At 40.1% G+C, this 1,045,208-nt stretch overlaps 16 protein-coding genes, 2 long non-coding RNA genes and 1 pseudogene across 68 annotated transcripts; 9 read left to right on the forward strand and 10 right to left on the reverse strand.

Annotated features, from left to right (window-relative positions):
* Positions 1-565: 565 nt before the first annotated feature.
* CCDC85A (coiled-coil domain containing 85A) lies at positions 566-182,973 on the reverse strand. Of its 7 annotated transcripts, XM_035565443.2 has the most exons (9): positions 182,894-182,973; positions 180,349-180,391; positions 176,509-176,695; positions 172,024-172,125; positions 141,393-141,480; positions 80,117-80,279; positions 75,757-76,672; positions 17,836-17,912; positions 566-2,596 (listed from the first exon to the last, which is right to left on the reverse strand). In XM_035565443.2, the coding sequence occupies exons 5-9, from the start codon at positions 141,470-141,472 to the stop codon at positions 2,507-2,509; spliced, it is 1,326 nt and encodes a 441-aa protein (XP_035421336.1). In that variant the 5' UTR covers positions 141,473-141,480; positions 172,024-172,125; positions 176,509-176,695; positions 180,349-180,391; positions 182,894-182,973; the 3' UTR covers positions 566-2,506. The 7 variants fall into 7 exon arrangements, 6 of the variants coding, with proteins under 6 accessions (XP_035421336.1, XP_050565398.1, XP_050565397.1 ...); XM_050709441.1 differs by lacking the exons at positions 172,024-172,125; positions 176,509-176,695; positions 180,349-180,391; positions 182,894-182,973 and adding exons at positions 125,643-125,779; positions 164,651-164,676; XM_050709440.1 differs by lacking the exons at positions 141,393-141,480; positions 172,024-172,125; positions 176,509-176,695; positions 180,349-180,391; positions 182,894-182,973 and adding exons at positions 125,643-125,779; positions 133,985-134,347.
* On the forward strand, positions 182,479-230,946 carry EFEMP1 (EGF containing fibulin extracellular matrix protein 1). Of its 3 annotated transcripts, none has more exons than XM_035565441.2 (11): positions 182,480-182,628; positions 183,077-183,164; positions 186,006-186,054; positions 186,228-186,488; positions 218,534-218,656; positions 221,940-222,059; positions 224,774-224,893; positions 226,302-226,421; positions 227,938-228,061; positions 228,172-228,367; positions 230,283-230,946. In XM_035565441.2, the coding sequence occupies exons 2-11, from the start codon at positions 183,081-183,083 to the stop codon at positions 230,439-230,441; spliced, it is 1,356 nt and encodes a 451-aa protein (XP_035421334.1). In that variant the 5' UTR covers positions 182,480-182,628; positions 183,077-183,080; the 3' UTR covers positions 230,442-230,946. The 3 variants fall into 3 exon arrangements, with proteins under 3 accessions (XP_050565400.1, XP_035421334.1, XP_035421335.1); XM_035565442.2 differs by lacking the exon at positions 182,480-182,628 and adding an exon at positions 182,802-182,995; XM_050709443.1 differs by lacking the exon at positions 224,774-224,893 and having other exon boundaries at positions 182,479-182,628.
* LOC118257443 (uncharacterized) lies at positions 190,566-212,383 on the reverse strand. Of its 2 annotated transcripts, none has more exons than XR_004781583.1 (6): positions 211,975-212,383; positions 211,718-211,808; positions 206,681-206,779; positions 202,472-202,576; positions 198,120-198,207; positions 190,566-193,923 (listed from the first exon to the last, which is right to left on the reverse strand). It is a non-coding gene; the product is annotated as an uncharacterized LOC118257443 (long non-coding RNA). The 2 variants fall into 2 exon arrangements; XR_004781582.1 differs by having other exon boundaries at positions 190,955-193,923; positions 202,430-202,576; positions 211,975-212,149.
* Positions 230,947-249,326: 18,380 nt separating the features above from the next.
* PNPT1 (polyribonucleotide nucleotidyltransferase 1) lies at positions 249,327-269,040 on the forward strand. The gene is made up of 29 exons (XM_035565497.2): positions 249,327-249,578; positions 249,994-250,054; positions 250,371-250,445; positions 253,233-253,338; positions 254,335-254,384; positions 254,852-254,915; positions 254,996-255,043; positions 255,637-255,750; positions 256,010-256,196; positions 256,676-256,727; positions 257,021-257,078; positions 257,231-257,327; positions 257,421-257,523; positions 257,977-258,047; positions 258,538-258,574; positions 259,335-259,401; positions 259,489-259,578; positions 260,374-260,427; positions 260,533-260,639; positions 261,319-261,390; positions 261,502-261,565; positions 262,861-262,944; positions 263,377-263,460; positions 265,344-265,450; positions 265,536-265,591; positions 266,115-266,193; positions 266,635-266,682; positions 267,073-267,231; positions 267,997-269,040. Exons 1-28 carry the CDS (start codon positions 249,355-249,357, stop codon positions 267,226-267,228), a joined length of 2,415 nt encoding a protein of 804 aa, XP_035421390.1. The 5' UTR covers positions 249,327-249,354; the 3' UTR covers positions 267,229-267,231; positions 267,997-269,040.
* A 5,000-nt stretch (positions 269,041-274,040) lies between these two features.
* Positions 274,041-298,391, forward strand: PPP4R3B (protein phosphatase 4 regulatory subunit 3B). Of its 4 annotated transcripts, none has more exons than XM_035565450.2 (16): positions 274,041-274,420; positions 275,332-275,387; positions 280,982-281,080; positions 282,568-283,188; positions 286,150-286,227; positions 287,037-287,153; positions 288,172-288,288; positions 288,684-288,815; positions 289,565-289,667; positions 290,656-290,697; positions 291,320-291,478; positions 292,153-292,322; positions 293,465-293,604; positions 294,057-294,241; positions 294,685-294,887; positions 295,624-298,391. In XM_035565450.2, exons 1-16 carry the CDS (start codon positions 274,279-274,281, stop codon positions 295,717-295,719), a joined length of 2,460 nt encoding a protein of 819 aa, XP_035421343.1. In that variant the 5' UTR covers positions 274,041-274,278; the 3' UTR covers positions 295,720-298,391. The 4 variants fall into 4 exon arrangements, with proteins under 4 accessions (XP_035421343.1, XP_035421344.1, XP_035421342.1 ...); XM_035565451.2 differs by having other exon boundaries at positions 274,199-274,420; positions 288,684-288,833; positions 294,078-294,241; XM_035565449.2 differs by having other exon boundaries at positions 274,200-274,420; positions 288,684-288,833.
* CFAP36 (cilia and flagella associated protein 36) lies at positions 298,355-316,570 on the reverse strand. Of its 2 annotated transcripts, none has more exons than XM_035565453.2 (10): positions 316,332-316,570; positions 312,343-312,407; positions 311,292-311,393; positions 310,231-310,345; positions 309,145-309,232; positions 308,113-308,164; positions 305,515-305,635; positions 301,526-301,689; positions 300,996-301,145; positions 298,355-299,306 (listed from the first exon to the last, which is right to left on the reverse strand). In XM_035565453.2, exons 1-10 carry the CDS (start codon positions 316,501-316,503, stop codon positions 299,220-299,222), a joined length of 1,116 nt encoding a protein of 371 aa, XP_035421346.1. In that variant the 5' UTR covers positions 316,504-316,570; the 3' UTR covers positions 298,355-299,219. The 2 variants fall into 2 exon arrangements, with proteins under 2 accessions (XP_035421346.1, XP_035421347.1); XM_035565454.2 differs by having other exon boundaries at positions 316,386-316,569.
* Positions 316,571-342,076: 25,506 nt separating this feature from the next.
* On the forward strand, positions 342,077-425,314 carry CCDC88A (coiled-coil domain containing 88A). Of its 14 annotated transcripts, none has more exons than XM_035565535.1 (34): positions 342,077-342,142; positions 342,539-342,917; positions 343,016-343,116; positions 362,295-362,403; positions 368,832-368,901; positions 373,300-373,358; positions 374,957-375,040; positions 375,540-375,680; positions 376,878-377,047; positions 380,435-380,516; positions 382,893-383,051; positions 388,085-388,231; positions 389,310-389,454; positions 390,231-390,415; positions 393,335-393,472; positions 395,885-396,955; positions 397,466-397,593; positions 401,246-401,387; positions 402,115-402,291; positions 402,871-403,032; positions 405,325-405,602; positions 405,821-405,964; positions 406,967-407,153; positions 407,523-407,668; positions 408,287-408,379; positions 408,575-408,789; positions 412,741-412,824; positions 413,842-414,045; positions 414,366-414,437; positions 415,421-415,501; positions 416,973-417,238; positions 418,917-419,406; positions 423,626-423,725; positions 424,278-425,314. In XM_035565535.1, exons 2-33 carry the CDS (start codon positions 342,855-342,857, stop codon positions 423,688-423,690), a joined length of 5,658 nt encoding a protein of 1,885 aa, XP_035421428.1. In that variant the 5' UTR covers positions 342,077-342,142; positions 342,539-342,854; the 3' UTR covers positions 423,691-423,725; positions 424,278-425,314. The 14 variants fall into 14 exon arrangements, with proteins under 14 accessions (XP_035421428.1, XP_035421431.1, XP_050565837.1 ...); XM_035565538.2 differs by having other exon boundaries at positions 416,976-417,238; XM_050709880.1 differs by having other exon boundaries at positions 401,249-401,387.
* A 5,273-nt stretch (positions 425,315-430,587) lies between these two features.
* LOC118257477 (pulmonary surfactant-associated protein D-like) lies at positions 430,588-436,202 on the reverse strand. The gene is made up of 3 exons (XM_035565532.2): positions 436,124-436,202; positions 431,457-431,932; positions 430,588-431,290 (listed from the first exon to the last, which is right to left on the reverse strand). Exons 1-3 carry the CDS (start codon positions 436,200-436,202, stop codon positions 430,853-430,855), a joined length of 993 nt encoding a protein of 330 aa, XP_035421425.2. The 3' UTR covers positions 430,588-430,852.
* Positions 431,538-442,913, forward strand: MTIF2 (mitochondrial translational initiation factor 2). Of its 7 annotated transcripts, none has more exons than XM_050709884.1 (15): positions 431,691-431,761; positions 431,994-432,271; positions 432,823-433,054; positions 433,500-433,605; positions 434,547-434,718; positions 435,161-435,321; positions 436,042-436,218; positions 436,724-436,863; positions 437,793-437,917; positions 438,688-438,892; positions 439,770-440,022; positions 440,693-440,833; positions 441,733-441,897; positions 442,126-442,266; positions 442,668-442,913. In XM_050709884.1, exons 3-15 carry the CDS (start codon positions 432,830-432,832, stop codon positions 442,835-442,837), a joined length of 2,181 nt encoding a protein of 726 aa, XP_050565841.1. In that variant the 5' UTR covers positions 431,691-431,761; positions 431,994-432,271; positions 432,823-432,829; the 3' UTR covers positions 442,838-442,913. The 7 variants fall into 7 exon arrangements, with proteins under 7 accessions (XP_035421414.2, XP_035421418.2, XP_035421417.2 ...); XM_035565526.2 differs by having other exon boundaries at positions 432,913-433,054; XM_035565522.2 differs by having other exon boundaries at positions 431,994-432,207.
* Positions 442,914-443,685: 772 nt separating this feature from the next.
* On the reverse strand, positions 443,686-445,890 carry RPS27A (ribosomal protein S27a). Its single transcript, XM_035565529.2, has 5 exons — positions 445,559-445,890; positions 445,177-445,231; positions 445,000-445,085; positions 444,173-444,304; positions 443,686-443,868 (listed from the first exon to the last, which is right to left on the reverse strand). Exons 1-5 carry the CDS (start codon positions 445,604-445,606, stop codon positions 443,719-443,721), a joined length of 471 nt encoding a protein of 156 aa, XP_035421422.1. The 5' UTR covers positions 445,607-445,890; the 3' UTR covers positions 443,686-443,718.
* A 551-nt stretch (positions 445,891-446,441) lies between these two features.
* Positions 446,442-464,116, forward strand: CLHC1 (clathrin heavy chain linker domain containing 1; the record flags this gene model as incomplete). The annotated part of the gene is made up of 16 exons (XM_050709836.1): positions 446,442-446,570; positions 447,370-447,557; positions 448,208-448,277; positions 448,321-448,336; positions 449,655-449,856; positions 450,050-450,150; positions 450,559-450,610; positions 451,564-451,664; positions 452,371-452,402; positions 452,547-452,644; positions 457,070-457,132; positions 458,282-458,424; positions 460,794-460,968; positions 461,715-461,917; positions 462,684-462,857; positions 463,890-464,116. Coding segments are annotated over 16 exons (1,938 nt in total), but the record flags the coding sequence as incomplete, so codon positions are not given.
* Positions 464,117-486,219: 22,103 nt separating this feature from the next.
* RTN4 (reticulon 4) lies at positions 486,220-556,063 on the forward strand. Of its 6 annotated transcripts, XM_035565511.2 has the most exons (15): positions 486,220-486,321; positions 491,837-491,907; positions 493,008-493,090; positions 495,280-495,345; positions 495,903-495,941; positions 501,891-501,943; positions 506,320-506,379; positions 526,151-526,207; positions 527,034-529,481; positions 543,846-544,053; positions 546,676-546,814; positions 552,657-552,726; positions 553,361-553,407; positions 554,533-554,591; positions 554,999-556,063. In XM_035565511.2, the coding sequence occupies exons 5-15, from the start codon at positions 495,928-495,930 to the stop codon at positions 555,039-555,041; spliced, it is 3,198 nt and encodes a 1,065-aa protein (XP_035421404.1). In that variant the 5' UTR covers positions 486,220-486,321; positions 491,837-491,907; positions 493,008-493,090; positions 495,280-495,345; positions 495,903-495,927; the 3' UTR covers positions 555,042-556,063. The 6 variants fall into 6 exon arrangements, with proteins under 6 accessions (XP_035421404.1, XP_035421408.2, XP_035421407.1 ...); XM_035565515.2 differs by lacking the exons at positions 486,220-486,321; positions 491,837-491,907; positions 493,008-493,090; ... (2 more) ...; positions 526,151-526,207; positions 527,034-529,481 and adding an exon at positions 500,549-500,619; XM_035565510.2 differs by lacking the exons at positions 486,220-486,321; positions 491,837-491,907; positions 493,008-493,090; ... (2 more) ...; positions 501,891-501,943; positions 506,320-506,379 and having other exon boundaries at positions 526,156-526,207; positions 555,298-556,063.
* EML6 (EMAP like 6) lies at positions 555,287-690,956 on the reverse strand. Its single transcript, XM_035565508.2, has 41 exons — positions 690,760-690,956; positions 644,082-644,241; positions 638,682-638,780; positions 636,321-636,389; positions 633,495-633,680; positions 632,446-632,581; positions 627,468-627,669; positions 621,701-621,838; positions 619,586-619,842; positions 617,158-617,370; positions 616,157-616,324; positions 615,194-615,300; positions 611,480-611,598; positions 610,618-610,804; positions 608,514-608,619; positions 604,158-604,251; positions 599,191-599,291; positions 597,202-597,404; positions 595,958-596,069; positions 595,131-595,258; positions 593,317-593,458; positions 591,979-592,131; positions 591,577-591,708; positions 586,495-586,583; positions 585,659-585,835; positions 585,347-585,548; positions 585,005-585,131; positions 573,174-573,252; positions 571,942-572,071; positions 570,639-570,737; positions 568,854-569,027; positions 567,530-567,738; positions 566,515-566,672; positions 565,703-565,817; positions 564,944-565,132; positions 563,707-563,879; positions 562,966-563,128; positions 561,830-561,933; positions 560,488-560,641; positions 560,002-560,102; positions 555,287-558,961 (listed from the first exon to the last, which is right to left on the reverse strand). Exons 1-41 carry the CDS (start codon positions 690,954-690,956, stop codon positions 558,937-558,939), a joined length of 5,877 nt encoding a protein of 1,958 aa, XP_035421401.1. The 3' UTR covers positions 555,287-558,936.
* A 2,776-nt stretch (positions 690,957-693,732) lies between these two features.
* LOC118257458 (uncharacterized) lies at positions 693,733-700,371 on the reverse strand. The gene is made up of 3 exons (XR_004781604.2): positions 700,230-700,371; positions 699,195-699,276; positions 693,733-694,617 (listed from the first exon to the last, which is right to left on the reverse strand). It is a non-coding gene; the product is annotated as an uncharacterized LOC118257458 (long non-coding RNA).
* An 8,756-nt stretch (positions 700,372-709,127) lies between these two features.
* Positions 709,128-844,029, reverse strand: SPTBN1 (spectrin beta, non-erythrocytic 1). 6 transcript variants are annotated; one of them, XM_050710061.1, is made up of 37 exons: positions 843,907-843,972; positions 822,043-822,142; positions 803,984-804,180; positions 765,144-765,295; positions 760,321-760,494; positions 758,901-758,992; positions 756,878-756,958; positions 755,987-756,102; positions 754,863-754,975; positions 754,051-754,238; positions 752,892-753,009; positions 751,178-751,336; positions 750,198-750,500; positions 749,211-749,364; positions 747,652-748,522; positions 747,387-747,524; positions 745,951-746,707; positions 745,507-745,709; positions 738,724-738,814; positions 734,106-734,252; positions 732,284-732,547; positions 731,353-731,577; positions 731,057-731,146; positions 730,484-730,762; positions 729,155-729,285; positions 727,552-727,756; positions 727,027-727,401; positions 724,665-724,909; positions 724,102-724,240; positions 722,917-723,001; positions 721,564-721,760; positions 720,327-720,439; positions 719,575-719,638; positions 714,173-714,411; positions 712,692-712,865; positions 710,881-710,923; positions 709,128-710,542 (listed from the first exon to the last, which is right to left on the reverse strand). In XM_050710061.1, exons 3-37 carry the CDS (start codon positions 804,129-804,131, stop codon positions 710,327-710,329), a joined length of 7,089 nt encoding a protein of 2,362 aa, XP_050566018.1. In that variant the 5' UTR covers positions 804,132-804,180; positions 822,043-822,142; positions 843,907-843,972; the 3' UTR covers positions 709,128-710,326. The 6 variants fall into 6 exon arrangements, with proteins under 6 accessions (XP_050566018.1, XP_035421394.1, XP_035421393.1 ...); XM_035565501.2 differs by lacking the exon at positions 822,043-822,142 and having other exon boundaries at positions 843,907-844,029; XM_035565500.2 differs by lacking the exons at positions 822,043-822,142; positions 843,907-843,972 and adding an exon at positions 843,604-843,789.
* A 63,577-nt stretch (positions 844,030-907,606) lies between these two features.
* On the reverse strand, positions 907,607-945,554 carry ACYP2 (acylphosphatase 2). 7 transcript variants are annotated; one of them, XR_007707943.1, is made up of 9 exons: positions 945,356-945,554; positions 944,848-944,864; positions 942,899-943,008; positions 939,538-939,645; positions 939,212-939,290; positions 914,120-914,261; positions 911,566-911,711; positions 910,984-911,119; positions 908,052-908,190 (listed from the first exon to the last, which is right to left on the reverse strand). XR_007707943.1 is itself a non-coding variant. In XM_050709422.1 (6 exons), the coding sequence occupies exons 3-6, from the start codon at positions 943,941-943,943 to the stop codon at positions 908,076-908,078; spliced, it is 339 nt and encodes a 112-aa protein (XP_050565379.1). In that variant the 5' UTR covers positions 943,944-944,042; positions 944,848-944,864; positions 945,356-945,456; the 3' UTR covers positions 907,607-908,075. The 7 variants fall into 7 exon arrangements, 5 of the variants coding, with proteins under 5 accessions (XP_050565379.1, XP_050565380.1, XP_035421326.1 ...); XR_007707942.1 differs by lacking the exons at positions 939,212-939,290; positions 939,538-939,645 and having other exon boundaries at positions 911,566-911,687; XM_050709422.1 differs by lacking the exons at positions 910,984-911,119; positions 911,566-911,711; positions 914,120-914,261; positions 939,212-939,290; positions 939,538-939,645 and adding exons at positions 943,719-943,796; positions 943,908-944,042 and having other exon boundaries at positions 907,607-908,190; positions 945,356-945,456.
* Positions 945,555-960,965: 15,411 nt separating this feature from the next.
* On the forward strand, positions 960,966-1,022,902 carry PSME4 (proteasome activator subunit 4). Of its 3 annotated transcripts, none has more exons than XM_035565431.1 (47): positions 960,966-961,302; positions 968,560-968,700; positions 969,257-969,373; positions 973,674-973,718; positions 974,424-974,573; positions 976,031-976,094; positions 978,423-978,497; positions 979,364-979,486; positions 979,955-980,047; positions 980,945-981,210; positions 982,818-983,004; positions 983,514-983,603; positions 985,108-985,172; positions 985,269-985,419; positions 986,355-986,453; positions 986,771-986,840; positions 987,309-987,376; positions 987,930-988,145; positions 989,072-989,229; positions 990,604-990,699; positions 999,329-999,384; positions 1,000,505-1,000,561; positions 1,000,832-1,000,887; positions 1,000,972-1,001,070; positions 1,001,599-1,001,661; positions 1,001,821-1,001,916; positions 1,002,763-1,002,894; positions 1,003,889-1,004,098; positions 1,004,797-1,004,933; positions 1,005,265-1,005,318; positions 1,005,908-1,006,037; positions 1,006,655-1,006,736; positions 1,007,308-1,007,461; positions 1,007,971-1,008,040; positions 1,008,735-1,008,860; positions 1,009,195-1,009,347; positions 1,010,085-1,010,189; positions 1,011,025-1,011,116; positions 1,011,506-1,011,637; positions 1,012,235-1,012,443; positions 1,012,748-1,012,833; positions 1,013,788-1,013,916; positions 1,014,216-1,014,371; positions 1,018,179-1,018,341; positions 1,019,406-1,019,539; positions 1,020,508-1,020,646; positions 1,021,294-1,022,902. In XM_035565431.1, exons 1-46 carry the CDS (start codon positions 961,133-961,135, stop codon positions 1,020,640-1,020,642), a joined length of 5,460 nt encoding a protein of 1,819 aa, XP_035421324.1. In that variant the 5' UTR covers positions 960,966-961,132; the 3' UTR covers positions 1,020,643-1,020,646; positions 1,021,294-1,022,902. The 3 variants fall into 3 exon arrangements, with proteins under 3 accessions (XP_035421324.1, XP_050565383.1, XP_050565382.1); XM_050709425.1 differs by having other exon boundaries at positions 960,987-961,302; positions 1,021,646-1,022,902; XM_050709426.1 differs by lacking the exon at positions 1,011,506-1,011,637 and having other exon boundaries at positions 960,984-961,302.
* Positions 1,022,903-1,029,620: 6,718 nt separating this feature from the next.
* GPR75 (G protein-coupled receptor 75) lies at positions 1,029,621-1,032,962 on the forward strand. The gene has a single exon (XM_035565484.2). The coding sequence runs from the start codon at positions 1,029,621-1,029,623 to the stop codon at positions 1,031,244-1,031,246; it is 1,626 nt and encodes a 541-aa protein (XP_035421377.1). The 3' UTR covers positions 1,031,247-1,032,962.
* Positions 1,032,963-1,035,425: 2,463 nt separating this feature from the next.
* LOC118257438 (toll-like receptor 2) lies at positions 1,035,426-1,038,006 on the reverse strand (annotated as a pseudogene).
* Between the last annotated feature and the right edge of the window lie 7,202 nt (positions 1,038,007-1,045,208).

The raw sequence follows: 1,045,208 nt of genomic DNA on the forward strand, positions 1-1,045,208 counted from the left end.
AAGTTCTCTGCTCTCTGCGCATGCAGTAACAGGAAGGCCGCCTGCTGCACTCTCCCCGACACCCGCAGCCCACGGGGGACAAGGGGACCTGGTCCCCAGGACAGAGTTGCAGCAGGCACACAGTGGAACACAACCAGCCTCCCACAGCACCACCAACACGCTTACACCACTTACCTGAGGAAAATGGCTCCAGAAGCTCCACGTTGCCCTGTCCTTGCCCAAAGCAGCACTGCACAAGAAGGGGGTCGGAATGGCCCCACACAGGTGCCCTAGGGCTGCCCTTGCAGCACAGCTGGGGACTCAACAAGTCCCACCTGGGAGCTGCCCTGGCGGCCCCGCTGTCTGTACATCAACGCATTCAGCAGCTACTTCATTTAGCATAAAAGATACAAGCGTGTCCACTTATCTCAGATTTTTGAAGAGACCTGGAGAGAAGGTAAACAAAAATCCACCACATGCAGCTAGTTTCTCAACCTAGCAAGAAATATTTCAAACAGCTCCTTCAAACCTACATGTGAGACAAGCACCTCCCGGCTTCAATCATTAAAGGAGAGCAAACGATGGTGAGATTCTATAATTTATTACCATTGCTAAGATGAACACAGATACTTGATACCCAGTCGTATGCGGAACTGTAAAAAAATAGTTTTAATACAGTATCAAAATTTACACAAGAGTAGTGTCAAAAGACCAGTGTCCCTCAAATTAGCCCCTGCACATACGTACTGCAGGCACAAGTACATGTTTTATATTTTTTCATACATATATATATATAGATATATAGGAATACAACAATTTAAGTTTAACTATGCAAACAATATGTATGGGAGAAAACAATGTATAAAGGTAACAGACAACTGCTTGGGCTGGGTTATACATATAAGAAATTATGCAAGAGTGCAATGTCTCAAAAACGGAAGGCTGGATTCTGCATTTCCAACTCAAGGAGACGGAGCAACCAGGAGTTTTGCCTGAGAAAGCAATGCTGGATCAGAGGCCTCACATCAAATGGTACCAAGTAAAAATAACAACAGAAACCAATATAACTACTGCTGCAAATTAACACACTTCTTCTGAAGACAGCAGATTTTACATCATACTCCTATACAACAAAAGATTGTACAGCAACCAAGCTACATTCCACTGCAAATAGCTCACGAACACAGCATGTTGCAAGCTCAGAGAAAAAGGATTCTGACTTGGGCTCAAATCTCAGTAACCAAGAACAAACAAGAAAACCAGGAATTGTTGCATTCCTATTTTTCTTTTAAACTTTTATTAATTATTTTGATGCTCAGCTATGGTAAAAAGTTAAGCAACAGCAGTCACAAGCCTGTTGCACATTCATACATCAAACTATCGTTGCTTTTAGATATACACAAAATACCTATCATTGCAGTTCAATACACACAACTAGTATCATACACAGAGGTAAAAAATAAACTAAGCACACCTAGGGTGCCTTCTGGTCAAATCTCAGGCAATCCAAACAAGAGCTTTCTGCCTCATAATAATGAAAGACATGCTCTGAGTATAATAAAACCTTTTGCTTTCAAAGAATGCTACAGTAGCAAGAAAAGCTTTATTATAATGCAGTGCAATCTTTTAGATTTTTATAGAGTCTTGTTAAATAAACCAGCGTGTTTGTAAATTAAACAGTAGAAATTAGCATCCTAGCAATTGGAGAACACTTTCTGAAAAAAACTCCAATGGAAATTCTGATCTGAGACCCATAATAGTGATACCTAAGTATTCTGTTTGTTAAAGGGCTGTGAACATCAGACATCACGTTTTGTATCAAAGTAAATTGAAAAGAAAGCTATCTTCACTTTCATTTAGAAAGAAACTGTGTTTCACTACAAGTACTGTAGTTATGCTACACTACTGGCTGGTTAGGAGACAGTATGGTCTTTTAGCACCTCCAAAGGCAGGTAGTCTACCAAAAAAAAAAAAAAAAGGAAAAAGAACCAGCTGTAAATCGTCTAAGCCTAAGCACCATTAGCTGATACTTTAGATACTTTACAGACTGAAGTGTGAGTTGCTAAGAAGTGACTTTGTCAGAACTGCGGGGACCAAAGGCACAGTTTATCAATGTCTCTCCAGTCTGGTGGAAAACTTCTGTTAAATCTAGTGGAAAATTTGTTCAGACTTACCAGAGTTTCACTGTAACTAACCAAAATAATAACTTATTTAACTCCTGCAGAATCCCAATTATCGTTTAGTTAGGAATGGAAATACCTCAGTGCTTCTAAATGTGGCGCGTTGCAATGACGAGGCAGCAGTTCACTAGCCAGTACACTGAAACAGCAGTACCGGGGGACACTGCAAACCTAGCTCCTCCAAAGACCTCTGTGCAGCATCTCCACTAGCTCCCAGCGAAGTCTCGTGCAGTGCATGGAGCCACCCCGTCACCAGCTGGGACAGCGCTGGGGACACAGTCAGGTCTTTGTCTCTTGCCAGCAGATCAAACTCTTTCTCTTCAGAGAGAGGATGTGCTTGGGGCCTGTTACATAGGTCCTTTATACTGATTTCCTGACAAATGTTGTCTAATTCCAGGGCACGACCCTGCAGCATCTCCAAGTTTCCTCCACACAACCTAAAGGAAGGGACAGAAAGAGAGCCCATTACCACCAGGTAAGGCACACGGCGTTGATCCAGACATGCATGCGGAGGTGCCCCACGCTCGTTGCGCAGACCATGCAGCACAGGTAGGGACAGAGGGGAGGGACACGGACCAGGAAAAGTGTTTCTCAAGAGATTCAACGTTCTTTCTGAACACGGAAAGCACATGCCTCTAAAAATGGTTAGAAATGGAGACAAATGAAGTAGCACGTGCATCACCAATGTATTTTATGCTTCAGACACAAGACTGAGGGCATTTACAGGCCTCAACTGAAACTTGGTTCCACATTTCCCAAGCCACATCTCTTGCAGAACACAATTCAGAAGCACAAAACTCAGTCCAGAGGAGTCTAAACATTTCTAGTTCAATAAGCACAGAGAAGTTCTGCTCATGACAAAGGATTTACTTGTTCTCTTAAAATCAAGCAAGGCTTTAAAAGTGTCTGTTTTCATTTGTTCTTCCTCGAGCTCAGAGGAATTGTGCATGTGGTCACTGTCCCCTACGTGCTTGTGTGGTTTGTTGAATGAGAATGAGATCTCCCACTTGGTAAAAGTTATCCACCTTTTTCTTAGCGAGGACTATGTTAGAAAGATTTCCTTTCTCTTACATCTGCTCCCATTCATGACTGCGTAACACCCACTTTACAATTATGGAATTAAAAATGCAGAGAAATCGTACCAAAAAGCAATTCTGGAACGTGTTTTATAACGACTTAAAAAGAGATGTACCAGTTAGAAGCAGGAGGATGAGCAGGCACCTCCTCCAGGGCCACGAGGAGCAGAGAGGTGACCACCACCACACTGCGCAGTGCAATTTAACGTTCTCTCTGTTTAATAATCATCATCAACTAGCAACCAGCTACAGTAGAACTACTACTAAACCACTCAGTCTCTGGAGCAACGCTACTACATCTTGAGAAAAGCAAAAACTGATTTCCATTGTCATTATTAATTATGTGTATTTTAACAGTGCCTAAAGCCAAGGAGTGAAACACAGATTGCGTTCCCTGGCACTGAACAAACGCAAAGCAGCTGGATGCTGGGAAGCTGACACCCTGAAAAGACACAAGCCCCAGTTCCTAGAGCTGACAAGCAAAGGCAGAACCACCCCAAGGTCCTACTGTTATTCTGTGCAAGAGATGGGAAAATAACCTCTTTGTGGCTTTGTGGATTTGATGAGACAGGAGTTTCTTTCTGACATTTGGTCACCGACGTTCCTAGCCTCTAACTAAAAGGTAAGGCCACTTGAATGCCTTTGTGAGAAGGCACGTTGTGCAGATATGCCTTTCAACAATTTTCCTGGTCAGTAAACATTAGCCAATATTTACCAAGCAACTCATGCTGACACAAAAATAAACTAAAAGGTGACACTTCTCAAAGTTCTTTATTTCCACCTGAACAAGTGACCCCTGATTGCTAGGAAGGGACAAAGGCATACAAGACAGCCCTGAAAAACTGGTATCTTCAGCAGAACTGACAAGGTGGGGTCAAAGGAAACATTCGTGCCATTTTTATGAGTAGGAAACAGAAATCGTTATCAACAACCACTTTTGCTCTGTGCAAGAGACCTTGGTCTCGAAGGCATCACAGTAATTTTATTTGCCTCTTTTTCAGAAACACAGGGTGATATAAGCTAAATTTCTGCAGATTTATCATCAAACTCTCCTTCTGTGCTAGCAAATGTACAGTTCTTTGCATAGGCATGATAGCTGGACATATTGCTGCCACCTGCACACATGTTTGTTTGGCCTCTGCATTGCATATGCATTTTGGATTTGCACATAAGCTTGCTTTCTTCTCAGCTCGCTAGTTCAACACTGACTTGTCACATGCAGCACTAATGAAATTACTTTGCGCTTGCAAGCACTCAAGAGAAAATGTAATGCCTGAGCATTCCTGCATGTGTTTTAAATACTTATGACAGAATATAAAGTTCAGTACCAAAGACTTCACTCAATATTTTAGCAGAAGCCTTTCCTGAATAAAGGATAGCTATGACGTTCTCCATAGCGTCATGGTGATTCATTTCTGGCTTCCTTCCAACACACCAAAGTGAAAGTATGGAGAAATCTCCCTGGAAGCCAGGTGGAAACCTGCACCCTAACTGCAGACAGGAGCAGCTACGTTACCTGAAGGCAGTGGCAGCAACTGAGGGCTGCAGTACTTCATGTGCTGCATTAAATACTTGTGCAGATCTCTTGGCTCCCTGACTCCTCTGCCCAGCTACTGCACCAGCCCCACACAGCATATCCCATCTTCCCTTCGGCTCCCAGTCCCAGTGAGCCTTCTGCAGCCCTGTGAACAAAACTTACCAGTCGCCTGAGGAAAATCACGAAGAACCCCTCTCCATACTTAATCCAGACATTCCTGTGCTGTGAAAGTACCTCCACACTCACTAACACATGATAAACTACCTCTAAGCCTGCTGCTATATATTGGTACGTTCTCCTAAGACACTACAAGTGTATAAATACAAAGCAAAAACATTCTCAAATAAGCCGTGATGAGGTGGTGTAAGTACCATATGCACACCCTGAGGAGAAAATTCCCACAGCCATTATCTTGATGAAACATTCATAAAGAACCATACAACATGAGTTATGCATCCAAATTGCATTTGGTACCCGTCAAGACTATGCACCAAAATTATGGAGCCCCAAATCAAACTTGTCATCATTCCACTGTTTTCACAGGCAAAGCGATGCTGTGGCAAATGTTTCATGCAAACAAAAACCCGCAGCACATGAAGCTGGAGCAAAACAGTGAGCTACAAACTGGAAGAAACTGTAATGAGAATGCAAAAGAGAAAAGAAACATTATAATTAGTTCATCACAAATCCACTGTTCTTTTAACAGAGACTAGATGAATATAATAAAAAGTAAAACCAGGGAGGAAATAACCAACTATTTTAGAAGTCTAATAATATACCCATAGTCAAATCAGACATAGATCATAAAGTTGGAAGAAAAGGCAGTGTTTCAATGCCAGCGGCAGAGCCTTGGATGACTGGGGAACAAAGGGACAAGGCAGAAGGACAAGTATATATTTGGGATTTACAAAAATGAATTGATAATGTCAAGTTTAGCATACTAGCATTTTAGAAGTGGCTTTACTTATATCCTGAGAACTTTTATAGACTATTAAATATGTATTAGTTAGAAAATGCTTTTTACCCATAAATTGCAAAGAAATAGCATAGGCAACAGATATGTGCCTTTAAACGCATGGGGAAACTGAGGCTGCCAGACTTCATATTTGCCAAATTTCATTCTTCTGAAGGATAAATTCAGGTCAGCTGACTCATACTGTAATTTATCCCTAATACATTACCACACATAGAATTTTCTAATCAATACAGACCAACGTGTTAAAAATTATTGTGTTCCTATTAAAACAGTAATTGTGTCACTAGAACAGTAATTGACTTGATTTCCATATGAAAACTTCAAGGGCTTGCTGTCAGCATTTGAATAAAAATACTTTGTATCTTCAGGTATTTCCGGGCTCAATATGGAATACAAAATTAAACACCTTAAACTTACAACACACACTTCTCCAGCCACGTTTTTCTGTCTCATGGAGGTAGTGAGAAGTGTCTTTACCAGCCTGCTGACTTATGTTTTCCTGAGCTTCTGAGACAAGGGTATGTTTTAAAAAAGAAAGAAGACATTGTACCAATTTGTTTCTCAGCCACAAATAAGAGCAGTAGTATATTTAAGCTTTCACAGGTCCTTCCTGAGTATGGACATGCACATTTAACTGTCCAATTGCATTTAAAGATAATTAGACTGATTACAGTACTCTGCATTTCAGGGCAGGAGAGATCATTAGATCTTCTTGCCTGACCTCCTGGGCATCACAGAACACTCATTTTTCTGCAGCAACTCCTACACTTAGCCTCAGACCTTGCCTCTGATTAAACCACACCTCCCTTTAATTTGTAGATGGCACAGTGGAGCTTGCAGTAGGCTACACTGAACGCGAGGTTTGCAGCTAAGCCGTTGCCCTTGGTTATTCCGGCAGTCAGATAAGACGTCTGGCATCACTCCATAAACACAGACCCTGGTCCGCGAAGAACACAGAATACAACACGCACATCCCCACACACAAGCGTGCACTTTGGTCGTGCACAACTCGTAAAGAGAGAGAAACATGCCCTGCTGTACAAAACAGCTGCTTATCCATCCCTGGTGGTATCACTGGCACACAGGGAACAATCTCACAGCCACAGGCAGGGTGGGAAGCTTGCCAAGTCGCAGACCTGGTGCGAGACTCAGGGCAATTTCTTCTTTCAAGCACTCTGTGACGGATCGGGTCACAGAAGAGCCTCTACCAGACTGGCTGTTCAGCTCTTTGCGCTCTTTCACCCTTGCTTCCAGCAATGAGAGATTTACATGCAAATTTTTTTTCTTTTAAGATTTTACCTTTCTTGCTGTGCGTAAGTAGACTGCACTAACACTGAAGTTTTGTAACAAAGACCATCTTCCTCCTCCCCCCCCCCCTTTTTTTTTCCCAAGAATCTAATCAGCCACATTTGTAAAGAAAACTCAGCTCCTGATTTGGGCTTGTTCTTCCCCATGCATTTCATTCAGTTACTTGAAGCAAGTGGCAGCTCTGCATTCCCCAGAAAGGCAGGATCCAGCCGCCATGCCTCACTGGGAAACAGCGGGATCTCCTCGCTGGCTGAGGACAGGCAGGTCGGGCAGTCTGTTTAGCTGACAGCTCACTTTCCATTTCAAATATAACAGTATCATTTATATCTATTTCTGCCTGCTGCAATAGCTCCTAGCAAACTAAAAGCTGAGATTTCACATCATATTGAACTAAATTCCATGTACTTCTTATCAATCCATTTCAACAAGCAAGGTATCAGCCACTGTTCAAATATTTCACTTCCACTAACCAGCTATTACAGGCTGTCAAGAGCATGTTGTTAAATGTTCCCTTCAGCAAAGTGCCTTTGCCAATGGGCATTTTAAGAGAAATGCAAAAGGCTTCTTCCAACAGATACATGTGCTCTCTTGGCAAAATTACTTGGCATGGCTTTTTTTTTCTAGGCAACAGCAGGTGAAATACATGGGAGGTGCAGGCAGGACGCTGAGCACTGCTCAGCAGCAGGGAGCTGGGTTGCCACCTCTCCTGGCTAGGGCAAGGCCAGCGCTGCTCCCCCCGCTCAGATGCCGGATTATCAGAGGTGAGGAGGCTGCAGTGAAGCCCTGCACCCTGGTTTTATGTTACAGGAAAGGATCTGATTGCTGTAATTTGTGCACAGGGCACCTACATAAACCTATTTCCACAGGCTTCATGGAAAAGGCAATGTCACCCAGCTACCTAAAGATAATCACCATCCACACAAGTGGATGTCCGGGTGAGTCAGCAGTACTACTGAGCTCTTCTGTGCATCTCCAAGAAGCTCCAAAAAAAGAGCGAATTTCTACAGATGCCCCTTCCAGTTCTTCCCTGATGGAGCGCAAACCTTTGTTCTCCCAGTAAGCAGCATGTCCCTACGATGTCTGTGCAAGTGGGGAATAACACCTACTTAACCAAATGAATATTAAAGTTTAGCAAATAATGATAACACAGGTGAGAAGACTTGCGAGAAGCACCAGAAAACAATCATGTCAGAGCCCTGCTCAGGCTGCCAGGGGTTTGGATCCCTGCCCAGAGGAGCCTGGGCACAGCTGAGGCACACGCACTGGGCTGTGAACTCAGCCTGGTGGGGATTGCCATCACCTGCTAAACCACTGCATCTCAGAACAGCTTTTTTAGTGTCATTAATTGCAGCAGTTTCACGTTTCACATAGTTAAGAACTTGTGAATTTGCCCCTCTGAGTGTCTGCATTAATTGCTGTTTAGCAAAACAACATAGGTCTGGGCAATCCGGCCCTGACTTCAGAGTAATCCCAGCTGCTCTCACGGAAATTTCAACAGAGGCCTCAGGATCACAATGCATGGTCTTCAGCCCAAAGCTCTGCTATCGTTATGAATATACCATGCATGCTGGCTTCATCTCTGCATTAAAGGTTTTCTCTGTATGGGTTACAGCAATCCATAGTACTTCACTGGAGAACAAATACGCATCCTAGGCAAAGTAAAAGACTTGCTTACTCAGAAAAACACCGCTTTCATCTTCAAACAAGGTCAGTGCACGTAATTCGGAGAGAAGCTACTGCTGGCATTGCCCCCGTGGTGACGGCCTGCCCCCTGCCCCGAGGAACACACAGCCCACAGATGCAATGAGTGACAAACAGAAAAAACAATCCCGCTTATGACAGCAACATCCCAGTGGTGTCCACAGGAATGTTGCCAGGACAATACGACACGAGTTGAGTAACAGACACGACGTTTTGCATGGACTGTACCGGAGAGGCGTTACCTTCAGAGCATTTACCACTGATTCAGACTGCTGAGAGGCTGAGCCATGTCCACTGATGCTAGCTGGCTCGTTTGCTGAGCAGTAACTCCCCTCCGCCCCTCCTGGCATCTTAATGGGATCCTTCGCAAAAGATTAAAGACTATTTAATAAAGAAAAGGGTTGGTAACTAATTAAAACATGTCATTTTTTTTTTTATAATGCTGAGAAGCACTGAAGGCATGTTTTACTCCAAAGTCACCCTATTTCTGTGCCACAGTAACCAACATCCAGGAGAGGCAGCTCAAGCACTACTGTTGAGCATCTCTCAAACACTCTGGCCCTCAAGGGCATCTATCTGGAAAATCAGGGCATAGCAATAAAATTTTGGTATGCTTCCTCACAGAAGTACTGTGAGGTTCAGAAAGATGATTTTGACTCCAGAGAAAGGTTTTTGAGAATGTTTAACTTCATCCCAATAATTTTGGAGGTCGTTATTTCAACAAAAGTCACAGAACTTTTTTAAACAGTGCTGCAGAGTTTGCAATACGAGCACAGCTGCAGCTGAGCAGGGAAGGAGCCGGGAGCAGGCAACACTCCTTCCCCAGCTCTGGCTGCCCTGGGCAGTGTTCCCCCCTCACCTGGGCTGGGGTTTTGTACCAAGCTCCAACAACCCGAAAGGTTTTTTCTTCCCAGTGACCACTTGTGAGGGTTCTGCAGGACACTGCCACATAAACACAAGGTGCTTAAACCCTTGCAGCTCAGTCACCTCATGCTTCACAGGATGTAAGGCATTTCCTGGAGTGACTGCAGTGCCAGGGTAACCTGAGCAAGCTGCCTGCTCTGGTGGATGCTAAAAACAGCCTGACTGAGCTCCGACAGCACTGCGAGACCTGCACCCACACAGATGCTTCCGAGGTGCTTGCAACCTGACCTGCTCTTCTGAGGGCATCCTTCACTGTCACTCTCCAAGCAGAATTGTGTTTAGAAAATGAGAAAGGTAAAGGATAAGAAAACAAACACTTCAAAGCGAGAGAGGAAACTTTCCTTTCTTACGGAATCAAACACTGCAGGAAACATTAAAAAATAATGTAGCAGTAATTCCTGCAGGAACACGTGAGAAATGCATTTCTGAAAGAAACTAATGACAGTGGAAAGAGCCTCTGATCAGAATCAGTGCCCCCATGCGCACTCACTTGCCTTGCTGAGCAGCACACAGCACGTCACACTCTTTTTGGGGGTGTCTAGAATCTAAACAATAAGAAGGATGAAGGCGGATGGGGAAGAAAAAGGGAACAGAGATGGCATGAGGCTGAATTTCACAGATCCCGTCTCCCCTGTCCAAAACAACTATGTGAGCCGTGCAGGACTTCGTCAGGACCCATACTTTGTAAGCAGCGCTGTGCTGCTGGCAGCAGCACCAAGGGAGAGGCACGACACCGGGCACATCACAGCTGCTGAGTGCGGTAGGCTCGACCCCAGCATTGGTCTGCACCCAGACTGCAGGGCTGAACCTCACCTGTTCAAAAACCCTAAAAGCAATCCAAAACATAGAATGCTACATATGCTAAGCCCAAGGAAAAGATATCTTGAGTATGAGTATGAAACCCCCCTTGGTACACAAACTTGTCTTGCGGTGCCTCCCTCCCGGCAAGCAGTGGCTGCGGCATGACCCGGCAGTCTCAGCCCGGGCTGAGCAGCCCGGCACACTGGGCAGCACGCAGTGCATCGTCCCACAGTTCTCCACGTCAGCGGCTGTTACCAATTTGCTGTGATCTCCGGAGGGAGAATTAGGACTCTTCTTTGGGAAGGATTTATAGATCTGTCGGTGACTTGGCAGGCTTAATGCTATACTTTGGGAAAGGAAATGAAAGAGGAAAGAAAAGGGGTAATAAAGCAGATTGGAGCAATTCTGGTTTAGGAGAATTTCCCTCAGTCAGCTTTGGGGTTTTCTTAATGAGTCAAAGCATTCTGATTTTTTTTTTTTTACTGACTCCAGGGCCAGCAAAGATTTCGTGCAATTTTGAATTGTAAAATATAAATATTGCTATCAAGACGCTGGGAAAATTAGTGCAGATTGTGTATCTAAAGCAACCTGAACTTGAGAAAATCTAAAAATCCTGTGACTTGTGCTGCTGTCAAGAGCTCAGGACCTCCTCCAGGCACGTCTCCTCCACAGCCACTTCTGTGCCACAGGCAGCACACTTGTCTCCCTTCGTGAGGATGGGGAACTTGTTGTGCACACACTGCTTTAAGCAGACAGCGTTCTCAACATGTTGGTAGGAGACTGAAAGTTAGCACTTGCCCTCTGGATTACCTGCTTCTGTCCTTGATAAGAGACGTAAGCTTTTCTTAAGAAGTAAGGCCAGTTTTGCAGCCCTGAAGCCCCATCCTGCAGCTCAGGGACTTCTCATCCCAGGTGAGGCCACCCCACAAGCGCAGCAGAGCTTCTGCCTTCTTTGGAGGAAGCTTGTTCCATCAGGATGTGGCACCAGTGTGAGCATGTGTCTGCTGTTCCTCCCAAGGTCCCTTGAGTCCACACACATTTCAGCACTGCTGGCTGCATTATGAGTTTCTGAGGCAGTGAAGCAAAACAAAGAGGAAGAGGCACTTTGCCAATGTGGTGATGTCTGAAAACAAGATGCTTTAGGAGACTAAAGAGTGTGCTTTTCAGACCTATCCATCACAGGTGCTGCTTGCCAGCGGGGAGTATGGCAGCGCTTATCCTTCCAGCAAAACTTGACCTGAGTTTCCCTTCTCTACCACTGCCTGACCCAGATCACATCTGGACCCTGAGCAGGACCTTGTGGACAGGAGCAGAAACCTGTTCCCTTCCTCCTCTTCTCTGACCCCACACAGCACTTGCACTCAGCCACTCAAAGTAGGCATCCCATGTGCCCACACGTTTTGGACAGATCTCTTCATTCATTATCAAGAAGTGAAGCTGTGGAAGTGGGACCAAATCAGCCAGAAAGGATCAAGTCATGGCTCCATTGACTTTAAACAACTTGAATCATTCTGAATAAACAAGGCTACACAAGGCCAATATCAAAGAATTGACTTTTTTGCCCACCCTACACTGCCAGCTTTCCCTACTGCCCCTGCCTGGTCCTTCTGCCCAGGCTACAGCAGGGTTTGTACACTCCTTCCTCTGAGTCTAATGTGTCCTGTGTGCAGATTATAGGGCTGCAGAAAGCATTGCCCAAAGCAGGTAAAAACCACATAATATCCTCCATACATTTTGCCACAGAGAAGTGCAATCACTAAACATGCACATCCATTTTCTGTTGTAAATAGATCTACGAAACATCTAATGCCAATATGCAACTCTTTAGTGAATAGAAAGCTCAAATCTGACTCAACCCCATAACACCACATTACAAAAAAATCAGATGAATGGAAATTTAGCATCTCCTCGCACTGACTGCTAAATGTTAAGGATGCTCAGGCCATGCTCCCATAGCACCAGAGGCAAACCCTGCACTGTGCCCTGGTCATGGGCAGAATAAAGACCCCCGTGTAGAACAGGATACTCTTTGATGGAGGGAACTAACCGTGAGCCTTTCTTCTCGAGCCAGTTGAGAACACCATATTTTCAGTTCATGCTGTTGATACAGACAGTCATGAACCAACACTGCTGTAGCACGAAGAGTGGCTCGAGGGAGGGGCAGCTCATCTGCCAGCCCTGACAGAGGGGGAGAAGGAAGCACACCGCTTGCTGCCTGACTTGCCACCTCCCCACGGCACGCAGGGATAGACAAAGAGAGAAAAAACAGTCCACATCTGCCCCAAGGACACATGCAGTCACCTCATGAAGCCTGGAGAAGACACAGCTCCCCTATCCACTGAGCACTGCTCTATTCCTGTACCAAAGGAGACCTCGGCAAACACACGCCACCTCGTCCTCCACCAGCCTTTTATCCCAGAGGCAATTGGTTTCCTGGGGAAGTATATCCTTCCTGCTGCGTAACTGCCAGGCCGCTTCATTCACTACCTGATTTTCAGAGCTTTTTTCCAATTTCCCCAGCCCTCAATTTCCCTGTTAGCTTGCAAAAAAAGAAAAAAGAAAAATGAAAGAAAAAAAAAACCCACAAGCGGCATTTGTTAGCTTGTTTCAAACAGGCAGGAGAAAGGGAAAACAAAAGTGATAAACTGCAGCATGGTGCTCTGCTGAAGGACTAACACACCAAACAAATCAGCAACGGTTTTTCTAGGGAACAATCCTGTCAATTACAATACCCAGTTTTAAAATGCTGTCCCTATTCATGGTAAGTCCTGTTCTCAGACCACTGCAGGAACCTCTACTTGTGCATATTGCCACCAAAATCCACGTGTCCTCATGGCATACTCCAAGCATGCTCCGACTGCCAAGGGGCCAAAAGCAGGCTGAAAGGGACCTATTAATTTAAACTGAGGATGACATCATATGAAAGCACAGGGTGGAGGGATGCCGCTGATTTACTTTCAGCAAATATTTGATGACATGACTAGTAAAGTGGGTTTTAATTACGCTTTGTTTAGAGGATTCTCGACACGCTATGAAAGGGAGGAGATAACCAGCATCGGACTCTGCATGACACAGATCTTACACATGCACGAAAATACTAACCAAGTGGTTCCCAACTTCTAATTAGATTTGTAGCTAAAACCAGGCCATGCAGAGGGAAAATCAAAAATACAGATCTCAGCAAAAAGGTTTTTGAAAGATTTGGAAATGTAGGTTGAAATAAAACGTAATACTCTAACAGAAGGGGGAAGAAAAAGGGAAATGGAAAGCATTGGAAGTGCTTAAAAATAAACTAGTGTGTGCCTAAGGGTCATGCCTGCTGTTTCACACTTAAATACACAAGGACTGGAAAAGGCTAGCAAGGACGGAGGAAGGAAAACAAGAAAAAAAGAAAAAGTGCCTGAAGCAACACTGGAAAAGGAGATGCAACAGAAGGAGATGGAAAAGAACCAAGACTCATATCAGGAAGAAAGAGGAAGCAGAGGCAGAAATGTGCCCGTGAAAGGGAGCAGAGCAGCTCAGCTCCAGCCTGCACCACACCTGCCCCGTGGCTGCAGACGTTCCCCTGTGTGCTCAGCATCCTGTGGGCAGCCTCCAGCCCCAATGACCCACGTGGTTTCTTTGCTCAAGAGGCCATGTCCTGGCAGTACTTCCCCTCCCCTTCATTAAAAGGTACTGCTTGATTTCAAGGACGAGGAATTTGCAGAGGGAAAACATCTCAACTTTCCATCTCTACCTCTTGCTCCCTCCTCCCATAAAACAAATAAAAACTGAAGCAATTTAAGCTGGGTGGCTTGCCAAGAATACCTTCTGCAAATGCATTCACTGTCATTATATGACAGATGTCCACATTTCCGTAACGTTTCAGCTGAGCTTATCAGCCCTGAAATACTACCCTCAGAAAACTCAGGACTATCTTCAGTTAATTGACATGTGGATGCCAGATCCTGATCTCACTTCCACGAGCGTAAGGCACGGATAGCAGCTACGCACCACGTGCGGTCTGGAAGGACTCTCCTGTTTTCAGTTATCTGGAATTATTTGCCCACGTAACTGAGCTCTAGCACAGCCCAGGGAGCTGTAACTGGGATCTGAATCCATTGTTTGGTCCTTACATATTTTCTTAATTATCGCTGGGTATCTTCTCATTACAATGTGCACCGCATTCTGTTCTGGCTGCAGCACTGGCCATACTATCGTGCAGCTTTTTGGATGTCAGCAGCAAAACAGCAATGCTGTGGCTTCGTGTCCATTTCAAGGCAGCCGCAGAGCCCTGGGCTGCAAGGAGCCGTTCCTGCCCTACTGCCAGGGGGCACTGCTCTGGCCTGAAATTTGTCTAGCAGAACAGAAACGTCGCTCAAATCCTTCTGCCTCTACGCACTGCTACCCACACCAGTGCTTGAGAAGCACCAGCGCGAGCTGCGTACCATGCCCCTTGTCTCCCGGCTTGGCATTCTCACCAGAAGACCCAGCTGCATACCATAAATCTTGGAAAGGATCTGTTTTCCTGCACAAAAACCCTATTTGTGGCCAGAAACTGAAAGGGTCTGGATCACATCTTGTTATATGCTATCTGGGAGGGAGGAAAAGAAAGGAAGAGAAGAAAAGAACAGCTAATGGCTGCCCTCACCAACAGAGCATATCTACATCCATCTGTGGCTTCTCACAACTGCTAACCCATGTTTCTATGCTATAAACCATCACCAAAACAACTCTGTAGCACGGGAAGACAAATTGACAGGCTTAAGTGGGTATGTGCATTTTATACCCTTCCTATTACCTGACCAAACTAAAATATTGGCTGAATGGTGGTGCTGCACTTCCCCTGACAAGGAAGTCCTTCAGTAGGCCAGAGCCAGCTGAGTTCCCATTCAAACAGTGATGGCACCACTTAAAACCATTTCCTCTGGAAACGTTCTTGCCACTAAATATTAATAAAACCTTTACACTAGAGCTCTGTGGGGTTTTGAAAAGAGAAGTAATATGTATGGGTCGAGAGAAGCAAAGCAAAATAAAGTAAAAAAGAACCACAGTGAAGTGCAGATGAAAGGAGAGGTTTACCTCAAGTAAGTGTGCCGGTGCATTTTCATGGGTGACATGAGCAGAAAGGGGGGAAAAGAAAGGACACAAAGGAGAGAGGAGAGAAGAAAAGCGTAGCACAGGCTAGGAGCTGCCACCCGGCAGCCCTGCACCTCCTGCGGCCCCTCAACGCCACCACTGGTGCTGCGCCAACAGCCGACGGCACTCTTACCCAGTGACATTTAGAGGCACCATGCTGTAACTGAGTAAGAGCTGTGCCAAAAACCTTCACCAGTTGTGCAACTCGCCACCTATTTTCAGCTGATTTGTCAAAGCACTTGGTTTGGCTTGAAGCCTAATGAGCTCCCATTCCTCCCATTCAGGGGAGCAGAACCAGCGCCAGGAGCTTTTGCGTTTCCACCCCGTGTCCCTGCCTCCGTGGCAGGGCCCGACAAGCTGATAGCTGCTCAGGGTGGTGGTCACAGGGATGACAAAGCCCCAGAAGGAACTCATGCAAAGGTAATGCGGGCGTAATGGAGTGCCAAGTCAGAATAAGCCTGATGTCTGCGTTCCTTCCTCTCCCTAAAGCAATGACTTTCTTCAGGAGGAACAGGGAGTAAGGTGTGCTAGGCAATGTGAGCCAATGTCACTTGTTATTCCTCAAAACAAGGGTCTGGAGACGTCAGGAAACTTCAGCACTCTACCTCAGATCCTGGTGCCAACAAAACCAAACAAGACAAACTCCAACCTGTGTATCTAAACCAAAAAGAAGTCTGCAAGCCTTGGCCACCCAGTTCTTCCCCTGCAAAGCCCCACGACAATCATTTTGTGTTTCAGTTTTCACAGGCTATTTCACTATTTTCACAAGCACTGTTCTCTGGTTTTGGCACCCCATCTAAGGTTTCCAATGAACTCAACATCCACAGCGTGGGTGTCCCAGTCTCTGGCAAGATCCGGTAACACATTTCATGGGGCTCCACCTGAGCACCTCAAGCCCTAGGCAAATAAAACATGAGGTCACTTGTAAAAAATTTTGCCCACAGAGAAATGTTCTGCACAATTTATCTCCCGTTGCTGTCCCAGACCTAAACGGAGGCTCAATGGTATTTTTCATGCAAATTTGTTGACCTTTGCCCTGAACACCTTTCTTGACAAGAAAATAATATTCTTTATCACTGAGGATTAGCCTTTGTCTTTCAACTGAAGACCATATAGGTGTTAATAGTAGACACTTAGCTATTCTTTCTGTCCTTCTTTTCCAGATCAACAAATGAAGGCACAGAGAAGTTACATAAATGGCTTGTGGTTGCATAGCAAGTCAAGAGCAAAACAGGAGTTACAGAGGCCCTTCCAATTGTCATACTACAGGCAAGAAGAAAACTTGACTTAAAATCTGTCCAAGGGGAGGAACTGGTTAACCCGGCTGAAATCTACCTAATGGATTGGCATTTGGGCTGATACACATCGGTAAATTTGAATCAGTGGATTTTACTTCTTGCTGCATTTCACTTTGTCTTGAGTTTTACATTCAAATGACAGTACTTTAAGTTCAATAAAAAGCACTTGTGTTCTTCAGACCAGTATCTTCATTTAAATTAGTGTTTGATTTAAACAACATGCAACTTTTTTCTTCCAGTGGGCAACTTCATTTGGAGACTTTATGGATTTTCCTAGGGATTACTTAATGAAATATGATAGAAATACGCACTGTTATATATGCATAAAGATATATATAAAATTCTAAGTGTCTTTGATTCACTCTTACAGAACTTCTACATTTTTATTTTTAAAAACATACCGGGAAAACCTTTAACTTCAGATTTGCTTATTTATCTGATTTAATCTCAGTCTTGTGTTTATGTATCTAATATATTCTTCAAAATACTGCTAATATAACTCAATTATTATTAAAACATTTGTTTTTTACAGCAAAATATTTTGGTTAACTATAAAAAACACTGGATATTTTAAATAACAAGAAGATCTTGCAATAAAACCAGAATGTAAGGGCCCCGATCACTGTACTTTTCAACGCTTAAATTAATTTTCAACTATAAGTAGTGGCTTCTAGTGAATTTTTCTTAGCAAGGTATCAACATCTGCAAAGGAGAAAAATTAATGAAAGTATTGCCACAGTCTTCAATAAATACACCCCTCAGTCACAAGCAAGATGAACAAAATATGTGAGTGCCTTTGATTCCCCACACACTCAGCCTGAGTGTTCAAATGCAGTAACGTTAAATGACCCGTAATACTGATTTCCTCTCAAGCACGCAGACTCAGGCATTGCTGTCTAGCTGCCAGCTACTGTTCCCACCAGCAGAAGTCACCCACCTGGGGCAGCATGCGATTTTCCTCCTCCAGCTGTCTTACTCTTGCCTCCAGCTGCCTAACATAGGACAAGGTTGATTCTAAAATCAAAAAGAAAAAAAACTCGTATTATCCACATAGATCTGCTTGTGTATCCTGGTGTCAGAGCCTGCACCGCATTGCCTCGTACATACAGCAGATTCCCTCTCAGATACCTGTTAATTTTCACCTCTGCTCCTCTTGAGAGCAGTGTAAATAATCCTGCCCTCTGTTCACTGTAAACCTCACTGACCTGCATCAGGAAATTTGGTCATCACAGAGAGTGACTTCCCTTGGATACAAGTATTGAAAGATCATCTCAGTGTTTCCTTCAGTGGCCTTATTTCCCTCTTGAAAGTGAGTCACACTTAGTCTGCTTCTTCCCAAGAGTAGGTCCATGATCCATCCCTAGAAGCAGCTGAGAGCTTTCTTATCATGCATTTCTTGCATTACACAAAGTTTCTACTATTAAAATCCTGTACCTAAAAGAAATACATGCCTGAGAAAGTAACACGTGCTGCCTGTAAGAGAGAAGATCTCTCCTCAGTCCAGAAGCACTGCTGTGACTCTCCTACCTCCTTGCACATGGCTGGCAGCCCACCATGCACTCACGCCTGATCCGAGGAGCCCCTCAGCCTCTCCGAGATGTCTGTTCTGTTGATGTATTTGTGCTCATACCACTGTGTAAACAGTAAAATTGTACAGTTGATGACCAATGCTGTGGAATCCACAGCTATCGGGGCACTACTGTCCCTTGCTACGAAGCTGCACAGGGCAAAATTGTCATCTGGTTCAAACTGGCAGAGGAATTTGGGCACCACTTTCCTCTGATGCCTAAATCACCATGCCAGCCCGCCCATAAAGTTAAAGCAGCAGGAAATGAGGTGTCGTTTAGTGCTCTTATGAGACTGCAGTAAGCTAAAATATGCACGTCCAGATAGTGCATGGGAATTTACGCAACAGGAAAACAACACAGGAATTTGTCGAAAATGATTAATACACGGCAAGGCACTGGATTTAAAAAAAAAGCACTGTATAACAAAAGGCAGGGGTAATCTGAGGCTCTGTGTGCTCTGCTGCAGAAGGATTTCCATAGCTGGTGATGGGTGCATCTCCGGAGAGCCACTAAGCCCGGTTTGGATGAGCACTTAGAAGATGAACAGCTTATTCAATTAACTCCATACGACAGGGTCCCTCCCACCAAATCCGCCTCCTTCCCAGCAGCAGCACTTCTGGGAGGAGCTGCAGAAGCTCCCTCGCTATTAGGGCCATTAGCAAAGGCAACAGCTCCCAGCACATCTCATCTCTTCTCGCTGCTCTTTTCCACGGAAGATGGCTCCCGTGGAGCCACCTTTTTGGAGGGGCTGAAGTAGACGCTCTCTGTGGCACAAGCCATCTCTAAACCCACCAGTTACATGGCTGCTGCCAAGGTAGCTCGGGCCTGGGCTTCATGCTCAAGTCCAGCTTCCCAGCTGTGCCCACCAGCCCTCTTCACACAAGTCCCCATCTGCACCTCTTAGTTTTTTTTGTCATTTTCTGTTACCACTTATTAGCCCTCATACAGCACATAGCTCTCGGCAAAGTCTGCCTCAGTTTTGTTTCTTCACTTGTGTGGTGACAGTCTAGAGCTGAGGTCTCTCTCTGCTCCTCAAGTGACACTGCTGTCAGGTCACAATGTCCCAGTGCCAGTTCATACCGGCTGGGGATGGGGTACAAAATCTCCTCGCTTGTTAACCCTTCTAAAACATGAAATATTTATTGAAATCTTTTGTAATCTGATTAAAACTGAAAATTAGGTCAGCTACAAGAGGCTTCATCTAGCAAATCCTTATTTATGTGAGTATTCTTGACACAAACTAAATGCATATATATTTCAGTATCTGTTAATATATTTATGCTGTGATGCTATGAGCTTAGAGGAAGAACTGAACAGAAAAGGCAGCCAAGGACATAAGAGATGGAGGAATTGAAAATACAGTGAAACACTGTCACCAGTGAAGGCGAGAACAAAGTTTCAAAAAAAATGTTGCATTTTAGCAGTATTTATAAGAAGGACTATATGATCCAAATTCTTAATCAGCCTGGACACCAATAAGGAGCAATAAATAAAGAGCAAATCTTAAAATTGCCATTCAGGAAACAGTTACCTGGTGCCACTCCCATTGTCATTCCAGGCAAATTTCCATGGGACAATTAAGCCAATCAAAACTGAAGCAGAATAAACTGATGATAGCAACACTTCAGCTCCAGCAGGAATACGTATCTGAGCTGAAAACAAAGGTCTCCCAAGGGGAAAAGAGTACAGAAACTTAGCATCACATCCATAACAGTAATGTTATTTTTCAATAAAGCATTTAATAAAGTGCTACAAAGTGCCAGGCATTCACTGCTCTGAAACATAACCTGCACAAACAAGATGATTTTTACCTGATGTCATTAGTCATAAAGCTTTTGTTGTATCATTCCCCAAACAGATTTATCCAACATCGCTCGTTTTCACAGAATTGCAAGTACACAAAAGCCCTGCCTTATTTGCAGATCACACACCGAGCCGTAGGTATGCTTGCAGATACTTACAGATACACCTCCACACACAAGTGTGCTGAGCTTCTTCTGCCCACAACACAAGCAGCAAGGAACGACATATGTATTAACAGCACCAAAGCTCAACTGTTATGTTTTTGAGTGATGGCACAGAAGCTGTCAACTACGTGGAGATCGAACACATCTTCATCAAAACAGACAAACAACTAACTTGGGCCAACATCTAGACCAGACCTGACCACAGAAACATGATGCTGCAGTAGCCAAATGACCAGTTTCACCACCTGTGGGCTTCCTGGCTATTATTTCTGCTCTTTCCCATCTCCCTTTGCTAGGCACTTCTGCTGAAGCAGCAATTTTGAACAATTCCCACACTTATGAATGGATCCCTACCAAGCAAACTTCCCTACTTTAGCTTCCCATGCTCTGAGTGTAACTGAAAATGTGATCGTTGGCCAGTGCTTCATTGCAGGGCTGAAACTAAAATTCCTTCCAAAGTATTGCACAGACAGTAATATCTTGCTTTTAGGAAAATTCAGCAACAATCTGCCCTTTCTCCATATCCGTCATTCTAACAGCTTATTAGAGAACATCAATATTTACGTAGCTGATCTCTTTTTCTGTTGACAGCCACACTCTGGAAACCACTAGATATTTTTAGGTTATGTCAAAACTTATCAAACCCTTATGACGCTGCCAAGGGCATGTTTGTGCCTTGGCTTTGCCCATTTTTGTGCGACTGCGCCTGCTCTCAATCTATCAAGTAATTCGTAACACTCTTTAAGCTAGATTATCCTCTGCTATTTTAGAATGGTCGAGGATGTCACACGAAACTCTAGGTTTCTAAGGACGCTTTTTTCCCCCCTGGGTTTGGGTATTTTGTTGGCTTTTGTTTTTCCCCCTATTAAGGCAGTGTTAAGAAAGCGCTGATCCCTTGAGCAGTGCTCATGCATTCAGATGGTGGAGTATGCCGAGTTACAGAAGCAGAACGCTATCAGCTAAAACAGACTGCCTTACCAGGGCGTCTACTACTAACCACCAGTGCTGCCAAATAAGCTGTCAGTTCTGGGACACCAGGCTTACACAATGTTATAAAAAATGAGCTTCCTTTAGGATGGCACAAGTATTACTTGAAGAAGCAAGGTCCTGTTTTCCTCTAGATACGTGGTGCTCCCTAACGAGCCCAGAGTTTTCACTGGGAAAGTAGAAACCACCACTGTCATCACTGGGGCAGGCACCATCATAGAATCTGTGCAGAGGAGAAGAAGGATGCTGTGAGCACATTTTTATCACGTAGTCCTGATAGCCCAGTTGGGGAAAGTGATGCTGGGCTGCGAGGCAGCATGCTCGGTAGCTGACAGGATAACCGAGCCATTCATTTTCTGCTGTTTATGTGGAACTGCATACAACATAACAAAAGAGCATAATGGTTATTATGCCACCTTCTGCTTCTGTCTATTACAAACCAAACAGTACATGACAAAACCAGATTATTAGCAACACTAAAACATACTGATGTAACTGGAAAGCCAGCAGGCTTCGTCTCTCCCATATTCCCCGTGCCCATGACTGACCCAGAAGAGCAGCAGCACGTTCCCTGCACAGCTGGGACCGCAGCACGGCCCAAGCCCCCAGCTTCTGCTGGCTCCGTCCTTGTCACCCCGTGGCTCCTGCGCCGGGTACCTGCATGCCCTGGGGCCAAGCTGTGAGCTCTGCGCTCGGGGCAGGTCTAAGGGAGAGGGCAAGGAGCTGCTGGGCCCACAATCAATCAATCTCGCTTTTCCAGCTTAGGGCATCTTCATGTTACCACAGGTTTTTTTTTTTTTTTTTTTCCAAAAACGTTGCTGCCTCTAGTCTCTGTTTTCAGATCCACAACAACTGACCATGGGGTATCCGCAGACCTTTTGATCAACTCTAAAGGATAAACCTGTCAGTTTGCACGAAGCGACTTGCTCCATGGATGTTAAAAATGGGTAGAACCTTTTAACTTTGGAGACAGGTGGTAATACAGTGGATAAGCAAACCACACAACCCATAGAAAACAGAGAAAATCCTCCAAATACCTGGAGGCTGGAGGTACTGGGAGAGAAGAGCACTGCTGTTTGCCTATGGCCAGTGCAGATGGAAGATGCTCGGCTGGACAGACGGCAGCTCTGGAGAAGCAGCAGCCGGTCCTTACATCCTCATGGCCAGAAAATGGAAAAATATGATTTCACGAGAACACAAACACCATCTCACTTCTGTTAATGTCAACATCTTCTGCTTCAACTGTTCAGCTAATTTGGTATTCATGTTCCTAAAGGAGGTCACCAGAATCTGGAGAGCTGTCACATCCCGATACGCGTATTTTAAACACACATGGTATAAACGAGTGAAACTGCGAACAACTTGCCTCAGCAAAGAATTTAGCATGTTATGTATAGGAATACTTTGATGTATGGCAATGAAGGTTCGGTTCAGGTAGACTCAGCTTTGACACAGAAAGTCATTTGCTGTTGCTGCCCCTGCACTGTGTTGGCAGTTGCATATCAAATCAGGTTTTGGTCGTTCAGATCCACACCCAGCATCCTGCGATGAAAACAAAATAATCTTTCAACAAATGGAAGATGAAAAAACAAGGCTGTGCAAGGGCTGTTCTAAACCCTCCTGTGATTAACTGACAGCTCCGTACATTTATGAAAGGGTTTCCATGCTAACTGGGGAGCAGATTCAATGACACGTGAAGTATCTCCCTGTCCTATAATTCCTAGTCATCTGATTTAATTACTTCAATATTAATATTCATGACTGAAACTTGTTATTACTGCAATCCATCCCCTTTCAGCTACTTTGAATGTGAGAAAAACCCCACTAATGGCTTTACCCTAGCTCACCTTTCCTCCACCTGCGTTTCTCAATGGGTGATGCTGCTCCACGTCCACACCAGCAGCGTCCAGCCTCCGGCACTGGCACATGGCAACTTCTGAAGGTCATTTTTAGCCCTGTCTGCTCTGATTTTCTGTTGTGGTTGCACACTCAATAGGGATGTTACGTAAGATAAGTGCTGGAGAACTTCTTATTAAAGAGCAGCAGAATTCCCCCGCAGCCCAGCAGTATTAGGACTAGTGCTGTCACACGGACAGAAAGAAGGCAGCCTGGGCAAACTTTTCTGAAGCTCCAGGAAAGTTTCATGCCAGTGAACACAGCAGTGTGAGCACTAGGACAAGGTTTGCATTTCTCACAACTGCTGCTGTCTGAAATTCTCCCACGCCAAGCTGAGACTTCCTGCGATTATGGATCCAGCCCTTCCCCACTTCTCCCTGTAATTCAAACTACAGCTCACTAAGCTTAGCTCATTCACTGAGTATTTCAGAACGGAATCCTTGCAAACAGAAAAACGCATACATGCTAATTCAACATCCAGAGTGCAGTACTACCCCACCACCTCATTTTGTTTTCTCAGACAATGTGTGCCATGTTTCCCCGTTTCAGGGCACACTACACATAGGTGTGCTAATTATGATATCTCTGTACCAGCTATTTTTACCCAGATTTCACATGGAAGTAGTGTTTCCTGATTTGCAGCAGCTTTTAATCACAGATGACCTATTTACTGCAAAAAACAAATACTCCCTGTTGCCTTGAGGCAGCTCTAGCCATGCCTTTAACGATTCCTCGACGCTGCCTGACTCAGACCATCGGGGTGTTCGCGTTCGGCTTGATTTAGGTGCTGCTTTGGCACAGCAGAGCCTGTGGCTGTAGCCAGCAGGTCGGGGCCGAGCAGGCTGTGGTGCAGGCATATCTCACATCAGGCACAGGCATTGCTCTGCTGCAGCAGCACCGGGGGCTTTGCTCCTGCCAAAGTCACCTGAGGAACACCCCTAAGGTCACCCAAATGCTGTCTGTGACAGAGCTACTGAAAATAAGGGGTTGGCTTCCACTTAAGAACTTTGTTGATTTATTTTTGTATTTGTTGGAGGTTTTGTTGCATGTTTAGCTTTGGGGTGCAACAAAGTTTGCAGCTGAATCCGTTTCCAAGAAAGCTCCAGTTTGAAAAACTCTCCCAGAGGATTCAGCTGCAGGGAACAACTAAAAATGACATCAAACATCAGACATCAAACGTCTCTAAAGCTATCCATAGCACTCTAGCTAACAGCTGGATAATGTCGTCATGCTAATGGTCTGCTGTAACACTAGCCTTGGTTTGTTGGTTTTTTTTGGAAACTAGAGGTGACAACAACAAAGCTTTTCTCCCTAGCCAGCCTGATATCCTGTTAGCCCCACTTCAGCCTGTGCTAAATGCATTTGCCATGTTATTGATGAAAACTGAGAAAAATCAAATCCATTATGTTATTACTGAAACTTTTCCCACTGACTGGTAGCTTGCACTCGCATCGATCTCGTGTGTTTGTGGCCGGTAAAACCCTCATGGGCTCCTCTAAACTGCTCGGGTTCGTCCTTATGCCCCCGCACTCCCCATGGCTCTGCAGGCGCAGCACCAGGAGAGCAGCAGGGTTTGGTGGGCGCACAGACAATGAGGGAAAATCCAAAGCTTCCCAGCAACAGCCATGTCTGGGCAAAAGACAGAGGACCAGGCGCTGAATACGTGTGCTGAAGGACCTTCAGCATCCCTGCAGCTCTCCACAGACGTTCACGGGCACCCTTCTGAGGGCAGAGAATTCGATTTTTCAGGCCCCAAGTCACCAGATGTCAAAGAAATATAGAATGTAGAAAAGTTAGCTTGGCGAAGAATTTTAGCATTGACACAGTAAGCTCTAGTTAATAAATTATACTGGCTTCCGCTTGCAGATCTGTGATGTAGGCAAAAACTGAAAACTATGTCGGCAGAAATTCCGAATCAGGTCAAACCTAGGAATCCTTTTCATGCTCATCTACTTAAGTCAGGAGGCAGTTATCCAACCTCTACACTCCCTCTTCACAGGTTACTATCTGCGTGACTCAAAACCAAATTCAAATGATGTCCATGAGAGAGTAAAACCAGGAACAATCACCGAACTTAAGCCATTGCACAAACAGCGCACACACTTTTCTCTTACTGTGCGCTAAGGCATCTCTGCGTGCAAGTGAAACCAATGGTATGGGTTTACGTGGGGCAAGTTGGGATGGGGAGGCAAAGCTGGCAAGGGTAAGGCTGCCTTGTGTAAGCCCAGCACAGCAACGGCATCTCCCCCGTGCAGGGCGCTGCCAGCAGGCCTGGCCTTCAGGGGAGAGGTACCACGGACTGGAGATCCAAGCAGGCAGGACCCAATACAGCCCTTACCTGGGAGGCTGCTGACTCAGGTACAGGAGAAGCTGCCGAAAGGGTCAGGAGCCTTTTATGTTCACTCACAAACTCAGACCTGCAAATTGATACCTGATCAGTAAACACGCAAGCACTTACAATATTGTTTGGGAAGCTCCTTCTTAACAGCACTATACAGCCCTAATATAACCATTTATCAAACTTTTTGTGGCTTCTCCTACTTTTAAGCATTCTAAACCACTCCTGTGCTACTATAATCCGGATGGCACAAAGGCTTTGATAATGCAGCATACTGGACAGAGTAGCATTTACATTTAGCAAGCGCAGGAGGGATAATAACTGTCCCAACCAAATGAAGAAATCAATTCTGTAACCAATGTCAGAGAGGAGAAGGAAGAGGAAGGAAGCAGCATGCACAATGCCAAGACACTAAATTTAGACCAGCTCTTACTGCTGCTCTGCCGCTACCAGAGGACAAAGAGCCTTCACATCCCACATCGCAGCTCACCCAACCTAAAGTGCAGAATCAAAGTACACGACCCACATGACAAGTAAACTTACACGAGCAAAGTTCTGCACAAACACCCCAAAAATATGTCAAGCTGCATGAATTAACCAGGTAAACTAAGGGACTAATATCCCCAATATTCCTACTATTTACTTTGTCTCCAAACTACATGAAAAAGTAAAAATATAAAAATCTAAATGCTTCTGCCATTTGATCTCAATCAGTTCTGAAGCAGCAGAACAGAAGCTCTCTCTCCCATATGCAGCTGTCTCACCCACAGCTTGCAGATACCCACAACAAGCATTACGGTCCTTCATTGAGAAAACCAAGGCCGTATGTGGTCTGTATGCCATAAAGGAGAGAAGGAATTCAACATGCTTACAGAAAGCCTTCACTTTATTTGTACTAAGAGACCTCAGATTTTTGTCACCATATTGTGGTTGTGAAATAAACATATCCCAGTACTTCACAAATGAGGAGGGACATCATCATTATAATGATAAGGTGCACCACTATTCAAATACACATACAAGATAAACATATTTGGTAAATAGTGATTAACTGCAGAGATGTTCCTCTGCGATGCTGGAAGCCCTGACTTCGATTCTCAATTGCAGAATGGAAAAGGAAAAAAGAAAACATACTATTTGTGCTTATTGCCAGAGCTGTAAACATTTCCAAGAATGCCTTACTAGCTGTGTTAAAAGCTCTGCCAATATACAATTTCAGATCGGAATAGTGAGTCAGACTTCCTAATGAGCGCTACAGCCAGCCCTGAATCTCAGAGCCATGCAGCAGCCTCCCTGCAGCCTCAGCCTCTGCCTCCCGCCCACGGCCAGGTAGCGCCCAAGGGATGGCACCACAGAGCCTGAGGGTACACACAGCACCCATGGCTGGCAGGGTCAGACCTCTTGCAAAAAGGGCACTTGGGAACAACCAAAGTGACCAGAGGCTCCGGCTGTGCAAAAGCCAAGCCTGCAAGGGTGCACAGGCATGCTTTGCTGGAGCGACAGGTGTTCTAAAAAAAAAAAAAAAAGAGGGTGAGAGGGGTGGGAAGAGAGCAGAGTGCTCCATCTGACTGAAAGATAGACCAGGAAAGAAAGAGAAGGCTCTGCAGAACAGCCAGCAGGCAGGGAGGAAGCCCAAGAAGGTACCCTGAAGCCAGAGCACAAGGACCGGCCGGGGTCTTGTTGACAGAGCTCCTGCAGCCCAACATCCACCCGTGCGAGCGCAGTCACCTTGAACCACAGCGGGACCAGGATCTGATCCTCAGCAATCCGGTGTTGTTCATCAGCCAATTCCGGCAGCGCTACCACTTTATTAAGCAAACTGAAATGTCAGCGTGAGCTTTCCTTCAGCAACCCTAATTCTGTAAACCTTGAACGTGGGACACCAGAACACCACGTTTTCTCTGGAGTACTACAGCTTAACCAGGAATATCATGAAGAGGCTAATGGAGTGTTTTCACTTTACTACATTTCCAAAACATTTAGAGGACTCAAAGACACCTCCAAGCAGCCCCAGAGAGAAGTAAGCCGTGCACAGAACAGCCTCTGCCCTTGCTGCCAGCGCCCGGCGAGGCCGTTAGGAAGCGCACTGCTCCCTCCGAGCCGCGTCTGTGAAACATATGAGGAGATGCTACGCTACGCCTCGCCTGCTCCTTTTGTTAGCTTTCAAGTGCCATTTAATTCGGTTTGGATGAAATCAGCCAAATAGAGGAGGTACTCTAGAACCTGAAAATGGTAAATAAATAATTGCGGTAATTCTGAAGGCTCTCAAATCACCTGCACCTCTCATCGGGGACAGAGCACTCTGTTCAGTCGTACAGCGGCTCCGACATCCACGCGGAGCTTTGAATGACTCACGGAGCAGTCAAACCTGAGAGCTCTCACAGCTGCTTATCTACATCATCTGAGCAAAACACAAATATTTCAGACTAGGTCTCCTCTGGTTTACTTCCCGATTATTTCACTAACGGGAAAGCAGTTTATGTACTTCCTCTCCTCAAACATATAAATAATTGAGCATGGCTTTTGGTTACGCAGGCTGTTGGAAACTGCCAGGTGAGAAGGAAACCCGACTGAGATGTAGGCAGAGCAGCCCATTACCAGCCCTGGGACCCCAAACACGCTGCTGTGCCCCGCTCAGCACCGCGTCCCCCTTCTGCTGCCCGCTATAGCAGAATGATGAGACAGACCCCAAAGGTCAGGGCCATGTGTTTGCGTGCGCACCTGTGCGTGATGGCATGTCTTTATGTTTCCTTTCTGCCTGAGAGTTATCGGGATTTCATCCAGGCCACATTCCAAAGGTTGGGATGTTAGGGTTTTTGTCTTTTTTGTTGCTGTGTGGTCGTTTTTTTAATAGGATTACAGAGGCTAAAAGTGTGCTCCTTCAACAGGCCAAAGAAAGACAGAGAAGAAAATACTGACATCCTCCTCTCCCAGCAGCTGCAAAATAAGATTGAATCTCCTGAGACTTTCTAGAATTAAGACAAAGAGATACAATTATTTTCAGAGTCCTGTGCAGTACAAGACCTATGTGTCTGTAAGTATAGACTGAAAGAAAGCTACAGGTAAAACAGCTGGGGGGATTACAAATCAGATTATATTACATATCTGTGGCCACTGCAATTCTTATTAAAAAGACAATTAAACCAGACTACCTACTATTACATTACCCTGGGTGAGCTCAGATACTGTGGTGCTGAGGGCAAGGAAGGTAGAGTAAGTCCATAAATGAGCTGTCAGGGTAGCTGCTGTAACAAGATGCAGACAGCATCCTGAAATTTCTGAAGAGAACTGAGAAATACAGACAGACTTCTAAGGTTAGAAAAATGCCATTGAAACAATGCAGTCTGGCTTCCTGCCTTGCGGAGGCAGAGGAATTTCGATAATAATCCCAGGAACGCCCAGTTTCCTTTTCTCGGCTGGAAGTGGATATGGTCAAAAGAAGGTTTTGAGCCTTTTCTCCTACCTAAAACTTTGGCAAAAATGGAAAAACAATCTGACCAGAATTAAGAACAACATTCTTCATGGACTGGGATGTAAATGTAAGACCAGAGTTGATAAATTATTGCAGAAGCTTTATATTCTCCATTTCTGTGGCATTATGAAGCATGACAAGCAGTTGCAACCCATCTGCATTACTTCCTGCCATTCATTGGGACAGCCCTGCTTTCACGTTCACGGAAACAGCAGAAGACAACGTATTTTGCCCAACCTCCATCGCTTCGTTTACATCACGCCGTGCGCAAGAACTCAACAGTAACTTCCAGTCTTAACGAAGACTTAAAAAAAAATCCCAAAGCATGGGGCAGGAGAGCAAAAGGAATCTCCTTCCCTCCTATTCTCTTAATAGCAGCGACAACGACATACTGGCTCCAGGAACAGCTGACACACAAAACAATTTCTTCCTGGAAATGTGCCAGAAGCTCAGGAAAATTATAAATGTGCCTTTCCTGCAGCATAAACACATTTCAACGAGGCTCCACAGTAAGGGCAGCGGCAGCAGAGTCATCAGGCAGAGCAGACATTAAAGGTTCCCTGCCCCTCTGCTGCACGCTGCCTGTACAGCCCAGCCGGCCCGTGCTCCCCAAGGCAGCAAAGTGCCTTTCCTTGGGTAGCTGCAAGCCCCTTTCCTTGCACCCTCAGGGCCCAGCACCGGCAGAAAGTCCCAGTGCTCCTCATCAGACACAGACAGAGTTTGGTATCCTACAGCACTCGGGCAGCAAGTGGAGCAAGAAGAGTAGGAAGGGAAATTGCATCTGCTTTCTTCACTATCTTTCTAGGTGTTTTTTTTTGTTGTTGTTCTGGTTTTTTTTTGGTTGGTTGGTTGGTTAAGTCCCATTGTTACTAACAGGCAGAAGTCCAAAGGCAGTTGACACGTCCCTAAGCCACCATGGGCTGGAAAGTCACAGTAAGTCAACATTTTTCCCACCTTGATATCCCCTGTTTGCACACCTGCTTGCTACAGACACATCTGGGGACAGAGTCCTTCCAGCTCAATGACTCGCAACACTCCCAGCCTTCTCCTCCACTCCTTGTCAAGGGAATGCTTGAAGCGGCAGCGACGCGGCTGGCTGAGTTTTGCTGAGCGCATTCGCTGCATGGTGACCAGCAGCCCGGCTCCACGGGCAGCACGGGAAAGATTTACGTTGTTTGGGACAGCAAGAAAAGTGCTAGGGTGGCAGACCACGCGTGGCGACCCAAGGGAGGTCATTAAAAGGCCACAGACTCTGGACTTCTCCCTAATACTCATTCCAAAGGCAGCTTCCCACGGTCAGAGGAAGAGGAAACGCCCATACTCCTACACCAGCGTTACACCAGATTTAGCCAGGTGTAGGACTTTGGCAGCCATGGTAGAGTCTGTACATAACCAGAATTAGGGCTTCTGGGCAACACTTTAATGAAACATTTATCCCCATCACCTAAACATCAAAGCTCTGTCCAGACACCATCTAACCATGATGGAGTCATGATTGAGGACACTACTTTCAGCTGAATGGAGAAGAAACACAACATACAGTAACAGCTCATGCGTCCCTGAGCTTCACACAAAAACTTCACACGTGGACACCAAACAGGTCAATGGTCCTGTTCCCAGGGCACTGCTGCAGGGCAAGAAAGGATCAAAGACCAACTGTTTATTCAAGACTGGTCACTGAACAGACACCGGCTTCTTTACAAACAAGGCCAGTAACGAACAGAGCCTTTTGTCAGCTTCCAGATCTGCCTGTTGATGGTATTCCATTTGTTGCCACAGATACAGGTATTTTGATCAAAATGCTTATACTTGTGTTAAGCATGAACATGAAGTCATTGCTCTGTCTTAGAAGAATATGAGATTAAAGGGTCAGGTCTCAAAGAGATTGAATCCTTTGGTTAAAAAAAGATTAAGGGAAAAAGCTCACGCTTGGTTTTGAAGGTTTAAGAAGGGAAAAGAGAAAAGGAAGGAGGCAGAGAGACGGGAAGGAAACGTGACCTTGATTTGAACTAACGAGTGAGACAGATCTCTTATTGTGGAAGTCAGAGAAATGCAGACCTGCTGGGAAAAAAGTATAATCAGAGGAAATAAGTAATAATCAGTAAACTTATTTTCAGAAAATCCCCTTATCTTTATGCCTTATTCTTAACACGAACACAATGTTTCTTATGATACAGTAAAGAATTCCCAGTAAATGTAAAGAGAAGTGATTTTTTTTTCTAGATGGTATTCTTCAAGTCATCCATAACCTTCAAAGAAAGTCTACAATCCCTTCAGCATCCAAGCATCTGCTACTAAACATGTTAAATGTTGGCAATAGCCAACTTTGTTTCAGAAATGCTGACTATGCAATGCCACATCCTGCTTTTCGTTACCTCACATCAAAGCCCAAATAAGACCCACTGCTGGTGCCACATAACCAGCTTCTTTCTTCAGCTGCCAACTAGGTACATTTCAGAACTGTAAAATAAATACATTAAAAAAATTGAAAGTGTTTTTCATTGAAAGCTCTTATGACCTCACATTCATTAAGTACCATAATTACTGCAACAATAGTCACAGTACTGCCAAAAGTGACATTTCACGATGTTTTCTTAAAAATACTACTATTAGCACATAGGGTATTTAACAGATCTAGTCAACAGTGTCAGAGACGGAAGTTGGTGACTCCTCTATCACAACTGAGTTCTCACAGTAACACACAGAAAGACGAAAAAGAAAACTATATATATATATACACACACAGTCAGCAACTGCACAATGTGTTGATGACAAGCATTAGCCAGACCTAACCTCTGGTATTTTGATGAGTACAGCCGAAAGATTCACATCACGTTTCCAAAATCTTTAGTCAAAGACACATCACTGTTTGATAGAGTTTAACACACTGACCTATGACTAATGCAGGACAGTTTCAATTTGTCTTTCAATATTAAAAATATTCAAGAAGGAGCAAGATGTTTTTCCAAAGAGTAAAGACTGAAGTTCACTTCCTGCTGATTTTACATTTATTTATTTCTATTACCTATTTACAAAATCTTTCATCTTCATGTCGTAAGAACATTTGCTGATTCAGATCAATGTCTTTACAGGAAAAAGGGTATCTGTTTTTTTGATTCACGTTTGATAAATATAAAGGAAAAATCACATTTTCACAAATTATACAGGAAGTATTGATATAATGGGGAAATGTCTTTGCAACTCCTTATGGAGATCTTGGGGATCACGTATGAAGAGATTTCACGTCATAGAAAAGCTTCCCTATACTGTGGAAAAAAGAAATCCGTACTGCATATTTCAACTCTTCTCAAATTAAGTTCTTTTCCCTGTTGAAATAATGCATTACACCCACAGAACCTACAGTTCAGCCAAAGTCACTCTGTTCCTAAATCAAAAAGACTTGAATCAGCAGTGTCACACACTAGATTGAATTTGCCGCTAATCCAATCAGATACACCACTTACTTTGCCCTACATGTTAAGTATGCACACACCCAAGCAATTACAGACCACATATTTCATTAAATAATGCTGGTTCATAATTCACAGTTAATGTCTCAGCACAAATTAAAAGGGAGTTTAAATTCTACTTCCCCTCGCTGATGCGTATCTCTGACCGGCTGCTTTGCCACCCTGGCAGGGTGTATTGCCACTAATCGCTTCCGTTTTTACAGTGCACTAAAATGGGTCGTATAACTTTCGAGATGACTGATATCAGAGCAGACCCGAGCTCCAACACAGCGTAACAAGGCACAAAACACAAGTCTCACCCAGCCCGCTGCTGCTCAGCTGGGCGCAGAGGAAGGGAAGGAGCTACCTGGTGCCGTAACACACAGCCAGGGAACGCAGCCCAGCCAGCAAAGGGGAGGTGATCTGCGCTCCTGGCAGAGATACATGTGTAAACAGTGTATTTGTGGACTACCTATGTTTTTATTAAGGGTGTATGTTCATATATATATATTTCAGGAAGGCTGTTGCAAACACCCTCTGCAACTTGGCACGAGTTCAAATGCAACCCATAGCTCGATAGGGCGTGTAAGCCCCAGCGGAGGCAGGACTCCTCTCTTGCAGAATTTACTTATTAACCTATTTACATACCTAAAGTGAAGCCCAACACGAAGGACAAAGTTATTTAGACTCCCTGTCACCTCCTTCCCAGCTGTAAAAAAAACAACTTAGCAGTTGTGAGCTGCAGCCTCAGGGCAGAGCTGGGGGCAGCTCTCCCAGGACAATCTCCTTCCCTCTGCCAGCAAGCTACAATCTATACTATTGGATCGGTAGGTATTTTCATCGTGCTCAGTCATTTCACAAATGCTAGCCTTTACCTGCTAATTGTAACTTTACATTTTTACCAGAAATTGGTTTCACCTACTGCTCTCGATGCTATAGACTTTAAGAGACTTTAAACACTTTTTACCTCGAGCATAGTTTAACAGAGCATGGTGAACTGTTTCATACTATAATCAAGTCTTCTTGGCCCTGTGAACTACAATAGAAAAGTCAATCAAGCGTAAAAGAAATTAGGAATGTTGCTACTCAAAACAACCAAATTTTACAAGTCATATTTCTTAACTGCAAGATTATTTCACAATTGTCATTCATTTGTGCTAGCTTCTCTGTGGAAAGATTGCAGAAAAATTATGTTTATTTGAAATGTCACCTTTAGCAATCTTCATACCAAGTTCAATAAGCTCATACCACATTAAGTTGAAAATCTGTTGAATGAAAGATGAGTTTGACTGAACTGAGGTTTTCATAATGTAATAGCACATAATCAAAGGCAAGATTGCTATCCCCAGCAGAAGAGTATCTAGTAAAAAAAATCTGTTTCATGCTAACAAGATAGGTTAATTATTGTTTCCCCCCATAACTAAATAATAATAAAATATGTAAGATTTATATAGTTTTTACTCATTACACTGAAACAAATGATGTATGCATTTTCAAAATGATTTCTCTCTTCATAAAGGCAATGATAAATAGCAAATCTTTCTTTCTCAGTTTTTTCTGTTTACTTGAAGAAACTCTCACTAAGGACCACAATGAAGTCTTCTGACTTTACCCTGTTTTCTCTAATGCAGGTGTCTCACAGTATCTAGACTGAGAAATTAATATTTTCCTTACACTGTGATTTCCTTACATCTTCAGATCATCCATCAACACAAATGTTTGCTTGAACACTTAGAGATATGCCAACAAAAACAACTGAAAGCCCAGGAAAAGCAGTAAAAGTGGACACACGCCTCCATGTCCTCAAAATTTTACTTCCTACCATCTTGTCAAACATTTCTCTTGTTTGACATGTTTATCAGCTGGATAAATATGCATGTTGTCAAATTTCACACGCAGAAGCATCATTTTGACCCTGCAGCAGACATTCACATTGTGTATTTTTGCAGCTGTGGAACCCATAAAAGATAAATATGTTTTGAAAAGAGGCAGGAAGATTGAGGCTGCATGAATGATGAGTTTGGTCTGAAGATTTATTTAAGCAAAGTACGCTTTTAAAAAATAATAATAAACCAAACATTACATTCAAATGAAGTTAGATCCTGTCGCAAAGAAGAGTCAAAGGAGAAGTTTCACAAGAGTTTAAAAAAAAAAAGTCCCGTTTCCATACGTGCCATTCATGGCCCTTTTCAAAACTCTAACATACACACACAGAAACTTCTGAATGTTCATATAGCTATATTTAACCTCGTAAAAATATGTACCATTCAATATTAGTATGCTGCAGATCTTGTATTTGCTGTGAGAATAGCTCTACTGCCAATTCCCATGAATGAATTCAGCATTTTACAGAAGTATTGGATAATCAAATATTTGACACTGAATACAAACGGATTTTTCATAAGAGTATTTTGAAGATCTGCACAAGATGTTCTTTTAATTATGCCAGCCTCAGTCACACGATATGCCACTTACCAAGAGGAGTGGCGTGTAAGAGAGCGCTTATGGATAATGCTGCTCTCTCTGCACGCCAGCATTTCCATCCCAGCATTTCCACGGTGCTTTCATTTCCATCCAACAGTTCTCTCTCGCATGTAAAACCTGCCACATGGCTGTAAATTTAGGACATTCAAGGGTGGATCAATGATTTTAGCAAAGCTAACACAATCGGAGCCAAGATTATTTTCCAGATATAGTTAGAATGCTTTTTCACTCTGAAGGCTTAATTTTGCTGCTATTTTTCAGGTTAATACTAGTGTAAGAAGGGGCTGTACTGCGCCATAACATGGTCTGTTAATTCTTTTATCTGGCCTCTCATTGCCACTTCTGCTGTTTTGACCATTTCTCTGTGTTCCTTGCAGCCAGCCATTGACCGAAGAGCCATTTCTCAGGGAGCAAAATTCTGCCCAACGTGGAAGTTTTAGCTTGAAAATTGTGCCACTGAGCACTGAACACACACACAGATCGAACACCAGCAGTTGATGAGCTGTGAAGGGGTATGTTGGGCGAATACCCTCTTACCTATCTGCTCCAACCACGTCTGTCTGCTCTGCTAAGGAGCAAGAAGTAACACTTCCAGACAGGAGTTACAAGAAGCCGTCATGCTTCTTGGCGTTACACTGTGCAGAAGGAATAAAAGGAGAAGGAAGCCATGAAGGACCTCCTTCACTGCAGCTCAGGGAAAAACAATGACTGCCCAGCCCCGCCGCATGTCCCTCCATCCCACGCATGGCAGGCAGGCTGAGCCGAGAGCACTGTGACTGAGAATGGATCCCCACCATTCAATGCTTCTTTTCAACTCAGAATTGCCCACATCCCTCCCTGGGGCCTCTCCCCACCTCCAGAGAGAGCACTTCTAACTCCTCAGCTCATTTCACTCACTGATTTACCACCCTAGGAAGAAAGCATTTATGGCATTTTCCTTTAAAGGCTTCTACTTCTTACAAAACACAGAAAAAAAAAATAGCAGTTCCTTCAAATGACAGCAGAAGTGAAGTCAGAGACTTAAATGATGGGAGGCTGTCCACTCAGCTGCCCCAGAGGACGTGCTGTCAGGTCAGGATCTGGCTGCAGCTGCACCAAAGCTGCCTTGCCCACAGCCACTGCACCTTGGACAACAGGAACCCAGCAGAGCCGCGGCTCTTCCCGAGGGAGGAACCTGACATGCTCAGCCTTGAAGCACCAAGTGATGCTTTTTAAGAGAGACATAGACGTACGTGTGCCTGCCACAGTGTGCCTCTCCTGCCTACATGTGCCTATGGTTTCAAGTTAGATTCAGAACAGATTTAGACATCTAGAGTGGGATTGAGGTGGAACTCAGAGGACTACATCCCAGGCTGTAACCTTTCCTTTAACTGCACTGACTTGGGCTCCCAGAGCAGATAGAAGAACATTAAGAAGCGAATTCCACCAACACAGAACAAAACTATTTTACCCAGCAGTACGATTCGCGTGGTCCTGCCACATCACGTACACTGCACTTCTTCAGGCGTCTTTCCACCACCGGACCACCTGCACTTGGCACAGTGAGAGCTCAGCAACTTGGTTTTCACTTCCAGTTATGCAAATATCATATACAATATACACAGAGTTGCATTTTCCTATACCGCTACTATATTAGTGATTGCTGCAGGCACTGTAAGAGGAAATCCAGCCTGTAACGAGAAGCACAGCCCCACCAAAGTGACAGGGCCAAGGACAGGGACCACAAACTGCCGCCAGCATCAGGAAGCGTGGATGCTAAGCCCCAGCTGATACATCTTTCTGTGCAAGTTGCAGGACCTCTTCGTTTCCCTGTCAGAGGCAACCGCTGCCCCGTGCTCCCTGTTGTGCAGTGCCTGGTCCAGCTGAGCTGCAACGCTGGCTGGGGCAACATGCAGGCAGCGAGCAGCCACGACCAGCTCCCTAAGGAAGGGCCCGCTGCAGCCAGCCAAAATTCAACAGCCGTGCCTCAGCCAGAAGCCAAAGCCCATCTGAGGCTAACAGTAACTTCCACTTCTGCAACGATTCATCTAATGGGCACTTTTAGATCATAAATGCTGTACGTACCCACTGTAAATGCTGCCATCCATTGCAAATCCAGTGCAAATACTGACAAGAATTTGTTGTTTAATAAGTTATGGGTCAGATTTTCAAAGGCAGCCAAGTGACAGCTCTGTTCCCACTGAGACCAGCAGGGAAGACCTCTCCTGAACTGAGTGGAGTCAGATGAAAACTTGGAATTTTTTAAATCTTTAGTTATATGGAGATGTAAAGGCTCACTGAAACAAAATGAGCATATAAAAATGTGAAGTGCTTAAACAATTCTGTAAATTTAAACCTGCGCAAACTTTGCAGTTTCCAGGTATTTCACAAAGTCATGAAAGATGTGAAAGTCAAGAAGATGAACAGAGAGAACTGAAATTCGTGACTGTTTCTTAAATCCAAATATAATGCATAATGACTGAGTCTTAACCTTGCCCTGAAGTATAATACATGACAGTACAAGGTTTCTTATGGAAAAGGTAGCTATATCTTGTGGCAGTAACATGTAAAATTTAAATTACATGAATAATTAAGAGGAGATTAATAGACACTGTAAATAAATAATAAGTTGCATGAAAATAGCATCACATACTTTTTTAAAAACCCTTAACAGTGCAGTAAACACTAAAGCTCTTGCAGGAGACAACTTTCACCTTCACAACACAGTCTTCCAGTTTCTAGTAGTGCCTTTAATGCAGTAGCTACCACACACTGGAACTGCAACACTGGGTTTTCTTAAAGATGACTTAAAGTAGCAGTTCTGCTAAACATAAGCAAGGATCAGATCTACTACCTTTACCTCTGCTGAGCTCATTTTACGCAGGACCTGATCCTGCACATGCACTCACAGGTGCGATTCAGAGCACGAAGGTTTAGCTGTTTATCACAGCTCCCTGAACAAAGCCCTTTTCCTCAAGAAATCCCAATTTCTTTCAAAAGCATCTTCTAGCCATGGGAGGATGCAATCAGAATGCAATCCTGAGTACCCAGACATTCAAGTACATCCAAGATGCCACTCCTCACAAGGTTTGGGTCAAGGAGTAAGGGATTTCCAGAAGAGTCAGGGAAGCTCAGCCTCTGCCAGGCTCCTGAACCCTTTCAGCCCTTTGATGGAAGAAAGCCAAATCGGCATCTACCACTCTCACAGAACTAACTGGACTCCCATGTGGCAAAGGTAACAGTTATGAGAATCATATAATAATTATTAAGTAATAATTATTAACTTCTTGCATGAGGATTTACACTGCTGTTAGGTAAATGAGGGGCACTTAGAAAGCAGTGAGACCTGCAGACTCATAGCTGTTTGCATGCAGTAGCTCTCAGCAAACACTGTCTGCTGTACATTGTGACCGCAGAATACATTACAAAGCATCTCGTGGAACAGACAACATCTGGAACCAGCCATAGCTCCAAAGAGCCCTAGGTGGACAGAAATCTCTCTATTTCAGTGGCTACCTTGTGAAAGTCTTTTCGACTTTCGACCTTGTCAAAGTCGTTTCCGTGTTTGAGTTAGAAACCTCCAGAAATAGGACTTCAAGATTATAATTGTCTCATTCCCTTGGCTAAGGTGTTAGTCTAAAAAGTAACTGCAAAAGAGAGCTCTATTGCCTGAGATGAGATTAAAAATAAGGATTCAGGGCAAGTAAGGTAAATGCAAGAATGTGTATGTATAATTATTTAAGAGACCCATTTATTCCATACAGTTGTATTTTTCCCATAACATTCCATTTCTCATCATGCATTATTTTTAGAATTTTTAGAATTAATAGGATTTGATTATATTTACAGTGAGATAATCCAAACTGTAGAGCTGTGTCCGTATCTTTAAGATACTCACTAACCCAATATTCCCAAAGATTTCTCAGGTATCTGAACGGTATATGGATTTACATACAGGCCACAGGCCAGTATGTGAATACGTACAGGCCTACAGGCCAGTCACTCTCACCTCTGTCCCTGGAAAGGTCTTGGAACAGCTTCTTCTGGCTGCCATCTACAAGCAATTGGAAGAGAAGAAGGTTATGAGGAGTAGTCAGCATGGATTCACCAAGGGGAAATCGTGCTCGACCAACCTCGTAGCCTTCTATGATGGCATCACCAGCTGGGTAGATGGGGGCAGATCAGTGGATGTCATCTACCTTGACTTTAGCAAGGCTTTTGATACTGTCTCCCATGACATACTGCTAGAAAAACTAAGAAAGTGTGAGATGGACGACTGGACAGTAACGAGGGTTGAGAACTGGCTGACAGGCCAAGCTCACAGGGTGGTGATGTTTCCACAGTCTTCTATAAGTTGGAATACCCCTAAAAATTGAAAATAGGAAGATGAAGCCTTTCTAGGTCTGGTTTGCATCGATAATAACCCCTGGTTTTGAAGACGACATCGAACGGCGAGTTGCATAGTGGGGCCTTGGTCCTTCCAAAGTCCACAGACTTAAAAGTTTGCAGAGCGGAAGCTTTGCAGAACTGTACGAACACTGAAGATCCAGTTCTGCAAGAAGCTGATGCGAAAGCTACGTGTCACTGGGGAGTTTTGGTGAGGAAGAAAGAGATTTGCATTCTCACGGTGGATGGTTTTAACCGAGTTTAGTCCTGTGGGCTGTGTCAACAGAACTGGCTTTGGTTTGTACCCTTTCAGGACACTGAGGACCCAATCTCATGTCTGTGGGCAGCACGGCAAAGCGGGCAGTGTACTCAGTGTCACCAGGGACAGAGGAGGGATTTATTGATGGGCAATGTCAGTGTGCCCTGCACAATGCCGCTGCCACCTTGCTGGAGCAGTTTGCGTGCTCCTCTGGTCAAAATGTGCCTCTCGGAGGGCTGGGGGGCAAGGCGAGGCAGAGCTGCAGGTGGTGTCAGGGAGGCCTCATCGCTCCTGCGAGGCACTGCGCCAGGCCTCAGCCCTGGGAGGCCGGCACGGCCCTGCGGCCTCCTGGCGCCCATTGGGTGTCACAGCTCCATGCAGCCTAGCAACAAGCGCCAGCGGCCTCGCTATTGGCTGTGCCCAGAGGCGCCAAGGCAGGCGGCCAATGGGGCGGCGCCTGGCTGTGAGGGAGCAGAGGTGTCACAGCCCAGGGTGGGTGATATGCTGCTGGGTGTGCTGGGGCTGCGGCACTCCAACGATGGCGGCGCGCAGGCGAGGTGCGGCTGGTGGGCTGCCTATGGCCCCTAAGGAGTGCTTCTGTGTGCAGCTTCTGGTGTTTTCTTCATTGCGGCCCATGAGGAGTTCTTCATCATGCAGCTTTTTGGGATCTCTTCACCACATTTCCCCTGAGGAGAGCTTCATCGTCCAGCTTTTGGTGTTTCTCCACTGCAGCCTCTGAGCAGTGCCTTCTCGAGCAGCTTTTGGTGTTTACTTCACTGCGACATGAGGAGTGCTTCTGCGTCCAGCTTTTTGTGTTTCCTTCACTGCGTTTCCCCTGAGAATGTCTTCATCGTGCAGTTTTTGGGGTTCTCCACACCACGTTTCCCCTGAGGAGTGCTTCATCATTCAGCTTTTTGTGTTTTCTTCACTGTGGCACTTGAGGAGTAATTCTCCGTGGAGCTTTTTGTGTTTTCTTCACCTTGTGGTCCCTGAGGAGTTCTTCATCGTGCAGCTTTTGGGGTTCTCTTCGCTTTGGGACTCCGGAGGAATGCGTCATCATGCAGCTTTTGGTGTTTTCTTCACTACGGCCCTGAGGAGTTCTTCATGCAGCTTTTGATGTTTTCTTCTCTACGGCCCTGAGGAGTTTTGCACCGTCTAGCTTTTGGGGTTCTTCTCACCATGATTTCCCTGAGGAGAGCTTCATCATGGAGCTTTTGGTGTTGTTTTCACCTTGTTGCCCCTGAGAAGTGCTTCATTGTCCAACTTTTGGTTATATTTTTTTCTCATTCCAGGCCCGAAGGAGTTCTTCATCATGCAGCTTTTGGTGTTTTCTTCACTGTAGTTCCTGAAAAGTGCTTTATTGAGCAGCATTTAGTGTTTTTTTTTTCAGTTTGTGACCCTTGAGGATTCTGTATTGTCCAGCTTTTGTGGTTCACCATACCATGTTTCCCCTGAGGAGTTCTTCCTAGTCCAGCTTCTGGGGTTCTCTTCACCACGTTTCCCATGAGGAGAGCAACGTCGTCTAGCTTTTCATGTTTTCATCACCTTTGGCCTGTAAGGAGTTCTTCATCATCCAGCTTTCGATGCTTCTTCACTGCAGCCTCTGAGGAGTGCTTCACTGAGAAGCTTTTGGTGTGTTCTTCACAGCGACTTGAGGAGTGCTTCTACGTCCACCTTTTCAGGTTCTCCATACCACATTTCCCCTGAGGATGTCTTCATTGTGCAGCTTTTGGGGTTCTCCACACCATGTTTCCCCTCAGGAGTCCTTCATCATAAAGCTTTTTGCGTTTTCTTCCCTGTGGCACTTGAGGAGTAATTCTCCGTGGAGCTTTTCATCTTTTCATCACCTTGTAGCCGCTGAGGAGTGCTTCTGCATGTAGCTTTTGGTATTTTCTTCAGTTTGGGACCCCGGAGGATTGCATCATCATGCAGCTTTTGGTGTTTACTTCACTGCAGCCCTGAGGAGTTCTGCACCGTCCAGCTTTTGGGGTTCTCCTCACCATGTTTTTCCTGAGGAGAGCTTCATCATGGAGCTTTTGGTTGTTGTTTTCACCTTGTTGCCCCTGAGAAGTGCTTCATCTTCCAACATTTTGTGTTTTTTTTTTTTGTTTGGTTTGGTTTTTTTTCTCATTCCAGGCCCTGAGGAGTGCTTCTGCGTGCAGCTTTGGGTGTCTTCTTCATTGCGGCCCATGAGGAGTTCTTCATCATGCAGCTTTTCGGGATCTCTTCACCACATTTCCCCTGAGGAGAGCTTCATCATCCAGCTTTGTGGTGTTTACTTCACTGCAGCCTCTGAGGAGTTCCTTCGTGAGCAGCTTTTGGTGTCTTCTTCACTGCGACTTGAGGAATGCTTCATCGTCCAGCTTCTGGTGTTTCTTCACTGCAGCCTCTGAGGAGTGCCTTCTTGAGCAGCTTTTGGTGTTTTCTTCACTATGTCCCTGAGGAGCTCTTCATCGTGCAGCTTTTGGGGGTTTTCCCCACACCACGTTTCCCCTGAGGAGGGCTTCATCATTCAGCTCTGCATGTTTTCTTCCCTGTGGCACTTGAGGAGTAATTCTTCGTGGAGCTTTTCGTCTTTTCTTCTCCCTGTGGCCCCTGAAGAGTGCTTCTGCATGCAGCTTTTGGTGTTTTATTCACCACGGCCCATGAGGAGTTCTTCATCATGCAGCTTTTCTGGTTCTCATCACTTCAGCCCCTGAAGATTAGTTTGTCGAGCAGCTTTTGGTATTTTCTTCACTGCAGCCCTGAGGAGTTCTGCACCGTCCAGCTATTGGGGTTCTCCTCACCATGTTTTCCCTGAGGAGAGCTTCATCATGGAGCTTTTGGTTGTTGTTTTCACCTTGTTGCCCCTGAGAAGTGCTTCATCTTCTAACATTTGGTGTTTTTCTCTCATTCCAGGCCCGGAGGAGTTCTTCATCATGCAGCTGTTTGTGTTTTCTTCACTGCAGCCCTTGAGGACTTCTTCAACGTGCATCTTTGGGTGCTTTCCTCACTACAGCCCTTGAGGACCTCTTCATCGTGCAGCTTTGGGTGCTTGCTTCACTACGGCCCTTGAGGTCTTCTTCATCGTGCAGCTTTTGGTGTTTTCTTCACTGCGGCGCTTTTTGGCATCTACCATGTCTGCAGCCAGACCGACAGCTCAGCTGCGTGGAGTGTGAAGAAGCACATTCTTCTGTTTGTTTTCAATCTGCCAACCGATCATTTCATGGAGAGCTCTGTCTTTTTTGTACTAGGAGGTGCCATGTGTAATTCCTTCTTCTCCTCCTTTTCAGTCATGCTGCTATAAATCTCTTTCAAACCGTTTATGAGTTCTCTTGTCTTATGTAGTGGGTTTACGTGGCAAGGTTTTGGTAGCTGGGGGGCCATCAGGGTGGGTTCTGTGAGAAGAATCTGGAAACTGCGCCATGTTAGAGAAGGGTCTGCTGCTGGCCAGAGCCAGGCCAATAAGCAATGCTGTTGGCGCCTCTGTGAGAGCGCAAAACGGAGCACAGGAAGTTCCGCACCAACATGCGAAAGAACTCCTTCACGGTGAGGGTGACGGAGCACTGGAACAGGCTGCCCAGGGAGGTTGTGGAATCTCTGGAGATATTCAGGACCCGTCTGGATGTCTACCTGTGCAATGTGCTCTAGGGAACCTGCTTTGGTAAGGGAGTTGGACCCAATAATCTCTGGAGGTCCATTCATACCCCTGCAATTCTGTGATTCTGTGATATTTTATTTTTCTCCATTTTGCAATTTGTCGGATATGCTGATTTGAAAACAAATGCTTAAGCAAAATTAAGCTTTTAGAAAAAAACTGCTAATAACAACTGTTTGCTTAATGGTAGCTGTACTGACCCTGCAAGAAGAGATTGCTTACATCTGCAAACAGAAACCATTTATAAAAATTAGTCTTAAAAACCACCACACATAAATCTATGGGAAATCAATGCCCATAGTTTCTATTGTAAAGTAGCAATGAGTTGTTATTTATCTGAGAGATAAAACAAGCTTTTTTCTTCCCATAACATTTTGAAAGCCAGAGACAAACCCCTGAGTAGCCAGTGAAGGCTCCTCACTAACTTCTGTTGGCGTTGGATGACACCTTGAGCATGTCCTTAATCTTGTCAACAATTCTGTCATGTCCTTCAGAGAACATCCCATAGTTGCTGTAAGTATGCCTAATCCATAAGGACAAAACTTTAATGGGTTTCTAAATTTATAACCTAAGAAGTAAAATATAATAAGGAATAAAACTGTGACCCAGAATCTAATGCAAAGCGCTGCTCATCTTTCCTCTGGCTCTAGGTGAAGGTGAAGCCTCCAGCTCAGACTTCTCCCCCACATGTGAGCTAACAGGCAGAAAACAGAAGTTACCCCTTTTGCCACGCAAAAATAGGGTTTAGCACCGTGTCCCTCAGACAACAAGGAATCGGCCATGTTCTGCATGCCCCTCAGCACCTTAGAAGAGGCCACCACCACACCTGGCTGCAGAAGTGCACTGGTGAAATGCTGCATGCTTTAACCGTGATTAGGAGATTTGACACCCAACTTGCTAAGGGTGTGGGTATAAACGTGCTAACAGACACACAAAATCTAAGTGTACTTAAAGAAGAGGGAATGTAAAAATGGTATGTAAAAAGTCTCCGCCACAATCACTTTCCAGCACAGGGGAAAGGAAGATTTCGCCTTTCAACGAACAAGCACAGACACACAGACATAGACACACAGACACAGACACAGATTTCTAGGTTGGAAGAGACCTCAAGATCATCGAGTCCAACCTCCGACCTAACACTAAGTACTCCACTAAACCATATCGCTAAGAAAGAAACCATATCGCTAAGCACCTTCTGAACCATTTCGGCAAGCTCAGGAAGAGCTCACCATTCCCTGCAGCTTTATAAGGAGAGCAGCAAAGCCCTGGTACGGATCGCCCAGGCAAACTGTGCAACCCTCAACTGCCAGAGGCCTGCAGGAAGAGTCCGAGAAGCGTGTGCCTGGGGGGCTGAGCAGGAGCCGACTCTGCCTTGTGCAGGCAGACAAGCTACCGACTCCTTACAGGGCTGTCTGAATGGAGTTTGTGCACACGTGTCGGACAGCACATCACATCCAGAGGAGAGAGTTTAGTTTTCATAAAAATGAGAAGTTAAATAAGTGAGGGACAGAGTAGGCCTTGGGGAACAGTAACAGGCTTCTCCTTGCATCTCACTGTCCCTCCCTTAGGTGGTTTAATAAAGGGCAGGATATTGCACATCGTAAAGTGGAAGAGATAAAATTCATAAGAACTTCTTGTATTCCACTGAGTTTGTTTATAATTTGGCAGTTCTGTAATGTAAAAGAATTGAACAGTACTTTCCATGCAGCTGTTATCAACCCAAGAACAATAATACCCTAGTCCCTTACCTCGGGTTTATTACATTTCTAGCAAAATGACAAATGAAGCAAACACTAGCCTTTCACCTCTTTCTAGTCAAGAATTTAAATTCCTTCAAATGACCTAATTCCACACCCCACAGGAAACTGCAAGCCAAAAATCATTTCATTAGTCCTTTTTTGATTTTTAATTTTTTTTCACTTTAAGAAAATGAAATACACCAAAGCTGGTAAGCAGCTAGGGGACTAGGAGATGAATGGGGGAATTCATGGGAAAAGGAATTTTAGCTAGACACGTAGAATGCAAAATATATATTTATATATAAATAAACAATAAACAATGTATTTATCACCACACTGATCATTACAGCTGCCTGGTGTAGCTCTCGCTGCACGCCTCTTATTGTTCTTATAGTGCATACATATTCTTTGTGGAAAGGACAATATTCATTTGTGTTTTCACAGTGCTGGAGACGCTGGGGATGCTGCTGCAGTCCTGCAACTGTGGGCCTACAAGGCTGATGCGAGTCAGATACAGCAGGGAAGGCCGAGAGAGAAAGCAGCAGAAGGGCAGCAGCCAACATCTGCTGCAGCAGATGAAGAACAAATCCAACCTAGTCAGTCTTCTCTGCTCACCAACAGATTTGGATATTCCAGGTCAAGCCATAAGGGGCAATAAATTATGATTACATCAGAAAAAGAGGGCCAGGATAGCAGAGGGCACAGGTCAGGAAGATGCAATTTGAAGTTACAACACCTTTGGGCTCGTAGTTGTGATAAAACAGTCACTGGTGTCTTGACCTTCTCCCACCTGGTGTCAGGCAGAGTCCTAAAAGAAACATTGCCTTTTGTGAAAAACATAGGGGGTTGCAGAGAGCTATAGGGGGGAGCTGCCATGCACACAGCACTGCAGAGCACTCCCCGTCATACTGCTGGGGAACTAGGGGAAGGGGCAGGGGGGGCAGAGCCCCAAATGAAGCACTCTGGGATTTGGTCCTGAGCTCCTGCTCTGTTTGAATCTGCTGAATACGTAAGTAATGCCTTTTCTCTGACTTCCTGATACTGCTGGAGGGCTTCTTCCTCATCCTTGTTTCATGTTTATGTCTGTTCAATCTCTTTCCTAACTGTTCAGTCACATTTTCATATCAAAATGTGTGTATGTCTTCAGGATTCAATCCATATGGTGTTATTTCTCTACAGATAGCCTAAACAAAGTTTTCTACTTGCAAATTCCCTTAATTGTAACCATCCACTTGCACTAAAAGAGGCTACAGTATTTAATGCTCACAGACTTCAAAAATCAAAGCATCCTCAGGATGAGCTCACTGCACACAAGCCAAATGATGCAGACTAGCTGCACCTACACTGCACATACAGGCAGACTCTCGACTCAAGGTTCCCCACCAAATGAGCAAGTCTCTGAAAACTGAAGTGATCAACAAAAAAAAAAAATAGCTAATGCAAGCATTTGATGGATGTATGAAATGAAGCTTCAGTGTAAAAGGGTAAATACAGCCATTAAGTGGACAAATCAACTTGCTGTTTCAGCAACCCAGGAATTACTGCACTGAGGCAGACTGGTCTCCACCATGCAATAGTTCAAGATGCTGCAGACCAGCCAGAAAACCCCTGGTTAAGATGTCCCCTGTAGTAGGGAGCACACCTGGTTGTTTAGTAGACAGGAGTAAAGAGATCCTGAAATAGATTTATTGTGGAACAACGTGTTCCAGTTGATTACGTTGACCCCAAACATTCCCAACACTCATATTTGATTTTTTTATTATAACCACATTTTTAAGAATCAACCACCTCTATTGGTGGTAAATTTTACTTATGTATTTAAACAACATTTACATTTCTTCCATGGACTTTGAATTACTTGCTTTTATATTTTACAGAGTATCTCCTACACTCCCTAGGAGAGAAGTAAAGCTTCAATCTGTCTTCTGCCATTACTCATCCTTTATATATCTCCATTTTTTCCCTCCTCTCTTCAAAAATTAAGTCTTTTTATTGTCCTTCACCAACTTACTCCTTTTTGTCCCTGAGACAGAGATGACCAGAACTTCACTTATTACTATAAAGCTTATACAAAATATACACCTCTTTCCATGCTCCCTAGCATTCACAATCCCACACAACCTAGCAGCACCCAGTGCCACATGCATCCCTACTAAAGTCATCCTAGCTGAACAGTGCAGCGTTCGCATGGGGGTGACCTGTGTGCTCTTTAGCTTCACGAATTTAAGCAACAGCAAATGATTCACATCACCAAGGAAAGTTTTATGAAAGTGGGAGAGGACTGCTAGCAGTAGCACAATAGAATATCTTTTTTAATATTTCTGTTGATACAATATAATGACTTTACATCGAGTTCTACCGGAACTGGACAAATTTACTATATTTAAGTAAGCTGAATAAGTTCGTTTTGCTACAGAATTTTTCCGAGCACAACTCACATGTTAAGCAAACACTATCCATAATGTGTTTTTACTCCTAAAGACATTTGAATCTTTTTAAGAAAAAGCGTCAGAAGGACAAGTATTTGAGACTTGCTCTGGGGAAAATCTTTATTCAATTACTACTTTATTGGGGTTTTCTACCTGTACTCACTCACATCTCAGCTGTGAATTCTGCAGACGTTCTCTTTGTTCTCTTTCAAATGTCACTGTCTTTTCATGTCCCCACCATGTATTTAAAGACAGATTTTTTTTCTTTGGTGAAAGGGCATTTGAAGGCATAGCAGTAGCCTAACATTTTCAGTTCAATCCTATACTGTGCCAATTTTATCTCATTGCTTGCCTGAAAGTCTTTTATTCTTGTTTAGAAACCTCCAGACATATGGCAGTAGTTTTCTAGAGGCAGAAAGGAGTGACGTGGCATAAGCTTAGAGCAAGCTAAGAAAAAATTAACAAAAAAAAAGCCACAGTTTTTCTGTAGAGGTAACAGCGTTAAATATAGTAACTGAAGTGTCCCAGATAGAACAGTGGCACTTTCAGCATTGGTGTATATGCTACAAATACCTGATTGTCAGGTGGCAGACTTTGGTGGAGTCCAGGCAAGGAACACTATTTCTTCTCACCTGAAACCCACTGGTGTAGTGAGAGCTGTGTGCCAGCAGGGAGACCCGCACTGCAGGTCACAGGCCAGCCTTATTTTGCATCAATAGCAAAATACAGAAAATACAGCGTAATATGGGTGCTGTTTCAAGTAAGAGATGGGTCCTACTGTTCAACCCCACTGTGATGGCATCCGCGTTGTGCCCTCACCTGCTCTGAAGTGAACAGAAATTCTCATCCAGACCCCTGGGAAGCCCAAACTGCAGCTGAGAGATAGAGACTAATGCAAGCAACCCATCAGCTGTAACAAGTTGGATATTCCATTTTAGCCCAACAACAATGCTTCTTCTCTGAAGGTTTCCTTTACCATTCCTAAGAAATAATCACAGAATCACAGAATCGTCTAGGTTGGAAGAGACCTCCAAGATCATCTAGTCCAACCTCTGACCTAACACTAACAAAACCTCTACTAAACCATATCACTAAGGACTACATCTGAACGTCTTTTAAAGACCTCCAGGGATGGCGACTCAACCACTTCCCTGGGCAGTCCATTCCAATGCCTAACAACCCTTTCGGTAAAGAAGTTCTTCCTAATAGCCAACCTAAACCTCCCCTGGAGCAACTTTAGCCCATTCCCCCTCGTCCTGTCACCAGGCACATGGGAGAATAGACCAACCCCCACCTCGCTACAGCCTCCTTTAAGGTACCTATAGAGAGTGATGAGGTCTCCCCTGAGCCTTCTCTTCTCCAGGCTGAACAACCCCAGCTCCCTCAGCCACTCCTCGTAAGACTTGTTCTCCAGACCCCACACCAGCCTTGTCGCCCTTCTCTGGACTCTCTCAAGCACCTCCACGTCCTTCTTGTAGCGAGGGGCCCAAAACTGAACACAGTACTCGAGGTGCGGCCTCACCAGAGCCGAGTACAGGGGGACAATCACCTCCCTAGCCCTGCTGGCCACGCTGCTTCTTGTACAAGCCAGGATGCTGTTGGCCTTCTTGGCCACCTGAGCACACTGCTGGCTCATATTCAGCCGACTATCAACCAGTATTCCCAGGTCCTTCTCGGCCAGGCAGCTTTCCAACCACTCATCTCCCAGCCTGTAGCGCTGCTCGGGGTTGTTGCGCCCCAGGTGCAGGACCTGGCACTTGGCCTTGTTGAACTTCATACAGTTGACCTCAGCCCATCGCTCCAGCCTATCCAGATCCTCCTGCAGAGCCTTCCTGCCCTCGAGCAGATCGACACACGCACTTAGCTTGGTGTCATCTGCAAACTTAGTGAGGGAGCACTCGATCCCCTTGTCCAGGTCATCGATAAAGATATTAAAGAGGACCGGCCCCAGCACTGAGCCCTGGGGGACTCCACTAGTAACCGGCCTCCAACTGGATTTGACTCCATTCACCACGACTCTTTGGGCCCGGCCATCCAGCCAGTTTTTAACCCAACGAAGCGTATGCCAGTCCAAGCCATGAGCAGCCAGTTTCTTGAGGAGAAAATGGGAATTCTACTTTTAGGAAGCTTTGAAATTTAAACCTTTAAGGTTTAAAAAAAAACTACAAAAGTGAAATACAGCTTATTCTTCTTGCAGCTTTACATGCAGCTTGCATTTTTCCCTAAAGCCTCAGAAAAGGCCAGGAGACAGATTATTCATCAGAAAACCACCGTGCTGTAATTTCAAGTCAGGCTAAAAAGGTCCCAACTCAGCTGCTCACTCACAAATAAAATAACCCATGAAGTAGGCTATGAAGCTTGATTTCCCCAGCTTTGAACCCCAAAGCAGAATATTCAAAGCCAGACAACTCTATCCACAGTATAATTCATCTTATTTTTCAAGTTCTGCTGCTGCATCAATCACCTTTGGATTTGCCACTAGCTTTCTTTGTGCATCAAACTATAAAATACACGTGGCCCCGCTTAGGCTGTCAGCTCATTAAGAAAAGATCATTCAAAGCTACAGCGCTATTGAGACAGCCCCAAAACTGTACCTTTTGCATAGACTTCTAGAGATGAGGTAGACAGGCAAGAGTTTGGAGCCAACTGTGCATACCAGGTGCCATGATAATGAAATGATTGCTTAAAAAAATGCTGAAATTTAGCGAGATCTATGTTATGCACATGGGGTTCCTCAAAAAAAAAAAAAGGGCAAAAAGAAAAGAGGAAAAAAAAAACGCACAACATTCAGCACTGTTCTGTGATCAGGTGAAGGTTAAGGCAGTTACGCTGACTGCAGTGACAGTGCTGCCTCTGGCCCCAGGTGCCTGCTGCCTCACCTTGCAGCCAGATCTACTGCGCAGTACACAGCTTTGCTCAAGTCTGTGCCATGAATTACATAACATACACTGACTGTGCTTACTGGCTAAACTTTGCTCTTATTTTAATTAACGAGTCAGGGTACAGAAAAAATATACAAAAGAAAAACTTAAGCATCACTGGGATAGTATCTTTGCTATCTTTCAGAATCTCTGCAGCTTTTACAAGAGCTGTCATTATTTGATGTAACGAATGAAATGGCTTGAAGACTTGAAAATCTAAGCCAAAAATCTTAATCAGAAGTCTGTTGCAAAATGCCACCTTACGTTAGCTAAGAATTTGGTGTCCAGCCCTTAAAATTTTAAAAAACTTTTATTCAGTTATTTGGACCACCAACACAAAGCAGTACCCAGTCTCTGTGGCTGCAGGGGCTGGTTGGCCCTGCATTCACAAGGTTGGCTCTGCATTCACATTCACAAGGTCCTTCTCTCACCACTGCTGAAGAAAATGAAATATTTAATTTTCACAGCTCTTTAGTCAGGAATCATTTTCTTCCCTCCTCACTACAGACTATAGTGTCGTTGCATTTCTTAAAACTCTTTTAGGAAGAAAAGAAAAAGTGAAAGCAGCAAGAAAAATAAGTTAAAAAACACTATTTTCCAGCTGTTACTGAATTAAACTAGGTCCTATAATCAGACCCACCTCTTACTGGAGAAAGGAGAAGTTTAGAAATGTCTGTGAGATGAGAACTGGTCTCAAGAAAAACATCATCATGATTCCCTTTTCACTGCAAAACCCTATACACAATCAGCCTTTCTTGATGAAATCAAGATACTGCCTAGGCAAGTGTAAAGATTCCAAAAATAGCATCAGCACCGAGACTACTGCAACATATTCCTGGACACTTTCCTTCTGATCTCTCTTCTGACACAACATCCAAACCATCACTAGAGCTTAGAACCAGACAGTGGCATTCAGCATTTGATACCGCAGCAATTACTGACTTACTACAATTGCCTGTCTCTCCCCGAGTAATCCCCTCACACTTTTACTCAGCACGAGAATTTGACTTTTGAAGAGAACACTGATCTTCTGCACTCTGACACGGAATGCGTTTCCAGATCCCGCACGTTTGACATAACTCTAAACAGCCCTGGTATAAATTTCATGAGCAGATTAAAGTTCTGGCATTCTGCAACCTCTATTTACCTTCAAAATACCTGCTAATTGTGTCTTATATCTAGACAAAAGTCACCATCAGCATGCACCAGTGCTTCCCAGCTTTCTACCTTTTTCTTGGCTCCAGTACAGCATCTTCAACCCTTGACAGCACATCTGTTCATTGTTTTAACTACTCATTGCATTGTGTGTAAGGAATACTGCCTATAAACTATGCCTGGCACTTCTCCGCTGTCCTCCTGCCCTTCACAGGCTTTACGATTCCTGCTGACACTGCCTACCTGGGAAATCTCCAATCTGGGAAAGGATTTTCTTTTGGTTTCCCTAACGAAATGTAAAGAATATAGAAGTAAAAAGAAGAAAAAACACACACATGCCACAAAATCAATTGCTTTACTTAATTCTCAGTAGTCAAGTGTTTTGGGGTGCTTCATGCATAAAAGCTTTTTTGGCTTCCAGATTGAGAACCAAAGCTCCCACTCAACCACGTCTGCCACTTCAGGTGCAGAGACAGTGATTTCATGCACAACAGAGTTGTTCCAGACTTCTTTGGGATCTCCAAGACAGACATTCATCACTTCTTTACAACATTTTTGCCATCCCTTTGTCATTCAGTTGGCAAAACTCTATATGTTTCGCTTTAGCTTAAGTGCAAACTTTGTTTTCTTATATAAAAATTAAGCCCAGTCTGCCACACCGAACACTTCTGCAAGAGAGCTAGTTTGATCATCCTCCATCCAAACTTTCCTAGAGCGGTCATAGGATCCTGTCTAAAGCACAGTAACAACTCTTAGTGTCTCCTCTAGTAGCAACCATAAGCTACTGTACTGTACTTCTGTTTTAAATCTATGATGAGATTCAGCATTATTCAAAAAAATCCCTACTATTCACAGTAATAAAAAAGTAAACTTTGTTATTTATGTTGTCAAGAAAGTGAAAACTGAAGAGAAACTATGGCTGCATTTGCAAAAGCAGACAGCAAAACATGTTGCACCATTGACAGCAAAGCCAATGCTGGGTGGTTCTGAAAGAATTATGCTTTGAGCTCCTGAGCAGTAGGGCAGAACATCGGCAGGAAGCATGGGCAGCCTGTGCTGGGGAGAACGGCGAACAGGTCTCCCATTTGGCCCAGGTGGTTCCACTAGGTCCATGCAGTGCTGTGCAGTACCAGTAGAGCCAAAGGAGGAACATTTCTGAGAGCCAGTGAGGAATCCGCGTAGGTCTAGCTGCTGAGGAAGATGAAGAAAGCTGTTTTGACCTGAGACATATTTGTCTAGTATGAAACGATCTTCCGTAACAGAAGTTTGATGACTTGACACTCCCGAAGTCAGTATTTGAGAACAGTGCTTTATGACTACACTGAGCATAAAGCTTAGTCCTTGAAAACAAACCCATGTTTACTGCAACATCAACATTCATTCACATTTTACGCTGTTTTTTCCAAGGATGAAGGCTGAGATGCCAACAGCCCTTTAAGGAAACTGTCTGTTCCATGACCACAGTTGTTCATCAGCCAGTCCAGCCAGATATAAGTATGCAAGTCCAAACGCTGATCATCCTGATAAATCCAAGATGACAGATATCAAAACAGGAAGACTTACAAAGAATAACCACAATGGATTTTTATCAAGCAGAACATTTGCTTGTTTGCTGCTGGTTTGGGCTAGTTATCTAAAATTTATAGCAATCAGCGGTGAGCAGCTCTGAGGGCACTGCCACTGTTCTCAGGTAATCAGAGTACGGGGAGTTGCAGTCACCTGATAGTTACTCACTTTCCCAGCCACGAGAGGCAGAGAGCTGCTATAAGATGTGTTTTGAAATTGCTTAGCTCTGAATTTTCTGAAGATGTGTTGTGACATCTTCAACATGGAAGACAGCATTTCCAAGAGAAAAAGCAGCTCAGAGAAGGGACTTTTTCCCAGAAAGGAAATCATCTCAGATCACTTCCATCCTCAGCAGGCAGGTTTGCTTGTAACTAAGCCTATTTTCTCCTCCAAAAATGTAACACTGAAGGGTGGCAGGGTACTTGGAACAAACAGGGGCAAGAAGATGAAATAAGAGATATTTGTGATCAAGAGAATAAATAGGTGTTGTGATGAGAGAAGAGCAGAGTTTCTCTTCACTTTGCGAAGAACCTCGGAAAAACTGATTTTCTTGGTCTTCAGGACTTCAAAAACAAGTAGAAAGAATCCCAGCTTAATATTTCAGCCTTGTCCCTGACAGTATTTATGACTGACTCAAAAGATGTTTTTTCCAATCACTTCCTTTATTAAAAAAAAAAAAAAAAAAAAAAAAAAAAAAAAAACACTGCTCTTTCCAAAGGCTAAAAATCCAGGTAATAACCCAGACTGACCCTGCTCATCCCACAAACAATGAGAAGAGCCTTGCTTGCAAAGTCTAGCTTTTTATTTAAAAATAAAGAAAGAAATACACTGAGCCTCTGCTTTTGTTAGCTAAGACAGCGTTGAGCCCTTCTGCCACTGTGGAGCTGCATGAGAGCCTTTGTGAAGCAGGATTATGTAACAACCTCTGGCCACAGCAAAGCCATTGGCTCACCAGATGTATGTAGCGTAAGGACCAAAGCCACTAAGCACCTGAAAATTGACACTTAAGTCCAACACATAGGTGCTAGCGAGACTGTCAAAGCCTTTACTCTGCGCTGCCTAACTCCATGGATTTCCAAACCCTGTTGACACCAATGCTTCCGTCAGTAGACAACTACAAGTGCAATGCCTGATGCTGCTGAGCTGTTCAACTGCTGAGCTGTTTCTTCCCCTGCCAAGGTCAATGTGCATTGGTCACCTACAGGATCCAATGCACATCGTCAGCTCATTTTGTATATTCAGGATTACCAGAATGAGATTTCCAGTACAGACTGGCTGTACACATTTACATAGATTAAGGAACCCACTAAGGAAACAGCACAGTTATTTTCAAATCCCCACAGTGCCAGAGTCAACCCCACGTCTCTTGTACAGCAGCAGAAACCCCTAAGACCCACGCCACTGGGCATTTGCCCTCCAGAGAGCCAACATCCACCGCATGGCTGTCTGTCTGTGAGAGAGGATGGCTCTGACATACTCCTCCCCTCTGCATCCTGCACTGGATTCTCCCCAGAGCTTTCCAGTCTTTGCTAATGCCAGCCCTAGTTATTCCCCTAGCAGCTGAAAGGTAAGTGCAGGTACATAACTCAGGGCTGCAAACCCCAGAGCTGAGCGAGCCCAGGTATGGGCACAGCACGATGAGTGGGCTCCCTGGCAAGGCTGAGGCTGGAAAATGCAGAGGGTAGGAGAGGACTACGCGGGGGGTGACCTAGGCACAGCTCAAGTCATCCCCTGAGAGCTTGAAAGGGTAAGACCAGTGACTTGGCTGAACCAACGTGAAGGCAGCTATAAACATCTTTTGCAGTGTAGTATGCCACTAGACATGGGGAAAACATCTCTGGGGGAAAAAGAGGAGCATTCTGGTTGTGAAAGGCACAACTTTAAAAATCTCTATTTTTGAGGGATTTTTTAAAAAAATGTTTATCAATTGTATAAGAGATTCCAAGGGGTACAAACAGGTGATAACGTGAATAATCCGTCAAAAACGAATTCTGCGTGTTTTTTTCTGCAGTTTTAAAGGTAATAAATCATCAAATCAACAGCACAAGACCACAGCATCTATTCCATGCATGAAGCAGCATTTCATCATGGTAAATTTAGCTGTGCCTTTTATTGAACTGACTGCAGTCTCTGGCCAGCTAGTAGAACCTGAATAGGTTTTCACGTTATACTCCTCAGAGCTCAAAATAAATCAGAAAGTCACAGCTTCATGGATCTACTGGATTTTTAGAAAATGACCAAACCTTTCCAACTACCGAACTTCTCAGCAAAGCTGAGGTAGGTCTGAGGACTAAAGTTCAAGGCAAATCTCCCCTGATCCCCCATGGCTTTGGCAGAGTAGTCATATTAAGGAAGGAAGAGTTACTTTCATCTCCATGCAGTCCAGAAGATTTTGTTTGCTTATTTCGTAGAATCATAGAATCATTAGAGTTGGAAAGGACCTTCATGATCATCTGGTTCATCCATCACCCTACTACCAGCATCACCCACTAAACCATGTCCCTAAGCACCATGTCCAAATTTGCTGTGGGGTCTTTTTGGTTGTTTGGTTTCTGTGGTGGTCTTAAAAAAAAAAAAAAAAAAAAGTCAGAGTCTATACCAATGGAAAAGAACTGAATCATAGGCATACAGTGCAGCTACATCCTCTTCCTCTAGAAATCAATGGCAGTATTTCTACAAGAGGATCAAACTGTGTACAATCAATTTCACATTCAAATCCCTTTCTCCTTCCTACCAAAAATGAAATAAAAGCAATTTCAGCATTTTCCAAATCCCCTTGTCCCTCCTCCCCATGGTTTCCTGGCCATTCTTTTCTTGAGGAATCCCCTGTTTGTGTTCTAAAGGATGCATTATGTGTGCCTAACTGTGCTCAGCTTTTATTCCAACCCCAGCTGTTTCCTTCATTACACACACATGGATTTGTCCTACTTCAATTACTGTGGGAAGCAAAGTTTTAGGCAAAAAGTTGAATATTCAAGTATGACAAGTGGCTGTGGAAAACAGACAAATCACATGGCTTTTTCAGTCTGATATATTAAGAAAATATATATTAAATATATATTAAACAGAAAAGCCTCTGATAAATTTAGAAATGCTTGATTTCATCTATATGGATTTACAAGGCTTTTCATCTACTGCAAGTTTTTGATCACTTTTCCTCTTACCCTGTGCTGCCTCGTAGAAGTTCATTTGGCTTTCTTCATGTCTATTCACAGGCCAGCTGTACAGGAACAGGAGTCAATGGGAGTTTGCACTGACTTTAACCTCATCTGAAGGGACAAAAATAGCTGCAGCACAGCAGAACCCCATCTGAAGGCTGCACAATCCTGTACATCCCACTCTCCACACCTTCAACAGCAACCATCACCACCACATTTCTCTACCTAGTTCTAGTTTCCTGAAAAGCAGTGAAACAATTCATACAATTCCTTGGTGTAAGAGGAAAAAGCTCCAAACCACATGGCCAAAATCCCATCCACAGTAATTGTGACTTTTAATATTTTAATATACCACTGAGTAAAACCTGCATTTCCTCAAGAAGTCATCTTATCCGTGTGCCATCATCTCCCAAGAAAGCAAACACTGCTGGCCTTTTGCTGTAACCAAAGCAATGGCAAAAGGAAATAGGCAAAACATCATTCCAGTCTCCAGAAACATAATCAGTTCACAACATAACAGTTCGAGTGCTACACACATACAGTTATTCTTTTGAAGCACTAGACATAGCCTGGCGTACAGCAAGAATGTCTCACAGAGGTTCATAATACTAATTTTTTTGCACAGAGCAGGCCTAATTTCCTGCCCTCAGTATAGTAATAGACTGGCAACATTCTTGTATTAATCCTACTTTCTCTTCTACTTGTTGACCCTCAGCCTGTATATTTGAACAGCTACAATATAATCTATGTGTTAACAGGGTTGTGCTTGACCTGTCCCTTTGAAACATAGACTTAAAATTTCCTAAAGAAGTAGCTGACATCCTACCTGGAGGTTTGTACGAGAGCATATACACTGGATGGAAGGAAGAGGGTGCGGGGTGAATATTGCCCACACCTGTTTATTTTCCTGTGAAAGCAGGTCCATGTGGTGTCTTGGAGATTTGATCAGCAGCAAGCACATCAAGATCCTACTGTAGAAGTTTAAAATAGTGTGCCTATGGCATTTTTACATGTTAGTTAAATGGGGCCTTGCATCTATGTAACATCTAATTCAACAACTGTCGAGCAATGCACAACAATCTCTAACTGAAATTAATCCATTGCTTTTACTTTAATTAATCTGATACAACTATCCATCTGTATATCTATTATCGTATTTACACAGTTGAGTGAACATTTTCAACTTCATTTAAATTGAAGCAAGTGGTCCCCTAAGTTAATAAATATTGCCATGTAAGGGTACACACAAAATGAATCGTCAGTTTCTTCCCTCAGTCAGTTAACAGGGTTTTTTGTTTGTTTCCAAGTGCTAAGGCACAGGCACACACAGGGAGTTCATGCTGCCACAAGTGAAGACCGTACATTAATCAGACAGCACTCTGTCATTTAAGTGGCTGCTAGACAAGGACTAACAAGAGGAACCAGGAGGAATTCCTATATCCCCATCCTGCTACAAAAAATACCCCACCCACTATCAAAGGTGGATCAAGGGTAAGCAAGCATTTTAGAGTCTCATTCCTTTAGCCACTTGCGGATTTACAGCAATACACTTCCGTATTGGTGTGGGTGAAAGGCAGCCTTCAGGAGAACAGGCGCAGTGCTACCTGAACAACAAAGTCACACTGTGTCTGGATAGGATCCCAAGTTTCTCTGACAAACTGTGTTGGAGAGACAGAAGACACACACACTAATCCTTTTCCAGCATGCAAAAGAAGTTCATCCTATTTCTTCCTAGGCTTCACCCAACATACTACAGGCACCAAAATAACATGGCACAGAAAGCATGAAGCGGTGCCTCCAAGGGCACTGCCACCCTCCCTCGCTGCGTTGTGCTGCAGGAAGAAAACACGAGACCAGACCTTTCCCCTTTTTGAGGATTCTGGTCAACGTTATCTATGGTTTGACCTACATAAGCTTTTGAAATGCCCAAAGCATAGTTTCTAAGCCCAGATTTAATTAAAGTTTACTTATCAACATGGTCTGAACTTTAGGTGTGCTTCAGCTCCCTGAAGCACATGATTTCTTGCAGTGCCAGGTTTAATGAAGAATACTTCGCCCTTTAAAAGACCAAGTCCTCAAGTCAGCAAAAGCTGCTTTTGTACTGGCAAGGAGGAAGACACAGGAAAGCTTTCGCAGGTCAATAGCACCACTTCAGCACATCAGGTTACAGCCGGTCAGAAAGGACCACAATGCAGGGCCAAAGATAGAAGGCTCTGCACATGGAAGCAGCAGATGCAGTATGTTAAAAAGGCTGCAGCCAAACACATCTACTAAGCTACATTTTACTTCAGACTAATATGCATTGTTCCTGGCCTGATGGATCATTCTGATTACGCTGACACGCACATCACTAAGCTTTTAAGCAGCTCTACCATGGTGAAAGAACAACACAGTGAAAGCCATCTGGATCTTCCACTGGAAATCTTTATTAGACCCTTACATACTGCTGGACTCAATCTCTCTGCCATATTGCTGAATCTGTCCAATTTCGTGGCTGAATCTTCAGTAAAATGCAGCCAGATTAAAGCAGGCAGAGAGAATTTTGCACTTCAAAGGGAAAGAGCTGACAAACTTTTAAGAGTACAAATTGTTGTAGCAACAAATTATAAAGAGAGGAACTTAAACAGCAAACCTGAGAATCCAAATAATTGGATTACCTCCATTCTTACCTGCAGATAGTCTAAATTGTGTTTGTAGAAGGAGGCAAGAGACCATCTGCCCCGTATAACAGATAAAATACTTTACAGTGCTAGTTTCTCTATCAATGTTAGTCAATTACTTGCTCTACTGTAATTGCTTTTTCGGCAGCAATAATCAAAGGACTCCTAGTAGTGGCTTTCAGAAATTAAGATTAATTTAGTTAAAAGTGGGTAGAAAACATATTTTGCTGTCTCCTTTTTTAAATAAGAAAGCTCAAATCCAGTAGCAGAGTCCTTCAGCTAACACAGACTTTTCACAGATGTCATGACAGCCATTGTTTACAAAATTAATAACGACTTCTGCCTTCCAATATGCAGGGGAATTACAGAGAGCTTTGCTAGAGGAATAGATGGTGTATAAAAAGAAACTCACATTTCTACAGTACCAGCTGCTAGGACTGCTAAAATAGGTGCAGTCACACTTCTTCAGTCCCAGTCATTACAGCAGACCTGTGGTAGGCACCATCAAGTTCTCAAGACACCAAAAGCCCCAGACATCTCTGAGATGCCATGGAAGTAAAAGTCCTGAGCGCCCACTGAGAGCCAGACAGGGTCAGTGCTACCACAATGGCAGCTACATCACGGCTGTTAGATGCTATAATACATCTATTTTTCATCTGACAGCAGAAGAAGGGAGGCGGGATATCACTTTGATATCTGCAACTGACATAAAAAACCTGCATAGTCTGTAAGAAAACCCTTTGTTTCATGTATCACCCACAAACAGTGACAGGTAAGTAGCCATTACCTACAACACTTCTTACAATTTCAAGTTTGGAAATACTGGAGCGCTGGTTGCCCCTATAATCTAATCCTGCTTCCCCGAATCTCCATTTTCTGAAAGCAGGGACGCTGCTAAAAACAGCACAAATTCATCAATATCCACAGCAGCATGAGCCAACTTTGGGTAACTGGATTATGACATTTTCCTTCCTTAAATCCTTCACTTTGCAATCTCTGCGCTCTTTAGCGGAACCCTGAATCTGCCTAGTTTCTTTTTCACAACACGAAATAAAACAGAACTACAAATCCTCTTCTGAGCGACTACAAGACTACCTTAACACGAGTGGCATTTCCCTAGAGACGGCAATCAGCTTCTGAACCCAGTGCCTGCTTTCAAGAGAGAGGGGAAGGAGATCCCACTCGGTTCGTCCTTCTCTTTCCTTTCCGCTTCCAGCAATTGTGCACTTGCTGCTCCATGTGTAACCCCTCTGGGGAACAGAGCTCTTTGCCCCCATGCTCCCCAGGCACAGCCAAGAGAGCTGCTTGCTCTCTCCTTTCCTGGAGACTGAAGATGCTTCACCCTCCATTGTGTTTTCTGAGGTTTACAGATCAGAGTTTGGTTCAGCGTTTACAGTGCAGCACAGAGGGAACCTGACGTGCTTCCCTGGCTCCTAAAACAAGCAAGGAGTCATTTATTCCAGGTGCCAACCGGAGCTTCAGATGTTGTCTTCATACAGCCTGCCCATACTGCTAGGAGGCATGCTAGGAGATTTTGTAGCAGTTTGTCTTCCAAAGTCTGCTCAGCCCCATCTCTGTGCGCTCAAGCTGTCAGCTCCTGGATAACCTCGCTGCTGGAAAGCAGCGGGGCAGCACAAGGCCCCCCATGGTCAGCCTGGCACCAGTCCAACCCTGGAGCATTCCCAGGAGTCGCAGGTAACATGGGTGATGCTCATCATGTAGCCACATCCTGAACTTACTTTCCTTCACGGGGACCACACAAATCAGCATCCCTCCTCTCCCACCACTATGTAAGAAGTAGCTTTAGAACTGTGTAATTCCATGCAAGAAATATCTCTGCCCAATTTTTAGGAAGAAGTTTAACAGGCTCTAGCCTCCTGCTCCTTTTCTCTCATGCTAGATAGCAGCCTAGCAAAATTCCATGTACAAAATTCCCTGGTTCTTCTGTTCCTCTAACTTTTTCAACTATGTCATGGTCTTCAACCTTAGAGACATTTTCAGTTTTCTTCTTGGTATATAGACAAAGGTGTTGCTAGTTTGTATTTTTTAATGCACGCTCACGACTCAAGCTTCATCTGGCTCAGGCACAATAAACGCCACCACTTGGAAAGCATATTCACCGAACTGAAGGCAAAACACAAGATGCACCAGTTACCACATGAATAGTCTGGACACAGTGTTAGAGGATTCTGTGTTTACTGACTGTCAGTGATATCTCACGAGTTCAGCCTAAAAGTAAAATGATAGGGATTACACCTTGATGTGCTGACCCTTTCAAAATATCTGGGAGTTGTTTTGAGAAACTATTTTATTTTTCATACAATTATCACTGTTTGTTTTTTTAGTACACTCCTTACATTTTTAAATAGTTGTTTTTTTTTTTTTTTATTCAGGGGTTCACAGTTTAATTTCCGGACCATCATCCAGTAAAATTTAAAATGACAAAAATGTGATAATCCCATGCCTTTTTTTTTAATAATTGGTTGTTTTTTTGTTTGTTTTTTATAAATACATTAGGAATGGTTTTACAGGAGAAAATTATACGGCTCTGCAAAAAAAAATTTTTTAAAGCAAAGATATTTAGACAAGTGCTACATCAGAAAAAGCACCATATGTTCCCATATTTCAGCATTAAAGACAAAACACCTGTTAAATGAAAAGCAATAAAGTTTTTCCCCACAAGCTACTGCCCCAAGAACTTAAGAACATGCACTTATTTCAAGTACCATATAATCAGACCAATCTAATTAAGAAGGAGATAATTAAAAGACTAGAAGGTTGCTAAATCACGCCTAGGACACACAACCTGATGTTTGCTCTAGTTTACAAGTATACAAGTAAGATTAAAATAGTAACAGTGCCAGTGTTCCTTTAATCTCTGGACAAGTTTCAACCATCAAATTGCACTCAGTCCACAGCTCAGCATAAGAAATGCCATTAAAAACTCAATACTGGGATGGCAGGAAGCTGCTGTAACTGCAGGAACTTCCCACTCTCATGGCAAGAGCCATTACCGTAGCGCTGTGGTCGCTTATCGCAGGATGGAAACGTTCAGGCTGTCAGTTTGCAATGTCAGAGCCTGGTTCCCCACCGAGTGGGCATTACGACAAAGCTTCAAAATCCTGGACTGAATTCCAATCGGTGCCATTCACAGTTTCTAGAAGTGACCACGCTACAGTTACTTTGTGCTGGAAGCCTCCATCTTTTGGCAGACAGCGAGAACATCACCCAGCTTGCCTCAAACCCAGCCACTCCTGCATGTGACTTCGGGTAAACATTTCAAGCTGCAGGACTTGAAGGATAGCAGCAGCAACCATCTACCTGCTAGAAGTGAGTCCACTGGAAGAAAAGGGCATTCAGCCGGAAGTCTCAAAAATGCACTAGTTCACCAAGATCCTATCTCCCACTTCTGCCAAGTCACGCAGATGTTCATACTCCGAGGCCTGTCAGGGAGATCTGTATCTCACTAGCACTTCCCCTGTTCCCTGGCACGTTCCCTGACACACTATGGATTGACACTAAGGGTAAAAAGGAACATCTTGCCACAATATTCCCTCCTCTCGCCCCCCCCCCCTTTTTTTTTTTTTTTTTAAAGTGAAAGAGCTTTCTTTTTCAATTTTATTTTGACGAAAGATGAATATTCCTTTTGATTGTACCTGACTAGTTGACTAAAATCCCCAGCTGGTAACACCTCAGATTCATATCAGCATCTTTATTTCCTAAATGAAGACGACTACAGCTACACACCCATCTTGCAACATTAAAAACGTGCCAAAAAAGGCAGAAAAATTTCCTTAGTACAGCTATCACAGCACTCCATTTTTCCCTCAGTTTGGATTTATTGCAAGTCACTATGTTGAAGGAGAGATTTCAGACGCCCTGTAAATGCAAGAGATACATTAACATCATAGCGGTTGCCTACTGCACACACACAAAAAATTAAAAATAGCTTTGATCCCCACTGGCCTGGTTAGCATAATTCATGAAATTCAGGAAGGAAGGAAACAGGTTGCCTTAAGACTTGATTTTGAAAGGAAACACATTGAAAGTGTTTGTATCAAGCTAATTGTTCGCTAAGGTGTTTTCTAGGCACATGAGTAACCTCAGCCCCAGTTCTTATGCCGCACTCAAACAGACTGAGAAAGAAGCTGTTAGAAAACTGGTATGATGCAATGGAAATAACCAGTAGCTAAAATGCAGGAAATCTGGATTTAAGGTTTAGCTGGTGGCTGATTGATCCTGTCTTGTCATTTGTTCAGCCCATTGTTCGTTCATGCACAAGGTGAAGACCACAGTATTTGCTTCCTCGGTAAATTGTTTTGAGAACTACTGGTAAGTTGTAAATAACATCCAGGCACTTCCAACAGGTGTAAGAGCTTACTCAGGTTAACAGCACGTCCACAGCTGTTTGCAGGTATCGAGGTCTCAGCTCCACGAGACCATCATGCCTGTATCAGTTCTCTTTGTGAGGACCAGAAACCGAGTCTGACTGCCACCGCTGCAGGAGGGTTGTCATCAGGCAGGGCCCCTCCAGCCAGCCAAACCCACGCGACTACTTCCTCAAACACCACCTCCAGCCCTTCCTCTCATTTCAAGCACAATTTCACTTCAACATCATGATTCCTCCAGTGAGAGACGTCAGCTGTCTTCTGCCACTTCCCAACATGTTGTTTCCATCACCTTACTCTAGCCCCAAATTAAACTCTTCCCTACCAAGAAGTATTTGCTTTTAAAACTCTGATCATGCCCAGCCTCTAAACTGCAGAACTGAGGTAGTAAAAAAAAAAAAAAAAAAAAAGGAAAACCCAAAAGAATGAGCTGCTTAAATGAAGAACCACAAATAGTATGCATTCTTCTAACTTCACACATGCAAAAAAGCCAACATTTAAAAAAATAATCACTTTTGCACATGATCACATGATCTAATAATTATTCTCACGTGAAGAATAAAGATAATCAATATTATTTTAAGAGAACCATTAGAAAGTTTAAATATGAGAATTCCACAATTTCACACCAAGGCCTGCTGCTCCTTGACCGTCAGTAGCTGACTTTGATGTGTCCTGTGCCTTACAAGCAATCTTCTGGGTCCCCCCTTCCACTGATTTCCAGGAGGAGCTGGCATGTGGCTCTCACAAAGCCTGCACTTTATTCATTTGATCCAATTGCTCTCCACCAGGCTGTCCCAGACTGACATCTGTCTGTCCAGCAGTTGTACATCAGAAAAACTCCTTGTGCAGAATGGAAGCCCAGTCAGCAGAGAGTCACTTGGGAGCAGGGGGAAGCACAGGACGACACAGACCAGAATCCGTTCAGCTTTGGGCACAACCCAGAAGCAGCTGCCAGGAGTTTATCAGGGAGCAGAGGACAGGTACACAGAAGGACAAATGCTCGTCTGCTCCTGCGGGACCAGGGCAACAAGCACCTACTCTCTGCAAGCCCATTACCCCACGCACTCCCCGCCTGGCAGCGTGATGCCGCACAGACCACTGGGCAGCACAGCCCCATGCCAGCTGAATCCTGGGGTCCCTCAGCAGACCTGCACCTGGACTGAGCTACAAACACATCTGGGTTGCTAAAAGGGACAGTGCCTACATCAGGAGAGAATGGTCATGCAACCTGTAAGTCAAAGAACTACTTCTAATTTACACCATTAAAATAGAGAAACTTACGTTTGCTTATATGCAACAAGCATCTATGGGTGTGGAAAAAATTGAGTGTTCTCAGATTTGTACTCCCCAAATTCCCAGTCAGATTCCTGGAGCAGTAAAGAAAGTGTCTCTCCAGAACCCCTCCCAGTGCATTTCACCAAACAGAACAGGACACAGATTTAGTACTTAGAAACCCCTGTATCAACAGCCATGCTAGCAAGACGAGTCAAGCAGCTAGCTGGTTTACACTTCATCTGGCTCACACAACCACTCACCCCCCAAGGCACCTGGATACTGCACTGCTGGTAAGGACACAGGCACTATAAGACTCAAGTGTTTGGAATGAAGATGCTCCTGGTTCCCTGGGAAACAGCATTTCCTAACAGACTGAACACGAACATTATCCGAATTCTTCTCGCTCCAGACAGCGACAATCTACTAATCACTTTCATCTCCCATTCCAGGCTTTTTCCTCTGAGTTTCAATAGCCTACTGCTTCCTCTGCATCATGATGCAATTCTGGGCTGCACTACAAGAACAAATTAATTAAATTTTAACAAAACTTTGGGGCTATTAAAAGCACTCGATTAAAAATGATAAAATTGAGAGCAAGTGTCACCTGACTGCACCTGGTCAACACCTTGTTTCTCTAGTAACAAAGACAAAAAATACCCCAAACCTCACATTAGATTATTACATGTAGGATTGACACCTAACATCAGTTTACTGAAAGAAAATACATCTGCTAAGTGCACCTCAGTCAAATGCAGAACAGACAGAACCAAGATTTGCTACACTACGAGTACAGAACTTTTCACATTGATAAATTTAACAGATATTTTGCCCTCAAAGAAAAAAAAGCTGTTTCTCTTTCAAACATCCTTCATTAATCCTTCAAATATTGATTTTTCAAACGGATATCAGAACCATCTCTTGATTTTGTTAGAGGTAAAAAAAAAAAAAAAAAGTATTAAAATAAAAAGCACCACCAGGCAACAGAGCTTGAATAGAATATGTTGCCCAGGAAACTGACTCCTAGCTTCAGTGTCTACAGTACACATTCCCAGGTGGCAGTTGATAAGCATTGACTTGTCTTTTAAGTACAATGAACTGTTTAATTTGGGTGGCTGTAGAGTAATAAGGAAAGAGGGTAAGGCAAGTCCTTTTGAGCTACATCTCTGTTTAGACTTCCCTAAGTATCTTTTCGGTACTCCATGAGTCTACAACTGCATATAACTGCAGTAGTGTGATCAATACAAAGAGTTAGAAATATCCAACTCATTCTTATCAAAACCAGGATGATGGAGTTGCTTGAGAAGATAAAACTCAGAGCCATGCTTCCGAAATAGCCTGATCAGTCAGTTCCATGCTGGCAGGCAATCCAGCAATTCATTTTTATCAGCTTGAGTTCAACTTTTCAGTACACTCTATGAGACAAGCAATCTTTCAATTTTATTATTTCTATAAAGGAGGTAAAATATGCAAATAGCAATGCCTGACTGCTGAAATTAGGATTAATTTTAAATACGCTCAGGATGCTTTTTGTCCTCCCGACATTCCAAAATATTCATGTGCTATGGTAGCAAGCAGTCAACATGTAGGATTTAGCATTATTGACTGGAACATAGATCATGTGCCAAGTTCCAACAACAAGGAATAAATCAAAACGTTCTTAGCACCTGTACCTGGAGGAGACATTGATTCTGGTATCTTCTGCTGTTTAGTTAAGACTGCAGAGCCTTTGGTCTTGGTGGCTGGAGATCTGGTTAGGAAAAAAAACCGTTGTTGGAATGCTTTGCTTTTATTCGCATTAAATCCGTTTTCTTTATGGATTTAATGATACTGCAAAAGCCTGAAATTCAAAGTTAAGTTAAAGTTACAAAAACCTTTAAAACAGCCTCAAGGAAGCAAGATGAACTACAATAAGAGGCAAGGGACTTCATTCAGGGCACTGCAGGGACACGGGTATTTAGGCATCTTGCTTTGTTCTGGGGATCTAATCTCAGTACAAGTCATGTGCCCAACAAGGAGTGAAGTGCAAAATACTCGGATCTGAGCCAATTTTCAGGTTCTGCTTCACATCTTTCATATGCTCACGCTTGATGCATTCAGCTGCCTTCAGTGAAGCTTTTTTTTCTTCCTCACAATCAAACAGTACTTTTAGAGACCCACCTTAATGCCATCAGTAATGTTTTCTAACCACAAAAATCGTAAGATGGATTTTTAACATCATTAGGATTCATCCACTGTAAAACAAAATTGGACTCAGCAGCCAAGAGGGGATGTGGGTCACCAATCAATGCTTTTCTCCAGGCTTATCTGAACTTCATATAGAAGTACGCTACACAGTGATGAATCAGACCTGTACCCTTTGTCAAAAGCATGTGGTTTTTTTTTTCCCTTCAAATCCCAGTTACAAATACATGTTCCAAAAGCCTACAGGAAGCGTTGATCAATGCAAATTTTTACCACTCACACGAAGATAAAAGAGATGCAGTGAAATAAATACAGTGACCTTTGAGGCCAAACATTTGAAAGAAATGTCTCACTACTAATCAAATAAGGTATTTTTGGATATCTGTTTGATGTAACAGGCGTAAAGCCCTGGAATAATTTGGCTAACCTTGAGAAGGTACCAAAAAAAAGGTTCAGTACTGTTGCTTACCACATGGCTCACTGTGATCTCCTGGATGTAACACATCTGTTATTCATGACAGGGCTTGAACACTGTTGTATTTGATTAGTCTAAATAACCATTTAAATAATGATACGGACTTCTTCAAAACAATACTATAAATCTTGTAACCATTTTTCCCTTATGTAACCTGACCTATCTGTACTAATTCACAGCAAAGTAAAAAATAAAAGGTCAAAGAAACATTTAACTTGCTAAAGTATACAAGTGCAAAACTGCTAGCCCCCTCCTCTCACCAAGGATGCAGAGATAATGCAAATAAGCCCAAAGTTTTACAGCAGAACTGACAAGCTGAACTAAGACTACTTGGTTTTCACAGGCTTTATGTAACTGTTCATCTCTTAGGACAACCTACCTCAAGATATCAGCTTTCCCATTCACAATCAATAAATCTGCAAACATTTTCATGCTGTGTATCACCAAATGCTTGAGGACAGATCTCAAATCATGATCCTGACTCTTCTCTGTGTAATTTGCAGAATTTGAAGCACTAAAAGAGACTTCCAAAAATATTAAATGTGCATAGACTGCTATCATTATGGTATGGGCGGGGAGGGTTGTTTGTTTGCTTGATTGCTTTTAGTATATATCCTCCCCCCACATTAAACTTGTATAATTACTTTCCTCAGAACCAACTTGCTGTTACTACTAGTGTATCTGTATCTTTTAGTCCAAGGCCTCCTCCAGGCTATCCATTCCCTTTCCTCATTTTCTTTGGTATCTTTCTGTTGTGATACTGTTGGAAAATCCCAGAACAAGCGATCTGATTTCGAGAGAACTTGAAAAAAACTCAAAAGCAGGGAAATAGAGAAGGGCGGATTTTTCTTTTTTGTTTATTTAAATATGCTTTTAGATTTCTTGATTGTGAATTCCCCACATTAATGAAAATCCTTAATTCACATGCATAAAGGAATCAAAGAATGTTACTAAAACCCTTCACATTACTTGAGTTTTGCAACAAAGGTGAAGACCAAACTGTTAAGTCCTTGACGAATATCACAAGTCACAGCTAGAGAATAAGAGTATGGGGAAAAAAATGCATCCTCATATGAAAGAGCAACAACCAGAAGAACCATCTTACAAAAATTAGAAATTGCTACACTGGATCAGACCACTGATGCACTCAACATTTTAGCCTCCTTTTTTCCCCAGCAGGAATCAGGACCAGCTGTTTTAGATCAAGGCAAACCAAAAAGCTTGCCATTAACAGCAATGGAACAAAATGCCAGAGTAAAGCTCATTCTCAGTTCCTGTTACTTAGAAGCTGACGTTTGCCTTAAATCAGATGAATTAGATCTCTTCTCCCAAATGCCAGCAATTTCTGTGTTTTCACATTATCTTTCATTTTGTGTTACCCAAAGGAATGCCTGATACTGCTCAGGACCCTGACTGCCGTTGTGCTCTGTATCATTTCATAGCAGCGATAGCCTGGCTAGTCTGCCAGTGTGGCTTAAGAGTTTAGTTACAATTGAGTATCCTCCTAAAGCACTCTTCCAAATTCCACAGCACAGTGCTCTATCAGTTTTTCTTTACTAAGGCTTAATAGCGCAGTTATCTTCAGACAGACAAGAACATCAACACTTACACAGCGGTCTCTTCTACAGCTTCAAGTGTGAGGTTGTGGGAAAGCCAATCACACCACAAGCATCACATAATTCAGTTGTAGACCTTTCACCAGTGTGGCTGTTAAGCGTAAGGCATACTTCTTTCTGCGTTAAGAAGCAAAGCTCAGTGTTTCAGTCCTAGCTCATTCTCTGAATAGAGTCCACTCATTAACTATTCGAAAAGAACATACCGACAAGATTTATATCAAGATCATTACTTGAAGATAATTCTCAATGTTCTCTCAGTAACTATATAGCAGTGTGTATGACAATAAGACCTAAGACAAGCTATGCTTCAGTTTATTAATTAAAACATGACTTACTAGCTCAGAAACTAATGAATTTTTCGTTGCTAGCGACATTTCTTATGTACACAAAGCTTTATTATACCTCATTAAATACCCTATAATTGGGAATGCCTCACTGTCCTGCAACACCTGTCACTGTCTATGCACTTTGTGTGTGAATGATGGTATAAAATTTTAACCCCATGCTACACTGACTGCTGTGCTCTTCCCTAGTTATTAAACCAACCAGCTCCAGTCCCTACACAACCTGCAGCAATTCTCTATTATTAACTTCCTAATAATTTTTTAAAAAAAAATCTCAAAAACCATTCCATTAATAGATAAAATAGAAAAAAAATAACAGGACATCTTTTAGTAAAAGCACATAGTATATCCTACAAGGCTCAAGTACTTAAATAAGCAACACTTACCAAGAATTATTATTATAATATTCTAACTCTGCATTAGAATTGTCAAATTCTCTGTCTCTGGCAATTTAATCACTGTAATATTTTAATATATACTTTACTACAATAAAATCAAATCACAGTAACTCAGGAAGCTGTGCACAAGACAAGGTCACGTAAGGTCCTGTCCTCAAATTAAAGGTACTCTCTCCTAGCAAGGACTCAGACAAGGCTTTGATGTGAGGACTCTCCATTCCAGCACAAAAAAATAAAAAAATTCTGCCCACCTATTGCAAGAAGACAACACTAACTGCCCTCCAAGCTCTTGATGATTCTCCTGCTGATGTAAAGGCAAACATCTTGCATCTTGACCAAACAGGAAAAATAAGCTTTTCTATTTTTTTTTAAGTACATGCTGAAACAAGCTCCTACTCACCACTCAGGAAATAAGTTAATTTTAAAAACATACGTTGAATAAACTGAAAAAACAATACATCCCAGGTGTAACACTAATGGAGTCAGGGGATGAGCCCAAGGGCTGGCCTGCAGAGTGCTTGTCAAGACACTGTCAGTAGTGGCCATGATCTACTGTTAGCCTTTCACCTCTGGAGGTCCTTGTTCAGGCGTCAGAGAGGTTCCAGCAGACTCAGAGCCAGCCAGCAGAGCCACTGACCTCCCCTTTTCACTGCCTAATGCCTGCAGCAAGGGCACAGCTCGAAGGTCTGAAGGGAGAGCTGCTGGCAGGGCTGCCCCCAGGCCTCTGTCACTACAGCATGACACAACAAGCAGGGAACAAGTACCTGGCTCCCTGGCAGCAGCTGTACACTTGTCAGTTCACGCCTACCTTATCACACACGCAGGCTAGCTCAGACCCTGTTCTAAAAGGCACGTGGTGTGCTGGTGGTGGTTTAAGGACAGCATACCCCATGTAGGAACCTCCTGCCTGCTCTGGTACTCGTAGTGAAAGGGCTACTGCCTCCAAAGACAGGCTGAATTAGCATGAAGTCGTTACTACAAAACCAGCATCGTGTAGCACGACATGCCATCTAGGAGAAAAAGGATGGAAGTATAAAACCTCTAAGTGGTGACTTCGCAGACAGTGCTACGTATCACACGTGGCTGTGGTTTACTTGTAGCCCCATAATGGGTGGTGTTCAGCTGTTCTGCTGAATCCTTGCTACGCTTCCACCATAACGTGTGATACCATTGCATCACGGCATCAAACAGACAGCAGCAGAAGCAAACCTCTGCAGTCAGCCTGGTCTGAATGCCCCAAATCTTTCAGCAATTGGAGTGCTGGAACATCCATACAACTGTTAGAAACAAGACAAGTTTCTTTACAAAGGGGCTTCAGTCTTTTTATTAACATATCAATACTTTTGCTGGAAAGATGATTCACCACACACTAAAATATTTACACCCAAACTGTTTTTGTCAGTGAAGTTAAGGATACGTAAGTGTAAACTGCTCCCACAAGCCCTACGTGAGTTTCTAGGAGGTTCATCATTTTGGTATTATAAGCCACATTTTCAACCTGACCAATTACTCCACAAAAAAGTGAGTTTGGTAATAAACACAGCATGTTCTAATCACATACACATTCACATATCATGCCCCAGTTCTCTTACAGCATGTGATAACTAAAACTGACTGACAAGTCTGATGCAAAACCTATGGAATTCAATTGAAAGACTCCCATTGACATAAAAGTTTCAGAGCTCTACAATTAAAATAATAAATGTCTGAAATAAACAGTAGATAAATTCATACTGACAAGCAAAAAATTCAATCCATCCTGTAGCCTTGGCTTACACAACCGATTGCTCTCAGGAATAAGCAATGCTGTATCAGGTCTCACGTGGCAGATGTACAGTAGTGGGTGCCATCGGGAAAGCTCAAGTTACACGCAGTGTTGTGCACTGTATTCATGACAGGCAAATTACTTCCATTTCAACTGTAAGAAAAATAATGCGAGTAAAGCTACGCAGAATGACATCATTTCACTGTTTGGCCAGCAGGATGTGAGCTATTTCCACTGAGAGGGTATCAGTTAATTCAGTAACATTAGTACAAGTTTTCTCTCACTGCAGCCATACTGCAGTTCCCTCTTTGTACTCAGCGCAGCAAAATAAAAGTGTTTTCTTATTTTATTTTCCTCGTAAGAAGCACATTTATAGCAGGAATTGTTCAAGATTGAAGCCAAGTTTAACTTACAAATACTCTTGCTCAAGAGGTGCTGCTGCATCTGTTCTCCCAGCCCTCACACCTCCTGTGGTACGTACAGTGTTAGTCAGCAGTTTTACTGCTCTTCATTAATAACCTCAGCAGGAAGCAAAAAGCATGTATGAAAGCCTTCTGATATTTTCCCTTCACATAAAAGTCAAAGCCCAGGGTAAAACAAAGGACTGCTTAAAATAGAAAGTTTACAATAAATTGCTTGGAATAAAAACACCACTTAGATTGCAAATGCTGAAAGCACATTAATTTATACAGAGGCACTTACACCCCACGTATTTGTGTCAAAGTTAAAGACTGTCATCTATTATTCTAGAGCATAAATGCTCTCTATAAAACATTGTTACCACTGGTATTTTCTCTTCTAATTTCAGCAGTCTTTCTATCCCAAATACCTCTGTGCTCATTAGCCAGAACACTCGAGTGATCACAGCAAAAGACAGTTATCATGTTTTATGTGGGTGGGGCCTTTAAGAAAAGGAAATACATATGTTTTCTATTAGCAACCATCAAGCCAAACTTAGCTTTCAGACACCATTTTCTGTCACTCCAAAAGTTGAGGATACACGTTTCAGAAGAATGTGTCAAATACTGCACTAAGTTACCTTTTTTTTTTTTTTCCTTTTTTAAAGCTTTATAAATCTTATCAATGAAAAGTGAACTGTCATACAAGGAAAAATGACAAGAGCAAACCTTTGAGAATAGAAAATGAAGAAAATTATGAAAGAAAATGTTATCACCTCATCCTTTATTCCTTCAGCTGTTCCTAAGGACAAAAGAGAGCTTCCAACCTGCTGTAACTTCTTGTTGTACCTCATAACAGCCTGAAATACTCATGAGGCCAAAATGACTAATGCATATACCATATTCTGTAAAGCAGACTTTAGCTACGCATCCTATTTCTGATGCCACTGTAATATTACATTGAAATGAATCTAGCTTGAGAGTTTGACCACAACCTGCAATGATTCTAACTCCATTCCGTGTGTGTTTACACATGAGGTTCTGGTACAGAAAACCATACGTTACTGAATACATTGGTTCCCCATGGTCACACAGGTGCTAACAAGACAAGAATTTAGGGCAAACAGGAGGTGTTAGCAATGTATGGGAGCCCTCATTCCAACAGAAGTAGCTAGGCTGTTAGCATACATGCTTTCTAATTAGGAATAGCAATTTCAGGTAGACAGCATAGTACTTTGAAGAATGAGGTTTGATGTGCAGAGGAATACCTTCCCCTCTCAAATGTGATTTGGAGTCGAGTTAAGACCAACGGAGACCAGCCAGCCCTCTACCGAGTTTGTTAAGTTCTGATTACATCATTTTATATATTTATAAGTCAGAAGATTTTAGTCTTTGCTAGTCATCATTAGGATCACAAACACTTCACCCTTGTGGCTCAGACAAGTGTCAGAGCACAAGTACAATTTGCCCTGCAAGACAACCACATAGGCGTGCAAATGCCTCCTAGGTAGCTACACTCCAAACTTTACAATAAACTAGGTTTCACCAACATGACATAATTTACTTACTACACAATTTTGGGATAAGAATCAAGAACAGCATCCTTTTACATTTCTCATCAGAATTTCCAAGCTGTATTTTCCTAAGTTCCTCACAGCAGATGCCAAAAAAAAACAAACACCTCAATGCACAGCTCCCCACCTATAATCAAGTGGCAGGTTCATGCAAACAGGTACACAAGAAGTGTGTAAATCAAGATATACACATTCCTTTCCCAACAATAACAAGTGATGACAGCCAGTACTTTTACCATGTTCACGTTAACTGTTCTTCCCTGTGTTTACAGTGTCTGACAGCAACAAAACCCCCAAACCCCTGTGAGGACCAAGTATTTTCCTGAAGTTTAAGGCTGGTTCCTCACAGCAAAGCTGTCAGTTTCCACCACCAACCAAAGGGAGTCCAAGGTCAGACCAATGCCAGAAGTAAACCTCACAGCTAACATCTGTCCCATGCCTGCATCAAGTTATACAAATATGAAAGAAGAAACATTTGACAACTCACTGGTGAGCCAAGTCCTCTGCAAAAATGATTATATTAAGAGCAGGACAGGCAAAACTCTGATTAAAGTCAATAAACAGACTCCCAAATCAGCAGCTGCCATCTCCAGCTCCTTGTGGATCGAGTCCAAGTTGTACATCAATGAAATACTCTGCACAAAGGACGCCAGTCATCTCACGTTTAAAGTAACAACTGCTTTCACTGGTAATAATGTGGCTGTGTTCTCAGCAAGACTATTCGGATCAAGAAAACCAACCCATCAGAAAACCCATCATGCTGGGAACAGAGAAAAAACATATCTTTGTCTGCAACTGAATTTTAAAAATAAATACCTAAAACCTTACATCACCTTTCTACATTATCAGCAAGTGTGATTAAGAAGCCACCTTTCTGGTTCCATACTTCACTCTACTTACAGTCAGGTCAATTTACTCATTTTAAACAGAAAGAACTGAATGAAGTACAGTATTTAAAGCAAGTTTTACAAGACCAACTTTTAAAAGGTATGTGTTACACATCTTCGCAAAGTTGTCAAGCACTCTTATTAATCGTTTTAAAATGTTTTAGAAGCGCATGAGAAGTCTCTAACACCACTTTGGGGTGTGTCAGCCCTGTCAAATATATCCATTTCACTACTAGGAATCTGGATTTGTCCCTACAGAGCAGGTTAACTGAAGGCATTCTGTAAGCTAAGATAATCATCATAGATAAAACGGACAGATGTGAGAGAGCAACATGATAAATGGTGAGGACAGCACCAGGCACAGGGCTCACTCCATCTCCCATGCAGATCCAACAAGTGCTCGGTTCCACCGATGTCAACACAACTTCTTGCAGCTGCTTATAAAACGTAAACACGTGAACTCCATCCAAGACAATTTACTAAGGCAAAATACTCACTTCAGAGGATGCCTTCAAATCTTCTGTAAAGGTCTGAGAAATAGGTTTTCACGTATACAAGATGGTAATTTCTTTTATGAAAACATCTCAAAGCACAAAGAAAAAACTGGAGCAGACTATAGAACTTCTACTAAATCTACAAAAAGTTATTCCAGCAGCACAGTAGGATGTTTGAACTTTGTAGTCATTTCATTTGCTGTATTTCATTCCTTTCAATAGTGTCATAACTGTCAGGCTTTCAAAACACTGAAATATTTGAATTGTGACTATCTTAAAAAAGTAGTTAATTGCAATCACTGAGGATACACAGCTCTTAGAAGCCGGCCTGTTTGTTGGGCATTTTTCTGAAGTGCAGCAGTAACACCATCACACATATAAAGCACCCTAAGATCCTCCTTCATTTTTTGATTTATTATAATTAAACACTGCAAAGCCCCAACTTTGCATAAGCTGCAGAAGGTATTAGATTCATTTATACTGAGCCTCACTCATCATCTGGGTTCTTTCCAAAGTTTATGAGAAAAAGATATAGGAAGCCTTCCACCAATAAATGGGAATTTTTACAATCGTGAAAGCCTCAGACGAACTAGGTTGGGGTGGAAGTGAAACAGGAGATATTCACCTCCACTCCGCTGACTCAAACATAGGCAAGACAACATAAGCATCTCCCCTCTAACCAACGTAAACATAAATCTACCTAGGGACAGGCAGTTTACACCTACCAGCCACAGAGCAGGCTCAAGGCCACGAGCTGTTTCTCTATACCTTAGAGACAAACACTCGAGATCCACTTCTCCATTTTTAAAATCCACCCAACAGCTACTGGACAGGCAAACAGGTACACTCTGATTAATTCACTTGCTACAGGAATAATGCTAACACTAGACTTGTTGCCTTTCATTTCATATTAAAAAAAACATATATTCCTTTTCCATTAACATCTGAAATACCGCGGAAACTGCCTTAATAGTTTTCAGAGCACATTTTCCCTAAGTTTATCGACCCACCATTCATTCCGTTGTATATACTTCTGTGGTGAGGGGAGAGGTCATCTGTTACTTGTCTCCTGAGGGTACCTTCTCTGCTGCCTCCGCTGAGATGTTTGAGATGCTCCGGGCTCCCTCCATAGTGTTGTTTGAGATGCTCAGGGCTCGTACCCCTCACTTTGTGGAGATGTTCTGTACTTCCGCTCTGTGTGTGCTTTTGAAGATGATCTGGGCTGCTACTGCTGTGCTTTTGATGCTCAGGACTGCTACCAGGCCTCTGCTTTTGAAAGTGTTCAGGGCTACTACTCAAAACATGCTTTGGGAGAGTTTCTGGACTGCTACTGCTGTGCTTTTGTTGTTCAGGTGCTTTGACAATGGTTTTGTGATGCTCTGGACTTGGTCCTTTCAGGTGATGATCAGGACTGCCAGAACCCCTCGGCTTCTGGAGGTGCTCGGGGCTGATACTCCTGTGCTTCTGATGCTCAGGGCTTCCTTCACCCCGAGTTTTTTGGAGATGTTCTGGACTAGTACTTGGATGATGTTTATGATGATCCGGACTGTCTGTACTTCCCGTGCTAGAAGTGCTACTGCCGTCGCCGACATCTCTTATGTAAGCACTCGTTGCAGTTAATTGGCATAGGCTGATTTGGCTGTCAATAGAGCTCCGGCTGCCCGCTCCACCACTCTTCTCCTCATCCAGCAACACACACAGCTCTTTCAGCTCCAGGTTCTCCTTAACCACTTCTTCTTGTCTCACCTCCAATTCCTTCAGCTTCTGTAAGTATAAGGCAACCTCTTTGTGCATAACGCTCGCGCTGTATCTGCCCAATCTCTGCCACTCACGGGACACCTTCTTGCCTTTCTGCCTGTCATCATCCAGAAAGCAGCAAAGGTCTCTCAGTTCTTGGTTATCTTCCTGCAGCTTCTGATTGATATCCTTTAAAAGGAAAGAGAATCATGACAGGGAAGTGTTTAAAAGAATCAACGTTATACCATCACACTATACAAGCCAGTGCCATAAAACCAACATCTAAGCACACGAGCAAGGCATAAATAATTGTGTAGATCTGGCATACAATATCATGCTTTAAACAAAGCTGCTGCCCAGTAAAAAAATGAATATAGCATAGAGCTAATCCTGAAGGATTCAAAGACTAACTTCTGATACAGCATAAAAATGTTGTGTGTTTAATTCATGTTCATCCTAAATATCAGAATAATTTAGGTCCCAAATTGGGCAAAGATCACAAGCTCTCTCATGAGGATCTCATTCCCTTGAGAAATATTCACATGCAAGTTACTGCTGAATAAAACCATAAGGTACATCAGAAATTGTAATCTCAATTATTAACATTTATAGTCCCTATTCCCTAAAGCATATTCACATTAAAAAGTGAGCGTTTCAGAGATTTAAGATATTTGGGTTTTGTTTGATTTCACTTCAGATTTCCATAAGAGAACCTTATCAATCACCACTTTACCAGCCTTGCTTCAACCACTCTGAAATAACTAATCTGCTTTAACAGATTTTTCACTCCTAATAAAACAAAGAACGTGATTCCACACCCTTCTCTAAGCAAGGAACCATCTGAAGCAAAAATGTTCAAGCTATTACTATAATCAGAATAACATGCCAAAGAAAATATTTTCACTATTTCATGTTCCTAGTTCTACTAAACTGGCTTGTGACCATATTTATCTTTCTCTTATTTAACCGTTCATCCATCCTTATGCACATTATTACAAGTAGAGATTAGCTGCAATTGTCAAAAATTTAGCCTTACGAAAAGCCCATTTTAGCACAGTTTCTTCAAAAAATGAAGCTTCTGCAACGCCACCAGATGTGTGTGCATGCACACGTGCATTTGATCCTCTCAGAACAACTTGGAACTTGAGTGATTTCAACCCAGATTCAGCAAAGGAGAAATCTCAATGAGGCTACACAGTAGCCTCAAAAAATCTATGCTGGAGAGAAGTATTTAAAATGATCCCATAGTAGAACAGAAGAGTTTGTGTGGAAGCCCTCAATTCATCAGGCAGAAGCAGGAGGCACTGCGACCAGGCATCGCTGGTCACTGTTCCTCACAGCCCCATTCTTTCACCTGGGACAAAGGAGGGCCTAAAGCCTTGTTTTCCCAAATTCCTTTCAGAAGTTCCAGCTGAGGCAGCTAACAAATGGAGGAAGTTAAACATCACTTAGGGAGTTCAGCACGGAGAGAAGAATTTGTCACTCCTTCCTACACATCTTGGTGTGTCCTGTTACTTATCCAGCAGATAAATAAATCCATACAATGGCACAACACCTTCCTACAGAGCTCGGAGAAAGACACTGTTGTTGAAATTTAACTCGTTTTTAAAACATGAGATCTGTTTTTACCGACGTGCTGTCACTGACAGGTCTCACTCGCAGACACCATGTATTCTCAGTAGGCAGAGGGGACTCATACAGACACCCTCGCACTTTCCGGAACGGGAAAACCTGGGAGACAGGCACAGTCTTCCCCCACATGCTATTTATCTTACGTCATGCTACTATCAAGGACGCTTTCTCACTAATTTACTTGTCTACAGCCACCCTGCAGATCAAGATTGCTGTTCTAACATACTCTCACATAAAAATGCTAAAGCCCCCACTGCCTCTGGGTCTTCTCCCCTTCCCTCCGACTTCACCTCACCAAAGGAATTTCAGAAAATGATCTCACTTCTCAAAGCAGCGAGACAGAAGGTTTTTGCAGTCATGCCTGCCTTGAGCTAACTCTCTGGGTCTGTAATGCACCTGTACATGCTACAGCAGGGTAATTACCTGTAAGCAGTCACACTCTCTCCCCAACCATGGGAAGCACAGAAGGAAACATTAGGGACTATGATTCTCATTCAAGCAGAGAGTTAAATCAAGAAGGGGTAAATCGTTACAGACTTGGTCTGCCTCTCAGCATAGGCCACAGAAGATGCCGCTGATGGTGGCATGATCAGAGATGCATTACCATCAGATGTCCTCCTCACCCAGCAAACTGTGGACTGCTTCTGGTCACCTCCAGCCAAGCCCCAGGGTTTCCCACCACCTGCATACCCCGCATCCTGGACATGACCGGCTCTCTGAGCAGCCTGCCGGGCTACCCGACAGTTCAGTAAGCCATCCTAAAACAGCGACTGCAAGCTGCATAACACAAGCAAAGGGTTTTGGATGCCTGCGGCTCCGCACACTGGGATCTTTCGCACGCACCCGATGGCGCCGCTTAACCCGGCTGCGACCCAGCAGGGCCAGCTCCGCTAAGGGCGACACGGCACGGCACGGCACGGCCCGGGCGCTACCTTGAGGCCGCGGATCTCGCCCAGGTGGAGCTGGAGGCGGCGGTTCACCTCGCGGATGAGGTTGCTGTGGTCCAGCATCGCGCTCATCTTCTCGGCCTCGGCGCGGCGCAGGCTGCGGATCAGCTCCTCCTTGCTCCACTTGAGCAGCTCCTCGTCCGACACCTTGGACAGGTCCTCGGCCGCCGCCGCCCCGCAACTTTCCGCCGCCACTTTGGCCATGGCGGCGGCCGGGGGGCACCCCGCCGCGGGGGGCGGCCGGGGCTCGCGGGGGGGGCCCGTCGGGGCGCGGGCAGCGGCCGAAAGGAGAAGGAGAAAGCGGGGGAGAAGCCGGGCAGCAAACTTCCCCGGTCGGGAAAGGAAAAGGTGAAAAAAGAGGAAAAAGAAAAAAAGAAGAAAAAAAAAAAAGCAGGAACCCCGCAAGCTCGGCTCTCTCCCGAAGCGCACGCTGTTGGCACGGCTCGGTTCCGGCCGGCACAGCTCGGTATGGCACGACACGGATCAGCACGGCAGGGCTCAGGCGGGCGCACCACGCCGCCGGCTTTTCAGCGGGGCGCGCCGCCACGTGCGGGCCCGCGCGGGCGGAGCGGGGGCGTGGCCTCGGCCGTGGGAGGGGCCGCGGGCGGGCCGCGGGCGGGGCCTGTCCCGGCGCTGTCCCGGCGGCCCGCGGGCGCCCCCTGCCGGCCCCGGGCCGCACGTACAGGAGGTTGGGGCTGCGGGGACCTGACCGCTCCGGGGTTCTCCTGCGCCCACCCGTCTCTTAAACCCTCTGAGATTCTTCCCAGTGTGAGGAACAAAGCTTTGGATGAAAGCGTCTGAGCAGCCACAGCAACGATACAGTGAAAGGCCGCGAAGAGGGGCTGCCATCCCTTATGGCCACGCACCCCCCGCTGCTGTGCTACCAAGTACGGGCTGCCTGGGGGCGAGGCAGCAGCAAGCACCGGCCTTCCTTACCCCTCGCAGCCAGCAGTGTGCCAGCTGTACGGTCACACGATGCCACGTTTCTTACCAACAGGTAGCTGAAGAATGGTCGAGCAATGTTAGTCCGAAAGCTCCAAGGAAGAACACCCACCTGCCTCGGCCCGGCGGCGCTCCTGGGGCACAGCACCTCACAGCCCTTGTCGCGGGGTGCCACGGGAAGCCTGGACCTGAGCCCAGCAGCCTCGGGACCGCTGCCTTCCAGCGACATGGAATGTCTCCACAAGTGCCTCGTGTCCGCGGGAGGTACGGCTTTCCTGCAGACACAAACATGAAAGGAGAATTCACAGAGCCATTAGGGAGAGTTTAATAAAGCCCAACTTAAAAAGTGTGGGGCAAATGTAACCCTAACGGTCGAACTAAGCACGTATGGAGTGAAACTAACCTGGAATATTTCGATGCAAAGAGGATCTAATTTCTCATGCACTCACGCCTGTGTAACAAGATCAAAACGAAAGCGCAAGGGGGACATAATTATTCCCATCTCTTGGCAGGTTTAAAACTTGACTTTTATAGTCCGCCTTGCTGCTCAAGTGCCAAGTACTTCCCTGTGCCTGCGCTACTCATCATCAGTGGTGATGCCCTGAAACAAACTCACTTTTTGCATTAAAGCTGATTTTTTGTCTTACTCCCCTGAATATTCCCATTCACAGGCTGAAGGGCAGAGACTAAGCAGATGGGCAAGGGGACTGCGACGCTGGGATGGCAGCAGCCTCTGTCCAGTGGCAAGGGGACCTGCAGTCTCCTTCCCTTTCAGCTCTTGTGATGCGTGCCAAACGCTAGCAGCAAGGGGACCCGCATCCAGGTCCACCTCCAGAGCTGACCGTGGTTTGCCAACCACTGACATTTTCCCTGCTGTGCCCTGCTCGGCCCTGGACGCAGCTATTGTGCTGCTAATCCTCGCCGGCAGGTCCTCGAGGGCTGGCACCAGCTTTTCACTGCTGCCTGTAGGTTATCTACCACTTCACGTCTCCAATTGCTGGGTGGAGCCTGAGCACTGCCCTAACCAATAATAAATACATGGTGATTTTACAAACACTTCTCACTGGGTATCTCCAGTGAGGCCCTAAAGCTGTTCAATAGTTGTCTGCCAAAAATGTGTCACACAAAGGAATGCTTTCGTAGCCGTCATTTTACACAAAGATGGCTAAATTGTTTTTGTTCAGACTTTCCAAAAATATTTTTGAGCAGAGTTCAGACTTGAAAAATGTCATCTCCAAATTGGAAGGAAGTGGCAAGAGCTTTAAAAATGAAAAGTTCAAGTAATTTTAATTACAGTTGCTTCTAGACGTTCCACTCATCATTCAAGCGTCTGCAGAAGCCACCCAACGCAGCTTCGCCCACACTGGGCTGCTGCCTGGCCCCAGCTGGAGTTCACCACGGGCTCATCACCCATCCGTCCCGTCCCTTGGCAGAGCTCCAGCCCTCCCTGCTGCTGCCAGCGTGTGATGGCCCCTCCTCGCCTCCTCACCCTGTCCTTCCTAACAATCCTGCACCCAGCCACAGCAACACCCGGTCCCCTGAGCTATCCCACCATGCCTCCATCACCTCCAGGAGATCGCAGCCCCACAAGCACACGCAGATCTACGGGCACTTCAGAGAGGCAGCCAGCTGTGCCCGTTCCCCAGATAAAGCAGGAGGGCTCCCCCCTGCAGTGCTGTCCTCTTGGCACCTCCTCGCTTGCATGTGCATGCCCTAGGTGGGCACCCTTCAGCCCTGTCATTTCTGATGTCTCTCGTGCCCATCACCCCGCATCCTGATTCCTAATCTGGCCTACCACTTCCTCTCTTGCCTGCTGGTCGCCAGCTCTCTCCTGTCCCTCCGCAGGCTGAAGTTCTCCTCACCAAGTCGGCCAGCCTGTTGGCAAAGATGCTTTCGCCTGATTTGGGCAGGTGGGTCCATCCCTTCCCAGCAGTCCTCAACACCCAAATGGTCCCACAGCCAGAAGAGCCAAATCCCTGCTGTCAGCACCAGCTACACACCCACTCACTGACCACCAGCTCCATCCACTCCTCCTCACACCCCTTTCCCTCACCGCCAGGATGGAGGGGGACTCATCGGGGTCCCCATGCCTTGGCCCTTGCCCTAAGAGCCACGTAGTCTCCCTTAGCACACTGCAGGACCCCCCGGCAGCGTCACTGGTACCCATGGGGAAAAGCAGCAGGGGACAACAGTCCAAGGGCTGCAGTAGCTGCACAGGTAGCTCTTTCCTGCAGGCACAGGAAGAGCTGCCATCCAGGTGCCAAATGCCACAAGCAGCAGCCTCTGCTGTCACGGGAGTCTCTGCTTTCTGACAAGCATGGACTCCAGCTGCCCCTCCTTGATTTCACTGTACATGTATCATTAGGTGAACGCGTTCACATGAGAATATTTTACAATACAGAGTAGAACAACTTTTCCTACCCAAGTCTCATACAGTGCTCAGTGTTAGTACATACAAAAATTCATAGACTGACACTAAGCAGTCCATATAACATTTTCTGCTTCATTGCCTGCCCACTTCCATCACACAAGTACGGATAATGCCATAGCTAGAGCTGACTTTCTCTGGTGTTCATAACTGCTACAGGCAGAATCCTTGTCCTTTGACTTCACAAGAGGTAAGAGCAAACGGCCAACCTTCATCTAACCCAAACTTCTGTGTGGTCACCATCCAGTGTCTGAGCTACACTCACCTTCTCTGGCTTAAACCCACTGCTTAGGCATGGTTTATTTATACTGCAGCTTTTAATAAATCCATAGCAGTACAGGTGGCCAGTGTCCTTTCCAGCTTTAAATGAGATTAAAGACAGCGTGCTACATGAAAGGGGAAGCGACTCAAATATTCATTGGATTTCCAAAGCTCTTGTGCCCACGTGCCCGTGGCTTTTCAGAAGCCTCCCACCATTCTCGGCTCTGCCAGGCTTTCCTCTGCGAACGCGCTCCCAAACAACACTGGCCAACAACCACAGCAGCACAGCACAGCCGACGCTCCGGTAAGCACAGAAAGTAAAAATGAGTGGAAACAGCAGAGACTACAAACCTCTCAGACAAAGCTGGCTACGTGAGAGCATACTGCGTGATTCTTAAATGTTCTTGCCAGTGTTTCAGCTTTATTGCAACGCTTAGGTGCCAAACAACTCCACAAATATAGTTTTCAGTGCCACTATCAGCATTTTTGTAAAGTAGGCAACATGCAGCTTTCTTATCCCAAGAATATTTTTGAGAGAGAAAAACATTCATGGATTACAACTAAGAAAATGTAGAAGAAATCTAGAAAAAAATTCCAAACTAGCAATCTGGAGAGGGAAAAGAAAGTCTCTGCTTTAAACCCTTTAATTAGATATCTATCTAAATAGCTTCTATTTATTCTCTAAGAAAAAAAAAATTGTTTCATAAGAAATTATCTTTTTTCAAAATTTAGAAACTTTTCAAAATTTCAAGAAGAAAAAAGTTTGCTCTGAACTTCCTCCTACTACCACCTCCACACTTCTCATGATCTAGTGATCACACAACCATGTGGTGAGCCTCATCAGCTTCATGAGTCAAATTAAAAACAAAACCAACTGCTAAAATATAATGACTGGTTTCCCAGTGGATGGCTGCGCTGATGTGGCTCGCAGTGCCTTTATCAGATGCAAGGGAGGTGAAGGGAATGCAGAACCCTAGGAGTGGAGGTGGAACAAGACCAGCCGCATAGATAGCAGCCAGCATTCAGGGCGGATTAAACACACCGTGACAGTGAGCCTGCAGCACAGCCACTAAAATACCCTGGGATGAGAGGAGTAGAGAGTAATTAGCACTTCCTGCCTGACTTCATGTGGTGACTGCAGTTCAGCCAGACCTGCAGAGTTCACTTGGAATCTATAACAGAATGAAAAATCCTGAAATATCTCACAGGGGCACTGTGCTTTTTATTTCAATTGGAAAACTGATGGGAGTCTTTTGCAGCCCTCTTCCAGGACAAATCTGAGGTCCCCAGATCAGGGATTACTCACAGGGGTGCCAGTAAAAGATTCTGCTGCTCAAATTGACTTGGAAATTGCTTTTGAAAGTATTGGCCAATACTCCTAAACATGTTTGTTCGCTACAGTGAGGAGCATGTAAATGGACATGCATCGCAATTTGCTCAAGGTTAAACAAATGGTTGGATGACTGATCCTTAGAAACAAAACGAAATATAGAAACAGGCACCTTTCCAACCCAGCAGAATACGTACCTGACACAATAAGACATCCAAAGATATTAGAATGAAATAATTATAACCGTTTATGGGGTTGATTTTATCATGAAGAGCTTGGCAACTTTTCCACACAGCTAACAGTTTGTTCTGGCTGGGATCCAAAATAGATACATAACCAGAGCATCTGTGGGTTTGTTTTAATTGTACTTCTGTTCATCATTTGGGTAACACTGGACTTCGTTTTGTGTTCATATTTGATTAGTGAGTTAATCAGGGGCCAGATGCTTCTTTCCACTAATGCTGATGTAAGTAAACTAAACAACTGTGTGGTGGGAAGCAAGAAAAGGCACATGGCCTACAGAATAATCCTCTGCTTCAGAGCCCTGTAGAAGTGGCAAATGCTGGCACAGTCCCTACAAGAATGAAGATGGTTATCTTCTGGCCTCCTCATTTAAGAGGCCAACATAACAGGACTTATGCTTAACGCCAAGCATTTACAACATACATTTTTTTTTATCACTTTTTAAATTAAAACAACAACAAAACTACCAACCTTCAATGTTCGGATTCCTATGAAGTGAAGCATTCAGAGCTTATCTAACAGAAAGTGATACTTCCTACTGAATACATTCCCTCTGCTACTACATCAGTTTATAAATTACTATAACTTTTTTTTTTTAAATATGTATCATGCATCTGATCAAGCCCTCAGTCTCTAGTTCACTGGCAATTCTTCACAGTGATCTGGTCCAACATCATAATATGGATGAAGGAGCCAGCATGCAGAGCTCTTTGAGCATATTCAAAAAATGAAATATATTGGTTCTCATTCCATCCAGTGGAAGCAATAGAGGAAAGCCAACATCATTTTTCCAAAAATGTTTTTTGGAAAAAAAAAAGATTTCACAGATGATTTTTGATGAGAAAAACAAGGAAAATTATTGGAGAAGGAAGAAGTTAATGATATCTCAGGGAAGCTATCACAATGCCAGGTGAAGTTGCAAGCCTAAACCAGAACTAAAGCTGCTAACCATGCCTTCACTCCACGGTCTGTTCTGATTCTGTAAGTGGGCTCAGAGGCTGTATTGGCTTCCAACTCTATTGTCAGTTCCACATACAGTAAGTATAGAGTTTGGTATTTACCATCATCTCATGCAATAATACTTGGAAATTCTTTACTGAAGAGAAGTAGCTGCTGAAGCACACACACACAAATATATATATATATATATCTTTTTATATATTTTTATATGTCTAAAAATGCACATGGTGCCACACTTGGAAGAAAGTTATTCAGGAATTGGAAATGCTGCTCATGAGGTTATTGAACGGTGATCCTCACAGACCACCTTCCTCTGCAGCTTTCCTCTCCATGAACAAACTCTTTAGTTATTCTGCTGATTCCTCTCAGTGAGATAAATCCATTAAATATTTATTTAAGCTGCGCTCAATATATTAGCTAAGTGAACTACTCTATCTAGTGCTAGCTTAACATTACATGCCCCATCATAACGTTTTACACAACACAGTGTTGCAATGATATAAGCATTATTGGAGATGTTGTTCTTTTAGCTTGTTAACGGTAAAAGCAAAAAGAAAGGACCCAAATCAGGATTTCTAATCTACTTTTAGTTATTATTTAATCAACTCAGGATAGGCAGGAATTCCGCAAACTACTGGTGAGATAACTGGAGTGTACTGCAATGAGGTTTGCTTGTTTATTTGTTGTGGTGTGTTTTTTGGTTTTTGTTGGTTTTTTTTGTTTGTTTTGTCCTTAGTGGAGAAGAAACTCATTGGTAGAGAAAATCGTTGTGTATGGTTTGAACAGCCACAGGCACAACAACCCAGGTAGGAGTGTTAAACTGAATGGAGCAGAGGTAAAACAGAGAGGGGGACAATTTGGAGGAGATTCTGAGAAACATTTAGCTTAAGTAGAGTGCAAGCCTTTGCTTCAGAACTGCCAGCAAAATATTGCCAACCTCAGCCAATTGCCAGCAATTAGGGATGACATACACTGCAACGCTTGGAACATACAGGGAGCAGAATGGAAGGAGAATCCAACTGCTGTACATTTTGTCACAACTGATGTATGACAATCGCCAAGGGCAAGTGCTTCTGAAGATAAAATGATAGGCTGCAGTACAAACCATTGTTTCTGACAAGGAAATATTACAGGCCAAAGAAAAAAAAGGTTCTTGAGGGGACAAGTATTTTCTCTGTTTGTAACATTAAATAAATAATGCGCACAAACCAAGATCACTGCATAGGGAATTCTTGCAACTGCAGCACCATGTGAAATAAAAGAGAAGCTAATCCAGAAACTCCATTTCCTAGGCTGACATAGCAAACATTCATCAAAGATTAAAAAAAAAAAATAACCTCCTAATATCTGAATATTGGGACAACTGGCTTTGATCCTACAAAGTTTGAAGAACTGGGATAAGATGCCATTAGAGAAGACCCCAGAACTGAGTAACAGAAAGTTGTGATTAAAATAGAAAACAGACCTCAGGTTTTTGGTATGTTTGGTTTTTCTTTGTTTGTTTTTGATTTTTTTTCTTTAATTATTATTTTAAATTGGGAACTCAGTGCTATGGAAACAGACAGATGTTAGATGTCTCAGTTTGTCCTAAAACTTATTGGCTTCAGTAGGTGACTTTTCCATCACTGGCAAGGAGTACTGGATCAGCACTCAGTACTCTACTCAATTACTGAACTATCCCTCAACAACCCTCACATCACCTACTTTTTTCTTGTGTCACCGTGTCACCTGGAATCCCCTTCCAGTTTCAGTAGTCCAAGTGGTAAGAACTTCCTTCCAATACCAAAAATGTAAAGATGTTAGAGAGTTTTGCAAGTCAGCCATGCATCAGAAAACCCCAGCTGATTTAGCTTCAATAAATGCATTTTTTAAGAGCAAACTTATTCCTTTTTTCACTGTCACTGTAATGTTTTTTTTTTTTTTTTTTTTTTGGAGGGGGAGTAAGCAGGGGGTCTTATAAGCACTGAAGCCAAAATATTCTGAAAAAATGCAGAACACAGAGCCTAGCTGCAAACAGATGGGAAGATTTGCCAGCTGCTCAATTACTGTTTAGGAAGCAAAACAAATTCTAGAACCAGACCATCTACAAATTTACACAAACCCAGAAAGTCTCCGATCTTGGTTGGGGAGCAGTGCTTGGACCAAATTGAAAGGAAAACATCCCTGAGGTTTTCTCCCAGTAGGATCTTGATACTTCCCTCAAAAGTAGTTATTTCTAAATAAATAAATACAGCAGAATAGAATCAGTTATTTTCCCTAGATCCTTCTGAACCACAGGCAAGACCGAAGGACAAGATTGGCTGGTTTTGTCATTGTTACAAACATGGAAAGAAAAAAGATAAACTACAACCCGATACTGTTAAAGATGCTACTGGTTTAAAGCCAAGTCCCCTTCTTCAAAGGGTGACAGAAATGTTCTGGTCCCCTCCAGGAAACTGAGAATCTCCTCATCTCTGTGCTACATTCTTCTTGTTTCTAGTCCTCCAGGACCATAAATCACTCCTGAGCAGTGACACATCCTTCTGCAAACACACCACCACTGGGCCAGGCTGGCTGTATCCCATTCTGGTCTTCAACAAGGATAATCTTAACGCAGAGCAAAGCCATCAGATGCATCCATCCACACAGGACAAACACCAACATTTACCAATCCAGCCAGGCTGACAAGCTACTCTTCTTATTTGTGTGTATGGGCACTGTGGCTGTTCATTTCACTGCGATTCTGAGGATGGCATTTGGTCCCAAATCATATTCTCTACTTTACATCTCAATAATCCAATTAAAATGTACAAGAACTAATTAAACCTAGTAGATAATGATAGTAACAATAGTGCATAGCAATTTAAAGCATTTTCTATCTTAAAAGCACTCTACAGGCATTAACTAATTAGTGGATAACATGAATTTAAAAATCAATGCATGAGAATAGCATATGTTTTGAATTAACATTTCAATTATTCTCCTCTGACCACTGCATTTACAAAATGCTTCTTATTTATTCTTACTGATGTGTAACAATTACAAAGGATTCCATACAACTTATCACCAAGTAATTATGGCATTTCTGAACTATCCTATACACTCAGTGGGAAATCATGTCTGCTCTCTTATTCTCCTCCAAATTCTGCCGATTTCCACAGCCCCCTCCTGAATTAATCTGTTTTTCTTAAACTTGGCACAGTATAGGGGATTCTGCACTGCACCTTCAATCCTACAGCAACTACACCACAGCAGAACCAAGGTGAAGCTCCTCGGGAAAAGCCAGGGCAGCTGCTGCTACTTTGGGACTGAGGCGCTCACAAGCCAACACAACAGCCAGATTTGGGAAGTCCCAGAAACCAAACCCCCATCACTTCTTCCTGTGGGGCAACTATTCTCACCTGACTGAGTGACTGCAGCCTTCACTGACCTACCTCAAAAGCCCCACTTCTGGTACCATTTGTGCTCAAAGCAGTGCAGAGCCTGCCACGGGCTGACTGCTCCGGAGGTGCTTCTTGGCCCTTTTTCAGCTGGAGCCTTCTGATTGCGCCACAGCAGCTCCGATGTAACACAAGCATATCTGTACAGGGGCCAAACATGGAAGTCTTCCATTAGGAGGAACCAAGGCTTTCAGAAACAGCAAAACAAAGACACATTTTGGCAACTCATCTTCCCCTGCTGCCAATTTTAATCTTACAGTTAAAATTACTTCCTTTCAACATCTGTTGTTTTTGTGGCTAATGGACTGACCTTTTTGAGAAGGGAAAAGGTCCTTCTGTTGTTTTTGTTGTTGTTGTTGCTTTTGTTGTTGTTGGATTTTCCAGTATTTATCAAGGGTTTTCAGGTGCTAAAAACAAAAACAAATCCCTGAGGCCATAAACATTCATGTAGACTAGCTGTCACACACAGCCTACAATAAAATGCACCCCCCTCTCCCCCCCCAGCTGACAGGTAAACGTATTTGCTTTTTCTTTATAAAGAGAATTTTCAGCACAGGGTTGCCTTGCTGATGCTTTCCCATCACTGCCCTCTCCATCTGCAGAGAGCTTAGGCTTGTCCTCCTGCTGTTTCACACACCTTTTTAATGAAAATTAATTCAGATTGCAGCATTTTCCCCTCTAGATGTGCAGGCGGGGACTCTTTATGCTCTGCTGTTCTCCATCTTTCTTTATGGACCCATGCAAATTGCCCAGCCAGAGCTTCCTCTAAGACGCTCTTTTTTCTCATGCCCCTGTGTAATTGTCAAGCATTACACTTGAACTTGTAAGTGTAGAGGGACAAAATCATTTATCCAGCTGATACAGTTACCTCTTTCAAATGACTTCTCATGTCTTAACTCTTTATCTGGCTGTAAAAGCCTCTGAGCAGCTGGTCTGGTATCTATTCTAACTTGTCGCATTTTTTTTTTTTTTTGTGCTGGTTACGTGTTTCCAGTCAATGAAATCAATAGAACACTTCTCATGTTATCCCTATTACATAAATAAATATAGATCTAATGCCTCCAGCATATAGGTTGAGGTGACAAGGAAAGGAGAGCCCACTAGTGAGAACCTACAGGAATCACTCAAACCCTGCTGAATACTGCTCTGTCTAACAGTTTAATTATCAGATTTTTTTTCCACTTAAGTTACAGAAATACCCACAAAATTCTAACTGGAAGGGCCACCGAGGATTTTAATTGTGCTTATTAAACCATGTGGTTCTGAACAGTAGGGATGCAAACATTCTTTCTTGAGCCAATTATTTTTTTATCATTATTCTTTAAAATAGCTTAGTTCTTTAAATTAGAAAGAAACTAGCTGGTGAGATCCACATAGCAATGTTTCAATGCTCATTGAATTTTATTTTCAGACATGAAAAGAAATGTGTATATACAAATACAAGTTTCAATCAAAATGCAATTGAACACCTCAGGAAAGTGTTTCTGTACACACTGTGGAAAGCAGAACTGTGTTGATTCAGTGTTAATAAAGTTTTCTGGACCCTGATTGGAAATTCTCCCTGGTAAGTCTCAGTAGTGGGATGGTATTAAACTTTTACCAGTATCTGTAAGATGGTTCATAATAGCAGTAGTGAAGTAAAGGCATTGAATTAATAAGAAAAAAAAAGAAAAAAAAATCATTACTTATAATTCATAATGGAAGGACTAGTAATATTTTTTAAAGAAATTACTGAAAAGTGTTAAACACTCAGACAGAACACTGAGAGTTGAAATATTTGGTTGCTACAATGTAGGAATTGGATATGGAGGGATTTTCCAAGCAAACCTAAGATGGAAGGATTGCTGGTACTCTGACCTGGAGCTCACCCCAGGAGCTCAGGTGAGTCCATCCAGGTATGCAGTGACCACTGCTGCTATTATTGCTCTGTGCCCTGCAAAGAAGGTAAAGAGGGAAAACCATCCAATTTCTAAAGCATGGGAACACACACCAGAAGAACAAGCAAGTTTGTTCCATCTCAGTAGGCTTGGGAGAGATGCTGGAGAATAAATGAGCACTGGAGAGGAATAGTGTTCCGAGCCTAAGATGCAGGCACTGGCCCAGAGCACGAGGAAATTTCCATTGCTGTTAGTACTATACATCATCTGGATAAACGAAGGCTTTCCTAAACCATCATCTTCCCATTGCCTTTCAGTAGTGCTACGCTTAAATAAATAAATAAATGATTAAGTAAAAACCTGAGGACTGCAGGAAATGTAAAGCATTTCTCTTTTCTAAAAATGTTCTGAAGGAAAGAAGTATCATACAGAGAAATATTTCATAAAAAATTGCAGCTTCATAGCTATCCCATTTTGCTTTTCCATCTATAATTTCTACCCACCTGCTCTCCTACCCACATACCCCTGCCATTATTAATGCTTATGAAAGAGCATAAAGTTTTCATAATAAAGAATATTTTTGTCCATTATCTAGAGAATAATATAGCTCATTCAATGTTCCCTTGGAGGAAAAAAACATTTTGGTCTGCTGCAACTAAATGCTCTTTCTCAGGACAATGCCTTGCACTGAACTACCTGATTTTCTTTTGGATTTATAAGGGTCCAAAACAGCTCTGACTGGAGATAGTGATTTTCCTTGTGGTAATGCTCTCAGACAAATGGCGTCAGATGTGCTGTTCTTCATGACATTACATACCATCGTCTCATACCAAGTGTTATGTGTAGAACACGGAGATATATTTTTGATCCTAAAAGCTGTTTCTGTTCTTTTCATCTCCTCACTGAACAAAGACACAGACATGCTCAGGCTCAGGCTTTTGTACCCAAAACTCACTTCAGGGATATGCTTTGTTACTATTTATTTTTTGCTTCTGGGAAATTATTAGCTAGAAATCTGATGATGGCATTACATTGTAAAGCAGCCTAAATAAGAATTTGCTTATGAAGATTAAGGCCAGACTTCAAACTTGCGAGTCAGTTGTGTGGCAAGGGATTTCAGCTGTTGGTGTTCTACCCTCACAGCTACAAGCTTAATGTTATGGTAAAAACAGCAAGAGCATCTCCAGCAGGCAAAAACTTTTTGGCAGAAGAGGGGGAAAGAGATGGTCCTTGAGGCAGCTGGCGTCCAGGCCATTCAGTGCCTTAGAAACAGAAACCAACGTTTGGACATGCCCATGGCAGCAAAGTGGCAGCCAGTGCTGAACGCAGAAGCGCTGGTACAGAGTGCTGGTGTCAGGCTGCAGAAGTGGTGGCCACCTGCAGCACGACCTAGAGGTACCCCGACTAAAGGTAGGGTAAACAGTCCCATGTTATTGCACTTTACAGTAAGCCAGTCTGGAAGGAGACGAGCAAGGGAAACTACACAAGGGCTGCAACAGAAAGAAAGGCTTGCAAAACACTGCCCTGTTGAGGCTGAAAGGACATACACTGAGGTTAATGCTGCCATCCAGGAATTCAGGGCCAATAACATAACACAAGATGCTCGAATAATGAAACTACTTCAACAGGAGTAGACACGATTCCCTGTAGTATGCTGAGTGCTTTTCACTCATGTAATCAAGCTTTCTTAGCAATGCCCTCTCCCAGTAGCCTCTAAAAACAGAGGGAAGTGAAGGCACTTTGGGTTGCATGCTGCAAGGACACGGTACTGCTCTTCCCCAGACCCTCACACACACCTCATACACAGGGAAGGCAGCCTAAAGAATCACTGGAACAGAGACAGAGCTTGTGAGAGTCCTCAGGAAATATTTAGCAAGGAGGTCACAGTCCCCTTATTATCACTTCCCCAAAATAAAAGAAACAATTGCAGAGCAGCCTCATCTGTCCTTGAGAGGTACTGCATGAGGAGTGACTTCAGTCAGTTTAGTAAATTTCGAGTTGTTATTTAGTGAACATTTGTTAAAGAATAAAACTTACTTATTCCTTTAATTTTTTAGAAGTAACTCAGAGTTTGCACTGGCACGGCAGTAATCAGGAATAAAAAAGCAAATAAAATGTGATGATACTGACAACCCAAGAGCGATACTCTTGTCTTGTTTTTATCTACCTATGTCAAACACAGTCTAAATAAATGTTCTCAGCGCCTGGTTTTGATTCGAAATGCTGGCCCAGATTTATCTGCCTGTTTTTGCACCAACCTGAGCATGCGAGTACGGAGCCCATCACGCTGAGTGCTCCACAAGGAGAGAGCGGCTCTGAGAAGATTGCACGGCTCCGGGAGAGCCCACCGGTGTGCCCAGCACCCAGAGAGCCTCGGGGACGGGGCTGAGGGGGCACCTAGCCCAGGCCAGCCCAACCAACAGCTCAGGGTTGCCCACGGTCTGCATCCCCTCTCCCTGCTCGGAAAAAAAGCCAGCAGCTCGCCTCTCCCTGTAGGAACCTTGAAACCTGGGCAGGGACCATGCAGCCACATCTCCCAAGCTCCCCCACACCGTGGCCCAGCCGGCGCCCCCGCCTGAGCAGCGCTGTTTGCTCCTCTCCTGGGGGATTCCCCTCACGACCCTGCCCCACGGCCGGAGCCCAGGGCCCCGTCCCGCCCGCCGCCGGCGCTGCCCTCAGGTGGGGCGGCTCGGCCGGCAGGTGGCGCCCGCGGCCCGGCGGAGCGCGGCCCTCACCGCCCGGCCCGAGCCCGGGGCTTCCCTCAGGCCCTGCGGCTTCGCCGGCCCGCGGGGCCCGGCTGGGCAAATGGCGCTGCCGCCTCCCTGCCACAGCGCCCCTCGGCCCACGCCGAGCCCTTGGCCCGCAGCCCTGCCGGAACTGGTGACCCTGGCACGGAAAACGGGCTGCTGCTGGCAGCGGGCACGCAAAAATAATTGGCATTGCACAGGGCCTTCTTCCCCTGTTGCCCTCTATCTGCGTGCAGGTATTGCTAGCAGCATTTTATACATCAACAGCCTGCAATTTGAGGATCACTGATGTGGTTCTTAAACGTATGAGGCTTTCAGCAGTGTTTGATAGAGGGAGACACCTCAGGCATCACTTACAGGTGGAAAACTGAGGCAAACATTTGTAAATCTGAACAGAACAGAAGCCCTGCTCAAATTCCTTATCGTTCCCTCCCAGCATCGCTATGAGCCATTGCTACTAGGCTTATTTTTCAGATGGGAATCCCTGTAAAGATGGGCTCAGGAAGGATAACTGAAATGCCTCAAGCTGCAGTGAGTCACGACTGAGGCAAGGAAAAGACAGAAATACCGAATCTGCAATGGCTGCTCTAACCATCAGGGCTAGCACCCAGGAAACTTCCAGTGGGCTTTCCTCTCTCTCTCTCTCTCACACACACACAGCACACAAGCACACACAAATGCAATCAAAATGAAATAAAATTAAACTGGGCCTCACAATTACTGCTCTCACTCTGTGCTGAACAAAGAACTTGGGCATGTTTTCTGAAAAGTCCACAGTCACTCTGGTTACAGTCCATAAGCCTGAAAGCAGCTGATAAAGTAAGCACCAAGAGAGCCAGAACTGGTGTATTATGACCATTGCATCTTCTCCAAACGCATTTGTGCCTGGAAACGTGACTGGGAGCCATACTTGTACCCCAATCATCACCTTCCTTAAAGGAAGATATGAAGAAAAAATGCTCCTCTAATTATTGTACTTTACTAAGTACAATAGCTCGATTTCTCTAGAACTGGACAATTTATTCTATAAATCCAGGGATCCCTGCCAACGACCGCTGGGAAAAGTACCATAGGCTTGTTCAGGCTTGTGGGGCTGAGTAAGTCCATTAGGCTTGCAAGGAAGAACAAGCTCAAATAAAACTGCACACATTGATGTGCCCTGCCTTAATTAAACTGTACAATTGTCACACAGCTGACACCCACAACACTGCTGACACAAAGGAACCACATATGTCCCTCAGTTAATAGTGCTCTATTTTCTGTCCAAACTTTTCAGGCAGGGTTTTGTGGGGGGAGTCTCTGTTCAATGGGCATAAGAAGCTGAACCATGTGGTACCAGGTCTCATGAGCTTCTGGATGAGTTTCACAAAGCACTTGAAAAGTCAGTATTTTCAAGATAATAACTGGAAAAGATGTATACCTTTTTGTGAATCTGTAATTTTTTATATCAAGATTTTGTGAAATAGCTAACAAGTATTGACTATTTTTCCCCAAGCTGATTGCTGCACTCATACAAAAGTACAAGATTTTGTGGAGTTTGGGGAAAAACAGAAAAGCACAGATGATGCCACTCGAGTTTTCCATTTGGATTTTCCCCTGCTTATAGAGCCTCTCCATCTATGTCAGGATACCTAAGGAACAACCATTCCCACAGGGCAGAAAACCATGCCTTAAAATCATCCCCAGCGTCAGAGTTCCCTGCCCTCTGCCCAGAGGCTGTAGCTGGCAGCGATCTCCTTACCCACCTCCTCCAGGCTGTTTCGAGACCCAGGGGACTCCAGTCAGTCTCCAAATGATGGCCATAAATCAAGGCAGTGCTGGTTTGTGGTTGAGAGCGGATGCATGTATATATACACATATACGTATCAATGTGACCCAGACAGAAGAGCGAAGGCAGAACATACTGGACAGACCCCAGCAAGACCACAGCCACTGCCATGCTCATCTTCTACCCATTCCCTGAAAGGTCTTCTCGCAGTACTCAGCACAGGCATCCTCCTGCAAAGTCCCCTCTCCAAGGGGTTCTGCATTGAAGCAAGGAAATTTAGAGCGCGGGCAGGCCACAAGATTAGCCCTCTGGGACAAGCACTCTGCGTTGTCAGACACACCCGTGGCACTCAACACTTCAGGGAGCAGGAACTGAAAAGCTAGTCCAATGTTTGCCAGGCATAAGGATTCCAGGACATGTTTTTCAATTGCTGTATTACATTTGCACTTCAGAATAAAATATAAGCATCTGACTGATTACATAGGTTTCTCTCCAGAAGGGGAAAAATCTATCAGCCCTGTGCTATGCTTTTAATATTGCCAGACCTCAAGTAATGAATGTTTGCCACAGGTGTTTCAACACTGCTCTGTCCACTGTTTGTGAATGTATGATCTGCACTTTCCTCTGACAGCTAATTAATTGATTCTTGGAGAGAATCTGCTTTCTAAAGGTGAGCAAAAATGATTTATGCAAAGATGCATTTTTGTCACAGCAAACGTGGCTTTAAAGGAAATAAAAATTTTCCTTGGAATATGATAGAAAAAGCATTTCAGCAAACAAAATTGTGTTGGCTCAAGTTGTTTCTGAGAAGAAAAAAATATTTGTATTTTTTCCTTTAAATCTAAACTCACAAGTAATAGAACAAAGTTATTTTCTTTATGCCTGCTTTTATCAACATGGTATCTTTCCAACAATCTTGCTCATTCTGGCTGCAGAAACTGTGGCACATAATGTTACGGCATTTGCAACCCATTACAGCCTGTTGTTCCAATGATTTGCAATAGAGTGCAATATAAAGCTGTTTATAAGGCAGTTACTTGTGTATATAGCTTAGCGTAACTGAAAGATATTGAAAAGAAAGGCTTCCAGAGCCATCATCTGTTTTACTTGCTTATAAAACTATTTTGGAACTTCAATATTCAAGTGTAAATTTAAGCCAAATTAAAGTGCTGAAATGTTTACTGAGTCATATTTTAGGAACAACTAACTTCAAAAGTATTAAGAAAACAAAAAATAGGATCTGAAGACATACCTCTGCACAGAACAGGAAAATTCAAACAGCACAGTTTAGCTAGAAAACAGTGCATTCAGTGAAAGTGAGAAAGCAATAAATAACCCTCTTATAAGGGCACCACACACTGACAAACCCCACCAAACACAAGAGGCTGAGAGCCATGCTGAAGCCCCTTTGAACATCAGGTGAAAAATGTAAATCCAGTGCATACTGACTTTTCCTTATAAGAAACAGGTTTTTGGCAGTTAAAAGGACTGGAACTTTGCTAATTTCAGTACAGGAGTTGAAAGGCTTTTGCAAACGATCTGGATTTAGCAGCTCTCCTAGGAAGCAAATGTGTTGTTATGCCCATTTTATAGAAACCGCGCATTAAGCAGGTATTTACAACAGGTTTTGCCCTCATATTTTAAAACACCAGCAATGAGGTAGAAGCAATTTTGAAGCACAACTGTCCTTCATGGGGTTTCAGGAATGCTTCTGGAAGGCTAAACTGTTGGTTTGATTTGGTACCGTAATTTCTGTGTTCCCAAAACTGATGCAAGAGAAGCTAAAGGCCACCACCAAGAGTAAGGAGGCTTGCAAAGCCAGGGAGCAAGTTCTCCTACATCACACTAGTAGCAAACAGTGTCTGCTGACCAATAACCCCCATCCAAGTCTGGGGCAGCAGCAGGGACCGGACTTTCTGGGAGGGGAGGCAATTCCCTCCTAGGTGCTCTGTGACGGCGCTTGGCAATTTTTGTTGCTTCCACTGTTTTGCACTACGGAAAAAAAGCAGTGTAAAGTGGAAAAACCACACGTTTTCAGGGAGCACAGGGCCAGTTCCTGTCAGTCTGTACAGTGTGCCATGCACAATGGCCCAACTATTTTTCTTCTCTGCAAAAAACATTCCCCTGAGCAAGCCCCGATCTGCAGTTCCAAGCCGACTGGCAACCAGCAGCAGACGAGCGCTCCAGATCATGCTGCATCACAATACAGTTACAACTATTTAAAACCCAATTAATTCTCTTTCATACTTTCCCATCAAGCTGTAAAGTTCCAGTTGGCAAGGCTTTTTACTTTGATTTCGAATTCCTGCTTGGAAGATTAACTGAAAATGGATTTGGCTTGAACAGCTGCACCGAACATATTTTGTTTTATTTTGTTGCCATCTCAAATAACAATACTTAGCACTCTTCATCTTCAAAGCATTATACAAACACTGAGTCACATCCCCTCACAACACTCTCGTGACATCACCTCCTGTAAATAAAATCACGCTCCTCGCAAAGAGGTGGAGGCTGAGCAAGAGCTTGGAATTTGTGCAGGGTCAAAGGAAGAGCCCTTGGCAGAGGCAGATGTAAAGGCTGGAGGCTCACAGGCCCCTTCGGTCCTCACTTTAATCATCTCCACTCTCTCCATGTCTTCCCTCAGGTACCACCCATGGTAGCTAGTGAATGCATGTACTTGCAGGCACTTTCTGCTGCTGCATGCCCTGCCACCTGAAGTCAAGCAAGCTCGGCTGGCTTGGCGGCAGGGAGCTCCTTCTTAGTCACTGAGGAAAGAGGGATCTCAGGCATGGTTGTATACAATGCCCCTGCCCTGAAGTCACTGAGGCACCTCCATCTGGCTACATCCAGCCCAGAAGGATCACCCTTTCCATCAGACACACTTGACTCGGACAAAGCAGCGGTCTCCTGAGGAGCTCACTGCCTGTGAGCAGAAAACAGTCCCTGAGTGGAAGGCCAAGTGGCCTTGGCCGCTCCCAGGCTTCTCGTGGGCTGAGGAACCCAACCAGCAGGGCTCGGCACCTGGGCTGGCAGAGACAGCCAGCCTGCCACAGGCACCGGGCAGCCCGGCCTCCGAGCGGCAGCAGGGCCTCCCCGTGCCCATCCGCTGCCTTCCCACCATCAAGGGGGTGAGGAGACGAGGTGTGCCTCGGCCACGCTGTCCCCCAGGAACAGGGCACGTCTAGCTGGGACACACCATGGACTAACAGCCCCATCTAAAACAGCTACTCTGCTTTGTCCCAGTTCTCCCAGCAACTTACTCTGAGCGAGGAGGTTCCACTCCCGCAATGCTGTATGGGTTTCCTGACTTCGAGGCTGGGCATGAGACTTCCGTGCCTAAATTAGGAGCCTCAGGTCACTCTGAACTCAATGAAGAAAGGTATGTCCTTTCAGGGCTATTTCTGAGACATTAGTGTAGGCTACAGTGACTACAGAGAGAGCCTGTGCTCCTAAATTAGATATCTAAATCAGTAGTCTGTGTGAAGCAGATTTTGTGTTAATATGTCCCTATAAATACATATTCTCTGCTGTGCCAATTCCCATAAAGTGAACCAATGTCAAACATGTGGAGCATGTAGTTCTCATGGTTTCTTTTCCTGAAGAAAACTGACAAAGCAAATATACATTTTGCATTCCTTTCAACCTCTTGTTTTTCCCCTTATTTGGCTTCTTCCTAAATATATGAAGAGATCTTTCAGACCAAAACAAATAGATCACTCACTATAAAGCTATAATGCTACCCTGAAAAACCCTTCCCGAAGCATTCCAAGGCACAAGCAAGAGACCTGCTTCTCCTATAGAGCATGACAGGTATGTGGAAACCAAATTTAGCAGGTTTTGTTGCACTTATGCTTCTTTCTGTGGTCTAGACCCCTCTGTTTCTAGACCAGAAGGCACAATGAAGAAGCGGCATCACAAAGAGGCTGAATCAGTCAGCAATTAAGACACTGGCCTAGGGTAATTCCCAGGCCCATTACTCCTGGTGCACAGCTTTAAACAAGTTATTGCACCTCCATTCCTGTTACGAGGTAGCCTTGATCTCAGGAGATGGTCTCAGGTGCTTCCTATAACCAGCCCTAGTGCCAGCTCTTGAGTTCATGTGAAAATTGTCAGTCCCAACAGTGATGCCCACACGGCAGAGTGGAGGCACGCTGCTGGGGCAGCATGATCAGGCTTGCAATGGTACCTCTGTGCTCTTCCTTCTTCAGAAAAAAAAATTCAAGCCATAAGCATAAGCAGCAACAGCTCTGTCAGTCTGACAGACACTTCTGGCCCATTTCAAAATGGAAAAAATTGCAAGAACTCTAGTTTACAGAAAATGGTTTGGGGGCATTAAAAAAATAATTAATCTTTTAATCTGTATTTTATGTTCAGGTTTTTTAAACTGTACAATTGGGACCTGTCCAATTTAGTCCTCCACCTCTGCAGAGACAGCTCTTCTATCAGGACTGCAATAATCTGAGGCATGCAGATCCTCACTGTTCACAAAAATTGTCGTCCCTCTGACATAATCTGAATTCTTGCCTTGTCTATGGGAAATTGCAGCCAGGAAGAAGGATCCTGAAGCTGTGAAAGCTGTAGCCAGTGACCCTGACCACCGAAGGACTACTCAAACTGTCCAAAACCACGCCTAGAGGTCAGATTACCCTTGCTGTTCTTCTCAACACAGATAATGTATTTCTGATCTCTAATTAAAAGGAAAAAAAGAATGAAAATGCCACTGCAGCTTTTCAAGTAGCAGGTCCTACTCCCAAAGGCTGACACTGATCCAGCCCATGTCTTCAGCAGCACTTTCTTGCATCCCAAGTCTCCCACAAAGAGCCATTTATGTCCTTTCTATCATTGGGGTAGTAAGAACACACAAAGATACCAACAGCATATGAAAAACAGCAAGACTAGGGAGAAGATGTAGTTGAAAGAGCTTTTGAGAACCTCTTTCTCTTAGTATGCTCTCCCAGTTGCTGGCTTTTGCTTTATTCTGGATCTCCCCAATTCCTTCTGAGTTTATTCTATCAATTTTCACATCCAGAGACTGAAATAAACCCATCATCTGGACTGGACTGTATCAAGTGTGTGAAAGAATTCATAGCTGCACATTTCTGAGTTGCAGAACGGTGAAATACTGCAGGATAAACTGTGTGATAGAAGAAGCAGGAACAAAATTTTGGACTGTTCCTCTTGGACACTTCTGGGCAGTGAATTAAAGATGTGCAGAAGGATGAGTTTAAAATTGATACTGCTCATCATGTAATGACTCTACCAAAGTTAACAGAGTACAAACACTGAAAGCTGAATCAGACTCAGATTCCCGTTGGTAATTCAATGTCTGACATTTTAGCTCTTCCATTAACCATTACTGAAGTTTCAGGTATTATCTCTAACCGGTACAGAATGATATCCCTGTGTTTTATATATAACCTTCACTTCACAGGAGCATCACTGTTTTTCAGGTATAATGAAGTGATGAGCCGTGGAATAGAAAGGAAGAAAATGGTCAAGGTAACTATCTAGACACCAAAGGGCTATATGTATTCATTACTTCAAAGTGAAAACAGCGCAGACAGGAAGGGGAAAAGGTTCAGTAAAAGCACTTTCAGCAGAGCAATTTAAAATTATTCACATATTCCTTGGAAAGAATCCATAGCACTTTCATCTGGTAATAGTAGTACTGTGTTAGGAAACAGCACTTAGAAATGTTGGATTAAATAGCTATCTTGTAAAAATCAGGTGGAGGCCATTAGTGCTATTCATCTGTAACCAGGCTTAAAACCCTCCTAAGAAAGCAGCGATATGCAGCAAAGGGCACGTTAGGAGGAATGAAAAGCATTACTGATACAAAACAAAAGCATGGCTGTCATTATTTGTCTTCTCCAAGGGTAAACTTGGATTGCCTGATGGTAACACCTGGTATCACACAAAAGAACAGCTTCATCATGCTGACTGCTTCACATGCAGCGGGCGTTCACAGACAGCGGCTGATACAAGGAAATGGGCAAGACTGGAAGAGCCCTTTCTTAGATCCACACTTACCCTTTGTAAGTTCCCCAGTTTCGCCATGCTCCTTCACACTTTCAGAATCTCTCAAAGCAAAGTAAGGATAATAATTAATTTACACACGGAGGTGCTGCATGCATTTTATACACAGGCAGCCTGCAGCACAAAGGTCAAGATCCTCACTTGAGGTAAAGAGTAAAGCTGGGAGATTGAGGAACAAAACCAAGTCAGGGGCAGATCCTCAGTTTGCCCACACTTCAGTGAAATTAGTAGAATTGTACAGTCTAAGACAGCTGCCTTCCTCCAGTGCTAAGTGATACTGTTAGGAAAAAAAAAAAAAAAAGGCAGCATAAGCATGACTGTATCTGGGTGCAGTTTTCAACAGGAACATTTCATTTCAGAAGGCACTGTTAGATGCCAGCTCCAACACAAGCTTTTAATGGGTAAAATAATAATAAAATAACACAGAAAATCTAGCGAACACTTGATTGTGAATCAGCTGATCTGTCCCAGAGAGCACAAATTGCAAACAAAGCAGCATGGGAAGAACAGCAGAGAAAACAGACCCCAGTGAGTCCTGGGCTGAGAGGAAGCGCTGTGCACTGGAACAGCATGGATTCCCCCGTCAGTAATGGCTGTCCAAATAGCTCCTGAAAAGCACTTTCATGAAAATTCCACTGCTAAAAAAATAAACAAGCAAGTAAAATGACCGCCATAAATACACAAATAAAGAGTAAAAATATATGTGTGTGTGTATATATGCATGTGTGTGTATGTATAAAAATATACACAGAGAAGGAAATGTTCTCAGTTAAACCTGAGACACCACACACAGAGAATTCGGTATTCCTGCCAAGCCTACAGACAGAAAAACCCATCAAAGATATATGGAAGATTTCTTTAAAAAGCAAGAGGAGAAAACCCAGGAGTCACCCAAGCCCATTTCATTAGACAGGCCAACTTAATTAATTTGTTCAATTTGCTACTCTTCTATGCATGGGTGTAAATGCAGACTCAAAAGCAGGAGGCTAGAGGTGATGGGAATGAAGCTCATTAGGAAGCAATAAAGAAGGAAGAGACGCCAGAAAATGAATGCTAGTTCATTGGGAGAATTTTAAAAAATGCCATTTGTCTTCATGACACAGAGGGAGAAGAGCTCAGCGAGCTCGTGCATATGGTTAGCTTGCAGAGACCTTTGGCTTCTGCTGGCCTTTGACCTCGGTGTTTCAATCAAGGCAACACTAAGCTGTGAGCAGTGCCACCTCTTAGCACCTAGTAACTACACTTCTTAAAGACTGCAACCCGAACCCAGAATAAAAAATAAAATAAAAAAAAGACACTGAATACAGGATTTCAGCAGAATGTATATAATGTATATAATACATAATACCAATGTGGAAAATCTGAAAACCCAAGATCATTTGCACCCTAGTCTTTGACACACCTAACCTCCTACACGCTGACATTTCACACATCTTGGTCCCCTTTGACCCCAAAGTCTTTTTTTCTGCACGTTGGATCTCAGTCCACTGCACATTTCCAAAGGAACAGGCACAAAGTGACCTGGGCACAGAATAATAGTCGTGACCGTCCTTTCCCTGCAGACCATGGCCAGAGGTGGTGCTGACATACACAGAGCCTGCTGGTTAAGGATTTGCAGAACGTATCAGACCTTGCTACAAGCATTTATCTTTCCTGCCATCTTTCAGACTGACACCCGCCAGGAACCGGAGCTACGCCACTGGCTAGGCAAATGAACTCAAATGCAGGAGCAAAATCCTAATACCAGGGAGCTCCAGCATTCATAGCTGCACATTTCTGAGTTGCAGAACGGTGAAATACTGCAGGACTGAAGGGTTTGGTCCTTCCTTCTCAGGACCATTTAAGCATTCCCTGCGACCAGCAGGAACCTCACCTACCCAAGAGAAAAGCTCTGCTCTCTCCCTAGCCCAATGGCAGAGCTCTTGCAGCAGGGGCAGACTGTGTGTTTGAAGAATCAAGTCTTACTTCCTTGATTGCTGAACTGCTGCCTGAAAAAACAAAACCCAACAACAACAAAACACACACACACAAAACCACCAAAAAAATAGAAATAAGAGTGGGCATAGAAGGAAGTTCATTTGTCAAAAACCTTTAAAAGGAGAGCAAGGCAATTGACTGGGCTAGTGGGATTGCTGCAGTCACTGCAAAGTTATTGAACTCCCAATGCAAGCTGCAGATCATAACACAAACAGAACCGAGAGGTTTGGGAAATTTTAGCAGACCAAATATTTGAGTTCTTTGGAGTGGATTTTTCTTTTGCTGTTGCCAAGAAAATTCACTTGGGTAAGGTCCCCGCTGCTCCTGGAGCCCCATAGCAGCCCTACCATTGAGTGAAGGAGGAAAGAAGTATCTGAAAACCATTGGAGAGCTCTAAAAATTCAGCATAGCACCATTGTTGTCAGTGGGAACGCCCCTGAGAAGCGCTGCTTCCTCTCTCACACAGGCTTTTACCTGGATTTGGGGGGGGGGGAGGGGGGAGGGGGAACGTCACAAACTGACGGGAACTTCAGGGGCACTGTGCATTTTGCCAAAGTGTGTCATCAGCATCAACTGCAGGAAAAAGAAAAACACCCCAAAGCCACCTTCCTGCCCTGCACAAGGGTTGGAGGAGAGAGGGAGAACGAAGAAGCTGCACATCCTGTGTACCACCACACGCACACAGACCTCCTTCCTACGGCATGGCCACACAATATATATAGGAATATTACTCTCTCCCACGCTTCAATTTAAATGCTCTTGAACTGGGACCCTTTCTCCAGCCAAAGTTTTACTTTCTTTTGCATCCAAATTCATTTAGCCTGTTCAGGGATAAAAGGCTGGCTTCCCCTTATCAAGGGCAGGCTGGGGAGCAGAGCTGGGTGCGTAGCCGTACCCTGGACTCGGGCTGAAAGATGCACCCAGAACGCACAACCTGACCTCTTTTGTACCCAGCCTCCGCAGACAGTCTGGTCCAGAGAGGCCAGGAGCCACGAGTCATACCATGATCTCCAAGCTGCAACCACTGCACTCAAACATAACTGCACTTACCAAATTATGCAATAAATGCAAGCTGCTCTCCTAGGCGGTTTGGCATTGCCTTTTCCTTGACTGCTCACAACCTTCCTGAAGAAGAAGGTCTTTGCCCTTTTAGGCTCTCCGAGAAGAGCAGCAGAGGTCAGTTCTGCCACAGGAGAAGGAAGGTGCACACCTCACCTGTCCGGGATGATGGGCATCACTCGCCTCTTCTTCCTCCCCTGGGCACTGAGCCAGCAGTCTTCCAGGGAATCTCTACAAGCCGAGACAGCCATATCCCATAAATAAGTCAGACTCAATTATTTTATATCAAAACAGTATCTTAGCTTTTAATGAGTGCAACTGCCAATACAAAGAGTCACGCATTATGAATCACTATTTTCTCCTTCCCAGCACTTTCTAATTTCCTGCTAAGGAGACAAGCTGAATGGGGTCATTAATCTGAATTAGAAATACCGTGACCTGCTCTGCACTTTATCCGCTAACATTTTCTGGCATAGCAATATAGGACAGGATTTTGTATTTCAGACAACAGTAGGATGTGAGAAACGTAGGCTCTCATTTTAAATAACCCCAGGAAGAAAGGCGTTGTTACTAACAAACTCTTACATTTAAATGCAGCGCAGGATTCTTTCGTCTTGAAGTGCCACAGAAAACACGTTGGCCAGACAGCAGATAACATGCTCTTTAAACAAGCTAGCATGGGGACTTGTCTCCTTTACCTTCCAATTAAATATTGAAGTGTTTTTGAAAATACATAGATGAGTGAGATCACAAAATAACTATAAATAGAAATGTAAGGCTTAAAGATACAAAAAGCATATAAATTATAGCGACACTCAGAAAAGGAATGACAAACATTGTCCCTAATTTCACTTTCCATTTACAATGCGACTTTCCTCGCTTGGGAGTCCCAAGGCCCTGACAAAAGATAGGTCATGCTGGGTCTGCACTGTTCTGGCAGAATTGCGCTCTGATCTCTGCAGACAGCTGCTGAAAGACACGAACCTGACAGAGCTCAAGGGGTCCGATATCTGAAAACACTTAGGCGCTCAAGTTGTGCTTTCTTTTTTCAATATTACCTTCATTAGACTAAAATGGAAAGTGCAAGCTCTAGTTATGGAGCACAGTCCCCTTGCGCGAGGCACAGAACGAATCCAGCCCAACAAAAATAATACGCCAGGACCGAGCCGAAGTGTTGCCCAGACTTATTGCCAGCCATTTTACAAAGGAATGCACTTCCCTCCGAATAACTTTCCACAAATGGATAATCCCAGCAAAGTCAGTGGGAGTTTTCCAACGGACTTAAACTGCTCATGGAAACAAGAATTTCCAGCGTGCAGCCCAAGGCCCCGACAGGCCCACGTGGGAGGTTGCCCGAGTTTCCAGAGCTCCTCCAGCAGGGCTGGGCCCATCTCAGAGCAGGGCATCTGCAGCCGGCCGCCCCGAGCAGCATCCTGAGCAGCAGCAGCACGAAGGGAGCTCTGGCTGTGGGTGCCGACCCAAAGGCAGCACATACATCTAGCGCAACAGAGCGCAGCCAACTCTCACTACAAATTACTCAGTAATTATTCTCCGCTCCCTATATACATTTGAGAAGCCAATACGGTTAGAAGCCAGTAGTAAAACTCTTTTTTTTCCCCCTTATTTCTTCAGTAAAGACCTACTTTTCCCCTGCCTGCAGCGGTTTTACTATGCCAAAGTCCCTTCAGCATTTAGTTTTACTCAGTTCTAAGTCACCTTTCCTCCGACCCAGACCTCTGCCTCCCAGGGTGTTACATTTATTATCGGGTTTTGATATCATGTTAGAAAGCTATTTTATAGTGCAAACGCTTTTTCAGCTTTGCAAATCTTGTTGCTAAACGTGTATTAAGGCAGACTACAAATTAGAGCCATGTAAATTAATTAAGGCCGAAGAGGCAGTTTTTGGGTTGTTCAGATTTCTCTGTTTCTGCTACTGGCTGCCCGTGCCCCGTCCTTCTCCAGGAGGTGACAAGCAGCATGTCAGCATCTTCTCAGTCTGCTGCCATGGCAGAGGAGGAGGAATGTTAATGGGCTCCTGAAGTTTACGGATATTAAGAATTAGATTTAGAATTGCAGGCTGAGATCAATCCCATCTTAGTAGAACAGATTTTTCTACAAATGAGCAGTACTGTGGTGTCGTCCTTCCTCACCTTTGCATACCACGTGGCAGGGGAACATGAAATAAATGTTAGTTTAGAAACTCAATGAGCATTGACAGGTGACATTTCCTCCTTATTTGACATGAAAATGTTTACATGATGTCAGAGTTTTCTCTTCAATGCATGCAGATGGCAAACAATGCAATGTACAGGCTGCAGAACCACTTCCCCTCCCCCCCCCCCCCCCCCCCATTTCTATTAATGCATGCCAGTGACAGCAGGCAGGATGGAACTGGAGAAAATGAAAAATGTCTATGTGATTTCCCACCTTACTTTCTTCCTAAATTTACCATCCCTGTACATTCCTTTCTTGTTACCGGGACATTCCCATGTATGACACAACTACTACCTTTAATTCAAAAAGACATTTTGTGCTGAAAAACACATTAAAAAGAGATGTTAGCTCCCATCGTGATTATTTATTTTTTAAATTATAATTAAACATACATACACTGACCTACCTGCTAAAAAGAGCAAGGTAACCTTTAAAAGTCTGGGTCTACATAGAGGTAACCAATCTGGTGTGCAATCAGTTCTGACTTCCTTTTATTCAAAAGAAAGAATTGCAAACTGCAATGCTTACAGCAGTTTGACAACTGTTTTAATACCAGGAAACGACTTGCTCTGCACTGGGCCAGCACTGTTTTCTTGTATTTTTTCCTTTTTCAGCCACTGGCTATAAAAAAAATATTAAATTTTGGCAAACAGTAAAGAGCACAGGAATTGCTGGTCAGCAGTCTTGCTATTTCAGCATCGTGGCTGTGCCAGCTGCTTTCAGGAAAGCCACCTTTTCTGGTCAAGCTTTGCAGGTTGCTGCTGTCACCAGGGCTCATACAAACACTCACTTGTGGCTGTGCCCCCTTGGCCAAGCACTTCAAATAGTCCTCCCTCAGCTTTGAAGGCGATCCAACAGTCATCTCATCAACCTTCTTTACTGCACACTACTAACCTTCAAGAAATGTCATTGTTTTACAAAGAAAACCTTATGATTTTCCACTGACACGTTTCCACTGCTGAGCAGTACCCCTGTCCTCGCAGTGGGTCACAACACGTTCAGAATAACGAGCTCTATCCCCGAGCAAATTCCTTGTCCAGTTTTAATTGTGACACCAATAGGTACATCCTAAACTCTCTATTATCTTTCCAAATCCCAGTAAAGCTGTAACACATTCTAACACTTTTTTTTTCTTACGCTGTCATCCAGTTTTTCCAAAGGAAACACAGCAGTTCTTTTCATGAGCTTTTTGAGAATTTTGGAGGCTGACACTCTGCCATGCAGTAATTCCTAGAAAAAGTACAGCAGAACAACTGAACATTTGAACTCCCACAAATAACTTCCACAATGATTTTCCACATGACCCAGAAGAATTATTTTTAGAAGCAGAAAAGTAGTTTTATTCTCTATTTCCACTTAATCCCTGTGATGTTGGATAGGACATTCAAGAAGGATGAGTGTTATTATTTCTCCGTGATGCGTATTTGTTTGGAAAAACTATAATTCTTAGAAGTACCAGCCATGATGAAGACACGCTGTTCTAAGTACTGAGTAACTCATGGTAAGAGACAGCTTCTGCCTCCTGAGAATTTACAACCAAAACAGATGAATTAGAGAAAATAAGATGACGAGAAGCTCATTTTGCAGGCAGGGGTTCTTCAGTTTCCAGTTTCGCCACGCCGTTTTGTGGGAGCGAGGACAAGTCACCAGTCGTTCTGGGCTTTAGACTCTCCGCCCTGCTCAGACACACGGAGCCTTGACCATCTTGTTGTGAACTGAGAGGTTTTGGCACAGGCTCTCACACGCAGCCTCACCTGTGATCCGAGCAGGCAAACTCCCCTACCTTGCTTTTCCTGCTCCTTTTTTCACTTTCCAGCACTGGGGGCTCTGGGCGCCATTGAGAGGTCAGGGAAGATGTTTAGCAGTGCCGACCACACCACGGCTTTTCCAGTTTTGACATCCCGCTGGCTTTGGAGCCAAACAACATTCATGGCACTTCCACAGCATCTCTATTCTATTCACTCCTCAGCTGCTCAAAACCACAGCAAGTAACAAACCCCCGACAAATAACAAAAGCTCTGAGAGCCTTATGGGAGCCCAGCGTTTCTGACAGCAGCTCCTCAAGCCTACCAAACCTTCGATTATCACAATACTAAGGGGAAATGCATACTGTGGTATCTTGCACAAGACAGTATCACTTCCAACACAATTTTAATTATTCGCTAATCTCTTGCTTATTTTTACAGCCTGAGGACAATCAACAGCTAATGACAAATGCTGCATGAACAGCTTTTTCTGTACAATACTAGACAGAACTTTGATTTGCATGCTGCAGCAAATGAAGCCATAAATTCTATTTACTGTAAAAGCCTGTTACTATATATCATATTCCAGAATAACACAAAATTCTGGTGCAAGCAACATTGCAGCACGTGGTTGTGGAGGAGCCAAGGAAACGTGGACAGTGTGATCTATCAAGTCCCAAGAAAACACTGCTGCTCTCCACGGATGGGTGATTTTCTCACCAATTGGTTTTTTGGTGAGACAGAATAGGGTATGTGCATTGAAAAATTCTGAGATCAAAATATAAACGTATAATATATATAATGCTGAGATCAAATATTAAAGCTCTGGCAAATAAAAACCCCAGAAAATACCTCAGCACCTATTTTAATAAATATTTTAGGAGCTAATAGTAAACATAATCCAAACCTACTTATAAGACTCTCATCTGTTTCTGAAATATTTTCTAGAATTGACACACAAGCACTTTGTGCTCACATCCAAAATAGTGCAGAATGCTTCAGAAAACCATGAAATTTCATGTCATTTGTCCCTCGCATTTTGACATGTGAGGCACCACACTGCTAGTTTTAAGCAAAGAGCACTAATGCACACGTTACAAAAGGTTAACTTACTTTTATCCTCGTTTTACAGGTAGAAACAGTTAAATGATAGACTGTAGGAGTGTCAGGATCACAGGGGACCTACACCTCCTCGATAATGTGCTGGGCACAGCTCAAGATCCAGGCCTATACAGAAATTCATTTACTGTGAAAACATGCAGGAATATTCCCAGAACATATTTGACAGACGAAACAAAAACATCTTATCAGTCCTTCTTCATTTGCCCCTTTCCACGAGCCCTTCTCTGCCCTGTTCAGGAGAAAATTAGATTATTTTTAATACAATGTGTCGCGACGTTGCTGTTGTGTTATCTCAGCAGGGCGCAGGCTGCTGCTGAAAGCCAGCGCTCGGCAGGGACCAAGCAGAGCTGCAGCTGCACTCATGCATTATCCCCCCAGGTGCTGCCCATCGCAGAGAGAAAACTCACTTGTTTTTTCCTCCGACCCCTTCTGCTGCTCACCATTAGGAAGAAAACATGAAGCTTGGAGAGCAGCACAGAGCCCAGGGGCAGTGGGATGGCAGAAGCAATGTCCCGGCTGAATTTGTGCACCTGGCCTGGAGCAGAGGACAAGCGTGTCCTGGCAGGGCAAGACTGGGCTCCAGGGTTCAGCCCGGCCCCAGAGAGCAGCAGCAAATTGCCGGGGATCAGTGCCTGCTTCTCCTGATCCCTGCGGACTCCCCCCACTGCACCTGCAGAAGTTAGCTCCCTGCGCAGGGAGCACCTTGCTGAGGGGACAGTCTGTGCATCTGTTCTTTCCAATGAGATCCCACATAAGCACAAATTTGTAACTTGCTGCTCATTTAGTTTGCAAATCTATCAAAACACCTCAATTTGCCTCTTTTATATATATATATAAGGTTATCATCATCAAAAAGTCAAAAAAAAAAGGTTTCTTGATTTATTTATTTAAGGTTTTTGTTTGCTTGTTTGTCTGTTTTTTCCTTTTTATACCTCACTGAATGAAAACTGATTCTAAAGAGCCCAGGAGAAATTCAGCCCCACTTCCGGCAGTCACAGCCACAGCTCCATGCGTGTGCAGGGCCAGCACAGCGGAACCCATTTGCTTCCATGGCTCATCTTTATCTGATTTCTTCCTCTCCGGGTTCAATGGCTGTACTGAGAAGCACGTTCTCATTTATACAAATAACATTCTAGTTCTTTAATTAAAATGCAGCTTAATCAGAAACAATTGAACAGGCATCACCGAGGCACAATACAGAACAGCTTGTAACACAAGCCGCAGTATTAGGGCTGTCGACGATTTTCATTTGTTTCCTTATTAAGGAACATAAATGAGGCCTTAAATTATTTGGAGATGCTGAAAGAATATAGGTATGAGCACTTGGTGAGTTAATCACATCCAGACAGAAGACTATTGGTAATTTCTTTAATTACAGTACAACTAATCAAACACAGAAAACTCAAAAGAATTGGCTGGTTCCTAGGGATTAGGCTGCAGGGGTCCCATCTAATTTCAGTGACTTAACCCACAATTTCAAGTAATGTATTTCAACTCGAACTCCAGAACAAAAACCAAAGCTGTATAGCAGATGGTGAGGTTACCATACCATTTTCTGTATTTTTATTTAATACAGCTACAGCTGAGGTTTGGTGGAAAGAGAATATTAACAAAGTTATCAAATGAAGTCTTTCTATGGCGTTAATACAACCAGTTTAACGTGGCTGCACAAAATAAATTCATAAATTCTTAAAAGCCAACTAGTTTCAACCTTTGTCCAAAAGAGCAAGTGTAGCTGTCAAAGAAAATGCAGATGTATAAACTGCTTCTTTTGTCTGTTTTACAGCACTATTGTTTAAGACTGGAATTTATTTTCTTTATATTACTACTTAGTTACGTTTATTTAGGTTTCTTCATGTATAAAATAAATTACTGTAATTAGCCTACTATTTTTGTGAATTGTAATCTAACTCAATTTAAAATCATTTTTAATATGAATTTTTCATATTTCTAAAAAGTCTTTTTTATAAAATATTTATACTTGGCTAATTCTGACATCTAGAAAAGAACGAGAGCAGTTAATCGAGAATGGAAATCAGCTCCTACTAGAGAAGACCTAAAGAATCTTAAATGTATTCACAGTGACACATGGAATAATAATTACTTTTACATGGCGCTATAATGGAAGAGGTAATAGAGTGTATTACAATGCATGAAAATAATACCCTGTCTTTAATCCAACATATGGTTTTCATGAAAGATGAACTTAAATTACAGAGCAACCATGAAAAAAATAAAAGCCAGCAAGTGAACAGAGGGACAGACAATTTACTACCTTAATATGAATACAGAAGGAAAAATATCTATCTGGCAAAGCCTATTCACACAAGGATGAAAAGTTAACTTTCAGGGAAGTTCCCTTGATTAAACAAAGCAGTTGGAAAGAATGTGAGTGCAGCCCTTTGCTCTCTCATCTTAAAACAGAGGAATTGCCCAGACTTTTCAGAAGCCTCCAGGTTTTCACGGGTACTTTGTCATATGCGTTTCTATCCCTTGGTTCTCCAGCAAACTTGGTATCCTCCTGCTAAATCTCATTTATTGTCCAGCCAGTTCTCACCTTGAATTTCCTAGGAGCTTGCTGACCTCAGGTGCACACATTTAATTCTTCTTAGCTAATTTATCTTATCCTTCTTTTCACCTAATTCAATTACTTCGTGATTAGCGATAGTAGACAAAGAAGAAAATAAAACTAGCATAACATTAATGAGCAGAGTCAGGAAATTCACCTAAAGGTTTTCCTGGGAGATGTCTTCAGCAGACCCCAATGACCCGAGAAACAAATGGGGATGTTGGTGCCGTCCTCCTGAGCAGTCCTGGCACAGCAGGACCAGTTGTGCTCCACTGACATCCACTTGAGCTCTGGCTCAGCTTGCAGCCAGCACATAGGACATTGCCATGGCACAATGGCCATTGGTCCTCTGCCCTTTTGCTAGTTGTTGGTGCCACCGTGTCGCTCCCTCTCCCTGTTGCTGTGGAGCGCTGCCGCTGCCCAGATACCAACTAAGGTACATTGGTGTACAAACAGTACTGCCATCTGCATCTGCTGATATCTTCCGCCGCTACGTATCCATTAAGTATGGATTAGAGAAGCAATCAGAGCATTTAAGAAATAATTACTGCACACTGGTTTCTGCAAAGGAATTTAGTTAGTTAGGAGGTCATTATGTGTTAGTAAGGCGTTAGTTAGGAGGTCATTATGGGAGATCGCTTTTCATGACTTCTGTAGAAGGAACAATCACAGTAGTAATAATTAATGTGTAATGAGAGGTCCCAGTCCAGCCTTCTTAGTTATCTGACTCTGGCTAAGATTTTCAAGAACACAAAAAGAACTTCTTCAAATAAATACCAATTCAGAATCAAATAGTTTAGCCTCTAAGTACAAGAAATTTTATTTTCTCTTATAAAAAGAGTTTTAAAACCTTCTTGGAGCAAACTAAATGAGGAAGAAGCCTCGCCTGTGACTGACAACACAGACCTCTTCTGACATGGATGTGAACACCTCTTCTTTTTGGGGAAATTGTGTAATTTCCCTGAATACAAATTGACCAATTAAAAATATAGGAAGAATGACACTTCATCTCACACAGAAAACACATGAAAACAAAGATACTAGTGCTCAGTGAAGGCTAGAAACCGTGTATGCCACAGAGAGCTGACGACAGAACTGACAGTTAACTCAGGAATTTGCTTGCTCCAGACGTGTTGGTTTTGGATTAACCAATTTAAGATGTAGTAGTGCATACGAATCCGGTGAGGGAGGCTGTTCTCTGAGATCGTAAAGCCCAGGAGCAAGGAGTGACTTGCTGCACATGCATTCAGGAGGAGCTTTGCTGACAAGTGAAAGGTTTAATCAAATACACAGACGGTACCCAAAATGTTTGGGCAGAGCATTCCTTCTATCTGTGCGCTTAGCTACGTATGCTCCTTGTACTCTTAGAAGAGTCCACTTTGTTTTAGTTCCAGCCAAAGAGGATTTTCTCTCTTCAGCAAAGAACGCAGAGGCAAATTCTGCTGATCCCGGAGCGTTAGGGAGGCATCCGACAAGTTTGTTTAATTGCACTGCTAAAAGACCTGCACTCCTGCAACTTCAGAGCTGTCTGTATGCGGGAAAGTAGTGCTCTCCTGCAACCTCCTCCAGTTCAAAGAGGATTGCACTTCTAGGAAACACCACCAAACGGTAAGCTGTGCACTTCTGCAGTACCGCAAGATGAGACACAACATTTAATCCTGAAATGAAAACTCCAAAAAAAACCATGTGCTCATGAAGATTTAAAAGTTGATATGCAGCTGTAGTGAGCTAAATGCAATTTTGCAGCACAAAGTAGAGACTGTAAAAAATATTAAAAGGCACCATTTTGGACCATTTAAAGTTGCTAAGGACACATGCACAACACAGATTACCTGGGGTGGTTCACATTTCTCTAGCTGTCCTTTAATATCACATAATATTGTTATCTCCACTTCAACTAAATGATTCCACAAAATGTGATTTCAGATAAAGTGTAATGGGGAAAGCTGATGAACCCTGCAAAAATAAGCATTCTGTAAAGATGAAAATGTTTCCACTATCGCAGACAGAATACAGTAAATCCTACTTACAGCTGGAACAGTGTATCATGAGATGTTATTACAGAGTTTGCCACATGGTACTGCAGCAGCCTTAAGTATTTCAGCAATCAGCGAAGGTGCTGCCTGGTGCCATGCTCAGATTCATGCAGGCACTCATTTAGGGATTAGCTGAAGAACCAAGTACCTGCAACAGCTTGAGAAGACTCGAGCTCCAGAGCACGTTCCGAATGAAAAGTTTTCTACCCTGCCTCAAGAAACTGGATTTTCCTCAAGCAGCAAATCAGGATATCCCACCTTCTCCAGCACAGTTGCAGCCCCGCTCTCTTTATGTTCTCTATTGCTACCATAAGCTTGGCTTAAGCCTTGACTGAAGTGGTCTCTGTTTTTATTTAACAGCTGGGCTTTTGGAATTAAGTGATCACCAAAAGGCTCAGCAGTGAATAGGAATGACTTTGGCTTAACAGGGAAGTACAAATTGTGATTAATGAAGACACATCCACCTTGTGCCAACAGGATAAATGGTACTTGCACAGGCATTGAATACATACACAATTCTCAAATCCAATCTTTTAATTAAAAAATCATAAAAAAACAATACTCAGGTAGAGATGACTGCTTCATGCAATGTCACAGATCATTTTATTGCTTAAGTTGTTGAAACATAATTTTAAGCGGCGTCTTCTTGTTTGGGCACCACACTAGAGGGGATCCTATAGCATTCACATGGTGTTGGGCAGTGACTACTGGGTGAAGCACCAAGTGTAACCAGTACTGAGCTGTCACTGCCCCTCTGTTGTGCATGGCAGTACAGGGCTCTGTGCTGCTCTTCTGAGGCTAAAGCACAACCAAGCTGCTCCATGTAAGGCAAGGAAAAAGGACTTGCCTCCCTTCATCCACAGGTGCAGGAAGCTCTTCCAGGGACTATTTGCTCCCTGTGCCTGCTTGCTGCCGGCTGGCGCGAGGGGTCAGAGAGGAAGCACAGGTGTTCTCCTGGCACTGAGCAGGACCTGGGACAGCCCTGTGTCCATGCTCCTGCGGCACCACATCTGCTGGGCAGCACGTCCCACCAGCAGTAAGCGAGGTCCGGTTAGGCCGTACGGCACAAGGCAGCTATTTCGGGTGCACTGCAGTCACTCTGCATGGCGCTGCCTATCTTGTAGGCATCAGCTTCATGACTGCTGTTAGGAAATTTGTTGAAGGAACAGCATTTCCTAGCAAACTCTCCCAGAAACAAGGGTTCCAGTATAACTGTGGTGAAAACCTGGTCCAAAGGAAGGTATGCTTATTTATATTCTGAAGACAGCTTTGAGCCCTTAGTATCTTGTTTTCCATATTAGCTCTAACAAAGCATGCCTTTTCCGAGGCTTGCTAATGAACCTAGCACACTTAGGAAAAAATTTAAAATATACAAACTCACTGTCAGATGGGTTTTTCCAAGGCCTGGACTGAAACTCACAGAAATAAGAAATAAATGTTATATCCCTCCAAATCTATTACAAACTCTGATGAAGAAAAAAAAAGAAAAAAAAACTTGATTCTTGGGCCAAATCTCCCAGCTGCTTTTGCAATTCATAACGGGTCTGGCTGAAGAGTTAGTTCATTTTTATAAATCCAGTTCCTTTTTGCAAAAAAATGTTACTTTAATAACATTCAAATCCTGATTATTCCAAGCTTAAAAACAAACTTTGTTGAAAGACGGTGCCTTTTCCTGCAATGCACTTTCACTTGACACACACGGAAACAACTCCCTGGTGTTTCTTTAGGAAATTGCGTGCCCCTTCCAGAAGTGGCATGGTTGCTCAGAGATTAGGATGAGCATATATGAGAAGAAAATTAATCAATCACGATAGAAAGATAAGGAGACTAAAATTATGGTGATCAGTAAAGCTGTCAAAGAATGCAAAATAGTAAAGATCCAGAAACTACACACATCAAAATCCAACTAATGGGTGAGCAATCAATGCAAGGTCCAAACCGACAACATTGCTCCAAATGCCAAAACATACGAGTGTCAATTTTTGAAAGATATATTTCACTGTATTTCCTGTATTTCATCAACGCTAATCAGTGCTGGATTCTCAAGGAATCTTCTGCCTTCTGGCAGGTATAACGTTTTCAATGATTCAGTAGCTAACAAACATTTCTGTTCTCCTTATAAACTCATAAATAGCACAGATTTTATACCTAAGCTGTTGTAAGCAGAAATCAGAAAACATTTCTGCACTCAGTTACTCATGCAATTGCGTAACTTTTGGGTGCAAATACACGTGCGAGCTGTAATCTGACTCACCTGAACATGTTCTCCTCGATGTTCGAATTTTCCTGTCAAATTACACAAAAATAACCATATAGGAACCGAATGTGTTTCTCAGAAATGCATATGCTAGGTTTGCCACAAAGCCTTTTTCCACTTCCAAGCTCCATTACTCAAAATAGCTATAGCTCTGAAGTATTGCCAAGAGGCTGGCAAGACACAAAGCAGCTTTCACATGCGAGCTGCAGCCACTTGTTTCTCACCTCCTAAGCGACAGTGAAGGGGTCTGGAGAGGTCTTGACCAGATTAAACCTTTTCTCCACCGTATGCACCAGAAGTCTGTAGGCAGCTACTTCTCATAATACGCTCTTTTCAGCGCAGATGGTGTACTTACAGAAGTAAATGTTATAGCTTCTGACATTTTATAAATTTCATCCCAAGGACAGCACAACAGATCTCGGCCGGGGTATCTCTAATGCCATGACATACAGTGAAAAAACACCTTTCAGTTCTCAAACAAGTATGCACAGTTTTAACTGATGAAAAGTCAGGAAACAAGCTAAAATACATCACATTAAATCACACCAGCATTTGCTTGTTCTTGAAAGTCTCCTTCAAATTATGTCACCTGAAATGGGAATTATCACCAGAGAGATTTAGATGGAGGTTTAGCTTCATCAGAGCAAGTGCTCCAGCTAGTCCTTGTTGGGAGGAAAGTTTCCCATGCTCCCTGAGCACATTTTTGCTTTCTAATGTATAGCACAAGCCACAACCCCCTTCCTGTTCTCTCATGCTAACATTAGATGAGAGGCCACCTCAGTAAACCAAATCTTTGTGAACTTAAGGGAGGACAAAGCCAGCACAGACTCCATCATACAGTAAACCCTCCTCGGTCTCATGAAGTCCTGTACCATGCTATGATGGGAACCAAGTGCCATCGAGCACACACAGGAACACGTCATCCTGAGAGTGAAACAGCAGCAACCTGGAGCTCAGAAGCTCACGTCTCCTCTCCTCAGGAGCCAGATCTGTGGTATTTCGTGGAACAGGGCTCCAGGCCAAGCACCAGCAGACCTATGGGACGACAAGGACTTTGAGAATTCCAGAGTTTGCTGCTCCAAAAATACACTGTTTGACCAGCCTGCTGTCAGAGCGATTCCTACTAAAACAAACATTTAACATGTGCAAATACTAAAAGATGAATTTCCTGTTTGAACAGTCAGCACAACAGAATAGTGCCAAAAGAATCATTGCAACATCTGTCAATGTAACCAACCAGCTACCAGCCAGAAAACAGGACAACCATGCTCTGTCATCAAGAGACAGAAAGAACGTCCCAGCAATGCCTTCCTGTATCCCAATTCTCCCACAGAGACAAATGAGTAGCAGGACAGGGTGCGAGTAAGACTGTCACTGCCATCTCCTGCCCTTCCCTTCATACCCAAATAAGGCAGTAAGCAGCTTAGGAGCGAAAGCACCTTTGGTTCTGAGCTCAAGGACCACACAAATGCAGCAGAAGAACCATTCTCTGGGCAGTGACAAGTTTGGGATTCATTCCCCCACCGTTGCTCTGCCCTCCTCAAGGGTGCACCGGGGCGCACACACTCACAGTGCTATTTCCCTTACACATCTGAGTTAACAGAGTTTACGAGCCCGGCCAAATGTCCACAGCAGATATGCAAAGGCCTGGGGATAAATATGAGGACTGCAGTCGCTAACTACAAGCCATCCTTAGTGTCACATGGCCTCTTACCACACGGTCACAATGCATGCATGGGAAAAAGATTTCCCCAGGCTTATCCCATCTTCTGCGTATTTGATGTAGCGGACCTAACACTCTTTGAGTGTCTTTTTTAAATGTAAACAGGGAAAAGTAACATTGCACAATGAACTCAAAAACTGGCCTCAGAGATAACCAACCCAATCTCACAAGCTGTCAGCTCTTCCCATTACACAACGTTAACATGAAGGCAATGCAATAACCTGGGCTACTTAATGATACTCCAACACCAAAGAGAACAACAATTTTGGCAATGTGGTCCTTACACAATCTGTAAGACAAGGTGATTAGGACATGCAGCAGGACACCCTCATGCCCCCAAGATGTTACTGCACTAGAAGAAATGGTGCTGATGTGGCTATGGGGTTGGTGGTGCACTTTTGTTGGGTTGTTTTTTTAAACCTATTTGAGGAACCAAAAATTCCTCATCAGCCTGAGTACCTGAAAATAAGTACAGCTGTGTGCAGTGAGAAAGTAAAGGTTATCAGCTTTGCAGCCATGCTTTAAAAATGATGTATAAAAACAAACAAATGTAGATCTAAACAAATTAAATCTAGTCCACTTTGACCAGCCACTTGAAGAACCCCCTCCAGGTTCTAGAAGGACAAGGCTTCTACCATAAGTGGCCAGGGGAAAGTTCCCTTTTTGAACTTGGTGCTTGTGGAAATCAGGTGAAAGATCTCCTGAGCTGGCTCTTGCTGTTGCAGCACATGGAACATGCCAGAGTACACCATAATATCTCAGCTAGAATATGCTGGAGCAAGGCCAGCAGCAGCAAGGTGACTGATTTCCAAATGCTCTGCCCCTCGATACCTGTACCGAGCCTGCAGAAAGAGAAAGAGCGAGCTCCCTGCTCTTCCAGCTTGTGTGCCTGGGATCTGTACACGTGAATGGGGCCTTAGCTTCCCAACCCGTTTTTTCCTGTTTCTATTTTAAACTAAAAGGAACCCCTGAGAACTTGTAGCACAAGGCACGTCCATAAATCTCTCCCTACTCAGGGCATCTAAAGTGCCAGCACAAAATGGTGTGTTTGCAATTTGTTGCAGGTTTGCTGACTGCTACTTGTAACGTTGTAAAATCACAGAAAGTAAAAATGGAAGGAAAAAAAAAACATTTCCACACAGACTGACACCTGCATTAGTCTATCCAACATTTCCAGTGTTTTACACTGTCCTCAGCTTACTTGTACACACTGGAGATTGCAGTTCCCCTTGTTTCCTTTGGGAAACCACCCCCAAACATAATCCACCTCATTTACAAGAAGCTCTTCTCAATATTCAAGCTCGGTATTCTTTTTCTTTTAATTCTGCCTTACCAGTCTTAATTACGCTTTTTCCCTCCTAAATTGATCCTTTATTACTTTGATACATAATGTTCTCCCTTTCACTGATAATTAGTGGAACAGTTACATTCCGTAAACCCCAACGTCAACACAATAAATTAATGGAAAAAATCTGTAAACCGTTAGCTACGTAAATAAAATAATAAGAAAAAAAAATACCACCAACAAAAAACCCTTCATAATTACATTCCTACACAACAGCAAAACCTGTCTTGATAGTGTGGATTCAATTATCGGAGATAAAGTTCGGAGGAATAAACCCCCAGCACATCTTTAAACACAGGGCATGGCTGCAGAGCAGTTTCCTGAAGCCACGCCACACGGTTCGAAGCAGTTAAATCCAGCTGGCTGAATGAACCATACAGCTGTGGCTTCCCTCAGCTCTTAAATAAAATATTAGGGTGTGTTTCTATTGTTTGTTAGCTGTCATCAGCCCATCTCTCAGCTGACGGAGGTTAAAGGCTATGTAGATTCCTGGGACAGCTGTTTGGTAATTGTCACAGCCAGTTACTTGGTAACCCATGAACAGGGATCTCAGGAGGTAGGTTCTTGGTTGCTAAGCGATAAATTCAGGTAAAATAACCTTTTTCTGGATTTTATTGCAACTACAGCCTCCAACTGTATAGTCCCAAGCTATTTTATTTTTTCTTCCCAGGGATGGGATTTAAAATTATTGCTGAATAACTTTTCTGGGATCTCATGCGGCACTGAGGATGGGTTAAATGAAGTGGCACTATACCCCACTCCTATTTAAATGGATAAATCCACACCAGACTTCCTACAGCATGTTGCAGTGTGTGTAGTTAATTTGCTGGATATAACAGAGTGATTTACACAATAACAGGCTGAGGAAAGCAGAAAGAGAGGCAGGCCCTCCTGCAGAAAGGACTTTGTGTTGTTATTTCCTTCTCTTTCATCTTTTATTTATTTATTTATTGAGAAAATGCAACCTACAGGTTTGAGCTGAGCCAGATGCTTTTGTGACTAATGCTTGCTAAGCAACCCACCGAAGACCTCTCTGTCCTTGGCAGCATTATAGGGGTCAAACTTCCCCACGTACATGGTCCTCTAGCAATTTTCCCACGTGTCGCAAGCAGGAGCTCTCAAACATCATCCCAGCTTCGGTGCCAGATCTTCGTGTAATTTCTTCACCTACAAAACAGAGATACTATCAAGCATTATTTTTCTGCATCACAACCTTATTTATGAAGGCCTTTGAGGATGAAAGTCTGCTCTTGCCCAACAGACGCATAATTTGCTGATGTGTCATTAGCAGAGATACAGCTGTGCGCAGTATGGCAAGGCACTGGCCACGGGTGAAAGGAGACAGGGGTCGCTTGGCCCAGGCTGTCAGCAGCTTGTTCTAACTCCGGATGCGGCATCCACGTGTGACCCCGAAGGGAGCACTGTGGGCTGACGGCTTCCCAAGGTCGTGGGGAAAAGGGCAGCTGCTCTGCCGCTCTGCTCAGGGAAGGGTTAATGGCCCTGACTGCTTCAGCTCCAACTTACACAACCGCAGTTTGCAGTTCGCATGGCTGTCTGTTCTTCTCATTTGTATTTTCTACAAAGATATCATTATTAGTTGCTACAGGACAAATCCTTTGACCTCTTGTCATTGTTATGTATTAATTCTCATGTCCACCTGCAAGGACCAATGCTTGTCTTCCTTCAAGAGAGAGATGCAAAAAGAAGCTAGCTGAATTGGCTTCACTAAATTCACCTTGCCATTATGAAGCAGGCCAGAAAACGGCTATGGTTCGGGGTTGGTGCCCAACAAAGCTTCAGCATGGGCCTCGGGGTAGGTTCTGACCACCATCTACGTGCATCTATCTGTAAGCATAAGTGACTGCCAGGAGCACCAGCCTGGGGAGCAGGTGGCTCCCCTTTCCAGCAGGGTCTCAGGAGTGTGGTGAAAATCCCGTCACACTTCTTGGAACTGGCCGCATCCCCAGAGAGCGGTGGGCACAGCCTCTCCCATAGCATCTGCAGGAGGACAGCGTGTTGGTCCATGCTCTGGAATGACACTGTTTTCCGCTTTCTTTCTGGAAACAACTGGCAATGTCAAGATGATTTTCCACACACACTGGAAGGATGGCTGCTGGACTATCGTGTGACTTATGTTCCTTTCAAGGGGAAGAAATCTACGGTATTCCCTTGTTCATAACCCGTAAGTGTATATAAAGCATTTCTGTGGTGTGTGCATACAGCATCTGCAGGCTTTTAACCAAAATGCCCCAGAGCTGTGACACAAACACACCTTGGTTAAGGAGTATCATAGGCTATAGGAAAAATATTTTAACAAAGATAGGCCAATTACTTTATGAATGCCCCAACCTCCAGGCTGGGAGGCTCCATGGAAACATATATAAGGGGATAATGCCCTACTGAAGGTGAGTCCTAAAAGCTTGTGAAACAGGGGCAATTTCTGAAAGCATTTTCTGTCCTCATACTCTCTAAGAAACTGATGAAACGCACTTGGTAATATTCAGATTTAGACAAGTATTTCTTTAGTGTCTTTTCTCTGTGTTATAACCACTGAACTACGGGTGTTCTGCTACCCTGGCTAGCCAAATAACCCTTCTTTTTTATTAATAAAGGTTAAAGGAGTGAACTTAAACCTTGGCTTGAATGTCTAATGTAAAGACACGTACCAAACCCTTTTGTCGGAGCCACTGTCACAAAGATAACACAACAGTTCTCATTTGAATTACTACAAAAACTACCACTGAATACAGAGGTCTTGCCCATATGTATACAGAACACAGCAGAAAAGGTTACGGTTTTCAGAGGGACAAAAGGCCCATTTTGCACTGGTACTACACTTCTGGTGAAGCAAGAAGCTCATTTGCCGAAGGCAAATTTTCCTAAGCAAAAAGAATATGAATCCAAAATTCATGTTTCCAACAGTCTTGCTATTTTTCTTTTATTTCAAGTTACATCTTCTTATATATCAATTTGATTAAAACCGTTGCAACATACATTTGTACCAAAACATGTTTCAGTAAGAAGGCAATTGCCCCAACCTAGCCTGCCTAGGGGAGATGGCTCACTCCAGCACGACCCACGGCTCAGGTCAGGCAGGCAGGAGCGCAGCCAGCTCGGGGAAAGGCTGGTCAAACAGCCCAGCCCCTGTTTCCAATTAGAGGACCAGCAACACACCACGTTTTCAGCTCCTGCATGTCCCATACAGCAAGAGAAGGTATCAGTCTGGGGATTCCCTACTGATAACTTCAGCTTTATCCTCAATTCCTCCAGCCCCAGAAACACAAAAGCTCTAAAGGTGTATTTTGTTTAAGGCACTTGATTTGCATGCAAACAATAGACAGAAAATATCAGCTGCTTTCAATGTGCAATTGGCAGAAATTGGGTACAGTGACTTAAATGGAGATCACACAACATTTGTTGGAACACCAGAGTCTAAAGGCAGTGTAGATGAAAACAAGAACTGATTTCAGTGGCTTTCAAATGCAAAAAAAAAAACCAACAATGTAAAAGCAAGATAGAGTAATTGGGGATGGTAGGGGATAGGCACGGGTCGCATTTTTCATTACAGACATTAAATAAAATTCACAGTCGTTTGCATACATCACGTTTAAAAGTGTTAAAAGATGCAATCAGATGAAATACAATAATAACGTACTCCCATCTCTAAACCACTCATCCCAATCCATTTTGCTTCTTCAAAACGAGGGAAAGTGGTGGTTTCTGAAAAAAAGAAAATACTGTCTTCTGTGCAAGCTGAAGCTGAGCCAGCACCTATAGAGTCATTGAAAGCATTCCTGTTGACTCCAATATGTTTTGGATCAGGCTCTCAGTAAGACAGACTCTTAGACCAGGGAATTGTCAGTTACTGAAGTAGAACATCTCATAATCTGCCTCATAACCCAGGCTTCCTGTTCCTCAAAAACACTTTTTTGAGGAAACGAGGTGCCATCTTTGTGAGACATTCGCAGGCAGCTTTGAATGCTGAGGAAAACTAACTCATTGCAGCAGTCATACTGATAAGGGGTTAGCAAATCGGTTTCAAAATGCTACAAAGACCTATCACAAGAATTAAGCATGCTGCTATATTTTTGTTATGCAGAAAGAAATTGAATGCCCCTTTTTCTACAGCATGTTATCATCCTATGCCTAGGACTCATTTCTTCCCTTGAAATGCCATCATTTTCATATTGTTCTTTATCTTTTTGTTCATGTTTCAGAAGACAATTAAACTTCTAATAATTAAGCAATGTCTTCCTCCGACTGGCCAGGCCCTGCTTCTGTTTACTTATTCTCCTGCTGCTTAGCCACTAAGCCTACCTAAAGCAGTAGTGATTAAACAAGCCACGACTTTTCGGGACACAGGCAAACATAGAGTAGAACAGGGAAGGCGAAGATTTTTAAGTCACAGAAACCTTAAAATAGCACCCTCCTTGCTTGTCATTTTTGTACCTTGACAAGATCTCCGGCAAAAAATTTTGCATTTTCAGTCTCACAAAAACCATGGGTTCTCCAGCAATGAGGCAACGGAAAAAATCAATACTTGCCATGTACCATGTAACCAATAGAATAAGGGCAATGATTTATGTATGGATGGATGCAGACTGAATCAGCTGGGGCCTCAAACAGAGGGAGAGAGAAGGAGAGAGAGAGAGAAAGAGAGGTGTGGGGGTGAGCCGGACTGCAGTGATTATTCCTGCACTATGGCCAGATTTTTTTTTTCTGCAGCAACAATCCCCCTCTCTAGCACTGCAGGACATAGAGGAAAGACTAGCAATGTGTGGAATATATGATGGACCAGCTTTTCGCTTTTGCCTCAGAATAATGATGCTATGTTGAATATTAAGGTACAGTAAAAAAGGAAGAATGATATATGGTCTGCAGTCCTTCAATCTTCCAGCTACCTCCACCCTAATAAAGACCAATCCAGTGGGTCAACAAGCAATAGTTTAAAGAGAGTCAAATTATCAACAGGATAAAATGTACCATCACTGCTTCATGACAAGAAAAAGCAGGAAGGGCTTACTGAAGAGAACTACTGTATACCCCAGGAGTTTCTGCTGAGAATATAGTTTTGTAAATTGGATTACCAGGGATACAGCACTATAAGGTATTTAATGACTATGGTAACTTTTAGGATATCTAATACTGCTGTTGATTTAAAAACAAAACTATCAAGATAAAGATTTACTTATCTGTTTGTGTGATGCAGGATACCAATAAACACTTATCGAAACTATATTCTATGTTTTATTGCTGTATTATTAATAAATAGCTAGGAGATGACTTTAAAGTGACAGAAATTTGCTACAGAAATGTCATACTATTTTATAAAAAATATCTCCTCTGTAGTGTTTGCAAATTGCTAAAATAAACTGTAAACATTTCTGCAATGCCTTGGATATTCAGCCTGTATTTACGTTTCTGAGAATCAGATGTTCATTCAGTACTTTCAATATTATAGTTTGCCACAAAGTAATCTTGTTATAACTAATATTTCTGCCAGAATTACCATTAATGACTGAATCAATTCTCTTTTCTCTCTATAACATATATGTAATATTTAAACCTCGGTATTGGCAGTCTTTCTCTTAAGAAGCATAATATTCTCATATAAAGCTATAGAACAATAGGAGGCCACTAGTTAAATGCACTGGTTATGCAATGTTAGATTAATTAAAGCTTTAAGAATTGTAGCATATTTGAAAGCCCTGCATTTTATGTATGTCTGTGAATTTATCAGGTCAGAATAACGTAGAAATTATTTCACTTCTGACTTTCCACAACATATATATGATTCTATGCTAGCGAGATTAATCATTAGCTACCAAACTACATTTTCATGTTTTATGGTTGAAATAGCAATGAACAGATTTAATTTAAGTAAAAATAGGTTTTAGGTTTTAAAGAATGTGACTGCATGTGACCAGACTTTGGACTTGAATGAAAAATATTTCTGACTATTTTGCTTTGCTATTACCTACCTACCTTTTTTATATAAGTTATACTATGCTTAGCATAACATAACTTACACCTGTATGGTCATATCAAAATAACAGTGATGCAATAAAATAATATCCTTCAAATAGACTTTGTATTTAATTTCCCATTAATTTGACAATGGCAGACAATATATTTCAGAGAATGAAAGTATGAAACACATTACAAAGCAGAGTATATACAGTTCATTAGTAAGTCAGGCAGAAAATCCTTTTTGTGGCAAACAGGAACAACTAATGGTTCTAAGATCCTCGAGTCCTCTATCTTTATTAATCCCCAAATTGGAATGCAAACATTTCATGAATGCAAATATTTCTCAGGCCTTGGAATTATGTTAGGCTAAAATGGAAAAAAGCTTCAGCCTATGTACCAAAATTAAAGCAGGACAGAAGACAATCCACAAGTGAAGGTGAAGACACCTTAACAACAGCTTCTAGTACACACATAATATGATGTGCATAATTTAAAGGGATTTCTCAAACTTCTCAAAGTATTGAAAACAGAGCAGGTTATCAATATGCTTACCTTTGAGTAACACATGGTAATTCTTCTTCTGCTTTCTTTCTCTTACAATAAACACAGCAGCAGAAACTCCACGTACAATGCTGGACTTCCATGAATTTTGTTCTGAGCTTCAGCCAGAATACCATGGACCTGGAGCACTTGGAAATGAAGATGGATTAACATGAGAACCTGGGCACTACCCCAAGGGAGAAAGCGCAACAGTCAACGAAACAGGTAATAGCTCCCCACAGCACCACGACCAGGTGAGTTATCTGAGCAAACAATGCTTTGGAGCCAGTGACGTGGAAATTATTCTTGAAAATTAATGAAAGCACATTGCCTTGATCCTGGACCTGCACTGGTTTCATAAGTTGAAATACAAGCTTGCACAAAGAAATCTGACCAAAGTCATTTTAAGTGTTCACCCGGTTATAAATGAATATAGCAACACAGAGTTCATTTTAAAGCAACAGACAAGTTTCCATGTTATAAATAAAAGGCAGAGTGCACTGTCTCTACTGTACTTCTGCATCTAGACACACTGCACTCTGTGCTCAAAAATTTGCAATGGCAACAAACTTAAAAATGAGCAATATTGTTATAACTAGGAAAAGGTTGAGATAATTATTGTATTTGCAATACAGAAAATTATTTCGATGTTGCATGTGAAAGTCTTTTTCATGCAGAAGTAAGTTTGGTTCTTTCCAGCATACTGTGTTCTCTTCGCAAATTAACATTTGAAAACCTTCTTAAGTTGAAGAACTCTCGTGGTAAAAATCCACAGCTGTATTACTGGAAGCTGACACAAAAATACTGGAGAAAAAAAAATCTTATTCACCATTTTAAAAGAAGGAAAAGATTTTAATATGATGCTTACCACAACTCATTTCCTTATCATGCTTTCAGCTTTCATTACAAGAAATATGCAGTCAGGGCACAGTCCTGTGCCCATTTAAACTAACAGCAAGATTATCCGTAACACTAATTAAAGTATTTTAGTTGACATCTTCTTAGCATTTAAAATATTTGTACTTGGGGAACAAGACCAAAAAAGAAAGTTGGTGTATAACTTTGTACAACATTCTCAAAACATGTTTTGTAAGTAATGTGTTATATTGAATTAATTTTCAATACCAGAAAGCATATGCATACAATTGTGTATTAACGTCTTAAAACAAACCTGCTAAAATTCTCTTAATTTCTCTTAAAAGCCATACAATAATTTAATTTTTTTTTAGGTACACACAGATAGAAACACACATTTAAAACTTTTTTATTAAAAAATAAATTAAATTGAGTATTGTAAATTGTCACATAAATAAGGAAACATCACGGAATTTACTTAATTGAAGTGCTATATCATGCACTAAAACTGGAATATCGTAGATCATCAACATGTGGATTATGTCTTCAAAAATTTTTGTCTTTGTGTGCTCAAAGAACCATCAAAATTTGCTAGAAACTGCTAAGCTACTTCTGAAAAAGTGCAGCACTGCCAGCTCCAGCTCCAGCTGAAACTAGCCACAGCTGGGGTAACGAACAGCACAAGGTTCAGCCTAAAACACAACAAAGCAGACCAGTTAATTTATCAGAGATTGAATATTAGGTATTGTAAGGCATCAAATTTAATAAATAGCAAAAGGAGCGAAAAAAAAATATCAAAATAAAAGCATGATAGGAGATGATTTGAAAATATCAGAGACACAAAAGCAGGATACCCTCTGCAAATAACCTGATGTTCTCTCGGCAAGGGCTCAGCGTTGTGAACAAAAATACAAAAAGCTAAATGACTCTTGCTATTCGCCATATAACAAAACCAAAGTATTTGTGTATCAATACTCTCCCTGACCATTGGATAGCTAGTGGTTATCATTTGCAATTACAGTAATTGCATCTATTCTTTGCTATTACTTCCCATACTTAGAGTGTGCAACACAAACCTCATTCTTTTATCTCATACAAACCATCCCAGCTCTGCCAACAGCTCTTGAATTTTTAAAGAGGTACACTCTCCCTCCTGCTTCTGTTCCTCCTGAAATTTCCTGACCCCAGATCTCACGATAGAGCAACTTCCGTGGATTAAACAGTTCTATAGGAGTCACCTAATAAAACACTATTAATTGTAATAGATTTTTGTTTCTTCTTCCAATGATATTTCCATGGCAACATTTTCACATCCTATTGTTGAGGGTGTTCTTCATTCCCCACGCGGGTTAACCACAGGGCAGGAAGGGCAGGCTGTTGGTCAGCCTTTATTTTCTCTGGTCCTTCAGCAAAGGTTAGTTGAGGTCACCAGAAGCCAAAGGGTAATTACTTTTCCTCAACAGGGTTAAAGTCACACAGATTGCTATTGAGACAACTGTATGGACGACCTTCAGCTTTTTATGTTCAATCTTCTTTTCTTTTAGCAAAGCCAACGTTAATAAGGATAGGGGATAGGGAAAAGCCCCGCGAGCTGCACGTTGCGTGCATCTCCCGCAACACGCTTTGTGGGTGTGCTCCTGCCTGCTACTGCAATTGTCATCATGAAATCAATTAGGCGAGTCCCAATCACACAAGGTTGCGCGGTGATTAAACACGAAAGCTATCAACAGCCAAAAAAGGACCTATTCTGTGATTTTTCTACTCAAATAACTTCTACAATTATTCCAACTCAAGAACTTTTTAGCAGGGCCAGCACCCCCTGTTTGTCTGCTTTACCAGACTCAAATTCATCACCACCCTCACTCGCTTCACTCGCAATGAATCAGGATTGCAGTTTTAAATGGGGAAGATTTCAGAGCTCTGGGTGTCAACCTGGCTCCTCCACAGAGCTTCCCATGGAAGGACCACCACCTCGGGAGCGTGGAGGGACAGAAGAGGGAAAGGCTGCCCTGAACTGCAGGGGAAGCCAGGAAAACAATTAGGGTAACTGAGGATTCTGTGTGGATTCAGGGGAGGGAAAGCAGGCATGCTTTCCAGCTGTACCCTACACAGAGTTTAAATGTGCTCAAATTGTAAAGCAGCTTACCACAAAGATCTAGCCCATAAAAAAATCACAATGCCTAAAGCCCACTGTAGGGAAAATGCAACTAGCTTGTGATGAAGACCCCAGGAGCCGAGTAAGTGAAACCTCAGCCATGCCCAGCTGTTACCAACCAGTGCAGGTAGGAGGCAAATGAAAAGATAGCAGGTGTATCCTCCTTGGGCTCTGGCCTGGGTGACACTGGCTGCCTGGTCACCTATTCTTGTCCTTCTTGTGATACACTTATTTTTAAAATAACTATTAAAAGTCAAAAACACAAAACAAGAAAAAAAAAGAAAAAAAAAAGAAAAAAAAAAGAAAAAAAAAAGAAAAAAAAAAGGGGGGGGAGGTCTTCTTTCTGAGCCTTAGCTTTGGCCCTGTATCTTCTGGCTATCCTTTCCAAGCTCAGTGTTGATGAAATAAAATAAATAAACAACATAAGGATCAGGTTTTGATCATTACAATATCCATTACAAATCAGGGAAGAGCAACTCAGCTTCTTGACTGATGCATTACTTTGTAAACTCAGCAAAAGTTATAAATAATCGCAATGCTGATAAATGATAAATGTAAGATTTGGTAATCAATCAATTCAAATGGGGCTAAATGGAAAAATAATGCATCATTTATATTTGGCTATATTGTACAGTATGTAAATTATTGAGTACTTGCTATACCATTTTCACATCGAAGAGGTGGTAGACAAATAGAGAATCATAAAACAGAATTATCAGACTATAGCCTTGTAGCACTGTTTAACCATCTGTGCTACACACAGCACGTTGGTGGCACGCCAAAGGTCCTCAGAAACTTTCTTCTCTCCAGTTTTAACAAGGGCAGATATTTCTTTGTTTTGAAGTTACACTTTCCCAGACACAGCAACCGCTAGCTTCGAAGGACAAATAGTAATTCCTAAACAGAAATCATGTTAAACAGGGTTACAGACAATACTCTTAAATTAAGCATAAATGCATTATAGGGACTATCCACCAAGAAAAAGCTTCAAACGCAGGAATTTAAGAGCTAAAATTTCAAAACTTAGACATATATGTTACATCGAACATTCATACATATAAGAAATCCAAATACCCTATGTAACGAAAAACTGTTTGGTAAAGGCACTCAAGCTTCCTTCCATTATGGAATGACTCAGTATAGCAGCCACATGGTGACGATTTGTTCTTAACTCTATTTGGATTCTTGCATTTCTCTACATTAATGAAGACGCTAAATTTTTGGAAAGGGAATTTCATTTCCCTTCTTCTGGTCATGATGCTGGGAAGCATGTCAGCCCAGGACAGCAAACAAGCACAGGCTGAGGTGGCCAGGTTTCACTGGAGCAGACCACCACTAGGAAAGGGCTTCCCCTTGCTCCAACACTTCCCAGCAGAGTCTGGGGAAGAGCAGTGGGTCTGTGCTCTGTGAGGAAATTAGGAATTTCCAGCTACTAATGATCCATACCTTCTGAATTTCCCACATTTTCACTCTCATTCAAGTAAAGACAACTGTTAAGAGCTGGTACAGAACAAGGCAGACACAAGAGTTATGGGCACTTCTCCACAAACTCCTGTAGTATTGGAAGTCCCTTCTGTCCCATCTGTTCTGAAAAATTTGGGGTTTCAGGAGAATACATAAACATCCAGGGATAGATTAAAACACCCAGGGCAGTCTCAAGCAATTTCAGACAGCTACCCTGGCTTAACCTGCTTCCTTGGGGCTCAGAATCAACGACAAGGGCTGCAAAGTGCTGAGGCTGGCAGGCCAGAGAGCCCAGCAACATTTATTCACTCTTTTTTCATCATTAATTTAGGATATATTGTATCCAACTTTATTCAGACAACATTCACATGGCCAAATGCAGGCTTTCATAATAGGTATTGAATCATTAAAAACCACAGCAATACGATATACCAAGCCTTTTATAGATTTAAAAGTCAGGAATGGCGAAAAACACTACTAAAATATAAATTTCATCTGCCTTTTCCTCTGGTAAACCTGTGGTAGGGTACCACAATCATAAATGATTTGTAAATGGTTCTTTGGATACATTTTGCATCCACAAGCAATGGTCAATAGCAGCATGAGCTTGGAGAAGACTGACTGCATAGGCATTTTTTTGCTTGGGAATCTTCTCTTGGGTTTCTATTTTGTCTTAATGAGCAGAGACTGAAAACAGCATTTCTGAAAACCACCCAGGCTTCCAAAACATGCACTCCTCTCCAAAGTACAGCCTTTGTTTATTGCTACACTTGTGCTCACTTAGCTCTGAAATTACATAGGTTTTAGGTGAAACAAAGGGTTGGAAAAAATAAATGTTGAAGCTGTTTCCTGACATTTTACCCACTGCAACTGCTTTTCCTACAATACCTGTTCTCAGCCTCAGAGTGCAAATACTTCCCAGGATGGGACACCTTCAGCCTAAAGCTCTTCAAATCTTCAGAGGGCAGAGACCTCTCAAGCTAAAAGGGCTTTGCAAAAGTGTGACAAATATTTTCCACAACACTGACACAATTTCTTTTTTTTTTCTGTAACATAGGGAGGAAAGAAAGATGTCCCAGTGGGACACTAAGGTGCGTGTTTGTGTGTGTGAGCTAGCTCCCACAGAGAACCCCCTTCCTACGCTGCAAGCGCAGATTGCTGAAGCCAACCCATGCTGGCCACTAGCTACACCTACAACAGAGTGGGGATGACTGTAAATCTCCCTGTAATACTGTGAGCCACGAGTGTCACTGCCCATTAGCTTTCTGATCTTCAGGTGCTTCCCTGGCCGCTGTAATTTCCATGACTACCGTAAGCCCTCTCTTTCCCGTCAGTTCTCTCAGTAGTGTTTTCTATTCTCTGAAGGATCCTTCAGTTTGAATCCCTTTTGGCAACTAACTATACAAGGTACTTCTTTTGGTCGCATCTGTACTGAAAGGTAAAGAGCAAGCTCAGTAGCAAGACTTGGTATTTCAAGCTAGGCCAGGTTGCTGGTTGGATTTGAGTCTTGAAGGTCTTTTCCAACCTAAATGATTCCCTGACTGTAAGCCACATTCCTGGCCGCTCTCCCTCCACACCACAAGGTGTTCGTCCAGCATCAGCCCACTCCAGGCCATGCCTAGCATGATCAGGAAGAGCCAGCCACAGGACGCCCTCAGGCAGGCCGAGCTGCCTCTCCCCACTAATCCGACCTTGGGCAGACGCTCAGCAAGCAGGAGGAGACATGCCGATGGAGACTCCAGCTCTCCAGCACAGAGCGCAGGACTGGAGAGCCTCCAGATGCAGGGCTGAGACTTCACACTGTGGAGACGGGGTGATGCTGGTCCTAGAGTTTGCAGTGTACAGACAGAGCAGTGGTGTGGGAAGAGCTCTCTTCAGTGACTCAGAACTGTCTCTCAAGTTGACTAAGGATTTTAATTTCCCATCTTTCTCACAACCATTCTGTCTTAAAAAACGATACACCCCCTTTCTACAAGCAGCATCTCGGAGCTACCACGTGGCATGAATCTCTCCCAGTGAAAGTAAACCCAATTCAATTCCAGCACTTCTCTGTCAGCAAATTCTACATCAACTAATGCCATTAGGAACAGTGCCTTCATTGAATAGTGTACCCCACTTCGTTTGTTCAAGCTCCATCCCACAAGCAACAGGAGACCTATGTATCACAGACCGGGTAACTCTGTCTTACAGTAGGTAACAGAGAAAGACACCAATGTCAGTCTCATAAGCTACCTGTTCTGCTTAACCCTGTATGCCATAAAGACAGACCTCCAGTGGACTGTGCTACTTGTGTGTTGATTTGGACATCACTAGGAAAAGCAGATAAGGAAAACCACAGACCCTGACCTGGCATTTACCTGCTCACCCATGACAAGTGCTTTCTTCCACACTGTGCCCCTCAGCATCTTGATTTTCTGCCAGCTTTTAAATCCCAGCTAATTAGAAGATTCACTACTCCTTATGATTTCTGACTTTCACAGTTTCTAATTAGTCTCTGCAGTGGTCTATTACCTAAATGAATTGTGATATTCCACTTGGTATGTTAAATGAAAATACTCAACGTCACCATTTCTCCCTCAGATTATTTACCTCCTAGTGAAGTAATTTTGTTCTGAGGATAACACGTCTTAACTTTGCCATTAAACTGGAAGTCACTGAATGAAGAAAGGTGAAAGGAGACAAAACTGGGTTGAATATTAACCCCAGTTTTCCTCAGATTAGCAGTCTTAGTTGGGAAGATCTGTTCCTAATGTTATACTTAGTGATATCGCTGAAGGTCTCTGCACCAGATAGGCATGTACCAGCTGGCCTCGGCTCTCACTGCCGCGGCAGCGTCTATGGGGACAATGCTCCTCTCCCCTCCGCTGCAGCCCATTGCTCCCTATTCTGCACTGCAGCAGCTACGGAGTGACTCAGGCAGAACACACCAAGAGGTAAGAGATGGACAAAGACTGTCTCTAAATTCAGAGGAAGCTACATCCAGAGGCAAATTAAACTAGGTAGTGTAAGCCACTAAGTGTGAGGGTGGGTTTCCAGTGCAGGAAGAGACAAATGAACATGTTATTTCTTCGGCGTAGCATAACTTTCAGAAAGTCATGGACCCAGCAGGTCTGCAGTGGTTCAGCATCGCTATAGGTGTTCAGCATAAACCCCGGTATCTAGCAGTTATCTCTGGAGCTGGTCAGTGAGCAGTGTTGCAAAACTGACATCTTGTTATGATTAAGATCAGACGGCTTGTATGGGAGCTTGCATGGGAATGGCAACTGCTTCAAAACTTGAGCATGGTTTCACCTACCTATTTGAGTTCAGCCTGAAGACCCACGGTTGATGCACCACTGTTCCTTCTGGAAAAAGGAGCACTAATAGTTTGTACAGGCTGATTTTCTTTAGCAACAATAACTTGAGCAACTAGTCATAAATATTATTTACCTCCACTTTCATCCAGTGCAGCAGAAATGCTGTGCTTAATTTTATGTTTCCTGTTTTAAGATCCGCAAACAAAATTTTGATCTCTTTGTACATTTTGTTATACTGTAAAATACATTTGTAAAACTTCTGGAAATTGTGAACTCGAGACACTCAAACATGAAGCTATTTGTTAGGGAGAGGAGTTAGTCTCTGGACTTTTTGTCCTGTTTTCTTTCTGGACATTCTCTAACATACTGCTGCTTTCCCACTGCATGATTTCAGATGCCTTACGACTGCAGAGCCTCTAAGCTAAGAACTGCACCCCTTGTATTTTTTCCAATATTGCCAATTGCAACAATACTACAGGTTGTCTACAAGCAAAATATTTGGGTTTTGCTGACAGTATTGTATTTGAGCTCTGAAACTGTGGGAACTTAAATTCAGTTTTGCAAGTGCGAGAATAGAGACTTACCAAGAAAAGAGACTTTCCCACATTTCTTTCTTCTAGGCTTTGGAAATTTGTTCCATCTGTTGTGTTGTGTTTTGGCTGAAGACCTTGTGTCTTCTGATTCAGGGTCTTCTTTTCAACACTTCTATTTTTGGTGTTCAAACCATCATTCAACCTCATGCAAGTTGCATCATCAGATGCAACCCAGGCACAGTCCAAATACTATTATGAGTAGTCATCAGCGCTCTTGCAGCTCCTGCACCTAATTTCAGGTCACAACAGCAGGAAGTCTTCACTGGCCACTGCCCAGAGCCTGCAGCACACCAGCAGAGCCACACCAGTGTGACTCAGCGCAGCAGCCTGCCCCTGACAGTGGGACGCAGCAGCCGTCTACAGGAATGGATGATGACATGGCAAATGCATAGTGAGGTCTTCGGTATTTTGTGGTTCAAGGTCTTTCTGCACCAGAATCTCTTTCTATAAGGCTATATAAATATATATATAAACTGTAGTCCTTATATATATATACATAAATCAGATCAAACAGTCTTTATGATCCCTTTTTGAACCCAGCACTTGGGGACCTTTCCCGTGAACACTTCCCTTTTATAGCAGTCATGAGATTAAGGATCCTGTTGCTGACTCTGCATTGTCTCACACCAGTGAACTGAGTAACAGCAATGAAGTCAAAGCCTGTCCTAATGCACCAGAGAAAAAAGAATGGCAGACATTTGGATGAGCAACAGTAGCACTAGACTCTTGGGCTAATTTTGTTTGTCTACCCAACATCACAGCAGCAGACTCTTAGGTATCCACTGCACAAAGCCTGTGATTAACCTGGACAGCTCAGCAAAGTGAAAATGGGTATTTATGCAGCATTTGAGTATCTGTGCTGCATACTGAGCCACTGCTGTGTCTGTCAATGCTCTCTTTTCCCAAGCCATTTTGTCTCTGTGTTAATTATGCCTTTCAGCACTTCCTAAAGATTTGTTGTATTTTTCTTGTCTTCTTGCTCCATCTTCTCCTGCCCCCTTTATCTCCCCTCCTACCACCAGTGCGTCACTACTCGCTGCTCTTCTCTCAGCCATTTCTGTAACACCTCACACCACCACACAGCTAAGCTGGGCCAGGCAGCTTGGCTCTGAGGACATACCTGTGTGGAAAACATGTCTTTCAAAATGTAAAACTTTTCGTAACTAGAAAGTCGTCAGTCCATACTGACGATCCAAAAGGCAGTAAAGTAAGTAGTATGTTACATATTCTTCTTGCTGCTAGTGTCATAAGAATATTTTGCTAAAATCAGTGAGTTTAGACAAGACCTAATGACTAGCTAAATTCCTAACAGAGCATCTGAAGCATCCCCCTGAATTTGAGCATTTTAAGGCTGTTCACACTCCCAACATTCACAGTACTAAATCAATCTCATCTCTGTGTGCGATATTTTATGCCTGTAGGCACCTGTATTTCTGAACACAAATACATTTCTGCATGCAAATGAAGCAGGTTTATCTGAACAGCTTGCTATTCCATGCCTATCCAAAAAGTTCTTTTTAGGTGCAATTATGCATTCAGAAGCTTGCTTAAGCAGCACAAAAATTTTAACAGCCTTTTGTGAAAATCTATTGTAGTATGCATTTGTAATGGAGCACATTTGTCCCCACATCCACTACCCATCATTTGTCAAATACTTGTTTTAGGAAAGCCAACTAGCAAGATGCAAAATCACTACTTTTTCACAACCAAAATGAATTTCTCAAAAGGATAAAGACTTCTAAACTTTTTGTCTTTCACTATTTACTCACTAGTAACTATGCATTACCTTCCTGTGGTTGCTGTCCTTGCCCACAAAAATGGGGGATTCAAAGAATTAGTTAGAATCTTCATCCTGTAGATCGTAAACTGTTCATATCCCCCCAGAACAAGTAATGTGTAGAAACACTACTTACTTAGCTGAAAGCAATCCTCCCTCTTTCAGCGTCCTCTTTAGTTGGACTTCTAACAGCATTCAGCATTTTACAGGATTTTCAAAACAGTGTTTTCTAAGTAAAGGACTAAATGATTATGTGTAATGATTAACAACTACTGCAACAAAAACTTCTGTTCCATTCGTTTGGCTGTCAGCTAGTACTCTGGCAGAAGGCAAGGGGTTAATGTCAAAATACATCTTCTGATACCCAGATTGCCTTTCCTTGTCCATTGTTTCCAACTTCTTTAGAATGGTCAGAACTTTTCTGCCTGAATAAACTCTCAACAGAAAACAGCTGGATGAAATGGAAAAATGAATAAAATAAAAATAAACTGTGCTGGCAATATAGAAAGGAGACCTGGTTAGAAAATTACAAATTTCTAGAGCTAGCATTTATTGTGGAAGTAATGTAATTAAAAAATGAAAAATTTTCCCTCTCTCAGCAAAAATTATTTAAAGATACCAGCAATGCCACACAATGCCACAAATATGGCAAATTTAGCTTTGGATGACTCGATGCTCAGAATGGAAAAGAAATTAGCTCAACTCTTTGGAAATCTTTTATAAAAAAGCTTTTTAAAATATAAAATCACTATGTTTTCCTAACACTATTCATGTCTCAGCTTTCCCACTAGACCGAAATTTGATTCTAGAAGTAGTATTTCTCACTAACACATAAGAGCTTCTAATTTTGACCTTCCATTTTGATCACCCTTAGTATTCTCATATTACTATTGGTAGCAAAAATATATTCTCATAAAAAACAAGAGTAGTGCATTTCAGTTATGGTTTTCTATTGATTCAGTTACACTTGAATTGATCTCAAATTGTTTCAAGCAACTGTTCTGCACCCAAAACACCACATGAACCACAGAAACCAGATCAATAGATTTCAAGTGAAATAATTGTTTTCCTTTGTAAGACCCCATTACTTCTTGAATGAAGAACTGTTTGATTGACCTCCAGGAAAGCAGCAGATGTGAAAAAGCCAAGCACCTCAGGCCTTATCATTTAAAGGGAGGCCTTGAAAATTACAGGAAAGTACACGAACATGTGCTCGGTTAGCTGTGGGAAATACACAGCTGGAGAAGCCACAAAACTGCTTTTTACTCTGATAACATGAGAGCAGTAGTACATGCATGGCAGACATAGACTTTTAGAGTTAGTCACTCACAAACACACAAAAATATTTTACTAGGTAAAAAAATAGTTCAAGGATTCTTGAGTGACTGGTTTTATTTTCACAGTCTGGGTAGTAGTGAGTTTATTGTCTGGTGTTGAGAAATTTCACATAGCTTGCCGCTGGACTCACTTTCTTCACAGTGTGTGACTACACAATTTTAATGCTTTCTGAGCGCAGCCATTTCCAGACTGCCATATTCAGACACACATGGTAGGAGGCATAAACCAGTGCAGCAGCCGAGGACATCAGGGTGACCCCATTAATTCTACTGGCAGGATGCAGATTTATACCATTTTTTATTTTATTTTAGCTATTTATTGGGGTGCCCAAAGTGAGATAATAAGCAGTGCTGCCAAAGAGAGTAAGACGGGCCCTTCTAGGGGCTGGGTACAGCCCGATGCAGGGGCTGTGCTGACCTGCACGCAGCACAGATAGCCCTAGGGGATGACATGCTAACAATAACCGCAGGCTGAAAATCTGCAGCACTGCATGGGGAGCCCTCCAGCTGCAGCCCTGCCACTGCTCCTTCTACCACAATGCGTTTGCGCCCTGGGACAAAGCCTCACCTACCTGCAACAGGCCCCTGTGCACAGAAGAGAGGCCAGGGAGCATCATCTCTGTCCACAGCCATGGGCAGGAGCATGGTGACTGCAGGAACCTGAGCAGCAGTGTTACTGAAAGGGTTGGAGGATGGAGCAGCGGGACAGGGGGTAGGACACCCTGTGCGGATGTTTGCAGGAAGGTGATGCCAGAAGAAGGAACAAACCTGACAGGGTGGACCTGTCCATCTCAGCCCCAAATACTGAGCTCTCGCCATTATACAAAGGCTAAAATGGCACATGGCAACAGCAAAATTACTGCTTAGGCAATGCAAACATGGGTGTTCCCCCAGTAGGCATCAATACCAAACTAAGGCAAACATGTGCACCTACTTATAAATTGCAGTTTTCCTCAAAAATTCTATTTTTAGATAATTTCTTCCCTCAGATGATGCTTCCCCCCACAAAAAAAGTAGGAAAGTAGAATACAGTAGTGATATTTTGTGGCGTTTCTCTCCCAAGTCCAGGTCCTCTAGGTATTGGAAATCTTTATTTCTTCTAATTATATTGCAAATAAATGAAATGCTCACATTATACCTTAGAATGTTTTTCCAAGGAAGTCTTGGTTAGCTCCTAGCACACATTAGACTTGATCTGGGCTTTAGTCTTTTATGAGCGCAATTAACTGCAAACACCTTGTCATAAACATTTTAAAAGGTCAAAGAGATTGCAACAATTTTGCTAAAGAGATAAATGGTCAAATAAAACATTGAATTGTTAATTCCCAGGTGACAAAAAGCTGCATGAGTCAGATCAATAAGAAGACACACAGAACGAATTCTGGGATAAAGGGCGGGTCAACCTTGAAGTGTTAATAACTTGCTCCCATTATTTTGCTCTGGCACATCATGTGTTCTAGCAGGTAACAGAGCTGCTAATAGCAAATTAGTATCCAGAGAATCACAGAAGTATAACTGGGCATCAGAGATTCTTGAAACAATAACAACGAAAAAATATTTGAAAGGATTTAGCTCTATTAATACCAAGAAAAACAGTGAGTTTATAGAAGACAGGTAAGAGCACCTTCCTACTATTTCTAATCTAATGTGTTAGTCAACTGCTGAATAGGGCATACGCTTTGTCTTTCTCTCTCTCTCCACATTTTCTCCTATCAACCTTGTTCTTAATGACTGGGCTTTTATTAAACAGTGCCTGCTGAAAGCATACTGCTTTATTTAAGTTAAGAGAATTGTAAGAAATCAGTACATTACACAAAAACTGGGTATGCTGATGCGGATGTTCAGGTGATCTGTACTGTCACAGCTGTTGTTACAGAACTAGGACAATTTATATTAGCCAGTCTGCCCCATAGAATGCATTAGTGTTTGTGGAAGGTCAGCTACAGAAATCAGCATCCTTGCCAGATATGTGCTCATCTGAGAGGAGACAGATTCTCTTTGATCTTTCTGAAGTACATGTGCTGTCATACCCTTATGCTTGGCGTTTCTGTCTGCTGAAAACAGCAGTTTATAACAATAGCTACTTTATAAGCTAGTCCTTATGTTACTGGGAAAATCATCCCTTTCTGTCAAATACTGACCATTCAACTCAAAATGCAAATTTGGAATTGAAAACATACAATTGGCATTTGGACTGACATTTGGACAAATTGAAATTTGGAAACTTAGGTAACAATATCAGGTCAAAATACTGGGTATGAAAGGGGGCTTTACAGAATCAGTTAGAAGATATGGTCTGTTTTCTCTAATTCACCCCATTCAACATGACATTAGTTGGACTACAGGGAAAGTCATACAAAACAGATTTATGAAACCTCCACTCATCTCATTTTGTGACTACCTTTAGATGACATGACTGATATTTTTTTCAAATTGTTGAATTTTTCTTTCCATCCTATTCATAAAATTCCGGGAGTGGATAAATGCCAAATATGTCACTTGGAACTGTTTGTTGAATGACTGTGGTCCAGAAACTGGCTCTTATTTACCAGTGAGGTAGAATGGGCTCCTATTTTCAGTTTATTCTTGGAAAAATATTGAGGAGAGTTGGAGGCTGTTGGAAGGAGACCACCTGAAGAACTCTCTTCTCAAAAACAATTCTATTTTTTAGACCCTTCCAGAGAGATTACAAAATTAAAAGTCACATGCAAAGAAAATTATCTCACCGTTATTTAACTACGGATATCTTGGCGTAAAAGACAGACTTTTTCCAAAGAGGACTATGCAACTCATGGAACAAAAAATGAAGAAACGTAAAAGTGTATGAGGAATCAGTAGCTCCTGATGCACTGTGAAAAATATATGCCAGCATCTGTGGGAAGGCAGAGGTCTGAGGAATTCAAACTAAACCAAAGCATTATTTAGTGCTATAAAATATAGACAGCGATGTCTATATTGATCCCACTGGACACTTGGGGCCAAATGAACATTTGAAAGGTCAGTAATTATACTTGTGCCAAATTGGAATGCTAGTCATTTGCATAAGACTGCAAGCCAAATATCAGAGTAAATTCATATGTAAATTTAATTACGCCATACCTCTAACAGCAATCTTATGTCATCTGGCATGAATAATGTAGAGAAAGCACATAATCCCATTAAGCATGCTGAACTATATACATGCTGTGATACATATAACACAGAAAGACTACATGGCAAATACCTATTTTGTGAGCTTTATGAATGCCATGAAAACAGATTTTCCTCTGACAGCAAATTTTAAGGTTCTGTTGGCTACTCACTAAATGATTTCACAAATGAAGATAAACTCTTCTTTTCTAGTGCACTTCAGAAATATTTGTTACGATTTACATAGACTGCAATCTAAAAGGGTTTATTTTTAATTTGTTTTAATATTAAAAAAAAAAAAAGACTCAATCTGTTTCCAAGTAAACTTTGAGCTGTGGTTTTAGCTCTAACAAGAGAAAGACATGATAGTGTACTTTCCCCAAAAATATATATTTTCACTTTGTGTCTTCTAAAAGCATGACTTGATATATATAGCACGAGGCCTCAAGGCTCAATCAATCGTAGTTATGCCACTAAAAATAATGGCTATGGGACATGACTTAGGTGAGTTTTTCTTTTCCTAGAGTATTTAAAATTTAAAGAGAAGCCTAAGAGACTTCCACAACACAAAACTAATAGTACTAAATAATAATTACTAAATGGGTCTGTCTAACATGTGGAAGGAGACAGCAGAATAATTCAAACTGATGTTAAAGCAGTATCACATGAAGTCAGCTGACATCCTCAGAAGACACATGAAGAACACAAAGGGACATGAACTGACATCCTACCCTTTAGCAGCTCCTCAGGGATTATAAGCATTTCTGCAAAAATCCTGGTGCATTCCAGCCCCGTTCTACTACAACTCATGTACCTGGAAGCTGCCCTGATCCACTTTTTTTCCACAGACGTCACCTACACCACCCTTCTTTCTGAAGGTGGAAAAAAAGATTGATGCAAAACTATACACTGGCACCTTTGGGAGTCTGTGCGACAAACTGCACTGTCCTTCAAGGACACAATGCAGACAGTGACTACTGTGTGGACCTTCCTTAGCCCATGACCCCTGAGAAATGATGGGATTCTGCACTGACAGCCTAGGGGCTAACAGGGCATGAGAGCTCCCCACTAACGCTCCCCTCCACAGCAAGATTACAGGCATGCTTCGCTGCCTTCTGCACCCCAGGGTAGAGGAGAATGTAAAAAACAAAATTACCTTTGCTCTTTTGTTGCTGTGATTGTGAAAACACCCATGTGGTGATCCATGGGTTTCTGGCTAGCATGAAGATCATACATTGTCAGGCCTAGAAAGAAAGAAAGAAAGATTTTTTTTTAGGTTACCTCAAATGGCAAGGCAATTTAAGAACCATCCACTGTCGAAGAAAGAGTCCATTAGTGTGAGGGTCTATAAGGCTATTCCCGTACCCTAGATACAATTCAGCTCTGGTTAGCTATTATTAATGGCTCAATTTCATATAACTCACTTCTAATTGTGATCATTTGATTACATTTTATGACATCAACAGCATATAGATGGGGTGCTTCAACATAATCATCCTAATATCTCTAAGTAGTACCACTTTAATGCTGCTGTTTGCTTTATTTTGCTACAATCACATAATCTTCAAATAGTCTAGATTTTCATTAGAAAGCATGTGCTCAAGCCTTATGTTTGTAGGCTGACTCACTCTATTAAACCAAAACCAAATTCAAGCCAGTAAGTTTGTGAGATGTCAGAGCAGTAGCAGTATAGAAAGTTTTCTCACATAACAAAAGATAGAACAAGCTCTTCTTAAAATCACATCTTCTCATCAATTTTTAATTAGTTCAGACATAATGTCAGATGCAATATGATTTGTATCAGCTGAGATACAACACAAAATAAAGATATTCTCTGTTTTGCATGACATCCTTTTTACCAACACAAGCCACAGTTTTACATAACAATTTTAAACCAAAGTTTCCTTGGGCTACCAAGATAGGAAAACAAACAGCACTTCATACATGCCTTCTAGTAATCCTGATGGAACTTGAACGTTAGTTTATTAAAGCAAATGCCACCTACTACAAATATCCACAAAATATTAGATAGCCCTGACTGACTGCTGTACTGCTTTAAATGCCTCAGAATACTAACACAAATGTTTACAAGTTGAATAATGTGATACTCACATAGCATAGTAGCTTAACTAGAAAAGCTCCTTTCTCACAAATGCAGCCTGGTACGCTGAAGTGCAACTAATTCTCATGTGGTTTTATTAATTACATCAAACGAATGTGATTTGACCCCATAACTGTGGTCATTTTGAGATGAGAGCGCGAACTGCTGTGAAAGCGCACGTCTTATGCACTCCCAGCCTTTCTTGTTCCATTACCAAGCTCCCGGATCTCCCCTGGGACCCCACTGGCAGCAGCTACAAACAGCATAAACCAGCAGGAGCATGCAAGGAACAGGTGCTCCAGCTTATTGCAGCTGCGGTGCGTGCGGCGGGGGGAAAAGCAATCGCTTTTGCTCCCCATCTCTGAAATAGCTACCTACCTGGAGATGTTTCTTTCCCCTCACACAACACATCCCTAAGGGTGGATCTTGTAAGGTGTTATACTCTTACACAGTTAAACAACCTGTAAGGCTCTTTCTGGAAGAGATATGGCCTAAAGCACTCCTGTGATCAGGCATTAAATCCAGCCAATAGTACATTTAATGGAAGATGTTCAGGGCAAAACGAAATATATAAATGTAAATGTTGCTCGGCAAGCGACTGAGGAGAAAAAGTAGCCATATAATCATGCTATAATCCCAGTATTGCTGTGCTAACACAGCAGCGTAACACAATGGGAAAACACATGCTTTACACTGTATCACTTGTGAAAAATCCCCATTACAGTCATATAACAACAGCACATATAGCTGAACACATCAGCTTTGGCCGGACATTTTGGTAACATGTTGTTCTCTGTCTGTACCCTGTTCTCTCTCATTCCTTTCCTCTCCCACTTTCTGTGTGCCCTGTGAGCTTAGAGTGAAGCCGCACAGGAGAGGGCTCTCTTCTGTTCAGTGCCACCCAGCGCCAAGGACAGAGGCATTCAGCCCTGGTTTGCCCTCGGTACCACCACAACCAATACATGCAAGGTAGATCATAACTGTGGGAGGGAACCTGTAAAACATGTACCTGGCATATAACCGAGACAGCCTCCTAGGCAAGTCATGACATCCCCACGTGCTGGTCAAACCACAGGGAATGGCTGGCACCCAAAGACGACAGCACCCACGCACGTGCCCTTACAGTCGCTCCTTTAGGCAAGCTCCTGACCCGTGCCGCAGCATTGTTTTGTAGGCTACCCACTGCGGCCCGAACGCTGTCTTTTCAGGGCTTTTATCACAAGACGAGACAAACTGAACTCCTGAGTGCTGAACCTTTCTGATCCACCAGCCAGCACGCTTGCCAATGTAATAAGCAAAATTGCATGAATAGAAAACTGCAATGAGGCCAGAATCAAACGCACATTAAAATCACACTGCTGACCTTTTAAAACAACAATACAGAATTGTTGTGACTAAAGAAACAGTAAGGGGACAATAAAATTCTATTAGAGCTTTTTCAGTCTGTGCTAAGGTGAGCTGCATATCTCTTCTGCTAAATAAACACAGACTGAAACACCGCGATGCTAGTCAGTAGAGGTAGAACAACATAATGTTGTAAGAGGAAATCTAGGCACATTGTCTAAGACATTTAAGAGTTTCTGTCCCATATAGAGTGGCCTTAGTCCCACGGCTGCTCTAAAAGACACGGGCCAGCAGGCAGCCAGCCCAAACACTGATGGCATGAAACAGCCTTGCACTCCTTTCTCCCAGGTATAAGCAGCCACTGTGGTTCTTGGGAATTGACTCTAAAATAGCGATTTGTGCAGCTACGAGGTGTAAATACCTGGCCACACCATGCAGACGTGGCAATCACGCTTGCAGAAGCAGCTTCTTACCTGGCCCTCAGCGCTGCCAAGCCAGGACATTTCTTTTGCTACATTCCTATTTCCACGTGTGCATATGTGACTGTAATACCCTGCAAAACCCCTGTTTCGATGAATCATTAGCAACATGTTAAAGAAACGTTCATTTGTGTCTTCAAACTTTGACCAAATTCAGAACAGGTGGCAATTTAGGGCTGAATATAAACTAATGAGACATAAAAATGTCCCTTAGGTAATTCTTTTACAATGCAGCAGGGGGCCATTTCTTCTCAGCCAGCTCCTCTTATTAAATGTCCATCAGCGGGAAATTTGGAATATCCTTTAAGAGTGTTTCTTCAGGGAAACAGCTGAAACCCCTGAACTGTGCATCACTTCAGGACTTGTGCTAACACCACCATTCATGTAACTTCATTTTTCAGCATCATCTTTTCAGCTTTGGGTTTCAGATTCTTTCCCACTTCTTGAGACATGTTATATACCTGTTTTTAAAATCTTAGAGAGCACAGAATAATTTGTTCTCCTGCCCAGCATCTACAGAGTTATTTGGGAACAGCAGGATTTCTTTAATGCTCCTTATTCAATTTCTCTACTTTCTAATTTAAGTGTAGAAAAGCAACTTCTATTCCACACTGCTCTCAGCAGATTGTAGTAAAAGAGGAGAGCAGAAAAAAAAAACACCAAAGCTCTGACAGATGGTACCCAGCGTTTGACTCATGCTGGGCTCAGCAGGACCTATAGTTTAGAAGGTTAGGACTGTCAAAAAGACTCTGCTTATCAAGTGAATAACAAAGTGTGGACTGCCAGGCTGTTTCCTATAGAAAACTTGTGTTTTGCATGTAATTCTCTGCTATCTTTCTGATGCTTCCGAAACTCTTGAGGAGCAGATGCATGCTTTTCTATTTAAGAAGCAACTGGGAAGCTGCCATCCTAGGAGCAGCCGGCAGCACGGCAGGCCTGACTCGTGCTAGGGTCAGCGCTGCGCTTTGGGGACCTCAGAGGGGACCAGAGAGCAAAGGGAAAAGTCTTCTTCTTCTCCTTCTTCTTCTCCTTCCTTTTCATTGTCCTCCTTTTGCAGTCAGTGAAAAGTTCTTCTCTTAGATTACTGCCCCGGTCTGAGGATCGCTCTAGCGAAGTCACTGTGGTATAACATGAGCAAAGGCAGAAAGCTCTGAGCACAAAGCAGCATTTACCAGGCTTCTTTTTAAGTCATTTCCAAGCTCATGTCAGTCAGTATTTATCCCGGCACAGAAGTATCTGAAGTGACTACAAATGTTAGCGAGCAGACCTGAAAGCAATCCCGAAGTCTGGAGAAATACAAACACAAGGTTAACAGCTCGTACCCATGTTTGCTGGTAAGTCTGGACTTTTAATGTTGGGGCCAGGGGGGGCTTGCTGGTAAATGTAGTGTTACAGTGAATACATGACAGGCACTGCTATTAATCACCGCTACAGCACTGTAATTATTCTTTATCCTTCCCAAAATAATGCCAATTAATTTGTTAAACAAGAACATTGTTTTAGTCATAAACTGGTACCAACAGTTAGCAGCTGCTTTTCGACAGTTAGAATTAATGACAAAGTAACTGTACAGCAAAAGGCAACCTTTGCTTTGCCAACACTCGCGCCTCTGTCATTGCCTCATTCGTTTCTTGTTCAAGACTGTGAAAAATGAAATGAGTGCATTGAGTTTTCAGGTTTAGAGAATATAGTTAATTCAATGTGGATTCATTGCTATGTCTGGATTCTAAACTGTTTTATGAAAGACTAGTTTGGTACCACACGGGCAAGGAGGAGGAACTGATCCTGGTTTACAGTGAAACAGTGGCGGGCACGCCGAGAAGTGCGACTACACAGACATCAGTAATTTTGGTTACTATGCTGACAGCAAACCTGCAGCATGAAAAAACAACTGTGTGGTCAAAAATTCTCTCACTGTAATTACTTACTAATTAATATCACATTGATCTTAAGGTTAAGCTAAAACCAGTGTTATGTTCCTGAAGCATATAGCTCCAGGCATGTTGTGGGAGGCAGTCTGTGTGTCAGAGTGTTTTTACCCGGTATTGACATTAAAAACTTGCTTTGAGTAAGGCAATGAGCAGAGAGGATACCTCTTTCATTCTCCACTCCCAGGGAAAAATTCTGGCCTGAAATGTAGTTAATTTATTCAAGTGCTAATTTATTTAAGCAACCCCCTCCTAAAAAAGGGAGAGGGGAATAGGCTGAGCCTACAACCTGTTGCTTGTTGCCCTACCTGATCTCACTTGGATCAGATTCCCTTCCCCAATTCAAACATCTAACAGATCATGTAGAAATCACAAGAGGAAGTGTTACATATCCAAAAATTCATTTTGCCAGTTTTCATGTAATTCAGCCATGAGCCCAGATGAAATAAGTCCTTACACAATATATTTGTGAAATGGACAAGAAAAAGAGCTGTTTTCTCACTCATCACTACAGGGCATATACGCTGTATCCTAGCAGAAGCTGTGATTCCCATTCCCTTATTCAGCGCAAACCCAAGGACCTACACAGCTGGCTCAGCGAACAGGCAATTTTCCTTCTGGCCCCGGGCTCAGCACCGCTGGGCACAGAGCCCCCAGCAGCAGCCCTCCAGGAGCTGGTGGGGGATCTCCCTCGGGCTGCGCCCAGCTGCTCTCTGATCTCGTGGCATAAGGAGCCCTGGCCCAGGAGCCCTTTTCCCTGTCCCAAGGCAGGTCCCAAGGGGGACTTTGCCATAGCGCTAGGGGGCAGGGCAGGGAGACGCCTGCCAAAAGAGGGGAATTCCCCTCCTCTGTCTGCCAGGAGCTTTTTTTTTTTTTTTTCCATTTTGCAGGAGAATGTGGAACAAATTATGACACTGTCCGAGATTCTGTGGTTACTCACCACATTCACCTCTGAGTTTAGTCCCATGGACATATACACAAACTAGTGACAAGTGATTCTCACTGTCACGAGGTGTCCACCAAAAGACTGAGCAACCTAAATGCAAGCTCCTATCTGTAGCCAAGAGGTGATATGGAACAGGGAGAGAACAAGGAAAGACTTTTCATGGACAGACACAGGAGGGAAGCTGGATTAAGTCCACAAATAAACCAAAAGCTAGCAGCTGAGTACCACTGACTACTTTATACATGAATGCCCAAATTTTTCAGAACACATCTGTCACAAAATGAAAAATCAGCATTTTAATCAAGAGCCACAGACACCACCAGTATTGGAAAACAGAGTCCCATCCACACTTGCACTTCAGTAAAGGATGTGCTGTTTTCAGCTAGATAGCAACAATTTATTCACTTTCTTCTGATTACGTGACCAAGTAGCCTCTAATTCTTCACTGCTAAGTATCAGTTGCAAAAAGAAAAAGAAGTGCTCAGCTGCGAGCAGCAGAAACTCTGTCCTCCCTACCTCCACATCTGTCTGGGGCACAGCTACGTATCCAGGCTACCAGGGAGGTATGTGCTTCCCAACAAAGGCAGCAGATGGGCCAGCCCAGGAACACCTTCCACTTCGGCACCTTTGACAAAACTTTATCTGCAAACTGTGATATTAAATAAATTCCATGAATGAAGGCCTGAATGCTTTCCTTGTTCTCCAGATACCAAAAAATAAAGTAAAAAAATAATTATTAACCATGATCCTGAGGGCAGGAGCCTGCCCACTGGGTTGAGAGCTAATTTCATTAAAATCGGGGCCGTCTCTGTAGGAGCTTGGGAAGCACAGTTCCGTGCCTCCGTAGAGCACCCTGTACACAACAGGCCTGCTGCTGTCACACGGTGCCTTCTTCAGAGCAGCCTTCAAGCTGCCAACACCACCGAAAAAGTCCAGGGTGCCTCAGAAAGGACAGAGCGGGGTTTAACCACTGCTCACTCAGATGACTCAGAGGTGATGACACGCCTTTTATTAGGAGCATCACAGAATGTCATTTAAATGTTATTTTTATTTACACCTTAATCAAAGTAAACATGCAAATAACTTCTATAAATTTTATGAAACAGACAGGAGAGGGAGCTCTCTCTTCATCCCACTAGATTATGAATGGATTTTGCTGAATAGATTAGAATCTAACCACATTTTTATTCTATGTCACATGTTACTTCTTGTCATTCTTTTGTCCTGTGACTGTCTCCTCTTAACAAACAACTTTGTAACACAAAACATTTCTGTGTACCACAGAACATTTTTGGGGGTGAATGCAGTAAGTACATCATAAAGGCACTTTTAATTTTGGTATAGGAAAAAATGAGGATGTAATTCCTATTTGCAAAATTCTGCTTTCCTACTGACTGGTACATATACAAATGCATACCGCATGTACGTGTGCATCTTAAGTGCACTTTTTCACTTTCCAAATTAAAGTACCAGGCAAGTGATTTTTTTCATCATTGTCATCATTAGCATGCTCTCAGATAATTTGTATTCATCCTGAGATCTATCAAACCAACCTGAGATTTCTGGTCCATTCAAAGTGCATTTTTAGGATAAATCACTGAAATATCAAATTCAAAAGAAATACCTACAAGCCTATAAACTAGCAAAAATAAACCCAAAATGAAAGAAGTCATGGTAATCTTACTGCCTGCATGTTCTCACTGCGTTTATTTGAAATCTTCTTATCATAATATGATCTTAACTCACATTTTGGGAAAAAAAAATGACAGCAGAAATGCTTGTATCAGCATCTGGATATAATGCTAAAAATCAAACTGTGAGTTACATCTGTCTCGTAAAGCCTATATAATAAGATTTACTTAATCCATTTGAAAGAAAAAAAATGTTTTTGTCCCCCAATTTGTTGCTACATCTGAAAGTTCATGAGGTTATGACCCCTCTTTAAGAAAGCATCTTCTACCACCTGCAAATACCCTAGGAAAGCAGCCTGAAACAATAAAACACGTGCTAGTTAACCGTTACCAGGGCAACGGTTATGCTTCAGCAATGGGAGGTTTCAGCCCCACAGTGGCTTTGTCTGAGGAAGACACGGCCCAGCTGTTACCGAATAACCATTGTTGTAGATCATCGGGAAATAACAGTCAGTGCGCGAGCTAAGCCCTGTGGAAGTTTCTGTCCTCCTCACCACCAGAGGTACGTCTGAGAAAAAGGACAGAAAAGCAGGCTTTTTACAACATAAACCAAAACCAGATAAGAGTAACGACACTGAAACCACACCATCGATAGCAACTCGTCATTTGGTGCATACAGCCTTGTCACTTTGAGGAGGACGATTTTTCTGATGCAATGAGCTCAATTCAGTCGATGGCAAATACTGCAATTATTAATTACATAGAACACCAGAAAGTTTCAGAGAAGTTATCTCTGCGTACAAGTGGCTCAGCATGCAGAGCCCGTGTTCTGTCTTGCATCAAAGCACTTGCTAAGGCAGCCACAGCTTGGTCTCCCTGTTCATTGTCATTTTCTCGGAGATGCGCAATAGTTAATGTCACTGTCTTGAAACACAGTATCACAGTTTTCAGTCAAAATTTTCATTTCCCTTTGAAATGGAATTCGGCTGACTATACTGGTTAATTTTTAAGAAGAGACCAAGCAGTTTAAGAGGGATGTTTTCCAGGTTTTGTCAGCTGGGTTTTGCCTTTTTGTTTGCTTTAACAGGGTGTCAAACCCTAGCGCAGAGCCACACGACCAAGACTTCCTTCTGGTATTTACAAGAGTTTTTCTCTCATTGATTAATTCACTCACTCACTGTACAGAACTGATTACTGCTGAGTTGCAGGGGGGCGATGCGGTGCAGAAGGGGACCCGAGCGCAGGCATGCAGCAGCCAGGAAAGGCAGCGCGTGTCCTACCAGTGAAGCACCAACATGCAAAAGCTGCAGCAAAACCAGGATCTTCTCTACTTTAGTCCTTGTAAACAAAACACACACTGCTTTCTCCGATACTGAAGGGTGTGGCAAGGGGAAAATGTGGCTGTGTGTGTTCATTTCCACCATCCTAGGGCTCCGCTGGTATTACAACAAATTACGAGAATGAGCTGTTCCCTAGAAAGAACCTCTTCAACCTCTCCTGATAATCTGCTTAGCAAGGACACAAGCTGGTTTTCATTTGTTTGTACTGTAAAGGCAGTACAAAAGGAAGGCTTTTATTCATGGATTTTTCAAGAATTTGGGACAAAACATCCTTTCACTTCCAAAAGACAAAAGGAAATAAATAGTGGTCTTTGGTCTCCATATAAAGCACATTAAGGATTTTTCACAGCAAAAGACACCAAAGATCTTCCCTCATCCTTTCAAGTCTTTGGATCACTTAGCACTGGCAGAAACAAATCTCGTAAAATGAACGCTTTGCACCAGAACTGAGAAAATTATTCAAAGCACAATAACCTGAGGCTTTCATAGCCTCCTTTGCTGCTCACAAAAAGAGTCTTAAAACAGCTTACATTTTTTCATCTTTCGAATTTTTCAGCATATTTTTTCTCCCTATAATCCAGAGGTATCGTAATGCATAGATGTAAATTGTCTGTTCTTAAGTACTCCACTGTATCTAAGTCCAATCTTAAGGACTGAATTTGTAGCTTGAGCTGCCTCAAATCATTTAAATTGCACACAGAGGATGCAGATTGCTTCCTCCCCTCTGCAACTGCCCAGGTTTAACTCTCAGAACCGACTACCCAAGGAGGTGCAAATTCCGTAAAGTCACTGTAATCTCTGAAATTTCTGCCATATGTGACTGACGTGCACTTCACCTCTTCCCCAGAGGCTGGGCAGCGATCTCCAAGTGCCAGCTGTGCTCACAAAACGCTGTACACACACAAGGAAAAGGCAGGACCCCCGCTTTCAGGCTGTGAGGAGCCACAGGGGAGCCTGGCTGGAAGGCTCCTGGCAAGTCAGGGTGTCTCTGAATGCTCTGACATTCCCTATTACAGGCTTATCTTGTAGAAGGTGACTGCTCACCCAATATTACACCAAAATACATCTAAAATATACCCAAATATTTTTTGTCCTGCATAACTTACGTGCCTAAATATGTCGCTGCCACTCAGCTAAACTTGCTTTGCCTTCAAATCCAAATTCTTGTCTGTTTTTTTAATATTATTCTGTTTTTTCTGTGTGTGTGTGCTTAGTGTTTGGAATTAGCACAAATGTGAGAAGCTATAAAGTCCACAATTAATCTCCTCTCACTGATTTGTATTTTTGCATTTTTTGTTTTTTTAAGCACCCGCACAATACAAGTCTATTCATAGTCTGTGCCTCAGAGAATGCCCAATTAACATTTAAAAACACACAACAAGACATAACAAGTGGGAGAATCATAAAACAGACAAGAATTACACTGACTGAAGGGGAAAGAAGGTTAGTACCAAAGAACCTCCAGGTGACTGCAGCAGTCAAGGGGGTGGTGTGGTGATGACTGGAGACTAAAACGTTTTCTGTCCTTTCTTTCCCAACACCAACAACTAGGCAAAAAAAAAAAAAAAAAAAAAAAAAGGAAAGAAGATAAACATTTGTAGAAAAGAAACCACTGCCATTTGGTTACAACCAGAGTGTATGTCAAGGAGGAGGGGGGAAAGTTAAAGTTTGCTGTAGAAGAGACCCAAAAAGCAGCAAAGCGAGGGGCAAGGAGAAGTATTTGTTCCCAGGAATGCAGAGGAAAGGCAGTGTTCTCAGCTGCAGCCACGTTAAGTCCAAGGAGATTGTGAGGCATCTACAAGGCAGCCTGAGGAAGATAGGGATCCACACAAACTGTGAGTGTAAAGTATGTCGGAACCAAACAATACTTTAATCATTACCAATATAGTCATCTAGTCCTCCTGAAAACTTCTTTTTCAACAACTTATTCAAAATTCATTTTAAACTCTGACATCGACCAGTAGAAAGAAAATATTTCTCTCTCTTCTTCACCCTGGATATAAGTCGCAGACTGGGAAATCTCTGCAGGCAAATGTGATGTCTTTATAGCAATCTCACAATTACCTGTAGAGATTCTACAATCTGGCATCTTCAGACACAGTAATTATAAAGTGTTCAGTTCTTCATCTTCCACACCTCTGCTGAGTTGAGCTGAATTCAGTCCAAATCGCCTAAACAACACGTAGCTGACTGTGAGCTTTTATCTTAATAATTTTCACGAGCCAAGGGTTGAAAACAGAAGCATAGAAACTACATATATGAACCCACTAGACGTTAGAAAAGCACTGTTAACAGTTAACTGAAGCTGAAACACAATGGGGTTTTCATGGGGGGATTGGTTCACACAGCACTGGAGGAGCTCAGCCTTTTTTAAATGATGATGTTTTGAAGAGCAGTTTGTTTGATGAGTGGTCTACAGATCAAGCTTCGGACACAGTGGCAGCAAGAAGTCACTTTGAAGCATTTCTTTTTCAGACACAAGAATATCTATGAATGCAGGTCTTGATGAATGGCAAAAGGAACTTTTTTTTCCCTCTTAAAAAGTTCCTAGAATTATCTGATTCGTGAAGTTTTCATCTTATGCCATACCTACACACACTTTCATCCCATTCTCAGAAAGGTGCTGGTGGTGAACTCCACAGACAGCAACTGCGAGGGTGTGCAATTTTAGCCATCCTTGACTTCCTCTGACCTTGGTGCTCCGCTACTAGCTCCAGGGGAAGGCAGCAGGGGAGAACACGCTGGCATTTTCAGGTGCCAGGGCGCAGTTCCAGAAGGAAAGCAGAGAGAGCAAATACTGCTTAGGCAGAAGAGCAGGCAAAGGCATGACATCAAGGCAGGGAAAAGCAGAGGTTCCAGCTCTAATCACAAAACTCCACAAAACCCAGCAGCTGTGCTCCACCTCTTGCTGAAAAAGATCAGCTGGATGGCATTTTTGTTCAAAAATGATTCTCACACATTTTTTTCTTCTTCTTGCTTTTACATCTCTTCTGTTCTCCCTGCTCACAACAGGTAACTGCTGAGTCTGCACAACAGCCTTGCTGTGTGACTTTCCAGCTCCCTGCACTTCTCAGCCAGCCACTATTCCTCCACCAGAGTTACCACCTTTAGTCTAGATTGGAGTTTACCTCAAAACCGAAATAAAGGTGCGCGTTTAATCTTTTCTTCTCAACCAAGTGTTAACTGACAAATGATGAGGGCATGCATGTGCAGTTACCATAATTACAGCTGATAATTGCGCATGCAGGTACAAATGGTATGTCAGCATTTGCAAATAAAACTTGTGGTGATATCCTAGAATAACTCAAATAATGGCAAAGCCCGATTCATTTCAATACCATGATTGTTTCAACACAAGCCTTAAATACTAGTTCTGGGACTGGAGGCAGAATTGCAATTGGAACCAACACATTTTCGCCATCAGACCCCTATAAATTATTCTTACTTTTATTAAATCCAACTAGTTCTTGTCTACTGTGTCCTGACAGAGACTGTTTTAATAAGCTATAAAATGTGCTTTGCAACAAAAACATCAGTTACCTTGTAAGATTTTTTTAAATTTATCTGGCTATTCCACTCTTAATATTTTAAATCCATCTTCAATTATTCAGCCAGCACAAGCCCTGCAGAGATATCAATATGGTGCCATACATTGCTCAAAATGCTGTTAATGAATAATACGCAGCCTGCCTATCCATTTAGATTCATAAAGAAATGCATCAAAGAGAAGCTATGCTGGCAAATCCAACCCTGAGAAAGAAATCAAAATTTCATTCCAAGAACCTGCTCGAATCGATGCTAGAATCACTCTAGGCTGATCTAGAATTTTACTCCCTTGATTATTTTTATATGAAATTTTGTTACTCTTCTGATTAAGAGGCTCTTTTGGTTCATCTTGTATATTTGGAGTTGCTGCCATCATTCTAAATATTTCTTATCTCGTTATACTGCCAGAATTACCTATGCTTTCACACCTCTATTTTTAGAATGATGCCATTGCATTAACTAAACTATTGCACATGAAAGAGAAAAGCAATTTCTTCTGCAAGTTTCAAGATCTTATCATAAAACTGGAGTTGTCATGCCAACGCCAATAGACTATGTATTTTCTGGATAAAACCTGTGCCCTAGTGAAATCAACACAAGTTCTTGCATTATCCTCTGTGGGATCAGGATTCCTCCAGAAGCTTTTCATCCTTATTCTAATCACCTATTTGCATCTACCCATCTGTTAGCAAATATTTTTAAACATGACATAAATATTTGTCATTCAGCACTATGGATATAGAACTAGTATGAACCCATCATCACACTGGACTAGTGGAAAATTAGATTCCACACACTAAAAAAAAAGTCCCTTTGTAAAAAAATACATAAAAAAATTCTTGAACACATGCCACAGTGTGAACTGGTAACACAACTCCTCCCCTGCAGCTGCCAACGTTATGATGACTGCCAGCCACTACTACAGGTCACTTTTCCTGTAGAGCTGCCCAGGTTTCATACAGTGACATGTGACTATCAATTATTATTTATTGGCTTTTTTTTTCAGAAGTGTCTGATTCCTTCCTTTTAGCACCATGCAGAATTGGAGCACCACCCTATTTATCCAACCCTAAATGTAGAGAAACCTTCGTTATGCCTGAACTTTTTATTAGGCATTTTCACTGCAAATCACAATATCAAAAATATTGAGGCTTGATTGTTTGATCTTTCACCTGGAAGTTCTAAACTCTTGTAATCGGTCTTACGCGTGTTTCATAATCTTATGACATCCACGTTAACAATAATAAAAAAAATCTATGTCAGAAGAACATGAAGGTTGAAGAGTCGAGCAATGAAAAAATCAGGAAGTGCCAGAAGTAAGGTTGCCTGCGTGGGATTAATGTGCTCCCTTTTTTGCATTTGCAGCAGTGAGGTATTCTTTAAATTACAGGATTACATGCTTTAGAGCAAGATTATCATTCTTTTACCATAAGCTTTTCATGCACCATTATTAAGTAAAAGGTAGCCCCAATCTCTCAGGAATTCAGAACACCTTCCCGCTCATCCACCAGCTGGAAAGGAAAAAAGGGAACATGCATGTTTACCCTTGGAAAGACATCTAACCTGCTCAGGGACCTGCTATATGTAATGTTCATCTGTATCCATTTATACCACATAGTAACACTCGCCTGAATTCCTATCTAGAAATGGTCTCTTCCTGTTCCTACGGGGCCTTTCTTTCCACGGAAGTTCTACAAACATACATTTAGATGCCCGAACAGTTCAAACCAAAGCAATCATTATCTAGCATCCATCCCCGCTGCGCCACCTCCAGACCATGATTTTAGTGCCTCCTCCAGGTTGCAATTCCATGTACGCTGAGTGGCAGCAAGAAAAATGTGCATGCCAAAAATGACTGAGCAAGAAGAGGGGTAACAAGAATTTAGTCCCCATGGTTTTAACTCTTATGTCACCAATGGAAAACAGTTTATGCAATGCAGAAGAAACACAAAGAAACCGAATTCTCAGTTGTGTTGTGTTTAGTAGCCACCCATACAAAAATCAACAGAAGAGATATGCCCTCTGGCTCTTGTGCCTACTCCTTCAGCCACAAGTTTTCCTCCACTTCCACAGATATGCAACAGATGAGAAAGTTTGGTCATGTCTGCATTTGTCTGGAGCTTTGTTTGGGACTTTCTGTATCACCTGATGCCTTCTTTTGTCCAGCAAATACTATTGAACTGGCAGAGCAAATATAATCAGACCACCTGCCAAGCCTGCCTCTAGTTTGTTCCAGTAGCAGGCAGTTTTTTCAGAGGATTTTCTGAACTGCTCCCCTGCCAGTATGCTGCAAGGCTGCACTATGCATGGGATTTCTCCCAGAGCAAAACCAACATCTCTGCACCAGCAATGGTACAGGCTGTATTCTGCGGGCCTCACGGTTTTAGTGTGCAAGGTAAGGAAAGCAACACAACCCCACAAGAACATCTGCTCCAAAGACACATCCTCGGAGGGCTCGTGCAAGACAAGGACTTCACTGGAACTACCAGCAGCCCCCCGCAGCCTGAGGCCCCTGCCTCTCCGTCGTGCTGCAGAAGAGCGCTGCCGGAGAGCCCCAGGGAGAGGACACAAAGCACAAGCGGCTGCTGTACCCGCTCTGCAGCCGCCTAATGCAGAGTGCAACGCGGGCCGGGAAGATGTGTCCGGGGCAGGGCGATGGTGGCCTTCACTAAGACACTGAGAGCAGGGCATTGCCATACAACCTGCAGGGAAAAGAAGTAGTTGGCTCTCCTTGCTTCAGTATTTTGCTGTTGCAGCAAATTGTGATGAAACAAAGGGAATGATCTTGCTTATCATCTTCTGTAGGTAATCAGCTCTAGGAAACATGCTTATATTTTACTTCACCCTTCAGAAAACTTTCTTACAGATTTTCTCTCAACATTACTTTTCTTCTTATAACTTCACCAGATGTCTCCAGTACACCCAACTTGTTCTTCTACTCTTGTCTGTTCTTGTGTGCAGTTCCTGCATTTTATTTGTAAACATTTGTGATTCCAGTTACTAACGGTGTCCTTCAGATTCGCTGGCAGAGCTCCATACTGACCAAACACAAGAGCAGGATTTGGTTGTAGTTCTCTGCACAATGGTGCTACCCTGGCTTGAAAGCACTGATCAGTAGAGTTACAGGAGCATGAGAGGAGGTAAGTGCAAGGAGCTGAAGAAACACGCACATCATTTTTAGAAGTTTGACATAAATGGTTTTTTGCTCAGCAGTTAGAGAGTTTCCTTGAATTTGCATTTTATTGTATTCCCCGTTACAGAAAAGAAGCCAAATAAGCAGTGGCTGAACCAGAACGAACAAGCTTGAATTATGCTTTATCAGTTTACATGCAAATTGGGGCATGCCAAGTATCACCAAATAAACCAGGTCTTAACTCAACAAGTGCAGTTGCTTAATAGGACTTCTCTCAAAGGAGATGCAAAGAGACCCTAACTGTTTTAATGACAGATCTTCACAGCACCAGTTGCTGTCTGTGGAACTTTGCCATTTTTTCTTCTGTAAGGCATTTAGGGAAGAAACTTAGCTGACATGAATCCACTTGCAGGCCTAACCTGGATGGCTGTGAATTGGCTTAATCTCAGCTGGCAACTGTGAGCAGTTAATAATTCTCTCACAGTGGTATCTGGGATTATGCTAAACACAGCAATTTCTTTGCTCTAATGGATTAATAAACCAGCACGGCACCTAAATTACAGAGCCAGGATGTACTGCTGCAGTGCACAACACCCCAACAAACCATGTGCACAGGATTAACCCTGCGGCTCACGCAAATCGAGCACGCTGAGCTCCAGACCTTGCCACGATACCTCCTGCCCTCCCGGCTCTGCAGCAGCAACACAATCGTGGTGCCAATGGGGTTAGCATGTTCTGCCGGCATCACATCACATTTCAACTCCGCTGAAAAGCTGACTTGCAAAAATACCTTGTGAAAACACTGCTCTAGCACCAAACTGCAGGGCAGATGATAGCTTTTCTGCATTTAATCCTTCACATCTTAGGTTTTTAAGATAAACAAGGTTCTGTGCCCAGACTTTTCACTTCCTCCCTGTCTCGTCACAAGTTCAGTGATTAGTGTTACATGACAGCCACCATCTACCTTTAATTTTCCATTACCCAAAACAATTGCAAACATTTTTTCCTGGGTTTATGACCTTGGTAATGTGCCAGCTCAAACCAGTCAGGATTCTTGTAACTTTTTTAAAGTTTAAGTTAACGTGCTGAAGAGGAACAAAAGAGTTCCCAGGAGTTGGACTCGATGATCGTTGTGGGTCCCTTCCAACTCAGATATTGCATGATTCTCTGATTCTATGATAACCTGCCACTTCAAGAAACACAGCTATCATATCTGTGTCCATATTCATGGTAACATGGATTAACGCAATGTTTGGAAAATGAGATGTACAATTACTTCTGTGTAACTCTTCTTTAGCTCTTTACCTTAAAACCAGAAGTTTAACTAGAGATACCATTAGAAATAAGCAAATTAAAACAGTATCTTCTGTCCCTCGTTCAACCACATCAATTTATGAAGTCACCACAGTTTCATGATAAGGTGATCACTGACTCTGGGTGGATACCAAGATCATTAGTTAGCTAGCTATCAAGTAATCAAGTGTAAATCTGGTTATGCTGAAGCACGTATTTAGCATTGTGGAAAGCAAAGACCCTCCTTGCTACCAAATGCCACTCATATATTTTTCTTAAACTGTCAAACAAATATGTGACCTCCTTAGCCATAATTATAATATTGTTATCCATGTTTGCAGTGCTTGCAACTTGAGCACTTACAGCCTTATTCAAAGATGAAGAAATCAATGCAAGACTCCCATTAATGCTAGATGGCTTTAGATCAGCCTATGGATACCCAGCAGGAAGGAATTTTATACAGAGCCAGTGCACATAAAATAGTTATATTCATTTCACTACATCTTAATGGCTGAAAGCTCCAGATGGCTGATCTTTAGGGACTTTTTTCCTATGTTTTATTTACGTGTGATTCTAAGGAGCACCTGTAGTCTGCCAAAATCTGTTCGTGTTACGCTAAGGATCAAAGGATCCTGATAAGGATGTTTCACTCTGATGTACAGAAGCTGGTGCTGAGCAAAACAGGTATGAGACAACTTCTTTTTTGCCTTGCAAAACTTTAGAAGAAAATCATTCTGAGATAAAAGTGGGCTGTCTAAAACAGCCCTGGTGAAGTGATGATTTTTCTATCTCAGTAATTGCTAACAGAAGTACCTCTGATGTAGAAGTGTAGAGTTTGTTCATTGTGTTTATGCAGAGTTAGTTATCACTCTCATTAGTCAACAGATGTCACTGACATGGTTTGTTTTTCCCTGGAAAATGTTCTTTAAATTCCCCTATTCACTGTAAGCAATTTCCAACCACCTTTCACTGTAGAATGAAAATTAATTTTCTTCCACACCCCAAGTCCAATTTAACAAAAACATCCAGATCACTGTGGGACACAGATTGCAGAATATTTTCACAGACAGATCTAATAGATTACATGACATTTGTGCCACAGAAGCAATAATTAGATTATTCCCAGATTACTAATAATTAGATTACTTTGATACGGTTTAGGCCTGTACAGAAATACAAAACACAACTGCCTCCAGAATCTTTGACTGCACTCTTTCAAACACAGTGGATGGAAGCAGAAATCTTGATGTCTGAGGGCTGTGATGACCATATTCTGCTTATGTTGTGTGTTATTTCCTCTCAGTACAGTAACGTCAACAGCAGACGGACAGACATATCTGGCTCATACACATCCAATGCAAATATACAGGCCAGCTATCAAGACTCAGGGCTGAAACCAAATTCTTCCTTTCAAATGTGGTGTTGGTTCAAGATCCAGAAAATGTATGAGAAGTAGGACAGTAGCACCAGTCTCTAGTTCTCGTTGCCGAAATACTGCATGCAAAAAGCCCATACACACTGGCACAAGGTTAGAGTTTCTCATGAATTTCACAACTTACTGAATTTGCGGACTCACCTTGCTGAGAGCCTACATCATTTCCTGGGTTTTGGAGAGGCAGAACACTTGCTGACTTGCTTTCTCAAGCTATTCAAGCAACACACAATGGTTCTGAATAAAGAAAAACTTGTAGATGTATATGGCTTGCTATCAGTGTTATTTAAAGTCTTTCTTGGCAATATTTGTTTTTAGTAATTCTTAGATAAACCATTATTGTGCTCATGGAAAGTTAGTTGTATCTCCCCTAGAAAACTGAGTAGTGCAATTAAGCAGTTTTTTTTTTCTTCCTAGTACACTAGCCTTGTTGAGCCTCAGCATTTGAAGATTAAAATTAACAAAAAAGGCATTAAGTGGAGACACTGCAATTGAAAAATTTCGGATGTAACCAAAGCCACTGCAGAGTTTTTGATGTCGCAGATACTGCATCAGGAACTGATTGGATAATAATCAGTCACCATCAGTTCCTAATGCATTGCCTTCAGCATCTAAACAAGCATCTGTGAGTTTCTAACATGAATAGCTGTAATATTGTAATGATTAGATATTTTGCAAAATGTCCACCCACCAAAAACTTGACAGCTCTGTCACAAAATCATAGTGTTATATAAGAGGGAAAGCTAAACTGTTCAATGGGACACCTCGCTCCCTTTCAGGTCATGCCAGTGCATTAGAACTGGATTGGGAGGAAAAAAAAAAAAAAGAAGGAAAAGAAGATTGCTCTTGCCTGAGGTGGTTAACTCAACAACGGATTTCTCTCCATAAAGGATTTGCAAGACATACCTAAAATATAGGCATTGTTAATGACAATAGCCACTTACACTGAAAGCAATAGCCACTTATTTCAACATACTGCAAAATTGTTTACAATCTGTTACGTGTTTTTATAATATATACACATAAAATATGCATACTAATTTATACACAAGAATGGAAAAGTATATAGAGAGGAATCTTTTCTTCACTGATGAAGCAGAGGCCACACTGAACTGGAACACAGCGAAGGACAGCATACAATGGCAATGCCCAGCAATTCAGTCAGGAACTGAATGAGGCATATCCAATTTCAGTAGCACATGATAACTGGGTAAGTAGAAGACAACTTACAGAATATATGGATTTGACAGATCTTCCAAGTTATTTGAGTTTTTACATCTCCAAAAATGATTTGAGACTTAATTTAGATCTCACCTGAAGAACACAGCCATCATCAACACAATTTCAATCTGGAGCACAATTTCGTAGCTAGGTACTGGCTCAGAGGAAAGCATCTGGACCCTCCAAGTACATCTGTGGATATGCTGAACGCCTCATATCTCTATCCTGAGCATATCTTATCCCACGTGAATTTGTGATCACCAATCTACAGCAGAAGTCTGGATAAACTGAATCAGGAAGATGTACAGTGGGATATCACAACTACCAGTGAATTTATTTGCAATGATTTCTCAGAAAAATAACCAGCAAATCATATCTGCACTCTGACAGAAAACATCACCTCCACAGTTCTCTGAGTGGAAAATGGATGCCTAAGAACTTAATTACGATACAACCAGAGTCATCTGGCATTGTTTATTCATTATTGTTATTCAGACCGGAAGTTCAAAAATGGTAACTACAATCTCCTGGCTGTTTCCTCATCAGTTTTACCCATTTCTTCCACACAGAGCTTAGCCTGGCCACAAACGTTGGAAGAGAACGGGGATCTGGAACTGATCTCCATCCCACAAATTGTAGGCTTTCTTAACCAAAGGTTTCTTTTATTGTATTACATTGGTAGGAAGCAAAATCCATATTCAAATCCTCAATCCAGAATCCATGTCTTCGGAGATCGGAAGTGCTGGCACAGGTCCACAGGTTAAATCCTCGGAGTGAACCATCCCAGTGAGAAAGCAATTTGCATAGCATAAAAGCCATCTAAAGGCACCGCTGTGCATGCAGAGGCACGGAGCGCTCTCTGAAAGGCAGGAAACATGGCTTGTGGCAAGAGTAATTTTAGGAGTAAGACACAAAGCCTGAGTAAGCAGATGTTGTCTGTAAGGTCAGAAAGGTAAGTGCCAGCTTCACAACACTGCTGTTTATGCAGTGACACTGAATTTATTCCAGCCCCTCTGGGGAATCAACAGCACCTGTGTTGGTTTGCATCTGTGATGAGATTAAACTGTGGCCTATAATTCCCTCCCTCCAAGCAAATCCCAGGTTCCTGCATGTGCAGATCCATGCTGTCTCCAGCTGGCACTGAGATTCTGATGGAACAGTTTGAAAGAAACCGAAGAGTTTCTTAGCCTTTTCTTTCCCTTCCTGGGAAAATATTTCATGCCTGTCAAGACTTAGAAACACTGGCCTTCCACTTTTTTTTTCTCTACTTTTGCCTGGCTATCTTTTTAAAAACACTTTCATTCAGGGGGAAATTTGTTATTTTATTTATTCTGACCTTTTCTAGTGCCAAAAATGTATCACATCATGCATGACTGAGTGGCATAGTCCCACAGGCCAGATATACACAAAATGTGAGGAATAACTGTGGCAGAAAGGAGCTAGCAATAAAAGGATTAAATAATTAATAGTAATAGCAAATAGTTATTTATGTACTAAAGTATTTTATGAGAGAAGAGAAGAGAAGAGAAGAGAAGAGAAGAGAAGAGAAGAGAAGAGAAGAGAAGAGAAGAGAAGAGAAGAGAAGAGAAGAGAAGAGAAGAGAAGAGAAGAGTCCCACTAATCATGTTCTTTGATTCCACATTCTTATTTCTGCAGGGGCCTGGATGCAAGAGATGTTACGACCTGGCCAGCTGGCAATGTGTGGACAGATTTACTCCGTAAGTTAAATAGGGTTGAGTGCTCTGCAGTTAGCACTGGCTGGTGCCACTTGCCCTCTGGTCTCACAGCATACAGTTGTAGTCCTCCCCTCTCAAAGCACAAGACTCCCATTTAGACAGAGGCCAGGTCAATCCTAGCCAACAAAAGTACATCCTTCTCAGAAATGATTATAGCCATAAAGCACAGAGCTAGTTTCCTTCATTCTACAGGAGCCGTTTTACTTTTACTTTTCTTTGGTCTGTCTTTAACAAAAAAAAAAAAAAAAAAAAAAGAATGAGCACTGACCTTCAGTTACACTAAAGGTGAATGTATTCTGTGAACCTAACAGCTTTGTGGCTATCTAGGCACAAAGGAGGGAAGGGGGGCAAGAGAGACAGAGATCTCTTACAACAAAAGCTGCAAGCCTTATTATTACTTTTAGGTTTGATTTTAATTTACTAGATTTCAAGATGATTCTGTCCCTTGACAATAGTTGAAGTTCTCTGCTGTCCAGTGCTTTTGGGCCTGTTAGATCCAGTTGCCTGTGCAGTGCAACATGCACTTAATTAAACTATGGGCTCCACAGTACAGGGAGTGGGGCTGGCAGCTCTGGGCCTTTGCTTTGGACCCAATTAACCACCGAGGAATTAGCACAACATTATAGGTATCATCAGATCCTGCTCAGCCTAAATAGAAATGCTGTGAGAGCAAATGGGTGGGAAGACTGAAGGGAGCTGATGTCATTGAGTTCACAGTGTAATCTAATTCTAGATTGTTTCAGGCCTCCCATCTCATCCTCTTCTTTTCTTCCTGTTTCTAGGAAAGAAAATAGCCTCCACCCTGCTAATGATCCCTCAGGGGAGGCAGCGTCAAGAGGCAACACTTGTTGCAGCAGAGAAAAGCCACGGCTGCTGCTGTCGCGGCACGCAACATCAGCCTAGGGAGTATCTGCAGCCTACAGACATCAACTCATCTCAGTGGGTGATGAAAGAAGCCTCCCCCCAACGGGAGCTCAGCTGATCCAGGGAGGGAGGGGAGCAGCTTTTCAGTGAAAGCAAACCACTGAGCTTCCCAGAACCCCAATAATGTCCATGCATTCTCCAGGGGGGATTTGCAGAAAGACAGGAACAAACATACCCAGACGGAAAGACACATCCTTTGAATGTGGCATCTCACAAAGAAAACACAGGGCAGAGGGTTTAAGAAGCCCTCGTTCAGCCTCCCTACCAGCAGGCAGTGATGGATTCCTCTCTGCTTTTTCTTTGCCTCCCTGCTGAATGCTTAGGGCCAGCCTCTGAGCTCCCTCACTGAAGCCACTGGGAACAGGTAAGAAGGCAAAAGGGGGACACTTATTCCTATTCCATGATTGGTTTATTCTCCCCTTTCACACTTCTGACGCAGTTCAGCTACTGCGAAATCAGTCTGCAAGGACAGCCACAAAAAATGGCACTAACTGTACTTCTCCCCATGTCCTTTTTTCCCACTGCCAAGAGGGCAGCCAGCCAGTCAGCACTTCCATTGCTCTCACCTACTCCTCGGTTCAGCCTCTGCAGTGAGCAAAGGCAATGCTCCACCAGGTCTGTTACCCACAGAGCACCGCGTTCATTTGTGACACAAAATATGGGAGAAAAACGACGAGATAAGATGGAGGAAGTTTTTGATAAGTTATTAATTAAATACTAACATGCTGAGTCTCCCACTCTGCTCTCACTGCTTCTGAGAGGCAATAAATTCCATGATGGTATTTCCAAGGAATCTCTACACACACAGAAAATCTCATCCGGGCCAGGCCTCCCCTCCAATATAAATGGCCATAATGGCATCAGACCAAAGATCCATCCAATTCCCATGGCAATAACTAAAAGCAGGTGCCAGAACAAGGTAAGCACAGGGATACTTTCCCAAAAGCTCTTCCAGGCTCCAACAGTTTGTGGCTCATGAACTCCCTGAAACATATGTTCCCATGCATTTAGCATCCCTAACAAATTTATTTGTCACGAACCTGTCCTGCACCCCCTTGAGCTCCAGCATCCATAATAACTGAGGCAAGGATCTCCAGCTTAACTACACACTGTCTGAAGAATGACTTCTTTTTGTACCTCCACTCAGTAGAGCTTCTTCCTTCAAGCTTTCCTTTGTATGAAAAGCTGGCAGCTGAGTATGCATGAAAAACACTGGTTGTTCCAAAAAAAATTGCTTAAATTTTACTATACTATTCCACAATTCTTCCTAGATGTGGGAGAAAGAACAAAGAAGAAGAAAAAAAAACATAGGGAAAAAAAAAAAAAACTGAGCAACAAGGAAAGAAAAGAAGGTGAATACCCGTGGTGAAACAGGTCATTGCATCCAAAAGAGAATCTGTAATTCCTGCTTTAAGGACACAAAGAAGTCTTCCAGACAAGTTTAGACATCTTTTGAGTTTCTGCCCAAGTATATTAGCAAGTAGAGAGATGTTTTAAATGACCGGTCCCCCTCTCTCCTGACTGCATACTTGGAGATGTTTAGATGCCATATTTATTCCATCAGGCTCATGCAATGAGTTACACCCAAGAAATGTGCTCCAGAGATGCCCATTTCGGACAGCGGGGTATGACTAACTAGCACGGAGGTCTATGGTCTCCCCAGTTTTGGTCAATCCACCTCCCTCTTGGACCATATCTCAGCACAGACAGGGAAGACGCACAAAGCTGTCCACCCTCCTGGACGACTCTACAGTCCTGATGGAGCAACAGCTCGGGGCATACGCTGCGGCTAGCCACCCACACACATAGGTTAATGCACTTTTTGATGATTCATAAACCCAGATCCAACAGCAGAATCAAGCCTTTTGTTCATTATTTTGGAATGAAACATCAGCTAACATTTTTTACAGATGACTGTCAAGGCAAAATTCTGGACCAAAGAGTCCTGCTTATCTAAAGTGAATTTCAGCTACACCCTTTAAGGCAAAGCCATGTCTATTAAAAGAAATAAAGAAAATCCCCAAATCATAATCCTGGAACATTCAGCCAGATTCTGTACTCTGCGCAGTCCATTGTCTAGATTTTGCAGGGATCCTCTTTACAGCAAATGCTATTACTGTGCTACATAATCCCTACTCACTGTGGACTAGTCAAGGATGGATTTGTATAGTCTTAACTGCAAATTCTTCTGCTTTGGGGTGTTCTTGTTGAGCCTTTAATAATACAGCTTTGAAGTTTAATTACTGTCTTAACAGTTACAGCTATTATACTTGAGATATATGTAAGATGAGTAATAAGCTTGTACAGGAAGAGTTAACTTTAATCAAAAAAGGAAAAACATCAGTAAAGTTTTATTCATCAATAGCTTTGACAAAATTGATATTAGTGTCATACACATCAAGTCCAATTTTCAAACCACTGGAGATCTGCTCTCTCACTCCTTCCAGCAAACCCTATTCAACCACTAACTATGAAGGAGAGGAAGATTTGCCAATCAAAACTGGGGAAGCAAGGGGGGGGGGGCACGAAGATTCACAACTGACAGTTGGCTTTACTAATAATATAATGGGAAAAACACACACAGAGCAGCCACCCAGAAGATGACTGCCCACAACATTTTGAAGAAGGAGTCACATCAGAAGAGAAGATGGCCACAGAAGATTACGTTGGCACACACCCGAACTAGTCTAATGCACAGAGCTAGAATGAGAGAGACTATGGACACACAAAAAAACCTGCTCTGACACAAAGATACATTACCATGCTCCCTTATTTACAGAAGAGGAAAGATTAACAACCTATGTTTCAGCTAAGAGAGAACAGAACTTTATGAAGAAGGCATTCCTCTAAGACCAATCATTTTCTTTGACCTCCCCACAATACTGCAACACCCCCACAGCCATGCTGCTCTTACTTGCAAAAGGAACAGCAAGAAGACACTGAAAACACAGATCCAATGAGCAATCTTCTTTTCTATCTTTACTGCTGTTTGCCTGATGACATAGGCAAAGTTTTAGGTAATAACGTGCATATGATAACGTATGGATGTGGATGTACATAGCTGCAACAGCCCCTTTGCACAGTTGGCAATGTGAAGCATAAACATACTGTGGCACACACCTTATGTAGTCAACAATAAATACAAAACAGTATGTTTAGACTCCAGTTCTGCAGCTGTGTTTTCTCAGGCACCCACCTATATTCAGAAAGCATCATTTGCCCAGTAAGCACATAGTATCAAACAGGACTACAGAATTCATTTTTTCTACTACATTTACTAAAATAGAAGAAAGCAATTTTGATAACATAGGACATTACTTTTTTCTTGGGCACAGCAGGTGCTGCAAGATGGAGAGACACATCACAGCATTTTGTGTTTTAAGTAATAGGAATGTTACTCCAGTGAAAAAAAGGGATGGTTACTGGGTAAAAAGCCTTGGACTCTGGAAGGCGTTTTTCAGATATAAATAATATCCCATTTTGAAAAACTTTTCCTACTCCTTCAATAATCTTCTCTTTTTTTCCCAACCAATTCTGACAGCCATATAATTTCTATATATAATATTTTCTACTGGTTCATATCAATTTATGCTACTTATGAACACTTACGTTTATCACTACACAAATAAAAAATAACATTGAAAGAATTTTTAAGTTCTGAAGTCCAGCCTCCAAACATCATGAAGGTGTAGGATTCAACTTGCAAATTATTACACACTTTACAGGAAAAAAACAAACAAACAAACAAACAAAAAACAGTTGTTTCTACCTCTTCATGGTTTCTACAGAATATGAAGGGAAAAGATGTCAAGAATATACGTGATCCCTTGATCCAAACGGTCACTGTAATACAATGCATGCTGGTCATAAGAAAAATTTGGAATATTTTTATTTCTTTTGCTAGATGTTCTTCAAATGTCAGATATAATAAATTTAGAGCGTTACTTTTTTCTAAATGCAGTACTAAAACCTGTATGGAACTTCTAATTTCTGTGAGACAAAACTCTAGTGTTAGACTGTAAAAAAAAAATCACTGTAAAATTCAGTTTTTACCCAACTTACCCTAATTTTCTAAATCTAAACATCCCCCTCCTTACCATCTGAATACAGATTGTCTGGTCTTGCACCAAAGGAAAACTTTCTGACAAAAAGTAGAAACCTCTTCTCAGCTAAAACTTCCCATAGAAGGGTCAAAGAATTTGTATTCTCATTCAGTGAAAACTGGACTTTCCTAATTCCAATCTTCCTTCAAATCAAGACATAGAGAGGCTTCCAAACTTGCCAGCTGAGAGGCAGAATATGTTATCTCCACGAATCACTAATTTTAGGCTTCACACAAAGTACAAGGTCATTTAATGATGTGACTGATTATATCCCATCCCCGAATTTTGAGGGCCATGAGAGTAGCATCTCCTTTGCTAAACCAACTGGAGGACAGCCTCAGAAACATTCTGTCCAGAGACCACTAGGTTTAGAAGCTCTGCTGAGAAACCATCAGCTCTGCAACTTCTCCAAGTCCCATGGATGCACTGTGCTGGCTGAAATTGCTACCACCAAGAACTCCGGCTTTTTGTTGTCAAAGTCTTTTACGTAGATGCACAATTGCAACTTGTGAACTACATGTAAAAACAGCTAAGGATCACGAAACACAAAAACATTTCTAGCTTGACCACTGTGGCCAGCAGGGTTGTAATTTCTTTGAATCCAGTGTCTAGGGTTCTTGGAATTTACCAGCTCTGCTGGCAAAGCAGTCACATCTTGTAACTGCCATGAGGACAGGAGTAAGTTTCAAGGAACTTACAAGCTCCCCAGGGCAGCTGGAGGAACTTGCAAATTTAGTTAGACAGATACCTAGTGTTCATGGAAATTTGCCAACCCCTTTCAGAAAACAAATCGCAGTTCGTGATGGTTACAGTTTTTTCACTGTTGGAACTACAGGGAGGACCACTGCAGAGGTTATACTCCCTGCTGAATGCCAGAACAAGAATGTGTCTTTGCTGGGAATCTAAGTTATATTCTTGGCCGTGTACCTACTGAAGAATATAAACTTCCCTAGAGATCTCAATGGCTGCAGCTTCTACCATATGCCTGAAGGATATTGTAAATGTTCTCATGCAAACTGACCTCCACAGGTAGTCTGGTGAAAATATAATCTGTATCAAGTATCTCACACAAAAGAAAACAGGCACCAGAGGAGCAAGGAAGCACTTTGGGGTCCACCCTCAGCATAGTTCTGGAAGGCTTGATGAAAGGTGAGGACGTTCCCGAGCACAAAGCAGTTGTTTGCTCCTCTGGTACCTGTTTTCTTTTTGTTTGAGATACCGCAGACTAAATCCTTACCTATCATCCAATGAGGGGCACTGAACCACGGTAGCATGGGGGAACACTGATCCCTGGGGAGAGAAGTGTGCATAAGTGATGAGACAGATGGGAAAAGCAAGGAAAACAGGACCTACCTCTGGATATGTTGCACTGCAAATGGGAAACAAAATATCCCAAACAAAGGGCCAGAGGTAACAGAACACTATCAAATCATCATCACACTGTTTACATTGGTGTTGTTTCTAAGGAAGCATACATACTAGCATCAGCTGTCAGGTGGTTGGGCCTATCTCCTAAGCACAGGGGTCTGATAAATTTTGAAGACTCATGATGTTATTTTAAGAATATGACATGTATATGAATATTACTGCCAATGACTTAACAGATATTCTACTCTCTGACCACACCACAGAGTCTAACTGGACTTAGTTATCCCTGGGAGTTTCTATCCCATGCCTACCTTAAAGTCTCTATGAAATCACTAAGCCACTTCAGTGGAGCATCTGCATGTCTCCACATCAAAAATCAGTGTTAGATACAGCCAGCCTCTTCGTTCAGATTCAGGACAGATCAAAGAACACTCTGACCTCTGGAGCTAATTCTGAGCCAAGATGTCCACTCTTACATTAAAAACAAGAGAACATTCTTTTGGGGGGAACAATCACAGAGATTTGCCCACATCAGTCCCCCCAGGAAGAGAAGACTGCCTCATTTACAGCAATTTAGACAAGACCAGGATTGTCTGGAGAGAGATCTTTATGGTCCTCCAGCACCAACCACTGACTCCCCAGTTATGCAGGTACACCACACTCACGTTACAAGGGACTCCGTCTAGCTGCTAATCCCACAGACAACCTGAAGCACCATCACCTTTACTAATTCTGGATCATATCATGTCAGAAGGAGTGGCCCCACCGAGCTACCTGTTCCTTCAGTTTCTCCAAACCTGCTTTACATAGCGTGGCACAGAGAAGCCTCTACAGAACCCGTGCAGAGAAATATAGCAGATGCTACCGGAAAGGCCCTAAACAGCAGCATGTGTTCTATGTGTATATGCATGTGTGCACGTTTTTCAGCATGTACGTGTGTTCAGAGGTCTGTCCATAATTCCAGGACTTCTGCATCCAGAGAAATTGATTTTTGCCTTCTAAGAAGCATTGGATTCATTAAGAGGAAAACAAAAGAGGTTGTAAGAAACATGAATAGGAGGGAGATGTACCCGATAAGCGTGGATAAAGGAAAACCTGATTCATCAACACTCTTTAGACTCTGCTTATTACATTGGCTTCCCTGGGCATAAGTCTCCCCTCTCGTTTTAATCTTTCGAAGACTCTGCACAGGCAGTAAACATTGATTGAAACTGTTTGCAATCAATATTCTCTTTACTTCTTCTTTTATCCACACTGATATTAATACATACAAAGAAACTTCTGCACAAGAGCCTTTCCTGACCTTCTCCTCCGTATCTTACACATACACACACACACACAGTCATCTCAGAAAATACACTGGAGCAATGGAGCCACTGCCAAATCTTCTTGCGCTGTAGTCTCTGTGAACCTGAAACAGTCTGTTATTCAGGACCTGAACCTTAAGACAAATAATTGGATTTAGGATTCCTGATCTTGACAGGTTGAGATGTTTTTCCTGAATTCATCCTGCTCAATTTTCTGTTTAACCGAATTGCAATAGAAATCACATTTAGCAGAGAAGACGATCACACAGCAGCAGCTTCAGAAAATACAACACCAGGACAGAAAAGTTTAATCTTTGTTAACCAGTCTAGTTGTTTCTAACATCACATGGAAAGCTACCTTTGCAGTGATTACAGAAATTCAAACACTTTCCCAAATAACTGTATCCACAGAGGGCAAGTTAATTTCTTTGACAAAGCACCAAATGAAGCCTCACAAAGGACATAACATTTGTACATAACAGCTTGCTACAACACTTACATAACTTTCTCTGATTCTTTTCTCTTTCATGTAATTTTAAATAAGTAAATTGACTTAAATGGGGGAGTGTTAGTTATTAGCCCATTTTAAACAAGAGGAAAATGAGTTTAATTGCATATATTATGTTAGAATATGCTGGCACTCCCCAAAAAGGCATTGCCTTTGTTTTTAAGGTAAGTCTGTTCAGAGGATTCAAAATTTTGGCTCGTTTTTCTTCACTTCATGAACCAGAGCAGAATTCTGTGCAAACTAGAGGTGAAGAGGATCAATGCAGCATTCAGGAAAGAGTTGTTTCATCTAGCAGAGAATAACTAGGACAAAGCCATCAATTTCAACAATTCCAAACAAGGGAAAGTTCAAGTATGAAGCTATATCCCAGTTTCAGAGAAGATCTCTCTTCCTAAAATGAGCTGAAGCAAATATACAAATCCAAACTTCTTTAACACATTGGGAATTTTTGGAACAAGCTCTGGATATAAAGTTTGTGGAGCTCTTCTGTACATCCTATAGAGTGAGAATTGTGGAAGACCTCCTCCCCAGAGAACACAATGCCTGTGCTCTATTGTCTAATGTTCCATCTTCTCCACTGCTGGTCTGACATTTGAACTGTGACTACAGAATTCCTTTAAAAATATTTGCACATTTTTGTTCACCTTCCAGTAAACATTCGGCTTCTCCACCACTGTGAAGAGACAAACACACCTCATGCTGCTATTTTACCACTAGAGGGCAGCTGTACATTTCTTGATCTTTTTCATTAGCTCAAAGAATTAATTTTGTTGCATTCCTAAGCAATGGATGCACAACATATAACTTTGGCTCAAGAATCTTATAAAAATCTTCTTTGTTTTAAAGCAAAACACAGTGGTTGCCATTTGAATCGCCAGTTTATCACGCAGTGCAATTTAGGAAGTACGTAGTACCCTTATACACAGATTTCTGAAGGAACTATGCTGAGTTGACTTCTTAATGGAGAGCACCATTCAGGAAAGATCTCTTTATTTTGCCAGGGTTCAGTTTGTTTCCATGGTGCATTCCCTATCTCATAGGCTTATGGTATTTTCTGCTGCTTGTAAGTCCATATGCTTTAAAAGCAACAATAACAATTTATTGAAAACCATGTTTTTAAAGGTCAGCATTCTTTTAATGTGCACATTTACTTAAAACCACAAATCTATGTTAAGCAATTTTCACCAGCAAAGAACTGGCTGGTTCAAGTTTCCTCTTTTTTTTTTCTTTTTCTTTTTACTGCTATCAAGTGCCCTGTCATCTGTATAAATCTCCACCAGTGTCAGACCATGCCCTCAAACCAACATTTAAGACATTTAAGATTTGCCTGTATATTTGCCTGCTTGTACGTTCTCCTCTTTAAGGCTCATCTAGCCTGAGCCAACAAGTGACTGCTGTCAGTCAGACCACAGGAGCTCTCCCACAAGAGGAGCGCAGTCCCACTTACCTCATCCTCAGCTGCACTCCTTATACAGGCTTCAGGGGATGGCAGCAGCTCCACACGCAGCTTGAGGTGACGTCTGATTTCCACGGGGCTCTAACCACAGATCTGCATGGACATAAACCAAAAGCGTCCTTTCAATAAGCCCCACAGAGGTTTTGCCATCCCATCCTTTTCAAATGACTCAACAAACAACATATCATGTTACCGCATCTCTTGTTCCTGTTAACTGAGAAGTTCCCCTAATTTTGGTCCTTTATTCCTCAGAAAACTCAGCCATGAGCTGCAAGGATTACTGGGGCTTCAAAGCCAGCTGTTAAGAGTTATGCCACCACACTCAAGGGAAGCATGGATTGAATTTCCAGCCTCATTCAGGGACTGAATCCCTCCTCTGATCCCTTCCACAACACACCTCACACTGCTGCACAGCACTTGGTGCGACAGAAAAGGGGAATTTCTCTGGAAGTACCATATTAAAATATGATGAGAACGCCCTGCTAACAATAATACGTTGTACAAGTTCCTTTTCCTATTACAAGCCCTACAAGTCAAGCCCTACAACTGAGTACTTGAACTGGCTATCTTCCAACCATGAATGGAAAAACACACTGACATGAAAGTTCATTTTAAAAGACACCAGAGGGGTCACTTGCAGATTAGGCCACATTGAATTTTCCTCACTTTTCGTGAAACTCTTCAGGAGATTTGTTGTGGCATTCCACAGCTCTCCAGGCAAAAAAGCAAAACATACTGTATAGAGCTTGCAGATGCAAGAGTTGAACACTTCTTTTAGAAAATACCAACCTACAATAACAAATCTTTTTGCTATTCACAAGAGAATCATTGAGTATTGCAAAACTTGATAATTACTGATTCATGACAGATTTAGGAAAAACATCAGCTTAAGTAATCAGGTCAGGGCACTGCTGTTGACCACAGTGTTGGCAAAAGAAACAGTTTCTTTCCTCATATCTTTCATCAAAGTTTAACATTTCACAGTATTTAGCTTTTAGCACTTCATTGGTCCAAACCAGTAAACAACTGATAGTTTAAGAGCTACAAGTTAACTTGTGAGCAAACATCTCTATTTAGTATTGTCTTATAATTCATTTACACTGTTCAGATACTTCTAAATTCAAGTTAGTGAAATTACTGAGAATCCCTAAGAGTTGTAAAATAATTCATTACTGCTGTTAATAAACTCACAACATTATTAATCCCTTACACATTCCATTACAAAAGGTATGCTGTGTAACATATTGCCAGCTGGGAATAAAGATTTCATTCAGGTCCCAAGATAGCAAAAATCAACCAACCAAACAAACAAAAGCAAGCAAGCAAACAAACAAGCAACTTTTTTTATGAAGGAAGTATGTGTTTGATTTTCTTTTTCTCCTGGAAAATGAAGGAGCTTTTCCCTAATAGACGTTACTGCAAATAAATCTATCCTACTTTCTTCCACGTCTGCCTGATATTCCTTGCCTGACACTAGGGAATCAGTCTGAAAAGGCAGCAGTGCAGCGAAGGAAGGTCTTCTGACTCCAAAGAACTATTTTAATAGCTCCTTTATAAAACGCACACTACAAAGTATCTCCTAAAAATGAGAAACTGTTAATCTGCCCCAAGTAATTATTTGTTCTGGTTCTGGAAATAAAAAAATTATCCTTACCACTTTGCCTACCTATGCTCAGTGTGCCTGACACAACAAATGAAGTGTGTTTTAGCAATTAAAACCCTTCTGACAGGGGCCAACTTTTAAACATCAGAAGCCAGCTGGACTTCAGGCCTACATCACAGCTACATTTCCTGCATAATAGAAGGCTTTTAATAAATAATAACAGCCGTGTTGGAGATGCAAACTGAAGTTAATTGGATGAAGCTTGTCAAGAATCTGGAGTAATCCCACCCAAAGTAATACACATTTTTTATACACACTTGTTCTAAAATGAATGTTATGTCACTGTTAACTTTCAATCATTACTAGCTTTAAGGGAATGTTGCAAAACCATCTACCTTCAGAGAAATATATATATATATATACATATATATATATATATCTCCTCTTCTAAATTTTCCTGCTAATTAAAGCAGAAGAAAGAAAAATCTTTGGTGGAAGGCAAGAAAGAAAGGACAAACTGCAGTTATAGGAAGAAGAGCTGTTAAGTAACAGCTATATTCAACTTCAGAGTTACATGACCTGTACATACACGTTCCATTTTTTACAGTCTTCTCCTTACAGGTACCATTAGAAAGTTTTCTCTCATTCACAGGATTTTTTTTCTTGTTGTTACAAAACTTTTCAGTTTCATATAGTTCTACTCACGAAATTTAGATGTCCTCACAAAGCCAGTATTGAAAAAGTCAGAACTGCTATCTCCGCAGACCTTCTAAATGAGCAGATGATATTAAAGACAAAGAACTGCCTTCTTTATAATAAGATATGTCCCTGTAGAAGAGATTAGGACACAGTGGCAGAGTAGTCTCAAGTACTTGGACAGTGACTGTTGGTACACTGCCAGTTACTCTGAAACCCCTCAGTTTTCATTGATTTTGTGCTATAAATGCACACGCACCAGTTACATTCTAATGCCACAAAGGGTGAGATCTGATTCTGAATTAGTGCTAAGTTCAATAACTACTACAGTTTCCTGAAAACAGTCTTACATTTTAGTGAAGAATAGGCAGATGTCCTCCTTAATAAACTGCAGTGCCACAATCTGAAGGCTAAAGTCCCCTCCACTGGTTTTGCACCCTCCGCTTTAAAGCAGCAAGGAATTTACCAGGTAGCAGCAACTATTCAACCTGTGCCCAAAAGCCATTCTGCACAGTTACTGACAGAACTGTAACAGGCTCCATAAACCCACTGCAGTCAGACCACACAAGTTTCAATAAGTCTCAAGCACAAGGAAAGAATCTGACCCTTGTTCCTCAGGCAACAAGTGCCAAAGAAGCTATTTTACAATCAAGCAATCTACTCTAACAGGCTTAATTCCCTCATCATTAGGATGACATGTTTCTTAGCATCCACAGCTTACTTAAAGACACCAGTCAGGAGTTCCAGCAACATTCAAAGACTTGTATATTAAATGCCTTCCTGAAAGATTTATAAATTCCAGATACTTAATAACTGAGACAGATAATTAATAACTTAGCCACAATTTGCTGACAAAATGATGAACCAAAAGCTCTCCTTAGATTTGAGAAAAGCACAGGCAGGCTCAATCAATTATGCTTTTCTTGCTCCAGTGTTTTGTTTGTTTGTTTGTTTGTTTGCAGAGGATGAATTTACGTGGTAAAAGCCTGTTCTCTCTTAAAGATACACATTTGAAAAATGATTGATGAACATGAGCATAAAGGACCAAGGCCTAAAATTCTGACACATTCTAATCACTGATTCTAGAAGTGAAAATTTCTGCAACCACAGTTCACTGTTTAAAGTGCTGTCAAACATTACAGTGAGAGGCACATTTTTTTCCAAGCGTAAGAGAGCTGGAAAGCAAAACCTCTCTACGTAAAATGGGACAAAAGGTAATAAATAAGGAGTCTGGAAGTACTAGCAAGGCATTGAGTAGGACCCACGTTAAGTATATTCCTTCCCCCTCTCCTTTCCGCTGATGCAAGTAATTTTTTCCAAATGCCCCTTTTTCTTTGTTACTATTTTACAAATGCACGTATAGACAGGAGGACAGGTTGGGGCTCCAGCTGTAACTTGTTCTGCACAAAGCAACTAGTGCTTCCCTTAAAGCATGTACCTATACTTCATCTTAGGCACGCTGATTTCACATTCAGTGAACCACTTTAACCACCTTTAAGGAGCCTTCTGCAGGAAATGGAACTTGGGCGTACAAAACACTCGCTGGCTAACACAGGAAATGGCAGGAATGTCATTTCTGAGAAGAGCAAATCCACATGTGGGAACCTCTTTGAGTGTGCTCCATGCGGTCACCTGACAGCCCTGCAGCGGCTGGGCTGCCTCGGAGGCAGGGGGCAATACCCCAGGCACTGTTCTGCAACCTCCAAAGAGGGGCACTTTAATATTTTAATCTGCAGAACTGTATTTATGACCTGCAGCTGTGGTGCCAAGGAGGCCCACAGCCCCGTACACACTGAGCCTATTGTTGGCAAAACAGAGTGCTGAGGTTTCTTGAGTGACATAAGCACATTAACTGAACAACCCTAGGCTGCTCTGGATGGGGGCGGAGAAGGGTATTTGTTTTTCTTTGTATCGAGCGGTTTATTTGGGGCCTTTATCACTTTTGGTGTTAGCAGTCTTCCAAATTTTAATAGCCCCTAAAGCACAGTAAATCGTGAATGAGCAGGAACTAATTTCTCGGGGCTTTGGGCTTGCAGGGAAAGAGAACTTGAACCGATTAATAAAAAGAATCCCCAAGTTACATATAATTTAAAATGAGTATATATTGCAAGTTATGTGTTGGTTTATTACCCAGAGGAAATGCTCTGTATTGTTCTGCAGCCACTTAAAAGGGATACCTCAAGGACTCAGAGCAGCGGTGCTCCCTCCATCTCCCTCCCAGAGCTGAGCTCTTCCCTGATGTGGTGAAACTCCCACCGAGAACAGTTTGGGAGCATGCAGGGATACAGACTCTTCTGTGTCAGCTTTCGGTTGTATCATCTTCCAGCCTCTTCCAGAATTTTGATGCCTTCCAACCGCATGTATCTGCAAAAAAGGGTGAGAGGATAACCCTTTATAATCTCACAGAAAGGAAAATCCCTACTGTTATTTTTCTTCTGCTTTCCATGTGGCAGCACACAGACTAGCACTATGTAAATTTAACATTCAAAGGAAATAAAATGCTCTGACATATATTCCTTAGCATTATCGTGCAGATATTCACCAGAAAAGTTGAGTCTCTGCAGAATGATTAACAGGTCAACTGGGCAGGTTGCCTGCCAAGTTCACCTCCCACAGAATTAATAAGAAATGTTGCTCCTGTTCTAGTATTAATAACTTTTTCTCAAAAGAGAAAAAGAAAAGCAAACTCAGAGTTCAGAAGATACTTATGAAACCAAATTACTTTTTTAAATGTCTGCTGATCCTGATGCTTATGGATTCTAAAAAGCAGAACAGTCACTAGCAAGAGGTCTGTCCACAAATCTGTTCCTCTGAGGTCCCCCTCCACTGCAGCATTTCTGAGACGCCTCATTTTTGTTGGGCTGAAAACCCACGACACTGTCACACTCCATTCTTAAACCAAGAGGTTTTGCAGGAAACACTAGGTTAAGGTTTTCAAAAAGGGCTCCCTATACGGATGTCTGCCTTGAAGGTGTAAGCGCATTCTGAAATCAGGAGTACACTCTGTCCTCTTAACTGAGGGCATAAGCCTCAGAAGCACTCAAAATACCTTCTGAAAACCTGCTGCTAAATGCTATAAAGAAATACTGACTGCAAAATTAAAACTAGGGCATAGTAACAGCTTACACATCCAGTCTGCTGAAGCTGACATGCCTGTTAGAAAGCTGTGCTAGTCACACATGTATATTTGATTCCAGGCAATTCACACTTACCTTTCACAAATGTAGACAACAGCACAGGACAAAAAGAGCCACCTACCCTCAGGGGAAGGCAAACTGCACTTCGTACACAGAGGGAACTGAGATGCAAGAGAGTTTTTACTCATCCACACTCATCTTTCTCTCTGAAACATGCGCATTTCGAGGCAGTGGCAAGGTGCCACAGTAGGCCTTGTCACAGCTGCCTGAGATCAGCCTCACAGGACAAGCATCCAGATTCCACTGACTTTGAAAGGGATCTGGGTATCTAAATTGGTTAAATGTCTTTGGAAATCCTCGATACGTAAGTGAATGTATTCCCCCCATTTCCCTGCACAAGCATCACATATTTTCTCCATTTTACAGACCAAGAGTATACCAAGAAATAGATTAAATGACTTGCACAAAGCTTCACGAGAAGCCAAAGCTAGATATGAAACCGACTCCAACATATTCTGGGTAATACTGGATCTGAATTCTGGCATTTCTGTTTTGCCTCTTAGCCAGAACAAGGAACTGCACTGGCATAGTTTAATCAGAAGAATAGTATATATTCCAGCTAATATTTTGAATATCAAGAAGGCTGTTTGTTCCTCAGATGGATTATAGTTCTGTGAAAAGCTTCTAGGCAGCCCTCACTTTATCCAAACTAGCTGAAATCTAGTCCAGCATCAGACTTGAACTCCTGCATGCAGCAAAGCCTGTTCTCCAGAAAAAGGAAAGGAGTGATGGCTCCAGTGTTACAAAAGCCACATACCTACATCAATACTTGTTTCCCAGTGCTGCTGCTCTTATCTGATATGAAAAAAAGAAGAGAAGAAAAGAGAAGAGAAATCGCTGTTCGGTACAGCAATGGAAAAGAGTTGCTACACAGAGGAATGCGACTGAATGAGTTAGAAATACCCATACATGCAAAAGGTGGGAAGACTGTTCAAATTCCAGATAAAACTGCTTAGCAAAATAAAATCTTCTCAGCATTAATGGTGCAAGTTAAGGCCTGGATTTGTGACACCTGAAATTCTTACCACATTATGTAAATCAGTCCGTAAAAATAGACATTGTACAATTCCGAGTTAACTTTTGTTAAGGTGAGCTGCAAAGTTGTGCCCTGAAAATGCTGAGAAAGCACCTGTAAGCCACAGTACCTCGGTTTGCAAAGAGAAGCCTGAAATTAGCTCCACACGTAAGAAGCAACAGGATTGGTTGACAGGCATGAAAAACACTAATTTTGTAAGACACAGGAGGTGGTGAACCAGACACAGAAAGTAAAATGCACTCGTCCTTCTCCCACACTATCACACCTCATTTCATGTGTTACTTTCAGCTGTATCGCACTTCTCAAGCCCTTAATTTTCTAGTTTGGTGTGGCTGCACAGCTGGACCAATGAAAAAGATGAACAGGTTCCTGCAGGGACTCCGTTCTCACTCACCCGCTCTCCCACACTCACGTCTTCTTTTACTATCAAATGACTTTGATGAGAACACAACATCACCCTCTCCCATTCACACTTCTGCTGGAGTTTGCAGAAGCATACGAAATATACGATCACATCCCTTTAAAGTGCAGAAGAAAAGTGAATTGCATGCCTTATAAACCGCGTACAAACTGCACACTTGATTTTCAGTAAAAGTTAAAAAAAATATATGGCAACAATATTAAATTTTAATATCCTCAGAGAATTTGTAGACATCTATAAATGAAATCACACATTAGTCTAAACTAGCCAAAGGCCTTGACACAACAAAGACCATGCAATATCTGCCACAGATGAGATAACCTCAGCAAAATAAAGGCCTAAATTCCAGGCTACTAGATTTTCTAATCCAGCTTCAGTGGTTTTTTTCCTCTCCAAACTGCAAGATTTATGAGGAAGGAGTTTTCTCTAATTATATGTTTTGACCATCTTTCACCTAAGTGATACTGTAATACGAATCAGTGAAGAAATAATAGCAAAAACATATTTAATTTTAATGAGAGGCTGAGGAAGAGATTCTGTCCTCTGTCCTCTGCTACCGACATTTTGCTCCTTATTTTTGTAATTTCAACATCTATGATCAGAAAGTAATATGAGATATGTTTTTGTTAGAGAAAGGTTCTGTTAGCTTTCTTTTAAAGAGTAATTTGCTAACACAGTTCTTTCAAATTAAGTTTATATTAAAGTAACACCTTATGCCATACGCAATGTGTTCACGATAGTTCCCTTGAAGATAAATCAACTCATAAAATCTTACCTCAAATAAAAGTTCAACATTTGTCATATTTAATCAGCAATGAAGTCAGACATATAATTGTTCACAATTTATCCTTCACCAACACTATGTCATTTCCAAGTCGAAACGTGGAAAAAATTTTGACATTTGCAGGAAGTGTGGCAGAAAGGCAGCCTGCCATGTTATCAAAATAATTTATATTCTAAAATTCCTACGAGTCCGTCCAACATGAAAATAACATCTCCACCATTCCAGCTCTTAGTTTAGACAACTCCAGTATCACTTGATATGACATACTCAGGAAAAGAAATCATCTTAAATTGACACTGATAGTCCCCTGAGTTGACAAATACAAATTGCTTAAATTCGCTGTGCTTGATTTTCTTTCTAGTGAGCTATGCTTGAAACAGGAAAAGGGGGTCAGATCTGGGAGTAGAAGAGATTAAACTGCAATTTTGTTTTCCTTATTTTCAGGCTAGCCTCTAGTATCAATCTAAGCCTGCTCTAAATTATGTCCAGCTGTCTATTGCCCCCAGGGACAGTTCCAGCAGCCAGAATTAGCTGGACTGCAGTGACATTTTGACCACACACAGTCTTCCTTCAGCCTACCTGTCTTTGGGTTTCTGAGGACAAGAGGGGGTGGCAACAAGTCCTGCCAGGAAGAAAAAAAAATGTGAGCATTTAGTCATAAACACAACAAGAATGTACGAAAAGTGCAGTTTTTAAAGGAAGCAAAAACTGAGATGTGACAAAGAGTTCGCTAAAGCTATACGGAATAGAGTGCACCATTTACAGAAGGAGCCAAGAGGCAGCAATTAGGGGCCAGCCTCACAGGGCTGCTCCAATCAGAAGCACCACCAGTGACTGCTGCAAGGGGCTGGCCTCAGCAATGCCATGCCGCATGGTCTGCAAGACACAACGGGTGGGTTGACCACTTCTTAAAAGACATCTTCGGACATGCAGATATGTAAGGAAGCTATTCTCACCCAGATACCTCACACATTCCTCAACATTTCCAAGGGTCTAAATCATGTTACCCTTCATCAGGCAAATTTCCACTTGCCTCAGTAGGAAATATCTGAACTACAAAATCACAAGCTGAGTCTACCACCTCCATTTAAAGGACAATGAACAATCCTTGGCAGAGTATGATATTTCAGCAAATGTGTAACACTGTCTGAAGCCAAGTGCAGGATCTATGCTCAGCCAGTGCTCATACATGCTCCAAAATGATGTTTCTGTTGTTCTCTGCTTCGTTTGTCCTAGAGTGCAACACAGGCAATGTCTCCCTAGGTGACAGATTAAGACAAAACATTTTTAAAGGCTGACTTAATCCAGAAGCCAACAAGTTAAATTCAGGTCTCTCGGCATGGCAGATATTTTGACAGTACATTCAAAAATAACCATTGTTGCCAGCAGAGACAAGCAATTGATATCACTATTTTGAGTATTAGGAATATCTGTACTGCTTTCTATTAACATGAAACAGCAAATTTTCACAATATAATTGGAGGCATGTCATAAATATGAGTGTAGTTTACACTAATAGGAGTCATTAACTTGGAGCCAATCTAACACTTTGAACCTGTATTGCTAAAAAATGTTACACAGACTTCAGGCGGAATAAAGGGAGCATTTCTTTGAGCAGGAGAGTAGGTGTCAAAACATAGCTTGTTAAATACACCAGCATACAAAAGTACATGCAAAATGTCCTAAAAATGTAGTCAACCTAAAGCCAACCAATGTCATTAATGTTTGAGGGTTATTCATCTGCACAACGTGACTACCATCAGCCCCATGGGTGTTAGCTCATCCTCTCCCCAGACGAGAAGATTCATAGAAACATTTTGATTTTATATGCAGTTGTAACAATACAGATGTATTCTACACATACAAGTGATCATACTCAGAAATAACTGAAGAACCAGTATGCTCTTAGGCAGACCTTCTCAGGCTTTGACAGATTTTTGCATTTACCTTCTACCCTTTGACTCCTTTGGGTTATAAGCCCACACTGAAAACTCTTCCAAAGCTTCCTCTGTGTAAACTGGTTTCCAGAGCAACCTTCCCACCTCCATTAAAATCTCCAACTGCTTTCACTGGAGCTGCCACTCTGGCAGTCCTTCAGTAAGGGGACTCCTTGTGTATTTTATTTACCAAATTCAGAGTGAGTGCTGGCAGCTTCTGTTGCTGGAGCAGCTCTTATCAGCACCCAGCGGGGCCCGCTCCGGCCCGAGCTCCTCACAACCACCCAGGAAAGCTCCTTCCGTGCGTGGCCTCTGCTCCATGCTGGGCTTAACTCTAAGAAAACGCACATCTTGCTCCCCATTTGCTCGGGAATTGTGAGGTAGATCCTTCACCTGCACCCTGCTTCTCCTCAGCATGGGGCCGGCCATTTGTCGCCTCACGCCCTCAGCAAGCACCAGGCGTCGAAGCCCGAGGCACGCACATAGCAGCGACCTCCCACGCGAGGGCTGCTACGGCGTTGTAGAAAGTCGGTGGCCGGGCTGCTTGAGAGAACGGGCTGGGACCGTGCCCGGCGTGAAGTGCCTCGGTTCCCCAGAGCAGCGCCCCGCCCCTCTGCCGTCTATCCCGCACCCAAGATGGCAGCGGGGCTCCGCACCTGCCCCGCCTCGGGGCACCCCCGCCGGCGGTCGACGGGAAGCGGCGGAGGGCCGTGCGCCTAGTCCGCCCCGCCCCGCAGCAGGGCTCCGGCCGCCGCGGGGCCGGTAGGGGGCGCCCGGGGCTCCGGCAGGAGCCGGGCCCGTTTCTATTTATCCGAAGGCCCGCGGGGGGGAGCGGGCGCCGGCAGCGCAGCGGAGCCAGCGGACGGACGGGGCCGAGCCGCCGCGGTAACGCCGCCGGGAGCAGCCGCCGGCCCCGCCGCAGGTAGGAGCGGGCTCCCGGGCCGGCTCCGCGCCCGGCCCGGGGGTTGCTGCCGGTGCTGTTCCCCGGCGGTGAGGCGGTTCGGCTCGGCAGGGCAGGGCAGGGCAGGGCAGGGCAGCCCCGAGCCCGGCAGGTGCCCGGCGCGGAGCCCGGCGCCGCCGCTGCCTCCTCGGGGCCCCGCGGGCGTTCTCCCGGAACCTCACCGCGGCACCCCGGCGCGGGATGGCGAGGGCGTTGCGGGGCTTTAAAGCCGGCTGCTTTGCCATACCCGGCTCCTTTTCAGCCGGGCGAAGCGCAGCGGGCTGCCCGCGCCGCCGAGCTGCCCCCTGCCCCCTGGCACGACCGGGTTGCTGCCTGCCGCGGCGGCCAGGTAGCGAGGGACCTGTCCCGGGTCTGCTGGCAGCGCGGCGCTGAAAGGACTCGTGGCTGACTTGTTTTTCTTTCTTTCAAGGTTCATGATGTTGACAGCTATGTTCTTGGCTGCGCTCATCCTTATTACGGTGCATTCGCAGGAAACTGAGGAAACCATAACATACACGGTAAGGTTTAATGGAGTTGGGGATAATTATTGCTTTGCAGGAGTTCTTTTCTAAATGACCCTTTAAAAAAAAAATCTTGCCAATGTATAGCATGCAATACAAAGTTCTTTGAGTCTGAATGTTAACTGTAAAATAAGCTGCTCCTACACTGAAACAGTGAAAGTTGAAGTTTACAAGATTGAGCAGAATGGGCTGCGTCTCTCTGTTCTGAAAAGCTAGCTATGGACTGAGTTTGATGAACTGAATAAAATTATGAAGCTTAATTTTTTTTTTTTTTAATCCCGTTTCCTAAAGAAAAGGTCCCTAGGACCTTCATTTGAAATACATGGAACTTGACAGATAATTAGGTCAAACATTCTTCAGTGTTTTCCTTTGGATATTTCAAGCTGTTTTTAACAACATGCAAGTACATCAAAATTCAGTGCTCTTAATGAAGCATCTAAGTCCTGGAGTGCTCACACAAATGTTAGTTTGAGCTGGTTTTGAGCAGTGGTTTTGCACAGCTTAATGAAATTCTACAAGAAAACTGGAAATAGGTTCTGCTTGCAACCAGGTGATAGGATAAGAGATTTATAGGCCTTCTTGTAAGTTTTTGGTTTTAATCTGCTTGTTCTCGCTTCTTGGCTTACATAATGCGTGTCATAGAAGGAGTGGCAATTACATCGGCTTGGGCTGGTGAAAAACCCACGTTTTCACATCTGATTACAGCTGTAATCCCTGCAACTTGCTTCATATGGGTGGACCTCTGAATATGTGTACAGACATCAGCGCAATGCCACACAAGCAGAAAATTCTGCACACATGCAAAAAGTTAGAGAACCACAGCCAAAGGCTGAGATTGTGTCTTATACAAGTAATCCCACTGAAGTCAGTGGGATGGCTCAGGCAAGTAAATATTGCGGAGTTGGACCTTATCATAGAAGACTGGGCTCAAAGAAGCCTCAAGTGAACATCAGGAAGTCAGTCATAAAATACTTCTAATACTAGGCTTTGGAGGCAATAGACTTCTGAAGGTTGGGAGTACTTCTATTTAGAGGCTTCTGAAATATTTTTAAGTCCCTATACAGAAGCAGAAACTGAAGAACTAAGTACATTTTGAAAATCTAGACTAAATAGGGATTCCAACCCCCTCCTTTTCAGGGCTTATTACAATTTTTTTTTAATAGGGCTTTTCTGATGTCTGCACACTTCTTTTTATAACAACAGAAGATTTCTAGCATGCCTGTGTGATTTGGGTTCCTATAATATGTTTTCAAAGAGCATTCAGGTGCTTCAGTGATCAGTCTTCTAATCATGTAAACTTAACAATGAAACTTAGCTTTTGGACATGTTACCCGTAGGATGCTACCGTTTCTCATACGTACATTGTATTCATTTAGGGCCAAATCCTTTTCTATTGTAAAACTTCCTTCAGCTACAGTAATAGTTGGACTTGGCTCCTTACTATTAAATAGACAGAACTTCTGTTGTGCATTAATAAGAATTGGGTGATTCAGTAGATGCATGAATTAGCTGTTTCCCTTTGGGTTTGCGTTTTCATAGCTACAGTAACTTTGGTGTTGTCAACTCAGCATGTAGTCATTCCTTTAGAGATTGAGAATTGTAATACAATTTGCTGTCCACTTACCCCTTTGTAACATTGGAGGCTTTTTCTTCCAACTCGCTGCTACATCTGGCAGATCACTGGTGTCACCTGCGAATGAAGAACATATTTTCAATCCTATTGCTGAGTTAGTGTCTGTTTGTAACAAGTTTCTCAAAATAACTTGAGCATTGTAAATGGAACAAGTGGATCTCAGCACCAGAAGGTCAAACTTGTTACTTAAACAGTTCTCCACAGCAGAGGAGTTGCAACAAGATTTAGCTTGCTTAACTGTGGCTAATTACATTAATTGACTCAATTCTTTTCTTTCTGTGGGGCCATTAAAATAATATCCTAAGCAGTGCAGGATGCATATGCACCCACATAGTACAGCTCAGTTGATTCACTGATATTTTAAATGTCTGCTGTAGTTGGCAGCATTGTGGTACTTAACTAATCAGTTTCTCTAATTATAACCTGTGATTAAAACTGTAGACATTTTAATGCTTTTGGGCAGAGGGATAATGAAGATATTTGCCTCAATTGCCGGGCAGAATATTTAAAATTCTTCCTGAAGTTACCAGTCTACGATGATATGAATAGTTGCTGAGCATAGTCTTGTTTGAATTCTGTCAAGTTTTATTTATATAAGTAGTCCTGCTGTTATAAACTCTAACCATTTATTGTATGTCTTGCAATATAAATTGTTCTTCCTAGACTGCAGTTCCTGGAGTCACATGGTTAGAAAGCATGTGAATGAATTTCCAGCTGTCATGGGATCTTTTCCCATTGCTACTGTGCTGATGGGAGAGAGGAAGAAGTACGGTGGGACAGAGGTCCACTAGTCCCTCTGGCAAACCCCTGGAATGAAAGAATGAAAGATGTTCACCTCTTGGAAAGCAGTGAACAAGAACAAAGTTTAAAAAAAAAAAAAAAATACATTATAGTCAGCCAGTAACCAATGGCAGATGCTTTTTTTGCTTTGTTCCCCATCCCCACTAAAGTCTACCTACTCGGCAAACAATACCTTAGGAACTTGCTGAGAATAGAAGCTCTATCTGTACGTGCTTTTCATTCTTCCTACACAGCAATGCTGTACTAATAGCCATTTTTCTAGCTTTCCAAAGTATAGAAACATTGCATTTATCCTAACGTAAAACTTTGAGATCACTGAAATATGCTTATTTTTCCAAAATAAAGAATCCTGACTAGCATAGTATTTTACTGTTGTTTTTTTTTTCTCCTGTTTTTATCTATAGCAATGCACAGATGGCTATGAATGGGATCCTGTTAGGCAACGGTGCAAAGGTACAGTAAATCATTATCAAACAAAAACTTGCTGTTGGAATTATTTCAGTATTCTCACATCCCTGGTTTAGACAAGGGAGTGTGCTTGCATGTCTCATTGTGTTACTTGTATTAATGGCTGTTGCAGAGGATTCAACTGTTAAAAGCATGACTTGTGTTGTTGCTAACCACAGATATTGATGAATGTGAAATAGTCCCAGATGCATGTAAAGGTGGGATGAAATGTGTTAACCACTATGGAGGATACCTCTGTCTACCCAGAACAGCCCAAATTATTGTAAATGAGCGAGAAGAAGCAGCAGCTGAATCCACTAGTGGTCGAAACAATGTCATTCGACGGACTCCAGCTGATCCTCACCGTGCCCCTCCAAATCCGACTCATCAAATTCAGTGTGCAGCTGGGTATGAGCAAAGTGAGCACAATGTGTGCCAAGGTAAGCAAACTGCCCTATGTTTTCCTTTCAGTATAACCAGAGTGTATGTGATAACAAACCTAATGCCTAGAAAATAACAGCCTATAACTTGAACTTACTAGAAATGTATTGGTGCGCCATAAAATTGGACACACACACACCTCCTAAAAGTCTCTAAATAAAATACATGCATCATGTTATTGTTCAAGGTAACAGAACCTGAAGTTTGTTGCAACCTATTCCATCCATTTCAGGCTAATGAGTACAATTAATTCTGTTGTCCGTAGATGGTTTAAAAAAAAAAAAAAAAAAAAACCTTAACGCAAGTAAGCAACTTTGGTCAAACATTTTATATTGTATCAAACGTGTCCAGGAGAGGCAGTGCTTTGAAAAAAGTAGGCAACATAGTCGGACATAGTGTAGATAACCTGTAAAGATTGGCAAAACTATGTATTTTCCACTAAGTTAATACTGAATGGAACAGGAAAAAATAATCATCGTGTGAGCTGTTGTTTACATCAGACTATAATGCAGAACAATACACTGTTTTATGTCAATTAGAGTTGTATGAGGGATACTTCTCAAGCAGTAGGAACCAAACATCTGAACATCTTGTGCTCTTCTGATCTCTGTGGCAGCAGTCCTACACAGACCCTGCTAGCTTACTTTCAGTCATAGTCTAGCCAGGCTCTGAAACTATAGCAATGAAGACTTTTCATCTGAGTGTACATACACTGCACGCTGTGCCAAAATTCTCAGGGTATTAGCAATGTTAATTGTATGCATTCAGGAACCAGACCCACAAGCACTACTGTAAACTAAGACTGTTTCATTTATTATTTTATATAAATAGTTTACTCTTATACTTGCTGAAGTAACAAATGTTTTGTCCACTGTTTTGTTTTCTTCCATAAAAATATATTCTATTCCTTGTTCATAATTTGGCTTTCAAGCATGGCAGTGGGATACCCATGCAAACAGAGGGCAAAATGTGACCCCATGGTTCATCTTTTTCATTTTTGTGGCCCTTAACAGTATAATCATAAAAAATAGTACTTCAGTGACTATAATCAGGGCAAGCTGTATTATACAGTGGTAGTTCCTTTCTCCCTGGTATTCATGTATATATTCATGTATACAGAACATTATTTATCACTAGTAAGTAAATGCCCTGTGCTTCTGAAGCATAGTAATCATCATGGAGACTGGATATGTTATTTTCATAGGCAAAGCCTCAGAGTTGCATTTCTGGCTCATCTGATAACATTCAGTATTTCTGTTGCTCTAATTCAAGAATGTTAAGTAAAGAGCCTGCCAAAGGAAGTCAGTCCAATGATATCCCCTTAATTCCAAGTGTTCATCTGAAGTTATCTTTGGCACTAATTTTTTCCTTGATGACAAATTATTTTTTCTCAGTTTACCTTAACAAACTAGCAGCAGAACCAAAAACAGAGTACGAGACTCCTGTGTTTGATCCAGCATTCCCCCCTTCAGGTGATACTGCAGTACTGTGATGCTTATCTTCCCTGGTGAATTGTAATAAACTGCTTCCGCTAGAGCACATAATATTGCTGTTTTACAAAATTTGAAAATAATGCTAGAAAAGTTCCAAGCATGAACATAATTTTTGCTGTGGTGGCTTCAGGTGCACAAGTAAGTGATAGCATAGGAAAGTTTAATGGCAAATAGTACCAATGCCTTACTTATTCTGAATTGGGAAACAGGGTTAACTTAGAGACTGACAAGTGGTTAGGGTTTTTGTTTTGTTGAGAAGATTGTTTATGATACATTATTATTATCTTTTTTTCCATGCTTTAGCTTCTCAAAACTTGCAACTAAATATTTATATTCAATTTACAAATCTTTGGTTAATTTATAATAACAACTAACTGTTGTTGTTATAGTACCAGAACTTTTAACTAACAGACACACAAACTATGGTGAAATCTCAGGCTTTACTGAGTCAGAGTTTTGCTACTAATCTTCTTGTGCCAAAATTTCATTCTAAATGCAGAAAGTATGGAAATATTGGTGTTTAAAAGCTGAAATATATTGTACTGAATGAATTCCAGCTGGAAAAAGTGTAGTGGATAGTGTGCTTGAAAGAAAGGATGAAGGACTTTCACAGCACTTAAAGCATGCATTCAACTTCGTGATCTTCACTGCTGAAAATATCTTATAAAAGATAATTTTGATCAGCAATGGTCCCACTGTGGGTTTATTTAATTATGGTTAAAAGACTTTGCTATGATAACTGCTTGAGGCTCCTAGGGAGTGTAACTTACACATATAGTCACACTTAAGCTTGTTTTATTGTTTAGTAAATCAAATATGAAGTCCAGCTCCTTCTAATTATTTGCAGATGTATGACATTTTCCTTCCAGTCCAGCAGCACTAAGTATTTTACAACCAATGTGAAAGTGTAGAGACCTCTGTTTAAAACAATAACGTGCTCTGAGGAGCTATATTACTGACATCATACTAGTGTATTAGGGGCCTTCTGTTATAATATATTGTCCACTCCCTTTTTAAACATTGAATAGTGAGAGTACGATAGGCCAAATGCACAAGTTGGTTTCTGTGCTTGAAATAAACAGTCAAACATGACTAATGCCACTTATGCATAAGTAGTTTCAGTGATGTGCTGAGCTTCATCATAAGGTGAGGCAAGATACTGTACGGACAGATTGTATTTCTATTGATAGGAATGAGAAACGTTCAGGGAGGTGTGTGTTCTCTGTGTGTCTTAATCTAACAAAACATGGCTGTGCCTGAGAGATTTAATACCTTCTTAACCTCTGACCAGAAGAAAACAAGTGAAAGTTAAAATATTTGTCAATGCTTAGAGCTTCTTGTCTCCGATGCATACCTGTATTTACTAGAGACCATGTAACAGACTAATAGCATCCATGGCAAACTGGTAACAAAGCACACTGTCTTGCAGAAGATACCTCACAGAAATGATTGTAGCTTCCTCTGATATATGTAAAAGTCATTTTTATAACTACTATTGATAAGAAACATGTTCTTGTTTAACTGTAGTTGTCAGAAGTGCGGGTAGCAAAGCTTCTCTGGGAAATTCTCAGCATACTGTATCTGAATAGTAGGTAGTAGGAACCTCCAAAAATGATGAGAAAGCCAGGGGGATGTTATTTTGGAGGAAGATTTTTTACATAGAAAATGTACCAACTAACTCTGATTCAACCAAAAACATTTAAATGAAGAATTTAAGGTAATTTTGACCTTAATCAATCTCCCTTCCCACTCCAGCTCTTTATAGTTAGTTTCTTCCCCACGGTCACTTCTATATTTGCTTTTACCTTGAAGTGCTGCTGAATTGGTCACCAGGTAGATTTCCTTGTGGCACCTGCCAGCATTTTCAGAAAACAACTCATTCTCACCTGTCAAAGTCAGAGTATCACTCAATTTGGGAAAAGCCAAAAACAGTAAGAAATATATTATAAATTACTGAGTTAGCTAATACCTTCAGACACTTTTTTGCCTCATAATAAACAAATACCTGAACTCTGTTGCCTGCATACAGGACTGGATCATTATTTGGCCCTGTGATTTGAGTCTGCTCGTATTGAAATCAAAAGAAAGTCACCCAATTAATTCAATTTTGTCAAATCTAGTCTGGAAGAAACTGCAAGCTTTTCCTAGAATGTCGTGACACTTAAATGGAGGTGGGGAAAAAAGTAACTTGTAAACTTGAGAAGGGAAAGATTATTCCACCCTCCCCCCCCCCCCTTCCTATCATGCTGGCAATAAACTAATCAAGCTTTTTGGTTCCTCGGGTCAGCCTCAGCTGGTTTAGCTTTCTATATACAGTCTGCAGCCTTATACAGTCTCCCTGTAAATCTTTGTGCTGCTGCAACTATAGAGTACAAGGGAGAGAGCCTGTAATAAAATGATCGATGCTTTTTATATGAAAAAATTGACACATTCCAGATAATTCTGCCTAGACTTGGTGAATGTTTGCTTTGTAGGGGAAAAGAGTTAACTTTTTTTCCGGTGCTGTGGTTATTTTTTTCCTGCAAATTTGTTTTAGGGACCACCTCATCAGTAGGATTCAGGGGATTTATTATTCAGTTTTCTGGTAATTTTCAAAGTAACTTAGCATACTCAATCTATGCTTTTACCTCAAGAAGTTATGTAAGTCTAAATTTTGCAACTCTAGATCCCTTCCTTTTAGGGAGCGGAGGGACAAGGGGAAACAGCTCACGATGTTTTGTTTTCCATACAGAAATTACTTTACATAAGACTTACATGCATCAGGGATGTGTAACTAGTGCATAAACTACAAATGGGTTGAATGCAGGTTCACTGAGTCCAGCTCTTTGCAGAACCAGGCCAGGCTGGAGAGGCTGGGTGTGCCTGCAACAGGGCACTCTGCCTTGACGTTTTGGCTCATGGGCAGAGCGCGCTTCTGAAACACACCTTCTAATGAGCTCCCCTTACTGTGCTTTGAGTCGCCCTGCAGAGCTGTCTTGGAATACACACACCCAATCCTGTTCAGATGAAACTAAACCTGAAATGCACTGCAGGAGTGCTGATAATACTTCACAGCCACTAACGAGCATGCAGACTCTAGAAGCAAACAAGAGAGAGCCTGGATGCCCTCAAAAAGGAAGACTGGGACATTGAAACCTCTGCATCAACTTCTCGCTTGTTCCCGTTTGCCAGGACTATTTGCTAATCTAGACATAACTAAAATACATAACAAGAATACAGCTATAACTGTGTTTTAAGCTAGTCCCAGAAATGTTTTGGGGAGTGTTTTGTAAAATGATGCCCACAGTTGGAATCCTGAGTGCAGCATCCCAAGTTTCCTCACTTCTTGTATTTAAGGAATATTTTTATAATTACTTTCAGGATGACTATAGAGCTTGAGTTGAGTTTAGTTCCAGAGTTGTTACCCTAAACAGTTTCTTTAGTTGGAGGGTGGGGTGAGGAGAAAGGTTGTGGTAGAAAAAAATAAGGTGCAGTCATCTATTTTAGGAAGACAATCCAAAGTAAGAGTACTCTTATAACTGCCATTAGTTCATCAAAGTACTTATTCAGGGAGAGTTCATCTGTACATGTTTGCTGTAGTACTTCAGCAAGTGGAGAATACTCTTTGCTAGCAGTAGCCACCCTAAGAGACTGACCTGGTTACGCATGCCATTTGAATATTAATTCCTTGGAAAAGCCATAGGAATTTTGCAGATCTAAGAGAATCCACAGAAGGATACAAGCTGACATTTTCACAGCTCTTTGTACTGAGTGTTCATAGAAGCCAATTAATTTCTTGTACGTTTGGGTACATCACGCAGAGATCATCTTTCATCAACCCATCCTGAACCACTTGTTCAAGCTGTTAATCTGTGAAATGGCTGCAAAGAGTCCTTTCTGGAGCACCTCTTTAATAGTCTTGAGGGGCCAGAGGGGAGGTCACAAAAAAACATCTTGTTTTGAAGGCCCGAGGGCCTGTTTTTGGGCATTTTCAAGATTTGGCCACTCTAAATCATCTTCCCATCTGTGCTATTTGCACAGCTGTGAGTGTCATGTCAAGACCTTGGATAGATATCCTCTGTTCTGTCTGACCGTTTTACTGTGAACATCCATCACAAGCATAAATACTAGCAGCTGCTTCACTTCCTTTAGTTACTTACTGCTTTTCCATTATTCTGACCCCTGCAGGAAAATGCTCAGTACGTTGCCACTAAAGATTCACACCATATGCTAATCACACCAAATGTCCTAGATTCAGGCAAGCTTCCGAAAGTTGTATTTACCTTAGCTTCTTGAATTGTGATTATGTAAGCAATTACTAGACTTCAGGATCAAGTTAAGTAAACTCACTAGCACTTCTTATGACTTTTTAGTATCCATCTGTCCTTCCTCAAAATTTCAGGATCCAAGCTGGAGGTCTTTTTCATAATGATCTGGAATAACATCAGATAGCAAAGGGGAGGAACATGCTTATGTCTGATCCTAACTGGGCATCACGGTATATTTGGCACCCTGTTAAAAAGTACACAGTATTTATACCTCTCTGCAAGGAATTCACTGCATCTGTTGCAAATACTCAGTTAAAAGCATCGTAAAAGTCAGTAAACCTTACAAGGAACGATACCTGTCATCTGTTACATCTGACAGCATTGGGGAGCATAAAAATGATCAGTGAGAACATAGGCTAGCTTTGAGCTTGTCACTTCTTAGATAGATTCTTTCTCCCATACTTTCATGGAAGAATTATAGCGTTGTTTTCTATTTGTTTGCTTTGAGCAGCCCTGCAGTTATTTCATCCCAAACTACTACATTATAGGTCTTTAGCCTGCTGAGAAAGGTTCTGTGTTCGTTCCTTATTGTTAGCTCAACGTAATTTTTTCTCAACCAACATTTTCTCCTACTTTCAAACCTGATTCCTGCTTTAGATTACTTAGAGCATTTTCATAGTGTTATGTTGTATTTTCATTTTTGAATTTTGGGTTATACCCAGTCACCTTTTCTAACCCTAGAACATTTTTGAAAGATCATAGCATTACTGATGGATACTTTTTAAAGGGCCAAGACATTTCCTGCACATCTCCAATGATGGGATGCTAATGTTGCAAGCTGGAGAACTAGCTTCAAGAGCTGAAGTTCAGAACTGCTATTTTCCTTATTTTATTCTCCTTCCAAGTGATTTTCTTCATTTTTTTTTCATGCTGGCAAAGGAGGATAACGGCTACTATTTGTATTTGCCTTTCTATATGTGCTAAAATATTCCTAAAGGAAGAACAAAGCTACCCACAGATACAGAAGTGGTCTGATTCTTCACTATATGATCTAGTGATGCCTATGTTGCTCTGCATATCCTTTACTAAAGAAAATATCTGCTGTAGTATAGCCAAGTGAACCAGTCTCGATCGCTACTTGAACTAATTCACTGTGTTGTTTAGGCTTGCTATTTTGCCTCTTCCTCCCACCACCCCATCATCCAGGACAATGAGAACATGGTGTTGTAGGACTGTACCAGTTAGCTATTTTTGGTCTTCTAGAAACCACAATGAAAGAGTAATTTGGAGTTCACCTTACTAGGTTGCTTCCTAAACATTCAGCATATTTTGTGGTATAGTTGACTATTTTTGTACAGCACTTTGTCATGGCAACTCCTCTGTCCTGCATGTGCTAACTGAGCAGGAACTTTTACATTTTATTCATGGATTTTATATAAGTTGAGTTTGGCCATCTCCTTTCATTACTCTTAAAGAATATTTATCCTTTTCACTCTGTGAGGCTTTCTGAGGTATTTTTTTTCTGGATTATTATCATTTACACATCTTCTAGAATACTTTAGACAAACTTTAAGCATCTTTTTGACGGAAAGGTTCTTATATCAAAGGGAAGTTTGCCACATCCCTGTCAAAGTTCAGTTGCATCTATTCACAGGACCCAAAGATCTGAACTTGACCAGCAAGATGTCTTCTCCCTGTATGTGACAAGAATATATGGAATAGGTGATCAGTTGTGTAAGGTTCATGAATAACAAGCTTGAAATTTCAGAGGTATCTGTTTTCATCTTTAATTTGCTAAGCTTTTTCTTAGTAGCCAGAAAGCTATCAGAAAGCTATAGTTTTAGAGAATAAGCTATGTGCCATAATTCAATATAAAACAAAATTTAACCAGAAAAAAAAAGCTAAATGCACAAGAATCTTGTTTATACCTTCTTTCATTTACATTTTACCATTACTAAAAATACAGGAGGGATTTGCAAATTACAGAGTTATGAAACAGTTTAGTATGCATGTAGTTATTATAAAATACCTTTTATACTCATTCACATTTTTGTATTTTATTTGTTGTTCTGAAAATCATGTTAAAACATGTTAAAAGTTGGTTCTGTTGTAAGTATAGTGGAGAAATGTCTAACTTCTGTTTTGTATAACTATATAGTAAAATCTGTAGCTTTGAAGCTGAAAAAGATACTAAGAAAGTAACATTTGTTTGACACGTTTTTTTAAGTTACATGACAAAGAAAAGGTTCTTGAGGCCCAGAAATGAATTAGACCTTTTCTGGCATAATACATCCTAATCTCTTAATTAAGCATTCTTAGAATTAGGTATTCAGTAGATCCTTACTTGTTCCTGAGTATCTTAATAAGTAACTTAATGTAACTGAAAAATGCCCCATGACTATTCTGCTTAATAATTCATTCTGCAATTCAAAACATTTTTTGTGTTGTGTATGTTGTTTTTTGTTTGTTTGTTATTCCAAGGCAGCTTTATCTTCATTTCTTATTGTCAAAACAATAGGTTTCTGAAGATGGGAAAGATGCTACTTGCTTGGTCAAGGACAGTGGTGATGACTGTAGAGGGCTAAGCACAGAAATAATTAAAGTTCTCAAATAAGATGATAGAGGATTCAGTGTATGAAGGTGCATCACTCAGGAACGGATGTTTACTTTGGAAAGCTCTGAATCTGTCTTTATTAACCCCTGATAAAAAAAAAAAAAAATTCAGCCCTTTGAGGGTAAATATCTAGGCATTGTATAAACCCATCTGAAAAAGTTTTGAAAAGGAGAAGACATGGCTTTCTGTTACAAGCTGGATTTAATCTGGGGTAAATTTCTACTCTAATGCGTAACCCGGTACAATATGATATAAGCTAATGTGACATTGCACTTGAGGGTGTTTAGTCCGTGTCTGAACAGATGTTCTATGTAGTTTCTTAAGTACAAGCAGAACTTGTTCCAGAATTTTCACATGCATGCATGGGGTTTCTGTTAACAGGTAACTGGTCATAATGTGTGCAGTGAAACCTCAGTAGATAGCGAAAACAGTGGAGAGCACAGCGATTTCAGAGTTTTGAGCCTGAATGGCTTAAGGAATGTTTGCTGTCCAACACAATAGTAAATTCTTCAGCCTGAGTTTTAGAAGTGGTTGGTGACCGTCCCCCCCAAATCCTAATTCAGAAAGATGTTTTTTAAAAGGGAGAACTGGACTTTTGCTGGCCTCCTCTGAGTAAGTAATAATCTCATCTACTTTGATAGTATGGACACCTAACTTCTACTACCACCGGTCACCTGCACCAATAGAAAAGAAAAACTTTGGTAAGTTGGTAGCAACATTGCTGTATAAAACAGGTGTCTATAACAAGGACGTTTTAGAAGTTTGCTTTTCAAATTCACAAGACTTAAAAGACATTAGCAGAAAAAGACATTTAAAAAAAAGAACATACTAGAAAAAAAATAGTATGGAGAGTCAATTAGTGAGTATTTTTTAGTATTAACAATTTAAAAAGAAGTTTTTATCAATGCTGTAACAGTTGCCTGTTCTAACAGAGGTAGTTAGAACTGGAAAATGCAAGGACAGGTGACAATTTTCTGTAAGGTTTTAAAGAGATTGCCTGTAAGCTAACATTTAATAGACTTGTACAGAGGAAAATGAATGAAACATAGCAAAATGAGCAGAAGGGTAAGTGTGATTTTAGCTAACTTGACCTAGGTTATAAAACTATCTCAATCTAAACAACGGGAAAAGCAATCTTCTTCTCATCTAAACTTAGTGGAGAAGTTTGTGTATCTGGGATGCATTAGGAAAGAGTTGGAATTAAATACATATTTAAAAGCAACAAATACAGTTCAGTATTTGAAAAAAGTTCATCTACGTTGATAAAGACAGCACCATTTTAACAAATAGATAATCTCTGTCAAGTACCTTAAAGCAGTTCTACATCAGTTTTGTTACAGTTTTGTTTTGCCACCTATATTACCAGATCTCCCTTATCCTTTTGTTATCGTCTTGTACTCAAAGCGCTTTCTCAGTAGATGAATGTGTTCTCAAAGGACTTTCTTATCAGGAACAAGTTTTCTACATAGTTTTCAGATGATAGAGGTGAACCAGATAAAACAATGTCACACTTGGGACTAGTTAAACACAATATTTCAATAGACAGCATTGCAGTCAATGCATAGTCACATCTGAAATAAGCAAAGCTTCAGAGTACCCACTGATCTGCCTTATAGGCTGTGAAAGATACTTTATTTCTTTATTCCTTCCAGAAGTTGTTGGAAAATAAATCAGGAAGGTGTGCAGAATCCAAAAGTCATTCCCAAGGGTAAAGAAGAAGAAAAATTCCCTTCCAAAGTTATCCTGCTTACATTTACTCTGTGTCTAGATCTACCACAATCTTGGCTTAATTTGTAGGACCAGGACAGATTTTCTTTCTGGTTCACTCCTTGTACATTCTTTGAGTAGAGAAGAAGTTAAGGATAGTAGCAAGACGTTAAGTAAAGATATTGTCAATGCTTGTAGGCCCAGTGCAGAGAGCATTGTACAAGCAGATAAAAATGTCAGGTCCCAGTCAGCAATCCAGTAGTGGTGGATGCTGCACTGACTGCTGGGGCTTGCAGAGCATTACAGCTCTAAGGATCCTGAGCTGGAAGAGCAGGCTGGTGTGCCACAAGTTGGATAGAGGAGAAAACCACCTCTTTTTCCACCATAAACACTGTTGACCATTATTTAAACAATCTAAAAATACATATGAAAATTTTAATGTTACCCAGTGCATGGATGATTTTGAGGAGAGGGCTGCTTTCTATTTTTTAATTCCATGATAAATTATTCCTGTCAGAAATGGTGGCTCCATATGCCTATAAAAGAGAAAGTTCTCCATTTCTAGACTGTATCATTATGAGGAGGTTGCTTCGTTGTTTTTAAATCAAAATGTTCTCTCCATTATGATTAGACTCAAATTTCTGTATTTACCGTTAAGAGAATCTCTTCCTTACTATGTATGCAGATTTATAAGGCTCCAGGCACCTTTGAAATAAATTGAAAGCACAGCCATGTAATAAAGCCAAAATCAGAAACTAGCCAAGGAGATCCACCCAGCAACACCCTCGAACACCCTCAGACTCTTCCCCTAAGCACAGCTTTAGAGCACTGGTCTTGATCTTGTCTCCACTTTCTCCACCCTTGTGAAAACTTCCTGGGGGATTCCCCAGCCAGCAGAGAAGCCGGAGCTATGCAAGTGGCTGCTCGTGATGCAGAAACAGTTCACTTGCTTGATTTTCCTACCTAGCAAATGGCTCGTGAGGAACGTGGCTGTTTGCAGTACTGCTCATCCCATTTCAAGGAGAATACTGAGAAACAGGAGCAGTTCACAGCAAGAGAGTAGTAGTTAGGGAACAAGGAGTGGTTTTAATGACCATGAAAAGAGATGAGAAGCATGGCAAAAAAGAAATAAAGGGGTTAGAGAAAGCAACCTTGCAACTGCTCTGTTCCCTACTTTGCAACACAACAATTCAGAACTTCGTTTATGAAACTGAAAGGTTGTACAGAAGGACGACCCCAGAAAAGGAAACACTTCCTGAGCACACTGCTGTAGGATACAAGTGAGGCCAAGAATTCAAGAACTTGATTAAACAAAGCTCTGGACATTTTGTACAGGGAGACGAGTCAGGAGTCAAAAAAAAAAAAAAAAAAAACCTCTTGAAACAGATAGGAAACCTAATTTATATGTTCAAGGGAATCTTTAAATATTAAAGTGTGTCAGGATAAGGTTAGTTGTTGGCAGCTAGAGTGGCAATATCTGTACCCTTCTTTGAGATATCTCCTGCTTCCCAATTTGAGAACTGCAATATGTTCCAATAGCAAATTTTCCATCTTTGCAGTGAATCCTACCTGTGTGTTAAGCATAAAGCTCATTCCTCAAAGCTTTAATCTTTCTGGTGGACAGCAGATCTTGAGTATCCATTCCCTGCCCTATGGCCTGCAGAAAGGAGAGATTTTGTGTTTTATTTTTAAAGAGAGCAAGCCTGTATAATTCTGTTGAAAATTAAAACCATTGGAAAATCCACATACATTTCTCTAATTCTGACTGATGTACAAATAATCTGATCTGATTATTAGCTATCAAATGGAACTGAAAACATTTCTATATCAAAAAGATATCAGGAGTTGATATCAGAACACTTTCATCATAGGAATCAGTTTGTTATTGCAAGAAAAGCATACAATACTGAAATTCAGTGACATTTTGTACTGCTGTGGCTTTCAGAGGCCCTACATAGGCTTCATTTTTCTGGACAACATAAACATGTACGAACATGTCCTGCTGTAAACAGCTTAGTAGTGCATGCAGTTGCATACATTAACGAGTGCATACTTTACACAACACTATTGCTGTGTTTAATGTTATATTTGGGACAAAAGCAGCAGCTTCTTATGTCATTCTTTGCATTTGATTCTTTGTGTTAGTGTCTGTCTTGTCCAACCTAGCCAAAAACTGGCCTCAGCTACTTCTGGCTCCTATGATGCTGTGGGAGCCCCGGGGGCTCCATCCACATGCCTCATCTGTGACCAAACAGGGGCTGAGGAGCCATTTCACAGCGCCCTGTCCTCAGGGTGGAGTCTCACTCCTACGACAGTTATGATCAGTAGGCTGAAAGCACAATATTAAAGAGACCAATGGGACCAATTGGGATTTTCACAGACTGAACGGCCACTCAGGAGGTTCAGCCAGAAAGAATGATCCCAAACATCTAAAAATATGAAAAATGGCATAAAGACGACACAAATGTTGGCCGTATTGTATTTGTATTTGGCCGTAACGTCCCAAGCGAGACAGCCGCAGGATTTGCCTGGATCAGCCCAAGACTGTCCTTGCAGAACACCGCAGAAGCTCTTGCACGCACCAAGTAAAACACACTCCAGCTTTATGGCATAAAGTTACAGAATGGTCTCTGTCACACAGTCAGATTCAAGACAGCATTACTGTCCCGTTGGGATGCAAATGGGATGGGTTGGATAGACAACAGCCCTTAAAAAAATGGAATGATAATATGCAGGTTTTTCCATGCCTATCATTTGTCCTTAATTTGAAGAATTAAATTCTTATGTCCCATTGTTAACTATTCTTAGCACAAATTTCACAATTTAGCCCAGTGATGACCAAATGGTTTCCTTACAGCTTCTTTGCTCTCAGTTCACAGCTGTCCTGAATTTCAGTTTGGTGCTTAGTTTGCATTAAAAAAAAATCTGACTCAGCCTCCTTTTTTTTTTTTTCCTAATCAGAAACCTCACTAGACTCAACTACCGCCTGAACAACACTATCTGTAAGAAATCAGGGGAACGTCAGAGAAAGAAGTAGTACGGTTCTTTGTTCTGGTTAATAACTTAGAGTATTTATAGAATTGTAGACTCAGGTGGGAAGGGACTTAAACTAGGGTCAGTTCTGCAGTCAGATCAGGTTCATCAGACCCTCAGACAGGGAGGTTATCAAGTCAGATCTTGAAAACCTCTGTGGATGGAGGGTGCACAACAGTTCTGTGCAACCCATTCCACTCCTTGACTGCCCTAATGATGAGGAGGGTTTTTCCTAACCAGTCAGAACCCCTCTTGTTTCAACTGACCTTAGGCTGGTAGATACCAACAGCAGAAATATGCTAAAGATGCAAAGACTTCCTCCTCTTTTCCATTTTTCATTATACTTCCAGCCCATTTGCACTGGTATCTCAGCATTAGTTACCCATCTATTTAGAATTACTTCATTTGGCTGTAGCACACCGAGGGTGCCGGTCACCAGTGAAAGTTTTCTCCTGGAAGTCACTGTATGTATAGATGCAGCAACAAACTGCAGCAGCAGGTTACCCAAGAAAACCTTCAGCTTTCATATTGTTTAATGTTTGGCTTGCTTTCCTCCTTTACTCTGTATTTTCTTCCATAAAATTCAATTATACACCTTTCTTGGTTTTTACCTACCACGATTTCTGACTGTGCTTTTCAGAACTGAAATTTTTATAAAACTGCACTGCATTTATGGGAAAGACTGTTTCCCTGCAAAGGTGAAGGCGAGGATATGCTTTCTATAAGGGAAGGTAACAATTCTGAGGCTGTCTTGAGTAGCAAAAACATTTTCATGGAAAGCAGACTGGCTAGCCAGAAGCTGAATGTCATTCCCAGCCTCCCATGGCCTGACTCTTGCTACAAATTAACTTCTGCAGGTTTTTCAGTTTGTCTGTTAAAAAAAAAAAAAATCTATCCACAAGCCAAGAAAAAATGTAGAATTTCACTAGTCAGCATCTACGCTACTCAATGTGCAAAAACTGAATAAATGCAGATTTATTCATAGCTAGTAACCACTCCAAGCATTTTATAAAGTACTGAAAGTATATTCAAGACTGATTTTAATAAACAGAATCACTGCTTGTACTTTGAGGTGTCATATTAAGACATTTAGTTGTGGTGCCAGCATTTAAAGCACATGCTTGGATCCCAGTAATTTCACTGGCATCTTTGCACATGCCTAAATTTACACAATTACTTAATGCTATCCTGGATAGGAATGCTGTCCTGAATTAGTCCTTCACCTTGTTGCTAGGAACTTTTATTTTAAAGAACCCTTACTAAAAAACTTGCCAGAGCAAGTCTGCAATACCAAGTGCAGACTGATCCTATTCACAGGTGGGTAGGAAATGCTTGCAAGTATCAGAGGGAGTAGCCTTAATCTGAAGAAACAGTGCTGTTTATTCAGCTTGCAATTACATTTCTGGGAGAGAGTTTTCAGATAATTCAGAATATCCCAGCTTGTCACAAATCTAGCAGTACAATCCCTTTTAGATGCTCTTCATGTAATTTTTCTCTCTTCTGAATTCTTTATTCTCTTCCTCTTTTGTTTACTTAAGGTGGCAACAAGTGCCAAAAACTGACTGAAAACAGCAATTCATGCTGTGATCCTGGATAAATTACTATACAATTAACAACATTGCAACGTGAGTTTCAAGATGTTAATGAAATAAAGCTGCTCCTTTAGGAAACTAGTTACTTTACAACGTACGATTTATGGTGACTAAATAGGATTGTGAACATAGTTTACAGTGCCAGATGTAAAAATATTGTCAGTTGCTAACTAGATACTTCATGCCACTTCTGTAGGAAGAGTGACGCCTAGCTTGACTACAATAATCATCTCCTCAGTATCCTCTCTGTAAAATATTCTCTCTTCTAGAATTTGAGTTGCAAAATTTTTATGATCTGAAAATCAGATACTTTTTCATCATGACGAGGAGTAGAATGATGCAGTAGACATTATCCCTGTATCAGTGGTGGTTTGTGACAGAATATATAGCTGTATCTCACAGAATTTTTTCCATGAACTTCTCACTTACATTTTTTGGCTCAAGAGGGTTTATTCTCCACAACAGGGCATGAGCAAGCACACGTATATACAACAGGTATGAAGCCTTATGGGTAGGTAACAAGAACAATTGCACAAATAAAAATAGTAAGAAGTCAAGCCCAAGAGTTTTAGCTAGATATTCAGAATTAACCTATTTACTGAACATTTTGTAGTTAAGAGATTGTTGTTCTTTGCTTTGAAATAATTTATGTTCTTAATACGTATTCAGCCATTACTTATCTGTTATGCTTTGCTTCCTTTTTATTTTCCTTTCATTGAAAATGAGACTTAACTCCTTAAAAATCATTTGGACTTGATCCTAAAACATTGAATAGTTTCCAGTGCTTTTGAAAACAATAGAATACAAGAGCTTTCATGATTCAGTTTTCATTTCTCTGAGGCGTTTTTGAAACTTTGAAATCAGTTCAGAATATCCTATCTTATTATCTGGGACATGGTGTTTCTTTCTTTAATATTAATGGTTTTGTGTGTCTAAAATTCTCAAATACAGTAATAGTTTGCTAAAGCCTAAGTTTAAATACAGATCTAGCTACAGAGGAATTTAGAAATCTTGTCATTGGTCTTCCATCAGTGTTTTGCATATTTATTGGTACAGCAGCATCTGATTAATTAAAAGCAGCCCCTAAATCAATGGAATTAGTTGGGTGCTACACTCAAAAGTTTTCAAACTAGTTAAGCCTACCTTATTTACAGTCCTTTAAAACACTTCACATCTTCTTCAGTAGTCACTTTCTGGAAACATTGTCTTTTGCAAAAGCTTTTTAAATACTTTACAGGCTAAAAATATTGTTACCTCCAAGACTGGTTTTGCTATCCTGTGGAATCCTCCACTCACCCCTCTGTTAGACTCTGAGCTGATTGAATGTGGTACTTTTGTGGTTCAGAGTTTGTCCAACAGCAGTACAGTGGAATCCTGATCTGTGACTAGAGCTTCTGTAAGCTAACAGCACAAAGAAATAAAATACGTTAGACCTCTTAAGCTTATACAATATGTTTGGCTTTGATTAGCCTTGGAAAGGGAAGCAAGTGTTGTGGACAGTGATTTGGATTGTTCAGGTTAAAAAAAGTCATAGTACAGGATTAGTGAAAAAAATCACTTTTAAATGCTTTTGCTTTAGCATTGTAAGCAATTCTCCCCACTGTCCTACTTGTAAGAAATTAACATGTTTGTAAATGTGTGCTTTTCTTTTCCTTCACTATAAATTAACCGCCTCACTAATACATAGGTACCTATCTCCTTGCTTTACCTTTCAAATTCTATTCTTTGCTCTTGGCATTACTTGGATATAAGAAGTATCCTCTAGATTCATCTTCCGTTAGTTCATCTCTAGCCTCATCGGTTATTGGAAAATAGCACTTTCATGACAAAAGAGCCAGAAGTCATTTTTTGCCATCCAGCATGTGAATGAGCATGGTGTGGACTTTTCCCCTGAAGTGCACAGCTGCAAAGCCAAGTGGACAATCAGTCACTGGAATTAAATCCATCTGGAAGGTATTTGAAGCAGCAAGACATCTATGAAAAACTTAAGCGTGATGGACAGCTTTTTCCAATAGCTTTGATGGAAGTTTGAATTGAGAAATCTCTTCTCTCACCCTGCAAGAAGTTATAAGCAAAATATATTTTGACCAACCAATATTGGCCTGTATTCAACAGCATATGAGGCCCTTATGTTCCCCTGTAGGCTTGTGCTCATTAGTTAACCTCTCCAACAGTCATGGAAAGGCTAGATTAGATGTTAACCAAACGTTTATAACTGTCTATATAGTGCTAGAGACAACTGGGCGCTGAAACAGTTATGCAGAGTGATGTGCTGATAATGTTCTGGGCATCCCTCAGAACGCTGAGATGCAGACAGGCTACATATCCCTGCCAGTTAGCTCATACACTCAATTTGCAAGAAAATCAGAATCTTTGACCACATGCCTTTCAGAGAGGGGAAGGAATGAACTGAAAACCAAGCCAAATACCTTCTGAAAAAAATGGGGGGAGGGCCTCACAGCTACCTTGTCAAGGAGGGTGTCTAAAGTTTCCTGCACATCTTTCTTTCTGGGGCCACAAGTAAGAGAAATATCTTACAACACAAAGTTGTGGGTTTTGTTTGTTTGTTTGTTTGTTTTGTTTTTAAAGCATATTGAATCTGTCAGGGCCTGTTTCTTCCCTTCCCCATATTTGCTACAAAAACAATTCCTATTTATTCCTGCAGGTCTCTGGAGGCAAAAAGCCTGGTTTGAATGGGCATCTGTATGAGCAGCTGTCTCACAGGAGACCTCCTCCTACATGCATCCTAGGCTCGGTGCTGCTGGTGCTTTCAGTGCCCACCAGTGACCCAGAGCCAGAAAGACTTGCCTCATATTGAGCATCTGCTAATACTAGTGTGCTTCTTGAGGACCGAAATGGTTAATTCCTCGCTATCCTGAGCTATACTGCCTATTTAATGTCAACATCTTCTGGGGAGCGCCTACACTTTGTCACAACCACAAATAGTTTCAAAAACAACAATTTTCTGTAACTGTGTTGTGAACTACTCTTTCTGGAATTTCACCAGTGTGCAGAGTAGAATGGATGTTCAGAGGAGCTTCTTGTCCTTTCACAACCATCTTGCAAAAGTTGGTGTTCTCACCAAACTCTTCTGACAGCATGTTTCTCAATGCTCACTTACCTGCATTCTGTACTTTTTAAGATCATCCTGAGACTTGCACAGTGCTGTATCTATTTTAGATTGTTTTTATTGGCAACTAATGTGTACTACCATGCACCCACGTGAACAAAATTACAGAGCCCAGACAACTTTTGTACAGAGTTCCTTTGGCTGCAGCTTCTCTGTGGGTTTAATTTGGCAGAAGTGATATCAAGCAGAAGTCTTTCCTTCAGCTTCTGATGTAAACTAAAATACACCTTATAAATAGAAAATACAGGCACTGAGAGCAGTGCCTTTGGGCAAACAGCCACCTTTGGGCTATGGGAAAAATTCAGTTAGATATGATTCATAAATATAATGAATAGGGTGCCATAAACTTGCTTTGCTCTTCACAAACAAAGATGCATTCTCTGCCTTGAAAAATTAGAAGGGCAGAACCCAGAGGAATAGAGAAAGAAAAACAGGAGGAAAGTAAAAGTGGGAGATTTAAGGCAGAGAAGAAATGAGGGCTTGGGTCATCAGAGTGGGAAGTACAGCTTTGAAGACCGTCAAAGAATACAACAAGTAAAACAAGGGGCTTTGTTAGGCAACAAATCCCTGTGCACCTCCCTTCTGATGAGCTCCAGGTTTAATTTTGCAAAACTCAGAGTGTAATACATTTCAAAAAGTAGTTAGTTTGTTCTTTAAGCTCTAGTTAAGTTGAAGGCTCCTATTGATTACAGCTGGAGCTGGATCAAGCTTGTGCTGTGTTCTCCTGGCAGACTCTCATTTGTAAATACCTTTCATCTCATCCAGCAGTGATAATGATGTGCTTAGATGATGTGGCAGCAATTATTTATTAGCTGCAGAAGGTTTTCTGCTTTACACTAGCCAAGTACCCTAGAATCAGTCCATAGAAAGGGCTATTTGCATTTTCATTAAATCTTATCATTTCATTGGAAGAAATTGTAACAGCTCTACTGTTGTTTAAGAAATCATTTCATTTCTTTCTTCACTCCTACTGATAAATTTGGAAGCAAAGGGCCCTATTCTGTCTTATTTAGCAAGTTTAAACATGTCACAAAATAGCTTTGTTTTCTGATAGCACACCTCAAGGCAAAACCCCTCAAAACTTCCATTTTCCCCAGTTTTTGAGAATCCTGTCTACCAACCAGCAGAAAAAAAGGAGGTGGGGGGGCTGTGTAGGCCCTGGTTACTCTCTGAATGGATTTACACACTTGCTTAATACCATGTAAATACTGGAAAATAAAGCATGGATCTTGTCAAACTGAAGAAGTTAGCAAATATAGAGCATTAGAAACAGCACTAATAGCAAATAGAGCTGAAGTATCTACTGCCAAGTCAGTGAGAGCTCCCACGTCCTGCCTGGCAATCACTCTAAATACATCCTTTCTCCCACTTCATCTGACCTTTCCAGGCCAGCAATGTTGTGTGTTAGTTTAATATTTTAAAACTGGAACTTTACTGGTATTTGGCCTACTTTTTTCTATTTATTTTCTAAACAAATGGTAGCCACTCCCTCTTCCAACTAACCTTTTAAGCTTCGCCAGAAATCTGTGAAGATCACAAGGTATAAAAAAGAAATCACATGCTCAGGCAAACAAAAGAAGGTTGCTGCATTTCACCATCCCGACAGCCCTGTGAACAGACTTCAGGAATACTCTGCTTATGCTAGGAAACACTGCCGAAATCTCATTGTCAGTGAAAGTGCCAGGATTATGGTAGCACAGCATCTATTCCGAGGCAACTTCCCAGCCAAAGACCAGAAAAAAAAGAAAAGGGAAAAGCTGTCCCAGTTGCTACTTCTATTTGATTGTGCAAAGGCAGCTGGGCAGTCAGATCCCTAGCCTGAGAGCAGAGTTGATCGCAATTTTAATGCAAAGTAATTTGGAAGAAAAAATAGCTCTCTAAAAAACAGAAGTTTCCTTGGGAAATGTTAGTTTTTATTTATTACTGGCTCATTGAAAGAACAAAGTATTTTTCAGCGTCTTTTTTCTTTTTTGTTCCCAAACACAGAAAAAATGTGGCTAAACCCCAGAAAAATCTTAGCTCAGATCCAAAAATAATAATAATTCTCAGTTTCAAAAACCTGACAAAAAATCCTAAAAGAACAACAAATACTTCCCAAGCACCACTCCAACTTCCAGCCTTCAGTAGACTACATGCCCTCCAGCATCATTTCAGGCACCCTTCTTGTCTGGCCCCGCTCTGCCCACAGCAGTTGCCCTTGAGCTCCCATCCTGCTCTCACTACATTCCAGCCACGTACAAGCCCAGCAGAACACATTCTGCTGCACTACACGTACCATCTCAGCGCTTCCTATCTCGTCATTCTTCTGACAGCTCAAGTTATACTTTGAATTGGAAAAATGGCAGCAAAACAGACAGACATTGACAGGTACTTACCAGCTCTCCAGTCAGAAAGTGAGCATGGAAGCACCTTGGTCATCAAACCAGATCACACTGCTGGTCTTGAATTATAATAGTGTTTAATAAACACTACTTCTGTAAGTGAAAAACAGCTGCATTAGTGGGGCTCTTATCTATGTGCCTTGCTCCTTCCCCATTCTTTTCTTTAGCTTCCACTTAGTCCCCCGTATCATGATGCATCTTTAACTTTTATGTTCATTTTTCTTCATATATATTCATTCTGCCTTTTATTTTCTTTTACCTTCAAAGAGGAAGTTTCTCTTTCCCTGCTGCCTTTCCCTCTTTTGATCCTGCTTGACTTCATCTCATGTATGTTCTCTTTCAAACTGAGGATTTTTAAACTTCATTTTAAGCCTTCTTCGTGTTAAGAATTACATGAAAATTTGGATTTTCCACTTAAATTTAAATGGAGAGCCACCTAATGCAAATGTGAGGTTCTTAAGGCAAGGCAGACAGAAATGTACAAGAGACGGTTCCTGGTGTTTTTGTTAGATCAATACCATATAATACTGCTTGTTTGTAGCATAGTCAAATTCACATTGTCACAACAATCTTAACTTCTGCACATCCATTTCACTTCACTTGAACTGTGCAACCTGAACATTGTGTTTTTCTATCCAAGCTCTTCCAATCCCCTCCCTTCCCTAGAGTATATTTTGGACCAAATCAAGTGATGTGTCTTTTTTAAGTACTATTTCCATAATTTGCTTTTATTATTCTATCACTCAAAAGTTAGAGAAGGCATGGAAGTGAATTTCTTTTAACCATTTCATTTTGATTTCATGAGAAGGTAAAATACAGGCCAGTGGCCTTTGCTTATACTTTAAAAATAGCTAAGTTTTGGATACGTTTCTCCAAAACAGAGCATCTGTGAGTGCATACAGCAACACTAAAAGAAACACATGTAGGAAAAATTCATAACTAAATAGTGCTTTCAAAGGCATTTCTGAAGTTGGAACAGCATCAGGAATCTGCTTATTTACGTAGGGAGCTGTGGAGATTGCAGAGTGTTGGTACTGCCAACAGATAGGATGATTAGTGCTAAAAACAATATCATTTAGATAAGCCTTCTCCTTCTGATAGTTGCTATTGAACTCGACTTGAACTTAAATGTTCTCAACTTGAGGACTACAGTTCCTAAAACAGCTCATTCAGCCTGCAAAGGCATAAGGAGAATAAGATTTTATTGATAAAATTCATCCCTTATATCAAATATCTTCAGTTCCTTATCTTTTATCTTAAGTCCCTTATATTTTAAGGCCACTTTTTCTTACATGAGCAAAGGGCAGGTGTGGGTTCATGAGCTATGTCCATACAACCAAAAAAATCAGGCTATTGTATTTCAGAATAGGGTTGGATATTACAACTCCTGCTCAGTGCATCAGTTTGCTTGCTGCATTAATTAGATGTTGTTCTGTTGATAACTAGCTGCTTTACTGTTGGAAGGCCATGCATACCATGGAAGCATCACACAGACAGACAAGGCTTTCACCAAACTGCATCCCCTGTTGCGGTGCCTTTGCCAGCAACTCCCACAAGGAGATGCCTCCCTCACAGTAAGGAGACGCTTGATTCCTCACAAGAGCAAGTCTGGTTAGGACTAAAACAATTTAAGACATGCCAGCATGAAAAGAAAGGAGGATTTTTGCAGGAACTGATATTCTGAGGCCACACAGAAAAAAGCTGGGGTTCGAAGTGTGCTCTGAAGCACACTTTTTGGGTAGGATCTTAGTGTTTTCCTTTGCAGGGACCCAGCAGCTACCACTGTAAGTGCTGTGAAAGGGCTTGCACAGATTTAATAAGCAATTCTTCAACTTCCTAATTAAAAACCACAATAAGCTTTCAGGCCTTTATTTCCCTAATATTACAGGTTGTAGCAGTAATATTTTGTTCAGTCAAGCCTAGCTAAAGGAAAATGCTTATGAGGTTTCCAAGGAGAGAAATAAACAAAATGGAAATGAATAGGGAACTTGGAACTTTTAAGTGTATGTAATTAAGAAAAAAAATACATCCTTCAGATAATTCTGGAAACTATTAGGAGATATTCATAATTCATAACCAGTTGTTTGGTTTTCTTTCAAGCAAGGGGGCAGCTTTACATCAAACACTGACTAGCTTTTCCATTAACTTGAATAAACAAAACAGTATGCTTCAAGTTAAGTGAACATCTTTTTCTTTTTTTTTTTTTTCTTTTTTAATAACTGGATGAATTAAAGAATAAGAACAAGACATTTACTTTTCAAATAGGAAATTAGTTTGCATGCTATTTCTTCATGTTAAAAATACTTTGGAACACTCACAAAAAAAATGTTAAGCTGAATTTATGGAAATGTTCCATATCAGTTTTGAAGATGATATGCCAGATGTCGGGGAGAACTCTTTCATCTGCAATAATGGAATAGTTTAATCCACCCTTGTTGTTTTTGAGTATAGTCCAAATGTATTGGTCATCATGGGTGGGTGATCCTCACTTAGGCAGGCATGAACCAAAAAGCACAAGTTGTTAGACCTCTAGCACAAAATCACAAGAAAGCAACAGCAGGAAATACTCTACTGAAAGTAAAAATAAGCTATTGCAATGTAAATCAAAAAAGGTTTACCATTATGACAACTCACATTTTGAAGCACTCTGAGACTTGCAGATGCATTGCACTGAATTATTGGATTGTAACTTGAAAGCAAGCATGCCCCCATTTATGGCCCCATTAGAAATAAGCAAAAAATACAAGTTGTAAATACATATAGATCAAAAACGTTGAATATTTGCCTTTTTAATGAGCAGGGAGAGTAATAATTAATATTTCGTTCTATTGAAGAAAAAAGTGCTCTTCCCTTTGAGAAGTTTTAAACACAGATGTATGTTACACCTGTGGTTCTTATTTTTATGAATATAGGTTGAAGTACCATGGATAGAAAAACCTATTGTCTCTTGGCAATAGTTTTTTTTTATGGCCTTGTATTAGACTAATGTTGTTGTCACATTAACCATACTACTTTTAATTATAACAATCACTTTAATTACTGTTACTTGAATGATGTTTTACATGTAGCATTCATTTAATTTAGTATGTTTGTGGTTGGATAACAAAGTGTATCTTTTTAGCAGAACACATTCCTACAGGTTTTATTGAGACACGGCTTGTACGGCAGGGGCCTGGAGAAGTATCCAGCCCAGGGCAGGAGTTGTTTAAGTCACAGTACAGTCCTAGGCTTTTTAACTTCCCATACCATTTCCAGCATGGACAGCTACCGTGCAGAAGACATATGAGCAGAATATGTTTGGGCACTGATTCAGGTTGAACACCCTTATCTTGTTACCACTGAAGTGCTGTCCTGAACTTGATAATTTAAATACTTTCTTAAGGATAGAAAAAAACGTGTTCGGTTGCATATGGCATCTCAGTCTTGATCATAGTCAAAAGTAATCTCAGAATCAAAAGCAGTTTACCTTTTGCACTGCAATTTACAGACTGCCTGGCATACTCTTCTAGAGAAGGAAGCTAGCACCACAGATGGAGGCAAAGTGGAGAAGAAAGGAAGTAATGCATCAATTCAAAGCTTCATTCATTTTTGTTTTTTTTTTCAGCTGCCTACCACTCCCAAACAAACATGTGGGAGATGTTCTAGCGCTGAAAGCTATGGCTCACTCCTTTATTTAGCTATTCTATGTGATAAGTCAATTCAGTTTGGACATACCAAAGACAATACATAATTGTGACAAAGTACTGCAGTCCAGACTTGATTATTACAGCTTGATCCTTTGTTAACTCTGTTGAGTAAATAGAGGAAGGATGCTTTTCCTGTACCTTCATATTCATGAAGTCACTGTGGTTGGGTAACTTTCCCAAATTCATAGTAGTTGCTAGCACTTTTTCAGCCCAAATATAGAAATCATGCAAGGAACTATGAAGTTGCACTGCATTAGATTTCCTCCACACACACACACACACCACATTTTCTACATTAATACTTTGCATTAGCTCTAGTCTGTTATGCCATGGTGTCCAGGAGTACTAAAAGACAAATCTACAAGGAGCTCACTTTGCTATATGCACAAATTTATGAGAGGGAATGTTTCGGCTTACCAAAAGAAGTTACACCATTTTTCATGAAAATCATTTTAATTTAAACATTCTACCTCACATATTTGCTTAAATGTAGGTCTTGGCTCCTGCATATGTTTTTCTTGTGCAAACAAGCATTTGTGCAGGTTACCTTTGCTCAACTGTGAAAGCTCGTTACCAGGGCAATCGGTCCAATATACTTAACATGAAAGGGCCAAAGGAAAATTTAAAAGGGAAAGAGAAAAAACAGCAATAAGAAGGGAGTTTATGGGCTGCTACGGTGTTATACAGAATTATAGACGCTACCTCATGACACCAGTGGATAGTGAGTGCACTGTTACAGCGCAGGTCTCTGCTATTAACAGGTTCTGCCACTCCAGAAGTGAGAAATTCCTCCAAATATTTGGTCTCTTGGTACCTACTCACCTAATGTTATGTAACAAATTTTCTGCTGGTATTTACCACCACAAAACGCAGCCTCCCAACACCAATGAGTTAAAAGTTGTCTGGGCATCCAGCCCAGATGAATAACATCCCAAATGTTGAAGGAAGTAGCAAGGGAAATAGAAAAGCCTTTGACAGAAATTGTTGATAGCTTGCTAAGGCTGGGGAGGGAACCAGGGAATTTGGAGGTTGCTAATGTTGTTCCTATGTGTAAGAAAGGATCAGGGAGGATCCAGGAAACGACATAGCAGTGAGCTTGGCTTCAGTTGCAAGAACAATATAAGAAACATAAATAAGGGACCGAATACTTAATTTGGTAAAATAAAGTAAGCCTATGCTAATGGAAGAACTGTAGTGCTCTAATTTCTTCAAATATTTTACTCTCACCTGGTTATTTCTGAGAAATACTCATAAAACATCTAACAGGCAGAGAAAGAAAGCTAATGAAAGGGACAAAGTGAAAGGAATTACAGAAGCCTGAAGCTAAGTAAGTTGTCCAAGATACCTGCAATGCTGTGGAGATCGTTGTATGTCTGATATCAGACTCACTGGTGCCATTGCTTCCGTGGGAGGCGATGTTTTCAGTTCAGATGTAGCTATTAGAAAAATAGACTGAGTCATTTTCTGCTCTCACTCACACTGAGAGCTCAGAAAATTTAAACTGATTAACCAAAATATTTTGCATTTACATTCAAAACATTGACAATGACAAGTGCAACACTGACATTGGTGGAGTTATTCTGGGTTTTGATTTGCACAAACCATTCAGGAGCTGGTTCGCTGGCACTGCTCAGCAAGGACAGAAGAATTTGGATCCCATCAGGTCATTAGAGAGGTGTCTTTTTGATCTGGTGGAATATTCTGCTTACAGGATTGCTACAGACCAGAACAGAAAAAATGACCCACAAACATTATCTGACTGGTTTGAGGAGATGACTATACAAACAAGGAGAGCATGAAGACGATGTAGTCAGTTGCGGTACATTGAGAGCCAGTGAGCAGCAAGAAGCCAAGCACCCCAGTCCCAAGAGTAAAACATATTTGAGCTAGTTAAGAATACAGGTCTGCAGCTCTGAGCACAACATGCAGGTATGAGATAGAAGAGAAAAGATTTAAGTAGCTTAAATCAAAGGATAGATGTGGACCGGATTTTTTCTAAAAAAGCTTGAAGCACTGATGAAATGCATCCCATGTATTTATGTACTTCTCATAATGATATGAAAAAAATTATGGAGATTAAGCTGTTGCATAAGTGAGCAAGCAGCATGAGTCAGGGGGTTTGGGAAAAATGAGTCACAGCACGAAGGGAATCAAGCCAGGTTTGTAGCTCAGAAAGAGACTAGGAAAGAATTTTATGGATGTAGATAAGAGCCTGACAGAATGGATTGCAGGGAAGAAGTAGAAAAACTAACTAACTCTAAAGCAGGGAACCATACACTAGATTTAGAGAAAGCTATAGCTAAAAGCAGGTCAAGCAAAATTTTTGTACACAACTAGTGGTTGAAATATAGAGCAGGCTGCCAAAGTCAGCAATGGAAGGACATAATTGTGTAAATCACTTCAAGAGGGAGTGTGGGTACATTTTTGGAAAATGAGGGAATCACTGGGCATAGCTATTAGTGAGGCTTGTGGAATTAAAACTATGAAATGCAAGTTGATTTATATTTTGAAGGAATATAAGAGCAAGATCTGTACCCCTCCGTGGTTCTCACATTTTTTTCTGTGGAAACTTCAAACAGTAACTTCTGGAAATCAGTGTCATCTTAATGAGCAGATGGTTATCAATATGAAAGTCTTCTAAAATGCACCTTCTCAAAGAGTCTGGAGATTATTGCAAAAGGCACTATTTATATTAGGATGAGTCATGGGGGTCTGATGGCCATATTTACCAAAGTACAGTCGATGACTTCCATAAACATTTCTGAAAGAGCAGTGTGCCTTACTGAGAGACCAGTCTCCTTAATTGTAATGTTCCTTTCCCCTTTCTCTACTGACTCCAACTCTTTAGATTAACTTAAGGTTTTTATGCAGCATTAATCATTGCAATTCCTGCACTCTCGCAGTGTTCCTCAAGGATAGAGTACTGTACCAACTAACCCATTTGGGGAACAGTAAGGTTTGACTGAGAACAAGCCTGCAAGATGCATACAAAGACTGTCATAATGCTTATATATAAGGGATCTAAATTACAACTGTTCAGAGAATCCAAATTCTGAACTTTCTAATCCCACAAATGATTGATTTTGAAACTGTAACCTTCTGTCAGGGTAGTATTCTGGATGTAACACCCATAAGCAACATAGGGAGATTAAAGCACTCAATCCCAATACCAATGTAATAAATATTGTTAAAATTTATAACTATTTAAAGTAAGAAGACATCCCCATAACACCAGTTCACTCTCAGGTGGCCTACAGAAAGGCTATGTAATTATCTGAGTTCAATTATTACAATGATCAAGATGCTGAAGATAACCCAGCTCAATTTTCAAATACGTAAGATCTGCAAAAGGATTGATAGAGACACCCAAGTTATTTCAAAGGAAATTGTTCAACTACAGAGGCTGTGACTGTCCAGAGAACAACTGTCCAAGAATAAAATGGCTTTAGCCACAACTGAATGCATCTTGACTCCACTGAGGTCAGGCCAGGTAGCCTGGCTAACCAGAGATGTAAAGATTTGCTTTACAGTGTTTTGACATGCAAGAGAATGAATTAAACCTCTATCACAAAATACACATTTACATTAAAGCTCGTATTAGAACTCATAGGCTCAAAGCAACATCTGTCTCATGATAGCTTCCCTTAAAGGCCCCTGGATTTTCATACTGGAGAAGCAACCAGTGAAGTCGAGAGGAGAAGCCCTAGCTGTGGTGTTTGTTCAGGCATGGTTGGTCAGAGAGAACGGAGAGCTCAGCTGCCCAGCAGCGCTCTTTGCTGTCATGAGCTCAGCTACTCAACCTTTTACATCTCTTTTTTATTTGTCTTTTATGTAAGCAAATGTCAACTGGTCACAGCATCAATAGCAGGGTAGTTATCAATTATTTGAGCAACATCTTAGATACGCTGAGTTTAAGAGTTCATTTATATTTCATATGTTGCCTGCATCAATGATCAAATGCCAACCAAGTTCTTCAACAATTTAATACAAACCTACAGCTCTTGTTTATCCATAGTGAACAGCACAAACTTTTAAAAGATTAGTTGAGATTAGAAAATACAAAGAAATAAAGAAAGAAGGATGCTAAGAGAAGATCATTTTCATTACAGGTTACCAATGTAATTTAAATTGCCTACCTGGGTGAGCAGATGTGTAATATGTAGAAATGATATTTATATAGAGGTGTCAAGGAAAGAGTTGAAAGTGTTTTCAAGGTAGAGATTACAAGGTACTTGCTTGAGATAGAAGCTTCAGCTATAGCATCAGTTGCCGGAACACAGAAACAAACTTTGTCATGATGACACTAAATTTGGAAAAGAGGATGCAAATGAAAGATGCTCAAGAATGAGCTTGTAAAAGCCCGTTATTTTCTTTCTAGATCTGTTTCTTATACTGCACTCATCACTGTGGTATCTTGAGTGCTTTCCAGTAGTGCATTAAGCAACATGACAAACATCTGTCACATTTGTTCTCTCACCCTCTCCCCAGAGAGACAAGTGTGTGCAGTGGAGTGTCTTGTTTTAATTTTTTTAATTATTATAAACACACATGCACGTACACACATTATTAAACATTCATGCTAGAGAGGAAAGGTCAAACAAATTTATCTTGCTCTCAGGATTAAAGCTGGTGAGCTCTGTGATGTTCCTATAGGAGTTTCTATCACAGCCTTGCCCCAGCTTGCTATGCCTTCACACACGTCAAATCAATCTGGTCGTGGGTGTTTGCAATAGGTGGAAACCAGAAGGATGGCTTCCCAATATCCTCATTTACTTTTCACATTTAAATCCAGGGATTTTGTCAAGGAAGATCAAATGGAATGAGATGGTAAGATTTAAGGAAAAACACATGCTTTGTGTAATCACTGTTTCATCCCAGTATTTATTGCATTTGATACAGATTAAAGTAGGAATTGACGCAGCTTCCAGATCCCTGTCAGGATCAGAGGGCACTGTGCAACTTGTGATAAATAAGCTAGGAATCTAACAGATTGGAAAACTGATATAAACTGGAAAAACAAGCTCTTACAATTATGAAAAGGTGACCTTGGAGTTAGCAATTTTCATACAGTGGGGACATAAGTGAGAAAACAATCTGAAAGCTTCAGATTAGAGTTCAGTGAGGCTCTAAACAACTGCATGTAGGCAGTCTACCTACTCAAGAACCGTGAACAAACACATAAGTGCAAGTCCCAGGTCAATATTGGCAATGCCAGTGCAACATTATGCTACTTTATATGGGGGGAAAAAGCATGTGTTTGTGTCTATTGGTAAATAACACCCCTGAGAAAAATGGTGCTGATCTACCTCATCCCAAGCATTGATGTTGCCTCCTTCGATGACTTCCACTACTCCATTGCTTGAATAACTTTCAGGACAATTAGAAAAAAAATGTTTCTCTAGTGGAGGATGATTAAGGTCACAATGATGTGTGCCAAGAAGCTTAATATTTCTTTGGGCCTCACTAAGAGCATAGATGCAGAGATCTGTGCAGCAACATCACATTGCAAAATCCACCAATGCTTCTTTCCTTACACAAGGGCTGGGCTGCTTCTGGTATCACACCAATACAATTCACATTTGGCACCACTTTCAGCACTGAAATCTTCCACTCGCTTCCTCACCCTTGTATCAATCACAATAGTAGACATGGCTGTAATTATTGCAATACTAGAGATTTCAGAACTGAATGTTCCAGCACTGAAGCCCTCCTAGCATAGCTGCCTGTTGTTCTCCTCCCACAGTATTTTCCTTGACACACAATCCTCAGGCCATCAGCCTTCCCTTCATATTAGCAAGTCCTTAGCACAGACGTGAGCAGAAGTGCTCCAAGCAGGCCAGGCTGCTGCCCTTCCCCAGCGAAGGCCAGAAGCTCCTCTCCTGTCCGCCTTTACTTCCCACCTTAGGCAGTTCAGGGAAGATGCAGGTAAGGCCACAAAACAAGAGGACTGGCATTCTCAAAGGGCTCCCATCAATACTTCTTCCCCCACATACCTCCTTCCCTAACAAGCCTAGGAACTATCTCAAAAAAAGCCATCCAAGAAAAACAGCCAAAATAGCAAAAAGTACCATGACAGCGCACAGTAAAAGCATGGATAAAATCCACCAAACATATTCCACATACTGATCTGCATTTTCATGACATGTAGAAGGCAGACAGGACATGCACAGACAGCCACAGCTGAGTTGCAGTCCAGTTCAGGACCCTAACTGGAGTTAGAAGCTTGGGAGAGCCCTAAAGGGCTCCTTGACACAAGCCGCATGAAAAGGCTGTTCCTATAAACACGGACCTTCGTGGCCACAGCATCAAGTCCTCTGAGAGTTTCTGAGTGAGGAGGCGGCTAGCAGGCAAACAGGACTTTAGAACAATTGTTTTTCTTTCAAACTGAACTTACCATTGGGAAAAAAATCAAAGATCCTGAGTGCATAAGTCAATCTAGCTTGTTTTGTTTTAGCTGAGTAGCTTATTATTCCATAGAAAAATAAACTAAATGGAAATCAAGCCGTGGATGCAAGTGACTACACAACAACTTAATGTATTGTAACTAACCCACCTTAAAAGCTAGCTTATGTTAAGTTCACTCATATATGAAGTTGCTATGGATCCAATTTTCTGTTCTGTACAATCCGCAACAGTGTGCGTACTTAAAAAAGAATTTCAACTGTTTGAGCGTTATAGCCCTTTTATTTTCAGCTTCTGCAGAAAGTAGGAGTACATGCAAAGCCCAGTGAAGTCCCTGCAAAGACTTGCATTGACTCCACTGTGCTTTGGCTCAAGCTTTTAATGATGTGTCAGGCTGGTATGAGGCAGCCAGATCTAGTCCCTGAAAATCTCTACACCTGAGAATGTGCTTTTCAGCTGTCACTGCAGAACAATGCGGTCAGCAAGTCCTGCAGCAGCACAACGGCTTTAGGACTGTTACTATGCAGAAATGCAAAGAGCAGGCTAACATAAAAGGACTTTATTTTTCCTGTCAGATAAAGAAAATGTATGTAAAATATTTGGGCATTTGAGGAAGGACAAACATTGAGAATCAATTCAAACTGTTGATGGTTTATTTTTTATTGAATCTTGTGGTCAAAATTGTTTTCATTTGCTATGTGAAAGAATCCATCATTTTTTCCAAAGCACCACCCAGAATCTGCCACTGGTGATGTTCTAACGTCCCAAGTGCCTATACAAATAGAGAGGTCAGCTGAGATTTGTAAACTAGAGATCATAAGTTTTAAGGAATTTGTTTATTCAGCCTAGAGTCTCCAAATTGTGTAGAATGCCAAAATTAAAAAGTCCTTTCACTGTACTGTGTCAGGTTACAATAAAAAGCTCTCTAACATTTTGGATGTTCGGATGAGAAAACAAATTGCAATTCCATTTTAAGCAAGTTATTTGTCAGCACATGCACTTTAATTATATTTAAGTACCTCCAGCATTTTCTAATGAATAGGCAAAATCAAGATGTTTTTATACTTGTATAAGCCTGCATTTAGTGTGAATGAAAAGCTACCTGAATTACACAGAAAAGTATCAGTCCAGTACTGCTAAAATACAAGCAGATGTACACTATTTCCAAATACTTTAACAGATTGAATTAGGAGAATTTTCATGGGAATGACAAGAGGCAGATCTCTTCCTGATGAGAAGGCCACCACACACCAAGTTCCAAGTCCCTCTCCAAAGTATGGGGTACGGGAACCATGCAAAAGGATCAGTCTTAGAAATATTTTGTTGTGCTAATACTAAAAAGTCATCTCATTCTTGAGAAACAGATGAACTACTTTTGCTGAAGTTTTCCAGAGTAATTCAGCATGCAACAAACAATCAGCACAGGAAAAAAAACGTTAAATGATTTAAGTAGCATAAAGCTGCAAGACATCTATGAAAAGTTTTATAATGATAACTACAAATAATAATGGTATTTGACAAATTAAATGTGATTATTTAGAATAACCGTATCTGATACGTTTTCAAATGCAGTTAAAAGCTAATAGAAATCTGGTAACATTTTATATCCTGCAAATGGAATAAGCTTTGAGATCACTTCTTGAGTGTATTTCAAATTTGCTGCCTTCATTTGTAAGTAGCCTGAAAATAGGGAAAACGTTTCAACAGGTAACTCTAAGTAAGTTCTATGACTAATAGTGTATTTGCTCTTTTTATAAAGATATAGATGAATGTGCAACGGGAACCCATAATTGTAGAGCTGACCAAGTATGTGTCAATCTAAGAGGGTCCTTCAGCTGCCAGTGTCCTCCAGGGTATCAGAAACGAGGGGAGCAATGCGTTGGTAAGTCTTGCTTTAGACTAAATTATTTTCTTTCGTTACCTGAAGTTGCAAACTTTTATAACAAAATGCATGGGTATGTATACTGTACAATAGCTGTTTATTTTTAAAATGGAATGGAATAATTGCTTTATCACAATAATTAATCACTAAAGCATGTAACTAGAAACTATTTTAAGTATAATCAACACAGAGTTGAACTTCACAAGATTAATTTTCTTACTAGTTACCACTGTGTTTATTATTTGTATTGGGGTATTGCCTAATGTCCCAGATACAGTCAGAAGTCTTCTAGAGCAGCGAAGTAAAATGTGTCTTTCCACTGACCTCAGTGAGATTTGAATCCAGATCTGCAGGACAAAGCCCTACCTTCACACAGACCTAATCCCTGCTCTGCAGAGCCCCCTTGCACAGTCTGTTTCAGTGTCGGTTTTATGAGTAGAAATGAAAGAGATGGAAACTCTGAATGCAGGTATATGATATTTGCAACTTATAAACCACTATGCTTTATTTCTTAGGCCAAAATCAACTGTTGGCACCTTTGGGACCTATACAAGTATAGCATTAAATTAAATCCAAGTGCAGCATAAACACTGCATCTTTCCTATTCCGTCCTCATTTGGGGACATAATGTGAAAGTGCCATTACTCTGTTCCTGCAGTCTTTCTTCAGCCTTTAGCACCTCTTTAATCACAATTTCAATGGATAAAATGGTTTTATAGGCACTCCAGTCTTAAGCGTTAGGTTTGTCAGGGATATTGAAAACAATTATGAAGTAGGAGAATCAAATGTATACATCATCAGGTGACATTCAAGACCACCTCTTCTAAGCACAAGACTGATTTTATGCAGCCTAGTAGAAAAGCTTTTCCGTTGTTGTTCTCAGAAAAACATGTTCTCTGTGCAAGTAGGATGAGTCATTTGGGAATGTAGGCACAGGAATAGCTTTGACAGGTCACTGATATATTTATTTTTAAACATGTTTTATCTAATTTTGTAGAACACTGTATTACTGCTGTGCAGTAGCACTTTTAATGTCAAGACCCAGGCTACTACCTGAAAACCCTACTAGACATCTTACAGCTCTCAAAAGAAGCAGTATGATACACCCTTCTATCTACATGTGAATACAGTTATGCATCTAAATCCACACATGAAGAGGTCAGGAAAGCAAGATTTCCCTTCTCTTATTTAGGTCAAAACCAAGAATAACACCTGTGTTACATATTACACACTGACCTAAATTACCAGTACATCGCTACTCTTCATACTGTCAGCATTTCAGAATAAACACTGTCTTTGGGGATTTATTTATTTATTTATTTTTAACAACTTTGCCAGAAAATGTTCTTGGGACCAGACCTTGACAGAGGTTCTCCATATGGGAGGAAATGTTTCTCTCAAATTTGAACAAAATTTTTCCAGACCTTTTTGGCTTCAAGTTGGAGGAAGAAAAGGACTCATTTTTAACAATTCATTGTTTTTTTTATCAAAATGCACTAACCATTTCTTTGATTTAAAAAAAAAAAAATTGTAAAGAAATTGCTTGTTCAACTATCACAAAATTAGTCTTTTCTGAAACATAGGATTGAAGATAGAATGAGTTGTCTTCCAGCATTAGTTCAAACAGAAGATTTGGCAGAATTGATTAGATTACACTCAGCCCTTGGATCTGCTTGGAGCTGATGTGCACAAGAGCCTAATACTGCAAGGAGAACTCCCACTGAATTAGAGTCTGATCCTGTAAGCATTTACATGCATAAATACAAAGCTTAAAAAGTAAAGCATTGCTTATATGCCTATATTGTATAACCAGGTTTTTAAACAGCAACTTTTAAGAGCTTGGTCCTGTAAAGTCAAGGATGCAAGAGGTCTGCTGTGCCTCCTAATACATTCAATTTCTGCTTCAGAATTTCCCTGCAACGGAAGCGTTACAGCAATAATCACTACTGTACGGATAGCCAGGAGTTTTTCCAGCGTAAGCCTTTTCATTCAAACCCATCCAAAACACTTCACTAAGTTTAGCTCCAAAAAGTGACTGCGAAATTGACAGAAAAAGAGTTAACTTCTAACGATTATTTTTTCACTTGATATTAAAACAAACTTTCCTCGTCATAAAAAATAAAAAATCTTGGCCTCTTTTTAAACACATCTATGGTGGAAACAGCTGGAGGTAGGAAACTCAAGATCTGGCATGGATATGGGAAGTGCCTTTCTTTGTTCCAGTGAAAACTGGTATTATTTGTCTGAGCGTTGAGCCTTTGAAATCTCACATTGTGTACATGTACAGAACACGGCACGGATTTCTCTACCAAGATCAAGCAGGCCACAACTAAAGACAACTGCTGCACATACATGCACAATCAGCGTTGCAGCATAGCTTAAAAAAATTGCAAACAGGCAGTATCTCCTCCAGAATGTAAGGATGCCTTTTAAAATGCAGAGGTAAAAAAAAAAAGGGGGGGGGGGCGGAAGCTGTTGCACATTTTGTGTGGATTGCAGGTGAAAACCCTGCTCCAGTGCACATTAGGAATGCTGAAACTTGGAAAGGCAGTCTGCTCCACCTCACAACCAGGGCTAATCTGCAGGGAGAGTCTGGGGAAAGTTAATACCGCCTGAGATAGCACAGCTCCAGCCAGGCTGCTTGCCTTCCTCAGCACCAGAGCGCAGCCAGAAGGTGCTGGTGCTGCTGTATCCAAAGGCACGCAGGAGGGACAGCAGCCCCCAGGGAACCCAGCCAGTTTCTGGGGGATCCCTGTGGAAGCACAGCCATCTGTTTCCTTTTCAGGGCCACTAATCTTCTGTCCTCACAGGGAAAATTTGGACTTGTCCTAACAGAGCTGAAAAGATTTAGTATAAGCTAAGCGTGCTGCATCTGAAGTTTTGGTTAGATGAGGTGCAAGTTACAGTCACTCTGTTGGTCAGCCTTAAGTCTGACCATGAGACAGATCATCTTCTGGCTGAAAAGCAGAACCAAACAACCTGGGTTTTGCCTATGCAAAGTAAAACTAAGGACTACAGTGGAACTGACTAAAAAGTAAAATTAGCATATGTATTGATCTTAGTGGCCGGAAAACAATCTGCATAAAAGATTTTTTACACAAGTTAAAGAAAAGTTAAAGCATTCCTAACAATATCCATGGAAGCAACATCTACCCCACATAAGCTTTTTTCTGCTTTTAGTTAAGTTCAATTAACTTTACAGTTAATTCAGCAGCACAGGTAATTTTAGCAGCACTGAACTTCCAAGATGCCATTTGAGCTAATTTCTCTTTTCATTACTCAGATATAGATGAATGCACCCTGCCTCCATACTGCCACCACCGATGTGTGAACACTCCCGGCTCCTATTATTGCCAGTGCAACGCTGGTTTCCAGCTAGCGTCCAACAACCACACCTGCGTGGGTAAGAACTTCTCTGCGTGCACTTACACGAGCTCACTTGGTGTAGAGAAATACTGACACATAACTTGCCACGGTTATGATTTAAGTGTCTTCATCCCAACTTACTAAAGGAAATAAATTCCAACCAATATGTTATACTAGTTGCTGTACAGAGAAGCTGTCTTGCAAGTGATCTGAGAAGTACTGGTGAATTAGAAAATCAGAGCCTCGTGGAAAACCCATTCTTTTCTACGTTTCTGAGGAGCACCTAGTTTGGCAACTGACCTCTGGAGGTTTACATTCATTATTTAATCTTTGATTTAATTATTCTTTCAGTTCTGGTGGATTGCTTTTTCAGTATTACTTGCTTTCATGGTATAATTCCCAGTTTTACAACACAGAGGCTGGAAACGGAAACCAGGGGGAGCAAAACAGTTAAGTGCAATTATCCTCAGCACACGATAAATGTAGTGATGAAAAAGCATTTACATGTCAAACTCGAATCTCTGGAAAATACTACTACAAATGAAAACGAGGGGTCACTACAAAAGCCACGTTCATCCCCTTAAAAGTAAAGCACTAAGGGAAGCCTTAAGTCTGCCGCAAAGTTTGAAATGAGATCTGATCTAGAGCAATTAGAGATAGTAATAATAAAAAGGAAACTATGTCTACTGAAGTGCAAGGTACTGAAAAAGTTCATATTAAATGTACATACTTGGGAGAAGGATGCTATTTCTTAAAGCTGATAATTCTCCAGAACACAAACTTCTCAGTGATACTACTAAAAAGGCAAGAGCATTGTTAAGAATATCTATAAAGAACAAAACTTGTGTTGCCATTTCATTTTTTTTCCATGTTTTTGGAATAAAACTAGGTAGGAAGTCAGAAGATTGCTTTCCTGATTTTGGCTAAGGCACAAGAATAGCCATATTGAACACCAGCAAAGTTTTGCTTAGCCCTGTGTTTTTTCCAAGCTTCCAAGCAGAGGGCTTTAGGAAGAGTAGGAGATATGTAGCCTAGCAACTTGCACATCAAGGTAGGTTAAATCCTTTCATGTTCTGAGTACTGAATCAGAGGAACATAAAGTTTCATTTTCTAAGCAATTTCCCTTCTCGTGCAACACTCTCTTGGATCTGAAATTCCAGCTCCTGGGAAATCAATAATTTGGCTGTTGACTTTAACAGAATTGGGATCTCAGCTAGGAATGGGAGAATGGCCACGTTAAATCAAGAGACTGGTGATGGAGATGGCTGCGAGTTCTCTATGGCTATATATACACAGGCAGGCACGCTACATAGCACTGTGGTGACAGGCATTTGTTTTCTCACCAAATAGGTGAAATATTGCATGTGGACTCAATGTAACCACATGATGAGTTATGTCATTTGCCCCTTCCCATGGCTCAAATGTAAGGTGCTTTCTTTCAATTACACTTCCATATGATGCTCCAAGTTCGCTAGGTGCTTCACCAAGAAATCCCTTCTGACTCCTGCTGGCCTGCCAGCCCAGCAAGTCATACTCCCACCATAAAAGGTAAAGTAAATCCTTACACAAAAATCTGTAAAAGAGTGACTGCTGCATCAAGACAGACTTTCACATCTGCAACAGTCATCTGGCAGAAGTCATACTTCACAGCTGTACCGATTACATTTGTTACAACTTTTGCACATATTGAAAGTGGGTCAATATTTCTTGGAAGGGTAACAAATGGAATTGTGGCTTTGGCTCGCTTATTATTCCTTCTGGTAGCGTTGTCATAATGTACATTCTTCACACCATTGCCAGAAATCAACTAAAAGAACGAAAAATGCTTGGTAATCATTTCTCCCCTATTACCATTCATCATAAAGAGAAGGATCATAGAGATAATTAATATCCTCCTCATTGGTTTAGTTCTTGTGAATGCCAGATCTTAGTCATCTTTGTCAGTTTTAAAAGTTGTATCTGTCGATGAAAGTGTTGCTGACATTTATATGTACTTACAAAAGCTATGAATTCAAAAATCATTTAAAATGCAGCTCTCTACTAATGAGTATAGCTGATGAACACAAATGAATGGAAAATATGCAGGGAAGGCACACAAGGGAAAATTCACTGTAGATTTTAGCATATGACAAAGGAGCAATAATTAGCAGCCTATAAAAATAAGCACTGTAAATTGCAGAGGTGATTACACTTACACAAACCTTGCATTAAAATTTCTTCTCTTATATTGCCGTGTTCTCACATATGTTCTTCGGATTGCACACGATGAGAAATCTAGCATAGAAACCCCCCCCCCATATGGTCTAGGCCTTGGAGCATTGCAAAACTATACTGGCTTAAAAGGCTCGTTTTATAATTGTAATGGAACTTAAAAGAACAAATTTTAGGAGTAATAAATAGCTCAGATCTTAACCACTGCATGCTGAGAGGTCTTATCTGTATGTGTTCCTTATATCAATTATTTATAGACTTGGCATTTCATACCTGAAAAAAGACACTGGAATGTGAGGTTTAATAGCCACACTAAACATTATTGGAAGAATTCATTACACATTAGAATAACTCTCATTCCTGGAAAAATACTTTTTCTACATGGAATGTAAAGCATAGATCTGACATTGTTCCAGTGACTGCAGACCTGTATTGATATAGTCAACCGAGGTCCTGCTAAGCACTAGGCCCAGACTTAATCCACTTAATCAGCCTAATTACTGGGTGCAAAAGATAAAGATCTGTAATTTTTCTTTTCAGACATAAATGAATGTGATGCCAATAACCCGTGCGCACAACAGTGTTACAATATACTGGGTTCTTTCATTTGTCAGTGTAACCCAGGGTTTGAGTTAAGCAGTGACAGAATCAACTGTGAAGGTAAGCAATTATTTTTCTTAGAGGAGCAACCATTTTTGATTTATTTTCTCAGAAGCCTCTGTGAACTAAGGGATACAATTCAAGTGGAAACACAATGTGGGAGCGAGTTGTAGCCAAAAAAAATTAAGACAATTTTTTTTTTTTTATTTTAATGTTGCAAATACCATTGCTGATACACACCTTAGTAGCTGCAGCTGCATTCAGGTGTCTCATTAACAGTAAGTACAAAACAGGACAGACATTACTAGAGAACGGAGAGAGAATGAGAGAGAATAAGGCTTCTGAATATTTACTTCACAAACACTTGAATTGTGTGTGGTCTAATGCTGATGACCATTAAATGAATTGGAAAGGAATGCAAACCAAAAAACAAGTGAAATTCTGTGTGCTGTTACGTTCATCTGAAAATAAAGACCTTAAATTTGACTGTAAGGAAACAACAATTGTGCTTTTGAGGTGCTTTCAAGCCTGTGTATACAAACAGCATGTCTCCTGATGTTTATACAATCAACACTTTATTTCCTCTGCCAGTGCCTCCACAGGATTCCTCTAATCTCCCTTTGGACACGATGATCTCACCCGTAAAGCCCATATCCCTTCTACCAGTCTTTGAGCCAAAGAGGTCTTTTTGGTTTACCACTGCCCTCCTGAACAAGCCAGCAGAGCTATTACAGATGCTCCCTCTCCAAGCTTCTTAAGCTAATCCTACTTGCAAGCAAACAGAACAGGGAGCAGCAACTATGCAGCCTTCAGTATAATCCCTGACAAAAATCAAGAGCTGGGCTCAAGGCTCAGAGGTACTAGGAGGGCGGTACACTGTTTTCCAAGCCATTCTCTAGTTTGCATTGGTTTAATTTCACTTCTGCGTAATAGCAGTGTTAAAATCAGGTTTGTGCTACAATTCTCTGGCAAGGGGCTGATGGTTACACAAGGATTAAGAAAAAGAAAAGCATATATCAAATAATATTTGAAGACTAAAAAGAGACTTTAGCCTCTTTCCCAAAGAGCTGCTCCATTAGCGCACAAAGACAATAGTTTTGCTACACTAGCTAATCTCACATCTACTTTTCTGTGGAAGTAATCACTTCTAGAATGCAAAAACTATGGATTTTCTCTACAGAGGTTTTCCCAAACTTGTTCAGAAGTCTTAATTTACCTTCTACTTCCTCAAATAAATGCATTTCTCATTTTTTTAAATTTAAAATTTCTCATTAAAAAAAAAATAAAAAGTACAACCAGACCTTCAGTTTGCAACCTTGAGGTGTTAAGCAGTAAGTTAAGAGTTTTGAGAGCTTCCTCTTTTTAAAGAATTTTTCTTCTGTTAGAACCAGCATCTAGGTGTTATATTTAGTTTTGTAGAAAGGTAGATGTTAAAGAAAAAATTAAGCTTAAGTTCTTCTCTCTGCAGATACTGATGAATGCAGAACTTCCAGTTACATATGTCAATATCAGTGTGTCAACGAACCAGGAAAATTCTCATGTGTCTGCCCTGAAGGTTACCAGGTAGTAGGAGGCAGAACATGTCAAGGTAAGTGCCCCATCTTGACAGTCCCAATATTGCATTACTGGTAACACCATTTCACACAAGCCTAAGAATGCTTATCTAAGTGTTTATATTTCATGACAGTATTGTTAGGCTAGCAAAAGATGTTGATGCATTTGATGATTGACGGTATATTTTATATTAATTCCTTTTATTTGAATCTTTCAGCTCAAACTCTAAGTTTTTCAGATGCTTAGGATAAAATTTTCAACTTTCGTAATCCTTAAGTAAAGCTGGTCTTGGATGTCTAGGTGGTGAGGAGTCTAAGTTCCAGAGATAAATGTCTCAGAAAAAATCAGGTCATTTATTACAGACATTGGGCATTGCTTTATATCTGTTTCTTTTTATAGAGGTTTCTAAGCGCAGCCAGAGCAGAAAGGAAAGATATGTTCTTTCTGATAACAGGAGGAAAGAAAGCAAGAATTTTGAGCAGATTATTTATATTGTGTTTGGAAAATAAACATTCTGGTCAGTTGTTCAGTTACAGCTAGGTGCCACCAAATACCAGGATCACAGTTGCAAAGTTCATTTTCCTCACTGGTGCTAAATGTCTCTTTACAGTTACAGAAAAAGTGCAAGAATCATTGTTTTAGTAATCCAGAACCTGATTTCACAATCTTTATTTTTAGAAATAGGTGTGCTAGTTATTGTCAGAAAGGGATGAGGAAATAAATTGTTTATGGTAGTGTTGTGTAATGGTGGCTCTTTTTGAGAAATCAATTTAGATTCTTATCATTCTTAAGAATAGCAACTGATACTGAGTATCTTGGGGTGGGTTGTTTGACCACCTAAAAAAATAAATAAATCTGTTTGGGCCTTCCCAGAGCTTACATTTGAATAAGCCCTTTCTGGGGCTGGGTTAGTTTCAGGCAAGCATATGGATAGACAGGGGTTGGGTCTGACACTGCCAGGATAACAGAGCATCACAAAGCTGACAGTCCCCATTTGCATTCAAGGTCATTTTCCCAGGGTTAAAAAAAAAAAAAAAAAAGAAGCTCTACTTCACATAAAAATAAACACACCATGATTTCTTCCAAAGCTACTTTAGTTTAACTACAGCTATAAATATTAACTAAGCATTTAGTTAGACCATGAAACCTAAGCAATTAAGTGAGATCCTGCAAAAAGCATGAAATGACATTCTTTCTCAAAGCCTCTTTCCTCTGCCTGTAAGATACCTTGTGCTAGAAAATGATTCATTGCCAACTAGGAACTCAGGGTTTCTACAGTTGCATTACATGTACTATGACTAATGTGTTTCTTTAGTCAACTAAAGATCTTCAGACTTGATTAAGATGTGGTAAACAAATTTGTTCCATTTCTACTGTTCCAAATCCTTTATAGCAAGGCCTTGGAAAAGCAGGTGAAAAATAACATAGAAATCTGTTGAGTTTCAATAGACAAGCAGGTGGCTTGTTGGTGGTGGGTTTTTTTTTTGTTTCTTTTCATAGCAAACTCGATTTAAATCTGCTTTAACACAGTTCCTTCTTCTTCCTCCTAGACATAAATGAGTGTGAGACTACTAATGAATGCAGAGAGGATGAAATTTGCTGGAATTACCATGGAGGATTTCGTTGTTACCCAAGAAATCCTTGTCAAGAGCCTTATGTCCTAACATCTGAGAAGTAAGAGAAAGCCAGAGAGTTTTTTTAGGGTTATTCTCAACAGGCAACACAATCAAATACAACAGAAATCATGTTTTCAAGTATCAAGTTTATCCATTTTTGTTTTTCAGCCGCTGTGTCTGCCCTGTATCAAACGCCATTTGCCGAGAGCTGCCTTACTCTGTTGTGTACAAATACATGAGCATCCGTTCAGACAGAACAGTGCCCTCTGATATCTTCCAGATTCAGGCAACCACTATTTATCCTAATACTATTAATACATTCCGGATCAAGTCTGGAAATGAAAATGGAGAATTTTACCTGAGAGTGAGTATTGGTTGAAGTCAGACCCTGAGCAGGATATAAAACCACTGGTGCTACCGAGGTGTCTTGCCATTTTGACAACTCCATCAAGTGTTCCTATAAGAGAAATACAGCATAGAAAGTTTATCAGCTTTTTAATATTCCCTTATTGAATGTACTTGGTTTACAGACTTCAAAATGCTTTTACCTGCTCTGCCCAATAACTCCACAGACTGAGAATCAACCCATTGTAGTCACTTGAAAGGAACACCAGTAACATTCATGAATATTTAGCAATCACATCAGATTCACAAAACAGCTCTGCTTTTCACCCTGCACCAATGTCCCATGTGTATGTATTTAGAAGAGGGTCATAGAAAGATTCTTTGTACATTCTTAATTCCCCACACACAAGAAAGAAATTAAGTCAGGAATAGCTTGGGATGGAGTGCTGATTTCAAATGATAAATTCAGACAAACTTGCAACCAAGATTGTGTTGAGCGAGAACTTTTTCTTCAGTGCTGCAGCAGTTTCAGAAAACCAGAAGTTCAAGTGACTTATGGCAGCAGTATTTCCTGCTGGTACAACGAATGCGAGTAGATACACATGAATGAAACCGTCTGTAACATCTAGCTTAAGATTTTTGAAATCAGACTTTTTTTGTAAGCTTAATATGGACAAATTCCTGGAAAATCCTTTGTTTTATGTGGCTTTACACTCAGTAAAACAGAAACAGCCCAGAAAATTTAAAACAGAGTTATTAGTTAGAAAGTTTTCATTTATCTATTTTTCTACAAATCCAAAGATTTCAGTGTTTTAATAGTACAATAGAAAAGTAAACCAAGATATAGCATTGCCTATTTACACCAAGTCTCCCCAGGATGGGAACAAGGAACTCCTCACTTGTCTGACTTGTTCTGGTACTGCCTGTAAGCCAGTGCTCTTCCCTGGATTTCTCTTTCCTGGATCTATTGCACATCGAAACCCCATGCCTACTCCCAAAATACCAACTGTTATTTAAGGTCGACAACTCTTAAGAACAAGTTCACTCCAGCGCTAGGTAGGATAGGACTCCAACCCAGCCTCCAGACTGACTTTTAGACTGACAATTCCGATCTTCTGTTGCCACCCAACAAGAAATCACAGGTCTTAAATAAGGAAGCATGTGTTTATTCCTGCCAAAGCACCGCAGTAAACAAAGGCTTGCCTAGAAATTATTCCCATTGTTTGAGTCAAGTCTGAGTGAGGTCTCTGGACATGGATTCCTTTGTTTAACCTACTCAGTCCACATAGGGAAAAAATTATCATAGGTAAAGGGAGAGATCTGTACCCTTTTTATCATCTGTACATTTTGAAGCCTTTTTACAAGCCAGTGGCATGCCATCTTTCAGTCACGTCACAGGGCCAGCAGCACAATGCCTGGAAAGAGCCCCAGGGGGCTATAAGAGGGGCAGCAACAGGCATAGAAGTTGCAAGAATTCCCAGTTTTTCAGGGAAAACAGCTTCTGGAGTATGAGCCATGGCATGGACCTAGAGTTTCCTCCACTGAACAAGCTACATCACTGTTAAATACATTTGGTTTCTCTTCGTGTACTTATTCTTCATGTATTTTAAAAGCTGATAGATGGGGATAAAACAAAAAAACATCCTGGGATGGATTACCACTTTTCAGATCCTTTAGGAGAGTCAGTATAACCAGGAACAGATTTTGCAGCGCAGTTTATTCCTCTGAGCCCTAGTCAGGTAAAGCTTCCCCTCCAGCAAAGCCAGGTGTGAGATTAGTCATGACCATTTAAAAATGTTAAAATAATACTTACATTGTGCATCTCTGTGCTGAGACAGAGCATTTTTGTGGCGCAGTAACACACAAGCAGTCCCTTGATACAGCTAGGGAATCTTTTTAAATTTGAATTAAACTTTTTCCCTCCTTTCTTTCAGCAAACAAGTGCCGTAAGTGCAATGCTGGTGCTGGTGAAATCCCTATCGGGACCAAGAGAACACATCGTGGATCTGGAGATGCTAACAGTCAACAGCTTGAATTACCGTACAAGCTCAGTGTTGAGGCTAACGATAATAGTGGGACCTTACGCATTTTAGGGGTTTCCAGTAACCCTCCGCTGGCACTTAAAGCGGCCAAAGAATATTATCTTAAAGAAAGCACTTACTATTTTATTTATAGATTTTGCTCTTTTTTTATTTGTTTAGTAAAGTGATATCTTTAATCCACACATTACACGTGTAATTCAAAATTAGTAGATGTGTTCCATAGTATAACATGGGCATTGTCACTTTCTGTATAAAGATTTCAATCTTTTTTATTACCTTACTTGGCCTAGATACATACTACACTTTCGTATGAGAACTGTATGTTCATGCTCTCCTGTAAAACTTCACACCCTTCCTAGCCAAATAGGTCATGCAATTAAAGGTGATCTTTTGTTGTTTTTATTTTTAAATTCTAATGCAGCTACTGACAATCTCAAAAGGAAAAAAATATAGTATGAATGATACACAAAGTAACGGTTATCTGATAAGCTAAAATATATTTCTTTTTAACTAACTTTGTAACAAAAATAAGTCAATAAAAATCTATTTCTGTAGACATTTATGTGCTATCAGTTGGTTTTTCTAATCTGGGTTGGGGGTAAAGTTATGTTGTAAGAAGTGTTTTGCATTGGGTTTTTATATGCAGATTGTGTTAACTGTGCCATTCTGCTGTCTCCAAGACAAACAGACCATAGTAAGAAAGTTTCTCCAACAATGAAGAACTCCAAATGGAAAAACACCACACTGGGCACTTGCGTCAGTGCTTGCTCCCAAGAACACTGTTGGTGGTTACTAGTTAGAGGGATACAGCATTTTCAGACAGAAGTTAACATGCCGTTTTTCCAGAAATATGTTGCATTTTACAAATTAAGTGCATTTGCTTAAGTTATATCATATATTTTCAGGCACTGTCCTATTCCTGCTCTTATAATTTGGATGCATCATGTACAGTGTTCATAAAATTTATTTCTAATTCAAGAACTAATAGCATCTTTTGTAATATGTAAAATCTTATTTCTTGTTTAAAATGTAGCAGTTAATCCTTCGATGTACAAAATTTTTAATAAAGATCTCTTACCATAATGTATTTACTCCTTTTTGTTTGTCTGACCAAATCTTAACCACATTAGAGGGGTGAATATTCACCTACTGTGGAAGTCAGCAAAGGCCCCCCGAGTTCTTCAATGCCTTTGTGGAAGGACGAACTTTACCTACTGAGTTTTAATGCCATTAAAAAGAAAAACATACCAACACATACATGTCACTAGTTAGCTGGTGGTCTAAAGGAAGGAACCTCTATTCTACTTGAGGTTCATTTTCTGTAGAAGATACTTGAATAATGGATACATTACACACACAAAACCCGCTTGTGGTAGAGACCCACGGATTCAGATTTACTGAGTGACTGAGTCACCCGCAGTGAGGGCTTCCAGGGGCTGTGCCCAAAGAGAAGCACCACGTGTGGCTGAAGGATCTAGCATCCAGAGGTCCCAGGACACACAAAGCAAACCACGCTCCAGGATACAACTTGGAATCGGCCACAACCGCTCCGGTTTGGGGCAACACATCCCCCACGCTCAGACAAATTGCAGAACAGGACCCTATTACCCAGCAATCGCTCCTTCAGGCACTCATTTGTGGCTTTAAGCAAATACTCTGGCTGCCAACAGGGTCAGAGCACATGGTTGTGGCACAGGCCAGAAAAATAAATAGCGCTGGCACAGGGTCACGCTGTCGTTGCCTGGGGCCCCGGGGCTGTGGGGTAAGACCACAGGTAGCCTTCAACCTCCTCCACAGATAGGAGCTCACCGACACCGAGCCAGATGGAGGAATTTAATCAGTTTTCCACAGCAAACACACTCACCATGCCCTCTGACATGTAAAGTTTGGCTCACGGGAAGCTCCTTCCTCTCCCCATTCATCTCTACAAACCTGCTGGGTCTGACAGGTAGCTCCCTACCCCACCCTAGTGGGAAGGTAGACACCTCAGGTATTTAAATTCCTAAATAGCATAATACAGCATCACCCACTCTAATAAAGACTTAATTTTGTTGTTTCTAGGTTTAAAAAAGGGCTATTTTCCCACATCCAGCAGAGCCGAGATGGCTTCACCTCCTTAAGCCCCAGCACCCACAGAGCACGGGGCCAGCCCCTGCTGCGAGCTCAAGAGCCACAAACCATCCCTGGCGTGCCCCTCACTGCCAGGCCCTGCCCCAAGGACTCACTCTGCCTTCAAGCTCCGCCAACACAAACAGGCTGCTTATTTACACCAATTTTATCACCAGCACACACTTGCAATCATTGGGAAAGCAGAGAAGCATTTGTGGCAGCCCCACAACCACCCCGTCCCGTAGCAGCAAGAGGCCTGGCCAGGACCACGGCTGCTGTATCCACTCCAGTTTGCAGCCCCACCAGCCCCGAGCACGCTCCTTTCACTCGGCTGCAAATCCACAGTGCCTTCAGAATGCCATCAGCACACCAGGCACTTGAGTAATTTCCCTTTTGAATCTCTGCTTATCTGACAATGACCCCAAATTGATCATTTATGTATGTGTACATAAATACAACATACTTTGGTGGATAATACCCAAATCCAGGCAATTTACCTGGATTTCCTGGTAAACCCAGGAAGCTTGTACATACTGCAGGAACCACATACGATCTTAGCTTCGCATCACATGCATCCAGTGGCATAAAAACAAAGGCAGTTGCAAGTCCAGCCTGCCCATTCCTCCGCATCTCATCATGCTCATGGCCTTGAAATAAACCATTTATTTCTGCGCAAGCTGCCCTGCCAACTACCCCGCTCCCCATTTGTTTGCAATATTCAGGTCAATACAAGACAGCTTGCAACCCAAACCAGCCAAGCCAGGAGCTACCACGCAGCTCAGGAGCATGGATCCAGCTGCTTACCATCACATCGATGTGGGCCTGCTGAGCCCAGGACACTGCCGCTGGGTGTGCGCCCCGCTGACCCATGCAACAGGAACCACGGCGCTCCCGCAGGACAAGGAACAGCAGCAGCCCCTCCAAAACAAAACTGGGGCAGGACTGAGGAGCTGGAAGAGGGCAACTGGTGTTGTTTCAGATAGGCATGTGGTATGTGATGGAGCCTATGCGTATCCAAAAAGCCCATAAGCAAAAGCAGAAGGTGCCTTAGCAAGGAGAGCATTTGTACGCAGCGCTGTGCCAGAAAACCTGCACGTTGTTAACAGGTTCATCCTATTCTAAGGATGGGGAGTCCCAGCAAAACTGCTACAAGAGCTTAAATAACTGCTTGGGTTGAAAGGAACAGAGAAATCCCAAGGAAGGACCTGAAGGGAAAGCACTCACTCAGCTTTTGCTACAGCAATACCGTTATCAGTAACACGCTTCAGGAAAGTTTCTCATATAAATCTGCTGTCACTTGGAGAAGAACTTAAATCGGGATCACATGCAAAGTTTAATATCTCCTCAGAAATAGAAAAGAGGGAGGAAAAAGTTTTAAAGAAATAGGACTGAGTAAACAGAACTTCAGGGAAACAGAAAACAGTTCATTCACTTCCCTGAGACCACCTGAACACAGAGCAGTGGGATTATTTTGCTTGGAAGGCTCACAAATGCGAGTTTATTGTTGAATCTTGTTTCCATGACTGCGAAGAGTTGCTTATGTTTTGAATGATCATCCATGTTTCTAACTTTATAACTCTCCTATTAAAATATAGAACAGCTGCTGCCCCCGTCAGCTGTTCGGCATATGGAGCCCACCAGGGACAAAGCCCACTGTTAACACGGAGAATTATTTTTAACGCCCTCACATTTCTAAACCTCACCATCATCTCAGCAAAATGGCACGCTTCCACCCTCCCCAGCTGGGGGAACACCTGCGTAATACAGCACTGAGCTCCACCACATCTGGTACAAAACCCAATTTTATTTCATCTGGCCAGCAGAAAGTTATCAGCCCCGGTGAACAGAAACAGGGCAAAAAGTTAACTGCATCTTGTATCTGGGGAGAGGCAGCTGTCTAGTTAAGTTGTTTATACAGCAAACATTTCTGTATATATTAGGAGGAAAGAGAGCTGTTTAATAAAATGGAGATGGCTTAGAGTTGCCAAAGCAAATTTGAAGGACAGAGTGCAACAGCTCTTGTTATTTTTGCATGGGGAAAAAATACGGTCCTATTTTGTATTGATATAGGCTACATACATTGAACAAGTGATCTTTTTTAAAAGAAATAAGCTCTCCGTTAACTCTTACTAAATCATCTGATTCATTGCATATATTCGCTCAGTAGAAAAAGCTGCAAGAATTACAGCCACCACTGTACAGCACCAGTATGACAAAGAGGCAGGAAAGTTGTCCCCTGCTATCTCAGAAAACACCTAGGTAGCAGGATTAGGGGCCGTGTAGATGGGACACGGCACTGCATCCTCTAGACCTAAACACTGGATTTAGATACACTTCAGGGTTTGTTTGTAACACACAGTTACTGCTCTCGCTTAAGCTGGAAATTATTCTTCCTGACCCCAAACCCCAACAGTCCCAGAAAAGACACCAGCGCCCTGCATCTCCTCCGGCATGCTTCAGCCCAGAGCCCAGAAATGACAGGAGCAGCTCTCAACAAGCCTCAGGTTCCGTCCCATCCTTGCAGGCACAGCTGCAGCACTGGAGCAGCACCAGCCAAACAGGGCACCTCAAGCACGCTCCGTTGCATTTTGTCACCCAGCTTAATGAACCACTCATTATACCCCCCTACCTCCTCCCAGCCAAGAGGTACCACCTAAAGCCTCCGCAATTCTGGTCCAGAAAAAAACTGTACCAAGGATCCACCATCCCCATCCATACACCTGAACAAGCACACAAAGACACAAAGGCTTTCAAATTTAACAGGCTGCCAGCTGGGTAGACAACAGTAACATATTTATGCTTTTCAACTCTGAAACCACAACCATGGAAGTTGCACAGATACCTCAAGGTCTAAATCCTACTAGTGCAACTCAAGAAACATCTGAATTTGCAACCACCTCCTCTTGAGGGTCACATTTTTTTGCATTTTGAATGTTTCTGTTGTATCCACGTGCAACATATAGGAATGTTTCCTATACAGAACATATATAACAAACACCCAAGTGGGAAGTCAAGAGAGCAAAATCCTCGCAGGCGGCATGGAAACTAGGAAAACAAACAGATTTTGGAAGCTCAGAGCAAAGGCTGCAGAGGGGAAGCCAACATACCAAAGCAGCAGGGTAAAAAGCATTATTAAAATCAGTAAGTCATCCTCTGCGAAGCTAAGGCTGTGTATGAATGAGAAAAAACAGGAGGCCAAAGGAACAACTCACCAGTGCCTGGACAGGCAAACCCAGCCTCGTCCAGGCACAGCAGAGGTAAGGAGCCTCCCGGGAGGCCAAGAGGTGGCTGATCAGAAAAAAGACAACACCAGAGCAGAAAAACAAATTGAAGCTGCATCATGTTCCTGAAGGAGGAACTGGGCAATGCCGCTGTGCCAGAGCTGTTCCCACAGGCAGCACACCAGTGGACCTGCTGCCAACCTAAAAGCTGATACAAGAAGGGGAGCAGCAAGTCCCGCCAATGACATCCAGCTGGTTGGGTCAGGATGAGGGCCTTCAGTGCCAGGGAAAGCTCCCACATATCAAGAAATAAGCCCCAAGCAAAGCCAAAGGGGATAAATGTAAAGTGATGCACATGAGGAAAGCCACCCCAGCTTTAAGTGGGCAGCAGAGGAGCCTGAGCTGGCCACAGCATCTTGGGAGGACAGCACCAAGGTCCAACAGCTCGGTGGAAACCACAGCTTCAAAAAGCAGCACCAGGAATAACAGGGGGTGCCACATCCATCATCCACATCAGCACCAAGTTTGGGGACCAGCGATCGCTCCCAGCTCAGCCAAAGCCACAAAAGCATTAAGCCAACTCAGATCATACTCTGCAGGGGCTGTCGCTTCCCCCCAGAACCACCATTTTAAAGAAGGGACATAAAAGTGCTCCTCCGAGTCAGGAAAGCAGAAAGGTATTTTGCACAGAAGGAACAGTGAATTGACTCCTACACAACAGCAGCTTCAAGAGGAAAATTCAACTTCAGCCCAGCTGAGAGGCAGTGCCTGCGGGAAGGCAGCAGGAGCCAGAGCCCTGCAAATTATGGTGTTTCTAGGAAAGCCACCTCTGGACACACTCATTAGACACAAATTGACCCTCAAAGTGATTCAGAGCCTGACACTGAAAGCTTACGTTCGCTGCTCTCTCTCCCTGCAATGAACCAGGCTCCAGACAACATGAAACTGAGAAAATTTTAGTCTGCTCCAAATTTAAATGAGAAAATACAGTGTACTGAGATCTTGATTCAACACAATTGGACTTAAAGGCAGTAATTAAAAAACAGGCTTAGCTCCTGTAGAGGTACCAATGGGGGGATAAAGAACATTTCCCACAATTACTAAAGATTTTCACATTAATATCTGCTTATTTTTCAGACATTTCAAGTTAATGGAAAAGAGCCAACTGCAATATTCTACAGCTCCTGGGGAACAAATATGCACATTCACCCCAGCACCCATCTCCTCCTCACTGCATTACTGCCTTTCCCCACAGAAAAAAGCCTGCCCCCAGTGTTTCCTGGGGCTGCTGTGTTTCACGAGAGCTTTAGAAGCTGGCAGAGGTGGGTGGGCGGGGGGAGCATGAAGCACTGTGTCTAGCGCTTGCTGCGAGGTCAGCACGTTTGTATTGCAAACCAAACCCCAAGGATCAACATGGTAATGTGAGACCTCAGTGGGGTCAGAAGATTTCTGCCTCTGCTCTGGTATGCTGGGGAAGGAAGACCCAAATTATACAGTGAACATCTCCAGTAGAGCACTAAGATTTCATTAGAAACAACTACCATTGGATAGTCCTTCTATTGCACAAAGGCCGCAGTTTCTTCTGTTCTCTGCAAACATGGAGTAGATCAAATTGACAGATGCCTACGTCCTATTGCAAACCAGACTCATGCATCATTTTCCCCACTAGCACTGGGAAACAGACAAACCACATTGCTCCTGCAGAAGTTTCAGTGTTTTGTGAGCCTGCTCCATCTGCAGTTCAGCTCCCACTGGCATTAGGAAGCTGTCCCCTCCAACAGCCCTTTCTTCCCCTCTATGAAGCACTGGCATCGCTGGCTGCTACAATTTACTTCATAGAAGCTTGAAACTTGCTAAATTCCATCTCAAACATTTTTCAGGAATGTTTCATTGCTCAGTTTAGGATTCCCCCTCCATTTCTGGAGTTAGCAGAAATTAAAATGAAGCTACAGTGACGACATGGCACTAACACAACTTCAAATTGTGGTTTGCACAAAGCCTGTTTGCATGCAAACAAGGCAAAGTTACAAAAAGAGGTACCACGTTCACATCATGGCAGAAGTGATAAAGCCTCCCTGAAAGATGTTATATACATGTTACATACATGACATCCATGCAGCACTGACAAGTGAAGAGAATTTTGTTGGTACCAACATCCCAATCAAATTCATCCCCTGCAAGGTATCAAGGTAACTAAAACATGTTTCTAAGCTCCCTGGCCTGACCTTCTCCTATCAAGAATTAGCAGTGAAGTTGCTACTTATATCTTCAAATAATTTGGGGCACACTTTTGGGGGGGACAGAGCACCCCAGCCCAGCATCACCTATCTCTGACCTGCCTCCCCCACGGGCTGCAGACATCCCACCACATCCTCTGCTGCAGCCTTCTCTTACCTGAACTCAGTCCCTCCACTGCTGTCACACGGCTACAGGGATAATCTCCATCTTGGGACAGCCGGGATGTTTCTATGGAGCAGAACAAAAGAAATGTTAGCCTTTAGCATTACCCAAATTTGCACACACTTGGGGTCAAGGGTTTTGTTTTTTGCTCTCAACCACCATCACCCAAGACAAAAACAGTGCTTCAGGGTGAAAATGTACTGTCTAGATGTTTAGAAAGATCAGCCTTGCTCTGAAAATTAGATGATGCTTTCAGGCAATGTGGGATAGTTGGTGACGGGGTCTTTCTCATGCCACAGGCCCCAAAAGCACCCTGGATCAGCCACACAAACTGGGGCATTTTGACAGCCGCTTCCTGAGGTTGCCTGGAGTCCCAGAAAGGATGTAAAATATTTGTAGTAATTCCCTGAACAAACCTAAGAGGCTTCTTTGAAGCAGAGCCCTCCGCTCTGTTGACTCGCACTTTTAAAAGGTAATATAAATTCCACTTAGACTGGTTTGTTTTGATGTTGAAAATTGGTCTCCATAGACATGGTTGAAACCATGCCCTGGAGCGCTGAGGCCAGAGCCAACAACCACACGGTCCTTCGTCAGTGCACAACCCGCGAGGTTTGGGAGGTGTAAATGCCACCACGGGGGGACCAGGGAAAGGCCGGGGGACCGAGGGGGGGACAGGGCACTGGGGCCCCCCCTCATGTCCTTTGTCACTCCCCCACCACAGCCCCATCCCACTGCTCACATATTTCCTTCACCAGGCACAGGCAAGCGGGCAAAAAGCCCCAGAGAGCTCACAGGAAGCCTAAAAACATTTTCTTAAGAAAAGCTCACTCTGCATTGCCCTACAGCAGCTGCCTCAAAGGCTGACACAGTGAGGATCATGGCTGCCAAGCAGAAACAGCAATAAAAAAATGTAAGAGTGAGACAAACATGGGGAACGCATAGAGAAAAGACAAGTAGAGGTTTTTATATGGAAATTTATATTGAGGGTAACATTCCTGCCTAACACAAGTTTTTTAATACTTCCGGATGCGAGCCTGGAGCCAAAAATCCAGTGAGGTCTGATGCTACAGCAGTGTTTAATGCAGGGATGAGGAACATTTTGCAAGAGCTCCAGGTTTCCTCAGTACCAAAACCCATCCAGAACAACAACAATTCCAACTCTGCCCCCAAAACCCCACCACAGCACCCCAGCAGGAAAACATCACAAGCCTCAAGAGGCCAAAACATTCAGGTCCACTTGAGCATCAGGATGCACAGGTTGGTTTCCCAAGGCCAGCTCAGCACTGAGCACAGCTCAGGATGGCCATGAGGGTGACACCAGGAGGAGATGGCACTGAGACATGTCCCCCAGGTCAGCAGTGAAACAGGCTGAAGCTCCCTGAGCACTGCACAGAACAGCCTGTCTGTCCCACGGGCACTGCAGCTGCCAAGGCCAGCTGCTGCTTGGTTTCTGAGTTACACCAGTTCCTCCCATATACGATTAAGCCACCTTGAGGCTACTTCAGCTTACACATGGGAGGTTTTGAGCATTTCTGACATTTTGCAGCTCATGTGCTGCCTGTTTTCCTGCTCACCTTATTTTACCCCCTTCAAGTGCACCTGTTCACATTTACAAGCTCACACGCTTCTCTCCAGGGCTCCAAAATATCAAAAGGACCACTCAGCAAAATAGCACCTCACCCACATGGAAAATGGAGCCCTCAGTGCCATGCAGCTCAGCTCAAACCACATGAGCTCAGCTCAAAGTACATAGGACCTTGTTTGCTCAGATGCATTCATCACTCCACAACATGCTTCTTACCTTTTGAGACACTTCTGGGTTCATTAAATCCCACTTGCTTATTAAAAGTGACAATAACATATCCTAGAAATAAATAAGTGAGCTGTTAATCTTAAAAGCTTAAATTTGAAGTCCATCTTGGTCAGCTCCACATGAAAGACAGATACCAAATGAAAGAGCCCAATAATTCTGAAAGTCTCAAAATTCCCGATTTGTTTACTTATTTGACTGCACATAATTTCAGTCTAGCACAGGCCTGCTCAGGTGCCAGACCTCATTCCCAAGTCTGCTCTGTCAACAGCAAGTATACAGTTGAACTTGAATGCTACACAGGTATCAGCCAGCTTTTTAAGTTTTGCCAAAAATTAGATCAAATATAAAGATCAATGCCCCTCCTGGTTGTCACCAGTTACCAGTGTGGGGAAATCAGTTACCAATGTGACTGGTCATGTTCAAACTGCAAACAATTAAATCCCCATATTTGCCTAACCAGAGAAGTAAATATATTTTAAGGAGATCTCTTTTCCTCTGTACATTTCCTAATGCACCAAGAAGATGAACAGGCATAAATGGACAGTACTGGTGTGCACAGTAACTGCCTTCATTGTAAAGGCAGCTCACAACGTACCACAAAATGGCGTAGCTAGAGCTCCAAAGCCATGAACTGAAACACCAGCTGAAGCAACACCATACAAGAAGCTCCAAGCAGGGCTTTGAAACTCAAACACTGTTTGCTGGGATCCAGACAAAGATTGGAGACAAAAAAATAGGAAGACAGCAGCAATTATATATAGATCTTGCCCACACAACCAGTTCATACCAAGCTGGGCCTTGGATCCGCTAGAGGCTGTTGTCTACCTGTAATACAGAAAAAACCTCCCTCTAAATGCACAAGCATTTATAACTGAATCTGCATTTGATGGGTGTTAAGAATGTATTTTAAAAATTACAAGAAAGCTTTAGAACTGCAATCAATTCCTCCACAAAAAAAGAGCTGACTGGCTGGTTCTGTGAGACCAGAGGCACTGGCTCTACAGCAGCTGCTCCAGAAGGCTTTGTAAAATATCTGCATGTCAACCTGTACAATAATTATACACATCACTGGTTCACACACACCTCTAGCACCTTGATCATCAAATACAATGAAATTCCACTCCTGGACTTCTGAAGATCTCAGAAACCAACAAACACCTGCTGAAGGAGGTTTTTAAGCAGCTTCATGAAGACAGGAGCATTAAAACTCCATATTGTGTGGCTGATTTCATCACCACAAAACACAACTCAAACTCCCACAGAACTGTTGTAGGCACCTCACCCACCTCTAACTGGGACAAAATATGAACAAAAAGCACATTTTCATGTCATCTAGGGGATTTGGGGGGAGCAGGACAGCTGATGAGGTGAGCATGTTGGTAACTAGCCTGGCCAGGGGACACACAGCCCTCAGCCACCTCAGGACTTCACCAGGGCCCAGCCCAGCTACTGAGGCCTGGCCAAGGGCTGCCACCAGCAGCCACAGGGGAGAAATCCCCTCCAGGAGGCACCAGCCCACACCCTTAGAAGAGGCAGATGCTGAACAGACACCCCAAATGTACCTGCAGCAGTTTTTTTGCTTGTTTGTTTTCTGTTTTTTAAACTGCAATCCAAAAGCATATCCCACATAGCAGCAAGGCACTGAGACACAGGCCTAGCTGTGGAGGCCAACAATATCCAGACCTGGCAGCATTAGCCAAGAAATTGTTTTATCCTTCTCTGCCTCACCCAGGCTTTAAATCCTTCCAAAGGTCAAAAAAAATCACACCTGATGATTTTCCTAAAGGAAAAAACAATGTGGGAAGCTGAATTAAATGAGAGCACATTACCAACAACATCCTGAATATGGCTGCTGTGAGCTTGCATGCATGTGGTTATACATGCCTGTACATGGCCATTTAAGTATCCTGAAATAGCAATAACAATTTAAAATCACTTCATGATAGGCATTTCTTCAAAGCTGGGCTGTAGACTCTGAAACCAAGGGCAGAGGGATAGAGTATAACCTATCCTGGGAATATCACCTCAGAGCTGTTTTAGAAATCAGTCCAGCACCACAGATCTAAGAATCATCACACCATGAACAGACTTCTGCTTTTCCTTCATATGCTCCTTATACCCACTATACGAAGAGTTGCAAACAACATACAAGGGTTACATGTGGGCTTTCAGGGTGCTCTTAGAACAGGGCATTCTTTTTTTTTTTTTCCTCCATCCAAAGTCCTTCCTGTATTTTGACTGCTGCAGTTGCTACTGCTGTGTTTAAAAACTTCATATATTCTTCTACACATTCAGATCCCAAAACGTAGTTGATTATTCTTAGCTTTAAAGAGCAGAAAACCTTACGACTATCAACAGTTATCACTCTACTACTTTTACTAACAATTCTGGCATTTTGAGCTAGTTGCAGCTTGTGTAAGTAACCACAAGAACTGAACACCACATACCTAACTCCTTTACAAACCTTGCTTTCAACAATGCAGTAACATGCAAGTATAACTATAATAAGTGATGATGGGATTTATAACTGAGCCCTGACAATTTTTTTCCCAAAAAAATTAACCTTAAACTGCCTTTTTTCATTCTTTTTATAGAAGTACATGTTATCTCCTAATCAGGAGACCTAGATGAAATTGTAGCATTTTTTTTTATACCCCAAAAGCTAACACTGAGATTTTTCACCTAAGAAAAATACATTAAAAGTGAACATAAACATGGAGGGACTCCCAGGAGTCATTTTGAAGAAATAAGGTTATTCCAATTCTATCATATTTGTTTGTAGTAAAATGAGAAAGCTCCTTACAGTGGCTTGACCCAGTCCTGCCAAAATCAATGACATGTCACAGTGAGAGGATAGAGCCAACATGCTGGAAATGGATCAAGGATACAGCACAGGATGACAAACTGCTGGATCATTAGCTCTTAATTTAAGCTTAGACCTTCTTTTTAAGGCAAGTGGATGAGAACAGTAAACAAAACCCATATCAATCACCACATCCACACAGTTTCCAACTCCTATTTATAGTTTTACTTCGAAATTAAGGAGAAAAATGCAAACCATCATGCCAAACTGGAAAGAGAGGGAATGGATAAGGCTGCTGCTTTATTTCAAGCGTGCCTTCCATCATGCCCATAGAGTTGATGCAAGCTCCAAGTTTGTCACTGTCCAAAGTTTCGATCTAGCCAGTTAAAAAAAATAGACTTGCCTTGCATTTCACAGACAGCAGATATAAAAATGATTTAACTGTTAAAGTGTGTTTAAAAAAATAAGACACCAAGTTCAAGCACTCCTCTTATACGAGAGCTTAAATGATCATTAAATAGCTTTTTCAAAATGCCTTATCCACAGCTACATAGTCATAACTAGCTTTTCAATAGATTAGAAAAGCTCCAAGTTTATCTTTTCAATTGTTTTCTTATCAAGATCTGATGTACAGATGAATCACATTTCACCTTCACCCCACACTCCACTGCCCACTTGAGCCACACCATCAGTCCTCATTGCTGCCCTCCTCCATCCCCCTCAGCTTGTTTAATTACCACATCTTTCACTCATCCATTTGGAGTGAAGACAGAAGTCTTCCATGGTATCAGAAGCATTGTTAATTCAGTTTTGGGAAGAGAACTAAAATCATCCCATACAGCCAGAGGGCTTTTATATTTCTCTGTTAAACTGCTTTTTCCCTGGTTTTCTTTTATTTTTCTTTTTGTGTGTGTGTTTGTTTTTTTTTTTTTTAAGAAAGCATTGAATGCTCAGAGTTCATTTAAATGCCTGAAAAGGCTTAAAATTACACCTCAGGGTCCTCCTTTTTAAGCTATGGGTTTAACAGCTCCTTAGTATTCCCATTGTGCACACACAAATGTCAACTAATAATCTCTTGTAAAGAAATTGTAAGTTTTCCTCATTTGTGTAAATGTTCCCTTTCTCTCCAAGTAAATAAAACTTTTATTTTTCTCCTGTGCCACTCATTCATTCCCACAAGTTAAAAATTACCCATGAGTATTTTGCTTGATGACACCAAATAGGCACGCTGTGGATTCATTTCTAGGATTAGAGCCCTATGAAGTAGTATGTAATGAAAAGCAAACTGTTGGTTTCTATTATTCCACAAATATTCGGTGCACACACACATCAAATTTCCAAGCAAGCTGCAGTGGGGGCGTGTGGGCAGAAGCCACGCTGTGCAGGACTGCCTTGGCCTGGCCTGCACCACCATCTCCCCTGGTCAGCTAACCAGTGCCATCGCATGGCAGAAGATTAAATAGGCAAAGGTGCACGAAATAACTCATTCTAGGATGTTCCTCCATCCAGGGAGCTTTCTGCAAGTTTCCACAGGGTATTCTCAAATTCTTCACCATGGATAAAAGACATCTTAAGGAAAGAGAAACATTCTCACTACAAAAAGTGGTTTTCAAAGCCTTTCTCTGAGCTCTGAGGAGCATCCCCTCAGCCAGAATTTGGGATAGCAACGGAAGGGGACTTGCAAAACACACAATGGCATAAACTGAGACCTATGAGGCCACAGCCACTGTGAGTTGATAGATGATCCTCACCCCTGCTTGCAAGAATTTCTTCAAGAAAGCCCTCTTTCCTCTCAGTATTTTATTTCCAACTCCATCAGCTGCTGCCTCTCAGCTCAAGGCAACTGTGCTCCCACATTCACATCTAATGTTAGTTGCCCAGATTTCACAATTTACAACATTTACACATTTATCCCCATACCTCCTTTTTCCAACCAAAATGCCCTCATTTATGACAACACAACAAATGAAGAACAAGTATTCTAGGTCCACCTACTCAGTGCTGTGCTCTGCCCAATCCCATGAACATCCCTCACTCTCCAGCTCAGGACCCACCTCCAAAGCACATTTAGCAAATTCAAGAATCTACAAATATTTAACAGAAATCTTTACAGAAGCTCAAATGCTAAATGAAGGATTTACTGGGCCTACACACTTTAAGTAAATATACATGTAGCAATCGCATTTTATCCACCACCTCAAAATGAAACACAACTACTTCTTAACACTACATCTTTTAAAGCATCAGAAAGCCCTCTGCTGAAGAGACACCTTGCCTCTTACATCACCAGGATGCACTGTTTGAAAACAGGCTGCTGAAAAAGTACAGTAAACTGCACACATTTATTACAGTGGGTGTATGATAGACTACATATAAACACGTATGTATGTATAGATACATGCATAGCTCAATTACTAAAAGTTACCCCAAGAGCTTTTTGGAAGAAAGAAAAGAGATTTCCTCTGGCAACCATTCCATCCTCTGTGTTACTCATGCTTCATAGGGTCCTCAGGGCTCAAACAAACAGGAACAAAAGAAACACGTATACCTCACTTCAGAAATCACAGCATTAATTCAGGAAAGAGAGATCCACATTTGCAACTGTTTCTTCTGCGCTCAAGCATTTACCTAAGAGAATTACTTAGTGATAGAGATGCCCAAGTTATTCAGGAGACCATCACAGCTTGCAAGGACTGCAGAGCTGAAGCAGTTAGCCACATCTCCTGTTTGCAACCATCTGCTGCTCCTGGAATGAAGACACCCAAGTAGCAAGGTAACACACTGCTTTCCCAAGAAGAGCAGCATACATCTGCTATGGAAGTCCATCCAAGTGAGTTTTCTGAAAAAAGTAGGGAGATTTACTCAAGCAATTATTGCAGTTAATGCAAACTAAGGAAAACTAGCAGCACATGAAAGCTATCAGAAAAGACACAGTAGGGTATTAAAGAAGAGGTAACCATGACAAAAAAAAGGGGGGGGGGGGAGACCAAGTAAAAGAGAAAATAAGTTGTAAAATCTTATTTCAATGTATTCTTCTAAGGCTGTTTTAGAAAGCTAGGATGAGAGCTACAAATCCTACTAAAATAAGTTTACCAGTTCAAAAAAGATGCTTTTCAGGTGTGGCATATGAACAGGCTCCTAGGTATGTTTAATGCTGGTCCCGATCACATCCCATAGGTGCCTTTTACACTGCAATGAAATCAGCAGCTTGAGATGTCTCATCTGGGTACAAGCTGGGGATGTTGGTATAGCTAGGCCACTGTTGGGAAGCTTTATCAAGACAGTAGCAGGCATGATTATTTATTTATTTATTTATTTGAATATAGATTTGCCTTTATCCACAACAGCGGTAAAAAGAGGAGGAAAACAATCGCTGCAATGGTAGATTTTTAATTCAAAGTAAGTGCTGCTTTTTTTTTCTTCTCATTCCCCATAAGCTGGTTTTACATAGCTAAGCTTGTGCAATGGATTTTGCTTTCAAAAAGATGAAAAAAAGTAGTAGGTACATGGAACTTCATACTAGAGCTATTTCAGGAGTTTGATTTCATTTTATACCGTAAGGTAGCGTATAAACTTAAGCCTGGGTGAAAGCAGCACTGTAAGAAGTCATTTAATGAAAGTATACGTACAAAAGAATAAGTGCAGTAGCCAGCATGAGGGCTTATGTTTTATCTTGTATGGCGGTAAAGCCCTACTCGTGCAAAAGCTCGTAAATGTTAAGGACCATTTAGGATGTAATGTCAGATTATTCATGAGGAATTTCTGAAGGAGCAATATAATCTTTAAGAGACTTGTGTTTGTATATATTATGGAGGCAAAATTTTCAAAGCAATCTTTGCTCTGAAATACTGTAAAACAAATAAATAAATAAATAAAAGTTGTACCAAGAATGGACCCTGAAAGTTCTGTTCTGTGGGGACGTGCCATGTATCACTGGACGATTAGAACACCACCCCAAGAAAGATTTTCCCTGAGTCCTTCCTCTCAAACCTCCCTCTCTGTCGGTCTTCTTGTAAGAGCAGCCTGGCCAACCCAATCTAAAGGCTACCAAGAGATAAAAGCCTGCTTGAAGCTTTTTTTTTTTTTGGGGGGGGGTAGGGAGGGTGGTGGTGTTGAGTATGTTATACACATACTCCTTGGAGTATGTGTATAAATTTCAATTAGCATTTTGAGCATGCCCTTAGGATTCTGGATGGATATATTTCAATAAAACAGTGAAGAGAAACCTATCTCCACATTGCATCTGCTATTCATAAGCATAACTTTGGAACAAAAACACATCTCTTATCCTGGTCCCAAACTAGATGGGGAAATGTGCATGAAGAAGCTAGAACTGAACTAGTTCTTGGGTAGTATATATTGTTATTAATTAATTAATCTGATTAAGCATCTCGGTTGAGAAAAATACCAGAGGAAAATATTTAAATAAAATGTAGGCAAAGTGTTGAGTAAGTGAATTGTGTTCTTGCTTTTTCATGTGATCAAGCATGAATTTTCTTTGCTTTCTAGTATCTTGAAGTAAATCTGAATTCTTGTCCTTTTTCTGTTTCAGTGGTATGGCCTTAACATGTTAGCCCATGACAGTTATGAAGTTAAGCCCGTAAACCTAAGGCTTCTCATTTTGGTGAGTGTGGAAAAAGCTATCTAATAATTTTGGTTTAAGTCAAAAGATCTGTTTTCAATGCTTACTGTTGTTTGTGAACTGTTTAAGTCTTCTAATGCATTTTCAAATGGAAAAAATGACAAGGTTGATCATTACTTCTCAAAAGCATCATCTGAAAAATAGTTTTTCTAATGTTTATTCTGGATTCTTTTTACAACCATACATAATCTCAGCTATACAATTCATTCTTTGGTACAAGTAATGTGGATGAATTACCTTTTTTTTTCTTCCTGAAGCATACATTTTGCATGACCGCTTCTTAGTTTGAAAGTGACGGCATTTCTGTAAGAAAGATTTCAGAACAATGTCAGAACACAAGTTTTGACTATGTAACATGATTGATCACCGAAGTTAGGAGAATAGGATGTCACGGTTTCTTTTACATATAAATTATTGAGATGAAGCGTCGGGCATCTGGAGCTAATGGAAATGTTTGTTGTATGCTGGTTACTCTTGACAAGTAAAATGTTCATGAGAAATACTTCACGCTAATTTTGTGTGGGTTTGTCCCTTGTGTGGGATGGATGGTGCCTTCTAGAAGAGCTTCATTTCTAGATTGCTTTTAAATCATCCTTACACATTTCTCCTCCAGGCCTTCATGATGCTTCTTCCTAAATTCTCCAACATTGTTCTGTTCAACCTCAACAGACTCTTGCTTTATGTTCACCTTCCATTAAATGCTACCCTGCTGTCTTTTCTTTGCCTGTCACTTGTAACATGCATTTCTCTGCTTTAAGTGTGTTGGCTTCCCACTAATTTAAGCTTTAAAAGCCCTAACTAACTGTCTCCTATGCTTAACAACTGAAGATAAGATTGTTACTTGTGACCTTTGCATTATATGAGTGTTTCCAACTACTCCTTTTTCCCCTCTCACAAAATCAAATGCATTATTATAACACAGAGCTTCCTAGCTCACAGCAAGTAGGCATTCAGAATTTTAATTGAGTAATAGTGACACACAAATCTTTCCAGGATGTCAGCAGCAGAGCAAACAGGAATGCTAAAAACCTGGTGAACATTCTTGATCTGCCACCTAATGTATTTCTGTACCAAAATAAAACTGCAGCAGTGAATTCTGGGTCTGACTGAAGCTCTTAGCCCTACCCAGGCCAAACCCCAAGTTTCTAGATCATTTTATTTCTGCTCTGTCTTGCCAAAAAGGTAAGAAACTTGTTGGCACAGAAGAAAAACTATTACTTGGGCTGTTCACAAAGCCCATGAATGTGGTTTTTACAAATGCTGACAAAATGGCAGGAAAATCCTGTGAAGGAACCGATGAGCGAGCAATATTGAAACAGCGCTGGAACCAATCTGGTAATAAGCTGCCTTAAATTTTTAATGAAATCTCACCCAGGTTTCAGCCGTGGTCTCCTGATGGCCCAAATTTTGGAGGGAACGTGGCACTTTGCATTGTGGCAGGCCTGGTGGATGCCACGCTGAGGAGCAGGGCAGTGGCAGGGCCTTGCTGGCCACCAGCATGGCTCTTCCTGCTCACAGGCCCTGCAGCCCTAGATTTGTGAGGTGTTATTGTGGTTTTTGAGCTTCGTGCCTAACAACTTCACATGCGACATGGTTTTCAGGGGAAAACAATTCAAAATGTGGTGGGTTTTGTGTGTGTGTGTGTGTGTACGTGTGTGTTTTTATTTTCCTTTTAGGCCTTTAAGGTGACAGTGACGCCTTAGGTGCCGGGGCTGTGACGTCTGGCCCCGTGACGGCACCAGCGCTCCCCTCACGGCCCCCCCGGCCATGGCGGCTGGGTGCCGTTGGCCCACCCGGCGCCGCCTGTCCCTGCGCGGGCTCCGTAGCCCGCGGAGCTCCGCCAGGGGGCGCCGGGCCGCGCTGACGCGACGGAACGGGGACGGCGGGCGGGGCAGCAGCCAACCCGCACCCAGCTTGTTCGGCGGCGGCCCGCTCCCCACCGCCCCCGCCAGCCAACGGGGGCGCGGCTGCCGCCGATGTGGTTGCCCCGACCCGGCGCGATGGCCGCCGTCACGAGCTGCCGCCGGGCCGCGCTGGGCGCCCTGCCCCTGGGGGCCGTTGGGGCCGTTAGCGGCCGGGCCGCGGCGCGATGGCGGCGCCTGGCGCTGCCGGGAGGCTGCGGGCTGCGGCTGGCTCCTGCCCGCGGCGTGGCGGCGCAGCCCGGGCCCGGCCGGGCCGTGGCGGTGGAGGTGGGGGGCAGGTGAGCGGCCACAGCGGCACCGAGGGACCGGGAGGCAGGGAGCGGGAATCGGCACCGCGGCGTTGTGCCGAGCGCCTGCACGGCGCCCAAACGTGGTTGGAGCAGGCGGTACCCCGCGTGTAGGACTGACAGACACCCTGTGTGACAGACACCCCGCGTGTGGGACTGACAGACAGACAGGCACCTTGTGCGGCTGGAGGCTTCTCCCCGAGCTGAAGGAATTGGGAGCTCTGGGGCAAAACCCCATCGGAGTTGCTTGTGGTTGGAGTTCCCCCTTCCACATATAATGAGGGTTTTCATATCCACCCTGAGGTGCAGCTGCTGTCCTTTAGGATAGGTGCTGGAGGTGAATGTAGGAGGCAATGGAGAGTTGCTTTACATTCACTGTCAGTAACAGATTGTTTCTTTCCCACAGGAAGATGGAACTGTCTTCTGGAAAGCTCGCTAGGTTTGCTGATGGGTCTGCTGTTGTTCAGGTAAAAAAAAAAAAAAAAGAGCCTAGAGTGTGTGGAACTTCAAAACTTTTGGGTGTGAGCAGCCATTACTGGTGCATTCCAGCCTGTAAAAAAGTTGTGCCAAGTCTCAAGTAGCAATTTAATCCCTAATGAAAGTGTAGCTATGTGTTGGGGGCAACGGCGGGCTTTTTTTCCAACAACTTGCAAAAAGCATGGAATTATGCGGTTGTTTTTCTGCAGAGAGTATTGGGAACTGGAATATTAATATACGAATAAGTGTAGGACTTCGATTAATACTTTGGTTGCAGATAATCTTTTTTTTTTCCTCTTGATCCAGCTAGGTGACACAGCAGTAATGGTCACAGCAGTCAGTAAAACCAAGCCTTCTGCATCTCAGTTCATGCCACTAGTGGTAAGTACTAATGACAGAACTTGTTCTGTGATAATTAGTGACAGCCTTTGCTGTGCTAATCATTAAATAGCAGAGCTCAAGATGCTGAGGGGAGAGAGGAAGGCGAGCAGCAGAGTACAGAGCTTGGACCTCAGAACAGCAGTCTGTGATAACATCACTGTATCTGTGGATGAAGTATGGTCAGTGGGTGTTCTCTCTACTGAGAGCTTTGTGAGCTTGGATGTCTGCTACAGCATCCAAGTTTCAGACATCATATTTTAGTTGTGTGGAAAAAATGGCCAGAGTGTTATGCTCAAAGGGTTTACAAGTGTTAAGGATTAATGATTCCTATTCTACCTGAAGACTGAATAATAGTGGATTTCTCAGAGGGTCTATCCTGGGACATTGCCCATTCAATATTTATGTCAATATTTGGTCAATATTTGCAAATATTATATAATATTTGCCAATATTATTATTATTTGCCAATATTGGCCAATATTTGGTTGGCCGAGTCCCTTGGGAGGCGGTTCTGAAGGGCAGAGGAGTCCAGGAAGGCTGGGCGCTCCTCAAGAAGGAAATCTTAACGGCACAGGAGCGGTCCGTCCCCACGTGCCCAAAGACGAGCCGGCGTGGAAGAAGACCGGCCTGGCTGAACAGAGAGTTGCGGCTTGTGCTTAGCAGAAAAAAGAGGGTTTATAATCTTTGGAAAAAAGGGCGGGCCGCTGAGGAGGACTACAAGGATGTAGCGAGGCTGTGCAGGGAGAAAATTAGAAAGGCCAAAGCTCATCTGGAGCTCAACCTGGCTACTGCCGTTAAAGACAACAAAAAATCCTTTTACAAATATATCAATGCGAAACGGAGGACTAAGGAGAATCTCCATCCTTTACTGGATGCGAGGGGAAACCTAGTTACTAAGGATGAAGAAAAGGCTGAGGTGCTTAATGCCGCCTTTGCCTCAGTCTTTAGCGGCAATACCGGTTGTTCTCTGGATACCCAGTGCCCTGAGCTGGTGGAAGGGGATGGGGAGCAGGATGTGGCCTTTGCTATTCATGAGGAAATGGTTGGTGACCTGCTAAGAAGCTTGGATGTGCGCAAGTCGATGGGGCCGGATGGGATGCACCCGAGGGTACTGAAAGAACTGGCGGAGGAGCTGGCCGAGCCGCTTTCCATCATTTATCGGCAGTCCTGGCTATCGGGGGAGGTCCCAGTTGACTGGCGGCTAGCCAATGTGACGCCCATCTATAAGAAGGGCCGGAGGGCAGACCCGGGGAACTATAGGCCTGTCAGTTTGACCTCAGTGCCAGGAAAGCTCATGGAGCAGATTATCTTGAGGGTCATCACGCGGCACTTGCAGGGCGAGCAGGCGATCAGGCCCAGTCAGCATGGGTTTATGAAAGGCAGGTCCTGCTTGACGAACCTGATCTCCTTCTATGACAAAGTGACGCGCTTGGTGGATGAGGGAAGGGCTGTGGATGTGGTTTACCTTGACCTCAGTAAGGCTTTTGACACCGTTCCCCACAACATTCTCCTCAAGAAACTGGCTGCTCGGGGCTTGGACTGGCGTACGCTTCACTGGGTTAGAAACTGGCTGGATAGCCGGGCCCAGAGAGTTGTGGTGAATGGAGTCAAATCTGGTTGGAGGCTGGTCACAAGTGGTGTCCCCCAGGGCTCAGTACTGGGGCCGGTCCTCTTTAATATCTTTATCGATGACCTGGATGAGGGCGTCCAGTGCACCCTCAGTAAGTTTGCAGATGACACCAAGCTAAGTGCGTGTGTCGATCTGCTCGAGGGCAGGAAGGCTCTGCAGGAGGATCTGGATAGGCTGGGCTGAGGTCAACTGTATGAAGTTCAACAAGGCCAAGTGCCGGGTCCTGCACCTGGGGCGCAACAACCCCAAGCAGAGCTACAGGCTGGGAGATGAGTGGTTGGAAAGCTGCCTGGCCGAGAAGGACCTGGGAGTATTGGTTGATAGTCGGCTGAATATGAGCCAGCAGTGTGCTCAGGTGGCCAAGAAGGCCAACAGCATCCTGGCCTGTATAAGAAGCAGTGTGGCCAGCAGGTCTAGGGAGGTGATTGTCCCCCTGTACTCGGCTCTGGTGAGGCCGCACCTCGAGTACTGTGTTCAGTTTTGGGCCCCTCGCTACAAGAAGGACATGGACGTGCTCGAGCGAGTCCAGAGAAGGGCGACCAAGCTGGTGAGGGGTCTGGAGAACAAGTCTTACGAGGAGCGGCTGAGGGAGCTGGGCTTGTTCAGCCTGGAGAAGAGGAGGCTCAGGGGCGACCTTATCGCTCTCTACAGTTACCTTAAAGGAAGCTGTAGTGAGGTGGGGGTTGGTCTGTTCTCCCACGTGCCTGGTGACAGGACGAGGGGGAATGGGCGAAAGTTGCGCCAGGGGAGTTTTAGGTTGGATGTTAGGAAGAACTTCTTTACCGAAAGGGTTATTAAGCATTGGAACGGGCTGCCCAGGGAGGTGGTGGAGTCGCCATCCCTGGAGGTCTTTAAAAGACGTTTAGATGTAGAGCTTAGTGATATGGTTTAGTGGAGTACTTAGTGTTAGGTCGGAGGTTGGACTCGATGATCTTGAGGTCTCTTCCAACCTAGAAATCTGTGTCTGTGTCTGTCTGTGTCAGTGACCTGAAATTTTTGCACATCACACAGGGTGCAGTTGATTCAGCATAGACCTTGCTCTGAGCCAGAGATTAGAGTATAGACCTTCTGAGGTGTCCTCTCCAACTTGAACAATTATGTGGCTTTGTAATTAGTGATCTGTTGTCCTTAGGAATCCTGGTTTTGTTTTTTAAAAGGTTGACTATCGTCAGAAAGCTGCAGCAGCAGGAAGAATTCCTACGAACTATTTAAGAAGAGAACTTGGTACTACTGACAAAGAAATTCTTACAAGCAGAGTAATAGGTAGGCTGAATCATTTTATTTATGATATTTTAAAAATATTACATAATATCCTCATGAGCCTCTGAGAAGAGGTAGTAACTTGCAACTGTTGCTTGCAAGGTTGATTGTTTCTGCAGTAATGTCAGGGAAAACCTACCTTGCGCTTCCTTTTTGAAGTTTATTGGGGCTAATTGTAAAAACTTAAGTCATCTGGGGCTGTGTACATATTCCTTTATATATGTGTCTGGATCTCAAGAACTTTCATGTCACCTTAGTGTATCTAAGATCTCACCTTCATGAGATGTCACCTCTGCAGTTCCATATCTATCTGGAGAGGTGGAAGAAAGAACCAAGTTAAACTCAAAAATACATGACAGATGGACTGAATGATATACATTCATTCCCTGTCTCTTGATTCCTCTTGAAGTCCTCTCTATCATGGCTTAAGACTTTCACGATTAAGATTAACAGCTTTTGAGGTTCAATGAGTACATGAAGCTGATGTCAAATAAGTCAGCATTTTAAGACTGCATGAAACGAGTTGAGAGAGAACATCCTTTAAGGCCTGGGTTGTCAGTTCTACACACTTCAGACAAATAAAGTTAGGAGTAAATCTAGACATCTTGGAAGTAGCGTACAGTCCTCAAAGAAAATCAGTAAAAGCATTCCTGTCTTTTATGTCTCTTCATTGGAGGCATTTCTGGTAAAATACTATTTAATAGACCATTTGTATCTTAAACCATAGAAGACTTTTTAATGTTTGTTACTCTGTGTTACGAGATGATTGATATACTCGCCCATATATACCTCTTATTTTTCTCTGAGCGCTGGTGAAATTTTAGAGTTGATTACATCTCATACTAAAATTTCTTGTGGTTTCTCTACCCTTTCTCTTCTCCTTTGTTTGGGTTGTTCATTTAAACTATCTTGTCAGTTTCTTGTGGGGGTTATTAGAAGCTAAACTGGATAATGACTACTGAAAGTTGAGTGCTTACACTCTGAATGTTTCTTTTGCAGATAGGTCAATCAGACCACTCTTTCCAGTAGGCTACTTTTATGATACACAGGTATGTCGTGCTGACTGTCCTTAACTGTAGCTACCTTTAGAATGGAAGACTTGGCATGTCCAGTGAAAATTACAAGTGATAGAAAAGCAATTTTTATTAGCATCCAGGATGGCTTTACAGTTTGAAAAAGTCTAATTCTGTAATTCTACTATTTAGTTTCTCATTTGCATGTCTTAAAATGTTTTTATTATATGCTAGTTCTCAAATTGTGTTGCAGAGATACAGAGAGAAAATCCAAAAGTGCTCTGTTACAACAGGGGAGAGAAAAAGTTAATAAGTGTTACATGTTATATTTTTCACATGTTTTTTCATAAGCCTCCTGGCTAAAGCACCTGAACTACCTTTCCTTTTTAGTTTAAGTGTGTATAAAGATGTGGAATGTTTTGTTTTATTGTCCTTAGCTTTCTATTGACAGTTAATAAAAATCTATAGGTCAAAAATATTCACTGTCTTTTATCTTATGCCAGATCCTTTGTAATCTTTTAGCAGTAGATGGTGTCAATGATCCTGACATTCTGGCAATTAATGGAGGTAAGAAAACTCAAAGTTATTGCTTGCGTGATTTTAATATAATTCATTTTTGCTAATAGATTTATATCTCTTTATTCTAGCTTCTGCAGCTCTTGCCTTATCTGATATTCCATGGAATGGTCCTATAGGTAAGTACATATTTTGAAATCCTGAGTATCTTGAATATAATGGGCAAATTAGACAACAGTTTGCTGCTTCTAACAAGAATTGGAGTCTAAAGGCCGCTATCTTTTGCTTAATGTGCTGAAATTCACTTTATGATGCATAGAATTGTTGTGCTTCAGAGCAGCATTTTTTCTGGACTAAAAACGCTTATATAAGGATTTATAATCCAGAAATATTGTAATACAGTGGTCAGCAGCTTCCTTGAATTTTGTCTTTAAAGAAACTTAAAGCATTGTGGAGAAAGTAGGTGTATAAGAATACTTTTTCTCCAGGAACTCAAGAAGAGCTTTGCCATTGCAAATGTGTTATGGGAACTGTGTCACTGCAAATGTTTTATAAAGAACATAAGCGCTGCGCAGTGATACTGCCAAAGAGAAATTGAAGAATAGATAATCTTGCCTTATAGATTTGTTTTTAATGTACAGCTGACATGCTAATATTTTAAAACAAATCCTTAGCTTAATTATTGCTTTTAGATGTAGAATTGTCAGAGTCAAGTGATGCCTTAGAAGAACTTTTCTTATTATAATAATAATTTTCTGGAGTTTGTTTCTAGGTGCAGTAAGGGTCGGACTAATCGATGGAGAAACTGTTATCAATCCAACCCGAAAACAAATGTCTTCTAGCATTTTAAATTTAGTTGTTGCTGGAGCCCCACAAAATCAAGTTGGTAAGTGGGTTAACTGTCAATATCTGTTGGGTACTCGGTTTGAAAATCGTAGGCGACTCTTTACAGATATTTTTCAAATCTTTGAAACTTCTGTTTCTAGGCAATAGTAGGAACGAATAATATTGCTAGATAACTTTGGGGTAGAGTAAATTCCATTATTATGCAGTTTAAAGGTAACCTATATTGTCTTGGTTGAGTTGTAGATTGCTATTGAAAAATAAAATAGTAATTAATCCAGTTTTTGACTTTCCATTGGTAGTTATGTTGGAAGCAACTGCTGAGAATATATTGCAACAAGATTTCTGTCATGCCATTAAAGTAGGGGTGAAGCATACACAGCACATAATTCAAGGAATTCAACAGCTAGTGAAAGAACAAGGTGTTGTCAAGAGAACTGTTCAGAAGTTATTTGTTGCTCCTGAGGAGATTGTGGAATGTGCAAAGAAGTAAGTTCAGAACAAACAATTTTGACCTAATTTCTGTTAAGTGACTCAGAAATACTTACTAATGATTATTTAATCATTTGTGATTAAAATGTTTGGGATCTTGTTCAAGAAAATGTTTTCAATGTTTAGAATTTCTTGCTACATTTTCCGTAGAAACTTAGGGATGCTGCCTTTAGCTCTTCTTTTATGCTTAGTGAGAAGGATATGGCAAAATAAGTGGTGTAAAAACAGTAAAAGCATTGCAAGCTCATGTGCCATTCTTGTGGAATGGTGACATGAGGAGCCAGGGTTATGTTGGCTTTCATGGACTTTGTCATGGAGGTGATGGGGAGTAGGAGAGCAGGCAGGATGGACAGCTGAGACTAGTAGCGTTTGTAAATGGCAGTCTGGTGCTTTCATGCAAAAACCAAACATTTAGTCTTCAAAAGATACTATTTGTGTAATTGCATTTCCAAAATTTCTTTCTTTTCTTCCAAAAGACTTGCTTTTAACAAGATCTATGCAGTGTTCACGGATTCTAGCCATGATAAAGTAAGTAATCAATTCAAATGTGATTTGATTTAATATAATGAAATTGTAGTAAGACTTAATTTCTTCATGCTAACATCTTCTCATCTGAATGTATGTGTAATAGTAATGAATTGTCTTGTAAATTCTTATCTGCCAGAACTAATTTCTTGTGATACATAATTGATCTGTTTGAAATTGTGTGGAGGTCCTATTTTTCTTTGGGTCTTACAGAACTTTACAACAAACCCAACAACCCAAACTTCTTCTGTTATTCCACTCTGTAGAGTTAACTGGTTGCAAATCCTGTGTTCTAGATTTCTAGAGATGAAGCAATTAACAAAATAAGGCTTGAAACAGAAGAGCAGCTGAAAGGTATTTTATGCTTTCTTAGTATTTAGAAAATGCTTATATCAAACTAGCGGTACTTAAAATTAGAGTGTGCTGTTTGTTGGCCATGCTATTTTAGAAGTTCTCTGAGATTCATTTCCTAATTTCAGTTAAGGTTTCTTTTTTTTTATACCCAGAAAAATTTCCAGAGGCTGAGCCTTATGAAATCATGGAATCTTTCAATGTGGTCTCTAAGGATATTTTTAGAAATCTTATTCTGAACGAATATAGAAGGTATGTGAAATCCTTGCTGTATAATTATTTCTGTCAATTTTTTCTCTGAGACTATAGTTTCACTGATTTCATAATTTCTGCTCCTAACTTTAGATGTGATGGAAGAGATTTGACTTCCCTCAGAGATATTAAATGCGAAGTGAATATGTTTAAAATGCTTCATGGATCAGCCTTATTTCAGAGAGGTCAAACACAGGTAGTATTGTTAAATGATTTAAGTTCTAAATATAATGTATCAGAAGCCAAAAGGCTTGTACTTTTCGTTTAAACGTGAAATTTCCTTATTCTATCCTGCTAAGAATAATGTGTGCTGGAAGTCTGTGTGATAAGCAGGCTAGCTATTTCACACAGTATTGTCTGCACAGTTAAGATCCCTGTTTTTTAAATGAGCTTATTCCGTTTTAGTGAACAAACTGCTACAGGCTCCTGACAGGGCAGGAGGCATTAAATCAATATTTTTAAATGTGATCACTTATAAGATTGTATAATCTTTATAAATCATGAGTGTTTGAGAGAAGGAAGTTTTCAGAAGTGGTAGATGGTGGTACCATATTTGTTGCTGAAATCACTTTTTCATTCTTCATTATCAGTATGAAAAGTTGTAAAACATAGACGTGTCTAAGAGCTGTTTATTTATCCCTTATTCTAGGTTCTCTGTACAGTTACATTTGACTCCATAGAATCAAGTGTAAAATCAGATCTTATTTCAACAGCTGTGAGGTATGTGTGTCTTTATGGTTTTCTGTCAGTGGTACTAACAGAGGGTGAGCACTTAAACACATTTTATAAAAGTTGCTGTTAATAAGAAGACATTAATTCCATTGACATGTGTGAAGTTGGAGTGTACTGCAGTGTGTGCAGTAAGATGCTGATATTCTTGAGGTTTGTCTGCTGTCTGATGCATCAAAATCTGCATAAAGCATTGATAAGGGCCGGTTCTATTCCAGACAGCTAGGAAAGCTGTTTAAATGTCTACAGAGATACAACCCTCATATGTTAACTCTCATATGAGTTAACCCTTGTATGTTAACTGTAGACCATGTTTTTTAATTCATTTACTTAAAAAAAGGGGGGGGGGCTGTTAATGAATCAACAGATCTGCAGGATTTACTTGGTCAATTTCTAGGTAGAGTTGAATATAATCTTACTACATATAATATTTAGGACACATTTGGTTGTTCTTTTTGACATGGTCTTGTTTTTTTAACAGTGGAGTTAAAGATAAAAACTTCATGCTGCATTATGAGGTGAGTTTCATTGTCACAGCTTTCTGCATGGTTTATATAAGGGCTTCAGGTCTTGCTCTCAGAGTTGAAATTGTTTAATTCCAAGAATATGAATTATCTCTAGATTTGCTAGGTTCTGCTAGTTACAATTTATATATGAATTTGTCCTGTAGTTTATCAACAGAAATGCTGGTTTCCTAAAAAGCACTACGTAATTTATAAGCTGCTATTTTATGCAGCCTTTCTAATAGTTTAACATCAGGTTAGTTTCTTAAAGACAGGTTACTACTGCAGGCAGGATTAACCTGCTCAATTACTTTTAGTAAATTAATGTGTGCAGCTGACATGCTACACTAGTAGTCAATAAGTGCTTTTACATCTCCAGTCTTAGTCAGCCTTTGGAACTTGCCCAAAGTATTTTGTACAGGCAAGAGACATATTTGTGTCATCTGTATGACAGAAACAAGATTTCTGATATGTTGTTTGACAAGTTTAATTAGAGTAAGCCTGTTGTCCTATTCCTTGGCTACCTTGCAGCTGCTTTATTCTCTTCTGTTATGGGGAATTAAAGCATGAACTAAGTAAACGCTGTCAACTAATCCTGACTCGCAAACTGACTGATAGAAGTTGTGTGATTGTTTAATATTTAGTTGTTGGTTTTTTTGCTTTTACCTTGAGATGCACCAAAACTTCAAAGAGACTTTTTCAAAGTGTTTGTTTTGAAGTGAAGAAGAAACAAGTTAATCTCCTGTATGTGCGCTTCTATTTTTTTGCTCTATAGTTTCCTCCTTATGCAACAAACGAGATTGGCAAAGTTACTGGTGTAAACAGAAGAGAACTTGGACATGGTAGGTTAAAACTACAGAAGTTTTATGCTGTAAGCTCTAATATTTTGATCGTCTTTTATTTATGGCTTTTATTTGTATTTTTAACAGGTGCACTGGCAGAGCGAGCACTGAAACCAATTATTCCTCAGGATTTCCCTTTCACAATACGAGTTACTTCTGAAGTCTTAGAGTCAAATGGTATTATGGCTTTCTTGTTCTTCAAGAAACAAGAGAGAGTCTTCTTCTTAAACAAAAAACCTCAAGTTTGACAAACTATATATAGATGTTTTTGTAGACAATAGATTTCAGTTTTAAGCTTTTTAATCTTGGTGGCTCTACTATCTGAAGTATTTTAAAATATGGACCTTTCCTTTCCATTTGTATAATAGCACAGTATCAATACAAGGCGTAAGTATAAATTCAGACTTTATTAAAAGTGGCCTTTTTGGGGCATGTTTATGCTCCAGAGTGAGGAATATGTTAGCATGTACTGAAACCCATTCTTCAGTATTGAACCACAGCTGGTAACCTTCCTGATGTACAGATAATTCCTGTTTTCTTTATCTCCCCATTTTGGGAGGAAGCTATTGATTTCACCTTTCTGCAGATTCTGCTCTGTGGCCAGGAGTTCCATGAGAGCCACCTGCAATTTCCTAGCAGTGTAGTGAGATTTGGTGTCTGGGAGAAGGAGTTACTGAGGAAAGGGAATGAGTCCCATTTGCAGCTGACAAACTCCCCAGCTTGATGATCAGTTTTTGCTCAGTATCAAAAAAGATTCAAACTGTTAACAGTTTCTTGCTAAAGTGCTTTTGCTACAGAAACTGTCTGATAAACTAATTATTTATTGTAGTACGTGTATTGCTGCATGGTATCTTCTGGCTACCAGAACATTAATTTTCCAACTGTCATTGAACAATATCACCAGTAAGTCTTGTTTTGAATGCTTGTTACCAGGGTTTAACACTATTTTTCTCTTATATTCTAACTCTGTAGGGTCATCCTCAATGGCTTCTGCATGTGGTGGAAGTTTGGCATTAATGGATGCAGGTACAAAACATGGCACTTAAGGATAAACTGCATACGATAATGTGTTAAAGGATTTGGAAATGACCAAAGCTTAAAAAAAAATGTACATGTAATTACCGCTGTTAGGAGTTCCAGTATCGAGTGCAGTGGCAGGTGTAGCAGTGGGTCTCGTTACCAAATACAGTCCAGAAAAAGGAGATCTTGAGGACTATCGTTTGCTGACAGACATCCTGGTGAGTTTTGGTAGCACAGTGGTTACTACTGATGTTTAATTCTGTAAAATACCTCTACATCCTTTTTGTAACATTATTTTTACCCACTTAATTCTAGAACATATGCTACTGGACATATTAGTAGTTCTGTCTTCTGTTTTGTCTTGCAGCTGCCTCCATTATGTAAAAAAAAAATCTATAAAATGTCTAGTCATGTTAATTTTGTGTAACTACTCAGTTGTTACTTTTAAGCTCTGATAAGTGTACTATTTCAAATAAATTTTGTCTCTTGTGGAAGAAAGGGTCATAATTATTGGAATCAGTAGTTTACTGAAAAACACAGTATATTGGAAGGAGAGCAATTGGCAGGGTTGCTGGGGAGAAAAAATGCACATGATCATGCTGCTGTTTCCTGTGGCAGCTGTTGATCGTACCAAGTAAACTGGGGATTTATTCAAAAACCAGGCCACAAACAAAAAGCTCTCAGCTTATAAGAACAGAAAGGAAATGTGTTAATCAGGAATGGTGAAGTAAGGGTGGGAAAAAAAAAAAAGATACAAATCTGAAAGGTGACACCAAGTGTGCAAGTGGCTCCTAGTCTACTTTGTGGTTTACTGAAGCCTAGAATGCACTTTTGGTGTAATAAGAATTGGTACTGGGACATAGTTACTCGAATTTTTCTTTCTGCCTGTACTGACAGGGAATTGAAGATTACTATGGTGATATGGATTTCAAGATGGCGGGTACTAATAAAGGGATAACTGCCTTGCAGGTATTGTAACATGAAAGATTCATTTTATCAATCTTCAGGAATGTCTGTCTAAAAAAGCTTTCCCTGTATATTGATGCTACTTAACTCACTACTTAACTCTTTTCACATTAGGTTGATCTAAAACTACCAGGAATACCAATAAAAATTGTCATGGAAGCTATTCAGCAAGGCACTGGTATGTCCATATTAAGATTTGCACCCATTATATTAAGTTATAAAATGTATTAAATTATTTATTTAAATATTTTATTTTGGGGGGGGTGGGGGGCTAAGGCAGGCATGGGGATTAAAAAAAAGGTTCAGTGTTGTATGCTGTGCTTGAATGTTAGTACTTGATACAGAGCAAACTTTTTGTTTGTTTGTTTGAGAGCATTTAGTCTTCAAAAAAGCTTGCCCTTCCCAGCATGGTTATGTTCCATATCGTTTTACATAGTGTATGTGAAAGTGTGTGCTGCTCCTAGAGGTTTACTTTCTTGTTAAGAGAACAAAAAAATACTTAATGCAAATGGTATGATTCTAACGATGACCAGTTTAAATCAATGTATAGCTTCTGGAAAAAAATGCGGTAAAACTTGTGGTTGAGCAAACTGGAGGGGGGGAAAAAAAGGTAGGGTAAAAGTCCTTGACATCTCAGGGAGTTCATCATTAACATGTAGTAGCTCAATACTCCTTAAATAATACAGGTAATGAAGGCTGAATTGCAGCTTTGGGCACTGAAATTGGATTGCTTTTGATAGGTGAAAGTTGGGAGAGGCAAAAGTCACCTAGTTGCTATTTAAATACTTAAGTGTTTGTTATTCCGAATACAGTTAACAAACATCCTATTCCATGTTTGTTTTAAATCCAACAGAATAATACTATCAAAAACAGCAGCAAACTTTTTCTTGCTTATCATAAATTCAAATATATCTACTATTGAAACTTACTGTTGTTTGTATTCTGGCGTGTACAGCTAAAATATTATTGAGCCATATGAAAACTGAAGGTACAAGCATTAATAAGGATTTCTCTAGTTGTAAGAAATTTCCCCTCAACTGTGGCAACACTTTAACAAGAAAACATTTATTAAAACAGAAGAACTAGTAATTCCTGTTCAAAGGTGTATCACTTCAAGAAGATCAGTTAAAGTTTCAGGCCAGTATATCATAACTTAGCTAATCAAAGCTACACCCTGTTGCTCTCATAATCTCTAATTTATTTAAATAATAGCATACAGTTCTGTGCTTCATTGTTAATGTTTTGGTCTGCATAAAGTGCTGAAGGTGTAGGACTAGTACACAGAGCAGAAGGTCGTACTCCAACAAAAGTACACTACCTAAAATGTGTCGTATTACCATGATATATTGTTAAGTTAGGCAAGAGGTAGATTTCATGAATGGATGTTATCTACTTTATAACAAAAGCAACATAAATTTATATTAGTCTTACGCAAAACTTTTCCCTCTTCTTCTTTTTGCCAAACCTCTACAGCTGCAAAGAGGGAGATTTTGCAAATTATGAACCAAACACTGGCAAAACCCAGACCTAACAGAAAAGAAAATGGACCAGTTGTAGGTAATTGTTAGTTGTATGTTGATATGAATTGATGTCTTTTTATGGTTTTTAACAATAAATTACTGTTTAAAACAGCTTTTTTTTAATGAATGTATCATATTTTTCTGTCTTTCGTGATTTCTGAGGGGAGTTGTTTTTTATTGCCCTGAGGGGCAGTACTGTACTACTTCATTGCACATTAGAAAGCAGAATAAGCTGAAGTTGTGTGGAACTCACAAAATGAGAATAGATATAGATGCCAGCATTGGAATGGCTTAAGGTAATTTACACTCAAATTACTTACATTCTAAGTCTTCATTAATTCTAATACTTAAACATAATTTCATCAGTGTTCAGCATATAATATGACTAGCCGTAAAAAAAAGGACTTTTGTGATGGTATTCAGGATCATCATACTTAGCATTTCAAAGTATATTTATGTGTTCTTTCAGAAACAATCTGTGTGCCATTATCAAAAAGGGTAAGGTTCATTGGTCCTGGGGCCTATAATTTGAAAAAACTTCAAGCACAGACGGGTAAGACATCTTTGTTTTCCTGTGATCACTTATCCTCATGTGTTAATAGCTTCTTTTCACTGTACAAAAATCTCTTGTATGGGGTTTTAATTAGTGGAACTTGGTAGCACATAAATTACTAGCACAGCTGCTGTTAAGTGTTAATGCTACCTTTCATGTCCTTTCAGAACCTAGACAAAGGTAAGCTTAAACTTTACAAATTGTTCTGTAGAACACCTCTGTTTAATACCTGAGGGCATTTGTGCTTCAGTAGAAACGTCCTAGCATGTTATATAGGAAGAAATATTAAGTGAAGAAGGTGCTTTATACTGCAGCCTGTCTAACAGTGTTTGTTTAGACTAGTATGTTTAGCCATTCCAATACTCAGTACAGATCAACGTACAGTAAAGGCTCAATAAATAAGAGATTCCAATGTTTCAAATAGATAAAGCTCATTTTGGCTATTCTGTTGTGTAGATTCTCTGTAGAAGTGCATGTAGGTTTTCTTGCAGCAGGAATTTCCAGAAGTATGGCGCACACATGAATGAGTGGTGAAGCCAAGCGAGTCTGATACGTTATGAACATGTTGCAGTATAGATCAAATGTATGTAGTCTTTCTGTCTGTAGACTAAAGCTTTTTGATTAGGAAGAGGTACTGAGCTCTTTTCTATGGTGCTCTTGCCCTGTTTTCTTAGGACTCTGTGAGGAGTTTGTATATGCTGTTAACATGCTGGGAAATGTTAGAAATAGAGCTCACTATCATGTTGCAGGAGTGACGTGTACTGGGGCTTAAACTAGTAACAAGTAGTGTGGGAGAAGTTTACTGATCTCATTGCATTTCTTGGAAGAAACTTGTTCTGCTTGACGTTAAGTGCCAAATTCAAAGTTAACATCTTCTGTACTACCATTTCCCAAATAGGGCAGCTGATGCATTGGTAGAGGTTGGACTAATGGAGGTCGAAATTAGACCAATAGCTACAGTTGGCCTCAGAAGTTAGTGGGCAGAATTTTTAAAGTGTTAAGAACTTTAGGTATTTGAGAGGCTGTACTTTCTTCGTTACTTTCAAACCAGTGAAACTAGACTTAATCCACACTTTACACCTTGCCAACATGATGAAGCTAATAATCAGCCAACGTTCAGCCATGATAGAGGTGTTTCTGCTGTAATACCATTAAATATATTAGATTCTTCTGAACACTTATCTGTAAGTACAGGTTCTTTCTTTCATTGGTTAATATAGTAAAATTTCACACATTGCCTACTTTTAGAGAACTACATTTTAAAAACGTTTGATGTTCATAGCATATCAAATAGATGTTCTGCTTCAGCTGCTTTGGACTTGGAACTCTTTTAATAATCTCGCTGGCTTGGGTAGTGCTTGTCGGGGGGCTGGGTTGGAGAAGAGATTATGCTACTTTGACTGCAAGCATATGTGGCCTGTTGGATGAAAAACTAGTTGAGAGGTGTGAAGAATTTTACTGTGCAACCTTACTATGTTCTAGCTCTGAAAAACTTTAATTTCCATCAGCTATTAATGAAAGCTACAGTTTAATAATGAAATTCATAAGCATTAATGAAAAAGCTAAGATTAAATTAAGCTCTCAAGATTTTTTCCACTTACAGCAGGGTTATAGTAAGCAACAATTGTGCAAATGCGGATGGTTCCATGTGGAACACAAGCTCGTGCAGGTATACCTGTGACATGGTTTCTATACAGTTGTATGTAGAGCTGTCCAGTGCCTAGTCTGAAGAATATTTGAAATGATGAGGACTTGAGATCTTTGTCAGACTATGCAAAACCATTTTGCTCTGTGCAAGTCTTTACTAAATGTGAATTTTCTGCTTGCTGAAAAAATAGGAATGTTCACCAAGGATTCTTTGATTAATAAATTCTATTTCTAAGGTGTAACTTTAAGTCAGCTGGATGAAGAGACGTATTCTGTGTTTGCTCCCACACCTAGTGCTATGCATGAAGCAAGAGAGTTTATCCGTGAAATCTGCAAAGATGATGTAAGGACAGACTTTTTGTTGTTAGCGTTTTCAGTTTGCAGTTTGTGAGTACATGTCTTACTGTTTTTTTCTCTTTTCCCTACAGCAGGAAGTTAATTTAGAATTTGGTGCAGTTTATACAGCCACAATTACTGAAATTAGGTATGAAAAGTGCTCTGAAATTGAATTTAATTTATTTACATAGATATATTCCTGAGACATAGACAGGATTATAAAATTGGTTTTTAAAGCATGCCAAACTTCTGCTGGTGATGTTGGCACCTGCGTTATTCCTAGTATTTTGCTCTATTGAAAACATTCTCTTAATAAGGCTGTTTCTTTTTTGCTATTTAGATATTAAATGTCTCCTTAAATTACAGACTTGAAGGTCTTTTTTCATCTTTGTATCTGAGAGAGATGATTGGAATTTGCTTTCACTTTTTTGAAAGGACAAATCTTGGATTGAAATGGCAAGCACTTTTTGGATGTACTTTGTATTTAAAATAGTTAGGACAGTGTAGTTTCCATCCAGTTTAGATTAAGGAGAAATGCATAGCCATGGTTGAGAGTAATATCTTGTCTATGAAAAGTTTTCTAATGTTTGTTTTTGGAGTAAATTTGCAAAATAAGTTATATATATGACTTCTATCAGTGTGTTTTTGAAATGACTTGCTCTGTTTTCCAGAGATTCTGGAGTGATGATAAAATTGTATCCAAACATGACACCAGTGTTACTTCATAATTCACAGCTCGATCAAAGAAAGGTAATGCATCCTTAAACAAGTGTAAACTAGAGATTCTAAAACTTTTTTTTTTGTTTTAAATGAATTCTTACCTAACCTAGTCTCCATCAGCTATAACACACATACTGGAGTCTAGAGTCTATTTTTGTAACACAAAAAGCTGTCTTAGACTAGCAGCATTTTCTAGTTTAACCTTTGCTTGCCCTGTGTTTAGAGCTGCAAGGAATCTCGCTGTATGCTTGCTATCATCCTGTTGTTGACACTTTTATGGACATCACATCTTTAGGTCTAATACCCTTTCTATGTAACGTAGAAGTCTGTAGTTCATTAGTTGACTAGTTCATTGAGCCACTTTGGTCCATGCGTGGTTGCTTGACATGTAGCATGAAGACAACTGTATATTTTTTTGTTTGTTTTTTCCCTCCTGAAAACTGAGTTTTTCTGAAAAATCCTGTGTTCTAGATTAAACATCCTAGTGCCCTGGGATTAGAAGTTGGACAAGAAATTCAGGTAAATTTTTTTTGAACTTTATAATGATAACAAACTGTTCGTATTTTAGTATTTGAATTTTTTTGTGTGTTTCTGAAGGAAATGTTTTGCTATATCAGATTGCTTTTCTGTGCTGCTTAAATGCCTGATCACCTCCAATCAGAGTTTTTAGTGTCATACCCTTGCTGTCTTAGGTACCATGTTGACCTGACTAAGCAGTATAGACCAAACAGTGTCTGTTGTATGTGGTTTTGCATGTTCAGGTTTTTTTAAGCATTCCTCTCTTTTTTTTCCTCTTTTTTTAAAGCTAATTCTATCTTTAAGTTGATCAGTCTCATATGGTGATTTAAGATAATTTTATCAGATCTGAAAGCGGTGTGGTGGTCTTAAAGTGGTAAGTTTTCTTAACAGGTTAAATACTTTGGACGTGATCCAACTGATGGTAGAATGAGGCTTTCACGTAAAATTCTGCAGTCACCAGCCACAACTGTGCTTAAAACCCTCACAGACAAAAACAGCATTATGATGGGAGGTACTGTTCCACAGTCATCTACTTCATCTCAATGACTGGTAAGGCCACAGGAAACATTTGACAGCTCAGTACTGTGCCTTCTTTACAACTGTTGTATAGGACTATCAGTCTGTTTCTTGTACTGTATAGCTGATGTTCAGTATTGTGTGAATACTGCTTGCCAATTGTTACAATTTATCATAAGGTAGCACCTTGCCTTCCATATCATTTTGTTCTAAAGAGCTTGATGCTGTAAAAAGAGTACAAATTCCTTGATGGTTTCGGTCATCCTAGACAGTGTATTTTCTCCAAAACCAACATACTTATTAATCTAGAATACCTGGAAGTATTCTATCTTCTCTACCCTGCCACCATTTTTCATATTGGGGTAGGGGGAAGGGCAGGGTAGGGGAAGGTGAGGTTTTTGTTTTGTTTTGTTTTTCAGTTTTCTTGAAACTGAAACTCACTTACTGGAGTGCCAAAAGCTCTTCTCTAGAACTAGTTTCCAAGCATGCATTTGATGATTGATAGATTTGTCTCAACTTTTCCCAAATCTATTGTGTGTATTCTGTTTTCCTTAGGAAGCTGCTAGAGCTGGAAGGTATCTGATCATAAGATTAAGAGTAATTGTGCAACAAGGTTGGCAAATAGAGTTGCAAATGCACCCATGATAACTTAAGGCAATCTGTGGCAATCTTCTAAAATGATTCACAATGCTAGAAGAAATTAAAATTCAGTGAAGAAAATTACAGTCTTTCAAAAAGTGTTTCTGAATTTGATGTCTTGATATTAGTTGGTTACAGAGTATTTTCTTTCTCTTTCAGGAAAAAAAGGCCTGGTAGTTCATGGAAACATGAGACACCTTTGCTTGAATCTGCAGATGTCTCTGCATGTGGATGGTAGTGAATCATATTTTTAAAATAGATGGTATTCATGCTTAAAGGTGATGTAAAACGTAAAAGTATTCAAACTGATTAAAACATTGTTCAAAAGAAACAGGAACAACCAATATTCTTACATTGTGTAGCCTGGGTAAGAATCTAAGAATGTGGAATTGCATAGACTGAAGAGCAGACTACTTTAAGTCATTTCAGTGCTTAAGATTCTTCCTGCTACCATCTCAGGATAAAAATGCAAAGATGGAAGGCAAGTACTTAAAAGTACTTCCTGGGAGAAGGAATTCTCCTGTGTATTTGGTTGATGAGGTATGACAATGGTTGAGAGGCATACTTGGCTAGTCCAGGTTTTACTGGCTTTTCAGTGTCTAAGATTTAAATGCTGAGCAAAATGTGGAAACTTTACAAATTATCACCTGTATCATGATGGGCACTCTTTCAGATAAATACATAATAACTGCCATAGGGTTCAGACTTGCTAAGGTATCTGAGCAGAAGGGGGACAAAAATGAAGAACCTACCTGAAACAACATCACTTATCTGGGTTCATTAATACTGAGTTTTAAGATACATAATAAAAATACTAAAATAATTGTTTTACAATAAACAAATGACGTGATGTTTCTTTCCCCCAAAACCTCCTCATTAAGAGTCTCAGAATTCCTCTATATGATTATGTTCTATTATCAGACTCACTGATCTCTTTTAAATTTCAAAACATACAACTCCTTGTTTTTTTCTACTGTGATGTGCAGACCTTAAAAATCAATGAGGTATCCCTTCTGGTGTACCCAAATCTGTAGATATTCCTAACAGGAAAATCAAGTTTCTAATGGCAAGTCAGCTCTGGACCTCCTGAAAGAAAAAAAGGAAAAAAAAAGTGGAGAGAAGAGAAATGTGAATGTATAGTAAAAACTATTTTGCCTTTTTTATTCTGACCTAAAATATTAAAAAAAAAAAAATAGCCCCCTTCTTTGTTGTTGTCTGTCTTTTATTATGTAAAATGGAAAAAATTTTCCTTAACAATCTTTGTTCTTCTGTGAGAACTGTATCCTTGTATTTCTTAGCAAGAATTCTAATATCCTTGCTTCCTGTGAGTTAACTTAAATGGCTGGTATCCTGGCTGCTATCATCCTGGATAGTGTTAATGAAATAGTGACAAATGTTAAAATTCCCGAACGGAAGCTCAGAAACATTTTCATTTCTCATAACTGTTTTTAGAAATTGACTTTTGCAATCTTAATTGGTTTTCCAAGGTTTAGCTTATTTTTATTATAGACAATTTTCTGTAAAGCTTCTTTTTGTAGTAAACAGAACGGTGTTCTAGTTACTATAATACTAATGCTAGGAGCTTTTTAGCTAGCACATTACCAATAAGATGCTTGCATTTGGATCTGAAAATTAAGAGACCAAAGAATCTAAATGTTTGATACAAGTTGTAATTGTAATTTCTCACTCATAGTAACAGCAATATTGATGATTTGTTAGTCTGTGTGATAGGTGGTGATCTTGGTAACTAAGCTGTTAGGGGTGCTGGAGGATTTTTGCTTAGTGGGGGACAATACTTGTGTGTTCCTGTGATGGAACCTGACTGTCTGCACTTGTAACAAGTTTTAGGCCCTATGGGAAGGGGTGGAAGAAAATAAGTTTGGGAACTGTATGGGAAGAGCACAAACTAGCTGCTCACCTCTGAGGAGAGAAGTTCAGTTGGAACCAAGAACTGAGTAAGTGCGAGCAAGTGAGAACCTTTCTGGAGGGACAGCAGGCTGGGGTCAGGCACCCAGGGTCCATCTGGGAGCCGTCACTAACAGCAGGTTGGGCCATGGTGTGAGAGATGCTTGACTCTTCCCTCAGCTTATCAGCATTAATTGGAGAACAGGTAGGTTCCTAGTGCTTGAGAGAGAACTCAGCCCTGTTGCTGTAGCAATTTCTTCATGTTTGAAATAGTGATTTTTGTCTCTACTGCCATAGATGATAAGCTTCTGTAATGACCCATCATTTTAAATGGAGCCATTGAGAATTGCTATGGAGAGTGAAGTTGGGCAGTTGCAGCATTACACCGCCTGCTGTGAACTTACTTCGGTGAAGCAGCATTGCATAACAAGGATTCCAGGCAGCAGCCTGGTATTTTACAGCTTCATTTCTTGGTGCAATTTAACGAAGTTTATCCAGTTAGAGTTTGAACTTCCTGACTGAAGTTTGAGAGGAAGACTTGTATTTGAGATATCTCTTTGTGCTAAATGAAAGCTACCACTGTAGTCTCTTTTTAAGGCTGGCACTAGGCTGGTGCAGACTTCTTGCTTTGGTTTTTTGTTTTGTTTGTTTTTAACTTGAGCTTTTTGCATGGATTATGATGGTAAATCAGAATCTCAATGTTTTACTCAAAGGCTGACGTTGTCATCCTTAAGGTTCAAAATAATTGTTACCCATTATTACCTGTTAGCAATAAAATAAACTACATTCTTCCAAACAAATGGTAGGCTTCAGAAGCCTATCTTGGTAACAGAATATAAGTGAAACTTTATTAATAAATGTTAGTGAATTTCTCTAGTTCTATAATTTAATAGTATCGTAAAGGAAGTTATATATATACTTCTAAGCACTTCTAATATGAAAAGATAGAGTTCAAGTTGTGGATGTTTATTTTTCTGGCATTAAATCTCAGAATCCAAAATACTTAGGAAAAAAAAAGTGAGGAAATACTTGCATCTAGCAAGTGGTCAGTCCAACCTCTGTGTGAGAACTCTGAAAAATTGGTTCCACATCCGTTGTTCCACCTGAAGGTAAGAATATCCTTACCTAGCCTATTTTTATATTGCCAGCTAGTGTCCAAATCAATAATGTTTTAGCAAGCAGAAATGTGTTACTGCTAAGAGGAAAAAAAAAAAAGCTTAAATCGATGTGAATACTTATTTTTTTATAGCACGGAGAGAACGACTTAAAATGCAACTTCAGTGAAAGTATGCTGTTTAAATTGGTTTGTCTGCAGAGTCTAGGCTGCTTTTCCTCAGAGCTGTATTGTGCAACTGGTGAAAACTTTCGGGGAAGTGAGATGTCTTAGCATTGCTGTGTTAAGATATTGAAATCTAGAGAATTGTTGCACTACCATCAGACAAGCAAAACTGGTCTGCTCCGAAGAACTTGCAGTTAGAACAGTGTTTGAACATTGTAGAGAACTGGAGGTGATGTTTACAGAAACTAAGGTAATAGTGTCTCTTTAAAATCACCTTTTTGTTATTGTTGCATGTAAACAAAATTTCTTGTTTTCCATCCTGTTTAGAGAATAATAATTTTTGGAAACTTGTTATCACACCAAAGCTGGTGCTGTATCTTTGTAACAGTTGAGGGCTAGAACTGTGTTTGGCAAAGCTGAAACTTTCACGTAGGCACAGAGCTTTAGGAGCTGAGGTGTTTTTAAATGCTTTCAATAAATACTACACGTACAATAAAAGTGTAAGCACTGGCCTAATCATACTTCTGGGCTTATGTGCCAGAGGGAACGATGCAGTCTAACTTCAAGAACTTTTATGTGATGTAGGAATGTAGGAATGAGTAAATGAAGTTAGAGCCATTCCACGTTGTCAAAACTGATGACTTGCTCTGTATGCAGCCTATCCTAGCAAAATTTATTGTTTTGATAAGGAATGGAGAACTTCAACAGCTACAGCGTATTGCTCTGTGATAACGAGTAGGTGAGCTACTGACAGGTGCAACAACTCAATTAAAAAGTGCTGTATTGCTGTTTCTGAGCCCCATGATGTAGAACTTTCCATGTATTACTTTCCTGGTTTTGTATTTACTCTGGTTTTAAATCAGATTCATAAGAGCAGCTAGAACAATGCTTGCATAATTTTTAAAAGCAAAGCTTCCCAGAATTGACTTGACTTTTAGTGGAATAGATAAGGTCATGTTGCAGTTTGTACACCCCAGCCAAACCATGCCCAGGCAGCAGAGTCCTGTTCTCTGCAAAAAGGAGCCAGGTGACCAAGGAAATATAATGTCTGCATCTGTTCAGGAGGTTTTCCACAGAGGTTGTTTTCATGCCTGAGGTGGTCACAGACTTATTTTGCAGCTTAAGCAGAGAAATATTTTTTGTGTGTGCTGATTCTGGCTCGCATATTTCCTATTCCTTTTGTAGTTGTTCACCGTGATAATGAGAATTTGCTCCAGAATCTTCTAGTGTGGTTTCTCGCTATTGTGTGTATCTGGATAAGTGTCATATTTAAACTTTAAGAGGAGAGGTCACACGTTTACACACTTGTTTGAAGAACTGAAGAGTATGCATAGAGGTCTTGCAGAAGAAGGCTGGAGTTTAAGAGCGGCAGATGTCCTGAAGCAGCAGTATGCAGTGGCCGTTGTGTTTTTTCTTTTCACATGCTTCTTTTCTTTTTATTGGACTTTCACTGGTGCAGAAATAGTCATTGTGTAATACCTTGAGAGGATCAAGCCATATAATATAGAAAAGACCACTAAAAATATAGCTGGGACCCTATCTGCTTGTTGTGATCCTCAAACCATGGCTGGTGAAACTACAAAGGTAACATGGCCTTTTTTTCGTACAGTTACTGACTTAGTTATTCATAATTATATGATGCACACGGAAAGTATGTTTGAGATAAGCGTATGTGATTGTTCTCAGAGGTGTATTTTGTTATCTTTTGCAAAAGATAATCATTGTGTCTTCAGTGGCCCCTGTTAAAGACAAAAATACAGGTTTGACTGGGGTTGAACCCTAGTTCCCCAGAACCTTGGTAAGGGTTCTTCTCACAGAGTAAATAAGCAGGCGAGCCAGTGGTCAGATGCATTACTCCTCCTGCGAGGGAGTGCTGAACTTTTTGGCTGTTCTGCTGACTGAAAGCTGCACTGAGAAAGGATTGGTGGCTGTCAAATATTGGGTGCTGAATGGTGGTAAATCTTAGAGGCCTGTTACAAACAACATCAGAGCAAAACCCAAGACTTAATCATTGCATAGATGTAAATATTCTCAATATTGTCTTGTCTGCCCAGTGAAGGTTCTTCTAACATATGGAACCATAGTACATGGCTATGTATGCTGGCTTATTCTTCAGTAAACTGCTTTTTCTCTTTATTTGGAACAAGGCTGAACTTAAACCAGAGAAATGCCAGTCTTTTCAGTAAGAGCTATACTGGTGTGACTGCTTTTGCAATTAGGCAAGAGCAAAAAGAGCCTTGCTTTGTCTGGGAATGAGACACACCCTGGCCTGGGGAGCACTCGCTCTGCCCTCTCCTTTCCCTTCAGAGCATGGAAGATGTTGTGGGACGCTTCTGAACTTCTCCCTGAGGTCCCCGTCGCTTCATACAGCTGGCTTTGCTGCGTGCCCCATTTTCCGCGTGTAAGTGCTGGAGCTCCCCAGGTCTCACATACAGCCTTCTGTCCCCTAGCAGAGCAGCAGGTGCTCTGTGCTCTTCCTTTCTATCCGTAATAGCCAGAAGTAAGCTTTAAATTTCGTCATTACCTTTTTATTTTAAATTTTTTTTTTGGACAAAGGGGGTAGCTGGCTTTAATACGAAAATGAAGCTTTACAGGTTTTACAAGGGTGAGTGGTTTGTCTTAACTGGTACGCTGTGGTACACTGGTATAGGACTGTGCCCCACGAGGGCTGAGGGCAGGCACCAAGAAGCCCTAATTTTTAACCTGTAGGTGCGGAGCTCTGCTGGGCTGGGGGCGGCAGCCCTAGCTAGATATGTACGTTGTGTGTGAAGAGGGGTGCTTAGCGCTGGTACCAGCTTCTAGGGCAGGCTCTAAGAAAGAAATACCCTTAGTACGCATAACTAGAGGCTGCAATATGTGCCCCTTGGATGGGGGGAAGCCCCGCGGAGCCGAGCCGAGCCCTCAGAGCGGCCGCGGCGCCGGCCCCGCCCCCTGCCGCCGTCCCGCGGCGGCCCCGCGGCTCCTGCCGGCCGCCGTAGCCCCTGCGAGGGGAGCCCGTGGCCGGGCGGGGAGGAAGAGAAAGGCGGCGGGAGGCGCCCGACAAGATGGCGGCGGCGCAGCGGTAGCTGCCGGAGCGGCGCCAGCGGGGCCCGAGCCGGGGCGCGGCGTCGCCCTCTCGCCGGCGGGCGGCCATGGGCAGCGGCGCGGGGGAGGCCCCGCGGAGCCCCTGAGCGGCCGCGCCCCGAGCCCCGCTCCCCGCCGCCCTCGCCCCGTCGCCCCCCGCGGGCCGAGCCCGGGCCCGGGGCCGGGCCCGCACCATGTCGGACACCCGGCGGCGGGTGAAGGTGTACACCCTCAACGAGGATCGGCAATGGGACGACAGGGGCACCGGGCACGTCTCCTCCACCTACGTGGAGCGCCTCAAGGGGATGTCGCTGCTGGTGCGCGCCGAGGCGGACGGTGAGAGCTCCGGGCCGGCCCTGCTCCCTCAGCCCTGCCCCCGATCCCGGCTCCCGGGCCCCGCAGCCTGCGCCCCTCGGGGTGCCCTGGCCGGAGGTGAAGTTACGTGGGGCGACATCTTGCTCGACCTCGGAATATTTACACCTCCCCCTCCCCCCTCCATGTTCTGAAGTGCCCTTTTCCTCGTTACTACTACAGAAATATTATGGTCGTGGTGGTTTGTTTTTTTTTGTTTTTTTTTTTTTTTCCTCCCTAGAAATTTACCGATCATATTCCAAGGCAATCAAATTATGTGCCATTATATTCTATTGCTCTTTGAAGTCACCTCAAGGCTCTCTTTTGCGTGGTACACGCTTGCCGCTCGGTCAGCCGACAGGTGCTAATGTGCTAAATAAACCACCTCAGACTGGTATAAATGACTTGGGAGCTGTTGCCAGGATACATACACTGTTCACATACACAAAGTCAAGTCTTTGGGTTCATGCTATCTGGGTGATTCACTTCTGAAGGACAGTTGAAGGAAATAAAAGCAAATGACCCACGTGGCTTGTGTGGGCAAATACATCTTTATGCTGTGCAGCATGCTACCTGGTGCAAATTTGTATGGATTTGTTAAATGGCCTTTAAAGCAGTTAATTGTCACACCAGGTTTCAGGAGGAGAAAATAGTGCTGCAGAGAATTTTGGTCTCAAGTAGAAGAGAAAAGCGCTTTTATGTGGGTGTTTCTGTTGGATTTTGTTTTACCTGGCTTGTTTGTTAGGAGTTAAGTTTAAAGAAGATCGTTCTCCAGGACTTTCTGGAAGATACGGATTAGGTTGAACATATGTTGTCTGGCATGCGGGCGGCTGCTGTAAGACCCATGGAAATGTTTGTTTGGTTAAACTCAGTAAATATCTTCATAACTTTTCCAGGTTCGCTACTGCTAGAATCGAAGATAAATCCAAATACCGCGTATCAAAAGCAGCAGGCAAGTATTATTACTAGGCCTTATTTTTTTCTGATTACTGATGCTGAGGAGTTGTTTTATGTTCAAAGTGACTGTTGGTATCCATAGGTTTCTCCAGCTTAAGACTGCACAGTTTTCCAGAAAAAGGGCTAAGCGGTGAGACATGCAGTTGTTAATGTTGTTTTTTTCATAGAGGTGAAAAACTTGCTTAGAAGCCTGTGGTGCTGCACTACTTTGTATTCCAGAAGCTTACATGTTCGTCTTATTAATATATACATATATATATGAAAATTAGTTAGAAACATATATGGCCTTGAGTAGGAGACAAAAGCTGCTCATATGAAATAATCAACACATCAGGAGGGCAAAATTTCAGCCAGCTCTGTTATTTCTGTCGTGTTTACTTCCTGAGTTTTTTTTTTTCCTCTGGAAGTAATACGAAGGAATTTGTTTTTGTGGGACTTCCCTTATTGTTGTTTAGTTTTTGTTTTAAGCCCTGGAACCTTCTGCTCTCCTAAGCAAAGTGACTAGCCATGGTGGGGCTTAATTGCACAGTTGCCTTTCCTGGGGGTAAGGCTTCTTCAGAACAAAGAAGTAAAACAGTTGGGAGCTACACTAATAGGTCATCTTTGTTTAATCCACTACAAAACTTAGTTTACTAAATCTCTTGCTTTTATTGCTTTTTCCTTCTGTATTCATTTCTGGTGTCTCTGCCTTCATTGTTCTTGTGGTTTATTACGTGTTTTTTTTCCTGCCTCTTTGTTCTGCAGTAGATTCTCTATTTCTTTTGTTCAGTATTTAATACTGCTCTTCATCATTATGGTATCCAGAAGTGTTTCAGCACTAGACAACTATTTTTTTTTCTTCCTAAATGATGAAGAGACAAATCATTAAGGGTTTTGTTTTGGATTTTTTTTTTTTTGAAAGAAAGGTGACAAGCTATGTCATGAGAATTGGGGGAAAGAGACCTGTGTAGCTCTTGAGCACAGGTTGGCTGGAGTGAGTCAGTTGTGGGCCTAGCTTTTCAGAAGGCTGTGTTCTGTGGTTTCCATTTTTCACTCAGTAGATACTGGTGTATTTAGTCAGATGATGGTTGTAGGCTTTTCTTGGGTGGGCCGCTGAGGAAAGAGAGGACGGTCTTTGTGGGAGCTCTACAGGGTTCTGAAAGGCAAGAGCCTTGAACTGCTTCCTGTTTAGTAGAGGAAGCTACTGCATAACGAAATACAAGCACGGATTGTGTTGATGCAAAGTTAGAATTGCTTCCTTTTGCAACTTATACTCTGAAACTTCATACAACTGCTTACTTGAAAACCTTCTTTGCTTAACTGAGCAGTTTCAAGTGACTTAAGTTGGTGGTGGTGGTTGTTGTTGTTGTGGAAAAGACTTTCTAGGTTGTAGTTCCAAAAACCTGATCTTAGGCTGAAGTTTGTTCGGGTTGGCTTTTATTACCAATCCTAATGCTTTGTGTCCTTGTGGCTGAATCTTTGCTTCACTTCTCACTCTTCTGGAGATGTTTTCCGTTGTTTTTAAGAGGAATAATGATGGATGATTTCCAAAGGCAGGTTCTAGATCTGTCTAGTTTCTGAGCTCATACTGCTTTTAGTTGACAGTGCTTTGTCTTTGAATTTGATGTGCTGCAGAGTGGCAAAGATCAAAACTTTGTGTAGCAGTCCTGTGCTGCAGTTTGTGAAACTTCAGCCTCAGCTCAGATTGTAGTACTCACACCTGGGTGTCTCAGAACCGATGTTATTTAAAATGGTGTAAAGAATTAGGCAAAATATGCTGGTTAACCAGTGAAGAACAGAGGTGGTCTTGGTGTCCCTAGTCGAGTGTTGAAGTCTGCTGTGCTGTAGGTAGCCTGCAGACTTGGAGGCTGTGCTCATCTGTCCAGGACAGGTGCTTTTGTAGCTGACTGACTTGTCAGAGTGTAGGTGCAGATTTTTATTAAGGTGCTGATCTTCTTGGGTTTGGGGAAAGCCACAACATGGTGCAGCTTGACAAAAAGGAAACACGCCCTGCCTACACATCTGTCTCTTTAAAAATAACTTGAATTGACTCACGGAATAGCTGCCACTTAAGTTTGGATTTGCATACCATAGTTCTGTGGAAAAATACCCAATATTTAGTTGCTGTGCATCAGTTTATGATTCCCAATATATACTATTTGCACTAAGTAGTACTATAATGATTGATTAACTATAAATACTGCCTTCTTGAATCGTGTTTGTGGTCTCTCTAGCTTTTGTACAGAATTCAGTTTTGTCACAGTGTTAGGCATGCAATAGGAAGAGGACTTGGACGTGGGTGCCCTGCTGCTGAGCCTAAAAGAATTCCTGATGCTGTGTACGCAGAGTGTGAGACACCTAAAGAGCTTTAGCAGCTCGCTGGATTTTGGGCATAGGCTTTGAGAAATGCATGCCTCTGCTGAGCACGCAGTGGCTGCCAAGGTATCTTCTGGAGGCTCCAGCAGGAGTGCTTTCAGGGTGTTACCACACCCACGTCTTGTTCCGCCCTCTCCTTGAGGTTGCTGTTCCCTGGCATGTGGGCAGAGAAGCATGTACGGGTGCCTCAGTGAAAGTCAGATGGATCCGTTTGTGTGCTTTGTTCCTCCAGCTTTGTTACAAGGGTGGTAATTTTCAGTTGCATGGGTTTAAGACTGGTAAAAAGCTACAGAAATTCTCATCGTGAACACCGCCTTCTGATGTTAACTCTCCTTTAGGTACACTCTATCTGTTTTCAAATCTGAGATGAAGAATGTGTACGAATGCTCCTGAAACACGGTTGCCATCTTTCAAGTGACAACAGAGCAATTTGCTTCAGGCAAAATCAGTGGAGTTACTTGAGGCTGGGATTTTACAGGCTTTCAGGGGTGCTGCTGTTGCCAGCCAGAGCAGTTACCAGGGGGCTTCTTCACTCCTTCGTGCCAGCATGAGTCTTCAGGTAGCCATACAGCAGGTTAGATGTAGGAACTGATCCCACTGGAACACGTCTTCTTGCTGGCTTAATTTCTGTTTGTCTCTTGTCCTCTCTCTGGTTCCCTGCACAGCGTACCTGTGCTGACATAGGAGGGGGATGAGGGGCTGGTGCTCGAACCAGGAGAGGGAGTAGCAGGCATTGTACAAACTAGTACTGACAATGAAGGAGGGGGTTAGAACTGCCCTCATAAAGCTCAAATTGTTCTGAATTAATTTTTGTTTTGTTTTGTCTTGTGTTGTGTGAGGGAATGAAGGCATGTTGCTGTCGCTGATCTAAGCGGGCCGAAGCGGTAGTCTTGTGAAGGAGCTAGGTCTGGAGGATATCTGTCTGATCTTGAGTCGTCTTGGGACATGCAGGAAGCGCATGGCTGAGTAAATATTATATTGGTGTCAGATAATTATTTTCTAATGAAACTACCTTTTAATAAAGATGATTAAATAGGCAGCATCTTGCTGGGTAAGAGCGAGCGGAAGTGCTTGAAAGGGAGCAGGAAGGATCCTGGTTGTTCCATACAGTTCCTCTGTGTGCCTGTTCACTGGAAACATTTCAGCCACTTTATATTTCAGAAGTCCTTCCGAAATATTTTTGGAGAAACTTACATAACTTCTACTCGTGTGGGCAGTGCAGATTGTAACAAGTACTACTCAGTAACCCGAGAATTGTCACAAAAAATTTTAAGTACAGTCTCTATGGATGCACACAGTCATTTGAGTTACTGCAGTAGGCCTGTTAGTGGAATGATTCTGGGCTATGAACAGGACTTCTTCATGTATGTCTCTCTTTGTTTGTTGAGGTGCCTCTGGTTTTTAGCTTACCTGGAAGTGTATCCGTTTTCTGAGTGTTAGGGCATTCATAATTTCACAGAATGTTTTCAGATACAAAAATAAAAATTTGAAATGAGTAACTGCCATAAAATTGTACTTAAGAATTCTGATTTTTGGATTAACCTGTAAATGAGCATTTTTTGGAGAGGGTACTTTGTGAAAGGCAAGTTGATCCTGCTAATTTGTAGCATATTAAATCATTTAGGCACTCTGTTTTAAGCTGTTGACTGAGTTCCTGTTATGTTGTAGAGTGTCTTCCAGTGGTAACAAACTGGCATTGTTCAGCATACCTGGACTTGAATGGAAATGATACAAAGCTTTGTTCAAAAACCCTACATCAAAATACTTTATAACATTATATAAAATACAGTAGCAAAAACTTGTGTGTTTTGTTTTTCAGTCTTTGCAAAATAAAAAGTGCCTTTGGCAATACAGAGTGAGCACTTGAGGGCCCGCTCTCCTCGTATCTGCTTTCTGCGCCAGTTCATTCTGAACAAGGCCAGGGAGCCCATCAGGCTTTTCACTCCCTGCAGTTTACAGTTGTTTTTTCATTGAAGGCCAGCTCAACTGCTCACTCCAACGTCACACGCTGTAACCATAGGTTCAGCTGTCCGTGAGCCAGAGATGAGGCTGGACAGCTGTAAGCAAAACCGTGTCAGCTGTATGAAGCTGTGCCACTTGCACGCGTGAATCAGAGCCCAAGAGCAGGCAGACTACCTATTAATGTTTGTGGCAGGAGCACAAAAGTGTAAGTGTGGTGTAGGACACTTGGAAAAAGAAACAAATCTCTGAGCAGCGTTAAGGTCACAGGGCAATGAGCTCAGTGCTTTCCATTAAGGGCAGACTCTGTTTCTTCTAAATGAAGGGGTAAAAATGAAAGAACAAATTGATGTACTGCAGTTCACTGCCAGCCAGTTAAGTTACATTCACACAGTTCTTCTGTGCAAGTGCCATTATTCAGTGTGTGTGTTTGAATCCCCCTGTCTAGGACCTATTCTAACCTGAATGAGGTAGTTATATTTATTTCAGAATAAGAGATTCTGTAGTAGTAGTGTCATAGTGAAATAAGTCATAAAATATTTTGTTAGATATATACTGAAAGGAAATGTGTAACTTGGAGCAGCAAGTGACCTAATAATGCTTCATTAAAAAAAAAAGTCTGTTCAGAAATTCCAACAAATTCCTAGATGTATTGTGCAAGTGTACAAATTGAATTAATAGAGGCAATAAGAATGGAGGGAAAGAAAATTTGCTCAAGTGAAAATACCTGTTGGCAGGATGTTTGGAGCTTTAGTAGTATCTTACAAGTTTTATATAATCCATGGTGTATGTCTTTGAATTCAGGAAAAAGACACCTGTTTGTAATAGGTGAGGCTTTGTTTCTCACATTGCTACAGCTGTATTAAACCCTTTCTGAGGAGGAAACACTGTAATCTTTAACTTTGGTTTGCAGCTTCTTAAATATGAGGAGACTTAACTTTTTGTATTGCAAGTTTTCTTAATTTCCTGTGATGTGTGCATTCACATGCACAACCAAGAGCCTCAGCTTGGAATTAGGTTGCAGAAAAATGCCATTATAAATGTTTTTGGTATGGAAAAAATACATCCGTGGATAATATGTAAGAGGATGTTCATAAAGCAAAAAAAGAAATGTCCCTTACAGCAGAACAGGTAACTTAATATTTCAGTGGCTTATAGTCTTTTTTTGACAAGTGTAATTATTATTTATTCTTTAGGTATGACTTAATGGAATACAGATGAATGTGTGGTGTAGGTCTGAGCTGTCTCAAACAATTTTTTTTTTGTCTTGTACAGGACACCTTGATTGTTTGGTCAGAAGCAGAAAATTATGATTTAGCACTGAGTTTTCAAGAAAAAGCTGGCTGTGATGAAATTTGGGAGAAAATCTGCCAGGTACAGTTATATTTTAATATTCTGTTTCTTCCAAATGATTTAGTGTCTTCTGTGGCTTCACGTATTTGGTTTGTAATTTTTAAATCTATTTGGAAAATAAGCATATGCTCACCACTATTTTCTGTGGCTTTTCTTTTTCTTTCTTTTTCTTGTTTTCTTTTTTTTTTGGGGGGGTGCCAGATTTTAATTGTCCTTCTCCCAATCTGCAAGGAGCTAACTAGTTGGAGTGTGGAACTAACAATCTGTTGTAACACACAAGGAGCCAGATCCTGCTTTGAGAGGCAGAGGTGGCATTGCTGTCAGAGCTCAAGATCTCGGTCATTTTTTCATCATGACCTAAGTCTTATTATCCATGTCTTATGGATATTTCAATCTTCATTATTATGAAACAGAGTATAGATCTTACACTTTCATCTCTGGAATTAACAAGTCAGTGGAATTGCACCCATGTGTACTTAAAAGAAGAAACCCAGGCTTTCATGTCAGAACTTATTGTAACTGTATCAGATTTTAAAAGTGTAAAGCTGTAACTAAAGATACTTGGAACTGGGGATTTCTAGCAGTTTGCTTTGAACAAAGTAGGCAATTTAGATGCATTCTTAAACTTAGCATTCATTAGGCTACAAGTCTTCTCAGCCAGTACTCAAATACCATTGTTGAAAGGAACCAATGCTAGTAATTGCAAGTATGTGTGTCTAATAAATAGTCCAGGTTTCACACTGGTCCCGTTTGGGGTTGAGCTGATCACCTGTCTGAGAGGGAGGTCTCTGTGTGATCAGACAGCACAAAACATTAGCCTTAGTCTCTTGCACTGAATTTCAAAACTCCTAGTGCTTCAAGACTGCTGTCTGAGAGGTGATCCTTTGTGAGGGAGGTCCACCAGGAATTTATGAATCTTAGGGTTGGATCAGTGAAGGGAATAAAAAGTATAGGGTGCATGAGAAGGCTGAGGAGATGAGAGGGGCATATAGAGCAGAAGGAAAGCACTGCAGAGCAGATGAGATGATTGCATCCCTTTTCCCCTGTTCAGTTGGGGCATGACCCTTTCATGTCTTTTGTTCTTGGTCCTTTTGTTACGGTTCGTGTAACATTAACACACCTGTGGGCTCTTACCGTGACTTGAAGTCTTCATACACTTCTGTTTGAGACACTGGAAGAAGGTTTTGTTATGCCCATCTTTTCTTTTCCTAGTATGTTTTGTGTTTATCTTCAAGGTGCTTCAGACTACTTTATTTCACAGATGTCATTAGGTTTTGGTGGTTTGTGGGTTTTTTTTTTTTTTTTTTTTTTTCACTTTTTGAGAAATACCTGTTAAGATAATGGTAGTGACTTCTGTAGGATTCACTAGCAGCAAACTTCTCCTCTTCATGGTTAGGTATTTTCCAGGCAACTGAAGGTATGAAAGGATTTATGTATGTATTATCAACTTGATTTACTCTTGAATATGTATTGGGATGAGACAGTAATTGTGCACGCTCTGTTCATAGGTTCAGGGTAAGGATCCTTCAGTGGAAGTCACACAGGACCTTATCGAGTCCGAAGAGGAACACATAGAAGAAATGCCTGAAACTAGTCCTTTGATTGACCTTCCTTCTTGTGAACTCAACAAACTTGAAGAGATTGCTGACCTAGTTACCTCCGTTCTCTCCTCACCCATCCGTAGAGAAAAGCTAGCGCTGGCCTTGGAGAATGAAGGCTACATTAAAAAACTATTGCAGCTTTTCCAAGTCTGCGAGAATTTAGAGAACACAGAAGGCTTGCATCATTTGTATGAAATTATTAGAGGAATTTTGTTCCTCAATAAAGCAACTCTGTTTGAGGTGATGTTTTCTGATGAGTGTATTATGGATGTTGTTGGATGCCTTGAGTATGATCCTTCTTTGGCTCAGCCAAAACGTCACAGGGAGTTCTTGACCAAAACAGCAAAATTTAAGGAGGTTATTCCTATAACAGACTCTGAACTCAGGCAAAAAATCCACCAGACTTACAGGGTACAGTATATTCAGGACATCATCTTGCCGACACCATCTGTTTTTGAAGAGAATTTTCTTTCTACCCTTACTTCCTTTATTTTCTTCAACAAAGTTGAGATTGTCAGTATGTTGCAGGTAAGTGATTTTTAATATGGTATAGGTGGATTATGTATAGATGCATCTAGGTGTAGTTTTTAAATTGATTATGGGTCTATAACACTGTCTAAAGTAATCACGCACACTGTGATTTGCATTTTTTTTCCCTTTATTTCTGAAACTTTGATTTTTAAAGATAGTAGATTTCAGGTGAGTTTATTTACAGATTTTTTAATGGATTGTAAGCAATTATCTTATTGTACTAATTTCAAATGTTCATGTTGTAGTATAAAGTAGTTAATGAATTAATTTGAATTCGTTTTCTCTTCATACTGATATCCCAAAGTAATACTAGGTAACCAAAATGTTACTGTATCAGAGCTTTGAAAAACTCACTGAAGGGTTCCTAGTCAGAAGCAGGTTTAAAAGTAGCCGATTGTCACAAAGAAGCTAAGCTGCCAGAAGAGCCTTGGTGCGAAGCACTGTGCTGCATTTGCTGACCGTTGGAGTGTTGTCAGTTCATATTTTGTTGTGCAAACTAATGGCTACCAAAATGTTTTCATTCTATTTCTGGTCCATGTACTTGGGGAAATGGCACGTTTGTGTGGAATAGAACTTCACAAATGCGTCTGTTTTCTTGTGAAGAAAAAAGTATTAAAATTGTGGAAAGATATACACAGTGGAGAAATAATATTGCCATAAGACTGCAGTAGAGGACTGGAGGGGGGAAAAAAAGACAGAAAACTACATGGGTAAACTTTTGGGCTTCTTTTTACTTCGGTTGAATAGCAGGAAGAAACTAGAAGGTAAATCCTGGTAGCAAAATGAATGACTTCCATTTAGATATTTTCTTGAAAACTCTGTAAAGTTCTTTATTTTCCACCAAAGTTTTACTGTACTGCATGCCTACTTGCACCTTAGTTGAAAGCAGTGGATCTGTGACTCTCACCTGTAGTACTCGCTGGAGGAAGCTCTGAAGTTCTGTCAGTTCTTCGCTGCTCGGTCACTGCTGGCCTTGCCATAGTCGAGACAAGTGTATGGCACATGGGTGTATCTGCTTTGAGACTGTGACTGAGACGAGCGTGCTGATTTACAAGTAGTATTGACACCTAAATCAGTTGACCTGCCTTGGATTTGTAAGTGACAAAGAAAGCACACATGGAAGAGAAGTTGCTGGTTATTGTGCTTGGGGAAAATTACATTGTAGTGTGGGCATCAGGTTCAGGACTGCTTTCCCAGTCTGCTGGTGTAAATCAGCTTTTTGTTGCGGCACAAGAATCTTAAAGTCCCTTTGGGTTTGGTGAACGAATTAGAAGTCTTATTACCCTAAATACTCTGGTAAAGCTCCCTAGGAAGTGCAGTTTGTAGGAGTACCAGGCTGTTTGCTACTGCAGTGAAGCCCTTTCGATGTGACATGGAGCAGCAGACCCAGCACTGCTGAGGAGGAAGGGCAGGCATGTGGAAAATGCAGCAAGCCCAGAAAACAAACCTTAGATCCACCCTGTGCTTTAGGACATCAGGACTGCGCCGGGTCGCAGCTCTAGACAAGCCAGAGATCTGTCTGTTGCCGAGTAGTCTGTGGTGGGGATTTTCTGGTCTCTTGTTGTGATATGATTGTTTTTTTTAACAGACTTAATTTAGCTGTTAAAGTCAGTAAGACTTAAAATAAACTATTAAGTCTGTGTAAGTTGCATTGTTGGATGCTGATTCAGGTACCTTGTGCTTGTAAAGCACTTTTTTTTTCCTGAGAATTTTAAGATGTGAGGAAAAATGTGACCTTTTGGCCAACATTCAAGTGATTGTAAAAAATTCTGTACTTCAGCTTAATAAAATGCATTGAATTTAGTAATAGCAGACAGCAAAGTATGAAGTAACTGCTGTCTAAAACACGCAACGTAACATGGGTGGTTATCACAGTACTGCTGCATCCCTTCGTGCTTGTTCAGTGAATCAGTGCGGTGCTGCCCAGCTCTGTGGTGCGGTAGCACAATGCTGCTGTTGGTTCTGAGATTTGCACTGTATTCAAAAGGTGATGGGCATTTTGATGTGAAGGAATGCCAGCACTCCTCCATGTGTGTGCAGGGAAATCGGTGTGCAGAGCAGGATGTGCCTGAGCTGTTTGGAGGCAATGCTGTTCACCCTGGTTTTTGTGCACCTCTCGAGTGTTAAGCCATGGTGTAACTGAAACGCTTGGCAAGAAGAGAAACGGTGTCCTATATACACCTAAAAATAAGTACCTATTGGCAGGAGATCTCAAAGTGATGATCTCAACAAATGATCAGAGAAGTTTCCTGGATGGGGAAAGCTGAGCTTTGTGCTCAAGTGGGGGAGCTTGTTTATTGAGAGCAAGGTTGACAGGGGGTGCATGGCTGTGGCAAACTATTGAAACACTGCAGATGGGAAGTAGGAATTGATGTGTGACCCAGTGCTCGGTGTGGCGCCAGCAGCAAAGGCGCTCCATGGTTAGAGCCCCCTTGGCAGCACCCAAGGGGGAATCCTGCAGGTGCCCTTCCTGAAAGGCTGCGTGCATGGCCTGGGGAGGGAGCCTAGATCAGACGGACGGGTTGTGGTGTTGTGATGCCTGGATGTGAGTGGAAAAACCACGCAGCGAGCCTGCAGGTTGTAGGGCAGAGCCGTAGGCATCCAAGCCGAACAAGTACCAGAGGTTCTTTGGGACTGGACCCAGTAATGCTGCCTGCCGCAGCTTAGCGGGCAGCCCTGCCGTATGGAGTGGGTGCTGAGACTGTGTGTTGGAAACGGAGCTCTCGGACAGGTGCTGCAACTTCCTTTTCAGTGACAAAATGTAGGTGACTGTGTTTATTTAAAAAAAAAAAAAAAAAAAGCTTTTCTACCTAATCTACTAGTGAACATTTTTTGTTTCTACGAAGTGAACAGATAGTCAACTTCAGTCTGACTTTATACAGTGTCAGAGCCTATAAAGATAAGAGTTTTAATGTGTAAGGTGTGCTGTCTAAGTCACTTTACTTTTATGTTACACAGGAAGATGAAAAATTTCTGTCTGAAGTTTTTGCACAACTAACAGATGAAGCTACAGATGATGACAAACGATGTGAATTGGTGAGTTGGTGTACTCAGTAGGTGGCTGAGCGCTTTAAACTTCAGATGTGAAGTAGAAATGTTGAAGGTGTTCTGTTGGTTCTGCGGTCACTGAGGTATTTCCCTAACCCTAGAGTCATTTCTAATGCAGTGTAGTCTTTGTGCTCCCTAGGACAATGTTTCTTGTTAGGTAAAACTCTGATTTATTTGTTCTAAGTAACTTATTTTACTATTGAGAAAGTGCTAGTGCTAAGCTTGAGTCCTAGGCTTGAAAACGTACTTTCTTCTAAGTACTCTTTAATGTACTGTATCCAATTGCTGTTTTTTTCTCCACTGTATCTTGCTCGCTCAATAAGGCCTTTCAGTCCTGTGACTGAGAGTTATCAATAGTCCCTTGGCGTATATTTTACAAACATTACTTATCTCTGAATATGTTTATCAGCTTAAGTTGCCTTTATAAAAATCTAGAGTGTATGTTATCAGAAAACATCTGTGTTCTTTCAAACAAAAGGCAAGCCAGACAGAAGTATAAATCTTTCCTATGCTAGGTGGGATAAAATAGGTACAAAATGACTGTATTTCTCTGAGGTCCATCGTAGCCTCTTAATGGACTTTTTCATCTGTTTTTAACTGCCTTTGTTCTCCTTTTATTTCTACCCTTAATGTTGCCTAACAGCTGTTGAACGTTGCGGGGAGAGGACTAGATGAGTCTTTTTTACAGGAAGGCATATACCCACCAATGCACAGGCTCTGATACAAATCATAAGTATTTCTGACTTTCAGTGTGTTCTGAATCAAATACCTGTGTTGTTTTTTTCCCTTTGTTATAGGTTAACTTCTTCAAGGAGTTCTGCGCATTTTCTCAGACATTACAGCCTCAGAACAGAGATGCATTTTTTAAAACTTTGGCAAAGTTGGGAATTCTTCCAGCTCTTGAAATTGTAATGGTAAGTGAAAATGACATTTTAATAAGAGGCAAAAAGAGGAAAAACAACCACAGCCATTTAGTCAGATTTTCAGATGTGCTAAACATCTTTCTGTAAGTTTAATTGGACAACTTTGTTTCTCTGAAAGCTTCGGCTTATAGTGATGTCCTGAATCCAGAAGATCTACGATTTTCTGAAGTGGCCCAACTTTATCACTATTACTGTTTTTACTTTGCATTTACTTCGAAGCCCTCTTGATAACAGGGGTAAAATTTGGAAGGATTCTTCTTCATGTTGGAGTTTGATTTTTGTTGTTGTTATTGGAGCAGTGCTGAAATAGTATTTTTAGATTTAGATAATCTTGGACTGTTACTTGTTCCTGTTCAATCCTAATCTCGTTTTCAGTGGTATAAAGCAGTTTAATCTATCGTAATCAGCAGCGTGAAAACCTGGCTTTTTCTCTCCTTTTGTTGAAGCAGCTATTGCTGCTTGACCATTGCAAATTGTCATTGCTGTTGCTGTTCAGAAACTGTATATTCTGTTGTTGTGTTTTTTTAATATTCTAGAGTAACAATATGTGAGGTTACCAAAGGACATTGACTGTTATGTAAATATAAAAGTAATATAAATGTTAAGTGATTAGACAAACTCCAGTCTCATGGTTCTTTTCCAGGCCTAGACAAGTCCCAGTGTTTCCTGTTACATTAGTTTTCTAGGCTTAGAAATTGTGCACTTAACCAGAAGGAAAAAATTACATACCCTAAGGAAAATTAATAATTCTTACTGTACGAAAATTTCTCTCACTCAGACAAATTAACTGGTGTAGTTGGGTCATCAAATTGACAGAAATCCTTGCAGTCTTTTTCCCCATTATTTTTCTCCTTTAAAGCATTTTACTGTTTTGTCTTTCTCCTGTCACTGTTCACTGCATCTCTTGTAGAAATTTTTGTAATAACATGTTCTCAAAACTTGAAACTCCCTGACTCTTTGCAGCTCTATTTGAAATGGTTCTGCAATAAATTGATCTCATTTTTACTAGGGGATGGATGACTTGCAAGTTAGATCTGCTGCTACAGATATATTTTCTTATCTGGTAGAATTTAGTCCATCTATGGTCCGAGAATTTGTAATGCAAGAGGCACAACAGAGTGACGACGTAAGTAAAAGTGTGTTAGAGTTTGTTGAATGCACTGAATATATTAGTTTTAAGACAAAACAATGACCAAAAAAAAACCTCTTCAGCATTTTGTATGCAGTTAATCCAAAAATGTAGATGGTAGAAACATAAGGAGAATTAGACTTGAGATAAAAAAATTTCTAAGCATGTTGCTGTCCCATGTGTGTACAGTAATAAAATCGTAGCTCTGCCTAGCAGAGACATTTAAGTGTGGTGGGTTGTACCTGACAGAACTCCAGTGTTTAAATGCAGCTCTTCCAGTTTTCCTGTTTCACTTTTTTTTTTTTGCTTTTAAATAATAAACAAAACATCCTAATATAGAAACTAGGGAAGTCATTCTACTATTGAAACTCTGTGTATAATTTTTTTTCCAGGATATCCTCCTCATCAACGTGGTCATTGAGCAGATGATCTGCGATACTGATCCTGAGCTTGGGGGAGCTGTGCAGTTAATGGGGCTCTTGCGTACTTTGATAGATCCAGAGAATATGTTGGCCACAGCTAATGTAAGAAAATACAAAGGGGTAAAGACACTTTACTGTCTCAGCAAAATTGAAAGCGTGATTTTTGTACTGTTGTTTTGGTCAGAGGATTAAAAAAAAAAAGTCTTTTAACACTGTCATGTGTGGTCTGATACTAAAATTTAACAAGCTAAAAATAAACTTCCATTAACTTTTGATAATAAAAAGTATGTGTATGTGGCATTGTGCAAGTATTTATTAACACAAGCAGTCCAGTTCTTTGGTGAAATAATACTAGTTCTGTCATAACTCCTGGTAGCTGAATGATAAATACTGGGAGAAGAGAGTCGGGGGGGGGGGGGGGGGTCAGTGTTGAGCCAAATCACAAGAAAGCACATTGTAATCCTACTTGTATATTGATAGGTTTGTATTATATGGAATGCAAGGAAAAGGACAGGATGATAGGTGTTTTGGTGTAAAGTGTTGAAGGTGACTATGGTAAAATTACTGCCTTTAAGAACATGTAGCACTTTGAGTCGCTTCTGTCTTTTCAGGATGTTTTTGCATCCATGGTGGGCTTTTGTTGCTATTTAAGTTGGTTTGGTGTCTCAGATCTCTTCCCAAAATGAAGAAATATATTTTGAGTGAATATAATGTTGCAGTCCAATCAAAAAGATGCAGGCAGCCCAGAGGGAGTCAGAATTATCTGTAGGATGTATTCTGTGTTACTACCCTTTCTTATTTAAGAGGCTGTATACAAATGCCAGTATTTAATAAAGTTATGTTTGTTTTAGAAAACAGAAAAAAGTGAATTTCTCAATTTCTTCTACAACCATTGTATGCATGTTCTTACCGCACCACTTCTGGCAAATACATCAGAAGATAAATGTGAAAAAGGTAATGTTTTTTTGTTTGTTTGTTTAAAAATCTTGTAATATTTTGAACTTACAGCACTGGTAACAGCCGTGAGCTTGTGATGCAAGCTGGGAATACGTGTCCTGAAATCCATTGTTCCTTCTGTTGTAGGGGTTCTGTGAGCAGTCTTACCCTGTATTGCGGTTTTGAATGAGAATGCCTCTGCGCTGTGCTTTCTAAAACATTGTCTGAAAATGATTTATATATATATCGTTGAGCGTAAAACACTTTTACCAGTAAGGTTTAAGAAAATAGTTCTTGGAAAGCAAAGAGTGTCTGTAGTTCCCAGGTGCTTTTTAGAAAAGAAGTTTGCAAAAATGCTGTGACATTACTCTGTAGTCATTAGCAGCTCAGGTGATCCATCCCAAAGACTAGTTTTCACTTGGCAATAGTGTAGAAATACAATGTGGAACTCCTTTACCTTTTTTCTTTTCTTTAGCTTGGCAATTGTAAAGGAAGCGGCACATAAGTTAACACTCACTAGTTTAATGCTTTACAAACAAATGTAATATAATGACAGCCTCTGAGTCAGGCTGCTTTTTTTTTTTCTTAAGTACTCTTTCAAGGGATGAAAGGAACGGTTTTGCAAATGTGTACTGAAGTGTTTGAGCTGATCTTACCCATGTTCTCACAGTGCTACGTAGAAAAAAATGTATTAAATGAAAATAAAACTTGTAGAATATCTGTAGTACTGGGTAGCATTCATTGAAGAAATTAGGATAGGCGTTTTCTTTTAGCTACGTAGGAATAATTCTGAAGTACTAGGTTATATATTTTCACATAGTTGCATTTAAAAGCTTGTAACATAAGTTGAATGAAACGTCAACTGGCTATAATTTTTGCTGTATTTATATTTCCCTATAACTTACAGAAGGTTTTGAGTTGATTAAAAGTTTGAAAAGTTTGGTAAAATCATTTATCTATCCCTATCTGTTAAATATTTACAGTGCTTTTATTTTCTGTTTATCAGATGCAGTAGTTGGGTCCACTAAGAGTAATACAATTTGTCCTGGTAAGTTTTAATTGAACTTGAGTTTTGGGATTATTTTTTTTAAATAAAAAGCATCATAGAAAACAAGGCATGTCCATATTGTTTTTTTAAAAGTTTTTATTGCAATAGATGGTTTTTGGTTTCATTTGAGACAGCAGGAAGCTGAAAGAACATTTTCATCTCCTTCCAATTAACTTTTTTGTTATTATTGTGTTTGGTTTGTGGTTGTTTGTTGTTGTTTTTTCCCAGTCTACCTTGCTTCTGAAAAATCACTCTTAGTAGAGTATATGCTAAGGAGTCATAGCTGAACTTTTATGGTTTGGATTTTTGTCTGTTCAGGGTTCTTTAAGAGCATTATGAAAAGACTAGTGCTACCGCGTTGTTACTCTGGGCACCTGTAACTAGGAACTGGCTGATGGAAGAAGCCCCACTGCCATTTCAGGGTGATTTTTGTGGCTGAAAAAAACGAAGCTGAATTAGTATTTGTTTTGTTCTGACGCAATGTCCTGCTTGCTAAAGCACTTCAGTGTGATGCTGAAATGTCAGGAACCATAACAGCAACTGAAGGTGGTGGTGATTTGTCCTGTGACAGCACTTTCTCCCCCTTCTTTAGTGTATCTTAATGCCTGACTTTTTCTCATAGATAATTATCAAACGGCACAACTACTTGCCTTAATTTTGGAGCTGCTCACTTTCTGTGTGGAACACCATACATATCACATCAAGAATTACATTATGAACAAAGATTTGCTAAGAAGAGTACTGGTCTTGATGAATTCAAAACATACATTTCTGGCCTTGTGTGAGTATGGAATTGTCATTACCTCCTTCCTCAAGGTGTTTTATGTACTGCATGGAATGTGTAACAAATACAAGTGTATACCTAAGTTCATAATTAGTGTTAATTTCTTATTGCAGACTGCCTGCTTAGTAAGTTTGGGGAGAAAAAAAAAAAGGGTGGCAGGTGTCTGTTAATGTGGACCAATGCAGCTTCTGGTGGAAGGAGAGTGGTTGCATCTCTTGATATGGTTGTGGGGGGATCATTTGTGATCATCTCTAAAAGCTTCATAAATCTAGTGCTTCTTGTAGAAGGTGAATGGACTTTGTGATCCACGGTACTTAAGGAAGAGTGGCTGGTTCTGGAAAGCAGATACAGAAGCACAGGAATGTACTAATAATTTAACTTCATGTGTGCTAAAGCTTATTGCTGCTGTACTTCCAAAACTTAATGGACCCTGATCAGATTCACATGCACAGAAACGAAGAATTCAGGAAAAAACAAGTTAACTATCTGCAAATGTTTATTTAGAACTTTACAAAAAGCACTTTGCAGTGCTCTTTGTTTTGTGGGCCGTTCTTTCTCTTAGTAGCATCAGTTCTGTGTGTTTTTTTCAGCTCTTTCCAAGAGCCGCAGACTGGAGTCCTGATATATAATTATTAAATTATTTGATTTTTTTCTTTTCTTTCTTCATGTAGGTGCTCTTCGCTTTATGAGGAGGATAATAGGCCTAAAAGATGAATTTTATAACCGTTATATCACCAAGGGAAATCTGTTCGAACCAGTTATAAATGCTCTGTTGGATAATGGAACTAGGTACAATCTGCTCAATTCTGCTGTGATCGAACTGTTTGAATTCATCAGAGTGGTACGTTAGCAGTTGCTTCTGCTTTTACGTATATGTGTGTGTATATGTATGTCATCACAGGTACAAAAACGAAACAAGTCTTTCATGTGAAATAGTGTGTTAATACTTAAAATCACAAACTAAAAATCCCAGGGATAGATATTCAAGTAGAAGAGAGCCAGTAAGCTGCTTCTTGTTTGTTTTACTTGATCATCCCCTCCAAGAGTATGTAGAGGCCCTCTTTGTATGTATGTCTGTGTAAAAGATAGTATCCTGTGGGTGAAATTCTTTGAAGTGGCTGACTGAGTTGTCTCGGACCAAACTTTGAAGTGAAGAATTAAGTGAAGCATGTTATATGTCAGTAAATCTAGTCTCAGATCTGGTAATACACAATTTGACTATAAATTAGTGATCGTTGTCCTTGAAAATCTTACATGTGCTTTCTTAGTGTCAGCTCTGAATCAGTAGCTCTTCGCTGTCAGCATTGTTGGGAACGGTGTATTGCGTGGACAGGACGAACAGGGGCACCCAGTTTGTGTATCGCTGGGGTAGAAAATGGGGACTTGCAACAGCTCCTAAGCTACTTGGGGCAAATGCATTGGTGTGTGGGAGTCTTCTCAGGGAATTTTTGTGGTCTCTGAATATGAAGAGCACTTTTTAGTCGTAGGGTATTGTAGCTGCTATCATTTCCAGCAAAAAGGAAAATGCATTGTGTTTTCAGATGACTTTTGCCCTTGTGATATGAACTAATGTTTATCAGATTTGCCTGATACGGTGAGACTTTTAGGGGACCAAAAGGTGCCTTGTTTCCATGTGTGCTGATGCAACTACTGATGACTAGAAAGAGAACTAAAACTTGTGGGGAGAGCAGGGCATAGTTAAACTATTTTTTTCTCAAGGCCTAGGCCGCAAAGATAACAAACATCATGGTTTAATGAAACAAGTGTGATTGGTACAGTACTGAAAATATTGGTTGTTTATGAGAAATTCTAACCATATATTTCTAGACTTCAGCTTTATTTATGAAAAATCTGATTTCACATTTGTTCTTTAAAATAATGTCTTCATTCTGGATAATTAGTTACTCTTTGATCAACTCTAAAGCTTTCTGAACTTCTGCATGCATATATGTGAGACTTAAATACTATTTTGTTCTTACACAGGAAGATATTAAGTCACTTATTGCACATATAGTTGAAAACTTTTATAATGCACTTGAATCTATTGAATACGTTCAGACATTCAAGGGATTGAAGACAAAATATGAGCAAGAAAAAGACCGGCAAAACCAGAAACTAAACAGGTACTAACCATTTTATGTATTCTGAGCCTTCTCCAACGTTATGTAGTATCACCTTACTGCTTTTTTTAGTCTTTCATAGAAGGCAGAAAAAGCAGAAGGCCGTGGGGGTTTTTGTATTTTTTTATTAACAACGAAAATGTCAGAATAAACCTGCATCTGGCTTTCATCATTGGCTTACTCTAGCTAGCACAGTTCAGTTTGTGAATACATTAAATGTTAGTTGGAAAACTTTCAGCTTATGAAGAGCAGAATCTTTTTCAGTCAGAGTTAGGATTCAGTCCCCCTTGTTGTCAGTTGGGGTTTTGGTGAAGCTCACGTTGACAGAACAAGGGGCAGCTAGACTGCCTTCCCCGACTGTTGAATTTACTTTAAAGCACCGAAGCCATTTCTGATCCTGTCCAATTCTGAAACAGCATACAAAACTTGCATCACTTGTCGTGTGTCTCTTACAGTGTTCCATCTATATTGCGTAGCAATAGATTTCGCAGAGATGCAAGAGCCTTAGAGGAGGATGAAGAAATGTGGTTCAATGAAGATGAAGAGGAAGAAGGTGAAGCTGTCGTACCTCCAGTTGAAAAGTCAAAACCAGAGGATGATTTTCCAGATAGCTATGAAAAATTTATGGAAACTAAAAAAGGTATTTACCTAATTTCAGCTTGTCATCTCTGGGTGTGCTGTGTGCCAGATAGGTGAAGTGTCATGTAAACAACCCAGTTGCTTGTGTTCTGAACTATAAGCAGGAGTAAGGGTGTTCAAGTAGTAAGTAGCAAATTCCCAACCTGTCTTTGCAAGCCAGGCTTAGGATTAAAATGAGTTAACTAGGTGCATGTCTAGGGCAATTTTAAATGGTATTCAAAACCAAATCTCTACGAAATTGTGTGTACTGGATGGTGCTGTCCCCATGTCCAAAGCAGCTGTGCCATTCTCATTTGGAATGCTGTTGTGCTCTGAATGAGGTCAGTGAGTGAGCTTTCATTTAAACTGAAATTTAAGAGGTTGCTTTTGCGCCGTGTGATGCTCTGTGGATTGTGCTTTGTGGCATACAGCTGATACTTAAGCATGAAAATGTTTGTCCCTCAGCTAAAGAGAGTGAAGACAAAGAGAATCTTCCCAAAAGGACTTCAGCTGGGGGTTTCAAGTTCACTTTTTCCCACTCAGCCAGCGCAGCCAATGGTGCAAACAGTGCAAACAGCAAATCTGTGGCAGCTCAGACATCACCAGCAAGCTCCAATGGCTCCTCTTCAAAGAACGCAACCCTGACCACAGCAGTGACAGCCACAAAGGTGGGAGAACTTATACAAAGCAGATGTCCCCGCTTCAGGGAGCAGAGCAGTAATAATGAAATCTGACGGGCCATAATGCAGTACGGTTAGCATTAGTCTCTAGGTGGGGTCTCATTTATGTGTGTTCAGTCAAAGCCCTGTGTAGTTAAACCCTTACTAGTGTGGGGGAAGGCTTAAAGGACTATTAGGAATGGAAACCTGCTGGTAACCTGATGGGCACCATTCGATCTTGCATCTTCTGCATAATTCAACTGCTCTCCTTCCTCAACTTACTTTTAACTGTCCAGTTGCTTGTGTGAGATATGCCTGGGCTTTTTTCCTGAACTGTGTTAGTGGAGCACCTTGTCAAGGACTTGGTAAGAAAGACTGACCAGGAAAATGCATGTGTATGCTTTAGACTTTGTGGCAGTCCAGCTGCGAGCTTAAATTGATTTGAAATAATTCTGAGGCCAGGATGCAGAGGAACAAGGAAGCCCCATACTTTTTTTTTAACCCTTGGGATTAAAATACGCAGTCCCTGACTTACGAATAACACTTGCAGTAGAGAGGGAAATTACTTGTTGTTTATGAAAGGTTCTGAAAACAAGTAACTGTAGATTTGAGTGCTATCCTAAGAGAGACTTGACCTTCTGCAGGCTTGTGTGTCCTGGACAAGCTCATTGGGGGTTATATACTAAAAATTATACCTTCCTGGGTATTTTTTTCAATATAAGATTTTCTTTTTTTAAATTGGCAGGGAAGTCTAGTTGGTCTAGTGGATTATCCTGATGATGAAGATGATGATGAAGAGGAAGAGACATCTCCAAGGAAAAGACCTCGTCTGGGTTCATAAAAGAAACCAAAACTTTGGAATAAGAACTTTTATTACGGGGTTTCAAATGCTGCAACTGTTTTAAGAGCTAAAAAGAATCTGATTCAGAAAGCTTTCTCCCATGAGTATGTAAGATAATACAAGGAGTAGCAAAAGAAACTCGGTATATGAGCTAGAAAGGGTTAGTTCTGTAAACACAAGGCTTCTGAGGAACTTAATATCTTTCTAGTAAATAAGGAGGCTGCCATTCAGGCTGTCAATTTAAAAAAAAAATTTAAAAAAAAAAAGTGGGTTAGCATTCACAGAACCTGGATGATGGCTTCTCAGCGAGGAAAGTCTCAGGTGTTGGGAGGGCATGGGGAGGGAAAGGTAAGGTAAACTTCTTTTTAAATATTGCAGGGTTTCCCCAGTGTTAAGCAGAACTAGGAAAAAGAATTCAAGCTTAAATTTTGAACCCAGTAATCTTAATTTTGTAATGGTGCTGTCAGTTGTGTTCTTTTAGCAATGCCTCTTTTAAAAAAAAAATAAAAAAATAAAAAAAATATTAAGGTAAAACTAACTGTATTTGCATAAGAACAATCCAGATTTTGGGACCATTTATTACAAATTGAATTTCTCATGGTTGGAAGGAGGGACACTGCAGTTATAGTGCATGTTGAGTTGTTTAAAAGTTAAAAAAATAAGTAAGTTTTAATTTGTATTTTTAAAGAAGAGAAAACGGAAGCTGGATTCAAAATGGATGGTTTTGCTCGTTTTTTCAATTAGATATCCAGTAATATCTATGCCAAGGAATGACTGCTTCCAAAGTATCTCCAGGAACTGCTTGTGTCACACTGGTGCTTTACACGGCACACTCGAATAGCTGTCGGCTTCTTGTTGTGCCGAATTTGAATCACTTTCCGCTTTGTTAAAATGAGCTCTTTCTTCTCAAAGCAGCAAGGGATTTTCCTGTTTGCAAGTTTAAATCGCATAATTGAGGTGGTAATCAGAAACACTAACAGGTTTTTAATAGTGATGAATTTAGTGGTGTTTAACATCAAACTCATTTTGGACCAAGATGAAATTATTACTAGCAGGACACCAGTCGTTGAGGCAGAATCAACAAGCAGCACCTAAATCTGGGTGCAAGATGAAAGCTGCTTTTTTAAAAATAAAAGCACATTCCATGTAGGTAAACAAACTGCAAGAAAAATAGGTAAGTTGATAGAGGCAAACAGTCCAGGTTTTATTTTCAAGAGCAGGAAGTGAACTGTAAATATTTTAATGTTAGTTTGCCCATATGTGATCTAAGATCATGAAGAAATAAGAGGAAATTTCCCAACAATTGATGTCAAATGTTTTTTAAAAAAATATGAAAACAGCTGCAATCCACCACATAGATCACTCTTGTAATGTGTTATGGGTCCATTTCTCCTGGAATAGTTTAAACTGAAGCAGTTTCTCTGTTTTGGAGATTTTGTAGTTAATTTTAATTTTAGCTATTGTTTGGAAAAAGATGGGCTGTCTGTGTAGATATGAAGTATAGTTTTTCCATAAAACAGAAGTTTATTTTGTATTAAAAATACCACTGTACTTGTTTTACACCATTTGTATACATGTGGTGATATTAATGCTGAACTGTAAAATTCAGGAATTAAAATGTGACCCTGTAATTCCATAATTATTGCTTTTGTTTGGTTTGTTGTACATGGTAAGTTAACTCAGAATTTTAAATGTGGCCATTTTAGAATATTCTTTAAAATTAGTTATTGTGCAGTTTGAAAAGTAACTCTACACCACCAGATGAAATCCCAAAGGGAGTGTGTGTTTCTACTGACCCGTAAGCTAGACCCAAGCATTCTGACGGATGGCGGTTTGTGCGTGTGGACCTGGGGACAGTGGTGTTGCCTCTTGTGGGCTCCAGGCAACCAAGCATGGGACTCCTCACTGCTCACCCATGATGAAGCACCCAGTCAGCTCCAACTGCAGAAGATCTGAGGAATTAATTGCTGAAGTATAGCTGCAGTGTCACCGGCATGTGCTTGCTCTCCTGCTAATGATCATCATTTTTTTCTTCTTGATGATTTTTTCTTTCCATCAGTAAAGATGATTAACTTCCTTCAGTACTATATGTGCTACTCAGGCAGCGAAGTTGCACAGTATGTGCCTTGACTAACCCCAGGCTGAAAAATTGTGTCATCTTGTCTGTGGACCCAACTTGTCCTGATTTTTTTTCATTTAACAGCTACCCAAGGCAACTTCTCTGAGGGTCTGATGGAAGCATGTTAGTTCTCACTCAATGTTCCCCACCACTCCAGCTCTTTTCTAGAGTACTGTCAGGTGCTTAAAAAAAATAAATTCAGACCAACAGGAGTCTCTTTCCTCAAAAATGAAAAAAACGAGTATGGTGAATTTTTATTGTTACTAGAAAAACTGTATGAAGCTGCATCAGCTGTGCTGTTCAATTTCTTTTAAATCCCTATAGAACACAACAGGCAGCACACTAACTGGCTCTTACCTGTGGCTGTAGCCCCCCAGTCCCACCCCCACAGTTGCTTCCCCATCTGACCTGGTCCATGCTGTGTGGTCCTGCTGGTAGGCAGCTGTGTTCCTCTGCCTGGGGCCCTCCTGCTATTAGGCTTTTTGAAAAAGCAAAGAACATCTGCCGACATGTATCAGTTATAAATGCTATTTTAATAAAAAGCTACATGGAACTTGAAGTAGTTGGGTGGTTCTTCTTATGCAAATTACTGTTAAAGTCAATGATGTAATGAAATGAAGCACAGCAGAGGCTGTAATGTGCGCAACTTTAAGTCAAAGACAAATGTAAATTATATTTTTGTTTAAAGACTTCTGATATTAGAACTAAATTGGTCTCATATTGGTTCTAGTTCTTATTTTGCAACTAAAGCTTTTCTCAACTTAGTTGCATTCACAGCAAACTTGAATCTGAGATACTGGTAAACTGCTCCAAAAGTATGTAAAATAATATAATCTGGATGTCTTGGCTCCTGACTTCAAGCTGCATTATCTGTTCCTCAAAAAATAAGGTGATCATAGCAACACTTCTTTGTGAACTTAAATTTTATTATACTTTGCAGCCAAAAAATAGTAATTTAATTTATTTTTAATATTCTACTGAAAAGAACCAAGTTCCCTAATCCTTAAAAAAAAAAAATTATAACTCATTCAAAACTGTTTACATTCTTAAGTATTATTTTAACAGATATAAATATTTGCTTTTGCTCTATTAAGTGACTGAGGCCAGTAGTTCACACAATCTGCGTGCTGAGCTGATGTTAAACTGCCTCACTGTTGAGTACATTCCAGTGAAAATCAATGAGTTTCCAGCATTCTGGAAAAATCTGTTTTCACTGTTTTGAGTGTAATTTCAAATATTTTATATACAGTACAGAGTTGCTTGGCTGAAAGGTCTATAAAACTAAATGTAACATATTTGAAAACAAATCCATTCAATTATTGGTTATAATTTTTTTTAAAGTTGCTTATTGTTACTGAGATCTGCAATGAGCTTCTTAACATTACCGCTTATTAATAACTTCTTCTTTTAGTTTTTCTGCAAGCACTTTCCTCTTCTGCAGTAACTTTTGCTTCTCTTCTGAAATTTCCTACAAACAAAATGGAAAAAAAAAAAAAGGGCAATAAATGGCCTGACTTCCTGGTATATATCGTGATGTTTGATGCTAACTGCTAACCAGGTCCCTAAGCCACAGCAGGTAGCTGGTGCACAGCTTTTTCTAACAACAAGCAGCCAAGTAACTTCACTTCCAAACCTGATGCTGCAGACCAGTCCTTCAAATTGCTTGCAACCCAGAATGATTTACAAAGTTACTCCATTTCTTGTGGAGTGGATCCCAGGATGTGGAGGACTGGCTCTTTACATAAATCTGCCTTTTTCCCCTGCACTGTTGTCCCAATCTTTTTGAAAGAGGACTAACTTCATCTTCAACTGGTGCTGCTTAGTTGTTTTAGAAATTCCCCAATCGATAGTACTTTGGGCATATTCTGAATGTAATAAAATGGATGGCAATTCTGAGACATTCCTGAGGTAACAGAAAACCTCTGATTTTTTTTTTAGCAGATGGATGCAATGACTTTTATGTGTTTTTTTTTTAAAGGTCTTCTACCAGCTTCCTTATTTATGTTGCGAGTTTTTAAGCATTTCTTTCCACCTATCATTTGTGGCAAACGCACTGTCATATTAACCCCTAACAATGATTAACAAAAGGTAGAAGTTTCTTTTTTTTATGATGTCTTCTAATTGGCTTTAGCCTGTTGCATGAGTCTGGTTTTATGGTTTATTTTTTCTTGGTATAATTGACTTCTTGTTCCCATACTAGACTTTTCTATCACCCCCCATCATGCAAGGATTTTTGTGATTTTAGCACTTCTCATAAGCTAAGGAATGTATCAGCTAAGGAAATATTTGTCAGTGAATTGAGTTTAAGCTTCCTGCGTGATCCAGAATACCTATGTATTTTTAAATGTGGCCATACTTTATTTTGCATTTGCCTGACAGACTAAAAAGTAGAACAGGCCTTTATGATGTCAGAGAAGTAAAACCCAGAAACACTCCCTGGTTCTGACATTCTCCCCTAATTAGATAGAGCACTTACCAGGTTGCTCTGCTGACTTGCGTAAAACTCTTAATTTTTTTCTTTTCACATATGCCCTATGGAAACTCAGTATAAACAGAATTTGATACACAAGAGCATCTGCTATTTTCACAGGTGTTTCTCCTTGCACTGCGAATTTGCCGTTATTATCATAGGTTTTACCTCCTTGCACTGTACTTATAAATACAAAGGCAATGACAAGCAGTCTTACGATCAGCTAATTTGTCCAGAAAAGTTTTAAGATTAGTCACTGTGAGAAACACTTGTCATTTTTCAGAAATTCAATGCTGCAGAATGGAAGAAAGATGGTTTGGCAGTGAGAGGACAATCCACTGAAACACTTAACAAGTGCGTTGTGACTGAAACAAGTCAAATGCTGCTGCCTTTCAGTTCTTCAGTTCAAACACTTGGTCACAGGTTAGAAGAAAGCCAGCAATGTAGTGGCTCATAAATTTAAATTAATCAAGAGGATTTGGCAATACAGAAGGAAAAAATGCTAACAATCATTAAACTTTTAGCCTGTATGCTTCTGCAAAAGCAGTAATTAGAAAATACTTTGTCTCTACCCCCACCACTTGTTCCTTTTATGTTGCTACAGTATTCAGCAGCATTTACATCTTCACTGAAATTGTCTATTTGTTATGAAGTGGTTGGGATAATTAAAATACTTGAATCCTTCACCTCTTTAGGAGATGATTCTTCTTCTTTCTGGTCAGTGTTTGTTGGCGGTATCACATTATTTCTTGACTCCTTCTTCGTAGCCATCAGCATATCTCTCTTTTTCTTGAGGTAGTCCTCCCGTTGCCTCAGCTGCTGCTCTTCTGATAAATTCTGGATTTTTTGAAATACGTTTTGAAATTAATTTTTGGTATATATATTATGTATTTGTGAAATAAAAGCATTTACACCATCTTGCCTCTAAAATTACTAGTTTCTTTTCAAAAGCCAAGCTGAAATTTCAAGCCACAGCGGTGTTCTAAGAAATCATCACAAGAGTAAAGGCTGAATGCTAAATTCTAGAATTCTAGTCTAACACAGGAACGGTGATCTGAACTTTATGAAAACTAAATTGCTGAATACCATACAACAGTGCTTGCATGCTGGTTAAAAGTAAATTACAATAATAGAGAATATAAATGTAATACTGTGTTCTCTCATTCTAGTTTACAATTGTGGGGGTTGGGAGGTGGTGTTGCTTGTCTTAAACTTACAAGTCCTTCTATCCTGGCTTTTTGTGCTGCATTTTCTGAACGCTTTTCAGATGTTCTCTTCTTAATATCTTCTTTGCCTTTGGTTGGCTGAGGTAAGCTTTCTGTTCCTTTCTGTAATGGGCGTACTGGTTTTAGGTCTTCCCTTGCAGATTTCCAGGATTCCTCTAAACAGCAATTTTACATGGGAAAAAAAATGCATAAAATAAAAAAGTGTTTCTTCCAATATCTAGATATCTGATGAAATGGAAAATTTAAGAAGGTGAGAAACACGATTTTTAATCATAAACTTACCTTCAAAAAGTATATTAAGTATTGAATTGTACCATAAAAAAAAATAATGCTTTACATTAAAGTGAGTACCTCTAGTACTTCTATTGCAAATGATTATGAATTAGTGTTAAGTACTTGGAATGTAATTTCATATTCAATGGACAGTTCATATCAAGACTGTACTTCCACTTTGTGTTAGTACTGTGCAGAGCCAGTAATCAGCAGCCTATGAGGTGCACGTTAGTCAACTCCAAATACAAGCGTATTCTTCTAGCTTTCAGCTTCAGCGGAAGGAATCGCAAAATACCGTATTTAAGTGAACTCGTAAGGGAGAGGGGAGCAAGTGAACCTCAAGAGGAGCAAAGCATTACACTGGCACCAGAACTGGAAGATTACCTATTCAGAGTATACAGCTCAATATCTCATCTTCAAATCCAATCTTGCCTCTGCATGAGAATATAATGGGAACATGCTTGATTTCTGACCCTGGCAGCACCCAGACCCCAGATGGGCTGGTCGGTGGGTGCCAGGGGAGAAGACGAATGCTATTAAATCCTGCACTGATTCCAGCTGTGCTTTTCATATCTACAGGTACCAAGGACAGTTTTGCCTTGCAATTCCACAGAACTCCACTGTGTGTCTAAGATGGACGGCATGATGATTTCTAAGGTCAGAGTCAAAGTCCTTCCAGTCACTGGACTGTAAAGCAGGGTGTTTTCAGTACTTTACAAAGACTTCTCTTGACTTGACCTACAACTATTCCTGAGTAAGGTAAGCTGCTGCTTCTACTGTATTTTTATTAAAAGTGAGGAGGCTTTGGAATGTTTGAAGTAGCCTGAAAGTATAGATGCAAAAATACGAATAGTGCAATATGATTTCTAGTGTGTTTAGTCAGTTTGAGTCTCTCCATGATGTCTGAATAGAGATGTGTAACTGAATGTAGATAATTATAACTCTAAGCGCTGCACTATGGATTTTTTCAGTAATATTGAGAAATAACTTGTATTACGAGTACGAGCAGTTTCCTTGGCCTCTACCAGACCACAGTAACAGACAGCAAAGGCTAGCTCCACTGAAAGTACTGCAGAGTGAACACTGAATTGTTGTTGGTTTGTTGTTTTTTGTTGTTTTTGTGTGTGTTTTTTTTTAACGTTAGCAGACATAATGTATGTTTAGCTCTTCAATGTTGCTACTTTCTTTAGTATAGAAAATTACAAGTTATGTTTAACTGTGAAAAGGTAGGGGGTAAAGAAGAGGAAATGTTCTTTCAAGTATGGAAAACAGACTAGGACAGAAATGTAAAATAAAGGTCAGGTTGAAGAATTTCCATTTCACTGAAATATGACTGCTAGAAGTCTAGATGCTCCAAATAATGTCTTGTTGTGATGAATAAAAGTCCTCAGAGGTACTATGAGAGTTAAAATTGCTAAGAAAAAATCCTCATGCCAGGACTGTTCTCCTTAAAAAGCAGGGGAAAAAAATCCAAAGAACACACACTGTATGCCGAACACCTACCCCACAACCAACATTATGAGTAAGGAAAGCTACTTACCAGAAAGTAGTTCTTTGAAATGTGTTGTGTGTATGTACATTTACACTGTTGCAGTCCATATTGCAAACACTCAAGCTGGAGATGTTTATGTCCTAGCAGTGCCTGTAGGATGTGATCACAAGACCCTCAGTTTCACTTAACCCACAAAGCTGGAAAGATACTGAGAAGACAAGGGAAGGAGGATGGATAGCAAACGTACAAATAGACAACACATTTCAAAGAATTACAGTTACTGGTACGTAACCTCTTTTCTCCTTTGAGAACTTGTCTGTATGTATGTTCGTACTGTGGGTGACTAAGCAGCATTTGTTTGATGTGGGCAATTACTTCAGAGTCTTCTGAAAATACAAGCACAGAAGACCACTGTAGCAGATGCTGCATTCTTCCGTGTCTGCATGACACATGCTGCTTGGTGCAAACACAACTGCAGGCATCCAGAAAGGGAAGTGCTCTTCAAGAATGTTGGAAAGGCCACTGCACTCTGAGGTGTTGCGTGTGACGTTTACTATGAAACTCACCTTTCTTAGCATCTAGTAGTGCAAGGTGTTGGATGGTCAGTATATGGGAGGAATGGTTTTGCAATACCTAAACTACTCATAAGGGGCTCACCAAAGTGAAATTAGGAAAATTAAGGCAGCTGCCATTAGCTTCAAATTTATTATGCAGTGGAAAACTGTAAGGGGTTCACAAACTGAAATCATGGGTCTCAAGGTAATAGGGAAATAGCAAAAGATAATGAAAAAGCTGCGTAGCTGAAGTAAAAGAAATATATGCCTGACAGAAAGGGGTTGGGGGAGTCCTTCCTGACTATGAAGACTGGTTCATGCAAGAGGCCATATTACCAAGGCAGCCAGTACTCCCTAGGTATGGAATTCTTCCTCATACTCAGGTCAAGAATGGCAAGCTGCTCTGTTCTGCAGTAACAAGACCCTGCAAGTGAGAACACAGAGCCAGGAGCTGAGAAGATCTGGAGGGCAGTGAGGGTCAGGGACTAACCACAGTGAGAAGGGCGGAGAGGCACAAACTGTTAAAGTTGCTGCTGTGTCCTCTCCTGGAGTTGTATCTGGTACCAAGGGGGAGAGATTCAAGCAGAGGATATGATCCCGTTATCCAAGATGGTGCTTTATTGGAAACCCATGTTTTGGAGGTAGGTATTAACAGACTGGTGTGGTGGCCAGTCCTCAGTTCTGGTTGTGAAAAGGGTCTGTGAGAAGATTCACAGTGAATGTTCTTGATTTTTGCCTTCACTACCTAAAACCACTTTTTCACAGTTGCAGTGGAGGATAAATTGTGGCAAACTTTCTTACTAGCTTATTTGGACAGGCGTGTTGTCCCACAGTTCCAGTTCTACGAGGCTGAAGAAGATTTTCAAAGAGCTGTTTGTAGACTTCCCTCTTCTTTGGCTTTTAAGGAGCATGGGAATGCTCAGCATCAGCTGAGCAGGCACGTGGACAGCAATGAAGAGCTGCACTTACTGCAGAGAAGTCTTGACTCCCAGGCTGTAAGATATCCTGTCTCTCAAACACAGGATTAAGTCCTGCAGACAGACATAATTTAATGGTGCCATTGCAAGGTGGCACAGCTATGCAAAAGTAAGAGGATTAAAAGCAAGCTGTGAGAAGAATGCAAGTATACCTGCAGGCCTTCTGCATATTTCCAAGGGTGGAAAGCAGAGGAGAAGAGTTTGAATAAATGTAATGAAACCTCACAAGAAGCACAGAAAAGATAAAAAGGGAAAAAGGATATTTTGAAGGTAACACTTTTTTCTTTTAAATTTCCTAATGTGAAAGACACTAATTCAGTTTTAAAGAATCGAGGGTCCTACAACCACTTCATGTGTTAACAGCCATAACATGGAAAGAGAGCAAGTATGGCCCACAGGTACTACCAAGGCTAAAAGTATCCAGCTCAAGCGTCTGCGATATGAAAACTTAGCGTGAATGCATACAAAGACAAGTACTAGATGCAGGAAGAAAAAAAAATGTGCAAAATATTTCCCAAAGTTGGAACTATATTCTTTGAAGTGACCTTAGACTATAAAGCTACACATTTTTCACTAACCCTTAAGAGAGTAGATTCCACTGGGAGTACACCACCTGTTTTTGAAGATTGCCCGTGTATACGTAAATATTACATACTCAGTATTGAGCTTTCCCAAAAAAATTACCTAATGAAATTTTTGGAGTTTCTTCAGAAACATCAGCTCCCTCAGTAGACTCCTTAACTCTTACAGTTTCTCTTGAATCTCCTGGAAAACTGGTCACATCTGGTGATTTAAAGGTATGTGCCTTAAAAAAAAACAAACAAAACTAAGTGTTACACTTCCTAGCACTTCATTTCAGGCATTAAACTATCAACTCAAAGAAAACGTCCTCAAACAACTTCTAGTTAAAATTGTGTTGTTTATACTGTGTATTGCATTGTCAAAGTGAACAAAGCATACTTATTTTGCTTTATTGATAGTAGGATTCATACTGGCTTATAGTCATAAATCAGTATTTTTAATTTCAGTTCACAACATTCTCTTATCAACAATCAAAATTAAGAATATTAGATTTTCTTGACTTTTATTTTTAGAAAAATAGTTTATTTCCCATCTACAAAGAGATAATGTAGGGTGTTTTTTTTTTCCACACTTTCATGTGACTTTCAAACAAACCTCCACCAACCATAAAAATACAGCAGCTAGAAAGAGAAGTAGGAGCATACACTGAGGTTACCACAGAAACGGAAACAATCAGCTGAATGGAAACAACGGGCTTGGATAATTTCTGACACTACTGTTTTACTTCCACACTTGTGTGAGAAATCTTGACAACACAATCCACCTCTGAAAGCAGTAAGGCCAGCTGGGATTTACTCAGAAAATGTCCATGCTGTTCATCAACCCTCTAATTCCTGCTGGAACCCTCCATCTCTCCTGTCCAGGTGAACTGATGTACCGAGTAAATTCATATTACTTCTGCAGCCAGATTTCCTGCCAACGCCTACCAAGTTTTGCATTATTAAACTCTTAAGGTCTGGTCCTGTAACTGAACAGGAGTGGCAGAAGGCATCCTGAAGGGATCAATCGCACTAAGGTAAATTTAAATAGCATTCTCCACATGCTCTTTGCTAGTTTTCTTTGTACAAAAAGAAAGATTAAAAATTCCACCTCTGAGCAAATAATGCTGAAGTAGTTTTATCTTTATGAAATACGCAGTTGCATCTTCTAATAATTATCTATTATTCTGCCTGCCAAACTAATTGGGAGTATGTCTTAAAAAAGAAATACTAAATGGAACTAGATGCTGTTAACTCTTAGAATGCAGTTTATGAGGTATTACAGCTTCATGGACACATTTCTATGCCAAGAAGAAACAGTTCAGTGACTAGGCTGAAAAAATGAATTGGGCACTACGATGCTACCGTAATCTGGCTTGTTTATCAAGAATATTGATATTCTTGGCTGGTCTATGAAGATGTGGGTAAGTCTGTATCTAGACAGAACATAAATTCTTAAAACGAGCCAAGGCTTGAGTTTCCAGGTTGTTTAGTAAGAAATGGGTGACTCATTTTCTGGAATGTATCATGGAAACATGCACATGGCAAACAGAGTTTTGTCACCACTTTTCTAAAGTGCCAGACAATGGGAGAGATTAATTTGGTGGAATTACAGTGGCATAACTATCATCTGCACCTATTATGGGTTTGAATTCAGGAGTGGATTTGAAATAAAATGCAGACCTCTGTAGTATCACAGAATCATCTAGGTTGGAAGAGACCTCCAAGATCACCTAGTCCAACCTCTGACCTAACACTAACAAGCCCTCCACTAAACCATATCACTAAGCTCAAAATCTAAACGTCTTTTAAAGACCTCCAGGGATGGTGACTCAACCACTGTAGTTACATGTGGCGACTCAACCAGTGTAGTTACATTTGATCTCCAGCTAGCTTCCTGTATAAGTTCAGGCTGAAGAAACAGACAGTTCTTTCCCTTTTCAAACTTACTAGGCTCAATTTCCTAATGACAGAAACAGAAAAGCAGTTCTGCTTCCATTTGAAACAGACTACAATCCTATTTTTGTTTGTTTTCCTGGTGAAGGGAAGCTTTATTGCCACATTTCCACTGTAAAAACTATAGCCACTGTAGTTGCTGCTTCCTCACAGCAACCTTGCTCAGATTTCAATTTGCTTCTCAGTTGCTTAACAACGGGCACTTTAACCAGTCCCCACTTACATGCAGTACCTTTCTACATGGTTTACTCTGGTAGAGACTGGGTGATGGCCTAACTTGGAGATTTCTAGTTCCTGGCAATTAGGTTCTGGCAGCACTGTACTGACTTAATGAATAACTATACTGTCTATGAGGTGATCCTTAAAAATCCTGAAGGATTATGAATGCTGTAGTCACTAAGAAGCTTATACTTTGAAATGTCTTTGATCTTGACAATATTGGTAATTATTGGTATTTAGATGTTCTCTAAATCTGAAAGGCTGATATCCGTTGCCAGAATCTTGGAGTTCAGATGCTGAGGAGCAAATATGCTTATGAGCTGCACCAAACGACTGATGGTTAGTTATATATAGCACTAACATCAATGATACCATCAAGAAAAATGTAAACAACAGAACAGACCTTTCATAAAGACCTTCCTGATAGCTTTTATTTGCTGAGGGTGGTACATACTGCCTTGAAGTTACACAGTTAATGCCTGGGACAAGAATATAAAAGTATTTCTTAATCATCAGCATAAACCACCTAGAAAGATAGGATACTCACTTCCTCAGTCCTTTTCCTTTCTTGCTCCATGTCATATTCTTCCTTAGATTTTCTGTAACATAAAATGCAAGTAAATACACAAGAATTCTTAAGTATTAATGACTTCTATGTAAATTTAGCACTGCTTAAATACTTGAGGAATATCAGAACAATTGCAGGACAATGTGAATTTATTAAAGCATCCAAAATACTTTCATGACTTAAATGAAAATGTGCTCTTGAAAGAATTATGATAAACACACAGATCTCAGTCCTCAGTCTGTCCTTCCCTGTGCAAAAATAATTGTGTATAAATTTCCAGGGCTTATCTATCCATCCCTTGTTTCATTTGCTAAAGGAAGGGAAGTATTTCCAGAACACGGAGGAAAAATATCATCATTTAATATACGGGGAATGGGTTAATCTGCTATTATTTGTTTATAATTGTGTGTGTGTGAGAACTGGGAGTAGAAGAGAATCTGTAGAAGTTGTATTGGTCCTCATCTTAGATCACAGCAAGAGACATTGAAGACAACTAAGGAGGAAGCTTTAGAAAGGAGTAAGAACTACTGCAAAGGCAGAATTTGCCCTTCCAAGGCTTTAATGGATATGGAACAGAGCATGTAATTCTTGCAGTGCTAAGGAGTAATAAAGCCGCTTTAAGCAGACCTTCAGTGTTGATCCTGTCTCTCTAGACCTGTGTTTAGGATGTTCCCAGAACTGTTTATAGTTAGTGTTGCTCCCATTATCCGGAGTCATTGGATACAGTTCTAACTCAGGATTTGCAGACTTTTAGAGTTGCATATCATTCCATGCATCACCAAGACAGTTCATTATGGCAGGGTGGTAATCCTTATGTTTTTAAATATCCCGGATCACACTCACTGTCAAGTACCATTTGTTTTTCCTCTCAGATAGGATTTTGACAAAAACACTCATGTAATCTGGAAGCTGAAGGTAGGTTCCTGGAAAAGGTTGGAAGAATTAGGTCCCATATACTTTTATTCTAAAATATGGTGGAAAGTAGGATTGATTCTTTTGGTTGTTTTTTACCTTAGAACCTCCCTGAGTATTTTCATTTCTTCTTGTTCAATTTCACTGAATACATCAGAACCCTCAGTCAAACAGTCAGGCAATACACCTACCAAAATAAAATAACAAGATGTATGCATTACTCCAAGGAAAGATGTTTTGTGCTCTATTTGGCATCAGTCTTAACCAAAGACGTGAAAGAAACCTTTTTTTTTTGGCAGAGGAAAGAAAAGATACATCTAATTCTTCCTTGCTATAAGCTGTTTACAAAAAGATTCTAGATCCTCAGCATCAAGTTGCTAGTAGCAAAAAGGCAAAGCTTTCTGAAACACAAAAAAGTTTTGATATCTAAGCATAAGTAAAGCATAAACCATACTCTGCATTGGCTGTTACATGGTATTTCCTATAGATTGTAAATCAACCATTGCTTACTAAACCATTTTCAAATGTAGGTGTTGTATCAAACTTGACATTTAAAAAAATATTCTCTGGAAAAACAAAACATATGCAGTAGGAAGACAAAACTAAATAGTAAAATTAAAGACAGAAGAAAAGAGTGAGTAGATGAAAATCCTTTCAGAAACATCAACAGCGCAGTAGAGTGAGGGATAAGTGCCTTTAAAGAAGAGAAAATAATTTAACTGTGAGAATGATGAAGGCCCTAACTTCTGCTTTGTATATAGATTTTTCAAGTAAAAATGTACAGTGTGAACTGCAAGGTAGGCATGGCAGACAGTATGCCACTGCTGCTCTGCAAATAGCTTAATTCAATTATAAGTATTATCATTGTTAATGAAAAGATACAATTAACGCTCAATTATCAACAAGAATCTCTAACAGAAAAAATCAAATTTCACAGGAAACTCTATAGAGCTGACACTGTTATTTTAGAAAGGAAAATAGATAGCTGTGTCTGAGATTACAAGTCAAGAAGTAAATTTTGAAATCCTTGTCCCAGCAAAATCAACAGAGTGTTCTCCCTTAACTTGGGCTGGACCAGTATTCTATACTCATTTATGAATGGGAGTACATAGTCTTTAAAAAAAGAAAACAAACGCAAACTACAAAGATGAAGAGAAGTGAAACCCCACATTTACCACTTCTTACCATTTCTTTCTTTCATGATTCTAATGGCTTGCAATTGCATTTCAATATTTTTTTGTACCATCATTTTTTTAAATAGTCTGAAATCTTCTGCTGCCAGCACTGTTTGCAAAATCGCCTGTGGGAGGGAAGATTTGCACAAACTAATTAAACTACACAAATCATAACCATCCCAGTTTGCTTGAATTGATGTTAAGATTTAAATTCTGTGGAGCACGTTTTTAATAACTATATTTCCTTCTCCTATCTGACTACTTTTACCAGCTATACAAGTTGAGCTAATAGGCAAGAAAAGAATTTGAGGGTTTATGTCCTTAGATCATCATGGCTACAAGAATATTATCACAAGACCTGGAGGGTTTCCCAGCGTAAGTTTACAACTACAATTTGTTTGACTTCCTGAACAAATCTGTAAGCTTGTGTGAGGAATGTGTGCTCTGAAGAATCCTGTTGCACATTGAGGAGGAGATATGTCAACAAAGCACAATTTACACAGGCAGCAGAAGCTCCTACTTCTCTGCCTCATATACCTGAGACAATTCTGAAAGATATCTTTGAGCAAGTAATGCAGAATCATGCCTTTTCTCCTCAAGGCCAATTTTTGCCTTTACAAAATCAGAGGAAAACATCTTTACCTTTACTGAACATATCTTTTTTTAATCTTCAAATTTGTGTACTACTGCAAATGAACTGAAGACTAATGTGAAGCTGATAAACATGCAAATAAAGGTGTCAGACATACCTTTAAGTTTTTGTGTTTGATTTAAAAAATACAAAGCATGGAAGAAATCTCAAAAGGTTTCCAACCCCACACAAGTATCTGTTTTTATTTTAAAGATGCACATTTTGCAGATCAAAGTTCGTAATATAAATAGATATGTTGATGGTTGGACCAGATGATCTTGGAGGTCTTTTCCAACCTTAATGACTCTATGATTAGATTTTAGAAAATTCAAGCTTTAACACACAAAGAAAAACTTTTTAAACAACTTTGCCCCGCTACATTAGTTAAAACACAAAACTAAAAATTACATCTATACGTTCTGTAACAAAGGAAAATATACCTGTGAAGTATGTGTCTTTGCAAGAGGAGATGAAAAAGCTTCTTGAAATTTCTCTTCAGTAATGCCAACTTCTTTAAGATAACCTTCTAATAATTTTTCAACCTATAAGAAAATACAAGTCTTACTTTCTAAGAGGCTTTTCCCTAAAAACTTTTTTTTTTTTGTAATTGTACTTTCTTTTCTGCTGCCATTGTACTTTTTAAATTCACAGGAAAATCGATGCAATACTTAGGGATTGATTTGCTTTGATAACCTGTTTTAAATTAACCGGTATTTTTGTTGCTGAATTCAGTTACTACTTATTTTAGCCTCTGCAATTTCCGGGAATCTCACCTCTCTATGTTTTTTCCCCAGACTCTTGGCTAGTATTCCTCATCACTTTTTCCTTTGTAAATAATTTTTTTTGTTGTTTCCAGTCTGCATGCACAATAGTTTTCAGGGTCACAGCAAAACTGAATGTTGGCCTGTATTCATTCAAGTGCTACTTTCAACACCAAATATGACCAAGCTTTGTTACAAGGAAATATTTTAGAAAACTGTGTGCATTGATCTATAGGTTTTCCAAGCACGCTTCAAAAATATTCTGCAGTTTTTTGGAAACAATATTTGAAACAAAAGATTTACCAGACTCATTAGCGAACAAAATACAAGTTACACATTTTCTGACATTGTGCTCTTTCTCATTTTAACTTGCCAGAAAATATAAAGACTATCAAGCTTATGAATACAGTATTTTATCTAGATATGATATACTGATATATTTTATCTGATAATACTGATATATTTCATCTAGATATGATATGATATACTGATGTTAATGAAAAATAAGTAACTGTGTAAGAGGGATGAATTTTCTGCGTATCTGGTGTTTAAGCATAAAAACGCGTATGACAGCTATGGCTCAAGAATATCTAAACATTTATGGCAAGCAACAGTAGAAAATTCTAACAAAGATAATAAAGTAGTATTTAGATAAATTTCCAACTGTAACATTGTAAATTATTGTAAATTATTTCTTAGAAATCTACCACAAATAGTGAATAATGCTCACCAAAGCTTGGTACTCCTGATAAATTTCTGTATAAGACAACTTGCTTTCTTCTTCATCATCAAAAACTTAAAAACAAACATTTCTGAGTTAGTGTTTTAAGTACTAGCACATTAATTTGTGGCATATATTTCATTTTTCACTTTCTTTCTCTAAGAGACCTTTACATGTTAATACATTCAATCATGGGACAATCTGGGACATGATCAATAATATTTTTTTCCACACATTCAGGCTAACCATGTACTTTCGTTAACTTATTGTAATTAACTTTTGCAATTTAATATCAGAAAAACACATCTTCATAATAGAAGCAAATTTCTAAGCAAGCTGAGGATTCAGCAGACAGGTACATTAAAAGGTAAGATTTAATATAAGAACTACCCTGTCAACTTGGATAATGTTGTTCTAATATGGCAAATGACACATGAATCAGGATGTTTTTCTCGACATACATTTAAATGAAGGCTGCGTGGAAACCTAGGGTTTTTTGGAAACATTTACATTTTTATCATGTCAGGAATGAGCAGAGGTAATGTAAAACCTAGCAATTAAAGCAGAGGCTTAGAAGTAAGACATCCTCAATACCCGTCAAGATTAGCCACCGTATGTTGGACAAGTCCCTTCTCATTTGCATGCTTTGAAGTCATTTGAAGAATGGGAGTTCTGCCTAACAAATTGGTCAGTGGGTGTGATTTTTTTCATATATGACATCTCCGATGGAGATGGTGTTCATGTGCATGGAATTAGTCCAATGGTCACATGGCTTCAGAGTGGCCTTTTAGAAAGCATTTTCCAGCTGTGACAATGCTGAGGCAACGTCTCTGAACCTTGATGTGATGCAAGATGGCTGTTCCTACAACAGAAAACACCTGCATCAATTTGTAACAACCAACAGCAATGCAAGTATAGAAATCCCATCAAACAATTCAGGCCCTCTAAGTAACCAAGGGAAACTTTCTCTTTAAGTGACATAATTTGGAAAAGCAACATTTGCTTTTCTGTCTTTTCTGCATAAGGGAAAGCTTTTTCTAATTAAAGGATTTTTTTAAAGACTTTAAAAGTATATAGTAATACATTCAAATGGTAGAAAACGCTTGTTCCACAAAAAAGTACTATAAATCTTAAATGAAAAAAAAAATAATCAGCTTCTGTGGTGGCCACAATATTACTAAATCCAAGAGGGTGAAGCTACTTAACTGCCTCTATTGTTTTCTACATCTCCTTCCCTCTGGGGGACCTCTGTTATAGCTCTTGCAGGCCCCAACCTTTGTCTTGGTGACTGTTCCCTTCTACTTCCTCCTGCTCTGACCCTCCCGGAGCCCCCAAAAAGGGCTGACAAAGGGATCTCACTGTTCCTGTCCATGTCAATGGGATTGCCTCCAAGTCCTTCCTCCTCCTCCTCGCACAGCTTCAGGATGACACGGAAAGCAGAGTGGAAAGCTTGCACAAACTGCTCTCTGTTCTCAGGGTCTGAACAAAAAGAGTGAAGCTAAATGCCAAACAAAGCAAGCTGCAGTCAGCATCGCCTCTGATTTAAGTGGCATTAAGGAGTTCTGTATTTGAATGGGGATCCTGGATTTTCTCACATTAGGACTCCTAAATCACATAGTGATAGTTTTTCCTTCAGGTTTTGGCTCAGTCTTTGGTCACCCAACAGAACAAAGGCCTGAAGAACCCACTGCTTCACAATAAGCCAGGGGACCCCGATATCCTTAGAGTCGAACTCATCATTTTCCTGTTAAAGTTGAAAACCGTCGCTAGGACCCCTCAAACAGGATGAAAATTAAGTCAAGTTTGAGCCAGTGACTACTCTGAACCTGCAAACAAGAGACAGTAAGCAACCCCAGGAGGGCTGTTCTGCTTCCACCCCCAGAACCACCACCAAGCGACCGGTGAGGAGGCTGTCCCATGGGGTACGGCAGTCACAGGCAACGATACCTGCTCGTTCCTTTGTACTCTGTCTTTACCCTTCAGTGGTCAAAACTGTTGTCAAGCTCATCTGCCTACAAAGCGGTATTTCAATATATATCTTAGAATACTTGAATAAAACCAGAGACCCCTCCCTTTAAGGCATACCCACAGTTTTAACTTCATTTTGCAGCCACGTACAAGGAATATATGAAGCTACAATAAATTAATCAAGTCCACAGAAAGAGGGAGAGACACAAAGAGAGAAAATATCAACAGATACAAAATCAGTAGGATCATTTATAAGCTGAAGTATGAGGACTCTTGTAAGTGCAAGTGCTTGACTCCTGCCTACAGCTCCAAAATCAGTGCCTTACATACCTATTACTGAAACTCAAACTCTAGTTTTAAGGAATCAGAAATTACTGTCAGTTAATCAAAATTATCTTAATTTGCTTGTTCTGTCCAAAGGCTTTACATGTTTTGAGAATTAATTCTGTCATGACAAAACACCTCAGGAACAGCAATGGAAATAGTACAGCACATTTATTGAAAAGAAAAGCAAACAGCACAGATAACTGCAACAAAAATTTCAAATTTCTTTAACTGTGCTTCTTAGCAACCCTAACATTGCAGCAACACTTCTTTAGCCTTTTCTTTTTTCTCAATAGCTGCCGAGAGTTGTCCAACAGAACTCTGTAGCACAAATGATACCTTGGAAGACCACATGCAATAAGTGAAGTCTCTACTTTGCTGCTCTAATTTCTCACACAGAAACAAACTGGCAGGAGGCCATTATATAAGCCTGCCTCACACTACGTGGAAATTTACAGAGGTTCCATAAATCTTCTTACTGCCAGTAAATTCCACTCAACCTTCTAAGGAGAGATCATTGCTTCAGAGAGGGATAATGAGCTCCCCTGATTCCTAAAACGAGAGAGAGGCAGCCCTATGCAGCCCATTTCCATGGCGATCAAAGTGCTCAAAGGACAAAAAGTTTAGGCAGACTTCCTCTGACAGAACTTCTAGCCTAGGTTTCCCTCTCACTTCCTAGCTGCAGAGTAGTAACTTTACCTGTCTTATCTGTCTTGTTTAACAGTATAACAGGAAAGGTGTGAGTAGTCACAGCAATCTTGCCTCAAACAAAGATTGGAAAGGGTGGGAACAATTCAGGGTCAGTGAGAAAAACCTTGCTTGGAAGCTGTGATCTGAATGAGAGGCGCGTTTGTTTCACTCTGAACATGAAGTACAAATTCATAACAGACCTCAGCAGCAAGAGCACAGCAATGGACCTGGGCTGCCCCGCAGAGGCCGACCATTGCAGATGGACGGGAGAAAAGAGAAATGCGAGCAGGTAGAGCACATGAATGGTAAGAACTGTCTGTACTGTGAGCTTTGTGTTAGGAACTCCCTTGAAAGAAAATGTATTTGAAAGCCTCTGTGTCATACTTCAGTATTTTAAAGTTAAAACTACTGACAAGGTCAGAAATCAATGTCCTCAAATAAAATTTCACTTTTATTTCACTTTAAATAATTCAGGAGAGATGACTGGTGTGTTTTTTTGTTCTACAACATATCTTCATCATCACTAAGGATTTTACCTAATTTCACCGAAATTTCTTATTCAACTGAAATTTCCATTGGAAAAAAAAAAAAAGTGATTTCAGGACGTGTCCAGCCCTCTTAATTTCACTCAAAATGTTTAGGTTTTGGACACAGCATTACAGTATAACTTGGCGGGGAAAAATCACATACTAGTGATTAATCAACATGTACTGTTAACCGAGCTGTCTTCATCGAAGCTATTAACAACTTGCTCAATTTCTGGTCACTTAAAGCAACTAGAAAATTTTTTTTTCTTCCTATCGCCTTTTGCTTACAAATGCCACCCTCTTAAGGTAAAATATGCCTTGTTTAAAAACGGTTAGGCCAGTAAGACAGCAGTTTAAGAACGGGCCTTCCCGGGGCTCAGCCTTACATGCCGTACATTTAAGGGATGCCCTCCCTCTCTCCCCTCCCTCTTCTCTCCTCGGAGCCAGGCCCTGTGGTCCTCCCCGTGTTCCCGGGCAGCTGCCGCCTACCTCGGCCCCTTGCCGGGGCCGGCATCCCCGCCGAGCCGCCGCCCCGCCGCTCACCCTCGCATTTCTGCTCCATGAACTCCAGGACGGGCACGGCCCAGGCAGGCCCCCGCAGGAAGCCGGCGATGGTGTCCACCACCCAGTCCACCTCGCCCTCCTCCTCCTCCGCCGCCATGGCCGGCCCAGCCCGGCCCCGAGCGCCCTCCCGCCGCTGCGGCCGCCGAGGGAGGAGCCGAGGCTGCGGGCGGCGGCCTGGGGGGGCTGCGGGGCCCTGCGAGGGCCGGGGCCGGGGCCGGGGCCTGGGGCCTGAGGCAGCCCTGCCCCGGCTGCGCCGTGCCCGTAGCGGGGCTGCTGCCCAGCCGGGGCCCCGGGACAGGCCGGGGGCTGCCAGCGGGAACGGGCAGGCCTCGGCGCACCTCCGAGCCACGGTAAACGCCCCACGGCGCAGGATTAGGAAATCGTTTACGAAGCGCTGTGTAAGAAGGTTTACATTAAAACTCAGCGGCTTGGGTATTCTTTCTTAGCGCTGGTGTTCGAGGGCACGTTCCTTTTCTACGCTAAAATTAATATAAGTTCTGTCATTGTCCTCACCAGTGCCATGGCTGAAAGGCTGACAAGTTTTCTTAATGCTGAAATTTATTCCCCTCCTAATGTTGGGTAGCTGCTTCCTTTACCTCTTGTGTGTCACTGGTAAGTGTATTGAAAAATAAATAAATAAATCTTAAATGCATTTATGTTATTTTTTGTTTGATAGCTGTTTTTTTATCAAAGTGAGGAACAAGTACTGTCATTATTCCAGTTACCTTGGGCTCTATTTTTGCTTAACAATACCTCTTGTAGGTATTAATGAGATTTTACCTACGTAAAGCATGTACCTACATGCTACATGTACACTACCTTATTTTCATCTCAAAGATAGATACCAATTCCATGCTGTCATCACTATGGAGACGTACCTGATAAGGCGTGCTTTATTTCATTATTTTAATAGGACACAGCACTGGAAAGCTTTAATTTTTCCTTTTGCATATCACTTTAATTCCCCTTACCCCACCAGTGCTTCCATTTCTTTCTACAGCTTTTGTGGCCTGAGACCACCTGTAGTATAAAGATGTTACTTGCCTACTGTGGAACAGCTACTTCAGATTTGATTGTTGACATAATTTAATTACTAATGCAGGCTTACATGACTGTCAAGTTTATTCATCTCTTGCATATGCATTCCACTACGAATGACTGTAGAGGATGTTACCTCAGATTATCTGAGCTCTACTTACACAGGCAGAAAACAATGTTTCTATCTTGGTTATTTTTATACAATCTCTTCTGTTTTCTCTAAAGCCCTTTCCAGGTCTTGCAATGCTGAACAATTAACGGCTTTAGAAATTAAGTTGCTTTGTTAGCAGCATTTTGCACCTGAAGTCTCCCCACCACCATAATCCCTTCCTTTAGCTTTCCCCTCAAGGCAATGACTAAGGCATCCCTTCCAGCTGGCTGCACAGATGTCAGAAGTGTCAGGTAACCGGGAGGACATGTCACGGCATCCCCTCACTGCTCGTGGCACCCCTGCAGTCTTCATCCGCCCTTCTCACCACCCACCTGGGCACTAGCAAATCCCTACTGATGGCAACTTTGCAAGACAGAGGCAATGAAGACCCGAGATGAAATGACTGGAAAACTTTAGAAGGCAATAGGGTAGGGCTCAGACCATAGTAGTTTTATGTATTTCTTGTCCTTTGAATGATGTAGGTAAAAAAAATGTAACAGAAACACATGCTTGGAAACTAAACAGCATCCAACATTCAGATGTAGCTTCACAAACAACACAGTATGCATTTCAAGACATGGGGTGATTTGTCCATCGTACCAGAGAGCTCACAAAGTGTATCTCATTTAGCACAATTAACTCGAAATCTTACAAGTCTCATAATTTCTCCAAAACCTATCACTACTGAGATGAATTGTAATAAATGTCATCATGCAAAACAAACACTGTGTGCATCACACAACACTGCACATATCCGTGCACAGAGCTGTATTATATGACATGCCAAAAATGTCTTCTCTTGCTTCTGCTAACAGGACGCTTGTCTCTGTTGAGGTCTCTCATATTTCTAATGCACAGCACTGATACTGAGAAAAATCTATTCATTCTTTCAACATGGGTAACCTTATTTTTCACTTTTCTGTTGCATAAAATTTAAAGTATTTCTGAATATTGTTAGAGTAATGAATACGGGGGAATTCTGTCCACTATAATCAAAATCATTTTCTCACTTCATATGAAACTGCCAAATATTATTATATTCTGCTCTCAGACATCAGGGGAACACTTTAGTTAGCACTTTGTCTTCTTTGTTGTTAATAATAAAAGGTAGAGCAGGAAATGCTCTCCCGTCTGCCTCACAAAAGAGCAATTATTGCTTAATTTTCTGTCCTCTCTGTACGTGTTCCTTTGTAAGACGTTTTGACATAGTCTCGGGTCATTGCTTTATATATATACTGACAAGCAAATTTGTCTCTGCATACCACTGAATTCTTTATGTCAGTACCCAATTCTTTTCACCTCCAGTAGGCTCCACTCATATGCATAATGCAGCAAATCACAAAAAGCCTAACATATCTTTTTTTCAGTTTCTTTTACGAAAGAATTTTTGCACTAATAGCTACATTTGCCCCCCCACAATTATTGGGAAAAATATGCTACAATATCATTTATATTACTTTATTAATAGCTTCTTAAAGTTATTTCTTATCCTAATGTGTTAAATATACTATTAAGCTTGTCAACAATTGTTTTGTGTGCCCTTAGAACAGAAATATTAAGCAGTTACAGTCAAAATATAGTCCTACATATAAATATAGTCTGTCAATCCACAATCATTTTACTGGATTGCATCTGATGAGCATAACCGAATCCTGCATTAAGTGGTAGGCTAAACTTTCTCTTACTTCAAAAAAAAAAAAAAAAGAAGACAGTAGCAGCACTACTTGTAACAGAGATATTTTTCACTGGAAAAAAATGGTCTTAAAAAAAGCACATAAGATCAAGAGGAAATCAGTTCAGTTAACAGTTCTGACTTAATCTTGATGTACCTCTTGCTGTCTATCTCTTTGTCTGCATTTAAACATAAAGCACAATAACAAGGAAGTTCAAAATTCCAAAATCATGAGAATATCTGGCTTCTTACTGGTGAATGCCATTGCTCATCAGTTACTGCACTTATAAATTGGTTTATCTTTCTTTGGGGAAAAAAAAAAAGAAGAAATCAATCCCCCTTCTTTTATCAGTCATAATTTCACAGTATTTGTTCTGTGCTATTGGATATACTGGGATCCTAAGGATATTTACAGGATAGGCAGCCCAGATATTATCTGTGCTAGTTTTGGTAATTAAGAAAGTTATACATATACCCATACACATAACACATTAAGTTTATTGCTGATGGTCAAAATTAATGAATTTGAAAAATAAAAGAGACAAAAAGTGAGGCAGATGAGCTATTGACTATTACAAAACAAAGATATTTTTTATTCACTGTGCCTAACTTTGTTAATGTCTGAGCAATTTTGAAGATGTTGACAAAGATGCAATACCCAGATTTAGTTATAGTAAACAGTCTTACTGTAACTCTTTTGCTCTGTCTTTATTTCTTCTGCTCACCTAATTTGAATTATCTAAAAAATAATCTTACAAGTGCAACAGCTATAAATATTTCCATCTTAACAAATCTGATGCGAGTTTTCCAATTTGTTTTTATAAATTTCTGTTTTGGAGGTTTTTTTTTTTAGAAAATAATTGCATCTCTGAAAGGAAATTTCAGTGTTGTTTTATAAATCTGACCACAAAGAGAACTCCAACCTGAAGCTATCTTCTGGAAAGGTATGTTGCAAATCCCTTTTTCTTCATGGAAACTATGGGCGTGTAGTGCTGCAGCAGACCATGAGAAGCTGTAGTGCACTCCTCTTTTTCTGTTTAGTTAAGGTAGACTTAGACTGTCCTTGACATGTTTTTATCTAACTTATTCTTCAAAACTTCTAATAAAGATATTCAATCTTTTCCACATTTTCTTACTAGATGCACAAATACAGGATTACTAGATTTGATGGAAAGGCTATAATAAGGTGGGGGGAAAGCTACATCGCTTATACACTTCATACTTTTTATTACTTTATATACATTTAAAATATATAAAATACTGTGACATTCTCCTGTATTACTTTTTTAATTTCTATACAGAACCTCAAGTTCAAATTGTGACTTCTTCGGTCCTCTGTATTTGTGCAGTTCAAAAATGTTTAAGCTGTCATTTTTACTGCAGTGAAACATGAGCAGGTCTGCAAGTTGCAGGCCTGCACCTTTATTCACAGGGCTACGCCATGGGAAGATGGGCAGAGCTTATGGCGGCAGTGAGGTAGCTCTCCTCAGCATTAGCTTGTAAGGCTTGCGCCGTGTGGCTGCAAGCTTGCTTGCTCAGATTCCATGCTTGTGTGTGTGTACTTTTTCTTCGTCTTCTATCTGACCTCTCCAGAGAAAAGCAGCCTGCAGTCAGTAGCCAGAGGATTAAAGACTAGCACGTATCTTTTGTCTGGGACCTCAGTCAGGGTCCGTTTCTTCACTACCCAGCTGCAGAATATTTACTATGTGAAGAAAGCAAGCATGGGAGTCTGCTTTATGGCAACGAGACTGCTCTTCCCAAAGAATCCATGTTTATATAAAGCAGTGAAAAAACATCTATCAAGCACTATATTCTCACATGTATTTTGATTCACTGGGCAAAAATTATGGTCAGAGCTAAAGCTCTGCGTCCTGTTTATCATCTATAGGTCTCACATGAATGTCAACATATATGCTCCCTGGCCATTCCTTGCACATATTTTTAATACTCAGGTTGTTGCATTGTTGTTTTGTGTACACAAGAACACATGCAAAGAAGATACTAAAAATGTAAGTTTATATTTTTATTCTTCTAAATTTTTCACAAGGAAGAAATGCAGTATGTTCTAGCAGATGTGAGGGCGTTTATGTACACCATGTAACATGCATTTAGGAAAAGTGCTTCGTACTCAGCAGTCCTTACATAAAATGTTTAATTAAGCTGTTTACCAATATCAGTAAGTTTGTACAACAGAGTCTGCCTCTGGCACCTAATGTAATGTGAACATTCTCATTTTTTCCCTAGTAATATTCTTCAGTCTAACAGGCAGACTTAAATGTGACTTTTGAATAAAAGGCAAAAACTTTAAATTCTAATCATTTTTTTTTAATTTATTGATGTTTTTTTTTCAAATATTGTACAGCTTAGTGACTTCACTGTACTTTAGTAAAAGATGAAATAGAAATGAAATTGGTTCTAAGGAAAGCAAATGCACTGAAGAAGTACATGAAGTCAAACAAGGAATCATTTGAGTTATCTTCATTTCTTCCCCCCTTAGGGATATTGAACCCCTACAGGAACTTACAAAGATCTTCCTATTTAGGCTATTTCCTTTTGTTTTATAAAGCTTGTCTTTTCTCTTGTGACTTGAATGCTATGTGCAAATGTAAGGCTGACTCACTAGAGTTCATCTTGTATAAGACGCCATTCCTCTTCCAAAAGCCGGGCAGGAACAGATTTGGGAATGTCACCATCCAACCACTCTTTCCTTTTTGCCCCAAGGCAAAGCAAGCCATTATGAGAGTCCTGCTGCATGTACATTTCTCCTGTAATGCTGGCTTACCCACAGCTTCCCTTTGTTGGGATGCTGAAGGGGAAACCCAAACTGTTTTCCACCATTAGCATGGGGTCTGGATGGCAACTTAGCTCCTTCTCTTGAATTTGTGTATGAGTCCAAAAGAAGGGTTTAATAGAGACACATAAACGTTTCTAACATTGCCCATGTTCTCTTTTATCCTGTCTTATTTTTCAACTGTCTTCTCCAATAAAAATGTCAGAAATGACGAATATTTTTACTAAAAATGAATGGACTAATTCATTAAATAAGAAACTACCTGGCTCTGCTGACTCAACCTCTATTTGTCAGAGCCATTAGAATTCATATTTTAAGCTTTTTATGTAATGATAATGCTTCTTAACATATCTAATGTTAAAAGCAGGAAGTCTAACACCTAGTGCTTTTACCTTATAATCTGTGGAAATAAAAGATTCTAGAATGTACAAGACTACACATTTATTTCCTTTTAATATTTTTCATTTATATACTTGCCACAAAGTGTAGACTGTGCACACTTTATCCATATATTTATCCAAAAATCTATCCATACACTTGATTTCATATATTTTCCTTAAGCAAATTTTATTTTTCATTTAGCAAAAATAGGATTTACTCACACATATACACATATACTTTTCACAAGAATTTTCTCCACACATTAAATATTTTAATAGTATTTTCATAATTGGTCTAGTGTTTTTGCCATTAATTTTTCTGTGATAGCTGTACATCTTGAATTATAAAAGTCCTCTTAATGGTTTAGATTTTTCTGCCCAGTCTCAGGTGACTCATAGAGGGAAGACAAACTAGGGCAAGGCAAATTCTATGGTTTGATGTGAAGCCTGTGAGGTTTGACACTCCAGTCGCTTCTGGCACTGAGCTTTGCAGCCATGAGCAAGCTAATAAATTAAAAAAAAAAAAAAAAAAAAGAAAAAGAGAAGGCCTTGTCTGCTTCATTTTGAAGTAGATGCTTTCACTGAGCCATGAAAGGTAGCAAGGGAAGCCCTACCTATGGAGCATGAAACAGGCAGTAGGGTGTGAGGTGCTTAGGAACCCGGAGCAAAATGCTGAAACTAATTGACCACCCCAGAACATACACATGTTCTTTATTCTTCCTCTTGTCCCCTGTGTGTGACAGAAATGGAAATCCTCGGAAATTAACAAATTCAGTTATGATGGTTACTGCAATTGTTACTATCTGAGTACATAAAATGATTTGATAGGAGACTATACAACTAAAGATCAACTCTGAGAATGACAGATCACAATAAGCCTTTTCTCTCACAACCTCTTCCTTCTCCATTTTCCCGTCCTCTCTATAGACGACCGATATTGTTAAGACAATAGGGCAAAACTGATGGCTTGGGAAATTGTGCCAGGGACAAAACCTGACATACACATACATGTACAAACCTCTGACATGCACCAGAGCTGGAAAATGAAGATTTAAGAATGATAACAATTAAAAAGATTGCTATAGACTAACATTTTAAAACAATTTATGCCATATGTTCAGAAGAATTCAAGGACCTGTAAAGCAGCAATCATTATACCAGGGTTCCGGCCTCACTTCAGCTGTTACTTGTTTCTGCAATGTACGATAGGTCCAGCAGGAAACACCCGGCCAAATACAGTCAATAGCTTTGCAGTTGGGTTACACAAAAGATCTGAGCCACGGCTGTTCAAACTCCCTGCACTAGATCAGGAAAGGCTTTTTTTCTACAGCTCTGGAATGCGTTTTTACCAAAAAGATAGGATCTCTCACCTGTCTTGATAAGAAACTCCATCCTAAACCAGAGAGCACTTTGCTGAAGCTTTATCTCAATTGAAGATACGAGGTTTAGACAAAGTGGTATCTTCTAGTTGTTTCAATGGAAAATTAAGAAATGGTTCTTTAAATTGTCCAAGAATTCTTCTGACTGAAGCTGGCAGTCATGAGAGTGGAAGGAGAAAGGTGTGGAAGCTGGCACGCATGCAATTACAACCAGAGGCCAAGGATTGGAACAAACGAGTAAGTAGTTCACCCTGTGGTTGTGACGCTAGGCTGTTTTATAAATCAGACGCATTTCCAACATCAGTGCTTTCACTGCTTTATGCTGTTGCCATATTCCAGTCCATAAGTTTAAAGATGTGTATAATCATGGACAAGTTTAAATCTAAATTCCAGAAACACATTGAGCTAACTCCTGTTATAATAGTTCTGAGTGTTTTGAAGTGTTTTATTTTCCTCATGAGGAATTCTTTTTTGCAAAGGTTACTCTTGGTCTAATTTTTCAGCCAGTAACTGATCTCAGTCAAGCATTCACAAAGCTGGGAAATGTTCCCTCGTGACTCGTCACTTTTAATTACAAATTAAGACATGACCTGTAATTGGACTACACGTGGAAGAGCTTCCCTGGCATTTTGGAGGTCAGAAGTGTCTTCTACCTTCCAGCCATAGCACGTTGCTGCTGACTACACAAAGGGTTGTAGCTCTTGTCAACAAAAAAAGCCACGTGGCCTGGTCCAAGCATTTGTATCACACAAGGAGAAGAAGCATCTTCTGCATGCACTCTGCTAAAACTGGTAAAAGTCTGCAGCATGCTGCAAGGTATCTAGTGGGCTTCAAGGCATTCCTGGCATTTACTAGTAGTATTTCTCTCCATATGGCTGCTGTAAAATAGCAGTGTAAATAGTGCAGAACTTCTCTACAAGGTAACACTGTATTTCAGTCTCACCAGCAACTTCACATAATCAGTATAATTAGATTAGGATTGATTACTGTGTAATGAGTTACACAGTCAAGGGCTCTGAATATCGCACTGACTGGAGTTTTGTCATTTTCCTTGCAAGCTGAAAATAAATCTTAAGCACACATAGTATCTGTGATTTTTCCTTAACACTTTAAATTTAAAACAGGGTGTTTTTTCTCATACAGTGCTGCTTCTTTCAGAAAGAACTTGACTTACTAAGACAGAGAATCTACTTTTCTCTGCCACAGAAAAAAGTAGTCAGAGAATTCCAGGAGAAAGAGACATGTGATACAAGTTGCAGCTGCTGGGAATTCAGGATCTGAAAAGTCACAGGTCCATCCCAAATCTAGTGGAAGCAGGATAATGCTGTTATAGGGAATTCAAACTGTTTTGCTGTTTTTAATAAAAAATAAAACAAGAATCCTGAGGTTATGTAGAAACTGTGTATTTTCTTGATAAAAGTTGTTCGTGGCATCATTGTTGCACTGGAGTTGACTATTCGAGTCAATTTTGGGAGGAGATCTTAACTGAAAATCAGCACAGAGATCAACAATCTCTGGATATAGCACAGTATGACGGTCTAACTCAGCAGTTTACCAAATTCTGATGATTAACTAATTTTAACATTAGCAAACTATCTAGTTTAGCATATTGCAAACATACATATAATTTAACATCTATCTATATATGTCCTGTAACTGAAATAGTCTGAACACAATATTAGATCACTTCAATATTTTTCAGACCAAAGTCTTTGTTTGAAGTCCCAAACCAAATTATTAATTTGACTAATGCAGTATTATGATTACCATATCTAAGATTTTCCTGGATGATTTTATTTTCTGAGGCTGTGTAAATATCCTTTATTTGCCCAGGATCAGGGAAACATAGCACACATTCTAATTTTGTATTCAGCAGCTGTTAAATATCCTCTAGAGTTAAATATATTTCACTGTGGATAAAATTGATTTCAGCTGATTTGTCCTGATTGCCAGGGCCCTTAACCACCCTTTCCAGCCTCACTTGGTCCCTGCTGACTGGTCTGGGTCCCCCATTTTAGTTAGCTCAGGGAGGGGCCTTTGCTCTTTGCTTGAGCTGTGTTGTAGCACATATGTATGCTGGCTGTGATTTGCTCTGAAGTGCTCTGTAGACTTTTTGGTTCTGCTCATCCTTATACCTGAGGGTTTTTTTGGAGACAACACCTGGAACCATCACCAGCTTTGCCCTGCTTGACTGCTGTAGGACTGTGGGTTGGTTGGTAAGATCCCTGCCTGCTGTTTGTTTGCAATTGGTTGCTGGCTCCTCTGGAGCAGCCCTGCTTCTGAGGTTCTCTAACACCTGTATCTTCAGTTATTGTGTTGGGGTGCCCAATTTCAAGGAAATAGTTTTATATCTTGCTGACCTGAGATCAATTTCAGGCTGTATCTCACTGATTTTATTTTAGGTATAGGATCTAAATAAGTCTATAGCAAGCATTATTAATAGATATCAGGAAATCAAAATACAATCTCTTTTGTAGTAGTAGTCACAAATACGGTATCTCACTAGCATGTTATTCCTTATAAAATATTCAGAATGGCTTTACAAGCTAACCATACTGTACGAGGATAATTTTATTTGGTGTTTGAAAAATGGTTATCATTCATGTATTTCATGAGGTGAGCTGCTCCTTGCTGCTCTGTAGCTAGAAGCAGCTTAGAGCAGAAAGTGAGTATGCAGGAGGGGCTCCAGGCTCAGTGACAGAATTCTTTTGAGGATGTAGATGTTTCTTTGTTTTTTTTTTTTTTTTTTTTTCCTCTGATAGGAAGAACACAAACAACAGAGTAGAACTACAGACAAATGAGTGTGATGCATTTGAATGTGTCTTTTATATAGCCTAATCCTTCTGCATAGGGGTTTGGTTTGGTGTATTATTGTAGATTTGACGTGAATCTCCAGACTGTTCACCTACTGCATGTCACTTTGGTTTGGATAGCCAGCAGGTCTGTCACAGTTGAGCACCAAATACCCTCTGCTTCTTAAAAAATTCCAAACAATGGCTGGTCCTTGGGGTGACTTTGAACCATGTGTGAGTTGGTTTAGGGGACCAGCCTAAAACTACTCTCAGCTACAACTCCTGAACTGTATATAAGGTATTCTCAGCACTGCATACTGATTGTATTCTATTGTAGTGAATTAGTAACTAATGTAGCCTTAGTTTGGTCATAGCCTGAACTGTTTGCCTTACTGGCAACACAGTAATATTCCAACTCCTTCAAAGCAGACAGAGGCATGACCCTATTTTTGATTTTTTTTTTTTTTTCCTAACTAGAAATCTTGTGCTTTTAATTGTCTCAAGAGAAGATAAATTTATCCAAGTTGATCTAACTCTCACTCTATCCCAAATTCAATTATAAAGAATGCATGAGTACATTGCCAGCTGCTAGGGCGTTCTTCTTATCGTAGAATAATAGCAGGGAAAGTTCAGGGAACATGATTGCCACAAGTCCTTAACAATAATAATTAAAAAAACAAAACAATCTGTAGCCTTAGAAGCCATATATGAATCCTTGCAAAAGATCTTGTTTAGTTTTGAGATTGTGAAACATTCTATACAAGTCCCAGCTCTCTAACATCTTTAACCAAGTGTCATGTAAGCTAAGCAGAATGACTTCTATTACATATGAGTTTCACTTTCTCTTCCTTTCCTAACATTTCAGGAAAGATGCACTTGAACTTCTTTTCAGAACTTCCCTAAAGAAAAGGCCACCCAATATTAGGATTCTTATAGCGTTGCCTGACGGTATATGGAGAGTAAAACTTCAGAATAAATGTGAAGACTGCCCACCCTTGGAGTTTCATAGTCTGCATAGGGCAAAAAAGAGTATCAGAGGCAACGATTAGGGACATCAGTTTGCTTTGAGTCATTTCAGCCTCTGAGTCATTTCATCTTCTCAAGAAGGCATTTAGTACTGCACAGACAAAAGTGCTGGTTCTGGGGGGGCTGCTTGGAACAATTGAAGCAGCTTGCATTTCTGATCTTTATTATTCATATGTTTCAGTTGCCCCCAAGAACTTTGGCTAATCATGTTGTATTGTTGATCATAAAAGGCAGGAAAAACAACAACAGCAAAAAAAGACAATATGTTAGAGACCTTTAAAGAAACTGTCTGTGCTTCATACTTCTGAAACAGAAAAACAGACTGGATATATACGAAAGAAATACTTCAGTGGAGATACAGATGGAATTGTTTTGAACAGAACATAGTCTGTCCTTTTTCATAGTTTTCAGATATATAGAATTTGTAACAAGTCAGACATTGGAAGAATTACGCAAAGTAGATTAGTAAGATACATATGCCAGAAAGCATAACTTTATCACATTTGCTAGTGCCTGTTACCTATCTTCCAGGTGTAGAGGAGATTTCATACTGATGATTAATGCTTTAGCTGTGGCAGCCCACAGTTGTGATTAGCCACATGGAAGTTCAGGGTGACTCTTCTGGAGATCTGATAAAAGCTCATAAATTACAAACTCATTGCATTGCCACATTGGCTCTCATCACAGTTCAGATGCAATTGGCCTCCTGAAAGCTTGCAGGTTGATGAGCACTGGCCAGTAAGGTATTTTATGGGGCTCTTCAGTTGCTTAAGACAATAGATGAAATCACTGTTCCTAATTCTACTTCTCCCACTATTCATGTTAGGCCTTTGGGTCTATAAGCAGGAAATTGACACTGCTACACTGCTAATTGACTCTGGCGAGGTTTACTTGTGAACCAATGTCACCTAATACAAATACTGACAGGTGAGGAAAAACTACTTGATTCTAGCATCTTTGGAAAGATTTACCACCACAGATAGCACTGTGAAGAATAATGGTGTTGTTGTGATGTTGCTACCTTGCTCTTGCCCAATTTCCTTTTTATTTTCTGCTAAGGTATCACCTAACAAGGCGTTAGTTAGGTATACTTAACTCTGGTATAAACCAGAGAAATAGAGGGAGATATCCCTGAATACACCAACACAACTGCCTTGCCAATATGTGTGGGAGCAGGAAGACATAACAAAGCAAAACTAGGAGATGAAGTTGAGCCTTTCACCACTGTATAAGCAGACAAAATGGTAGTAGCATAAGCAGGGCTGCTTGTGTTCTTTTCTGGAGGACAGATTGAATGTTGAATTTCAGTGCATGCATGGTTTTCATTAAACTTTGTGTAACTTTTCATAGTTGATTTTTGTGAAAGCCCCATGAGTTATTTATTAAGTAGTTTAAAGTTGTGGACTATGTATTCAGGATATAGGAGTTTTTACTTGTGCTTTAATGGTATGACTTGAAAAAAAAACAGTTTGGAAACTACAGTTTTATGGAATGTTCACTGTCAAGTGATCCTGTGTGTAACTGGGTTATTTTGTGACTGTATCATGGATTGCTTCATGGTAAAACTCAAAGCTGGGAGCATGCTACGATTATGTAGGACTTATTTTACCCAATGTAGGTCTTACTCATGCTTATTTAGCTTATAAAACTTCTGAAGTATGACAAGTATATAAAACTTCTACTGTACATTAAACTAAACACTATTTTCACAAAGGTGTGAACAAGCAGGATATTTAGATTTTGTGGAAAACAAAGACAGATTAAGTGGAATGTGTGGTACAAAAATTAGTGATTTCTTGCAAGTGTAACAGTGCAAAGCAGGCAGTGTGAAGTTCCTGGTATGTCAGACTTTCTGCTCTGTCCTTTTCTTTCTTTCTAGTCATAGTTACCCTTTCTCAAGGGTACAAGACAAAGCCACCCTGTTTTTGAGCTGAAGAGATCAGAGGTCAGCTACTAACTTGTTTTCAATAGCATGTAGGGAGAAAGGTTGATTGGACGGTCTTCAAGACAAACTGCTATTCCCAACATGAAGTGGCTTTGAGGACCTCGTTAGGAGACCAGGTTTGCAACTCCTTCCCTCTTGGCAGGGGGGCTCATGATGTTTTCTTAGCTGTGCCCCAATACTGGGGTACTCTTGCACGCAAGGTTACTCAGAGCTCAATATTCATTCTTAAGATGTTAGCACTGATTTGGCTGTGGTAGATGGCTCTCTGCAAGGTTTTATGGTCTGCTGCTGTTTTGCATATTACTGTTGTGGGTTGGCAAGCAGGGCTTTGAGGCTCATGGGGTGAAGCTAATCCCTGCTTTTGCACTCTTGCAGAAATCCTGGCAAGACTTTAGGCCATGAAGGGAGTTGGATATAAGAGAAGCATTGGGGGGAGATTAGAAACTGCATTTGAGACTCTACTGGGAGTCTTAATACTGGCAATTTGTGTTCAGTGCGATAAAGTGGAAAAAATGCTTGTTTAGGAAAGCTGACGAGACCAGGAAGATAAACTGTGTTGCTACAGATCAAGAACTCCTTCATGATACTTTACTTGACTGGATGGGCTTAGCTCACTATTTTAGAGCAAACAAAGCAACATTGCATTGTAATGCCAGAGAAAGTAATAGAGCACTTCCTGTACTTAAAATTCAATTCTACATTCCCTGCAGAAATACACATGGTTTTCAGTGAAATAAATACAGTTTAACATGTTTGGTATTAATATTATTGGCTCCTTGCTGTTTGTATGCTTTTTCGTGCCAGAATAATTTTATATGAGAAAAATATGTCTTGAAAGCTTTTGTACAGATGAAATGCAATACTTCTCACTGGGAAAATGCCTCCAGAAGGCCTCATGGGGTGTTCTGTGCTGTATACTAATTTATAATGTGACGGAGTGATTCAAACTGACCTTCACAAAATATTTAGCTCCTTGCCATATACCCAGTGAATGCCTTCTGTGGTAGGATTTCCATTTGTAAATCCAGCAAACCTAGGATGTCAAAGAATATCATGGGTGGGAAAGAGAAGTATTTCAAGTAGCAGGCTATGAAGATGAATCCATATGAAAGGATGGAATGGTGGCTGAGTCACTGAGCAAAAGGTGCTAATTAATCCTGAGGACTGTAGTGATTTTTGCGTTTGTGCGTGCCAGGCCTCCCATGTATTCACCACTGAATACAACATGAGTGAATAGGTTTAGCACTAAGAAGTCAGGACAGGGAGCTCAAAAAAATAAGGTGATAGATTGTGACAAATTGAATGATGGTTTGGTTGGTTAGGAGCAGATTACTTGAGATATACAGAGTAAGACTGTTTCTTTGCAGTTACCACTTTTGTGCCCCTGATTAGAGGGGGCAAAAAAACTTGTTAGCTCACATGTAACCAAAACACTAGTATCTGATATGATTCTTTAAGACATATATTAAGTCTGTATCATGAAATCTAACACTAATGCCATACAGCAATGGCAGGTGTAATGAGTTAAAAGGTAAATGCCAAAAAGCCAAGGTCTCAATTGCAGGGCAGGATGTTTGGGTGTGCATAGGAATTGGAAACTGGTTGATAAAAGGGCTGAAAGATTAGTTATCAGGGTCTACTTTATTGCATTGCTTCTCCTGCAGGTTTCAGCCAGTCTCTTGCATAGCAGGCTCTTTGATATCTGAATCTAATGAGTCCCATAAGCACAAAAGACAGTGGGGCTCTAATCATAGCACTAGGCCCCAAAAGCAAACTGGATGGTTTTGTGAGGAGGCAAGTTGTGTGGGAAGGCACCTGGAGGACTGCAGAATAACATACTATCTCTGAGGCATCAACATGAAAGTTAGTACCAACTTGCTATGGATCAAATAACTACTTTCTAACAGAAGCATATGTGCAATATGTTGCCAGTTACTGCAAACTAAGATTTGCCTCATATGGATGCCTACCATTTCTGTAAGTAAAAACTGAGCTTAGTACAATTAATTTGTTCCATTCCCCCATGTAGCCAGGCCCTGTAACTGCAACTCCTCTCGATTCTAAAGCTATCAGTCTTTTACTAAATTTTATACATATGACATTTTCAGAATTTCTCATGTGCTTTTACCAAAAGCATATTCCCTTTGTATCTTTTCCAGTATCAGGAAACTTTGGTTGTAGCATGCTGTTTCCTTCTCTTATAATAATCTGGTATGTCATAATACTTCTTGCCTGTTTATTTCTGACCTCCTTCTTACCTGCCCAAATCTGATTTACATGCTCATCTTTTGAAGCAAATAATTTTTAATATTGGTCTTTACTGCAAACCAGCACCATTATTTTTGTTCAAGATCCATTGGACTTCTTTCTAATTGTTTTAAAGAGAACATTGCTTTTGCAGAAGCTGGCATTTTAGAGTGCTTTTCAGTTCTGAAAATGTTTTAAAACTATTTTTTCTGTCATCTTAGGTCTTATATTTTACAACATGGCAAACACTGCAAGTGGGGGAAAAAGACTGCTCTAAATAATTGTTTCCTGAATTCTTCTACTGGTATCTACACATAGTTATTTGGTGACATAATTATAGCTTGTGTATGTGTACTGAGATAAATTTAAATGAGTCTGCTCAGATACTAGCAGAAACTTAGCTACAGTAGTGTAGGCTGTGCAAACACATTAGGGGATTAGATGAATCCAGAGTCACTGTAGCTAAGATGCTAATGTTTTAACTGGTCTATTGGTTTCCAGTTCGGACAGAACTTCTTGAGCTGCAGCCACTCTTGGAGTCTGCAGTCAGATGTATCCCTGGACTGCCAGGAGTCTCTCAGCGCTAGCAGGCCAAAGTACAAGGCATATAGGATCTGTAAAGGCATTTTCTCAAAATTTTGAGATCGCAGAGGGTTGAGTCTGAGAGTCTCACCTACATTAATGGTCCTACATGTATCATCCTCAATATAAAATGGCAGAGTCTGTCCTATAGTTATATTCAACAATTCTGCTACACATATTTAGACACAGGCAAAATTAGACAGGTTTGGGAGCCACAAGTCTTGCTTGCACAGTAGCTTAACAAAGTCTTAAGAAATATTGTGAACATGTGCAACTTACAGGGGCCTTATTTTTAGAGAAAAGTAATACATTTAGTTTACCTTGCAGTTGAACAGTCATAGGCTACTTGTTAACTCCCACACAGAAAAGAATCTCCTCAAGGGGGCACTATTGGTTTAAGCACAATATAGAGAAGGTGCAGTTTCATCTTGTTTTTCCTTTGTAGTACACTGACAAAAAAGGCTTAGGAGCCTCCTAGAATGATTTTCAAACCCAAGTAAAATGTTACAGAAGGCAAAGGATCTCAGAAGAATTTATTTGGTAATGTAGAGAGTGTTTCCTGCTTGGTGTCTTCTTCAGCTTCCCAAACCCATGATAATTAAATGAACTGCAATTTATTTCTAGAACTGTATGCTACTAACTTTCTCTTACTACCTCTTGAGGAACAGCTGGATTTTTCCCTTACTGCATTGGTATTAAGCACTGGGTTCGCTATTAGTACATCAAAGAGCAGATGTATAAATAAATTACGTATTATAGCACTGGCATCAGAAAGCAAGACAAGAAAATGGCATCAAAGAAAGAAGGTTACATTAAACCCCAATTTTCACTTTTGTTATTACTAAATCCTCTTGCAGCAAGACTAGATAAAACTGAACTACATCCAGGGCCCTGGAGTGAGAAATTCCTCTGAAGAAACAAGCCTTGTATTCATCACAAAAAGGATTAGCAGTTCCTAAATGCCTCACTAATTTCTTAAACACTGTTCATGCCGCTATAAAGGAAACTATAGCACTGGTAATACCTCCCTGTTCCTTGCTTCTGCTTGGCTTTATTAAGAAAGACAGAACCAGTGAAAGAAATAACGAGACAGAGCAAAAGATCAGAGCCTAGAGCAGAGCAGTTATGAAGTTGAGTCAATCTGAATCATTTGCAAGAGCATATATCCACTCAGTGGAAGGATCCACTCTGAAATGTGTACTTAAAAAAAAAAAAAGCCTCACAAGCTGGAGGCATGTCAATCACTATTTTTAATGGAAGCTATGGATGAATTGAATAAAGTATCAAGGGTTCAGATGCTGATAATTTCTGAGTCAGAGGTTACTTTTGTGCTATTTCTACTATGAGTACTCATGCCTTCTGCAACAGCTTCTGCTATACTGCCAGCTGCTATCTATTCTGTGCTCCACATGCACCACCCTAGGATGAAAGCTTCAGCTCCAGCAGAGATCTCATCAGAGTCAGAAGACCTCTTGATACTTTGAGATAATTATTATTATTAGTGCCACCACCCCTTTTGGGGGACTGTCAGCCTAAACTATAGTACAAAATTGGCTATCCCCATTTGTTAATTAATTTTGTTTGTAAAATACTCCTCTGAGGGAGAGGGAATAAATGTTACCATTAAGGACTTAAATAGGCTTTCAGATGAAATACCATAACCAGCTGCAGGTCAGCAACAAACCATTCTTTGTTAAGGTGTTTTCCTTTTACAGAGATACAGACTCAACAAGCTGAATAATCTCATCTTTTTAAGGCAGACTGTTAAGGTGGACTACTATGATCAAAAATACTCTATAGTTCATAGGAGCAGAAAGGAACAACAAGGAACAGTTCTTTCCAGCTATGCATTATTTGTCATACAAAATGTTCTGAAACGACCTGTGAAAAGGGTCACAATATCCTCCTGATTATGGTTAACATTTTACACGTTTTTCTCCTGTTACTAATATTTAAAAGTAATAATCTTAAGCAAAAATAAACCCTTTCTGGCCCCCACAAAAACTATCAAACTGGAATCAAGGCCAATATACATAGAAATTGGAAGTGTAATCTTACCCAGGTTATTAAAAAAATTAAAAAATCAATTTTATTCCTTATATTATAAGCACTGAAAAATCAGTAGTTTGGTATATTCAAAGGCAATTTCACAAAAACAAACAAACCCACAAACCTGACATCTCAACATAAGCCTGAAATTACAGGGAGAAATTACTCTCTTGCCAAACCATCCTTTGACCTTTAAGCCACCAGCACACTATGCTATACCCTTAACTCAGAAAACATCACCCATTTTGTTAGAGCAGGATGTAAATATCATTAAGAACTTTAGTATTGTATAATCAATTTAGTTTGAAAAAAAAGGCAATTTATGGGTATATCAAGCATACAAGAAGAATCTACACAAGGAAGATGAAAAATATTTATATACTGGAAAGGAATATACAGGAAACAGCTGTTGATAATGACAGTGGTTCAGAAAAGCCTAAATAAAATGAGTAAAAGGATCGCTAGATTTTAGCTCATGAAAATTGTCATTTAAATTATGAGTACAAATTTAAAAAATAGGATAAATTTGGATTTAAAAAATGGTAAAAAAAAAAAAAAATAAATCAGAGGATATGAGAGGGAAATCGCTATAAAGTTGAGTTTTTTTTAAACGTGTGATATGGTCACATTATTTTTAATCACTTCTGCGTAACATCATTAATATTTAGCATAACAGTAGCTACCACACTGATTGAATAAATAATATGAACCTTGTATTACCTTCTCAAGACTAGTAATAGTTTATAGAAAATAACTTAGGTATTGTTACTATAAGCCATTGGGTCACTCAGTAGACTTAATATAAGAGAAGATAATATGAATGTGCCAATAATTGTGTGCTACTAAAACCAGCCCTAGCATGTACTGTGATTCACTAAACCTACTCTGAATCAATGGTCTAGAATTATGAGGAGCCTTTACAAACCTTTGTGGCATAATGTTTTCCAGACGTGAACAGGAATAGGTAAGAATTCCAATTTTGTGCTCACCTTCAATTAAACTAAACTCACAATTAAACTGGTATCATGGTGAATTAAACCATCTGGATGTTCAGTGTTCAAACAAAGGGCTCTTGCAGTTAACAGTGGCTTCTGAAAGAGGTGTGAATGAGTAGGCTGTTCCCAGTTGTATGTGGCTTGTGATCCATCCTTGCAAGAAGCTTGATGAGGAATGCTATCTAGTAATTGCAATTACCCATATTTATATTTATTCACCAGTAGTTATCTTTTCTTGACCTTTTATTTTTTCTATTAATTAGCCCAAATGTTTGTAGTGACATAAAAGAATAATTTGTGTATTCTTCTTCCACAAGCACGTTGAAAGAATTTCCCAAAGGCAAAATACGACTTTCTTAAAAGCCTTCTCTGTATGAAATTCTAGTGAAACAATTAAAAAGCTGTTTTCAGAGGTAAATAATTTGACACATACCCAGGGGTAAAATCAGACATGAAAATGAATAGATATTTGTAAGAAAGAGCTCAGAAGAACAGATTTGATCAGAGTATTATTCTAGTACAGTTATATTCTTTGTGTTGTGTATTTTTCATTCTTATGGGCATAACAAAGTCTGAAAGAAACTGAAATCTCAAGTACAAAGTACTCCATCCAATTCATTATTTACTGACCTTGGGAAGATCCTAAACAGCAGCTTCAGATGGTGAGGATTGCCTCTCTAATGAGACAGGCTAACATTAAAGGTGACGCAAAGCTCTGTGTGAAATGGAAGCTAATAACCTCTGCTGAGCTGATAAATACAGGTTTCATGGCAGCAATGCCCAAGCTAGTGGGGTCAAGTGACATTGAGGCTGTGAAAATGTTGAAAGTAAGGAGGTACCAGTGAGAGTCCAAGGCAAAGGATAGGGAGGCAATTAACCAGTAACATGGTGCTGGGTGAAGAGAAATAAACAATGCCATAATAAAATGGAATTGGATTTTGACAAGGTAAATAAGTTTTCCACAGGCAGGTACAAAACCTCTTCTGCTTTGTGAAGTTGAATGGTGAGTGTGCTCTAAACTGAAGGAAAACACTAGAGATGAAAATCAGCTCAACATTTCTGTGCATTAGGGATGTAAGATGGCATAGTGCTGTAGATATAATTATATTGTCTTCCTTTCCCAGGCACCTATCTGCATATACACAGCTAGCTGTAATTGCTAATGATTATCAGACTGGGCTGCACTTTGCTGCTTCTCAGAGGAGATGCAGAGCATGCCCTATAATTCATCTTTCTGACCCAGTTCATAAGAAACACTACTCATACTTGGAACTTGTATGGCAGGAACTTGTTTGACAGAAGGCATGTCAGCAAGAGCTTTTGCTCTGTCTCACTCCACTGGCCACACCAGAAGTCAGTACGAAAGCTATTGTCCTAGATAACTGCTGTTCTTGCTGTAATGTTTAAGGCTTGCTTTAAAAAAAAAAAAAATCATATTTTCTGTGTAGCAAAAGGAAGTTGAGAGATGATATTAGCAGACAGTAGCTAAGTAGATTAAAGTCTAAATGTTCACATATGAATGTTTTATTGGCTAAGCAGGAAAAAGACCTGAATGAATATAATACTAAGGTCAAATGCATTTTTAAGATAATATTTGTTGGGCATTCTTAGGTGTCTAAGCCTACGGAAATATCTAAGAATAATAATTAAATTTTAAAACCGGGAGGTATTTTGCTGTCTATTTTTGATCATATCAGATAACTTGCCACAATAACATCCTTCCTGTCAGTCTGACCAATTGAAAATGAACAAAATGTCCTAAGTATCTCTTTTCAGATGAACAGCAATACTAAATATAGTAGTTTCACCAAATGCTTTGCAGTTTAAGTGTCAACATAGTTTTTAGATTAAATTAATACTTAAGAGATAAAATAAGTTGTCTAGGGTACAATTCAGTGAGTTAAAACAGGAGTCAGAATCTGGCTCTCAAATGACATTGCAGTTCTACCCCTGTCAACATATAGCATTGAACTCTCTTCATTTTCAAAAAATTTAATATGTTTAAAAAACAGAGTTAAGTACTTAAATATGGAATTTATTATAATCATAGTAATTGTTTTTAATAAACAATTATTGGCAGTCACTGCTAGTTTTGTGTGAATCTGCTGGATGGTACTTTTAACTGTAATTCATCTGAAATATCCAAATGGCTCAGTAATCAGATGTGGATGGTTACCTAGAGACGCCTGGAGATGGTAAACATCAGCTTTTGCAATTAGTGTTCTGCCTGCTAAGATGTTCTGATGAATTTGCATTGAGGCTGATGCAGAGAACTGTTTGGTATCGCGGATATCCATACAAAATATTCCCTTTCTGCCATTTCTATACCTATTGCTTGTTATTTGGTATAATTGGACACAAGCTGTAAAATGTCTGTTTAAAAAAAATAAATGGGAAAACCCCACTCTTCCCAAGTCCCTACTGTTTTTTGTTTGTTTGTTTCACTCAAAATACTCTTATTAAAATACTCTGAGGTTACTTACAATTCTTAGTCGGAAAGTTCCCTCAAAGTTGATGGAAATTTCAGTTACATTGAAGCTGACGCACTCATGGGGAAGAAATCTTCAAGAATTGTTTTGGAATTTCCACTTCATTCTTCATGCCACAGAAGGATTTCCCCTTCTTTCCAGTTCTGTGAAACAAAAAGTAACTTTTAGTCTAGTGTTCTTTCTGGGATCTTTGGAAATTCCTAGCCATACTTAGACTTGGACTCTCGGTGCCCTTGCTCTTTCTGGTATTGTCCCATCTATTCCTGTAGCCATGGTTTGATGGGGAAACAGATTTCTCTGGGAGCAAACATAAGAACAGGTGAGGTGACTGTCCTTCTCATTAGCTTGCAATTTCCAATGACCACAGTCCTGTTAAATCAGCCCAGATATAGAAAATTCTAACTTTGCACATTTATAACCCTGCAGTGGGTCCCAATCATCCACATTTGATTCCTGTTTTGTATTCATCAAGAGGCCCTGCAAAGGTGTAGCAAACTGGCAGTGCAGATCAGTAGGTGAAAAAAGCAGCAAGCACTTTCTCCACCACCTCTTTCCTTTGCTTCTCTACAAGAGGAAGAGAAAACCACTGTCTCATGCAGCAGCTGAAGATGGGTAATTACGTTTACATTCTTGTCACAAATCAGTCTCTTCCCTTAGCTCAGTGTGGGCAGGGCTAACCAGAAATCATTTGACAAACTCTGACAAGGTAAATGGGGCTGTAAACACAGTTATGCTTTCATGCTGTCTGCAGACTTGAGGCTTTACTTTGTGTTCCCGTTCCTTTCATTTTGCAAAAACTGGCATAGAAAATTATGCTTTTTAAAAAAAAAAAAGTGAAATCATGAAACAATTCTGTAACTTGCAGAGCTGGGGTCTAGGCACAGAGACATTGTTTGTAGTAATTTCAGTGTCCTCGGTGTAGAACCTTTGATGTGGTACCAGAGGAGATGCGATGGAAATGAGACAGAAATACTTTACCTGTACAAGAACAAACACAACACTTCAAGTATAAAGGTAAATCTCTAAATCTGTTCTTTCAAAAGTAGTAGGCCACATGCTATTACATAAAGACAGGTCTGGTTTAGATCATGAAGATGTGAAAAAACAAGGTTGTTCTCCCTGTGCATTTAGACATTACAAAAAGTGCAAACTTTTACAGTTCCAAAAAATTACTGAATACATGTTCCTGGAATACTTGAAACAATTACAGCTATTTAATGTTTCTACATTTTATTATTTCAAAGTCAAAGAATCATACCAACTATCTTGCCAGTTCTATTATAACCAAAATATAGTATTTTACTTTTAAAGGAGAAAATAGAGATGAAATTTCAAAGTGAATCACACTGTATGGAGAACTAAACGTGTCCCAGTTACACTTGAGAGCTTGGGGTGTGATCTTTATGAGGGGTACAGTGTTGGGAGTATGAGAGGATAGGCAAAGATGGGCTCTTATAACTTGAGGTGGCCTGCTGGCTTGCTAATTGAGGAAGCAGTACCAGTCTGAGCATATACCTTGCCAGACTCCTGAGTGAGATCCATCCTGGGGACAGGGGGAGTGGTGGGAGGAAGATTCCAGTCAGATTTCAGCTCCTATTTTGAGACATAAGCAACCACTTGCTCCCAGTCTTCTCTATTTCTGGGTCAGTTAACCCAAGCTGCCAACTTACTCAGCTGGTACTGAACTGTAGTAACAAGGTTCCTAGATTTACTACTTTAAGTGTAGTCATTAAACTTGCTTTTAGGAGTCTCACCAGGTAAACAGTGCTAAAACAAGGCAGCCAAAAATATAACGAGCTGCACACTATAGTGATGTTGCCTAGCCTCCTGAAGTGGAACCATGATTTCTAAATATTGTCTACATTAATACTGATCAAGACTCCTAACAGTTAGGGTAAAGATGGAAGCTGTTCACATTCAACTTGGGCTCAGAAAACTCAAAAGGAAAAAAAAAATCTCAATTCAAGTGTGGTCTGGAAAAAAAAAAAAAGGCAAACAAACACAGGTTCAGCACCAGCTTCCTGTCCTGTGACAAATAGTCTCACCTCTCTTAGACGGTTGCATTTTAAATAACCAGCTTGCATCATGGCAGATGAGCTCCAGCAAATAAGTGAGCTGGTCCAGGAGAGCTGCAACTGGTCAGGCCCGGCTAGGCCAGTATGCATGATCCATGTCCCTGCTGGTACTCACAGCTAGGTGCATAGGTGATGAACAGTAACTAAAGGCAACCAAAGAACTCCTAGCTTGTCCGGTTTCTTGTAGTTATTACCATATAGTAATAGTATAATACAGTAAAATATAGATACTCGTTTTGGCAATTCACTCTGATTGCAGTATACACCTGAAAATGAGGTAAATAATCTTACATTTAGTAAATCTTTACATTTGACAAAACATAAGCTGCAGAAACTATGAAGCTCCTCCACACGCTTTTAGTGCTGTTAGTCTAAAAGGAGGAAAAAATGATAAGGATCAGGACTGTTTCTGGGAACCTTTTATTAATTTTTTTCTTGTGTTAATTTCAGGTTCTTATGAGGAAGTGGCAATCACCTGAGACAAACCAGCTTACAAAATATTTCATAAAAACATTACACAATATTTATCCAAATAGAATAGTCTGAAGGAACAGTGACCAACAGAAATGCTGAGAATGCACACAAACTGGATTGTGTGGATGCAAGTAAAAAAAAAAAACTAAAACTGTTTAATCAAATCTTTATCTCAATATGATGCTAACTCAGTATAAAATATTTTTCAGGAATTCATTAACGAGCTGGTGTTATTTGCATGTGACTATTATATTGGCTATCAACTTATTCTAGCCAGTCTTTAATTCCTAGCAACTACTTAACACCAAAATCATTATTGCCTATTTAGAGCCCACAAGAAACGAACTGATGGGCCAGGGAAGTTCCATAGTATTGCACGCACAGTTGCATATTAGGGACTGTTGCCAGATACAGGGAACCTAGCAGTTCGTTATTCAAGCTTTTATAAAAATGCTTTTGTAGTTGTCTTTAAGGGCTAGTAGTTTATTGACAGTTATTTCACCCATGGATCACCAGGTTATTATTCTGGTCCAAGACCACAGATTTTTCCTTGCACTCTTACTTTTGTTTTACAGGAGGACTATAACGTTCACTCCAAAGATCTTGTTTTGGGGGGGGGAGGGGGAAAAGACCTGATTATTGTTTAGAATATGTAAATCATTCAACTCCATTATTTTAAAAAATCACCCCTGGAACAGAAATTACATACTAATATTTCAAGGTCCATATTTTTTCTAATTTTACTTAAACTTCCTCCTCAGTTTCATCTATGGGGAAAAGGTCACGAAGGGGATTTTCTCTAATCTTGGACAATTAGGACAAATACTACCTCCAGTATTTGGGTCAGAAAACCTAATCTGCTGCTATTGCTGTGATGTTTTTAAAAGACTTAATTTCAGCACCTGACTGCATTGCTTTGTGCACTTTAGTGTGTGTGTGTAAAACTAAAGGTATTTGGAAAAATATTACATGGAAGAGAAACTGGATTTAGTTTAAGAATTTGAGATGCTTTGTCAATAATCTGCATAATCTATCATGCAGATACGGCCCCGTGCGTTAATGCAACGTTTGAGGTTTGAAACGCACAAGTGGCAGGAGCTCGCTTGAGGACAATAGCCTAGCCAAACAAATTGCCTGTCATCCTTCGCTTTCCTGTTACCAGGTCGCCCCACTCCCTGCGCTAAGGCCCTTCAGAAAGCGGGATTTTGTGCTAGCGTGGGTGTGTCTGGGTTTCACCTCTGAGAGAGAAAGCCTCGCCGCCCCTCACCGTGTGGCGGGGCTGCGGAGGGAGCGCCTCAGCCCCCGTTTTCCCCCTCAAAGCCCTCAACGACTCCCCTTTTACTTCCCCTCCTATGCCCCTTCCCCATTCTCCGCCCGACCCATTATTTCCTCACGGACACCTTTTTCCCAGAGGAGCCCTGGGGCTGCTCCCGCAGCTCTCCTCCTGCTCCCTGTGGCTCCCCCGTCAGCCGCCCCCCGCCCTGAGCCGAGGCGGCGCAGCTGTTGGGCCCGCTCGCGCCCCTCCGCAACGGCCGTGAGCGCGCGCCGGGCACGAGCCCCGCTGCGGCGGCTCCCCCGCGGCCCCGCCCCGCGCCGAGTAGGGGGGGGAAGAGGAAGAGAGCGCGCTGGCGGAGGGATCGGCGGCCGCCTGGTGCGGAGGGATCCGTGGGCTGCAGCCGATCGGCGGGCATTGGGGAGGGGGCGGTGCTGCGGCTCTGGGCCGGCTGAGGCGAGGTGGACGTTAGCGGGGGGCGCGGACGGGGGGACGGGGGAAGGGCGAGGTGGCGGGTGCCCGTCCCGCCGCCGGCCCCGCGGCGCAATTTGGTGGAAGAGGGAAGGGGTCAGAGAAGGGAAGGGGTCGGAAAAGGGATGGGGTTAGAGAGGGGAGGGGGTCGGGGAAGGGAAGGGGGGCAGGGGGCGGCTCGGCGGGGCGGGGGGCTCAGGGGTTTGGGGGGCGCGCACAGCCCCGCTGCAGCCTCGCTCTGAGGAGCTGTTGCCGCTCAAGCTGATTTTTTCCTTCCTTCCCCTTTTTTTTTGTCTGATGCAGAATCCCGGTAGCCAGGCAGCCTCCCTCCTTTCTTCCCTGCCTGCCTCCCGCCTCCCCGACACGCAGAGGGGAGAGGCACCGATAGCAGGGCTGAGATCCGCGTAGATGGGCGGCCAAACCCGTTGTTTTTTCGAAAGAGGAAGATAAACCCCAGCTGCCAGAGCATCGACTTTTTTGTTGGTGTTGCGTTGCTTTGTGAAAATGGGGCTCGCTTACTCCAGCTAAATCCTCCCAGCGCCTTAGAGTTGCTACAGCGAAGGACTTCTCGTTTTTTGCGGCAGAGGAGCTACGTTGATGTTAGCCTCTCTTCTGTAAAATGGAGAACGAAATATTCACACCCCTTTTGGAGCAGTTCATGTCTAGCCCTCTTGTCACCTGGGTGAGCATTAATCTTTCTCTCGCACGTTATTCATTTATTTGCTAATCGTTTGAGAATAAGGTGGAGTTGGTGTCATGGTGATGGTGGTTATATTTTAGGTTAAGACGTTTGGACCGTTAGCTGGAAGAAATGGGACCAACCTGGAGGAATATGTGGCGCTAGTGGATGGCGTGTTCCTGAGTGAAGTCATGCTGCAAATGTAAGTGTGTGCAGCTTGGGCGTTGGGCTTAGTTTTTGCTGTTGTCTTGTTTCTCGTGTGTGTTTTGCTTTCTTATGAAAGCTGCTTCTTCCTTCAATAATGATGTTAGAAAATAACTTCTTTCTTTTATACTTTACATAGTCATGTGGTCAGTTACAAGGAGACTTCAGAGCACAATAAACACTCATCTGCTCACAGTACAGTCTAATGTCAAAGTGATGTATTTCCAGGATGTAAAGTGCAATACAGGCTGAATCGTGATATCTAGAACTTACTGGAAAATTGGATCCTTTTAAATAGTTTCTCAGATTTCCTCTGAGAAGCGTAAAGGTTCATTCTACTGGAAGTCATGATCATAAGATTTTAATAAATCTGCTTGGCTAATAAAATTCTAATGTATATCTTAGTTTGTGACATACAACTTTCATGCAATAAATAATGTTGTTTACTAAGCAAATGGATTGTCCTTTAACTCTTTCTGCTTTACTCATCACAGTTCAAAATTTGAGTAGGTAGCAGTTGCGCAGTAAAGCTGAAACTTTGATTGAGAGTGTAGAATGTGTTCTTACTGTGAACCACAGAAGAAACATCTTACATAGTTTTTTAAATTGTCTATTGAACACTGCTAAAGAAAATCCATATAAGTATGATGGGGTAAAATAATCCAGATCAGGAAGTGCATAGTTTGCTGTTCAGAAGGCACAGAGATCAAAAAGTTCCAGTCAGAGAAACACTGGAATACACAACCATGTGTTGTGATTATAGGTTTTTTTTTTTTTTTTTTTTTGTTAATCATAGTAGTGGGCGATATTCCAGTCAAAAGTATAATGCTAGACTGTAACGCTTTTGTGAAGTGTATGGTGATATCATCATAAAAATGCTAATAGTGGATTTTTTTTTTTTTTTATGTTTTAAGTCTTTAAAGAGAAATACATCTTTTGCTTGCATAGGTATGAAAAAATGCAGGCTTATGGGTGACTAGATAGATACAACCGTGCATGAGCAGCTTGTGGTGACAGCTGTTCATCAAAACACTGCTCATTGATGGGCATCCTTTTACTCCAGTTACAGTTTTTACTCATATTAAGTACTTTAAAAGCTTTTGCTGGTGATATTCAGATTGTATAATTAATCTGTGTAAAAAAATTCAACTCAACTACATATAATTTTGAGTTCTCATTCTTTTGAAAGCAGTGTTTTCTTTGTCACCTACTTCTGTGCAGCTAAAATTCCAAGTACTGACTTCTATGATAACTGAAAACATGGTGGTGGAATCAAACTTTCAGAAAAAAAAATCTTGGAACTGGATTGTATTTCCAGTACATTATAATTAAGAATTGTAAGTGATGCATTCACTGAAGCATTCTGTTTTTATGCTACAAGTTATTTTTTTCTTGGATTATATATAAATTAAGTAGCTTGTAAATTATGACCGTGCGTTGAGCTTGCAGAGCTTCTGGTCAGTAAAGACATATGAGAGCTGAAAGCTGAAGGCAAATTTAGTACTGGGACAAGGTGATTTTGAAGAACATAATCTTGAAATTAAGCTTTCTCAGCAATTTTTTACCATGTTAAGAATGTATAATCTGGTTCATATATATGTGGTATTATATGTATGTAAAATGGAAAGCTGTAGAGAGGAAACATTCCCACACTTGAGGCACTCTGCATTGAATTTGGTTTTGTGCATCTTTGACAACACACTCTGATGACTGTAGTTTACTTGGGAGGAGTTGTGTGTCTGTGTGTTTTTGGTTGTTGTTGTTTACACAGGAGAAATGTAAATCTAAAATAGTTCTGTAATTAGAACCGTTACAAACTGCCTTAAATTAGGGATGCATGTAAAAGGACTGTTGAACAAACAAAATTCATTTTATAAACATGTAACTACACTGGAAGGTGCATTTTAAAATGTATTGTTGGAGGGTGTTGAAATGTGTTGTAGTTGATTTCTACGTAGAACTGAAGCTTCTAGAACTGTGTTTGTATTTTAGGGGGGTTGTTTGTTTTGGTTTGGTTTGCCAGGATTGAAAGAGGAAAAAGTGTGTCATGTTTTGCAGACACATTCTGTCTCTGGTGAAGTCACAGTGGAAACCTGTGTTAACTTCCAGTCCCATTCACTTTGAAGATACACATATTAAAAATGTATCTTCGTTTGCAAAAACACTTGAAAGATGCAGCTTCAACTAATCATTAATATTGCAAATTTTCAGTATTTTCTGTTTTATTAGTATTTCCCTTTTTTCTTTCAGTCTTAACCAACATATGTTGAAGAAATGTGGCAGAAAATGTATCATGTGACTTCAAAAGCAAAATATTTTTCTTCAGTTTTTTTTTTTTTAAGGTTTCAATGACTTACTTCACATTAGAACAAGAGATCCGTAGTTAGGAGCTATGGCACACATTGACATTCTGAAGGAATGAAGTGTTGTTCTTGCAGAAGTCACCAGGAGTGCCACGTGTAGAAATAAATATGTGGAAGTTGCTTTTTACGAGCGTTGTGTTGTATGGTACTTATTATTTCTGTTAGTTTTGAGATACATGAGGATGCTAATGTTTTGATATGAGGATAACAGCTAGTGAGCATCTGTCAGGAAGAACTTATGTTGTGTTGCTGTTGTAGGTTGGTTCCTATGCTTGGAAAGCCATTGCAGCATTAGATGCTTTAAAGGGAGTTAAAAGCATGAACAAGTGGAGGCCATTAGGAGTGTTGTGGTCCCGCTGTCCTTATACTTGAATACGTATTTTATTTCTGCCAAATATTGGAAAAAGCAAAAGTTGTGTCATGGAACTTTGAGTGTTAATGTTGTATTAGGTATGTTTTTTAAAATCAAAACAGTGATTTCATTACTTAGAGAGGATTTTTTATTCTGTTTAAAAAGAGTTAATCATGCCTTCCATCAGCTACAAGTGACAGTTTGTTAGTATGGCATTTATTTTCCTTGTGCTTGTCTAGACCAAATTTATTTTCAACAATTGTAATGGTTCAGACCAAGGAAATAGATGCCAGTGCTGGAGTGGTTGCAGGGTAGTGGTACTGAGATAGTTGATTCTTTAAATCAGGATTAACTTTATTAGTACATAATACATTGGAAAGGGGAAAACTAACTTTGTACGTTCCCTGTATGTTTTTTGTTGTTGACTTTTTGGATGTTTTAGCATACATGAAAATTGCAGATTCCTTTTGGTGTCTGATTAGGTCTGAAGAGCTCTTCCTTTACTGGTGGTGCTACAAGGCATGTGCTTTTCTTTGTTTGTTTTCTGTTTTTTGTTCTTTTTTTTTTTTTAATTAAGGGTAGTTCCAATCTTTGAATATTAGCTCCTAACTTGAGAGAATGTCTCTCATTTCCTGTTCAAATTTAAGTCGAGTCCTTCAGAAGTGTTCAGTTACCTACCTTCTGCTAGGATCAGTCAGTATCCGATACATGAATAGAAATCCATCTGTCTTTCTAAATCCGAGCCTTCGTTCTTGTATTCTTTGATACAGAAAGGAGTTACGCTTTTTGGGAAGAAATCAGGAGCCAGATCACTGTAATGGGGTCTGACATAGCAGAGAAATGAAGGAGCACACCAAGAGTGCTTTATGCCTTTACTATACTTCTATATCAAAATGCTTCTAATATTACAAAATACCCAGGTACTTGAATAATGTTTGTTGTGTATGCTACTAAAACCAGTATAGTTCCACAAATTAGTCACCTGTTGCATGTCTGGGTGCAATCGCAGTAAAATAATACTTAGTTGTCCTGGAGATGCTTTCCCAGAACCTGACTAACAAGGTCTTATTTTTTTGGTCTTAATACTATTCTCTTTACATATATGCTCCTCTGATCCAAGAAGATGAAGCTGTTCTTAAAAAAAATCTCATTTTCTGAGTATTCTTTGTTTTCATTTCTGATAGGTCTTGTTCTCTGATAGTTGTTAACTGAGTTCCAATAGGATTGTGTGAGAAATGCATGAGTTTTATGAAAGTCTTGTACAAACTGTGGTTCCCAAACTGACAAGGGTCTTACTAGTTCCTTTGAATAAAAGTACACAGCTGCAAGTAATTAGAGGATTGGGACTTTTATTACATTTAGCACCACAATTAATATTTGGTTATGTAGTGAAGACTTGGAAGTGTGCTTTAGTTTCAATGGCTTTATTTTACTGTACTTTGTATTGGTGGAAATGGATGTTTCAAAGCAACTATTGGACAACTACCATATGCAGAATGGGTAATGTGTAGAACCAAACTCTGGATCTGAGTTGATTTGATTCACTGCCTGGAGAACCTGTCTGCTTTCTTCTCCATGTTCAATTCATAGCTGTCTCGATTGGATATATATATTCATTGATACTACCTATATTAGTCATTGCATCAAAAAATGCTGAAAACTACATCAAAGGATGAAGTGTTTTATTTTTCTCCTGTTTTCCTCCATTTTACTGTTCAGCCCCTGTTTTTCAGTGACTGGATCCCCATGCAGGCTTTCCACACCCATCGAATTTTCCAGGTGGACTGACAGTTTTCTTCCACTGCTCTGGTGGTGTGTGCCTTGAATGTGTAGACTGCTTCATTGACTCCTTTTCTGAGCTCTCAGTCTTTAGTTGTGTATTTTTTTTTTCCTAACAGTTGAGCTTGCCAGCCCATAGCTCTGGCTTGCCTATATCTTTTGCTGAGAACTGGCCTCCATCTCTAGTGCTTCAGCCAGCTGCCTGGCTCTGTGAAAGAGTGCAGGAACGTGCACTTCAAGCCAATTAACTCTTTCTTGTGAAGACCAAAGAGGAAGAGGCAGCTTCAGCAGGCTCTGACTGGGCAGGGAGGTGGAAAAACGTTTTAGGGAAAATTAAATTGGTGAGTTTGGCAGCAAAAATACAAGCATACGATATTTTAGAGTTAAATACTAGGAAGTCTGTACCGTTCTTGCTTTCTTGAAGTGAATGGGTTTGATTCACGTTTTGAGACTTGCTCTGTCAGGCTTCCACAGATGCAGATAGATGTCACTGGCAATTGAGAGAGCTTTTGCTCTTGAAAGTGGCTCTTGGTAGGCTTAGAAGTAGGGCTCAAAATATTTCGTAAGGAAATCAGGATTTATAACACTCAGGGCTTTTGTAAAGAAGCAAATTTACTAAATGCTCTGACAGAATGTACACCGTGGTTAAGATTGTTGGAATTGAAGCCTTTAGATTACTGAAAAATGGAAGGTTTTTGTAGTGTAATGATGGTTAATTTTAGACTTGAATACCTGCCAGCAGTGAGCTTTGAATTGTGCGAATGAAGTGAACGTGGGCTGATACCTGGGCTTCTGTGGTGCCTGGGCTTTTGATAGGTAAAGGGGAGAAAAAGTATGGATCGGATTTGGAATGCTTTAAGTGTTTGACCTTTGATAGTGTCTCTGTTTTACAGGTTCTTAATTTGTTTGTATCCTTTTCCACAGTTCATGTCCACTTTCCTTCATCCTGTCTCCTCCAATTTATTTTTGTGCAGTGGTTTGCTCTTGTTACTTGCAGTATTTTGAAGATTAGGAAGCAATTGGTCTAATCTTCGTCTGCACGTGTGTTTCTGCTTCTCTGCTCCCTTCCTCATGGGTTGTCTTCAGTGCTGTTCTTTGATTATGGTTCCTTACTTCTTTTTGTGTTGGACTTCTTACCCCATCCTTAGCCTCGCCAGTAGCTGAGGCCGGGGGATAAAAGCTGAGTCTGTCCATGTGTTTTGTAAATAGCATTCTCACTTGAAACATCTAGGATCAGAATAACTTGTTTCAGCATTGAAAATGTTCTGGCAGTGAAACACTATGGCTTTCCAGTTGTACTTTCAGAGTACTTTTCATTTCACTCACGTTCTTCATGCTGTTTCAAAGCACTGTACAAAAATAATGTTACTAAGTTAGTAAGAGCTTTCTGGGTGTATATTTTATCTCATTTATTGCCTGGAAAGGTAAGTAAGAGTATACTGACACACTGTCTCCTTATGTAACGTAGTTCAGTTAAAGCTGTTTTGTGAAGGCTTCGGGGCAGAGATGCCGAGCGAGCTAACGGAGGAGGTGCAGGCACGGAGCGCAGTGTGGCACTGCTGGATAGAACTGTCCTTGCACGAGGCAAAGTTGGCTTTAGCTCAAAGTCACAGGATCATGCAGAGAATTGCGTTTGTGCCAGAGGAAGGCATCTTCATGTTCTCACTGGCAGCAGTGCTGCATGTATTTCAGTGGTTCTGGGTTGTTGGCCAGGTGGCTTATGAAGGCATTGTTCACCTGTAGCAGCAGCCAACACCGGGCTGTGTGAACTTCCAGCTGTAGCTGCCTGAAGTATTTCTGGTTGCTGGGCTGACTTTGCTTTTTACCTCTTCTTTGCTGCCACTGTTGTTGCTCCCTGTGTTGTAAGGAAAGGCAATACACAGCTTGTTTTGCTCTAGTTTTTTGTACCAGAAAGTTCAGTTTGCCCAGGTTGCCACGACACATTGAGCTGCCCTACGGTGTTGCTGCATGTGATGGTAGTATAGCAGCAATAAATCCCAAAGTTTTAGGTTAGCTAGAAGTGTCTTACCTGGGCTGATCAGCTGCTGTCTTTCCCTGGCAAGGCTACGTTGCTTCTGGTTCCATGGCTTGTTTGGGATCTGTGCACCGCAAGCCCTTGAGGAGTATCTCTGTGCTCTGATCTTTCTTCTGAAAACTAATCTAGCTAACTGACAAATTGGTTGCTAAATCAAGCACATCCTAATCCTATGCTAAATTTGAGAAGCTTACTTCTAGACTTTCCTCATTTGTTTCTTCTCTTAGGAAGAGTTTTTTTTAGCTTTGTGTTCTTTCATATGTTCCTCTTACATTTTGTTTCCTGCTCTTTTTTTCCTAAACTAAGTACAAGTTTTTTGCCTGCTCTGTCTTTCATACTGTACCACTTTTCCCTATGTAGTAATTATTTAGGGATCAAGACATTTTTTAAAATGCTGCTTTGTTAGAGCACATGACTTCAGTGGTCAGAGATTATTCAGTAATAGCTATGTGGAAGCCTCTGTTTGTTTGTTTTAAAGAGTCCTATATTTATACCTTAAGATGCTGCAAAGAGGCATGGCCTGAATTTGCATGCCGCTTAGGCAGTTGTTACTAAGCAGTGTTTACAAAATGCTCCCCCTTTGTTTCATTGGCGTAATTGGTGTTAAGGCATTGAATGGAAAGCAAGGCTACTGCTTGACCTAAACTCTGTTAGTCTGCTTTCCCATTGGCTCTGAAGAAAAAGCAGAAATTTTCTGATGTATTTCTGGATTGGGAAATAGCAAGGGATGAACCCATAAGCAGCTTGTATTGTTTCTTGCTCTTCACTGAATCTCTGAATCTGTGTTGTGCATTTGGATGTGCTCAAAAATGTGCTTCCTTTTCTATAGTACTGGGGGACAGAGTCCACTTAGGTTTCTTACAGAATCTTATTGTATTTTAAGCTGCAGGGAGAAATTTGCTCTAGTTTTTGTTTGTGCGGTATCTTTGTTTTTCTTAAGTGAACCCTTAAGCAAAAAATGTCTGGTGTAATTTCCTGGTAGCTTGGGAAGATACTTGCTGTATATTTAGAGTATTGTGTGTGCCAGATAAAAATAAAATACACATGCTAGCTGATGTGTGATAAAAATGTAGACAAATGTTATACTTAGTGCTGATTTGCTTCTTAGCAAGGATATTAATATTCATATGTTAAGATGAAAAGAATGCACCTCTTTTACAGGCCCTTATATGTATGCTGAACTTGTAGATTTGGGTGGTTAACATGGGTAAGGTCCTTGGTGTACCGCTCTATTTGTATCTAAATTGGTAGGGGGGTTGTACATTTATTGATGTGCACAGAAAATTTGCAGCACGTTTCAGTTAGCTGAAGCAATGAGATTGCTGACATGGACAAAATCTTTATAGCAAATGTAACTTATTTCTTTGGAAATCCCCTTATATCCAAGAGCCTTGTGTACAAATTCATCTCGGAATGTTCTGTACAAAGGGCTCAGGTGTATCAGTTGTCAGCCTGAAAGTCTGTGGGAAGAGGTGAAGATCTTGTATTGCTTGGAAATAGTCATTCCATATTTTTTTGAGAGGAGAATAGGAGAAAACAAATTTCCTATGTTCCAATTTCTTTGGCAGAATGTGGAATCGCACTTTGTTCTTTTTTACTTAAATCTGGATAATCTAGATGCATACATTGGTTGATTTTAGTAGGGTAAACATTTAATCCAAAGTTTTGCAGAAGATTTGGGCCAAGATTCTTCTTCAGGATAGGTATGTTTGGATGTTAATCCAAAATAGAGTTGTTTATGCCAGGTAAAGGTCTACATTCTTCACAGATATATATTTAATTGTTAATACTTTACTTATGAAAGGTTTATTATACTTTGTAATAATAAAGGGAATTCTAGAACCAAGTCATGTTGTTATAAGTGAAAGTATTAAACTGAATTTTGTGTGGCACTATTTTTACAATTTACAAGCTTTTTAGTCACTGAGACTGCAGTATTCAGGTAGCTTTGATGTCAGCTCACTAGACTGATCTCCCATAAGCATTTCTTGCGTTTGTTAAATACTCAGGGTGCTGAGATGTTTGCCTATGGTCAGACTAATTTGAATTTGAAGTACTGAATAATTGTTTTTGAGAATTTATAGCTTCAGCAAAATTCAAAGTAAAATGAGCATTTTTCTAAGTCTTCCAAAGGAGAAATTACTGTTGATAATGATGTTGTTATCAAATAAAGCAAGGTATATACTACTGTGGTGTTGGAAGTTGGTTAGGGTAGAAGAGAAAAGCTACTATATACAAATTTAATACACATAAATCTCCTAAGAGTTTTTTTAGCTCAGATAAAGAAGAAAAGGATAAGTGTGTATTGCTTATGAATCCTACCTAAGTTATTTTCTCTTACAGTAATATTTTAAATTGTAGAAAGTCTGTTAGGTCCACAAAGATCCTTTGCTACAAGCACGAAGTGTTTTTTGCTTTCCTTTCCAAGGTAGGTTGTAAAAATATTTTCTCACTTTAATGTCCTCTGACGATTGGTATCAAGTCATGCTGCATCTTGTGATCCAGATCTGTGAGCGCATGCTTATGCACAGCTAATCTTGATGCTCTCATTGGGTTATTGTGGGTGTGAACATTGGCAGTGTTTTAATGGTCAGTTACGTTGAGATTTTAATCACAAAGTCAAATAGTTTGGTTATTCTGTTCATTTGTATCAGATTGAACAGATCTTAAAGTTTGAACTCATTTGAGAGGAAGTAAAAATTGTTGACCTGTAGAGGGCAAAAAATACACACTGCTCAAAAGCAGAAGGCAAGACTTGACTCTTCATTATTCTCAGATATTTGTTTCACAGGTGTGTCCATCTTCATCCTTGCTGCTTCTTAGAGGTCTGTCAGCTCTTGCTGCCTGTGCTGCCTTTTTGGTTTAGTTTAGTTTGGAAAGTAGTTCGGTGCAAGTACTAGAGCAGTCTAGTAAAACCATAGTCACATTGTTTTTTGTAAGATGAAGCTAGGGAAAAGTTGTATGGTTTACTACTTTTTCAAACAATATTTGCTTATGTTCCTGTTCTGAATCCCAGGCGTTTGATAAAGCATTTAGCTCAGTATTTGTCAGTGGCTCGTAAGCAGTAGTTTTCAGCTGCGGCTTGCATGTGTGTGAAGGACAGTGAACTAACTTCTAAAGATCATGGAAAAGAAAAACTGTTGTCATTATGATATAAGCTGCTCTAGAGGATTTGACAGCTCTTGTATTTCAGAAAAAGTGTCTGCAAATGTAGGTGGAAACGTGAGTGTTACTCTGTTTGCATAGGAACATATTTTTAGCTTTAGGTAGCTTTTTGCCATTTTTTTTTTTAACGTTTCTCCCAGATTTGTTTGTTTCTTGTAGACTGGTGGGCAGTCAGCAATGGGAAGGTAAATGGTGAGTTGTTGGCAAACTGCTTTGGCAGGAATTTGGAGGTAGAGACAGACCTGTGGATTTTCTGTTCCTTTCTTAAGGTAACCTCTGACCGTGAGGCCTGTGGTTGTTGGCTGTCTTGTTCTCACCTGATTGCTCAAAGAATGTTTTGTCTGTCAAGTTTTTTCTATTTAATACCTAGGAGTGCTTCTTTTATGTGACAATATTAAGTCTTCTGGGATGCTCTGAACTGTGGAGATTTTCCTTTCCATCAGTGCAATGTTTTAACGTGGAGGAAGCCAGCTTACCTTTTGCTGGCTGAGGAGCACAGGCAGGCGGGTAGGTCCCAATCTGCTCTGTGGTGCCATTGATTACTGTGGGGTGCTCACCATGCTAATTGGGTGCAGTGAGTAGTGATGCACTGTTCTGTATTGTTGGCTGAAAGCTGCTTTTTTTCTGTTTTTTAAACATAGTACCTTTCAGTGTGGTAAGAAAAGGGTATATCTTAATGGTCAAGTTGAAACAACAGTACTAAAGTTGTTTTGTACTCTGTGATGATAAAGACAGCTGTTGCTCTGTAAGCTAAGAAATGATTTGGGGGAGATGTTAATTCAGCTATGCGAGTGTGTGCTTAGTAAGTGAAAGGTGAACTGTTTTATTTCCTCTCTTTTTCACCTCCACCTTGATCACCCACATGCCTTTCTTATTAATGAAAAGGGCAAGGATACAAAAAACAATGTTTTACATAAGACTTGCATAAATCCACTTGCTTTCTTTTTTTTTTCCATGAGTGGCTTTTTCAAGCACTCCAAATAGGAGAACAGACATTGATTGAGTGGGAGTCTACTAAATATTTTTTTCCGCAAAAGCTTGACTTTTGTCACTGAGTTGAAGAATGTTAACTAATGTAAATATCTTTTATACTCATCCCCAGGTACACAGTGATACTGCTTTGGCTTAAGGTTTGTTTTTCTTACCTGTTCCTTCAGTAAACGACCAAAATATTACAGAGGGCTAGCCATCCTTTCTTCCTCTGAGTTTAACTTGCTGTGTAACTGAGTAGATGCCCTCTTTCCCCATCTTATCTTAGTGTCTTTAGCTGTTCTTCTGGTCTTAACTGTTTCTCGATGAAGACTGAAGACAGTTCAGAATGATATCACATTGTCTTGATGTGACATTGTCTTAATGAAGACAGTATGGAGTGACTGTTGCCACAGAAGTGTGGTGCATCTTCTATTGACTTGTAAACCTGGCAATATCCAGATGCGAGGGGATGCCTCTTCATGCAAATAAAACCGCTACTCACGGCTCCTCTGCTGTGAGCACCAGCCAGAGCATAGGCACCGTGCAGCTACCTGCGAGTATTCAGAGCCTGGTTGGGTGCTGCAGAGCGAAGGCTGCAGGCAGGGAAGCTGGCCACCTAGGCTCAATACTTCCTGTGTATGTTCTTGGCAGAATTGTTCCCCGTGATCCCCCCCACCAGCCAACTGATTTGTTGTAGACCGCTTGGTTGTGTTTTTTGAAGTAAGCAAGCATAGGGGCTTCAGCCTCCTAATAGTTTATGGTGTTGGACATGTGCCTAGGAAATGGGGTTTGTGCAAGGGCCAAAAGGCTTTTGATGTTAGACCTACGTCATAAAACTCAAGTTAGCATGAGGCAAAAAAGCTTTGACACAGCTGTTGAATTTTTTGGCGTGTATGGTCAGACTTTGCTAAGTGCAGAGTTAGCAAAGCATCCTTAAACTGAGATACGCGCCTTATTTTGTGGTAAAGGGTATCTCAGCATTTGTAATGATCTTTAGATGTTGGAGCAGGTGTTCTGGGAGCTGTATGAAAATGTGACTGTGCACTGATTGCTTCTTGAGAAGTGTTGTCTGAAGGTAGAAATGCAGGTGCTTTACAAGAGGTGGGTTGTCATAAATGCCCGCTAGAAAGGCAAAGGAGAGTGGTTAGTATAAATCACAACATGTGCTCACCTATTGCAAATTAGGACATAAGTGCACAAAGATCCAGTGCCTAAACAGGATTCAAAAGTGGACACCTGAGCAACTCCAGAGTGTATGTACCCTGGCTCTTCAGCCAGTTGCACTGTGGCTTTCCGGTTGTCGTAGTCACATCTGCACTGTCACTAGTATCAATACATTGCAGCCTCAGCACATGCATGACTTCCATAATGCTCTCCAACAGGTAGGAAGATATTATTTATTTTTATCTATTTTTCAAGTAAGAGGGTGTCTGAGTTATAGCACAGGCTGAGGCATGAATTACTATTCGGTGAAATACTCTGTATCAACCATGTTTGTTTGTTATTTCCATGAATATAGAAATCCTGCTGAACATGTGTCAGAGCTATAGAAAAGGAATTAGTTTTTTTTTTTTCTTAATCTTTTAGTTAGGCTTAGCCTGGAAATTCTCTTTAGCAGCAAAAATTGATCATACTGGTGGATGCAGGAGAAGTTTGAAGTATGCCATCTTGTACCAATGTTTCTAGAAGGTGCCTGGTCAAACATTTCAGATACCGACTGAATAATGTGCTTCTGAATCTGCCCCATTCTTTGGTACTGTGGCTGTTGTGGACCGACTGTTTGACTATAACCATTTTAAAGACTGGTCAGACTGTACATTGAAGGCCAGCGCTCCTTTTGTTCTATGCAGAGGTGTTTCTGATAACTTCATCACCTTGTACTGATTTGTCTGGTGCTGCTTATAACAAATTTGAGATTATCAATTATTCTCCAGTGAAGGCCTAGGTTTTACTTTAACTTTCACCATAAAAGGTCACTGCTGGACGAAATTCCTTTGTAAAACGCTGTACATGTTTATTATTTTCTTGCTGATAGCAGTCCTGCTTTATTATTTGAAAGCTATCCAAAACAATATATCAATAATTACGGAAATATTTGGCACAGAGCAAAAGCAAGCCTCATTATCCTAACTAAAGGGACTTTGCCAACAATATAACTTTATTAGGCAAGCAACATTTATGTGTAAAAGTGAATACTGGGCTACTTTCTGTACCCTGGAACTTGGATAGAGTAGCAGTCAATATTTACTACCCTTCGATCTGTACACTTGTGTAGAATATTTTCCAAAGTGCTTGTTTCAGCGTTTCGCTGTATGTAACAAATATATTCAATGATATATTTAAAGTTAGGGTCCATTATAATACTAGACATAATGATTAAGTACTGTCAAGGAACAGATGGCAAGAGAGGACACAACTGGTTTGCAGTCTGCATAGATTTAAGCACGAAGCCATTAAGCTATCACGTTCCCATTTCTGATAGATTTTGGTCAATGAAAAATTAAAGACACATAATCCCTGATTATACGAGGTCTCAATCTGTAATTCATGGCACTGGTAATGCTTCAAAATCACCGAAGTTTTCTCTGTATTCAGTGGTTTCCAACTGATGTGATACTGGGATAGATGCTCTTGTCTGTTTTTACTGCTATTGAAATTAATGTATCTTGTCATAAGTAGGTTGCTCTTAAATGTAAAATTGCTTAAGGGTATCTTTTACTGCTCTGCTTCCTATTGACTTCTAGACAGATTTGCCCTATTTTGCTAGGCTATTTGCCACTGAAGCAGTTCAGTATCTCCACCTAATAAAAGGAGCAATTCAGAGTTCCAGGCATGTCTTGCCTTAAAAATATGTACAGTGTAACTAGCACAGTAGCCACAAGAATCTTACGTTCTTAAAAACAAACAAACAAACAAAAAAACAAGTTTTTTAAAACTATCTTTTACAAAGGTCAATTTTAGAACTGATTTATTTTCAAAATTACGTCCTTGCATATTGTTGTATTCCCAGCAGCATGTCTTATCATATTTCAGTGGTATTGGACCAAATGTATTCTAATAAGCACAATTATTCAGTATTAATAAAGATTTAGTTGTTATAGTTTTTTCTTTAGTAATAGCAATTATTTAACACTGATATAATTAACTTACTGAAATTGTAATAAATTAGTTGCAACAAGCTGTAAACAGATTTGAAAATGGATGCTTTTGAAAGCAATGCAAATTCAGAGATTTATGTTTAGAATTTTATCTCTCTGAAAAAATATTTGTACGTTCTATTACTATTTCTCATTAGTTATTTCAAAATGCTAGTAGGAACATTACGTATCTATTTCTGGCTTGTAGCAATCTGACAAAGAACCATTATACCAGCAATATATAATGGAAAACATAACAGCTAATATCATGCTATGTTACTTCTGCTTTGAGAGGAAAAAGTTAAGGAGTTAGTACTTTAAGTGCCTTTCTGAGAAGATGGACTGTATTGACTAAATTAAGATTATCTAAAATGCTGTTGTGTGGATCAGGGAGACTACTGAGTTTTAAAGTTGGAGGCTTTGAGAGAATGAGTCCTGGTTATCAGTGTTGGGAAGGGAGTTGGGTTTGATTTTTAAATAATGGAGTTCATGCTGAAGGACCTCATCACAGTTCTTTTAGTAATGGTGTTCAGTGCAAAAAGTGAACTGTCAAGCCTATTCTTGGCTCTTTAATATATTTTGAAGTCCAAAATTGACAGTTCAAGCAGAATCTGAAAGATGAAAGTCAGTGATTGAAAGTGAGGGAACATGGGTAAATTTAAATGCTGAAGGATTCTCTTCTTACTAAGCAGCCTCTGACTTAAATGTCTAAGTTTCAACGTGTAGGTCATTTTAGTAGCGTATTAATAGTAGCCTATTAATATTTCTGTGTTAATGAAGTATAATAATTTAATTACTTGTCTTTCTAACTATACTATGTAACTGCAATACAGAGGCGAAGTCCCATTTTGACTGTAAGGTGATGAGGACAGGATTTTATTCCAAGTAGAGTTCGAAACAACCTTTTCCAAGTAGCAGTCATACATATTAGTCATTGCTAGCATTTATTGAGTGAGAGTGTCAAAGAACACTTACCTCTGTTGTTTGAAGAATAATGGCCTAATGTGACAATCTTTACAAAACAGTAAAGCAACCAAAGAAATACACTTTGAAACTTCTGCTAGCTAAGTGAGTTGTTGAGGCTATGCGTTTAATTTGAAATGATTGGCAGAGATTAATAGTGGTAGTATTTCAGTGTATTTAAGTAACATAATTTTACCCATCCTCAAAAGCAAGGGATTGATCTTTAGAGCTACTGAAAATGTTCTTTTTACCATAACGTGTTTGAGAGTTTTGCTTAAAAATGTTAAAGAAACCTTGGGTTTGGGGGATTCTGTTGGGACTGGGGCCACAATATTTTGAGAAAACGGAAGATTATTTAAGTAAACTTGTTCGTTGCACCAGGTTGTCCTGAGGTTGACATTTGGACTTTAATTGTTGGTTGTATCCACCAGCAGAGGATCACATACTTGAGCTGTGAATTTTCTCCAGCAGTAAAGATACAAGTCCAGAGCACGTGTGGCCCAAGTTTCCCCAGAAAAAATAAAAACAACCTCTCAGTAAACTGTTTCTTGCGATTCATGTCCTACCCCAGAAAGACCACTCCACACACACCCTGAGTTATGTGCTCTCCATTTTAAGAAACAGGAATGAAACATTTTGACCCCAAATGGTACACCTTTTATCAAAAAAGCCAGTAATTTCTGTAAAATGTAAGGCATGTGTCAGCCATTGAGTTGGTCTTGACAGCTGAAGATGTGAATCACATCAGAGAGAGGGAGAGAGGTATATGGGGTAATTTGGTGGAAATAAAGGAATGTCACATTGCTTTCAGCAGTAGTGTGTGTGAGTTAACTCAAAAAACGTTTGACATATACCAGCGTTAATGCTGACACAAGACTAATGCCACAGAATTTCTGATTATCTTTGTTCATGTTTAATTTGTCAGAGTTGATCCATACGCTGTTGGATTTTCAAGGATCAAGATGGAAACGATGAAAGATAGGAATGATTTCTTGTAGTACTGCTGTCGAGGTGTCAGCTACGGTATTCTAATAATGCTCCAGTTCCATTAGTGTCTGATAGGGCATCACGTGAGAGATGTGAGTTCCTTGTTTCTGTACTGTGAGGAGAAATGCTGGTATTCAGGAGCAAGGTACAGGTATAACAACGCTCTGTAATTCCTGATCTTGCCTATGTTATGACTTCTGGTTTCAAAAATGTATTTTCTTATCATCCAATAAAGCACAAAGCACGTGTGCCATATCTTTGGTGTATTCAAATCCCGGTAGTGAAATATTTTACAATAAAACATGAAGATAGCAGTGTTGACACAGGCGTGGAACTAAGAGCTTGTATCCTAAGAAATCTTGGGCTCTAATTGCTCATGTTTTTCCTACTCCACACAGATATCTTTGCTGATTGTTTTAAGACAAATGACTTATTTGTCTTAAAAGTGTGTAAAGATTAATGTTTGAATAACATCATACTGGCAGTACTATGCAAATACTAAATTTTTAGCTCTTACAAGATCTGCCTAGAGTTTCTAGTACACCTTTTGAAATGACAAAATCTATAGCCTGAGGTTTTATGTCATGTATGATTTGAATTCGTGCAGTTGCACGCTATTTTTATGTTGGTACTAAAATAACAACTATTAAGATATTCAGGAAACTTTAGTGCCCTTTGTTTTGGATGCTGTAAATAGGAGATTCAGATAAAGATGTACAGCTGTAGAAATGCAGATGAAGATGATGGGAAAGCCTGTAGATAATCCGATAGTCATTAAGATTAAAGCCCCAAATCGGCCTTTTGGAGGTATCAATGCAGAAGTAGGAGACTTCAGTTGATTTCTGTATGCCATCAGGTCAGCAGGATTTATCCTGGATTTTCTTTTCTGATTTTAACAAATCTGAATGAATTCAGTTTAGAAAGGATTTCAGCTCTGCACATCCACAAAGCATAATCATTTTTAGATCGTTTAGTTTTTTTACAGCTACAGGTTGACTCAATTAATAAATCCAATGTGACATCTTAGCATAGTTGTGGATAATATATTCTGTAGCATACTTTAATTGTTTATAGCCTTTTATGGAATGTGATGATGAGCATTTACGAATGAAGCAATTACCCCTGTAAAAATCTGTGTCCTAATTTTTGTAGATTCCTATTTGTATATACAAGAAAGTAAATGCTATGCAGACTGCTGTTGTTTTTAAGAATGATTGTGTTGGAGGTGCATTTTTAAATGTGATCCAGCTCCTCTTTGCAGCAGTGTTTTAATGTTATTTCCATTCATGCTCACAAATCAGGAAGTTTTGGTAGCAATAAACCGAAGAAACAGCAAATATATATACTTTAAATATTATAAACGGCTAAAAAAAAAAAAAAAAAAAAAAAACCCAAAACATTAAAAGGCAAATAAGGTAACTTAAATTTATATGAAAAATATGTAAATTTTGCCTGTAGACGTATTAGTACAAAGAACACATGAAACTACCAATTGAAGTGGTCAGCTGCATTAAAATAAATCATGATACTATCATCTTCAGGGCAGTAGGGGGAATAGCCCTTTTTGAGGGGTTGTTTATACTTACATACTACAGTTGAATTGAGTATCTGTATGGATCCCGTGTGTATCGATGATCTTACAGGCTTAGTCTTTTAGACATGTAGTTCCTTTAAATAAACTACACATCTGTTCTGTATGATGCATAGTCTCTCTTTCTGGTGTACTCTGCACGGCCTTCGGTTTGCATCAGCAGAACCTGGCTTTTAGGCTACAGGTCCTAGGTGTCCTGCCAGGATGATTCACGCAGACCTGTAACCTGCTGTGTTCCATCTCCAAAAGAGCTCTTCAGGACTGCTCTGTGTGAAGGATACACACGTCAGTAGGCACTTCCTGTTTCCCAAATACAGACATACCTGTCTCTGGCAATACAGGACACCCAAGGAATGGAGGGCAGGCCTGTGATGAGCACCCTTTGCTGCTCAGAACCCGGGTGATCACCTGTGAAAACATACAGAGACCTTCCCTGAAGTGTAACTGTAGAAATTGAAGCATGAGCTCTACTATGCATAGGATAACTACCTCACTTGTATTTAAAAAATCTTTAAATTTTTCATTAGTATTCGGTTTTGTTCACTACATTATTCAGATAATTTGTTTTATTGCAAGTTACTCCTCTTTCTGCATTTGATTCCTGAATATAACCCTTCGCCTGTATACATTATTGAATTTTGTTAAATTGCTGTCAGACCACTTTTGCATTTCATCGGGATCATGCTCAATTGTCGTAGTGTTCTTTGAAGGTTTTTGGTTTTTTGTTTCTCCCTGTTTTTGCCGATAGCAGTTCTGGTATTCCATTGTCTAAGTCATTAATGACAACGCTGAATAAAACCAGACCCAGCAGACACACGCCCTTGCGGGTGCCTCCGGTTTGACAATGAGAAGTTAGTAGTTTCTTGTTCGAGTGCAGTGTTCTAGCTAACTGCACGTTCATCTTGCAATAATGTCATTAAACAATGCAATGATATCATTAAATATCGTAAGTTGCGTTGTGCAACTGTATTGAGTGAGTATCTTTGTGAAAGTTAAGAAACTTCACGTTGGCCATTTCCTAGCAATTCTCTAAGCCTTTTACAGGGTGTTGTGGGGGAGTTGCACTGGTTCTGCATTGTTTTCCTTGACAAATCACAATGACTGTTTGTTACACTCTCTTGTATGTGCTTAACAACATGGTAGGTTGTGAGGTGTTGAAAAAGGGTGACTCGTTTGCATTTCCGAAGATCCTCACAACTTTTTGAAAGAAAAAGGGATCAATTTCCTATCTGAAACAGAGAGAAACCAGTGTATTTCATATATTTTATATTCCTCATTTTTGAAAAAGTTAAAACTTAATTCTGATTTTGTGCCTTGTGATAGTAAAATAGCATCATAAAGTTTGTTAGTGTGTAGACATTCATTAATGTAGCCAGTCTAAATTCTGCTATTCATAATTTTCTGCATCATCAATAATGATTACTGATGTCTGTAATGTGTGCTGGAATATTTACATTACAGCTGTGTTCTGCTTTCTGTATTCGTCAGGGATGGGACTGCTTGTAGAGAAGTGCAAAGCTGTGTCTGTCTGGACAAAAAAAAAAATCTTATACATTCTCTTGTAACTGTGATGGGTGCTCCCAATTACACATTACATTATTAGCCTGAACACGTTAGGGTACTAACCTGACTCGTTTCAGAACATACATTTCAGAACAAACGTTGACTCTGCAGTCACTTCCACTATTCCTTCCTAACTTGTATGGACAAAATGGCACGATAACTAAAACAAGAAGTTATGCTCGCACATTAACTATCTCATTTGTTAAATAGAGAGGTTTAAAGATTAATTTTCAGTGTGTTTAATTTTTTATTATTATTTTTTTTTGCAGTAATCCAAAATCTGCTAATCAGAGGATAAATAAAAAAGTCAACAACGATACATCACTAAGGATTCAGAATTTGTCTATTTTGGTGAAGCAAATAAAAACTTACTATCAGGTCAGTAATTGTTTCTTCTAATACCTTTTGCTTATAGTTGTTTCTAAGTATACTTTTTGCAGTTACACCTTTTAAGGTAATAAAAGTAATGTTTTGAAACACCCCCAATGATTTGTTGGTTTGATCTCCTTTGATCTGCTTCTAACAGTGCATCATGGCAGAGCCTGTACTTCCTCATGTGTGCACACATACTGTGTGTTCTTAAAAACTCCACTGTACAGTGAGAATTCCCAGCTGACGTTTCCTGCAGTGGCCAGCCACTGGGCATTTTCTACTTCACATCATTCTTTTCTTGGCAGCTACTGCATGTGTGTATAAATGCTGCTGGCTTGTACTCATAGGCTTGTCCATTTCCTAATGGTGGTCATTTTCAAACACATCTTAGTGTTTCGCCTAACAGGTGCAACAGAAAATACAATGGTGACAAGAATGATCTTTATTTGAAAACAAAGCATTCCTTGTGCTTCTTTGGCCTTACATTATCAGTCAGTCCTAGTGCAGCAGTATAATGCACAACTGCTTCCGTTTTGGTAATTTATCTTTGCATGATTCAGGATTTTTAATGTTGCTTCAAACCTTTGTGTTAAAAATAATTTACGTTATTTTTTTTTATGAAAAGGCATTCTTATTCAATAATGTCAAATTCAGTCATGATGCCTTTAATGGTTCAAGTTCTCCTGTGTAAGTGTAAGCTATATAGAACTGCATGCACTTTTTCCCCCTTTCCCTCCCTATTTTCTCAGGTTCCTAGTCCTGGGAGGTGCCCCTTCACACAGTGCAAATGAGGGAACTTACAAATATCACAGGTCTGGCATTTTAGAAGGAGTAAAGGCATTTAGTAGTCAAACTGGAACATTTCTTCAAATTTATATTTGCTTTTCAGGTGAATTGATGCTCACTCATATATGCCTGTGTGACGCAGGTAGCTTTATGCATTGTTGTTGGTTGGTTTGGAGAGAAAAAAGGTGGCCTGTAGTTATATAGCCATTGATCATTTGTATTCATCTGTTTCTTGGTATGATGCTGTAGCATTAAGAGATTGTAGAGGCCTGTTAGCCACTTCTTGCGGCAGGATCCTGGGGCACTAGTCAGTCTGTTCTGTGATCAAACATCACACATGGGAACATGGCTGCTTGGAGCAGTCTGCCTGTCCTGCTGCCTTCTTTCTGGCCATTCTTCATTTTGAGATCTTTGCTGGGTTCCATGGAAGCATGGCATTCGTGTTTCTCAGTCCCTACAAGTCTGGTTCTCAGGAAGGATACTTACTGCCCAAGTCTTTGCCTCTTACCGTAGGACAGGATTGTCCTGCGATTAGGATTGTACTAGCAGATTAGTTTTGAGAAGTCTTTGTTTGCCAGTTGATTAAAGAAGGGGAAACTGGGCAAGGTGGGGCAACAAGAAAGATAGCAAGAAGTATGCCACTCCAGCTGCAACACTAAAAAAAAAAAAAAAAAACCAACAAAACAAACAAACCTTGCTAGTCCAGCTGTGAGCAGTCTAGTCAGGATTTCATTCCTGCAGAGGTTGCCTGTCATGATCTCATACAGCAGCTTCCTTGATTAGAGTCCTGAGTAGGCAAGGGAGAGGGAGTTACCCATGCAGAGATCAATAGCTCGCAAGACAAATCATGTCTGATCTTCTCATAGGTTTTCTCAGAATTGGTACACTGGGCTGGGTGTTGTTGCAGGAGCTAAAAACATGGGGAAGGTGTTCCCGTATAACTTCCTGCATTTCAAGTAGCTGAATTTGGTGTTAGATGTGTTCTCACCATCATTGTTCTGTTATTTAGTCGGGAAAACAGACAAGGATCTCTTTATAGTCGGTGACTGCTCTGTTTTGGGATCTGCTAGATTCTTCCCTGCCTGGACTGCTGTGCTGTGTGCCCCTCAGTGGCTCCAGCCCTCGTAATGAGCAAATGGCTTCTGCATGGAGGGAGTGGCGAAGTCTGCAAAAATATCTGGCAGTGACACTCTGTTGAGAACCTGCATGGGCATTGGCTTGGGCATTAAGCTTATGGGTAAATGCTGCTTCCCCTGCCCTTTAAGGACTGGCATATGCTCATACACAGCTCCTGGGAAGGTGGTGAGGAAGCTTGGTAGCCCTGTAACTTCAGTGTGGGCGACAGCTGTGCAGGGCTCCTAGTCTGAGAGTAGCAGGCAGCTTTGCAGGTGTCAGGGGAAGTGCGGAAAGGATCTGTGGAGGAAACTGAGCTGAAAGGACTGCTGGGCATTGTCAAGCGCAGGATTATCTGTGCCCTGTGAGTGTTGGTCCAGCAGTCCTCAGATGTGGTACAGTGTGGATGTAAACAAACAACTGAAATTGGTTATTACACAAATTGAAACATACATTGAAATTTACAACACAGTTACAGTTGTAATAGAGAGTATTACAATCTACAGGTGTATGTTTTAAATGTACATCTCTGCTTTAAAAAAGTAAATCAAACAAAAAAACATCAACATCAAAACTGCAGGAAAAGAAAAAATTATTACAGTAGTGTTATGTACTTCTGTATATTTAGACTATTTTTTTGTCAGCTGTAGTTTGATTTCACTAATTTTGCAAAAGCAAAATTGACTTAAAGTTTCTGTGCTCTTGATAAAATATATGCATGCACACACACGTGCATGTGAGAAGGAATATATTATATATTATATGAGAAGGAATATGTATTTCAGTACCCTGTATATTTCTACACTATCCCTTCCAGATGAAGCTGTTGCAGAGTTCTTTGTTTCTGTCCCAAATTCATGTTGTTATTACTATATTTTTAATTCAATTATATAGTCTGGTGACAACATTCACTGAGTAGAGTGTTTCTTGAATACACTCTGTAAATCCATTTGGCACAAAAGGTTGTTGTTATGGTTGATGTTTTCTTCCGAGATAGAAACTTTTTTTCTCAGATGCTATTTTTATCTCATTCTCTTCCCTTTCTGATTTATTTTTGAATATATTTTATTTAAGTGCTTGAAGTTACTGTTCATTGTAGCTAGCATTTGGACTTAAAGTACTGCTACTTTTAATATTAAACTCTCAAATTTCAGTTGATTCTGTAACTAATGCATGCAAGGTAAGTTACCATTGAAATCTGGGCACAGAAGGGAGGCAGTGGTGACCAGGAGAACCTGTCAAATTATCCCCTTTTCTTTGTTAGCCTCATCTTCTATTATTACTCAAAACAAGAGGCAGTTCCCATTAAGTGTGTGTAAATCAAATCATTCGTTCACATTCAATTTATGTGAAACTGAAGCAAAGATTAAATTAAAAAGAACATGTGATAAAGCAGTACCTCTCATCCTGTACTGAGGATAGTTGTCATATCCAATTTCTCCTGTGGTTCATCATTTCCAAATAAGGCTGTAATCAATATGTGTACACAATACTGAAATGATAAAGGAGATTTTACTCTAAGTTGTGTTTTTAGGGATCGCATCTGTCAACCTAGAATATTGTTCTTCAGCTAAAGTTCCTTGGTTTTGAGGGTCAATTCTTCATTAGTTTTAAATGTAAAACGTATAATTAATAATGATGATGATAAATTACACGGTCCCTTAAGATATCTAGTTTATGGCTTTCCAGACTATCTGTCCAGGTATTGTTGGGGTGGCAGTAGGCATTGGTGTGGGCTTCAGCAGGAGTCCCAGTACCTCAAACTCCCATCTGCATATATCCACATAGATCAGTTGTAAAGCTTCCTGGCTCCAAGGTCATGGGGATAATTCCAGAAAGAAGGTTGTTTAGTGCTGGGATTTGTTTGGGATTTGAAGGGTGTGTTGTTTTCGTTTCCTCACAAATTCAGTGCAGCCTGGCAGCTGGTGTTTTCCTGCAGCCTACGCATGGGTTAGCAAGGCAGAGTAGCAGACAGCTTCAGAAAGGGGTCACTATAGGTCCTGTCACCTGCGAAATTATCCAAGGCAGAGAAGCTTGTGCTTAATGGATGCCTTGGAATCAAGTCTGAGAGGCTTCTTGGTGCCTGGAGTACGCCTTGGCAGAGGTGTGAGCCCTCCCTCGTACCTGAGCGCTTCAGGCAGCTGTCTGAACAGGCATCTTGTTTGGTGGATGTTCTGAACGGGATGCCTGAGATCTGACAGTAATGGGAAATAATCACTGTATTGGCATATAAGGTTAGTTAATGTCTGGAATATTAGAGTAAGACATCAATGAATATAAGAATTTTAACTTCTAGCATTAAAGCTTTTAAAACTCTTAAAAACCTTTACTGTGAAATTATCTGTGCTGGTTTATTCCATTTGTTTTTATAACATCTGTGGAAAATATCTTGACATAGCAAATACTTCATTGACTTACTGTTAATGTACTTGTCCAAAAACCTACATTGTTAGAACATAACATTCAAAATTAAAATTTCACATAAGGTTATAAAAGATTTTTAGTTCCTGTGTTGTTTTTGTTCTACTCTGTAATTACAATTGCATCTGCTCTTTACAGCTGCTCTGCCTTTTAAAGCATCACAGAGGTAGGTAGGTAATAGCTTTGAATTACTGGAAGTCTGTGGGCTTGTTCTCAGCAACTGATTCAGGAGAACTAAATACCCTATAAGTTTTGGTGGGGTTGAGGGGTTTAATGCAGTGTACTTCCATGACTGCCATGGGCTCTCTATAAGCCTCATTTGACAGATGATGTACCAGTCTTTAATAAAATAAATTTTTAATTTAATAAAATAAATTTTATGAATTCTAAAAGTTTGTAGAAGTAAGCCAGAATTTGTAAACAGTTTATTTAGTTTATTTTAGTTTTATTTTTGCAGATTAACAAACAGTTAAAAGAGAGAGATGGATTTTGAGATGCACAAGATCCAACTTTTTTCAGGTTTTTAATAGAAGCAGTTATTTCAAAAATAAACACAAACTGAGAGCAACTGCACTGATGAAGTTAACACCGTGTGACAGAAAAGGTGGTAGATGTCTTTGAAACAAGGTAGAGGTATCATTAGTAAGAAGAAAAGTGATAATCTCATTAGTCCACAGAGGACGCATTTTTTGGTTACCCCTTCTTGTACTCTGTTTCATAGTAAAAATAGCTTTATAATAGCATCATGGAATTATTTGAGCTACTAGAAAAAAACAAGAAACAGAAAAGCCACAAAACCTGCACTTTTAAAAGTATGAAATTTTCTTTTGTAGTAGCTATAAATATCACAGAATTCCTTATTTTATATGCCTTTTATTGATTTAAACTCCCTGTGGTACACTTCATTTTTTTAATATTTAAAAATGATCTTTATCGAGGTGTCAAAAATACAAGAGTCATGGTTGGTTGCAATTTGTGATATTTGAGTAAGTCAAAGCTATTACCTAACTCTTTATAATTTGCCCTAGGCATGTGTAATGAGAGTACATATCTTCAGTCTAGTATTAACCAATTTAGATGACAGTTGTATGTCCTATGTTAACTGCTCAGAACTTTGAAGTACAGCTATAGCTAATACTTTCCACAGATCTGACGTAAAACAAACAGATTTTTCTAATGTTGATTGTTACACTGTTACACTTAAAATTCATTGTAGAACACATGTTGTGTGTCTTTGGGATGTAAAGCAGTGTTGGTTCCAGAATATTCATAGTATCATAGAGTATCCTGGGTTGGAAGGGACCCACAAGCATCATCAAGTCCAACTTCAGTATTGCTTTTGGAGATGAGCATTTTAGATATTAATAAGTCTGTCACTGTGAAAAAAACAGAAAGCATGACTCCAGAGCTGCTGATACGATGGTATCTGCTGTGAGTAAACATCTGGGAACAGGAGGAAGGCTATTCTGCTTCGGAAGAATTAGGTTCTGTCTGGACTGGGGATTTGACCTGATTACAGCCATTACTGGCTGACAGTAACTATCCATTGATACAATCTCTAGAATAGATAGGCGAAGCTGCTGCTTGAGTGTGGGACTTAAACTAAAACTCGGCCTGATCAGGCAAATAGGATTTTGTACCTTCAGGATTGTCACAGCATAAATGTATCAAAAAAGCTGTAATTTTCACATCCAGGTATTGAGACAATGGGCATGAAATAGAGGAAGTTAATCATTCATTGTATAAATGAAACTTAAAGGAAACAAAATAAACATCTGTCAATAAGCTACTTGGAGAAACATAAAGAAACATAAACACTGGTAATTTAAAGGAATTTTGCTGCATTCTAAGACACAGAATCTAGTTGGCATAAGATCTGTAAGCCACCTCCTTACCACAAGAGGATTTCACTATGTTGAGATGATCTTGCAAACCAAATAATTCATGCTTGCAAGCTTTTTATTTGGAGTCCGAATAAGTAAGTATTGAATATGTGTGTATTAAGAACTGTGTAATTTAAAACCACTTGTGTAATACTAATTTCAGTTTAGTGTTTGATGTTTATTTTTGTTCTATACATACGACTTAAATAATATTTTAATTAACTTTTATAGGAGACTTTGCAGCAGTTGATCATGATGTCTTTGCCAAACGTGTTAATAATTGGCAGAAATCCTTTTTCTGGTAAGTTTATTTTTAAATAAGGTGAAAATTGATATCAGTATAATAATGTGTATTATTTCACTGGAAATATATTTCATACAGGGTTGAATCTTTCAACAGATCATATATGTGCTTTTAGCAAATGGTTTGATAATGAGTAACATTTTCTTTATTCACACCAAAGGTCCTTTCTTGACAAAAATCTGTTGTTTCCAAACCTCAGCACTGGCTGTCGTTAGGATTCATACTGAAATGAAGTGCATTTCCTGGCAACCAGTTGGTCACTGATAGGGCAAAGTGTATGTTTCATGTATTCCCAGCTAGTATATTTTCAACTATCTTTACGTAAGCTATCCTTGAAAAAATTGACAGTTCAGTGCATCCCACTTGGTCCAAAAGCTAATCTTTGTTTCCTTTCCCAAAACTCTCTTGCATCATTACCTGAAAAATACTACAATTACCTTCTTACTTTCTCCCCTGAACTGATGCTGTCTTCTCCATGCCCCCACCTTCTTTGCTTCCAGCTCTGAGAGTTGAAATTTTCAGACCGAGAAAATTAGCCTGTATGGACCCAGCTGACTATCCACAGCCACTTGGGAATCTCTGCACCATGCTCTCAATTCCAGAAGCACGGAGCAGACACACCTGGCCTGCATGGAGCCACTATGGATTGGGCAGAATTTATTTACTTGGGTCTAATGTGTCCCAGGTGTTCTACTTCTGATGTTCTAACACCTCAGCAGAGAGGTTAGGAACTACTCTAACAGGCTATGTAGCTTCCCCTGGCTTTTATTTTTTATTTTTTTTATTTTTAAATATGTCTTATATGCCATGCATCAGTGTACGTGAGACAGTATTTTCCTCATTGACAAGAAGAACCATCTGTGCTACTTCAGTTTTCAGTTCCAGGGTTCATAGCATTGATACTTTCCATATCCCATCTGCATATATCCCATTTATGTAGGTATCTTGATTTAATTAATTTACTTGACGTTTACTTTCTGCTTTTGATTATTGCTGCTTTTGCTTCCAAAGTCACAGCCTTTTCAGTTTGTGTGTGTGTAGATAATGTAATTTATCATATATACCAAGGAGTGTGAGTGTGGTCTCATCTGTTCCAACAGCTTTTATATTTTGATTCCAGAACTCCTAAGGTTTTCAAAATAATCCATGGATTTGCTTAGAAATCAGATGTAGTGGAAAAGCAGACTTAAAAAAATAAAAAAAAAAAGAAAAAAAAAAAAAGAAAAAAACAGGCTATAATGCTGGTTTTTTTAATGAAATTTCTTATTTTCTTTAAGATGCTGAGACAAAATACATCTTAACATTGTGTATCATAGTAGGAAATTTTAGTAAAAAAGCGCTAGAAAAACACAAAGAATTTAGTATTCGGATGTACACATAAAAATCTGTGCTTTAGTTCTTAATAAGAAAGCTTCCTGTTTTAGGACCTCAGATAAATCTATTGTAGCTTTTGGGGTTTGGTAGCTAGAATCTCTGTTGGTGCATGTATCATTTCCTTTGGCAAAGTTACTGTATTTGAGTGAAAATACGGACTTTACTGTAGTATAGCCCACATACTGTAAGAAATTCTGGTATAGGGACAAGGTTCTAGAAGATGTTTCAGATTCCTGCTAGAGTTCATCATGGAGTTTTAACTGAAACTGAAGGTAGAACCATTCTTCTGGGTTTCATCCAAAATGTTTTCCCTTTTTAAGTTGACTGCCCTTCAGGTTGACTTGAAGAAGACCTCATCCCTATAGGGATTTTTTTTTTTTTTTTTTTTGGCAGAACAGTGTAGCAAAATCAAACATCAGTGACCTTTGGAGAGACTTGTTTTCTAAATCTGCATCAAGGCAAGTTGCCACAGTATAAAAGTAGATTCTCTGGCAGTGATTAAGATTTTGTCTACTAAAGCTTAGGCTATAGCTGTGGTTTCTCTTAGAAACATCTCAGTTTTCCCACTTGCAGTACTTTGCACGTAAGGAATGATTAGTAGAGAAATTCTAGAAGATGTCAAATTGTCAAAGGTGAGAGCAGATAAGGCATCAGGAAGAGAAACACTTCTGACTGTATCAGAGGCAGTTGGCTAATCAAGGAAAATGCAGATAGAATGCTGGATTTGAGTTTTGGTTAAAAAGAGGTCGTCAGAGATTTCATCAAGAAACATTATAGCCGAGACGAATGGCAAGGTGCCAGCTTGAGAAGAAAACTGGGTGAGATGAGCTACAGGCTGTGACTGTAAATGCTAAGTTAAATTAAAGAGGAAGAGGATAAATGAGATAATGAAGAGGTGAATGTTCTTTAAAGTGGGAAGAGGAAAGATTAAAACCAGTTCATATTTCTGAGGTAGCAAACTAGGGGATGATGGAAGGCTGCAGAGGATATGAAAAGTCACAAATAAGACTGAGCAGGAATAAGTCACAAATAAGATTGAGGGAAGATCTAAGGATAGGATAGGGACAAAGTTCAAGCAGCAAGTTGGAGGGTTTAGAATAGAGGTATCAATGATCTACATCTGTATTGGTGATGGAGAAAAAGGAAGGAAAACACACAGGATGGTTGGTAGCAGTGGGAAGCTGAGGTTGTTCAGTATTTTGCTGTGTTCCTTCAGGGAACGTAGGGGAGAGACATGGGAACAGTCTTCAGGTAGGCTTTTAAAAGCCAGTCAGAGATGCTGAGCCAGTGTGTAAATGAGCATCTAAGAGGAGCTCAGGGATTGCTTTGAAAGAAGTGTGATAAGTTTATTAGGATAAACGAATTTAGTGTGTGAGACACTGAGGTGAATTCCTTCTATCACGATATTCTGTTAAACCTTTATTGATTAAAATAGGCAGCCGGGTGGAATTCCTCTTCTTTAGCTGAACTAGTGTGTTTCTCATGACACATGTTCATTGGCGTTTTCTGTTTCTGTGTAAAAGACTTTCACAGCTCCAGTTTTTGGGATACAAGAAGTCTATAAAATGATTAATGATCTCCCGCTTGACTTTGTGCTCTTTGCCATATATCTACTTGACAAACCTCTGATTTTGAAAAATGTAAGCATTACCTCTTCATTGGGATTAAACATATCTTCCTCTAAAAGAAACAGATTGAATCAGTGTTGGAGAAAGCTCTTAATATTACAGTGCACAGAGAACTGCTGAAGGTGGAGAAGCTTAGCATCTGTCTCTCAAGGGTTTTGCATCTTTTTAGCTTTTTATTGATTTCTTTTTGATTTTCTCTTTTGATGAAGATTACCTCATATCTGTAACTTTTAAAAAAGGATTTAAAATTTGTACCACTTACAAAATGCTCTAGTGGATCAAATCAAAGGACAACATTTCAAAAAGAAGATTCTGATCAAGTTTGTTTCAAGTTTTTTTCAAGTTTTTTTTTTTTAAAGATTATCACCACCTTATGATCATATGAGATCATCTGTGATCACTGAGCCCTTTAAAAATGGGATTTCAGTAACTTAGATCAGGTTCAAGGATGTGTATGCATACCTTACTACATCCTAGACATTGACTGTAGTGTTTATTTGGAGCCAATCTGTTGTTGTCTGTGGTAGTTAAACCAGCTGTGTTGCAGAACTTTCGTGTGGAATAAGGGTTAGATTTCTAGCCCAACCCAGCGTTATGATGTGTGGCAGCGTAGCTTTTGTCTTGTTAGCTAACAACAAAATAAAGAAATTCAGAGTATATCATAGAAAGGATGTGAGGTACTTTTTATTCATAGATAATTCAGTGGACAGTGTTTAATGTTTCAGTAATGCAAAATGAGGTATGACCCTGTAGAGTTTAATCCAACTAGTCTGAGCTATTTTGTCATCCTAAAGTGTTTGCTTTATGGCATGCTGTAATATATTTTGAGTGTAAAATTTATCTTTACTAACCTGTAAATAGAGTTCTTTGGTTTAAGCTTTTTTAAGAGATTAAGATGCTTTAAGGCCGGATTCGGCAATACATTTTCATTTTTAGATGTGCAGATGAGTATCCAATGTAGTATCTCAAAAAGTTTTATGAAATAATTTAAATCAACCTGTCACTTAACTATTACAGCTTGAGTGTGGCAAATAATTTAAGCGCTTTTGCACATATCTTGAAATACCTGAGATTACAGTTGAAAACTTGATTGCAGGTATTCATAACACTTCTGAAAATATCACTCGAGTTTTGCTGTGTGATGGGCTGAAATGTTGCTTTTTCTGTTCTGGATGTTAAGCTATTTGTAAGCACTGAAAGTTGGCAATTAAATGGCAAAAAGGACTAAGTCAAAAGCTGGAAGGATGGGGTTTATTTGTCTTTATTTTCTAAATTGGGTTAACATAAATTATGTGAAAATGATGAAAAAAATGATGTTTTCTGAGCGGTAGAGGAAGAAACTCTCAAATTGCTGTATTACACCTACTGTTTTTTATTCTTGTTCTTTACTTAGAGCCAGGTACTGAAGAAATAAAAAAACTGCTGCTGCTGCTACTTGGGTGTGCGGTTCAGGTAAGTTTAAATAATTACGTTTACATTTGTTTGGAATAGTTTAAGTGTTAATGACTTCTAATCTTACTATTTTAATATCAGAGGTTGTATGTAACTGTGACCTTCCTTTCTCTAGTGGTAATATTGATTCCTTGAAAATCTGGATGTTCTGTCAGTTAAAATGGCTACAACCATCTACCCCTTATGTCTTACAGTATGAATATGGCAAACTTCGTAGGATTTCTAATTGTTTATTAATTGTAATGTTGTTAATTCACCTCAGATACTGTAAAGAAAGGAAGAAAATAGTAAAATAACGAAGAATTGTCTTACTGTTATCTTACTGAAACAGTTTGAATTCATTCTGCCTGCTCTGTTTCTTTAAAGTTTGTGGATGACTTCAATTTATAAAGTAAACGTGATGAATGAGTGAGAGAATGGTCGTGTATTTTAAGAGGTCTAGAGCTAGAGTATTGTGGTGAGGTTACTGTTGCTTTGTATTTGTTTTGAAATTGGTGATCAAGGACCTAAGCTAGGAGTGGTCCCACTTAAGTCTTTGTAAACAAATTCCAAGTCCATAATGCTAACCTGCACAATAATTGTTTGCTTGCTTAGGATTTCAAAAATAAGAGGCGTGAATTGTGAACCAAAACCAACCTTCTTAAGTTCATTGCTCATATTGCTAGTTCCCATAGGTGTGGAGGAGGTGTGTGTGTGTGATCTTTACAGTATGAGGATGCATCTTAACTGTATGAATGTCTCTAGTCAGACTACTCAGCTGTGTCACGTCAAGCAAGGAAGTAAATCTTTCCAATATTGGCTCTCTGTGTTGTTTTGCTAAAGAAAACTACAGTTTAAAATTAGGTCATGACCATGCAACCTTTACCTTCTAGACGAGTCTAACCTAGGCTTTGAAGATTTGCTTATGTGTGAGGATCTGTGTTATACATTTTTTGTAGGCTTGGTGAGTGAGTAGGCTACAAGGCAGATAAGGTGGAAATTTGTAAGTGAGCTATCCCGTAGTAGCTGAGTAATACTCTTCATTCATGGAAGTAGGTTATATCTCTCAGTGAGAGAGAGAACATGCTTTGTGCATTGAACAGGTGACAGTAAGAGCAGTGCAGGATAGATGACAAGGTGGAAATTTGTCTGAGATACTCTGTTCCTGTGATCACGTATTTAATAAACTTTTCTGATGGACTGCTGTTCTTGTTAGGAAGGTTGGTACCATTCAGCTAATTAAAATGAAAAATAGATCAGTCATACATTCTTAATAACTTAGATAATTGATGTGAGTATTAAAGGAGGTCACTGGAAAAAATATTTGCGGAACACTTTGTCATAAAGTTTGAACAAGTAGCTATTTTAAGAAACTTCTTCCTGGCCACCATTTCAGTAGCTGTTTTTTCTTTATCATGTTGAAAGTTATCATAACTACTACAACATGGCATGAACCAAGTTTTTATTGGTCAAGAAAATTATTGGATAATAATTCAGTAATGTCATTATTGAAATTTCAGTTTATTATATTTAGCTCTTAGAAATGCAAATGAAGAATGAAACCACTTGTCATTTTATATGTGTGTGTGTATGTGTAATAGATATATATTAATTTTTAGTGTCAGAAAAAAGAAGAATTCATTGAAAGTATCCAATGTCTGGATTTTGACACGAGAGCAGCTGTTGCAGCCCATATTCAAGAGGTATATTGTTATTTTTGTGCTTTTCTATTTTTTAGAGGTAGAATACTGTGTTGTAAGCAGGTTAATTGCATTTGTTCAAAAACGGGTAAATCAAACACGTGATTTATATATCTGTTGTTTTTAGTAAGCAAAAAATGCCCTTATTTTAACTTGATTCAGAAAAAGATTTCATGACCAATTTCTTTCACGTTACATTGTTAAAGCAGTAGTAAGGAGCAAGTATAGCACTCCAAGAAATTCTTAAAACTACAGCAAACTTAGGTTAGTGAAAATTTCATGTGCAAGTTATATATAAAATACAATTCTAATCTCATGTATGCAGTATGTTATAGTCACCTTTTGCTTTTTATTTTGCCAGAAGTACAATTACTGCTTTCATGTGGATAAACTGAATGTAATGGAATAGCTTCTTAATTTTTTTTTTCCATACCTTGTCTGGGAATTTAACCCGTAGAGTTTTAAAGAGGATGCTTTTTCTCTTCCACTTTGTTTCGTGCAGGTAACTCATAATCAAGAAAATGTGTTTGATCTGCAGTGGATGGAGGTCATTGTATTGACACAAGAATATGTTGAACCTCTCTTGAAAAACATGGCATTACATTTGAAAAGACTTATAGATGAAAGAGATAAGCACTCAGAGGTACAGATGTGCTTTATTGCTTAAGTGAAATACAAGAAATGACTTACAAAAATGATAAAGCTATTATTTTTAGAACTAATAAATCAATGTATACTCCATTATTGTATTTAAACGAGGACTCCTTACTGCCAAAAAGTTTTTTCAGGTGGTTACAGTGTGCATACTGACTGTTGAATGCTGTGACAGACTAGAAGAGATAGTAGCAGATGATCTTTGTCATATAAACGGAGTTTGAAACACCTTCAAATAACATTCAGGTGTGGTTATAAACAGAAAATCCAGAGTTGTAGCAGCTGAAAACTCCATGAATCAGTAACCTATCTGTTTGCATGCCAGTCACTGAGAGATGCCTGTTTTGTTACTGTATCATACAACTTGGAGTGAACTGGAGCAGAATCCATTCTAGGAGGGGAGGTTTTACAAGCTTATCATGAAGCGGTCATTGTACAGTTTGAGAATCAAGAAACGGAAGTGTATTTTTAAAAAAAGTACGAGTTATGAATCATCTTCAGGGTCCCAGATTTGCCTCACAGTAGGTAGCATGGGTATATGTTAGTGTTGCAATTATTCCAAATACTTTCATGTCAGTTACCAACTCTGTCCAGTTCACAGTAAAACAGAAACTTAAAAACGAGGGGAGAGGATGTGTGGTAATCATTTTTAGCAAAGCAAAGGAGAAACAGAATCATAGAATTACATAATGGTTTGGATTGGAACTGACCTTAAAGACCATCTAATTCCAACCTCCCTGCCATGGGCAGGGACACCTCCCAGTAAACCAGGTTGCTCAAAACCCCACCTGTAGCTTTACTGTAGAAGAGATCTTCGTTTTAGGATAACACCTTTATTTATATGATCAAATAGGAATACTCCTGTATGTCTGATGCTTTATTCAGCTGGCAAGGATGCTGCTGCTCACTGAATAGCACCAGCTTCTTTAGACATTTATGTTTATTCTTTATTTAGAGATTGGTATTTTTTCAAGGAATACATGCCATTTCATTGCCCAGTCCATTCTGGGCACTGATAATTTTTGTGGACTTAAATCCAAATTCGATTAGTTTAAGAATATCCCAACTGTACCATTAAATAGCTGTGAATGTATAAGACTTGCTTTAGGTACAGAGGTGTATGTAGGACTTCTAACTTCTTCTATTGCAGAACTCTTATTTTTCTTTTAATATTTTACTTTATTAGACTATCATAGAACTCTCAGAAGAACGGGACTCTCTCCGTTTTCTACCTCATGCATCAGCAGCACAGTCACCTTGTGGATCTCCTGGCATGAAACGCACCGAAAGCAGGCAGCACCTGTCAGTAGAGCTAGCAGATGCCAAAGCGAAGATAAGAAGGCTTAGACAAGAGCTGTGAGTACATGTAGGCTGCAGATGTGCGTTGAGAGTTGTAGAGTTTTAAAATGCTTCTGATGTCATGCAACAGTAATGATCTACAAACAAATACTTCATTTTTTCAAATGTTAAATTACAGTTTAGAATGCCTTTTTAAGTTCTTGCACCCCACAACGTGTATTTCTAGCATGTAAGCTTTTTTGTGGGCCACTGTGACAAATGCAGCTTTTCATCTGAGTGCATCTTAACAATGCACAACTAATCTAATGCAGTGTTGCCTTTTTCTTTTACACATTATATCCATACTGTTTGAGAGGCAAGTTCTGTGTGCCTCCTCTGTTCTTCTGGATCAGTAATGTGTGTCTGACTGTGGCTTTAATGTACCTGTACTCATATATGTTTTTTAAGAGAGTATTTTTACAAGGATATTTTAGGGGGCAGGCCGGTAAGAACTGAAAGTAAGAGCTGTGTCCTTGATCGCTCAAGGAATAGTAGCAAAAACATCATACTTAAAAGGAGATAGTGTTGTAGTGATTCCTTGTTTGTAGCATAAATAAGTTACCTGTTTGTTTTTGGAAACATAGTAAGAAATACTCACCTGATTCATTCATGTTTTATGAAACATTTTAATTTGTTGCAGATCGGAAAAAATCACTCATTAGAATAATTTTCAGTCCCTACTCTCTTCATTTCTTTGTGGAACTTTTTCTGTGGTTGTCTGCACAACCCTTTTTTTCATGCCTCTCAGTAACTGTTCCTTACTTGGGTCTGGCATGTCACTCTACGAAGAAAATGAAGCAAACCTAATTCCACTAAATCTCTTTACCCACTGCAAACCTGAACAGTGGAACAAGCTTTGAGTTCAATGTCAGGAGGTGGTTATTTATGGTAATGGAGGATGTAAATTGCCATGTGAGTAAATGTTATAGATGGGGTTAGATAGTTTCTTAGTTTCCAGCGTGCTAGGTTCATCCAGTTAGGGAGTGCTGCCTTCTCCCTCTGGTGGTGACCCTTTAGCTAAGGGGTTATGTTTCGCCTTCCTTCACCTAGTCCAAGTACTGAGAAAAATCAGTCCCACTGTAACAAAGATCTGTTTCCTTGTTTTCATATTCTAATTAAAACCTTCTTATTCCTTCTGTTTTATGAAGAAAACAGATTCAGGGTCCTTAGAATCTAGGAACAAACCTGAGCTATTGGGAAGAGTTAATTAAAGAGAAAAATAATAGTGGGAGAGTGGGAGAATTTGATTTTCCGTATAGCAATATGTAAATTTTTTTTTTTACTAGAATGAAAGGTGCAGTTTGAACTTAAAATTACAGAAGCTAAATTTGAAGAGACTTAATATGTATGTAAGTAACTTATATAGAATGGAAACAGCCTAATTAGAGATTTTTAATCCAGTATATCTAGTGGGGAGACAAGACAGGTAAAATTAAATTAAGAGTTGAAAGTAACATAAGTTAAAATTACCAGCTCATCAGTCTGCCCTTATCAGAGTTTGTTGATCAGATAATCTCTAGCTGGCTGGATGAAGTATCTGGCTGATTTAATCAGAGAATCCCCTTCCCCCACTACATCTTGGTTTTTATGAAGAATAGAGGACAAAAAGATATAGCTTTTTTTCTTTCCCCCTGATGTCTGTATTATTATGTGTCTACTGAAATGAGCCCGCCCAGGATATTCTATAAACAGCTGCACCAAGAAAATTAGTGAAAAAATTGCTGTTATTAGTTTGATTGACAGTTAATAGATAGCCTAAACAGTGAACACTGTTATGTTCTGTATAATTTAGTACAATCCTCTCTAGTCTGTAGCTGAAGCATGCAATTAGGGCAACAGTGATGGCTCGGAACATTTCACATTTTGCACTCTATTTGAATTCAATTCGTAAATAAATTTCCTTTATGCGTAGCAGTACATTTAAAATACTAGACTTTGGTAAATTAAATTCTGTCTGTAGCATTTGCTATTAAGTGTTGTTGATACATTTAAAAATAGGTTCATTCCAGAGTTGAAAAATAGTCAGCTTAAAATTTATTTGTAACATCGTTTTGGCAGTGAACCTTCCTATCTGGTTTAATATGCACTATAGCTAATACAATTTCATACAAAAGATATATAAAGATTATTTTTCTTTGTGATGCCATATACCAATGTTTGGATGCAAAGAGTGATTTGAGGCTTGTGATCTAGAAATTCCAGAATTAGAAGTTAACACAGCTAATTTTCTATATTAAGTCCTGTGGTTTTTGATATAAAACAATAATACTGGACCATGAATGTTAATAGTAAAGCTATAGTAACCTAAGGTAATACAGAATGCATTTATATTTCCGTATGGTTTCTGAACACCCGTGTAGAGGAAGAGCTTTGATAACTGCTGTGGACACTGATGTTGCAGTCAGTGAGCTATATATATAGATGAACCTCTGCATACCTATAGGCTGTCAAAGACCTTTTTGAAATAATGCGTCATTGCAAAAAGGTTATTCATTGTGAGATTGACTTATTTTTCTAAGCCAGATTGTTTCAGTTTTGTTTAAAATGAGTGTGGTTTTTTTTTTGTCAGGAATACTTCTAGATTGTATTATACATTTCAGCCTACTAAATTCTTACTTCCCCCTTTTCTACTTCTTTATTTTGTATTTCTGTATTTTCTATTTCTGTAATATTGAATATTACGTATTCTGTCTTTGAGATAATTAGATATTTCTCTTGCATTTACTCGTTGTTTAAATAACTCATTTTCTGAGCATTGAGAAATTAGCATTAGCTGGAAGTTAAGAATATGAGTCCAAACACTGCATTGTTTCCGTAAAACTAAAGTTCATTATATAAGAGGCTGCTTTTCATAAGATCAGGTTATTGAGCAATATCTCTTTTCAGTGAGTAAAGGCAACTGAAAAGCTAAGTTCTTTTCTTTACAAACAAACAAACAAACAAAACCCAGAAGTATAAAAGTGCTTTTTAAAACTGGATTGATTTACCTCATCTGTGGCATGGTGGTCATTGTGGTGCTGCTAGAAAATATTTGGACTGTTTGAATATGTATTTTGAAGTTATTCTGAGTTTACTTCTGGAATCTCCTGGTGCGCACTCGTGTATTGTCCTGCCTTTTCTTTTAAACAAAAATATTCCTTATCACAAAAATAATTGCATAAGTAAGAAATAGTGAACAATTTAAAGAACTACAGAAAATCTGTCCAAATTAAAAAGATTAGATATAGGCTATAACCTGGAGAACACCTGAAGCATAATGCATGCCTAAGCGTGTTACACTCTGATGTCCATGAGATACTAATATTCATTGAGACTTCCTTTATTTAATCCAGTATCTTGTTCTCAAACAAGGTGATAATTAGGAAGTTTTGCAGTCGTGTTTAACTGTGTTTTGTATTTTTTCAGTGAGGAAAAGACTGAGCAGTTGCTTGACTGTAAACAAGAACTTGAACAGATGGAAGCTGAACTAAAGAGACTTCAGCAGGAGGTATGGGCTTTGTAAATCTATCGTGTTTTTTTTTTTTTTAAAAAGACGGGCTAAAAAAATTGCCACTACCGGAACAATATTATTTGTTTGTTTCTTTTATCATGGTATTAGGAAGTAGTTTTCATGCTTTTTAAAAATATATTTTGTTTTTTATGCTCTGAACATGAACTTGTATAATTTACAAATTTATTTAGACTAGTATCTGGTAGAAAATTCTGAATTAGGTTACTGTTTCTTCTCTAACTTTTTTTTATTTCCATGTTCAAGATATTTACCACCACCATATCCTGTAAGTGTACATGTGCAGAATTTTTCTTAAAAACAATCCACTCAAATTTTGGCTGTTTTCCTTTATACTTTGAATCTGTGTAGATAATGAGGGAGAGCACGATTCACTTTTTCTTAGGCTATTGTGTTTATATAATTATTGGGGATCAGTTGATAGTTTAAACTGTCAAAGAAATGTTCTGAAATTTACAAAAGTATATATACCTCTCCTTGAAAAAGACCAGTGCAATATTCTTGGAAGTGCATTATCTTGGTGTAGCCTCTAAATTGTTTTGTTTTTTTTTTTAACATACCTTTCTCAGAATTAAGTTATGATACCCCTCTGCATTACTCCCTATTGAAATAATGAAGCAGCCACATTACCCTTCGGCATGTACTGTCCAGTATTCTTTTTTTTTCAGCTGATGACTTCACAGCAATTGTTTTTTCCTTCACGGGGCTCCCTCAAAATGAGTTGCAGTTGTTTCATAATGAAGACTTTCAGGACTGATGTTAATTAATTTGTTCAGTTAGGAAAAGAGTGCACTTTTCTAGAAGCTTGAAATGCTCTTTCCCGCATTAAAACGTAAAAATTTGCATTTTGCAGCTAGTGTTTATACTGTCAACATTTATGTTGTGTTAGATAGTGAGGAACAAGGTGCTTGAAAAACAATCAGATGACTAAAGCAGCTCATTTATTAGGAGGTCTGATGTCTTCAGCAGTGACCTCATACTGTGAGTCTGAAAAACTCTGAAAGACAATTCTCAAAGAAGAGGGACAAGAGAAATACGAAAGGACTTCATATTGATTGCAGACTCTTGTCTGAGCTTGTTCTTTATTTCCTAAAAATGCCTCTGAATTTGAAATGGAGGGGGGAAGATGCTTTGCAGAAGAGCATTTCAGTAAGACATGAAGCTTAGTTTTATCAATATTTTTGGTGGGTTATTTTTTTGTTTGTTTTGTTTTGCCATTTCCTCAGTGCTTCTAAATGGAAGCAAAGACCAGTCACAGCTGCTTATGCAGCTGTGATAAATGCGTGAAGTAGCAAAACTTAACATTTTATTCCTCTTTTTGTGGTGTGTGTTCTGAAGCAGACATCATAGTATTTGGAGAGCTTATGTAAAAAGTGAATGTTTTGCATCTGTTTTCACCATTGCCTGTATTGTGAATTGCCTGTATTAAGTACTAGCTAGAACTTTTTAAACAAGTTTGATAAACACACTGCAGTTGTAGTTAGCCAGTGATGTTTATTTTGACAAATTAATATTCATCCAGGTTGCTGGTCAATACTGGTCTTTAATTATTGAGCAACTAGAGATTAGAATTTCTCTGTGCAGGAACCTGAGGTTTGCACAGGAAGTCAGAAATGGTCATCTTCTTTTCAATGAGAAAAACATTTGTAGAAACATTCTGTGGCTGAATTCCTAAATTATGTGCAAATTAAAAATAGCAAATGACCTCACTGGGATGTCAGTGAACCTCAGCTTGGTAACATATCTTATTGTTTATGTGTGTAGACAGTGGTCACAGAAAATAACAGTTCTGGACTCAGGTATTTTTCTCTGTTTTCATAGAGAAATATTCCAGAGATTTAGACTTACAAAGATTAAATCTTAATAAAAGTTGATTGTTACAACATTATTTACCAAAGGTGATTTTTTTTACCTAATTTTTTTATGGACTTTTGAAATCCTGCTTTGCTTTAGTAGCCTGTAGTCAGTATTCAAGAGATAACGATACTTTTGTATTATGAAGTCGCTGTGGTAAAAGTCAATTGCTATGATGAAAGTCTTTTTCATGCAAGATACATTAAGAATATTAGTTCTTAATGTAATACATTTAAAGTAAAAACATACTCTATGCTTATATACTACTAGTACATGTGCAGATTGGTAGTTAGAAAATAATAGCAGTCAAGTCTGTGATCTTTATCAAAATCTTCAAAGGATTTTCAGGATTGTATACTTGTATATTTCTGTGACCACAGCAGTGCTATTTTAAACATTTTTAGGTATTGTGAAGAGGTAGAGGATCTAACTGTGTATCAGTGAGGATGGAGAAAATGTTCATGGGATTTAATACTCTTCTTTAATTTCTATGTTTTCTAGAACATGAATTTACTGTCAGAGGCCCGTTCTGCCAGAGTGTATAGAGATGAATTAGATGCTCTTCGTGAGAAGGCAATTCGAGTCGACAAGCTTGAAAGTGAAGTCAGCCGGTATAAAGAGAGGCTGCATGATATTGAATTCTACAAAGCTAGAGTGGAGGTATATTATGGAAAATACTGAATAGCCATAATTTTTGTTTACTGTGGCTTTTTTAAAGTTATTTTGATGACTTAAACATTGGGACGTGGAAACAGTATCATAGCTTCTTACTCTGGGGTATGTAAATAATCAGTCTTTATCATTAATTACAGTTTTTACATAAGACCCCTGTGTCTAATCCCAGGCAGTTTCATTTGAAGTCAGTAGTATTCACCGTAACTCTAAGCTGGCAAGACCAATCGGAGAACCTCAGTTTAGGATATATACTATGTGATGAGGAAGCCAGAGAGGGAGTTGATTAACAATATACTGTAAATGTAATAATTCTTTTCTCTTCTGTAAGTCTTCTCACAAAAGGCAGATTTCTAAATAAAGTGTTCAAGAAATAGTGGCTCAGCAAATGCTAAATGAGTATAGAATGACAACATTCTATGGATAAGCGCACTGACACCAGACAGGAGATTGTTAAATTTGTCATAAATTAGTTAAGAAATCATCAACATGCAGGGTTTTATTAGGCATTCATTCTGTCTGTAAATAGCAAATTTGTTGGGCAAATGTGAAGGTGGCAGAATTTGGGAATGAAACCATTACTTGTGATAGTCAAAGCTAATGAAAGTTTTAAGGAAATTTCAAGATGTGCATTAAAGAAGACAACCCCTAGAAAAGTGGGGAGAACTTGAAATGAATGTTTATTGGAAAAAAATAATTTGTATGAATAATAACTAGTTTGAAGATGTTTCTTTAGGGAAAAAATGATCCAAAAGCAGGCAAGATACTAGGCTAAACTATGATGCACAGTTGCAGAATATTATTTTATGTAGTTTTTACATTTAATGTGGATTCTTAGAGTCACAAGGTCGGATGGGTGTCTCGGGAATTCATTCAGTCCAGCTTTAAAAACACGGGATATTTTTTATATACCTCTACCACTCCAAACAACAGCTTGGCATTAATCTCTTTTTTAAGACCTGAGTGGTGAAGTATCCACAACCTTTCATAGCAGCTTTTTTTCTTCTCTGAAGACTGAGACATATCACGTCTTCTCTCCTAGTTCTTTATGCTCTACGGCCCTACAGCATTCTGCCTTATAAGGTGTGTTTTTCTGTTTTCTGGGTTCTGTCGTAATTCATACCTTGCTTAAAATCGGATTCCTAAAACTGGATCTTGTACTCCAATTATGGCCTTACCAGTTTGGAATACTGTGGAAAGATTACTTTTCTATACACTTTCTCATATAGTAACTCAAAAGCAACATGAAATCATTGTGATCTGTGGTAACCTCCAGATCTTCACCATACAGATCTGCTGTCTAGTCATGATATGATATGATATCCCCAATATTCTAGTTATCATATCTGAAAAATGTTGTAATACTAAATGAAAAGATGGTTACAGACTGATGATACAGCATCCTCTGGAAAGAGATTTCTTTCTCAACAGTGTTTAAGTTAAAACCTTTCTTAAAAGAAGATACTGCCATTTAACTTGAGCTCAGGGGCAGAGTTCCAATGACGTGTTTTACATTCTCAAAGTTTTCCTGTTATCTTTATATACTGTGAGAGGTTAGTATGCATTGGTCTTCTGGAAAGTCAGGTACTGAGAGTGGTAAGCATTATCATTAGCCTGCGTGCATATGGGAAGATCTCTATGAGCTATTTGAAACCATCTTACATGAATGACTTCATAAGCTGTGTATATTTACTACTGTTATAAGAAGGACCGAGAGCATATGGCTTTAAAAAAAAAAAAAGAGACCAGTGTGCAAGACTTGAAAACAATGTTTAAACTACTAAAAAACTAAAATTTGTTTATGTGTTTTGTAGCTTGTAAGCTATCTGTTTTTCAAACATGCATAAATAGAGACAGATACTAATTTGTTGGGTTTGCTCCATAATAATAAGTTAATATTTGTAGGGAAGAGTATAACAGGTCAATATTTGTTATATTCAGTGATCTTTTTGTTAGATTTTGCAGCCAATTGCACGCTGAAGTCTGAAAAAAAAACCTTTGTCATGAGTAAAAATGCCAAGTATATGTTTTACGTGTTATTTTCATCCAACACCGTTAGAAAAAGTGTGGAAAAAATAAAGCTGTTTAGGACTTCTGAATATGGTTGGTTGAATTCTGAGAATGCATGTGGTTGCATTTTCAGCATCATTTCCTGATTTTGGGCTTAAGTAAATTTGCTCAGTTGCCTCTAAACTTGATTATGGCCTACAGAAAATTTTTCTCCTAAGTCTTGTTCTCCATATTCTACAACCCAAAGATTGTGGAGTTCAATCGGATAATAAAATAAGTCAGGACTGAAAGGAGCACCTGCATCAGTCTCCAGTCTTTGATGGTGGCCAATAGATGAAAAGTAAAAACAAAACAAACAAAAAAAAACAACCAACCAACCAAAAAAAAAAAAACAAAAAAACAGGGCAAGCACTTGGTGATACTTTCCTATTATAATCTCCCCAGCCTCCAGTAGTCTCTGAACAGAAAATCTTACTCAGAGGTGGTAACTTTGAGGTTTTTGGCCTTCTCTTCCATGAATTAGAGTTTAGGGAAAAAAAAAAAAGGGTTTATGATCTTTGGAAAAGAGGGCAGGCCACTCAGATGGATTATAAGGATGTTGTAAGGATGTGTAGGGACAGAATTAGAAAGGCCAAAGCTCATCTGGAGCTCAATCTGGCTAATGCTGTTAAAGACAACAGAAAATGTTTTTATAAATTAACACAAAAAGGAGGACTAAGGAGAATCTCCTTCCTTTACTGGATGCGGGGGGGAACTTAGTGACAAGAGATGAGGAAAAGGCTGAGGTGCTTAATGCCTTCTTTGCCTCAGTCTTTAGCAGCAAGACCGGTTGTTCTCTAGATACCCAGTACCCTGAGCTGGTGGAAGGGGATGGGGAGCCGGATGTAGCCCTTCATAATCCACGAGGAAACGGTTGGCAACCTGCTACAGCACTTAGATGTATGCAAGTCAATGGGGCTGGATGGTCCGAGGGTGCTGAGAGAGCTGGCGGAAGGACTGGCCAAGCCGCTTTCCATCATTTATCAGCAGTCCTGGCTATCAGGGGAGGTCCCAGTCGACTGGCGGCTAGCAAATGTGACGCCCATCTACAAGAAGGGCTGGAGGGTAGACCTGGGAAACTATAGGCCTGTCAGTCTGACTTTGGTGCCGGGGACGCTCATGGAGCAGATTATCTTGAGTGTCATCACGCGGCACTTGCAGGGCAAGCAGGCGATCAGGCCCAGTCAGCATGGGTTTATGAAAGGCAGGTCCTGCGTGATGAACCTGATCTCCTTCTATGACAAAGTGATGCGCTTGGTGGATGAGGGAAAGGCTGTGGATGTGGTCTACCTTAACTTCAGTAAGGCTTTTGACACCATTTCCCACAGCATTCTCCTCGAGAAACTGGCTGCTCTTGGCTTGGACTGGCGTACACTTCGTTGGTTTAGAAACTGGCTGGATATCTGGGCCCAAAGAGTTGTGGTGAATGGAGTCAAATCCAGTCGGAGGCCGGTCACTAATGCAGTCCCCCAGGGCTCAGTACTAGGCCAGTTCTCTGTAATATCTTTATCGATGATCTGGATGAGGGGATCGAGTGCACCCTCAGTAAGTTTGCAGACGACACCACGTTAGGTGCGTGTGTCAATATGCTTGAGGGTAGGAAGGTTCTGCAGGAGGATCTGGATAGGCTGGGCTGAGGCCAACTGTATGAAGTTCAACAAGGCCAGTTGCCGGGTCCTGCACCTGGGGCACAACAACCCCAAGCAGAGCTACAGGCTGGGAGATGAGTGGTTAGAAAGCTGCCTGGCAGAGAAGGACCTGGGAGTATTGGTTGATAGGCAGCTGAATATGAGCCAGCAGCGTGCTCAGGTGGCCAAGAAGGCCAACAGCATCCTGGCTTGTATCAGAAACAGTGTGGCCAGCATGACTAGGTAAGTGATTGTCCCCCTGTACTCGGCTCTGGTGAGGCTGCACCTCGAGTACTATTCAGTTTTGGGCCCCTCACTACAAGAAGGACATGGAGGTGCTTGAGCGAGTCCAGAGAAGGGCAATGAAGCTGGCGAGGGGTCTGGAGAACATGCCTTACGAGGAGCGGCTGAGGGAGCTGGGGTTGTTCAGCCTGGAGAAGAGGAGGCTCAGGGGCGACCTTATCGCACTCTTACAGGTACCTTAAAGGAGGCTGTAGCGAGGTGGGGGTAGGTCTATTCTCCCATGTGCCTTGTGACAGGACGAGGGGGAATGGGCTAAAGTTGCTCCAGGGGAGGTTTAGGTTGTGTATTAGGAAGAACTTCTTTACCGAAAGGGTTGTTAGGCATTGGAATAGGCTGCCCAGGGAAGTGGTTGAGTCACCATCCCCGGAGGTCTTTAAAAGACATTTAGATTTTGAGCTTAGTGATATGGTTTAGTGGAGGACTTGTTAGTGTTAGGTCAGAGGTTGGACTAGATGATCTTGGAGGTCTCTTCCAACCTAGATGATTCTGTGGTTCTATGAATTAAAGAACTTCTCAACACATGTAAGCTTTTTCATCTTAGCAATCATAGGGCAATAAATTCCACAATTCAAATATGTGGTATGCAAAATACTTCCTTTTGCTTTTTTTTTTTTTTTTTTTGAACCTCAGGCCTTTAATTTTTATTTCAGGTCAGCTTTTTAGTTGTAGTCCATGCACTTGCAGCGCATCTTTCCAGGTTACATCTCAAATCACAGAGATATTTAGGGTTTCATAGAATAATAGAATGGCTTGGGTTAGAGGGACCTTAATGATCATCTAGTTGCAACCCCCCTGCCATATGCAGGGATGCCACCCAGTAGATTGTTCAATTCTGATTATCGACAGCTTATTTATTCTTAATGCTTCTCTCTCTCTTTTTTGTTTCTCTCAGGTTATGTAAATTTTTCTGTATGCTACACTTACATGAAATTGCTGTAAATCTGTTTTTAAAGCGTCTGTTACAGCTTTGAAAAGAATGTTTCAGCATTTCTAAAACTAGGTAGCATCAAATTGTATTAATTGTTTTTGTTGCTCTCATAGGAGCTAAAGGAAGACAATCAAGTGTTGCTAGAAACAAAGACAATGTTGGAAGATCAGCTGGAGGGGACACGAGCCCGTTCAGATAAATTACATGAGTTAGAAAAAGAGAATCTACAATTAAAAGCTAAATTACATGATATGGAGATGGTAAGTGTAAATGGAGGATGAAGAAGACTACTGATATTCTATGAAGTTTATTTGCACTTTTAATAAAATAAGGCATTCTGGTTGAAATGGCGTGGGAGAAGAGGAAGCTCTGTCCTAATTTAAACGTTTTTCACATAGGTTTTCCTACAGCAGTCTTGGTTCTGCCTAGGGAGGTAAAAATCGCAAAGGCAATACTCTTCCTAAAGGCAATACAGTGTTTAATCAGATAGCTAAAATAAGATGATAAGGCATATAGAGACTCAGTAGTAAGAAGGATAGGATCAAATCTTTTGGAGCTGAAGATAGTTTGTTGTCACTTAAATACTTGGATAAAAGAGATAATTCGTGTTCCAAATTCTAACAATATAGTGACATATTTTTCAGAATGTTTGTCCCAAAATAATTTCTGTTTTTAACACTTTCTTCCACCAGAAGTAAATATTGTAAAAGATAGGATTGTGATTTGCCAGTTTTGTGGGTGGGTGTTTGTTTTTGTATGTTGTTGTAGTTGTTTTTAATAAGCCTTCCTTAAGGGTCAAGAGATTGCCACCCCCTATTTGCTTTCATTTTCTGGAAATTTTGAGATTTTTATAGCTGCAATTAGTTCCTGTAAAAGTAGCATGTATTGGGAGAGGGACTGGGAAAGAGTTGGATGAGACTCTTTCATTGTGGACCCAGTCCTGTTATAGCTTTTTGTATTATAGTAGTATTATGGTAGTCTAGAGAAGATTAAATTTTGTTTCTCTATATGTGCTTGTTTTTTGTGTGTGCTACCAAGCTGTGCTTATCATGTGTACTTTCTTTCCTAATATTCTGAGAGAAGTGAACTTTGAAAAAGACCAAATGGAGTCATATCCATAGGTTATGTTGAGAAGTTCTTCTCCGCATATTTTTCTTTACTGTTTGTCATGCTCCTGTTCTAGGTCCTCCATAATTTTGTCTTTCTTCCCTGTCTCACTGTGCATTAACAAATCAGAAGATGCACTTTGCATTTGTCTGTGGCATACTTGATAGTATAAAAAATTCTGCATGTTGAGACATAGCTTTTTCTAAAGTTACACATGAAATAATTTTTAAGGAGCGTGATATGGACAGAAAGAAGATTGAGGAACTCATGGAGGAAAATATGACTCTAGAAATGGCTCAGAAACAAAGTATGGATGAATCGTTGCATCTCGGCTGGGAACTTGAACAGATAAATAGGACTACTGAACTTTCTGAAGGTAAGCATAGTAATATTTGCAAACTGCTAAAAAGTGAAAAACTTTAAAGTTGGAAGTGGGGCAGTATTAGGAATTCACAGCTCCTGATATCTGTAGTACAGGATCTTTTGTCCTCTGGAGAAAGGTGGCAGTTTTGGGGTTGTTTCATTTGGGTTGTTATCTTTTTTTTTGTTGTGGTTAGTTGGTTTTTGTTTGTTTACTCAGTCATGTATATCCATGGAGGTGGACCCTAAATTAAAAGTTTCTGTTCCTGTGTAACTCTTGTTCACTTAAACAGAGATGTAAAACCCATAAATACCGTGGAGTTAAAATGGGTTGCCATTCAAGCATCTATACTCTGTAGTACAGATTGGGAATCTTCTTGCTTTACTATTCTCAAAGTTATGAAAGATTTGTTAAGGTTTCTCAGAGTAATTGTTTGCAGAAACATCTGTGGAAAAAAATTTGATCCTTCCAGTATAGAATGCTTGGCCACAACTGGATTGCATACAAAGGATTTGAGGCAATTTGGGAAGATATCTTCAGCTGCAGGAAATCTCTGTCATGATTAGGAACTGTAGGGTGTGTAGGACGTTTATTTCTATGCATATGTAGTGTTATCTGTTGGGTAAGGAAAATGGGTCATTGATCCTAACTAGCCTTATCCAACAGAAAAGCATTGGAGAATCATCATAGGCTTCTAAATCCCCTAACTCTAAAAATGCAAAGTCTGTCTGTGAAGAACTCCAGGTAATAATAAATTTAAATTACTTCTTTTTTTAATGGTGTTTTAATAGTGCCACAGAAATCACTTGGTCATGAAGTAAATGAACTGACATCAAGCAGATTACTGAAGTTGGAAATGGAAAACCAAAGTTTGCTGAAGACAGTGGAAGAATTACAAAATGCAGTGGGTTCTGTAGAAGACAGTAGTTCAAAGATTCTGAAAATGGAAAAGGAAAACCAAAGACTTAACAAAAAGGTACTCACCAGTGTATGTTTGAATTATCGTGTATTAGTTGCCTAATGTTGCTTGCTGTTTTATTTCTAACAGGTAACTTTATAAATTGCCATTATTTTGAATAAAGCAAATATTGCTAGTGTCTAAATAGTGTTATGGTGCTTATAAACTTAGAGTAAAAAAGAATACAACTTCTGCAGGAATGTTTTTTTTTCTATTTTTAATTGTTTTTCATTAATACATGATCACTTTATTCAGAAAGCGCTTATATCAGTAAGGAAGAAAATCAATGTGTTAATGTAGGGACAGTGAATAATGAAAGTATTTTATGATGCTTGATAAAATTATTCTTAACTTTGTAATTATTAAGCAGGGGAAAGTATGTTTACATAGAGATATCAGCCAGTATTCACCTATGCAGAAAATTTGGTCGTGTCGTTGTTCGTTACTGAGAAGAGAAGATGGGCCAAGCAATTGATGAGCAAGTGAATGAAGAAAATTACTTAGATATATCTGTGCTGGTCTACAGTATTTTACTCTACAAATCATATATCAGGTCATATAATTCAGTCAATTATTATTATAGGGAATAAAAATTGGGAAAAAAAAAAAAAGACTACAGTAGAGTGAAATGTCTAAAGTTTCTGAAATACCGATGTGTAGTGGTTTTACCGGACTAGGCAGCTGAACACCACAACTGCTCTCTCACTCCCCCTCCTTAGATGAGGAGGGGAAGAAGTAAAGGAAAGAACAACTCACAGGTTGAGATAAGGATGATTTAATTAAAGGAAAAAAGAAATAATTATTAAGGAAAGATTATTATTAATTAAACAATTTAATTAAACAATTTAACTAAACAATTAACAATTTAAAGGGGAAAAAAAAGGGAAAGGGGAAAAGGAGGGGGGGGAAGGGAAAACTAAACAAAACACAAGTAAAGGCTGAGTGGAAGTGCAGAAGAAAGAAATTACTCTCTACTTCCCACAAATGAACGATGCTTGACCACGTCCTTGAAGCAGGGCCTCAACGTACGTAGCCGGTGTTCGGGAGGAGGACAGACGTTTTCACAATGAGAGCCCACCCCTCTCCTCTTCCTCCTTTTTCCACCTTTTATTGCTGAGTGTGACATCATATGGTATGGAATATCCCTTTGTTTGGTTTAGGTCAGCTGCCCTGGTGATGTTTCTTTTCTCACATCTTTGCCCACCCCTAGGGGGGTTAGAGAGAGTCCTGATGCTGTGCCAGCATTGCTCAGCAGCAGACACAACACTGGTGTGATACCATTGCTGTTTTAGCTGCAAGTGCGGAGCACAGCACTGTATGGGCTGCTGCAGGGAAAGTTAACATCCCAGCCCAACCCAGTACACAATGTCAGACATTAGATTATTGTTGAAGATAGAAGAAGAGGTAATAATTAAAAAAAAAAAAATCCCTTCTCTATTTTATACTTCCATGCTATTCCTAATTTCTTAAAAATACATTTTTTTGCAGCAGCAGCCTATGTGCTGCTTTGAGATTTTGTACAATACAAGGAAGACAGGAGAGTACAAAAGAAGGGAACAGGTTTAAGAAACAAGCAGTAGTAAGTCTTCATAATTGTCTGATACTGTTCTTACAACTTTGGATGTCTGGCAACATGTCCTTTTTCTCAGCTGACCCTACAAAACATTGTTCTGCATTGTGACTACTTCAGCAAAATGTGTGAAGTTGAACAAAATGTTTATTATGGATCTTCTGTGCATAGTCTGTTTCTATCTGGACGTGCTTTCTCTTCAAGCAAACTGTTAATATAGAGTCTACACTATACTAAAATGAGCTAGACACAGTGACCGCAGGAACTCTACTCTGTGTCCAGTTAGCAGACAGACCAGCTGAGACAATTGAGCGGGCTGTGGATAAATTTGGTTCCCACAGGGTGTCTGACTGCATCTCTGCCTAGGTGATTGAGCCAGTTCCTTCTCCTTTGCAAAAAATCAACGAAAGTGCCAATATCCCTGTAAAAGATGCATTGCTCTGTTAAGCAAGGGATCAGGACAATCTTAATTTTGGAGGGAGAGGGAAGTGGAAGACTGGTCAATCATCAGTGTTCTCATCCGAAGCGAAACTATTCAGGTTCTGACTTAACTGATGTCATGCTTTTTGCCTACTCGCAACCAATAAATTCTTCTGTGGAATAACACATTCTATTCTGTCATCTTTCTGTGATTTTTATTTCTCACTATTTTTTACCAGCAAGTTAAGGTGTAACTCAGATAATTTCTTTCTAGAAATATTGTGCCCTGCTTGTAGTCTGATTTACGTCTGGACTCCTCTAGCATTGGGAAATGTGGAGCGTGGGTTGACATAGAATATAAACTTTCCAGCAGATGATTGTTTAACGTGTTTGTTGCTTCTAAATTACTAATATTGACTAGGACGTGACAGAAAAATCACACTTGGTGACTGTCACCTGCAAACAATTTTGCTGTCCGGTGACATTATGGGAGTTGTTAACCATTTGACAAAACAAACCTGTGTATTGAAGTCATAAGTAATCATCATAAGTATCTCTTGAAGTGTTTAAGATGAAATAACATTCAGCTCAGCCCTTTTAAGTTGAAAGGGAGGTGGAGTAGCAGTATAAGCCTCACTGAAATACATATTTTTTTCTTTTTTAAAAGGGTGCTTGGGGAAATATCCAAAACCTAATAAAATCTGACCGTTTTTTTAAAATGAAAAAGTTGCTTATAGATATATTTTTTCTAAAGCAGGAGAGAAGATGCTGTTAGAAGTAATTTTTTCCTAAAAGAGACGAATTGTTTCAGAGAATAGAAGGTTTCATGTTATTCATTCCTTTAACTTGCTTTACTCATTTTTATAGGACTCCCTTCAACTCAGCTAAGAGTAACGCTATGATCATTTTCAAGTAGATTTTTAAAAAAATTATTTCTTTTCCTCTAGCTTGAAGGGCTAGAGAATGAAATTAGCCAAGAGAAACAAAGTCTGCAGAACAGTCAAAATTTGAGTAAAGATTTGATGAAGGAAAAAACACAGCTTGAAAAGACACTTGAGGCACTTCGAGAAAACTCAGAGCGACAAGTGAGTAACAAAAATAAGTGTTAATGCAGCATTGTATTGTTCTCCTTTTGTACTTCTCTGTAGGCATAAAGGGATTGCAAATGTAGCAGATTTGCCAAAAGGACATACCTGCACCAAAATAGTTTGTATAAGACCTGCAGCCAGGGAGAGTCATGACTCATTTTAAGCAGAGGCTTTACTGTTAGTTTTAGGACTTTTTAGTGTTTAGTAATGCTTCTGTGGTTTTCATGGGCTATGCATTTGCTGTAGTTGCTTAGAGGTTGTAGCACAGCCAAAACAGAAAATTGGGAACTTTGGAGTTAGGCCAAACACCTCTCAGTGGAGGAAAACAAGTTCCAGGCAGCTGGTCAGTGTTTGAAGTAATGCTGGAGTACTACTGAGAACTACAGCAGCCTGTCCCTTGAGGGGACCTGACAAAGACCGGTGTATCCAAGCTGGTTTGTTTGTTCCGCTGCTGTGCCACTTACCTTCAAAATTATCTGAGGCAGCTTCCTGACAGTCCTTTATGTTAGAATGTTTGCTAGGTGAGGCTTGCAAGTAGATGACAAAATTTGTTATTTTGATTGTCCAAAATAGGAATTTGTGTCTTTGTAAAAGATTTGGGCTGTGTTTGGGAGGTACTAAATGTCACTGATGTCTGCACTCACTATATAACAAATATACTTTTAGAGCTTTTTCAGATTAGAAGTATATTTATCTTTTTATGAATTCTACTGATACTTCTTGATCAGATCAACAGTTTTTGGCTTAACTGAAAATATAAAAGTACACTATTTTGGAATACAGAATATTGTAAAAATTCTGAAAATTTGTGCAGGACCAATTTAATCAGAAAATCAAATTCCAGCCCTAACAACGACAAAAATGCTTTATTGAAGCTTTACTTTCATTTAAAGACAAGTGGGGATAACTTGAAAGCAAAACTAGCTTCTCTTGTTTAGATGTTCATTATTACAGTAATTGATTTAGACATTGTATTTGAAGTGTATTCCAGGGAAAAAGGGACTAAAACTTTCTAGAATACTGTAATAGGTTGTAAATCCCAGTTCAACTATTAAAGATAAACGTGGTGTTTTCAATGTGTTGAAGTAGGACTGACACTTCAGTGGGGCTAATTCTATTTTAAAATTACGTACTTAGGAGCTGTGCTGGGTTAGCAGCATCTTTTGTGTCTTTTACAAATCCTATGCTGAAACTTCTTGGGAGGGACTCCCTAAAGTACATTTTGATTTTTGTCAAAAAACATGGAGGCATTGATCATGATTTTTTTGTTAAGTTTGGATTATGGAAGCTGAATTCATAGAAAGTAATTATATATATTCAGTAAGATAGCAATTTATGTAAAGAACCGTTAAAAAAAAAAGTGGGTTTAGACACCTTTTTAATAATTTTAGAACAGATAGCCATTTCCAGGATCCAAGTTGCAAATCCTGTTATTAATAGCTATATTCAGACTTAAATATGAAAGAACAGTCTATAATTTTCTCAGTCACTGTTTTTCATTGCAGCTAGCACTTTCACTTTTCTCCAAAGCAGTGTATTGTTGAAATGCCCCTTATGATACATGATTTGTGTTTTCCTAAATATTGATCGAAACAGTTTTCTGCAATGTGTAGTCTGCCATTCAGTACTCAAATCTAAGTAATTCAAATTGATATGAAGTAACTCAATAAAAATAAAATAAAAAATCAAGATAGAAAAGCTACATTTGACCTTAAAGTAGATCTGGAAATATTTTTCCTAAGAAAATAATTCAGTCCTATCAACGATTTACTTTCTTTGGAGGCTGTTTTGAAGCAGTATGTCCCTTTTTAACTGAAAAATGGGGTGAAGCTTTGTGTTTGTTCCCAAAATGTGATTTACTATGATCAGGATGCCTTCATATCCCACAGATCAGCGCTGTTTTTTCAAGTGAAATAAAAATAATACTTTTGGAGTTCTCTCACCTCCTTTCATCTCAAGTTTGGTTTAGAACTTGACTGCAGTTTTGTTTTTTGTTTATATGTTTCTAGGAGAGAGCTCTCTGGAAATTACATAGTTTAAGGAAGATAAACTAGATTGGAATAAACACAAATGAAAAGGAAATGAAGCTAAGAAATAGATACAGCTTTATTCTGCTTTGTATTATGTTAGTTTTATTTCTGTGTCATCTTCTGTCCAAGAAGAAGGTCTTTGAGGAGTCACATTGACTTAGGATTTCACTGTCAAACTCTCACCTGGGTTCATATGCAGTGTTTGTAAGACTGCAAATAAATATCAGTAGTGTAAGAAGAGAAAATCCTATTAAAAACCCTACAGTAAAAGGGAAATATGTTGTAATCTTAGTATCTTAGTAGCTTTCAGTTTATATGTGGAATTGGTTATTTGTTGGCATGTTGCTTACTAGAGTTTACATTTTTTTCCCAAAATTAGATTAAGCTATTAGAACAAGAAAATGAACATTTGAATCAAACTGTAGCTTCTCTAAGACAACGCTCACAAATCAGTGCTGAAGCGAGAATGAAGGAAATCGAAAAAGAAAATAAAATTCTTCATGAGTCTATTAAAGAAACCAGTAGTAAGTTAAATAAGATTGAGTTTGAGAAAAAACAAGTGAGAAAAGAACTGGAGCATTATAAAGAGAAAGGGGAGAGAGCAGAAGAACTCGAGAATGAGCTGCATCATCTGGAGAAGGAAAATGAATTATTACAGAAAAAAATTACTAACTTAAAAATTACTTGTGAGAAGATAGAGGCCTTAGAACAAGAAAACTCAGACCTGGAGACGGAAAACAGAAAGCTGAAAAAGACTTTGGATAGCCTAAAAAATCTCTCTTTTCAATTAGAATCCTTGGAAAAGGAAAATTCACAACTTGATGAAGAAAACTTAGAATTAAGAAGAACAATTGAATCTTTGAAGTGTACAAGCATTAAGGTGGCACAACTACAATTAGAAAATAAGGAACTGGAGAGTGAAAAGGAACAACTTAAAAAAAGCCTTGAACTCATGAAAGCCTCATTTAAGAAAAGTGAACGCTTAGAAGTCAGCTACCAAGGTCTAGACACAGAAAACCAAAGGTTACAGAAAGCCCTTGAAAACAGCAATAAGAAAATTCAGCAACTAGAAAGTGAATTACAAGATTTAGAGTCTGAAAATCAGACTCTGCAGAAAAACTTAGAAGAGTTGAAAATCTCTAGTAAGCGCCTAGAGCAATTGGAAAAGGAGAATAAGTTGTTAGAACAAGAGACTTCTCAACTGGAAAAAGATAAGAAACAGTTAGAAAAGGAAAATAAAAGACTTCGACAACAAGCAGAAATTAAAGATAGTACTTTAGAAGAAAACAATGTAAAAATTAGCAATCTGGAAAAGGAAAATAAATCTCTATTTAAAGAAATAGTTGTATATAAGGAGTCATGCATTCGCCTGAAAGAACTAGAAAAGGAAAATAAAGAACTTGTGAAAAGAGCTACTATTGATAAGAAAACCCTTGTCACTTTACGAGAGGTAAATAGAAAGTAGTTACCATTCTTAATGTAATCTGTATTTTGGGGGGGAAAAGGTATTATGCACTCATCTGTGTATGCTGTTATTGTCTTCAGTGGTTACAGTAGGGATGGAGTTACATAATAATAAATACGTAATAATAAATGCAGCCACATTACATTTAAATCTGTAAGGTTGCATACAGGCAGTCATGAAGCCTTTGTTAAATTATTGTTTTTCATATTCTTCATCTTAGTATTTGTTTTGGCTACAATGTTGCCCCTTAATCCTAATGATCGAGACCAAATTAGGGAAATTCTTCAGAAAGGAAAGGAGTAAAGAGCTACAGTGAAATCATACTTATGGTGACAATATAATGCCTGATGCTAGCTAAAACCTAACGCTTGGAAGGAAAGGAGAGTTAATGACAGTTAAATTTTAGATAGTAGTAGAAGACTTGTACATAGGCAAAGAGAATTAAGACTGCATTATTATATTTGTATAATAACACTGCTTTTTTTTCTGTGTAAGGACTTGGTGAGTGAAAAATTGAAGACCCAACAAATGAACAATGATCTAGAAAAGCTTGCCCATGAACTTGAAAAAATAGGCTTAAACAAGGAGCGTCTCTTGCATGATGAACAGAGTAGTGATGACAGGTGAGAATGTCAAGGCCTATCTACTCAACGAATAGTATAGAATTGAGGGTCTCTTATATTCATAAAGATGAAACAGTTTTACAGACTCTTATTGTGTATATGCTTTGGTTTTAATGCACTGTAATAAGCCAAAAATGGAACTTGAAATTCTTTTAAATTAATAAGGTAGCTGATGTGCTTTTGTGTTCTGTCTCTGGAAATGAATTACCACTTCTTACTACTAGGAATTTTCTTGAAGTGTGTCAGTAGATACAGTTAATACATAATTAAAACTTCTTATGTTCTAGTTAGCAATGGAACAGTAGCAGTAAAAGAAAACAGGTCCGTAGTGAGGCTTATTTCTTTTTGACTGATAGAAACGTTATTTACACTTTTGTCACATAGTGGTTAGCTTAAACTCTCACTCTTTCCTTGATGCTATTTTCTTCTATTTTTTTCTACCAAAAAAGAAACTGCTTGTATTCCCCCTTATACACGCTGGGATGTATCCAATTCTTGAGTGTCTCCAAAACTTCATACTGGCTCTATCACTCTGCCACACCTGCCGGTATAAAGCAGCTGCTATCCTGACATCTGTTTGCTTTGCTGTATGTTGTGTTCTGTCTAAATCTGCAGGGATTTAGGGAAAAATTGTGACTGGAGAAAAGCAGATTAGTATGGGCTTCTAGCCAATCTTTCTTTCATGATGCTATTCAGTTGAGCCCTTTTTAAATAGGAGAAGGGCAAAAAAAAACTGGCATCGTGATCTGTTATTACCACTGATTGTCATGAACATGTAGATTGATTTGGGGCCTACTATATCAAAAGAAAACCAGATTACATTTTTATTTTCCTTCAGTTTCCCTTTCTTGTTGCCAGAGCTGTGTTAGTGAGGTACTGCCAAAATCCCATATGGAGAATCTGTTGACACCTCTTGTTTTCTGCTGGGGTCTTCAATCTACCTTTCTCAGCTCACAGATGAGGAGTTCAAAAAAAGCCCTCAGAGCTTTGACTAGTATGACTTCTGGGGAAAAAATATTATTCTGTAGAGGTGCTTTTAGAAATTATACTCTGTGAAAAGATTTATGAATCTGCGTCTACATTTCAGGCAATGCTGTTAGTCTCTTACAAGTGCTTATACTTCTAAAGATTCAGATGTTGTGGGTTCACTTCTCATTGGTTAGTTGCTTTGGGATGTTATATTAATTACGACTTTGGGTCATGTAATGCTAGTGTTTCCATCACATTTTACAGAATGATATTATTGGATCTATAAATTGTAATTCAGAAGAAAATTTGGAGTTGACGTATCTCCATGGAATTGGGAGTTTTATTCAGGTTTAATTAAAATATAATCTGGAAATGAACTTCTAACATAGTTCTGGCACCTGTTGTGACCTCTTCCATTTCTGTGTGTGATTCCATGTTAGTCAAGAGTGGGAATTACACAAGTAAACAGTTTTCAATTGCCTCACTGCCTTTGGTGCTTTTTTCTCTCCAAGGAGTCAGTGCATTTTTTTTTTCCTGTGTATATATTGAATATTACCTGTTCTTGGCCTGTTTTCTGCTGGCCTTAGTTCACTTGTAACTTGGTACTGCTCAGCTGCACTGTTGTTAAGAACAGCTCGTGCTCAATTATTTGCAGATTGCCGTACAGTAGGAGATAATGCCTCTCTTGAAAAGAATTCATATCAGACTTGATTGTCCAGCACTGACCATGTGAAAGCACCACAGAAGCTGATGGAATATTTGATGATACAGGATATTTGGATGTCAGACTGAGTATGATGTGGTTGGTCAGGCTGATTGGTGGGAAGGTGTGCAGTAAGATTTATGTCTTGAACCTTACTTACCCAAAACATTACCTAAAGCCCGCTTCTGAGCTCAGGCTTGTGACAAATAGTTTTAGATGTGAAGGAATTTGAGCTAAGCTACTGTTTTGGGACTCTTCTACAATCAAAATGTAGACTGACCTTTAACAACTGCATGTAGAGCTGGAGGATCGTGAGTGGGAAATACTTGTTTGAAAAGTGGAAAGGTTGATTGGTTTGAAATTGTGCTCTGTGACTATCCTGCCTTTCCAGTATTCTCAACTTTTCATATATCCAAAAGGTGAGACATTAGCAATTATTTGATCAGGTCTGTAGAAAGCTAAGTTCGTTATGGCCAAAATCACTTCTTGGTGTATTTTTGGTCTGTCTCTCTCATTTTGGTGACAAATTTAAAAAGCACCATTTCTCTCTCTCTGAGAGAAATAAAATTGAGAAGAATCTCCTCTTTGCTGGGGATTAAGCCAACCACTTTTGGTGAATTACCTTCAAGGTGTTTTCCATTTTGTCTTATCTTTCAAATGGCTGTTGTCTTTAGACAAACAGATTTGTGGATTCTGACCCTGAATTTGAAATGCCCAAGTCTTAATGGAATTAGAAAGTTTAACCGTTTTTTGTAATCGGGTTTAAAAGGAAGATGGGGAATGGCTCTCTGCTATTAGTCTTTCCTTTTCTGCATAAGTGTATAACTTTGCAGTAACGAAACTTCTCATTTGCAGCTGAATATATGCTTCAGGTCAATAAGATAAAATGGTGTGTGTTCTACTGGTTGTAGAATGCCTGTATTTCTTAAATCCCTGAAAATTATTTTTCATACCCTAAAATCTAGAATTCTCATACTACTACGTAATGTTTTTGGACATCTTTCTACTTACCATTGGTCTTCTGCTCCAGTTCCTGCATAGATTTAATGCTATTGTCAGTTCAGGAGTCTCTTGCAATCTATTCTTTTCACTTAGCTGATAGATTCTTTGGCAATTGAGATTAGGAAGGGGAATATTTATGGCTTGTTTTATTTTATCCTACCACAGGCAAAAGTGGGATGTTTTTCAAATTTTGAACACATGTACAGTGATGAAACTGTTGAAAAGTGATTAATGAGTGTAGCATTCTGAAGTAATTTTTTTAAAAGGACTAATAATTCATTAGAATATTGTACACTGACAGTTTCAGGAGATACTGTTTCGAAATAATATATTCTAAATCCTTATCACTTCTCTCCCAAATATGTGGTTTCAGTTTTCTATGTACCCTACAATATTGTAAATATGGTAAAAACTGGAATCATACACATCAGGAGTGGTAACAGTCTTAAAATCCCAGCAGCTGGGCTGAGTGAGCAATTTGCACGCTTACGCATCAAATGAGTATGCACCTGCAAAGAACTGTGTTCTTCTCCTTCCCTAGTGTCTCCTCTTTTTAAGCAGGCAGGAAATGGAAATTGATGAAAATCTTGCTCTCTGAATACTTCATATTCGAATTTAGTTCAGGTCCCTGCAGGATTCACTGGAGTGGAGCCAGAAGGAAGAGTGCTGTCATCACACACACGCTAATGATCCAAATAAAGCCAGCAGACTAGTGCTGTAGTTGAATGTTGCTTTTTATATATCTAATGTTTTCAAGAATGAAGGATTAAAAAATGTTTTGGATTGCTGCCTTCTGTTTGCTTTAGAAAAAGAACTTGGTATTAATACCGAGGTGTCTTCATGCTTTTGAATAGTCAGCATTCATGTGTTTTTGAATGTAGCTACAGGGCTGCTGTTTCAGAACTCTTCAAAATTTAAATACCTGAAATAATTTTCCAAAATACAATTTTTCTTTCTTTCTGGGATGTCATTGATCAGTAGGTACAAGCTTCTGGAGTCAAAATTAGAATCCACACTTAAGAAGTCTCTTGAAATAAAAGAAGAAAAAATTGCTGCTTTGGAGGCTCGTTTAGAAGAATCAACAAATTTAAACCAGCAACTCCGTCAAGAGCTTAAAACAGTAAGGAGAATGACATATTTTTTTGTAAGATTAAATGATCCATATATCAGCTATTGTTGTTTCTATACTTTGCTTGACCTTTTAGTTTAAGAAAGGAAAGGGAAGAGAGGAAAAAAAACGGGGGGGGGTGTTTCTAGAGTAATGTAAAGCAGGACAAAAGTATGACTGCTTTTTGAAACTTCAGTAATATAGGCCTGGTGTTGAAATCACATGAAAAGGTGTGGCGGAGTTGATTCAGTGGTCATTGAATGTGTCAGGTAGATTAATAATCTGGAGTTTATTTGATTGGGGAATGCCAAAAATAGTCATTTTTTAGTAAGTTACGTTTTCTGGTCTGCCTTGAGCAGCCTAAGAGGAGTGGTTAAAAAAACAAAAAACAAACAAACAAAAAAAACTCCTTGATTTGTTGGACTTTATAAAAGTTGGGGAGTTACAGTTGAAAGCACTAAAGTAAAATACAGAGTAGAGGTCTCTTTGTTGGTCTCGTAGTCATACCTGTCTTAAGTGTTTATTATGGTTAAGCTACAAGTATCCATATGTTATTTGTACATCATCTCATCAAATATATACAGAAAACAAATTTACAAATACAGTATGTACATGTATTTACAAATACAGGTATGTACATATTGCACTTCCTGTTCTCTGAAAAGTGGTATGGTCATGTAATAGGATGTTGAAAATGGAAAATTTTAAACCTAATGTAAGTTGTTCTAAATAATTTTAGGTGAAAAAGAACTATGAAGCCCTCAAACAAAGACAAGAAGAGGAAAGGATGGTTCAGAATTCTCCTCCAAGAAGTGGAGAAGAAAATCAGTCTGTCAATAAGTGGGAGAAAGAAAATCAGGAAACTACTAGAGAATTACTGAAAGTTAAAGATAGATTAATAGAAGTGGAAAGGAATGTAAGATGTGCTTTTTCTATTATTCTGATTTTAAGTATTTGTTGTGAGCTGCTCCAGTAATACAAATGAGAATATTCTGAAGGAGGTGTGCAATTTATGACCTAGTTTATAGACTAAGCATAATCTGTATAAAATAGTGTATGATACAGCTGGATTCTGCACTGACAGATGCCATAAAGCACTTGACTGGTATTTAAAAGGAAAAAATATAAACCTGAATTTGACTTTTTGAATTCACAGATACCTCACAAATCTCTCTTATATAATATTTGTTTACACTAGTCATTGAGATTTCTTTACTCTTCCTACGTAGGTCTAATGTTATTTACGTATTTTTTAAATCTTAATCTATAGCAGTATCATTATATGTTACTTTGTTATATAAGGTGACACAGTTTGTTCTCCTCTGGAAATACCTGTGAATATTTTAAATCCTTTCTCTCTACTGAGGCTAAAGCATAAAGAATCATAGTAGTATAAGTCATGCTGCTTTATTTGTTCTGGAAAAACAGTTCTACTTGAAGTTCAGTAAACAGACATGAACTCAAATTTTTTCTTTCCTTTTTTTTTTGTTCAAAGAATGCTACACTGCAGGCAGAGAAACAAGCACTGAAAACACAATTAAAGCAGCTTGAAACACAGAATAGTAATCTGCAGGCTCAGATTCTTGCACTTCAGAGACAGACTGTTTCTCTACAAGAACAAAATACAACTTTACAAACTCAAAATGCCAAGCTTCAGGTAATATTAGAATATTTTATTTTTAAATACAAAATTAATTTAAAAGTTTTTCAAGTGAAAGTTTTAAAGCTAACAGAAATGCTATAAATCATGTTTCGATTCTCGTACAGACATGGAAGTGGAAGTAACATACAAATAATCTGCACTAGGAGCAGTCAAATAATATTTTGTGATGGCTGATAAAGAATAAAATTTCCAGAAGTTGCTTTTAATCATTTGCGTTTATCCTATTTAAACCCTTGACTTCATACTCAGGAGTAAAGAAGACTGTTACCCAGTTTTGTAAGATTTTTTTTTTAATTTCTTTTTTACTTCTAAATTAGGTCATGAAAGCAGTTAGCATCTCCAAAGAGACTAATAAATCTATTTCGTCTATTTTTATAGATATAATAATAAATATATAAGTAAAAGTCATACCTAAAAGGAAAATCAAGATGTTAGTAAATACAGAGCATTTGCAAAAAGGTTTGAAAATTGCATAAAAATAAATATGCAAAGATGTAATTCAGATAATGCAGAGGTAGGAAAAAAAGGTAATGAGCAGCCGTGGAAATTATAAAAATGTTTTCCTGCAGAGTCCTCCAGCCATCGTGGCCCAAATTCATATATCATCCTTCATGCTTCAACAGTGTTGTCAAATGCATATGTTTTTTTTTTTCTTCTGATAAATGAAATATTCTTGTTAATGAATCAAATCCTTTTTGGAGCTGTAAGAATACTTAAAGGGGAGATACGAAATCCACAGTTCAGCACAAATAGTAAACAAAATGCCAAAAATGATGAAAAACAGACAGAAATCCATGAGTGAGGGAATCTTTAAAAGGGTGAACAAATAATGCATTTCGTGAATGCTTGAAGTCATCTTTCTGTCTCTTGCTGGAAAGCAGAACCCAGTTGTACCACAGATGCACTTTCTATCTACCACATTGAAATCTAATTAGTGCACAGTACTCCCCTTTGTGTCTGGCAAGCCTGTGAACAAAACAGAACGTTTGTGCACATAGTGTGTCTCATCTAGTTGTTAAAAAAATTAGTGGACACAGGCATCCTTGACTGTTCTAGACAGATGAGGGTATATATCTGGGGTTCAGAACTCTTTGAGTATTTTGTAATTATATTTGTCAAAATAGCAGGAATATCTTAGGCAGTTTGTTTTTTGGCTCATGGATTGCATAACAGCACAGGCCTTTCCTGTCTGATAAAGCTGGAGAATAAAACAACCATAGATAAGTCAAAGTACTGGGACAATGAGTTAGAAGGGGAAGCATTTTCTGCCTTTTTTTTTTTTGTGGTGAATCTCACCAAGCAATGTAATTTTAATTGCTGGGGATGACAGGAGGATGTTGCACCCAGCAGTCCAAGAAAGGGAGTTCCACTTGCAAGACAACTCTCTATTAACTCTAAATCAAAATGAAAGGTGAAGTATGCTCATGAAAATGAGAGTGACTGTTAACTAAATCTGAAATGTGAACTAAGACTAAAGTCTATATAGACTATGTCAAGGCTGTTCTTAGGCAACTGTAATTCTAGTATTCTTCCTGATACCCATAAAGAACAAACAAGAGAGAGAATTTCTTAAAGGGTGACTGGGAATTCTGTACTAAAGCGAACTTGGAATTCAGTCTGAAGTTTTACAGTATACGCTTGCCATCAGACATTACTTCATTTCCAGTGAAACGTTCAGCTTTGTCATTGTAGCAGAGTGCTGCAGTTCCAACAGAAAGGGATTTGTTCCTTAGTAACAGCATGCATTGCAGTGATTGTTTTTTTTTTTTTTTTTCCCTTAGCAGATACCCTGAGGGTATTAGAAGCCTTAGTAGTTGATTTTTTTTTCTTTTCATCCTTTTTTTGAATAGGAAAGAGGAGGAAACTAGACTATTGCAGGTCAGATGACAAACATGTCAGGTATCCTTAATTCCTTAAGATATCCAAGGATTAGATGAGGTTAATCTTTTTTAGAAGCACACAAGTAAAGATTTTTATATGTCCTATTTTGAAAGCTTGAATGTGTTAATGGACATAAATACTGTTCTGACATAACTCTTAGAGAAATGGTACTCTTCCACAGGAATACTTTCCATCAGATCTAACAACATGTACAAATTGGAGTTGTCTGTTAGGATATAAGAAATAAAAGCCTTTCCATTCAAGGCTTTCAGGTAATGGAGTAACTAGAAGGTTGCTGAGATAATGAATTGAACATTCAAGAAATCCTTCAATAGAATGATACAGACAAGATGATCCAGTCTATGAAATTAATGTGCAACTCTTGTCAAATGTTTATGACTGCAGGTTGAAAATTCCACCCTTAATTCTCAAAGTACATCTCTTATGAATCAGAATGCTCAACTGTTGATCCAACAGTCTGCACTAGAAAATGAAAATGAATGTGTGCTCAAGGATCATGAGGATCTGAAATCCCTGTACGATTCACTTCTCAAAGATCATGAAAAACTGGAACACCTACATGAACGCCAAGCTTCTGAGTATGAATCGCTGATTGCTAAACATGGAAGTCTTAAATCTGCACACAAAAATCTGGAGGTGGAGCATAAGGACTTAGAAGATAGGTAAATACTAATATGCATGACTATAATTAGAAGACTGATCCTGACTAAACAGCAAGAAATGCTGTATACCCATGATGAATAAAATCCGTATTCCTGAAATATAACACTAAGATCTTAAAACTCTGAAAGATCACATTTTCAAAAAAAAAAAAAAAATCTCCATGTTTTATTGTTCCAAAAAAAAAAAAAAGAAACTTAAATACAATTCTTGTTTGCAGGTACAATCAGTTGCTGAAACAGAAAGTGCAGTTGGAAGAGTTGGAGAAAGTGCTCAAGATAGAACAGGAGAAAATGCTTCAGCAAAATGAAAAACATGAAACTGTAGCAGTAGAATATAAGAAACTTCGTGATGAAAATGATAGGTAAAGCAAAACACTGGTGCAGTCTAAACAAGCATTGCATCCTCTCATTTATCTTGATACCTGATGCTGTGCCCCAGAATATTAACGATACGTACCTTACAGAAACACACTCTGTTGTTCTATGGTATAATTACTTTAGGAAAACTGAAGAGGGAACAGTTAAAAAAACAAAACAAAAACCCATAAAGCGTAATTATTGCATGCTGACTATACTGAATTCCACATAGCATCTTAAGAATGCCAGGCCATGCACTGTGCTGTGTGGATGTGGGCTGTAGAGGGAGCAAACCATTCTCTGTGAGTTGCTTAAGAGGCAGAATGACAGGTTAATGCTGGTAGGAGTAGAAATTCAGTGTTGTGGGTGGTGAAGGCCAGTTTGATCCCTACTACTGAGGTACAGGTTGCCCTAAATAGTCTGGTTGAAATTAATATTGTTGTTTACATAGTACAATACTTACCCACCTCAAGAAGAGGCATTAAGAGTTGTTCATCTGGCAGAGAAGTTTGCAATGAAATGCCTTCTGCCTGTGGTGTTGTATGAGAAGAATTAGTGGGAACTGGAAATTGTTTTTAGAAAGGGACGTGGCAGAGCTGGGTAGGAGCAAAGGGAGCCTAAGAGTCCATACACAGCTTATGCAGTTACCAAGGTTTGGACCATTCCTATTTACTTACTCTTTTGTGTTGGCAAGAAATCTTAGCTATTTTGTGAGAATTTCATATTTTGAAAAGTGATGTCTTAAAATTAGTTTTTATGTCCACATTTAGAAATCCTAATTAGTTTTAAAAATCTGGAGAACCCAGACTGTGTAAAGACTTGATACATACCTAGGAATTTTAGATTTACAGATAACTTACCTACAGCATGTGATACCAAGAAATTCTTACGTGTATTTTGTGAAGTAGCATCAAAGCCTGGAAGTTTCATGTTTCAGGGGGAGTGTGGGTCATGAATGCATTTCCTTTTACATGCATGTATTCTTTTATGTTCTCTTTTAATTCCAGGCTTGCTCATACATACAGTCAACTCTTAAGAGAGAATGAAGTTCTGCAAACTGATCATAAGAATCTGAAAACATTATTGAACAATTCTAAACTAGAACAAACGCGATTAGAAGCTGAGTTTTCTAAACTTAGAGAACAGTACCAACAACTGGATATTACATCTACCAAATTAAATAATCAATGTGAGGTATGTGACAATTATCCTGTTTGTAGGACTGGTATTGTTGCGATGTTTGTATAAGCTTATTTACAGATTCATAAAATCTTATGAAGTGCTTGAGAATTTGACGTTTGGATTATAGATAACGTCATGAGTCTGAAGACAAATGAATTTGTCTGTTGTACGTGCTGTAGAAAAATTGCAGTTTGTGTTAGGTAAACTGTAAGTTATTTAAAGCATCAAAGAAGATTTTACCCATTGAGTCATGATTTTAAGTTTTCTGTTTGATTTGACTGTCTAAATACATTGTAGGCCTAAGTTTTTTTGATAATATCATCTGTGTATGAAATATGTTCACATATAGTTATGTACATACCATTTCATTTATTTTAACAGCTGCTTAGCCAGCTTAAAGGAAATCTGGAGGAGGAAAACAGACATCTACTAGATCAAATTCAGACATTAATGCTACAAAATAGAACATTACTTGAGCAGAATATGGAAAGCAAGGATCTCTTCCATGTAGAGCAAAGGCAGTACATGTGAGTTTTAAAAACAGTTAAATTACTGCGATTAGGGCAGTTACATAATATTAAAAAAAAACAACTTTCATTGTATATAGAAATTAATGTTTCAGGAGTAGCATGTGTTTCTCTTTTAAAAATAACAAATTATGTGTGAAAAGCAGATAATTAAAGCTAAGAGCATTTTATTTTTAGATCTGAAAGATGAGTGCAACTGCATTCATTATTGGTGAAATGTCTAATAAAAATGTTACTTATTCCCCATTCGGAGATGATAGATTTGTTTGAAAACTGTAACCCTTTTAGTGAATTTGAGAGAAAATATGCTATGTTTGTAAATGATTCTGGTATAGCCCATGTGCACGTTGTTACTAAAAAAAAAAAAAAAGGCAAACTTCTGTTGTATAATAAACAAAGCTAGTGGAAATATTCATAATGATATATTGTGGTGTTAAACAGAAGAATGCTTGTTTTCTTTATCTCACTTTCTTGATTTTTTCCAATAAGAAACAGCTGTTACATAAGAATTTCGCATGAAAACCTACAGCTTTCGGATAACATATCCAGAGGATCATGTTACTCACATGTTATATATACATTTTCTAAGCATACATTATCATTAATTTCTGTTTACAGTGACAAGCTAAATGAATTAAGGCGACAGAAGGAGAAATTGGAAGAGAAGATAATGGATCAGTATAAATTTTATGAGCCATCTCCACCAAGAAGGTAGTGATGAATATTGTATAAAAATAAACACAAATCTAAAACACAATTACCCGTTCTGTTCTGTCTGAAAGACAAGATTTTGTTCAACTTCAGAGGAGCAGAATCATGTCTGTTCTTGCATACAAATTAGGAAAAATATGAAGACCTAAGTAATCTAATATAAACGCAATAAATGTACTGTCTTATTGATAACAGAAGGGGTAACTGGATCGCTCTGAAGATGAAGAAGCTGATAAAATCGAAGAAGGATGCTAATCGAGAACGTTTGAAATCTGTGACCCTTACGCCTACCCGTTCAGAATCCAGTGAAGGATTTCTTCAGCTGCCCCACCAGGACAGTCAAGATAGTTCTTCAGTGGGCTCAAATTCTCTTGAAGATGGCCAGACCCTGGGAACCAAAAAGAGTAGTAGTGAGTACAGCAGAACATTTCTTCTCTTTTAATACTTCTCAGCTAAATGTTTTTTTTTGATATATTTAAAAATGGTGCTGAGAAAACCTATGAGTTCTCGAGGTTTTTTACAGATAATTCTGAAAGTCTTTAGGAAATGAGCCTGGATTTTCTCATTAGTGACAAATTTATACTGACTTCATGCAGACTTGAGTGTATGGGCAGATGCTTTTTTTTTTTTTTTTAGCATTTCTGCAGCTATAAATAAAGATGTCAAAATATGTTTACTTAGGTAAGATGAAGTAGGTAGTGTCACTGTGTCAGGTGAACAGAATTTTGTATAGATTGTCAGATACCACCACAAGCACCGTATTTTGTTTCTCCCTCTTGTCCCAGCATTAATCCTTCCCCTTGTCTTTGAAAGTGCTTTCCAAGCCGTGACTGTGCTAACATCCTTTAGATCCTAAACAGATCTTCTGTCTGAAGATGTTTCTCCAGCATCACAAAAAATCAGTGATGAAGTTTTTTGATACTGAGTATGCAATAGGAAGTTTTATGTCTTGGGTTTCACAAGGCATCAGATCAATATTTTTGAGCCAGCTATGAATTTACTGTATTAAAAATGATTAAAGCTATTATGGTGTATTTTTTCTTTTAAGGTTACTACATAAACTTTAAGGCATCTAAAAGCACTATTTCAGGGAAACTTTAAATCAGAGTTGTGATTTATTTTAAATAATAAAATTTAAGTTTGAGGGTAAACTATTGCTTTCATTGCTAACTTGTCAGTTTTGGGGAGCTTAGCATTTTTCAGCCTAAGGGTGGTATGTAAAGATTCAAAACAGGTACTTCTAAATAAAGAAACACAACTGGGGCTTTTGGAATGTAAATTGGAAGTCTTGCGGAGTTCAGGACTGACTGAAGCTATAGCGAATGTTTACAAGTGTGTTTCAATCAACAGTGTGCACGCTTTGGATCAGGTCAGGTGCATCAACGATTTTATGGTCTGGAAGGGCCCTTTTATGTGACAATATTCTTTGCATTGATACTTGGGACCTTGTAGAGTGCAGCTGAGCATGCTGCTGCTACACTCAAAGCACTTTTCCTCTTGATAGAGCCAAGGTTGAAGTTAACGGTGGCTAACCCTCAAAAGAAGTTTGAAGTTTTTCAGACCTCATTAATTTTGTACTGTATGGGCCTTGTTCATGTTCCTTTTAATCCCAGTGTATTTATGCACAAACTGGAAGGGCTGATCTAATTTGGAATCCCAACTTTCCTCCATTACATGTCACCATGGAAACCATATTTTTGGATAGAATTTGGATAAATTAGGTGCTAGTTCAGTGCTGACTATCTTACTGAGACAGTCTGTGTCTCACAGAGTTAGGACTAGAGTATGTCAGTGTGAAAAGAACCAGTAGTGGTACACATTTTGCAGTCTATTTCTTCTTCTTTTAGAATGATTGTAAATCCTAAATATCATGATACTGTGGCTACTTTCTATTCTCTAAGTAGTGGCCTCCACGAAAAAAAAAAAACTATAAGAAAGGAAATCAGGAAGTTGCCCCCTGTCTAAGCAACTACTCAGGTGTTGTAGCTTTTCACACTGACTGAAGGCAGTCTGCGCCAAGGGAAGGGACAGGTTCTGGTCCACACTGATCGCCTGTGTCTGCAAATGGAGGTGGTCCCAGCAGGAACTGTTGAGATGGAAAATCCTCCTCTATCCTTCAGGAAGCAAGAGAAGGTAATTTTCATTCCCCAGACTGCAGCCAGTGACACAAATCAGTGTTGCTCTCAAAAGCTATGTTATTCTTTGTCCTCTAATGATCTTTGTGACATAAAGATTTCCTATCCCTTAACCTCTGTCAGAGGAGGTGAGGAGATACGGATGTCCAAATGTATTCCTCTGCTACCACGACTGATAAATAATTAGCTATGTGAAATCTGTAGATTTTTTTCTTTTGAAGATAGTGGAGACAGTGTTTTCCTAATACAGGACACTCTCATGCAGATGTTTTCAAGAGACCTGTTCTCTTAGAAGGACAGGTGATCTTGGTGCAAAGATCAGGTTATGCTGTTGAAAAAGGAAGACAGCACCTGAGATTGTTTTCATCTGCTCACAGAGTGCTTGAAGCTCTTTGTTTCCAGAGGTACTCTCAAATGAGGGGCTGCCTGTATGGCTGGGAACATTTGCAGCACTGGTAAAATCCTGCAAGCAGTGTGAATGCTGGATGCTCCTGACTGCAGAGTTTCACCTTTGCTTTTCACAACTGTATTCTGTGATTGAATCAGGTGAGTGCTGTGGATCTGACATCTGGTTTCTGCAGAGCCTTTCCTCTTGGAGGGGATGGATAACCATTCTGAGCTTTTGCATAGAAAACTCAAGGCAAGCAAGTGGAATCTTTTTTTTTTTTTTTTTGTGGAGAAAAACGGATTACTTTTGTGAGCTTCCACTTCAGGTGTTTCAGATTGGCAACAGCATTCCAAGGAATTAAGGCTGTTACTAAGCCTGTCGTCTTTTAATAGTACCAGTAGTAGACACATCGCATCCTCGTGGAAGTAATAGAAATATATTGGGCTGCCCAGTGTGGTATTGCTCTGGTTTGACTTGGACTACTGCATGCTGCTTGAAGACCACATAGCATTGTAGACTACTTGTTCTAAGTGCTAACACAGAATAATGTGATGGAGAGGGGTATTTGTTTCAAGGTAGTTCACAGGCACTCGTAAACGTATATGTATATATGTACTCCTGTATAAAACAGAAATGGCTGTATAACAAGCCATTGGCTGAGTAGAAAACAAAAGCAAATGACAAAGCATGTGTCCTGAAAAGTCACTTCAGGGAGGTAAAATAAGCAGCTCCTGGGCTGATAGATTGTTCTACACTGCTTTCACATTTGCATAAATAAGAATTTCTCAATAATTCCATTTTTTTTGTTTCTTCCTGGATCTTTATATCCTAATTTTTTGCATGTGGCTCCTATATACTTCACAGTCAGCTGACACGTTTACCTGATGCTTCCAGATGCAGGTGTCTGCCAGTAATCAGTTACTAATGGAGAACAGCTGAACCTAAGGACAAGATTAATGTGTGATTTCCCCCTCCCATTCCCCATCTTTTATTACTACTTGAAATTTTAACTCCTGTAATTATATGTTGTTTTAACTTTCCTTTATCCTTCCTAAAATATAGCAGTAACACTCACATCTGGATTTTCTTTTGCTATTTTTTTTTAATCTTTGGTATTCTTTCAGTCAAAAATTTGGTGTATATCATTCCAGCCAATACGTTTTTATTTTATTTTTCTAATTACAGGTTTGATTTGATTTACAGATATTTCAGTAAAATACTAAAATCAGTGTGCAAGTAAACATTGTTATTTGAGCGTAAGGTCCATGTAATTTTTCAAGAAGACAGTAAGTGATCAAAATAAATAATGAGCAAAAAATACAACAAATGAAGATTGTTTCCTGCTGTAGACAATAAGCAAAAAATTACAAAAGTTATTCTCAAAAAATAGTGATATGTTCAGATTTTAAAGTATAGTTTATACTTGATTACTTTCATTTGGAACTTTTTCTGCTTCACATTTTTCTTTATGTTCAAGAAATACATTTTTCATAGTAAAAAAAATTACAGTCAATTTTTATAATCTGCAAAGCACTTGCGTTTAGTTTTTCATGATGGTAGTTAGGACTTTCAAACTGTGTTACACTCTTCACCATTATTTTCGGTGCATTTCTGAGTATATTAAAGTTCTCATAGTGTAGTTTTCATATTTTGGTGTAGTTTTCATATTTCATTGTCACACAGAAGCATGAGAGTGATAGTTTTTAGCATAGCATACATAGCTTAAACTCAGACATTCATTTCTGTCCTTAGTTTCAACATTTAACTTCCATCTGTTCTTCTCCCTTTTTTTCTTTCATTTCCCTGTTTCCGTTTTTCCTCATGCTATGACATAAAAGTGGTTGCACTGAAAAGACTGCCCTTTTTGAGGAACAGACCGAAGGAAAAAGACAAAATGAAGGCCTTCTACCGTCGCTCCATGTGTAAGACTTTATGACAGTTCAGCTTCTTTTAAATGGCTACACTGGCTTCCATTACTAATTTTTCACTAACCTCTCCCTGGACTGCGCTTTATTTTTCCTCCTATTTTGCAATGTGCAAGTCCTGCTACTATACAAGGAGCTGGAGCTTTTTCTTTTTTTAAACCTTGGCACTGAATACCTTATATATGTGCATATGTGCACACACATGTACCCACACATTTACATGCACAAGCACACACATACATATATATATTCAGTGCATTGTGATTACATGTATTTGTATACATATTTGTCTGTATACACATTTGTGTATATAAATTTACAGTGCACTGTGTTAACATCAGTAGTTCTAAATTACACATTTCATAAGCCTTCAGAAATTGCTGCAATTTTTTTGTTTAAAGAAAGTGTAGAAAAAGTAGTGCAAGGCTGTATGGTGGTCTGTCACTCTTCAAGTATTCATCAGTTGTTGTTGCCAAAACGTTGTATTGATTTGTTTTACTTTATTTTACTTTTTCAAGAGTAGTGGATAATTTTCTCTGTCTTTGCAAAGTAAAGGTGAATATCATCAGAAGTCATCTTTTTCAGATCTTTTTATTTGTTATGTAAAATACAATATCCCTGCAGTAACCTGCACTGTTCAAGGATCCCGTGTCACTGTTGACATAGTTGTGTTAGCACCTTGCCCGTTTTATCCTTATTCATTCCATCTTATTGCAAACAGTATATCAAGGCTTCTAACATATATATTGCATATCATTGCAGCACAAGCATGATGACTATGCCTAATAAAATCAGTTTAAAGAACCATACTGAATTCAGAGAAGTCTCTGACTTACAACACTTCTCATTCATTGAGCTGATTGCATGTTATAACACGGATGATCTTGTGCTTGTACCTTGCAGTACTCTATACGCTATAATGCTTAGAAAACTGTCAAACATTTTGCAATACAAGATAAGAACAAAAGCAAATACATTGACCATGCTGATCATTTGCTTTCATTTGCATCCCAGCCATGAATGACCTGGTGCAGTCCATGGTCTTAGCAGGAGGACAATGGACAGGTAGTTCTGAGCATCTCGAGGGTCCTGATGATATATCTGCGGGTAAAAGGAGAAAAGAATTGGGAGCTATGGCCTTCTCTACTACAGCTATCAACTTTGCAGCTGTCAACTCTTCTACAGGCTTCAGATCCAAGCAGTTGCTAAATAATAAAGGTATAGGTAGAAGCTTTTTGCACCATGATGTGTCTATGTGTAACAGCAATTTCCTATAAATCTTCATTTTACTTACTTATATTTTCATTTTGTAGAAAAAAATAATTAAAAAAACCCGGCAACCTGAATAATTGAATTACAGTGATAAGATACTGAACAGGTTTATTAACTGCAATTACAAAATGTTTCAGGATTATTCTTACAACATGTTACATAAATAAAACTCTTTGGAAATTATTTTAATATATTTTATAGACGATGAAATAAATACGCCTATAATCTATTTTATTTTACATCTGCTTTTATGTCTCTGTGTATAGATACTACATCCTTTGAAGATGTAAGTCCACAAGGTATTAGTGATGATTCTAGTACAGGATCAAGAGTTCATGGTAAGATGTGAATTTTAATTAAATGACTTAAGGATATATTATGTGAATGTGAATAAGGTCTAAAAAAACGTGAATGGTATAATTATGAGTGAGCATGTTTTCTGTGATTTGCATACCTCTTGAATGTATAACATCATTTCTTCAGATTATTGCTTGTACTATCTTTTCTTCTTAAATACTATCAGATATTCTATATCTCTAGTAGAAATTATCTGTGAAGTGCATCTGAACAGGATCAAATTTTTTTGCCTTTTAAAAATGTATTTGGATTTGATAGTAAAATAAAATCAGTTATTACAATTCCAATCTTTAAAAATAAATAAAAAATTGAAATCCGGCCAGCTTTTCCAATGTTTATTGTTCAGTGAAATGTAAATTTATCATGTACCTGTATCTTATAAAATCATGACATGTTCCTTCAAGCAAAGCTATGAAGTGAAAGCTGTAATAAGTGAAGTTTTAACTCTTCTAAAAATACTTGAAATTAGTATGAGCAATAAACATTTTTGAAGATAATAACAGTGCATTTCCCTTGTATTGGATAGGAGTACAGGACATTAACTGTGCAGATGCTCTTGCTCCTCCTGTTCGTGGCATTTCAACAATGTGCAAGGTTCCTTGTCAAATCTGTTGTAAGTGACCTAATCACAAGCAGCTTTCTGCATGCCAGTCCTTTCATCTGTAAAATCCTGGTTTCCCACTAACCAATCTGTTTCAGTTCTAAATGTGCGCTCTATTTCTCTCTTCCTCTCCCTTGTACCTTACTATTCCTGTAGTGCCCTTTTCTAAAGTGTCCTCTTGGACTGCCTGGAAATCCCTTCGCTTTCTGATCTGTAAGAAACCACTTTGTTGACAATGGGCATGCTCAGCCTGTGAAATAGTGCATGATTCCTGCCTCAGAGCATTCTGTGATCAGAATGTAAAGGTACCGTGTCATCTGCTAAAATTTTGTTCATCATGGTGTCTCCTAATTTTCCATTTAGCTTCCAGACCAGCCAGCCTTGATAGTGGCAGAACATCCACTAGCAATAGCAATAACAATGCTTCACTCCATGAAGTCAAAGGTATGCTGTAGGTGAATTTACATACGTGCTTCATTTCCATTACTCTTTGTAGGATTGTCAATATGGGTTAAAAACAAAACAACAAAAATGAAAAAAACAACATAGCATGTTTTTTTGTTTAGGCATTTTTATACCACAGCCTTTGTTCCCCAAATTAGGAAAGGATACAAGTATTAGAACTTAGATTTTTAATAGATTTTCAGATGATGATACTGACATGTGAGTTTCAAACTATTTCAAGCCAAAGCTTACCAAGTAACAATCTTGCAGAATAAGAACTCCCCCCAAATTATGTTAAAATCTTGTATTTCTAAACAGAGAAGTTACTCTGCTTTTTCTCCTAGCATCCAAACATCTGTGCACTGCTGCTGTAAAGTTGTGTGGTATACAACACAAAACACACAAATGGTCTATGTAATACTGTCCTGCAAACGGTTGTGTTTTGATTTTAAAAGATTAATAACATTCCTTGATTTAGCAATATTTTCTAAATTCCATATATTATTAGCCTTGACATACTTTTTTGTAATAGACATTCAACAAGTTTTTTAAAAATTATTAGTTGGAGACCATTGTATGTAAAACACTGCCAATTTGAGATCCATTTAATGTTTGTGACTTACATTTTTAAAACAGTATCTGCTTGGAAATTGAGAGCTGAATGTTAGCTTAAGATTTTTAGTCATTTTTTTTCCGTTTGATTAATCCCTTTTACAAAGAATTCTTTAATGTAGTCCATGCCCTAGTTCATATAAAGTATTAGAAATGTCTTCTGTAAACAATTTATCATTCTTCAAACTTTACTTCATTTCCTAGGAGTAACATGATGTAGGAAATACTTGATTTTTTCATCAGCATTTTCTAAGCAATTTGCAATTATTGAAAAATAAGCAGAAATGGTGTTGTAGAATTTATTGTGCATTTAATGCCGCATGCCTCCTTCAGGTAACAGCTGTAATAAACTAGAAGTAATGGCAGAAACTGTTGGAGAATGAACATTCTAAAATTGTTCTTATTGAAGAACTATGTTCTTCATTGTCAACAAGACAATACTTGTTTTGCATTCCATCTTTTGTATTTCATTTAATGTAAAACTCATTTACAGTACATTAAAATGTGTACTTCACAGTCATGCTGAACAAGAATGGAGGCATACGTTTGGCCTCACAGAATACAATGTATGTAGATAGTGGTTCACATTGTAAGTGAAAGGTAGTTTTTATTCAAAAGCTATTATGTCATGTTGAAAAAGCTATAAGAGGTAAATCAGGGGAGTGAAATTGTACTCATATTTGGTTTGAGCAATATAAGACAACTAGATTTCTTTTTTTTTTTTTTTTTTTTTTTTTTAGTATTCTAAATGGAATTACTTTTAACTGAATGTGAAAGTGTTCAAATTTGGGTAAGGTTATATACTAACAGCTTTCATATATTTTTGTTCCGGGATATTTAATACTGTTTACTCCAAAAGCAGGTGTGGTTAACAATCAAAGCAGGCCGCAAAGTCACAGCAGTGGAGAATTTAGTCTGCTACATGAACACGAGGCTTGGTCTAGCAGCAGCAGCAGTCCTATTCAGTATTTGAAAGGTCATACAAGGTCTAGTCCTGTGCTCCAGCAAAGAACACCCGAAACACTGGATAGTCGTGGAAAACAGATCAAAAACGGTTCTCCTGGAAGTGAAGTTGTTACCCTGCAGCAGTTTTTAGAAGAAAGCAACAAAAGTACCTCAAGCGAGGTTAGTTTAAAAACTACTTCCTACACCATGTATGGCTACAGAATTAATAGAGTACTTAAAGCGTGTAGAATTGCTTTAAAACTTTGTAGAGATTCTGGTTATGCGTACATTTAGTAGTAGTGTGGACTGTATCCTGATGAACTCTACATGTTGTATTACATAAATATCAGTTTGGAATTTTGCAGCTTCACTCTTTCTAGGGTGCTGAATTAGGTGAGAAAGTCAATCTCCACTGCATAAAATTATCCAGTGTACTGATGCATGGTACACTCACCAGAGTTTAGATGGAAGACCATAAACTCAAAGGAAATTTACTTTTCACCTTCCAGTTCAGCCACTGACTTCAGTAGTAGCTATTGTCAGATTTGTCTTATATTAACAGAAAGGAAGATACATACAGATACAGATATATGTACAGATATAGATAAAGTTTTTTTTTTTTTTTTTTTTTAACTCTGTTGAGCAAAGCACCTAAACACCTGACCATTGAGCTGATTGAAATCTGGAAGGAATAAGACAATGTTTCTCTAAATCACTGAAGGTTTGTTAGAACCTCAGAATCAATCACATCTCTGCCAGTATTCTAATTTCTTCATCACTAGTTCTCAAGCAGATCTGTCCTAAGCTTAGATGTCCACTAGGGTAAAGCAAATTAGTTACTGTGGCTAGGGCCTATCGAGAATAAGGATCAGACTCCATCTATTTTTAACTACACAATTATAATGGAAACATACATATTCATAGCTGAATTGATTAGCATAGTGTATGACTTGAATCTGGAACAGGTCACTGGATTTTTTGTTAGCTACTTAAAATTATGTATTGTTTGAGATTTCTCTGGCAAGAGAATTACTATTATTATTTTCATTATCCTTCAGCAGTAGACAGTTCTGGAAATAGAACTTAAAGAAACGACCTGAGTCATCAAGTCAGTCTACTGCTGTTCAGGAATCACAAAATCCCTTTCATAGCATCGCAGAATAATTCAGTCTGGAAGGCGGCTCTTCAAGAGATCTCTCTTCACCCTTCTGCTAGAGCCTTTCCTTAATAATCTTAGCTTAAAGATTTTTTCCAAATTGTCACCTTTACCATTTTGAAGGACTGAAGTCTTTCTCTGAGTCTGTGAATAGTATTCACTGAAAACTTATTTTTCTATTTCTGAAGTCTTTTCTCCAAAAAGAGAAGTTTGAAAACCAGCTGATCCAAATTCAGGCACCAAGGTTGTGTGCTTTGTATTACTTCCTAAGATTCTTGTCTTTAGTATTTGAATAAGTAGAGAATGTAAGCTTTTAGCTTCATATTATCAGTATAAGTTAAAATAATAGCACATATGAATTTGCTTAGCAAATTATCGATGGGTGATGGCAGAGGGAAAGTGAGTGAGAAGATGAACTTGAAGTTTTCAACTTCTGATTTACTGGATTATTCAGTATTACGGGAGCTAATTCCAGGTACTTGTGATATCTCTGACACCTAGTTTTCAAAGTACTTGCTTGTAGGTAACCTGTACAGAAAACTCATGAATGTGTACTCTAAACATTTACGTTATAATACCACTTACAGTTCTGAGAATTTTTTAAAATATTTTAGAATAATTTTTTTATGTCCATGAAGATTGCTTAAGGAAAAGTCAAAATTAGAAATTATAAATTTATAAGACATTTCATATTTTTGACAGATGAAATCTGCAAGTGAAGAGAATCTTTTAGATGAAGTAATGAAAAGTTTATCTGAGTCTGCTGAGCTGACAGGAAAGGAAAAGCTAAGAAAACAGGCATCTGCTGGTTGTGGTATTGTGAGGTCGTTAAGCGTAAAAAATACAGTTGATTTCTCAGATGGACGATCCATTAAACCAGAACAACTTGTAAGGCCCAGCTTCCGTAAAACTGAAGATGCCTACTTTACTAGCTCTCCAATAAAATTTACATCAGGCACTCAAGGGAAGACCAAATCAGTTAAAGAAAAGATGCAAGCAACTGTATCACAGCGACAATCAAGAGATTGCAATCCTTATGCTACCTTACCTCGTGCAAGCAGCGTAATTTCTACAGCAGAAGGAACTACTCGAAGGACAAGCATTCATGATTTTTTGTCTAAGGATATTAGGCAACCTGTTTCAGTTGATCCAGCGCCATCCACCGCTGACAGAAGCGTTCCAGCAACATCTAGTGAGTACTCAGCACACCAGTTATCCCCTAACGTTTTGCACTGTGTGGCTTACAGGGTAGGTTGTGTTCCACAAAGTGATGCAGCTAATACAGTTAAACCACGTAATTTAGGATGTAACTTTGATGTGCCTAAGACTTCAAGGATGGAAAGGTCAAATTTTCATGAGAAAACTTTAAGCACAAATGTGTTTAATGATAAAGTCAGTGTATCTGGCAATGATAGCACAAGATCATTTACTGTGGCTCATCCGTTTTTATCCCTTAACACTGAATTAGTTAGTAATATAAGTGGATTGCCTCCAAGGTCTGCATCAAAAACTGATCAGGCGAACCTGTCAACATTTAGATCTGTACTGAAAAGTCAAGAACAGCCTTCAGCTAATCAGAAATCTGATCATAGTGACCTACGGTCAGCTCTAACTAGTGAATTTGCTCCTACCACCTGTGTAAACACTAGTGAGGCTGAACCCCCGCTGCTCGTTTCTGAAGATAATAAAACTGTGTGGTATGAGTATGGTTGTGTCTGAAAAGAAAATTGTATTTTTAAATATATAATCATATATGACATAGGATTTTTTTTTCAATGTCCACTGGATTTATAAAAAATGTCACTACAATGAAAAAGTGATTTGCTTTTAGATCTATGGGTTGTTTTTTCTGAGACGAATGACACAGAGTTCAGCTGTGTACTCTAGCATGTATTCGAATGTAAAATTGTAATTTCACTAAAGTTTGCATGAAACGTTAATTGCACTGTGTATATTTTGCATGCCTTTAAAATTCTTTATAATACAAGCTATATTTAATTTGTCATCCATTACAAATATTTTGTTTTTTTTCTCCTGTACGTAACTGAATGCATGTTAAACCAGTTGCATGCTGCATTGCCAAAAGCGGCACAGCGAATTACGTAATTTTTGGTCCAAGACAGTACTTTTCAGTTGTGTTTGTGCTTTCAGATGCATCAGTAATATGTTGATTATGTATTTGGAGTAGAAATGCATTTTTTTTCCTTCTTTCAAAAATGCTTCTTTTCAGTAGCATTTTATTTAGAGAGATTTCAGTATCTCACTCTTAACATTTCTGCCACGTCCAGTGTGTCACTCTGCACGTGGAACAAGTTATAGCCCAATAATTCAATGACTTACCTTGCACAACAGATATGCGTCCTTGTTCAGATTAACATTCAAATATTTTAATAAGTAACTACAATTAACATTCATAATCCTAAACATAAATGATAATTCTTAAGAGGTAAACAGTGTGCAGCACTTGCAATGATAAAATGACCCTTTCCACCGTTTCCCTTTCATATGCATTGTTTTTTCCACGTCTGGTGTACAAATGTGGTGAGGTATGCTGTTCAGTAGGAGTCAAGTAACACAGTTATCTGAGACTCCGGGTGATGTATGGTAATAAAAACTTGTACTGATTATGGTGGAAATTCATTTTTTTCTTCTTATTATAAGTAACTCATGTAATAGAAAACAAGGTGCAATAATAACAAAAACTGTGTTAAATATTAGTGCTGCAGAAGCCAAATAATTTAAAATTTGCTTACCAAATTATAGGAATATAAGAATGCTTAAGTGAATAACTCATTACTGTTTAGCTGGTTATCTGGAATTTAATGTTGAAAAGTAATTACTTAATAAGCCACTATTTCAAGCAATTGCTTGAAACTTTGCAATGATAAATATAAACAACGGATTAAAATTGTGCTGTACTCAAGCTGTAATTCCATGAGGTTTTAGACGTCGGTGCTTTTTTTGAGAGGAAATAGTTACTGACAGTTGCAGCTCAAAATTGCGTGGGCTATGGAAAAAAAATATATATATATCTAAAGGAAAAATACTTAATTGGAAATAACAAACATCCTATTCTGATTTTTTCCAATTGAATTTATTTTGCCAGCAGTTTTGTGGCAGTCATGGTACTGCTGCATGAGTTGCACTTCAATCCCTTCACATTTAACTAAGGAGGGGTAGAAGTACTGCAGAAATACAGTTCCTTGAGGGAAAGCAGCAGACATTGTACGTGTTGTTAAGTCTCTAGGATCTCCATTTCATACAGCAGAATTGTTAACAAAGTGCAGAGGTAACCCTTTCCTGAGCTTCAACTAGTTTTCAAGATGGGGAAAAAAAAAATGGATGTTTTAAACACATTCTGTGGAGGGCAAACTCAGCGTTTCAAAATACAACAGCTACCCTTTACCATGTTTGCAGACATCCATTATTATTGGGCTGAGAAATTTTTCAGTTCATCATTGTCCACCATGTGCTGCTAATCATTGCTGTATCATTGCCTCTAAAATTATTTCACCTTTTCAAAAAAAAACAAAAAACAAAAAAACAAAAAAAAAACACAAGATCCAAAATCTGAAGCAGAATCTTAATTTCACATGCGTTTTACTCTGATTTGGGTCACATCATTCATCTTCATTTCTGTTAATCCACAGATGTATTTGAATTAGTTTTGAGATGAATAGTGCTGTTATCTGAAGTGACATATTCATACTGTATTTTGTAAGTTGAGAAATTAGAGAAAATATTTTTAGCTCTGACAGTACGCGCTATAAACTCATGCTTTCAGTATCTTTTTTTTTTTTTGGCTTAACTGATTGCAAGGTTGTGCCTTGCAGCAAAAATTCTCATGATGATCAGAACAAGGTTTGTAGCTAGAGACAGTATCTTCTATTTAAATCAGTTGCTGCTGTTTGAGAAATGGGATAAGATTTCAAGTATGCTGTTCTCTCTTGTGTGCAAGCCTTACCTTGCTTAGGCCCTTAGACTATCACAGCTACAAAAAATAGCAATATTGTCTCCAGATACATGTTTATTATTAACTTTCCAGCACAAGTCCCGGTCCCCGATTGTAATGGCCAATCTAAAGAGAAATTTAACTTCACAGGGAGAATGTTTAAAAGCTTGTTTTGAGGGCATCAAAAAAAAGTTGTTTTTTTTTCCTGGCACTGCTCACAGAGCACTTGTTTGCATTGTTTCATTTCTTTTCACAGCACTAAACTTCCACACACAAAACAAGTCTGATAGTGTATATTTATACCTGATAGTGAATGCCTTTAAAGCCGGTGTCTTGCATTATGCCAGGGAAGGAGGGAGCAGCATTAAAACAGCTGCTTCCGCTAATACAAAGGGCTCCAGTATAACTGAACGCTAGTGTCATCGAACACTAGTGCCTCATGTCCTCTTACAGGAGTTCTTGATAATCTTGTCCAACTCAAGCTACTGTTTGGAATTGTATTATAAAGTTGTAATGAATTACATTTCAGTTCTGAGGATAATAATTTTTGTGCTCCTATACTTGCACCACTGCAGCACCAAAAGCATGGGATTTTTTTAATGTCTCTGAAAAAAAAAGTCAGCTTTTGTTTATTATATATGAAATATTCTCATGTATGAAAAGGCTTATTTTTTGTCCATTTTTTTGTCTTTACACATTAACAATGCATACATACATCATGGATGTCTGTTGGTTTGTGCACAGGTAGTGGAAGGGTCTGTGAAATTCCTTTCAGATCTGGTCACTGCTGCTCCTTGGCCATTCAGGTGGCTAACTGTAAAACCCAAATGTACTTGCTCATTTCTTGGTCCCTGTTGCCCTTAAAAATGATGTTAGGACTTTGCATGGGAAACACTAAATAGTGGCTGCCAGCCAAAGAAGGTTTTGTTGTTCAGGTTCAATAATTTGCTTGCAGTTAAATGTTTGCTTGATGCTTTGCTTTAAGTGAACAGTAAACTGAGATACTGCATTTTGCATGTTCAGCTGTTGCATGCAAAGATAATTTACGGCTTTTCTGAATTGAATGTGAGCATTTCTGTAAACATTTAGCAGATAAAAAAGATGAAGAAGAGTTCAGTTCTCAGTAAGTTCAGTCAATCTTGATTAAATATGATGTTTCTCCTTTTCATACAGGCAGAAATATAGGGTTAGCGTATATCACAGTTAAGTATATCTGATTGTGGCTTTGAAAATAATACCTGATTATTCTAAATGCTAAGATGAATTTTAATGAGTATAATTGAGTAGGTGCTTCGAATTATTCTTCTGTCCCTCTTGTCTGTCCTTTCCTCTTACCAAAAAAAAAAAAGTGTTTGTATATCCTTTTGCTCTACTAATAAGTAGAATGTATTTTAATGCATGAGGGTTTTTTCATGTCCTGATAAACACAATGAATAATATGAAATGCTTTTCTCTGCAGATGTGGAAGCTATCCCAGAAAGCAGAAATTCAAAATGCAGGTCTAGGGAGCAACAAAGCTCCTAATTCTATTACCCACTACATGAGATGTGGGCCAAGTGGTGAGTTTCCTGCCCAATATGTAAATGAGATTAATTTCATTTACAACAAACTAACAGCATTACATATAAGAAAAAGTGCACATGGCATTAACCAGATGTAAATACTGCTTGCTTAACTGGCATCTATCTTGCTTATTAGTTAAGCCAGAACAGGTTGTTTTAGAGCAGTTATTTTGCCTATCTAGATAGGGAGCTTCAGTCTGTTTATCCTTTTGCTTGTAAAAATGCCATTTATTTTTATTTTTCAAATTTCTCTTGAAGAAAGTTCAACAAAATCAGATTAAGTAATACTGAAATCAGTTCTTAGATAAATCTAAAAGAATGGTTGAACAAAACGTTTTTGTTTCATAAAGCATTCAATAGTATGAGGAAACTGCCTTTTTATAAAGCTTGTCTTTGGCGTTCTGTCCTTCTCTTGACTTCATTAAAACATCTTTGATGCATGCTGTTAGTGCTGTTAGTTCTGTTAGTGACTTAACTCTGTATTTTATACTTCTACACTTTAAGCTTTTCTTATGTTCTTTTCTCTTTCTACCTTTTAACTGAACACAGAGAGAAAAGTGTCCTTCAGTATCTCAGTATGAAGCCTTTATTTCTGAAGTAAACAAGACAGCGACTGTAGGAATCATTAATAAAAATTAAGGGAATTTTTTACGTTCTTCGTGACTAGAGCAGGCAAGAAATAAAAACCTACCTACCTACCTTCCTTCCTTGAATCAAGGAGCTCTACTGGAGTCTACTGCCGAAAATTTGTAGATGGTCTTAGGAATTATTGCACATTGCACTGTTAAGATCTACTGAAAAAAGGACAGTTCTCATCTCCCTAAGGACCAAGAATTTTATGTTCTCAAGAATTACTCCAGGAAAAAAAAAAAACAAAAAACTTTTAATCTTCTGTTTATGAAATTAGCCACTGATTTGCTTAAGCTTCTGCTAATACTTAGCCAAAAAACATAACTTGCAGTTTATATTTACTTCTGTAAATTTAAAATAAATGCTGTAGTATTTTGTTGAAAGTGACTGTATATACAGATACAAAAACCTCACAGCTTACTGGCGCTTCACTGCCTTATTTGGTTAGCATAATCTGCATGAAATTGCTCTTTAAAAAGTTTATGCTGATTTTTTTTTGTTGCATACTGCAAGAGAAAAATTTGTTTACATACATGAAAACATTTGATAACTAACAAAAGTGGGAGTCATAGGATAATCGTATTATATTGAAATTGTCATTTGTGTTTTTCACATTCCCAAGTTATTCTGCGTATGTATGTTCAGATTTCTTGACAGGAAATTGTCAGGTATGACTTTTCTGTAACTTTTATTTTAATATAAGGCTGTTCTCAACAAATGGCATTTCCAGGATAAGACGGTCTTACAATGTTTATGTATTGATTAATTTTTTCTTTTATTGTTCATCTTTTGACATGAGCTGTTTGTGGCTTAGGAGGCTTCTTGATGGCAAAAAAAAAAAAAAAATATCATGCATTTTACAGTCACCTTCCCTTAAGGTTATCTTTTATTAGTAAGATACTTTTTGTTCATTATTGATTCATATTAAAGTCAGCAAATGTAATTGGTACATTCAATGGTTGTATACATTTGTTGTCTTGAAAGCATTTGCAAGGAGCTCAAAGGAAGCATACATGAACTTAGAAACAGATACAAAATCAATGTAATTCTATTATATTACAAATCAGTAGGTACATTCATATTTATGTTCTAAAGGGTTAAGTTAACTGTGTAACCTCCTAGAGCCAGGTCTTCCAAACAGGCGTGTAGAAAACGTTCACCTCCGACTTCCTCTGTTCACTTATGGTAAGCATGACTTGAATATTCATAGAACTTGAGTTGCAGACTGCTTGGAGATTGATCACACTGCTGCTTAGAAGGTGTGATACAGCCACTGCAACTTCTTTAACTTAATAACTTTTTTTCTTGAGGCTTACAGGTTTTATCATTTACCAAGCTTTCAGGGACAATTGAAAACGAATCATTTTCCACTGGAGAGAGAATGCAGTTCAACAGGTTTAAAAGCATATTGGAAAGTCATTTATTGATTTTACTGAAATTATGTCAAAACCGGGGGGGGAGGGGGAGGAGTTCAATAAGCTTTAGAATGGGAAATTGTCTTTTTTCCTTTAAATGACTTCCTTCTGAAATACTTTTTTTTATGACAGTGTTAAAAGATCTAGATCAAAACATTGGTTTTGCAGTATAAACACTTTGTTCAGCCTGAGATTGTTTCCACAGAGAATTCCCCCCCCCCCCCCCCAAGTGAAAATAGGACGAATTTAGCAGCTTTCCACCATATAGAATTTCCATTCTTCCTCTAAAGATGTTTTTGGTGTTTTATTAAATTAATTAGTTTACTTTGGTTACCAACTCATACTGGCATCTGTTTCTGGCCCCCTTATTCTCCATGTCCAGATGTTCACTGACATCAGTGGAAGCATCATGAATTGTAGAGTATGAACAGTGTTCAGCAGCTCCAGGAGTGATCTGAAGCTCAGAGTATTCCTGAAATCCAGTTCCACAATGTTTTTGTAGGCAGGCTGAGCTCAGTTGCATAAGGAATAATTTCCCATGCTGTAATTGGTAATATGACCTTTTGGGGAAGGTTTCAGAGCACTCCAAACTGTGCAATGACAGCTACCAGATGTCACCAGAGGGGCAGGTGGGATGTATGGCAGTGGCCAGAACAGGCACGGTGTGTCATGGCACGCCTGTACTGCAGGTAAATTGGGTGTTCCTGTATGCACTCATAGCTCAGGGCATGGCTGAGTTTCTCCCACAGTACCAAGTGAGCCAGGCAGAGCCCTGGTGTGCTCTAGGAGAAAATTATTTTAAGCAATAAGAACTTGGTCTCAAGCCTGATCTCTGCGCCATTCCTGTACGCAGTAGTGGCATAGCCATAGATTCTGAAGGGACGCTTGCCTTTACATCATTTCGTAGACATGAAATTGGTAATGTCAGTAGCCCTTACTAAGAACACAGCTCTTTCTGAAAGAGAATTGAAATATGGTAAATGTTAGGAAAGCATCTCCAATTCTGAATTTTGATACTTTTCAGGCTCACTTCAGGGTCTGACTGTTGGTGGATTCTTCCAGAAGCTCTCCTCAACAACAGAGGACCGATGCATTTCAAACTATTAAACCCTGACCGAAGTAGCGTCACTATTTTTAGAAGAACGTGTATCTTGAATTAACAGATTTAATCTCTAGTGCCAAATGTTGTTTGTATTCACGGAATCTGTGCAGTTGTATGTGTTTAGGTATACCATGTACTTGAAGACCCTGGGAATGTGTGAGAGAATGGTGTGTTGCCATGACTGATGCATGGCATGCTTCTCTGCAGGGAACATTGTTGGGCACACGTAACCTTGTGCTCTCACATGTGGCTGCGCCATTTCCTTCACAGGGGCATCTCCTGACTCTTCATTTATTAGCTCTTTTTTATATTCCTGAAGTTGTCCAAGATACCCCATCACAGCTTCCTATGCTTGCTTTTTGTATATTATCACATCTTAAAGAATGGCTGTGCAGTCACAACCAGGATGTTTAGTCACAAACATTACAATTACTATTCAACTGATGATATGTATTGGAAATGAAATCCCCTTATCCAAAAACCTCGGCAAATCTTCCTTGCCTGAGAGAATGAGCAGGAATTTGAGGGCGAGGCAACAGAATGCATCCCGCTAGGTCAGCCTAGCGTAGGTGTATCTGCATGCCAGAGGCCTGGCTAGTGTCCATCTGCGCCATCACGAGCAGGTTTCAAGGCGCTCAGGCTGCATCAGTGCAGAGGCCAGAGTGGGATTTTGGTTTGTGTTGACTGAATTATCCAAAAGCAGCACCGGGGTTACATTCCCAGCACCTTCTTCTGCGGAGAGGTTTCAGAGCAGAAGAGCTGACCGGAGGTTCTCTGTGCTCTGATGATGATGATGATTTTTTTCCTTTCTGAATTGGTACAAAACTTATATAACGCACTTAATCTTTCCAGTCTGTGCCCATAAAATTAAAAAACAAAAACAAACATTGATGTAATTAGGGAGCCACAACCCTTTTTTTTGAAGCACAGACTCCCAGAGGAGTAACACAGCAGCTGTTGGGCAGCCTACAGCAAGAGTACATAGCTGTTTTCAGCAAGAGTTAAGAGTTGCCAAATGTGTCACTGTTAGTTCAAGTTTACAAAAGATGTTTTAATACCATACACTATATAATTTTCATTTGCTTTGCTGGTAGTCTGCTGAGGATTTAGTAACATTCCCAACGTGTATTTTTTAAACTTTTTCCAAGACATGATGCAGCCTCAACAAAGGAGCTCATGTATGATTCTTAGAGGTAGATGATAATGTATATGTAAATAATGCTTTGATATTAATAAAACTGCCTTAAAGGAATGTACCTAGGTGTGAAACAAAACTTAAAAAGCTCTTATTTAAAACTGTAATTTCCTTTACATACTGATTTTTTTAATGTTTGCCATTGTATACATTTATTAATGATGTTATTAAAATGCCGAACCAAATAATTTTTATTCTTATTTTGTGTGTACATTTATACACACTTTTTCTGGAAACTGATGTTACTGGAAGAATATTGATGTTAAGTAATGGCATTGTTGGTAATGTGTTTAGTGACTATTTCTTTTGGAAGGAAACCTATAAAACGGTAACAGAAATTTTCTGGACGGTGTGTAGTTTGTTTTTGTGTTGCTTATTTGTAAAAATCTGTGTAGCTTTTAACTATACATTATTTTAATATTATTTAAAAAAAACCACTAATTTCATAGTAAATACAATAAGAACTCATTGCGTATTTGCCAAGTGCAGTATTTGATGTTTTAGTTTTGCTTGGTCATTATTTTTGCTGAAACAAGTCTCAGAATCTCTTCTCAAGATGAAGGTAGTTAAAGTTTAAGTTGTACAGATTTTAAGATTCATGAAGCATAGTAAACTGCTATTGTGCACGTCTTTTAAACTCATCTTTCACATTTAAATTCTCTGTTTTTTTTTTAACTTGACAAGTTGCATTTACTCTATTTTTTTTTGTTCATTTTGGAACTGATAAAGGATTTTGGGGGTAGCACAAAGAAGGAACCCTAAAAGGAAGGGAGAGCGAGTGGCAGGCAGAGGGTAAGATAAATTTCACTTTTAAAGATGCCTAAGACTGTATCTTAATATCTAGGTATTTCAGTAACACATCTGTCAACCCAAAGTTCCCTGGGCAGTCCATTAGTCAACCCTGTATTCCCAAACAACAGATGTTCCTTTCAGTCTTTCATTTAACAAAAAGTATACAGTCGTGTATCTGGACATCTTTTTGTGACTTTTATACAGGTTTCTATCTGTTCAGCATTTTTAGGTCGCTTCTTTCTCATTTCAGCCAACTGCCATTATAGATGGGATCAGTTTCTGTCTTTCCAAAGTAGACAAGGAGAACTTAAACTGCTATATCATGAAGTATGCTGTAGTTCTGTTCACGTCTGTGAGAATAGGTGCCAAATCTTGCTGAAATAAAGGAAAACATGTTAACAATGTTTGAAATACCTTGTCTTGTCCTAGAAGCAGCAGCTTTTTTTTTAATTAACTCAGTTAATGGAAGTTATTCATTTTCAAGATTTCAGTGGGGCGTGGGAGAACTGTTGATGTTCGCAGCTCCTAGAATTGCCTTGGCCATATATAATGAAACCGAGTCAAATTGGGTGATTTTTGCCTTTTGTTTATTTAAAATGTTTCCCTTGATCACTGTTAGTATTGCATCCTTTAGCATGATGCAGTAGTAAATAGTCCTTTTATATGGTTGGTTGTTTTTTTTTCCTTTTTCTCTGTGTTTACCCTATTGCTTGCCTTTTAGGAATTTTTCTTGCTCAACAGACACTTTCATTAGGCTGTGTTTAAAAGCCCTTTTTCCCTGTCATCTTCAAATTTCACACTTTCACAGCTCCCGTGTCTTTGGTTTTTAGTGGGTACTTGTTACCACAGTATTTCTGCTGGACTCCATGGAGTTTCTGCTTCTTCTGTCTTAATACAAAGAAAGTCTTTTGAAGGGGTTTTTATTTGTTCACGCAGGAGAGAGGAGAAAGATTAGAAATTCAATGTTGAGAATGTGCTGGTCTTGTTCTTGTGATAGTACTCTTCTATACTAAATATATCGTGTTTTTAAAGCAAAATCAGCCTCCCCACAACCTTTTAAACATGGGGATGTTTGTATGTTCAGTCCCCTTCTCCTGAAGGGAGAAACTCAAGTATGTCTGCTGTCATACTGTTCTTTCCACTTCTATAGGCACCTGGTTAAAAGGCTACAGTGGAGCAGAGAATATGCACATCTTCCACATGAACCACTAGAAATTGCACACAAAAGTGAACACAGTGCCAGGCTGTATTTACTTTCCTCCCAGGAATCACCAGGTAACACTGCAATTACAGGAACCTGCAATAACATTATTCCTTAGAGCTCTTTTCCTGGGAATTTGCACCCCTCTCTGCTTTCAGACATCTCCTTCTCGTTCTGCCATTTTGGAGAGGCATGCTGCCCTAATGCAGCCATTAGTAGTCACGTCATCTGGGAATTACCAGAAGACTTAGTAGTTAGTTCCTGAAGGGAGGATACTGTGAGAGTGAAAATGCAGCTAAAAATGTAGACAATCAAGTACATTTTCTGTAGTGCAACTAAGTTACTTTTTTCTAGATTAAAAATAAGGGAAAAAAAGAGGTAACATAGTAGGGGGGACAAATGCATATAGTTAAAAAAAAAAAAAAAAAAAGACACTTCTGTCCGATGTGCTGACAAATAGTTTAGACCTGTTAACTCATTATTTCTTAATTTAGATCTTCAAGCCCAGTACCACACACAAAAAGTTCCAGTTAATCCATTTTATTAATAAACACTACAACATATAATGCCATTTCTACTTCTTGTTTACTTACAGGTATATCGCAAACATCTTTTCTTTGTAAGAATATTCTGTTAAAACTTTTAATAGCTGAAATACAGTATTTTTTCTCACCAGATTATACAACATAAGAAGGAGGATGCCTATTTTTCCAAAGTGTATTTGTAATAAAAATTTCACCAGTTTTGCTCTATAAAATCTTTGCCGAGTAATAAAAATGTCAACTTCTCCTATTTAATGTCTTTATCAAAATGTATGATTATTGGATCGTGGCCTGTCGATTTCACAAACTTCATAAAGTCTTTAGGGCTTAGGCCCATGGTTGCAGAGTTTGTCATGGGATGGAAATACACCTTCTCGTGGCCCCCCTCCAGAAAGCCGGCATCCAAGACGAACTTTATGTCTCCTTGGTCGCAGAAGAGGGCCAGAGGTGTCGCACAGCCTTGGCCTACTTTTAATTTTTCCAGCATGGCGTTTTCATCAGCAAACCTTAGGTTTCCGCTTCCAACACCCAGTTTTTTGGCAAGCTCGTTCAAGTTGATCTGCCTGTCGTGCAGGACGGTCACCAGCCAGAAGCCTTTCTTCTTTTTGTCTCTAAGGAAAAGGTTTTTGCTGTGCCCTCCTTTCAGGTGTTGGACGTGGGACATCATTTCCTCAACCGTGAACACCTGCAGAGTACAACAAGCATAGCGTGAGGCTGTACCCGTCAGCCTTACCGACAGCTTTTGTTAAAAATTTAGAAAACGCTGAATGTCACGCTCAGCCTAAAAACTGTACCCTTCTATGAAGAAATTTAAAAGAACCCGAATAAAACGCGACACGCTGGTCCCGCACCCTTTCTCGTTCGTTTCTCACACGCATCCGCGCTCGCTCAAAAACGCAAGAAAAAAAACCGTGGGGTCCGAGTCCCGCACCTGGGGGTGCTCGGCGGTGAGGGCGGCGATGCCCAGCTCCCGCAGCCGCTGCTCCAGCTCCGCCCGCAGCCCCGCCGCCGCCATGGCTGCCACGGGTCCGCCCCGCTCCGGCAGCGGCACCGCGCAGGCGCCGGGCCCCCACACGTCGCGCCTGCGCACGGCGGCGAGGACTGCTGGGGCGGTTGGGTGCCGCTGGGGGTCCCCGGAGCGGGCCTGGACGCGAGGGTGAGGGTGAGGGGCCGCGGGGCGTGAGGGGAGCCCGGCGCCCTCCGGGCCGCGGGGGGGAGGTTCCTGAAATTACCGCCAGGGCGTTCGTCCTCTGTGAGCGTGTCCGGCATTGCCTCGAACGGCTCCTAGCTGCTCCTCGGGTCTGCTGTTTCTGCCCCTTAAAGTTCTCTTTAAGGGGGAAAAAATGAGCTGTTAGTTGGTTACTTTGTCCTCTGCTCGTTCCCTGTAGGTACTTTGGTACAGGAGAGGTTTTACAACGACAGTGGGCGTGCTGAGAGGGATTGAGGATAGCGCCTTGCTCTCAGAGCTGCTTGGAAGATGGTACAGCACTGCCTGTGAGAGCAAACAGAAGGTGTTGAGAATGGGCCAGGGAATGCAGATAGGAGCTACGAAATAGTGAACTGAACAAGAAGAGTAGCTTGAATAGGAGACTGTTTTACAGGGTAGGTAGAAAAATGACTCAAAACACAGCACGGTTAAAAGAAGATGCGGGAGGAACTGACAGAGGTATCTTGAAAAGCTTAATTGCTAAGCCAAGCCTTAGCCTAGAAAGATGTCTCCGTGTATGCAATAACGCTATTATCATAGAATCATATTGTTATAACAGTATCGTTAGAATGCTGCAGTCTTTTAGTGGAGTTATATGCTCGTGTAAGTGTCATTTTGCAAATTTGTTTTACTGGCAGGAGAGGTAGGTTGCACTGGGTATCTGTCAGTATGGTACAAATGTCACTTTTTTGAGTTAATATCAGAGAACCTCGAGTTAGGATTTTAGTAATTTACGTTAAAGGTCAGCAAAGACAGATGAAAGACTTGTAAGTTATGGTAACATTAGTAGATCTGTGTGTCTGAACTGGAATAGTGACAGTGGCAGAAGGTGAAGTGCTTCAGGAAAATGAAAAATGAGCAGATCTACTAAGTAGTTCAACATCATCAGTATCAAAAAGCCTGCTTTGAAGCATTGTAGCACTTATGCCTTGTTTTCCTGTGCATATTGTCATAGCAAAGAACAACTTCCAGCCTTGAGACTGATTTCAATGTGTCCTTTGTATTTTCAGTGAAGAAATGAATCGAGGGTTGATAGTGAAGTTTGAAAATCTGGTCCAGTTACGTGGTGCTTGCCGACAGCTGCTTACTGTTTCCTACAGGAAAGTCAACAGAGCACAATGGAAGCCTGTGCAGTCATCTGCGTATCCTGTACAGTCCGTTCATCTGTATCCACAGTTCTGGCAAAAAGACAAATCAATCAGTGTCGTCTTATCTCAATACAGACATCTAGCTACAACGGAGGTAATTAACAAAATCCAGTAATCTCTGATTCTGTGTGAAATTTCAAAGTACAAAAAATCAATTTGAGCACTTTATGACAAAAAAGGAGAACTTCACAGAAGCTATTCTAAGTTTATGAGCCAAAATGTACTTATTTAAGACTACATTGTTACTCCTCTCAAATATTGACTTGAAGTACTTATACCAGCAGCATCATGAATCTTGAAGGGGCAGGATAACATTTTTTTCCCTTGTTTTGAACAATTGAATATGGAAAAAAAATTAAGGGCAGAATGCTATACATTTTAAATATTCAGTGTGATGTTTTAAGTCATTAATTTATTGTAATTCATTCATATAGACAAAAAAGATGTGGCTTGAGACCATTGTCTCTTTAATATTGTTTTTATTATTTCTTAGTTTATACCAGCTATATGTTCCTATATACATGTCTAATTCCATATAGGAGAAGAAAAAGAGCAAAAAGAAATTGCCGCTGACCAAAGGTGAAGTGGAGATAAAGCAGCATATGACTGTTGAGGAACTTGCACAAGCAATGGGCAAAGACGTAGGTGAGAGCCTGCTTTGCTACTCAAGATGTATTTTAACTGTTGTGTTTTAGTCAGTTGCGACACTTCCATGTGTGGTCAAGGCAAAGATGTTCTGAGATGGTACTAGTTGTTCCTAATCCTTCCCTTGGCATCGTAGATTGTACCCATTACCAAAGTAACTCCTTTCATCAAAGATATTTAACCAGAGAAAAAGAACATGTGGATAGGCACGATGCCAGTCTAAGGAGAAAAAATGTTAGGCCGTCCAAATTACTGGGCAGGACACTATGACTGCTCGCAAAATGCTAAATTATATTGCGGAAGGAGAAACATTGCACCCTGGTTTGTTGAAGCTGAGTGAGAGCTGCTACATAAAGAATTCAGGGCTAAAGAAAAGGCACAAAAGAGCTTCGGCCTGAGATATTTGTCTGAGAGCAGGATGTTGGGTTCGGGAGCAATTTGTGTTCCATTAAAACAGTCTTATTGCTAATTTCTTCTTCTCAACCATGTACTTTTTCTGGCAAACTTCTTTCTCAGTAGCAAGGAGAGAAACAAGAGTCTGTCATGTCTCTGTATGTTTCAGAGGGAGATTGGTAATGGTGCTGAGGTCGGTGTGGAATCTCTGGCTATTGCAGTATGTCCTGTATTTCTTCTGCCAGAGAAAGTCGCAAATGAACAGATTTATCACGTTTTCTTCCTCCTTGAATCACTTCTTAGCTATTTAGTTTAGATGAGTTTCAAGTAGGAAAGTAAGCTGTGAAAATTTGAGTGAAAAATAGGATTGTAGCAACTTCTAGATAAATCTACCTAAAGCAAAAATGCTTTGTGAATGAAACTTACCATTACGATATAAACTACTAACCCAAAATCTTAAATTGTATTTAACAATTAACAAACAATGTGTTTCTGTCCTTTTTTTTTTTTTTTTGGTGGGTTGTTAAATATCTTAATCTCTTCCTTAGATCATGTGTATGAAGCCCTGCTGTACACAGATATTGATCTTGGTTCGCTAGAACCAGATTCCATTTTAAATGAGGACTATATCAAGCTAATTGTTAAAAAATCAGGAATGAAGTATAAGTCAGCAAAACTGAAAGAAGAGAAAGAAAGAGAAAATACAGATGCTGTAAAACGGTAAATTGTGAACTATTCGTTTTTGCTGTTTTTTATCCTATTTGTTTCTGCAAGAGTTATTGATATACTGTTTTCTTTCTTCTAATGGTGTGCTGATAATACCAGATAAGGTCATAAATTGTAATATTTAAAAGGTGGAGTTTACAGTTTTGATTTCTTTGTGCATTAAACTGATGTTCAGGTGTGATTTGTTTTAGGTGAGTTTTTTCTATGTGTTTTTCTGAAGAAAAGCCAACTTTGTTTTTTGATGCAGCAGGAAGTTTGAATACTAAGAGGGCAAACTGTGATGTAGCTAGGATTTGCAGTTACTGTGGGGAGAAGCTAGGCTTACCTCTTCATCGCTGAGTTCTGGTAAATGGCTTTTCGCTAGCCACGCTGGGCATGATGGTGGCTTGGTGAACTTTTTTGGTACTTATGAAAGGTGTTTTTGTTTTGATTGCAGACCCCCTGCAGACCCAGCATTATTAACCCCACGGCCCCCAGTTGTTACTATAATGGGCCATGTTGATCATGGGAAAACAACTTTACTTGACAGCCTACGAAAAACTCAAGTGGCATCAATGGAAGCAGGAGGCATTACACAACACATTGGTGCTTTTCTTGGTATGATCCAAGTGTACGCGCGTGTGTAAAGCAATTTTCTGTATCTTACATGATGGGATGACTTGCTGACAGTTTATTGGGGAAAATGTTGCAGCATACACAGTTTATATGTAAGCAGTGAAAAAGGAAAGCATAACTTGTGATAACTAGAATGGAAGAGTTCACTTGGAAGGGACCTACCAAGATCATCAGGTCCAACTGCCTGACTATTTCAGGGCTAACCAAAAGGTAGAGCATGTTATTAAGGAATATCAAGCACCTCACAAGGAAGGCTGTTGAGTGTTTGGACTGCTCTCCAGAATTTTTTCCTAACGTCCAGTCTGAACCTTCCCTAGTGCAGCTTTGTGCTGTTCCCACGTGTTGTGTTACCGGTTACCAGGGGGAGGAGACCAGTGCCTCCTCCTCTATTTCCCCTCCTCTGGAAGTTGTAGAGCAATGAGGTTCCCAATTAGCCTCCTTTTCTCCAAACTAGACAAAGTTTTACAACTGTGTGGATGGAACTTTTAAGTAGATAGTCTAAAATTATTTCAGTTGTACAATTTTAGATTATGAAAGATTCTAGTGTGCTTTTTTCTTCCCTGAGAAGAAGTACCTTTAACCTCCATGCCAGTTATGTCTGCCTTAAAAAATCTGTGTTTTATATATAAAAAAATCATTAAATGGCTGATTGCTCTATTTACAGTAAGTCAAATAAAGCTGTGTGAAATGTATTGTTCACAGTGCATCTGCCTTCTGGGGAAAAGATAACTTTTCTTGATACTCCTGGACATGCAGCTTTTTCAGCCATGCGAGCAAGAGGTACCTCTGTAACTGACATCGTCATACTGGTTGTAGCGGCGGAAGATGGAGTGATGCAACAAACTGTAGAATCCATTCAACATGCTAAAAATGCAGGAGGTACAGTGTTTGACTTCTTAACATTACATTTGGAAGAGAGTGGCAAGCCCAGTGCATAAAGTTAATCCATGAGATGTGTGTTACTGTGCAGCTCAGATACGGAACACCTTGCAATTGTTTATCCGCCTCTCAAAGGAAACTCCTTGAATTAAAATCCGTGGACTTTGTGAAGTTACTGTCCTGTCCTGCCTCCTTCTCCCCCGGGAAGATGTCTGAAAATATATACCAAATATTATATTAGTACATAAAAATATTAAGAAATTTTTTGCAGGATTTGTAGTTTTGCCAGAAAAGCATGAGTAGTGTGTAGGTAGCTTTGTTTTATTTTTTTTCTTCTATATTAAAATAACTCCTCCAAGTCTCTACTTAAAGTTGCCCAGGAAATAGGTGTCAAGAGAGCTGATTTGTTCTAAGTGGTCACAAGCTGTTCTAACATCTTATTGCAGCTATGCTAGCAGCAGCAAGTTTTTGTTAGGTCAGTAATGTGTTTGTTCTCTTCTTTTAGTTCCTCTTATCCTTGCCATTAACAAATGTGACAAACCTGAAGCTGATCCTGAAAGAGTGAAGAAGGAATTGATGGGTCACGATGTGATCTGTGAAGAGTTTGGAGGGGATGTTCAAGCTGTAAATATTTCAGCACTCAAGGTAAAGTTTTGAAACAAATGATTGTGTTCGTGGATGTCTAAGATGTGCATACACCCACATTTTTGTTTGGTGGTTGGAATATGAATGCTTATCTTTCTGGTATTTGACACCTTACCATGAGCTAAGTGCTGCTGCCTCTCACCAGGATCATTTGAAACATAATCCTGTCATGTTTTGAGACTCAGCCCTTCAGTGAGCACTAAAAACTATTTTTCTTCTTTGGGAAATCTAGTGGATGGTTTTCAGGTTAATCCTAGTTTTTGTTTCCTCATATATTCCCTGATTGTTTATTTTGTGCAAAATCAAGGCCAGTGATAATGGCATGTATGAAGAGAGAAATTCAAACAAAGGTAAATAAATATTTTTATAACGCATGCCTTATCACAGGAATGTAGTTTTGTAGTGAATTTGCAAGGATAAGATGGTAAATCATGTGAACAACTGATAGCTTAAAAAATAAACTATGTTTGCTTATAGTTTTATGGTGGCCAAACTAATGCAGCAGTATCTTAGGCTTATTACTGTCCTTCTAAATGCATTCCAAGTCATCTTCTAAAATTTCAGCCAAGTTCAAGACCTTTTGAAGTTGTTCCCTTACACTTTTTCAAAATAGTCATGCATAAAATGGTTTCTCCATTCACCTCTGTAGCAAAATACTGCAATTTGCATCCTTAACTCTGATGCTGTGAAGAGGAAGGTAAAGAAACTGTCCTTACTAGTGTATCTTGTGTTCTGGACCACCAGTCGTAGTATTTCATTAGTTTAGTAGCATCTTGCCTTAAAAGGTGAAGGAGTCCATGGTGTTGGATGGTATTGCATTGTTAGAAGTTCTGAATTAAATGGGAAACCTTGGCACTAAGATTTCAACTTCTGATCTTTTTTTAATTGGGCACTTCCTTTATTCTTTTTTTTGGTATGGTTTTATACAGGGTGAAAACCTGATGGTTTTGGCAGAAGCAACTGTTGCTTTAGCAGAGATGTTAGAACTGAAGGCAGACTACACAGGTCTGGTAGAGGGGACTGTAATTGAGTCTCGCAAAGACAAAGGGAAAGGGTAAGTTATTTGTTGTCTTTACAACTTCAAGGAAGCAATTTGTAATAATGCAGCAATACTGTTTAGGTGGTTTGTACTTTAGTACTTAGGTTTAATATTGTACTTTTTTGTTTGAAATTAGATAAAAACCAGCAGTTTCTTTGCAGTACTTGTAACTAAAGCGTTAAAACATCATTTTACAGCATGACGTACAGAAAGAGGTTATAAACTGATACAACATAAGTTATCATATCACTGAAATAAAATCCTGTAAGCTCAGGGAAATACTTTTAAATGACGTTTAAAAAAAACACATCTGTTCTAACATTTTAAAGTAAAGATGAGGAAGTTCATAGTCATAATATAATAAATAGATACATTACAATTTGTCAAAAACTGTATGACATTTTACACTTCAAAGTATTTTAGCCCTTTTGCATGTCGTCTGTGAAGAAGCTATGTTCTGCCCTCTTTAAAAATGAACTGAAGGCTGGAAATTTTGGGGGGAGGATGGAATGGGGGTTCACTTAACATGTGAAATCAGTCTGTTGCTGAGAGATTCAAGATGCCAAATTTCGTTTCTGCAGATTAATACAAAGAGTACGGTACAGGCTTGGGGCTTTTTGCCTTTTTGCACTTTAAAATTTTCTTTGAATGCTGATAAGAATGAGTCACAGGAATATTGTGCCTGAGATTGATTGCACGTACATTATGTTTTGTGTTTCCTTACTTACGCTAAGCCTGAAAATGGTCACTTTAACTTTGTTATTTTCCTCTCTGCTCTTTGCTAGTCCAGTTACCACAGCCATTGTCCAAAGAGGAACCCTGAGGAAAGGCTGTGTTCTGGTTGCAGGGAAGACCTGGGCAAAAGTGCGTTTCATGTTTGATGAGAATGGAAAAGCTGTAGATGCAGCCTCTCCCGGCATCCCTGTGGAAATCATGGGCTGGAAGGAAGTCCCTTCAGCGGGAGATGAAATTCTTGAAGTAGAATCTGAGGTACAGAAAGAACTGTTTACTGGAAAATTCATACTGCAGTAAGGTAGGAAGGAAGGAGCTAAGTTTAAAAATAATAAGTAAATCAGTAAAATAAAATTGCATTTCATTCTAAGTAACCAAGGTAAACTGATGAAAGATGAAGGCTGAGCATGGGTATTAAGATGCCAGAGCTAGGTGTTCTGTAAGAGGAATGAGAATTTGCATATTGCCTCTTTCTTTCTCTTCCACTGCCCCCACTTCTCTCCTGCTGGACCTTTACATCCTCTCCTCTCCTCTCCAGGCATCCAAATTAATCTACTTTACAATCACTTGAAGAAAGCAGGCTGCCACGGGAGATAAAGAGTCATCTTTGGTTCATGCCTTTTACTTCTCATGGTCATCATGCCTTCCTCTATGCTATGTTTGCAATGAACGTAGTCTGAAATGGCTGCTTCAGGGATAACCTGGGATACATTCTAATGTATTTCCTTTCTAAAGGCACAGAAAGCTGTTTTCACTTTTCACATAACCACACTGTGACCCTACCTGGAGAACAATCCAGTACTTACTAGTATCAGTATTGTAATTTTATGAGAGAATTAGTTTCTGACAGAAGGTTGTGCTTAAAATTTAGCTTGAAATAGGCATTGTGGGGGCTGGACAAATACCACATGAAGAAAAAAATTTTCTCTGATGCAGAGATGCCTTGAGTTGTGCTGTTGTAGCACGGGGAGGAAGCCATTGTGCTGATTCTTTGTCATTGTGGCAGCAAAATCTATTGATAAACGCTAAAGAAAATGAGTAGGACGGTAGAGAAGAAACAGAAGGATAAAAGAGAGTTAATGTGGACTTTTCCATTGCAGTGCTTTGAAAGATCGTTTCTTTTTTTCCTGACCAGCAAAGGGCACATGAAGTTGTGGCTTGGAGAACCTATGTTGAACAGCAAGAGAAGGTGAGAAGAGATGGGGAAGTTATTGAAGCAAAGCAAAAGGAACATAGGGTGGAATATGAGAAGAAGCAACAGAAGCTAGCCCATCTGACCTGGAGACAGAGAAAGGCGTTGCTCTACAAGACCAACAAGCATCTAATGTTCTCAAAGCCTAAAGAGAGAACAGAAGTGGACAAAAACGTGCTGTCAGTAATTGTTAAAGGTATTGTTCTGTTCTGTTTACTGCTGCAATGTTTCCATGCTTCTCAAATGCTCAGTCTGCAATGTAGTTCTAAATAATTGACAAAAATTTTGTTAGCAGAAGTTTGATCAATTTAAAACTGAACAAGTTATTGAATGCCTCTCAGGAAGGGGAGGGTCATCAGAAATCATCCCGTGGTCAGAAGAATGTGCTTCCAGAAGGGTCAGAGCAAGATGAAATCTTGGGGGCCCAAACCCTTACCCAGGAACTCCTGAATAAAAGCCATACAAGTGCATGTGTGTAAGTTATATGAGCAGCAGTACTGCATTAGCAGAATGGAGGAAAAGAACAACTGTGTATTACTTAAAGTGGGGCAGGAGGAACTCGGTTTGACCTTACGTTCAGTGGTATATGTGTAGTGGAAGTAGTAAGTGAAAAACTATGCAGACTTGACCTAGAAATGGCAGCAGATGTGGAGCTTCTGGTCCTGTTGTCTTTATTCACTTCACTTTTGTAATAGAAAGACTTTTCAGATGTATTTTAATATACTCCTGGAAATACAAAAAGAATGCTAAATATCCAACGCTTTTGATTATATTGCATAATGCGGAATTTTCATTCCCCTAATTCTTCTTCTTCAGTATCACTTTGATTCACACAAAGTCAACAGCACTACCATTTATATACCCAGGTGATATGGATGGATCTGTCGAAGCTATTCTGAACATTCTAGACAGCTATGATGCTGATGATGAATGTAGATTGGATATCATCCATTTTGGAATGGGAGATATCAGCGAAACTGACATAAGTCTTGCTGAAGCATTCAATGGTGAGTGTATGTTTAAGAATTAATTTACAGTTAGTAGAAACTTCTCTCCATTGAAATCAGTAGATCTCATACTATTATTTTTTTTTGTAATAATTAACAGCATCAATAATGTAAACTTATATGTATATTAATAATATCAAGTAACACCTTTAACATCAAATACTAATGCAGGTAGGGAAGGCTAGAAATCTCACAAAAATAGGACTGTGACAGGCCATTGCCAGTAACTGAATTATTAATGGCAGATAATGGTTAGATCTCAACTTCTCACGTAAGTTGCTTTATGATGTTGAGCAGGGCAATGCCAGAAAGGTAGCACACAACAGAATTTCCTTTTGCTCGGGGAGGTCACTGAACAGAAAGACCTGTATCAATAGTTGTTCCGCTTTTTGCTCCATGATTCTCACCTGCTCTAGAGTGTGTGGGGGGGTCACTGGACCTAACATAACACGCTCCACGGGTGGATGAGAATGTAGAAAGTTCAGTTCCAGCTTATACTGGGCAACCAAATTGTTTTCCCAGCCCAAAAATGGGGAAATCTTTTGTGTGTGTGTGTGTGTGTGTGTGGTGCCATCTGCTCTGGTGGGCTCTGTGTATGCAGTAATTTCTGCTTTGATAACTTCATCTCTGTCATGAGGGAACTTTCTGTGAGGAGTGTTTTGAGCCCATTTGTTTTGATATGAGGCTAGTAGTAGCGGGTGTGCTGACTGCAGCGATAGTGGGGGAGGTAAATGGTCCCCCATTAAAAGGGAAGTAGTGAAATAGTGTTTCTTGTATTGTTGACTGCTAATGCTAATTTTAACCTCTGCTGCAAGTTCAACATTTCAGAAGAGATGGCAAATGCTTTCACTTATTAAGAATTTCTCTTGTTATCATTTGCTGATTATTATATTTGCCAGGTGTTGTTTATGGATTCAGCGTGAAAGCCAATGAAACTATTAAAAAGCTGGCTGCTAAAAAGGGAATAAAAATTAAACTTCACAATGTCATCTACAAACTTATTGAAGACTTGCAAGATGAGCTAAATAGCAGACTGCCTCCATCTGTGGTGGAAAATACAATAGGTGAGTTTTCAGGGAGTATTAAATTACATTTTTGCTGTGCTGCATGGCTTTAAGTTTGCGCTCTAATGATGCGTTCTTGCTGTATCAAGTAATTAATGCTCCTCTGTAGCTGCCTTTCTGTTTTGTTTTAAAGCTTAGTAAGTGGAAGAGCATGGCTTGCTTTTTCTTATTATGTGTTTGTTATTCTCCTGTACTTCTTAAAACTGTAGTACTTTTTTTTTCTTTTAGGGACAGCTTCTGTTCTTGACGTCTTCTCTGTAACAGTAGGAAAAAACAAAATTCCAGTAGCTGGGTGCAGAGTACAGAAGGGGCAACTAGACAAAAAGATGAAATTTAAGTTAATCCGTAAAGGGGATGTTATTTGGCAAGGTAAGTAACTGGCTACAAAACTAGTGTTTGTACTCAGTGTTATGACATGACTAGTTAGTTCCATGTGAAATTAATGCAAAAGGTGTGTATCTAATCATAAGGCAATTACGTGTGCTGTTTAGGATGGAATTGTTCAAAGCAGAGAAAGCTGTAAAATGTCACCCTACTCTTTATCCAGACCTCTAACCACCACTTTTCTGGTAGAAAAGTAGTATCACAGGCGTTGCCTATGGAAAAGGACTGATGCCTGACTTTCATCAGCTGCAAGCGCTTGCAACCCCCAGCTTGTCTTGCTTTTGTTTTGTAGCTGTTTGGTGAAACCTGAATTGTGTGAGAAGGGGAAACCAAAACACATCTGTACTCTGATGTCAGGGGGCTTTCTTTCTTTTTCCTCTCTGTAGGATCTTTATCATCGCTGAAGCATCATAAAGATGATGTCCAGGTAATAAAAACAGGTATGGATTGTGGATTAAGTTTGGACAAGCATATAGAATTCAATATTGGAGATGAAATTATCTGTTATGAAGAAAAAGAAGTTCAACAGACAACCTCGTGGGATCCAGGATTTTAAAATACATCGAATCCCGAGCAAGGACATGCACTATTCCTGGCCTTGAACTCTTAGCATTAAATGAACTTATCAAGAAGCTTATGTGCATCTCTCTATCTGATGCTTCTGTATTCTATGTTTAAACCTCATCAAGCAACCAGCGTACCTCATTGGAGCACCAGATGAATGACCCTAACTGCAAGCACTTTGTGTGTGTAAAGCCATCAAGGTGTAAATACTTCTGACTTTATTGATTTCGAAATAGCTGAGCCCTCTTTTTCTTCCCCAACAAGGGTGCTGGTACTATTTTTTCAGTATATGATCTTCATGGTGGGGACCCCTCTTTGCTCTAGTACTGATTTTGCGTATGATTTCAGACTTCTTGATCTCCCAGGTTTCCTGATAAGAATTGCAGTGCTATCTACTCATGTTTAAATAGACCACTTACAGTTAAGAGTTAGCTATGGCAGAACAAAAAAAAACAAAAAAAAGAGAATGCAAATACACCCTGCTTCCTTCAAATACATTTCTAGGAGTATTTGTTCATGGCTGGCTAATGCTGTGAAAAGCAGGTCAAAATCAGACTTTCATGCCTGACCATAACTGGGGGAATGGAATGTTTTTGAAAAAAACTTAGGAATGGTGCTTGCACAGTGTGTATTTGAAGTACTAAATCACTAAATATTCATGTTAGATGAGCCTCAGAAGAGATCTGGAAAGGTTTCTCCTGCGGTCTTTGCATAGCTGTTTTTTCCCTTTTTCTTGGTAAAAGAACCTCATCCCCCAAAAAGAGGCACAGAACAAGACTGTACAAAACTTCATCCTACCAGTGAAGAGGAAATACAGTGCAGAAATAAATCTCTAAACAGTACAGAACTTCAGATTTTTATTGTCTAGTACATTTACTTGTCCTCTGGTTTATTGAAGCAGTATGTCAGACAGCACTTGCCACAATAGTGTCTGTCAAAGTGGCTAGCCATGAAGACTCCTGCTCCACACTCCTCAGAGGGGCACTCTCGGCGCAGACGACTGATCTTGCCGTTCTCATCCACCTGTCAAGGGCAAGAGGCAACATCTCATACATACCACCTTTTAGCACAAATTATTTTCAAGTACTTTTCTTTGACAAAGCAGCTTTTGGGATTGCTTTCAGGAATCTGACACAGAAACTAAGTTCTGAAGTGCCTGACTGCAACAAACTTCTGTTTTATTTAACAGATGGGGTATTTGCAAACAGAAGGACTTTAAATACGCTGGGTGACACGCAGACTAGTTACAGGCTTTGTATGCTATAACTAGTCCTTTTCTGGTGAGAGCAAAGCATTCATCGAGCTTCATCTAGTTAGTTCTACATACCTTGTAGTACTTAAGCACTGCAAGTTTAACCTTCTTCCTCTTATGCTTGTTCTTCTTGGGAGTAGTGTAAGACTTCTTCTTTCTTTTCTTAGCACCACCACGAAGTCTCAACACAAGGTGAAGGGTTGATTCCTATTTGTAAAATAAGAAAATTTGAATACCCTTTGAAAGAATCAAAATGCTTTCACAAGCGAAGACTAGTATTTAAGCAGGCCTTTTCTTTTATCTACAGCAAATACTTAAATAGCAGAATTTCAACCTCCAGCCAACTAGGAAAATTCTTAAAGGATTTTTCACTCATTAGTCTGCAAATGAGCAGGCACCAGAGAATTGTGTGCTGTCACATCCCAAAGCTTTAAAGGTTCAAATACTATTAAAAGTATTGTGGTTGTATTCCTCAGTTTTAACTAAACTTGCAGAATACAGTTTCATGATGTGACTAAGCCAATCTATCACTGATTTGTTACTGTAAAAATAATTTGTCTCCCATTTTCTAGTTGCATTGCTGCTCGTCTGACAGAAGTCAGCAGCAGTTTCCACATTAGCCCCCTAAAATCACTCACCAGAAAGTGCCAACTTACAGAGCTGACAAAAGAGCAGCAATGAAGTAGCTCTCAGAAATGTTTCCTTCTGACCTGAAGATAAGACCTCCACTGCAGCAACTGCCAGCTCTAGTCTTAGCATCAGTACTTCACAAGCTAAAGTGTCACCTCCCCTCATCAGTTTGTTTCAATCTATTTGAAGCACTTTTTAGGCTCACAACCTACAGCCAGTCTGCTCCTACAGCACCAGGTGGTACCACGCTCCTCTCAGCATTTCCTACTCACTTTTTGAATGTTGTAGTCAGACAGCGTGCGTCCATCCTCTAACTGCTTACCAGCAAAAATCAGTCGCTGTTGATCAGGAGGAATCCCTGATAGTGGCAGAAAGGAGGAACACGTGAGGAATACGAACCGTGACCCACCCTAACTGAGGAGAAAGCAAAACGTGCATCTCGACCTTACCTTCCTTATCCTGGATCTTGGCTTTTACATTTTCTATGGTATCGGAAGGCTCAACCTGTTACGAAACAAGGCAGCGGGGCTGTAAGACAAGTTTATATTCACGCTTTGCCATGTAATTAGCGCGGAGCTGCAGGGGAAGCAGCAGCCATTTCGGGCACGCCGCCGGCCCTGCCGCGGCCATTTAGCCCTCCGCAGCTCCAGCGCGGCGTCCGCCGTGCAGCCGCGCCTTTCGTTCCGCCCCTTCCGCGTCCAGCGCCGGGCTCCGCCGGGCACCGGCTCCCGAGGCACGGCCCGGCCCGGCGGCGAGCGGCAGCGCGGAGGCCGGGACGCGGCGAGCCGCGGTCGGCCCGGTGCCGGGGCGGGGCGGTGGGTGCAGCCTCACCTCGAGGGTGATGGTTTTCCCCGTGAGGGTCTTCACGAAGATCTGCATGGCGAGCCCGGCCGCGCGGCGCGGCTCCCCGACCTGCTCCCGGAATGGCGGCGCCGCGAAAGAGCGCCGCGCCGCCCCGCACGGGGTTTCCACCCGCGCCGCAGGAAGGGCGGGCAGTGCGGCGGGACTACGGCTCCCGGCGTGCCTCACCGCCGCCAGCCGCGCTGCGGTCTGCTGGGAGCTGTAGTCTCACCCCCACACCCGAAGTGCGCCATGGGAGTCGTAGGCGGAAGGCGGGACCGCGAGGGGAGGGGAACTGCAGCCCCCATGGTGCACCGCGGCTCCTCTCGCGCTGTGGGCGCCAACGGCCCGTGACGGCCGTTGGGAGGCTGAGGGGCGGTGCAAGGCCCGAGCTCTCCTCACGGAGTGGCCGTGCACATACACACTGCCGGCGCTTTAGGGACCGCCTTTTTTTTGTTGTTGTTGTTTTTTTGTTTTTTTGCTTTTTTGTTTGTTTGTTTTTCCTTTCCCCCCCCGGTAGCTGTGTAGCTGTGTTTCCACAAGTCGGCGCTGCAGCGCGAAATCTCAGAAATCTGGGCCCTCATCTCCTAGTTCCGTGAAGGCAATTTAAACGCCTACAAATCCTGCCTGCGTTTGTTGGGCAAATATCCTTAGAATTAGAAAAGTCTTAGGTAAGTTAGATACGGAACAGTACTGAGAGTCACATTAATTTGGAAATGCCTGGTGCAATTTTAACAATTTCAACTTTTCTTCCAGGTTTTGATCTGAAGCACGCGTTAAATAAAGCAGGAGAGAGGTTTAGATTCTCTGTCAGAAAGGTGCCAGGTTGCTATGCTAAGCCATGGAGGGGGAGCAGAGAAACCCTCCCTTCCTTTTGGAGAAGGACGGGAGGTTTCTGGAGAGCATACTGGGAAACATACTGACAGAAACTGAAAAACTGGGCTGTGCTGAGCAAGGGCCCTCTGAGGAGCGCTACATTATATACAGTAATGCATTTGACAAGGTAATACATTTCTCAGGTAAATGAGCAAGACTAATAGAGCTCACACTAAGAGTGTTTTGCTGCTTTGTTTTCTGAGGAAGAATACACAAACAGACCAATTGTGAAGTGTAGGTATTGTTACACGGATCAAAGGTTGGTGCATTTTTATCCGTTTCTTTTATGCCCACTATGTACACTACAGTCAAGTAGAAGCCATTATGATGAATTCATAGTACCAGAAGCTATATTACAGTAGGGTTCATGCTTGATAACCCCTTTTCTTAATTTTTTTTTTCCAAATTTGAAATGATAAAACATTATAAAGCTGCCTGGAAACAGGAGAAAAACCACATAACTATAAAGACTCATGACCTTTACCCCATATGCCCTGTATGAGCATCAACTGCTCTTCAGTTAGGCTGAAAAGTTGTTGCTGAAGCTTCTGAAGGATTCCTGCCTGCCTGATTCCATCTGCCTTTTTCAGATTCTGACTGAAATGGAAGATGCTGTGAATAAATAAATAAAACACTCTTGCACACCTAGCTTTCTGGATAAGTAGGAATGAAGGTTACTCTGTCTACTTTTACATCTTCACTTATTTTAACATACTAACGTGTGGCCCCTGTACCTTTGGTTTTCCAAGCCTGTTTTTGAAGCTCTTTTTTATTATGTTAGAGTGGTGGTGTAGAGCTTGATCTAAGAAGTATTGATTTGTCTAGCCATTTTCTTTTAAAGCTATCATGTGTATTAGAAAGTTCCAGAAAGATTTTTGTTGTTGATTCTCTTCCCACAAATATTGCATCCAAAAATACATTCACAGATAATAGAGTATGTTAGTGCGTACAAGAACATCCTGACTTCAATCAAACAGGAATATAAGGCATTTATTACCAGAATTAAGAATGGCCAAAGGAATGCATTTTTTCTTCGTGGGAGATTAAAAGCTCTGGAATCTGAGTCCACAGCTCTGTTATACTATAGGAAAAGAGCAATGGAGCTTGAAGACAAGTAAGCTCTCTCTCATGATGCTTAGAACAAAATATGTTGTTTTAATTAGGACGTAAATAAGTGTAGTTGACTTCTGACACTTTCTTATGTTTTAATTGTTGGTTGTTTTGTTTGTTTTGTATGGAAGTTCCCAGTGATTGTATAAAACCTTGCTAAAAGTTGCCGTTAGATTTCTGTTCTTCAGATCCTGGTGCTGATTCTTGTGCAGTTAAAGCTAAGGTGAAATCAGCAAAGGCTTTGCTTGCATGGTAATGTAGGATCAGGCTTGGGAGTTACACATCTGTCTCACAACTTATAAGAATGAAAGAACGTAATAGTGAACAGTCATTGCTAAAATGCATTGTCTGATGCTGAGAAATACAGAAAAGAAAGTGAATTGCTAACTTTTCCCCAGTTTACAGTCTTATATTAAGAAGGTACTATATAGCTGCATTTATCTAGTAGAATTCTGCAAAGAGCCAGTTATCTTTCTATGTGCAGTCTGAAATAGAATATGTCAAACTGGGGAGCAGAAAACAGCAAAACAGTGTGAGACCAAGCAAGTTCAGAAACTTTTGGTACTAATATTCTTGCAGCCTGATGTATTAAAAATGACCAGGTAACAGTTCCTGTTTTGTTTGTTTGGGGTTTTTGTTCATTTGTTTTCCCAGAATAAAAGCTATTGAGAAGAATTCTGCAAAAATTAAAAATGAAATATTAAAAATTCAAAATATAGGAAAGGTGCCCTCTGAAACCTTTGTCACATGAGAAAACAGTACATCCTGCTAAGCCCATCCCAGGTAAATCCAAGGTTCTGCTATTGTGAGCATTTCTTCTACGTTAAGTATGTTTTTAAGTAATAATGATTACCAAATAAAAAGGCAAGCCACCCAGAATACTGCAGTTTATCAGTGAGATGCAAATCAGCCTGTGTTCCTGTCATCAGACGGCTTTACTATTTTTTGCCCAGAAAAGAGGGAGTGAAAAAGCCTGTCATTACCACCAGCTCAGCCTCTCGCTTATTTGGGATGACAAGCAGGAGTTGAGGACTTACGAGGGCTAAATCTGCCCCAGGGCAGGCATAGAGAGAGTTGGTTGTGCTTGCTGGATCTGCAGCAGCTGATTGTTCTGGTCTTTCATGCAAGCCAGGGCATTCCTTAAAGCTGCAACTTAAACCCGTCTGCAGCGGATCCTGTTGGCATCTGCAAGAATGAGGACTCAACAAGGCACAAGGATGTAACTGGCCCCATCTCACACCAACTGAAATGTGCCCCTGGGTTGCTTTATGGTGTTTTATAGGCACCTTTTCGTAGGTGGTTATCGGAGCAGCAATTTGGCTACTGAATAGGTCCTCTGAGGACCAGAAGGTGGCAAATCTGATGCCTGTTGGAAGTAAGGATGTGAGAGATTCAGAGAATTACAGATCTGCAAGATTAAAGTCCAAACAGGAAAAATAATAAGAGATGCAGCGTAAGTGGATGTGCGCCTAAATACAGCTTGTTTGGGAAGAGTGAACATTACCTTTGCTTGGGGAAGTCCTTCCATTTTTTGCAGGGAGGTACAAGAATGTGGGTGGGGTGACATGACACAACCTTGATTTTTCAAAAGGCTTCAGGCAAATCTTTGAAGTAAGTCAGGCAGCGTAAGAAGCAAAGTCTTTCCTTGTATAAATATTTGTTTAAAAGATAGGAAATGGAGAGTAGAAACAAAAAGTATCATCTTTCCTGATGGTGCTGAGGTATTCAGGATGGCAAGGATGTGAGCCAAGTGTGAATTGCAACAGGAGAACCTTATGAGACTGAGTATCACATCTGAACTCCATGACAGACAAAAACAAAACAAAACAAACAAACAAAAAAAAGAGTGTAAGGAATTAACTTAGAGGAGAAGCAGAGAGCAAAACAGAGTATATAATCAAACCTCTGTATCTCTTGTGTCTTGTGACTTGAGACTTGAGAGAGTCCAGCAGAGTTGGACTTGATGATCCTTATGGGTCCTTTCCAACTCGGGATATTCTATGATTCAGAGTTATTGCTGGACTTCCTCAAAAGAAAGACCTGGAAGAGACTTGCAAGAGGGATGCTGAGAGCTCATGAAAGGCATTTTGTTCTCCCACAGGTCTGAGTGTAGAGGAATCTCTCAGCTTGGATTATCTTTCTAAACATCTCGCTCAGTTAAACAGATGGTTGCTGGAATTGAAAAAAGATGGGGACGGGAAGTACATCCCTCATCAGAAAAAGACGGAGTTAGAACAAGAACTCTTGCACTTACTGGCCATAAGAGATGCAGCTGAAGCAAAGAGGGAAAAGCTGAAGCTCAGGTTCACAAGCATCTGCAACACTTCCTTTTGATATGTTCTTTCTGTCACATTGACATTTTTTAAAGTCTTACAGATTAAGCCTCAGGACATGAATCAATTATTAATACAGATACTGCAGATCCTATGATGAATATTTCTGCATTCATGAAACTCTTCTGATAACATACCTGTTTCCCTCTTCAACTATCTGTAGAATTTCATTAGTTGCAAATGCTATTTCTGCCTGTGCAAAATCAGACAAGACTATCACCCTGCAAAATGTCCCCTCTCAGATCACAAAAAATGATGAAAGAGGTAAAATCATTAAAATAAAATGTCAAAACAGTCAAGAATGAGAGTGTGAGAGTAGACAGTCAGCTGTAGTGAACTAAGAGTTCGGTCTTTAAGATAGTATTTTCTCCGTCTCTTTTCCAGAGAGGTATTTCATTTTTGAGGGCACTGGCGGGAAAACTGTCTTTAGAGTTTAACTGATGTGGCAAAAGGTGTGTCTTAAACAATCATCCACTTAAGGAGATTGTTTCAATTCTTTAAAAATACATGAAAATATTTTCATCTTAAATTATATGCCTTCATATAAATGTATCAGTTGATAAAGTTTTTTTTGTTGTTGTTTTGTTTTTAAATGCTTTAGCACTTTTAATGCTGATTTGCTTGTTGAGGTAGTACTGTGATTACCCTACACTGCCATATCTTATATTTCAGCTCTTGATGTCCCTAGTAAAGTGGCTGAGGATTCACTTGAATATTTTGAAAGGTAAAAAGAATATTGTTATTGTGCTCTATATTAGCAGTTTACAACATTGGAGCTAATATATCATACTGAATGCCTGAATGCAGTCCTTCCTTTTTTTTTTTTTTGTGACCCTTTTGGAGCCTGTAAAAAGTGCTGGCATTTAGACATAGACATTATATCAAAGGTTTGTCCGCTTTCAGAGGCTCTTCTTTGGTCCTTTTTCTAAAGGGACTAACATTGAAGAGACCACCTGTTGAGGTGTATGATTAGCTTACTTCCTTGTGTTGTGAAAACTGACAAGCTAATTTTAAATATATATGGTTTAGTACCTACAGGTGAAAATGTAGGGTTTTTTTTCAAAATTGAGGGTTTGATGAAATTGAGGGTTTTTCAAAAGTGTCCAGATACCTGAAGGAAATTGGACATTACTGGTCTTTTCTAAAGCATCCAATGCAAAGGCTTACTTCTAGATGCCTAGATCTCATCACTAAATAATCACTTAATTTTAAAAATAGGAATTAGTTCATCAACTCATCTCATATAGCCTGCTGTGTAACTGTTAAACAGAAGTAACTCACTTCTGTTTCTGGCAATTGATTAATTTTCTTAGTCCCTCCCAAATCACAATCTTTTACAAGCCTTATATTAAAATACAGTTGATTTCTCTTTACAATTGCCCAGATAACTCCCTCTTAGATTTCTCAGTTTTCATTATGGACACTCTCAAAAGCGCTAGGTAGTGAGGCAGAAGAAACGTAACTGGATGTGTGGGGAACAAAAATTGCTGCTTCATACTGGAAAACGTGATAAAGATGTACTAGGTTAAAATATATATTTTTTAAGCTGTGTATTCTTAAAATTTAGGATTCTTGACTGGATTGCTATTCACTAGCCCGCCATTTTGTGTATGTGTATTTATTTAGTGTTTGCAAAGCATATACTCTGTATTTTTTCTTCCTCTTTACTGGTTTCAGTGAATTATTTTCAAGTGGTCAGTATGATGCTGCAGCAACATGTGCAATAAACTCTCCTGGAGGAATTCTCTGTAATGAAGAGGCTCTAAAGAATCTTAAATGTAAGAACTTGATAATTGGATCCATTCTTACTGGATCTTAGTTGATGTCAAGCTAGTTGTTATAGTGCTTAGGATCTTGGGATTTATCAAACGAGATTTTTTTTTTGGGGGGGGGTTTGAGGCTTACATTTAAAATTCCAAATTGAATACAAAAAAGTTGTAAGGCTTTTTCTTTCTCCTTTGTTCTATGTTAAGCACATGCCCTGAAAGGCAGGAAAGGAGATAGCTATCTTACAACAGTTGTTGTTTTGTTTTTGTTTTTACTGTTGGAGCAGCACTGGGGTAAGCAGTGGGTTAGGGAAAAGAATGGAACATAAACAGTTATGTAAGCTTTTCAAAAAATGTGTGGCTGGTGAAATTACAACTAGCTAATAGACTTCATTATGTTACAGGCAAGGCCTTTTCCATCACTCTGGAGCTCAGGGTCTGCAGAAGTATAATTCCTGTTACCATGGTCTTAAGGTCTAGTGTAAAGCTGTTCCTAAAGCTGTGCTGAAATTGTTTTTGTTTCTACTGAGGGGTGACACGTAGTAGACAAGAACAAAAGTCCACCTGCTAGTTTGACTGTTATATGTGTTAACTATGTAAGCCTAGCCTTTTGAGCTGTAAAGCAATATTCCAGTTAGCTGCATTAAAAATAGTTTCTGAAATCTTGATTCAAAGATCGATAGTCCAATTTCTTTAAGTGGTATATTCTTTATTGCAGCGCTGGATGCACGGGGGATATCTCCGCCTATCGTGCATACCTGAAGTGAAAAGCCATCCCAAATTTATACAGCAGAGTGGTGAATATTTTATTAATGCCTATACATATTCATTATCTAACCCCGCCTACTCTCGCTTCTCATGCTAATTAGTTTTTTGTGTCCTGCGTCTGCGCAGATCCTCTCATCAATTCTGGGCAGTGGTCGTCGGGCTGTGGGTGGTGGTCTCAGAGAGGAAGGCCATAAGTCTTCCTCACAGTGTACTTTTCACCCTTGGTCAGGATTCTGCTGAGTTTGCTTTCTTCCTAACCACAAGGACTGGTTTTTGCTAATTATTTCTTTATCTTGTGTTCCAATGTCCAGTTTGAGATATATTGTCCTCCAATGTCCTGTTTGAAATATATTGTCCATACATCTGTTTCCTGTCCTGTACATAATGGTCTGTTTTCATTTTATTCCTCCTTTATCTCAACTTCTCTAATCAATCCCCCCTTTTCTTGCCCCATGCAAATTCTTTTGCATTAAATGCCTTTATCATTAGCGGTAACGCAACAAAGCAAGCATCTAAATAGCATGCATACAAACACACCTATTGCCAATAGTACCATTAAAACAATAAAAACTTGTTTTAGCCACTGGAAGTTGGGCAACCAAGAAGTTAACTTATTCCATATTTCTCCAAAGCTCCACGAAAGGTTATCCTTACCAATCTCATGTAGAACCCTAGTTTGCTTCCATATTTCTTCCAAGTCGGTAGAGACCCTTCCACTTTGGTCTATGTACATACAACAACTTGTATTAACCACCGTACAAACCCCTCCTTGAGCTGCTAATAATAGATCAAGTGCCATCCTATTCTGTAACACGACCTGAGATAAACTGGATATCTCTTCTTGTTGTGCCGCCATAACATCCAAAGTTCTATTCTCCAGCCTTTCTATTATGGCGGAGATGTTGACTATTGTTTTCTCCAATTCACTTACCCCTAGCCATGGGATAAACCATCGAACAAAACTATGAAAGGCGGTGGGTCTCTCCACCAGTGGATTGCTAACCTCCCATCCAATTCTCCGAAAATGATTCCTTAGATAACCTTGGGATAATCCAACATGTATTGTCATATTGGGGACTACTGCCCCAAGGGTGCAAGTCCCTTTCCAATTTTCGGGCAACACCTTTCGAGCCGTATCATTGCATAGCCAATACCATCCTTTTCCCTCTGGCGCCGGCCAGCTGGTTGAGTTCGCCCAACCGCTAGGAGTGCTAATATCTATTGTTCGATTGCAGGACGTTTGATTCCCCACGTAAGTAGTATTTGTATTTATACAGTCCAGCTTTCCCATACCTTTAGGTGGATTGCATCTCTGCACGCATGTGTAATATGATTCCGATGGTGTGGGGCTACTTGCTTCTAATCCTAAAACCTCCTCATACTTTCGACTCCAAGAAGTATTCACCCATAAATTAGTCCAAGATATATTTGCAGGTAAGGGGATTCCAATTAATGATACACCCTTGTTCCCATGCTCCGGCATATGGGTACATACCCAACAATTCGTCCTATTAATAGCTTGAGATATTTTCTGTACTAGGGACAGATGTAAGTTCTCATCCCAGGCCGCCCAACCTGAACCCGAGAACCATATTTCCACAATCATTAGGATCTGGAGAACCGCAACTTGACTGGCCCAGTTGGAGTAGTGGTCCATATTTTCCCAGGTGCCTTCTTCACCCTTGAATAGTGGATCCAAGCTGCTTGCTCCTTGATCTTGATAGCAGTATGCGTTGTCAGCAGCACTTGGTATGGTCCCGTCCACTTTTCCTCCAAAGGGTGACCTGTAAATACTTTTACATACACATAATCCCCAGGTTTAAAGGGGTGGATTGGTTGGTCCAGCCCTCTAGCCCTGGTTCCTGAGACAACTTTAGATATTTGATTCAACTGTTTTTGGAGTCCTATTAAATAAATATACAAGTATCCTGACCCCAATTGCGTCAGATCCTCCCCACTGAACAAAAACTGATAAGGCCTTCCATATAATATTTCAAAAGGGCTTAGATTCTCCTTTGTCCGTTGTTTCACTCTAATTCTGAGCAAAGCTAAGGGAAGAGACTGAGGCCATGGCAAGTTAGTTTCTTGTCCAATTTTGGCCATTTGTTGTTTAATTAGGTGATTCATTTTCTCCACTTGTCCGCTTACCTGTGGTCTGTAAGGGGTATGGAGTTGCCAATCTACCCCTAGGACCTTACTTACTTGTTGGACTATTTGCGCACAAAAATGGGAGCCCCTATCTGAGGACATTGCCGCCGGAATTCCAAACCGCGGTATTATCTCATTTAATAAAACCTTGACCACCTCCCTTGCCTTGTTAGTTCGACAGGGAAAAGCCTCTGGCCACCCTGAGAAAGTATCTGTTAAAACTAACAAATATCGATACCCCCCTTTTCTAGGCAGTTCTGAAAAATCAATTTGCCATTGTTGTCCGGGATAGTTTCCTTTACCAATTATTCCGAACTTTACCCTATTTTCTGTGTTAGGGTTATGATGCAAACAAATACTGCATTGTTGGGTTACTTGTTTTACCATAGTATACAGATTTCTTCCCACTAAGACTCGACTCAGATTTTTATACAAGGTGTCTGCTCCCCAATGAGTCTTATTATGTTCCGCCATGACCGTAGGCCATATTAAATTAGAGGGTATCACAATTCTATTATCTTTCAAATATACCCATCCATCTAATCTTACTTTCCCTTTCAAGTCCTCAATTAGTTTTTGATCTTCCCGTGTATACCTAGGTTCCTGTCCTTCACCTGAAGTTTGTATTTTACTGTCTGGTATTAAAGTAAGCGCCTCCACCTCAGCCACCTCAGCCACCCTTTTCGCTTCCTGATCAGCCAATCGATTCCCTACCTCGAAGTCGGCGGTTCCTCTTTGGTGTCCCCGGCAGTGCATAACAGCCACTTTCTCTGGTTGCTTTACTGCTTCTAATAACTTCAAAATTTCTTCAGCATGCTTTATTTGTTTTCCTTGGGCAGTCAATAATCCCCGTTCCTTCCAAATAGCCCCATGTGCATGCACCACACCAAATGCATACTTAGAGTCTGTCCAGATATTTACTTTCTTTCCTGCTGCTAGTTCCAACGCTCGTGTGAGAGCGATTATTTCTGCTTTTTGAGCAGACGTCCCAAGGGGTAATGGTTTCGGCTCAATTACCTGTTGAGTGGTCGTCACCGCATACCCTGCTTTGCATTGTCCTTGTTTCACAAAGCTGCTTCCATCAGTACACCATGATTCGTCTGCATCTTCCAAGGGCTCCTCTTTGAGATCTGGTCGGCTAGAATACACAGTTTCCACAGTTTCGATACAATCGTGGACCACTGGCTCGTCAGGAGCGTTGCTAAGGAAAGAAGCTGGGTTCACAATGTTAGTAACCACAATTTCTACGTCATCTTGCTCCACCAGTATCGCTTGGTATTTTAAAAATCTTTGAGGGGATAACCAGTGTGCCCCTTTCAGTTCCAAGACTGCCGAGACAGTGTGTGATACCAGCACGGTTATCTTCTGTCCCATAGTGAACTTCCGAGCCTCCTGTATATTCATGATAACAGCGGCCACTGCTCGAAGACAACCCGGCCAACCTTTACTTACTTCATCCAATTGTTTAGAAAAGTAGGCCACAGCTCTCCTGTAGGGGCCCAACTTCTGTGCCAGCACCCCCAGAGCCATCCCTTGTCTCTCATAGGAGTACAACCAAAAGGGTTTAGACAAGTCCGGTAAACCCAAAGCTGGTGCTCGCATTAGCTCCAATTTAAGCTTCTTAAAGGCAGCCCGTGCTTCCCCTGTCCAGACCAATTTTGATTGGTTATTCTTGATGAGGTCATATAGGGGTTTTACAATTAGTCCATAATTATTAATCCATAGACGGCACCAACCTGTCATCCCTAGAAAAGTTCGTAATTCCTTGATGGTCTGTGGTTCTGGGGTACGGCAGATAGCTTCTTTCCGTTCTGTTCCTAACTCCCTTTGTCCCCCTGAAATCTCAAACCCCAAGTTACACGTGGCTGAATCAGCTGAGCCTTCTGTTGAGAGACTCGATATCCATTCAAACCCAGAAAATTAAGGAGACTTATCGTCCATTGCATGCAGCTGCTCCTATTCTCAGTGGCTATCAAAAGGTCATCAACGTATTGCAGCAGAACTCCTTCGGTGTCTGGGGCCTCCCAACCCTCAAGCTCTTTTGCTAGCTGATTCCCGAAAATTGTGGGGCTGTTTTTGAATCCCTGCGGCAATACGGTCCAGGTCAATTGAGCCCTTCGTCCCGAGTTTGGATTTTCCCACTCAAAAGCGAAAAGCTTCTGACTTTCTGGGGCTAAAGTCAGACAGAAGAAGGCATCCTTTAAATCCAGCACGGTAAACCAAACTAGATTATCCTTTAATTTAGTTAGCAGTGTATAGGGATTCGCTACCACGGGGTGTATATCTTCAGTGATCTTATTTATAGCTCTTAAATCCTGCACCAATCTATAGTTCCTCCCATCTGGCTTCTTAATTGGCAGTATAGGAGTATTATATTCAGATTCACACTCAACCAACAACCCATATTGTAAAAACTTATCTACTATCCCTTTAATTCCTTTCCTATCTTCTATTCTTAGGGGATATTGCTTAATCTTAACTGGCTTTTCTCCTGGCTTTAGTCTAACCACTATCGGGGCCGCATTTTTGGCCCGTCCAGGAACATCAGTGGCCCAGACTCCTGGGTAAACTTGGTCTAGAATTTCTGAAGTCACCCCACCGATAGGGTCTGCTTGTGTTAATGTTAAGCTTAACGCGGTTATCAGCTGTTCTTCTCCCACTTTTAACCCAATCTTTCCTTTTTCAAAAACAATTTCTGCCTCCAGCTGTTCCAGCAGATCCCGCCCTAATAAAGATTTTGGAGATCCTGGTAAATATAGAAACCTATGTATTCCCATCTGTTTTCCTAATTTATATTTTAAAGGCCTCAGGAAAAAGGCTCTTTCGTGCGGACCCGTAGCTCCTATTACAGTTACAGAATCCTTATCCTCCGGTATCAATTTCTGGTTTAACACAGAGTAGGTCGCTCCTGTGTCAATTAAAAACTCCACCTCCTGTCCTAACTTCCCTAGCTCAATTTTAACCAGTGGATCTGCTAGGGTAGAATCCCCCGGTCTACTTCATTGATCGGGAGATACAGTAGCTATCCTTAGTCTGTTCTCCTCCCGTTGCTTCGGACATTCCCTCTTCCAATGACCCACTTCCCTACAATATGCACACTGATTCGGTCTCAGGGGAGGCCTTGCTGACCTTCCCCCTCCTCCATTCCCTCTTCCTTTACTTCGAAAAGGCTCTTCTTGCTTCTGTAAAGCCGCAACAGTTGCCGCGGCAATAGTCTTACCCAGCCTTTGTCTCTCATTCCCTTCTCGATTCCTAAATACCCTCCATGCCTCTTCCACTAACCTCTCTAAATCCCTCACATCTGGTTCCTTCATCTTTTGAAGTTTCCGTCTTATATCCTCTGCCGATTGTCCCAGAAATAGCGATACCAGCTGAAGCCTACCTCCTTCCGAGGAAGGATCTAACGTTGTAAATTTTTGCATTGCCGTTCTCAAACGTTCAAGAAATTCTGACGGAGTCTCTGTTTGGCCCTGTTTTACAATATACAATCTGGACCAATTTACAGACTTAGGTATCGCATTTTCTAGAGCAATCCTTATCCATTCCTGATACCTTTTCAACAATCTATAGTCATTCTCGTCATTATAATCCCAGTTCGGGTCCACCCTAGGTACGTATGTTTCTACTGTCCCAGGCAGAACTCCTGACGTTACTTGTGTCTGCACCTGGGTCCGAGCAGTTTTTACTACCAGCTGTTTTTCTGTCTCCGACAGAGCTGCTAGCATTATTTCTATATCTTTCCAATCTGGGTCTAAATTTTTCACAATTAGTTCAAATCTTCGAGCCACGGCTTCCGGATCATCCCGGTATCCTTTTACAGCCTCTTTCCAAGAATCTAGTTCAGTGGTTGTAAAAGGTACTTTTATCCGGGCAGGGCCATTAGTTCCCATGGCCTGCCGTAATGGAGCCTGAATAACAGGTCCAACTTTACTTCGGGTTCGGGCCGTGATCGGAGTAAAATTCTCATTCCCCCAACTCTCATCATCCTCATCTATTTTGCCGTTTCCTGGACTTGCCTCCACACCTCGTTCTACTGTCTGGGGCGGGAGGACATAATCCTCTATTCTCTCCTCTGGTTCACTTAATTTCAAACATCTCTGCCCGATACTGCACGCCGAACAACATCTCTTCATCTTTCCTGCCCCTTCCTTTCTCATGTCCTTTTCTATTGCCAGGATCAAAGGATCCTGTGGGGCTAAGTTAATTCCACACTCCTTCTGCCATTCCGGGTGGTTTCTTAAGGTGAAAAACATATCTGCATGGGACACCTCATCCCATTTTCCCTCTCTCCTTAAAAACAACATTAACTGCAGTAACGTATTATAATTTATAGTTCCATTAGACGGCCACTTTTCCTCACATTCCAGCTTATAGAGTGGCCACCACTGATTACAATATTTTATTAATGTTTTCCTATTTTCAGTCCCTCCAGGGGATCCTCCTACATCCTTCCAATGATTTAATATACAACCTAACGGGCTTTTCTTGGGGATTTCACCACTTTGCTGCCCTCCCATTTTATGAAAGAATGTCACAGAATACACACAAGTATATCCTTACAACACCAGAAACCCACCAAAATTCCTAACAACACTGCCGTAGCACTTATCCCGATAATCAACGTCAAATTCCACATATAACAGATTCGTTAACCCGAAATAAACAGTTCCAATTCCAAATGGACCTCAAGAACGAGCTCTTTCCTTGAGGTCCTCCCAACATATACTTATGATATTAATCACAAAAGTATATACCAAATACTGTCTTGCAGAAGATCACCTTCCGACTTACAGACAGTTCCAAATGACCGGTCTACCAAACAAACAAACCAAAATAAAGAATATACTCACTTACAATGATGGGGTCCTTGTCTGCCTCCGCAGTGATCCGGTGAGTCAAGGAGTCCCTCCGGGAAATCCCGGGGGTACCCTAGGGAGTCCTGTTCCCAGCGGGTCCTGCGGTCCGACAGAGGAGAAGTCCCATCTGGGGTGCCAGATTGATTCAAAGATTGATAGTCCAATTTCTTTAAGTGGTATATTCTTTATTGCAGCGCTGGATGCACGGGGGATATCTCCGCCTATCGTGCATACCTGAAGTGAAAAGCCATCCCAAATTTATACAGCAGAGTGGTGAATATTTTATTAATGCCTATACATATTCATTATCTAACCCCGCCTACTCTCGCTTCTCATGCTAATTAGTTTTTTGTGTCCTGCGTCTGCGCAGATCCTCTCATCAATTCTGGGCAGTGGTCGTCGGGCTGTGGGTGGTGGTCTCAGAGAGGAAGGCCATAAGTCTTCCTCACAGTGTACTTTTCACCCTTGGTCAGGATTCTGCTGAGTTTGCTTTCTTCCTAACCACAAGGACTGGTTTTTGCTAATTATTTCTTTATCTTGTGTTCCAATGTCCAGTTTGAGATATATTGTCCTCCAATGTCCTGTTTGAAATATATTGTCCATACATCTGTTTCCTGTCCTGTACATAATGGTCTGTTTTCATTTTATTCCTCCTTTATCTCAACTTCTCTAATCAATCTAAGATATGTAAAAACTATTGCTGATTTTAAATATCCTAGGTAAATGAAAAATAGTCTATATAATTTTGTCTTTGTCTCAATGTTTTGGCTTGTATTTGGAAATGCAAAATTCAGTGGTAGTGGTGGTATCAGAGATCGGAGCAGCTGAATATTTTGTTCTTCATCTGGAAGGAATCATAGGGGCGTGGTTGAACTTTACAAGATCAACATTTTTTGTGTGTGTGTACATATCTTTATTGGCTTTCATTCAATTTTAAAGGTAATAACCAAGAGAAGAACTGTGATAAGCTAATATGTGGGATCTGAATTACAAATTTACTAAATCAGTCTTAACAGATCTTATATTCCAAAAGCAGTAAGAAGGCATTTACAATGTTATTTCTTGTATTTTCACCTTAAAAACTATGTGGCTTAAATACCCAACCATCTCTCCCCCTGAGATTTACCATTACCTGTCAATGGTAAAATACTGTCATGATTCCTGTGCCTTCAGTTCTGAGCAACCTTCATTTTGAGCGATTAATGTAGCATTTTATATGACACAACCTCAGAGAAGATTTGCTAAGAATTGTGTCAGAGGCCTTTGGTGTGTGTCAGCAAACAAAGACTAAAACTTAGGAAGTCTTAAATAGTGAAAGTTACTTTTCTCTTTGTACTTTTCTGGGTGACTTTTGTTTTCAACCCTTTAGCTCTTAGCTGTCTTGAAGGGAGAAATCTGCCCTCGCTGAAGTATTTTGACACTCTCATAAATGCAAGTACTGCAGCTGGACACCTTCCAAATTTACCTGTAACTCTGGAAGCAATTAAATATGCGTTGTCCGAAAAACAATTAAACCTGGTAAACCATTGGGTTACACAGCAAAGGTATGTGGTTCTTCTGCACTGAGGTCCATGAGGCTTTTCCTTTTCTTCAAACTAAACCCTTTGAAACAAAACACAACCAAAAATACATTAATGGGTGTCCTTTCTGATTCTCCTATTAAACCCACTGTTAAATCTTAACTTCAATATGAGCATAGATCAAATAAGCGTTATCAACAGCAAGTTCTGAAGAACACATTTTGGTTTTGTTGCTGTCAACCTTTCTTGCAGCACTGCAGAGTCCAGTTTTGTTTGAGACTCTTTTCTCTTATGCTGTAGTTAAAAACTATACAGATGCAAGGTTTTCACACTGTACTGTGGTTTAAGAAAACTGTAATTAATGAAAGACGGGTTTCTTTCATTCTTCTCTTGATGCCAGAAACGCGAGCATTTCCTTTTCTCTGAAAGCAGCTTTGAATCTCCCATGTCCAGGAGGAATGTAAGAATGTTCCTCCCAGCTGCCACAGACTGGAATTGCAGTAATCTCTAAACGACATGTCCCATTGGTTGCTATTGCTTTCTCTGGCAGTTGAGACATTAAGAAAGAGAAGGAAGAGGCTACTTTTTAAAATGTAGAGAATTAAGGCTGCAAGAGAGGCAGAAAGAAAAAGGGGTATAGTTTAATAGTTATACATGCAGAAATATGCCCATCTATACAATCCACTTATGTTGGAGCTCATTTTGAAATATTCTGAAGTTACAAAGCATATTAGGAATGCTGGCCTGTTTTATTGCCTTGTCTTCTTCAGACTAACCTTTTCTGAGGCAGTGAGAGACGTTATTTATGATTATGGGAAAGAGGAGCCAAACAACATGTCGGAATGCCTGGCTTTGGCTCAGGCTGCATATGGTCATTCTGGTGCATACAAAAAAGTTGTGTTGTGCCTGTGTAAACAGGGCCGAATTGCTGGAGCAGCGGATTATATTCAGCAAGTGGAGCATTTTTCTTTAGGTAAATAATAAGGCGCTTGTATTGTCTTTCATGATTGTTCTACCGTTTATTTATTTTAGGTTTAATGACAATGCTTTGGACCACATTTGTACAGAAGGAATTTGAAGTGAATTGAAATATCTGAACTTGTCATCATGTTTAAGTAGACCTCAAGAATTCTGATTAAAAGACCCTGTATGCTTTATCATAATATCAATGCGTGATCTTCTGAAATTAGGAATTTCTTTTTGTACACTTGTTTGAAAATCACCGGAGGGATTTCCCAAAACCCCAGTAGGAGGCTTGCAGGAAATCTCAGAGGTTTAGCCCTCTGGTGGATCATGAGTTTATTAATCAAACAATGAAAGGAAAGAAGGGTGTCCTATGTTCTTTCTTAGGTTCCTTTCCACTTAGCTGACTTCTGGCTGTGTCATTTTTTTCTTCTATATGTGTTCTTGCTTAGAATGTTGTTGCTCAGTTAAGTTACAGTTTTTCATTCTTATTTTATTATTTTTTCTTATTTTATTCCCTGACCATATTCCAAATCATTTTAAAGGTGGATTTTCAATATTAAGTTCTTTTCTGCTGTGTGCTCATTTTCTCATTCTGTGAGATTTCTAAAATAATTACAGAAAAGATTTTTTTTTTCCAAGTAAATGAAGGTTAGATTTTAATCACATAGTAGCTTTTGCACAGTGTTTAGGAAAACCGTTGTGTTCTTTTATAGTGAGAAAGGGGAGAGGTGACCATGTGCAAATATATAATAATCTTGGTGTTTGATTTTCAGATGATTACTTCTTCTTATTGGAAAACTGTCCTAGCACTGCGTTAATTCGCTGTCTCAGTCAACAGTGGATTAGAAAACCACCATTTTCATCTATGGGGGCTACAATCCTGTCTTTTATCTCAGCCAAACACAAAAAGCATGGCTTTCAGCTGTTGGAGGAAATGAACAATAAAAGTAAGCACAGCAAAATTTGAATAACAAACTTTCAAACTTGACATTTTAATTCAACTCCAGTTTCAGCCTGTAAATTACTGTGGATTCAGTGCTCCTTGTTTATAATGGAAACTAAATAAAAGCTTTTCCTTCACAGCAAGCTGAACTGTGCATTCTTGTGTCTTCTGAAGCTCCCACAGGGATGAGGGTCACTCACGTCAGATTTCACAGCCCATCCTGCTTGCTCTCACACACACAGGTTCAGTCTTTGCTGTTGCACAGAGCACCTCTTGGGGCAACCAAACCACTGAAATAATTGTGCAGGCACTTTGCTTGCTTCTATCAGAGACTGTAGGCTGCCTCTTGGACAACCAGTAACTTACTTACTGCTTAGGACATAAAAAAGAAATAACCAAAGTCCTACTTTGATGTAAGATTTGTAAGTTCCCAGAGCGTTTACACTGCCAGGTATAGAAGCCTTCAGGCAACGTGAGCTCAAGCCAAGGACAGACAGCTGCAACAAACCACGTGGGCAGCATGTGCTGCAGAGTCTGCAGGAAAAGTAATGCTTATTTGCCTAGACTTAGCCAAGAAAAGTGCTTAAATTTAAAGATAATGTTTCTGCAAAGTAGGTTATCTCCACTCAGGAATGGTTATTTCCATCTATTGTATATATTGTATCTTGCCCTTAACTGCTCTTAACTTTGGTGTCTGCCACTTCTCTGTCGTTCTGTTGCTCTTCTGGGTTTCAGAAATGATTTTGAGTTTAATCAAAGATTTTAGCCTTTAATCCTTTTCAATTAAAGACTGCTTTTCTTATAAGTCTTTAATTTGATCAGCTGTTCTTTCCTCAATCATAGGATTTATAATCCATCTGAAAAAACTGATCCGTCTGGTTTGTGCAGTATCCCTAATATAATTAATACAAAGCTTATTGCGGCAAATACAGGGTCTTTATATATGGTGTTTTTTTCTTTTCTTTTTTTTTTGTTTTTCTTTTTATTTTTTCTTTTTATTTTTTTCTTCTTCTTTTTTTTTTTTAATTTCCCTAAGATGCTTTGGAACAGATTATTCTAAGTGACACTGTCAGCACTTGGGAAGACTGGAATAAGATAGCAGTTATCTGTGCAGAAAATAAGCATGAAAAGTTATCTCAGAAAATTGTGTCAGTCCTCACCTCACAGGATGGAGTGTTTGACAATTCACAACTTGAAGATGAAAAAGACACAAGGATAATGGAATAGGTTCTCTGGTAGTTTTCCTGTGTAACAACAGAGGGAGCTGTTACAGCAGTCAAGTGAAAAGTCCATTTAGCTCTTTGTATGAATTACAGTAAACAGTAAGCATGCAGAAAACAGTGCTGAGAATTATTTTACCAGCAAGTATCAGTTATTTGTCACTCTTAATGTGTCTGTGTGAGAATGTGTTCATGGCAGTGTTTTGTTTAACTGGAAATGTATCCTTAATGTAGAAGAAAGTTGGCATATGACACTCTGGAGTGGTGTACTGTGGTAATGATACACATTTCTTTTATCCACCCTGTTCTCAGCTTCAGTACATCACGTCTGTCTTTTAGGATAGTGCTGGAGGGAGATACTGCACAGGGTTTGGAATCAGTGTGGGTAAGAGAAACTGGTGTTCATGGATCATCGTTCTGAGGGCACTGTACAATAGGGCATTGTGCAAGGTAGACACACCCTAATGCCTTATTTTATTTTATTTTATTTTATTTTATTTTATTTTATTTTATTTTATTTTTTTTTGCTGGTAAGCCAGAAAGGTCACCATCACTAGAGTCATAGTACAAGTTAGATTATCCTGATAATCTAACAAATCCTGTCAAAATGCAACAAGTGCTTACTTAGAACAAAGTTAGGTTTCAGTTATGCACATCCAACTGCTTCTTGGATTCCTGTGGGAATTAAGTGACCATATTGCAATGTAAGAGCCAGTACTGGAAGTCTTACTTAGCTTGGATCAATTATTAAGAGATGGGTGATTCAGCCTTAGAAAAAGGAAGATGTCCAACTATAGTCTTATGCTGGGTGCGTGTTGGCAGAGCCTGTTTTTAGCTCTCAGCCCACAACCAGTATAAACAGGAAGAATGCTGAATGTCATCTATTGCTGTCACTGTGCTACATGTACCCAAATAACAGATATCTCTATAATTAAGCTAGATATGAGTACTGCTGTTTTTTTTTTTATTTATTTTTTAATGCATTTTTGCATTTTAAAAAGTTAATAGGAAATATTTGTTATATGGGTGAATCTGAAGAGTTAGGATTCACAAGAGAACTTTCTTTAAAAGAAGAAAAATAGAAGTCTGCAGATATTTTAAGTATTGGGTGTGAATCAAGAACAGAGAGGGGTATCCAATTTCCATTTTTAACATTTAGAATAATGACTTCTAAATATAACCCTTAAATTAAATACATAAATATATTGATATTTTCTGAAATAAATTATTGTTAAACGTATAAATACACACACACACACACATATATGTGTGTGTGTGTGTATTTATATATATATATTTATATATATTACATATATATTAGTATATATAGTATATATAGTATATATATTAGTATATATATATTAGTATATATATATTAGTGTATATATATATATATATATAGTGTGTGTGTATATATATATATATATATATATAGTAATTCCTGGCACTTAATAACATGTTTCCAAATACTTGTGAATTATTAGTGCTCTGAAGAGCTTGTAGTTTATGAAGGTTTCATTAGGGATACAGTCTTTATAATGAACATTACAACTTTTACCTTGAGTGGTTCAAATCTATCAAAGACTGGCTGTTTTAGTAGCTCTTCGGTGTTGTAGAAAAATGTAACTTCTGTGATGCGAAGGAGCAAGGCCTTGCCAGGACGCCTTTGTAGTTGTCTCAGCTGATCACATCTTTTCCCAGGTAGAATTTATTTTTTAAGCTAATATATTTTTTTTTGTATTACATCTGCTATGTTGACAAAGAATTTAAAACATTTTTAAAAGTCAAAAGGCATTTGATAAAGTTCTGTTTGAAGGAAAGGGGGGAGAAGGAGGTGAAATTGTCAGAAGAAAGTAAGGAACAATGAGATTGAAAATATTTATTATGGCACCTATTTCTGAGTGTATTCAGGAAAAAAAATTACTTAGGTGATGTTTAATTCACATACGATTGCAGCTGAATTTTGACTAACATTTGAGTACATTTTTCCAGAATTACTAACATGCTTTGGGGACCACTTGGTTTTATAAGAAATGCAGGGTTCACAAAATGCTTATTTTCCAGATTGAGATAGTTATTTCTGTAACAGAACTGAAGCATTCTTTACTGAGACCTGATCTTTTCCTTAGCTCAGCTTGACACCCCCAGAGCGACCACAGACTTCTACACTTTCTGACTGTGAAATGTGGAGCAGTGGAATTTCATTGGAAAGCTTTTTCCAGAGTCTGGTATCATCACACATGATGAACTCACAGGTCAACAGACATTTCTCTTCCCACTAATGCAATCTAATTTAGTTATGAAATTCTAGAATTTTACTAGTGACCAACTTGCTTTGGACAGTCTGTGCCAGATGAAAATATATTCATTATTATACGTGACTGTGCCTATTGAAACCTCAGGTTCAATTTTCTCGTTCTGTTTTTTGCTGGTGTGCATCTATTAGTTTCTATGGTGCTATTTCTCATATATGTAATGAGTAACAAAGGATCGTTATCTTAATAGTTGTCACAATTATTATATGATAAGGTGGGGTGAGCATTTGATCTTAGATACATTGTATGTATTGTAACCTGATTTACAGTATAGCATAGATTGGAATGTGACCCAAAAGATGAAAGTAATGAATGAAAAGATCACTGACATTCTTTCTGCATGAAAGCTGACATCATACAAGAAAGCAGTGCAGATATAACTGACATGCTGCCCCAGGTGACTTCATGGTTCTTGTTTAATATTTGCAACAACTGAGAAATGAAAATGCTTGTTTAATAAACAAGACAGTGATGGGCTAAACCCACAAAGTTTTATTCTTTTTCTTTATAGCCATTTTTACTGTGCAGAGGTGGTTTCTAGAAAGGATACGCGATCAAATGGCAGGCCTGAGGTATGTGCCAGTTTAGTTGCCCTGTTTACTTGCTATTTTGTATTAAGCATTCTGTAGGAGTTTTAGAAATCATGCTACATAAGAAAAACAATGTAAGGGTGGAGTCAAATGTATACACTTAGAGCAGACAAAATTGTTACTGGGGAGGAGTGTATGGGGAGGTATTGCATTATATGCCTTATTTTCCTTCAAAGGAACTTTGTGTGTCTCCTAGTCCAACAATCATTTGATAATCATCTGCTCAGGCTTAAAGTGATTTAGACCTGTGTGTTTTATTCAGCAAGATAAAGAATTTACAATTACTTCCTCTTAAAAAAAAAATAAGCACACAAACAAAACAAACAAAAAACTGTCTTAAATCTCATGGACATTCTATTTAGCAGTCAATATACTTTTACCCAAAGTCTCCATAAAAGCTAAGTAGTATTTTAATAGTACTTAAACATCTAAAGTTACATTAAAAGAAAAGACTTCCAAAAAGTTAGAAACATCTGTAAATGCCTAAGCAACTTTAAAGCCTACCCCTAAATTGCTTACAAAGCTTTACATCCCCAGTCCCCAGCGGAATTTTCAATGTGATTTACCCAGTGTCACAGAGAAGGGAACTGTTTGATCACCTGGCCGTTAGAAGATTCTGAAACACTTTGGATACTGGCAATATATTTCTTTCTTGTTTATTTATTAATCAAACTCAGTATTAATAGTTTACCTAGTGTTGAAAAGATTTTGAGTTAGATAAAGCAATCTGGCTGAAATGTAATTATAAGAAAGTATGTGTGAATTTTAAAAGTGGTTGAAGAATGAACAATATTTACAGGTAGACATCATCACAGTCCTATGCAATTGTTTATTGCCAAGCTCTGACTAGCTGACTTTATTTCTGTCTCTAGTTGGTTGGTGTGCTGCATTCACCTCCCTCAAATGCAGACCTGACAAAGGTAAGCCACAGATTTATACCTTTATTTGATGAAGAAATTAATCCCTTTCAAGATAGGTGTCACATTTTTTGACCCCTTGTGTAGAAAAGAATTTGAAATTAAAGATGTCAGAATGAGAGGAAATGCAAGGTTAGTTACATAGCCTAGTGTCCAAGATGCTTACTGGAAGGAGGAAATTATAAGCTGTGTTTTCTGCTTTATTGAATTATTTAGACTTTAAATACATTATTCACTGGAAAAATACAAAGCTCTTCCAAGAACCACTTCCAAGGTGAGTGCCCTTACTGCATATAAGATGTTTTTTCTCCAAATTCCACTAAGAAATTTCACAAGGGTTTAAAGAAGTGTTAATACCATTGTTACTGTGTTCTCATCTTAGTGAGATGATTTTTTTCTGATATTACTCCAGCAAGTTTTATGGAAAGGAGATGGCTACAAATGTAGATAGCTTTTTGCATGCTTTAATGACAAAATCAGATGTGATGCAAGAGTTATGTTTTCTGAAGTTATCAGAAGCAAAATAAAATGTTGTGGTACAGCTTTCACCAAATGCAAATCACAGGTGGTGTGTTATCTGTATAAAAAGGCTTGTTTTGATGAACAGATAAATGATGAAGATATTAATAAGGTTTTATGTTGATAAGAGTCCTTCAGTGGTATTCGTAGTACCTTTTAAGGAAAACTAAATATTTTATTTAAATATGTTATATAACTATTTAAATATTTTAAAACTTATTTCTTCAGGATCTTCCCATTATTTCACTTTTTTTCTTCTAGCTTTCTTGTATTCCCATAGTGCAATTATGCTCATACTTTAAATCATAGAATGGCAGGGAACAATCTTTCACTGGCAGGTGATTAATGATATTAGTATGGTGACCTAATACGGTAAATATGGTCTATTTCCATCCTGCTGTAATCCCATTGAAACCTATGAGTCACACTGAGGATGTTTGGCCTTATGCCTTTTCCTTTGCTAAATTTTAAGACTCTGTGAGTCTCCCTTCTGTCTTTCAAAGCTGTGTGTGCAGTCACCTGATTTGCATCATTACTGAAGCCTTTAGTCAGAAAGAACTATAGAAGAGGCAGCAGTGGATTTACCTAACCAATCAACTGAGCTCTCCCAAGCACAATTATGTGAATCCTAGACGCGGTAGCATTGTTTTGACAGATGGCTTCAAAACTTCCAGAGACATTGAGAAATCCTGATCACGTTATTCTAAATTATTTGGAACCTGCTATCTAATCATAGTGTTCCAGACTTCATTAATTCAAGCTTCTCACTGAATTTACTAAGCCATAAATTCTGGATTGTGTTTTGCTCCAGTGATATTCACTCTGACTATTCCACTGGGTAGCTGAAAGTGCAAGAAGATATCTCTGAAGATTGCAAAACGCAGCAAAAAAATGAAGTATTAGTTTCTGAGTTTTTGTGGCAGGGTTCTGTCAAGCTTAAGCTCCAGTTGTTCACTATTTTACGTTCAACAAAAATTAACATAGTACCAAAAAAAAATTTTTAATGCTATAAATATGCTGTAAGGGAGAGAATTAGCATGCATACAGCTGCTGAAGGCAGATTTGATAAGCTGTAGTAAATTCATTTTGCATGAATCTTGCATTGATGAAATTTAAAAGGTTAAATCATTTGCAGTAACTCACTGTTAACCCCTGATGTAAGTGGAACATCTAACTATATTTCTACTTCAGAAGTAAAAATAATAAAAGAGTGTGAAGTGGCATTGTAGCTACAGTCATTCAGGCCTGCAGTTCCTGATGATTTTTTTTCACTAAGACTAATGTCTTTTACGAAGCATGAATGCAGATGAATCCGTGCTTTATGTTTCAAAGTGATACTTGGCACAAATGCAGGAAAAACTGCACAGCTTTCCCTCCTGCAATCAGCAGAGCTACAAGTAGTCAGTTACAACCATTTTGATCATAAATCATCTTGGAAGGGGGGAGCAACCCCTAGTGTTTCATATAAGCTTCAGTGTTCCTTCAGTATAAGAATGCTGAGTTGCTTTTTTTTTTTTTTTAAGTAAAAGGATTTTTTTTCAATAAAACAATATTAGAAAAGAAATCTCTGCTGGGTATCTTGCAAAGATTATTTCTTTTATTGCAGTAGCACTGAGACTGCATTCTCATTTTACCAGATATTGTTCAAATACCAAGAGACGGACAGCAAAGATAAAAAGAAAGCAAACTATAAATACTCAAGGGATCTGGAAAGGTCATTGATAGATGCTTTTGTTATGGTTACTTTTCTGAATTCTAAAATAGACAATGAAAAGAGTGAGGAGAGAGGGATATGTATCATAATCAGCTGAAACTTCTAGAGGGGAGTATTCTGTTTCTAGAGATTGATTACCAGTTTATTTGTACTCCTGAGTTCTGTTAGGACTGGAATTAGAGTGTAGCAAACATGGCTGCTTGGTGAATACAATCCAGGTCTGTGGATATGCTAAAATACTTGAAAGTCTTGAGTTTTAGGCTATTTTATTCATGCTTGAACAAAAATGTAAGGTGTCTGCCAGATACCCAGCACCTTGTAAGGATGTTGCACCCAACTCAAGGTACGTAATTCAGCTGCGAATTTCCTGAGGCTGCTTCTGTAGGTGTCATGCATACCAGGGTTAGAATGCAGTGCTATTGCACATAGATCACAACTGGGCGAGAGCTCATCTCACTCCCTTCCTCAGCTGCAGTTGCTCAGGCAACAAGCTCCATCAGCAACAGAAAGGCATAGAAGGAAACTGTAAGGAGTGGGAGGAGAGAGGTGTCCCAGGGGCTAGAGAGGATGGAGGGCAGGGGAGGGAGAATAGTGGTACCTGTCTCGGAGAAGATATTTGCCATTACTGTTGCATAGACAATGGAGAGAAAGGGTGCCAGAGGTTGCATCAAAGCACCTCAGTCAAAGCTGCTTTCTAAATCTTCCGTTTGGAGTATATTTTATTGTTGTTCTCTGTTAGCTGTTTTGCTCCTCCCACACTCCCCCCCCCCCCAAAAAAAAAAAAAAAGCTTTACAAAAGCTTTACATTGTCTGACAGTACATAGCAAAAAGAAACTTTTTTTTTTTTTTTCCAAAGCCTAGATTTTTCTTCTTAATTTCATTGAATGCTATTGTTTGGGTACACCTCTTTGTTTTCATAGTCAGTTTTGGGAAGCTCTGAAGTGAGAGTGCTATGGGAAGAACAGATTGGAGCTGGTGAGAGGTGGTGATTGTGCCACAAATCTAAGGCAGTTACTTGGTGTTTCATGTCTTATGGCAGAGCATCCAGGTTTTGATGGAAAGCTGCAAACTTGTACCAGGAATGTGAGAGATTATTCCATAAAAATGCAGGTTTCACATAATCGGGTACATAAATAGTTGCTTTTGATTTGTTACCCTTTGGCCAGTGAAAGAATGAGTGGCTCAAGAAAAGGAAGAGTGAAGAGGGAGTTCATATTGCATATAGAGAAGAAAAAGCTGCACAGGAAGGGAAGATGAAAGAGGAGACTCAGACCAAAGTGAGGAAGGAGGAAAGATAAGGGCAAATTTTAATATAATTTCCGAGCTTTCATATGGGAGAAAAACAAAAAGGGAGAGATCCTTAGGGAGGATAAAAGATACAAAAATTTAAGGAAGCACAGAAAATCTTTGAGCTGGAAGGAAAAAAAATAAGAAAGAAAAGTACACGTTTCTGTGTAAATGGTGGGAGATGTTTGAGAAAGCAACCACAAATTCTGAAAAATATTGAAAATATTGAAGGAATGTCAGTAGACAGGCACATCTTTGTTTTTCAGGTAGAAAAAGACTGTCACCCACTGGCCCTTAAACAGATGGTTGTATAGCTTTTGTGTTTTATTTTGAATTCCTGTAGGTGCTTTCAAAGAATGATGTAACAAATACTTGGAAAAGGGGAGCCGTTTTTTATTGTTTGTTTGTTTTTGTTTTTGTTGTTGTTTGTTTTTTCTTGTTGTTGTTTATTTTTGTTTTTGCGTATTCCTTACTTAGGAACATACTTACTTCTTCCTGAGCTTTTTAGTAAAAGGAGATATAGAAACACAAAGAATGAATGGAATTTTTTACAGTCATATCAATATTGAAATGGATTGAAAAGTCAGGAAAAAAAAATTATGCTGATTATGAGGAGGTAGTTCTTAGCAGAGTGACTATTATGGAAGTGTTGTCCATGGGAGATGATAGTTCTGTCCTTTGGGATATTTGAAACTGGATTGGACGGAAGACTGCTGGTTTAGTAAATGTCTTATGTGTGTAAACGTGGGTGATGCAGAATCACAGGGCAGTGTCATGCATAGCTGAACCATTGTACTGCTATGGAAGTATTGCTTGCCCTGCATTTGCAGTAGGTCCGTTTCTTAAATTAGACTCACAGACAAGTAACATTGCATGAATTTGAGTCCCGACAGTTGTATTCTAGGCCGGGATCAAGTGCAATCAGGAACTGGCAGCTGCTCATGGAATATCTGAATAGGGAGGTTATATTCAGAATTTTCCTTCAGCACCAAGTATGGGCATAAATATTCTTGTGCATCAGGATTTATACATCCCTCATTAGTTGCACGTCTAAATCCTCTTTACATTGAGAAACTTACAGTGGTGGTTTTAGTTATTCTTAGAGCTAATCCTTGGGCAAAAACATATTTGGGAGGGTATAATCCTTCAGTAGTTTTAGACTTGCTTCTGCTGTGCCCAGCTATTAAAAATACTTCTAATTTCCATTCAGTGAGTATACTTAATTCGTCTTCATAGCTGTGGGTGTGGGAACGTCTTTGTATTTTTCATTAGCTAATGTTTCCAAATTGAGTTTCATGTCATTGGCAGAGAATGTCAGAACTGAATTTCTTCCTCATTCCGGAGCCTACGTGTGGCAGAAATTTTGTTTGAGGAGGGCCAGCTAAATGGTCTTCTCATTCTAAAATACTTCTGGAAATCCCCTTCTTGATTCATACATTCATAAATTTAGATTCTGTTTGTCACACATGAATAATGCCATAATTTTCTAGAGCTTACTGGGAATACCACACTCATAGAGGTGTTTATTTTGCTGGTTTTTGCCTGACAGAGACCTGTACAAGCAACAGTTTGTTCTTTCTAGAAGTGTCAGGTGCTGCTGTCTGTATGTGTAAACTAGGAATAGGCGTGAAATGAAATCTCACGTCCATGTGCTTCTTAACTGCAGGGAAATGGGGATTCATGGTTTTGAGTCCAGATCTTGGCAAATAGACACTTTTAGCTCTTACTAAGAAGGTGAATCATAGTCTTCACTGCTCGTCAGAATGACCTCAGGCTTAGAGCCATTTTCATAGTCAAGATCAAGTCATTTTGTGGCTTAGGATCAACTGTTGTCTAAATGTGTCAGACATACAGTAGCTTAACAACAGCAGTATAAATAGAATATGTTACAATTTTGGTAGCATGGACAAAAAGTCCCATTCAGCTGCTGTGATGATTTGCTGTTGGTGTTAGGAAACTCTCCAAACATGGAGACTGGCATTGCTGAATGCTTCCTCTAGAGCAAGGGAGTAAGAGGCAGGGCGGTTGGCTGCAGGCTCCAGGCTTGTAATGAGAGGCCAAGGTGCCGCCTGGAGTTTCTCCAGTGTGGAGAGAGCTTTGTCCTCTGCTTTCGTGGCACCTTAGCTGCCACCTGTGGGGGTAAGGGAAGGCTAGAGAGGTCTGCGTCCCAGATCTTTGCTGGAAGTTGTGGGGGAACATACTGCCTTCTCCGGAAGAAGATAAAACACGTACAGAAAGCATTCAGCTTTGACCTGGCATTTATATAATTATAGATGCTGATAATTAATACGTGCCAGCAGATGGCGCCCACGAATGTTGAGAGCAGAGAGCAGGGTCAGTGGGACCCGCAATCTTTGGCTTTTGTGTATCGCCTGAACAGGTTTTTTTTTTTTCCACGCAGCTGTTAAGCTCGGCATAGTATGCCGTCCTAAATTAATTTGTAAAACAGCAAGTAATGCATCAAATTGACAACACCCGTTGCTTTGTGTGAGAACTGAAACTGTCTGGAGGTTGGTTGTGGGAAGAAGTGTCTGCAGTACTGGTGACGGATGAAAAGCAGCACTGCAGGATTCCAGAGAGGAATGGCCATGGCAGGAGGAAAAAATCCCTTGTTCCAGATGCAGCTTCACTTTAAACGTAGTGACTTGTCTGAAACAAATGTATACGGTAAATAAAACCCTTATAAAGCCTTGCAGAAGGCTAGTTAATTACAAATAATTGTTTGGGTGGGTGTAATTGGGATGGTATGTCAGGAATGAGATTTCTTGCTTAGTCATGCTTTGCAACATATGTTCAAACATTTTTTTTCCTCTTATAAATATTGGAGAGAATAAGATGGGATGCTTTAGAAGTGAGAGCTTGCTTCTCTTGCTCTCAGCACTCAGGTGAAACAGAGAGAGGGATTAAAAATGGATTAAATAAGCATTCCCGAGGGAGTAGAGAACTCTGGGAATAGTGCTCTGGCCTACTAATTGTGAAGAATGAAAAAAAAAAGAAATCTGCCAGATGCTTTTTCAGATTTGGAAAAGCACAGTATTTGCATTGGTTTTTGCCTGATTTATAGCTGCTTTCTTTTTTCTTTTGTTTGTTTGTTTGTTTGTTTCCTCTGACTTTTTAACTGCTTCAAGTATCCAATGTGTCTTCACAATTCTATTCAGATGTCCTTTCCTGATGTATCCCAGGTGCCTTAAAATGTCAATAGGACTGGAAATAAAACTGTGACCCATAAAACAATACTCAAACTCTTGTGTAATTCCAACTTGTTGAGATACACCATTTGAATTTTGGGCAATTTATTCTCTAGGGCAATGTTCTCTGCCTGATTGCTTGAGAACATTATAGTTGAATTCAAGGGGAATATCATAAAGAGGTGAGGCCATGACATGTATATACTTTATGTCTATGTTTAGTTATTATTGTATGCTTTCTAAATGCTGGGAAAGGAGACTAGTCGGCACATCTAATTATTACATGTTAACTAGTAGCCTAAGAACAGCAACAGATCACAAATATTCCTGAGAAATCAATTTCCCTCTGGGAATTAGGGCTGTTGTAGTACTGCCTCCCGAGAAACTGATAGACTGGCAGTAGGCACTGTTCAGCACTTAAGTTTCTGTGGGGAAAGATAAGACCACTGGTAAGAAAGGGCAAAATGGCAGTGTCTCAGTGTTAGCAGCTGAATCTATTCTGTCTGTCTCCTGCCAGAAAGCCTATTAAACCTTTCAGCATTATGGTGTCTGTGACACTAGGAGTTGGTCCCATTTATACTAATAGCTTTTCTGTAATGGAGTAGCATGCATACCCTTCGTTAGTCCTACAGATAAATTTCCAGACAGTATATGGAATGTAAATCGCTTAAAAGATGTCCTTAATGTATCATATATAATATGTAATATATTAACTATCTATATGTGCTTAATATGTAGCATAAATCTGTATCACTATTCATAGAATCATAGAATCATAGAATGGCCTGGGTTGAAAAGGACCTTAAAGATCATCTAGTTTCAACCCCGCTGCTCTGGGCAGGGTTGCCAAACACTAGAGCGGGCTGCCCAGAGCCGCATCCAGCCTGGCCTTAAATGCCTCCAGGGATGGGGCATCCACAACCCCATCCCTGGAGGCTATTCTGTTAAGTTCTGCATTGGGTTGGAAGAGTAGCATTGGTGTATATCATTGCCATTTATTTCATAGCTGCTGTCAAACTAACTGACTCTTTACTAGCCTTTTTGTCTATTTTATCCTGTTTGTATTCTTTTGATCTGTGCTACATTTTAATGCAATGATGTGTTATCCTTTCATAAGGTTTGCTTCCCTACTGAGCATTCAGGAGCGCAACATGCTACGTGCTTATGCACCATGAATTGTTTCACATAAAATGCTTTTGTTTGTTTGTTTGTTTGTTTTCCACAGATGCTAGTCAAGAAGCCAAATTTAGGAACCCAAAGTACAAGTATTGTTAGAGGCATACGATTTATTGTATTGCTTAGAAATGGATCGCAAAGACCTACCCTACTCAGTTGGGACTCTGAGTTCCTACAAAACTGCAGAATGCAAAATAGGTAGTAATCTGCATGAAAAGCTTAAGCAAACAGTGAACTCTCATTCATGTTAAAACACCACACTGTATTCATTTAAAAAAACAACCAAGCAAAAAAAAAAAGAGGTAGATGTGTAGTCTGTGAACATGTAGTAGGAATTAAAGAAAAACTTGAAACAGCAAAACATCTCAGCTACTATGCAGTGTTGCAACTCACTGTGCATGCATATAAGAAACTCTTGCAAGACAGTTGCTTTGAGTAGCAGATGCTTTTATTGTATCTAGAAGAGGCATTCTGCTGAATAGTATTTTGTAATATTATTCCATAAACAGTGACAACAACCCTGACCTCTGGTAAAACAGACCTATGTTCTAGATTAACAGAACAATGAAATTAAAAAAAATAAAAATAAAAATAAAAATTTAAAAAAAAAATCAGAAACAAAGTATGCATGAGTGAGCAGAGAGAGAAATTTCCCCCAATTTGCCTATGTAATTTTAGTCTACCCTCCCGCGTACATGGTTATTATACAGCTTTTCATCATGTAATCACGTACTGTGGGAAATAGCTGAGCAAAAACACATCATGATTTCTACAGTGCTTTGTCCATGCTTGTGATGCCATGCTGTGTGAGCGTTTATATTCCCACCCATTTATTTCATGCATTTCCCTTCTCTTTAGCTTCCTTTCAAAATAATTAATTAATTAAACAGCTTATTTCCTGCAAAGATCTATGGGCTACTATGTTTACTTCCAACTTTATTATTGTTTGGGGCAGTAATTGCTGCAGGTCTGTGTTTGAAGTATTATGAAAGAGTCTAAGCTATGTTTCTTTTTCATAGTCTGGTTTCTCATACACAGTTGGTGTTCTTATGCAGTATTTGCAGAGACACTGCTGCTCATATGTCTTTGATATCTTTCTGATTAAATGATGTTGTCCTTTGTCAGGCTTTCCAGTCACCAGACACTAAAGAGGCAGCCTGAGCAGACTTTGTCCCCAAAGCTACAGTTAGGGGAAGCATACAGTAAATTTCTGGTCCCTATGTGCTATTGTGCAGAACAACATGGTGTTTTCCGATTCTCACTGGGGAGCAGTGTTTGTGCATGTGAGCCCTTCCTGTTGCTAAGATGGATGCATTTTTGCTGGGCTTTGTACACAGCTACTTAGTTTAATATTACTTTCAGGCTTTGATTTTGTGTAGAATGAACAGATCTTGAGAATTCTAGGAAAAAGAATACAACAGAAGAGAGAAAATCAGTGTTAGTTAAACTAGCATACTTTTTAAGAAAAGAAGATATGCAAATTCCTCTGGATTTCTTTCTGTCAGACTGCAGATACAGCTAACAGCACATTTACAGCATGCTGCTGCTGGCTGCTTCTTCACTCAGCCTTTTGCTCCATGATGGGCACTGCAATGCAATCTTAAAATACGCGTATTATTGTTGTAGTCTGTGTATCATGTGTGTTGATTTGGGTTTTCATTTTCAAAGTTCATTATGAATTTTCTTGTCACAATTAAGGCTTCTTTCTCAGTTTTGGTGAGAAGAAATTTCACAGCTCCTACTTAAAGGCTTGCAGAAAGCATTCTTGCTGAAGCTCTAACATTTCCTGTTAGGTAACTGAGGTTAACCTAACACATTACTTGAGGGGCATACAAGAGATCAGACTTCATCTGATATTCCAAAATAAATGCTGACACAGTTTTTCAGTTAAAAAAAGTTTGCCAGAATATTTTAGAAACCAACAATTATATGCTAATATTTCTAGACTAACAGGAATCAAAATTAGAATTAATGAGTTCTCTGCAGGTACATCTGTCACATATTTAATGATAGTAGGCACATTAATGCTCCCAGCACTCTGCTAACATTATGCAACCCTTGCAATAGCTGTCTGCAGTAAATACTGGTCTTGATTTGATGCTAGAGAAAATGAAATCTCATTTACAGATGTGACACCCTGAGGTGCTAAGTGTGTTTCCCCTCTGAAGTTAGTGGATGTGAACATTACTTGGACTATCTGTATAAAGCTGTGACCCAGGGGAGTTGGCGATATTTCTTGTGACTGAAAATGTCCTTGTTTAAAATATATTTACAATTTAGAACCTCTGGCTGCCATAGCTTTGTACTGCCCAGTTGGGTGCACCAGTTTGCAGTCAGTGAAGCCTTGAATTCAGAGAAGCAGCAATTTGTAAACATACCTCTTGAGCTGCTCATGTCTCCTGGCATAAACACAAAGATAAATGATGAGTAAATATATTTGCTTAGAGAATGAAGTTTTAACCTGCCAAATTTTCTGTGGATGCTAATTAAATGACCTGATTTTTCTCTGTCGTCATTCTCCCCTGTGTAAAATGAGAATAATAATTGCACCTACCTTAGAAGAAAGTGGAAGAATAAATTTCCCCTAGCACTGAGACAGTGTTGCTCTAACAGAAGTATTTCTTAATCCTTCTTATGATAGAATAAGAACACCTAGCTAAGGTGCCAAACACCACTGTGCTTGACATTGTACATATGCTGACAAAGGCATTGTCTTCTTTTGGCAAACTGTTTGGTCAAAATAAACAGGTAGATATTGGACTCTTCACTTTCAGTCTCCCCATAATTCATTATATCGCCACAAACTAATTGTGTCTGTGATTCATTTAACTTGCAATTTATAAAAGAAAGTACCTATAAATGGGAATTGGTTTGAAATTCTGCTGCTTTTTACTCATTTGGTTTACGCTCTTTTCCATTCACAAGTAATATAACCAACTACTAGTAGTCTTTAGTGTAAAAGTTGGATATGAGGAAAAGAGACATGGCAGTTTAATTAATTGCTGCTGCAGTTATACCTTTGTGCAAGGGGGTGTAGAATTCACTCACCAAGACTACAAGACCCACTCTCAATTGGTTTGACTGTGGTCTTTGGAGTTGTTCATACTTCTTTTTGAATTACCTCATTTCAGGCTAGGATAGTACTAGGCATGTGCAGAGCAGATATCTTCAGGCAGACCGGTGGACCTAAAAGGTTCCAATTTGGCTCTTAACTTTCCTCATCTAGGAGCTGTTTTAAGTTTGAAGGTCTATGTGAATCCCATTGTAGGCTTAATTTATAAATTCAGTTCTAGTTCTATAGGCTAGAAATAAGGAGGATTTTCTTTCAGTCTTGATGTCCAGCATATATTCTGGATAGTTGTCTGTGTATTTGACATCACTGGTGGCAGACTTGACAGAATACAAAACCTTTCATTTTGCTCATTAATAGAAATTCCACTTAACCCCAATGTGATTAAAAAAAAAAAGAAAAAGAAAAAAAAAGTCATGAATATAGAAAGACTATGGCTCATGCTTTTGTTCCTGAATTTTGCGTAATAAGAATAATTTCCCTCATCCAGGGAAATAGGGGACTGGAGTACATAGAGATATTTTGGTTTCCAGAAATATCTCATGCTGCACCTGAGTTATTAGGCCTTCCTGTTGCCGTGTTGGATAACTAGCACATACAGCAAGCTCTTAGTCACATGAAGGAATACTCTCTCTTTCCCTTCCTTTTCAGTGCATCAGTATGCCTGTCATCTCATGTCTTTGCTTTAAAATAGGTATCTTCTTGCAGACTAACGTTCAGCCTGAAGGACATCTTGCTTGCAGATAGATCATCTTGGCCACTGTCTAGGAGCTCTTCAAACATATATTAGTGACAAAAATTATCCATCAGAACTCATTCGTTCCTTCACAAGGGCTTTTGAAGAATAACTAAGTTTCTTTTCATTTTAAGGATGCAGAAATAAGAACCGTTGATGTCTGGCCACAGTGAGTCTCCCTGCACTACAGAAACTGGTGTACTTCTGCTGCTGTTCTTTCACTTAATTTTTGAGCCACAGTATCTGAAAAGACTGTTTTAAAAGCAAAAGTAAATCAAGGGGCGGTGTAAGCCAGATGGTATGGTCCTGATGACTCTAGACTTATGACTGGGCTTTGGCAAGTCGCTGTTTTTCTCCCCCAGGACATGCCTCCACTGGAGATTGCAGTGTAGCTTAGAGGTATCCAACCTGTCCTTAAACGAGATTGTCAAGAAACAGAGAAAATTAGTCCATGGCAGACTCCCTTCAGAACTGCTGTAGCTGGAGTCCTGCCCAGTCTCAGCCAAACAAGCTGGGCTCATTTAAAACTGGTTTTGGTCTCTATACATTGTATTTTAGGCTTTGGTAAGGATCTAGTTCTGGTTTTCCCTGTTTAATCTAGTGAAAATTTTACAAGTGCTGTAGGAAAAGCTTTATCAGTTGTGAATAACAAATGCTAGGAGGAGCCAGTAGTTTTTTGTAGAATGTCTTTAAATTTCTAAGGGGTGCACCAGAATCAGCAGCAAGGCAAGAAGGCATACTAAAGTCAGAGGATTGTGTCTTGTATCCATTCTCCTTCTAAACTGATGTTGAAATTGTACTGAAAGATGTTGAAATTGCACCAAAATAGCAGTAACTCTGCTTTGGTACTAATGAACTAGTGAACTAAGCTCCTGGGAATGATGAATGAGGGAAATAAAGTATTTTTAATTCTCCTGATCTAATCTGTGGGGTTTAATTAGGTATCCAGTTTTAAATCCAGTTGTGTTTGTATATGGCTTTAGCATTTCCTCTTAATTCAAAGAGTAAACACGGCCATGTTCTTCTCTCACAGATTTCTCTGTAAATGTTCTTTAAGGTTGAAATGCCTGTCAGAAACACTGATTACTTTTTCTTGTGACCTTTTTTATTTTCCTCTTGAAAACTTGCTTCTAAATAATCTACAAAATGTGGGTAAGCTTACCTTAAAAAATAATTAAACGTGAAATAAATCTCATAACTTTTGAAGTTGAGAATAGTTTACATCTAGAAAGAAATATGGGATTATTGAGATGTGGTTTTGGTGGCCTTAGATCACTGTGTACCTGCCACACTCTGCAAGGTGGTGAGCAGATCCTCCAGACAAAATATACAAGGCCCTATTTCTTTTGCTTAGGGCTTGTGTTTTTTAAGATTAAAACCTTGATTCCTGTTGTTTTGTATCCCCAGCACTTGATTGAAATGAGTTAATTACTTCTAAATTAAAAAGATATTTTGGAAGAACAACTTGTGAATTTTTGGACCTGGTCATATTTGTATAGCTACTCCGGTTTTATGTCTCAGATGACCTCCAGATATAACAATTTTTTATTTTTTACCTTCCAGATATCTACCTTTTTTATTTTGCTGATACTTGATTCTGGATCCTAGGGGAACCATATGCATATCCGTGTTGCCAGCTATGTTGTATCTATCCAGGTACACAATGCATAAGTTAATAGTGTATCATATGTTCAAATTCAGCTTTCTTCTGCAAATTCATGCGTCTCCTACATGAATTTGGGTATTCGGACGTATATTTTATAAGAGGGCAATACATAAAGATCCTTATTGATCAGCCATGATGTGAAGAAGTGCTATTCAGACTTAGACCAGAGTTAAGCATAAGTCAAATCAAGGACTGCGCTGGCAAGTATTCACGCTCAGGCACCACAATGCTGAAATCTGCATTTATTCTAATCTATTCAGCTACGATTTCTGCAGTGCAGCCAGTATCTAAGTTGACCTTAAATCCAAAGAATCATTGATTGCTGGTCTGTTTCCAAAGGCTTAATCACTTCTTATCTTGGGTTTCTTTTGTTCTTCCTTATGCCTCTACAGACTTAAATGATATTTCTGTTGCCCCCCTTTTTTTTTTTTTTTTTTCCGAAACAGTCCTTCACATCACTTATGGATTATCAGTATTTTTGCACTTCCTTTTTGGACTATTAATTTCACTTGATCCCACTTCTGCATGCAGTCAGAAGGGTCTTTAGGAGAATCAGCTATCAGTTACTGTGCAGGCAAGACATTTTTTCCCATTCTGCTTATTTTCTTCATGATGTCCTTGCGTTCTCTGTGCATTCTGAAGGAAACTGCTACCTTCTCCAGGCCGACTGTGTGCTGAGGAAAAGGTTGCTGTGAGCAGGACAGGGGAGTTCCTGCCCTCAGTTTGTGTCCAGCCTTCTAGCATCTGGGTTCAGCAGATGGAAGTCCTTGTGAGTCCCTGGAGCTTGCTTTCTGCAGGTGGGCAGTGCCTGCAGTCTGATTACATACAGAGTTGTAAAAGGCATGGGGGTCTCCAAAAGTTTAGTAGCTTCAAGTTCTAGAAAATCTAACAAGTGGAATTTTTCTGAGGATTGTAAGAACATTTTCTTTCAGGAATAGGAAGGTGCACACCTTACCAGTTACATGCTCTTCAGAATTAAAACAACAACAAAAACAACAACGACAATCACAAACAAAAAAAGCCCACCCACCTGCCCCCTCAAAAACAAACAAACAACAACAAAAAAAAAACTCTGAAGATTTCTTTTTGTAATATAGTCATGACAATGTATTTTCTCTCCAACTTATTTCTTGGAAACAGCTGAATCATTTCTTGCTGAAATGCTCTCCAAAATGTTCAGCCAATGACATGGAAAATTTTGACTGAAACGTTTATTTAGCAGCTGCAGTCAAGTTTTTTTAATGGGGAGTGACAGGCTGGTGTGGCAGTGTTGGATTCTGTGAGCCCAGACTATAATGCACATATACATAAACACAACCTTACTGTTCAGTCATCCAATCATCCAAGTGAATAGAACATGAAAGACTTTTATTCTGTTAAAGGAACATGAAGTATTTTAAAACAATTTTATCATTTTTTCACTGATAGTAATTGTGTGTAATTGTAATTGTGTATGAGTAAACAGGGCCAGCATATTTGTAGTGCATGTATTATGGAAATCTGACCTTTCCTGTAAATCTGAGCAAGATAACAGGTCTTTGTATCTGGAGTGCAGAGCTTGTATCTGCTTAGCACCAGTGCTGGAAGCATTTCTGTTTGTAGCAGGCAACTGTTTTGCCATAAGTTGAGATTCCATATGTATACTCAGTAAGTTTCCATCTGATGGAGTTTGTGCAAATTGAATTACACTAACACCATCTATGGTTCAGGGTTATCTTATTTGCATTAACAAACGGTCTTACAAACAGTGTGCATACTGCACACTCGCCAGTTAGGCTTTCTTTTCAGTCCTCTTGGTCGTTCATAAAAAAAGGAAAGTTGTTTTTTTTTTTTTGGGTGGGGGTGTTGCAAAGAAAAGCCGCTAATGAAGGAATGATGAATGGTCTGATTGTGTTACTGTTTGTATAGTTTCACCTTCATTTGCATCAGTACCAGGCACAGATCCCAAGACTCACTTTTCACTTCTCAGTACTCTTCTTCTTTGGACCCTCTCTGCACCAGAACCAACCAAACAAGCACATTTATCTTTGCCTCCTAGAACACAGAACAGAAATATTTCCCTTCTTACATTACTGGGGCCTGTGTGCACCAGAATGTGTGCCTCTTCCCCAGCATGTCTCCTGTCTTCAGTTGCAGGTTGATTTGGAGATCTGACACCTCTAGGAGGTTACACAGTGTACAGAGAGCCATTGCTACTCTTTGTCAGGAATGCTTAATGCATCATCTCCAAGTGTGTGCCCATTTCCTGCTCCAAGTAATGGATCTCTTATTTAGTATGTTTTTCCAGCAGTTTCCACAGTGTTTGCCACCATAAAAATAACTTCTTCCCCCCTCCCCCAAAAGAGAGAAAGCACACAAGCAGAGTGTCAAATTACTTATAGAGCCAACCCATAAATGATTCAAATCAAAAGTCTGTGAGTCTGTTCTGCAGAGCAAACAGTGGAGCAATCCCTTTCTCCCTGCAGCAGCAAATGAGTTATACGCAACCCACAGTTGACAAGTGACCCTTCAGTTATGGAGTTCTCTTTGGGTGTTCCTATTTTTCCTGTCATTTTGAAAATATATCAACTGCTGAAAAATAATGATTTTCTTTTTAAAAAGAAAATAAAAGAATGTGGGCCTTTGTTTTCTATATCTGGTCAGGGAACAAGCTTCATTTGATTGAATGCCAGAAAGAGGATAATACAATCTCCCATTAGGCTTGTTTGCATCTTTTTCCAGGATGACAGTTTAAGTCTGCTGGCTACAGATGGCCTTTGACAACTGACAACACTTGCTGTTATGCCAGTGTATGACTTCATCTGTGTGACACTGCATGTGACTGCAGCTTTCTTCCCCTTTTGCCTGCAGAAACTGGTCTCCATTTCAGTAGCACCAGAATAAGAGGTTCCCCCTGCAGAAGCCTAAAACTGCAATGCTGGTTATGTTAGAAGATACAGGGAGCTGGACAAACTTTAATGCTGGAATCTGGCTGTTTTGTATTTTATTTTTATATTTAACCGGCCACTCTGAAATTAAGTTGGCCAAATTTGCTGAAGCACATTTACAGCTTCCGTACTTTTTTGAACAGTTTCCAATTGTGTTAAGGTCTGTGTGTCCTTTTAAGAGTTTCTGTAATAACTAGCCCTCATGCATGAGAGTGCTTCCCAAGTAAAGAAACACCAGGCTTTGGAGAGCTGTCTTGTTCAGGGGCAGAGCCTCTGGGTCTGTGCTGGAATTTGCAGCAGTTTTTGTCTCCTGAGTCTTGGCAACCCCTGGGAATGCTACAAGGTGGATGGATGAATGCAGTCATGCATTATCTAGCAGTATCTGGAATAAGTGGAACTCATTCCCATTCTGCCTCTTGCTTCAGAAAGTGGAACAAAGTAAGATTTATCTTTTAGACTTCTCTTTTTAGCACCTTTGAAAAGGGCTCACAATTTTCTCTATGGTTAGTAGCTGTTTTTCCTAATTTTGGTTATAACTTGTGGTCTAAACATGGCCCAAAGGCTTATTCCAAGACAACTAACTTAATATCGGCAGAAGAAAGAAAGGAAAAGAAAAGAAAGAAATAAAGAAAGAGAAAGAAAGAGAAAGAAAGGAAAGAAAGAAAAAACAACAACAACAACAAAAGAAACAATAAACCCCAAACTTATATCTTTTCCTCAGTATTTTTTCTGATTTTTGTTCCAGGCAAAGAGAGAGCTGAGATACACATCTAGCAGTGTGGCTTATAGGCAGTACGTATGCATGCTGTCAAAGTAGTCCATCATAGGCCTGGACTGGGCATGAAGTTTAGCGAATATTGTGCCTCACAACAGATGGTGATAGACAAAAAGTTAAACACCATACAGGAATGAAACTCCTGTATTAACAGAACACAGCAGTGATGTTATCTGGCAGTACCTGCACTGCAGCTTGCTGTAGCAGACATGGAAATATTTTGAATGCCGGACACGTGGCCTCTGAGTCCTGGGACATGTAGTGCAGAAGCGACTGTGAGCCTTTGGTCTTTTAGAAAGTTCTCTGTCGCCTCTGGGAAGAGGAGGTCGCACTAGTGTGGCAGAAGTAAATGCTGGCCTGCAGGGGTAAATCTGCGTGACCAGCTGGAGCAAGTCTTGATCAGTACAAAGATTCTAGGAGTGGTATTTTTCAGTCATTTTTATTTTTAATGGAACTACAGAGAGATTCTTCTGAACTATATTGTGCAAGCATTTCAAAGTCTTCAGGTTAGTCATTCTGTTTTATTGAAATGATGCCTTTTTGGATATCCAGGGAACAAGAAGAATATATATAATAATCTCAATTTTTTAAAGATCACATTTGAAACATGATGCTGTTTTCACCTTGGAGCCGAACTCCTATGAAAATGCCACTGTCATTAAGTCTGTGGACCATGTTAAAGAACAGGAAAATGAATACCCACTTATCTGTTTTCTTTGATAATGTCCTTGAATCTATCTCACTGTAAAAAACAACAACAACAACAAAACCATGGACAGCCTGGAAGGTGTTAAAAATTAACATCCAATGAGTTGTATTTGGTATTACTAAGGAGAATCCTGCTTCGGTAAATCATGACAAAATTCTGTAAAAATTTCATAAGTTCATGAAAATAAAATTGAACCATCCTGGTTAAGTGATTTACCTCAATTAAACGGAAGTTTTGGAAACTAACTGTTCTGAGAACTTAATTTTTGCTCCATGCTGTAAGCAGCCTGAATTAGCCAAGAGAATAGGTTTGTGACTTTCTTTACAAGATAACTCCTTCAAGTTTTACTATTAAATTTTTATATACCCCACATCCTGCTAAGAAAGGGTGAGACAGAAGCTTCAGATTTAAAACTTTGGCACTTACCCCATCTGGCTACATGGTAATTTAAGAGATGACAAAATAGAGGAATGACGCTTACAAAAAGAATTTCCATTCCGGTTTCCTTAGTCATGTGGTGAATATGTTAGATCTACAGTCAGGGTGACGTCCATTGTGCTGGAAGTGCTGAGTTATAGTTCCTGTACTGCCCTGAAATCCATCACCTCCTCTGTTACGCAGAGTGTTTGGTCTCTTGAAGCTGACAGGCTTGCAGCCAGGTAGATATCACCTCTGTTTCTGCTGTGATGCTCAAACCACCCTCTTCACAAACTTAGTTACCAATATGTTAGTGTTATTTTTATGGAGTCTTCTAATACAACTCCTCTTCCAAAATACCTTGAATCTGAAAAATTGCTTGATTCTTGTGCCCTTGGTCCTTGTAACTGTGTATGAATGTGTCTGTTTGTTTTGGGTCTTAAGAAGAACTTGCAAATTTTCCCCTTGTTTAACCTGATCTTTTCTATCTAGTGACTGTGAGGCTGAGCCCTTGGAAAGGATAGAGAAGAATAGCAGCTGCTTGGCTGTGAGAAATCACTTTGGCTGGCGGTTTGTGAAAGAACACAGTCTGTTGACTGGTAGCGATATAAATATTCAGGACTGAATTGACAGTATGCAGGACATAAGCCTGCTGGGGATAGTGAAAAAGACATGGCTTCTTTCCTTCTTTTGCACTGTTTCTGTGAAAGCATGTCCAGCAACAAGTTTCGTTCCTTCCCTAAGATAAACCATTAGGGGGCAAATCTGAGCAGCGAGAAGTTGTTGGTGCTGTTTTGCACTTCATTTCAACTCCTGCAAACAAAGCTAGAGCTGGTAAGTGAATGCAGTTTAGATAGCTTGCTGGACCCTGCCAAAAATGATGAGTCTCAAGGCTGCTTTTTTTCCTGCTTCTCCCAGGATAAAGAGGGACTGCATAAATGACAGAGCACTTTGGTGTTGGCTACATTGGGCAATTTGTTTGTAATTCACCTCATTGCCCATCAGTTTGGCACTTGATGCAAAAGATAATTAATTTCAGTGACAGTGAAAAAGCAGCTCTCAGTAACAGTTAGGGGGCTTCATTTAAAGGCTAATTAATATGGTGACATCAGTACTGAGGAACGTTATTTGCAGACAAATGTGGCCAAAGAGACAAATAGTTCTACTCCATGACATAAACATTTAAAAAAATATATAAAAATACTTTTTAAAAAAAAATTTAAATGTCTTTCTAGTGTATGAATTCCCAGAAACTCAAAGTTGATAAAGCCATTTTTTAATCTACTCTTGGCCCAGATGAAATCAGTATGATTATTCTGAAACACCCATAATACTCATGTGGGATGAATATTAACTTTAGGCTAAGAAGATTCTACTTATCAATAGACCTAAAAACACATGAGGTCTGAGATTTTCCCAATAATACAGAATAGGACCTACGTCTGTTGTATGTATTATGTAGGTGCATGTACAGTAGAAACATTTCATCTATGTACTTATATTTATGACCTTTCTTTCCCCTTTTCTTTTGGGGCGTATTTTATGTACGCAGCAGAAGTGCACCTGAGACAAGCTCTGAAAATTGTTGGGTAATCTGTAGGCAAAAAGCATAGCAGGGGAAATACATGAAAGGAAAAATACCAGATTGTGAAAGGAAACCAAGACTGACTTTTTGCTTTGTTCTTAGTGACACATACTGTTTCTGCTTCACATTCTTATGTTGCTGAGAAACCCTGTCATCTGTAAACAAAACCAGCTCATGCAGTATAGAGCTGAGTGTGCACAGAATGTAAAGAGGGAGATAGCTGTACTCAGCATGCAAGAAGTTGCCACATTATTTCCATGCACACAAAAAGGTACTTTTTGGCATCTGATTTACTACCCTAAGTGGCAACTTTTCTGCAGTTAATGTATTTTATTAGGAAGTTTTGTTGTTGTTGTTCTTTTTAAGACTTGACTCCCGTATTTCATAACTAGTAAATAAAAAGCCAGGGTCAAGTTATGGAGTATGATCCAAAAGATCAGTCAGTATTTTATTAAAATTACAGCATGTGGGATTACTGTTATGTAGACTTTTAACCAGGAACACCTGACTCAGGGTTAATAAATAGCTCTCCATACCCTTGAAAAGACAAGTAGTTTTAGTACTAGATTTAGTAAATTCTTACAGAATTTCTCTATTTAATGAATGTTTTACTGAGAATAGAATTTGGTCCTATAGTATCCTTAACATTTTGCTTTCTGTCCATAGTTTTGTGCCCTGTCATCTCTTTATTAACTCTCTGGACAAAAAAAAAAAAAAAAAAAAAAAAAGCTCAGTTGTGGATTCCTTTTTGAGCTGTTTGCCCATTAAGGCCCAAATCTGCCCTTGGATTTTTAGAGGTGTAGCCCTAGCTAGGAAATTCTATGACTGCAAGATTATATCTGAAATAAAAATTTCATCCCAGTAGTGAAATAACAGTGTTTTCTCAGCCAAAAACTGCTTAGTCAGACAATCTGAGGGTAATGGACTGGCTATATTTGTATTGCTGCAGTGACACATTGCAAGACAAACCAGGAGGGCACAGCTGGCTCAAGATCTTTGATCGAAGATATTCATGGTGATGAAGCATTGTCAACAGTAAGGTGCTGGTAGGCAGGTGGCAGTGCACAGGCTGCTGCAAGGGGTCTCCTCACATTCAGATTCCCCATTATATCTGCAGGGCTCTTCTGTCCTTATTAGGGGACCGGGTCTAATGGGCTAAATGCTAATTTAATTTTAATTAGCATTAATGCTAATGACTAAACAGGAAAAAAAATGGAGAATTAGCTCCTTTGTAATTTTTCTTTCTTTCTTTCATCCATCTTTGACAGGCTGTAAATGGATTTTCTGTAGCTGTTACATTTCATGGGGAAAATTAGCATGGTATCTTTTTAGATTATTAGTCTTGATCTATAGGGTTTGTGCTCTGTTCTTGCACTGTTACCATGTGAGACCAATAGGTAACAGGAAGATCTCTCAGTTAACAAGTGAGAATTCCTGCTGGGGTGTCTATGGGAGAAAATTGCCCCAGTGCTGTTCATCCCCAAAGCTGTAATAAGACATGGAGGTCTTCACTTCTTGTCACTACCAGGCTCTGGACACAGTTTCTGCAGACGTCATGACTGCCTGGCTCTGCTCTAAGCAGCTGCATCGGTGCACACTCAAACATGCTGTGTAGACTTCACAGACAGAGAAGAGACTGCAAAACCTCATATTTTCTACATTGTTTTAGGCCAGCCTCTGCATTTTTAGAAGGCTTCAGATTTCCAGATATTCATAATCTAGAATATGAAAAATGTGCAGCTTTTTTGTTGATAGGGTTGAAATGCAAATTTTTAGTTCATCCTTCATGCTTGTCATGTAATTCCAACTTCAAGGAAAAACCTATGGAGTAAGTTCCCTGATGCCCCATGTTTGCAGAAAGCTTGGCACAGTGATGTCGCCGTGTTTGCAGGAAGCACGTTGGGTCAATATTTCACTTCTGGAGTGTTGAAGAAGAATGAGAAAGATTCATGAACTGAGAATACTGCTTGCTGTCTACATAGGAAAAGAAAAAACAAACAATACCTTATATTTGAGAAAAACTGACCATATTAACAGCATACCTTATTTCAGTAAGGCAATAATGCTTGATTTAAGGCAGGAAAGGAAATTCCTTTCATTGCAAGCAAGCTTTTTTCAAAGCTGAAGAACCTGAGAAGATTTGGGCTTTTTTTTCAAAATAAGTGGAATCCCCAAACATATGCAGCTATCAACTTCTCCCACGAGCCCAGCATGGTTAGGCTGCTACACTGTGGTAAAAGAGATTATTTAATTGAGTATTCTTACTGGGGTGTTTATGGAGAAAAAATTGCCCCAGTGTTGGTTTTATAAAAGTGCTTTGGCAGATGAAAACATGTGGGGTGGGAAAGAGAAACCTACCTTTACTGGGGTGTAAATGTACAGGCCATTTAATCTACATTTTTTTGGCTTAGTACATCTGAAATATTTGAGAGAACTTTGCACGGCATGTTTCTTGGAGCTGAGTGGTATCCTGATGTGTGGGAAAGCTTTTTAACAGAAAACATTACATTTGTTAATAGGCTGTAATAAGCTTATTGCCAGTTTGAATCTGAGTCCAAAGAAATGTGATCTATTCTTCAAATAGACAATTAACTGAGCACACTGCAAGTGAGAGAGAATGTCCCCTGACCAAATCTCGAAGTGGCACAACACTTGGGCTGTCACAGATATGTGAAGCTTTAAAAAGGAGCTCTTACAGAAAGCCTATCTGTGGTTTGCCAGTGTTGCAGAGGCATTGCATAGGCTAGTTGGGAAAGGAAAGTCATTTCAGCAGTCTGCAGAGCATGACTTAGTGTTTTCAGAGCTGAAAAAAGCTTCTTATAACTGCTTCTTCCTTGGCTTCTATTCCCCCTTATGTGGGATTCTGGTGCCTATATATCCTTATTTTAAATGACTCAGATGCTAATGCTTACGGTTTGAAGATTTAATTGGTCTGAGAGCATAAATGTTGGCGGACTATGTAGAATGAGTGTCACATGAAAGTTTATGTAATATGGAGTTGTTTTACCTAATCAGGAAGGTACAAGAATTTATAGATTTCACAATGTCTTAAGTTGCCAGTAAAATGAAAACGAAATCTGTAAATACCTGTTGTCTGGTCTCTCAGAGCACTTGGTTTCAGTAGGTATGCCATACCTGATGGAAAGCATCAGACATCTGTGAGCTGTCATTCTTCCCTACCTTCCTTCCTTCCTCCATAAAGGTGTGCCTGTATGGGCACACAGGGCAGTTTGAGTCTTCATTATCATCTCTCTTGGCACTAAATAAGAAGTCTTAAAACAAACAGTACATTGATTTGGTTTAACTTGGTAATGTATGGAGATTAACTTTGTGGTTGCAAAGGAAAACAAGTAGTAGATAGCATATGAATACTGCTGTTGACTACTCTAAAAGTAAGCCAGAAAGAACAGTAAAGTGTGTTGTAGTTTAGAATCATGCCTTGTGCATGTCTGTAAGTTGTCCAAGTCAAGCTATGAAGATGTAATGTCTCCTGAACTCACTAGAAAGATTCCTCAAGGAGTTGGATTGGCTGGAATTTAAAACTAGGGGAATAGATTTGCTGTCATGCCAAAGCTCTGTGTCCTTTTTACTATCCAGCAGTGAATTTTATCACTATTTCATTCCCAAATATTTTAAATAGGATTTTTTTTTTGTTTAAAAAACATGAAAAGATGAGAAGGTGTTTGAAGGAAACAAGCATAGAAAGAGGGAAGTAGCTCTGGAGGAAATGAGGAAAATGGTGAGGCCCTAAGGGAAAGAAAGCAGAGGGTGTTGAAATTATGTTAGAAGTTCCTTTTAAAAATGTTTCCTTTTGAAGATTTGGATGCATGATTCTAAATAAATAAATAAATAAAAATAATTTGATTCCTGCCTGAAGAGAAGAAACGAAAAGAAGGCAGAAGTATTTTTAAAGTCACAGCTAGGGATTAGCTATTGTTCATTCCCCAAAGGAACTCATTTGGATAGTTTGTTTTAATCTGGGAAGTTGACAAGCATACTTTGAAGACAGAGGTGGTACAGCAAATAAAGCTTGAGCTAGCAAAGAAGGCAGCTTCCTCAGAAGATGTAATGGCTGAGAAGTGACAGCAGCAGAAATTATTCCCAGTGAGGATCAGAGTTACTCAGCATTATTGTGTGACTGTGCTAAATCCGCTCCCTGACACCATTTTCAGAGATTTGCTGGCGAAGGCTCAAGCTGGAGAAGGCGCTGCTTTGACTGTCGGACAGAAGAATGGTTTGGGAGGTAATTTATACTGTAGCTGACTGCAAGATGACAGCACGTTCCAGTTTGGGGGTATTTCTTCATAAAGCTGATGTGTGATGGCCAGCCAATAATAACAAAGAAATTAAGAGGTTCCAAGCTCACTCTTTTGAACTCTGTTCTGTTTGCATTTATAATTAATAGTTCGATCTCATCACAATTAACCAGCATATTACATGCTCCAGTATATAAATGTAGAAAAATTGTGAAGAGTTATGTTCAGTTGGCCTAAATTACATAGGTTAATTAATATAATTGAGGTTTGCTGGTTTATTCTCACCTGTAGCACAACTGTAATTTACCTTCAATTAACAGAAAATTAGAAACATTTTGCTCTATTATTTCATAATGTAATTGGTAGTATATCTGGTAAACAGCTGAAATAGACTCAGTCATTCATGTCTATTTGAACTCCCTCTGTAATAAGCAATAACAGGTTTTCTGAATCAGATATGGAAAGTGGCTGTGATAGCTTTTGTTCAGCCATGAAATGAGACATTCATACAACATAGATCACCCAGCAGCTTGGTAACATGAAATAATGAAGGGGTAAAATGCTCTTAACACCCTACAAATTGGTTGTAATGGAAGTAAATCTCCCTGGTTGAAATTTGCATAGTGGAATTCTTTAGATAGGTTTCATTTGCTTCTACTGATAGTTATTCTGATATTTATCAGATTGTATGGACAGGAGTGTGTTGGTCAAAAACTTTGAAAGAAATTTATGCTCATCAGAATCCTTATTAACGTAGCCTTGATGCTGTTTAATAAAGTGGTCCAGTTTGAACTTGAAAAACACTTTTCCAGCACAGATGCAATTCAGCAAGATTAAAACAGCAGCTTGGATGAGTGAAAATAACAAGCATTTGTCCCCTCTGACCTGTCATATCTCAGCATGGGTGTTCAGCCTAATGCCACAAGGCTTGTAAAAAGTAACGCAAAGTGAAGCAAGCAACCAAAAAACCCTGGCAGTTTACATTAACTGAAGGACTGGCTCACTGCTTTTTGCCTTCCTGTGTGAAATTTGTGTGTACACCCAATGCTAATGCTCATTAATAAGAGCTCTGTGAATTCCACCACAGGGAGAGTTCCAAAGAAAGGAGACTGCTCAATGAGTGCCTTTGGAGAAGGAGGCTGTCCAGCGACTTACCACCTAGGGAGACAGGTTTGTCTATTGTCCAGTAGCTAGCAACAGGTTTTCCTCTTTTTCAATGAATATAAACAATTTGTGGTTCTGACAGATAGATGAGGTACAAATTGCTTTCTATATTTAGCTTCAGGCATAATTTTTGTTTGGGGCATGTTCAGGTACCTAGGCTACACATAGCCTACACAAAGGAGAAAACATACAGTGCGCAAGCAGCAACATGAAAGCTCCTGAAAGAAAAAGAAAAAGAAAAAAAAAAAGTCTTTTTCAAAGAGGCTTTCATTTTATCTTGTAATGAGGAAAGGAAAAAAACTATATGTCTGCTATTGTTGGGTGGGGAGAGAGAAAAGAATGACTGATAAAGTGCAGAAACAAACATGAATAACTTAGTCATATCAGTGAAAATATTTTTTTTCTAAATGAAAGAATTTGGTTTTATTTGATGTCTTAGCTTACCTTCTGGCTGTTTGTTCAGTATTGTCCCTGTCTGTGGCAGTACTTTCACTGATCATTTCTACAGAAAGACATCCACATTTCTTCTTTCTGTCTAAAGATAAATATTGATTATCTTACAGTTCAGATGGTTGCTGTCCAGGTATAAAGTGGGAAAGTGAGAATTACTGAATTGTTAGTTTTACTTGGTCAGAATTTCGTGTAATAATTCTCCGGTTTACTTGCTGCTTGGTATGTTTTATGCTTGAAAAATAGTTCAAAATGAAAGATTTAATCAAGTAGTGTGCATAACTGTTGTGAATCTAGTCCCTGTTGAATATTTTTCCTATCCATCTTCTTCTATTTCTCTTTAGTGTAACAGATGTTAAACAGGATAACATTTGGAACAGTTTGAAATTGTGGTATCTTTCAATTATACTGATTTTTTCTTGGATTTATGGTATCATACTAGGGCTAATGTTACAGTCCCTTGGGGATGCAAAACAATAATGGGAGCTGGAGTTTAAGCATGTTTTCAGGGTTAATTCACATTATCTCTTTGGAACATATTCTTTATGGAGATTAGTATTGCTGTTAAGCAACGTGGGCTTATTTCATTGAGTAAAAATTGTTCACGTGTTCAGGTGAGGCTCATTGGATATTTTTGGCTTCCATGTAAACACGAGGCACTGTAAATCAAACTAGGCTGTAAATCTTTTTCATCACTGTTGCAGTCTTGTTCCTTCAATACACAAACAGTAAAACGCAATTTAAAGGAAGCTAAAAACTTTATAATGGGATTTGTTGAAATACTTACCATTACAAGGGCCCAATCTTGATATCTTTGTAATGATGTAAATTACTAAAGCCTAACATAAGTATCCGCTAGATGTGTGAGGCCTGGAAATAACTCATTTTGCATTTATGAAGTCAGAGGAAATTTATTTGGCATAAACCATTTCATAAAAAATTAAGACAGATCACTGCCTGACAGCCTGGTTTATCTTCAGTGTATTATGGACAATACCAATGTTTTTTTTACTCAGTGCTATCATCTTTTTGGCTGAAGTCTGGAAGATTTGTACACATGAATAATTTTGTTTACATGAATACTTTTACTGAAGTCATGCATGTAAATATTTTCAGGGCAGAGACTTGGCCAGTATAAATTCTTCAGAAAAGTGATTACAGTGCCTAACTTCTGGGTTATTGTAACGGAACTGATAACTTAATAATTGTATTTCTGATATGTGTTTAAAACTTCAGTGACAAATACTTTTTGTAAAATGTGTTTTGAGAAAGGACATATCAGTTACCAACAGTTAAGAAGTTTTGAGGTGAGTAGAAATAATGGATTTACATATGTTAGTGAGACAAAATTTAAAGTTTTCAGATAAACCTATCTCTGTAAACATGTTATTTGTATTTAGAAAAAGGATGATTTTTTTTTTAACTGACTGCATAGGAAAATAAATTTGTTGTAAAGACCATGGGCCAAATGAAATAATTTCTGCTGAGGTTACGGTCATACTGACTAATATCAGACTATGTCAGCCATTGACCTCTTTTTTTTTTTTTACAATAGGGGTTACTTCAGAGAGTGAATTTTGGTCTTTTTATGGATGCATAGTAACATTCAAACATCTTCTGCCAAAAATCTTGGGGCAAATCTTGCATGTTAATTAAGTGTATCAGGATAAAATTATAAAGTCAGATTAGTACTTTACCGAATGATTTTCACCAATATAGTAATTGAAATGTGTTTTGTTGCCTAGGATTTCCTGCTGCAACATCTATCTTACTGAAATCTTACCTAATAGAGAGAAAAACTACTAATTCAGGTATGAACATTGATTTTTGTCCTTTAAACACAAAGTACAGGCATTCAGAGACATATGCATAAAGTCTTGTAATTCATATTTTCCAACTCTGCTATAAAGTGTATATGGCTTCAGAAGCATCTGTCTGTGCCAGGATGGAGTTTATTTTCCATGCCTTGCTTTATTAAATGTGAGAAGCTCACCAGCACTAGAAATGCCTGGCTGATAAGATGATGCACTTTTTATCTACTTGGAGCCTGACTGACATCATTGAACACTGTTATATCTAAACAGCTTGAATAAATGACTTCATTCCTTAAATACCATCACTTGAACAGCTCTTGTTGCTAAAATAAAAGCACTGTTGATCCTCTGTTGTGCAAACTCCTACAGACCCTCTGACAAGCACAAACTAAACCACACCTTTTTTTTGTACTATGATAAAAATGATCGCTTATTTGTAGTAATTGCAGTGTACCTGCAATGGCAATTACTGCGAAGGTATCGCTTGTGGTTTTTATGACGTTCACTTTGTGTTAACCTCTGACTGTCACGGAAATCTCTGTCACATGGAGCAGGATTGGGGAACAGACCTCAAGGAAAATGATCCTGGGAAGGTAAAGTGGCTGAATAATTTTGTTTTCTTATATGGACAAGTAGTTTGTTAACTTATGGCTTAGACCTAAACTGAGGGAAGATTGGAGTTGAGCCAGACTTCCCAGTAAGATAAAAAAGAGGCCAGGATCAGCCTTCTCATTCTATGCTGTGTTTTAATGCTGTGAAATAAGCCTTCTGCAATGTAGGCCTGTGTCAGTACTTTGTAAAATATAATCAGGATTTTAAAAACACAAGCTATGCCCTCCATTCAAACACAGCTATGTGTTTCTCTGGAAACAATGTTTGTGATTTTTTTCCCAAGAGGTGCTATTTGGAAAACTGAACTTTTAGTGGGAAGCTGAAGTATGGTCTGGTTAAAAAGAAGCGTGTTTTTTTTGTTTTTAATCTATGAAAACCATCTCTGTGGGAGGTCTATGTACAAGTTCTCTGTGACATAAATAAGAGAGAAAAAAATCTTATTGGCTGTTGTTTAAACAGTCTTTTCAGTTAGTTTGAGCTTGTTGGTTAAAATAGTATTCTGAAACAGAATTGTGACTACATATTTGCATACAGTTGTGTTGCAGATGCATGTGTGACGATAGATACAAGCTCTGTAACTTGCTGTGCTTTGTTACTATTGGCAGTATCGAGGCAAGTGCCACAAAGGCCAAAGGGGTCAGCTGCTAGAAAGGATATTCAGATAACTACCACATCTTTAACATAATCTAGACCTCTTCCTCCAAAAGCTGACAGTAAATTGTTTTAAAATTGTGTTTCATTTTCAGAATATAACCTAATTTTCTTAAGGTAAAACCTTTAAAAATACAAATCCTGCTCTTAGGTCTAGTCCAGCAAATGCTTTGCTACTAAGCAGTTTTGGATACGGGGTAGAGCAGGTTGTGACTATGAAGGAGGAACACATGTACAAGTACTTGCAGAATCAAAACCTGCCAGTTGGTGTACAAGCAAATAAGAGAGCTCCTGTTTTTCATTTGCAGGTGTGAGTCAAAAGAATAAGGAATTGGTGTTGTCCTTCCATTACATATTGCATACAAACGTATTACTTACTGAAAGTTTCACTGGTTTGAAATAAAGCCAGACTACGTGGATTGATTTATACTAATTATACCACACTATTTTTAATCTTTTCATCCAGTGTTACGAATTGTCATCAGGATCAGTGTGTGCTTGTTGCATATTTCCTAAAGCTCTGTATTATTTTGGTAAGAGGAGAGTGTAACCAAGAGCAACAACTTCAATTTTTATTTTATTTTATAACAACCAAATATAGCATTTACTAAAAATAAAGGACTTCAGCACAACTTTGGATGCCAAACCTGCATTTATGGGGAAAGTTAAAAAAAAAAAAAAATGCATTGAGTGCAATCTCTGTGTAACTTTGGTGATCACAATTAGGTGGACATTCCTGCAGGAAAAAAGCACTAGGGGCAGTTAAGTTGCAAGTTGGCTGGGCACATTTGTATACCTGCGGGTGAGACAGGGAGGACTCAGCCAAGCCTGTTTGGCACTCAGGAAGGTGAGGGAGGGAATTGCTGTATTGGAGAACACGCTCGGACTGAGATTCCACGAGGCTTTAAAGGTCAAGAGGAAGCACCTTGAGGCCAATATTGAATGTGTTTGGCAACCAGGGTAACTAAGCCATGGAGAGAGTTATGTGCTTACCCTGTCTCCTGCCAACAAAACTCCTGCCAGCATCTTTTTGTAGTAGATGAAGTCTATTAATTCTGCATGCATACACATCAGCAGAAAGGTTCTAGTGTTACGCCGATCTAAATGAAACAAAACATAGGCATGAAGGACAGTCATATCCGAACGAGGCAAGGAATTGTATTGGCAATGCTCCCAAAAAGAAGGGGAAACATTTCACTCACGTGAAGGCGCACTGGCTGCCTGATGGACCAGAGTGCAGCTAGATTCCTAGGGTTGAGAAGGAGCAGCGTGAGACATCCTGGAATAAATGCCAAGTTTAAATTGTATCTAGATAACATACACACTTTCTGTGCTCAGATTACAGAAATTTGCAGGAGACTTCTTAACGCTCTGCATACAGAGGACTCAGGTGCACTGACAGTGCACAGAAGTGGCAGATGGAATAGTGGTGATGATTTTTAATTACATCTTTTTGATATTGGCAGATGACAGAAAATTAAGCTTCCTGATGATTTTATTAGATCCATAAGTGAAAAGTTTATGGATTGAAGGAAAGAATAAAAAATAGAGCTGTGAGAAAACCCATAATGAATGATTTAATGAAGTAGTTAAATCCACTGTAGAACACAAGCTGTTTTTAATTGGAAACATTGGATGGTTTCATCTTTCAATCAAATGTTCAGAGGAAATCAAATACCCCGTTGCATAAAAAGCAGCTGGGACAAGGGGAGAATGGCACTTATATCAGTACTCCGTGAGAGGTCAATGACAATTTTAATTGATGCTATTTCAGTTCTAGTGGTATGGTTGATAACTAGAATAGAAATATCTGAACTGCTTGTTCTTAGAAATATGTAGACTTTATTCAGGAGAATCTTCAGCTAATAATCAGGTGCAAAAATTAGATGAAACTTGCAGATACAAGAAAATGAGTGCAGTTAAAGTTGCAGTTAAAGTTTGTTTTATGGGCACATCCCATTCCATTAGTTTCTGAAAAATATAAGGACTGGCAACACTCACTTATTTTCAAAACAAGTTAATAGTAAAGCCACATATTATAAAAAATTGTATGTTACTCAAAACCTCATAGACCTAAAAAAAATAATTATAAGTAATAATTGCTTTAAAGATTTTTTTTTTCTTGCCTTCTTAGACTTTACAGAGCCCTTTTATGGCTTGTTCTTTGTCAGCCTGAGATCACAGCATGGTCCTACTAAATCCGTCTCTTGATTTCTTTGGTGTCAGTGTTGCATACCATCCCAAATAGAAACAGAATTACTAAAGCAGTGGGAATATGGGCTCAAGTTTGAACAATAGTAGTATTCCCAGTTTGGTTTTGCTTTTTCAAATACACACAGTAAGATTGCTATAGGGCAACAGAGACAATAACAGGAAAAAATGTCTCTAATTTTGGCGGTAGAGTATTTCTATAGTTTATCTGTGAAGAGACCTACTTGTTGTAGGGTATTGGGAAGTCTTTTTTGGCTTGTGGTGTAGGGATATGTGAAGAGCGGATGGTCTTTTGGCTCCCTGAATGAAGCACTGGCAAGGTGGACATTGGGAGTCAGATGGTCCAATCTACATCCATGTTCCTGTGATGCATGGTGGATTTGGTGTCAGACTTTAGCTTGGACTGTTACTTTTCTGCACAGAGATATCTTCTGATATGTTGCTTTTCAGAGAGCCCATGTTTCATTTAGTTTTGAATTACTTAAGCCTAACTGTAGTAAGCCAGATTCTCAGCTGTCACTAATTCCCAGCAGTGTATTGATCTGAGTGAAACAGCCTGGATCTGTACAAGCTGAGGAGCTAATTCAGTGATTCTGCACAAGAAGGTTGTGTCTGATTTTAGTGACAATTCTCTTAAATATATAATGCAAACTCTCTAGACCTATTTTTACCCAGGTTGGTAAAAATTAAGGGTCATTTTACTTTTTCCTGAAGCAAATACACATTTCCATGATTTCACACATTTCCAGGGTTATCTTTTGAAAACAATGTAGTCTACAAATGCCACGAGCACATAAATCTGCCACAAAGTGCTGTGGTAGTCTTAGAATGAGTTTGTGCTCCTTACACTGCAGAGCAGTGTAGAAGAAAAGCTCCCTCTGGAGAAGTATGGGGGAGATGATTTCTGCAGGGCTGCTTCAGCTAGCGATCTGCAGCTCTCAGACAGATGCAGCAGGGTTTCAGGTCTATCCTTGTGACACTTCAAACCCTTGTGGGCATTGAGGATTACTTTAGTGCTGGTAACTTTGGTAACTTTATGCTGGGATAATACCAACTTATTTTTCTTCAAGTATTCTGCCCCCCCCCACACACTCCCGTCACTGTGGTTCAATGCTGTTCACATTCCCAGACCCCTGCCAGTTTAGCTCACTTGTGTTTCTTACTTCATCATACCAGTCTATTGACATCAGACTTGCATCATCTGAAGAAGCAATGTTACTGCATGAGTTAAATAGCTGCATCTCTTGAGCTGCTCATTTCCTAGTTTGAATACCTCTTGATACTTTTTCCCAGCTCTGTTGTGCTTTCTAGGTTTTAGGTGGAGTCCTTCTCAAATGCTTTCATCACATTAACTTTGTAATAATGGTTTTGTTTATTATTATACATTCAAATGTCTTTTCAGCTTATATTTGTGGGTGGGATTTTTTTGCTTAATAGTCATTTGAGGATGAATTCTTAGTCTAAGAAGCTTAAGTGTGCATAAATCAGAGATTCAAATTTGCTATTATTCATTAAATGAATACATGGTTGTTTCAGAATATTGTCTGACTTAGTGTAAAGTCTTCCTATTTTAATATCTGTATATAATTAGAATGAGCAGAATGGAAGGTGAAGCTGTAAAGACAGTCCTCATCTTATTAAAAATACTTTAACTGGATTTGTCTTGCACCAGATTTAATATTTTAGTCTTCTTGCCTTCAGATACTCATAAACAACTGCATTGTAGTGTGGTGACACTTACATGCACATACCTGAGAGAAAACTCAATCAAGCCACTAATATGTTCAGTACAGCAAGGTAACCTGAAGTTAGATTTTTCACTGTTTTTCTGCCTCATTTATTTTTGTGACAGAAAAGGGGATTTCTTGCCCTTTCCTTTTGGTCTTCATTTTTTTTACAGTCTCTGTATATTGCAGTCATGATTCATTTCACTCTTCTTCTCCTAATCCTCTCATGTCTGGCCACAGGCCATTCTTTCAGAAAACATAGGGACGCAGGTTCCATTTTGTTCTGCCTGTTTTCTTTCTCCTGCAGCTGCTGCTGAATGACACTGCTTGGCTTTTCCTCCCTGCCAGGCTGGAAAGCACAGGGAACTTGCTCGGCTGTCATTCGCAGTTTCTGTACATAGATTCCCACCTTCCCTTTTTTGCCATTTCAAACTCTTCCCCATGTAACCATCACTGACAAGCCCTCAAACTCCTAGCTTCAGTATTGCATTGCTTCTCCTGAGAAAATGACTTAATTTGGGCCCACCAACAGGAACAGCCAGCCGTTCTTCATGCTTGCTATATTAGATGGCCATTACTTTTGGAAGAGTACCACACAGCTTATGGTGGCATCAGAGTTTTGGTGTAGCAGCACTGAGAATACAAATACCCAACATTATCTCTTGCAGTAATCTTGTGTGTTCCTTATCCGAGTATTGCCAACTCCAAACCTGCCTATCTTGTCAAATCCCATGTGATGTTGCCCCAGGTGATATGGCTACATACATTGCATACGCATGTTCCACACAGCTATTTGTTGCCTGTACTCAGGATTTTAAAACAAATCAGGCATGTGCTGACATGAAGCCTGAATTAAAGCTGAATAAATAGAAATGAAATTGTTCTACATGTTGTGCTGTTAACTTCATGGGCACAGTGATTCTTCTGAACTTTACTGGGGGTTACTGGCACCTCATTCAGCTGTGCTTTCAGCTGACATGTTTGGCTTATCTATGGAGCTGTGAGAAATCTGATTAAAAAAGAAAAATATAAGCCCAGCCTGGCAGGAGGTATTTGTAATATCTGTGTATCATACAGGGGCTATGATCAGGATTGTGGATTTGTTGTGGTATGCTCTGTAAATAAGAGTTTATGCAGTCGTTGTCTTAGAAGCTTACAAATGAAGAGAGCTCACAGAAGTGTGTGCAATTAGCTATAATATATAGTGCAGAACATATATGCTATATGTTCTGAACTGCCTATGTATTCAAATTTAATATTATGAGATGCTGTTCTTAGCTCACTGAGGATCAATTTTTTTTTTTTCTCAATGCATGTATATATTTTCATGCTTCCTTCTAGATCTGGTTTGCAAATCCAAAACATCTGCAAGAGAAATCAACTAACCAATAAAGGTAGGTGGCAAACTGCTGCTTTTCCACTGACCTCTTTGGTTTGTTGTTGCCTCATTTTTCCAAAACACCCTGGCGCAAGGTCTTCCATCCACCTGTTGTATTGTGCCTTGTGAACTGTGTGTAGGAGGAACCAACTTTTTAACATACCAGGACATTGCATAATCCAGTGAGCCTTGATACTTGGCTGGGATGCCTGGGCATTCTGGAAGGGTAAACATGAACCTAATTAAACAAAAACAAACAGCCCATCAGGCTAGAGACAGCGTATTTAACTTTTTTGGTTCATATTTTGCGTATACATATATGTGCCACACACAATTATAAATGCATAAATACTTAGGGTGAAGGAATACCATGATCTGAAATGAAATTTCCAGGCAGGAGGTAGACAAAATTGCTAACATACTATGTTTAAAAACTGCATATTTTTAGAAATGTGACAAAAATTTAAATGCCATTCAGTTGCCATAAAATGATCTAAAATTGAATCAATGCATGGTATATTACATATTTATATGGGGGCACCTGATTTTATTAAAAAACAGTTCAAATAGGACTTGCTATTTTTGAAAACTCTGGGAGATCGTATCATGTACTACTTTTAGGAATAAAATGATTACCTTTATTTGGTTGGAGCTGTATGGATAATATAAGAAGGAGTAAGAATTACCAGTCATGGACTGTTTTAGTCTTGGGAACGAAAGTTGATAGTTTTAGATTGTGCCAGTTGCCAGTGCTGATCTTTCTATTCTGTGCATCAGCAGCTGGTGGTCTCATCCATTTTAGCATCCCTTTTTGACTGCTCCCAGCTGTCTTTCCTCTTATCCTGCAGTGGGATGCATGAATTACTTGTACAAGTTCAACATCCTGAGGCAGCCATAGCAGTAGATTTTCAAATAAGTGCCTTAGATCATGGCAGAGAGACTGAGTCTGCAGAGATAGTAACCATCACCCAATTTGCAGAAAAAAACAGGATGGAAATTTTGATGAAGTATTACATGTAGTTAATATAAAATGCGTATGCATCTAAATGTCTTACAACCTTTCTTTCTGCTACATTCTGGAAGAAAAATAAAGGATACTTTGCCTCAGAGAAAGAGTTCAGTACAAATGTTGAACATCTGTATGAACTTCAAGCTGTAAGGGCTAAACCAAGTCAGATGAGAAGCGACATGATACCAGTGATGATCTTTGAGGGAAATTGGCTAGAAGTGGGCTGAATTTGAGGATTCCTCTGAGACAAGAGTAGAAGGTAAGGATGACACTTGCATCAGTGTTGAAAAGAGACCACGAGTGATCAGAGGTACATCTTGCCATCATATCAGTTACATGAACATGCCATAGTATGGGGAAACTGTCTATATATCATCCATGATCACACAGTATTGAGCAAAATAGAGGAATTCTTAGGTTTAATGAATAGGCACAAGGAGGATATCTTCCTATCATGGAAAAGATTTATTTGAAATGGTAATCAGCAGGCCTGTTGTTTTTGTTTAATTATTTTTTAACTGGGATACTTACAAAACAGTTTTACACTGTAAGAAATACCATATGTATGTCTTATTTACTTTTCTGCCCCTAGGTAAAAGAAAGTACTATGGTGTAATGTCAGAAAGCTGTTAGTCATCACACACTGAGGTTGGCTTTACAGTAGTTTCTGAGGGTAGACAACATCTGCCATCTTAGATCATCTATATTAGCTTCAGAAAGATTGTAACGTGCTCCATCAGACAAATCTGTTCAATATTCCAATGGCCCAATGCAAAATTTACGAGAACTCTATTGAACTGATTTAGTTGGATAAATCTTAAAGACTGCTGGTTCTAAATTCTGATTTAATTTACTAAAGCTTTAAGAGGGTAAGATTTGGATGAGAAACAAATAACAAATAGCTACCTCTAAAGTCAGAATAATTTTTTTTTTCAGTTAACCCAGGTACTTCTGCCCAGGATATGGTCAAGTTATAATTATTTTCAGGCTCATATATTAAAACTTACACTGTTTAGCAACCTGTTTCTAACTGATGGAATGAAAGCAGTTAATTTGCTAATTAACTGTACTGAAGGAGTAATTTGAACAGATGATATATGGTATTCAAGTAGTTGTTTTTTACTGAAATATGTTACATTTTTCACAAGTTACAATGAGAAAAGTAAAAATTGTCTTTGTACTAAAAAAATGTATTTTTAAACAGCTTAGAATAAGTAATACCTGCCTAGCATTGTGCCCTAGAAAACCCTGAAGAACCTTGATTTTTCTTAGGCAATAAGATAGCCCTATGTAACTTCTTTAATGTGCTATTTTTTTTCCAGATCTTTTCCTTTTGCTTCTATTCCTTTTCATGGGATATATCGGATAGAATTTGGTCTACAAAATTTATGTTCCTTTTTTTTCTGCTCTTGCAAAACTGTGGCTGCACCTAGGTAGTCTTCACCACAGTTCCACTGGTGTGACTCATGTAAAATTCATCCCTGTCTACAACAGTCGGAAACCAGTTCTAAAACCAGTAAAACTAGGAAATTCAGGTTTCCCATAGCTTCAGGTCTTACAGTGTATACTGGAATATGTTCAGTTGTTCTACATGTCTCTTATCCTCCTTTATGGTTTTGCCATCTGGGTGAAAGACAGACATGCTTATAAAAACTGCATACTGGCTGATGGCTGCCAAACACAATGGGCAACAGCGGAGTTCTCCCTAGCTCACTCTCCACAGGAGAGCTTGTCACCTCTTTGTATTTTAGGCAGCTGCTGATTTTTACAAAGCTATCAGGAATTTAATATTCTTGAATTTTCTACCACTGCCATAGTTAGCCGAAACTGTCCAAAGTGTTCAAAAGCTCGAGGTGGTGGTGGTGGGCTTTTAGTTTTGTGTGGGGAAAGGTGAGGGAGATAAAGGGCTTCCGTGTTTGATCAGCTTGGTGTGGTACTCAGAAAGCAGGGTAGTCATGTTGAAATTTTTTTTAGTCATCCTATCTTTGTCTGACCCAGATAAAAGGAAGAGCTCCCTAAACGCTCATAAGAAAAGATGCAGCAGTCACAGTCTCGGTGTTGGCTTCCAAAGGTGCTATACCATCTGTCCTTGGAAGTCAAAAATGCACTGAAACCCCCATACACCACTGTGACCTGTGTGAAGACTCCAGCTGCTATGGTTTGATAAAAACAGTTATAAGGCATAAGCTATTAAGCACTGAGCAAAGTGGTAGAAGACGCTGTGCTGATTCCTTTCAAATGTAAGGCATTTAAAATCAGTACTGTTGTTTCCAAAGCAAACTTTCCCCCTCTTCTTAAGGTTTATAGTTCCAGTAGCAGTGCCATCAGTTTTGTCTACAATAATGGCGACAATGTTGCTACTCTCAGTCTCTTTACTCCCTAGGCATATTTGGCAGCCAAAGGAATAACCTGAATGTTGGTTACCAGACTGTTTCTTTCCTAAGCAGGTAAATATTAATGCTTAAAAAGAGCAAATATTGATTTCTAACTTAAAGTATACATGCTTTCCCTTAAAAAAAAAAATATCCAAATTACTATAGCTTTTATGAATTCCCAAGATTTTTTTTTATTATTTTTTTAAATAATGTGAATAAATTGCTATATTTTCAGATAGTTCATGCTTGCTGTTGGAATTGTAAATTCAAGTCACTGAGCTAGCAGAATCACAAGCTCAGCATCTGGAATCAGAATGGTGAGGCTGCCAGGTCAGCCCCTGCCACCTGTGTCTTCCCCTGAACATGCAGGGAACACATTTTCCTCAATTAGTTTGTTCAGCTAATTCAGCTCAGTCGCTTGTACACTCCAAGTTAAGAAATCAGTGGTTGAGCATGTATGTTAGATACTCTGAGCCTGCAACATGCCATCCAAATTCTGTTCCTGCTCTAAAACTACACTTGTAGCTTGTAAAACTGTTCTTTCTGTGCTCTTATTTGTGTGGTAATGAGTACATCCTCCTTTCCTCACTCCATGGGAATTGTACATCACAAATATGCGTGTCCAAAGGATCTGAAAGGTAGTGGGCATCAGTGGACTCTCCTCCATTGAATCCCCAGGCACACAGGGAACAAACACTGCTGGTTCACGACATTAATTACAGTATGTGGGATGTTTGCATAAAACAGAGACATAATAAAGCCCTAAAAAAAGGCTAAGTATCAAGGCTGTAACGTTTGAGTGTAGATACATGCATGGGTACAGATTTAGTGAGGGATGCTGAGACCTAAACTTGATAGTGATTTTAAGCATTTATGTATTTACGTATATCATGCATTATGATACTGATATCATAATAAATGGATATCATGCATTATAAAAAGTAATTATTATACTACCTTGATCTGCTTGCAAGAGGTATTAATAGTGAATGGATTTTTTGTGTCTAGGTCCAGTGAAGCTGGTGGTTCTTATGTTCCTCGGGAGTCTGAATGATTGTGGCCAAACTGGTAAGTGAATAATTTAATTTTATTTCTTAGAGGTGTGAGGGACTGAATAGTAGCAATATTGAAACTAAACTGGGGAATTATCTGCATTCTGGATAATTTGAAAAATTTGCACCATTCATTCTGATTCCTTAGAGAATTTTGTGAATGTTCACAGACAGTCTCAGAGGACTTCACATTCTTGTACGTTTAAATTTTCTAAAGTGACCTGGTGAATTTTGATAGTGATATTAAAAATTGTTCAGTGCACGTCATTCTGCCACACTTCCATTGTTTTATTTCCCTAATACACTATTATTAAGGTGTGAATGGATACATTTATTTAATTAACTTTCTTATTAATATATTGAATTGCTGTAATAATGAAAGGTAAGAATGTAATCATTGTTTTCACTTAAGGACTTTTCTGATTCACAGCAGCGTATTCCCTTGAGCGTCCAACCCTCACCTCCCTGACTGGGCAGAGAGGAGATGACTTCAAGGAAAATACTTATTTTAAATCCCCACTATCTGCTTGTTGAGAACTTGTTAGTCATGCAAGTGAACTAGCCTTAGCTGGGGTCAGTACTTAGATAGAAGCTTATCCGGGAACATGGAAGTGCTACAGTGTTTGAATGGTTTTGCACAGAAGTCTCATCTTTCTTCGGTGTAAACAGTGTCTTATTTGGGTGTGGAAGGACATCACTGCTTAGGGTCCCACAACATCAGTAACGTATAAAATCGGTATTTTAGGCATAATGGTTCGTTTGCAAGGGAAAGAGTAGTCAGACCAAAATCCAATTTAAGTTGAATTCCTGTGCAGGTTTAATGAGGTGAATACTTTAGATCATAGCCTTGTTTGCTGGAGAGCATTGTGCATTATCATTGGTATGCTTCATATGCTGGTATAGTTTAATGGTTGAGCAAATAGATTCTTGTCCTCTGTTGCAATGTCATTTTTAATGTTATCAGCTGGTTCCTTTGAATGGAAACTTAAATAAACCAAGTTGTGGCCTGGGCAGAAATTACCTGGATGCAGGAATTTAAAGCTACAGCTGATGGTAACTTTGCACTTGTGCCAGCTGACATAATTTGGAGCTGTCCTTAAACCACTCTCATCTATGCAGATGGAGTGGTGCAGCGCCCCGCTGGCTGGCTGGCTGAAGGAAGTTTTAAAGAATTTTTTGTGACAGATCTAAATCAGAATACGGTATATTGACGGGGCTATATGGACCCTTCCTGTAGAAATGGGCTGCTTTGATTTTTCAAGATGATATTGGAGGGGAAAAAGTAGAAAAATTGGCTCAACTTAAGTCAGCTGTAAAGTAACAAGCCCAGAATAGGAAGTACCTGGAACACAAAAGAACATAAAAGGTTTAAAAAGTGACTGTCAAGAAAATGTTAATTATTGCAGAGGACCAGGCTGAAAGGCAGGCCCTAGAGAAAATTCTGATAGAGCAAACCTGCCTGTTACCATCAGGAGCTGGCAATCCTTCTGTGCTGTTGTTTTAACACTTTTTTCCCTCAGTATGCTGCGTTATTAGTAAACTAAGGAGTGATTTTGTAAAATATCCCACTGCTGATCTTGAAAAGAAGTACAGCGGGCATTCAAACCAAAACAAAAGCGCTAGGTAAACGTGCTTGGTGCCCAAGGCACGGCAGCACAGGCATAATCTGTAAGCAAAGGCACTGCCGCTTTTTATACTTCCAGAGATAAAGAGATGATGTCTGAAATCTGGGGGATCATATTTTGAGCTTAAAATGAGGGACAGAAACCCAGCTGTCCCTGTGATGTTAACTCCAGGTTTTTAAATTGCTACCTGAGACTAAATGTTTTTCCTGTTTGAACCTGCTGTGACACAGCATAACACGGCATTTGTCCCCTTACAATTATTTACCTAGTCGATGGTATACTGTGATATCATACTGCTTCTGTGTAAGATCAGGCAGAAGGTCATGGTGGACAGATGAAAATACAACTAGTCCATAGCCATTGTCAGCTCTGCTGTGGAAGTTCAGAAACACACCAAACTGAATGGTTTTCTTCCTAAGTTTGCTATGTGAAAACATCTAATGAAAATCTGTAAATTAGCTTGATGAATATCTGCAAAGTACTCCTACTTGCTGACAATTTTCATGTAAGAATAGAAAAATATTTTTCTGAGAGCTAAAAGAAAGGGTATTTTGCGGTATATGTTCGGTACTGGAGAGCTGTGTTTCCCTCTCACTTGTTAATTTGACTTGCCTAGGCAATCTGGAACTCCCTTCCTGTTTCCCTCCAAGACCTTTAGTCACTTCCTTTCCCTAAATAAAAATCCCTTTCATTTCTCTTTAACTGATGATGGATTTGCTTTCAAGCATTCTGATAAAATCAACCGAATTATATATAGATTTTTCCTACTTGTAGAAGACCAAAAATCACTGTGGCTAGATATGTTAAAATTACTTTCAGCACTGTGTCTGTATTCAGAATTTTATGAAGTATTAAAAGTACTTTGTTGCCTAAGTATATTTTAATGGAATGTTAAGATTTCCATTTTCTTGTTTAACTAAGAGATGTGAAAATGAGATTTTCTGGTGAAACTATAAGGAGCTTACTCAAAATATTTTTATTTGCTATACAAAAAGTGCAGATTTACAATAAAAAAGTTTACTTTCATATTATGTAATAAATGAGTACACAGAAAAGCTGAAGTTTCCTTTTATGAAATATTTCAGGCTCAGTCATCTACTGGTGAATGGGGTAAAATTCCACTGAAGATCACAGACTTACATTCATCTGTAAAGTCATTAAATCTGGCCTGGTATATGCATAGATAAAAACCATCACCAGATTGTTACTAATTTCTTAATGCACTTTATTACTTTAATCTTTTTCAAAGTGTTAAAATGTTCTGAGACTCGACACTGCCCTGAAGCGAGCGCTTTCCCCTGCGCATGTGCTCCGCATTGGCCAGCTGGGAGGAGGAGCACACTATTGCTGACATCTTCTTTGCTTGCACCAGCACCGTGGCAGCTGCTGTAGGACACTGGGTAGATACAGCAATAGATAAGTAAAAACAAGACAAGTTTATGTCTTAACTTGCAAGACGAGTTTATGTCTTAATTTTCCTGGGCCTTTTCTGGCTTTAGTTCTGTCGATTAAGTCCACTGGCTGTAACAATACAACTAGGAATAGCATTTAGCCTCTACTGAAACTTCCAAGTTTTATGTTTAACAACACATTTATTTTAATTTTGTCCATCCATCCTGCTGCCACTGCAGCATCCCTTACAGCACTGTAAAAAGGTCTGGTTTGAAAATGTACACGGACAATTTGTCAATAGAAAATACAAAATCTTAAGGGGAAAGAAAGGCAGAATGAAGTCTGAAGACCTTACAGGTCTTTAGTTAAGTGCTTATTCACCAGCTGTGAAATTTTGTATCCCCATGGTGTTTGTAACCCCATGGTGTTGCCTTCACTTTTGCTATAAAAATACTTTCCATGATCCTTCTAGATGTGCCTGGTGGAGGTAGGGAATAGCCATGTCTTTGTACATCCTTCTGAAAAACTCACCTGGCCCAAACTGAGTCTGGAACAGGTGCAGGCAAAGGCTGCTGGAAGCAGCAAGGGAAAGGGTGACAGCAGAGCTGCTCTAGCTTGGCTTAAGGAGGCAATGGATGGACAAGGTGTATCCCTTTAAACAGGTTAGGAATTAAAATTCAGAGAAAAGAACAGTTTAAAGTAAAGGGAATAGTGGGAAAAGGATGTGCCTTGAACAAATTAAGACTGGAAATTAGGAGGTTTCTAGTTGTTTGAAAATGGTATTTTAGAATAGCCTTCCCAGTACCAGTAGTGCAACACACCCTATCCCCAAATATTTGGGTTTGAACAGTGGGTACAAAGCAAGGCAATACATCTTTCTGAGACAAAAGAGGGCTGAGTACTGGGACCCTATAATGTCTCTCCATCCACCTGTAGCCCTCCTGTTTTTTTCTGGACAGTGACTTGGTGCCTGAGACCTAAACAGCAGCCCAGAAGGCAGATACAGTGGGTGGAGCCCGTTCCGTGCTCCAGGTGATGTTGTTGTGCGTGGCAGGCCTGCAGGCCAAGCGTGCCTCTCCACGCCCTTTGCCGTGCAGCAGCGGGGAGGCGTGCAGAGATTTGTTGCGCCTTTGCCTTGCGTGGTTTGTCTCAGCCAGCCAGCAGCGTTTCCGTGAGTGGGTGCAGAGAGGAGAATAAGTCATCTGCGGGTTAAAATCCCTAACAAACAACTGCGGAGGTATTGCATACGCAACTGCAAGCCTCGTGGTCATATCGTGGCAGCTGTGAGGGTGAAAACGGCATCCCCGAGGGGCTGCGCTACCAAACCCCAGCGCTGCGTCGAGGCCTCTGGGCTGGCACAGGAAGCCACGTGCGGCTGCGTGCCCGCCCGGCAGAGCAGCGGGGGCAGAGCGGCGGCAGCGCCCACCGGGCCGCCTCGCCTCAAAATGTCTGCTCTCCGGCCAGCCGGCGCGGCGCCAGCACGCCTCACGATTTTTCCAGCCGCACCAAGTTCTGGTGCTCGAGTGCTTATTTTGCACCGCGCTGCGGTGAGGCCGCATTTCCCAGCGCCTTCCCGGCTGCGGCGGGGCCGCCAGCCCGCCCGGCCCCGGGCTGCTTCAGCCCAGCGAGCGGCTCCCCCGCACTGCGGAGCCCGGGGGGCGCGGGGGCCGCGGGCCGGGCTCGGGGTGGGGCGGGGTGTGCGACGCTGACTCACAGCGGCGGCGAGGCCGAGCGGGGCGCTCGCTCCGGGCCGGCCCCGAGCCCGGCGAGGCGGTGCGGGGCGACCCCGACCCCGCTGCATCCTCGGGGGCAACGCGCGGCTGGGGCCGGGGCCGGGGCTGGGGCTGGGGTCGGGGCCGCGCCCAGCTGCACCGGCCCCGCCCCTTCATGCATATGCATGAGGCTGTTGCGCACCATTGGTCGAGCCGCGCCCCCGCTGCTTCCCACTGGCTCCCGCCGCCGTCGCTCAGCGGCCGGGCGGGACGAGGGGCGGGCGGCCGCGCCCCGCCGCCTCCCCAGCGGTGAGTCACCAGGGCGGGGAGGCCGGGCCCGCAGCCGGCAGCGGCACAGCCCCAGCCCCGCTCATTGTTCCGCCCGCTCCCGGCGCCATGGACGAGCTGGACCAGTCGCCCCTGGTCTCATCCTCCTCCTCCGGGCCCCCGCGGCCGCAGCAGCCCCAGTTCAAGTACCAGTTCGTGCTGGACGACGAGAAGGAGGAGGAGGAGGAAGAGGAGGAGGAGGACGAGGACTTCGACGAGCAGCTAGAGGTGATGGAGAGGAAGCCGGCCCCGCCGCCCGCCGCAGCCCTGCCCGAGCGGCCGCCGCAGCAGCTGGAGCTGAGCGGCCCCACCGAGCCGCCCCGCCCCGCTGCCCCCGAGCCGCCGCAGCCCGGCTGGAGCCCCGCGGCCGCCCTCTCCTCCTCCTCGTCCTCTGCCGCCACCACGCCGTCCCCTGCCCAGGAGCAGACCCCGGCCCCCGGCCCGATCCCGGCGGAGCTCCCCGCGGCCCGCAAGAGAGGAGCCTCGGGTTCTGCCGGTGAGTGCCGCGGGGCGGGCGGGCGGGGGGCGCTGCCTTTGTCTGCCCGCCGGCGGGCGCGGCCCCGCTCCGCCGCCGCACCCTGCGCAGGAAACCAGCTTTTTGTTTTATCCCCTTTTTAAAAAAAAAAAAATCCTCTTTTTGTGTGCGCGTCGCTCCCCTCCCCTCTTCCTTGTGCTAAGGGAGGGAGGGCGGGGCGCCGCCTGGCCGCCGCCTCGCACATGGGCCGTGGGGTGAGGTCGCCGCCGCCTGGCAACGGCCGTGAGGCGGGGGGCGGGAGCGGCCGCGGGACCCCCACGGGACCCCCACCCCCTCAGGGCGGCGGTACGGCCTTCGGCCTTGCTCCGGTGCCGAGGTTGCTCCCGCCGGGACGCTGGGGCCGGGGGCGCCGCGCCCCTGCCTCACACAAAGGCGGCGGCACGGCACGGGAGCGGTGCCGGGCTCCCGCCCCAGCCCTGGGCCCCCGCAGCGCTTCAGGGCGGGTGGCCCCCTCTCAGCGGCTGCCCCCAGCCCCGAAGCGTTGCCGTGCGGCCGAGCCCCCCGGAATAGTCGCGGCGCTGCGGGTGCCAGAGCCTTTCCGGGCCCGTGAGGCGCTGATGGCGGTGGATCCCTAACCCCGGTGGCGGCTGCTGGTTGCGGCTGCACCTCGGTCCCTCTTGTGCTTAGCTGCAAGTGCACGAGATGTTGGGAGGCCATTAAAACAATGGAAGTTGGCGAAGCAGGATGCCTTATCATGACGGTGCCTTATATCTTAATTCCTGCTGTCTTGTATCGGTACATTATATACATCTGGGAGATGCAGGGTTTCAATAATAACGTCAGGAGTGAATGTGATATTCAAGATTTAATTGAAAAAAGGTACTGGAGAAACAACAAAAAGCCCTGTTAAACATGAATTACGTTTTTGGGGGGATAGATTTAGAATGCATTTCATTTGCACGTGTGCCAGGACTTTGTGGTTGGTTCTGCTGTTGTCTTTTATGAAGCCTTCTTATTTTGTTCTTTCACTAGCTCTCTGTAGCAGTATGCTGAGGAGATTTTTATTTCCACTGTTTGGATGATGGATAATGACAAAAAACTTGGAACAGATTTAATTAGAGGGATCCTATATGATGGGCGAGTGGCATTTTTTCTTTCTAGGCAAGTAGTTTGAGTGGAGCCATGGAGGCTTAAGCAGAACAAAATGGAAGAAATAGGATCAACCAAATCTTGCTGTTGCTTTGAAAAGTGGGGATGAAAGTGTGATTTGTAGAGCTTCATTTGCTTTCTGCTCCTTAACCCCAGAGGGATAAGGCAAGGAACACAGTAATTCCTGAAATATTTCTTCTTTCTTGGAGTAGAGGAGACACAACTCAGCTGGGTTGAGTTACAAGGACTGGGTAGTGTAGCTGCAGAGTGGTGTCAGAGTTATTTTGTAAGACTTAACTGGAGGGGACAGAATTTATCAGTGGTGACTAATTCAGAGCTCTGAAGTGAGGAGGCCATCTTTGGGAGGCCTGGCTCCCAGAGACAAGGTGTGGCAGATAAAATGCTCATCTAATGATGGGTTGGAACATTACAGGTTATGTTTTAAGCACTTGAAACTACTAGATGAGAACAAATTGTTTTGATAGAAGCACTGTCTAGATATGCTATGAATGCTTTGGTCCTCTCAGGTGCAGGAGTACTTTGTTTCAACAGCAACCTGGTGTAAAACCAAACAACAGTTGATGTTTAAATGGATACTGAACATTTCTCAGTCAAAACGTTTACCTTGCTTCAAGTGAGTTCACTTCCAGTCTTGCTGTGAAATTGGCAAAATCAAATTGGTGCCTGCAGCTTGTGGTGAGGTGTCTATGGGATGGTCACCCCATGTCTGTGGTGGCTCCCCCTCTCTTCTGGAGGGTTATGGTTTCATTTACTTTCAGCTCTGCTATGAGCTTAAGATATAGGTGAAAAACTGCAATCTATAATCTAGAAATTTAGATGTTCTCTTCATATTAAAAATCTAAGGCTTTGATTTAATGATGTTTTGAGACAAATAGCTTTGAAATTTTATTTCTGAGAAAGTAGTATTGCCTATAGCAAGCGTGTGAAGAATAGTAGGGTTTTCTTTTTATATCCAACAATAGGGCCTAGTGCTGCTTTTTGTCAGCATAACAATAGAGAAAATGTATAGACAACTTCTCGGCCCATTAAAATGTACTATTTATATCTGGAGGTGCTTTAAAAAGTAAATCTTTGTAATTAATATCAGCTACATACTTATAAGTATTCAGCGTTGTTGTAAGAGACTGACATAATTATATGTAATGTGAGTCTCTGGCTGTGTGTCTGCAGCCTACCTTCTTAAGAGCTAATATAAATATTTGCTGCAGAAGAAAACAAGATGGCTACAGTAAAACTTATGCTGTCTTGGGCACTACTTTTCCTTGCTACACAATGTTACGTAGGTAGCAAAATTTACTATTCTTCTTAAGAGCTTTCTACGTAAATCTTCTTGATTACCTAAATTAACATACAAAGAAAAACAGGTTTGAGGTGGTCATGCGTGATAAAAATAAATCCTTTTTTTTCCCTCCCCAAGCTGTCTAAAGTAAGATCAGCAAGTAAACTAATATGAGAAGATGCCACTTTCCATCTTCAAAGCCCCAGATCCTAGCCGCGCATACTGCTAAAGGCAGGTTATATATCGCTTTGCTGGAAGGGGAGGTTGTGGTAGGACATTTAACCACATACTTAACAAGAAACCCATATGCACAGCAAGCCAGCCTGGCCTCATGGGATGGCAGACCAGCATCCAAAGCGAACAAAGGTGATGACTTGCATGCCAGCGGCCTGCGACTCAGCAGTGGTTCGATGCATATGCAAATGTTCTGATTTGCCAGTTGATGAATTAGTTTTGTTTTTAATCTAGTTTTTTTAGGACTTAGTTTAATTCATCAGTGTTCAGGAGAGATTTCATAAACAGTCTGCCTGCGTGCTGGACTGCGTCAGACAGAGGTCAGCAGGGGTGCCATCAGTAGCCTCAAGCTACCAGCAGCACAAACTATTCTGTATTAGAGTTCATCCTCATCAAATTTCCCCCAGCAGTGATAGGAGGGCAATTACATGTAGTGGTCTATACCTGCTTCTGCCCTCTTTATTACAGAGTGTCCCTTTTATCCTGCAGTGGAAATATCCTGAAATCCTGTGACTTGCATTTTACACAAATTCTAAAGCAGCATATGTACTCTTTGGCTTTTTTCCACATTGATGAGTTTTTCTGGTGCGCTGCTATGAATGCACAGAGGAGTTGTGTGGGGTCTGGGGACGGAATGCAGCGTGACTTGGAAAAGATACAGCTATCTCTGAATGCTGCTGCTGGTGACTTTCATTTGCATCCCTTGGTTATTAAAATATGTTTCTGCTGATCTTCAGCATTTCTTTGAGGCGTATCCCCTCCCGCCTTCCCAAAAGTTGTCAGTAAAGCTGTAAGGGAGGTGGTGATAACCTGTGTATATCAAAGCTGGAATGTGACTTTTTCTGGCTGTTATCAAATGTCTGTTTCAGTGATGTACAGAGGAGGAGAGTAACCAGTAATTTGACTGGTACAGTAAAGCCAGTATTTTCATTTTTGTATTCCACGTTCAGTGAAGGATCTTTCTATTCCATATAGTTGTGTGCACGTGCAATGTCAAGTGCTGTGGGACCAGCTGCTTTAAGAGATTCTGAAGCCAAAACCCCATATTTCTCCTGTTAACCGGATGTATGTGCAAGGATGGCCCTGACAGGTTTGGTAGTGTATTTGCTTAGCGTGTATGTGTCCTTTGACTTGCTTTGCAAGATAAAACAGCACAGCTTCCACCTACCATATAATGAGGTAGCCCACAGGGAGGCTTTGAATTGCATTGGGTGCTTTCCCTTGGAGATAGAATCCTACAAACCACAGAAGTGCTGGTTGGTTGCCCTTTATTCCCCTCCTCCTTACCTTTACTTAAGGGAGTTTGCAGCATGTCTACGAAGTGACAACTGGTGTCCATGCTGTTGCATCACTGCTGGTGAGCACCGAACCTCTTTTATCTACTGGATAAGCACTGATGGCAGCCCTTCTAAAGAAGAGTCAAGGGCAATGTTCAAGCCTCCAGGTCAGTGGTGTTCCCTTGCTCTGGTTGAGAAAACCTAGAAAATTGCTAGGAAAGTGTCAAGTCCCTTTGCAATGACTGATCTACCGATGAGTTAGGAATGAGTAGTAGTTGGAACATAAAGGTCAAAAGATTGCAACTTTGCAGCTCACAGGGAGAGAAATACGCAATTGGCATGGCAAGGAGGCAGTCTTAAAGTAGAACTGTTACTGGAACATTGAAGCATTTTGTGTTATTTCAGTAATTTGCCATGCATTTTTCTAGCCTAAATTCTGGTTGGTGTGCTGTGAGGAGGTCACTTTCCCTGTTCCTTCCTCCTCTTCCTCCAGATGGGAAGGATGCGGATCTTGCAGAGCATTCCATCCAGGAGCCTGGCTATTTAGCAGAAGCCATGCAGTCTTCATTCTCTTAGCCCTGGAAACCAGTGTTACCATTCTGGTGGCGTTCTGTGCAGATTCTGCTGCTTGCCACGAGGTTTCAATAGGGCCAGTAAGTCTGTGTCTTTCAACATCTGTTTTGCAGCACCAGTGACTTGCTTGTTCTCACTGGGTTGCTCTAGCTGTTAACATACAGGACTGTTAACCTACAACTTGAGGCATATCTTAGTGTGCTTGTTATCTTTCTTTGTTTTCTGTTAAAACAATATTTTGAATGAAAATGGCTTTTTTTGAGCTTACATGTTACTATGGTAACTATGAAACTGATACAAAAATTAGGAATGCTTAGTTAGTCTGAAAATGTCCTTCAGGTTCTAGATACTTTATAAGCAAGGAAATACTTCTTGGTGTTTTGCTGTCCAGAAAACATAAAACAGCGAATGTAGCTTACATATAGATTGTCCTGACGCATTCAGGAATGTTTACGTACAAAGTAGGAGAAAATCATGTAGCTAACGATTGAGCTGCATTAGAAATGAAAGAAAAGAAGCTATTATATATATAAAGTGAACTGTGAGTCTAAGTAGAACAGTGAAATATTTTTTTTTTTTTGCATATCTTGTTTTATGGATTGAAATAGAATTGACTCCTATCATGCTTTGAAGACACTACATGATATTTTCTACTTTTTAAGATTGCTTTTGGGGCAGTAAAGTACAGTGAGATCACTGGACTTACAGCTATTTCACATGGATGGAGCTATGACAGTAGCAATAAAATAATGGGCTTATTAATATTCATAAAGTCAGAAAATCAAATTGCATTAGAATGTTTTTATCTTTCAAGTGGAAATAATCTGCTGCTAACTGTATCTGTCAAAATAAGACAATTTCTACATAGAGGTTTTCTTAAGACTGCTCTTCCCCATGGTTTTTAATAGCTTTGTCTCTGTTTAGTGTTTTGCGATGTGTAAATGGGGCATACCTTTTTCAATACAAAAATTATTAGTTTGTTGTCATGTGGAAGTGTTAGGAATACCACTTTGACCTTCTGTTTTTGCTGGAAGGCTTGCTTTCTGTCTTAGGAATGTATTGTGAACTTTTACTTGCAGCTTTTTAATGAGTGGAGCAATCATGTCATCAACTTCATCAGCTAAGAAGAGTATGTTAATTGAGAAGTCTTTAAGTAAGACAGCAGACTGAGATAAATATAAACTTTTCTGTTTCCCATTAAAAATGCTCTTGGCCTACTAGATGCTGTTGGTCTGATGTCAAAATCCTACTGCTTATCCAGTCATTAGTGTTTTGTGACCAGTTTTCTTGAGCTGTGCTATAGTCCCTCTTCTGAGAGAAGACAAAAGCCTGTAATGCCTGTCCATCCCTGTCCTTCGTGATAAGCAAATGAATGCCAAGCGAAATGGATAGAGCATGTGTGAGGCCTTTAGAAAGCAGGTCGGAGCTGGAGAACCGTAAGGAAAAGGAACAAGAGCTGGAGAAAGTAGAAAAAAGTATGTGGTAGTGTTGGAAGAAAGGTCGTTTCTTGGTCTTCAGCCTAGTCTTTGAGTATTCATGCCTTCAGCTTGAGAAATGCTGTTCAAAGGGCAAAGGGAGGAATTTCGAGTGTTTTGAACCCAAGCTTTGTTTAAAAGATCTCATTGTTAGATAAGAAAATGAGTTCTCCTGTGTGAGTTGTCTAAGTGATTCAAAAACCCAAGTGGGCAGTTAAAACCTGTATTGACCAAAATCTACTGCAAGCCAGGATTATAGCCCTACTTGATATCTGAACATATTCCTTTAAAAGTAGATTATTGGGATAGTATATTTAATATTTTCACACCGCTTCATCCATTTCATTAAAAGATATTCTTACATGATGGTAATGGCTTTGTTGAACCCTCAGAATATCCATGTTTTTTCTGTCTCGTGGCATGGACTTACCTTATGCATCCATTTGTTTTTATTTTACAGACTATAAATTCTTAAGACAGAGGCTTGTCACACAAGGTAGTGTGTTGGGAATAGATGCTGGAAGAAATTGGTAGCATCTCGTCTCCATTTCTGAAAGATTAATTAGCTAATAAATGTATTCTGCAATGATAAAGTAGCTAATCTAAATATTGCTTAATTTCTTTAATCATGGAGCAAGCAGAGAAAAATTCCATCTGTACAAATCAGTGAAGGGGACTCTTATGATTGGTATAATCTCTGAAATTAAATTGGATAATGCCTGCGTAATTATAGGGTTTGCATGGCTCTTTAGACCTCTTGCTTCTGAATAAGTTTGGGTGTAATTATGTTTTTCTGTTTTGTGGCACTGACAGAACCCAAATTTGTTTGTTACGCCAATGTATGGTTAAAGAATCTGGATCTTAAGGAAGGCTTATTTAGTTTTTAGATGAATTACGTAAGTTTTTGGTTGCAAATACTGCCAGTGTGAGTTCTCATCTGTAAGGTTGTGTGGAGCTGGACTTGTGTTTGTAGCTGGCTAGATTGCTTGTTATTTTAAATTAAGTATATTAAAATAATTTAAATCCTTAAATATAAATCCCTGATCTGTGAATATCCATTCATATCTGAGATCTCTAGATTCATTCTAAGCCTTGCTATTAAATATTTGCCTTTATTTGTGATGAAGTGGGTATTTTCAGGCCTTCACAGGTGAGCTGTGAACAGTTGAAGCTGATGATGGTGGCCACCTGACATTAATAAAGGAAGGTATTTACCCACCACCTGATGCTAATTCTGTAAGAAGACACTTTGTGGTTAGATCAGTTGATACAGCTGGGCGAGGAGACAGACTTTTGGTTAATCTAGGTGAAGGTTATTTGTTATGTGCTGCTTATTCTTAAGTGAACTGATTTTTTCCCTAAAAGCCAGATAAAATTGTGTCCCTGCTCCAAAGAGATACAGTGATACTTGTACTGGTGAGAGCCTGGAGATAGGAAGTGGCGAAACAACCGTCTTCTGTAACGCCCCTTGGATCCTGTCCATAGAATTATTCATCAGTGTTTGATGCAAGACCAAGGAGGGGTTGGCAGTTGTGTCAGAAGTATTTAAAGGTCTTTAAAGGAAAGAAAAAACAACAAACAAAATACCAACACTCTTACAATGGACATTCATTTTGGCAGTCTGGCAATTGTAATGGAGGGAATCATCATACAGGTGGAATTAACACATCTTCCCTGTACCCCCGTTCCTGCTTTGGTTGGTAGCTGAGTATTGCAGGGCTGGTATAGTCTCCCTTTTTACTCTATAGCTGACCAAAAGAAGATGAAATGGCATCTTTTACCTGTGTTGTTGTACCCTGAACAGTATTTGCATTGCTGAGCAACTCCTCTCAAATGTCACTTTTCGAAAAGAAGGAAGGATGCTGTGAGTTGGACAATGCAAATACCATATTTGAAGAAGGAGGAAAAAAAGCTGCTGGTTATAACCACTCTGGTTATAGATTTCTTAAACAGTAAGATGACACTGCTTCTGGCTAGAGACTAGTTTCCATAAAATAGAGTATCTAAAGTAGCAAACGTTCAAAATGCTTGTTTGGAATTCATTTTCTTGATCTGTTTCAACTAATGTAAAATTAGAAGTCTCCCATGCAGTATAGTGGAACTTACTCTGCAAATGATGCATGATGCCTCTTGGCAGTAACTGAAGTCCCAAGAGGACTTCCAGTTGCCCTTGCTAATGATAAAGTTCTTGGATCCTTTTGTGATCCTACCTCTGATACCATCAAGATGTTAAAAATAGGGCTTCTGTTTTCATTTGAATCTTCAGCAGTCTCTGTCTTCTGTAGCAGCTTGTATGTAAATACTTTTCTCTAAGATTTCCAAGTAGTTTACAGTCTGAATTTACTAAACTGGAAATGTCTGTTTATAGACTACATGTATGACTAAACAGTATCAAATGAGAGAACCTAGTTGTTTGCTGTGGCTCTGCAGCCAGATCTAATGATATGAAAAGATGCTATTAGCAGTTGAATCCTCATCTTGAATTGCTTAAATATTTGGTGAAATACTGTATTTAGAACAACTGCATCAGAACAGGAGGTGATTTAAATGGAGTCTGTGTAGGCAGCTGCTCTTCTCAAAGTTCTTGCGAAGTTGTGTGCTTTTGTGCACTGCAGTACAGAATTAGGCATCTGAGATCTTGACTCTGCTTAAATATATTTAACTTTCTCAAATGGTCAGATACATTACTTTGTCTTTGATGCTTTATGCCAAGATGTAACAGTTTACTCATAATAATTTGATATAGGCACATGGCAGGGGAAAAACATAGCACTTTGCCCTTGTGCTTATAAAATGTGAGGGTACTGCATTGCTCTGCAAAGACCTGGGGGTTTTTGTAGATCCTGAATCTGGAAAAAAGAAAATCAGTCATAAAACAGTAAGAATCACAGAATCATAAAGAGTAAAACTTCATAGCAGTAATACATATACATGTTTTCTCTAAATAATGATTTGAGATCAATAATGCAGCTTGGGGCAGTCTTTGCTGTGGTCAAATTAACAACTTGATGCGTTGAAGAAGCAGGCAGTTTCTTTTCTTGTCAGCCCCACAGGAATTGCTGTGGATATAACTTTTATGTCACATGAGATGCCACTGATTTTGTCTGTTCTTTTATTGTTACATATTTATATTAACAAGAGAGGCTCTTCAGAATTGGTGTCCCATTGTGGTGGGTCTGTCTTACTAGTACTTTGTCTTGCTAGCAGGCATTTTGATCTTTTTCTTAAAAATGCAGAGGTGAAGTGGATTCTTAAAAACTTTAGTCTTAAAAAAACAAATAAAGAATAGTTGGCAAGAATAATGTACAGTCTCCAGTAAACTAATCCAGGAAATGTTTTTTATTTTCTGAAGACTGAAACTGCCGTTTAGCATTAGCAAATTCCCTGATGCAGTCCACTAATAAAGCTAAGCTGTGCATCAGGATGAAGTTTACTATCAATGTTTATACGTAAGGAAAAAATATTTTTGTCTCTTTTTTCAATACCGAGCTCATACATAAAAATGAGGAGTGTATCAGAACAACAGACCTGTCTTACCATAAACCTGATGCTTGGAAAGTTGTGTGTGAGAGCAGGTGGATGGGTGCATTTGTTAACAAAAATCCAGCAATGGGGGTGAAGCATGTTCTTCTCAGTTCTTTTTTTTCTGTGACTAGACTTAAGTCCTCTGCTTGCTGCTTTCTTGTGGCAAGTATATTTTGAAGAAAATTCATTTTTTTGATAAATTGTTTTCACAGGAACTGTCAGTTTACTACTTTTTCATTTTTAAACGTTCTTCTCTTTCTCTGGAAGTGTTTTGCAGCTAACTTTACTTTCTCTCCATTGTCTCAGAAATCTTTCTCTTAATTTAAATCTATGCACTGTTGCCAAACTTTGGTATTAACTAGTCTATGCACTATTTTTATGTTTAAACTGATGATAATGGTTTCCTATAACAACCCTGGTTAGTGGGGGAATTGGTACAAAATCAGAATGTGAGTCTTAAATGATGCTTCATTGGTATGTTGCCATCTCATTTTTTTATTTTTAAACAAAACATAAATCAAAAACATAAATCAGTTTCATGTTAGTGGAACTTACATTTTAGTTGAAACGATTATACAGAGCTTTTGAGTATGAGGGTTCATGCTAATGAAAGGAAGAGCTGCATTTTTTTGGGGGGGGAATATTTTGTATAAAGTTGAGGTAAAATTTGCTGAGTCATTTAAAAAATTGATCAAAATGAATCACTTTGTACATGAATGTGTTATGTTCTTTTTTTCCTCTCCTCTTAGGGTGATATGTTCATATACATGGGTGGTTGTTTTCAAAAAGCTACACTGAAGCTTAAATGAGACCATAAATAAATTTGCACAGCTCCTTGGCTGGATATGTATGTGCATAGTGAAATATTATAATTTAATCTTTAGTTTGACCTGCACAATCCCATTCTTAATTTACAGCTACCGTATATACTCTTGATTTATTGCATAGCTGCTAGCCTCTGAGGATGGGGGGTGTGATGGGAAAACTTTTGAAGTTTTGTTCCTGTCTGGCTGTTCCTCCTCCCCCAGTATTTAAAAATATTCCTTATGGGCTTGGGAAACTAAAATCTAGGTAAGAATGTTGTTCTTAATGAAGCATGCTCTACATAGTACCTGATAAAGTCACCTCTGATTCCTCAGTCAGCTCAGACATGAGCTCGAGTCTGGTGTTTGAGCAGAGCAAAAACACCAGGGCAAATATGCAATAAAGGCTGTTCAGCATGTGATACCACAGGTCTGTATTACATGACCAATACTGATGGGCTGTCATAAACTTATATTTGTGCTTCCATGTGTTCCAAAGTACAGGGTGTGCTGGAACTTCTGTGAGACCTGCCCCTGGTTCCAGCACCCAAAGCAAAGCACCCCCAGAATTGTTTCTGGAAGGTTTCTACCTCCAATCCTTATATCACAGGTAAAGATTCTTCAGTGCAAATGTCATTGCTGGAAAAAAGTCATTCCCTTCCGTCATTTGAACTACAGTTTGAAGAGAATGGGTGGTTCCCTCAGCAGTCATGCAGATGTGGGAGTTGTAGAGGTCCTACTCTGTTCCTCCCAAATGCCTGGAGGTGTTACACAGGGCCAACGGGCAGGAAATGGTTCTTGTGTTATCTTCCTTTTGGCAGGAAAAATGCTGCTCTGACGTGGATGGAGGGCAAGTGGGTGGTTCTCCTTGGCTGGTTAGGAAATACTGCTTTTATATAATCCCTTTTCACACTCCAGCTATGTGTGAAAAGTAAAGTATGGGTGTGGGCATAATATCCTTCCATTAAGAGAAGCTGGGAATTCAGTGACTGGCGTGGCTATTGTGTGTTTGTGTTGAGTAAATGGAGGCCAAACCTGAGAGTTCTTGTGTTGTGCTGTCTCAATCAATGAAGCACTCAAAAATCAGGGATCACATTCCTAAAATCAGTGTTCCTCAGCAGAAACCTGTCTCGCTGGGGTTGTGAAGTATTAAAAAGATTTCCTCTTCACCTCCTTACCCCAGCAGGCTCTGTCTTCCTTCTTTGCCCTTCTGTTTCTAGATTTTCTGCATCCCCACTGCTTTGGCTTGTGCTTGGTTTCCCTATGGTGAGATCCTTTTCTTCCAGAGTGTCTGTCTCCTGATGCTGTGCTGTACAGTCTCTTCAAGTCCATCCTGCTTCCCTTCCCATCTCCCCTGCTCCCAAGTGTAAATCCTTTCCAGCAAACATAGGATTTGCTGTTCCGGCATGGCCTGGAGGAGATGAATGTGTGTTTTTGGGGAAGGTGCGCACTGAGCAGTGCTCTTTGTTGCCAGCTTCCTGGTGAGCTGGCACGTGGCAGGTCCCTTGAGGCTTTGGACCTGGTGTTTGTGTGTGCAGTGCTCCAAGGGGAGTGTGTCATGGGCAGGGAAGAGGTAAGGTGATAAGAGATGTTGGCCTTGACTCAGGAATATGCAGACACTGCTGATCCATTTAACCAAGTGGTATTAAATGTTTCAGTAGGACCAGCATCTGGCATGCAAAAAGAGGGACATAGCTCCGTATTTATGGCTGGGAGGTGCTACTTGCTCAGTCCTTCTAGGCATAAAGCTGGGGGATAAGAGAGTGTGCTGCTTCTTGGTGCAAGTGGTGAGGCCAAAAATCTAAAGCTCAACTGTGGCCCTTGGCACAGCGGGCAGACTAGAGACTGAAGAAAAATACCTGATGTTACTGCTTTTGGTATCATTTTGAGGAAAGCAGAGCAGTGCTCTGGACTGATGGGTCCCAGGCTGCATTTTTGGTGAAGCCCATTGTTTCACTCCATGCCTGGTGAAGTGGTTGGGCAGTGGGCTCTGCAGGAGCTTGCAGGAGGGGCAGCACCTGGCTGAAGAGATCGCTGGGAGCCCAGGCCCGTGGGGTTGAGCATCTCCTGAAATAAAGGACACGTGGTGATACTTGGCAGTGTGTGGGTGGGCGTCGCAGTTCTGTGATCTGTGGTATCACAGATTGGTCAGTTGTCCTCCTGTGTGATTTTTATTCTTAAAAGCTTTTGTTGCCGCTGAACTGTAGCACTATTTTAACAAGTTTTAAATTGCAAATTGAGGTTCTCTCAATTCCAACTCTGTGGTTCTTAATAGGAAAATGTAATTTCCAGAAGACTGAACAGAGGTCACCTTTAGCCTGGCAGGAGTTAAGGAAGCTTCTAAATACTGAGTCCTATGCTCCAACTTTATTACTCTTGCTATGTTTTGTGAATTCTAAACATCACTTGAAGATAAGTGTTCTGCAAAACAAAAATAACTGACTGTATTGCGACAGGAAATGTAGGTTGTGCGAAGACTTCTGATTTTTGGAAAACTGCAGTTGGGAATAATTTGAGTAAGCCAAACAGGTCGTGAGGCTCTTGAAGTGGCATTGCTTTTGCAGAAAGTCTTGGTTCAATGCTGAATGACCATAATGTCTTTATTGGATTATTCCCTATATGCTGCTGGACTCTACCATGTTTCTCATTTCTTGCCTTTCATCGTTTGAAAGCAATTGATTCTACTTTGCTTTGATTTTAATTACGATATATGTCCTTAACTTCTTTAGTACTTGATCTTTGTCCAGGCAAATAAAACTAAAGATCGTTGATGTTGTCTAGACTGGAAATTGAAAATCTAATTGAAATGCTTTGAAATAATTTTCCATTCTGCTAATGCAATAATGTAAACTGCAAATATTCTTTAACACTCTCATTCTGAAGAGTGTATAAAGTTTTTGAAGTAAAAGATAGTTACTTAAATGTTACTATTTTTACATCGATGTAATGCCAACAGGCCATTACAGATCTGGGAAAAATACTGCTGCTGACTCGAATATAGAAGAAGACTTGGTTTGTTTGGTTCCTAATGACATCGTTGTCAGGCATCGCTGCTTTTAAACTGGGCTTTCATTAAATGCTTCATGCAGCTTTGTAAAATATAGTTGTGCCTTTATTTCAGATAGTGTAAAATCTGAAACTCTGGGATCCTCTGGCTTCTTGACATGCATTTGTGAAGTAGAGTGACTATTTTACCTTAGGAGAACGGTGTCCTTCCTTATATTTACTTAGCTCTTTGGGTGGTAATTGGAGGTCTGGAACTTTCTCTGGTGAAATATTAAGGTTAATACAAATTTAGAAAAACAAATAGTCTTCTTGACTCATGACAAAGAAAGATTTAAGAATGCCTTCATTTGGAAGTTTGTCGACATTATAACATAATGAAATAGTAACTAGGAGTACAGTCACTTACTGTTACCAGATCAGTGCTCTGTGGAGAGCTTCAGAGCTTTACTCATTTTAACTTTTCAGAATTTTTGGTTGAGTCTTGTTATCCCTGCTGTTCTCATACACGTTAGGAAATCCTCTGACAAAGGGAGTAGGTTAAGGACAGTGTGTCAATGGCAGGTGATTATTCTAATGATGGAGATACTAAAACTGCTTGGTAGTATGCAAGTTTGAATAACGAAAATAAAAAATAGTTACTGGTGTGTATCTTATCCTAAACTGGACCTTGGCTTGAAGGGTGGAGATCCCTCAGTCACCTCAATAAAGATCCTGTTGTAAAGGGAGAACTCTGAATATTGACTCTCCCAAATTACCTGGCTTGTATCTAGTTCAGAGGTTCTGTGTGGGTGTTGGCTATGGGCCTGTCTAGTTACTGGGAACTACTTGCTCGCTCCTCCCTCCATTTCCCCTTCCTCTCCCCCTTCAAACTATTTAGCCTTTATTTCTGCTGAGGTTATTTGTTTGTTTTTCAGATGAGACCCTTTTTGCTCTTCCTGCTACATCTGCGCCTCTGATGCACTCCTCTGCAGGCAAGTTCTTTCTGCTCACCTTTGTCTGAATACATCCTGCATTTCTGATCTGATCTCATTAACTCTTTCCAGTTAGTCTGCCTTTACTAAAAGTCAGCATGGGTCCAAGAATAGCGCCTCTCATTCTTTTTCAGTTTTGAATTTTCAGTTGATCTGTTCAAGATTTTAATACGCATTCATTTATTTACATGGTAAACTGTTCTATAAACAAACTACAGCCATCTGTGAGTTCTTGGACCCTTGATGTAAGAGAGCAGTTAATACTATTAACAGGTTAGCACATTAAAGCATAGTTGCTTTACTGATTTAGCAGAAAGAATTAATCCATAGTAACTTTCTGCAGTACTTCACATAAGTAAAATTTGTACCTATATATTTTTAGTGGATTTTGTTAGCTACATTGTCTACCAAATTCCCATTATTTAAAAAAAAAATGGAAAAAAAATTCTTACTGGCATGCAAGTCTGTGCATATGTTTATGCACAAGCATATGGACATACCCTCTTTCTGTTTCTTTTCCCCCTGCACTTTGACAATATTGCCTGTTATACTTGGATGCTCTGTACTTGTCTGGCATCTTCAGCTTTACTGTGATCTTTGCACTGCAAAAAGTTGCTGCTTCTCTAGCCTCCTGCATACTTCTCTGCTAGAAGAGATGAAATAGAATAGCGTACTTTAAACGATACTTTGTTTTATTGGCTAGTAATATTTGTGATAGAACTCAGAACCTCTTCATAACTAACATCATGTGAACTTGTCATGAAAATTTGCATTGACTTTAAGAGCACTTGAATTCTCTAACTTTCCTTTCTGTCCATGGTCACAGAAAAAGTTATGGACTTGCAGGAGCAGCCAGGTAGCACTAAGTCACTTGGTCAAGAGGATTTTACTGCAGTCCCGCTTGATACTGCTGCTTCTCTTCCCTCCTCCTCTCCTCTCTCAGCTGATCCCTTTAAAGAGCACGCAGCCTTTGATAAACTCTCAGATGGATTACCTGCAAGAGGCATTTACAGAGAAAATGCAAGTGAGGTTTGTAAAGAAACAATGGAAAACATAAGAAATCCATTTCTTGCCGAGGGAAACAAAGACATTTCCAAGATGAAATACTCAGAAATGGAACCCCCATTTGCTAAAGCAGAAGCAGCCATTTTATCTCAAGCTGAAGAAGAAACGCAGCTAGAGGGCCCTAAAGAATTATGTAACCTGGAGAAAACGCCTGTACAGCAGCTGAAAATGTCTCCAGAAACTCGTGAAGATTTTTCTGAGAAAATTGAGGAAGATGTATTTTATAACAAAGACAAGTACAGAGGTGGTGATTATGGTGAAAAGGGAGCATTGAAAAAAGACACTATTCAGAGGGAAGAATACGTAGACTTCAAACCATATGAGTCAATATGGGAATTAAAAGGTGCTAGTCACGGACTGAGCAGCTTGAGAGAGGATGTTGGAAGTAAGATAGATGGCACAGTGGAAAGCAGTTTAGATGACAAATATGGTGTAGATAAGCTGGTGGTGCAGAAGGATTATGAAAGAGAGAGTGAAGGCAGTGCTGAAGATCTCTCCTTCCCAAGTACCCCAGAAGCTGTAAAAGAACCTTCTCAGACTTACATCACTTGCACTAAATTTGAATCCTCTATAACTCCTGATGGTGACAAAGTCAAATCTCCTTCTCCACTAGAGGAAGGCACTTCAGAAAATAGAACTGATGATGAGAAAAAAATTGCAGAGATGAAAGCTCAGAACACAGAACAAGGTGATTTTAGTACTCGAGCAGTTGGCAAGCAGGAAGGCCAGGAAGCTGACTATGCTAAAACAGGTAGCACTGTTGATACGCTATCTGACATCGCAGCGAGTATGCCTGAAGGTCTTACTCCTGATCTAGTACAAGAAGCATATGAAAGTGAAATGCATGATGTGGCATGTGCCAAACTTGCTTATGAAACAAAGATTGATTTAGTTCAAACCTCCGAGTCAGTACAAGAGACTCTGAAACCTGTGACGCAGCTCTGTCCCTCATTTGAAGGGTCGGAAGCTGCTCCATCACCAGTATTGCCTGATATTGTCATGGAAGCCCCGCTAAGCAGTGGGACTGCTGGTACAGAAACATCTACTGTGCAGCTTGAAGCTTCCCCATTAGAAACATTTATTCCTACTGCTAATTATGAGAATGTAAAGCAAGAGGCAGAAAAACCTCCATTATACCAAGAAGCAGTGAATGTACCATTGACACAGGCCCAAGAAGCAAAAGAGGAATTGACACTTAAACCTGATCGTGAGAGTAGTGCCAGTCCTGAAGATACAGAGACTCCATATATATCTATCGCATGTGACTTAATTAAGGAAACAAAGGTCTCTGGTGAATCTGCTTCTGCGTCTTTAACAGATTATTCAAAGATGCCAGTAACAGAAAGCATTTCTCAGGATGTGCCTGAACACAAGGAATTTGTTGAAAAACTGTCTTCACAGTTTGGAAAAACTGACTTGTTTAATAGTGAGGTGATATCTGACTTTCCTGAGAAAGAAAGTGAAGAGCAGTCTCTCATCTTAAAAAGTAAATCAACTGAGAGCATTGTAACTGATGATGAACATGAAGAACAACTTGTAGATTCAGTAGCTGCCCCAGGCAAGCCTTATCTGGAGTCTTTCCAAGCCGAACTGGACTCTTCCAAAATTGTGGACACGCAGCCATCTGAGCCAACACCTACAAAAATAGCTAAGGCAGAGAAGATTCCCCTTCAAATAGAAGAGCTGAATGCAATGACTTACTCAGCTGATGTATCTGTTGCTACAGAACCAAAAACAGGAGACAGTAAAGGTCTCTCATCTGTGGAGTCTTCCCCAGTCTCAGTAGCAGAAGACTTTGTGATGCTAGTTGATCCTAAAACTGCTCCCGAATTTGTGGCAGAAGTTGCTGACAGAGAAATAATGCACAAAGATGAAAGTGAAGGTATCAATAATGAGATCAAAGATGAGAAGAGGCAGTTGCCTTGCACAGAGCTACCCTGTGATCTGTCTATAAAGAATGTAGAAGTTAAAGCTGAAGAAGATGCTCGTGTCTTGAAAAAGTCCTTGGAGGCAGTGGACAGAGAAGTGCCTGAAGTATCCATGTTGTCCTTACCAGCCACAGATACCTTACCTGTATCCACTGAAAAAGAGATAGTCAGTGTAGTAAAACCAGAAGCTTTTGAGAAGGAAGCTGAGAGAGAAGCTGCTTCAGTTAAAGAAAAGGAAAAGCCTACTGCTGTGTTTTCAGCAAAACTGAATAAATCTTCAGGTAATCTGTGTACACTGTCTTGCAGTTCACTAATCTTCGTAATTCTTTAGCTACACTTAAGCATGTCATGATTTAATCTTTTTTAAGTCATATTCTGCAAACTTCCCTGTATAGGTTGAGGGTAACAAAAACGTTAGTGCCTGCACTCTTAGCTTTTTCATATTCTGACTGCTTTAGTACTTTTTTTTTCCTGTTTGTCAGGGCTGGACTCACTGTCTTCAGGTTTCTCCTTCAGTTCTCCTGCTGGTGATCTGTTGATGCAGAAATAAGTCACTACTCACTGCAAGCTCTTCTGTGATTGTCTGCAGGCTGGGCATTAGATGGCCTTCCAAATCTGCTCTTACTACATGATAGTAAGCCAAACGCAGTGTCTCGGTCTGCTCCATGTGCACAATTTGAAGGGCATTTTTCTTTTTTATACAGAATTCAGGTAATCATCAGACTTTGAAATTTAGGAGAATATCATTTCTGCTGTGATATGTACAACTTGTGTCTGGAACATGGAAAAGAAACTGTACAGCTCCACTCAACATGACTTGCAGCTTTTATTAGATCGAGGCCAGAGGTTTAAAATAAATAGCACACATGAGGGAGTTACTTGTTCAGGTTAGTAGGAAAGTGGCCAGTAAGAAGTTCAGTATCCTGCAAACATTAAAATTTGTTTACATACAGCACAGATGATAGCTTTCATGTAGGACTTGCATTTCAATGTAGTTAATATTTCAGCTGGTGATGTGGTAATTAAAGTAGCAGAGAATTAAGAAAGGATAAGACTGCTGTCAATTTTCCCTTGCATTCTACACTGGATGGATTGTGAAGCTCCAGCTTCTTGTAGACCAGAGGAGTACTTTGCTTTCTGATGTCACAGTACTCTGCTGCTGCTTTACAGTCTAGCACCAGAAGCTTTCCCACTAAAACCTATTACTGCAGAAAGCACAATTAATTTTTTTCTAATAAAATCAAATGTTTGGACAAAAAGTCTTCATGCAAAAATGTTAGTGAAGAGATTAAAACCAACAAACAAAAAGAAACCCTGAATGTTACATGTATATATTTGAGCTTTTTTGTTAGTTCTTTTAACAGGAAGTCTTTGGGTCTGACAAGGACACAGCTGTTGCTGTTCTGTCTGTATGAAACTGCCGGGGAAGCTGCGCATAAAGGAGAGAAGGGAGTTGAAGACTGTCTGCGTTCTCCTGTCTAGTGGCACGGTGCTGTGACAGGGCACCCGTCTGTCCTGCATTTATGTTAGCTGAGGGGCAGGAGCTGGGCCAGGCGTGGGGCTTGGAACTGCGGAACTGTCTGCAGTCTCTGTCAGTGGTTGTATTCACCCTATAAAGCAGTTGTACTTTTTGACATGCTGTATTATTTGGGAAGAAAAAATATTTTTCTGCCTTATTATAGAGGAACATTTTCTTAAAGTTAAACAGATGAGAATATGAAAAAAATGATGATTTTCATTTCTAGATTTTTGCTTGCTATTTAAAGTGTGTGCTGTTTTTTGCTCATGTTTGCTGTATTATAGAACATGGAACTGGGCTTCTGGGACCTGCCTCGAGATTCTGACCACAAGCCTTGAATAAAATTTGATTTTAATACCAAATTACTTAAACACAAAGTAGGAGGCAGAGTAACAAACCAAAGAACACTTAGTTGCTTTCCACTCTTTCAGAAAGGAAGGTGGTAATTCACAGGGCCAAGAGGGGGTCTGTGTGTGTGTTTGTGCTTCTGAGTCTAGCTTTATTGTGATGCTCTCAAATACTTACCAGTCCTGTTTGTTTGAAAGCTGACTGAAATGCAAGCATACCTCTGTGCATGTGCAGTTGTAACTTCTGACTGTCCCAGTGGACTGTAGGGAGCCAACAGCAACCCAAAAATGATTGCAGATTTTGTTTTTAATAAAAACCATCACTCCAGTAAAGCATGCAAAGCTTTTAACAGTCTCACTGGTAGCACTGGATTTCTTTAATGTTGCCTGGCAGAGCTGTGGGTTGTCTGTTGTGTTCTGTAATGGTGTCAGACCACAGGGGCCTTGTACTTCATGGGGGCGCAGATTTAAAAAAAAAATTGCCAAAAGTAATTCAGAACTAAACTATAAAGAAGCCTATCTCCATTTAAGACATTGCTACTTATAGTAGTTTCAATGGCAAAGACCACTCCTTTTCCTCTGCAACACCAGTGCCTATGACTGTTGAACACTTGAGTGTCGCCTTAAGAGATCATGACAAGCGTGGGCTTTTTTTTTGCCTTAATTTTTCAATTTGGGCTGTATTAGCTTTGTAGCAGATAACCCTGCTGCTTCGCTCTCATGCTTCCAACTGGACTTTAAAACCTGTATGTTCCATCTCCATAAAACTGCTGTGCCTTCAGAGGGGCCCTTCCCTCCTTGTTCCGATGCTGCCGCCCAGTGCCCCAGCAGGCGCAGTTGCAGCTTCTGTCAGGCCTTGTTTCTGTGGGGTGTGTGCATATGGCTGTGGTGCAGTGGGGGCTATGGGCAGTCATTTTACAGCATGTTCGTTAAAGAGGGCTTTGATGCCATCTAGTGTTTGTAAAGGAACAGGAGCTCAATATGACTTCCAGAGGATTGTATTCAAGGTTTTGAGAAATTCTGACATGTTGAAGTTCACTTAATATTCGCATGGAACCTGTTACAAATCTTAGCCCTTTTGTTGTGCAGACTTTCTTCACTCTAACACCTATTTACTTCCGGATAGAGGCAGTTAGTTCACATGAATATGCTAGAAAAACACCATTCCATAACCTTTTTTTGATGCATGGCACACGGAGCTTTTTATTTTACCAAATTGCAAACTCAAAGTATGCCGTAGTGTCCCCAAAACATAAACTCGTGTTCGTGACGTCTAGTTGCGTACCTCAGTGTAACTACATAGGCAGTTTAAATTACTCAGACTGTTTGTGCTAAGCGTTGCAGGAAGTTAAGAAACGGCTTTGAGAAGTCAACTATCAGGCAGTCAGTTTCACAGGAAACCCATGTTTCATGGTGCTTTTGAAAAATTGTTCTCTGCAGATGTGTTTGGATATGCTGGGGTTAACACTAGATTGTACAGGCTTACAGAGCTCTCACTTGTACGTGCTAACGGTGCTCGGTACTTGAATTACAGAAATACAGCAAAGTACTGATACCTTATATATTTCATATCTTTTTGAGGGGGTATATTCATTGTGCTGTGAGAGGGTAGCTGAGTGGTAATCGTGGCAAAGCTTGTCTTTTTACTCCCAGACTGTAAGGGCAGAAATAAAATACAGCCTGTGGTTCTGCAACAGCAAACCAGGTCGTTGCTGTTACATGAAGTGTAAAAGAAATTAGAAATGCTGTCTTACACCAGCACTGCATCCACTTGGTTCATTTCTGTTTCATATTTGTAGCTCACTTAGGTAGAGCCATTCAGCAGATGGGAAGCATTGGTTTTGTTTTTTGTTTGACTGAGGGAAAAATACCCTAGAATGCCTCCCATCAGTTTCCTTCAGGAGCAGGTTATTTATAAAATACCATTTAATTCAACATAAAATCATGATTTACTTTCACCTGGTTATATTTTTAGATTATTTGGCTCTTGAGGGCATCATAAATAGAGACTTCTCTTCTAGTGCAGAGACTCCAGGGAGGAGCAGGAAGAATTAAAAGCCAAAGCCTTGAGTGAAGTCCTCATGAAGGAAAGCCGTAGACCTGCTGTGTTTCACTGGAGCTCAGGTCACCCCTGTTGAGAGGTAAAGGCTTTTGTAGAGTTCAGAGCGAGGCATTTTGTGTGTGGAAGAATTATGGAGAAAATGGAGTGTTTGTGGTAAATTATCAGCTTTCCCAGAAGCACAGATGGGTGGCCAGCGCTGAGTGTGATGTCAGGTGCAAGCAGAATCAGGTAGCCATCCAAGCGCTCCCCTGCTCCAAGTCAGGAACGTAACAGGCAGCTGCTGCGGGAGATTTAATGACGGTTTGGTGAGTAAGGCACCCGCCATGCAGTCCCTTTGAACATAGGTGCATCAGCAGAGGGACGCGTTTTGAATGTGATTGCATCTGTTTGATTTGTCTGGGTCACTTGGTAATATTGTTCTGTAACTAGCCTGTTGGTTGGGGAGCTCTAGCCTGGATGTTGGGGCAGAAACATGCAATGAAGCTTAGACAGGACTCCTGGCACGGTGCCGGCGCTCAGTTGGCGCAGATGTAGGGTAGCATTACAGGGGTGTGTGTGTCTTGCCTGGCACGGGAGATGTGAGTGCAAGGGCATTCTGACTTCATTTTAGGTATCATTTGCATGGAGTGGTAGCAATGAAGGCTGAGAATGCAAATAGTCAAGAGCTGGCTCAGGAGGCCAGGGAGAAATTCCTGCCAAGGGAGTTGGTGCCCCTTTGGGCTGGGAGGCAGGGCCGGTGATGTGGCTCAGCGCCCGCAGCTGGGGCAGTGCTGTGCTGCAGGAACCTTCCTGGAGAAGGATGTGGCGGAAGGAAGGCGAAGGAGCAGCGAGGAGGTTTTGGTCGTGTGTCTGTAGAAATTTGGCAACCAGTGGAAGGAACTTTCTGAAAGCATAAAGATCTAATTAATTTAGTGACAGCGCAGCTATCTGAAGGGTGAGGGGAGAAACACAGCTTTTGGTGGCTTCCAGTCAGTATTAGGAATTTCAGCTTAGAGACAGAAGCAGGTTTTTAGACATGTTTTGTACTTTTTCACTATAGGGTAACTCTCCGAGTTTTCTTGCACTACGATGTTTGAGTGTACATTTTGCATGCCCCTCTTATGGTATAGGTTTTGATTTGCCTGTTGGAATTGAGAATGAAATGCATATCTTCTATAAATTAAAAATGTATGTAATCAATCCTGCCATAAAAAGGAGTCTTTAAATCTGTGTAGTAATTGAAGCAATATATAGGGTTTTCAGTTAATTTTGTGGTAATCTTTCTCCACATGAGATTGTCTCTTCTACTGGAAAACTAAAAGTGGCTCTTTATGGAGTGATCAGCATCCCCATCCCAGCCATTCTGCAGGATTTCCATGGAAATGTCTGAATGTCCTTTTCTCATTTATTTGAAAATAGCTTATCAATTTTTTAAGAGGTTTTAGAGCAGCAGTGGGGAGTTTTTAGTACATCTTTTTTTTCTTGTCAGCCACAAGTATTAAAGAGAGACTCCATGCTAGAGAGTAGCCATACATTTTTCTGCATGAATGGAAAACAGAAGGACAACGTGGTTCTCACAGCTCTTTCAGATTTTGAGTTTCTAGTTTTTGTTCATCTCATGTCTGTACAATACTTTGTGTTACTTCTTACATGTTAGTAGTATAAACCTATGGGTTGTTCTCATTTTCATTTAAGCGATGGGAAAATTTAATTGTCAGATCTGTAGCTGACAACATAGGATGCTGATTTAAAATAAAAAGAGATGTTAGTCTGCAGGCATTAGGTAGAGGGCGAGATAGCTGTTCTCAGTCTGTGCTTCACTGAAATTAAATATGTCTGAACAGTTCATAAGGACTAAAGATACCAGCAAAAAAGACTTGTATTCTTCACGAGCCCCTTGCTTTTATTACAGGCATGGGTAAGGTCCTACTGTGTTTTCCTTTAGGCTTTTTTTTTTTTATTTAAAGGGAGAGGCGCGTTACAAAGATGTTTGTTAGTCACATACGCAGTCAGGCATTTGTTTTTAAAACGAGGGAAAAGCCTACACGGAGCAGATGTGTGAGTGTGCATTTACCATTGCTTGAAAAGCAATCTGTTCCACGCTTGTTTGGTGGATTGCCACTTCGAGTGCCACGCCGTTGTGAAAAGCTGCTTAGGGCGGTCCAGCTCCTTTAGCCTGCGCTGAGCCTCACTGCACCGGTGTTCCCAATGCTGCGGTGCTGCTCCGCAGGGTTGAGTCAGCTGCTGCCTCCCTTCGTGCGGGTGTCGGCGGTCTCTTCCTCCACCCTGCATCTTTTCAGTTCTGTTGAGCAGTGAGAAGCAAATGGCTGCAGCAGCCGGGGATTGCCTTTCTGCCTCGGTGCCGGAGCAGCGTTAGCAGCCTGGTTACAGCTCGCACTGCGTCAGCCGTGCTCCACACCCCGTGCCGTCAGCTGACTGGCCTCCTGCAGCACCAGTGCAGCAGCAGACTGCAGACGCTGCTGGGAAAGCCCATGTTTGCCATCCCAGGCTGTAGATTTCTCCTCTTGCAGCTGTCCTGTTGGTATGCATAATTGATATTCACAGCTGGAGGGTAGATCGCTGGGAGAGATGGACAGTCAGCCGAGCAGTTGGAAGGATAAGGGTATTTGTTCTTTTACCTTTTTTCCTTTTTTTTTTTTAAGCTAAAGATGCTGCAGGTTGCTTTTAACAAATGGTATTTGTAGCATATATTTGGTGGTGAAATGTATCTGAAGATGTAAGTTCTCTTTGTAGTATATGTAAAATTGTAAAAGCTGTAGGTTAGAATGGATAAACACAAGCAATGCAGAAAGAATAAATTATTTATGTAGATGAAATAGCTTGTGTGGCACTGCAGATCTTTTCCAGTCCTACAGAACGTATTAAAGAACAGCTTCTTTTGGTATGCATTGCACAAATACCAGCATAGTCTGATTTTAGTTGTTGAAATTCCTAGGTTATTAATAATTTAATAATATTAACCATTATCTCAAAAGAATCTCATGTTTGCAGGTCATGCAGTTCAGTAATTTTATGAGGACAAATTGTATGCAGGCTATAGCAGACTGTTTTTTTTCCCTTTGGTATATACCATGTTTGGGGTCTACTGTTAATTGTGTTTGCTTAGGATTTTTTGTAATTCCGTTGGATTCTAGGTAAAAGTGTGCCAGATTTTCGGAACTTAAAGGTCTAATATCAAATTGTTTCAGGTAAATAAGTAGCTAGCCTTAAATTAGCGTGGTGCTGACCTTTGTTCCTGTAACCACCAATGGGAGATCACCATTGTAAATCTCTGTGGATCATGATTACTGCTCAGTGTGTAAGAGTTTAAGCCTTATTCAAATACATAATCTTCAAACTTTATCAACAAGACAAGCTTTAAAAAAATTTAATTATCTCTGGATACTAAACTTCTTAAAGGTCCCCGTCGTGCTTGGTACTTGTATTTGGGAAGTTTTCCTCTTTTTATAATTATTGATTCAAATTTATGGTGTTTTTTTTTTCCCTCAGGCAAAATTGCCAGCTGTCTAGAATCTGTAAAATGCTCTATCAGAATTTAAATATGTAGAAAAAAAAATGCTGCAGGTGAAAAATCTTCGCCCTGAAGACAACCATTCTCAGTTGTAAGCTTTCATTAAAGGGCTGTAAAATATTAGGAAAAAATACCCTGCAGTGTTTTGTAATATGTATTAATGTGTAATTATTTTAAATGTTCAGCACTCCCTATGTCAGGCGTGAAATTCTTGGGTTTAAAAAACTGAAAAGAGGGTGGGGTTGGAAGAATTCTGTGAAAATTGAACGCGTTACCTTTGGGCACTTTGGCCCCATTTTCAGGCTTGCTTTTGCAACCCAACAAGCAGGATTGGCAGTAGTCTGTCCCTTGCTGCAACTGAAAGCAGGCGTTTCCTAACCCAGAATTCAAGGCCTTGAGAATAATAGAGTCTTTCTTGGATTAAAATTAATGAGTTGCCAATCATGAGCGTGCCTTTATTGCACAGGAGGGTACTCAGGGGGTTACGCCAAGCCCTGTAAGCTGTGCGCTGCTGCTGCATGGAGGGGAGACGAGCTGTGGGGAGGCCAGTGGCCTGGGGTCTGCAGGCTTCTATGCAAAGCGTGGACCTGATCAGCGTGTTCTGGGAGTGGTAACAAATGGACAAAGCAAAACTGAACCTGTCCTTCACGTATGTTTTGTGCTGGTATAACTGTTTGAAGCAGTGTTTTAAATTCCTTTTCCCCACCTCTTTGTTCTTACAGAATGGCATCCCGTTAGGTGGAGGAAGCTGTTTTCGTGACTGTTTCTCCCTCCAAGGAAGTCCCTACTGATTTGAGGCTTAATTATAATACAACTGGTACAGTCAGGGTCTGTAAGAAAATGGAAGCAGAGCAAGAAGAAGGTTTTCTGGGGAAGCAGAACAGTCTGGTTCCTCTCCTTTTGTGACTGTGCTAGTGTGGTTTCTGTTAGCATTTGTTTATGAAGAGATGCAGAAGTCCTCTTTCATGTTTTCTTATTTTGTTAGGTCAGGCTTCAGCGGCGTGGAAACTGATGGGTAAAGTTCAGGGACTGATGACACTATTCACCTTGCCACAAAATAAATATAGAAGCAAATATTGCAACATGCTTTTTTTTCCATGCTTAAAAATAAACTTAAAAAAATGAAGTAACAATCAAATCTAAAATCAGAGAAGAGCCAAAAGTATGGTTCATAGTTAGATTTTCTACCTAGAGCACTACTTTCTACTTAAAATAATCTTAAACTTGTTTTTGATATGCATGTTTCTTCTGGTACAGCCGTAGTAGTTGAGAAAGCAGCACAGTGAAAGTGGTAAACTCCCCCTACCTGTGGTATTGATCATCGAGATAAGCAGGGTGAAATAAGTTTACCCTGGGGATGGCAACACTTTTATTTTTAGCACGTTTAAAGACAGCCCCCATGGAGTAATCAGTACTGAAGTGTCTAGAATGGATTATTATTTTTTTAATAATTTCAGTGGGTTGTCAGGTTTTAATGGCTGAATAATAGTAATGATAGGATGAACACCACAGCTGTACACCCAGGCTATCCCAGGAGTATCAGGAGTATTATTATTTATTTATTTTTTGGATTCATATACTGAAAATATCTCTGAGTTCTGGTTTAGATTTCATAAAAGGTGGAAAGGGTTGCATAGGGTTATGCAGCCTTTGATTTTCAAAATTTCATGAGGTGTAAACAGGACTTCAGAATGGTTTCCTCAGTTCATATGTTGTGCGTGAGTACATGCATCCATGGGTATACGATTAAATAGAAATGAAAGAAAACATATTGCAGTGGCTCAATTAAAATTGTTAGATAGTATTTGCATTTGGGGGGTGGGTAACCTGGTAGTGTTGGACTTCATTTTCATTCTAGCATGTACTTTGTGGAATCTGTATCATTTTTTCATTGCTGGGGATTGTGGGGCAGACGTGCCAGGTCTGAAAGGTGTATGATCCAGGCTTGCCATCTGACCTCTGGGCTGCAGGTCGGCCTGTCGGTCCTGCTGGACTTGGTGCTCCTTTGTAGTGCCTCTCCCGAGGACAGGGAAGGCTCTGTGGGTTGGAGCCAGCCCCACAAGCTTGGCACCACATGCAGTCATGCCATGACCACACTGTGTTTCCAGCTTGGGGTTGGTTTGGTGTTTGCTGACTTGCAGCAAGACCCATCTGGCTCCCAGCATCTGATCAGGGTAAAGTAGCCCACTCTGTAACTGCTCCTGCTTACAATGGCAACCACAATTTGAAAAAAAAAAAAAAAAAAAAGAAAAAAAAGGTAACCTTGTCATTCTGATGTGGAAAGTCTTTAAAATGTGAAACCTGAATGTGCTAATGGTGTCTGTGCTTGGAAGGCTTTGACCACCTGATGAGACACATTTAAGACCTTCTCTGTAGTATTATTGAAATTGCTTTCAGGTGGGGTATTTCAATACATAGGCAATATCTGGCAGAACTGTAATGTCAGGGATCTGCTCTGGTTTGGTTACCTGGGTGTAACATCACTCTCTGACTGCATGCTGCTTGCAGCGTGTCTCCAGGTTAGCATTCTTGCCACTCCATCACCAGCAGTAAGTAGTGTCCTGCTAGCTGTCTTTCTGTAGCAAAGAGAAGCACAGGCTTCCCTTTCATGCAGATGTCTTTTCCAGCAGGCCCTCCAAATTAATGACCAGTTTGTTGGGGTGCCTCTAGGTTTGAACCTGAGCTGCTCCCCAGAGGTGAGTGCTTTGGGGCTCCACAGGGCTCCGGGGTGGCTCCTCGCCGCTCCGCTCCTGACTTCTCCCTGGGGCTAGAGTTTTCCAGCCCAGTCTGCCCCACAGCTGCTTGATCAAGCTTGGAAAGCGAAATGTGGCTTCAGACCTCACCTGCCAGGTACTCTTCACGAAGTATCTGTGGAAACGTGAAGATCACTGTCATAAGTGAATAAGAAGTTTAATTAAAGGAGCTGGAAAGTGCCCCTCTGAAAAGAAATTGGCAGCAATTTACCTACTGTGGTCCTAACAGTCATGATGACAGTTGTCCTTTAGCACCATAGATGCATTTGGGAGCTGCCTGTTCTCAATGCTTGTATTCAACTTGTGTTAGTACAACGCTGTTCTTAACTTGATCCAGAAAAGGCTTCTATTTGTGTCTAAGCTATTTTTACTATTATTTGAAGAATATAAGGATTTTCTGCTTACATTTCAGATTACAGAAAGATTCTAGTGTAATGGCTGTTGTTCGCACAATGTTTGTAAATCACACGCTGCTTGCGTTTTTTTTAAATCTTCATTCTCCCTTTAGACAAATAGTCTTTATATGGTGCTGAAGCCCTTTGTTTGTTTGTCCTTAAAGGCTGCATGCAGAGTAGTTGTTCATTGTAGGCACGCGTCTCTGCCCGGCAGCTGCGTTCCGAGGACTTAGCAGAGAGGCGGCTATTGGCTGCGGGCTGCGAGCCTCCTGCTCGCCTGCGAGATTTCGCGCTCGCAGCGAGACGCAGTGAGCAGGCAGGCAGTTGCGTATATCTGCTGACCTTTGAATGCCCCAGCAGGAAGTGAAAAGGCGTTGGGTAGTCAGCTGTACAAGATCTGGGTGCATGCAAGCAAACTCAAGATGGATGCCAAAATTGGTTAGTCCCCCCCTTTTTTTTTTTTTTTTGGTTCGTTTCATGTGTGTGAATTAAGCTCTGTTGTAGATCTTGAGGCTTTTAATTTCTCTTTCTAAAAAAAGAGTGGATTACTTGGTTCGTTTTTTTTTAAAGAGGATTGTCAGGTTAAATATATTAAACCACTATTTTTGTCATCAAGAAACTGTATGCAATTATTCAGTTTTAAGATAATTGTCTGTGAAAGAAAGAAGAGACTTCAAAAAATACAGTGATAAACCCGCTATCATGGCACTTGCTTTATAAGCAAAATGTAATTGGATGAGTTCTGCATGTAAGGCACGGATGCTAGCAGTACTATTTTTAGATATGCCAAGTGACAGTTCGTGCTTACCAAATGTAGGCAGCTGTTCTTGCTTTAGAATAGGCCTGGAATACTTGCATTAAATGCATGAGATTATAGTTCATGTTGTATAAAATAGAGCTTAAAACAGTTTCAGTGAGGAGAGGCTGCTTGGCAGTGCTGTTCTTGGGAGTCTTTTTTTTTTTTTTTAATCTGCTGTGAATATCTTATGTTTAAGTTAACACCAGAAAGCTGCTTATAGTAATGCTTTTAACCTTTTCTTTTACTTCAGAAAGAAATGCAAATACCTGTTTCAGATCAATCGGGGAAAAAAAATCAATTTCACCATTTACTCTCTGGACTAAAAATCAGAATTCCATTTTTCAGGTGATATATAACACCAAATTTCCCTTTGAAGAATTCACTATGAAACAAGATACACATGTTGTGACATGGAGGTTGATTTGTTCGTTCTCCAAATGGAGTGGAGACAGAGTGAGGGGGAAAAGTCTTGTGCAGCTTAACTGAGGGGGAAGAGTCTTCTGGTGCAGCTTAACTGTGGTCTGGGAGGTCCTAGCTTGGGGATTTTTCTTATTACTGAGAACAAAAGACCTGAAGATAGGTTGCTGGAAGCCATTTGGTGTTTGTGGTGTGCTTTAATTACAGCAATTTGCCTTTGTTTCTCCTATTTTGGAAACTGTCATACAGATGAATTACTGTCTTCACATTTTTATAACTGGGTTCAGGTATAACACGCTACCAGTTGTAATACGTGGTTTCCTATGAAGCAGTAAGAACCCTCTACCAGCGTAGATGCTTTAAAATTGTGTTACAGAGAAGGGAGTATTGCATTTATAGAGCTAATGTCATCTGCAGAAGGAGAGTACGGCCACGCTTAGTGTGTCACATGAGCATCACCCTAATATTAATGTATGGATGCTCAAATTGCACCATTTAAAAATAAATGTAGTTTCAGTATCTGAAGCAAATACTCAGGAAAAAAAATCAAAGATTTTTGCATGATTTAGGAGCAAAATGTCCACCAATGTTTTTTGTCAAGATGGTTTTTGAAAATCTCACCCAAGTGTTAGGGATACTTGCGGCTCAGTTTTGGAAGGGCTCTTCAGTTTGCAGTGGTTTGTAGGTCATGCTCACAACTTCATCCCTAGCTGCCTTCTGCATGCTGAACTTGCTAATGTAAGGTGTACAGAGACACTGATAGACACTTCTGTGATTAGAGCCAAAGAAACCAAATAAAATGTTGTTAAATGTAGGGTTTATAGTTCATACCAAAGGAATTTTACTCAGACTTACTTTTTGTTTGTTTGATTTTTACAAATAGTAAAGAAAAGTACTTGTCTTGCCTTGGCTTAGAGCTTCGTTTGTTTGACAGGGAAGATAGAAGTGCAGCTTTGTAGCAGGAAGAGACCCAGAGGAGTAATGGGTCATCAGAGTGCTTGGGGATACGTTGGGCTGCAGTTTGACAAGGACTTTAAACTGATGCTGTTCTGAGAGCAGGAGTGTCACCTCCTTCGGTTGGCTGCTCTATCTCTCACCCCATATGTCTGCAGAGTCACATGGTGAACCGCATCCAGAATCTGATCTGGCCGACTGCTTCGTTGGTGTGTTGTTGTATTTGTTCCACTGGTGGTTGGCTGCGTGCAGAGAACCAGGCTGGTTCTGTGTATGGCCGTGCAGAAGAAAGTAATGGGACTGAGTGGTGGAGGGCTGAGACCATTTCTTTCAACAGCAGTTTTGGCTTATGACAAATTTAAAGCGTTCATGTAACTGTAACCTGATTGTAGAGCTTGAGGAAATTTCTACCAATACATTAATTTAAATATTTAGGTAAAATATTTAGCATTACGAAAATGGCTTCCCTAAGTTTCTGACCAGAGTTTTCATTTTTGCAGTGCCTGCTGCTCAGTGTGGTTTCCCTACAGAAATAATTAAGAAAGGACGTCAGCTTCTGAAACACGTGAAATTGCTCCAGTGGCGTTGTTGTGTTATACCTACAAAAGGATTATGCAGATGTTGCCCTAAAGAGGCTACTAAGTTATTTAATGTTGGTGCATTAGCACACTTTCATCCTGCAAGAAATAATAATCATACCGTTTTTGAATTGCTTTGTTTACAGTAATTTAGAGTAAGAATCCTGTTCTGAATTGTAATACACTATTTTACAGTTAACTTCTGCAATGTCTAGGACAGGATTTACTAAGATTGTGTTGTAACAGTAGTAATAGCTTGTTTGTAATTCGTCTTGAGTTCTGCATTTAATAACTCTTAGGTTACCACTATTAACAAGCAGTTTTGATGCAGAAGAGGAATATATTCTCGTGAAACCTAATCAGCTGTGGAAGTAGAAACCATGAAGAGTGAATTTTGTTGTGTTATCTCACCATGAAGTATAAAACTAGACCAGACTAGGTGATTCTGCACAGTTGTGTACTCAGCAATGGAGAATGATGTTTGGTGGATTTCTTGAACAAATTTTTTAACAAACCTCCCCCCCCCAAAAACCCCCCACACCAAAACCAACCAAACAAAAAAAAACCCTGCAATTGATGCACTAAGCCGTTACCTATGACTTATGCAAGGGTGTAGTTTGCTTAAAACGGTGATGCTGAAAATGGCATAATACAGCATTCTCAGCTGACTGTCACTTAGGGAAAAAATAAACTTGGTTTATAAATGAAGGATTTTGCATTTGTAGCACAGCAGATTTGTCTCCTGAATTGAAATTAGAGTGAGGTTAGTCCCTCTTAATGGCTCATTCTGTCACAACACCATATACTCCCGAGGGAACTTCTTCAGTCAAAAGGAAACAAAACAAACTGTTGATGCTTTTGCCTCTGTTGGACTTGTGATGATACCATGTGTAGAGATCTGTTAATGTCTGTGTCATTTGTCCTAACAGGGAATCAGAATTAACCTCTTCAGTAAGTGGCCTCCACAAAAATAAAATTAAATGAAGCAGAAACTGCTGTGGTTCTTATGCACAATACAGCACTGCAGTTGAAGAGATTAATTCTGACATCGCTTAGGGGCAGAATCATTCTTAAATTTTAGCAGTTACATTTCAGGTAATCCTAACATCAATAATCCCAATAATCTGAATTCCAGTGCAAAAGCAGTGCTACAATAACCTATTTCTAGTTGTAATTTCAGCTCTCGTTTGATAGTGAGATTGCGAGTTCCGTTCTTGATGACTCTCAGCAGTCAAGTGAATGACATTCTCTGTTTTCATATGGATGCAAAAGGTATCTTGTACTAATTTCTTACCTTTTTTAATTTTTAGTTGTTGACCTCCTTTACTGGCGAGACATTAAGAAGACAGGAGTGGTGTTTGGTGCCAGCTTGTTCCTGCTGCTCTCGTTAACAGTGTTCAGCATCGTGAGCGTGACTGCTTACATTGCCTTGGCCCTGCTTTCTGTGACCATCAGCTTTAGGATATACAAGGGAGTCATCCAGGCAATCCAAAAGTCCGATGAAGGCCACCCGTTTAGGTGAGGTTTTTCTTATAATTAAGAAAAAACGTGTGTTGTTTTGGGGCGCAGCACTGTTGGTGCTGTTACGAGCAGTAAATGACATATGCCATACTATGTTGCATAATAATGTAAATAGCCTCTGTACTGAAAAATCGGTCACCCAGCCTACGACTACACTGCTTTCAGTTTTTCTCAGGAGGCAAACACAGTGGAAAAGCAAATGAATTGAGCACTTGGTACAGGGGATTTTCCTGGCAGTGCTAGAGTGTCCTAATTTGCATTTAAAAACAGAACAACAAAAAAACATATTCCAACCTAATGGAATAATTTGTGCATTTTGGAGTGGCGTAGTCTTCAGAATGTGAACCAGTGGCAGATGATGTACAAAATGTAAATATTACTTCAGCACTTCCAATGCAATTTATTTAGCAAAAAAAATAGAATAAATGTAGTAGGGGGTACTTGTATCTTTTTGAAACTTCAGAATACTCTTTAAATTATGTATTAGCACGTAACAGTAGAGCTGCGTTCTCCATATGCAAGGCTGCCGTGTGATCAGCGGAATCCAGGTTCATTGCAGCCTGCCCAGATAAGAAATCCAGAAACCTGGACTCTGAAGAAATTTCTAAGGATTGAGGAGTTGAATCGTAGGATTAAGTGGTTTTAAGTGGTTCTGAGTGCTGAGCTAAGTCCTTGGGGTACACCATGTGTGCACTTCCCTGGGGGGGGAATGCAGCTTGCTTGGTAATCATGCTCTAACTGTGTAGAGTACAGTGGTGCCCATTATTGCAGAGCTGCATCTTAAGAGAAATAAATACATTGGTGGGTTAGACTAATTGCTAAGAGTACATGCTAGCCCTATCCCACACTGCTCTTGCTTCTCTCCCTTTTTAACAAATGAAGTGGTTCAGTCTGAATTTCCCTTGCATCTTTCAGAAAATCCTGCTTGCCCTGCTATTTACAGCCCTCTTACTCATTTTGTGGTGTTTCCAGTCATTCTTTTTCTTCCTCTCATCTTTAGTAAGACAAAGTAAAATATTTTCTTGAGTTTTGTTTTTATTTTTTCTCCTTGTCTACATGTAGTGGCTCATTTAGCCAGTAGAAGCCAATCTCTACCTAAAACAACGGTGGGACAAAACTCTGAGGGGAAAAGTATTTGTTTTCAAGCTTAGAAAAAAATACATCTGGCCAATTGACAATAATATTCAGAGTAGCAGCATGAAATATGTATCTTTTGCAAAACAAAACCATTAAGGCCTTTGTTTCTTATTAGGGTGAATAATTCCCAGTGGAAATCCGGTTTGCTCTGTGCTTTTTAAGCAGTTTATTTTTAAAAATACTGATATTCATAAGAAGCTTCCAGACATTCTTTTCCAACATCCCTGGTTGCTTTTCAACTGCAGGAAGGATGCTTTTACTTGAATTCAGTTTGACAATGAAGAGACATCCATGAGATCGATGTACCTTTTGATTCAAGTACCAAATCTCCTGCTGATGAGCTGAGACGGCTGTGCAGATTCAAGCCAAATGTGGACAGCAGAAATGTAGCCTTGAAATGGCTGCCCTGTGTAGTTACCGTTGAGAGTATTTTAATTTGCTTTGGACTTAACACAAGGCAATGTTTAGCTTTGCCTTACTAATATATGTAGGAGACTCCATTATATGTCTGCTATGCATAATAGGAGATAATCAAAAACACAAACATAACCTCCCACCCCAAAGCAGAATCTCCAACTGAAAGTAATAGTTAAGGTGTAGTAACTGTAAAATGAGCACCCTGTGATAGGAGTGCTGCATTACTCCGTCTCCCTCTAATGCACAAATCAGATAAATTACTCTTTATTTAAAGAGTCTAAATTGTCATAGCCACAACAACTACAGATAAATGTCACGGTGTAGTGGAAAGAACGCTTAACCGGACACAATTTTACATCTTTCTGTTGAAAGAATTGCTGTCACTAATTGTGAGAAGTTTTTTTGAGCAAACAATAAAAAATTCTCATTTTGCCATGCCTTATTAGTGTATTTGTCACAGTGTGATGCTGATTTCAGAAGTGTCTTCTAGCGGTATGAATGGCTATGTTGATTTTGTAGGACATAGTTTCTGTTTGAGAAACGTAGAAATATCAAGTCCAGCGGAGTCTCAGGTTGCCTTAAGAACTTTCTTTTTCCTAATGCAGTAGCAAAATCAGTAAATGATCTCCTCCTCCCCTGCCAGCCTGTCCATCTGTGTCTCTTATTTTAAATGTACGTTGGCCTTATTAGTGTGATAGACAGCAGTATACGTGTCAGAGGTGCTGGAAACTGTTTTGGCCACTTGCTAGCCTTGTCTGTTCATTCGTGTGTGCTAGCCAGCGTGCCTTTTTGCCTGGTCTCCGGGTAAGACTGCATGTGACTTTGTAAATACACTAGCACAGCAGAGCTGTGAGAGAGAAGCTCTTTATTCTTTTCTCTTTAAGAGGATATGGGTGTGTTTTTCCTCTTTTGAGGTTTGCTTTTACCTTCCAAGAATAACTTAGGTTAGCTCTGTTCTATACTTGTAGCATGCCACATATAGTGAGGTTTTTCTAACATGCTGTATGTTGATATTGTTTGGCAGAACTCTTACAGTACAGTTTCATAAGCTATTCTTTCTTGCAGGGCTTACTTGGAGTCTGACGTAGCTGTGTCTGAAGAGCTTATTCAGAAATACAGTAATGTTGTGCTTGGTCATGTTAATGGCACAGTCAGAGAGCTGAGACGTCTCTTCCTAGTCGATGACTTAGTTGATTCTCTGAAGGTAAGTTTACTTCAGCTGTAGATGTGACAGCCTTGTGTAAATAGATTCCTTGCTGACCTAGGTTAGCAAAGCCCGCTTGTCCTTACAAATGTGAATGAACAATAGCATCTTTGGCTCTGTATCGAGTTTTAGTTTGCTTGCTGGAAGTACCAATTTTTGTTGTTTTTCAGCAAGTGCAGCATTCTCTTAGATACATTAAGTACTGAATGCAGTCATGGAGTGGTTAGCTTTATTTGTACTTCATTTTGACAGTACAGTAAAAATGAATGGAAAACTGAAATAAGCTTTGGCTGCATACAGTTGAGCTGTTACACCTCCTTGCTGGTGCTTAAAAGCAGAAATCTTAAGAAAACAAGACACTGCTCCAGTATGGGCATTCAGAATGCATCACTACCACCTCTCTCTCACTCACTGTCTTAAAAAAAAATCTCCGTTTACAGCTAGACTGGCACAGTCTGGTTTATGTTTTTCGGTTTGTTTCTGTACAGAGACTAGCAAGTGGTCAATTAATGTACATTTACTTGCCTTGAACAGCAGGCGTTTTCTATCCATTTTTTTACTGGAAGAAATGGGAGTGAATAAGGCCTGTGCTTTACTAGGAAGGTGGATGCTTCTTTCGGTCACTTGGTTTGGGTGTAAATAGTTGTTTTTCTTAGCAATACCAATTACTGCAATGTTTTTTTGGAAACAACTCTGCATAAAGCATGCAAAACAGCCTAACAGATACCTAGTATATGTTTAATTAGTATTGAATAGAGTTTACTGAACGTTGCAGAGCAAAACTGAGGTGCTCTTTACTGAGGTGGCAGAGCAAGAAATGGTGTAAAAATGGCTGAAAATCCTTCATTTTTATTCTGTGAGAGTTATGTTCTCTCCTGCCAAGCTTATCACATTTCTTTGTCTTTCAAACAATTGTTTCCTTTACTGAGTACAACTTGTTGTCCATTTGCTTTTCAGTTTGCATAATCTTGAAATAAAGTTGCATTTATCCTCCAGTAAATCTCTTGCTTATAAAGTGCTTTGCAAAGGCCTTTGAGTTGTTGTGAGGATGAGAGAAGGGGTTTGTAGAGAAACTTGGAATAAAATAGGAAGGCTGTAAAAGTCCCTGTTTTATTTGTGGAATAGAAATTGGAGATAGTTCTCAGGATCTTAGAGTTTCTAGATGCAGTTTCTCATATAGATGCATTTCTCATGCAGTTGCTCCTACGTAAGCACAGTGAGGAGTTGGTACTGTGGGTATTGCAAATAATGTTGTCCAAGTCTTCCCCAGGAAGAGTCCTTTCCCTCTGGAAAGAGGAAAAGATGTGTAAGGATGTTGGGTGTTATCACCTGTGATCTGGTGCTCGTAGAAAAGATTCAGGTTCTCCGAAGGAGAAGAGGAGATGAAGGATTAGCCCAGGGTTTTGTGCAGTATTCTTCCAGCTCCTACAGGGCTGTGCAATAAAAGTACTTTTATGAGGTGCTTGTGCATTCGTATTTTCTGGTCACCTTTCTGTACACGATTAATATTGCTGCAGTCATTTTATGGCAGCACGGCATAAATGAGCCTGTTTCTATCTGTGCCTTGCTGGTGTTCCCACTTGGGGCTTGGTTTGGATGGCTAAACCACGTCAGCCCTGCCTGCCGCCTGTGAGAGGCTGGATTGCCTTTGCACTTCAGTGGCTGCGTGCTTGCAGTGCATCTCTGCAGCGCTGTGGCCTTGGTCAAAGGAATTGTTGTTATGTGACTAGAACTGCATTTGGATAACATAAACTTGGAGTGTGAGGGAGGAAAGGAACATATTCTCTGTTTATTGCGCTTTTTAATGGCATTGAGTTTCAGTGTTCAAAAAAGGTTATTTTGCTGAAGTCATATTTGGATCTTATTAAACAACTGGATACATCACAGAAAACCTTGTAGTCACAAGGTCACTTGTATTTCTTCAATAATTAAGCCCTTTGTGGTATGATCCTTCATCTGAGTTATGCGAATTACCACACCATTTGTTTAGAGTTCACAGTCCCTTGCAGTAAGGAAGGGGAAGCAGCGAATAGCCAACTGCTGTTTTACTTAGCACTGTTTTAAAAATTAAGTCTTCCAGTAGTAGAATTAATTCCAGTCAAGATGTCTTCAAGGCACTCTAATCACTTCTAAAATAGTATGGTATGTAGGAAATACATTTTTATTCAGATGAAATAATTCACTTCCCCTCTGTTCTGGCATTTAAAACATTTTATGTGGGTTAATTAGTCTAATTTATGGTAGTTGGGAGCAACCCTCTATAAAACCAGTGAATGTCAGGACCATTTACAGGTGCTGATTTTGAAGAGTTTGTGCTTGAGGAGAACATTAAGATGCTGAGGTTTTATGTAATACAGCAGCTCTGTTTTTATTAAAAAAAAATATGCCTGGCTTGTGTAGTTTAAACATCTTCACCATAGGAAACAGCATGTTTGTATATAATGAAAGTTAAAGAGCTTTGATGTAGAAAATGTCTGCAGGTTAGTTTATTGTGCATAATAGTTCTGGCTGTAAAATCTGTCTCGTTAAGATTTTTTTTTTTTTTTTATTAAACAGTGCTTCAGTCATGGAAGTCTTAAAATGTACTAAATATTTGTGCAGCACAAGGGGAAGATCCTCATAGCTTTTCAGGGGAAATTTCAGAAGAGCCCTTGTCAGGGTCCCAGGAGGAGCTGCACTTTGTCCTGACTCACAGTAATCGAGCAGTTCACCCTGGGCTGCGCAATCAGTAGCAGTTCTCTTCTGACGTTGGGGCACAGTTGCTTTCAATTTGTCATTGCTCAACTGATATTTTGAGAAATAGAGCTCTGTGCTATATTTGAACTGGTTTATAGTAAAGAAACTGATATATGGGCCTTTCTGGATTTGCCATTAAATTGCCTTATGCTTTGGGTACTAGGGAGTCTCATTGAATGAGGTAGGCAAAAACTGGATCCGGTCCTTCAGATACACAGTTTTGTTGCTAGTTCACATATCATTGTAACATGCAAGTGGTGAGCTTGGGCCCCGTGCCTTCCTTCTATCCTGTTCTGAGTATGTGGGAAGAACAATATTATCTTTGTAGGTTAGTTCTGGGTTGCTTTCAGCTTTTTTTTTTTTTTCCATCTTAGAGCTTTAAGTGTTCAGGCATGCTTGAGGTAAACCTTTACACATTTGTAAGTTTGTCTCATTTCTAGGAAAAAATAGAGACCATAAGTAAATGAGGGATTGAGATTGAGTCCATTTATTCCTGGGAGCTTGGTTTTAACTGTCAGAAAGGTGTGAGGAGGGAGAGGCGGTGGTTTGGGAGGGGGCTTTGGAGGGTTTTGCTGAACATCATTTGCTTTTGTGGCCACAGCTTAGAAAACAGCTGTCATTTACTGACAGCAGTCAGCAGGATATGGCAAAGAGAGGTGGTCTCACTGGGGTCGGTGGTTCCCTCTCCTGCCTGGAACAAATGGGCAAAGCGGACAGAAACTTCACACACTGTAGATTTTGTCATTAAACCCTGGCACTGCTTTGGACAGACTTTAGGAGATGCAATGCCAGTGTCAGTCAAATGTTAACTTCAGGATTTTTATATTTCTGGGACCATAAATTCAGTGCTCACTAACTGATATTCCAGTGATTGTTCTGATAGTTGTTGGACTTTTGGATTGATTTCGTTTCTGTTACCCCACTGCTTACGTGAACTGTGTTTTCTGACATGGGCATAGTCTTGAGCTCTGTTATCAATGTTTACCTGGGCAGGGTGGTGCCTTGCTTCTGGAACTGTGCTCATGCAGGGGAGAGCTCAGAGAGCAGTTAAAATGGTTCACTGTGTGTGCTTGAAGCCAGCTGATTTACGATACCAAATGCACGCTTTGTGAGAGAGTCGTTCTGAGTGTTCACAAACTTGGGGGCTTTTTGCTGTATAACGGTTGTTGGCTTTCCTCCTGTCTTTGGGGTAGGGGACATGCTGCAGGGACAGACTTGCTCAGAAAGTGGAGATTTGCTTTGGTAAAGTTGTTCTTGTGCAAAGAGGCTGGCAGCCAGCTCTCACCCTGGCACTGCAGAGAGCAGAACTGGGCCAAGGTTTGAATGAATCATGAGGGAGGTTAGAGAAATCTGCTTTATTTTTCTTGATAAACTTGCAAATTCCTTCAGTGGAAATGCAGCTGATGGTAACATTGCAGCATTGTCTGAAGGTTAACTTTGTGCCTCTAGTGCTACTTGCGTCACCTCTGGAAAGAACTGACAGATAAAGAACTGCATCATTTGCAATTAATCCTGCTGAATTTTGAATGGGATCAGCTTTGAATGAAGCTCTTGAAGTATAAACTTACTGTCATTACAGGGGTCATGCAGCTAGACCTGTCTTTACTGCCCTGCCCTTACTGTTGGCTGTTGATTTTGTTTGGTTTGGACATTTTGCGTCTTCTGATAAGCTAAAAATGGATGTCTGACTGCATAACTTCTGAGTAACTCAGCTGTAGTCTGCATCTTTTGCCCACAGTCCTTCAGCTTACAGTCTTTATTTTCCAGTGCTTTGTGCCCATCTTTTGCCTTTGCATCTCCTGCTTATTGCGGTGCTTCACCTTCGGTTGCTGTCTGTGCCCACATCTTTGGATTTGGATGTATCTGCAGCCTCTGCACCACCTTCCACTGTTTTGCAGATGTCTTGCCCAGAAAATAACCAGACATGCTTAGCTGATTAGAGTGCTGGGGTTCTTGTCTGCTTAGCAAGAAATAAGTGCTGCTAAATCCACTAGATCTGACATCCGAATCCTGGCTTCTGCTCTGTTCCTTATGGGCTGTGCAACACTAGAAGAAATGGGCTGGTTTTCCTCAGGGAGGAATCCTACACAGAAATAGAGCTGGCAGCCTGCACCCACTCCTGCCCTGGTATAGGTCAGAGGTGTGCTTGGGTCACTCTGCACCTGGTGGAAAGCTGGTGGGGTTTAACTCCCTCAGAGCTGTGCGAAACTGTTGAAGCAGGGTCAAGACCCTCCCCCCAATGGGGCTTGCACAAGAGCGGAGGCAGCAGGGCAGGGGGAGCAATAGCGAGGCCGGCGCTGGGGCAGGCACCACGAACGGCAGCGGGAAGGGCTGGGTGCGTGTTAACAGAAAGTCTTCTCTTTGGAGTTTGTCTCTGACCTGCAGCCGTCTTCCATTTTATGGCACTGATGACTTCTTTCTTTCGTGAATATTGTAGTATTCTAAGTCCTTGTGTTGTTTAAGGGAAGAAAGTCACCCAAGCCAGCCTTGCCGCATTCCCTTCCAGACAGATTTTTCACCCAATGTGGCAGAAGCCCTTGCCTAGCATAGTCAGTGGTTCATGGAGACCACACTGCTGAGCCGCAGCATGGCTGTGGTGGGGCAGTGCCACCAGTGGCTTTGCAGCCCCAGGGTTGATGTGCTCATGTGTTGGCTGCTGGGCTGCCATGCAACCAAATGACCTGCTTTCCTTCTGGCTCTGTCCCAAAGGGCTGTGGCATGCGCCAGCCCTTTAACCTCCCTGCCTGTCCTGTTCCTGTCTTCGAAGGGTGGGAGGTAGGAACTGTTTGCCCATTGTTCTTAAATGCCGTATTGGAAGTGCTGTGTACACGCAGAGGGCCTTGAGCAGCCACCACGTACTGACAGCTTTTGGTCACTGCTGACTTGGGACAAATTCAGCCCAATGACCTAGACACAAGAGGCCACATATCCCATTACTAAACCCTTCAGCCATCTCGTCACTCATCTGTAATTACATTAGATGCACATGGGTGGAGTTTGGGGTGTTCCAGCTTCATATGTGCATTTAGAGAAGTTATCTCACTGGTATAACTAATATGTTCTTGTAAGACCAGTCACAGGCTGACATGTGCTTTTTATTTTTCAGTTTGCAGTGTTGATGTGGGTATTCACTTATGTTGGTGCCTTGTTTAATGGTCTGACATTACTGATATTGGGTAAGTGTTTTAAATTGTGTTAAATACCTGGCATTACAAAATAACCCTGGAAAAGTAATGAAGTCTGCCCGATACTCCCAGGCTATTCCTGTGTTCTTGAGAGCGTATCAAGATGATATAGTTGTGTGTCCTTTCTCTAGGACATTGATAACCCTGCAGAATGGATAATTTTGAATTGTGTTGAATTCTGTGAAGTTGCACATTTTCCAGACATCATATCTCCTTGTCAGGGTTAGCTTTTCTTTAATATCATTGCTATATTGTAACTTTGGTGAGGGTACAAAATCAGCTCTGGTCACCTCCCACTGACGATAGTTTGTTTCTTGTAGCCAAGAGCAGTGCAGACAGTGGTGCCACTGACCTAAGCGTTCTTGCTGAAGAATGTGCCTAACGCACAGTGAAAAAGTGAACTGTGACCAGACTTACCGTGTCATTAACAAGACCTGGAGAGCAGCCCAGCTTCTCCTTAACAGGGATTATTTAAATTACCGGCCAACAATTTTTGTATGTGGCCTAGTTATTTCTTTTTGTTGTACCTTTTTGAAAGAAATGTCAAGGTGTGAAAGCTAGTCTTTGTTTAACTGAGCACCATTCCTTCTGTCAATATTTATACCTTTGATCTGTTCTTTTCCAGCTTTGATTTCGCTCTTCAGTGTTCCTGTTATTTATGAGAGACATCAGGTGAGTGTTCAATAAGGTTCATTAAATATTCCATAAAGTTAGCTCTATTGAAGCAAAACCAGGAGAAAATACAAATTCATTTTATTCTTCTAAACTCTTTAAAGTCTTTAAAATGGAGGCCTTTAATCAGGAGTCACTGTCAGAGCCAAGAGAACCAAGTTCACTTGGAAGTCCAGGCCGTGCATGCTTTCCCCTCCTCCTTTTTGGTGGAAGTGTAAGGCAGATTCCCCAGCAAACGATTATGAAAAAAACATGATTAACCTGGAGGCCTTCTCTTCCTCTCATCCAGATTTGTTCAGGCCTGCTGCAGCAGTAGGCAGGGTGTGTGAATCTTGATGTAAGTACTTTTAAACCAATTTCTGAGAAGAAAAAAAAAACACTTTGGAGCTGGTATTCAGGATTTGTGTCCTGAAGCCCCACGGAATTTGTAATTTGGCTAAAGCAGGCAGCAGGAAAGGCTTGGCACAGTCTAATACTTCTATCAACAGACTAATGTAAAGGAAGAGGCGGCAAGAAGAAGCCAAAGTAAAAGGACTATAATTAAATAATAGTAGAGCTTGAGCAGGGACTGTCTTCAGCAGGTGATAGCACAGGAGGGGGGGAAGCCAGCCCTGGCTTAGCAGTTCCTTCTCCTCTTTCCAAAACAACTCTGCTCCTGGAGGTCAGTCTGGGATGTAGGAAAGGTGGAAGAAATGCTCTAAAAAGATGGGAGAGCTTCTCGGGCTCCTCTCCAACCTCTGTATGACCCTAGAAACGAGCTAAATACTGTGCAGTAAAAGGAAAGATGAAGGACAGTTTGTGTGGCTTAGCCTGGGCTCCTCGATCCTCCTGACAAGCTGAAGGCTGCTCTCGGAGGGTGTAAGCTGTTCAACAGCAAAGCAGCTTTCCTTCTCTGTGGTGCCCAGAGGAGAAAGAGGAGCTGACTGCTCACTCCTCACCACGGGCCTTGGTTGTGCGTACTTGCGTTGGAGCAGCATCAAACTGGGAAATAAACACTGTTGAGCTGCTTCCTTCCATCAGTGGTCATTCCTGCAAGGTGTGTCTTGGTGTGTGTAACTGCCTGCCAGGCAGCAAAGGAACTGTTGGTAAGCCTTGGTCTCTAACATCTCTCACCTTAAATTTCAGGCCCAAATTGACCATTATTTGGGACTAGTGAACAAGAATGTCAAAGATGCGATGGCTAAGTGAGTTTTTTGTTTGTTTTTCATTTAAACATAAATGATGTTTAGGTTCTTGGCATGCATGCTACTTCTGTATATAACAAATGCATTATATATACTAGTTGTGGGAGGAGAAAGTTCTTTGCTTAAAATGGAATGGTTATGAAATCAGCTCTTTTCTTGGAGATGCATTTAAGTTCATCCAATGTTATTTTTAATAGAAATCTATATAGTAGTGAAACTGTAGGCCCTCAGCAGTTGCAGCTGTGGGGTGAGCGAAGGAGGCCTTTAGCAGTTCTATCAATTTCTCAGTGTAATAGTTGGTTTGCCGTGATAATTACCTTCACACATTGCTGTCTTGAAGGCTTTTCTACCTGCTCTTTTTTCCTTACTCAAATGCTGTTCTTTTTCCTCTCCTGTTCCTTTTGCAGGATCCAAGCAAAAATTCCTGGGTTGAAGCGCAAAACTGAATAAAAAGCCCGAAGCAACTTATTGATAGGAAGTTCATCTTTTAAGGGGGAAAATACTTACTTGGATTTACATGGGGAGGGTCAGGGAATAAGCAAAACCCTTGACATTGCAGTGCAATTTCACAGATCTTTATTTTTTAGCAACGCAGTGTTTGAGGAAAAATAACTGTTTTGACTGCCATGTGTTTCATCATCTTAAGTATTGTAAGCTGCTATGTATGGATTTAAAACTAATCATCTTTCTTTATCCCAGTGTGCAGCACTGGCTAATACAAAAAGATTTGAGAAAGCTGTACATTTTGCTTCATCAGAGGTAGGCGCTGCTGCGTTCCAGAAGAGGTAGTGCAGGTGGAGCGGAGGATAACACTTCCCAGTTTGTGCACTGTGTATGGTCTGTGTAGATTGATGCAGATTTTCTAAAATGAGATGTTTTAGAAGAATATACCATTTTAGCAAGTTTTGAAAAATCTTGCCTTTTTGGTATGAGTATAGCTGTATTGTGATTTTATTGTTTTATCAATTGCCAATATATATATATATGTGTTTCACAAAGCTTAGATCTTTCAGCTGCTCCACAGTGCTTCGTGCTTCAGAGAATTGACTGATTTCTGGACTAGCTCCATAGCACACAAGCTTGAAAAACTAAAATGTCTCTGTAAACACTAGCATCTGTTTAAAAGAAACAACAAAAAAAAGTAATGAACAAAGGAACTGCCACATATATTAAAAGATTACAGCATACACTTCGTTGCGCAAACATGCAGTAGTTGATTTTGAGCAAATAACTCTACAGTCTCTCAAACTCTGATAATCTGTGGACTGAATATCTAATGCTGCAAATGTTGTTTGGAAACTTAAAACCTTGTTATGCAAGAAATTATAAATGAAAATTTATACACTTGCAGTTTAAGCTGTATTGACCTAAGTCTGTGGAATGCATTGTGAAATGTAAAAACAAAACAAAACAAAAACAAAACAAAAAAAAAACAAACCCAAGTATCAATAAAGCTTATAGACTTAAAATAATATCGGTATTTTGCTTTCTTGAGGTAAGTTTAATATATTTGTGTTTAAGTTCATCGTGATTAAATATCCATTGTACATGGTGGTAGAAATAGCTTGTCAGATTAATAGCAATGTGAGTAGATGGATTTTTCATGATACCTTTTGTGCAGCGTGAAGCAGTTTGTTCAGTTCTAGTTACAGATCTGATGTCCTGATAGCTGTGTTGGTGGGTGATGCTCAGTTTGGCGCGTAGTTCTCGTAGAGCAGATGCTTTACTGCAGTGAGGAGGCCTCGATGCTGAATACTGAAGGCCACTGTTGTTACCATGGCCAGCTGCGCTGACAGCTCAGTGACATGGGTGACTGTCAGTCTTGTGAGTTAGTTGGTTGTTGAAAATTGTTATTGAAAAAGATGAAATTTTAGATTCTGCTAAAAGAAGTAAAGATCCTTGGCTTCTTTTATTTTGAAGACAGTAATGTATGCCATGTGCTAGTTTGAAGGAAATTGTTAAGCAAGTCCAATAATTTTTCAGATGTTTTTGAGCCTGATTTAGAAAGCTGGACATTGAAAACTTGTATCCAAGTTTATTTGAGACACAGATTTTAAATTAATGGCATCTTGACCATTGAAAAATAAATTCATGCACTAATATTTTAATTTACAGTATAGTACATCATCACCTCTGAACATTTTATACATAAAGCCAAACCATATAAACATACAAATTTTTAAGTGTTATCCTGACAGACGCTATTGCTCTAAGATATTTTTAACATAGCCATTTAATAATTCCTTCTGCTGCGCAACTGGTTTTATTCAGGATACAATCAATGTGAAAGGCAAACATGACAACAAAAGCAAAGAAGGTGCTCACTGACATCACCACCTAACATGATTACAATATTTGATCAACAAGGTTTCTTTAAAAAAAAAACTGCATAGGGACTCTTATTGTGTATCTGACAAACTGATCTGTATAGTAATATAAGGCATTAATAAATCCACTTTTAAAAAAAGGTGATTCTTGGAGGTTGCTGAAGCACTTTTGTGTGTTAAATATACATGGATCGACTCCTTTAATTGGATAGTAGTTTCATTTGTCATTTTTATGGTATTCTGTGTCCAACAGCTATTGTCTCACTTATGTAGTGGGAATCAGAAGTGGTTTGGCAGGAAGGTTCCACAATTATAAATTCTATTAATCTGAACTGGGACTAAACCACAATTCAGTATTTCTTTTCAAAGACTACATGTAAATCAAAATGTTCTATTTTGGCCTTAATTTCTTTTGATTAAAACCAGTCTTTTTAAAAGAAAGGTCATTCCAAAATATGGAGGCGTTCCATGTCAGAACTCTCCAAAGTCTTTTGAAACTGCCAATGTTTTCTGTTCCTTTCTAAGGTTTCATTTGAAAATTTGAACTTTCTTTTCTTTCTCCAATTCCACTGTCCCTATCATTTTTGGTTTTGCCAAGAAGTTCAGTAACAACTGCTGAAGAGCTCTTCTTGCTTTTTGTGAACATCTGCTCATAGTCTCCATTTTCAAGTGGCGAGATCTCATATTTCATTTCAGCTGCCTGCCGCTGTCCTGCCCCATGATCCCACAGCCTAGTCACAGAGCAGGGGGCTGCACACGGTGCAAGAGAAGCAAGGATGGGGAGAGGAGTTTAAATTTAGCAAAGATTTTGCTTTTCTCAGGAGTAAGTAAACTGTCAGGTACCAGAGTGATTTATTTTCTATGTCTAAATAGCATGGGCCTAGCTGCCCACTGAAGGGTTCACATCCCTTATTGGTGAGGTACCAGGTGGTCTCAAAGATCACTCTGGCTCTCTCTCCAGAGGGCATAATGGGAAACAAGGATTGCTGGTGGCTTTCGAAATACTTTAATGCACTAGATGGTCACTGCTTGGGATGGCAGTTAAATATGAAGCATGTTTGCCTGCCAACAGGGAGATTGCAGAAATGCTTGGGGAACAACTTCCTCATTATTTGTGTTTAAAAAAATCTTTCTACTTCCCCCACTCCTGTCCCCACTTTGAGTTAAGCTTCAAATGCTGGCTGCAGCCCATCTACCATCTGAACCAATTGAGTATAGCTTACCAAGAGAAGTCACACCACCAGTTTTGTCCTCATAATGATGCATAGGTTCCTGCTCTTGGAAACATTTTGGAATTCATTTCTGAAGGTATTAAAAACCAAAGCACTAAACAGGAATTTAGCAGATAACGTAAGTACACATCTGGAAAAGTGTTAGTGTTAGCCCTCCTCTGTGTGAAAGTTATAGCACCATATGTTGAAAGCAGACATTGGTGGGAGGCAAGATTGTAGCCCATACTACTGGAAACACTGTTCAAAGGCACTTCATGGATAGAAAATTTTGCCAAATGAATATATTGAAACAAAAATTATACTTTGCTCCTCCAATTCCTGAAAGCTGAAGCATGAACCCAGTGTGCTCATTAAAAGCTTGTGACTTTACTTAGTGCACTAAATTTGAGTTTTAAGCAGGTGTGGTAAAAACACTTTTTTGAGTGAATATTTAAGCCACGTATTTTGAAATTATGCAAATTAAAGGGCCCTCTGTGTCCTCCCTTTTCAGATGTGATTTGAATTAATACAGTATTAGGCAAAAGCAGCTTAGGGTGTTAACTGTTCACTTTAGCTTACCCCTCTTACAAAACATGTCGCTTTCAAACTTCAGCTTCTTGCTCAAGGATGTTGGTCTTTGAATCGCAAGATCGCATTCACGGTCAGTAAAGTCACGAGTAATCCGAAAAGGCATAATCCACCCAGCATCGTGTGGAAATTCCAGCGGCTGAAGGGTAGAGGCATTCATGGCTGTCCAGTCCAAAGCTGTCACTTGGTGGTGGCAGTAACAGCAGCAAAAGTTGCCTTTCAAAGACATCGCCATACAAATACACTACAAAGAAATTAAGTCATAGTGTAACATTTATTTGTAAGTAAATTAGTGGTAACCTTTAGCATATCATATAGGCACAGATGTATTTTGAGTAGTCGCTCTCTAAATACCTCTAACTGTAAGCCTCCAGGTAAAGCAAAGATAAGCCCTGGCACTGCCTTCTGTTGTGCACGTGTTAAAGCAGTGTAATAATGCACAGCCACTCCCCCCAAACACAGCCAGTCACAGCCACACACGTACAACTGCAAACATACACTCATACAGCCACACGCAGATGCGCATGCAGCTGCACATGCAAACCATCATGCACATGCAGCCACACAGACACACACAGCCAGAGAGCCAACACCCGGCGACATGGCCATGTACATGCACACACCCCCATCCACCTCCCCCCTTTTTTTTTTCCTGTTTCCTTTTTTTTCTCCAGGCACCTTTTGAGGAGCCTCCTGTTACTTGAAATGTTCTTCTAAATCCGTCTATCCTTCTGTTCTGCTGGAATTTCTGTCCTACCCCCTTGCTGGGTGGGAGATAGTTATTTTTGTGTGACTTGACACCCTCACCAGCTGTCTTTATCTCATCTAAATGTTCTTCAGACACATGAGTAGGTCCTGTGCCAGCAGCCAGAGCTCCTTCACCTACCTCTTGTCACTCAAAGGCTCCGTGTTCCTTACAGGCCGTGCAGCAGTAGGCAAGATCAGCCTGGTCTGGCCTCTCTCCAGGAGGAAGGCAAGACAAGGGAGCTAGAAGCAGATGCTGGGTGCTCTGGTGACATAAACTGAAGGCACAGATACCTGACTGCATGATGACCCGATGTCCTTATGACTGTGGCCAAGGTAGCAGGAGCAGATCAGGTGCAAGTAAGCATAAAATACAGCAATGCAAGAGTAAGAAAAGCAAAGTTCACGCTTCAGCAGGTACCAATGAATGCAGAGTGAGCCAAGAACCGTGGTACGCGCATTGCTGTGAGTTTGGCACAGAAAGTTACACAGCAAATTTTTTAATCCATCCCATCACCATAAAAATAAATAAGCAGCTACCTGCAGTCATCTCCTCCTGTACTTATCACATACTTGTCATCATGAGAAAAGCGGATGTTGGTAACATGTGCAGAATGGCCAAAATACCGCTTGTGTTTGGCCTGTTGGAAAAGGAAGAGAAGTTCTAGACTTCAGTATGCTAGCCCAGCATTAAAAAGTGACAGCTGACTTGTGAGGGTATGCATAACCACACCTCCCCTGCAGCACTCATGTGGGAGCTCCCAGTAATCCAAACTCGGCACCCAGCTCTGGGAGGTGTGGCCTTCCCAGCGGCTGGAAGGTGGCTACCCTGCCACCTGTGAGTGGCCTTCCTAGGGACAGCCAGTCTGCCACAGAGCTCCCACGCTCCTGCAACCAGCACTGGCTGGGAGCAGCCTGGAGCTGACCTGTTGGGCCGTGCACTTTGGACTCCTTAAAAACATACACAAAGGAATTTGGACATGGGGAAAAGCAAGTTGCTTAGATTAAAATAGAATATCTACTTACAAATTTTTCTGTGCATGGGAAATCAAACAGTTTCACCAGACCAAAATCATCGCCTGTGACTATATTTAGGCCAGCGTGGGTCACACATGCACAATTGACATCTGCTTTATCTGCATTTCGTGGCCAAATTCCAATGACTTCGTCTCCAAGAATGCTGTTCAGAAAGGAAGTTAAAAAAAGAACATTAGACCATAAGACTTGTGGTTGCTCTTGTCCAGAGCATGGTGAGGCAACAGCCTGTTAACGGCCTTCTTTAAAAATATTTTCCCTCTAAACCATTGCCTGTGTTCTCATAATGTAGAGCATCACAAGAATGTATCTTTGTTGCGTGGCACCTAAACCATCTCTAATCATAAATCCTGAGGTTTTCTCCTGTGAAACCACTCCCATTGTTTTATACAAGCAGCTTGAGCAACTGTGGGCTTTTCCCTTCCTCATGGGCATGTACTGTACCCTCCCCTTGGTGTTTTTTTTTTTTTTTTTTTAAACAGTAACATTCTCTTCCCTTAGCCTGAGTTTCTGAATGAGTGAATACTTGTTTGGATCTGCGTATTTCTCAAAATAGCTTTTTTTTTTTCCCCTTAGCTGAGGTTTCTTTATAATTATTTACCCACATGTTAACTGTCAGGTGCATCTGTCTCATTCACAAAAGCTGTGAAGAGCCCTTAGAAATTAATAATTTGGGGCAGAATTTTTATGCCTAATTACGGAGCAGTACGAGCGGGAGGATTCTCACTTATCTTCTCCTAAACATCTGCCTGTACTATCATCCCACTGTTTACTGTCAGATCTGCTTCTGGCCTGTTCCACATTCTACAGTAAGTGCACAACCGTGGTTTTGTAATCATGTGTGAAGGGTCCTATGTAAGTCCATGTCAATAAATATATTTTAATGGTACCCACAACTCCTTTCTATACAATCAGCTCATGTTTCCATGCCTCCTATGCTGCTTGTGCTTGCTGATGTGGGATGAGGTAGCACCTACACCAGCATGCCAATAAAAGTGAACCTGTAACAGCACAGAGCAACGTGAGGGGCAAAGCACTTCACTGTTGGAAGGCTGGGACAAATGGCAACAAGCCAGAGTGGATATAAGACAGTGATACATGACAGCATTAATAATGTTACACAGAGACAGCATGACACCAACCAGCTTCAACCACTGAAAAAGATGTGTAAGAGCTTTAGGGAAGGGGAGTATATATGATTCCTCTTTCAGATTTGTCAAACCCCAGGGACATTTCATGTATTTGGTTTACACAGTCTGATCTTGTGCACTGTATTGTATGTAGTACTGCGCTCATCCCCAGTCAGGTAGAACTTTGTTCCTCAATTTCTCACCTTGTCCATGTGGCCCATGTAATCTTCTCTATCATGGCAGGATCAGTTATTTGCTTTCCTAGTGGTACCTCATGAACTTGACGCTTATAGGCACCAGTTGATACCTGAAAGCAGGAAAGGAAAAAGCTAGAAATTTTGCCAGAATTGCATCAATTTATCTTTTAAAAAAACTTCCAGCAATAATAGTCTTAGCAAGTAGTATCAGCAAATAAACATCACAGATAACCATTGTGTTTTTTTCCTCATTAGATATAATTATATGTAATATAAAGTAATAACAATGTTACAGGATGATAATTGAATGAGGTGTTTATATGCATACTACATAGCTGATGAATTTCCTTTTACTCTCTTGCTTATCTCAACCCAATTTTACTAAATTCAGAAGGAAATCTCACATGTGAATTCAGCTATGATATGCATCCCAACCTAGAGAAAGGTTTTTATATTGAGCTTATAGTCCACAATTTTATTTTAAGGCAATGCATATGACACTGGGGATAAGAGACACAGACACAGATTTCTAGGTTGGAAGAGACCTCAAGATCATCGAGTCCAACCTCCGACCTAACACTAAGTACTCCACTAAACCATATCGCTAAGCTCTACATCTAAACGTCTTTTAAAGACCTCCAGGGATGGTGACTCCACCACCTCCCTGGGCAGCCCGTTCCAATGCTTAATAACCCTTTCGGTAAAGAAGTACTTCCTAACATCCAACCTAAACCTCCCCTGTCGCAACTTTCGCCCATTCCCCCTCGTCCTGTCACCAGGCACGTGGGAGAACAGACCAACCCCCACCTCACTACAGCCTCCTTTAAGGTAACTGTAGAGAGCGAAATAGAATAGAATAGAGAGCGAAGAGAATACCTTGCCCTCAGCACACTGCTAATCTTTTAAGGGAACTGAGCTATATTGCTACTGCAGGATATGCAGAACCCAGGGGAAGACCCAACTATTTAGAAAGAAAAAGACGACTTTAAATATAGCTCTGTGAACATCGTAAGGGCAATCTAAGTTATCTGATCTGCATCAGAAAGTCTCCCCTACCCTTTCTTACCTCCATCTTGTTATTATGTTTGATAGCAAGTAAGTCACAATAAATAGAAATAAGCATGGTCCTTTGTGAGACATACCTGTATGTATTTGCTGTCTGCAGAAAAATCCATCTGGATGACAAAACTTGCGATGTCTTTGCAGTAGCCTATTCGGTTTAGGGTTGTACCTTGAGTGAGATCATAAAAATCTACAGTATGTTCTTGTGAACCCACAGCCAAAAACCTGTTATCTGGGCTGATCCTAGACAATAAAATATGGAATGAAGATATAATTTACCGTTTCTGTGCAACGTTTTCTTCTGCTTCCTACGATAACACAAAGGGATAAATTTACCTTACTGTGAAACAAGAAAAACCTTTTATCAATAGTGAGATTAAATCCAAACCAAACACTGATGCTTAGATGCTTAATGAGAAAGACTGAGGTTGTCATACATAGTGAACTGGTGTTAATGTTGCACTTGTAGAAAGTGCACAGCACAATATGCAGAGTAACACCAATCCTCCATGAGAAAACAGGATTTGCAATTTTATAATGTGTTATATTAACTTCCAGAATCATAACTCCACAGTATACAAATTACTCAAGTGGATATAACTGAATTATATCAGTTTGAAAAAGTGTGCGCTATATAAGGTGTATGTATATATAAGCTTAAGGTATCTGTCAGTCAGCCAGTAAATGCATTTCATGATTTCATGCAAGTTTCAACAAATATGGAATTACAAGAAAAATGGAAATCAACTCTGAACTGGGTGGACTATTTCCTGAGCAAGGGCTGTGTATTTAGAGAACTTCAACTGAAGTTTTTGACATACCTAATATCCTGAATTGCAGACTTCCTGTCTCGCTTTTTGCCCCAAACCTTAAGGCTGTTAACAAGTAAAATAACAAATTCTCCATTCTTCATGCCGATGGCAACCATCTCACCATCAGGACTATAGGCAGCACATCTTGCTGGATGGCCTAGATTAACTTTGTTCAGCAGTTTCTGTATTAATGAAAGCAATAGTATCATACCTTTACTGTAGAAAGCTATCAGGTAAATGGAAAGTTTCCAAGCAAAACATATAAAAGCCACTTATTAAAAACAAATTCTGTTTCGTTTCCTCTAAATATAAATCTGAAATTGCACATAAAAGTCACATCCCACGAGGCATATGTTGCTAAACAGAATTCAAAATATAAATCTATCTTGTTGCAGGATGACTTCAATTTTGACACCAGAAAGAATACCGTTTAGCAAAAAATGGTGAAAACTCAGTTTCCTATTCTATTTAAAAGGCTGTTTTGATAGTGTCTATACTGGTGAGCAGGATGGAGGGGGGAGTGTAATTTTATTATATTTGCTACATGTAAACAATAAAATGTTCTTGCAGTTTCATTTACCTGATTGTACTAACAGTATATTCATTTTTCACGTTAAAAATTATCCCTGCTAGCTTAGGTAACTAGCTTTTGAAAAGATTTATGTAGCCTAGCATAACAAGAAACCCCTTTGTCATTTTTAAAATTCATTGCTGATAAATGCAATTTGACATTGGAAAAAAAATCCTGATTTACATACATGCAACACGATCAATTCTAAAAAAAGTCTCTAGAAACGAGGGAGTCATGCTTGCCAGTGAGGCAGGCTTATTGTCAGGGTCTGTGTGTTAGCCAATAATCTGAGTTACCCAGCGTCAGCACAGAATTAAAACGCTCCCTTAATGCATGCCAGTCTGTACTTTTAGATCAAAATCTCATTTTTTAAATAATGTTTGTTAAGCAATAAAAGGCACTCCATCAGCATAAATGCTTTTATGTAACTGCATTTCTCTGCAAATAGCTTGCTTCTGGAAAGTGCAGCATGCTGCTTCACCAAGAACTTACCTTTTCACATGGCCACATAGAAGGAAAAGAACAGTACTAAAATAGAAAAAACACGCTGGTCTTTTTATGTGGCCTCTCAAAGGTGCACGTGGCTGGAGGTGTGCACATTGTACAGTCGGAAAAATGCATGGGTATATAAAATTCTCACTTTTAATCACGTTCTTTTCAATTAGTGATACTCACTTTGTCACACAGGTCCCAGATTCTTGCTGTTCCATCATTACTTGCAGAGATAAATATATCTTTTGAGGGGTGAGTTGCTAAGCCCCAAATTTCCCCTTCCATGTGACAGTCAATTAACAAGTTTGAAGCAGCATTTTTTTCTCCTACTTCGAGGATTTCCCCATCTTTTGTTCCCACTAAAATTTTCCCCTATCCATAGGGAAAAGAGAGAAAGAGAGAGAGATGGTTTGTCAATATAGCAGATACAGTATCATTGGCAGTAAAATACCAACATATTATAGATACATCTGTCATAACTCATCCTGATTTATACTGCTTGTCCATGCAGCATCTTAAAAACAGAAGAGTACAACACTTTCACATCTCAAGACGTGATATCATGTTCGGGTATTACAGTTGAGTAATGGCAGTGGACTTACATTGCGCCATTAAGGATTTTTATTCAGATCAAAGTGTTTCCATATCAGTTGGTAAAGTATGATTTTCATACCTCTGAGGTGACTTAATATCATTTTGGGGCAGTAACATAAAAATCTAAACAAAGTGTTAAATTCAGTTAGACTGTCACAGAGAGCATCTACTCTAGCTATACTGTCACTGTCTAAACTGCAAGAGTTTTCTCAGCAAAAACTTGGAAAAAGCATATAATCATACAGCTTAGAAGAGTCTCCTCCTAAATGTTCCCCATCTGATCTTCACCAACAACAATATCCAGTGATGTGTGCCAAATTGTGGAATCTGCCACGTTGGCTCACTTACTTTTCCTCTGCAGACGGAGCGCACACACTCGATGAGCTGGCCTGTCTCAAGCTGAAATGCTCGACACCGTTTCATCTCTTGATCCCATAGCTTTACAGCTCCCCCTTCTTTAGTGCTGAAAAGGAGTTTATTGTGTTATACAGATGTCTCCTGCATGGGCTACAACAAATCTCATCTGTAAATCCTATCAATATTCTTCTAATTACTTAAATAATATAACATAAATACAATAGAAGGTGATTCAATGTAAGGACACCTTGCTACCCTGTAATATAAAGTAAATAATAAAAATATGGTAGATAACACTCACACTTCATGTTTTAAACAGTAGCATACCTAATATGTAAAAAGCAAATTGTTCTCTTGTCACTTAATCTCAAATCTCTGTTGTGGAGATAAGGTCTGCAAAGATGCTATTACTTTTAGTAAATAAAAGAACTTACTACTCACAAAGTTTCCACTGGGAGAGGCAGTCTGTAGGTTGACAGAATTAAAAAAATTAACCAAAAAATTGCCAGTCTGGTAGAAGGTCAGGCCACAATGAGACCACACAGGTGTTTATATCACTTCTAATTTGAAGTTCAGTACATCCTTTGTGGATGTATGCATTACTATGACCCTCAAGTGTCTTACCTAATAGTCTTTTACTTACTAAGACTCCTGGGCATGCTGTGTGTCATTTAGATTGAAATTTCTACAGGACAGACATGATTTATCCCTGGGAATCATTCGGTATGTCTAGTGCATTACTTATATTAAAATAATATAAGAGAGAAAAGAGTTGTGCACTTTAGGAAGAGTATATGTCTTACGGTCTCTCCTTGCCTCCTGTAACAATGAGTCCATCCCGAAGAGTTGTGTACATTGTGAACACTGGCCCTGTGTGAGCTTTTGCCACAAGTCTAATCAGAAAATGATCCTTCCAGACGTAGACATCTCCATTTATGGCACCAGTAAATGTAAGGTTATTCTGCAACAAATAGCAATGATCTTTGATATAATAAATATCTCAGCATTTTTGATCAGCTTGAATTAAAATTATTTTAGCTACTGGACTTCCTGAGAAAATTCAACTGTAATCAATGTAGGAACCATATGCACTGAGAAGAATGAGTTTAATGACTGCACTCTTAATGGTGTTTCTTTGAGATGATTAATATGGAACACAATATTAAGCATTTTTTGACAACAAAGTCACTTGTTTGGGCACCAGCATGAGGATTTGGAACCAGAGAATGCCTAATCATGGAAGCCTAAATGCATACACTTATATTTCACACATTAGTACCATAGTCCAGGGGGTGGATGGTTAGGAGAAAGGATTTTTTTTTTTTTTTTGAATTGGTGATTTCTGTAATTTATGCTTAATTTTTGTGAAGGTAATTTCTATGGAATTTCTGGATGAAGCAGAAGCTATTTCAGACCATGGCAGCATAGTAACACTGTTTTTTCACTGTTAATATGCATTGTTTTCCGTAACTACGAAATCTAAACCATAGAATTGTGGTTCCTTACTGAACATTTGCGATCACTAGCATATGTCATACCAAACGCCGTCAACAGGGGAAAAAAAAGGTTGCAGAACCTATACACAAAATTACAATACAATGCACTGTCATTAATAAAAAATGTTCTCTGATAGAGAAACCCAACCTGGTTTAGAAAACTTACATGAAGATCTAAAGGTATACAAGTATCACGTTAAAAGTTTAAGTATTAAGCAAGAACTCCCATGGTTTTGCACTGGATTTCAACAAAAGGAAATTGACACTTGCAGTTTTAATAAAAAGGTATTATAAAATTTTGTAGCAAGTAATTTGAACTCACTGCTCCGAAGGCAACAGAAAGCATGGTTTGCATTTTGGCATCTTCCATGGAACCAATGACTCCTTTCTTATAAAGCAAAGCACTGCCAGCTAATGTCCAGAACTTCATGTGTTTTACCCCAACAGACACAAACTGAGTGTCTGAATCTGGGCGGAACTCTACAACGAATATCCTCTCCAGGTGTCCTCCCCTGCTAGCAACTTTAGCCCCTGTTTTAATTAGGAAAGGATAAAAAATAGTTAATTTTATCTGCAAAATTAAGCTCTGATATGATTTTATAAAACAAATCGACCTGGTATTGGATTAGAAAACTGTTTCAGATGCTGCAAGCTAAGCAAATCCCAAAATTATTGTGTATCAAACATCTTAATTCATGCAATGTGCTTGATCCCTGGTTATTCCATTACATTTGACAGTTTTAGGATCATAATAGCATGACTCGTCTCCTTGGTCACTGAATTAACAACACAGAAATTCTGAGTATCATCAGTAAGTTGCCATCTGGTGAAACACACAGGGAAGCTGACACTCAAGAATTAGTGTCTCTGACTCTTTGAAAACATCTAGGCACCTGCACGTTGGCTACATCAGGCCAACAGCCACTAGTACCGCACTTTCAGAGATCTGGGCTCAAAGTCCACATGCACGAATTAAATACAGTTTTTCTGCTCCCAGAAAAAGCAGGCCAAAAAGATGAGCATTGCTACCACTACTCTTAAAGAACCTTTAAAGCACAGTAGGACTACTGCATTTCCTGAGAAACCTGCTCTGTTCAGGGACACTGGACATTCTTTAAGCACATCTTTTTGATATAACCACTCATAACAATTAGGAAAATGTAATGCCTGCTCCTGAAGTGGAGGAGACAGGCAGTAAGCACAGGTATGTGCAGGGATAACTAAAAATCTGTGGAATTTTTGAAGTAAAGCAGGGAAACATCTGGTGAGCTGAAACCCTTCCCTTCTGCCCTCCAGAATTTCCAAAGGTGATAATTCTTTTCTGGAAATGACTTTCCAAAGGCCTAACTACTGCATACAATTTCAAGTTCAAGCAGTTTCAGAAGAAAAAGGAAATACTTCCCTTAATTTTACAGAATTTTATATTAAACGTTCTTTCCTTAACTTACTTCTATTCATAATAGAAATTTAAAACTTATTTTCGTGTTAATATTTTCTAGCACATTATTATCTCATTTCATTGAGTTTTTAACTTTTAGGGAGCCATGACACTTGGAGTAAGAACACCAATGCCAAGGGCTTGAAAGGAAAACCAAATAATTGTACTCAGATCTGCTAGACTGAAGGAATGTGTTTTCAAGAGTTACCTTCTTGCCACCTCCACACTGTGATAGTATGTTCTGGATCAACTCCCACTGAAACCAGAAGTTTGCCAGTTGCACTGAAGCTGACATAGTTGACCCCTTTGGTATGGAAGCAACGTAGCATTGAAATTGTTTGCTTACTCATAGCATCCCATATATGAATTGTGGGAGTTGTACCTAAATGTAAAAAGATGTATTAAAAGAGAATTAATTCAGTATGTCAGAAGCTTCAATGCAAAATACGCATTTTTTCAAGAACATTTAACCTAAACAGACACTTATTATTATTTAAGATTAACACTACTCAAAAAAATCATAAGAGCTTGCAAAAAACACAGGGGGAAATTATTGTATTTCATGAAGACAAACTCTAAAAGAACAACATAACATTTATGAAGAATATCATGCAAAAGAAATTGTCTGTAGGTGTTTCACTTGTATCCGCGATTCACACAGATACAATGAGGTAACATGAGACTTTTACATAACTCTGCTGACCAAGATTCACAAACAAATCAGCCTTACCTGTAAATTCTGTCATATCACCTGCATTGTGAGAGCAATGGCAAATGAGGAAGCACCAAGGGAAAACAATAGGTGAAATAAGTCATGTTTCTAATGCTGAAGTGCCAGCATCAGCACCAGAAGGAAAAAAAAATTAAAAAATTGAAAATGGATATGGATTAAATCAACAAAACAAATACGCAGGAATACTGTTGAACTTTTTTGGGTATATTGTCTTTTATACACAAATATAGCAACAATATTTAGTACTTTTCATTTTAAAATTGGCATTTAAAAGAAATGTTAAAGGCATGCAGTTTTTAAAATTTACTAACTTTAAAACTAAAACAAATCTACAGTTATACAGAATATCAACCAAAATCAGAAACACTGATTTCATGGGCTCTTACTGACAGAAAAAGGGGCTTTAACAGACATCTGTTCTACATCACAGAAATCAGTATTTTGAACCACAGCTCTGACTGTATGTCTTAATTTTTGTGTTTACTCGACAATCAAAAGTAACAGCACTCAGTACAGGTGGCAAAGATGGTTTGTCAAGGTGTTCATCTACTACCATTTTTCTGTCTCACTGTTAAATTACTTACTACAGAAGTTATGGACTTGAGCATCCTTCCAGAGTAAAATGAATTAAAATGACTCCATTATTTTTCATTAAATTAATTATCCTATTTGGGACAAATGATCCTGCATTTTTCTGTAGAGTGTTTTCTCCTGGAAAAGGACTAGTGAATTTAACAGGACTCCTTATTTAAATAATAAATTCTTCAATACTTATGGTTTTAGGATCAGCCCTTACTTGTGTCATAAATTCTGCAGAGATTTCACTCTAATTCTTTCATTTCCTGTATAGCTTTTGTAGTTCTGCACAAGAAATGTTCATTATTATATTTTCACAGCTAACCATTTTACTGCTAAACAGTGCCATGGATACAAGAAGGAAAGAGGGAATTCTGGAAATCTTACGATTAAAGATTAATGAGTTGATTTAGCGCAGTTTATAAAAACTTGCTTTCTGAAATAGCATTTTATTACAGTTAACTCTAAAATCCAGTGACTCACAATCAGAGATGAAACTACTACAGGTAGACTCAAATCATAAGAAAATCCTGAGGCTTTATTATCTCTTTAAAATCAAATTAAAAAAATTGATGACAGTAACAGTGGCAAGTCCTGGTAAAATTCCTACACAGAAAAGCCCAAAATAAATCAGTGCCCCTGATAATTCTTGAGTAAAACTTTGTTATATGGAGAGTCACCTACCGATCTGGCTGGTTGCCACAATATTTTTATACTTTGGGTGCTGATTCACAGTTAGACAGAGAATGTCATCAGTATGCTCCAGGTAGAAACTCTGACTACCTAATAAAATTCAAACATGGTTTTATTCATGACAGTATCAAAGAAAGAACCACAACTGAAGCCAAGAACATTTAAGCAGCTTGATGCTACACTCATGCTGTGCTCTCTAAGGGATATTTGGAGGGAGAGCAGTAAGTATGTTGAGAGCTGCTTTGCTTTCATTCCCAGGCACCATTACCAAATGCACTATGAATGTAATCACTAACACATACATATAAAAGCAGTATTTAGTAAACTAGCTACATCCGGGAAACCAGGACTCAGTCCAAGAATCATCCTGTAGCCACCTGTAACTGCAAGAAAAAAACAAAACTGGCAAACACACAGACCAGGTTTCCTGCTTAATTGAAGTAGTCAATGGGAAGCAGAGAGGAGAGCATACCCCTGGGAAGTTTATGCTCTGCACTGTTCTCCCAAGGGGAATGGCCCAGAACGAAAAGCAAGGACCATGCTTCCCAGCTCTATTGGTCAGAGGCTGCGTTAGGGCAAGAGTCCCCCAGGGTCAGCAGATGTGACAGCTTTTCTGCCTCTGCCTCTCCTCGGCAGCAGAGCCGCTGAGCGTGCTGCTGTCACCATTTGGTTCACTGTTGCACCAAGAGGGGAGAGAATAAAGTCAGAATTACTGGCTTTGTTTCTTAAGATATATGGAGAACATGGAGTTGTTGGTGCTGCAACTCAGAGCTAGCTGTGTTTTTTTTGTTTGTTTTCCTATTACCCAAGAAGTCAGGGAATATTTCTACTCCTTCCAAAGAGCAGTTTACTCACATTGCATTGCATCAAAATGTATTCTTCCCTGGAGTATGCCTTTGCTAAAATAACTCAGAATGAAACAGTGGATTTTATTGCTCCTAAAATTTTAAGGATGCTCAACATTTCATATCTCAGGCACTCCCCTCTGAGAAAGCAATTCCTATGTCTTCAGTGTGGATCTTAGCAAGGCCTAACTGCAGAAGTAAGACAGTTTTTCCTCACGCTTCCAAACAGAATCTCATACCTCCTGAAAGGAATAGGACGGCTCTACAGGATAACCTCAATAGCAGAACTTGTCAGATGGAGAAATAGCCATTGAAATTACTTTGCATTATTTATCCAGATGCAGAATGTGAAAAACTTGCAGGAATGTTAAAAAACTATGACTTTCATACAGAAATCTTTCATTTTTACAGTAATTTTTGTCTTAAAGTACTGTTTCAAGTTGAATTACCAGTAGAAAGATTTTGAACTATGCCTGCTGCAGCTGTGTGGAAAATAATATCAGCACCATCATTTAGGTAATGAAGGTTGTTGCGACAATCAAATCCTCTGTATCCAAAAACATGGTCTAAAGCCAGCTCCTAGTCAAATAAAACAGAAAGAAAGACTAAGAATGAAATAGAAGAATAAACAAAGAGGTTAGAGAGTTTGAATCACATAAGCGAAGTCCGAAGTCATTGCACATGACACAAGTATCTTGTAAAAGCAACAACAACAACAACAAAAAAACCACAATAATTATCTATCCCTGATAAATATATGTGACTTTAAAACGGGTCCAATTTTATTAACCTTTGCATCATAGTTTCATATCTATATAGAACATCTGCTACTTACAAATATCTTTACTTCTAATTGAAGTCTTCAAAATAGACCAAATTCTGACATTAAAGTCCTTATGAGAAGCAAAGGCAGGCTATAAGCAACTTCGTAACTAAAACATTAATCAGAGGTGTCTCAGACATTTCATCTTACAATGAGCATTGTCAAGGAAATTTCCTACAGAAAAACACTGCTGGTCAATGGACTGTTGTTAGATTTGCTGTTATAGCAAATGGATCTTAATGGATCTGTCCCAGACACAATTACAGCTTACTTTGAACAATGTGAATGACAGTGACAGACCAAGCAATCGTAAATTGTTCACACAGTCCAGAGAATATTCCTTGTTCAGCATATTTCATAGACATTCCAAATAGCTGGGGGGAGTGGAGGGGAGGGCCTACAGTTTGAGGAAAACGATATGTCCCCAGATAAATAAGCAAAGTTCATAATTCAAAATCATGCAATTTTTGTAATTCAAAATAATGCACATGATTTTGTATGTGCAAAAGTGCCATTTCTGACTGGATTTCCATTGGGGTTATTTAGTGAGTGTGGGTTCTGCTGTGGATGAACATACACCTTAGCTGTACCTGTCCTTCAATATAATACAGGAATTTTGGGTGTGGAAAGATCTGTTGTTACAGGTAAACTTCAATACCCTGAATCCAAGTTTTTTTTCTGCCAGAGGTTGCTGGCTATCATGTCTTCTGGTGTTTGCTGTCAGTGCTGAGAACACTACTTAGAAGTTTCTTTCCCTTTTCTTCTGCCTATAAACAACTTCAGCTGTGCTCAAAATAGGGATGAATTTCACCCAGCGCATATTACTTCTAAAGCAAATTAATAAATACTAAGTCTGACCTCAACCAGTTTCTTTTTTTTGTTGATATTGTTCTTTTGCAGTTTTTCAGGTTGAGGAGCTGCTCTGCTAACTGGCGGCCTGAAACAAACACATGTAAAAAAGAAGACAATCAGTATGTTTGAAAGCAAAACTAATCCTGTAAAACCATAGTATATATTTTACAAGTGAACAAGAAATGGCCAATTGCAACTACATGTTTAATGTCTAGATTTTAGAGTTTCATAATAAAAACAAAAATCATATGCATTTTGATAGACGGAGCAGAAATAACATTCATGTAGATTTTGTGGATGAGTGGCAGAACAGACCATCTTACACCAATTTTTATTTTTAAATTCTAATGATTTAAATCCATAGGAAAGTCCTGGAATACCAACAGATAGTAAATTGTTGCTTTCAGAAATGCTCTAAAAGACTTTCCATATCTGAAGTTAACCTTCCTCCAACCTTGCTTCTTCTGAGAAATCCCATCACAAAACCTTGACTTGACATTATTAATATCTTCCCAAAATCACATTAAAGATACAAGTATTACATTTTAGTCTGTGTAAGTCATTTATCAGTGTGAATTTTAAAAAGTCTAAGGCCAGTGAAGCATCTTTATATAATTACAGTTGCTGAAAGTAACTAAAAATACAACACAGACTGAAAAAAAATTGTGCAAACAACATCTGTTACAACATCAGGTAACACCTACTGCTATGAAATATACTAACTGGAAGGCAACAGGCTACAGTTAACAGAGAAATGATTATATGGGAGGCAGCAAAGGGTGTATTTGACTTGATCCTTCCGAGAAAAAAAGACGAGGCACAAACCTAACAGGAGTAGAGGGTGCTTAGCCTCTAGAAGTTCATGACCTAACAAAACCAAATCCTGCTGCACTGACTCCAGTCTGGATGACTATTACGCTAATTTGAGCATAATCATTACCCTTTTCTGGTAATAGAAATTCAGGAGGCTAAATTCTAACCCTGTCAACAACAGAACGGACCCATACAAATTGTACTGGATTATCAGAGAATTTAGCCCATATAATTTTGGCCTAGATTTTTCATCATGTTTGATCAACTGTTAGTCAGAAGATGGATCTTGCTAGAAGGTTGGAATAGAAGTGGTGATAGCAAAATAATAAAAACAGGTATTATGATTAAATGCTTGCTTCAAAACATCACTTGATGGCTGTTGTTATTAATATGAAAAGCAACACTGCATGCCTTTAAACGCCAATTGCAGATTCTGGAGACAGGATTAAACAACAGGGTTCTGTAAGTAAAAACAAAACAAAACAAAACACCTGGCCTCAATTTATTTAATTGAAGCTTGAATCTGGAAAGTATTTTTGCAGTTTAAGATTTCAAAAATGAATGAACTTGATACACATTATAGATGCTGTGAAATTTTGATTGTTCTTGTCCTTACACCGTAACTACCACTAATTCTTTTTTTTTTTTTGCAAAAATCATTTCAGAAGAGTGAAATACCTTTTGCTTAGCGGGAACTGATTTTTCTAGAATTGCATTTTTATGAAAGCTATTAAAGACAACATTTGACAAAATGCACAGCTAGAACACATTGCTACACAATTAGAATACTTATTGCAGGAATAGGTAGCATGAAAATCTGAGCTCTAAAAAAGACACAACAGAACTGAAAGTAAACAGACTAACCCACTTCTCAAGCAAACAAACTCACTAAGTACTAGCAAAGTACATTACTAGATCTTTTGACAGTAAAAGAGTAAAAGAGTTAGTTACCTTGATCCCCTTGTAAGCAGCAAACAAAGTCAAGTAAGAAACTTAATACAGTTTAGGTGTACTTCTGACCACTTTACTCATGCACAAGCATTTTTAGAGTTGATCAGTCATTCCCATGTGGCACAAAACATGCTATTCAAGCATGCCAGCAAAAACTAAAACAGAAATTAAAGAGTGCACCAGTCTACAAATTCAGAAACATCATTCCCTGGCATTACTGAGTGCATTCTTAACTCAAGATCCTACAGGACAGGGAGGGGAAAAAAAGGAAGCTACATAAATGCTTCCTGCACACTTTATGCAGGCGGAGAATGTGATTCCATGTTTTTCTTTATTTTCAGGTGCCTAACAGGAATGGCAACTGGTAGAACTTAACATTCTTATAAGCACTGTTAAAGAGTTTCACACAATGGATGCTTGTTTTCTATCCTAGTTCAGCTTGCAATTTAGCCTGATAATTGTTCTCTGTTAAGCCAACTTATGTACAGGGACAGCTTGTACTTTTTGTTCACAGGGAAACAAGTACCTTTATTTTCTCTGGAAGTGGTCAATCAAGTCGTGTTACATAACCATCAACGGTAATTGGACCAAATAGCAGTGCAATCACCAGTAGAGAAGGGGTAGAAGAAATTATTATAAAACTCAATTCTCTTGCAAAATAAAACCACTATGTGATGCTAGAACAGAAAAAGCACTTTCAACCCAGATTTACTAAGGCCCTTGAATCATCACTTATAAAAATAATAAATTCTCTTCCTGTACGCCTCCTGCTCTTTTTTCTGTTTTAGTGTGATTTTAAAATGGATCATTTTCACATTTCTTTACCTTGACATATCTGTTGAAGTTTATGACAAGAGCAAGCCAAAAATTTTTTATGAAAGCAAGAGAACACTATCACTATGACATGACTAATAATCAGTAGATAGTAAACATGAGATTTAATTTGGAAACATACACATACACACACATACTTTTATATATTTATCTATTCACAGTACACAAACACAAATGTTGTGTGCATTCATATATACATACACATGTATATATACACACATATGCATTCATTGCCTTATTATCATCTTAATTAAAGAAACATAAAGCAGCATCAATTTGACTTTTGTTTTTAACAAGTCTATGACTAGACCTAATTTATTTTGATAAATAGGATGGCAGTGTCAAGACCAGAAATTCGCACTATAGGACATTGCATATATTTACCCTTTGTGGCCTACACAATCTGCATTGTACATTCACAGCAATCTGTGCTTTTTCTGTGCTGTGTGTTGTTAGTACTTACTTGACAATTCCCTGCCTCCAAAGGAAAGCAAGTTAAAACATAATACAAGTATTAACGGTTTCTTTCCAGTAATGTAAAATAAACGTGCTTATGTTATGTTATGGGATGAATGAGTTCCAGGAAAGATAAGACAGTCAGACACTAGAGGGGTTTCAGTCCTTAAGATACTGTGAATACAGCAAATAAAATTTCTGTTACTGATGATTACCTTGATTATATGCTTACACAACTATGCATGGTTATAAATCGGTGAGCTGCCTCCAGATTTAAATTGACCAAATCTCACCCACTCTCTTTACAGGTCTTAATGCAGAAACGTAAAAAGGTGCAAGTGACAATTCACTTGCTCTCACCTGACAAGTAAGGCTATCTGAAGTGACCAAGACCAGTGAGTAGAAAGTCCTGAGTGGGACGTACAGGCAGCACTAGGACAGAGAACAACAGTTGGATGTACCAAAAGCTGGGCAGGGGACAGGGAACGGGCTTTTAGAAGAGTGGGGCACCTTGAGAAAGATGCAGTCTTCGAGAATAGGATGTCAAAGCACACAAAAAAAGTTAGATGCATTTAGATAGAAAATATAGGAGAAAAAAAGCTGACCAAAGAAATTGTTATGATAAATTCCATGGGATAGGGATAACCAACACATGTTTTTACAGCACATGGGGTAACTGCTCTCTGAAGAGAGATGCCTCCTGCATCTGTAGCAAGTTGGAAAGAAAACAAATATTCCCTTCTGAGGCCAATGGGAACAGAATTGGACCTTCAGAAACAACGCTGCATGAAAGCAACAAAAACTGAGGTTTGGAGAAGGGACAGATGGACAAAAATGCCCTGACACTGAGAAGGTGACAGGCAGGGCCCAGCAGGACTGGTTAGAGGAAAAGCGTAAAAAAGTCCGACTAGGAGGCTAAGGCGTGCATTTAGCTGGCTGCTAACTGGAGAGGGAACACATCTGGATGCTAGACAAAAATAAAAATGAACAAGGACTGCTCCCAGGAAGAGAAAGCAAAGGTTAAAGTGAGGTAAGATGATCTACTAGTACATTTGCTTGGAAGAGAGAATTAACAACCTGAGATTCAAAAAAACAAACTTTATTTCAGAAAAAAAACCTGCAAAAGGGCTTTGGAAAGCACATTTCCACCAGCTCACAGGAAGGGGCCTCCCAAGAGCTCTAAAACTGCTGCAAAACTCCTAGCTTTAAGGAGAGATTCTGTGAATTCTAAACCTTTGGATTTTCCCATCTCAACATACACAGTAGTTTTATATACAACTTTTCCTGCTTCTGCTTTCCTTTACATTTTGTAGATATCATGAGAAAACAAAAAAGAACAGTATTCAACATGAAGGTATCCTACTTTTTAATACAGTAAATCAAAACAAAACTGAAAAACAAAATCAAAACAAAACTAGAGGGAAAAATCAATTGCAATCTGAATTATTTTTAAAAGCCTAGCACTGAAAAAGCCTTAGCATGGTTGTATTTATCATTTCACATGTATGCTGATGCACTCTTTAAAAAAAAAAAAAAGGGTATTGCAGAATGCATGGTGGTGATAGCAATTTTTAAGTTTTTGTAAGGGAAGCTAGTCACTGCATTCACGTGTTATTCTAGTCTCCAAATGCGAAACAAGCAGAAAAGCAGATTAATAAGTACAATCAGTTCTGAATGAAATCTGAATGCCTTTATTTTTGAACAAGTTAATTGTTCTAAACATCTTGTAAAGTTGTTATTTTAAGTAACTATTGCAGATAGTCTGGCTCTAGTGCTCAGAGATGTGTCATACACAATACACCACATAGACAGGACTGTCTGGAAGATCCCTCAGCCACCTGTTCACCTGTTTGCCAAATTGAGCTTTAAGGAACACTCTGTAACATACTTTAGGTAAAATCTGATTTTCTGTTTTTGAGCTAAAAAGTTTAGAGTACCTCATATCATGAGACTTCAGGAGATCTCTCTCCATATACTACCAAGGCCCCAGCACCAACCCAACTTTAGCATGTTCTGTGAAGTCTCTCTCTTTTCTCAGGCTTCCCTCAGGGTTTATGATCAAGTCTGAGCAGAAGTCTTTTCTATTTGTTTCATTTTTCCTTACATAAATTCTGACACATTTTGCAGCTGTGCTCATTGTGTAAGTATAAACATTCAACCAATAGCTTATGGAGAACTTTGGGGCTGGAGGCTGAACGTAACAGGTAGACACATTAGCATCCTTCCCCTTTGTAACATAACATAAGCTGTATCAGAAACAATAATTTTTCAATCCTTCCTGGAATACAACCCCCACAGCAAAAAGCCCTCAAAACGCCTGAATATTTCACATCCACCTCGGTGTGGACAGCATTTCTCACGTTCAGACAGAGAAATGTTGGGAACACGTGCACTGCAACGGTATTGGCATCCTGCAGTTCCACACTCACCAAGTGTCACACAAATGCAAAAGACCTCTGGGCCAGCTTTGTGCTGACCTGTGGGAGAAGCAAAATTGACTCCAAGTTCAATACGTTAGCAGGAACTGTGAAAATATCAGTCACAATGTGCTCAAGCCTTGGGGACAACTGTGACGAAATCAGCATGCTGCCAAAAACATTTAGGATGCATTAACTTGACATAATGCTGTGAGAAAGTAAAAGTGAATATTCCAAAGGACGCTACTCAAACAGTGGACTTGTGCTGAAATAAGCCAAAAGTTATTTTCTCCACCCTGAAGATGTGTTTTTCCAGACACATGTTGCATCATTCCCACCTACACATAAATACTACACAGATTCACATTCAAAGCTTTTACACTGCACCCGCAAAAGTGTGCATGTAAAAGTGCATGAGCAAATTTTGTAACCATATGCCTAATATTTCACTTTATGGTACAAAGGTTTGTACTGCTTGGAGGCAACTTTGGAAGCTTACATAATTTCGCTCATGTTGTTGTAAAGAAATAAACAATCAAAAGAATAATGTTTGAAGAGAAAAAAATACAAATTCTTATTTCTTATCAGAACATATGGTTACAAATGATGCACAATAACACTTCAGAACAAGCTCTGAGACAGGTAACTCACGGAAAGTGAGACAAGCCATATGTTAAGAAAACAGAAAACTAGACAAACATGCTAATGTTGCTTTTTGTTTTCTACACATTCAACCTGCTTAAAAGGGTTTTCCATCACCAGGTATGTTACAAGTTTTCAGTTTATGTAGAGTCATGCAAATCAAACTAAATGAAAGCTGCAAACACAGGACATATGTTAGCCGTTAGTAGAATGCAAAATGCAAATATATCTTTGCCTTTTGTATTAGTAACATAAATACAATCTTTATGCAAGCTTGTTTTACTTCTTATTGTATAAATTCTTTGCCAGTTAATATGGTCCCAGTTAAAAAGTTAGCCCTTATCTGAAATAAAGCACAATTCCTACGTAACACACAGTATAGCTTACAATTGTCCTGGATTGTCTGAGACAGTCCCACCATTGACCAAGTGGTCCCGCGGTGTGGGAGCACTGCTCTTGGAGCTCCCACACCGTGAGACTGCTCCTGCAGCACCTCTCATTGGCACCCCGCTTCTGTATCATACAGGCAGAGCAAGGAAGAGGATGCCAATCAGAGGAGCAAAAAAGGAAGAGAAAAATAAGGGTGGGGGGAGGATAGGAAGACAGACATGGAAAGGGAGAAGAAGAAAAACAAGAAGGTTGGGGAGAGGAGAGAGAAACAACAATCAATTAATTATCTTAACCAAACGCACAAACTAATACAACTGCAAGACATTTAAATACTGTTCCTCAGCCTAATCTCTACTGTAACTGCTGATAGGGACAATAAACCTTGGGTCCCTCATGAAAATACCAGAGCACGGTTAATTTAAAATCCTGCAGATAAAATTTTTCATGCAACTTCTACGTTCCTCCAAGACATCTGCAGACTGATTATTATTTTCTTACGTAAATAAATAAGACAGGACAAGTACATTTGATAAAGGACTCTCATTTTCTTTTCTAAGGTGGCACCTTAATATTATCCCCAAGTTTGTCATTTTTTGCCCTTTATAATAATGACATTTCTCCTCCCAGTTTGCTTTGGGGCCCAGCACTCTGGAGATCTAGAGAAGGCCAGTGTCATACTGATTTCATTTTTATTTTGCAGGATTGTGTTAAGCACAGAGTACATGCTAAGTAGGGAAAGGGAGAGCACAGCAGCTGCTCAAAGTCACAGTTATCTTGTATCAAGTATTACGTCAAATCTGTCCTCCTACCCTCTTCCCCATGACGGGGGAGAGCAGAGACAAGAACTGCTGGCTCCTCTCTTTTGACAAAAAGACAGTAGAGTAAGTCTTTGTATTAATTTACAGACAGTCATTTGTAAATCACCGATTCCTTTCCAGAAGGCTGGTGGTGCGTTGTTGCAAACTTTTTCCTACACAACCCAGCACTGCCTGTGTCATCTCTCAACCATATGCTTGCAGCTCGGCAGGTGACACAATACATTTCTTTTGATCAAACTCATCTTGAGTTGTACAATGATTGTTATTTCTAGAGAGGCTAAGCACTTTGCGTTTTTCTGATACGCCATTCTTATTATGAAGTTACAGTCCTGCAAGCTTATCCTAGCAAACCCCAAAGTTAAAATTCCATATTATAAAGATGAAAATGTAGCTATGATAAAGAGGAAAATAAAACAGCAATCTTGCACAAGAACGGTCTACTAGGTATCACATCACATTTGAAGCTTACTTGTGTCTATAAGCAGGGAATTAACTTGTAACAATTCACCTTCTAAATATTACTATTTAAAGAAAGAAACAGAGTGAGCTTAAAGTCCTTGACCCCAAGAAGCAGCTCAAAGCTATAGTTCCAGCTACTCCCCTCTGGTTTTGGAGCTGGAGCTGGAAACTCTCTCGTTTTGCCTTTTTTTTTTTCCTTTTCTTAAATTAAACTTACTTGTTTAATTTTGTGTTTCTATCCACCATACCTATGAACAACTCACAATTTTCCCTTCTTTCTCAGACACATAATGAAAACACAGCAAGGAGGACACTTCTTTCTGCATTATGCAATGAAGTAAACTGGCAGTTTTAGGAGTGAGTTAATCACAAGACCTCAAACTTAAATGGCCTTTCAGCTTGTAACATAATTTTCAAAATTTGCATAATGTTATCAATCTCAGAGCATGCAGTTGCATTTCTTTGCAGCGTATGCAAATCCCAACAGATGCACAATCTTTGGTTCATTTTGGGGTCTTCATACAGACATACGACACTATTACTAAGAAAGATTTAAGATTTAAGACTTGGAATATTTTCTCCAGACAACCTTCCCCCTCAAGACTGTGAGGTTTTCCCACATACCTGCCTGAAAGAGAATAGAAAACATCCTCTTGGTTCCCTTCTTCATATCTGAAGGGACTGGGAGAGGCTACTTCAGCAGTGCCTTTGCAGAAAAAGTAAAGCTTTGCGAACTGGCTTCAATATTACTTGTTGACATCTCACTCAACCCAGTGCACAGAGATTTCAAGACTCCACATCCTGAAGACCTGCCGATTTAGAACTTTTCCTGGACTCTGACAACTGAGTACTTGTAGGCTTTTAATTTTGTCTGGCTCAATCAGCTGTCACTTTAGACCCTTGTAGGTACAAAGAAAAGACAGCCAACTGTTTTCGGGAAGCTTTTAGAACATGGTCAGACAAATCCTTCATTAGCTGCTGCATTCTTTTGTATTGTCAGAAAAGATGAAATCTGGCACAGCTATGAAACTTGCTTCATAATTCAACTGTCTTTGAGAGAATTCAGCTTCACCCTGAAGCACTCGTAATTGGGACTGTCAAGATTCTGTATAAATTGCACACATATTACTACAACAGTGGCCAAAAGCTGAAGTCTGATAATTGCAGTAGCCAACACATTAACCTCCTCCTTCTGCATCCAAAACCCAACACCCTTCACAACTTGAAGTCTTATATCAGCACAACACCCTCAACAACTGTAGTTTGCCTATGTTTCACCACAAAATTTCTGCTTCTAATTATTTGGTCATAAATTCTAGAAATGTATATGAATCGGATGAAGAAAGGTAAGCAAATGTATTTTTGCCTAACCAGCTACATATGAAAAGTATGGCATCTTTTGACAAACTTATCAAAACAGCAAATTCCAAATACTGATGATGACATTATGTTAAAGTAACTAAAACTGAAAGAGTACATAAAAAAAACAAATGAGAAGAATAATTGTGACCCTTTAGGAGAATACAGGGTAAGGACAGTAATGAGGGCTTTTTTCCAGCTATTTAAAAATGAAATACAAAACTGTTGATTATATAGCAACAGTACAAAGAAAAAAGATACAGAGAACATTTAAAGCTACCTTCTTGCTCTCTTCAGTCCAGAGTTTATGGGATTGATTATTCCTTCAAATAGGCTACAGTATTTTTGTGTACAACCATTACAAAAATCATTACAGAAATCGGAGGCAATCTCACTGCAGAGGAGGTGTCTACCCATTTAATTAGGCCCACCAGCCTAATTAACAGAGTGGGCAGTGCAGAAACACTTGGTCATACTACAGCAGCTTCCTGCCTCGGTGTTGGTTTGTCGTTTTGGATACCATGAAGCACATTTTCTTTGCGTTATGGATTATCAGTGTGACAAACACAAGCCTGTTTCATTTGTCCCATCATGTGCTGCTTTACTATATGTTTTGTTAAGAAGACTGAAAAAGGCAAACTGCCTGTTTGTTTCAGGGTGTGCCTTCCTCCACAGCAATGAAGCATGTTCAGCTGAATCAGCTTAGGCAGTGTAGGACTGCGAAAGCGGACAGACTGAAAAGTTAGGAAGCCTGAAGTGTTTGTAACAGACTGAGCTACTCCTCTCAGAAGCAGGGTACTTGCCTGCATCAGATAGCAGGCCCACAGCCAGGTTTCAGAGCAGGAAAACTTTCTAAGGGCTGTGGTGATTTTTTGTCCTAATATGAAAAAAAATGATGCTTATATTCATATTGTAGATAACTCACAAGTACAAAACAATTGTAAGCCTGGCTTAATCGGTTAATTTAACTCATTCTACATTTGCTTTTGCATCATCAAAGCAGAATAAAGCAGCTGGAAGGTACAAAGGTTTCTGGTGTAAAACATCTGGCCATCCTATCATTGGCACTTGTTATTTCATGTGTAATAACAATTTAGCAGTATTTCCCCCCCCCCTCAAAAAAAAAATAAATTCCTTTTTAAACTCAATCTCAGAATATGGATAGATGTAGATAATTTGGTAGATAATATTCATTTTTACAGAAAAAAAGAGAAGGAACAAAGACTATATGAGTAAATGAGAAAATGGAAAGAAATATTTTTAAAAGAAGGGAAAGAAATGGTTATAGACCAACATTTATTGAAAAAAAGCATTAAATGTCCTACTATATGTCTTTGTTAAAATGTAACAATGAGAAAAATAAAAGAGGGGGCAACATTTCTCATCTCATCTTCCAGACCCAACATTTGTTCTCATATTATTCAAACACTGAGTGCAAAATTATTAACTATTTTCTGTCCCAACATTAGACAAAAGCAAGAAAACTCATAACAGAAGAGAACATTAACCACTTATAAAAAGAAATTCCATTGAAAGGAACTGCATGGATTCACGGTTTGAGTCATCAACTGGATACACACGGGTAGCCGCAGTGTACAGGTTTTTATTCATATTGTAACTGTCATCATTCAGAGGCCCTAAACTTTCATAAAACTCCATCCCAAAAGGGAAGTAAGACACCCATGTTACCAATGAATGTCATAGCTCAATATGGAGCAAACTTTGTACAGACCTACTGTGCCTAGATCCAGTTCCAAATTACAAAGGAGAATGTACTTCACTGGTTATGGATCCTCCTGTTCTGTCCCAGCAGTGCTGTACCAGTTGGAGTTTTGACTCACTCACTCCCCTAGATCTCTCTTTCACTGGACCTCACCCTCTATGCTCAGCTCTTCTCTTCACTCCTGTTCTCCTTGCAGCATTTTTTTTTAAACACTATAACTCAGCTTAAGGCCAACATGTACCATGGGAAATTTCATTTTTAACCTGACAAAACCTGGCAACCTGACAAAATTATATGCAACTGAAAATATTTTAATGAAAATGTCACCAAAATCTTTAACTATATAGAATTATAGAATCATAGAATGGTTTGGGTTGGAAGGGACCTTAAAGATCACCTATTTCCAACCCTCCTGCCATGGGCAGGGATGCCACCCACTAGATCAGGTTGCCCAGGGCCTCGTCCAACTCAGCCTTGAACACCTCCAGGGATGGGGCATCCGCAGCTTCTCTGCATAGCCTGTTCCAGTGCCTCACCACCCTTTGAGTGAAGTATTTCCTCCTAACCCCTCATCTAAATCTTCTTTTAATTTCAAATCATTCCCCCCTGTCTTGTCATTAACTGACTGAGCAATAAGAACAGTAATAAAATGGTATTTAAGAGCTCACACTTTCACAAATGCCCTGTTGAAGACATGCTATAGCTACACATACCTAATTAGTATGTGTAGGAAAGAATGTAACTGCTTATGTGAATAACAGAAGAAAACACAACACTCACGGGTGTTTTACTTACATATATATTCCCTTTGCCATCACACTAACACATATTGTAGCTTACGAACAGCATTTCAAATGTTATCTTGTGAATTTTAAAATTCCTGTCATATTTCTAAAGACTAGTTTTAGTTGAAGGAAAAGAGATTCAAAAAAAATGCAATCCACATTTGGAAATTAATGCCTTTGTGTGACATACCTCTCTTCGACTGAAACTTCCTTCAGCTGTTGATGTGGTTTTGTCCCTTCCATTTCTCGGATGCTTACTGCATATATCTTAGTGGTATAGTCAATTGCTTTTTCTCTTGCAACATCACTATCATACCCTTAGAAAAATAAAACATAAAACAAATTACCAATGTTTCATAGTGGAAGACTACAAAAGAAGATCTACACCACCAAAAGAAAACAATCCTACCAAACTCTCCCTATACTGAACTTCAGCACGTGATTTTTTTTTTTTTGCCCACTTCAAGCTAAACATTCGTGTGAGTTCTGTGGAATGAAGACCATTAAAAATGTGTTATATAATCCTTTTTACCTCCATCTTCTTCTGCATCTGTGTCTGATTCTTCACTATCAACCAGCTTACTCTCCTGAACGCCCAAAAATTCTCTGGTCCAGATCATTAAAGCTGTATCAGCACCACCTACAGTCAGCAGCACAGAATCATTGTGTAACCACCGAACATTGGTTACCTGTGCACTGTGACCCACATACTTCTTGAATTTTGCATGTTGGCCCTGCAGTACAAAGAATTTGTGTATTAGCAGTCTGATGTATTATGTGCATCACCTTCCCTAGATCCTTTTCTACTACAGTTTCTAATCTGAGAAATAAATACACTCATTACCTTTACTGGATATGAAAAAAGCTTCACAAAACCGAAGTCATCTCCTGTAGCTAATAGCGTTCCATCTTTTGTAAGAGTAGCTGCATTTACAACGGTGACATCACTGTGCATGGGCCAAATTCCTTCACAAGTAGGACCCAGAACACATGTCCAGGTGTCCCACTCAATCTTCTCTATCTGCAATCAAAATTTCACCCAAAGAAGTGATCTTAATACACACCCAAAACACACTGTTTTAATGCTTACATTGTTTGTGTGTCTGATATTAACTATTTTTAGAACGTTTTTTAGAAAGCGTTCACCGTTTTCAGCTAGTTAGCACAAATTACAGTTCTTTAGCAAAAGGCTTAAAAGCAACTTTAAACATTCTCACTTTCCCTAGATAAACATGATCTGGATACAAATCTTAAAGATTTTCTGAAGCACTAAATATTGGCAATTTTGTAGAACATTTACGCATCACAAATAATCAACAGGATTGAAAGCTAGGTCATACCATTTAAAGGTGGTTTATAAACTGCATGCACACTGATTACATAGAAAACAGGTGAGTGTTCAGGAAAGAGGATTTGGGGAAACAACTGCTATTAAGCAAGCAAAAATAAATTTAGAGATACAAATAAAAACTTAAAAAGTTCTGCTGTTTACAAATGCTACGAAAGACACTCTACAGAATGAGTAAGTAATTCTAATTCTAAACACTGTAAATACAGTACTTTGAAAGGAAAAAAAATCCCATTTTAAAGACAAAATATGTTAACTTTCAACTGTCTAGAAAAGTAACTTTTGCAGTAAGAAAAAATAAATAAAAAAAATCCAGTAAGCATAATTCATACCTCAGCAATTCTTATAATATGCCTTTTCCCTCTTGGTGCTTCAAAAAACAGTTGTTCCTTGGCACCAGAATTGACTTGCAATAACTTTCCTGGATATGAAATAAGAATTTATTGTGAATCTTATTCATTATTATGAGTATTATGAACTTTCTTTTTATTGAATGAAGAAGTTTCTGGAAGTAAGCACACAAATTATCCTCCAGAGAGTTATTCATAGCAAAAGTAAAGACAGATGCTTAGAATCACTCTTGTAAGAATTCTACACTCGATTTCACTGCAGAGGTAGTGTTTTAAATACCATCCAACAATCTTGAGAAATTAGTCTTGCAGCAAATGGCTACCTTTTGAGAAGAAATATTTTATTTGTGTTTTTATCATCAGAATAGTGGGAATTAAAAAAAGCCTGACTATTAATTTTCCTAAAAATTTTACAAGCCAGTTCTGCCAAAAGTGTAAAACATTTTAGGCTCTTATCTATTTTGCTCTGCCTAACTAGTATGTAGTCCAGCTACACAAGAAAATGACCTTCAGTATGAAGTTTACCAGACCCATACAGATACTGTCATAGTATGAAGATAATCTTGCATGTGATTGATAGAATGCTAGCAGCATTTGTGCATGAAGAAGCACAAAATGCTTTCAAACTTACTCTCTATATTTCTGATACGTTTATTCTCACCAAAAAAAGATCTGAATACATTCTGAAGGGAGTTTAGCTCCTGCCATTGTCAGTGAACTTCCACAACACTAGTGTTAACAGGGTAAGTAGGGCTCAGACTCACAGGTGGTTTTGAACAGAATCATATTATGTTCAGGAAGGCTTATTTGCATGAGCTCATTATCAATCCTGTTAGACTTAATTAGTTGTGACAGTAATGCTCTCTAATTTCATTGCACTGATTGCCACGTAATGCTCAGCAAAGAAAAGAAATTGGACATAAAAGGTGGAAAAAAAATGGGCCACACAGTACAAAATGACAGGACAAAGAAAAGCAGTATTATGTTCGTTAAGTGACAGTTTAGTCATATGTTGTTACTAGCGAATTACCTTGTACTCTGGTACAAGTGCTACAAGTGAGGATGAATTCCCTCAGCAAATGTAATTGCACTGAACCCATACAGTGTTCGATGTTGAGAAAGTATTTGTCTTAGTAGTTACAGTTTGTCTTAGTAACTGGTACAAGAATGGTTATCACAGAATCATCTAGGTTGGAAGAGACCTCCAAGATCACCGAGTCCAACCTCTGACCTAACACTAACAAGTCCTCCACTAAACCATATCACTAAGTGGTACATCTAAATGTCTTTTGAAGACCTCCAGGGATGGTGACTCAACCACTTCCCTAGGCAGCCTATTCCAATGCCTAACAACCCTTTCAGTAAAGAAGTTCTTCCTAATAGCCAACCTAAACCTCCCTTGGCACAACTTTAGCCCATTCCCCCTCGTCCTATCACCGGGCACGTGGGAGGATAGACCAACCCCCACCTCGCTACAGCCTCCTTTAAGGTACCTGTAGAGAGCGATAAGGTCACCCCTGAGCCTCCTCTTTTTCAGGCTGAACAATCCCAGCTCCCTCAGCCGCTCCTCATAAGGCATGTTCTCCAGACCCCTCGCCAGCTTCATTGCCCTTCTCTGGACTCGCACAAGCACCTCCATGTCCTTCTTGTAGTGAGGGGCCCAAAACTGAATACAGTACTCGAGGTGCAGCCTCACCAGAGCCGAGTACAGGGGGACAATCACCTCCCTAGACCTGCTGGCCACACTGTTTCTGATACAAGCCAGGATGCTGTTGGCCTTCTTGGCCACCTGAGCACGCTGCTGGCTCATATTCAGCTGCCTATCAACCAATACTCCCAGGTCCTTCTCTGCCAGGCAGCTTTCTAACCACTCATCTCCCAGCCTGTAGCTCTGCTTGGGGTTGTTGTGCCCCAGATGCAGGACCCGGCAATTGGCCTTGTTGAACTTCATACAGTTGGCCTCAGCCCAGCCTATCCAGATCCTCCTGCAGAACCTTCCTACCCTCAAGCATATTGACACACGCACCTAACGTGGTGTCGTCTGCAAACTTACTGAGGGTGCACTCGATCCCCTCATCCAGATCATCGATAAATATATTAAAGAGAACTGGCCTAGTACTGAGCCCTGGGGGACTGCACTAGTGACCGGCCTCCAACTGGATTTAACTCCATTCACCACAACTCTTTGGGCCCGGCTATCCAGCCAGCTTTTAACGCAACGAAGCATACACCAGTCCAAGCCATGAGCAGCCAGTTTCTTCAGGAGAATGCTGTGGGAAACAGCATCAAAAGCCTTACTGAAATCAAGGTAGACCACTTCCACAGCCTTTCCCTCATCCACCAAGCGCGTCACTTTGTCACAGAAGATCAGGTTCATCAAGCAGGACCTGCCTTTCATAAACCCATGCTGACTGGGCCTGATCGCCTGCTTGCCCTGCAAGTGCCGTGTGATGACACTCAAGATAATCTGCTCCATGAGCTTCCCCGGCACCAAAGTCAGACTGACAGGCCTACAGTTTCCCAGGTCTACCCTCCGGCCCTTCTTGTAGATGGGTGTCACATTTGCTAGCCGCCAGTCGACTGGGACCTCCCCTGATAGCCAGGACTGCTGATAAATGATGGAAAGTGGCTTGGCCAGCTCTTTTGTCAGTTCTTTCAGTACCCTCGGGTGCATCCCATCCAGCCCCATTGACTTGCATACATCTAAGTGCTGTAGCAGGTTGCCAACCATTTCCTCGTGGATTATGAGGGCCACATTCTGCTCCCCATCCCCTTCCACCAGCTCAGGGTGCTGGGTATCTGGAGAACAACCGGTCTTGCTGCTAAAGACTGAGGCAAAGAAGGCATTAAGCACCTCAGCCTTTTCCTCATCTCTTGTCACTAAGTTCCCCCCCGCATCCAGTAAAGGATGGAGATTCTCCTTAGTCCTCCTTTTTATGTTTATGTATTTATAAAACCATTTTCTGTTATCTTTAACAGCAGTAGCCAGATTGAGCTCCAGATGAGCTTTGGCCTTTCTAATTTTGTCCCTGCACAGCCTTACAACATCCTTATAGTCCTCCTGAGTGGCCTGCCCTCTTTTTCAAAGGTCATAAACCCTCTTTTTCTTCCTAAGCTCTAGCGACAACTCTCTGTTCAGCCAGGCCAGTCTTCTTCCGTGCTGGCTTGTCTTTGGGCACATGGGGACAGACTGCTCCTGAGCCTTTAAGATTTCCTTCTTGAAGAGTGCCCAGCCTTCCTGGACTCCTCTGCCCTTCAGGACTGCCTCCCAAGAGACTCTGCCAACCAGTGTCCTGAACAGCTCAAAGGCTGCCCTACGGAAGTCCAAGACAGCAGTTTTACTGATCCCCCTCCTGACTTTGCCAAGAGTAGAGAACTCTACCATTTCGTGGTCACTGCCCAAGACAGCTCCTGACCACCACATCTCCCACCAGTCCTTCTCTGTTTGTGAACAGAAGGTCCAGTGGGGCACCTCCCCTGGTAGGCTCACTAACCAGCTGTGTCAGGAAACTATCTTCCACGTTCTCCAGGAACCTTCTAGACTGCTTCCTCTGAGCTGTATTGTATTTCCAGGATATGTCTGGGAAGTTGAAGTCCCCCACGAGAACAAGTGCTGGCAATTTCGCCACTTCTGCCAGCTGCCTGTAGAACTCCTCATCTGTCTCCTCATCCTGGTTTGGCGGTCTATAACAGACCTCCACCAGGATGCTTGCCTTGTTGGCCTTCCCACTGATCCTAACCCATAGGGACTCAACCTTATAATTCCCAGTCTCGAGTTCCACAGCATCAAAACACTCTCTAATACAGACAGCCACACCAGCACCTCTTCTGTGCTGCCTGTCCCTTCTAAAGAGCTTATAGCCAGTCATTGCAGCACTCCAGTCATGGGAGTGGTCCCACCATGTTTCAGTGATGACAACCAAGTCATAGCTTGCCTGCTGCACGATGGTTTCCAGCTCCTCTTATTTGTTTCCCATGCTACGTGCATTAGTGTAGACACACTTCAGTTGGGCCATTGCCTTCTCCCCCAGCCCTGACATTGTTCCCCCTGGCACACCTCTAACGAGCCTCATTTCATCCCCATCCCCCTTCTTACCTAGTTTAAAGCCCTCTCAATGAGCCCTGCCAGCTCCTGGGCTAGTATCCATTTTCCCCTTAGAGACAGGTGGGATCCATCTGCAGTTATCAGGCTGGGTGCCGAGTAAAGCACACCATGGTCAAAAAACCCAAAATTTCTCTGTTGGCACCAGCCTCTGAGCCACGTGTTTATCAGGTGGGCTTTCCTTGTCCTCTCTGTACCCCTCCCTGGCACTGTAGGGATGGACGAAAACACCACCTGTATTCCCGCTCCATCTACTAATCGTCCCGCTCTCCTAAAGTCTCGTTTGATAGCCTTCAGGCTTCTGTCAGCAATTTCATCGCTGCCAGCCTGGACTATCAAAAGAGGATAGTAATCAGAGGGGTGAACCAGGTTAGGAAGGTTTCTGGCAATGTCTCTGACCCTGGCCCTAGGGAGGCAGCAGACTTCCCTACGGGTAGGGTCAGGCTGACATACAGGGCCCTCTGTTCCCCTGAGAACGGAGTCGCATACAACAATTACCCTTTTCTTTCCTTTTTAGTGGAGGCAGTCTTGAGGCATGGAGTTGACTTCCTTGCCCTAAACCTCCTCCTGGGTAGACGTTTGACCTCATCCTCACCCACCAGTCTCTCAAGCTCCAAGGCCTCAAACCTGTTGTGTAAGGGCACCAGGGAACGTGAGGCCGGTAGGGAGGGGAGTTGCCTGCAACGCTGAGCAGGGACCTGCTTCCGTTCCTCTTCAACTCCTAGGTCCCCTCCCTCTGCTCAACAGCAACAGGGCAGAAGGTCCAACACTGTTTGGGGTGTCTCACCCTGGTGTCTTTCCTTCAGGCCTTGCAGGGAGTTGCTCCACCAGTCTATCTCCCACTCACACTCCCTGATGGCCCTTAACCTCTCCACCTCCTCCTTGAGCTCTGTCACCAGAGCAATTCTGATATTCCCTCTTGCAAGAACTTTTAAAACTGAATCTCTGATCAAACATTTTACCTCTTGAGTCCCAGTCAATGTGTGTGATATAGCTAGATGCACCTTTACAAATGCCAACTCTTTTGCTGGTAAGCACATTGTAAATATCCACAAAATTATCATGGGAAGCCACAGCCAGGTATTTTCCTGATTCTGTAAAGAAGAGACATTGAGGTTATGAAGGGCATACATGCTATAATTATTATTGCTATGCATTTTTATTACTGCAGTTGACCCAAAGGCCCCAAGCAGGGGTGGACCCCATTATACAAGGCTACATACAACTATACAGAATTGAAAGTGTTTAAAGACATGAAGCACACAAAAAGTCAATCTACTTTCTGAACATTCAAACTTATGTCTAGAGTAGAAAAACAAACTGTAAGATAAACACTGCCCTTTCACTTTGCTTTCTAATTATACCTCGTGAAAACTTTATATCTGAGATCATTTCCTTTCTGTGGTGAAAAGATACCATATCTTCAACAGTGTCAGCATTTACCACCAGAAAACTCCCATCATTCAATCCTACAGCCAAGGCTTTCCCATCAGGAGAAAAGGCACAGCATCGTCCACCTATCAAGGAAAATGAAAAGGAGTATCTTAAGGTTTTTGAATTTGTGATTGAGAAACCTATTACAAAGTGTAAGTGAAAGGTTTTTTGCATCAAGTATATGCTTTTAAAATGTATTTGTTATTTATTAAAACAAGTTTATCATGTGATAGGAGAACTACGATTAACATTTTACTAAATGGTAATGTACACTCTTGTACAGGCTGTTCTTGAGTTGACAACAGTGATTTCATCAGTCTGGAAATCGGTTTAGATGCAAATATCTCATTTCATTCTAAACACACCAATTATATAAATATATAAAGAAAACATACAGAAAGGAAATTTAGATAAAAAATTCAAAGACTCATTACAGGTAACATAATCATAAGTCTTTCAGAGATACAACACTTGGAAGCTTCTTTGTTTTATGATTGAATAACAGTTATGCGCTCAGGTAGAGTGCATTTAAAACAGATGTACTAAATTTTCTCCACTTACTTTTTCCCCCTTTTCCCCCCAACATTATTTCTGACCATACAGCTATCCTCATCCACCCCTCAGATCACCTCTCCAAAACATTCAACTTTGTTTTCCCTCAGCTAGTTAGAATTCCTCTGCTCTGGATCTGTCACTGAGAAAGACGCACGTTGAATTTACACCATAAAATTTCCTGAAGGTTATGAATTGAGTAAATGAAATGAGAGTAATTTTGAGAAGGCAGCATTTCAAAACACCTCATCTACTTTTATGCAGAAGAGAGGGCAGGACAACTGTTCATTTTCAGAGAAGTTAATAATAACATATAAAGTTCATATTGTCACTGAAGACTGATTGTGCTTAACACGCAAAAAATCTTACATTTGTCTTTATAAGGAAACTTTTTAATGTCAGCAAATGTGCTGGCCTTAAGTATTCTTAGGAAGGAAAATGATTCTGAGGTCAAATCATTCCCCCCGGAATCAGAGTAAAACAGATTAAAATTAATTTTATTATTATTCATTACAATGGATTATAACCCTTTCTCTTTCTACACTTGTCACAGACTGGACACGGGCCAAGGACAATTTACTTCCTATGCTTCCAATTTTTTGATGATTGTGTCCTCTTCCTACCTCATTAATGTTTGTGATGTGCACTGAGAACAAAGATGGAGATGTCACAGAAAGTGTCATTATTATCACAGTATGTGACCAAATGAAGCTTACCTTTTTTGAGTTTCCTCACTGCCAGCATGCGGTGCTGAGAAGAAAGTTCCCAGATTCGAAGTGTTTTATCATCACTCACTGTTGCACAGACAGGCAAGATAGGATGAGCTGCCAAGCCCCAGACTTCTCCTTCCATATGTCCCTAGAGGAAAACATTTAATATGAGGAAGTAATCCATTTGCCTTTATGTAACATGTTCTAGCACTTGACTTATCTCCCTGTACAAGTCTCAGACAATAAAGCCTTCATCTCCTCTCATACATTTTCCACATTCAAAGAGACCTGAATGTCTGGTCTGGTTCCTCTAATAATCACCTGAAATATTAGTTTCCTTCACTACTGATAGCTGCAATTCCTGTTGTACCAATGTACCTCCCTCTTCCAGACTTGAATTGAACAGGAAATAGTTAAGCCCAAGACAAGACTTTAGTCCATTTCAGGATTTCAGGATGATCTGTCTACAAGGTTTATGCGATTTTTTAGAACTTCTCTGCCCAATGTACACAAACTTTGTTCTTTTAATCTTTCCTCAGAACTCACTGAAATGTTTTAATCACTCTTCCTGCATTCTCTAGATTTCCTTCAAGTTACATATAACTTGCTGGCACAGCATTTCAAGGTTAAATCATTTCTCACTGTTCTCAGTCTGAATTTCAGCTTGGTAACTGGCTTTTTTATTGAGATAGGAAAATACCATTAAAAAAAAAAAAAGGAAGGAAGTGTCATGGTCTCTTGATTACATCCTATGTATTTTATATTTCTGCTCAAGCTGATGCATGAGAGCATGTAATTTAGTCTGGATGACAATTATAAAACTTCCCTTTATCATAAAACTCCCAACAAAGACTTAATTTTGAGGTAATTTTACTATCACATCTCCCTTACTACACTTTTACTTTTACCTTTACTATCACATATTCCCTTACTACTCACATGAAGGGAACTATATTAGGATGAGATTGCAATTCAAAATTACTGTACTAGTTTAAAATAATTTATAAAATAAAACATCTCACTTTAGGTTACTAATGCTGTCATGCAAACAGTATAAATCTGGAAGATTACTTTATGTGATCAGAACTAGCTGGAAAGAAAAATATCAAAGATAAGAAACATTTTTTGTAGAAAACAATTTAGTTAGCTACAGAAAACAAAAAGTAAAGACAAATTATGATTTAGTAAATGATACATGCAATTTTCTACATACAGACAGCATGTTTATTAAAGAGACTAAAACAAAGCAACGTTAGATACATCAGTGGGCATATGCATGTCCAGAATTTATTAACTTAACTTCCCCGAATCCTTTGTCTTGCAAAAAGAGATCTTTTTATACTTTAAAACACATGCAATGACAAGCGCATGTCACTGTAGAAAGATGTTAGAAGTCTAAAACAATTTTTCACAAATATAAGATCCTTCAGAACACACTATATTATTTCAATAAAAGCAAATAAATGGATCCATACTGTCAAAATAAAAAAATACATTGTGTTAGCTCTGCTCTTCATTTTCCATTTTTATATTGGGTCCCGAACTGAAAAGCCTAAAACATCCATTAAAAGTCTCATAAGCATTTGAACTTAATGGACTCTAAGCTTTTAGCTAAGCTTAGCTTTTAATTTTAGTTTCAGAATTCTGTAATCCACAATGAATCTCAAAGTCATTTACATAAGAAAGCATCAACTTCTGTCTGGGCAAGGAAAGGAATGATGGCCAACAGAATTAATGAAAACAAAGCAAATGAATGGGGAAATCCAATAATGTCTTGTACTTCTACAGGGAATGTTTTGATAGGAAGATCCATATTGTACCTGAACCAGTAGAGTCATAGGACCACTTTTATCAATTTCAAGTATCTCTCCATTTTTAGTTCCCACTAGTATATGCCCATGTCCTAGACTGATGGCTCGAATAGAGGGATTGTCTTCTAAAAGTAAACCTGAAGAATACAAGGACATTCATTTTAGGTTTTTCTTGCAAAACCAAAACGAGCCTCATCTCACCTGAAGTTTATACAGCTTATATAACTAAAACCTGTTTAAAATCAACCATGAAACATGAGGTACATTTATCTAATGGATTTAATTAACAGTTTGAAGGAGAGGAGCTTGTGCTAGTCTATATTGTGGCCTTGTAAAGATATTTTACTGATTTAACAATGACTGTGTACAAGGGGTTCAGATGCTGCAGTAACATAGACATTGTTTCTGTGATTGTGAATACCACTTTACACACTGATGCCTGATGGGGAAGTACAATTTAACAGGTCTTTCCAACTTATCAGGACCCCAGTCCTACTATGTGAAACCTGGCCACTTGAGGAAGCAAGTTGCTAAATGCAGAACAGATTTTTGAACAGTCAAACTCATGCTTGTGATATTTCTTTTTAAAATAATTTCTTCGGTGAAAACAAAGCCAAATGTCAGGGAATAGAGGAAGAAATAGCAGAATAAAATATAAAACGACAAAGACTGGGTGAAATACAAGTTATTTCAACCAAAATAGAAAAAATCCAGCACACAGTAGTAAGTAGTTTAGTAGTATTTCCTTTGTGTTCTGGTAAGATTTGACATCTACTACTGCCATTTTACTAGCCTTCACACATGTAATCCTTATTAAACACAATGAAAAATAATACCTTTGGAACTAGCAGATAGTGCTGCTCTTTTAATAGCATACGTCTTCAGACATCTTTCAAACATATCATCCCAAAGTGCCACAATTCCATCTTTTCCACCAGTTACAAACCCCTGTATGATCACAGTACGAAAAACATTTGTAAACATCAGCACTCTCATATTAACATATGCCCAAACATAGTGTAAATTCTCCTGTGTGTTTGGAATTTGTCCAATTCAAACTTCTGAAGCCTCTTCCTATGAAGAAACCATTTAAGAGGAGAATTATGCTTTTTTTTTTTTTTTTAAGATGCTTTTCTAGGGTTCTATCCTGTAAAGGCTGATAACCACACAGAGTGCATACTACTGTAAATAGCAATGCAATGCTGGACCATAACATTTTTCTGCATGGGAAAGTAAGCTATGGAAAAACGTGCTTCATCCTTAGAAGAGGCAGTAGTTGATAATACTAGCTTCCCAAGTTATTGCAAACTCAACAGACTTAACTGATAGACACAGACACAGACACAGATTTCTAGGTTGGAAGAGACCTCAAGATCATCGAGTCCAACCTCCGACCTAACACTAAGTACTCCACTAAACCATATCGCTAAGACTAAACCATATCGCTAAGGTTTGATGGTTCAGGTTAAGGTTGATGTTTCAAACTGTTCTAATAATGAATAGGAACTGATTCTTTGATCAATTCCCTTGGTAGATTCTCTTCATCTGTACCAAGTGCAAAACACAGCATAAATCACTAACCAACACAAACATAAGTGAAGAGGATGTTCAGAGGATAAAGTATCACGATCAAAGAGAAAAACTGATGGAAAAACTAGGAGCAATCAAGTAGGGCCAGAAAGGACTGAGCTGGAGGGATCTTAACTGCCTTTAACACATAAAAATGTTTATAGCTAAATATTATTCTTCTCATGCTAGAATTTTAGAGCTGAAACGGTAATCCGAGAAAGGATATTCCATTATCAACATCTTAAAATTGCCAGCGGATTTCCGGTAGTAAAACTTAGCCTCAGTCTTCAGAGAAAACCTCAGGTATGTAATATCAATGATATAATTTGCCACAGTTTCTCTTAAAGATTTATTGATGCATCGGAAGAAAAATACTTCTGATATCTGGAATAATCAACTCAGGAAAACAAAACCTTTGGATACTTGAAGTCTTGCTTGCCTAAGACACACTGATAGTACATATAGAAACAAAAATGATGAAGATGAATAGATCACAAAAGAAGACAAATACCTTATCCAATGCATGCATTGCAAATACAGGCCCGTCATGAGCTTTCACTGTCTTAAGCAACAGTGTATCCTTCCAGATGAAAATGTCTCCAGTAGCAGCACCAGAGAAAACTAAATCTTCTATTCGCCCATATGAAACGCTCATCATAGTTTCCAATTTTCCAGTACTTCCAAATGTTCCTCGTTTTGATGTAAAGCCTCCACCTGCAATATAAACAAATGCAAGTCCTTTTATACTTCAGTTTGTAATCATAGTGCTGTACAGGACAAATGTCTTGACCTCATCATCTCTTGTGACTGCCTAAGACATAGTAGATAACAGAAACACTGAAAAGTTAGTGCACAAGGGAAAAACACATTAAGGGAAAAATCAATCTAGTAATGACAGTTTTGAAGCAGTACACCCTGTATTCTTGTTACTTCCATGAAAATGATAAATTTTGGTGAGGAATTGTATAGAAGAATTAACACAATGGCAGGCAAAACACTTTCACACAACAGCATGCCAAGCTCCCTTTTTCTCTTCAGAGGTGACCACAACAACACAAAAGATAGCAGAGGTTTGCTTTAGTTGACCACTGGCCACCCGACAATTTGACGGCAGCTTTGCAGAATGAATGACAGGATTTATTCCACTTACTGATTGCCAGAAAGCCTAACTTTGCCACAGCCGTGTACTTTGGTTCAGAAAGTAGGAAGGAGTCATATGCACCCATGAATTAGGTGCATATAGACAGAAATAAACTTACAAAATAATATATGCAGTGATGTCCTTGCTTCAGTCAATTCTATTAAGCAAATCTTATTTCAAAATATATCCTTTTTATTGCAAAGAGATGATTCTTGGAGTAGAAAACTGCTTAATGCAAATGAATGTAATACAATTTGGCAAACAGTAATGCAAGTATATTTCATTACTACAAAAACACCCTAGCTATAAAAAAATGCAGAAAAAAGAGTAAATGTTATTCTGAGGGCACCAGTACAACCTGAACCCCGTAAGTTATGGTGTAAGCCTAGGAACTTCTTAAAACTATCTAATTATTCATTGTCTTGAGTTCAATTTTTAGCTGCCCTTGTGCTGCCTACCTGTGCTGAATTTTACACAGTGAAGATGTTCTCTAAGACCTTTTTACCCATTACTCATGTCGTGTGTATATGATTAATAGTCATGAAGAACAAAAAATCCAGTCCTGAATAAAAAATATCCTCAGTCAGAAACAGAATCTGTTTTTAAAGAATGAAAAACATGTTTTTGTTTTTCATTTTTTATGAATAGAAACAAAATTCCTGCATCTTACAAAAATTGTATTATCTTGCCATCATGATTCTTGCAATACCACATTGTGATTTTTAGCCTAATGGATAAAATATAAATTTCTATAACTGAACTTCTGCACAATACCTGTTTTATCTATTTTTTGTTTTGCCCAGACAAGTATTTTAAGGTCTGTCCTCACACGTTACCTTTCCAGCCTGGCACCTTGCAACATGTGCTTCCATATCTGGAAGACATCTCTGAAGACTGAAAAACAGGCACAGGTCTATCTTGAAGTTGAATGATTGCTGGTGTGTTCCATTTGTATCTGAAGTGCAAGCACTATATTTTTTTTTTTTTTTTTTTTTAAGCAGTGCACCAGAGGCATCTGAGATTCTTAGTTACCAGCTGGCATTTTCACAATCAGGGCCATATACTGCCTGAGTAAATGAAGGGACTACACGTTTTCTGTGAGCCAAGGATGTTTATTCAGGAGAAATCCTTAATACTATTACTACAGTTAAAAAATAATTAGCTGGAAATTACTTCCAATGAGAAAGGAATATTGTGACATTTACGTAATCAGAGGTAGGTTTTGACACCTCTAGTATTTTGGTAACTAGAAAAATCCTTTACAAATAAAACATATTATTAAACTGAGAACATGATGTCCCTGTATGAAGGAGATATACATCCTCAAATCAATTACATTGAAAACATTCAATATGATACCTGTTTGCTGCCAAAATTTGATGTGCTTCATCCCAACCGTGACTAGTTTGTCTACATGATGTGGATTACACTTCACTACAAATATTTTATCTTTATGACCCCTGGAATAAAAATAAAAATAAAAAACATGGCAAAGTATTACTTAACATTTCAAACCGATCTGTTTTAAATAAGCATTTCACAGTATCAGACTAACCAAAAACAGTCTTTAGCAATGAGAATCTAATCAACACAACTGTCATACTCTTGGCACAAAAACAAGAGTATGAATCTGTAACACTATGAGGTCTGGCAGATGAGTCACGGAGGCTGTCTACATTCTCTCTGCCATCATTACCCTATCTAACAAAAAGTACAGAGCCATATTTCTAATCTGCAAGAGTTTAGCCTTGGGAGTCTGACCAACAGAGCTATCAGAATGTACCTGAGTATAAAACACGTATGAATTAGACTACAGAAATATGGTGAATAAAAATTGTCTCCCACTGAATTTCAGTTCTGTTAAGTCATGATGAAGAGGCAGGCAACAAAGGTCAATGCAATTAAGAGAAGGTATAAAGGGCGTCATAAATAATTAACTGGATAAGAACTCAGTTTATAAATCTTTAAAATAGTCTATCAAATAAAAAAAAACAAGGAAGTCTCAAAACTACTGTACTTCCAAAGGAAAAATAAATTATAAAATTATAATTTAGAACACAGTTCATTCAGCAGTATATACACCTTCAAATTTAGTTCTTGGGTAACGCTATCCTTGCTGGAGTATATATTTATGGAAATCTGTAAGATTAAGTTTTACCATTACGAAAATATTCCTAGATATAATGCAGTAATTATTTCTATTTCAGTATTTTATAAAACACCAAGAGCAAAAATTACCAGTTTTTCAGCCTGAATTTTCAGGTTTTGATTATAATATATGTGATTTTTGTCAGACAGGTTTAGCCAAAAAATAAATAAAAAATCACAACTCTGATAATCTTCTTGGTTTGAATATTTTCTTTTGCTGAGTCAGTCTAGACAAAAGCCAATCCTTTACTCCTTTGACATTTGAAGAACATTTTCTTGCAATTCCTTCTTCTCCTGGTTCTCTACTTTGCTATAATGATGCCTTTCAGCTCAGGCAGGTCATACTGCCTGTTATAGAAGCACCTATCACACCGGCAAAATGTCCAAAATCAAAGTAATCGCATCCCAGTGCAGATGTCCCCTGCAAAATGACCAGAGTTTGTCTGCCCATGTAAGAGGATGAATATTGCAGGCACATGAGACCTGGGTTGTATAGCCTACATTTGCAGCCCAATTTCCCACAGTAGTCAGACCAAAACAAGTATCCAAGGCTGTGTAGTTTTTGTGCCCTTGTGTTCCAAGGGACTGACACAGGACATTTGCTCTTACAGAATGAAGAAAGTAGGAGAGCATGAGATTCACTGATTTAGACACTAAATAAATTTGACAATGCCCTCCTCAGCTCCCTTAAGGATTCCGCTAACACAAAACACTGTGATCAAATAGGACCAGCACTGCATCAGCATATAAGGCATGATAAGATAGAATCAAAACATATCTGAGCTTCTTTCACTAACAGGGTACACTTACTCAATAAGAATTTTAATGAAACTAGACAGAAGATTGTAAATCCAAGATATATAGATAGGGAAACAAGCTAGGGAGCAATTAAATAAATGGGAATATACTCTGAACATTGTCATAAGGAAAGAAAACTGATAAGTCATGCAGAAGTAAATCACACTAAGAAAATCAAGGAAAAAGAATACAAATAAGTATATAATAAACATAATGAATATTTGTAAACAGTGAACATACACTTCATTTTTCAGGTTTAGTCCTCTACATGAATTTTTCTTGTGGGTCTATATGATTGTAAGGAGACGTCCTTCTATTCTTCTTGCCTGCTAAGGACATGTGAGGCTTAAGTCTAAAACTTAGATGTAAACTCTCCTGTCTTGGTTTTTGTCTCTCTCTTTTATATGTCCTACTGTGCTTTCCAGAATGTGGGAATTGCCTGTTGGGACTGCTAAAATACAAATACTAATTTAAAATGGAATTCTTTAAAAGATAAACGATTATTTTATGATCTCTGTGAGGAAACACCTGAGTATGGTCAAGAGGATACTAGGGCTTCTCCCTCCCAAAAGGTGGCCCAGCTGAGGTGCATTTACACTAATGCATGCAGTATGGATAACAAACAGGAGGAGCTGGAGGCCACCATGCTAGTAGGAAACTATGATGTAGTTGCCATCATGGAAACCTGGCGGGATGATTCCCATGACTGAAGTGTGGCTGTTGATGGTTACAAACTGTTCAGAAGGGATAGGTGAGGAAGGAGGGGAGGTGGAGTTGCCCTCTATGTTAGGAAGTGGATAGATTGTGAAGAGCTGTGCCTGAGAAACAGCCATGACCAGGTTGAGAGTTTGTGGGTGAAAATCAAGGATCGGTCCAGTAAAGTACATCTAGTGGTTGGGGTCTGCTACAGGCCACCTGATCAGGAGGAGTCTGTTGACGAGGCCTCCTTGCTTCAGCTGCAAGAACTGTCACACTCACAAGCTCTTGTTCAGATGGGGGATTTCAACCACCTGGATAGCTGATGGGGTAGAGGCACGGTGGGTTCCAGGCAATCCAGGAGATTCCTGGAGTCTGTTGAGGATAAATTCCTGGTCCAGGTAATAGACGGACCGACCCAAGATGAAGCCTTACTAGATGTGGTGCTCACCAATGCGGAAGAGAGCATTAGAGAGGTTAAGACTGGAGGCTGCCTGGGCTGTAGCGACCATGGAGTGGAGTTTGTGATCTTGAGGAATATGGGTCTGGCAAAAAGCAGAGTCAGGACCCTGAACTTCAGGAGAGCAAGCTTCAGGCTGCTCAAGGAATTACTGGCTGGGATCCCCTGGGAAACTGTCCTTGAGGGCACAGGAACAGAACAGAGCTGGCAGCTCCTTAAGGACACCCTTCTGAGAGCGCAAGAGCTCTCCATTCCCCAGCAGAAGAAATCGAGCAGAGGAGGCAGGCAACCGGCATGGCTGAGCAAGGATCTGCAGCTTAAACTGAGGGGAAAGAGGGAAATGTACAGGAAGTGGAAGCAGGGTTGTGTAGCCTGGGAGGAATACAGGGATGTTGTCCGGATGTGTAGAGACAGGATCAGGAAAGCCAAGGCACAGATGGAGCTGAACTTGGCAAGGGATGTGAAGAATACCAAGAAGGGGTTCTACATATACATAAGCAGGAGGAGACAGGCTAAGGAGAATGTTCCCCCTCTGATAAATGAGAAGGGAGAACTGGCTTCCTCAGACATGGAAAAAGCTGAGGTACTCAGTAAGTTCTTTGCCTCAGTCTACACTGGTGGTCACGTTTCCTATGTCTGTCAGGACCCTGAACCTTGAGGAGAGGGTGAGAGGAGCAGATTCCATCCCACTGTGACAGTGGAACAAGTCCGGGACTGCCTAATGAAACTGAATGTGTACAAGTCCATGGGGCCAGATGGTATACAACCCAGGGTGCTGAGAGAGATGGCTGACGTGGTTGCTGAGCCACTCTCCATCATATTTGAAAAATCATGGCTGTCAGGTGAAGTCCCCAGTGACTGGAAAAAGGGAAACATTACTCCCATTTTTAAGAAAGGGAGAAAGGAAGACCCAGGGAACTACAGGCTGGTGAGCCTCACCTCTGTGCCTGGGAATATCATGGAGCAGATCATCCTGGAAGACATGTTAAGGAATGCATGAGATAAAGAGATGATTCAAGACAGTCAGCACAGCTTCACCAAAGGCAGATCTTGCCTAACCAATCTGGTGGCCTTCTATGATGGAGTGATGGCATCAGTGGACAAAGGAAGGGCGATAGATATCATCTACCTAGACTTGAGCAAAGCCTTTGATATGGTCCCTCACCACATTCTTTTCTCTACATTGGAGAGGTATGGATTTGAAGGATGGACTGTTAGGTGGATAAAGAATTGGTTGGCTGGTTGAAGCCAAAGAGTTGTGGTCAACAGTTCTATGTCTGGGTGGAGGCCGGTCACAAGTGGTGTCCCTCAAGGGTCAGTCTTGGGTCCAGTGCTCTTCAACATTTTTATCAACGTCAAAGATGACGGAATCGAGTGCACCCTCAGCAAGTTTGCAGATGACACCAACCTGAGTGGTGCAGTCGATACAATAGAGGGAAGGGATGCCATCCAGAGGGACATGGACAGGCTGGAGAAGTGGGCCCATGAGAACCTAATGAGGTTCAACAAGGCTAAGTGCAAGGTGTTGCACTTGGGCTGGGGCAATCCCAGGTATTATATAAGCTATGAGAAGAAGAACTTGAAAGCAGCCCTGTGGAGAAGGACTTGGGGGTCCTGATGGATGAGAAGCTGGACAAGAGCTGACAGTGCGCACTTGCAGCCCAGAAGGCCAACTATGTCCTGGGCTGCATTAAAAAAGGGTGGCCAGCAGGGAGAGGGAGGATAGCTTTCTGATAGTAACTGCAAACAGCTGATTCACAAGGAAGGCAAAATCAGTAAAGTTGAAAAATCAATGTATGTGAGAGGGAACACTTCTTTCTTTTTAGAAAAGTGAGCAGCAGATGTATGCTGATGTAACCCAGTGCATCATCCAATGCATAAATGAAAACATGACAACTTTGAGATCTGCCCTGAATCACAAAATAAAGCTGGGAGAAAATATTAACCTAACTGCAAAATCATTAAGTGAGCTTCAATATCAAAGTAGCTGTCCTAACAAAAAGGTTAGGGAAGTCTTGATAGAAATAGTTCACAGGATTTCCAAATACTAAACTGTAGATCCCAAGTGTTTCTTTCAATCTAGATGGATATATTGCTCTGAAACACCATTCTGTTTTCAGAGAGGTGTTCTCTCTTTTTTTTTTCCTATACAGTAATACATGTGGATAATATTATTCAGAAAAATGTAATCACAGTGCACATTTACACTGAGATGCATTCTTACCTAGTTGTTGCTAGCTTTTCTCCTTTTTTCCAGTCCCAAAACACAATGGCATGATTATCATCAAGCCCAACAGATGCCAAACATTTTCCATCAGCTGTACAAAAGCAACATTTATGTTAAAGGTGCTAAGGCTTTAAGTGAAAATACAACAGGCAATGAACGCAACAAACATGCTATAAATTGATATTTTAGAATGTGAAAGAGACATATAGTACCAATACCCCCAAAAGTTACTCTTCACCTACAGTGTGTGATGGAGGGGACTGAGGGTGGTGAATGCCAAAAAGGTGTACTTATACTGTGCAGAAACAGAGGGTATTTGGGACACATGCAGAGACAGATGCTTAGATGGAGGCATCTACTTATTCTCTTGACAAGACAAAAAAGCTGAAAATAAAAATAAAAAAAGGAACTAATATGTTGACAGATTAGGATTCAGATTCACTGATGGCCTTGAGTTCCTAAAGTAGGCTACAAATAGAATTAGACAACTGAACTGAGAAAGACGGTCAACCTGCCAAACCTCTTAAGATGACTGAAGTCTATACCTGCTGCAAATTTTATTTGAATGGAGGACTCATATTGTAATACTTTGCCCCCAAAAGTGTACCTATTAGGTGATGACCTATCAGACTGAAATCCACAGATTTCACAGAAAATTCTCTTAATCCACGACCTAATGTTCCTCTTTTTAACTAAAGTGACTTCAAATACAGTATCTCACTTTTCAGACAGAAAAGGTTGTGCTCTAAATCACAACTATATTTTCCTGCTTAATTTTTTAACTGGATGATTAACAGACAGCTGTTATTTTTATAGAAGAGGCATCCTTACTGAAAAATCAATCCTTCCCAAATGCAGGCACAAAACTCTCCTGTATATATTTGATCAAACGAAACAATGAAAATCAATTTCATAAAGTCCAAGTACTCCAAAATCATGTTGTATTTGAAATACTTCTGCTCAGATGATCCTTCTCTTATTTTACTTGAAATGATGCCAAGAATTACTACTGTTGTATAATGACATGGATGGCTACAAGTTAATATGAAATGTAATGAAACTATAAATATGATGAAAAATTGTAAGGCTAGAATTAACTGCTAGTTAACATCTCTTCTAGTGCAGGAAAGAAACAGCCCTAATGAGAGATGAGATTAATGAGATTAATGAGATAACGAGAGAAAAAAAAGGACAAGCAGAATTTCAAACATAATTCAAAAGTACCTACGTATCCTTGCTATATGTATGAAATGATGATAAACAAGACCATTGTTAACAAACTTTTAGACAAAATACTTTCGTTAAATTAAAATAAATAAATAAATAAATAAACCTAATTGCTGAATTATGTAATAACAGGATTTTCAGGCTGCCGCAGGAGCTGATTGCATGATTTTTTTTACTGAAGAAAAGATGAAGTTGGAGGAAGTAGAGAGCTGGTGAGATGGCCAAAAGGCCGAAAGAGAGAATGAAAGCAATTATTTGACAATGTTACTTCCTCCAGAAATTAACAGATGCTGAATACTCTGTGATTAAGCATATTTAACTTAAAGAATAGAAAACATGTGACTGGCACAAATGACACCATTAGGCTGAGCAGATCCTCATATCTGGACTGAGCTCACAGTATTTAGCATCTTACATGACTGAGTTCTATGAGAAGCAAGCCAAGAAGGAGAAGGGAAATTACAGAGTTCACAATTGAATGAAATGGACCTAGAAGGATGGAGTCTAAGTAGGCAGGAAGGAATGAAGATAAAAGACAGGACAGGAAAACAAAACTGAGTTTATAAAACAAATAATGAAAATAAAGATACAAACAAGAAGACACAAAAAGTTAATGTGAAAGGAAATGGAAGTAAAGGGAACAGTAAAACCATTCTATAGAAGCTTTAGTGAGATAGAATGCTATGAAGATATCTGATATGTAAGGTAAATTTGCAGTAATACATACTTTTTCTCTAAGAATGATACATTTGTATATTTCAGTGACAATAATTATTTTTAAGGATAACAATTACATGAAGGGAAAATGGTTGACAAAACATTTTTGGTAAGAATACAACTTCAACTTTACCCACTTGAACCATGAGGCTTTATGTATTAATATGGGCTATACATTCTGATTAATATCCAATATTATAGGCGTTAAATTTGCCACCAGAGGGCACAATCAAACATTGCATGAATACAATTATAATAGAATCGTGAGATCATCAGAATAGTCCTAAAAAGTGATCCAGCTCTGTACTCTGACCAATAGTATGTGCTTTAGAAAGTGAGTAAGGACAGAGAGAACTAGTAGTATAGAGTCAGCCACCACATCAACTGCAGCCAGAAACAAACTACCTTTGGGATCTAGGGCTTCTTTTTTTAAGCTTCAAGTAGTGCGACCTGAAACGAACTTGGAAATATCTATTACTAACGCAACAAAAACTGCCTTAACTGAGTCAAACCAGCACTCTGATCCTGTTATGAGGTGCATATTTGTGCAACCATTTGTTCCTCTCAGTGTCAATAAGCTTAACTAAAGCCAGTTAGGAAATGGAGAGGCTATGTGCTTCGATATATGCTTTCTCAGGATCAGGTCCTAAAGCAATACTATAACGATACCAACAACTGTTACTTTTAAAAAAAGCTTTATTATTTTTGTACAAATTTATGTCCAGCAGAGTCCAGCTTATTCTTTATGCTTTTATAAAGGTACATGGATAAAGGTACTTCTTCCATGTAGTCCTGTCTCATAAATGTGATCTATGTCATAATGAATTCTTACATTTCTAAGAGGAGAATATGAAACAGATTATGCTGAATTGAAGTCCATATAAAAATCAGAGTTAAGAAAGGGATAGAACAGCTAAAGTAATGAGTTGGCGCATTATCTGTGAAAATTTATTTAAAGTCTCCTTTATAGTTTGATGTAAGATGACTTTAGTCTAAAGGCAAACTGGATACACTGCACTAAGGGCCAGGTCCATGAGAGGAATTGAGCACATGAAGTGAACTGAAGTAAAATTTTAGAATTCTACTTAATTCCAAAATTGCGATCTTAAACTTTCTTACATGGCTGCTTTGCCATAGGGAACCAAAATGCCCTGTTTTTTGTTTTTTTTTTTAAGTTTAAGTAATACTGAAGTGACTATGGTTGTATCTACACGCAATCCCAGACAAGCCACACTCTTGTCAAACTGAGCAATTTAGAACCTATTCCTGTTTGGCAGCATGCACAAATTAGACACTGTTTCATGAATTATCCATAAAGATTTTATCTGATAATACACAGCACTTGAAGTACTATACAAGCACTCTCCACAAGTTTTGATGTTCAGGTAGCTAAAAAGAACCATAACAGTCACTGCTTAAACCCTGTGCTAGATCTGACTCTTTTGTGAGAATATAGTGCTTATAGATAAAAAAAAAAAAAAAAAAAGCTTCTAAGTAACTTCTGTGCTATTTTCAGAATGGAGTTAGGCTCACCTAAGTGTCCAAGTCACTTTTGAGACTGGAATTGAGACTCTTAGCAAGACTGCAAGCAGGAAAGAGCAGACTGGTACTCCAAGACTAGCATTCCTTTCTCTTCCTGTCTTTCATATATGAAGGATATATTGATGGACAAACAGATAGGTATGAAATCTATTCATCTAATGTTTTTAGCTTTGCCCTACTATGATATAAAGTGTTTTCTCCTACTGTGTAATGTTACAAGTGTTGGACTGTTGCACCTTAAATGGTGTGACACGCAGCATGGGAAACTATCCACTCTACTTTTAAAAAATAAAATGTCTTTTTTGTTAAAGAGCAAAAGGGGGAATGGGTTTGTAAGCACTTTTCTAAAGACATGAAAGTATGTATATCACCACCATACGGGCGATGTTTTTCAATGCTAAATACAGGAATTATCCTTTGAGAACTGAGACAACTTAGGTCATCAATTTCAGAAAGACAACTAGGAGAAAGAGCAGACAACTGTTCATATTTACTTCTGTAAACTCACTGAAAAATGTGGACATCGTTAGCAAATTCAAAGAATTGTATTACTCTATCGATCACAATGCCATCTGCTTTTAAATTATTATGCCAACATGTAGACAGCCATTTGAGTCCTAGCTGTACACTTGGTGATATGAATTAGACATCAAAAAATCAGTTACTGATTGATTGAGAAAAAGCCCCATGACTGACTTCACTACACAAACTATTATTTATCAAAACTGTTAGCAGGCTTCTACATAAAATTTGTATTGGTTGTAAAATGGTCCTTTTACACAAAGAAGAAAACTAACTGTCATAGCTATTCAAATTAAAATTTTATCATGAGGATTGCTTTTTAATTAATCATTTCAAGAAATGTACCTGAAAAATCCAGCGCACACACTCCTCTTTGATGCTGGCCTTTGAGCAATGATAAACACTTCAGTGTCTGTGTGTCCCAAACATGAATAGCAGCATCTCTCCCAACCTAAATCAGAGGGTTAATCAGAATATCTACTCATAAAAGTTCAAAGCACACCACTATCAGTAATTAGCATTATCTCATCTTCAAAACACTCCAGAAGTAACTACTTTTCTACTTGTCCTGTTTCATCTTTTTCAAGGTCTATTTTCTCTTCTGCTTCACAACTCATTTCAGGCACATTGGGGTGTAGAACTTTAACATACTGTGTTCATGGAAAAGTACACGAAGAACCTTGTGAAAAGTTAACTACCCTGTCAGTTGTGGTATGAGAAACATTCCTGCCTCCATGTTGCAAACTGGAGCACAGGAACAGTCTGACTTAAAGACAGTTTTCCAAAAGAAAACACTCCTTTTGTCTTGTTCCTTTACCAGCCCTTAGATACCCCTTCATCCTTCTCTCTCAGGGATCCCTAGTCTAATTAGAAACAATAGCTGACATAACCTTCTCCCTCATCTCCTTTTTTTTCTTTACCTCTCTCCCTTCCCTTCTTTACACATCCATACATATATCTATACTCTACCCATACTCTATGTATCCATACATATAGTCCCCTTTCTCACGGTTCGGCCCCACTCACTGACACTGAAAAGTTCTCACTGACTGGGCACCTACAAACCACAAAACTCATGAAATTGGACATGAAAAAGTGAGCTTGGAAAGGCACTGATAAGTATGGGTGTTTTTCAATCCCCCTGGCATCAAAAGAACAAAAAAAAATTGACCTATTTCAATCTGTCTGAGAGAAGTCCCTTTCTTCCCTAGCACATTTCTGTATTTCACATTCTGTAAAATTCTGCAAGAGTCTGAAACCTCTCACCCACTCATACTCTCTGCAATCTTATTTCTACCTTCCCAGATAAAGTAGAACCTTCTTGCTTACAATGCTATGCCCTTATGCTCCTGGGCTTCCTTCGTCCCAAAGGCCCATCTAGGCCACTAGCCTTGAAATCTCACCTTCCTATAGTTTGTGTAACAAAATTTTCTGAATTTTCTGAACAATATTCTTTCCTTCAAGTATTTCTTAATGGAATTCCAGCTATGAATTTAAATTCAACATCCTCAGTCAAGCTCTTTTAGCTTATCTGTCCTACTTCCAGTTCTCACCACCACAATGTCAGCTACTTTGCCACTCAGATTGTGAGCATCCCCTTTTATTCAGCTGCCCATCATCTTGCTCCATACAGCTATTTTGAGTCTAAATCTAAATCTTGCAACTTCTTTGTAAAGAAAGTGTACAGTACCCGATTTTTCTCTGCAGTGAAATCACCAAATCTAGTCCATTATCTTGATTAATAATAACAGCAGTGCTGGCTTCCACTGCAGATACTTTTCCACTCAAATTGCCATTTCATCATTTTCACTAAAAACTCTCCAGTATCTTCCTTTGAACTTTCAATTCTTCACTGCTAATTCACGATGATCCACTGTATTTGTTTCTCCAGTATTCTGTCTTAAACAGCTGCTGGCCAGCTTCTGCTTAAACACTTCTAAACATTTTTTCTGTCACTCCTTATCAGTAGGAAATTTTCATTTTTCATTTCAAAGTCTGCATTTTTCAAAACTGTTTAAGATTCACCTGTCTTCTGATGTCTATAAACAGCCTTATAATATTGCTACGACTAAGGGATTTGCTGTACTGAGAAACTGCACCCACGACTACTTTTAATTGCTGTCTCTTCTTCCCTTACTCTTCCCATCCCCATGCATTTTCATTTAAAAATATTGGCTTTTTTGGAAAAATCTATCAGGTATCAGTAGAGTGACCAACATAAAATATCTGAGTAAGGCTTGTGAATACTACTAAGTACAAAATACTGAGACTGACTAAGGAAGCATCAAAAACACCCAGCATGTGGATAGAATGCAGTTCCTGCACTTTACAGATGAAGGCAGAGGTTCAAAGTGAAAATAAAATAATAAAACCACATTTTTTCTAATTATGAATTGGAAAAGGAATTTATTTCCATGTTTTCCTAAAATCATCTCTTCTAAATACCTACCTGTCCAGTAGCGACATAGTCTTTCACTGGGTGAATGCATAAGCTGAGGATGTCATCATCATGACCAAGATACAGCCTTTGAGTGTGTTGTTGTCTATTATATACAACAGCTACAGCAGCAATATGATACACTACTTCTCCAGTCTGTGTGTAGAACAAGTTATTTCGACAGTCATAGCCCCTATAACTGAGGTAAATACAAAACAAGTTACATTTTGTTTAAGAAATATCCTGGTACTTTATGTAACAAATTGTGCAAATAATCTGTGCCTTAACTTGAAAAGGGTACAGCTGGGGTGTATGCCTTGCTGGCTCAAAAAAAACCACAGCACACAGGCAGAGAGAACCCACCAAAAGTAGGCATTCATAAATCTTCATGGTTTACTTTGCATCTAGCTCCTAAATTAACACTGATTTCACAGAAATAATATGTAATGCACATAGAATTATATCCAGGTAAGTTTTACAAGGACTTGGGTTCAAGCATAAATCTATCAGGCATTTTTAGAAATCATGGCAATCACAATCAACTTAACAGAGAATCTTTGCTCCAGAAAACATAAGGTGTAGTCAATAGCTATTTAAAAGGTAATTCTGTAAAATGCAATTCTAAGGTATTATTTATTATATAGGTATAGTATTATAACCTTATCTTGTTCCTTAATAAATGCAACTGAAAGAAGAAAATCTATGGCTAATATTCCAAAAATTCCCCAGAGTAATGAAAAATAAATTAATTATGATTAAGCACAGAAAAATACTTTGCTAAATGCTCTGACATGAATTGATTGAAATTGTAAGGCTGTTTTCACAATCAGAAAAAAAGAAAACAACAAAGAAGTATGATTAAATATTACTCTACCCATGTATAAACTGCAATTTTAAACTGTCCTCAGGTGCTCGCTCTCTTTTAAGGAAGGGCACAGAATGGTTTTTCTCTTTACTTTGTTGTTTCAGCTGAGGTAGATCTTCTTTGTAAACCTGAAGAATAATTGTTAAAGTTAATTGCACAGCTCTAGTTTTCTGAATATTTATATATATACAAGAAAGTCACTGTTTCAAGCAAGTATTACAACTTAATATACTGTTAACGTGATGTTCATTAGTTACAACAAAGAGCAAGTCATTATCCATCCCTACAGAACTTCTGATAGTAATAAATGTTTTCCAGACAGGAAAACATTTCATGTGCCCTGACACACGAGGGGCTCAGAACATTACTGTAGAGTAGCATCATAAGAACGTACTTTTTCTACAAGATTCCATTGACAGTTAGCGAAAAGGATTTAAAATATTAACTAAAACTTTTTAAGTCTCTAAGTGTCTTTTTAACTTCATATGTATTTCAGTGTACACAGTCAAAGCTGGACATAATGAACTAATTCTAGCTAGGGATTATGGTGAAATACACACAAACCAACAGCACTTAAGTGATTTGCCATTGTGTCCAGAATCGTGAGGCAGAATTACAGCCCTATAGACAAAACTGAAGTCACAAATTACCATGCATCTAAATTTTTCAGAAATGATGACGTTCTTTGAGGATGCTGAAGATGTTTGAAGCCTCTTGAAAGCTGTGGCACTAAACAAAATCCATTACAACGCTGACATACAGCCTTATTGTTTGTTTTCTGTCCCTACATTTCTTTTTTTGTTTGCTTTTGTTTTTTTTTCCCCAAAAGGACAATGAAATTTTCAACTCCACAGAAGCGTATGTGACTGCAGAGATAGAGTACTGGATATTTACAAGAACAATGTTCATATAACTTGAGATGAGTTTTTGATATGGTAGCTAAATAGAACCTTAACACATTTTGTCTGTCACTCATATGAAATGTATTTTGTCCTGAGTGTTCTCATCCATTTACCCTTGCTCCTCAGTGAATGCTACCAATGAAAAAGAATATCAGGATTATCATTTTCTAATGCATCTGAATACGGAGAAGTCTTTACACTGCTTCAGCCATAAATTTTAAAAAAAAGTAAAGCCAATCCACTTCTCAAAATAAGATTCGTGTTTTTAAGTCTCCATGTGCTTTTGTAAATTATTTCCTCTAAAGAGTGATTTTCTTCTAAGTGCAGCTTATATGCTTGATGTTGTCTCACATTTCCTGTATAAATCCTATTTTAAGTTGCTTCTAGCTTTGTCATACATTAGCCTGTGTAAAATATTGCAGTTTAACTGCCTAAAACTATTTTTTCATTTTCAGTTTTTAATTCCAGACGTCCTTTTTGACACATAGACAGTGTGGAGGAGGATGCTGTCTGATTTGAATTCAGAGGGAGAATCAGGAGAAGGAGGAGGAGGAGGCTGGAACAAGCACTCCAGACAGACTTGGAGTAAATGAAACGGTGGAGAGAAAATTTGACAAAACTCTGCTTCACTTGGCAAGCACAATAGATCTCTATAATAAACAGGTAAAATAAGCTGCTGTCTGAAGGACCTATATCACATAATACAGGATCTAGAAAGTGTGGTTAAAAGACAAAAGATAGTCCTTTCCTAAAGTCTAGAATGTTAGAGGGTGACCCTATCAGCGTTGTAGAGAGCAGCTACATGCAGCCATTAAGTCACTCAAACTAACAGGAAGCTCATTGTGTATTTTGCATGCTTTGGGCACTTAGTGTGAGATTCTAGTTCTGGTCTGTGGAAATTCTGACCTTTCACCATTGAAACTGATAAGGTAACATGTCAAGGTGATAATTAATAGTCTGCTCACAATGATAATGACTCCTGAAAAATCAGGTCCCAAGTATTTTAAAATGGAAGCCAAAATCAGGAGAGCAAGCAAAACATTTGATATTAATGTTTCCTTGTCTTCGAAACAAAGATAATAGCACCCTCCGATGTCACAGACTGATATAAAGATCAGCGTTTGTGAAGCACTCAGTAAATTCAGCCAAGAGTCCTGATCACCAGACAAGCCTATAGTGACAAAGCAGATCCAAGGTCAAGCTGACACATTGAGTCAGCAAGTCAGAATCTGGTCTGGAGACAGTAACCACGGACAGTTACCATAACTGACTGCCAGTGCTCACAAAGCCACAGCCCAGTGGTTGCCAGACACTGGTAAATGTGACATAGGAGGCCCAAGTCAAGCCAAGACCCAAGATCCAAGTCTGGATCAATTGGGGTACATGGTCAGGCCTTCATCAGAGCTGAAGGGTATTGGGAGACGTCATTTATTCAAGATGAATAGAAATTGTTATGATATTTTTAAGGTATAGAAGCCACTATTCGAAACATTGAGCTCATATAAAAACAGGAAGAAGCTAAGCTATGTAACAGAACATTTTCATCAAGGACTGAGATCGAGTGAAAAGAACTGCATTCCTCTGTGGAAAAGATTTGCAATGGCAAGCTCAGAAGTTGACAAATTATCAGGAGAGAGATCAACAGTAGTCCATCGAGAAAGTAAGAGAAGCACTTGGAGCACGATCACAAGAGAGAGAGCACAGTGAGGTTTCTTCTGTTGTTCACTGAGTAGAACTTGATACTTGAAGTGAAGATACAACATTTTTGTTCAACTCCAACTGTGTTAATGAAATAGGTTTTTATACAGAAACAGTATGTTGTTTCAACTTTGCAAATAAATGGATCTGAATCAGACAATTCCAAACTCGTATTTGTTTCTCCTGTTTATGAATGTAATCAACAGGATTCTAAATAATACTTAATGACACTGGCCAAAGCAGAATCAGTTTCATGCACAGACAGAACATGAGCCAGGATAAATCATTCTATGAAGTTCAATTAAAATTTAACAGAATTCCAAACACTTTAAAAATCAAAGCTAAAAGAATACTCATTAGTTTTTTATTTTAATTAAAATAATAGAACATGGGTTATAAATCAACACTGAAAGATCAGGTTAAAGAGTGGAATGTCATACTACAGTTCCTGAAAAAAATCAATGCAGAAAAGACCGCTCATTTGATTTGTTTTCCTCTTGCATGGAAGCAACCTATTCTAATTTATCTAAGAATGTGGTTGTACTGAAAACAGAAAGAAAATTCAGTGTATTAAGTGATCAGTAAAGACCGGTTTTACTTTGTTCTCATAAACTAGAGAGATTTTAATTCTTGGACATTTTGTCATTGGTAATAAAAATAATCTGTCACAAATAAATGTATTGTACAGGCTTCATACTCATTAAGAGGATTATTCTGCTTTGAATATGCAGAAGTCATAGGAAAACTCCATGATCTCTATTTTACCAATTATGTTTCTGAATCTGATTTGAACTGTCTTCATAAGCACAATATCATAGGAATGGGAGAAGTAATAAGCTCTCACAAAATGTTGTTTAACTTTGTGCTCTATAAGATATTTTTCTTATTTCAATATATAATTATATATACACCAATGCTTTTTTTCTTCCAACCCTTTCAAATTCTCATCCGCAGCTAAATAAACTGGTTTTATTTATATTGATTGCATAATCAGCAGAATACTGTCAAAATAATCTTCTTAGAGTAGGCTGATGAATTAGCTGCAAGCTTCTTTTACTTATCTTTACTGAATACTCATGACAACTTGTCAGGCAATTGGCACAACGTATTAATTTCTACTCACCTGGCGATCATAGTTGATTTGAGCTTCCTGTTCAATGTCAGAATCTAACTCTGGCACATCAGATAAATCTGAATCTGATTCTTCACTGTAGGAATCGATGCCACCCTCTGCATAAAAATAATTCATATATAACAGACATCTACTTACAAGAAAATAGTATGTGATGGTTTCATTATAATTTAGACTATACGCAAACTAGTATTCAACAACTTTGGAATCATAAGCAGCTTGTAAAAATCATATGGGCTGACTGAATGCGTCAGGTTTCATTTCTGTTTCTCCTATTTCAATGCCTGGGACGGGATGGTGGCAGAGGGAAAAAGAATAAGTAGATACTAGTACATTTCCATCATCTGAAAGAATAATGTGTTCTTAACAGGCATTGGAGTGAATACATACAGAAATGGTAAATAAAATCTTTCAGTGTGATCGCTTTCCACGTATAAAAAGATTTGCTATAACATAAGCATTTTACCAATGACGTAGGTACAGAGTGAATTTTTGCCCTTGTGTTGAGAGCAATCAAATTTTCAGCAACTGCCATAGTTTGTATGGCTTTTGTAAAATATTTTAAGTATCATGGATATAGCAGGAAAATCCATCACATATAATAAAAATGTGAATTTGCATTGCAAATGTAAGTAACTCTGTGTGCAGTTAGACTTCTGAAGGGAAGTTAGATGGCTAATTCTGAAAACTGAATTTGATCTAGTTATCTCCCTCTAAACTTTATTATACGCTTTGGCAAATACTACTTGTGTATTCCTAAACATACAACATAGCAGACTGCAGAAAGAAATGGTTGTCTGTGAAGAGTAAAACTGTCCCAAACATACTGAGTAGATGTCATTCCATGGAATTGCAATAAAAAATATTTTCTGCTAATTCAATAAAAGCTTTTGCATCATTGCTGCATTCTCTGTTATTTTATTTAATAAATAATTTAGAAGAGATCATTTTTACCTTGCGGAGCTGTTTCGAGGATGCCATTTGTTATCCCTTCAGGAATAAATCGCCACTGAAAGACAGAGTGATCAGCACCTCCTGTACTTAAAACCCACTGAAAGTCATGGGACCATCGGACATTGGTTACATGTGCTGAATGGCCAACATATTTTCTAAATTTAGCTCCTAAAATGAAAAATAGAACTGTTAATATGTAAGAAGAAAAACAAAATTAACATGGTAACTAATGAAGGCAGGCTTTCCAACTGAAACTTAAAAGAAAGCTACAAAAAATACTTAAATGTCTGTTTTGATATCGTGATGCTAATTATAAATTTTAATATAAAAAAAAAGTTATAAAATAACAAAATATGGTCACTTCAGTTTTCAGAAAAATACTTAAATCTTGGAAGGGGTACTAGCTACAGACAGGGTTAAATTTTCATCTTTATGGACATTAATACTCATATGAATTATAAAAATATGTACTACATACATTTATTCAAATGCACTATCAAAAAATAATACTTAAATGATATCAACTTAAACACTGAAGATCATGGAAAGCCAAAAGGTTATTATATTTAGTTTTATTGACTTTATGTGTGGTACAGTGCAATTAACAAGGAAACAACCTATGTTAAAAAAATTACAGCCTACTACAAATATGAAGTAAATAGCTCACACAGAGCTATGCTGACACATACTAATAGACAGTGAAATCCTACTGGTTTCTGAAATTATTACTGGCATAAATTTGGATGACAATATAGTATTAGTATACGCACATGCTAAACTAGATATTCTGAACAGTTTCCAAACAAGTACATACGCATTGGCAGGAAATTGCTAGATACAAAGCGGGTTAAAATCTCATAATTATGTCCAATAATACTAATGTGAATTGTACTCACACTAACTTGAATTATACACCTGAATTTAAAGTCACTCTCAGAAAATACACTGATATGGCATAAAACAAACATTGCATTCTTCAGAAATCCAAAATACTTTCTTACCTTTCTTTAGGCATGGAAATCTGAACAATTTAACCAGTCCAAAATCATCTCCAGTCACTAACACTGAGCTATTGTAGTTTCCATCCACAGAGTTGACGTCTGTAATGTTTGTATATTTTGGCCAAATACCATTTACTTCAGATCCTATCACACAGGTCCATGAGGCCCAATGAATTCCTTTGATCTCATCTTTGCTAGTTAGATGCTTCCCAGCTGAAAATACGCAAGCGAATATTCTGTTTAATCATTTGTTTTTCAGTATACCCCATTTCTTTCAGTACATTTATCTGTATATTCTTCTTTGGATTAGTTTTTTTTAACATCAATAAATTACAAAGATTCACCATTTTCTTTAAATAAGTATAATTGTATTTGTGGTATTTGAGGACATTACACATGAGTTCTAATGCAGCTGCATTAGCTGCATGCTAAAAAATTACAAGAGTGGAAAAACATTGAAATTCCACATCACTTCTACCAAAGAAATATCTTCAGTAAAAAGCATGTGTATGTAATATGAGTTCCTAGAACATTGTCAAGTTCTACGAGATTAATAACACAAATTTTAAAATAAAGTGCATGTACTTACACGTGCAATTATTTGTCCTAATCATATCAAGTCACTAAAATTTGAATATTTGCTCAGTCAATCATTTTGTGGTACTTTGTGGTACTTGTGGTACTTTTCATTTACAGAGACTGCTTTACAGTTGACTAGATATACTCTGACTTCGTGATAAATCTGAGTGCTATTCATGTAAGGAAATATTTTTAAAGTTTTGTATGTACTAGAAGAATGAGCACAACTGGGGAAATAACTAGCTGATAAATATGTTCATTATCTGTTTCATGACATAAGTAATGCTGTTTTTATTATCAATATTAATATAACAGTAACAAAGAACAGAAAGTGACTGTAGCATCATGATGAAAAGCAAAGTACTCTGCAAGAAAAAGCATTATTACAAAAAAATAAATAGTTGGAACTATCAATTTAGCAATTCTATAGAACAAGCAAAATTGAACATTTTCTTTAGATATATTAAAACATTTCAAGAGATATCAACTAAAAAGAAACCAGAATCTCATTTTAAAATTTGACAGAACTGCTGTGAAATTTGAACAGGGTCAGGTTTAGATTCAGCATTTGATCCAAGCTTATTTAGGCAGGCCTTAGGAAATCTACAGGCACTACTGGAAGATAACTAATTTTAGCTTTTTGTTTTGTTTTCATAACTGCTAAATATAGAGAGCACCTTTAACTTTCATTCTTGAATGACACAAAGCTGTTAAGAGATACACAGCCCAGTCTAACCAGATTTTCTTGGTTAGACTATTCCAGGCTTTTTAACCCAAATGTTTATCAAACACAACTGCAGACTCATTCTAAATATGCAATGGATTTGCTTAATTTAATATGCCTGGGGGTTTATCTATGTGCTACTCATTAATAGTTATCAAAAACACCATCATTTCTTAAAGTCCACAAGGAAGAAAGTAAAGGGAAGATGCAAGTTTGGAAACTTTAAGTGAATCCAACTTAATCTGAACTGTTCAAGTTTAAATTATCACTGTAATGATAATGAAATAAGACTTAACCAACACTTAGATTACTTTTGATGGCTATATTATTTCAACCCAGGATCAATGGAAATTCAGATTTTGGCTGAAACTGAGTATTTGCTAGGAGCCAGAAGCAGCTACCTTTCAAAGAGTCAAGATATGGCCACAGTCAACTAAATTCATAATTAACCTCCAGATAAGTTTGGGTAAGAAAAATACGATTTAGATTCCCTACACAAGAGGGTTGCCAAAGTAGGTCAGATGAGAACAAAATCTTACTCCTAAGGCTCTCTTCTGCTGACAGTTTTTTCTAAATATTAGAAAGCATTCTCAATTATGAACTATAATAAATCAATTATTTATCATACTGTTACAGATGAATTACAAATACTTTTACAGGACAATCACAGAATCACAAAATCATAGAAAGATTTGGGTTGGAAGGGACCTTAAAGGTCATCTAATTCCAACCCAAATCATCCTCAGAAGTGACAAGTTGGATTGTGAGGAAATTGTACAGGGTATATATATATATATATATATATATATATATTACTACAGCTGAGGTCCCAAAAAAAAAAAAATTAAAAATTATACATTTGGTACTTTTTTTTTTTTTTTTTTTTTAACCCTGGTGATGTGAATATAAATCTTGCCCTACGATGCAGACAGTTTTTACTTAACCAAAGCTGAAGGTGGGTATATACTGTGAATACTGATTTAAAAAATGAACTACAGTATTTATGTAAGTTCCAGCCAAGAAGCTCTGCTTGCAGATGTACTGTTTATATCATATTTCTGTTGTTCTCTTCAAACCAACACTGAAGTTTGTTTGTTCATACCACGTTCATACTTGTAAACTTACAAGGCATCTTGTAGAACAGTCTCTCTCCTGCACCATCGTTGGTTTGCAAGAATTTACTATCCACAGACCAGTCAATATGAGTAATAAAACTAGATGATTTGTTGCATTCTCCTATTTTTTTGTATCGCTGAGCAACCGCATAGATATCCACTGGACCATCGTTAGAACCCACAGCAAGGTAAGAGCCATCTGGTGAAAATTTCATTTCATGGATTACTTCTTTTCGGTCTTTAATATGAACTACCTCTGTCATGTCTCTGCAAGAACAAATTGTGAAAATATGAACTGTAAACTAGTGGAAGTACAATCCACAAATATTCAAGACAAATATGAAGACAAATGCACTGAATACCTTGTACAACAAAAAACAGTTTTCACAAAGCAATCCTTTTTTTTTCAGAAGCTCCTATTGCTTTCATTGGCTATAAGCATATTTTAAAAACAAAAAATAGAAACAACTTTACCCGTCAATGATACTCTTCATTCTACTCACCTAATGTTAGCTGTAAAAAAGTTAGCTGTCTAGTCTAAACTAGACCAGACTAAATTTTTTTTTACATAGTACATGAGAAAAGAGTTCCACCTTAAGAGTGATTACTGTACCTCACAAGACTGTGCTTGAATGGCCTGTGGGAGATACCCATTTCTCTACACTGTCTCTTTTGGGGAGGCAGACAAACAGTTTACAATAGTGGCAAACAATTAGGATGGTAAAGTTAGATATGATTACTCCCCTGTACTATGACCAGTTAGCTACGTCTTTTGGGGATCCAGCACCCCTCTCTGTCTGCCAATGGAAAAAAATAAAAAATTTGTAAGCTCTGCCTTATTACTAAAAACTGGCAACCTAACTATTCCATAGTGGTAAATATTGCTACTGAGAAGGGCAGTGAATTCTTTATATTATTCCATAGATTTAGATCTTTCATGGCCAAGGACACGGAAGAAGGAGATCAGAAAGATTCATGTCACCGAGCACATGCAATCGGAAAAAAAAAAAAGCCAACAAAACATATGGCCATAGTCCAGTCTTCCTGCATCAGGGGCTGCTGATTTGTTTCCCTGTCAGAAGATCTGTCACAGAAAAGGAACAGATGGAGAAGCAATTGCATTCAGGGCCTTACACAAGTGTGTTGCCACTCTTTAAGGAATAATGCTGGGTTTATCATTATCAGTCTCCGCCAGCTGAATCATGAATAACCTTAGGTATCAGACAAATTAGCAAAGACAAGATTACTGTGAGACAAAGATTAACTGCTTTAGAAAACTACTAGTCTTTGAAAAGGCTTTTAAATTAATGTGAACAGATCACTTAAGATTTATGAAAGTCATTAAAGCAGTATTACAGCAGTTTTCACAGATCTTCCATCGATAACATGCTTTTCCCTCCTATCAGCTACAAGTTCAAAGCATTTAAAATATATTCTTACTAAATATGCAACAATGTTAAAGAAGTGGTAAACTCTTCCAAGTATCAATTAAAATAGCCTGTTTTAAAGTCATACTATTTTTGTTGGCTATTTCACTCCATGGCCAGTTTATGCTTTACCTGCCTTTGTGTGTCTTTCATAGTATAATCCCAGATAGAAAATACCCACTGGGTAGGATGCACCATGAGAAAAAGTCTTGTAATCTAATAAAAAATGTGGAATTTCCATATATTTAGCAAATGCTTAAAAATGTTTTTTAATCACTGATTATTTTGATACTGGCTATTCTTGTTTATGGCAGAAAACTTATCAAGGAGATGCCTCTCAAAACTGTGTTAACTCTGTTATGCACATTTTTCCATGAAATATTTGTGTAATTCCAGAATAAATTAAAAAAAAGCCAAACTTGAAAGTCTTAAACTGTATCAACCTCATTACTGTGAGCTAATTTTTTGACTTGAATAAAGCATAGGTTTGTTCCTCACTGTCAAACTAGCACATTTTAAAACACCAAGTAACATTATGAAAGCATATCCTCAAATTTTACTTTTTTAAATGAAATACACAATGATATTACTTTATTTTTAATAGGAAAAAAAATTATAATAGGGGCTTGAGTTACTTGGAAAAAAAAACAAAAAACAAACCTAACATAAGAACCCAGTACCAAATTTTCTCATCTTACCTTACTCTAAGAACAATGAAGGAGCCATCTTTCATTCCAAGTGCTAACTGTGATCCATCAGGACTGAAAGAAACACTCCGCACTGCTTCCTCCATATTACAACGAGCTATCAAGGCATGGTCAGCAAGACTCCATAATCTGCATCAAAGGAAATTGAAAACAGTAGCAGATTTTTCCTGACTGCACAATAGTTCAATATTATCAAGAGTAAAAATGACAAGTCTAACCGAATTGTAAGGGCCCATTTGTATGTACACCTTATATTAAGATTTTAGAATGCATTAATTTCCTTTCCAATCATGGAATGAAGATATTTGCACTGACTTGAGCCAACAGACTTTCATATACATAGTTTTTAAAAGTTCAAAACTGCTTATCAATCTAGAAGAGAAAAATGGTATACAGTGACTGCCTGATTCAATATATGGAGACAGAATTTTCCAACAGTGGCACTAAACCTCTTTGCAAATAACATCAAATGACAACCCAGGTTTAAACTTCTTCCAAAATAAAGGAGTCTTTACTACTCCCAGTTCTAGCGGGGATGGCAGCTCAGACCGGAACACATATCTGCGACAGCAAAAAAGTAAGCAGGGTAAAGAAAGTCCTTCAAGCTAAACTACAAGCATTCTGTACTATTTCTGGACTCATTAGCTAATAGAATTCCCCTAGATGAATAACAAAAGAATGCAATTTTCTGTAAACAGATACGGTCCATGCAGACCAGGGTGAAATTTTCAGCGAAAGTGAAAGTAATACTCAAAGAAAGTAAACATTCCAATCATGGGGAAAATCTTCTTGTTACAACATTTAATAAACTATGCTGCTTTGGTCATTTACAACATTTTAAATAAAATGAATCAATAAATATGTCATAAGATGGGGAAAAACAATCACTGTACCTATATTTTAAGAAGGAACGAAGGGAGTTTCCCAGATCACTACAAGCTGGTTAATCAGATCTCAGTATGCAAGATTTAGAAAAAAAAATAGCGAAAAGAATAATTAAACATATGGAAGAAAATGCATAAAAGATCTCTTGGGGTAGAAAAATTAAGTCAGCAATACCCAACTATCTTTATTTTGAGGACAGCATCAAAGATCTAATGTATTTGTTAGAGATTTATAAAATATTAAGTAAAATATTATAACACTAGTAATGTAGTTATTGGCAAAACTTGAGAAAACATTAATTTATACAGGAACTGTAACATGATATTGGATAAAGTTTTATGCAAGCTTTACAGAAAGAAACAATTAGGCTGGATGGAAGATACTACCGAGATTTCTACAAGCTTTGGAATAGTACATTTAATATTTTTGCTAAAGACACCAGCACAAAAGATGAGAATGCTAATGAAATTTGCTATGGACAGCAAGCTGGGAGGCTCTGTGAACCCAGAGATGGATTTATCAAATTGGAAGAAACAGAGGATTCTTGATGATGAAACAAATAGACATGGAATGAAATTTAACTAAAGCCCATATTCTCAGAGTCTCATATCTAAAATTGTGCTGTAAGCTTGAAACGTAAGTGGAACCAGCAAAAAGAAGTAAGATCCCACACCGTTTTTTCAATTATAGAATGACTATGATCCATGAGTGAGTTGCAGACAGGAAAAAGGAAATCTGATCCTAAAATATATCCTGGGTGCTATTCCAGGAGGCACACAAAACATTAGCACACAACACATAGTGACCTCATCCAGCATATTCTTTACAGAGTCTCCCAAGAAATTTGAATAAAAACAGGAACAGATGCAGTGAAGGATTATTAGGATGATTAAGAGAATGAAGACTGTATCACATTAAAGAGGACCAAAAGAGTTGAACTTTTATACCTTAGTGAAACAAAGGCTGGGAAGGGATAGTATTGCTTCCAAAAATACAGCAGTAGGATAAACATCAAAGAAGGAGAAAAAGTTATGTTGAAGGACCATGTTGGCACTAGAACAAATAGGATAAACAGAACATGAATATACCCTGAAAATGAGAAGGAAATTTCTGACCACACCAGCAGTAACATTTAGGTGCATCCTTGAAGTAAGAGTAACAGGAGAAAAAAAAAAAAGACAGAGTTTGATAAATTTAGTAAAAGGATTATAGTATTTGACTGCCTGTATTGAAAAAGGACGGCACCCTGTGATCTCAGCATTTCTTTTCAATCAGAAACCCTTTGGGACGTGTCAGGTTAATGTTATTAGGGTCAGCCTGGTTTCCTCTTAGTCTGAGAGAATTCAAGGATGAGAAAGAATTTGAGAAGATGTCTCGGTGAAACAATGCCATGTACAGTTTCCTGGTGAAAAATTTTCGTGGGATGCTAGTACTGTTTTCAAAGACAAAACAGAAGTAAGGATCAGATGCAAGATTCTTAAGAGCTATGTTAGAAGTCCTAGAACCACAAAGGATTTTGAAAGATTTCAAAAGAAACACCAGGATAGTTTGCCTCCAAAGTTGTTCCTTCCAAATGGATCACTTTGCTCAAAATGTTACAAGCATAACTGCAATACCTGGCGGTGCAAGCAGAATAATTCAATTTTCTAAAAAAAAAAAAAAAAAAAACATACAAAAACCACACCTTTTTTACTTTATTGAATTAATGAAAACTTATAATTTTTTAACAATAAGTAAAAAATAAATCATTTTGCACATGTGCAGGCATTTGTATGCACAACTGAAAAATGAAAAGCCTGGCTTTGTTTATGAAAATAAGAAAGGTATTTTTGCTGGCAAAATGCTTCTATACATTGTTCACGTTGTTTTGGAAAGAGCTAGATAAACAAACTACTTCTGTTTACAAGTCCCTCTGTTTTCAAACAAGGCAAAGATGTGTTTTTAACATTCTTCAGAAAGTTTCCAATGTGTTTGTTTAAATGACTGAGTTTTAGATGCCAAAATAAGGCTCATGAAACATGATTTTATTAGTAAATTTTCCAGTCTTTTCTGTCATATAGCCGACATATGAGTTTATTTTTTGGTGCACATACTGATTACAGCCTCCCAGGAGGTTTACTAGCAACCACTTCATATGCAGAAACAGCCAGAGTTGATGGAAGAAGCTTAACTGCTGGTTTGTTTCATTCACTGGCAGAACACTGCGTTAAAAACAAACAAACAAAAAAAACCCCAGACATAAATATTCAAATTGATTTGTGTAAAAATAGGATTCTATATCAATCTTCTCACAAATGTAGGAGTAGAGAAAGAGATCATTCAAGAAAGACAGACAGCATAGCTGAGATGTTCTGCCAGAACAGCAGCTATTTGCGGTCCTGCAGCTAGATGTTACACTGCTATGCTACAAAAAGACAGGTATGAATTCCATTGAACAAATATAATAAGTAATTCTGTATGCCTCCACTGGTGTTCAGATGACAAAGAAGTCTCTTCCCTATTCCTGTTGTAAGAGACAGGAAGCAAGCAGCATTCCTCATCAATACAGCTTTGAAATTTAAAATGGAGGAATCCTATATTCAGTTAGTCTTCTCTCAGCTGTGCTAGGGAAAATCTAGAGAAATTCTCCTTAACGCTTCTGAGGTCCTTTTCATTTAAACATGTCATTTAGACATAAGAATGTAATCTGGCCTACTAAATAATTTTATTTGCAAAACAATTTACTTTATACTATAGCTATTCTTCTCAAAAGAATGTGGTAATCAAATACTAAGAAAAATTATGTAATAAAATAAATGGCAATATAGAACCATTCCTGTCAATGCAAAACCATTACTAAAATTCATCTCATAATGTTAGGGATGCATGAAGTTTCTAGGCAAACAAATTCAAGATGCTTCATTTCCCTAATGCAATTTTTTCTGGTTTGGGACTGATATTCCCTTCCATTGTGGAAAATCCTTTTACTAACAGAATTATCTTTCAGTTTCAAAACTATTAATCTATTTCCTTGCATTTGTTGCTAAGACCACACAATTGGTCTAAGCCTGCAGCCCAAAAACATTAAAGAAAAAACAATATAGGAAAATCCTTTTGTGTACATTTCATGTTACTGAAAACGAACAAGCATTTATATATTTCTGTGGAATTCCTCACGTGAAGCATTTGCATATAAAAAAATAGCACTGCCTGAACTAGAATTCAAATCCCACATTCCCTAGTGCCTAACCAGCTAAATGAGTGTATGTTGGAACGCAGCAAAACATTAATGTTAATAAATGCACATTTTATAGAATGGCTATGTTCAAAGGCATCAGTAATACAATAAGAACAAGAACAACAATAATAAACATAAGAGCACAACTAAGTAAGGCTTTATGTGCACAAAGAACATGCTTTTGTAGATGGGCACAAGTTTGTTCTACGCACACTGAGTCAGCAGTACATTATCCAGCTCCAAACCAGAACGGTATTACCATGTTATACCAAAGTCTTAGTTGGCATAGCTTATTAGCTTTAGGCCAGTACTACGCTAATCCCAGCACTGCGGCTCTTGTTTCAGAATGGGCTTGAATCCCACTAGAACGAAGGCAGTGTGAATTTGTGCCTGCCTGTAAAACTGTGAAAAAAAAAAAAAAAAAAAGCAGAAGAGACCATCCCTGCATTTTTATGAACTGAAAGAAATAATACTAATATGTAGGAAACATGGAGATTACATGACTGTAGAGACTAACTGGAGTTTTGTTAGTTTCATATTTGAGGGTTTAATTATGGTTAGAAAGAGATGAGGAATGGCAAGAGTAGAAAACCAGTACAAGAAAAAAGGGAGAAAGGAAAAGGAAAAACTGAAACTCTAACTGACAGAGGTGTTAGAAATTAGGACAGAAGGGTCAAGAGAAACCTGACAGTAGGAACCCTAGGACAGTAGGAAAACCAGAGCTTAGGAAACCAAGCTGTCATGAACCCCACTGTATGCGCTCTGCATACAGAGGGCAACAGAGAACACCACTTGAAGAAAAGACTCAGGAAACTGCCATAACAAAGCCAGGATTCCCAGAAGTCTCTCCTGTCCCCATGTGTACCTTTATCAGTGATGAAAAAGAGGGCTGAGAAAAAGTTTTGCTGAATCTCTTTAATCCCAGGTAAGTAATTATTCACAGTGGGCATTGTCCACGTCCAGTTGAGACAACATACAACAGCTGTGTGCGTATGGAACTTGTGTTCAGTACAGCAAGCATCTGAGCGTAACTCCAAACATTAATCCAAACATTACTTTAATATCTTACCAAGCATTAAAAAAATATTAGTTTTTTTCATCAGCTCCTCAATTGGTCAAATTTTAACCGGGAGAGGAAAAGAAACATCTGAAAGACCTTTTTCATTAGGGTAAACCAGTGCATTTTCATTAACCTCATTTTCTGGGATTTTAATTTAATTGGGTTTAGATTAAATGTTCTAAAATGGCTGAGTCAGACACCTGCTGTGCAAAAATTCAGTCAGTTATTTAGGCTTTAGGTTTATCGCATCGCATGGTACTACCTAATGAGAAGTATGAGGTGGCTGTTGTATTTAGATACTTAAACCTGCTGTTCAGAACAATAATGAGCACTGAAAGAAAAGTACTCCAGCACGTGTCAAACCCAAGTATTTGAACACAAATTCTGATTACTTTTACATGATGTGTGGAGCCCAAATAGAGAATAGAGAAGAGGCTGAAGAGAAGTTGCTAAGAAAAACATGGAGGAAAATAATATAGTCTTAATAGGGTCTTAACATGAGGCCAAAAAAGAAATAATTTACAAATATGTCAAACTGATATTGGTTAAAAACAATGTGTACATGATTAAACATAAAAAAAAAGATGTAGCCTTACCGTACAGACCGATCATCACTGCCTGTGACTGCTAAAGGCTTCTTTGGATGGACTGCCAAGGCCCAGAGCTCTCCCTCACAATGTCCCTGCATAATCAGCATGGGTTTATCTCTCTCTCTTACTAACACCTCAAATATTTCACTGTCCTGTGTCCCTGCTAAAAGTCTGTCTGCTTTCCAACAGACACTTCGGATGGACAAACCTGACAGGGGACAAAAAAATGTTATATTAATGGCAATGACAAGACAAAGTGATAGTACAGTGAAAATCACTAAGACTTTAAGAGTTAATTTATAACAAACATCATGTTTTGAAACTAAGTTTTATATCACAGTTGATTAAATCTCAAAACAGTTCTGTTAAATTGTCTCCATTTGACAGAAAAAGACAAAGTTCAATCCTGGGAAAATGCCGCCTCTAATATTCCTGCTGCTGGTTTGTCAAGGGATTAAGCTTTTCTGCTTGCTTACACCTAGGAATTTACTTTAAAAAAATAATTTGATATGATTTAAAGATGTAAATTTTCAATTAGGCAAGATTCCTGTGTCAAATACTGAATCATAGAATCATAGAATAACCCGAGTTGGAAGGGACCCTTAAGGATCATCGAGTCCAACTCCTGGCACCACACAGGTCTACCCAAAATTTTAGACCTTGTGACAGTCCAAACGCTTCTTAAATTCCAACAGGCTTGGTGCAGTGACTACTTCCCTGGGGAGCCTGTTCCAGTGTGCGACCACCCTCTCGGTGAAGAACCTCTTCCTGATGTCTAGCTTAAACCTCCCCTGCCTCAGCTTGACACCATTCCCGTGGGTCCTATCACTGGTGACTAAGGAGAATAGGTCAGCGCCTGCCCCTCCACTCCCTCTTGTGAGGAAGCTGTAGATTGTGATGAGGTCTCCCCTCAGCCTCCTCTTCTCCAGGCTGAACAGGCCAAGTGACCTCAGCCACTCCTCATACGTCTTCCCCTCTAGTCCCTTCACCATCTTCGTCGCTCTCCTCTGGACACTCTCCAACAGTTTTACACCCTTTTTGTACTGTGGTGCCCAGAACTGCACACAGTACGCGAGGTGAGGCCGTGCCAGCGCAGAGTAGAGCAGGACAATCCCTTCCCTCGACCGACTAGCGATGCCGTGCTTGATGCACCCCAGGATCCGGTTGGCCCTCCTGGCTGTCAGGGCACACTGCTGGCTCATATTCAACTTGCTGTCAACCACAACCCCCAGATCCTTCTCTGCGGGGCTGCTGTCCAGCGTCTCGTCGCCCAGTCTGTACGTATATGCAGGGTTGCCTCATCCCAGGTGCAAGACCCAGCACTTGCTCTTGTTAAACTTCATGCGGTTTTCGCCCTTTTTTCAGCATTTAGATTTTTCCATATTTAAATAAATAAAATGGTGATCAAACTTTTAACGGCAAGTTTAAATAAAATTGTTTATGCTCAAGTTATCAAAGTTCTCTGCTTTTATCCAAACTAATTATTACAGAAAAATAAAAAACAGAACCTTGCTTTGCATACCTTTTAGAGAGCTTGATCTTATTCCATGGATCTGATCATAACTTTGCAGCTGGAATTTTACTAACTACAAGCTTAAAAATACAATCTTAACAGGTTGAGCAATGAATTACAGCACTGAGTACCCCAACATATGTGACTGTGTTTGAAAACTAGTGTTTTGTATTCTAAAACATCTTTTAAAGTAGGGAAGTCTGCTAGCAAATATTTATGAAGAACACTCAAAAAGTAGAATAGCTCTAAGACTGAATTTGGTTTAGTTATCCTTAGCAGAGAAAGAATGCTTCAAGCCAGAACATTAACGAATTGATAGCATTCTTTGGCTGACTGCCTCCAGGCTTTGTATCTTCTATTTCAGTAGATGAAAATTTCTAAGTTTGGATAATGGGTCTAGATGCTGTGAGGTGTGAATGAATAAAAAAACCAAAAACATTTGTCATGTAATCAAGGTCAAACATGTCACAATTTTAACATATTTGGAATCGAATATTCAATGCAATTAACTTCTAGTCACATAAATAAAATTTACTGTAAGCATTTTGTATCATCTATTGAGAAGGGCAAAATAATCTTCATTTATTGTCTTGTCCAGTTCCAGTACCTTTTAATTTTAACAGTTTCATTCTGTGATCCAGCTAAATTTCTATAGAATTTTTGACTCAAGTTTTCTTTATAAGCACTGAAGGCCATAGAAGCAATGAAGCTCAGATAATAAGTAGAAAATTGGTATTGTTAAGATTTAGACTATTAATGACAACTTTTGATGTGGGAAAGGTATTTTTTTCTGTGATGTGCTGCACTTAAGGAAAGATTACACACTATAAGAATTTTTACTAGTATTCACGTGTATTTAAATATAAATGGCAAGTCTATTATCTGATTTTTACTGGTGGTGACTGTCTTATTTTAAAAGCTTTTAGTACTTCTCTGTACAGGATGACCAATGAATGAGTATATGCTGAAAAAAAATATTCCTTCTACCTTAGAAAGGAGTTTTAAGTTTGAATGTTGATGTCTTTGTAAAATGCTTTGGAAAAAATGTAATTGGAATGGAGGAACAGAAGGTCATGGGTAAGCAACTAAGGCAACCACCATTGCTTCCAGTTACCTATATGCTTAAACTAGTGGATGACATACTGGACAGACACAGCAGAAAAGTACTAAGGCACAACTGAAACAGCAGGCATAAACTGTATCACACTGAAAGAACACAAGAGAGAAGAAAGCCCAGAACAAGAACAAGGTGACAGGGATGTAAATGCATGCTTGGATTTTAGGATTTTATGACCAGCAGTCATCCCCAACGTCTTTTTTTTTTTTTTTTTTTTAATATAGTTCTAGTGATACAGCAGTCATACAACACTTCACAAATAGTCTAAATGATAATGCTTATGACCACACCATCTTTGATTAAGCTCTGGTAAAATTTTGCAGACTTGCTTAAGTCAGTTTCTTGCCATTAATGCAGACAATGTTTTGACAGACAAACATAAAACCTGAAGGATTTAAGTGCTTTCAAGACAAGATTTGGACAATGTTTTAGTTTTTAGAAAACAGTTAATTTATTATTTTTTAATTTATAATTTACATAAAATATACACTAAATAGCAACACAATTCACTTTCTAGAAACGATTATTTTTACTACTTTTGCCATGCAATAAGATAGTAAAATTCTTTATTGACTGTCGCTCAGACATACAACTGCTGTTATGATGTCTGGTTCTGCTTAGCTACTCCCATCTAAGAATTCTGTTTCTTTTAACATTTAGCAGGCAGCAAAAATAAAGGCATCAAGTTAGAATCACTGAACAGCACGTCTACTAGGAATTTTCCCTCACTAAGCCCTTTCTTGATTGAGCTTAATCAAGTCCCAAATCCCTTTTTAGGCAAGCTGTAGAAGGATAGCTAGGTGCTTTCTGCAGATAGATGATGACCTTTATGAATTATTACAGTTCTGTAATATAAGTTATTATTTTGTAGTTATATTTTTCCATATAAGTTTTGTTAACTACAGTCAACTGAAAGTAACTGAAGTCAGCTAAAGTCTGTCATGTCCTAAGTATGGACACATCCCAGGTAGCAGTAAGAGCAAAAGCTTGCTTCTACTCTGGTTTCATGAATGTGTGCAATAACATTCATGCCCAGCATCACTTCATAAGGAGCAAAGGAGGATGACCATGCATGTTTTGTGTGTCAGCACTGCTTTCTTTGTGTAGCCCTTCATATAAGTTATTCTGACTTTTATTAGGAACAGACAGCCTGCAAGAGTGCTATTAGCCTGAATGATCTTCCTAACTCACAATGCAGGCAGGCTTATTTCTCCACAACTTTTATAGGGTATTTCTAAGTTGATTAAAACTGATGTAAATTATAATAAGGTACTGCAAATGTTTTCTAGGAATTAATATTGAACATTATGGTTCTGCCTGCAAAAACCTACATAAAGCCAGAATTATACAGCAAATGGACTACTGGCTGGTGTTCTTGACACATTTTTTAAAAGACAAATTTTGCAAGTTTACACTACACGTAGGCAAATTGGCAGAGCAGTGTTCATCCAAGGCTGCTGGCGGTTTGCTTGTTGGATGAGCCTACATATCGCAAACTTATGGATTTTACAAGATTTAGAATCATCAGCCAATCTGGTTTAAGTAAATTGAAAAAATAAATGTAACAAGCTTGTTACTAGATCATAGGCCAAAACATACATAATTGAGAAAGAAAATGTTATCCTCCGTAGCTGCCTCCTGACTATTCTGATGGTAATTATAACATGAAGATTGTTGGAAAATTTAAGTTAAGAAGCAGGGAAAATAAACCATTACAAAGCTGGCTGCCAAAACTATGTAAAGCCTACTTAAGGCAAGCAAACAGACTGCTGTATTCTCAATCCAAATGGATGTGTAGAATTCCCAAAAGAACAAGTTCTTGATAAAGCATGCATTGTAACTTACAATCTTCATAAGTACTCTTAAAATCTTAATCACAAAACAAAGAGATGACTTATAGGAAGCATGATTAGTTTCAACAAACATGATGGTCAAGAATTTAATAGTAACCTCTCCACAAAATATACCAAGTGCTACCATTCCAAATGAACCTAAATGGTGTGCTTAGATGCTCAGCATCTATTAATATTAGGTTCCAAAAATCTCAGTTAAATGAATTACAATTAATAAATTAAAATTTGGCTAACTTAATTCAGCTGTCTGTGATTAATCAGTTTTTGTTTTCTCATATTTCCATTGTTGGGAGCAGCAACAATAAGCATCCTTCTATTTATATGATGAAATACGGAAAACTTCAGGCTACATCACTGACAGAAAAAAGGAACACAGATCTTAAAAGTAAATACAGTCATTAAGCAAAAAATCAGCAGTATGCAGAGAGATTTATGCTTGAAATTAAATTGCATTATAACCCATTAACTAGATGTGTGAAAAAAAAAGTAATAGCTCCTTACCTTTGTATCCTTGTTCAGTTTCCCTGAGATCAATTTTAGTAATTGGTTTGAAATCAGTGTCCCATAACCGAATGCAACCATCTCTCCCTCCAGTCGCAAAACCTTCCTCACAAGCATACATACTAAAAATTCCAGCCTGTTAACCAATAGTATAACAAGTTTCAAAGTTCTTTACGGTCAGTTTAAACACATGAAGCAAATGTTTTTGAATAGATTCTTGTTAAAGGCTAGGAACTGCTAGGCAGCAAAATGTTGTCCCATCCACATAAGGCAAACCAGCAAACACAAGGGGACACTTTTATTTCAAGTGCTCTCATTCATAGTGATTTATGTAGAAATTTGCATACAGATAATAGTGATATAGACCATTTGCAGAACTTTAAATTTGGCTTAGTTAATATTACGATGGGAATTATTAAATGAATAACATGGAACACTTAAAATAACTAGTTACCCTGAATAAACAAAACAGGTAAACAAGCGATACAAATATTCTTACAGGTGCAGAGATAACTGAGACATTCTTTCATGAATTCAGTTCAGACGTCATTTGGAATCTGACAGGAACTGAAAGACTGTCAATTCATTCTCAGGTTTACTCCCAGTCGAAGCTTTTATGAAAAATCAGTCTTGAATGTTTGGAATTTCAGTGGTAAGATTATATTTAAAATATGACCATTTACTTACCAAGTATTTTTAGGTAAACTGATCATACCTGAAGCTACTCAATCTGTGAAACTTTAGATTTAGAAACTTTAGGATTAATAATAATAATACTTTAGAAACTTCAGACTTAGAAACTTTACTTTAGTCTGCTTGGTTAAATCAGTGCTAAAAATATAAGTTCTGTCATTATCAGTTCAGCACCCAGCACCTGCTGACAATATGTAAACAAAGTAAAAAAAAATTACAGATAAGTTCTTAACTGATGAACTGTCTTAAACATTCTTCTGACCTGAAACAGAAGATCTTTGAAGATAAGCCTTCATGAAGTTTTCAAGTCAATGAACAGGTAATTTCAGAAATTGATGTTAAAACAAACAACTTACGCTATGCGCTCCTTGAATCGTGCGAACTAAGTTTAGCCCTTTCCAAACATAGATGTCTCCATTTAAAGCACCAGAGTACGTGACATCTTCTTTTGCGCATGCCAAACAAAGGATAGTTTGCAGATCTCCTGTTTTACCAAATATTCCTCTTTTTGCTGTCAGTGCATTTCCACACAACGTCCAAAACTGAAATGTAAATGACATATTAGGAAAAATTTGTGCAGGTTTTTTTTCATATTAACGTGCAGATCTCACAGCTGTACATTCTTACAGACACTTAAATGACTCCTGTAGTCCTATGAGACTACCCATTACTTCCCAAATTGCCTGCTTACCAAGAACAGGAAACCCTGAGGCAAATGCAGTATAAGTCTAAGAAGAAAACAAACTGATCAAGCTGCTTGTGAAAGTGAGGGAGCATTCCGCTTCATTATTACTACACTACCTCTTCTCATTATGTCACTAATTTTTATCATGTTCTGCTGGGTGAAATCTATGAATGTGAAAGCACACTTTCAAAAGCCAGAAACATCCCATTTTTCTTGTCTGCAAAACTTAAAATAAAGCTACAGCTCTGGAGCAATAAAATACTTAAGCTTCTGGATGAGCTGAAAACACATTTCTGCCCTTTAGTAACATACTGAAAGAGATATGCCCCTCAAAACTAAATTTGTTGAGAAACCACCTGTGGGGTAGAGGGCTGTAAATGCTTGTACGTGAAACTGAACTTGCTCTGACTGCGAAGTAATAGGATTTTCTAGCTGTGGAATAGTGACTTTCTTCACTCTTGCACAGACACAGTAACGTTCCGCCAAGAAGATTATAAGACTGCTGGTGAAGCAAAAGAATCTAGATTTTGTCTTAGAACGGTGTTGTTAGGGCTGGGCTAGAGAAATCATACTCATACTTTTGGAATCAGTTCTGAGTGTCATTTTTTTAATAGACGTAATTTTATCAAGGAGAGACAGTGTGTTCTCAGCTCCTCCTCAAGGATCAGGCTTCCCAGTGAAGGAAGAGTACAGAGGATCTCACTTAGATGTGTAAGAGAAGTACTGAAATTCCCTAGGCATCCTAGATAAGGCAGCACTATGAGGTTCTGAACACATGCAGAAACAGAACAGTAAGTGTGTGGGGGTTATAACACAGTCCTGAATGGTCTTGTCAGCTCAGGTCTTTACTAGTTTAGGCATTTATGCTCTGTGGTCCATTTCACAATAAAGAGATACTCTGAGAGACTGAACAGGAATATTGAAATGTCTCACATAGGTGCATAATGTCTATCTCACTTCATATGCCGACAACTTTTTTGTCACTATAAACCCAATTTTTAGGTCTTTGTCTTTGTACTTGCTCCTATACATTTCCTAGAAAGCTGAATTCCAGAAGATCCTTGTATCAAGGTTTTTTATTGCAGATCCTTCTCTATTGATAATTATTTTTTTCCACAAGGCAATTTACGAGCAGGCAGTGGGAATATTTCCCCTTGGGCTTTCATACTGTGAGAAAAACATATGCTCTCCTCACTTCTGGTTAGCTCTAGAAAGCAACAGAGAAGGTAGCAGCATTAGGAAGTGGGTGGAGGGTGGATCCTGAGCTCAATCTGACATGCCTTAGCTCCTAGGCTTTACCACCACTTTGAATTTTTGCTCAGCCAAATGACCCAATAGAACTGAAATGCTAAAGGAATAAATGAGTCTATTCCCATGTACTAGTCCCTATTCTCAAAGCGATACAATAACTTTAGAGCTGTTCTTTTCCTTCTTAGTAAGTTAATTATCATATTTCCATAGGCTTATAATGAATGACAACTACGTAGACTGTTGCCTGAGCATCACTGAAGGTGCACATATAATCATAAAGCATTCCAACTCCCCCCGCCCCCCTCCTTTTTTTTTTTTTGGCATGACTCTATATGTATTGACTTTGCTGGTATTATGCCTGTTCAGGGCAATTATGGCCATTTTAAACACAACACAGGTGCCAAACAAAGACAGGTTTTGGAAGACAGCTTGCAGAATACAACAGATGGTATCACTTCTGCCAAAACCACCCACAGTTTGAAAGCAGTAGTGGTTTAATGGGCACAAGCTTCTCAGTAACCAGAACTAGAGATATTAACTGGTTTCTAAACTTCTAGTTAAAGCTCTTCCCACCTCAGCCATGTGAAATAATTGCCATCTGTTAGGAATGCTTTTGATGAGGCAGGAAGAAAATGGAAACCTTCAGGGAATATGAGCAAACAAGGATTTCTAAGTTTTTTATAGGTGCAAGAAGTTTTATCCTAAACTTAGGGTATATATCTAGGTTCATATTTAAGTCAATTCCAGACAAGGAGAATTAGAGGGAGCAAATAGTGGGATCCATGTGCTTCCATCTGTTCATCTCTGCAAGTATTGCATACCCTCCCTGCAGTGTTCCCACAATTGCTGGTAGCATGATAGGCCAAAGAGAAGTTCATTCAATTCATACTTCTGATTTAATTCATCCTATACCTGTCTTTTGACCCCTTGTGACACTTGTCAAGAGAAATCACTGAAGGGTTTCAGAGACAGAAAGAAGGCAGAGAACCACATAATTAGAAGTAGATAATGAAAATTACACCAAATGATCTTCCCACTTTGCTTGTTAAGTTGCACTTCAAGTCACTGCTGAATGCCTAAACTGGCATCAAACAAAGTTTTGACAAAGTGTTCACAGATTAAAAAAAGAAAAATAGAATACCTCTTATATCTAAGCCCTTCTTTCACAACTGTAATTTACTTTAAAAAACAAAACAAAAAAAAAACACAACAACAACAACAAAAAACAGAACACAAAAGCTATTACCTTTATGTGTTTTACTCCACAGCTGACAATTCTATTCGGTTGATATTGATCCCAGGAAATATCAAATATCTGTTAAGAAACACAGAAAGTTGATATTTTGAATTATACGCTAATTGCATCTAGGCTCAGTTTGCTTTTACCAATTTTTAGGCATCATATCTACTGCAATCTACGACTAAAAATGAAAGCACAACATACATGTAAATCTGGAACTCCTTGTAAACAATGATTAAGTCAAATAAGGCCTTCTCACCCAGTTCTGTCAACACACCTCATTTCTGCCTTCACATCAGTAATCTATACCAGCTCCAAGATATTCTTGAATAAACATATTTACAGTCCCAAATAAGATGGGAGTCGTGTTGTGAGCAAATGTTCCTCAAGTTTAGGGATGAAAGACTGGTACATTTGTCTTTGTTCATTATTTTAATGTGAGGTACGATATGCAGCTTAATCTGATTACAGAAAGACCCCAGTGACAAAATGAGGTATAATTCATCTAACTAATCTATAGAGATAACACTGTGTTATTCATTTTGATTAATGTTGCATTTATAAAAGCATAGCATCAAAAAATTAGCATCAGATCCTGTATAGCTTATCAGAACAAATTTACAGTGTATTCTATGACTATGGGATTATGTCAAATGAAAAATACCACATGAAGTTTGGAAATAACAAGTTTATATTTCTGCTCAAATTTTCAACAGCATGTCATTTGTAGACTTGACATCTGTGGCATTCAGCTTTTCAGTGTCTGAGATGAGAACCAATGAGGTTACCACAATCACTAGTTACTGCCGGAAATGAACGTCTGTAGAGAAAGACAACGGGACTTTTTGCTAATTCCAGCTCTTCAGCTGTTACTTATAAATCATCTGAGAATTTCAAACAGCTTTCTAGTGCTGCCCTCCTACAAAATATTTATCTTCTTTATAAAAATCATGACTTACAGTAGTTCAAGTACTATTTTATGTTTTGTTATACAAGCAAGATATTTTGTTTTCAGAAATGCTGTATAACTCTGGCAGACTAAGTCATTATAATTTGTGGCCTAATTAGACATGCATTCTTTCCCACTCCCTCTTCAATGAAAAATCTCCCTTTTCTGGTCGTGAAAGTCTATGGAAACTAAGATTTTAGTACTTCTTGCCTGTCCTGGAGTCTTCTGCTAATTCAGAACCTGATCTTGTGCCTACTGTAGTTAGTAGCACAAGGTGGTAGCAAAACTTCCACTGACCTAACTGGGAAGCGAATCAGTTCTGAAAGAATAAATTTAAATAAAGACTAAGAAAAATTCTGTTGTGTTGTGAACATAGTAAAAATAAATTACCTGATTGAGGGTGGTGAGGCACTGGAACAGGCTGCCCAGAGAAGCTGTGGATACCCCATCTCTGAAAGTGCTCAAGGCCAAGCTGGATGGGGCTTCAGGCAGCTTGCTCTAGTAGTGGAAGGTGTCCCTGCCCATGGCAGGGGGGCTGGAACCAAATGGTCTTTAAGGTTCCTTCCAACTCGAACAATTCTGTCATTCTATGATTCATCCAGATAATACATAAGATGCAGATTGATTTATATGCACACGTATACTGTAAGGAAGGGTTTAGTATGCTGCTCTGCTTGCATATATTCTATCATATATAAGTACTCCTTCATATGTAGTAAAATATTCTAGTATTTCAATATTGTAACATTCTAACTTGTTATAATATAATTTGCTTAAGAAAAAAGCTGTCAGAATGTGTCCAGAACTTATTTTACCATATAGGTGTTTGTGCTTAGATATGGTTGGGAGTTATTTTGCATATGCTAACCTTGTTTAAACATTTTGTAATCCTGAAAAATAATCTAGACTCAGACCTGCTCAGTTCTCCTATTTACTGAGGTTATTATGACCCCTTACTTGAAGTTAATAGCTAGAAAAGGAATACTTATCCTAATTATAGTTCACCTATAGGTAACTATCTTAAGCAAAAATAAAAGGGAAATAATTAAACTTTCCCTCAGGATAAAATGTCTTTTTGATGTATTCAGAAAAAATATTACCCTTGTCCACTGAGCTAGCATTTCACATCTCATATAAAGGGCTATAAATCATCCTAATCAGTGTGTAATTGCAAAGTATTTCTTCCCTAGGCTTGCTAGACAGCCAGCTCAAGAACCCATCACGTGCCTCTTTCACTAACACTGTGCTTTGTTTGGCATAATGAGAAGAAATAAATATCTAATTTGGTATTTTAAAAGCTGGTAGAATGTACAGAATTACCTCTGCATTGACCTGATAGAAACAAATGAATAAATAAATAAATTTAAAACACTTTTGTAACTCCCAGACAAAATTCAATAAACCTTTTATACAATTACCCTGTCTGAATGGCCTGTAGCTGTTGCCAGTAGTTTTCCTCTCTTCCAGTCCCAAATACACACTGTATTTTTGGCATCCAGTCCCACTGAAGCTAAACGCTAAGGAAAAACAACAATAATAATCTAGTTAAGAGAGAATCAACTCAAAAATCAGTTTATTGTACTTCAGGTTATTGTGTGTACAAATGTATCTTCCCATTTGCCTTGTGTTTGAACTATATTGCTAAAGGCACCATCAAGATATTCTTGTTAACCACTTGCTCACTGGAGAAAGCACTGAAATGTCTAATCTTGTCTAGAGTCAGGTAATTAATTTCATGTTACCAGTGTCTCAAATAAAATTCTTATATGAAAGAACTGAAGTACTCATTTGAGGTGAACAACACTCTAGCATTTTGATCTATTAACCTGATAATAAAAGTGAATTATGGAAATACAAGCTCTCACTATTCCCAAATACACTTCTCTTCATTATACTTGTTTTGTTGAGGTTTAGAATCTGAATTGGATATACTTTTAACAACCACCTAACTTAGTTTGTCGGATAACCTTCCAGTGATTGTGCTCATTATGCCCAACTTTACATGATTTCCAGCAGAGTTTCCTATTAGGCGGGAGACCTTTGACATCTCTGAAAGTGTTCAAGGCCAGGTTGGATGCGGCTTTGAGCAACCTGGTCTAGTGGGAGGTATCCCTGCCCACGGCAGCAGAGTTGGAATCAGATGATTTTTAAGGTCTCTTCCAATCCAAACAATTCTATCAGTCTATGATTCCATGACTGATGGGAACAGAGACTGCTGTGATCTGTGAAGGCACATTGTGATGTGAAGACTGAATTAGTGCCAAACATACTGCAACTGTACATACTGGATATGATGCCAACTGACATACGCTGCATAGGGATATATAATGGTTACACATGAGTAACTTGCACTGCAGGAAGTGTCTGTGAGAGACTCTTTTCATGGGAAACAATCTCCTAGTTCAGTAACACTTTTTAAAGTCACATCTGTTGCATCGATACTGCTTGTCCCTTACTCTTCTCATTGTTCCATCCACAAATGTCTTATCATAAAGATTTAAGCGTCCAACTAAAGCTCCTAAGCATTCAGCTCTGTTACAGGAAAGCCTGCACTTCAAGAACATGCAATAAATGAAACCTTATTTTGGCCTCAAAGATGAGCAGATGAATCATCTGATCCAAATGGGCGTATGTTTCAGGTATGACATGGACCAGATCTTCTCCTTGAAGATTTGCTTTAAGAAGATAACTTGCAAACTGAACCTCTGTTCTGTAAGTTTCCTTCCATTAAATGTCCACTATTTTTTGCTCAGATTTTCAATAGGCAAATTGGTTAAAGTCTAGAGATTTCTGAGTTAATACAAAACCAGTGCTAAAAGAAAACAAGTGCAATTACCGAAGATTCCTTTAAAACACTATATTAGAAAAAAATAATAATACTAATTGGTCTAAGGCTACCAACCACTATAGAACTGAGCGAAATCATTATTTGTAAAGAAACAGAAGGCTCCAGTTATCGTTCAGTAGCAAAATAAATTATAGACAAGATACTCCGTACCTTTTCACGTTATTTTTAAGTGTAAAAACATAGCGTACATCTTCTTTAAGTTGGCCACTTCCAAAAAACTCTAGTTTAAAGGCAGTAGATACACATGCACCCTGCACTGCCTCCTTAATAGTTACAGTTCCTGTATTTTAGAGCAATCAAATAAATCCTGTTTACATTTGGTTGCTTGGAAATTGACATAACATACATTACAAACTAATATAACAGCTGAACTCTGCCTAATGAGTAATGCATGACCCAAGCAATTCTTACCAGCAAGTGTACTAAGCGATATGGTATTAATGAAAAAAACATATGTATATTTTCCTCTGAGTTTCTCCAAGTCCAGACTCCTTTTTATATGCCTCTCACTGACAGAAAAATACCTTAGGCCTTGTTAAATTCACCCTTGTGAGAGTCTACTGCAGGCATGTGAAAGGAGGATTATTGTAGCAAACATGTTTTATTCGCTCTTGAGTAATCTACACCTACCCGGGGGTTGGATGTACTGATCAAAACACAAGATATTTTTTCATGGAACCATCACTGATTCCAACTTTTTCTCACTTTTTTTATACTGTTCTCTTCACCATGGAAACCATGGCAGTACTTACAATATCTTTTAGATTCATGATTTTAACATCTGACCTGAACTGTAGCTCCCAGTCAGGAAATTACCACTAGCGGGGTAGATGGACAGTGAAACAACTAGAGGATAGTAACTAATATTTTATATTTTCTTTTTTCTCTTCAGTTTACTGAGGAAGGTCTCCTGCTGGCAGAAGAATGATAAATGCTGAGTTTCCTTTTTGGCTGAAAGGCTTTTACTTTTAATACTCCTTTTGGGAGGGACTTTGACAGCATCCTGATTAGAGAATTCACAGAATCAATAGAAGAAAATATCTGCCAAGTAGCTTATGCACATAATTAAACAATTATTTTTAAATCTACACAGACTTAGAAGATCTGGCTAAAGAAGCCTACTGCAACGTAATGCTGAATTTTGAAATGTATGTACGCACTATGGCAGTGCTCTCCTTACTCTTTTTTATTATTATTATTTAAAAAAGTACACAAAAGGATCCTTATAAAACAAGTCGGAACAGAAATTGAAATATGAAGCATTAGTGAAATACTTCTATATAAAAGACATCAGCTTTGTAGGTAATTCTGTAAAGGGCAGATGTTAGTACTTTCAAACTCTAATTAGTTCCTGGTTCAACAAAATATATTTTTAATTATATACAAACTGACAGCTCTTCATCAAACATCTGAACAATGTGCAGATTCCCTCCCACCAAATGTCATTTCCTGCTTATACAGAAAAAGCCCCAAATATCTATTTTTAAATAGCAGCTGTTCAGCCAGATATTCAGCTCCCTACAGTACTTTTAAAATACAGTATTAATTACGGATAACATTAATAGGAAATTTACTTTAATATATAAATCTCTAAATTACAAAGCCTTATTGAAAGTACATAAAATAAAGGCAGCATATAAGCTATCTTTGATTTACGCCACTTAGATCTATCTCCTCTGTATATTAGAAAAGACAACAAATACTGTTCATTCTTCATTACCCAGTTTGTGGTTAATTATGCCAGGGAAGCACTTCAGAGACACCTAAGCTGTCTCCATGCAGTGTCAGTTGAATTCCAGCAGGAAGTAATATTTCAGAACTAATTCATTTGAATATCTTAAAACACCCCAGAGTTTCTCATAAAACAGGAGCTAATTAGCTTGACTAAACTATAAGCGCAGTGTCACTATTTTGGGACCTTTGCTAAATCCTCATACTGGAGCCACGTGGCTCTCAACACAGCAGTCAGCCTTGGAACCAGAGTTTGTGCATAGCAGAGCCAGAGGAAGACATGTTGATTTTATTGGAATCGAGCCCAGGCAGAGAAGCAGAATTACCTGAGCTTTTTCCTCAGTCAGTACTTATTTAGAAAGATGCAATAGAGAAAAGAATACATAACTTTTTGCATCTATACCTTAATGTTACTGTTGAATTGTTTTGTATTTTGAGGCTAAAATACAAATCTTTCTTGGATACTAAGAGGCATTCAATAAAAAAGAATAAAAGGCATGCACCTGAAGGAAAGGTGTGAGCCTTGTGCGTGATATCTGTTTGATCCAATCATAAGATGCCAGCTCCATGAGGTGACTGTGCTGACTAAATAAACTGGAACTGCTAGCAGCTCTGAATTTCATATACTTAAAGACTTCACTCAAAGCCCTTTAATTTTGGCTCAGCACAGCACCTTGTTCTGCAGGACAGAAAGTGCAGCAAAAAGCCAAGATACATTATCCATATTTAGATCAATGCTGGAAAACATTTCTCCAGATATAAAAGCATTCTATGCAAATTTTCATTTCCAGAATAAACTGCAACTTCTCCAACGTTTCCAGAAAAAGAATGTCGCTGTTTTGCAACGTCAACACAGCATTAAGTTCTGTTCTTAACTATAAGTAGGCACCCAGCAGGACTTTCAGAAGAGCCTCCAACTTTAACTCGTACTGACTGGGCTCTTGGCCAACTATGTAACTTTTTAGGTGTTTAAGTAGGGGTTTTTAAAAAGTTTACTCACCTGTCTCAGGAAGTAAAACAAGAGAAAATTTTAATAACACACTTTTGAATAAACAATATCTTTAAAATATTACAGCATTTGAAATTTTCTTCTGTTGATTTGGGGGTTTTCTCACTTCATTTTTTATTCCACACTTCCCAGGAACACCTTTTTCTTTAATTAGAATCGGCACATGAGATTTCAGAGGAAATGGATTTACTTTAAAAAAAATGGAGAAAGATGGTTGAAAACTAAGCTTAAAATAGAAACTTACCTCTAACTTCTAATGAAGAAATATAATCCAAAGAGGAATAAAACCACTGTGTGGTCAATGGAAGAGTAATTAGGCATATGATAGCAAAGTGCTTCTCTGTAGACATCTAACTCTGTCTACGACATGATTTTAAGAAAAACATTTAAAGGCAAATCTGCCCTTTTCAGTTTTAATTCTGATGTACACAAGCAAATAGAAAAACCAAGGAGGATCTGTGAAAGAATCCGGGAATCAGCTAATCTTCTAAGTATTCCTAAAAATATTTCAGCAACCAATTATAAACTACAACCTAAGTCTTACACCAGAAACCTGGACATCAGTAATGACAAAATTGCACTGTTAATTTTATAGAGAACTATGAATATGAAGTAAATATGAAGCATTTCTCACTTTTATATAAATTGTGACTGAAGAAGGAGGAAAATAGATTTAATGTTTTTTACTAGCTCTCCTCCAGGGAAAAATTCAATACGCTTAGCATTGAATAGCCCACCATTTACTTATGTTAATATTGTCTAAAAATATCATACAATCATATAATAGTGTACAAAACCATACACTCTGTGTTCTAACCCCCTTTTTCAATTAAATTTACTGTGTATCCCAGCCAATGAGACTCTTAGCAGTGAGATTACTGGAGTCCCTCTGCCAAAAAAGCTGCAGGATTGTAAAGACTGCCAGGAAATGGTCTCTTTGAACAGTAGGTGCTAAGTATGTGGTGAAGCTATTACATGTGAGCCAGGGAGGGCCATTTCTTGTACAGGTATTTGTCCAACAACCAATGCATCTACTTGAATTCTAGGTTGAGGTTTTGGTCTTTGAAAGAACAATATTTGCAGTCCTTGCATTAAAAAAATTAATCGCAATAGGAATTTCAGTACTACAGCAATGCAGCTACCTACACATATAAAATACTTACATGTGCATATTGCCTGGAATCAGAAATCAAACTAAATTAAAAGCACAGAGAAAGAAGATATACAAACCTGGCCATCTGAATCAAAAGCTAAGCAGGCAACTCCATGTGTGTGTGCATCCTTAAGAACAGAAACAGTCTGTACACGGTAGGAATCCCAGATGCAGATGTAAGGGTCCTTTCCAACCTGCCCTGTAGCTACTAAAGTTTTATCTGGGTGAACTGCAAGGCTGAAACAGAATACAATTTAAGTTACAATACACTTTCTCAATCAGTAAAACAGTATAAAATGCAAAAATGAAACTAAAACTTAATTTTTCTTAGTTCTCAAAAACCATCTCCTTTTGATTTATTATATAAATATATTGAATTATCATATCAACTGTGTTCAAAACTCAGTCTATCCCATTATCTACTTATATCTTAAAATAATATGTTTGAGATTGACATGGTGACTGCAGAATACAATTGATCATGCAATAATGTTTTAACTACACATTTTAAGGAAAATGTAACCAGAATTTTTTTACATGGGTTTTTATCTTAGTCTTTCATGGCTTTATGAACTCAGTGGGTGATTTTCAAAAATTTATTCCACTTCTACACATCAGCTTAAATATTCTGAAATATGGATGAGCAGCTGAATAAATAATATTTTTCACAATTTACATGCAAGAAATCTTCTCATAATTAGAAGTTTAAAAATGGACTTAGAGGATACAAAAACAAACTGTCTCCTGTATTTGAAGAACAATATTTGTTTTATTGAGAGGCAACAGGCACAAACTGAAGCACAGGAAGTTCCAGCTGAATATGAGAGGGCACTTCTTTACTGTGAGGGTGACAGAGCACTGGAACAGGTTGCCCACAGAGGTTGTGGAGTGTCCTTCTCTGGAGATACTCAAAACCTGCCTGGATGCCAACCTGCGCAACGTGCTCTAGGTGATCCTGCTTGACAGGGGGGTTGGACTAGATGATCTTCAGATATTCTTTCCAACCTCGTCCATTCTGTGAATCTGTGATTCTGTATTTTAAGATATACTTTTAGTTACTGCCACCCAAGGAGAGGTAAAATTTACTGTACCTTTGTGAGTTCACTTCATTTTTCTGTAACAGCCAATTAGAAATAGCACTTTGCACAAAAGCCTTTGTGTCAAGCATCATTTCTATTACTTAAGCCCAAGAAAGGTGGCAGTGTTTAAAAAACTGTTTCCTGGTTGTCAGTGATCAACTCCACTGGTGTTCAGTACAATTCCTTGACCAGCTCTGTATTACATATTTATTAAACACAAGCCTCTCAACTTTTTTCTTTTCTGTAGTATTTGTGCACAGACATGTTACTACAAGCTGCTCTAATGCCGGTTCTATTAGCAGAATCAAAATACACCTCCATGCACATTCCTTCAGATACGGAAATCTCCACCAGTCAGCCCACAGTATCTTTCTCACTCCCATGCCTAATTGTGAACTTCAATATTTATTTCTATCTTGAGCTGGGAGCATTTCTCTTAGATGTCAAATATTCTGGAACCATGTAGTAACATCATGTAAAAAAGAAATATATGTATCTTCCTCATCACACACAACAGATTTTCATTGTAACACAAAAAGACAGAAGGCCGCCACTTAGCAAACTTCATCCCATGTTAACAAAAGAGTAATGCATGCTATCAGTAGTGACACAGTACCAGAAACTACTCTTTGCAATTATTCTGAGCTATTGTCAGTCTATCCTTCAACCCTTAAAATATTCTCTTTGACAAAGCCCAAAGGATCTAGTTTGAAAATCTAGCCTGGGGATGTTAATAATAAAAAACTATCCCTAAGGTAATAGGAATACAAAGACAGTTTTACACTGCTATTCAGGAAACAAATTAGAACAATGTCTGAGCTACAGATGGAATTACGAAAAAATATTCTATTAATAAATTGGCATTCAACAGATGGCTTAGGGCAGCTATTTTTTTCTATTCCAGTAGTAGATAATACTAATTACAGAGAAGATTCATTAAAAAAAAAAACAAAAAACCTTAAGGATATTTCAAAAACATATGTACTCATTTTTTCATGTTCAAGAACAATTCATGCAAAAAGTACGCGTATAGCATGATGTCCAATAAAACAATTTTATCTTCTCCTGCACTTGCTCATTTCTCCTTTTCTTCTTAGGCTTGGATTCTACATTTCACTGTGTCAACTAGTTCACTAGGGGAATAAAGGATGACTCCACCATATTTAAGTTCTGATACTTATAATTCAGTTAGATTACTTTTCTTCAATGATAAAAATAAAAAACAGATGGAAAAGATTAATTGAACTAATCTATCTCACTGTTAGAACAGAATTACAGCTTAATTACATCTACCACCATTTTGTACAGTTTGGCTTCCACATACTACAACTTCCTGTCTTACGTTTGGTATTTCTGTTCCTGGATATGAACAACAACACATTCCCTACAACCTAAATACGTCCATACCAAACATATCTGTTATTTGCTTTATCCTTTTTGATGCATGAAGTCAACTAATGGTGCATCTAAAATTAGGACCCAATATCAGCTTTTGGCACCTAAATACATAGCCTGATTTTTCGGAACTGCTAAGGACATTCCTTTCCCGCTCACAGCCTTGACAATGCACTAATACTGCCTACGTTCAGTCTGGCTGTCAGATAACCAAGCGTTCTTTTTTGGCAGACAGAACAGTGGATTATGGAGTAAGGAAATGGAGTCTAATTTCAAGAACAAATCTTGGTGACTGAGTAACTGTATATATGAATTCCACGTTTGTTGCAAATTAAAATACAAAACCCGTATGTGCAAGTATTTAATCTATTTTCTCCTCCTACCTCCAGATCATAAGATTTCCTGCTGGCACAGGTTCTGTGCCCTTCTACACCTTTTAAAATTGAGTATAAACCTCACTCTTCTGTTTCCAACTGACAGGTGCATTTCTTCCACCTTTCTAAGCAAACATCCTATCTTATATTTAAACCATTTATAGTGAAGCCACATCACTACTTGCACCACTGGAAAGTACTGAAATGCTATGATAATTAGTGCAAGATAAAAATATGATTAGAACAGATTATGTATTTAAACAACTGCCAATTATGGTACAGAAAAACACTGTTAAGGAATTATTTCCTGTTCTTTCCAACAGGCAGAAGAGCTAGAAACAGAATAGGCTTTATTACACAACCAGACAGTTTTCTGCAAGCCACGGGCAATAGGCCTGCAGATACCTGTTTGAGATGCATTACTGTAAGTCAGAGTTACTGCAGCACGGGCAGTGCCCTCACAGACCAGGGCATAGTCCCTCCCACAGGACCTAAGCAGGGTGCACAGAACAAATTTCACATGAAAAATTCTCCCTACTTTCCAGGTTTGTGTGAAGAGGAAGTTGACTTTGTCTTGCCTTATGGGCAGTTCTTCCACCCCACACAAAGAGCTAAGGCAGAACATAGGCAGGGCAAGAGTACCAGTTACTGCTGCTGGTACGACTGGCCAGTGGCAGCAGTCACTTTCCCACACATCTCGACCTTCTCTCTGTGGGAACAGTAACAGGAACAGATGCACGTGTAGGGTACAAGACAGGGATGACTGCTTGGGAAGCACATGTTCCCCTCCTCCCAGAGAAGGCAAAGAAAGTGAGGAGCTTTCTGGCAGTCTGCTCCTCTGAGCAGCTGAACGCTTTTGTGGATGCATAAAGCTAACTGAATTCCCAAAGCACTGTGATGTGTTTGCAACAAGAGATTTTTCATAAAAGCACTGTAATAGGCATTTTTTTTAACCAAACAATCCATTTAAGAAGAACCAATAAACTTTACGTAGTATCTTAACATTACACCTTATTAATAAAACGATCTATAAGGAAAAAGAGATTTTGGGGACCATTTTCTTTTCCTTCACTTCCAAGATCAATGATTACAAATCTAGCATCCAAGGCTGGAACCCTGTTAAATTAGGATAACTAAAGATGCCAGTCATGTGTTCCAACAGAGTCTGATGAAATGCTTTACAAAAGTCATTAGTGGATCCATCTGGTCTGAGGGCCTTGCCAGATGGTAAACTCTTCCTACCTCCGCAATTTCTGTTGCAACAATATCCTGCTCCAAGATTTTCTTTTTTCTTTATACCCACATTAGAATTTCAAGGGATTGGATGTATTTGCTTCTTGTCTATAATGTATTTTTGTTTGTTTCCTGTAACAGTTTCTATAGATTTATATACATATAATACAGATTTCAGGTTTAAAACTCAGAAGTAGACAAGTTTATGGAAAACAAACCACTTCTACATCTTTACATTGAATATTAAATTGTAATTTTTGCATTTAAATTATTCCCAAACCACCAATAAAGCCATTTTTTCCTTCATCAAATACATAGTCAAGGAATCAGAGAATTACAGACACTAGAAACAAAGAATGACTGGGAAGAACAAAAAGGGGATGAGAGAATTGATTGACCACAGTTAAGGAAGAGATGCTTCAGAAAGAGGAGGTTCAGAATGCATTTGATGTTCTTTCAGTACCTCAAAGGTAGTTACAGAGAAGCTGGAGGTACAGTTTTCATGAGGATGGATGGTGAGAGGAAATAAAGCAAGCGACACAAGTCGCTTCATGGAAGATTCTGTCTGGATATAAGAAAAACACTCTTCACTGTGGGAAGAATTAAACATTGGGGTAGGTTGCATAGAGAAGTGATAGAATCTCCCTTGCTGGAAATGATTCCTTAGTTTGACAGGACCCTGGATAACCTAGTCTAAGGCTGTGCTCTCAAAAGAAAGTTGGACTGGATGATCTCTGGAGGCCCCTTCCAAACCAGACTTTTCTATGATTCTACATACCAAAATACATCAAAAGTCTGAAGTAATCAAAGTAAAAATGCATTTTGGCTCACAGCAGTTTACTTGCATTAGCTAACTGATCCTTGATGCTGCAAGAAGAAAGCTACTCCTGTTATCTTTAATACATACATATGAAATTGATAGGCTCATTGAGATATTGAAACGGGTGTATCAGACAACAGACAGAAGTCTGAAGCTCACTATATCCTGTGTCTTTTAATTAATTATTACAAACCTCGTCAGGTAGTCAAAATACTTTTTCACTGAAGCAGCCAAAGGATGAACATTTGCTTTTACTGTTGTGAACATATAATTTTTTCCATTTATGAATGCCGTATTAAATTGAATCTCTTTATAACCATCCTATTAACTATTCCTTGACTAACATGGATCAAGCAAATACACTGTTTAGACAAATTACAACTACTTTCCAGAATGTCTCACCTAACAAACAAGAATTGCTTTTGGAAAGATGGTTAGCTTTGTCACCCATCTCTCGATAACGCAATCCATTCTCATTGCTAGGGCTTTTTTGCACCTTAAAGCAGCTTGCTAACTGGACACTACTCTAAAATAAATCTAGATAGATAGACCATTATAAATCATTCTCTACTCCAAACTCATCCTATTTTAAAATTGCAATAATTTGCATGTTCAGACAAACCTTTAGAAAATTATGCAGTTTTATGTTAACACAATGCTACACAATGTAGAATGTGAGGTAAATTTAAATTCAAATTCCATAGCAATACAGATACTGTCTGTATATGATTAATTTGCAAATAAATGAAAGAATTGATGCTTTCTTGCTCAAAGTCTGATACAAAATCTACAGCTTACCGGAACAGAGAACATAGTGTTTTTTCCTCAGAATTTAGGTCAAACTTCTTGGGAAGTACTCAGGGCACTGACTGTGCTATGCTTGAATAATGGACACATAAATAACAGAACCATTTTATTAAGACTATTTCTCCATAGTAAAAACATCTCTGGAATTTTTTTTTTCAAAATGCTTCAAGAAGCTCCAAGCCTATCCTGAAATAGGCCATTACGTGCCAGTAGGTATTTTCTTCTTGGTTGCCTCCTTCTGCTCTGCACTGTTAGCTCTCAGTGGAGAATGAAGTGACACTTTCAAGATCCTGACAGGCCAGCAGGCATGTCTGAAGACCATGGATCTCTTCAGCTTCATTCTACTGCTCATACAATGCTAAGGACAGAGCTGCTTTCACATGTCAGCAAAGAAAACTAACACTTCCCGGCATTCCTCATTTCACAGGAAAAAATTTGTTTCTCTCCTCAGCTGTGGGGCCAAAAAGGAGGTCTGTAATTCACTGTACAGACAGACCAGTATTATCGGAAAAATAAGGCAAGATGCAGCCTGACCCCTATTACTGAACACAACACAAAACATAACCAAGTCCAATTAAAAGGAGCAATGGAACACCAGCAGTTAAGTGAAAGCAAACATGGTGACCTGCAGGACCATAAGAACAACAGGAAGGAAAGGGAAGCCAAGAAAAAAAGAAGTGGAACAAGTGAAGAACAAAGCAACCTACATACACCACACTAGATCATGCTGGGGGAAAAAAAATAGGAAGAAAAGTTTGGAGGAATTTGATGGCCTCAGTCTGCATATAATCGTATAGTCTCCTCTTAAGTTAATTCTGAAACACAAACAACATAACTATCACTCAATGATAATCAACCTCTTGATAATGAAGGAGATTGCTACTCATACACAAGCACAGCTTGTGACTTTTTGCCCTTTAAGTGCAAGCTTGAGAACCCTGGATGCAGAAAAGAGCTGGCTGGCAGATCCCACACCGCACATGCAATTCTGTATGGCAGGTACCACTGCACAAGTGACAGGGGCTATGTGAGTGTATGGCACGTGTATGAAGCAAGGTTCACTGGGAGAAAAGGGACCACAGAGATCTGGTAGCTCTGATACACCGAGCCTGCGTGTGTACGTGCATTTATAAGTATGTATAATACAATTAATGCACACACATTCAATTTAATTACTTTTTACACATGTGAAAGTATAGCTGTAGTAATACTTTGAAATACACAAAATATTGCCACCTACTTGTTGCAAACAACAGAGGTACAGAACTTACTTGTTCTGAAAAAATATGAATGTTCATGGAAACACCTCTGAGTAAGGACAGTGACAGAACTTTAATTCACTGCCTTGTTTTTTATAAGGTAATAATTTGCCCATTCAGAACCCAGAGGAGCAGATGCATACAGAAACATGCATTTAAGACCATCTGGCAAATAACTTATATTTTAGGTCTAAGTACTTACTAACTATTTTACTGCTTGCTTTCCCCTTTCATATTCCACGTGTAGGAAAAAGAGTGATACAGTTAGCTGTTCTAGCATTTATTCATAACTCTGCACTGGCTTCCTACCTAGAGCAAGTCATTGCAGGCTAACTTTCTCAACAACAGAGAATCTGTTTCTGAATCTGGGGGCCTGCCTCAGACAGTGACCATCTGCTTGTCAGAGGAAGCGAACACCTACATTTTTGAATGAAGTCAACACAGACTGTGATTGAAAATCCCTATGTTGGTTCGGCATTCCGAACGGGTCCTGGCCACAAACTGAGCCTAAGTGTAATCACTTACAGAGAAGACAGAAAGCACAACTGGTGTTGCTAAAGGTGTTTGAAGCATACTCATTAATAGCCTTTGGTACGCTAAGGATACTGAAAGTGTCCTGGAAACACAAGGGGCTTTTTGACATAGATGTTATTTCTGACTTTTTCCAGAACTAGCATGGGGTGTAACAGCGTCAGCATCTTGCAAAGTTATAGCTATTCCTGCCACTCTAGAAGTACTCCTCTCTGTCCTCGGGCAATTACTGCTGACCAGTTCTGGGCCATTGTTTGTTACTTGAGCCTACAGAGTTATCCCACCACATTTCAGTAAAGTCTGCTTGGCTGCTCAGAGCTTATTAGAAGCCTTGGCAGATCAGGCCCATGAGGTGGGGTACATAACCTTGCTGAACACACGAATTGTGGTTGCAGCACAGAGCTGCAGCAGGTTCATAGAGTCAGGTCAGACTTAAAGATTAAATTGGTTTTGATCAAGTGATTAGAATGTCCCCCCAGTAACAGAAGTGAAAAGAAGCAAGAGAAAAAATCTCTTAAAATGTAATTGTTACTTTTTTTAGCAAAAATGTTCTGCACTTTGAGGCCAGCTGTGATTTACAGTCCTATGCATCTGTACAGACAGAAAAAATGGCAGATTTAATAAAAGGGAATGGCACTGCAGCACAGTCCTGCAGCACCATGGCTCCTCATCACACATGGCTGCAGTAGCACAAAGGTCATATGGTTCTCTGATGGCATATTTATTTTGTACATATCTCACAAGTATTTTTCAGCTCCAAGTTTCTGCCAGTGAAAGGAAGCCTTAGGAGATTTTATCCAAAGCATGTTTAATAAAGGTCATTGAAAGGTAAGTATATATAACTGTTGATGTGCTCATGAATTGTGTTTTTTGAACAAGTGATCTGGGAAAAATATGCAGTATTGCTTATTAGCTGCAGTAGACCAGACACATGCTACTGTATAATTCTCAAATTACACTACCATATACCATTTTCCTCCTTCAGCTTTCACATGCATGAACAGTGTTTCCATTTGCGTGTAATTATATTTGCATTCACGCTTATTATTTCAGCATTCTGCAAATATCTGAAAATAACCCCCCAAATGACAAAAGTATAAGAGTGCTGGAAATTTTCATATGTAACATGGTATGACTATTTTTTCCAGGGAAGAGCTAAAGATAATGGAAATAGAGGGTCTTGGTCTGGATTAAGAGAAGGGCAGAGATGCTGCTAGGCAATCGTGAGCTGACTAAAACTGCACAGGTGTGTGTGGTTTGGCTAAAACAGCTATTGCACTTTTTCTGGTCTAAAATAAAACCTTTTTTTGAGGGGGTTGTGGGGGGTGTTGTTGTTGGGTTGTTTGTTTTGTGTGTGTGTTTTGGTTGTTTGCTTGTTTCTGTAGAAACAGCAAGAGAAGCTATCAAAATTATAAATTAGAAATAAGAATAGTTTTTTCAGATAACTGAAGGATTTCTGGACAACCTCTTGCTGCAGTGTTTCGTTCTTTGCTCTACTTGAAAGTTATGGATATATGTGTGAAAATCATAGCAACCACAGCAAAATTAAACATAACATTAAGACTGTAAAGACTCTGGCCAAAATACATGAAATACCAAAGACAGATACACATGGCACTTTTTGATATAAATATTGCAATTTTGCAAAATTGGTAAGATGAAGCTGAAACAATCAGTTGTAAAGAAAAACCTTTGCATTCATCTATTATTCATAATTTTAAGGTCAGTCTGAACACTCTGACTGCAAATACAATTTATACTTCAGATAAAATCTGTGACTGAAGAAATTATGACCACTGTCACATGTTGTGGCCTCCTTTATTTCCTGTGTTCACCTTATTTCAGTTTGACTCTGCTCAAATACCAGATTCAAAATGCAGCCAAAGCAGATGACACCAACTGCACAGTGCTGCTAGCAATCAAACTGCCTATTTTTCTGATTTCATCACACTCTGGAGCTGAAAAGACTAAAAATGGACTGAACATAGCTGTGCCTTTTCTCCCAGAAGTATGGGTGTGAACATAATTCAGGCAAAGACTAAGCCAGTCAGCTCTAAAACTGGTGGTCACAATGAACAGTAAATATCTGTGCACTAATTAATTGCCCAAAGCATGATGATGTCAATCAAGTTGCACTATAGTTGCTACAGATGGGTCCTATGCTTGACAGCACAGCTGAAGGTATTCTTTCTGGAGGCTGATTCAGTAATTAACTGCTTTGGGATTTCCTGGATCTATTCTACTTTCTGTATAGCTAGCAGTCATCAGGGAATATAGCTGTAACTATGCAGATCACTCAAGACACAATCCAAGTCAAAACATTTGCAGATACATCTGAGAAAGAGGAGAGAGGAAATCAGAAGAAAGCCTCGGGAACAGGACAGACAATACACATCGCTAACAAAAAGAGGGATCAAGAGGGAGCTACAATATGAATAAAACATTGGAGAAGACAAGAAGAAGAGACAATAAGCAAGAAAGCCCAGAGAAGAATGGTCAAGGAGAAATATCATAGAGAACAAGGAAAAAAAAAAAAAGTCACTCATAACTTTTCTGGATCACTCCCACTTTAATTTTTAGTTTAACAAATTTCATCTTATCTTGTTGAAAATCCCTGGGTATATTCACATCTATGACAAGTTGCGTGAACTGACAAAACTCACAGGATCTTGTTTAAAAATTCACACAGGGATAATATATATATTTGCATATGTTTGCCTCCAACTGATTAGCAGAGATAAGTATTTTCCACCCAGGAAAAGTGTTTTTATTTCACGTGCAATAAGTTACATTACTGCTGTTTCCTACTCAGGCATTCTACTCATGATAAATCTGTCACACAACATTTTGAGTTTAAGCACTTTAATAGAAAGAAGTAGGGAAGAATGAGATGTTGACTCAATTTTATGTCAAGTGAACAAAGGCCGAGCTGCATTTGATCAGTTGGAAGCAGATGATAACTCTTTTTTATGCGGAAAGAAGTCTACAATACACGTCTACAGAAATGATAAATGTGGTAATACTAAGTGTGGCTGGAGGAAAACATTAATTTTAGCTGCCCTAGACTATGTGGAGCTTTCAGTGCTACTGAAAAGGCTTTCTCTTCCTTTGAATACAGCCAACTGACATTTCTTGTTACCTCACAGATACGCAAAGGCAAGACCATCAATCTCATTACTTTTCAAAAACATGGTATGGTACAACAGATAATAATCAGATCACACTGAGGGAGATTAAAGAATTCTCCTGTGGTGGACAAGGGATTAGATTTAGGTTTCCTTCTGTACTTTCTGAATGACAACAGTTTATGTTGTGTGGCCAGTTGAACCTCCACATGCTAATGGACTTCTAGGTATAATTAATAGCAGAATCTTGCACAGTACATGGGAATTGGATGTATCTACATTAGCCAACACATGCAAAAAAGTTGTTAATCTTTACTGATTGTGCTGTATTGGGAGACATGTAACGAATGGAGTGATGCATTGGTTATATATATGGAATATACTCTAGTTTTAGGACTTCTGCTAGCAATAGAACTGTCAAACTTATAACTCAGCATGGTTAGGTGTCTGAGGTTGGCTATGCTCTTCTTTAATTCTGATCTCTCTTTCCACTTGCCCTAAGCAGAGACATGTCACTCCCTAAGAACTGTAAGGAGGACAAAATGTTTATGCTGTTGCGTAGTAATCAGCTGAAAGCTCCTGCTCTCTTGGGTTTTCAAAGAGGTTATCTTTCCCTATACTTCAGGGGTTGAAAAATAACAGAAATGGGAATGCAAGTCTAGCATAAATGTACAGAAATTCTGCTCCCTGTTTGGTGTGCTGAAGCACGTATTGACAAAGATTACATCAAAGCTGAGAACATAGCAGAACATATAGAAATTACATTTAACGCTAAATTAGGTCTCTAACCTAAATTTCTAGTTACAATACATCAGTCACAAGGTCAGAAGCATCGGTTTTATGAGTACTCATTAGGCTTCTGAAATTCTATTTCACCAGCTAATTGTGTACAACACAAATACAAACACTATTCTTAAAAGACTTGAAGACTACCTTTAATACATACATATTCTAATTCTATGTTCCTTTTTCCAAGCAAATCAAATTTAAGAAGCTTTTATACAATAAACCATGAAAATTTTTTTAGGAAGTGCATTTACTAAAATGAATGTAACATTTGTTAGCTTATTTTGTCTGAAACAACCTGAAGATTATAAGTATCAAGCGTCTATTGTGTATGAGATTACATAAAGATTCTGTACCTCAGTTACCAATTACCACAAGATTTTCAAGACGTTGCTAGAGCACATCTAACAGTACACTTACATACTAAACTTCCTACGTTACAGAATTTACCTAGTTACACAGAGCCTATTCTAACTGCTACAGATGAAAGGCATATCACTCAGCTATCGACTATTAATATACAAATAGCAGATAAATACCACTTTTTATTTAAAATAATAATAATTAAAGATTAAAAAGAAAGCCTTGGTTTTACCACACTGTTATACTTCCAGTGACGAAGTTTCCAGCATCATAGTAAAAACCAACCAAACAGTTCACCAACAACATATCAATACTTGAGATATAAAATCTAGAAAAGCAAGCACTAGAATACCAAAGAAACAAATTTAGAAATTAATATCAGCATTTCCCCTGCTTACCTTTAGCCTTCTCTCCTTTCTAGCACAGCTTCTATGAGTCATTGCAACTCAGCTGATTTCAACCACTGCTGATTTGAAACAAGCTAAGTGGAATGTTGTTTGTAACTGCAACGTAGGCAATAAAAAAATGAACTAATAGGTAGGGAAAGATCATACCTTTAAACTAATAAAAATACTAAAAGATTTGAGGAATTAATTTTCAATTTCTTCAACAAACAAAACTGGAAAATAAGGTACTGCTTGTTGTTGTTTGGAAAAGCATAAATAAGCTTAATAAGTGCTTACCAAGTCTCTTGAGCAGCTTCTCTGAGTCCAATCTAACAAAAAAAAATTTTGCATCTAACCCCCTATTCCTCTCCCATCCCTCTTCCAGCTGATCCAGATTTGTTACAAACTGACAAACCTGGCAAATCCAGGTACAGGTATTTTAACTGTCCATTCCTATTTACAACATCTGATTTCTATTTTTTTTTTCAAGTTCTGCAGGTTAACTAGAGGTGAAAGACTCCTCTAAAGAAAAATGTATGCTTAACTGGTATTAGATCACTGAAAATCCTCACAGAATTGAGCTGTTTTTATCAGAAAAAAAGGTAAAGATCACATCCACATTAATTTGATAGCACAGAATTGATTCCACAGACTAGGTCTTTGGAATCTGTGTCTAAGACACATTTTATAAAGTATCTCATGTAGTTCAGGTGTTCACTTGGCTGTTATCAAGTGGATGTTTTCAAATGTCTAAGGAAAGGTAGCTCATTTTGAAGCTTTATACTGAATTAAAGTCATTACTTAATCAAAGGATGCAATTTTAACAGAAATCTGTCTCATAGTGCTGCCTATAGTTATTTAAAATACTTCTGAAACTCAGTTGTTCAAACTGAAATTTTCCAAGATTTCTCTCTCAGGGTCAGATATGTTTTGCTCCACTTGTGAAAATGTGCCTGCATACATCCAGCTCACGGGCCTTAGAGAATGACCACCAAAGCATATCTGTCTGATCCTGGAATATGCTCTGAAGATCCTGTATGTGGGTAACAGGACTTCAGCTACCATTGCTCCTTCCATCTCCAAGTATTACACTGGATGCAGGAGCTGGGAATGGGGAGACTGGAGGTGAAAATATCTAATTTGATTTCTTGATTGTAGCAGCAACTGAAATCTATGCAACTACCCAGATTTCTATCTTCTCAGAACTTTGAAGTGAACACAATTTCTCAAACTGCACGTTACTGCTACCAACTGGATGGAAGTTTACTGTCAGAGGATGTATCTCACCTCCTTCTAGCTGTTACTCACTTAAAGGCACTGTGAAGGTTAAAGGACTGTAGGTTAAGGGGCCTAAGTAAAAGATAACAAAACATATGTACAGTTAGCTCAGCGCCTCCCTCTTCATCATGATAAATAAATCACACTTTCTTCCTAAGGGCAGCTTATATAAATATTTCCACTACAAAGAATGGCAGATACCAAACGTATCTGCAAAAGGAAACCTAAAGTTACTTCTTCACAAACAGCATGTAAGTGGTGACTATAGACATTATAACTTGCAGCCTTTGTCAATCTGAGAACTGTAATTCAAAGTATTTCAATAAGCTGTCATTTTTCCAAATTTATTTCAGTCAAATTCTGCCAAGTTTTTGTAATGGTTGTATTTTTTACGATACTGGCTAACAAAAAACATCCTATCACTCACATATTTTACTGAGAGACCCATGTTTCCTATTAAAACTACTAAAAATGCTGTAAGAACTACATAAACACATTGAAAGCCCTTAAAAATCTTCCTACACTCAACACATAGAAATATTGCTGAATATCACTATGAAGTATGAAACTATTACCCTCTGCCATAGAGGTGTAAAACCCTAAAGATATGTGAATTAAACAAGTTTCTCTCACTTGTGTCTGGTGAAAGACAGAAATTCATATTGGTTATTTTTAGAATTTAAATAACTGTATATACAGATTTAAAAAAAAAAAAAAAGAGCTTTTCCTGATTACCTCTCTTTCTTGGTTCACTGATTCTTTTTATGAGTTAGCATAATTGTACGATGCATAATATTAAAATGTGTACAGTCACTAAAAAAAAGGTTTTAGTTTCTCCACTTTAAATTTCACTGTTGATATTTTCCTGTTATTATTGAGTATTTTCTCTAAGTCATTTACCATGATGTTATATAAGTACTTTTTATGCTTTTCTTTAAAAAATGAATGAATGAAACCAAGAAAAAAAAACAGTAAATGGCTTTATTAGTTAGTCTGTACATCAAATTCACCCTAGCACAGTGGTCCACACAAAAGCAGACTGCCTGAGGAATGAGAAAGTCCATTTCAAAGTCAATTTTATTACTCCATCAGCCCACTGTCTAACCAAGTAAAAGAAGAAAAATAGCTTCAAATGTAAATGTTAATACTAATTATAAAAGTCAAAGTAAAATTTTTCTTTGCTTTTGCATCTTGGAGTCTCACAGAAGACCATATAAGCTCTAAAAATGTATTTTCCATACTACTGTGGGCAGGAGCAGTGCTTTTGGATGAGAAACTAGTTCATCGGGACTAGAAAATCAAATGACTTCTTAGACATTTATGATATAAAATCTTATTCTTGAGATTACAATTCCAAAAATCAGGAGTTAATACTAACATAGTATTTTAATGATATTTAGGAAGAATACATGTACTCCTGTTAATGTGAGCATTTCTGGAAAGCCTATATATACATGTGCATAATCTGTATATACACCATAAAGAGTAAGCACATTCAAGCTAGAATACATTCTATGTCTAACAAAGCCCATGGTGTATATCCTGGGGACAGTACAAAAGACAGATGCAGGTGCACCAGGCATCCCTTCTCTCTGCTCTGCCACCAAGATTCACCAGCTCCTCTGCTGCAGATGGCAGCAGAAGCTACTTCTACCAAATGTCTCTATTCTACAAATGGTGGCATCATAAATGAATATTACTTAAAGCAAAAAAAATCATAAAGTTCAAAGAGGCTCAGGCTGTCTACCTTAATGGCAGGTAAAATTCTGTAAAGCTTTGATGGCTTCCAAGTACCAAATACTACAGAAAATAGGCCTCTTTTCCCTTCTTTAAGTATAGAAGATGAGCATGAAGCATTAAACAATATCTCTTAAATGATTCCACTTCTTATTTTAGTCCTGTGAGGTAAGATTAGCACAATCAGTAACAGAGTTGTTTTAATGAAGATAGCACATATTGTGGGTGTTAACAGTGTCAATGAGCAAAGCCCATTTAAAACTGTGAGGAGTAGCAGTAAACAAAAGCCTGAAGACAAATTCAGATGATCTGTGTACATACGAATGCAGCACTTCACAAATCTTATTACAAGCTTATCTTCACAAAAATCTCCAGAGAATAATTTCTATGATGCTAAAAAGAATCAAAGGAGACCTACATGATGCCTATTTCAAACAACCCTCGGGATGAAATTCTCTTTCACCACTGCCTATAGAAAGACCCTGATCAGACTTAAAACAGAAGTGTTTCAATAAACTGGCAAAAGGTAAAACATGGTCCTCCCCCTTATGATCAGTACAAAATTTAAGGCTGAACAAATTCTTAACTTGGATATCCCCTAATGTGGTCTACCTCCTTATTCACTAGGCCATGAAATTCTCTTTTTCAACAACTAATACCAAAATGTAAATAATTACACTGTCTTTGCAACTGACAGTGCTTAAGTACCAAACTAAAATGACACCAATTTGAAGAACGAGCATTAGCAGTCCACACTTAGTAAGACATCACATCATTTTTAATATCCTGTTGACTTTGTCATTTTAGAGGAGAGAGCTTTTATTAAAAGAAAAGATTACAAAGCCATTCTATGCCATGTACAAGGAAGACACATAAAATGCATCACAGTTCAAGATACATACATACCAGCCTTGCATAAAAGAGGTATTGATTGTAAAAGAACAATCAATGCATTATCAGATCTACAATAGCCGAAGATATTACTCTGAGGAAATCTGAAAGCTTCCATTCCAGTTGCTTAGAAAAGAATAATCAATGTAGTATCGGACCTTCAGTAGCCAAAGAGGTTATTCTGGGAAAATTAGAAAGCTTCCACTTGAATTAAAATTATTTTGCTTTCACTGTACTTACTATGACTTCAATCAGAAAGTAATATTAAATATTTTTAATTTATATTAATTAATCATCTTTTGTTCCACATGTTTCTGCATCTCGTAGAAACTTTAATCAGTTTGATACTCAAATCACTATTTTTCTATACTAGCAAGTACTCATACCTGACACCTAGTAAAACTGGTATATCTCCCTAAGGATTGATATAACTATGTACTTGTTATTTATTTTATCTCAGATTTCAAAAAGCATGAAAATAGACTGAATGGCCACTTCTCCCTTGTTTCCAAACACAGTCAGAGAATTCCCTTGAAGAAACATGAAAGGCCCTCTCTTAAATACCAGGTTTAGTTTATGTTTAATTAAACCCTGTCCAAATGAATATTTAATATAGTATTAACTATCAGATTAGGTTGAAATCAACAGTAGCTAACACAAGGTTCTGCTGAGTTTAGTCTTGCTGAAATAATTTCAAGAAGTGACAGACTGATTTCAGCAGAAATTATGAGTTAACTTTATTACTAAACTCATTACACTTATTTTCCCTCAAGACTTCAACCTCTTCTTAAGTTTAATACAACTTGGCAGCATACAGCACAGGAGTGTTCAAAACTTCAGCCGTGATTAAAGCCCAAGAATCATCCCTATAAACGTGAGTGGTTGTACAGAGCATCATAACAGAAGTGAATCTGTTGGAATGGAATTTAGCACTGGGGATGTGATGTCCACACCAGACGCATCCCAATTCACTTTAACTGCAGTCTGATCCCATGGACTTAACACCACCTAGCAGCTGCTAAGCAATAGCAGGCAGAAAGCATGAAACTATTTTATCCAAAAGGAATCCAGTTCACATGCATTAAGACTGTTTATGATATGAACCAATATGTGGTAGGAGATTGGGAGATTTGTTTCAAAAGCAAGCTCTGAGCCAAACTAAATGACCCTAGCTAACATGGATGAACTCAGTAGCAACGGAAGACAGTCAAACACCACTCGACACAAGGCACAGATGATGATTTAAAAAAAAAAAAAAGTGACACTTTACGCAAAATTCGTAAAAAAACTTGATTTTAAAAATCTTGAGTGACCACAGGCATCTTCCAAAGATGTCAGGAAGCCTCTATGGGAACAACATTGTTCAAAATGACTTTTACAATGTTTCAGAGCTACAGATATAGAAGCTTACCCTTAAATACCCACTTTAGAAAAATTTATGATGTACCTAATAGGCTATTTAAAAGCCAATGTAAACAATTTTGTAGATGTTCTTAAAAATAAATACTTTAAAACCTCTTAACACTAATTTACCTAACTGTAGCCTGAAGAGCTTTAAACTTGCCCAATTTGTAAGGTGGATATTGTGAGATTTAAGTTATTAATAATAGGATTATGTCATGTGGACCATCACACTTTCCAAGAACAAGTCAAAGAATACCATGAGTGTCCAGTGCATCTTCTCAAGAAGTAAGGCAAACATATGATTTGTCAGTGCATTCATAAATGTGAAATTCCCTAAAGGAAAAGGCTATACAAGAAAGTCTTATTAATGCATTCCAAGCTTTGGCTGCAGTGCTTAAAGAACTATATACAGATTTCATTCTGCATTAGCTTCAGAACAGAAGCATATCAAAATAAATGCTTTAAACAAATGATAAATGGTTTGGTTTACACAAACAGAATGCTTTCAAGTGCATATTAAAGTGTAATGTTTGATTGCATTTTGATGCATCTACAGAACATTTACGATACACTGGGTACCACTTTTAAAATTTTGTGTCACAAACATCTTCTGGTCAGATTCAGATATTCTTATCTCCTGTTGTGCTCTCAGTAAAGGGAGATAGATAAAATGGGAAGCAAACATTTTAATGAATGCTGCATCAGAGAATTTCCCAGACTTCCCATGGAAGATGCACAAGAAAAATAGTAAAATTAATTGTAAGTTTGCCCCTTTTTGAGTTCCACGCTAGTACAGCTAGCCTGTTACTGGTATCTCCAGGTATGTTATAGTCTGCAGTACTAACCCACTTGCAGTTCAGCCAACAATGCAGAGGTTAATGCCTTCTGATTACACTTGTATTTTTGAAAGTAAATGATTAGTAAGTCCAATTGCTGTGTGACACATTCTTCTCTCTCTTACAAAAACATCAGACCTAGTGCATTGAGAATCAACTAAAATTTTAGATGTTAATCTGTGCAATATATTTTCCATGAATTTTATTTTTGTTTTATGCAGACAGCTGGAATAAAGTATAAAAAAACTCAATTGAAAAAAATGGAAAGCCAAAGCATTATTCCACTTTCGTGATTTAAATATCAAAACTGTAAAATAATACACTTCTGCTTTTATTATCCCATAATGAAATCATAAGTACCTTTAGAAGCGTTTGCATTTTTACTTTGGAAGAGAACTTCATAACCTGACTCAAACATACATTAAAAAAAAATTTCTTTTGACGTGTCATTAGACAATCAGGTCTCTTATTTCACTGGAAAAGGGCTGAGATGATTGCATGTAATTTTACTAATATTCATGCTACCTTACGTTGCTGAAAATATGTCTCACCTGACCTCTTTTACAGCCATCCCCCCACCCCCAACAACAGCAGAACAACGGACTATCAACATTAAAGTAGGTAGATGTTCTACATTTAAAATTTATTTGAAACATATGCTTTTAATTTCATTAAATTTCATTAATCTTTAACAGATAGAATAATTGAAAGCGATATGTATTAAATGCTAATACATGGGATTCTTCCAAGCAGATCTCTGAGAAGGCCAAAGTCTACTTTCCTGAAATCCAGGATTGTGATCTTCCTTAACCACCTTGCTGCCATCTCTCACGAGCTTGAATTCCACCACCTCATGACTATTGCATCCAAGTTTGCTCCCAACCTTAGCATCCCCAACCAGTTGTTCTTGTTTGTAAGTAGAAGGTAGAGCAAGGTGTCACACCCTGTTCATTTTTTGATCACAAGAGAATAAGTCTATTTATTCAGTTATTTTATGCGCATTATGAACAAAGATAAACACCCTTTCAGACACAGTTCAACAGTGTTAAGCAAAAAAACATGAAGATTGTAATATATTTTTCCAACAGTTCCTCAGTTTAAAACCACCTTCAAAATCTACATAGTAAGATTAGAAAGGCGATGTTTTTAAATTTACATAATCTCTCTACAAATAATACACACATTAGTCACAGTTCTTCCCAGCCAGATGTAAATAGCCTGTTACATATACAGATGATCTCTATTACATTTCAGTTGAGTACTTTGGAAACAATCCTCAACAAGAGTTATTAATGATTGTTTCAGGAGAAACAATTTTATTGATGAACACGGTAAATGTTTCACTTTGTTGTACAACTGAATGTAAGCAACATATATCAATACTGAAGGAAACTATAGACATCCACAGAAAATAAGAACATTAGCAAATAGAGAAATTTTTCCATTATTTCTTTGTGGTTTATACTAGTCTAGATAGTTTGGACAGAAAAATTTATCCACCAAAATGTGGGAGAGAATAACACCAATAGTCCCTGCTACACTCTTTGGGGAAAGCCATCTTTCCTGGCTACTGTATAATACTACTGCAAACTACTTTCTGATATACTCTTATTTGTATTAAGTTTAAATCTTATATGAGAGCAGAGAAGAAGCGTAAAGAAAATTATTACACTCTGATGGGCTTTATTTTTCTACTTCTATATTTGTGAAAATACAGAGATGCATAGCATGATCCTGACAGCTTCTACAGGTGACTGAGTTTTGGAGTGGCTGACTGCTAGTGTTGCATCCATCTTGGCTTATAGTACCTCTAGGACCTCTAACACTGCTTATTATCACCCTCTTCAACATGAGAGGTTCAAGTTCTCAGGTGTATTTGTTAGCACTTTCCTGATTGGCTTTGAATATTTAGAGTTAGATATTTAATTGCCAAGCCTTCAAATTAACAGATTCATCTAAAAAAGCAAATAAACTACTTTCAGAACAGATTCAACACTGGCCAACTATCACCTATGCTACTGAAACAGTAGCAGTTTTGGCCCTTGGTATTTAGTGCTTTCCCAGACAAGGCCTGGGTAAGGTCTGGAAAACAAAACATGGAATGGACTGTTCCTGTCATCTGAATGCTGTCACCCTCTTTTGGAGAAGAAAAACATGCAAGTGGGTGCATACAATTTGCACCATGCCATTTGGTCTCAAGGCTGGAGAACCAAATGCCTTTAGTGTTTTATCTAGTAGAAAAAAAGTCAGTTGCCCCTTGCCCCAACAGTACTCCTCATTTTGAAAGGCTACAATCAACTGAACCTCATTTGAGAGAAATAAACACTTTAAGCTGTTTAAATCAGCACCTAATTCTGACAGATACAGTGAAACAATGATCCTGTGATCTTATGTTGACAGGGAGCAACTATAACAAACATCTAGATGAACACACAAGAGTGAAAATAGAACAGAAAAAAAAAAGACGCAGGCTGGATGGAAATAAAATAAAGAAAGCAAGGAAACTTTCTATGTATTAGGCAAAGAATGTCTCTGAGTCAGTGCAGAGATAAGAGACCTTTAGCCAGCCTTTAGGGAAGTGACTATGGGGTCATCAGTCTAAGCAGATTGTTGCAGCTGCATGGGCGTTTGATTGATAACTGTGAAGTCATCTCCCTAAAGGCTAACCAAAAGCACTCATTTTTATTCACTGTCTCAGCTAAGCTCGTTTTTTACAGCAATGTAAGAAGCTAAACTGTGAGTATAATAAGCTGGGAAAAAAAGGAAAAAAAGATGAAATCAGGAGAAGTTTACCTTAAAATATAAATTAAGATTCTAATTAAGAAAAATAAAGATTAAATGTCTAACAACAAAATAACGTTCAAAGCTTATGATCTGCTGCCAACTATTTCCCCATGAACTAAATACCTCAGGGCTTTCTGAAACAGCTGATCAAAGCCATATGTTAAAATTTTCAAAATAAGTTAGGTTCATAAAATACCCCCATATCTTTTACAACTGAGCCTAGGAAGTTCCACATCAGGGAGCGTTCCAAGAACAAAATAGGAAAGAGACATACTTACTTTTAGTTCCATTTAAGTTACGCCATTTGGGCTGCTGGATGCCAAACGTAAATAGAAACTAGTTCTACCTAGCTGACTCAAGGGAGCCAGAAGAACAAGTAAAATATAACATTTTAAAAAGAGTAAGCTAACAGTCACAGAGGAACAGCAGACAGAACTGGAAATGCCATATGAAATGCTGTATCTGTCTTCAGAAAGAAATGAGGAGCTAGATACCCCCATGATCTTCTGAGCTGAATATAATGTTTTATGCATATGCCTAATGTTTACACTGAAATAAATCACAAACAGAAGGGCTTTAGTATAGAGAGGGTGTATGATATTACTAATATGCTAGATTTGGACATGTCATTATAAAGCCAACAGACCAAACCACAAAGAACAACTCCTGCTTGTGACAGTCACTTTTTTGCCCTCATCTGGAAAAAAAAAACAACTGTTTGTTATCTAGGGTTTAAGTCCAGTACATTCATAAACTGAATGAAGGGACAACATCACTCAACACTACTACCACCACAATAAAAGAGAAGGTACCCTGAAATTAAGAGTTATCCAGGGGTGGCCACAATTAGTTTGCGCTTTTGAAGCTGGTGTACTCAGAGAAGAGACCATAACAATCAAAGAGAGCACAATGCTTTGCAACAGCAACTACAATCTCATACAGGAAGGGAATTCCCATTCGCATATTAAAAAAAGTTTATGTATTTTATCTACTACTTGCTGCAATGCAGACTGAACTAAAAATAAAGTTTTTACTACTTCATTACTAAATCATGGTAAACCTGTAGACAGAAAGATTTCCACAGAGTAATGTTTCTCCTGAAACCTTCTTTAACATTGATAAAAATCCTGATGTCATTTTAGCCATACTACTTTTCCATGTGCAGTACTACTCTAGCTGCCATGTAATTTAACTGGCATTAAAAATTATAACAATAGTGCTTGACTATGGATTTTGAAGTTGTGTGCTTGTTGGGGAAGGGAGAGGTTAAGAACATGAGACATGTATTTCGTTCCAGTTATTAGAATATAATCTTTGTAATTAAATCACAACACTGAAAGTGTTCTGCAGATACTAGATCTATCATCATTGAGTTTCTGGAAAATATTTTACCTTCTTCATCAAGCATCCAGGAAAGAAAACATATGAAATTCTTCTATTTCAAGATTTGACATGAAGAAATTCATCATCTTGATAAATTTCAGTAGGCTAGGTTTAGGAATACATTAAACAGGCTATATTAAAGTAGTCTTTATTTGTTATGAAGCATAGGAACTGATGATAGAAAGGAACTTTAGTGAAGTATACATAAGTAATATTGAGACTCCTGAGGCCAAAACTTCACTTCAGTGAATTTGGCACTAATAATGATTTAGAAGAAATATTTAAAATAATACCAATAAAAATAGACTGAAGTTTCTTAGTGTAGCAGAAGCTGCATTCAGTTGCTTTCAGGTCATATTAAATGAAGGCAAAAGACAAACAGAATCATATTATAGTCATAGACATGAATGAAAATGTGTCCTATTTCTAAAAGATGACAGTTTAATCTCCTAATTCTTTACCAGTCCTGAAAGTGTATATTGCAGATGTGAAATTGTATGATGAAGCAAGAATACGCTGAAAACCCCTGCATACACAGTGGAAGTTTTTTGGTAGAATGAACATTATTTGTGCAGGATATGTGTTTTGATAGTCTGACAGTGAGGAAGTTTTGCCTATTGACAAAAGAATATGACACCATGAAGCTGACTGTTGCATACTTTTTCACTTATTTGACACAGATTTGTAGATAGGGACATACATTCAGCATTGGTATGATTTGTCACGAAGCAGAAAATACTTCGAAGAAAGTTTCAGAATATCCCCCTCAAAACCAACATACACTAGGTTTAAAATTGATTTCTTCTCCATTACTACAATATCTAAGGAACACAACTGAGACCTAAGGAACATAAGAGATTTTAGTGCAGTTGCTTTTCGCAGAGACCTCATTGGCTTGCATTATCCATCACTCAAGGGCAGAAGCAGATACCCATTCTACCAAGATACACAGCTATCACAAATTGGCACTTTGAGAACATACTGGGAGCTACAGAATCTAGTAAGTGCAAGAGGCCTGACACAGGTAACGACTGTTACTGTGTTGAATCTCAGAAGCAAAAAAATGCCATAGCAGTCTTTCAAATCTAGGAATGGTATTTGCTAATAATGCTGTAATGAAGCTGGTCCTAAGGATTTAGTTTTCTGAGATCTAGAACAAAGTGTGTTTCTTATCTGCTAGTGACAGTTAACTACTTCCTACACTAAAAATAAGGAGGCACTGTGTTTAAAGATTAAGATTCTGTCCCCAGAGGGAAACAACACAGTGGAAGAAAAGAAGATAAATGAATCTCATTGTCAAGAGTTCTAATACTACTGGTCTAAAATTATGGTGGAATAAGAATTTTTGGAAATTAGTTTATCAAAAGCAGAAGTGAGACTTATTCCTAGTCAAATTCGTTACTGTATGAACAGACATTTCTGGGAGAGACATTCCTGTTTATCTACAAACTACACATATTTGCTTAGACTGTGGCTGTGAGTAGCTCTATCATCCATAAATCAGGATACTATAATATGAAATAGAAGCATTTTTGTTGTTGTTTTTTAAACATAGAACATTTATGTGAAACTTTTAGTCAAAACAATTTATTTAGAAGTCAAATACATGCTTTTGTTGTGTGTATATATAGACAGATACATTAAAAACGCAAAATAACAAAGCAGAACACAATCCTGACAAAATACTGAGGTGGATAAATACACAAACTATAACTCAACTGGTAGTAACCTGTGACAGCAGCAGAAAATGTTTAGTTTTGAGGGGGTTAGGCTGATTAAATAGTTACATCTGATACGGAAGAAGGCAGAAAAAATTGTGCAGTGCACTTAACTGTCATCATATATAAAGTAATTCATACCAAGCTAACTGACAAGGTAAAAGAACATTTACCTCTAGGCAGTAGGGAGTCCCATAGATTCAAAACAAAAAATAAAGGATACCCCAGGGAATATGTGAAATGCAATACACTGGGTACAGAGCACATTCAGAATAATTCCATCAAATAACTATTTAATACAGCAAGAAACAGTACATTCCAAAGAGCTTTTTTTTTTTTTTTTTAAACAGCAGTGTATTCATACTTGATTTAATCTGACCTCTGCTGAAAAATAATAAACCATGGTTATGCCCAATTTATCTTATAACCAATCATCAGGTCTACCAGTTAACTGAAATAAAATTGTGAAATTACAGAATCACAGAATTGTAGGGGTTGGAAGGGACCTCGAAAGATCATCGGGTCCAACCCCCCTGCCAAAGCAGGTTCCTTAAAGCAGGCTGCCCAGGTAGGGTATGTAGACACAAGTGCCAAGGTACTTGCCAGGTACGCTGATGTAGACACAAGTGCCAAAACATTTCCAGCTCAGATAAATGGGCACTTTTCTCAGCTCTTACAGAAAAGTCATATATCTCACATTATGTCAACTCTGAGAAAAATACTACCTAACCAGATTAATATATTCTTAAGGTAGACATTTACAAAAATAAACAGGTGTCACCAACCTTCTACGAAGCCCTACGATTTCTTCACATAAGCATTAACACTCTAGTAATTAACACAACTATTAACATAACTCATACTTATTAACGTAACTGTTAACACTTGTATGTTGACCACTTTTGAGACAGTTAATCTCTTTCTTTTGCCAAAATTTATTATGTTAGTTTATACAATTTGAAGGGTTTTTTGGTTGTTTTGAAGTCAGTCTAACCAGTCTGCTCTAGTAACACTGGATGTCACAAGCAGATAGTCAGTGCTATCACTGCTAACAAACACATCAAGAGCTACATAACACATATAAAGTTAAAACTGAAGTCTTTACATACACCAGGATTCCCAGCATCTCTCAATCGTACTTTCATCCCTGACAGTCTGATTTGAATGACATCTTATGCTGATGAGACTTCAGGCTGCTCAGGGAACTAGTCAGCAAGGTCCCCTGGGAAACTGCTTTTGAAGGCATTGGTGTCCATCAGTGCTGGTCAGTCTTTAAGCACCGCCTCCTAAAAGCACAGGATCAGGCAATTCCAAAATATTGGAAGTCAAGCAGGCGGGGCAGAAGGTCAGCCTGGCTGACCAGGGATCTTGTACTGGAACTTAGGTGAAAAAAGAAAATGTACAGCTACTGGAAGGAGGGTCAGGCAACGTGGAAGGAATACAGGGATGCTGTTCGCATTTGTAGGGAGAAAATTCGTGTGGCCAAAGCCGAACTAGAGTTGAAGATGGCCAAGTCTGTGGGAGAAAATAAAAAGGTTTTTTTCAGATATATGAACAGAAAAAGGAGGACGAAAGAAAACATAGGTCTGCTACTTGATGGGGAAGGTCACCTCACAGACAAGGACATAGGCAAAGCAGAGACACTTAATGCCTTCTTTGCCTGTCTTCAATACTGATGATGGGCTTCAGGCCCCATGGTGCCCTGAGCTGGAGGACGATGATGGTGGGAATGATAAACTCCTAACCAACCCTGAAAGCGTGCGGGATTTGCTGCTCCACCTGGATCCATACAAGTCCATGGGTCCAGATGGGATTCATCCCAGGGTGCTTGAAGAGCTGGCTGATGTCATCGCGGGACCTCTCTCAATTATTTTTCAATGGTCTTGGGAATCTGGAGAGGTCCCAGTAGACTGGAAGCTGGCAAATGTTGTACCAATTTTCAAGCAGGGCAAGAAAGAAGACCCTAGCAATTACAGGCCTGTCAGTCTCACGTCAGTGCCTGGTAAAATTATGGAGAAGATAATCCTTGCAGTTATTGAATTGCACCTGGGGGACAATGCAGTCATTGGTCCCAGACAACACGGGTTCACAAGGGGTAGGTCCTGCCTAACAAATTTAATTTCCTTTTACGATAAGATCACCCATCTAGTCGATCAAGGGAAACCAGCTGATATGATCTTTTTGGACTTCAGCAAAGCTTTTGACAGTTTCCCATAGGATCCTACTGGACAAAATGTCCAGCATACAACTTAACAAAAGCATCATACGATGGGTGAGCAATTGGCTGATGGGCAGGGCTCAAAGGGTTGTGGTAAATGGGGCCACATCAGGCTGGCGGATGGTCACTAGTGGGGTCCCTCAAGGCTCCATTTTAGGGCCAGTCCTCTTCAATGTTTTTATAAACGATTTGGATGTAGGACTAGAAGGTGTTTTGAGCAAATTTGCCAAGGACACCAAACTTGGAGGAGTTGTAGACTCTGCTGAGGGTGGAAAGGCCTTGCAGAGAGATCTGGACAAATTGGAGAGCTGGGCGATCACCAACCACATGAAGTTTAACAAGATCAAGTGCCGGGTCTTGCACCTGGGACAAGGCAACCATGCATATACGTACAGACTGGGTGACGAGACGCTGGACAGCAGCCCCGCAGAGAAGGATCTGGGGGTTGTGGTTGACAGCAAGTTGAATATGAGCCAGCAGTGTGCCCTGGCAGCCAGGAGGGCCAACCGGATCCTGGGGTGCATCAAGCACGGCATCGCTAGTCGGTCGAGGAAAGGGACTGTCTCGCTCTACTCTGCGCTGGCATGGCCTCACCTCGCGTACTGTGTGCAGTTCTGGGCACCACAGTACAAAAAGGGTGTAAAACTGTTGGAGAGTGTCCAGAGGAGAGCGACGAAGATGGTGAAGGGACTAGAGGGGAAGACGTATGAGGAGTGGCTGAGGTCACTTGGCCTGTTCAGCCTGGAGAAGAGGAGGCTGAGGGGAGACCTCATCACAATCTACAGCTTCCTCGCAAGAGGGAGTGGAGGGGCAGGCGCTGACCTATTCTCCTTAGTCACCAGTGATAGGACCCACGGGAATGGTGTCAAGCTGAGGCAGGGGAGGTTTAAGCTAGACATCAGGAAGAGGTTCTTCACCGAGAGGGTGGTCGCACACTGGAACAGGCTCCCCAGGGAAGTAGTCACTGCACCAAGCCTGTTGGAATTTAAGAAGCGTTTGGACTGTGCACTTAGTCACAAGGTCTAAAATTTTGGGTAGACCTGTGTGGTGCCAGGAGTTGGCCTCCATGATCCTTAAGGGTCCCTTCCAACTTGGGATATTCTATGATTTCTATGATTCTATGTTTTAAGAGAATAGCTTCATTTCACATTTAAAGATCCACATCTCAGTTCCCTTTATGTATTAATAAGCTCTGGAAAGTGTTTCCAGAAATTATACCCACTGAAGATTAATTTACTTGTAAGCTGGTAAAATGATCCATCTGCGTTAACAGAGCAATTCATATGCTAGCACATAAGATAGTACTCAGAGCCATCATGATAGCTGAAAAGCAAATACTGCCTTTGATAACTTTCCAGAAAGATGAGAGAAATAGCAAAAAATGAAGATGGAGTTTGGAAATTTATCATGCTCTTTGAATCAGATAACTTCTCTTCTGGCTGGCTATAAAATAGAGTTGGAAAAAAACATATGAAGGGAAATCATTCAGTATCTCTACTTAAGGTTATTTTAGGCAATTAACTTGGACAAGGTTTGAGTTGCCTGCCTGAAAACAGTTCTTCTTTGACAACTGAATTAAGTTGGGCTCTTGACTTTAGTTTCCTGAGCAGCACCTAAGCTAGGTAACTGAAAGAAACTATCTGAATACTTGACAGATTGTTCAAAACCCACCTGCTGCACATACAATCTGACTTGACAGTAACTTATCCTGAGGTAAGCAATGTTGACAAGACTGCTTTGTAGTTGCTTGAAAGTGAATTGTTATAAGATGTAAATTCAGTAAACTTCAAATTAAAAGTAATGCCATGTAATTCAATTCATGCTTTACATAAGCAACGATAGATAAAATTTTCACTATTAAATTGCTGAGGAACCAGAGTTCTCACTGGAACCCAACAGTATCTATGCTCCTAAGGATGTAATGTTTTCAAAGAAATATGTTCTGTATCTGAACTTATTTCATTTTAAGTGCCTTTATCTTTGCAGAACCAAAAAAAAGGCTCAAAATATCTATCTAGGTAGGAAGTTCTGTTTTGCACTGTTGGGATCTACTCTGTGCATCTTTCCAATCCACCTCCAAGTACCCAAATCTCAGACAACTCTTTTTAGCATTCATTAATCTTTACATTCTGGTGAATGACTGAGCACAAGTTTTTAAAAGGTATTCACAAACAGCTTCAGGTTATTTCTTCTTCAATAGAACTGGTGGCACTGAGCACCATCATAATATAGGACACCTCCTTGTTCCCCAATTTTTATGCAATACAGTTATTAATTATCCACATAATTATTAATTTTACCTGTTTTAATGAACGTGCAGCCAAAGACAGAAATATGAAAGAGCAGGTGTGGTAAACTTATTACACTCCAAAATCCACTAAATGCTCTATTTGAGAGAGATTATAGTTATCCAAAGGATTCATTTTAAACAGGACTTAAATAAACAAACATGGAATTATGACTTTGTTTTTTATGCAAGCACCATGTCTCATTCCCTCGCCTACTATTATTTCTCTTTTTCTGTTGATTTCTTAGCAAACTATTCAAAGCATGGATTCTGAATCTAGAATTCTGTCCCCTGTGAAGCCTCAGAGCAGCTGGCACAACCTCAGCTGAGACCTTTCTGCTGTATTTTAGGCTCTGTAGTGCAGGGGACACTGAAGAGTTTTACGCAGTTATGTAACTGCCTAGCAGTAGCATGTCATTTCAGACAGTTATATCTGTTTTACTGCATGTCATTTTCTGATATTCTATTTTCTCTCTAGCTTAACGGTATCATGGATGCTATATAGGGCAGGTTTTTTGGCCTTTCAGAATGCAACAAGAGAGAAAACAGGCTTCACGCCACAACTGACAGGTTTACATGAAGATCAAAATATGTTCTCCTCTTCATATCATCTTTTCTATTTACTTCTGCCTTGGTAGACACTGTATTACACTCCCCCTTAAACATAGGAAATAGTTTTTGCTAATAATTCATATGATACTTGGAGGCTAAAATCTAACAATATTTATAAAGCATAAACCCAATTTAAGATTAGGGGAAAGTATTTTCAACAAAATGACCTCATCACCTGCATTCAGTTTGGTTTAGCAAACTTCCAGATTTAAATGATGACAGACAGACAGGAGAATAAAAACAGGAATGGACTTAATTGTGTATACAGCCACAAAGCAACAGGCCTCCCCCCCTTACTAACTTAAGATACTACTTCTAGAGCTTTTAAAAAAAATGAATGGGCTTTTAAAGAAGATTTCATGCATCCCTGTATCCAGTTCAGATATATACTTGCTTTCCTATTGTCTGTGCCACTACAACTCATATAGATGTCCCGAGCAAAGTATCATCTCTCCAGGGAAGAATTTTGAGAATGAAAGTGCATCCATACCAAATGCATGTTACAAAAAAGAAAGTCATATTTAAGTCTTCAGCATAAGCTTAAGTGAAAAAATACAACAGACAATCCCTGGGAAGGATGTTGAAGGGATCAGGGTGCAGGCAGGGTTCTCATCTGTCCTCCTGATGGGTGACCGGGACCCAGAAAGAAGGAGGTGAACGGGACAGGTAACTGACTGGCTGAGGGGATGGTGTCTGGACCGAGGCTTTGGGTATTTTGATCTTGGGCAGGCCTTTGAGAGGCCAGGTATGTGGGTTGCTGACAGACTCCGACTCAGCAAGCAGGGCACAAGTGTATTGGGGAGCAAGCTCTCTGGACTTACTACCAGGGCTTTAAACTAGGTTTGACGGGGGAAAGGAGGGGAGTTAGAAGTGACAGAGAAGGGCTGGCGGATGTCACTGCTGTCACTGTTGAAGATAGTAGGCACAAACCTCTGAGCTGTCCCATAGGATTGTCCGAGGACTCCTCAGAGAAGGTAATATTCCCGATACCCCATCTGGAATCTTCTTCTTGCATCCCTCTAGGGGTAACTGCGCCTGCTGCTTCCCTAAAATGCCTGTATACCAATGCGCAAAACATGGGAAATAAACAGGATGAGCTTGAGATCTGTGTACGGTCACGGGGCCACAACCTCATTGCAATCACGTAGATGTGGTGGGACAGCTCGCATGACTGGAACGCAGTCATGGAGGGCTACACCCTTTTTAGGAAAGACAGGCTGGGGAAGCGAGGAGGAGAAGTTGCCCTTTATGTGTGGGAGCAATTAGAATGTACCCAGCTCCACCTGGGGGAGGGTGAAGAACGAGCAGTGAGCTTGTGGGTGAGAATTAAGGGGCAGGCTGGTATGGGAGACACTGTTGTGGGGGTGTACTACAGGTCACCAGATCAGGAGGAGGAGGTCGACGAGGCCTTCTACAAGCAGCTGGAAGTAGCCTCGTAATCCCAGGCTCTGGTTCTCATAGGGAACTTCAGTTATCCAGGTATCTGTTGGGAAAGCAACTCGGCCAGGCACGCGCAGTCCAGATGTTTCCTTCAATGCATTGAAGATAATTTTCTGACACAGGTGGTGGAAGAGCTGACAAGACAGGGGCTGCTTCTGGACCTTGTTCTTACCAACAGGGACGGGCTTGGTAAGGATGTGAAGGTTGGGGGCAGCTTGGGATGCAGTGACCATGAGATGGTGGAGTTCAAGATGGAATTTGGTGGAAGAAGTAAGGCAAAAAGTAGGATTGCTACCCTGGATTTTCAGAGAGCCAACTTCAACCTCTTCCAGTATCTCATGGTATATCACGGGCTAGCTTGCTATAAGGCAAGAGTGCTTGTGAGAGCTGGACAACATTTAAACAGCACTTCTTCTAAGCTCAGGATCGGTGCATCCCAAAGAATAGGAAATCGGGGAAGGGGGGCAGGAGACCTGCATGTACGAACAAGGAGTTCATCAACAAGATCAAAAGGAAGAAGAAAGTCTATGAAATGTGGAAAAAGGGTCTGCCCTCTTGGGAGGAGTATAGGAGTGTTGTCAGGGCCTGCAGGGATGCGATGAGGAAGGCTAATGCCCACCCGGAGGTGAAGTTTGCAAAAGAGAAAAAAAAAAACAACTTACTATCCTTTATAAGTATGTAAACAGTAAAAGGAAGACTAGAGATAATGTGGGTCCCCTGCTGAACAAGAGGGTTGTCCTGGTAACGGGAGATGCTGAGAAGGTGGAGATACTGAATGTCTTCTTTGCTTCAAAGACTACCCCCCCAGGACTCCTGGACCCTGGAGGGAGGAGAAAGAGTCTGGGAAGTGGAGATCTCCCCCCTGGTTGACGAGGGAGTGGTTCAGGAGCGTCTGAGTGGGGTCAACGCACACAAATCCATGGGCCCCAATGGGATGCATCCACGTGTCCCGAAGGAGTTAGCGGAGGTGATTGCCAAACCGCTCTCTATCATCTTTGAAAGGTCTTGGAGAACAGGAGAGGTGCCTGAAGACTGGAGGATAGCCAATGTCACTCCAGTCTTCAAGAAGGGCAAGAAGGAGGATCTGGGAAACTACAGGCCAGTCAGTCTCACCTCTGTCCCTGGAAAGGTCTTGGAACAGCTTGTTCTGGATACCATCTCCAAGCAATTGGAAGAGAAGGTTATGAGGAGTAGTCAGCATGGATTCACCAAGGGAAAATAGTGTTCGACCAACCTCGTAGCCTTCTTTTGATGGCATCACCAACGGCGTAGATAGCTGGGAGAGCAGTGGATGTCTTCTACCTTGACTTTAGCAAGGCTTTTGATACTGTCTCCCACGACATCCTGCTAGCAAAGCTGAGAAACTGTGGGACAGACGAATGGACAGTAAGGTGGGTTGAGAACTGGCTGACTGGCCGAGCTCAGAGGGTGGTGATCGGCAGCTCAGAGTCCGTCTGGAGACCTATGACTACCAGTGTTTCCCAGGGGTCAGTGTTGGGTCCGGTCTTGTTCAACATCTTCATCGATGACCTTGATGAGGGAATAGTGTCCACCCTCAGCAAGTACGCCGATGATACAAAGCTGGGAGGAGTGGCTGACACACCAGAAGGCTGTGCTGCCATTCCATGAGACCTGGACAGGCTAGAGAGCGGGGCAGGAAGAAACCAGATGAGGTTTAACAAGAACAAGTGTAGAGTCCTGCACCTGGGAAGGAACAACTGCATGTATCAGTACAGGATGGGGTATGACCTGCTGGAGAAGAGCTCTGTGGAGAAGGACCTGGGGGTCCTGGTGGACAACAGGTTGGCCATGAGCCAGCAGTGTGCCCTGGTGGCCAAGAAGGCCAATGGGATCCTAGCATGCATTAAACGGAGTGTGGACAGCAGGTCAAGGGAGGTGATCCTCCCCCTCTACTCTGCCCTGGTCAGGCCCCACCTGGAGTACTGTGTCCAGTTCTGGGCTCCCCAGTACAAAAAAAGACAGGGATCAACTGGAAAGAGTCCAGTGAAGGGCAACACAGAGGATACGGGACCTGGAGCATCTTCCCTATGTGGAAAGGAAGAGAGACCTGGGTCTGTTCAGCCTTCAGAAAAGAAGATGGAGAGGGGATCTTATTAATGTTTACAAATGTCTTAAGTGTGGAAGACAGTGGGATTTGGCCAACCTCTTTTCAGTCGTTTGTGGGGATGGGACAAGGGGCAATGGCCAAAAAATGGAGCACAGGAAGTTCCGCACCAATATGTGAAAGAACTTCTTCACGGTGAGGGTGACGGAGCACTGGAACAGGCTGCCCAGGGAGGTTGTGGAGTCTCCTTCTCTGGAGATATTCAAGGCCTGTCTGGACACCTACCTGGGCAACCTTCTCTAGGGAACCTGCTTTGGCAGGGGGGTTTGGACCCGATGATCTTTGGAGGTCCCTTCCAACCCCTACAATTCTGTGATTCTGCAACAAGCTTTCAAAAAAAAAAAGTTACCCCATTCTTGACATTCAGTGTTAATGCAAGTCATGGATTTTCTGTAGAGTACATGGTATTTTTATTTATAATTTCTCTAGCAGTACAGTAAACTATATACTGTAATAAAAAGCGTTAAAATATACACTGAAATAACTGATTTGGCCCAAGAGTTGGAAACTGTAGGCTTTTGCCATATGTGCTTTTTAAGATTTATTATTCTAAGAACTCTTCCCTACATCTACAGAGAAGAAAGGGTCTGCTGAAAAGACAACAAGAAAATATAGTAGTTGGGAATATGACCTATGTGGAGAGAGGAATTACCTTCCTTAGAATCTATTGTAACAATTCTGCTGGCTGCTTGTAAAAACTCTTTATTGCCTCCTCCATTTTTTGTAATGCAACAGTGATGCTATGGAGGTGGGCAGTCAAAAATCAGTATTAGACCTGTGTTAGTATAGCTGGTAGTATGCACACTCCATTCCCTCTACAAACGAAACTGAAGAGAATATTCTTTCATGCTGTATTTTATTTCCTTCTGCTACCCCAAAATCAAACTCCTTACAAGGAGAAAAATAACAGTTATAAATCTGAAACTGATAGAAGCCCTGAAAAAAGTAAATAAGAAAACAAACAAACAAAAAGATACAACCCCTTCAAATTAAAGTTCTTAGCTAAGTTCTATCTCAAAAGAAGAAACTATTTCATATCTATTTTCTTAATATAGTCACTATTTATGAAATTGCTTTTGCTAAAGGTACTAGTGTTCTGCCAGAAAGGAATTAATTTTAGGAAAGATTATTTTAAAAAGGATATGATTTTTTTTTTAAAGGGCGCAAGTCATTTTAGCCTCATGACTGGCACATTAAGACATAAGAGAAATGTTCTAGTATCAAAAATGGTTTCATTAGAAGTTCATCTTCAGCTAAAATATAATTAATGGAACCAGTAATGAATGAGAACAACTAGGTTGCTTGCTATCTGTAGGCTACAGGAATATCAGTATAGTCCAAAACCTGTAGGCTAGTGATAGAAAGTCAGTGATATTCTAGTGATACAAATTCACTGCTCAAATTTAAAAAATACATTTATGATGATTCAGTGTCTCTGTACTCCTTCCAGTAACTAAAATTTCTTTCAGGTGGCTGGGTAAAATTTTAGACCAATACATTTTCATCACAGCAAAAAGTTATCAAAAATTATGGTTAGATTCCTCTCTATCTTTAGGGATCTTCAGGAATATAGGGGATTTAATGAAATGCCAGTTTTATTACAATGTCAGTATCTGCAGCTCATCAGATAGAAATTCTTTAGCATACGTCAGTTTTTCTTAAAACAATAGTTACTTTCTCCCTCTCTCTCTCTGCATGCTTGCACACATCCCATTACTGTTGTTTTTTTTTTTTTAATTTTAGTCTTTACTTTACAGGGATATATGGCAGGAATGCCTGAACATTTTCTTGTCTCAGTTCTACCTCTGATTTAATAATTTTATTCAACCAAAAGTAGTAGCGTGTATGGTAGTAAACTCACTTGAGATTACTATCCTGAGTTTAGAAAGGCGTATGCAAGAGACCTACTGAAATCAACCTTAGCAAGGAATAAAGCACCTTTACTGAGCCACTGAATAAATTTAAACTAGAGGCTATGGAGAATATTCATAGGGATTGATCTATATTCAGTGACTGTAATTATACAGGGTGCATGACACTATACTACCTTTTTTCATCAGTTTCTCAAAACACATTTAATAGCAAAAATATAAAAGCTTTCAAACCTTTTACTGGACTCAAAATAATCATCTGCCACCACCACTAAGAAATTTACTAATAAATTTACTGCTAATAAATACACTAGTTATTCTGACTAGTCTCAGATTTCAAAATAATATAATTTTAAAGGTGGCAATTACAGCTAAATCAGCTTTTCCAGATGTCTATTGCCAGCATAAGACTACTCTTTAAAAGATTTTGCAGCTACTGCCTTTCTCAAACATCTGCTTTCCCTATCACTATCTTGCCAGCACCAATCTCATACCAAGACAAAAAAAAAAGTTAATGTTTGGAAGACCAAAATTGTATATAGCAAACACATTGACACAGATCTCTAGTATGGCCTACAAGCAGCTTGCTTCAGAATGTCCCATTTGAAGCAAAGTATTTAGCATCCACATAGCTGCTTTTTAGAATACTAGCAGTAACTCTTCTGAATTGTTACCAATGCCCCTGCAAGCATTTTGCAATTGGGCAGATTAAGCAACTTCAGGGCAAAGCAATAGCTGTATAACATTCATCAATTCTGAAAAAGTAAAGGGATCAGTGTACTGGTCAGGAGGTTAAAAAAAAGGAGAAATTAATTACATCCAAAACGTTAGCCTTAGCCACAAATCAGTTTGTTGTGACCACAACTTGATCATCAGAAGTTTTGTTTGTTGGTGGTGGTTTTTTTATGAACACAGTAGGCTATCAGTGCTTAGGGTCCTACTTATGGTATAGTAGGACAATTTAGACTACTCAGAGGTAAAATTTTACAAGTTGATGCATATGAAATGAATATTAACTGCCTGACAGTGGCTTTATTACTGGTCTATCCTCTTACTCTTTAGTACTCCTAGCCCATTTTCCATTTATCCAAGGTCACTTATTAAGTGTTCGTCCTTAAACAGTATCCTACAGATTGCTTTTCTCCCCACACCCCTTTTGCTCCCAAAGATCTTCAGCCTACACAGGTGACACCATGACTCATTTCTTAAGCTACCACTGGATTTTTTTTTTTTTTTTTTAAGTGTATATACAAAAAGGAAAAAGGAAGCCAAAACCTCTTGCAGCTAGCATCAGGCCAGCTCTGTTCATGAAGGCCAGCTTTGGTGTAGCAAGCTTTGCAGTCGACAAGCTTCTCTTTGGCAGAGTGAAGGAGGCTCCTCTGAAGAGGGTGGAAGAAAAATGAACATAACACAGATGTGAAGAACCCTGAAAAATCTGTTCTTTTCACTTAACAGAAGGGAAATAAAGAGAATTAGCTCTCCTGAGCTAATTTTATTCCTAGTTTATGTCTTTTATTGCAATATAAATGTCAAATTTCCACTGAAAATAAACTGGAAATATTAATTTTCATTTGAGATCTGTGATGTAATTTATATCCAAAATTACATATGCAAAAGAGTCCCATATCCAAAAGAAGGCCCCCAAAAAAATTAAATTCCAAATGTTGTACAGAAACCAATTCAATTATAAAGCACGGGAAACGTAACAGGAGAATAAAGTGCTATGCATAAAATAATAAAAATAAGCATAATGACATTTCTTTAACAACATTATTTAACAATCTTAAAGACTCAAACCTATTTTCAAGTCTCAAAGTGCAAAAATATTCATATCCTGAGCCTATGTCCACTAATCTTAATCTTCTAAAAACATCCAGGAAGGCTCTGTAAGCTTTTGGAAAACCAACCTTTCAACCACTATAAATGTCATGTCTACGCTAAACTTCAGTGCATACTTCATTTCTTCTAGGCTTCTATATTCAAGCAAATGCATCTAGCAGGTTCCCTGAAACAGCATTACCTGAACATTCTGGTAAAACCTGTTGTGAAAACATCACTAAAGGAATATGTGCACCTCTTACGTAATAAAGTTCTATGTTCTGCCCTTTTTTTTTTTTTTTTAATGTTTAATAAATTATTTACTTTACTTGATGAACAATACTTATACACCAGACCTATGGTGTTATGTTAAACTATCATGAAACTACAGAAAGTAATATTCCTGGCTGTGATTTTAATGGGCTATCTGCTTTGAGCATCTTTTGTTAAAGGCTGTTTCCTGCAACCATGTAGCTCGGATATAATTCTTTAAAACTTGCTTCCTGACTTAAAAGTGACGTAGCCAGTGCAGGCCCAAACTAGAATGTGTCTTCAAGATCAGTCTGAAATTAGTAATTCTAGGTTAGCACCTCATTTGTATCACACTATTATGTTCTTATGCCACAGAAAAGAACCGCAGTTGCCTGAAGAGAAGTTATGTGGCCCACTCTGCCACCAGTGAAGGTGCCAGGTGCATAGACATGGGGGAAACAGAGGTACAGTAAGGCCACCTCCTAGATACTTAACTAACCTGCAAAGAGAACCATCCAGTAAAAAGCATTTCCATTATTTAGCTCCTGGAAAGAAGAAACTGCACTTTAAGCACTCTTGTAAGGAACACAACAAAGAACTCACCATCCCAAAAGCAGCTATGCCTAACTGAGATGGTTATATTTAATTCCCAGATTTAACGTTTTCAGCCTGACAAAAAAAAAAAAAAGCTTTCAAATACCTCTTTCAACAAGTGACAGCTTTCCTAACAACTCAATATAATATCCTTTTAGACTTCTGCAGCCCACACAGACAAGGCTTTCCTGTTGTCAATATTTAAAAACAAACAAACAAACAAACAAAAACTCTACCAGTAGAAGTGGATCCAGATCATATGCAGTAATCACTAATTATACGCACACAACCTTGGACCAGGAGCATGACAATTGCACATTGCAAACTTGTTTTAAAGCTGCTAAAAGAATGAGTAGCTTCACTGAGCAGCATTTCAGTGGGTGTTTGAAAAAAAAAAAAAAACACCACACACAACACTATCTAAAAAGATCAGAAAGTCACCTCAGAATCCTCCAGGAATCTGCTGCAGACCTACTATAGACTATTTTGCTATAGACCAAAATCTTGATTAAATGCAGCCATGCTAGAACATATTCAACAACAGCATAAACACAGGCAAATACTTGGCCCTACTGGCCACGTAATTTGTCACACATACATAATCACCCTTCTGCCTTCTGTCTTGCAGAATATAAGTAAAGAAAGCTCAACTTACCTAATCATAGTTCTAATACATTCCAGCATTTGGAGAACTAAGCAAAACGTTCATTTAGATTCTTCAGGAATAACTTTCAAAAACCAGGGATAGGAAAAAAATGAAGGAATCACACTATGACTGGTCAGACAGAAGCTGACTGTGCTTTCATCTTTAGTCCAACGTATCTTAAGGTATGCAGAAGAAAGTATGGTTTAACTAGTCATAGTGAAAGGATGAAATGCCGTAACTTAAATTGCGAGTTGTAATTAACTGAAGGCATGTTTTATTGCCTTTTATTTTTTAACTACAGTTAACTTAATCATTCTGAGAAAAAAAAAAAAAAAGGACATTTAAAAAAAGAGGGAGAGGGGAAAGAAATGGTACATCGTATCCTGAATTCTTCAAGAGTTCAGTTCACCTTTCCTGAAACTGTTATAAATACCCTTACTTTGCAATGAATATTTGCACGAGTTACTACCAAAGACAATATAAGAGTAAATGACATTTGCATTTTTCCTCTCTGCATAGGGAAGGCAATTTCTGAGGACTGCAAGGCAGACACTTTGTATAAATACACTACCACTTTTGACATAATACAACAGTATTACTAGTCAGCAGTTCTTTTGTAGGGCTGCCACTTCAACATTCAGGTCTGCTGAAAATAATGAAGACAATCAAAATTTCTCATAAAAATTCAGAAAAAAAATTTGTAACTAGGATTGTTAGGCAACTAAAACAAAGGGGTTACTATTTGTCTCTGAGTATAGTTTATTTCCTATTCCATTTTTGTTACCATAGTTTCAGAGTATTCCATTCTCAAATAAAGACAACCCATCTGTCTCAAAAGAAGAAACTTCAACATCAACAGAAATTATATCAATAAGATACAGTGTACCAAAGTACATTATACTGTTAGACTGTTAAAAGGAGCTTGATGTATTTTATATTAAAATCACATTAGTAAATGCAAAACACCTCAGCAATAATTCTGAAATATGAACATCAAAATTTGACACCACTAAGTCCATCTCTGACTGCTAACTTAATTACATACAGTTAGTCTTCTCAGTTAAGTGAAAAATGTCAAAGGACTGCGAAAACATACAGCTCAGAACATCACCACTACACAAGATCAGACAAATAGCAATACCTCTTTGTTTTGAGAACCACATCATTAACAAGTTGTTCTTAACAACTTACACAATCCTGTTCAGAACGTAAGGTGGTGAGAAAACTAAACCAGTAACTTCTATTTCTGGTATATTCGCATAATGTATTTAAACCTTTCCTCACATCACCAGTAACTCCAGACAAAAATACTGTAATGTTCTTCCCCGGTGCCAGGTGCACTGGCACTGAAGACGCAGCAGGGGTGAAGGATGTTTCCTTTAGAAATCTCCTGGGTTGGCTCATCATGCCATTTTTCAAGAAAAACATACAATCTATACTTGATCTGAAGTCCACATCAAGTATAGATTATAAATAAAGAAATAAATAAAGCTCCAAAGATCTCATTCCAGGGCTGCTACAAATATCACCTCTAAAGACAAATTCAAATTCAACATTTGGTAGACAAACTACAGGTAAGTAAATGTTCTTGGAGTTAAAATGTATCACAAAAAAACAAGCTGCTATTCCAAATTAAATACTTTAGGTGGAAAAAAAAGTACAAATTTTATGTGTTTGTTGTTCACTAAGGTTCCTGTGAGAGGCATCCTGCAGAAACAATATGAGTTGAAGAAAGCCTGTGGATACAACACCTAAGCCTAGTACTAACACCACTGAGGAGAATTCATTGAAATATTTATACTACCTAATAACTGTTCCAGCAGTTCATCGTTCTACAGAGGTTAACAGAAGTATTGCTGCTGTTCCTTCTCATCACCTAAGACTTTTATTTAAGAAATAACCTCCCTCAAGCTGAAAACCCTGCTTCTACTCTCAAGGAGACACTATAGCAGAGGAGTTCTCTTCTGCAATTCCATGCATAAACTAAAAATAAAATAAAATAAAATAATCCCTCTTCCATTTTCAAAGGAATTGCAACTCTTGTGTCCTTGAGAAAAAGGCTGAAGCATGGACTATAGCAACCTACACTTCCTCATCTGGAAAGTCTTGGCTGCCAACTCCTATGGTGAAGATGTAAGTAGGGCATTTGTAGTCCTTATCAAAGATGATTCTTTCTTGTCATATCCAGTTACAAACAAGTTATCCCAGACATCATTACTCTGCACTAAGTGCTGAAATACACAATTGTTTTTTCATTGTGTTTTAAAAAATATTGATGAATAGAGTTGTAATTCCTCCTGGCAAAAAAAATAAAAAAATCAAGACTTAAAATCAAGAAAGTATCTGGAAACTGCCTATATAAATCTGAAATCTGTTTAGTCAGGTTAAGAAAGACAGAAAGAATAGTTCTTGGAAGTTTACCTCTTCTATGAGACAGTTTGTGTTTATGAACTTACGTAAAAGTTAAAATTTGTACACTTTTGTAGGAAGTTCTATGGTAGAAAACAGTAATACAAAACTGTCCCATAAGTTCCCCCATCCCCATCCTTTGAATGATCAAGATAAATTCAGAATGGCTCATAACAAGGCATTTCCCTATGATTGATGGTAAATAGCAATTGCACACCAGTACCTGAAGATTCCTAGTCATCTAGATTAAAATAATAATTTAAATTTCAAGATAAACAAATGTAAGCCATGAGAATAAGGTAAAATCAGATCTCTAACTCCAAGACTCCAATATAAGATTAATGAATACCCAAACCTTGATTTTTAAAAAGACACACAGCTCTGTGTGATGAGTTTCTTCTCACAAATCCAATGAAAAAAACTTAATACACTAGCTGATGAAGGCTTAAATGCTTGTCATTTTTCAACTGTGCAAAGATAGAAATATAATAACAATCCAAGCACTTTCTGCAGAAGAATACAAGTGCTTCCTGTTTTGTTGAACAAGATTTTTCTTTTCCATTTTGATAATGAGTTAAATCTAACTAATGATTTAAATGCTCAAAGCTCTACTTGCAGTTTTTAACAACAACCATCTTTTCACTTGTCCAAACAAACACACAAACTGTGACTGGGCAAGCAGTAAATCTTTCTTATATTCCTACTACCATATCTGATGTCTCACTGGGATGTATAATGATTAGTCTGTTTAAATAATGTGGTTAAATGACAATTCTCACAGACATATTGTATAAATGCTAAACTTTTTATCTTTTTAACTAATCTGTTTTTTAAAATTATATTTGATAAGATGTCGTAACTATATATTCCACATGTCTGATGCATTAATATGGATATTTAAGAAAAATATTTATGCCAACTCACACCTCAGTAAAGGCTTAAAATCCTGACACACCATAGCAATCAAACAGAGCAAATATAAAAGCAGCCACCAGAATGTCCTGAAAGAACAGGCATTTTCCCCTGTTTTTTGAGACTGAATGTAAAAGAAGCCATAAGCTGATAAAATTAGTTTCTTTGGGGCATTTCTGGGGTGAGGATTTCCATAATAAGAAAATCCTTTAACAACCTACAGTCTCAAAACACTTTCCAAATCACTTCAGAATACTCAGATCTCAGACTCTACTTCACCCTAGCTGTTCCACAGTCATGCTTTTCAAGTTGTAATGGCTTTGCTTAGGTACCTGCATAGCACTTGCATAGGAAACACGTCTGGAAATTCTGTTGTTAAAAGTCTCGTTTGGCTTCATTGCTACTTTCCTATTTTTTTGGTTGCTATGTTTCAGCTGTCCTGCATGGGCACCTTCTGTGACTGAAGTCCAGGTTAAACACAAGCTACAGACAGTACAATTTTCCATACAATTACAAGAAATAAAAACATTAACTTGAATATCATTTTATAGGAAACAAATGCTGCAACTTGCCATCAAAAAGGTGGCAATTCTACATAAATTTGAAGTATTTTAGATCCATTCAAATAAGCACCCTCTATAAACATAAATATTATAATACAAAAATTTAAATAAAACTATTCAAGTATATTTTTGGTATTTTCACTTTGGGGGTTTGATTTGCAAACCTCTGCCATCAATTTACTTATTCCAAAATTACATTTACTATAGTCAACAACATATGACATTGCCTCAAGCAATCATATTTCTTTTTTCCCCAACTACAGAAAGACAAGAAAACAGTCACTTCCTAATATGAATCCAGCCTCTTGAAAAGAACACTTTAAAGAACAAACCAGGCCCCCAGTCACTCTCGCAGCAAAGTAAATCTCATAACTATTGGCACATCCGCATTTTTAATCTCAGCCTGTCAGCACAGTAGAAGACTTACACCAGCATACTTACGGCAATATTCTGACAAATCCTACATCGCTATTACATCGTAAGCAGCCTTACATAAACAACATGCTTTGGTATCCACAGATAATAGGCTGGCTTTCCAGGTAACATGCCCAGGCAGCAAACACCACAGAGGTGCCTGAGAAAGGGAGCAGTCTCTTGTGCAGCTCCCTGCCTTACAGGTGACTTGTTTTAAGCCAGTTAGAAAGCAAAATGTGATTTTAAAAAAAAAATTACACAATGTGATATAATGTTCATAATACCACAACATATACCACATACATACACCACAATGCATAATACCACAACATATCATACACATGAAGGTATCTGTCAAGTTAAATATAGGCGTCATATCATTATTAAGTTGTTCTTAACAACTTACACAATCTCATTCAGAATGTAAGGTAGAAACGATGAGAAACCTACTAAGTGTAGATGAAGTCTTCGATACAATGTAAAAGGTGTTCTCTCAGCGAGTTTTTGCATATCCAGGAAAACCGTTCAATATTGCAGACATTATTGGCAATGAAAACAAGGAAACATCTAATTGCTTGCTGTTATAAAAGTAATGTACAATAAGAGTAAGAAAACCTTCTGTTCTTTTGCAAGAGTTCAATTACAGTCAAAACTTATGATCCAGTCTTGCAAGCAGTAATACTGAAAATAAATCCTACACTTGCATGAATTTCACTGAAGGCAGTGACACTGCATGGATGCAACATTCTTGCTGACATGTTAACTTACAGCCATTACAATGGCCTTCTGTAAAGCCCACTTTCAAGTTAATCAGGAAGGAAAACAATCTCCATATGTTAGTATTACAACTTCCAAAACCTAATCCTGTAGAGCACAAATGACCAAATTCAATGAAAATAAGTTATGTGCGCAATGACAATCTATACTACACTTTCTATGTAAAAATATTGCAATAGCTAGACTTGGACATAGCTATTACACATCAGCTATGATGCTTCAGCTAGATCACATTTCAAGAACAAACAGAGCTACCATGCAAGCAACTTTAGGATTGCTTTGTGGTCTGTAATAAAGGCATTAGAGTAAATCGCAGGGCTCTCAACTTAGAGAAAACAGGAATATTCTGACCTTCACCACCCCTAAGCTGCTAGACTGTGCTTGACCATCAAAGATTTAAAAAAAAAAAAAAAAAAAAAAAAGAGACAGAGGGAGAAAAATAGGGTATACTTCACGCTCTTTGACTGCAAACTTCATAACTGGCAACTGGCATGCATTTTTAGGGTCCAAATAAAACTCATCAGTAGTCAGAGACCAGAACCAATTCTGTTCATTTCAACCACATGCTCTCATCCTGTTTTATAATGACAGTACTTGATAAACAATAGCATTAACTATTCACAATTAATTAATGTGCAAGAAGAATAACATTATATGATGGGAAGTAACAAAAGAATCATAAAATGCTTTAGGTTTGAAGGGGAGCTCTGGAGGGCAGCCAGTCCAACCCCTCCACAAAGCAGAACTCACTTCAAAGTTAAATTCAGCAGTCCAGAACCGTATCTCATTAGGAAGTTTAAAGGAGGATGAGCTCGGAAGTACAGCACCTTGTAGCTGCCTCACACAAGAAACGAAACACTTCAGAACTCACTTGTTCATACCCTTGTTCACACCCTGGACATCTACCTTACTAGCTGAGTGCAGTATGTTAAGCTCCTTATACAAACAGAATTTTTCATATATAAGTCTTGGAGGAAAAAAAAATCATTTCTCCATTAATCCAATAGCCTGGTCTATTTTAGCCAAAACTAAATGACGTCCAACTGCATTACTTTGATGCAAAGCAAGAGACTAGACTATTAAAATTGTGAAAACAGTGAGCATACGCTTTTACATGTGACCTTTTCACCAAGGGAAGGTATCTACTTTCATGGTTGTAGTAAACATTTTAAGGTAATGCACATGTTCTCAACCCTCTGAACAACGGGTTCATCATTTGTTTCCACAAAATAGTATTTGCTGAAAGCTTTCAACATGGGACAAGCTAATGGCAACCACTGGAAGGGTTCTGCCTGCTTCAAGGATTTATAGAATTAATGATTCTGCAATCTTTTCCAAAGTCTGCAAGTTCTACTTTTTTTTTTTTTAAATATGTTTCAAACCTCCTTAAAAAGTAGTCTGTTGGACTGAAAATACATGCACTGTTGTTTAGAAGGTAGTCTCAGGGAAATAAATTCCAACAAAAGCAGAAAAACGGGAGAATTATATTCATCTCATTCAACTCTATTGGATGCTGTGAAGCCTGAAGTGTGATAACTTAAATTCCTGCATTTATTAGATATATCAGCAATACTCATACAAGGAACCACTGACTTTTAAAGTACTGACAGTGATGGGATATTCCTCAATAAGGTCTACAAAGTGCATCAAAGGCAGAAGAGGCAAACATTAACAGATGCAAACAATAGAATATTCTAGCAACATTTTGGAGACACTTAAATAACAACTCTTTCCTTCCTTAAAACCCTTATGACAGCAACTTTTCTTGGCCACTAAAAATGGAAATCAACTGACATCTTGGGCCCTGTTCATGCTTTCTGGGACAAAACATTTCATCCTCTGCAGAAACTATGGTCATCCTAGAGAATTCTCATCTTGACCTGCATCAGAAACAAAACTCATCATTCAAAAGCATTAGTTAAACACTAACTGAACAGACAACGAATCCGCAAAACACCTGCTAATTTGAACAGGTGATTGCTAGTTTCCTTCAAAAAAAAAAAAAAAGTAGACCAGGCACAGTTAGTGTCAAAGTACAAATACGAGGCACTCACAATCTTTCTATACCCATTTTAAGCTCTAAATGTGACACTGCCAAAAGTGGTGTCCTAATATGAGATATTTTAAAAGAGAAGGCACAGAAGTTGTCCAACACAGTTGGGTTTGGCAGGGAAGCATTATCAAGTATAAAAAAAATAGTGGATATATGCAGCTGTGTCTTGACAAGTTATCTTTCTAGTATTTATTACGAATTCAAACATTAGCTCATACATACTACTCTCTATATGGATTACACTTCATATCCCCTAGAGTATCAAAAATTATGTCCCCGCAGTAAAGAAAACTTGCATTTCATGATACTGTGGATACATTTAAAATAGTCATTCCTCTTAGTTATCTGAACTACTAAGAGTCTATTTGAATAACCTTCTGGAAGCGATAACACCTTTGAAACCATGATAAACTTGTAACCACATGCACCGAATTTTCTTGAAACGGCACTGCTTTAACTCAGATTATAAAAAGGAGGAGAAAAATGCTACCAGGAGTCACAGCAGCCAAGCTCTCACTGGGAAAAGTGGATGGTTTTCTGTAAACAAGACTCCAGAATGATTATATGACAATTATGTGATTTTGTTATCCAGCGTCAAAACTCTGACTTCAGCAGATATTTCCATAGTACTACTGCATCGTTAGTCACCTGGGACTATTTTCATCAAGAAAATGCTTCATTCATGCTGAATTCAGGTGAATAGGGAGGGCAGCAGCTAGCTGTGCTCAGAGGAGTGTCATTACCATGCAACTCCCTTTATGAGGATATTCTAGTTTCAGGTTTTTGTCAGGAATAGAGCAGGAGTGGAGACAACATTAATTTTCTATTTACTGACTTCATTTCTATATTCTGAACACATTGTTTATAAGGCTATCTTGAGCTCTGGAACCACATTTTTGTTGTGCTACTTTGTGTGGTGCAATAAAATTAGTATTTCTGTAGTATGGTAATATCAATCAAATTCACTTTTTAAGCAGCAATTGAAAGAAAGAGACAAGAAATTAGCCAGATCAGGAGCAAGACCTGTGCTTTTGTAGCCATCTTGCACCAGCACACTTTGAATTATTTTGACTGGAGTACCAACAGCTCTACTTGATTTTTCAGGGAAATTTTCAGAATGGTATGTTTATGGCCAGGTTTATGGCACTCTTGTGCTGGGTGTAAGGAGAACTACACCTGCCTTGTCTAAGACATCAGAATCGGTGATATAGGTTACCAGTGCTGGGGAGATTAGCTGCTGGATCCACAGTTTTGCAGCACTGTTGCACTAAGATCTTCCCATTGCATTTTTATATAGAAATAATCTATTTTGCTTTTGGTGCAGTGCAACAGAAAAACTTACCTTCTGTGTTATTATAGCAACGTTTTGAAGCTGTGCTACAAAGATAATAATAATCAAATCTAGATACCCAGCTTTTACCCAGACAGCTGATAACAAATCTGAGCTGCTTTAAAACGACAGGTACAAGCGGAGCTGTGAGAAGCGAGGAGGGGGGTATTCCGCCACCCCTACATTCTCCTCCCTTCCTTTTAAACCCCACCCCGCCCCACCACAAGAGAAGTCAACCCCCTTACCTGATAATATCGTCGTTGTGCCCTAGGAAGAATTTCTGGCTGTGCTCTCTGGTGTTATAAACCACGCCGACTCCAGCCACGAAGTAGACCACCTCTTTGCCCGCCGTGTAGTACAGGTTGTTGCGGCACTGGTGACCCCTGTACCCGTAAACCCACTCCAGACGGAGCTGGCATCTAGGAGCTGTCCGATCCGCCATGATAACCAATCCCCTCTCCCCACAAGAACGCACAAAACCTAGCTCTGCCCCCTCCTCCCCTTAACTCCTTCCCCGTCGGGGTTTTCCCCTTTAAAACGTTAGCGGTCCGTGCCCAGCTGCCGAATCTTCAGGTGGCACTTTCCAGCGACGATCGTAAATGCAAAACGCATTCGCAGATCGGGGCTGCTACTGCTGCCGCTCCTATTGCTGCGCTGCCACCATAATCTGCTGCCGCCCAGGGCGAGCAGTCGCCGCTTCCCCGCTGCTGCGCGGCCCCGGCAACTTCTTGGGGGAGAAGGGAGACAACAAAAATACACCTACATAAACAGCAGACAGGGCTTTTTTCTTTCCGAAGGCAAAGTAACTTCTGTGCGTCACCACCACCTGCCAAAGGCTCCCTGCTGCATCTCTTGTATTGCACCTTCTTGTCTTCCTGCAAAAAGCTTCCCGGGTGTTCTTCTTGCTAAGATTTCTATCTTTGGATCAAAACTGAAAGAGAGGGGGGGGGGGAAACGGGAAAGAAAAAAACACCGTGTTTTCAAACTGCAGAATGCATGTGTATTTAAAATGCAGGGGGACTACTTTGATTGGGGGGGGAACACTGCTTGGATGTGTGCTGTGGCAGCGCTGAGTGGTTAGGGTCTTCTAAGCCTTTTCAGCAGGATCCAATGCTCTCAGTCTTCATATTAGATACTATGGAAAGAGGATTCACATACAACATCCAGAATAAATATGATAATATTACCCCATCTATCCTTATTCCCCAGAATCCAAAACTTGCTCTTTTTGGAGTCTACAGTGACTACATAATTCAGACAACTTCATGTTATAATTTCTCAGTCACAAACCACTCCAATTTGCCTTAAATTAGGGGAGCAAGAGGGGGTGATGTTGCATTCATTTTTGGATTTACTGCTGTTCATTGGAGTGGTATTTCCCAGGAACACACTTCCTTGCTTTTCTGTTTCATCTAAAGCAGGATTTGTATTGTCATTACCAGGCAAGCATAGCTGCTGCATGTTGTGGTAAGCCATCCATCGCTTTATAGTATCACTCAACAAGAGACCAAATCCAGCCCTCCAGAAACTCGGCCACGATCACAAGAAGGAGAATGCTAAATCTGAGGCGAAAACCCGACGGCTCATTCAGAGAGGTACTACAGCACAGTGCCAAATGGAAGCCAGGGATAAACTACCCACTACGAGGGTGACCCGCGTGCCTTTCCCCACACAACACCGCCTCACATTCACTATCCGCCCAAAGCAAAGAGCAGCGTGTCGACAGCGGCTCACACACACCCTCACAGCGCCGGCAACGCTCCCCGCCCTCAGAGCATTACGCTCCTCCACGCTCGAAGTGGACCTGAGAGGAAAACCTGGCATCCCACCCTCAGCAACAGCCTACGCATGGAACGTCGCCCCCCGCAGCCCCCAGGCTGACGGCGCCTCGAGCGGGCAGCTCCCCGGCGCGGCCCCCGCTGAGGGCTGTCCCCGCTGAGGGCCGGGCACTGCCCTCTCGCCCCCACACGGCGGCGCCGAGGGGACGGCGTCTCGGGCGTGTGAGGGTGGAGGCGCGGCCCTCCCTCTCCAGCGGAGGGAGCAGCGAGGGCTCGGCGAGGAGCAGCGGCTCCACCGTCACCTGGCAGCGGTGGCGGCGGACAGAGGCAGCGGTGCTCCCGCTCGGCACAGCCGCGAGTGGGCTGAGCCGCCCGCCTTTGGTTGCCAGCGCTTCGCTCCCGCCCCCACCGCAGCCCTCGCGGCGCCTCGTGGGGATGCGAGTTTCGGTGGGGCCCTCGCTCACCGCGCAGCCGGGGGGCAGCGGGCAGGGGGCGACTACAACTCCCAGGATGCCCCGCGGCACACCAGCGCTGGGCGGTTGCCGTGGTGACCGTATTGCGGCGGGAGCGGAGACGGCGGTGCAACGGCTGCAGCGCGAGCCGGGGTGGCGCGCGCGGCCCGGCGGCGCTTCCCGCCCTCTCGGCGGCACGAGCAGGGGTGGTGCGCGGCGTTTCCCGCCCTTTCGGCGGCGCAGCTGCAGCGGCGCGCGGGGCGCGAGCGGGGTCCGGCCTCGGCGGGGCGAGGGGAGCGGGGAGCAGCGTGTGGGGAGCAGCGAGCAGCGCCCCGCCGGGCTCGCTGCTGCGGGAGTGAAGGAGAGCAGGTACCCGCAGCAGCCGTGGGGCCGCTGGTGACGGAAGAGCCGTGGTGGTTGGCAGCGCGGTGCTGATCGCCGGGGTGTGACAGGGGCGTGCGGCTGTGGCCCCGAGATGGGCGCCGAACCTCGATCCCAGTGTCTCGGGCCTTCCCGTGAGCGCCACCCGGCTAACAGGGGCGGGGAGCACGGGCCTTCCGCCAGGTGCGCGTTTGGGGGCGTTAGTCCTAACCCCAGGGAGGAGAAAAGGGGAACCCCGGCTTGCAGCCTGCTGACAAGTGCTCTGGCAATGCCTTCTCTCCCAGGGATGGGACTGGATAGCACTGCTAGCGAGGAGCTTGACGGCCAGCAGCCGCAGGGGTCCACCACCTCGGGCTCTGTCCGCCATCTTAGGTGGCGTGCGCCATCTTGGGCGGTGTCCGTCATCTTAGGCCATGTCCGCCATCGCGGGTGGCGTCTGCCGTCTCAGGGTCTTGTACATGGACCGCAGTGAACAGAGGAGAGGCAAAGAGCGAGCTCACGTCTAGATGCCATTTCCGAATTATGAGAAGAGAAAAAAACAACCACCCCAAACTACCAACGTTACTCATGATAAGTATGTTTAATGTCACATTTAATAAAACGTAGAATATTCCCAATTTTCTCGTCTTAACATACTGTGTATTGTGGATGGTGCAATGTTTTATTCCTTTCATAATCCTACAGCAGGGTAGCTCTTAAGTATTTCCATCAGCAATCTCAAAAAGAGCATATGATGCTTAATACAAGTTCAGCCAAGTCTTTGGAATATTTCTATCCTTCCATCCAGTCACAGAATCACAGAATTGTAGGGGTTGGAAGGGACCTCCAAAGGTCATCGGGTCCAAACCCCCTGCCAAAGCAGGTTCCCTAGAGCAGGTTGCCCAGGTAGGCATCCAGACGGGCCTTGAATATCTCCAGAGACTCCACAACCTCTCTGGGCAGCCTGTTCCAGTGCTCCGTCACCCTCACCATGAAGAAGTTCTTTCGCATATTGGTGCGGAACTTCCTGTGCTCCATTTTTTGGCCATTGCCCCTTGTCCCATCCCCACAAACCACTGAAAAAAGGTTGGCCAAATCCCTCTCTCTCCCACAGTTAAGGTATTTGTAAACATTAATAAGATCGTCTCTCAGTCTTCTCTTCTCAAGGCTGAACACACGCAGGTCTCTTCCTTTCCTCCTAGGGAAGATGCTCCAGGTCCCGTATCCTCTGTGTTGCCCTTCGTTGGACTCTTTCCAGGAGATCCCTGTCTTTTTTGTACTGGGGAGCCCAGAACTGGATACAGTACTCCAGGTCAGGCCTGACCAGGGCTGAGTAGAGGCTTGCTGTGGCTTGCTGCACAAGTCGTGCAGATTTACGTAATAAAAACCAAGTTTTTGTTCTGACAGTTTACAATCATATCCAAATTTTCACGATAGTTTTGAAAAATGATGCGATGAAACTAGCTGTCCATTCTTTTGGTTTTCTTTCCAGCAACTAACCTGTTAAATCATCCTAGTAGTCACAAAGCAAAATATATGTCTTTGTTTTGTCCAAACATATACAGACATCAAAAAGTTTGTTTGTTGTTGCCAAGCTCTCAATCTATTACTACAAAGCCCTTTTCAAAAGGAATGACTGTAAATAGGAAACAGCAAAGATATTTTTGCTGGTTGGATAAAATTTGTGAAAATACTCTCTCCCCCCAAAAAAAGAAATGCACACATACACAAAAACAACTACATTTACCACATTCAAAGAGAAATGCTATAAAACTACCTAATTTGGGATTTCTGAAGCATAGTTTTTAAGCATCTTTGTGACTGTGGATAAACTGATATGTAGCTAAAGCACTGACTAGCTAAAAAGTCAGTTACCTCTGCATGCTGATTTCTGCAGTTTAAAACCATTGGGAGTCTTTTGCTGCTGGTTGCTACAACTGAGCTTTCCAGAAAAGGCAACAGAGCTTTCATAGCACAAGTCCTTTGCCGTGAATTAATTCCCTTTTGGTAACATGCCAGATCTTCAGGACAGAATACATGGTGTGCCTCTATAAATTACCTTCTCTTTCAGTGGTCCTTGAGGAATGTAGTTGCAAAGATTTTCAGCGGTGTTACTTTCACTGTATTTTAACCCTTGTTGAAATAAGTTCTGCGTATAATTTGAATGTTTTTTAAAGCTATTTAAAGTATTTCAAATTCGTATAGGGTCTAGCATTTTCATGACTGTCTTTCTGACTACCTCCCACTCATTTAGATAAATCAACTTAGATGCTTTGAAATTTTCAGTAATAAGCAATTGCTAAATCAGCCCTCTCTCCTTCCTTCTTTTTAGGTAACTGTTCAGAAAATGTGTTTAAAATAATGGCACTGTATTTAATTTTTAACATAAATAAGCTCTTAAGGGCTTAAGATTTTTCATTTTCTTATATTTTATTGTTACAACATTTATTTCTCTAAGAATCTTGCAGTGTCTTTGAATAAACAAGTTATGTTTCTTGTCTTAAGAGCAAATACTGTAATATTGAGGACAAGGTTCTGTCCAGTGAAGATTGTCCTGAGAGATTTATAGGATCAATAGTATTAATAACAAGGTTAGATATTATCTCTGAATGTCAAGCAGCTAAGCTACGTTGTAAATAGGAAATAATATTTGCACTTTAAGTAGTTCAAGAAAATGGAGTCTTAACATGCAGTATTTTATCACCCATGACATTGTCCAATATTCTTCTGTTATTAACCATTGTATTTTAACATCTAATTTGAATGCTTTGGTTATTAGTATACATTTTGTTAATGTGAATCTGCAAAAAGTTAATGAAAATAAATCAAGAATAAATATTATGTAGGCAGGACCTTTGCCTTCTAGAAGAGACACCTGATATAACCTCTCACATTCTTGTATATTCATACTCTTTAAGTAGCCTCATAAGGAGAGAAGCAAGAATAGCTTTCAAGAAGCTGTGGGTTACATTACCCACAGGCATGCAAATCCACTCATACTGGAAGCTTGGCTGGAATATCTTCATGCAGCAATGCAGAAACATTTGTAATCTCATTATCTTATTTCTGTCTGCTCAGAAACACTAGAAAGTGATTTTTTTTTCTTTGTCAACCACTGGATGTGGGTGTCTGATAAGATGTCTAATGAATTATGAATTCCTAATTCCTTGTTTTACTTTAGCTGCAAGAATATTTTTTAAGCCTGACCTGTTGCTTCTCTGTATAGTTCCTGAATATTAACTGCAGGGAGAGCCACAATTACGAGCCACACTCATAATTTAGAGGGCTTATATCTAGTTTTTATATTAAAAAAAAAATATTTTACTCTCTTTAAAACAGATTTTACTCTCTTTACAATTTATCATATACAACACTGTAAATGTCAAAAAGTATCTCAGGATTTTGATCCTGAGATCAAAATCAGCATTTTGGCTACTGGACGCAGCACGTGAAGATGTGTGATAGGTAGAACATTCCTGTCCTATGTATACTACCGCCTAGGTTGTCACATAAATTTGTATTTTTTAATAATTATATTGGATATCTAGGCTTGAAGTGTTCACTAACAAAATGTTTTCTAGATTTGTTTTGTTTTGGTGGGATATGAGTTACAGTTAAATAATCACCTGACTTGATTTTCTGTGTCACTTTAACCTATATCACACTCAAACTTTAACCTATTCTGTCAGTTACAAAATGTGTTTCTATGAGCTGTGTCATTTCACTTCGGTATGCCATCAGTCCTGCTTTATTTACCTGTCCTTTAACTTGCTTTCAATTCTGTCTTCCCTTAGTACATTCATGATAAACGAATGAAATTATTGTTGAGTTCACATTCTACCTACATACATACTCTAATCATTAACCAGAAATACTTGGTTTCTTCATCGGTTTTCATCTCAGTATTATCCAATGGAATAAATTCCATGTTATCCTAGCTTTCTTCCTATGATTTTTTTGTTGTTGTTGCATTATATAATTCTCATGGAAAATAAGACACGTGACAAATAGGCTCTTTACCTACTCAGCAATGACAGACAAAAAACTTACTTGAAGGCTCTGATTGCAAGGCTGCAGCCTTTCTGTGAGCAATGGTGGTCATGTTGAACTTCATGTTTCATCCTTCAATAAAACCTTGGCGTGTTCTTTTTTTTATTTGTGATATTTAGTATGGTCAAATTGTGGAAGCATTAAACAATATGCATTGTTTTGCTGAAAATATATCTTCATTTTTAGAAAAGATGATTTGTTATAAATCATTATTATTGTAGCAGTGAAGTACACTAGTCATGAACCAATAGCCAAAAAAAAAAAAACAAGAAGAAAACCTTAAAATTAAATATGTGGATCTACAGGTTCAGTCTCACATATTTTCATATAATCTTACCTTACATGGCGAGTTTTTTGTGATTTTTTTTTCCAATTAAAAAGTATTAATTTCCTATCAGGAGCTGTCATGTTGCTAAAAATGTTCCTCAATACTGCAACCTACTGTTCATTGTCAGTACAACATAAATGTCACTGATGCTTTTCTTGTTTTCTTTAGTGTTAATACAGTGTATAAAACTAACTAAATATAATTCTTGAGATAGAAACTCAGTGACATAAGCTTTACTTTAGATGAGCAACAGTAATAAGCGTGCCGTGGGTTCTGGAATCCTCCTCACTATCACAAATATGAGGAAGGCTGAAAAGTATAAATCAAGATGGAGTGTGAATGAACCTGTTCAAAAAGGGCATCTGTGTTCAAAAAGAATAGTCTAAATATATTTCCAATTTAACTCTCATAAAAATAAATACTTTAAAATATATTTGAAAACATAATGAAAAAAAGACAAAAATTTGCAAATAACAACACCATTTTCCCTCATTGTGGAAGGAGCTTGTTTGCCTAGCCTGAAACGTGTATCGTTGCATACTCATTTTCTTTCATTTTAAATGTAAAAATAAACTATTTGATTAGCAACAGAATTATGTATTACTTTACAAATTAACTTTGCTTTGCCAAAGTGTTATAAGCTTAATAAGTGCTTACGAAAGCAGTATTTTTTTTAAGAAGGCAGTATTTTTTTTAAGCTCTTTGGCTAGCCGGTAAAATAATTTTATTTGATCCAACACTTAATTTTCCTCTTGCAGGGTTTCCAAGAAGGCAATGCAAAAGATACTCAGCTTCAGCAACTGCTTTTGTTGCCAATGCCTACTGCAGAGGAGAGCGAGGAGGCCGCCAAGATCTGTTTCAGAATGGGTGAAGGCATTTCGCCTGAGGCACCCCAAGAGGCTGGAGCCAGGTACAGCTGAAAGCAGATTCTGCTTGGCTGCTGAGCCTCCGATTTACCTACAGAAAAATGGTGTTGGCTGGAAAAATGAATGTTGCCAGGCCTTGCTGAGAACTTAGGCAAAAAGGAGGGCCTCAGATAAGTTGTCTGCTAGCTTTGTATGAATGGCAGGTATGAGGATGGGCTTCTGCTTACTGAGTGACTACTTATGTTTAGTATAAATAGCTCTTGCACATACCAAAGAGTTGTTTGTGCTGGAAATGGAAAAAACTTCAGACCCATTTACCACCTGTGGCTTAGGCATCAATTTAACAAAAAAGCTTTTTCTTAAATCTATTCCAATGGCACCTGGGCAGTAACAATTAAAAGTTTCAATCTAACAAACATGTTTGCAGTATTGCATTTAGCCATGTTTATGGCTAATACCTGGTACTATTTAAATGCCACTTGATGGCTAGAAAACACTAACTGTCTGAGAGAAGCTGCTGTCACATGCATGTGAAGGCTCTACATACTCATGCGGCAGACTGAGTAAACAGGAACATAAGAACAGTTTTGCTGTTTGTCTTCTGTTAATATTTTCTAAGGTCTGAAAACCGTTGTCATGAGCAGGCATGCACAGACGCCCAACCATCCACTGGTTTTGCTTCCAAATATTTTCTGTTTTAACTCTTAGTAGAGTGTGCTTGTCTTGCTCAGGTAGGTGACTTTTTAACTTGTTTCAGTCCCTGTTTCATTGTCATTATTATTAGATGAAATATGACTAATAATGGCATTCTGTATGAATATTGTCTGAATGACATTTATTACTCACCCTCTGCCGAAGTGACCGTTTGCTGCTGCTGTTCATGAGGGGTTTGGGATTTTTGTGTTTGTTTGTTTCTTCTAAAGCACGCCTGGTATAGATACCAAAAAGCATCACATCTCAGTTTAACTCTATTCCTCTGTGATATATGCTGCCCACTCTATACATATCTGAGAGCTGTGATTAATAACGAACACTGAGATTTTCCCTCCCAGAAACATCTGTGTTATGCCCTAGATCTTTCCTACACAAAATACCACTTAAAACTCATTTTTATGGATGAATGTACTGCAGATGCAGTGAGAAGGCACATTAATTGGTATTTCAAAATAGGCACCTTCTATTTGAGCTGCAAATAATTTTTGAAATTATATCAAATCCATAAGAACTTGGCAGGGGGAGGGATCAGAGGCAGGGACTGTGATCTAGTTCTGTTTGTTTTTTTTTGCCTGGCATTACGTTAATCCAGTCCTGATTGATGCCTCTCAGTGATTTTACAATTTAACTACAAAATAATAACAGGGGAATTGGCTCTAAGCTCTTATTCCTTGTGGGTGGAAATCCTGAGTTGCATTGATGAAATGCTAGGATCTGTCCAGAAATAGTCTTAGCAGAAAAAAGTGAAAAAAGTGAGTCTTTTCCGTCCTCAGACTCAATGCAAGCTCATTTCTGAAGGATCAGACATACTGTATTCTTTCAAATATATTTTTTACTTTATACTTTACTTTTTTTTTACTTCTTTACTTTTATATAAATATATTCAAATTCAAATATATTCTTTCAAATTCTTTCTCCTAGCCTAGAGAGAAAGCCCGACCAACCAACCATAATATATTTGTTTTGCTGTATGTCTTGAGTGCAGTCCAGGACTGTCTCGTAGAGCAGATCAATAAAACCATTTGTCTTAGTCTGCTGTGCTCATCCCTGCTCAGAGCCCAGAGGTACAGAGCACACAGAGTGGTATGCAGAGCTCCAGCCTGGCAGAGCGCACCATACAGCTGCAGAACCTCTCCGTGCCTAACACAGCACAGCTCACAGCCATACCTCCTGCCTGAAGGGTCTTCCGGATAATCTCTGATGGGTTATTGCCAGCCTTTATGCAGGCATGCGTTTGGGGTTGTCTTTCTGTAATCTTTTCATGGAAATTCACCGATCTATTCAAAACTGCTGTCGCCATTACAGAGATCTTGATCTTCCCACAGAAACTGTGGAAAGATCACTGTGGATTTTTTCTGTCACAGGAAGGATGGAGGTGTCCCCTTCCTTTCAGCTAAGTATCCTGGCTGCCATTGACTTGACTCAGCTTCCTTCCTATGATGATTCATCTGAGACATGCCTAAATCTTGCCACAAGTTTACATAACCTTTAAAATTTGACATTTCTTTTCCAAGTTAAGAGAATCCAGCTCTTCATTCTCTTGAGAATTACATAGTGCTATCTTTCCATTTTATTCAGAAGACAATTGCTGGGATACTTTTCACTGCCTTTCTTTTACCATGAGGGGATAAAGAAAGTAGCTGGATTTCAAAGATAACAGTCTCTGTGGAAAAGATAATACAGACTGTTTCCAGGTTATATTTAATCTACAGAATCAGAGGGAATAAAGTGTACATACTCATCCTTTGATCATCTAGACCACAATGGGCTCTGTAAAATGTTGGCCCTTCCTGCAATCACTTCTCTGCTTTATAATTAAGAAATGAAGAAGGAGAAATGAACAGCAGGATTTTTGGTGGCAACTGTTATTCTTTAAATTTCTACATGCTATATCCTGCTGAAAGAGCAAGGCACATGAGCTTTGCACATCATGTGCTTTACTGGGGGTGTCTTGGTGTTCTGGTACTGGCATCACTGGCCACAGTGTGACTGGTATTGACTTCTGACTGACCATTATTTATATATATGCATATATATATATAAAATTCTATTGTGTACACCTCCTATTTCTTCAACTAGGTGATTGCCAGTGTTGGACTTTCTTTGAAGTTTTGTACATGGCAGTGGTTATAGGTACAGATGATATTTTCTGAGAACAATTTCATCTGCTATAAATAAAGCATTTATCTAATCAAAACCATCAAATATTAAAAATGAAGTAACAGCCTCCTATAATCCAGGTCTTTGCAACAAAGCTAAATTTACCACCCTAACATTCCTTAACTTTCATATTTCACACATGTGGTCTGATTCAAACTCTGTTTCTCAGAATCACAGAATCACAGGATCATCTAGGTTGGAAGAGACCGCCAAGATCACCGAGTCCAACCTCTGACCTAACACTAACAAGTCCTCCACTAAACCATATCACTAAGCTCAAAATCTAAATGTCTTTTAAAGACCTCCGGGGATGGTGACTCAACCACTTCCCTGGGCAGCCCATTCCAATGCCTAACAACCCTTTCGGTAAAGAAGTTCTTCCTAATAGCCAACCTAAACCTCCCCTGTCGCAACTTTAGCCCATTCCCCCTCGTCCTGTCACCAGGCACGTGGGAGAATAGACCAACCCCCACCTCGCTACAGCCTCCTTTAAGGTACCTGTAAGAGTGCGATAAGGTCGCCCCTGAGCCTCCTCTTCTCCAGGCTGGACAATCCCAGCTCTCTCAGCCGCTCCTCGTAAGACTTGTTCTCCAGACTCCTCACCAGCTTCATTGCCCTTCTCTGGACTCGCTCGAGCACCTCAATGTCCTTCTTGTAGCGAGGGGAGCATCTTTTTATTTCACTGTGATTTCAGCATGCTGATGATATCCAAGATAGGGACCCACAGTTTGTGGAGTTAAATTCTATTTTTTTTATTAATAAACCAAGGAAGTTTTAAACATTATTTGCCTGGTTTTCCAAGATATGCTCTCTGCCCTGTTAGAATCTAGTGCAAACTTCCAATTTATTGTAGTGAGAAAATACAGAGAAAGTAAAAATATGAAAAAAGTTTATTTTGTAACACATTTTCTTCCTGTTCACGGTATTGTAGTGAACAGCCGTTTAAAAAATATGGATTGATGTGAGTAGTCATTGTCAATCTTTTTTCTTCCATTTCCTTAGGAGTACAGAATCTAGCCTCGATAGATATGAATAGCTAATTTACGGTCAAGACCAGTAGGGTGAGTGCCAAAAACTTCTTGATTATTCAGGTGTATTGTGCAGGTGAGAGCAGATCTCTTACAGCTAAGCATCTCTCTGGCTAGAGTGACCTCTCATGGATAATGATGGTACTCTGAGAACAAGGGACAGTTTTTCTCAGCTAGGTGTGGTGGTAAAATAATAGCAATATTAGTAAGAAAATTTATATTAGGCCCAAACATTTTCTACAGTTCTAACATCGTGAACCACCACAGCATTTCATGTAATTTAAAGATTTTGAGATTGATTATTTTAATAAGCAAATTAATAATATTTCAAACATAGAAAAACAGGTGTAATTAAACTGTCATAGTTTTTGATGGTCACAGTCACTTGGTTAATCAGCATGCTGAGCTCAAAAAGCAAGAGAAGACTCATTATGAAATAGCTACTTATGCACAAAATCTGTCATTTCATACTTTATAGAATTGATATTATCTCACACAGTAGGCCATTTACAGTTTCCTGATCTGTTCTGGACTATCCTGCAGGTGTGATGACTGAGAAGCAGAGGCTCTCCCCCTTGGGCTGCTCCGGGTGCACTCTGCGTATGCTGCATTATGACACACTGCAGATGTGATCACGTGGGCTGCGTGAAGCTACTCTGCTGCTTTGGCTGCACTGAGAGACTCAGATGACAGGTGATGGCGCACACAACCAATCTAGATTTGCTTTGATAGCATTAGCACATGTTACAAGGCATCTCAGCCCTGCTGGGCAGTTGTTAGAATGCAGAGCAACAGGGTACAAGCTGAACAAGGAGCAAAATACCTAACTATTTTGCTTTTTGCATTTAGTTGATCTATGTTGCAATATATTTCTCTTTATTCTCACTGTTTGTCCCCTACACTACAGCATTTACAATACTGAATTGTGTTTTTGTTCTATACGTCACCTTATTTTTACTTTAATCTTGTTTAAGAGCCTTTGAAGCAAAGAACAATAATCCACTAGAATTCATTGAATTGCTGTCACAAGGCTAGAGAAAAATGCTTGACAATGGGATAAATTACATTCAGCAGTAGGGGAGAAAATGGATTATAGCCTCATGCGCTGAATGCCGATTCCTCAGCTAGGTCCTGACCACGCAGAGAGTGCTGCTATGTACAGACAGAGCTTTGTGAAGTAACTGCAGCTGAGACGCTAGTCCTGTTTGCTTAGCCTGTTGTCTGTAGTTGAACCAGATGCAGTGTTCTTCATGAAAAATTAAGAGTTCAGTTCATGACTTAGAAGAGGATGAACCAAGCCTTAACTATCTTCATCCACATTGTACAGAAAGAATCAGATAGACCAGTTAAAATTATAATAACGCTACGGGAAAAGCAAAAACAAAAACCTTGAAGTTTTTCCTTGGGTTTTTCATTGAGAGCTTTAACTCAAGAAATCACACATTAAAATGAATAATTCCACAACATATTTTGTTCTATTATTTAGAAGTCATAAAAGAAATTAAGTACAAAGTGGATTAAAGCACTAGCCCTTCTGCAGGTTTGTTGCTTAGTGAGTAAAATCAATTCGTGACTAATATTTTACTTTTCAACATATAGAGACAACATTTTCTATCCCATATTTAAAGAAAAAACATACTCTTACAGCTTGACAAGGCAGAAAAAGATATTTCGAAAGTACCGTAATGTGATATGCATGTGTTAAATTATAAAATACTGAATTAAGTTGTGTGAGGTAGATATGCACAGCCACAAGCATTAGTTTGTGCAAGAAGAAATAGAAGAACCAAGACTATGTTACTAAATTAAAAAAAAAAAAGATAAAATCACTGTTGATAAAAAGCAACATAGATCTATAGCATGTTAAATCAGGACCTGCATGTCATTAACTTTCAATCTTCTCAGTTAATTTAAAGAACCGTCACCCATGTCATTATGGTTATTGTTTGTGTTCTGAGTAGTGAAATACTATCTAAAATGGTTAATTTCATTTGACATCTAGAATTGGACAAATGATCCAAAGCAGCACGTGTATTATTTACAGAACACAAAGGGCTTGCAGATATTTTCTATGCGTTCTGAGAGTTATTCATTATAAATCAATTTGCTAACCTGAATGATGTATTGGCATTAAGTGTCCATTTGCATTAGACAGACTGTGGAACAAGGGGCAAATCAGAACAGTATTGCTACCGTTAAACAAGTTTTAGCAGAGGCAGCATGGTCAAGGTGCACTGATGAACTTATTTGAGTCTTTTAAGGACGTTGAAGAATCTTTGCTTTTTTTTTTTTTTTTTAGACATGCTAGTTTCATATGCCTTGCAAAATCAGAATGAATTAAAACTGGCAAGCTTTGCTATCTGTGTGTTGAAAAATGATTACTGCCTAATGTGCAAATATAGTTGTTTTTATGGTACATTTTAAATTGAGGAGAAACAAAAACAAGTAAAGCCCTGCAAAAGTAGGATCTTGCCCAATCATATCATTTATATCCAAATATTGAAATATTTGGATACATAGACTGGGGCAATATCTTGCTAGGTAAGTGATGGCCCAGCATTAATAGATCAGTTATGTATCTCATACAGTGTGAAATTTTGTCTCTCTAGTAAAATAATTAGGACTAGACATGAACGAAATATGAAGTGTTCTTTAAAAGGAGCCTAAGAAGTCAAAAATAAAACTGCCCACCTATCTATCTGAAAGCGTCAAACTATTATGATTATTATACTAGGAAGAAAGTAACATTGTTTCCTTTTTTTTTTTTTAAACTTTTGTACAATAGAAAGCAGGAGATGAGAAAACAGTTGTATTTATTGCATATGTCTACATATCAAAACTTATTTTTAAGGTGAATATTTGTCAGAAAAGGGATTTTTTAAATTGGACATGAAGGCCTGTTGCATTTTTTTGGCAGATGTTTAGATTTTTTTGTCTTAAAGGAAAAAAGAATAAATACTAAATTAACTCGCAAGCACATACTAAGTACTAAACTATGGTGTATTTTCAAAATTCTGGGGAGAAAGCTTCTGCTAGGGATCATAAGCAGGCTGTACTTTTGTCTTTAAATTGCCTTTCTGGCAACTTCTCAGGCAGCTCCAACTTGTGATAGCTCTGTGGCACATTAGCAGTTATCTATGCTAGAAATCTCTTGCCCTGGACAGGCCCCAGCTCCTGTGTCTGATTTACCTTTGCAGAAGGGCGTTGCCTGGGCTGGGAAGAACACACTGAAGAGGAGACTACTCCGCTGTATTTTCCCTTCCATTTCAGTAGTTACTGGGGTGCTCACAGCCATGCTGCAGCTTCTGCCTTGTAATAGCTCAGCTCTCAGATGACCAAATGGGAGGAGTGGAGGAGATGGCAATTTATATTGCAATCAAGCTACTCAAAAAAGAACAACTAAATGAGCAAAAAAAACCCAACCAATGTATATGAAGTCTACTGCTTTAAATGTTAAAGTGCTAACAAGCAGGTTTCAATGCTGTCAGGGCTCCTCAGGGCAACTGAGATGCAAAGATTAAAGAAATCAAGGAGGAATTTGCTGGCCAGGTCACTAATGAGTTTGTAAACCCAAGCTGCTTAGGAAGAAGTGAAATGAACAGTAAAGTGACGTGCGCCACAGGCAACATGTTGTTGTAGTTTGAGAATTAGGATAGCCTCAATACAACTGTCGAGTGCTAAACATCTTCAGCTCAGCTTTCTGTCTGGCTCCCACCAACAGGAGCCAGACATTCATTATTACAGTCTGAAAGATTGTATTGCTATTCCTAACTTAGCTATGTTCTCCTTCTGCCCAACTACTAAATCAGCTTAGTTTGCAAATAAACTAGACTGGTTGTATGTGGAACAGAGAGCTCTGTTGGATCATGGAGATCTGGGCGTCTACCCATGGAGAGTTTATGAAGAAACAAAGAATGTGAGTAGAAGAGGCAAATCCCAGTCTTGCTGAAGAACAAGCAGCCTGCATGTACATAGTCACAAGCACAATTCAAATTCTGATGTTGTCCTTTGCTGCATTAGGAACACAGTGCCGTCTTACCTTAGCATTATATTCTGAATGACCACAAAATACGTATTCTTGATACCAGACCATAGAAAACAAGCTGAACCCTTCTTCATCTTCAGCTGGCTGAGAACTTCAATTCCTCTTGTCAGGATGTACTCTGTTGTTCAGTCTACAGATAGTGCTGTAGCATCAGCAGAGCTGAGTTCTGCTTTTTTCCAGTAATTTTTCAACATTAGGGATATCGTTTAGCACAGTACCCCTCTTTTTATTTTGAATGAAAGGGACAAATATTTGTTCCAATTTGTTAAGTTTCTGTTTTTACTTAGCCACCTATGCTTAGTAAAGGTAGAAAAATGAAAACATCCACAAATAAAAGGCATCATGGTATTAGACCTGCAAGCTATTTATTACAAAAGTATATTCGTAAAGACCCTACACATTTAAAGTCCATTCTCTGCAAACTCAATCATAATCAAGAGAAACACAGTGAAGTGAAAAACAGTCTAAAACAGAATTTCACAGGAACAGAATTTAATCATACATTTCTGTTACTTTACCGTTAATTTTCCCTATACAGAGTGGATCTCTACAACAGAACATATTCTCTGTGCAGAACAGATGGATTAATAGATTATTTGCATCAATCTAAAAGAAAACCCTCCTACTCGACGTATGCTTAATTCCCATGGCTCACAAGTTTTGGTGTTTTTATCCTCACTGTACATGATTCGTGCGGATATAGGGAGGAACATTCAGGTGCAGCTCTGTGAACACCTACCCAGCTTGGACTTCAATATAGAGCACTCACCAAGACAAGGAAGACAGACACTCCTGACTAGGGGATGATGTCTCCCTAACAATGGTGGCAACGTAACTGAAAAGTGGTTGGCTTCTATTAATTTTCTTTGGAAATTTTAAGAGTCGACTTGTATATTATTTTTGCAATGCATCTCCAGAGAAAACATAAGCAACTTAAAAATGGATTACCTGGGAAAATGTACCAACAAAAAGAAACTGCAGTACAGTCTGAAGCTGTACTAGAAATCCTCATTTTCCTTCAGTGTGGTAATCGGAAGGAGTATGACCCCCATCCATCAAGGGGGTCTAACCATGTTTAGAGATGGCTATATAACTCTTTGGATTGCACCACTCCAATAGTTAACAACAGTGGCAGCAACAACCTGCCCCAATTTCAGTCCCATTTCTGTCATCTATACTACTTTTCTTCCTCTAGCATTTTTCAGCAGATCCTTCACAAAAGCACCCCCTTCTGAAACTAACATACCTACGACAAGAGGGCTGCCCTGGACTTCTGCAGTGGCTCCAGCACCTGTTAAGCACCCTGTCCCCTTCATGAAAGTGCAGCTCTGCTGAAGGTATTCAGCATTTAAACAGGATGGGACCATATTAACCCAGGTCTTTTCGACCTGGCTTTGTCAGAGGATGCTCTTCTTGTCTCACCAATTCCCTCTGCATAGAAATTGCGACCCTCATTGCATCCTTATAAATTACACTCAAAAGGGAAACAAGGTGAGACTTTTCAGAATTCAATCTCATTCCTCAGCAACTTGAAATTAGTTATTAAGCAGAAAGGCCTTTACTCAAGTAGTTTTCAGGAACAACTTGAGGTAAGAGGCAAGAAAAACAGAATTCTGAAGGCGTAATCAACCAAATCCCTGCTCACACAACTGGCAGTAAAGATTGATCTTCTAAATGACAGCTATTGTAATAGCTTCGTTGCAGTGACAAATATAGTAAGGCATCAACAGACATCAACATTTTGATGCATTTTTTATCAACTAAGAGTTTCATATTCTGACAATAAACCTCAGTTTTTTTATTGTATTACATTTTTACAGGACTGGTGGTATTATCCTACATTTTACTAATATTTGGATTGGAACAATGTTTTATTACAGGAGTAAAAACTCGTGCATGAATATTCAGTTGTTTAATAACCCCAAACTTGACAATCCATAAAACAGTACAATCCATGAAAAGAATTAAGACACTGTATTGGTCATATGTTCAAGAAACTGGTTTAGAAACGTGCTTGTTTGCACTGTATGTACTTGCCATCTAAAACTGTATTTGAGTGTATTTCAGTATTCACAAAAAAAAAAAACAGGTTCTGTATATTTCAGTGATTTTTAAATTTTCAATTCCTATTTGGTCTTCTGGGAGCTTTTCTTTTCACATGGTTCCCCAGATGTCATCCAACCTACAGAAAATTCTGAAAAGATGCTAAGTCTTCAAAATGTTGAAAAGGTCAAGGAAATGCTGAGCTTTGGAACTCACCTTAGCTGCATTAAATATATGTCCTCACAGGAAAGCAAGAGTGGCTGCATCTCAAGAGAGCGATGTTTAAAAAATTGACACAATATCAGTGAAATTAAATTGGGCTGGACAACAACACCTCAGTAAATTATAAAATTCATTTACTGCCTGATTTACTGAGAGCTTAAGCAGTTGAGCAAACTATTATAGGGTAAGTAGAAAGTTGGAGAACTAGGCTTACTTAAAATAATTTGCTGCAAACTAATACATGGATATTTCTGTCAATCAGGTAGACATTCAGGTAACTCATTCAGTTGCTCAAGCCCTTGCTTCCATTTTTTCTGCTGGATTTTTTTCCAACAAAAAATATCTACCTTGAAACATTTTACAAAACACTGATTTAATTCCATCCCTTCTCCCTTTATTCTCTCTCTTTGGCACAATCTGGGGGGCAGGATGAAAGGGATGGCAGGTGAGAAATGAAGGAAAAGGAAAGGTAAGGAAAAGTGGCAAGAAAGAAATTATTTCAGTATGAATTTTCACACAAAAAATGGAATTACACTTTAAGACATTAGTTTCAGTGCACAGGAGAGATGACATTTTAAAATAACTTTATTTTTGATCCTCTTTCAAAATTGTGATTTAACATTATCAGAAATGAAATAAGAAACTTAACCAGCATATTTAGTTTTAAAAGCATTTAATGACATAGCATATATTTAACAGATAGGGTAAAAGTCTAGAGGTACAGTTCAATACAACTGAAAGCCAGTTCCAGTACTACTCTTGACTACAGGCCCAGTCATTGAAAGTTCATTCCTATTAAATGTAATTTTTGATTGTGCAGTAAGATGAAAATTTTTCATTACAATAGTTACAGTGACAGAAATGCACACTATGTATCAAATAGCAAGGTAATGTAGCAAAATTATAACACACAGTGCTGTAGCTGACAAGCAAGTAACCATTTGAGTAACATTACTTTTCCAGTAAATGCTTCAGTTCCACTTTTACACTTATCAATGGTTTTAAAGGGTTTATTATACATCTAGTCTTATTATACTTTGTACTAGAATTATCTGAAACATACAATATAATGTATTTCGGCAAAAAAAAAATTTGAAATTACAGATTATTTAAAACTGTATCAGCCTGCTAATCCATCTCATACACCAACATTCTTATCTGTCGTACTTGATGCAGAAAAGCTTCAGGTTGTGTTAATAACCAATGCCAGGATATAAATGGTTTGTCTGTAAGTTAATGCATACCTGCACTCTGTTACAGCAAAGATAATACACTATCATTTTAATAAATGTTAGAATTGTAATGGGAGGCTCTACTAGTCAAGACTCAGCATAACAACCTTAAATGGAAGTGAACATTTTTGAAAATTTGTACATTGTTTTTTGATGTGCACAGTAGATTCGAAAGCACCGCTGCCTTGCATACCAATAGCACTAGGAGTGGGTTATTTTCCAAGACAGCCTCACAAAATTGAGGAACAGTTTAAATATTAAGATCTAATCTACATTAACTTCATTTTAAAAAAAACAAAAACAAACCCCCAAACCTGGTCCTCCCTCTCCTACAGAAGCTGGCCAATGCACCTCATACACATTTGTAACTTTAGATTCTTTTTTGTTGGCTTTTTATTTTAAAACGCTCTATAAATAAAAAAATGTCAATCACATTGAGGAACATGAGGCACAGAGAGTAACGTATTGGTTCTGAGCTCGCATGCTGGAATTCCACTGGAACGGTCAGAGAAGTGCAGTGTGTGGAGATGGAGTTCACTTCTTTTTACCAAAAAGGCTGAATCTTTTCTCTTTGTCTTTCTCTTTGTCTTTCTCCCTCTTGCCAGGACTGGATTCGCTGGTTATCGTGACACTGGCAGGCAGGGTCTGGGCACGGCTGGAAGCTGGAGTGCTCTGAGTGGTCGGGGACACTTCGATTTTATCAGATGAGATAGCTGATGTGATGGCCTGAATCCATGTGTTCATCTCCTCCTTCAAGAAGACCCAAAGGTAGAAAGCTGTTAAAATCAGTACACCACACTCTCTCATTCATTCAACATTGGAGATAGGGAATGGATAGAAGTGGGAAATTAAACACAGTCCTAACTCATCATCTGGCAGGGGCTGTCTACTACAAGCTGTATCTTGTATCTGAGAAGCCCTGGTTTGTCTGTGGGAGCTTCTGAATCTAAACGTAACGCACATATACATACATGATTCAAAACCATGAAATCAAAGTGTATCCTGAGCTCTTTGCATTTTTTTTTCTCCCAGTTGTACAACAGCACAGATTCCACATCAGTAATGCATAGTGAGAAAAACAAACTTACATCGTCTTTGGCTTGGAAGAGGTATTCATTGCCATCAGTCAATCTGCAAAGAAAACCACCATCACAAATTTAGTTTAGTAATAGTCACACTGGTACAACTCATGCTTTTTTAATTACAGTATGTAATCAGACCAGGACATATGGGACAGTCATAACATCTATATACACACAAATACACCCCAACAACTAATGTTTTAGTATCTCATACTATCATGCAGATGCAGCCACACACACTGTATTCCGGTCTCTATACATGCTTATGATAGTGGATGTGTTCCAGTATGTCAGGATGCACTGCAGAGGGAGGTTGCCATCTTCAGCAGCTGATGACTGCTGTTTCAGTACTTGCTCTTTCAGGCAGATCTCTTCTCTTTTGGAAATGATAGTATAAACGTTTATTCAATACTTTAAAAAGACAGAAGTCACAAACAACACCCAGAGTTTTCACTGCTTTTGTAGAAACCTGTCAAAATTCTGCAGCTGCCCTGCTGTTTTAAGTACTGTGGTGATGACTCAAGATACTGTACTGTGTATTATTCATGAGTAGCTGCTGCTGCTTTCTCTGCTGATTTTACTCAGAGGGTTTAACTGGAATATATGAAATGATTTATGTGAGGACATACATTAATAAAAAAGGACCAAATAACTTCAGGCATTGCAACAAGTCAGAAGCAGAGTCAGTGGGAATGGCATTGCAGGCTTCCTGAGCTTTCCCCAAAAAATGAAAGCATTTTACAATCTATTTATGAAATGAAATTAAGTATTAATCAGTAAAATAACATTAATGTAAAGTAAGACACTTGGAAGAATGTAACTATGCCTGTCTTTCTCCTTTAAACAATAAAGGAAAATATTTCCAGTGTATTTTCCACTAGCCCTTTTAGTGAGAGATTTGCCTGCACGTGAGATCTACAGAGACCTCACCCTTTGCAGAACTGAGCCTCTCAGGTGTTCTCCTTCTCAGCTTGGAGAAAGAGTTTTGCCACAATGAGCCGGCATAACTCTCTGGGGAATTCTTCTAATGAGAATGAGTGAAGAAAATAAGCTACATGCAGTTACCCAAGAGACCTGATACAGGTGACAGGGAAGGAAGGGCAATTGCTTTTTCTGCCTAAGTTCATATTTGGAACACCTTATTCTTACATTATCAATTCAGAGCTGTTTGAAATAACATGGAGGATGAATCACATAGCTGTAGGCTATGTTCAAGAAGGTAAACAGCACGTTTCCCTAAATATGGATTATATCAAATTTAGAGGATTCTTGCATCAATGTCAACTTAGAAAAATATTCCATCTTGGATTCCACAATGGGATCAGTTAATAAAGTGAGTCTCCTCTGAAAGAATCACCTAACAGCTGCGTACTAATAAAATATTTTTTAACTGTGGGCACTAAAAGATTGATCAGTAAAACAAACACAAGACTTTGGAAATAAAAGCTTTTTTTCAAATCCTTTGAACATTAAGTACTTCATACACTTCAGTACGAATGGTCTGTAACTACATGTTCAAAACCTGAAAATGTCATCGATACCTGGAAAGTTCAGCATTTTTAAATGCAGGCTCTTAACTTTAGGAATACACACCTAGTCTTGTCCCAGACATAAATAAAGTGCACTGAGTATTTTGATAGTGCTTGCTACCTTTGATATGGACCATGTATCCAGTGTTGGGAAGACCCTGTTCAGAAAAGCAGATTCTGCAGTAAATATTCACGATCAGTTCTTGGGCTGGATCCTGCCAAAGAATTTGTCAAGTGAACATACCCACCACAACTTAGGCTAACATAAAGATACTTGTACAGACTTACCTTAGCTTGAACACATGCTTTTTCTTTTTATAATCGACTGCTATTTCACAGACTGCTTCTTTCAAGCTGACAGGAATCTCATTGTGGTAGGGAATGCCAGAAGCAGCAGCTTTTGAATCCTTGTAGAAGCCCATTTCTTGGTTGTTTATGACACAGTACACGTTATGCCATGATCTTCAGGACATGGAAAATAACAAAAATACTTGTCAGTCTAATGCTTTTACTTGCACAACTGGAGAAACTGAACACAATGATTACTGTATGATAACAGAGACCACTTCAGTCTGAGGATAGAAATACAGTATACTATGTCCTGTAAAACACAGATAAAAAAAATCTCTCATAAAAGCACTACTTCAAGACTTCAAGACAGAAGTCCTGACTTTGAGCCAAATGAAATATAGATTTCCAGAGCTCTCTGTGATAGCATGTTAGCATATCCTAACAGTGGGTGGATTATTTGGCAGACTATGCAGTTTACATCCTTGGGAGAGAAACTGATTGACCTTTATTACTGATTGAGCTTTATTACAGGAGGAATTCTCATTGTGCTGCAAGCTAATGAACAGACTGCATATGACATCCTTGACTGTTAAAAATGCTCTTAGAGACGCTGTCTACTTCATTCTCTAATACAGCTATAAAGATCAATTACTAGAAATAAGAGTCTCTAGATATTAGTACTGGTGGCTGTCACTGCCCCAGAGTAGTAGTTCTCTGTTGTGAAATAACTAGCTGAAGAAAAATCATGGCTGGATTGTAATGCAGCTTACTGACTCGTGAGCTGCACTGAGCTCTGTGGAGCACTTCAGCTCTGACCAAATCCCTCAGGTGTTGGTGTAGCTCACTACTTGCTAGTTGACACTTTTCTTTTTAGTTAAGTCATAAATCTGGTTTCAAGAGCTTTCTCAGGTCATGAAGGACCAGTGTCTCCTTTTCTACTGCAGACAGGAATCTCAAAAAATTTGCCTGTTTGAGAACTGCAGGATTGAGTCCTCAGGAATGGACTCAACTAAGGCACACAAAATCATCTTTACCTGCTTTTCTCTTCTAAACAGATTACAGTGTAGGTGGAAAGTGCTAATGTGCAAACAGATGTCAGAAGAATATGGACACTTCTGTTGTCACACCTACATGTTTTTCTTTTCTTGTAGTAACGTACAACTCAAGAGATCTGGAATCAAATCCCACTACTGCCATGAATTCATCATGTGAAGTGGGAAAATCATGGTATCTTCATGCCTCTGTTTTCCACCTCCTAAGTGTGGCTAATACTGCATTCTCTACTATGTATCATTAGATAGCAACTTCATTGAATATACTGTTCGATCATGTATACACAGTTCCTAGAACAACAGGAACATAAACTTGGAAAGTACTTTGGAGCTATGAGAAGACAGTAACAGCAGTGGTAACATTTACCATCTCACATCACAGCGAGTTCGGATGCAATTATATGCATTAAGCATCAAGTACTCTACCTGCTGGAGGCTTTCTTGCTGTGTGTCTCCCACTCATGTTTACGATGTAAGAAGCCTTCCATCTGAGCTGAAGGAATCTCCTGTGTTTTGGCTGGTAGGGTAGCAGCAGTCTGGGCCTGAATGGCAGCCTTGGCTTTGCGGTCTGCCGTTGGAGAAGGAACAGGACTAGACTCTTTTGAACTTGTCCTCTGTTCTGCAGCTCCATTGACCATTTCATTTGTTTCTGCAGTTTCTGCCACCTAGGAACAGTGGAAGAAATGTTCAACTAGATGCCTCGTGACACTAAGGTTTCTTGCAGTTAATGTTTCCCTGCACAACGTGGCTGTGTATAAACTTTGCCTGGAGAATGACACAGGCCAATAAAATCTTTCTCACATTCCATGGAGACACAGAAGGCCAAGGAAATTAGAAGGTATGAATGGATTAGTACTCATTTTATAGGTGGAGAGACAGGAATATAAGAGCTGCTAAACTTCAGTGTGAGTTTTACTGTGCTTTGCTCTGCTAGTCAATTCATATTCTTTTATATATTGTTATTCCTAAAATGAGAGCATTCAGTTCTGTTGCTAAGCGCTCAAATGTTTGGAACAGTAACAATCACACTTTCTGTGAACCTGAGAGGAACAGTAGAAGTTATACACATCAGCCACCTTAAATACATTTATAACATTACTGGGGCATAAAAAGTCTATGAAAGGTATTAGCTGTATGTCAACAGAAAAATATGTCAAAATTGCCCAGGAGCATTTACAAAAATTTGCAGAATTTGTTTCTGTAAAAGCTCCTTTCCCACTTTCCCCATTCCCCTAGTGACACAACAAAATCAAAACATGCAGAAATTAGAAAGTTTACACCATGCATTTCATCTCCACCATCTCAGTTAGGATATTGGATCATAAAGACAAGGGAAATGAGGTCATATGTCATTTTATCACGGTCTTTTTCAGACTTTCATTATTAGGTGGATTGGATTTTTGTTAAAGGAACTGAAAACCACCACAGTCACACAACATCACACAGCTATTTACCCCCAAACAAAGACAGAACCAAGGCCTTGCCCATCACTTGCTTTGTTGATCGCGTTGCCTGTCGCACTGTGATCGAGATAGCCTAGAGAGCAGCCATGTTTCCAGCAGCTCTGACTGGTCAAGCTGTCGACGTCTTCAGGAGCCATTCATCCAAAAATCATTTAAATTGGAATCCTAATGGCTATACACTTTGGAAATGCAGCTTGGTCCCAGTTTGTTTTTTTTTTCCTTGTAACATTACTTTGACATGTAGAGCCATTTGGTAGCAGCTCAGGAGTTACACAACCAGTGTGTATTATTATTATTAGCAAGTTACTAAAGCTTAGTGCTGCTAATGCTCTAGTAGATTACAAACATTCTGGACTGTTTTTATGCAGACAAGCAGGTATTTGTGAATGGCACAGTAATTAGACATTCCCACTTCTGCAAAAAGCCCGAACAATTCAAAAGCAGCCGAATTATTATGCAACAAACTAAATTTTGCCACCATTGTCTAAAACTTCTTGTACCTGCCAAGTATACATTATTGTACCTCACACCTTTGTACCTCAGATATTGACCTAGAAAGATCTAAGTGTCAACTTGCTATGAATATGGGAAGGGTTGGTTAACTGCCTTTAAGCAATCTAAATCTCCAGAGTACAGACACTACATCACTGAAACAGGGAAAGAATCACAGCTCACATTCCACTTCAAGTCATATCTATTTTACTCTGTCCCTAAAGACACGTAGCCTTACAGCCTAGTTATCAGAAGGAACATCTACCCTGCACTGAAGATCTATCTAGTGTTATCCAGCTGGAGTAAAAATCAATGATGCTGCTTCTTCAAACTTAGGTTAAGTCAAAGCCATCAAACCCTACTATTTATATTCAAATCTCAAAATAAAACAAAAATGTTGATTAAAGGAGGGCAGGAGGTAGGGGGAATAAATAGATGAGACTGAAGATTATCCAAACACTGCCAGCACTGCTGCTGCAACACAGGTAGTGAAATACACAACCAGTGATTCACCAAAGAATGCTTAATTAATTAATCACCACCAGCACTGATCAATGGCCAACATACCACATTAAAGAAAAAGGATAGCCATTTGAAAATTTTACTGACCACTGACTGTTACTGAACTTCAAACATACTCTTCTTTTAAACTGACAGGATCCCTGTCTGAGATATATGAGGCACTTGTGAACAGCAATAAAGAATTAGTGGAGACTTGTAGTCTGCATGCTACATAGACCACAGTTGACTCAGCACAACTACCCAGAACTACCTATTAGCTAAGCCAATGCTGAAAGTAGTATGTTTTCTGTAGTGATACAGACAAGATGTGAAAATATTACAGATTTTGGGGTACCTGTAATGATTAATCTGAAGTAAAACAGACAAGTTCCAGAACAGCAGCCACTGCACAGCTACTTAAAATGTTTTTATGGTAAGTAACATGTAATTCAGTGCTGCAATCTACAAGCCTGTGGTTTTAAATGATAACTGCCAACTTTAATTACACAATCAGACCTGTAAAATCTACTTAAAATGCTGCTGATTGTAAAAGGGCTATGAAAAGCTTTATTGATGCTCTTTCAGGTTTTATTTCCTTTCCATGTGTTATCTACAATTAACAGAAAACAAGCAAAATAAATCTGAATCATAAACAGGTATGCAAAGAATGTGTCATGAAAATAGAGAAAAACAGGAGCTAAACAAATTTTAATGGAAACATGCATTTGGCATGCAAAGACAATGCAACAGAGGACAAACATTAATAGCAAACTGTACTGTTACAACAAAACAGTTATCACATACATGAATACAGTTTTCTTAATTGTGACTGAGAGATTAGTTGCGAATTCTTTAGTGGCTAGAGACTACTCTTGAGGTATATTTAAGTCAGGACTGTATAACATGCAACAAGACAGCCAGTGACAATGACATCCATCCCTTGGATTTTCATAGTGCTTGAAGCAACATTAAGTACAGGTCATCAACTTAAGTCTCTGCACCACAGCTTAAATACTAGAGACATATTTGCCTTTTCAGATGCAAATAGATGACAGCCTGTGTATTGTTCTGGCATAAGTAACCATTTTAATGTTTTAAGCCGGAACCATACGCCATACTGAATTGGTGAAATCTTACACTTCTTGTGCCTAAAATGATTACCTTAATTGATGACATAATTAATTTTTCTTAATCATGTAAGTATCATTTCTATATAGAAGTGGACTAATGCAAGTAAAAACATGTATCTATATAAATTACCTTTACAAACTAATTTTTAGCCAGAATACATCTGAAGGCTTCCCAAATTGTGGTATCTGAAGCTACAGCTAAACTGCTCTGAGAACTGCCATACTCTTAAAGGCACACAGACCCAACACTGGTGTAAGTAGACACCAGATCATTTGCATAATTTTATATGAAAATTTAAAATGCATTAAGAATATATATCTTGTTATCCTGACAAAAGAAAAAAAACATGCATCATGAAGTGGAAAGACAAGTTACAGTAAAAGTACAATTACTGAAGCACATCCTTTCAACCACCTCTCTTTATGAGCTTAGCCAATACAGAATAATATAGCTGCACTGCTCAGCTGGTTGTCAGAGAAAATCTGACCAACTACAGCATATTTCATGCCTCAAGTCAGAAATAATACAGCTGTGTACATCTGATGTATTGCAACACAAGATTCAGTGAACTGACCTAAAAAGCTCTCATGGAAAACTGTGAAGTGTGGATGGCAAAGATTAACATGGAAATGCATTATGTATCATGGTAATAAAATAAAAAATGAAGCAAACAGGTGATGTATAAGACTGTGATAACCAGCAAGGTGATGATGATCTGGGATTCATATTCCTTGCCACAACTACATATAATTTCATAAACATTAGAATGTAAAACACTCATCTCACTTCTTCATTAATATTGAAGATGAACTGAAAGGCTTTATTTAAAAGAAAGAAAAAGACAGAACTGCTTATTATCCAACAGCATTAATAGAGTCTGTGTGAAGACCCAGAAGTAACTGGGATGGATGATCTGAAAGGTAAGCTTATGCTGAAAGACAGTTCCTCCCAATGTCCTAGACTGGGACCTTTATTTCCTTTGTGGTAATAGTAGAAGTTCTAATATCTGCTGATGTGAGCCTGCCAGGAGCCCTTCATGTGTTTACTATGACCTGAGAGAGTGAGGTTCAAAAACATGACAGAGAAGTGCCAGTTTTTACCACAATTCAGAGCATCAATTGGAACAAGCAGGCTTTGCAGGAAGGTAATGAAGAGATAGGCCAGTTTTCAACTACTGTGTTGCTTTAAATAAACGTACATATTTACTGTTATTTCTATGGCTGCACATTTAAGAGTATTGGCATGCATCCTGACTCCACTAGAACCTCCTCTGTCAAGAAAGAATGAATTGACAATTCAGCCTAGATCTATAGAAAATAGAGAGCTGGGATCTTAGACCACTGTACTTTATTTCACTTTCAAAGAAAAGTGTCACAACCTCTCCATAAGGGTCTGCATCCTAATCTCATTTGTACCACTGTATCTTCAATGTCAGTCAATGGAACTGCTGTTGCATAAATTCTCCAAGGGAAAATGGGGCCCCAAAACAGATAGTCAGCAAGATCACAACTCTTCAAAAGGACTAAATTCCAAGATAAATCTAGAAACTATTTTTTATTGGTTTATTTCATGCTTATTTTTATCTGCAGGCAATGAATCCATTCTGCATGGAATGTTATAAAGCTAACCTTAAGGCTTTTAATTTGTTGGTAGTTACAACACTCCCCTCCCTCCCAGCCTTTTCTACTGAGCTCACTTGCATGTATTGTCTTTGGCCTTGTGAATAACTCACTTTCTAATGCAGCTGATTTAATAATGTTGCCGTGCTGAAACCTGTTAGTGTAACTCGATGCGTCATACCTGTCAGATTCTAGTTCTCTTCTTCATTATGATGTAATCTCATTAAATCTCAATTACTCATATAAAAGACGGTTTAGCTGGAAAATCTTAATACTATTAACGACATGAAAAACTCACAGTAAATAACATGAAATAAATGTGTCACCTTAAAGCAACTGAGTGTCAGTGGGGATATTGAAATAAACAAGGATTAAAGTGAAACAAAATGTATCTCCAAGGGGCTGCTAATTAAATAAAATCAACTGATGGGAAGGAAGAGAAAAGCAGCAGGGAAATCTGAAGCCAAAAGATTAAACCAGAACCAGTAAACCATACTGAAAAAATGGTGTCTTTTGCTGCAAATGTTTCTTTATGTCACAGTCCAGACCATGATCGGTCATTGGCTGTCCGTCTGCTAATAAAGTTTTTGTAGTTTTGGTAGGTTTGGGAGCGGTAACTAACCCGTGGAGATTCCTGGTCTGATGGCAAACCATTTTGGGAAACCTGTTCTCCTTTTGTTCCATCCCTGTTGAGAAAGGAAAAAGAAAAGATATTAAGTTCTTGAAAGTCACAAATCTTTTTCACCAAAACAAGATTTTCGTACTGAATTTTGCATATCTCAAATTCAAGCAAGCTCTTAAAAACTGCCAAGTCATCTGTTGACAACACTGTAAAAGCATTGCCTTTAAAAGGTTTCCACTTGCAAAGGCAGAAGCCTACTGCAATAAAGAAATGCACCGCTGAATAAATCCAGTGTTTAAGTGTGATCAAAATAGGCTTTCATGACGGTTACTACCTCACAAAGTCTACTCCTGTCATACAAGTAATTTCATAAATGTTAATGTTACATGGACACGGCTTAAAATCCATCCGTAACAGATGCTCATTAAAGGAGAAAGCAAAGATTGTTCAGAAATTTTAATTAATAACACACAGGGTGTATAAGGTGTATAAACAGCATTTTTACTTGAAGGCCAGGTATGTCTTATGTTATAGGAACTGCTTCATGGTGAAAAATTGGAACATTCAACCTAGCAGTGAATTGAGATCTCTGGGCAAGGTCTTGCCCCCATCAGCTACATCCATGAAGTCTTCTAAAAATGGTCACATCACAAAATCACGCAACCTCCAGACTCCCCCTTTACAACACATCTTCACCCTGAGAATCCTGACACGTGAAGTGTGCAGTTCAGCTTCCTGCATCGTGGGCTTACCATTGCTGCTGGGAGTCTGCATCCTCTGCAGCCTTTGGGCTTGGCTCTGGAGTAGGCGGCTGTCTCTTCCTCTCCTCTTCCTCCTGTTGTCGACGTACTTCCAGCAGTTCCAACTGATAAATGAAACATTTTTGTGCATGTTAAAGCATTGCATCTCAGTCATTTTTCAGGGGCATTACTAGAAATGAAGAACAATACCCTACATTTTTCTGAAACTTACTGAAATTAAAGTTTATTGGCATAAAATTTGAAGGCACAGGTCTTTATTAATTATACAAAGCTTCTTGCACTGGATTTGGCACTAAGTCAGAGCATCAGACTCTAATATGAAATGGAGTGCCTGCGCAGCAGCTTGCTATGTCCAGGTATCTTACCTAATTCGTTAAAACAAAAAAAGAAAAACAAAACAAAACCAAAAAAACAAAGTATCCCAAGCTATCAAAATATTTAAAAGTGACATCCTCTTGTCTGCTTGACATACACGAAAGTAAAATGTTTCACATCGGAATCCCTGAAATTAACCATCAAAATAAAAACAGCTTGTTTTTTGAAGATGCTATGAAACTCCAATTCACTGTCTGCAGCTGTGATGTTCAGTGAGTGTTAAAAATTAAGCCATTTCAATTTTAGTGTCTAAAGATTGTTCTCTAGAGATACTCTCCAAGCATTAATTACTGACATTTCAGCTCTGATGAAAATGTTTTTTAGAGGTTTTTTTTTTTGTGTGTGTGTTTTTTGCTTATGTATTTATAGGGGAAAATATAGCCTTGTACTGGAGCAGTCAAAACACAACAAACATTTTTATTGAACTCGTCTCCCCATGCTGTCCTCTTGAACTGAAAATATTTTCAAGAGTTTGGATCTGGGTTTTCTTTCCTCAGCATCTCCTTTCCCTTTTAGCAGTATGGCCTGTACATCAGAGAGCTGGGGCAAACCACTCAACTCTAGAATTTGCTTCTGGGACATCACTCCTGGGCCTCTGACAGCTCTTGCAGACTACTAAGGTCATTTACCACTTAAGCTCCTTTTGCAGGCTGTTGAGCTCAAATGAACCTAAGAGGGTTTTAGCATTGTTGGGAACATGAAACTTCAGGCCCTGGGTGATTGCCCTTGGTTGGCCCTCCACAGCATCAACAAATGGAGATGAGGTTGGTGGTGCTGGGAAGTTACTAGGAACAATCAGCTGACACCACAATGGGAATGGCCAAGAGGAGTTCTTCTTGTCTAAAGCACTCACCGTGGTCAGTCTTTCCAGTGCTGCAAATCTCTCATCCCAAGTAGCTGCGGATTTCTCAAATGCTTCATGCCGCTTGATTAATTTTTCCACTTCATCAACACTTTGACCTATTTCACGACTGGATAGGTAGGGCTCCTGCCCCAGCAGCCAGGCCTCAGCCACACTTGCATCTCTTGAAAACTGATGCACCTCCAAAACTGAGTAAAGAATGTACAGACATCAGTGCTATTAATGTCAAAAAGGGCATCATGAAGGTATTGGGCATCTTCTGAATTTACTTTAAAATAGCTGGGGGAAAAAAGCAAATGTATTTGGCTAAGTGTTTTCCTTAACTAAGTTCACTGAAATTAACAGTAAAAAGACAGAAATTTCTCATGTTGGCTTTGCTTTGAGGAAAAACAAAAGTTAAGGCCCACCTTTATTTCTTGTACAAACTATTTCTAATTTCAGTGTCTCCTTTCTGTTCTAATCTGCTGTTACCTAGTAACTTCACGGACGAAATTCTGTTACTTGCTGGTTTTCTTCCTCACTCTGCCCTGTCAACCAAACAGCTAGACTGAAGGCTGCAAGCCTGTACTTCATGCTTGCCTACGATGCTACAGTTCCAGGTTTCCTTTCAGCTGAAAAAAGCTTCCACAGCTTTTGTGAATGACATTGCAACAATTTTGATGAAGAATATGGTTCAACCACCCAAACTTAGGGACAGGCAATCATGCGATTCTTTTTCTTAAAGCCTGCTGAGACTCAGAATGAAGAAAGTATGCACAGCAGCCCAGAACTCCACAAAATGATTACACTGTGCTGTACATTTTGAGATGCTCAAAGTGCACGTATTGGTAACTATCTGCTGCAAAGCCTTCAGTCCATATGAGTTACAGAAAACCTTGTTAGAGTATCTGAACTGTGTTGTTGTTTCTGGTGTAAAAACTGGAAAATGCTCTAACATTTAAAAGTACATCTTTTGTCAATAAACTCATTAACCTAGCCTCTCAGACAATGCTGGTGTGTTACATGTGTAAGGTAACAAAGCTTTACTTCCCCGTATTTTTTGTTAGTACATCCTTTGTAGAAAAACAGTTGGAATGTGACACCTGCAAAACCTAGTGCATCTGTTTCACCTAGCTCCAGTTTTGGTCATACAGAGTAAGACCTTTAGTGCAGGTTTCTTTGTTTCAAGTTCTCAGTTATTTTACAATTAACAGACATGAATTTTATAGTTAGTACAGTACAAAAACACTTTCAAGTGATGAAAAAAATAAAAAAGGAGTTGTAAGTTTTTAAAGTGCTCAGAAAGACACAGTGAAGAGAGAGTTAGATACGGCCCTGCCAAGAAAAATGCGAGGACATCCTTACTCAGTCTCAGCCACTCCCATCTGTCTTCCCATTTGTCAATCATTTCTTTTCTTTTCTCTGTCAGCTGCAGTAGCTTTTCCTTGATCTGGATTTAAGAGGAGAATGCAGGACTGTTACATAAGCATCAGGCAGCACGGTCACCTCACCACACTGTGTAAGCTGGTATCACAAGCAAAAGGCACTGGCATTTACTGACAGGATACATTGTGCTGGATTGTCAGGAATGACTTAAATATGAATATTATGGCTTTTTTTTTTCTTTGAAATACAAATAAATATGACATTTACATTAAAACACTATGTTTGCATAAGCATACAGTATCTGTTAAGAACTACAGTACCAAGATTATTTGATCAAAGGAGTATAATGGACAAACAAATCTAATGGTACAACCATGCAGTGTATCTTCCACTTTTTTTTATTTATAGATAATGCAAAATGTGCTACCTGTGCTAACAATGACATGCCAGCATAAGCCCTATATCATTCACAGGGTGAATACTGGCTAGCAAAACCTTCCAGTTCCTGAGGAAATGTTACTCTGAGGCTGCTCTGCAGCACTTATGTGTAACACAAACACAGAAAACATGACCTCCCCAAGCAGGCAGTCTTACGACATTTGGCTATCCTCCCTCTGCAAAAGGGAGGCAGGAAGAAACGAGGGTTGAGCCTCTATCCTTTGGCTTAGTCAAATCAGAAAATAAATCAAGGCCTTAGGAAGTCAAATACATTTCTCTTGTAATATCCCCTGGATTTACTCCCTGTGAACTTCTTCCTGCTCCGTCCCCTAGCAGGCCTCTTCATAAGCATTCCAGCTGCCCTCAACAAAATTCAGGCTGCCTCTCAGTTGTCTCTGCTCTTGCTCTAAGAAATCACCTTTCCAAGCACAGCCATCCCAGAGACAGCTCTCTGCAGACTGAATGCAACAGCTTCTTTGCATTTCCTGGACGGACAGGGATACGTTAAACTTTGGTGCCATCTCTGCTCCCCCATATGAATCCACAGCATTAAATCTTACGCTAATTTCACAATAGCAAGTAACTGCAATAGTCCCTGAAGTAATGCACGTCATTATAAATATGCACCTTATTAATCCATAAATTACACAATGCAAGTTTCTCTAGCTGAAAAGGAATCTATAGGCCAGTGCACTGCAGTTGTTACCCATTCAGTAAGCACAATACCTCCTCTGATGCGTAGTGTTTTCTTGCCAGAAGAGATTTGCCAAGCTCAATACAGGTAGTAAAGCTGTCATTTCGGGCATCAATTTCTGCTTTGATACCCTGGTGATTGTTCATTAGCAGTTCAACAGACGACACATCCCTAAAATAGTCAATCCATGGTTCAGAAACATGTATTTCAAATTTAACAGCTGCTACATTAAAAAAAAAAAATCTAACCCAGAATGGTATGATACAAAATTTAATTCCTAGGTTGTCTTTGTAGTTCAGGAAACAGGGACCGTCAGCAGCCATTCCATAGGGACAGCACCCTTCTATTGTCAGTTGGGGGTCAGATAAAGAAATTTGTGGGACAATCTTTGAACATAATTTTCTATTGCCACTACTTCAGCAGCCCCCAGCCTCTACTGGGCAGCAATACATAAGAGCAAGCTGCCACAACACCATCCCATTATGTCAGCCACTGTTTCAATTTCTGGCTCAGCAACACTGAGTGTTACAGATGTTCCTCAGCTGACCTGCAGCCTTATCTTCTGCATGATACTACAAAAGATACTTCACATTACCTTGGCTTTTCCTGGGCTTCAATCTGCCTGATAACATCTTCCATCCAAAGCATGAGATCCCGAACCATGCTGAAGAAACGGAATTTGTCTCCTGTGTCCACCAGTCTAACCCTGCGGCCCTCGCAGGCATCCAACAGTGCCTTCCAGGCTTCTAGGACCTCATTTTCCCTCTTCTGGATGTCATCAGCTTTGTCCCCAGCATAGGCAGCCTGAAGGCGTGCAGCATCCTCCTGCAGCTGTCTTACCTGGCATGTGTTTGTAAGAGATAAATGAATCAACATTTGGGTATTTTTGAGTATCAAATATGGGGGCATTTTAGCTGCTAATTCAAAATTGGAATGGCTTTCTGAAGTCATTGTCAATATTAATTGTCAATATATGTGGTCTGTCAATACTAGAAAGGTTTATTCTGTTACTCGGTCAGTATCTCTCTACAAGAATGTTTCTTAGAGAAGTCTGTGGGACAAGGGACCCCAAAGACAAAGATTTGCCACTGCCTAAGCCTCGTGTAAAACTGGATGCCAATATAAAGTGACTGTTAAATTCCAGGGCAAAAGGGGACCATTTTCATCATCAAATTTTCTTCCTCCCACACAAGTGAGAGAATACCACTCAGGAACTCCCATATCAAAACCATTTTTCTAGCTGACACAGAGATGATTTTTTCAGAAATGCAGATAATGACTTCAAACAGTAGAAATTTAGAAATTCAAAGATCCTTCTATTATTAGAAATCTCTTTTGCTTACAAACGCTCTCTTGGGACATCAAATGCTATTTCTTGTCTGTTTCACATATTTTCCGAGCCAAGAAACACTGTATTGGGTCTTTTCTAATCATTCTCTCATTTTAGAAAGGTTTGATTATGAAATTAAACGGTGTTCTAGCTACAGGCACACAGATCTTGCCACTGCCACGATGATCTATGGTGGTACTCTAGCAGTTTCACCCCAGAACTATCCTAAGTGCTTTCGACATAGCTCAGTGCTATCATTACCTATTCCCTCATTTAGGTCTTGATTCTAATTACCTTTTTGAGAGACTGGGATTGGTGTTTTGTGAATGTCTCCCATTTAATGTATAAAATCTACAGCTTCTTCAAGCAAAGCTCTTGAAAAAAATCAAATGGTTGCTACACCCTCTTTATTCTAGTGTAAACAACTATGTAAATTGCAACATAATCAAGATCTGGCAGACAGTTCAGTCATAAAAACTTTCTTTTCTGACCTACTGAGATAAATACAGCCAGTCTTAATTCCTCCATTCCTTAAGCAACTTGTTTCTCTCCAGAATTCTCATTTTGGCAGTTGAACATTGTTGGTGTTTTTTTGTTTGTTGTTTTTTTTTTTTTTAATTTAGAATCCCATGTGTGCTGTATGAACAGCTGCCTTCTTCTATTTAACATACCTTGGCTTCAGAAGATAAAGAATTAGACCAAGTTTGGCTGCTTTTAAAAACCTTAGCCTGGACAAATCCCCTCAGATTGCTATTAGGATGCATTATAAAAAGCGATATTCAAGTCAGAAAGCCTAAACTCATAACCGAGTCAGAAAGCCTCTCGGTAGATCTACAGACTTACTTTGCCTCCCAGAAAGCAAGAAGTGCCTAACAGAGGAGATTTCTAAAGATTTTTTTTAATAAGCTTACACATCCCTTTATATTTCCTTCTGCTGGCATAAAGAGCAAGCAAACCTAAGGTGGCTTTCAGTACAATTAATATAAATTCTACTCAAGAAAAACATTAAGAACAGAAAAACCTGAAACCTGCATTTCATCTTATCTCTGGTATATTAAAAATTCTTGACAGACTTAGTATCTGTTCATTGTCTTTCAGAAGTTGCCTGAAGAGACACTATCTTAAGTCAAATGATTATTTTTCTTTGAATGTAAACTGTTTTCCTACCATATCTGCCATGCAGTGTCCTACTAACAGTGCTGCTGCTTGGGGCAATCAGAAAAAGCTTCTCTGCGGAGCTAGTGTGTTACCCTCATGCCTCCCTATCCATACTCTATTCCTAAGACTAGTAGGAGACATCGCAACTTTTTGCTTTACTTCAAATCAATACAGAATTTCTCTGCATTTATGAATTCTTCTCCAGCCAAGGGCAGGAGATGGAATAAAGTTCAACAGGCAATTATCCGTGTATTCAGAAATCCATTGATTTCTGTTTTAGGGAAACTAATTAACCTAATGCAAGAACAGAGAAGCAGAAAAACAGATAAGAAAATGATCCATAGGAACTTATTCCCATAGGAATACACTTGGCAAGCAGCTGCCAGCACTCTGTCTCCCAGCCACAGCGGGGGCAAGAGCAGTGGAAGCACTCTTCAGCCACAGACCGTGTTGTTCACTTGCTACACACCTGGGTACCGAGCGCCTGGATATCATGTTCAAATGTAGTGTGCATTCTCTGTAGTGTTTCCACTGTGTTTTGGTCTCTACCAAGCTCTTCTGGCAGTTTCTTGTGTTTATCTTGAATGCGTCCTAAGATTTCCTTGGCATCATGGTAAAATTTGTGCAGTTCATAAGAGGCTGCTAGAATTTGTGTTCTCGTGTCAATGAGCTCCAGGAGATCAGCCCAGGCCTCATTGAGACCATCCTTCCACTCTGCAATTGTTGCAGCATCTGAATGTCCAGAGTTGATGAGTTCATCTGCCATGTGGTTAACGGTATCAACACGCTCCTGTCCAATGTTTCCAGTGTCTCGGGCAAATTCCCGGAATCGCTCCTGTAGCATCTGAAACACAGAGAAACGGATTCATGCAAGGCTGTATTTGCAAAGCGATCTGAGCAAACCAGTCAAACCAACCACCCATTTATATGAACCATCTACTTGTGTGCAGCCTCCAGAGAAAGGTCAACCTGCAGCCACATCCAAAGAACTTACCGTTACATGCTCATAATCCTGTCCCAGCTCATGGGATCCTGCCACCACCTCCCTTTCAGCAATCCACTGCTCCAGGTCATCCACCTCTCGGTTAAGCTGGAAGAGCCTGTGTCTCTCATCCAGTTTGCCTCTTCTCTCTTCAGCTAGATCCTTCAGGCCTGCATACAGCTTATCCACTTTGGACTGGCGCATGCTGATACGCTCACTGAAAAAAAACAAAGAGCATCAAGTCCTCCCTATCTTTTACAAATAATAAGAGTAGACTGAAAAAAAATACAAAGAATAAAAATCACGCTTGGGATATTTAATCGCCAGAATGTGTGCCTGCTGTATGCAGGAATTTGGCTCAGACACCCTTAACCAGCCTTCTGCTGGGATAGCTGGCTGCACTAGCTGGAAATCTCTTCTGCCATGTACGTATACCTCCACTGACTTTAGAGAGTGAAGCTGGGAACCATGACTTCCTTTTGTTTGACCACAGATCATACCAGAGCCTTCTCCCATAATGACAGGAAGGATTTGAGCTGCTGAGGCAAGGAGCATTTCATTTTTATTTAAATTCTGCTTCAAAGTTCAGAAGCACTGATGGGTTTCTTTCACTTTAAAGCTCAGCATTTCCAAAAGTGATTAATGTTTCTGCTTGCCGTTATCTTTCCATATATTTTGTCTGAGCCATACAGCCCTGTCAAATTGCCTTCCCTCTGCCATATGAAGTCAATTATGTTATTGCAGTGAGCTCAGCCAGGAAATCCACTCTCATCAGAAATTATGATGACCACAAGAGAGTGCTTTTGAGTTAAATAACAACCTTCCAACAGGGGCAAAGAGTATCTTGCCTAAGATTGTTCTATCTTCCTCTCTGCAAAGGTAGAGCAGTTACACAAATCAGCCTCATCATCAAGTCAGCCCCACAGTCAAATCCAGTGGAGAATTCTGTTTGCTTAGCTGCAGCTCTTACAATGAAACAGCTCTTACGCTTCTTGAATTCTCTCACAGGGAAGCCTGTTTGAGAAAGTTGAGATAAATTAACCAAAATCAAGATGCTACTATGCCTATGTTTAAAGTATGAGATTCAAGTCTGAATCTCATACTCTGAATCTGAGATTCAAGTCGGAATTTCTACAGAAATCTCACAGAAGTAGATCTCAGGGAGCACTGCCCTAAGACAGAAGGATAAATAACTGTCACCCTATGGTCTGGACATAAAGTTGTCTGAAAGAACAAATAAGGATCTTTGTCTCAGGATTGCTATACCTCTGTACAGTTCAGCAGTGCTGGCAGATCTGACACTGCTAGCCTGCATAAAGGGTACAAGGGGCATTTATTGAAGGTGCGCAGTGCTATCCAGAAGTCAGGAGCTGCACATACTGACCCTTGTTCAGGGCAGAAAACTGCACCCAGAATCCCGGTTCTCCTAAAATCCTGTCTCTGGCCAAATCAATGTGGTCCAACATGTACCTCTAATGAAACTGAACTCAGCTTCCCCTGTACAAACTCCTGAGTTATTTTCTCTTTACTGTAGTGTTCGTGTGTCAGAACGAGCTAGTGAAGTGACTGAACTACTAAAAGAACTCGGGATACAATTAAAAACAGCAGTTAATACCTTTCAGGGTGATTATCTGCTACCAAAGTTCTGCTGGTCTTTGAAAGCTGGTGCACAGTCTCAGCATAGTCTTCTACAGCCTGTTCCAAAATCTGGTGCTTCTTCAACATGGATACTGCACTCTGTTCATCCTGTAATGGTGACAGAAAATGACAATCTACTCTCCCCACTCCAGGGCAAGACCCCACATAGCAATTTCATCTTGGTGCATTAGCAAAGAGCAGTAACCAGGAAGATTTATAAAGAGCTGCTCCCAGCTCCTGATGACTGTAAATTAACAGTTGAGTTCACAGTAAATGGTACCCACAGAAAGCAAAATGATGAGTAAAAAAGCGTGAATACAACAACCCCTCTGAGATACAGAACAAGATTACATCAGCTGCGCACTAAGCATGTTGAATTTCCTCTTCTATGAAGCTTTGTATGTTTACACACTGCTGACTGCACAGGGCTCAGAAAAATGAACAGTTTTAGGCACACTGCTTGTTAGGCTTTTCGGCTACTGACTGGATAAAGACAAGAAATCTTAACTAGCTCATGCCAAAGGATTCTCCACCAAAGTGCCTGGAGAAATTCCAATCAAAACTTATGTGTTGTTATGATTAAGAAAGAAAACAACTCTCAGTGTTACATGGTATTGTCAATAAGCCTTTTCATTAACATATTTTTCATGATGAGCTGCTGATGTTAATAGTCCTTTTCATTTGCATTGCTTAGATATAAAAAAGAAAACAAATCCTTGCTAACTGACGACTGAACACCCATGAAAGTGTTATGCTGATACAAAGCTGAGTTTGATTTTATCAGGTTAATGAAGATGCTGTGTTTTTGTAAATAACAAATAAGATACAGCATACTAACACCTACTTGCCAAGCTATTGAAAAATAAATGTTCAACTGGTTTGGTATGGTCTGATGCTGTTCAGGTTTCACTGTGCTGGTTGTAAAGACAGGCCTGTAGCCGACAACTAGTGGCTTCCACTGAGTGACCATCAGGCCTACTTCACAGACAGGTGCACCATGCTGTTCCCAGCAATTCCGCACTGCTGGAAGTGTTGCCCTAACAAGACTGCATTAGCACATCTGGCCTTGCAGCAAAGGAGAACACACAGTTGCCATCCACAGTCTGAGGCAGCTTCAGTACACCAAGATCTATCCTCCACACTACCCAAGATGTCATAACAGATAGAAGAGATGATCACTTGAGCTTTTAGAAGGGAATTAGATTTGTTTATGTTACCATTACATTAGCGACATATTAGATTATGTCACCTACCCCCTCTAGCTAAACAATTAAAATCAAGCTAGTGTTGCTGTGGAGCTGCTCACCTTGGCTTTCTCTTCTGACATCATGTAGAGCTCCTGCTCACTCATCCAGGCTTCGGCCTCGGCAGCATCAAAGTAATATTGCTGCGCTCTGTGAGACTCCTCTAGGCGCTTGTGGCGTTTCTCTGTCTCCTCAATTAGGAGGTTCCACAGCTGTTTCAAGTCTGCAAGTCTCTGCTGAATGGCTTCAGCATTAGGGCTACTGTCTGTGATAATATTTTGACTCCTCTCAAAAATATCATCAATACGAGGCTGATGTCCTTGGATTTCTTTCTGAAGGGTCTAACAGGAGAAAAGCAGACTTATGAGACGCTGCACCCAACAAAGAAAAATGCTGCTCAGGGATCTCACCTCTAGAGGAGCAGCAAAACACAAGCCATCAGCTCATGTAGATAAACTGGGGCTCTGCCCTCCATGAGCATCCTGGAACACGCTGCCCCCCAGCTATGGTCACCCCACCTCCCCATAGCACATCTTGACTGATGCACCCATAATTTTGCCCCAGGCCTTTCTTTCCTGAATTAGTCAGTGCTAAAGAGAAATAACAGGGAGGGAGCTCTGACAGCACCCGCTTACCTGGTTTTTCTTTATCAGTAGCTGCACAGTCTGGAGGTTGTGTCCATGATCAGTAGATGTTGCTATAGGCATTCTCTCTCCAACCCACAACTGAAAGCAAGAGAAAAAGAGCACATCTGATTTGGAGCAACCCCAGATACAGCTAGGACTGCAGACGGAGGCTGGTGTGCATGAGATGCAAAAAGCAGCTTTATTCTACGATGCTACTGAGACATGATTGAAAGGCCTCTTCCAAGCTCTGTGATAGGTGTGAGATTTTCCTAGTATATAGGGAATGGGATTTCTTTTGTACTCACAATTTCATCTTCCACATCCCGGTTAAACTGGTGGATTTCTTTGGAGGCCAGCAGGTTTGCCTTTCTTTCATTCAAAGGTTCCAGCAACTCCAAAAATTTCTTTTCTACAGTAAGGCGTTTTCCATCTACTTCATCTGTGCTCTTTCCTTCCTGACTTAAGGCCCGTGCCTGGCTTTGCAGTTCCTCTATCTCCTTCTTACGAACATCCATTTGATTCTCTAGCATCTAAACACAAACATGGCAAAAGAACTTGAAAAGTAGCGTAAAAGCAGTTTATGTGACTTGGGTATGTCAATAGCTATGTAAGAAGGAAGAACAGATGCTGATCAGTAAGGATTTACCACATTAATAATTATTGTAACACTCACGTTGCAAAGAACAAGGTTTAAACACAGATCCATTCCTTCACAGCTGCAGCCACCCACTGATAACCCCGTTACGCTTGCTTGCGCAAATGGTGAATTTGGCCGATAGAGCAGAGTTAAGTTGCTTCTATTGGGCATTCACAAGTTACTCTGAAAAATTTCAGAGCACAGCTAATTGCATGACAGCTTCACTGCTCCCTCCTGTCCTTACTGCTTCCTTAATGTCTTTACAGCAGCAAACCAGGGACCGACCAGTACTGGACAAGTTTGAATCAAGGGCAGGCAGCCAGGTTCAGAGAGGAGTGACTGGTGACTGGGGGACTACCCCAGGAGACAGAACAGAGACGTTAACATGGGAGAGAAGGAAGTACAGGGGAGCAACTGCATCAAGAAATTTATGGCCAATTTGTTTCTGGATGAGTTTTTGCTGTTTCTTAAAGATAGATGGAACAACAAGAAGAAAGAAAAGCAAATAAAAACTTTTCTAAACTGAAAGGATCTCCCATCTGTTCCTTTGAGTGCAGATATCTGCTCTCTGCCCACTCTGCAACCTGTGCTCCATTTACCTGCTGCTTCTTCAACAGGATGTTGACACTGGTGAGATCCTTTCCATAGTCGTCCGACTGAATTTGACTCTCCAAACCATTCAGCCACTTATCCAAATCAGCACAGCTCTGGGTAAAAAGCTCCGCCTTGTTTGCATCAAAGAGACGCTGAGCCTTGGTCTGGGTAGTGGATTCGAGCTCTTCCCACATTTGATGGAGACCTGTCAGCTTTTCTTTCACTACAGCTTCAGTCTCTGGTTTCTCTGCAATGAGCTGCATTCCTTCCTGCAAAGCAAAGAACAACCAAAATGGCACCTCCTCAGGAACACTCACAGACCATTAGTGAAATTATTCCAATTAGCAAGCACGCAGGATTCCTCATCTGCTGGCAACATCAACCACCATCTCCAATTATCCAATGACTCTTTCCAGAACAACAGCTCCCACATCCCTCTGTTGCCAGGACGAGAGTTTCTTGGCAATTGGGAAAGTCAGTCAACGCCTCCTTCCTCCTCCCCCCTACTCATGTTCCTTTGCGGGGGCTCCTGGGGACACTGCTGGGACTGGAGCAGAGCGGGCTGCCCCACACCGTGTTACATCTCACCAGGGCAGTGATGAAGACCCAGCATAATGCTGGAGCTTATGGCACCAAAACTTATCTGTGTGACTTGAGAAAGGTGTGTTGATGGGTTACAGCAATTACCACAGGTTCGTGCTAGTATCAGAGAACGTTCTTCCTTGGGAAGCAGGACACCTGTACCTAGCAGCAGCAGAGCACCTGGACTTGAAATATCTTTTTGTCTCTACAAAGACTGTATTAGCTTTGGAAATATTTTCTTCACCTCTAATTATACTTCTACCTCTACACTTACGTGGTCCCGACAATAGATAAATCTTGGATGTGAACACTACTCACAACCCAGAACATTCAATAGCGCTGACCCCCATAACATTAATAGTGATTGCCAGCTCTGACTCAAGACACAACTTTGGTACTTCTTTGCTGCAATCTGATTTTTCAGAGGCAAAGAATGAGGATGTACTAGCATCACTAAAAAAGCACATCCAGTACTAAGAGCAGACTTCTAATTACACCATTAAAGGGTATTGCTATTTGCAGATCACAGAAAAGCCTCTAATGGGATACAGAGTACCAAAGTAGGAAAGGAAACGAGCAATTAAGCTAACTTACATTGAACAGAAACCCCACTGTCAGAGCTAAAGACAGTTTAATTTTCCTCCTTAGTTTTCCAAAGTTGCACACAAGAAATGGGGGGAAAAGTACAGATCACAGCTTATAAAGGCCTTCACAGTAACTTGGTGAAAAGAGCTGTGAATCTATTAATTAATCACAAAACTGGCTGTACTTTACCTCATGCATTAAGTTGGTATGTGGAAAAGCTGCCTGATTATAGTCCTGAAAGAATGAAAACCAGCATGGCAGCACAGGTGTCTGAACTCACCTACGTTCAGTTATTTCCCGGGAAGTACTTTTCCTTTATTACCTCAAATCACAACATTTGCCCTTTTCAGCCTTTGGGTACGAAAAATAGGTTAAGCCTTCTTCCTAACACGTAAGAATGTTTAGACAAAGAAAATGAAACTGGCAACTTAGCCATTAAGTGTTCTGTGAATGTGTCTTGTGTAAAAATACTTAAGATTGATGTGAAATGAAGGGTTAGATGGAGACACAATGAGATAGTTACTCTACAGTAACGAAATCTCCTTTTGACTTAGCTGAATGCACAATTCAAGGACCAGTTCCTGCAGAGGAACAGATCTTCTCTTTGTGCATAACCATCTTTGACAAAGACAAGGGTGTTTTGGGACATTCTTTAGTTACCTTTTCAATCTTCTCCAGCCATTCTTTGTTGGATGCAAGTTCTGCCATAAATGCCTGATGCTTCAGCCATTTGCTGTGCAGGTTCCTTGCCTCATCATAGGACATATCCTGGGCTGTAAGCATCTTTTCATTGATCCAGAGTGAGAGCTGAAAAGGAAGATACACAGGTGTTCAGGACATTTGCAGTGGGGAATAATGCAAAGTATCCAAATGCCTCTGGACCGAGGATACAGAGATGCCCACTACAGAAGAGCTGCATGGGATTCAGAGACTGCTTTTATTCGGGATTCAGTCAAGGATCCAACCCTTTAACAGTTAAATAACATCTCCATCATATAAATAACCTCAAACCCAAACAGAAAGGAATCAACTCCATCATGAGCAAAATCAAACGGGTCTCATGCAGCTCAACAGGAAGAGAAACGGACATGTGTCCTGCTTTTTGGTCACAATGCACTTTCGCGCTGTTTTTCCCTTGCAACATTACGCAATGCACTTGCTACTCAGGACGGGACTTGAATGTCATCACCACACCCCTGTGGAGCCTTGTGGGTTTCCTCAGGACATTGCACAAGTACACACTAATGGAGTGGCATGCACAAGTCACTCTCCAGAATTAAGCAGAGCCCTAAGGTAAATCTTTCAGGGAAACACTGAGAGAGAAATTCTGTAGTTCTATCTGTATTAAAAGCCTTAAGAATAAAGATGGTTTGGGACCATTCATTCTCACCATATTTGTACCTTTTCCCTACAGTCTTTTCTCTAAAGAGATTACATAAACACTTGAATTCATTTATTTGTCCAGTCTCCAGCAAGGTTTTTGGTACTCGAGATACCCCTTTTCTCATTACCTAAAATCCAAGACTGATTGTGTTCTGATTTTATTCAAATACAAAGACACTGAGAACAATTCCCAGATCAACACTGGAGAAAAATCAATACTTTAAAAATACTTTATTTGCCAAGGGCAAACGGAATGTGAAAATGATCATAGCAGCCAGTACCAGATTTCCTCCTCCTAGGCTTAGTCTGACTGCTTTATCTGTTCCCTAGGTGTGGATGAAAAAAAACCACTATCAGTAATGTTTACAGAACTTGCAAAAAGATTGGTTTACTGCATATTTAAAGTTGCCTGCCAAAGAGGAAAATGTCAAAACAAATCTAAGCTTTTTTCCTAGAATGCCACTTGGGTGATACACGCTGTCTTGCTGAGGAAGCACTCTGACAAAAGGAATAACAGAGCACAGGCCAGACTTGCCAATTCACCACTGCGTATTCGGGATGCAGGACAACAAATTCATTCAGGATTCACAAGCCATTTTTAAATTGTCCCTTAAAGATATTGTGAAGTTCCACAAAAAGGGAAAATCAAAGCAATTTAAAAACAAGTCAGAGAAACTCATCTGATTTTGCTATCAAGTCTGAATAGAAAAATGCTCCCATTAATGGAGACCTCTGTAGGCATCTAAGGCGACAGTTCTACAGGCTGCTGCGCTACTTAACAATCAAAGGCTATATCAAGGATTACTATACAATGTGAAATAAGTGTGTTTATTCTTGCCTTTCTGGGGAAAAGTACAGCTGCTTCACTCTGAAAACTGCAGTGCTTGTCTTTTATTGTTTGCTTTTACCCAGCCACAGCATTAAGTCTTCCCAGGATTTAAAAGTGGTTCCCAAAGAAAGGTAGCATCATCTGTACTAACAGATGGGGTCACTGAGACACAGTCGGTGGTACACAGCCAGTGACTGTCAGGATAAAACCCTCATTTCTGACCTTCAGAATGTTGTTATATTCCTTCTGATAAGACAAAAGTGCAAATGAAGCATTTTAGGGGTGACTATTAAAATCTGGTTTTTGAAATCACTATAGTCACTGGAAGTTGGTATCTTCAGGGCAGAAATAGATTTAAAAAGATAATACAATAATTTGCTAAAACAGTGCCTCACATTGGCATTTTTGGTATTTGTTTGTCCAGGAAACCATGAGTCAGTTGTTAATGCCAGCAGAGCTAGACTTTTAGGTTTCATCCCATCTCCTGCACCCACACCACAAAATTTTGTTTCTGCCATCAGCTCCCAGAAAACCTGCAATGAAAAGCAGACCTAGCTAAGAGAAATGCAGAGACACAACTCTCATAAGACCGCCAGAGGAATAAGAGAAGGCAGAAGAGCACCGACTGCTGGTGTGCTTCCCAGACACTGCAAATGCCTGGGCTGACGCAGCCTCTCTCTCTGCTGAAGGTTCACAGACGTCTGTGGTCCATGAGAAGACCTGCTGGCACACTCGCTGAGCAGACAGAAAGCTTCTGACATGCAGCCTACCCAAATGTGTTTCCTCTGGCGTCCCCAGGGAAATTAGCCCAGACAGTGCTGGGGCTTCGAAGCTCTTACAGGAAGATCAGCTTTAATCTCCTCCAAGGTGAGCTGTAGAAGAGCAGGATGTCCCAGAAGACTAAACGGCAAAATTTATCTAATTCCCCCTCTTCTCTGAATTTCCTGTTGTCACTCTGTTTCATTCACTCTGCTAATTTAACACATTCATATTTATGAATGTAAGAGAGAGACAAAAAAAGCAATACCTCAGGATTAACTTGTGCCAGTGTATCCGACTACTAACACAACAATCTGCCATAGCTCCCTTCGCCTGTGACCCAGAGGAAAGATTTATCAGTGCTGAGCTGTTGTTATGAGCATTATCCTGCCACCTCCTCGAGTGCCACTGACCCTGCTCACTGCCTCGCTTGTGAGTCAGAGGAGGAAGGAGAGAGGGGCAGGAGGCCACATTTACAGCAAGGCTTTGGCCCAGAGGGACTGGAGGTGGCTGCCCTGGGGAAGGAACACACTGCAGAAAACACTTTCCTCTCCCCACATTACAGAACCTCCCTAATGCAGCGGGCAGGGATGCTGAAGATCACTGCCTGCTGAAACAGAGACTGGTTCAGATCTGCCTGCTAACAACTCCCGGTCTCCTGGCCAAAGGACATGGAAGAACGAAGGGCGAGGTATTCCCTTGGCTCCCTTCCACCTCCGCAGGGCAGTGGTGCTCCTGTAAGTGCTGGGAGGGAGCAGCTCCACAGAGCTGGCAGCCCCGTTTGAAGCGACACACTCCCTCCGGCCCAACGTAGGTATCAGTGGGCACTTTGTAACCCCTCCAGCACCAATTCTAAGTCTCATTACGGCTGTTCTCTCAGAAAACAACCATTCAATTATCATCAAGACTAATGTCCGCTCAGAAAGGATTGGAAAAATTTATAACGTTTTGAAATTGTTAGTTCTGTCTTTGAAATGCTCAGAGGAGACATCCGTGCTTTAGTGGCTGGAGAGAAACAATTGAGAGAAAAGGCATTCAGGCGGCCAGACACTAGAGCTTTTATGCTTTCCTTTTTCTTTCAGTGACATTGGGGAAAAAAACAGATCCTAGGGAAGAACACAACCACACTGACACACAAGCTAGAAGAGCTCCAAGAGCCGGAGGGATTTTTGTATTAGAAATGTTACAGAGGAAGGAAGAAGCTGCTGCTAATGACAGCAGAATTTTTGCTCATCTGTCATGTTTTTACTACCAAGGAAGGAGCATTTAAGCCAAGTTCATGGCTAGCTTACGCAATGCAGGAAGACAGACTGCATCTAGGCAACCAAGCAGTAAACAACATTTGCCCAGTTTATGAGCATCGTTTTGCTTCTTTCTTCTATGAAATTCCAACTGTGGTGCAAGTCCATTTAGATGCACTGCAGCAACTTCCAGTTTCCTGTAGCTGGCTAAAACGTACAGCTAATGCAGCAGCAACTCTTGAAATTAAAAGCACTTTTCTCACAGTCACCTTTCTTTGCAGCCTTTAGGCATGGATAGCTAGCTTTTAATGCACATCACAGGCAAGGCCTGTGCCATCTTTAGTATCTGTTACTACTTCATGAAATAACCTGAAAATTATTCACTTAATTCCTCATGCTAGGAACAAGAATTTTCTTAATTTTATTTAAAATATCGCCTTCAGTGTCAAGAGTCCAAATAAGCCATTAGAAAATCTGGGTAGGATTTCTTTCTTTTTAAATGTCAGAGTACTTAATTTTAAGCACATGCAAACTATCAGGAAAATAATATGTTAAAATTTATCACATTTAATCCTGCTCCCCTCTTGTTCCTAAGCTGCTATTCTTCTGACTAATACTTTGGAGAAACCACTTAAACAACTCTCCTGTACCAGGCCACAAACACGTATGCAGCCTCAGACAAAATTCTTACTGTAAGAGTTCAGTGCTAATCCCACCAGATTCAGCATGATCAATTTATACCACAGCACAAAGTCTTCACTGCTTTTGGCAATCTTTCCTGTCTTTTGCTTAGAGGATGAAAGGAAAAATTCAGTTCAACCAACACACGGATTAATTTTTGCAGGGTTCTGGGTGTTTGCTTATTGTTTTGTTTATTTTTGTTTGGTTGTTTTGGTGTTTTTTTTGAATTGTTTACTCAACACTAAATACCACTGGATGACTTGATTGCAAAATATCAAGTATCCCAGTCATTATAATACACGGGGTGGGGGGGGGGGTGGGGGGGGAAGGATGCTTGTCTATAGGATGCAGCTTTTAGTGATAAAAGTGAAAGGATGTAATTTACCTCTTGACAATCCTGAAGAAACTTTTGAAGATCCCTGTTATCTTTCAGTCTCATCAGAAGTTCACTGGCTGCTTCACGGTTCTTCCTGTGTCTAGTCAAAAAAATAACAGCAGAGAAAAAAAATGAAATAGGCATTTCATGCAAAACCAATTTTTTCATTTCTGTTGCCCCTCTGGGATACATGGTTTGAGTAATTATGTGGTGTGTCTTTTACTGCTTTTCAAATGAAGAGCATGTTTGAAGCTCAGATGTGCATGTGTTATTTAGTGCGCTTACTTAGGTTCAGCACGCATTTGTTTTTGTGATCAGTCAAATACACAGGGAAAATTTTGAAGTCAGCATGGTTTCACAAGTATTATGTACAGAATTTGGAGCACTAATTGGAAGACCACAGGGAATTTCAGTCTGTTTGCCAAAAAGCATAAGAAAACCATCTTCAAAACTGCAACAATTAGATCTCAGGTTACGTAGCCCTTGCAAAGCGTGCACTTGCTGTAATGCTCTCCATAATATACCTTCCCTGTGGCTCAGCACCTCCTGCTAGCCAACAAAGCTGTAGTCGTTTATATAACCTTCCAAACGCTGTATTTAACAAACTCATTGTGACACACTTGTGTACTTCAGCAAACAGAAGCTCTATTCGCCTTGGAATGTATTTCTCAGAGCATTTTAGAGTAACCTTAGCACAGAGGAAAACCAAAGGTTAGTCAAAAAGCCCTATTTTTAATTCCTAATTGTTTGCCCCTTGAAGCATGAGTTGTGCTGGCAGCCCCACAGGTCTTGGTGGGTTCTTCAGATGGACATGGTGCCTGACGAGCCGATTCCTGAGGTATCGCCGAACATGTTTTTGACTGACACTTAATTTGGAATAGTAATCCCTGTCATTCTGTACTTCCGTTATTTATGAGGCGATTTAGACGGAGAAGGCAGAGTAAAGAAGATGATTTCTGTTTATTGCTCACTGTGTAAGATTTGTTCATATTTTGTTGTGCATGGTCTTATTGCTAGACTATGTAATAGACTAAGATAAATAAGGATAGAGAGTTGGAGATTATTTTATAGGGTGGCAATTTATAAGATGATCTCAGCACATAATTCCAATAGCTGAATAAATCCCTGTTAGTGGAAGTCTCCAGACACTCACGATATTCTCGAAAGCTATAAATTACATGTTGACGACAACTGGCTTAACGTACCACTTTTCCTGATCTAAAAATTACCAGAGCAAGCTCTCTGGAAGAGTTTAGTGACTTCAGAAACACAAAGAATACCTGTGTTTCCTGGGTGTTAAATAAAAGCAAAAGGTCTGTAAGGCAGAGGAATAGGAGAGGACCTTTTAAACAGCTACACATTGCTCCTTTGTTGTCTCAACAGCTTTCTCTGAATAACCATGCAGGCAGCAACTATAAAGCTGTAGGTAAAAAACAACTGAGTTACAGATCAGATGGCAGGGAAGACACACATAACCGTCAAAGGAAGAGGCTGGAGTCCAAGCCTGGGTAATTTTGATGTTTTGGCAGGTGTTACCTGAGAGAGTGCAAAGCAGAGGACACACAAATTGTGCCTTACGAAAAGCCTCTGTAATGTAGCTAACAGCGGTGAGTTTGATTCCACTCTTTTGTGGCTCACATATATATGTCTGGGCAAATACAGTGCATTACTCAGGTTGCTAAACTGAAGCAAGAAATTGTTTGGGTGATTGTATCATGATGATTTAGTGTCACGATGATTTAATAGATTTAAGGGTAGATTACATTCTAGACTCATGTATTCTGGAGAGGACACAAGTTGTGCAATTAAAAGGAAAATTTTCATGACATTGATTTGAATACAGTTAAGAATGAACAGACAAGTTCTTATGTTGAGAAACCTGGAGTTTAAAAATCTAGCAAATTATCTCCACGCAGTGTTGGAAATACCGACTTTAAGAACTCTGAAGGGAAAATACGCAGGAACATCACACAGATGATGATACAGCTGTGTTTTTTTTTTTTCTTCAGCATAACAAATATGATCGTTGGTGCTCAGAGTTATTCAACACTAAAAGGTTGTTTGGTTGTCCAAAATGACCTGGAGTGAGACTGCAAGATGAGAAATCTCTAAAGAACAGGGCTGAACTGTAACAAGGCTTAAACTGGACACTTGAGGACGTGGTTGTAACATACTGAGGATGGAATATATCCCTGCTGGAACAGGCAGGAATTCCTGTACTTTCATCACAGAATTGGTGTTATTTTTGAATGGGAATAAATGGCCTTAAGAAGTCATTTAGTCTGTTCTTCCTACCCAGACTGGCTATATCCAAACATTATAAATTCCTTGTCCATGTTCCCCCAAATTGTTCTTTAAGAGCTCCAATGACAGATTCTAGAATTTTCTTATTCTAGCGCATAACTACCCTTCCCATTACAAAGCTTTTCTTACCCTCTACTACCAGTAAGTCTGAAAGGCTCTAAAGAGAATCAACAGGCAGACAGACTGCAGAACAGAACCCTTTCAAGTACCACTTTTTATCCAGATGCTAAAATCACATGGTGTAAAGGGCCTGGCCGCCCCATTTCCCTGGCCACATGTGCAGAGGCCGAGCTGAGCCAGCTGGTGGGGCAGGGAGGTGGATGGACCAGCAGACAGACTGGCGGACAGACCAGACTGCAGCTGCACTGAGGGCCAAGAGCACTGGGCAGCCCTGGAGGGCGGAGAGAAGCACCAAGCCTGATGCACAGTTTTTGAACAAAGATTGCTCAACTGCTGATTGCAGTCATCCCTATTAAAATCCTACTCTTCTGAGAGGTGCGTGGCAAGGAAGGGCCAGAAACTGACTCTGCCACACTTCACGTTATCAGTGAGTGCTCTTACTGGTTTGCTGAAATAGTTTGTGGAAGAAAATCCCACACTAGCACAGAAGGGTTTGCTCTTCAGACTCCAATTATTTAGAATGACTGCTTGAATTCATCTGCTTGTTCATGCAAGAAATTGCATGTATTACTTACATTGTAGCTATGTCTAGGTCTACATTAAATAGGGACTTCCCTCTATATGCTGAAGAGGCAACCTCATATTCCAGTGTCTAAATTAAGCTAGACCTACATGGTAAAACGATATAGGAAAGGTACCACAGTCAGTTAAAACATGGGGACATCTTCCTTCTGTGGCAACGTTATGAAGAACCTAAAATAGTCAAATGAGGTATATTCAGCATGAAGATGTGCCTGACTCAAATTAACCCAAGAGCAGAACACCAAAATTTGCCACAATGTTCCCAGGCTGTCTCTGCAGAGGTCCTTGAGAATGCTAACACCACTGAAAACTGACAACATCTCTTGTGGTTTAACTGTAAGCCTGTGGGTTTCACAACCTTGTAGAAGTAATAAATCTTACACATAGCATGAATGCTACTGCCTGCTAAGAATGCTGAGATATATGCAAGGAAGGTCTAACTCTCTAGTTGTTCCAGCAAACAGCAGGCATTCTCCTTTCTGAACAGGCAAGAAGAAAAAAAAATATTTCAGTTCTCTGTTGAGTTAGAAAGTTGCACAAGTACAAAAGTTGATGAAAAACAGAACCAGGTAATAACTTGAGTCAGACCTGCCACTATCTTGAAGCTAAATCTCAGTTTTAGAATCAGAGAGTCCATGATGTAAGCAACTGGACCAGGGCAGTCCCCTTATGCTCCTCCAAGAGAAAATGGAGAAGAAAACACTTCCCTTCTGGATGGCAGAAACAGAAGCAGAAGTCACCAAATTAAGGACAGCTGCAGAGGGGCGACCAGCCAGGAGCCCTGCTCTCAGCAACCCTCTGGACTCAGAAACGGAAAGGGAAGGTTCTTCTTCACTGAGACCCCACCAGGGCCCCTTGGCAACAGGGCAAGCCGCAGACGTGGGCAGCTATAGAAGAGTGTCCTACCTGAGGGAGCAGTTGCAACAGGTAAAGCTGGGACCCACAGGGGCTCAGAGGTCACACAGCAGTATAACTGCCACAGGTGTGCTGATAGCTTGCTCCATTTCCCCTTCTTTCCTTGTGATAGCTTTATTCAAACCCATCTTCTCCCTCCCTCACTCTTTCTCTAGGTCCTTTTCCCCATTTATCTTTCCCTTGAACTGCATTAGAAGATCGTGCTGAAGCTGTGCGTCCTGTCACACTGCTCCCTCAGCTTCTGCATTCTTCTCTCCTTCCTGAGCAGTCTGAACAGTGTCTGTTCAGATGTAACCATTTCAGGGCAGGGGCTGTCTGCTGCACCAATGGACAGCGGGTTCTCCTCTGCATTAGCTTGCAAGCATTACTGTAAAAAGCACCATTAACCATATGAAAAACTACAAAGAGCTCCATATAGGAAGTACGGAGCCACTGCACATATTTGAACTTGTTTGTTTTGGTCTTTTGTTATACATCCAGGTGGAGTCTGGTTGGGAGAGCATTTTTTTTGTAAAACCAAAGAGGCTTCCTTTGCTACCACTCCCACTAAACCCAGCCCTAAGGCTTTGTTCTTGAGGCTTATCAGCCTTACAGACTCAGAGAGCAATCACACGGATTTCCTGGATAGCAGTGCACCGGATGGTTTTTGCAGTGCTCTGCATAAATACTTCTGGAATTGAGGAAATGTCCTGGGAAAAAAGTGGGGTTAAAAAAACTACAGCCTCTAGGACTTGCCTGCCATTCTGAGCAGGAACTCCAGCACGTCTTGCAGCCAGGATGGCCCAGGTGGCCAGCTAATGCCACAGGGCCATGGGGAAACAGAGAAGGAGCTGTGCTGGGGAAACAGCAACCGGAGCACCTCAGCCACGGGCAGCAGCGGCCCTGCTGCAGGGCACACACAGGATGGAAGGCTGAAGCTGTCTCCACTCCAACCACCTCAGACAGGGCTGCACAAAGAGGCTGGCTCCTTGCTACTGTTTTTTAAAATTCCAAAGTTACAGAAAGAAGACACCTAATCAGAAGGGCAGGATCAAGTCATAAGGATCAAGTCCACTTTCATAAGTGGATGTGAAAACTTGAAGTAGAGAACATATGAAGTCAGAGAGGGTAAATAAAGGAAAATAATTTTCTAGCTTTCACCTTTGGTAAGTAAGGGAAGTCAGCACAATTTGTGCTGACTAGAAATACATTTAGAACTGACCCTGTAAGCAGCATCAAAAAGCTACCAGACTGCATTTATGCACTGAATTAAACCTGATGTCCTTTAGGCCACAAAATGCTTCTACACGTGGGCCACATGAGGGCAGAACTCGTCACACTAGAGATGGCAGCATTTCCAAACACTCTCTCCTTTTTCCATCCTTCTCACTGGATGCTCCTTGAGTGAGAAGCACCTCTTTTTGAAGGGTACTCCCCAGTGAAGGGCACTGACAGCCAGGACAACCAAAATGTCCACAGTGCGTAGGATTTTTGGCACTGATGCACAATGTGCTATGCCACTACAGCACACATTTGACATCCTGGCCCTCCCTGCCCCAAATTCAGTGCTTTGTGGAAATGGAGAAAGAATGAAGATGCTGACTGGATGTGCTCATTATGTTCCAGTATTGGACAAAAGGCAAACGTAAATCCTTCCTTTATCTACGAGTAACGTCTTCCATAAAACGAAACAGTTATCTTCACACAATGGGACCTGTGTGTGCCTGTACTCAGGTTCTAGTTTGCTGGGGCTGGAAACCCAGTTAAGTGAAGAAATTCAGATCCTAGATTGCTTTCATATAATCTCCTCTTTCTAGTCTTTGCAGATTCTCTTTGTGATCTAAAGAGAGTCAAGCTGGTTAGAGGGAGAATGAAAATATGAGGTACTCTTGGCAGTAGACTGTCAGAGGGCTCAGAGGTCCTCAGCAAACTCTGGGCACAGGAATATCTGCCCTTTTTTAAATCCATGAGCCACAGCTAAAGCAGGTGCATAGACAGTGCAAAATGTTTACCAAAACAGGAAAGGCACAACATTTTTTGCACTGCTTCAGACCTCAGAGATAAAGGCATCTGGCCAACTCAAAGCTTACTGACTGCGGGAGGATGAAAGTCTGTCAGAAGGGTGGTCAGTAACATCTGACATGAAGTTCTGTATGAGCTTACTTCTGCGTTCTGACACTCATGATTCACAAGAGCCTCGAAAGTCTCCACTATTATTCAAACCATAAGCAGAAAGAACTATAAATCATAGACATCAAAAACGAACATTTGGCTTTCAAAGAAAAAAAAACTCTTAAAGGTCTATAGCAGTCATGCCACAGCTAAAGAGACAAAGCAAAAGACTTGTTCTGAGATGAAAGACACATTTGTACCAATGCTTTCTAATCTCATTTCAGAAGGGCCAGACAACTTAGAAAATGTGATCAAAGCTGAGTGGGTGGGGTAGATACAATGCCAATTACACTCTTGAAGAGCCACATTCCTTCCTCAGGGGAAGGACAGGAATATATTATTATCATTGAATCAGCTAGGAGATAGCAAAAAATCTTAAGGCTTGTGGAACCAGGTATAGCTACTGCTACAGCTCCCAACACAATATGAACTCTGTTAATACTCCAAGAATTATAAGCAACACTCATATAGCCAAATTCTGGGTAGTGAGCTCATTACCTAGTGAGTCTCAAGAAAATGGAAGAGGTAATGTTTAATTAACATTAGCCCAGCATATTTTTGAAACATTACAGTTCCTATTTTTCCACAGGACAAAGAAAACATTCTGCAACAGATGTTTTCTAACATGTTGCTTTGCCTTTGGATTCTGATAAAAGGTCATCTCTCAAATAACAGAATTAAAACGTGGACAGCTACATTCTGTCATTATTCTGACCTTACCTGTCATCAATAGAGTCCACTTTCTCCTGGATTTTATCAGAGTTAATGTTCCCATCACTAACTAGCCTTCTGCCAGTCTCTACGACTGCATTGATCTTTTCTTCATTGGCATCCATTGTAGTCATGAAATCCTCCTGTTTTTTAATAGCAGCTTCTGCTCCTTCCAAGGTAGTGGGCATTTCTGTGTGTGCCAAAACATACTCCTGTGATTAAAACACAAATCAGAGAGAGAAAAGTATTACACTCAGGCTACGTTGCATGCTGTCAACAGATTCACCACATATGAAAACAAATGTCTCAAGAAGACTAAGAAGTAAAATTCAAAAAGCAAATTAATTTGAGTTACTTTTAAAAAATAAAAAGGTAGTTTATCTGTTTTCAGCTCTCTCTCTTCCGCAAGTGTCAGCTTGTGGAAATGAAGACAAGTAAACATTGCCCACTTACCTGGTTATTAAGAAATGCTTCTGCTTGTTTGGTATCTCTGAGAAATAGCTGGTAGGCATGAGACTGGGAGAGGAGATTTTGCCTGTTCTCCCACATTTTGTGGAGCTCATTCCATCCAGTGTCCAAAGCTTGTAGGCGCTGGCGTAAGAACATGTACTGAGCGTCAGTTTGCCCTTGAGTCACCATCTCACCCATGTCCCTCATTTTCTGATAGTCTTCCTCATAATTGTTGATTTCATTCTTAATATTCTCATGTTGAGTGAGCAGCTTCTCAGCCTCTGTCAGTGTGTTTGGCATGTCTTCAGAGGCAATTGCAGTCTGAGTTCTGGATAGCCATGACTGGAAGTCATCTAGATCTCTCAGGAACTGTTGCAGTTTGCTTGCCTCTCCAAGAGACTCTTCCCGGTTCTTCAGAGTGGTCTTCATTTCTTCCCATACATCGTTGATTTCTGCGAGCCGTGAAAGGATAGCCTGTGCCTGGTCAGGATGCTCTGATTCCAACTTTTCTGCCTCTTTTTGCAGGTCACTGAGCTTAGCTTCAATGGCTACCAGGTCACGTTCCATGCCCGTCAGCTTCCTCTGCAGGGCCATCACTCCAGCGAGATCATTACCCAGATCTTGCGTGGATTCAATCACTTTTGTCTTTTCCCTGATCCAGGACTTGGTTTCATTACATTCAAGGTGGTAATTCTGGATACTCAGGGCCGAGAGCAAAGCATCCTTCTTTCTGTCTACCAGTTCTCTGAACTGGCTCCATCTGAAATTTGTGATGAGAGAAAAGCAGAGAAATCGAGACTTGTCTACAATAAGGGAAAAGCGTATGGCAATGCTGCTGAGCGAGCAGTTACTCACATTAGCTTGTTAAGCCATGAAATAACTTAACATATTCATGCTTTTTTCAGCCCTTTCCATATCATCAATAGTTTTAGCAAAACAATCATTAACCAAGCTATGGCATATATAAGAATATGTCAAGTATCAGCAGTACTGAGTCTTTGCAAGTATAATCTTTTCTCAAGTGAAAAATTGCTAGTTACATCTAATTTTCACACTAAATATACTCTCTCAGTGGACTTTGAAACCAAAAAGAGAGTGAGTTTACATGAAGTATTATATTGGTTTCTTTTTGTGTGTTTGTTTGTTTTAAATTAATAATAGTCACTATAGCAAGTTTCCAGCTCTCAAGTCATGGTACTGATACACTTAGGACCTGGTTGAAGTCAGTAACAAAACTTTATCTGTTAATTGAACATTTCAAAGACACAGCTCTCTTTCCTTTTGAAGAAAAATTGAAGGTAGTTGAGGGTCTACTTTGAAGATACTTGAGGTAACAGTATCAGAATATATTTAAAAACACATACAAGAAACACAAGTGACACCACTATACTTTTTTCATCCAGCGTCACATTTTTCATGAGCATGAGGCCTTCACGTACCTTGTGTTGAGTTTATCTTGCTGCGCTTTGATCTCCTTCTCACTTGGATGGCCACTGTGCATTAGCTGCCTAGCAATTTGGTTCACTACTGCAACACGAGAAGCCTGATTGTTCATTTCAGGTTCTAAGCTTTCAAATCTGGGGGAGAAAAAAAAGATCACAAAGGCATTAGAGAATCAGAGTCATAGGCAAGTTAACAAAGGTGGCTGGTGCACAAAAACTTCCAGCCAGAATTCCCAAAACTTCCTAGTAAATCCATTCCCACCTGTGCTGGATCACTTCCAGGTCCTCCAGCTTCTCTGGAATCTGCATATTATTCAGCCACTTCTCCTTTTCATCTATCCAAAGTTCACAAGCATCTGCCTCGCTGAACATCTTATAAAGAGCAAGGGTATCCTGCAAGGCCTGTTTACGCAGCCGAGTCAGCTCAGCAACCTCCTTGTATCTTTCTTCTATTCCGGACAACCTGCCTTGCACATCTGGAGACCCGGCGTGTTCCTGCGGTAGAGCCTTTGCCTGCTCGTGAAGCGAGTCAATGGTTGGCCGGTAGCTTGCAATCTCTTCAGCAACATCCTTGTGTTTCTTGACCAAGGACTGTGTAGAATATTCATCATGACCAACATCGTTGCTGGAGACAATTTTGAGGATGTCCAACATCCATGCGTCAATGTCATCAGCATCAGCCTGGAACTGGTGAAGGAGAGAGGCTTCCTCCAGACGTTTCTTCCTAATGGCAGATAACTGTTCCAAGTTAGCCCACTGCTCCCGGATATCCTTAATTCTTTCTCTGATCTTCTCAGACCCAAAATGCTCTTCCGCAATCATGTCTTCACCTTCTTTTATCGCTTGCTGGAAGTGGCCACTACGACCACTCATTTCGTCTTCAAATGCCTTATGTTTACTCAAGAGACGGACAACACTGGTTAGGTCCTTCCCATAGTCATCAGATGAAAGGATCTGTTCCTTCTCCCTGATCCAACCCTCTTCTTCAGCCATTTCCCAGAAGAATTTCCAGAGGCGCCGGGACTCCTCCAAGCGGGCCCGGCGCTCGGCTGCAAGCTGGCACAGCTCTTGGTAACAGAACTCCATGTGAGCGACGCGGTCCCTGATAACCTGCGGGTCACATGGCTTGTAACCTGTTCAGACAGAGAATGTGCATTACAACATGGACTCATTCATTTTCATCGCAACAGCTGGGGTGTACCTAGAGTTCTTAATTCCTGCTTGTTCTGTCTGCAAAGTTTATGGAAGAGAATCCATAGTTAGTCTCCTGAAACAATGTGAACAATTCAGACTTCACCATCCCGTGACACAAAACAGAAAATGCTGTTCTGTGAATGAAGACAAAAAACTAAATAAATAAAAAGGGTAAGACACCCACGACTGTTTTCAGTGAAAGAAGATTCACTACCCCAGATTTATATCACAACACAAAATGAACATTATTTACCCTAGTTAATTATGCTAGTTTAGTGGAATCACTTTTAGTTAGCATAGATTGGGACAATATCAGACTTAATATAATTATTTGCTTATGTTTCATTAGAAACACAAAACCGGGAATTAATGGTGACTGCTACAAAGTTACAGCAGCTGCTGGTTAGGAGTGTGACATAGCAGACAAAACACAAGCCGCACCGAACTTCTGAACAGGCTAACTTGACAAATTAATCATTGACACAGTGAGGGAAGAAGGAAAAAATGAAGCTGGATTCTCTTATTCTGGTGCTGAACTTAACCTAACGTGCTTTGCAGAACTAATGATGCTTACAGATAACCCCATATATAACTAAAACTAAGGAGGATGTGTTGGCTGCTAGTTACCTTCTCCATCGGTGGCAAACTTCTGTGCAGATGCATTGACCCCTCTCACTCTCTCAGCCTGAATGGCAATGTCAGCTTCCACAAGAGCGTGTTTCTGCAACAGGTCTTCGACTCCTAACAAATGTTTGCCATAGTCTTGAGACAGCAGAAGCACCTGATAAAAATGTAAAAGACAAATAAAATGGGCTCAAGGCCATATGCTATTTGTTTCTTAATGACTCCTTCATGCCTTACACTGTTTCTCCTTTGTTACACCGACTAAACTCCACAGAAACACTAGGGACATAAGAAGAGTTATTTCAACCTTAGAGAGGTATGACTGATGTGAATTTGAACCAACATTTTTCAAATCCCTGATGAAGAACCATGGAGAAATCGACCATGCTCTTTAATGATGAAAAGCCAAGTCAGCTCAGCAGGACCACTGAAAGGCACTCAGTCCAGGTCCTGTGAGCTGCCAGCGAGCTACACACATCTTTCTTTCCTCCAACAGCTTCCAAGTTCTGCTGGCTCATGGACAAGAACAAAGTTACAATTCCTCCCCTTCCTTGGTCCCAGCAGAACAGACTGAGAAATTCCATGCTTTTAAAAGCACAGTGGTGAAAAGGTGGCTCATGTCAGTGGTGATGGAGAGAGATCATGTAATTCCCTTTCACTGAAATCTGTATCCTCACCCAAGCACTCTAACCAAAGCCTCTTGCCCTTATGAGAGAGGCACGAAGATGAAAAGTGTCTTTTTATAGAAGCGTGTCGTTTTGTAGAAGCAAGCTTGGTCCTTTTCCTTAATTGTTTTTAATCTTTATTTTAAAATATCATCATAAGGTATAAGAAATTTGTTCACTGCCCATGAATGTGGGTCTTCTGAATTTGCCAACTAAACCAGATAGGCAAAACGAATCTTAAAAAAAAAAAAAAAAAAAAAAAAAAAGGACATTTACACATCTCTAGAATATATTTTTTCTGTGTTCTTGAATGGGCAACACCTACCTTCATCTCATCCATCCAGTCCATAATGTACAGCATTTCCTGGAAAATCTTTTGCAGGCCAAGATTCATCTCCAGCCGTTGTCTCCGTGCCCTGAGCAGCTCCAGGAGGTATTCCCACAGGCGTATAACATTGTCCTTTCTTGCAGTGATGCGTTTTATATCATGATAATTTTCAGTCTCAAGCTCCTTTGCAACTGCAACCACAGCTTGGACTCGTTCTTCGTATGCTGCAATGTCTGTTTCAATAGCCTCATGCTTCTTCGTTGCAGCCTCCACTGCTGGAAGGTCAAAGCCAAAATTATCCTGTAAAGACAGAAAAACTTCTTCAGCAATGGCTGCCGAGGAGAAAAGCCCTACTGCTCAAACTCTAAAATGATTTCTGATTGTGCAGAACACTCTCATTAGCGATTTCAGGAGTTGGACTCGATGATCCTTGTGGGTCCTTTCCAAATTGGTATACTCTATGATTCTATGATTTCACGATCTCAAAATGCTCTGAAAACTCCTCTGATAAAATCAGAGATAATTCTGATAAAATCAGACATCATTTACTAGATTTGGTGAAACAACCATGGCGGCCATCAGGATTAGCCTAGGGTTTGGGTTTTTTGCTTGTTTGTTTTTCAAAAGCCACCTCAAATAATGATATGTTTATTATTCCTGGGCTTATTCTGTTGAATTGACCTAAATATTCAGGTAAAGAAAATCTTGACTGTGGGTAGTTATTTCCACATGAATATCTCTTGAATACAGAAAAATAGATTCCAAGAATGGGTGTGTGTGAATACATTAAAAATAGAACAGTAATATATACACATATACACTAAATGTACCTTTATACACATACAATAAATATAAATATGCATAGATTCAGTAACATAAGTGGCACAGGAGAGGAAATGTTCTCTTTACAAGAACTGTATCCTTTAATTACTCAAAGGAATCATTTTAGTCACACAGACAATTTCTGAAAGCAGCACCTGAGAAACTAGACGTTGATTTTCACTTAGCCAAGTTTCTCTCATAGCTGCCTTGCGATCAAATCTGCGTGCAAGTTGTTCCAGTTTCTCTTGTCTGATGAGCTCATTTCGCAGTGCCAGTTCTCTTTCATGTTCAGCTTTTTCCAGTCTTTCCCAGGCCTGAAGATGTGAAGAAAAAGAAAATGCATCTTCTAACTACACATTCATATAGGGTTATGATAAATCATGTGTGCTTCACATGCAATCAGTACTGAAGTCACTTCAGCCAAGTTTCTCAGAACTGGCAAATTTATTTAAATGCCAATGAATCTGGTCTATATAGGCTGGCCTTACATCTTGTCTGCTAATGTAAGGGCATGACTTAAAAATTGGTCTCAATTTATAAATTCATTTTCTGAGCAAGAGGTTTAAGTCTTGTTTATCTTGTATGCATTTTCTTGAGTTCACTTGTTATTTGCCTCCTACAAAGCTTAAGCAAACCACTTTGGCTTCAATGTGTAAGAAAGCAATTGTTTCAAAATCTTCTGAGTGCTATTCCCAAGGAAGGGATTCTATCTTTCTCCTTTAGGAGATGAGAATTAGAGATTCACGCCATCTCATCCCTAAAATCAATTTACAATTGTTCTTTATTACATCCACTTTGGAAAGGAAAACAAGTACAGAATTCAGTGACTTTTGCTGCATGCAAGTCCTGTTTTTTCCCCAAAGCAAGAAGTTATTCACATGCATGGCATTAATACTACAAAAACAGAGCCTTAGAAGCATGTTGAAAGCCAGCTAATCACCTTTCAGATCTCCTTACAAACAACAAAAATACCCACAATTAAACACAAACTACCCTAGATTCTTCTAAATCCTAACAGATGTGAAATTGCCTGAAACCCAAAGTATTTTAGGCATTTGCAGGCACAGGAGCTTAACGCAAACAGGAGAGCTGCGCAGTTTACTGCTCTCTAGGATGCAGATCGAGGCCACAGACGCCCACAACAGCTGCTCTGGGAATGGCAGGCATGATCAAACACAAATGAGGAGAGCTCACAGTTTTAAGTTGTTTGTTATCCTTGAAAGAGCTTGTCAGCTCTGCTGCTGTTCTCCCAGCTGCACCAGCATAAAAAATAGCTGCATAAGCCCCAAGAGGGAACCTAGAGGATTGGTCACAGCGCTTCCTTTATTCTCCCATGCTGTGGGCCATGGGGCTGCGAGGCAGATGAGGGCCAGCTCTGCTCCCCGCTGGGAGCCAGGGAAGGCAGAGGTGTTGCAAGGGCACCACAGCCCTGAACAACACACGGTGTCTGCTGCTGCGCATGGCTCTGCTGAGACTCCCTCGACCTCCTGCTTGCAGGGAGCTATGCTGGGACAAATCTCCTCAAAACTAAGTAGGCAGGGCTGCAATATCTTGATATTGTTGCTATTTTCTGCTGATTAGCAATAGGTACAACCCTGTATGAGCAAGGGCTATCGGATCCATAACTGACTGCTCAGAACTACTGAGGGTGTTTCCCCGTGCAGAACAGCTTACAGATGCTGAGGCCACCCAGGGACTCGGTTCAGATTAGCGAGTCCAAGAGAAGGGAAAATATCACCCAACCTCTCCCATGCCTTACGGTTCCCCACGTCAAGGCTAGAGACAGCAGATGCGTTTCTTCCCAGTATGCTGAGACTGAAAGGAAAAAACAAAATCCTGAGTCGCATAGCAGCTGCTGGCTCAGTTTACCTTGTTAATGTCAGAGATGAGTTTGCCCTCCCTTGGCATGTATACTTTCTGATTGTTGGCTCTCATTTTGCTTTGGATGGTAAAAAGTAGCACTTCTAGGTTTCCTTTTTCTGTAAACCTAAACAAAATTTCCAAAAGAATAGTTACAATAAAGCTTTCGTTACTACTAGGTTATTACAAAGCACTTCCTTACAATACTGACATTATGAATGGAACACTCAGATAAACACCCGCATCTTGTGTGAACACTGGAAGCAGCAGAAATAGCCTTTCCAACCAGATGGGTCAAACAGAAAGAAAAAAAAAAGAAAAAAAAACAACTTCACAGAAGTCAGTTGTCTATCTGTTTAGATTTAAGCCCCTTGGGGAGACAGAAGACTGCATTTTTTAATTCTATTACATTTGTTGTCCTAGTTTATCAACCCAAGAAATGGAAGTTTTATTTAAACTGCCGGCTGCAGTCAATAAACTCTTCCCACTGTTTTCCCTGAGTTGTATGCCTGGGAAATAAACAAACTGCAGAGGCACTAGGGAATAGACTGCAATTTTAGAAAACGTCTGGATACTTTGTAATGTTTTCAATTGCAATTATTATCCATTAGGACTTATATTAGACAAAAATAATAAATAGATCGGATAACATAATGCTAAAAGAAACTTCCAGAAATAAGTTGCATGGCTTTGGTTGTATCAGTTGTAGCAAGCAGAGCTACGTTTTACAAAGCCAGACACACTTCCTCTTGATTTAGGAAAAGCAGTAAGAGCCTTTCAATAGCTGTGTCTTGGTATTGTACGATGCTAGCAAACATGGCTGGTGATATTACTGCACTAGCATGGTATATACTATTACCACTTGTATTACAAGGCAGGCACCTCAGTGAAATGATAGCTTCCAGTACTATAAGATCCTACAGACAACACACGTTTTTAATTATTATTGCTATTGTTATTACTATGTGCATATCAAATAGCATAAAGCAAATAGGTTCTAAGTAATAATGGTCAGTGCCAATTAGAAATGTGATACCTGATTCTGTTCAGAAAAATAAATTCTCAAGCCAAGATTAAAATTACTTGGATGTTTGTTAAAAAAAACAAAAATCAATGACTGACTAAACAAAACAAGACCACTGCTTTTTTAAGCTAAGATTAAAATTACTTCGGTGGTTTCTCTACTGTGCGGTAAGTGTTGAACGCCTGTAGCTGCTGCTGCACACCAACTAGCGAGTTGGCAAATTTGCGATTGTTGAGGATGATAATGGTTTGTTCAATCCACTCAAGAAGGTCAGAAGCCAGCGATTCATATTTTTCAATCATTTTCTCTGTTTCAATGGCATTGTCAAGCACCTGCAACAAGCAGCACAAAATAAAGATGAATTCAAGGGCAGTGCTCTTCAGAGTCATCTCAATCCAACAAGCTGCATAAAGGAAGCTCTGCTGGCTTATGAATCAGACCACTCACTCCTGAGCGCCATGGGGGCTGTGCTCCCCAAGGAACAAGGGCTTTGCATTTCTCAGCACCGAATTCCCATGATCCCAAGGCAACAGAGGGGCAGAGCAAAGGCTTACAAAAGGATTCACATCCAGTCTGCTAGCTGTAAGGATGGGGGCAGCTTTGCCAAAGGGCAGAGAATGACTGCACATTTTTTAAATGAGGAACTTTTCTGGGCTTCAGAAGAGACAGAGGACCCAGAGGGTGAGGAGCAGCTAATGGGAAAGGAAAAGCAGCAATGATGCACAATTAACAAACAAAAATAAAACACCAGCCAAATGTTTTCTAATAAGAGACAGCTGGAAATTAACTACTCCTCATGGACATATGGGAATATTTAACATTCAAAACATGTTTCAAAAGCAAAACTAAAAACTCCCATACAGGGGACTTTCTAAGGATTAACACCCAAGAAGGAAAAATAAGAATCAGAAAGATTTAAACTACTTTACAACAACTGATAACTTGAACTTGCAAACCTTTCCAATACGTTTTCCTTCAACAGCTAATGCTTTCATCTTGGAGAAGTAGTGGTAATATGTCACCACATAGGTGATGATTGACTTTTCATCAGGATGATCAACACTGATATCTGCAAACCAAACAAGAGTTGTCTTAGCACACTGCGGGTGCATGAGTTAAAACAACAAAGCCAATAATCCAACATGAATGGGCTCAAGAGTCTGAGAGATGGGTTCAGTGACAGTTCAGCTCCTACAATTTATATCCTAATCAGAAATAAATTCAGCAGCTTTGGACTGGTTCTGAATTTCTTGGTGTTGTGCAGTATTGAACTCTATCACTAAGAAGCTCTCCTTTATCCGTCTCAGTGCAGACCATGGTCAAAGCATGCGATATGGGTGAGGGGTCTTTGGGCCAGATTTTGTCACAGACTGTGTGGCTAACTTCCCTTGTGCCTGTGTGACTTGGCAGAAAACTTCAGTGCTGTATCAGTATTTAGAGAGAGAGATTCAAAGCTAACTGCAAGTCTGTCTAAGCAAATCTTCTGAGATATACAGATGGAAAACAATTTATTTCCTCTCCTGCAGCAATTCTGAGGCTATGGAAAATAAGCAAGAAGAAACTTGCCCGAATACATGGCCTCTATTTATTTGTCCTGTGACAAGAAAGTTTCTTGTCCTAGCATTGTGAGCACTCCTTCCAATACACAAGTGCACAATCTCATGAAAGCACAGGCTAAAACTCACCCAAGAATCTGTGAAAGAAATTGCTAACTATTGGGTGAAGTCCGCATTTGTCATCTTCTGGCTCAAACTAAGAAGCAAAGTGTTTCTCAGAGCAGACCAGAAGGGCGCCTTTAACTGGAATGATCTTATGTACACATGGCCTGTCCAGTGGTCTTGTCAGATGGGGGAATATAAATTCAGAATTAAAGCTGTTGTGCTTCCACAGCTCTGTCCTCTGCAGGAGACATCTTGCATTCTCTCCTTCCCTCTCTAGCTGTATCACTAAGTGAGTCAGCAGCATCCAGCTGCTCTTTAATACAAAAAGCTATCACAAAACAGTGTCCTTGGAAAAGGAGGGGTGGAAAAAAAAAAGCCCACAAAGAGCTGCAAAGCATTAAAACTGCAGGAATGCTTACCCTCAGGGTCCAGGAGCTTAGTAAGACCAAGGTGTTGCTCTGCAAGGTTAAAAGCATTTTGCAGATTGTAGTGTGCATTTGATTTCTTCAGCTTGTCAAAATCAATCAGATCAGGCCTAGACAGGATGAAAAATTCTTTAGATTTCCCAAAGCACAGTGCAGCCACCCTCAAATGAACAAACGAAATAAATGTGCAATCCTCAGAAACCCTGGCCTCTCGGGATGCCAAGGTTTCGCTTGCCCAGTGCCTCTGTACATTTCAGCGGAGTACTAAAGGAACAAAGTAATGCCCAGCACAGGGCAGAGCAGCAGAACCTAGCCCATGGCAAAAAAACAAGGATGGTTTACCATAGATAAAGGTGACCTGGAAAATAAACAGTCAAAGCTGTGGTCACACAGTCTCTCCTCATGATGATGGATGTGTGCAAGCTGTCTCACTTCACCCGAGCTTGCCAATGGGTGGCATCGCCAGCCATGTCGAAGTCCAGCTCCAGACTTTGCCATCCCTGCCCAGGGATTTCTTCCTCCTCCAGGCCATCGCTGTGCCCCAACCGCCGACCCCTCAATTCTGGGTGACCAGAGCTCAGCGTGAGCTACTCAGTAAGGTGTAAAAGCTTCTCTTCCAACCTGGTCACTCGCAGAATAAAATGATCGTGTGTATAATTTATTCTCTTGAAACCAAACGTGACTTGTGACATGAGAAGCTGTTGCCCAGATGAGCTCACAGTGACCACAAGAGTGAAAGGCAAGTTGCTGTAAAACTCTCAGCAATTCTTCCACTTCCTCCCCTCCACAGATTTCAAAATCAAGCTGCAGTGTAACTTCAAAACACAGCACACACTGCACCAGTCCAAGCTTTCAAAATCCATAAGGATGTTTCCCCACACATACCTGTGCTTATGTATTAGTGCATTGAAAGCCATCCCGTCCCTCCAGCTTGTTGTAAAGTTGTGAATGTTGACGTTGGGGTAACTGCCAGAACACAAAGCAAAAAGAGCACGATCAATACAGCATCTCTGCTGCAGCTCTGTATGCTTTATCACTAAGGGCTGGTTGCAGGAGTGACGTATTTGTTGTAAACCTAAGGGTGGGACGTTACCATCCCATAACAGACAAGCTATCATCACAGCTGGTTTCTAACCAGACAGACACTAGAGGTAAGTGCATCTTATTCTTGTAAACCCATCAGAACTGCTATGCATTCCTAAACGAAGACTCTAAATGCCTTCTGAAGTAATCACTTGATGTGCCTTTTTTAATAGCTTGATGCCTAACCTGAAGCCTATGAGGTTTCAGATCCCTAGAAGTTTAAAGCCTAATCCCAATTCAGCTGCTGGCAAATAATCATTTTCAGGTACTCAAAATATCCAGTTCAAGAAATGAGCAGGAACAGTTGGAGGAAAAGAGAGGAGTGAAACCTTTTCTGAGGATGCAGGTGCCACAGGAGCAGTGATGCATTAAGTTTTTGTTGAAACTGTCTGCTGTGCCAGGGCATCTTCAAGGACTGACCCTATTCACCATCTGACTTTTAAACAAAGCACATGCGATAGCCACCTTCATGCCCCATGGGTACACGGATTCCAAATTTGTCTGGTGAGTTTGGTATTTTTTAAGTCTCCACAAATTTCAGGGTGCTTACAAACGACTTTTCTAAGAGTTCTTGGAAGCAGAAGATGAAATATATTGCTAGAATAATGCTGAAGTGCCCCAACTCATCAGCAGGACATCCATGTTTCATGGGGTAAACGTGCAACAATGGATATTTAATTATGAAAAAAAGTTACTGTTAGAGAAATGTTTTGGAAATATTTCCATTTATGAAAATCCCTGTCAAAGGAAGAATTAGAATGATACATGGATATTCAAATTCACACTAGAAATCCATGTGCCTAATCAGGGAGCATGAAACAGTAGCCACCTTACCATCAGCTTTGTTTTCCTTGCAGCTCTCAAAGTATTTCTATGCCACAAATTCCGGTTCCCCTTCTAGTTCACAGTAAAAGATTCAACCAAGACAAGAGACCAACCTTCACCTTTGCTGCTATCTTATCCAACATGCTGGGTGGATCCCACTACATTACACTAAACACGAACAGAAAACCCATTATGCCTGGAGGGCAAAAATACTGTAGGAAGTCCAGAATACGTTTCAGCACTTTTGACACTTAAAATGCACACTTGTATCTTACGTCATTAAACAAAAAGTAATTTCATGTTTGAGCTCTGAAAGTAAGTTAAAAAAAAGTCTGAAGAGATATCAGAATTAAGAGCAGTTTTTATGCTCAGAAAGTCCTAGTCAATCAATACACAAAGATGCAGACAGAATACAACAAATCTTTAGCTCGCCCATGACCTGTTCACATGGCAATCAAAAGGGAAAGTTTGACTGTAATTCCATGGAACAGCTCTGTTCCTTCTATATTTTTCCCAGAATACACATGAAGAGTTGGAGACCCAGGACATGTTAACTTCACTTTCACTCTGACAGTAACAATTCACCATAGAAGCTAGTGGTGTTATCATTCTTTACAAGAAGGGACTCAATGACTGCATCCTCTAAAGGTACTGCAGACCAGGGCAAAGCTGAAATTGTTTTAAACACCTGCATACATCTATGTCATTTTATAGGGAAAGAGGGAAAACTGGTGGCAAACACCCTAACATAGTTATTTCTTCAAAGTAGGAGTGGACAGGAGGCAGCATATGCTATATATGTTCATGGATGATCAGGTTGGTATGTTTATTGCACAGAATTAATATAATAAACTCAGAATTTTCTGATTTGTAAACAACAGTTCACTTCTCTTGGTTGAATCCACTTAAGGAGATATATGTACTTGCCCATTTAAAATGATTTCAATGAAAACTCAAAATGCTGTAGAGCTTTAGAGATAATCACATAATCCACGCTTACCCAGCTGTCTTCATCTGGCACCACAAAAGCAATGCATCTTTAGCAGACTTCTTCTCCTTGTTGTCCTCAGTTTCAACACTGATATCTTGGATCTGAAATTAACAAAGAAGCTTTATGCATTCCTCTGAGTAAACGCCATTTTTTGCCTTTTTTTGAAAAGATGAAAAAATTCTATCAAAAACATAAGTAACAAGGAAATCTATGATGAAGGGGAAGGTGGAAGTAGGTAAAAGCTTTTCCTCATTTAGGAGCATTCATCCCAGAAGAAAGCTTCATCTGCCCTTATTTTACAAGAGGATTTCTCTTTTCTTTAGTCTGTAGGCAAAACAATTTAAACTTCAGCAGAAAACATTTCCAATTGTGAAGGCAAACCCTGTTCTATACAGGATTATGGTTTCACCCTACATGGCACCTCTTTCAGGATGCTGAGCACATCCAGCTCACTGGGGTCGAGGGGTACAGCAGGTAGTGGTCTTTTCAGGGGCATCAACAGGCAAAAGCTAACCAGGAGTTTCACAGGAGCAAACACATTTTCCAACCTCAAGCTTGGAGGAAACATTGTTTACCCTTAGCAGTATCGCAAATACATATTCCAGATTCTAGGCTGATACCTTTTTTTTAAAAAGAAAAAAAAAAAAAAGAATAAAAAAAAAGAAAATACTAAAAACAAAGGCAAACATTTTTTCTTTCGCATGGACAAATATCTTATTTTGCCCAGAGAAGCTGTAGATGCCCCATCCCTGGAGGTATTCAAGGCCAGGCTGGATGAGGCACCTGGACCTAGTGGGCGGTATCCCTGGCACGAGGGTTGGAACTAGGTGATCTTTAATGTCCTTCCAACCCAAGCCGTTCTATGATTCTGTGATTTTATGGAGACGGTTCACTGCTTTTTTTTAAAAAAAAATATCATAGTTTCAGTGAAGCAACATTGCTATTGCTGAAAGTTAGGCAGATAATTTCGATATTCGAAAGATATTTCGAAAACAGTAAGCAACCCCCAAATTAGAAGGTGTTTTTTATTGTAGGTTTTTTGCAAAAGGACTTTCCAGCCTTTTCTAACTGAGGGCAAAGACCAACGTGCAACTTGCTGGAAAACAAGAAATCACTGCCTTCAAGTGAGACACTAAAAGAATTCCTGTGGGCACCCTTAATCCATTTAAGCACAATGTCAGCCAGGATAATGACAATCAGTGCAGAGGTGATCAACAGATGAGTGTAGCATTTCCTCCTAGGTCTGCAAGAGTGTCTATGTCTGTGACTGGAGCTTCGTATTTATTAGGAAATAAATAAAAATAATAACACATGACCCTGCCAGATACCAAGTACCTTTGATCAGTCCACTCTTAAAAAGCACAATAAAATAGATTACAAACAAGTATGGAAATCTCAAATGTGTGTATAGGTATGCATGTATCCTCACCTGGAATCTCAGGATAATAGTCCAAATAAGGCCAAGTGTCAGCCTGTGATTCCCATCCACAATATCATGAGATCCCATGTTTTCCAGGTGCACTCGTTGCTCTTTCAGGAACTGGAGGGCTTTATCAACGTTCTCCAGGCAATGGATGCGCATCCTTCCCTTAGTTGGTTTGGGCTAGAAGGTAAAAGGGGAAGAAAAACAAATATTACTGTAAATGGAAGAAAACAAGTGCTTGATTTCAGTCAAGGCAGGTGAGTCACCCACATTGCCAACTGCCAGGCAGCAATCCTGTATGCATTTGTTTTTCAGATTCAGGGGCCTCTTTGCATCTGACAGGGCATTCACCCAAGGTTAGTGGTAGCACGTCAGACCCACGGCGGGATCACTAACACCCCAGACCTATGCTGCACATGCTGGGCGGCCAATTCCATTGGCCTTTCCGAATGTTTTCCCTGCTTACTTCCTTCATTTTTTCCACCTAGTCTATTCACTCACTATCTGGAAGATAAATTATTTTGTTAAGTTCATGCCGCACCTATTACATTTTCCCAAGATGCTCTTTTCTCTCTTACAAGTTCTTCCACGCTTAAAAAGAAGATCCTAAAGATAAAGAAATGAAACTAACTGATAACTGGCAGATGCACGCAATAGAAGGAATTGGTAACGAATGCTCCAGAGAGTATCTGCAAATACTGGCGCACACGCTCCAGAAGGACAGCTCAGATTTGAACTGCAGATAGTTAATAAAACAGCCTGAGAAAGAAATTTCCTTCATTTTTTGGTCAGTCAGAGTAGGATAAGTAGTATGAAAATAACAGACAAGATTTATTCCAAACAATGCCTCCATGAGGAAGAAGGGGGGGAACTGCCACACCAACATAACACAGTTTTACGAAGGCCTGGCGCAAATGAAAAAAGCCAGGAGCACATCAGCAGCACATAGAGGTCAGCTGTAAAACTGAAGAGAATTAAAGCAACTTTGTTCTGTGGATAAGGGTTACAGCTGAAGAGCTTGTTCTGTGCCCACTGAGATGTCACCAAAGGTACCTAGCCAAACTACTAATTGATACGATCTCTTTGTTTTCTACAGCAAATGTAATCAACTGGCCATGGAAATAGTGCAGGCAAAATCCTTGCCTGAGTCTGCATTTGAGGGGAGGAGTTTCAGCAAGAGCCATAATATGTTCCCCACAAACAGCAGCCTGACTAGCAGTGTGTCGCCGAGATGAAATGCTCGCTAGAAAGATGCTCTTCAGGACATGTAAATTCCTGAGGTCCTTAGCTTCACTTCAGTTCTCAGCCAGCACAGTTCTACACTGGATGCTGGCAAACAGAGCAGATAAAGTCAGTCCACAGCTCCCAGCAAGGGCGAGCATTTCCAGGAACCGACCCTGCTTTGGGGTGCAAATGTTGCTCAGAGAAGGCTCTCCAGAAGGACAGTGCTGCATCCATCCTCCTGCTGGCTCCACCAAATCACGTTTCAGTGAGTCCTGTACAGCACAGCTGGGAAGAGGGGTCCAAGGGAACAGCGCTGGCTGTGGGGCAGGTGGAGGCCCTTCTCCTTTACCTAAGCTGTAACCAGAGTACACTCCAATGCCTCAAGTTATTTAGCAGAAAAGGGGATTAAAACACTGCTTCTGCTCTCAGAAGCTCCAGCACCAAGGTGACAGAGCTAATGCCATTCACCAGAGATGTTTTAGTCAGATCCTGGGCCCACTGGTTCCCAACCACAACCCGTATGATGGCGTATTCCATGGGAACGTGGAAATGTAAGCTGCAAGTGATCAGCAAGACCTTCTCTCCCCACAAACAAGGACTTTATGTGAGGCAGCAGAGTACACACAGTAAATCTGAGCAAGCGAATCCAGCCCCAGGACCTGTAACGCCTGGCAAAGGGGCAGGCCTCCCAGCACCTGTGCCACTCTCTGCCCTATGGCAGGAGCTGCTGTTCCTCTCGTGCTCCAGGACTAGGGGCACCCTCTGCTGCATGGGGACCTCAGCAACTTACTGCTAGTGCAGTCTGGAGCTGTTCAGACTACAACTTATTAATAGCCTGAAAAGGCACTGCAAATTCCTGCACAGACCAGTGTCACCTGGCCGAGAAAAAATGCAGAGCACCGGCAGGAGACAGAAGGTTAAATGTTTCGGTATGGCAGCACAGGCAGGTCGTGCAGTCTTTACTGACTGTTCTGCATCATGAGAAGAGCTGTCTGAGTCCTGTTTGTACAAGGTGTGGCTGCTCTTGCCACGCTCTCCTGCACAGCCTCAGCATGAGAAATACGTGAGGCACAACTTTCTTCTTTACTGGGCTAACACAGACCCAGAAAACTGACCAGAGGGAAAGAAGACATGCTGAAGGCCCTGCATATTATATTTACCTGAACTCAGAGCCTTCTATTATTTTAGATCAAAATCCTTCCCTTTTCCAATGGGAAACATGACCAAATTCACTACAGAGAATCTGCTTAAACAGTTTGACCTTTGGGCATTCAGGAATTGAAAGGAATTTACTAATCCTTTATCTAGTGATGGAAGAAACTGAGCTAAATGCTCAATTTAATGCTGAAAACAATTCTCAGCTTTATTTTTCTGTTTGGAAGAAACTGATTAACAGCGTGTGCAAACAAAATTACAACCATCTTTTCATACTGGCTGGATTCTTTTCCACTTTGCTCAGTGAGACCATTGATGCTGTTGTTTTATTTCCAAATACTGGTCTGTACAGAGGACCTTATGTAGTAAGGACTAAACACTAGGATTAGGGATCAAATTGAGCAAAGAGGGGAAGATGTACATGTCCTTATTGCACACTCTCATTTTGAGGTTCTACAGTATACCTTCAAGAAGTCTGTGTTTTCATCATCAAAAATCACACAGCTTTCAAAAGATACAGTTTGATCGAATGTGGCTGGAGGCCTTACAGGGGGCAAAGAGTGGTCCTGCTTCCCTCATTAGTATCCTAAATACCAGACTCTGCTCCACAGGCTCCAGTTCCAGAGTCCTGGATTCAAATGCAGGAAAAAAAAATCCTGTTCTACTGCATCGGTAAACACACTGTATTAAAATAATTATCTAGGCGAGTTTCAGAGTTTGTTTATTGCTTTCTTACCATTTGATGTTTGTCTCGATTTTAAGTTTTCTGCATAAGACACTGCCTTTACATTTCTGCTTGGGTGGCATGGTGATGTCAGAAGTTACCCAGTAACAGCTACAGCAAATTCCAAAAGGCTGGAGAACGTCAGCAAGTGGATGCTACATGCTGATCCTACTGGATTTTTTTTGGTGTGTGTAATTGTCTCAAGGTTTATTGCATTGCCTTATCTGTATTCTTGTTTGCAGAGGAAGGTGTGGTGGAATGTACTGTTCAGAGACTGCTGTCCTCCAGCCTGAGATAATGAAGCTACAATAAGAATCTACCGTAGTGCAGACAGCTGCCAACACAATATGCAACCGATGATGCAAGTTCAGATCCAGCAGCCTCCTGCCCCCTCCCCACCCAAACAGCTGCGTAAGCTCTGTTTGCATTTTTTAAACTTGGAGTGAAAAATGTAAATGAATCATGCAGCAAGAATCACATGTCTGGTCTGAGCTTTACCACTGCTATTTGACACTGAAAGCCAAATCTTGGCAGGCAGATATGAAGATCTAAATAGAGGTGCCAGAGTTGCTGCCCGAATCCTCAAATAATGGGGCATGTGGATCTCAGTTACTTCTGTACGAATAAAATCTGACCTCAGTGCTACCTGCGGTGAGCATGTCAAATGTAATACCTCACTGAAGTAAATTACTTGGCACAGAGAAACTTATTTCAGGCAAAATGTAGTTGACAAACACTGAGATTGTTTACCTCCATCCACACAACACCAGGACAGGGTACTTTCCTGCATGTCAGAGTTTCTTTTTACCCTCAGAGATGCATTTGGAAATCTCCCTCTCTTGCCTCACTGTACAGATGTTACACTGTGGGCCATATGTTCAATTCATTACCCAGAGTCTTAGCCCATGAAGCTTCCATTAATAGGACTGCTTGATGACAAGCGATTACACAGTCCCAACCTCATGTAGCCTTAGGTCTTAGCTAAAGACCCGTATTTCTTTGAAAAGATTGCTCTAAATTGGGTAGTTAAGAGCACAGCCATCATTTAAGGAGCAGAATGAAAGGCTGATACCCAGACATTTCCTCACACACAGTTTTCCTGTCATGCAGCAGCATTTTTTTTTTTTTTTTTTAACTACAAAGCTTTTCTTACTCACCAGCTTGTGCTGGTATCATACCTAAAGAAAGAATTTGGCCCATTTATTAAAATTCATTTTAGGTATTCCTCTAACCAAAAAAAAATCCAAGCCTTATCTATTTGTATGGAACTCAAATAGTCCCAGGAGCATTCCTGGGTAGTGGGTATGTGACCAACAGCACAACAAAAGCCGCTGCAGAGCTCCCCAGCGTGGGCCTGGCTCTCTCCAACCTGTCCTCCACACCCCGCAGTGTGCTCTAGGGAAGGCAGCACGTAATGGGGATCATTCAGTGCTCCACTTCTGTCAGATCCAGGAGCAGGCAGAATGCTGCTGGAAGCACTCAGCATCTCACCAGCAAGAAACATTCAAAGACAACTTCCTCTGATTCCTACTGAAACCAACAGAAAGATGTTTTAATGATGTATGGATCCGGCTGTTCCTGAAGCAACAGACTTTCTTCCATTTAGTTCATAAGACATTTGCAACGTTGAACCCCCAGTTCTCATTTTTGCTGTATGTCAGTTGGGCCAAGCATTCACTAAAACAAACAAAAAACACACAGTGAAAACTAAGAAACAAACACTTACAAGTCGCTCTCCTGAAAGAACTTCCAGAAGTTTGATGAGCATCCTTCCATCACGAAGGTCAGTGTACAAATCCGTAATTCTGCATGACACGCGTGCCAAGTGGGAATTAACCCACTTTGTGAAAGTCTTCTTCTGAACTGCCTCACGTTCATCTGTTAAGAAAACACCACAATGTTACCCAAAATAAATGACAGTTCATGCGCCTTAACAAAAATGTGATGTTCAAACACATCTAATCTGATAGGTGAAAGAAGCTGGCTTCTTTTCTTAGCAGTCAATGCAGAAAATGGGAGTTTTCATCCGAAATCCACCTTTCTCCCTATCTCACAGCATTTCCTATAATGACTGGGAATTTTACTGAGTAACTATCTATGGAATAAATCTGGAGTATAGATTTCAGACTTACATGCTGCCCATGTAAGCAGCTTTCTCAAGGTGCAAAGAGGTCAGTTGTAAAGCTGCAATGTAAAAGCCACTTTGGACTGATCAAATTGTCCAGTAATTTGCTCAAGAGTTATCTTCCACCACTGGAAGAACAGGCCAACTTCTGCTCTCGAATACACAAACAAATCCAGAACAGATCCCCTGAAATAGCAGCGGTCACTTTGGATTAGGGTATGTATAAAAGAGAGCAGAGACCAAAACTTCACATTTATTCCCCCTCACCTCCATTTATTTGCAGATTCAGCATCTGTAACTGTATTTACACAACATCAAGATGAACTTTTCTGTAACTGCATGTTTGAGGTAGACTTGCGTTTATTTTAACCGTAGAAAAACAGTCTCTTTCCACTTTCCCTTCCCAGAGTCTTCCACAACTGTTTATACACGAAAACGCTGGCTATGAGAGCTCTCTTAATGCACAGGCTCACTGCAGCCCACATTAATTCAGAAACTCCCAAACAGCTATCTGCCAAGCTGAGAACTCTCAGACAGAAATATTATACATCTCTGTGGTTAAATTCTTTTGCCAAGGGTTTTGGATGAAGCCCTTCCTTGTTTGCAGAAAGTCAGTTCACTGAGCTGGGAACTACTACGGACCAAATTTATCACAACACAGGTGCTCAAACTTGGACTCCTAAGTCCGTAATCAGACAAACAAATGGAAGCGGTCTGCTTTTCCAAGCAGCTGAGCATCTAAACCTCCCAGAGGTCTCTTTAAAGTTGTTGGCACCTTTGGAAACAGGACATAAAGACTGGCAAATCCTAACCAAAATGTAACATGTCCAGCTCTGAGAACTCTTGAGTACTGTGCTCTACACACGCAGAAGGTTATTGGTGGTGCAGAGGAACCCAAAGTTCGTATGAAGACTTCCCGGGGCTTCAGTGCCTTCCCTCCTTCCCAAGCAGGGCCGTGCCCACTCCCTGGCAGCGGGGGGGACACGACCCCAGCCCCTTCCTAGCCAGCTGCAGCCTCCCACTCGTGGGACCACGGGGCCAGCAGCAGAAGCCTGATCCTGGTGGCAAGGAGTGACAAAGAAGCTGAGGCTGAAGAGGACAGAAAGTTAGGAAACAAGAAAAAGGAAAAAGAGCAACAAAAGAAGAAATACTGTAGTAGAACAGCAGTAAGGAGGAGAAACCTGAAAAGGAGTGGGAGAGCAGATCAGCACTTTGGTGGTGGTTTGCCTGGTTACACAAACCCCACTCCAAGATTTCCATTCCTCCCAAGTATTTCTGAACTTACTCCTGCCACTCAACCACGTGGTAGGAAGTGCCCTGGAGCTAACACACTGAAACCATCCCACATGTAACAGCTTTTGCCCACCTAGAAGGTACGAAATCAATTAAAAAACAATAAGGGTGTTGGCAAGACGTTAAAGGTGGGTTTTGTGATCAGTCAGCAGTGCGTCCTGTGAACCAACACTTTGCTTCTCTCGTTTGTCCTCACCACTGAGGCAGCAGCAGACTGCGAGGCTGTAGGAGGAGCACAAGCACTGGGCCAGAGCTGCGGCTCACTGTCCAGCCCAAGCCATTTTGGATCTGACCGAATACTTGTGATGGCTGGTGCTTTTTGAAAGAAAATTCCAGTGGAAATTACCACAGCTCCCTTCAGCAACTTCACTGGTTTGAGCAAGTCCCCAAACAGCTCAGCAAGTTTATTTCATCGCTGCAGTCTCTGTACAAAATCATAACATTCACGGATCCCTGGGTTACGTTCATCCTGAAGAGAAAAACGGATGGACAGGATCCTACAGATAAAGTCGGACACAGATAATCTTATATAAACAAGTAAGCTATCGGATATCACCATGAAGCCATCCATTAAAAAAAAATCTTTGGTCAAAAGCTATGGTTCTCAACAACCCTCCAAATTTGGGATCGGGATAAAAGTAATGGGTGGGAAAAGAACACCCATGTGGCCTCAGTAAAAAGATGAAGGGTCAGAGCCTGATTTTGAACAGAAAAAACAGGACATGGAAAAACCATGACGTGCCGTGTCAGGCTGTGAAAACTTTGGTGCTACAGTATTAATTGATGCCAGCTTAGGATCTTCTGCTGCTCAAAGGAAGCCTCAGAAAGCCCAGAGCTCAGGCAGCCGCAGGCAGCACTTGAAGCAGGGGGGAGTCGATGGCGCCAACCCCGGGGTGGTCCCCCAGAGAAGCTTCCCCACCCCAGCATGATCTGTGGCCTAAAGGAGGACATGGAAGTGTGTTCTTCAGGTGGCAGGGGTTCTGGGACAGAAGCGTGAGAAAGTTCAGGAGAGCAACTCCTTTTTCGCTGTTCAGCATTGTTAAGCACACTGAATTATCAGGGAGGGGAGGGTGGGAACAGCCCGTCAGGCTGGAGGCCCCCTGTGCTTCAGTAGCCAATGTTTGGTGCCACCAGGCATGCTTTCTTTGGACTTGTTCATGTACAGTTGCTGCCTCTCCCCTCTTACCTTCCCGTTTCCTCTGCACCGCTTTCTGCGGTCTTCTATTTCCTGTTTACAGTGAGAGGTTCAAGAGTTCGGTTGTTTTTTTGGGCTCCTCAGCTCCCCACCCTTGCTCTCATCTTCGCTCCTCGCACCTGATCCCCACCCATCCTCTGTGGCGCCGTCTTCCTCCCCACTCGCCGCCCGATAAAAGCAGTGTCAAAGTCCCTAGGAGACAGCAGCTGCAACGGCTTCAGTGCCATCTCCACACGCTGAGCCTGCTGGTGGCTCTTCACGTATCCAAGCGACTTCACTGCTGCAGCCCTCAGTGGCTTTTTGTTCTCTCCCCACCTGTCCCCCGATTCCCAGCAGGAAGGGCCAAGAGCTCTCAGCAGGGCTGGAGAACCCCGGGTGCCCCCTGCAGCCTCCGAGAGCTGGGTCCCCACGCTGGCCTGCAGCTGCCCACTCTCTGCCAGCTTTGGGGGACAGCCAGCAACTTATCTCCAAAAAACACCACTGGAGAGACACAACAGCTGTCAGCCTCCCGACGGGCCGGCCACCCAGGAAGGCCACACTGTAACGCGCCTGGAGCTCAGCTCTCCAATTCCCCACCGCCGCTGCTGGGGACGCCACCAGCAGGGAGCGGGCAGAGCCGTTCCTGCTGCCCCGCTCGAGGCTGCACTGCTCCTGTAACGTGGGAACAACCAGCACATCTTGGAAGCTGTTTGACGGGGGCTGGTCATGTTAAAACCTCCCCTGATAATTTCTACATAGTGTTTCACAACGACTGCAGGTTTTTGCAACGCTTTCACCAACGCTTTCAAACTGAAACTATTTTTCTGCTCCAGGGTTTCAGGTTAAAACACACATAGAACTAAAACCCATGAATCTTGGTTGTGTTTCACAGCCAGAAACAGACCCACAGAAAGCTGATACTTACAGCTCTACCAGATCAGCTAAGCTCAGAACACAACTACAGCTATTTTAATGTGTGGTGCCACACAAAAACCGACATGGGGCCAGGTGCATCCATGAGGGATGGTACCAGAGCTGTAACACCAGCGCTGGGCTCTGAAGCCCTGTTTACGCATCTCATGTCATCGCTTTGACCAACGTCCTTCATACCTTCAAAAACACATTTTTAGGTTTTTAAGATTAACTAAACCAGAGGATATGGGTGGAGCTCCAAGCGTCCTCCAGCTTATGAAAACATTTGTTTCCCAAGGGTAAAGAGAAATGCACAACATGCAAAACAGGCACAGCAGGAAAACGGAAGCCGCTCTCACAGCAGTATTGATAATAGAGAATCCAACTTATCTTGAAGCAACACTAGGAAGGAAATTTCCTTTATGCGGAAGCCCCCATGACAATACTAGTAGCACATGGAAGCTTGCAAGCTCCAGCTCTGTGATTGTGATAAATCAAGGACTGACTTTGTTTAGGAGTTAGTAAATAAGCTGCAGCTTATTTCACTGAAACTCACAGAAATAGCTTTTCACTGCAACTAGCAGAAAGGAGGGCTGGAGGGGATCTCAAGCAGCCATCTAGCCCCCTCACCGTCTGAGGAGAGTCATTTCTGCCTCTGCTAATTTGATGACGAAGAAAACTGATCAAAATGTTGTCAGCTTTCTGAAAGACCAGAGCCATGCCTGTCCGAGTCGCTGAATCCCTGGTTCAAGACAGCAGGAGGGGGCCATGTACTCCATCTCCTGTTCCACGCGCTGAGGGAACGATGGGGCTGGGCCAGGACAATGAAGCACATCTCTTAATAACCGCCCTGCAAAATGCATGGCTCCAAGAGCTGGCTGTGAGAGACGCGGGCTGCTCCTGCACACCAGAAAGCATTATCAGCCCGCATTCCTTCACACAACACCACCGCCAATTGCTCTTGTGGCAAAGGTTACCTGTGTGGCTGCCTGTTTTCTAAAAACAGCTCCAAGACAATCTGATGCCTTCCATACCAGTCAAACCACATTTTCAACAAACTGACCTTGAATCCGCTTAGAACTGAATGGCAAGCATGTCTGGCACTCACTGCTGCCAGCCCAGCACAGGTACAATGACTTTCAGTGTGCAAAAGCTACTGCCAGCACCCAGGTTGAAAAGGCCTCCTCACCCAGCCAGATTATCAGCAAAGGGAATGCTCTGAAAGGAGCTGAAATGCTACTGAAAAAAAAAGAAAAAAAACACAAAAATTAAAGCATAAAAGGAAAGCTGAAAGCAACAGCAAGTATCTAGGATGGCTGCTGGGTGCTTGGTGCATGTGCAGCTGCCTGGGGAGAGTGCAGCAAATCCTCCCTGCCAAGCCCAGCCGGCGGGCAGCGCGCTCTGTGCACTATCAACATTTGTGAATCCCTGTCATACGTCAAGCAAGGCAAATTAAGGATGAATTTTAATCCTTAACTTCAAATGCTCTGTCTCCTGCAGGTTTAAGTCCTTTTTACTTTCCATGCTGGAAGTGTTTTTCTGGCTTAAAATTATTATTTTTTCACTACAGCAACAAACGTAGCCAGCATGCACCCTACATGAAGCACTGCTAAACACACTGACTCAGAGAGCAGAGGAGAGTTGCTCCAGGCACACTGCTTCTGCTGATGACATCCAATATCCACAGCTTCCCTTAATTCCTCTGATCCTAGCCCAGGCTAACCATGCAAAGGGAAAAACAGAGCTTGCTTTCACAGGACGATGTAGCCATTACTGTAGGTTTTCAGGGAGCAGGATAGCACTGCATGTTTTCTCAAAGCTGCCAGGATATGGAGTTAAGCAGCCAGTAATATTCAGTGTCACAAATTCCAGCCACGCTCAAAGCTTTTTCAATTGAGAAAGATGCCTGAGAGAATGGCAAGTCAGCTACTGGGACCAAAGTGCTGTGATCAAACAAGAATTCATCATGAAGCAACATGCATGTGTGCGCTGGGATCGCCATTTGCCAAACTGACTGAAGGCTGCTGGTGAATGCAAAGTCGTTTTTGTTTGGGCCTAACCTCCCTTGTTTCAGGTAGGCTTGGGCAAGGCTTGTACAGAACATCTCCACTGTGCAGCACTTTGGGAAAGGAACGATGCTGGTGGCTGCTGGTCCTGGAGCACGGTGTCAGAAGGCAGAGACGGGTGCTCAGAGCAAGGCTGGGCTCTACCAGAACCCCGCGACCCAGGCAGGGAGCAAGGCCCCGGCTGCCCTTTACAAGCACCAGACAGCTCAGTGGGGCGGCTTGGGGCAGCGAGCTGATGCGATACTAAATATAAACCCAAGGGGAAAAAAGCACCTCTGCGTATCTGTACCGGCACAGCTGAGGGGAGAAACATCTGCTTGGATAAACGATCACCAGGTGATGGCATTTCCACACAGCTGCTGGACATGCTGTGTCAGTACACGTGGTGATAAGAAGCCCAGGGAGAACAACACAATGAGCACTGCACACAGGCACCTGTTACACGCACAGAGTTTACATTAAAATATGTTGGAATAGATCAACAGGAAAGAAAATGACAGAAGGAGGAGGGATCACCCAGTGAGGAGGAATATTAGGTATCCTTAGAGGGAAGGAAATGAAGCAAGTCTCTCTTGATGTTCAATCATCCCACGACTATTTCACCTTCAGCAGTAAGACAATAAAACCAAAAGTGGATGCTGCTTTCCTCCAGCTGCAGATAGCGGGACAGGACTGAAGACAGGAGTAGATAAAAATGGAAAGAAAGGGGCTGAATGTGGAAAAGAGAAGTCTGTAACAACACACACACACAGAGGAAAGCAACAACCCAAAGCAAAACCCGCAGGAAGCCAAATCCGCATCTTGCGCAACCAGGTGGTACATGTGCCTCCAGCGCCTCGAAACCACCAGGTGAGCTTTAGAAGTATCTCCTTCACTTTTACTTTGGACAGTTTAACATGGAGTAGTGACTGCAGCTGATGATTTTGAACAAAGCAATCTGAATTTGCTATGGTTATTTATGGTAAAAGCAATCTTTGGTGCGATTTCCTCATTAAAAATGGTGAGATTATGCCAAAGGTTTTACATGCTGGAACATGACTTAGGCAAGAACTTGAATGCAAACGTGAAAGATGACAAAGCAACAAGGTGATTTTTTTCATGCTGTGTTCAGCTGATGATTTGCATTAGTAGCAAAACCCTTGCTGCTTTCCAGACCCCACTGCACAGACAACATACTGTTCACAAGTCCGGGCTGTGCATAACAACCTGCTCTCTCTTACTAGGAAGCACCAGCCAGCTTCTAAATCCTATTAAATATCTACCCTTCTCTATTAAACGTTGCAGCACATGACTACTTTCACTGCTGAAAACGCTCTGAAAAGAAAAAAGGGAAAGCTGCATAATGCAGCATGTGGAAAAAAACAATTCTGCTGCTTTCTCTTTGATGTCACTAAACCTCCCTCGAACAATGCAGTGATGCACAGAACAATGTCCGGTAGCCAGCCAAGCATTACAGGGCCTGGAAGGGCAGGTCCCTTCATTGTCTTTATTTTTACACAGGGTCTATGGCATTTTGGTGTCAGCAGTACAAAAATAAACCCTCTGAAAGCCAGCTTTGGATCCATGTAGGAGAATGATTAAGTTCATCTGCAAAAAGTTGCTGTAAAGTCTCCCACAGCATACAAGAGAAACATGAAAGTCATCTGGGTTTAACAGTTTAATCTGGTAGAAGAACTCAGACTACTTTTTTTTTTTTTTTTTTTTTTTTTTTTTAATTCAGAAGACAAAATTGATGTATTTAAGCAGATTCAGAGAGAACCAGTTCAGCTCTCTCTACCTTAGTACAAACCAGCAAACTGCATGTTTAACTTCAGGACAACTGGAATGCAAAATTGAGTAAATATCTCCTGCACCACGACAGCTCCCTGCTCTGGAAAACACTGTGTCATTCACCCCATTTCCTAAACATTAACCTTCGCCTTTTTTTTCCTGGTACTTTGGGATACCAACTGCCTGCTGGTTTTCCTGGATGAAACACAAAGCAGCTACAGAACGGCACCCTTTCTCGTGGATGAGGAGAATGGTTCCATGTTTCTGCGTGCTGCCCTTGGGAACACCCACACCCAGCCCTGAAGCTTCAGCCACCACCCCCCCAGCTGAAACAGCCCCGCTCCCCTTCTCCGTGTGCATTACGAGAGAAATAGCCCAGAGGCCCAATACCTGATCTCCAAACTGTATTTGGATCAACATGTTAAAAATGCTTTTACAGCAAAATTGCAGAAGTGGAATAAAGAAATTAACTTTGTGGCCTATGGAGTGTCCAACATGTAGTTCAAATGGAGGTCCTTTAACAAACAGCAAGAAAATACCTCAGTGTTGCTCCTATTTAAAATAAGCAACACCTTAAGGCTGATTCGACATTAGTGTTTTACAACACCTGCCGCCATTTCTTCCCTTTGCATATCAGACAATTCACTTCCTTGGCAGGACTATGGAAAAAGCATCGGCCTGTCCCCGGACACTGGGATTCCCACCCCACAATGAAGAGACTGAGGTCACAGCCCTATTTCAAGCACACACAATCTTGTAGGGTCTTTGCAACTTCCTTTAAAAAACACGAGGAGCATAATGCAGGGAAACACGAGGCTTTTTATGGAAGTGGGACAGTGCTATTAGTTTTGTTTGTGCCCAGTCCACTAGCTGATTAGCAGTGGTGCACAGGCAAGGAGAAGGCTCGGCACAGAACATGCTGGGAACTTTACTCCCTAAGGTCCATCCTATTTCTTTCCCTGTTCTGCAAACCCAGTGGAATGACAGAGATCTTACAGTGGATTCCCACTCATCTAGAGGAAGAAAAACATGGGTAGGAAGGAGGTGTTTGGCTTTTTGTCTTCACATGATTTCCCTTCTGCTGTACTCTTTTTCTTCTAGTCCTCCTCCTCCGCTGCAGCTAACACAACAACTCACACAAGACGAGGAGCAACCTGCTGTTTCTGCAGCCCAACTACGTGGCCAGACTGGGATCCTCCTTAGCTAGGTATTTGGAAATACGAAGTTATAATTGTGGAGCAGAGATGAGTCAGTAAGGGATGGGCATCAGGACTCCATGTTCCCTGTGAAGACAGGGAAACGGACACTGAGACCCCTCCCTTACGGAGTCAACCTGAGCATGGCAGACACCTCAGCCCAAGACCTGCTGCTGGTGTGAGGCTGAACGTGTGCACCAGGAGGGTGTCCAGACACCACAGCGGGCCCGCAGAAGCTGCAGGCCATCCTTGGGGACATTCAGATCTCTGCAGGACAAGACCCTCAGCATCCCTGAACCTGCCCCTGCGTTCAGCAGTATTGTCGGACCAAACGCACTCCTAATTCTAATTATTCTAATAATCCTAACTCCACTTTCCAACCCAAGGAATCTCGTGATTCTAAGAGGTTTGGCAACCTCAAACAAACAGGCCAGTAAATGAACTGCCAGCATTCCCGTGGAATCCCACTGAGGGGTTCCAGAGAGCTGTAGGGTCTTTTCCTTCATCTGAGGCACAGGTTAAGATGTTACATGGAGTGAAAAGTCAAAGCTGTGGGATGTCTTCACTACGCTTCTTTAAAAACTCATTGCAATCAGAAAGAAGAGAAAATTGAGAGAAAGAAGAGAAAATCTCATTGAAATCAGAAAGAAATGCCAAACCTTTGTTGCTTTCATGTTTAAATCTAATTTCACTTCAATGACAGAAAAGCATGAATAGAAAATAAATCTATGATGAATGCATTTAATCCTTTCAAAATATTAAATCTGGGTACTAAGAGATGTTATCATTATAATTAGTTGCTGTTAAATTATAATTTTCATTATCACAGAAATATTTCAAATGGAAAAACATATATTTAAACAACCACTGTGTTGATCAGGTATTAATAACAGTTCCCCTTTAACAGGCCGATTTTATAGCCTTACTGAACAATGTGTTTAGTTCACTCAGTTTCCATGATCACAGAACAATTTATTATTGGTAATTGCAGGCTGTAGCGTAGAAGCAGACACACGACACTGTGCCAGCAGGCTGCCGAAGGAAAGCAGCAGCACCACAGGTAAGCCAGGCCATGGCTCTACGTGCTTGGGATCTAAGCTGAAACCCCAAAAGACACCCCCCAGGACAAAAGCAGAAGGACTATCACCAATAAAAACCCAGCAGATTACAATGACAATTACTTGTATAACTGAAGGAACCCATGTTATTTATCACATGCAGTTATTTCTACGAAGGGAGTTTTTAAAATGAATGAAATTTAATGAGATTTGAAACAACCTGCTAATAATAAGCATTAGAGGAAAAACCCCTAATCTTCTCTGGCTCTAATCTGCAAATCCATCATGCAGAGCTCCAGCTGAAGTTGTCTGAGAACAACACAACTTGGGCCTTCCCCTGTAAATTCCTGCAGAAAAGCTCCAGAACATGCAAACACAATGTAAACTTTAACATACACAGACTGCAATGAGTCACTCCATACATTAATGGTCTTCCTTATGAAATTCATGTAGTAATTACAAAAAAAAAAGTCTTTTCATGCCATACTGACTTTCTTGTGACTTCTGAGGTACAAACAATTTGCACACAAATTCTAATTCCTCACCTCAAAATTTTCCTTGATTCCAATCCAAAGGTCATTTACTGATCTGCTTTTGTGGAACATGGGGCATGTTTAAGCAAAATCATTTCAGCCTTTGGAGTTATGCAAGAGTGGGGAAAAAACAAATACTTTGCTAGTACAGAGGAACTTGCCCATAGAACAACTTCCAAAGCAGTAGCAGAAAAATGCAAAAACTCCCTTTGTTTGAAACTCTAGATGATCTCTCTGAGATTTAAAAGGTGGCGCAAATTTGAAGGAATTAGTTGAATAAAATTATACTTTGAACGTCTTAAATATGTATCTTTGTTCAGAAACATCACTTGTTTTTCTGGTCTTGAAGTGGACTCGTGAGTCGTACTGGATCAGGAACGCACTGACTGCACAAACTGAAAAGCTCTCCACGCTACAAAGGCATGGCTTCTCTTGAAGTTATCTGTGAGAACTCCCATTAATTTACCTTTGCTTACTTTAATTTTTAACTCAATGAGAGAATGTAACTGCCAAACATCACCAGTTTGGTGTGTGACAGCAGTGGAAGAAGCACCCAACACCCCAAGCAAAGTCATTTCGTTGATGCCACCTTAGTCATGCTGTGGGGAGGTCTGCACTCCAGCTTCCCCCGCCAAAAGATGGAACTTAAGTGTTTGGGGTTTTTTGGTGCCTTGGTTTATTTATTTGGGGGCAAGCATTGCTTGTTTGTTTTGCGTATTTTTATATTCTATGAAATATAGTGATCAATAAGAGAAACAGAGCTCAAGAACTCCTGAAAGCTGAGTACCTGATAAGTGCTCCGAGTGTCTATTACTGTGACATTAATGCCTTTATATAATTCAGGGGCCAGTTAAGCACAGAACTATGGCATGTTTGCCTTCTGCATGCGAACAGGCTCTTTGAACTCACTGTGTACTTATACCCCCAAAATAATCTTTTACACCTTCTTAGCCAAATTGCACAGAGACATGTGTGCACAGGCAGTTGTGAAATAATTTAACTAATACAAAGGCTGGAAATGTCTTGAAATTCAGCAGGAGGCAAGAACTCCAGAACATGAAAACGCATTTATGCCATCTTACACAGACCGTGTGCACTTTCTTTGCGTGTTCCTGAAACGTGAGACGTGACAGCGCGGTGTCTACAGGTCTCCAAATATACGAGTATATTTGAGCCTAACTCAAATGCACAAGAACAAGCTCCATGAACACATCTGAACCTGAAGCCCAGTGACCTGCAGTTGGTGCCCGGGAAATATATTGCAACTTGGCAACATGAACTAAACCAGAAGGGAGAGCTGGCTTGCACCTGATGCCAAAAGGCATTCTGGCACTAGGCAGCTCACAAGCATAAGCTTGAAAACTCTGCTAGGAAATGGCTGGAGTTGGCCATGCTCATCCAGACTGGAGGCGAGGTAGAGGAGAGCCCCGTACCCAGCCCGCTGACCAGGTACTGCCGAGGTTGCACTGTGCTGTGCAGTCGTTTCAGGCCGTCAGGCAAAACACTGGGAGTAAAAATTCCCTCTCAGATGCTGCTTTATTTTGTGTTGTGACAAGTGGCAGGTGCTGGTCTCTCTTCTCCTTCCCTGTGGAGCGCACCCCACCAGCATGCACATGCACAGCCAAAGACTTCACATGTCAGGTATCGTTAAGCCCTGCCTGTTCTCCAGGACAACTCGAGGCTGCTTTTACTAAAAAGAAATGTGTGCAATGAGGGACCAGTGGTAACACGGCTGGCCCCAGGCACAGAGGGTGAATAAACATTTTTCTCAAGTGGCAAAGAGCATCGTCAGCTTCCATGTGCTGGCAAGGATCAGTGCAACTGCCCATTAGGAGCAACTGTTCCAGTAAAACAGATTTTTATCATGGGGATTTTATACTATCTCCTATTAGTTATCACTATTTACTTATTAATTTTTTTTGGGGGGAGGAGGCAGAGAGAGAGAATATTCAGTAGTGTGTGAGCAGCAATGGATTTGTGGAAAAACACATGCCACAGCTTCCACGTCTCCCATGGTGAATGGTCTCCATAAGGACTGAGGGGACAGCCATGAAAACCACATCCAGGCACAACCCGCACATCAGCTGCTCCTGGAGGCTACCTGGGCACCTGCAGATGGGGCAGTGGCCAGGATGTCACCTAGGGCACAATCGAGGAATTGTCTACAGGCACTGTCACTTGTCTAAAACAACTCCATTGTGCTGGATGTGAAACCTCTCTGGTCATTAGGTGTGGCCAGGAGCACGAAATGCAACTCACGCCCTACAGGGCAAGTGAAGCCTGCAGAGACAACAAAGGAAGGGGTGCAAATCACCTCTAAGAAAGCAGATGTGATCCCCACCATCACAGGTAAAACAGTTCCTGACACCCTTTCCTCCTCTGGGCTCCAAATCAGAGCCTCAATCAACCAGACTTTGGTCACTTAACCAAAGACCCACCACATACCGCAAGGTCTCCTCTGCGGCCCCGACCCCTCAGTGCAGCGCGAGAGGAGAAATGCTCCCCACAGCCCCGCTTGGGGTGCTGACACCGCTGCCCCAAGAAATTGCCTTTATTTAAGCTACTTGCGACACTGAGCACTTAAAGGTAGGGTTAGCTAAAATTATCTAACTCCCCAATGCACAAGAATATTGCAGAGGTCACAAGTTCAGAACCAAACCGATGTCTGACGTTTCCAGACACCTCCCTATTTATTCAGAGCTGTACTGAATCGTCATTCTGTAACGACTATGACTCATGCAATCAAAGTACAGTCACATCCGCAATTTCAGAGCAATCTTTTTCATTATATTGCCAGACAACCTGGAAAAGCTGAAAAGAGGAACACACCCTGAAAAAAAGGCAGTTGCACTACCAGAGTAAGTCTAGTTTCCCTGGAGATAACCAAGGAAATATATTAAACGAGATGCAGAATTAATAATTACCCAAAGCAAACTGTAGTCAGTTGACTGCAGATGAGACAGCCATGTTAACACACTCCTGTTTTTCCTGGAACCAAATCATATTCAAAAAACTGGAAGCAGTGCCTGGGCAAAACAAACACTTGGCTTTTTTTTTGGTAAGGGGAATGGAAGGACTGAACCCAGTGTACAGGGCCAGCGTGGAGAAGCTGAACCCCAAGAGGAGCAGTTATTTGAGAAGAACGAGGGAGCAGGCCTGAATCTGAGAGACAAGATCTCCCGAGAGAGGACTGAGCCATTGTGTGGGTTCAACACCCTTGATGGGTCTCCCTTGGCTTAGATCATCAGAGAAGGGGGCTCTGCAGATTGACTGGCTTTCTGGAGAGTTTGCCAAGCCCTTGAGTTAAATGTAGGTATCTTTCCTACACCAGAGTGTTTTTATCAAGAAAAATCTGGGCAGACAGCATTTATTTTGTTCAGAAAGACTCAGTCTCTTTGCAACAAGGCGCCATTTCATTCAATCTTCACAGATGTATGGCCACCCCTTGCTTACGATTAGAGTCCTGTGGTAACACAGATAATTTCTGTACCTTGGCACCACACCTTATTTACTCTTTTGCATGTTTCTCTAGCCATTCTACCCGAAAACTCAGCTCTGATAAAACTAAACCAGACAGACAAGAAAATCCGAAACAAACAAAACCCAGCTGCCCAAGCCCACACCGAGCCTTGTGAACATTCGCCTTGCCACTGTGACAACACCCAAGGCAGAGACGCTTGCAGTCTCTGCAAGGAACAACAAACTGATTCCTGCACAATGCCATCTGGGATGATACTTCTGCTTGCTAAGGCAGAGAATACACAAAATTTGTAAATGAGAAATCATATTTATGACCTTCCCCCTGAGCTCAGCAGAGTTTTACTGAAAGCTGTGCAGAACTGGATATTCTACCAAAGCACAGGTCACACACAACACTGACCCTGTGAAGTGCAAGCTTGTCCTGCCAGCGTAGCTGGGCCTGCGCTGCCAGGAGTTCCAGTTCTTGTTTTTTATGAACAAACCCGACTTGACTGAACACGGCATTATCTACTTTTCCAGTCATCTTGGGGAAAAGGCCACTCGCTAATGCCAGACCTTTCACAAGGCCTCTGAGAAGCCATGAACACGGCCTCTGGACTCTGCCACAATTTCTGCATGCGTGCCAGTGTGACTGCGCCGCTCCCCTCAAAAACTGAAGGGCCTTTTTCTTTAAGCTTCTTTCTAAGGGAAACAGTGGGGCATTCAGCCCGGCTAGGGAGAGCGGTTAATATTAGTTTGGCTACAGTAGCTCTCTTCCAACAAAGGCAGCTCTCAGCCCGGGATACCCTCGTTCCAGCAGCAACTGTACAAGGCCTTTGTGTTAACGTGGGCTCTCCCGGCCACCGTGACCTCAGGCTCCACATCAAAGTCACAAGCATGAGTGGTCACCGTCCTGCTTGTGTTCCTTCCTCTGAAAGGGATGGAAGGATTCTGCTGTGTGTGTTTTTAGGAACAGCCGGCGATTTTAGACTGTCCTTACATGCCCTCCTTAATTGCCTTCAGGCTATCGTGGAGGACTGCAGGGCCAGGACTGCCTCAGGTGCGAATGCCAGCTCCAGTCTGGTCCCTACGTGACTGAAACGCGCTGGAAGGCACACCAGGAGCAAAACCCTCCTGCCCAGAGCCAGGCAGGGAGTGCAGGCCTGCTGGGACCACAGACCGTGCTCTCTGCCAGTGACCCTCCGAAAGGGCCAGCAGCCAGCAGCAGCCCCAGCAGCCCAGCTAGTGGCTGACCTGTCTCCTCAGGTAGGCAATGGGTTGGTACCTGCCAGCCCTGGTGCTCATTTCCACATCAAATTCCACTCCGGCTTTTTTGTGGGAAGAGCACAAAACCTTATTTACTTGATTTTCTATCTTTTGCCACAGCTTTTAAAGTTAAGAGACTAATTCCCAATAATAGGCTAAACAGTTTTCCCAGTCCTGTTTACTCAATAGAGATAATTCATTTTCACATAAGGAAAAACGTCATTGTCATACCCTACTACTGAATAGCTGATACTTAATACTTCCTGATGCAACTGAAACAGGAACAAAAAGGTCTTCAGAGCTGTTAGCAATCAAACACTCTTTGAATGAACTGGCTCACCACTGTGAAGAAGTTAATGCGACTACTGCCATGAAATTCAGGACACGCGCATAAGCGGCAGGTATGTGCACCTTCCTGATCCCCACGCCCTGCGCTGTGGCACCACAGCAGAGTAGATTAGTACAGGCAATAGGAAACATGGATTTTGTGAATCATGCTGCAAATCTGCTATTTGATTTTCTTCAGCTTGGCTCCTTGGCTTAGGTAGCATTTCACCCGCTTTAATAATCAAAGGATGCACCCAGGAGAAAACAGAAAGACAGAAAGAAAAGGAGAAAGAACAATCTCACAAAACAGATTTCAGAAAAAATCAAGAATGAAATCCTATCATTGTTCTGGCTTTTAATCACCACTTCCATCTCCATCTGTAGTCTTATTTACTGCCTCACTTTCCACAGAAGTTAGTGGCAAAAACCTACAATCGATTTGAGTGGGGCTCTTGGACGGAAGAAATATTTGGAATAGGACCCTGCACTCCTACGTGGTTACAACATGCCTGCGGTACACTGGGACTGTCTGGGACATTTAGCTCATTAGACGCATCCAGCGCAGAAACACAAAAGGCCAGCTCCAGCGCTAGCACAAATCGCTGTGTTTCCAGATTCCCAGAGCTACGGGGCTTTACACCAGTTAAGTACATCACACAAATCATTTCACTGTTCTAACTGGCAACAAATCGCCCTGGGGGTATTCAAAGATCACCTTACCATCACGTGTGAACATATCTGCTTACAAGTGTTGTTTACTTCACAATTTCAGAGCCACAGAGGTACACAGCAATTGCCTTTTTTTTTTTTTTTTTTTTAAATATTCCAGAGCCAGAGTTTTCTGTTTGTTTTAAAATTAAGTTGTTTATCCATGTAGTTAGAAACAAATACTACAAATGATCTAAATAGAAAGTAAAGAGAACAGAATACAAAAAAATAAAAAATAAAAATGGAGACAACAGTTCAGAGTTGTGAATTTTCACAGTTATTTCAGTGAGGAGCCAAATCCAATTCAAACGTTTACTTTTTCAACTGGATCAACAGTGACCATATTAGTAGAAACACTCTACTCTGTGCTGTTTTAATTTGCCTTCTGCATCTCCCCAAGTTCCAAAACTCACAACCAGAAGTACACTTCTCAGAAATCTGAAGACATGAAAAAGGATTCAGAGCTTTTAGGAAGAGAAAGGAGTTTAGGATAAAACTGTTAACTTCAGTACCTAGGAGATTATCAAGACTTATTTTATTTCTTTAACAGTAAGAAACATCTTAGCCCTCACTTAGTTAGTCTTGAGCCACAGTAGCAGTTTATCTAGCAGAAAAGATGGAGTTGCCATTCTGTCCTCAACAGCCCTGCAAAACAGGGAAAATACACTAACGTGTTAGTATTAACAAACTAGTATGTTTACTGCTTACCATTTGTTCTGAAAGAAAAACTTTGGCAAGAACTTTCTGTTAAGTTTTCCTAAAAGTCTCACTTTTATTTAGTTTTTAATATCATGATTGGTAGAAAATGGGAGCAAAGGGTTTAAATGTTTTAATTTCCTGGGTGTTTTTGAAGTTTATCCTTCATAGACAAACTAATCCAGAATCTACAACAAAATCTTCTGTGGGCTTGCTATGTATCACCTAGACAAAAATTTGTGTGGTGGCACAATTAGGTAGCTTATGTGTAACAAAATTAATAGACATCAAGCATGATCACTGAAACATGGCTTTTACTTCCAACAATACTGATCTGATCAGTCCATCCCCAAAGGAAGGGCATGAAACTGATTCCTCATCCCTTGCTGCAACATTTAGGTCCAGGCATAAATAAGAGAGTGTCTCCGTCACTCCACAGTTTCAACAGTGTAATGGTAGGCTCTTATTTCTGGAGAGGGCAGCAATGATAAGGCAGCCCTGACAGCCCTCTCGCTGATTCTGCATCAGTTTTGTGCCACAGCTTCCCCCAGACTGGTAAAGAAAGGTAGGAGGATGTGGAAAGTTTAGATTTGACTGGTTCATTTTTTGAAGAGACAAGAATCAAGTACAAGGCCTAGCAAGTGATTTGGTAAAAACGTTCCTTTTGGAAAAGAACTTGGATATGTTAGCTACAACACTTACCCAATCATTTCCTCCAAGTTAAATCCTGAAATTACACACTCAATTAGTTGGCAAGATCGCTTTTTATAACCTTTTCGTAACAACTGTCCATTTGAAACATTTCTAGACAAAGATTTCACCAATATTCAGCTACCATCTTTGTTGCAGATAGCTAAAATGCCATAAAACTGAGTCTAACGTTCAAATATATTTGCAGAAAGACTTTACATCAGAAAGAATAAGGGCCCGACTATCACAGACATGCACGCTGCATTTGCAGTCACTTAAGTCTTTGCAAATCTGATAGGGCTTCCAACCATTTAGCTCGTGCCCATGTGTTCACTGAAAACAGAAGACTGAAGTATGCTGTGACATGAAGATTTTGGAAGGGTTGCCGACAGCAGAAAACCAAGCAAGATTTGCCAGAAGAATATGGACATACTTGCAATTTGTGGGTCTGAGAGGAGGGGGAGGGGAACAAACACAAACCAGACCCATTTCATCTGAAATTAAATTAAACCTTCCCTCGTTTCACCTTTAACGGGAATTGCCATGACAAGAAGTGCCAGTGACCAATTTGGTAGACAAAGTAGGATGTCCTTCAGCAATCGCTGCCTGTAGCTATGCAGGTCACTGCTAGCAAGCGACTGTGAAAGCCTTTAGCACGTAAATCTTGCAACAAGGAGCGCAGCTGGTGAAACTTTTCAAAGGGCACCCGCATAACTTCAGAGGATCCTGGGTGTAGCAGATCTCACTACTCTAACCTAGGCCAGTCCTTGAGCAACTCGGACACACTTGTCAGTTCCCAGCAGCAGCTCCCTTTGGTCCTTGGGCACAGGCAGGGATCTGGGGATGAGACTTTCTTGCAGGAAACAAATTACATTTCCGCCTAAAATTCAACATTAGACAAACTAAACAAAATCAGAATGTACCACACAGCAGGGTACAGCATCCAGCTCCTCTGGAAGCTGGCTTTCCCCAGGCGATTTATCAGGAGCACAGATCTGGCCTGCTCCCTTCCCCTGGGAGTTCAGATTTGTGATTACCTCTGAAGTCTCGCACCTCTGGGCCAGCCATAGAGCTGAGGCCCAGCTTCCCAACTACATTGCAGGAACTGAACAAGCCACCAAGCTACTAACTGCCAGCAGTGCTAACAAACACCATGCCGTCCTGTTAGCCAGGTGGGAAGCAGCCTGCGAACAGCAATGACAGCTGCTCTCGCCCTGACGGCTTCCCCTGGCACTGCCACTCAGGCGCCTTCACCTTTGCTGCGGAAGCTGATACAGCTGCGGGGATCTACTTGCAAATTCCTGACTTGCATCTTCCTGCCAACCCTGAAACCCCTCCAGGACCCCCAAGGATCCTGGAATGTTAACGCAGCCCCAGTGATGTCTTGGTTTGCAGTTACAACCTATCTGTTTTGCTTGTCACGCAAGCCCTCAGCTGAACAGGATGTATTTCCTCCATGGACATACCCTGCATAAGCTACATGGCAACACGTTTTCCACAAACAAGTTTTGGGGTCCTGTCTTTACTTGCAGAGAGTTACTCCAGCCTTACAACACGATCCCTTTTTGCTGAACAACCAGCCGTGAGAACTGAAGCTCCACACCTAGGTTTAAGATGATAGCAACCACTGATACAATCTCTCGCTTATCATTCCAGGACTGGGCGAACAAACCATAATAAGGACTAACAAAGCTTACAAAAGAAAACAGAACTTGTGAAAGCATTTTTTCTCTCCACACCTGCACTGACATCCTCCTGAGCACCAGGACTGAGTACGCTGAGGAGTCCTGCTGATGATCTGGATTTCCCCTTCTAGTCACAGCCGCTTCAACACACGCCTCCCTGTAGCACCGTTTACACCGTTGCCACCAGCCTCTGCTTCTCTGTTACCACACACGGACTTCAGGATTTCTTTTGACACCGCAACAGCCTTGATGCACTCCTAACAACATCTTCTGCCACCTCCTGCTTCACTTGGGCCCCGCGAGGAGAATGGCGGGGATCCCAGCAAGGCAACCCTGCCCAGGTGCAGTCCCACAGCTTGCGCGGGCTTCATGTCCCCGTGGCACAGGGCTGGAAGATCTCCCTGAAAGGCTCCGCCAGCCACCACCACCAAGTTTAACAACAGTTTCCATAAAAATCACCACTTCAAGGCACTTAACAGAGGTGGAATGTAAGAGTGCCTAAGTGGTCATTCAAATCTGCATCCAAATTCGCTTTGTTGCTAGCATTTTAGGGCAGAATTAGGTTGTCTCCTGGTTCTTCTTTTCTTCTCAAGTGAGACTTACAGTGCCAAACCAACCGTATCCGCTACCTTAGGAAAGATGAGATCAGAGAGGTATCCTCATCTCATTTCTGATTCACACTTCTGCTTAGTACAGGGCCTGAGCACCCGCTCTCTGTACTTTTAGTCAAAATGTGCTCTTAAAGTGCTTTTCTCAAGGAAAGATTCCAACCTCTGCTAGGCCTGAACCATACCTTGCTACAGGCTAGTGCAAAGCCATGGATTCACATGCATACTCTCAGGAACTGTGAGAAATGAGGGGCAAATTCAGTGTGGGAAGAACACAGGTGGAGTCTAAGGTACCCTGTATGGTGCCAAGCCATGCTGCCAGGGGCAAGAGGGGTGAAACCCTGTTATAAAGGGGGAAAGCACAATGATAAGAAGAAAGTAAAGCTTTAAAGGTACTTTTTACCAGAGAGTGAAAAATGTTTTAAATGTCTCTGGTCTTATTCGCTTGTACCCCTTCCAACTGGTGACAGAATTTTAATTTAAAAGTCCTACATGTATTCAGCTCATCCTGGCTGGGTCTAAGCCTGGGATGCATGGAACAGCCTGCAGTGCCACAGAAGGCCCTGTGATGTTACCGGAGCCCCTAACAGGAAACAGAAGTCACTTGAAATTTCTGCAACTACCAAATAATGGCTGTTAGATACTCTCCAAACAAAGAGCTATTAATCCAAGGAAAGACACCTCTGTGTCTGCAGTTAAGCCACTCCCTTTACAGCACACAATATTTTGTATAGTTATTTAGCATTTCAGGGAGTGTCTAGTGCATAATTTAAAACATTTCCTGTACTGAAGCTCCACCCTGGCTGAGATCATTGTCAGCACTACTTTTCAAGCCTGTCTGTCCTCTCTGCAGCATGAATAAACAGCTATGGATGGTCTACTGCAAAGTCCCTCTTTTCAGAAGAACTCCCTGCATTTTATCTCTTTCGTTACAGGAAATTGCAGTAAATTTAAGGGGAGTATTGCAATCCCCCTTCCTCCCCCCAAGTCAACACCACATTCCACTGAAGCAAAAACTCACTTTCTGTGCTTTCAACACTGTGGTCTCCTTTCCTCTTTCAATGTGATGTAAACACACAGATAATGGATTCCTGAAGCAGTGACCCTGCAAATGATAAAATCTGCCTTCTTTATACTGCTAACTTAACCAGCAAAGAAAGAGGCATGTGCCAGCGCTTCTTCCCCTGTGCCACAGACTTACCGCACTCTTTTTAAAGCGAGCACTGCAGCCTAAGATCTGACAGATGACCAAGATAAAGCCTCTAACATATTCCCTTGTGTGCAAGTTCGGAGCCTGGATTTTCTATGCCTTGCCTGAGGAATGCCTGAGTTACCAGTGTTTAAGTTGCTGTCATTTTATCTTATTACATCCAGTACGCAGCCATTACTGCGAGCCAGTTTACGAGATAAACAAAGTAGTATGAATGAAAGATTTTTCTGCCTCCCTCCTTAAGCCAACAAATAGGAACATTCTTTGCACTAACCAAGGCTCTTCCTCCCTCTCGGACGGGAACCACAGGACCACGCTTGTGGCATAGACCACAGTAAAATAAGAAACTTGCACAGAAGGGATGAACTTCACTGTACTCCGGCCTTATTTACAGAGCCACATGGATATAGAGAAGGAGGAGGTTTGGCTTTGGCTAAGAATTCTTTCTGATTTTGAAACTGCAGTGCCAAGAGTTCATTCATCCCTGAGACCTGCCTTGAACAGGGAAGCAGCAGCACCTGAGGCAGGGAGACGCCGGGCCCAATCCTCCTCTAGGTCACCGCTGAGAGCCCGGGCTCCCAGCACAGCTCAGAGGCCTACCCTCTATCCAGCACGCCACCGCTCCCCAATAGAAACCCCTGGTTTCTCTTCCCATCTGATAGAGAAGGTAATGGGGAGGCACTGCAGGACGTTCTCTCTGTCTAGAAGTAGAATAGTACATGATAAAGAAAATTAGGAACATTGAATTGTGTGAATGCTTTTTGAGTGATCTACTATCAACACGAGTTCAAGCAAAGCAGCTTGTTTGGAAACGATGCAAGTGCTCCTGATTTGAAGAAATCAAGCTACCCGTCTTTACAAGGTGCAGGCAGGCAGTTAGAAAGAGGTGCTGTACTGCAAAGTGCACCCAAACAAAGCTACGATTTTACAATTAGTTTCCACAGTTACAACTGTATTTTATTTAAGGCAAAAATAAACAGAAAGACCACTTCCTCACTCTCCCCCTTACTGTTTAAAGTGACTTGGTCTGGTTAGTCCTCACCCGCACGGCTGAGTGGCTCAGCGCTGAACCAGCACCGTAACACTGTAAGACTGAGGACACCTTCACAGGGATAAAAGTTGCACGGTACCTTCTGAAAGCACGCAAAGCTTGGTGCCATAGCACTGCTTTTGGCCTCTGTTATCGTTAAAGCCTTGATTCAATGAGAACAAGCCCAGGCTAACATGTTTACGGGGATCATATCATAGCAACACTTACAAAAAAACAGCACGGGCTTACCTTGCAACTGCTTGAATCTTCCTTCTAACTGATTATAGTTATACGGTACCTGGGCTGCATATCCTGGGGACAAGGGCCCAGGCATACTGGTTGATTTTTGTAATTCCATTTACAGGTAACACAGGGATACGATGAACTGCAGCATAAAGAAACCACAGGTTTCTCTACCATACATCCAGGTAAATCCCAGCTTCCTCAGAAGTTTGGCTTCAGTCCCTAGAGAAAACGCTCTCGCTGAGCCCTAAGCAAATAACAGCTTCGGTTCAAAATCCAGCCGTGTGGGTTGGCGGTAAACTGCCTGTAACGGGTTCAAACTTAAAGCACCAGGAGGGTTTTTTGGTGTCTTGTTTTTTCCCCACTCCACTCCAGGCAACTCTCAAGTGCCTAAATCAGGTTTCAAACGCTCGCCCAGCACTGGCAAAACTCAATCAAATAAAAGCCAGCTTGCGATTCCGCCTGGTAAAAGCAGCAGGGAGCCACGCTCTGCCGTCCTTGCCGGCACTTGCAGGAGCCGCGCACACCTCAGATCCTTCTGCTGGTTTGTAACATAATCAGCAGCCGCCCGGGTGGAGGCTGATGTCACTTGATTACCATACGGCACTCTGGAGGAAACGAAGGCTGTACCAAGGGCGAAGGGGCGGCGGAGCAGGGGAAGAGCCAGACGGCGGGCGAAACACCGAAGCGGCTCCTTCCGCTCAGCAGCACCCGACCCACCGGGAGAGCTGGCTGCAGGGCCCGGCCGCCGACCCCGGGGCACCTCTGCGGCCAGGGGGCCAGTGGTATCTCCCTGAACAAAGCTGGTGGAATTACAAGCTTTTGTCGAGAGCCTCATGTAACGGAAAAGTCTCAGATTACTATCGCATGAAAAGGAGGGCGCTTCTCGTCGCTCATTTTCGAGACTGTTCGCTTGACAAAGCAACTCGTACACAGGAATGTTCATCCAGTATTTAGCAGCAGGCGAGGGGAGGGCTCAAAGAAGCGTGCCGTGCTCGCCACCACGCCAGGAACCAGCGAAGCCCTGGCCAAAAGACTCTTTAAGCAGCCCGCTCCTGGTGCTCTGTTTCGCGTCGCTTGCTGGTGCTGAGGATTCTGGCACAGCCCGGGGATGCGGCCACCCAGCCAGCGGGATGGCGGGGGCTGGGTACATGGGGGCCCAGCCAAGTGCAGGACCAGTCCCTGCGGGCTGAGGTGGGCTCCTGAAGATGCCATCAGGTCCATGACACGTTAGCCATCCCCCAGGTGTAGGAGCTCCTACCCTCACTCATTCTAAGCAAAATTAAAAGGTCAATTCTGCATATATATCCCCAATCTGAATTGTCTGCCTGCCTGCTTTTCAAACTGCTGATAACATTCATACAAACGTTTTCTCTTTTTTTTTTTTTTTTTAATTTCTTGCATTTCCAAATTCCTTTCCACTTGAATCAATGTTCTCTTCTCCTCCCACTCCATCCCCTCATTAAACGTTTCAAAATGTTGCCTTTGTTTTGATGCTGTATTTTCACAAGTTTTGAGTCATATAGTAATTTGAGGACAATTTCTGTGGGAGAAGCTCATTGCAGCCCCGGCTCCAGCGAGGCTCAAGCTGGAAATCCAACCAGCCATCACCAGCACCCCGGGGAACAAATGGGCAACAAATCCAGCCACGAGCAGTTATAAATTCAGGAAAAGTGATGGAAGTCAACACTTCTCAACTAGAGCTGGGGTTTCCAAAAACACACAGGCTGTTGGAAATGCCTGGCACACTGCTCCCTAAGTCATAAATACATTTAAAATATTTATAGCTTTTAACTATACTGGTTTGCTTAAAACAACAACCTATCCCTAGCCCAGAATTCCTTATTGTATTGATACAGAAGGGCTTTTGCTAGCATATTGCAGTGAACCCCTTTATATCAATAGAGCTGTGTTTACACAAGACTTGTGGTGCTACAGGAGACTTCAAGCTGAGCCTAAAATGCTTTGGTCTTTTTGAAAGCTGGCCTTCAGTCTTTCTAGCACTACCCACGCCTGTGCCACTGAAGCCTGTTCAGCTGCCCAGAGCAGATTTTTTTACAGCGTCAGGGAAGAAAAGCGACTGTACGGCTGGAACACCGCTGGACAACGGAGCGAGGTGCTGCAGGCTCGGGCCCTAAAATAAGTGTTTGAAAGGCAAGAAGGGGACTTGAGGAAGCACCTGTACTTGCTGCTGCTGCAGGCAGGATGCTGCTCTCAAGACAACAATGCACTGATGCTGGCGTGGTGAGCCCCACGTTCCTGCTAAACCTTCCCCTGGTAATCTCTGTACAGCCAGCTGTCCCTCTGGCACTGAGACCCAAGCAGTGCGGCAGCGGCCACCCGATTTCCAGGCTGGGGGGAAGGGGAAGACAAAAATACAGAGGGCTCCACAATTCACAAGAGCAGTGCTCAGTAAACTGAGCCGTTAACATCCAACTGCAAGCTCCTCAAAGCTCCAGGAGCACGCTTTGCCCAGCACACAAGTACAGGCTTATTTCTGTTGCAGGATTTTTTCCTGCAGGTTTCTACCAACAGCAGCTTTTGCCTGCAATGCCGGAGCTATGTTATAATTAAACAAAACCCTTCCCCTCGAGAGCAGGCAGGCAGCCAGGCCCTACCTGCAGGCATATCGGCTCATTACTGTCCCACCTTGAGCAAACAGGTGTTGCTATGTGAGTTCACAAGGCAGCCCTCAGGTCCAAGTGAGTGACAGGAGAGCTGGACTATTTTTTATCATCTTTAAGGGCATAAATCAGGAGCCAGGAACTTTTCCCCAGCTGAAAGTTTTCCCAACACCTTTGGCAGGCAATGCACTAATGCACGTGGCTGTTATTAAAAATATTGAAAAGTAAAATATTACAAAAACAAAACATTAAAAAATAAAAATAATCATTTGGCTTTGACCCATATAAAACACTGGCTGGCATTCCCCACCCTGTCATAAAACATTAATAACACCTACATGAATGTACACTTTGGATCATCCCCTATGGGACAACTGAATCTGGTTAGCATTTCTTGGGAATCGTAAGCTTAACAGAAGTTGGGTTTTGAGCAGTTTTTTTGTCCTGTCCCCCCAGTTCTGGCCTGCCCTGTAACACTCCATGCCACCTGAAAAAGAGAAGGAGCTGCAGCAGGTACAGAGCAGTGCAGGCTACACAGCAAGCAGGAGGAAAACCAGAGGACAGGGGAGGAATGTGTTTGAACTGAGCAGATTTTGTGCAAGCTTTAACGCACAGGGACACACGACACAAAGACATTATGGAGAACTCAGCAGCACTGGCTGTGAAACTCTGACCTCATTTTAGCGGCCATCCAGGTTGGCATTTGGGCTGAACAACAGGTCCCCAGGCAACAGATGTGACAGCTTTGTTAATGATGGTATCAGCTCCTTGGGATGGCCCTGATCACCGGGTGCTTCCAACTCATCTGCCAGAACATCACTTATGCTTTGCTGCGTCTCCTGCGTACATTTTGAAGGCTCCACTTAACAGGTTGGTGGTAATTCAGTAAAAAGAGCAAAGCAAAATGGGGATCTGCCTGGATTTGTGAAACTTCACACTGTATGTAGCAACTTCTTAAAAACGGGCATTCCGCCAGTTCCCATTTTTATTTGGGTAACATCAGCCCTAATACATTCACTTGCTGTTGACTCCAAACCAGTGACCCTGGGACCTGCTTACCGCTGTTACACAGCAATGCATCAAATTGATCCCAAGGTTTTCACATGCACAAAGCCCTTTTTATAGCTAGTTTTCACTCATTTTCTCTGTTTCTCTCTAATTGACTGCACTCTTGACAATACTAATTAGATTATATGTTATGGAGGGGAATTAATGCTTTAGAGGCCATAAACAAGATAACGTTTGAGCACTGATCCAAGTGTAACTTATCAAATCAGCCCAGCTTGAAATTGTCCATGGTGTGATTCATCCCTGACTACAGTGGTGGAGAACACTAAGGAGCAAATCATGTGTTAACTTCTGGTAGCCAGGGAGGGAGGTGGGATTTTTTTCTTAAATTTTGTTCCCACTTTCCTCCCATTGCTGTGAGATACTTTTTGCTTGTATTCGTTGAATTGTACCTCTCCCTGCTTGACTGGTAATGACGGCTTGCATTGTTTGTGTACTTGTTAAGAGTTATTAAATAAAAACGCAAGTGATTATCCACTTAACCATAAATACATGCAGTAATGCAAAGCGTGACTTAGTTGACATGATTAGAGCTTTGCAAAGCCTCAAGGAGAACAAGAGGTTGATTACAGGAACAATATGAATACAGAAGCAACATCTGGAGGCAGGTGCTTGCCCCAGAACAGAAAGGATCTGTCCCAGGATCTGTCTTGGCACTGCTTCTGAAAAGTGCTGCTGAGGTGAATGGGCTCTGACCACACAACAATTCAAGGGAAAAAAGCGATGTTAAAGCTAGCAAAATTGCCATCCAAATCCCTAACTATTAGTGTTTCTAAGATTGAATAAAACCATCGCTTTTCTTAGCCAAAAAAAATGCCAGAACTAAAATCTTAGTGTATCCCCCCCAAAAAAACCTACAGACAAAATTCTAAGAAGTTCCAGGCTAAAGATCCAGTTGATAACTTTTGCAGAAAACAAGCATTAGGTTCGCACCTTTGCTGTACTCCCACAGCCTCACTAGAATAGGAATAGCTACAAGTGGCCTGACAGCCTTATCCACCCGTCAGACCATGCTGTCTTCCAGTCCAGTCAGCCAAAGCTGGCTGGCTTTACTGGGTCGACAGGGAAGGCAGCATGTGTGGTGGACACAAAGTCCCAAACAGGCCCGCCCACAAAACCAGTCATCTATGCATATGTGAAAAACCAATGCGGAATTTCACAAAATGTTCCCCGGGTACCATAAAATAAATGCAGGCTTTGCACTGCTGTGCTCTGAAACAAAGATGTGATTTTACAACTCCACGAAAGACAATTATCTTTCTAATGAGAAGCAGCGTGCACTCCAGAGCTTACAATAATTACAAATCTGGTTAATCATCACCTCTGTCTTTCCTTTTTACTCTTATTTGCTCTTCTAAATTCTCTACTTGGTGACTAACTAGAAAAAGATGTGAGATAAAAAGGATGACTTATTAATCTAAAATGCCACCAAAAATCACACAAACATTTGTTCTTCTCCTGACAGGGGGTGAAGTTCATACACAGCCCCTCAGCGCCACAGTTAGGAACTGGAAACTCCATCACATCTGCCCCTCTCCACTTCTCTGCCAATGCCTCGGTCTGCTCAGTAACAGGAGAATCTCTCCTTGCATATGCGATAGTCTCACTAAGGCAAGATGTTCTTGCTGTGGGTTGTTCTAGAAACAGTTATTTTTATCAGATTTGACAATTTGCACAACCTTAGCCCTGCAGAGCTAGCTGCTCTCCCTCCAGTCCGCATACAAGATGCGGGAGCAGAGAGGAGCCCATCACCACGCCAAGTTCATCACACCTCCCTGCTGTGGGTACTGGTGGCAACAGAAGGGCTCCTCTCCCAAACTCACTATCCTGCCACGTGTAGTAACTGCTGCATCAGGTGAGAAAGCCCCAGACACAACAAGAGCTTCTCGGAAGCAACAGTTCAGAACAACAGAACAGAATTAACTTCTGTTTGAAGGGGATTTTAGGTCAGCGGCAACTACGAAGGCATTTGCTGCTCCAAGTCCCTTCCAGATGTATTCTCCTTGACACACATGGGCTTGGGAGACCCAGTGGAATCGAGAGGGAAGGGAAAGGGACAAATTAAAAAGCAAGGGACAAGGATTTATCACAGAAGGGCCTGCTCACACGCCTTCCCCTGGCTGGCCTCCCAGTGTTCTGCGGGGTCCAGGCACTGCCCTGCTCCTGGGCTGCTCGGGAGGAACCCACACGCTGTAACGAAACCTTCGGGGATCCTTGGGCAAATCAGGCCAGAATATCAATTTACTGCTCAAACCAGGTCAGTTCCACCTGGTTTCGGGTTTCAGCGTGAACAGTTTACACAACTCCCGGATTAACAGGAAAGTTGACATGACTTTTGCAAGAGCACGGCTTTGCACACTGCAACAGTGGAACGTCTGCCAGGAAAGCCTGCAGGGAAGGGATACACGATCACTTCACGTGTGGAAAAAAAAATACCGTTTCTGTTGGTACATATTGCAGTCCAAACAGGTTCTTCTGAACTGTATGGCTTTCCCATGCTCTGAACTAAAAGCAGGGAAGCCGTCCCTGAAGAACCCAAAAAATTACATTCACAGGTTTTCTCTGTGGCCCATGAAATGCTCTTGGCTTGCTACTTGACTTAGATTTAAAAACCTTTTAAAAAGCCTATGAAAATCAAATATAGTACACAGGTATGCACTTAACATACTCGCTTTCTCTGAAATTTTGTCATGAAAACACTTCTTGTTTTTCTTCCAGAATAAATTGTACAGGTTTTAACATGCTTTTTTAGAAGCTGGTATTATTTTGATTGACTCCTCTCACCCCTTTCCTCCTCTGTCTGAATTGCACCTACATTTATATGTAGGATGGAAAAAGAGAGACTCCCCAGTCCTTTTTGTGCTCTTCCACTTGCACTGTTTTTTTTTTTTTTTTTTTTTTTTTTTTTTTTCCAGAGTTTGACTGTGAACACAGGAAGAAGCAGTGTTGCTGCATTATGAATTTTCATGCCTGAGTGATTAATCTTGTATTTCCACTGAGCCAAATGAAAATAGGGTAAAAACAGTAAGCTGAACATATCTTTAGGGTCTCTATTTCTACTATTTCCCCTGCTTCCCATACATAGAGCAGAAAACATATAGGCTGTGTTAATATTTGCAAATATATCTTAATGGTGACCAGCCACACACAGACTGTGAGTTCAGGGAAAAGGCACCTTTCCGTTCCACCAGTTCCATACACGGAGGAACTCAAGCCCTTGAACTAGAAACCTCTGAACTTAACTGGGCCTCCTAAAGAACTTTAGCTCTGCTTATACCCAAGCAACAAAGCTCCAGAACAGCCTTGGTACAGGCTTGCATTGACCCTGTAGCTCATTCAAAATAAACCAGACAGAAAGCAGAAGGAAAATGTAAGAAAAAAAAATTGCTGGAAGTTGAGTTTTGTTTTTTAATCCTAGATGTAGAACCATGAACTGAAAGCCTCACTTTTAAAGCCAAGGTAAATGAAACATCTCTTTAGCCTAAAACCTTCTTCCTGTGAACCTCACCCACAAAATTTCACCGTCTGGGGATAGCCTGTCTGCAAAAAAGCATAATGATCATTTGACAAGTACTGATTGTCTGAAACTTGAAGATATTATTCCACAGTAAACCATGTATTTCATTCTTATATATAAAGAGCATATAGTAAATATTACACATGCACACTTAGATGTACAAACACTGTCCATGCCTGACACACATCCACCTTAAAGGCTTAATAACATTTAAAGAAAGAAAAACAACATAAAAAACTGTCACGCAACACAAAGTGATTGAAAAAAAAAAAATTGTGGTTGCTTTGCTCACTAGAAGAGATCAGAACTGCTAGGAAGAATGTCAGGTACTAAGAAGTAGCACTTGGAAATGAATTTTCATCATCCTCTGTACTTGTCTGGTTCTCACTCCTGTTACTATTCTTTTTGCCTCTTCCCATCAAGGCAATTCACCTCCCAAGGCAATCTGGGTTTCTATCTCTCCAGGATATTACCTCAAGATAAGAATCAAAGCTCTGATCCAAGGGGATGATTTCATCACTAATCTTTCCCCATTAGAAAAGCTCCAAGGTTAACAGAAATTAGTAAACATTTTTTAATCCTGTATTGAATTTCGCTTTGCAGTATGCTCTGCTACACATTATTTATACTTCAGGGAGTGCTTTCATGCAGTATCCAAGCAACAAATAGAAAGAAAAATTCAAGGCACATTGCAGATTTGGCTGAATAAATAAAATAAATACAGAAACATCACTAGTTAGTTGCTAAAGACATAAGAAAACATTCAAAGACATAAGAAGAGAAATTCTGCATACGCATTTTTTGTGGAAAGACTTCTTTTAAATTATAGGCTCATGACTAGGTTCTGAAGTGCATCCACGGCCAAGCTCATCCTTGATAAAATTGTAAATTAAATTAAAAAAAAAAAAGATATTGCCAGTATTGGCACAAAGTTTCTATAAATGAGAAATCCTTTCCATTAAGATGATGCAGCAAAATATCTAGAACAACTGCATTTCAACCAAAAGCCATTACTAGTTATCCCATGGTTTCTCTGCATTAAATATCCCCAAAACATTGGTTCCAACAGCAAAGATGAAGGCTGAAAAAAGCCTAATGCTCAAGTTCCCCATGATGGCCACTATGGCTCAGATCCCCAGCTAGTGTAAGTCAACGTGGTCTCACAGAAGCCAGCAGGAAGATGCCAATCCCATACCAGCTGACAGCTTGGTTGGTTGTTCTCCTAACCTCCCGACTTCAGCGTGGCTTTATCCCTGCTCTACTACCGTGCCTGGCTCAGCTCTCACCAGCTATGCGGGAGGTATCTCACAGGCAGTATTCTTGCTTTCTTCAAGCAGCTGGGGTAGCCAGAGTGTTTTACTCACCCAGCCCTACCCGCCTCTCATTGCTGGGCTTGCCTGTCGCTGCTGCAGAGCGCTGCACCACTCCTCTCTGTTCTGCAGGCAGCCAAAAGCACATCCCCTGGTGCTTTTAGTCTTTCCTGATGCCATGGTAATAAATGAATGATGAAAACTACAATAGACAGGAGAGCTGCACTGTGCCAGTCCGGGAGATAAGGCAACACGCTCACCTAAAATCCGTGCCTGTACGGACCATGAATGTTAGTGCAGTGACTGCGCATCTAACAGCCAGGTATGGCAGAGCAGATTTACTGCTGTCAGGCTCACCCTTGTGGGTATTTCATTGGTCAGATCCTAAAAGCAGATAGGCATATGCATACATGCACACGCAGTCAGTGAACATACATTAGTTTTCCATCTTTTGCCTCTAGGTACAGATAGCTTTTTATTATTTAATCACTTCTCAACTACAGCACTTTTTCACATGTCCTACATTTACTACAAGAATGTTCTCATACCTTATTTTACCGAATTACCGAACTGCTGTCCTTAGCACAGTGTCAGCCCTCTGTGAAGGAAGGCCTGGTGTACATCTGGAGACCTGATGAGAAACTACGAGCAGCAGTTACGGTACGTGTATTCCAGCCCGAGACCTTACTCCACAGGAATTCAAAGATCTGAAGATCCATCAACACAGCCCCATTCACTGCTAAGACGCTGGGCTCTCTGTGTGTTCTCCAACCTGATATTGCTTCATCTTGAAAGAATTTAATCAGAGACGTAGAATGACCGCAGCTGCCAGACTCTGCACGCAGTGTAGCTGTGGAAGCTGTGCCTTGCCATGTCCCTGCAACGGGCAGCTCAGCATCCGATCCTGCAGCCTGCTGCGTCCCGCCCAAGCACCACGTGCTGGACCAGTTATTCACAAGGCCGCCGTCACTTCCCTGCATCGCTCCCTTGCTATGCAATCCTAAATACTATTCATCGAGCAGACAAGCATGCATGATTGCAGATAACTCAGAAATTACCCTCAGCATTCCTTTTTTCAGAAGCTTGGCTCTATACTCAGGAGGCTACATGGTATCATGGATCTGGTACCCGATCAGTTTGCAAAGATCTGATCGACACCTCCATGCTGTTTGCACATTACTCATCTGCTTCCAAAGAGAGGACAAAACTCCAAACTATGCCTAACTGTTACCAAAATCATGCTACCGTGACAATGAGATACAAATGGCCCTTCAAATTACATTTCTGATGGAACATCACTGAATACAAGGTGTTCACATTTACTTGGAAGCCATTTTTATGTAGCAGAGACATACAAGGATGTTTTTTGGAGGGGAGTCAATCTACTAATGATCTTTAAAACAAACAAACGTGCTAAGAACAATATATTATTTATTGTTTGGTTTTTGCCATTTGCTTTGGAAATGCTCCTTCACCAGCAACTTCAAAAGCAAATGCATTAATCACCAGAGCCAGATGGGCGAAGCTTTCCTTGCTTTATGATAAAAGTTCAGCATTCGTCGTAGTCACAGCCAGCACTGCAGGTGACGTGCCCTAAGACAGCAGCTTCGCTGCTGCCGCACTTTCTCTCTCTTGATGTTGACGTGGCACAGAGCATGCAGAACGATGCTCCTGTTTTCAGCACAAGCCTCCTGCAGATTCTGGTCAAGTACAGCAGCTTGGGAACTACAGCTGAGGAACTGTCCCAGACATAAAATCCAGAAGGAAAGCACTGGGTGAGGTCCACACTTGGAAAAGCTTTAGGTGGAGTAGTTTCATCAGCTTCTATCTGAGCAAAATCAGATACTCACCTTAGTAAGCTTGCACTGGTCCTCTGGCTGCTAACCATGGACTTACAGCCAGCACCGCCAGGCCCATGCTGAGAAAATGCATCTGCAGTTTCACTGCCAGAAAGCTTTTATTTCCGTTTACTGTCAGGTGAATCCGTCACATGGCCTTCAGACTTGATCTCCATTTGCCTCCATGCTATTTACAGGCATTAATACACTGCAGATTTCTTTGTCCTTAAACACTTGTTACTGAAATTACAAAACTGGTTTTCAAGTCCCAAACACCTCAGGTATTGGATGTTTATAAACATTTAATTAACTTGAGACCTGAAACTTCATTCTGACTGTGCAGAATTCTTCTTTCAGTATACTCGTGGTTGGAGCAGTAAAAACTTTGCTAGAAGAATGAAATTAGACAACAGGGACCTGAAAGTACATTATACCTCAAAATTCCTACAAGCAGGACCTTCCTTTTGGCTTCTGGGGCAGTTCTTCTGCTGACTTTCTGTACTGGTGCTCTCATGGGAACAGCTCAAGTACCAGGGCCAAAAGGGCTAATTAGCCCCACATACTGTACCCAGCACAGACTTTCTTCTCCTTTTTTATCCTCAAGAAACAGGCACTGCTCTATACTGAAGAGGAAACTTTTCAGTACCCTAACTTCAGTGACGATTTTAATGATTTTCCCTTTCTACTTCTAGAGAAGCCAATTTACTAGCATGAATTACCAGCCTCTTTTCTCCAGCCAAGAGGGACAACTAAGGAAAGCTACACTACCAGTGCAGTCTCTTTACCTGTTTTCCCGTAGGAGGGCCACAAACACGGTGAAGTACAACACTAGCAAGTATCCTGACCTATGCTCAGTCACCTAGGTGGAGCTGGAAATGGAATGCAGAGTTTCATCTGCCCTGTGCTAAGAAGATATGCCTCTGTTATTTTATAAACTTTGAAACTATTTTCAATCCATATGCCAGACAGCTGAGTCACAGACCTTCTGGTCACTCAGGTGAACACAGAGGACAAAAGGGCAAAACGTAAATGAGCAGGGAAGTGAATGACCTTAGGCCAAGCATTTTTTAATACTGAATTAGCTAGCTGAAGAAAGGGGAAGTTTTGGAGGTGACAATTCTCATACTACCTGAAAACAGCAGCTGAGCCAGCGAGCATGGTACGTCTGAATGTCACAGTCCCAGACGGAGCATGAAAAATTCTGCTGAACAACTGAACTGTTTCTGTAGGCTTTCATAAGAGCTCTGTTAGCCAAGGCGCTGCACAGCAAATCTTCTTAGCTAATGGTCCTTGATGGACGAAATGCGACACTTGAGGATTTGTGAATGAAGAATTTTGCACAAACACGATATCCTTTCGGCTTCTGCTGAGCAGGTAGAGTTACCTGGTCTTCCAGCAAGACCTTCCAAAGAACCATGGAGAACAAGGGCAGGTGAAAGATGATTTCCTACAGTGGGGTATCTTACTTTACAAAGCAGGGATCAGTTACCCTCTTCTCGTATCAGTTGCAGAGCGAGTGAGTTCAACATGAATGACAACCAATCTGGTTGCATATCCCTTCATCAAATCTGAATTCTGATTGAAAGCTGAGTTCCCAGGCACTTTTTTCAGTTTAAACTGAAACTATCATTAGCGTTCTGGTATTCGTGATATACAGACCACTTTGATAGTATCTGTTATCAGCCGCTGTGCTGACGTTAGTGCTTCTCTATTATTATTTCTCATACCTGCTATAAATGAGCTGTTCTCCATTATGATGTTCTGATCACAGATTATTCTGACTACAGCCTCCTGCACTGCTCTTTAAACATCTCACCGTCCTGCTGGAAGATGGGGCCATTCTGATTCTTTCTAGAACAGAATATCAGACTCTGGCTACAGAATCCACTTCTTGCCTACCTGCTCTGTAAACTTTTCTTTTCATTTAAGGTAAAGGAAGTAAGCTTCATTTGAATGACAGTAAACTAGAATCAACACAAGATGGAACTTCACAGTAGAGGCACTTCACAAGTTGTTGAAGGATGTGGACAGAAGATGCTTGCACCAACAGCAAGATTCATGTTGAATACCCAGCCATTAGTCAGGCAGCATAAAATGCTGATGGCATTTCTCCTTCTGACCACAACAGCTTGTTGCATCTTACAGATGGGGCGAGTGCTGGGTCTTTTTATTCTGAAACCTTTTGTACTAGGACAAGGAGATAATGCTACATACAAGTGTGTTTCATAAACTGCAAGACATCGATAGTCTTTTGATTTACCTTGTCAGTTCAATGAAAGGAAGACATACTGAAAGTGCTGGACATCCCCAGGCAGTCATGGGATGAGATTAATCTAGAACCTCTGGAAAGAAAAATGCTGTTGTCCGAAGATGGCCAATCCAAAATGGCTGCCCTGAGACTCAGAGGCATGGGAAGATGCTGGTGCCTAAAACAAGCCACTGTCCTTCTAAGTCAGAGCAGACTGGTTGCTCCTTAACGAATTTAGGCCCTGCAGATGGTACATGACTATTTCTGCCTTGGAGAGTGGTGACATTCACCCAGGAAACAATGGAGCAGTCAGTCAAATTTGGGATTTTAGAGCCCAGAAGTGCCTCCTGAGATCAGCCAGTCCGGCTTTGTGCACAGTACCAGCCACAGGCTTTCAGGCAGTGATTATCATGTTTGATCCTGTGACAGGAAGCTGAATTAGAGGATATCTCAGACGAAGACTGTCTCCATTGATAGATCATAATAACGGAAATTATCGCTATCTCAGCTCTAGGCTGAGAGTCAATTTCCCTAGCTATAAACAACCTGGAAGTCTCTGCCTTTCTGGGGAGACGCAAGGAAAGGCTACCCACCAGGAAGCATATCAGAAAATATATGTTGAACGGTGCTGGGAGTATCGTGGCTCAGTCTTTAACTATACCGTCTGATTTGCAATACAAACCTCCCTTTGCTCCTCTCTCCCTGCGTCATGATTAGGATTTCAAGCAGTGCTGCAGCAGCGGCTCACGCTCAGCCAAGTTTTGGCAGCACACAGTATTATCAACACTAACAGTAGAAAATTAGAGGTACGAAATATACCAATTTAAAATAATTGTGCGTAAATGCTTTAAAAAAAAGAAAGACATAATCCTCTGGGACAATGTTTAAATACAGCTCTGAATCAAATCTTCAGCAAAATGGCTTGCTTTGAAATTGGTATTTGTTTTAGGCTACCTAAATAATTCAAGAACTTTCCTTGCATTACTTCTCCTTGAAGTAAGAGTTTCATGTTTATTATTCATTACTCAGGTGTGGAGCTCCGCTTGCCGTAAAATTAAGTGAAACAACTGAGAGCAGTGAAGGCGAGATGTGGGACCTGAATCCTGCTAATGAGATTTGTATTAAAAGCAGTTCCACACCCAAGGAAGGTAATATAGTTTATGTCTGCTAATCTGGCAGGAGTAAAATGCATTTTTTCCCCTCAAACAAGATCAAACTAAAAAACTCAGGTCAAGATTTTTCTTGTCTAGCACTAACTTATACCAACCTACCAACATATGTATCTGACCAGCTACTTCTGACCCCACTTCGCACAGCCCTGTTCTAGGTCAGGCATTTCACCTGTAATGCAAATGTACTCTGTGATGAGCTGCTGTATAATTAACAGGTCTTCTAAAGGCATCAAGACCTAACTCATCCCCCCTTTCTGCGAGCAGTTGCATTAAGCCGATACGGTTACCTGCCTCATAAGGGTGACACGATCTGCTCTCTGCACACCTGCATGAACTATTTCATCCCCCTGCTACTCGGCTCCAAACCTGATCCTGCCCTGAGCCTGGCACATAAAGGTGTTCTGCATCTAATGCATTCCCACAGCGGCATTAAGAGGAGAAAGGGTATGCTGCGCCTCAGTCAGTCTCATCGGAATCACAGATTAAGCAGATGATACCTTTGTCTCAGTACAGTAAATTTAATAAACCTGCTTCAACTTGTTATAAAATATTGGGTTTAAAACTAAAATTCCAATAGTGGAAAGCTCACATATTTTGAGCTGTTTTCCATGCTTACAGCATGTCCCATGCTACTGAGGCATTTTGTTCAGAGGTCAGGAATGTGGGCATAGTACCATGAGAGTCAGGAAATCATTTACAGAATGCATAAAAATTGCTTTGCAGGGCAATGCCTCAGAGCTGCGAGGACATGACATAATCTCCTTGCTGCATAAACAAATTTGGTTAATGTTCAGCCTTTAATATGCAATAGGAAAATGTTTTAAGCAAAAGCAGACCTACTCAAATTTAATTTCTCTGCTGATGAGAGTGTAACTCAGCAGAAGACAGCATGTACTACAGAAGCTCTGCTACTCCAGAAAATCTGTAGTTTCAGCATTATTTACTAAATACTAACTTTCTCCATCTACCAATTCCTCCATTACAGGACTGCTGAGATATTCTGAACACCTCCAAATGAAGATATTTTGAAGCAGAATTTTGTTATCCTTCTGATTTTTTACAAATCTGGAAACTAACATCATCACCAATCAAAACAATGTGAACACAACCAAAATGGTTAATATCTGATGAGACCGATAAATCATGCATGTTGCTCAAGTAATTTAGAATTCTAAATTTATTTCTACAGTGAAATATTAAAAAAACTCATTTTAAAGGTGCCAGAAATCTCTTCCATGAGAAAGGCATATTTATCATACAACAAAACACACGCACCTTCTGAACACAATCAATATTGTTGGCTAGAAGTAACATTTCAAGTAATCTATTTGGAAAGGTAATACGAAAATGGAATAGTTACTGCTACCTTCTCCATCAGGAATTTTGACACCCAGAAGGTTATATTAACGTATGCAAGCAGAGCAAGGTTGTCAGCTGTGGCCACAGAAAGTTAGTGTTAACTCTGTTGTATCACTGCAGTCATAAAGGTGTGGCTGAAAGGATACCAATACCTTCTACAAAGAACCCACTCAGGATAAAAAATGAGCAGCTAATTATCCACATGTACCTTCAGAGAACATTGGGAATTTTATACTTTCAATTACATACACTGCACTTGCCAGCCAGTATAATCTAGCAGGGTAGTTTTGGCAACAGATTAAACACATTTTCTAGCACCCCCTTTTCCACAGATTCAAGTAAGTTAGTGTCAATTCATTTGAAAAATTTCAAGTTCTTTAACGTATATATTTTAACCTGCAGCAAGTGTCCTTCAACTGACTAAATAGACAATTATTATTTGAAAGAGGTTTTAGCTGTCTTTTTAAAAACATTTTTTCTTGCTCTCCAGTGACTAATATTTATACTGTGCAGTCAATTCTAGGGCTAAGCAGCACTGGAATGCCTAGGAAGCCTATAACTTACCTGCAGCTACTTCCATGCAACATCACTGAAATTGGTCGGTCTCAATAGCTTAAAACGAGAATTTTGTTTTTGGTCTTATTTGCTTAAGAATTCGTTATCTTGTTCTTTATATTGAAAGGAAATCAATTTAAAGCAGCTTTGGTTATATACCCCAAAGAACTGGGATACTCTCCAAAGAAATTCCTTTGCTGTGATCAAGTTTCCAGAAGCTTCTGCCTGAGCAGATGCTCTTTCAAGAATCTGCATCTGAAATAATTTTTCAACCACAGTCAAGATCTGAGTCTCTGATTCAAAATGTTAACCTCTGTAGCTTCTCCATACCACTGTCTTTCCAACATGTCAATGTAGTATTTTAACCCAAGCAGATGAAAATGTAATTAAAGGATACCTGTATCTGTGTTGTTTTTATACCTAAGGTATCACTGAGGGATAACAGTAAAACACATCACCCTCACACACACACACACAAAAAAGGAGGGAGAAAAAGAGTCAGTACAACCTTATAATTAAGAAAAAATAAAATACGGATGAAACGTCTGCCCTCCTGTGCTTACACCAACAAAGTCTTCAAAGTTAACTCGAGCCGTCAGGTTTTGTGAAATGTCATATACAAGCACATCCTGCAAAGCAATGTGAGACCATCATGTCCCACTGATGTCAATGGAGGAACAAATCTCAAAAAGTGTTCAAACTGCATTTGACCTCAGGAAAATTTCAGCTCCAGTTGACTGACAGGGTGAAGGCACTGAAGACAGACAGGATCCCATGCTACCACCTACATGCAGTCCCAGTGTTTTGCCTGTGTGAAGGTACTTACCAGCTAGGGCCTTGATGCGGGATCGCTCAAACAGGCGAGCAGAACTATTTTCATTGTCCCAGTCATCAACATCCCAGCGGTTGTTGACATCACTGTACTGCTGTTGGATTTCAATATTGTCGTAATCTGTCGCTACTGTTGTCGTCATCCTGATTCTTCTTAATCTATTCTCAGCATCAGACTCTTCTTAAAATCCTCTGAAAAAAATACATAACATGGTGGGTTTAAACAACATACATATATTGGAAGGAAGTAGTAAAGTTACGACTCAAGACTTTTAAAAAATCAGTGACTGAGTAAAAGCCCAGGTGCGAGCTCAAGAACAGATTACATACCAAACAGCCCTTGAGAAAGCAAATGAATGCTCAATGTCCTCTTAAAATAAGAGGAAGAAAAAGGACTTTACAAAAACAAAACTTAAATACCAATGTTTTGCTGCATACACATATGCAGAATTGTCACGCTCAGCTCTACAGGATGAAAATGAAACGGTGCAGTAAAACACTTCCATAATTGTTGTTTTCAAAAGCAGTCCGTCTGTTAAGTAGATCTCTGAATGTTGACTAAAGCATATGGACCCATGGTAAGACAGCTAAGAAAAACCTGAAGGGCAAAGAAAGCCTTGACACCTTTAAAAAATGGTGCAAATTCTGATGAAAAAATGTAAACGCTTAAGAAGTCACAGAAGTGTTTGACCAGCAGAAACCTTTTAACATAGATTTGAAGAAACGTTTCTTTTTTTCACACACACACTGACTGTGGCTGGTCCTGGGAATATTTTGATGAGCTCATCCAGCTAAATATGCCAACTGGTGCATCGCTCTGAACTCTCCCTAGCAACAAAGTGGTAGCCCACCAACGCAACTCGTTACTTGAGGGTCTCCTCTTCAGGCAGCAGGACACCGGTAGCATATGCATGCTGGTTTCTAATTAGAATTTGCATGCACTTATCTGCAGGGTAAGTACAAAAGAGCCTAACACCTCCTCTACGGGAATAGGAGAGGTTATAAATGGCTGCTGTTTCTTTCCTTCTGCTCTCTCTCCTGAAGTTGTCCCTGTGATGATGAAAATAGCCAAACAGGTAACAGGTCAGAGCGCAGGGCTCCTTGGCAAGCACCATGCCTTTCAGCCCAGCACCAGCTGCAGAGCCAGCCCAGCACTTCCCCTGAGAGCCCATAACCCCCGCGTGGGCTGGGCACAGCGACGTGCCCCCACCTCCCGAGCTCACCCCGACGAGATGGACACCCCAGCGGATAAAGGGGCGCCTGGAGCTGACTGGGGTCCCCAGCGAGGGCGCAGCTGCAGGGCACGATGCCCGCAGGCAGGTCCTGCAGCCGGCCACTTGGTGCCACCTGCTGACCCGGGGGAACAGCACTCGCCTCAGTTGCCCCGCTGCGGGCTGCGACAACGCCTGCTGTACACCGTGGGGCGGTTACACTGATGGCTTTCCCAGGCCCAGACTCGTTCCAAAAACTGCTGATATTCTGCAGCTGACATAAATCCAGCTCACAGAGAAAAAAACATATTTACTGCCCCTGCTCAGAAGCATTACTTTTCCAGACAGCCCTAGGATAAAAGGCCAGGTTGATTTTCTCCTATTCCCTACCAAGTATGAGAAGTTTCTTCCTGTATTTACTTGCTAAGTAATCCCTTCACTTTGCACAGAAATGGCAAACAGGCCCCATCCATGGCTGTCAGATAAGCAGCTGCTGCTGAAGCCTGCTTGTGAGCTATTCAACCTTTACAGAAGGTGGGAAGAAATCGCTTTAGCTATAGTAAGCTGCCAGTTAAATGACAGAATATGGAAAAACCTGCTCTGGGAAAGGTCTTTGAAATGATCCTCCTTCACCTCCTGTGCCCGGGCTGACATCCTCCAGGAGGAGCTCTGACGACGGATGCTTTTTAGGCTGAACAACCCAGAAGGGCTTCTGCCACTACTGATAATCAAAACGATATGCAAGGAAAGGGGCAAGGACTAGATCCCAGCAGCACATAGCAAGGAGCATTTCTGCACAGCAATCACAGGCTGATCCTGATCTAGTCTCAAGCCTGGACAAAAGCCTCCCATTGATTCCTGTACAGAGGCAAAAATCAGGGTTAATTCCCATTAAATCCACAGAGTATCCCTGCTATAAACAACAAGTAGAATTTGACTGTTACATAGCATCAGGTTCAATCTTCTCATCTGTCTGCATTCATAATCGCCCAGTAGAAGAGGAAATGTGCTGCTGGAAAAGCAGTGGCTCATACTACAAAAATAAAAGCAATAACCCTAAAAACTGGATGCAGCCATATGCTTGTTTAGTATAGATGCTGCAAGCCATCAAATTTCATTTATTTCTGTATCACCTGTGTTCAGATCTACACATAACTGGATCCAGACTAAATTCAACTGTAACTTGTGCTTTATTTCTTCCCTTCCCCTTCTTGAGCATTACACAAGCAATATCTATCCCAGATAAAACTGAATGGGCATGAAATGGGCCTGTTAGTTAAACCTATAGGGCTAGAAAATGTGCACCTTTGTTCTGGTCCTGTAAAGCTGTTGAAATTAAAAGAGATGCCTGTTTCACTGGCTGACACCAAGCCCTCTTTTCTAGGATGCCAACACAACAACACAGCCACAGCCACGAGAGGTAAGAGAGACACACTGCAGCGATAAAAATAACTACCTTGCAGCAAAGCACTGCTAGGATGAGATGATGATACCACAACTGAATCCTAACTGTAAATAAACTCCTGTGCCCTCTTCCATAGTAAGAGCCAACTGCATAACATGCAGTCACAGCCTTAAGCCCATGCTGAAAACTGTTCTTCCTAAGGCCCCGCTGCTCCTGTCCAGCCCAAGCCCCAGCACCTCGGGGAGCAGCGTGGGGAGAGAAACAGCAGCTGTGATAGAAACCTCCCTGCTTCTCACTGCAGAAGTGCTGCTCCTGCAGATGGGCTGTGCTAGAATTGCAAGTCTTGTTTCTAAGTTATGGATATCCCTATTTGACAAATGGAAACAGCACCACTGCCTGCAACTGCCCAGAGCGTAAGGGAGAAATGCTTGACAGTTCTTCCTGGAGCTCTTGATGTAGCTGAGTTCACTATTAGTAACCTCAGGTGTAATCAGCCACCCACAAAATTAGCCCTGCATTTGAAAGACATAGGTGAAAAAGCTGTATGTATATAACAAATGCATACAAGTAACACATACATATTTATTTTAAGCCTGACACATTATTTGCACTGAATTGCTGCTCACTACCATAATTTTATTTGGTCGGACTTCCACTCCTTGATGATCTCGACAAGTCCTTTGTGAGCACGGACTTGTTTTCCTAACTGCGCAGTCAGCACGGAGCAGGAGGGGGCTGCATTGTTCACCACTCGCTTACTGCAGCGCGCTCCACTCATGCGCAAAGCGCCCACTGCCACCCTTGCAAGAAATCACTACAGAGGATGAAGCACAGGCAAAAAGCACTCAGACAGAAGAAAGCCTGTGCTCCAGCAGGAAAACAACCTTTGCAATTTAATCATCCTGGGCTTTAAGCTGAAACAGCAATCTAATAAAGGAACAATGTTTTCTTGTGGAGAGCCAGATGTAACATGAATTTCAGCTGTCAGCATCCTGAGCGGTCTTAATAGAGAGGGCTCCAAACCAACTCGTTCTCAGAACATGAAGACAACAAGCATACTGATCACAAGACATTTTAGAGTGGCTGGTCCCAGCTTCATTACAATTCGCATGTAGACTCTAGGTGCCCTTTAGACAGGGCTTAAAAACAGAAAACGGGCACTGGGGTTTCTCACCCAGTCCACGTCCTCCTAAACTTCCATGCCCACACTGAATGCAGTGAGGCCTGGGAGTCACTAGCAGGCAATTACAGGAACAAGCAAGCACCGCGGTGAACAAGAAAGTAGCAGGCTATTGCTCCCATCCCCAAAATACTCAGGACAGACTTGTCAGTATGGGTAAAAAAAAAAGGTTTTGTAACTTTGAAACCTTCTGTCTTCATTGGTAAAACGTAACACATTATTGCTTTCTGCAGAGCTGATACAATAGCAGAAGACCTCATGAGAATAAAGAGATGAAACCATTTCAAAGCATTCTTTAAAATATATGGCATAATTTGGGGGTGGAGAGGTTGGCGTTATCTTCAAAAAGAATAAATGGCTTCAAGAAAGAATCAGCTACCAGGAAAAGCATTTTCTCAGTTTTCAAAGGCAATATCCAGGGGTCAGACCTTTTGTATTTACTTTCATAAATAAACCAGATTCTGCTCCATTTGTTTCTCAGATAATAGAAAACAAACAGTTTTATTCAGACCACCTGAAGAATGAATTCATTTTTAAAAAATTCATTGGCTACTTTCAAATGCAATAATGTAATTCACAAATGGGCTAAGACTATAATCACTAAAATCCTGCCATAACCAAACATCTGGAATTACTTCTTAATAGTTGCATTTATATTTAAAGTAAACATTATTTTTTCAAGTTACTATTCTCCTGTTCAATGTTGTAACCTGTTGTTAGCTTCATGTTACTCTTACTACCTAAGAATTGTCAAGAGGTTTTACGATGTTATGATTAAGCAAAATTTGAATAGCAATCCCAAATGGTCTCATTACTTCTCTAAATAGCCTATCCCTTAGCTAACGCACAGTTCAACTGATTGCAGTTTCCCTGAGAGCTAACGTGAACTGCACCTGACTGAATGGCTGGGAGGGCTGAAAACGGGACACGGACACTTGCAACTCGAGGTTCCTAGACCACATGGGGCCAGAAACAACTATAAGCACAACCACTGCAGTGAAGCCAAGGGCTCTCTCCTCTTGCTGCCTCCATTCTTGTAGTCCTCTCCAAAACTAAGGCTGGGCAAACAGAGGATCAAATCAGTTACCCTTTGTGCAGGACCACCGCCAGATGCTTCCACTCACAGTCTGTACTGCTCTTCTCCTACTGATGACTCACACCAGGCAATCAGTCCAGCTCCTAAGCAACAAATTCACTTAAAGTACTTATTATTATTAAAAGGAAGAAAATCTAGTTAAGATGTAATTGGAGTTTGGGTTTATTCTGAGCAATATTCATCTCCCTCCTAACAGCAGCTCAACGGGGAGCACATGTTTCTAAAATGTCATTTTGAATCCCATATTTATGCTGGAGGATCTGGGAAATCCTCTGAACTCTTGAGAATCAGATGCATCTCATCTCCCCAGCCAGGTGAGACTCTCACCTTAACTTCTACAGAGAGGAGAACTGGCCAGCCTGATACAGGGACCCCTTAGGAGAAGCTCGTGGCTGGGTGCAAAATGACATGTTCAACACCCCACCCCACCCCTGGCAAAGCAAATCCTGCAGGTATTTAAAAAATAGAGTCAGAAGCTTGGAACTCTACAGAACACATAAGCCGAAAAAGTTGTTTGTGTAAACCTTTGGAAGGCTGGAAAACATGTCTCAGTGTGCATCCTGCCTTCATGCTCGGCCCAGAGACAACTACTTCGTGTTACATGAGCTGCAGCACACAGGGGAGAGCAACCTCCCATCCAGACAGCGTGGTATGAGCAACACAACTGCTTACATTTTGGCTTGGTGGTTCAACTGCTGCTAATCCAATTGTAAAATAATAAAGGTACTAACGTGGCAAGGCTTTAATTCCCCTACAACATCCTCTGTCTCTTGCATGCAGGGTGTGGCTCCCAGTCTCATCTTTCCATCGACAAACAGAACCACAGTGTTGCTGCATTTTCCAACCCAAAAGTGCTTTACAAATTTTGTCTCTGCTTTCCTGTCTGCTCCCTGAGTCAACCCACTGACTGGTGCTGCCTCCTCTGGCTGTGCACACTCTGGGATGTGGAGGCTGAGAGCTGAAAGCACCCCAAAAAGGTCACAAGACGAGTGGACAGGCTGCGCTACTGGGGAGTCAAATGCCACAATCAGCGTGTAGGGCACAGACACTTCAGGAATGCGCAAACATAGCAAGACTGAAGACTCTTTATTCCCAATACAGGCTGGAAAAGTGCACAAAGGTCATTACAATCATGCAGCCTGTCCTTCACATGAGTGAGATCTACTTCCCACATCTCAAATAACCCATCATTTGAAAGCCATCAAACTGGGAGTTCAGAGTGGTTTACGAGCTCTCATTTGTCCTCTGAAGTCCCCGGGATGCAACACTAGCTGGGAGACCGGTACTCATTACTTGAGCATTCAAACAACTTCAAGAAGTGTTCACACTGTTCACCATAAACAAAAATACAGCTCACTGTGTGCTGGCAACCCAAGTGCTTTCAGCAGGGGCCACTGTTACGCGCCTGTGACCAACATGTGTAATGCACAGCACAAGGGCTGCAAAGTGCAAAGATTCGGCAAACGCAGTGCTCGCAGCCAAGCGCCCGGCCAGGAGCACTGAGCAAGCAATAATGACTGAAAGGAAGTTATTCAATAGACTCGCACCCAATTTCTATTTCAAAATATTCAATTCCAGCAAGGACCATTAAAATCTTCTAGTCTCCATGAACGTGGATTCTCTCTGTGCTGTAGGCTACAATTTCAGCCTGCAGGGAGGCCCGAGATTGGTGTCGCCTCAGCCCAGACACTTGGTAGGAGTCGCAGGCTGGAGACCCTCAGTGCTCCCTCACTTCCCCGCAGAGCAGGTCACATGAGACTTGGTCTGTGAGCTGCCCTCTAGGGAAGCCCATGACCCTCTGCCAACTGTATGCAAACCACAAAAAGACTAAACCAGAAAAAAATGAGACGTTTTAGGTAGTGACAGTTTTTTGAAAGAAGTTAGTGAAGAGGAATGCACAATCAAGCCAAACAGAACACTACCACACATTACACTTCAGGGTGGAGTAAGCACCAAATCCCTTCTGGGACTGCCCTTCCTCTTCCCCTCATCACTTGAAGAATGTGGAAGCAGAAGACATTTTGTCAGGCTGCTCTGGGGAGCGAGGCAGGGAGCACTCTGCTTATCAGCCACTCAGCACACTTGCAGCAAGCAACATCCTTCCACATCTCTGAAAGGGAAAATGTACAGGGAGCCAGACACACGGGACAGTGGCACAGTTCACATCAAGTTACACACAGAGACACAAAGCACAGGTTGTTGATAAAACTCCACATAATGCAAGGGCTCATCCATGGGTTAAAGAATGCCATATCCCTATTAAGGTTTCTAGCAAAACAGAGCACTCAACCTCTTTCCTTGTGGATTTACAGTTTTCCTTGAACGCTCTTTCCACAAATTAAGTCAGGGCCAAACGCCATTTAGTCATTTTGTAAGAGTACAGTTCAGTTCAGCTAGGTACATCACAAGCTAGACCATGGCTGCTTGAGTGAGGCCCACAGGCCTTACATACAGCTTCACTCGCTCTGACAAGCCACCCTAAGGCACCAGGTGGCCAGAAGAGATGCAACTCAGCATCCAAAACTGTCTCATGAAACATCAACTGGGTGTTTTCTAAAACCCTGTCACCCTGTTTTCTGCTCCTAATTAAGTCAAAAAGGAAATTCCCACAGTTTTCAGCCTGTGCAGCCCCAAACCAACATCCACTGCTTTTAAAAAACACTTTCTGAATCTCCTGTGGGGTCTCTCTCAAGTCAGGTAAAGGCAGCCTGGTGAGTTATTAGGCATCTGAGAGCGTCCTTCTTCCATGCAAACAACTCACCTGGAAAAAGAACCCTGGGGGACCAGCTCATCTCCTCTGCTCTAAAGTTTTTCACCCCAGCTCCATTCCTGCATCTATCATTTCCCAATATGTACATCCCAGGTAGTAGCTTCTTGCACCTATTTTGAAAAAAGGCTGCATTGCTGTGTAGGGTAACATGGCCTGATAAAGCACACCCAGAAGGTACCTCTTAAAAACCCTAGGCCTAATGAAAATATTCCTGTGAAGTAAAATACAAGTGCCATCTTACAAGTTTTAAACAAATCTAACATCTGTTAGCCTGACTTTGCAGACTTGTTCTGATGTTTGACCATCCAAAAGCAAATGCAGCTGGTCCCTTTGAAACTGGAAGTGAACAACGAGCAGCAGAACTGGGGACCCTATTCTGGACAGTGACCAGAACAGTGATCTCGCTGTCGCCAGGGCTTTACAAGACAAGAAACACGTGTTTGTGCACCTGTGGGCACTGACCGCACACGGGGTTATTTGCAACAACCAGTTGGCACGCCCATAGTTTTCTGAGGTATGGGGTTGTCAGCAGGCCAACAGCCCCTCAACTTCTATAGCTCACATTCTTAAACCTACTGATGGGGGTGAGCTAATACAGTTTAAAAAGGGGGTAGGCTAGAATAACAGTATGCTCACGACATATATCACAAAGGACGCTTGTATTTGTAAGTACAATAAAATCAAGTAGGTGAAATCAACTGGGGTTAGAGTCAAACAAGCTCCAGAGGCCAGCTCAGTCCCTTTGGAACTACAGGAAGGCCCTTCTTTACGTACGCTCTCACTGTCAAGATAACATTTACCCTGATACACACTTCAGCTTTAACACAAATCAGTTGCTTCACAGTCGTAACGGAAGAGGCAAGGAAGTGAAAATACGCTCAAAAAACCATTATCTCCATATTTATGGATGGACACCTACCCTGGCAGATTTTTAGTGACATACCAGAGATGGGACCTTGTTTCAAAGGAGCATTCAGACTTTGAACAGCCTTGTAATTTGTTAAAAGCCTCTGCATTTGGCCCTTCTTCATCCTTACGCAGCAGAGCAAAGGTGCATGTTCCAAATACCTCTGAAGAATCCAGCTGAAAGTATTCATCCATGAGTATGCTGGATCCTTAATCTGAAGAAGGGCACCTGGAACATCTTGCCTCACAACCTGGCAGAAGCGAAGGCTTACGTCTTTCACCAGTATCAGGAGGCTTCCAGAGAAACTTCCAGAGAAACTTCCTTCTACCCAGTAAGCCTAATGGTCACTGAGACTTCAAAGGACAATATTTAGTATTATCATGTTCTAGAGCTATCTGGGTGTTGACCTTCACCAAAAGAATGTGAAAATATAGGGCAATTGCCTACAGTGATATTTACCTTTTACTTCACTGGAACAAAATGGAGTCCTTTTTAGTATTTTTCAAGTGTTTGTGCAGAATATAGTTCCACTGAAAAATCAGTTACCCTCAGAAAGGAGTTTTTCTGGTCCCTACTCTTTCATGACCCAGTTTGCAAGGAACAGAGCAGAGCTTTGGAAGCCAGCTCTGTGTCAGTCAAAAAAAAAACAATCAGGCACAACACAAGACACTCCCACTTCCTGAAGGCTGTCAGACTCCTGGTTCTTCTTTGGCTGAAGGCCTCACTGTCTGTGCATGGAGAAGAGCGGACAAACCTTAACATGGTGACCCTAGTCATGACCCTAACTTGGCAGGAAGTCCCAGACAACCCGAATGCCCTCGGTTGCATCCCTGTTTACTTTGACAGCGCTCCAGCCCAGCGCTGCAGCAAACTGGCAATGCCAGGTGGGAGCTGGCCAGCCGGGCTGCCGAGGGGCATCATAGAAACTGCACTGAAACAGCTACTAGCCTGTAAGCTAAAGTGAAATAGTCCTTAGGGGAAAAGATAAATTAAATGACTTGATCTTTCAATAAAAATTGTGATTGCTTGTTCATACCATGTAATCAACAGTCCTAAGTTTACATCTGTTATATTAAACCAAAGAAATAGAGCTCCAGACAAGTTTTGGGGAAGGGAGAGGGACCAGAGATAAAGCCACAATTGGAGGTTCTGCCTCACCTCCTGCTCCTACCAAGAGGGTCTTACAGAGAAGCAATGGCTACAAATTACATATATTTCTGATAAGAGAACACCTGCAATGAGAGGACAACTGAACCTGCCTTTGAAATGTGCGTACGCAAAAGCTAACTAAAAGCTGGCTGCAGTGGATCAACACAATGACATCCACGAGCACATTCCTCCTCCTGCAGTCTCTCTCCAGCAACCTGAGATGCGATAGCTCTGACCTCCTTACAGGAGGAGGGCTGCCAAGTAAACAGGCCTGAGGATCCAGCCAGCCGGCTGCTGGCTCTCCTGCATTTCTATTTGCCCTCTCTAGTTCTCCACCCCACCCTTCCTAAGCTTGTTATTAATATAGCTTCCAACTTCTTTGACAGTTAATAAATGTGCATAGTTGACTTTGTGATGGCAGGTCAGGAGCACAGACCAAGGAGAGTCTGTACAGAGAATATAAAGTGCTATTTTCCAGTGCAGCTGCCCAACTCCTAGAACATTGTGTAGCTAAGGTGCATGGAAAAAGAAAGGGGCACAGCAAAAAATTGCTTTTTGACCACCTTAAGCACGGAGACATGTCCGACGTACTGGAATGAAGCAATAATATAACAAGGAATAACAATTCCATCATGCTGGAGAAAAAACAAGTCTTCAGGACCAGCCTCCTGTGCTCTGGGAGATTTGGATGTATATCCATCCAGGCTTACCTGGCAGAGACAACAGGGCATAACACAGGGCCACAACCCAACCAATGCACCTTCAACCCACAGAAGAGTAGGAGCACACCATGGCCTCCGCAGCCGGGTTCCCCTTCACTGGGTCCCCACGAGCTCCCCACTGCTGCCCCCAGGGAGCAGGCTGTGAGGTGAGGCTCCCCTGGGCACTGCCTTTGCCCCCAGCTGAGGCACAGCCAGAAGGAGATGCAGCTGGGGGAGGCTGAGCACCCAAGGGGAAGGATGCAAAAACAGGCAGCAATCTCAGGGCGTGCTGCTGTGTGCCTAGACAAACCTCCCCGGTGTTGGAGCCGTTTCTTTCAGGCTCCATTGTGCTCAGCCAAGGAGAAGAAATTCAAGCAAGATGGCTGGCATGCAGGCTGCCTCCTCCTTCCTAGGAGATGCGGGGTGGCGGAGGCCTGTCCGATGATAACTTCCAGCACAGGAAGAATGAGGCTGAGCTGTCTTGGCTCTGCCTCCAAACTGCAGAGCAGCATTGGGAAACCACACCCAGGGAGACGCCTAGGGAGAGGAGGATGTTTTGTTGTGTAGGCTTTTGTTCATCTGAGGTATTTCACAGCCAGGCAGGCAGAGCATGGAAGCAATTTAAAGGGCCAGCCTGGAAGAAATAACCTGCTACACAGCCAGCAGGTTTTAGATTAGCAAAAAACAAACAAACAACAAACATTTTATGGAAAGAAACAGGGAAAGATTTGTTAATGCACTTCATAGAACAAGAGCAGGCAACACAGCTGAAGCAACAGCTGGTTTCAGTAGCACACTAAGCTCCAGCAGCAACTCACAAAGGAGCAACCCCAAGCCCAAATGCCCTGAGGTTCTCGTCAAGAAGAGACTTAAGGCAGGACCAGCTACACCACGGCAATGCCACAATGACTTCTACCTGGTCTCCTTCTGGTGCTTGGCCCAGGGACCAGAGGTTCCGAAGACCTCCCTAGCTGTGCTGGCTCTGCTTTAACCAGAGATGCCTCATCACTGCCACAAGACTGGGATGAGGAATGGGCCTAGTAAAGAACTCGGTTTTGGACAGTGTGGTGGTCCCAAAGGAGGCTCAAAGACAGCTCCAGAATGAGCATTTCTGTCAGCTGTTGAAGTCCAAGTCGCAGCCAAGATCACAGAAGGCTTCGCCTCTTGTCGGCCAAACCCAGTACAGCACTGGAGTGTGTTATAGGAACCACGTGGACTATACCAGTTAATATTTTAATGAAAAGAAATCCAGAATTACTAAGAGAATGGGACAACTTTTGCTTTTGTGCAATTATGACAGGACTTAAATGTTGTTTATGGGATGCCAATACTCCGTAACTCAGAACTGGTCAGACAGCAAATTGAGAAACAGAGCAGATCAGTTTGACACCCAGTGCCCCACTTGAAAAGACAAACGAGGAGTTGTCCTGCAAATCATCACGAAGTGCAACAATTTCAATGCAAGGTGGTCAGTGCACCCCTGACTCAGGACCTGAAAAGGGGTGCTGTACCCCCAGCATGGTTGCCCTGGAAGCCTCTGAAGCAGTCCTCTGCTCTCTACAGAGAAAAACTATCAGAGTACCGAGCAGCCTTCAGTGCATTTCTCTCCGAGTACCCAATGTTCCCTTCTCTCTTTACAAAACAAACAGTTCTCTGCACCAAGGCACTGGGTTGGCAGGTGCCCTCAGGAAGGCCCTAGACAAGGAGGGAACATGTGCACAACGCGCGTCTCTGCTTTAGAGGCATCGTGCTCCCACCGGCAGAGTGGCCACTTGCAGGCGCAAGCAGAGCTCTGCACGCAGGCAGCCCCAGCAAGCACACACCCGACGCTCGCAGCTGGCGCAGCACTGAGCACAGGACTCCATTTCAAAGCTCTCCTGTCATTCCCACTCCGAGACGAGGTCCTCCACGCACATGTACATTTTTGACTGTGCAGAAGCAGAAACACGGCTGAAAGCTATCTGAAGAGCCATCCTTTCCCAGTAAAAGAGAAAAACGTCAGCAGCCATCCCAGCAAAGCACCAAGCTCGATAGCAGATGGCCTAATTCTACTAGGCCAACAACAATTTCTCATTCAAGTAACTGAACACAGATTGAACAGTGGTTCACAAGGAGGGAGAAATCCATCTCCTCCTCCCCAGAGGAAAGGAAACACACATCACATCACCCGCTCCTTCACCTCTGGACAGAAGTATAAAGGGCACCGTGTGCAAACTGGTCTCCTTAATTCTCAGCTAATCTTTCAGGGCTTGGTGGATCCTAACCAGAGGAAGATAACAGGTAAAAGCAAGCACACTGCCTGCGGCTGCCATCACTGAAGTTTTAAATGGACACCAGCTGTTAATTCCTTTCTACATTCTTCACATTTTTTTCGGCCAACTCCCGAAAAGACTAACAGAAATCCTTCCCCTTAAACTTTCATCTGATGCATAGATAAAATTGTCAGGCGTTTTCAGGCAAGGAAAAGAAATATCTATCATTATCGCCTTAATTTAAACACATGCCTGTAGGTCTCCAGTGCAGTCCTGTCCTTTGAAATGGGTTAAAGAGCCTTAATGTCATCTAAATTAAGTCAATTTGTTATTTGGGGCATTTGTGACCAAACAATTTGAGATGTATCCTGGGAGGAAAAAGCACATGGGCCAGAATTTAAAGCTCTGGGAAATGAGATGATGGATGGGGAGCAATAGCCCAGAAAAGCTACATCTTAAATAGCTTGGGTCATTATTTTGGGTCTTTGTTGTTTCAACTATGCTAAAGGTTTTGTTTTGTTTGCTTGTTTTGTGTTTCTTTTGGAGGGGGATACAAGGAGTAGGTATTTTAGCACACACCCTTCTATGTTGTCCCATGCAAGATGGAGATATTTATTGTTTTATATAAGCCATAGCAATGACTCTTTGCAGGTTCCTCATGACAGCTTGCTAGTGTTTAGAGTACTGCCTTGTACACTTCTGCACATCCTGTGAAAGAGGCTGGCTCTCCTGTAACACCAAAGTTGTCTCAGCTGCTGTAAAAAGACCACAACAGGCTTCACCAAAACCTCAAGGCAATACTGGTACTTATGAACAGCATAAGAAAATTCTAATAAATAACTCCGTAAAAAGCAACAGTGTCACACTGGACCACGACATTAAAGTTTTACTCAAAATGCCTCTTGAGTGGCAGACACCACGAGCTATTGTTGCCCACGCGAGCCTGAAGGACTCTGCAAGGCCCAGGCTCTGTGTTCACCCCAGTCGTGCTCCCCCAGGACGCTGCTCCCTGTGAGCACAGCTCCGCCGGGCGAGGAAGCTGCTCACAGGGCGGCCAAGCTGCAGCTGCGCTGGCAAGGGCAGCATCCAGCCCGCATGGGCCCTTCCCTGGGCGCCAGCAGCGGGAGGGCTCTCAGTTCCCTCGCCGAGTGCTTAGAGCAAAAGGTCCTGTCCCCTGAGGCTGCCTGGTCACCTCCAGGTGAGTGCTACTCACAGCTCTGATCACCCGGGGCAGGACAGGCAAAGCAACCGAACAATGACATTAAACTGTTTCAAAATATCTAACTGTTGTTATTGGCACTTTGTTATAAACAGCTTCTGGCAGCACGTAAACACTGCATCATGTACATGCAGAGCTTTGCTAGCCTTGTATACTGAGGCAATGGAAATCGCTTTGCAACAACAGAAAAAATACGGTCATCATTTGGTCCAAGAGCTTCACGGTCCCTTGCTCTGACCTCACAGGGAAACAAGGTTGCTTTACACAGTATTTTCACACTCAAACCCAACCTTCTGAAGTACTCCGGAAAAAATCACAAGCAAATACATTGTATTTCTTCTGCGATTACTCGGTTTCAAGTGGTTACCACACACTAAACACACAATCCCTGTTTACAAATCCCAGAGTCACAACACGCAGAAGCAGAGGAAAAAGCAGCATAAAGCAACAATATATAAAATATCTCATCATTACTTCATTCTGATTTGAGTTTTTTGTCTGGGAAATAGATCCTTAGCTGGCACGCACTCAACCAAACAGCTGCATTGCTTTTTTACTTCCACAAACACTCCAAAACTTAGCCAAAACCCTGTTTGTGCTGGCAAACACCCAAGATTTTATTATTATGTACTATTAGTTCATAGTCAGAAATGTGCACTACAGGGGAAGAAAAATCCAGAGAAGCTAAATAATTGTGTACAGATGTTAAAGACCTACAAGCTCTATCAACTGGGCAGTACCTTAAATATTGTTTCTATCACTTGTTTGCTTTTTGAGTTTTTAATATGGTAACTGTGCATGCTATCCTTGAAGAATATTCTAGAGTTCCTCATTCAAATACCATTAACTTTTGACCACCACTTGTCTCCTCTCAATAACAATCTCTCTTCATTATTCAATGCATGCTACTTTATAGTCATTTCATATTTAAAGAGGATCTCAGCTGTTGTTTCACTATCTAGCAGCTTTTGAAAGCCATAAGACTATTTCATTCTTACCTCATTTCACAAAAACCAAGCCTGACATGTCACCCCAAACCTCCAGCATTTAGAATCAGTGATAATATACCTCACCATCCCCAAGACACCGTGCTGAATACCCACTCATCCTCACCATTTGATTCCAATCCCTGGCAAACAACGCCTGCTCTACCTCTCTGGGGACCGTTGCTTCTCCAGGACTTGCACGGCTGCTCACTGCTCGCTGAGGCCAGTGCTCGGGTTAAGCTGCCTGCAGGAGGAGCCCAGCCCCGGCCAGCTTTCTGAACCTCGGTTCATTAAATGTATTCCACAAAGTATTTGGAATGTGTAAAGTACTGCAGCTGACAGTAAAAAGTATGAAAGTAAGATCAGGAGAAAATCACTGGCATTTTTTGTCACTGACGTGCAATGGCTTTGCCATTTCAGATTACATCGTGAGCGCTTTCTTTCCACCAGCACAAAATGGCATAACAAGGTACATTCACTTGGCTCTTCTCCACAAATCTACAAAAGAGGATAAATCACAGAAAAAGATCACCTCTCTGTAAACCAGTGCATGCAAAGGCCGACACTTCTTGCGCCAAGCAAGAAGCACCCAGCCCACCACCCCTCCTTGTCTGAAGAACGCGGGGACTTGAGCGGATAACCTGACGACTTCTCCCTCCACTTTTCCCACAGTCGCTGATAAACTCTTCCTGAAAAATGATTTCATCCTTTCCGCTGATGTGGCTTACACAACACAGATTATCTGAAGGCTGTGACCTCCCTACAGATTTAGATACTCAGTTACCATCTGAAAAAACACCGATTTGGTAAATTTGGCGGGTTGGAAAAAAGTCTATGGAGATGAAGTCTTTCCTACTTCTCCACAGTTGTGACTGATAGAATCTATTCCAGAGCTGTGCTTTTGGTTTAAAAAAAAAAAAAAAAAAAAAAAAGAATATCTCTGTTTACACACAGGTAAGAGGAGTACAGGGTTTGTCCCTGTTCACCAACTGGCTGGTGTGACAGAGGTCTGGAGCCACGTACTGCCACCCATCCCCACGCTACGCATGGGAAAAGAGACCCTAAAGGCAGCACATTGGTGCTGTTTGTCCAACTTCCCTTTCTACCCAGGGAATCCAGGTGTCAAAAAGAAAGGTTCAGAAATGAGAACAACTCCAGAAAACCTCCTCCATTTCACATCATGAAGTGCCTTGCCATGAATGTCAAGCCAACATTTGCTGCTTCAGAAAATGACTGTCCCGTCTGTCCACTTTCTTTGTAAATAAATTGAGGTAACAGTTCCACTACATACCGACTCCATCCCTCGAATAGTCTTCAATAAGCTGCCTTCTACTCCTTCCAACAGATGGACTGATAGCCTTAGATCCTCAGCCAGTTCAGTTTTGTTTCTTTCAAGTGGGTAAGAACTGTAATGTTTTGTTGTTCTACTACATGGCTCAGAAACCGGGGAGAAATGGTGCTGTTTCCCTTAATATCTGCACAGCCCCTCCAAATCTGCTCCAAACTTCAACCTCAAGCATAAAAACAGAATTACACTGAATTTATCAGTGGTGTTTTTGTTTTGCTTTTAACTTCAGGTGAACATGACCAACTGCCTCCAAGGACAAAAACTCTACAGCACAGTCTTTATAGCTAGTAGCATTCAGCTTCACCATAGCTCTGGTTTCTTGACTCACTCTCCCTGCATTCAGGGCTCGCTCAAGAAATCCTCTACCTTCTCTCCGAATTTCTGAAGTCCTTAGTGACTTTATATTATGTTATGGAAGTATACGACCCAACTCCCATACAGGAAGAAAGTAACAAAGAGACGCTTCACTGGCCACTGACCACTTCCCTCAGATATTGATCATACTAGCCCTTTGTTTGGTATTAGCACAGTTCACATAACTGCAATAGGAATAAAAAATGATGTAAGAACAATAATGCACCATCAGCTTGTAACCTGCGCAGCTTGCTCAGCCACAACAAACCAGTTCCATTGCCTGACTGCCTTGAGATGGATGTGATGAACTGAAGAAACTATCACAGACTGGTTCTTGTTGCTTAGGACCTAGCCAAAACAAGGCAACCATTATACCATTTTCTTGCATTAATGGTGAGAAACAAAATAGTGGACTAAATGTTAACCCTGAGAAAAGGCAGTATCGAAAGGGATATCCCAAAGGGCTATATCGCATGGGCACCAGCAGGGAGATGCAGAATCTGACTAGCTACAAGGCAGAAAGGAAGAGTCTGATAAAAAGACGGCAAATATTTCTTGACTGCCTTCAAGCCGAGCGATTACATTCAGGCTTACAACAGCTAGTTATAGCGGAGATAACCCAGGTAGTAACTCCGTTTGTTACACAAGACATCTGAGCATAGAATTGGACATTGCAAAGGCACTTTTACGAATTATCCTGTGAAATAGCAGTATATTGCCCCTCACACACACAAACAATAAATATTTTTTTAAAAAAAATCAAGAACCAGGCTCTGTAATTGTTTAGAAAATAACAATGGCAGACATTTTTCATTTTTCTCTGGGTCTTTTGAGTATGACAGGTTGATATGGTCATGAAGGAAAGCCTGCAGATAAATGGTATTCTTTGCAGCCTTATCTGCATTTTAGAAGTAAAAGCTAGGATTCTCAAATACTTAAGATTTACACTTGCAGATTCACAGTAGAAAAAAATAATACAGCCCTGAAGCAATTCAGAAAGTGCTAATCCTGATCATTTTCTACCTAATGACTGTTTACTACACAGTCCTTTTAAGTGCCTGGCAGCTCTCCAGATCTTCCTGCCTTTTCTTTCTCCCCCATATCACTCTAGACAGCCATCTTGGGTGAAGAAAAACCTCGGGAAGAGAACGCTCTCTCCGTGGTCCTTTCAGGCTCTAAAAGCTTTGTTTCCCTAGGGAAATCCTGAGCATTGTTTCACTTTCCAGGCAAAAATGCAATTTTAAGGCTTTAAAAGCATTTCTACATAAGAGGGCTGAGAAGAAAAGCAAAAAGGGGCGGGGGGGAACAGGAAAGCTCATTTTTGAAGGATTTCAAAGCGTCGTTGGCTCTACAGTTTTAAAGGTGGGGCTATTACTCCTGCTAGAAATAAATTCTAACATGCTGTACAGAGCCACCCTATCACTTGTTTCAAATGACATTCACTGTCATTTGACATTTTTTAAATGGAACAATTACTTGGGATCAAATGTTCCAGCTCTCCCTGCTCCCCAGCCAGCTGTGTCTTCGTGTTACAATTGGAGCTTGCATGCATCTGGAAAACGCCCAGTTCTCCTCACTACAAAAAACAGAGCAGAACAGCTCATTAGTGCAAGCGCCCCACTGCTGTAGGCCCCCAGAGACCTAACAAGTTGTGCGGGCACCACTGGCCGTGCCGCTCCCGGAGCCCTCGCTCCCACTTCCGCAGGGGCCCCCAGCACGAGGGCAGGCACGCCGCACACGAGTCCCCTGCTCACATGAACAGCAGAAACGGCATGTGGAAGCACAACAAGTGGAAGGACACCCGATTGGTCCCACGTCCCTCGGTGGCAAACGGATGGGGACAGGCACAGGATGGGCAGACAGCCACAGCACCAGATGCTCGTGGGCACCTGCAGCTGCCAGAGAAACACCAGCTGGCCCGAAAAGGTAACCCATGTGAAGCTTCCAGACAGCCTACGTGTTTTGTTACAGATGTAGCGTTTCAGAAGCATTACAAAGCAGCGCAGTTGATCCTTCCCTGGCTCAGCCCAAATGGCTGCGTGCAGCAAACGCAGCAGCACACGGGAATGTAGCACAGCGAGGTGCAGCAGGCTTGGAGCGTTGCAGTCCCAGCTGACGCAGAGAGCCCCCTTGCTAGCAGCACATCACCTACACAGCCCCAGATCGGCCTGAACAGGAGGCGCTCCTGGATCCCCAGGTGGGCAAAATCCCTCCTCCTCCTCCCAGGACGTGTGTTAAAGCTCTTTCTTCAGGCATCATGGAAAAAGTGAGATCCAACCACTCAGATCTGGGTGAGGAGAGTAGCTGTTACTGGCAGAAAACAAAAATGTGGCCAATCCAATGCACTGCAATCAATACTTTAAATGAAATCAGTCAAGCCCCTATTCAAATCAGGTCAGCAGTAATCAAAGCACCCTGATTTGGAATAGTAAAACCAGAAAACGTCTGGATGTGCACATCTCTCAAAGCAAATATATTAATGGAGTATTTTGAATTGCATGATGCACTAGTAAGAAGCTTTAATATAAACCTCAGGATTACACCGTGCCAGCTTTTCAATTATTATACTCTCCTTCAGAAAACATGTGCTGTGAAGATAGCAAGAGGTTAAAACAGAACTTCAGTCACTACTTCACCCTTTCTTTTCCTAAGGATCCTGCTGTTAGCTTCCATTTGTGCAATGTTTGTTATCACAGGCAGGACCAAATGAAGCACTGAAGGTGAAACTTTCCATAGAAGGTTTCTATTCGTGATGACATCGATATCAATGCAACGTACAGAGAGGCCTCCACTTCAACAGCAGCAGCAAAACTGCCCCCTCATTTCCCGAGTGATCTGCTTGCTTGACTCCATCTTAACACAGTGCCTCACCATACAATGATTCAGCCATTTTATTTCCGAATGACTACAGTTTGCCTTGCCTTAGCACTGCATTGTACATCAGGCTCAGCTGTCTTGAGAACAGCAATCTCTCTGCATAAAGCAAATGCAAGCAAAGGTAAAAAAAAAATCTAAAAAAAAAAAATCAATTACTGAGGCTAGGAGAAGGAGGTGAGAGGTACAGTGCAGTAATGGCACTGAATACATAAAAATGCAGAATTTTTAGATTGTCCCTGGCTTCTTTTTCAAACAAGCATCTCAGGAAAAAACTCTGCGATCTAGTTCCCTTGAGAAGGCAATGCTGAATATAGGCTGTATCTCTGCTGCCTTTAATGACAGCCCCAATGCCAGAACTCCAGTCTCCAGGCCGTAGGGGTACACTGGCACACACCACACTGGAGGCTGGGCATGCAGACCCTCGGAGGCAACGCGGCCATGGTGCAGGAGTGCAGAGCTGGGGCACAACGCCAGCAACCTGCCAACAGCAGCCGTGAGTCCCGCAGATGCCTGAGTCATGCTCCATCCTGAGCATCCTCCCCCAGGCTGCCCTGCACTACTCAAGGGCAGGGGCTGCAGCCCACTGCAGAGGCTAGAGCCTCCGTGAGCCCTGCCTCTAAAGGGAGGTCTGCTTCCCTCCTAGAGAGCCCTCAACAGGCACGGGATTTCCAAATTGTGAAAATCCCACTATTCCCTGCCTCTAATAGCCAGTCACACCTACGTGCAGAAGGAGGTAGCTGCAGATCAACACAGTATTTATGCAACCATGCGTTAACACTCGCAGCGCGCAGAGCCGGCCCTGCATGATTTGGAGTTTCCTTCTTTCAATCAGGAGCTGCCAGTAGAGCAGCAGCCACATTAGCATGCTTTGTAACCCACAAGGACATATATCACTGCATCATTCTGCTTTTGGAAAGACACCAAAAGAGAAGGTTACCTGCAAAATTCAGGCTTTATTTTTATCACACTGCACTAATGTTACTTGCAGTCCTCCAGCATTTAGAAGGGACAGCTTACAGCTTACCCAAACTGACATAGAAACAAACCAGCAAAGTCTTTCAAATACTCATTTCTGACATTTCACAAAACAAATGCAAATTCCAGGCAAACAGAATGGAGCCTCTCCAGGTTAGCAGTGGATCAACAGAAAACAAGCTCTAGGCAATAGATAAACCTACACTATACATTTTGGGGCTCATTACCCTGCAAGAGCCAGCAAGCGAAGTCCTTCATTCGACTATTTCACATTAATACTGTGCTTAGTAACTGCTGAAAAGGTGCTGTAGCTGTAAAAGCACCCTGGTCAACCATGACAAAAAGACATTTGTTCTGACTACCACATTCTTGTTGACCAAACGTGTTACAACACTAACAAGAAAAACATGTTTATTATGTAAGTTACAAACATCAAGAGAAAAATATTCATTGACCAGAATTTTTGATTTAGTCTATCCAGAACACATTGCAGGAGAACAGACCCAAACAAGCTGTATTTGACACAGATAGATTAGACAGATGGTACAGTAGGGTATAAAGGAGATTTGTGCTTGCTTGACTTTGACTTGCCTGAATTACCTACAAATTTCAGACGCAGAAGAGTTATGTTGAGTATTTACAAATATTTCATGCCCATTAAAACCTCATACCATCCAAAATTATCTTATGTTCTGCACGAAAAAAAAAAAAAGATTATTTTGCAACTTAATTCTGTTGCACACTTTTTGGAGGTTATCATGATGTACCCCAATACAAAACAGACAGGAGCAGCATGAATACTAGTGCTATCCTGCTCAAGAATCTTTTGCAGCCTATGAATTTATGCAAGAACAGGGAAATTAAACGAACAGATGAACAGAAAGCCTGACTTTAAATAAAATCTCTGCATTTCTGAAGGCAGCTGAAAGCCTCCACCTTCAGAACAGAAGGCACTCAGCACAAAAGCCCTCTGTATTCATCAGCTCACTTCACCAGTGGCTGCTCTCAGATTCTCTCAGGACCCTGGCAAAGCACAAGATGAAAAGATGTTATTGCAGGGAATACAGGAAGGGGTGAAACTCAAAATCACTATCACATTTTTGGGGACTATCCAATCCTGAGTTCACACTGGGAGCGGATACATATGGCAGCTACAGAAACACTGGACATGGACGCTGATTGAAAACAGGCCATTTTCTCTGAAGCTCATTATACCTTGACACATGCATTTCTGGCACGTACTGTAAACATCACAGGCCACATTCAACATCAGCACAACTCTCTGGCCTCACGCATACTCATACCTGGATGGATTTACTGTGTTAAGGGAGCTGTAGGGTCAAACGATAGCACTAGATGCAGTGCAGTGAGGCAGGTCTCCAAACCAGACCAAACAAGCATACAGGCGTAGTTACAGAGCAGGAGGGGAATCTGGAGAGAAGGAAATCAGGGACAGCCTCAGATGTTCACACTGCCAGTTAAGGCCTTACCTATAAGAAGCATCCAACTAGACACCAGGACTGCTATTTCAGGATGCAAACCCAAGTCTTTCCTCACAATCTCCCCCTGACTCCAGAAGAAGAGCCAATCTCCCACTCCAGCTAGCTTGAGGGGAGCCTCTGTTCTCTTACACACACAGGTGTCAGCCAGGTGTAGCCCAGCTGCAGAAGAGTTGTTAGTTAAAACAGAACAACCACCATTAATTGTCCAATGTAAGAATCAATTAGAAAAGCAAGCAAACAAGGCAATGGACTACAGATTTGTGGAACTGGTTACTTGCATTTTTATTTTACCTGTTACTGTAAAACCTTTCTCTACTGATTTTTTGCTACTGAGTGCTGAAAAATGCAGTGCCCAGAGACAGACACACATGCCCACACACTCTCTGAACTGGCAAGAATACACAGAACAGCATCTGGGGATAGACAGTGGTAACTGCACAGCTACTGCAGAGACAGGAGCTGAAACAATTCAATTAACTATTTTGCCTGATGAGTTAAACATTAGCCTAATCATCATTCATCAACAGAAGTAGCAAAAAAGCAATGCTTTTATCTTCTAGAGCAACCGTTTCTGTAATTCTCCATATGCCTCATTAGAGATGAAACAGTACCAGGATTCAAAACCAGAGTAAACTTTCTCACCTGCAGCATAACTCTGAGAGCCTAATTTTTACACGCATAAGATACCAACAACTGCTATCAAAACGAATTGGGTCTCAGATGTTCCAAGCCTAAGGTCAAACTGTCACCCCTCTCCTTACATTAACCTGAACAGTACCAGTTACAGCAGCTGCATTTTTAGCCCAGGGTTTTCAGACCCCTCACCCTTCTGAGGTTTTTTGAAGGCTCACAGGCTCAGAGCAGACCAGCAGGGGGTTATTGTCTCTGCAAGACCAGGTAATAGCCACAAATATTTTAACCAAGAAAAAATTACTCCCATCCATGTTTTTCATGGCTCCCTTTCTGCATCATACTGAGAGGTACATGGGAAAGCAGACGCACTTGAAGCCAGGCCATTAAACAAACCCAGGAAAAGACGAGCCCAAGGAGTACTAGGCGGTCATGGGGCTTCACAGGAATTCTCCATACACCATGAACACTTCTAGGGTTTGGGGATTTTTCATTTACAATCAGGTTTTCGTTTACACATTTGTGTTGGCTGGCCCAGGCTGCACAATGCAGGGCAGCGCTGCTCCACGCAGAGCCGCAAGGCTGACAGCTGCGAGCCGCTGCTCCGTGCCTTCCAGCTCCCCAGCAGACAGACAGCCATCCCGGCTCCGAATGAGGAGCTGCATTTCCTGTCACAACCCTCCTTTCTGTACTCTGGTTGACAAACATACGTGCAGGTACTTCTGCCTTCAGACAGCCATGAAACAATTAGGAGAAAAGAGGTTCTCAATCAGTGAAAACTAGGGATGCATTAGAAGTTCCCGTAGGAATTGCAGCTTGGGATTGCCTTATCCCTGGGCAGATTTTCTTTTGTAAAGACATCACAGCTCTCTGTCCTTCCTCTGACTTCAATCTACTGTTAATTTTATCAAGATGGCTCACGAGCAAGTTGGGGACAAGGCATCTATGGTTTACCCTACCGAGAACAGCCAGCCATAAGCCTAAAAGCCTCACTCCCTGAAAAAGTATCAGCATTCTTATTCAGGTATTTTTCACTTTTACTCACCTTTACAAAGCTGGTCTTGATTTTAAGCCATCTGAAACAGTTAACAGTGTTGCAGTCATAAAAATTAAGTTACTTAGTGTAAAGGACGCTGTTTCCACCCCTGAAACACACCTTTCCATATGTCTGGCCACTCTGGGCTCACCGCTGTTTAGGCTGCATTGAGTAAAGCGGTATTTTACCGATATTTGTACTTCTAGAGAGCAAGCGAGGCAAGTTCAGAATGACTAAACACCCTAGCGAAATACCCTTCGCAAGGACGTTTCAAGGCAATCACACAGATTGCAGCAAGAAGTGGGGAGACAAAAAAATGGCTTAGAAGCCAGGCCACGGTCAAGCAGGGCTGCAGCGCATAGTGTGCAGGAGCTCAGGAGGAGGCTTTGTTTTAAACACAGCAGTATTTTGGAGAATAATGGGCCTGCTCCTAAGCCTTTGCAAAGCAAGCCTAAAATTTATGGGTAGGCCTTCGATAACAGAGCACATACACTTGCCCACTCAATTATTTAGACTGTTTTTCCCACTATAATAGAATCACTGCTCAGGAAACAAGAAATGGGAGCTGATTCTAAAATAAGCCTCCCAAGATCCGATTCAGGTTGCTAAATAGCTAGTGTTTGTCAACGAAAAATGAACACCAAGCCAAGGCCCCTTAAGCTGTCTCAGATACTTTTCCATTTTTGTATTCCAAAAGTCATCTAAAATATTCAGGCCAGTGCTGCAGCAGCTTGGGCAAATACTGACCACTACTTGCCCCTAGAGAACTTCTCCACACACTTTTTCAATAAACATTTAGAAATGAAGTCTACCTGAACAAAACTAGCTTAGACAAATGATGCAGAGGATGCCGAGCAGAGAACAGTGAAGCTCGTGCATCATGGGAGGCATTAGGATCTGTGACCAACAGAACTAGATTTCATCAAATATTGATGGAAATGCACAACCTGCAAACAGGAACTATCCAAAGCTGACGCTGTTCAGCCAACTTCTTTCTCATGATAAATAAAATGTAGTACACACAAGAATAAAAATGAACTTCTCTGGAAGGCCAGTCCTGTGGCTACAGCCTACGGGGCTGTGCCGAAATAACAATGCCAGTGTCCAGAATGTAATGTCTTCAGTACGGTACTGAGCTAAAAAAAGGCACTTAATTGCTCGCCCAAGTAAGCACTAACATGGCAATAGAAGTTCGTATGTCTTTGTATTTAGAATGGTTAATAGGGCTCAAGTAAAGACATTATGAGGGGATCCAATGGTCCGCAGGTGGGTTCAGACAACATACCTGCTGACACATCAGCTCTTCCTTCCAAAGACAAGCTACAAAATTCTACCTTGATTACTAAAGGAAGAACAATAAATTCCTTTCTGTATTCATTCATGTTCTAGCCAAGAAAGATACCTTTAGCATAAATGCAGGCAGAAGTATCAGATCTGAGAAATTTAATACAAATCTAATGGAAATAGACGTGCTTAATTAATACTGGCTCCACTTGCATCAAGAGGTCATCTGGCCAAGAGAAAAATCATTGGCTACTTTAGAAATCCTGAAAAGCAACCAGAGGTTCCTGTAAGTCAGGACCACCTCGCACAGGCTGGATGTATGACCTGTCATGCCACCCCCTCCACTCTAACTAGCAAAGTTTTGTTCCCCGCTGGTTCATTGTGTCTCAGTTTGATCAAGCCCCTTTGGGTTTACAAGCTTTGGTTACGTGCTTTAGGTTCTTGTTTTGCAGAGCAAGTTTTGTGAGCATTTACTTGTGACCAGAGAAGTGCTGGCTGTTGCTGCTATGGGTGGGAGAACACGGGACCTACCCTTTCCTCCAGCACCTTCTAAAGGAGGCAACTCCAAAGCCTCCTTGCTGGGGCAAGGAGGGAGAGTGTCAGCACCCTGAAGCACTGTGATTCCCCTGGGATGCAGCCAGACAGGCTGATGACACAGAGATTTATCATGCCATTTCACTTACTGCCAGCAGCCACTGACACCACATCGCCCCCTCCAAAATGGCATTTCTCCTGGGGTAAATCTGGGACAAGCCCATTGGGACACACAAACAGTGTCAGAGACCCAACTCATTCTAACTGAAACAATGAGTGCCAGCAGCCTCCAGCCAGGGAGCAGCCACCTCCGTGCCCCTGCAGCACAAGGTGAAGGGGCAGGAATGTTTGGTGCTCACTGGGAGCCAGGCTGTGGCGAGTCCCGACAGACTAGGGCACGATGCCCAGCCATGCTGCCACCAGCTGGCCCCTCTCTGCCTCAGTTTCCCAGTTCCAGGTCAGGTCAGCAACATCTGGCATGCTGGCAAAGCCCGCTGGGAAACACGTGGTGAACGCTCCGCCTGGCCATCACGCAGTGGGGCTGCAGGGAGAGGTCCTGCTCCAGTCTTCTCTCGCAGGACTGCACCCTGCAATGCCAAGCAACCGGGCTGACCGTCAGAGTGGCTTCCAACGCAGTGCAACTGGTTGAATGGAAGGTAACTAGATAAACAGAGGATGATTGCCAGTCTCTTCCCTACACATAAAAGCCAAGCTAGAAAATGGAATGGAAAAAGGATTTCTCTTCATATGGAATTTCAAAAGCAATTAGAACAGTCCTCTCATTGCTCACCTACATCAAAAGGATTACATGGGCAAGTTAGATTTTCTTGTACAGCAGATGACAATTCAGCCGTTCATTTTGACTAGACAGTGTTTGTTGAAAGCCTTTCTTGACTCCATTTCCATGATAAAAGGTATGCATTGTTTGGTTCCCTTCCATGCCTCATAGTATCATTAAGATGATATTCAAGCCACAAGACATTTTCCCCCCATTAAATACACAATGGTCTTTTCTGGTTGTTCCTTCTCTGCTTTCTCCTAGAGGAAATTCTCTTCTCCAATACATCTCTTGTTGACAGCAAGTTTAAGGAAGTTATTTTGCTGAAATAGTATTTTTATTACTAAATTTTACATTAGTTAATGCCCAGCAACATGGTGGAAGAAAAACTAAGCACCTTTCATTGGTGCATTCTGAGGATGTCAGCACTCGCTGCACACATTGCTATTTGCCAAGCCCTTGATCTTCCTACCAAGCACAATCATTCAGATTGCACCCACTCTTGTCAGCGGCCTCCCAAAACGCAATTAGTGGCTTGCTGCAATATTCAGTCCTCCTGCCATAACCAGACAGAGATGAACCCACAGGCCCTAGTGAGGAAAGGCAGGGCTTACACTCCCTGCCACCTAACCGGCGCTCTGTACAACCTACGTCACTGTTAGGCACCCGCTCGCACCCTGACGGAGCTCAGATTCTTGTCCTGATGAAGTTTCGTGAATGGATATATTTTTTTTTTTTTAAATTCATCCTTTCCTCTCACATTCCTTCTGGTCCATTGTTTCCCCCTATTTGATTTTAGATGGTCTTCACTTTCTCTTGAGCCATTTTCTGCTTCTTTCTTTCTCCCACTCACTTGTACTCTCTGTTCAACAATAACAACAGATTAGACTTGAAGAAACAGGGGTGAAGACGCCTTGGTTCAACTCCTACATAGCTCCAGCCTTGGGAGTGAACCTTTGACATGCTGAGTATTTAGCTTTTCTGGCAAGACTAATGAAATGTTTTCTCTATTTACAGCTACTTCAAGTGTTGTAGAGAAGGGCTAATGTTTAAATATTGGAATTGTGATAGCAACTGCAAAAGGAATTCCCTATTTTCAGCAATATGCTGACTTTACAGATGACTTACAATAATGGTACCACAACAGAGTGAGAGGCAATCACAGAAGAGACTATGACACAGTCAGTTTTGTGCACAGGGCTTACACTTTCCAGGTCATTTTGGATTCTGCATGGAGCTGCAGAGATTTATCATAGTCTCCAGCAGAAACCACCATGCAGCAAAGCATAAAATTAGTAACTACACCAGCTTCTCAACAGATCCAGCTGCTAGAACTGACCAGATGTTACCTCAGGCTACAGCTAAAAACAGGGCTTGGAGGCAGGCACGCACTGCAGTGTGACTAGGTGGGACAACAGCACCTTTCTTGCTCATGCCTTAGCAGTCCTTGAAATTGAAAAAAAAAAAAAAAAAAGACAACAACAAACAGACAATGACAACCACCCACAGCTAAAATTAACTATAGGCTTGTATAAAAATCCCCCCAGCCATGTTTCTGGTTTATCTTTTTGTTTGGTTTGGGGTTTTGGGGGGTTTCTTTTAGGTTGGTTGGTTTCTTTCTGCTATGATACTCAAATTACAAAGATTCCTCCCCCTTTTTGTTGACATTTTACAGACAGCCTGTAGTCTACATTCTGAAACCAGTAACTCAGGAAGAAGCCAGGAAAGTTTTTTGCTTGTGTGTGTTTCCCCACCCACCCCCTGCAGAAGACACAACTTTAACAAAATGCTGTCAAACACGATGCTAAAACTAATTATGCTATTGACCATTCAGATCAATCCCATTATATTCCTGGAGCGTCCAGTAAGGCTAGGCTGCATGGCTATCAGACTGCCAACATCAGAAACTCATGTTCAGGCCACAGAGTGAAATATCTCAGCACTGACAGGCCAAGGGGAACTCTTCATTTCTGAAGAATTCAAACAGACCTGGGTCCACTAGCAACTATCTCATAACCAGTGCTAGCCACTCTAAGAGGAAAGCCACACCATTTCCCCAAACAAGTTGCTTCTCGAAATTGGCTCAAAAGTCCTTACAAATGCCCACAGAATGACCAAGAGGGTTGTGCCTGCTGCAGTGTCAGCACCACAGAAGCAGGACAGACTGTTAACACAATTATTTCACAGTATTATTATTAAGAAGAGGCCACAACAAGTGTAGACACTGGGTTTACCTAGCCTCTAAGATCACACCTTTTGAAAACAGTATTAGAAGCAGAGCATTTTTCAGCTCTAAGAGTTAACAGCAGATATTTTGAACACAGATTCCTGCCAAGGAGGAGTTCAGATGCTTTCTTCCGCTGAGACCCCACATTTGTAGTGCTCGAAACATCACAACATGCAACTGTAACTCCAATCAAAGCGCTGGAGCCTCCCAAACCCAGCACATGCCCTGATTCAGAAACCACCACCCCAGGAGCAGGGCGATGTCTCTGGCAGGTCACAGGCAGATCTTCTGAAGGCGACGATTCTGCCCACTCACCTCGCAGAGCAGTGACCCAGCATTTGCCAAGTGATTCTGGGAACAACTTCCTCAGGTGCAATATTCAAGCACCATGCATCAGCATAAAGAACATTGGCATTTAGAAGCAAAAGACAGTAGGTATCCAGCCTCTGTTTTTTAATACACACTAAAGTCTTGACTGAAGAACTCTACACTGCCCTAAGAACGAAAGTGAATAGTGCATTTTTTTCGTGGCACTTGCATCTGAAAGCCAGCAGATCTGAAAGTGTTAAGAGCATGGTCACTTCGGTTTCAGCATACACCCCTCAGCACTTCCCAAAGGTGTTCTGTGCTACTGTGCCCTCCAGCTTGAATGCACAAAAAAAGTCTAGCACTCTGAAGAGAAATACCAGTGTTCTCCAGGCAGTAGTTAATGAACATCAAAAACAAGATGAACAAATTTTTAAAAGGAACAAGAATTTCTTGTTCCTAATAATAAAAATGGGAAGCTTTTTTGTAATTTTATCAACATACTCAAGGGAAGAAACAATATGCAAAACATTTCTGTCTACTACCATACAGTAAGGTCAATTTAGAGAAAAAAACCTGCCAAGCTGGGCCCATGTACACAAGCTGCAGAGAGAAACACACAAGAACTACACCTAGTACCAACACGCACGTTCCCTCAAGACCTATTAAGTTCATACTGTTAGTGCTTCTGACCAGCATGTGAACCACTGGGAGGCAGAAAGGAAATTCAAAATGTGGTTTGTTATTATAGTAATATGTGCATAATAGTTATTTATACAAATTATAAGCAGAATCATAGTTTCAGGACAGTTAACCCAAGGGTGAATCGCCCATCTATATAATCCCTTAATAACATGCTTGGAATGCAATTTGGTAATTCCCCTCTGATAAAGCAGTCATGCTGCCTGCATAGTGACCACTTTTCAGCATTCATTACCATCAAGAACTTCAGTCTTTTAAAACAGCAATGTTTTTTATCAATGCACAGAATAGAGCATTACAAACACAAAGTTATGTTTTTCTTTTTTTACGTATTTATATGCCCTCCTAGCTCTTGTTAGAGCATAAAGTGATAGTCAAGCTACCAAAAATTAGAAAGGAGATGTACTTGTATCAGATATGCCTAAAACTTTTAATGGTATGAATGCTATAGGTACCCATCTATTAGAATGCAAAAGTTAATTTTGGGCCCAATGCTCTTCCATGCCTCTTTGGCGTCCTGCCACAGCTTATGACAAGCTGAAGTTAAAAATGACAACCGCCATGCTGCAGTGAAAGGCCCCCTGAACCAGGGGAACACGCTGCTCTGCAAACTGCCCCTAAGGTGACGTGGAAGTCCGCTGCCCCACACCAGGAATGCCAGGAACTCTGTGACTCTCTGAACTCTCGCAGCTCGCTGTGCCGCGGCAATTCCAAGTGATTCACATTATTTTCTGCTTGTCAGCAACAGCTGTAGAAACATCTCTAAAATGGCTGGCGTGCCCTCCGCCAACTCAGTGCTCCTCCTATCGCTGGTATGGCCATGTGGCCCTCACCTGTCAGCTCTCCTTCAGCAACCCCATCATCATTAGGGCTCCGCAGTGTTCCACTTGTTTAGAAGATGATCCTAGTTAAAGCAATCAAATTTCTGGTTTACCTCAGCCTATCACCAATAAAACCTAAACAACATCTCCAGATCCCGCTATACCCCTACCGATTATCTAAATGCTGATCTTTGTTACACACACTCCAGCAGCATAATCTCACTCAGGATTTACTACCCAACTAGGATTACTTAGACTAGAAACACAGATAAGAGCTGTGTGTTCCTGTCACTCACACCTGCCCAGAAAGAGGGTATCATCAGCCCTGACTCCTGGAGTTATTTACTGACACTTTGGTATTTTTTCATGCTTCTGACAATCCTTGTATTTCTAATGTGGTTCAGAAATAGAAATGAGCAATGTATCATGATCCCAGACATATTACTCTGCATATTTTTATATGAAGATGATATAAAAGCTTGAGCTATAGACTGTGACGATGTAAACCAGCACAGCTTTACATGCTGGGATGGAGCTATGTAACTTGGCACAAGTGAGGATCCAAATCCCTCATTTTTAAGCACAGCAGAGACAGAAAAATCAGAGTATTACAAAAAGAACATAGGAGGTCTCTCATCACTACGCAAAATGAAGAATGCAGTTGAGGTTTCATTACTGATCTGGCAGAGAGTAACTTAACTGCAGTTACTTTACTACGTGTCTGGGTCATATATATTTATATCATTGTGATATATCTTTAATTTACCTTGAAGTCATCTTATTCTTGTTTGTCTAGCTTACAACAGAAATAGATCTCTAAAAATAACTTTCTTCCATCATCTTTCCGGTCCCCATGGCAGTTGAATGTATTATTACCCATTTTTCACATCTCTTATTTAAATCATGCAATTTTTGTAAATTTTTATGCCTGTTAATATGTAGAAATAATGAAAAGATATAAATGATTGAAAAGAAATCTCAGTGAAGCTCAACATGGATTTTTTTTTTTTTTTTTTTTTACTTTATTTACCTTTTTCACTTGCGTTTTATGCAAGCATCACTCCTTGGAGCCTGATCCTGACCAGCAATAAAGCTACTTTACGCACTCCAGTGATGCAAAGCTGTAAAGCTGGCTTACTGGGCCAGCTAGGGTCAGGAAATCCCCCCATGGTGCAGAGCAGTGTATCTGGTACTCCACATCCTCCCCCAAAACAACTCTTGGAGCATATCCTGTGCCCCACATTGCCATGAGCCGGAATGGCAGCCTTCCTTTTCCAACACATGGCAAACCAGCACAACTTAGGCAGCCTTGCAGCTGCTGCTACACAAAGGGAGCCCCCAGCCCTCAGAAGCCCAAGGGCTGCCGCAGAGGGGACACAAACCTGCTCTGCTCTGAGCACAGGCTGTGCCAGCCTAGTACCTGGGGCCAGAGATTTCAGCTGTGGTACAGACATGAAGGCAGTCACATCTTGTGGTCTTCAAGAGCTAAACTGATCCCAGGCTTCCAGAGCAGATCAAAGGCTGACGGGTGTTTTTCCACAAATGAGGTAATCCCTTTGCCTTTTCAAAAGTACAACACACGCTGCTAGTCCTGAAAACTGCACACACTGGAAGGTCACGGCTTACAGTAGTGCACACTTTCTTCTCTGAATCTCATTATTCCCAAACATTTCCACTTTTGTTTTTCCTTTTACCAAGCTCCTTGCCAAGGTCCCTGCAGCAATGCGCTCGCACATCCAGGGAACAGTTCTTTCAGTCCATACTTTCCTACAGCAGATTACCACCGGGCTGAACACAACCACCTGCTGACTCAGTACATTACAACCTTGCTCCAAATGACCAGCCCCGGCCCCCGCACTTTCCTCATGTTATCCCATTTAGAAGCTAACTCACTCTCTTCCCGTAAGAAACTAATTTAGGCATCACAGGTTTTAACTTTAAATGGCTTATGCCAATGACTAAAGCCGCACGATCAGATTCTTCCGTCGACAAATTTGACAAATGGATGTAAGTCAAATTTGCTTATTTTTGCCCTTAAACAAAACCATATACGGTCTGCGGTGGTAAACCACCACTTTTAATATCCAAACACTGATTACTTGCACACATCATCTTGTACCAAAATCCCGTTACCGACAGCCAGCTGAGGCATGTCTGAGGCCACTGCACTGATCTCTCACTGTCTTCACACTTCCAGACAGTTCAAGACTAACTTGAAGCTGCTGCTGCTAAGCTCAACTAGACACAAACTGGTCTCCTTTCTCATTTGGGTAACAGCTCAGTCCCTAAGCTGGGACTGAGGGGTTTGGGCTTCACTTCTACGGTTTCAATACAGCTTTTTCGTTCGTACCTGCATTCCTAGCCTGCCTTTGGTTAAAGACTTGCGAGAGACCACAACAGCCCTAAGATGTAAACAGAATATATATAACAAAAAAAAATCCCCCTGAACCCTCAGTCTATAATCCATTTTTAGGAAAGAATTTGTGCTAAAATGAGGTAAGTGATAACTTTCCAGATCTCCTGTTATCCAGAGTACTATTTTAAGGAGAGTGTGACTGCATTCGCGCTTGTCGCATAGTCCTGCTTCCAATCTCCTGGCAGATCCCCAGCACATTCCGGCATTTAATGCACAGCACTTGTTGGGATGCAGGCCCACTTATCTCCCAGACACATTGACTAAGACTTTCCCACATAAAGTGGCCCACCCTTTACTAGCAAGAGGTCACTCAGTACAATCAGCCTTCAGATGAGAAAAACAATCAGGAAAAGCTTCTGTGATGCCAAAAACATAGAAGGGAGTAAAATACAACAGGCTCCATTGTTTGTTTTTGTCAAAACTTAAGAGGCTGCAAGACAGATTTTCAACTGGTGCAAACCAGTCAACCAAAGTCAACCAGAATTTTTTTTTAAAACAGATTTAGGATTTGGCCTCCTAAAGACATTCAAAATTGCAATAGAAAGTATGTTATTCTATAAGTAACAAAAAAATTCAGCAGTTAATCCATTCACTTTTGACTATTGTGAAAGTAGGAAATTATTCATAGTCCTATATGCAGAAAAATATCACAATATTTAAAGTTACAAAAATAAAGCGAATGTTAAAATAACTAGGCTAGGAAGAAGTACAAAGTACCACTAATTTACAAAAGTAATTCAAGTTATCCTTATTACATATTGACTCTACAGAATTTTTGAACAAGGAATACATGTTTTCTTAAGGGAAACTGCAGCATAGTAGTTCAAAACCTTTTTTTCCCCAAGGAATCATCTCTCAGTCAGGCTGAACAAATGACCACTGAAATCTCAAGAGGTGTGGAACCTCTTTGAAAGTTCAGGCTTCCTCCTGCTGAACAATGGGTACCCCAAACTAGCGTATGCTGCCAAACTCCCTTGCTTTCCCGTTTTGTGTAACTGAAGTGGCAGAGTGGGAAATAAAATCCCTAGCATTCCTGACTTCCTCGTTGGTACCCTGCACACCACAGGGTTAAACAAAGGGTGCTCTACTGGCTGATCCTCCTGGATCAGAACGCCCACTGACTTCCATAGGCAGATTTAGGCCCAAGGCACCTTTCCAAAAGCACAGAAGCCAGTAATTTGGTAGTATGAGGCAAAAACTGCTTTCTCCAAGCAGACTAGAATTATTAGCTCCATACTGCATTCCAGTGTTGCTATAAACGTATATGCCATTAGCATCCTGGAGGCACGAGCTACCCACCGGTGCAAAGCTTTCCATCTGCAGAGGCTGCCTATAGATCACCCTTAAACACTTTAATTAAATATTTGTTTACTAAGAGAAAAGTCAGTGAAGGCCCTTGGGAAGAAAACCTCATAACTAGTTTAGACAGAAGTTAACATTTCCAAACTCAGATGCCCAAACTAAAACCTGTAGGTGTTAAAATAAACTTATCTCCAGTAGGGTAATTTAGATATAGCAGGCAGCACCCTTTCTCTTCTAAGCTAAAAACTAGAGGAGCTACTTGCTGTAATTAGCTGGAGCATTTGTGGTGTCTAGGCGCTAAACAAAATTCATTTCATGAGTAGAAAAAATAAGCATTTGGTCATATTGCACAGAACTGAATTATCTGCTCTGCATTACTGCAGTAACCACAAATGAGCTCCGTTGTAAAGCAGGCTCCAGACCTTCCCAGCCAGCCACCACTTCCAGCACCCTATGCCACAACATACACGGGCAGCTTTCTTGCTCTTTCTTACAGACACAAGGCTCCCTTTCATCATGACACGGGAAGAACCAAAAGCAAGTCACTCCATGCCATTCTATAATAAATCAACCAACAGAAAGACAAAATGAATTCAGGATCAGATAGCAGTAACTTACAATTACCAAAAATGCAAGCAGTTCCAAATCACTGCTTGACAGCAAGAAGTCTCCACAGCACCTTGTAGAAGACCTTGACCATGTACTTGGGACCAGAAGACTACAGGGAGCTGAATCCCACACTGGAGGTGAAAGCCCTCCCAGAGATGCCAATCTGTCTGGCCTGGGAGAAATGTCTGCCCAATATCAAATTCAGCAATCAGCGTAACCTTACAGCGCTGGGGCCAGGCTGCCACAGGGAGCCGCCGCGTCCCCTCTGAGCACCTCGCAGCAGCTCACTGCCGCCAGCGCCTCCGAGCAAGTGGAAAGCTGAAAATGACACTCTGCAAAGCCCCAGGCTGGGGCGGGGCAGGATAGGACAGGAGCTTTCCTGACCTTCGCAGGCACCCACCCCGAGTCCTGGATCACAAGTTGCTAGCGTGGCCATCATCTTAACATGAAGCTGCGTTTTAAGAAAGCTGAATGAAAACTTTAAAAGCCAGAAATAAAGCGTCTAATTCATAGGGAGTAAGGCTAGGAAGGATCACAGCCATTCAGCCACTTTCTGTAGTGGAACTGAACACACGAAGCATGAGCACTTCATTCATTAAGTTGGCTCCTTCCAATAGATTAACCTGTGTGTTATCCAATCATGTGGGCAATGAAGCAGTAAATAAAAATTCGTTTTGTTTGCAGTAGGTCTGCATATCTTCATCTCTGATTACATCTTCCATCATATGATGACAGCCAAATTAAACCTTTTTAAATACATATGCAACTATGAATCTTCACAATCTATCAATATATCACATATAGCCCCTCCTATAGCCCGTTTGCAGAGCCCACCCCTGACTGAAGCAGTCCCAGGGATGGCTCCACCCTCTCACAACCATGCTGAGTCATGATTCATAAAACCAAACCTGGTGGCTACTCTAACAATGTAACGGAGCTGTCGGCCAATTCCTATTCCTTCATTTTTTTAATTTTTTTTCCCGTTTCAAACAAGAAGAACAAACAAAGAAATCACGACACTTTGCAAATTCTTCTTTGCACGTCTTATTCAATGGCAAGTCCACAGCCTCTGCAATTACTTGCAAAGGCATTCCTGTTTCATATTGTTACACATATAGTAGCTCCAAGCAGTATGACTTTACCAGAGCAGAAATGTTTTCTTGTTATGTACAGCTGTGGATATGTGAGCAAGAACAGGAGACTCAATCCAAGAACATCTCTGAATACATTTCACAGATGATAGGCCAATTGCTCAGCAGGTGTAGCTTCAGGATCTGGCCACTTCTTCCAAAGAAACGAACAGCATATGTTTTGAACTCCAGTAAAGAGAAAAGCTACTTAATTTGGAACATTTACCTGTGAACAGATTCACAGCAGTATATTTTTAGATCTCTGAGCAGGGTATTAATGACACACCTCTCCTGTTCCAACGGCATGACTGGTATGGCCTGCTCGTCTATTCGTAGTCTCTTAACAGGTGTGTGTTAGCATCTGTTGGCACAAGATTTTCATGCTGAGCGTCTCTTCTGTTTGGTTCTTGCTGCCCTCTTCATGCAAGAAGGTTGCTGAATAAATCAAACTGACATACCATTTCTTTTTGAAGTTCTAATGCTTAGCACATTCAAAAGATTGTGAAATAAAAATGACTGCACAACAGCATAACACATTTCTCTAGTGGAAGCAGTGACTTGTCAAAGAGATTCTTGATGTGTCTAAAAAACACCCTACTTGAAAGAAATATGTGTGTACAAAAATATAGAGAAAAGCAAGAAGAAAGCAGAAAAGCATGAAAAACTAAGAACATCCGCAAATTTTCATTGTTCAACATGAAAAAATTATTTCAGAGAAGAGGCAGAGAATGGTGCTGAAAAACAATAGTTCAAGATACTCCTCAACCTTAATTTGTCCTTGGCCACACAAAGATGTTTCCATTCCTGAGCACAAAGGTTAGAGATGGGTGTTTATCTTTACTTAATGACATATATTTTTACTGCAAGTAGAAATAATGCTTGCAGATGCAAACCTACCCTCCCTTGCCATCTTTCTGAACTATAAAATCTGTTTTGAACTCAACCATCAAGCAACAATACATAGGAAAGTTCTTCCCATGCAAAGCCAAGCTTTTTAATGAGAAATAGACAGTAAGAACTGTATCTGGAATTAAACAATAGATGAAAAAGAAATAAAGCTGGACATACTAGGAAAAAAAGCTGACTGCTTAAATACACAGAATTAATCTGTATCACTCTGTTAAAGCTGTTAAATAAGATGAGATCTACTAAGCATAAATAAAAAGCCTTCCACGCAGTATCTCTGTAACCGTTTTTTCATTAGAGGAAGGCAAAGCCTTGAAAGGTCCAGCTGTAGTTGCTGCAACATTGTACTCACGTTCATTAGAAAAACAAATTCACAACAGATCATTTTAAGAATAATAATAAAAATCTGACAAATGAAAACCACATGTGGGAAAAAAAAACAGCACTGGGGAAATCAGTCTTCAATGCAGTCTCCTTGCAGAACGCTGATTATACCTCGGTGCCATTTGACGGTACACACGTTTCAGCTCCGACACTTGCTTCACCAGGCAAGTGTTACTTGGTGATAACAATCAGACACGAGATGATTTCTAAGTCATAAACACACAAGAAAGCCAGAGAGGACAACTAGATTTTCACGTTTTATATCTCTGGGCTAGATTCCCTCTGGTTTGACTTGGGCAAGTTGCCATGAGCTCATGCAGAGGTAAGGGACCAATGTACTGGCAAACGCCCCAGCTTCATCAGTTGGGAACAGGAGCAAGCCCACAGCACTAGCTCGTGTTTCAGAAAAGCCCTATATGGCTCTGCACAGCTTCGGTCATGGAGCACCAGCCTGCTCTCGTCCCAAGTTTCCACTACATGGTGTGCATCACACACCACAGAAATTAACTTTCATTGCTCTATTTCACAGCCTCTTCGTTTAACTGACAGTCAGAAAGATCCAAGGTGCTACTGCTGGCTCCTCACACTGGTTCAGGCCATGCAGATCCCGCAGCCAGCACACGGCATTTTACAAAGGTTTTCCTAGAGATGTGAAAGAGCGAGCAGGAGGCCTCTGGCCAGAGATGCCAGCCTGGATTTGGAGCTGACTCATGGGTAATGGGCAATGATAAACTATTGTATTGGTTTTTAACGTATGCCCAGATCAGATGACTAAGGAATTTTGGTACCTATAGAGATTAACTGTCTAGATACCCTTTGCAATGAGCCTTAGACATCTGCATAAATAGGCCACCTCATCTGCGTTCCACAAAATACGCCCCTGCACTCCTCACAAGTGAAATGCATTGCTTATTTTACAAGTAATCCAACTACAAATATTAAATCCTGTAACTGATGCACATTAAAAATAAATCCATCCAATAAAGGAGGTTTAACTGATTAAATTTTATATATGTTGAAGGAAAAACAAAACATCTTTTATGAAATGGCTTGGTACGCCTACATAAAAGGGCTGTTCGAAAGATGAAGAGCAGTGTTCAGGTCTCCATACATGTAGCATGAGTGCTTTGCCCCCTCTCTGCTCCACTTGTGTGCAGGCAGAGTTCAGTAACACACAATAATCCCCAGAGCTGTAGGATTCATGACAAGACAGGGATGAAACAGCATTTGTAAAGCTTTTTGCCACAAAAACTGCTGCAAGCCCCTATTTCACACAAAAATGCTGCATTCTGTTTTTTTTTTTTAATCATTTACCGCACTTAATCTGCATTACAGAAAAACGCAAAAGGGGCTACTCGTCTAAAACCTGCCCTCTTTTTCAGTACCAAGCTTATGCTACTATGTGAAGCAACAAAACGTTCCCTACCCATTTTATTTGTTCAGCGCTGGTTGTGTCACATTAGCCAGCCAGCTAGCCCACCCACTCCCCAGAGCCCTACAGCCACTGCTAAGTCATGCAGGCATCACAACAGCCATTGCTGTTTCACCGAGAAAGGGCTTCGTGGAGAACATCCAATGGCAACGGGAAATAACACTGCTTCAGGAATTGCACCTAGCTGCCATCACACCCACCCTGGCTCTTTCTTTCTCCCATGCCATTTTCACCTCCTCTCTCTCTCCAGAGGCTTCTGAGTACATGCGAGATGAGATTTTCTGCAATGGCCTGAGGAGTCACAAACTCCCCTGATGTCTTCACACGACTGATATCTCTCTGAATAAATTACCTGACAAGACCGGCCTCTATAATCCTGCAGCTTGGGAGCATTGTTCCCCAAGATGTCTTTTCCCAGGGCTGAATGAGTAACATTTATTTTTTTCTAAACTGGCTACACAGTTCAGTAAGCAGGTTTCATGATATTTCTACCCCGTCAATAAGGGCCGAAGGCTGTACTGAATGCTCCAGATCTCGGCAGTTTATGTTCATTTCCTCTTACAGCGATCTTGCTTCTGATATCGAGCATTCAAGCATTAGGTTTTATACCTAAGAATGATGGTGCGTAGGTACAGTCTAGAAATACAAGTCCTTACCTTCTTTAAACACAAGTTACATTTTATAACCAAAATTTTATAACCATTTTATAACCAAAAACATCAAAATTACAAATTGAATTGCTTACTCTGTTTTTGGCTCATGCACTTGGACAGTAGAAGAATCGTTCTTAAAAGAGGGCTAGCTAAATTAAAGGTCAGCCCCCAGTGCTATGAGCAAGGATTTTTCAGAGCTGCTGCAGTCCCACACTGTCTAGCAGAAGCCTGCCATGTTTTTTTTTTTGTTGTTAAAGCAGGCCTATATCCATCAAATTGCAAGGGCTATCTACAGAATAATGAAATCGGGGCCATGCATCATGCCCGTCGACTGTGCCCTCACTGGAGGGTAAAAGTGCGGAAGGGTGCTGCATGCAGGGGATGGGGACAGTCACAGCAGCAGCCCCAGTGCTGCTGAAGGTGAACGGCGCCGCGGGGGCATCGCCCCCACTCGCGCATACAAAGCCCCGCAGCGGCCCCGGCCCCCACCCCGCTGCTCTCCCGCCCAGGCCAGCGCAGGAGAGGAGCCCTACCTCGGGGGGGACAGCCCAGCACCAGCAGCAGCGCTCCCGAGCCGCGGCGCTCCCGCGGCGCTCCCGCGGCTCTCCGCACCGCGGCGGGGCGTGCGGCTGCGCGGCACCGGCGGGGAGGGGACGGCGGAGCAGGGGAGGGGACGGCAGGGGCGGCGGCCGCGGCCCCCGGGGAGAGGCCGGGGCCTCCGCAGGGCGGAGCGGGGCGGGCGGGCGGCCCCGCGCCGGGCCCGGCGGACGAGGAGGAGGAGGCGGCGGGGGACGGAGGGGGTGAGGCTGCGGTGGGGCTGCGGGAGCCGGCCGTACCTGTGCGCGCTGCCCGGGTGGCGGCGGCTTCTCCCCGCTGGCTGCAGCGGGCGGCGGCTCCCGCAGCCCCCGGCGCTGCTGCGCTGCGCTGCGCCCGGCCGCGGAGAGGGGCGGGCCCGGGGCGGGGCGGCGGCTGCCTGGAGCGGGGGCTGTCGGCGGCGGGTCTGGTGGTGGTGGTGGTGGCGGTGCCGCGGCCTCGCCTCGCCCCGCGCCCAGCCCAGCGCAGCCCCGGCCGCCTCCCCGCGGCCCCTCGCTGCAGAGCGGCCCGGCCCGGCCCGGCCCTGCCCGCCCGCCGCCCCCTCTCCTGCCTCCGTTCGCTCGCTCCGCGCCCCTCCTCCCGTCACATCCTCGCCTATCGCGCAGACAATGTTGGCTCGACCCCAGCATCCATTTCCTCCGGTGCTGCTCCCCGCTGCTGTCAGCCCCGGGCACACCCCGTCCCGGGTGTGCCCCCCCCCGCCCCGCCGCAGCCTCAGGCCCCAGCCCAACCTGGCGGCCCCGCTGCGGGAAGGATGCTGCCCGCCTGGCCGGCCAGCTGCCGGCACACCACGCACCTTCCCTCCGTGCCCCACGCTGCCCTAACACCCCCAGGCCTGCTCCCTGTCTCCTTGTCTCACTCCCCAGCCCCTCCCTGCTCACACAGTTATGCACAAGTGTTTACCATCCTTAAAAGAAAAAGGCGAGAACACCAAGCCACCGTTGGTCCATCCGTCGTTCCTCCAGTACTATCATGAGATGAACTGGGCCCGCAAAACCCAACACATAACAGGTGGATTCAGAAGCGCTCTCTCTGTGATCTACCCCTCTATTTCTAAGCTCACCCTTCCCAAATTCTTTCTCTGTCCTTTTGGCACTTCAAGGATGGCAAGCCAGTAGTTCAAATGCAAAGAAGAGAGGGCTCCCAACCCACAACCAAGCAGGCCAATATCACGAGCTTATTTGTCACTCTGGTCTCTGCTCTGGACACCTTCCTTAGCTGTTCTTTGCCCCTTTCTTTTTGTCCAGCCCAGGCCTAGGACCCCGTCCCTCCTTCCCAGCCAGGAGGCCAGTGCTCTCACCTGGATTCTTGTCACCTCACTTCCCAGCTGCAGCTACAACGCTCCAGTATCCTTCACAGATACAGCCTTGCCTGCCTGGACTCACTCCAAATGCTGCTACCAGTTCGTTCTCCTCACCTGCCATTTGGAACTAGCCTCGCTTCCCAGATCAGGCATGAACTGACAGGTCACAATTTCATCTGTCCCTGCACCTGCCCATAGCCAGCATCAGCTCCCACCTTTCGCTTGCCCATGGTCTGAGACAAGAAACCTCACACCTTCACTCACTCCCAAGTCCTTCAAACTTGGAAAAAGCTCCCTACTCAGAAAACTCCTTTCAAATGTTCTACCATCACGAGACCTACAAGAATTTTGACCACAGTTATGAGCTTGACGAGAACTGGTACTTCCATATCTGTCGTCTGTGGTGGTTGCTGTCCAACTCTTGGGATGCGATGGAAACAAAACAGCTCAGGGACAGCCCTGTTCCCCTCCTCCTTTTCTTGCACTGGTTCTGGTGGCCCACTGATTTCTTCTGGTTGTGGTAAAGCCAAATTTGGCGAGAAGAGAGCAGCTCTGCGCTGGCTCAGTGACCTGGCTGAGGAAATCAGAGGAACTGGAGGGGAAGAAGGGAGTAGGACCTTCCCTTTAAGTGGCAGCAAACAGTTAGATCAGCTCCGTCAGCTTGCGTAGCTGCACCCTTAAATTATAAAACATCTAAAACAGGCCACTTTGGTGTTCTTTACAACATCTTGAACCATCAGAGACCATGATCGAGGTTTCTAGGTAAATACTAGAAGATACTTGCTTCTATGTAATGCAAATGGTGGTACTAAAAACGTAACATGAGCGAGCCTTCAATCACTTAACAACAAGAATAATTCCAGTTGCAAACCCTTCTTAGCCATTACCGCAACAAAGGACAAGTCAATCACTTCAAATACTTGAAGAAGTTACACATACAAAGAAAATAAAAATAAATGAAAACAATTCTTCCAAGCCTTCCTGAATGCTGCTAGACAGTGGTACTGAAACAGGTTGGAATATCTACAGGATTAATAGACAGCTCCCAATCAAAAGGTTTACTAAATTTGGCCCAAGTAACATGGAAAATTCTACTGTTTCTGAATTATGTGGACTGTACCTCATAATATTTTACAAAGCAGAATTTCCATTAGCCCACCAAGAGCTTTACTCTTGGAAAAAACTGAATAATTTGACTATGAACAATTAGCAAGTGCCTAAGTATCTGTACTGTATCACATTTCAGGCTCAGAAGAATAAAACCCAACAGATTTTTGATCCAGCACAAATATAGCTTTTACTTCAGCCATCACTAACAGGAATTAAGAGAACCCAATGATGTATGCATAACATATATAAATGTAAAATTATTCACCCTGTAGGATGTTAAGAAACATCAGAAAAAAAAATCATCTTTTACTCAACTATTAATATCTCTCACACAAGTAGGGAAGAAAAAAGATTGCAATAGATGGAAGTGAGCAAGAACATTCAGTGTATTTAAAGATTCTGTCTGTCTTAACCCACATAGCTTCAGGAAGGGTGGGCCATTGATTATCATGGAAATAACTGGGTAGAAATGAATGCATGAACAAGCAGGAACCAGAATAGCAGGGGTATCATGGGCTCCAACCAGTTATCCCAGTTACTGACAGTCATTTTCTTCGTTTTAAAAAGCCCACATTTTGTAAAGAATGGGGCAGCTACAAATGTTTACCAGTGAAAGTCAAAATCAGCATCTCCAGGTTTGACAGAGAGGATGTTATTTCCATTTAAAAATGACAGCAAGTACTTGTCAGTATTTTCAGCATGAACCTTCAGCTTGCAGGGTTAGAATGCCAAAGCCTGCAATTTTGTGACAATTAAGTTGGGGATACTTATCAGTTACAATACCAGCACTTTCTAATACCAGCAAGTAAACCCAGTTAGACAACAAGCTGTTCACACTGATGGCCACATTCCACTTCCTTTAATCAAACTGAAAGGAGTAGAATGAATGGCCATATTAGAAGCTGTTGTTAAATGAATTGGAAAGGGTCAGCAAAGCAATGTTATGCGAAGTTACTCCTTTTCTGCCCTTTACTTTGTCGTTAGCTTTGGTTTGAAAGCCTGAAGATTTTTCCTCTCATACATTTTGTCCATGCAGCCATGGATGTCTTACAGTTGGAGAAATATTTAATCTTTTTCTCTTTTGAAAATCTACTACACCACTGTGCTCTGTCAGACTGTATATAATATTAATATATATTATAATTAATATATATATAATATATATAATATATATAATTATATATAACTATATATAATTATATATATTATATATATAATTAATATATAATTAATATATAATTAATATATAATACTGTCAGACCCTGATCCCGTGGAAATTTATCCATATGCATATTTACACCTCCGCCGAGAGGAAAACACTATGTAGGTGTGTAAAGGTAAAGACATTCCAAAATCTCCAAATGATTATTTTAAAGTACATTGTAGTTTAAATAACCTGGTAAAGTGTTCTAAACAAAATGAAAGCACCTGGAGTTTTACATTTTCGGGATCTAGGGCATTTCAGTTGTATCTTTGTGTGACCTGCAACTGCAAGAAGGTATTTCCAAATTGAAACAAAGCAGCAAGAGTACGTATTAAAAAAAAATGTAATTGTTAAGGCAATAGTAAAACTAGAAAAAATCTACTTGAGGATGGTAGCAATTTCCAAAAAGCCAGAAGAAGTACACACAAAGAAGTGAATACTGCAATAAAAAGCTTCGCAGCTATACCATTAAGCTGAAAAGCATGATGTTATTAACAAAGTGTTAACTGAATTCCAGTTACACAGGTTCACAGTGTGACTGAGATGGGAGACGTTACTCCCACAAGACACACCTCTCTCCTCCACCCATAATGCCCAGTTTTAAACACCCTCTGAAGCTCAAAGGCACAAACCTAGACCAGTGCTTTGTCTCATAGCAGACGTGGCCAAGATCATGAAAGGAAAATGCAAGGACAATAATCTGCCTAAAGGAAAAAATAAAATCTTAGCTTCGTCACTGTGTGCACAGCTTGTTTAGAAGCATGACAGCTTCTCCATCACAAACATTTCTTCACAATGCTGTTTCTTATCAGCTTAGGAACACTCAGCTCTGTGCTACACCCTTACCTTCAGTAATACCTTGTAGCAATGCATTCCATGTGATCTGTTTACAAGTGCGTTTCTGTTTCCTGCCAGTCGCTGCAAAGAAGGATGAGTTAGACCCTCACCCCTCAGTTCCCCTTCCCTCTACAACCAGACAAGCCCTGAATTCCACATCAGGAAACAAACATACTTACAGGTCATCTCCATGCATGGTATTCTGCAGTCGCCTAACCACAGGGTAAGAAAGATGTGCACGACAGAGGCAGGGTCTCTACAGGTAGGACAAAGCTTTGATGAATGCTGAACATGAGATCAGCCAAACACCTGATTTTTGCCTATCGCTAGGAAACAGCACACTGACTAATACAGTAGCTGTGTCGTGTCATATCCAGGCCCAAAACTCAATTTTGCAGGAATAAAGAAACCCCAAAACACTAGTACAACTCACAGCAATAACAGTGTGGCACATTTCATACTGCTTTTGTTCATTCCACTTTTGAGAACAGTTTCTAGGCAATGCTGCCCAAAACTATGCCAGGGCTGATTGGTATGAGCCAAAACTGTGCCAGGAAATGTGCTAGCAATTAAACAGCCTGGATGATCATGTACCAATGCGCAAACCCACACGCTGGGCCTGAACAGTTTACTGGTATGGACATTGCCAGCTTCTCCACTCCTCTGGACTAGAGGATCCTTTAGCCATTTTCTCTACCATGATCTCCCACTGAGCTTAGGGCCTACTTTGCCATGTACCCAACGTACCAACCCCTGGAATATGACTAAATGTATGGCACTTACAGAAGCCTCAGCCAGCTGCTGTCTCCTTCCCACGCCACCAGAGTCATCAGTGGAAATGCTGACAGTGTGAAGAAAAGGTGGCCTTCCTGCTCTCCATGCCAGCATCACAGCAATCTGCAGCATCCGGGAGGAGTCCTGGCAGGAGTCCTTGTGCTGGGCCTGCAGCACTGGGGAGGGACAGGAAGCATTAGTGAGAACTGGGAGAGGCATGGGGCCAGCGTACCACAACATCCCTTGCAGACATTTCCATTGTGTTCTAGTCAGTACATTAAAAAACAAAATAAGTGTCTTGGGACCTACTTGCATGTCCTGCAGGCTCCACATGGCAGAAACCCCACCATGGAGAATGTCTACAACTGCAGTCAAAGGTATGCTTGAAGCCGTGCAGACAGAAACAAAGTAGGTTTACCCTGGTTACTCATCACCAGTAATAGCTCAGCTGCAGCAGTGGGGGCCCAAGGGCAGATGCACAAAACTCCTTGGAAAGTAGAGTAACACTCATGTCACACACTTGAGCTGTGCACTGCCAGGGCTACCCTGCTGCCAGTACTTAGCTAGCAAACTTACAGCTGTTACAGGGTTGCACGTACAAATTGGAGGCAAACATTTGACTGCCAACTAAAAGTTTCCTGAAAAAGTCAGACATTTAATAAGGAACATGTAATATATAACACTTCTGAGCAGGTGTAAGTTTCTTGCCCTTTCAGAACATCCTTTGTGGTGCTGCAGTTTGAGGATTAGTCCCATGCACTAGAAGGTAGATAATGCAGCAAGGTTTCCACTCACGTATCAAAAGAGAAATGGTGAGTTAAGCTGACCAAAAGCTTCAGCATCATTTAGCAGAGCTCTCTCTCTCACCTGCTTCCATGAACAACTCTAAAAATGTCTTGGCCTACAATATTTGCCTTCTTAATTTTGAAATTTCAGCAATGAAGACCAAGAATGATGAGCTTAAGTGTAACTTAATCAGTCTCTGTCTGGGGGATAAGAATCACTTCTAGTGATGTGATTCTGATTCAGGAAGAAGCTGGCAAAAAAAGTCAAAGACACCAAATACAGCAGATTTCAGTGGCTAAAGGCATGCACTGCAGTTTCTTCAACACTTGCCCTAAGCCATCCTTTCATAACAATTGAATTCCAAACTGCAGAAAAAAACATTTAAATATCTTAGAAGCCCAAAGTCTCATTTTGAAAATTGTCATCAGAATTTTGTCTGTGTGCAGGCAAATGGAATCCCCAATTCCTTCATCACTTTCGAAAGGGGAATTGATATACTGGACATGCAGTATTTGCTAACTGGGAAGCCAACTCATTGCTGAAATCAATTTTATTAACTCCCAACCAATGCCCAGTCACTCTTCCACAAACTGCCAGCAACGTTCACATCAGAACAAGGGAAGTATGAAACTGCAGTTTGGAAAATTCTGGCATAGAAGGAAAATGTATGCTCATCTATTTATAAATGAAGTCTGAAGCTAGCTTCAGTGATCATCCTATAAATAGTTACTTGCATGAAATCCAAAGTAGTGAATCTGGTAATTCACCTAAAGAAGTGAAACTGATAATTCATATGTTCTTGCTCCTTATTCCAGAGCAGCATTTTTCATCAAAACATTGCTTCCACCCTATTATTGTGATATTTTAAAAATCTTTTTGAAACTTACTCCTATACACTTGAATTCAAGGTCCAAGCACATTTTTTTTCACATGAGAAAAAAAAAATCTAAAGCTCTATTTAGACCTTTGTAGAAGGGATATGAAGCTAAGTCTTCCTCCTCCATGGCTGTACCTGACAAAATTTACTTAACCATTTTCACCATTTCCTTGAACAGTTACTGCTACAGGAGTATGTGTACCAAACTGCCACAAATCCTACCTGCAGTTTGAGGGAAAACTTCCAACTCATTAACGCACTAGCTAAGGTAAGAAGTTTTAAAATCTGCTAATGTTCTGATATCAACAGTTCATCCACACCCCCAGGACCCAAGCCATTCATTAGAAACTTCATCACAAAGTAGAATTAGTGGATGGCTGAGTGGGATGTTGACTTGCAGAATTAAACTTCAATTGCAGGCTATTTCTTTGGCTCTTACTCCCAATTCTTATCTTCTTTATAGACAGACAGAGGTCACAGTGCTTTATTCCTGTCTTTCAAGGTGTATGATACCACCAAAACTGCCAAAGTCTACGACAAGTTAGAAGGCTATTGTTTAATATATTCATCCTCTAGAAACAAAAACAAAAACCAGAAGAAAAAAAAACAAAACTTACGCAGTAGGTGATGCTTCTTGCATACTTCCCCTCCAGGTACTCTGTCTCTTGGAAGACAGCTTTATTTCCAGTTAACTGAGTATTCACCTTATCTTACAAGGTTATGTGTTGTTTTTTGTTTGTTTGTTTGTTTGTTTTCCAGGCTATTGTTGGAAGCCGTTGATATTAGTGGGAAAATGTTAATAAGATTGGATCATCTGCATGTCAAAAGTTATGCACCACTTTGTCCCTCTGAGCAGTAGCTCTACAAGCATGCTCTCAGCACACCTGTTCTTACTTGTCTGGGAAACACCTTGTTGTTCTCTCGTCCTGGATAAGAATCAGTTCCAAACCCACACGGGATCCTTTAGATCAAAACTGAGGTTTGGATTTGATGAAAAAATCCAAAGGTCTCCTGATTTTGCAGGCAATCCAGTTTCTTATAAAAGGCTTTTAATCTTGTGAAGAAAACAAAATGTCTATTAGGAAAATTTGAAAAGTGGGACAGGTGATGGGAGGGAGACACCCTACACATCCAAGACTGGCTATGGGAGGGAGACACCCTACACATCCAAGACTGGCTACAACGTTTTTGCCAACCCCTGAGCATTTTTAAAGCTTTTTGTGTTACCAGTGGAAGATATCAGGTTGAAAACAGGTGACAGCACAATGTTTTTCTCCGTACAGAGATGAACTTTTTTAAGCAGCTGACAGACCAGAATTTGATTTTATCTGCTTTCACACTCAAGATATCACAAAGCACTTTACAAATCAATGCATTGCAGTGGTTCGATTATCTCTAGCAAATGGAAGCCTAGAATAGAAAAATGGCATTTATATATGACAAGAGTCTGATGCCAGAATTTCAAGATGAAATATACAGGGTGATAAAGCTTAGTGATTGCACTTTACCCCAAAATGCCTGAAAGTCACTGGAAAATTTACGTAGTTATTCAAAATACATATTGCTATGACAAGGGCCTGAATTCGCAATCCTTGGATCCATCTCAGGAGATTTTAATCATGCAAGAATGGTTAGATCCAGGGGCTAGGTATGATATTGAACAAAACCCAAAGCTGTGGGTCTTATAACACATGCTTTGGTGGTGTAAGGAACTGTAACCTATGCAATTCAAATAAAAAGAATCTCTAAAAAAATATACCAAGCCAGATAGACATCTTGCTAAAAATGTGCATACCCATATAGTGTCCAGCCTTCTTAGCAGAGTCCTATAACAAGGTTGAGTAACTACCCAGCCTTGCTCCTAGCACAGAGACTGTTGGCAACCATTTTAAACCCACTGGGGGATATGAGGCAGCTCCATTGATTTAGTGGTGTAACTCAGATCAGAATCTGACCAAACATTTTCAGAGAAAATAAATGGGGGGATACCACACTATATTATGGTTCTTCCTCAACCTTATAAACATTGCTGAACACTACAGAAACAAACAGTAGCTATGTTTAAACTGGAGGAAGTTGTAGTTTGTCAGGATACAATTGTATAAATAATTTAAAAACTAAGCCGGTACATACAGCATGTCTTCTCACAAAGGAAAATAACAGAATGGAAAATTCTTTGTTCCCACCATATGCAAAAAGTCAGTCTAGTGTCCGTGACACACAGACCCGAGCTAATGACTGTTGACATTTTCTTCCTAGAGGTTTGGATCAGGCCCATGGTGAAAACAGAGAAAGTGATCTATATCTTTCCAATTAAGGTGGAAGAATTCAGTGTGCACTTTTCACTTGGAATATAAATCTCTATACACAGCAGTTATGTTTTTATAACGTACAAAATAAAAGAAAAAACAAAGGTTAAATGTAATGACAAAGGAAAACATAAAAACACAGTCATTTTGTGTAGTCGTTGGCTATTTTGTCTTTCGTTTTAAAATGAGAGATTCACAGGGACATAAAGAAAAAAAAAATTAAAATAAAACAATACTGGTGGCAATAGTGGTAACTTCACACACACTTGAATATTCTGCTTCTGCTAAAGTAGGAACCTTGGATTTTTTTTTTACTGTCATGAATACAGTGGAAGTCAACAATAAAAATAAACATCAAAGAACTCTTTTTGTACCTGTATTTTGTTTTTCTAAAGACCTTACACTAAAAATCACAGCTAGGTCTAAGCAACTAACAGGTCTTGGGAAGGGCAATAGATTTCACAGCTTTTCACCCTTCAGATTCTAATCTAGCAAAGTCAGGAGAGAGGTATTGCCTCTAGCCTGCACTTTTTATGGCCACAGACCACTTCCCACCAGCCATATGCTCATAATACACTACAATCACTGACAGTAACTAATACACGTGTAAGTGGTCCCAGCAGGGAGACCAGGGAATGAACAAGCTGCTTGTTCCAGCAGCAATACCCTAAGAGCCAGACTAAGGCATATTAATAAAAGCAGGCAGGAAAATAAAAAGTGAAAAAAATATTTGGGTACTCCCTGATGCCTCACAGGCCAGACAGGCCCTGCTAGTTAAGCTCTGTTATCATGGTCCTTCGGCTAATGAAACAATCTGACCCACAAGACTACATGTTTGTCCTGTAGGACCAGAATATGTTTTCAGGGAAGCTAAAACAGAATTTCTTGTAACTCATATAATGCTGGTCATTAGTCCTTTAAGGTGCATTTCTTCCTCAACATCTGGAGGAAAAATAAAAAAAAAAAAGAGAGAGAGAGAGAGAGATTCTCATGCACTAATTATAGTTTCAGCTGTGATTTTGCCATGAGACATAAGCCAGCAATGATGCTGTGGTTTGCTGCTGCCTCCCAGGCTCTCCTGTTGTCTCACAAGGGGACATAATCTTCATCAGGTTTGTTTCCTAGGTGGTCTACACCCATCCAGGGCAAAACAAGGCTACTGTAGGAAGAACCTTGCGGTAAGCAGTTCCCTCCCAGACCCCACTTTGCCTTGTTTCTTCTTTACCTTGCACTAGAGTGGCCTCCCAAATCTACATTTCTTTTCTGATATGCTCCATGCAGTCCAGAAATATAACGCAAATGAATAAATGCTTGCTGTAATCTGGCCCTCAGCTCTCAGAAGAAAATCAGTCTTATAATAAGGGACAGCTCAAGCTGACATGATACAGATTCACTGTTTAACAACCAGGGACTCTCTTTTGCCATCTTCTATAGCTTGCAGTTCTCACCTCTGCTAGGCCAAGCAGTCAAGAGGGTCTGACAGTACTGGTAGTGATGGCAATAATTAATTTATTCCTCATTTAGCACTCACAAACTAGCCTGGTCTGTTCATCCTTGGAGTTCTGCTCTCATTTCATCTGTGTTTTTTTTATTATTATTATTTTTACATGCTTTAGTGCTCCTACAGTAGCTCATATTTGTTGACTTATAACCCTGAACTGCTTAACACAGGAAAGCAGGCTGGATGGTTCCCTACTTGGAACAGTTGTTCCCTAAAAGCCTAAGATGGGAACAAGTTCCAGATTCAGAAACATTCTTAAAAGGATGACAAATATTTCTATATATTCTTGGTCCAGATGAGTCCCTATGGGTAAATCATCAGTGTGTATCCATGCATAGAAGTTGGACAGCTGAAGAAGTGCAGGGCATGACGGATATAACTGGGAGTAAGATGAACAAGGCAAAGTCGCTGCACTCTGCAGAGCGTTCCCACATCGCAGTGAGCTCCCAGGGACGGCTGCTCAGAGAGCAACAAGCACGGTGCTGCAGCTGTGCAAGGGAAGGGTCATTTCATCTGCCAACAGCAAGGGCTGGAGGCTCACAAAGCTGCAGACCCTATGGTTGCGCCACAGGTCACCATAAAGTACTGGTGCCCCTTCCAGCAGAATCAGTGCTGTACATATTGCAAGGTCTTTGGCAGAACGTTTCAACACGTTTTCAGAGACTCACTTAAAAAATGGCTGTCTATTTCTGTGCTGGCTGAGGAGAAAGCCACAACAGGAACACGATGAGGGCATCACATATTGCCTAGAACAGGGCAAACACCTAGGGTCACATTACTTCAGGCCACTGAATTTTCATCCTTAAAATGCCATCACTTGATTGCAATGGCCACAAAGAGTAGACACATCACAGCAGCATCACTAAAACTTGTGAATTTGCCACCAACTCAAACCTGCTAAGGGATTCGAGCTACAATTACACTCGCAATTAATTCCACATATAAATTACACTTCCGTCTTTTTTAAGGGTCTCTAACAACAACCCCTCCCTGGCCATATAAATCATTACAGTTTCTGTACACAGGCAATGATTCATGCTCTCAGTGAATGCCTCTCAATGGAAGCTTTAAACTGGCTTTAGAAGTTTGTAATACAATGCTGATTTTGACAAAAAGTTTGGATCACTTCCATAGCATAGCTGAAAAAAGAGAATCTCTTTCTTTGTCAGTGTGTCTCTGTTCCTCCCCTGGCACATAACCACAGTGACAAAAAGATTTCATGTATGTACGTGCATCCCACCTGAAAGATCATTTTGCCCCTGGTCCCTGTGCCCTTGAATTTGTTTGGCACAAACTGCTCTTTTTATTTCACTTTTTTTTTTGATTTACTGATTGGTCTGGGGGCAGAGGTAGATGCCTAACCTTTTAATGTTCCAAGAAGCAGCACACTGAAAAGTGTGGAATTACACTCTGTTTTTTATTCAGAAGGCTTTTCTATGAATAACATTCATGATTTTTTTATCCTTGATAAACCTAACCAATTCACTGCTAACATAAAGGTCACTGAAATCAGTAGAGATGTGTTGATCTATTCCATCACTGTTTTCCTTATAACTTCAGGTAGAAATAGTAAGAGATTTAATTTTACAGATTCAGAAATCTTCATAACTGATTTTGACGTTACGACAAGGGAAGAATCTGGGTCAACTACCTCGTATTCTCCTTTGTTCTGCAGGAGAAAAGGATGACGTTACTTCTGCTGTTACTCTGACTGCTGCTGTAATGCTCTATCTGCTTTTGAGGGCTAATATTAAGGAAAAAAAAGTTGAATATAGGGAAAGGATCAGAAAGAAATATAAAATAAATTTAGATCTAAAAGCATGACATTTATTAAACCAAGCTATTTAATCTAATTCATCAAGCAGAGGTCAAGAAATAACCTAGTCAGTCTTGTATGTACTGAATGCAGGATACACTCAGATTTTAATTAATCAGGCAAGCAGGAGATCCATCAGCTGATGCTGATAGCAGATAAATTTGCTACAAATAAGGTGCACATTTTCCACCCATGTGAGTAATCATCAGAATCAGTCACTTTGGGAAGTGTCCTGAGATGTCATGAACTCTCCAGCATGTATCGGAATACAATGTAATTCTGAAAGTGATCCTCTGGCTTCAGCAGCAACTTCTGGCTAGATGAAGAAATTATTGACTTTTGACAACCTATGCAATAGAAACCATACCAGATAATCATGGTGGTTCCTTCTAGCCTTAAAGAAAACAAAATCTACTTAAACTTCATTCACTTTCAACACCTGCAATCCCCAAATTCACCTATTGATTAGATTACCACAAATAAAGCCTTGCTTTCACCTCTGAGTAGAACAGCTGAATTCTTTCCGTTATTCTTCCTAAATTCTTAGCAAAAACCTCGGTGAATCTAAGGAGAAGAATGGATGAAAGGATCAAAACATTTATTAGAGGCAAGAGTGCAAATGTTCAAACCCACCCCACCTTTCCCTGACCTCCTATTTTTAGGAAACTGCTAAGAGCATAATTATCACTGAAAATCTTTCATTTCAGTCGAATTTGTTGACTTTGGCCAGCAGCTTCAAAAGATACCGGAGAAGAGGAGGACACACATGAAATTCCACATGAAACCAGGCTAAAAATCATTTTAAATGGTCCAGTTTTATTGTTGCTCTAATTCCCTCTGCTTCAGTGGAGTTGAACTAACAACCGAGTTATGGAAGGGAGTTTCAGAAGTTTTCTGTAACTCCATACACCCCTGGATAGCTCTCCAGCCCCTTCAAAGTGCTGTGAAAAGGCCTCCTCACATCCCTTGGTCTAAAGTCTGTAACGTCATAGCCTGCCTCTTTATTTTAATTCACAGCTGAAAGTTTTTGATAAGAAAAAACAGGAAACAATCTTACAAATAAACAAAGACATGTTCAGGGTGGATCCACATCCACCTAGGAATGGAGGCTTTCCATTATGGAATGTGCCTAGTAATAACCCATATCTGCTTTTCACAGTTAAGGCATATTCATGCAGTATATTTTTAAACACCAAAACTCTGCAAAGCCTCCAATCAAATCTTTTCTGCAGTTCAGAAAAGCTGGTGGCAAGAATGATGATGTCAGTTTCCGTTCCCCACCTGTTGGTTTGGGAATATCTTACTTTCTATTAACCAAAATAAAATAAAGGTATGACAAATACACATTAGCTGTGCACATAATGACAATGGATAAGGCCACTGTATTTAAGATCCTCTGTGGCCCACCACAAACATCCTTCTTTAAGGTATTCACATTTTACAGAAAAAGGCTGTGTTTGCTACTTACCATCAGACCTCAGATTTAGTTAAAAGTTTTAATTTTAAAAATTAAAAAAGAATTTGAGAAAGCTCAACTCCTTCCTTCCTCTCTGTAGCACCTTGATTTAGCTAGCAGGACTGGAAAGAATGGGGGCAGTCTGCTTTAAAAAGTAGGCAGGTAGTAATTGCTTGAAAATTTACATTTCTAATAAGTATTCCATGCCATAACCAGCCCACTGCAGGCCAGGTTCCCACTGGCCCCATGAAAGGTTCCCAGTACAGACAGATTGCTGGAGGGGTGTTGAGCTGCTCCCCACATAGGACCCCCTAGCACAGCTGGGAGCCTGTGGAGTCAGAGCAAGCAGTCTGAAGCCCAGCAACTCCCAAGTCCCTAAAAATGCATGGCAGAGCCCGCTTCTACGTTCAGTAATGCTAACCGGTCCCAAACAGGAGCAAGACTGTGAGTCCATCCCTGGGGAGCAGGTACAGATTTGCCAGAGCAGAACACTCAAACAGTATTTAGAAGCTTATTTGGACTGACACAGTGGACTGTAACAGCCCCTCTCCTAACAAACCAGAGACTGATCTAGGGGTTGAGGTAACCTGTCACCACCTGAGCAGACAGTTTCACCACTCTTGCGATCCACACAGCAAAACCATGAAGATATGCCAGCTTTAGGGACGACTCCCTTCCTCGCTGCAATGACAGAGGTTTGCAAAGGCTCTGAAAGCTAGCACTGCCCCAAATAAGATGTTTTCAGAAATAACAGCATTTCTGCAAAGGACTCGCCTCGTGCCACCCCCAGACTCTAGATACAGCATCTGCAGCTGCGCTTGCACTCCTCTCCCCGGGCAGCCTGCTCCCCAGACAGGCCACCAGGTATTTCCGCATGACCAACAGGAACTAACTCCTTTCTGCAAGGCCTCACTGTTACGCATACCAAGAAAATACCATTTCTTGAATACAGAACTATAATTCAATTTTTCAGTTGTCTCATTTTAAGGGCTTTTAACATTACACTTACGGGTAAGAGCTGAGGGACTAGGGGAGAAGTTACATTAATTAAAAAGACGGTGAGCACCAGCAGTGCTCTTCTGGTGAGGACACCGATCCAGGAGGAGGCTGCTGTGCACACATGGAGCTCCTGCCAGTAGATTGCAAGCATTGTATCACACAGCCATCTTCCCCTGACAGAGCTGATAGAGTTGCTCTGTGGCTAGTGCTTATATTTTTAATAGGAATTATAAGATATTTGACCGTCTTTCTGAAGACCCAGCTACTGCCACCAAGTGACTGCGTAAGAACAGTTCTCTTTACAGGTCATGCTGTTCTACCGACCAAAGAAGAAATACACTTTTTTTTTCTTTTTTAGCTGTAGAAAAATGCTTGAGAATGCATCTGATACATCCGAAAGCTCAAAATCTAAAAGACAAATACAAAAAGTTCATCCCTTTCTCTTTTTTCTTCAATCTCACGATATTCAAGTCTACCTCTTTTCTTGGAGGATCCAGCTCGGGGGATTTGGAAGTTCAAGGTTAGCAACACTGGCAGGAAAATGAGTGGGTGGTCCAAGTGAAGAGGAGGACATCCACCTCCAATAAAGCTCTCTTTTCTGCTTCCTTACACAAATCAATGGGACTTCAGGGAGTCCAGAAAGAAATACACTAATCTAAGCTGCAAAATGCCTACTGTGATTTGGCTAATTAGGCCTTTGGGAATGAACTCTTCAAACAGACATCCAAAGTGGAAAACAAAACAGAATCTGCCACAGATGAAACTCCTGTTAGGAGAGCGGACATGGAAATCCAATTAGCTATTTACTTCACAGATGAACTTGAAGCACAGTAACGTGTAATGGTGGAGAAGCCTGCAAAGCCAATCCTCGGGCTGCATCCGCACTGTGCATAAGCAGAGAACTTCGATTCCTGGTTCTGTACTCAGGATTTTCCGTAAGGCACCGATTTCATTTTAAAATATGACTTTTACATAGCTAGTACATTTTGTGCAAAACTGGTTAACTCTACGCCCTCAAAGTATCATGCACTTCCCAGCATATAAATCCCAGACCTTGACATCTGAAGAATGCTTGGCAGATCCAACAAGAAACACAGCCAAGCTAGATGTCAAAGGTATTTGTTAGGTTTCCAGTCAGCCAAGAATATTAACACCTTGCCCATACTTAAACGGAATGAGATTTTTGTGGTGCTGGAGAAGGTGCATGAAGAAATGATTAAAACTGTTCTTACACATTCTGCAAAACATTTGCGTGCTTGGTTGGCTCTGAATCCAAGCATCATGGAGAGAACCCTCCAAAATTTGCAATTCAGAGTGCTGGCTGGATTTGGTAAGCTCATTCAGTTTCTTAGGACAGAATCTTTTTCATGTGTGCACATAGATGGAATTATCTGCAATCCAGATGGAAAGGGGAAGAAATTCTCTCAGGTAACAGCCTGCCATTTCTCAGCTGCTTTTCACTGTGTATCTCTTTGGAAAACTGCCATTAACAAAAAAACAAGAGTGAGAGTCTGACTTGCCAGTGCCTTGAACTCAGAGAAAAACAGAAGTGGAAGGGATCCCAGAGGAGTGCTTAGCCCACCTCCCAGCCCTTGTGCAGCACCCAAACCTGTTTGAGATCCTTGTTTTGACAGGCCTTCAGTCACAGCCTCCACAATGTTCCCTTCCTTCACTATGCACCTCCACTATTCTAGAAGTTTGCCCTAAAATCCAGCCCAAATGGTGGCGTGTCCTAAAACAGGATGGTGGGATTTTCATACTGCATTGACATCCCTCAGGTTTTTATTGGATTGACTTTATAAGAGGCAAGGGAGCAGATCCCGCTGAGGATCTCTCTGATACCCGATAACATCAGTGGGCAAGCTGCGGGCAAGCAGGTCTACAAAGAACATCCACCCAGCTTATGGAGCAATCAGGAGAACTTTTCATAGAAGTTCAGTATAGGTCTCTTAAAATACACGCTAGATTTTACAGAACAATGCTCCTGATTACTGTAGGCGCAGCAAGGGAACAGCATTCGTTGGCTGCAGAGGCTGGGAGGAGCGGAGCCCTCCATGCCAGAAGCCAGCAGAGGCCACGGGACCTGGCCCCAGCCCACTGGCCTGCTTCCCACTTGTCAGGGCCTACAGGTCTCCACCCTACATGTCTCCACCCCAGACGCAGCCGGAGCTGTGGTCTTCCCTGCTCTCTACAAAAAAACAGCAGGCTCTGTTTTTTGTGCTGAAGCCCCAAACAAGACTGTGGACTGGAAGGCATGCCCCCTCTCCCATCGGGACTCCTCTCTCCATCCGCAGCAGACAGGAGGAGGGCAGAGGCAGGCAAGGAGCTGCTCTGCAGGCACCAGCTCACCTGTGCACAGCCCCAGGGCCGGAACTGGGCAAACTGGATGACACCTTGGTTAGGTTTGTCTTCCTAGCAGATTTAGAGGTTCCACAGGGATGAGGATTCTTCAGTCATTTGTTAGACACCCTGTTACTTTATTGTAGTAATTAACTGCCCTCCTTGTTAAAACCAAAACCCTCAGAACAAACAAAAAATACCAAACCACCACCACTCTTAAATTTCACTTATCAGCACGCTATCCACCTCCTTTTAATTCAGTCTTGTTTGCATTAGCCACTATTACACAATATTTTTCCTTAGGCCCAGCCTTCCTTCTGTTTCCAGGAAAAGAGGCCCCCAAAAGCAACCAGCAGACACTGTTTTCTCCTCATTTTTCCACACGCTGCTCGATGCTTTCCTTTCTGTTCTTAACACTGACTCCTTGACCTGATCTATCCCTAAAAGTTCTGTCTCCTTCCTCCTCTGTCAGTCAGACTGCCTTGGCTTCCTAGCTGCCTTGCCTGGCTACTCGGTGCCCTCCACAAACAGCAGATAGCCGACAGCAGCCTGTAGGGCAGCAGCCAGTTACAAAATGCCCACATGGCCTCAGTGTGGCTCCTAAGATCACCACTGGATCAGCCCATTCCTCGCTCAGTGCTCAGGCAGTCTCGCCACTTCACTCAGCAAGTTCTCCAAGGCCTGTTTTATTATGCTGTCCAGACCTTGAAATGTACAGAGGACAACAGGCATCCAGGTACCTCCCCAGCATCAGTCATCAATGACAGCTGTGAGAACTCACAGGTACTACCCACGGTGGTGTCCCAGACGAAGTTTTCAGTACAGCGACTGCAGTGGAGGAAGACTGCCATGCAGCAGCTGGCTGTTTTGTGGGGAAGGAATTTTAATGGCTTTTAGATGCTCCTCACCCTAATTACTCTCCTGCATTTTCTTCTGTCCCTGATTCTTCTCTTTGCTCATCTTTGGTTCCAGATCTTACCCTTCCCAGAAAACCAGCGCTGGTCCTAAATCTCAGCTCTGCACCTACAGCACCACATCTTAGTTCCTTACCTACTTCTCTAATTAGCTCCCCTACTCTTCTTGTTTCTATTTCCCACCTCAGATGAGGTTGCTTTCTCTTTCTACTTCCTGCAGCCTGCGTAGGAGCTAGAGAATTGTAAGAGGACAGGAAAACAGTGTTTTCCTGCATTCTTAACTCGCAGCTTTTGCCTGTCACTAGGCGGAGGAATCGCCATGAAGGTCTCACAGGTGGGCCCGTGTCTGAACACACTCAGTGCAGACTGACTCTTCCCCAGGTTTGGCTGACCAACTCTAACAAGTTCCTCCTCAGTAAGTGGCATTACAGATTTTTTGAGGTTCTGTGATGACTAAATTTGGGCTATTTTCATGGAAGTGGCAAAGCATCTGTAGTAACAGCCTTCCTAAACAGCACATCAATAGAGTTTAACTAATCTATAAAAAAAATCATATATGATGGGATACACTTGTAAGAAACAGCTGAAGTGCTTTAGCTGAAAGTTAAAAAAAAAACAACAGCAAAACATGTTTAACTTGAGACTGACACTCGGGGCAAAATACTTCAGTACAAAGAGTTCAAATTTGACATTTACAAGTTATTGAAAAGGGGAATTGGAAGCATCAGGCAATGTATCTGTGTTACTTATAGCCCAGCTGAACTTGCTATAATGTATTTCTGCATGAACTGAAACTTTGGGGAGATATCAATGTCTTAAGACAGCCTCTGTGTGCTTTTCCCTTTTTTCTTTTTTTTTTTTTTTGGTTACAAAATGAAAACCTGTTCCCACCCTTCTGATCTCTGCTCTTCTGCAGCAATTCTCACTCAGCAATCCCCTTAAAAAAATTACAGGCAATTAATTCCACCAGATGCTCTCCTCCCTTGCAGCTCTGTTTAGGAAATGTTCAGCCATGTCAAGTTCTTTTGGGTACTTTTCCACTGCCCAGAGCCAAGCCCCGTGGCTCTTGCATCAAACCGCTCTTTTGTCCACCTCCTAGAAAGGACTTTCCTTAACCAAAACCAAATGTCCTGCCTTTCCTCTTCTAAAAAGAACCAACACAAATTGATTGCTAAGCCTGTAAGTCTGTCACCGACATTTCCTAGGACAAGAATATTTATTTATCTTCTCCTGAGGTACACCGTTCAGCTGTGCAAACAATGAACACTCCTGACCAAGCTAATGAACCTGCAGTTAATACCCAGGAATTGTCTAATGGAGAAGACTGAGTTATTCTTACAGTCATAAGAGAACGAAATGCATGTAAATGATATTTAACCCAGGAACAGCCAGCTAAGGGAAAAGCCATGTGTCTTAGAATTTGCCGTTCTGAGAAACAGCAAAGCTAGTGGAAAAATGGACTGGCAATTTACAGCACGGCCAGGTCTTTTGTTCATAACTTAAAGGTGGAACAACACATGGGCTCAAGCAACGTGAATATCCTCTGGATCTGGATCTATCTGCAACTCTTTCTAGCCCCACATGGTGTTGCCCTGGAATGCAAAGCTCTGCCCGAGACCCCATAGCCTCCACTTGTGTTTAGGCAGAGTAAATCACATGGTCATGGTCAGGCAGCAAGCACTGGGGAAATGGTTTACAGACCTCCACACCCTATCCTCTCCATCCCTTTTCTAACTGCTTGGAGCCTCACAAATCCCCCTCAGTCCCTCCCAAGTAATTGCAGTAAGATGTTCTGTCAACACACAGAAGTACTGCATTTGCATGCTATGCTTCTGCAGAGCTTCTGCACTGACTTCCAGAGTAGCACAGCAGAGCGCAGATGCTTGCAGGCTCTGCAGCATTTTTCAGTGATGAAGTGAGCCCTTACTCATCCCAATTAGTAATACTGGTCCATGGGCTTTGAAGGTTATGGACGGCAGTATGAATATACAGCTCCTTTGAGACCAGTCAAAGGCTAGACTGATCTTGAAAATTAAGTATCAGTAAGCCCTAATAAACAACTCATCATCTCAATTTCACAAAATTTTACAAATCTTAACATTCCCACCCCTTGCATGGGAATCTCTGCTCATTACTAGTAAGGACTGATATTTGGCACAAACCTGTAACTTAAGCACTCAGACTGCTCATACTATGGTCAAGACAGGTCCCTTTAGTGCAGCACCAGGAGTTTTATCAGAGACCACTGCACACACACATTTATTATGCTCACTTTAAAAAGAGAGAAGGGTTTGAATGTACATGGAGACTGGAGAAAACAGCAAACAGCACGGCTGTCAGTGCTTAGCACTTCCGAACCTTCACAGCTCTGAAGATGAGGTTTTCAAGGGTCCCATGTAATTCAAAGTGCTGCGATTTTTAATTGGCACAGAAAGAACTTAGTACACAGGCATATGCCTTCAGATCTCTCACTTTGCTCCTAGGGCCCAGATATCATCAGCACTGCTATGAAAGAGCTGTGAAGTGGAAGAGGAATGGGGACATTGAAATGTAAATGAGTATACAATCATCTCACTTGGCTCCAGGGTCCATTACTTACCCCCACTGACTTTTGAACTAGCAGAGGGCTTAACAAAGCTGAGTATAAGCACTCAATTATTATGGACGTGTTTACCCTGCAGATGTATCTAGATGGTCTTGCAACTCGTGTTGTAGGAAGGATATGGGGAAAATTTACAAAAACAAAGTCAAGTATGTGTTCTTCCCCTAAACTCTGCTTATTGGCCTCAGATCCTCATCTCCTTGACGCTCAAGGATGGTGCCTTACAGATGCTGAAGTGCCTTGAACTCAGCTGGCATTGTGGGAAATCTTGAGAATTTGAACAAGAGGCTTCTTGCAATGAGAAACACACCTTGGGCAAGTAGAGGTGCTCTCAGCAGTGCCCTGGAAAATAATTCATGCTAAACTGGACCAACCTCTGCACAAGTCTGAACAGTTTCAGCTGCCACTTAAGTCCATGTGAGCCACTCCCACTTATTTCAGGTTTGAGTTTGTCTTAGTGTCTTTGCTGTAACACTCACAGGAATATACTGTCATTTTCCGCACATTTTACTCTACTTGCTTTGATTAGTTTCAATGTCGCTGAAAGTTTGTGATTCATTGCTGCCTGCAGCCCCCCATGTAGCCACAATGTTCACCTCTGTGTCCTTGCTCCCTGCTGCACTTTACTCTGGGGATGAGACACGTGAGGACATGAGGACACAGTCTCAAGCACCTTGTGGTCTTCCTGTCTAAGCTAAGATGGTGACATGTGTCTTGTGGACACAAACTCACCCCAGCCCAGCATCATCTAATGGTAACGGAAAGACTTTCAGTGACTTCGGCAGTCATTTTCTTTAAGCTGTAAGAAAGTTGCCACCCCATTTCACTGATGTAAGACTAATCACAGAGTTTTTACTCATTGCTGAATTAAAACCAGAAATGCACTCTGACCAATGGTTCATCTTCAGCCATATTCATCTTTGCTTTGATTGCTAAGGCTTCACATCGTTCTAACCCATGTGAAGCTGCTCAAGAGACAGATCCATTCCATGTGGACTTTGATCTCGTAAATCTCTGTATTTAATTACATGAGTTCAATGAGCTTCATATCATATCTCCTGCTGCAGTTTGCTCAGGTCTTTCTTTTCTTTTTGGTCTAAGGAAGGAGAGTGCAATTCTTAGAAGCACAGCTCTTTAATTTTAGTATGTTACTAGTGCTACAGTAAGCTCACCTTCAATAGCTTCTCATCTTTGATGCATGAATAAACAACTGGCAGAGGAAGGAGAACATTACAAAGGAATGCTTCTAGATGAATACACTCACCAGACATAGAGGGTCCTAGTGATTACCTGGTGCAGAAAGGCCTTGGTGGTATTGCTCTGCCATTTGCCTTCAACATAAATGTAGTACTTTACACTTCTACTTGACTTGAAAAAAGTTAGAAACAAACAAATAAAACAGACAGAATTACGAGAAACAAAGAAAAGTCTACGCTACACCCCAAACTGTACAGAAAATGGAAGAACTGAGGAACTGTCATGCTGTAGTGAGACAAACAGGCAAAGCCAGGAAAAATTCCTCTTACTGCCTTTCTGTCTCTTTGGCATCTAGTTGTCTGGCTTGATGGAGAGTTGGATCTCTTATATTTGTACCCCATCACGTTTTGGAATGCACTGACAATAGTGTTGATCATGGTAGACTAAAACAGTTATGCAGGCAGGTGAGGACTCACATCATTAGGATCCGGTAAAACTGAAACACTCCTTGGGACTCCTAGGGCCAGCTTTATCTAAACTTTGTACCACCAGAACATTAAGATCAGCTAACTTGAGATTTTGACCAAATAGTTTGGATTCTGTGCTGGAGATGCACCTTTCGGTACAGCAACTGTAGAGCTGAATTTACCTTTGTGTAGGATCTTTAGATCCCAAATTCTCAGTAGGTAGTGTCCAGCATCCAGCTGAGCTACAAGGAGCTATCTAGATACTAGATCCAGTGTCAATGCAACAGAATGGCTCTGCAGCTGGACCTGAGTACCTTACTCCTCGTTTTTTCTACTGAGCTAGTCCCACTTTCTGATTATTTATTTTTAATTTCAGCCTGCAGGGAGCTGAGCCTTTAAGAGGCTCTGGAGTGGGCCCACTGAAACAGACATTATGTATGCAGCAGCTCATACTTAACGGTATCTATCAGCTGGGATTCAGGAACCAGGAGGACTACCTTTTCCTGTGCCTGGGTCTTTGAACCACCACCAAGTAACTGACTTCTTGTTTCATCCCAACTCGCAGCAGTGAGTAACAGGTTTCCTAACGCACAAAACTAAAATCTGTATCTAAAATTAAGCTTCTACATTAGCTAAGCAGGCTATAGCTCATTAAAAATGGATAATAATTTCAAGCTCTGACACATAAGTAGGGAAATATATTGCTCAATATGCACAAAGTACTGAAATAAAATATCCATTATCTGCATGCCCGTGTTTCAGCAGAGTACTGTGGAATGCGGTGGTGATTAAAACAGCAAGATTTCACTGGCCTGCCACAGGCTGTCCCTTTTGTTGAGTTATGCTTAAAAAGCTATTAGGAAGGTGAAGGAAGTGAGGTCAGAAAAGTGGCTGACCATCCTGTGGCATACATAGTCTCACGCCACAGGAACAGGACTTTGTACAATGGAACGATCTAACTTTGAATATTTCTCCTTTGAATGTTATACCAAACAGGAGTGTAGGAACACTGGAAAGCAGCCAATTTCAGAGTTCCCACAGCAAGCATGAAGCAGACATAAGTACGAAAGAGACTTTTACCATGCACTCCCTGGAATAACGAACTCACAGCCTTGGTCCTCCACTGGCAGTAAGCAGTAGTGTAAGACCACCATAGAGCCCTACGCCACAATCCTAAAGGCAGAGGACTTCTCAGACCAAGAATTCTCCCTGTACTGAACGTCTATTTAAAAAGCCAACTTCACTGATGAGGCTGCACTATCCAAATCTGGCCCTTACAAGTTTCTTTTTAGATGAAGGAAGTGGGTTGCTGTTCCCTCTCTGAATGTATTGTCTCACAGAGACAAAATGATGTGCTGTTGTGCTGGCACATGCTTCTAGTATGGATCTTTGCTATAGGTTAAGTGTATAAGGAAAAACATTTCAGCAAACTCTATCCCCCATCTGTGTGAAGGTTTGTAATGGTAATAAAACAAGGCACAGATGAAGTGAATTGAAAGTCAGAGTGATAGAACCTGCAAAAAAAATACTCATTTATCTGCTGTGGATCCACACTTTTTTAGATTAGACAGGCTGCTTATAAATGTGTTTCTTAGCATCTGTGCACAGTACATGAAGCGGCATTACTGAAGGAAAAACAACAAAAACAGATTCCTTATGTCCTGTAATAGCATTAAACTGTTTTCAAGCTCAATTAGCTGACTCACTATTTTAACTCGTTACCACGAAAGCATCAAAGTGATTCATGGGATACATGGCAAATACCTATTCTGCTCAAAGGACAAATTCTGCAGCTTGTAAAGGTGCAAGCATATGTACACGAGGTGTGTGTGTAACAAGCAAAACTGGTTTCTCCAAAAGATTTTTGGTCTGTACCAAAGACTTTGTCACAGAAAAGACATGATTTACCAGATAATGTTCCAACAGCAATCCTGCAGCCTGAGTCTCCTCTTCATAGCACCTTGCTAGGCAGTAGGTCCGTGTGAAGAAACATAGGAATCATTAGTAGAGCTTCATCCAATCCTCTGTATACACACCCAACTGTCTTTTCTCACTGAATTCTTCACAGAATCTCCTGAGCTGTAATTACTGTATTCTAGCCTCATCCACGTCACACTTGGTGCCATACACTCATTGACCAATTACTGCCATAAGCAACTGTAACCTAGGAGATTGGGAGGCAGGATTTTAGATGAGTGTTAGAATATTCAGAGACATTTCCTGAGATTTAGATTTTGGTTCTATTTAACATTTTACCATACCAGCAGATTTGCAGTATAGCTAATCAAAGCTGGCACAGTTAATCTAGCAATATTGCCACCATTACATAGTACCTTGAGACCTGAAATTCATGATAAGCTTTCAAGATTTCTGCAAAGTAGGAAAGCATCATCCTTATCGAGAAAGTGCTGATGCTCACAAAAACTAATGGGCTCACAGTCACTATGTGGATGGAGGAGCTCAGAGCTACGAATCAAACCCAGATTTTCTGAATCCTAGCTGAATGCTTAAATCCAGATGCCCATCATTCTGTTCTAGCAAATTCCTTCTGTTATTTCTGTTAGGGAGAACCAAAGCTTCCAAAACCATTTGCTTCCAGTGTTCTAAGAAATCACTGGTCACAGTGATACTGTCAGGGTATCTTGCTTTTGTGGTGTTAGTAAGATTAATGTATATCATGTAACAACATGTGTATTGACACTCTTCAGTGACAGGAACAGCTATTGCTAGATGAAAATGTGTTATAGCTCTGTAAAGCATCCCAAATATAAAAAACACATTATGAAGTGATTCAACATTCATTATTTAAACAAAATTCTTTTTCTGTAGTTTTGTAGGGCTGCAACTATTCTGATGCTTAGGCTGAAAAATAAACAAGTCTACAAGTACATAATAAAAACAGTCTGGAATTGTTGTTTTCTTTATTTTTTTTTTATTGAAAGCTTACAGCCCCCTGCTATATTACTATAAACCACCCTTGCCAGCACACACTGTACCAACATGCAGCTATGTCAGAGGAAAGGGGCCTTCATTTTCGTTGATTTGATTTCATCTCATGTGGTAGAACTCATGTCAGTAATGCAAGAAACCCAGACAATGAGCAAATGAATATCTGAATGTAATTTAGCTGTGTGATAAGACTCCTGAACACAATGCAAAACAACATCAGGTAAAGCCACTCCACTAACAGCAATTGTGTTACATCAGCCAAAAGGTTAGACTGGGCTAAGCCATACCTCTCAAGCCAAATATCTTCAGTTTAACTCAGCATTCATTGTTTATCATGGAGAGCAGATTTGATTCTGAGAGACATTTTCTGGACATTTGTGTGCATTATGAGCACTTGCCAGAGGGAGGAACTCCGTGTAGTTATTGCAGATTCAGAAGTGAAAAGAAGGTAATGAGACTTTTCTTACCCAAGTAGCTATTCAGATACTCAGCAGTGAGAAGCATGCCGCTTGCCCACATTCTACCTTGCTGTTTACTAATGTTTTAATGAGTGAGAAAACATCTATTTTCTCTGTATTATTATCTGCAAAACAGCACAGAGCAACGGACACCAGTGCTCCCTTATAACAAAGATGGTGCACGCACTACCTTCAGAGACATTGCTCTGTCCAGAGCTGTTTACAGACAGTCTAGTCAACAGATGAAGTACCAGGAAAAGATTAAAGGGAAAAAGAATGAGGAGATCAGTGCCAAACCTGTGTGCAATACTCACCTTACCTAAGCCCCAGGCAGCTTGTTAACTGCTTCTTGGCTTCTGTAAGCCGCACGTTCTTCTGTCATTAACAATTTAACAAATACAGATGAGTATCATTTAATAATCGCATGGCTCTCACAACTCCCCTCCAGTACTGACAAATAGCTTTCCCAGTGAAGAATGTCATTCTTACAAGACAAGTCGAGAAGGATTGGAGGCAGAGGGAAGGCACAACTGCATTGAGCTGTTCTCAGAAGGGATTCTAGCGAGCCCACAGAACTCCCAGTACATCGTACTGTTAAGTTTAAATAAAATCTTGGTCAGGACACTAACCAGGTCACCAGCACTCAACTGGATGATCTCCTAGAATAAACATTACACATTTTGACCCTAATAGGTTCATTAGCCATTACATTTGGTGTTTACTCACTCCTGTCAGACATTCCCCACTTTCACCCATGGTTAGAACCGCAGTGTTTCAGATACTCTGTGGTTGCACAAACCACTTCCCCTCCCATGTGCAGTGACAGCAATTGCATTCATAGAAGAGTTCTAGTAGGAACTTCCATGGGTCACAGCTTAATCCCCAATGATTTGTGCCAAAGAAATGCAATGGCAGGGCTGTGCCCTTTGACAAAGATCGCAGTTTTGTCCTGCTCCCATTACTTACTACGAATGAGAGATGTGTATTAAACCGAGGCTCCATTCCTTTTGTTAGGCTGGAACTACTGACTTTGCAATTTCATTAACTTGCGACTAGATGAAAGCCACAGTCCTCAGAGACAATTAGAACATAAAGTGCCACTACAGGGCCTGATACAACTCCGATTAAAGCCTATGGCAGCATTTCCACTGACTTCAGCCTCAGCCTGTAACTAAAGATTGGCTGGAAGAGACTTGACAGTACATTACAAGTGATTTCAATTCTAAACTGCACTGTTCCTACCAGTAGTTGCTACTTTATTAGACATGCTGACCATCCACTGCCACAATGCACACAGATAATGCCCCATGTCACAAAAATATGAGGTTATTACTGCTTAAGCTGGCATGCAAAATGACAGCACAACAGAATGCTTGAATACTCATATCTCTGGCTGCTTCACTGCTCTTCACAAGTGAGGATACCATTACAACCACTATTTGCATCTAATCGTAGAGCTTTACCTCGCTTACACATGATTAGATGTAAATAGCAGCCTACCCACCTTGAAAACAGACTCAGTGCTGTGGAGGTATGAATCACAGCCTAAGGCAGGATATCATTCCAACATATGGTCGGACAAAGTCTGGCAAGAAGCCATGAGGTTATGGATTTCACCTGTTTTGGCACTCGTATTACAGAAAGAGAATGGATGAACTAGCCAATGGACTGGAAGCAGCCGCATCCTTGTGAAGCACCTGTCAGCAGAGTGCAACACAAAACATCTTGGGCTGACTAGTGACAGATCAGTCTATTGCAATTACAACTGTTCATTAATTGTAAGAGGTTTCAGAAGTTCACTAGCCCGACCACATAGGTTCAATGTTACAAGTTCTGTGAAATCAGTGCTATAGAAACAATAATATGGCTAAATCATTCACTGTTCTCCTTCCGTGGTGCAAATGCAAAAAGCTTGAGTAATGCTGCCTTCAGCTTAGGGGGTTTCCTGCACAACCATAGAGTCATCTCCCATTTTTCTTTTCAAGAACTTCCAGCTTAAGAGACCTCTGCTCATCCAGATACGGGGAGAGACTGGCAACTCATGTCACAAAGGTGCACACATCTACCTACATACCTACCTGCTACCCACCACACTGAACCATTTCTCTAGAGACAGAAAAAAAATCACCTCCCCCAAAGCCCCTGTTACATTTAAATATTTAAAAGTACTGTGGAGAAAAACACTGACACCTCATTGACAAGAGCATCTCTTTGCCTGGGAAGGAAGCTGTGTGACTGAGCAAACGCGAGCTAGGAACTGCAGGAAGCCTCAGTTATCAAGCTTCGTCATTTTGTGCTGGACTGTACCAACTGTAGGCTGAGCTCACTGCAAGATTATGCAGCTTTCCATCACCTAAACCAGGAGAGAGGCGGGTAGTCTATATTAGTGCAAGAACACTTCTAAGTAGGATTGCAAAGGCTGCTAATGCATCCCTAGCAGCGCAGAATTCTCTTAGGGCCTGAAAGATAAGACAGTACAATACACATTCTGTACAGTTACTCTGCTAATGAGGCCCATGACACTGTCACCAGAGAAGACAGCACAGCCTGTCTAGTTCCTGAAAGTCAGGCAATGCAGATTGCAGTTGGCCCAGCTGGATTGTATGCTCCTCTCCACACTGAATTTCACTTCAGAGGATGTTCAGGGAGAAAGGAAGTAGAAGCAGTAAATGCAGTTACCAATTCTCCTTAAACTTTTTATTATTTTTTTTAACATTGTCCTACACCCATGCCTGACTTAGGTAGCTACACTTCCCCAGGCCTAGGTAGCCACACAAACATTCAGACACAAAAGTAACATTAAAGACCTGGCAACAAAAGAGTGCAGCAGAGTTAAAGCTGAATGCCAGGCCAACACTTGCTCACTTGCCTCATTTTGCCTCACGGAAGCTGCGCAAGACAAGCCCAGGCTCCACTCAGACCCCAGGGAGAAGAGCAGTGTGGACACTGTCCAGCCCCTCCCATGAATGAAATCTCTCATGTCGTGGTAGAAGCCTTTTTTGGTGCAGGGAGATAATCTGCACCTCCTCACCGTGACAGAATGGTTGACTGTAGGTTGGGCTGCTGACCTGTGAAAACATTAACTGCTTTTATCCTCTCACTGCTGCCTAGAAGGATTCTTTAGCTCTCAGATCAATGAACCAGACACACTGGGCAGCATAGCTTCTGAAGGAATTTCTCATGACTGAGCTCCTAAGAGCACAACCAAATGTCACAAAAAGTCAGTAAACACTTTGAAGATTCAAGTGCACATTCTAGATAGGAACACCCAGAACCTCTGTTTTTAGTATCCATTGTAAAACTGCCAGCACATTTCAAAGATTTTTTTTAATCTCTGGCTCACAAGACCTCTTAATTAAAAAAAAAAAAAAAAAAGGAAAAGAAAAGACATAGAAATCAAGATCTATCCTTTCTACGTTGTGTTTATTTCCTAGTAACAGCCCACACTCATGCCTACATCTGAGAGGGAAGGCTTAGGAGTGTTCTGCTTCAGTTCTCTTACAAAATTACTCCCTTGCAGGTTCCTTCTGGACCTGCTGGCAGGGAATGACCCGAGAAGACTGCTTCCAAGGCTGGAGGAACACAACAGCTTACTGGTGATGCACAAGGAGCAAGTAACTGTTTATGGCCAACTTCTGTGTAGCCTTCTATCAAACCTAGCACAGCGAATACCTCAAAGCAGTAATCAAGGCACAATCAAGGAACCAGTACGGTTACAAAAATCCACCAGAGAAGCTCAGCATAAATGAAGTGCCTACAAAAAGTAGGTCTGATATGGAGAAGTCATCAAAAAGATGAAAGCGCAGGTACACCAGCATAGTATAGGGCTGTGTATTTATAGTCTGATTACTGGGGATGAATTAAACTATGTAACGTGCACTTTCAGGAAATATGAATCAGAGCCTGGAAACATTTACTCATGCAAGCTGTGAGTAGCAATGTTACTCACGAGTAAAAACCAGTTATACTAGGAAGGATTTAGGCAGTCTGGCCACTTCTATTAGAATACGGACAGCCCTAACTGTTGACCATTTTAAAATTATACTCATCGTTACGAAAGAAACCTAATTCTAAGCTTGTCCATGGCACCTGCTGATTCTATCTCATTTTCAAATTTAAGATCGCAGGGTCCTTCAGACTCTTTTAATGACACAGGTTAATTGTCCAACATTTTTTTTTTTTTTGAGTGACATTGACCTTGCTTTTACTTTAATGAGAGACATTATACAGCCTCAGTACACCTTGCCCAATGGTTTTCCTGGGGCAATACATTTTCTGATTTGATTGTCATGAACATGCCCCCTTATCTCGTAATATACATTTCTTCACTATTTGAAGTAGTAATACCTGTACACCTACACCTGTATTTGCTCTATTTGGAGAATACAGAATTAATTTACTCAGAAAGGTGAGATGGCATTGACAGAACCTCTAGGAAGCTCCAAATAAGAGAGAAATGTATCAATACAGTTTTATTTTGGAAAACACAGTTGACATTGTGCAGCACTACTATTAAGTAGTGCACGATCAAGGTTCATGTGTTTCTGAAGCAATAAAGTTGTTTAGTGAAGATGCTCTGGGCATTGGTGAGGCTGAAAAGTCTTTATTTAGATGCAATGGCAAAATTCTATCATGCTAGCTTGTTCTTCCATTGATTTTAATTTTGGCATTTTGATCTTTTAAGACATATTGTCTTAAAAGGACATCTGTCTTTTGTAAAACTTAACAGTAAATTAACATGGTTTTAGGATTTGTGTGCATGTTATATAAATACACAGTTAAATACAATGCTGGGCTTCTGCTACTTCATGTGAAAAATTCCATCCGGAGAAACTATGCAAAATGGCTAGGGATGTAGATCGGTTCTCCCCTTCCTTACCTGATCAACTGTTTAACTAAGTGCCTGAAACAAGCTAACTGTGTTCTCTGTCTGCAGGAAGAACGGAACTTCTTAGAGATTCTCCTAGGTATACTGACATATTAATATCCTACTATGCTGACCTCTGAATTCTGGCACTGAAAGTTTATTTAAAATATACGAGATGTCCCAAAAGGCTGTAATTCATTTCAGGATTGGCTACTCATGCCTAGTATCTGTGTTGGTGTTGTACAGAGTGTTTTAGTTCATACTGGTTTTACCCTCTCTCTTACCACCACTCCTCCCCACCACAGTGTATCAAGTTATTTTAAAACTTACAGTTCATAAGAAATGAAAAGCTTTAACAAGCAGGATCAGGAAAATCCCCTCTATACAGTAATAGATACAGAGAGGATCCTCTTGGCAAGATCTGTACCTTCAAATGTCAGTTTGTTATTAATATGGCCATGATGGTGGACACTGAAGAGACGCAGCTCGTAAACAAGTGCAGTTTTCATTGATACCAATGGAAGCTGAGTTTGTACAACTGATGGCTAAGTTAGAGAAGTTTTGTACATTTTTCTGTTTACTGACGAAAAATTATCGCAGCATGTTGTATAGGTTTGTTTTAGTTTTGGCTACAACACAGGGGATCTAAAGTACTAAGCAAACATTATCTCAAACAGTTTTCACCAACATTTTCAAAGATTATTCTTCCATTTTCCTATTAGTCTTTAAGAGGAAAACCTGTAAAAGATGCAAGCATAGTAGGATTACATACTGTTAGCACAATAATGTCTGTCTTAATGTAGAAAGCTGATAGTTGATTTTTCATTCCTCTCTCTGCAGCAAAGTGCATACATGAACTCCAGCTTGTAAGAGGAGCCAGTCTGAGCAGTGCAGGTAGTAACTTACTCTTGCTTGTTTTATGAAAGGCTGCAAGTTAAATTTTTGAGTTACGATTTTGAGTCTCCCTGACAAAAGAATGCAGGGAAAAATCTGTTGGGAATACCAATTAAAAGTGCAGGAAAAAATAGTGGAGAAATATTCTTAATAAAACTTCTCTTTCAGTCCCTTGAACAGTTGTTTTCTTCTAGGGTGGAGGAAGAACCTACAGTAAATTAGCCGTTTTCTCATTTAATGTGCTCTAATATGAAAAAAATGTATTATTTAAAAGACTAATCTTACACAAAATCTTCCCCCTCCAAAGGGCTTGCTCCAAGGCTTTCTCTTCATTAGCTACAGAGAGCAGTGGCATACTATTTTTGCATTCCTGTGGACGGCAGCAAATTGTCCCTTTTGGCTGCCATTGTTTCCTATAGAAAAAACAATGGGTTCCATTTATCACAAGCTGACACGACATGGCATGCGAAATGACATTCCATGCTGTAGCATCCAAAGAGGCAGCGTACTCCAAAATCATATATGTAAAACACCTAGGAACAAGCCAAAAAATAAAAGGAAAAGTATAACTGGTTTGAAAAATGAAGTATCTCTTCAGGAATCACAGTGACTTCTACTTTAAACCAGCAGCTCTGAAAGCGTTAACTGACCTAAAATTAATCTTGTCAAATGTTTAGAAGGAATCAGGATGCTGATGCTCCAAAGAAGGAGCAAAATTCCACAACTCAAAAAGAAAGTTTTGATGAACATAAAGTTTTCTAGAAACATCAAAGCATGGTGCAGCTGTTACTATGTCAAAGAAGTATTGTGTTCCCTCCAGCAGTTCAGTGGTGTCAGCTTGTGTTTGGTGTTGTTGATATTAGAATAAGCAAATGCGCTGGCCTGCACAGTGACTCCAGGCTCTTCTTGTTTCAGTTGCTGATGGTGGTATCAGCATCTGCATGTTTTCATCTACAGGGGGTAACTCATCGATTGAAGGGCATTTCACTGTAGGATATAGAGGGCTCCTCCCCAAGAGGATAGACATCCACTTCAGTTGTCTGAGAAATGCCTGAACTTTTGTGTCCTCTCACAGGAATTCTGGGGTATGCCTTGGCTATTTCTCTGACGTCTGGTTTTGATAAGTGATTTTCAGAGCCTAGTGTCTCCTAGGAATTCTGCAGGAAGAGACTGGGTGAGGTCACTCGGCTTTTCACTGAGTTTCCTTTCTCTGTTTTTGGCCGTTCTACTGAACATGACCCTCCAGCACTCAGGAATATTTCTGTTCCCTTAGGAACTATCGACCACTTGCTGGTTTTATCTCTGCACACACAAAAGCTCCATGTCGCTGGAAAGGGAAACAAGGTTGACATTAACCAGGGGAACATAAGCAGCTTGTAGATGCAGCTGTGAGCTGAGTTCATTTATTAGCTCAAGTGCTGGCAAAGCTTACGCTTGTTTCTCGGCATCTCTATTGGCCATTGGACTAGGTCCGAATAGCTGAAGGCAATGGAATAATAGCTGGTTTGTCAGCCCATTTTATTCATGAAATGGGGCACGGCAGGAATACTTGGAAAGAAGCAACAAGTAAAAGAAAATGCATCTTATTTTCTCTGGTTCTACCACTCTGCCTCAGAGAGTGTGTGACTTGCATACGGCTCTTCTGTAGGAGTCTATTCATATCAGATTTCACTTCTTGCTACATGGGTTGCTATGGATACAATTCTGAACTGCTGCTTTTGTAGGCCAGGAGATTTATGACTGCATCCCGAATGATTCTGCTCATCAGAGACACACGAGGTATTTTTTTTTGCAAATGAACAGAAGTGAAAACAAACAGAGCCTGCAATTCTCAAAATATTTTTGACAACTGAATTCTGTATTTTGTATCTTCCTGAAGACCACCCGACTCTATGGATTAGTCCCCTATTTATAGCAAGTTGTTGATCTGTAAGAAATGCATAACCATACATACATACATCCCAAGGCCTGGCAAAAGTTAAAGGTCTGTATCAGAACAGACCCTTGCACATTAGCCCTTGTTCTCATCTTACTCATTCCAGCTTTTCTGCATGCAAGGACAGTCAGGTTCAATGAAGTCAGAGCATAAACACAGTCTTTAGAAATCCAAGTCGTGTGATTTATCATTAGGTTATTGTTTATCAAAACTACAGGAAGCCTGGGTGCTACAATATACACGAGCACAAAATGGAGCATGTACAAGTACTACAAAAGAGCATGCCATTAATATTAACTGCTAGCAAATGTAAAGCATCTGACAACAGATCTCAGTATTAAACTGACAGTCGGAAGTTCTGGGATAAATGCACTCCTCCGCCTTCCTGGATGCTATTAATCATACAGGATGCACATTGTCTTACCTTTCCTCAGATGAGTTCATTAGCAGATTCCCTGGCATCATACTGATGGCTAAAGGAGGTCTGTTGCTGTAAAATATCTGCAAGACTGTTGGGTGCTATAGGAGTTGCAAGTGGAACTGAAAATTTAATATTGTTAGGGAATGCCTGTACTACATGCTCCAATGTAGCCCACAAAACACACTATGTGCTGCGCCAAAGATAAGTGACAGCTGCTTTTCTTGAAGTGCTGAAGCACCTTAACAGACAAGTGAAACCCTAACGTTTACCAAAAGGGGAAGCAGCCACAGTGAGCTGGATTCTCAGCCAGGCTTGCACATGCCATGGCAACTCCAGGTTTTGCTGAGGGGCAGCACTGCTGCAGTGGCTCCAGAGCAGTGGTTTTGCTGGAGTGAGGATGAAGGCCAGATGTGGAGGTTTTGGAAATGCATGTCAGTGTGACCACTTCTGAAGTGCAGGGCAGAAAAGGACTGTCGGATCATTTGGCAGGTGCATGCATATCTCTAACGGTCGTACCCTTTTTCCCATGAACCTTTTACCTCTTCATGTTACCTGCCCCCTCTGCAGGACAGTTTAGAAACTGCACCATCAATGATTCAGTACCAGTTACCACTATACCTTTATGAGCAATTCAGGCAATTTCAGGCTATTCTTCATCCAGCAACAGAACAGTATCGCCTTCTAAATAAACATGAATAATTTTCGTTGTTAACATTCAATGGAACACAGACTGACCCATAACACTGACCCAGGACACATCCAGGTACGAGAGAATGAAGAAAACAAACGTCACATACAGTTTAAATAACTCTTACTAAATTGTCTAAAATGACCAGAAATTTTGAATTTTCAGCTTAGAACATGGCATAAGGCCAGATGCACTGGGAGACAAGTGCTCAAAGCTTTCTGAAAAGTAGGGCTGCTTAAAGTGTTTCAAGTGGGTCAGGCTGTCCTGATAGTCACTATTGAAATGTAGGCCACTGCACTTCCATTTGCACAGCAGCAGCAGGTCTAAGTTGTCAGAGTCACTGGTACACACAACTCTCAAATAAGCCCTGAATGCTGGAGCACCACTGAAATACGGTAAGTTTACAGTTGACACCCCTATAATACAACAGGCAGCATATGAAGAGATGCTATTCTGCTGTTGGACCAGGATCTGTACCTGCCAAAAGGTCCCATTCTTGACAGAATATATGTATGACAATTCATGAATACATTGAGGTATCTATTATTAACTATGAAAAAAAAAAATCAAAAGACCACACATTTTCTCAGAAAACCATAAAATAAACTTAATTGGCCTACAGCAAACTCTCTGCTGCTACAGTTAGACTGCTTCTAGTAATCGAACCAGCTAATTTAAAGGCATTTATTTTGGTAACATGCACCATCATACAGAAATAGTGGTTGATGGGCCTCATATAACAGTGTAGGCCAGATCAGGTACTTAAGTCTGATAACTTAAAATCCTTTGTTACAGTAATAGTAGAGGAAATAAGATATGCCATTGAGGAGACAAGGAAACAGAGGTCAACAGTGTGAGTTCTCAAGGTCAGCGTAACTGGCAGCCTGCGCTTAAGCATTGGATGCCAGGCATAGCAGGCTGCGAGGGGGCGAGCGCGCAGACCAGTGCGTGAAATCTGTCTCCCAGTCCTTTTGCAAACTGGCTGTCCCTGTGAGGCTGTAATCAACGTGGTGCAGCTTGCTATATCAGCATACAGCTAGTATCAAGAAATACACTGCTTTAAGATAGTTATTATGCTGAAGTGGAAAGTACCAGCAGTTTTGGGCCACCCATGCTCTGCTCTGCAAGTCTGGAGAAACGCTGGGCAATTACATATAAAAGCCTACATCTTGGTTTCACTAGCTACAGAGGAGGAATAGTAATACTTAGTTACAGTTTGGAAGTGGAAAACTAAGTTCTGAAGTTCCTACAGATTGTGCTGGTCATCAAGCACACCAATTGGTAGCTTTTTAAAGAATACCTGGGGGTAGCTCCACCTTCCTGTGCAGGAATGGTACACATTGAGAATGAACTCTCCTTTACATGCATCTAGAAGGAAGCATTTATTTTAAAAGAACTATAAAATGCCTATTAAATTCCTGATAGCAGTGTTTAATAACTGAATCTAAAAACACCACTGAGAAAGATTTTATAAGTCTGAAAAATCAAATCAGATGGAAATTCTAGTTGCCAGGTTTCATATTAGAAAACAGAGGTAAGCAGATTCATATCAATCATGCTAGTCACTGTGAGTACAATACTGCTATCAATTCCACAAACTGTGCATTTGCTGCATGGAGATATCATTCTTTAGAGACAAGGTAGAATCTGAATTGCTCAAAAAAGCATGTGAATAATGCCATTGTTGAAATTTTAAGTGTGCATATGGTTCACAGAAAAGGAGTGAGGACTTTTCCTCAGTATTGAACACCTGCATGGAAGATCAAAACTATTTGCTAAATAAATTAGTCAAAACAATAAGTTTTGTAAGCTACTGAATACATTATCTATCCTAATACATTCCATTACATCAGTTTTGCAAATTAATCTTCTATAAAAAGATAATAGTTCCTATTTCCCAGTAGAATTTTAGGCATCAGAAGTCTACTCATAATATATAAGTATTCTAGTAGAAAGCCTTACTATAAGGCTTTCAAATAAAAATAAATATGATAATAATATGAGTAAGAATAATAATCCAATAAATAACTAAAAAAACTGTGCACTTGACTGAAAAGAGGAAAAACAAATTGGTCTTTCTGCTTTCTTTTCACAACAGTGCAAGTCACCTGAGGAAGAAACACGCATCCTTGTCTTTCTGCATCCTGTCATCTCATTCCATATGTACACGAGCCTTGAATGAGGAGGAAAGCACTGATTTGAATGATTCTGTCTGCTATCTATTACAGTTCAAAAGGTTTTTGTTGGTGGTGGTTTTTTGTTTTTTTTAGGTTTTTTTTTCAGAATTAAAAACTTGACAGTTGTTCATAATTTACAGTGAAAGATTGGTTGGTTGGTTGTTTTTTAAGAACTTCACACTGAGATCATTCAAAAGGCTTGACCTGGCTATGACACAAAAATCTGTGCCTCTCTCAAAACCTGCCTGTGCTTTTTTCAAACGGGGTCACACACTACCTATGCAGCATTCCCTGCACATTTTGTACTGCTGGTGTGGACGCTTCAGGAAGGGAGCACTGATCTTTGCTTCACTGCGTGGATCATAATCAGGCAGCTTTGCTCCAGTGAAGATGGTTAAGAAAGCTGTAGGCTGCTGGGGTGCTTGCAGAATGCTTTAAACTGGTGGCTTCTTTGTATGTTAAAAACACCCTCTCCAGGAGTTTTTAGCTTACCATCTCCCCAGGGTACACACCTGTGCTCGCTGCAGCAGGAGTCAGCCTGGCCTTAGCATGGGGGAATCTCATCTCTACAGTTTGAAATTAGTATTCATCCATTTGTGGAGCGATATGCAACTAGTTTGACACTTCACACACACAGAAAGATGGATTTGGTAGGTGTAGGGCATCTCTAAAAACCTGTTCAAAGAAACTGCATTCCAGCTGAGCAACCTAACGAAACAAGATGTCAGAGAAAGAACCAAATTATTTCTAGAATATAAATTACTGCCAGAGAGTCTGCTGTCAACTAGCTGTTAAAATACCTATTATGAATTGGGTTAAAAAGAAAAAAGAGTGAATTCTTTTAAGTGTCAGCAGGCAATAGCCCACAGCACACAAAACAGCATCAGCTATTTTTTTATTGGATTCCTTTTTGGGGAGGGGGGGTGAGGAGAAAGGAATTTTTATGCATATACACACACACAAAAGGACTATTTTTTCATCTATGTAAAGTCAAAACATACTGGAACCATAAATTACATCCTGGGTAAGTGTGCAGTGTTTATATCCTTTTAAGGAATACAGCCAGTTAGCACCCTACTTCCAAGGTATAATCTTCCATCACTGTTAGATGCTGCTGCCTGATCGCAGCCAGACAACTGGCTCAACACCAAGATCACAAACGTGCCAACATATGGAAACAATCGCTTTCCTTTTGATTGGAAATGACATAGTCTGGGTGTGTGCACAACAACCCCATCAATCAGCCAAAGTGCTTCATTATTTGGATTTAAATTTATTAATGAAGAGAAGATCTCTAGAGCCCTGTGTAAAGGGTAGGAAAGATATTTACACACCCCACCAAGCAAAAGAAACTCTGCACGGTGACAGCTTGTTTTAGCCACACTGCACCCTGACCAAGCTTGGTTCCTTCTCTGTACAAAGCTGTTTCATGCATCATTGATGTTGCTCAGCCTAATGCAAGAGCAGCTGAATCTCAAAACTACTTGCACAGTAAGGCTGTGCCAGCTGCTAATCACCCCTGGGACTCCAGAAAATCTCCACACATTGGCAGTCTCAGCAAGAAAAGTGAGGGGAAAGGTTTAATTGTGAATATTTGACCACAGACCTAAGGCCTGTCTATCTCAATGAAGTTGCAATGGCTGAAGGCCTGCATCACGAGTTAAAATCAAGAGGATTTTTGTTGATCCTATGTGGCTGATATGGAGCTTGACAGATCAGGAGAGATTCCTGTGGGGAATGCAAGACAAGTCTGGATCAAACTGTTTGCTGGGCTCATACAGCAAAGAACAGTGAAGGGGAACAAAGGCCATTAACTTCCCAAAGAACTGCAAGTCCAAGTAAAAAGACAGGAGAGGCCTGCTTTGAAGACAGTAAATACACTCATATTTGTGATATACTAATGTGTTTCGGAGTTACTTTGCACAGGGGCCTTATGCATCCCAGGATCAGACCCACAAAGTGAAAATGAATATGTAGCTGGGTGGAGGTAAATGGGCATTTTTCCGTCACTTTCAGTAAAGACAGGTTCACGTGCATGGTCGAAGCCTGCTAGTGATAGGACTACTGTTAGCATTGATAACTTAAATTATACCCTGGGTTCTGCTATGGATGATAGCAAGAGACAGGCTTTCACATGGAGGACAAGTAAGCAGAAGCACATTCCAGCTGTAATGGATAGCAGACAGAACTCATCAAGGGAACTTTGGGGTGAGAGGAAGACTATTACTATGATTAAGGTTTTATATGGGAGAAATAGATTCAATTCCCACCTCTGTATGGACTTACTGCATGACTAAACAAGTCTCTCACAGACAAATTTTCAAATATATCTAGGCGCTTTAAGATGCAGACAAGCACCATGTCTGATTTACAAATGCATCTATGCAGGCTAGATGTTTATCAGCACCTGTTTGTGTCCTTTGAGTCCCCAATCTCCAAGATTACAGATGTCATCTATTCAGATCACAGCCAAATTCTACCTTTTAGCACTCACCCAACATTTCCATGTAAGTGAAAGAGGAGTGAGCTCATATCTAAGGATGGGACTTAGCCCCAAGTAAAATAGGAAAAAGGATTTGCTGCATGACAAAAATAGGCTGAGTGCCTTGTCACATCTGACAAACGCCTCAGATGGCATAGCACAGATCTGTGGTGGTGCTATTAAAATAGGTTATATTTCCACTGATTTAACTGATTTCTTGTCAAATGGTGGGTTGGTAGCCCCTTTCCCACTGGCAGTGAAAATTCATCTCAACATCAGTGGCTATAAGGGAACTAACCCTTACACTGCTTTGAGAACTCATTCCTAATGCATCCCCTCACTGCCAGTGCTCTTCCAGGCTGGGCCCTGCAGGCCGTAGTGCTCTTCAGCCACACTGACAAGAGCTCCTCAACTGAAAGGAAAAATAAAATTCTACTCATTTAGAGCACAGGTTGCCAAATCAGGCTTTTTTTTTTTCCCCCTTAAAGCAGGGTATGACGATCAGCCTGGTTTTCAAAGTTTTCAATCACAGAAAATTAAATGAAGTCAGACCTTCATCTAATATACATTTACAATGTCAGTGACACCTGCTGCAGACAAGATCTAGGTAGTAGCTCTGATTCACTGCTGCTGCCTGCTAACTAGTAGTTAATTTGGGGTTGTTTTTTTAGTCTTCCTGCATTTATCTTTCATAAACAGAAAGGCTGTATTACCAAATAACACTTGAGGAACTGTTTTATTTGTGAATACAAACTGTTGTGAGTCACACAAAATCCACCAGAGAGCTGATGAGAAACCAGGCTGCTTTTCAAATAACAAAAGCTGACTGCCAGATGAAAAGAGAATGACCTTTAACTCACTTTGGTTTGAAAAACCAGAAGTGGGTGATTATGATTTCCAGCAGATACTACTCCAGTGCAGGAGAAATATTTGTTGATCTGACTCTAGCTGACCGACAGGCATTTGTTGGGTGTGTACCACACAAAGAATACTTTCATTTTTTGGCATGGCATAACATTGCTGAAATGCCAAAGACCATGGCTAATTAAGTACAGTGATGGAACAGAATGACTTGATGGTAAGATTTAATTGGTATGAATATTCTCACAGACTGGTTATTGTATCTGTCTGGGAGGACCAGACATTCAGCTGCATTAAGCATTGCTCAACTGCAGCTGAGGGGGCAAAGAGCACAAGGGTGCCCTTTACTTGTCCTCAGTCCCGGGTCTCCTCCACAGTCATGTCTCAGGGTACAACTTAGAGAAGATTGTACCACTCCTCTGCAGCCCCTGTCTGCTGTCAGAGTAGCTGAAAATCATCAGGATCTGCCAGAAACCTTTGCCCCTGCCATGCCGATGGGGGGGGGGGGTGGGAATGAAGTTACATAGGAGCCACTACAGCAAGTCTGCACTGCCCAGAGCCCATGCCATGAAGAGCATGGCTGCTCAAGCTGCTTCACACCAATAGATGGAGCATGGACCAGGATCCAGCCGTGAAACGTGTAGTTGCTTTTTTTCAGTTGAATTTTTTTTTTCATAATAAAACTGAGTATCTTCATTTTCCTAATGGAAATCTGTCCTTCTATGGAACCTTTCCACAAGACTCCCAGTTGGGGCTCCAGCACTACCACTTTAATACAATCTGCAGTCTCCAGTGATAAAAGCAAAGTCTATTTAAGGGCTCCCATAAAGCTAAAATCACTGATCAAAGCCACGGAACAATGGGCAGGGTCATATTAGGACCAATGACCTGGTGTTGCCAAGGGGAAGGGCTCGCAATTCAGAGCATTCTTCTTCCTTGGACATGGGTGGTGATCACAGCGTTCTGTGACAGGCTGTTTCCATCTGCCTTGACACATGGCCAACATCGGACAGACAAGAGCGCCAAGATCCCTCCTAGAAGAGCCTGAAAGACTTCTACCACAAGGGCACACATTACTTGTGATCAGCACACATTTAGGTCACCAAGTAGCACAACATGATGCTTGGCAGAGTGTCACAGGCTTCAGGATGCTTCAGGTAAAGGTAGACATAACCATGGCACTTCATTCTAATTTCACCTCTCACCTCCAGAATACCTCCATCTTACGCTACAGAAAGAATAAGTCTGAAAGTAGCTCTTTCGTTTTTCTCACTGTCATGGTGGCTTTTTCATCTTCCACCACACAAACTTAGCAACACACAGGACATCTTAAAACATTATTTCTTATATAACATTTGACTATGGATTTGATGTGAAGTGGCCTACACAAAAAACTTGTAGCAGTTAGGTTATAACAACAGCCACTTGATCTCTTAATGCCACATGATACTGTGCTGTATTAAAAGACATCTTCATATGATTTAAGTATTGTTTCTAGCTTTTTTCTTCACTCCTATACACTAACACTTGGACAGAACTCCCATGAAGAATCAAGAGTATTGATTTGCTGAAAGATTACTGCCTGTGATATGACATCGTATGTTCTCCCCAGCTAGCACAGAAGCCAGCAACTGCCATTCTCATTTCATGCACACCTTGGAAGAAAGAAAGCCTGCAGTTGGCTAGTTCTTGCTGTAATGGAAAAAAAATAACCTTCAAGTGCCGTTGTCTTTTCTTTGCTGCCAGAGACGTTGGAGCCCCAAAATCTGCTTAGCCAGTCAGCACTGCCTTTACTTCTGGCTTTGTTGTCTCTTGCAGAATGAATCTACTTCACCAATTACTGAGGAGAAAGAGCCCTGAGCAAGCAGCACATCCTCCATAATGCAGACAGAGTAGACAAGAAATTATCCCTCTGCCAAGGGGGATATCCCCTTCTATCTTATTTTCCTAATTATTATAATTGTCAAGTTTGTGTGCGCTTTTTTTTTCATAAGATTTTTAGCACTGTATAATCACTGCCCTACTCCCTTAATTTCTCAGATTACTCTGCCAACTCAGGAGCCCCTCTCTCTGGGCTCGAAATATCTAAGCTTCCTGTTATAGCCCACAGAAGCTGAACATCTCAGAGCATCACAGTCGTATTGTTCTCATTTCAAGTGTATCAGACTCTGCTACTTGAGAAAATACACTGGGTTATTAAACAACATAACCTGTTGCGTTTCAAAGTGTTTTCTGGTATTAAAATAGAAATTCATGTGACAGGTTTTTTTAGTTCAAGACAATGCAGTTCAGCCATAAGACATTGGTCTTCAAGTGCTTGCCACAGCACTCTTGTGGAATACCATTTAGTGACAGCAGTAGTCTCATTTGATCCTAGCATGTTCAGTGAGGGTGTTGGCTCATCAGCCACTTGCCCCCTCAGAATAAATAGGCATGGAGTCAAGAAACGCAGAATTGCAGCTGCTCTCCAGCAAATTCTTCTTACAAACGTAAGTGATGGAAATCGCAGTAGCGGCAGTTTGAGTTGACGTGCTGCTAACAGTGTGCTATCACACAGGTAAAGGGAAATGTTTACCATTTCAGCTCTCCTGGCCAGATGTGCTTTTGGATGCTTCTTTCCTCCTCATGTAAGACTGATTCTAGGGAAGACAGATTCACAAATGCCCTCCTTGCAGAGAATAAAACCCCTATCATTATGCTGACAAAACACCAGCAAGAGAGCGAGCCTGTCTGAGCAGTTCTTAAAAAATTGGTCTAGACCTGCTTTCATTAATTTGCTTCAGGGATGGCTGGGAAAAAGGACAAGAGAATTTATTCTGCTTGCCTTGAGCCCTAGTCAGACAGCCCTGCACTAGCCCTTCATTTGTCTTGGGCTGCAAAAAATGCAGTGCAGCACCTACAAGCAAACACCTGGGTAGCAGGACATTCAGTCAGCTAAAAGGGGGTGCTGCCAGCAGCTGTCCTCTGACACCAAAACTCAGCAGAATTCAGTAAAGCTCTCTCAAAAACATGGTGGTTTTTAGAATCTTACAGCTACCAGATGCGTGTTTTTAAAAATAGAAGTATTTCCTCATGTAATAACGAAAAGATTTGTGTTTTATATACCAGAGGAAGCATTGTTTATATCAGAATTATTTAACAGCTGAACTCGGCTAGCAGAGGCATTCAGTTTTTATAGCTATTTTCTCAGGATGGCAGATAGTCAGAAGGAAACACCTCTGGTGATATCAGGGGATAATTCTTAACACACTGTTAAAAGGAGGCAAAAATCCTATCTCCAGTCAGGTGCTCCCCATAAATAGTAGTTCGAAAAAAAATACCACTTATAAATCTGTTTATCAGATAGCAACGACTGGATGGTGTACAAAGTGCAATCCAGTCAGATAACGTTATCTAATACTGTTTAAAACTTTGTGAGGGTTCTCACCTCTTCCACGTGAAGACCGTTGCTGACTTCTGAACTTAGCTGAAAGGACTAACTCACAGACTGGTTTCTGAAGATCAGCTTTTTGGGTGCTCTGTCCTTTGGCGGAGTATAATAATACACATGAAACTCCTCAGCTGGCTACCAATAATGCTTTAAAATCAGAAGAAAGACAAAATTCCACATACACAGCTAAACACCAAGCTGTTACTATTACAGCATTTCTACAGAGTCGCCTCAGAACATCAGTTCTCCTGCCACTACTGCTAAGCCCATTCCAATGCCTAATACTAGCTTTCTAAGCAAATAAACTCTGTGGCTACACGAGGTCCCAAACTCATTTCCTCTTCTTCCCTCCTGCATTGCATGGTTATCTCTTCACGTATTCCACATGAGTGAGGCACAGATCTTCCTGGGGCTTCTACATATATGCAAATAACAATTGTGTGATCTGTTTTAAACTGCTTTTCTATATCCTTTTTGCAGCCATGACACTGAAGAACTATACAGTTACCTAGATTAATTTTTATAGAGTAGCAAAAATCGTAGTAATTTCTTTTGGGGCAGAGAGGAAAAGAATGCAACATGCCACAGCAAAAGCTCATACTCAGACCTACAAGTGATGTCCTTTTTTCAGAGAAGCTAGGCACACCAAAATTAACTCAAAGTGACAATCCTTCAGCTAAACCAATCCAGAAATATGACTAATAGAGAGACTGGTATTATTTTTATATTTTGCAAAGTTCCAAAATATTTTTTCAAAATGTGTATCCAGAAAAGAGGACCTGAAAAGAATGTTCATTATAAAGTGGTGGTTTTCACTCAGACATTCCTATTGCATTTAATCAAAACCCTTTATAGTTAAGTTCCAAGGAAGAAAGGTAATAGTTGAGCTATATCAAGATCTGTAAATACAAAGCAGAGAGGTTTCAAATAGGAGTGACATACTGAAACTAGCTAGCTAGAAAGCAATAACTGACTCTCTTGCTCTGTCTGCTAACATTCGCTCATTGTAGTCTCACGCACTGAGGATCAGAGCTTAGCTGTCCACCTGTTCATCTTAAGCATCTGAATTACTTACCCTTTCCTCAGAACCTGGTTGATCTAAATGCTGTATTCTTACATAGTTAATGATGCTGTGAGCATCATCTTCCCCTGTTAAGTTTCTGACAGGAGTACAGTATTGGTGGCTTCAGTTGGGGAAAAAGAATTTGCCTTGTAAAACTTATTTTTTATTTATTAGATAGGTGGAAAAATGATTTCTGAACAGAAAGCCAGAACTCAGTACTACTGAAACCACATTTTAAAGACATAAGGGTATTTTTCTTGTAAATAAATTCTATCCAGACACCCATTTAAGAACTAGTTTTCTTCTTATGTTTTATAACTAAAACATAGAACAAAATAAAGTTCAAGCAACTTTGATCTAAAATAAGTCAAGAGTCATTGAAACCGCCCTGGCAGGCTTTACTAATACTTCGTCTAACATACCTCTTCATGACTGGCCACTAACTGTAGGACAACAAGTAAATCAAAGAGCACAGATATTGTGGTATCTAGAGTCAGCAGACTGACTTGTGCAGATCACTAAAACTTAATTCTCAGTTGCTCTACAGTTGGTCTCATTCAGATGTTTACCTTTTTTTTTTTTAATATGGTTATCTCATGTCATATACATATCTATGGAAAGAGGAAACACAAATTGTCCATATGTGTTTTGTCTCAGTGTCTTTTGTTTCTCTATAGTGTATTTGCTCATTCAGCAACCTTACGCTGAAACTAACAAACGCTGCATACTGTGGTTTGAGATTACTGCAGCACTTATGAACACAGCAATGTTTATCTGGGAGAGATACAAAGCCCCTGTTGACAATTTTTGTGCATAGCTCTGGCATGTCAGTATCAAACATTCTGCAAGTATTTGAGCTGAAAGACAAAAGCAGACAAGGCAGAAATTTTTATACCAGTACATGTACTCTACTCATTGATAATAGTTTAATGCATTTACACCAAGCAAAAGAAAAAATACATTGGTTAACAAGTCAGTAGGCTATATACAGTATTATCCACTTCTCTGAATCCAGAGTAAGGTTTTGGTGCAGTTATTCTGGTACAATCTGGGTTTAAGTCTGAGTGAATGCCAAAGAGTAGATCCTGTTCTCAGCCATACTACTTTTGCTCCACTTGTCCTGAGTCATCAAGGTCAGTTGAAAGTTGCAGTGAAAGGGATAATATCTTGGTTCTTTTAAATTAAGAATATGACTCATTCACTCTACTATTTGATCCTGAAGGTACAAAAGTTACCCAAATTCCTGGGCCAGACTGCCTATTTTAAATATTTTAAAAACAGTGTTTAGTGCTTTATTCCTGATTTAGTTCTTTTCTTTTTTTTTGTGTTGTTGTTGTTGTTGTTTTGTTATTTGGCCATTTTGTTGCCATCTCTCTCTCAAGTAGCAGTGACTTGTTAACAGCTAATTTCAAAGGTTTCAAAGATTCTTATCAGCTACTTTGGACACTGATTAGTAGAGGTCTCCAGGGGCTCATCAAATACTGGTTTTCTGGTCGTGCCTGCCAGAGGTTTCTTTCAACTTATCTTATTAATCTTTCCCAGCATCCCTCCATAGCCTCTCTGTAACTCATCCCAAACTTTCTCTTCTTAGTTTCCTATTCCTTTTCCTTTATACTATCCCTTTAATGGCATGTCTAATCATATTATTTACACACCAATAATATGCAATTACCATCATCTTTTCCATACTTTTTTTCTGTAATCTATCATTTTGATCCTATCCTCATCTCCTTTTCAATACAAACCAATTAGCAGCAATTAAATACTTAAGTTACAAAAGAAAATAGTTCCCCTTTATGAAATACTCACCCAGCTAGTTCAATCATTTCAAGGAAATAGTGAATTGTACTTTTATGACAGTAATAAACAATAAACAGAACTGATACTGGAATATACAGCTCATATTATTAAAACAATGTTCTCCATAAAGACCAAGGGCTTTTTTTTTTTTTCTGGTAAGTTTTACTTATCAGAAACAAGTTTTTTATTTTTATTTATATATTGGTATGGTACCTAGGAATACTCAATCGGTTGCTTTTAAATCAATGTTGATTTGTGCTACCATGTTTTTCTTGTATAGAAAACCAGACATACTAACAAAATTGTAAATTAGTCTATTTTTAGGAAGTCCAGGTCAACTGTTATTCTGCTTTCCATTTGTTTAGTCCTAAATGAAGTAATAATGAAGTCTTGTCACTGGGTGAAACTACCTCATTAAATGAGAAACTTCTGAGAGCATCAAACAGTGACTGGCATTTTTTCCAGGCACAGACTACAAGAAAGACTTTTTTACTGGAATTCAGATATTTTCATATGAGGAATTCTGTGTTTCCATTTGCAGCATAAACACTCATTTTCCTTGTGCATGTTTTGTAACTGCTGAGTGTACGTGCTCAGCATTCATCAATGATTTCTACATAATCCATATTTCCCAGGCTGCTAAACCTTGCATACTCCTGCTTCTATACATTTGACAGGTATCTAGCTTGATAAACACAAGTGTTCACATTATTCTTGGACTTACTCTTCTCTTTGCTTTTTTCTTTCGTTTACCGCTTAATTGTAGATTGGAAGAGGCAAAGCAGGAAGTTTAGAATAGTATTACATTAATTATTATTACATAACAACCTGCATGCAATAAAGGCATTACCTGTACTACCTTTACAGAGAAGGAAAAGGAGCTAGAAGAGACTGATATTTCCTTGAATTTACAGCCCTTCACTCGTTGTTCTGCCTTTCCTCCCCATCTCAATGTGCACGGAAGTCCCTACAGAAGACTGTGGCAAGAGAAAACACTAGCATAACTGTGGCCACACATGTTCAGAGATTACTGAATAGTTTTTCCCTGCTTGCAGTTACTAGATGTGTGATTGAGATCTGAGGTCCAGCTCTCAGGCTAGATAATTTGGTCCTACTTTCTAGACTCCTTTCTGCTCCAGCGTACATCAATGGGATTGCAGTGATGTCTTCCATGAAGGCAGAGATAATGAAGTGGAAAAAGCCTGGCCAATAATCTTCTCCTTAACCTTCCAGCAGATGTTTTTGCTTTATGACACGATACTCATCTCACTGCCTGTCTGCTAAAAGAGGAGCTTACTATGAAACAACCATGTTCTACAGTTGTATACAAACAGAGCAGAATGCAAAAGGGATGTCTGCCTTTATGCCAACTTTGAGCCCTCAGACTCAGTGAAAATAAATCACATTCTCCCTCCTCATGTTCCTCCCATGGCCCTGTATCAGAAAGACCTGTTATAGCAAGAACAGCTCCAGAAGATATGCTGCTCATCTGGGGCCACTACTTGCCAGAACTGGGGATTTAACATGCCCAACTTCCCATTACAAAGCTAAATCCTCTCTCAGAATACCAGTATTAGAGGTGGCAGGCAAGACCTCAGGGAGACAAAGGAAGGTGATTCTGCAAATCCATACTGACCTGAAGTTGATGAAATTCCTCAACATAAGACCCTGAATATTTTCAACTACACTTAGTATAGCACAGTAATAAAACATGGAAAAGGAGAAATTCCTATACTTTCCCAGCAAAGATTTTCCTAGCCAAATGCAGTTCATCAGTTTGAAATAATTAGTGTTGCTAACATTTCAATTTCTGCCAGAAGAGCTGAGACCTGTGACACTTGGAAAAATACATAAAAGGTCTTATGAAAGCCTAATTTGGGGAAGCAATGAAGGAGCAAGGAGCTTAGCTTTTAATCCTGTAATAAGGGACTTGATAATGAAAAAGAAATTCCTTTAGAAGGCTTTCCCAGGAAGTACCTCACTTTATAAGATTCATTTATATAATGTCCTCATCTTTCAGATTTTTGAAAGCTCTTTGAGAGCATTTATTCAGTGTGTGAGCAGCTAAACAAACAAAAAGAAAAAAGGTACAAAAGAGCTGGTTTGATGGAGAAAGTCCCTTTGAGAAAGATATCCATAGGAAAAAAAAAAACATCCCAGTTACAGGCCCCAAAATGATGCTTTTGAGTTTGGACCTCAGAACCTAGCTGAATGATAAGGTTTCTGGCAAAAAATATTTTCTCTTCTGCTTCTATTTCTCTTTCTACTCATTTTTTTGTTTGTTTACAAACTGCCTAATATAATAGATCCCAGACCTATGCCTACAACCTAAAAATTCTTCCGAAGTTCACCCAAGAAAAGTTATTGTAAGTGACAGATACTTTCCCACATCCTGCCACTTGTCCAAGATAGTTACAACTTCTCAGAGACCTTTCATAACACTCACAGCTCAAGCCAAGCAAGCAGGTGAAGTCAGGATATAACACCGGCCCAGCATGCAGTACCACACTGCCAGCCCACCTCAACTTCCAGAAGCATTACAGTCTCAATAGCCTGGATAATTTTCCCTGTTCCTCAAGAAGACTAAATGATCTGTCAGGTGAAACATCGCCTTCCAGAACTGCTTTGTGCATGCACACAGGCACCATGAACCCTGAAGACTCAAGCCTAATCCCATACATCCTTACATATCTTTTGTCCCAAACTCCTGACTCTGCCAGCCCTCAGCTACGACCTGAATTGCTCCCTGCATTGCCAGTCACCCCCGCTGAAAAAAGGGACCTCTCAGGTAACAATGAGGAACCCTGAACCGGGAAAAGTTCAGACTACAGCAGACCTCCACCCCATACTGGCATCACACTGCTTCAGTGTGGACATGAAGCTAGTGGGTGGGGAGTCCCACCAGACCACTTTGTTCCTGGGGGCTTAAAGCTAGGCGCTTGCAGAGGAGCAGCGCTTACAGCGGGTGAGGAGGTCCCTTGCCGAGCACACAGATCTCCAGGGTCTGGCACATGGTGCCTGGAGAGATCCAGAGAGGGCTTTTGAGTGGAAGGAGATGGGGATGAACACTATGAAGACATCGAGTGCTGCGTCTGTGCCTCCCCAGCCTGGCTGTCAGCACAGTTGCTAGGAGACCCCGGCCGGGAAGCAGCGAGACAAAAGGGGCCGAGCCACAGGGACCAGCCGAGCGTGACGGCGCCTGCACTTGTGCTGCCGACAGGCTCCAGTCCAGCCCGCTTCCCGGGGGGGCTGCTCCTCTCCTCTCCTCTCCCTCCTATATGCATGCAGCTGCTTCACATCCCCATTTCTTACCCCAGTCTGAAACACACAAGCAATTAGTTCAGAAATGAAGATCAGCTCGATACTGAGCATTAAGCAAAGGCTTCCCATTTGGCTGTGAGGAAATGTTTGCTGAATGGGGACTGTGGAGAGTGAAGGAACATATATTGATTGAGATAAATGGCCCTGATAGATTAGGTTTCTCCCCTTTCAGCAATTAGGGATGGACTCTAGGATAATACTGATTTCTTGATCTTGCACCTGCTGTGGTGCTTGACCTGACCATTTTCAGCTCCTCATGCTGGTCACCTACACCACTACTTCGTAAGGGAATCAGTGAGGTTACCTTCCTGCACTCTGGTCACAGTATCACCACCATCTAGTTGCTTCAACATTCCTCAAGTGTTATATGGGTCTTCAGAGCCTGGCAAAGACATCCTCTACAGACCATTTCTAATTCCAGTTTATCTCAAGATCAGAGTACAAAAAAACACGTTCGAACTATTTCAGCTCCAAGCAGAAATTAATTAAAAAGAAATAATGTCCGATTGCATCCAGTGCAATGTTTCTATAGCTGGTCCCAACTTCCAGTTCCTTACTGGACACTTCACTGTGGCACGAAACATGATCTTGGTCTTACACTGCCTCCCCTAGAATCCACTCCTCTTGTGACTGGACAAGTGTATCAGTACTTCCTTCTCAACCCTCCCTTAATCCTGAGAAATAAGGGGAGGTGTGAAATGGGAGGGTCTGGGTTTATTTTTAATTGTCAACTGAAGAAAACCGCCCTTAACTTGTCACTGGAGTCACTTACCTGATCATTGGCAAATTTCAGTTCTCCTGATGATAGAGTTGTTCCCCCCCTGCAGAATCAGGTGTATTATTTATGTAAATTTAAGCGCAAGCACTACAGAAATCAGCACTGTGTAGGAACGCATGGAGAAAACTGTGTACTCTCTCTATGCCAGGAGTTAAAAATAAAATAATTTTCCAAGCTTAGTGTCTCATGAAGGGATTTAGTCATTCTGGTTTCCTGAAGAAAAGACAGAATGATAATGAGGTGGGACACTAGGCTTCCACTTTGTTGGTAAGCCAGCCGCCTTGCAAAAGGCTGTAGGATATGCTCAGAGACAGATTTAGCAGGGGCTTCAGAGAAGCAGCTAGAGGTGCTTAGGGAGGGATAACTATGTTTCAGGACCCTAATGACACTGTATCTGTTCACCTTAAAGCATGACAAAGAAGAAATTAGATTGGTTCATGTAATTTTATTGTCTTGGATTAAACTAACTTGACTCTGACCTTAAACTGATTGGTCAACTTGTAGATTGAATTTCCCTAACCCTGTGCATCCATGACTTTTTCTTTTTTTAAATTAAGTTTTCTTCATAATGAAAGAGAAGAGCAATTTCTGTAGATGAAATCCCACTAAATGGCTACAGAAAAAGTCACAAGCTTTACAGAAAAGCATTCAGATAGACAGAAACTAGTTTTAATTAATAAGTGACAGCTTCACTACTTCCACCTGGCTGTAAAGCCTGCCTCTCATTTATAGCAAAACAAAATACGCTTGAGTCACCCTTGCAGAATAGACCAGTCCAGAGCTACTTTTTTCTTTTTACAGCTACAGTTGAGATCATGGTGATGCCTGCCAGCATTTTCCTTATTAACTGATTATTCAAAACATTTGTAACCTGGTCATTACAATTTGCCCCTATTTTGTGTTCTCCAAAGCCTCCACCTGCAAAGAACACAGCGTGCACCATACCCTGAATGAGGAGGATCAGATACGCTGACTCAAAGCTCTTCTGCCCTTCTTACTTTACAAATTATGTGAAAACAGCCTATATGAAATACACCTGTGCAGGGAAAAATTTTGAAGTCAGAGTGTATTTGTGAGCTCAGTCCTAGCTCTGCCTCTAGCTTGTATTTTTCAACTTGTATGTTTATTTTATTAGGCTATACAGGCACTTTCTCTTTTCTGCATGCGTAGCTAATCCAAACCCCAGTGGTGTTATGCTGTCAGGGAGTATCACCCCCAAATATCCAATGGAGTGTAGCTATTGAGGCAGGACTTTTGATAGAGGCTAAGTACAGAACAAGCAGGAGCCTAAGCTATTAGTGATCACTATCAGCTAAAATAGAATAGCTTGAGGACAAGGAGGGTGAAAAAATATATTGCTGTTCCTGGATTAGCATTGTACATGGAGCCGTCTAAGTGGTGAAAGCCTGAAATGAAATGGAAAACCAAATCCCAAAGGGAAATAGGACAGCTACAAAACCTTCTGGGAGTTAGCAGACTATAAACCTCTAGCTGACCTCAGATTCAATGGAACTAAAAAAAAAACACACTGTTGAGAACTGACTGCCTTGGAATTAGCCATTAGGATGTGAGAACTCTAAAGCAACAAAGGACTGCGAAACTGGGAGCAGCTCACTGTAGAAGAATATATGCAATCCTTATACTGTATACTGAAGTTACTTCAGGTATTAGGAAAAGTAGTAATAAACAGTCTGATATTCACAGATCTCTCTAATCTCCTAAATCAGTGTTACCAGTGTGATTTGGAAGGATTTTTTTTAATCTATTACACAGATCCACCCATAATACATTAGACATTCCTATTCTTTCTCTTATTACATCTTTAACTGTGTAATCTGTCCCCTTGTATTGGCCTACCAGTGTGTACCAACATGATCTGGTAGTCATTTGTGTATCTGTTAGACTCGCACATCGCTAAGCTGGGGCTCTTCTGCAGTATTTCAACCCAGCTATGCCTTGCAGGTGGAGAGGAGCTGCACCATGCCAGACAAACCCACAGTGTGGAGTAATGTTTTGGTGGACCTTGCTACAAAACACAGGCAGGCACACGTATACTTCCTTTATGGTGAGGCTTTCTGTAGATGGAGGCTAGATTTACGCAACAAAATAGGAATGGTTTGCTAAGGTTTTAATGGTTTTATAAGGACAAAAGAACAGGGAATCAGAAGGGAGAAGTCTGTACCCAGGACGTAAGACTGTATGCTTAGAAGAAATACTTTGAGGAAACGCAGTAAACATTCATGCCTTATAAATGCATGAATTACAGTTCAGTTACCAGAGCCAAGAGGTAAGGCAGAGAAAAAGGAACACTGGCTCTTGACTTTCCTTTAAGTGGGATGAAAATCAGAGGGAATTGGGCCTGAAGGTACTGCATGACATATCAACAAACTCTTTGCTGGGTCACAGCAGTAAGACGGGTAAAGGACCAAACCATGACCAGCTGCAATGTTTCATTGGAATAACTGACTCTAAGGGACATAGATCAAACAAGAACTGCAAAAAAAAACCTTCTTCTGTATCCAGCTTTGGCACTGAATTAAACAGCCTTAAACAATAATGTAGTAAAGCGAGAGAATCAGTCTCCCATATATTGTACAGTTATAATGAATAAAGTATACTTGGTGTACAGAACATCCAGAAAATGTATCAGGGATGACCTACAGCAGGAATAGATCCACTGAAATAAATGTCAATAAAGTTGTAACATACTGTTGAGCCATGGTTCAGCAGCATACTTCAAAGGACTCCCGGAGCTGTTTAAGATGTGTTTAAAATGTTCCAATTTTTTGAGTTTCTCTACTTGAAATTGCAGGTTGTCTTAGTATCGTATGTTCAAATATATAGATCTTGGATGAAGGAAAATGGTAACTAAGAAACAGAAATTTCAACTCCATCCTGGACTAAGAATACACATTTCTAACAGATGGATCACAGCTCACATGTTCAAAACATGAAAAAAAGATAGAAAAATAATTTAGTGGAGGGAAGCATGAAGCAAAAACTTGGTAGGATTTCTCTCACTGAGACCAGCATTGTCTGTAACACCACTGGGATGATATACAGAAACAAACAAATAACCCATGCCCACTGAGGAGGAAGTATTACATGTACTAAAGAAGAAAAGATGCACTTATGCTAGGGGTGGTAGCATCAGTAAAGAAGTTTCAAAGATCTCCCTGCCTATTTTTCTAATAGATAGCAGGGAGGATTTAACTTTTTCAATAACATCATTTTAGCAGTTGTTCCAGGTTACCAAAAATAGATTTCAAGTTTTTTTCCTTGTAACTACAGGTCTTTGATCTGTGGTTCTTGTTACTGCCTGAATTAAAATTTTTTTTTTTTTTTTTTTTAATTCTGAGGATATTTCCCCTCACTTCTCATCAGAAGCAGAAGTTTTATTTTGGTGCTAAATAACGTACAGCTGACATCTTGCTGTTTTGCTATTTCAGTAAATAGGGACATTTAAGGTTAAGTCTGCCTCCTCCTTTCCCGAAGTTAACGCCTCCCATACCACTGTAGCAACAGAGAAACCAATTCATTTTTTCTTCTTCCACTTTGTAGTGACTGCAGCAAAAGACAGTACATTATTGCTAAGGTTCTTTAAATGCTGCAGTTTGGTAGCATTTTTGTAGCAGCGTGGCCTCGGTTCTCCGATCTCCTTTTCACCACTTTCACCACAAACATTATCCTCCAGGCTTGCTACAAAGCAAAACAATGTATTGAGCATATCAAATCATGTTCATTATCACATCTATGTCGTATCCTCTACAGCTTTTAGTGGCTATCTCCCAACATACAGTTTTTAAACAATACAAGTCAGTCATGGTTATGGCTTTTAGAAAAAAGCAAAAAGGAAAACTCATTGCTTTTCCATGTGATTCCATTCCCTATGCACATGTGAATGCTTGATAAATGCTATCTAAGAAGTCTTTTTTTTTTTAAAGCCAGTGAACGAAGAGCACTACTTGGACATAAGCAGATGCTGGTCAGCATTGTTGCCAGATAGGAAGCTCATTTACTACTGCATTTTATGCCTTCCCATTCTTGCTAAGATGGTGAAGAGGATGGTATATATGTGACTCAGAGGGAACAGGTTGAGGCAGACAAGACGGAAAGTACATCTATAAACAGAAGGTGAAATTTTGCACCACTGAGATTAAAAGGGTTCAACAGGTGTGTGACAGCAGAATTATTCTTGTTCTCTAACTCAATGCTATTTTTGAGGATGCAATACTAATGCGATTAACTAGCCCGTGCATCAGACAATAAAATTGATACCACTGAACACTGGGAACTGACTGCCTGCAACGTTAAAGCAATTGCTGCCACCCACCCTGCATATGTATACAAAACACTTTACTGACTTACTTCAGCATAAGATAATGAAAGAAGCAAAATGAGCACTGTAGGCCTTACCCATTACGATCTGCCCTTTTTGTTTGGCTGGAAACCCATAAGCATTTCTCATAAGCAGATCTGCCTTCATTATTTCCAAGACAATTAAGTTCATTCAGAATGTGTTTTAAAGCATCTTGACTAAGCCAAAAAAATGAGAAGTTGAGGGTGACTTTCTTACCTTTTCCATCTGGTTAAGGCTGATTTTCCCCCAAATCAGACAGAACTTCCACTAAAGAATGCAGCTCGGAAGTGCAACGTTTGCCCTCCAAGAATAACTAATACACAATGATTTCTACATATGATTGTGTGCAGAGCTGTTATGCTCTCCTCACAAGACCCCAGATGAGTATTAACACCATAAATGTGAACTACTGCTTATTCCCCAGATGTTCCACAAGACACCTAAGTAGAAGCTAGAAGTGAACTTATGCATCCCACTGCTATTTAAATAAAGATGACACAGCGCCAACATGTCTTACACATACACAGCGACTATTCCTATATCCATTAACTAAAAATACACAGTGGTTTGCTCAAGTTCCTGCGTACTGTGCTCTATTCCTAACCTGTACCGTGGTTCTCAGTGAACTTCACAATTCGGAAGTCTGAAAGTGGCAAAAGTGTAAAGATCCCTTTTGCAGCTGAAATGACTAAGACAAAATCTTTTAACCTTTCTGTGCCTTAGTTTCCACATGTATCTGGCAAATACTTCCTTTGATAAGCAGTTCCACTGCTGTCGGTTGACAGGCACTAAGTACTCTCACTCATCTGACTGTACCAGGCAGAAAAGCTTTGGATGGGCATTTACCACATAAAGAAAGCATTGCATGTTCATGTGGATCCAGCAAACCAAAGTCTCTTGAAGAGCTAAGAATCTAGAGCAATCAAAATCTCATTTTTGGTTTAAGAAACGTTAACTTCAGACCAGATTAAATGTCGTGTTACTGAAAGTAGAAAATGAGTCCACCACTAGTGGTGAATTTCACAGTTCTTCTGAACACTTTAAATAGTACACTGTAAGGATTCAGTAGTCTTAACAGACTTTGCTTCAGACAAAAGTGCTGTTACAAATGTATCGTATCTAGGGAATTAGAGAAAGCATAACCTCAATCATTCTGTGCCTACAATTCAGTTTGAAGTTATAGAAACAGTTTCTTCCTTCTCACAGGCACATTACTGACTGCTAGATTATACTGTCTGCACAATGAATTTAAGTAATCAGCATTACAGTATTCAGGCTATGGCTTAACTGTGATAAACAGTCCCTAAATCCTATTCATCTTGGTGTATCACTCATTCTTTGCAGTACACATTACTATTTAGTCATCATTTTGTTTTCAAAGTGTCAGCAAACTTAAATAACTGAACAAGTTTTTTTTTGAGTTATATAGCAGGTCATTAATTGGTTTTAACGTGATCTGCAAATATTTTGTCTGCCTATTTCCTGACTGCAGACATGGACATCTCTGGCACGAGATACTCCTGTTATAGCCCCTCCCTTATCTAGAGATGCACATTGCAGTCCATACAGATTTTCCTATCTGGTACTAAGATTTCTCCCACCAACTGAACTAAGCTGCTCAGCAGTACACAAGTTGTACAGTTCAGCAGTATGTGCCATACAAAGTTTGAGGCTTGTTGTGTCTAAGCCAGAGAAAAATAAACATCACCAATTGTGCAAGAGTTACATTAAGTCTTAAACGTCTCCATCTGCGATCTGTCCAGACCACAAAGAGGCTGCCATCAAACAGGTGAGATGCCATTTTGACCTCTTCTCTAAGCATCTCCTAAATGCCTTCCCAAGCTCAACAACTCCTCCAAGATAGAACCCCATCCGCTAAGACCCTCTTTCCCAGCCAGGCCTTTTCTAAACAGAAAAGCATAAACATGCTCACCGAGAACTCATTTCCAGTGACACCACTGCCTGCAGCTTCAAACATCTTCAGGTGTATTTCTGCATGTTGAGCTATTTTAAAGGTCCAGTTCCGGCACCCTTTGTGTCTTATTTACCATCCCTAGGTCTCTCTCAGCTGAATTGTATTGCTTTTTTATTCTTATTAATGCTTCTCCAGATTGTACGTGTCCGCTTATCCCTGCTGCCACTCTTCAGGGAACAACTTTGTAAACAGAAATTAGTAATTGCTTGTTTAGTTGGGATAGGACAGTATCTGACAAGTTTTCAAATGGTCAACTTCATGCAAGAAAGTTCAGGCTTTAAAATGTTTCTGAAGCCACAGTGATAATTTCTTGAAGCAGGAAAAAGAGAGCCTGCATTAAGAAAGCAACTTAGTGTATCTTATCTACCACTTCTCAAACTGTCCCATTAACAATGTATTTCCTTGCTTGATAGCGCTCCTCCAGTCACATGACCAATTACCGCTCCCACTGAAGTCCATGGCAGCATTCCAACGGAACATAAGCTATTGCCCCGAGGACAGAATTTGTGTCTCTCCATTGTTTATTTTATCATCTCCCTGCCAAATACAAGTGAATGACAGGTTACCTTTCAGCTAATAAAGAAACCCTAGGGATTCCAGGCATGCCTCTAATTCAGCCTGGTTTTAGTGTATTATGCATATCAGATCTGGAAAACAATTGGTCTCAGGAAGACTGGAACGGCACATTTGGTTTTTTTCCTCAAATATCAGCCAGCCCAAGGACACCAATGCATGGTTGCAACAGACAAAACTTACTTCTTTAAGCTAATTAGATGCATGTGGATCAAAAACACATCTTCCAGCCTTTAAAACTGCCAAACAAATTTGTTATTCCCTACCTACTTGTGCACATCAGTTTCTACTGTGAGCCACACCTTCAAGAAGCGTGGTATTGCCCTATTATCCATGTTTTAGGAACAACTCTTCTTTTATCAAATGCAGGAGAAAGCGTTACGTGACTTCCCTACTTGCAAAACTGAGGAATCATGGGTTTTAGTAAAAGCCTAGAAACTATTTGCTGTGCACAGCCACAAAGGGACCCACGGTGCCTTTTCAAACAGTAGATCTGACACCATCCAACTTTCTCATACTCTTCCATTAACACTGTCTGGAGTGTAATTCTTAATGCTGTTACCTTCCGATATAAAGGAGATTACATTTCACAACTGATCTATGAACTGATTCATCAGACATTATATTTTATACTTGTATTTATATAAATTAATTATAGTAAGATTACCTAATTGTGGAAGCTACTATGCTCACAATTTGTTAAACCACCCCTGAATTTTGACTAGAAAAAACTCCTAATCCATTTATTCAGCTAAAAGTGAGCTTGTTCCTCCTTTGATCTTCTGTTTCAGTATTTCTTATTATATACATTAACATTAATATCGAATGAACTGGGGCAAGCACAGTTATTTCAAGTCTCTGTGGTGTATTTTGTTTTTGATGCGGAAATAATTTGACTTTAATTCTAGTACTTATACACTGAGGAGCCTTGAAGAGTGATCAACGCTACAGAAATTCTAATTTATGTAACTGCCACTGTAAAGACAGACTAAAAAAACACAGTGCACACCATTTCTCCCCCCCATTATCTTTCACTACACAATGTTTCCTTCAAATTAGAGTACTTTTCAGTGGGTGGTAGTAGGTAGCTATGCATTAATCAGTAAGCTCTCTTGACTAATCCCGTTCATTCCGTCTAGTAAGAGGATTCCAGCAGCAAACATGCATACAGTTTTCTAAGAATAAAGAAAGCCAAGAAAGGCAACCCCAGAGACCATCAGGAAAATTAAAAGCGATAGATTGGTGTCACATAGGAGAAAGTATGGTAGTAAATGCCACCATGCTTTTCTCTGTATTAAGATTCAAGAATGAGTAGTTATAGTGGAATATCCACATTAAAGCACTGTAAGGGTTGAGGGTAAATAGTATGACACAAGATTATATCACTTCTGATGTGGCAGAATTCTCATTTCCTGTTCACTGCTTAGTGAAGGTTTTAATATTTACTCTTTAATCCAATATAAACATTACCTCATATTGTAAGCACAATACACTTGTACAATGACGGCAACAAACATGACTGTTTAGTATTTTCACTACCTCTCCTGAGATAACATACCATTTCTTTCCTGCACCAAGCTCTTTTTACACCTCAAACATACATTTAGGAGTTAAGCTCCTATTTTAGTTAACATTGCCAGTCCTACAGTTTAATGACGCAAGCTTTCTTAAATTATGGAAGAATAGAATCTGGCACAAAGTTTTCTTTCAAGAAATTAAACGTTGTTCAGAATTCCCAAATAGCTTGAAAATAGAGGGAAAAGACTTTCAGAAGTCTTGGTCCTTTTAAGGCAGAAGAATGAAGACCCATTAAATGCTAACTAACTTAACTTTTACCTAATTGTCAAATGTGCATGGAATCTCTTGATCACGTGGACAATGACTGGACTTCTGGTTGCTCGTTATTCAGAAGCTTCAGACATTATTTCGATAATAACTAATGCAAGGTGAAACGGTACATACCTTTGTTCTCTAATTTACTTTAGGAACAATTTCCCATCAGTGCCCACAGGTATTGGATAGAACTGACTTCTGTGGTAAACGGGCAGTTTTAAACTCCTCAAAGTTCAGCTTCCAACCGTCATGAAGAGTGAAGTTTTCAATAGATGCAATTCTCAGGAACACTACACACCACCAACTTCTCTGCTCCTGCTAAGGATGAACTTCTATTCAGACATAGGGGAGGAGGTTCAAAGAATACTTTCAAGAACTCTGCCCCTAACAGACCTATAGTTGCTTATACAACCCTTAAGGTCATTAAATCCGAGCACTTCATAAATTCTCTAAATTACATACAGAAGATCGTCTCTCCTGCCTCTGAACCATACTTAGAAGTACATATTAATTACTGCAAAGTCATGTGTGTGCACATATACCCACTACAGTCTTTGTAATCCAGAATCTGTTTGTACTCTAAAATACCCTCTCCATGAGATTTAGGACAACACAGGAACATATCATGTAAACAAAAGAGCAAATTCAAAGAACTGATGCATAACTTACATTCAGAGACTAATGAGAAATTTGTTCAGTTCTTTTTCAGACATAACCAGGCTTTAAAAAAACTATTTCCACGTACAGCAAGAATGGACCTGGACTATGTATCGCTTGTTCTTTCTGCGTTGCAGAAATAATTCTAAATAAAAAATAAAGGATATCTACAGTTATACCTGCCTGATATTAGTATGCAGTAGAAAAGGAAAAAGGTGTCAACTTAGTTTTCGTGTCTAGTTAGCTAACTGTTCTTCCCTTTCCGTCTTACCGTTGGAATTCATTGGCTCCTCAAAATCACTGATGTTTTCATTAAATTTAGATATACTGCTCTGATGTTCTGCATATGTTTTGTTTCCACAAGCTGGATATTTTGGACTCACGATACTTTAACAGAATCTGTGGATTAAATAAATAAGATTAATGCATGCAGCTATACATGCAATACATGACATTTCATTAGGTGCAGTAACACAGCAACACGTGACTTACACCATGGAAAAATGCTTCCTAGCAACCAAATCCTACAAATGGCCCAACACTACCTAAACATGAAGGTGCCCAGACTCGTGTAATTCCTCAGACAAGCTGCTTTTCCAACTTCAGAACCTCTAAATTCACTAGGACATATGCCAGCCTTGCTATCCTCCCCAGTAAGCCAAGAGACCTAAGTTACCACTAAGTGCTGCTGTGCCACAGGTTCACTGTCAAGCCTTCCTGACCTGCTCACACTGCAGGACTGCATCCTGCCTCAATCTGAAAGACTTTTCAGACAGCGAACAGAAGTTACTTTGAACAGTCTTCAAATATCTATCTTGGAAAAATTCATCCAAGATATAAAAAACAGACTGGTGTCTGTTCTTTTATAATAGCCTTTTCAGGATATCAACAATGACACACTCAGTCCTGTACACTACTTCTTTTCAACGTGTTTGACAACACCATCTTATGTGAACTACTTAGAAGCTTCAATCTATCCTTTCTTGCAGTCAGCACAAGCCTCCATTTTGCGTGCAACGTATTTCCACAGAAGTACAGGATTTGTTTGTTGCCAATGACCACCTGGACAGATGTCCTACATGGTTGTATTTACCCACAAGTAAGGCAGGTGCCACTTTGTGCAAATGGAACATTTCCCTGGGAGTTAAACGAGTTAGTTCAAGCTGACTACACACCTAGACAAATACAGGATCCTAACTGTACTGCAGGGGTCTGAATGAATAAAACATAGCTATGTGACATCAGTTAGGAACAGAGATGATGCCTTCAAGCTTGATTTCAATGCAACTTAAAAAAAAAAAAAAACAACAACAAACAACTAAAATCTTAGGTAAAGGCATTTCTTTGAAGCCATGCATCAGGATGCCAGTGACATTCCAATTCAAGTATTAGACCCCACCTTGGTAACAGGCTAAACCCCAAGTTCACATGGACATGCTCAAGCCCCATGTTGTATGTTGCTACTCATCACCATTTTGGTCCTTTGCCTTCAGCTAGAAGGAGGAAGTGCATGGGTGCATGCATTTTAGTTTTAAATATTGGCAAAAATGCTCAAAGCTAAACTCACTACGACATTGGCATGTATTTTTTGCCTGTTGTCATATCACTAAACAAGAGAAAAACTTACGTTGAAAACAGCAGTATTGCCAACTCACAGAGGAAGGTTACAGATGTATTCCAGAATCAACCTTCTTTTCACCTGATAGACTCAAATCCAGCATGTAAGCAGAGGCTGAGTGTTACCACACACAAAACCTGTTGTGCCACTAAGACTCAACAGAAGATCTAGCCTCCAACAAACAGGCCACAGATCATAGAAATCAAAGTATCATAGAATATCCCAAGTTGGAAGGGACCCATAAGGGTCATCGAGTCCAACTCCTGGCACCACACAGGTCTACCCAAACTTTTAGACCTTGTGACTAAGTGCACAGTCCAAACGCTTCTTAAACTCCAACAGGCTTGGTGCAGTGACTACTTCCCTGGGGAGCCTGTTCCAGTGTGCGACCACTCTCTTGGTGAAGAACCTCTTCCTGATGTGTAGCCTAACCCTCCTCTGCCTCAGCTTGACACCATTCCCACGGGTCCTATCACTGGTGACTAAGGAGAATAGACCGGCACCTGCCCCCCTCATGATGAAGCTGTAGACGACAATGAGGTCTCCCCTCAGCCTCCTCTTTTCCAGGCTGAACAGGCCAAGTGACCTCAGCTGCTCCTCATACATCTTCCCTTCTAGTCCCTTCACCATCTTCGTAGCCCTCCTCTGGGCACTCTCCAACAGTTTTACACCCTTTTTGTACTGTGGTGCCCAGAACTGCAGATCACAGGAATTGTATTTACTTAAATACCATATTATTAGTAGTAACTTCTGACTTCCTTTGGTTGAAAAAGGCACTCAAAATCTTCAGTACAGTGCTTGTTATCACTTTAAATATTGGTTTTGGTTTTCTATGTGAAACATTTACATAGATTTTTCATCTTTTAACTTTTTGAAGGTTTATAGCCAGCAGATTGTATTCCCCAAAAAGTTAGCCTTTTTTTTAAAATGGCTGGATACCCATTCCCAAGCCTCGCGTTTCTAGTGGAGTAAGGGTGCAGTTACCGAGCCCTTGTTATCATGCAGCTCTACCCATGCGAACACATCAGAACAATTCCATCTTTGTCTCTTCTTCCTGTCTATCTAGCGTCCCATTTATTTTCTGCCTTCCTCTGTCATTGTTTCTCACAACATGAGCAAAACAACTTGGCTGGAAAAGCCTTTGAGGGTGTGTTTTATGCCAGGTAGCTTCAAGGAAAATGTGAACTGTGTTTGACAGGATACAGTTCTCAGAGAGGATGCAACCTCTATTGAGCTACTACTACACTTGAACTTTGCCATTTACCATTTGAGTGGAACAAGGGTTATTCACAATGAATTTAACAAAGGATGCCTCCGTATAATTACAGAAGTCAAATGCAGTTTGAACTAGAACAATTTACAAGTAACTTCTGCAAATTCTAGAAAGAAGTCTTTACTGCTTTATACACAAAGGACCAGTGAAAATAAATCTAGTAGTCATTAGAAATATACTTTCTAATGCACATTTTGCTCTGCACATATGCAAGGGTACAATGCTTACGTTACAAAACATCCTTTTCTGAATTAAAAAATAAAAATTGCACATTTGAGGAGGATGTCTAAACTGACACTATCCACCCGTTGAAGAGGTGCAGAACAGCCAGCAGAAATCTAGTTTTAGGTGCCCTTTGCAAGGTTACTTTTGAGGACAGAACCACAGAGAAGAGCAAGGAGCTGGGCCCCTGCTCAGCGCCCACCCAAGGCCAGGTAAGCAGTGACTGAGCTTCGGGTCCCATATACTTCTCACAGGGACTTACAGCTTGAGCCGCCGTCGCCGCATGTTCGCACCACCTGGTGAACAGTACTGCCAGATCACACAGGAGCCTGCTTGGGTATACTGGAGATTTTATAGAAGTCCTCCTACATTGACTAATCCCGACACAGAAGTACTTTAGAATTGAAGGTGTAAGTCAGTTCCAACCCTAACAGACTCCTTGATAACATTGAAAAAATTACTACATGAGTTAGACCCCAATATTGCAGAGACTTATCCAGTATTTATTGCAAGCACATGGTTCAATTTGCTCAAGACCGTTTGTGTACTTGGTTTGATTTCTGGGGGTGTACACTACTGTATCCAATTCAACTCACTGGATGAGCAAATACTCATCCAGTAAGGACAATAACTGAAATCTTCAGTTAATTTTGATAAAATCATACAGCAAAAAGAATGGAATATCCTTTTTCATCAGTAGAGATTTATGCTTTAGGCAGACAAGGAAGAGGTTGAGAGGCAATGCGTTTCATCATCTTGTTCCAAAAAGTACCTGCATCACCTTAGAGTATTTTAAACCACAGGCAGTTAACAATTTTTGTCTGAAGCAATGCACATTTATTTTAAATTATCACAAGTAATATGATCTGTAATACAGAGATGTTAGAATACCTCTCTAAGAGTTCCAGTTCTGTAAGCTATGCATTTCTGGAGAGGTTATGAACTGTAGAACATAGAGATTATTTATATATCCTTTACAGTGTAAAGATTAGGTTTCATATGGTTGGAATAAGAAGTATCTCTGTACAGAAATAATCAATGATACTTTTAGCGACTTTTATAGATTTCAAGATGCAATAAATTAGATATTGACACTTTAGATATTAAGCACTGACAATCATGTTGTGAAACACCTAATAGAGCAACTAAGAATTCTTACTTCATGGGAACAGCAATCATCTATTTCAAGTACAGAAAGCATCCAAGTGCTCATGACATTTTATGGATGCACAGAAAATATGCAGCAGAAACATCAGTTTAGTGCTTAGTGATGTTTTCTTCTATTAGTATCTAGTGCTAAATCCTGAGAAGTCAAGCTTGGAAATCTCCTTTTCATTAGAAAAATTTGTTCTGTCTATACGAGAACTTGGGCTTCCAACTTTAGTCAGCCAGGATTTCCTGCAAGAAAAATAAGAGAGGGTTAGCATGCAATCAACTGTACATGTGGTGTTTATTCTCCTATCATGCTTCCCCTTTTAAGAGCTGTAAGTACAGTCTTTTAATAAGGAAACTATGCCAAATGTTTAGTTACCTTGTTTCCCCTCCCAGTCTCCTTTAATTTAAGTTCATTTTGCATTTAAGTGTCGACATTTCAAAACATATTATAGAACATTAAATAAGTCTGTTGTAGCCTTTTTCTGTCTGGTAAACTTTTATGTAATGTCCCCTTTTAAGCACATATTAATAGCTTTAAAATAGGCGTATCAGCTTTGCAGATTGAATATTATACTTGTAGCAAGGACCTAAAAGCCGTCCATAATTTAAAAAGTACCAAGAAAAACTCAAGCAGCCAGTTTATCCTGTTCTGACAAAAACAAGAAACAAATTGAAATAAAAATGACTCTTTCAAACCCAGCAAAAGGATAAAGCAAGCAAACCAAAATTACAGTACAAAAAGCAGTATTAAATTATGAAAGATACTATAGAATTAAGAAACGTGGGGGGAAAAAAAGAACACCTGTAAAAAATTCAGTGAGTTTTGCATGCATTTGCATTATGATCCAATTAAATTAATTTGGCACTTGCTATTTTCTTCCACAGCACACTAAAAAATCTGTATTGAACACAAATTCCAAGGAGGTAATAGTCCAGGAGCTGACAGTATGATGGCTGCTCCTAACTAAATACCAGCCATCTTCCTATCCTGCAGCAATTTGAGCTTCTGCACTTTAGTAATAAGCCACTGGTGATAACAGGAGGTGTACTAACAACTGATTTGCAGACATCTGCTTCTTTACAGGCTTCTTTATGAAAACACACTTTGAGGATTTTCTGTCATATTGAAAACTGAGAAGAAAGAGTACTCTAGCGTATAAAACTTAAGTGTATCTCCACACAATACTTTTTATAACTTCAGTGATACATAAATTGTTGTAGGCATGTAACTGCAACTAAAATATTACTATTATTCATTTAAATTCTCGTTTGAAGAGCATTGAAGTTGTTTTAAAGTTAATTCATCCCTTGCAAAATCGCACGGAAGATTATAAAATGCAGTCTTCTTGCACTTAGGCATCTTTATGAGAACTGTGCACTCAAGCTGCTTGTCTTAAGCCAATAAATAAAAATACAGAGATCAAAACGTATCTTGTTCAAGACCCTGCATTTGACAATAATGTTTTTTTGTTGCATTGTCAAAAATTGTATAAAAGACCTGAGATATCTTAGCTGACTAACAAGGAACAAGTGGTTTATTATTCTTAGAACTAGCACGGATGGCACCAAGCCTATACTGAACACCTACAAAACTAATCTCATTCTTTAAACCCTGTGTACAGGTTCTTGATTATGAAGAAATACGCACTCTTAACACTTAATGCAGGTATTTCTTAGCATTCACATACCTTGAAACACAACCCTAGCAGTAAGCACAAAGGATTACAGCCTGGCAGAGACAAAAAGCTCTTTTAAGCCCACTTCCCATTTGACCACTAAAAAGGAGGCTCTATATGTAAAAACTCCCTGGAAGACACAAGCCACAAACGGACTTCTCACATTCAAAATGAATTTCCTGTGACAACCTTTAATTTAGTCTATAAATGATGCCAGTAATTCAAATTAAGAAACATCTGTCAGATGTTTATGCATCTTCACACCTTGCATTCTTTGCTTCATGTTGTGAACATTCCCTCTTGTGTATTTGAGATGAAATTTTGCAGTAAGGAGTGTAACATGGGAACAGACACACATGAGTGAACCAGGAGAATAGCACTTGGTGCTTGAGTCCTAAGGTGACCAGGTATCTCAACAGAAGTAAAAAAGCCTAGTAACTGACGCAAAATTCCCTCATGAGAAATTGGAAAGGGGCCCTATTCAGCATAAGAATCTAATATAGCTGGATGGCCTAAAATCAGAAAGAAAAACATTTGAAATGCTGAATTACTTGAAGCAAAAATCTGTGTACACCATTTTTAGAAGGCTAGTGAAACACCCACAGGAAAACATAATCCCCATGGCCACTCCCCTTCTCATTTTAAGATGAGCTTGTCCTGGACAAAAATCAGAAATATCTTCCTTGCCCAGCCTTCACAACTGTACTTAAGGTCAACTGAGTGCCTGGCTGCTCCCAATTCTTAAGTTCCACTGCATGTAGAAAGTAACACTACAAACTCCATGCAGAGCAAGCTTTATTGTCAGCTCCACAGTCTCACATGGAGAAGACTAAAGTGAGACCAGTAAGAGTCCAGATAAAACAATTCATCTCCACTAAAATTTTTTAGGACACATTTATGTAACTTTAGTTCATGCGGGAAGTAGGGAAGAAAGCCACAGAGCTGCTCCCTACCTGAGATTTACATGGCTGTAGGGGCTCAGTTCTTCATCCATCTTTCCTCATATTTGCACAAGACAGACTATACACTTAACACTATAAAGCACTTTTTTGTACCAGCTGACAAAGCAAGAAACCTGTATCTGCTACAATTAGTACACAGTTACTGTAGTTAATTTCTCATTTATCTACAAATGAGAAAATATTATCTCCAGCATCTCTGATAAATATCTTTGGAATTGTTTTAAATTTCATTGGTATCCGTAGGCCCGAATAAACAGAACGTTCTGTGCCCCCTACTACTTCACTCAGCCTTAGTTCTCTCGCACACGCCATGAATTTCAGACCACCCAGCACTTACCGAACATTAACTAGTTTGTGGCATTCGGAGCTGTACCTCACCACGTACATCAGCCACCTACCTGATCATGGCTGCACGATGCTCCTCAGGAGCGGGTAGGACAACTCACCTCCCCCAGCTGGGGCGGGCCAACTCAGATGGGGACATCCCATTCAACCGTTTGGCAGGAGCCGAGCCCGCAGCTCACCCTTCGATAGCTATTTTAAAGGGAACATTTCTGCTGTAGCCGCCTGATACCGGACGAGGAACCCACCTCCACACGGCCTGCCCTGCCGGGCCTTCTCCTCACGGCGACTCGAGAGCGCCCAGCGCTGATTGGCTCACTCAGACGCGTGCCGCCGCCGGGGCCCGTCCCGCTGCCTTCTGGAAGGTTCTGTGCCCCGCTCTCCCCCCTCCCGCGACGGGCTAAGGGCTGCGCGGGCAGCCCCGCCCCGCCTCACGGCCCCGCGCCTCGGCTCACGGCCCGGCCCGTCGGACCCCGCGCACCGGGACGTTATCTACTCAAGCCGGCCCTGCCGCGGGACTCGGGCTTGTTACCGAGGCAACCAGGCGCGTTCCTTCAACGCATGGCTGGAAAAGAGCATCCGAAGGGCCGTTTCTGCAGGGTGCCCGGCCATACACGCTAGTGAAAGCACACACATACCTTTCACCCAGCCCTGGGCACGGTGTGAGGCCAGTGGCTGGGCAGCGGGGCGCTGCCTGCTCAGACACACTCCATCCATCAGGCGTCCCCTCGCCCAGGGCACTGATCCCACGGGTATTTCTCTGGAAATATTTAAGGAGCTTTGCCTACGTCATACAAGATCATAGTAGCACAGACATAAAAAACACCACTTTGAATACTGCAGCCAGCAGACTGACTTGGATTTCCCAAAGACTTTTTAAAAGAACAGAATCTATACTATAAAACCAAACATTTTCTGAAATAGTTTTGTTTGCACCATGCTCTAAACAAAATCTTTCCTGCTTTGGTACAGAAAAATGAAGTCATGCAGTAGGTGCAGGTGTGGGAAGTGGCAGAGCACACAGCTCATCACTCCCTACGAGACGGGATGCAGCACAAGAAAGAAGCCTTGCCATTCTTTGCTGGTGTACAACGGGGAAGTAAAAAAGAAAATTTGCAGTAATGAAAGCGATGAATTATCAGCAGTGTCTTATGAACCCTTACACTTGAGTTCTGACCCAAGAGGAAATGGTTTAAGGGTTTGGCTATGCCGCTTTTTAAGGATATGTGTTTTTTTACCACCTGGCTTCTGGTTCAGGTCCATGTCTGATCATTTAGGGAATAACAGCTGCTCACCACTCACAGAAGAGTGACAGCATTATATAAATTCCTAGTCTCCACACCTGAAAAGACCACCACACTTTGTACTAATGACACTCCTGTGGCCCAGCTCTGAGGCTAAGGCACATATAAGGTGAGAAACTTTTGCCAAAACACATTTTGGGGATGATTTGTTTCAACAGCATGGTTTTAATTTGCTTCAAGGAACCATGACTTCTCCAGAACCAATATTACAGCATCTTTCATAAGTACCGCTGCATTTACATGGAAAGAATCTATCAAGTGTTGGTACGCCCACAACTTCTCCAAAGAAGCACGTAAATGAACAAGACATTTTTCCTTTGCTAGACGCTGTGTCAAATCATCAATACACATAGGATGCTTCTATGGGGACTTATTTAGAATAAACTAGTTGGGCTTTTTACATATAACTGAGACCACAGCATTTTACAGCCTACAATGCTAAAAACAGACCTGAAAAGTGATCTACGGCATCAACATTGGTGAGCCAGGCACAGCTTAGGAATATATTTGTTTCTCTTTGTCTTAACCCCAGCGTTACTTACAGTAGAACAAGTGAAATGTGTTCTGTATTTAGAGGGGGAGAGAATAAAGGCACTGATGTGTTTACAATTTATTTCCCTTTGTTTGGGATAAAGTATTTGAGAGAATGTTGCTTTTTGAAGACTGTATTTACATCTGAGACAGTGTATAGACTCGGATTGCAAATATTTATGAAATACCTCCAAAATGTTGTTGTATTCTGAAACAGTACTGTCACGGTTTCCTAAATCCCGATATTTAAGTGTCTGCAGAACAGAAATATGCAATTTTTTCATTGTTGTCTGGCTTTTCACCATCTGCAAAGAACTTTAGGCTTGGAAACCATGGCTTTCTCTGTAATCTTAAGGACTAGGAAGATTGTACTTAAAGCCTTTTTGTTTTATACACCTGAAATGCGCGTAAAGCTAAAGCTTCTTGCAGCCTGTATAGTAGAGGCATGTTACAGCTCATAGGTTACTGCAGAGCCATTCCACTACCCCTCCACCTCTGTTCCTGTTGCAAGGCCCTAACAGTAAAAGAGGAATGTGGAAACAATTTATAGAGTTAAGTGTTCATGTGAAAGAAAGTAACAGGAAGGTAACAAAAACCTTAACAACAAGTATTTGAAAACATTGCTGTCTGACATTATTTGAATTGTATGGCCTAAGAAAAAAACACTACATTTAGCATTAAGTTTAGCAAAAGCAGTCAAGGTAGACAAAATAGAGAAAACATTCTGAAGCCAGAGAATGTGCAAAGGGTCCCCAAGAGAATCCAGGGAAGACTTGCAAACATTTTGGTGCAGGATAAAGTCAAGAGGATTCAATCAAAACTTAGTCAAATTTCTCCTACCAATCTTCCTCCTCTGCTCCTTGTATTTATTTTATTTTTTCGTAACTCTTGAATGTAGGCTGTAGCTTGGAGTAAAACCTGAAGCTGCCTGACCTGAAATGCGGCTGCTTGTGGAGCTGTACTAAAGGGGGCCTCTGCTGCCATGGAAACTGCTGCACTCCCCTCAGGGAAATGGCAGCAAGAGATTTTTAAACTCTTGTGCTTATTGCTTGATAAAATGCCAGAAATACTGCGGGCAGCAGTCCACACACTAGGTCAGGATCAAAGGTGTGCACTTAGTTGTACATCCACACCTTTTGCATATACATACCTGCAAGAAGGGGGAATTAGCAGAGGCAGAACTAGGCAGAGTGCAAGGGAGAGAAATTTTAACGCCTTTACTAGGATGACCCCACCACAGTCCACCAACAAATCAAAGCCAAGAGGCAGGTTACTTCAGAGCATTAAAGGAAGGAAGGAAAAACACCAGCCGTCTAAGGATATAGGCCAACAATGCATGGGCCAGAAATCAAGCAACCTGCTCAGGCGTAGGTGTGGTGCCCCAGAACAGAACTGAGCCTGTAGGCGTGGGGAAGACTGTGCTGCTTCTGCTTGCTTGCTAGCTGCTCCATGAATCACACCAGCCAGTTCTTAAAATATCCAGTGGGTCAAGTCCACAGCTGTTTTAGAAAGGGGAGAAAAATATATTTAATCAAAACTAGTGTTTGAATTTGTATTTTTAAGCACAGCTGACAAATGAATGTTATTAATTTGTTTATATTTCTTCCTTTTCTGACAAACCCTGCTGTACTCAAGGCTAGCATTTCTCTAGAGAGTACATTGCACAAGTTTCTTCAGGGTACTACTTGAAAATAATATCAACAGCAAGGACAAATTAGCAGAAACTGATAGATCAAACGTATGAATTAAGTGTGACAATGTTGAGTAAGTTTCAAATACATATATTTTGGTGTCTCATTTCTATTCATTAACCTGAGAAAAGTGGCTTGAATGTTGATGTTAGTTGCATACTGTATGTGTTATCAGGGAAGATTTTCTTTTTATGTAAATGATCACTACTAGCTTGCACTAGCACAGAATTCAACCCTTTGTATTTCAAATTTGACATTTGAAGATCTTGAACATCTTTTCCACTCTAAATGAGTCTGAAATTTACTTTGTTATTCATATCTGATCTACATTAAATGTCTACATCTTAAAGAGGCAGAATGATCCCCCAAATAAATGAAAGCAAAATTGAAGATTTTCTTATGTGCTACACAAGAGATCTGATGTGGATTTTCTTGTTAAATATTTTTGTAAACTTGAAGTATAATTTAGTTATTTACAGGCATGCAATCATAAGTGCATTTTCATAAAAATTATCAGAATCTCTCTTCATTTAAAAGAAGTTGAAAAATCACATTTGGCTTCTCAAAAAACTCAGAAAAAGATATGCAATATCACATACATTTGTTCCAATGAAGAAGAGTAAAGAAATGAAAAATAAAACAAAGTTAGCCATTTCAGTAACTCAAAATAGGTTTTATGTCATGCTGATCTATAGAAAGCACAGGACAAATGAGAACATCCTGTTAAACTTATGTCTTATATTCCCAAAGCAATAAACGTACCAGAGAGCCCTACGAAGCACAAAGGCCTATTATTTTTCCTTGTAATAGGTCTGCCTCCTACAGGGTAAGGTTTGGCTCACAACACAAACTGAGTACAATTTCGGCTAACACCACTCTATCACACAGAAAGCAATCAAAAATGATTTCTTATACCCCATCTATTAAATGAAAGACCACGAGAAGTTTAAATGAGGAACCTTGGCTGTTAGCATACCAATTCAGGCTTCTTAAGAAAAGCTAGTTCTCTGACACTTGGTAACTGGTTAGTATCCACCATCCACATAAGTTGTATTTAAAGCCAATAGCTGTGTTATAGTTGAGCAAGAAATAAAAATACCATTGCCTCTGATCATCAGTTTTTTAACTTAAAAAGTTGATTAAATGCTAACCTTAGGCATTTCAAAGCAACTCTGATAGCAGCCCATAATTAAGCATCACACTGACCAAATCAGCAGTATTGCTTAAAAATCCATTTCGTTATCCAGCCCAGTAAAAATAAGAGAGCCCATAAAGAGCTCAGTTAGACATACAGTCCGAGTTCAGATTAAACCCACATGCATCCACAGTCCAGAAAAGCATTCAAATGAGGCTGCAAATTGTGCAGACAACAAATGCAGTCCTAAGTTCCAAAGACTACACTTTTCTGCTCTTTTGTAATGGGGTTCAGCAAGGGAGGCAGACATACAAACCATGAAGATTAACTCCCACATTACCATGCTTACTGATCTTCTGAGAGTTGCAGAGAAGATACAATTTACACAGAATATACAATTAAGTTATTATGCAAGAACTAAAAATAATGCCAGACCAAAACAGTGATTTCCTTCAAGCACAACTGGGATTCATGCTATTTTCCTCAAAAGTCAAGATAGCTACAAAAAGATACTCAGAAGATGCAAACTATCCAACTGCTTTAACTGGAACTATTTTAACTATTTAAAAAATTGAGATCTTAAAATGAAAGTATCACAATTTTTAAAGCTTCACATTATAGAGCACAAAGCAAGTCCATGTGAGAATATCTAACACTTCCAGTGTTGCAGTTACTGCAACACATTTCCCCTTCCCAAGATACCACTGTTTGAATGCTTCAGGAGATAAAGGGTCAGCTCACTTCAGAACATGCACAAGTGACTGTTTCTATCAAAGTACCTTATATAAGCATCCACATGTGAGCACAGATTAGGCAGTCGGATGTCCAGCTGTTCCTCATGCTGAAGTGCATGTACAATTGCTTTCAGATGCACAAAACGTTTGCCTGCCCATTTTTTTTTAGCAGTGAAAACAAAACCCATCCCACACAGTCACAAAAATCTCAGCCAAACCCATTTTAAGCTGAAATATTTACTTTGGCTATTTTGGCATCTCAGATACATTTTATTACTATTAGATCAACTGATGAATGTATGCTGGGACTTACAAACTACCTTTATTTTAAAGACAACAGCAACATATATTTTGTTTAACTCCTATAGAAATGGATGCCTGTTGGCAGAAAGTATGTAACAACTCAGAATTTTATTTTCCATTTTTCTATAGCTTAGTGTTTTGAAACATTCTTAACAAACATTCAGCTAGCTCAGCTCCTCCCCGCCCCACCTTTACTAAATTAAATCATGTAGTGTAGTTTAAGTTGCACACTTTCAAGGAAGTAGTTACATCCATCTTTTAACCCACAGCCTCAAAAAACTTTAAAAGCAACTGTGATATAAAATAGTAGGTATTTTATCATATGAGGTAAACCAACAGAAATTTACTATAATAATCAATACTCCATTTGAGATCATAGCTGTTCAAAAAAGCACCAAGTAGACCACGGTAGCCAACAATCTGCTTCAATTTTACGCGTGGAAGTTTAAGCTTGAGCTTTGTCAGGACTTAAATGCAAAAAAATCACAGCATCCTGAATTATCAACATAGCTAAAATAAGGAGGATGCAAGAGATTAACATAAGGATACATTATAGGTATTGCATTCTTTATTCCACAAGAGCTATTTGTTGTTTCCAGCACACCAGAACCTGTTCTTGAGGTGAACCCAGCACAGTATGTTTACAAAGAATGTAGTGGTGTAGAGCGGTGTACAAGCTAGGTGTATAAATAATATCCCCTGTAATTAATAATTAAAATCACCTTTGCAATTGATTAGTTACCATAAATTAAAATTTCTCCATGTGTTGTTTATTGTTTCTGTTAAAAAAAAAAAGTTCATGTGAGATGCAGCAGTGCTGCAATCATGCCTATGATTGAGTCCATTCCTGCAATCTATAAACTGTCATTATGAATATATTCAGTGTAAATAAATACATTTAATATCAAAGCTCCAAGCTATTTAAAAAAGCTATCAAAGCATGAACACATTTTGGTTCAATGTTTTTGTTTCAAAAAATAAAGCAAAGTTTTTAATATTTATTCAATTAGAATCTAATTCACATTCTTTGTGATTCAATGTTTCATGTGCTGTAGTACTCAGTATTTTTTTGTTAAATAAATCTGGTTCTTGAACTATATGCTTTAAAAAACATCCTGTTTATTTGCAAAAGAGATAAATCAAGTAGGAGAATTATTTTTTTTTTTCCCAGAAATAAAACCTTAAAAGATAAAGCCAGATTTGAAATCCTGAACTATCACCTTCTCAAGCACCACTTAGAAAACCAAACCAGCAGATTTAGTAAATGTTCATCATACAGGTAATGGGCTTGGTCTTTCTCCCGAGCTTCTAAGCTTCCATTTGTTTTGGACATCTTCCTGCTGTCTCATTAGGATCTGCCCTTTAGAAGTACTTTTTTTTTTTTTTTTTAAAGTACTTAAAAAAAAAAAAGAAAAAAGGATTCAGATTTCAAGAACTATAAGAAAAGCAAAATTCTACTCAATGCAACAGTGACACTTCCAGTGAAGGCAGTGAAATAAGCTTGATCTGTTTTCACAAAACTTAAAGATCTATGACAAAAAAAAATAATATCTAATAAAAAAAAAATCATTTTTGAAAGTTGATAGGCCCATACTATTTTTGAAGTACTCCTTATAAATAGGTATTGTTAACTACTAACAAGCATTTTGTCTTGTTCCATCAAGTCTTAATTTCATCCCTTAGGCTTCACGTGTTGCAGGCTGATAAAAGAAATGTGCATCAGGAGGCAAACTGAAAAAAGGTGCTTTGGAATAACACGCCCAGAAAACACTAAGACAGTTAAGTAAGTGGTAAGAGTTAAATAAAAATCAACTCATATTTTATTAAGTATGTAATTAAGCATACTCTGTTGAACAAAGATCTTTGATAGCTCAGGCAATACCACTTTATTGCTGTGTCGCAAAAGAGGAGTATAACAGCAGGGTAAGAGTAACAACAATTTCTTAACACACATGTTTTGATAATTGTTAAGTACCTGGTAAGAACAGAATTACTGGCAAAGTACAGATATGTTCCAAAACTCAAATCCTTCTATTTTTTCATCTTTCCCTTAAGCTTCAGGCGCTGTCAAGAAGTATTAAACGTCTCATTTGTTTTCTGTAATCTATGCCATTTCTTTCCCTTCCCCCTTTTTGATTTTATTCTGCCTGACCATTTATCCCGCCTGACCACTGAAACAGGCTGATCTGTTTCCTATCACTTTCATACTGTAGATAGCTACAGGGACTACTTAGGACTTGTATCCTGATTTAAGAATTACAAAATCCTGGAAAACCCCAGAGATTTCATTAAGAGCCAACTTTTATTGAAATTTATGTACAAATTTAATTAATATTATGCTTGACTTAACCTATGTTTCAGAACCAATTGCCACTGCTTCATTAATGCAAGAAAGGGTGAGTACTGAAAGTTGATGGGCTAGTCATGACTCACCATTTTGAAAAGTTTTCTCCATTGCAAAGCTTGGAGCACTCTACAGGGCCTTCCAACAGCATTAACGAAGTGAGATCATTCGCTGGTGTACTCACCGATGCCCAGCTGCATTATGTATTTCCTGACTTAGAGAATTTTCTGTGGTGGTCACAGTATGATGATGATTGCCTTTGTGCAACTTTGAACCCTTTCCGTGTTACCAATATAATTCCTGACTTGCAACTGTGCTAACATGCATATTAGGATGGGATTCAGGACTGAAGTCTGGAGTTACTAGTTCCCTAAAGTAAAAAAAAAAAAAAAAAAAAAAAAAAAAAAAAATCAAGTATTTTAACTAATTTTTAAATAACTAATTTTAAGGAACTCATTTCAAAATAACTTAGAGTTACTTGGTGCTTCCAGTGACAAAGATTTCCAAAGGCAGATAGCTCAAGTACAGGCATTCAAGACTGGCATGTTTCCTAGAATAAGACCTCTCATGACACTCATGCGCTTTTTATTAAAAAATTGCTCATAACAATCCGTTTGGCCATTTATAAGTGCACAGAGAATAAAATACATTCCTTCTTTTTTTTTTTTTTTTTTTTTTTGCAACACCAAGACCTTGGAAGCAAAATAACCAAACAAATAATTTAGGAGCAAGCATCATGAAAACTTACAAACACTTGCAGTGTTTGATTCTGGAGGAGCTGTTCTAAAATAATAATTTCAGAAAATTAGTGTCAGAACAAGTCAGGTCACCATGCATTTTTACAAAAACAAGAGTGTGCCCCAGCTTCCTCATTTTGCAGAGGAAACAGTCCAAACAGTTCACACAAGTTACATAAGTAAGAAATTCAAATTACAACAGCTGCAACCAAATTTGGGATATAATACACATCAAATGAAAAGGGCAGCTGGACCACAGACATGGCTACAGACAAAGCCACTAAAAGCCTTCAGGAATTGGAGTGCCTGTTGTGATATGAGCAGCCTGATTTATTTTTAAGAAAACTTATGATTACATGACAGAATTCATCACTGTGTGTAAAAGACCAGAAAGGAGCTGAGTGCATATCACTTCTGCAAGTCACTTTCCAGGGTCTCAGACTGAGCACTAGTACAAGAAACAGACATCGCTATGAAAAGCCTGGTCTTGACCAACACCATGGGGGAAATTTTTGGCAGAAGTCGAGAAAGCCGCCTTTCAAGGCAGCGTTTAACCACCTTAGTTGGTCACCATGCTTTGCTTCCCATCTTATTCACTGGTAAGATCGGTGAAAACAGAAGGCATAAACAGAAAATACAAGTCCTTTAACCATACAAAGCCCAAGTTTTCTGCATAAAATGTAGTTTGTGGTAACCCAGACCTGGCTGAACAGTCATAGAAACAGTGAATTACAGTGGAAGAAGCAAGTTTTAGACAAAAAATTCAACTTCTCAGCTTCTTCCTGACCCTGCAAGTTGCAGACCCGCCACCAATACATGTAATTTAGGAATATGTCCATCTCTAGAAGTCCTTTGCTACTGCATCTAGCATAGACAGCATACTTCTGTCTTTTGCTTGCCCCCGCTTTTGGGAGCAGTGCTGCTTTCAGTGAGGGCAGTCTACCCTGATGGAGCACCCTCCACAGGAGAGCAGCCCAGTTGTGTGAAATTCCCATCCAGAGGAAATCAGTGGAAAGCTTTCCAATGACAGAATCAGAATTTCATCCTATATACTATCAACCAGCAGACTTATTCACCATTTTTGTGCAATGTATTGCAGAAATACAGGCAGTCCAAAGTAACAGCTATATTTTTGACATCATACCAAATCATTTTCCTGGTTAAGTTAGAAGCTTAGTATTATATGCAAATTTTCATTAGAAAGCGTATATTCAAAGATGTCTAAAGTAACACCTCCTAGTACTGTATAGAGGGATAGACATACCACATTGGACAAAACCCTCATTATAGATGATGTAAAAAGATAAGAGCTAGATCCTCACTGTGAGGCTTCTGGATACAAGAATAGATGTTCTCAAATGCATGTAGATTTCCAGTTCAGAAGACTAGCATTCCTAGAGGATCAGGGTCAGACAAAACATACTTCAAACTCTTGAATACCAATGCTATCTTAACCACCAGCTCACACTTCCTCTTGGGTACACACACCAAACCACATGTTAAATTATGCAGCGACACCAAACAAATCCAGGAGACTGGAAATCCTGGTACTCGGAAGTAAACAGATGTACGAGTCCAGTCACCAAGGACTTCTGCTAACAGCTCATTAGACAGTAAATACTTGTAACACTGATTCTGATTCTAGGAATTGAACATATAACATGCCTTAAGCAATCCCATACATAGTTGTGGACTCAGTTTTCATTGCAATGCATGGAATTTAGCCACAGAACTTTCATTAAAATTAAAGGAAAACATATGCCTAGGTCTTCTGCACTTCTACGAACTTCTCAGTGTGTATACACACACCAGGAACAACAAAACCACTGTATTAGTTAGTTAAAAGCTCCCACATTGAACTTGGCTAGACTGCTCCTTTGTTGCATGACAAATATGTCATCTCAAGTCTAAGAGCTACAAGAATTATTACCAACAAGGTGCCTGCAAGCAAAGACTACTTCCACCCTGCTATTAGAGAGCAACTTTGTCTCTTATAATACAAAAGCAACGAAAAGGATTTCTATTTAATTAAAACAGTACATCCGTTTTGGCTTTCAACTTGATACAGGATGTTAGTCTCGCCTACATATTTTTTGGTTTGCTTATAAACAACGGAAAGCAAGAGTTTATAATGCAAGAATTGACAGATCCTTTACTACTACAACATGAATCATTCTGTTTTTCCACTCTCCTTTAATGATAGGAGAAACAACACTTTATTCTTTTATGTGATTTTGCTTATTCATCCATATATATTCATGCAATAAACACAGAAGTGCTGATATGCTTTCTTAATTTTTCCCCAAAACTAGATAAACACCCAGCACTGTAGCTTTAAAATAAACATATCTACCTCACTTTTTGTTTTAATTGTTGGACACTTATTCATGACTTCACTTTCCAATACTGGAAGACAAAGATGCCAAATCCACAAATAGAAAACGGTCCATTTCTTATTTCAGCTGCTAACACTGCTTCATTTACAAAGTAAGTTAGTGATCAGTTCAGTGGAGGCCTGTGAAAGTTGACCGGCCACTTAAAGAGTTTTCTTTTCAGGATCACTTAAGTTTTTAACCTAAGAGTCCGATCCTTCACAAGTATACCCCAAAAATGGTAAGCACATCTCAGTATAGTTGTTTCAAAGATTAAAACCAGATTTAGTATCTTAAGCAAAAATCCAATATGAACTTCAAGAGGCAACACCCTTTTACCCAGATAAAAAACAATGTGATCACAGCTAAGATTCAAAAGGGTTTGATTTAATTAGAGTATTTAACATCTGCTTTGCTTTCTTCTTGCAGCAACAGTAAAACGACAAAGACAAAACTAAACACTGCCCAACTAAGCAAATTGTAATTGACAGTTGAGAAACCCTCAGACTCCTCTCCGTACACTGAGGGTTGAAAGCTAGATTAGATTGCTGTGCCTACCAGTCCTTCACTGTCTGGGCACAGAGAAAGATCCAAATTGCTAGAGTTGATACTCTCCAAAACCAACAGCACTGATGTATCTGAAAGGTTAGATGGCATCCAAGAACTGAATAAAGGAATGAGGTTTCCTACCTTTCACAAAATGCAGAACAACATTGATTTTATCTGAAAAGTGTTGTGCATTTTTCCCAGATACACAATTGAAACACCACTGGCATGACCCACAAATACCAACAAGTAAACAGACAAAACCCTGCAGCAACAGAGCACTTGTTGGAAGATCATGAAGTTTATTTCTTTTCTTTTGATATACATGCAGAACCTTTACTTCAGGGATTAAGAAAAATTACAGTGGGGAAAAATGCAACATGGAGAACTCTAAAGGGAACAGATTACCAGAACAGAAAACTATGTATAAACAGTTCAGACCTTGATCCCTATGTATAGTTTTAATACAGTTACGTTTACTACAAGCACACAGAACTGAAATGGTCACGTGGCTATAGCTTTAACATTTAAATAGACCAGCAACACAATTATGATAAACCTGGCTGGACACCATATCCAAGAAGTTGTTTTAAGCAGAGTTAAATTTGACAAAGATAGAGCAGTAATGATGTGCCTAAATATGCAAAATTAAAGACAGAAGAACGTATTACAGCAGCACCCTGCAGCACATCAGCATTCACAACCTCTGGTTTTGACAGTCATGCTTAAAATGACTCCAGTCTATATGAACAATGGCACAGAGGTCTACAGAGAATAAGGAAGCCACCTTAAACCTTTTGATGAGGTTACCTTGTTGGTGGGTGGTTTGTAGATTCAAGAAAAAGAGATGCACAGTAAAACCTCACATCTGGGTAAAGCCTGAGAAAGAACATCTCCAGTGTGTGATGGATGATCAAGTGACAGGTGTAGATGAACAAGCCATCACTTGGAGATACACATACACATAAATGGGGGCTCATGCGTCTGGGTTCCTAGGGTGAGTATGATAGGACATTAGCTTCAACCCTACCTACAGTTTCCCTATGGGAAATGGGCACGACCTGCCATGTCTCTAAACCTATAGGCAAAAAGAACAGATTAACATGAGAAGTGAAAGAAACAAAGAACTACATAGACAGCATACTCTTCAAACTAGGGATTCTTCTGCAAAACTGATAAAGAACACCTAAATCTCTGTTCTATGTTAGTAGCTAACCTTCAAAACACTTTCTTTATTGATATGCTTGTAAAATACGTTCTGTTTAAGAAAGTTCCAAGTCCCAAACAATTACTGATTATTTACTGTTCTTTAGGGCAGGGGATACATTCGCTATGGAATGCAAAACACTTCCCTTATGGCAAAATTCTTTCAGATAATAATGAAACTGTTGCATGAGAAATGCTGGCTACAGGATGCAACTCATTCCAGCAGTTAAAAGGAATTTTTAAGAAATATTTTTCATTAATTTCTTGATCTATATTGGCCACTTATTGGATAAATATTTGTTAAAATAGTATATGTTCAATAGTTTCATTTGGTTTAAGATACCAGTGTTCAGGGAATAGGCCCAAGTGACTTTCCATGGGTTAGAAAGCACAGCAATGGTTGGCACCAGTTTTTAACAGGGTTTCACACTGGTGAACTACAAAGTAATAGTAATTGCCCTGTTCAGTTCATTCCTCGGGAACAGCAACTCATTCACTCTGTAAAGCTGACTCTTCAATTGATATAAAGCCCTGAAGAACAAAACCCTAAATTAAGCCAAACTATGAAGACCACGTTCTATCATACACCTTCCAGGAACCTCTAGTCACAGAAATAAGGTATAAACAAACCACCAGAAGATCTCCAAGCCAAGCCATTTCCACTTTTAAAAGTTTACAAGTATTGAGCTTCCGTGATGAATTAGGCACCAAAACCCATTAAAAACTTAAAACTTTAAGAAAATACTTCGGCACAATCATTCTATCACTGAGAGTTTCAGAAGTAACAGAAAATACCAGCTATTGCTAGGAAGAGCTTTTTTTAAGCTTAGAATTGCCACAATCAAGTTCGCACTTCTCTTCCCGGCTAGCCTGCACTCACATCTGGTTTCACTTACATCCCTGTAAGGTTGGTTCAGGGCCCCTGCAATGCTGCGTGATTGGCACCTCAGGAGTATTTCAAGCATTCAGCCTTGTAATTCTAAGTTGTAAAGCAGTCAAGAAGGCATCAGCTGGACAGCATCACTGGTCCCTGAAGTCTTCCCACCAATACACTACATAAAGATATTCAAGGATACATGCAGCCAGACATATATGTAATGTTACATAAATGCCTCCATCTTCCCTCTATCTTCCCATGTACTCTGTTCCACTCATGTCATACCTTGCAGTTTGTTCTTTGCAATATGGATCTAGTTTGGCTTTCTAGTTAATAATGTACCTAGAGCAATTCTGATAGCTCTTCAGTATAATGCATGATAATGAAAGCAGCTGCTGCCACTCAATTGAAACTGCATTCTGCTTTGAACTTAATATTTATTGCATCTTTTCATTCACAGAGTGTATCCGCCCTAACCTTACAGCACTTCCACTGTGAGCTAAAGCGATTTTCTGACCTTGTAAAAAAAAAAAAAAAAAAAAGCATTAATTAATGAGCTAGAGTTAATTTCTTTAAGAATTTCAGGTCCATGTCACTCCTCATGTGCAATTAATTTCATGAAATAGAAATTCAAGTCCCTGCGTACTTAGAATTCTTAAATAAGTTGTGAACAGCCTACCTGAAGCTACGTTACAGATTGCTATTAAGGTTTATTACATGAACACATAGCATCCTGTCTTTTGGCAGCAGGACGTATCTTGCCATTCACACACTTTTCCAGTGCTGCCTCTCAAGAGATACTGCCACAAACGGAGGACTGGAAGCCTCTGTGCCAGCACACAGGCAGGCAGAAGAGCCAGGCAGCACCTTCACTACCCATGGAGAGCAGGCAGCTGCCTTCCAGGCTGATAAGGCAGGACCTCTCGGGTTCAAGGCTGACCGTGAGTCAGTGCAGCAGCCGAAGGATGCTGTCACAATCTCAGACATTAGAACCAGGTTCCATGCCCAACCCCCTTTTATTTTCTCCAGACAACTCCATGAATGAAAAACAGTGCGAGACTGGACAGGTCTGTCAAAGCTCCATTGGGAGTTTGGATTATGCATTGCTGCATTTCCAAGAATCCCCTGGCTCTACTTTGAGCATCAGTGCATGAAATGCTCTGCCTTGGTGATTTTGCCAAGGAGCAAAGAAGTGGAAATAGGAGAAAGCCCCACGTGTATTACTACCCCTGCTTACTCAGGCAGCAGTGATCACCCAGACACAATTCACTACCATGACAAAACCACCACAAAGCCAGGTACAGCTACACATTTTGGTTGCTCACACCAGAAGCAATGTAAGGTAAATAAAAAAACAATTTAATTGGACATGATACTACCTTTTTTTTACTGTCACGTTGACTATATTCTATCACTTCTTTCAACCGATGTCTAAACAATATACCAGATCTCTAAATCATTTGGAACAGCAGTCAGCTTTCATACTTCAGAGCTTGCTTTTTTTTTTTTTAAATGAAAATAGAAAAACCTCAAAAAGTTATTTAAAGCAGTGTACTGATAACTATTAAAAAATATGAAGTCATAGGGTACTTTATTCTGCCTGAATCTTTGAGGAATTCAGCAATTGATGCAATTGCCCAACATGCAATTAGAAAGCATATTAAACATCGAAGTATGTGCAAGTGAGCCTTCATTCATATATATGGGCATACTAACTGTCACCCAAACAGGCAGAGACATGTAGAAAACAATGTATCATTTCCTTGAGAAGAATTTTACCTATAGCTGCATAGCACTACTAATATGCCTGAATCAGAAGGAGACTCCTGCAAGATACTAAGGACAGAATTACTGCTTTTTGAATGTTTCAGTCTGACAGAATTACAGTGTAACATCAGACATTTTCATGGCAGAAACAATTTGTTTTAATACCTCCAGACAGAGTGAAGTTCATCTGACAGCTACTGATTAAAACATGTTTAAAACACCGCCGAGTAGAAAATTTTTCAAACACTAGGGTCTAAGTTGGGACATGCTGCAATTGGGAAAGGCAGCTCAGGTACAGGGCCACAGTACACAGCGTTTCAGCGATGCCAGGCAGGGCTCCAGCCCACAGGGCAGGCCTCCCTGCCCATGGAAAACCTCCACAGATACGCAGAGATAAATCCAGTTTTGGAAGCTAGCCAGGATCAAAATGGCAGAGATGACAAAGGACATTAGCAAGTTTTTATAACAAATCACATTTATCTCTGTCCAAAAGTTCTGCAAGCTGTTAGACCAGTTAGCTATTTTAGTGCTATCTAAAAATGTACTTTCTTAAATGAAAAAAAGCAGAGATCTGACACAAAACTGTAGATACAGCACAATGAAAGATGTTAACACAAGGAGGAAGTTAAACTTACAGCCACTGTTATTTGCTCTGTGCCTAAAAACCTCAGTATAACTCCCTGGGTTCTGCCAATAGCATTCACAGCAGTAATTAGCTCCATTTATTTCTAAACTGTTACTCAGAGTAAGATACTATACTTGAGAGAAACCTCTGCCTCCTGCTGTTTTTTCGTTCCTGTCTGTGCTGCTGCCAGTCTAAAATGTTCTCCGGTTCTCTTACTGTCTCTGCAACACTGAAATGTAAAACACTTTCATAAATGGCGTTTAAGCATCAAAACCAATACTAACTAGAAACAGTGTGCTTATATCGACATTACTAGGAGCAAAGACCAGCTACAAATGGTTCTCAGAATACATCAGTTTGTGCTGAGGACCTAACTTCCACACAGTACTATATTTTTCACACAGCTCTTTTCACCACTGCATCTCAAAATTAGAACAAAAGACAGAGGAGGTGGTAGAAGCATGGTATCAGAAATATTAAAGCTGACTTCAAGTGTTTGTTCCTCCAAATGCTCCTACCTCTACAAAAATAGTACTTCATCACTTAAAAATTTCAGGATTCCTCTGGATGCAGGCATCTCAGTCAGCCACAGACACTTCCAAAACATTCATCCTTAAATAAGCACAGATGTGGGCTAAGACCTGTGTCTCCTGGCTTATTGACAAATGTTAAATGGACTTACAATGCCTCCTGTCATGTCTGCTAATGTAAGGCTAAAATCAGATTGTTTTGTTCTGCAGGCACACAACAGAAAAGAAGCACTGAAACAAGTTTTGCTCCATTTTTATGTATTATGTACAGTATCCTATAAAGTAAAATGTATATGTTTAGAATTGATGTTTTCAGACTTTAAAGGTTTCATACTCAAGATTCCCTCTCATGCTCACTGTTATGATGACAATGTTCCTAGTAAGTTAAATTTGGCTACTGTTGTATCCCTAAACACACTGCCTGCTACAGGAATAGAACAAACAGAACAGAGGTGGGGTGACATGAGCACACAGCTATGACTCCCTCTAGCTTAGCATTCATATTTTTGTAGCTTCTGTTTATAGGGAACTCAGAATTTCTTTCTGTAAACAGAAGCCTTACCCAAACAACAAAATAATAATCAACAGACAAATGTTCAGCCATTTTGTTAAACTCAGTACCTACAAAGTTCAAATACAAGAAGCAGCAGTCAATAAGAAATATTAAAGTTTCTTTTCATTAGAAATTAGAAAAGTAGATTACCATCTAGATCTTTCCAACTTCTACTTTTAGGTTTTTGACACTCCTTTAACTCAAGCTGTCAATCAGCTTCGTGGAAATCAAATATTTTCCATGCAATCCCCAAACTGCCATGTCTTATTTTAAAGAAATTGTCTTCAATATTGGCTACTACAAGAAATCCAACATTTAAATTCCTCTTTTTTCATGACATGAATTCCCTGCAAAGTAGGTGGAAGACAGGATTCTGCTTGTCCAGTTGGTGAAAGAAATATCTAGAAGGCAAAATACATTGCAACCTCTACATATGCAAGTAGATTGACATCTAGTGTTAGAACACTGAACTACAAAGCCTATACCATATACAAAAAGGGTGAATTTCAAGCAAACCAAAAAATTGTTTAAACCACAGGAGAATCAAATCCTCCAAATACAAACACACTAATCCCCACACTTCCCAATAGCTTTACAGCTGAAAATACTGTGGCCAAAGCCAATTGCAATTTAAGCCTCCCATGATAGACTGACATGAAGCCTTATGCATGAGTTCAGCTATGGAAACACTCATTTTGTGGCTGAGGAACTATAAATGACCTTTACAGTACAGTAAACCTAGTCAGAGGATCTCCAGGTTGCTTCACGTCTGTAATGATGGCTGAAGAATTTGTCCATGTACACATATATATCCTGTAGTTCATAAAATTCATGATTATTCCTAGAAAGGTATGCAGTACTTCAACTTCTAACCATTTTATTTCATATCAAACCTGAATCTAGCATAGTTTCAGTCCCCCAATATGCTAATACATATGAACTCCGCATTTATTGCACTACCTTTAAACAACACATATCCAAAGCAAAAAAAAAAAAAAAAAAAAGAAAAAGATTAACAATTCTGTCATATCTACCAAGTTACAATGGGAACATCTCAGGCTGTGTCCAGTTGAATCCCTTCATTGACACAGACCACATGAAAAGGTTTTTTCCATCATTTTAATTGCATCAAGAACTCTAACAAAGCTTTAGTAATAGCTCAAGTTCAGTAGCAAATAAGTAACCTTTAAAAATTGATACTAGCATAGGAGAACCCAATTTTAGATCCCTGAGATTTCTATACCCTCCAGTTGAATTAACTTATTAGTTCCTGCACATTAAATTCACCATGAGAGTTTGTTACAGTTACACACACCAGCATATCTCAAAAAAAAAAAAAAAAAAAGTATTTACACACTTTCCCCAGTATTACTCTATTTAAAATAACAGATATCTTTATTTGTTTTTTAATATCTAGTATTGACCATAGCCTACCTATAGTACAAAAAATAGCGTGGACATTTAAAGAATCTGTATTCCACTTTGATACACAGCGATATCAGTGCTTCTGCCTAGCAGTCCTAAGGCTTAAGAGCGACACAGGCTAATACCTGTTCATGAACATGTCAGCAACATTACTTCCACGATTGATTACATCCAGAATGTCCAAAGAGTACTGTATTCTGTATAAAGCCCATTTCCTCCTTTTTTTTTTTTTGCAGTACTAATGACTGAGGAAGTATGGCTCATAAACAAGAAAAGAAGTGATATTTTAGCAGCAAACTTTAAAAACCAATGTGATACTCAGGAAAGAAACAAATATAGGAAGATGGAAGAGAGGAACACAGGCTAGCTGGTCAGACAAGGTTCTTTCTCTAGCCTGGGATAAGCTGAAGTACAGAGGCAGAAGACTGCATAATTTGTTGGTGTTTATGACTAAGAGACCCCAAATACCTTCATTTCTGCAGTGCAGGCCAAAGACCAATGCGTAGTGGTGTAAGTTGTCTCTAGATCACTGTTCTTTAGCACAATGCATATAGCCATGACTTCTACAAGTCTTTGTAGAATAAATTAATAAAAGACTTTTACAGCCATCCTGCTAAAGATTGAAGGCTAATAGCAACATCATTACCTAGAATCCAACTTAATTAAGTAGACAAAGATGCTTTTGTTCCTACAACATAATCTCAAAAAATGTTAGTCACCTTCTTATTCTTTCCAGTCATGTCTCAGTTCACTGTAGTTCCAAAATTTCTGCAAATGCTAAACGCATTTTCCTGACACTTTGGTCAGTTCAGGTCTACCTGCAAACTATCCTCGTCCGCAGCAATTTTGTAAGACAACTAAAAAAATACCATCTTAAAAAGTTGACAAGTATACTCACACTACAACTCCCAACCAACTTATGATTTAGTTACAATACCAACATTAGGATCTCTCTCCTGGCCCCCGCCAAAGTTTCCTTAAGCATATTCATTTGCTACTCATAGGTGTGGATATTAGATGCTTTCCACAGATAGTATTAGCCTATTGCTAGTATTGACATGATGCCCTTGTCTGTGCAGCCACCCTTTTGCATCAGCATTGGAAACTGCTCTTGACACGTACTTTGTCAAAATCAGTTTACAAGCCTCCTACTGAAGTATGGAATTGCACAGCAGCAGCTGGAGTTGTTTGAGGTGTCATCTGCATGTGTGTTCTCACTCCAGGTATTCTTAGAGAATGCTCACAGCCTGTCCACCCCCATTCTTATGCTCTGTACAAGTATATTAGATGGATCACAACCATTGCTATCTCATTTCCTCAGTCACAGCATTCTGGAATTGTAAAGCCTTTAAAAAAGTGTAGAGGGAGAGGGGCAGACATATGGAAATTACACCTAGGGACAATGCAACCTAAAGATACTGGTAAGTCATTGCTTTATATATTTGAGTGACTGTCCACATTCAATTCCATTCGAGTCCTTCAGGACAGTGTTTTATTATTCTGCATTTATCACCTAACATTATCACCAAACTAATACCAAGGAGCAGTAACAGTAATACATGGAACATACAAGCACCTAAAGTGAAAGTTCTCCCCCATTTGTTTCAACACTTCCAACTATTACTTCAATTTTTAATTCATATTAATTAATCCAAAAGCACTGGTTATCACATTGTGTTCTGATAACCTGTTGTACTAAGTGATATTTAATTACCAAAATTCATTGTTTCAAAAGTAAATCTGACTACTTGTTTGACATTGATTCTGAATGCTAATCATTAAAAAAAAAAAAAAAAGTCAGTTTCTAATACTGTGGATATCACCAGAAATCAATGTTCCATTTTACTCAGGAAAAGGCTCTAGAGAAGCTCATACAACAAGTCAGAAGTGAGTGCTAAGTTAAAGATTAGGCTCTGCAAACTGTACATGTATTTGGAGAAATGAAACTGAGTGGCTCACAGTGCCATTTTTGCAAGGATACAACAGAAAAGAGTCTACACACTGAAATAAAACTTTCCTGACAGTAGCTATACTGTACACATCAAGTCAACCAGAAAACAGTTTCTTGGCACTGTGTACATCCTACGGAGTTCTGAAGAGAAAGCTAAAAAGAATTTGCTCGATACTGAAGACCTTGCCAATCTCAAACATATCCAGGTTTGCTTCCCAAACAAATGATTTTCACTAACTGTACAAGCAAGCAGACCCTGAGGGAAAAATCCATAACTTGACAATTTTTCCTTTGTGCTAGCAACCCAACGATATGAAACTAACTGGAAAAACACCTAACAGAAATCCATGACTGTACCCAACAGGAACTACTCGGGAAACATTAAAAGAATGTTTTTTGGAACAAAAAAGTTGCTTGTAGCATCTGTCAGGTCTGGAAAGCAAGTTTGTGCAGATTTACTTGATTTCATTCACCAAAACTTACATGTTAGACATGCACTCTGTCATTCATAATGTTATTTTTAAAATTTATTCCTAGCAAAACCAGTTTCTGTCCTCTTCACTCTAATTCTGATTCTCCAATTCCTTCCCTAGCATCCCTATTCTGTATGCATCTATTTGCATCTATTGTTTCACTAGACACAGGCAGTTTAAAGATCAGTTTCACCATGATAAATCAAGAGATTTTGTATCTACAGGCAGATAGACACCACACAAACCACAAATTGCACGCTTCCATATATCCCACAATACAAGAACTCCAGCATTCAAAGAAAGACTGCAGGAGGTAAAAAAAAAGGAATACTAGAAAGGAATACTGAATGAAAGAAAAAAGTAAACAGAGCCCCAAGTGACATGAGATCCTCACTCTGCAGAGAATCTCTGATCATGAAGCAGTTGATACACCCACTGTATGTTATAGGTTCATGAACTGCATTCACCATACGACGTTTTCACTTTGCTGTTAGGCCAAGAAATTCAGGGGGCCCACTCTAGGTTCAAGTATAGCTCGGACTCAACATACTCCAGAAAACCAATTCAGAATTCAATTAATCCAGCTATTATGAACATGGATTCAGGATCTGCTTTTCCTCATTTGTCATTAGCATTGCTATAATCAGACCCAGTGTAATAAGACAAACATATCTTGGCATTACTTGCACAGTTATTTTCTTCACTACAGCTAGATATCAAGTGTTTGGAACAACAAAATGTGCAGTGAACTTACAGCACAGAACAAGAAACAGCTGGAAACTATTCCTAAAGCTCTTACTGTCCTCTTTTCACTAAACATTATTGCTAATTCCACACATTCAGGTTTATTAATCAAGTGCCAGAAAAATCAGACAACCAGGAAAAATCATATGAGATCTTTAAAATAAAATTCAGTCTTTGCTTGCCTTTGGGTTTTGGCATCATCTTAACAGAGCTTATTTTTCTATGACTTGCAAGGCTGGGAACCTTTTATTTATTTTTATAAACAGAAGTTCGATTCCTACATAAGTTTGTACCAAGGACTGAGACTTTAAGAAAAGAGGTGAAGTATTGTCACAAAAATCTTAGTTGGCAATACAGTCAAGCAAGACACTACCACTGGGTCATTACTGAATTAAGCAGTCAGTGTGCCTGAAGATAAGCTTCACAGAACAGCCTGTTGCTCTTCTCCATAAAGTTAGTTACTTTATTCACCAAATCTAAAACATATTGAAGTTTATTTGCTTGAGGAACGGCCCTCTTTATATAACTTAAGTTACAGCTGTTATCCCCAAAGTTTTACTTCTTTTTTCTTTAAGAAAGGTGAAAAAAGAAACTTTCCATCAAGATCTGTATGCTTTGAAAAAACCCTCAATTTATGAGGGTGGCCTCCTTTATTTGTAAATATCTTTGAATTGTTTATATTTCATGGGGAAGAGTTTCTGTCCTCCAGTCAGTTTGTATCACTATAGCAGTACAAGCATCCAAAACTTTTAGATAGCCACAAGAGAAATCGTGTTTTCTGCCAAGCTGTAGTGGAGCCAGAGCAACCGGGAAGGCAAAAGTGTTCAAGGATTTCCATGTCTGCTGGTATAAAGACAGCTCCTCTTCTGCTGTAAAGTGACAGAATCAAGGACATCATCATTTAGTGCTTGGTTCTCCTGCCTTACTCTTTCTTTGACCTGGCTATAGAACCAGAACTAACAACTTCTTTTGTGTCAGCGTTTATCAGAGTACTTCATCTTTTAAGAAATAAGCAGAATTTTCTTAAATTCTACCTATTAAAACATAAATGCTTGTGTTAAATAAGGTAACAGAGTTACGTTACACCATTAAGGACAACCTTTTTTTCTTTAATTATGTAGGAACTTGTTTTTAAAGGTGCAGTTCGCTGTAGAGACTGAGATGACTGCATGAACAATGAAGAGAACACGTTATGCTTGCCTACTAAACAAAGTATGCTGAGGGGAAGTATGTACAGCTCTTCCACTTCAGACTCCTGTATTTAGTTATGGCCTTGAGGTTAGTTCCAGAAGCCACTGCAGGTTACCCTGCTGAGCTGCTTTAAGAGCAAGGAAGCTGTTTGAGAGAAGCGGGTTACCGATCAACACGCTCTAAACAAGCCACCAAACATGAGCTCAAAAAGGACTGTGCATCCCACCCTCGGGCAAGCCTGTGTCACCCCCTTCATGTTCATTTCACTGCTGCCAGCTTTCACTTGTGGATTTGCCTAATCTTGGGACCAGCTGAACATGACAATTCCGGATTATATTTTAGGAGGTGTTGATCAGAGAACTTATTTCTACCTACTGACAGCTGTTAAACATTTACACTCGCTACGTATCAGATATACTTTGACAACAATGCATTATTCAAAGTACTATAAATTCCCTGTCCTTTCCCACTTTGTCCTTTGAGGTTTTTCTCTAAGGTCAGCAGCAAGCAACCCCCTACCAGGGAAACCACTGCTGTAAACAAACACTTGGCTACCCTGGGACAGACTCACATCGACCAGAGGCTTTACATTTTTATTGCCTTCGGTACTGTGCCATTTCTCTCCCTTTTCTTCCAAAAGAATACTGGGTTTGACAACACATCACCTGGTGAAACTGAGGGGAAAAAAATGCTGTTTTTGTCAAGTGCCCCATATCTCAACAGCACACGCCAAGCCTTTGAACAGATGATGAAACAGAGCAAGGCAAACATGTTTCCCATAAAAAATGTCATGCTTCAGTCAGGGAAATATGTGCAGACAGTCCCTCGCACCAACAGATACCTGAGCTCCATATTCATACAGAAGCTATCCATTTCAAGATTAATGCCATAGCTTTTGATAGCCACGTTAGCTGGTAAAACATTTGGAGCATTTTAATAAGTTCTGTTTCCAAAGCACACAATAACAGACCTTTTATACCTTTCTGCGGGGAGTCACGTTCCCAGTGACACGATCCCCTTGGGAGTAGACAAGTTTCCATGCAGGACTCCAACTAAAGCCATGAACTTCATTTTCTCCATTGGGAGGACCCACAAGAGCAGAGCCTGTATCACACAGCCTTTAGCGTTAGGGACACCGCTGCCAGGGGAAAGGCGCCAGACAGGTCCCTAGCAGGTGCGATCCCTGCCCAGGCCACAGCAGCCCCTGCAGCGCCAGCATTCCCTCCATACCCACCCCACAGGGCTGATTGCTCCCAACACAAAATATTCAGTATTTCTCATGACGCGTGGGGCTCAATATTTAGGTTGTCAGCCTCCTACGTATTTCTGGTTGGGAATAACAGGAAAGACTCCTTTAATAATAGCTTAGAAATAACAACCCAGGAACTAACTTAAATAGATTTTTGTTAGCCTAGATTCAGTGAATAATTGTGATTAAACCCAGGCAAAGGAACAGCTTTAAGATGAAAAACTTTTTTTTTTTTCCAAAGAAAAGAGTACAGGTCCAGTTTTTTCTTTGCTTTTAAATATTTATCCCTGGATCTTGAAAGTCCCAAGAAATCTGTTGTATGTACTTAAACAGCCTAGCAGAGAAATCCTGCCTGCTGTTTTGGTCCTACACCAAAACCCTTTAGAAGGATAATGAAGACAGCATCACATTTCATAAGAGATTTCCTGAACGCCTGCTGAGCTGACCTTGTTTACAAGTGCTCACTGAAACAATTAATTGCTTGTATTGCTTGTACGTTCCACTCCCAACTGCTGGGGCTGAGTTTCCTGCCTATACTGTCCATATGGACACTGGCCAAAAAGAAAATTTCTGTGTAATTATCCAATTAATTATTATCAATACTAGCACTTAACAAGAAAAATTGACAGTTGGTATACATAACCACTTCATTTCTATCATGCAAGAACTACAAAGGCATTGGTTTTCTTATTAATAGCAATGAAATAAGTTGAATGGTTTTGTTTTAAGCTACAGAGGATGAGAAAGACAAGAAGAATAGAGTGGTGAAATCCTGGACCAGGAATCGGGAAACAACTTGAATGGTTCCTGTGAGACTGTGCCAGTCAGTTCCTCTCAGTGCTATGGCGTTCTATTTGTACATTAATACTCACACTCCCTGGGTTTATTGCTTAATTTTACTGTCTACTCCTGGGCAGTAGCCATCTCTTACCTGTTAATGAGGCAGAATGGGGCCCTGACTGACTACAGCCTATAGGGTTTTTCACGTTGTACCATTTAACATCAGTGGGATTTTGAGGGCACAGAAGTCATTTTTCAATGTACCATGGGAACCCTGTCTGCCTGAACGTTCATGAAGCTGACCACAGTCTAGCTATGTGTTTTGGTTGGTTGGTGGTGGTGTTTGTGCTTGTTGTTTTTATTTGTTTAATTTTTTTAAGCATAAGTAGACATCAAGTGATGTTTGCGACAAGCAACAGGGATCAACTTTTTATCTCCAAAGCTGAGCAATGCAGCTCAAGCAGTTTCCTAGCCAAACAAAGTGTAGCATGGGCAATAGCCAGTTGCAAAAGCACAAATACAAATTTGTGTACACAATTCCAGCCAAGGATAGAGTACAGGTGTGATCAAATGGAAGACATGTAGCTAATCTGAGTGAACATGTTCATCTTCAAAATGAATTTTTGAGCAAAAAACCTCAATTTTCTCTCAAACAGGAGCTAGCAGGATTTGCTTTCCAAAGAAATTTACATCAGAATGTCCTGGCAGGTCATCTGTGAGGTTGCTGGGGAGCCTGAGCTTTCAAAGTTTGGTCCCAGGACAGCTGCAGTACGCAGGCTTGCTAAACACCAGTGCTTCCAACATTCCTGGCTCCACAAAGCCTCCACAGAGCTTGCTCAGGACCAGAGTCCTTTCAGTCCCTTGAGGAAAACACATGTTTCCAGGCTCCAGCTCCACAGTCTGCAAAAGCAGAACAGGTCAGGGAGATCTCAGACTAGCAGACACAAGCCATCTCGTTATCCTAAAGCCCTAGCAACTCTGTAACCATATAAGTTTGCCTACATGGTCTGAAGTCGGAGTATATACTTGTGCTGTCCATAGTAGTTTCTAGTAGTGGCCTTAACATCAAATTTCAAAGAATTGCATACTACATATGACAAGCAAAACCAGAGGCTTAGGATCAGCATTTGTACAGCATAATAGGATTTCACAGAAGTCCCTACGTAGCAGACCAAACCTGCTGCAAAAATATCGTTATTGAAATCTCATTAAATGATTGCTGGGAGACTTGGGAGCTGGAATAGACTGTTTTTGGTGTCCTAGATGGTTTGTTTTCTAGTCACTGCTAAAATGCTATAGACTGAAAACAGGGAAGGAGAACTATTTGTCCAGGACACTCTCCCATCAGAACGGTCATTGCTTGCAAACATGGAACATCAGCTGCTTGTTTTAAAGCCTGCTTTTCTTTCATAAAGTTCTGAATATTTGCCAGACTTTTTTTTCCAGACTGATTTTCTTTGTTCCTTTAGCAAAAAGGAAACAAGCAGGAAGAGCCCACAGCATCACAACATAGGAGTGCAAGTCAGAATATCCACAGAAAGAGCTTACGATGCATGAACAGAATATTCATTATAGATTATTCATTATAGATTAAAACAACTGTTTCACCCCAGCCACAAAAAAAAAAACACAACACAATACTGGCTTTGAAAAGAAAGCTTCTAATCCAGTAGCAGAGTGAATATAATAAGTTAACTCAAGAGCAGAAGGATGAAAGGACGTCAGATAAAGTCAAAGGGCAAAAAGACAAAGATGCCCTGTGATGTTTAGCTGCAGGTATCGTTGGCTACTTCTTGGTTCATGCTAATATCAATTAGTACCTACCTAGAGAAAACTTCACAATTCAGATAAAACCAGATCCAGTAATTTTATACTATGATTTACATCATTTTTGGCATGGCTTCCTGGACAACATCGAAAGAGTCAGAACCATCCTACACAACCTTTGTGCCAATCTGTTGAGATGCAATAGCCTTAAGTAACACAGCAGTTTCAAAAACTTTATAGTGCCCCAATCTATTTTGAGAGAAACCAAAAGCACTTCAGAATTTTGAGACCAAATAAAATATACTTCTATCAAAAAAAAGCAAAATGAAAGTTGCCGTTCTGATGTGCTTTAAGAACCAGAGATCTTGTCAGCTGTTATTCCTTTTATAACTTGTTTGAAAGGTCACATGAAGACTGTGGCCAAGATAACTTAAATCGTTAGAGCTCATGCACATCTGTATGTGTCTGTACATTTATGCACATCAGTTCAGCCTCAATGTCCTAGTTTCTTCTATAGGAAAGCAGAACAAGTTCCTCATTTTTCTTCCTATTATGCCCGTGTTTCTCTGTAGGCAACGTGAGCAAGCTCTGCCATGTGCTAAAATGACTAGAAGCTACAGGGTACCATTAGTAAAGCACCAGACTCAAGCTAGAAAACCCCTCTGAAATGCGCAGTGCAGCAGCTTTGGCTCCATGCTGTGTCAACCATCCCACAGTTTTTGGCTGTTGGAAAAGGAGTAGAGGAAGACCCTGCTCAAGAAGACAAACAGTTAGAATGTTGCATCACTCAAGCACTAAATTTATACTTAAAAAACAAAACCAGGTATCTTTGTCAAATACATCACCCATAATAATTATTTTCAAAGAAACCTATACTTCTCAAGTACATACTTTTATTTATAATTACCAAATTGTTGCCAGAAGTCTATTTTTAATTGTGTGCACAAAGTTATTCCCCTTAATAAACTGGAGTAAAAAAAAAAAAAAAAAAAAAACTCTTCACAAATATTAGTTTAAACTGAACTTTTACTCATTAGCATTTCTATAAACATTGCGTTGGAGCAACAAAGACATCTGGAACAATCTTTCTTTGGCATAAAAAGCCAGATTAAGGGCCTTGAACTATTCTACATCCTCTTGTAAAAGGGGATGTAGACTACAAGAGAATATCTCCACTCTGAAAATCAGTGTTACACATGGTTCCAATGATTTCCACTATGCAGAATATGTGTCTGCATAAAGCCCTCAAATGCACTAAAAAGCTTCCAGCAGCAGCAGCACATCTAACTGGCAGTTGTTTTGAGAAGTCTCCTAGAAAGCTCAGCCAATCCTGCCTACAGAATTATTCTAAAATAGTTATTGAGATTTAGTTAGGATTAAAGTCAAAATAAGTCTTTTTTCAGGCATATCAAAGGCATATTGCTTCTAATTAAGTAAGAAAATACCTACATTTATTATTCAGATAACTCCATTTGCCTGTGTTTGTACAACGATCCAATACAACCTTGCAATCCTACGTTGCTTTCACCTAAGCAACAGATTTAAGTTTCAGTTATCACTGACAGTCACCACCTAAGGAAAGGAAGTCTGGAAAATCGTAGCAAAAAACCTCAGGTACTAATACTGCAACAGCTTATGGGGCAGAGCTCTGGAGTCGGTCAGCTGTACTGCCGGCAGGGACCACCGCCCGGGTGGGGGGCGGCGGGGAGCAGGGCCACGCGAGACCCTGCCGACAGTGGGGGCGGAACCCGCGTGGAAAAAAAAAAAAAACTCGCCTTGAAGAAGAGATGGATTCTAGCATCAGAGTCAATTTCAACTGAAATTAGAGGGGTTTCAACTGAAGCACACAGCTGGCAGCATCTACAGAACACGAACAGCGACACCTAGAGCCGAAAAAGCAAGGGAAATTAAGTTTTACGTGTAGGAAGTTCAAGACCAAATACTTTCTAGTAGTCACCAATCTTTGACAACATGAAGTCTTCTTTAAAAACAAATTGAAAACATCTAAAAATCAAAAACCTATTCTTACCTGAGACTTCCTGAATTACCATCAAATTCACCGTGTGAAACCCTAGCCTCAGGGAACTCTGAGTGAATATAACCACTTTTCAGCACTATCACCATTTCAATACAAAATATACCAAAGTCAGCCTTCCTCCATTAATTCAGAAAAAAAGAAAAAAAAAAAAAGCTGACATTCAACCTTAAGTGGACAATCCACTAAGGAATGAAGCCCATTGCCCATATAACACTTCATGCCCCGACCCTTCAGATTTATCTACCTTTCGCCACTTCTTGCAGAAGTCAAAATGCCCCTGCTAAGCTGTTACATGTTCCAGAGCAAACCCCAATTTGCACAGCACATTTACAAGTATTTCCACCACATTTTTTGTCTGCCAGGAACCAATTACTTCCATCTTTTAGGACAAAACCCAGGCTTCAGCACACTGCCTGAGAAATTGTATCAGTCTGAGGTGCCGAGGTCAGTCCTCTTCCCTGCAGGATGGGAAGGGACCAAGCCCTCAGCACACCACCCATATTAATACTCTTCCACACGCAGAGGGAACACCAACATGACCATGCACGCGCAGCAGCACGGCCTCTGGCTGCCTTCCCATGCCTAATTCCCCAGCTCCAGTGCTGTGAAGTTGTATTGGGCTATACACAAATCCATAAAAATAAGGTGAAGAGGATTTGTTTCTTCTGTTTAATAGAAAAACTTTTGGAAACATGGCTCAACTGCCATTTTTCTCTTCATCTGGCAAGAAGCTGAGAACCCTACCTTTCCTACTTAACCAGAGGACAAGACAGGAACTTGACTGCTAAATGCAAGGCAAATGTTTAAACACAGAGCTTTCAGTAGGTTTTCCCAGCAGAGAAACAACATAGCGTCACTGCTTCTGGGAGATCCTTGCCTTCCTTGTGCTCTCTGTAAGCCTTTTACTTTAACACAGTAACTTAAAATTAATGTAATCTATAAAACCACCTGTGCAACCTCTTTTAAAGAACACGTTTTATAGAAAATTGCACACATTTTTACCAAGAAAGTTGACCACATATAAAGCAGTATCAAAATAGCAAAGTTGAACTTGGAATATTCAGCATAAGGTTCCCAGTATCCGCAAGTGTCATGCGCTCCCCATCAGTTACCTAGCCAACTGATTTTCAAAACACATTCCTGACACATCCTCACTTCACTAGAGTACAGAGAGAGTCGTACCTCCACACAGTCATACCTCCAACTTACCTGCTTTAGATCTTTTTCCCTCTCAACTCTATACTGGTTCTGATCACTTAATTTTCTATTGCATGTACTAAGAGAAATAAGAGCCTTTCCAAGTGTCTGTTCATATACAATTCCTCCCTTTACATGTGGAAGTCCGGCAATTTATCACCAAAAATACGTTCATTACATTTTATCTTCTATGTATCCAAGCCCACACAGGTAACAAGTGAAATTAACTGGCTTCTCCCAAGCATTTTACTCTAGGAAATTCAGTAGTCCATATCTCAATGTGTAACTTAATTGTACTTCAATTTCAATTCAGCATTGCAACATTTATTCCCATGTCAGAGGTATCTTCCTCATTTCCAGCTTAAAATGAAGAAACAACAATTCAAAACAACTTTTTATTTGCTCTGGACATCACAAACAACGTACATCAAAAGCTTCAACATCACTGTCAATTTACTGTCACAATCCATCTTGCTGACCCTACTTGAAATTGTTTAACAAGACAAAGGGAGATGAAAGCTTCCATTTTAATAGCTCTTTTGCCATCTCTTCCTTGAGAACAAGCCTAGTCTCATTAGTCTAATTTTGCAGCTCTGCTACAAGATATCATTGTAATATGATGATACCAATTTCCTGGTGTAGTGGTAAGTAAGGTTTCCTTTAATGCCGTCAACACAAATAACAGTAAGGGGAAAACATGGGAAGAACACAGCATGCTGCAGCAATCCTAGTTTCATGCAAATGAACACACACTGAGGGGGTTAAACTGTGCTCTCACTTAAAGCTGCTCAGAGTAAATCAACTGACTTGAGAAATTTTTAAAGAAAACAATACTCCAACACATGTCCATCTTCAGTGTTTACTACAGATTGCACTGAGATACTAAGTTTACAAATACAGAGATATTAAATACTATATATGAAGTTAACAGTAGTATTCCAGAGAATAAGCACTGACTTCAGAAACAACTGCTGCTTCTCTGGCTTTAAGTGTTTTGCAGCCCAAGATAACCAATCTGATGTTAAGCTCAAAACCAAAGAAAATGACTACAAATACTTCTGTCACATGCAATACGTTTCTTTACAAGAAGGTCTAACACTTTTCCCTGCAAAAAAAGCCAACTTCATTTTAATTGAGTTTTGAAACAATTCCTGTACTGTGAAATATGCACTAATAATTGGCCATCCATAATGAACCTTGCAAAGGAAGGCTTTACGATCACTCATCCCTTTCTCAATACGACAAATCACTGAGATTTTTAAAAACTCCAAACAATCTCCCTACACACACTTGCAAAAAAGAGATATTTGGATTGGTCTTTGTTTTTACAGGCAGCACTTCTCCAAAGTAACAGCTTTAAGCTCTTGGAAATTAATTAATAAAGAAAACCATATACATTTTAAAGGCACCAAAATATTTCAAAATTTATTTCCAGGTAATAGAGATTGCAAGCCCTTGCTACAATGTGTATTTATTTATTATTTTTTTAAATTGGGAAAAAAAATCAAAACCGTTTTCTTAAACTGATTTAAGTAAAAGCTAAGTACACATTTCAAGACATTCTAGTTTCTTTGCAGAGATGATTCAAAGTTAAATAGCAGATCTGTGCTCATATAGGAATAAAGGCTTTTTCTTTGTTTTAAAAGTATTTTTGGGAAAATACACCTATGCGCTGTGTGACACTAGAAATTAAAACTGACAGAAGCCTCACACTATTTTTAAACTTGAAGACTTACAGCTTAAAGGATGCGTCTCATCAATTTCACAAACAAAAACCCTCAAATAAAACCAAAGTTATTGAAAGCACTGAAGTTATTGATATAAGAACCTACCTGTCATTTGGGATTTCAGATGCTTCTGTAAGTGACAGTAGTAAGACTAAGAGAAACAAAGATACTTACATTGCATTTACTTTATCTTCTGGGCCTTGAACTTGGCCTGTTACTGTTCCTTGACTGGTATTTTTAACCCAGCCAACCACTCCTAGCTTCCTAGCTTCCTCTTCCGTGTACTGATTTGAAAAATAATGAGACAATAATCAGTGCCAGCACATACACTACATGCATACCATGTAAACCGTGTTAAACCCCACTTCCATTTTCATAGCCTTAAGAGAAACAAGAATCCATAGATTATGCTCATACTCAGACATTAAAACAGTCCTGTCAGCTCTGCAGTTGCAGCAGAAGCAACCAGCTTTTGAACAAGAAGTAGATTTCACATATACAAAAATACATGAGTTAATTCCCATGTTGGTTTACATTAACACTTTTCTTCAAAAATAATAATAAAAAAAACACAAAACACCACAAACTATATATATGATGGCTTCTTACCCTGCTCATAATAAAGCCATCCTGCTGCTTGCTGTATCAGTTGAATATGCACAGAAATCTTCTGATACTGTGAGTTTTTTCATTCAGAGATCAGTCAAAAACTTCCTCTCCTTGTTTAAGGAATTTTTAAACACTTTTAATCAAAGAACTCTACTAATCCATCACCACCACCTTTTACTTAGTTTTCTCTAGCTTCTGTCACTGCTCATTTGCCTCTTCAACAGTTGGTGTCTAAGCCCTTTAAGCTTGTTGCATGCACAAACAGAAGTGTTTCCTCATGTTTCATTCTAAAACCTTTCCACCTGACTTTTACCCCTTAAATTCTAAGGATCTTCTGCTGAATTACTAGCAAAGCAAATTATAGCAGCAAATGTACGGAACTTACAAGTCCTGTTTTCTGAACCTTCTTATTTTTTATGTACACACAATATGTATCTGCATAGTTTTCATTTGTGCCTGAACCCTGAAATGGCATGAAACAGAAAGTATTTTACAGGAAACCATTGAAGTTTTATTCTCTGCAGGGAATAAAAGCAGCTAATACTAATATTAAACAGCTAATATTTTCATTCACCTCAAATTTATTGAGATTAAAAGGTGCTTCCTCCATTTTCCTTCATGTATGTTCAGTGATGAGATGTAGCCCATGTTCTCTTTAGACATTTGTTCTAAATGCCAACAGCCAAACTTCAGCTCAATAATAATTACACTTCAAAAGAGAAAACAGATCTGGGGGTAATCTAGGCAATGAAAAGGTGTTGCTACCTATGAAGAGTACTTTTCAAGTTGATTATGAGCACTTTTTCCCTAAGAAGTTACCCAAAAGCATCAGAATGCAGTCTATCATATGATCTGCAAATACACACTTTCCACTTGATAAAGGAATATTAAAGACATACTATACTGTAAACCTCCATCCTTCTCTATTTTGAGCTATTTCACAATACATAAATTACGCATAAAAACTTTTAGGTCTAAAACACAGCTCACTAGGTTCACACAACACTTTTGAAACATGTTTCTTGATTTCTGTCAAGCAGAAGAATTACCTGCTACAAATTCAGAGCTGGTGGAGAACTCTGGCTGGGTCACGAGCCCCAGCAACTGTATCACAGGCAACATAAGCTTCCTCAAGCACTGGTACTGTAATTACCGGTAGGAATGTAAACTGGAATGCATTGGCTTCAGAAACTAACATCCAGAATTTACCTCTCTAAACATTAGTATGTTCTAATGCTCACCTTTGTATCACAATCCAAATACAATCTTTAGAAATTACACTAATATAAACAACACATTAATAAGCTTTTAAAAATATTTTACTATAAGAGATGAACAAAAAATTTTTCCCCTTAAATCTGCTTGCAATACTTAACAGTCTAACCTAGAACTCCATCCATCGGTTGATTATGTTTATAGTCTGCAAATCTGCTGCTGCTGTATTTTTAGCCCTGGAAATACTATACTTTGAAGTAGGCTTTGAAGTAGAACTGGTAAATCAGATGTTGCCTTACCATCCTGAAACAAACACCTAGAGAAGAAAGAAAAATAGCAAGGTCAAAAAAGAGTAAGGTTATCTTATAAAAGACTATTCCAAAAAAATTTCACTTCACAAATTTATTGTAAACTGTATACATGTCATCTGTGGTCTATCCGCAGGGAAACTGCAGAGCTCTGTGACATTGTAACTCTGGGCCAACTGCAGAAGACGGCTAGGAGATGACCTCGACCAAGCGGTTATTTCCGTTAAAGCGGCTAGAGGAACTCCCTAACGAAGACGGGAATAGCCTTTGACCCTTTAATATTCACTTCAGTTTCGCTGCCAACCCGAGGGGGGAACCACCCCCGTCCCTCTGCGAGCACGGAGCCGCGCTGACAGGAGGAGTTAGACAGCACAGCCCTCGCCCCCGGGCGCTGACAGCCGCCTCCCCTCAGGGGGCCGCGATCCCCCACACGACGCCATCGCCTCAGCCCCGCCCGGCCCCGCGCATGCGCAAAGCGCTGCCGCCCCGCGCCCCTCACCTTGCACCCTCCCGAACACTTCGTAATCCACCGACTTGAGCACGCCCGAGGCCTTCCCCAGGGTAGACATGGCGGCCGCCAAGCAGTGCGGGCCGCCCGGACGGCAGCGCGCGAGGCTCAAGCTGCCCCGGAAAGCGCCCGCCCCGCTCCGGGCGGGAAGAACCCACGGGCACCTGAGGGGAGGCGCGGCCCCGTCACCGCCGGGGGTCACCGCTACACCCGAGATGGGTCAGGAACGCCTTGCGGGAATCAGCGAGACTCCCTCTCCCTGTGCAGGGCCGGCGCGGTTGGCGTTTCCACACAGCTGAGCCTCCCAGCTCGAGCACCCCGCACACAGGTAACCTGCCTTTGCCTTTTTCAGGTGTTTACGCAAATCGTTCAAACAACACAATTTGTCACAGGTGAACTGAGGTAATTTTGACCAAGATGGTAAGTCAAGTAGTTAAGAGCTAAAAGCCACCAAATAGAGAGAGCGAAATACCACCAAAATAGAAAGTTTGTCTTGGGTGTTGTCCCTCCCTGGTGGGGCTGTGGGACTGACCTGTCTCCCAGCTCTTAAAGCTTTCAGACAAAACATTAAAAGTTTTTCCTTCCCAGTTTTACCCCATGTGTGGCAAACACCAAGGCCAGGGAGAGGCTGGACTCCAGCTAGAGCACCAGGACTTGGAGACAGAAAATTTACCTCAGGTAATATGTTCAAACCTACACAATGATGTATGATAGGGCTCACGTTTTCCTTTACAAACCTTTCCAAAACATTTTTAATGTAGATGTAACATGCAAAGATATAAACCAGGAACTGATCGTTTAGTAGGTACAGTCTCCAACCAGATGCCATGGATTTTTCTGGCATATCACATGGTTTTCTACTCTGTGTTTGCTTTTTCTTAAAAGAAAAAGTATCTTCAGGCTAAATATTGCATTAGAAACAACATTTAATTATTCTTGGTTAGAAGATGAACTCAGTCTAGAGTTTTTAGTCATCTGCTGCCATCTATCAACACTGAAGAGCAAGACAGGTCAAAAATAAAATATTAGCCTATTTACAATATAAAACATTGCAACTTAAGCCTTGAAACTAGAGCTTGTTCAGGTACTGATTACTGGGATCTGCAGAGAGCAAACTGTAATGGCAACTTTGGTTTTTAATCAAGGGAATGACTCTTACCTTTCAAGTAAGTTTTCTTGATGTGACTCAGGTAGGTTTCCTCTCATCAGCGCTGGGTCATCCTCAATATGGAAATCCATTTCTGTCACAGTCCTTGAGAACTTCTGGCCCAGAGGTATATCTGCTGCCCTCTAATTTTCTTTGTCAGTTGATTTTTTTTATCAGTTAAAGCCAGTCTAGGATTTTTCTGATTTGCTATAAGAATATCTTGCCATTCATTCACTAAATGACACCAACATTCTCATTATTTCATAACAGACACCTGAAAAACTCCAGAGATACCATGAAACCCTTTATGTTTTTACAGTCCAAAAAGTCAGTATCAGTAATCAAACAGCATTCAATTACACTAATTAGTAAGAGAACTTTAGCATGCACTATCTTAAAGTATAGACAGTCTGTATGAAGTCAATGAAGTTTTGTATTTTCGCCATCCCTCTGCCAGCTGTAGTGATGTTGGCTTAAGAATCAGCTGATTGCACTTCCTACAGCTACTTGCAAGAAATGCTAGATATCTACATACGTTATAGCACAAGATACGTTCCTTAGTTACACTGCAGAGAAATGCAAATGATTATGAACACTTCTTCCAACGAACAAACTTTTGTACTGCTAGGATGAACAGAAAATACAGTGCCATAACATCTGTAGATCGCTCCAGCAATGAAATAGACTCTTCTAAACTTCTGCCAGCTTAGCTATTACCATGTGTTGTATTTGGCTTGCTACTCAGTAAATAAAGGTGACCTTTTTATTACTAAAACAAAGCTGCAACAATCACAATTAATACATGAAAGAGAAATTCCAGGCTGCAGTGAATTCCATGGATGCCCATTATGCTGCCAGTTTACCCAGGCCTTTTGTTTGCTCACAGCAGCTGCTATTATACAGTTTGTCTTTTATTTCTCCCTATTAATTTCACAGTAAGCTTTCTTTTCTGACTATTACACGTTCTTGTTAATTTAAATTCACATCAGCCAGCTTTTATCTCTTTCAGAAGACATTGTTTTATATTCATCGGTCTTTTTGCTTCATGTGTATAGATTGAATTTCACTTACAGCACAGTGTTCTCTAGGAACAATTATTCATGGACCTTAGGCTTTTATAGAAGGGATTTATTGTGAAAGCCACCTAGGAAGTTGCTTTACTTGGCAGAAGTTTTGCATTAGGTAAAACACTGTTGTAGAGAAGACTAATTTCATCATTCAGTCACATATCTGTACTCTGAACAAGAGTTTGAAGAACACCCCTAAATACTAGCTCTAAGCACAGTATAGATTTCCCACTATCCTGTTTTTGGCCATAATATACAGGAAAGGATGAGGAATTGTTCCAGAAAGTACTGGAAGGGTACAACAAAGAACCCTAAAGCTAGAACTAGAGACTCACATGCCCATGAGGTAGGATGGGTTCAGCCCTGAGCTTAAATAGGGCTTCAGGACCAAGGGGCAGAGGGGATATGGTTGGCTCAGGTGAGCCTGGTCAGGACAATCAGAGCTATGGGCCCTCTGGGCCCTGATACTGAGCACCATCAATTGCAATGCTTATAATAAAAGGATCTTTTACTTAAATAAGTTTCATTTTAGTTGATAAAGATATTTCGGAAGTTGTAGCTTTGTTATTTATGCTTATACTGAGTAGAAAACCTTTACAAACCTATTTTTCTTTGAGTACCCATTTCTTCTGCTTTCTCTCTGTGTGGCTGTCACTTCACTCCACCATATACATTCGATGTTTTCCACTCCCAAAATTACTGTCTTTCATGTTTATGCAGATGTTCTATCAGGTACATGACCTCCAATGTTGCTGTCTTAATTTATTTCTTAACCTCTAGCTATGCTCCTGTTTTTTCACCATTTTTTATTTATTATGGTTCCTTCTCAGACCTGTCAATTCGTGATTGAATTTCTGCTCTCAGCTTTCTCAGAGTATCTTCACAATCTACAAACAATTAACATTCCTCACTTCAGAGTTCTTCCCTCTCTCTGCCACCCACTTATTAGCTGAAGTATTTATCTATTGTTTTCTTTTTGTGTTTTTTTTTTTTAGCATTTATGCTACCCTTTTTCATCAGTGTTTATCTAAAGTCCAAACCTGACTCACTTACAAATGGTCCCCAGCAGATTCTGATGAGTGGTTTCCCAAAGGATAGCAAAGGCTCTGTATAAAAGAAGCTGCTGCGCCTACTCCCTCTTGTGGCTTAGAAAGCAGTAAGTACTCAGAGAGAAAGAGTAGAAACCATATAAGTTCAATTATTTATCTTTTATAATTTTTGCTTGTTCTCTATTAAGCATAGTATATACAACTCCTATTTTAAAACACTATTATTTGTATTTGTTTTTTCAAATAAAGGCTAAATTTTTCTTTTCAGTAGTTTTTTTTTTTCAGTTATTCTTTTATCATGTTTTCTCCAAAACTATATTTACTCTTACAACTTAATTTAAAATAAACTTTAAATTTATTAAAATTGCAATTTAATTTAAAATAAAACTAATAAGACTTCTGATTTTGCAGACTCTGCTTCAAGTTGTACAAAACTCTTTAGGGTCTCTATTTATGTTTTAGTTAGATGTATTTAAGTCTCCCAAGGTGTAATATAGGACATTTAGGAAGTAAGAGATAGTCTTACTTCTACTTTCCTTTTTCTGTGGATCACTGACTGTCAGCTGTTGTCTTCTAGGGGAAAAGATAGTCTCTTAAACACTAGGATTAGATTTCAAAGTCTGAAGGACAAGATAGGCCTCTGGGAGTTCTTAAAGAGCTTTTGTCTGTACTGTGTAGGATGTATAAATAACACTATGCTGGGCTACTAAAGAAAAATTTAAATATATAAAAACTAATAATATCTTTTATTTTCTAAGCAGTAGCTCAAGACAGGGAAGTGTTCCTAGCTCGTAAAGGTTTTGGTAATACCATTACTACTAGTTTCTAGTCAGCTTTTTTAGAGGAAACTAAAAATGAAGTATAATGCATGTAAAAATATGAAGCGGCTTAGGCTTTGTGTACCTGTTCTTGTTGTCATCTTCAGCGACGCAGTTCCCAGTATAGTAGCATTTTCACTGAGAAGAAAAACTACGCTTGTGCAAGGCTTAAGCTCTCAGCATGAGCTGATGACATTTCTTAAGTATTTCTGCATTCAAATAAATATTCTCAACTATAACTTTTTCTATATGCTGTCTTCCTTTCTCCGTGGAGAGTGGAAAAGTAGGAAAAGCATAGAAGAAGGACTTCTGTCAAGAGAAAGCATCCAGATGGAAAATTAACATGCCTGAAGAACAAAGGAGTGCTAGGCAAAAATGTGTAATGCTCTTAATTTTGAAATAAAACCATATAATAGAAAACAGCTTACCATAAGCAAACAAAAGGTACCTTGTGCTTTTAAATTGTAAAACTCAAAATTTGGGTGTATAAATCTTAGAAAATTTTTGAGGCTGACTGCAGAATACCCCTAGCACAGTCAGGTGCCCTGGTTACAGCACTTGTCTCCTGATCTATTGGAAATGCGAAGACCCAAAGCAGCAATCAGATCTGGGTGGGGGGACCCCACACCTGTGCAGAGGCCCACTTAGGCGAGCAGAGTGCTATGCAGAGTAAGGGTCATGCCTGCGCAGATCAAGTTACAGGACTGCAGCCAAACTTTGTCTTAAATTTGGGACCTAATGGAACATAAATTTGTCCCCTTATGCTCTAAAATCATGGACTACTTACATAAGCTATAGGATGATAGATACAGAACGGTGCACCCGTTATTTTAGTGTGACTAGACTACTTAGGGCAATTTTTTTGTTACTGTGCTTGTTCCAAATAGTTACTGTGAGATCCTATGTATAGTGCAGTGTCACACAACAAGTTGTATGGAAGGTTTTTTGCTTTGTTAGTTGCCTTTTATTCACTACATCCTGATTCTATCTAGGAATGAAGATGAAGACTTATCAGCAGTTTTCTTTTAAACTTTTTTTTTTTTTAAATTATAGCAATAGTTCCCAAAGTAATTGTTTGTGATTCAACCCACAGCTTGTTAACTTGTTGACATTATATACAGACGTAAATATTTAATAAAACTAAACTTATGTTCAGTTTTCAATATTTTTTCGTTGTTATGTCACTATGTCCTTAGTTTAACATTCCTTTACGTAAAGATCTAAGGCAATAAACTACTAAACCTCCACCAACAAAATCACAGGCAGAAAGTTCAGATTTCTCAGTTTCAATTAAGCTTTGAAAAGTATTTTTGCTGCTATAGGAAATGAAAGAATCCTCAGGTAAGTCAGTTCAAGTTAATAGTAATAAAAATCCTGATCTGAAAACCTAGTAGGGAACTTAAATGCTTAGTGTGAGGATATCAGCTGTCAAGACTTTTTAAATCACAAAGTGTTAGTAAATAAAACATGAGAACATGAACTGGTATTTCCTGTAGCAAAAAATCTTTGACAGGTGTGACTGAAGCTATACTATTGAACTCTAAAGCATAAAAATCAGAGAGTGATATTTGGGGTTAGGTCTGTTAGTCTTTTGCTGCAGTAATAGATCAAAGAAGTCTCAACTTGGTGGTCAAGACTAAACACAAACTCACCTACTGTAATGCCTACAAGCATTTAAATTCATTGGGTATAATTTCAGAAGGTAATTATAACTTGAATTTAGAAGCAGCGTATAAACCAAGGAGTAATGTAACTATAATATTTTAATTTTGTGAATCAAAGACTTAGGAGCTTTATGGAAATTAGGTTAGATTGTAAACTAACAAACATACAAAAGCAACATTATTCTGGAAAATTTTATTCTGTGTGCAAAAAAAACATTAATATATAACAACCTGGCAAGCCCCTCTTTTGGTATTGTCTTTGGGACCTCTATTCTACCTGGATTAGTACTTAACTTAAAATGTCACGCTTCCCGAGGTTTTACTGAACATCAGTGGGATCGAAAAAGGAAGTGGGAAGGGACAGGGACTAGTAGTAGATGGTGAGCCCAGGCTGTCCTCTTATGTTTGGAAGAGTCACGTTAGGAGTCTTAGTCTCATGGTTTGATAGCAGAGCAGAAGGAGGTTTGTCTGACGTTTGATTAATGAAATATCCATGCACAGGAAGCACATTAAAATTTAAAGAAAAGTGATTGAGATGCTGCCAGTGGTTATATTTTCTCTTCTTATGCAACACAGTGAGGAGGAAGAGATGTGGTCATTTAAAGCAGTTCTTTATTCCTGTTGAATAAAGCGAAGTTTAAACATCACCCTTCCCACAGCCATTAGAACAATGATGTCAGATTTTTGTGGAGGATTTAGGGCTCTATAAAAGAACTAAGAAAGCACGAAAAAGTGTGGGTTGGTAAAGAAACGGTGTATAATGGAGGTGGGTTGACAGCTATTACATTTTGCAGTACTGTGAAACTATTTGATTCATTCTCATTAACTGCATTAGCCCACTATTTGTTCTCAAAAGCAACAAAGAGAAGGCCTAATTAGTATTTCAGAATCTTGAAAAGTATTGGTGCAGCCAGTGTCATCAGATATTTCAGTCAAGTCTTGCTGGATTGATTATAACTTGGATATGGGTAATTGTGTTATTTCAGAATCTGCTTGCCAGTTCCAATCATGTGAGGGGACTATGTTTTGAAGACATGAACTTGTAACAGATTTGGTGAAGATCAGCATCTGGTTGAAGGAAAATGCTTCTGAAAGGTGGGCTGAAGCTCTACAAACATCTCATAGTATAGATGGTGCAGGTGGGACCTGGCATTTGCCAAAGGTAGCAAAACAGGAACTCTAAATTGGGTTTGTCTGAACTCTTCTCTGAGTTAAACAGTTTTTATGCATAGCTAGAAAGGTCACTGTTGTGGGGCCTAGTTTTCCATCGATTCTCATACTGCCCTGATGGCATCTTCCCCATCCAACCGAGTAGACGTATTTGTAGTTTTGATAAAATGGGAGGAATTATCATGATTTTTGTAGCAAGAATTAATGCTTGAAATCTATTTGAATCCTTTTGAGAAGTCAGTGGTTATGTGGAAAAGGATGGATCAGCTTGATACAGTGTTGCTAGATTTTCAAGAAGCTTCTGACAAAATTCTCTGGTTAATTAAGCTTTTATAAGGTTAAAGTATTTTGGTGGACTAATAACTGAAGGAGCAGTCACAAGAGGAAGGAATAAGTGGAAAACATTCACCGTAGAGAAACTGTTACTGAAAAAGTTACCAAGGAAATTCAGCAAGGAATAGTGACTGGATAGCTGGCTAATGGTATTAGATTACTTAGGGTAGTAAATGTGCCACTGCAAAGAATTACAGAAGTATCTCTTTATGTTAAATGAGTGGGCATTTAGAAGTCAGATTAAATTGTATTATTAAATGAAGTATTGTGCAGAGTGGAAGTACATGAACCAGTGCAAATAGTGGTGGCTTCTGGAGTTACTGCAAGCAGTTTTATGAGCAGATCAGTGTAATGCTCAGGGGCTGGCAAGAAAGCCCCTTATGGGAAGAACGTTTAAAAAAAAAAAAAGTGTTAACAGAGCATAACAAAAAAGAGCCGTATGCTGCTGTGCAAACCTTGGCTGTGCCAAATATCCTGTTCTAGCCATTCCTCACCTCAAAGAAACAACAGGAAAGGCAACAGACAAAATCAGTTAGGATGATCCAAAGCCTGGAATGGCATCATATGAAGACGGACTAAAACTAGTATTCTCTTGGGTCATCTTGAGACAGAAGAGCATCTGTCTGTCCAGCAGGGGATGTCACACAGGTCTGTATAGTCATAAATGGTGAATTGGTGTCATTTCTCATCAGTGAGAACTCATGGGCATTAGAAAACTACTGGGTGACAAATTTATGCCAAACAAAAGGAAACGTTCCATACAGTTCATATATTGGAAACTGTCTGCAGAGCACTATGATGCCAAAGCATAATGAGCCTTAAAAAGCAGATGAATAACGGGATGAAAAACCTATTTAGCGCTATTAAACACAATGACACAGCCTGTGACTCAGGATGTCTGTCTTCTGCAAGCTGAAGAAAATAGAGAACATACAGAGGGGAAGTAAAATTGTATGCATGCCCAGTTCTTAGTCTTTAGTTTTCAGTCTCATCACAGGAAGCTGTTCATGCAGATTGCTGCTGCAATGACTGACTGAGGTCAGTCTTAAAGACACTAAAAGCTTTCCTGGAAAAAGAGTTGTTTGTGTGGGCTGGAGAAAGAAAATGTCAGGGAGCCTGGGAATCCAGTGAAAAAAGAAGAGGTGAGCATGTAAGTTTAAAAAAATCAAAATAAAATTAAGGAGCTAGAAGGAGGTAATGCACAAAGTAACCCTGACAGTGCCACCTGCTCCTGGAGACCTGAGGATGCTGCCCTGTGGTTTGTGCAGCAGCATGATAGCATTAGAAACTCAGGGATGAGTTTCAGCTGGCATAGCCTTTCTCGTAGCCTACAGCTCAAGGGCTGCAGCTGATGTGATGCAGAGGTGTTATGCTGGGCTCCTAAAGCACAAGCTGTTGTCAGCTCTGAAAGTGACTGTGACTTGGTAAGACCTCTGGCATCCCTGACACCACCCCAAATTCCCTTTCCTTCCAGCTTCCCATTTCAAAATGCCTGCTTTTCAGAGATGTTCACTTGCTGGGGACAAACAGTGACTCTGAGCCAATTTCTCTTAATTTTGGAGCCTGTCAGGCCTCCTGCTGGTACTGTGCCAGCTGCTGATGACCAGTCCCTTACTCCATGCAGAGAGGTCTGGAATCTCTAAGGACAGCCATTTTTCCAATCATGTCTCATCAGACCTTTGGGTCAGCAGATTAATTCATGGCATGGTTATAGGATTTTAGTGTGCATTTGGCAAAGCCAAGAAAGCATGAATCAGATTCTGCATTCATCTGCTGCAGTGTTAAAAGGAAAACACATGGGTGTTGCAGATAGTGTTATCAGTATATGCCTGAGGAAATAACAGTTAACGCCTACTGCATTGTCCTGCCGAGCTCTCTTTTGAGATTACAAAGTATCTTTGCTCTTTTTTTTCAAGACAGATTCTCGTCTTTCTCACTTTTGGTTTTTCAGCCGCCTTAGTTCTTTCACCCAGTTCTTGGTACTTTGCCCAGCAGAAGGGCAGCTTCTGGTTTTATGCTAAATATGGCTCAGTTTTCTACCAGGCTTAGCCTTTAAGTTACAACACAGAAATGTGGCAAAAGCAACTTTTCTTTCTCCCTGGAGCTTCTCTGAGTTTACAGTCCTATTGTGTTCCTTAATTAGAACATTCCTTCTATCCTAACTAGCCTTTCTTGACAGTTAAATTTCCAAGGTTGTTATGAAGTGTTAACTCATACATTGTTTCAGCTTGGTTTCTTCTCAGTGGGACACCTGACACAATAACCCCCCCCACCACCACCAATTTACAGTTTCGTGAATCCCAGTTGTAGTCAGGGTGACCTGCATTGCTGTAGTCCTGCCCTTGACACAATTATACTTATTATCCCCATGTTACCGGGATAGAAGCACAAACAACTTGCCAGGTTAGGCCAAGTGAATGCTAGACAGCTCTCGCTTGTTTCACGTGATCCCCTCTACAGTTTGTTAATATGCTGGATGTCTCCACAATACCATGTGAAAGAAGCTGCTGCTTTAGAAGTGTGCCAAAGTCTACCATGCAGATTCAGTGCATAAAACCATGCAGCCAGAAGCAAACTATAAATAGATCTTTAGAAGGAGAGAAAGCATTGGTTGCTTAAGGGAATATTTAAGTAAGTTTGCCTCTCTCCCAGAATTCATAAATATTTAAGTATTTCTGGTTCACACTTCAAAACAGTGAACAAGCAATCCAGTGAAAGAGTTAAACCTGATCGTGTGAGCTACAGTCATGACAAACAACAATTGTTTTTCCTCAGTGCTGCTTGAAAGAAGGCTGAAAATCTGAACAAATATTTTTGGCTGTTATTTGATTCTTCCTGGGTCAGGAAAATAGACCTTACTTTTTTTTTTTTCTTTTAATAGACACTGGCAAATTTCTTCCCTTAACCAGAGCAACATCCAAGACCTCATGTTTTCAGCTAATGCTAAAATTCAAAAGGGGAGACACTGTAGATGTCTTAGGATGAAAATACCTGTTCACAGGTTTGATCCCTCAGAGATATCCAAAGTGGCTTTGAAAGCTTTTCTAACAACATTAGTTTTCTAATATTAAGAAGCACACTGCCATATGTGATAGCCCTGCCGAAGTCAATGGGACTGTTCCTAAAGTAGGATACTATCCAGCAAATTAAAATTTCACAATTTGTTCACATTTTGAACAATAAGTCCTTCCCAGAAAGGTTCTATCTAGTTACCATTTTGATAACCTAAGAATTGGAGGGAGACTGGAAGGAGAGAAGTGAATGGACAAATCAAAGAATTGGAAACTGTGGGTGAAGATGAAACAGATGCCTTCACCACTGAAAAAATACCATCAGAGTTAGTCAAACGCTTGGGGCAAGGACTGCTGCAATTCTGTTTGAAACTGCAAGTACATAACGAGCAGTGTCTATGCAAGGGATTGCAGGTTGCTGAGGGAGTGTTTCCTTGATTTCCTAGAATGGCAGAATACGTAGAACAGATCTTTGCAAGCTGGCTGTCATCATATATTCTTCAGCGGCTGATTTCTGTTTGGCAGGATGTTGGGACAGAAAAATCCATGTCTCAGGGTCTCGAGGAGAAAAAAAAAAGTAATGCCTCTTTCCCCAAAGTTGCCTACATTTTTTTCATATCAGAGGAATTATTATTCATTTCTAATAGCAACGAGTAATTTGGGAAGATATCAGCAGTAAGCTCCTTATAATGAGGTTCAAGTCTATTATTTTCCTCCCTGCAGGCACAGCAGTTTCCAGGGATATTCTTCAGGAGCTTCAGATATGTAGAGGGAATAGACTGTCAAAGCCAAATTCTCATGTGAGGATTTGAGACAATTTTGCTTTCCAAATCTTAGGCAATAAGACGCCTAAAGAGAACAGGAGGTGGAGGGGGAAAAACAATTCTGCCATAAATTATTTTACCAGAGACAATTTTGGTCCTGTCTTTGTGCAGACAGTGACTGTACTCCTTGTAAGAACAGTAACCCACTAACTTTAGCTATGAAAGAGAGGAAGCCTAACAATATCTTGTGAATTGATATTGTTGAGGATGAATTTACTGCCCTAACTCATAACAGAACCACCAAGAATGGAAAGTGAAGGATGGCCATGTTGCCTGTATCCTGTCAGCCCTGTCTATGTAGTAAAGCTTTACAAGTTATACAGGTGCCCATATTTTAACACTTCAATCCCTTCTGAAGTGCCTTTTATTTCTGTTCAAAACCCTTTCCCAAACAATGTAGGATGACCTGAGAAAAGTTCCATGTGTGCATCTTAAACAGGCCTCATGGAAACAGAACTGTATCAGCGTACAGCCTGTGTGCTTTAGGTCATACTGAACATGCCTCCCATCTAACCTAAAACACATAATGGAGCATTCAGACAGCCTTATTTTAGGGACCTAAAATTAGTTGCTCCGAGTCACGCTTTAGAAGAACCTATTTTTGTCCCATACTATACAGGAAGCTTAAGTTCCTTGGCACTTCATTCAGATGCTGTCATTGCTCTTGCCCCCATCCTCCAAATAGGTAAACTTTTTAGAGCATTTACGTAATAGGTGTATTTCTAGTTTGTAGTCTTTAGGCTCATCAAAATGTTTCTTATATTTAGGCAGAGCAATGTTTCTCAGTTTTTTTAAGTAAGGCAAAAGAGGTAACATATGTCTGCAGATGAGATTTTTCTAGCTACAAACAAGCACAGATGTGTTGTTTTTAAAATCTGTGCCCCTGTTTGTTTGATTAAAACTAGTGATTTTAATTGCATTCACACACTTCAGAAGATTGTTCAGAATGACTAATCCTACTGCCATCTTGCTCATTGTTCCTCAAGAAAGTAATAACAGCAGTTGAGTTCCTAGGGGCAGGAGGAGAGACAAGCAGCTGTAATTACTGCTCTTCGCTGTTTATGCAGACAAGGAACTGCTACTACCCAAAAATCATTAGAGCAACTCTGTTTCCCAGGGGCAGGGGAGTAAACACTTTCACAGCAGGCTCTAATTACAGCCTTTTCTCATGTCCTTGTCTTGAAGGGATGGAGTAACTCCTTGTAATGAAAATGGTCTTGTTAGTCCAAAGACTTGCAGCTAGTAATTACAGATGCTTCTTCTGGGATAAAGTATGTTGTTGCCATCTTGTCTGAAAGTGGGTGAGCGGGACAGCAGCAGCTTCCTGACTGCCTTTGGTGTCTGTTGGCATCTGCTTTGGGTGACCAACCAATTTAGAAACACAGGGATGAGAAAGCCTAAGGATCCTCATTGCTGACAACATCAAAAGCAAGCTATTCCACTTCATTTTTTTAGTGGTATCATGAAGGTCCTGTCGGATTTGGTTTTCTTTTCAAAATCCTAAAGTATATAGGAGTCTGTCACTCAAAAAAATCAGATTTTAACTTAGGTACTTTTAAGTACAGATGGGTCACTAAGAAAAACATACATGTAGGAAAAGTAGTTGCTTGAGATGTGAGATGGTAGAAACCACTGTTAAGGTTGAGTGACAAGTTTCCTAAATACTGATGACAGCACTTGTGTTATTTGACCTAAAGTAGTAAGCTGGCCAGTGAGGGAACGTATGATCAATGCGCAACGTGACTTAAGCCACTGTTAACAGTCAAAATTTCTCATGAATGGGAAGATCGTATTTTTTTTTCTCAACTACAACACTTGGATTCATCAATTCTCAGGATTTAATGCCAAAAAACAACAGGTGGCAACCATATTTAAGTTGCTCTCAATTCGTATTCCTCTTACTTAATAAGAGAGGAAAAAGCTGTTGATGCAAGTTGCACAGACTGGTTCCATGTTATGAAAGCTAGTCCTTCATCATGTGACTCGGGGACCAAATGTGCTTTTACACACTGCTGCAGCCAAAACATATTGCAAACTTGAAGAACAAATGTATTTTTGACTCACTTGGCAAAATGTATCATATTTTTCCTTTCAAATTGCAGAATGCCAGTGTACCAGGGGAAAAGGATTAGTTTTTTAATAATTAGCAGATGCAATTAGTAAATTAATCAACACGCAGAAAATACCTTGAAAATGCAAGGACTGTAAGTATGTTTGCTCTTATAATTGCAGATAGACTCAATCTCCTTTTTTCTCATTTTAGATTCTGAAAATGGGAATAATTTCTGAGAATAAGGGGGGTCAATTAAGTTGGTAGGATGACTGAGGTGCTGATAGCATACTTTGCACGTTTTTGCCTGAAAGGTAGGTGTTTCGTTCTGGTGGAAAGCAATTGTGTGTCTGAGGTACAGTAGTCACACACCCTTGAGGTGGTTTGCTGATTCAGTTAAATAGGCTCTCTGAGGCTGGGGGTGCTTATCCACATTGCAAAATACTTAAAAGTGTGTGAACAATCAAGCTTCAGTTTTAACTTGAATAAGAAAGGGTCGGAAACTGCAGTAGTGTTTTGTGTGTGTGTGTGTGATAATGTAGATACGAAGCAACAGAGTGCAGCTTTGAAGTTCCTTATGTATCTGCCAACTTCAATTTCAGAAAATTGGACTCTAATTTTGATTCTTTTTCTCCAAGTCCAAACAAACCCTGCATGCTTCAAATTTAATAAACACTTTCCCACACTGGCAACTGCTGTTTGAACAAACCACTATCGCAATCAAGTACAAAAGAAGAATTGCTTATAAATGGTAGAAAAGAAGTAATTTTAGATTTTTTTCAACTTCAAAGCACATCTAGAATATATTAAAAATATTTTTACTTATCCTTAAATGTGCATAAATTTATTACAGCTTCTGGGCCAGTAACCCTATTTATCATTGTCAGAATATGTGATAAAATTATTCATTTCATAGTGTTTAGCAACACCTTTTGTTTATTCCTGTTTTCACCAGCAGAATAGTAAACAAGATGTACTGCACACAGAAATTTGATCATAATCATGTTCTATTTTTAACTCAGGCCAAAAAGGAGAGAAATTCTCACACAAATTATTTTGCATAGGGTAGACAGGATGCCTCTGTGAAAGATGGCAATAACCTCCAAAACACACACACATACGAACTATAGTTGCAACTGTTCTGTAATAATGTAAGCGCTGATATACATAATCTACAAGAATACGTGATAGAAAATGTTGTAGGAATGGAAGCTCACTGTAAAAGTACTGAGCACAACACAAAATCGTCGTCCTTCCTCTATTAAAATTGTAGTTCTAGGAAAGCGGGAAAAGGTAGAATTAATTTTGTTTCTTCAAAACCTGCTTGAAAAGGCTTGACCCTTTGTAGTACCTCAGTCAAGGGAAATTAGCTGAGTATTTTATCCTGCTTTCATCCTACAACCGAGAACAATTATTTTCACTGAAGCATTGAGGAGTTATTTGATGCATTTAAGAAGTGATCATAAACTTTCACTTTCCTGAGATGTTACAGTAAAAATATTAGATGGGAGATCTACAAAGTAGCACAGAGCTTCCTTTTGGTGCCTGGGAAAACCTTGTCTATATAAGGCTGCTTTTGTAATACTTTGCTCGTGAAGAAAGTTACAGTGCTGATTATTTTGTGATGGCTGTAAATTGAGGTAGCGTCACTCTGCTCGAACAGGTGCATGCGAATTATTTCCTGTTGCACTGGATTTAAAAGAGAAATAACGTCTGATACAAAGGCACATAACAGTATGGTGTAAAGGTACTCTTCAGGCAGATGCCATGAGAATGTCTGAGTGCCATAGCCTATGCCACATCAGTTTTCTATTACATTTCTCCTCTTTGTAGTATGTTCCATCGTTTAATCATTTTTTTTCTATCAAATTTTAAGCAGGGCTAATTTGAGCATAAAGATGAGAAAACAGGATTTGCCCTTGTCCGTAGCCCTAAATCTAATACATTTGCAGCTGTTCAATGGTCACGATGTGATTCTTGAGGGGAAATTCAGTTAGCAATTATATTTAGTCGACAGCTGGAGATAACAGCTATCAGCACTACTTGTTATCACGTATCTGTCACAGGCTTCATCCTACACCCACAGAGACCAGCAGCAGGCCCGGGCAGCGCGGAGCTGTGCTTTACCAGCATTTTTATTTGGAATAAGCCTCTTAGCCGTTCTGCAGCCAGCCCCGTGACTAATTAGCCCCGGCACCCCCAAGGGGTGAGGACCGCCGGCCGGTTCTCTTCCCCCGGCAGCAGTTTGGAGGAACGTTACGTTAGTAGGTTCGGACCGCGGCCGTTTTAATAAACTTTATTTAACCGCAGAGGCATGAAAGAAGCGACCTGGAAGCGGCGTCGGGCCCCGCTCTGTGACTGGCGAGGCGGCGTGCAAATGGCGGCGGGGCGCGGCGCGGCGCGGGGCCACCTCCCCTCAGGCGCGGCCGGGCCGGGAGCCGCCTCCCTGAGCCGCCACCGCCGCCTTCCGCCGTCGCGCCGGAAGGGAGCGGGGCGGAGCGGGGCCAGTAGCCGGCCGTTCGGGGCTGTTCCGGGCCGCTCGGGGCTGTTCCCGGTGCGCCGTCCCCGGCGTGCCGTCACGGCGCGGCGCCGCCGTCTCAGCGCCGGGGGCCGAGCCGGGGCAGCGGCCGCGGCCATGGCGCCGCCTCAGAAGGAGATCGTGTACAACAAGCTGCTGCCCTACGGCGAGCGCCTGGAGGCCGAGGCCGGCCGCTTCCTGGCGCAGATCAAAGGCAACCTGGCGCGGGCCGTGCAGCTGCAGGAGTTGTGGCCCGGGGGCCTCTTCTGGACCAGGAAGCTCTCGACGTGAGTGCCCCCTGCCCGCCTCACACCGCCGCGGGTCGGGCTCCGGGAGAGGGGGGGAACCGAGCTTTCTAGGGGTGTTCCCGGGGTCTCCCGGGGCTGCGGGGCCGGGGAGGGTCGGGGCCCGCCGCCCGCCCCTGTCCCGCACAGCTCGCCACTAGCTCGGCGGAGGAAACCGGGGCAAAGGTGGTTTCGTTTCCTACAGCTCGCCTGGCTCTGAGAGCCTGGACAATTTCATGAGTCGGGAGGGTTTTTTATGTCGTTATTTCTAAGCTATTTATTTCTGAACGCCTACTTGACCACCTGTTTGACCTCTTGCCTTTTTAGGCAAGTTGTGCAAGATGTTATCTGCGTGTAACTTCTGCTGTAGGAACGCGAAGTCTTTCTCAAGACGGGCTATTTGTTGGTTCAGTGCTAGCAGGATTAAATTATGCCTTAATGCTCTGTAAACAGAGCCTAGCAGTAAGAAAAGCCCTACTATCTCGCCTCTGCTGGGGCACCGGACACTGCGCGGCTCCACCGTGTGCCTGTGAAGTGTTTTTAACACAATTTCAAAGAGCTTGGGTTCGATACAGTATCACTGAGCAGAGCGTAGGTTTCTCTTAACGAATTTTACAAAGCATACTTACGCTATTTTCATTGCCACTATTTTTGATACTCTGGCACTGAAAATCATCAGATGGCAATGACTCCTGTAACTTCAATCAGTTAACCATATTTCTGTACGTTGTTTTTGCTGTGATGGTATTTTCTCTGTGCTAGAAATGATGAACTATGTGCTTTTTGTAGAATTCAGAGATCCTCACTTAGAATTTTCCTTTTTTTATATATATATATATATAAACAACTAATTTAGAATTTAATACATACTAGGCAGTCAAATCTATTTGGTTCATCTGTATTGAAATGTAAGTCTTTATATTTGCCAAGAGGCATTCTTAGATAGAATTACATTGACGGTTGCAAAATGACTCACGTGTTTTCATTATGTGACAGTTTGAACCTGCTTGGAACTAGGTCAGTACTGTTTTTTTTGAACTTCCCCCCTCAGCCATCTGGGAGCTTACACTGGTTTCAATGATACCTGTTGCCTTTGGAGTTGTAGAACTTCATATACTAATCAAGCTGAGATAAACTTTACTAGTTCTTACTAAGAGAAAAATCTATATTAGATATGTAGGCTAAATGTAGCGCACAATCCTACACGCTTTCAAAGGATTTACGTTAGAATTACCCTGGTAGTCATTCTGTAAATTGTAATTACTGTTACCAGTTTAGGCTTTAGGGCAGTGAATTTAGCCTGTTGAGAACTGCTGCTATGCTACTTTATGAATCACAGAAATGTCAGGAGGCTCTAATTTGTGGTTTTCCACCTACTCTTTGAAGTTCTAACTTATTGTGTGTTTTACAACTTGTCCGATGCCTTTCAGTCCTAAGATTTCTTTGTGGCATATTATGTGCAGTAAGACTTGGAATATGTTTGGATGCAGGCAGGGAAGGAAACAGTAGCATCAGTTTAAAAATAAGCTGGTAAACTTAACATGAGAGGTGTTTTGCTCTTCAGCTGAACTTGACAACGTACTTCTGTGGGATTGAATACTTTTATTAAAGTTTAGGCCTAAATGAAACGCTTCCAAAGTATATAGTGTTCTGATTTCATACCTAAGTCAAATTACAGGATAATGAGAAAAAAATCTAATCTTTGTTGTCTGTTAATAGAGGGTAGTTCATCTCAGTGTCAGCTTAGTACCTTTTCCCTGCTGAGCAGCTCCAATAAATTTTACAGTTGTTTGATGGAGAAACGTAAAAGATCCTCATCATGGTGAGATCTCTGCTTAGCCTTGTTGCAAATATCTGAATCATAAAAGGCAGAATTTTCACAGTATTCTGTGGATTAAATTATAATTCAGAATCATGTCCAACATACCTTTAAACTAACGTTTTTTATCTGTTCATGAAATAGTACAAACGTTTTTAGATGTACAAATGCATGATTAAGTGGGGAAAAAAAACCACACGTGTATTATAAACTAGTGTAGTTGTACCTCCTCAGGTACCTGCAACTTTATACAACTATGGATGATCTCTGTGGAGTATGAAGAACAAAAGTGGAACTCAAATATTTTTTAATTTAAAAATTTTGAATATCAGTTTCAATTTTGTGATGACAGATGAACTTGAGATCTTCTGTGTTTCTTACACTCTCAACAAGTGAGCGTGACTTGCCCATAGTCACCTTAAAAGCAGCTGTTTCAGCTATCCAATGTCATGGTCTGAGTAAGAGGGAAAAAAAGGGCAAAAATGGAGTTTATCAGGTGAAATGTCTGTAATCTAATTTGCATGATTTGCTGTTTATGTGTAATTTTCCATAACGTAAACAGATCCTTTTGTTGGAATGCATATACAGAGTGTGGTGAGAACTTTCTTGTGAGGACAGGAATAGAGCAGTTACTTAACAAACTTGTGACTTAGGGGAACTTCTTATGCAAGTCAAACTGTATGTACCTCAAAGATTGGCGTTCAAACCTAATCATTACCGCGAGACTCCTCAAACTTTGGCTAGTAAAATCTGTATCTTACAAAACACTAATCCTGTTGTGAAAGCAGAAGACTGAATGTCAGTTGTTGTATAACTTGTTACAATGTCCAAAAAAAAAAGGCAAGTTGCATCAAAGTCATTTGCTTAAATGGACTTGCATGATACTTCTGCCTCTTAGGTCAAAAATAGGTTGCTGTTTCAATTTTTTCACTTTTTTACATTTTACTGAAAAATGTTGTGCATAGGTTTTGTTTTTTGTTTTTTTTTTTTTTTTTTAAAGCATAGCCTGTAAATGAGGATATCAGTATAATATGAACATTTAACAGTTACGGTGCATGTGGTTGACTGCAGCCTGGGAAACACACGAGTGTCGTTCTGTACTTTTTACTTCAGTAGGTAAGGGTAGAATTTTTGGAGCTGAAGGAAACCGCTTCTGTTCCTGACAATGTTATTTTGTGTGTTTGCCAGGTACAGGTTTATTACAAAATTACACTTAAGTGTAAGGTAAGAAAAAATGGAGCTCAACAGTTCTGAATTATGGGAAAGCCTGTCAATCAGACTTTGCTGAAATATTTTAATCACTTTTGCAATATAAATCTTTTTTTCATCTAACTATTCCTCTCCCATCTTTATCAGAAAAATGTAAGCCTTCTTTTGGATACATAATGGTTATGTGCATGTACAGTGTAAACATGCATGTGATTTAAGTGGTTTTGGTGAGCATGATTCATTGTTTTCAATACCATTTGTCAAAACAGCTTTAGGCCAATTGTAATCCCCTCCTGTGCATGAGAAATTGAAAGTAGATAGCTAGGAATTCAGGAGAGTGCTCTATGCAGCTTCGTAAGTGAAGGCAATTTTTAACTGTAGCAGAGCAGCCAACTTCTAGGGTAATTTAGGCTGTCTGCTTGGTACAACAGTACACTTCCTAAAAATAGGTCTATTGTAATTGTGGAGTGAGAGGTTGGGTACCTAATACTTTTAAAGGAGGGAATTGGGTTTGGGTTCTAATTTTATTTTGTGTATAGAGGCCTTGCACTCTGTGCAGAAAGGATGGAGCTGCAGATAGAATTTTCACTTCCTAATAACCTTTTATTTGCTCATAGCTGATCTTCAAATCTGAACCCAGTGACCAGCACAATGTAGCACAATTTATTTATAATTTTTGCAGTTGGCTGATAGAGGTTGAGAGACAGTTTCCTTACAGAAGGAATCAAAAGGGCAATGGAATTAAGATTTCAAGTAACATCTCAATGTAGTATTGCCTGCCTTCTTACAGGAAGTTTTTGATTTGCAACAATTTAGTTCTAGAATTAAATTATTATTTTTTTCCATTAACTAACCCAGTACTTTTTTTTTTTCCTCAAGAGGGGCCACCATTTATATGGTGAACAAGCATATAGTGATTAGCCCCTAGCTGTCCTGCATGAAGAACTGGATATATTTTTGCCTTTAGTAGTGGGAGGATCCTCTCCTGAGGATACTTCCATTACATTTTGCTCATTTAATCTTGAGATAAATGTGAATAGTCCCTTTCTAGAATTAAACATTTTCCAACTGTCATCTTAATCCAACTGTGCAGCAAGACAATAATTGATGGTTTTAAAATCTGCTTTTTCATGTACATAAAGAAGCTGCATTACGGGAGCAGTTTGGTGTCTAGCTCCATTTCCCAGGCATCTTTGTATTCAGTACATTACTTTGTATTGTACTCTTTCCTCTGTTTCTTAATTAAACAGCATTTGGTATAAGTAGAACTGGTGTTAGAAATGTCAAGAATGGTAACCATGCAAACGTTTTCTTTTTTGTTACATCCAGCAATGCTGACAGAGTCCCTGGATCTCTTGCGGAGTGTTTATTTGTAGTTATAATTTATTTTTTCAGGCTTCTGCAGTTTTGTTTTGTTTTCTTTAATAATACATGAAGAAATTAAATCACTATTATTTGTTACTCTGTACCTAACATTATGAGAGTAGAGATGTACATGTTAAGTGTATATGACTGAACGACAACAAAATGGAAGTCGCAAAAGGTTAAGGTTGATTTCAGAAATGAGCTGTTAGTGTTCCTGTGTAGCTGGTGTGTTCTTTCCCAGATGTGTAGTGTCATGAAAAGTGTCTTTACCTTGTGTAAGTAAGCAGTTTGATCAGTGCATCCAACACCGTCTTCCCCTTTTAATAAACAGTAAGGGAAAGCTAAGAGGAAAAAAAATCAGTTGCACCTGTTGTTTTCTGAGGACTCTTTCTGCATTGTCTGTTTTATACATGTGGAAAGTGTAGCTGTTTGACTGTTTGGTCGTTCTGTAGGTGGGTGGTGTTTCTGGCTGATCCACATACCTCCTGTGGTAGAGGAGTGGGTTAGTTTATATTTCATTCACTTCCTTCTGGGTGTGAAAGGAGTAAAACACATTGAAATGAACATTAGTGACAATACTGCTCAGTAAATGCAAAATCCTCTGTTGAAATCAATGGGAAAAAGAAAAAGGAAGTGACAAGAAGTGCTGTAGAAGCTCTTTTTTTCTTCTCTGAAGACTAGCGATTATTGGTTTCCCCAAGCCCCGCAGCTGTCCCACTGTGTATTCAAAGGAAGCTGGAGGAGGAAGATTGGAAAAAAATGTTAGAAGGGAAAAGCAAGGCAACTTACCAAAAGGAGTCAGTTTCCTGGAATAGATAAAGTTACTAGCTGTGGGTGATCCTGGCAGATGAGTGTTGTTTGTTGTTTGTTTTTTTTTTTTTTTAAGTTGAGAAATGGGGAAGTGGTGGAGTAGGAAAACCTACTCAAGCTGTTGTCCCTATCCTGTGTGCTCTTGTGGCACTGTAAAGTATGCCTCGTGTGTTTTAGTGAGGGACCTGAACTTTATTTCTATGTGATCAGTTTTCGCACTGGAAGGGCTGTGAGGGGTAAAAGCTTACAGAGGAACACGAAGCATTTGAAAGCAAAACAGATAATAACAAACTGAACTTCTCAGCGTTGCAGGAATCAATTTCGGAAAACAAATTCAGCAATCAAGACAGTGAGCTTTGGCTTTGTTGTTAGCTCAGTAGCTGCTTATATTTGCCCCTCTAAGAATTACCTAGGCTGTATTACATCCACATAGGTTTCTTTCAGAGATTATCTTTTCATGTGGTGGTTCCTGTGTAGGCATTTTGTAGTGTTTGCTGTCCCACATACCAAATAAGTGGTGTGAGATCTGGCATTCTTCACATTACTAGAACAAGCCTCCAATGCTCCACTGGTGTATATTTAACAACGAATCAACCCAAGCTCTACTGAATCTTTTAAACAAAAACAATCAACAGGCTTCTACAGACCTTGTTTTGTAAGGGGTTGTATCTTGTACGCTTTGTCTAACAGCTACTTGGAGGGCAACGTGTTAGTAGTGTTTCTTATGACCCTTTAAGGAGGGTAGTTGAAGCAGTAATACAAAGGAAAAGTGTGCTTCTCAGGTGAGTAATAAATTGTAGTGGCGTGATGTGTAAGATGCTGCACTAGAACCTTATGTAACTTTTGTTGGAGGAGGTTATTTTTAAAAAGTTAAATGCATTCCTTTTTTCAATCTATGCTTGAAAATAGCAAGCACCTCTTCTAAACTTAGTCCTAATGGAACTGTACCTTTTAAAAATAGTAAATAAAGGGACAGTAGTGAAGCACACCACCAGCAAAGGTCAGTGTCTAAATAAATTGATTAGCCTTACTGGAAGCTGTCAGATTTGGACTTAACTTGAAACTGGTTTTTAAAATAGCTTCTACATTGTGTCCTGTCTCCTTTTTAAAGTGCCCCACCTGAAAAGGATAGAGTACAATAAAACTGCTTGTGTGACGGTGTTGCTTTTTTTTAAAAAGAGGAAAATAAGTACAAGGGGATGTAGAGAGTCTAAATTCAGTAGTTAGTACATTTTGAGGTGAGGTGAAAGAATATAGTCATTGTTTTTGTGGTACCTGGTGTGAACATTGTTATGCTGTTTGTGGAATCTTGGAAGACAGCAAGCTGTCCTTGTTTTTTTTTTTCCTGGTTATTTATTGTAAGTAAAGCTTCCTTTACCTCATTGGTTTAAAAACAGATCATGCTTTTGCTACATAACTGCTTTTTAGCATAATTCCATTTTTTATAACTACTTAGGGTTCTTAAGTTGCTTTTAGGCTCACAAAAGAAACTTCAGTTAAATTCCAATTTCCCCTTAGGAGAAACTTCACACAAATTATAATTTCAGAGGACCCTATAGTGATTAGGAATGCTACCTGCCAGTATTTACGAATTCTTTAAGGTTTGTACTTTATAGGTACAATAAATATCCGTCTTCCTGGCTAGCAAAAAGAAGTACTAAATTTAGTGTTAGGATTGCCCCTGGTTATAAATCAGTTTTTCTTGAAAGAGTTATTCTAATTTCTGAGCATTGAAGAAAAAAAAAAAACACACAAAAATGACAAAAAAAAAAAAAAACTATGTATAAAAGAATAGTCAAACTATGCCAGAGATAAAATCTGGACATTATGTTAGGTAGTACTTTATTGGATCATTCTTCAGTTTTTTTCCCCAGTGGTTGGTTTCAGGTATCAAAATATTCCTTTGCTAGATATCTTTTCAAATCTATCAAACAGGAACTTAAATGAGGTTTTCCCTTGTTTCATTAAACAGTAAGCCAGGCAGGATCTGGCTCAGGTCTTAGCTAAAAGGAACATGCTCAAAAATATTGCTGACTCATCTTGTGTTTTGCTTGCAGATACATCCGGTTATATGGGAGAAAATTCAGCAAAGATGATCACGTGCTTTTTATCAAACTGTTGTATGAGTTGGTAACAATTCCCAAACTGGAGATCAGCATGATGCAAGGATTTGCACGCCTGTTAATAAACCTGTTAAAGTAAGTACGGATTTCTGATGACTGCTGAAATTTTCTTCTCTAAGTAGTTGATCACTTCACTTGCTTCATGTTGTTACATACTTCAGTGCAATAGTATGTTAGTAACCTGTAACACAGGTGACTTCACTTAATCCACCCTGCACAGATGATCTTGATTAGAAAGAGTTTGCATTACGTATACACCTTTCCCCTTTCAAAGCTCTATGTGTGGTTTTGAAAGTGAAAGAATGTCAGTTTTTCAGTATTAGGAAAAGGAAGCACCCCAGAGAGCTAAGTGTTAAGGTTGAATCCCAAACAGGGAGGAGGTGAAGACTGTCTCACAACTTGATATGCTTATTTCACTTAGTCAGACTTTTGTTGAAGACCTTGACTATTTGAGGTCATAAAGAAATTCTGTAAGTGGTTGGGTTGTAAATTCCCTGACCTCCCTGCAGTTTATGCCAAATGCTGAAGAAGAGCATGATTCAAAGCAGTATTCCTGATCTGGGCTATTTTGGTGTGCAGTAGGTCAGCGTAGATGTTTAATCCTGAAGTGCTCCTTGTTTTCTTATATTAGGAAAAAAGAACTGCTTTCCAGGGATGATTTAGAGTTACCATGGAGACCACTTCATGAAATGTTGGAAAGGATATTATACTCCAAAACAGAACATCTTGGATTAAATTGGTTTCCCAAGTAAGTTTGCATTTTAAAACCTAAGTACTTTTTATGCTTGAAAGTACAGTTACAAAGGTACTGTTAATATCTGTAATTAGGTATATCGTAAATATTTTTGTTTATATTTCATGAAATTGATTTCAGTAAGTGCATGTGAGGCTACAGTAATTGATGGCAGGATATACATGATTTATGTTTGTTACTGTTCCTTTCTGAACATAATCAAGTTCACTTCTAAGTACACTGAAACAGGGTCTCCATCAACTTGCTTTCTGTCTGTGACTATTCAAGTATTATCATTGACTCCTTTTACTGAATAGGGGATCCCATTGCTGAAATGTGACACAAACAGAAAATATCTGTAGCTTTGTAACTTGTCACCCAGCACTTGTCTTATGGCTACATAGCTGGAAAAATAATTTTGCTAATTGTACTATTTTGTAAAGTTGCACTATTTTGATAATTGTAGATGCTATTTCTAAGTGAGAATCCAAAAGAGCAGAGCCTTTTTCATGCGTATGCCAGCACAAGTGTCTGTGGGGGTGTTGGCTTGTCACTTTTCATTTACTGTGTGAGAAAATTGTGTAGTGGGGAGGGAGGTTAAGCTGGGACGAAGCTACCAGTTGCGATGGTCTGTCTAGCTTCTAGCTTTTATTAACAGCATTACATATCAGACACTCCATCTAAAAATGCAGTGCGATTTGTTCTCATACGGTGCTTTTTGTTTTGGTGTTTTTTCAAGTCAATTTTGAGGGGTATCTTTTTGGTGGATGTTGAGATATTTTTAAAAGCTGGGTTAATTTGATATATAGCTGATAATTTAACTACTCTCTTAATTTTTTTTTACATTCAGTTCATATCGACCAGGCTTGTCTTCACCTAAAACATTTGTGCTTAATGTATTACATAGGTGGTAAGAATGACTTTTTTTGTTCAGCTCTGGCCGATGTGTAATCTTCTGCATGTTCTGTTAGATTGTAACACTTGTCACACAGGCATAATTTTCTGTGTAAATAATTGTATTGGAAAACCAATGTTAACATTCCACCACTGTTTATGAGAATGTCGCACTGTATGTAAGCCTTTCTAATTGGGGAACAAGAGAGCGTGTGTGAAGTGGCTGATAAAGTGGCTATTCGCTAACTAATTTAACCAGCATATGTATTTTGAGGGCCTATGAAAGGCAAGCTTTACAGTTGAATAATTAGTGTCTGAATACGGACAAAATCAGTATTTGTGTAGGAGTGCATGTCACTGTGTAAGTTTACCTTACTATTAAAAACTATGAAATCATGGAAAGTGCTTTAGCAATGAGGTAATAGGGCCTGGAAAATGACTCGGGGACAACCTTGTAGTTGTCAAGTGTGAAACCAAGCTTCTGTGTTGGCAGAGTCCATTGTGACAGTGGGAAACCATATCAGAGGGTTTCATGAATACATAAGTTCAGAAATAGTTTAAAAGTGATATAAGTGGAAGTAGTCAGCAGAGAGAAATTTTAGGATTGCAGTGGTTTGATTTGGGGTATATTTTGCTTGTATTTTTTAAAAAAAAAAATCTTTAGTTGTACTAGTCAAATAAGATACTGTTTTTTTGGCTCAGCATAGTTAGAAATTCACTAGAATAATACCATTTGTGAAACTATAGCTGGTTCTCTTTTAATTGTCTTAATTTAAACTCTAATAATGGAATGTCTGCTGTAGGGTTAGAACATCGCTTCAGGCCTGAATCCTTCCCGAAAATTTGAAAATGATGCTTTTGCTGCTTTTTGATAATATAAGAGTCAACAGTGTAGGTTTGTATTTTATTGCTTTAACTGAAGCATGTTTCTCTTTGAAAGTGCAGAAAAAATAGATTTACAAATTAATATTGTGATGTCCTTCCTAAATGAGGAAAACAGTTGTGTGGTGCCAAAATGATGAGTAGTGTTAGGGTTATGGTGGTGTTGGCTGTTTTTAATGTATCCGTTTGATGAGGTGTAATAACGTGATAATCCTTCACGTAACAAGAAGGAACTAAAAGCAAAGAAAACTGAAAGGGAGGAGTTTTCCTTTATCATTAAATAAACTGCTTCAGTAATTAATAGGATAATATAATAGTATACCTACCAGCATAAGTTACTTTGTTATATTTGTTTTAGAAAGGTTTTAATGCCTTTTCCAAATGGTCAGCATTAAATAGTTGAGCAGGAACAGGAGGACAAACTGTAGTGGGCTGTGGATCCAATCCAGGGTGGTTTATGTATTGAACTGTTTGCTGTTGGGCTCTATTAACCCTTGGCTAAGTTCAGTGGTACAGCTGTGTGCAGAAATTTGCTAGTGTGATAAATGCAGATATTTTTGAACAATTCTGCAATAATGGGTATGCAGAAAGCCTAACCAGAAGGGGAATAAAAGCCACTTAACCACTGCTACGAGGCTTGAGAGAGTTGGTTCAAAGTGATAATGAAAACAGCAACCAGCAGTGTCTTGTCCTTCACAGCTATGTTGTCTTGTCCTTTTCTAGCTAGTAGTCATCAAAGTGGGGTCTTACAAGATGTCTTCTGTAGTTGGCCTGTGGTTTAACTGCATCTTAGATGGAAGCTTCTTCACATATAAAATTGTTTTCTGTTTTTTTTATAGCTTCCATTCTAAATTTGTGATCAGGAGGGGAAAGCCCTTCCAGTCTTCCTCTTTTGCTCTCTTTCACTCACAGATGCTAAGATTGGACTTCAAATTTGTGTCCTTGAAAGGCTTGTTGATCTCTGGCCATTAGTGTTTGTATCTTAAAATTCTTCCGTCCTTCAGATTCTCCACAGCAATAGTCTGCTTCAGTAGAACGTGATAGTATGGGAATATCTGTTTTGTCACAGAAACAATTTTCATGTTGATCTTTAGTGCTCTTCAGGAATGTTGCTGGTTCATGCTTTATCTACTCTTGAAACCTGTTTCCTAACTCTTTCAAGACTGTATTCTTTTTAACCCACAATCTTTATGAGCTTCTTCTGGAGTTTGTCTTGTTTTTGTTTAATGAATGGTTGGCCGTTCATCTTTGCATCTTAGAAGCTGTCAGTAAGCTCAGTTTTCATTCTAGCAGAGATAAAAGATTTACTTTGCCACTGGTGGATAAAACGTCCAGAATTTTGCAACTTCTAGAGTGCTGCTTGAACTGAAGTAGTGTTATGAGGGCTGGGTGGGCTTTTGCTGGCTTGCAGTGAATGTTGAGGTGTTGGAGGGATTCTTTGCACACAGACACCCACCCATCCCCAACTGCCCTAGAAATGGTTTATTTTATATTTCACCTCACTTGTTTGGGATCAGTTTTATTTGTGTAGGACTAGAGAAAGAGTGTGTGCATGCTCTGTATTTGTGTGTCTTGAAGTTACTGATCTGAACTGATCTTGGGTGAGAGTCTAAAGATGATAAATTTGAATCATCTTTATTCTGATCAGAATAGCATTTCTGTAGCTTAGTTTATGATGGTGACCTAAAGAATGCATTTTTTTCTATTAAGAGCACAGAAAATATGTTGTGTAAGAAATTCTTTTGCTAGAACTTGTGTTCAGGGAATGATCTTCGGTGAAAGCAGAATTTAGTCTTGAGCCTGTCTTGTAGTAAATAGTGGACTTAACAAACCTAAAAATTGGCAGCCTTTACGGTTCCATTGATTTCTTCCCCCTGCCTCCCTTGTTCTTTGCGACTATTCTGAATTCTTTTTTTTCAAACGGTTTGATGGCATCCTGTGGCAATTCATGTTAAAATGATTTCTCAAATTAAGTGACTCTAATTCTATAATAAGCTTTATTGCTATGAGTGAAATGCTTAAAATGAGCTGTTAAGTGCGAGGGGAATGTAATGAAATAACTATTGATTTGCAGATACTTCTTTCTTCGAACCTCTAAACAACAACAACAACGAAAAACAAATTGAAAAGGTTGGATATGGTGTTTAGAATCTCATAATAATTTTCTGAAGTCTATTGCTTTTATCCTATAAATATTTAAGATTTAATATTTATTTAAGAAGATAGCTTGCTTTGCTGGTTGTTCATGGACAAAATGCAGGATATTGCTTCTAAGAAATATTTTTTCACTCTTTAGTTAATATGCAGTGAATATTAGAGTGGTGTATGGAAAGTAGAACCAGGAGTTTAGGGGAGCAGTTTCAATCTGTATGATTAGGTCTGCCTTGAAGGTGATTAGCTACTGCATGTTCACTGAAGACATCTAATTGCATCAACATTATCTTAAACTCTTGAGAAAAATCAGCAAATGGTTCTTTATTTTATGCTGTCCTAGAAATTTGGTAATGTGGTATCCTTAATATCTCCTTTCTTGTTTCAGTTCTGTAGAAAGTGTTCTAAAAACGCTTGTGAAGAGCTGCAGACCGTGAGTAACTGTGTTGTTTTTTTTTGAGCCAGTATCTTTAATATTACTTTTTAGAGAGGAAAGAAAATGTTTTAAAAAGCAAACAAGTATGGAACCCTATTAGCCATTCTTTACCTGCTGTTCTTGCTGCAGGTTGAGGATGTCTGGGGTGGAGAGTGGAGGCTTTTCTGTTTTACTGAGGTTGAGGCTGATCAATGCATCAGGTTCATAGGTTGCTTAAAGTGGAAAACAGTGATGGGCATATTCAGTGTTGTAACGTGTAAGTGCCTTAGAATAATCTTTTTTTTGTTAATAGCCTTGGTTGAAAACCCATTAATAATAGCTAGTTAAGCTAGGATATCACTTGATAAGGCCACCATTGCTTTCCATCTTTTGTACTGTAATATGTGCTGAGAATGTGTGCGCCTGAACCAGTTTAATTCATTTTGTTAGCAGTTTAAGATACTGCAGAGCTGTAGAGAAGAAATTTTAAATCTTTCATTGTGTCATCCTTGATCTGAAATTGTATTTTGTGAAGTTTAAGTGGGGTTGAGGAGTACCTACCTATTGTCCCTGGGTACCTGGGCTTAGAGTAAAAGAAAGATTTGTGACAAATGGCTAGATAGGTATTAATGTTTAAAATAAAATAATAATAATAAAAATTCACACGTGCACACTCTAAGTTTAAAGCTAAGTCTGTATGTTCAATGGTTGCCTTGCATTCAGATATTTTCCAGAAGATGCTACTGCAGAGATGCTGGATGAATGGCGGCCTTTAATGTGCCCGTTTGATGTTACCATGCAAAAGGCTATTACCTACTTTGAACTCTTTCTACCTACTACCCTTCCTCCTGAACTTCACCATAAGGGTTTCAGGTAAGTGTAACTGAATGTCTCTTTGTATAGTGTTCTGCTACAAATACCAACGTTCATCTCTTACAGGATAACATTCAAGTCAGGTAAATCAGAATTCAAGTCAAGTAAATCAGATCGTGTGTTGTTTCCTTTAAGTGTATGTATCTTGCATTCATGTTGTAATGGAATTTGGTATTTGAAAACAATAGGAATGGAAATAACCACATACATCAGAATAGCTATTCATTTTCAAAAGTACAGGTTCTGTAAATAATCTTGAATTCAGTATTAAAAATTCCAGGTTTTAGCTTTTGTGGTGGAGCAGTGCTTATTTGGAATGCTTTCAGAATTGTTCTCCATGTTAGAGATCAAACTTATTGGGATCTTCTCGGTTCTTCCTGTTTCTATTTGAGTATAAAATTAGTGATGACAGAAATGTCTGCAGCCTGGTCACCAGTAAAATGAATGGTGGCTTTTAACAGCATTTTTGGAAGGAGTTAAAGACAAATTCTGTCAGCATTCTCCTTTTGTAAAAGTAACCTGGGGACACCCACTGCTTGTTTTCTGAGTTTGTCTGCTTTACTCTTAGAGAACAATCTACAACAAAGCAAACTAAATAGAATTCAGTACATTTTGATTTTGAAGGGATAGTGACGTGAGTTAAAATGGTAAACTGTAATATACTTTTAAGTACCTACACGCCTTTGGGGTAGCTTCTCATGCGTCCTTCATGTAGGCTAAAGTTACAGCTGTTACTATGAACGTGGGAATGTGAGGTAGAGATTTTTTATCCACTGTCAAGGTGTGGAAATGTGAGACAGAAGATTGTTATAGGAAATGAGTTGGAGAATGAAGGAGAGAAACATTTGCAGCATAAGACGGTGTCTGGATCTTCTTTAAGGTGGCTTTTGAAATATAAACCATGATATTTAGTGCCTGTAGAGATTACTTAAGCTAGTTAGGTTTAAAGTGTACTTTTTGATACAGGGTTAGTGAAAACTTGAAAGGAGGAGGTGAATATAGTTTAGCAACATGAATGTAAGCAAGGGACTGGTGTGGAAGATTTGTATCCTTTGCTTCAGCTGCATTCAGAATAGAAACTAATGAAAGTCGTAACCATTGGTCAATAGGGACAGATTTTAGACTTTAAGCTAGAAGGGAATGAAGTGTGATTTGTTTTCATTCAGTTTACCTGTGCTGGGATGGCAATATAGATTGACGTGGTCAGGCTGAAGTAGGTAAGGAAACGCCTGGTGAGATTGTTGTGTGGAAGGGGGAATCAAAAAAGAATAAGAGGAGAGCTAAAAGAATGGGAGGATGCTATGGGAGATGAAGAGATACAAGCATGTCTGATCGCTGTTTGTGTTGAATGAGTAGGGGGCATGTGAGTTCCTGAGACCACCCGACAAAGTGAGAGAGAAATGTCCAGTGGAGGAGTTGCTTTCACAACATTGAAATTATTTTATGTTGTCTTGCAGGCTTTGGTTTGATGAATTTATAGGCCTTTGGGTGTCAGTTCAAAATCTTCCCCAGTGGGAAGGGGTAAGTATTTATTATTTATCCTCAATAGAAGAGATACATTTAAAAATTCCTACAGTGTGCTATCAAGTCAAATGTTGATAGAGTGGATTTTTTTTCCTTCTGCTTTTACTACTACAACAAGGCAGAGTTGGTAATTTCATGATTGTTGGCAAGAAGTTATTGCCTGAATAAATAAGATGACAGTTGTTTGGTGAGCTTTGTTTAATGGCCATCTCAGGCAGCTTTACTTTGTCTTGGGAATGCTGGCATTTTTGACTGCCTGTTAATGCTTACGATGATGCAAGGTGCTATTGTGATTCCTCTAATATACAGTTCTGTAAAATTGCATCTTAAAACTTAGTATATCCTTCGCAATCCCTAATTTTTAATTAGATCTTTCTTTCAACAATAGCTCGTGTGTTCAGCCACTCTATGGATGTTTCTTCTGTTATGATGGGATGCTCTTTGCTTTTTCCAGCATCTTTGGACAGTACACTTGTATTACTTTCCTTAGTCTAAGTAGGCATATACATAACACACTTATTCACAGCTTTTATTCGCAGCTCTGCCTTGAATTTGTGTTGAAGTCTTTTGGTCACCAGGTGGTGTTGAGCTTCCTTGCTTGTTCTTGTATCTGTTACCCATAGTTTTCTATAGCTTCACTGGAGGTAGCATTCCATTTCTGTGCTACACTGGTGACTGAATCCTTTCATATAAACCATACACTGCTTGTATGGCAAAGACACACTCGAAACAGGTGCCTGACTACTGCTTCAAGTCTTACACTCATGGTGAGGGTGCAAAAATGCTTTTTAAAAAAAAAAAAGGAAAAAGTCAAATAGGCTTCATATTCAGGCTGACAGACTCTAAAATTGGTATAATTGCCATACCAATATTAAGTGCTTTTAAAGAGTCTGTTTTAATCTTCAGTTATCAAACTTCAAAGAAATCTCTCACAGGTTAGTTTCTTCCTTAGCTTTGCAGGGACTGCAATGAGTTGTCATCTTTATTTTAGATCCAGTAAAGAACCTCTACTCCCCTTGGCCAAAACTACTATTGGGCTGTATCTTTCAAGCAAGATCATTTACCCTGTGTCTGTCTGGCTTTCTGTGTGCATCTCATGACCATATATAAACTTGGGAAATGAGAGAAAGTCTCATTGTTGAGATGACACAACCAGTAGCTTAGGTGCTGTTGGTGTCAGCTAACCTGTGCCTTGACTTTCCTGCAGTGAGACTTGGCAAATTACCAGCTTATTTTTCCATACTCAGTGTGAACATAAGCTCATTGACCATCTGGCTCTTTTGACTAATCTCTGCCTGCATACTACAGGAGGACTTGTGTGTGTTTGGAGAAAGATAATTTCCAGATAGCATTGAATGTGGCCTTTGTAGCCCATTCTGTTTCTGTCAATTTTTGTGTGAAAAGGCTGGTGCATAAGTTTTCCTAGTTGGAGTTGTGTTTCATCACAAATGGAGAAAGGCAGTCTTTGTTGAAACAACTGGCAATTTTCCAGATTTGGACAAAGTTTTGCTTTTATTTTATGCTGTCTGTATACACTTCTATGTCTTCCTGATAGCTATCCAAAAAAAGTACAATTCTGTCTACTCTCCCTGACAGTAAGATGACAGCCTGTACTTTTAGTAGCGTTATTTGGCTTGTTTCTGCCAACTGGTCTAAGAAAAGAATCATCAACACTCTTTTCATAAGCAAGCAGTTGTGTGTGATATTTTTCCCCTCTTCCACTGACTTCTGACAGTTTGCTCAGAAGGCACAAAATTTTATTTTTTCCCTAGAGCTTTTACTTCATGTTTCCTTTTCTGTCTTGTCCACCTTTTCAGGGCAAGCTTGCTCATTTCATCAGGCTTGGATGCAGATAATTAGACGTGTTCTGACTGTGCAATCCAATTTAAGCCTCTGTTTGCTGCAAGTTTTTTCTCAGCTTGCTTTGGCGGGAGTTGGATTTGCTGTTTGAAGGGAAGCTACAGAATCAGTTGCCTTTGTGCATGGGAAGGGGGTTTTTCAGTGGGTATTTCCTTGTGTCAAACAAAAAGGTAGATTATTTTTAAAAATGTAACATTTAGGAAAGGTAGATCTCAGTTACCTCTTTTTCTCTGCTTTGTAAGGGCTTAAAAAATGAGTTGGACTTCTAAATGTAGGAATCGCTTGCAGATGCGTTATGAAACATGGTTTTAGTGACTCCTGATAGACTGAAATCTCTCTTTACAAATGTTGTAATGCCATGTGTTGCTTTTACCTTGCATCTGTAAGGCAAGTTGAAGGGGTTTGTGCATCTTTTATAATAAATATATTCTAATGAATGTTTCCTTCTTTTACCTCTGTTTTCAGCATCTAGTAAATCTTTTTGCTCGCTTGGCCACTGACAATATAGGGTACATTGACTGGGATCCGTATGTACCAAAGGTAATGTTTTTCATTTTAGTAAATTATTTTGTTTACTTTGAGATAAGTCTTAGTATGCAAAGGATAATACATATTCCCTGGATGGGTCTTGTACTGCAGTGGCCCAGCTTTTCCAATGAGGTATGTTCATTTTAAGACCTAATGTGAACTTCAAGAATTTGAACTGTCCTTTTGTAACAGAAAGTATTGGAAGTTGATACTGTTAGTGCCTCACTTAAAACCAGACTGAAGCAACAAGGTACCTTACTATACAAGTTCTCTCCAAATGTATAATTAACACCATGTTTTTGTGGAAATAAGCCTTAATGATACTCTTTTGATAAATGGTATGTATATAACCTTTGAATCTTGCAGCTTATGGATTTTTAAAGATGTTCGTAGCAGTTATATTGTGAGGGGTATGGAAAACACAAAATGAAGAAAGGTGCTTGTGCTTTCTTTATTTTGTCTAACATGTAAGGGAAATGGATGGAAAACAGATGTTCTTCAACCCTTTCTTTTGGCCTGCATGTGCCTTTTCTTCAGCAATGTGAGAGAGAGAGAGTATGAATTGTTTGAAATGGTTTCAGGCTGTGAATGTATAATTTTAGTTCTCTAATGCTACTAATTTGAATATTAGACTTTTGAATTTTTCTAAAGTCAAAGAATTAAAATGTCTTTCTGTAAAAATGTCCTGTCCTAGTCTCAGTCCTGAGAGTTGAAATTGTCTGCTCCTAATATGTGTAGTTCTCTGCCCAGAAAGTATTTTTTCTAAGCAAGTAAATAGGACCAACCTCTGCAGGAGCAATTTGCTATAGTAACATTCTAAGCTGTTACTATTTTATGGCAGGTTTATAGTATAAAATTTTAAAAATTCTTATTTACAGATTTTTACCAGAATTTTGAGGAGTTTAAATCTTCCAGTGGGAAGTAATCAAGTTGTTGTTCCAAGATTCCTAACAAATGCTTATGATGTAGGACATGCAGTAATGTGGATCACGGCCATGATGGTTAGTAACTTTTTTCATAAATTATAACAAAAACTATTAACGCAAACCTCTAAGCAAGTATGCATGTAAAACGGATGTGTGTTATGTTTAGTTCACTGCAGAAGTGTGTTTTTAGGCTACCTTTTGCCCAAGGTTTGTTTTAGAACTTATTTCACTGTTGGTTTTGGAATGAGGAGGGAAGGTTTATCTCACAGCTGCTGTCTGTGCCATTCTGGAAATGAAGAGCCAGCTACAAATGTCACTGCAGACTCACACCCTTAAGACCCACCTACCAACTGAATCACCCCTTTTTAGAATGGATGGATCTTGCTTACCTAGTGCTGAGTTGGGGGTGGGTGTTACACATGTGATTTTGATGCTTTGAAATATGGTTGTGGTGAGTGAGTAGTCACTTGTGCCTTGTACTACTGTGTTATATTTTCATTTCATCTTGGTCTGTGTAATAAAATTCTGTTTTATTTTGCACAGGGTGGACCAAGTAAATTAGTGCAGAAGCATTTGTCTGGATTGTTCAATAGCATTGCTTCTTTTTACCATCCTTCAAATAATGGCCGCTGGCTGGTGAGTTTTTGCATGTCAAGACAGTAACTTTGCCTTTAATATCAGCAAAATTGTCAAATGAGATGTGTTGATAGAGGCATTATGTGCTCTAATAGCCAGCTTGTATGTTGGTTGCATAATAGTTTGAGGCTTTAATTTTCAAGTAGTCATCATACTGTGTTGCAGTTTACTTCTATTCTGATATCAGGACCACAGCTAATGGAAATATCTTTTAAACATCTAATCTCTAAGTGCAGTTTAGAAATCCAAAACTAGACATCTAATTCACATATCACTAAGAAAAGTGAACATGATACACAGCATCAGTGTTACTTGCGTAACGTAGGTAGAACTGAATACCCTTTCATATTCTTGGTCTGTGATTTCCAAGCTACTAAAATCTGGTTTTGATTAACCAAAACCAAAAGGATTTTTATTGCATATCTAGTCTGAAGCCTGCCGTTTGCTGGTGTAGTCTTCTGCTAGAGAATGTAAGAATATTCCCGTGATAGCTGGTAGAAAATATAGATTAAAATGACTGGACTTGTCTAAGCAGCGTCAAAGGAGCTGTCTTGTTCTAGAGTAGGATATTCACTTACATGTGAATGACCAGAGAACGCTCTCAGATGCCGTAATTACTGGTAAATAATCTTGATTCTTGACTGTGTACTTTGAACATATTTCTCATAACTTTTTTTTAATATAAGGCATAGTGTTCACGGAGTAATTTCTAATATTTTGGGAACTGAAGTTTAATGACTTTATGAACCTTGTATTTTAGAGCTCTTCTGAGTTTTCATGTGTTGTAGCTGGGTAGCTTCAAAATACTGATTTGTTATTAATTGTGTGTTGAACAGTTAGCAGTTCGGGTTCTGCTACTGCCAAATGACTGAATAGAATTTCTCATATATTCAACAGAACAAACTGATGAAACTACTTCAAAGGTTACCCAGTGGTGTTGTCAGAAGGCTGCACCGTGAGCGCTACAAGAAAACGACCTGGTTAACTCCTGTGCCTGATAGTCATAAACTTACTGATCAGGATGTTACAGACTTTGTAGAATGCATTATTCAACCTGTTCTTCTAGCTATGTTTAGTAAAACTGGAAGTCTGGAGGCTGCTCAAGCTCTGCAGAACCTTGCACTGATGCGTCCTGAGTTAGTAATTCCACCTGTACTTGAGAAGTAAGTTCCCCCCTCCCTTCCTAACAACAAATACTCAAAGCACTCAGATGACAAGCAATTTTCTTGCTGCAAATGAATGCTTGCAGTGAGAGGGATTGCTAAAGTAAGGCTAATACGTACTAGTGGGCAATCACCTGAGAGGGAGTGTGGGAGGACTATTTTTTCTGTTTTTGTTTATTTTTGAAACACCTGGCTAATGGTATAGTTCTGGGAGCTGTCAATAACTTGTGCAATATAGGGTAGCCCTCAGGTTGTTTGCGTTTTGGTTATCGTTTTGTCACTTTGATAAGGGGTGGATTGGTTTAAAAAGCGACCTTGTACTGTTTATTCATGAGCCATGTTGTACCTTCTCATCCGCTTTCTGTTTGGGCCAAATACAAATGGTGGTATTGCATGTTTGTGTAGTGAGTGTGCTCTGTACTTCTGTTCTGTGTCAGAGTATGCATGTTACAGATTGTTTAAAATTAATGTTGTTGCTTTTGACTTCATAAGCAAATCGCTGCAATATGTGTCCATATAAAAATACTTGGTTTATACTATTGCTAATTCCTTGGTGCCTGAAATTCCAAAAAAACTAACTCCTTCCTGCCCCCAGTGCTTTCCCCCAGTGCTGCCCCCAGAAAGCTTTCTTCCTAGTCACTGTCCATGTTCCCCTTCCTGAGCAGTCCTTTACAGCTTGTGTTGTAAAACCAGTGGAGAAATTAATTTGTCTTGAGAAAAACCCTTCCTGAGTTCCATACCTTACTGACTCAGCTGTTTATAAAATCTTGATAAATCCGCTCTTGCATGAAAATATTTCAAGCATAACATTTCTAACAAGGACAGCAGTGGACGTCAGCATTAGGTATGACGACTGTTTTTGTTTTGAGAGCAGACTGAACTTCTGCTCAATAGATAAAGCTATCACTGGTATGTTTGCCTTGGCTACAATTCCAAACTCATTTTGTTGAAGAGATGTAGGTCCTTTGTGCTTGGATGTAGGGCAGGGGTAGCACTGACTCTTGTTTGAACTGTAGAAACTCTAGGAAGTATTACACAGTTTGCTGAAAAATACCTAGTGTGAAAAACAGAGGTTTAGAAATGCCAGTAACTTAACAGGTTTTAAAATAAAAAATGGACTTCGTAACATTAAGCAATGTATCTCTTTGCTGTTCAAAGGCAGTTGAGACACGTTTTCATGCTTGCCACAAGAACTTTACACTTGTAGATACATAGCTTGCATTAGTTCATGCAGGTGCTGCTAATAATAATATGATAAAAGTTCTATAGTAAGAAATGCCTTTTTGTTGCTAATCCACCATAAGTTCATCCATAAAAGCTGAAACAAGAAGAAAGTCACAGCTTTGAATCTAGGAGTCCATGGAGTTACTAATTTCCATGCCACAACTGCCAACAAATTACTTGATCCTGAATTTGTGAAAGCAGCACTTTCTAATAAAGCAATGTTAAGTTCATTGAAGAAAAGATTACCAAAAACAGTTCTGAACCATTGATAAGCTTTTTTTTTTCTTGCAGAAATTTTGTACCCTTTCTGTAGAAAGTTCATTTTTCTTTGAAAGCTTCATAAACAGTATTGGTCCTAATACGATTGTTGTTGAACCTTGTAGAACATATCCTGCACTTGAGACATTGACAGAACCTCATCAGCTCACCGCTACTTTAAGCTGTGTAATTGGAGTAGCTCGTAGTCTGGTATCTGGGGGGAAGTGGTTTCCTGAAGGGCCAACACACATGCTACCTCTGCTGATGAGAGCATTGCCTGGGGTGGATCCAAATGACTTCAGCAAATGCATGGTGAGTGTACAGATCTTACCTCCTCTTAGAATATAGTTAGCTAATTGGTTCGCTCTGAAGGCTCTCATGAAAGCAAGTAAAACTCGTGTTTTTTTTTAAAGATAAATAGATGTTCCAGAACTGGTAGCAAATATTCCTTGCCTTTAAAAATAGAATTACTTGTTCTTTATCGGTAGGTTTTTGCTAAATTAGGTCCCAGAAACCCACACCTTCAGGAATGAATTTTCATTGAGTGTTCAAGCAATTTAAACATCAGTCTTTTTTAACTTCAAAATTCAGCACAAAATAAGTGTTGTTTTGCACTTATTTTTATTACAGAAAATAGTTTTTTGTATAGCTCCAACTTCATCCAGTTTTCTATCTGAAATCAGAAGTACTTATTGAAGTTTTGGGGTGGATTTTTTTGTAACGTAATGATTTGCTTTAGCTGCCATATTTTAATTGGGAAAGTTTTTTAATGTGTAGAATGCAGTAGCATTTATTAAAGAGCTGTTTGCAACTCTCAACAGATTACATTCCAGTTTATTGCAACATTTTCTACTTTGGTGCCTTTAGTAGATTGTTCATCTGTGTTGCAAGAAAGGGATGACCTCACAGAGGTAAGAGCACTGCGTAGTTATAAAAAAAACCATAACCTATAGATTTTATCTTATTTTCTAGCAATGTAATTTTTGTCTTCAGAACTGTAATGTGTTTGCTACAATCTTTTTGCATGTATTGCAGTTCTGTTTAACATACCTTCACAAAAATACTAAAGCTTGTGGATAATGTTTGCTTCTAGTCAGTGACGTGGAGCTGACATCAGCATATGAGTTGGACACACATTCTTAGCACTGCTTATTAGTGACAGATTGTTGTAGAGATGTGTTAAATTCAAACCGTTTAATATTTTTGTCAAAACTCAGCTGTGGAAGGCTCTGTGCAGTATAAAATGACTCAGAGCTTGCCCTGTTTTGAGTAGGATGTTGGACAGGATGGTCTCCAGAAGTCACTTGCCAACTAAATTTTTCTGAGACTAACAGAATAGCATCTTTGTTAGTGTTATGTTTTTGAGAATTCTTATCACTATAAAACTTTAGCCATTAAGTGAGGGGGGGAAGGCAGGTGAGTACAGGATTGTTATAAGATGTACATCATCTCTAATTCAAAACTAGTCCAGCTTAGAGTAGGTTAAAAGGTGACTAATTGGTTGTCTAGGAGACTGGGAGGAATTTGTTGTTGAAAATATAAGTGTAAAAAATAATGGGATGTCCCTTCTGTTTGTATTTGTTTTTCAGAAAGCTAACGCACTCTTGAACTTCTAAGGGCTGTTTTCCTAGTTTGGGAAACTATTTCAAAATACCTTCACCTCTTTAAAGTGTTCCTGCAGTCATGCTTCTCTTTTCCAAGTATAATGTTGTTGCTCTCACTTCAGATGCTTCTTAATCTCTTCTGATTAAGAAATAACATCATTAGACAAGTGTTTTTTTCTGCTTTTGATCCAGCAGTTCAAATGCAGATGGTGAAACTATATCTGATACACTATAAATGGGGCAGCACCAGTGTTCCATGGTAGTTGGAACTGCCATGTAGAATATCTTGTCCACTGCTAGGAGATGCTTGTAGTTCTCAGAACAGCAAATAGCTGCCTATTTTGATTGCTCACAAAAGCACTGGAATTAGGTTTATTTTCTTGATTTGGGGCTGCAGCACTTAAAAACTAGCAGAGGAGTTTGTATGATGAATGTGTAATGTAAATATGTCAGCAGAGCCAAGTCTGCCACCACAGCTGGCACTCACTGCCATCGTGCTGGAAAGGAAGATTAGTAGTAAGGCCAAAGGTTGTTATCTATGGAGACAGGCCCTGATTTCAGCCTGAGAGGTTATTTGGCTAAAGATCAAGGCCAGGAAGTTTGATAGGACAGTGTAAAGAAAAGATAGTAATTGTTTCATGTGATGTACTTGAGACTATGCAAATTCTGTTTGGTGGGAAATGTAGTGTGGTCTGTATCACCTAAAATTTGTAAGTGTTCTTGAAGTAATTAGTATAGGAAATACACGTGATATTATGCGTCTCTAAGAAGAGCTAACCTTCTGTACTTCTTTTGCATTGGAAAATTATAGGTAGAAAGAGAATTGTGCTCTGCAACTGCTGAATTTGAGGATTTTGTACTACAGTTTATGGATAGGTAAGTAAGCTAAGGATAGGTGAAAGCTTGGCATGAAAACTTTAATACAACTTCCTAGTTCCAATTGCTAAAATTGTACTTAATGTATTTTTGTAGATGTTTTGGACTTATAGAGAGCAGCACACTAGAACAAACCAGAGAGGAGACTGAAACTGAGAAAATGACTCATCTAGAAAGTCTAGTTGAATTAGGTCTCTCTTCTACTTTCAGTACAATCCTTACTCAGTGTTCAAAAGATATATTTAAGGTATGTAAAACATGGGGCTTTTCATCCAACTTTAAGGCTTAAGTTTGTCGTGAATTGCTGGTACGTTCTAGTTCTTCCTTCCTGCGTTGTCCTGTTGTGAACTTCCATGTTTTAGCAAGGAAGGAACTGGGAGGAAAGTTTAGGGCTTCATGTAAATTTACAGTTTCATATGCGTCAATACAGAGCTCTTAAGTACTTGATGGAGAGGAATCCATGTTTTTAAATGGATGGATTCTTTCCTTGTAGGTGGGGGTAACGCTTTATTCCATTTAGTTCTAAACTACATTTAGCATGTATTTGGATACGTTGCTTTGTACATTTTGACCTTTGCATTGGACACTTAAGTATGATTTTGGTTGGCATCTTCTCATTAACACATCTTAAGTTAATTTTTTGTTGTCATTAAATGCTTGTGTTTTTTTCCCCAATTGCCTGTAATTATTATGATAATGAACAAACTTCACTGTGTATAATTCAACTTGCCTTACAAGGTATTGGTAATAAGCAAGATGGTAATGAGCCTCTTTAAAATATGCTGGCCACTTAAATAGCTAATTCCCTATTTATTTGTTAACTAGGGAATGTTTCAGTTTTACTTCACTTTTGCATGTGAAATAGTAGAGTTTTCCTTTAATCAGTTTGTGGCTTGTTCAGGGAAAACCGTTTTTCTCTGTAGTTTCTCAGAAGCATTCCCAAGCTTTCATCAGTCAATGCAATGTATCTGACCTTTTTTCCCCAAAGTGAACATTTTAGAAGTAGTTTGCCTCTCCAGCTGAAGACTGGATGTACTGCTATGTTATCTGTTAAAGCACTCAGTGTGTGTGCGCACTTCTAAACTTATGGAGGGCCTGGGGGAAAGAATAGAAACATGCCCCCTTTTTTTTAAAAAAAAAAAAAAAAAAAAAAAAAACCTCCATCTTTTTTATTCATTTTAGGTTGCCTTGGAGAAGGTTTTCAACTTTGCCATTTCAAATATATTTGAGACAAGAGTTGCTGGTCGTATGGTTGCTGATATGTGTCGAGCTGCAGTAAAAGTGAGAGAATACTCCGTTTTCACTTGATTTTAATTTTAAAAAAAAAAGTAAGACAAATCAAAGCCAAAAAGCTCATGCTACTACTCTCTTAAATAAAATCTTTGTCTTAGAAATACAGGTGGTTCCTAATATCATAAAATTGGGTGGTTGCATATAGGAAATATTTCAAGAGGTTAATTGACAAAGTAGTTTTCTTAATTGAATTTATGTTAAATTTAATATTGAAGATCATTTATTAGAAGATTTTTTTCAGTTTGTACCCTGAATTTCATTCTTGCATTTTTTTTTAAACTGGCTATTTATGATGCTGTTTCCAGTGTCGTCCTGAGGAATCCTTGAAGCTGTTTGTACCGCACTGCTGCAGTGTCATAACTCACCTTACAGTCAGTAAGTTTATAAGATTTTTCATATTTGCTGTGTTTTGACTTGACTTTCATTAAGCATGAAAGTAATACTGAAATTTTCCATGTTTTCTGATAAATTCATCTTAAGATGAATTTATGAAAAATATTAATGGAAAATTATTTCTGTTCATTATTTCTTAGGAAAAATTTTAAATGCAACAGCTATTTGTGTAGTTTCAAGGCAGAAATTTCTCAAGGTACAAGAACACAGTTCTTTAAAAAACGTGCCAGTTCCGAGTGTTTCCAGACATTTCTGAATTACTCAAAGTATTCAAGTTTTTAATTTAACTATAATAAATTTCACTTGGTTGTGGGTGAAATGAGTTGGAATTTTGCAATAGAAGGGTTGGGAGTAAACTTCTTGGATGCAAGCATCTGGTTTATAATGTAATTTGTTTGGAAAACTTGACTGCAGTATAGTTACAGCAGTGCTTATCACTTGTTCCTCTAGATGATGATGTATTACGTGACGAAGAATTAGATAAGGAGCTACTTTGGAATCTTCAGCTTTTGTCGGAGGTATTGCAAAGAATATTCTCCTCATACATGTATGTCATTAAATCTTATTTAATGACCATGAAAGAAGAAATTAATAAATTCTGCTGTTAAGCTAATTGTTGCATGAATTATGTTGCATAACTTTTTTTTCTTCTCTAACTTTAAATGGGACATAAGTGGATGTTGTTTGAAGAAAATAAACATGGTTTGTATGTGGAATAAAATTAAAGCATTTAATACAAAGCGTTGTTGAGGTGGAGAGGAAGAAGAGGGATCAATACAGGAAAAAGTATCTTCTGGTAAAGATAAATTTCTTGAAATGTATGTCAGTGTATGCAAGTAACGCTAGAAAATCTTGAATGAGATCAAGAGGGAATGTATATCAGTTCTTATGTGTTACACTATTCAATAGTGGTAGAAGTGGTAGTTCATGTGTAAACTCTCTTTGATATGAATTTGGTGTGATTTACAGAATGAAAGCTGGTACAGGATCAGTTGCACGGTGTAATCCTCTCTTTAGTCCTCTAGAATAAAATCCATTCTGTTTACCTTAAATGTTTGTATTTCCTATTAGATCACTCGAGTGGATGGAAAGAAGTTGCTACCATACAGGGAGCAGCTTGGGAAGATTCTGCAGCGAACCCTACATTTAACCTGTAAGCAGGGTTACATTCTGTCTTGTAACCTACTGCATCATCTTCTTCGTTCTGCTACACTTATCTACCCCACAGAGTACTGCAGTGTGCCAGGTGGCTTTGACAAGCCTCTTTCTGAATACTTTCCTATCAAGGCAAGGATTTTCATTTACTTAGGATTAGAGGATTTGACTTTCTTTTTAAAAAACAATCATACACAATATTATTTGTTTTCATTCTGAGATTTCTGAACATAGGTAGCAGCAACGGAAAGTGTAATTGAAAGATGCTTTAAGCTTTTAAATGTATACCAAATATCCATTTACTTAATTATATTGGTAGCAAAAAATGAATACTGACTGTTTTGAGTAGTTACATAGCATGATGTGTTAGTTTTATGATGTGCATTTTACAATGATTGCATGATTATGATAAGGTAATACAAAGCAAGAGTGTTCATGTTTCATAATCTGTAATATATGATGCATTTGGTTGAGACCCTAGTCAATGAAGTGCAGTGGTGTAAACTGTTAAGTTTAAGCGAACAGCAAAATTCTCCTGCTTAACTCCAAACTTAAGTATCCAGTCACAGGAAGCATTATTGCACTGGGACAAACTTAATCTTTCATCTGCTTCTGTGGATGAGAGTTATAGCCTTTCCTTAGTTCTTTTTGTATAAATGTGATCATCAGATACAACAAATAATGCTGGGTACATGCAAAAATGAGTACATCTTTGCAAAATAGTTGCAAAAAAGGAGATAATGGTACTTTCCAGGAATTTACAAGAATTTTTCTGGATTTGTATCCAGCCAAAGGAATAACGAAGTTGTATTTCAATTAGACCAGTACAGTCCTTTGCCTTTTAGTCCTTTCAGGTATGTGTTATGTTCCAGATATATGCAGACAATGCACTAGGTTTGGAATTTCTATTCAGTTTTATTGTATTTTTTTTCCAGAATTGTCCTGATAACTGCTTTACAGCAGTAGCTAGTTCTTGTTTTTCATTAATACTAAGCACTTTTTTTAAAGAAAATTTGCTTAAAAATTTGGTTAATAGGAAATGTCTTTATTTAATATAGGACTGGGGTAAACCAGGTGACCTGTGGAATTTGGACATCCAGTGGCATGTACCTTCAGCTGAGGAAATAAACTTTGCTTTTTATTTGCTGGATACTTTTCTACAGCCTGAGCTCACCAGACTAGAACACTATGCAATTGGAAAACTAGAAATGTCCAGGTTAGTGGTGATATGTCATGTGGAGAAGGTGCATTTATCCACTCATGTCTGTTTTGCATAGTTATTGCCAATTGTACTGGTGGTACAAAGGTTAAGGAGCATAACAGCTTAATGTTACACTGTCTTCTGGGATTATTTCAAGTATCTTTCCAAGATTTTTATCTTTCAAAGAGCATTTAGGTTGGAAGTGCATTTCATAAAATGGATACCGGATTATTTTGAACAGAAATACTCCTATAAAAAATTCTGAGGATACTTTATATTGGTATAAAGACTCTTCTGTTCAGGAACTTCTTTTAATGCATACCACAGGTTATGGCTCTGTTTAATTTTAGTCATCAAGAAAAGAATCTTCCTCTAGACTCTATCTTGTTACTTTGGTACAACCATTTGACTTTCCTAAGGTATGAAATGGGCCACAGAACTGATTTGGCTTGGAAGTCTACTCACTTCCTTACTACAAGTTAAAGGATTTGCAGGGACAATGTGTCTCTGCAAAAAAGTGGTAGTGTAGTAACCGAGGAGATAACACAGAGTCAGTGGCATGAACAAAGGGGAATGGAAGCAAGAATACCTTTAATCAATCTTGTTAAACTTCATTAACATGAAACCATGGCTTCATAGGACAATTTTGTAAGCACAAGATAATCACTAGTGTAGTATGTGCTGAAGCTTTTACAATTATCAAATAGTTAAAGCTGTTTATAAGCAGTAAATCTCAAGAATTCTTTTCTTGTTTCAAGGGTAAGAGTTTAATACTATACATCATTGGATGTTTGTGACATGAGACATCCTATGTCATGTTGTGAAGTGCTGCCCTGCATGAAGCAGGGTGTATCGGACTCGTAAATATTTTTGTCCTACCAAGGCCCCACACTGCTTTATATCTGAAAAAGGCTATGCTCAATAAATCAATGTCACCAAACTGCAATCACAATATATGCTTCAACTAAAAGAAGAAAGGCTCTGTTTCCTATTTAGGTCTTTAGTTTATTTGTGTGTTTTTCTTTTGCTTTCTTCCTTTTCTCTGTGACACCTTGTATATAAAACCGTTCATTTGTAGTATTTGGGGTAAATCTGACTGTTTTGGAATTGGTGTATCTCTTTATGCTGAAGTTTCCTTTACTGTTGCAGAATTTAAAATCTCCAAAACAAGATTTTCAGAAAACGAAGTTGAGTGTTAGAGTTCAGTGATCAAATTAGATTGCAAAAAAGCACAGTTTGCTTTCTGTAGTTCACCCTCTTGTGTTTGAAACTGATACAGCTAAAGAAAAAAATCAGCTTTTATTTTTTTTTAAATATGGTTTATCGTTTGTATATTTTCAAGCATTTAAGGTAACAGTTAAAGTAATCATATTTTCTTCTTTGTTTAAGAGATGATGTGCAGCAGTGTCTTGCCATAGTGCATAACTGCTTGATTGGTTCTGGGAATGTTCTGCCTCCTCTAAAAGGAGAAAGGGTAGCTCATCTGTAAGTAAAATTTATTTATATATCACAAATATCTTTATCAATTAAATTACTTCATGCTTTTTTCCTCTGTTTTCTATTGCTATTATCACCCAACAGTTTCTTGTAACTATTTTTTAAGGAACACCTACCTATACTAGTATAAAGATGCAGAAATTTGAAATGTTACGTACAGAAACTGGAGTACTTAAAATGTGAAATAAGTTTTAGGTTTTTTTTGTGCAAGACTATGCAAATGTTTCTAAAAAGTATGTGACAGCATTGTGTTGCTGATACTATTTTATATGAAGTAAATGGAAGTTAGGGATTTGCTTGTGCGTTTCTCTCCTCCAAAGGAAGCCGTCAAATTGTAATATGCTGTCATCTTAATCAGGTTTTTATCACTCTGAACAAATACATAAGCATTCTGAACTAAACTTCTTTCCAGCTGTGTTCTTAGCTTAAAATAGGAAATAAATCCTGTTTGAGTGTTCATCCCATGTGAATAGTGTCACAAAAGCACTTGGTTTTTGGCTACTGGTGCTAGTATACAGTAGAGCTCTAGCAAAAATGCTCAAGTGAATTTGCATTTTGGAAGTAACAAGAACTTTCTGTTGCATTGCAGTAGTTTGGCTTTAAAACAGACTGTTATTTAATAGATCGCTGCTTAAGCGTTAACTTGTTTGAGAAAGTGCGTTGAAATATTTTTAGAGGCAACTGTGAGTTTAAGTATTCCTGTATTTATATATCATCATTTGAAATACAGAGGGTTTGGCTTCTGGTAGAAGTCTATATTTGGTGATTGGTAATTCGTTTCTGAATTTACTTCTTCTCCTCCCTTCCCCGCCAACTTCTGGCTGCTAGAAGTACCAAGGAGCATTGATCCAGTCTCAAATGCATTAGTTCAGGTGCTGTGAGCTCCTTGTGCAGGGGGAGAGGTTTCTTCTGTGTGTACTTTTAGAGTGCTGGTTAAGCTGGAGAGCTTAACCATTACCACTGGTATATAAGAATTGTAGGGAAGTCATCTTTTAGTTAAAGAGGCAACGTGGGGTGTTCAGGCTGATTTAGGAATATCGTCTAGAATAAGGACTCAAACACCTTTCAGTAGGTGTTGGCTGTTCCTATACCAGCAGTATGTGGCTGGTCAATATTGGGGAAAATGTGGGACCAGTGTTAGCATTGCTTCTTGATTCAGTCTGAATCCTGCTGTAACCTTAGACTATCACTGGTTTTGTTTTTGGTGCGGATTGCTTAGGATCATCTCTTGTATTTTGGGACAGGGTCTGTAAATCCTTAATGTACAGGTTAGGACATTAGCTTATAATAAACTTCTGAATGATTTGAATGCTTAGGGAAGATTTGCTTCATGCAGTTAGTTATCTGTTTTGCCTTATTAAATATATACAATCTATGTGAGAGCATGCTGAAATCAATTTGTGACTAAAGAAATCAAAATCCTATTTTTCTTGCATGATCTGCATTTTAACATGCAGTAGTTCATTCTAGTAAATGTCCATAGAGCTTCGGAATCCACCATTATTTGTTCTTTGGACAGACTTTCTGCTTCTGCCCACTCTGGGTAGGTCTTGCATCCAAACTTCGTATGTTTATGTAAAAGCTTTTTAACACTGTAATTAAGGCAATTTATCTTCGTAGTCACTTTATACAGGACACTGGAATTAGCCAACTCAAATCAAATGAGTTTTGTTTAATAAGTTTCAGTTCTCATTATTTGTATGATTTGAATTATCACAAATGGAACATTTCTTTTAATGGAGGAAATCTGGGCAAAGAAAAGTGGACTTGTGCACAGTTGATTATGTTCTTACTAAAAAGCAATATTAAACAGATTCCTGTGAACGTTGTTTTCTATCCCATGTGTCCATATGATAATACCTATTTGAATGTACGAGGTGTCTTTTGCTGAACTTGCTATTAGAATAGAAAAGGTTTGATTTTAATTGTAATTGTATTGTGAGTTCCTGTGATGTTTTTTGGTTAAGATAGCAGTTGTTTATAATGGGAACTGGCTTGGGAATGTAGTGGAAATGCACATAAAGCAGAGATTTGAAACTGAAGGGCATTTATTGACAGGGGCTAAGTCAGTTACCAGGAGTGGCCTTACTTTGCGAGCTTTGCAGGCACAGTTACCACTTAACACCAGTGGTGCTGATACTCGCTGTCGTGTGGCAGTATAGGAATATTTTGAATGTAGGTATTGGTAAATGGCTTGATGTATTGAATTAGATGATCTTTAAAGTCCTTTCCAACCCAAGCCGTATCAAATTATTTTTAAGTAATTCATGTTTGAAACAATCTTGTGTGGGAGATTTCGTGTGAGAATACCTCTGTGCCTCTGAACTCCAGTGACCTGTAGCTGGTGACAAGCGATGCAATGCAGCATTGTTGTTCGTGCTGACTTTAAAGTAGAGCTGAACAGGTGTAACTGGTAGATTTTCTTTCATCTTGATATCTGATGGTTAAGGATACCTGAAAATTTTTGCCAGGCAAGACAGATGATGTATATCCATTCGTTCTAACCCTCCAGCTGACTTACTGAAGGAAGAAAAGTCATACCGATGGGAGAGTTTGAACCTCAGCAGAAGAAATACAGGGATGGAATGCACATTTTGACTTCGTGTGTAGCAGGATGATGATCTAGATGGGATGGTTCAGTTAGTATCTCTCCGCAGGCTGTTCCAACTACTAAAATGCTGTTCCCCTTGAATGTATTTTCTGTTTTCCTGTTTGACAAGTAACCGATGCCAAAGTACTTTCAGACCCTGTTTTGGGGTGTCTGTCCTCAGCCTTGGGTAGGGGACAGGCAGAGGATGGCAGTGGCAGGAATAAGGGAGAAAGGGGCTGCTCTCTCCTGCCCCACAAGCTGCAGTGGCAGTGATGTCTTATGGGACCTGGTTACCAGCTCAGCCTTTTTTGGTTAGGCTTGGTTCTCCTCCCTACCCTTCCTGATCAGGTGTGCATTCTGCTTCCTTAGCAAATACAGAGATTTGATTTTAATAGTTTTTTTTCCTAACGTACACTGATACCTTTGCCTTTTGTAGGTAGGTATGTTTTGTCAAAATGCATCTGGCTGCTGTATTTCAGTTGTCTCAGCCTTGTATTGCTGATGTTTATAAGCAGGATCATGAACTTTAACTGATCTAATGAGATCATTATTATGATTGTCAGTTAAATTAGTGACTGATACGAAGCAAGATGACTTAACTGGTTGAGGAATTACTTTTTTAGCTTAACTAATACAGAAATCTGATGATGAAAATTATATATTGTCCATATGTCACAGCTGTCAGAAGCTAGCTAAATGCTCACTTCATTATTGCTGCTTGTAATTAACCTGTGGTGTTGCATAAAATTCTCATACTTCAGATGTGAATTTTTTGTGTTGTTTCAGTGGTATGGCATTTTTGTTTGTTTGTTGTTTGGATGACTTAACTCACAGTATTACATAAACGTGGTAGTCCCTGAGAGGGCTGAGAATAGAAGCTTGATTGCTGTTTTGGTAGAAGGACTGAATCCAGCTTCAAGTCCTTCTGCTTAAGAAAAAGCAAATTGCAGCTGTGAATACACAAAACTGCTTTCCACTAACATTATAAGTATTTGCTACTGGTGATTTTTAGTTGTTTAATTCTTTTGAGGTTGCTTCTACAACAAGAAACAGCTGTTGCAAATATAAGGCCTCTCCAGTAACATGTGGAAAGAATTCCATTCTCCTGTGGTTGTACTGTTAAGATGTGATTCTTTTTGTTTGATTGTAGATGGTGTATCACAACTCATCAACATTCTTTTATGAAAATAATGTCTGTCTGTTGCACTGTCCGCTTCTAGAAACTTTTCATCTTGAAAAGTTTTCTGTGGAAAGTCATTTGTTCTATTTCTGTGGAGGCTTACAGGTTCTGTGTTCCCTAATGTCAAACAACTGAGAATATCCAATAATTTCAAAATGTTAACGTTCTTTAATATTTCTCCTTGTCAAGAAGAGCCTTTGTTTCGTATCTCAGCGGTTTGTGTGTGTTTGTTGAAAATAGATTTGTTTCTTGAATGGTTAACATTACATAACAGAGCTTTTTGTTTTTTTTCTTCACATTAGAAAAGCTTTGTTTTCTTCATTTACATTGCTCAATGAAATGTTGGTTAGAGTAAAGATTGCAAAACTTCTGTGTATCTACAAGTGTGTACATTGGCTTGAGCCTTCTGGAATCTCCTGTTGGTCTAGCTTAATGTTTTCACGCCGATTCATTAGTTTTTCGTTTTTAATCTTTCAATGACTGTTAGTCTCTGAACTGAAAAATAGTGTTTTTGTTACTGAAAGCACATTGTTAGAATGACCAACACTTGATTTGGATACACTCTGTGTACCCAAAAGTATACACTCTGCATGTGTACGTACAGTCAGTATGCACATGACTACAGCTGCTGTGAAGTGCTTAAAGAGTGATAGCAATGTTTAGTGAACCTGATCATAAACAGGTTAGATTTCACAATGCTCCAGCTTTTTCTGAGACCAAGTATTTCCTGTGTGTATTTTGTGTGTAGTTTTCTCCCCTTTTTGCCCAAGTTTGGGAGTAGAGTTCCTGTGTTTTTTTACATAAATTACCTAAATTGTTTACATCCTTCTGAAAATCCCATTGTAGTTTAACTTAAACAATACCTCACCCTATTTTAAATGTGTTACTGTGAATACCACTGTTTTAAGTGTTACTTTGAGCATTTTGTATGTGAGCAGGTATTCAGGAAGATTATAAGTAATTTAGTAGAAAACAAATTTGTGTACAGTCCTTGCACAAATAAAGTACATAACCCAAACTTGTCAGGACTGGAAAGGGCAGTTAATTTTCAGTAGGAAATGGAACTGTAATGACTGTCTCTTAGTGCTGACTTCTTATTTCTTAGCCTGTAGGGAACAAGGAATATATCTCCCTTTAAACTCCATCTGTTTTGGAGGATGAATGAAGTCCCTTCAGAAGTTCTGCATATGAGAGATTAATAGAAAACAGTCATGAATCAGTAATGTGTATATATATGATTTATTCCACGTAATGCTCCTCATCTTAAGCAGATACAACACCGATTTCAGATGTGTAAATGGAATTACTTATTTTTAATGCAAACAAATGCATAGCTAAACGGCAAAAGGAAGAAAGGAGTTAAGGGAGGATGCAAGGAGCAATCCTTTAGGATAGCATGAGGGTTGTTTGGGGCTGAACAAGGCATTCAGAGCTGTGGTGAATTAGCCTGTCACAGTTGGAGAAAAATGAATACTCATTTTTTTTCCATGCCTTCAGAAACACAGTGTGGTGGTTGCCCTGCTGCATGGGGTGTAGGGGTATACGTAAAACTTGTGTGTGCTATCTGCCCTTTTCCGTAAGGGACTGCTGTAATTGTAAATCATGGCCGTGGCCTTTTGTTGGAATGACTCCAATTGTGTGCAAGCAAAGATTTTCCAAATGCAAAGAATACAGAGCTTTCTGAGGTTGGGAGATCTTTCACTGATGTTCAGCTGAGGTCCCATTCATTTCTCTTCCTTGCAGCCTGGCTATGACCAAAGTAATCTTTAGCAGCTGGTGTAGGGAAGCAAAAACAGAGTCACTCAAAGGACTTCCAGTTTTTCCCCGCCTCTTAAATACAGCTTGGTTAGGTAGGATGCTGTATTGCTCTTGCTGCAGATGTGGGTAGGAGCTTGTTAAATGTCCTTTCACTGAAGGTGTTCAGGTCAAGGATCAGACCACTTCTTTTAAATGTGTGAGGATGTGACATCGTATGCTGAGGGGCAGGGCTAGCTAACCTTTCTTGGCATCTCCAGGAAACTTCCCAGCTCTGCTGGGGGAGCTGCACACAGAAAAGGGGACAGTTACTCCTCCACGGTGAGTAACCCTGTTTTCTCCTTGTTCACCTTCCCGCTGTTGTCTTATTATCTCTGATGTCAAAATAGGTTGATGCAGCTCTTGATCTAATCTTGAACGTGGTGCTGATTTTTTTGGTTTTGGGGATTTCTTTTCTATTAAAAATTTTGCTCTGCAATTGGTTCAGCGGAGCAATGCTAAAAGTTTTTTTGTTTCTGAAAAGCTGTATCTTATTACTGAAGTCCTACTTACGTAATGAGGAATACGCCCACAAAGACTTGAATAAAGTGCTCTGTGAAATGTCTGGAAGTTGAAAAAACATGGGGCAGCAATTTTCTCAAATGAAGATGCATTTGGCTTTGCACTGTGGTGAATAAGGGAATGAATTCTTTGGAGTTCTGTTTAATTGGAATTTCTGTTCTAGCAATAATTATGGATACTCTGCTTCTAAGTTTTCTTGGCAATTTGTGTTGGATACTGTTGCTGCAGAACAAAGCACAGTATGATTTGTACCTTGCATGAAGTATTGAAAATCTCTGTGTCAGTATTGACTGCAGTTATGAAAAAATCTGATGTTGCTTCCTTTTGTATGTCCTAAGCTAAGTTTTTCTCTGGCTCAGTGGCTGACACTTAAAATGCAGAGTACTGGTAGCATGGATCTTACTTGTGGGCCAGCCAGAAAACTTTGCTGCATCTTGAGCATAGTGTTTTCATCCTATTAGTAGCCCTGCTGAAATACGTGGTTCTGCCTGGGGAGCGATGTCATGGTGAGTGTAAGGACAGCCCCAGGCTAGCTGGTGGTTACAGGAGGCTGTGTTGGCTTGTTCTTGGTCTGTTCAGGAACCTGAGGGGTAGAGAGATCTTGGAGTGTTGTTCTTCCTTTGTTTTAAATATTAGAGATTTGGTTCAGAACTTGGCTAGCTGGCAAAGAACACCTGAGTGCATTTTGCTGGGACTGGGAAGGAAGCACAACAATTTGTAATCTCTATAGACCACCTGAGGGAAAACTGGTCAATTACACTTGAATTTTCCTTGCTGCCTAAGGGATAGTAAAGATGTACATGAACTTAGTTTGTGCATTCATATCAGGAAAAACTGTTTAAGGGTAAGAATACATTTCAGTGCTTAGAGAAAAATGCTGCTATGAGCTCCTTTACCTATCAACATATCCAGCATACTATACAAAAATAGTTGTTTAATGTGTAACTGCCTGGGATTGTTGAATTTATCTGTTGTATTTCTTTTTTTTATAGTAGTAGTATTTGGGGTGGGAAGGTTCTCTCCCTCCCCACATTAATTTCAGAATTCTCCCTTTTCTTTATCTTTTCTAACTTGAAAGATCTGATCTCAGGGAATTTCCTAACAAATATTTTTCTAAGTCAATCGTGTAGGTGATTCTAAAAAAGCAAGTTTGTGAGACCACAAAAGCTTTATAAATATTTATTTGGGGCCAAAGTACTGGTTTCATGTTGGACGTTTTGCAAATTCTAAATAGTTCAAATGACAACTTCACTTCTTTATGCCCAAATCAATTAAGAAAAAGACATTTCATCTGACTTTTGCTGTAGATAGGACTGTTATGAGGTCTGAGAAGTCAGTCTGTTTAACTAATTTTTGGTTGCAAGACATTTAGATTTACATCCCTTTATCTAATCGGCATGGTAATTGTAGCAATCGTGCTTTAATGTGTTGATTTTTACAGAAGAAATGACCTTTTTTTTTTTTTTTTGAGTTCTGACAGAAGTTTGCAGTTGCCTGAAATCTGAGAGCTTATATTAGTGTCTGGTAGGGTGTGCTCAGATGTAGAATCAGTTGTTTTTTCATGTGTTACTTAGCATCTGTGATAGGAGTAGATTCACATTACTTCAATTAGCTTTCTGTTTGCTCTGTTGATGCAATTTTACATGGAAATTTATTTTTCTAGAGATTTCTTGCTGATACTATTTGTTTATTACAACTGTACACTATTTCTTGTTCCTGACTTTCTTTCCAAAGCACACTGGAATATTTTTTCATTGAGAGTTTAAATTTGCCTACAGTAATGTTTTGGGGGGAGAGAAGGCACTTCAAAAAAAAAAAAAAAAAAAGTGGAGGATATGTCTTTTAAATTCATTAGTATATGATGTCTGAATCTGTATTTTATGAATGGTTATATATAAAGCAAATTGAAAAGACCTCAAAATTGATTTAACTTTTTTAAACTAATAAGTTTGACCCAAATCCTGGAAAAAAACCTCTTTATTTTGGCATGGTTATTAATAACGAACTTCATATAACAGTAAGTATCAGTCCTGTAGATAATGGGCGCTTTTTTTTTTTTTTTTTAACTTTATAAAGAAGGGACCAAAGTCAGAAAAGCTTCAATTTAACTTGTCAGGAAAGGATTCTGCTTTAACCCTTTACCATTCAGCCACCAAATTCGTCTGTCTTTCCTAGCCGGAGACAGCTAGCAGCCATGCTTGTTTTGATGAGCGTGTTCATAGGTTTGACAGTGAGGAAAAATCTCTGGCTATTTAACCAAACTGGTGAAATTGTGTTAAGTGAGAAATCAAGGTTCTGGGTTCTAGGTATCCTTACGGTGTGTACTTGTCTCTGACAAGGTTTGACATGTAAGTAGGGTTAGTCAATAAATGTTAGAGAACTGAAGTGTACTGTTAGGAAACCCAAACCTCTTTAGTGCTACCAGCATGAATTATTAAATTAAATTGTTAAAACGAATTAAACATCAGTAAAGTTCACATAGTCGGTGATTTTTCCTACTGTGTAGTAATACCTGATTTGTTTTCATGCAGGGTACCAAGTCTGGTGTCTTTGGAAGAGACAAAGCTGTACACTGGTGTTGAATACAGTAAGTAGAACCAGATTTTGTTCAGAGAGGTTATAAGAGTTGTTTTGATTCTTTTTTGTTTTGCAACACACATAACGGTGAAAACTATATGTTCTTACTGAGCGTGTAATTTTGATTATTCTCTTTACACTAAAGGGTTTTTTTGGGCCAACACAGAAATTTTTGTGCATACACCATTTCCATCTTCAGCTATGGTAAAGATACAGATATGAAACAGAAGTACTACAAAATTGGAGTTTTTTTGGGTTGTTCACAAAAGGAATGTGCCTATTAAGATAGTTACTAGTAGTTGGCGTAGCAGAAGAAAGCATCAGATAGTCTTCAAACATACTGGAAGGGCAGAAGTGGAAACCTATACTTGAAGACCAAAGGGTCAGTCAACTCATCTGGCCTATGTACAGCACTTAATAGGCATGTTTTAATGACAGAGGATTAGTTAAGTCTAATTCTTGAGAGTCCTAAAAATACAAAGTTTTGGAGATGAAGTAGGTTATGTTTTGAAGTCTGTCCTCAGGCTTCATCATGCATATTCTTCACCAACTTCCAAGTGAAGAAGGGAAGTTTAAAAAACGAGCTGAGGCACACAGTAACTGCTTGTCAGATGATTGAATGTTTTTAGGTGCTTTTACGCTTTTAAAATCAGATCAGTTGATTTGCAATCAGGGAGTTTGCAGCCATATAACACGTAACAGAGAATGTGCTTTAATTGAGTGATCCTTTATAGCAATTTGACACTATTTAAAACTTTCTGAGGAATTTGCTTGTATCATTTAGCCTGGGTTTTATTTTTGTCTTTTTTTATATTGAGAACGTCTGTTCTTCCATTCATTGAAAGGGAATAAATCCCTATTATTTTACTGGCTGAATCACTTGAAGTGTAAAATCTATATTCTGTTGGCTTTCTCTTTTACCCTACTTAGTGTTCACTCAGAAATTTTCATATGGTTAATACTCTGCCTTATTCTGTGTTTAGAAATGAAAACAGCTATCAAGGCAGAGAAAGAAGGTCTTATAGTCTGTACCACAGCTTCTGAATAGTCTGCTCTGGCTTTCTACTGGTTTACTTATTTTTATATTGCTTTTTGCTTTTCTAATAAAGAATATGTTTAACTTTGTACAGATTTATCGAGAGAGAATTATCGAGAAACAATTGCAAGGGTTACAAGGAAATTGCTGCGTAAGTATAACCATTCCTTCTCTATGTACAAAGTACTGCATGTTTGTCCTTTAAGTATAACTGTAGAGATGAGAAACTTGTTTGATTTACTTTGCCTATAATTCTTAAATTTAAGCTTTTTTTTATTTCTGTAAAGTGGTAGGTTAACTGTTGGACTTGGTGATCTTAGAGATCTTTTCCAACCTAAATGAATCTATAATTCTGTGAAAACTGTTTATTTTTAAAGCTAGTTTCCAATCTGATAATATATAATTTTTCTTCCCATTGCAGGCTATATACTTGATAATTCAGAAGATGATACCAAGTCTTTATTCCTAATAATAAAGGTATGTTTGTAATTAGTAGTACTTAACATATGACATAGAATTATCTTGAAAAACATAAGCTATGTCATCTTTTTATTTCCACAGATTATAAGTGATGTTTTACAGTTCCAAGGTTCACACAAGCATGAGTTTGATTCACGATGGAAAAGCTTTAATTTAGTGAAAAAATCAATGGAGAACAGGGTCAGTAATTTTTCTTTGTAAAGAAATGTGTGTATGTGGGGAAATAGTTCCTAATGCTCAGGATGACTTTTTTCGTATTTTCTTTACAGTACTAATTGGTTTTCATGATTTTGTCATCTAATTTCTTGATAAGAATATTTTTTTGCAGTGCTTCTGTACCTGTATTTGGAAACCTTATGCTTAGCAGTTTTAAATTGTAGTAACCCCCCAGTTAGCAGTTAGCATCCTTGAACCAAAATCTGAAACTCTTGATATGGTGATCTGTTCTGGTTCTTGTTTACTGAGTCATTTTTGTGACAAGAGCTTTCTTTTGCTCACAAAGGGAACTTATTTCCAGAGTAATAGGCAAATTAAAATAAGTAAATAAAAAAACTTTACCTTGGGAAAAAAATAATCAAGGGTTTGTTCAAATTTCTACATCAAATTTGCCTGTTTCTAGAAGAGAGAGAGTACCTGGGGAGAATGCAATCAGTACAGATTGCTGATATGGCTATTGAAATCTAAACCCAGTTATGTATTTGCTTACAGCTTCAAGGAAAGAAGCAGCATATCAGAGCTTTGCTGATAGACAGAGTTATGTTGCAGCATGAGGTAATACTTTCACTTAAGTCTTCACCAACTACTTCGCTAGAAAAGCTTGTTATATTGTCATTTAATAAAAAGTGCAGTAATTCTGCACTAGTGTTTCTTTACACTTTTAAAGTGCAAAAATAAAATCTGTCCTTTATTTGTGTTTTTAATGCAATTTAGTTGAGAACGCTAACAATGGAAGGCTGTGAATATAAAACCTCTCACCAGGAGATGATCAGAGATTTGTTGTGTTTGTCCACAAGTTCATATGGTCAGGTAAGGAACAACCCCTTTTTAAACTGAAATTTGGTGCTGGGATTTTTAAGTGTTTCAAGTTCCATTTTCAGGACCTTTATTTTTCAGTTTATTTCCATGGCAACATGAAACATGAAAATACTTATTTCATTTCCATTAGTTGCCAATTTGGACATACCTTTAACTTCAAATATAGCCCCTTTGTCAAATAAATAAATGGGTGGGCAGACTGCCAGTTGAGGCTACTTTTTTTTTTGGACTTTATTTCCAAATTTCTAAAACAGTAATTCAACAAATGATTACGATTAAATGTATATCAGGTTGAGGTTTTTAGGTGTGATGTTCCCAATATGATTAATGACACTGTATGGGATGCTAAATCTAATTTTAAGAATTAGGCTGCCACCATATCTACTTCCTAAAAATACACAAAACAAGTGTGCCTGGTGGTTACACTGTGAAATCTTAGCCCCATGGGAATGCCATGGTTATATAAATTCAGCTCCATCCCCAATGTTTAAAGGCTCTTTAGAGTTCTGTCAACTGCATCTGTTATGCTGTTTGTTGTTTGCTTTTAAAACGATCTTAAAAGTGCAGTGACAGGTTTTGGCAATACAAAGAACTTTCTTTAACCTTGTGGCTATTCTCAAATAAATGTTAGAAATGAGAAGTATGTTTTTAGAAGCAGTGGTGACTAAGGGTGAGGGGAAGCATATTATTTAAAACCTTCTACAAATAATGTGTTTCTACTCACAAATTAATTGCATAAACTCTGTGCATAAGTTAAGCAATAGCATTGTTACCCATTTCTTTTGTATTGTATATATTTTTGGTTCAGATGTCCTAGTAATGTCTGTCTTCCCACAGGTCAGAAGTAAAGCTCAGCAAGCATTCTTCACAGCTCTGGGAACATACAATTTCTGTTGCAGAGATATCATTCCCTTGGTTTTGGAGTTCTTGCGTCCAGACCGGCAAGATGTCACTCAACAGCAATTTAAAGTATTGTCACATTAACTTTGGTTCATGTCTTTGAAAGTGTATTTACAGAAGAATTTTTAATGATCGAAGCACGGTTTGCTTGTTTATCAGCATGACTCTTAGATTTTCATGGCATATAGTTTATGCATGACTAATACGAGGAATATTTTGGATGAAATGAGTTGTCAAGAGAAGCTTTGTGTTTATGTATGTTCCTCATTTCACTGCCTGTTCAGGTATTAGAGAAGTGTATGTTAACACCTCTTTTTCATGGAAGTTGAGAAGCTATAGTCCAAAGCAGTAAGACTCATTAAGCAGTTCAGTCAGCTGTAACAGTATAAATAAGTAACTTGAACTGGACATAATGCTGATGACCTAAAAATGTTTTAGTAAAATCAGATGGGTTTTATTGTTAAGCAGTAGGTAATTGTTGATGTTGTCAGGCCTGGAAATGATGCTGATCAATCAGGAGGCAATCTATACATCCAAGTGTTCCCTTCCTGGTCAAGAAAGCATCATGTTCCCTTCCTTGTCCTCCCTGTCATGTTCAGGAGTTGATTGTATCATGTCTGGTAGTTATCTGCATCTTGTTCCACGGCATAACTTTAGGTCTGGGCCTGGTCATCAGCCTCGTGATTTACCTGCAGCCATGACATTTTTGACACAATCAAATGTAGGTTTGGTTTTGGAACATAAGTTCACAGCAAAAACAAGTGTGATACTTAATCATTGAGTAGTTCATTCCAAAATGTAATTCAAAAGTCAGTCATCCATTTTGTGGATAAATTAATTGGCAGGATTTCTAATTTTATTAAAACAGTTCTTTAGCATAAAAAGGATTGTACGAAAAATCTTCAAAACTCTTCGGCAATACAGCTGCATAGCTGAGTACAGTATATTTTAATTATTAGGGAACACTGAAGATGAATCTCTTCTGTGTGGGTGCACGCTTATGTATATATCACATGAACAGTGCATGTTACCCTTTTTAAAAATTACATTTTTCATTTTATAGGGTGCCTTATACTGTCTTCTTGGAAATCACAGTGGAGTATGTTTGGCAAATCTTCACGATTGGGACTGCATTGCACAGACGTGGCCAGCGATTGTTTCTTCTGGGCTTAGCCAAGCTATGTCCCTGGAAAAACCATCCATAGTTCGACTCTTTGATGACCTAGCAGAAAAAATCCATAGGCAGTATGAAACAATTGGATTGGATTTTGCGGTAAGTGTCAGATGGCTCGGAGTTAATGTCTGGATTCTGGGTGCGTCTGATTGCATCAGTGTTTGAGACTCATTTATGTTGTTTGAGTTAGGGTTCCAATGCTGATCCCATTCTGATTTCTGTTACAGAAGAATGCAGGCCTTGCTTTCAAGACTGAAATAATAATAGCTTCCTGTAATATTGTTGGAATTCGTAATTTTCTGTTCATCTTCCTTGTGGAAAGGAACTTGTCTTCCAGTGTTAATTAGCATGCTTCTTGCTAATCAGGTGTGAAGGTGTGTGTTGGTAGAGCTATGTGGTCAAATTAACATTATCAGTATTTGCAGCTGTTGTCCCACAGTACTCTTTGCACAACTGTGTCATGCCTAATCAGTGTGATAAATGTTATGGTACTTATTTTTAAGAATGAGTGCCAATTAATAAACATATTTAGAAACAATTTATAAAAATGCTTTAATGAGATATTATAGTTTTGTCTTTTGTTTTAAAATAGAATAAAACACATATTTAGAGAAACAATTCTGATGTGCGAGCGTAAAAGCAGTCTTCCCTACTCCAAGGGCTTACATGTGTGGACAGGAAATTATGCACTCTTCAAATGATTCAGAACCCTCCTTATTTCAAAGCAGAAGCAAACAAACATACATAAAAATTTCTAAGTTGCTGCTCACTCCAATCTCTGCATTTTTTATCAATAGGTTCCGGAGAAATGCATTGAGATAGCTGTTATGCTGCAAAGATCAGAACATCCAAGTTCAAATTTCACAGCCCTTTGCTCAGAGGAAATTCAGTTAGGAATTCAGCGACAGAAAGAAAAAAATGCTGAAGCTTTGCGGTAAGTTAAACCTCCCTTAGCACCAGTTTCCACTGCCTCAAATGCTTACTGTGCATTAAACATAATAATCCAAAATTGCTAAACTAAATCTTAAACTAGACAAATTGACAATGTCCAAGAATTGTTGTGGTGCGTTTTCTCTCCTGACTTGTCAGCCACTCTCCTCTACACCCATATTTCCTTCCTTCCTTCTTTTCCTTCCCTGTCCTACCAGTTGGTGCTGTTTGCTGCATTGCATTCGGCCACCTTTTGCTGATGAACTTTTGTTCTACTTTTATGTGGTTCTTTCAGCAGCATCTAGTTGATGATTGTATTTTTTTTAAATACCCAGAAACTATGAAAATTTGGTCAACATGCTGTTGGACTGTGTGGAACAAAGAAATCTGTGAGTCTTCCAGTACCTGAAGCATTTTTGTTTTTTAATGGGGAGGAGGGGGTGGGGTTGGAGGTGGCTACATGGATAAATACCAATTGCATCAAAAAGTGCAGGTTGCATGACCAGAATTGAATAATATTTTCACACCCTGATGGTAGTTTGTACAAAAGCAATTTGTCAGTAGGAATCTTGCGTAAGGCGTATTGTGGCTAGCTTGGAAAGTTTTTGTGAAAGTACCTGCAAGAATTGGATTGCTGGAGATCCTTGTGCATTTGCACATGCATAAATCTGACATCAAATAGCTTTCAATTCACAGTATGTTTGTGTTTAAAAAAGTTAAAAAGAATATCATTATAAGTTAATAATTACATAAATGGTGCTGGTTAGATCTTGGCATTTCAACTGGATGTAAGTTTGATTCCACTTGCTTGATTCCACAGCATTTTGGGGGCTTCCTAAAATGCCAGTTATGCTCATTGACTATAGTGATGTCAGAACATTGCTTATGTCAGTCTGAATATATATTTACATAATTGTAACCTGTATAATCATGTCTGTGCATGTAAAACTGTTATGTATTGTCTGTTTTATTTTTTAGTCCCTGGAAGTTCGAGCACATAAGTATTGGTTTTCTGTCTCTGCTCCTGAGGGATGATAGGATACTGCCTGTCCGTGCCATAAGATTTTTTGTGCAGTGTCTTAACCATGATGCAATTGTAGTTCGTAAGGTAAAAACAACATAGCTACATCCTTTTGTTTTGCAGCTTAATGGGTTTTAGATAGATGTCTGTTACTCAGCCGTGATAAAGTACAAAAATTGGGGTGTACATTCCTCCCTACCTCCCAGCCGTGTATGTGTATAAAAGTTCCTAATCTAAGAATGTGACAGTTTTGGGAGTGCTGTAACCATGATACATGATGTAAAGTCTGTAAACTGTGAAAACATGAAACATTTCTTTCTTATTTACTGTAGGATGTTTTCTGCAGGTATGTATTTTTCTATCTGCAGCTTATTACTTGAAGGGAGTCCGGCTGCGTTTGTACCTTTCTTTCTGCTTGTCTCCTCAGTGAGGCTAGAAAGTAATGGCCACATCGTTTTTCTCCCAAAATATAAGGGGGTAGATGGATTTTTGTGGTATACAAAGGTCATGCTTAATTCATGTCCTGTATCCCCTGAAATGACTAAAATTACTGCTTTATGGGAAGTATCAGCCACTGGGATGGTGAAGCTTGATGTAACCTTTATTGGCTTTTTAGGGCACTGAGTAGCTGGCTTAAAATGTGTCTATGACGAGATGATGTAAAAGTATGGAATGGATACATTAATGCCTGGTTCTTTATTTAGGTGGCCATCTCGGCTGTGGCTGGTATTCTTAAGCAGCTTAAGAGGACACACAAAAAAGTGCCCATATGCCCCTATGAAATAAGTAAGTTTTATACAAAATAAGAAATGCTTTACTAACTTTTTTATTGTTTAAAAAAATCATACTTTTCTGGCGAAATTAAACACAGAATCACAAGCTTTTCATTTCCCTCTGGTTGTTAATGTCTTAACCAAACAAAATAGGTAATATTAATTAACTTTTTAGTTTTTTTAAACAGTATTGTACCTGGAATTTTATATTAAGCTGTTATTTTTGGTGAGGTAAAACTTCAGAGGTATGGTTATAGTCATCCTCCTTTCAGAAAGCCTTGTAATTTGTGCGAATAACTTGTATGCCTTTTTATTCTTTTTCCATCATTTCTATTATTTCATTTCTATTATTTCTATTTATTCATCATTTCTATGGTACCTTTGCATAAATTAATAAAGGCATTTCTATTTCTGTCAGTGTTACTTTTAATCTCACAGAGCAAATATCTGTACATGTTTGATGGGGAAAAAGCTCTGAGCAGTGATATAAAAGTGCTTAGAATAGTATAATAGAAGTAAGTTGCGGCATTTGCTGGAACTGTCAGTGAACAAGTTTGATGAAATAATAATTCCTCTTTAACCAGGTGGAAACCCTAAGCCTTCCAGTATTCAGGCTGGTGACAGGCTGGATAACCAGTGGCTGCACTATGACAGTCAGAGTTTACCAAAGACTAAGGAAGCCTGGGAGTCATGTTGTTTTGTGGAGAAGACACACTGGGGTTATTATACCTGGCCTCAGTGAGTACCATTAATAAATGTACATTAAAATAGAATTGTAAAAGCAAGGGGAAAAAAAGTGAGATGTAATGTGTGTTTTGTTTGTTTTTTTTAACTGGGAAAAAAAAAAAACATTTTTGTTCTTCTTGCTTGCTTTACCACCCTTGATTTTTTTATAAGTTTCTACTTGTTTCTCTTTAGGTTTTGTGGATACTTTAGGCACTTATGCCTATTAACCTTATTCCATTAAAACTGTATGCTGATTTTAAATGAAGCATGCGTGTTTGCAAATTGTGTGATCACAAAATATGCGTGGTAGTCTTATCACTAATAATTCTGGTTTGCTTGCTATAGCAGTACTTTTGTAATGGTAGGCTTGATGTTTTTTGTAAATTTTCTTGCAAGTTTTGCTTTGTTGTAGCTGATAAATCCAGTTTAATATAGAGAACAAAAAAATATAAGCTTTATTCTACTTTTCTTTTGAAACATTTAAACTTTTTTCTTTTTTTTTTTTTTTTTTTTACATTTAGAACTATGACAATTTATGCTCCAGTTGAGCAGCAACCAAAGCTTGGGAGAAAAAGAGATGAGTTGACAGAGGTATGGGTTTTAGTGAGTTGCATTTGTGTGTTGCTTTAATACTACTTTCATTTTTAATAATGTCCACAAGTTAGGGTACGGAGATCAAGTTCCCTACCCTATCTTAATCTAAGTATCATCTGTCATTTGGAGAATGCATACATAAAATGTGTGGAAATGCTTTTTCTGCTTGGTTGCAGAGATGGAGATTGAACTCAACTACTGTGTCATGGTTGTCTGGTTATAATCTTGTTTTCAACAAACCATAAGTGATGATAATTCTGAAGCCTACATCCCCCAAAGAGCCTCTAAATAGTATTTTTCTTAATTTTCATACTTACTGTGTTAGCATACAAGAAGAAATGATTATTTTTATAAATGTCAGTGATCATGGAATAACAGTTAATGATAGCTTTTTTGTTCACTTTCAAATCTTTACCAGAGTTTGTAACAAAGGTAATTAAGGACAAAGTTACTATTTTGTAGGGTTTTTTTCTAGTGAAAGGAAGGATGATCTGAAGTTATTAAAGGGAATAAAAATCAAGTGGCATGTACAGCGTTATTTAATATCCCCTCTGAAATGAGGGTTAAAAATGGATAATCCTGGGATGATTTTTGCCAGCAGTAAAATGAAACATGGAAATTGAAAAGATTGGGATATCACTCTGGCAATCAAGCACTGCAAAGTTAATCCTTTTTCTTTTTTCTTTTACAGGCAGAACAAATTATATATGATCATTTTTCTGATCCCAAGTTTGTCGAGCAGTTAATAAAATTTCTGTCTTTAGAAGACAGGAAAGGAAAAGACAAATTTAATCCTCGCAGATTTTGCCTTTTCAAGGTAAGTGGAGTTCAATAACTAAATTGCTTCCTTTTTGGAGATAATTATCTGAGTGTGGAAAAGCCACAGTTCTGGGCTTGTCTCTCACAGTTGAGAAATACTGATTTAAACATATGTTGCTATGATTAATCCCATTAATCCTTTCTTCTGATTAACTACTTATGGAAACAGAATAATATAGAAGTCTGTAGGTGCTTGTATGTAATTCTGTTAGAAAAGCAATGTAATTTCACTTTCTATATATTGAAATCTTAAGTGCTTCACAATCGTACATTCTTCTAAAGAAGATTTAGACTGATAATGACTGAAGACCTTTTCACATCTTGTTTTATAGGGCCTTTTCAGAAACTTTGACGATGCCTTCTTGCCAGTTCTTCAGCCCCATTTGGAACGCCTTGTGTCAGACTCCCATGAAAGCACCCAGAGATGTGTTGCTGAAATTATAGCTGGTTTAATAAGAGGTTCTAAACACTGGACATTTGAGAAGGTGCTGAAGTAGTGTCTTTGAGTAGTCCTGAAAGTTAAGAAATAAGTTGGAATTATTAAACATGTTAAACCTATGAAGTTGAGGGCTTCTGATGTCTCACCAAAGTCCAAGAAAGGACTAGATGATGTTGCAATACTTAATGCTTCATTGCCAAAATTTGAGTGCAGTTCATAGCTCGGTGTGGTGTCTGTATACTGCTAGGTGATAGTAAAATGCTACAGGGTATAATAAAGAAGAGTTTGCTATTGAGTAAGTAGCAAAGCTGACCTGGTTTGGCATAAGTGTGCTTATGTTCACCTCAGAGCATTACATCTTTATTTAGCCCAGACCTAGCTGTCTAGATTACTTTAAAATGTGTTTTTGTAATTAAAAGTAATTCTAGGAGAACTGGATTTTTAATTAAGAAAAAAGAAAAAAATAAAGTCCTTTGGATGTGCAAGACTGCTCCCCTACCACAAGTAAAGTGTGTGCAGTCTCTGTGTTTGTATTGAAATTACTGGGAATATGTTGCATATGGAGTCCACAGTATTTCAAAACACCTTGCAAACAGAATTAAAATGATTCCTGAGATCTTAACTCTTGTATTGGTTCCCTTTTATAAACATTATAGAATAGCTGCTTCTAGAAATGGTGTTCTTTGTGTTTTGAGAAGATAGAAGGAATTGGGTTCACACAGGTTAGGCAGCCATTTTGTCCTTAAATAGACAAATCTTGTCTTTTGCCTTTTTGCTGAGCAGGTGGAAAAACTTTGGAAGCTTCTCTGTCCATTACTTCGAACAGCTTTATCCAACATTACAGTGGAAACATACAATGATTGGGGCACATGCATAGCAACCTCCTGTGTAAGTACTACATTTTTAGTCTTGTAAAGATATATCCAGATGATATAGCTTTGTATACAGTTAACGTGTAAATAAGAGCTTTAGAAGTGTTTGGATATATTTTATCAGCTAAAGCTGAGAGCTGTAAATACAATATAAAACTACCACTCATCTAAAATCTTACAGCTTTTGAGGAAACTTTGCTTTCTTCTGCCCTTTGCAGACAGTTAAATGTAACATTTCAGAAAGGAAATAAAGCCTTAATTTTCTTTCTAAGTATTTTAGAGGAGCTGTATAAGGATAATGCTCTTAAAGGGTGTGCTTACTGTGTGTTTATCACTGATCAGTTTTTTTTTCAAATTACATTTTCTTTCTTGAAAGGTTATGCTGTGAAAAATTAGTCTCTAGGTATCTTCTAATGTAAACTAAAATGTCTACACACTGTGGTGGGCTGGGACTTGTGGGGTCTGAGAAGGAGGGTAAATGATAGGCCACAAATATCTTGGATCAGTACTTCTTTGAAGTCACTCAGCAAAATTTTGCATAACTTGTCAGCCAGAACCCTGACAAATAATTAGCAAAACTCCTGTGTGAAACATGATTATTCAAATATGTCAAAAAATGAGCTAAATTGTTTTCTGTTCCAAATCACTATTTACCAAAGAGTTTAAAGCATGTTTTCATTTGTAGTTTCACTGTACTTTCTGCACACTGAGCTTCACTCTGAAAAAATTTTGCACTTGCTTGGTAGAGTAAGCCCAAAATATGCCAAGAAAATCTGTCAAAACTTTGCTTGTTTATACATTATACAAATCCCTGGTTTGCTTTATATCTCTGAAACCTGTTTATTTTTTAGGAGAGCAGAGATCCTAGGAAACTGCACTGGTTATTTGAATTGCTGTTGGAATCTCCATTGAGTGGTGAAGGAGGATCATTTGTAGATGCATGGTAAAATTTTAACTCTTCTGTTGTGGCTGAATAAAGGAAATAAGAGCATGGATAAAATACACTGAGACTATATTGTGCCAGATAGTTTGTAGAGGCAGGAAGCAAAAATACTCCTTTTCAGTTAGGTTTGCCTATCCAATGGCAGTTCCTTCATTAATTTTTTTTGTGCCCTTAAATCTAGTTAATAGAATGCCGAAGGTTTGGAACTGGCATAGCAGCAGTACTGTTCTTTAATTCTGCAGTGTTTACTGGTCTTTGCATGAAGCTCATTCAAAGACGCTTTTATGCATTGATGCATTCGACATTTAAAACAAGGCTGGGGTGGGGGGACAACTAGAGAACGGAGGAACAACTTGGTATGATTACAGATGTATTGTTCCTATTTCTAGCCGGCTTTATGTACTGCAAGGTGGCCTTGCACAGCAAGAATGGAGAGTACCAGAGCTGTTGCACAGACTGCTGAAGTACTTGGAACCTAAACTCACACAGGTTTACAAAAATGTCCGAGAGAGAATAGGAAGGTCAGTGTTCTCTTCTGCAGTTCTTGCTTTATTTATTTCTTCTGTTCATAGTATTTGGGTAACTGAGTAACTTAATAGCTACACTGAAGCGGTGACTTATCTCTGTGTGTGAATTCTGCTATATAAAAATCACCTAAGTTACTGTTAACAGACTTGCTTCAGAAACTTAAGATGGCTTCTCCATTTTTACTTCATGTATATGGTTTATTATTTTTATGTATGAGATCTCTAAAGCTCTTAGAAACAAATTTACTTTGCTCAGGGCCTAATTAATTAGCTAACTAATTAGCTAATTAATTAGCTAACTAATTAATTAGCCATAACTATACAGGGAATTCGTTAAAGAGCATTTTAGTGACTTAAGAGCTAGTTGCACATCTGTTTGGGGGAGGGAGAGTTGTGGTTCAGTGACTATTTAGCCATGCTTGACTCACATATCTACAAAGAGAATGTGTGGAGTATATGCTTTTTTTACATAACTTTGAGTGAAGATAAGAGGAATTTGATTTTTGATATTTAGTACTTACAAGATCAGCAAATCTATTTCTCTGAACCATAGTCGTGCTAAGCGTATGTTGTTTCTTTGCTTTATTTTAGTGTGTTGACCTACATATTCATGATAGATGTTTCCTTGCCAAATACTGCTGCAACTAAGTCTCCTCGTGTCCATGAATTTACCACCCGAATACTTGAAAATCTTAAACCCCTCATGGAAGCAGATGAAGAAATTCAAAATCATGTTATGGAAGAGAATGGAGTTGGAGAACAAGATGAGAGAACTCAGGGCATTAAACTCTTGAAAACGAGTGAGTTACGCACATTTATAAACCTCATTAAGTATGTTAGGATACGATGATTAAGGACTGCAAATCATATAGCTTCAATACAGAATTTCACTTCACAGATCTGTGCTGCAACAAGGAGATAGCTGTTTCAGGTTTGAGGTTTATAACGTCAACTTTAGAAGGTCCAATGTAACTGCTAGCGTGGGTCCACTAATGTAGCCACTCCTAGGCTACTCTAGCAATAAATTGGATGTATAATTTGTTGGGGGATTGTTATTATTTTTTTACCTTCTTATTCAGTGATCAGCTCTCTTTGTTAAAATAGTTCTGAAATGGTTGATGGCAAGTGCAGGACGGTCCTTCTCTACAGCTGTCACGGAGCAACTCCAGCTTTTACCCTTGTTTTTCAAGGTATCCACTTTAATTGCTGCTATATTAGTCATGTTTGAAAACGTGATGTTACATATGAAGTTATAAGGCACTTGGTCAAAAAGAAAAACAATATCAGCAATGGAAAACATGCATATCGATGAGGCCCCAACTATTTTTTTATGCTAATGTACACTTACAGCTGGTAATTTAACCTGCTAAATGGTTTCCTGAAAATAACGAGTTGTAGATGAATGGTCCTGTATGTTTGTAATTTGGGGTGGAGGGGTGGGAGAATGGAACATGTTGAATGAATGAATGTTTCTGTTCTAATACTTCTTTAGTATTTTTTTTCCTTTTGTTCCATGATTGAGCAATTCTTTCTAGATGGTGGCACCTCTAATCCTTTGTATTCTTTCATGAAGTTGGGTCATTCAGTGCTGTATATCTGAAATAATGCATATTTGCATGTTCCAAAGCATGTCTTTGCTTTGTATAAACATCAGTCAATTATCCAACAATAACATGTTACCGCAAACTGAAGTTTACTTGCACAAAAAGGAACTTGAAATACTAATAAAGATTTCAATTTTGGAACTACGTCTAAAATACTAAATGAATTGGATATCACACCAGAAGAATTGCTCTGGGGAACAAAATGCGTAATGGCACCCATTTAGTCCTGAAGAGCTTCATGCTAGCCAGACAGTTTGGATAATACATGGTGCAGTACAGAAATGCTGAACTCTATCAGGTAGACTCTTTCTGAAGTGAACAGGGATCTCAATTCTGTTCACTTATTTTCAAGAGGTTACTGCTGAGAATATTTTAACATTATATTGATTCATTTTTTTTCCTAGATAACCTAGGAAAATTTCCTATCATTGTCCTTCCAAGAGACTAAACTTTTTTCCAGGATTCAGTTGTTAGCAATGCTTTATTACTGACATTAGCTTTTTCTTTTTTTTCTTCCACATCTTTGATCTTGTTCTACAGATTGCACCAGTAGAAAATGACAATAGCTATGATGAACTCAAAAGAGATGCAAAGATGTGTTTATCATTAATGTCTCAGGGTTTGCTGTATCCTCAGCAAGTGCCTTTGGTACTTCAGGTGCTAAAACAAGTAAGTCTGGTCAAAACAGCTCAAAGCTTCAGGCTTTCTGATGCATTGTGCAGTAGCTTTGTTATTTTGTTTGTTTGATCTAACCATTATTATTATAAATGAATGTTTAAATAAAAAAAAAAAATGTATGCTTTGGAAATTAAGAGTGTGTGAAACAAAAAATACCTGAAAGAGGAAGGTTACCTTAATTGCAACTCTTCCCAAAAGCTTTTTTAAAAATATTATTAGCTTTGTCTCCTACTTGGTCTTCTTCACATTCTTGTTTCTTTTAATATTTATTATTTATTTTTTACTTGTAGACGGCAAGAAGTAATTCTTGGCATGCTAGGTATACCATATTAACCTACCTCCAGACCATGGTGTTCTACAATCTCTTTATCTTTCTCAACAATGAAGAAGCAGTCAATGACATTAGATGGCTGGTTATAAAACTCCTGGAAGATGAACAGCTTGAAGTAAGTAATATCTTTTACGAATACAAGTAATGTCTTTCACAAATACAAATTCTGTACAAATACACAGAAGCAAAGGCTTGTATTAATTGACATGAGTTTATGTATGTTTGATCATGTTCAAGCTCAGCGAAGAATCTTCAGTGTTAACCTACCGTCTGCTCCATTTCCCCTGCACCATTTGCAATGCTGTTTGTTTTTTTTTCGTATGGTATTTATTTATTGGTGGTGGTTATTTGTATTTGCACTGTTAGCAAATATCAATGAAATCCTTCTTTGGGATGTTTCAGTGCTTTTTTCTTTCTAGAAGAAAAAATTGTGGAGTGTGATACACCTCTGCCAAAATAAAAATCCTGCTTTAGTTCTTCCTGAAGCTACATTTAAAGTAGCAGTTCTACCTGAGATGTGAAGCTTACTTTTGTGAACAGGGAATTGAAAATAATTTGAATATATGAATTAAAACTTATGGCTGAAAAGGTTTGACATTACAATCTTTATAAGTACATGTAAATACTTAGAGAACAGCACTTAGACTGCTTACTAACCATGCCAATACTAGTCTTCGTATGACCTCTCGTGATTCGTGTCACTATTTGTTTTAATGATCTGGAAAGCAAAAGCTGGCGGTCCTAGCTAAGTTGTTGCCCATACCGGTCAGAACACTCACCTCATGATCTCATATAATTTAGAAAAATATCTTTTACTCACTTTAATATACTCTAATTATTTTTAATGTAGAAAAGTATTCTTCTGTACTGCAGAGATGCAAATCAAAAACTTACCTGTGTTCATAGCCACTTAGGATCATGATGTTACCATGGAAGCTTTCACATTTCTCTGAAAAAAAAAATCTTGCCTGTTCTTGAAAATAATTGGCAAGGTGCAGTATGTTGCAGAGTATTTTTTTTTTTTTAAATGCTGGATTTTTAAAATGAGTACCATTTCAGTAGGACTCCCTGCTTTAAGTAGTGTTTGGTATCTTTACCCTGTGGAACTGAGATTTTTGCTCTTGGTTTTCAAGACTTTTTTTTTGCTTATTTTGATAAAAGGTGCCTGACCTAATCATCCTGCCCACCTTGTTTTGTTTTAATATACAGTTTACACTTCTAATATTGCTAGTATTTTTCGTTTGTTTTTTCCTTGTTGCTGTTTTGTAAAATGATTGCAAAGACTCTTGCAAATGACAATCTCAGATGGCTACGCTGAATGTGAAATAGCAGTGTGACAGCAATGCATAGTGAACATGGGTGATAGGACAGTCTGGCTTCTATCAAGTACAAATTCCATGCATCCAGCTTTAAGCATATGTGTTGAGGATTAAAGGGTGCTGTACTTAAATGGAATTATAGGAAATTCTACTTCGGAAGGTCAATGGACTTGGCTGGACTGCTATGGCTGTAGGCACTAATGTGACCCTGCTGCTAGTAAAGGGAAAGAGAAGGCAGTCCAGAAAATTGTCTCTGTGTACAGCAGTGTAACTACTGCTGAATGTCGTGTCTAATTTTCATGCAGTCAAGGCAGATGGAGAGAGCAGCAGGAATGATTTGCTGTTGGGGAAGCATGTTTTGCAGTAAATTGTTCTATGTACTCAGAAGTAGAGAAGTGAAAGTGACTGTGTTCAACTTCAGGTTATACGTTTCAAATGATAACCAAGTTAATCTGAAAGCATACTTCTTTTTTTTTTTACAACTTTATCAGCCAGAATTCGATTTTATAAAACTATGAAACCATATGAAACACCTACCCAGATAGCTTCCTAGATCAATATACTATATACATAGTACCTATGTGTCTTGAATTTTCCATATTACTCTGCAATATTACAGTAACTGGAGTATTTTCTTTTTTGTGTAAATTGTTCCTTGCAAGTACTACACGTAAGTTTTGCTTGTGCTGTTGAATGGTGTTTGCCTTGTTACTTTTTGCTTTGATATTGTGATGGTTTTGTAGACCTTGGTCAGTCAGTTCTGAATAGCACCTACCAAAAAAAAAACAACACATGCTTGGATGCTTGGTTGGAAGTGTGTTCTTCTGCTGCTCCTTTATAGGTTTTTGCATTCTATAAATCATGTGAGTATGATGATCTGTAAATTATTTAGTGTCAGATGTGGTGATTGATTACCTTCTTAATGTGATTTTAAAGGCTTTGCTTCTAGGTACTCCTTGCAGCAAAGCATTCCTTTTATTTAGATTATTAATTTATAAATGAAAACAGTTCTAATTCAGCGAATAATGATGTAAACAAGTACAATCCACTGGGGAGCTTGCTCACTTTACAACCAAGCTTCTTCCTATTCTGCGTTTTGCATTAGCACATCATGTTTCATTTAATAGCTTGGCTCTTCAGAGACTCACAAATTGCTGATAAGCAATTCTGGCACATTTTCTCTTCATATTTCTTTATGCTATTAACAAAGTAGATTACGTTTGAATAATATGTTGTAGAAATTTAAGTGAAATGAAGTGAAGTCTCAAGAGCTTATTGTTAACTTACTATGTTTAATTATTGTAGCACTAGCAGCTAAACTCACTGCTTTGTGGAGGTCCAGAACACTATGTTCAAGGATATAATTTATTATAATCTGCTACATTGGATTCAGAGTGTTGGTGGGTGTTTGTACTCCACATAGACAAATGTTCTGTTTACAGTTGGTGGTAACAGTATGTACTTACCAATAAATCTGTCAACTGCTGTCAGTGTTTCAAGCTGATTTGGATTTCAAGTTAGTAAATGTTCTTGTCAGCCTGCAATTTATTTCAATTTGAAAGAGAGTTCCTAAGGAAGTCCAAACTAAATATGGTCTTACACTTCTATAACTTTATGCTCTGTGGGGATTTTGAATAGATGAGGTGAATTAGTAAGACTGATGGGGTTATACTTGCTAGCAAGTGATTGGGTTTTAGTTGTCTGTACTTGTAACCCACTAGCAGTGCATTATAGCTATTTTATAAGGAATGGGAAAGCAAATCTATTTTGAATGAATTGGCAATTAGATGAAAATTGAGTTTAGTCTTGTTTGTTTGGGTTTCCATGTTAAAAAGGAATATTTTTCCAATCTGTGATTCCATTTTTATTCCAGTAGTTTAAAAAACAAACAAAAATTCACACACAAAAAAACTGTTACTCAGGTCAACCAAGTAAATAATGCTGGAATATTAAGGAACTGAATTGTTGATTGTGAAGCACTGAAGTTAATTGTCATTTATTAACCTCATGTTACTTCTCAAAAAATTCTTGTGTTACGGGTAGAACAGAATCAGCTTGGATGACATTTTGTGAACATAGGCTTTTGGAAAGGCTCTTCTGCTTTTGTCAATTCTTATGTCTTCACGTACATGTAGGCCATGGGAGGGAAGAATGCTTTTGAATAAAGTATACTTTTTTTTTCTTGAAAAAGAGCTAACATTAATATAGAGACTTAAAACTTTTGTAAAGCAGATTGAGAATTTGGGATGGGTGTCTTGTTTTAAAGGTATTTTCAAACTATGTAAAGTTAATCTAGTCTATGATAGGTATTTCTTGACAATTGAGTTAAATTACAGCATTTGCTTAAGTAGTACGTCACTTTCTAACAAATTACGTAAAGGTAGTTCTGTATTGCAGTAGAACACTTATTTATTAATTTTGTTATGAGCCATATGGTAAACTAGTAGTTTATAATCTGAGATAACAGGATAGTATTTTTAAAACATTTCTTGGTCAGAGTTTGGTAACTTGGCCAAACTGGATGTGCCTAAAAACACAATAAAAACTTGTTTCTTGCTGTTCATGTTTGCTTAGTAACCGTGGTATGTGCTATCTGGTTATAGGTGAGAGAAATGGCTGCTACCACTCTAAGTGGTCTTCTACAGTGCAACTTCCTCACTATGGATGGTCCTATGCAGACCCACTTTGAACAGCTGTGCAAGATGAGGTTGCCAAAAAAACGAAAGCGAGACCTAGGTTCAGCTGTGGATACAATTCCTTCTGGTGGTAAGAAGATTGTTTCAGACTAAAACCATATATTTTGAGAGCAGGTTTGGAAGAAATAAAAAGTTTTTGCTACTCTGAAATGGTTATTCTGCAAGCACTCCAGATAGAATTGGGTTTATCCTGTGATTAAGCAATATTTAAAAATAAACACAAACTCGGAGAAACACAAGGCTGGTTGCCCATGCAAATTTTTTTCCTTTCTAAGCATTCGTAACCTGTAATGGGTAACCACATGTCCTTATGTACCTTATACTCTATTTCTGTGAATAGTGCAGTCCTAATCTTTGTGAAGTGCTTTACAGCATACATGATGAATAAGAATACACTACTACAAAAAAAATATACGATGTATTCTTAGGTTAAATTAATTTACTACTTCTCCCAGAATTAAAACTTAAGAGATTATTTGATTTTCCCCTGTACACACTTGACGTAGTTAAGATGATGGGGGATATTTATTTCCTCAGTAAATATAATTTCTTAGCCGCCACAACATGTTTTCACTGCTCACCTACCTTATCTTCTGTTTGTTAGCAGTGTGTTTTTAACAAAACTTAGTTAACCTGTGTTAGGGACCTGGCTTCCTGACCAGATAATTAGTGTGTCTGGGTCACGTTCCTTTGACCCAGAAAGACTGAGTTTCCATGTCATCAAGTAGCTCTGATATTTGAGAGAACATTCTTAACTTGGGAACAGTGGAGATATAGCTCATGAGTAACTTAGTGTTATAGCTACTTAGGTTCTTTTATCAAAGAAGCTCTCTTGAAATGTTTATAAAGTATACAGAAGTTGCAGATAATTTTTTTTACACATTCTTCCACTAAAAATTAAAGATGTAAGAAAGCAGAAGCAAGGTGGAGATCCACAGACTTCTGTGAATTGGACTATACAGTCTGTAAAACCATCTGGTTTCCTGCAGAGATCTTTGTAATGTTCCAGGGTTGTTGTTGCTTTTTGTTTCTGTTTTTTAAAGAAAAAAAAAACTTTAGGTTTGGCTGTCTCATGAAGTGATGGCTTAGATAAAATAGTTGCACCTTACCAAATGTAATATTCTGTAATTGTAGACTTGGTTAAACGCCATGCTGGTGTGCTAGGACTTAGCGCATGTATTTTGTCAAGTCCGTATGATGTACCCACCTGGATGCCACAGCTCTTAATGGATCTCAGTGCCCATCTTAATGATCCTCAACCTATTGAGGTAAAAACACTTCATTTTTCTCTTTAGTATACCATGTCTAAAATATGCTTATTCATCTGCTTTCCTATATATAAATTTAAAAATGCCATTAAGAAACTTACTTTCTGCTGCTTTTTATTAAGTATATAGTTTAATTCACAGACAGATTTTCAAGTATTTCTGTGGGATTCCTGTTCTTGCTTTCAAACTTAAAGCATAAAAAGCTGCAAGACCTATACCTACAGTGAGGAAATAGTTTTGTTTGTCTTTTTTATTATCTTAAAATTGTTACTTCCATATATACCTACAAAGATAGAACTGGGGGGGGGGGTCTAGAAAATATCATACTGAACAACAACAACAAAACACTAAAATTGTTAAAACAAGGTTTCATAAGCAACTCTAAAAATGAGTTTTTAGTGAAGCAGTTACTTTAACTATATTTTTGCTTTGTGTATTTTGTTTTCTTGACCTTTTCTGTGTTAAACATGAATTTACTTGCTGAAGGATTCCTTAGATTTAACAAACTTTGCTATGGTGTGTTTTCCTGAATCAAGAAACTGAACTGAGTGGACTAAATTATTTTAGTAACAGAAGATTGTTTTTCTCTGATTTGATTTTTCTGCATGCCTTCTGTTTTAGACTCATCCACTGTTTCTCATGTTTTGAGACCTGAACCATTCCTTTGAAAAACTTGAGGAAAAGGGGAAAACGATTTCACATATACTTCATAAGAAGCTATTAATTTTTTTCAAATTTGAAATTGTTGGTCAAAGAATTCATTTTGTAAGAATGTTGGAATTGTGATGCTAGTCAAAAGACTATAACCAGAACTGAAAAAATTAAAATACTAAATTCTTCAGAGCCAGTCTAGCTTCTGTAGCTGCTCAAACACTTCTCTCAGTATTATTTTTATGTTCAACATTTGTTTTGCCATGGAGCTTAAATCTACAATTGATACAGATCAATACTGATTGTCTCCTGTACAGATGACTGTGAAAAAAACACTGTCAAATTTCCGGAGGACCCATCATGACAACTGGCAGGAGCATAAACAGCAGTTCACAGATGACCAGCTACTAGTGCTTACCGACCTCTTGGTGTCACCATGCTATTATGCATAGATAGGTAAGATTTTTTTTGACATAAATTAACAGAAACAGCAGTCTTATGAAATCTACTCTAGCTCTCCAATCTAACATAGAGTAGGAAGGAATCTTTCAACCACAGGGAGAATGCCGTCACCAAATACAAGTTCCTTGCATCTCCAGTGTTCTGTTCAGGATCAGATTTATTTGGGGTAACTATTGTTGCCCTTTTTTTTTTTTTCATGTGTCCCTATATTACATTAGAATTTTGGTAGGACACTCTTCTTGAATATGGGTGTTCCCTCTCACCATTTTGTGCCAGTTGGCTGCCTTTCAAATGCCTGTCAGTTTCACTAGAGGCCAAGTGCCTGATGCTTTGTACTTGTGATATCTCTGAGGACTTCAGCCTGCTACCTGGTACAGTATATCTTCTAGGTGTTATGATGGGAAATAACCATGGACAAACTGTTCCCTCTTCTGCAGTATGGCTTTCCTAATAGGTCTCTTCTGGACATGTCTGTGTGAAAGAGCAAATCCAATCCCAGAGTTTCTCTTAGTTAAGCTGCAAGATTCTGATGTCTTCCGTGATTTTTTGTGACGGTATTTGAAGATAAATTTTAATTTTTCATTTTGTTCTGTGGTAATAGCATGAAGCAGTAATTGTGTTTTGAATTATTTTTATTTCAGGCTTCTCCTGGAAAAATGAGGATGTGGGAGCCTTTCTGCAAAATAAAGGAAACTTAGAAAGAAATTTATCATGTAGAAAACTTTGTGTGGGAAATCCTGATGCCTAATCAAAACCACTTTTAAATACATACATAAAGGCCTGGTTCTGTTCAAAAAGAATTTCACCTCCCTGGGGAGCAGCTGTGGGAGTCCCATAGTCTCCCTGTAACTGTGTTCACGGAGCCTGATCATGAGTTTATTGAAAGACCCTTTTCATTGGCCCACATTACACATCAGTCTTGTTTCTGCTTTATTGCACACAGTGACTTAAACTGCACATTTCTCACCCTCTTTTTCTGACCCTTCTTCCCAGCTGTTTCTGACATCCAAGCTATGCAGAAGCAGAGAGTGCTGCAAATCAGAATATACTCAGTGAAGATCTCCAATTCTGTTGATGCATCTTGTTATCTAGTCAACATAAAAGACCAGGAACTTAATCTTTCTCAGAGTTTATTTTTCACTACTTGGATTTCAGTGCCCGTCAAATGAAGGGCTCTGTATCATTCAGTCCACCTCAGGGCAGGATTGCCTTTTTGTATCTTGTTGAAATGTAAATAGCTGATCTTGTCTGTGCAGTATAGATGATGGCAGGACAAAATGTGGGGAGTGAAAGCTCTTACTGCATGGCCAGGTCAAGATAGCTTGACCACGTGTGGAGTAAAAATCTATGATTATCTGCGTATTTTTAAGGGTGAAGGACTATGGGTATTTCTACATAATTAGAGCCCACAGGTAAGCAATCGTGGACTATGAAGTGAAGGTTGAATTTACAGAATGAAATGTATGTGTAGTGTGAAAAGGCACTGAATGGCTGACTATTTTTAACTGTGTGTGCTTATAAAGATTGTCATTATTTGAGTAAGCATACCATGCTCAAAGATTGTGGAAGCTCTGTATGTTTTTTTTTTGCCTGCAGCTTTATTCAGAGACTGGTACCCATTGGCTATTTAACAACATGTTTAATATGTGTTACATAGTTGTAAAAGACTGTATAAATTGTAGAGGCATTGCATTGGCAAAACATTGTACAGTTTGCAACCTTTTACATAATACCATTGTGAGATTAATTTGTAAAGATTCATACTTAGATGTTAATACAGTAGTAGCTCTGGCTTTTGTATCAAATCAAATGCCATTATTAGTTTTTTTAAATTATTTTCTTTAACAGAGTATCTCTTCATGTCTAAAAGGCAGAGGTTTTGGTTTGGTTTTCTTGTATCTCATTTATTACTATGTCTCATTCAGATTTTAACGAACATTTGTGGCCATCTCTAAATGCTGACATCACATATTCTGATGTGATAAATTCACAGAATGTGAGGTACATGGAAATAATGCGTAAGCTGGTGTGTTTCAATTTTCATGCAGACTTACAGGAGCACTGACACATTTCGAGTGATCTACCTGCTGAGTGTGTGACTCATTCCAAACTTCAAAGCACAGCAGTGTTCCTGGTGCAGTATTTAATGAGCGTCAGCACACAGATGTAACCACTGTATAGCGTAGTGCCAAAATTATTATTTCAATTGTGTATGTAGTTTAAGACACAATAAATGGATTGTTTGTAACACCTGCTTTTTTTTTTTTTGCATTTCTGAAGTGGAAATTTCTTATTTTGAGACAGAACTTAAGGTTGTTTACTGTGCTTTTTAGCTTTTTGTATGAGGTGTGTGTTTATCGTGGAACTTGGCACTGAGTTAAGGCAGCATTAAGGATAATTAAAGATGTGGTTCTAATGAGTGGGGACACTAGCTTTTATATTTTTACATGAAAATATCTTGCACCTGGTAAGACTTGCAAAAAAAAAATTAAGTATGCTTAAAATTGGAAAAAAATGTTATGCTTAAAGCTAGTTTGAAGTGGAAGATTTTTTTGCTTAAATGGAAGTATTGGAAAGTATTTGCTGCAAATTATGATCTTCAAAGTACCTGTTGGCTGATTAACTGCTATCATAGCAGACATTATCTGTGTTGTTTTGTCATCACCAGGAACGGCCAATAATAGGATCCAGCTCTGCTGCTTTTTGCCATAGTTGGGATTTTATTTTCTTGTGTGTCTGTAGTCAGTGCAGCTGGAATTAGTTGTGATGGTGAGGATCCAGCCCTGGGTAGGGAATCATTCTCTAGTCAGAGCTATGGTTGCAAATAAGTAGGTGGTATTATTTCACAGTAACTGTCTATAAATTGGTAATAAATTACTGATGGGATCTGATCCAAACAGATCCCCCAGAAAATAGAGTGCCTGTTCAAAGTACAGTTCTGTAGGGTAAAATGTGATAGTATGAACAAACTTGGACTGACTCTTTGTGGGCAAAAGATTAAATTAAAGCCTCTGTTCTGAGGATGTAGGAATAACTTTGAGTTGTCACATATTGTAACTTCTCTGCTGCTTTGGTTCCCTACCTTTCCCCAAGCAATCTGTGCACACAATCAGTTCTGGGCTTACCATCACTTTGCTTGATCACATGATGAAAGAGGAGAGTGGGGTAGAAGAACACTCAGGACTTCATCTTGCTTCCCATTACTGACTTTCCATTATAAATCACTGCTCTCAAAGGCAACCTTATGGCCTTTCCTCAAGAAACAAGATTGTTCACAAAGCTTGCTTAGCCTTTTTTTTGTATTGTTAGATCGAATGGTTGTTGAGCACTTAATGACTGGTTCTGATGAACTGTTAAGTAACATTCAGTCCCCAGTCTCTATTCTGGCATGGACATTTCTGGGACTTTTCTCCTAAGATGGACTGTCTTCTGATGCTTTCCTCTGTCTCCTTGCAGCTCTCAAAGTAGGGAAGAAACAGCTTGGCCTTGCCTAAAGCCTTAGAGATGAAAATGCAATGACTCAGTTTGCAGAGGGAGACATTTCAGGAGTGAGAAGATAGATTTATTCCCCTTGAACAGTAAGGGAGATGAAAAAAGATGTTGGAGACTGTCCTTGGTAGCCTTAGTTGACTGTTTGTCAGTCTGCAAAAGCAGTCTCAGTGACCACCCTGCTCAAAGCAGCAAAGAATGATGCTGTTGTGAGGCAGAATTCATTTCGTGGGGTTGCTTGGGTTTTGGGTGTGTGGTGCTGTGGTTTTTTTTTGATTGAGTTACAGTGACTTAGTTAGCTACCTTTCTAAATTATTAAGAATGGAATAATTGCCTATATTTACATAATCAAGTGGGTATATCTGCATTTGAAAACCTGCTGAAATCACGGCAGAGGCATAATGCTTTTGATAAGACTTGAACTGGTTTTGGGTGGCACCACAGACTCAGCATTGGTGGGTTGTGTTACTAACAAGTTAAGATAATCTGTGTATGGATTTTAAGAAAATGAAAGAGAAAAAGGGATGAGCATCCATGCATCTGATATGGAATGTTACGACTCATGTTCTTTTCATGTCCACGTTTATGCCCTCTCATCTTTTTTACTTCTTAAACCAGCCTACTACTGGGAGTTCTGTCCTTGGTACACATGTATGATGTCTCTCCTATTGATTTTTCAGTTAGGCGTCCCCAGCATCCCATATTCTCCACTCAGTCTCACAGTTTCTTCCATAGCTTCAGAATTCCTGGAATCCTGCAGCAGAGACTCTGCTTTCCTTTTCTACTGTGCTGTAGAAGAGACAACCTGGTAAGGTGAAGGGGGGAGAGGGGGAAGTATTGATCCATAGAATGTTTTGTTAACCGTTGTCCTTGCAGAATTTTAACTTTAGCCCTGCTGTGAATTATCAGCTAATTTGTTTTACATTCTCACTGGCATTGTGCAGTAGTGGGAATGCAGCATTTGTGGATTCCCCATCACAAAATACTTGCTGTACAATCACATTGCTACACAGGTTTGGGGTGGGGGACATGTTTTTCCAGTGAGGGGGGGATAAGTTAACCTAAACCTAACTTAGACTTTGAGGTTCTCTGCAGGCTAGAGGTAACCATGCTCTGGGGAAGAGGTTTTATGGTCTTTAATCCAGCAAGGTACTTTTGAGGTGCTAGGGCAGAGGTAATTTCAGTCTACTGCAAGGAATTGGCAGTTCTGTTACAGAAGAAAACTCAAAACAGTGTGGGAGATGCAGAATATTGCTAAGATGTTTAAGGCAATGCACACAAATTATGAGCAAATTACACCTGGTTTGCTCTGAGGGGTTTTTTTCTTCTCTCTTGGTCAACAAGTGCCTCCCAGAGCTATTAAAAGATATTTAGAATTCTGTGAGCTGAGATTAAAAAAAAAAAAAGGTTACTGTTCTCTCCCTGGGAAGGACAATAACTCTTAGTCAAAGCATTCTTGAATCAGGGGTTCTCCCAGCACAGACAAAAGCTCAGACAGTTGCCTACAAAAGTTGCTAGCAAAATTATCAGTGATTTCTGATGGATTAGAGCACAGCGGTTAGAGGAATCCTTTGTATCCTAAAGGGGCAGGCTGTTCAAAGAGTGAAAGAGAGAGCCTTGCGGGCTATGATATTTTTCTAATTCTAGGTTGGATGTGTTCTTCAGCCTTTGCTTGTGGAAGTTAGGCCTACTTTTCCTGCTTGGGCTCTTAGCACCATCACTGCGGATATTTTCTATAAATTAGCAGGGCAGACTTCGCTGCTAGAGAGGGAGGAGGGCACCCGCTGTCCTTGGGGAATAGTGAGAGGTGTACTGGGAAATAGGAGGAGCAATCATTTTTGATTGGTATACACCTTAAAAAATAATATAAATAAAAAGGCAGTAAACTCAATAAATTTATTCTGACAATAAGTCTAGTGAGATTAGCAATAAATTTAGGGAGTAGCCTCAATGAGTTCATGCAGAAAGGTTTCTATCAAGAGAGAAAAACTTAAAACCAGTATATTCTCCTTACCTGGCTTTTACTTCTATTCTTCTGGGTTAATTCGCCCTTTTGTTATTCCAGCATCTTTCCCCTAAAGCTGTTTTGTTAAAATGAAGAGGCACTGACGCACTTTCATTGGGGTAGGGGGCAGGCAGGCAGGCTTCCACAATTAAAGTAACTACACTTTCTTGTGGTAAATATGTACAAGATTTGACACTTTGAAAAAAATGTCTTGGGAACACAATTTCACCTCATGTGCTGAGAACTCCGACAAATATTTAAGATGCCTCATAGTTCTAGAGAGCTGTTTTTTTACAAATTGGTTTAAGGAAGGCCTTGAGAGTGCTATAAAGTAGGAGTTAATATCCTAGTACCTTGTGCGAGGTGCTGCAAAAGCACCTTGTTGCTCCTGTGATTGCTGCCTTGCAAAACCTACACTCATTTTTTCCCCTGCTCTTGTCCCCTGCCCCAAACTTTGGCAGTTCTATTAAAAAGGGGCTGAGCAAGAGGGACTGTGCAGTGTCTCACTTTCCCATGGAGATGTGTGCTGCCTCAGTTCGTCCCCTCGCTCCCAGACTACAGGACCTGTGTTCCAATGACTTCCCTTCTGCTCACTGCCTACAGTAGTCTTCGTGGGTGCTCAGCTGAGTGCATGCTGCTATCTGCAGCGTTTTTGAACGCACATCACTGAAGTTCCATCCAGGCTTGTGCTTTTCTACTGAAATGTTGGAGGCTTCTAGGCTATAGTAACTGCTAACGCCTATTCCTTCATTTCAAACTACAGTTCATAACTATAGAGGTATAAAATACCTAATAAAACAAAAACCCTTGCTTTTCATGTGCCTAAATCCTGTGTTAATGAGATGAGTGACAAGCTAAACTAGTTACTATTAGAAAATGGCAGACATCTGGCATTTTGCACATAGCTAGTTCTAAATACCTTTTGTGTAAGGTCCAAGTCTTACAGTTCTGAAAAGTGGATTTAGAACTCAGGCTCTCATAGAGTGGTTTCAAAAGCACACATGAGATCAGTCTCTTGCGAACTCCTTTAAAACACATGGGCTTGCAAAAAAAAAAAGTCCCATTAGGCATATGCAGTCTTCTTTCTATGTGCGCTTCTACCTGCTAATCTAGTAACTGAGGGAAATCAGGAAGTCTAACTGTGGTCACCTAAGCTTGAGCATTTGGCCAAATAATTAGCCTTTCCCATCTTTTTAAAGGACTCACATTTTTGCAAGAAGTTGTGTTATTACTATTTTTTTGATAAGTGACACCACAGAAGTAGTCAAGTCTAATGTAGACTCAGGCATTAGGTGTAACGTGAAACTAAGGTCCAAGTTCTTAGTGTCTTGCTTACAACTAAGTGCAGCACATTGCCTGCTCTGAAAGGATGCGGGTATTGTGTTCATATTAGTTTCACTTACAGAGAACAATCATCTCTGTTTCCTCAGCATTAATCACTTTGAAGTAATTGACTCGTGCATTACACTGCTATTTTGTCAGTCTCATTTAATCACAAAGTTAAGCATGTTCTGATGTTTATAAATAAGAAAACTCATGGAGATCCCAGCTCATCATTGAAAAAAAAAATTTTAAAAAATCTTACTCAGAAGGGCCAGGATTCACCCACAGAATTCAAATTAGCCATGACTGGAGAACAAAAATACAAGCAAGAGTGAAAATAAAAGTGATAGGCAAGCTGAGAGGCTTGAAGCCTCAGGAAAACATGGATATGATGTTCTGGGTTTTGTCCATCTTCATTGCAACTAGTTTAAGAACAAAAACAATGTGAAATGCCCCTGACCGAGGTGCCCAGGTTGCAGCCTGCTCTGATGGCTGCTAGCTTTTCCCAGCAGCAGACCACATAACAAGGCTGGACTGATTGCCAGGTGGAGGTTGTGCTTAGCATGCATGCAAGGCTTGTTGGCCTGCCTGCTCTTGTGAGTCATAGGTTTACTGAAAGAAATTGCTCTTAGTTTTAGAAAGAAATGTGTTGAAAAATAAACTACCAAGTAGCATTGACAAGCTGTCAGATGGCAATCTAACACTCTTGTCACTGCCTTGATGCTTCTGCAAAGCACCACTGTCCTTCTGCAGGATCGATGAGGGTAGGGGAAGGTTATTAAGATGATATCCAGATTGATATATATGAGTCTATGTGGGAATGTACACTATAGGACAAGTGCCCATGCAGAAGTCAGAAGTACTGCATCTGCTGTATTTTCACAGCACTTTTGTGCCTTTACCTGGCTGGACTTTCAGTGAGAACACAGCAGAGATGACTGACATTGAAGTCCTTCTGTTGTGTCTGCCTACCACGGTCCTTTGCTGGTTTGGAGAATGTGTGCTGAGTCTTTCCTGATCACCTAGCCCATGTAAGTGATTCCAAATGATCCACTTAATGTTGAGACATCCGATACACCATCACTTCACAAATACAGCACTCCCATTTAAAGTATTTAATATTTATACTGTATTTATTCTTTATCCATTTACTGTTACTATTTTTTTTAAATATTCTTATTTGCTATGGGAAGATGGATGTTTCCTTACTCTAGACTCTGCACCAGCAAGGAAGGGTATTCCAACCCTGCTCAGTTTGTACAGGAAAGCAGCGCAGAAGTGCAAGCAAGAGAGGATGCAGCGTGCAAAACTGCCTTAACTTTTTATGGTAAACAGTTTTGTTTTGGGGCAGGTATGGTGTTGGTGTTAAGTCAACAGGGAAGAACCCTGAAGCCTTGAGTGGCCAGCTGCTCACATGGTGTCCTGTTAAGGGCAGGGTTGGGACCTGACTTGTAAAACCTCCAGTTGCATTCTCTGCCCTGGCTTCTCGGCTTTGCAGCGCCTGTCCCTGGGCTGGGGCTGCCGGTGCCCAGTGCAGGATCGTGCTCCCGCTGGAGGACGGACGGATACTCTGACACGTTAAGGTGGAGACAGGGTGGAAATCGCAGGAAGGAATAGATAAAAACCGAAGTCCAAGGGCACTAACTTGAAGCAGCCGGGTTTGGGGTAGCTGCTGCTCGAGCATCACCCCCGGCCCCTTTCCCCCGAGGCTCTCCCTGCACCCAGTGGCGAGCTCGGGCGCTGACAGGCCCCTGTTCTCTCCTCGTGTCTCAGCGGCTGCCGAGGGGCGGCTGTGCCCGCTGTCGCCTCCTTTTGCTCTCCTCCTCCCTCTCGCCCGGGGTCTCACCCCCCGGCCCCTCAGCATTTCCCCGGGTCGGCGGGTCCGCGGCGCTGCCGTGGGGCCGCCGGGGCGGGTGCGAGCTCCGCGGCCTCGCCTCAGCCGCCGGCGCCGCGCCTGGGGGGAGCGGGGCGGGGGCCGGGAGGCGCCGCCGGGGCCCCGGCGCCGAGCGGGGAAGGGGCCGGGCCGGGCCGCGGCGGCGGGCGCCATGGCGGGGCGGGCGGCGCCTGGCCGCGGGCAGCCCTGAGGGAGCCGCGGCGGCGGGCGGCCCCCGCCATGGGCCCGCCTCGGCCGCGGTGAGGCGGCGGGCGGAGATGAACGCGTCCGGGCGGCTGCCGGCGGGGGGCGAGGAGGAGCCCCCCGGCGCCGCGCTGCTGCCGCTGGGCGGGAACGGCAGCGCCGCCGGGGGGCTGCGGGAGGGCACCCACACGGCCACCCTGGCGGCCTGCGCCTCGCTGCTGGCCCTCGTATTCTGCCTGGGCTCCTACGGCAACCTCATCGTCTTCTTGTCCTTCTTCGACCCGGCTCTCAGGAAATTCAGGACCAACTTCGACTTCATGATCCTCAACCTCTCCTTCTGCGACCTCTTCATCTGCGGGGTGGCTGCCCCCATGTTTGCCTTTGTCCTCTTCTTTGACTCGGCCCGAGGCGCCCCAGGTACCTTCTGCTTCGCCTTCCACCTCACCAGCTCTGGCTTCATCATCATGTCGCTCAAGACAGTGGCAGTCATTGCCCTGCACCGGCTGCGCATGGTGCTGGGGAAGCAGCCGCACCGCGCCACCTCCTTTCCCTGCACCCTGCTCCTCACCCTGCTCCTGTGGGCCACCAGCTTCACCCTGGCCACCCTGGCCACCTTGAAAACCCATGGCTCCCGCCTCTGCCTGCCCATGTCCAGCTTTGCCAGCGGGGAGGGGAAGATCATCCTCTACCTCTATGTCACTGACTTCATCTGCTGCGTGGCCGTGGTGTCCGTCTCCTACGTCATGATCGCCCAGGCCCTGCGGAGGAATGCCCAGGTGAGGAAGTGCCCGCCCGTGGTGGCCATGGACACCTCCAGACCCCAGCCCTTCGTGGGGCCCCCTTCCGCCGGGGCTGAGGAGGGCATGCAGAGCGCCTTGCCTGCCTTGTACAGGAACCAGAGCTCCAGCAAGCCACAACACATCCAGACGCACGGCTACACCAAGCACCTCAGCCTGCCGCCAGCCCCTGCCACCAGCCGACTCCAGCTCGTGTCAGCGGTCAACCTGTCTGCAGCCAAAGACTCTAGGGCTGTGGTGACGTGCGTCGTAATTGTGCTTTCTGTCTTGGTGTGCTGCCTGCCCCTGGGCATCTCTTTGGTGCAGGACATGCTGTCCAGCAGCGGTGGCTTTGTGCTTTACCAGTTTGAGCTCTGTGGATTTACCCTCATTTTTTTCAAATCTGGATTAAATCCTTTTATATATTCCCGCAACAGCGCTGGACTTCGGAGACGAGTCCTCTGGTGCCTGCAGTACCTAGCCCTTGTCTTTTTCTGCTGCAAGCAGAAGACAAGGCTTCAAGCCATGGGCAAAGGCAGCCTGGAAGTCAATAGGAATAAGTCATCCCACCATGAGACCAATTCAGCATACATGTTGTCTCCAAAACCTCAGAAAAAGCTTGTGGATCAAGCCTGTGGTCCTAGTCATTCCAAGGAAAGCGTGCTGAGTCCCAAGGCATCTTTTGGGCATCAGCACTATGCACAGAGCAGCTCAACCCCCATGAACACCCGAATTGAGCCCTATTACAGTATCTATAACAGCAGCCCTTCCCAGGAAGTGAGCACCCCAAATAGCTTACAGCCAGTGAACTCAACTTTTGGATTTACCAAATCCTACGTTGCCATGCATTATCACACCACCAATGATTTGGTGCGAGACTATGACAGTGCTTCAACCAAGCAGATACCGATACCCTCAGTGTAACCTTGAGAAAGCAGTTCTGATTCTGATCTAGCTGGTTTAGTGGGTCCTCATCTTTGCTTTTCTTAATGATTATTCTTAACACAGTTATACTGTGTTGCTCTACTGCTGCTAATTAAAAAAAAAAAAAGGCAACAACAACACTAGTGTTAATATCTAGCTATTTGCATTCAAAGTGAATGCTAGGGTATTACTTCTGTGTTGTTTTCTTGAATTTCTGTGGCAAGTCAGAGAGGGCAGTATTTTAGACTTGTATTTGGAATCATTACATGAGGATGTTTTTGTTACAAAATTTTACCAATGGATGCATTAAAAAGATGTTAATGCTGTAACTACGTGATTTGCTACATTATGAGACAAAATATCTCAGCGTACAATCTGAGGCTGTGCCAGAAGTATTATCTGTTAAATTGCATACTTGCCATATTTTAAAACAGGAAGAATTGGGAGGATGCTTGGTGTTTTAGTACTTAGGTTTAAACTTGCATTTGCAGAAGGTTGGAGGAATTGGTGGTATTTAGTTGTAGCAAGTGTCAGTAATAATGAAATTTCCATGAATTTCAGCTGAAGTTTAGGATTTCAGCCTTTCAGCTTTCCAGAGCAGGATGAGGCATTTTACAAACAGCAGTATGCTGCCACTGGGGAGGGAATTTTGAGAAGTGTCGTGGTACCATAATGAACCTTTGAAGTGTGTGTATATATATGTTAATTTCTGCTGTACATTTATTTTAAGGATTGGTGCCATTATATATCCCAAAATAATATATTTGGAGAAGTATTTTTCACTTTCTAGAAATAACCGTCCGATACCAATTACATGCTTCATTGAGGATAAATACAAGCATTGCAATATTATAATACTGACACCTATTAATAATACACTTACCTTTGGAGTATTCTAATTCGTAAACTTACATGAAGAGTAGTGTTGCTGGTTGTGTTTTCGTCTGACTACTTAAAAGCAGGAAATGGAGAGATGCAGCCGTGATACTCATGACAGGTAAAACTGACAGCTGTTAACAACACTTTTTGAAACATTATGACCGAGTAACAAGACGACTACAAGTTTTTGAGATTTTCTTGGAAAGTCTACCATCAGTTTGATTTAAAGACTAATAATGTGTCTACTCATACACTTTATCTAGTAGTAGGCACAGTGAGCAAATAACAGAAGTTAAATATTTTTTATAAATTCAACCACTTGTGTTGTGTAATGTGCTGTGGAAATTCCATATGAAACAGAATGATCTGGAGGCATTTAAATTCTTGACAATTACTGCTTTAAGTGGCCAGATCTTTTCAAAGCAAGCAATCACCTGTCAGCTTCTATTGACTTCAGCAAAGCCTTAGTATCTCCAGAATAATTGTGCCACAGACTTTTGGTGCCTCGTGATAGGAAAATGCCACATCTTTAACAAAATGATAGTGATGGAAAGATGACTTGTTACTTTAGAAACAACATTTGCATCATTGCCGTGTGTAAGTTGTTGGTTTAGGCTATTTGTTGACTAAACAATTTTCAAGATTTTCCTGGAAGACTATTACATTATGAACACTGTTCTTTAACACTCTGAATTTAAATTAATTTTGAATAATTCAAGACAGCTTTATTGCAATAAAATGTTCTGAACAACTTTCTAATACAAATGTAAAATTGAAATTATTTCAATAAGTCTTTTCTCTCTGCCCAGATATTTTTCTCTATAAACTAGTAACATGGTTCTTACTGAAGTAATTACAAAAGATAACTAAAAGATCTGTCTTTTTTGTTGTTGTTGTTTTGTTTTGTTTTCCTTTTTGTCTTTTCACTTGTCTTCAGTACAGAATGCCCTAATCTGGGGGAAAAAATATGTGGGATTTGTTTCCTTAACAGAAATTACAATTTCAGATTGGAAAGAGTATAGGGCAGGGCCCCAGAAGTGGTTGCGAGGTGGGGTCCTGTACGTACCTTGTGGGAGTTAAAGATGTGCGTTAGGACTGGTTTTGACATATTAAGCAGTTTTTGAGTTTGCAGCATGTGTGCCCAATTCCATACTGTGCATTTGTTTTGGATCACATGAACTTCGTCACATGATAGAAAATTAAATCCTCCTTACCTTATTCACAAAAGTAATTTGTGTTGAGTACTCATGGGAATGAAGGGAAGAAGGTACAGCTTTAGGATAGAAGGTTTTACTGCTTTTATGTGATGTGTGATTAAGACAAACGAAATGAAGCTCCTCAAAAACACTGTGCAATATTGTTCTTCTGTTTAGCCCCTGGTGCCAGTTGTGCCCTTTAAACAACCAACGTGTTAATAAGTTTATAGTGTTAGATAGGAAAGTGTAACAACTTCAATCTGTGGTAGGAACAATATCCAATTAATTTTTCAATTCTCTTTATTAATTTCTGGGGGAGATTTATGAATGTAGTAAAAAGGAGTGATTTGATTTTGAAAACAGGTAGCCATGACTTCTTTGAAGTATGATCTAAACCCAAGTAATCATTTATATGATAAAAATTACTTGCTTTAGACTCTTCTGTGGTGTATCTTTTCTTTTTTTCCCTTTATTCCCTTTGTAGTATTAGTACCATCTTCTGCTGAGCACAGAACCAGTATAGCATAAAACATGACTGCGAAGTGTGAAGTTAAAATATAAAAAGGCAATTAATTGGAAGCAACAGAGTGCTGGAAAAAGATGGAAAGTGTATGGGAAGAGAGACTGAGAAGAGAGGAGATGTGTAAGAGAGTAAGTAACGTAAGTATCTGAATACTGAACAGTTTAGAAAAAGTAGGTCTGTAGTTAGGGCGATCCATACATGAGCAAGAAAGTATCTCGGGAATATGGAAGTAGAAAATTCTAAGACTGATAATGCGCTGCACTTCTCTTGCTGCCCGTATGTATGCTATGGACCTCCTTGCTGCAGAACTATTAAGAAAAAAGGAGGAAGGTTTAACAGGAACTTCATGTGGGTAGTATGACTATCCAGGAACCTGATAGTTAATGCCAACACAGTTTAGAATGGATATGAAATGTTTACTCCAGGAATTAAAGCATTCTTGATTTGTGGGGTTAGGGTGAAGCCATCGTGGTGGAATAGGTTTTCCAATATACATTTTCAGTGCATTTTTCAGCATCTTCTGAAGTCACTGGTGTTGGCCACTGTCACACATGTGGTACTAGACCAGGTAAAGATAAGTTATTTGGATTTGCTCATCTTATGAATGAATCCAGGTTGTGGTACACTAAATGGTTTGTTCTCATCTGATACTTAGTTACTGTCGTGGTTTGTTGATTTCACTTCAATGTAGGAGTTAGATCAGCTGATTTTTTTTTTCCCCAAATAAAAATTAAGTAGCAGTTGGTGATGATAGTGACTATGCAGAGACAGCAGTGATTCCATTTGAAATGGATTAGGCTGGTTGTGCCAAGTGAAACTTTCTTAAATCTAAATATTATACAGATTTTTTTTGCTTATTGTTCAGAGGTTTGCGATAACACTGTTTAAATAAAGCACACACCAGTTATTTAGCAGTAGAGACTGACACACTTGGCTAGCTCTTTCTTGATCATCTGGTTGTACATGTTAATCTGCAATTATAAAGGATTTAGGTCTGTCCTCTTCCACCATGTAACCAAATGATACAGCACTGTGGATTTGCATCTCTTGGATGGCTACGTTAAGTAAGTCTTTAATCTTTTCTTGCTAAACCACAGAAGGAAAGTTTTACCTGTCTACTACTGTAGTTTGTGTCTTTCTTGTACGTAGACATAGTGTGCTCTATATCTGAAGCTGTACTAGAACAGAATCTGAACTACGTCCTTGTCTTTGAATGTCACCACTTTTCATTATTTCTGCAATAATCTCCAAAAGATATTTAGGATATGTAGTGTGACTCAAGCTGTTCTTCCTTTCAGGTGACATCCACAACATTTTAAGAAATGCTAGAAATAGCTGAAGAAAATCAAACAAGCAGAAATGAAAGGCTCTTCATCAGTGCTGGGATCTCAGCCCTTTGGATAATGGATTATTTTTTCAGGCTGAATAATGTGCACCCTACAAAACTGTTAGTAACTTCCCATGGGATTGATCGGAGACATACCCCAGTTGCAACACAGCAGGCTTTGCAGAAGGTAATCACAGAAACACTTTTATTTGACTGCAGGCTTTCCAGGCACAATCTTTACAAGTTCTTGTATCTCATTCCGTCTCACACATATCTTGAGTGGATCCATTTTCTGCTCTCACAACAAATCGTTCATTTGTTGTTTTTAGGACAGCTGCTAGCTGATGCCAGAAAATTTTCTGTTTGTGTTCTTCAGGGCTCCATTTTAAGTAGGTTTTTCTTTTCAGTAGTTTTCTGAGTTTGCTGAACTTCTGTGGCACGCTGTTGAGTGGGAGGTCTTCCAGCATGATCATAATGAGGGAATCCTGATTTTCATTCAGGACCTGGTGTTCAGCAAAATACAGTTCATACTGACACCACCAGCTGTTTACAAAACTGGGAGAGAGAACAAAAAGGACTTTATGGCTGTTCTGTATGCAGTAAAAAATGTTGCCAAGGACAGGATATCCTGGTTTGAAATCTCTCTCGTGATAACATATTTTGAATCTGTCAGTTTCCAGTCTTTCCAGGAGATTCTCTTTCGTCCAATGTGCATCATGTTCACTGTATGAAATGAAGGCATCAAAGGGCTTGTTTTCTGGCCTCTTCTTGTACTGCTTCCTCTTTGCTGTACACCAGTACCAACCCATTCTCACGTACCACAGCCCATCAAAACACTAACATAAGCCTGTCAACTCCAAAACAACCAGAACGGCAACACAAGCTGTGATGGCCATCTGAATGCCCAGGGAGCAGTGCAGAAGTGTGAGATTACTGCCCTCCACCAACGAGCCCCGTCTGTCAGGTGGAAAGCTGCACCTGAGATTTTCTTTGCCATTTATCTGCAAGTATGGGGTATGGATGTAGACATTTACAAACCAGTACAAGTCACAGTTACAAAAAAAAAATGTTTACCTTGAACAGTCAAAATGCTCAAACTTGTTAACTGTCTGAAAGTGTCCTCCACTATGGTTGTAATGGCATTGTTGCTAATGTCCAACTCCATCAGAGAAACTGGGAGAGAGCCACGCTGTAGGAAAGAGATCTTATTCCCTGATAAAATATTTCAGCATTGGAAGAGATTTCCCAAAGCGATCAGGGAGTTCTGAAATTAGATTGTGACTACCATCCAGATTAGTGAGCAAACGAAGTTGGCTGGTGGGTTCCAGTCTGGTTATTAGGTTTCTACAGACATTAAGGAATTCAAGTTTCCCTATGGTTTTGGTTAATGACAATACATTCAACTTATTTTTACTAATATCACATTTTGTTAAAGTCAATGGGAAGTATTCAGGATGCATATCTGTAACCTTGTTATTTTGAATATTAAATACTGTTAAGTTGGAGAGAGATTTAAAACTAGGGGGTATTAATTTAATATCGCTGTTACTTATGTCAAGGTGCTGCAGGGAGATAGGTAAGTCAGGAAGCATGGAAATCCGATTGCTGCTGAGATCCAAAAAGAGTAATTCTTGCATTCTGTTGGCAAACCATTCTGGAAGTTCTACAATGGAGCAGTTGGAGATTTTCAGGTGTTTTACTTTTTCTGGAAGGCTTTTGATGGGTGTACCAGCCTGGTTTCTGACAAATGAAATTGCACTAATATGTACAGTTCCAGGGGCAAACTTTGGGGCTGTATGGTGGGTTTTGGATGTACAGTGTATATGAAGTGATTTCCTTGAACATACATATTTTCTAAGTTAAATAGCTTTTTAGCAAAATTTTGAGGTATTACACTTATATTTGTGAAGGACAAATCAATTACTGTGATGGTTGGAGGGAGGCATATCATTTCCAAGTTGTTTAGGGGATTGTTGCTAATATTTACAAAAGAAAGGTTGCTGAATGGGAAGCGACAGATTGCTTCCACATCTATATTGTCAATTGTTATGTTGTTGTAACTGGCATCAATAGACTGTACATTTTTCATTGGCAAAAACAGGATGAATAGCGATAGAAGATCCATTTCCAGGTCATTGTGACTAATGTCAAGCTCCAAAACACCGTCCAGAGGTCTGGATCTAGTTTTTCCATCAGCTCTTCCTTGGACAGTTTGCTCTTTGACAGATCAAGTGTCCCATTTATTGATAGTCCACAGTGGTTAGGCCTCAATGTGGCTGTTGGAGAGACCGTTGTGTTTTCCTCTGCTCTTCAAAGATGCCTTGTACTTCGTCTGAGCCTCATATTAACCTTTTGCAGGTCAGGTGGACTTCCTGAATGTGGCAGCTCTTCAGCTGATGCAGGAGGCTCCAGAGCAGCCTCTGTTGATTTTTCAGAGGCTCTGCTAGTTGCTAAGAGTTTCAGGTGAGGTGCAAGACCAGATACAAGAAGTTTCTTATCATTAAAAGTTAAATTCACAGAAACAAGGCTGAGCATAGTCTCAAATGTGCCGGGTTCAATGTCCTTAATCCTATTGTAGGAAAGGTCTAAAACTTCCAGTGCATCAAAACCTTCAAAGTCTCTCTTGGTTATTTTTTCAATTATGTTGTGTGAGAAGTTGAGAGCTCTTGCCATTTTGGGAGCTTGTGCTTCTGATACAGAAGAGAGGTTTAAGTATGAGTAGTTATAAAATGGGAAGGCAGACTCAGTAGGTGTTCTCCAAGTTAGGAAGCCATTTGCTCTGCTGAATAAGAAAGAAGTGAAGTAGAAATTAAGACTTCTGATAAGGATCCCCATCCTAGAGAAAAGAAATTTAAAATCCACCATTATAATATGTTCTACCTTGCATAACCGAGTATGCTTTAAATAAGTAATAAATAAATAACTTACTAAAAAGTACAGAAATTATTTCATTAGTTGTATCTATGAATGCCTTGTTATCTACACACACACAAAAAAGTATCTTGCTTCGTTGTTACTTTCAAGAGGCAATACTGAAAGACAGTGTCAGAGAATGATTTGAAGGAGCATACTATTCATTTCAGTTCACTGTAATGACTCTGAGCATTTTCTATTTTTTTTAATTCCCTTTCCCCCTCCCTAGATAGGTAGTAAGTGGCCTTTGTAAAACATCTTCCCATTGCATTATCTGAACTGCACTTTCATAAATGCTGCTTGAGGGTTTTATGCTTCTCGTCATGGCACACAACAACTGAGCAAAGCTGAAACCCGTTCAGTCATTTAAGTTGCATGTTCAAGAGCAAGTGACAGGGAGCTCTGCGTAGCTGTGTGATCGCCTGTCTTGTGATCACATCCCCTGTAGCACTTGGTGCTTTGCTCTCCACCAGGAATTGACCACTGAACATCTATTTAGCCTTACCTGTTGAAGTAAGGAAAAGAGTAAGTTTGCTCTGAAGATGAATTCCAGAGATTTGTATGTGGCGCCCTGCTCCAGGAGAGGTCACTGCCTGCATACCCGCTCATCCTTGAAGACTTCCCCTTGCGTGGCAGTATCACCCCTCACCTCCTCTCCTGCCCTGAGTCTCTCCTGGTAGCTTCCTGACACTGCTTCATGCACTTCCATATCTTGTATTTGTTACATGAAAATGCAGATGCACACCATTAGGTGAGCAATTTAGCTTTATCCTAATCCATTTTGCTGTCCACCAGACTCAGATTCTCACGATTAACTGAGAAGAAGGAAGGAGAGGGAAGCCACAGACCTTCCAGCCTGTCCCCAGCCCTCAGCCAGCACCAGCCCCACCAGAGCACCCTGCAGCCCTACCTTGTGCCTCCGCCGCTGTGCCGGTAAGCGAGCCTGGGGCGTTCAACACCTTCCAGCTTCTAAGGATGAAAGACAGTTGATGGCTACCTCACACTTCCAGTGCCTTTCCCTGCTACTAGTCTCTGGAGCCATGCTTTTGTAGTGCCGACAGCGGGGCGGGTCAGGCTGTGGGGGCGGCTGTCTGTTCTCCCTGTGCCCTGACTGAGGTGTTCTCCCCCCCCACGGTGAGAAATCTTCCTGCTGGTGAGAGCCGGTTGCTGAGGGGAAAACAAGGTGTGGAAGTAGCTTGTTTTAAGGCTTAGAGTCTGCTGTGAGCAGTGCTGTCACAAGTTAACCACTGGGCTTTTGGCTGCTTGCTGCAAAGTTACAGAAAAGGTAGGGATGAGAACCATATCTGACCGTGAGGAAGTTCTGTAATAGATGTCCTACTGCACTGTTTTCAGCTTTCCTGGGTGGGTGGGGAGAAAAAGTGTCATTAGACTTACAATTGAAAATACAAGAGCTGGTCCCACTGCTGATGGGCAACTGGAAGCTTCACTCCTGCTTGAGCAGCACAGGAAGGGGCTGAAAGCACCTGAGCACAATGACAAAACTGATCTGCTCCTGTAACATGAGTTGTTGTTTCCTGGCTGGTGAGATCTTCTGGGCTCTTTTAAGTGCAGGACCACTTTCAGCATGTGAGACCTTATGTTCACAAACAGAGCAATTGTACCTCTTGTGCACTTTAGCCAGGGAAAAATAGTAGGAGGTTTTCTTAGTATTTGTAGTGCTACCCTGAAAAGTGTGTACTTCGCTTCAGGATGGATGTCAGCAGATGGGGAGTCAACAGAGATTGCACAAGATGTTGAGCACTGTCATCTGCTTTGCTTTTTCTGCTATTTATTTTTTTAATTGTTTTTCCACTGTTTTGTAACTGCCAGTGACTGAAAATTCTTACAGTAGCCCAGAGGCTCTCATGTCCAGCCCTGAGGGGCTGGAAAGCCCCATGGTTGTTTGTCTTCCCTTTCTAGTCTGACTTGGCACTTTCCTGCCCCATCAGGTTCTGGGAACTGCCCTGAAGTCATGCCTTCTTCAGACAGATCCTAGCTTGCTTTAGCAGAAAAGACGGGAAATTAAGAGCATTTCGGACATGTCAGGATATATTCTTGAGGCAAGTCCCTGTAGCTATTTCTCCTTAACGAGTCTTTCTTCCTTTATCTGGATACAGCCATGCTCTTTTTGAAACTTAGTCCATAGTTCTGTCTTTGAGAAAACAGACGAGCGATATTTTTAGCACAGGGCTGTCCAAACTGCTTCAGCTGGCCAAGAAAGTAAATCACAGTTGGAAATAACGAACTTTAAAAAATTATTTGAATATTTTTTGGTGCAAGGATAATTATTCTACCAACATGTTGTGTTGGCATTATTCTAACATTTGTTTCACCCAGCATTCCTTTTTTTTTTTTAATCTTTAAGACAGTCTTATTTTAAGGATTGTGGAGGAACAGCAGCACACAACAAAGCCTTTTGAGAGTGAGTAGGAAAAATACAAACAACATGGTTGAGAGCGGAACCAAGACAGATTTAGGGAATACAGTTGTTGATGTTAATGTCGAAAGGTTAACATTAAAATATTTGTGAGCATAGGCACATGCATGGCAGACTAGATGAGCCTGTGCAAGACCCACTCACATCCAGAGAGAATGAGCACCAGCCTTCAGGAGACCAGCCCTTAAAGGAGCTTCTTTTATTACAGTGGGCTTAGAATTGAATGCTGGATAAAAACTGGTAAGTCATATCTGTATAGCTGTACAAATAGGATATTTATCACCTGGAAATGTACTCTTCTGCCCCTCTGCAGGGAGAAGGAATAATACCATTCATTTTTTACCATTTGAGAAAATTATTTCCAAGCCTGATTGGCTTATTTTTTCCCTTCAGCTAGATGAAACTTTTCAGGGACTGTCTCGCCTTGCACACTGTGCCACTGACTCCTTTCAGCTAAATCTACCAGCTGTGCAGATGTCTTACATAAGTATTGTCTGCTTCTTCATTCAGTCTTGCAGGTAGTTAATAATTTGTGAGTTTAAATGACAATTAAAAATTAGCTCTAAAATGAATCCCTATTGTCTGAAGTCTAATGGCCGCTATATTTAATTAGTATCTTTGAGTGGAGATGTAATTAAAGACATAGCAATAATGACATGACTCTTTTTTTCCTACAGAAAATTCAAATTTCATTTCCTAATTGTCAATTATCAGGCCTTAGCAAGAAGTGAGCAGTGCTATTCTACACTGGTTTGGGTTGTGTACGAGGAATCCACCAGTTACTGACTCACAAGTGAGTTTTAAGCATTTCTGTACAGATAAGGTGGGGACAGGGGATGTTGGTAGGTGCTTGTTGCTGATGCTCATTCTTTTTGTGCGGATGAATCCTGTATTCTGGGGCTTAAAATAGTTCATTCTTTGAACTGTTCTCATTTAAATAAATATCTTAGGTAAGCGGCATATTTCACTTTCACAAATCTACTTTCCTTTCATGTAATTTCTTTTGACTAATCGCAGATTATATCGGTACCATTACTGCAAATTTGCTGTCTGCCTTTCACATTATTTTCCACATTGCTGATTCTTAAATGAGCATGGAAACAAATGCCTCTCAGGCTGAGATGCAAACTTGCATCATATCTCAGGTATAAATCTAAGCAGATTGGCACAGAAACCTGCAGAGCTCCAATTCTAATTTGTGCTTTCTGCACACCCAAGCAAGCCTATTTTTCCCCATTTTTGGTACTGAGAGGTTCCCATGTTCCAGGGTCTGCCTGGGAGAGGGTCATAGAAGGAAGTTATTCTCAATTGCACGTTTCTTCCAGGATCAAATGTATTAAAACACAAACTAATGCTGGAGTAAATTATTTCTAGCAGTATCAAATCATGGTCTCTTCTGCCTTTTGTGTTTTTGTGCACATCTTTCCTCCTCCCCCTCCCATCTTGGTTCTTCTTGCCTGTATCGGCTGTTGGTAGGGGAGATATGGGAGAGGGTCAAAAAGAAAAATGTGTTCCTTATATTTGTGGATTTAAGTCTCCCTGTTCTCCCTGAAAAAGTCTTATGCTGTCTGCTGGACTGTCCATAACTTGTGTTATATATTGCACCGTGTAGTAGTTCCTTTCAGTAAAGACGGGGGAAAAAAGTTCTCCTGACTTGGAAAGTTCTCATGGCTCATGATCTTTTTCTTTGGTTTCTGTGAGCATAGAAGAAGTGTGGAGTGGAGCAGGGCTACAGCTGGGCCTGGAGCAGACTGGTGAGACCTTCTGCTGACCTTTATTGGCAAGGGTAAGTGACTTACTTACAGTCCAGAACGAAAGCAGTTAAACTTAGTAACGAGCATAACATATGCCATCCAGTCCCTCTTTATGGGACAGGATTGCATTGTTCTATTGAAATTGGGTGCCTCGAACTGAAACGTGTTCTGAAAGGCATCATGTCTAGTTCTCAGAGCCAAAACAGAGGACAAAGTTCACCAATGACCAAAAAGTCTCCCAGCCTCAATACACAATAAATACATGGTTGGAGAGCCCGTCAGCGGTAGTCCTTTGGTGCCTGGACCTGATGGGCTGCCTGGCAAAGGAGATGTCTTGACAGAGGAATGGGAGGCTGGGGCGTGGTGTGGATTTGGCTGTTAGGTTTTTTTGGGTAAAATATCTAACCAACCTGAGCTTTTACAATTGCCTAATGCTTTACTTTTCATCTTTGTTATCCAATCATGCACTTTGCTGACAAAGCTAGTCTTTTATTTCTACAATAAATCATCGTAAATTTGGTATTGCCTCATGTATCATTTTGTTGTTCGGTATCCAAAGAAGCCTTTGTCATGTAACATAGACCACTAAGGACAGAGACGGAGGCTTGGATTTCATCATTTTTGTGCCTGTGGGTATGTTGGACACAGGGTAGGCACACTTTTGAGCGCATTGCTTCCTGTGCATGGGAAAGCAGAAGCTGAGGAATATGAGAACTGGGTACGTGCTTTCGGTGATAGTGTGATTTGCTCCTAGAACAGCAGAATTTTTGTTGGCTTTAGTGACACGCTGAGGTGCTGCAGCTACTTAGTCAAAGAGGTTGCACTTCCCCATTGCACTGGGGACTTCTTTGCCATGTGGGGAATTAGAATTCTTTAAATTCTGCAGAGTACCTATCCTTACCTTTTTTTCTGATCTAATTTAGCCCAGAACAAATGGATGTGCAGGAAGGTTTACTGTGTTGTGGTTTCTCTTCCCTTTAATGTCACCTAGCCCGATATATGCTGATAAAATTTGACACCATCCCCACAAATGCTGCCTGTATATATTCTGCAATGAGACACAGCCACCACGTACAGCCTGGGGCTTGAGCACTCAGAGTTTAAGAGCACGGCACAGCACTAAGATGTGTCTGTACTGGCTTTCCTAAGACAAGGTAAGTAGATATGGGGCAATTTCAACCTCAAAACAGACCTGTGCAATCCTTTATGACAAACACTTCTGCCTACTGTTGGAGCCTTATTAAGATTCAACCATCCCATTGTAAAGACAGATTAGGGAATTTAAGGCTAAATTTATTTATTTATTTATTTAACTCTGTGTTGACTTGGGGATGCGTCTTTGCTGCTGCATACCTGAGGTAGTGTTACGCATGGCAGTCCAGAAATGGGGCTAAGGCTGCTAAGGGGTAACACCTGCAGAAGGAAGAGCTTCTAATCTGAAGCTGGATAGGTAGGGAAGTGGGGAGCCTTTCCTAAAGTCAGTATCGCTGTAGCTGCACCTACTACCCCAGCAGTTTAAAGATAGTTTGGTTGTAGCTACTCAATCTGCAGTTACACCCTCAGCATCCATGCAGATAGAGTGAGGGAAGGTGCTGCAGGAGCCTGCAGCTCTTTCCTAGCTGACGAACCATGTTCTTGACCAACCTTTACGGGTTACTAGCAGATACAAGCAACTTGTTGCACAGTGTGGTGAAAGCTTTTGGTGCAGCTTTGTAACATCCATTGCTACCTGCTTAATGAGATGGGCCCAAATGATTATTAAGGCAAGTAAAAATACTTAAAGGAAACTAAGTTAAATATCTAAAGTTAGAACACTTCCTTTTATCTTCTCTTTTCTAAAAGCTGCTAGCTTGATACAAGATTAAAATTTAAGGAAGCTTTTCCTCACTTATTTAATGGTTCCCAAGGTTAGGGAAAAATGATGATAAAAAAATATCTGGGTGGAAGACTCTCTTCCATCACAGTGACAAGCCATGAGAAATAAGAAGATGATCAGGAAGAAAGACTTTGAATTTAAATGCCATATTATCCTGCTGATGCTTTGTTCTGTTCTACTACGTAAGAGAGAGTAAAATTAGTTTTTACATTGCAACAGTCTAGCAGCTTTACTTGATATCCTGGGTAGTTCTGAACTAGTAATATGCCAAATGGTTGGTGGATTTCCGTTTGACATCAGTCATAAAACTCCTGCACCTTGCACAACAACTCTAGAAAAGAGGAAACCCATAGCTGGCTTACAAACGAGTAATACTGATCAAGACGCTGAAAATGCACAATTGCTACACACTGAAATCTTGCCAAGCTTTTGCCCATTCCAGCACATACATCATTACACACCTTGCAAAATGCTTCCAAGCTCATTATGGTGGAACTTAACTCAAGAGAAAGTATCTGAAAGCATTGAGTTAGATCTTACCCAGTTGCAAAGTGCTCTTGCTGCTCTTGCTAGCAGTTTTAATGCAGGACTGTGGGTAAAGGACACACAAGTCATTTTGTGTGTTTAGTATGAAGAGGGTTGGTCTGTGATCACACAAAACAAATGACTGAGGTAGCACCTAGTAAAAGCACTAAAGGAACTTTCTGTCAGCCCTACAGTGTTCTCCCTAGGAAGGCACTCCTTGAAAGTATGTTGGGTGTTGGCTCCAAACTTGTGATTCTCATTTTTTTTTCTTACCTATTTAAAAACAACTGTTTTAGAAGTATAATGGAAATCTTCAGATACTGCTGAGTAATATTTCAATTATCTAGTCCCCCGACTTCTAGGAAGATCTATTGCCTGCAGACTAAAACTCCATGCAACTATATCAAAAAATCTTACTTGCAAGGTAGGCATGTTACCAGGAAATGGACCTCCATGCCAATGTTTTCCATTATGAGGGCAGGTGGATGTACTGAGTTGTCACCAAAAAGAAAAAAACAACTCAGACACACAT

This window comes from Cygnus atratus, chromosome 3 (assembly GCF_013377495.2).
Source record: "Cygnus atratus isolate AKBS03 ecotype Queensland, Australia chromosome 3, CAtr_DNAZoo_HiC_assembly, whole genome shotgun sequence".
In the NCBI taxonomy this organism is placed as follows: domain Eukaryota; kingdom Metazoa; phylum Chordata; class Aves; order Anseriformes; family Anatidae; genus Cygnus; species Cygnus atratus.

Bases quoted from the DNA above. Each gene is read 5' to 3' on its own strand.
- CCDC85A (XM_050709440.1), bottom strand. From the start codon at position 134,140: ATGAGGTTGAATGATGGTTTGAACACCAAAAATAGAAGTGTTGAAAAG. The intron at 76,673-80,116 runs GTGGGTGTTCTT...TTCCTTTTAAAG, and splicing joins GCGCCGCCGGGCCGAGGCAG to GATATCAATCAGAAGCTGCA. The intron at 2,597-17,835 runs GTGGGTGACTTC...CCCTTCCTTTAG, and splicing joins AAAATCGCATGCTGCCCCAG to GTTGTGTGGAGGAAACTTGG.
- EFEMP1 (XM_035565441.2), top strand. From the start codon at position 183,081: ATGATGTTGACAGCTATGTTCTTGGCTGCGCTCATCCTTATTACGGTG. The intron at 224,894-226,301 runs GTAAGCAATTAT...TTCTCTCTGCAG, and splicing joins TGACAGAATCAACTGTGAAG to ATACTGATGAATGCAGAACT. The intron at 228,062-228,171 runs GTAAGAGAAAGC...TTTGTTTTTCAG, and splicing joins TATGTCCTAACATCTGAGAA to CCGCTGTGTCTGCCCTGTAT.
- PNPT1 (XM_035565497.2), top strand. From the start codon at position 249,355: ATGTGGTTGCCCCGACCCGGCGCGATGGCCGCCGTCACGAGCTGCCGC. The intron at 249,579-249,993 runs GTGAGCGGCCAC...TCTTTCCCACAG, and splicing joins GCGGTGGAGGTGGGGGGCAG to GAAGATGGAACTGTCTTCTG. The intron at 261,391-261,501 runs GTATTGTAACAT...TTTTCACATTAG, and splicing joins AAGGGATAACTGCCTTGCAG to GTTGATCTAAAACTACCAGG.
- PPP4R3B (XM_035565449.2), top strand. From the start codon at position 274,279: ATGTCGGACACCCGGCGGCGGGTGAAGGTGTACACCCTCAACGAGGAT. The intron at 274,421-275,331 runs GTGAGAGCTCCG...TAACTTTTCCAG, and splicing joins GGTGCGCGCCGAGGCGGACG to GTTCGCTACTGCTAGAATCG. The intron at 293,605-294,056 runs GTACTAACCATT...TGTCTCTTACAG, and splicing joins CAAAACCAGAAACTAAACAG to TGTTCCATCTATATTGCGTA.
- CFAP36 (XM_035565453.2), bottom strand. From the start codon at position 316,503: ATGGCGGCGGAGGAGGAGGAGGGCGAGGTGGACTGGGTGGTGGACACC. The intron at 301,690-305,514 runs GTAATTTTTTTG...ATTGCTGTTTAG, and splicing joins AACTCCAAAAATTTCATTAG to AGGAATCCTGGAAATCTGCA. The intron at 299,307-300,995 runs GTGAAGGATTCA...TTTTGTTTGTAG, and splicing joins AAGAATCATCTCCTAAAGAG to GAAATTTCAGAAGAGAAGCA.
- CCDC88A (XM_035565533.2), top strand. From the start codon at position 342,855: ATGGAGAACGAAATATTCACACCCCTTTTGGAGCAGTTCATGTCTAGC. The intron at 389,455-390,230 runs GTAAGCATAGTA...GTGTTTTAATAG, and splicing joins GACTACTGAACTTTCTGAAG to TGCCACAGAAATCACTTGGT. The intron at 401,388-402,114 runs GTAAGGAGAATG...AAATAATTTTAG, and splicing joins TCCGTCAAGAGCTTAAAACA to GTGAAAAAGAACTATGAAGC.
- MTIF2 (XM_035565521.2), top strand. From the start codon at position 431,565: ATGCCCAGCTCCCGCAGCCGCTGCTCCAGCTCCGCCCGCAGCCCCGCC. The intron at 433,055-433,499 runs GTAATTAACAAA...AATTCCATATAG, and splicing joins GACATCTAGCTACAACGGAG to GAGAAGAAAAAGAGCAAAAA. The intron at 436,219-436,723 runs GTACAGTGTTTG...CTCTTCTTTTAG, and splicing joins ACATGCTAAAAATGCAGGAG to TTCCTCTTATCCTTGCCATT.
- LOC118257477 (XM_035565532.2), bottom strand. From the start codon at position 436,202: ATGTTGAATGGATTCTACAGTTTGTTGCATCACTCCATCTTCCGCCGC. The intron at 431,933-436,123 runs GTACCTCTTGCT...TCCCCCTTAAAG, and splicing joins TGACGATGTCAGTTACAGAG to AGAACTTTAAGGGGCAGAAA. The intron at 431,291-431,456 runs GTGCGGGACCAG...TGTACTCTGCAG, and splicing joins TGAGAAACGAACGAGAAAGG to GTGTTCACGGTTGAGGAAAT.
- RPS27A (XM_035565529.2), bottom strand. From the start codon at position 445,606: ATGCAGATCTTCGTGAAGACCCTCACGGGGAAAACCATCACCCTCGAG. The intron at 445,232-445,558 runs GTGAGGCTGCAC...GTTTCGTAACAG, and splicing joins GGAAAACCATCACCCTCGAG to GTTGAGCCTTCCGATACCAT. The intron at 444,305-444,999 runs GTGAGTAGGAAA...TTTTACAAATAG, and splicing joins CTGACTACAACATTCAAAAA to GAATCAACCCTTCACCTTGT.
- RTN4 (XM_035565511.2), top strand. The intron at 501,944-506,319 runs GTAGGTGGCAAA...TTTTGTGTCTAG, and splicing joins AAATCAACTAACCAATAAAG to GTCCAGTGAAGCTGGTGGTT. The intron at 506,380-526,150 runs GTAAGTGAATAA...TTTGTTTTTCAG, and splicing joins GAATGATTGTGGCCAAACTG to ATGAGACCCTTTTTGCTCTT.
- EML6 (XM_035565508.2), bottom strand. From the start codon at position 690,956: ATGGCGGATCGGACAGCTCCTAGATGCCAGCTCCGTCTGGAGTGGGTT. The intron at 572,072-573,173 runs GTCAGACTTAGT...TTATTTGACTAG, and splicing joins AAAAAAAGAAACTGGTTGAG to GAGCTGGCTTTAGACCATGT. The intron at 560,103-560,487 runs GTAAGTAGATAT...CTTTTCCAACAG, and splicing joins TCCCATGCACAGAAAAATTT to GCCAAACACAAGCGGTATTT.
- SPTBN1 (XM_035565501.2), bottom strand. From the start codon at position 804,131: ATGACGACAACAGTAGCGACAGATTACGACAATATTGAAATCCAACAG. The intron at 731,147-731,352 runs GTGAGTACAAAA...TCTTGCTTTCAG, and splicing joins GGGATGTGGAAGATGAAATT to TTGTGGGTTGGAGAGAGAAT. The intron at 729,286-730,483 runs GTGAGCAGCTCC...TCACCATTACAG, and splicing joins TGTCAGAAGAGAAAGCCAAG to GATGAACAGAGTGCAGTATC.
- ACYP2 (XM_050709421.1), bottom strand. From the start codon at position 913,067: ATGGTGAAAAGCCAGACAACAATGAAAAAATTGCATATTTCTGTTCTG. The intron at 911,688-912,950 runs GTATTTCATAAA...AAATATTTCCAG, and splicing joins AATACAACAACATTTTGGAG to AGAAATACCCGTGGGATCAG. The intron at 908,191-911,565 runs GTATGTGTGTGC...TTTTTCTTGCAG, and splicing joins TGCCCAGGGCTGGGTGAAAG to GAAATCCTGGCTGACTAAAG.
- PSME4 (XM_035565431.1), top strand. From the start codon at position 961,133: ATGGCGCCGCCTCAGAAGGAGATCGTGTACAACAAGCTGCTGCCCTAC. The intron at 979,487-979,954 runs GTTAGTAACTTT...TATTTTGCACAG, and splicing joins TGTGGATCACGGCCATGATG to GGTGGACCAAGTAAATTAGT. The intron at 990,700-999,328 runs GTAAGTAAAATT...GTTTTCATGCAG, and splicing joins GGAGAAAGGGTAGCTCATCT to GGTACCAAGTCTGGTGTCTT.
- GPR75 (XM_035565484.2), top strand. From the start codon at position 1,029,621: ATGAACGCGTCCGGGCGGCTGCCGGCGGGGGGCGAGGAGGAGCCCCCC.